At 47.0% G+C, this 959,616-nt stretch overlaps 33 protein-coding genes, 2 long non-coding RNA genes and 5 other non-coding genes across 131 annotated transcripts; 25 read left to right on the plus strand and 15 right to left on the minus strand.

Moving 5' to 3' along the window:
- The first annotated feature begins 459 nt into the window (after nt 1-459).
- DVL3 (dishevelled segment polarity protein 3) lies at nt 460-34,254 on the plus strand. Of its 2 annotated transcripts, XM_085587947.1 has the most exons (16): nt 460-729; nt 22,112-22,181; nt 25,540-25,661; nt 26,042-26,148; nt 26,718-26,853; nt 27,117-27,210; nt 27,588-27,657; nt 27,954-28,093; nt 28,290-28,366; nt 28,875-28,942; nt 29,304-29,354; nt 29,476-29,625; nt 30,364-30,495; nt 30,725-30,892; nt 31,499-31,711; nt 32,002-34,254. In XM_085587947.1, exons 1-16 carry the CDS (start codon nt 563-565, stop codon nt 32,424-32,426), a joined length of 2,190 nt encoding a protein of 729 aa, XP_085444073.1. In that variant the 5' UTR covers nt 460-562; the 3' UTR covers nt 32,427-34,254. The 2 variants fall into 2 exon arrangements, with proteins under 2 accessions (XP_085444073.1, XP_021399844.1); XM_021544169.4 differs by lacking the exon at nt 29,304-29,354.
- A 581-nt stretch (nt 34,255-34,835) lies between these two features.
- AP2M1 (adaptor related protein complex 2 subunit mu 1) lies at nt 34,836-62,345 on the plus strand. Of its 4 annotated transcripts, XM_085587958.1 has the most exons (12): nt 34,836-34,892; nt 35,750-35,818; nt 45,143-45,255; nt 50,550-50,815; nt 52,210-52,292; nt 56,428-56,563; nt 56,657-56,798; nt 59,103-59,222; nt 59,741-59,876; nt 60,598-60,695; nt 60,812-60,923; nt 61,223-62,345. In XM_085587958.1, exons 3-12 carry the CDS (start codon nt 45,182-45,184, stop codon nt 61,355-61,357), a joined length of 1,302 nt encoding a protein of 433 aa, XP_085444084.1. In that variant the 5' UTR covers nt 34,836-34,892; nt 35,750-35,818; nt 45,143-45,181; the 3' UTR covers nt 61,358-62,345. The 4 variants fall into 4 exon arrangements, with proteins under 4 accessions (XP_085444084.1, XP_085444083.1, XP_085444081.1 ...); XM_085587957.1 differs by lacking the exon at nt 35,750-35,818 and having other exon boundaries at nt 34,836-35,009; XM_085587955.1 differs by lacking the exon at nt 35,750-35,818.
- Nucleotides 62,346-63,109: 764 nt separating this feature from the next.
- ABCF3 (ATP binding cassette subfamily F member 3) lies at nt 63,110-73,816 on the plus strand. 5 transcript variants are annotated; one of them, XR_014957406.1, is made up of 21 exons: nt 63,110-63,220; nt 63,384-63,531; nt 63,610-63,689; nt 64,008-64,063; nt 65,774-65,871; nt 65,986-66,108; nt 66,381-66,647; nt 66,849-66,929; nt 67,479-67,538; nt 67,868-67,924; nt 68,128-68,150; nt 68,688-68,743; nt 68,879-69,079; nt 69,235-69,311; nt 69,551-69,595; nt 69,943-70,075; nt 70,660-70,748; nt 70,942-71,033; nt 71,527-71,683; nt 72,037-72,124; nt 72,917-73,816. XR_014957406.1 is itself a non-coding variant. In XM_085587949.1 (21 exons), exons 1-21 carry the CDS (start codon nt 63,148-63,150, stop codon nt 73,073-73,075), a joined length of 2,139 nt encoding a protein of 712 aa, XP_085444075.1. In that variant the 5' UTR covers nt 63,110-63,147; the 3' UTR covers nt 73,076-73,816. The 5 variants fall into 5 exon arrangements, 4 of the variants coding, with proteins under 4 accessions (XP_085444075.1, XP_085444076.1, XP_085444077.1 ...); XM_085587949.1 differs by having other exon boundaries at nt 71,551-71,683; XM_085587950.1 differs by lacking the exon at nt 67,868-67,924 and having other exon boundaries at nt 71,551-71,683.
- A 1,868-nt stretch (nt 73,817-75,684) lies between these two features.
- LOC146766664 (PHD finger protein 13-like) lies at nt 75,685-80,087 on the plus strand. The gene is made up of 5 exons (XM_085587954.1): nt 75,685-76,153; nt 77,681-77,773; nt 78,071-78,683; nt 78,993-79,031; nt 79,144-80,087. Exons 1-5 carry the CDS (start codon nt 75,737-75,739, stop codon nt 79,368-79,370), a joined length of 1,389 nt encoding a protein of 462 aa, XP_085444080.1. The 5' UTR covers nt 75,685-75,736; the 3' UTR covers nt 79,371-80,087.
- Nucleotides 80,088-80,262: 175 nt separating this feature from the next.
- LOC146766665 (uncharacterized) lies at nt 80,263-83,309 on the minus strand. 3 transcript variants are annotated; one of them, XM_085587969.1, is made up of 2 exons: nt 83,153-83,309; nt 80,263-82,127 (listed from the first exon to the last, which is right to left on the minus strand). In XM_085587969.1, exon 2 carries the CDS (start codon nt 82,101-82,103, stop codon nt 80,979-80,981), a length of 1,125 nt encoding a protein of 374 aa, XP_085444095.1. In that variant the 5' UTR covers nt 82,104-82,127; nt 83,153-83,309; the 3' UTR covers nt 80,263-80,978. The 3 variants fall into 3 exon arrangements, with proteins under 3 accessions (XP_085444095.1, XP_085444093.1, XP_085444094.1); XM_085587967.1 differs by lacking the exon at nt 83,153-83,309 and adding an exon at nt 82,955-83,116; XM_085587968.1 differs by lacking the exon at nt 83,153-83,309 and adding an exon at nt 82,550-82,594.
- A 1,455-nt stretch (nt 83,310-84,764) lies between these two features.
- VWA5B2 (von Willebrand factor A domain containing 5B2) lies at nt 84,765-97,761 on the plus strand. 4 transcript variants are annotated; one of them, XM_085587932.1, is made up of 22 exons: nt 84,765-84,904; nt 89,403-89,557; nt 89,909-90,070; nt 90,394-90,619; nt 90,725-90,879; nt 91,314-91,445; nt 91,550-91,674; nt 91,802-91,978; nt 92,061-92,171; nt 92,295-92,497; nt 92,770-92,884; nt 92,953-93,138; nt 93,278-93,386; nt 93,463-93,752; nt 94,849-95,074; nt 95,159-95,503; nt 95,573-95,710; nt 95,781-95,900; nt 96,148-96,225; nt 96,426-96,495; nt 96,720-96,828; nt 97,115-97,761. In XM_085587932.1, the coding sequence occupies exons 2-22, from the start codon at nt 89,419-89,421 to the stop codon at nt 97,721-97,723; spliced, it is 3,825 nt and encodes a 1,274-aa protein (XP_085444058.1). In that variant the 5' UTR covers nt 84,765-84,904; nt 89,403-89,418; the 3' UTR covers nt 97,724-97,761. The 4 variants fall into 4 exon arrangements, with proteins under 4 accessions (XP_085444058.1, XP_085444055.1, XP_085444056.1 ...); XM_085587929.1 differs by lacking the exon at nt 84,765-84,904 and adding an exon at nt 85,742-86,121; XM_085587930.1 differs by lacking the exon at nt 84,765-84,904 and adding an exon at nt 85,742-86,121 and having other exon boundaries at nt 93,281-93,386.
- A 372-nt stretch (nt 97,762-98,133) lies between these two features.
- ALG3 (ALG3 alpha-1,3- mannosyltransferase) lies at nt 98,134-101,067 on the minus strand. Of its 3 annotated transcripts, XM_085587960.1 has the most exons (9): nt 100,873-101,065; nt 100,481-100,580; nt 100,255-100,402; nt 99,970-100,130; nt 99,712-99,832; nt 99,242-99,447; nt 98,945-99,021; nt 98,621-98,765; nt 98,134-98,518 (listed from the first exon to the last, which is right to left on the minus strand). In XM_085587960.1, the coding sequence occupies exons 1-9, from the start codon at nt 101,021-101,023 to the stop codon at nt 98,329-98,331; spliced, it is 1,299 nt and encodes a 432-aa protein (XP_085444086.1). In that variant the 5' UTR covers nt 101,024-101,065; the 3' UTR covers nt 98,134-98,328. The 3 variants fall into 3 exon arrangements, with proteins under 3 accessions (XP_085444086.1, XP_085444087.1, XP_085444088.1); XM_085587961.1 differs by lacking the exon at nt 99,242-99,447 and having other exon boundaries at nt 100,873-101,067; XM_085587962.1 differs by lacking the exon at nt 100,481-100,580 and having other exon boundaries at nt 100,873-101,064.
- EEF1AKMT4 (EEF1A lysine methyltransferase 4) lies at nt 101,058-106,433 on the plus strand. Its single transcript, XM_085587972.1, has 3 exons — nt 101,058-101,291; nt 102,147-102,430; nt 104,816-106,433. Exons 1-3 carry the CDS (start codon nt 101,120-101,122, stop codon nt 105,116-105,118), a joined length of 759 nt encoding a protein of 252 aa, XP_085444098.1. The 5' UTR covers nt 101,058-101,119; the 3' UTR covers nt 105,119-106,433.
- Nucleotides 106,166-110,171, minus strand: CAMK2N2 (calcium/calmodulin dependent protein kinase II inhibitor 2). Its single transcript, XM_085587977.1, has 2 exons — nt 109,907-110,171; nt 106,166-107,460 (listed from the first exon to the last, which is right to left on the minus strand). The coding sequence occupies exons 1-2, from the start codon at nt 110,073-110,075 to the stop codon at nt 107,390-107,392; spliced, it is 240 nt and encodes a 79-aa protein (XP_085444103.1). The 5' UTR covers nt 110,076-110,171; the 3' UTR covers nt 106,166-107,389.
- A 5,736-nt stretch (nt 110,172-115,907) lies between these two features.
- Nucleotides 115,908-119,265, minus strand: LOC146766670 (mitochondrial ubiquitin ligase activator of nfkb 1-A-like). Of its 4 annotated transcripts, none has more exons than XM_085587963.1 (5): nt 118,819-119,265; nt 118,215-118,352; nt 117,896-117,983; nt 117,695-117,815; nt 115,908-116,953 (listed from the first exon to the last, which is right to left on the minus strand). In XM_085587963.1, exons 1-5 carry the CDS (start codon nt 118,897-118,899, stop codon nt 116,245-116,247), a joined length of 1,137 nt encoding a protein of 378 aa, XP_085444089.1. In that variant the 5' UTR covers nt 118,900-119,265; the 3' UTR covers nt 115,908-116,244. The 4 variants fall into 4 exon arrangements, with proteins under 4 accessions (XP_085444089.1, XP_085444090.1, XP_085444091.1 ...); XM_085587964.1 differs by having other exon boundaries at nt 118,785-118,832; XM_085587965.1 differs by having other exon boundaries at nt 118,808-118,831.
- Nucleotides 119,266-119,391: 126 nt separating this feature from the next.
- Nucleotides 119,392-127,650, minus strand: ECE2 (endothelin converting enzyme 2). 7 transcript variants are annotated; one of them, XR_014957405.1, is made up of 20 exons: nt 127,492-127,649; nt 125,797-125,883; nt 125,276-125,420; nt 124,872-125,087; nt 124,673-124,797; nt 124,382-124,528; nt 124,240-124,305; nt 123,879-124,067; nt 123,327-123,469; nt 123,097-123,211; nt 122,745-122,855; nt 122,455-122,553; nt 122,290-122,367; nt 122,004-122,107; nt 121,595-121,705; nt 121,220-121,287; nt 120,992-121,050; nt 120,422-120,612; nt 120,245-120,340; nt 119,392-120,120 (listed from the first exon to the last, which is right to left on the minus strand). XR_014957405.1 is itself a non-coding variant. In XM_085587945.1 (19 exons), exons 1-19 carry the CDS (start codon nt 127,531-127,533, stop codon nt 119,944-119,946), a joined length of 2,310 nt encoding a protein of 769 aa, XP_085444071.1. In that variant the 5' UTR covers nt 127,534-127,649; the 3' UTR covers nt 119,392-119,943. The 7 variants fall into 7 exon arrangements, 5 of the variants coding, with proteins under 5 accessions (XP_085444071.1, XP_085444070.1, XP_085444069.1 ...); XR_014957404.1 differs by having other exon boundaries at nt 125,797-125,886; nt 127,492-127,631; XM_085587945.1 differs by lacking the exon at nt 120,992-121,050.
- Nucleotides 127,651-129,520: 1,870 nt separating this feature from the next.
- PSMD2 (proteasome 26S subunit ubiquitin receptor, non-ATPase 2) lies at nt 129,521-136,944 on the plus strand. Its single transcript, XM_085587936.1, has 21 exons — nt 129,521-129,691; nt 130,551-130,607; nt 130,979-131,143; nt 131,390-131,511; nt 131,872-132,096; nt 132,200-132,358; nt 132,629-132,773; nt 132,962-133,022; nt 133,283-133,429; nt 133,600-133,706; nt 134,095-134,222; nt 134,302-134,389; nt 134,726-134,888; nt 134,984-135,085; nt 135,173-135,318; nt 135,514-135,597; nt 135,713-135,881; nt 135,980-136,074; nt 136,244-136,370; nt 136,458-136,576; nt 136,658-136,944. The coding sequence occupies exons 1-21, from the start codon at nt 129,557-129,559 to the stop codon at nt 136,838-136,840; spliced, it is 2,727 nt and encodes a 908-aa protein (XP_085444062.1). The 5' UTR covers nt 129,521-129,556; the 3' UTR covers nt 136,841-136,944.
- A 1,116-nt stretch (nt 136,945-138,060) lies between these two features.
- Nucleotides 138,061-156,367, plus strand: EIF4G1 (eukaryotic translation initiation factor 4 gamma 1). 21 transcript variants are annotated; one of them, XM_085587902.1, is made up of 35 exons: nt 138,061-138,194; nt 139,265-139,325; nt 140,601-140,709; nt 140,807-140,893; nt 141,193-141,225; nt 141,810-141,830; nt 142,353-142,526; nt 142,879-142,978; nt 144,709-144,821; nt 145,875-145,967; nt 146,048-146,114; nt 146,466-147,347; nt 148,303-148,391; nt 148,595-148,781; nt 149,132-149,265; nt 149,519-149,656; nt 149,848-150,021; nt 150,101-150,298; nt 150,551-150,697; nt 150,792-151,028; nt 151,109-151,213; nt 151,625-151,778; nt 151,886-151,983; nt 152,088-152,190; nt 152,310-152,412; nt 153,046-153,302; nt 153,395-153,510; nt 153,689-153,861; nt 153,995-154,120; nt 154,204-154,285; nt 154,506-154,604; nt 154,719-154,853; nt 154,942-155,023; nt 155,100-155,240; nt 155,356-156,367. In XM_085587902.1, exons 3-35 carry the CDS (start codon nt 140,635-140,637, stop codon nt 155,535-155,537), a joined length of 4,905 nt encoding a protein of 1,634 aa, XP_085444028.1. In that variant the 5' UTR covers nt 138,061-138,194; nt 139,265-139,325; nt 140,601-140,634; the 3' UTR covers nt 155,538-156,367. The 21 variants fall into 21 exon arrangements, with proteins under 21 accessions (XP_085444028.1, XP_085444032.1, XP_085444034.1 ...); XM_085587906.1 differs by having other exon boundaries at nt 140,605-140,709; XM_085587905.1 differs by having other exon boundaries at nt 138,109-138,194; nt 139,269-139,325.
- On the plus strand, nt 148,437-148,513 carry LOC146766674 (small nucleolar RNA SNORD66). The gene has a single exon (XR_014957454.1). It is a non-coding gene; the product is annotated as a small nucleolar RNA SNORD66 (small nucleolar RNA).
- Nucleotides 149,699-149,773, plus strand: LOC146766675 (small nucleolar RNA SNORD66). The gene has a single exon (XR_014957455.1). It is a non-coding gene; the product is annotated as a small nucleolar RNA SNORD66 (small nucleolar RNA).
- A 1,686-nt stretch (nt 156,368-158,053) lies between the features above and the next one.
- Nucleotides 158,054-163,946, plus strand: FAM131A (family with sequence similarity 131 member A). The gene is made up of 6 exons (XM_085587971.1): nt 158,054-158,230; nt 159,789-159,913; nt 160,689-160,782; nt 161,043-161,225; nt 161,452-161,580; nt 161,942-163,946. The coding sequence occupies exons 1-6, from the start codon at nt 158,200-158,202 to the stop codon at nt 162,385-162,387; spliced, it is 1,008 nt and encodes a 335-aa protein (XP_085444097.1). The 5' UTR covers nt 158,054-158,199; the 3' UTR covers nt 162,388-163,946.
- A 193-nt stretch (nt 163,947-164,139) lies between these two features.
- LOC146766677 (heat shock protein beta-7-like) lies at nt 164,140-166,115 on the plus strand. Its single transcript, XM_085587975.1, has 3 exons — nt 164,140-164,306; nt 165,105-165,256; nt 165,773-166,115. Exons 1-3 carry the CDS (start codon nt 164,165-164,167, stop codon nt 165,959-165,961), a joined length of 483 nt encoding a protein of 160 aa, XP_085444101.1. The 5' UTR covers nt 164,140-164,164; the 3' UTR covers nt 165,962-166,115.
- CLCN2 (chloride voltage-gated channel 2) lies at nt 166,083-178,192 on the minus strand. 4 transcript variants are annotated; one of them, XM_085587939.1, is made up of 24 exons: nt 178,061-178,192; nt 173,546-173,690; nt 172,961-173,092; nt 172,718-172,846; nt 172,051-172,184; nt 171,889-171,966; nt 171,702-171,780; nt 170,974-171,099; nt 170,822-170,906; nt 170,622-170,723; nt 170,453-170,537; nt 170,219-170,332; nt 169,712-169,781; nt 169,417-169,527; nt 168,980-169,193; nt 168,748-168,881; nt 168,484-168,635; nt 168,298-168,403; nt 168,158-168,231; nt 167,824-167,874; nt 167,340-167,378; nt 167,022-167,126; nt 166,863-166,949; nt 166,431-166,783 (listed from the first exon to the last, which is right to left on the minus strand). In XM_085587939.1, exons 1-24 carry the CDS (start codon nt 178,109-178,111, stop codon nt 166,577-166,579), a joined length of 2,610 nt encoding a protein of 869 aa, XP_085444065.1. In that variant the 5' UTR covers nt 178,112-178,192; the 3' UTR covers nt 166,431-166,576. The 4 variants fall into 4 exon arrangements, with proteins under 4 accessions (XP_085444066.1, XP_085444065.1, XP_085444064.1 ...); XM_085587938.1 differs by having other exon boundaries at nt 170,219-170,374; XM_085587940.1 differs by lacking the exon at nt 167,824-167,874 and having other exon boundaries at nt 166,083-166,783; nt 170,219-170,374.
- A 2,138-nt stretch (nt 178,193-180,330) lies between these two features.
- CHRD (chordin) lies at nt 180,331-190,355 on the minus strand. Of its 3 annotated transcripts, XM_085587934.1 has the most exons (24): nt 190,208-190,355; nt 187,929-188,211; nt 187,491-187,594; nt 186,847-186,973; nt 186,316-186,453; nt 186,122-186,239; nt 185,155-185,251; nt 184,908-185,049; nt 184,688-184,828; nt 184,141-184,223; nt 183,906-184,053; nt 183,702-183,808; nt 183,501-183,617; nt 183,257-183,413; nt 182,926-183,167; nt 182,726-182,839; nt 182,287-182,499; nt 182,111-182,204; nt 181,944-182,000; nt 181,742-181,845; nt 181,493-181,595; nt 181,235-181,389; nt 180,976-181,069; nt 180,331-180,814 (listed from the first exon to the last, which is right to left on the minus strand). In XM_085587934.1, the coding sequence occupies exons 2-24, from the start codon at nt 188,056-188,058 to the stop codon at nt 180,747-180,749; spliced, it is 2,853 nt and encodes a 950-aa protein (XP_085444060.1). In that variant the 5' UTR covers nt 188,059-188,211; nt 190,208-190,355; the 3' UTR covers nt 180,331-180,746. The 3 variants fall into 3 exon arrangements, with proteins under 3 accessions (XP_085444060.1, XP_085444059.1, XP_085444061.1); XM_085587933.1 differs by lacking the exon at nt 180,331-180,814 and having other exon boundaries at nt 180,833-181,069; XM_085587935.1 differs by lacking the exons at nt 180,331-180,814; nt 190,208-190,355 and having other exon boundaries at nt 180,833-181,069; nt 187,929-188,107.
- Nucleotides 190,356-195,143: 4,788 nt separating this feature from the next.
- On the plus strand, nt 195,144-197,489 carry THPO (thrombopoietin). 2 transcript variants are annotated; one of them, XM_085587973.1, is made up of 5 exons: nt 195,359-195,536; nt 196,304-196,431; nt 196,515-196,601; nt 196,806-196,970; nt 197,067-197,489. In XM_085587973.1, the coding sequence occupies exons 1-5, from the start codon at nt 195,497-195,499 to the stop codon at nt 197,247-197,249; spliced, it is 603 nt and encodes a 200-aa protein (XP_085444099.1). In that variant the 5' UTR covers nt 195,359-195,496; the 3' UTR covers nt 197,250-197,489. The 2 variants fall into 2 exon arrangements, with proteins under 2 accessions (XP_085444100.1, XP_085444099.1); XM_085587974.1 differs by having other exon boundaries at nt 195,144-195,536; nt 196,806-197,396.
- A 271-nt stretch (nt 197,490-197,760) lies between these two features.
- On the minus strand, nt 197,761-200,156 carry POLR2H (RNA polymerase II, I and III subunit H). The gene is made up of 5 exons (XM_085587976.1): nt 200,034-200,156; nt 199,623-199,706; nt 198,829-198,922; nt 198,378-198,461; nt 197,761-198,262 (listed from the first exon to the last, which is right to left on the minus strand). The coding sequence occupies exons 1-5, from the start codon at nt 200,104-200,106 to the stop codon at nt 198,145-198,147; spliced, it is 453 nt and encodes a 150-aa protein (XP_085444102.1). The 5' UTR covers nt 200,107-200,156; the 3' UTR covers nt 197,761-198,144.
- A 21,330-nt stretch (nt 200,157-221,486) lies between these two features.
- EPHB3 (EPH receptor B3) lies at nt 221,487-249,265 on the minus strand. 2 transcript variants are annotated; one of them, XM_085587978.1, is made up of 16 exons: nt 249,087-249,265; nt 235,672-235,736; nt 234,628-235,300; nt 227,362-227,517; nt 226,877-227,212; nt 225,967-226,091; nt 225,643-225,811; nt 225,440-225,545; nt 224,998-225,095; nt 224,708-224,830; nt 224,362-224,609; nt 223,910-224,125; nt 223,669-223,818; nt 223,385-223,578; nt 223,063-223,218; nt 221,487-222,758 (listed from the first exon to the last, which is right to left on the minus strand). In XM_085587978.1, the coding sequence occupies exons 1-16, from the start codon at nt 249,181-249,183 to the stop codon at nt 222,650-222,652; spliced, it is 3,021 nt and encodes a 1,006-aa protein (XP_085444104.1). In that variant the 5' UTR covers nt 249,184-249,265; the 3' UTR covers nt 221,487-222,649. The 2 variants fall into 2 exon arrangements, with proteins under 2 accessions (XP_085444104.1, XP_085444105.1); XM_085587979.1 differs by having other exon boundaries at nt 224,998-225,050; nt 249,087-249,264.
- Nucleotides 249,266-273,392: 24,127 nt separating this feature from the next.
- Nucleotides 273,393-324,312, minus strand: LOC146766683 (uncharacterized). Its single transcript, XR_014957407.1, has 2 exons — nt 281,916-324,312; nt 273,393-279,172 (listed from the first exon to the last, which is right to left on the minus strand). It is a non-coding gene; the product is annotated as an uncharacterized LOC146766683 (long non-coding RNA).
- Nucleotides 324,313-341,577: 17,265 nt separating this feature from the next.
- LOC146766684 (uncharacterized) lies at nt 341,578-346,825 on the minus strand. The gene is made up of 2 exons (XR_014957408.1): nt 343,432-346,825; nt 341,578-342,133 (listed from the first exon to the last, which is right to left on the minus strand). It is a non-coding gene; the product is annotated as an uncharacterized LOC146766684 (long non-coding RNA).
- A 31,146-nt stretch (nt 346,826-377,971) lies between these two features.
- Nucleotides 377,972-541,213, minus strand: SENP5 (SUMO specific peptidase 5). 6 transcript variants are annotated; one of them, XM_085587259.1, is made up of 11 exons: nt 540,922-541,213; nt 533,161-533,274; nt 394,678-396,251; nt 391,492-391,597; nt 391,217-391,364; nt 390,547-390,594; nt 388,576-388,653; nt 385,151-385,288; nt 383,383-383,466; nt 381,938-381,988; nt 377,972-381,847 (listed from the first exon to the last, which is right to left on the minus strand). In XM_085587259.1, exons 3-11 carry the CDS (start codon nt 395,627-395,629, stop codon nt 381,737-381,739), a joined length of 1,716 nt encoding a protein of 571 aa, XP_085443385.1. In that variant the 5' UTR covers nt 395,630-396,251; nt 533,161-533,274; nt 540,922-541,213; the 3' UTR covers nt 377,972-381,736. The 6 variants fall into 6 exon arrangements, with proteins under 6 accessions (XP_085443385.1, XP_085443384.1, XP_085443383.1 ...); XM_085587258.1 differs by lacking the exons at nt 533,161-533,274; nt 540,922-541,213 and adding exons at nt 407,860-408,284; nt 408,535-408,668; XM_085587257.1 differs by lacking the exons at nt 533,161-533,274; nt 540,922-541,213 and adding an exon at nt 532,875-532,988.
- AHSG (alpha 2-HS glycoprotein) lies at nt 463,197-470,270 on the plus strand. Its single transcript, XM_021543821.3, has 7 exons — nt 463,197-463,496; nt 465,151-465,261; nt 466,414-466,498; nt 467,339-467,502; nt 467,787-467,900; nt 468,726-468,806; nt 469,643-470,270. The coding sequence occupies exons 1-7, from the start codon at nt 463,293-463,295 to the stop codon at nt 469,916-469,918; spliced, it is 1,035 nt and encodes a 344-aa protein (XP_021399496.2). The 5' UTR covers nt 463,197-463,292; the 3' UTR covers nt 469,919-470,270.
- FETUB (fetuin B) lies at nt 470,412-488,766 on the plus strand. 2 transcript variants are annotated; one of them, XM_021543809.3, is made up of 7 exons: nt 470,412-474,251; nt 483,413-483,523; nt 484,900-484,987; nt 485,497-485,663; nt 486,504-486,617; nt 487,543-487,626; nt 488,108-488,766. In XM_021543809.3, the coding sequence occupies exons 1-7, from the start codon at nt 474,030-474,032 to the stop codon at nt 488,522-488,524; spliced, it is 1,203 nt and encodes a 400-aa protein (XP_021399484.2). In that variant the 5' UTR covers nt 470,412-474,029; the 3' UTR covers nt 488,525-488,766. The 2 variants fall into 2 exon arrangements, with proteins under 2 accessions (XP_021399484.2, XP_085443399.1); XM_085587273.1 differs by having other exon boundaries at nt 474,108-475,214.
- HRG (histidine rich glycoprotein) lies at nt 496,362-506,994 on the plus strand. Its single transcript, XM_077785715.1, has 7 exons — nt 496,362-496,635; nt 499,556-499,663; nt 500,628-500,715; nt 501,223-501,389; nt 503,083-503,199; nt 504,726-504,812; nt 505,438-506,994. The coding sequence occupies exons 1-7, from the start codon at nt 496,438-496,440 to the stop codon at nt 506,542-506,544; spliced, it is 1,872 nt and encodes a 623-aa protein (XP_077641841.1). The 5' UTR covers nt 496,362-496,437; the 3' UTR covers nt 506,545-506,994.
- Nucleotides 509,530-526,396, plus strand: KNG1 (kininogen 1). 3 transcript variants are annotated; one of them, XM_021543794.4, is made up of 11 exons: nt 509,530-509,789; nt 512,665-512,775; nt 513,684-513,768; nt 515,962-516,134; nt 517,824-517,931; nt 520,155-520,236; nt 520,736-520,902; nt 522,330-522,437; nt 523,414-523,503; nt 524,835-524,994; nt 525,343-526,396. In XM_021543794.4, exons 1-11 carry the CDS (start codon nt 509,595-509,597, stop codon nt 525,528-525,530), a joined length of 1,467 nt encoding a protein of 488 aa, XP_021399469.2. In that variant the 5' UTR covers nt 509,530-509,594; the 3' UTR covers nt 525,531-526,396. The 3 variants fall into 3 exon arrangements, with proteins under 3 accessions (XP_021399469.2, XP_021399475.2, XP_031361481.2); XM_021543800.4 differs by having other exon boundaries at nt 524,835-524,988; XM_031505621.3 differs by having other exon boundaries at nt 524,835-526,396.
- Nucleotides 541,214-541,882: 669 nt separating the features above from the next.
- EIF4A2 (eukaryotic translation initiation factor 4A2) lies at nt 541,883-548,776 on the plus strand. The gene is made up of 11 exons (XM_021543753.3): nt 541,883-541,945; nt 542,832-542,877; nt 542,969-543,101; nt 543,357-543,496; nt 544,621-544,789; nt 544,981-545,090; nt 545,217-545,360; nt 545,760-545,897; nt 546,184-546,273; nt 546,508-546,587; nt 547,972-548,776. Exons 1-11 carry the CDS (start codon nt 541,917-541,919, stop codon nt 548,114-548,116), a joined length of 1,224 nt encoding a protein of 407 aa, XP_021399428.1. The 5' UTR covers nt 541,883-541,916; the 3' UTR covers nt 548,117-548,776.
- On the plus strand, nt 543,210-543,280 carry LOC116183987 (small nucleolar RNA SNORD2). Its single transcript, XR_004148704.1, has one exon. It is a non-coding gene; the product is annotated as a small nucleolar RNA SNORD2 (small nucleolar RNA).
- On the plus strand, nt 545,409-545,589 carry LOC116183985 (small nucleolar RNA SNORA81). Its single transcript, XR_004148702.2, has one exon. It is a non-coding gene; the product is annotated as a small nucleolar RNA SNORA81 (small nucleolar RNA).
- LOC116183989 (small nucleolar RNA SNORA63) lies at nt 545,979-546,106 on the plus strand. Its single transcript, XR_004148706.1, has one exon. It is a non-coding gene; the product is annotated as a small nucleolar RNA SNORA63 (small nucleolar RNA).
- RFC4 (replication factor C subunit 4) lies at nt 548,619-561,695 on the minus strand. Its single transcript, XM_021543764.4, has 10 exons — nt 561,486-561,695; nt 560,847-560,925; nt 556,443-556,522; nt 555,159-555,278; nt 554,158-554,301; nt 553,743-553,863; nt 553,173-553,298; nt 551,543-551,623; nt 550,516-550,632; nt 548,619-549,774 (listed from the first exon to the last, which is right to left on the minus strand). Exons 1-10 carry the CDS (start codon nt 561,608-561,610, stop codon nt 549,679-549,681), a joined length of 1,089 nt encoding a protein of 362 aa, XP_021399439.1. The 5' UTR covers nt 561,611-561,695; the 3' UTR covers nt 548,619-549,678.
- A 7,308-nt stretch (nt 561,696-569,003) lies between these two features.
- On the plus strand, nt 569,004-726,729 carry MCF2L2 (MCF.2 cell line derived transforming sequence-like 2). 10 transcript variants are annotated; one of them, XM_021543705.4, is made up of 34 exons: nt 569,004-569,612; nt 606,192-606,275; nt 615,929-616,043; nt 621,017-621,107; nt 622,295-622,414; nt 627,682-627,798; nt 630,964-631,113; nt 632,111-632,235; nt 633,771-633,885; nt 634,528-634,647; nt 635,131-635,322; nt 635,672-635,863; nt 636,263-636,440; nt 644,879-644,982; nt 646,381-646,469; nt 685,486-685,552; nt 686,676-686,791; nt 688,081-688,150; nt 692,852-692,944; nt 693,452-693,544; nt 695,740-695,865; nt 699,836-700,057; nt 701,323-701,415; nt 701,816-701,894; nt 704,959-705,031; nt 708,145-708,254; nt 712,078-712,173; nt 714,681-714,770; nt 716,876-716,947; nt 718,591-718,677; nt 720,721-720,839; nt 721,387-721,499; nt 721,920-722,023; nt 723,153-726,729. In XM_021543705.4, exons 1-34 carry the CDS (start codon nt 569,510-569,512, stop codon nt 723,251-723,253), a joined length of 3,819 nt encoding a protein of 1,272 aa, XP_021399380.2. In that variant the 5' UTR covers nt 569,004-569,509; the 3' UTR covers nt 723,254-726,729. The 10 variants fall into 10 exon arrangements, with proteins under 10 accessions (XP_021399380.2, XP_021399390.2, XP_085443376.1 ...); XM_021543689.4 differs by lacking the exon at nt 569,004-569,612 and adding an exon at nt 589,073-590,661; XM_021543697.4 differs by lacking the exon at nt 569,004-569,612 and adding an exon at nt 589,073-590,661 and having other exon boundaries at nt 622,295-622,408.
- Nucleotides 647,231-668,880, minus strand: B3GNT5 (UDP-GlcNAc:betaGal beta-1,3-N-acetylglucosaminyltransferase 5). 14 transcript variants are annotated; one of them, XM_085587264.1, is made up of 4 exons: nt 667,289-668,586; nt 661,274-661,406; nt 654,420-654,523; nt 651,420-651,759 (listed from the first exon to the last, which is right to left on the minus strand). In XM_085587264.1, exons 1-4 carry the CDS (start codon nt 668,168-668,170, stop codon nt 651,706-651,708), a joined length of 1,173 nt encoding a protein of 390 aa, XP_085443390.1. In that variant the 5' UTR covers nt 668,171-668,586; the 3' UTR covers nt 651,420-651,705. The 14 variants fall into 14 exon arrangements, 10 of the variants coding, with proteins under 10 accessions (XP_085443396.1, XP_085443394.1, XP_085443395.1 ...); XR_014957237.1 differs by lacking the exons at nt 654,420-654,523; nt 661,274-661,406; nt 667,289-668,586 and adding exons at nt 647,231-648,711; nt 668,598-668,734 and having other exon boundaries at nt 649,795-651,759; XR_014957238.1 differs by lacking the exons at nt 654,420-654,523; nt 661,274-661,406; nt 667,289-668,586 and adding exons at nt 647,231-648,711; nt 668,594-668,712 and having other exon boundaries at nt 649,795-651,759.
- Nucleotides 726,730-727,675: 946 nt separating the features above from the next.
- On the plus strand, nt 727,676-744,897 carry LAMP3 (lysosome associated membrane protein 3). The gene is made up of 6 exons (XM_021543673.4): nt 727,676-728,417; nt 732,525-733,282; nt 734,367-734,489; nt 736,724-736,781; nt 737,308-737,475; nt 740,725-744,897. Exons 1-6 carry the CDS (start codon nt 728,372-728,374, stop codon nt 740,862-740,864), a joined length of 1,293 nt encoding a protein of 430 aa, XP_021399348.2. The 5' UTR covers nt 727,676-728,371; the 3' UTR covers nt 740,865-744,897.
- A 2,803-nt stretch (nt 744,898-747,700) lies between these two features.
- MCCC1 (methylcrotonyl-CoA carboxylase subunit 1) lies at nt 747,701-768,718 on the plus strand. Of its 2 annotated transcripts, XM_021543660.3 has the most exons (19): nt 747,701-747,820; nt 748,761-748,807; nt 749,791-749,930; nt 750,339-750,434; nt 750,589-750,710; nt 751,655-751,802; nt 752,582-752,703; nt 753,826-753,937; nt 754,251-754,332; nt 754,932-755,059; nt 755,980-756,163; nt 756,689-756,798; nt 758,012-758,228; nt 758,933-759,019; nt 759,592-759,641; nt 761,753-761,890; nt 762,871-762,978; nt 763,953-764,024; nt 765,466-768,718. In XM_021543660.3, exons 1-19 carry the CDS (start codon nt 747,765-747,767, stop codon nt 765,583-765,585), a joined length of 2,139 nt encoding a protein of 712 aa, XP_021399335.2. In that variant the 5' UTR covers nt 747,701-747,764; the 3' UTR covers nt 765,586-768,718. The 2 variants fall into 2 exon arrangements, with proteins under 2 accessions (XP_021399335.2, XP_085443380.1); XM_085587254.1 differs by lacking the exons at nt 762,871-762,978; nt 763,953-764,024; nt 765,466-768,718 and having other exon boundaries at nt 747,702-747,820; nt 761,288-761,888.
- On the plus strand, nt 767,184-793,421 carry DCUN1D1 (defective in cullin neddylation 1 domain containing 1). The gene is made up of 9 exons (XM_085587479.1): nt 767,184-767,199; nt 774,655-775,109; nt 778,349-778,384; nt 783,014-783,230; nt 784,486-784,654; nt 785,154-785,284; nt 789,278-789,360; nt 789,592-789,688; nt 790,661-793,421. Exons 1-9 carry the CDS (start codon nt 767,184-767,186, stop codon nt 790,738-790,740), a joined length of 1,284 nt encoding a protein of 427 aa, XP_085443605.1. The 3' UTR covers nt 790,741-793,421.
- Nucleotides 793,422-794,570: 1,149 nt separating this feature from the next.
- On the minus strand, nt 794,571-860,428 carry ATP11B (ATPase phospholipid transporting 11B (putative)). 10 transcript variants are annotated; one of them, XR_014957234.1, is made up of 32 exons: nt 860,235-860,428; nt 845,314-845,430; nt 844,438-844,527; nt 841,418-841,498; nt 837,108-837,215; nt 836,830-836,958; nt 836,609-836,712; nt 835,352-835,399; nt 832,569-832,633; nt 831,934-832,015; nt 830,868-831,018; nt 828,679-828,876; nt 828,247-828,405; nt 827,775-827,947; nt 827,328-827,396; nt 826,325-826,398; nt 826,136-826,239; nt 825,799-825,980; nt 824,866-825,069; nt 824,444-824,597; nt 821,641-821,743; nt 821,255-821,400; nt 820,401-820,460; nt 819,995-820,122; nt 819,013-819,151; nt 815,683-815,748; nt 815,303-815,406; nt 814,493-814,658; nt 810,584-810,669; nt 803,017-803,150; nt 796,667-796,740; nt 794,571-795,332 (listed from the first exon to the last, which is right to left on the minus strand). XR_014957234.1 is itself a non-coding variant. In XM_021543586.3 (31 exons), exons 1-30 carry the CDS (start codon nt 860,259-860,261, stop codon nt 803,048-803,050), a joined length of 3,420 nt encoding a protein of 1,139 aa, XP_021399261.1. In that variant the 5' UTR covers nt 860,262-860,428; the 3' UTR covers nt 794,571-796,740; nt 803,017-803,047. The 10 variants fall into 10 exon arrangements, 9 of the variants coding, with proteins under 9 accessions (XP_021399261.1, XP_021399253.1, XP_031361479.1 ...); XM_021543586.3 differs by having other exon boundaries at nt 794,571-796,740; XM_021543578.3 differs by having other exon boundaries at nt 794,571-799,417.
- Between the last annotated feature and the right edge of the window lie 99,188 nt (nt 860,429-959,616).

Consider the following 959,616-nt stretch of genomic DNA (forward strand, 5'->3'; position numbering starts at 1 on the left):
GCTGGCACTGGGAATGTGGGTGCACGGGGAGTACCAGGCTGCGGATAGGAAGATGTGGATGTAAAGTATAAATGCCAACGCACCCAGGGGTGATGGGGCTGGAGGTGGGCAGTCCCGGGGCCGTGCACCCTCACGGGGCACGGCAGCACCGGGGCTGGATGGGTGTGTAGGGGCTCCGTCCCAGCGGCGGGGATCCGGCTCGGGGGCAGCGGGCGGGCCGGCACGGTGGCGGGCTCTGGGCCCCAACTCGCGGGCTGCCCGCTGAGCCCGGTGCCGTCCGCGCTGCTCCCGGGGCCGCTCCCGCGCCGCGGCCCCGCGGGGCGCCGGTTCCGGTTCCGGCGGGGCCGGGACGGCGGGCGGGGCGGGGCCGGCCGGGCCGAGCCTGCGCCGTGCAGCCGGGCGGCGCTGGGACCGGAGAACAAGGGGCGCGGGGGGACCGGGCGTGCGGAGGCCGCAGCCGGGCCGGGGCACGGGCGGGGGCCGGGCCGGGACCGGGGGTCCGGGCCGGGGCGGCGGAGGCGGCGGAGGCAGAGGCGGGGGCCTGGCGGCCGGGCAGGGCGCCATGGCGGCGGCCGAGACGAAGATCATTTACCACCTGGACGAGCAGGAGACGCCGTACCTGGTGAAGCTGCCGATCCCGGCCGAGCGCGTCACCCTCGGCGACTTCAAGGGGCTCCTCAACCGCCCCAACTACAAGTTCTACTTCAAGTCCATGGACGACGACTTCGGGTGAGCGCGGGCCCGGGCCCGGTCCCCCGGGGCCACGCGTGGAGCCCGGGCCCCGCGGGCCTCCCCGGGGAGCAGTGCGGGTGGCCGGGGAGCTCCCGCCCTCGCGGGGCCGGGCTGGGGCTGGCTGCCCCTCGGCCCCGGCAGCGCCCCGGGACGGCGGGGCCGGGACCCCCGGGATGGGGAGGCGCCGCTCGTGCCCGGCGCGGGGCCGGTGATCCCGATCCATCTTCCATCCCCGTTGCCTTTCCTTGGCGAGGATGGGGATGGTGACCCCCTTGGGCTCTCTCTGGAGGGACGCGCCCTCCGTGCACCCCAGGACCTCACCTGTGGGAGGCTGGAGGTGATACCCCCGTGCACATTCTCTGGGGTTCGTTGTCCCTGGGTGCTGCCTCCGGGGACAGCCGCACATCCTCGGATCCCGCATCTGCTCTGGGGAAGCTGCGCCATGCCAGCTCCTCAGTGAGGGAGCTGGTGATACCCTGCTTCAGGTGCCAGAGGCACCTTGGAGAAGACCATCATCCCCATCTGAGGGTCACTCCCTCCCGTACTCAGGATGTTTGGCCAACACCTTGCCTGAGGTGGTCTCACCCATGCAGCCCACACTGGGGTGTCGGGGATGGCATCCCCAGGTTATATCCTGCTCAGGACTGTCACTCCCCACCAAAAGGGCCTGGGCATCTCCCACTGTGCCTGCCTAGGGAAAGTGCCCCTTGCTCCCTCCTCCAGAAGGGTGAGCCACCTCCATCAGCCCTTTCCATGGAATGGAGTTGGGGACAGTTTTGTTTTCCTACCATCCATTTTGGGGAGGGACATCCATTTTGTCAGCTTTGTCCTCTGCGTCTAATTTTTGGGAAGAATGTGTAGAGAAGGCCAGCTTTGTCCTCCCCTACCTCCATGAAGAAGGAGTGAGAGCTCTCCATGTGCTGCCCATCTCTGAGCAGGAGGTGTATACAAGACTCACTGTACCCATGTACATGTCCCAGTCTCAAAGTGAGATGTCCCGTGCTCCATCTCTGGTATAGAAGAGGGGTGCAGCCCTGTCTTATATCCCATCTCCTGCAGGGCAACTCTCTTCCAACAGTGGTGTTTCCATCACTTCTTTTGTGATGCCCTTTGGTTCCTCCCATCGCAGGTGACTCATTGGAGGTGAGGAGGTATATTCTGTCTCTTGTTTGGATGTTGTACTTGCTTATCTTCTGGGCAGCCCCTGCTGTCTCCTACCTGCATAAAGTTGGTTAACGTTCTGGGGAGCAAATACCATGGGAAGCCAGCTCCCTGTAAGACCCTCTGTCCTCACTCTGTTTTGTCCAGATTTCCTACATCTGACTTTCCTTTAGCCACTCTTTTTCCATCCTGGGATTCTCTTGGTTTCTACAACATGTGACTCTTTACCATTTCTAGCACTTTGATGTTTGAAGGAGTGGTGTGATACTTCCTCCTCTGAAGATCTGGTGTTTAGAGTAGGTCTTATGCATGGAGCTGGGATTGCAAAGTGTTTTCAGTTTTATATTCTTCCCAGTGTCTTCTCACTGCACCAGATACCTCTCTGGGCTGTGATTTTGGCTTGTACCCCATGTTGAACAGGGCTTGGCCTGTTTGGGACTTGGATGAGATCTGTGTGGCTGCCTCAGCAGGGGGTGCTCTCCCCTCCTCAGCCAAATTATCCCCGTGCCCAGGTTCCCGTTAGTTTGGGAGGTGCCAGCTTTCAGATGAGGCTTGAAATTTGGAGTCACTCCTTTGACCGCAGTCTGAAACGCTTTGCTTCCCTAAATTCCTCCTGACCCAGTGGAGAGCTTTAGTTCTCAGAAGCTTCTCCATTCTCTCCTGGCAAATAGAAGTCTCCAGCCTTCATTTTCCATAAATTTCCTCAGCAATATCAGTTGTCTGTGGATCGTTTCCTGTCCCTCAGCTGTTTTATAGCGTTGGGTGCTATGAAACAGCTGCCTCTCCCTGTCTCGGAGGGGACCATGTTCATTGGGGGGAGAAGTGACTTCTCTGTGCATGCTGTTTGTAAACAAATGCTTTGGGATCCTTTGAAATGTTGTTCTTGAAGTGAATTCAAACTTGTCTTGAATGAAACATTGCCATGTGGGTGGGAGAGTGTGCAACTATAAACAAAGTTTAGTAATAAATAGCAGCGTCTTGCATTGGGAAGAGGGGTCTGGTGGCAGTGAAGTTTTGTGCTGTGTTTTTTCATCCTCCTCTATCTCTTTAAGGTTCTACAAGAGGAGCTAGATGATAGATTAACAAAACTCAACAGTAAAGCAGCATAGGGAGTTATAGTGGGTGATAGCAGGGAGAGGGGAAAGTCACTCAGGAAGACACCACAAGATCAGTTGCGTCAGAAATGTATGGATGAGATTTTTGTTGTGACCAGCCCAGCTAATTTCTTTGGGAAGCGTAAACCACTCTGGAAGGGAAGGCACAGCTGACAGGGGGTCAGGGCTGTGTGTAGGCAGCCTGTTCCTTGGGGAAGTCCTGGGCAATATAACTTGAGCAGTTGGAGCAGTGTGTGCAAGGCCTGGGGTGTGAGAGAGAGAGCAAGCCTTTGTCACCATGGATGCTTCATCAGGAAAGCTGTCTCTGCTGCTTTCCAGAGAGCTGAAGAATGTGCTGGTGGTTGGCTGGAACATGGTGGGAACAAGCAGAGCAGTCCAGCTGCAGCCTTGTCTCTGAGAAGCCCTGAAGCCCTGGGCAGCACACAAAGTTTCATGATCCCTGGTAATTGATGTCCATGAGAAAGTGAGCCATTGGCCTGCAGGGAGAATCAGAGACAGAAGGGCAGGAGGCACCTTGGCTGCTTGACTGCAAATGCATGGGCAATTAGTGAAAACTAGACTGGAGGTTAACAATGGTGGCATTCAGAAGCTGTGTGACAGGGAAAAGCATTTCTCTCTCACACATATATTCCTCTCAGCTCCTTCCCTGAGGGGATTCCCTCAGGGTGCCTTCTGTCTGGCTTGTGCTGGGCTGGTGTCTGTCAGCTGGGCAGTGTCCAGGAGTAGGACCCAGGTTAAAGCCCCCTCAATGAGAGAAGAAGTAGATGGCCTTAGGGCAGCTGATAAATGAGGAGGAGGCCTGCAGCTCCCATGGTTCTGATTTGGACCTTCTGCTGGATCCCTGTGGCATAAACCAAACTTTTCTTCTCATCTTATTAGGAACACAGACATCTCACCTTCCAGAGCCAGCTGGAGTAGAATCTCCAATGTTTCCTCTCACCTCTGTAGCCCAGTCTGAATCTTTCTCACTCTTCCTCCTTTTTTCCAGGCTGTGGATCTCCAGTCTGGTATTCCCTTCAGCTAACCCCATCCCCAAAGCAGTATTACAGCCTCAGTCTTGGTGTGTGGGATTTTTCATTCTTTTGTTTATCTTGTTAATATTTGTTTGCTCTGAGAATCAGAGTTGTGATGGAGCAGCTTCAGTGTTTACATCTCCTTGGAAATGTGAACTGAGGTTCCCCTGGGTGGCTGTGGAGTTGTCGGGCTATGGCAGGAGTTAGTGCTCAGCTTCAAATAATTAAGACCCCAGAGTGGTGTCACTTCTGGGTGGCAAAGAGAAGAAATGAGAAGAATTCCTGCACCTGGTCCTGGGGAGAGGAGTTGTGAGCAGCAGGAAGGCTGCAGGGTTTTGTTTCCTGATGCAGTGGGCTGCAGCTGTCCATAACAGGGTGCAGATATTTGTGCCCTTGTTGGCTTTGTGTGGTGCTTATCCCAGAAATGGAGGTACATGAAGGTTGGCTGATGGATGGTGTGAGTGTGGCAGTGCATGGATGTAGTAGACTCCTCTTGGACCTGAGATGCTCTGACCATGAAGCGTGGAACTACCCTTGGCTGCTAACACTGCACTCATTAGAGGGGGAAGGTTTCTTCCTGCAGCTTGAATCTTTTCATTCAATGTTTCACAGGTAAGAGCTGTGCGCTGATCAGCAGGAGAGCACCTTCGATAAGTGCTGTGACTGCTTTAGAGATCCATATTCTCTATCAGACCTCCCCCAGGTTTTTCATGGGATTTTGAGCAGACTTTTTAATTTTTTAGTTTTTTCTTAATCAATAAAATGGAATTTCTAACTGTGCTTTTTTTTTGTCCATTTGACACTGGGAGCTTCTTGGGCAAGCATTTGTGTGTCTCTTAGTATGACAGAGCTCTCAGTTCCGTAAAGGTGCTGCAAGAGCAGGATGGTAAATTCTGGGCACCTGTGCAGTTGGGAAGGGAACAACCATGCTGATGGTCTGTAGTCTGTAGTTTGCCAGGACATAGGCTTCAGTCATATGTGAAATGTTGTCTCCTACCCAAGTCCGTCATGAGAAATGTACATGGGCAGCGTGGACTTCTCACCAGCCAGGTATTGTGCCCCGTTGCCTCAGCTGAACTGTTTGTTTTTTTCATCTGGTACAACTCTGAGAATATTCATATATCAGCTGAAATGTGATTTCTTTTGATTAGTTTTTTGTTTTTTGGTGATACTGCTCATTTTCTATTGATCAAAATGTGTTCCCACAGGGGCATGCTAAAGTTTAAGCTAAACTTTTCGGAGCATTTTAATGAGTGCAGTTTGTGTGTCCAGGTAAATCCTTAGCACTTGGCCTAAAGTTCTGCCTTGTCTTTCCATAAACTGTGGACTGCCTGAAAGTTTGAATTTATTTTGCCCATGAAGAAATCACTTTTGTGATCATTTCACTTATCTTTACTTGGCCACCTCCCCTCTTCTAGACTGGAGAGCAGAAGGGCCCCATTCTTCTACAAGGAGACCACTCCTCCCTCCCATCCAGGTTCTGCATTGCTGGGAGAACACCAGTGATCTGAGGTACAGTGGTGGGGTGGTGCTGCTCCTCCTGCCACTGCTGGTTTCTCCCTCTTGCAGGTCTCCATTCCAATTTTAGTTTCACAGCTGTGGTGAGTGATTCCTTGGTCTCAGCTGTGAAGTGAAAATTGGTATCCAGCTAATCACTGGCCCAGTATCTTATCCAGACCTGCTTAATTATCACCTGCTCTCCGAAGCTGGGTACGAGGCAGTGATCAGGACAGTGCTCTGGAGGCAGAACAAAGCGGGCGCTGTGGGAATTCCCAGTGTAGGGGTCAGATGCCATTGGTATTTGGCGGCCTCATCTCTGCACATGTGCATGAGGAAACGCGTTGATGCTCTCTGAAAGGCTGAGTGATTTATTTTTATTGCAGGGTCTTTTTGAAATTGATACCAGCGGTGACTGTCCTGGCTGGAAATGCTGGGAGCTGGGGAAGGGATCCTAAACTTAATAAGTAGTGTCAGTTTCCAAGCAGTGGTGAGCACTGGCATGGTGCCTCTGCGTTTCCTGCTAGCTCTTTGTAGCATGTGTTGGGGGAGTTGTTTTATTTTGATTTTGGGAACTTTTTAAAATTTATTTTTAATTGGAAACTTTTGCTGTGTCCAGAAGACCTTTGCTTGTCCCATGTGTCTGATGGAGACTGCTTCCATGTCAGCATGAATTTCATGCTGGGAGAGGTTGGCAAGAAGTTTGTGAGTGAAAGGGCCTACAAAACTCCCTTGCATGCGCACATCCTTTGTGGTGGTCTAAGTGACAACATTGGCCTTCGCTTTTTTCCAGTTTCTAGTCAGTCCCTGTCCATTCCATGTGGAGGGGAGCAGTTTACACATGAAAGGCCACAGCACCCCATCTGTTGTGCTCCAGAGGATGTGTTTCCATGCCTGCTGTGAGGTGAGCTGCCCTGATTAGCAAGGGCCCACCAGCAGTTACTTCAGACATTTTACATGTAGGTTACTGCAGCCTGTGCCTCTGTCTCCTGAGCTGCTGAGGATTTGGCAGAGAGCTGCTAACCACTGTCTGCATTTGTGCTGGGGAGTTCCTGTAATGCTGCCTGTGCTTGGGGTGGCCCATGGACACTGGAGCTGATTCTGGCTGGAGCTGCTGCTGGAGGCTTTTTCCAAGTGTTGTGGTGGTGGCGGCTACAGCAGTGCCAGGGTTGAGGTGAAGATGGAGATGGTTAGTGGACAGTATTCCCTGCTTCCCTGGATTGTATTGTATGTGCCTGGCCCTGTTGTCCTGCTGTTCAGACTCAGCTATTACTGTCTCTGTAGGTGTCCAGTGTTCTCAGTTGTGGTTGGAACTGTGCTCTGAAGGCCACATTGGATGGCAGTCACAGCCTGGTTTCTTTGCCCAGGGGTGGTGTTTGGAAAGCCAAGTTAGCCAAATCAGGCTGCAGACCAATTTCCCCAAGGCCTTGTGTGTCCTGTGCAAACAATGAAGCTTTACAACAGCTATTGAACTAGTTTGCAGCCAGAACTGGTCAGAATTTTTTTTTTTACTGAATGTATTTTCTCCCAAAATATGGTGTCATGTTGAAGCCAGCATTTTTCTTGGAGAGGCATTGTTTTCAGTTATGTGTTTGATGGGAATGCTTCTTAATTTTAAGCCTCTTTTGTCATTTCTGAAAAAAAAAGAAAGGTCAAGAAACCTTTACTCAACCATGTGAATGCAGCTGTTTTGGTGCAGTTCAGTATTCTGAAATCATCTGGAGGACTCTGATCCTCTGAATTCCAGCACAGAGCAAAAACCTACCTTGATGTCTCAGAAATTGCTGCAAAGTAAATCAGTGTGCCCTGGCTGTGGTACAGCTGTGCTCCAGCATGGTTCAGCCTTGGAGGTCATGGCAAAACACCATAAAAAATGGCTCATAAACCACCATAATTTGGGTCACAACCTGAGCATTTCTTGTTGTTATGGTAGGATAGTTGTGGCCCCTCTGGTCATTTTTCTGGTTCCTGCTGAGATACATATTTTTTCTAAAGTGAACTCTAGAATTTCATCTAGAACTTTGCCATTCCCAAATCTTAGACACTGGCTCACCCACAAGGTGGGTACTGGGTGGTAGTAAGCAGTGATGTTCCTTCCTACATGGCTGCAGTGAGAGCAGGATGTTGCTGGGGGAGCTGCATTTCATAATGGACTCTGAGAAGGGAGATGCTGGCATGCAGGGGTGGAGGTAGATGGTCCATGAGCCCAAGGTCATTGTGCTTGGAGGACTGAATTTTCAGTAAGTCCCTCTTCTCCATCATGCTCCTGGCTTCTTTCTCCTGTGATTTCTTCACCTAGTCTCCTAGCAGGTGTGAATTCCTCAAGGTGGAGGCTGCCACCCATCACTATACACGTGGGGATGCTCAGGAAAGAAGGGTTTGTGAATATAAGCAAAGAAAATCTGGTTTCCCCTGCAGCTTTTCTGCTGCACACATGGGTTTGGCTTCAGTCCTCTGTCAGAGTGGGCATCAGGCCCTTCATCTAGACTTGAAAGCTGTCTGTGTAGAGGTGTAGGGAGCATAGTTGAAATTCCTGAAGTCCTTTTTGAGCTCAGTGTACTTAAAGGGCTGGGAAGCCTCTTCCATGTCTGCATGGCAGTTGCTGAACTGTTCTGAGCTGAGGGTACGTGCTGTAATGAATTGCTACTTCTCCACCCTTGACTGCACCCAAATAGGTAGAATAATGTTGTGGTTTAAGATATTTGATTTGTGAAAAAGCCCATGAAGAGGAGCTGGGCTTGCAGAGCACGGCAGATACTGAGTCTGCAGGAAATTGCCCTCATGTTGCACCAGCTTTGCATCGTGTTGCACATCTGATGAAGCAGCAGTCAGGGCTGTGTGTTTTTGGTGTTTCCTATTGATTTCCTCCTCTCTCCATCCCTTGTTTGTTATTCAGAGCCTGCCCTTCTGACCTGTGCTGGATGGATTGTTGTTTTCCAGAAGGGGGATGTGGCACCACGTGGCTGTGTTACTGTTTGTCCCGCTGGTGCTGGCTTGTAAGGCAGCAGCTGGCAAGTTAAGTAAAACTTAATCCCGCTGGTGGCTGCCGTTGGAAATTTTTGGACCAAATCCTTTTGTAAAGGCTTCTTGGAAGGCGTTTCAATAAGGTACAAATAGGGGAATTAGTCTAATCTCTGTGACTTTGTCTGCTTTGTCCATGTGCTTATCTGTGTAATGCCATGGTGGCCTTAGGAGAGAGTGTGAGCTTTTGGGCTGTGGTCTCTGAGGACTGCATTAGCTCGCAGAGCTGAAGCATTAGTGTTTCCCTGAGTCCCAAAGCTCTTGGTTTCACTTGTTTCCATTACTATGTTGTTACTACTGTAGCACTAATATTAAACCCATCCAGGAATGGGCTGGAACTCTTGGGAGGCTTTGGCAGGCAGAGATGCCTGGCGCTGACCTTCCTGTGCTGTGTAATTCTGTATCGCAGTGGAGGGTTGGGACTGTATCCGGTATTTATTAAAGGTGACATGCCAGAGACATTGTTTTTTCAGTCACAGCTAGCTATGGAAGGTAGCAGAAGCAGCATTTGGGTACCCTGTTCCACTAAATCCTTTGTGGTGATTATCACCTCACTGGGGTACTTGTCCTTGTGTCTTGCTGGCTAAAATTTGTTAGGATGTTAAAGCTGGAGTAAAAGAGGGTGCAGTGTGAGCAGGGACTGAGTTGCTGCAGTGGGAGTCTGTCCTTCGGGTCCTGGCTGAAGACAGAAGCTGAAGTGTGAAAGGCTTCCTCACATGTCTTGGAGCAAAGCTCTGTTTCTGGAAGAGCTGTCACTGGCTGCTGTGTGGGAAGGTCTTTCATCTGCTGGTTTTTGACCTGTCCCTAGGGTTTGGAGAGGAATTGATTTGCTATGTGGCCCCTCTGATCACTGGCAGCTGTCTCTGTGATAGGCTGGAAATTCTGGGTCTGGTAACAGAGTTTGTGGCCTTTTCCTTGTTTGCTGGTGGCTACAGGCTGGTTCTGGGGACAGCAAGAGTCTGCCAGAGGGGTCTGTGTTTCAGGAGCTTTGGCTCTGCATGGATTATTATACCAGGGAAGCTGGTGTTAGCACAGTAACCTGCTCCTGTCTGGGCTTCAACTCTTTCCCTCAGCATTACTCTGACTACCTACTCATGGTCTTTTTGTGTCTCATGACCTGCAAGCAAGTAGGTTGTCCCCTGTACACTGCATTGTGCTATGCTGTTGTTGTTGACAGCCAGAGCAGTGTCAGCAGCAGGTGACAACCTTGTCTTGGTGGCCTGATGCCATCAGGGCAGGGAGAAAGTTGTTGCAGTGCCAATAGCTGTTACCTGGTTGGCCCCAGGGAGCAGCAGCTTCTCAAACTGAAGCTTCTTCCAGAAGCTGTGATGGATATGCAAACTCCATACTTGTGTTTGCATACAGCTAACCAGCTGTCCCAGTTCATTCAGCCCTGCCTAGCTCAACCAGTATGTTAGTGCCATTCACACAGAGACTGCCCGTGGGCCCAGATCGGGCTATGCCATGCTGAAAAATCCATACAGGGCCTCAATGCATGAAATCTTGCTCTTGCACTGTGTTCATTTGAGTTTTCTTACTGCTTTTTGTGACTCTGAGAAGGGTGGATTTTCATGGTTCTGGCTGCAGAGCTGAGTCCCTTATGGCAAACCTGCCTTAGACCTAGAGCTGGTAAATGCACCTTTAGGTCCCAGAGGTGGTTTTGTGAGGTGGATTTTTCTTCTAGATTAAAAATGTGTTGTTTCAGCTGGGGCCAAAAAGTTTGACTTGGGAAAACTCTTTAAGGCTATTCCTTGTCTAGTCATCCTGGAAGTGTCAGGGGACTTTGAGGATGTCAACATCTGCATCAGTTTAGGGTAAACTCTGGGTTTCCCTGAGGCAGTTGCAAACTAACACAAGGTGTGTAATATCTCTGGCAGTGTGCATGATGTTGGAGCTGGGTCTGACTTAGCTGTGCCATGTAGAAGGGTTTGTAGATGTGAGGTTGGGTCTGTGTCTGGCCATGTTGACTGTAGGGTCCAGCTGTGCTCCTGGTTGATCAACACATGGTGTTGGTGCGAAGTGTTTGTGGTCACTCTACATGTAGCTTACAGGAGAGATGCTTCAAGGGAGCTTGCTGTCAGTTTTGCAGATAATTAGGTAGCTCAAAATCAGAGTGGTCTTGTAACTTGACTTACCAGCAGATCCACAGACACAGGAAATGGCCCTATTGCAGTAATAACATGTGATGAGTATTTCTGGACTGCCTTTGGGAATAGCTAATGTGTAGAATGACCAGTTCATGGGATATTTACAGACTTGTAGACAGGTTGTGCACCCTTCCCCTGCACTCTTCTGTCCTTGAAGGACCTAGGAGTTGGCAGTTGTGGCTTTGAGACCCTCCACAAGAGAAACATTCCATGTCATAAGATGGTGATTTCTGGAGGTCAATGGTCATTACCCAACCTTTGGTGCAGTTGTCAGAGACAGCTGATGGAAGGTTTTGCATAGTATGTGGCAGGGTCAGGTCCAGGAGTTCACAGTGTCAAAGAAAAGCAGCAGTTGGACCTGGTGCTACAGTGATCCAAAACACTGTCCTCTTCTAAACTAAGGGGAAATGTACCCTCTTGTTGAAAAGGAAGATGATTCCTGGTGTAAAGGTGAATCCTGGTAGGACCTGAACTGAATTCTGTACATGGCAACTGTGAAGACTTTTAATTTACAGTGTTGTATTGGGTCCTACTGTATGGCTTTCATCTGCTTTCTGGACCTCTAATTGAGAAGGTTGTGTGCCAGCACGATTGATTTGGTTGGGACTTGAGCACCTTTCTTGTATCTTTCTTCCAGAAGTTGAACAGTATTTTCATGCTTACTGGGTTGTTGGCTGGAGGGCAAGCCTGGCTGGCCTGGTGAAGGATGCTTGGTAGGTTACTTGTTGTATTCAAGGGTTTGGCCCTGTGTCTTGAATAGAGTTTGGTAAATAAGACTAGTGTTAGTGAAACTGATGAAGTATATTAAAGGCTACTAAAACATGATCTATTTGCTGTTTTTTTTAATACAATGAATTTTTTGTACGATCCACTGCATGACACTGTCAGAAGCAGATGATGAAGAAAAACAATTAAGTGTCCCTGGCCTAGCAATGGTTAGAAAAAATTGTTATGAGTGTTCAGACCCCTCATGTTCTCTTCTGCCTCCTGCAATTTAGGACTGGAGCGATGTAGTATAATTGTTTGCCCATTTTTCAGAGTTGTGCCATAGCTTGTGATCTGGGACAGAGTTCTGTCTTTGCCACCATGCAGCTGTTGTGACTCTTCTTTGCGTGAGTCCTTTTCATTGTCTTTGGCAAATGTTTTGTGGTGAAAGTTTGTTGTGAGCTTTATTAACAGCCTGTTGGTTTTATGGGGGTTCTCTGTATGTCTTACAGACCCAGTTGGCAGAGCTGTTGCTGATGGCAGCCCAGCTGGATGTGCAGAGTAGGTGCAGCCATCTACAGCCTGTCATGCTTCAAGACCCCTTCCCATCGGGTAGGAGGTTGAGTCGGTTTCCTGGAGAGACTCTTGCAAAATTGTTTATGCAAGGAGAGAGTAATGTGAGCTGGTCAGTATCTTGAGGACAGAACACATGTGGAGCCTGCTTTGTCATCTCCTTATGGAGATCTGTCATTAAATTAAATGAATTATTAACATGATGGGGGGAAATGAACCGTGCTCCTCTTCCCCACAGACATCTGCCTTGGTCTGTGTGGTCCCAGATCTGCTCTGGAGGTATCAGCCTGGCAGAAGGGTGCTCCTAGAGCATAGGGCTGGTTCTGGGCAGGGCTGTTGTGCTGGCAGCCCGTGATGAGGAGGTGCTAGTGAGCAGACTGCTCTGTGCTTCCCCAGGTGTGGAAGTCTAAGCTTTCAGACTTTGTTTCCCACCCTCCCCCTCTTCCCAGTTTCCCCCTCTTCTCCTCTCCTTGGTCTCCTGCTGAGTTGATGCTTTTCCAGGAATGAGCTGTACTGCTGGCCCAGCACATTCCACAGCAGCAGCGCTTTCTTGGCAGGAGCCTCTCTTGCTGTTAGAAAAAGCAGGATTGACTTGGTGTCCCTCAGCTGAGGGCCAGAAAAAGAAGGCCTGGTCTTGCATTCTTCATGGTGCATGCAGAGCCTTCACAGGCATCACGGCCTTCTGCCTTGGTTGTGGTGTATGTGCAAACCTCACCCTGTCCCCCCAGCAGCCCTTGGGGCTCTTTGCAGCTCCTTACAGTTGTCTTAACCAGTGTGAAGTCCCTGAACATTGTAGGGGAGGCTGTTGCTTTTCTAGCCAGCCTAGAAAGCTGGGAGTGATTTCTCACTCATGGGAGGTGCAAGGAGCTCACTGTGGGGCCCAAACACCTCATTCACAAGCTTCTTGATAAGCTGGTGTTGTCCTATGCGTTTTGTGACCAGCAGTAGCCAGATAAACCCTTTGTCCACCTCTGCACTATTTTCACCTTTCTCCCTTTCCCTCTGTCGGCAGGAATTGTTGTTTTGCAGCTCTGCCTTGTGGGCTCTTCCTGTTGTTCGTGTCCAGATGGAGCTAAGTGTCACAGCACACCAAGCCTCCCTACCCCGGTGCACTTGCTGTCTGACATTAGTGTGAACCACAGCAACCACATCAGGATTTTACCCTCATACACATTTATGTCTCGTATACATCTCTGACTCGGGCCTCTTTGGGCCTGTTTCCTCTCCCACCCTGAATACAAGCCCAGCTTTTGGCCACTGTTACTATGTGTGTGGAATTGTCTCCATTCCCTAAAGGTCATTTCTGCAGATGTTTAACCTCAAATCTTTTTTTCTCACAGTGAGTCCCTGCACTTGTCTTGTATCTTTGTGTTGTGTTGTATCTTTAGTCAAGCTTTTAGTTACTGAGGAGCTGAGACTGAGCTGGCAGCATGAAGAACCTGACTTGGCTTCTACTGGAAGTTCCCGTTTGTCCTGATTTCCAATTCAAAGAGACTGAAAGTGTCACTGAACCTTCGGGGGCCTGCAGAATGCTCTCTTTGATGATGTCTGAAAATGTCCTTGCGGAGGTTGGAAGCATCGAGGTTGGAAGCATCGCTTGGGCAGGGCAGGATTAATTAGCGTGGAGGTGCCTCCTGCAGTCCCCGTGCAGCTTCCTGCTGCCGCTCAGTCGGTGCAGAACAGGCCTGTCGGGCTTGTTTGCAGAGCAGGGCTGCAGCCAGATGGTCACTCTGGGATCAAGGTGGGAGGGGCCGCCAGGGCTCTGCACTCACCGTGAAATCAGTCTGTAGCTTTGCTTTGATAAGTACTGCTCCTGGGCACGCCTCTGAGCCTGGGTGGCTCCTTCCTAAATGCCATTCCTTTTCCAGTCTTTGGACTGGGTGAACAGGAGGTCTGATCTCTGTCATCTCCCACACAGTAATACCTGTAGAACTGAGCACAGGTCCAGCTGGAGCCAAGCGTTGCCCAGACTTAGGGGCTCTGCTTGTTCTGGTGTTTGTCTGGTGGAGTGATTGCAAATGTGTTGATGAGGGCTTCTCAGGGAAAACAGTTGGCATCTTGGATGTCTGTTCAGCCCTTGCCTGACTGATCATGGAGGGAAAGCACAGAAAGCTGGGGATGGTGCATAAGGAAGCTGTGGGGGCAGCAAAGTGAACATGCTTGAGGGAGGCTCTAGGCCCATAGCAGGGGGACTGGGACTAAATGATCTCTAAGGTCCTTTCCAACTCACACCATTCTCTAAAAATGAAAGAGCCTGCTCTTGAGAGTGCAGGTATAGCTTGAAATGGAATGACCTTTGAGGACTCCTTGTGATGCTCCCTGGACTTGTTAGGAAGGCAGGGGTGGCCATTCCTGCACAAGTGCAGAGGTGTGTTACTGTTTTGGTGGTAGGACAGCTGCTAACAGATGATTTGTGCTTCTTGAGTCTTGAAAAGCACACCATGTATGCAAAGGAGTTCATGTTTACAGGGGGTGCAGGGACAGACGGGACAGCAGGTCTGAGAATGAAACCATCGACAAATCTGCATTTCCCCTTTTACCTTTGCCTTGTGCTGCAGCATAGAGGAGCAGTGCGGAACACCCTGTCTGGGGACTTGGAAGGGGAATTAAATGTGAGAGTGACAGTCTGTTTATGGTCAGAGAGCCCTTCTCACCCCAGTGTAATGCAATCTGTACTCCTCTTCTTTGCACAGGAGGTGAAAATACAGTTAGGGAGACCAAGGAGTGCATTAGCTTACAGAGACAGACAGCTCAAATCCTCTAATCCTGTTTGAGTCATCCTGTTTGCCTGCAAAGCCCGAGGTCTCGCCAATACACATGTGATCACTGCCATGTATATTCTTTGGTTGGGTCTCTAGTACTTGGGTGAATTTTATCCCCTTGGGAAATACACATATCATATCTGGGCTTAATCTAACAGGCACATATTTCCCAACTGAAATCCCAACACTCTTAGAGAATTGCCCTGTCCAGTTTTCTAATCTGGTGAAATGGCTGTAGAGCTCATCCCTGTAGCTTCAGCATTATCTTACAGAAGAAAAGAGGATTTTTCTCTGGAGCCAGGAGCTGCTCATATTTGGGTAGTAAAATATGAAGGTGCTCCCTTTTGCTATACAGCATTATTAATCTGTACAATCTATTGGAAGCGAGACATCCCTACCCTAAGGGGAGTGTACTAGAGGTCTTGAAAATGAGATCACATTTCTAGTGTGTAAATCCCTGAAGCTTTTGCTGTTGGGTAGAAGTGTTTCCTGATGGTTTTTTTTTTTTTTTTGTTTTTTAGGTTTTTTTTTTCCTTTCTTTGTGAGCTGTAGGAGATGGGGACTGTTAAGGTTACAGGAATGACCAACCTAATTGTGCACTTCGGGAATGTTGTAAGAGAAGATTGTTTATAATTTAATTTCTGGGCTTTGCACTGTTGGAAAGAACGTTGCTGCTCTGTAAAAGTTTTTCCTCTTAACAATTTAGCAGACCTCTTACTTTTTTCATCTGCTCTACTAACATTGCTCAGTTGTCTTCTCAGTCTTTGTACGTCCCCTGTTTTTCATCCTGGCCATCAAGCTGTCCAACATGCTAGAGAGGTCCCCAACCCTACCTCCCTTCTTGGTACTGGCTCCTCTGATGCCAGATCCAGCTTTTGTGTTTACCACCATGTCTGTGATTTCTTCTCTCTAGTATCCTCCCCACTGCAAGCCCTTGGATAGGCAAGTTGGAGGACAGGACTGCCAGAAACAAGCAGTAATTGCTGCTGAGCTCCAAGCCTGCCTCCAGGTCTGAGGTTCAAATCCTGTGGAAGCCTTTGTCTGTGCCTCTTGGATTTCTTCTCTTGCTGGGCTTGTATTACTCCATCAGAGTTCTTCGCAGGGACCTCGCTGTGGCTAGCGGATGCTGCTCAGGAGAGACCAGAGCTGGTTGAAGCTAGAAACTCACTTGTATCCACAGCCTCAGCCAGGCTGGAGGCCACCGAGGGGAAACAAGGAGGCTGGAGCAGAGCAGCTGCGCTGGCGATGTGTGCGCAGCCGGGCTCTGACACGGCGCAGCCGTCTCCACGGCTTGGGGTTTATGGCCTCCTTTCTCTCCTGTGCACACTCTCTTGTTCCCCACCTTCCCTTCATTCCTAGGACATGACTCTATGATATAAAATACCCTCTAATGTCCTGAGCCAGGCTGGAACTCCCCAGAGAAGGCAGCGTCTGCCTGCCTGTCCCTCATCCGCCTCTGCATCCGTGTTCCAGGCTGCTAGCTGCTCCCACCGGGAAGGCAGCGGGAGGGAAACTGGGAGCATGGCACCTTTCCAGACGGTGGGGAGAGGGTCTGCTGGTTCCAAAGGAGGAGCTGGTGGGAGGGTAGGGATGGAGCCAGGGTTAGAGCTGGATTTCCTTTGCTTCCCTCCCTGCTGCCGGGTTGTCCCTTCCCCTCCCCCAGATGCATGAGAGCAGATGTGCTGCTTGTGTCAGCCCTGGCAGCCCCCTCCGCACACCCCAGCCGGGCTCCTGAGCAGCCAGAGCCTCGTCCCCTCCTCCTCTTCCTCCTCCTCCTCCCCCCGGCTTGGCCCCGTGTCACTGGGGATGGCGGTGGAATCATCCGCCCACTCGGCCTGCCTCCCCTGTAACCCTCCCTCCTTCCTCCCTCCCGCAGGTCTCTTTGTTGGAAAATTCAAGGCAGATGAGTGCCGGGGAGCGCTGGGCCTGCGTGCCAGGCGCTGAGCTGCAGCTTGGCCTCGGCATGTGGCATGTCTGCTGGCACCAGGATGGGAAGGGGGCTGGTGAGTGCCCGACTGCAGGGCAGTTCTCTGGGCAGGGCAGCAGGAGCAAGGGTCCTGGACTCTCACTCGCCTGGGCATGTTGCTTCCACATGAAAGGATTTTTTCCGGGCCACCATTCTTAGCCCGCTTGTACCCAGCCCCCAGCAGGACATTGGAACATTCAAAACCTGACAGTAAACTCAAAGCAGTCCCTCTGAAATCAACATTAGGCAGATGTTTTCCCTGGGCTCTTGGAAAAGGAAAGGCTTGGTGAGAACCAGAGAGCCTGAACTCTTTCTGGGTCTGCTCTTTCAGGAATCCCGGGCTCTGACCCCATCAGGTGGGGGCTGTTCACAGCACATTCAGAGGATGGCTTTCCCTGCCAGCACATCCGCGGGACAGTTTCATCTCATGGCTGTCTCCCCATTCAAGCGCAGAGCAGAAACGTGGCACTGCTCACAGCTCCCCCAGAGGCTGCTCGCTCGGTGGCTTCTGACGTGTGAACCTGTGGTCGTGTCCGTGCAAGAAGTGTGACTGGAAGAGTGGTGAGAGGTGGGAGGAGGAAGGCTGCAGCTAGGCTGAGGCTGGAAAGGAATGGAGGAGGAAGGCTGCAGTTCAGGCTGAGGCTGGAAAGGAATGCAGGGCATGAATAGCTGGGATGGTGTGAGGGGTGATAGATGTGAGCAGCGCTGCAGAGATATTCCTGCTCAGCATGTGCCTGACTCCAGCACTATCAGTTTTTGCTCTGTAGAGTCTAAATATATAGTCCATTTTGCTCTGGTATCTAGGTGATAAATAGTGATAAATAATGTAGTGGCTGGGGAAGGAGGGAGAAAACTCCTCCGGGGTGGAGCTGACCCCTGGGATGTCTGGGGCAGCCGCAGGGTAATGAGAGTGAGGAGGGACCAGCTCTTAGGACAGAGGGAGCTTGTTCTCCATCAGGCATTGCAGCTGAGGCTGAATGGGCGGGTCTTGGGGTTGGTTTCCTCTGTCCCCACTGAAAGTGGAATAGTTGACTTGTGCTGAGCAGTTGGTCACCTTAACCCAGCAAATATATCACTTTGTCCCTTCACCCACAGGCAGGGCTCTGTGTCCCTGAGCAGGCGGCATGTAGCACTGAAAATTGGCTCTGCCTGAAGTACTCTCTAGGAATTGGCTGCAGTCCAGGCTGCTGGCGACAGTATGAATGGATGCTAGTGCAGCCAGGGCAGGGTGCACGTGTGTGTGCACTTGGAAGTGAGAAGACAATAACTTGCTTGCATTGGAAAGGGCTGGTCTGGGCACCAAAGAGGGTGGGTCCCAAGAGGACTGCCTGTATTTTATATTCATCTGGGCTGCAGGGGCTTTGGGCAGAGGCTGGCACAGAACATGCTGAAGGAGCATCAAGCTATCAGGGTTTTAATCCATCGTCACTGCTTCTTTCCTGCTTTTCCTGCTTCTCCATCTGTGCAAGAGGATTTAACACACATCTGGGAGTGGATTAGACTGCTCAAACCATGACCTCCTCATCTGTGCCTTCTGGGGATGGGTTGCCTTTGTGCAGTCTCTTTGCTGGCTCTCCAGTTTGTCAGGGATTGTGAGTGCCAGCTGCCAGCAAAGGCCTGGCGACGCGCTGCCTTTCACCCCGTGGGACGCCCTTTGCTGAGCGTGTGTGACACCGGTGCAACCAGTGGGGCTGGCAGGGTGGAGCGGGCTTGCTCCCCAGGTCTAGGCTTCTAGCACTGTTCATTTGCCTTTTGCTGATGCCTTGTGAGTGTTGGCAAGCCTTGTGTCCTGTGTTAAGGGACAGCTGGGGTAGCTCTTGGCATACCAGGGAGCACAGCCAGGAGCCCAGAGCACCTGTTTCTCCAAGCCCCAGTGTGCTGCGACTTGATGGCACTCTGGGGCAATGGGCCACAGCTCCGTGTCCCACCTTTGCATCCTCTTTGATTCCCTGTGAGTTAGGGACTGGCTTGGGGACCTTTCAGAGCTGTTGATAGGATTCTATTTCTGAGTAGTGTTAGATACTTATAATCTACTTACTTTTAATACATAATTTCTCTTTGTTTCACATTCTTTACTTGGTTCTTTTTTGTTGGACTTTCTCCCTACCCCCATAATTTATTCACTATCTAGTTACTTCATGTTTTAAGCATAATATGTGTCAAGCTACCTTAAATATAGGTTAGAAGGGGGAACATATTATCACAAATTAATTATAATATAACTTTGTATTAAATAAGAGTGCTTTAAATATTGTCATTGGATAGAAAAGGAAATGAACTTGTTAAAGCCTATTTTGGTATTTGATTTATCAAAGATAGTAGTAACTGAATCTTCAGAATCAGCAAGTTGTTTTGATTGCAGATTATGTGTGGAAAAAGTATTTAGGGGTCCAGTGATATTTATAATTTAAAAAATAAATTTTCTTTCTCTGAAGAAAACTGGTGTTTTTTTTTTTTTTTTTTTTTTTGTTGTTTGTTTGTTGTTTTTTTTTTTAACTCCTGGGGAAAAAATAAAGTCAGTGCTTCTTTCACTGTGAAGGCTGATAATAATGAAGCTGTTTATGTAATGCAGGGACATGACATTATGGCACAACTATAAAGCTTGAAGTGATGTTGAAATATTATGCATGTAATTAAAAAGCAGCAGTATCATTTAGCAGGCAGCATGTTTCATGTATTTCACTTTCATCTATTAGAAATCTTTGGCATAGTTTGTGATTCTTTCAGATCATCATAAAGAGGCTTAAATTATGTATTTCTTTAGAAAAAAAGCAAACTGGTGGAAATATGTCTGCTGGAAATACAGTACAGTAGAAACAGTCTGGGAGGTTGCTGGAGTGTGTGGAAGAACTTCCTGATACAGTGGGGAGGGAGCCAGCTGGGGAAGGCACACACTGGACTTGTCTATGAACAGAGAAGAACTGGTGGATGATGTGATGGCTGGAGGCTGCCTTGTGTACACCAACCACAACATGATAAGAGTTTTAGATTCTCAGAGAAGTAAGGAGGAGGATCTGCAGAACTGCCACCTTGGACTTGCAGAGGGCAGACTTTGGCCTGATTAGGGACTTGGTTGACAGAGTCCCTTGAGAGGCAGTCCTGAAGGGCAAAGGAGCCCAAGAAGGCTGGATATTCTTCAAGAAAGAAATCTGAAAGATGCAGGAGAAGGCCGTCCCTATGTGCTTGAAAGACAAGCCAGTAGGGAAGAAGAATGACCTGGCTGAGCAGGTAACTTTGGCTCAAACTCAGGAAAAAATAAAATATTTTACCTTTCTGAGAATGGGAAGCAACTCAGGAGTGCTACAAGGATGTTGTGAGGTTTTGCAGGAAGAGCTAGAAGGGCCAAAGGTGAAGTGGAACTTGCCTGGCTACTCCTGTTAAAGACAATTAAAATGTTTTTACAAATAATGTCAGGGCTAAGAAGAAGGGCTAAGGAGAATGTCCATTCTGTATTGGATGTGGGGGCAAACAGTGACAAAAGGTGAGGAAATGGCTGGGGTACTTAATGTCTTCTTTGCCTCAGTCTTTAATAGCAAGATCAGCTGTTCCCAGGGTGCCCAGCTCTCTGGGCTATGAGACAGGGACAGGGAGCTGAATGAAGCCCAGGTAATCCAAGAGGAAATGGTCAGCAACCTGTTTAAACACACAAAAGTCTACGGGGTCAGATGGGATCCACCCAATGATACTGAGGGAGCTGGTTTAAGTGCTTACTGATTCACTCTGTCATTTACCAGCAGTCCTGGTCAGCCAGGGAGGTCCCAGGTGACTGGAAGTTGGCAAATGTGATGCCCATCTACAAGGAGGGCCAGAAAGAGAATCCAAGGGAATTACATGCCTGTCATCCCTACCTTAGTGCCAGGGAAGGTCATGGGACAGATTATCTTGAGTGCCATCATGGGGCATGTACAGAACAGCCAGGCAATCAGACCCAGCTAGCATGGGTTTTGGAAAGGCAGGTCCTGCTTGACCAGCCTGATCTCCTGTGACAGTGTGGCACAGTTAGTGGATGAAGGAATTGCTGTGGTTGTTACCTACCTGGGCTTTAGTAAAGCCTTTTACACTATTTCCCACAGCATTCTCCAGGAGAAACTGGCTGCGCATGGCTTGGACAAGAGCACTGTTCTCTGTGTAGAAAACTGGATGCTTGGGCTCAGGAGGTTGTCAGGAATGGAGATACATCCATTGGCTACTCACAGTGGTGTTCTCCAGGGCTCAGTAGTGAGGCCAGTCCTGTTTAATATCTTTATCAATGATCTGGTCATGAGGATTGAGGGCACACTCAGTTCACAGATGACTAAGTTGGGTGGGAGTGTTGATGTGCTGGAGGGTAGGACAGCTCTGCAGGGAGATCTGGACAGTCTGGATTGACGGGCCAGTTGCATGAGGTTTTGACAAGCCAAGTGCTCGGTCCTGCACCTGGGTCACAACCCCACACAGCTCTGCAGGGTGGGGGAAGGCAGCCTGGAAAGCTGCCTGGTGGGAAAGGACCTGCAGGTGCTAGTTGACAGTGAGTGAACATGGGGCAGTGTCTGCGCAGGTGGCCAAGAAAGTCAATGACATTGTGGGTTGTGTCAGCAGTAGTGTGCGCAGCAGGACCAGGACAGTGACTGTCCCCTGTACTTGGGACTGGTGAGGTCACACCTTGAACCCTGTGCTCAGTTTAGGGCCCCTCCCTTACAAGACAGACATTGAGGTGCTGGAGCGTGTCTAGAAAAGGGCAACAGAACTGGGGAAGGGTCTGGAGCACAAGTCCTGTGAGGAGCAGCTGAGGGAGCTGGTTGTGTTTACCCTGGAGAAAAGGAGGCTCAGGGTGGACCTTATCACTCTCTACAACTCCCTGAAAGGAGGGTGTAGCCAGGTGGGGATTGGTCTCTTCTCCCAAATAAGAAACAACAGGACAAGAGGAAATTGCCTCAAGTTGTGCCAGGGGAGGTTTAGATTGGAACATTACTTCACCAAAAGGGTCGAGCACTGAAACAGGCTGCCCAGGGGAGTGATGGAGTCATCACTCCTGAAGGTATTTAGAAGTTGTGTACATGTGGCACTTGGGGACATGGTTTGGTGGTGGCCTTGGCAGTGCTTGGGTAATGGCTGGACTTGATGATCTTAAAGGTCCTTCCCAACCTAAAAGATTCTATGAGTCTATGATATTCACCTGAATTTTACTGATTAGAATCAGTGATCTGAGGGATGAAACAGCTGTATGCACATAGAAAGGCTATTCTGTCTTTGGCTCCTCTTCAGGCTGCCAGTCATGGCTGTGGGCATAGGAACCTGTGTCCTAGCAGCAGGAGAGAGCTGCCAGTCCTCTCCTGCTCCATCCCCAAGGATGCCTGGTGTATGCAAATACCAATCTGGGAGTCTCCTTTTCCTTTTAAGTCCTGAACCCAGCTCTGACTGCCTCCTCTCCCCTCTGCAGGGTGGTGAAAGAAGAGATCTCGGATGACAATGCCAAGCTTCCCTGCTTCAACGGCCGGGTGGTGTCATGGGTAAGCAAGCCCCTTGCTTCAGTGTGTCTCAGCCTGTTTGTGCCCTCTCTGAAAAACACCCTTTGGATTTGGAGTGCCAAGTAAGGCACAGGGGGTGCTCAGTACTGTTGGTGTGCTGGCTGCTCACGAAGCTGATGAGCTGGATCCCCATACTCCAGTCCCTCAGCTGGAGATGAGGGCTCTGTGATGCTGGGTCCCCTGTGCCAGGGAAGATGTGGGATACCTCTATGAAGAGCTCCTGGTGACTGATGCCTAGCAGAGATGGTCGTGGCCTATCCACAGCATAACCCCTGTGCCCCTATGGCAGGGTCGGCTTTCCAAGGAAAGTCTTGCTCCAGTGTCTAGTGCAAAAGGCTTAAGTGACTTTAGTGCTGGTGAAGAGGACTGGATTTGACTGCCCTGAAGACTAAGGGTACTGCCTGGGCAGCTGCAGAACAAGCTTTTTCCTCAGTACCATGCCATGCACATGTTCTGCTCCCTGCTCGCTTGCTTCCCTCTGTCCCCACGGGGACCCCCTGTTAGTGGGGGGAGAGTATCCACAGCACATCATCCAGTGTTCCTTCTGCTGAGCTGCAGTTTGTGCTGAGGATGGGGGATCTACACCAAGACTCAAGTGCCTTTTTCCAGAGGCCTCCTAACAGTAAAAATTCTCAGCAAATCAGGTCAGGTCACAACTAATTCTGCTTCTATCCCTGCACCAAACAGGGACGGGGCAGGCAGGCAACCCACTGCCGACACAGCTGCCGCTGGAATTCCAGCCCGAGGAGCAGGGAGGAAAGGCTGTGCTGGGCTCCCGCACAAAGAGCCGGGGCCGGACGCCTGCCGTCCTCCCTCTAGCGGTTATCCAGGCCCTTCGGAAATCAGCCTGTGTCCGGCTCTCGGCCGCCGAACATTCCTCTGCATCCATCCCGCTGCTGCTGCCTCTGCCCCAAGATGTCTCACCACCCCACCCTTTCCAGCTGCTTTTTGCTTTCACCTGCCCTACGGGGAGTCCCAAAGTCTCTAAAATCATTCCAGTGCTCCTTTTTAATCTGGTGTGCTTTTTCCATGTATCCATATAGCTGCTGGCTTTCCTTGTAGGAGCTCTTTGGTTGTTCAGTGTGTGAGTGGCACAGATCTGGTGTGGATCTGTCTGGTGTGACCACCATGCTGCTGCTCTGCTGGGCTGGATCCTTGCAGGGAACTTGTGCCCAGAGTGAGCATCACTACCAGTTCTTGGGCATAAAGGGTAATGACAGCCCCAGGAGCCTTTATGCACCTGGTGATCCCTTTTACTACCACTGCTGAGAGTCTCCTAGTCCATGGGTGGTTTGGGGGCTGAGAAGGGAGCACTTGCATTGCTACTTCCGACAGACAGGCTGGGATGATGCTATTTTTGGAACTCACTACTAATTTTAGCAACAGGGAAAGAAGAGGCTCGAATCCAAGTGAGTATTTCCTGACAGTGTAAGAGGCAGAAAAGTGCAGGATGGTTATCAAAGCCTTCCTGGGAGGAAATCCCAGCCTTGGGAGTGTTAGAGGAAGATAGCATCAATCCTGCCTGCTTGAGAACACCCTCTCCACTCTCCTCGCTGCTGTTTGACAGCTGCCTGTGGCTAGTTCCCTCTGTCCAGATCTATTTGCTTGATGTTGCCTTGAGATTTTCAAGCATAAAGTGTTATAAGACTTTTCCCTAGGCAATGCAGGCCACTTTTAAGCATCTTTTCTACCCTGCGCTCCAGGGCAATGGCTACCAGAATAGGGATGTGGCCCTTAGGGAGGGGGATGTATCCTGGGAAAACAAGTCACCAGGAAGGTGCCAGGAGCAGAGCCAGGCATGTGCCAGGGCTTGCTGGAGGGAGAGGAGCTGACCTGAGTGTGAGATGAGCTGGTTAGACAATTGTGAGAGCAGGAGCCGTTGGGCTTGTCCTGGGGCTTGTGGGACGGGCTCTGCAGCTTTTGATACCTCAGGCTGCTCTCTGCCCTGTCTGCTGCCTTGGCTCTGGCTTTTTCAAGGCTGCCCTGTCTTCCTTGCCCCAGCTACATCCCTGTCCTTTTTTCCAATATCTCTTGCACTAGACCTCTCATCTGCTATGCTAATGAAGATCTTGTGGGGTCCATATCCCCCTTATGAGGGTTTCCCCAGTTCCTGGAGGTGGGCAGGGCACAGCTCTTTCATCAGACCTGTATAAATGGGCTGTGCTTCTATCATCTGAGTTGGAATCTGCTCTTGGCTCCATGCAGATATGATTCCCTCACCAGCAAGCAGTAGTGCTGCCTCTTAATTTACACTGGGTATTATGGTTTAGACAGCAGCTATCAGCTTTTTTCCAGCCTATGTTTCATATTTTGTCTGTCCTGAGCAACAATGGATATCTCTCACCTCTGTTAGATCATTTCTGGGCCCTGTCACCTCTGCTCTGGAGATCCAGAATGCTTCTGTCAAGGAAGAGACTTTTTGTTGCTTTCTTGCTTGACCCTACTGGGATTAGCCCTGTTCATTACAGCTTGAAAGTAGGGAGAATGCAAATCTGGACAGGGAGCAATACTGGGGAGCAGCTCATTTGGGCCATCCTCTGTTTCATTCCACTGGTGAGCCCATGGCCCCTGGGAGAGTCTCCAGCTCATTCCCTGAACCCTGAGGTTGATGGTTTATTATAGAGCCAGAATGCTGGTGTGTTGGTGTGCCTGGACTGCCCCACAGCATGGTTGGTATAAAGAGGTTTAATCCTTTCTTGAATTTCTGCACTGGGGAATCCATTGAGCATCCCAGAGATTGGCTGAAGGTTGTGCTCAAGCCAGTAAGGTGAACACAGCATGAAAGTATGTGAAGTACATATGGAAGCCAGTCTGTTTCAAGATTCTATTTCAGAGCAAGCCTTGGCCCTGAGCTCTGTTACACCCAGTTCTGAGGGTTGTGAAGGTGCAAGTCCTGCTGGGTCCCACAGCTTGAAGGCAGAAGTGTAGAGTCTGCTAGAGCAGAGGAAAGGAATTACTCCTAACTGTCTTTTCCAGTGTGAGAACTGGGTAAATCCAGTCCCTGCTGCAGGATGTGTGCTAAAGGTTACCTGAGTGTGTGGTGTGGGTGTTCAGGTGATGTTAGTGTGTCCAAGCACAGCTGTCACCCACCCAGGCTTCACTGCTGGGTCAGGAATTCCTGAGCCACAAATAGCCAGTGTCTGAGAAGGCCTTGGGGGGAAATGCTGCTGCATGCTTGGCCTGTTCCATACCTGCTCCTGGGCATCTGCTGTTGTCAATGGGCAGAAATAAAATCCTGGGCCAGGATCCCTGCCGTGGGCCAGGCAGGCTTTGGGCCAGCTCCTTTGGCCGCTCTTATAAATGTTTTCTCAGTTTCCTTTTCTATCTCTCATCCCTCCAGCTGGTGTCTGCAGAGGGTTCCCATTCAGACGCTGGCTCGGTCTGTGCCGATAACCAGACAGAGCTGCCACCCTCCATGGAGCGCACAGGAGGAATTGGAGACTCCAGGCCCCCTTCTTTCCAGTAAGTTACATGGATGTCTATTCTGGTTTCCAAGGGCGACATGGTGCATTTGCTGTCATCCGGACCAGTATCCCAGGCTAGGCTGGGACACTCTTACTCAAATTGTCAGGGATGAGACAGAGGGGAGGAGAGTGGGGCTGGGAGACAATTTCAGGTGGAGCTGCATTATTCAACAAACAAGGACATGCTGAAAATAATTCAGGGAAAGAGCCAGCACAGCATCCACATTCCTTTGTCCTGTACTTGTAGGTGTGCTGCAGTTGTTCCTGTCCCTCAAAGAAACAGCTGATGGCTGGAGCCTTGTGTTGGTCAGGACAGAGGTGGAGCCTTGTTAAGTTGTTCCATGTTGAACATATTTGTTTGCTTTTATCTCATCACAGCCCTAACACTGGGGGGAGTCGGGAAAACTTGGACAATGAGACAGAGACAGACTCAGTGGTGTCATCACAGAGGGAGCGACCTCGTCGGACAGATGGGCCTGAACATGGTGAGTGCTGGTAACATGGTGAGAGCTCTGCAAAGGCATGGCTGGGGTATGCCTGGCAGCACCAGCTCCAGACTTGGGCCAGCTTTCTCTGCTCTGCAGAACCTTCCCAGCTCAAAATGGCTATTCTATAGCTTTTAGAAGGGCCATAGCCTCACATTGGAGGTAGGAGCTAACACCTGTGTTACATCCGAGCTTGGTGTTGAACGCTTGGGGTCAACAGAGATATCTCCTGTAGAAGCCCCAAGAGCCAGAGACAGTTTTGTCTCTGTCTTCTTAGAAGAGTGAGCTTTAGCCTTGGCACTTGTGCTGCTTCTTTCTCTACCAAAGAAACAGCTGCAAGTCTTCCAAAAGTTTAGCAGCATTGTTCCTACTGGCCCGTCAGCTTCTTTCCATCCTGTTTTGATAGAAGAGGTATCCCATAGGAGATGGATCTGAGCCCAGGGTAGACTGGGAGTTATTTGGCACTAAATGGGATTGACTGATGACCAGATTTGTTCTGATGAGGTTGCCATGAGTCCTGCATAGGAGAAAGGTTTGTCTCAGGCCAACTGAGCCTTGTCTTTTCACAGCACCCAGGGTGAATGGGACAGTGAAGGGAGAGCGGCGCCGAGACCTGGGTGGGTACGAGAGCTCCTCCACACTCATGAGCAGCGAGCTGGAGACCACCAGCTTCTTCGATTCAGATGAAGATGACTCCACCAGCAGGTAGGAGCACTTGGGTCTTGGGGAAACACTAATTTCCCCCTGACTCCCAGAATAGAGAGATGCCTTTGCAAGGCACAGTAGTCTTGGGCTCAGACCTGCTGCTGTCTCACCCAGCAGACCCCTCTGCCATTGTTTGTCCCCCACGTGCATGTTCTGACCTCTGTCCCTGCAGCCCTCTCTTCCCTTTGCCATTTCCACAGCTCTCTTGCTGCCAGAGCTACCACTATGGCAGCAGAAGAGCTGACTCCTGCTTTTGCTTGCAGGTTTAGCAGTTCAACAGAGCAAAGCAGTGCTTCCCGTCTAATGAGGAGGCACAAGCGACGCCGGAGGAAACAGAAGGCTCCACGCATTGAGCGGGTACCCAGGGAGGGGCTGGGTATCCTGGGGAGGGCAGTGCAGGTCAGGGTGGGCTCACAGGGATTCAGCTGTTTTTGCTGTGGGCATGGCTTCGGACAAGTGTCCAAGTCCTGAGACTTCAAAAAGTACTGTGAACCTTTTCCAAGCCAATGTATCCTCAAGAGCTGGGACCACAGGCTTTGTCCTGGCTGTAGAGAGGTTGTAAGGACCATGACTGTTCTCTAGCTCTGCAAAGCTCTCAGCAATAAGACTGGAGTTGTGGGTGGTGGCTGTGGTGCCACAAGGAGGGGCAGGAAGGAAAGGACAAGTGGAGGAAGCTAGGGCTGGGAATGTTACTGAGGCACAGGAGGACATCTCATGTTTTGCTTACCTTGCAGTCCTCGTCCTTCAGCAGCATCACAGACTCCACCATGTCCCTGAACATCATCACTGTCACGCTGAATATGGGTGAGTGAGTGGGAGGTGTGCATGGAGCCTGCAGTCCTTCCAGAGTGAGATTGGGTCATGGAGAGGGAACTGGGGACGGGGCGAAGAGAACGCGTTGGGAAGGAGTGAGGACATGGGGTCTGTAGGAGATTGGCTTCTCTTGTAGAAATTGTCTCTCAGGAGTTTGTGTGTCCCAGGACATTTCTCTGGGACAGGGGTGCAAATCACCACCATTAGGATGTGGTTCTACTGAGGTTAGGTCTGCTTGTGCTTGATGCTTCGGGGTGACTTACTTCTTTCTCTTTCCATCCCTGCAGAGAAATACAATTTTCTGGGCATTTCTATTGTGGGACAGAGCAATGAGCGTGGGGATGGAGGCATTTATATTGGCTCTATCATGAAGGGAGGTGCTGTGGCAGCTGATGGCAGGATTGAGCCAGGAGACATGCTCTTGCAGGTACTTCACACCTACATATCTCCATCTTTGGGCCTGGGAAAGCAGTAAGAAAAGACCCAGAAGCCTCCCTGAGAACTTTGGCAGGCTAAACCCAGGAAGCTGTGCTTGGAAGAGGGAAGCTGAGTCACTGCTGAGCTGAGTGGGGTGCTCAGCCTCTGGTCACATCTTGGGACTCACCTCTTTGCGTTGTTTGTAGGTAAATGACATCAACTTTGAGAACATGAGCAACGATGATGCTGTGCGGGTGCTGAGGGAGATCGTGCACAAGCCGGGGTGAGTACTTGGGTTGTTCCTTCCATCCAGAGACAACTGCTCAGTGTGTGCTTGGAGTGTGTGAGTTGTATCTTCCAGCCACCTCTGCCAGTGCCTCTGCAGAAGCTCAGAACTTAGGATTTTGGTGTTACTTTGATTCCTGGGTTTTCATGTCCAATGCAAGAATTGCAGCCAATGGAATTGCAGGGAATTGGGGTCTGTGCTCCTTTGTGAGGATGCCATGTTGCTGCTCATTGCAGAGCAATTTAACTAGATGACCTTTAAAGATCCTTTTCAAAACAAACTTTGCTGTGATTCTCTGATTCTGTTTGGGTCATCAGCAACCCTCAGCAGGGTCACATAATTTTGTTCATTTCACTAGGGAAACCCAAAGCTGGAGGGAAAGAAAGTTACTTTACTAGCAGCTTCTCCCTGTCTCCCAGGAGAGAGCTGGCACACAGCATCCACTCATCATGCAGGGGTTTGTGTTAACTGTGCTCTGGTTCTAACTCTCACCTTTTTATTGCAGGCCCATCACCCTGACAGTGGCCAAGTGCTGGGACCCCAGTCCGCGGGGCTGCTTCTCGTTACCCAGGAGTAAGTGGATAGCTGACCCACCCTTAGCGCTGGTGCCCAGCTCATGTGAGAGCCCTGCCTTAAGCACTTACTTGGTTGTTGTCTTGTTCCTCCCCTGTGTGTGTGACTCCATGGGGCACTGAATTGGGGTTTGATGGGGTTTCAGCTCTCCTTTTAGGAGGCTGCTATATCCTATTCCCAAACAAAAATGCCCATAAGCCCAGCCCTTCTTCCCACATCACGCTGGGGACGCGTTTCACTGGGGCAGGGAGGTCACTTGATTGGGGCGCCAGAGGAAAGAGAAACCCCCCCCTTAAGTCATAGGGGGATCTCTCCCTCTGCACCTCTCCTGCTGACCCTCCCTCTCTTCTTTCTCTCCCAGTTGCTCCCCAGCGGATCTGGGCTGGGCCAGACTCTCCATGCTCCGATCCGGGTGAGTCCCGGCAAATACTGGGGATGGAATGGGCTGTGCTGAATCCCTGTCCCTCCCCAGAGGTTGTTTTGATGAGGTGATAATTTCTTACAACTACTGACTGATTCTTTCTTCATTGCAGGTGAGCCCATCCGGCCCATCGACCCGGCAGCCTGGGTGTCTCACACGGCAGCGATGACTGGCACCTACCCAGCGTACGGTATGAGTCCATCCATGAGCACAATCACTTCCACCAGCTCCTCCATCACCAGCTCCATCCCAGAGACTGAACGTAAGTCCTTGTGCCTCTGTGCTGCACCCGCTGCACAGCCTTCTCACCTTCACTATGCTGTGAAGGGAGCAATACATCTGCCTGGGAACAGCTGGGGTGGGCCTGAGCTGCCCTGCCAAGGGCAGCAACTCTCGCTGGGCTGGCACTTTGATCAGTGGAAGTTCTGCCTGGGAGAATTACTATCATGTTTTTAAGCCTTCTGTGTGAGGAGTGTAGAGGAGCCTGGCTGCAATCAGGAGCTGTGGCAGGTGTAGAGGAAAGGCTCAGACCAGTCAGGGGTTGACTGCTGAGAATGTGGAGCCAGAGAGATTCAGCATGTCCCTGGAGCAATTAAGAGCTCCTCCCAGACAGCAGAAGGAGGAGGCAGCTGAGAGCAAAGAGCCTTGTGGTGGGGCAGGGTCCTGCTGAGCACAAGCCTCTTGGTTGCTTTCTGAAGATTTGGGATGATTTGATATGTAGAGCCCTGAAGCAAGGGTCTGGAGAGCTTGAGTGAGGCAGCAAGCCAAGAGTTTGTTGTAAGTTTGTGACTCTTGCCTGGGCTTTGCCCAAGAAGAAACTGCTGACATGTGAAGGATAACATGGGAAGGCTGGAAGGGGGGTTACACAGCGTGTACCTCAAGGCTGTCTGCGATGTATTGTTCCCTGGCCCATTCCTCCCGTGTGTGATGCTTCCATGTGGCCCTCTTGTCTCTTCTGTTCTCTCTCACCTTTGCCTACCTTCCTTCATCCACACCACAGGCCTCGATGACTTTCACCTGTCCATCCACAGTGACATGGCCACCATTGTCAAAGCCATGGCCTCACCAGAGTCAGGCCTCGAGGTGCGTGACCGCATGTGGCTGAAGATCACCATCCCCAATGCTTTCATTGGTAAGAGACTGTGCTGCCTGCAGCAGAGGCAGGGACTGGGGAATGGGTGGTCCGTTTTCAGGCAGATGTCCAAGGGAGCATCTTTGTCACCATGAACAAACTGCCGGCTAGGCAAGAGTCACAGATTGAACCTTTTGACCCACTTTGCCTTTGCTCCAGTGTGGCTCACTGCCTCAAGGGTCGCTGTCTTCCTCTCTCTTGCCAAATTTAACTCTATATTTGGTGGCAGGTTCGGATGTGGTAGATTGGCTCTATCACCATGTGGAGGGCTTTACAGACCGCCGTGAGTCCCGCAAATATGCCAGCAATCTGCTGAAGGCTGGCTACATCCGACACACCGTCAACAAGATCACCTTCTCGGAGCAGTGCTATTACATCTTCGGGGACCTCTGTGGAAGTATGGCTCTTGGTGTGGGTGGGAGGGAGAGGATGGGAGGGGTCGTGGTCCTGCAGAGCCCTGCTGACACCATGGGGACACGCATACAGCCACTGCTATCAGGCTGGGCCCCTTGTTCTACAGACTCTGTTAAGGCAGTGATGAAGAATATCCCAGCTCCCTTGTCCTGCTGCTGAGGTAGTGAAGTTGGAAGCAGCAGGTGACAGTGTTACCTACTATGTGATCTTTTCTGATGGGCAGTCATAGCAGAGACTTAGTCTTTACTGACTGCCTCCAGGCTCTGAATTTCAGTGCTGGCAAGGGGTTAGTGCTCAGGCAACTCGGTTCTACTCAGGCAAGATGGGGGAAGGAATTGGCAGGGTGAGCTGTGGTCCTTTCCCACCAATCTGGTCTCTGTATTAGAGTGGCAGCTTGGACTCCCACAGCCTGGCAGTTGTTCAGCCAGGAAGCCCAAACAGTGGCATTGACTAACAGAGAGAGTGCCAACTTCTTGTGTCTCTTTGCATATCCTGTCCTTGTCCATCAGCAAGAATGGACAGAGAACTGCTTCACCACACACAGTTGTTTTTCTGCTTGGATTAACCCCTGTTCTCTGCTTTCTTGCAGACATGGCTAATCTGTCTCTTCATGATCATGACGGCTCCAGTGGTGCCTCTGATCAGGACACTTTGGCTCCGCTCCCCCACCCAGGAGCTGCACCCTGGCCTATGGCCTTCCCGTATCAATATCCACCACCTCATCCATACAACCCCCATCCCGGCTTCCCTGACCCAAGCTACAGCTACGGAGGGGGCAGTGCAGGCAGTCAGCACAGTGAAGGTGAGTGAAAAGGACTAAAATATGCCTGTAGGTGGGCAGATGTCCTGTTCAGTACAGGGCAGCAGCAGGAAAAGGCTGCTTAGGCAAGGCCCTATGTGGGGGAAGCCAGGGTAGAAGCCACCTCAGAAGGGTCGTGGGACTCGCTGCTGAAAGGAGCCTGCGAGCACAGACTGTGCTGGGGTCTGGCTGTGCCAGAGCGTGCTGCAGTCCTCCCTTGGCTAGAGGAGAATCCATGTGTTCTTCCTGACTCGTCCAAGCTGGCGCCTGACCTTGCCTCATGTGCTTCACAGGGAGCCGGAGCAGCGGTTCCAATCGCAGTGGCAGCGAGAGGAGGAAGGAGAGAGAGAAGACCGGGGAGTCGAAGTCAGGCGGCAGCGGGAGCGAGTCGGACCACACCACGAGGAGCAGCATGCGGCGCGAGCGTGCGGCCAGCGAGCGCTCGGTGCCGGCCAGCCAGCACAGCCAGCGCAGCCAGCACTCCCTGGCTCACAGCATCCGCAGCCACCACAGCCAGCAGTCGTACGGCCCGCCCGGCCTCCCCCCTCTCTTCAGCCCCCCCATGTTGCTGATGCCTCCACCGCCGTCAGCCATGGGGCCCCCCGGGGCGCCGCCGGGCCGTGACCTGGCCTCTGTGCCCCCCGAACTGACAGCCAGTAGACAGTCCTTCCGAATGGCCATGGGCAACCCCAGTGAGTTCTTTGTGGATGTAATGTGAAGCGCCCATCCCCTGTCTGTCTGCTGTCCCTCCTCCCCTTTCTATCCCTGTCGTTTGTTTCCTAGGACCAGCCCTGGCTTCACCCCTTGTTTTTTTGGGGGTTTTTTTGTTTCTTTTTTTTTTGTCTTGATAACAAAAAGAAAAAAAGGGAAAAAAATAATAAATGGAACTAAACCTTGATTCTAATCCCTCCTCGAGCGGGGTGGACAGGCCTGGCAGGCCTGCTGGGTGCTGTCAGCCCATCCCGCCACCAGACTTGTGTATTTCCGATGGTAATTCCCTCCTGCCATCCTCTCTAACCCCATTAATCCGCATCCGTCCCAGCACCCTGTGCTGCTTGCCCGTGTGTCACTGCTGCCTCAATCCTTTCACCCTAAACATCTCTTCTTTCTTTTCACCCTTTTGTGTTTCTTCTATCAAGCAGCAAAGAATTACGGGGTGTTTGACTTTCTCTGAGCCTGCCGCCCATGGGGGGGAGAGCTGGAGCATGGCGTGGCCCGACAGCAGGACACAGAGCTCCAGGGGCGCTGGGCACGCATGGCGCTGAAGATGGCTTCTTTCCTCCCCCTCGTGGAAGATGCCCTGCCCTTCCCACAGCCCTGAGAGGGGAGCAGGGACCAGCCTTATATATGTATTTTAAATGCCATTGTAGTTGCCTTTTGGCTAATGCATGAATGTTCCAGGGCTTCAGTGCCTCCAGGGAGTGGAGAGATGCTGCCACTTCCCTCTTGCCTCCCTTCTCTTGCCCACATATTGGGCTAGGTCCAAGCCTGACACTGACCCATGGCAGGACCCTCTTCACCTTGGCCAGGTCTCAGGGCTGGGGCTGTGATTGCCCAGAGAGGTGGTGATTGCCTGTGCACAGCCTCTTGGGTGACTCAGTACCCTACACCTGCCCTGGGGTTTTCTGGGGAGATTTAAGGGCAGAGCTCTGCTCCTTCCATCCTGCTCTTTGCCCTCCTGCCTGCAATGTGCTGCTGCCTGTCCTGTTTGTAGGGGCTGTCCCGTGTCTGGGGCTGGCAGTGGCAGCTGTGGCCTTCTCCCTCCTGCTGTCGTGCTGCTGCTCAGCTATGTGGTACCTTCAGGGGCCTGGACTAACTTAGAAGGTGAGGGCGGGGCACAGCTTTCATGCTTTGGAGAGACATGGAGGTCCCCTGTATTTGCCCTCTGAAGGGCCTGAGTCTGTTTTCTCTGCCCACTGCTGCTGGCCTGGCTGCTGGGAGGGACAAACCTCTGTGACAACCCCGCTCCCTCTGGGCTGTGAGCAAGCTCTCCAGGGATGAGACTGCAGCCTGAACCATGGCTTCTGGGCTCAATACCCACAGGTGTGCTGGGACAGTTGAGTCTGTTTGCTCCAGTGCTCCCTGCCTTTCCTCTTTCCACTTCTGGGTACTCAGAGACGTGCCTGGGGCTGGGGCAGCCCTTTCCCCATGCCCAGGGCCAAGCACGGTACAGTATGGACACGCTCAACCCTGCTGCTGTTGGTGCTGGCGCCCCGGCGCCCTCTCCTCCTGCCACGATGTGGCTTTCTCCACAAGCGTTGCCTCCTTTGGTCTTTCTTGTGTTCACAGTTTTTATACGATGGAGTTGAATTGTATTTTGCTCCCTGGGAGTCTGCATTGCCCCTGCAGCCCCCCATGCCAGCTCTCACGTGCCATCAGTTCATCTCCCTGACTCCCTAAAGCCTCTCCTTCCCTCAGCCCGCTGGAGTCACTGTCCCCAGTAGCCTCCCTGGCCACTGTGCACTCCTTGCCCTGCCCTACCCACTGGGTTTTATAAAAACAACACCAATCTCCTTGTTTTTATTTATAAACATAGTTTTATTGGACTCCTGGCTTGTGTCGTTCATTTATTATTTTTCCCCCAGCCTCCTCCATCCTCCTGTGGTTTGCTCTGAGATCCATCCCAGCAGGACCAGGGCACCCTGTGTCTGTGCCAGCTGTCTTTGCCCGGATGCCGAGAACGGCTGCGGGCTGGTTTCTCCGGAGCAGGGCGTGGGCGGGGGCTCTCGGGGCTCCTGGCTCCCCGTTTCCAGCGGCAGAACCAGGGGCCAGTCCGGCCGCGGGCGCTGGCCCTTGGGGCAGCAATGCGGGGCGGGGGAGCGGGGATGCCTGCGCGCCAGGCCAGCGGGAGCCGGCGGCCCTCTGGAAGGACGCGGCGACCTCAGGACTTCGCAGGGCGAGCGCGGCCTCCTGCCCGGGCGCGCCCCCGGCCCGGCCGCTCGCCGAGCGCAGCCGCCGAGCTGTCCTCGCCCGGCCACAGACTACAACTCCCAGTGCGCTCTGCGCGGCAATGTAATTCCCGCCCCCGGCGCGCGGGCCTCCCGCCCACCCTGCGGAAGCGCATGCGCAGTGGCGGGGCGCGGGCGGGGCGCGCGCGCGGCGTCTCTGCAGTGCGCGGGGGGGGCGCGGGGCGAGGGGGGGCGGCGCCGCCATCTTGGGCGCGGGGCGGCGGCGGCGGCGGCAGGTGAGGCGCTCCGCTCCCCTCCCCGCCGGGCTGCGCGGCCCCGTCCCTCCTCCCGGCGGCTTCCGGCGGTCGGGCTCGCTCTGCGGCCGCGCCCGGGCGGCGGCGGACCTGCTGCGGGTGACGGCTCCCTGGGCGCTGGCTGGGGGCTGGGGTCTGCAGGCCCAGGGGCGGCTGCAGGGTGGGGTGTCCCGCCGGCCGACCTTGGGAGGGACGCGGGGTGCTCCCGGAGCCGGGAGGGAGGGAGAGATCGGGGCCACCCGGTGGGCTTTTCTTCAGCTTCCTCTGAGGGGGTGCTGGGCGACCCCACCATTCATTCGTACGTTGCTTGTGGCTCAGGGCAGCTCTTCACAGCTGTTAATTCGCTCTCCGGCTGGAATATCTGTGTGGCAGCCCTGCGGTGCTGCACCGGGGAGGGTGGGGACAGGCTCGGGCTGTGTGTGGCACAGGAAGGCCGGCACCGATGCGTCAGGTCAGCCTGAGCAAAGGTTTTCTTCAGTCGGATCGGGCTGGAACTTCACCGAAAATTATTTGCCTGTTCTACTGATCCAAACGTGAATTAGCTGGGTCATGGCTTGCACTCTGCTTCCTCCCTGGAAAACCTGCTGAGGCAGAACGCAGCGCTGCTGATGCCGAGCTGCTTATTCTGAGGTTTAAAGCAGGCTCCTCTCCAGCGGCTCTTCTGGATGTATTTCCACATCCATTCTTCCCAGGACTAGGATTTGGATTCAGTAAAACTGAACTGCCTGTGTTTATCAGCCAGTGCAGTTGACTTCTCTCCCCACTGGGAAATGACTTGCTTTTGATGTAGTCTCTCCATAAGCTGTGTGAGTGCACGATCTGTTTTCTGCTTGCTTTAGTATGACAAAGCTGCTATCAAATTTTAGCCTCAGGCCGCCAAAATCTGAGCCTGGAACTTGCCCAGATAGGTGAGTCTGGACGACTTATGTGGCTTGGAAGTCTCGGTATTGCAGGCTTCTAACTGCTCATGGTGTTGTTTGGTTGGGCAACATTTACTTGAATGCTGTCAGAGCTGTAGCTACTGTTTTTTCCTATAGTAAAAGCTCTATGTGTCCCTGTGAGTTTTGCTTGGAGGGACAATCTCAAATCTGTAGAGATGCTGCCAAACTGTTACATATTTTTCCTGTCAGAAGGGAGGCATCACTCCTCTGCTGTAGGAAATGCCATGTTACTGACATCTAGTGACAAAGATACCTGGTGTTCTTTGGGCTGCAGAGTGGCCATGTTCCAGGGAGAGCACTGGGCTGTCTTTGAAGGGTATCATGGCCAGCTGCTTCCTCCTCCCAAAAGAGCACAGTTCTGGCTTTTGGAGACTTGAATCTTGAAGCTGTGAAGGGTCACATCTTGAGTTCTTTGAAAAACAGGGGACTGGACATGCCTTCTTGTTTGATACTCTTTTTTTTTTTTTTTTGAGCAACAGTCACCAAACAAAACAGGCTTTATAAAGAAACTTCCTGCAACCCTAGTTAAACTTTTCTTGCCTCATCCCTGGATCAAAAAAGGTCGAGTCAAGACTGACTTACGCAGCACAATGTCTTGCACTGGTTTTCTAAGCTTATTCTACTGAAGACCATTAGAGTATTTGAAGGCTGTTCCTGGGGCCAACTGGAGGATGGCCTGTGGTGCCAAAATATAATTGGTTTGTGAGGCAGAGTCTGCTTCTCTCCTTTAGTGAGTGACCTACTGAGTCAAAAGTTACTGGCAAGTCATGTATTACTTTGATCTTGGCAGGAGGTCAGCAGCTCAGCTAAAAGCTTGCAGGCAGAGGCACAGAATATGAAATGCAGTTATCTGCTCTCCAGTAAGAGTAGTGAGAGAAAAGCTGACACATCAGGGCACCTGGACCATTAATGGTCTGCAGAATACAAGCTCTTACTCAAACTCCACTCTGTGCCTCTAACCTCTTCTGTTAGAAGATGCATAGGAAGCAAATCACTGTTCAGGTTTCTAGCTCAAGAGTGAAAAGCCAGTTGTTCAAACTGACTTTAGAAATGCTTTGGTAGAAGTAGAAAAAGGCATTGGAGCCGTTCACATCAGGTTGGGCTCAAAATATTGCTGAGAGGTGTGTTAAATGCTGTATGTGTGATGTTTTACTGGAGTAAGGGAGCTTCTTGTGTTTCCCTGTGTCAGTATTTATCTCTTGTTACTCTTCAGACTGGCTGCGTGCAGTATGGCACGCAGAAGTGGGCTGTAGGAGGAGAGCCTGGTAAGAGAACGTGCTTCTCTTCCTGCCCACTGGTTATGGGGATTTGTGGGATTGTGCTTAAAATAGGAACAGTTTCTCTGAAACTGATGGGTTTATCTCAGGAGCTCTTTAGCTCAGGGTATGCCCCTTAAGTAAATTATGGAGCCTGTCTTCCCCAGGATGAAGTGATTGTAGCTACTCTTCTTTAAAACCTAGAGCAGCCCATGGCCTCCTGGAAAGTGGCTAATGCAGCCATCTAAGCAAAGCTTAGGTGCTCAGATTAGCTGGTGGGGTAATGGCATTGTTTTGAGCCTTAACTCTTGGGTTGATAATGGCTACTGCTAGCTGAAAGATGTGTTTTCTCAACAACTTCAGTTTGCCAGAGCAGCCTGACTAATCCCTCTCCTACTTCAACTGCTGTCACTTGTCCAAGATCATACTGATTTCTGGAATGCAGAAATGGTTGCAGTTGGTGATTTGCCTTCAATACCTCTCCTGATTTCTTCCTGGATAAAAACTCAGTAGCTAATGTACCTTGAACTGCTTAGTTAGATAAGCTCATTAATGCACAGAAGTCTTACTTACTGTTAAGTCAGAACCCAAACTGTCTTTTAATAGACTACTAAAAGGGTTGGTTGCTTTACACCAGCTTACTAACTGACTTGTGATTGCTGTTTCCTGGATGTGCTGTGTAGATTTGAGAAATCATCATTCCTGTTTGCATTCAGACTGAGTGATGTCTGTGCTGTAGGAAACTTTCAGCCCCTAAATGGGAGTGACAAAGTCCAAGTAGCTGAGTCTTGGGCTCACTACTGATCAACTTGTGTTTATTTGTACCCTGTACTGCATGGTACAGGATGAAGCTCATGGCCTGTCTCACAGTGGGGTTGTGGCCAAAAGGGCTCTGCAGGTTAGCAGGAGTCCTGACATCTGCTCTTCCAGCCTTGGTCAGTGGCTGGTTGAAGATTTACTTTCCCCACCTGTAGTGCCAGACTCTTTCTGGACTGTGGTAAGAGTATCACCCACACAGCTGGCTTGGGAAAATAACATCTAATCCCAAAGTTGCCTCCTAAAATGAATGGACAGATGTGCTCACTGGTGATGCTGCTGGTGCTCATCAAATCCTGGCGCAGCTGGGGTGATAATGTGAAACTGTAGTTATGTTGTTTCAGGCAGCCTAAGAACTGCTGCAGTCACATTGCTCCTGAGCAGTTATTCTTGAGCTGCTGTGTCACCACTGCACCTCTAAAGAGAGGACACAGAGGATTTGCTGAGCAGATACCATGAGAGCAAACAGGCCTGGCTTAAGAGTTCTTCAGCTTTGGCTTACACTGGACTTAGAGAAGCTGGCATGGAAGGATACAAAGAACTGTATTTGTGCTTTCCTGAGGCAGAAATACCAATATACCCAAAATTTATGGTGACTCTGGTACAATTAGGCTGTAAATGCATTACATTGCTAGTGACACATTTCTTTCAGATAGTTCCTAATTATTTTGGAGCTAGGACAAGTACTTCTTGCCTTGCATGTGAAACTGGAATTACTCCAGTCGTGTTCCTTTTACCACTGAAGAAAATGACTAAAAATTCACTGTTTTGCCTAAGCAACAAATTTGAGCAGATCAGCTTGCTTGTTTGTTTATTTGTGCAAATACAGTTATAAAAGGCAGAGAACTCTTTCAAAGTTTATGGTGTAGGTTGAAGCTACCACTGCCTGCTGGTGCAGGGAATGGTTAGTGGTCTGTGTGGTGTCATGTGAAAAACCTCAGGTTATGGGACAAAGGTATTGGAGAAAATAACTTCTTTTAATATCTGTATATCTGGGATCTAGGCTGCAATTCAGCTTAGTCTTTCATAGGCTAATGAACAAATGACTGATACTGCAGTTGTGTCTTATTGCTGGTGTGATGCTGTGGCTTCTCAATTAGAGAGACCATGGAAGGATGCTCTGAACAGAAACTTCAGCATTGGTACTCTGTGCAGTGGTGATTCTGAAAGAGTTGCTGCAGATAAACAGCTGCAGAGGGAACAAACTGTGCTGGTTAGTTGATTCCTTACGTGTGCCTTGTTTAGTCTAAGAAAGCTCTGTGCTGCATGTTGTTCATTTTCCTACAGCTATTTTAAGTCAGAATTGATGAAGTGGAAATGGAAGAGGAAGGCTGGGCTCTCACATGCTGCAGGACAGAGCTGCTGTATCTCCACTTGATAAATGCAGGTTTAGTGCCTCATCCCACTAGGTAGCTCCCAGTCCAGCCACTTGGATCCCACAGTATGTGAAAATGACAGTCCAGCAACAGGATCCCTGCCTGAGCTTGTGCTCCTGACTTCACCCATGCATTCCAAGTGGGTGGCACACTGAAAGGATGAAGTCTGACCTTTGGAGAGCCACCTGTTTTTAGATCAGACCTAATAAACAGAGCATTTTCCATCTATGATAGAAACAGTGGACAAAAGCAGTTTTTCAGATGATGTGCTTTATTATGTCTTTATCTTTCTCTGGACTCTCTTGGTTATAGTCTGCAGCTTACCTGCTGCAGACTGACTTCTGGGGCTTCCAGCATCTCCTGGTTGGTTGAGAGAGGTGTGCTTATTGCACATCCCCTGCCCAGTGGGAGCACTGAGACATGATTTGGGGCAAGTATGTGTGATTCTTAGAAAAGCGCATGTTACCGTATCAGTCACGGTAGGCCCAGCTAATCCTGCTGCTTTTCTCTTATGTAACTACTGAAATGCATTAAAATCTTTATCCCAGCCTTTGTTTTTATACATGTACTTTTTTTAAAATTTGGTGTCTTAATGCTAGAACTTTGCCACAATTGCTCTAAAGGTACATTTTAATGCTCTCATCTTCACTTGAGTAAAAAGGCATTCTGAAAAGTCATTTCCATGTAATCTTAACTCCTGGTGGGTTTATAAGCACGTATGCAAGTGTGTGGTCTGTCTATGATGTTCTTTATGCTCCTTTTCTGTTTATGGGTTGAAATGGAAGTATATAGGAATGTGAACACTTGGCAAGAAGGTAGGAGGCCTTAGGTATTTGTAGGAGCTGCATTCCGATGTTACATCTACCCTAGTAGCTGCTTGAAGAATGCAGAGTGCATTGGGAGAGGGCTGTTGTTACTAAATTAAAGTGATTAGTCACCAACTGGTGTGAATTCAGCATACATGTGGATTATCCCTGTACCTTAACTAGAATAAATCCATACACATAGTAAGTAGAAAACAGCTACCAGTGTGAAGCAGGTTGCCATATGTTCAAGCTAGTGAAACAGAAGGAGTGAAGCTGCAAAACTCTGAAAATGCAGCTGATGGATCATTAAACCAAAGGTTTCAGCTAGAGTCATCTTGGTTTCCAGGCACTTCATGGTAAACAGTGGAAGAAATGGTGGGCTTTGCTCTTAAGCTGTGTCTGACACTGAGATATTAGGCTGAGGAAACTCATTAGCAGTGTAGAGCAAACTCCCTAGGAAAGGCTGACTGGAGAGGAGCAGAATGAGTCATTGAAAGCTGATTGAGCAATGCTTTCTGAGTCATGTTGCTAATGCACAGGGAGCAGATGAACCCATCTCCTGTGCTGGAGTTTTTATTCTGAGGCCTTCTGATTCCAGCAGCCATGAGTCACTGAATGTCAGTCTCAAATTAATTTCAACCCCTGCAGTTCTTAACCACTGCAAGTACTAGGATCTTTAACTTCCACAGCTGATCTGTAAAGAAAACTTAATTATTTTAAAATATATGGAAGATTTGCTATGTCCGAACTGTACCACTAAAATCCTCATTCTAGTTAAAATGTAACCTTGAAATAGTTGAAAGGAGTATCTGTGAAACTTGAAGCACAAAGGAGGATCAAAACAAAGCAGGCTTATTTTCACTGCAGCCGCTTCAAGGAGAGGCATTGTCATCTTGAAGAGCCATTCTTCTTGCTGAGCTTTAAGCAACTTTCTTTTACATTCTGCCCTTTGTATAGCTTTCTGCTCTGTTCATAGATCTCTGGGCTACTTACTCCACCCCTTGAGTTTCCAGCTGTGTGTACATGCTTCCATTAGCTGATGGAAGTAATTCTGTGTGGAGAAGGAGTATAGTCACTCTGATCTTGTGTCTTAGAGGGATGTAATGCAAGTTGTGAATGAAAGACTGGAATGTTGTCCATGTTTCCTGAACTCCCATCATGGGCAAGCTTGGTGAAGGCTGACAGAGCAAAGTTCTGCACCAAACAGAACTTGCTGGAAGTTGTGTTGGTACCATTGTGCTGTCTATGCTTGTGGTGCCTGGAACTCTTCAAGATGCTGAACTGCAAAAGTTGAGCAGACCAAGAGATATCTGCTTAAAATTGTGGTAAATACCTTGAATAGTTGAGACCTCCTTGTTCTCTGATGCCATTGGATGGGAGTGCAGCTGGAGGTTTATACTGCTTGTATCCTTCAGCTACTGCAAATAACTGATTGGTGGATGGTACAGTTGGGTAAGTGGCTGGTACAGTTGAGTAGGTGGCTGGTATAGTTGGGTAGGTCAAATAAAACTCTTTCCTTATAGTCACCGTTTTTAGTCCATGTGACTTTGTTGGTACCTGAAAACAGGTATCAACCAATTACCAATTGTCTGACAGAAATCATTAGATAAATTGGACTTAAATGTGAATTCACGTTTAAGTTTTAGAGATGTAGTATTGTGGGTTCTTTCAGATTTGAGATGAATCATAACTCATATGGAGGCATTCTGCTGCTACATGTGAAATAATGCTTATGCATGTCTCAGTATGGTTGGCTGCCCATATAAAACAAGCAGTCAGAATGCTCCTGATCCTGTGGCCAATCTGTAGTAGTAGGGAAAAGTACAAGCTCAGGTGTTAACCAGGGCCTCACGTAGCACAGAGAAGCCCCTTTCTGATTTGAGCAAGTTCATTATCGAGTTGTTTTGCCAGTGTAGTACAGCAAGCACATATCAGCTGGCAGATCTCTGCATGCTTCTGTTTTGTACCATGCAAGAATTTGCAATGAGAGCACTCCTGGTCAGTAGTCGTGGGATGTGTGTAGATATGAGGGTATTCAGAGTAATAAGGGCAAAGTGGATCAAAGTAGACCAAAGACGTGCAGAGGGGACTACAAAATGGCACCCTAAATCCAAGAAACACAACTGTACAATGATGCATATAGGAGGTGTGTGGATGAAGTACCAAAGGCAATTCTGTAGCTCTGCAATATGAACCAATGCAGCTCTTAAATGTGTCAATGAAGGTGGAACCAGGTGCTAACTTTACATGGACACTCTGAAGCTTGAACTCACCTCCTGGGATGTTTTGTATAAGGAAGAAGCCAAGCATTGATGAAGAATTTTTGAAGACTAAAAACCTTTGAATCATAATTATCTACTCCATCAGACATGCTTTTACTAACATTTAAGACGAGGAAGCAGTTGACTCTGCTGCCTGGTACTGTGATACAATTAAAAATGCTGATTTTTTGCCTGTAACTTCAGCAAAGCTGTTAAAGAATATGTTCTAGACTAACATGAGAAAGCATGGCATCATTATTTCAGACAACATTTAAACTTTGTAGATCTTCCTAAGAGAAGGCTTTTCATTTCCAATGCAAAGCTTGATCAGCAATCTTCTACATGTTTTATAATAATGCAGTAAATACTCAAATCGAGGCTTTGTCAAAATCGACTGGTTGTCATGCTGGCAAAAGTCTTTGTCTTGTATATGCTGCATGTCTGATCCTGTTGCTTATCAAAGCAGACATTTCCTTTATACTAAAAATAGTGAAACAAATAACTTAAGCAGCATTAAAACCCAGAGGGAGATTATTTTTTTTTTTAAGACTAGGATGTGCTTTCTAGGATTCTTCTGGAAAGGGTTTGTAGGATTCTTATGATCCAGCTTTGGCCAGTTGCATAAGCTTCCAGGAAGCTGCTCTATACAATTCAAGTCTTAAAGAGATTGCAAGAACTCTTCATCTTTGATTGCAATAGTCCATATCTGAATGTGGAAGCCAGCACTGTAGAAGTCTGAAAACACATTCTTTTTTCTTATCTGGAGTGAAAAAACTAGTAAATAGGAAAGAATTTTCTGAAGTGGGCAACAAGTTGCTTTCACTGTTATAATGTTTCTCATTTTTTTAATTGTTTGACCTGTGTGAATGACCTTGCAAGTGTTTCAGCATCTGCCTGTCTTGTTGGGCAGTTGTGTTCAATTCTCCATGTTTTGGGTTTCAGCCCTGCATGTTACCTCTCGGTGGTGTTTTCATGCCTGTTAGGGCTGTGTGTGCTTTGTGTAAGTACCTGTGGGTCTGTGGTACAGCCATTTCTTTAAGTCTGAGAAATTTGGTTTGTTCAGTTGACCAGTGGGATTGTCTTCTGCTGTGGGGATGCTGCCCCTACAGTTTGTAGCCTTGTTCACAAAACAGTGAGGAGCCACAAAAGGCTTTTCTCACTCTAACTACTGGGAATCTTGGAGCTGCCTATGTCTTCACAGATTTGGTTACAGAGACTTAGAAGTAAATGAAATACTTGTATCCCAAAGTTATAAACTGTTATGGATGGGAATGGAAGCAAAACATATTTGAAAAGCTGTTCAGTGCTAATTGGAGTCTCAGACATGAAATTATGTTGGTGACAGTGCCACAAGAAACCAGTGACAAGTGGCAGAAGGCAGCCCATTAGTAGCCAGGGATACTTGACCAGTAGAATGGGGGAATAAAAGCCAGAAAGCTCGCTACAGAGCTTTGGGAAAACTGCTTGTGTCTTTCTATTTTGACTTAACTGACTTTTGGGCTCTTTTTTTTACTATTAATGAGCAGGAGCAGCCATCTGGAAGCTGAAGACCTGTGGCAGAGAAGTATGAGTAGTGTTATTCTTTGAGGACTCACTAGATTTAAAGTTTCTTTTTTGTCTTGCTGAAATTAAAAGTAGTGGCTGCACTATAAACCTTGGTTTAGCACAGAACTCAAATCTGCAGTTCTTCCTTCAGATGGGCAGCTACTGTAGTTTATTTGGTGTAACTTCTAGAGGGTACATTACTCTTGATAATCCAGAAGTCTTTTATTCTCTCTGATGTGTGCATTGTTTTTGTAGTCTCTTTTTTTCCTGACCTTTGAGGTGATCCAAGTCTGGGTCAGTTCAACTTTGTCATTGCAGCGTTCCTGTGCAGACACATATCAGTTCACTGTCAGCATCTGTCTCTAGGCTGGCCTCTCCCTATCCTTTTTACCCAGCCCATACTAGTGGGTGTAGGCTAACCCGCCCAGAGAGCACTGTGGAGAGGTTGTTATCTAATGCTCTGCAGTGCCCAAACGGAGCAGTTCCTGTGTGATCATCCAAGACCTGCCCTGTCAGGGTTGTAGTTCTCTTCTTGGGGCTAAGCCAACCAAGCAGTTGCTGCTTGTGGGTATTATGAATTTGACCTAAGTGAATATGAGTGCATAAGACTCCAGGAATGGGATTGGTGAGGTAGCTTTCTCCAAAGCAATCTTCCATTGAAGAAAGAGAAAATTAGCAGTTTAGGAAGGTAACTTCTGAGGGACTGTTTCTCAGTTCAAGTGAGCCATGACTGTGACCACTCCAGATGGCTCTCGGTTTGGATTCTGAAGTGTGACTCGATGTGGCTGCTAGGGACTATCAAAGGTTCTTACACTGATGTGTAAAAACTATATAACAGTGGTAATAAACAGAGATGTACTTGTTGCTAGGATCCCTCTGTCGTGTGGTAATAGGCTTGGTGACATGTCAGACATTTGTGTGAACTGCAATGTAAAAAGACTTAGGAATTATGGCTGATTAGTATCTCAGTCTTTAGGGAGATAGACACTTTATAGTAGAAGTAAGAGGTCTTTGATTTTCTTGTAGTTCTGTGTGTTTTTTTGTAGGCCTGTGTTTTTTCTCATATTCAGGAGGTATGTTTTGGATACTTGTCCTTGAGGCTTAATCTGTTTGTGCTGATTTTTGGAATGAGAAGTAAGAAAGCTTCTATTTCAGTGCCAATTTTGAGTATTAGTCCTGGCTACAAATTGTTTTTGTATAGCCTGCTTAAATATGCTCTTTCTTGCTTCAGATATTAAGCAACATGGGAAGTGAAGACTAAAGTTCCATCATGATCGGAGGCTTGTTCATCTATAATCACAAAGGAGAGGTTTTAATCTCTCGCGTCTACCGGGATGACATCGGGTAAGTGCTTCTGTTGCATCCCCAGTTTTTGCATTTTTGTCTCATTTTGGTGCAGTAAATAACACAGGGCTGCTTTGTTCTGCATTAGCTGTGCATGCATGTGAGACTGCAACTCAATTTTCTGCTCTAGGCTTAGCTTAGAATAAAGAAATTTAAGCCCTGGTCACCTACAGTGGAGGATGGCCTGCAGCCAAACCTGGGACTTTATTTTGGATGGTGGGGATCTGGCCATTACTCCACATGCTTCAGCAGCATGGATTGCCACTGTGCGAGCCTAGCTCACTGTAATCACTAAAACTGTACAGGAGCAGTAGTGTGAGAACTGTCTGCCACACACTATAGCCAGGGTTCTGAATTAGTTTCAGGCACTGATGTCTAACATCAAGTACAGACATGCAGAAGACTGTGGTCTTGGAAAGTTTTATTTGCAAGCAATCTCATAGCAGCCATGGCTGTACTGCTACAACTGGCTTTCTGTCCCCCAGCTTTGTATAGCAGCCTAGTATGGAAAGCTTACATTCATTGGGTAACTAAAGTTGTGGGAAGTCTTGAAAACCTTCAGTAGATTGTAGGTGTCTTGTTGCACTTCCCCCAAGCGTTATGATGCTCACTTAGACTGGATCTGTGTAACCCTTAGGCTTGCTAGCTTCTAGAAGGCATCTTAGTAAAAATGTGGTGTCTTGTAGGCAGTGATAGTGCTGCTTGTTCTGAAAACCTTAAATTCAAGGGTTTTGTGCATAACAGTACTCTTTCTAGTGGGTTTTCATTAGTGTCAGGCATTAGTGGAAGTTAGTAATTAAGTTGGCAGAATTAAGACAGAGCTAACAGAGGCAGAGCTGTGGTAGGTGCTAATTCAGAGTTCAGCGAGTGAGAGCCTTCAGGCCAATTTAGGAAAAGTAGTTTGTACCAGGTCTGCACAATGACTAGTGGTAGGATGTGCTGTGAAATAACTTGTTGCCATAAATTACAAAAAACAGTCAAGCCAGTCTGCCTTCAGACTACTCTGGTCTGAAGAGTATGTCCCTTCTGGTTATGGATTGTCTAGTGGAGGTTAAAAGTTGAGGTAGAACTCGTAGTATCTAGTCAAGGCTTGTACTGTTTCATTAAGGGAGTATTCAACATAGTGTCTGTAATGAGGCTTCACCTAATAAGCTTTTAAGCTCTTGGCTTGTTTTAGGTCAGCTAAGGCGAAGTAACTCTTCTAAGGTTGACTGAGTTATTCCAGGACTTCCACACCTATCTGAACCAAGGAAGCATTGTATTTCTCAAGCAGAAAGCCAGTGGCTATGATGCTTTGCCTCTTTTCTACTTTACAAACTCTGTCTTCAATACTTGTTAGCTGAAGCTCTTCAGAGCAACTCATATGACAGGACTGACTTTGTAAAGCTGGTATCACAGTGACTGAGTCAAGCCAGTCTGGATTATAGGTAACCTTGAAGAATATTTCACATGGGGGCTAGGGACACTTTAACTGCAGTTTCTGGCAAAAATATTTTGTGGTTTGCAAACTTGAAACACTTAAAAAACTGTTCTCAAACTGATGTTTATTCAAGAAGGCCTTTTGATTTAAATGGCACTATGGCTGTAGAGATGCAAACTAGGTATTTTTAATATGATCTTCTATTGCTTTTGCTTTTTATCTTGGCTCATTTCTCTTACAGAGTGAGTGCCATATATTCAGTACGTGATAAAGTACTTCCTGCTGGCTGGCCAGACAAAGCTAGAAAATGGGATTTCCTGCCTGATCCTATCTTAACTTTTTCATTTGGCAGAGTGCCAAAATATTCCAGTGTTTTCTCTAGTACTTGAGGAGTTGGTCTTCCTTTCAGTGAAATCATCTGTTCGGTTGTTGTGAAAGTGTCAGTCTTGTGACTTAGGTGGAGCTGGGGTTGGCTGTTAACCAAACTTGCTCCCAAGATGCTGGATTTCTTCTCAAACAGGCCTTCAGTGCTGCTTTCAATTTTTTTTAAATGTGTAGCCTTACACAAAAAGTTGTTATAAAATGGCTATATCTCATCTTGTGTAATCAAGAAACTGAGAGTCTTTCCATCTCCTAGTCTGAACATTCGCATTAATGCCAGGTCTGCTTAAATTTTTTAATATCCTAACCCTCAGTAGGAGTTAAGGAAAGGAATAGCTGTGATACTGTAGCTGGTACTCAACTTTGTAGGAGTTCTGTCTCTAACCAAACAGCTGAGTGATAGACTTCTAGCATGCCATACAATTCTTAAATGCTAAGCAGTAGTGCTGAGGGCTGAATCCACCCTGCTTGTTGGTAAGTAGTTGAATAGGAAAAGAGCATAACTGCTCCCTCTCTTCATGAGTGATTGACCCATAGGACTCTTTAGTCTTGGCCGTTGCCTTTGGCATTCTGAAGCCTCAGTTTCTGAGCTGGGAGATATTAAAGATCATCTGTGGTTATGAGAACACCTCCCCTTGTAGTTTAAGGGCCTTAAAAAGCACCTAGCTCAGATGTAATGACCAAAGTGACAAACAACAAGGATATCCTTCTTTTGTTAAAGGCAGAAGTACCACAAAACTTGAACTTTCTTTGCTTGCAACTTAGAATGGCTTTAGTGCATGTAGCGCATCTGTCCATATAGCAGCTAGCTGCATGTATAAGCAGCCTTACTAAAAAAAAAAAAAAAGGCAAAACACCATGCATATAATTCAGGATATCATGGAGGGTTCTGCTGTAATTTTCAAGTGCCTCATTCTTCAGTGACTTAGTCGTTGATGAACCTACCTGCGTTTAAGAATGCAGCTGTGTAATAAAACTTCAGCTATTTGAAACTGAGCAGCTTACATGACAAACTGCATGCACTTTAAATGTCGTAGGTGTTTGGTTTCTGAGCTTCTAATACATCACGTCAGCTTTGTGGCTCTTGATCCTTAAGGAAAAAGTGCAAGCTGGATAGAGCAGTGTCTAAATCTGTAGGATGTGCCCTATCTCTCCAGATGTGCTCCAGCTCTATCAAACTTGCTGTATTTCCTGTTGGCTGGACAAAACCAGAAAGCATCGATCCAAACATCGTCAAATGGGAAGTACTGTCACAGAAATTCCCACCCAGACTTGTAGCCCTGTCCTGAGGCAGACTGGGAAGAAGATACTTGATACTCTGCTGTCCCCAGGTGATGCCTCTGATTGAGGCTTTGGGGTTTTTCCACACCAAGGCCTGCTACCTATATTAGCAGAGCAGACTGTGATACAGGTGCAGTTCACCTGGACTAAATGCCCAGTTATCCCTAAAGTTCAGCCAAACACAAATCTGTCCATGCTGACAGCCTGACCATGGCATGTCAGTATTGTACCTTGTGAGGGCTTCATTGCTGCTGTAGCTTGTTGCTGTCCATCCAATACCACCTTGGCCTTTTGTGCCAAGGAGCAGGGGGAGGGGGTGCTGTTTGGTCTCTTCTTATCTCTTTGGATTCATTGTGCCTTGTGTGTGTGTTTCTAACCCTTTCTCTTGTTGCTGTCACTCCTCCTTTCTCCGCTGGCGCCATTTCTGTCCATCCCATCTCATTGGCTGCTGTAGCAATAGGTAAGAGACGCGTGGTAGGCCACAACTGGCACTGCACAGTGGGCACCTGGTGTGCTAGCAAAGCCTCCCTCACCTGAGGCTTCTCCTCTAGCTTGCACCAGTCTGGTGACTGGTTCTGGTGCTACTTTTAGTGGGTTAGAACTTGAGGCTGGGAGGGCTAATGCTCCAGAACAAGCTGAACTTTACTTGCAAGGCTTACTGGAGGGGAGGATTTGGGCTTTTAGATATTATTTTATAGTAGATTAAATTACTTTCTTATAGAAAAACTAAAGTAGAAATTAAATATTAATTTAACTCCAAATTGCAAACTTTCTGGAGCAATAAAACCTGAGAAGTATTCAAAAGCCGGAATTTTGCTTATGGGAGTGTGTTTACTGATGTAACTTCTACATATGTCCCCAGACCTTCAAAGAGCAAACACCTGCTGTGGTAGCATGTGTTCCTTGGAATATCCTTTGTTTTCTAACTTGGAACTGTGTGTTGGATTGTTGACAACCCTCAGTGCCTACAAGCATTTGTATGCCTGTATCCTTGCTTGCAAGGATGATATTTACTGTCTGCTCTCAAACGTGTTTCTGCATAATCAGTACCATGGCCTTGATGCTGCAGTCAAACCCCCTGTTCTACAGTGTCTGAGAGTATGAGTAATAAAGCACGACTAAATGAGTCTTGGCTTTGTGTGTAGACTGTTGCTTTAAGTTTTGGTCTTGTATATAAAGCACTTGGACTTCCTTCCTGTATTCTCAGGATTGGTGGACTTAATTTGGGAAGTTTATTCTGACTTTCAGTTACAGGATAAGGAGACCATTGTGCAAGAGCTGGCATCCAGAATGTCACTTGGACTCCTTGTGTAACAAGGAGGGCTTTTTCCCCTGTTGCTAGTGTATAGACAGTTTGGATCAAAGAGGGCAGCACCTATGGACAGCTTGCACAGCAGTTTTTCAGCACTGGGACAGAACCCTTGACTGTAAATGGTCCTGGAACATGCAATGCTGCTGAAATGTTGCACTGTGGGGACTCTTGAGTCCTGATGCAAGACACCTGTTCTGAAGCAGAGCAGTCTTGAGGTGACATGTAACTGGAAAGCAAATGGTGATCCTAATCCTCCTGCTGCTTTGAGCCTGTCCTCCAAGGTGTGTGGGGTATGGAGGCGAGCTGGATCTGCGAACTAAAGCTCCTTTCTGGAGTGTACCTGGGCACTGACATCTTTTGGGTGGCCTGAGCAAATTTTGCTGTTTTTTCCTTGGTTATATGTCTGGGAGCAACTGCCATTGACACGTATCTTGGGAGACTACAGCTTGCTTTGAGGCAAGAGTGTGAAGGCCTGGGCATGCAGAATAGACAATAATTAGGTGTTTGGTCAAAACTGGACTCTCTGAGCCATACATTGCTAATGTGTTTGTTTCCAGCTATGACAGTCAATTGGGAGTGCTGTCAAAATTAATTGAAGGGAAGGTTTCATTGCCATCCTACTCCAGATGGAGGCTTGCTTCTCCTTCTGACTACTGTTACACTGTGGTCTAAAGCTCCCTAGAGACAAGTAGCACTCTCTCTCCTTGAACTTGTGCAGAATTTAGTGTCTAACTCTGCTCAGAGCCTTCACTTGCTGTCTTAGAGACATTCCCAGGCACCCTCCCTAGGTGAGCTTGGTGTGTGTAGTTCAGCGTCTGACCATAATGGCAGAAGCAGAGCTGTGCAGCCAGCTGGTTTCGCATTCACTGTGCTGACTTGTTTTTGGTGGTGCTTTCGTAGGCGCAATGCCGTGGACGCCTTCCGCGTCAATGTCATCCACGCACGGCAGCAGGTGCGCTCGCCTGTCACCAACATCGCCCGCACAAGTTTCTTCCACGTCAAGCGCTCCAACATCTGGCTGGCTGCTGTCACCAAGCAGAATGTCAATGCTGCCATGGTATTCGAGTTTCTTTACAAGATGTGTGACGTGATGACTGCCTACTTCGGGAAGATCAGCGAGGAAAACATAAAGAACAACTTTGTGCTGATCTATGAGCTGCTGGATGGTGAGATGTTTCCCTTATATACTGTGGCCTATTGCCCTTGGTCATTCTGAAATCCTTACCTTAGTATGATATAGTAATAACCCTTGAAGTATTTTTAACATGTGTGGCAGAGTTCAAAATTACTTGTTCAGCTTTCTAATGCCACCTGTACTGCAAATGTGAATGGTACCTCAAGTCCATAGCCTTGTGCTGATTCCCTTCCCTGAAATGTTGGGAGCCATGCACTTGTACAACTGAGACAGCAGGTACTGGAGCTCAGCTTCTGAGGGGATCCTGTGTAGATGTCACGCTTTCCTTACCCTGAGGTATATCAAGAGGACTGTCAGTAGCACCTCTAAGGCCAGCTGGTGCCCAGGTGGCTCTAGCAGTGTATGGAAGCAGTCATCCCAGGCTTAAGTTGATTGCCCCTAGTAAGTTGGCTTTTGGGCTCAATTCTGAACAGAAGGAAATCAATAAAACCCAATGTGTGCTGTTCCAGCCCTACCTCCCCCACTGATACAGCTTCAAATTTTGGCACAGATTAATAATAGCATCCCTTCAGCTGCCTGTGATATCTGCCTGCTTGTGGAGGTTGCCCTTGAGCTGCCCCTGTTTCACATATCATGAGGACTTTGTGTTAGTTACCTTTGAATTTGTTTTCCAGACAATGCGCCACACGTGTGCGTCCTGGGATTCTTAGCCAAGGATCACAGTGACTGATGTTTTCCCTGTTCCCTCAGGGCAGACCAAGATACTGCCTGTTCTCTGCTTTGGTCAGTCACTGCTGCCTCCTTGCAGGCACAGTGAGATCAAACCTGCCAGTGTGGTGTTGCTCAGTATCACATTAGTGGTCTTCTTTCCCCTCTAAATCTCTTGTGGGTTGTTCCCTTCCTCTTTGAGGGGAGTAGGTGTGTACTGTGCCCTGTGTTTAGTTAGCATCTGTTTCCCTCCTACATTCATCCTGCAGTGCCACTACTCAGCTGTTGTTTTAGGCTTTGGTTTTATTAGATCTTCATAAGAACAAAACCTAAAAAAAATGCTGCAAAGATAAAATTGCTGTGGTGTTGAAAAAATTCTCTATTGTCCCTTGGATGCTTTTGGAAAAACTCCTCAGTGTGCCCTGTGCAGATGTCTAGGTTAGTTGATACTTAGTCCTGAGATCTGGTTGTGTTTAAAAACTGGAAAATTCATAATTTACACAGCTTTCTATCACCCCCTCATCTCAGAAGTGTTGCTCCAGGAGCTCAGTGTAGCAAGAATTACTCTTTTCCTTGTTAAGGAATGCTACAGTAGCTTATCCAGAAATTTAGGGTGTAAGCAGTGTCTGTGTACTAATTGCCTCTCTCCTTATAGTAGCAGCCTAGTTGATGGGTTTATACCTTGTAGCTGTGAACTGACCTTTTACCTTTCTGTAGAAATCCTGGACTTTGGCTATCCTCAGAACTCTGAAACAGGGGCCCTGAAGACTTTCATCACTCAGCAAGGCATCAAGAGTCAGGTAATCAGAGAATTTGGGGTACAGCACTGTTCTGCTGGTTAATTTTTGCTAAACCTGTTTAAGAGAGTATGGTCTTAATTACTGTTTAACCATTTGACCCATATGGAAGGAAGGTGCCTGAATAGATTGAGAACACCCTTGCAGGGGTTTATCTCAGTGGCACCTTGTTCTAGGTGTCCCTGTACTCTGCTACCTCATGTTCCCTGGCACACGATAAGATGCAGGAGGAAGAGCCCAGAGCTAGGATAATGTCAGTCCCTTGCATGTAAATGTGATTGCTGGCTTCAGGCTCTGCTCTGTGTCAGCTTCTGAGAGGATAAACAAATGTACCTGCTGAACCAGAAGTAGCCCTTTTGCATGTGAATCTCACTGAACAAGTCTGTTCTCCAGAGCTGTCAGGATTTCATGCCTGCATTATAATGAAGTATTCTTCAGCCTTGTGAATCTTGCTGTGAAGTCAGGAAGCTCATGTTGCTCTGTCTCTGCCTGTAACATCCTTACAGGTCAGTGTCAGTACAGCCTGAGCCTTCTTAGGTTAGAGATGAGAATCTCTGCTGTGCTTTTAGCATGGTGTTAACCCTTACAACAAAGTTTACAAGGAATTAGAAGATAAATTTCTTGTTGGGAAAAAGATGGTTAGTTGGACTGGTTTGGGGAATGTATTTAAACTAATTCTAATCCTACTCCAAGCACAGCCCTCAAAATTAGGTTTCCTGTCTCATGAGCTTATGCTTAACCTCTAAATTTGAAGGAAACTCATAGTCTGTTTCTCATGACCCCAAGGAATCTTGCCCACCATGTCCATCTGACACAGCTGTGCAAGTCAATAATAAGGACTTATAAGTCAATAACTTAGCCTTAAAGTTAGTCCTCTCCCCTGCATGGCAATGAGTCAGGAAAAAAAAAGGTGTGAGTCCAAAGTGAGGCAGTCTGTGGCAGAGTAAAGCTTCAGCCTCAGCTACAAGCAGAAGCAAAGGGCTAAACAAGAACCTGCATGGTGACTGTTCTTGTTTACATCAGCAGAGGTCAGTCTCTGGAGGCACTGTTTCAACTCAGTTCATCAGCACTGATTTCCTGAGAATTCCTTTTTAAACTTTTAATCTAGTAGCAAGATTATCTACATTTCAAAAGGAGGTGAGAGAGAGAAGCTGCCCCTGAGCAACATATTTCTTTCTAGAACAGCAGACTATTTTGCAACATGGCCAGATGTGAATGCATCCGGTCTCAATCCCCATCACGAGTCCTAGTGTAAATCTCTGACCTTCTGCAGTCTGACAGTTTGGACAGTCAGCACTGAGGATAGCTGAATCAGCTCCTGTTCCTAGGAAAACTCAAAGCTAACCACCCCCCTCACTTCCTTCCCTTGTTATTTTTGTTTTTGGTTTTTTTTTTTTTTTTTTTTTTTTTGCTTTTGTTGGTTTTAACAAACTTCTGTGCTTGTTTTTGTGCAAACCACTGTCACAGCATCATGCTTAATTCAACAGCAGGTTTAGTCCTTTCCTTACAAAGAGGAGTTTGGCTTTCAGCTTTACACAAGTAAGCAGTTCTTCTGCTCAGTATTGGAATTTTGTGCAGCCCAGTTCAAAAACCAGAATTAATCCATTGCAGGCATAGGATGGCAAGGGCACCACTTGAAACAGTACGTGCCATATTTCCTTGTCTGCTCTTTACTCTGGTCCTTCTAGCCTTCAGGTCCTCATTGATTTAGAGCCAGTTCACACAGGTACCCAGGGCCAAAATCTGGTTCTGAATCATCTGGCCTATCATCTGTGTTCCCTATCTTTGCCTAGTTCCTGGTGTTGCTTTCCTTGGGCTTGTGTACTGGGGAATTTAAGGAGCAAAATCCACTTATGGCAAACTTTCCAAACTCTACTTTTTGATTTTGTTCTCAAAGAAATATTGGAGGTGTACTGAGCTGCTGTGATCTGAATGCCTCCCTGTATGGCTACAGTGATCTTTCCAGAGCAGGTGATCTTGAAATGCAAGATCTGTTTTATTCGCTTTGAAAGCGTGTCTGAAACTGCTGCACTGCTTGCCAAGGAAAATACCTGTGTGTTCTGGGAATTAAGTGATGTGCCACACAGGTTTTTTAGGTATTGGTATGCAACATAGTTTTACTTCTAGTCCCTACAATTGAAGTAGACCACCACTCAAATGGCAGGACTGCAGGCTGTGCTAATGTCATATAGCAGAATTGATGAAGCCATTGACTTGAATATCCTCCTCCAACAGAGGCTAAATCTTGGTCTTACAGCTTGAGGTAGCTGTGCTTCATGTACTGTTCTCACTGTTAAGATGCTATCTGCATTTTTCCAGACTTCACTAAATAGATGTACACTATAATTTTCTTCCCTTCCAAGTTATTTCTAGGTGTGTGCGTTGGTCAACTCTTGGTGTTTCCACAAACTATAGATACACTTCAGTGCTGAGATGCTGGTGTTACTTTTTAAAGTGGGCAGAGGGCTCTTCACTAGCTGAAAGATCCCCGCTGAAACCTGCTGGTAGCTAGCTGTCTTTAACCTAGTCAGCATGCTGGCAGCTCAGCACAAGGCGGGTATTCTTGGGCCATTTTAGCTGATTTATTTGTTCAGCTCTGAGAAGCACCTGCTCCTGAGAAATTCCAGAGCCAAGTGTCTTCAGTGCCTCCCTTAGGGAATATTCCTGCTGGGTGGTCTCAACTTCAGCAGCTGCTTCCAGATCCATCCAGTCACTTTACAGAGTAGGTGTCAGGTCAGGGTACTGGTGCTGTTGCAGGAGTTGAGAATGTCATGACATTATCAACGTCTCTTTGGAAGATAGAGCACTGGGAATTAAATCTATGTGTTCTTCTAAAGCCTGAGAAAAGCATTGAACAAGACAGTGCTTTTTTTGTGGGACAGACAATAGAGGTATTTTGTGTACTGTATTGAGCACTTACTTAGGCAGTTCTCAGGGGAATATAAAACTGTCTCTTAGATGATGAGACAGTGCCGGTGCTTGCTCAGGAGCTGACCTTGTCTGTGGCAAGAGCGTGTGTGAAGCTGAGATCATGTACTGCCACCCTGTGGGCCTACTGCAGGGCTGCTGTGGAGAACCCACTTGTGTCTTGTGTAGTTGTTGTGGTGGAATAGCAGAATTAACAAGAATACCACTTTATACAGGACCCATCATCTGGGCATCTGTGGCATGATAGACATCCAGGATTTGCATTAGGAACACCATCATGAGTCTGTTTTGCAGAGAAACATTATTGGGAGTGGTATTTTGCCTCTCTCCCTCTGCTCCACGTTGCGTTTGGATTGTCAATAATGGGCCAAGTCTGAAAATTCATGTCACTACTTGGAGTACTGGGTTTCCTGCAGGGAGCTAAAGGTCAAAATCACTCATCTTGTTTGTGCTAATTAGCTACCTAATTAACAAAGAGCTGACCTGCTTTTTTCCTGTCCTCAGGTAGCCTTAAGCCTAATCTGCCTCTTTCTCCCTTCCTCCCTTCTCTTGCTATTGACCTGCTTGCCTGTTAACCCTGTCTACACTGCACTTGCTACTATACACGTACTTCTTGGCTTTCTGCGTGTGACTGGACCCCACCTCTAGCATCAGGTAGGAAATGTCTCTGTGCCTCTCAGCACAACCCTTGGTACTTTCCAGAAGTTTAGAGCCTGGGTGCTGTTAGATGCATTTTGAGTTTGTGTTGGCATGTAACTTTTATGACTGTAGTTATTAAGAAACAGGCCCTGGGGATGAGCTCTCCTGTGTCCCTGGGGTTTCATGTTGGATAAGGGTGTGAACTGCTACATCAATCCATGTTGAGCTTCTCTGCTTAATATGGATTTACGTGACAGTCTGAGATTATTTGAGTGCCATTGGTGGAGCCCATGCTTCCCTTTACTAAGAGTAGCCTAATGGACTTGCTAGCAAAAACAGAACATTCCCTGCTGTTGCTATGGCAAATTCTTGGTTAGACATAGAATTTGATGTTCTGAGGAGGGAATGACCAAATCATGTGAGGTGTCACAGCACCTGTGTCTAAGTGACAAAAACTTCTATGTGTAGTAAATGGCAAGTGTTTGCTCTTAGATTCAGAGCAAGTTTTTTTAGTCTTTGAATTTATTTAGAGGAATTTATTTGTATCTAAGGTGTCATTTCTTCTCTTCAGACCAAGGAAGAGCAGTCCCAGATCACCAGCCAGGTAACTGGACAGATTGGATGGAGACGTGAAGGAATCAAATACCGTCGCAATGAACTCTTTCTTGATGTGCTGGAGAGTGTGAATCTCTTAATGTCCCCACAGGGTAAGTAGGTGGTGTTGAGCTGGCATCCTTCTCCTCAGGGTTTGTGAGAAGTGACTCTTGTAAGCATTCTGAACTGTGATTTTCTCTAACCAGGTCAGGTTTTGAGTGCCCATGTCTCTGGCAGAGTGGTAATGAAGAGTTATCTGAGTGGAATGCCAGAGTGCAAGTTTGGCATGAATGACAAGATTGTCATTGAAAAACAGGGCAAAGGGACTGCGGATGAAACGGGGAAAAGGTAAGAGGTTTGGACCTGGTGACCACTTGCCACCAGGGACTCTTATGAAAGGGCAGCCCTTAATAGCTTTTCTGATCTGACAGACTAAAAGCTGGGTTTTTTCCTTCTCTTCAGATGGTACTGCTAATTTTGGGTAGAGTAGTTGCCATGCAAGCTACCATCCTGAAGGCTTCAATACAGAGGGCTTCTCTACAGTTCTTTAAGTATTAAGATTCAGACAGAGTTTTAAGTGTAGAGTTCCTGCACCTGGAAACACTTCCCCAAGATGGATTTTCCTAGAATCTGTATCTCTAGCAGTTTTGCTCAGTGCAGAGACTATCAATCATAAAAGCAGCAGCTGTTCTCCCAAGAAATAGTGAAAGAATCCCTGTGCCTGCTTTACCTGGACTGTTCCCACAAAGTAGAACAAAGACTGGAGAAGCCCCTCTTGCTGATTACAGGTGATCAGTGGTTGTGTGAGTAGGAAGCACATCCTTTATGAGAGTCCAGCTACCCTCCCTCCCAGCTGCACCTCAGTCAGTATCCACATTGAAGCTGAAAATAGCTCTTAACACCTCCTCCAGCTTTCCTGCTTGGGGTGAAGAGATAAAAGCAACGAGACTGCCACTTTCCTCTCACTAACCATTTGCAACTCATCTGTATTTCTCTTGGTTGTCTTTTTTTTTGTTTTTTTGCTGACCCCCAGTGAATTGGGAAGGTAGATAATCTGCTTCAGCTTTGTGTGCACTCTGCTCTCCCTCTGTCTCTTGCTTTGTGTGACTTGTGCATGTAACTTGGATCTCAGACACTTTCCGTGATGGTTCCTGTAAATGGAGCTGAGCTACTGTTTGCTTGTCTCTCAGAACCAAGCCAAGAGCTATCACTTCACTGTCACCTTTAAGCCATCTTTCCTGTACCTGAACTGAGCTAGTAAAATAGATGGGCCTGAGATGGCTGATGGGCCCAGTGAGGATTTACTCTAGTGAAAATATCAACTACACAGGCCTTAAAGAGTCGGTACACTGCCCCAAAGCTCCTGTGCCAACTGCCTTTGCTAGTAAATATGCTATTTTTTTGAGTTACAGAAGTAAGATGAAAGGGATTCTTGGTAGGTAGTTCTGTGATTATACAGGGGGCATCTCCAGCTTGGAGACATTACTATCCAGAAGCATTTAGTTATGAGGTGACCAAAAGGGACAGCCGCTTTTAGTTGCTTTTTGGGATCTAGCTTGTCACAAGGCCAACCCTGAGTAATGCTGCCTGAGACCTGGAGCAATCCTAGGCAGAAGGCTTTCTCAACTGTTTTGCAAAGAAACAGAAATCAGTTCACTAACATTGGTTGTCATCTGGGCAACAGATTAGGAAAGACTAACTCCTCCTTTTGAAACATAAACCACACCACTGGTGGTTGTGTAACTAGACAGCCAGTCAGCCTGGGGTCAGTCTGCTTCCCTTTGTGTAGGTAGTGGTGCTTCCTAGGACAACTTAACCTGCTGTAGTTCTCACACTGTCTTGGCATATTGGCATGGTTGTCCTGTTACTTCCAACAATTGAGGCAGCCTAGATACCACAGTGATACACTGCTGCACCTTCTCTACACTGATGCCTCTTCTGTTGCTCCTGCCTTCTGGTCCCTCTCAGTAGCTGAGGGGTTTTGGCTGGCCTAGGACCTGTATTTTCAGGAATTAGTACCTGGCACAAGTTCAGTGCTGGCAGTTTAGACTGGTGCACATTCATGGACAGGTGGTAATTCTTCAGATTTTTAGGAGAGATGTACAGACTTGTACATCACAATATCATGGTTTTGGCGATTTGGTTCAGAATCAAACCACCTGCTGGCAGTGTGGAAATGAACAGCTGTGAAGAGATTCCTGAACAGGAAGACTCTGAACCTGGCATTTCCTGGCTGTGTGGCAGTGGGATAGCTTTGTGGACAGGAAAGTGTTTCCTCTCCTTTGAACTATGCTGTGGGAAGACTTGGGCTGGCAGAGTTGCCTTTGCAGTACTGAGTGCTGCTGGCAGGCAGACCCAAGCATTGTGTTGCTGGCTATGACAGAAAGGTGCTCTTCTAAGCTCTCTCTTCTTTGAGGAGAGGAGGGAGAAAATTCTTTCAAACAAGCTTCCTGAAATACAATTTTTGTGGTGGTGAAACAAGGAAAGTCTGAGCCAAGAGGCTGCTGTCCCCTAAATCTCTCCCTGCCTCCCCATTTCCTGGACACCTGCGATGGCAAGATGCTCTGTAGAGTAGTTTCTGCCTGAACAGATTTTGACTGCACCAAGATACCAGAGCTGCAGCTTGTGCTTCTCTGTGTTTTGTGTTTTTAGCGGCAAACAGTCAATTGCCATTGATGACTGCACTTTCCACCAGTGTGTGAGGCTCAGCAAGTTTGATTCCGAGAGGAGCATCAGCTTCATTCCACCAGATGGAGAATTTGAGCTTATGAGGTACTGTGGGTGGAGGGTGAACAGGCTGGTGTTGGCATCTGCTTGCTGCTACAGTAGTGTTGCTGCTCCCAGGCAGACTTGCAGCCCTTGAGCACTTAAGAAATACACACTTACCACCCCCTTTTTAGAGTAGGATCTGTAGGGTGTCCCACAAATCCATCTGTTACAAATGTGGAAGCCCAGCTGTGTTTAGTTTTCTTTGCCACAACTATAGTGTTAGATTGGGTTTTCTTGCTTTTGAGCTTGTTATATCTGTTGTTTTTAGTGTTTAATACTCGTGTCCTTGAACAAGGCTGTTGGCAGGAACCAGATATAAGACTTGAGACACAAAAAACCATTGCTGCCCTACAGCAGCACAGATCTTAACTGCTATTTCCTTCTGGCATGTTTCCCTTTCTGGATGATGTTTCTAAGCTGTTTGGCATATTCAGAGGCTATCTCTTCAGGAGGGTGATACAGTTTGAGGCCTAAGGGAGTTAACTCCTCCCCAGAGTTCACTGTAGCTTCCATCCCTGCAGATACCGAACCACGAAGGACATTATCCTTCCCTTCCGTGTGATCCCACTGGTGCGGGAGGTGGGCCGGACCAAGCTGGAAGTGAAGGTGGTGATCAAATCAAATTTCAAACCTTCCTTGCTAGCCCAGAAGATAGAGGTAAGAGGAAAAAAAACCCACAAAACTTGGTATCTTGTGCCTGGAAGTCATGCCTCTAGTTTATGTCCGCTGCAGTGGAGTCCTCACAGATGAGTCTTCAAGCTTGAACAGGGCTAAAAAAGTGAACTGAGTTATCTCTTAGATGTGTGGTGCTGCTGTTTTGTGGGAAGGAGGTGCTGTAGAGTAGGGAGGTGGAAGCTGTTTTCATTTGCACAGCTCCCTTGGCAGGGGTCTCATTCCATCCCTGCAGCAATTGTTCATTTAATTCCTCAGCCACTGTGAAAATTTCATTGTCTTCTGTCTGCACGATCTGATGGTATGTCAGACAGGCTGTGAGCTGTGTAAGACAGGCTAGGGGTGGCTTTGCAACTTAGTCCCCATCTGAGAAGGCTTACTGGTGCAAGGCTGGGCTGTCCAGAGCCTTTTGCAATGCCTGGCATCCTTCCTGAGATCATCTTCCCAACATTAGCCAGGATTCCGGCAGCATGGCCATCTCTGCCGTGTTCCTTACTGACCTTTGTATATTATAAAACTGTGAACATGCTTTCTTCAAAGCAAGAAACTGAAGAGCTAGCTTAGGATGCCATGTCATAGCTGATGTTCTCTGGGCCCTGAGCTGAGAGAGAGAAGGTGCAAGGGGTGCAGGACAGACCATCTGAGACTGCCCAGAGTGCCCAGGCTGCAATCTCCTTGCCCCTGCTTACCAGGCTGTGCCTTCCAGGTCCGGATCCCAACACCCCTCAATACCAGTGGAGTGCAAGTCATCTGCATGAAAGGGAAGGCGAAGTACAAGGCCAGTGAGAATGCCATTGTCTGGAAGTAAGTGAGCATGTTGCAGGGGCAGGGTCTGTTTAGTGCTCCTGTCTGCCCTGAGGTTATGTAGTGAGGGGGGCATAAACTCTGGCACCTTCTCACTTCTGAGCTTTCTCCAATAGGATAAAACGTATGGCTGGAATGAAGGAATCCCAGATCAGTGCGGAGATTGAGCTGCTGCCCACCAATGACAAGAAAAAGTGGGCTCGACCTCCCATCTCCATGAACTTTGAGGTGAGTACCTGTCTGCCTTTCAGGATGCACCCAAACTTGGAGAAGCTTTGTCAGTCCCTCTTGGGAGTTACACAGGTTTGAGCATCCCCTGTGACAAGCTGACAGGTGAGGTCAGCCAGATGGTAAAGGTAATGGAAGCCACGAGAGTCTGGCACCATGCATGCAGGGAGTAGGGAAGGGAACAGTGGCTCTTGATGTCTGTTTCTAGATGCATTGCTCAGGGTTCCTCTGGCATTTGTCTACAGAGAGCATCTTACCCCCATTCCAATGCTCTCTGTTGCCTTTCCCTCTCTCAACAGGTCCCATTTGCACCCTCTGGGCTGAAGGTGCGCTACCTGAAAGTCTTTGAGCCAAAGCTGAACTACAGTGACCATGATGTGATAAAATGGGTGAGGTACATCGGCAGGAGCGGGATCTATGAGACCAGATGCTAGCCCCAGCAGGCTGGCGGGCTCCCTCTTCTCCAAGCCATGCTCTGCCTCTCCTCAGTCTTCAGCTACATTCAGAGATGTCTGCCTGGCCCCTCAACGCAGATTGAAAGACCCTGTGGCTCACCCCGGGAGTGGACTCGCCTGCCCGTGTTCAGTTACCACCCACGCTGCAGATGAAGTTCAGAACCCAGTCGTGTGCAGGGCTGCAGTCAGCCTCCTGCTCCCCGTCCCAGGGTGGGCAAGGGCTAGTCTAACTCCCATCCTCTCGTGATCTTTCTAGGGAACGTCCACCATTAAACTTCTCTTCTGTTGGTGTCTCACTACTTGCATCATATCCTAGTATTTTTGAAGTTCTTGTGCATATGTACTCGTAGAATAGACCTAAACATAGACTGGACAAATCTGAGTTGAAGTTACCCTGGCTTCTGTACTAGCTATTGCTGTTGTGGTAGATGTTGCTGGCCAGTCTGAGATGTCTGTGGGGTGGCGAGTTTGTTGGGCCCCCACCACAGGAAGATGGTGGGCTCACCAGATCTCACCACCACCTTATTTCTTGCAAAGTTGTCAGTATAGAGTCCTGCCGTGGGAAGGTTTGTGACCAAAAAGGATGATGAGGGTTTAGGCTCTTGCTGGTGTGTATGTGTGTGGCACAGCATTTCAGGTCCTTGGAGCATTTACCCCTACCCACTGCTGGCTTGAGCCAGTCTGTCCTTTCCAGACAAATTGGAGACGTGGCCCCACTGTCCCAGGGAGTGTGGGTCAGCTGAGCTCTGTCAGGATGTGAACAGGGTCTTGTCCTTGGGGAATCCAAATGCAGTTGGCAGTTAGAGCTCCCTGACCCAGCCTGCCCTCTCCACACTTCTACCAAATGCTTCTGGGCCATAGGAATGCTGCTGCAACCCACAATCCTGCTTCTGGTAGTGTGGTCTCCATTTTGTACACTTTGTGATTTGTCCAGCTCTGAATCTAATAAAGTATGTAGAATGGAGAAGGCTGCCTGCGCTGCTGTTTGGGACTGGTGCTGAGAGCCTGGGCTGTGCCCTGGGCCTGTGCCACAATGTTTTGGGGCTTGCTTGTGCTGCTTCCCCAGCCCTGGGCTGCTTGGGGGCTAGTGGGTGAAAAGGACCAAGTGATGCTTTTGTTTGCAGCTGGGGTGAACTGAACTCAGTGGAGTGTGTCCCAGCCCCCCATAAGTCAGGCTGCTGTGCTGCAGCCAGGCTTAAGAGAATCTTGGTCATCTTACCTTGTGCTCACCTGAAGAAAACTCGAAAGCTGATTTCTCCTTTTACCTTGGCTTTTGGTGGCAGGTGCCAAGGTGGGTGCTGTGTGGGTAGCTGAGGGAGTCAGTAACTGATGAGCAGCTGGACCTGGCTCAGCCCCCTGCCTTCAGTCTGTGAGCAGATGACGGTATCCAAGTGCACAATCCCCATCGGTGGGTTAAAAAATTCAAACCCAAGCCCCAGTCTGCAGTGTCTTGATTGTGGTTTAAAAGCAGAAACTCTGCTTTTAAAAGAGGGAAGAAAAAAATTCCAAGTCGTCCCAAAACCTCTTTCCCTGGGCGACAGGACAAGCGGGGGCCGAGCGGGTTTTGGACCCGTCCGACCGCTCCCGGTACCGCTGTGCGGCACGTGGCGCCGGGAGTCCCGCTCCCGTAGTGCGCAGGCGCAGTCGGGCCCGGACTACATCTCCCGGCGGTCCCCGCGCCATGGCGGCCGCCCGCCTCCTTCCCGGCAGCCCCGCCGTCCCTTCCGGCTTGGAGCGGCGGCGGCTCGGCGGGGCGGGCCCGCCCCGCCATGGCTTCCTGCGCCGACATCCTCCGCTCCGAGTTCCCCGACTTGGACGGCGAGCTCTTCGCTTACGTGACGGGTGAGCGGCTCCCGCCTGCCCGCCGTGGCTCGGCCTCCCGCGGCGCCGCATGTCGCGACACCTCCGCGCTGTGGCGGCAGGCGGCCGGGAGGGGTGGGGCGGGGGACCGGGACTGTGCCACCTGTCGCGACAGCGGCGGGCCTGCAGCGCCGTGTGCCCGCAGGGATCCTGCACGGCAGCGGGGCGGACTTCGAGTCGGTGGACGAGCTGGAGGAGGCGGTGGGCGAGCTGCTGCGGGAGGTGTCGCAGGACACCAAGGACGACGGCGCCATCAGGGAGATCTGCCAGCGCCTCTTCAACACCCTGCAGCTGTAAGGGACCCGGCGGCCCCCCCCCACACCGCCCACCCCACCACGCACCTCACCTCCTCCTCCTCCTCCTCTCCCTAGGGACGAGGGCCAAGCCCAGCGCTGCAGCCAGGTGCTGCTGGATGCCCCCATCCAGCTTTCCCAGATCACTGATGGATACGGTGAGTGACGCCCTGGGCTCACGTCCTGCCATCGGGGTGCTGGAGCTCAGAAGGGCTCGGGGCACTGGGTGTGCTCGCCCGACCTTGGGGAGGGGAGCCTCAGGCTCTGCCTCGCAGGCACACATCTGGTTCCCATTGTGCTGCTGAGCTGCGGGCAGCAGTGCCCACAGGTGGAGGTGGAGAGATGCCCTTTGGTCCCCTCATCCTGTCAGGAGAGGGATCAGTCATGTCTGGGCATGGGTGGTTATTAAGGCAGGGCTTTGCAGAGCCTCCCTGCCACACATGCTCAACAACCCCAGCCTCACCGTCTCCTTGCAGGGGACACCAGCGCGGATCTGCTGCCGGGGCTGCTGCTGAAGAGAGGCCAGACCTCGGTGAGTGAGGGCTGTGCCCTTTCTTGTGGGGGCAGCTGACACGTGGGGCTGCAGGTGCCCTGCCCTGCTCCAGTCCAGGTTGCCCTTGGAGAGCAGCCAAGGCAGGCAGCATCCTGGTTAGGACTATAGCTGCAGGTGGTACTGCTTCTCCTTGTCAAGCTCTCTATAATTTGGGAAACTCTTGGCCTTGGTCTGGTGAAGAGGCTCCAGATGATTAGAAGCTTATTAATCTGACAAGATCTATTTTGCTGTGATTTCTTAGTGAATTCTGACTTTTACAAGAACCTCCTACAGCCAGGCCTTTGATTGAGAAAATAGGATGTCCCTGAATAACATCTTGAATATTCAGTGAGGGGGAAAGCCCTGGGTAATGGCAGGAGAAGGGGGGTGTTACGGGTGGGAAGGTAGCAAAGAGCCATTGCAGGGACGCTTTAAGCTCTAGAGCCAACTGTAGATTGTTGTGGTTTGGGAAATAAGATCAAGAGCAGAGAAATTTGGAAGTAGTTCCACTCCATGACCTGAGGAAATCAGGATGTCTGTTTTGATGGAATGTGTAGCTGCTCAGGAACAGCCTTGGCTTGCGGTCTGTGTTGGATGTGCCAAAATCTGAGCATGGGTGAGGTGCAGGTGTACAGCCACAAAGCAAGGATGTCAGGAGCTGTACAGTGTGGGCAGTGTCATTGCCAGGCTGGTCCCTCACAGAGCTCCTTTTCCATGGGTTAATGTGTTGAGGATGAGAACTCTTCACTTGGAGACTGAGACCTAACACAGTTCCCACATGTCTGAACGTGAGTCTGAAGCAAAAACTGGCGGCTCTGGCTGGTTTTGGCACCAGAGTTGTTGTAGCTGGATTCACTTTCCAACTCTCATGTCTGCAATTCAAAAAAGGAAAGGATCTTCAGAAAAACTGGAGACTATTCAGGGCAGGCCTTGGGAGGCCTGTCAAGCTTTGGAGGACATGTCTTACTAGGAGATCAGAAAGCTGGGCATAGTTTACAGAGTGACTCTGTCTGTAGGTGCAGAGTCACAGCTCTAGTAACAAGATACTCCTCAGTCTGGCATGCAAGTCTCTAATGTGTTCCACTGCCTGCAGAGTTGCCTAGAAATACCTAGGAGTGTTCTTGGTCAGCCACAAATATTCAACTCTGTGCAGGAATAAGCTGGAGTGGGCTGAAAGCCTGGCCAAGACCAGAAGCCAGGTTAAAACACTTGGCGCCTTCTTGCCTTCAGGGTTAATTAAATGCTTTTTGTCTCTGATCCACTGCTCAAGAAGATTTTGTTCCAAACTGGCTAACATTTAACGTTTTAATGTTAACACCCCCTCACCATGAGGGAAATACCTCATGGTGCACTTCAAGGGTGGGTGCAGGGCATACCAGAAGAAGCACTGGGATGTCAGGTTGCTGCTGTTGAAATGACTTGGCTGATCCAGGTCCCTGGAACTACAGAAACTGACTCTACGATTACCTCTGCCTTGCTGAGGCAAAACTTGTGTATGAGCTGTTGATTTAGGACTTCATTCCTGAGGTAGCTTCCTGGCCTGATTAGCCTCCTCAAAATATGCTTGAATCTGTCCCAGTTTCCCTGTCCTTTCTCCCTCCCTTTCTACTAGGCTTGAGAGGTTGATTGATCTTTTTTCTCCCAGAGCCAGGCTTTTGGGCGTTTTGCTGAAGATGCTCTCTCTTCTTCAAACTCTGTTCTGTGTCTCAGATGGTGAATGCCAAGAAACTGGAGAAGGCGGAAGCCAGGCTGAAAGCCAAGCAGGACAAGAGGCTGGAGCGGGATTCCCTGAAGTCATCTGGCCCTGTGTGAGTATGCAGGGCACTTTGAACATTCCCATCCTGCTCTGCTGAGCATGGCTGGGATCTGGCTGTACCAAACTTTCCTGCTGAGCCCCCTCTCTGTGTTCTGCCTGTGCACAGAGTCCTTGAGGAGGCATCTGCCAGCCAAGCCTCCAGCAAGAAGGAGACTCGCATGGAGTCGTCAGGCAAGAACAAATCGTATGATGTGCGCATCGAGAACTTCGATGTGTCCTTCGGTGAGCGGTGAGTGCAGTGGGGACGTGGGACAGACCCTGGCTGGGATTTTGGACCACGGGGGATTGAGACTGGATTGGAGAGCAGTTGAGAAATTACTGAGGGTGTGGCAAAGATCGGGAAGCAAGGTGGGCACTGACCGTGTTGGCTTTGGACAGAAGAAGCCTGTGATTTTTGCTTGGCTACAGCACACCCTGAAATGCACCAGGGGCAGGTGGCTGTCAGTCATCCCCTTTTCATGGGACAGTCTGACCAGGGACCTGCCTGTTCCCTTGCTTCAGTGTCCTGCTGACGGGAGCAGACCTGAACCTGGCTTTCGGACGGCGCTACGGGCTGGTGGGCAGGAACGGGCTGGGGAAGACCACGCTGCTGAAGATGATCGCCAGCCAGAGCCTGCGCATCCCCTCACACATCAGCATCCTGCACGTGGAGCAGGAGGTGGCAGGGGATGAGACACCAGCGCTGCAGAGTGTGCTGGAGTGTGACACCACTCGTGAGAGCCTGCTGCGGGAGGAGAGGGACCTGACAGCCAAGATCAGTTCTGGCAGGTGAGGTGATCCCTGGGGTTTCCAGCCCTTCTGTGGCCTCTTGACCACAAGGTCTCATTCTGAGCTCTATTCCTTCCAAAGACAGGCTCTGGCAGGGGCAGGCTGTATCTTGTCCACCTTAGTCCTACCTGAGGAGATCAGCCTCCCCCAGCACTCAAACCCTGACTTGGTGAGTCCCACACACTCCTTTTTCTGCCCTAGGGGAGAAGGAACAGAAGGTGCCAGACTATCAGAGATCTATGCTAAGCTGGAGGAGATTGAGGCAGACAAGGCCCCAGCAAGGTGAGACAGCCCTGTGAGCACTGCTGTGTGTTGGCATGGCCAGGGCTGAGCAGTGGTTTGGGGTATGGAAGGGTCATGCTGTGGCCCTGAGATCCAGCCTGTGGGGATGGGGTTTTCCCTGTTTTTCTTCTTGTGTCTTCTCTGTCACAGCTCTTCTGCTTTAGGAATAGTTGAGCTTTCTGCTGAAGCTGGAGGGACCTTTTTTGCCCCAAATGGCTTGTATCGTTGCTGCTGCTGCTGTCTGACCTCACTAGGTTTCTGGTGTCTGGGGAGCATTTTTGGGAATGTAATGGTGGTGTGACTCTCTTCCTGGCCAAAGAGATGAAAACTCCTTGTAAATCTCCTGGGACTTCATGTGGATGCTGTGCCCTGCTGGGCTGCATTTCCTAGCCAAGTGCTTCTCTTGGGTGTGCAGGGAAGTTTTTCTGCACCAGAATGGTTTTAAAATATGTAGCAGAGTCCCCTCGGTGGCTGTGGGTCTGAGACCTCAGACTGTGCCCTGCCACTGGATGCTGTAGCTGGATTCCAGTTCTCTCCCCTTTTCCCCAGGGCGTCCGTCATTCTTGCTGGGCTGGGCTTTAATACAAAGATGCAACAACAGACAACCAAGTAAGTTTCCAAACTTTGGGCACTGAGGTAGTGATAAGGCTGGGAACTTGTTCCAGTTGAGCCCTCAGGCACTGCTGTGGCTGTAAGGAAGAACAGGGGTTTATTCTTGCTCATCCAATGTGGTCTCCTGCCCTGGGGGTGCCTGTGGTCTCCTGCCACCTTCCTGCTGGACCACAGATCTTGTGCTGTGCCTGAAATCTCTGCAGGGACAAGTTGCCTCTGGGTAACAGCAGAGCCAAAAGAGCCATGGGGGAGCAGGGATCCTGCAGGCAGGCAACATAGTGGTTCTGTGTTGAACAGTAACCCCTCTCTGCATCTTCTCTCCTCAGAGAGTTTTCTGGAGGCTGGAGAATGAGACTGGCCTTAGCCAGAGCCCTGTTTGCCAGGTTGGTGTCCCGGCCTTCATACTCTGGGGTCAAGCCTCCTTGTCTGTGCTGAGAGGTGCAGGGGTGCTGCCTGAGGGCCCTCTCAACCCAGGCTCTTGAGGTGGGGGGTGTTGGAGGCACTGCAGCTCTGTGTGTCTGATGAGACACTCTGCAATGACCCTGTGCTCCTTCTGCTACTCATACCCATGTCTTATTTTCCCCAGGCCAGATCTCCTTCTGCTGGATGGTAAGTTGATACTGTGAGTCCCCTTCTGACACTGCTGTGCCTGCCTGTGCCCTTCCTAGGGTTGGGAACATGCCATGGCCTTTATCTGCCTGCTCAAAATAGCCCTGTCTGATGGGCTGGCCTGGCAGCATGGTTGGCAGCAGTGGCATGGGGAAATCTGCCTGGGCAGCAGCTCTCACTGTGCTCAGCAGAGCCTTGCCCTGTGCTCCAGCCAGGTGGTCTGCATGTCATGCTGCCCCAAGTTTTGTTAGTCCCTGGAATGCCAGTCTGTGCTGGGGGAAGTCTCTTCACTGCAGGGCATGCCCAGGTTGGGTAGGGAATCTGGGTGAGATGCTGCTGTGAGGAGCATCCCTGCCTGAACCTCAACCCCCATGCACACACCGCATTACACCCTACACATGAGTCCCCTGAGCTGGGCAGAGAAGGTCTCCACAGAGGCTCTTTCTTCCCCAGTGCAGATCACTAGCCTTTCCTATGGGAGAAAAAACAATCCAGCCATCCCCATCCCTCCTGACCTTCCTTTTCTCCTTCCCTCAGAGCCAACGAACATGCTGGATGTGAGGGCAATTTTGTGGCTGGAGAGCTACCTACAGGTAGGGGGGTGGAAGAAGACCTTGATACAAAGAAAGGGTGAGGGAGGGAGATATCCTCACCTGCCTGGGTGGTGGGACCAACCCCTGTGCTCTGGCTCCATGGTGCTCAGGCCTCCCTCTTGCTGTCTCCTCCAGACGTGGCAGTCGACCATCCTCGTGGTGTCCCACGACAGGAACTTCCTGAACGCAGTGGCCACGGACATCATCCACCTGCACTCGCAGCGGCTGGACATGTACCGTGGGGACTTCGAGAACTTCATGAAGATCAAGGAGGAGCGGCTGAAGAACCAGCAGCGAGAGTACGAAGCCCAGCAGCAGTACCGTGAGCACATCCAGGTACTGGGAGAAGCCAGCAGAGCTGGGGCATTCTTCTCCCAGCCTTGTCCCTTTCTCTCTGCCTTAGTGGTTGTCTTACTGGAGGTTTGGCGGTGGAGCAGGGTGGCCGGTGCTGGAGGGGACTCGGGGCTCTCTGATGCTTTTCTCTCTCTCAGGTTTTCATTGACCGCTTTCGCTACAACGCCAACCGAGCGTCCCAAGTCCAGAGCAAGCTCAAGCTGCTGGAGAAGCTGTGAGTGCCTGTCCTGCTCCTCTCTGGAGGTGGGAATGGGGCAGTGCTCATGGGAAGAAATGGAGGCTCCCAGGATAACTGGCAGATACAGTTGTGATTTGGGCTTTTTGGGTGCCTGTCTCTGGTCCAGAGCTTTGGTTAGGATGAGGTGTCACAGAGCTAAAGACTACCTGGGCTTCTGGTGTAGGAGCAGAGCCACAGTGCAGAGCACCTTGGTTATATGTTTTCTCTTCCTTCAGGCCAGTGCTGAAACCTGTGGACAAGGAGTCTGAGGTGATCATCAGGTAAATGTCCCCTGAGCTATTGTTTGGAGGGCACCTGGCTCCATTTCTGACATGAACTTCTCCAGGGTGCCCTCCCAGCTGGGACAACCACCCCTTCTGTGGGCCAACTTTATTCTGACAGGGAGATCAGACAGGTCCCCTTATTCAGGCTGGGTTCCCTCTTGGGGCTAGGGCTGCAGGTCTTTGTTGCTTTCTCCTGACCATCCTTCCCTGAGGCCCTGTATGGTAGGGAGCCCTCCTTGTCACCAGGGGGTTACGGAGGTTGTTCTGGGTGGTTGGGAATCTCTGAAGTTCCTGGCCATCTCTCACCTCTTCCTGCCATCTCTCACCTCTTCCTGCCTTCTCAGGTTCCCTGATGGCTTTGAGAAGTTCTCCCCCCCAATCCTGCAGCTGGACGAAGTAGACTTTTATTATGAGCCAAGTCACTACATATTTCATTCCCTCTCTGTCTCTGCCGACCTGGAGTCCCGCATCTGTGTGGTATGTGGGATTGCAGAATGATGGAGGCTGCAAGGGGCCTTGGGAGGACTCTGCTCAAAGCAGGGATAGCTTTGATTATAGGTCAGCTTGCTCAGGTCCTTGTCCAGTTGAATTTTGGATGTTTCCAGGGAGGACTATTTCTTCCATTTCTCTGAGTCCCATCACAGCACTTGATCATCCTCATTTTGAGGAACACTGGGACATTTTTCCTAGTACCATTTAGAGCTTGTGATTTCATCCTTTCACTGGATTCCTCTGAGAAGAGACTGGATCCATATGTAACTCCTGTTAGATGACAGCAGCATGTAGTGGGGGCCCTGCTACGTTGGATGGGGCAGCAGACTCTGCTTGCAGATGAGGCTGGGACTGGGTAATCCTTAGGCTTGAGGGCTGGGGAGGGAACATCTGTCCCTGTTGCCAGTGCTGCTTGCTAATGATAGAAATGCAGCTTCCTGGTACACCATTTGTGGTCTGTCCTGCTCCCCCTCATCATCTGCAAGAGCTGAAATTCCCTGACCACTGCCCCCCACTCCAAAGTGCCTTCATGGATTTCACATTCTCCAATGCTGCTGCTGCTTCTCTAGGTTGGGGAAAACGGAGCTGGCAAGTCAACCATGCTAAAGATCTTAATGGGGGAGCTGGCACCAGTCAGAGGGATCAGACATGCACACAGGTACCTGGTTAGAAGGGCTGGGAGGAATTGTGCAGCTGGGGGGCTCCTGGGCTGTGCTTTGGAGCAGTGGCTGCTGTAGTGACCAGGATGGGTCCAGCACACCCACACATGAGCCCCCTAATGGCACTGCAGCTATGAAGGCTGTGGTTGTAGAGTCTGGTACCAGCTCCCAGTTGCTCTTCTCATTCTGCAGAAATCTAAAGATTGGTTATTTCAGCCAGCACCATGTGGATCAGCTAGACTTGAATATCAGTGCTGTAGAGTTACTGGCAAGAAAGTTCCCAGGTGAGTTTTTGTTGATCACAGAGGTCTCTCTTGCTGTGCATGGAGGAACCCATTTGTCCGTGCTCCTGGGCAGAAGGCTCTGTCCCATCAGTGCTTAAGGGTCACTGCCAACACTGGGATAACTCCCCTCGTCCAGCCAAGTTCAGGTCATCAGCCATGAGAAGCAGGGGTAGCTGGTAGCTTGCAGATCTCAGGCTGGTGCCAAGTTTTGGGGGGCAGATGAGCACTGGATCCCCCTTTCCTAGTTGCCAAAACCTCTGGTTCCTTTCTGGTTCCTTTCTCCATTACTTGACACAGTGACAGGGACTTGGGAGTAGCATCTCTTGTTGTCAGTCACCAGCCCTGCAGCCCCTGTCCTGATTGTGTCAGTCAAAATCTTCCTGCAAACCCCCTGCATGGGAGGGAATTGCCTGGACCTGCTGCTGATCTCCCATTTGCTGGTCTGGCAGAGGCTGTCCAGCTGTGACCCTGTGTCACACCAGGTGTGCCATAGGTGTGTTGTGACATGATCCTGCAGGGAAGACGGAGGAGGAGTACCGGCATCAGCTGGGGAGCTACGGCATCTCCGGAGAGCTGGCCGTGCGTCCCGTGGCCAGCCTGTCCGGAGGGCAGAAGAGTCGGGTGGCCTTTGCCCAGATGACTATGCCCTGGTAATGTTCTCCCAAATGCTGTTAATTTTTGCATGGTTTCATCCCTGGAGTTTGCTTCACCAGGAGGAAGGCAGGCATCCAGGGACTCTCTGCTACCCCAGAGAAGCCTTTGCCTTGGGGGTTTTTATGGAGAGGGAGGTTACCCTGGGGAGACTGTGTGGAAGGAGACAGGTGATTTTCTCCCACTGCTTTGGGCTCACGGGGATAAGAGGTGTCCCTGGGACCGGGCAGTGCAAATCCTGGGGCCAGCCACATGCCAATGGCTGTGGCTCTAAGTAGCTAAAGCAGCAGTCAGGGTGCAGACCCAGCCTCACCCTGTTTCACTGCATCCTTAGAGCTGTCTTCTCTTCCAGTCCAAACTTCTACATCCTGGATGAGCCAACAAATCACCTGGACATGGAGACCATTGAGGCGCTGGCAAAGGCACTGAATAAGTTCCGGGTAAGGAACATCTCTTGTTTTTCTAACGCCTCCTGCAGCCTCCAAATCAAGTTACTTGGTATCTCAGCCAGAGCTGGATGGTGAAATACCGGTAGTGACTTCAAGTCTAGGACGGAATTTGGGAAATTAGTCACATATCTGCCTTAGCCGTCCAGCCTGGTGGTTTGTTTACATGATGGCTTTGGCTAGGAGTGACTGAGAGAGGCAGTGCCATGCCAGAGAGCACCTTGTCCCATCCTCACCTACACTCTGACTTCTCTCATGTTGTGTGCAGCTCCCAGCCTTGCCTTGGGGCCACTCAGATCTTCTTTAGGCACTTTTTATGCCCGATTTCCAAAGACTCAGCCTCCAGATACCACTGTGATCAACCTGGATCTCACTGGTTGTTGCTCAGGTTGGGGCAGTTTTCCTGTGACAGAAAAACTTAGCTTTGGCTGCTCAGGGCCCTACCCAGACACCACTGGTACTGACTTTGTGTGGATTCTCCATCCTTGAAGTTGTTGGACACCTGGAGAGCCAGTAACAAACCTTGCACTTGCTTTCTGAGGGAGGAATTAAATATGTTACTACTGCACATGGCTCCTCCATAGGTGATCTGTCTGTCCTCCTGGAAGGAGGAAAGGCTGGGATGAGTCCCTGCCAGTAAAATACTGTTAAGTTTTCCCTGGAGCTGATGGAAACCTGACGTGCTGGGCACAGGCTAGACAGAGACACAAGATCTCCATGCCACCAATCCTGGGCCCTGGGTCATGCTCCACTAAGTTCCCCATTTTCCCCCTTGTATATTGACAGGGTGGTGTAATCCTGGTGTCCCATGATGAGCGCTTCATCCGCCTGGTGTGCCAGGAGCTGTGGGTGTGTGAGAACGCCACCGTCACACGCATCGAGGGTGGCTTTGACCAGTACAGAGACATCCTGAAGGAGCAGTTCCGGAAGGAGGGTTTCCTATAAGGGAGGTGGGAGCCGGACTGTGCCAGGGGCTGGAGGGCAAAGCTCAGCCACCTTGGCTTCCATCCCAACTGTGCCTGGCAGAGCGCCGAGGACGCTGCTGCCCACACGGACCGTCAGCCATGCCATCAAACTGCCACCTGAACTGTTCTCCCCTCCCGGGGCTGGGTGGAAGGACAGCACGGGAGCAGGAGCCTGCTGTGCGTGGCTAGGGGCACGCCAGGGGCTCTGTCACTGGCCAGGGCTGTGCCTGGCACGGGCACGCTGGAAGGCTGTGCCTGGAGCTGCTGCTGTGCCAAGAGGAGGGAAGGCAAAGCATCCTGACCCTTGGTTTAACTCCGTGCTCTGCAGGGCAGAAGAGCTGTTCTTCGTGTTTCTTTGCGTCACCCTCTGCCTTTTTCTTTCTTTGTTTTCCTGAGCACTAGTCTGGCTCCATTACATGCCACTGTCCTCCCTGCTGCCTTGGAGGGAAACGAGGCATTTGCTGCTAAAAGTGACCCCTGCCTCTTCCCCAGCCCCCTGATGCTGGGGCTTGCTTACGTCTGTAGTGCCAAGGGAGCCAGAGCCTGGTTCTCCTGGGCGTGCTCCCTGCTCCTTTCCTTGTGCTGCTGCCAGTACTGCCTCGCTGCCTGCCTTGCCTTTGAGCCGGCTCAGGGGTGGACTGCCCTGGGGTGGGCTGCCCAGCATCCCTCCCTGCCCACCCACACAGAGGTTGTGGTGTAAATAAACCCAGGACGCAGTGGGTGCAATGCTCTCCTTTCCTTGGGGGGCTGTGGGGCTTGATTTTGGAGGAGAGCAGGGGATTGTCCTGCTGTTGCCTCAAGCACAAGGCTGGTGAGGGGGAGATGTTTCCGGATGATTCCCTCTGAGTTAGATGGGAGCTCTGTGGTGCAGGTGAGGCTGGGACCTCCTGGATGGAGCATGCCAGTGTCCCACTGGGCAGTAGGCGACCACTGGCCACCTTTCAGAGCATGGAGCTGGTGTAAGGCTGGGTTGGATGTCAGCTCTGGAGGGTACCGGATCTGGTTGCGGTTTGGGGGGGAAATGGCCCCAAGGTGGGCAGGAGGAAGGGGGCAGAGCTTTAAAGTGTATTGAGCAGGGAATGGGGATGTATTTCTGGGCGTCAAAAGAGGAACCAGGAAACATCAACATCTTAGGGAGCAACAGGCTAATACCCATAAATCATCTCAAAGGAATTATTAGGCAGAGTTCCTCCCAAACGGCAAAAAGGCCCCCAGCTGGAGTGTCTCTACACCAAAGCATGCAGCAGGGGTAACAAGCAAGAGGAGCTGGAAACCATGGTGCAACTAAAACTCTGTAACATAATTGCTGTCGAAAAAACAGGAGAGAGGCTGGGAAGGAGGGGCAGTGGTGTTGTATTTTCCTGAGGAAGGGACAGATAGTGAAGAGCTGCCTCTGAGTAACAGCCATGAGCAGGCTGAGAGCCTGTGGGTAAAAATCAAGAACAGGACCAGCAAAAGACAGCCTGTGCCTGATCAGGGGTCTGCTGATACAGCTGCCTTGCTTCAGGTATGTTGGCAAACTCCGTGTATCTTTGAGTCCGACATCCAAGTTGTTAATGAAGATTTGAAAAGCACTGGCCTTAAAATTGAGCTCTGCAGAGCCCCACTAGTGACGGGCCACCAGTTTGATGTCATCCCATTCACTATAACCTGACCCACAAGCCTATGCTCACCCATTGCAGGAAATATTTATCCATCTGTGTGCTGGACATTCTGTCCAGAAGAATCCTGGAAGAGGCAGTATTGAAAGCTTTACTGTACTCCAGCTTTCTGTATCAAGGCTTCCCTTGTCCTTAAAGGAAGTTAAGTTTCTCAAGCAGAACTTTCCCCTCATGAACTTGTGCTGGCTGTGCCAGGTGCCTGTGTTGTCCTTCAGGTATTGTTCCATAACTCTCAGAATAATCTCCATAATTTTAGCAGGCACTGAAATGTGACTGACAGGCCTATAGTGCCCAGAATCATCCCTCTAGCACTTTCGGGGAAAATGTTTGCCAGTTTCCAGTCAAGTGGGATCTCTCCAGATTCCCGTGGCACTTCAAAAATCATTTCAGAGAGGACTCATGATGACAGCTTTTTTGAGTACTCTTGTATGAATTCTGTAAGGCCCCGTACAGTATCCCTATAAAAGTATTCAGCTGGAACGGCAGATCCTGCACAAGTTTGGGATTGCCTGCGAGTTAATAATTCTCACAGCCATGGTCCTCCAGCTCAGGGACCCCTAGAGCCCATCATTGGTGTTGAAAGTTGAAGTGAGGAAGACATTAAACATCTTTGCCTTGTCTATGTACCCTCTCGTGGGGTGCCCATCCTCATCTAGTAACGAGAAAATGTGAATTCTGGCGTGGCTTTTGCTGTTGACATATTTTAAAGAGAAGGAGTGACTTTTTACACAGGCGGATAGGGACGGGAGAATGGGGAGGACGGCTTTAAAGTGAAAGAGGGGACACTTTGGATATTAGGATGAAATTCTTCCCTGGGAGTGTGTAGAGGCAGCGGCCCAGGTTGGCCGGAGCAGCCGTGGGTGCCCAGCCCCGGAGCTGTCCCCGGCCGTGTCGCACGGAGCACGCCGGTGGGGTGGGTTCGGCCGGCCCGGCGCGCGGGGACCGTTCGAACGCGGTGTTCCCCCGAGCCCCAACATTCCATGAGCCGCGACCCCGCGCGGCGGTGGGCGGTGCCTCGGCGTTGCCGTTGGCGGCGGCGGCGGGTCCGGGCGAGTCCAGCCCGGCTGCGCTCCCGCATTCGGTACCGGGAGGGGCGGACACTCACCGGCACCCCCCCGCACCGGGACGGCCGGCGCGAGGCCCCGCCCCCGCCTTCCCCGCCACCAGGTGGTCCCGCCCCTGCGGCCGGGGCGGCGCTCGAGCCTCGCTCCCACCGGCGGCGGGCACCGCACCGCACCGGGACTGCTACCGGCACCGGGACTGCTGCCGGCACCGGCACCGCTACCGGCACCGGCATGAGCGCCGGCGGGCAGCCGGCGGAGCCCTGCCCCCGCGGCGGGCCGTGCTCGGCGGGGAGCAGCCCCGTACCCAGCCCCGCGTCCCCGGCGCCCGAGGAGGTGAGCGGGGCGGTGGGGAGCGGCTCGTGGTGGGGGGCGGCTGCGTGCTGCGCTCCGGGGAGCCGGGCTGCCCTCGGCAGCGGGGGGATCGGCTGTGTGTGCGCGGGTGGGGGTGGGCTCGTGTGGCTGTGTGTGTGCGGGGGGGTCCCCCCTGTGTGTGTGTGCGGGGGGGGAGTCCCTTCTGTGTGTGTGTGTGTGTGCGGGGGGGTCCCCTCTGTGTGCGTGTGAAAGCGGGAGGGGGTCCTCCGTGTGTCTGAGTGTCCGGGCGGGTCCTCTCCCTGTGGCTGCGCGTGTGTACGGGGGGGTTCTCTCTGTGCGAGTGTGTGTAGGGAGGGGGTGCCCTCTGTGTGGCTGTGTGTACGGGGGGGTCCTTCGGCGTGGCCGTACGGGGGGGTCCCCTCTGTGTGGCCATGTGTGTGCGGGGGGGCCGCGGGTCCCTCCGTGTGTGTCTGTGTGTGCTGGGGGGCTCGTGTGTCGCGGAGGGCCTCGTGGGGAGCGCTGCGTGCGGGGGGTGGCGGTGCTGGAGGAGGGGAAGCTCGGTGTGGAGGGCTGGGGGGGCTCTGTGTGTGTGAGTGTGTGTGTGTGAGTGTGTGTATGCGCGCGGGGGGGCGGCTCCGTGTGTGCCCGCGGGGGCTGTGCGTGGGAGAGGAGCCCTCGGGGGGCGGCGGTGGGACCGGGCGGGGGATGCTGCGGGGGGGCGGTGGCGGCACTCGGGGTCCCCATGAGGGCGCCCGGGGTGGTCGGGTGGGCTGGGGGCTGCGGGGGTGCGCGTGTGCGTGAAGGGGAGCGGGGGTGCTGCGCGCCGGCCCGGGGCTGCGGGGGTCCCGAGCCGGCGCGGGTGCCGCGGGCGCGGGGGTGTCGGTTTGGGGGGCGGGATCCCCCCGGGCCGGTCGGCCGGGGCAGGACCGGCAGCGCGGCGCCATCTTGGGAGCCATCAGGTGCCCGGCGCGGGGACGGGCGGCGCGGGGCCGGCCCCGACACCCCTCCCGTGCCCGGCCGCCGCCGCGGGGACGGCGCCGCGCCCGGCCCCGGCCCCCCTCGGTCGGCCGCGGGGTGCGGGGCCGCCCCGCTGGGCCGGCGGCGCTGCCGGCGGAGCCCGGCCCTCCCACCGCTCCCCCCGCGGGACCGAGCCCCGAGCGCGCCGGGCGCTGCCCCGGGAGCGTCCCCCATGCCGGAGTGCCCGCCCGTGGGCGGACGTGCCGGCACCGGGCCCCCGGGCCGCTGGCTCCGGCTCCGGCGGCTGCCCGGCTCCGGGTGTCCCGGCATGTCGTCACGGTGTCGTCGCGTGTGTCCGGCCCTCCCCGCCCAGCCCCGCCACCACCCGCCCGGGACCTGGGTTTAAAGGGAAGGGCTGCGTTTGTCTGGGCAGGTGATGAGGAGTTACGGGAAGGATGGGTGTTTGGGTGACCTTGATATTCTGTGCTTGTTAAACTGCCGGGTGGTCCAGGGCTGCCGCCAGAGCCGGCTGTGATATCGGCTTGGCTGGGATGTCCCAGGAGTTTAATCCACTCGTGGTGTTTGTTGCAGCCACTTCAGAAACGGCGGAGAACTGTGGAGGATTTCAACCAGTTCTGCACCTTCGTTCTGGCCTATGCAGGCTACATCCCGTACCCTGAAGAGGTAAGTGGACTTGCAGTCTTCCTCTACAAAGACACTGGTTCTCCTGGTCTCCCTGCCATGTGCAGACTCAGCTCCTAATCTTTGAGGATCATGGAAGGGGCCTTAGAGATTATCTAGTGTCAACTCCCCTACCATGGGCAGGGGTGCCACCCACTAACTAGATCAGGTTGTTCAGGGCCCATCCAGTCTGGCCTTGAAATTTGGGTAGACACTGCTGGAGAGTCGTTCTCTCCTTACCCCAAATACTTGTGTTCTGGTCTCCCTTGCTAATCCTTCATCTTCTCCTCTTGCCACTAGTATGTGCCCTGGACCCATGGAGGCAGCATGAGCCCCCAGAACAGCACAGGGAGCACTCAGGACAGCGATAGCTCAACCTCATCTCACTCCTCTGATGGCCACATCCCCATGGACAATAGGAAGAGCAGGAATGCTGTGGCCAGGGGGGCTGTGGGCAGTGGCCTGCTAATGAGCAGCCCTGCCTTTTCCACCGCCTTCTACAACATCCGGCCCCAGCAAATCAAACGGAAGAAACCACCAGCAAAGAAACGCATTTTGGAGCAGGAGGTGAAGAAGAGGGTGCCGCTGAGTGCTTGGAAAGACTTTGGGGCAGAGCAGGATGGGGTGAAGCAACTGGCTGCACTGGCAGGACAGCTGTCCCCTGTGAAAGAGGAGCTATTGGAGCCTTCCCTCAACCCGCCTGGGGACCCCCAGCCCAATTCCCTCCTGGAGGAGCCAATGATGGAGGAGAAGGACTTGATGTACAGAGCACAGGGAACTGAGAAGCCAGCAGATGATCCTCAGCTTAAGGAGCACGACCCCTTCTCTGGAGAGAGGAAAAGCCCTAGTCCCTGTAATACCTTGGACCAAAGCACAGGGGAAGATACAAGCAGAGAGACCTCCCAGCTCAGTGGTAAGTGTCTGGGGACTGCAGAGGGCCCTGTTGTGCTGGAGCCAGTGCCAAACATCGTCCCTCACTCAGCTGGAGCCAGCCTTGCTGGCCACAGGGAGGGCCTGTCCATAGCCCAGGCTCCTCTCAACAAGAGGAATACTTTTGGGACCTGGGGGACTGAAGAGCAGAGGGCAGGAAGCTGACCAGCCCTTTGGTAGCTCTGTTCTGCAGAGCAAGTGGTGCAGACCTGAAACAGGTCTGAAGTGGGGTATAGGGCTGCCTTACTAATCTGGTTTTGATTTTTTTTCTTTCCTCCTTTTGCAACTTTAGCAGTCGAATTCACAGAAGTTCCCAACACCAAAGCAGAAGGTGAGTGGGGGGCTGTCCCACTGAACACCAGCAGACCCGGCTGGTCTGGCCACAAGCAGACCTGCAGCTGGTGAGGTGGTGTCTGACGCTGTCTCTCTCTCCCCCTGAGCAGATGACGATGCCTGGGATCTGATCACTTGCTTCTGCATGAAGCCCTTCGCAGGGAGGCCCATGATCGAATGTAACGAATGCGCTACCTGGATCCACCTCTCTTGTGCCAAGATCCGCAAATCCAACGTGCCTGACATTTTCATCTGCCAGCGGTGCCGGGATGCCAAGCAGGAGATTCGCCGCTCCAACCGAGCTCGGACAGTGCCCCGCAAGCGCCTGGTTGACTGATGCTCCTGCGGAGCAGGAAGGCCGGGGGTCCCTTTTTAACCTGAAGACTTAGACAATCAATGCACTGGCAGGGGAGGGGCTGGGACACAAGGCTGGACTGTCCCCTCACACCTCTGGCCCTTGAAAGCTGCCCTGCAACACGTGTTCTCCCCGAGGATCGTATTGGCCATAGAGCTCGGTTATCCCAGAAGTGTGCAGGGGATAGGAGGGCGGTCCAGATGCTCATCCCTGTGGGTGGTGTGTTAGTGTTTGTGATCTCCTGGGGCCCCACATGCACTAACTGTTGGATCCCATCCCCTCCTCGCAGCCCCTCCAAAGAGCCCTGCCCATGTGCCTTCTGCACTTTCCCTGGGGGATGCAGGCCCCGCTCTTGTGCTGGTGACACTCAGCCCCTACCTGCCAGTCCCCATAACTATAATTCTTAACTGGGTTCTTTCCTACTTGCACATCTGGTTACTGTGGGACCACAGCTGGGGGCAGGGTGTGGGACAGCCCCCTGTCACACAGCAGCCCCCAGGCTTGTCCCTGTGCCTCTCTCCTCCTGTGGAAAGCCTGGGCCCCAAAAGTGCTTTATGTTTTTATAGTTAATTTGTATTATAGTTAATTTGTATTATAGTTACTTTGTATTATAGTTTATTTGTATTATAGCGAATTCTGGTCCTTGCCCTGTGGAGTGTGACTGGAGTCTTATGTATATAATAAATACTTTTGCCATAACAGTGGTGGCTTTGGCAAAGGTCAGTGACCTTGATTCTCATGTCCTCTGAGGACCCAAGTGCTCCCCTGCTTCCCTTCTGCTGTGGCTGGGAGGGGACCTGGTGTAGGGACACCTCTCAGCCCTGCTACTCCCCCAGGTAAATCCCAAGTTGCAAAAACAACAGGAGGCAAGCAGACCAGTGCATTATATTTAATTTGGCAATGACCACCTCCTCACACTGCTGCAGTTTACAGGGATGCTCCATGGGTAGGTCCTCAGGAGGTGCATGGCCTGGGGGACAACCTCTTCAGTGGGAATCATGTTCCAGACCCTGCTGCCATCTGACGGGGAATGCCATGGGTTATTCTGCAGAATCAACAGGTCCGATGGCTCAGGGAGGAAGGGTGTCCATGTGCTTTGCTCTGATGCTTAAGGCACATCACTGGCTCAAAAACAGTTTTGCTCTTGGGCTCTGACAAACCTTCCTTGTCTCTGTCTCCACTCTGGAGTGCAGTTAGAAATTAGTCCCAACAGCAACTGAGGTGCCAAAGGTTCCAGTTTTCTTCACAAAATAAGCCTCTAATTCCAACACAGATATGTCATTGGTTTCATCTGCAGATCCAGATGTGTGCCAGCTTCCATCAGGCATGCTGTTAGGACAGGTGGGGGATGCAGTGAGGGTGACAGGACAAGAAGGCTCTGGGGTCTGAGTGCTGACCTGTCTGGGGCAGTAAGAAGGCACTTTTTTTGGGCACCCTTACCAAGCAGGGTCCTGCTGGTACAACTTTTCAGCTCCAAGGCTGTGAACGGTTCAGGAACAGCAACTAACCTAGGTCTAACTTCTATGCTAGTGAACAAAGCTGGAGTTATGCAGCCAAACAAGTATCCAGTCGAGGCAGGCAGGCAGTGGTCTATTCCTCTTTGGCCCAGACAGAGCTGCCTGCCTGCTGCTCCAGGTGGGGAATCACTGCCTCTGTGTAAAACTTCTCCAGCTTGGGCACCGTCTTCCTCCAGAACTCCCTGTCAAACTCCACGGGGACCACAGCAGTCTCCTTGTTGGTGTGCACCACGAAGTCAGCCCGCTGCAAGCCAGTGGTTCCCAGTTGGCACTGGACCTGGGTAAAGTAGGGATGATTCTTCTTCAGGGCATAGGAATCCCCATCCATCTCCAGGCAGAAGTCCTTGTCCTTGCAGGCCTCACGCACCGTCCTGTTCCTGTGCTTGTAGGGACACTTCACCTCCAGCAGCCCCAGGTCCTTCCCTGTGGCTGGATCCTTGATGATCCCATCTGGGCTGGCAGCAAGCCAATTCTTCTCTGGGTGAATGAAGAGGCCACAGTCCTCCACATGCACTGGTTTGCCCCCCTTCTGTAACTTCTGCTTGTAGGCCTCCACAGCCACCTTCTCATTGCGGATCCCCCAGGACATGGCCGGGGTCTGCACCTTGGAGCCAGAACCCACCACCTCTTTTAGGTAGGACTTGGGCACCTCATCTGTCTTGCTGTTGGCAAACCTGCTGTTGGCAATTTTGGGGGCCACGGAGGCAGTGATGCGATTCTCCCGCCACTCGTACCACTTGGGGTTCTCCCGCTGGCCCCGGGTCTCCTTCTCCACCTTCAGGATGTCCTTGCTCTTCACAGGAGGCAGGAACTGGTCGCAGGCCTTGCTCAGGTCAGCCCCAGGCTGCTTCTTCTGTGGGTACAGGTCAGTTCTGGCAGGACCAGCGGCTCCCTTGGCATCAGGTGCCTTCTGGGTTGTAGAACCTCTGCCGGGTGCTCTGCTCTTGTCCCCAGCATCTCCTCGGGCTCCGCGGGATGCTGTGGATCTCGGCTGAGCAGAGTCTGCCTTTGTCCCCCGTCCCTGCGTGGGGGTGGTAGCCTTGGCAGCCGGAGTGCTTCGGGATTGGCTCCCTGCAGCTGTGGCCTTGGCCCGGGTGGCTGAAGTGGAAGGCGGGGGCGCAGCCGGAGCAGTTTTGGAGGCGGTTGTGGCTGATCGGGGGGATGATGTGCCAGCAGACTCCTTCCTGGGTCTCCCCATTGCTACAAGTCAGAGGATCTTACACTGTGGACATGGAATGAAGTTTAATGCAGACCTTCACAACACTTATTTCCCTTTTCTTGGCACTCCCTGCGCCTGCTCCAGGGCACACCGTGTCCCTGCCAGAACTGCTACTTCCACACCTTCCCTCGGCTCACGTGTCACGGTGGAATGGCAGCTGGCCCAGCTGGGGTGCTTGTTCTCACCCCCCTTCCCCGCATCCCAGCCCGGGCCGCCCCGAGGGTAGGGCGGGGGCACAGCGGCCCCCGGGAGCCGCCTCCGCCGGAGCCCCTTTGGCCCGGGGACCGGGCGCGTCCCCCCCGGGCCCGTCCGCTCGGCCGGCGGCGGTGCCGGGCAGGGGTGGGGCGGGAACCCCCAGCACCACCGCGGGGATCCGGGCGCGCTCGGGACCGCGGCGCTGCCCCGCCCGGCGCCGCCGCTCTCACCGCTCCGCCGCCGCCGCCGCTCCGGAAGCGCGTCCCGCCCGCACCACGTGCGCAGGGGCGGCGGCCGCGGTGCGGGAGGCAGGGAGGGAGGGAAGGAGGGAAGGAGGCAGGGAGGGAAGGAGGGAGGCAGGGAGGGAGGGAAGGAGGGAGGTGCGGGGCCGGGCGCAGCCGCCGGCCAAGCCCCCGGTCCCCGCTAGAGGGAAGCAGCCGCTCGGCCGTTCGTGCCGCCGCTCCTGCCCGGGCATGCCCGCTCCTCTCCGGCCCCACATCCCTCTGCCTTCCCCGCATCACGCCGCCCCCGGCACCCCCGAACATTTTACACCGGGCTGGTGACGAACCCCGCGTACCCCGCCCGTGGGCAGAGAGCTGAGCCTCTCCAGCTCCACTGTGAAGGGACAGGCTGACCTGACGGGACCCCGATGGCTCAAGCTGGTCTGAACCTCCACGTCCCACCGCGAGCAGGCGTTCGGGAGAAGGGCAAGAAGCCGGAGCGGCGATACCCAGCCCGGAGCGCCCGCCGTGCTCCGCTGCCGTGCGAGCGATGGCACGGCCCCACCTCCGAGCCTCGCGGAGGGCTCGGCCCCCTGCGGGAACTTCACTCACTGGCACGAGAGTTTCGGGTTCCTCAAATCCAGGCAGTTTCGGTTTCTCCGGGAAGGCTCTTGTGACATCCCCCACGGCCTGCCCCACGGCTGGGAGCCCCTGTTATTTCCGCCTGCCGAGAGCAAATCCAGCAGCCACCAGTGTGTGGCCTGGGTCTGTGTCAGAGAGAGTCCCACAGGAGCTTCCAGCCCCTCCATCTACCTCTGCCAGCATCCCGGGAAGATTTCAGTTAGGCAGGCTATGTGCTGGCAGCATTCCCAGTCCCTCTCCCCAAGGATCCCAGGTGTCTCCACCAGCCATCTCTATCTCTGCTGATGTGTCGCTTCATTTCCTCCCTCCAGGCCCTCTCTAACTCCCCACAGCCAGGCAGACCAATATTACATAGGTTAAGCCGAAGTGTGCCTGATTTTGACCAGAAACACCACTGGCACCTTCCTCCTACATGGTTATCCATCTTCAGGATTTGCTTTAGTTCTTGCTTATTATGGAGCAGCTAAACAGGATGCCCGTGCCCCTCGCCCTGCAGGCAACCCTGTGCAATCTACAGCGGGGTCTGAGGAGCTGCAGCTGCACTGAGCACAGTTCCTGCCAGGCTGGGTTTTGAGTTATTTCCCAAAATAACTCACACTAAATTCACAGGGCTTGTCAGCTACTCAGGACCTGAGAGCATCTGTAAAATCTCTGTGGTTTGTGCCCCCTCCAGCAAGCCTTATCAATGGGTGATAATTCAGCTCCAGGAAGAGGTGATTTGGGGATAAATACCCAGATCCTGATTGGTCCCTTGGGTTGTGCTGCAGCTGCTGGTGAGGTGTTACTGAGGCGTGAGGATGCTGAATGGAGTCATGGGTTGAGCTGGGCCTCTATTTGCAGATTTTAACGCGTTTTATCTCAGCACTCTGCTGAAGAGCAATGCCAAGCTCTCCAGGTCTATTTGTGTCAGTGATGAACTGCTGTAGGGAAGCTGTGAGAGTGCAGAGCAGGGACACAAACACCAGATTGGGATGGAGCCCTTCTGTGTCTCCTGCTGAAGTTGCCAGCACGCTGGGGAGACTCAGCTGTGTCCCCAGTGCTGCACGGGCGTTGTTCCCTACCCGCTGTCACACCCGGGCCACGTCTGACGCTGTGGGCTGGCCAAGCTCCATCACCCGCCTGGTGGCACTGAACCAGTGCTCACATTTGGATGCTTTTCTTTGCCTCAGCTTGGCCTAGAAATGGTATCTCAGAGAAAAATCAAAGCTTGTGTTTTTTTTTTTTCTGGGGCTGGAGTGGCTCTGGCGCTTGCTGTGATGATGGGAGCAGGAGTCCCATGCACGTCGCAGGCTGTGTGGATGTGTTGTGGTGTGTGCAGGGCCTCCAGCAGCTCCCAGAGCTGGTGGCTGTCACGGGGGGATAACACATGGATTAGCATCCTTCTCCTGTGGTCGTAAAGGAGAGGGAAGGGGAGCAGCTGCACACTTCAGCTCTCCTCCCTGCACCAGGAGGGGAAGTGATATGCCATGGGCCATCTCACATGGGGGAGGGAATGGCTCAGAGTGCTCTAGCAAAGGCCCTAGGGATGCACAGAGTGCCTCTTGGCCAGATAATTGTTGACTAAAGCTCAGGGTGAGGGGTCAGGAAGGAGGAGTGTGTCTCACACTATCATGTGCAGCCAAGGGCATCTTCCACCGAGATTTCCCTCTGTTGCTCCTGCTGTCACCTGTGAAACCCGTCTCAAGGAGCTGAAGCTGCAGTGGCATATGGGTCAGCTGAGAGGTGAGATCTAAAAATACCTGCTGAGGACTGGGGACTGCTCCCCTTGTGGTGCTGCTGGATTTTTCTGCCCCAGTTTGTGCCTGGACTGGCTCCAGGTTCGGTGTGGCTGTGGTGGTGGGTTCTGCGGTGCAGGGGTGGGGGGGACTCCTCTCTGTGTGCTCTATAAAAAGAGCTGCAGCAGCACACTCCTATCTATAGCACAGGGAGCTGCCTGGGAAAGGCAGGGCAGGGATTAGCCCAAATCTGATGGATTTCTCTGGTCCTGCTTGGGAACGTGGGGCTGTCAGTGGCTGAGGGATTCCCAGTGCGCCCCAGGCTGAGAGAGCTCCCTGCCAGTAGACATGTCCTGACTTTGCTGGGATTTCCTGACTGTCTGCACCTTCCCCAGGGGGGCTTGTTGTCACACTTGTCTCCCAAAAGCTGTGCTGTCCCTGAATCCCCCCTCTTTTCTGCTCCTCAAGGCTGTGATTTCACTGCAGCACATGGAGGCTGATAGGAAAGCCCCGTGGTACCCCAGGGCATCTGGGTTTGGGGTGGATATTGAGCATCTACCTGCTCCCAGTCATTTTGTTATGGTCTCAGGGCAGCTGAGACCTTTTCTCGTGAAGCTGATTGTGACACTTGTGGCCAACATTATTTGTACTGGAGAGTTCATCTGGTTGATGGGGGCTATTTTGCCTCATGCTCTGTCGGGGGGCCACACAGGGGGTGGTTGTGTGTCCCAGTTAGACAAACCCCATGGTTTTTCTTGCTGCAGCATCACCAGGGGTCTCACCAGTTTGCCTGGACATTGCTATTCTGTGGGTACAGAGCAGCCCACAGCCATGGACTCTGCTCTTGGCTGGTGCCTGTCACTCTCTGAGGGTGTTGGCTGTCCCCTGAGACCCCCAGCGTTCCCCGTGAGAGCATCCCCCACCCCCCCCAGGGTGCCGGTATAGGGAGTGTGTCTCTTTAATGAGGCTGGGCTTGGAGCAGCTCTGCTGCTGGCACAGGAGTGAGGGATGGAGCGAGGGCGGTGAAGGAGCCAGTGCCAGAGAGGGAGCCTGCAGCAGGGAGAGGCGGGGAAGGACCGCTCATCCCCCGGGTACCGCAGCACCCAGACAGAGGGGCAGGGAAACCCATCCCCAGGAAAGAGGGCTCTGCAGAAAGCAGGGACCCAGCGGGTGCTGGAAGGAGCCTGCAGCCTCTGTGTCATCCTCATCATCCTCCTCCTCCAGGTAAGGACCAGGGCCAGGGGCAGGCAGGGCAGGGACCATGGTGGCTTGGGACCCTGAGGGTGTCCCGCAATTCCTCGGTGTCCCAGGGCTGTGCATCTGCTGTCAGGGCAGCTCTGGGTCATAGGAGGGGTGAGAGGTGGAGATGAGACAGCAGGGCCACAAAAGTGCTGAAATCACCATCCAGCAGGGACCAGACTGGGCTGGCTCCAGTAACTGCTGGGAACATGCTCCAGGTTATCAGTGACGGGTCCCTGGCCCATGCCACAGATGTCCCGAGGTGGAGGACACTGGGACCCTTCTGTGGGGCTGCCCTGCCAGGATTTGCCTTTGTCAGGGGAAATCCATGGGGCTGAGACTTTTCTTTTGGGGAGTGCCTGTGTTAGGGTGCATTGAGGACAAGTAACTCCTGTTCCCTGACACGAGGATGGGTTTTTCCAGGGGTTTTAGTGGCTCTGGGGAGGCGAGAGCAGCAGCTCAGGTCCTGGAGGTGGTGGTCCTGGATGTGGTGTTGGAGTCAGGGTGTGAGTGCCAGCATGTGCAGTGGACTCTGCTCTCTGTTCCCACTCCCCAGCAGACAAAGCAGGAGGCACCACAGGCTGGAGACAGTCCTTTGCCCCATCCAGCAATTCCTTTCCCCTTTACTCCTCTTCGGGCTCTGCAAAGTGGTGTGTCCCATGGGTATAGGGCATCAGCACCAGCACCTCCTGGCTCTATGGCCTTCTCCATGCTCCAGGAGCTGGGTGGATCCTGCTGTCCTGCCTTTGTGCCCCAGGGGATGTCTTGCAGGGAGGGGAGGCTGGGGAAGCAGGGGGTAACGCAGCTGAGCAGCAGGGACAGCAATGGCTCTTCACTCCAGGCACTCTTGCAGAGGCTTGGGCTCCTCTCCTTCCATCCTTTCTATTGAACCTGCCTGTCTATCTGTCACCAATGGAAATTTCTCCTGGATTTGCCTGGGTGGGGTTTGGCCTCCTCCTTCCCCCGGACCATGCTGAATCCCAGCTTGAGCGGCTTTTGCTGCAGCAGGTGAAACTCTGGCAACTCCCCAGACAGCTAAGGAGGGTCTGCTGGGCTCTGGCACCTGCCTCCCTTTCAGCCTTGCTGGGAAACTCAGCCTGCCCACAGGCGAGAAGAGAAATATTGATTTATTCTGACCTAAGGAAGAGTCAGCTCCTTATTGCCTTCAGACAATTTTTAGCTGCCAGCACAGAGAGCTACCCCCAGCCTGCTGTAGCCCTTTTATATTGGGGGTGTTGTTGGTTAAACCAGCTCCTGTAGGCAGTAGGTGGAGGGGAGGAAGAAGAGAGGGCTGTGAAGGTACTGGAAATAATGCTGGAGATGGGAAGAGGGCTGGGGACCTGTTGGTGATGCACACTGGCATCTGGGAACAAGTTGCTGCCCCAGGGAAAGAGGATGGAGAGGCTGGGGTGAGGACCATCAGGTCTGGTTTTATTCATTACCACAGGGCTTAGAGCAGTCAGCACAAAGCGTGGCAGGGCCAGATGGGGCCTGTTTACTCTGTGAGGGTAAATGTAAAGAGAAGTGATAAAACGCAGCCGGGACAGCTTCTCCAGTAACTCCCTGGTAAACAAGCTGGCAGTGACCCGGCTGGCAGGCGGCATGGCAAACAGGGGGCACGTTGCTGGGCATCAAACTGGGTGCCTTGGGAACAAATTAAACAGCTTTGGGGAGAAATACATCTTTATTGGCTCAGTGTGGATGGGTTGGAGGCACCCTGGTCTCCAGATCCCGTCTGGGTGCTGTGGTCGGGGCAGGAACCAGCTGTTGATGTTCCCAACTGTGGAACTGCAAGTGTGGAGGAACATCAGGCTGTGCAGGGACCCTGTGCCACCTCGTGTGCTGGGAGCACAGTTTGGGGGTGCAGCAGTGCGTGCAGCATCCTGCACAGAGGGTGGAGGGCTGGTGATGATGGGGCGTGGTTGGGTGGCCAGGATCTGCCAGCATAGCCCTGCAATGCCAGCTGAGCATGTAAATGGCTCCTCTGGTGTAATGGACTGATTTTCCTGGGATGCAGCCACGTTGCTAATGCACTTCTGCAAGGGTCCCTCCCACTGAGAGTTTGGTCCTGGTGCTGCCTCCAAGGATGTAGCCCTGCTTTGCTTTCAAGGATGCTCTGTGAGAGCCACTCTGTGACCACACGCCGAGGGCACCCCGAGCCTCCCATTACCAAAGCTCTTATGAGCTGTTCCCAGGATGAAGGCTGCTGGAGTGGGGGCACCAGATGGCTCACTTGTACCTGGCTTTGTCCTTGCCCTGGGCACGCTGTGTGCTGGAGCACCAGCACACGGCGTGGGGCGGGGGCCTGGCTGCTGCTGGGTCACAGGAGCTTGGGGCAGAGCAGAGGTGCAGACCCACACGTGGAGCAGACCCCATGCCCACTGTCCACAGATCCACACAGCCAGGGCTAAGGCTGACAGGAATATTTTACACAAATACTTGATTGCACAGAGTGAGCTGATGTTGGAGAGATGCCTTGACTCCTGACAATTATTTGTGATGCTGCTCCTGGGTGTTTTTCCCAAGGGGAAGAGAGGTGTGGAATGGGTTGGTGCCACGACTGGAAGGCATCTCCAACCACCTCTCTTCCTGCCAAAAGGTGGGACCCTAGACACTTCCATTTCTGGGCAAAGAAGGTGATGATCATCCACTTGTCGGGCTCCACCCTGCAGTGCATTCCCTCTGTGCTGTTCTTCCATGCAGCACTGACCTTGTTGTTAATTATTAAACCCCCAGCAAACACGGATGGCTGCTTTGTCCTAGTTACACTGTGGGCTTCTCACCCCTCTGGTTGGCTTTTTTTTTTTAAACACATTACCCTGGTAACCTCTGTGGACGAATGGAGATGGGAGGCAGCAGATGCTCCTCTCCCAGCCAGTGCAGGAGATGGCCTGGAGAGGCTCTGGAGCTGCTCTGGGGTAGCTGAGAGATGGGCTGCATATGGTTGGCCTTTATCCATTCTGTTCAGGGGTCCTTGTTAGTCTGCCAGGGCTTGGGGCTTGCACGTAACCACTGCCCACAGGAGTTTGTTGCCCTTTCTGTGGGCTCCTGTGGCTCCACACCTGGTTTGCAGGTGGGCTGGGTGCAAGGAGAGACCTGGGCCCAGGTCCATGTGTTCTGTGCATGCTGACGAGCAGCCTGGGATGTGGGAAGGCTGGAGACCTGCACCCTCACAGGCTGGGCAGATGTGAATGGCTCGTGGGCAAAGCCCCTTCCACCAGACCCCGTCCCTGGGCACCCAGTGCCTGCCTTCCCTCTGCTCACAGCTGCCACGGAGGGACCATGCCAGGCCTCTACGCCCTCGTGTCCTGGGAGGCTCTGCCCCTGAAGAGCTCCACGGTGAAGGCTTGTGCCAACGGGTACTCCCTGAGCATCACTGCTCACCTCACATACACCAACCCCCACAAGGAGCCTGTGGAAGGTAAGGGAGGGCTATGGGGTCTGGCAGGGACCCGGGCTGCCTGCACGGCCCCCTAAAACCCCTGTGCTGGAGAGCATCCTGCCTCCAGCCCATCTGTGTCCCGACCCCCAGACCTTGAGGCCAGCAGAGGTGGGGCCACTGTCACACACAGTGGGCAGGAGGAGAGTGAGTCTGAGCACACAGATTGCCACCACGGAGGGACAGGAGGATTTCATCCTCGCTCTGGGCTGCTCCTGTATCTCACTCGCCTGCGTCTCAGTCGTGCTGCGAGTCAGACGGGCTCTCGGGGGGCTCCCATGGGCTGTTCGTGCCACTGCTGGCATCTGCCTCGGGGCTCTCTTCTGCCTGCAGGCATCTTCATCTACCCGCTGGAGGAGTCGGAGGTGGTGGCCGGCTTTGAGGCAGCCGTGGGCAGCCGGCGGGTGACGTTCCAGGTGCAGAACCGGCACCGGCTGCAGGATTGCTGCCTCCAGTGCAGCCCCAGCCCCGGCCGGCTGCGCCGCTGTGCCAGGGGTGAGTGCCTGGCATGGGTGGTGCTGTTGGGTGTTCCTGGCCAGGAGCCCCAGAACGGGCAGGGGGGAAGTGTGGGGGGATACGAGGGGCTGAGAGCCTCTGCCAGGCCACCCCAGTGCCTGGTGGGTCTCTGGGGCTGGAGATCTGAACATCTCCTTTCCCCTCCCTCCACCTTTTCTGGGTCTCTGCCATCATGTGCACAGCCTTCGTGACACCTGTGCCCTGCTGTCACCTTTGGGAGCAATTAGGGCCACCAAGGACTCCCTCCACAGCCCCACATGCCTCACTGACCTTCCCCCATCCTTCCTCCCTCTCCTGCCTAGGCCACCTTGTCTTGGATGAGGACGTGGAGCGCTCCACCTTCATCATGGTCACTGGCACACTGTGCCCATCAGAGAGCCTGGCTGTCACCCTCAACACAGTGCAGGAGCTGCCCACGCTGCTGGATGGGGCCCTGCGCCTCCTCCTGCCCCCCATCCTCACACCCCACGTCCCCGCCGACCCCGAGAGCGAGCCGGCAAGCTTGTGTGACGACAGGTTGGCCCTATGGTGATTTTCATGGCTTCCTCAGTCTCTGCCATCCCAGGGGGGCGATGCCAATGCTGGGCGAGCAGGCTGGGGGGGCAGGAGCCATCACCCCCTCTCCCCTTGCAGCCCCACAAGCTGTTTTGGGGGGCCAGGTGCCCGGAGCCAGTCACCCACTGTGGTGCCTGTGGAGAATGTGGATATCTTTCGTGGACGACCCTACAACCCTTTTCCCTACGAGTTCGCCTTCGAGCTGCTGGTGAAGGGCCCCTGCTTGCTGGCAGGTAGGGAGGGTGGCTTGGGTGCTATCAGCTGGTTGTGTAAAACCTCCTTAAAGTGTGGGTGATGTTCCCTGGTCCCTCCCTTCTAGGAGGATGTGAGGGCCTGTTCCTGGGCATCCTCTTGCACTCCCTCCAGGTGAAGAATCCCTTTTTCCATCCATCCCTAGGGCTGGGACCCCTCAAAGTCACCCTGCCTGTGCCTTTGGGCAGCTCTAGGTCAGCAGCCTCCTTCCCTGGGGTGATGTGATGCACTGGGGAGAGGGTGGGTGAGGAGGTGAGGAGGGGAAGATGGTTGGTTGGTGGGGATGTGCTCCTTGCTGCTGGCCCAGTCAATCCCATTAGCTCTGTCAGAAAAGCCACTGCTGTGGGGCTTGGTGTGTGGGGGGCTGAGGAGGGGGTTAGTGAGGGACTTACCTGCTGCCTTCCCTTCTTTGCAGGGCTGGAGAGCCCATCACACGCCCTGAGAGCTGATGCTGACCCCTGGGCCAATTCTGCCACCACCACCTGTGTCACCCTAGCTGAGCCCCACCGCTATGACAGGGACCTGGAGATCATCCTCTACCCTTGTGGTGAGGGGAGATGGCGCCCTTGGAGGGTTTGAGGCATCACCCCGGAAACATCCAGAGCATCCCCAGCCCCTTGCAGCACAGGGTAACTGTCCTGTGCCCCCCAGAGCCCCACAGCCCCCACCTGGTGATCGAGGAGGGCACCATGACGTACCCGGAGTACGAGGCGCACATCCGGAACCGCAGGGATTACGTGCGGATTGCCAGGAACGACAGCAGCGGCGAGAGACAGGTGACAGGGCAGAGCTGCTGCTGCCCCGGCCAGGAGGAGGAAAGGGAGAGGTGCTGGGCTGTGGGTGAGGAAGACTTTGGTGTGGTCTGGAGGCTGTGAGAAAGCCTCTGACCTGCCTGGCTCGCAGGTGGCTTTCGTGCAGAAGCGTTTCCACAAGGACATCTTCCCCAACCCCGTGCTGATGCTGAACTTCTGCCCGGTTGTGGAGGGCGTCCCGGGGGACCTGCAGAGCGTCACCCGTGAGATCCTCTTCCTCATTGACCGCAGCGACTCCATCAGTGGCCCCGACCTTGACAAGGTCAAGGTGAGGCACGGCCATGGGTCCAGGGGTGCTCCCTGGGTGGCCAGCCTTTAGCAGCTGTCCCTGGTCCCTGCTGTCACCTCAGGAGGCTTTGCTGGTGGCTCTGAAGAGCCTCCCGTCAGGAACACTGCTCAACCTCGCCAGCTTTGGCGCTGACATCAAGCCGCTCTTCCCATCCAGTCGCCTCTGCAGCAATGTGAGTACCACAGACAAATCCTGGGGATCCACTAACCCCTCTTTGTCCTTCTCCCAGCTCCTTGACTTGGGGTGGGGGCTGGTGAGCCGGGACCGCTGCGAGGCCGGCTCTTTGTGCTGGCAGGAGACGCTGCGGCGCGCCTGCGAGCACCTCGGCGGACTGCGGGCAGACCCTGGTGGCACCAACCTGCTGGCAGCGCTGGGCTGGGCGCTGGCACAGCCCCTGCACCACGGCTACCCTCGCCAGCTGTTCCTCTTCACCAGCGCGGCGGTGGGCAACGCGAGCAGGATCCTCCGGCTGGTGCGCAGGCAGGCCAGCACCGTCAGGTACGGCGCCGGCACTGCGGCTGGTCTCGGTGTTCCCTGAATCTCCCACACTGTTCCCGCTGATTTCTCCTTGTGCAGCCTCCAATCCTGCCTGCGCCTGCCCCAAGGGTGTCCTTCACCCTCAGCCCACGGCCTCGGCTCTTCCTGGGGTGTCCCAGCCCAGCACAGAGCCAGGGCAGCACTCTGGCTGTCAGATAGCCCTGCCCACCCCTGCTAAAGGGCTCACCATGGATTTGCCAGCCATGGCTTTCCGTCCCCTGGCTCTCCCACAGGTGCTTCAGCTTTGGCATGGGCCCGCGGGCCTGCCGGCAGCTGCTGAAGGCCATGGCCAAGGTGAGCCGGGGCCGTGCCGAGTTCCTGGGTCCAGCAGAGAGGCTGCAGCCCAAGGTAAGACCCAGGCAGGGCAGGGGGGCACTGGGGACACCGCTGTGTGTGACACTGTCTCCACTCCCCAGCTGATCAAGGCCCTGAAGAAGGCGATCGAGCCAGCCATCAGCGACATCACCATCGACTGGTACGTCCCCGACAGCATGGAGGCTCTGCTCTCGCCCACCGAGCTCCCGGCCCTCTACCCCGGCGACCGCCTCATCAGCTACTGTGTCCTCTACAGCATCGCCCGCTTCGGGGACAGGCGCCCACTGGTACGACTGGCACTGGCCTGGGGAGGATGGTCCCCGTGCTGCCAGCTCTCCCCCAGCTGGGGGTGATGGTGGCATCCTCTCCCCCCAGGGCCAGGAAGGGGCTCGCCAGAGCTCCCGGGGTTCAGCTTTTCTCTCCCAGCAGGAAGTGCCCAGTCCTGGGCAGAGCCGGCAGCCACCCCAGAGCAACCCAGGAACTGGGGATGCCTCCCTGGAGCTTTTTTCTGGAAGTACAGAGGTGTCAGAGCGGAGTGAGTGGGGTCCAGAGCTGGGGCAGGGGGCAGTCATGGGAGCCATGGGCTAACAGGGCATCTGCTCACCGGGCAGGTATCGATCCTGTTTCTGGGGGAGACATCTGGAAGCGGATTTACCATCCCTCCTACATCCAGGAGCAGTATGTCCTGACACACTGTTCTGTCAGCACTGACCGCAGCCAGGGGCTGCTCTCCCGCAGCTCTACCAGCAGCGAGTCCACTGGTTCCCGGGATGTGGCCCCTGAGGGTGGCTCCTCGGCCCCTGGTGCTGATGTCACCTCCCAGCAGGGCCAGAAGAGCCTGTCCCTCTGCGAGTCCTCCACCAAATCTGCCCCGCTGCCCTCTGCCCCAGCTGGCACCAAGGTAAGGAGCCCACTGGGGTGCAGGGGCTCATGGTGTGTGGTTCGTTCATGCCTTAGCTGGAGCCTTGGTGCCCTGTTGTGCCCAGGCATCTGCCCACTGGGCTGGGAAACAGAGGGCTGTAGCCTGAATTTTAAGCAAGGATCAGCAATGGATGCCATGAGGATGTTCCTGGATGGTTATGCCCTACTGAAGTGGGACAGCTGGGGACTAAGCAGCTGGTCCCTTAAGTGTCCTGGCCAGCAGTCAGCAGAGTGTCTAACAGACACCCCTGAGCCAGCTCAGTGACGCCTTAAAGCTGCAGAAACCAAATGAAAATAGCTGGGCTGGCGTCACATAACAAATCTGTCGAGCCAGAGAGGAAAGGCTGCCTGGCTGGGCTTCAGCCTGGCTCCTTCAGCCCTCAGCCAACACTGCCAGACACTTCATTAGCAGTGGGCCACATCCCCGCTGCTTCATACCTGGGTTTAAAACCCAGCTGGGTCTCTGGGATGGGGAAAGGCAGCTGCCCCAGTGACGATGGCCCCATGGCTTGGTGAGGCCAGCTGTCACCCAGCACCAGGACACGCTCCTTCCCAGTGGCTTAGGTAACCCACTCCTGTCACACAGCAGCACAGCTGGTGCCCTTTGCTGCTGAAATGTCAAGCGTAAGTGATTTCCCTGCAGAGTAAATGATCCTTCCAACTCCCTGCTGCCGAGGTGAGAGGTGGCATGGGTGCCACTGCCCTGACATGGCTTTTAGGGGAAGCATCTTAATGCAGGGACATCACTCTGCACTGGGGAATGCATCCCATTGTAACATCATCCAGCCTGAGTATCCTAGTTAACCTCACTTCTGCACACACACAAATCCCTGGCAACTCCAGCATCAGCCTGAGTCAGTCCCCAGGGATGTTTGCAAACTCCTGTGTGGGTGCTTCCCATGTCTGTGGTGCCAAGGCAGCATCCCTGGGAAGCAGCTGGTGCCAGCCTGCAGAGCACTGGGGCTGACGACAGCCAAGGCTCCAGCCAGCAGCCCAAGAGGTGCAGGTGCCCCACCGCAGCTCAGGGCAAGCTGGGCTCTGTGCCAGGCTTGCCAGCAGCCCTGTCCCCTCCGCAGGTGACGGTGGCCCTGAGCACGGAGGAGCTGGCGCAGAAGAAGAAGGTGCTGGCACGCGCTGCCCTGGCTGGGCGCAGCTTTTCCACGCCTCACGGGGAGCTGGATGCCCATCGCCTCTGCCAGGCCCTGGAAAAGGTGTCACAGAAGAGGAACCAGTCCCTGGAGGGCCGGCTGGATCAGCTGGGACCTCAGCCGCTGCAAACGCAGCCCAGCGCGGTGGAGTCAAGTGTGTGCTGGCTCTGGGGACGAGGGCGGTGGGGTGGAGCCAGGTGCCCCCGCCTTGCTGAGCCCAGCCTTTGCCGTTGCCCAGATAATCTCCTCTCGCCCACCCAGCTGGACTGGGACATGCTGGTGGAGCCCTCCTACCTCTTCAGTGCCTCGCCAGCGCCCGAGCCCGGGCAGCCCGGCCTGGGTGATGCCGGCATGGCCCTGCGCTGCCAGGTGGTGATCCACGCGCTGCGAGCCGGCACGCCGGTGTCCTGGGAAGCGACAGCCTCGCTGGAGTCCCTGCTGCAGCCCCGGGAGGCGCTGGGCACGGAGGTCCCGCCGCGGCGGGTGCCCAAAGCCTGGGACAAGCCGCTGCATCGCCTGGCAGCGCGCTCCGTGGTCCGGGACAATGAGAGCGTGGCCCAGCGGGAAGCCAAGCTGGAGCAGGGTGGGTGCTGCTGCCTCTCCCCGGTGCGGCTCCGGCATCCCCCCTGCTCTAACCACGTTCTCTGGGCAGGTTTTGCCCGCCGGTTCCGCCTGAAAGCCGTGCAAACCAGCAAAGCCTGCAACGTGCCTTCCCTCTACACCCGCCTGGTGCCCGTGGACGGTGCCACGCAGGCAGCCCTGCCCGCAGCCCCCGAGGTGTGGGGCATAGGTACGGACAAGGGCCTGGTGGGAGGGGGCAGCAAGGGGACAGAGGGTTGAGGTGGCATCATCCCTTGCAGCTGGCTCAGCCAGCCGGACACGAGCTGCTGCGGCAGGGAACTGGCACCACCGGAGCTCCTCAGCGGGTCAGGGGCAGAAGCAGGATATAGAGCAGCAGGATGAAGCTCCTGGCACTGCAGGTCAGTACCTTTATGTCCTTTATGTCAACTCATGCTCCCCAGGGATCTGCACTGGGGTCTCTGGAAATCCTCAGCTGCTGCCTGTGTGGGGCTGGTCCTGCCTAGGGTGCTGTGGATATCTGGAAAGAAGCATCTGCCCTGTACTGGGGAGGGGGCCGTGGGGGGACTGCATAGCAGCCCCTGAGAGCAGCTGTGAGCCATGAGGTCCCTGGAGCCCAGGGCCCCACAAGGTTTTGCTCTTTTGCAGAGCGAGATGAGGTCGCCAGGTCTCTGGGCAGCATCTCCTCCCCTACCTTTGGCTGGGAAAAGCCAAACTACTCAAACGGTGTGTCCAGGCTGGAGGGGGCCAAGGGCTGGATGAGGGTGGGAGATGGGGTACTCTCGATGTCCTGCCACAGCTGGAGCATCCACTGTGCCCTCAGTACTCTGGGCACGTGGGCTGAGCTGCCCTCCCAGGTACTGGGCAGCAGGACACACCTCTGGGTGCATCATGTTCCCACCGTGCTTAACTGTTCCCCCTTGCAGGGCCTCCATCCAGCCCCTCCACCACATCCATGGGCTCCCAGAAGTCCACAGAGAGCATCACAGGCTCCAGGTGACACTGTGGGATGGGGGGATGCAAGGGACCAAAAAATGGCGTGTTGTGGGGAGGGGACAGTGCCACTTTTTGGGAGTTGCTGGTCCCCTGTCCCCTGCCAGCTCCTGCAGCATAAAATGGGGGGGGGTTTGGTACTCCAGCCCCTTCCCTGCAGCAGCTTGGCGTCCAGCTGTCTTTCAGGAATCCCTCCCAATCCTGTTATCTTGCCTGTGACCCCACAGGTTTAGCCTGAGCAGGCGCAGGGGTCCCAGCCTGGTGCTGCGCCCGCAGTGCCTCAGCCCAGAAAGCGAGCGCCCCAGCAACCACGCAAGCCATGACTACGTCCCGCTGGTAAGGACCTGCTGCCTGTCCCCTGTCCCCATCCCAGAGGGGGAACCTGCCCTGCTGGGTGCCAGCTGAGCCACCCAGGTTGTGTGAGCAGCAGAAAATGCTCCCAGTAGGTGCCTGCTCAGCCCTGCTGTGTCCTTAAATGTCTCTGGGGATCTTCGTTGGCTTTTTGGGGGGCATTCGACTGCCCCTGTACCCCAGGGACACTCCTGCAGCCCCCAGTGTTTGGTGCTGCAGTGGGTCTGCACCCCTGCCTGCCTCCCCACTTGTCTGTCCCCGCTCCTCGCAGGTGCAGCTGCAGCAAGCCCGGGGGCCGTTCCAGCTCACCGAGAGCTTCTCTGAAGTGGTGCAGATCCCCCTGGACCGCCTGCGCCGTGCCTCCCCCTACGCCTCCCACCGTGCCAGCCTCAGCCCCGTGTCCCCGGGGGCCAGGAGCATGCCTGAGGCAGGACCCGGGGCTGAGGAGGGCGAGGAGCCCATCACAGCCCCGCAGCCCAGCTCGCCCCCATCCCGCAGCACTTGCTCCGAGGTGCCCAGCGCAGCCGCGTGGGCGCAGGCGGACAGCGGGCACGGCTCCGAGTCCGACACCGGGCCCCACTCGGCTGCCCCCTCTGAGGCCGGTGTGAGCTGCCAGGACATGGGGCCCGAGGATCTGGAGAGTGCCAGCTGGGCCACGGCGGTGGCCTTAGCGTGGCTGGAGCATCGCTGCGCTGGGTTCTTTGAGGAGTGGGAGCTGGTGGCGGCCAAGGCGGATGCGTGGCTGCAGGCGCAGCGCCTGCCCGAGGGGGTGGACGTGGGCTGCCTCAAAGGGGCAGCCAGGCACTTGTTCCTGCTGCTGCGTCACTGGGACGAGAACATCAAGCTGAACATGCTGTGCTACAACCCCAACAACGTCTGACGGCCGCCCAAGGGGCCAATAAAGACACCTGGCTCCGAGCCACCTGCACTGGTGTCTCTGTTATCAGCAGAGAGCTGCTGCCTCCATTCAGGCCATGCCAGGACTCACCAGAATCCTAGGAGGGGGTCACCAGCCATCTCTGGTGGGAGGGAGCAGGCAGGGGAATAGGAAAAGCTGTACTGGAGGGATTCCTGGGCTCCATCAAAGCAAATGAAACCTTGAGGCTAAGCAGTTTTGCAGCTCTTCTCTTCTAACCTCACCCCAGAGGCTGCTGCCTAGCCCTAGGCACCCCCTTCCCACAGCTAGGAAGCGAGAGTGCCCATGGCTCCATGGCTCCAGAAGATGCTCTGCCTTCCCTCAGGTGGGGCAAGTCCAGGGACAGCTGTTCTGACATCATCACAGGACAAGGATTTTGGGAAAGGGCACACAAAGCCCCCTTTATTTGGGAAGTCCTGCCTTTTGGGGTCCCCACACCTGCCCCCTTTGCACAGTTCCAGGGCTCATGGCCTTCTTGGGATTGCTGTGGGCAGCCTGAGAGTCAAGTGGGAAAAGAGCAGGCAGATGGGGCAGTTCCAGAGGCCAGTTCCCACCGGCCATCCCCACTCTCACTGGGCTTTCTTGGACTTGGCTGTGGGTTTCCTGCTTGGTGCAGGGGTGTGTGACACTGGCGTGGGGGCTGTGCCGTACCAGAGCTGGAGCAGGATGAGTCCATGGCAGATGTGCAGGGAGAGGGAGCTGCAGACTGTGGAGGGGTAGGTGTTCCAGCAGAGCTCGATCACACCCAGCAGCAGCACCCTGTGCAGGGGGAAAGCTGGGGGTCAGCGTGGGGGACATGCCAGCCATCCTCGCTCCCAGCCCCCCAGCAGATGGGTGCTCCCCCTCCCTGCCAGCACGTACTTGGGCATGTGGGCGAGCTTGGTGGTGGGGGTGCACCAGAGTAGGTAGGGCAGTGTGTGGAAATACCAGACGTAGAACTGGTAGTGCAGGGAGCGGCTGCAGCAGACACCCAGGAAGTTGGAGGAGAAGAGGATAAAGACAATCCATGCACTGGCATTAAGGGGGCAAACACAGGAGGCTGGAGGTGTGGTCCCACATCAGCTCCCCAGCATAGCTGCTTTTCCCAGGGCAGGCTGGTACAACAGCACTGCATGACCTGAGACCCAACCAGGTTTCTGCCTGCCCTCTCCTTCCCTCCTTGCTGCCCACCCTGCCAAAGGATATTGTTGACAGTCAAGCGAGGGGATGCAGGTTTTCTTTTGGCAGGATCCTTCAACAGAGTCAGGATGTTCTCTTTGGAACTGAGAGGGAAGAACAAACATTAATCTAAACTGCTGAAAGTCTCTCCCACCCCACTGTTCCCCTGTGAGCCACAAAGCCTGGGCCATACATTGCCTGAAATAGAGCAGTAACTGCCCTCCAATCACGCCTGCAGCACTGCAGGGATGGGGGAGTCATGGATCTGTATCCTGCACATGGGATTGGCAGGGATCAACACCCGTGGGGAACCCCAGTTCTCACCTGTGCCACCGGTGCAGTGCAAAGAGCCCCAGGCCTGCCAAGTGAGCCAGGAGCAGAGCGGCATGGAAGACTCGATTGTGGAAAACCTCTTCTGGGAGGAAGCGCCAGTTCACTGTCCATTTAAACTGGAACTGGCGGCCCAGGTCAAAGGAGCGGGTCAGGTACCCCACGGGGTTCACCAGCAGGAAGGGCAGGCCCAGGAGCACCTGGCAGGGACACACCAGCACCATCACAGAGCCCTACACCAGGTCACTGTTACCCTGGCTATCTCCTGAGAAGCCCAGTGCCCTGTGTGGTGACAGGGACAGTCAGCCAAAGATGAAAGTCACCTGAGTTAGACTATTTATCAACACCCAGCTTGCTGTGAGAGGCCACAGGTGCTGGTACTGCTGTCTCCACCCATGGCTCTGCAGCCTGGCAAGGCAGCCCACTATTCCCTGCTGCTGCAGCCGGTGCAAACAGGGACCCACCTGGAGCAGAGCACAGATGCAGAGCTTGGGGATACAGCCCAGGAGACCAAACCGTTGCAGGAGGAGAAAGAGGAGTCCAGGGGCGAAGAGCAGGATGTTCATCTTCACGGACACAGCCAGGCTGAGCAGGAAGCTGCATTACCACTGCGGACCCCACCCGGGAGCCCAGGCAGCCCCTGAGCCAAACGCAGCCTCCTCCTGGGGCTGAGCTGGCTCACGCACCCAGCACCCTGCGGAGAGCAGCTCCCAGCCCCTCACCTGAAGAGGAGGCAGCCCCAGGACCAGCGCTCCTCCAGGAAGAGGTTGATGGCGAGGAAGAGGATGGCCATGGCCACAGGGTCATTAAAGAGCCGCAGGACAAAGATGGAGTGGATGCGGTATGAGGCGCAGCACATGAAGAAGAAAACATAGGGAGGGACCTTGCAGGGGACAGAAACACAAAAGGGTCAATAGCCTGTCCTGGAGTCCCTGCTGCTGCTGAGCTCCTCCACAGCCAGGTGTCCCCTCCCCAGGGGAGTCCCGAGGAGCCCTGGCCGCAGGTACCTTGCTGGTTCGGCAGTAGATGCGGAAGACGAGGAGCAGGTTGATGAGGTAGAGGCCGGCGAAGATGTACTGCGCCAGGCGGATGTCGGAGCCGCGGCCCGTGGCGTGGTACAGCCCCAGGAAGATGTACACGAAGCCGGCGGGGTAGCTGTGGGGAGACCGGAGTGAGGGGCCGGCCCCGCGGGGAGCCGCCGGCCCCGGCGAGCTGGGTGTCGCTGTCACTCACACCAGCGGCCCGGTGTCGCCCTTCAGCCGGGTGTAGTCGAGGGTGCCGTTGGCGAATCCCTCCACCTCCTGCATGTAGGCCTTCCAGTCGATCTCGGTGTCTGCGGGACGGCGGGGTCAGGGCTCGGGGGCGCTGCGGGCTGACCCGCCTCCACACCCCCGGCCCGGCCCGGCCCCGCCGCCAGCGCCGGCTCTTCCCCCGCCGCCCGCTGCCCCTCCGCCCGGCCCTATGCCCCGCCCGGGGATGCCGCCCCCCCAGGGGCCGGGGCAGGTCCGTCCCCGTGCCCGCGCTGCCCCGGGACAAGCGCCGCCATCACCTCCCAGCCCGGGGCCGAGCCGTCCCTGTCCCCGCACCGCCCCGCGCCGTCCCCGGGGCCAGCCCCAGGCACTCACAGGGGACCCTGCGGATGACCCAGAGGTTGACACCGCCCTCGGCCAGGCAGAGGCAGGCGGCCACCAGCGGGGTGTAGCGGGGCTCCAGCAGCGCCGCCCGCCGCTCCCGCCATGCCCGCCGCAGCGCCGCCGCCCCCCGCCCCGCCGCCATTCCGCTCCGTGTTTCCGCCCGGAGCGCTGAGCGCGGCGCGCCGGCCCGCACCGGAAGCCGCACGTGGCGCCCGGTGCTCCCGCCCCGCTCCCGGGCATGGAGCGGCGGCGCGCGCCCGCCGCCCCGCCCCGCTACGGGCGGCGCCGGTTCTGGGACGCGCTGTACCGGCGGGAGGGCGCCGAGACCCGCGAGTGGCTGGGGGGGCTCTCCCGGTTTCTCCCGCAGCTGGAGCCCGAGCTGCGCCCCGGTGACCGCATCCTCGTCCTCGGTACGTGCCCCGTGCCCGGCGTGCCCGGCGTGCCCGGTGGAGGGCGGGTGGGCGGGGCTCAGGGCGCCGCCGGTGGATGCGCTGGCGCTCGCCGCCAGGGGGCGGTGTGGCACCGGGCCGGTACCGGGAGCTGCGCGCAGCCCGGCCCGGCGGGGTGGCCCCGGCGCCGGCGGTGCTGTCGGGCAGCGGGGCGGGTACAACCGCCCCGTAATCCCACCTGCGGTTTGATCCGCCGGCAGGATTAAGGGGGTATAATCACCGATCCTGTTAGCGGATCAGCCGCTGCCGGCTGCGCTTAATAGCCCCCAAATCCGCCCCCCTCCCCGAGATCCCTCTCGGCCCCCCCGGTGAGCGGCCGAGCCCCGGTGGAGCGGCTCCGAGAGGAGTCCCCGCTTGGTAGCGGGGCTCTCCCCGTGTCCTGTTGAGACACCAGTTTTTCCATCCCTCTCGCCATTGCACCCGGTTAAACCCCGCCGAAGTTCCCTAAGTTCCCACTGGAGTTATCCAGCAAGCTCTTGGGACCATGGCCGGCTCCTGCCCCACAGCGCACCGGGAAGGATAACTGGGAACGCCCTCTGCCTCTCTCCTGCCTCCAGCCTCCCCACTCTTCCCACCCCAAGGTGAGAGGATCAGGTGTGCAGGGCTGCCCCAGGATGGGAGCCCAAAGCACCCACCTGGCAGGACAGGGGTAATTAATGAGTAGCCCAACACTCACTACCGGGCATCAAAGCCATGCCCTGTCCCTCTCCAGCAGCCCCAGCCCACCCACACCCTCCCCCAGACTGCAGGAGCAGAGTTGGGGTGCCAGCACCCCCAAGGGCACCCCGAGCCCTGCGTGAGCTGTGCCCCACACAGGCTGTGGCAACAGCGCCCTGAGCCACGACCTGCACGAGCTGGGCTACACCGACGTCACCAGCATCGACTTCTCGCCCGCCTGCATCGCGGCCATGCGCGCCCGCTACGCCTCCTGCCCCGGCCTGCGCTGGGCCGTCATGGACATCCGCGCCCTCGCCTTCCCCGACGCCTCCTTCGACGTGGTGCTGGAGAAGGGCACCCTGGACGTGCTGATGGTGGAGGAAACCGACCCCTGGGACGTCTCGCCCCAGGCAGCCGCTGCGATGCACCGGGTGCTGACAGAGGTATGGGCTGGGGGGACCTGAGTAGGGGTGCAGAGGGTGGACCCCATCCCCATTTGGGGTGGGGGAAGGTGCTGAGGGCCTCCTCACCACCTTGCTTCCCTGTAAGTGCCCCAGCCGGTGTTTCTGTCCTCCCAGCTGCTGCTGCCTGCTCAGCTTTGTTGCAAGGGGGCATCTGGGGAGCCCCCAGCAGTCCTGGGAGTGGGAGACTGCCCCCTCTTACAGCCCATCATTTCCTCCCCGGGGAGGTCGATGGAGCAGGATGTGTGCCTGGGTCCTGCTGGAGAAGTGGATGACCCTTCTCTTTATTTGCATGCTAAATACAAAGAGTTGGCAGGAAAAATTGACCCCGTCCTTTGCGGGTGGCTGTAGGGGACCTCGGGGGACACACCGAGGTGGCCCTGCCTGCCCAGGGCAAGGTGGTGACCGCGGGTCTGAGAGAGCTCTGCCCCCCGCACCCCCGCCCCAGCTTCGATCGCCTTAGCCGGGGTCCCCATCATCTGGTCTGGTGTTGCCATGGCAACTCCCATCAGCATCGACAGGGCCGTGGCGTTGCCACGGGGACGGAGATGCCTCGGGGCCCTGTTAATTGGCAGCGTCGGGACCGGATTGAGCCTGTCCCGGCGTGGGGTGCGGGTCCTGGCAGCCTCTCCCACCCTGCGGGAATAACTGCCAGGATAATTAATTGCTGCACCTCCCTGGCACCCCGGGGTTGCAGGCACGGGGTGCTGGAAGGCTGCTCATGGCTGTTGACAGCTCTCCCAGTCTTCTCTTGCCTGGCTGAGCCTGTGAGGGAGTGCAACCCCCAGCAGGGCAGTGGGGCTGTGCTCGATATCCGTGCCCTGCCCTCCTTGCCAGCGCTGCTGCCTGTCCTTGTCATTTTGCCAAACGGCAGGGATTTAATTTTCCCTTTTTTTTTTCCCTTTTTAATCCTCTGCTCAATCCCTGCCCTCCCCCAGCATCACTGGGTACCAGCTTCCACCCGCAGCCGGTCCCTGCTGTCCTTATCCCCAGGGGGATTCGCTGGGTGTTCCCACTTGCTCCCTGTTTTGGAGGTCCCTTCAGAGGGGTCTGTCCGTGGTACCTCCCTTCCCACCGCCATCCTGCTTCACTGGGAGGTTCACAGCCTCTCCCTGGGGGCATGTAAGAACCTGAAAATCCACCCTGCCTGTGGGGACACCCCAGGGACACCCTGTCCCAGCCAGCCGGGGACAGCGGGTGTGGTGGGATCGGGAAGCAGCCCCCTGGCCCCCCTGCTCCTGCTGACGGCGGGGAAGGTTTCCTGTGCTCGTCTCTAAGCAACGGCCATTATTGCTCTATTAACGAGGGATGGGATGTGGACATGCGGGATGCCTCTCGCTCACTTCCAGCCGGAGATCCCTGCCTGCCCTCACCTCCGGGGACCCCCCTCCCCGCCCGTGGGTTGGGAAGCTGTGGGGTCTTCCCAGGGCAGATTTTCAAACGCTTAGCAGGAGGGATACTGAGCCGGGTGCCCAGAGAGGGATGTAGGGACCTGCCTTCCCCTTTCCCTGGCCAAAACCGGTAAGGTTTGGTTCAAAAGCCACCGCCGCAGCAGGGGAGGACACACAGCCTGCCTGTCCCCTCCGCTGGCCCCAGCCAGAACTCCCCAGCTGGAGCTTCCCAGCAGGATTAAACCAGAGCTCGGGAAACCCCCCACTTGGCCTCCAGCCCTGTCCCCTGCAGCAGGGACTCTCTGCCCTTGCCGGGGGGGTCCGGGGGTGTCCCCGCCTGGGGCAGGGTGCCGGGGAGGGGGCTGGACGCCCGCCCGCCCCAGGCACTGCCTTTGCATGCTGAGCACGCGGGCACTGGCCGTAAAAGCCTTTTGACATTGGATAAAGCCAAGCAGGAAAATTGATGTTCTTTTCCATCCTGTTAGCGGGGCTTAATTCCAGCAGGGAGAAAATGGTGATTAAAAGGGTTGAGTCCTTTCCCATCAAACACCCCCCACATCCCCCTCTGATTCTGGGTGTTGGTGGTAGTACTGGGTGGTCTGGGAAGGGGTGGGTGGGTGGGTATTCCATTCTGTGCTTGCAGGGTGGCTATGCTCAAAAGAATGAAGCTTTTCCCATGCCAGGATTGGGTTTTTATGCTGTCTGCTGTGGGTGGGAATGAAGAGTTTTGGGGTGGCAGGGAGAGGTGGAGCGTGGGGACCCCTGTTCCTGATAGCCCCACCTGTGGGTGGTCTGGGGACAGGCCAGACCCGGGGTGTCTCTTGGGGGCTCAAGGTTAGGACAAGAGATTTGGGGCTGCGATGGGAAAGGCTGGGAAGGGTCTTTGGCAGATGGTGATGGGGTCCTTGGGAACGGAGCCAAAGGCGTGAACCTCACTGCGTTCCCCCACCCCATCCCGGGGGTTTTCCTGACGCAGGTGAGCCGGGTGCTGCGCCCAGGGGGCTGCTTCATCTCCATCACCTTCGCCCAGCCCCACTTCCGCAAGCCCCACTATGCCCAGGAGGCCTTCGGCTGGTCCCTGCGCCACGCTGCCTGCGGGGACGGCGACGCCGGCGCCTTCCACTATTTCCTCTACGTCATGCGCAAGGGGCAGCCCCTGGAGCCCCGGGACGCGGCCCTGGGGCGCCGGCTGCACCAGCCCCCCCCGCCCCCCGCCCCGCCACCGCCCCCCGCCCCCCCGGACGACGACGAGGACTATCTGCTTGCCATCCAGCTGTGACCCAGGGGCCTTTCCCAGCCTCCCCCCACCCAACAAAGCCTTAAGATGCTCCATCCTCACAGGTGGGAGACAGGGAACCGGTCCTTCCCCCTGCAAGGTGCCCAGTGATGTGGGTAATGGGAGCAAAGAGGGGGATACTTGGCCTCCTCTGAGGGGCACAGGGATGCTCTGGTGATTCTGTGCCCCCTCCCTGGCCTTTCCTTGCTGAGCTGGAGAGCAGCCAGGATTCCAGGCTTTGCAGCCAGTATGAAACCAAATCGGGTTTAATTTCACCCATCCATCTTGCAGGGAGTGGCTTCCTGTCCCCCATCCCTTCCCCTTGGCACAGACAGCTGGGCTGAGGGCACAGCGGGGGTGCTGGCACTGGGTATAGGGGCAGAACTGGGGGTGCCCACTGCTCCAGCCCCCACCCCATCCTGCACCAGGACCCCTGCCCCAGCTTCCCTGGCCATGGGGGTGTGCAAGGGCACTGTATTCTTGTCCTTGCCACCCCCCCCCAAGTAGTGGGGGGTCCGGGCTGGAATGTACCAGCATGGGGCAGCCGGTGCCACAGGGCAGGAAGGGCAGCACATCTGCTTCTTTCCCCATCCCTCCCCACTCCTGCCTGTGGTGACAATCCCGGTGTGCCGCACACGCCTGGCCCGTGTCCCCCTGTGCCTGGGGCCAGCAGCACAGTGACACGTGTGTGCCAGGGTGGGCCACCTTGTGCTGCTGGGACCGGCTGCGTGTGTGTGCTGGTGTGGCAGGTGCGTGGGTGCCACTAGCAGTGTCCCCAGAGGCTCTTTGGGCACCAACTCCCCCTGGGGTGGGTAAAAGGGACCCCTCCTGGGCGGGCTGGCGGTGACACCACAGAGGCACAAGCTGCTGGGCTGCTATTTCAGGCAGAAGGTGTAAGTGGGTCAGCCAGCAGCTCCCCCTGCACCAAGAGCCAGCAAAGGGCTCCAGGGTCAGCTCCCATCCTGGCCATGCCACCCCATCCCACAGGCACCCCAAAACCAGCTGGCGCAAGGAAGGGACAGAAAGGAGCATGCAGCTGCCGGCTTCACCTGGGTACATGAATGTATTTTATTCATTGCATTTTGTTCACCAGTACAGTGAAAAATGGCATTTAAATTTACAATGGATCATTCGTAGAACATCATGACACAAGTATCTTTTTTTTTTCTTTTTTTTTTTCTTTTTTTCCTCAGTTTTTTGTTTGTTTGTTTTTTTTTTTTTGTGTTTTTTTGGGTTTTTTTTTTGCGTCGTTGTCTCCATAAATGCCACTCGTAGGTTATTGAAAAAGATGACAAGTTTCTCATGCACATCAGAACCCCCCGAGAAGCTTCTTAAAAAATAAAATTAAATTAAAGTACAAAATTAAAAACAACGACTCAGGCCGGTCCCTGCCCTCCCCACTCTCCCCCGACCCCACCAGTGCTGGGACCCCCCCTGGCACCTGCAGCTGGCCCCGGTGGGCTCTGCCCCGGTGCTGCTGGGAAGGAACTGCAGCGGCCGGTGATGCTGCCAAACCCTCCGGTGCTCCTGCTGCCTGCCAGCGGGGGGGTCAGGCCAGGGGTCCCTGCTCCCCTCCCTCCTCCTGTGGCTTTCCTCATGCTCCCTCCATCACTCTCGCCCCCCTTTAATTTTTGCCCTCGTTTTTTTCTTCTTTTTTTGTCTTTTTTTTCTTATGGAAAAAAATATGAACCTTTTTTTTTTGTTGGTTGGTCGGTTGTTTTCGTTTGTTTTCTCGATGCAGTTACTTTGACATCTCAACGTCAGCAGATCGTTTTTAACAAAGATTCGGATATAAAAATACAAATATGAGGAGTTTCTGTTTAAAAAGAAGCGTGCCGGAGTGGTGGGGCTGACCCTCGGCCCCCGGGCCGGCCGCCCGGGCCACCAAGCTCATGCAAAAAACGATGGAGCAAAAAATGTCTCTGGACAGCAGCGCTCCCCCCCCAGCTCATGGGGCCGGGTCGCCCCGGAATTCGGGGACCCTCCGCCAAGGAGGATTGGGGGGACGCGCCGCGGAGCAGGGGGCTGGAGCCCTTCCCCGGGGAGGGGGGTCTTCGCCCAGGGTGGGGGGCTCGGCGGTTTGTCCCGGCCCCGGGGGAGGCGGAGGGGTAAAGTGCATGGCTCGGGGGGGGGTGGTGGTGGCTGCAGGGCCCCCCCCCGGGCCGGGGGGGACAGCGGGCATGGCCTCCCCCTCCTCGTCGGCGGTCCAGCCAGCATGCGGGGCGGCGGGCTGGAGCGGGGCTCGGCCGGCGGGTCCTGGCGGCGGGTCCCGGCTTACACCCCCGGCGGCGACTTCTCCGTCATGCCCTTGAGCACCTCGTCTATCCGGTCATCCTCGATCACCACTGCGGGGACAGGGGGGGCGCGTGGGCGAGGGGACGCGACAGTCTCTGCCCCTCTACGCTGGCTCTCCCCCCCGGCAGGCTCCAGGTGTGCCCCCGGGTGCCGGGCAGCCGGGCAAAGGGGGTTCAGGTGGGTATAAATGGGGTGAAGGGTGGGGGAATCACCCCCCTGCCCGGCTTGGGTAGGGGCAGCATCCCCAGAGCCAGCAGCTGCCTCTGGATGGGTGATTAGGGAAGGGGGGGGCAGGAATAGACCAGGAAGGACCCCCCCTCCTCTCTGCGGCAGGCGCTGATGAGAGCAACAGGACTGGAATGGGTAATGACCCAGCGGGGGGAGAGCACCGCCTGCTCGGCGGGGGTGGCAGCCAGACCCCCATCGGCATCACCCGCTGCGCAGGACACCCACCCTCAGCGTCGGCATCGCCGGCGGGGGAGCCGGACAGCCCCCCACCAGCATGGCGGGCTGCACGAACCCCCATCAGCATCACCATGGGGGGCTGAAGAGCCCCCCGTCGTGTCACCTTCCACAGAGACCCCCCCCCCGGCATCACCCACTGGGCAGCCCCCTCCCCAGCAGCAGCGGTGGGAGGCTGGGCAGACCCCCGTTAGCATCACCAGGGAGCTACACACACACCTTCCCCCTACCCCACACCACGGCCGGCTGGGCAGGTACCTCCCATCAACATCACCCCGGGGGTGGAGGGCAGACCCCCACCCCAATATCACTGCTGGGGTGGTCAGTAATCCCCCCATCACCCTCCTGGGGGTGGATTAACCAGATTCCCCCCCCCACATCCATCGCCAGAATCACTGAGAGCAGAGGGAACCCCCCCAACACCACCGAAGGAGAATCATCCCCCCATCAGCCTGGGGGTGCTGCTAGACCCAGCCTCCACCACTGCAAAAGGGGGCAGTGGAGCAGGCAGCGCTCACCCCCGTGGGGCTGGGGTGTATTTCAGCCTGGGGGGGAACTCTCCCCTCCCTCCTTACCCCTGCACCTAAAGAAGGGGTGTTTGCCTATACAGGACCCCCAAGCAGGTGGGATGGGGGCTTCAGGAAAAGTGGGGGCCATTTTTAAGGGTCCCCAAGGCATTGGGAAGGATCACTGGTGACAGATGAGGGTGCAGGCAGGAGAGGGGGGCAGTTCTTTGGGTCCTGATGGAAGCAGGGGAGATGCTGCTGGAGATGCTGCTGGGGTCTCTGCAGCAGGAGGTGAAGTACGGGGGGGCAGGACACAGCTGTGCTCGTGGAGCCCTGGGGGACAGCAAATGCGGGGGGGATCTGCTGATCAGCATGGCCAGAGGCTGCTGGTGGTCTCTGCGGCAGGCAGAAATGTGAAGGGAGAGAGGGGCCAGGAGGGCTGTTCCTGGTAATCCTCGGGTAAAGGCTTGTTTATAAGAATGAGAAGGGGACAGTCCCGGGGTGCTGGGGAGCAGTTCCGAGGGGTGCCAGGGGCACTCGCAGAGATGCTGGGGGATAGTCCCAGGGGCAGCCCTGGGGATGCTGCAGGGTAATCCCGGGGGTAGTCCCGGGATGAGGCGGGGGCTGTTGCAGGGCAGCAGCGGGGGAACAGTGTGGTGTCTGTAGCAGGGGATGGGGGAGCCTGTGGTTTTGGGGGCGGGTGTCAGTCACAGAGCTGGGGAGTCTCAGGGTTGCCGGGGGACAGTGCTGGAGCTGATGTAGGGCAGACATGGAGATTCTGGGGATACTGGAGGCAGTGCCAGAGCTGGCAGGGGACAGTGCTGGGGATGCAAGGCAGAGCCGGGAGTCGCGGGAATGCAGTGGAGCAGTGCTGGGGATGTTGCAGGGCAGAGACAGGGGCTGCCATGGGGCAGAACTGGAAATACAAAGGCTGAATCGGGAGTCTGGGGATCTCGTGAGGCGATATTGGGGGTGCCAGGGACGCACTGCCCAGTGCCGGGAACGCCGGGGAAGCAAGGGCAGAATTCTGGATCCTGGGGTTGCTACGGGAAGATGCCGGGGATGCCGGGGGGCAGTGCCGGGGATGCTGCAGGGCAGATCCGGGGACGCTGCAGGGCAGAGCCAGGGATACTGCAGGGCAGAGTCGGGGATTCCAGGGCAGAGCCGGGAATTCCAGGGCAGAGCCGGGAATGCAAAGACGGATGAGGGGGTCCCGGGGATGCCGTGGGGCAGCGTCAGCGATACAGGAGGCAGTGCCGGGGACGTTGCAGGACAGATGTGGGGGTTTCGAGGATGCCGTGGGGCAGTGCCGGGGTTGCAGGAGTCAGCACCAGGGTTAAAAGGACAGACCCGGGGGTCTCGGGGATGCCGTGGGGCAGTGCCGGGGATGCAGGAGTCAGCAGCAGGGATGCCCGGGATGCTGCAGGGCAGATCCGAGGGTCCCGGGACAAACCCGGGGATGCCAGGGCAGATGCGGGGGTCCCGGGGCTGAGGCGGGGTTGGGGGGCAGAGCGGGGGTCGGCGGTACCTCTCTTGGCGCGGCCGATCTGTCCCAGCTTGGGGGGCCGCTTGCCCTGGTTGCCCCCGAAGAAGGCGTTGGTGTCCTGCAGGCGGCAGCTGAAGGGCAGCTCCCCCGCCTCGGGCTCGGCGCCGTAGCGGCCCACCTTGTCCTCGCCGTAGGGCAGCACCTGCGACATGGCGGGGCCGAGCGGGCCGAGCCGCGCCGCGCCGAGCCGGGAGCCGGTCTGCGGCGGCGGCGGCGGCGGCGGGGAGGAAACCCGGGCGGAAGGATGAAGTCATGCATCCGGGGGGAGCGGGGACCCCCCCGGCGGGGGGCGGCTCCGGAGCGCCGCGGCCCGGCCCGGCCCGGCCAGGACAGGGACGGGGGACCCCCGCGGCCGGTGCCCGCGGACCGCCGGCGTGCGATGGGGACCCTGCCAGCAGCCCCCGAGCGCGGCGGTCCCCCCCGGCACAGCCTTTCCCAGGCGGCCGCCTCTGCTCAGGGGTGCCCCCAACCACGGGGTGCCCCTACGGAGAGGTGAACCCTTGTCACAGCCGGGTGCCACCGGGTCGGACAGCTGAAGACCACCAGACACAGCTGGGCCCTCCCCTGGCATGCAGAGATGTCAAACAGAGCCCCAACACCCTGCTCCAATCCCCCAGCGCCCCATAGACCACAAAGCTCAACCCTCAGGATTCCAGGCCAGCTCCCACCCTGGGTCTACCTCAGCCCCTCACTTGTGTCCCTTGCCCAACACCCATCCAGGCACCCACTCTTGTAGCCCCATTCAGTGCTGGGATTCCCCCTGGCAGCCACACCAGTCCCGCCTCAACCCCTGCCAGTCCTCTTGGCCCCCACGTGTGCATGTGTTTGTGCACATCCTCCTGTTCTGTATCTTTGCAGGAATGCAGGGGCTCACAGGTGTAATTATGCAGGTGTCTGTAGGTGGGGCCTCATGGGGACTGTGCCCTGGGACAACCCTTGTCCCACTGACCCTTCCCCTGGGGGCTCTCTGTGGAGAAGGAGAAGGGGAAGGGCTATTCCCCCCTATCCCCTGTGAGGACCTGCGATGGGGCAGCAAGGGGTGATCTCAGTGTCCCCCCAGAGCCCCATTTGTATCTACACACCTCTACCCCAGACCCACCCTGGATCTTTTCTCCTACATTGTTGACTGCCAGGGCAGTGATTGCATTAACTGGTGGTTGATTAATTGGCCTTGGTGGTTCTGAGCAGCCTCACCCAGGACCTCCCCCATTCAGGTCACCTGGGGCAGCTGGGGGGGCTATTTAAGCTCAGGATAAAGTTGGTGCTTCTTGAGTGAACTGTGGGTACGGCCATGACCCCTGGATCTTGGAATGATGGTGACAGCAGCAGGGCTATGGCTGGCTGGAGAGGACAATCCTGTCTTGGAGCAGTCTGGTTCCTGCTGTTCCCTCGTATCCAGGTCCTGCTGCTCATATGGAGGTTCTGGGTTGGCAGCAAAGCCAGATCCCTGAATGGAAATGGCACTTCATTCATGCCAGCCCACAGCCCTGTGAGAATATCTTGAGGGGGTGAGAGTGGCATTTTCCAGACAGCCTTGTGGTCCATCTTGTTCCAGCATCTCCATAGCCTGAGATCCTGTTGAAAGGTGCTGCAGAAGAGCATCAGCTGGGCTGGTCCATGACGGCAGGCAGGTTCTTCTATTTTGGGAAGGCTCAGCCATGCTTTTACCTTTGTGTCTGGATCTGCAGAATATCGGTCCCTGCTGTCCCCTACCAGAGCCAGGGTGGGGCAGTGGTACCTGCTCTCCTGGCAAGGCAATTCTTTTATTCATGCCTTTGCTGGGGAACCAGCTTGAACTTTTTCATGTGAAAGCTTCTGCTCCTGTGAAAAGTGCCTGGGAAAATAGGCAAGAGGCCCACGCTGAGATGTGGCCTGCTTTTCCCGTTGCTGAGCCCACGTGCCATTGCCCGTGGGCAGGGACAGGCAGACCGTGGCACGCGCGGGGCGCGGGGCTGGGGGTGAGCGATGAGAGGAGCAGATGGGCTGTGTGGGACGTGAGTGGCACCGGTGCAGCACTCCAGGAGGGTTTCCAGCCTGGCAGGCTGCTGGGGAGAGGCTGGAAAGGGGTCACCCTGGGAATGGCCCCACATATCCCACACCTGTATCTGTACAATGCCTCACACCTGGAGGAGCTACTTGATTTGGCTATGGAGTGAGGGGGAGCTCTGTGGGGCTGCCTGGGATTTGGGGTGTGGGAAGGACCATGTGCCCATCCCAGACAGGAGGAGGGTTGGATTTGTGCCAGCACAGCTGGGCTGTGGGTGGAACAGGGCAATACTGTGGCTCTGGGCTCTGCATCTACTTGGGACAGCTCTAGTCTCTGGTTCCCCAAAGGTGCTGCTTGTCACGCATCCCTGAGTAGCAGGGGAAGGTACCAAGGACTTGAATGTGAGTGGGTTGGCAATGGGGTGCATAATAGACCCCCCTCATCCTCTGCCATTGCATGTAGCATTCCCCCTGGTGAGCCAGATGAGCACCCTCCTTCCCCTGGCTATCATCCCACCTTCCTTATTCGTCTTCTAGCAGCCACGTAATCTCCTTTCTTGCTTCCTTTGCAGCCTTTTGTCCAACACAAAGCCAACTCCACCGGAAAGAAGGGGCTGTGGGGGTGGGAAGCAGGGTGTTCTTCCTGCCCTGGCTCCTTAAACCTGGGCAGCAGCCCCTGAGCTGGGACACCTTGGGGATGATGCAAGGGCTGGAGGCCAGCCATGCACCCCCCTGGTGGATATGGAGCTGGGTAGGAGGCACAGCATCAGGCCCAGCTGCCGTGGGGCTGGCAGTAGAGGTTGTGCTGCATCACCGACGCTTGGGCGATGCGCTGGGAGCTCACCAGTCCCTGCCGTGCCCTAGCTCCACACCTGGATACTGCCCCTAAGCCCTGCACCCTTGTGGGAATTTGGGGGCCTAGTCCAAGTGCTGTGATAGAGGTGAGAGCTTTTCCTGCAGTCACTGATGATTCAAGTGGTTTTATGGTGGAAAATCACCCTGTGTGTGTGCAAGTGGCTTGCGGTGGAGCATGTCCTGCCCATGCTCTGCAGGGACCCCAGGCAGCTGGAGCTGGGAACCACCAGGCACTCCCATCCAGGCCAAGGCTGGCAGGAATGGGGTCGGGATCCTGGCAGTCAGGGACTGGATGTCAGGGAGCTGAAAGGAAGCAGGAAGCATCAGCCTCAGGACCCAGGGCTTTCCCTGCTGCACTACGGGAGGTAGTGCTATCACCTGGGGCTGGTGCCACAGAGCTGGGGGCTGCCAAGGCATGCCAGGAGGCCAGCGCGGGTGCCTCCATCTGTGTTGCTTCCAGCCCTGCCAAAAAACGTGAAATGGCACTTCTGTTTCACAGCAGTGGCAGCCACTGGGGGCCTCACTGAGTGCCTGCTGTTGGCACTGATGCTTTCCCTGAGTCTCCATCCCAGCACGAGGGACTGTGTCACCGGTAAGGTTGGGGATGTGCCCGTCCCTGGCTGTTGCTGCTGGCTCTCAGTAGCCACAGTCCAGATGGGGATGCCACTTTGTGCACTGCCTGTGCCACAGTCCAGGTGTTCTGGGGGAGCAGAGACAAACTCTGGGCTGGGAACTGGCAGTGGGGATGACCTTGTGAGACAATGGTTGCGGTGAACACTGTCACCACAGGGCAGAGATGTTAGGGGACAGGTGTCCTGCTTGGCAGCTGTCCTGTGGGTGAGCCCAGGGCAAGTGTGCAGGAGTGGCATGCTCCTCATCTTCTGCTGTTCCTGCAGCTGCTGCTGTGGGAAGATGAGGCTGTCCCTGGAGGGACAGTGTCTCCCCCTGGGAAAAAAGACAGGTTGTCATTACTGAGATGAGTTTGTCTGTCTCTGTGTACAGCCTGGCTTTGAGATGGGGGTGCCCTGTAAGAGCAGGTGGAAGGAGGATGGCGCTGTCCCCATTCCTCACATGAGCTGCCTGGGACACAGCTGCGATCCTGGCATCTGAGCAGATGGAGCAACCCCAGCACACTGCCTGGGGCAGGGGCTTTACGGAGGGTCCCCTGCCGAGACCCAGGGGTGACAGGGGAAGAGCAGGAAGGGGGGGTAGCCAACCCTGCTGGGCAAACAGCCCTGCTGGGGTGTGAGGCTCCATCCTCGCCTGTCACCACATATCTGGTCACCATGACAACAGACAGGGAGGCAGGCGGAGTGGGCTGGCAGCCCTGGGGGGAGCGGGTGGAGGCCATGGGCATGGGCTGGCACACAGGGGCACCCCGTGGGTGTGAAGAGGCAGCTGTCAGGATGCGTGGCCTGTGTGATACGGAGGGAGGCTGGGCACTGCTCGGCCCAGGCACTGTGAGGTCCCCACTGTCCTTCTCCCGACCAAATACCCATGGGAAGCACACAGCGGGTTTGTCTGGGGATGCGGGCACTGCAGTGTGGCTGGCCAGCCCCTGTGCCAGCCCGTGCCGTGTTTGGCACGGCAAGCTCTGGCTGGTGGTGAGCTGAGCGGGTGAGTCATGCTGCTGCCCGGAGCCGTGCCAGGCAGGACGGGCAGCTGGGTCTGCAGCCAGGCCCCTGCTGGGCCGTGGCCTCCCAGGTGGGGCTAGAGTCAGGCTGTGCCCCAGCACTAGGGGGTGGCAGCCTCCCTCTGAGCCGTCAGCACGAGGGATGTGTTCCCTGCCCTGGGTACCTCTGGGGGCAAAGGGGAGTGGGGGGGTGCAGACCCCTCTCTAATTGTCCAATTCTTGTCTGGCTGCTGGGCCCTGGGGAACGAGGTGAGCAGTCTTGGGGAGCAGGGGCACCCCCCGCCCCCCCCGGCCCACGCGCCCACTCGCGCCAGCAGCTCTTGGCGTGCAAGGAGTGTGTTCCTGGCAGCCCGGCCCTCTCCCATCTGGTATTTATCTCCTTCCCGAAATCCCTCCTGCTGCGGGAGGGATGCCCGATGCTGGGGGGGGGGGGGGTGAGGGGGGAAAATCTGGGCCCCATTGCTCACTCTGCAGCCCAGGGAAGAGGCCGGGCTGAGAAAAAGGCGGGGTGGGGGAAGAGAACTCCCCTACACATCCCCACCCCAAAAATGCATGTGGTTACTACGAGGCCTTATTGGGTCCTCTGGGGCCTCCTGCCTGGTTGTGAGTCCTGGGGGCAACCCTGCCAAGGTACCTTTGCCCCAAGCAAGCTCCCAGCCCGGCTGCAATTGTGGCCACTGCCCTGGGGAGGGGGCACATCCTCCCCCTCCAATCCCAACACTGCTGCCTGGCTGACAGTGGCCTGCCAGCACTGTCCCCCACCCCCAAACCCTGGGTGCCCCAAAGCTGCAGGAGCCAGGAGAGCCCGTGGGTTGCCTGGGCAACTGCAGCCAGGCAGTGATGGGGAGCAGTCCAGGGGAGCAGTTGCCATGGAGACCCAAGGAGCACAATCACCTTGGCAACGGTCCTGTGTGTCCTGCCACCCCCCATCCAGGGCTGCATCTGGAGGATATGCACCTGGGCTCCATTGTGAGCCTGGGCCAGCTCCTTAGATGAGGAAGGAGGGGAGGCAGTGGTCCCCACCCCTCCAAGGGGAGAGCCTTGGCTCCAGCACCCACCCAGCCCCCAGCTTAATGGCACGAAGGAAGAGGTGAGGCCAAGCTCATCTCCTTGGCTTTATCACTCCACGCACCACTGCAAATCACTCCCACACCCGGTCCCGTCTGGGAGGTCAGCAGGAAAACTGGGTGCAGTGGGGCTGGACCTGAGGGCAGGTTCTGTGGTACCCTAAAGCTGTTCTCCTGTCTTGGTGATAAAGCAGCTGGCAAAGGGACTCATCACTGCCAGCCCCTGGGTGTCCCCAGTGTGATCTGGGCAGTGGCTGTAGGCACATGGATTCGGGTGGCAGGACAAAGGTGGCACCATGGTATGTCACTGCAGTGGGTCAGGGGGGGAGTTGGATCTCTGCCACTCCACTGTGCCTGCTGTGTCCCACCAGCCCTGGTCCTTGCCCTCATAATCCTCCCCATAAATCCACACACTGGAAAAAAAATCACAAGAGAGAAGTCCTGTGTGGCTTTTGGGAGGTCATGGCTCAGAAAGAGACAAAAGTCCAATAGCTGGCAGCCAAAGTAGTGCCCCAGTGTGGGGTTGGGGGTCTCAGCTCCTCAGCTCAGGCTTTGTGTAGATATTCCCCAAGCCTCATGTTTAGGGAGGTCCTTCTGGTAGACAAAGGGAGGATGAGGAGGCTGTGACTCCCCTCCTCCCCAAAACAGACTGAAGGGCACACCAAGACCCCTCCCTCCCAAAAGGAATTGCACAGCTGCACATGAGAAAGCTGAGATTTCTGCAGGCTCCAGGCTTGGCCCGGCTCTCGCTGCCCCTCCCCGGGCACCCCCGGGTGCTCTCAGACCTGGTAGAGGGGCACCACGCGGTCAATGGGCCCCCGGCAGATGGGGCAGAGGCGGGTGGGCAAGGCTTGGAAGCAGCGGAAGCAGCAGCAGATGTGGCCACAGCCCAGGAGGACGCACTCGCGGGGCTGTGACAGGCAGACCACGCACGAGTCCTCGGGCGCCCGGTCGCCGGCCACCTCCTCGTCCGGCTCCTCGTCCGGCTCCTTGTCCTGCTGCCGCTGCCTGGGGCGGGAGCGGCGGTAGGCGCGGCACAGGGCGTGCAGCAGCACGGCCAGCCCCGCTGCCGCGCACAGCAGCGCTGCCGCCTTCCAGAGCCCGCTGGCCGACTCCAGCTCTGACCGCACCGTCTGCCAGTCCCCCAGGCACAGGAAAAACTCGCCTCCCTGGGCCGGCGGCTGGAGGTGCAGGGAACCGTCGGGGTGCAGGGCCAGCTCCCCGATGCCCGTCAGCCCAGCCCCTACCCTCAGCATCTCCTCGGTCTCCAGGATGCCCTTGGGCTTCTCTCCGATCAGGTACTGGCCCAGCAGGTCGCGGAAGCCGTGGGATGGCTGCTGGAAGCGCTCGTACACCATCTCCAGGGGCAGGCACACGGCTTGCAGTGGGCTGTCCACACTCACCTGTGTGGCTGCCTCAGGGCCTGGCGAGGCCAGCAGGAAGGGGACGGTGTAGATCTGCTCTGAGAGCACCCGCTCGCTCTCGCTCCTGCAAGTGCAGAGGGTTGGGGTGTGGGGAATCACACAATCAGTTAGGCTGACCTCTGAGATCATCATGTTCAACCTACGACTGAATATCAGCCTGTCAACAAGACCATGGCACTAAATGCCATGTCCAGTGTTTCCTTAAATACCTCCAAGGATGTCAACTCCACTGCCTCCTTGGTGGTGAAGCCTCCTGCTCCCTGGACAGCTCATTCCAATGTCTAATCATCCTCTATGTGAAGAAATTCTGCCTGATCTCTAACCAAAACCTCCCCTGGCAGAGCTCGAGGCCATTTCCTCTTGTCTTGTCACTGGCTGCCTGGGAGAAGAGGCTGATCACCACCTGGCTACAACCTCCTTTCAGGGGATTGGAGAGAGGCAATTAAGGCCACCCCAGAGTCTCCTCCAGGCTAAACATCCCCAGCTCCCTCAGGTGCTCTTCATCACACGTGTGCTCCAGCCCTTCACCAGCTCTGCTGCCCTTCTCTGGACTTGCTCCAGCAGCTCAGTGGCCTTCCTGACTTGAGGAACCCAGAACTGGACACCAGTGCTGAGTACCAGGGGATGGTCACTGCCCTGTTCCTGCTGGCCACAACACAGAGAAGCTCTGAGCTCTCAGTGCTAAGCTAAGATAGGGACTAAAAGTCTTTAACCAAGTTATTTTCTGCCTCTCAAACGGCCCCGGACGATGGCGTCTGGACTCGCTGCTGCAAGCCCCCTCCTGCAGTCCCTTCCCATCACTCACCAGCTTCGGGCCAAGCTGTTCCAGATCAGTCGATGCTCCTTCAGCAGCAGTTTCTGGATCACGCCCTGCAGCCCCTCATGGTAGTGGCTGGTCAGTGCAGCCTGGGCTGGCAGCACTATGCCTAAGGACAAGGGATGTGTCATGGCCAAAAGAGGAGATCCTGGCCCTTGTCCCTCGTCCAGGGCCACAGGGTGTCCTTACCTTCCAGGGCAACGTAAGGCAGGCACCGCCCCTCAGCTGCAGACACCACGGCTGGCAAATTGTCATCGACCTGGAGCTTGGGGGCCTCCTGGAAAAGCATGGACTGGGTGTGAGCTTGGGCAGGGACAGGGCAGTGAGTAGGCCAAGAATGCCTCTGTGGAGATCTCTGGCAGGATGTGACCTGCTCAATTCTGCGTGTCATGAAGTAACCAGAGGATGGAGCAGGCTGCAGGCATCAGCGTGTGCACCCAAATGAAAACATGGAGGGCAGTAGGGAAGAGACAGTGGGCAGGAAAGAGCATCTAAGAGACAGGGCTACCTGTATGCGTGCCACGACTCTGGCTTTCCTCCTGTACAGGTAGTAGAAGAGGCCAGAGAAGGCGAGGCTGGAGCCCAGACACAGCAGCTCCCCCGGAGTGATGGGTTTGTCCATGGTGCCAGGCTTGGGCAACAATGCCTGCAAGGTGAGCGTGTTGTCTGGGAAATGGGGCTGTGTCACCCACGACAGGGACATCCCACTGACCCTGTTCTGCAGGCAGCAGTGTCCCTGGGTCCCTGTCCCCAAGGCGGCGCTTTGTCTCATTGTCCCGGACCCCAAGGCAGGGATGCTCCTCTGCCTCTGTCCCCACGCTCAGCCGCCCCAGGGCCAAGCCTGCCCCCGGCCCCAGCGAAGGCAGTTCACCTCCAGCACCCACAGGTGCCCGGTACCCAGCTCGACATCCCGGGCCCAGCAGAGCCCAGCCCCGCACCCGGGATCGGGCCGATCCCCAACACCCGTGACGCAGCCCGGGGCCTGGCCCAGGCTTCCCCCCGGTCCGGCCCCCGGTCTGTCCCGGCGCAGCCCCCGGCTCGGTCCCGGCCCGGCCCCGCCGCCCCGATGCCCCCGTACCCCCGAGGCGCCCAGGCCCGGACCCTGTCCCTACCGCGCTCCTTGCTGGGAAATGTAGTTCAACCCTGGCGGTGGGGCGCGGGGCCCGGCGTGACCGAACTACCCCTCCCAGCATCCCTCACGCTGAACTACAGCTCCTGTCACGGCCTGTGTCGTCCGCGGGCAGAACCACGACTCCCAGCAGCCCTTGCGAGCGCCCGTGTCCGCGGGCGATGGGTCCCGCGGGGTCCCGGTACCGGGAGTTCGGCGCAGCCCGGCGTATGGCCGCGCTGTGCAGGGCGGGACCGGCCGGGGCGGGCCGTGGAAGCTCCGAGTGCAGGCTCGGGGCAGGCTGGGATCAGCCGCACTGGAAGCAGCGGGACCCCCGGGCTGGGCTTTATCGGGGACTCCCGCGGCTCTGACTCGTCCCCAGCAGCCTCGCTGTGTTCTTCCCCCGCCACAGCCCTGCTCCCCTCATCAGGGAATTCCATCCAGACGCCTCATCCCCCGCTCCCCTCCCTCGGCATGTCTCACCTCCCCCGCGGCCCCGGCCCTGGAGTCCCCCCATAGCGTTCAGATCCCACCTCTCCCCCCGCCCCGGCACCGCCAAGGACCCGGAGCTGCTGCAGTAAGTGGAAACTGCTTTTAATCGTTAAATAAACTCGGCGACAGCCACCCACAGCTGAAAGGCACCAGCGTCCCCGCTGCCGCCCGCTGGTCCCAGCAGAGGTGGATGGGGAAGCCAAGCTGCAGTGGGGGGCACAGGGGACGCGCGGAGCCGGGTGGCCCCAGCCTCCGTCAGGGTGGGGCAGGAGCGGGGGGCGGCGGCTCTGGTGCTGCCCCGGCCCCGCTCTCACCTGCCCGCCTGAGGGGGGACGCAGCGCAGGGGTCGCTGAGCTGTGCCCGACTCAAGCACATCGGGGCTGGGGGGCAGAACTGCGTTTGGGGGATGCTACAGCCTCTCTGCCGGCCGTGCCCAGCCCCGAGCCGTGGATGGGGCTGCGGTGGGTGCCTGCTGTGGGGCCGTGTGTGCCGGGGAGGGTGCAGAGGTGGGGTGAGCAGTGCGAGCACAGGATGGGGACTGCTCTCTGCCCGTGGCCAGCTCCGGCAGCCACTGAGGTCTGGGGAGGGGGAGCACAGCAGAGTACCATCCCCTCTGTACCCAGCACCCTCCCCGTCCCTACCACACCTCACAGTGCTTGCCGGGGTTCATGGGGGAGCCCAGGGGGCAGCCGAAGTGTTCGACAAAGTCCCGGGAGTTGCTGAGGGTGCCGATGACGCGATACTTGTCGGGGCTGTGGGGGTCGGTCACCAGCCCTTCGTGGGAGCTCTCGGGCGTCCGGACGGAGCACCACACCTGACGGAGCGGGAGCAGCCTCAGGGATGCGGACAGAGCATCCCCCGGTGCTGGATGGGGAGCTGTGGGGTGGCTCCGAGCGGCCAGGGAGGGACGGGAAGCCCATCGCCTTGCTCCGCCCTACCTGCGCAAAGCCCACGAAGAAGAGCTGGTGGTTGGTGAGCCCCAGGGCTGGCAGGCGTTTCTCCTCCCCGTTCTTCTGCAGCCAGGACTTGTAAGCCTGCGGGAGAGCTGGCCTGAAGCTCCGGGAGGGGACAGACAGGCACGGGGGTTCTTGTCCCCTCCGGATGGCGGCACTCACGTTGTAGGCTGCCTTCAGCCCGCCGTTGTCGGCGATGTTCTCGCCAAGTGTCTGCCGCCCGTTGACCTTCTCGCTGTGGACGGTGTAGCGGCCGTACTGCTCCGTCATGCACGCCGTCCGGTTCTTGAAGGCCTCCAGGGAGGAGTTCTGCCACCACGGCCGCAGGTTTCCCTCTTTGTCATATTCCCGTCCTGCAGGACCGAGCCGTGGGTTGGGGTGGGACCAGAGGAAGCCGTCCCACTGCAGCCCCTCTGCTGCAGGGGTTCCCGAAGCAGAATGGGGTGTGGTGGGGAAATGGGCACTGGGAGATGCCAGGGGGACCTGGCACCTTCGGTCCATGCCCAGGGGAGAAGGTATCCCCCAGCCATGCACTTGGGTCCCCAGGCATCCCCCAGTGCATTCTCGCTAACCCAGCCCAGACCTGTGACCCTAAATTCCCTCATTGACCCCATGTCCGCTCCGGGGCTGTGGTGAAGGTGCAAAGCAAAGTGGATGCGAGAGGGACCCATCCCATGCCCTGGAGGGAAGAGGATGAGAAGGGGGCTGGGGCTGCAGACACTGTGTCCTCACCAAGCAGATGGAGCGAAAGCTGCACAGAGAAGCCGGGGGAAGGTATCGGCAGGTGCCACCTGGGGAGACAGGACGATAGAAGGGGGTGGCCAGGGGGGCACGAGCACACATGATGCAATGGATGGCAAAGCGGGACCCCTGTGCACCTCTTCCCCGTGCCAGGGGCAGGGGCTGGGGGGGACAGGAAGGTGACAGGGGTCAGGGCCAGCGCTGCCTCTAGGCTCTCACCTTGGTCATCAAATGCGTGGGTCAGCTCGTGCCCCATCACCACGCCGATGCCACCAAAATTAAGGGCTCTGTGAGGCCATGGGAAAGAACCATGTAAGTACAGGATGTGTTAATGAAGCCATTGCATCCCACCCCATCTCTGTCTGGACACCCAATGAAACTCTGCTCCAGCTGGGACCCAGCTGAGAACCACTCCTGTTGGGGACACTGCTGGCCCTAAGGGGACTCAGGCTGTCTTGACTGCAGGATGTAAAGCCTTGAGGGACACTCAAGCTCTTCAGGGCTTTTATTTGTGACAGTAGAGGGGGGGCTCTGTGGCATGCTGGCCGTGATCCAACCCATGGCTCCATGAGGTGCCCCCCATGCCAGACTCACTTGGGGTGGTTGCGGGCGTAGAAAGGAGCCTGGAGGATCCCAGCAGGAAAGACGATCCCGTTCTTGGTGGGCAGGTAATAGGCATTGACAGTCTGTGGGGTCATGCTCCACCTGGGGCAGGGAGGTGGGACAGGGTACAGGCAGGGATGCGTCCCTCTCACCCCAGCCCCAGCAACCTCCTGTGCCACTGCCCACCACGGGCCCTGCCAAGGTTGACACTTTTGCCCCATCATGTTACCAAGGTCCATGCCTGGGGATAAGCCCCAGCTACCACAGGCGACCTGTGCTACCACAGGTGACCTACAGTGCCATGCTACCCCATGAGGGTGACCTCGTCCCCACCGAGCCAGCGCCATCCAGGCACCCAGGATCACATCCTCCCCTCCTCCCCACCAAGCCCACCCCTTACTGGTCGCGGTTGGGAGGTTTCCGGAGTTGGTCGGCCATCACTTTGGCAGAGAAGTTGTAGAAGTTGAGCATGTTTTGGAAGAAGGAGTCCTCAGAGACCTCGTACTGGTGAGGAAGAGGAGGGATGAGGACAGGTCCACTGAGGTGTTTCCCCACACCCTGGCCAGGATGATCTCAGTACTTGGGTGGCTTTGCATAACGTCCCAAACAGGGACATCACTCGACAATGAGGCCCCCCCAAGCTTGGCATGACCAAGCTTCTTCCCCACAAGTCAGATGCCCCCTACCCCATCATAGACATCATCCAGCTCCTTGTTGTCCAGAATGAAGTCAGGGAAGCCAATCATGTCGTAGATGGCATCCGCCTGCATGGGGAGAGGCCCCAGCAGTGAGACTGGGGGGCTTATATGGATAGGGTGAGGTTTCCCATCCACTTCCCTCCCTGGGGTCACCTTCTCCTTTGCAGCCTGCCTGGTCTTCTCATCCATCCAGTCCAGCTGGTCCAGGGATACCTCGAAGGCTGCACGGATCTCGCTGATCATCTCCTCAGCCTGGGAAAGGGAGGGAATGAAGGTCCCCTACCCCCCACAATGCCTCGGAGGGGACAGGGTGGACAGGCTACAAACTCCCCAGGGCTGGGGACCTCATTTTCCAGCTCCCTGCCTTCCAGCCCTGGGGCTTGGGTGGAATTGGGATTCCTGTGGATGGTGAGGGGAGGGGATGGGGACAGAAGTATTCTCACGATGGCCTTGCTGTCCCGGTCAAAGGTGGCTTTGACGAAGAGGGAGCCCAGTGCAAAGCCCAGTGTGTCATCCGTGTTGGAGATGCAGGTTTGCCAGCGGGGTGTGCAGGACTGTGGGAGCAAGATGAGGGTCCATGAAACCCTCAGCCCACTCCCTTGCTCCCCTGTCTTCATTCAGCCTCTTCATCATAGGGGAGACAGGCAGCAGCAAAACCCCCATCCCAAAAGATAATCCCTGGGATCCCACTGAAGCATCCAGGTCTTAGCATCCCAAGGGCATCTGAAGGACAGAGGAGGTCCTGGCTGCTTCCAGGCTGAGTGTGGAGAGTCTGATCCCAGGGCCCTCCGTTACCTTCCTGGTGCCATAAAGTGTCTCCAGCAGCCTCTCCTGGGCTGTCTCGAAGCGCTGGTCCAGACTGGAGGCTGTCTTCTGCACCAGGTTCCAGATCAGGTAGTTATTCAGGATGCTGTGGGGGCAGAAAGATGCTGCAGCTCACCACAGTCTACGACTTCAAGACGCTGATGAGCCCAAAATGTGTCCCTGCCATGGGGGCCACAGCCAGGGATATGAAGGAGCCTCACCTCCTGTCAGTGTCATTGATGAGGTCAGAGACCTGCTGAAGGTAGGTGTCCCCATACACCACGACAGGCTCCGTGTCCGCCAGCTCCAGTGGGGCCAGGGCATAGGAAAGGTAATCCAGCCAGTCAATGGCAGGGGCCAGCAGCTGGAGGGGACACAGAAATGTGGCACCAGCGGCTTGGATTGGCTCTGCTGCATCCTGCTCACAATGGAGGGGATCTGCCCCAGGAGCTGTGTTTTCTGGGAAGGACTCAATGTCCCTCACTGCTCCAGATCCTTCTCTGCACCCCTCCTGCTGCTCTTAATGCTGCAGGATAAGGAAGGGCCCCTGGACCCCACAATATGAGGGGGCAGCTTCCCCCAAAAAGTAACAACTGAGGGGATGGGCACTATTCTTCAACACCCAGTGCATGTCCCACAGCAGATGGGGCTGCCCAGGGTGTCCCAGAGGGAGGACAGCAATGGGCACGGACGCCTTGGTGCCCTCTGGACAAGTCCCCATATGTCCCAGAAGGGTCTCCCTGCCCACCTGCTCTCCTCTGGGCCATGCCCACCTGCAGCTCGGCGATGCTCATCTTGTGGTAGATCTTCTCGTCGTCCCTCCGCTCAGCCTGGGGCACGGTGATGTTGGCCAGCTGGGTTTCAAAGTCCAGCACCTGCTGCATCTGGAGGCGGGTGGGCTCCGGGGTGCCCCCCAGCAGCGTGCCCAGCTCCACCATGTAGTCCAGATACGCTGCCAGAACCTGCGGAACCCCAAGCCCTGCCTCAGTGCCAACCACAGCTCATTCCACCTCCCTGGGGTGGGCATCCAACAGGCCGGATGGAGATGCCAGGTGTGTCCCAGTGCTACTTGCACACCATTGCCATGGGTTTCCCCAGACTGCTGTTGGCAGCATGCCCAGCACACAGCCTCACCCTCTCGTTGGCAGTCTTGTTCAGATAGTAATCCCGGGATGGGAGGAAAAGCCCCGACTGGTCCACCTGTGGGGAGAGAGGGGCAGCATAGACATTCTGGTGTCCCCTGGTGCCTGCCACCCCTGGGGGCCAAGGTGCCAACCTGGATGATGTTGCTGTTGGAGCTCTTGGAGTCTGCACCCACATACACCGTGAAGAAAGGGGTTGCCCGGTATGTGCCTGACACACTCTTGAGTACCTCCATGAAGCTGGTTTGGTTCCAGGAGCCAGTGATGTTCCATCCCCCGATCTGCCAGCAGACAGACCCAGCATCTCAAGTAGGGATGGGGTGCATCCCCAAGGTCTACTCCCTCCCCAGTTACATGAAGAGCTAAGCAGGAGGTGTGCTGGGCCGAGCCCTGACAGCTCGGCTCACGTGTGGGTGTCTGCCCACCTTGTCGATGAGCTCCATGAGGGGCTGGGAGCCCAGCTCCTCTATCCTCTGCTCCTTGAGGCAGGACAGGTAGTACCGCTGTGTCTTCCGCTCTGCCTCACTGCTGGAGTTGAAGGTGGCGTTTTCTGCGGGAGGCTGTGGGTCAGCCCCAGTGACACAGGGGTCACCCCCTCAGTGTCTGCAACCCCTTGGTGCCCACCTAGGAGATGCTTCATGATGGCCTGATTCTGGTCCCAGATGCTGTTGAAGGTGCTCCACTTGGAGCGCCCGTTGGGCAGCGGGTTCCTCTTAATCCAGCCCCCGCATGAGTACTGGTAGAAATCCTGGCATGGGTCCATCTCTGTATCCAGGGCCTCCAGGATCTTGCTGGCCACCCGGACACAGGCATCCGTCAGGCACGTGCTGTGAGAGGGATCTGGCAGGGAAGGCATGCCTGGGGCTGGGCTAGTGTACTGGGGGAAACTGAGGCACGGAGCGGGGCCAAGCCCTGTCTGTACCCCAGGATGGGCAGAGCACCTGGAGCAGGTACCCTGGGCTGACCCATCACTCCTCATCCTCCCGTGTCCTCCCGGGTGTGGGGACGCCACTGCCAAGTCTCCCTACCTCTGCGGTACTGAATGGCCAGAGTGACGACGGCGACGCTGAGCAGCAGGGCCAGGGAGACGGCGACGGCGCAGAGCACCAGCTCCAGCTGGCTGCGTGAGGCCAGGCGGCTCAGCAGCGTCCCCGGCCCCTTCTGGAACCCCACCTGGGCAGGAGCAGGACCTGCCATCGCACCATGGGGGGCCGAGCATCACTCCCCCCCCTTCCCTCCCCGCCACTCCCCAGTGCCTGCTGTGGCTGTATGAGGAGGTGAGGACCAGGGCATTCCTCTCCACCAGCCCTGGCAAGCTGGTGTTGGGTGCTGGCAGCCCCCTCCGAGCCACTAGGAAGGACGATTGTCCAGGCACACTCTGTGCTGCATTTTGGCTGACTCCCAGTACATCCCTGGGGACAGCCATGTCTGGCTTGGCTCCTATCCCTGCTCCCACTGCCCACTTGGTTGCAGGCAGGCCCCAGAGGGTGAGGACAGGGGCTAGAGAGGATGGAGAGGGGAAGGATGGAGAAGCCAGGGCAGACCTCACCTCCACGCTGTCAGGAGAGGCGCTGCCATCCCCCGCTGGCTCCGGCCCCTCCTCGTCCTGCAGCGTGGCACGCTTGTAGTTGGGCATCTGCTAAGGGAGGGAGCAGGCTGGGGCAGGGGCGTGGGGCAGCTGTTCCCCGCCCTGCCACACCCTCTGGCTCTTAGGGCAGGGCCGAGTGCCTGCTCAGTGAGTACACAGCGGGGCTGAGGCAGCCCCTGACCCCCCTCAGTGTGCCTGGGGTTGTCCCCAGCCCTGGAGAGCACGGGCAGAGCTGCTAATGAGGGGCTTGGGGGCCGTCACCGGAGCATCCCTCTGCATAGCCATGGCATCAGCCCTGCCGACAGGTGACACATCGCCACGGAGACATGGTCCCCGTCACCAAGCAACGGTTTCCCAGTACTGCTGTCTCACCCCTCCTCCCCTGACTGGAACTTTCCATGCAGATGTGCACGGGTCTGAAACATCTGGAAGTGCTTCCAGCCCCATCCTGGCTCCGGGGGTGACCAGGATGCAGGACAGAGTGTGCAAGGAGAGAAGGGGCACTGCAGTGTGTACCAGGCAGCAGGGCAGGGTCCCCCTTACTCCTGACCTTGCCAGGCAGCTTGCACAGATCCAGCCGTGAGGGCTGATGAGGACTCAGCCAAGAGGGAGGTGATGGAGTTGAGCCAGCAACATTGGTGGGGGGGATAAGCTAGAAGAAAATGCTGGAGGCTTTGGTGGAAGAGAATCAGCAATGCTGCTGTTTGTGAGCTATCCTTAAGCTTCAGAGTTAACGCCTGGGTGGGTTGCAGCTCACCCTCCAGTCTGTGATGCAGACTAAAGTGAATGCCCAGCATGCAGGGCTGGTGTCACGGGCCAGGAAGGAGCTGGGGTGGGATGGATGATGGGCAGAGGGGAAAGCAAGGAGGGTGCCTCATGTCCAACTCTGCCCACTGCCACATTGCTGGGATGGGGAGGGGGCATCACCAAGGGCTGCAGCAGGAGGGTGGGATTGGCAGGAGATGACAGGAGCCCCCCACTGAGTCGGGCTCCTGGAAGATGCTGGCATTAGGAAGGATTGCTCAGCATCCTGTATGAGCTTGGCCAGCCTGGCCCCCCCACCACCCCACCTCTCCTCAACATCCTCCTTTCCGCTCCTGGGTGGTCCCCATCCTGGGCAATAGCCAGCACCCCCTCTTCAGCATCCTCAACACAGGAGCATATTTCTAGGGCTCCTCCTACCCCCTCTATAGGGCTGAGACCCATGGGGACAGGGCCCCCTGCCCCCTCCAGAGGTGCTGTCTTGGGGCTCACCCTATGAGAAGCATTACCATACTCGGTGGAGTGGTGTTTGTGGGGCCGTGTCTGAACCACCCCAGTTCCCTCTGTCCAACCCCAGGCAGGGATTTGGAGGGGGTCCTTCTTCCTCCACCATGGGGGACAGAGACCCTGTAGCCACTCAGTTCCCTTAGCCCCGGCACCACACAGCCCCTGCATCCCATAGGCTCTTGCCGCCCCCCGTAATCCACCAGTCCCCCCCAGCCCTCCCTCCCTCCCTCTGTTTCCCCGAAGCCCCCGCAGCCCTTCCAGCTCCTTGAGTTCTCCAGCCCCGGGGCTCTCCTGTGCCCCGACCCCCTCCTGTCCCCCTTGCCGAGCCCCTCGCCGGTGCCCCCCAACCCCCCTCCTCCCTGCCGCGCCGCTGCCCCGGGCACTCACGGCGTGTCCAAGCTCCTGTAGGGCCACGTTCATCCTGGCCATCCCGGGCCGCCTCCTGCCTAGCTCCGCTCCCCGCCCGGGCCGCGCCGGGCCCCCGCCGCCGCCGCAGCGCCGCCTGCCTCCGCCGCCGCCATGGCCCGCACCGGGCGCCGCGCTGCCGCCAAGACCGGCACCGGGGCTGGGCAGGGATGGGGCCGGGTGGAGATGGGGCCGCGCCGGTGAGATGGAGCCGCAGGGGTTGAGACCGGCGGCGCGCGAACCGCAGGCACCGGGCGGGGGCGACGGGGGCCGGCGTCCCGGGAGGGGCTGGAGCGGAGACCCCGGTGCCCAGCCCGGTCGCACCGCTCAGCTCCACTCGGCCTGGCCACCCCACCAGGGTGACCGCCGTGCGCACGGGAGGAGCTCCGCACCGGCACCTTCACCGGTATCTGCACCGGCACCGCCGCTTGCAACCCCGAGAGAGCCGCAAAGGCACCCGCAGCTTCCCTCACCGTCACCGGCACTCGGACCGGCGCCCTCACCGGCACGGGCAGCAGAACTCGGGCTCACATCCGACTGCCCGCAGCAGGCAGCGGCACACGCACACAGGGACACAAGGACCGGCTCCTGTCTTCAGCACTCGGGGGGGCACAGCAGCGCCGCCCGGTACCGGTCACTGGCGCCGGCAGCCGCCGGTAATGGGGCACAGCCGCAGCAGCACGCCCTGCCCGGGCACACGGGCACACCCTGCGCTGCTCCCGCGCAGGGATGGATGCACACAGCACACCGACACCCCGTCCCGCTGCCTAAAGCACGGCACCCCGGTGTCACCCTTAGGCCCATGCCACAGCACACGCACCCAGGGGTGCGCAGCCGTGGTCAGAGCCTTGGCAGTGAGCAAGGAGAAGGCCGGGGCTGTGTACAACTTCACACTCTGCCTCGATAGTTCCCAGCCCTGTGTGCCCGCCTCTGTCACAGGGTGTCCCACAGGTCACTTGCTCAGTGCCCGGGGTGCTGCTGTTCGCTGAAAGTGCTTCCCGGGGTGCCAGGCAGGACAGGTGAAGGCAGCACCACCTGCCCAAACCGTGGAGCCAGGGACACAGCATGGAGGGGAGTGTGTGAACACAGGTGCTGGGGCACCAGGCCGCCCACGGGTGTCTTTGACACGTGGGGACCACGGTGCTACTTCACTTGCCCAGCTCCGGTGGCAGCGTTGCCCGTGCCAGGGTGTGGAGCCCCCGGTCTCCAGCTGCCGGTGTCAGCGTCAGCGCCGGTGCCACTGTTGGTACCAGTGTTGGTGTCAATACTGCTGTGTCAGTGTCGGTACCAGTGTCAGGGTCAGTGCTGGTGCCAGCATTGGTGCCGGCTGTGTCAGTGTCTGTGTCAGTATCGGTGTCAGTGTAATTGTTGGTATGGGTTTCAATGTCGGTGCTGGTTTCAGTGTCGGTGTCAGTGTCGGTACCGGTTTCAGTGTTGGTGTCAGTGTTGGTACTGGTTTCAGTGTCGCTGTTGGTGCTGGTTTCAGTGTCAGTGTCAGTGTCAGTGTCAGTGTCAGTGTCAGTGTCAGTGTCAGTGTCAGTGTTGGTACCGGCTTCAGTGCCGGTGTCAGTGTCAGTGTTGGTACCATTTTCAGGGTCGGTACCAGTTTCTGCGCTGGTGTCGGTGCCGGTTTCAGTGTCGGTACCGGTTTCAGTGCCGGTGTCGGTGTAGGTACCGGTGTCAGTGCCGGTTTCAGTGCCGGTATCGGTACCGGTGTCAGTGCCGATTTCAGTGCCGGTGCCGGTTTCAGTGTCTGTGTCGGTACCGGTTTCAGTGCCGGTGTCGGTGTAGGTACCGGTGTCAGTGCCGGTGTCGGTACCGGTTTCAGTGCCGGTATCGGTACCGGTGTCAGTGCCGGTGCCGGTTTCAGTGTCAGTGTCGGTACCGGTTTCAGTGCCGGTGTCGGTACCGGTGTCAGCACCGGCACCTGTCCCTGTGCCGACGCTCCGCACGTGCGGCCGCCCCGCCCCCGGCCCCGCCCCGGCGCGCGGCGGTGCCGTCACGGCGCTGCGCAGCCGCGGTGCGGCGGAAGCGCGGCCGGGCGAACATGGACGCGGGCGGTGGCGGCGGACAGAGCCGGGTGCAGGGCGGCCCCGGGCCGGCCGGCGACGAGAAACCCACGCCGCCCTGGGGCCGGGACCGCCGGGACCCGCCCGCCGGGCCCGAGAAGGAGCAGGAGCTGGTGAGCGCCGCCGCGCCGCGGGCCGCAGCTGAGTCACGGCCCGTTCGGGCCCGCGTCACCGGCCGGGCAGGACGTCATCCCGCGTCACGGGCCGGCCGGCATCCCTCCGGGAACAGGGCGGCATCCCGCGTCACGGGCCGGCCGGCATCCCTCCGGGAACGGGGCGGCATCCGCGTCACGGGCCGGCCGGCATCCCTCCGGGAACGGGGCGGCATCCGCGTCACGGGCCGGCCGGCATCCCTCCGGGAACGGGGCGGCATCCGCGTCACGGCCCGGCCGGCATCCCTCCGGGGACTGCCTCCAGCGCGGGCGCCTGACGGCAGCGCGGGGTTCCCTTCGCGGGGCGCCGGGACGCAATTGAGGATTCCCATTTCTGGGCGGGGGCTCGGGGCTCTCAGAGGAGTGGGTGAGGGGAGCTGTGCTGTAACCAGGGGCTGTGGGTGGCAGTGGGCACTGTGGAGGGCTCCCTGCTTTGCCCATTACGGGGGTGACCTTGGCTCTGGGAGTCCCCGTGGGCTGAGGGACACAGTCTATGGGTGAAGGGGCTGCTGTCAGTGGGGAGCTCCCCGCTGGGCTGTGACCTGACGTGCCCCTCTCTGTGGGGTTGTTTTTGTACAGCACAGAATAACCGGGGAGGTGTATCTCACACCCTGGGAATGGGTGGTATCTTTGGGAAGGTATCCCCAGTAATGTGAGCATTGCTCCACCCTGGTAGCACTGGGGCAGGGTGGTGCCCTGAGCAATGAGTGCATTACTTTGTCCTGGTACCCCTGTGGCTTGGGGTGACATCCCTGCCTCTGTCACATTGAGACTTCCTGTGCTCTGCACCCTTAACTGTGCCTTCTGTGCATTTTGGCAGTCTGAGGAGGACAAGCAGCTGCAGGATGAGCTGGAGATGCTGGTGGAGCGCCTGGGGGTAAGTCTGTGCTGTGTCCCTCAACAAGGAGTCCTGGCCAGGATTTGACTCTGTCTCTTGCTTATGCTGTGCCTACTACGTGGAGATGGGGGGGATTTTACCTTGAGTGGGATGGGCCCCTGTTTGTCTGCTGTGATCTGTCCCCCAGCATTGCTGCCTGTCTGACCTGTGCTTGAGGGACCTCTGTGTCCCTAGTGTGAGAGAGGCTTTCTCCTCTGCTGTGCCCTCCTTCTCTAGCTCCTGGGCTGAAGGAGGCACCCCAGGGTGGGGGGCTGTTCTGCTAAGAGCCATGGCTGTGTTTGGGGTGGGCTGGTGAGGTGGTGGCTCAGGAACCAGGCCCTTGCTCCCTAAGAGGCGGCTTCTTTCTGCAGGAGAAAGACACGTCACTTTACCGCCCGGCCCTGGAGGAGCTGCGGAGGCAGATCCGCTCTTCCACCACCTCCATGACCTCCGTTCCCAAACCCCTCAAGTTCCTACGGCCCCATTATGGCAAGCTGAAGGAGATCTATGAGAACATGGCTCCAGGAGAGAACAAGGTAGAAGCTCTTGGCCCCACCATCCCATGTGACTCAGGGGACAGTGCTGGGGCAGGCAATCCAGAACCCTCTGGACCCAGGGATCTAATAGCAGTCTCTGTGACTTGCTCCAGAGGATTATAACTTGTCAAGATGGTACCTTTGCCACCTGTGGTGGTTTGCAGGCACAGGGAGGCTGTTGTGTCCCTGGCTGTCCCTGGTTCCCTGTGCCTGGCCTATGTCTGGAGCTCTGCACTCTTTCTGCAGCGCTTTGCAGCAGACATCATTTCTGTCCTGGCCATGACCATGAGTGGAGAGCGTGAGTGTCTGAAGTACCGGCTGGTGGGCTCCCAAGAGGAGCTGGCATCTTGGGGGCATGAATATGTCAGGTAAGCCTGAGGGGGACCAGAGGGGAAGGATAAGGGCTCAGGGGAATTTTCTGGTGCACTTTAGCTCTGGCCTGCATGGGATGTGTCTTGACTAGCTGGTCATGTGTTCAGCTGCCCCTATCACACCTGCACATGCTTTATTCATGATGGTTTTCAAGCTGCAGAGGTCTTGCTGCCATGGCCTCTGAAATCTCTGGTCTTAACCCTGTTTCTCCTCTGGCCTTGTCCCCCATAAGGTCTGGAGAATGCAGGGCCTGCATAAACAGCACACAGCCCTGGCTAACTGGGAGCAGCTGCTCCCCGTTCTCATGGCTCAGTGAAACTGGTTTTTGTAGTGGTGATATCCCTTTGTTCCTGCAGGCACTTGGCAGGAGAGGTGGCCAAGGAGTGGCAGGAGATTGATGAAGCTGACAAAGCTCAGAGGGACACACTCCTCACCCTAGTCAAGGAGATCGTTCCCTACAACATGGCTCACAACGCAGAGCATGAGGCCTGTGACCTGCTCATGGAGATAGAGCAGATGGACATGCTGGAGAAGTACATTGATGACAATGCCTACTCCAAAGTGTGCCTCTACCTGACCAGGTGAGGGGTCTTGGCAGGCTGAGGTGCTGGACAGGGCCTGATCCCTGTTGGGCCAAGGCTGCCTGATCTGTTTGTCACCATTGTGTCTGTCTCCTCCTTAAAGCTGCGTAAGCTATGTCCCGGAGCCAGAGAATTCGGCTCTCCTGCGCTGTGCCCTGGGCATCTTCCGCAAATTCAATCGCTACCCCGAAGCCCTGCGCCTGGCTCTGATGCTCAATGATGTGGAGCTGGTAGAGGACATCTTCACTTCCTGCAAAGATGTGTAAGCAGAGATGTTCCCTACCCTCTTCAGCCTTTGTTCATCCTGGTGGGGCAAGGCTCCCCATCTGGGCAGAGAGAGGTTGGATCTATCACTGTTAGAGGCATCTGGGGGTTTGGATTGAGACTTTTTTCCCTGAAATGAGGATGGGTAGGAGTGGGTCATGTCTGTATGCCCTGGGCAGGGCAGGTTGGCTCACTGCTTGGTGAATTTGTGTTTGTGCTGGGACTTGCTGTGTTCTGGGCACTCAGGGACCCCCTCCCCTCTGCACAGAGTTGTCCAGAAGCAGATGGCCTTTATGCTGGGCCGCCATGGGGTCTTCTTGGAGCTGAATGAGGATGTGGAGGAGTACGAGGACTTAACAGAGATCATGTCCAATGTCCAGCTCAACAGCAATTTCCTGGCCTTAGCCAGAGAGGTGAGTGTTCTAGCTGGGAAAAGCACCCTGGGCTACCTCCAGCTGTGGCTGCTCTGGCTGCCAGGCTCTGCAGGAAGATTTGAGAAGAAATCCATCATCCCTGTGATCTGGGTCAGACACCTCCTGGAGAGGTTCCATTGTAGGATGTGCTGGCCAGGAGGTAACCCCCTTCTCCCTTGTCTTTGCAGCTGGATATCATGGAGCCTAAAGTGCCAGATGATATTTACAAAACCCACCTGGAGAATAACCGTAAGGGCTTGTATTGTAGCTTTTTTTGTCCCTGCCTGTGTGGAGTTCTTGAGGCTGCCAAGCACTTCTGAGCTTGTGTGGTCAGATGTGTATCAGAGGTGGGCAGATAGCCTGCCCATGGTCTCTGACCTGTGGATTTGGCTTCTCTTTCCTGCTGGTGATGGCACAGGTCCTCATTCCCCTATGGTGTGGGATGGCTGCATATTGAGGGCTGGCAGGGCTTCTGTTGCTGCTTTCCTCACCCCGTCATTGTTCCACAGGGTTTGGGGGAAGTGGTTCCCAAGTGGACTCAGCCCGGATGAATTTGGCCTCCTCCTTTGTGAATGGCTTTGTGAATGCTGCCTTTGGACAGGACAAGCTGCTAACAGATGATGGCAATAAATGGTTGTACAAGAACAAGGACCATGGTGAGTTAGCTGGCTGGGCAGGGCTGGAAGTGCCTCTAGGCTTGGGGTTACCACCCTGTCCCTTTTGGGGTAAGGGTGGCTGAGCTGGCCTATGTCCCTGGCTCCCACAAGCCCCAGACAGGGCACATCAGTTCAGGGCTGATGGGAGCCTTTCTTCCCTGGAACCACAGGGATGCTGAGTGCTGCAGCCTCGCTGGGCACAATCCTGCTGTGGGACGTGGACGGGGGGCTCACACAGATCGACAAGTACCTGTACTCCTCAGAAGATTATATCAAGGTCAGTGACAGATCCTGGCTCTGTGTTTGCGTGGCGCAGTCCTGCTGTGAGCTGGGCGTGCAGCTGGCAGGGGAATGTCCTTGCTTTGGGCCCCTGTGCAGCTCAGCTCCTGCACAGAGGAGGGTTGGATGCCCTCTGCTCCAGGCTTTTGAGCAGCTCACAGTGAGGTGCTGTTCTCCTGGTGACTGCCTGAAGCACCCTTGGGTCTCCCCTTGTCATAGAGCTATGAGCTTTGGAATTTCTCAGCTTGATCCAGTGGCGTTGCCCACTTCGTACCAACTTGCCCATCCTGGGGAGTGGGAGTGATGTGTGAGGTGACATCAGTCACGGGCTGGCAGGGAGCTTTGTGTGTTGGTGGCTAGTGTGTGACGGTGCTTCTGCCTTGCAGTCTGGAGCCCTCCTGGCCTGTGGCATCGTCAACTCAGGGGTGAAAAATGAGTGTGACCCTGCCCTGGCTCTCCTGTCCGACTATGTCCTCCACAACAGCAACACCATGAGGATTGGAGCCATTTTTGGGTAAGGGCCTGGCCCCAGCCTCCCCGTGCTGCACAGGGTGGTGCAGCTCCTTCCTCACACCTCTCTGGACTCTCTGCAGGCTGGGACTGGCGTATGCGGGCTCCAACCGTGAGGATGTCCTGACTTTGCTGCTGCCTGTGATGGGAGACTCCAAGTCCAGCATGGAGGTAGGGCATGAGGCAGGGTTTGCCTGTAATTCTTCCCCATCCAGTGCCCCGAAGCTCCTGGGAATATAGATGCTGTCCTGCAGCCAGCTTGAGCTCCAAGAGCAAGCCACGTGTCCTTGCTCAGCACTGTGCTGTACCAGAAGAGCATGATCCTATTTTCCTTATCTGAGCTGCTGCCACAATGGGATTGCAGCAGATTTAGGAGGGTAGGAAACCATCAGGTCTTGCAGTAGCCCAGATTTTCATAGGAAGTGGAGACCAAGGGTACCTAGTGCTGTAGGCCAGCTTACTCTGAGCTGTCCCTGTGTATGACATGGCTCCTTCCCCCATCACTAGGTGGCTGGTGTGACTGCCCTGGCCTGTGGGATGATATCAGTGGGCTCCTGCAATGGGGATGTCACCTCGACTATCCTCCAGACCATCATGGAGAAATCAGAGACAGAACTGAAGGACACCTATGCCCGGTGGCTGCCACTTGGCTTGGGCTTGAACCACTTGGGTAATGCTGGGCAGTGCCAGTGGCTCATGGGTTGGGGAATGGGGTGGGAGCATCCCTCCACTGCTGTCCTTTAACCACCATGCTTTCCTTGACAGGGAAGGGAGAGGCAATTGAGGCCATTTTGGCAGCGCTGGAGGTGGTGTCGGAGCCATTCCGCAGCTTTGCCAACACACTGGTGGATATCTGTGCTTATGCAGGTGAGTTGGACTGGTCAAGGTGGGAAGAGGCAGGGGCAGGCCCAGGGTCCTCTGCCTGCTGATCCTGGCCCTTTACTTTCTCCCCAGGCTCAGGGAATGTCTTGAAGGTGCAACAGCTCCTTCACATCTGCAGCGAGCATTTTGACTCCAAAGAGAAGGAAGAGGACAAGGACAAAAAAGACAAGAAAGAGAAGGAAAAGAAAGAGAGCTCAGCTGACATGGGTGCTCACCAGGTGGGGAAATGTGGGCTGGCATCTGTGTTGGAGCAGGAACTGCCTTTGGAAGTGTCCCTAAAGCCCTTGTGGTGTCAGAGCAGAGGGAAAACAGCTCTCAGCAGGATCCCCTGCTCACCCTGTCCCCCTAGGCTTGGGGTGTGCACAGAGGCTTAAGAACTTGGGTGTTGGTGCTCAGTGCCTGTGTCCCTGCAGGGTGTGGCGGTGTTGGGGATCGCGCTCATTGCCATGGGCGAGGAGATTGGTGCGGAGATGGGCCTGCGCACATTTGGCCACCTGGTGAGTGACACCACGGGGACAACACAGCCAGGATGGGACCTCAGAGTAGAAACTGGGTATTGCCTCACGTCTCAGTAGACCTTGCTGATGTAACACCCACCTCCCCTCTGCGCAGCTGCGGTACGGGGAGCCCACACTCCGCCGTGCTGTGCCCCTGGCCCTGGCTCTTATCTCAGTCTCCAATCCCCGGCTCAATATCCTTGATACTCTCAGCAAGTTCTCCCACGATGCTGACCCCGAGGTCTCCTACAACTCCATCTTTGCCATGGGCATGGTTGGCAGTGGTAAGCCTGGGGACAACCTGGTTTGAGGTTTGTTTGGGAGGAAAAGGGGGGAGACCCGTGCCTTGTACACTACTCTGCCTGCACCTCCTTGTCCCCAGGTACCAACAACGCCCGGCTGGCAGCCATGCTGCGGCAGCTGGCCCAGTACCACGCCAAAGACCCCAACAATCTCTTCATGGTGCGGTTGGCCCAGGTGATGATACTGCGCTCACTGCTTGTGTGCAGAAGGAAGGGGAAGTGTGGGATCCCTGCCCTGGGTGTGGGAGGAGAGTGTTGTTCTGGGGGTGTCACCCTCCTTAGGGCATGGCTGGGAGTCCCAGGTTACTCCATCACTCCTTCATGTACTTTCTCTGCCACACCAGGGCCTGACTCATCTGGGCAAGGGGACACTCACCCTCTGCCCATACCACAGTGATCGCCAGCTCATGAGCCAGGTGGCTGTGGCTGGGCTGCTGACCGTCCTCGTGTCCTTCCTGGATGTGCGCAACAGTGAGTGATGTTGGCTCTGTCCTGCCAGTTTTCTCCGCCCTGCAGTGTGGGCATTGCTCAGTCCCTTTACTTCTGTCTTCTCTCCAGTTATCCTGGGCAAGTCCCACTACATTCTCTATGGCCTTGTTGCTGCCATGCAGCCCCGCATGCTGGTCACCTTCGATGAGGAGCTGCGGCCTCTGCCCGTGTCGGTTCGGGTAGGACAGGTAAGGGGCAGCCAGGGCTGGGGCAGGTGTGTGCTGATGTCCCTCTGAGTCCCTGGCATTGATCTCAATCTTCTCTCTCAGGCTGTGGATGTGGTGGGCCAGGCAGGCAAGCCCAAAACCATCACTGGCTTCCAGACTCACACAACACCAGTGCTGCTGGCACATGGAGAGCGGGCAGAGCTGGCCACAGAGGAGCACGTTCCTGTGACGCCCATCCTGGAGGGATTTGTTATCCTACGCAAGAACCCCAACTATGACGTTTGAGCCAAGGGGAATCTGGGGGGTGGGTAGGTGGTTTGGGAGGGGAGGGAAAAAACCTAGTTTGTTTTTGTTACTGAGAGTCAAGGAAATAAACTATGTGGAGACTAGTGCTGCTCTCTTCATGTGCTGGGAGTGTGTGCTGGGCTCTCATCCTTTTGGGTGTGCCTGTGGCCCATGGAGGCAGTGCACAGTGAAGATCCCAACATGCAGGGAATGAACGCAGAGTTGTGGGGTACCATGGGTGCTCCTAAACTCTTGCATCCAGCTGTGCCCTGTGTGTGTGCCTGGCACAGCCACATGTGCTCAGAGTGTGCAACTTCCCTTTAGCCCAGCATGGCCTTTCCCTAGCTGGGACTGCCCTCCTGGGGGGTGTTGGCTGGCATCTCCGAACTTTCAACTACCCTGCTGGATGTGCTGGGCTCTGCCATCATTTGATGCTGCTCCAGAGCTGATGTTGGGATTAAAAGCAGTCAGGGAGGTGGGGATAGAAGCCACATGGGAAGTATTTTTAGCGAAGAGGAAAGCCCTGCCTTGTTTCCAAAACTGACAGTGTTTGTATCTGTGCCCCAGCTGCGTGGACAGGGGAGGCTGTGTCTGGGTGGGAGTGGGATAGCTGCAGGGTTGGGGTAAGGTGCTGCATCTTGCGGGGTACAGGGTGGGGACCATGTCCCCTGTGGGTGTGAGGTGCTGGGCGGGTTCTGGGCAGGTGCAGCTCCTGGCCGGTAGAGGGGTAGGTGCTGGATGGGTGCAAGTCCGCGGGTGGATGCTGGTCCGGGAAGGTGCTGGCGCACGAGGGTGCGGCCACGGATGTGGCCAAGGTTGGATGGAGCAGGGGTGGGTGCACGCCAGGGCAGTGTCAAATTCTGGTTGAGGCCGGGTCCCGGTGGTGCCAACCACTGAATGGGTGCGGGTGCCGCTGGTGCCGGTCCCTGGGTGACTGTGGGACCCGGGTGCCGTCAGGCCCCGGGTGAGTGTGCATCCCGAACGGTGCCGGTGCCAGGTGCGCCCACTCACCTGGTGACCCTGCACGGGGTGCGCAGCGGCGGGACGGCACGGAGCGGCCGGGCGGGCAGCCGTGCGGACCGCGGCCGCCCTTGGGACGCGCGGGGCTCGCCCCGCCCCGCCACGTGACCGCGGCGGCGGGGCGGGCGCGGCGGCGGCGGCGCAGCGAGCGGGGCGGGGGCGGGGCCCGGCGCGGCTCCGGGCGTGGCGGCCCCGCCCCCGTCGCCCCTCCCCCGCGGCGGCGGCGGGCGCGCGGCCCCGGGCCCCGCCCCCTGCGCGCGGCGCGGCTCCGGAAATGGTCGTGCTGCGCTGCGCTGCGGCTGCGTCGGGCCGCGCGCGCTGAAGGAGACTGAAGGTAACGGGCGGGGGCGGGGCGGGCGCGCGCCCCGCGGGGGGGGGCGGGGGGGGGCCGCCGGTACCGGGGCCGCGCGTGCCGCCCTATTCCTCCCACTTCCCCGGGCTTCGCTTCGCCGGGCCTTGTCGCGCCGCCGCCGCCGCTACCACGTGGGTGCCGCCCCGCCGCCGCCACCCCCCTTCCCACGCCCCGTCCCGTGCTTCGCTCCGCTTCTGCGCCGGGCCCCCCCCGCTCGTCCCGATGGTCCCCACGTCCCGGTGCTCCCGCGGCGGCGGCGTCGGTCCGCGCCCACGTGCCGGCCGGTGCGCCCCGCCGCCACCGCCGCACACGTGCTCCCGGCGCCGCGCCCGCCTAGGCCCAACGCCGCCGCCGCGTGTGTTGCGAGCACCGCCGCCCCCGCCCCGCCGCCACCGTGCTCTCGCACCGCCGCCGGTGCCCGCCGGGCCGCGGTTGCGGCCGGCAGTGACACGTGTCCTTGGCAGAGGCCGCCGCCGCCGCGGGGGGGAGCGGGGCCGCCGGATGCCGCACCGGGCACCGCACCGCGCCCTCCCGCCGCCGTGATGGCGCTGCCGCCGCCCCGGGACGGAGCCGGCCGCAGCCGCCGGTTTGGCCGCCGCCTCGGCCTGGGGGCGAGGCCGCGCTTGGGCCTGGCGGGGCCGGCCGCCCTCGGGCCACCGCCGCGGCCTGTCCCGGCTCCGCCGTCGGTGATCCTCGTCTTTTTCCCCACTCCCTCGTGCGCTCCCGTTCCCCCGAACCGCCGCTCCCGTCCCCCGGCCCCTCCCTCGGACCGAGCTGGGCCTTCCTGGATCCCCCCCGGGCAGGACCCCCCGCCCCGTCGGCGGGCCCAGCACAGGCCGCGGCCCGGCCGCTCCCGGCGCAAGGGAGGCGGCGGCGGCTCCGGTTACAAACAGCCGCGGCCGTGCCCCGTTGTCCCCCCGAGACGGAGCCCGCATTCCCCGGCCCAGCTGGGCTTCCCGGGCCAGTGCGGAGCCGGGGCCGGGCCGGGCTCCCCCCGCGGGGCCCGGCCTGATCTCTCTTTCTTTCTCTCCCCCCTCCCTCCTCTCTCCCAGTCAGTCGGATGAACGGTCTCTGCAGGCCCGCTCAGCCGGCCCAGGTTTTTCCCGCGGGGGGGTGAGTATCCTGCTCGCTCCCGGTTGTGTCTGGCGGAGGAGACCGGGTCTGGCTGTCCCCGGGTGTCCCTGTCCCCTGTGAGACAATCCTCCCCCTCTGTTTATGGTGATTGGTCTCAAGGCCTAGCTAAGCTGGCTCAGGTACGGGCTGTCCGTGCCAGGTGCTTGGGTCCCCGGTGAGAAGGGGCTTGGGGGGAGCGCTGGGGGCTGCAACCCAGCCCCTGCCACCTCCCGAAACCGTGGCAGGGCCCATCTCCGCTGGGGTTGTGGCTCGGGGGATCCCTGTGATGGGGTGACACCCCCATACCAAGGCACAGCCCTGGGGGGATTGGGGTGCCCCATTTCCCAGTATTGGTGGGACGTGTCTGGCAGTGCCCGCAGCGGGCCGGGGGCCGGCAGTGCTGACGCGTCCGGGCGTCAGATTACAGGAGGCACTAGGGCTGCTCCCTTGGGTGTCTGGCCGCAACAGGCTTGCTGGGTGCCATGGGGTGCAGGGGAGCCCTGGCAGTGTGTGGGGTACTGCCTCTCCTTCCTGCCCCGGCGGCCTTTGCACTGGGGCGGGGAGAGCAGCACTGGCCGCCAAGTCCTTCCTGGGACAGCCGGGAGGGTGTCCGGCCTGCCTGGGCGGTGGCGGGGGGCTGCAGACTCCCCTGGGCAGGGCAGTGGGCAGGAGTGTCGGTGGCGTGGGGGACATGGGAGCTGCTCCCTGCCTTCCCTGGTAGGCGTTTGTGGTGTACGCTGGGGACCCGGCGCCACCGGCAGGAACAGGTTTGGCCGGCCGGGGGAAGCGCTTAGTAGGTCAGCCGGGGTGGAGCTGGGCACGGCTGACGCCGGGGTGCCGCCGGTCCACCCAGCCCCCCGGAGTTAGTGGTGGCCTAGGTGCTGGTGGCAAATCATGGGCACTGGTGCCCGCTTTTGTATAGGGCCCAGACAGGCTTTGTGGGGTCACCTCGGGTGGGTCAGTCCTGCCGGTGGGCATGGCTGGGTTTGGGGCATGATGGGGGGTGTGCTCTGAAGGGTGTGAGGACCTGCCCAGGCTGGGTGACTTGGAAGTACCTACCCCATCTTCCCTGTGGCCCAGTGGGGCAGGAGGAGGTGGCTGGGGGTCCGTGCCTTGGTGGGATGCTGTCTGTGGGGCATGGGTGATGCCTGGCTTTACGCTGGTAGGCTGTAGGGCTGGAGATTTGCAGATTTTAGGGCTGACATGGGCAGGAGACAGATACCTGGGGGTGCTGCTGCCATCTCCAGCTTATGCCCACTATCCTTGTTCCTGTAGATAGCGAGGGGATCCTTATGCACAACCCCATGAAATGAACAAAGCTCCACAGCCCACAGGAGGAGCCCCGACTGCCCCGCACCCTGCCCCTTCACCTGGACTGCCGCAGGTAACTGTCCCCTGCAGGGCTGGGGGACCCAGCTTTGCCTCCCCAGTTGGTACCAAGGGAAGTGGTACCATCTCTTTCCCTCCCTGCCTTCTTCCAGCCGACGTTCCCACCTGGTCAGACGGCACCTGTGGTTTTTAACCCGGCACCGACCTCACAAATGAATACGCCTTCTCAGCCGCGCCAGGTAAGGATTTTGTCCAGAGCTGCAGAGGGTGAGAAGGGGTATCCAGCAGCTTTCTGCTTCCTGGCCGATTAGCCCACACTGCCATGGAACCCAGGGGTGTTAGGAGCAATATGGTGCCTCTCGGGCATGTTGTGTGCCTGTGAAGGGGGAATGAGCCCGTGATCTGGACCATGACTGCTACCTGAGGACCTCCTGGCTCTGGGGTGGGAGGGCAGGCGCCTCCAATGAGGATGCCCACAGAGTGACTGCTCTTCTCTCCTTCCTCCTCTGCCCCAAACCTCCCTTTCCTCCTCTCTCAGTTTCCAGCAGGGCCTCGGGCTATTCACCAGCAGGTACTAACCCACTTCCTCTGCCCTGCATGCTGAACACCCTTCCCCGACACTGCACCTTGGGCATGAAGGGGCTGGGGAGCATATAGGGACCCTGGACTCTGGAGACAGGCTGGTCTGGGGAAAGTGCAGGATGTCTGCTTGACTTTGGGTAGTTTTCTCTGCAGTGTCTCCCCAGCTCCCTCCTTGCATGAAGCCTGCAGCATGTGGCTGTGCCTGTGCTAACTCCGGCCCAGGCTGTTGCTTCTGCCTGTGCCCTTCCTCATCTTTTCCTCCCTGCTTTGCTTGGTCTCCCAAGGCCCTGCAGTGGCGTGCAAGGCTCTGGACCTCCCATCAGCCCTCTTGTTTGAAGGAGCTGCTGGGGACAGATCTGGTGACATCCTTGGCTGTGCTGTCTGGGAGCTCATCAGACCCATCCCTGCCCCTTGGGAGGTCCCTACAAGAGACCTCAGTATATTTGGGATGTGGGCACAGGGCAAAGGACTCCCTGACCTCTTGTCCGTTCCTCTGCTATCCCTGTCCCAGTGCCGGTAACTCCTGTCTCTCTCTTTCCCCCTTTCCCTCTGTATGCGTGCGCTTGCTAACAGGGAGGATTCAGGTCTCTTCAGGTAACGCTTTCTCCTTGCCCTGGGGGTGCGTGCGCGGACCCTTCCTTGCCCGCTTGTCGCTGGGCTGGAGCTGCTGCTGCTCCCGGGGATGGCAAACACGCTGGGTTGGGATGGAAAGCATTGGCCGGGCTGGGAATAGGGAGCTTCACGTGTTGTCCGGCTCTGGCATGGCGGGACTACAGGTCCCAGCATCCCCCGCGAGCGCCGGGAGCCGGTGCAGAGCACGCCGGGACCGCCGCCGCCGAGCTGCGTGCGGCCGTGGCCGGCCCCGGGCGCCTGAGCTGCCGGCCCGGGAGGGCTGGGCCGGGGCCGCGCCGGGCATGAGCTGGGTCGCGTGGACCCAGGCGGCCCCGCCGGTGCGTGGGGACAGGATGGTGCCGGGGTGGGGGTGGCCTTGTGAGCTGCCGAGGCGGTGCTGCATCCCGGCAGCGTGGGGGGGGGCTGGTGTCTTCCCCCGTGTGCGGTGGTGGCAGCAAAAGGTGCTGGAGCTCCTTCTGACGCTGTGCCCCGTCTCTCCCCAAGCATTTCTACCAGAACAGGGCACAGCCTCCCGCCAGTGCATCCCGCGTGCAGAGTAACACGACGGCTCGGCCAGGCCCTCCTGCCCATGTGTATCCAGCTGCTTCCCAGGTGATGATGATACCCTCCCAGATATCCTACACACCTTCCCAAGGAGCCTATTACATTCCCGGACAGGTGAGGGCTATGCTTTGGACTCTGTGGGAGGGGGTCGGAATGGGCACTGGTGGGAGGTGTTGCATCGGCTTGCAGCCCAGATCTGTTTTGCGGGGGTGGAAGGGGTCCTGAGACTCTGAGCACCCACTGATTTGAGCAGGGTGCTGCTGGCTCTGTAGAGAGGTGGGAGGCAGTACTGGTCCCCTCCCCAGCAGTTCCCTAGGGCACCTGGTGTCTACTTCACCTATATTCTATTTGCTGCCCTGGTGTACAACTAGTTCACAGTCAGGTTTGGGGTTACATTAGTGTTTTGGGGGTATGTCCGTGATCTGCAAGGGACATAACTGACTTTTCCTCTTCTCTCCTATTGCAGGGTCGCTCCACGTACGTTGTCCCGACCCAACAGTACCCGGTCCAACCTGGCGCCCCTAGTTTTTACCCTGGAGCCAGCCCCACAGAGTTCGGGACTTACGGTACAGACAGAGGGGTTGCTCTGCTCCCCGGTGCTCTTTCAGTCCCAGCACTTCCCAGTTTTGTTGCTCCCCTGGCCTCTGTGTCCCGCCGAGCTGACCACAGCTCACCGGGGCTGACTCTGTGATTCCATTACAGGCTGTTTTGGGTGACAGGTGCTTGTTGCCCAGCAGCCCATCATGTCCCACTGGTCCATTCGTACCAATCCACTCACCCCTGTCCTTTTCCAAATTGGGGCTGTTTAATATTTAACTCTGCTGGCGGAGGGCTGGGGCAGACTTTATCCCCTACTTCCCCTCACTTGCTGTCAAGGTGGTGAGCAGTTCAGCGCTTGCTGACCCCCTTCAGCTCCTGCTCCCAGGAGATGAGCCGGGGTGCTCCGTGCCTGCCCCCTCCTGGTGCTTGGGGAGTGTGGTGCGAGCAGCCCCTCCTCCTTCCCCTGCTAGCATGTGGCCACCCGGGCTGTGACTATATTTAGGCTTGCTTGGCCCCGGGAGGCCCAGCAGACACAGAAATGTGAGCTGAGGCCTCCGGCCTGGCCCCAGCACAGCAGCAAAGCATAACCGGGGCAGAGATGGGCTTCTCCTGAGCCAGGTACGTGCCCGGCCTCCCTCCCTCTTGTCTCAGGGCCCAGCCAGCCCCTCAGAGGAGGGAGGTGGCCCCTGGCTGTGGCTGTCTCCTGTGCTTGGGCCAGGATACTACTGCACCTTTGTGCAAGCCCTGGGTCATGCTCTGGTTATCTCTTTGAGGTTCCAGAATGGGTGTACCCCTAGCCTCTGCTTTGGGGCTGCTGTGGCTCTTCCTGTGGAAGCTGGCAGCACTTGCCTCTTGCCCACAGGACTGGTAGGGTGACCCAGCATGGTGTGACCCTTGACAAATGAATCAGATTGGGTCTCCTGTCTGGTCCTTAGGGCTAGGCAGCTCAGGGTCTCCTTCCTTCCCCCCATGCCCAGCCCATCCTGACGTGAGTCCCATTCAGCATCCCTGCGAGTCTCCTGCACAAAGGGAGGGTCCCTGACTCAGGGATGAGGCAGTCACCAGAGCACCTTGGTTGACTTTGAGGGTCAGTGTAGCAGGGAAGGTGCTAGAGCCAGAGGGGTCCAGGACCCAGCTGTGCCTGTCCCAACACACCCGTATCCTTGTGGCACTGCTCCAGGGTGATGTTCACGGACGCCATGGGAGGAGTGGAGCACCTCTTGAGGGCTGTGCCACCCCTGGATGGGGTCCAGCTCTGCCTCTGTCCCTCAGCATAGTTCCTTCCTCTGGGCTGGGCTGTCCAGGGACTCCGGCTGCACAGGGAGCCTGAGCCCCTCAGCCTGGGTGTGAATGGAGGCTGTCTGGTGCCGCCCTCGGGCTGGTGCTGGCCCTGGGGAGATAAGGGCACGGGCAGGAAGGCGGCCGCCTGCAGATCCAGGACGCCTGTACCTGACATGGCCGGGTGTCCAGGCAGGGCTCTTGGTGGTGTGGAGCTGGTGGGCACGGTGGATGCCTGCGGGGCCTGGCTGGGCGTGGGGGTGGCGCAGGGACGCTCTCTGCTTCACAGGGAAGGAATTCGGTCAGGCCTGTCAGGCGGGTTGGGACAATCCAGGCCGGATGCGATGGGGGTTCACTGCAGAGCAGTGAGGGCTCTCCAGGCTCCTGACAGACCCCTGCGTTTGGGAGATCAGGGAGTCTTCGGGACAGGCTTGGAGGATCTGGGTTGGCTGGTCTGACGCTCTCTCCTCTCCCTCAGCGGGTGCGTATTACCCGGCGCAGGGGGTGCAGCAGTTCCCAGCGGGGGTCCCCACTGCCCAGGTCATTGTGAGCCAGCAACCACCGATCCCACCAAAACGAGAACGAAAGACGGTAAGGAGCAATCTGCCTCCAGGCATGGGGGAACTCATGTGCAAGAGGGTGTGCTCATGTGCAGGAGGGGGATGGTGTCAGCCCCAGGTGTGTGTGGGATGGGATGTGGTGCAGCGTGCCAGGGAAAAGGTTGGCACACGGTTGTGTTCCCATAGGCTGGAGGGCTTAGCAAGGGAACTGGGGTGCGTGGTGGGTGCTGGCGACCTTGGTCGTCCCGGCGGGCAGCGTTGTGCTGAGTCACAGCTCCCGGGAGGGCGGGGGTGCCGCGGCTGCCAACTGCTGTCTGCTCCCGGAGATGCCGGTGCTCGGAGGCCTCGCATGGGGCCTATTTATAGCAGGGAGCCGGGTGGCTGCCGGTATGGCCCTGTGCCGGGAGGCAGGGGCTGCCACTGGGAGGTGGGATGCTGGCATTTTCTCATCAGAGATGGGTAGAGCTCTGCACTTGGTGTTCTGGGAGCAGGTCGTGTTCAGAAAGTAGAGAGGACAAGACTCCTGGCTGCACTTTGCCGTGCACTGTGGTCCCAGCCAAACCCACGTGTACCCCTCCAGTCACCCCGCAGCAGGGTGCCCTGTAGCTCGTGCCGCACCCATGGCAGACACAGGGCATGTGAGGCTGTGAGCATATAGGGTGTGCCTGGGGTGGCACAGAGCTCATTGTGGTTTCTGTGTGCTGAGTCTAGTCCCCTGTATTGTCCCCAGAATGAGGCGGGGTCCTTGCAGCCCCTGTGCCAGCACAGCGATATATTGGGGTCCCCTGATTTCTGATGGCACTGGCTAGGGACCTGCTGGTTCCAGCTGCCTGTTGTGATGACTTGCAAGGCACTGGAACAGGCCAGTGTCTGTGGGACACTGTGCCCTGTGGTGAGAGGTTGTGGCACCCACTGTTCCTCACACTGTATGTAGCCAGGACAGGCATTGCAGTGAGTCAGCCTCCATTTTCCCTTTGGAGCACAGTGTCCTGTGGGGTGCTGGGCTCATGGAAAGGGGGTGGCCTGTGTGTTGTGTCCTGCACTCTGCCAACAGCTTCCCCACTGTGCTCTGATTCTTGGACAGATTCGAATACGAGACCCCAACCAAGGTGGCAAAGACATTACAGAAGAAATTATGTCTGGAGCAAGGACCTCATCCACCCCCACCCCTCCACAGGTAAGTGGATCCACTGGCTTCATAGCTGTGGCAGAAGGAAGTGCACATGGCCCTGTTCAACTCCCTCTTTGCCCCCTCAGGCTGGAAGCGGTTTGGAGCCCCAGGCCAATGGAGAGACCTCCCATGTAGCAGTTATTGTCCGGCCCGGTAAGTGCCCGTGCCAGGGCTGGGTGTGCCAGCTGGCATGGCTGCAGCAAGGTTCCCTGGTGTTGGCACTACAGGACGTGAAATGCCAGCCCCACTATTCTTTGGTTCTCCTGACTCTTGTGGGCTCAGAGGCCATCCCTGCATACCTGGGGACCTTGTTGGATACAGGAGAGTTTATACTCATCTCAGCTGTCCTCTGGGCACTAGAGGACCTCTGTTTTCCCTATCCCCCGTTTATGATGTGGCTTGGTACATCTGTCCCTATGTCTCCTGAAAATAGAGGGATCTGGGGAGGAGTGTGGGATGAGCAGGGATTCACAGAGTCATCAGTTAATGCCATCCGCCTTGCAGATGACCGCCCGAAGCCTGCGCTGGTAGTGAGCAAGCCTGTCTCCCTGGAGCCCAGCAAGTCGGCATCCCCGTCTCCTCCCCCTCCCCTGATCCCCGAGGTGGAGCCTGTGGTGCTCTCGACCATGCCGCTGGTGCCAATGGAGCCTCCTGTGGACACGGACACGAAAGCGGAGCAGGGCGAGGCGCCACCTGACCCGCAAAAGACGTTAAGCGCCATCACTACAGTGCCAGGGGCTGCAGAGCTGCCCCTTGTGCCCACGCCCAACATGGACACAGTGGCTGCGGAGGAGGAGGAGGAAGAGGAGGAGGAGGTTGCTATTCCCCTCCCGGAGCCCACCCTGCAGGAGCCTGTGCCCCCTGAGGTGCTGCCGGTGTCCGTTGTTCCCTCAGTGCCAGCCGTGCCCCTGGTGCCGGCTGCGCCGTCGCCACCACCCGTTGTATCACAGGCCCCTGAAGCGCCTGCCAAACCTGCCTCCCCTAGCCCCCCACCACCCCGGGAAGAGCCCTGCCCCGAGCCCACTGGTGAGGCCAATGGGGTTTTGGAGGAGACGCCCGAGACGGTCCCTGAGGTGCCCGTGTGCCAGCCAGTGCCGGTCTCTGAGCCGGTGCCAGTGCCCACCCTGGACTCCCCTGTTGCCCAGCCTGAAGAGCTGCCCCTACCCAATGGTGTGGAGGGCACCAGCAAGGTGGAGCCGAGTGAGGAGCAGCCTGAGTCGGATGTCAGCCCTGTCTCAGAGCCTGAGGAGCCAGCCCAGCCCGGCACCCCTGCCTCCCCACCTGCAGAGGAGGAGGAGGAAGAGAGTGAAGGCCCTGGTGAGACCCAGGAGCGAAGCTTGAGCCCAGCCCCTGCCCCTTCACAGATCTCGGAGGCGACCGCACAAGGTTGGGAATGCTGGGCTGCAGGGTGCCCCAGGGTGGTGTTGGGTAGTGGGGGGCCATGAGTACAGGGAGGTGTGGAGGGGGAGGTGTGGTTAGGGGGTACAGGATGTGTATGGGATGCTGAGAGGCACAAGGTGTCTATGGATGGTGGGTTCAGGGAGGTGTCTGGGGAGTACATCTATGTAGTGATGTATGGGATGGGTATAGAGGGCTGTGTGTGGGGGATGTCATGGGAAATGGAAGTGTGTTTTATCTGATGTCTTTCTTATGCAGGGGTGTAGGGTGATGTATCAGGGTTGTACCTGAGGATTGTCCCCAGTCATTGAGGACGCTGGGAGGTGGAGGATTGGCAGGGAAGATGTAGGGCATGCTGTGTAGGGGTATGCAAGTACACAGTGGTGACTGAGGAAAGTGGGGTGCCCTGGGGATGTGTTGGTGTTTCTCTTTTTTTCTTTAAGCACCCTGCATAGGAGTTGTTTGGGTTATGTAGGAATGATGGGGAAGGTGGGTTCACAGAATGTGTTTATATAAAGAGTGCCTTGGGTAGGGATACAGGGGTGCTCTAGGAGGGCAACTGGGGGCAGATACATTTCTGGGGAGCACGTGTATGGGCCGGTGTATAGGGGTGCCAGGGAGGGGAATGTGTACGGGAACAGAAATTTGTATGGGAGTGTCCCTGTAAGGGCTGCCTGTAGAGCAGTGTCTACAGGGACTCCTCTGACAGGATGGAGAGCATGCACTAGGGCAATGGTGTGGCTGGGAGGCTTTGATGAAGCACGTGGTAAATCAGGGTGTTTGGGGATAGGGGCTGTTATGGGTTGGCAGGACCACATCCCTGTGGTTCCACCTTGAAGCTCACCTGCTGTTACTGGGGCCTTGCTGGTGACCCCATAGCTAGTGTCAGGGTACTGAGGCCTGGGAGGGTTCCTGTCTTTGACCTTCCTGCCTCTCCTCCCAGTCGCCATGTCGGTGCCAAAGAAGAAACGAAGGCTGAAGGAGCTGAACAAGAAGGAGGCATTAGGTGATTTGCTGGATGCCTTTAAAGAGGTGAGTGTCCCAGGGGTGTCTGAGGGTCACCTCGTGTTCCATCTCCTCCTGTGATGAACTCTGCTTTGTGCCATCGTGTCTGGGCCACTGAAGCTCTGTGATGGTAATGAGGATCTGAGGTGGGGTGGACACCGAGGAGTGGGGTGAAGGGGACAGGAACAGGCTCATGTGGGTGACTGCTGTCCCTGTTCCCCCTGCTGCAGTCTCAGACTGGTGATAGTGCCTCGGAGGTGGAGAACAAGCCCCCCACGTCTGCCCCTGCCAGTGAAGCAGAGGATGTGGCTCCTGCCCGTCCGCAGGAAGAGTCAGAAGAGACGTGGGAGGAGAAAGAAGACAAGTTGGCCCCGGAGAAGGGCAAGGCTGCTGGCCAGAAGTATGGCTACAAGGAAGGTGAGCTGTGCCTGGGCACAGTCCTCTACTGGCAGCCACCACCTCTGGACCCAGCACCTCATGGTCCCGCTGTCCTAAATTTCACATTCTTCTCCCATCTTGTCCCCAAGCTTGGCATGGGGTGAAGAGCAGAGTTCGCAGCACAAGGGTCTTGTCAGGAGGCGGGGAGCTGGTGGCATCAGGCTTTCTAAGCATGCATGGTTATGCTTATGGTGTACCAGACTGGGGCAGATCTGTGGTTGTCTACATCTCACCTTGCTTGTCCTTGTGTGGACCCAGACCTGCTACAGCTCAGGATGGAGAATATGGGACAGGCCACGTCAGAGTCTCCCTCTTGCTCCCCACTGCAGAGCAATGGAAGCCACTGAACCCTGAGGAGAAGAAGCGATATGATCGGGAGTTCCTGCTGGGCTTCCAGTTCATCTTTGCCAGCATGCAGAAACCCGAGGGACTGCCCCAGATCACAGATGTGGTGCTGGACAAGGTTGGTGCGGCCCTGGAAATTGGGGAATTGTGGGTGGTGGTTGGGTGGGGATCTGGCTCCTCTTTGTGCCATGTGAAGGCAGGGCAGGGACTTACTTCTGTGCTGAGGGTCCTGTTGCTGCATCTGCAGTGACCCTTGAGCCCGAGTTTGGTGGGTGTGGGGGCACCTCTGGGGCTTTTTTTCCAGTTCCTTGTCCCGGCGCTGAGGCTGGGGGATGGATCCGTCCCGCTCCTCTGCCCCCGGGCATCCTCAGCCGTGTGTACCTTCGCAGGCCAACAAGACCCCACTGCGGGCAATCGACCCCATCCGCATCAGTAGCATGAACTGCAGCCCTGACTTCACCCCCTCCTTCGCCAACCTTGGCCGGCCTGTCATGGGCAACAGGGGCCTGGTGAGTATCTCCTCACTTCATTCCTGCCATCCTGCTCTGCCTCTCTGTGATGATCAAGCATTCGAGCCGCTGTGTCTGGGCCACTGATGTCCATGATGGAGTTGAGGATCTGAGTAGGTGGACTGGGGACTTCTGGGAGCAAGCTCACGTGGTCCCAGAGCAGAGAGCTGAGTTTCTTCTCCACCTGTCAGCCCTCAGGGTTGGGTCCCCGCCGCTCCCAGCAGAACCCGAGGAAGGAGCCCCGCAAAATCATTGCTACTGTGTCCCTCAATGAGGATGTCAAGCTGAACAAGGCTGAGAAGGCCTGGAAACCCAGCAGCAAACGTGCTTCCGAGGAGGAGGATCCTGAGAATATTAAGACACAGGTGGGAGCTGGGGTGGGCAGGCAATTGGAGGGCCTGGGGGAAGGGCACCCAGCTCTTGCTGACCCTGCTGCCTTTGCAGGAGCTGCTCCGCCGTGTCCGCAGCATCCTCAACAAGCTGACACCCCAGATGTTCCAGCAACTGATGAAGCAGGTGATGGAGTTGTCCATCGACACGGAGGAGCGGCTCAAGGGTGTCATTGACCTCGTCTTCGAGAAGGCCATCTCGGAGCCAAACTTCTCTGTTGCCTATGCTAACATGTGCCGTTGCCTTATGGGGGTGAGCAGAAGCTGGGCAGTCTCTTGCTGAGTGGGCAAGGTTTTTTTGGCCATCTCAGCTGAGCTTAGTAGTAGTGTGTAGGTCCTTCCATGAGGAGTGGGGAAATGGGGTGTGTGGATGGAGGACCAGGTTCAGTCTCAGTAAGGCATCTCAGTGTTGTAGGGTGGCTTTTCCCTGATCTGTGTAGTGCCACCTTAGCTTTTGGGGGAGACACAACTCATGCTTTTTCTCTGGGTTGTACCTCTCCCTCAGCTTAAAGTGCCCACAACAGATAAGCCCACAGTGACTGTGAACTTCCGCAAGCTGCTGCTCAACCGCTGCCAGAAGGAGTTTGAGAAGGACAAGGATGATGATGAGATCTTTGAGAAGCGGCAGAAGGAGATGGATGATGCCAGTGCTGTGAGTGGTGGTGGGAGTCTGCCACTGAGGGCTGGCGTGGGTGTCCTTGGGCTGGCTCTGGACACTGAGCTGCCCTGCTGGGCTTTTCGTGCAGCCCGAGGAGAAGGCGCGTATGAAGGATGAGCTGGAGGAGGCGCGGGACAAGGCCCGACGACGATCCCTGGGCAACATCAAGTTCATTGGAGAGCTCTTCAAACTGAAGATGTTGACGGAGGCCATTATGCATGACTGCGTGGTGAAGCTGCTCAAAAACCACGATGAGGAGTCTCTTGAGTGCCTTTGCCGCCTGCTTACGACTATTGGCAAGGACTTGGACTTCGAGAAAGCCAAGGTACTCCTTGCCCTGCCCTACCTTGCTTGCTCTTCCCTTGCCTTTAAGAGGAATGTGACCATGGCTCTGTCCCTCAATAGCCCAGGATGGACCAGTACTTCAATCAGATGGAGAAGATCATCAAAGAGAAAAAGACATCATCCCGAATCCGTTTCATGCTGCAGGATGTGATTGACCTAAGACGGGTAAGGTTCATGGAATACAATTGTCTGGGGACTATCCTCTGTCTGCTGCTTGGTCCCTTGGAGCTGCTGATCTATATCCTTGGAGTGCCAGTAATCCATGTGTCTCCTCTAGGGGAGAGGTGGGTATGTGAGCTGTGGCCAGCCCCAGAGACACCATGCTAGCCCCTGCTCTTGGTTATCATGGTAGTGGTAGTGGGCACACAGTAATTGGCGGCTGTTTAATGCAGGGGGGCTCTGGAACTTGAGCCTTTTTGTGCCAAAAGCTGCCACAACACATGGAGAGTGGTGATGGCCAAGGCAGGAGACTAACCTGAGACTTTTGAGAGTGAGATGGCTAGGAAGCGGGAATCCCTTTCTCTCCATCTTTCAGCCATCTCAGTTCCCTCTTCCCTTCTTCCCTGCCCTCTACAGAATAGCTGGGTACCGCGGCGAGGAGACCAGGGCCCCAAAACCATCGATCAGATCCACAAGGAAGCAGAGATGGAGGAGCATCGGGAACACATCAAAGTGCAGCAGCTCATGTCAAAGGACAAGAGGAGAGGACCCCCTGGGCCATCCTCTGGTGGTGAGTGTCTGGGCTTGGGGGCACTTGAGTTTGCTAGGAGTGGGTTGCTCCTGTTGGACTTTGCTCAAGGCTGGTCTGCACCTTATGACTGTCCCTCTTGTGCTCAGGGCGCAGCAGCCTGGTTGCAGATGATGGCTGGAACACGGTGCCCATCAGCAAGGGCAACCGGCCCATTGACACCAGCCGGATAACAAAGATCACCAAGGTGAGGCTGGGGGTGCAGTGTGGCAGCTGAGCTGGCTGGCTGCCTGGCCTAGGTCCTGCTTTGGTGGGGGGATCAGGCCTGACTGTCTCTCTCTGCACCTGCAGCCTGGATCCATCGACTCCAATAACCAGCTCTTTGCACCGGGTGGGCGGCTGAGCTGGGGCAAAGGCAGCAGCGGAGGGTCTGGCGCGAAGCCCGCAGATTCAGGTAGGCAGTGTGGGACTGGCTGGGTGCTGTGGGACAGAGTGGGAGGGGTGATCCTTCCCCTGGCAGTTCCTCTACCAGAGAGTTGCCGAACTCTGAGACTTCCCTGTTTTCACGCCCAGCATCTGATTCAGGGCGACCAGCCACGAGCACCTTGAACCGCTTCTCAGCGCTCCAGCAGTCAATGCCTGCCGAGAGCTCAGAGTCCCGTCGTGTGGTGCAGAGGTGAGGGGCCAGCCCTGCCTTGGTGGATGGGTGTGTGGGGTTGAGGGAGGGCCCCTGATTGACTCTTGTGATTGATCAGTGTACAGGCAAGTTACGGTATCTGGACTTGCCCTGTGGCAAGATGGGGCCTTGATGGAGCTTAGAGTCAGCGGTGAATCGTTGTGGCAAGGAAGGTTGACCTCACCCTGGGTGTCCTCCCTACTGTGTGGTGCTTGGGTGGCCGCCCTTGGGTGCTCGGTCTGGCCTGGGAGTCCTTGGATAGACATTAAAGGGTGGGAGTGTGAGGTCCTCAAAGAGAGCTGGAGTGTGAGGAACCCAAAGAAAGCTGGAGTTTGGATTTGTTTGGGAGAAGAGGAAAACAAAAGGGGGCTTTGCCCACAGTCTGCGTCAGAAGGAAGGTGTGGGTAGGACAAAAGCAGGCAGTGCTCAGCTATGCCAAGGAGCAGAGTAAAAGGAAAAGGGTATGAGTTGGAATGAGGGAGAAATAGGGAAAAAAATTTTCCCTGAGAATGGTCAAGTGCTAAAAGAGGTGGGGATTGGAGTGAGACAGCCTTACCTTACAGAGCTCTAGAGTCTGGGGTCAGGGACGGTGGTGATGGGTTCTTCACGCTGTGCTGTCTTTCTCTCACCCAGGAGCAGCTCCAGCCGTGACAGGTCAGAGAAGGCTGGGGACAGAGGGGACCGGGAGTCACGTTCGGAGAAGGGCAGCGAGCGTCTAGAGCGTCTTGACCGGGGGGAGAGAGTAGACAGGAACAGGTCTGCCCTCACCAAGAGGAGCTTCAGCAAAGAGACGGAGGACAGGAGCCGAGAACGGGAGAAGCAGGGCGGCCCCGAGGCCGTGCGCAAGGCTGCGAGCATGACGGAGGAACGGGACCGGAGCCGAGAGACCAGTGAGCTGGGCAGGGGCAATATCCCAGGGCCTGGCTGCACCTGCAGCTCTGCTTGTCCCAGGTGGTGCCTGATCCCTGCTCTCCTCTTGCAGTTAAACAAGAGCCAACACCTCCTGCACCATCCACCAAGCCTGCGCTGTCGGAAGAGGAACTGGAGAAGAAATCCAAGGCAATCATAGAGGAGTACCTGCACATCAATGACATGAAGGTAAGAGAAGGGGATGGCCAAGCACCTTAACACACCATATATGTTCCTCCTCTGACATGCCATATGCTTCCTTCCCTGTGTAGTAGCACCCTTGGGCAGGGTCCTGGTGGTGCCTGTATTTGGAAGGGGGGAGCCAGAGCTGGCTGTAGGGCAGTACTGACCTCCCTTTTCCCTGCAGGAGGCCCTGCAGTGTGTGCAGGAGCTGGGCAGCCCCTCCTCACTTTACATCTTTGTGCAAAATGGCATCGAGTCCACGCTGGAGAGGAGCACCATCTCCCGAGAGCACATGGGAGCCCTGCTCTGCCAGCTGGTGAAGGCAGGCACGCTCTCCAAGGAGCAGTATTACAAAGGGTGAGGGGCTGGGGCAGCCTGGCTTTGAATTTGGCCCTGCCTTGAGTAGGACTTAACACTGAGACATCCTGAGGTCCCTCCTAGCCAAGGGTATGGGGACTGCTGGATCCCAACAGCTCCCTCTGCTCTTCAGGCTGCGAGAGATCTTGGAGATTGCAGAGGACATGGAGATTGACATCCCACACATCTGGCTGTACCTGGCTGAGCTCATCACCCCCATCCTGCAAGAGGAAGGCATCCCCATGGAGGAGCTGTTCAGGTGAGGGCTGTGCTCCTCAGCAGGGCTGGCACGGGAGTCCTCCTTGGGGCAGGTAGCTCACCCAGGTCTCTTGTGCTCCACAGGGAGATCACAAAGCCCCTGGTGCCCATTGGGAAGGCCACCACGCTGCTGGTCGAGGTGCTGGGCTTGTTGTGCAAGGGCATGGTAAGTGCATGGGGCTTGTGGCTGCTGGCTGCTGTCTCAAGGACTGGCATCCTGCTTGGGAACCAGATGGGCTTGTGGGGATTGAACCCCCCTGCCACAAGAGAGCATGGTGAGGGGCATCCCTCTCAGTGTTTGGGTCATGGGGCTGGCATGGCCAAACCACAGTAGCTTCCTCCCTGGAGATGGCAGGCATGCCATGCTGATGCTGTTTGTCCCACAGGGCCAGAAGACCGCAGGAAAGCTGTGGCGGGATGGGGGCCTGAGTTGGAAGGAATTCCTGCCTGAGGACCAGGATGTCAACAAATTTGTCACAGAGCAGGTGGGGGCTTGATGGCAGCAAGGGGCAGAGGTGGGCTGTGGGCAGATCTTTGGCAATGTGAGAGTGGCACTCCCCTGTGCTGCCTTCAACAGCTCTCTCTGCCTGCTTCCCCAGAAATTGGAGTACACGATGGGTGACAGCTCAGACATGCCAAGCCGCAAGGAGCTGACCTCAGAGGAGCTGTGCAAGCAAATGGACAAACTGCTGAAGGAGAACCCGAACAACCAAAGAATATATGACTGGATTGAGGTGAGGGTGGGGGCACAATGCCTGAGTGTCTGGAGGCTCCCTCTTGGCTCCCTCTCCAGCTCACAATCTTTCACCCTCCCCCCTCCAGGCCAACCTGAGCGAGCAGCAGGTCTCGTCCAACACGTTTATCAGGGCCCTGATGACGTCTGTGTGCCACTTGGCCATTGTCTGTGAGTACCTGGGTGAGGTGGGAGTGGTGGGGGTTCCCCTGCCTACACTGCCCCTCTCACGCCCCGTCCCCTGCAGTTGATAACCCGTGCCGCGTGGACGCCACGGTCATCCGCGACCAAGCCAAGCTGCTCCAGAAGTATCTGCGGGATGAGCAGAAGGAGCTCCAGGCACTCTATGCCCTGCAAGCCTTGGTGGTGAAGTTGGACCAGCCTCCCAGTGAGTATCGTGGGTGCGGGTGGTTGGAGGAGAGGGTGGAAAATGTGTCCCCACCCCTGCAGCGTGGCTGGTGGCTGGAGAATAGCAGAGGTTCCCTTTTGTCCCCCCACCCCAGACCTGCTGCGGATGTTCTTTGATGCCCTCTACGATGAGGACGTCATCAAGGAGGAGGCTTTCTACAAGTGGGAGTCCAGCAAGGACCCAGCCGAGCAGCAGGGCAAAGGGGTGGCTCTGAAATCGGTGACAGCCTTTTTCACCTGGCTCCGGGAAGCTGAGGATGAGTCGGACAACAACTGAGCAGCTTTGAGGAGGAGGAGGAGGAGGAGGAAGTGGGGAGAGAGAGCAGGGCACCCTGGGGAGTGACTCCATCCCTTCCCACCCCTGGCCCCCATGGACTTACTGATGCCAGGGCTGAGGAACCTGCTGTGCCCCTTGCAGTCCCCCTCTTTTTCAGTTCTCCTCTCTCTTCTTCCTCTGTCGTGGTTCTGTTTGTAAGGCCTGTACGAGTTTGTCATGATAATAAACAGATGCTGACTGAGGCGGTGGCTGCCATGGGCCCCCTTGGGGACCCTCCTCGCCCCCCTCCCAGTGCAGAGACACCAGGTCTCTGGGAATGGGGCAGAGCACCCCTGGATTCATGTCATGGAGAGGGGGGGATGGGATGGGGACATATCTCTCCCCTCCTCTCCCTCCTCCTCTTTCTCCTCACCGCTTCTTGATGAAATATAGAGAGATTATATATATATAAACTTATTAAATTTGGTTTGGGGACAGGAGCGTGATTTCTCCCCCTCCCCTGTCCTCTCTCTATTCCTCCATCACTGCCTGGACCCCCTCCCCTCTATGGTTTTTAAATTTTAAATATAAATCATTCCCCCTCCAGCTCCTGCTCTGACACCTGGGGAGGGTGCTGGGGAGGAGGGGGGGTGGCCCCTTCTCTCTGGGCCAGGCTGAGTCCCCTCCACGACCCCAAAAGCCCCCATCCTCCTCCCAAACGTTTAAGGCCACAATTGGGCAAGCGACAAGGGCGGCCCCCTCATCCGCGTCCCCTGTATTTATAGAGCGCCGGATGTGACGAGCCGCATGTGTAATTATTAAAACAAGGATTCAATTACTGGTCACGTGAATTTGTAAATAATTTTTTTCCTTTTTTTTTTTTTTTTTCTTTATGGAGTATTTAATTGAAGATTTAAAGGCATCTTTTCACCTTAAAACTGGAAATAAAAGAACATTGCTAAATAATGCCCCGTGTGCCGCTGTTGCCGCCCCCCCTCCCCCCCATGTCCCTTGTGCCTGGGCTGGTGTGGGGGTGCCAGCCTTGAACATGGGCAAGGACCAGCCTCCCCTGTCACTGCAAGGCAGGTAGGTACCCCCCACTCCAGGGCTGGAAGGGTGGCAAAGGGGTTGGATATGCCTGGAGCCAGGCCCCCTGGACTCCCCTTGCTGGTGCTGCCTGGTGCAGTGACTCTGGAGGCAGAAGAGTCAGCCCTCCCAGCAGCCTGGCTGTGAAGCAGAGCCCTGATGCCCCCAAATGTCCCTTTTCCCACAGGCATGAGTGGCAGAACCTGTGTGGTCTCTTGGGGCAAGAGATGGGAAGTGTGTGCCAGGTGCTCCCTACACCTTCCAGTGTGAGAGGGCATTTTTCTATCAGCTCCCTTGTCTTGCAGTTGGAGTAGAGATGGGGCACAGCTGGCCCCTGCTGGGCTTCCCCTGTGGGGTATCCCTGCTGGGGAAGAGGCTGGTCTCCCTGGGGACTGGAGGCTGGTCTTTGCTGCCTTGGGCTGCCTCTTGCTGAGTCACCCTGGCCGTAGCCCAGAGGGTACAGAATAATTAACCGGAGGCTGTTCCCCAGATTAGAGGCTGATCTGTCTGAGCTGCAGCCCTGGCATCACTAATGCTGGGAAGCATTTGGCAGGGAAAGGCCTCGGGCTAGGGACTGAACAGGAACTACTCCTGACTGGGAAAGAGTGAATAAGGAGGGAGGGAGGCCCTTAGCTGTTAGGGTACCTTGCCTGCCAAGGGAAAGAGAGGGTGGCACCGCAGGAGTGCCCTCCTGTGCCAGGGAAAATTGCACAGCGTTAATTGCCATCAGTCCGTTGCAGAAGGGAGCACGGGTTGACCATCAGCCCGGCCAGGAGCGCTGGCCTGGATCTCCTGCAGGGGCCGTTGCTGTCAGACGTGATGTTCCAGAGCCTGGCCCACCTGTCCCCAGCCCAGTTCATGGGGGTGGGAGGCCGTGTGCTCCCTCCCGCACCTCCAGGCCCTCGGAGGGTAGGGGCAGGGAGGTCTGGGGCAGAGGGGTGCCCTGTTCCTGCAGGCTCCCAGCCCTGTCCCCCCGGGGGTGTTCGGGGGCCGGGGCCGGGCGGGGCGGCGCTGTCCGCGGTGCTGGCACGGCGCTCTCCGCGGTGGACGGCCTTCTTCCCCTCCTCCTCAGCCCCCTCCTCTTCCTCCGTCCATCCTCCTCCTCTCCGCGCCCCCTCCTCTTCCTCCATCCCCCTCTTCCTCTTCCTTCAGCCCCCCTCTTCCTTCATCCTCCCCGGCTGCCTTCATCTCCCCTTCACCTCTCTCCTCATCTCCCCTTCCTCCTCTTCCTCCCGGCCTCCCTCTCCCCCGTTCTCCCCTTGCTCCCTCTCCCTCATCCCTTATCCCCCTCCGCCTTCCCTTTCTCAGCCTTCCTCCCGCACATTCTCCTCCTTTTCCTCCTCCTCTTCTTCCCGCCTCCCCCTCTCCCTCCTCTTCCTCCCCCAGCAGTGACGTCTCTGGCCGTGCTGCTCCCGGCCCGGCGCAGGCACCGCTCGGGGCTCCGCTTCTGCTCGGGGCTCCGGTGCCGCGGCCCGGCCCGGCTCGGCGGCGGCTCCGGCGGGGCGCGGGCGCTGTCCGGGGCCGCCCATGCGGCCGGGGGGCGATGTGGGCGGCGCGGAGCCGGCGGTAGTGCCCGCACCGGGGCCCCCCCGGGAGCATGGGCTGCATCGGCTCCAAAACCACCATCGGTGGGTGAGCGACGCCGCGATGGGACCGCGGACTTGAGGGAACAGGGGGTCCTGGGGTGTGGAGGGTGTTAGGGGAACTTGAGGGTGGGGACGGGGGTGTGCGGGGGACGGCCGAGGGGCTGGCGGTGATGCGATAGGGGTGTGGGAGGCTGGGGGATAAGGGAAGGTGGAGAGCAGGGAGCTGAGGGGACCACCAGGGGATGGACTGGTGGTGCATGGGGACTGGGAGGCTGTGGGGGCTGTAGGGTACAGGGAATTACGGAGGTGGGAGGGTACACAGAGAGAATTGGGGTATCTAAGTGTGTTGTGTATACAGAGAGCTCGAGGGCTCTGGAGGACTTCGGTACATAAAGGGTGATGGGGGCTAAAGATGGGTGGGGGTTTGGGAGCTGGGGGTGCTGCTCTGGGGCAGCTGGGTGGCCCAGGGAGTGCAGGGAGATGTGGGGGGGCTGGGGCGATGGGAGCAGTTGGACTGCAGCTCTGGGGGAGCCGGGGGTTGGGGTGGGGGTACAAGGGGACTGGGAAAGGAGTGTGGGACTGGGGTGCTGTTAGAGTCCAGAGAGGTTATGGGGTGGCTATGAGAGAGACAGTCATTCAGGGGGGTGTTGGAAGCTGGGGTTTGCTGCAGTGTGTGGGGTGCAGCAGGGGTGCTGCAGATGTCCTGGGGGTGCTGCACGAGGGATGGGGGCTGTGATCAGAGAGAGTTCTGGAGGCTGGGTTCACAGGGGCTAGGACAGCATTGAGAGTGTTGCAGACATGCCAGAGGGGCCCTGGGGGTGTTGTTGCTAGGATGTCACCACAGGGTGCCCCTGCCCACAGCTGGGAGTGGGGGCGATCCTCGCTGCAATTTCCCAAGGAAGCCAGGGTGTACCCTCAGATATGGGTGGGAGGCAGCACTTTTGAGCTCCCTGTATCCCACTTCACAGCTGGCTTATGTCAGCCAGGCCCACCTTGGTGCAAGGGAAATGAGGCTCTTGAGAGATATCCCATTTTGGTCCCTTTGGGACTGGTATTTCATGGCATCTGCGTTGACAGGAGTCCCCAGTTCTTGGGAGTCAGTGCCTGAGGGTGAAGACACCCATCCATTTGAGGTGCCAGTGCCCTAGAGGTCAAGCTGTTGTGACAAGAGATGGGTGCAGGTGCTTTTACTGACCCTATCCCTTCTTGCTCCTTTCCCTCCTGACCCAGCAGGGAACTGGAGAGGGGGATTTTGGACATAGTGGAGGAGCAGCAGCCCCCTGCAAGTATGGCCCAGTGCTGCCTCCTTTCACGCAGCCAGCACCTGGCCCAGTCCAGCCTGGTCCAGCTGCCCCCACCCCTCCCAGAGCAGCTGCCAAGCTGGGACAGGTGCCTGGTCCCCAGTGCCAGGCTGGGGACGTGCGTTACCGCTGACACAGGCGGAAGAGTTGCCCGGGCGTGAGTCACCAGTGCTGCAGCAACGAGTTGTGTCTGGTCTCAGACCGGACAGGAAGCTGCTGCCACAGGGTCAGTGGGTGGGGGTCTGAGAGGGCAGCTGGGGAAATGGAGGTGCTGAGGCTGGCCTCGGCTCTTCCCGCAGTGGCCGTGGACACAACGCTGTGTGTGGAGTGGAAGGAGGTGAAGGCACTGTCACCCCTGAGCGTTGCCCGCCCGCTGCCCCGGCTGGTGCGCCAGGCCTCCTTCGACAGCCAGGACTTCCTCCAGGTACCGCTGAGCCCAGCCATGCCCGGCTGAGGAAGCCGTGTGCCCGCACCCCATGGTGGGCACCCGTCCTGGCCATGGCCCTGCCAGCTCGCAGTGGCTCGGGGCTGCTCTGACGTCAGCCGTGAGCCGGGCTGTATCCTGGGAGAAATCAGTCCACGGTGCCTCGTTGCCATGGCAATGCAATTTGTTGCGCGCCTCCAAATCCCACATCGCTTCCCCCGTGGCCATGGGCTCAGGGCCTGGCATGGCCGGGATGGCAATGGGGATGTACAACAGGATCTCCTGGCATGGTGTGTGCTGCCAGGGAGTGGGTGCTGGGAGCCAGGCTGAGGTGGTCTTGCACATGCACGTGTGTGTGCACAAGCTGGGGCGGGCACACACGTGTGTGTGACGCCATCTAGCACAGGGCATGGACATATGTGAGTGTACACAAGTGTGCAGGTGCACGTGTGTGTACAGTGGAGTTCAGGTGTGAGTGTGCAGGTGTGTGGTCAGTTTGTGTGTTTGAGTGGCTGCCTGTGTGTGTGGGCACATGTGCTACCTGAGCAGGTGTGTACAGGTGTGTACAGAGTGCCAGCATGTACTGACAGCGTGCACTGACACTGTGGGAGTGTGCCCTGCTGTGACCACCCCTCTGCACACACGCATGCCTGTCATGTGTGTGTTTACAAACACCCCGGGGTGGGCACCAAGCAGGGCCAAGCACCCTCCTGGAGCAGGGGACTCCCAGAAGGGAAATGCTGCCAGGGCTGTGACCATGCTGCCACTCTGGCAGGTCAATGTTGAGGACACAGTCGAGATGCTGCCCAAGTCACGGCGCGCGCTGACCATCCAGGAGATCGCTGCCCTGGCCCGCTCCTCGCTGCACGGTAACTGCTCGCCCAGGGGCTCATCTGGGAAAGGGGGCTCTCCTGAGGTGAGGAGTCTGGGCCTCTTGGAGGAGCCCTGGTATCACCTGTCTGGACTTTCGGGGGAGACCAGCGGGTTACTGATGGCACTCAAGAGGAAGCCATGGGGGTGCCATGTCCCATGGGCTGGAGGCAGGGAGTGCTGGGTCCCAGGGTTATGGGCCCTGTGGTGGGGACTTGAGGTGCCCCAGGGCACGCTGACCTCGATGCACATCCCATAGGCATCTCACAGGTGGTGAAGGAGCACGTGACAAAGCCAACGGCTATGGCACAGGGCCGTGTCGCCCACCTCATCGAGTGGAAGGGCTGGTGTAAGCCAGTGGAGTCACCTTCTGCCCTGGAGAGCGCTTTCAGCTCCTACTGCCACCTGAGCGAGGGCGAGCAGGAGGCGCGATTTGCTGCTGGTAGGCACCGCGGGCACGGCCGGTGGGCATGCCCATGGCCAGGGCAGGGGTGGTGGGGTGGGCTGCCCCATCCATCCATCCGTCCATCCATCCATCCATCCATCCATCCATCCATCCATCCATCCATCCATCCATGCTGTGGCACTGTGGGCACAGAGGTGCCAGGGCAGTGGGATTTTGGGAGCACCTCCCTGCGTGTGTTTGATCCGTGCCTGTCCCGTGCCAGGTGTGGCGGAGCAGTTTGCCATTGCTGAGGCCAAGCTGCGAGCCTGGTCCTCAGTGGATGGGGACGACTCCAATGATGAGTCCTACGATGAGGACTTCATGCCCTCCACAGAGAGCTCCCAGCCCACTGGTAAGTTCTGGAGAGTGGGCAAGCTGTGCCACTGCAGGTGTGGGTGCCCCACCATGGAGGGTTAAAGGAATGGAGTGCCTGCTGCCCGGCACGTTCCCCAGCCTGGTCACTGCCGTACAGGGCAGTGCCCCTGCCTTGCACTCTGGCAAACAGTGCCTGAGCCAGGGATGGGGAAGCCCTCAAATGCAACACCTCCGTGGAGCCAGAGAGTATTTTGCTTTTCCTTTGGTGGTTACCAGTGCATGCAACAATTTGTGAGCAAAGCAGGCACGGGACTTCTCCCAGTCTGCGGGGCAGGGGGCAGCTGACATCCCTGGCGCCCTCAGCTGTGGACTGACCCAGCCATGCTGATTTCCCACAGAGCTGACAGGCACGATGCCCGCCAGCGCGCTGCTGCGAGACCTGCTGCAGGGCCACCTGTGCCAGCTGGGCGTGCGGCACGGCTCCTGCGAGCCCGAGAGCGACTCCTCGCACACCCTCTCCCCCGAGACTCTCTGCTCCAGCCTCTGCAGCCTGGAGATGGTGTCCCCCTCCGAACTCACTGCCAAACTGCTGGGCTCCCTGGGGGGAGAGGACCTGCTGCTGCCCAAGCTGCCGCCCCCAGCCAGCCAAAGTGCCTTGCGGGGCCTGGCACGGCTCCGGTGCCAGGACTCCCTCTACTCCGTGTCCTACGCCGAAGCCTGTCTCTCGCCCACGGAGGACGAGGTGGTGCTGAGCAAGGACTTCCCACTCCGCCGGAAAATCTCTGACGTCGCCTCCTCCGGGGTGGCATCGCTGGAGGAGGAGGAGGAGGCTGAAGAGCCCTGATGCCTCCTGGGGTGCCCTGCCTCTCCTGGTGGGGGTCCAGGTCCCCTGCTGAAGCCCTCTGGCCGGACCCCACGCTGGATGAGGGGCAGGCCCTGCCGCTGTTCCCCCTCGCTATCTGGGTGCAGGAGGGGTCCGGGGGCCACTGCAGCCCCCCCAGCCAGTGTGCCCCCACTGTGCCCCGGCCCTGCTTGGCCACATTGTTGCCCTCCTGGATTTTTGCATGAGAGCAGGGAAGGGGCGCAGGGAAGGGCTTGGGGCGATCTGTCCTCTGCCCTGATGCCCAGATGTGCCCCCAAAAACTGACAAGACTAAATAAGTGGGGCTGGTTGTTCGCATGTTCTCCCCCAAACCACCCTGGGCTCCCCTTTTGGGCACAGTTCTCTCTCCCACAATGGCATGACTGAAAATCTCCAATCATCCTGTGGTGCCTCTACCACCCCAAGCCAGGGTGGTGGGGGGGGTTCGGTGTGGGAAGGGCTTTTCTCCTCTCTCCCTGGCCAACTTCTATTGGACCGAGTTTAAAACTGTGAACTGCTGCCTTGGAGCATGGAGCTGCTGGAGGGCTGCTCTGGGGGTGCCAGGGGTGCTGGGGGGCTGTGGATGTGCTGAGGTGCTGGGACTTTCTATACTTTTGTAATTGCATGGGGCTGACACAGGAAGACTGCAGGGCCAGGTGGGCGCAGGCCCCCAGGCTGGGGGCTTTGGGCCACCAGAAGAGCAGCCCCAGTCCAGCCCTGCAATAAGGGGGTCAGCCCAGCCGGGGTCCCCCAAGTCTGCTGTGAGGCAATGCAGGGTGGAGAGAGGGGGTAGGACGTGGGACTGATGTCCCTGTAGACAAGTCACTCACCCCTAGCAGGGAACCAAGTGCCTACATGAAGGGCGACCAGCCCCCCCCGTCCTGGCTGGGGGTGGCATCCCTCCTTGAGGATCCCCCAAGCCCACGAGGGGTTCCAGGCACATCGTTTGGGGGAGGAATGCCAGTTTTTGCCAACGCTTGCGCTCCCCCTCCTGCATGGCACGTGTTCTCGTGGGGCCGCTCTTCCCTGCATGCTGCTCCTCACCCAGCCCAGTCACTGTTCCCTGTCCCCACATCCCGGGATGCCCCCCAGCACCCACTGCACCTCTGCTCCCCTGCATCCCCCAGCACCCCACCAACCCTGCCAGGCACAGCTCCTGTTCTCCCTCCCTGCCATGGGGTGCCCGCTGTGGGGCTGGCCCCCTGCCCTGCATCACCGAGGGGCCGCAGGGGCCAGCAGACCCGCCACCATGGGAGCTGCTGGCTCCCTGCCACCCGCTGCCACTCGCTCCCGGGGGCAGCGGATGCTCCTGACGGTACTGGGCGGGCTGGGGGTGCCTGTGGATGTCTGGGGGCTTTGCTGTGTGTGTGTGCATGTGCACACGGGGAGCGCATGGGCATGTGCACGCGTGTGCATAGCTGTGGGAGCCTGAGCCCCCCGCCCCGCTGCGGCGGTACCTGTGGGGTATTGTGGGGTGCCCACACCACGGCACCCCCTCCTCCATCCTGCCAGGTCTTGAATAAAGTCAGTTGTGTGACCGCTGCACCGGGCACCTCTTCTTGCGGGTGGGGGGCACCTCCTCCCCAGGGACCAGGGGGTGGCAGCCCAGCGGTGGCAGGGATGCATCCCCCCTTCACGGCCCCGCGGGGTGACGGAGGCCTCGTCCCTTATCTCGCATTCCAACGGACAGGGTGCCTAATTATGGGCATCTGGCGGGCGGCTGGACCCTCCCCACGCAGGGCCTGGGGGCAGCAAGCGCCATGGCATCGCTCAGCTCGGCCTCCACGTACCGTGCCGAGCTCCTCGGTGCCTACGGGCAGGGGCACAGCGAACCCCTCTTCGAGGGCGACCGGCGGCATGGACCCTTTGGGGCACGGGGACAGCAGGCATTTGGGTACCCAGGTACCGGGAGTGGTGGGTGGGGGGGCCCTGCTACCCTGGGGGAGCCCTGCTGCCTTGGGGCTGGTCCCAGGGGTTATCCAGCTGACCTGTGCCTGGGGACAGCGTGGGATTCTCCCCTCAGCACAGGTTGGGAGGGCTGAGGGCCACCCTGACTGCCCCATGGGTGTCCCATGGCTCTCTGGGCTGTCTTTCAGCTTACTCCCCAGGTGCTTTTGTGCTCCTGCTGTAAGTCCCCAATAATCCCAGTGTCCTTGCTGTCCCCAGGACCACCATGCTGCCTCCTCCCCCTCCAGACCCTTTTGATTCTCCTTTTGTCCCCACACCCCCCCCATAGTTTGTCCTCCCCAACCCAGACCATCATGGTATGCCCTCAGCTCCCCTGTTACCTGCACCCTTGGATGTCACCTGCTAGACCCCCAATTTCTTGTAATCCCCAGTAACTCTAGTGTCCTTCTCCCCCTAGCCCACTCCCCCCAGACTTTCATGGTCACCCCCAGTGTCTTCACCCTCCTGTGCCATTCCCTGTTGTCCTCAGGTTGTCCAGTGCCCCTGGAATCTCCCAGTGCCCTCGGGTGCCTCCAGACCACCCACTACCCTCCAGGCCTCCAGTACCCCTACACCCCTGGGACCCCCAGTTCCCTCTGCAATTCTCCAGCACCTTCAATATCCCCAAACTCCCACTGCCACTTGCTACCCTAGCCCTCCCTCCCCCAGTGTTGTCAGACTCTCTCACACCCCCCAGTGCCCCAGCCCCTGGGTACTGTGGCCCCACGCTCAGCAGCCCTCCAATGCCCACAGAGTCCCCAGGTGCCATGTACCCCTGCAGCCTGGGCACCTGGGTGCGTGCCCAGGGTGACACCTACCAAGTGGTGGCCGACGTCAGCCAGTTTGAGCCCCCTGACATTGTGGTGACCACCTCCAACTGCCATGTCGCCATCCAGGCAGAAAAGGTGAGGCACCCGAGGGGGCAGCATCGCCTCTGGCCATGGCAAAGTGGGGGTCCTGTCCCTTGACAGCCCCTCCTGTGGGTGGCAGGGATGGGGTGGTAACTGGGAATAGCCCTTGCTAGCACTGGGGTAGATGGGAGCTGTGCCCAGTGAGGGACAGCAGCTAACTCCTGCTCTGCTGCACCGGTGCTGTGCTGGTGTAACGGGAACTGTCCTCACTGAGAATGGACAACTGGGAACTCCTGCTCCGTTGCCTTCTCTGCTGGAGGTGGCAAGTGGGAAGGGTCCCTGCTGGCACTGGAGTAGCTGGAATTTACCCCATAAGCCCAGACCTGGGCAGCAGAGGCCTGTTTCCTGCTGGCAGTAGGGTAACTGGGATCGGGATCTTTCCCATTGAACTCCCTGTTGGAGTCAGGGTGTCTGGGACTGCCCATTAGAAGCACTGGGGTAACTGGGAATGTGCTGTGGAACCCACCATGGCACACTGCGTTCCACTGCACCGGTGCTGCCTCCCCGCAGGTGGCTGAGGATGGCACTGTCTGTGACACCTTCACCCACAAGTGCCAGCTGCCCGAAGACACGGACCCGCTGTCGGTGAGCTGCACCCTCACCGAGGCTGGCACGCTGGTCATCACCGTGCGGCGCCGCGCCCGCACCGGCCCCGGGCAGCCCCCGCAGCTGCTGTACCGCAGCGAGGCCATGCTGTGAACGGCTCCGTGTGGCAAAAGGCTCCTTGCCCACAGCAATGCCAGCCCCAGCACTGTGCTGAAGCTCAGCCGGTGCCCACTGGCTGTGGCCCTCTCCATCTCCAGCCTCATAGTGCTTCAGCTCCGTTTATAAAGTCCTTTTATTAAATTAATATAAAAATCTCTGTATTTACATGGGGAGAGGTGCACGGCAGAGAGGCAGCAGGACTCCCAGTTCCCAGCCATGAGGTGCTGAGCACAGGGGGCAATGCCCACCCATGTCTCCGTGGACAACCCAACCTGATGCCCCTCTCCACCCCGTGCCACCCTGAGAAGGGACATGGTGATGCTCATGGGGGTGTGGGGTCAGTGGCCATTCTGGGGGGCACCAAGGGCTGGGGGGGGGGTACAGAGGTAGCAAAGTGGAAGCCCCAAGAGCTGACAGGTAGCTGGGGAGCAGGGGCTGTCTAGGGGTCAATTGGCTGATCCCCAGCTCAAGGAGGGAGCAGAGGCACTGGATTGAGAGTGCCCACTCCTGTGCTGAGCTGGCATCAGTGGTTCAGGGTGGGCACACCCCGGCACCTGCCAGGGAGCTCTTGTGGCTTCCAGGGACACAGAGGGGTGGATCTCAAGGGTCTCACTGACCCTTGGTGGTGTCGTCATCATCGTCGCCCCCAGGACCGGCCTCGCGGGGCATGTGGTGGTGCTGGTGGCGATCCCAGAGCTGGTGCAGGGCGGTGGTGTCGGCCTCGGTGGTGCTGGCGGTGCTGTCGCGGAAGCTGGCGAGCGGCGGGCGCACCTTCACCCCCTTGCCCGTCAGTGAGCCCTCGATGGCCTTGCGCAGCTGTGGGGACCCCAGACCCATGGGCAAACAGCTCCAGGTGCTGCTCTGTGCCCCTCCAGCCTCCCTGTCCCCTGCTCACCTCCTTGAGGGACACCATGCCCACCAGCCGCCCAATGCTGGTGACGAATGCATGGTCCAGGCCCAGCAGAGAGAAGATGGTGTGGGTCTGCAGGAAGAGGAGGCTGCGTTGAGGGTCTGGGGGGTGTGGGTGGGGCTCTGGGGTGGGGTGTGGGCGCACCTTGTGCAGCGAGGTGTGCTCCACCAGCTGGAAAGGTGCGGGGTCGATCTTGGCACTGCTGAAGTCCACCAGCTGGTCCAGCTGCTGCTCTTCCCACTCCAGGATCTGGGGAGGTGCCATTGGGCAGGGTAAGGGGTATGGTGTCCCCACAAGTGTCAACAAGGGCCCTCCCGTACTCCTTATGCCCAATCTTATGGGGAAGTCTGGGTTATCCACCCCCCTTTCTCCCCATGTCTACCACATGCTCTGGCACCCCTTTGGGATGTCTGGGATCCCTCTGAGCAGGAGGTTCCTGCCTCTCTCTGCCCAACCCCTCACCTCTGTTGGAGTCATCTTGTCACCCAGAATCATCTCCTCCTGCAAGAGAGGTGTGTTGGAGCAGCCCGAGGCACGGGCAGGGTACCGGCAGGGTACCGGCAGCAAGGGGAAGGTCAGGTAACATGATTGGTTGACAGGAAATCGGTCACACCCTGATTGGCCACAGTTGGACAAACCAAGCTTGTGATTGGTGGACAGAATGAAAGGTGTGCCATGATTGACTGAGAAAAGTGGGGCAGATCAAGCAGCTGGGATGGCTGGGAGGCTCCACATCCCGATTCTTGGGAAGGTTTGGGATGGGGAGGATGAACACCAGGATTGGTTGGATGGAATCGTAACTGTCCAAGATGGAATGCACAGACATAGGCCCAATGTGATTGGCTGAGCAGAATCTCTCCAGGCCCCTGATTGGTTCAGAGAACTCCTGCCAGGCTCTGATTGGCTGGAAGGAGCTGTGCCCAGGCTGCGATTGGCTGCAGCTTACCACAATGGAAATGCGGACGCGTTTGGCCTTGTGATAGGCTGTGCCCTGGGCCTGGCCCAGCGGAGAGAGAGAAGTTAGGGCATGGCATGGCATGGCGTGGCATGGCATGGCATGGCATGGCATGGCATGGGACGTCATGGCATGGCATGGCATGGCATGGCATGGCATGGCATGGCTAGAAATGGGATGGGGTGGAATGGGATAGCAAATGATGGAAAGGGATGAGAAGGGATGAGAAGGGTTGAACAGGAATGAAAAGGGATGTGACAAGAATGGGCAGGGCCAGGCAGGGCCATTCAGGGATGGGAAGGGCTGGGGAGAACCAGGCTCTCACCTCGGTGGGCTCTGTGGTGGCGTTGGCACAGAAGAGGCTCTTGAGGGCGATGCCAGCGTGGTCGGTGCTGCCAGCTGCGGGAGCAGAGGGGGTGTCAGTGGTGGGGACACAGCGGGGCAGGAGGCCACAGGCAGACTCACCTGGGGGGCTGTCGGCTGGGCTGCTGGACACCCGCTTCAGTGCCGGCTTCAGGGGCTTGCGGAGTGCGGGGCAGGCAGGGGTGCCCGAGGAGGTCTCTGTGCTGATCTGTGGGGGGATGGGGTGGTAGGGTGATGGTGGTGGGGGGCACCCTGACCAGGCATCCCCCAGGACGGTCGCAGCCTCACCTGGAAGCGGATGCTGGGATCGGAGAGCCGGTGCCCATCCTCGGACAGCGCCTTCTGCCGCAGTGTCAGGAGCCGGCGGTGGGGACTGAGCTGGTTGCTGAGCAGGGCCCCCACCTGTGTCCGCTCGATGGAGCCCAGCAGGATCATGGACTCTGCCAGACACAGCAAGGCGCCACGTTTCCTCCTGATGTTCCCTCTGCCACCCACCCCTGGCACACTCCATGGCTGCTGTGGATGCTGGCAGAGCCCCTGCCTGTGTCTCACCAGCTGACTCCACCAGTGGCAGGTTCTTCATCTTGGTGCTGTGCAGAACCTGCTGCAGGTCCCGGTACTTGCAGTTGAGGGTGACGTAGCGGATATCCCGCACCATGATGTCCTCCACCCGCACGTTGTATTTCCTGCCCAGGGACAAGGACAGTGGCCTCAGAGTAATGCCACCGCCTCCCCTTGTGCCTTGGTGAGGGGTTTGGGGTTGGCACAGGGAACACAAACTCACTCGTGGTGGCCCCAGCCCAGTTCAGGGAGGTAGGGAAGCTTCTTGATACGGATGATGCTGTCGTAGAGGGAGGGTTGGAGGCTCTGGGCGACGGCATTGGCCAGGATGACAGCGATCATGACGGGCAGGATGTGCGAGATCTGCCCCGTCAGCTCGAAGACGATGACGGCCGTGGACACCGTGTGGGTGACAGCACCCGACAGTGCGGCGGCCCCTGTGACCACCACCAGGAGATGGAGAGCTGTCAGGTGTTGCCAACCAGGCTAGGACCCGGCCCTGGGTTCCCCCCCTAGGGCATCCACCACGGCCCTTGGGACCGTTCAGGGATATGCCCAGTGGTGGTATCACTCCCAGTTCCAGGGATCATCACCTCAGCTGTGGGGCAGCATCTCCAAATGATGCCCACCATGGTGCTCCCGTTCCAGCTCAGTGCTTACCCACCACGGCGTAGCCACCCGGCACGATGCGGTAGACGTTGCTGTCCGTATGGATGCCGTCAGGGAACCAGGCTGCCATGCTCTCCCCCACCAGGCGCCCAAAGGCTGCCCCTGCAGGCAGAGAGGGGCTGGGAATGGGCACAGGGCTCTCCCAGTACCCGGCCCAGCCTCATGTCCTCTCCTCTGCCTGATGCTGCCAGGGAAGGGGACATCTGGAGGCACCCACAGGTGCCCAGGGTGGGCTGAGAGGTGACTCCCTCCTCCCACTGTGCCCACACAGGGTGCAGGGTCTCACCAATGACGAAGACGGGCATGAAGGCTCCACAGGGCACTGGGATGGTAGTGGCCAAGGCTGACATCCAGAACTGTGGGGCAGACACCCATTAGTTGCCCTCTCTGACCCAGCCCTGCCTCCTGCCCCTGCTGTGACCCTCAGCTGGGTGCTGTGGAGCAGCACATGGGCACCGCACCCTGCAATGGGGCATGGGCTCCTCCCAGGGGCACCCTGCCAGCTCCTCCCTGGTGGCACTTGGTGGCATCTGGCCAGCACCTCCCTGGTGGCACCTAGGAGCAAGCAGCCAGAACCTCCCTGGTGGCATGTTGGTGGCTCCCAGCCAAGATCTCTTTGATGGCATGCCAGCACCACCCAGCAAACACCTTGGTGGCCTCTTGGAGCAGCCACCCAGTGCCTTCTGGTGCCACCTTTCTGGTAACAATCTGGCACCTCCCTGATAGCATCCAGAAAATCCTTTCCATAACCTCCTGGCGGTACCTTGGGGATGGCAGGGAGGTAGACACCCACCTTCATGAGGATGAAGACAACAAGTGTGACGAAGACGTTGGAGCGGGGATGGAGCCAGGCTTCCAGGATGCCCAAGTATTCAAACTCATCGCTGATCCCCTGCTTGGCCCATGTCTGGTTGTCAAAGAGTGTCACCAGGGTGTCCTTCTGGGTGAGCTGTTGATGGGCAGGGGTCAGCTGGGGCTTGTGGTGGCCCTGGGGTGGGGACTGGTGTGCCACCCCATGGATGGGTACCTGGCCAGCCATGAACTGTCCAAAGCCGGGCGGGAAGGTCAGCGTGGAGATGATCAGCGTCACCAGGGCAGGGAAGAGCAGGCGCCTGGCAGGGCAGCACAGGGCAGGGGGTGATTTTGGTGCAGCCCCAGCTCCACCATCCTGCTGCTGGGGGCTGCTGGGCACCTACTTCTTCATGAGGAAGCGGTTGATGGTCTTCTGGCGGCGCATGAACTGCACGATCTTGCGGTTGAGGTAGACGAAGAGTGCGCCCCCGAAGCCACTGGCGATCCTGGGCAGAGCCAAGGGAAGAGGTGTCCTGCTGCCACCGCCAGCGCCACCACTGCCACCCTGGGGCCAGGGGATGGGTGCTGGGACGGCTGCACTCACCCGATGACGGCAAAGGCTGGCAGCTCCTGCAGGTCGAAGGGGAAGTCGAGGCGGAAGCGGGTTTTGAACAGTGCCGTGATTGTCTCTGGGGGATGGTGGGGCTCAGTAGGGCTGGGCAGGGGACCCCTGTGCCCTCACCCTGCCTGAGGTACCTTCATCCTTGTTCCACACAGCAAGGACACGGAAGATGAAGGCGCTGAAGGTGGCAGCAAAGAAGCCGCGCCAGTAGTTGCGGACGGCAAAGAAGGTGGAGGTGACCTCGATGCTGAAGAGGACGCCTGGCATTGGGGGGAAGTGCACAAGGGAGGTGGAGAAGCCTAGGCAGGCCCCAGTGCCTGGCATGCTTCCCACCCTGAGTCCACACTCGTGCACAGCCCACGGGGGTCTGGCTGCCCCATGGACACACTGTGGGGCAGTTCAAGGGCTTCCCTGGCAAAGCACGTGGCCAGTCCCACCTGGGCACAGGGGACACAGCACAGTGGGCCAAGCACGAGTCTGCACGAGCGAGGGGGTAGCACGGGGATGTGGGCAGCAACACGAGGGGTGGCACTGGGATGGAGTGGGGTGCACACAGATGGGCAGACAGACAGGGCAGCAGGCAAAGGGCAAGGAAAGAGTCAGACACATCACCAACCTACAGGCAGGGCTCAGCGGGACTGGAGTGGGGAGCTCCCTGGAGCGCAGGGCGGCAGGGGAGAGGACAAGAGCAGACGTTACACATCGGGGAGGATGGTGCCCACTCCTCCCTTCCTCCTCCCTGCTGAGCAGCACTGCCCTCTCCCATGCCACCTGTCCTGGGGGTCCTGCTTGCCTCTCCAGGTGCACCCTGCTGCCTGGGAGGGAGATGTGCGGGTTGTGGGGAGGCCCGGGGTGACCCTACCTCCGATGGGGGCGGCGAAGCAGCAGCCAACACCGACAGCGCAGGCAGCTGCCAGCATTTCAATGTTTCTTGCCTCGTTCTGTGAGGGAGACAGGAATGAGTGGGGCACTGCCCCCCAGCCCTAGGTACTGCCAAACCTGCTGATGGGCACAGGTTGATCCTTCTGGGGCCAGCCTGCCTTGCTCACCTCGTAGAAGCCCCCAAAGAGGGAGAGGAAGCGGCTGAGCAGGGCTGCGCACGTGCTGGCGATGTGGACAAAGGGACCCTGGGAGGACAACAGGGGACTGAGGACATTGCCCTCAGCCTCACTCCCTGGCCCCTGCTCACCCTGCCCCAGTACTGCCCTCACCTCCTTGCCCAGGGGCATGCCACTGCCCAGGGCACACGTCAGTCCAATCACTTTGGCCACAAAGGTCTTGAGGGTGAGGTACTCCTTCAGCACAACACCCCGCAGGATGGTCTTCATCTCGGGGATGCCTGAGCCTGGTGATGTGGGGACAGCCTTGAGCAATAGCCATGAAGAGGGGACACTGCCCCATGGTTCTGGGGGCTAACCCTTGATGCTCTGCCACACCCCACTGCCACAGGGACGTCCCAGAGACACCTCTTCCCTCAGAACAATTGGCAGGAACAGCCCATGATTATTTAGGCACAGCTCAAACCACAGCCCCACAGGGACCCCAATATCATAGCCCCCAGGAGACCTTCTGAAGATCAGGTTTTAGCCCTAGGAAGACCCCAAGCCTGCAGACCTCATAGCCAAGGAGGAAATCCTTCCCTTAACTCAGAGGAAACTCTCTGAAGACCTCTCTCTCTGAAGACCTCTCTCTCATAGGCCTTAGATGATCCCCAACCGCACAGCTCAGGATGGCATCCAAACCATAGACCCTAGGAGATCCTATGAAGACCATCCCATATGCCTAGAAAGACTCCCAGGACCTCCAGGGAGACACCCAGGCACAGCCCCAGGGAGTGGTCATGCTGTTTAGGGTGCAGGTAGCCCCTTGATGCCCTACCCACGGCCTGAGGGGCAAGGATCTGGGTGAAGCCAGCTGAGAAGGTGATGAGCACAGTGGGGTAGGTGACCCAGGCCATGTACTGCAGCAGCACGTTGGTATCCAGGCCCCCGTACATCCACTTCTGAGCTGTGGGAACAGCCAGTCAGGTGGGCGGTGGGTGGCAAGGCACATGGCATGGCCCTGTGGCATGGCCACTCCCTGCTCTGCCATGGCCCCAGGAACCCACCGGTACCTGCTTACCTTGGAGGCATGTGGCGATGGCAAAATCCATGGCCCAGCTGACCAGTGCCATGACCAGTCCCAGCAGAATGAGGAAGACCCAGTCCTCACCCACCTTGGAGATGAGGAACCGCTGGCACTGCAAGGCGCAGACTGTGGACACAAGGGCGGGTTCAAGGCTGGATGCCCCAGGGATGGGCACACTGAGGTGGCAGAGCCAGGCTGGCAGCAGCAGAAATGCTCACGACCAGCAGCACTGAGCCAGCACAGCTGGCACTGTTCGGTGCAGGAGCACTGCTGCGTCCAGCTGTCACAGCCAGCTGCCTGCGCAGTCACACACGGCACCACTGGCATGCACCTCCCACCAGCACAGCCTCCCTGGCATGGCCCCAGGTAGAGGGGCTGGGGCCCCCGGTCCCTGCAGCGTGCCCGGCTATTTTGGGCCATTGTGTCCCTGCTGCCCGGCGGGCAGGTGGCATTGTCCTCGGCGCCGGTGTCCCATGACAGCCAGAGAAACCCTACACCGCCTGGTGGGGTGGGCAGCCGTGTCCAGCCGTGCCGTGGTGGGGCTGTGCCCACCCATGTCCGTGTCCCGGTGACCCTTACCACGACAGGGTCCACAGCGGCCCTGGGTGTACTCCAGCAGCTCGGAGGGGTGGCGGGGCCGGGCCGTGTCCCCCTCCTGCAGCCGCAGCCGCGCTGCCTCGTCCTTGGCGAAGGTGCCCAAGTCCTGCGTGTAACGCCCGTACATCTGGGGGAGAAGGAGTAGGCAGGAGCGTCAGGGCGGCTGGTACCCCAACCCTGGCACCCGAGGAGGGAAACTGAGTCAGGGCAACAGTGGGCATACTGGCATGGCCTGCCAGGTGAGGGAACAGGCATAGCATCCCAAGGCAAAGGGGTGGAGGCACCTGTGGGAGTGCCCGGCTGCCCTCCAGGGCGTGGGAAGGAGCCAGGCAGATAAGGGAGTGTGGATCAATGCTGATTGTTTTGCCTGCATGCCCAAAGCAGGCAGTCGGTACCAGTCTCTGGCCCTGCCCAGGTGCCCCAGGCACTGGACTGGGGTGAAGGGTGGGGAAGGGCCTCCAGCGATGGGACCGTGGCCAGCTTGGCCAGGAAACTTTCTGAGGGCTGGTATTGGGGCTGTGCTGGAGCTCTGCAGGCACCACATTCCGATATTGCTAAGAGTAAGGCTGAGATACCGCCTCCAAATGCAGCCTTGGCAGGTCATATGTGACATGAGCTGGCTGGTCTCAGCTGGCAGCAGGGAGGCAAGAGGACAGTGAGGGACAGGATGTACCCCTAGTTCCAGGAGAGGGGGAGCACCACATCAAGCCCAAGGCGGTCCCCGGGCTTTGAAGAGGGGGATCACATAGGGATCACCCCCCTTTCCTCGGGTGCCTCCTGCCTGGCTGTGGCACGTGGCCTGGCCCTGGCAGGGGGTGGCCCTGGCAGTGCCCCTCATGCTGGCCAGGAGCTCTTTGTGCCCGTTCTCCCCGCTGAGCCGGGGGCATTTGTCCCGCACTGGCGGGCACTGCCAAGGACTCGGTTGCTTGGTTTCCGCCTCACTTCCCCCCGCACGACCTGAATGCCAAGCGCCAGAGGTTGGCCCGGCACAAAGGGAGGCTTGAGGGCTGTGGGGGCCCTGCCAGGCTCCCACGTCGGGACAACGTGAGCCCCATGCCGATGGCGTGCCCACCTGCCAAGCCGTGCCAGCGCAGCGCGTGGCTGCCCGGCCGGGGCGCAGCCGCCCTCCTCCCCGGCACGGCCCCTGCCCGCGCCCGGCAGAGGGGCAGTGCCAGGGTGGGCACCGCGCTCCGCACGTGGGCAGCCCGGCCCCGGCTGCTGCCGGCAGTGCCCACCCCGTGTGCCCGGCCCCGTTCTCAGCCCCCCGGCCTGCTGGCACATGGCAGCTCCCCGCAGGGATGGCGCGAAGGTGCGCTTCTCACGGGGCAGCGCTCCTGCCCAGGTCCCGTTGGTAGACAGCAGAAAGCAGCCAGAGCGGCGCCGAGTGGATTCTCTGCTGTCTAATACTCAGGTTGTGCCCAGCAGCGGGAGGGAGGGTGGGGATGTAGGCAGGGAGAGGAGGGTGAACTAAGTTCCACTGCTGACCCTGTCCTGGCATGGATTTTCCCCCAAACTCCTGCTCAGCATGGGCTCAGCAGCTCCTTGCCCCGTGGAAAAGAGCTGGGGGGAAAGGCACGACCACCTTGAGGGGCCAAATCCAGCATCGGCTGCCAGAGAAGGACCCCGGCCCCGCATGGGGTCTTGAATTCAAAGTCTCCCTTTGGAAAAAGCTTGTTTGCTCTGGAAGATGAAATGGGCCAGCACCCCAGGAGTGCTGTCACCCTGCCAAGCACTTGCCTGCCTGGCCCCACTGCTGACCCATGGCCAGCCCAAACCAAGACAGAAGCACCCCCAGGCTGAATGCTCCCCAAACCAGCTCTGTGTCTACCTCTTGGGGCTGTGCCAGGGCTGCCACACTGTCCCCCCAGGTGTTGGGCCACATTTTGGGATCACCAGTCCCAGGTGCTCCAGCCTGGTTGAGGGTGGTGGGATTTGCTCCCCCTCTGCCTCACTTTGGAGCCTATCCCACTTGTAATAGGGATGCAAGCAAGGGGTCATGCCACCCTGCTGCCACTTGCCACCCCGTGCCACTCATGCCACCCCTCTGCCCCAGACCACAGCCCCACAGGCAGGACACGGGACCCCCATGGGTGCCCAGTGCTGAGCAGCCACAGCTACTGTGCCCGCAGCCCTGGCATGGCTGTGGAGCCCAGTGGTGGGCTCTCTCCTTCCTCCTCCTCCTCCTCCTCCTCCGCTTGGGTTATTTTTCCACAAAGGCCTTTTGAAACACAAACAGCCCCGGGACTCCGGCCTCTGCCGTGAAGCAGCTGAACAATCACAGTGCCGGGCGGGCAGGGAGCGGGCACGGGGGGGCTGGCGGGGGGCACTCGGGGACACAGGCACGGGCCAAGGCCACTGTTGGTCCTGAGCTCCTGCGCTGCGGGCAGCGGCTGTGCCACAGCCCCCTGGGCTCTGCCAGCCCGCGGTGCTGCTGTGCCCGGGCGATGCCGTGCCTGGGGCAGGCACTGGCATCTGGTGCTGCCGTGTCCCTGTGCCAGCCTGTCCCACAGCACTGAGCTGGCTTGGCAGTGGTGCCCACCTCCTCATGGCCAATGCCAGCCATCCTTCCCCTCCAAATTTCCCCTGGGGGAGATTTTTAAAGGCAAGGAGTTGGGGGGTCCTCTGGGGGGGCAGTGGGCAGGCAGAGGCCAGGGGTTGTGTGTCACGCCGCCCGTCTTAGCCAGGCTCTAATCACCCTGAGCAGCTCTGCACTGAACAAGGGCAGTTTGTCAAGCTTAATCCCCCCCACGGGGCTCATTGCTCCCTGCCACGACAGCCTGGCATGTGGAGGACACTGGGGCTGACGTGCACCCCAGCACCCTTGGCATGCCAGGGGTTCCCACAGACACCTGCCCAGCATGGGGGCCCCAGGGAGATCTTTAGGTCCAGGGCCCCAAGACCCATGGCATCCCAGGGCTGGTGAAATCTGGGGAGGGGAAGGGCATGTGGACGTGTGGGCACAACCATGCAGGCTGGTTGTGATGGCTTAGCTGTGGGCATGAGCAGCAAGAGCTGTCCCAGTCTGTCCAGCTCAGACCAGCCCATGTCAGGCTCCAGCTGGATCCTGACTGTCCTGGCAAGTGCTGGCAGGAGCTGGTGGTGCCTCAGATGCACTGGGGAGGGTTGGGCACTCCTCCTGCCCAGCACGTGCCCAGGCAGCTGCCAAAATGCAGGTGTGAGGCTATGAGACACGAACCTGCACCCAGCCTCACCCACGAGCCCCAGGCGTATCCAGGAGCCTCTCTGAGCCCAGAGGTCATGGGGATGGGCACCATGGAGCACTCAGGGCATGGTGCTACCCTGCCCAAAGAAAAGGAGGGCAAAGTCTGCTGGGGCCGAGCACAGCTCCCCTGATGCCAGCCCTGCTGCCTCTCCCCTCACACGCTGCCCGCGGGCTCCTCCGCCCCGCAGTGCCCAGCTGGGATGGCCTCTCTGCTCACCCACCGTGACCAGGGCACCCAGGGGAGCCGTCCCGAGCTGGCAGCAGGGAGAGGCTCCGCCACCACTCACCCTTGCTCCTGCCCCCGGCTGCTCCCTGACTCAGCCCTGCCGGGAAGGAGCGTGGGGTCAACAAGGCCGTGGAGATGGCGGCACAGCCGGGGCTCCCACGGCCAGAGGTGTCCTGCAGCCACCTGGCAGTGGCGCAGGGGCAGCCGGGGGGAGCACCGGGGGGCACTGCCAGAAGAAGAGTTTGGGTGCTGGGAAAGGCAGTGCCGAGGGTATACGGAGCAGCAGTGCCCTGGCGCTGCCCCGTGCGCCCATGCTGGGTGGGTGAGGCTCAGCAGGGCCGCCCCGCACACTGCAGCCGGCTCGGGCTCTCTTGGGCAGCCGTGGGCACAACTCTGGGGCCACGCAGTCCCTGCTTCCCTGCACACCTCCCTGGCCCTGCCTGCCCAAATGCCTTTGCCAGGGCAAAGTACCGTCCGCCTTGGGCACCGTCCCAAGTGGAGGCCAGGGGAAAGAACCTTTGCCCGTGATGTTTTAGGGCCGTGGGCAGTGAAGTGGCTGGGGAAAGAGCGGGGAAGGAAGACACCCCAGGACAATGGGACACCCTGGTGCCAGAGGGGAGGCCTCTGAGGCGAAGGAGTTGTAAACATGGGGCTAAGGTTGCTGGCAGGGGAGATACGGTATCTTGGGGACAGAGGGCTGGGGACACGCAGTGCGGGGAGAGAAGCGTGCCCGGCTGGCGCCTCTGGGAGCCCCCGCGGGGTGGGCATCCCTTCCCAGTGAAGAGGGGTGTTGCCAGGGGGTGGTGAGGTCTGCGCAGAAGTCCTGCCCTGGGGGTGGGGGCTCAGCTAGGCTCCTCCACGGCCGGAGGGGGGCTGGGGGTGACATCCCAAACAGGAGGCAGCATCCCAAACCGGGCACCGCAGAGTTCTGCCGCCCTGAGCAGGGCAGCACCCCCAGATCCCCCAAACCCCCGGGTGTTCCATCGCGCCCCGTCGCGTCCCGTGCCACCCCGGCGATCGGTGCCCGCCCGGTGCCCCCGGCACCCACCAGGGTCTGCTCATATTGCAGCGCCCGCTGCGCCTCGCTCTCGGAGGCCATGGTGCCGCCGCCGCTCCGCTCCGCTCCGCGCCGTCCCGGTGCCGGTGCCGCTGCCGGTGCCCGCGGCGGCCGCGGCTCCTCCCGGACCGCGCGGGGCGGGCCCGGGGCACTGCCCGGAGGAGGGATCGGCCGCGCTCCGCCTCCGCCGGCAGCGCCCGGCACCGGCGGCTCCCGGCACCGGCACCGGCGGCGCCCCGCGCCCGGGGCCCGGCTGAGTCAAGAGGAGACCGGCCGGAGCCTGTCCCGTGGCGGGACCCCTTCCACCGTGGCCTTCGCCCGGGATGGCAGCCCCGGGCAGCCAGGAGGTGCAGGTGAGGGTAAAGCTGGCGTGGGTGAGGTGAGCAAGGGCCAGCTTCCCCCGGGACACCGCGCTCCCTCTTCCCACGGGTACCAGGGGCTGGCCTGGGCTGGGCGCTGCTTCCCTGTGGTTCCCCCGGACAGATGTGGGACAACCGTGCTGTGCAGACTGTCACCTCCAGGCTCATGGCCATGCCTGGCTGCGGGACAGATCAGTGGGGGCAGAGTGCCTGAGGTCTGTCTTTGTCATGAAAGGCACGAGGGCACCTGTCAATGCCCAAGGAAGGCAGGGCACCTTGGCACTGTGGGCACTTCACCACGCAAAGCTGTCAGGGAGCTCATCCTTACCGTGATGCTGTTCAGTGTCCCGGGACTGTCAGCCTGCAGCGAGACAGGTGGGCTCCACTCTTCCTTGCTGAACCCGCTGGGCAGTAGAGGCTCAGTCCTCTCCAGAGAGGCACACGGGCTGATCTTGGCACTGGCAATCCTTGGGGAAGGCGCTCCGGCATGGCAGGCTGGCTGCCGGGACCTCTGCCTCACCACCGCCACGGGCTCAGGGGCGACTGAGGCAGCTGGCAGAGCCACGCTCACCCTCCTCCCCAGGGCACAGGATGGCACTTTTATGGCAGGAACTGGGTGCAGGGAAAGCCAGAACTGTGGCACTACTGGGCTGATGCTGCGGGATCAGGAACGGGCTAGTTCTCACTGCCCAGGTACCACCCTCTGGTTTGACACTGGCACCCTCAAGGGTAGGTGACGATGGCTGGGCTGGGGGCTGGGATATCTCTTGTGCCAGTCTGGGAGGGTTCATTGCCCGACATGAACCAGTTTGAGGCAGGGAGGTGATAGAATGGGTTGCCCGCTCATTGTATTCCCGGGCACGGAGCTCCCTCTTGCTCGTCAGCTCCTGGCACTGCCCCGTGGCAGCAGGGATGTTCATCCGGAGGGGAAGCCCTGTGCCAGGACACATGCTCTGCCCACTGCCACCAGTGTGCCTGGCCGTGGGCCACCAGCATAGTGCAAGACCACCACAGGTGCTGCCACCCTGCTGGCACAGGTGCCTGCGTGGCTGTGGGTGCAGGGCAGGACACCCAGCTTAGCATGCAGTCCTCAGTCCCAGTGTGGCCCAGTGCCATGCTTCTATTGCTGTACCACTACTCCAGTCTAGCCTAGTGTCACCCTGGGTGCAGCCCCAGTGTAGGCTAACATTGTCCCACTACAGTGTTGTGGTTGTGCCACCATCCCTTGCTGCTATCCCAACAGAGCCTGGTGTTACTTTGCCTACAGCTCTGGCACTGTTCCAGTATAGCTCTGAATGTCCCAGTCATCCCAGTGTACACCAGCACAGTACAAATGGTCCCAGAGATCCCTCAGTCCTCTGCGTTAGGGATCAAAGGGCAGGTGGCAGCATTGGGTCTCCCACAGGCCCCACGGGGCCTTAGCCCAGTGCAGCTCTACTTGGTTACTGGGGCTGTGCTGCCCCAGAGCACGCACAGGGGTCTGCCGTGCACAGCCATGGGTGTCTGTGCCCAGCCCTGGGCACGTGGCTGGTTGTGGGTGCTGTAGGACAAGGGCTCCATGGGTGGCATGGATTGGGGACCCAGGCTGGGCTCTTTTTGCCACCATGAAGGTGTGGGGAACAGAGTCCTGCCATCCCTGTGCTAGCAGGCACCATCACCAATCACTATGTTGGCAGCCTCCACCATGGGCAGAGGTTGGCATTGTGGCTCCAACTGTGGGCACTGTACACTGCTCTGGTCTTCTCCAGTGCCACCCCACAGCCCATAGGAGTGTCTCGTCCTGGCACTGGCTTTCACACCCCAATATCCCCGACCCCAGCAATGCCAAGGCCTGCAAGTTCCCCTTGGGATGCAGGGGCACAGCCCTGTGCCTGCTGCTGCTAGGAAGAGACAGGAACCAGGTGGGCAATAGCTCTGGTTTTAATAAATACATCTTGACCTCCATCCGCTGGCACCATAAATTATGTGAGAAACCCGGCCGAGACAGGGTGGGTGCAGTAAACAAGGGCCAGAAGGACTTTACACTATGTACAACATGGGCACGATGCCCACCGGCCAGGGGGGCTTGGAGTGGCAGGGCAGCGGGTGCCCCAGCCTCCATGAGCCTGGCCACTGCCCACTGGCACAAGCGGGTAGGGCAGTCCTGGCATTGCAGTCGTGCTGAGATGGGGTGCCCAGGCTGGGGGCCAGGCCGTGTGCACCCCACTGTGCTCCTCTGTGCCCCCCGCCCTGCACGGGCAGGGGCAGTAAGCAGTGGGGGCCCCCCATGCCACCCAGCGTCGCTGCGTGCTTGCCCTGCTCTGGGCAGCCCTCACTGCTCAGTGGCTCCGTGACTCCACCTTGGCATCCTGGACCTTCTCCCGTGCATCTGAGGGGGCATCAAGGGCTGAGGGGGGGAAACGTGGGGATGAGAGATGGGCAGAGGGGGTGCCAGGAGGGCGTTTGGGGTGGTTGTGCCAGCCCTGGCTCAGCAGCAAGGAGACTGGGAGGTGCAGGGACTGCCACAGAGTATTTGGGCAGTGATGCCTATGAGAGCACTGCACTCACCACGGCACTTGGCACAGCAGGGGTTGTCCCTCGTGGCAGGGCTGTTGCAGGCAGATGGGGGGCACTCCTGGCGCTGGCAGTGCGTCTCCCCCGACTGAGGAGCAGAAAGAGGAGCTGAGCACCAGGGAGGGGGAACAGCAGCTCCTCAGGGTGCGGTGAGTGTCCAGGGTGCTGCTCTGCCACCCATTCCCAAAGCCCTGGGGACTGGCACAGTGGCACCTTGCCTTCCCCTGGTGCTGCCCTAGGCCGGCACACTCACCACACACCAGCACAGGATACACTTCATTTCTCCAAAGGGGGGCACAGAGGGGTGCCAGCTCTCGTTGTTGAGGTACCAGCGACGCCCGAAGCGGCATGCCCGCGGTGCATCTGCCTGCATGGAGTCAGCCAGCTCCGGGACACTCTTCTCTGGGGCTGCAGGAAAGGGCACTGGGAGGATGCCCACCTGTGGCGTTGCCAAGGGGGGCACACAGGAGCTGTGCAGGGAGAATGGAGGGCAGGAGAGGGGTGCAGGTACCTGGGCACTGCTTGCAGCAGTCAGAGGGGCTGGCACGTATGGGGTTGGTGCAGGTGAGCCGTGGGCACTGCACCTTCTCGCAGTGCACTTCACCTGTGGTGCCCTGAAGGGAGGGCACAGGGATCACGGGGGGCACAGGGCAGCCAGCTCCCCATGCCCTCCTTTGAGCCTCAGATACAGTGCCTGGGAACTGAGGGCACCCACAGGGGCCAGACCAGGTTAGGGAGCAAGTCTGGAACCCACACCCACCTTGCAGGTACAAATGGCACATTTGATGAGGCCAAACGGGGGCACGACGGGATGCCAGCGAGTGCCAGAGCCTCGCCATGTCTTGTCGCCATCGAAGTAGCAGCCTGGAAGAGGAAGAAGAGGAAGAAGAAGAGGAAGTCACAGCCCTCGTGACTCAGCCTTTGCAGAGCTGACCCCTCAGCCCATGCCCACAAGGACCCACCCTCACTGCTGTCCCGTGCCCGCTCCAGCTTCAGCTCTTCCTGCTCTGTCTTCTTCTCTACAAGGAAGAGGAAGGCCATGAGAGGGTGCACACGGTGCCAGCAAAGTCTCTGAAAGGGACCTCCACCTTGTTTTCACAAGGAGCCCCGCCAGCCACCCCTCAGGTACCTTCACAGATGGGGCAGCACAGCTCTTCGGGGTGCACCTGGTGGGTACAGTTGAGGGGCTGGCACAAGATGGGGTCGCAGATCACTGTGCGTTTCTGGAGACAGCAGAGATGGGCCTCATTAGAGAGAGGCATTACTGATGGGTGCTGCCCCTTCAGCACAACCCCCAGCTCATACCTGGCAACTGCAGATAGAGCACTTCTTGTCATAGTCAGGTGCCCAGCGGGTGCCATGTGCCCGGTGCTGACCCTCAAAGAAGCAGGAGTTGGGGTCCTTCTTCAGCTGCTCCAGGTCCCTGGTCTTGGTACTCTCAGAGAGCTCAGCCTGCCCCAGGGACTCTCCTGGGGCCAGGCGGGTCCCTCCTGCCTGGCAGTGGTTAGGAATGTGCACCTGGAGGGGGCAATGAGCAGGATGTCACTTCCCGTGCCCATGCCTGGCTGCCTTCCATGGTCAAGCTGGTGAAGGGACCACCCATGACCACAAAACGCATCAGGCTGTACCGCTGGGACCTGGTAACAGAGCCATCCTGTGCCCTTCCAGCCTGCTCCAGGCAGTGCCACCCAGCCACAGGCAGCAGTGGGGGTGGGTAGGGGTGCCCTGCCCGATGAGGACCTACCCGTCCCCGCATCTCCCCGTTGGGGTGTGCTTTGGTGCTGACTTGCAGGAAAGCAGTGCCCTGGGCCAGGTGCTGCAGCAGGTCGGCATCCAGGTCCTTCACCACCCCCTGAGCCTGTCGTGGCAAGAGGGGCACCAGGGTGGGGATAAAGTCTGGCCCAGCCCCTGCTGTGTGGTGCCCTGACCCGGTGCCCACCTCACCTCAGTGCTGTAGAAGCCCTTGAGCAGGCGCTTGTGCTGGTGGGGGCGGGTGCCCATCTCCCCCAGCTCAGCCACCCCGTGGATGTGGGCACTGACTGTGCCATCGCTTGGGCGTCCCAGCCCCGCCACTGAGATCTCGTAGTGCAGGTGGCAGTGCTCATCCAGTGAGAGCCAGGCATGTCCCCCAGCGCCACTGTGCACCGGGGGGGACACCAGCTGCCCTGCCAGTGCCACGGGCATCTCTGCGCACAGACAGGGACAGGGAAGGTGTGGGGGGTGTGTGGGAGGCTGCCCCACTGCCCCCCATTACCACCCTGCGTGTCCCTGGTACCTGTGTAGCGGGCGAGCAGTCCACTGTAGGGCAGGGAGATGATTTGGCCCCGCAGTTCACCCTCTGCCCAGTCTTTGGTGGCCACGTTGAGGAAGAGCTCATTTTGTAGAAGCATGTGGGCATCGCGAGCGCTGGGGCTCTGCCAGGTACCCCAGGCCTGCCACCCGTGGGAGACCATGCAGATTGGGACAGGGACTCACCCAAAGTCCCCATGCCATCCCTCCCAGCATCGACTAGTGCTCACCTGCCCATCCTTGTAGCTGGGTGTCATGTCAAACAGGATGTTCCTCTTGCTTTTCCGTCGGGGTTTGGTCTCCAGTGTGATGCCCACCACCTCACTGGCAGTGCCCACCACCTGCACCTGTGGGTGGGGTGCCAAAGGACAGTGTCAGGGTGGCAGATACACCCGGGACCCTCGAGAGGGAAACGGGTGCCCACCACTCACCTGGTACTCCAGGGTGCCGTTCTCATGCAGCGCCAGTTTGGCTGAGCCCACAGCCCCGGTCTTGGTCGACAGCAAAGCGTCTGCTCCGCATAGCACACTTTGGATGGCTTCAGTCCGGGGAGAGAGGCACAAGGGTGGGTGAGATTGGCACGGGGGTGAGCACAGCCATCCCCCTGCACCCCAGCGTGCCTGCCCTGTGCTCACTGTCACAGCTGCGGCGGGTGGTGATGGTGCCAGCCAGCTGGCGTGCATGCCGGCCCTCCGTCTCAGCCACGATGCGGAGCTGCCCCTGCACCAGCCACTGCAGCTCCTGGGCAGACAGATCGCTCAGCACCTCCGCAAAGTCGGGGTCCTAGCAGGGGTGTAGAGTGCCATGGATCAGCCCTGGTGCTCTGGGCACCGTGGCTGCCAGGACACGTGGGGGAAGAAAACGCTTTACCTCCACAGTGATGTTGGCGTGGACCTCCCGTAGCGTCTGGCCCTGGTGCAGGATGCGGACCCTCAGTGGGACCCACGGAGATTCTGGACATGGCAGAGGGGAGAGGACCCACTGGACCTGGTGTCTGCAACCACTGTCAAACCTACACCTCTGTGCCTGCCACCTCCAAACCCCTGGCACTTTCTTGCCAGTTGTCTGCTCCTGTGTGCCTGGACCCTCATCATTCCCTCCAGCATGTCCTGAATCCTTGCAAACCCACAATGCAAACCTATCCTTCTTGCACATTGACCCTCACACCCCATATACTCTGCAGTACCCCCAGCCCCCTGCATAGGAGCACACTCCAAATCACATAACACACTGTATGCACCCCTCACCCTCCACCCCACTGGACACACAGCCCTTATACCCACCCTGAGCCCCACACCCAGCCCAGCCACCCATCCTCACCCCACAGATCCTGAGCCGCAGACATGCCATGCACTCCTTCAGGTCTACGCAGCCCCCTCTGGGCAGTGCCTCCCTCCCCTTCCCTGCCCACCCTCACCTCTTGCTCCAGGCTCCAGCAGTCCCCGGGCCATGAGGATGAAGTGCAGGTTGTTCTCTGTGTCGCTCAGTGTCAGCATGGCCATGCCCCCAGCACCCAAGTGCAAGGGGTTCGACGAGGTCAGGATGGCACCGAATGTCTCTGTGCAGGAACAGGATCAGGGACATGAGGGACATTCCGGTGGGCACCCACTGGGTGTGCATGCGGGAGCTGGACTCACCTGCAAAGAGTGCCCGGTGCTTGAGGATGTGCCCGTGGACCTCTCCGGAGGGCTGTGCCCGGGTGATGAGGGACACACGGAGCTGTTCCCCCCGCAGCAGCTGGACGTTGGCTTTGGACACCATCCTCCACATTCCACAGAGCTGCGGGTGATGAACGGAAGGGCTGGGTGGTGGCTGGGGGGGCACCACACGCCCGGCAGGGGCTGGAAGGGGTGCCGTGCCCCCTGCCCTCCCAGCCCCTCTCACCATGCCATCCTCGGGGGCAGCGCTCTTCTGCACGGGGTGTTCAAACAGCACGGTACCCTCGGGGCCACTGAAACGCACCCGGCTCGGCCGGCCCAGCCTGCGAGCGTGTCGGGGGTGAGCAGGGGCCGCGTACCTGCCCTTCCCTCCCCCTCACTCAGCACCGGGCACAGGCGTGCATCGCAGAGGGCATGCAGGGGTCACCGGGGGTTTGGGGTGGGCAGGAGAAGGAAGACGCTGTCCTGGGATGCCAAGTGCTAGGCTCTGCCCGCCCATTCCAGGACTAGCCCAACACTGCTGTCCTGCCAAATGCCAGCTTGGCATGGGTTCTCTGGGCTCCCCTATCCTGGAGCGGTGTCTAACCGGCACAAAGCAGGATGAGGGTCTCTGCCGGGAAAGGCACCACGGCAGGACCTGCGGGGAGCTGAGTGCTGAGGCTGTAAATAAGGAGCATTTTCAACTCTGCTTGGCTCTCCCTGTCAGAGCTGGAAATTAGTCACCACTTTACTATGCAAAGGGGCCTGGAAGCGAGGAAGAGCAGAAGAAACTGGAGCGGGAAGGAGGGAGGGAGAGGAGAGGCTCTGCTGCTGGCGGGCATCCGGGGAGGGCATGGCAAGCATGGGGAAGCCTGGCAGCAGTGCCAAGGCACTGCCCTCCAGCAGAGCCTGCAGGGTGGCACAGCAGTTCTGCCAGCTGCACCCACGGGAGCCCTGGAACTGTTCCCATTTGTTTCCAGTCCAGACCTGGAGGCAAATGGGTGAGGTTGGGCCGACACTGTGGGTGTGCCGAAATTCTGGCTGCTGACCTAGGCTGGAGCCCAGCACACTGCCCCCCCTTCTCCAAATCTCTCACTCTGTCAGCGCAAGGCTGTGGCACCATATCAGAAAGGAAACCGAGGCATGAGCACTGTTGCATCTCCCTCCTTTTCCTGCTGTGCCAGGCTGGAGAGGGCACAGGGGGCAGGACTCACCGCTCGTAGCTGATGGAGAAGAGCAGGGAGGAGCGCAGCAGGGTGAAGCGAGCCTTGGCCACGGCGCTGGACGTGGGGTGCCACGGCTCTGGGCCACTCGTCAGCAAGGCCACAAACTCTGGGGAGGAGATGCTGCTGCTGAGGGGGAGCACTGGGGGTGCCCCACACTGCTGCTGTCTGGGGGGGTGGCTCACCTGTGCGGGCGTCATCGCGAGCCAGGCCCTCAGAGCTGAGGTAGGAGCGGTCATTGTAGGGCTTGTCCAAGTCATCCTCCTTGTCCTGGAAGTACTCGAAGGTGTCAAAGCGGAGTGCAGGGCTCTTCTCTGGGGGGCCTGGCAAGGTTGGCATGGGGTGGACACAGGAGGAGATCATCACATCAGGCTGCTTGTGCCCAAGAGTTTGGGGTGGGGGATAATAATAAATCACCCCTTTTGAGATAGACCAAGATGTGCCCTGTGAATCACTATGGGGTTCTTAGCTGGGGCAGGCTGTGCACAGGCACATGGTCAGGCAGGGCATTTAGCCCTGTGTGCCTTCCCTGAACTCCTTTCAGGCTGTTCCCATCAGGGCTTTCTCCTGCCCATCATATCATGGGCACTGGTTACTTTCATAACAAATTGACCAGCCCTTTTCAGGGGCGTGTGTGATGCCCCCTTTCCCAGGCCAGGAGGGGATCCTGGGGGACTGGTGGGGGCTCCCTGCAGAGAAGCACCCATTCTCCTCACCTTTGGGGCAGGTGTGACAGCAGTGTCCAGGCAGCAGCGTGGCCCGGGGACAGGTAGGCACGGGGCAGTCCTGCTTCATGTTCTTGCAGTTCACTTTCCCCACAGGCTTTCCCCGGTGGTTCCTCTGCTGTGGGGGGCCAAGAAGACCCCAAGAAAACCGTGCCAAGGTGTGCCAGGCCATTTCTAGGTGTGCCAAGTCATGCCCTCCCAGCACAGCATGGCTTCCCCCATATTATTCCATCTGGAACCCTGGACACCTTGCACAGTCCCCAGATGCCTGTACAGCAGCCAAAGCAGGGCCCCCTCCCCACAGCCCCCGGGCTCCTGACCAGCTGTGCGTGGCCCCGCCAGCCCCAGCCTCGGGGAGCTGCTCGGAGGGAGGGAGGAAGGGGCCCGGAGGCCATCCCCGAGGAGGGGGAGGAAGAATGAAGCCTGATCCTTTAAACCCCCCTTCTCCTCCCCCCTGCCGCGGGGGAGAACATCCAGGTGTCCGGCTGGCTGAAGGGATCCCGCTTCCCTCTTCCATGGGAATGAGAGGAGTGTATTGAACTGAAGGGTGGAACTCCCTCCTTGCCAGCCCCCTCCCCAGCAGATCCAGGTCCTGGGGGGGTCTCCCAGGGAAAGGGGTGTGTGGGGGCACTCACCGGCTCACAGTGACAGATAACGCAGCGCATCACCCCGAAGGGCTCCCCCAGGTCCGGGTGCCACGTCTCCTCCAGAGCATAGAAGTGCCCGCCGAAGGCGCAGCCTGCGGAGACCCCACCACCACCCACCGCCGTCCCCAGTCACCTCCGGGCCGCGGGCACCCCCCTGCCGCAGCCCCGGACCGGCCGGCACCGCCCCGCCGCCCGCCGCGCTCCCGGTGCCGGTCCCGGTGCCGGTCCCGGCCAGCCGGGGGGCCCGGGGCGGGACGCGGGGTGCCAGAGCAGGGGGTGCAGGCATGCGATGCACGGACGGGGGTGCGGGTGGCAGGGAGGGGGTGCCCGACGCGGAATGCGTGACGGGGGGTGCGGCAGCGGCTTGTACGGGACCGGGGGTGCGCGGAGCGGGGGAAGGAAGGGTGCGGGGCAGGGGGCTCCTACCTGCCGCCCCGCCGGGGGGCAGCGGGTCCGTGTCGGGCCGGATGGGCAGGGCGAGCTTGGGGCGGGCGGCGCGGCCGGGCAGGGGCCGGAGCGGGAGCAGGGCGAGCAGCAGCAGCGCGGCGGCGCGCATGGTGCCGGCCGGCCGGGGCGGGCGGACCGGGACCGGAGGCGGCGGCGGGGAGGGGGGGCCGGGCGCTGCCGGGCGCTGCCGCCGCCTCTGCCCGGCTGCCGGCTCCGGCTCCGCTTTATAGGCGGCGGCATGGGCAAGCGGGAGCTGCGAGCCCTGTGCAAACAAAGGCCCCGCTAATGAGGCGCAGGCAGCGGCCGGCCGGGGGGGATGCGCCCCCCGCCGCGCTCCGACCCCCCCACATATCCCCGGGCTCCGGCCCCGCCGCCCTCGCCTGGCACGGGACGTCCTGTCCTGTCCCGTCCTGCGACACCGGAGCACGCTGCTGCCCCGCCAGGCAGGGGTACCCCCGCACTCGGGATGTCCTGGGGACCCCCCCATTCATTGCTCGCCTTCTCCGCGGGTATGCGGCTCCCCCGAGTGCAGAGCATCCTTACTCACACGCCAGCCTCAGGGCATGGGCAATCCTGAGGGATGGAGGTTGGAACTAGATGATGTTTGCGGTCCTTTGCAGCCCAGACCAGTCCATGATACGATTCTATGATATAACCCTCCCTCAGAGCATCGGGTACCCTCAGGTTTTTGGCATCCTGGGGATATCCCCTCCCAATTCACACAGAACCCTCTGGGATATAAGGCGCTGTGGAGACACCACCACCACCATCCACACACCTTCCACAGAGCTTGGGGTGCTCTTGAGCATTGGACATCCCAGGTATACCCCCATTCACATTCCCCTCTTCAGGGTAGGATCCCCACAGGAGTCTCCACTTCTCGGGAATAAGGCGTTTACAGGGCACACACATTCAGCTGCCGGTCCCCTCAGTCTGTGGGCTCTTCCTGGCATGGGGCATCTCCTGGGCACAGAGCATCCTGGAGTCCCCACATCCACACAGTCCACCTTCAGTCATGAGCTCTTCCAGAGCTCACTGCCCCCTGCCCCTCAGGCATGAGACATCCTGGGGACTGCTCCATCCACCCAGTCTGCTCTCAAACCCTGCAAGGCACTGTCCATCCGCTGTTCCCCTGCAGCCAGCCCTTCATCCATCCACTCAGCACCCCTGAGCATGGGCTCCCGAAACAGCCAGCCCCCTCCCCCAGTCCACACTGCTCTCTGCAAAGGCACAACCAACCCCCTCCAGCTTGTGCCTTCCACATTCCTAAATTTCTCCAGCTGCTGCCCACCCTGGGCAGAGCAAGGCTCCAGAATGGGACCCTGGGCCCCTGCCCACCAGTGACAGGGGCTGCAGGGAACAGGAACCCTTGGGTTCCCTTGTCCAGGAAGGGAAGGAGCATCTGGAGGGGGGATGCTGTGAGAGCAACACCCAGCACTAGTCCTATTCTTCAGCCACACCTGGGCTGGCAAGGGTGGCAGCAGTTGGCAGTGAGTAGGCACGCATGGAAAAGATTGGATAAAGCATCATCCATCTGGGGAAACTGAGGCATGAATTTAGGGGAGGGGGAGGGGATGAGGAGTGGGGGCACTTTGTGTCACCCATGTCCCTGTTGCCACCCCCACCGACAGTGGCAGGGAGAGGCTGAATGAGGGTGGTGGGTGCGTGGCAGGCGGGCGCCCGGCAGGGGGAAGGCGGGTGGGGAGGGGAGGAGAGGGAAGCGCGGGGCTGCCAAAATCAACTCCGGGCGGTGCAAACACCCGGCCAGCTGCGCCGTGTAGCTAGGGAAACACGGCACAGCTGGAGCACAACAGGCCCCTGCCTCCCCAGAAAGCTCCTCCTGCGCCTCCCGGCAGCCCAGCGAGCAGCTGGGGGGGCTGCAGCCCACCGCCCCGCACCCCAGAGCCAGCATGGGGCTGCCCGTCCCCAGCTTATCCATGGCTGCGCCATCCCATTCCCTGCCCTGGTCTGGCACATGTCTCCACGCGGCGTGACACCTCTCCTGGGGAGGGCAGGGGGACAGGGGGCTTGGCCTTGCCGGGGACCTGGCCAGTGGCAGGAGCTGGCAGACGGCAGCGAAGAGTAGCTGGGCTTACCCCAGCAGGACAGCCCGCTGGCATCCCCAGGACTGGGACACTGCCAGGACCTCGGGCATCCCCCGGGCGCGGCTGTCCCTGACACGCTGCTGCGACCACGACGGGCAGCATGGCACCCCTCGGCCCTGTGCCCTCCCCGCGGTCCCCAGCGGTGTCACTGACCTGTCCCCTGTCCTCTCTCCCGACGTCCCCGCTGCCTGGGGATCCGGCGGCGCGGAGGGCAGGGAGGGGTTGGGGTCTGGGTGGCTGTGCCAGCGTCGCTGCACGGTGCCCGCTGCAGCGCAGCGGCGGCTCTGGGGACGGCGGGACGTGAGCGGCGCTGAGCAGGGAGGAGGCGGGCGATGGCTCCCAGCTGTCCCGCCGATGCCAGGAATCCGGTGCTGGCTCTGTGCACCCAGAGCTCGTCACAGTCTCCTGGCTCGTCTGCGGGACACGGGGAAGAGATGAGGGAAGCTCCCTCCCCTTTCCCGGGGAAAGGAAAGAGACGGGGAACCTGCCTGGCTGCAGCCCCGAGGCACGGGGTGGCAGCGTGAGGGAGAGAGGGGCTGCAGGCACTGCCAGGCTGGGAGCAGGGTGGGATGCTGGCATGGAGCCTGTCAGGTCAGGACGGTGCTGGGCATCCCTGCCCAGGGAGGGGGGCATGGCCACTGCAGTGGGGGCACGTGGGCAGGGAGGAAATGAATGCTCCAGCTGTGCCTGCGCTTCCCTCATCCATAGCCTGCCCCTGGAAATGCTAAGGGGTGCCCTCATCAATAGGCAGAGAGCCTTGGGGGTCCCTGTGCTCTTGGAGAGGGGATGGTGCCAGCCAAGGGCAGTGCTGGTAAAGGTCCTGGTCCCACCAGCTGCTTCCCAGTGCCTGCACTTGTGTGTGAGGAGCAATGCCCTGCACAAAGGCACCTCTGAGGCTCCAGAGCTGGCCCTGGCACTGGCACATCCCCAATGGGGCTGCCAGCTGCAGGCAGCTGGAGCTGCACCACGATGGAGACAGCTGGCCATGGGCAGCCTCAAGCCAGGCACCTTCACCCCTCCACCACCTCTTCCCAGGGCGGGCACTGGCTTCTTCCCACTGGCTGGGGGGTGATGGACCTATGGGGTGTCTCCTGTCCCAGCAAAGCACAGGTGGGGTGCCCCAGCTATGCCCTACAGAACAGCCTGTAGCTCTGCAGGGGCTTTGCGGGCATGTGTCCTGCTCAGTGGCGAGGGTCCCATGGAGTACTCCAGAGGATCGTGGTGCCAGGGCTGTGCCATGCCCGGCATGGGGGTGTCCCAGCAGGCCCTCACCCGAGCTCTGCCCCAGCAGCTCCCATTGTCTGCCCTCATTAGCTGCTGCCTGCTCGCGACTTTGAACATGAGCCCGGCTCGGGGCGACAGGAAGGAGCCTCTGCTCCCAAGGGATGGGGTCTGTGGTGAAACTGCATGCCATGGGCCCCCCTTCTTGCAGCCTCCCACTGCCTTCTGGGCATCCCAACACCCCCTCCAGGCCTAAGCCTGAAGACAAGAAAGCATGTGGGGCACCCCCTCTCTCCAGAAAAGCCTCCCTCAACTGCCCTGCCCCGCTGTGGGATGCAGAGAGCCTTCAGCCTCCCCAAAGCTTTGTGCCGAGCGTGGCTTGTGCCGTGTCTAATCCCCCCGGCCTCACACACACGCGGTGGGGTGGGGGGAGCTGTCGTAATGGGTGGAAATATCTCATAATTCACGTTGGACACAGGGATTACAGCCATTCCGGCAATATTTGCACAACTGGTAGGCGACTTGCAGGGCTGGGCCATCCCAGATGAAGGCCAGGGGGGTCTGGGGATGCAGGGAGTTTTGGGGGTAGTAGGTAGGGAAGGGGGATGCAGTTTGGGGGGCAATGGAGCGGGGGAAGTTGGTTATTTTCTGCCTGTGAATGCATGGAATTTATTATGGAGGGTGTGTTGCTGACATGGTGGGGATGGCTGGGGCTCTCGCCTTCATCTCATCCTGCTGTGGTGGCCACAGCTCGGGGAGCAGAATGGAAACCCCAAAAGAGTCTCATTGGCCATGTCAAACAGAGCCTGGCAGTGTTCCTGAACAAGATACATGTTCTGAGTGCCTCGTCAAGCCCATAGAGCTCCCTGCTCACAGGAGCACCTAAAGGTGCTGGTGTCCCCCTGACCCCAAATGTTCCCTCCTCAAAGGCTTTGCAGGGTGACCCCAGGAGGAGGAAGACGGGGGGCATGTGGGGCATGTGGGGGCCTTGTTTGGCACGGGGATTAGCAAGCTCCCAGAAGCGATGGTGGTCTCCCCCCTCCCCACCGGACATGCAGGCAAATATTTGTGCCCAGACTTCGCAGGACAGCGAGAAGGAATTTCATTCTTGCGCCCACCTGCGGCTCGACTGCCTGGCATTAACCCCTTCTCCTCTCCATGGGATGGAGGTGGAGGGACGAGGTGCCCTCCCAGCACACTCCAGAGGGACGAGGTGCCCTCCAAGCACACTCCGTGTGCCCCATTGGAGTGGGAAGCTTGGCTGAGAAGCCCGATGCTAGAGGATGCACAGTGGAATCGCCCTAGATGCCAGCAGAGCCACTGGCATTAGGTGCCCGTGTCCAAGGCAAGGAGGGTTTGCCCATGGACATCCTCTGGGCAGCACCGAGGGCTTTGTGCCGGGGTTCTGGGCAGCATGTGGCTTGCTGAAAACTGGGAAAGGTAAAACCTGCCATCCTTCAGCCCCAGGCTGCTGCACCCGGACCAAGGTGCCCCTTGCAGGTCCGTTTACCCGGCAGCCTGCGTGTTCTCGTGGGACGGCTGTCTGCGAGCAGCGCAAGGACCAGGCTGCGCGGGGAGCAGGATTTGCCCATGGATGTTTATTGGCAATTTGCATATGTAGCAAAAAAGCCCGGAGGGTCCAGGAGGGACCCTGCTCCCGGGGACTGCCCGTGCTCGGGGAGGGGCAGCCCGGGTAGAGGGTCCGCCGCTGCCTGGCACCCGTAGAGCCCCGCTGAGCTCCTTTCCCTGGCCCCGGAGCCAGCTGTGTCCTGAGCAAACGGGGCTGTTTGCTCACGCCGGGATTAGCCGCTCTCTTTGTTCCTTTGACTTTCTCTTTCCTTTATGCCAGACCCTTTTATGGGGGCTTCAAAGGGGGCTAGGACCCCCTCCCTGTCCCTGGAAGGCCAGGTTTGCTTCCCATGCTAGCACTGACATCCTGGGGGTGCCCACTGAGCACATCTGGGTGGCCTGCGGGGACAGCAGCTGTGTCACCGAACCACATTCTCCCCCCCACCCCGGCGTCTTCCTCCTCTTCCTCCCCCCTTCCCTGACTCCTGGCACCTCCTGCTGTCTTCAGCACCTTGGCAAAGTGGGTGCGAACGGCTGTCCCTGCAGTCGGATTCCCAGCACTTTGCACCCTGTAAGGAGAGGTGGGAATCTTGGCACCGGGATCCGGCCAGCTGTGCAGCCCCGCGGCCCCCGCCTGGCTTCCTGTCCCCTGCCAGAGCCCGGGCTGCCTGGCCGGAGCCCCCGTGTCGCTCTGGGGTCCCTGTGCCACACTCACTGCCCCCGTACTCTGTCCCTCTACAGCACGCAACATCCGTGGGATTGGGCTGGGGCCAGAAGCAGGAGCTCCCCCCCACATCCTCCTCTGCCCCCCCGGCATGGGCAGCACAAGCTGGCATTGCCCTTTCCAGCAGAGGAATACCAGGCTGCCCACGGGCACAGGCTCATGCTGCCTGCCAGCTTCTGGCATTGTTGTAAAGAATATTTTGGAGTAAAGGGACTATTGTGGGTACCTTAGGCTGGCCATGGGGATCCATTAGACCTCCAGTTTCCAGATGCTCTCCAGTTTCCCCTGGTGGGTTTGTTTGCCTAATCAAGAAGGAATGCAGGGCACTGCAGCTCTCCAGCCTGGCATCGCAAATAACTTTGCACCCAGGGAGGGACAGGGAATGGACATGGTGGGGCCATGGCAGGGACTGGCATGGGGACGGCAGCGGGCCTGAGGCCAGCGCTGGCAGAGGGGCTGAGGGTGTTGATGGTCGTGATTGCAGCTTGTCACGTCCGCAGAAAAGGGCCACGGCCGTGCGGGAAGCCTGGAGGTGTTTGACCCCGGTGCTCACGGGTCCCTTTGCTGCCAGATGTGCCCAGGCGAGCCGGTGCTGCCAGTCTCGTCCCTGCACCCACGGGACCCCCCAGCCAGGCACTCTGCAAGGTGGGCTGCTGTGGGCTGAGCAGGGCATGGGGCAGGTGGAGCGGGGCTGGGGTGTTTACTTTAACTGTTGTCACCCGGCCAGGCGCTGCCGGGAACTACTGTCCCTGGGGACAGGAGTGGGAACGTGCGAGAGTGCGAGAGCCGGGGTGTGAGAAGGAAACCAGGCGCTGCAGGGAGACAGCAGCGAGAGGATGTGTGCTGGGAGGGGGGTGTCCCCCAAAGGAAGCCATGGGGGGCTGCCGGGGTTATGTGAGCGCAGGCCCGGCGCGTGCCAGGGAAGTGCACGTGTGTACACGTAGGTTTGAGGGTGCACATGGTGGGTGTGTACCCGTGTGCAGTACGAGGGGACACACACGTACACACGGGCATGGGGATGTGCACCCCCTGCCAGAGTGCCCAGCCAGAGCTGATTTTGCCAGGGAATGTCACAGCCATGCCAGGGTATGGTGCTGAACAGGTCCTGGTGCTTCTCCTACCCAGGGAGGGGCATCTCACCCAGCCCACTCCCAACCAATTCCCCATGTGGAACAGCCGTGGGGCTATGCACCAGCCCTGACCCCTGTGATCCACAGCCCTCCCCAGCCCAGAGGGATCCCAGGAACCACAGCCATCCTGGGGGGCTCCAGCTCCCTGAGTCACCTCTGGTGGATACAGGGGTCAGAGCATGAGGGTCAACAGGGATGGGGTCTAACTGGATAAATGTCACCACGGATGAAGTCCACCTCTGGAAGAGGATCACCAGATTATGGTCCACCTCTGGGAGAGGGTTTTTGTGGCTTTTGTACCTGGCTGCCACAGCCAGGAGCAGGACTACATTAGGGCTGATGTTCCCGGGGCTGTCGAGCGCAGGATCACTGAGACCATCTCCTCTGTAGGTACCAGGGCCACCTTCTCCCCCGGACCGGCCCAGCTGAGGCACCGAGCACTGAGCGCTGGCTGCTGAGCGCTCAGGCCCGGGGCCAGGTGAGCAGCCACGGAGGGCGCCCAGGGACGCCCTTCCCGTGCCCCGAGCCAAGGGAGGAAGCGGCCGGAGGCAGGAAGCCTTCCCCCGGGCCCGGGGCCCCCGCTGCGATTTAGCTGGAAGGTCAGCGGCGACACAACAGGAAATCGTGCTGCCTCGGCTGGGCGGCCGGGCCGGAGCCGCGGAGCCGCGCCGTGTCCCGGGGCCGCCGCCGGTCCCGGCCTCCGGCCTGGCTGCGCGGCCCGCGGGGAGCCCGCGCCACGCTGCCCTCCATGGAAGGGCGGCGGCAGCCGGGGAGCAGCCGCGGGCCCCAGCGTGGAAGATGCGGGGCCGGAGCCCCCAGCCGAGCATGGAGCTGAACAGTGAGTGTGCGGCTAAAAGCGGGGACCGGGTGCGCAGGAAGGGACAGTGGGCACTGTGGCCCCACAGCCAGAGCGTCCCCTGCACGATGAATCCCACAGATGGGCATCGAACCCCAAGGGTGGCTCTGGGCTAGTTGGACCTGGCCGCTGCCAGCATGTGAGGGCAACCAAGCATCTCTCCATGCCCATCCTGAGCATTTTTGGTGTAGTGCCAGGGCAGGCAGTGAGGCAGGCAGGAGGATGCAGAGCGGGATGGAGAAGCTGGCAGGATGGGCAGTTGCTGGGCACGGCGGTGTGCAGCGGCACTGGGGAAGGCAGTGCTGGCAGAGGAGCACTCGGCCAGGGCAGCGGCCAGCAGCAGATGTTCCCTGTGGGACACTGCAGGCTGGGATTCCCCGAAGTGCACATGACGCCTGGGACTGCTCTTGGCAGGGATCCGGAGAGCTGGCCCTGGTCTGCACAGGGAGTACAGCCCTGCTTCTTTGCCTGGAGCATGGCCGAAAAACCTGGCAGACAGGGCTGTGCGGCCCCTTGGCACACACCAGTGCAAGCCCGGCTCTCCCCCGCGAGCACCGGCACCCCTCGCTGGCTGACTGGAGAGCAGCACCGGGCCCTCCTCAGCCGCTCACACCTCCCCCTGCAGCCGCTCCACGGGGCCATCGACACCACCAAAGGGCTGGGGAGAAGACTTGCCACTGCAGGTGGTTCTGGGCTGGCACTGCCCAGGGAGACTGGCACAATGCACAGGGCAACCCCATCTCTTCCAGGACTGCTCCTCCTCACATCCTTCCTCCTGCACGTGAAAGAGGACCGTGCCAGCCCGACGCGGCTGGTCTGTGACAACAGGCTTATCCAGAAGTACATCATGGAGGCCAAGGACATGGAAAAGAGAGTGGTGAGGATAGAGTCCCCCACAAAACCCAAGACCAGGGACATGCACAGTTGCTGGCACCTCACCTTGAAATCTCTCCTCACTAGGGCCAGTGCCAGGCCCTGCCTGCACTCAGGTGCCCTGCAGTGCTGCCCTTGGTGGACTTCACTTTCCTGCAGTGGAAATCCAAATCGGTGAGAGGGGCTGGGAGGAGGGTGCTGGCACTGGTGTGCTAACAGGACTGGAGAAGGAACCTTGGGTAGGCACAAACACCAGAAATGCTGAACAAGATGCTTGTAGGCATATCTGGTGGCACAGGGAGGGTAGAGGACTCCATCCAGACCTAAGGTGAGCACAGAAAGCAATGAGGCCCTGGGGGTCACTGTCTGCTCCCCCAGAACGAGACCAAGCGGCGGGAGATCCTGTGTGACCTGGCCCTGCTGGTGGGTGCTGCGGCAGGGGCCCAGGGCCAGGTGAGCGACGAGTGTGGGGCCAGGCAGCTGAGCCAGCTTTACCGACACGCCAACTCCTTCTTCCTGCTCCTGCAGAGCTTCAGCTGGGAGGTGAGACCTCCCCACATGGGCCAGAGCACCCCGGCACAGGTGCCAGCTGGGCTGGCTTGGGTGCAAGTGTTTGTCACCCCTCTGTCCCACTCTCAGGCAGGACACTGGGAGCCGAGCTGCTCCCCACACTCCATGGAGCAGACCCACATCTCCAGCATTTTCCTCACCTACCGGCAGCTGGTACAGGGCAAGCTGCGCTTCTTCTTCTCTGACCTGGCCAAGGTCTTGTGCAAGCAAGGTCAGGGGGACAGCAGAGACCCTCCATGCGGGGCCCGGTGAGGCTGCACACAGAAATCAACCACAAAGCAATGCTGGAGCAATCCTGCAGGACACTGAGCTGTGCTCTGGGTGCCCAGGAAGATGCCCACAGGGAAAGGGTTGGCACCTGTTCCTCAAGTCTTCACAACCATGCAGCATGTGGAGGCAAACAGTGACAATGGGCCAGCAGGCACAGGCCCTGCTCCCCTCTGGGCAGGCACTTCTACTGTGAATGCTTTTCGATTAAAGAGCTATTTTTCTAAAGAGCTGTGTGTGTCCTTGTGCCTGGGCCCAGGGCAGAAGCCAGCTTCTCTGACAAGCTCCCAGTTGTGCCCAGTGCCTGCTCCCACCCATGGCAGCTGCCAGTGCTGCAGGATCCCCTGGCATAGCCCCAGCTGCCACTCCTCTCTGTGGCCAACTGTGGCAGGTTTCGACTCTCCATCCCTTGGGAAGTGTCAGGGCCCCCCCTTTGCTCCTGCACAGGTGTATCCACTCCCTGCCAGCCTCATCTCTCAGCAAGCAGAGCCAGGTGTACAAAACATCCCAGTTTAATCAAAACCAAGGCAGCCTGCCTCAGGATGGCTCCTGAGGGAATGGTCCTCAGAGACAGGCAGGCAGCTGTCCCAGTCCAGTTGCTCCTGGCCAGAGCCAGGGCTGTTGAGCACAGGCAAAGGTGAGGAGATGCCATCAGGCAAGACTGGAGCACCCAGCATAGTGTCCACTCAGATGTCAGGCACCTCCTTCCTTGCAAACAGATGTGGATCCCAGCAGGAATCAGAAGTCAGAGTAAGGGATGAGGAGGGGGACTCCTCCTGCCCCCTCAGCCCTGAGGAGGCTGGGCAGCATGGATGCTGGAGCAGAATGTGGGCTCTCAGGGCTCCAGCTGGATGTCTGTGGGGCAGCCCATGGAGGTGTGCTAGAAGGCCAACTTCTTCATCAGCAGGTAAACGCGCGAGTCCACCTCAAACCCGTGCAGGTTGTTTGCGTCTCCCTGCAGCCGCATGAGCAGCCCCCCGTAGGACACGTAGGCAGAGCTGAGGTGGGAGGAGAGGAGCAGTGAGAGCAGGGAACCCCATGGGAGACCCGAGCCGAGATCCCAGCGCTCCCCACCCCGGGCACCGTGTCCCCCCACTCTCGACAGGCACTCACAGGCGCGTGGCCGCCTCCGTGGAGGTCTCGTCCCCCTCGATCCGGTACACCTTGCCGTACATCACGTACTCAAACTGGTCTGCCCTGCAACAGCACAGCCTGAGGTCAGCAAGGAATCAAACCTGGCCGTTCCCCCAGCTCAGTGTCCTCTGGGAGAAGGTACCTCCAGTTACAGAGTCAACTAGACTGGAAAAGACCTCTCAGATCATCAAGTCCAGCCTGTGACTGAACACCACCTTGTCAACTAGACCATGGCACGGGTGCCACACCCAGCCTTTCTTTAAACAATTCCAGGGATAGGGACTCCACCATCCTCCTGGGCAGCCACTCCAATGTTTAATCACCCCCTCCATGAAGAAATTCCTCTTCGTGTCCAACCTGAAACATTCAGCCTCAGCACTCCCCTCTGTCCCTCGTCCCCATGGGCAGGGGTCCCAGCCGGGCCCCGTACCTGGAGGGCCGATCATCCGTGGGGTTGTACTCGCCATCGTCCAGGGTGCCGTCCTCATACAAGGTGCTGGCGATGACCAGGCGGAATTTGTCCCCTGTGAGGAGGCCAGAGAAGCAGCGAGAAGGTTAGAGCACAGCCAGAGCAGCAGCAGCACACACAGCCAGAACGCAGGGCCACCCTGGCAGGGGGTGCCAAGCAGGCTCTGTCCCTGCTGCCAGTCCTCCAACAGGACTGTGGGGAACATGTGAAAGGTCACACTGGATCCTGTGTCTCCTTGTAACCCACATCACAGAGGAAACCAGAGCCACAAGGACACCACTGCTGGTGTTCTCAGGACATACAAGAAAATATTCACTTCTGCCCCCACAGAGAGCTTGGCTGGACCCTTGGGCAGGTACATGAGCCCCCTGCAGCATCAGCTTCAGCCCTTCTGTGTTTCATCAAGGGTAATATTCTCTTTCCCACATATTTAGTATATTTAGCTGCAGAAGTTAATTTCAGGAAGTCTCCCTTAAAGCCTGGTCACCACCAGCTGAAGCAGCTCCCCCAAACAGCATCTGTGTGGAAAGGGGCAGAGGTGAGCCCAAACAAACACAGGGAGGTGAAGCAGGAACCCAGCTCAGCCTCAGTACACCGAGAGTGCCTCGAACCTCCGGCCACCTGGGGACAACGCTGGGGCACAAGGAAGCCTGAGGCAGCTGATTCCTCGATCACAGCCATTCCTGACTCCATCCCCTCCAACCTCGCCCGCCCCAGCTGACACCGGCAGCCCCGCCCCGTGCCCGCTGGCTCACCGAGATCCACGGGATAGATCTGGATGTTCACGTCCAGGATCAGATCCATCTTGAAGGACTCGCTCTCGCAGTGCAGGCGCGACACTGGGGACAGCAGCAGAGTCAGGACAAGGACACAGAAGATCCCCGAGGGCTGGGTGGGAACAGGGTGATCCTCCCAGCCCAGGCGGGCACCGGAGCCGCTCTCAGACGGGGCTGGGATGGAGGCAGAGCCCGGCAGCTGGCGGAGCTGTGCACAGCAGGGCGAGGAACACGGTGGGGCGAGGGATGCAAGGCACGGGGCCCGCGGGCGGCACGGCAGCCGGGCCGGGGAAGCCTGGGGGAAGCGCGGCGGCGCTCCGGGGCTGCCAACACGCGGAGCGGCCAGCGCCGGCGGGAAGGGCCGGGAGAAGCGGGCTGGGCCCGACTCACCGCGGTCGAACTTCTTGCCCTCCGGGTCGATGTCCTTCACGTCGAAGATGTCCTCGAAGAGGATCCCGGCCATGGCAGCGGCTCCGCTCCCGCTCCCGGCGCCGCTCCCGCCCGGCGCACACTGATGACGCAACCTCGCCGGGCGGAAGCGGCTTCACGGTGGGCGGGGCCACGCCCCCGCCCGGACCGGCGGGAGCGCGCGCCGCCCCGTGCCCGCGCCTCCCGCGGCGGCCGGCAGAGGGCGCTGCGAGGCCGCGGATGGACCCGGCACGGAGCGGGCACCGCAGCGCCCCCGCGCGGCGGGCTCGGGGAGCCCCGGGAGGGGCCAGGGATATCCCGGGAGGGGTCCCGGTGTCCCAGGAAGGGTCAGAGATGTCCCGGGAGGGGTCCCGGTGTCCCAGGAAGGGTCAGAGATGTCCCGGGAGGGGTCCCGGTGTCCCAGGAAGGGTCAGAGATGTCCCGGGAGGGGTCCCAGTGTCCCGGGAGGGGTCCCGGTGTCCCAGGAAGGGTCAGAGATGTCCCGGGAGGGGTCCCGGTGTCGCGGGAGGGGTCAGGGGTGTCCCGGGAGGGGTCAGGGGTGTCCCGGGAGGGGTCCCAGTGTCCCGGGAGGGGTCCCGGTGTCCCGGGAGGGCTCCGGGGTGTCCCGGGAGGGGTCCCGGTGTCCCGGGAGGGCTCCGGGGTGTCTCGGGAGGGGTCAGGGATGTCCCGGGAGGGCTCCGGGGTGTCCCGGGAGGGGTCAGGGATGTCCCGGGAGGGGTCAGGGATGTCCCGGGAGGGGTCCCGGTGTCCCGGGAGGGCTCCGGGGTGTCCCGGGAGGGGTCAGGGATGTCCCGGGAGGGCTCCGGGGTGTCCCGGGAGGGGTCCCGGTGTCCCGGGAGGGCTCCGGAGTGTCCCTCGGGGCCCTTGCAGCCCGTGTCCCCCGCCGCAGGGACAGAGGGGCTGCACCCCCGCTCCCGATCGCAGCCGGACACGGGTGCGATGAGCTGCGCGGACGCAGCCAGCGATGGGTCTCGGAGCTGCCGCCCCCACCGGCTTCTTCCTCCTCGCCCGCCAGCCACGGCGGGAGGGGACGTGTGACACCGTCCCCCGTGTCCTGCCGGTGAACCGTGAGGGGAGCAGGGGGGTCTGGCACGGCCGGGGGCTGCTCACACGTTGGGCGCCACGGGGTGCTCCATGCTTGGCATCTGGTCGGGAGCGGGTTCAAGAGTTCAGCCCTGTCCTCCGCGTTCCCTGAATGCCACCGCCAGCCTGAGCAAAACCTTCCCTGCCCCTGCAGAGCCTTGGCACTGGGGACCCTGCGCCTCGTTCGGGCAGCGTGTGCCCGCCCGGATGGGGCACCGAGAAGGCTGGTGGAGCCGGCAGGTGTCCCGGTGTGACGGGGACTGGAGAGAGCGGCTGGCACGGCGCTGTGTGCGAGTCCCATGCCACCATCTCCCTAGGGACCACGAGGTCCGGAGCGGGGACATCTGTGGGATATGGCTCCCCGTGCCTGCGGCGAGGTGGTTTCGTGGGGACATAGTCCCTGCTGTCCCCAGGAGCCAGACATTTCCAGGTCGTGGTCCGGGACGGCACCCAGAGCCAAGCTGCCCCAGCATCCGCACCGGGAGGCCTGTCACAAGATGCTTGTGGTCCCCAGACACACGCAGGTGTGACCTCTGCATGGCACGTCCCCTCCGTCACACGGTGCCAGCGCATCCTCACGCATGCCTGAGGCGCAGGCAGCGGAACGGGGCAGGGGTGACACGCAGCGGGGACACTGGCGTGAAGGGGGGTGCCGGTGCCAGGGGTCTGGTGGCTCGTCGGGGGAGCGCGGGAGGTTCACGGCGGGGTCACCCCGCGGCGGTGGCACTCAGCGGGGACAGTCTTAATGCGCTGGGACGGAACCTCGCCTCCCTCTAATCATCGCCTGGCCGGGCAACTCCCCCAAGCCCCGCAGCCCCCTCCCCACTCTGACCCTGGCTCGGGAAGGGGGCAGAAACCTCCTCCCTGCCGGAATGTGGTGGCCGCAGACACGCTCTCCTCTGGGGCAAGGTGAGAGGTGTGGACCCTTCCCCAGAGTTCTGCGCCCTCCTGGCACCCTGCATCCCTGCCCGCTTGTTTGGGGTGCAGGACTGGGCTGGTGCAGGGACAGCCCTGCGTGAGGGGCTGTGGGGGACGCCCCAGGCTGTGCAGGTTGCCAGGGGGCGGCAGCAGCACACCGAACATGGCAGGACAGCCCCAGGGTGTGCCGGAACCGAGGGAGTCCTGCCACAGCCAGGCGCACCAGTATGACCAGTTGCTCTTTCCAGAATCCTCAGGGTGCCGTCCTGGAGGGACGTGACCTCCCGGTCTCCTGGCGTGGGGGCCAGGGCTGTTTTTCGGGAAGGGGTCCATGTGCCAGCCCCACTTGTATTCAGGGGTACCCATTGGGATCCTGATGTGATTCAGGCTGGAGTGTCATGGCAAAGCTGTGCCCCCTGCTTGGATGCTCTCAGGGCTGCTGCGGGGTGACACAAAGGGCTAATCCCACCTGGCTGTGCCTGTCTGCCCCCGCTGAGACCTGGCACACCCGGCACAGGCCAGCAGGCAGCTGGGACTGTGCTCACCAGCCGGCGAGGGAGCCCCAGGGTGCTGCTGCCCAGCGACCCTGCCAGCCCGCACTGCCGAATGCTCCCTGCCCCTGCGGGCAGGGCACGTCTGAGCCCCCACGCTGGGCAGGGTCACGGGCATGCAGCCACCTCCAGGGACAGGCGGGGAAGGGGGGTGGATTTCCAGGTGCCCCACAGATGCCACAGGATCAGGGTGGCAGCAGGAGACTGGCACATCCCTGAACCCCCTGAGCACTGGCTGTGTAGCAGGACCACGATGCCAAGAGCTGTCCTTGTCCCTAAGCCCCTTTCTTGGCCCCGTGGCCACACAACCCTTGGGGCAGGATTGGCCGGGGGGTTGCTGGCCCTGGTGTAAATCTGGCCCGGGTTGACAGAGGATGGGGCACCCTGCTTTTCCCTGCACTCCATGCCCATCTGCCCTGGCTGAGCCGCGTGCCGGCTGCTTCGCTGACCCCGTGCCATGTGCCATGCCATGCCATGCTGTGCCACAGGAGAGTGGTGGCCAGAGGGACTCATGTACCCAGCTTACACCAGCCCTGCGCAGCCGAGGCTGAACAGACGGTCCTGGCACAGGAGCTGGGGAGGCTGGGGGGCCAGCACTGCCTTCGCTGCTGTTGCCCAGGGAGCTCCGTTTGCCAGCCAGGTGCCTGGCGTCGCCTCCTTATCTGGATTAAACAAACTCGCCTCAGATCCGGTGCCAGGTGCTGCCCCCGTGCCTGTGGGACCAGTCCTTCCCTGCTGAGAAGTCCACGTGTCCCTGGGGTGAAGAACCCCCAAATACTGGACCCGGGCTCCCCTTGCTCTGGTTCTGCAGTAGCCCCTGGGGTCTCTGTGCAGGGCAGGCAGCAGCTCCAAAGCAGGCACAGAGCAGAACCATCTCTGGCTCTGCCTTGGGGCATCCCCAAACCAAAATGGGACCCACACCTTGGCCAGGGAAGTGTGTGTGCCCCCAGCGTGATGGATCCTGGCAGTGCCAGTGCTGTCGTGCCAGACTCCCCAGAGCAGGGGTACAGCCCCCTCCTTCATTAGCCGCTTGTCTGTTATCTCCTGCCGATAAATTACACAACACAAACGCCTTTGAAAGGCAGCCAGGTCTCCATCCGGTGGGGCAGCCTTTGGGGGCCCCACATCAGCCATCGTGGGCTGCCGCCAGCTGCTTTTCCTGGGAGGGGGGCAGGGACAGGGGGACAGGGTTTTGGGCGCTGCCCTGGTGCTGAGGTGTTGGGAATGGGCTCACGGGCTGCAATATGGACCTGAAGGCAAAGCAGGAGAGCAGTGAGGGTGAGAAACCTACCTGCACCCCATGCCCACGCCTGCTGCTTGCAAGCCTGCCTGCGCTCCTGCCCGTGCCCGGGACTCTGCCGGCATCCCACATGCTGCTGCCCAGTTTGGGGTGGGGGCTGCTGGCCAGCACTTCAGAGGCAGCGGCAATTCCTGTTATCGGCCAGCACAAAGGAGCCGAAAGCCGCCGCCGTTGGGGAAGCAAACACGGGCAGGGCGAGGCCAGGAAGGTGGGCAACAGCCAGCACCTGCCATGCTGGCATCCCTACCCATCCCAGTGGGGCAGGGAGCAGGGAGGCACTGCCCCATGCCAAGGAATGGGGGTCTCCCCTGCACCCAATGTCGGGGAGCCAAGGCCATGTGGGCTGCCCAGGGCAGCGCTGCCAGCCTGTGTTGTGCACTCCTCTGCTCCCCCGGCTCCGCGGGTACCCCACGGTACCCCACGGCCCATCCCTGCACCCTGCCGGGCCAGTCCCCACCTGGGCTGGGGGTCGGGCAGGAAGAGATGAAGCCGAAATTAAGCTGTTAATGAGCCCGTCTGTCACCGGGCCACCAATTACCCGGACTGGGAATGAGGAGATGATGGAGCGTGACTGGGGGAGGGGGGCAGGATGTCGGGGTCTCCAGCGTGGAGGCAACTGGGGGGTGTCACCATCTCTCCTCCACTTCTGCATCGCCACCAGGCACATCCTGTGGGGTGGGGGATAGAGGGACCAAGGAGTGACCAGGCCATAACCATACCAGAAGCCCCAAGCCAGCTGGGAAAGGATTAGAACTTTCTTTCTCTTCACTGAGATCCAGAGGAATTCAGCCCCAAGCACTGTCCCTGACTGGCACAGGGGATGTCACCAGTGTCATGAGCTGGCTATTCTCTGCAGTCAGAGCTTGCAGGGGGCTGTGCTCACAGGAAGCAGAGTCAGTGATTGTACCCTGGGGATACACACAGACCCTCTGGGCTGCTCCTGGTCCCCAGGAAGGGGTACAGCAAAGAAGGGGGCTTATACCACCCCCCTCCTACTTCACCTTGCTCAAGTCTGCTGTGCTGCACGGCAGGGGCCCCTGTCCCTGTCCCCAGCTGGGATGGGCCAGGGAGGCTGAATTCCTCCGGGCTGATGCTGATGTCAGTTTTTCCGCAGCACCTCTCAGCGCGGGGCCGGGTGCCTGTGCGGGCTGGCAGAGGGACAGGCCATCTCCCCAGCTGTCATCACAGCCGCCTGTCCCCGTGATGGCCCTTAGCGGCACCCGGCCCCAGGAGGGACCTGGGGCTGCTGGAGACTGCTCTGGGAGTCTGCAGGAGCGAGATCCTGCTCCTTCATGATGGAAGGGGCTCCGTGCTGGACACTGGCAGCATCTACCTGCCATCTCCTGCCAGATCCATCGAGCTGGAGGGTGGGCTGGGATGAAGGCTGTGGGATTTTGCTGGGTTCAGAATTAACTTAACGGCTTTGGAAGACAAACAGATTAGGGAGCTGCAGGGATCGGGGCGAGGATCAGCTAAATTGGAAACAGAGGCAGGCGCCAGCATCCTGCACAAGCTTCACTGCCCCTGCCCCAGCCCATTCCTTCAGCCCAGGGTGCCTCTATGGGGTCCTCACAGTCCATTCCAAGCTGATGGTGGGGCTGGTTGGGGTTGGCTCTTTCTTTCAGTCTGGGTCTTGGCCACACGTCAGCAGCCTCTGAGCATTGCTGCCTTCCCCTTGTCCTTTCCTGCCTGTCCCCTTCCTGCTCTCAGTGCCCCCTTTCCCTGCCCTCCCTTTCCCCAGCACCCTGCATCCTCACTGCATCCCAGCCATGTCCCCTCACACCTCTCCTCACATGCCATGAAGCCACAGTTCCGAAATAAGCAGTCCCAAAATAAGCTTCCTCTTGGACTCCATAAATCTCAGCAAAGCACTGAGTCACGGGGTCAGTTCTGCAGTCCCCTTTGCTGGCAGGGTGCCCTGCCCCATCCCCACGTGTCCCCCCTGGCACCCCAGGAGGGTTTGGGGCTGTGTTGCTCCCTGATAGTATCAGGTCCTGGGGCCAGCCCCACTCACTGGAGATCAGATCACCAGTAATGAACAACAGCTGGGCATGGGGGCTGGGGACAGGGAACGGAGGGGACAACCCTGTCCCCCTTTCAGCAGCCAGGCACATCTCCGGGGATGCTGGGCAGCGTCAGACCAACAGGCTTCACTGCCCTTTTTGGGGTGACACCCCCATGGCAAGACCCCCAGCGCAATTTGTGACCTGAGCCTAGCAGCTCTCAGCCAGGTTTTGGTGGTGCAGTGGGGAGAGAGTGCCTGGCCTGGGGGTCCCTGAGGAGGAGGGGGCCGTGGTGAGGAAGGCTGGATGCGGGCACAGCCTCCTGCTGCCGTGGCCCCCCCGGCACCCCCGTCCCCCTCCCGCCCCCGCTTCCTGCGCAGGCGGCCCGGGGAGGCGATGAAAGCAGCCCCAGCAGATGTTTCTGGCTTGTTTTCATCTCATTAACTGTTTCCTCTTTTATTATGGGATAAATTATTAATTGTTCAGTGCGAGGAAGAAAGGAAAGAGAAATCCTGACGGAGAACCTGGAGGCTCTGGGGAGGGTAGCGGGCAGGAGTTGGCACAGCCTGGGGCAAGGGGAAGGCAGCGGGAATTTGGGATCTCTAGGGTGGAGGCAGCCCCTTGCAGTGCCACCAGCCCCCAGGTGTCCTCCCGAAAAAGGGGGGCAATGTGGGGTGCAGAAGGTGCTCTGGGAGTGGGGCAGGGGTTGGCTGCTGGCACCTGGCCTCTGTCAGCAGCAGGGAAGGTAACCTAGACAGACAGGGCAACGGGACAGACTGCCCACAAGGGACCCCGGATTCTGGGCACCAGACTTCAAACCTTCTGCCCAGAGATCCCCGAGCTCCACTCCCCAGCCTCTCTGTCACCCGTGGTCTGAGAATGGACACACTCACTGCATCTCCTGGCCAAGGAACGGGGCTCAGCCCCAGCCCTGTCACGCCTTGGCCCCCCCAGCTCCCAGCCCCTGCCCCCCTGAAATATTCATGGCCTGAAATGACGAGCTAATTTAATTGCCCTGATGAGAAGCTGAATAATTTACGTTCTTTTTTCGAGCAGGGTCAGGAGACATCATTAGCAGCTGATCTGGGAGCAGGGAGGGGAAGTGACTGAGCCCCAACCCTGCTGCTTGGGGACACCAGGTGGGCAATGGGAACCCCAAAAGCTTTCCCACCCTGGAACCCCCATGGCTGGGCCGTATGTGTTGAGGTCTGAAGTACCAAACCTCTCTGACCATCCTATGAACCCTCAGCCATGTGGGGTGGGAAGTTGTGGCTTCCATGATCCGGGGATCCTGGCTGGCCCTGAGACACAGCCTCCCTCCATTCTGTGGCCTTGACAATGTTTAAGGCAGTTGTGATCTTTAAGTCTCTTACACATCCCCATCATTGTTGCTTTGGTTTGCAGCCAGCAGGGATGGCTGGGATGAAATACGGCTGGGAGAAGGGCCCGGCACACTCCGGATTCCTGAGATAAGGGGGACAGGCGGGACAGGGACCTTTATTTACATTTTTTCCTGGAAATTTCAGCCTCTCTCTGGTGAGACCCCATCTGGCTGCCATGAAGATAAGAAGGGTTTGTAGGGGGGCTGCTGGGGGCCAGGATGCCTTTCAGGGGGCTTAAAACCCCCCCCAAGCCTGATTCTCTCCCCAGTCTGTATACCCTGTGTGAATGAGGGGCACAGAGGAGCACCAAGGCGGAGCTTAGGAGTGGCTCCTTCCCCATCAAAATCCATGTTTCTTCCTCTCCACTGGTTTGACAGGGATCTGGGAGGCCTGATCCACAACATACCCTCACCCCCGAGGTGTCAAGGGGAAGCTTGGCTGGACCCCACCTTGGTGAGGAAGGCACAGCCCGGGATAAATGCTGTTGTAGTGGCCATGCCAGGAAATTTCAGGCCAGAGGCCACGGCAAGGGCTGCAGCCGGCTGCCTGATAACGCCTGGATTTCCTCCCGGCACTGCCCCGTGTCCGGCTGGTGAGGGGGGATGTGGTGGGGGGGTTGCCCAGCAGCAACACCTTGTACCCCGGCAGCAACAGCCCCAGGGGACACAGCAGATGGGTCTGGCAGTCCGACAGTGCTGGGGGTCCCAGGCTGTGCCCCTTGCAGCACTGGGAGAATCACAGCCCCAGGGAGGGATGGGTGAGGGAGAGGAGCTGCCATGACCTGCAGGTGCCTCCTGCACCTGAAGCCCCGAGGGTCCTGTCCCTGCTGCCCCCACGGGGTCAGCTGGAGAGTCTCCCTGGGAGGTCTGGCATGGCTGGGGTGGAGGACAGAGCCAGGATCCACTGCAGCCACCCCAGATGGCAGAAGCGGCTGGGTGGGGACACAGGGGTGCCACAGGCACACCTTTGCACACACACACAGAGGACTACACGCAGTACCGATGTCCCAGCACGGACAGACACAGGCACCTCCTCCTGCCCCAGGCACTCAGACATGCACAGACAGGCTCACAGGTGTGCACAGGTCTCCGTGTTTGCACACAGCAGCACACGTACACCCATACACGCACGCCAACACAGCCAGTTGTGCACACCAGCAGATGCGTGGGTGTGCTCACACTCATGGGCACCCACGCGTGTGCATGCACGCTCCCAAATCCACATTCACACACACATAGGTGGTCCCTGTGCACGTGCACCCCCCAAAAACGCACACACATGAACACACATGAGCTCACACACACAGACACAGCTGCCTGTTCCTGCCATGCGTGTTCTGCCTGCCTGGGGTGCCGGCGGGTGCTCCCCTGCAGCCGCTGCCCCCGGTTGCTCTCCGGAGTTTGAGATCCAGGAGGAATTTTAAATGTATTGACCCCTGACCCATCCCTGCCTGTGAGGAGAAGCCAGACCTTGAGCTGCCCCCAGCCAGATGGGGATAGGGAGCTGCAGGGGATAGTGAGCCCTCAAAGCTCGTGGAGTGCAAAGGGGGCACCCTGTCTTGCTCCCCATTTTCTGCACCCCATGTGCCCCCTGCCTCGGGGAGCACTGAGAAGGATCACTCCAAAACCTCGCTGCCTGGACCACTCATGGCTTGGGGATGCCACAGCTGTGTGCCCCACACCAGGAGGGTTCTATGGGAGTGGGATGTCCCTGCCATGCCCTCTGCAAAGGGTCCCAGGCCCCCTACCCTGATCCTGCCTGGCTCCCAGCATCCCTGCATCCCGCGCAGGGGTTGCTGCCATGGCAGTGTAATTAAAAATGCAATTAAGCACTGCCACTTAGCAGAAAAGTCATACAGTTTGGGGATAATTATCTGACAATATAACAAGTTGCCCAACATTAATCAGGTGCTGATCTGCTCTGGCAGCTGTGCTCCCAGGTCCGGATGCTATCTTAATGGCATCCTTCAAGAGACAGCAATAAATCAGGCCCTTATGGGGACCCTGGGGGCAGCACACTGTCCCCTGCCTGCTCCCTGCCTGCATCTGGGGGCTTTTGGGATGTCAAAGCAGCATCCTTCCCACTGAGCCCCACGGTACTTTGTTCCTGCATGAGAGACACTCAGGGCAGCGGGGCAGGTTCCGGGGGATCAGCCCTCACCCCAAGTGTGAGGGATGGTGGGACACCCTTGAGAGGAGACCTCCTGGTGGGGATGGCTGAGGTGGGGGAGATGCCCCAGGCTGGGGGTTGCCCATTCTTCTCTTTCAAGGGGCAGACAGAACTCCTCTCTCAGGAAGGCAAAGGGACCCTGATAGTTGGTGGGCAAGATGTGAAAGGGGACGCTCGGGCTGTCAATCCCGTCAGTGATGTGGGATTCTAACAAGTATTTATGGCTTGTATTTGTCACTGTCGATGAAGCCTTTGCTCTGTAACAATATGAACTCTGAAGCAGATGCTGGTCCTACAGCTGCTGGGACTGTATTCCTGCCGGGCCAGACCCATACATCTCCCCACCCTAGCTGCCCTCCCACTGCTGTTCACTCTTGGATGCTGAGGGGTCCCGGCCACAGGAAACTCTCGGTGCCGTATCTCCCTGATCTGGAGATGAGTCCTTCTGTGCACCTTCCCTAAATTTATTCCCATGGGCAGTGTGTTGGTACAACTTGCCTGCAGCATGTTCCTCCCATGCTTTGCCAGAGCCCCGAGCTCTGCCGGTCCATGTCCCCATCTCTGTCCAGCCTGCCTGTTCCGGAGGGGGAAGCACAGCCCTGTACAGCTCTGACTTCTAAGGATCCGAGATAAAAGCAGAGCCTTTGTTCGAACTCCGGCCGGCGTGGGCTGGGGAGGGGGAACCACCAGAAAGAAACCAGCAGCTTAACACATTCACTTCGCCCCTAATTTGCCGGTTCTGCCACAAAATCCCATTACAAAGGGCTTAGCGCTGCGCCCAGGAAGAGGTCATCGCCGGGGGCCCCCGAGGAGATTTTCCAGTCACAAAAAGCACGAGAAAAGAGCAACCCCATCTCCCTTGGGCACTCCCCGGCACGGTGAGGGACGGGCACTGTGTCCCGGGGTCCCCCGTCCCTGCCCTTCCCTTCCACCCTGCACCTGGCAGCGGGGGAGAGCAGTTGCAGAGGTGCAGCTGGGTCAATTCACCTTTATGACTCCTAAACCAAATAAAATGCGGATTGGCATTGATCTGCAGGTGTTGAGTAGGGCCATAAAACACCGGTTCCAGCAAACGGGCACTGCTGGAGAACCAGCTGCATGGGCTGGCTCCCTGGGGTCCGGTGGGGGATGTGGCTGTGGTGGGATGGGGTGACCCCTCAACTGGGTGTGCAGGGAGGATGCTGGGAGCCGTGGGGAGCCCAGAGCTGCTCATGGTATCCCCGTGCCACGGGGTCTGGCTGTGCTGGGCTGGACAGAGCTGCCTGACAGCCCCAGGCACCTTGCTCGGCTGCGGTGGGGGGATTTGGGGGACCCTGAGGGTAGGGGGTGTGCATGGGGATGTGCAAATGGCAGAGTGGGTACACATAGCTGGAGCTGGCTGCAGGTGGGTGGGCAGGGGTACACCAGCGGGTGGAGGTGGGAAGCTCACACACCCGGATGGTGGCAGCCCGTGCACGAGTGGACACAGCCCTGTGCACAGACCCTCAGGGTGACAAGGGCAGGGCAGCTCAACAAGCACCGCACGGGACGGTGGCACAGCGGGACGGGACACGCAGCCCCGGAATGGGGACAGTGCGGGGCTGGGGCACAGCTGTGTGCTTGGCACTGCTGCTCAGGCTCGGGCACGCTGGGGGAGCGAGGCCTGTCGGCACTGAAAGGAACGAGGCGGGATGGAAATGAGCCCCCGGGGGTCCGCACAGCACAAAGGCGCCCGCTGGGGTGGGCCGAGACCTTCCCAGCCCCTCGCCACAATGTTTGCAAATACCAAAGGCCACTTATGGCGGGCCGGCAGCGGGGAGGGCGAGGGGCCCTCCCAGCATCTCCCTCTGAATGGGGGCTCCTCCAGCTCCACGGTGCCCCACGGATGCCCCGTGGCAGCCCAGATGGTGGGGCGAGGTGGGCAGCGGCTGCCCATCGCCTTTGTCGGCGTCTCGGTGCCGGAGCCAGGGGAGCAGGGAGTGTCAGGGAGGAATGTCCCTGCTCAATGCCCACCATGCTGGGGCTGACAGCCCTGAAATCGGGTTGTCACATCCCGTCTGGGCAGCCCTTCACCTCCGTTTGTGGGGGCTTGTTCGGCTCCCGCCTCATTCAGCCAACACAAACAGCACTTAACCCTCTGGCTCCCAGCGGCTCCGGGCGGGGACTGCCGGCCCCAAGCAGAGAATTGGCCACCAGGATGTGCCGCTGCCATCCTGCTGCAACATCTGAAGGATGATGTGAGATACCCCATGGAGCCGGGCTCTTTAGAAGGGAAGTTTAGAGTCCCCAGGACCCCTCACCTTCACCTCAGAGCCCGCAAGAGACAACCTGAGCAAGGACTTGCTGCCAGCCCCAGGACTGGGGGGCTCACACCAGCCCCTCTGACACCCTACACCCTTCCAGCGCTGCCTCCCTTCAGCCCCTGTGACCACCCTGAGACCCCTTCGCACCCCCCCGCAGGACACCCACCCCGCAGCAGCCCTGGCTGCCAGTGAAAGCGGGAGCAGGAGCCTTTCCTTTGACACAATTAAGCAGCCCGGGGTCCCAGCGCCTCGGCTCTCCACAGTGTGTTAAATTAATGTAGCAGAAAAAATCATTATGCGGGGACACAGATGGAAGTGACCAAGCAGAAAATGCGATGTGCAGCGGCAGAGGACCCCTCTTTACCCGTGTAAACACCACGGGGAAGAACAGGTTTCCCAGCTCCCAGGCCAGGAGGTGACCGCAGCCTGCCAGGGGGTTCCCCCTCCACTGCCACTGGGGCAAATCCCGCATGCAGCAAGACATGGGGGTCCCGTGGGCAGCTGAGGGGGCAGATGGTGGCACCCCCCGGGCAGCAGCACCCCCGGGTTTGGGAGCTGGGCAGTGCGTGTGGCCGGGCCTTGGCTCACAATTACCGTGTCATTATGTGCCGGCACAGCCGTGGCTAACGGAGCAGAAAAGTGGCCCCTGCTCAGCACCCGTGGGGAAAGGGGCGAGGGGGGCCCCAGGGAGCACCCGGCTGCACGTGTACATGTACCCAAACATGTACCCAGCACATGTTCCTGGGGGTGGGGGCTTATTGTCCAAGTGCCACCACCCAGGACACCTCTCCTTGGGTGCATGTCCCAGTCTGTTCTGCCTTTCTGGCCTCAGCTTAAGGCATCAAAGGGACCTGCACTTACCCTGGGGACCCTCTCAGTCCCCAAGAGAGTTGCCCTGGAGAGGGCTTCTGCTCCCCTGGGCGGTAAGCCCAGGGTAGACACGGTCCTGGGCCTTGCCCCAGCAAACACTGAGGGCCACAGAGCCACTCCCAGACATCTTGCAGATCAGTAACTCCAAACACTGGACAAAGGGTCCCCACACCAGGACCACACATGGCCCTCACGCATGGGGCACAGCAGGATGAAGAGGGGCGCTGAGCACACAGGAAACAGGGCTGGATATCACCAAGGCAAACTGTCTTCTTCCTCTCTCATGGGTTCTACTGCTGCTTGGGCAGGAGCTGGAGCCTCCCACTTTGAATCCACAGGTCTTTTAGTGCTCTGAGACTGTCCTGGATGTGTGGGAGGTTCCCACTCCCACAGGGGGTCCCCAGACAGCCCAGCTCCCCTCCTAGCTGACCTTATATCCTATGGCCTCCTCCAGCCTGGATTATCCCCAGCTGGCCAACCTGTGGCAAACAAGGACTAGTTTACACACTTGCCCTTGTTTGCCAGGAGCTCCCAAGTGCCAGCGTTTGGGTACTTCCTTCTGGGGCTTGCCATAGTGGGACATGAGGATGGACACGAGGTCAAGGGGGTGGCTGGACGCTGGCGCAGGGTTATCGTCCGGGGCTGGTGGGGGATGATAACCAGAGCTCCCTCCTGTCAGCACTCTGCAGTGTGAAAGCAGGATGGGGACAGGGACAGTCCCCAAGCCCCTGTCCCCCCCACCTTGGGGACACCTTGGGATGGTGGGTGCCTGCTCCCTGCTGCCTCCCTATCTGGCTTTGCTCCCACTGGGATGTGTTCCCACCCGCCCAATATTCATGTGGGCCCCTTCCCTCCCCGGGGGGCTGCTAATCCCCCCGAAAAGGGCCAGGGATTGTTGACCGAGCTGCCGTATCCCTTGAACAAGCAAGCCTGGGCCCCGCAGCTGCCGCTGGATTAAGAGTCACCCTTTCTCTGCCACAGCCCCTGCGCCAAAGGCCCAGCCCCCAGTGTGCTCGGCCCCCATCCATGGGGGGCCAGCCAACAGGACGCCAAGGAGATGGTTATTTGGGGCACTCCTGCAGTCAAAACTGACAGGTTTAGTGTGGCTCTGCCAGCACCCAAAATGCCTGATCTGGTCTGGCTTGTGTTGGCCGTGCCTGGGGAGTGGGGCCAGGAGCGTGCCAGCCTGCAGGACGGAGCCCCGGCAGGGACGGCGTTGGTGGCGTGACACTGGCACTGGCATCGGTTGTTCCCCTTCCTGCTGCCACCAGTCGTGGCAGGGGCACAGCTGTTCACAGCAATGGCACAGGGTGAGGAGCAGCTCTCACGCTCCAGAATTGTGGGTCATTGGAATTACATTAATTAGCGTGTGCTAATGGTATCTAATTAACACCCAGCTGTGCTGATGCAGAGCTTGCTAAGCCAGACACCTGACCCCTGCCCTGCTGCCTCAGTTTACCCACCTGCAGCAGGGTGATCCTGGCACCTGGTGCTTCATGAAGCCAAGAGACATCAAACCAACAGGGAAATGTTTCAGGGAGAGGGGACCAGATGCCGGCTTGTTATCGGGGCCAGCCCTGCCAAGTGCCCCATCCGGGGCAGCCTCTGGCTATCTTGCTATCTCAAGAGCTCGCTCTGGGTTGGGGTGGATATGTCCTCACGCCAAGAGGGTGTTGCTGGATGCCCAAGCCAGGGTGGCTGGGGGGAACCCAGGGATGTCTCAGGGGGTGAATAAATGGAGATGGGAAGAGCAGAGTACCATGGTTCTGTCTGCTCCTGCTGCAGAGAGGAATGGTGGGGCTGCCCTTTGTAGGGGGAGTCAGGGACCCATGGGTGCTATTCATACCTGGAGAGATTAAAAAACATCTTTTGACTCTACTAACAAGCTCCCAGAGCCCTGCAGAAGCTTTCATCCTGGTTAAGTGCACAGAGCAGATAAAGGGTCCTCAAGAGTCCCCAAAGAGCTGGCTGAGATGCTTGCTATCCTCAGTGTGCATTTTTGGTGGCAAGCAACCTGTCCCTCCTTAAAAGGGACCCCCTGAGCTCTGCAGCTGCCTCAGCAGTGGTGCTGGGCACCTACTATCATGGGCTGTAAAGAGGAAAAGCCCTTTACTCATGCTGTGCCTGTCTGAGCCTCTCCTAGAGAGTCTCTGCCTCCAGGTGACATGTGACACCGGCTTGAGGACAAGCCCAAACAGCTTGTGTAATGGGTGCCACCCCCTAGCTTGACCCTCCAAGTGCTGTGGGGATATCTGGAGGCTGTAGCTCCAGGGAACACAGAGGGTTCCCCAGTATCGGCATTTTGGAGCCAACCCCATCTGGGCAAGGGGTTGGTGCAGGGGGAAAGGGTACTTCAGAAACTGCAAACCCCGGCACAAGCTCCTGCCTTCAATGCAAGCAGTGAGTGTGAAGTTAAGAGATAAAGAGGGAATTAGGAGATAAAGTCTGCGTAATCCCAGTTGCTCTATGCAATTAAAATGAGCTTCACCCCGCTGTAATTGGATGGAAGCTGCCTGCCAGCGTCAGCGCAACCGGGAGCGTTGGGCGAGCAGGCGCGGAGGATTCACCGCACCGAGCACGGAGACTTATCTCCCCGCCAGAAAAACTGAGAGGGCAGCGCCACAGAGAGCGGGAGTTAATGAGATGAAAATGGAAAGCCTGGCACAAAGGATTAGCTCCCGGCCGGCTCTGCTGCTGAAATCCCAAGGTTCCCTGGAAAGGCTTTCCATGCATCACGGATGCATTCCTGCCTGGGCCTGCTTTGCAGAGGAGGCATGTGCTTAGGGCAGGAAAATTTGGCTCCTCTTCACCACTTTGACCCCTCAGTTGGAACCGGGCTGTCCCAGCCTCCAGCTCCCCCTGCTCCATCATATCCATGCCCTGGTGTCCAACCTCCCCCCGGAGGGTCCCTCCACAAGATGAACCCTAACAGCATTTACAGCTGCTGGTATTAAGCAGAAATAAAAAACCCCCAAGTGCAGATTAAAAGGACACTGATGGAATGCCAGGAGAAGAATTACAGCCCTAATAAACTGCTGCCTTCTGCTGGGGGTGGGTGACAAGGGGGTTTACGAGGCCATTTAAACTTCACTGTCAGAAAGGTGTATTAAAGCTATAAAGGTCTCGTTGCCTCTCCTGTCCCCTGGATGCTGGAGCATGGCTGTGGTCATAAATCCACCTGCTCGCAGCCTGGGGCGAGGGGCCCAAAGCCCCTTGTCCCTGGGAAAAGCCAGGAAGAGCAGTGAGGCCCCCTTGGCTGGGGTCTTGGAGGGTGACGTCAGTCCTGGCGCGAGATAAATGCCGGCCCGCGGCCGGCAGGGACAGGATTATCTCGGCATGGAGGCCTCGTCCATCACCCTCTGCCCACCCGCCGGGAGCGTGTGAACGGGAGCCCACAGCCCTGGTGCCAGCGCTCCCTGTCCCCTGCCTGCTGCCCGGGCACAAGGGCAGTGGGACAATGGCTGGGACCACAGCACGGCTGCCATCACACTGTCAGGGATGGCTCCTGCCTCATGCCAGCCCCCAGATGTGCTGTGCTACGGCTCCATCCCCTGGGTCCTTGACCCCTGAGCCCCAGAGCTGAGGGTGTTCTGGGACAGGCCCTCCCCATTCCTCTGCCCGGCTCTCCCCCATCCCTGCGGTCCCGTGTGTTTGTTTGCACAGGTCTGATGACGCTGGCTCACACACCTTGGCACTCCTGCTCCCCTGCTCCTGCCCCGGGCTTGGTTCATCCTCCTGCTCCACTTCCCGCAAGGCTGGGCTGTGGATAGAAACATCCAGTACCTCCATGGAGCTTTTACCTCCCTCCTATCAGTGCCTCCTGTGGGGTCCTTCTGTGCCTTTGTGGGATGGGGATGGGGCCAGGCATGGGGACGGGAACAGGGGCAGGGACAAGAATAGGGATGGTGCTGAAAGGTGCTTTCCAGCAGAAGTCACCTGGCACAGCCTGACTCACCGCCCTGGGGATGGGTCATGGTTTCACCTTCATCCTCCCGGGGTGCAGTCCTGGTTCCCCGCCTGGGTGACAATGGGGACAGTGGGACGGGGGGAAACTACACCGGGGAGGTGGCAGAATCTGAGCCACCTGTAAGGTGGTGACATGAGACACCCTTCTTTCCAGGCACCAGTGTGGGGCTGCTGGGGTGGCAGGGATGTGCGAGGGTCAGTGGGGCTGGCTGGGGAGCACAAAGAGCAAGCAGGACTCAAGGCAGGGAGTTAAGGGTGGATGATGGCTGTCTCTCGCCCAAATAAACTGTGCTAGGAGCCACTCTTTCCCTCCACTGCCCCAGTTTGGAGGCCCTCAGTCCCTGCTGCTTCCCACGCAGGCTCATTAGCGAGTTCAGAGCGAGAAAACCCGTTAATGGCACGAAATGGCTTCAGGCTGTGACATGGGGAGTGGGGATCCAAACCCAAACCCTCACACACAGTGGGGCTGCTGCTTTTCCTCTTCCCTTTGAACTTCGCAGCTGCCCCGAGCTGTGGTTCCCTGAGCACGGACCAGGGCAGCCGGGACGACAGGGCACAGCGGGGTGTGGCAGCCCAGCTCCCCACCCGCCGCCGCACCGACCCTCCCCAGGCTCAGCCCATCCAGTCCGGCTTCAGGGCATCGCTCTGGAGTGTTTGGCTCTTGCAACACGACGGGTCATCGGAGTTTTGGTTTTGCCAGGCTCCTGGTCATGCCATCCTCAGGGGAAGGCACGGGAGAGGGTGCTGGCTAGCCCGGTGCCGGTGGGTGCAGGAGCGTGCGGGAGGCGCCCGGACCCCCGTGACTCAGCCTGCCGTGGCGGAGGCAGAGGTGGGGTAGCGATACCGGAGCTAAAAAAAAACCTGGCCGAGCGCCGGGAAGAGGAAATTTCTCATTAGCCAGAAATGTGTGGCTGAACCAGTCTGACACCCGGGGCGGCCCCCAGCCCCGGCGGCGATCCTGGCCCCGGCTCCGAGCGAGATCAAAGCGGGAGAGGGGCAGGAAGGGGGCTCAGCAGCAGCTGGGCTGTGCTTGTTGGGGGACTTGGGCAGGGTGAAGGCTCTCCTCGTCTTAAGATGCCGGATTTAGGTGGCAGGACGGGCTGGGTGGGCAGTGGCATGGGTAATGCTGCCGTGTGGGGCACAGGCATCAATATCTGTGATACTTCAGGACTGGGCAGGGGTGTTGGCCAGTGAATCCTGGGTAAGGCAAGCTAGCAGGGATGGGGGGCGTCTCTGCCTCTCGCTTCTAGCCATGCAGCAGTCCTTTGCTCCCCCCATTCCTGAAGAAGCGTTTCCAGCCAGGGCAGCCCTTGGTGGGAGCAATGCAGCCCCTGCCACCAGCCCCAGCCCTACCAGCAAGACCACCATTGCTTTCCATCAGATTTCCCCTGAAGATCCAGTCTTTCCCAGACCCCTCTGGGTCAAGGCATTGCCCTGGTCTTGTTTAATAACGCAAAGCTGCTTCTTGCCTCATGGTCCAGTGTTGGGTCAGATTCTGCTCCCCAAACATGGCAGACAGGCATGGGGTGATTGATGCGGGTGCATTTGCTTGCTGGTTGTGCTGCCAAAAACGATGTCAGCTCCCAGGCATCTGCAAGAGAGCTGCCTCCTGCTCCCCAAGGCAGCCCCCAGCCCTGAAATCCCCTTTTCTAGAACTGGCTGGCAGCTTCTGGGGGTCTTGTTCTCAGCCCTGGTGAGAGTTGAGGCTGCAGCCCCAGCAGCAGTGGGCAGGGAGGATGGACTGTGGTGGTGGCAGATGAGGACGGATGCTGCACCATGTGCAAGTCTTCTGCTAGCAACCAGAGGAGACTGGAAGGAAGGAATGGAAAGAAAATGATTAAAACAATTTGGTTTGGTTTTTTTTTTTTTCATAATTAAAAAAAAAGCCCTGGGAAAAAGCCGTGTAGGGTCCTGGCACGTGAACAGAGTCTGTAAGTGGTCTTAAAAATTACCAATAAATAATCTTAACGGGAAACAGAAGGAGCAGAACTGGGGTGTTCGTGGGTGTTTCGTGGCTTCTTGTGAGCATGGGAAAATGTGCTGGGTCTTGTCCCTTGTGCTGTGGGGACAGCCCCTTCCCGGGCCATGGTGTGTCCTTGGCTCCAGCCGTGAGGCAATGACCCGCCTGGCCGGCGTCCGGCCCATCCTTGGCTGAGTGGGGTCAGGATGTGGCCCCAGCGCGGCTGTGCTTGGCCTTTCCCTGGGGCACAGGGTGGCAGTGGGGACAAGGCACGGTGGAGGTTGTGTCCTCACTGCCCGTGCCTCGCGCTGGCCTGCCGGGTGACAGACATGCTGTGCCAAGCTGTGCCGAGCCATGCCGAGCCGTGATCCCTTCCAGCTGTGCCGGCCCCGGGCGGCTGACGGGGCTGCGGGATCCTCTCCCTGCCAAGTTGTTGAGGTGTCAGCCAAGAGTTAGCAGGGAAAACGCCAAGCAGCCGGCGAGCCGGCCAACCCATCCTCCTCAGCCTTCCTCCTCCTTCTCCACTGCAGAGAGCCTCCCACCCTCCCGCTGGAGCCCTGAGCCGCTGGGACCCCCAGCAGGGATCCCCCCTAATCTTGGTGTGCCTTCATCCCAGCGGTGCCCCTGGGAACCTCCACCGCCGCTCCCAGGGTGTTCCCCCCATCCCGGCCCCTCCACCTGGGGCGCATGTCCCCCTCCTCTGGGTCTGTCTGGAAAGGGACGATCCCCCCGCCCCGAACTTTCCAGCTCTCTGCAGAGCGGGAACAATCGTAGCCTTTGTCTTCCCTTAATCTCCTGGTTAGGAATTAAAAGGGGGGAAAAAACCCAGCAGCACAAAAGGCTCTTTTGCATGGGCTGGGAGGGGGAAGCGCAGGGCGCAGGCAGAGCACAGGCAGGGGTGCAGGCAGGGCTTGCCTTCCCCCAGCCCAGCCTGGCCACCCCAAGGGCCACCCCAAGCTGCTCCCATCCACACGGCCCCAGAATTTTCCCACAGTGGCACCCGAGGGCTGCCGGCCCTGGGAGCATCATTTGGCCCACTCAGCTCCTGAAAACGTCCTCACCCATTGGCTGTTCCAGGAGGAGGTAGGGAGCATCTTTTGTGGGGGAACTGGACTGGGTTTGCACCCCCGTGGGGTCAAGTGGCTCCTGATCACTGCCATGGACCCACTTTTAAACACACAGCACCCAAACACACCCTCACCTGCCCAGCACAGGGCTCCCAGCCACCCAGAGCCCCCAAGAACCACACAGGCACCACAGACCTCCATAAAATTCCTTAAATAATTTAATTGAAAAAAAGTCTTTCCGTTAAAAAATATTTTTACAAACGCACGCTCGCATTGATTTCCCTGGCTGCTGTTTTTTGTTGTTGCTTTTCTTTCACCATGGAACACAGCTTTCCCCCAGATTTGTATGGAAAGGGAGGAGGCAGGTACAGGATGTGGAGAGCTCCTGGGTGCACCCCTGGGTGCACTCCTGTGGTTGGAGTGAGACCCGGGGCTGGCTGCAGGGATGGTGGGTCCTGCCCCATGGGAGAAGGGTGTGCATAGAGAAGGGTGGCAGAAGGGGTTTGTTGTTTAAAATGAGAAACCCTCCTCAAAGCAAAGCCAGGCCAGGATGGAGAACTGAGATGGGGATGTTAGAGATGCACCAGGGCTCATGGGACCCCAAACTTTGCAGCAGCAGGGGCTGGGCGGCAAGGGAGGCAGGGCAGCCCCTGTGCCCCATTGTGCTTCTGCATGGAGAGGCTGTGGGTGGTTAGCAAGCCCCAAACAGGCTCTCATATCTCTTCATCCACTCACTTTTAAAAGCCTCCCAATGCCAGGTTTCTTCTGATCTGGGAGGGGTGAAGTCTGCCCAGTGCTGCTGTTTGGGTCTCACCAGGGCAGGGCTGGGGAGCAGCCAGGGTAGGGAGCAAGCCAGGATGGGAAACCCCAGAAGAATAGGGCCATGGTGTCCCTGTCAGCCAACATCCCAGATATATCTCACAGAGGAGATGGTGGGATGTGGGGAGACCGTTCCTGCTGCTACGGCCCTCCTGGACTTGTTTACCCTGTGAAGGAGGACGGGGTTAATGAGAAACCCAAGGGCAGGCCCGTTCCAAGGGAATGGAAAAACAGCACCTGCTGTCAGCCTGAGGAGTGGGGCCAAGCACTGGGGAGCATAGGGGTGCACCCCCTCATTTTGGGGAGAGACCACTTGCCCCTCTGGACTGCCAGCAAAGCACCCTAAAAGCCCATTAGCAAGGTAGTGCAGCTGAGTGGGACCTGAAAAACCCAGGAAAAGCAACTGGGGTTCCACTTGGCTACTGTGGACAAATCTCCCCTAGACTGAAGGCATGCCCCCCCCCCCCAGATCTGCTCTCCCAGGGGGTTACTTTGCCACCTGCAGCTGGTCCATTCACCCTGATGAGCTCCCCCCTGCTCAAGAGCCATTTTGTAGAGGAGGAGTGAGGCCAGTAATGCAGGGGTGCCAGGGGCTGCTGCAACCCTCCTGCTGAAGGCAGACTGCCCAAAGGGAGGCAGGGGAGGAGCAGTGCCCTATGGAGAAGCCCCAGAGCTGTGGGGACCTTCTGGCACTGGATGAGCAGTGTGGACGGCTTGGCTTTCACAGTCCCAGCTTGACTTGAGGAGGGTATGGGGGAAAAAAATGCTGAGTATTTCTAGTACATTAAAGTTTCCTGACTGGCTCTGACCTGGGACTCAGAGCCTCCGCCCTATACACCTCCCAGCACCACAGGGTTGGTACAGCATCACTGCCTGGTCCCTGTCGGACAACCTGAAAACATGACAGCAAGAGAAGGGGAGAGCAGAAAGGGGCACACAGCCAGGTTGGGGCTGGCCAGGAGGAGGAGAAGGATGACCCTGGTGGGCAGCAAAGCTGCAGGCAGCCGGGCCCATCCAATGAGAGCGCGATCGAGCAAAGGAAACTCGGGTAAAATTCTTATTGCCTTTATTCTGCCCATTGCCTCCCACAGTCCTGCGGCCAGCACACACCCACGCACGCATGCACACACTCACGCACACTCAGGCACGCTGGGAGTCTCTCCCTCGGCTCGGAGGAACCGGGCTGCAGTGAATCCTCAGGGAAAGGTGAGTGAGTCTTTTGGCAGCAATCACAGCGTGTGTCAGGAGCGGGCAGCCGCGCCGGCGGCACCTGCTCCTTCTGCATAAAAGAGGAGGCTGGGGGAGCCGTGGCCCCCGGCGCAGCCCCTGCCCCAGCCCCGCTCTCCGGCCCCTCGGGGGGAGCGCGGCTGCCGTCGGTCCGGGGGCGGAGGGTCCCTGTGCAAACGTGCTGATGGCCTCGCTCTGCAGTCCAGAGCCGGCCAGGAGAACCAAGAGGGTAAGAGATGAGGAGCCGGGCACCTGGTCCCCCTCCCTCCCCTTTCTGCTCCCTCTTATCTTTTATTTTATATATCTCTTTTTTTTTTCTTTTTTTCTTTTTTTTTTTTTGCCTAACTCCCTGCATAGTAAATCGGATTCGGGTTCTGGCGTGCAAAGCCAAAAAAGGGAGTGAAGCCTTCCCTTCGGACATGTTCCAGTGCAGACCCTTGGGTGGAGGGCTTGCCAGGGCTGGAGGAGAGGAGTGATTGTCTGGGGCTGGTGGCCCCAGCCCTGTCGCTGGCTTGGCCTCCCCCGGCTGCTTCCATTTGGGGAACAGAGTTAGGGAAGGCTTCGGACATGTCTGACGGACTCGGCGGACGGGTCAACAGTCTGTGGCCTCGGGGAGGTGAGGGAAGTGAGGACTGGGGGAAAAACAGGGTGAAAAGAAATCCAAGAAGCAGAACAACTCTTCAAACCGATGAGCACCAAGACAGGGTGGGAAGTGGGATGTGCCATCTCTGTCCCATAATCCATCTTCAATATGAAGATGTGTTGCTGCCTCGCCATTCCAGGACAAGGGACGAAAAGCTGGGCTCCCTCAGCATGAGTGCCTTCGATCCAGGGAAGGGCGTCCCGTCCCATCCCGTCCCAGGCGACCGTCCGAGGCAGAGGAGCGCCACGTGGAGGGGAAACAGGAAGCTGGGCTGCACTGCAAACTGAACCTCTTTGGCAGGTTCCCTTGCTCCGTTCCAATGCAGAGTCCCCTGTGGTCAAACCTGCACTGGGAGCGTCTGGTTCATCTGCAGCCTCATGTCCTGAATGCTGCTCAGGATCTTCTTCTGGTGCCCTGCTAGTGTCACCCCTATCCTCAGCAGGTCCCTGCAAGGAAAAGGTGATGACTTAGCCCCCAGCAACATCAACATGTGGCCCTGCCCCACTGGGGCAAGGGACCTGTCCATCACTACAGCCCTCCGCCAAGCTCCAGTGCTTCCTCTAACACCAGAGAAGACTGGAGGCCGAATCCTAAACCTGAAGTCCCTTGGGATTGGATACTGAATCTCAGTCTTTAATTCAGCCCACCATGCACCCAGGTGGGAGGAGGTGGCTATCAGATAGGCAAGGGACAGTGTGCAGCAGCCCCAGTCCCAGTTTTCTCCCTCCTCCCCTCCAAGCAGGGACTTACTCCGCAGTCATCTGTGCCACCAGATCAAAGGAGGCAAACCCAGCATTGACGAAGTTCTCCTTGTACCGTCCCATTTTGATGGCATCCAGCCAGTCTCCCACGGTGGTGAAGGTCGTGTAATCCGGGACTGTGCGGTCCAAGAGAGGTTGGGAGATGCTAAAGGGCAAGAGAGCCACGGGTCACAAGGAGCAGGGTATGGAGAGGTGTAACTGGGAACAAGGGATATTTCTTATCCCCACCCTCCCACAGCTCTATTCCCAATCACCCCAGTGTTCCCTGGAACTGGGGTAAGTGCTGGCTGGAAACAAAGGATGTCACTGACCCAGACTGGACGCTGGCGATGACCTTCAGGCTGGCAGCATTGCGGATGAGCTTGTCCAGCGTGTTGACAATCTGTGCAAATTTGGGCCTCAGGTTGCGGTCCCGCACCCAGCAGTCCAGCATCAGCTGGTGCAGTGCAGTGGGGCAGTCCATGGGGGGTGGCAGGCGGTAATCCTGCTCCACGGCATTGATCACCTGCAGAAAGACAGGCAGAGGCAGGCTGTGAGGCTGTGCTCCCACAGGCAGCCTACAGCTCCCAGTTCCCTAGTCCCCGAGAGCACTTACATCCTGGTTGGACATGTCCCAGTAAGGTCGCTCCCCGTAGGACATCACTTCCCACATGACAATGCCGTAGCTCCACACGTCACTGGCTGAAGTGAATTTGCGGTAGGCGATGGCCTCAGGAGCTGTCCATCTGATTGGGATCTTGCCTCCCTGCACAGAGACACAGCTCCACGATTTAGTGCATACCTGCGGTGTCTCCCCCCACCCCCAGATCAGTAGATCCCTTGTGAGTGTCCCATACCAGGGAGCTGGTGTAGGTGGGGTCAGCTGGGTCATCCTCCAGAAAGCGAGAGAGCCCGAAGTCAGACACTTTGCAGACCAAGTTGCTGTTGACCAGGATGTTGCGGGCAGCCAGATCCCGATGCACGTAGTTCATCTCTGACAGGTACTTCATGCCAGCGGCGATGCCTCGCATCATTCCCACCAGCTGGATGACTGTGAACTGCCCATCATTCAACTGCCAGAGGAGAGATCAGAGGGGTTTGCAACACCCTAAACAGATAGAGGAAGGATCCCCATGTGCTACCATCACCGTCCTCCTCCCTAGAGCCACCCTGCTTCTCCCACTCATGTTGTCTGTGAAGACATTAACCCTAAGGATGCCAGCATGACAATGTAGAGAGATGGAGAAGGGCTCATGCCCCGCCATGCACTGCAGCCCCCAGCCCAGGGCAGGACGGGATGGATGCTCACCCGGAGGAAGGAGTCAAGTGCACAGTTCTCCATGAATTCCGTGATGATCATGACAGGGCGGCTCTTGGTCACCACCCCCTCCAGGTGGATGATGTTGGGGTGGTCGAACTGGCCCATGATGCTGGCCTCACTCAGGAAGTCCCGCCGCTGCCGCTCCGTGTAGCCCACCTTCAGTGTCTTGATGGCCACGAAGATCTCGCGGCGGCCAGGCAGCTTCAGGCGCCCACGGCACACCTCACCGAACTCCCCTGTCGTGGGAAGGAGAGAGGGGACCAGCACGGTGAGCCACAGGACAGGGTGAGAGGCAGCAGTCTCAGAACCTGCTGTGCCCAGCCCCAGGACTTGCCTGCTCCAATGACCTCCTCAATTTTCACACAGGAGATGTCAATCTCTTTGGCAAATTCCCGGACAGCTTCGTTTGGGTCCTCGTAGGTAAAAGGGTCGATGTACACCTTCATCCCAGGGGTAACTGCAAGGGCAGAAGCCATCATCAGGAGAGACGCAGCAAGGGTGACAGATGTCAAGCCAACTTGGCTGGCTGTCAGCCCACCCCTTGTTAGAAAAGGCTGCCCCTTTGCATGGGACAGGAATTAGGAGAGGGCAGCCAGAGTGCATTTGCGGGGCTCTCACACTCACCATATTGCTGCAGCTTCTCTGTGTACTCAGGGTCGGTGTTGTTGCGCTGCTTCCTGCCCAAAGGAGACGAGAGGAGGTGTTCAGTAACCATCCCTTTCCTGATGGGGCAAAGACATTCACTGCCAACTTCCAAATCCCAGCACAGACAGCCTCCGCCAGAGAGCCTTCCCTCTGGCAGCCTGTGTGCAGAGCCATCCCTCCACCCGAGGTGCGATGGGAGGAAATGGCCTAGTTGTGCTGAGTGCATGGCAGGAGCGTGGGCAGAGCCCAGCTTGTGCTGGGGAAGCAGAGGCACAGTCCTCCCACAGGACCCCTGCTCTGGGACCCATGTGTGGCTGGTCCAGTCCTTCACCCTGCCCACACGTGACGGGGAAAGCTCTGTGGCAAACATGAGCAACCCCCAAACCCAGATTTGAAGCCCTCTTCCCTGAAAAGTCAATACCTGAAGCAGACGATAGCAATCACCACCACCACGATGACGAACACCAGCCCCGCAGTGGCCGAACCCACGATCAAAGGCAGCTCCTGGAAAGTCTTGCTGGTGGAACCTGATGGAAGGAGAGGTAGGAATTGAAGTCAAGCTGGGAAAGGAGCATGCATGGAGGGAGGGCTGGGTGATGGAGGCAGCCCAGTGCTAGCACCTACCACCCTCCGCAGTTGTCTGGAACTCTGTGGGGAGGCTGTAGCGGCCGTATCCCGCCACGGTGCGTGCCCGGACCTGCACCATGTACCGAGCGTTGGCCTTCAGCCCGTCCAGCCGCACCGAGTTCTTCTGGCTGGTGACTGTGTTGGCGATTCCATCACTCTGGCCTTGCTGTAGGGGAGACATGGGTGTCACCTCTGTGAAGCCACCCTCCATTTGCTGGCTCCCACATCCCCCAGGTGCCAGGTTTGCAGGGACCCCCTATGCCATGATAGTGATGGCCAGCTAGAAGAGCTGGAGGAGGGAAAAGGCTGTTCCTACTTTACCTTCTCCGAGTACTTGATCTCATAGTCCAGAATGATGCCGTTGGGTCTCTCTGGGGGAGTCCATGACAGCGTCATGCTATTCCCGGTGCTGCTGTGCAGGTGCATTGTTGGCACGGCAGATGGGGCTAGGAAGGAGGACAGGGAAGGAATGAGCCACCTGTACCAGGCTTCCCCCTCCACCATCCCACATAGTGTAGGGAATGCTATGACTGTGACCTGCTTGGATAATCTTGGTGGAAAGGCATGGAAAAGTTTTGAGACTGGCCTTCTCCAAGTCTCCATAAGGAGGTGTGATCTCAACACCAAGGGGAGCCTCAGAATTAGCACTGAAATCATGTTTCACCCCATGCCTAGCTGCAGACCGGTCTGGGGAAGGGCCCTGCCAACCCAGACTGGGGCTCCCTCCCCTCCTGCATTTGCCAGGAGCTCTGTGCTCCACCCCAGCAGCAAGACCCATGAAATCAGATCAGTGCGCAGTGGCTGGAGATTACCAGCACGCTGGAGCAGGGCCAGAGCGGGAGGAAGGAGGGAATGGCAGAGCACTTGGCTGCCTGCAAAGGCTTGGGCTGGTGCTGAACCTTCCCATGCACACAGGAGAGAAATCTCATTTCCTTCCTCCTCCCCTTGCAGCAGGCACAGCCTCTCTGGGGTAGGTCTAGAAGATCCAGAGTTCTCTGGAGCATCTGCCAGCCCTAGTCTTTTCCACTTGCATATGTTCTGATCTCATCTCCTCTAGGGACATGCTTTTAACAGAGAGAAGAGTTTACCCAGGGGATTAGATGCGGGCTCAGAGAGCCAGCTAGGCGGCACCACAAAGGACTGCAGCCTCCCAGGCTGTCAGAAAGAAATCTCTGCTCCGCTCTGCTCTGTGGAGGAGATGCAGCCCCTGCTCCCTGGTGGCTCCACTGACCTGCCTGGTTGGTGGTGATGTTGACAGAGGCGAAATGGGGAGGGTAGGGACTCTTGTTGGAGATGCCGTTCACGGCCTGGATCTCGAAAGTGTACTGGGTGTGGGCCATCAGGTTGCTGATGTAGATGCGTCGCTCAGTGAGGCCGAGCTGGCGTGGCACGAACTCCACGTTGTCGTCGCAGCGGGTGCACAGGCGCCGCTCCACGCTGCACTTCTTGCAGATGACGTTGTAGAGCAGGTCATCCCGCCCGCCCGTGTCCTGTGGCTCACTCCACTCCAGCACCAGCGACGTCTCGTTCACATTGGAGATGACATTGCGAGGGGCTGAGGGGACACCTGCAGGGAAATGTGAGGGGCAGGAGTGGGTATCTTCATGTCCAGCTCACTCCTGGCATGGGCACAGCACATACCCCCATGCCAGACACAGACCCCCGTCACCTCCACAGCTTCCCTTGCCTCCCCTCCGTGCCCAGAGCAGGACTCACTGGTGCAGGCGCTGTCTGCGGGGTCCGTGTCTGCCCGGAAAAAGCCGTTTCGACAAGTGCAGACCATTGCTGCTCCAGAGGTGGTCCGGCTATTGGGAGGGCAGGGAGAGCAGGGACCTTCCCCCTGCTTAGATTTGAAGGTTCCTGGGCCACATGCTGGAGGAAAGAAAAACAGATCTGAGTTATAAAGTGAACCCAGAAAACACTCACTTCTCCCACCATAGCTGGGCAGACTTCCTCGCTGCCAAATCTTTGATCAGTGGCTTGAAGACCTCAGGCCTCCTACAAGCCTTTCCACTGCCATCAGCCATGCCCAGGGACTCAGGGCTGGGAAGGGTGAGAAGAGTGAGCTGCTGGAAGCACCAGATGGCTCAGGCACAGCTCTGCCAGGAAACGCTCCAGTAGCAGGCCCAAGGTAATCTCAGGTGGGAAGACTTATCACCACCAGCAGTATGGGGAGATAGAGCAGGTCCATCCAGATCTCCATTCCTCAATTTTGTTTCTTTACTGCCCTTCCCAAGGGTCTTAACATGCTCCCTTCCATAGAGGAAGGCCATACTGGTTTCCAGGCCTGGCAACCTTCACAGTGCCAGGTCCATCCTCTGGGGAAATATGGCTGGGAAGGAAAGCACTCCTCTGCAGCCCTGTCTGCAGCAGCCCCTGTGAGAGGCCTCCACCACTCAAAATCAGCCACTCAGCCCCAAACCTTCCGCCTCAGGCTCTTGAGCCACTTCTCAGTCCCGGGGCGGCGGCACCTCACGAGGTCGGCTCAAGTGGAGTACTGAGCAAGATGAAAACATTCCTGCAGGTCCTTGGCTGAAGAGCTGCTTCAGCATCACTGCCACCTCCCTCCTCCGCTTCCGATCAGGGTCCTTCAAGGAGCCACGAGTCCTGGGATGCAGCCCGATAGGCACCCCAAGGTGTTTATTTGTAATGAGGGGCACGTGAACGGTTTAACAGCACTTGAGCCGAGGAGCAGAGCGGCCTCGGGAACCTGACCCACACCTCAAAATAGCCCAATTTATCACGCTGCTGCCCAAGGAAGTGGATTCTGTGCTCTGTGTTTGCAGCTGGATGAGGTGAGAGACCCTCTGGCGCCGGCTCTGCTTCAGCATCACTCTGTTTGCCACAGCTGGGGCAGCATCAGCACGGATGGACCCAAAGGAGGGCACAGCCTGCTCTTCCATCCACGTTAGGGAAGCTCTGAGGGCATGTAACCCTCCCACGCCTGTCACACATCATCCTGAAAACAGGAGGAGGTTTCCTGGTGCTTCACCAGGCTGTGGCAAGTGGAAGTTTCCTGCTATGAGGCATCTCCTGACACCCTCTGTGGAAGTTTTCCGGCTGGTTGCAGCCCCACATGGGGCGTGGAGTTCTGTGAGTCACACGCTGCCAGGCCGGCCCCGCAGGGACCCGCACACAGCTCCAGGTGCTGTCCTAGCTCCCATGTTTGTCCAGGCGCCAAGCAGCAGCAACCCCAAGGGAGAAGCCCCACTCCTGTGCAGTGCTGCTGGCCAGGGGGATGTGAGAGCAGCCCTTGCAGAGACAACTGCCTGCTCCCCAGCCCCTCTGCCTGAATGGGTGTCAGGAGCTGCTTCCTGCTCCCAGGGTGCGAGCCTTCCAGCAGTGAGACTCTTCTTTGGTCAAAACAGGACCGACTACATGGCTCAACTAACTCCAGATCCTTGACCTGAGTTCACCCAGCCTCTGGGCCTTCCCTTTGGAAATGAAAGCTTTGCCTGTCCTGACGGTGCAGGCTGGAAGGCAAAGCAGGGCACAGATCTGCTCCTTGGCAAGCAATGGGAAGCCAGCAGGTCCAGGGCTTCTGTCTTCCCAGCCTGGGACAACCAGGCCACCAGAAAATATGTCTTTATGTGGACAGCAGAGGCCCAGAGATCGCAGAGAAGCCTTGGCATAGGCAGATGCACCCCGGCTGGAGTCCTGGGCGGTTCAAACTGGGTGGATGCAGATTCACACATAAGGAACCAGATTGTTGAGGAATGAGAGATGACTGAAACCTCTTGGACAGGAACGCTCTGGGCTTAGAAAGCTGCCAAACATGCTTTGGTTATGGAGAGGAGCCCAGATCCATCAGGGACAAAACCCCCTGAACAGGCTTGTTGGGGGGAGAGTGAAGCCAGAGCAACCTGAGCTTGTGTGAAGCTGACAACCCAAGCATGGCACGGCAGCAAAGGAGAGCCAGGTGCTTGCAAAGGATGCAGGAGGGACGAGGGCACTTGGTCTCCTGCACATGAAGTGCCAGCCGGTGCCCAGTGGGTTATGGGCACGGAGGTGACAGTGGCCTCCAAGACACAGAAGGAAGGGACAGGCAAAGCTGTCCTTCAGCAGCTCCCTGACACCTCTAAGTAGTGCCCAGTACAGGCACAAGGGATGAAGGCCTTTTCTTTGCATCCGCATGCCATCCTGGCAGGGGGGAGGATGAGCCATGAACCAGCCCCATTAAAAAGGGGAAGAGCAGCAGAGGGATCGAGGCCCAGATGCACTCCAGTGTGTAAATTTTCAACTCTGCTTAATAAATCAGAGCATAAAGACCTCGGTGGCAGCGTGACAGCTCTTAGCCGCCACATTTGAAGGCTGTAACCGAGCTGAAAGCTGATCCCAGGTCCCTGGTGGATAAGCCGCTGTGTCATCTCTTCTCTGCAAGAAACTGCCTGTACAACAACCACTGTCTTGGCCGGCACGCTGCGGAACGAGCCTGGGAGCTCTGGAGTGGGAACGTGACTCCATCCAGCCGGGGCTGGGAAGCCAGGCTCTCTTCTCCCTGCCGAGAGCTTTGCATAAGCACTTTTCCTGCTGAAGTGTCCTCAAATAAAATAACAACTCTGAACCTCTGCACACAGATCACATCTCCTGGTGCTGTGTCGCGGTCACTTCTGGGGAGAACATGACAGTCAGTGACAGCCACAGGATAACAGGTCAGGGAACCGAAGCGGAGCTCCCCGCTCTGAAGAGGAGCCGCTGGTCTGATGGGAGGGAGAGGCAGTCTGGCCTGACAGCGGAGATCAGCCACAGAGGGGATTTGTGTGGGAGGGAGCAGGACGGTAACAGAGCCCTGCTGTAAAGCTGCCCCTGCAGCCCCTACGGGGCACCGCACAGCCGGCGTGGCAAACGCGGCCGTCCGGCTGCTTCTGGCAGCCCCTCCAGGATGTTCATCAGCTGCTCATCTCCAGTGTCTGATCCTGTCTCGAAAAGCTGCAGCACAGGGCTGTGGGAAGAGGAGGGTACTACTCCCAAATACAATCCCCACCGTAGTGAATAAAGTTCAAGGAAGGGAGCTGAAAAAAACACTGAAATAAAACCCTTCTGGCAGCAGCAGAGAGCAGTGACTCATCCCATAGGCAGCCTCCATTATTGCATGGGATGCAGGCAAGCAGCAATGAACCACGGTGAATCTCCAAAGCTCTGGGGTCCCCTCCCCTGGGGAAGGCACGGATAGCTGTGACACACTGGGAAAAACCAGCCTCCAACTACCATGTTTCATGTTTTGACTGGTTCACATTCACACTACAATATTACAGCATCCTTCCAGCTATTTCTCTCCCTGCAGGACTGAAGCAGGACGCCTCGCCTGAGCCTAGATAAATTAAACTGATCATATCCCTTTGCCCATCAACCCTGTAATTTCTTTAGAGGCAGCAGTCAGGTTTGTTTGGGACGATCTGTGCTTTATGAACCTGCACAGCTCGCTCCCTTCTCGCTGTCGTAAGTGGCTACAGATGGAGCAGAGCTGTGGAAGCAACAGCCTGGCTACAGCTCAGGCGGTAACTCTGTTTTTAAGTCTCTCTTAAAAGGCAGTTATTTAAAAAAAAAAGTAAAATAATCACCCTTTGGGTGAAAATATTTCACACTAGTGCAGTCCAAAAGTGAATGGAGTAAATCTGAAGGGAGAGAAGGGAAAGAGCCTTTGGGGGTTTGAAGTGCCATCCAAGGAACAGGCAGGAAAATAATTTTTTTTATGCTTTTTTTTTTTTAATAAGAAAAAAAATTCAATAAGCAAAGCTGCCTCTTGAGTCACAGTGGGTCACAGGCAGGACAGCAGGGGCAGATTTCCTCGACTGTGTTACAAGTAACCCATTGTGGAGCTGCCTGGCTGTAAACCGGCAGCTCTCCCTGCCTTCCCTGCTGCTGCCTTTGATCTGGAATCCCGGGCAATTAATCCCAGGCAGTTTCACTTCCTGGGTTTCATGCAGCAAGCCCATGTTGCAATGCAAAGCTGCAAACAGTTGGCAAGTGCAATGCTTGCTTGGCAATTTTTCTTTATTTAATTCAGGGTGATGTTTTCATTAGTCACTGATTGCAAGGGAAATTTATTTTTGTGAAAACTCTGATTTTGGCCCCAGCTTGACCTGCATTCACTTACTGATTGTGCCCAAATGTTCAGTGCCTGGTGCCATGAGAAAGAAAAATCAAGAAGACTGAGAAAAGGGTCTTAGGAAGGTGTAGTGTCATGCTGGACACTCACCTCCAGTGCTCTACAGTTTGGGTATCCACAGACTGCACCACACAGACTCAGTTCCCCTCCCAGGTGGGGTGCAGGCTCTGGGGTCACTGTGGTCCTCCTCCCAAGCAGAGAGGACATGCAAGGAGGGGCTCACTGCTCACCCTGGCACAGCAGCCTTTCTGTCTTTGTGTGAAGCCAGCAACACAAGGGGTGCAAATCCCCACAAATCCATCACAGAGCACATGCCCCGGAGCATTTCTGGGAGTCCCTCGACACCAAATCCTCTGAACTGTCTGGGGGCCTCCTAACCAAAAGGAGAAGGGATGGGGCTGGGGGAAAAGCTAAACCCCAGGGGCTGCAGGGCAGTGCAGTGCACCCCAGCCCATGGAGGCATGCGGGAGCCTTTGCTCCCCTCCCTGGGCAGCAGCTCCTCCTTGTCCTCCAAGAGCTGCCTCTGCAGCTCTGTGTGGTAAGGGAGTGTGTGGGAAGTGGCACAACCCCCAGAAGGGCCGTGTGCTAATTAAATAAAGATAATGAGGCTGAGAATGAGATGCCAAATCAATGCTGTGGCAACTCAGGAGTAGAGCGCCAGGTACCAGCCTGGCGTATCGCCTTACAAAGCATGCCAAAGAAACTGTCTTCAGTCGGGCAGGATGAGCCCTCTGCTCCCGAGGGACTGGGATACAAGCTGCATTGTAACAGGTCTGAATGTGAGCTCTAATCTTGGCTTGGATGGAGATAAAGAGGAGGAGGAGGTCTTCAAAGGCCACTGAAAGTCTGGGAAAAGGGGGAGATTTACAACAGGGCTTATCCCATCTAAGCAGTAACTGGGTATTGTTATTTATTAAAATGCCATCTGGCACACTGGAGCGCTGCTTGCCTGCAAGGTGAAGCCCCTGTGGGCTCCCTGGGGCTGGAGTGATGGAACCCCAGCTTTGGGGGGCTGCATCCACATTGCTGCCCATGACACGAGCTTGGAGACTTCTTGGCGGTGCTGGACTGTGTAAATGGGGTAAGGGAACATCCAGCCAAGAGGAGAAAAGGAGCTGCAGCTCCGGCTTCTCCCAGCCCTTCTTCAGCTGTTTCCACTTAAAACACACGATCATATGGCGGAAAATCTGATCCTACAAGCGCAGTGCAACTTTCCCAGAGAAACGTGAGGACACCGCCGCCTCTGCCCAGCGAGAAGGCAGGCTGCCGGATGGAGACGTGCCCACGGCCCAGCGTGGCTTCCCTGCCTGCTGCAGCAGAAGCTGGGGCTTGGTGGGAAATCAAAGGCGTTGGGAAAGTTGCCACATGGGGATCTCTCCAGCTTGGGGATGTGGAGATGGGACCTTGCCCCAGGCTCCTGAGCCTAATCTGAGGAGCTCTGTCCTACCTTGGGATGCTCCCTCTCAGCACCTCTCTGGTACTGGCTGGAAACTCTCACCTTGTGCCCAAACCCCACTCTCTGCTGGGAAAGAGCAAACATCGTGTACAGTCTAAGATCTCCCGGTCCAAGTAAGATGGAAAGCAGCTACCCAGGCATGGACCTCGGTGCAGTTTAACGTGTGGATGGATGCCTGGCACTGGTGTCCATCTGCTCAGGAGGAGCCAGATTGGCTGCTCACAAGACTGATGCAGGGGGCCGAGGCACTGAAGTCAGAGCTGTGCTGGCACTGATGGTGCTGGAGGCTCTGGATCCCTGGCAGAGCTGTGGCCCTGTGAAGATTGACCTCTCCCTAACTAGCCCCAGCAGCACGGCTGTCAGCTACACTGCTCCCAAAGCCAACGGGGAGGCCAGCCTGGCCTGAGCCCCACGTCACTGGCCATCCCAAATCACACAGTTCCTGCCAAGAGCAAAGGGCCGGCGCCAAGCATCCCGTCATCGGCGAGCACAAGGCATCCAGTGCTGGGGGCCCCGCCAGCATCCCACTCCCTGTACCATGCCAGCAGCCAAGGGGAATGGCAACCTTTCTGCCCCAAACCCCAGCCACCCCAGGGCAGGGTCCTCCCTGCCAGAGACAGCTCACAAGAAAAAAAATCACCCCAAGGGAATGCAATATTCATCCAGACAGATTTTTCCTTACCAACACACCCGAACTGGGGTTAACAGCAACACCAAAGCTATCGTGGGAGATCATGCAGGACCCACACAGAGCTATCCTGCTGCTATGGTGGCTCTCCATCGCCAACATCTCCATGTGCAGGATATGATTTCTTCCCTTCCAGCAAGAACAAGTAGCTTCAGATCCCCTGCCTTTGTGCTGGTCCCTACCATCCCTGCTGCAAGCTTTTAGCACTGGGAGGGGGAGCATGCATCAGCATGGCTTCCCCCACAGGGGAGCCCTGCTCATCACCAGGGCTTCTGAACAGGCCTCCGCACAAGCAGCGTGAAATCACACTTGCCAAGAACAATCACTCACCCCAGCCACAAACACTGCAGGAAGGAGAGAGAGAAGATGCTGGATATATGGCAGCAGCGGTAAGAGAGAGATTTTGGTAATGCTCAAGGGCTTAAATGTGCTGGATCCCTGCTGAGGACCATGCCTTGAACTGCAGTTCTGTGCAAGGAGATGCATTCCACAGAGGGTAGCACTGGTGGTTGCCCACCAATGTGTCCCAGCAGACACTGCATGAGTCCAGACCACAAAGGTTTTAAGGCTTTGGAGTCAAACTGCAGACCAGTTGTCTGAGATATCACCCTGCTCACTCATCAGGGAAAAGCCTCCAAAACCAGACCAAGCTCAACACCTCAAAACCACCTCCTTCGCATCAACGCACCCATGGGGACAAAAGCCATGCTCACTTTGCCATGCACATACCTTGGCACTGGGTATCCTTCATGGTGGGCTCATATCCAGCAGCACATGTACACGCTCCCACGGGCACCATCCACTCTCCGTCACCGTTGCAGTACAGCTTTAGGGGCACAGACACCTCCACTGCGTTGGGGATGCAGGTGCCCGGCGCAATGACCAGGGAAGTGGGCTCAGCTCCCGTTAAAGTCTCCGGGAAGATAGCAAAGCCAGCAATGGTGTTGGAGCATTTCTTGTAGAAAGCCCGAACAGAGATGAGGGACATGCAGGCTCCCAGGTCTTGGAAGGCAAGGTAAAAACCATTCTTGGAGAGAGGGCCAAAGCTGCGCACCTTGGTGTTCACACGGCCAGACTCCAGCTTGGAGAAACTCTCATCTGGGGCAATTGTATCCACTTTGATATAGGGGTTCTCCATCCAGAAAGGGCTGTTTGCAGAAGCAGAATCTGTATCTGACTCATAATAGAAGAGGTTGAAGGTCTCTTTGCAGGAGCCAGGGATGTTGGGGATGCTGTTGCAGTCCCGCACAGTGAATTTCAGCTCCACATAGACGCGCTGGACATCCTGGCGCTGGATGAATTTGGTACGAAGCCAGTTGTTCTGGTTGGCCTCCCGTACGTTGCAGACCTGGTACGTGCGGATAGGGTTCATGGCCTCATCATAACCACTGACTTCTTCCCACTGTGATTGAGAGAGAAAGGGTTAGATCCCCAGCCAGGGACATCAGTGCCACAGACACATTTTGAATGGCACAGGGTGGGGGGGGAAACAGGCAACAGTCAACAGGGAAGAGCAGCAGCTACACCTTCACCCGTCACAACCCTCCTGGTCATCAAGCTGACTAAGAGCAACCCAGGCCAGGGACCATGACACTCCCACTCTGCTGGCACGAGTCAAGGGGAGATGGTTTCACAAGGTGAGGATATGCACAGGAGGAAAAAAGAAAGATGCAGCTAGTTTCACAAAGGCACTGGTGAGCAACCATGATTCCCATGGGGCCTGGGCCAGCTCTGCCCTTTGGAGGTCAGAACCAGGGCTGGTTCCAAACTTACCCCTGTCTCCGGATGAGTTGTCCATGCCAACTCAGAGGTCACCCACTTTGTGTCCATCAGGGTCTCTGGAGAGAAAGGAAGGAGAGAAAGAATTAATTGGAGATGAAGGCCAAGATTAGAGGGGAAAAAAAACAGGAGGAGTGGGGGAGAGAAGAGCTGAGCCTGACATTTCTGTGGAAAACAGCAACTTGGGGGGTGAGACGTGGTGGGAGGAGGGGGGAGCGGCACAGACAGACTCCAGATTTCTCTTCTCCTGTCAAGAGAACAGGAAGAGCGAGGCGTCCCTGGAGAGCTGTGCTGGAGGAGGCAAGTGGCAGGACGAGGAGCTGGCCAGGTGGCAAGGGGGAGATGGGGACAAGCTGCCATCCCCAGCCACTAGCACAGCCAAATGTGTCCCCCAGGCAGTGCAGGGGTGCCAAAGGAGGAAGACAGGGCGCCCCTGTCCGCACCCTCCCCCTCTGCTTTGGCAGGGTGCGTATTTAATGTGGCTGGGGTTGAAAGGGCCTGTTCCCATGACAGGGCGGTGCGGGCCAGGCAGGTTTATCCAGAGGAGGAGGGACTGGCAGGCTGCTCTCCCAGAGACGCCCCACATCACTCATTTTACAAGAGGGGAGAAGAATTTGACCGTCTGGCCAACATTCCTGGAGCAGACTACAAGACAAACCACCCCGGCAGCATTCCCCAAACAGCCCCAGCCCCAGCCTTGGGGGAGCGAGACGCTTGTCTGGGAAGAGCTGCAATTGCAGGCAGCTGTCGCTAATCCCAGGCAGAGCCGCGTGGCTCCGCGCGAGCACCACGCGCAAAAACCAGGAGTGAAACACAAGGATGAGGACACACTGACATGCTCAGGGGCTAATGGCCCCTCTGTGAGATGCTGGCCCTGTGAGCTCGGCTGCAGGGATGGCTCTTTGGAGGGGAGAAGCAGGCACCCCAGCACCCCCAAGTCCTCTGGACCTTCTTTTGCCTAGAGGGGGTTTGGTGGAAGCAGGGGGTGCAAAGGCCTGGAGACCCTGGCGTGCTCAGGGGGGCTCTGCTGCCTGCACCGAGGAGGACCCAGGACCAGGGCCAAAACACCACCCTGATGAACGCATCCCCCTCCCCAGCCACAGGTATGGCCCCATCCAAAACCCCATGCAGGTCCCCAAGGGCTGCCCATCCATCCATGCACCTCTCAGCCCACCCGGGCTCAAGACAAATGGCAGGGAGCCACGGCTCTCCTAGACCCAGCAGCAGGCTGGGAACTGCTCACTCTCGCCAGCTGGGACACAAGGATGTGCCAGGGCAGCTCAGTTGTGACAGCACCATGGCTCAGCCCCACACCAAGAGGCAGTTTCAGCTTCTTTCCTTCCACCCCAGGAAAACCCCAGGCTGACCTAGGCAGGGAGGAAGTGTGGAGGAGGAAGGAAGCATTCACGCATCGCAGGGTTTCGGATGAAGCCCAACTGGAGGTAAACACCTTCTTCCCGTGTCCCACCCCGGCGAGACCCGCCAGCAGCTCCCAGGCCAGCACCCACAGGCAGGCTGAGAGCACAAGCTGTGGGTGCCACCATGGCACAGATAAACAAGCATGTCTGGGGACACGTGGGCTCTCTGACCTGCCTTGTGGCTTGCCAGGTTCCCAGCTGGGCCAGCAAGCTTGCTTCTCGCCCAGGCTGTTTGCCCAGAGCAAACACAAACACCTTCCACTGTGGCCTGGTGGCACTAGCAGTGGGCATGGCACCAAGGACAGAGGGAAGAAAACCTTTCATGGTGCCAGTTCCCCATTGGTAGAGGTGCAGAAGGGAAACATCTACATCACACTCCAGCACAGAGATGGTTACTGGGCAGGAGTTATTTGTTGTTTCTCAAGAACACAAACTATGGGCATCTGGCAAAAACAGAGGGAGAGAAGGAAGAAGCCTTCTGTCAAGCAGGTAATGAGGAAGGGCAAGACACAGGATGGGCAGAATGGGCCTGTGCACCCATTAGGCAGCCTCTGCTCAGTCCCAAGGCACTACTTGCCCAGAGGACACATCAAGCCGCCATCTCTCTCCCTTCCCATTTCCCACACCATCAGTTACTGATGGCAGGATCCCAAGTGTGGCTCTGCATGGCCACAAGACCGGAGATGCTGCTGCACTTCCCAGACCCCTGCAAGGAGTGGCTGCCAGGGCGGGTGGGCAGTGCCAGATGATGGGGGAGCAGGTTCCAGAAGGGGGCTTCCCGCACCTCTGCGAGGGACAGGCCCAGCACTGGCTGCCCTAATAAGGGCACAGTGGTGCTGAGGGTGCAGACACGCCGTGCTGGCGGTGAGCAGAGCCAAGCGTGTGCTCAGTGCTCACAGTGCGGGGCTGCCAACTCCTGGTGCAGAGACTCTGTGGTCCAGCCAGTGCAGGGCCCTGCTGCTGGCAGGGCCAGCTGGGGGGGTGTTTCTGCAGGAGGAGCAGGGAAGGGATGCCCTGTGTTCTCAGGGCTGGGGCCGCTGATAGATGAGCGGCTGTGGCGGTGAGTCAGGCTGGGGAGATGGGGATCTGGCTGGCAGGGTGTGCCCACAAATCGAGTGACACAAGGATGCTGTGGCAAGCCACAGCATAGCATGGACTGACCAGACCATGGTGGGTGTTTGCTTCCCAAACCTGTCCAGGGTATGCGGGAAATCTCTTGCACAGCAGCAGGCCCCATTAGGAAGCCCTTGCCATGGCAGTTGTCCCCTCTGGCAGCATCCTTCCCCTTGAGTGTTAGCCGTGGGCAGAACCTCAGCTTGGACAGGAGGCTCGCTGCCTGCATCCTAATTTGGCAGCATCTGCCATCTGACCAGCAGAGGAGAGAAAAAACTGACAGAGCCAAGCTGGCTGTTGGTGTGAGAGCCACGTAAACCACACAGAGAGAGTGGGGAGGGGAAATAATAATAATAAAAAAAAATTCACTGAGCAACTCAGCTAAAGGAAACAGGCTGAGCACAGAGGGCAGAGGGGGTTTCCTGCAGCCATGGGAGTGACCCAGGTGAGGTCAGTGGAGCCTCCCAGACCCTTGCAGCCTGCCATTGTGAAGGTCATAAGTGGAAGGCCCTATGGGCTTCTGTGCTGCATGGTCCAGAGGCTGGTGGCACATGCTGAGCTGAGTCGCAGAAACTGCTCTCAGCCTTTAAAGGTGCTGCAGAGCTCTCACTGGGGCCTGGCCCTGAACCTGGTCCTCTGTCCCAAAAACACTGGGGCACACCAAGCACTGGCCCCCATGAAATGGCATGTGAGAGTGTCCAGGGCTGGGGAGCCCAAGCACTGGGCTTCAGTGGTTCAGCATCAAGCAGCTGCTCTCCTCCTCCGGCCCATGGTGCCAGAGGGGGGTTGAGAGGTGCCACTGGTAATTTCCCGGCGCGGTTCAGGTTTGCAGGTGCTGTGGAGGGACGTGAATGGCGTCAGGACTGGCTGAACAGTGAGTCAAAGCCACTTCAATCCCGCACACCACAGCAAGAGCCTGGTCCCATTAGTCAACGGGAAATTGGCTCCCAATTTTGCCAGCTTGGGGAAGTCACCCTAAGGCTTGCTTTATCACTGTCTGCAGCACTGGGAGTTGTCCTCTCCTTACCTTCAGCTGGGCAAAATAAAAGCATGGAGCAGGAGCCTCACTATGGTCAGCAAGTACAGCTGGCCAGGCTTGAGTCCACATAGAAGCAGAAGTTCCATGGCAGAGTGGGATCCCAGGACAGGGAAAGATTCTTACTCCTTGGACAGGGCTGTGAGCATCATCCTGGCTGCCTCCTCCCTGTCCTGTATGTCTCCTTCCAAGCACACCCTGAGCTGCAAAGACAAGTGGTCCCTACCAGCAGCCCTCCCATCACCTCCACAGAGTCCCAGCAGTTCACTAGGTGTTTGAAGCCCTGGCAAGGACCCATCTGGAGCCGGGGACCTCTTTCTCCCGGTGCTGAGGCTCAGGAATGCGGCATGCATGGTCTGAGGCCAGCGAAAATGTTTGAACTCCCCCCTTAAGAGGCCCAGAGAGCCCGTCTCGCGCTGTTGAGCGGCAGACGCGCACGGCAGCGATGGCTGAGCCAGAAAAGGGGGGGAAATATCAAAATTCTTTCAAGATGAAGCCACTGGGGAAGACTCAATCGTCTCCACCAATAAGCTCCACTTTGAACATTCTCCCCCTTGAATATGTGAACTGATGGCTTTTATCAGGATACACTGGCAATACAGGATGCCAGCTCGTTGGAGAGGAGAAGATGAGGAGAAGGCAGTTCATGCAAGTCCAGAGCATCCTGGAAGAAGGCAAGGGAGAAGAGTTAGTAAAGACACCCACGCAGCCTCACTGCAAACAGAGGAACCTGTTCTGCAACGTGCCCATGCTCTCTGTGAGCTATGCACACCATGGCACCATGTCTGCAGGAGCTCAGCACAGGGCAAGTGGCCCAGACCAGCCTTATGTGGCCACTTGCCCCACATTGAGCTCCTGCAGACACTATCAATGGCTGGGCCATTTGCCTCAGGACATGGCTTGGATTCCACCATGGTGGCTGCAAATGGTGGCACCAGGTGCCTCTTCCCCTCACTGCCATGCTTTTCTCCTCTGGAAGGAAAGCTAGCTTGTTTAGAGATGCACTTTTAATCTTGGAGACTGCCTGCTATTCAAAAAGCCACCAAAAGGGGCGTCTCTGCATATTTTAATTTCTTTCTCAGTTTTGAAGATAATTACGCCAGGAGTGAGTGGCCTTGCATGCTCCCCATTCAAGCACCTATCGGTACAATTAATCCCGGCACTGTTCTGAGCAGCGGCACAAAGGGCCTTTGGTGTAAGGTCCTTTATCTGGGAACAAAGAGCTGCCTGTGGGAGAGAACCTGAGGTTGCACTTTTCCCGCTGACAAGCATTCTGTACACAAAAGCTGAGCCACAGGAGCGCCCTGTGAACTCGTCAGGTCTGGGAGACCCCGCAACACGTTTTCTTGAAGCATGTGGCTCACCCAGATCCCTCCTCCTCCTCCAGAAGTGTTCTTCCTCTGCTGACCCCAGCTAAACCCTGTAGCCATCCTCCTCCCAGGCAGGGGATGTCCCTGCTCCAAGGCCAGGGGACTCCACACGCTGCCTGCATTTAGGAAGCTCTCCCGTCCGCTCAGCCCACGTGCTCCGTGGATGGAGCACACCACAGACAGCAGCTCTGGAGCACAGGAGGTGGCGTGCTGGGAGGTTTCGGCACTTGGCAGCCCCTTGTGCCGGAGCTGCACTGCAGGGAGAGAGGCTCTTGCTGATGCAGTCAAGAGCCAGGAAAGCAGGGAGGGAGGCTGCAGCCAGCGTGGGAGGTATCAGGCAGGGAACCAGCAGGCATCCTCGGTGGTCAGGAGGTACCCATGGTGGAGGTGCCAGGCATGGGGTTTTTGAGCCTGGGGAAGGTTCTTGCAGGCACTATTTGCTAGTTCTCTCTGCAGGGATGGGGCTGGCAGCACTGGCAGCATGCTGTACAACTCACAATGCCCTCATCCTCCCTCAGTAATCCCATCTCTTCTGGGGACCCCCTGCCCACCCATCTACCCTAGTGCCCAGCACAAGGCCAGGGGGCTGTGCTGGTCCCACCCTTGCCCTCCCTGACTGTCAGGCCGGGCAGGCCAGGCAGTGTGGTTCAGCCCAAGGGAAGGGCTGGAGCACTCCCTATCACCGCCCACGCTGGGAACCTGTCCTTATGACAAGCAGGGCGCCTGCTGCTCCCCAGCGCCGAGGGGGAAGACGCGAGGCTGCCATGGGAGCTTGCCCCCCACCCCATCCCTCTCCAGGGGGGCACAGGGGCTCTGACCGCACATGCCCACCAACATCCACTTGTCCCAGGTCCAAGGCAAGCCAGCGACTTGTCAATGAACTGGGAACAAAAGGAAGAGAGGAGGGGAAGAAAGAAAAAAAGGGGCCTGTATCACAGCTGTGGCCCTTCATGCCAAGGGCATTTGGCCCATCATCAAAGGGGATCGGATTTGCTGAGGCAAATGATGACACATCCACTTCAAGCGGGGCAGGTTCTGCCTGCTGCTGGAGGCGAGCCACCAGAGTGAAGAAGTACTGTGGGCACTTAATAATAGACTCATTATTTCTGCATTATGGCAGGGCCCAGAGGCCCAAACTGAGATTAAGGCCCCTCTGCGTGCACAGGGCACATGCACACACCAAGCCAGGCAGTCCCTGCCCAGAGAGCCCAGCCAGGTGTGGGCAGCACTGCCAGTCCTGGCATCATTCACCACTGCCAGTTCCAACCCTGACAGAACTATGGTAAGTTCACAGCAGAGCCCAAAACTCCAATTCCAATGATGCTCCAAGGATGCATCCTTCATTTCCCAATCCCACACCTACACTGGGGTATTAACCTCAAGCCAGGAGATGATCCCATGGCTCTGAGCCACTGAACATCTCTCTCACAGTCCTCCCCATCTGATCCCAATGTCCTGCACCTTCTGCATAGGCCAGATCCAGATCCCAGATGACTGGGAGCTGCCTGGCACATGGGGTGGAGGGGGACAGGAATGCTCCCTCCATCCAGCCCTGCCTGTCGCCAACCCACCATCCACTAACTGGCTGAAGAGGGTTTTCCGGCCACGTGCTCCTCACCAGGAGCTGTTTCCTGACGGCTGGGAGACAGACTGAAGCATGTGAGAGAGGACAGGTGCCAGCTCTGCAAAAGGCAGATCAAGTGGCAGCGGCTGGGATGCAGGGAGGGATGGGTGCTCCTTTCCGCCTGGTCACACACCGGATGAAGGCGGGAAGGGCTGATTTCTGCCATTTTATGAGCAGAGCCATGCCAGGCTGGGCTCTAGCACCCACCAGCATCACACTGTGTGCACCCCCTTCTAAACCACAGCACTTGGAGCCTCGGACTTCTGCAGGACAGCAGCTTCTGCCCTCCAGCTGCATGCCAAGGACACGTGCAGACCGCTGCCCAAAGCCTGCCAGGTCCCGCTGCCAGGCCCTGGTCCTGCAGAAAGGCCGTACCGACACTGGGAGAGGACGGGAGCCAGCTGCCTGAGCCCAGCCCTGCACTGCAATTACTGTTCTATTAATACCACGGGGATTTCGGATGTCAGAGCCCATTGTGCTACACCAGGGTCAGCTTGGCCAAGGAAGAGGTGCCATCCCCGCCCACGTGGTGTATGTGCCCTGGTACTTGCTGCTTCGACTTGTCAAAGGAGAAAAGATGCTTTTGCTGTGCCAGGCTGTGTGCAAAGGGGAATGGACAGATCCCACAGACAGCCTCTCATCCTTGCCTGCTGCCACACTGACCACTTGGGATGGGAATGTCCCTGCCTGGCCCAGGGGAAGGGGCTGTTCACTGCAGCTCTCTGCCATACCAACAATGTCACCAGCTGTGCCAGGCAGGCAGGAGCTCTAGGGCCAGCAGGCAGGACAGATTTATAGGTCGCCGTCCCCAGCAGGAATGGCCATGCCGTCGTCCTCTGCTGCCACAGAAATAACTCATCTGATCAGGAGACGCCAGACCTGTTCGAGCCACAAATGCCATTGACTAGGACATAGGCAGCAAATCAGCCTGCAAAGCCACCCTTGTTTCCAGGACATGTTATGATGGGGACACTCCTGCTACCTCTCTCTGTGACCCCACTGCCCTGTGGCTATGGTTTCATGGGGCAGGTGTCCCCACGGGGCCACCAAGCTGAGCTGGGCTGGTAGGGGTGGATGAAGAGCCCCGAAGTCCCCAGGGGACAGAAGGAAAGGCAGTCGGTACTGCAGACCTGCCTCCGCAGGGCAACTGTTTGCGTCAGGCTGAGATCCAAAAGGCCCCTCTCTCCCTCCAGCTCCATTTTTTTCCAGGTTGCACTTTTGGAAAGTGCCCAGAGAAAGAGTAATGATATTTAAAACAAAAAAAAACAACAACCCCTTCCCCAAAAAAGGTTACTCTGTGCACATCCAAAGGCTCACCCCACAGACGGATAGCTTGGCTGCCAAGCTCCATCCCATCCCGGCAGTGCAGAGTGGGAGTTTCTGCCAAGATCTCCCTCCTCTCTACTGCCTGGGGCAGTTACCCAAATCTCCGAGCTGCTCTCTGCTCACTTCCTCAGCTCTCCGAGAGCACCAAGCCCATCTGGAACTGCTTAAACCCAAATACTGCCCCCCCCCCTCCCTCCTCCACCTCCCCCACCCCCAAAGTCAGATTCTTCCAAAGTTAAAACAAGCACAGAGTCAGGAGGGGGTGCCGGGCCGGGCTGACTCGCTCCTTCATTTCGGTTTAATTTCTGGGGAACTAGAATAAATCTGTTCCTGGCGATCGTTCAAGCCCTGCACATTTTTCTCATTAATAAAAAAAGGCCTTGGATAGCACGCCGTGTGTGCGTGCCCCCGTCCCCGTGGGGTTCCCCCGCGCCCCAGACCTTGCTGGGCAGGCACCGAGCACTTGAGAGATGCAGGACTGGGCGGAGGGGACAGCAGTGTCCCTTCCCTGGGACGGGGATGGATTTCGGCAGCCCTCTGCAACAGTCACACCTCACAGAGGAACAGGGAGGCTCAAATCCCCTCCCGCAGCTGCTGCTGGGCAGGAGAATCCTGGGGGAGGGCTCCCCTGGGAGGGGACATCCCTGCTGCCCACCCCTGCGGCACTGCAGCCCCTGCAGGGCCCCCGGGGCATTCCTGGGGAGGGGGCTGAGAAACAGGTGTTTGTCAACAGCTTCTGCCACATGCATGAGAAACACCAGGCCCCGCAGCGCAGCAGGGCTTAGCAATGGGCAAAAATAAAATAAAGAGAACCCCCCAGCAAAAGCCTCCCCCCTGTCCCAGCCTGGGACCCTCAGCCAGCACACACTGGCACGTGTACGGAGAGCGGCCATGGGGCCCGTGCTCGGCCCTGCCGCACGCTCCAGCCTCTGCTCAAGATGGCTCCCGCTCCTCTTCAGCGGGGCGGCCATGCGAAGACAGCACTGGGCTCGCTACTACCTCCCGACTCGGGCAGCACAGGCTGGAGGGCCGAGCTGCGCCGAGGGAAAAGTGGGCGCCAAGGGAGGGAAGCAGCCCCTGTGGGAAAGGGACGTGGCCCTGCAGAAAGGGGATGTTGCCCCACTCTCAAGCTCAGCTGCATGACTCCTCCCTGGCCATGCTGAGGGTGGTTGATAAGGGTCCCCAAGCGCAGGAGGATGAGGCTTCACCAACAGTGCCAAACCTTCCCTTTACAGGCAGGATGCCCACCTGCCTTCCCTACAAAATGGCTCCCACTTGAGGCTTAACTCTGTGAGGGAACATGCCCCACTGCCAGCACCGCCCAGCCAGAGCACAGGGCTGGGTTTGGAGCAACAACAAAAATGCAATAAAAAAAACAAAACATGACTTCAAATGGGATGGTCCCAGTCGGATGGGAGTGTCACTGAAAGGCTGCCTGGCCTTCAAGATGGCAGCCCATCCCCTGGGGCATGGGGCTCTGCAAGGAGATTCCTGCCCATGGAGGGGCACCACCATCCCCCAAATGCTTCATGGGAACACGCTGGACCCAGAAACAACAGCAGCTCATTATGGTTTCAACCACTGAGAAGCTTGCGGCAACGGCAACCACCAGCTCCACCGCAGCCCTTGGGCAGAGTCCCCCTTTCCCAGGGCTCTCCTCCGGGAGAGGCTGACACCCACCCTGTGGTCTGCACCAGCTGGGAATGGGGATTCCGACCCCGGGGCCACCCCAGCACCCTTCCCCCAGCGCAGCTCCCAGGCGGAGACGCTTAATCCCGACAAACCAGTTTGACTCAGCACAACAGGAACAGCTACAATTTTAAAAACATGCAAGTCTGTGATTCAGATTGCTGGGGCTGTTTTAATTAAACGCCAAGCTCCTCTGCTCCAGTGGCAGCAGCAAACGGCTCATGGAAAGAAAATGCAACAAACTGGTTTCCCCAAATATCTCTTGCAGTAAGTCATCATAACAAAACAAGGAGTTTCGGCTCATTCCTTAAAAACCAGAGGCCGCTATTCCCAATTGCAAGGGCTGGGCAGGAATGGCCTGGCAGCCACAGCCCCACTGTACACTGGTGAGGGAGAAATGTGGGGCTGTAAACAGACCCTGGTGCTCCAAGATTTCCCTCTCTCCAGCGCTCCACATGCTCTGCCTGACACAAAGGAAAGCCCTTCTCCTCCCCTCCTCGGGAGCAGGGACGGGAAGGCTTCCTCGAGCGCAGCTTTTACTGAGGAACAGGAGATTTAATGAAGCCAGCGAGTGTTGCAGAGCCCCACGATCCATTTTCCACAGCCCTATGCCAAGCACCCATAAAACAGCAGGGCCAACTTCACCCATTGCCCCACCAAGAAACATGCAATTTCTCTGAAAAGTAATTAAAACAGAAAGCAAATCTCTCTGCCAAGAAAACACCTGGCAGTTCCAGCAAAGGGGTCAATTAAGCAGGGGTTTGCCGGTGCAGAGAGGATCGTGGTCACTCTGTGTGACACCCAGCTGGGATCTCGGAGGTGTCACTGGGCAGAGCCAGTGAAGAAAATCCCCCCTAGAAATCTTGCTGTGTTGCAGGGTTTGGCTATTTCACTAGAGCCCACGTCTGCTCAGGACTACCTGCAGCAAACTACAGTGTTACTGCATGGGAGTTCATGGGGAAGCACGTGGGAAACTCCAAGTTTAAATGGAATCCTGAATCCAGAGAAGCTGCTCAGGACAGGAACAGCCTGGGAGAGTGGCTCCTAGGGAGAGCAGGTCCCTGTCCCAGTCTACCTGCACCCCTAGGGCGACAGGCAGATCCAGTCTGTGGCTGTCCATGCTCCCTTGGGCCAGGGTGTTTTGAAGCCTGAGGTTTTAGCCCTGGATGGTCGGCAAGGGCCTGGAAAGCAGCACATTCCCTGTGCTGTTCCACCACGTCCACTCCCCACAGGGCCTCTGTTCCCACAGCCCCACTGGGACAAACTTCTCAGCTCAAACCCCTGTGCTGGAGAAAGGATCCGCTGTTGCCCCTGGATAGAACATTCCTTCTGCAGCCGGCCCGGGGACTGCTGAACCGGAGAAGAAAAACACATTGTGACTTCAAACAGACCCAGCGCACTTACAGGATCTGGAGAGAAACCATTTTCTCCTCGGCAGCACAAAGCCCTCACTGAGCTGCTGCCGAGCGCGGCTTTTCTCCTCCACCCCCGTGGGGCCTTGTAAAGAAACCCAACTCCTCGCCATCCCCTCGGGAATGGGGAGCGCCATCCAGCCCCAAAGCCCCCTGCCCTTCCAGCCCGGCACCAGCCACAAGCCCAGCCCTTTGCACCTCGGAGGGCACGGTAAAGTGGCCGGGTCTGGGGACTGCTCGCTGCTGTTGTCTGCAGGACGTGAGTACAGATTTATGGCCACACCAGATTTATGATCAGCACTAAAATATCCAAACAAACGTGCACATGAGATTTACAGTAACCTCTGGAACGCGCCAGTCCCAGTCAGGAAGCAGCGGTGAGCGTGGACAGAAATGCCAAACGTAGCAGAAGCGCGGGAGCTCGCTGACCCTGATGCGAGCGGCAGCTTCCCTAAGCTGCAGAAGCAGAAGCCTCTCCAGGCCAGCTGCAACTTTCCCTCCAGCTCGAACAAGAGCAAAGGGAAAAAAATTAAAAAAAAAAAAAAACAAAAACAAAAAAAAAAAAAAAACCGAAAAAAAGAAAGAGAAAATCCCACGAGGAATCTGGGCCAGCCCAAAAACTGCTGGGCAGCTGCCAGCCAGCCCCAAAGTGGTCCCACTGGACTGGTATCCAGCTGAGCCCTGACCTCTCAGATGGTGTCTTCAGCTCCTGACCCCTCCACACATTCGGGAAGCTGAAAAAACCTTGTGACTCCTCAGCAGGGCCTGTTTGTTTTCTCTCCATCCGACTCTTCCCACTGCTCCATCCCCGGACCCCGGACGGCACTGGGAGAGGCTGGAGCTCTGTGTCTCCCTGGGGGCTGGAGGGACTGTCTCCAGGTGATACACACCGGTGCCGCCAGCGCCCACGCCAGCTATCCTTCCCAAATTCCTAAACCGCTGATGGGAAGCAGGTTGCGAGAGGCTACCTGCAAGCGTGGGGCTACCCCCAAGCGTGGGGCCCCGCCGGGCTCCCTGCCCACAACTTCATTCCCCGGCACCTCGCCAGAAGGCAGGGATCCCCGGGCGGGTGCTCGGGAGCCTCCAACCCGCGAGGGCTGAGTGCCGGTGGCTGCTCCCTTCCCCTCCTGCCGCGGGGTTCCCGCTTAGCCGGGAGCTCACGGACCCGGCAGGCCCACAGCTCTGATTCCTACAGCGTACAAAGGACGAGGAGGTTTAATGTTTTTTTTTTTTTTTCCTTTTAAAGAAAAAGCAAGAAAAAAAAAAAATCGCAGGGAGGAAGGATGAAAAGGAACGCGGACAACAAGCACCCCCCAAACTTTCTACAAAGCCCAAAGCTAGAGGAAAGACGTCCCCCACCACCGCCGCGGGGGAGGGCTCCTGCCCACGGCCACCCCCGGCGCCGCGGCCCGAACCTCGCAACGCGGGGCGACGGCAGCGGGAGCCCGAAGCACGACACCGCCTCCGAGCAGCCCCCGCCGCCCTCTGCCCGGGCGGGGGCACCCACAGCTCCGCTCCGACCGGGGGATCTCCCTTCCCTTCCGTCCCCCCCCTCGCCAGCCCCCTCCCGCCGCTCCGGCAGCGGGTTCGGTTACCGGACACCGGAACGCCGCCGCCCCGGCACTCCGGCTGGAGCCTCGCACACTTTGTGCCGAGACAAAAACCCGTCCGGGCCCTCTTCTCCTCCTTCTCTCCAGTGCGACCCGGCTTGTCCGCTCGGGAGCCCCCGGTACCCAGCGGGGCCAAAAGCCTCTTTATTTGCTCAAAGCTGCGGGTGCAACGGTGCTGCCCCGCGCACCCGGGTTCACTTTCGAATGGGGAGAGAATTATTCCCCGTTCTATTCCCAACTCCATCGGAGTTCGGGGGTGGGCGAGCCGCGGAGCGCAGACCCGCTCGGGGGTAGACGCGGCACGCGTGGCCACTGGCCCCAGAGGTCCCACGCTGGAGCCTCGGGGGTTAAGGCAGCGGGCGCGGCGAGCCCTGCCGGGGAAGCGATGGAGCCGGACACGGCAAACGGACACTCCTTCCGCGGCCCCACCAGTTCTGGCACGCCACGAGCTTCCACTGAAAGAAATATTAATTTTCCAGCCCTCTCGGTCGTGGCGAAAAGCCTCGAAACGTGAACCGAGTATCCAAAGAGGCGCCGCTCCCTGCCAGCAGCCGCCGGCCGCGGATGCCGCGGCTCTGCCGCGCCGGGCTCGGTTCCACGGGGCGTCGACTCTGAAACCTACTGAGGACGGCTCAGCGCTGGGAGCGGGGCTGCGGCGGCGAGCTCTCCGCAGGTACAACCGGGCATCCGCGGCGCGACGACGAGTCGCACTGAGCCACGACGGGCCTGGGACATCCCGGAGGATGCGTGCTCCAGTGAGCGGTCGCCCGGGCCCCGGTGCGGCGGACGGGCACGCCCGCCCGGTACTCACCCTCCAGAGCGCGGCGGCCACCGGGGAGCAGCAGGAGCAGCAGAAGGGGGAGCAGCGGCGGCGGCGGCGGGGGGGCCCCCGGGCGGGCCGCGGCCATGGCGGGGGCGGTGCGGGCGGCCCCGCCGGGCAGTCCGGAGCTCGGCGCCACGCGCGGCTCCTCTCGCCGCCGCGCCACGCTCGCGCTCTGGCGCCGCCGCCGCCGCCGCCGCCGCTGAGCCGAGCGGGGCGGGGCCCGGCCGCCAATCACCCCGCCCCTGGCAACGCGGCGCCCCTGGCGACGGCGAGCGCGGCGCCGATTGGGCCGTGCTGCGGAGGGGGCGGGGCCTCCGCGGAAAGATGAATTGGAGGGGGCGGGCGCTGCCCGGCGCGCCCCCCCTGGCCCCGCCCCCTGGCGCGGGAGGCGCAGGGCGGGGAGCGCGCCCCACCCAGCGGCCGCCCGCGGAACTGGGCTCTTAAAGGGGCCGCGCTCCCGGCCTGCCCCGCCGACCCTCGGCCCCGCTGCCCTGTCCCCGCCCGTCCGGGTGCGGCCGAGTCCCTCAGCCTGGTGCCGTGTGTGATGACGGGACCGTGCGGCCCTCTGTGCCACACTACTGGCAGCCTGGTTTACCTGTGCTACCCATTGCCATCCCATTCTCCACTGTCTCATCGCATCTCTCACGCATCCCACCCTTGGCCAACCCATCTCACTCCATTCTCCCCCAGGTCATCCCATACATCCCATCCTACTTCACTCATCCCATCTCATTGTATCATAAGCCTCCCCACCCCATCCGTACCACGATTCCCACCACACAGACAGAGATGAATGCTGTGACCCTGGCTAAGCTGAAACCATACACAGAGCACCCAGCACCCCTACCCCTACTCACAAGGTGCCTTGCCCATCACATTCCTGGTGGGAGAAGGTGCTAGTTACCATGCAAGCCTGTGGGTGCCTCAGCCTTCTTTCCCCTCTGTCCTGGCTTTGCTATGGGAAGGTTTTGGGGCCCTGACTGGGACAAGTTCTGCTCCTTCGGGATACTGTATCCACACACACTGACCTGGTGGTTGGAACTGGCACTTCCACATCCTTCAGGACAGACATATATCTGCAATGATGGGTATGGGATGTGGGCTGCCACCTGTCCTGACCCTCGGTGCTGCATCTGCCCCTCAGATACCTGGGAAGGCTTCACTTGGGATTAGCAAAATCCTGCAAGTCCTTAATGTTGGGGAATGCTGATGCTCCTTGTCCCTGGGAGTGCCTGGAACCCCAGGGGCAGTGGGGTGCATGGCTGGTTGCTTCACCCTGGACAGCCTTGTCCCCCTGGCAGAGCCATCTTGGCTGTCCCCGCAGTCACCTGCCATCTGCAAGTGGCACCTCCCCACAGTGCTCCTGCCCCAGAACCTCCCTTGCTGTGCAGCCCCAGCCCTGGTCCTGCACCGGTGCAGTGGGGAGCATGCAGGACCACACTCCTAGCCACGTTTCCCCTGACTGCTGGCAGGAGCAGGAATCTGGGAGGTTGTCATGGCTGGCTATGGTTGACCTCTCCTCTGTGAGGACAGACACAGAGCACATCCGTATCCCCTCTGCCTTCTGCTGTTCACTCCCACCAGGGCTGTGGATGGCCATTTTCCTTCCATGTCCTGGAAGGATTTGGCTTCCCAAGTCCTGGCCAGAGAGCCTGGCACAGACCTGAGCTCTGCCTGGGCAGCTGAAAATTTGGAGATGACCAACTCCTACTGCAGGAATGCTGGCATCCTCTGGGAGCTGTGGGGAGTTTTGCCAGAATGCTGTGCCCTGAGGACAGCCACAGTGCCACAGCACCACTGGGCATGGTTCCTGAAGGAAAAGTCATGCCCAAGAGAGCCAGGGTGCTGATTTAAGACAGGACATATGACTGTGATAAATCTCTGTGAGGGACAGGAGATGCAGCAAGTGGGGCATTGTGTTCTCCAGGTAAAGGGAAGAGGCTGGGGAGCAAAGCACAGTAAGGGGATTGCACTCGTGGAAAATGCCGAAGTTTGAGCAAAGAAGCAGAAGTTGCTGGTTTGGACATGCTGTCACTCAAGGAGATAAGCAGCAGAGAAGAGAGTGATGAAACTGGCATCGTTAACACATGCACGGGAGTATAATGCAGTATCAGTGGGGAAGGAGAGGGCTAGAGGCTGATGGAGATGCTGAGACTCTTAACCAAAGGCCAAGCTCAGGATGGGAAGATTTGCTGTCTCCCTGTGAAGTCACTCTCGGGAAATCCCCTCCCTGCCGGTTTACTGAGATGCAGAAACCTCGTTTATTCTGCAATTCCAGAGGTCTGAGTTACCCAAGCACAAAATTTCTGAACGGAGCACATGGGGAAATTGCTTATTCACACTTGAATAACTCAAAAATGGCTGAACCAATTTTACTTAAACTTTCTCCAAGAATTCCCCTTGGAGCCAAGCCATGCCTGGCAAATTTCAGCCCGAAAGGAATTTATTTCAGAATAGGATGAGAAATAGGAGCAGGCAGCGGGGGTGCGCGGGCTGGGGGAGGATGCTCCGTACAATCGCGTCTCTCCCCACGTGCGGTAATTAATGAGCCCCCGCTCACTCCCACTGCGCTGGCGCTGCCAGCCGGCCTCTCCCCGGGGCCTCAGGCTCCCTGGTGCCGGCGGCTGCAGCGCCGTGGTCCCGGCTGGGGGGCTGAGCATTTCAGGGCAGCTCGCTGGCCAGGGAGCCCCGGTCGCTGCCTGTGTGCTGCAGCTGGTGGGCAGCCTGGGGAGCCACGTTGGCAGGGCTCCGACGTCTGCACAATACCAAATAACTGTGGTAACTGCGTGGTATTTGCTGGCAGGGGCTGGGTGTTCAGTGCCAAGCCGCCTGCTTGGGCATGGACTCGGTGCTGTGGCCCCCGAGGGACGGGGTGATGGCGTGGCTGGGGGATAGACATTTCTGTGTAAACACGGACAGCTCCCGGCCACACAATGTCCCTGCACATACACTGAGCCCTAATCCTCTCCCTGGCACCCTGGGGTGCTGGGGTCTGGAGCTGAATAGGGCTGCAACGAGCACTGTGTTGGCAAGACATGGGATGGGTAGAGATGAAACGCGAGGCTGTGGGATAGGCAGGGGAATTTGTCTGCAGCACCGACCTGAGTTAGTGATGCTCTGCCTTAGAATAGCCTCCAGCCTGCACACGGCAAAGCTGTGGTGCCCACGGAGTCCCTGGGAGGCATTCCTGTGCAGACAGGGAGTGGCAGACATGAAAGGAAAACCTCGAAAAGCAGCAACGGCCATGGAAGGTTCAGAGGACAAACCTCCCAGCCCAGCCCTTTCTCTGTAAGAAATTTCTCACCCAGAGACTCTATCCTGCTGGAGCAAGCCTGACTTTCACTCCCTGTTTCCAAGAACAGCCCTGATGTGCTCCGGTGACGGGTCCACGTCACACAGGCACATGCACGGTGTGTGTCAGGCCACGGCCCCGGACACAGATGCACCCACGCACCCTGCCCCCTGCGCCAGCCACCGCCCCTCACCTCCTCTGCATGCGGCAGTTTCACAAAAAAAGGTGATTAGAGAACAATTATTCTTATTTTCTCAGAAGATCTAAGGGGCATCAAATGAAATTACCCAGCAAGAGTCTAAAAAACAAACAGAAGGGAGTATATTCCTCACGGGGCAGCCAGTCCCAGGAGTTCATTGCCACAAGGTAAGTATGGGGACATGTGTTTGGAGGGTGGAACTGGATGAATGAAAGAAAAAGCCCTGCAAGAGGCCTCCGTTGTCTGCTCACCTGGAACACAGCTGTGCTGGGCTGGGGGAAGCTGCGTGGGGATTTCCCCATGTTTCTGGGCTGGATACCATTGTAGCAGGGGCCATCACAGCATCAAGTGACATCTCCAAGTCCTTTGTCCAAAGGGCTGCACTCAGAGGGGCGACATCTGAGCAGGCACCTGGGTCAGCTGTGCAGCTGCTGGGGGGTCCCCTTGTGCCACCCCCAGTGCAAGAGGAGCCCTGTGGGGCCCTGTTCTCAGGGCAGGGAGCACTGCAGGGTGCCAGCTCACCCAGCCAGTGTATTCCTCGCCAGACCAGCGCTGGCTCCAGCCTGTCTCCTTCCCAGGCTTCCTGTGCACTTGTCCCTCCGGGAGCTCCTCCCTGTGCTGCCAGGAGTTTGGTGCTGCCAGCGGGTCGGGGCAGCCGGCAGCACCCATGCCAGCCCAGCTGGGCCCAGCAAGGAAGCCACCTTCTGCTGCTCATGGTCCCTACTTCTTCTCCCATCCCACCCACATCCACCACCCCTCACCTCTGGCAGCTTCAGGATGCAGTTAAACACTTCAGCACTTAAAATTTCAGGTGCTAATTGCTTAGTAATGAAAACTTTAATCACAGGGCAATTAAAACCTTAAGTAGCTGTGGGAGATCCATTCCACGTCAACAAAAAAAAAAGTGCCGTCACTACTCCAGCACCGGCACCGCCCTGGCACGGTGAGGCTCACAGGGCCTGGAGAGCCCATCCTGCAGCCCCCACTGTCCCCAGCTCCGGGAATCTGTGGAGCCCCCCCTTCCCACGCTGAGCAGGAGGTGGCCGAGGAATGATCAGCTACTGCTGTAAAACTTAAAACCCAGCTAATTTTGGATTAAGTGCCATATGAAAGGGTTTTGTTATTTTAAATCTCCTACTTTCCAAATTCCCAGGATTAAAATTCTCTGCATTTATTTTAACCACATAACATTTGCAGACAAATCACTTCTCCCAGTGCAAAGTTTGAAGCAGGCTTAGCAGATCTAAAGCCCAGCCACAAGCTCCAGGGTGGAATCGCTGGAAGAGGCTGCCAGCGGCCGCCAGCCCCTTTCCCTGGCGCGCGCTTGCAGCAGAGCTTAGCCACGATGTCTGCAGGGAGAAAGGGCCTGCTTGGTGCTGGAGCCCGGGGAGGCAGCAAGACAAGGAAGGGTGGCTGTCATCCTGGCTTCTGGGCTCATTCCTGCACCGGGGATGTGCCCTTGGGAAAATCTGATGAGGCTTGTGTGTGTTTGCAGAGCAAGACCTGTCCATATGCTGCAGGGTGCATGTTGCAACCATGCTGATGCTGTCCAGGTGACACTGTCCAGTTCTGCACCAGTCCTTTGTCGTCAGGTGCTGACAAATGCTGCACAAAAAGTAAATAAAAATCAGGATTTTTGCCTTTTCCCCCGCTGCTCTGCAGTCCACTGGGGCTGAAAGGGAAAGGAAGGCATCCAGCCTCGCGTGATTCCGGCTCTGTGGGAGGCAAAGGCTCCAGAGCTGGGGGATGAGGTTTGTCCCCCAGCTGCTGGGAGGTGTGGGAAACATGGGTGCCTGTGGGCAGCAAACTGCCCCCTGCTCTTTATCAAAAGCAGCATCAGTGTCTGGCAAATGTCACTCTCCTGCGTGCTTCCCAGCTGGGAGGTCCATTTCCTCCTCCCGTGGCCCCCTTCCCCTCACTGCCTCCCAGCCCTGCGGCAGGACAGGCCAGCAGGATGGGGACTCGCTGGTGAGTGGGTGGCCGTGGGACTGGGGGACAAAGGCAGGGTCGTCAGCTGGTGGTGCATAACCCTCACCCAGCCCTCTGCTCTCTCAGGCACCTTTGCTAACCAAGCAATTAGCAGCCTGCCTCCATTAGGGACATTTTAGGGGGCTGCAGCTGAAATGCAAGTGCAGAGGCCCTTTGCATACTCAGTCACAGGAAGCAGATAATCTCCAAACCCAGAGATTTAGGGGCTGAAACCTGCTCCGTGCCACAGCCTGAGTGACCCCCAAATGGGGTGACAATATATTTGGGGTTCATGCTTATAATAAGATCCTGGCAGACTTCCTGCCTGCAAAAATCCAAGAGGCCTCTCCTGACCCTACATGCCCTGCAAAGATGGTTGCTCCTCTGGACTGAACAGGAACAAGCACCATGTCCTGCTGGGGCTGCCTGGGAACAGCCAGAGGTGATGGTGGCAGTGGGCACAATGGGACCAAAGCAGGCCCAAGCACAGAGCCCCAACAGCCTCCACCTGCCCAACCCCACCAGGCACTGTTGGCCAAGGGCAGCCCTCAGAGCAGAGCAGCTTTCCTGGACTCTAAGGTGAGGCTTTGTCCTTCCCTGACCTTGGGGCAGTAGCCTGGTCCTGCTTCCCATCCCACCTGGAGCATCCCTTGCCCAAAGCCAGCTCTGGATGCTGCGCCTCTCATTGCCATGGCAACCCCCATTCTCGCCGGGTTGCCATGGCTCCCCGGCCCCCAGCCGCAGCCGCATCCTCAGCATCAAGAGGACCCAGTGATTTGGGTCCTTGGGGGCCGCCACCTTGGGAGATGCCACACAGGGCCTGGGAAGGAGAAGGGCTGATGGATTGCTGGCATCTCCACATCACACTGAGGTTTGGGCTCTGGGACTAACTAGGACCTTGGGAGGCTGGTAGGGACAGGGTGTCCAAGGAGAATCACTGATGACATGAGGATGGCACCACTTCGCAGACCAAACCTGCCTCCTTCCATCCTAGATCTGCTCTGCTTGGCACAGCTGCCACAGCCCCACAGGGCTGTGTTGATGGGCAGCCATGCAGGTTCTGGAGCCCTTTGGTGTGGCTGCATGCCGGCAAAATCAACAGTGGTGAGCACGCGTGACCACACTCTTGTCCACTGCCCACTGTCCCCTCAAAACATGGTCCCAGCAATCTCAAACACCCCACCAGGCCCTTGGGAGAAACCTCAGCCCGGGGTTGCTGTCGTGCACTTGCTGTGCCCGGGTTACGGCTGAGCTCGGCAGCAGCACGAGCCCGGCAGGCTCCAGGCCTGGCGTGCTAAATAAACACAGCCACCGTGAGAAAAAGGCAGCCAGGAAAAAGTAGTCAAATAAAATAATAAGTCAAAGGAATAAACAAAGTGGGGACGTGCCCAGGCATGGCACAAGCCTCCGACGTAGCACTTCCAAGCCGGGCTCTGCCCCAGCCCCGGTGCCTGCAGGTGGTGGAGCCCGGCCTGCTGGCAGCGCCCTGGCCGGCCGCATCCCCACCCCAGTTTCCCCCCTGGCTGCAGGAATCCCCTCTCCCCGTCACACCACATTCCTAGGGTGCCCGAGGATGAAGGTGCAAACACCCTGGGAGAGGTGCCAGGCAATTCCTGGCCTGCCTGAGATTTGCATCCTTTGCCCTGGCGCTTGGCTTGGGAGGGATAAGCCCAGGCTTAGCTGTTGCTTCCCCTGGGGCTGGCTGCCAGTTCCTAACCAGTTTTGCCGTAGCCCTTTCCCACACTAACTGGGGTCAAGGGAGCTGTGTGGCCTCCATCCCACCTCTTCCCTCCAGCGCTCAGGAGCTTTCATGGTTTAAACAATTTGCTGCAAAGCAGACGGTGCGAGGGTGGGAAAGGGGCAGTCCTGAGGGCAGGAGTCTGAAGTTGGGCGGCACTGTGAGGAGTCCATAGGGGATGTCTGCGGGCTGCAAAGCTGGGGTACAGACCCACAGCAGCGCCCTTGGAGCCTGGATGAAGTTTGGGTGCTGGCAGAGAGGGGGACCAGCTGAGAACCTGCAAACTCAGTGCTTCCCTGGGAAATCCCACAACACAGGGCCCTACTGGTAAGAAGGGAGAGAGCAGCTTGGACTCAGGGTGTAACACCCTGTCCTCTTCACCACAAACCTCCTTTAAAACTCTCTGCAGGGCCCTGACACTTCACCTCCCTCTCTCTCTCCAGCTGGCAGCCAGTGGTGCTCAGCCAGGGAACAAAGGAGCATGGTTTAAAGTAGCCAGTTATTTTAAGAGCCCGCACTGGCAGTGACAAGCGGAAAATAGAAAGAAAACCAGAAAAAGCAACGAAAGAGCATTCCCCGATACATACTTTCTCAGCAGTGCTTCCATGCTTTCGGTGTAAAATTTATTCTGGGAAAAAAAATTTGAATAAAAGGAAAATTGCCTCCAAAGCCCATCTGCAAAACAGCACCTGGGTGTCCCAGCAGGGCAGGATGCCAGCGATGTGGCATTGTGAACAGCCAGGCACTCAGCTGATGGGATTTTGCACATAAACTTCGCATCTTCAGATTTCCCTTGGCTTTCCAGCCTGAAAGGTTGAGTACAAAACAAATTGCTGGCATGCCATGCCTTACTCCACCAGCCAGGCAGATGGACCTGCTGGGGCCTCAGCACAGCCTGGCTCACCCTGGGAGCCAGCAATGGCAGAGCTGCAGCTTTGGCATGACCCGGACATCCTTTGTGTCCTCTGGCACAGTTCTGCTGAGGCTTCCAAGTGAGCCTTGTTTGATCTTTGCCTCCACATGTCTGGAGGAGCAGCCTGGTTTCTCCCTGTGTTCAGATTCTTTCCCATGCTGCTCAGCAGTGAGGCTCCAAGGCTTCAGCTAGTTATAAAGAGATCAGCGACAAAATTCATCACCCTAAGAGCACAAAATTCCTGAAAAGAGCCTGTCACAGCACAGCCCTCTCTGCAGCACACTGACCAGGGTGCTGTCCTGGCCATCCTGGCTCCCCTGGCATAGGAAATGGCCCTCAAAACCTGCAGCAGTGGGGTTTTTCCTAAAAGCATTAATGTGCACCATTATACTGGGGAAAACCCAATGAGGAGGTGTAGAGGAATGTGAGATGTGTTGCTCCAGCAGCCCGTGGGTGACAGGGCCTGTTTAGCAGGCCTGTGGCTGTGTGACCCTGGTGTGCCCCTACCCACCAGGCCCACGTGAGCCTGGTGGGATGGAGAGGAGAAGGGTGGTGAGGGAGGATCTGCCCACCACACACCTGTGTGGAGGAGAATTCCGGGAAGGCTGACAGGCAGGAAGGTGCACATGGGACCATGCTGAATCCTGAAATAACCCCAGGCTGAGAGCTGGTGGTTCTGGCACAGGAAGGGATCTGCTGTCCTTTGGCAGCAGGGGGCCAGGTGTGGTATCCCCAAATCAGCTGCACCACCTCAGAAAGCAGCAGTTCCTGACCCAGCCAGGTACTGTTTTGTCCCCTGCAATGGCTACCCATGATGCTGTGGCACAGCTCTGTAATCCACAGGGAAGTATGGGTTTTTTTCTCCTTCTAACTGCTTACTAATGCCAGAACACCATGGAAAACTACCCCAATGAAGCTGCTGGGATGCCAGGTGGAATATCCCTGCTTACTCTTTGCTGGAGTCCCAGAATGCTCCCACATCATGCCCAGCATCATTTCCACTTGCAGCAGGTATGGCAGCACATGGGGTGGACTAATGGGGAGTAGGGCCAGGGAGAGGACACTGACTTCAACCCTCCCCCGTGGCACCCACACAGACCTCCAGATAATGCCCTAAAGGATGGTCATACTGGAGGGGTGCTGAATGTAGCCCCTAGGACAGCAGTGTCAGGGACCCCTGCAGTGCCAGGACCCCTCAGCCAGGGGCTGGGCAGGTGCAGCCATGGATGCTCCAATCCCCCCATGCTCCTGGCCTCCAGCAGAGTATTCTGGGGGGAGGTCAAGCAGTTTCTTCATTCTCTTCCCCCTCCCTTTCCAAGATGAAGAATTTAATTTTAGTTTTTACAGCTCCTCCTAGGTGGATAAATCCCTTCCTGGCGAGTCCAAGCCCTGGAAAATCTTGTGAATCTAACACTGGCCCTTCTGGCAGTCACTGCAGCAATTCCTGTTTCTCTCCAGCCGCACTCTGTAAAGTTTTATAGTTTCCTGGTTGTAGCTGCAAGGCCCCAGCCGTGCCGAGGAGGGTGGCGGGGGGAGAGCCCAACACTCAGGAACTCGAGGCCAGGGAGGCAAAGCAGGGAACCCTGGCTTGGTGGGATGTGCCAGGGAGATGCCAAGTCCCCTTGTGGGCACATCCCGGTAGAAATGTTCTGTGCAGAGGGTGGTACAGTCCTGCATGAGGGGATGAGGTCCATCACAGATCTCATCCCAACCCAGCGTGGATCTGGACCAGCCCTGCCCGTGTGCCGTGGGGTGGTGGCAGAAAGATGCCACTGTCACCCAGCACGGGGAATGTGTCTAGGGAGTGGGCAGAGCTGCTGGCATCAGAGCCCTGCTGGGTGCAAGCAGGGCCCCACCATGAAACCTGGTGCTCCTCCCTAATGAAAATCAGCTTTATATCTGCTTTATATCAGCACAACACTGCTCCAGCCCTGGGGGGATGAGGAACCTGGAGAGCAAGCAGTGCCATGGTACAGCCCATCACCTTGTTCATCCCCACTGGTCACGTGCATGTCCTCAGAGAGTAATGTGGCACCTTCACAGGCACAAAACCAAGGCACAGAGGTGCTGCTTTGGCTGGGGCCAGCTTCATCCTAGTGCAGGACATGGTACTTCACTGACCAAGTGACTATAGAGGCCTCTCTGCTTGCTCCCTGTACCACCAGCTTTGCAGTGACAGCAGTGCTCCCCAGGTGATCCATTCCCCCTGGTGATCCACTCCCCTGGGAGCCTTGGGCACCCACGTATGGAATGGATAAAGCCTCGTATCACCAAACCTCCTTATTTTCTTTTTGATCCTTACATGTATTCGGCAACTTCTGATGGAAAATTTGACTCCCACAAATATCAACAATGAGAAGATGGGTCTGGAGGCTGTGGGAGTCAGAGACAAGTCCCTGCTAAATTCTCCATCAGAGCTAAAAGTCCTGGCTGGTGTTTGGCTTTATTAAGGAAGCTGTGAGAGAGTGAGTGCCAACATTGTAATGCCCCCAGCTCTGTTAATACTTATGCTCTGCTCTGAGTGCCAAAGTCACCATGCTCAGCTCCGTCTGCTCTGTTGCCAAAAGGATACATTAAAAACAGCCCAGAGGGAGGCAGGGAGTGTGACAGGCAGGAAGGTGATTTCTGGGAAAAAAGAAAGAGAGGAAAGAGAGGAATGAAAGGGATGTGACAGTGGTACACAGCCTCCTGCACCAGCCCAGTGCTCTGCCACTGGGTCTCCTGGGACTGCAAGGCATCACAGGAGCCAGGAGATTGTGGCTGGGATAAGGATGGGTGGGTGGGTCAGTGTTTCCACTGCTGGCCCTGCAGTGGGTCTTTCCTACATATTCCCCAAGCACCCAGCAGGCAGGGAAAAGAGAATGCCTGCAGATGCAGGGCACCCATGGGTGCTGGGGTGGGTTGTAGCACAAGTGAGACCTAGGCAATGGGGATGCTCTTGAGTGAGTGCCACATGGGGAAATCTTCCTCCTGGTCCCAGCAGCCAGACTGGGATGTCCCCATCCCCTCCGCCAGTGCCGTATCACTGGAGGGACATCACGGGTCACCGAGCAGCAGAGAGACTTGTCTAACCCTTCACACCCTTCCCAGAAACAAGGGGCCGGGGGGAGGTGGTGAGGGGGGCTGTAAACTCTGCATTACCACTAATTAAGCACTTGGCTGTCACCGAGGCTTCCCAACACGCCTCTTTCCCTGACACTTTTACTGTTTGGGGAAATGGTGTCCCAGGCCTTTGATGAACTCGCTATGAAGTTGAAAGGAGCTTGTGGCGCGGTGCCAGGGCCCATCACAATTGTCTCTTGGGCTGGGGATGGGAAATGACCCATTTATAAAAAGTGGGGTGATAAATTAGACCTGGGAAATGGGAGCCACAGATTGTGGATAAAAGGCAGGATGGGCCGGACTGGCTGTCGGCTGCCCCAGCCTGTCCCCAGCCCTGGTGCAGGTACAGACAGGCTGGGGCGAACCCAAGGGGTGACAAACTTTGTCCTGCTGGTGATGCCAACCTGACACATGGTCCCTGCTGCAGTGGGAGCACGAGCTAGTGGAAAAGGGAACTGGCACTGGGCAGGACATTGTGCAGAGAAGGACTCCTGGGGGTTTCTTTATAATAGGGTATTTTTGGGGTGAAACAAATTCAAAAGCTGGAAATCCAGGGCAGGGACAAAGAGGAAAACACCCAGCTCTCAGGCTGGAGTCAATGCAGTCTGTGTACCACCATGAAGTCAGCTCGTGGCTGGGGCTGAGGAATATTCAGTCAAGAGGGCTATGGAGACCCCATGTCCATTGCTCCAAGTGCCACCAGGACACAGAGCCTGGCTGGGGTGCAGGTGACAGTGACTGTGTGGCCATGCATCCCTGCTGTCCCTGTGTGGAGATCCCACACATCCTGCCAGCACAGAGCCTCCTGTTACAAGGGGCCAAGTCCTTGGGTCAGGGTGGGCCATGAGGGCCAACTCCTGGCATGCAGAGGCCCTACAAATCTATTTCATGCAACACAAGCCAGGGCTGTGAGGGTCTCCCCTCAAGGGTCTCCCTCAAGCACTCCATGTCCTGGGCAAGTGAAGTTGTGACCATGCAGATGACTGAGTTCAGGAACTGTCACTCACAGCTGCATCATCACACAACTGAGTTCTCCCTGTCCCCTGTGTCTGCCCCTTGCCCCATCTCCACTCTGCCATGGCTCAGCTCTGAGCTGCAGTAGCAGCCAAGGAGCTGCACCACAAGATCATTGCAGGTTAGCTCAGAGAAGCTTCATGGGAGGCAGCTGGTTTTCCATGGCTCGGGTGCCTAACCCCAGAGAGCTGGGGCTGCGTTTGGGCAGCAGGAGCCATCCCTTTCCCTGTCCCTGTCCCCCTGGCTGGGGTGAGGCTGGGGGCTTCTCCCCTCCTCAGGACAGGCTCCAGCAGTCCCTATGGGGCAGGGGGACACCAGCTCTCTTCTTGCATCAGCAGGTTGCAATGGGCTCTGTCAGCAAGTCCATAGGGTGAGAGCCTGCCGGAAGGCTAATTAATGACTGCCAATTAGCACTAGTCAGGCCTGGCTGGCGGCTGGGAGCAGGTGATGGGATTTTCTGTGCAGTTGAAGGGAGAGTCTCTGGGTTTCACACATACAATTCAGTTGCCTGTCTCCTGGCCGTGGATGGTGAGAGGCTCAACTGTACACAGATGCAGCAATGGCTGCACAGGCTTGGAGAGCTGCCGAGAGGCTGTGGAAGGTGGTTTGGTCAGGGATGCAAAATCCCAGCTCCCAGAGATGCTGCTTCTCAGCCTTCCTTGGGCTTCGCCTCCCACTGCAGCACAGGCGCCCACCACGATGTCACCCCTTGCCCAGGGCAATGCTGGAGCAGCCCTTGGCATTGAGCTCCCTTTGGCATTGCACAGCCCTGCACAGCTCTGGGGAAGAGCTGGGAGAGATGCCTCTGCCTGTGATGAGCTCCTATTTGGGAAGGCTGGAGGTTTCTGCTGCCATAGGGGACAGCACCTGTATCCCATCCTCTGCGCCTTTCAAACCCCTCCATCTGCCTTTTATGACTCTGTTCTGCTCCTGCTCTTTAGCCCACATTTTCATGGCTGCTGTACCACAACATTCCCTATATATTTGAGCCTTGATTATTTCTAACACTATATATGCATGTGTATGAGTATATGTATACATATATATATTCATTTTATCCTCCCTGCATTGTGTTTCTCATTAATTATTCACATCTCATGAAATAGGAATGAAAAGATATTGCATGATGCTGGCTGGAGTCTCGCAGGAGGGAAATCAGCCTGAAGATTTCCCACAGGCACTGCTGGGCTCAGGCATGAAACCCTCTGCCTCGGCACAGGACACCTGGGGTTGGGGTTCCTGCTGAGAATCCAGGGAAAGGGAGCCTGACTGCACTGAGGCTGCAGGAAGCCCCTCAGCTGCATGGAATGGGTGACACAGAGATCTCCCAGCCCTGGTGAGTTCCTGCCATGGTGCAAGACCTGCAGCAGTCCTGGTCACTGGGATTCATGATGTGTTTTTGACTGAAAGAAATCCCTACCCTTCAGCATGTGCTGACTGCAGTGGAGTCACATCCTAACCTCTGCTCTGATAGAAAAATAAGCAGGGGTCTGCCTCAACCTCCCACTCAGAGGCAGTTTCCCATATTCTTGAGCCCTCTCCAACTTTTCCACATCCTTTGTCAAGCCAGGATACAGCACTCAGTCCTTGTTTCACCCACTGTACTCAGAGCTGGACTCATCTTTCTCCTCTTTCCACCTTTTCTCCTTGAACAGTCACACCCTGGCCAGCACACGGGCACTGAGCCCTGGGGTCATTGCTCTGCACGAACGGGAACCTCTGCTCCTGCTCCACCCAAACAGCACTTGCTTTCTAAAATAGCTCTTTTCTTCCCACCCCTCTCCCTTGCTATTTAAAAATCTGCTTCATATAGTTGATCTATTCTGTTTTTAAGAGGTTATCAGGAAGAGAGGGCTAAAGAAGGTCCCTTCTTGTCCCCTTTTAGCCTCTCTCCACACTGCCCCTTGCCCATCACCCTCACCCTCTGCTCCCTCACATGGTGGCAAAGCCATTTATTTAAGAGGTGGTACTGCAATATTTCCACTGCTTTTCTCCCTGCTCTCTGCCCATTGTAATCTTTTCTTTGCTCTTTTGACCATCAGCTTATATTGAATAAGAGCTGTTAATTGAGCTGTCTGCATTGACATGTTGGGCTTGTACTTAGTGGCTATAATTAATTTAGGACAATATATGTGAATTATCTTGATTAGTCTATCCAAGATGCATCATCTCACACAAGCCCATGGTGAATGTCATATATCTTCGTGCAATCCTTTCCCACAGCAGCAAAGTCCTTCAGCCTTAACTAACCTAAATATGTCACGTTTTTGCTAACACGCTGCCTCTCCACATCATTAATGAGTGCAATAAACCACACTGATGCTAACGCTCAGCAGCCTGCCTGGCCCTCTGCTAACCTCCTGCCACAGGGAGCAGTGGCTGTTCACACAGCCTGGAGGTAGGAACCAGGACCTGCTGAGGTGGAGGCACCTGGATTCCTGGACAGGGGCTGGGGTGGGGGGTGGCTTTGTTCAGTGGATGCTGCTGAGGGCTTTCCCTTCTCCCCACTGGGTTGGCCAACAGGAAAATCAGCCCAAGAGAGGTCCAGCCAGGTCTCCTCCAAGGATTGTGCTCTAGCTGGCACACAGACCTTTGGATGCATGGTCATGTGTGCATTTCTTTGGTGCCTTTTTCTAGGGGGGAGGTAAGTGTCTGTCAGCTTTCCACAACTGAGGAAATACAGTGGTGCATCTGCTCAGCTGTGCTTCTGTCACCTTCCCTGCTCCTTCTGCCTCTTCAGAGCCACATTTTGGCAATATCCTTTCTCACCCATTGCTTGGCCCCTGCGGAGAGCCCTTCTTAGGGTTCTCCTGGAAGTGCTCAGTGATGTTGGAACCTGTTTTCAGGCATGGCAGGCAATCCCTCACTCCTACAGGAATGCTGGTATGCCTCTGGAGCCGCCACTGGTAGGACGGGTTATGCTTATGGGGACAAGTAGTGGCTCGACCTGGAGAAGGGCTGGTGCTGGCTCCGGGGCAGGCCCTTTTTTAGAAGCAGCGTTCATCACGGCTGAGACCTCCTTTGATAGTTACACTACAAACAAACACACAAACAAACCAGCCAGCCCTTCAGATATCACTCGGGCAGAACAATACAATTACAGGGCTCAGGTTTCCAGCATCAGCCTCATCCTGCCGCTTTGGAGATCTCTGAAACCAGCAAATGCTTAAATCTGCATCCATTTGCAGGTCGCTCCGAATTTCCCAAGCACTGCAGAGGTGTTTACCCAGTGCAACAGCACACCGAGATGGAGGAATTGGTGATGTCTGACCCCAAGGCAGCAGGGAGATGTGGCACACACACCTCACTTGCCAGCAGCCTGACCTTGCCCAAACAACCACACGCTGCAGGATCCTGTTTGGGACAGATCGAGCAAGATGGGAGAGATGTTTAGGCTAAGTCCTTGGTATTTAGCCATTGGAATTTAACCCCTCTGGTTCTGATTATGTCTCTAGAAGTTCAGTTTCCATCACAGACCACCGGTTTTGGCCACTTAAGAGCAGTCGGTATCACCTCTGACCCCCCGGCAAGCTTTATTGCTGCAGCTCACAGGGAAGCAGCCGCATCGGCTGCCTCGTAAAGCTCAGGGCCGCCGAGGGCTGGTCCTGCCAAATAAACCCCTCAGAGATCCCCTCCCCACCGTGCTCTCCCCGGGGTCCCCCAGGGCCACCCAGCATCACCGGCCCCATTGCAGAATTCCCTGCGGGTGTGTGGGAGAGGGCAAGGCCAGGGACAGCCAAGTCAGGGGTGCTCTGATCTGGTGGCTGGACCCTGGGGAAGGCTCCCTCAGAGACAAGGTATCCAAATGGGGACACCTCTCACTGGCATGGAGCTGCTCTCAGAACAGCTTTGGTTCAGCCATGGGTTGGTACAGTGCTATTCCTGCCCCACGAGAGCTTCGACTGCAGCCAGGGGCAACCTCTCCTACGTTTCCTGAGCAATCACTGCATGAGGAATTTGCAGCCCTCCTCCTCCTGTTCTCCCCAGCCTTGGTTGAATTACTGACATGCAACAGTCAGGAGGGAGCTCAGAGGTATCACTTTTCTGCTTTGGGAGACCTCCTTGCAGCCTTGCTGGGGACATGTGGATGATGGAGGGGAGCAGCTCCATTCCTTTGAGTCTCTGTCCCCATTGCCTGGCAGGCTGAGAAGCAGGAAGGTGGCCCTGAGGGGTCCCTATCCCCACTGGGGTCTCTCCTCCTCATCGTGAGCCCACTTGCTTGTCACCATCCCAGCTCCCTCTCTCCTTGGAACTTCTCCCAGGCACACATGGCCTCATGGGCTGCCTGTGCTCACCACGGCCCTCAGCTCAGGGATTTCTCCTGCTGGCCTGGGACTTTGTGAGTGTATCACAGCCAGAGCCCACCCTGCTCTGAGCACATGAGCCTCCTCTGCACCCTGATGCTCCCAGCTGTGTCTGCTCCTCCTGCCTGAGGGTCAGGGTCAAGGTGGCACCTTGGGTCCGATGTCCCTTGCCCTGGCTGCAACACTGTTGGGGATTCTCATCCAGACAAGCTGAAGGAAAACCTTCGGGAGGTTTCCTGCTTTTGTGTGGTGAGCCAAGGCTTGAGATTTGTTTTGGAAACACTCCCAGGGGAGGCTTTTTGGCTTGAGTTTTTTTTTCCCTTAGAAGGATGAAGTGTACCCAGTTGGGTTCCCTGGCCCTGACTGAAGAAGCTTTGGGTTTCTGTTGGGATGGTGAGTGAAGTTTGTGGGAACAAAACTGCATGTCCAGGCTGGCATGAAGGTCCCCTCCAAGTGACACAATGCCATACACAACCAGCATCCTTCAGGAGAGCTTAATCCCACGCTGCTTACATGCACAGCAAGCAAACACATGGGTGTTTAAACTAAGAAAATTACTCTTCTGGATTTTCCTATGCCTCATAAAACACCACAGAGGGGGCACCCACCCACCCTGGAGATGGTGCCCAGTGTCAACCACCACCTGCTCCTCAGGACCCAATGCTGTACAAACAGGGTGTGAGAGTCCTGACCTGCTGCACCAGCCACCCCCACCTCGCTGAAGCAAGGAAGCTGCACCTCTCCCCTCATGAGAGCCAGGGGATGCAGGCACCCCAGGCTGCTCATGGAAGGAGGCAGACCCAGCAGCTGCTCCCCTAAAGGGCCTCAGGGTCCCAAGGGCTCCTCAGGATGCTGTCAGTGCTGGGGCTACATCCTCCATCCTCATCTCACGGCATGCTAGGAGGAAGGATATTTTGGCAGGATGGGTGGCTTTTCAGGGGGGGAAAGGGACTATTTAGGCTGAGCTGGATCTTCCCACCTCCTAACTGTGGAGTGTATGCAACAGGGAAGCGCAGGGGCACTGCTGGCCCCGGGGATGCTCTCTCCAGGGACACAACGCTGACGCTGATACTTGAGACACTTCAAACGGTACCAGCCAAAGCCCCCGAGAGCAGACTGACAGCAGAGCTGCTGGCGCCGTCCCCAGACGGGCTCCTCGGGTCCGAGGAGGGCTGCGAGCGCTCGCCTCTCTATTTACATTACCAGGAATGCACAAAACAGGGGGGCACAGGCTGGGGAGGGGGGTATTGGCTGATTGTTCCCAGGATCCCCTTGTCAGAAACCCTCCCTGCTCTGTTAGTGTCTCTTGATATATGGCTTGCATTAGGGGATGAAAGTGAGGCATAGCTTGGGGTTTTGGCACGACAAACCCCATTAAACTCTCTCTGGGAAAATGAGTCCAAGAAGTGTTTTGGGGGGTTGAGTCACTAACAGAGCTGTGAGCAGCATTTCTCCCCACCTCCGGCTGCCTGGCCAGGGCAGGAGAGGGGCTGTGCTGCCGGGGGCTGGCAAGCAGCTACAGCACCCGCCCCTCCCGCTGGCCTGCCGGGGATCTGGGAGTGCTCACACACAGGGCAGCTGGCCCCAGCCCTTCCAGGGTATTGGTCCCAAGTGCAGACACCCCTCTGCCACTTGGAAGTTTTGGGGTGGGTAGAGGAGTCACAGAGCTGGGAGTCTTCCCTGCTCTCCCAAAGCTGGTTTTGGGGAGGAGAAGGGGACAGGATCCTTCCTCAGCATGGCAGCCTGACTTGGGGGTGACTCCATAGCCTCCTATCTGGAGTGCTTGATTGGCAGTGGATGCACCTTCCTTGCACCACACATCCCTGGCTGCTTTTCATTTCCCCAGGGACAGAGGACAAACTGGGGGGACCCAGCTCAGCCCCTCTCAGGTGTGCCACCACCTTTGTCCTCCTCTGCTTGGAGGTCAGGCAGAGCAGGAAAGCCATGCTGGAAGAATAAAATGGGAGCTTTTTTGGGCCTGAAACCTCTTCTCTCTCCCCGGCACCGGGGAGCCAAAGACAGGCAGGGGGAGGGAGGGTCAGCACAGCCCTGATTCCCCAGCCCTTCTCTCTGTAGTCCCCAGCCAGGGAGGACCAGGCAGGACAGCCACCTGCCTGCACCCCCAGCCCCTACAAAGGCCACTCTGCAGGTGATCTGCTCCAGGGCAAGGAGAGGGGGCTGCCGAAAACTTTCCATCACGCCGTGAGGCAGCAGGAAAATACCTGCAGAGGCTGAGGCAGGAGTCAAAGCAGCAGCGGGGATGACTAAACGCAGGTGAAAGGAAAATTGCTCCCGGTCAGAGAAGGCAATCCTCTCCAAACCTAGCCCAAATTGCCCTCTCTTTCCTGTTTGCACTGTGTTTCCTGCTCTCTGTGATAAGAGGCTGCATGAATCCCTAAGTGCCAGTTGTACAGCAGCACGAACATGTCAGATGCCAAGAGCAATGCAATAAAAAGGGTGGGAAGAGGGACAGCATGGGCATTTTTTGCAAGCCTGCCCCCTGCCTCTCACCAGCCATTCTCTCACTGTACTGTACTTGCCCCTTGCTTCCCTGTAAAGGAATCAGGAATTTGCTGGGGACCAGGGGCAACAGGCAAATGCAGAGCATCACAAACACCTCTGGCTGCTACTTGTGTTGAGTTCCTGAGGCCCCTACCTGGGAAAAAGGGCAAGGATCTTAGCCCCAGCACCTGCCATGCTCCATGGGTCCAGAAACAGCATCCCAGGACAGATGGCACAAAAGCACCAGGGGACTGCAAGTGGTCAGCATCCTACAGGACCTCCAGCCTGTCAACCCTGCCCAGTGCTGATGCCCAGTGCTCCCTCAGCATCCCTCAGTGGGGTAATGATCATGGATGCTCATGGTATACTCTGCCCAAGCCTTGGAGGGGAGGGGGTGGCCATCAGGAATGAGAAGCAAGGCCCTGGAAGATGTCCAGCTCTCTTTTAATTAACCTGAACAAGCCAGAGCTTAAGTTACCGAGCCAAGCTGAAGTCTCCCTGTTAGGAAAAACCTGCAGTACCTGGCAGTAATTTAATAACTCTCATTTTGAGCTTTCTAATAGCAGTGCTGTGGAACAGCTCCAAACCCGCTGGTCTCCCTGCCTTTCCGCAATCAAGTTACCTTTATTGCTTTATAGCAATATTAACAGAGATACCAGTGTTAATGCCTCACCTCAAACTCAGCTGGCAGGAGCCTGGCAGGGCTGAGAGGAAACCTGGCCGTGCGTGGTGGGGCCGGGCCGGCTGGCTCCCGGCTCCGCTCCAGCACCCACCCCTAGCCCAGGGAGCAGTCCCTGTGCTCCAGGCCCCAGTGCCAGGCACGTGGCAGGGTGAGCTGGCACCCCTGGGATGGCATCTGGCTCAGGGGTGCTCTGGGATTAAGGATGTCCATTTTCAGAAATAGTACACACCATCACCCTGGGATCCAGCCCTTTTTGGGGAGGTGTTGCTGCAGGGGTACAGGATTAAGTCCTTTCCCAGCCACCAGAGGAGCTGCCAGGACCCATGGGGAATGTGTCACCAGCCCCAGACACCTCTGCCTTAGCAGACTTGTTCCTTTCAGTACAGCAGGACTTAGGGTGTCCTGCATGCCAGGGACTGCCTGCCACCTGCAGAGCTGCAATCAGCTCAGCTCCACTAACCTTAAACAGGGGTGCTATGACTTGAGGTGCTTCAGAAATACTGCTCCCTCCCAGAGAGGGGAGAATGACTTTCATCTTTGAATCCACAAGCAGAAGAGAGACAGGAGGAATACACAGGAGACAAACCCCTCCATAATTTCAAGCCCAAATCATTCTGTGCTACAAGGAACACCTCACCACCCAGCCAGGGCCATGTGAGCTGTTTATAGGAGCCCCAGCCATCCATCACTCACAGGTGTCCCTCCATGGGACTTTCCCTGGCTCTGATCTCCCCCAGCTGAACTCTATCACCCAGCAGCTGATGCTTTAGAGGGGTTCCCCCAGTACTCCTGTCTCTGCTGCAGGTTTGTGATACAACTGTGGTGCTTCAAGAGTAGGTTTGAAGAATGTAATTCCTCCTTGCTGGCTGGACATTGTAGGGAAATCTTGTCTTGAGGGACAGCCCTGACCAGGGGTACCACACAGGGATGTGAGGGTTGTGGGGAATGTGGTCACCTTGCCCTCCATGGACTCCCCTAGCCACCCTGGGTGGCAAGGGGCAGACTTGTCACTTCTGCCATGAGCAGCAAGTGGCAGTGAGGAAGAGGAAGGGCTGAAGAAGCACTTGGTGTGTGACATCGTGGGAAGGGCATGAACGCCCCAGCCCTGCTGCAGTGGTAGCAGCACCACAGCCCAGGGCAGGGCAGGATTGTATAAGAGCCCCTGGCCATGGCTGGCCACCAGCATGGGAGCTGACAAAGCAGCCCTGTTCCAGTTTATGGGATTGGAAACAGCTGCTGGTGGGGCACAGATAACCTGACATAGCAGGGACATGATGGGCTGCTGGAGGGGACAGACTGACAGGAGCATGTCCTGCTGGGGTTTGCTCAAACCTTACTGGTCCCCACTGGCTTCAGCTGGGAGCTGGGCTGGGCAGTGGACTCTGCAGGGACTTCTGTCCTTTCCTTGAGCTTTTCCCACTTGGAGGGAAGGTTTCTTCCCAAGCTGGGAAGTGGAGCCGAGTGTCAGTTTGTGTGTGGAGCCACTGCTAATACCTTCTTTACTATTTATAGCTCAGCAGCCTTGTGCTGTTCGTTTCAGCATATTTTTTTTCCTCCCAGTAAATTCCAAATCTTTTCCCTCTTTCACCTTCTATTCCAGGATGCTGCCTGTACCATTCGGCTTTGATCTGCACTGATGCCAAGTGTGTTTTGAAACTCTAAGTATAGCACATCCCTTGAATTTCTCTTATCTAGCAAAGCAGTAATATCCTCAAAGAGCTCCAGCAAGCTGGTTAAAAACCTGACATCGCACGGCTCAGTCCACACCAGCTACTCCTCAGCCTGGTTCCCAGGCATCCTCCCCTCCAGAGTGCTCTGCGGGCTTGTGACCTGGGCTGTGCTTTGCTGCTGGTCTCGAAGTTGCTGTCAATCTTATTTTACAGTTCAGAGACTGAAAAGGGCAGATAGGAGCAAAGAGGGACAATATTTCTTTTTATTTTTTATTTTTTCCCCCCAAAGATGCCTGAATGCAGCCTCGAATTTTGTATCTTTAAATTGATTGTAGATGAAAGTAATAATAATATTTGAGACTTCAAAATAACCAATTTTCCAATGTAGTCAGGTAACTAGGAGGCCAAATGCAATCGTTTGTGGCTGGCAGTGGATTGCAAAGGCAAAGATCTGAAGGCTGGTCTTAAATCCGTCCCCAAAATGTCTCGTGCTCTATACACACACAGTGTAACAAATTAATGTCAGATGCTGCAGTTGGTATAATTAGACAGGATTTAGAGTGGCAGAGCCAGCAAATTGCTACGATTTATGTGAAGCCCAGACTCCAGGGTCTGCACCCACTGCTGCTTTGTCGTCACTGAAAATTCCTTTGTCAGTTGAAGGATGCAGCCCCTGGATTGCTTTGCACAATTTGGTCCCCAATTTGGCCCCTGGATGCAATCGCTGCCTTCAGCCCCTTGAGATGCCCTTTGGGGTGCAGGGTATCAGTAGGAGCCCACAGAGCTGATAAACTACAGAAACCACAAAAGACACCTACCAGAAGGACACCAGAGCCAGAGTGCTAGGAGGCACCAATCTGCTTAGAAAATCCTTTTCTGCCGTTCCCCAGCACAGAGTATGAATTAAAAAGGGTAGGAAAAAGAAAAAGCGCTTTCATTCCCTAGTTCTTATTAAGAGATAAACTCAATCTGGTTTAACTAACTAAGCCAAGCTCTGGCAGTGGCGGCGCGTGAGCGGCGCGGGTCTGCTCCAAAGTGGAACCAGCTCCCAGCCCCACACTTCAGGAAACATCTCATCCAGCGAACCTCGTATTTTTCCCACAAACTCCCCTCGAGCTGTAAAGCACATCTGGATAATTTTAGGCAGAAAGGGATTTTCCCAGAAAGTTGCAAGGGGAGGGTGGGGGGTAGGCGAGGGGCTGGTTATATTTTTCTCTTTCAAGCACGGAGACCCCGTTGTGGCGGCAGCATCGTGGGGTGATGCTGAGTGCTGCGGTGGTGAGGGCGGCTGTTGCATTGGCATGGAGAAATATCTGGCAGCAATTTGTGGCCACAGGTGGGTTTTTCTCCTTGCAGCTGAGTTTTGATGTGTTCTTATGCCTCTATTCCCTCAGCTGCCCTGGGATGAAGCAAGGACCCGCTGAAATCCTCCGGAGATTTGGTCCAGTGGCTCCAGGGCAGCTCCGGACATGGCACTGCTCAAAAGCAACAGAAAGGCAACAAAAAAAAGGGCATTTTGAATAGACAAAGTGCCCCAACTGCCTCAGGGCCCAGTCAAGCATTGCTTGTTGCTCAGAGGGGCCGGTGATGAGGGTATGAGGAGGCAGCTCATCAAGCCCTTATTAGCATAGGAACTGCAAATTAACGCACCAGACTCTGTCCCAGCCGTACGGAGAGCGCCGCGTGCGCGGCCACGCTGAGCAGTTTAATCAACTCAGAAAGCAATTTGTTCTCCCTCTCTTTATAACCTTGACAAGCTTGCGGGTTATTTTTAAGCACACCAGCAAAGGCAAAGGCAATTCCCAGCTGGTTGGCAGCTGGCTGTCAAACCACACTGGGCAGGTGAGCAACCCCCTGCCAGCTCTGCTTCAGAGCAGGGAAAACCTTTTCCAGGATTCAGCACTTTCTCCCCCACATGCCCAGGCCAGGGGCACTCTGCTGTGGGCACAGTCCATCACTTTGGGACAAGGCAATGCCACGATGCTCTTGACCTGGGGGACACATGTATGCCCCGTTTGCTGGGTGCTGTGCTGTGGAGAAGGGCAGAGAAACCAAGACAGGTTTTGAGGAACTAAGAGCAACTCAGCACCAATGATTCCCCAGAGGACAGACTGGTAACTGAGAGGAGCTGTGTTGTAGTGGCATTGCTTGCCCTGCCCTGTAATGTCTTCCCCTGGAGAGGGCTGTCCCTAGGAAGGGAGGATGGAGAAGATGATGTGTTGGGGTGGCAGACCCGCTGCCACATGCACTGTGACACCCAGCCTGCTCCTTCAGCTCTTACATCTGACCTCCCAGTGAAGGAAGGCAGATGTTTTGCAGACATGGTGCCCACTGTGCAGCACACCCAAGTTCACCCAGGCATTGGTGTCAGGGCACCAGCCCAAATTTCAACCAGTGCAGCTCCCACCCTCCCTGCTGCAGCATCCCTCCTGCCCGCTGCACTACTGGCTGGGTTTGTCCTGTGGAGCCTCCTCCCTTCCTTCCAGAGGCCAACTGGACCACTGCGGTGGGAGATATGGGACCTGGAAACCCGAGAGTAGGCGCAGCTGCCTCTGACTGCTCCGCGTCCTCAGGGCACTGGGCTGTGTTTGCTTTGGCCTGTGCTGCCCCAGCAGCTGCTCAGATGGGCTGGTGATAACACGATTAGCAGTAAATTGGTTAATGCTTTCCCAGCCAGCAGGATGAACAGGGTGCAGAGGCCACCTCCCTGCCACGACCACCACAGTCCTCTCAGACCCAGAGGTGCTGGGTGCTCTTGGGGACAATGCTGCCAAATTGGTCCCCCTATTCTGGGAACTGGGGAGGGCCTGGGGAGCAAGATTTCTGCCCCAGCAATGATACGGTTCAGTGCCTGCTCTTCCATCTGATTTAAAGCAATGTCCAAGTTTATAGAGAATTAGTGAGACTAAGGAACATTATTTTTCTTTATTAGGTTAAAGGGTAAGCAAATACAATCAATCTTGTCATGTATCACAAGATGTCAGCAACTTCCCACCTCAGCCAGAAAATTACTGGCTCCTCGGTGGATTGTGGAATTACATTCATAACCGCAGAAAACAAATATATACATGTATATTTTAATGGAAACACTGAAGGTTGCTACCTCACATCATCATCACAAATAGGTTACTGCTGAGCTAATTTAATCAACAACAAAATCCAGGCTGCAGAGGAACCTCCACTTGGAGGAAGATGCAGCCCACGTAGGGAGATTAAGGTATTGGTGAAGGGATCTGCATGGGATGGAGCTGGCAAATACGACCCCAAATCCCAGGCTGGGCTGGTGTCCACAGGGACCTGCTGCCCCAGCCCCCAGCCCCGACCCAGATGAGTGCAACCACAGTGCTGTGTTCTGCCCTGTGCTTTAATAATGCTCTACCCCATGTTTTAGCCATGGGAACATTTTGCAATGGCCGTGTTTTGGCTCAGTTTGACTTCTTAATTTAACAGCTTCCTAATTCAATTGCACTCATCCCCATCCTTCCCTCACCATTCCTGGTTCAGGTAACCTTGCTGAACTCTTGGAGATTAACCAGAGGGAGGGAGCCCATTAGCTGGTCCGAGCTTCAGAGCTTCTAATCAAAGCTAATGAATTAACCAAGAGGGTGTTGATTTCCAGCCTGAGTATTCAGGAGGAGGAACAATATCTGTCCTCCCCTCTGTCCCATCTCCTGCATGCCACTACAGTCCCCTGCTCTGACAGTGCAGGATGCTGCCCTCTCCTCTTTCTCCATCCACAGTCCCACCTGGCTTGAGGCCAGCCGGGGACGAGGTAAGAGGAAAGCCCTTTTGAGCTGGGAAGACACAAATAATCATTGTGATGATAACTGGTAGGACTCTGAGCTGCCTGCCAAGATCACGAGCTGCTCAGACAGCCCGAAGAGCAGCGAGGCTGGAAATCATCTGGCAAGCACGGGGCTGTCCACAGCGGTGGCGGGGCAGAGGGCAGGGGATGTTCAGAGGCGAGGAGGAGCGAGGGGCCGGAGCCTTTCCTGCCTGGCAGGATGAGGGATGTGGCCCAGCAGGGCCAGTCTCACCGGCGTGGGCACCGTGCCATGGAGGAAGCTGTGTGTGCTGGCCAGCGTGGCCAGGGGCTGCTCCTGCCCCGTGTGTGACCCCGCATTTACCCTGCTGTCGCCACGCAAGGGCGGCCGGGTGACAGTTCCTCCAGCGCCAGAGTGACTGTGCTGCTAAACACAAAGTGGTGCCCTCCTCACTCTGCAAAGGACAGCACTGGATCATCCCCTTTTGCAGCTCCAGGTCCCCAACTCCAGTGTGGCCACATGTCATTCCAAAGCAAAAATATTTGGTGGCACTCAGCAAGGTCCTCCAGCCTGGAGGCAGTAGGAGGAGAGGGGTGACCCAGGCAAGTGCAGTTGTTCTCTTGGTGGGAGGGGATGTGGTGGCGTCTCTCACTCCAGAGCAGCGCACTCTCCAAGATCTGATGTGCAGGGTAGGTGATGATGGCAATGCTGTCCCTTGTCACTGTGGCATGGTGCCTTGCTCCTGAGATGCTTGTGGACAGGTAGTCTTGGATGTGTATCATTCTTGGAGATGATCCACACACAAAGCTGGTAAGGCCCTCAAGTCACTGTCTGTCCCTCTCCTACCCAGCTGCCCACAGAGCCACGCTGTGAGGTCTCTGTCACCCCTGTCACCCAGCAGGAAGACACCAGGTTTTCCCAGCACTTTTTCTCCAAATCTGCCAAGGGATCCCAGCCATCCACCCCAAGGATAACACAGACACCCTGAGTCTTGTCTGGCAGTCACCACTGCACTCCAGATCCTGATGAGTGCCCAGCCTGCAGTGACAGGGACCACGAAGCACTTGCACGAGCAGACACGTGGCAGTGCTACAGGCTGGCTGGCTGCCTCCTTTGAAGTGTCCCCAATTCAGAAGCACCCAGGGTTACCCAGGTTGCTCAAGGCTCCTCTGGGAGCTCTGTTTCAGCTCCTGTGCATTGCAGGGAAGCTGTGGCAGCTCAGAGCTGCAGAACTACTGAGGTTGCACCACTTGTTGCTTGCCCAGCTGATGTGGGCTGACAGCTGCCATGCACACACTGATTCTCAACAGAACTGGCAGCAGGATGCTGTTCCTGCCTGGAGTTTGCCTGCACCACCTGCTGCCCACTGGACAACGATGGCTTCAGTGTGCAGAGCCCAGGTGCAGGTGTGCAAGCCAGTGGCAGGGGGCACAGCCATGCTGACCAGCGTGCCTGGGGAAGCTGAAACGTGTGCAGGCACAAACACAGAAAGTGCAGCCCCCTGCACCTGGTGGCACATGCAGACCCCCAGCCTCGAGCTGGACTCCTCCACCTGAGCCCAGGGCTTTCAGATGAACCCAAATATTTTTAAAAAGGGTTTTCCAGCAGGACATGGGCAGAAGGAGCACGGTGAGCTGGCTGCCCTGGCGCTGCAGGCGCCCTGCATCCACAGCCACGGCGTGCTGCTGCTGTGCAGCCCCAGCCCGCCCTCATTTATCTCCCCTCCAAATTGTGAATGAACGAACTTTCTCCCAGAATAAATAACCATCACTCAAAAGTTATTTTAGGGCTGGTCTCGGTCGCTGGAGTTTCCGCGCCTGCCGAGGCCCATCACATTGTTTTCTGCTGCTTTCCTTGGCACGGCCCCAGTCCAGGGTTCAGAAGTTATTACTATAAAAGTCAAATTGCTTTGAGGGGGGGGAGGCTGGGGGAGGCAGGGTCGGTGGAGGGAGAGGGGATGGGATTCCTGGAAAGTCTCCAGCCAGGGATAATTGGAGCTGTGCGGGGTTGGACCAGTCCCCGCCGTGCTCGGGGGAGCGTTTCACCTGGCCTGTGGCCAGCGGAGCCAAGGCAAGGAGGAGGAGGAGGGCTGGGTTATTGCAGCACAGCCCCCCCTGAAATACGGTGCTGCTGGGGCTTGGTGTGCTGGGGGGGATTCCTGAGAGCCTCCAGGCTCATTCCTTGCTATCTCCTGGAGAGCCCTTGCCCATCCTCCTCCTTGCGGCCCCTTGAACCTGCACTCGCCCCACTTCCATTTATGCTGGTTATTTCCCCATCTACAACACTAATTACTTTCCTGCCTTTGCACTGAGGATTGCCTTAAGCCCTGAAATATTAATGTTTAATTTCCCTTCTAAAACTTCCTTTTTCAGTGTTTGCCACTACAACTTGGTAAATTTTGGCCATCCATAAAAGCAAATGTTCTGCCCCTTCACACCAGGCACTGCACCAGTTGCAGTAAAGCTGGTGACAAGATAGCAATTCCCATCCTGAATGAAGCAGCATCTCCCTCAATCCTTTGGGCTCTTTTCCCACACCATCTGTAGTCAAGGGTTGCCCTGAACCTTCCCTAGCACAACAGTGCAGGAGCAGCTCATGGATGTGGGATCTCAGCGGGGATGTCCTATCCCAGGGTGTCCTTGTGGGATTGTGCCTTGGCTGCTGTGTCCCAAATACTTTGATCTAAACTCAATGCTTTTTTTTCTTTTTTTAAAATTATTTCTGTGAATGGTCATGCTGGTGTGTCCATGCAACCTCATTAGTATTCAGTTTGTTCTCTCTCCTTTCCTCCAGGCAGCCTTATTTTTATTATTCCCATTATTTAAAGCTGACCTTACAGCAATGACCAGCATCCTCCTGGCAGATAGGGCTGTGTCTGTGCTGGCCCTTCCAACCTGCACCCCAGAGACCTGCCCTGGGGTACCCCTCACCCTGAAGCTGGCACCCCAAATCCAGCACACTGCACAGTGCTGGGGAAGCAGTGCAAACACCCTGCAGCCAGGATTCCCAGGCTGAGAGAGGCAGGAACAGCCAGGAGACAGGACATGGCTCAGCTTTGATACGTGCAGCTCGTACGCCTGGAGCAAAATCATCAGACATGGGTATCCACTCACTGAGGTGACTGCTGGGCTGCAAGGCTTCGAGGGACAGGGAGCAGGCACAGGATGTGACAGCAGAAGACGTGACCTGTGGAGGCACTTCAGAGAGGACATCTTCATGGAACCACTGACAGGAAGAGCCCAGCAGCGTTGTCATCCCACTGGCACTCCAGCCCAGCTCAGCCACCCTGGCACAGGGCACATCCCCAACCCCTTCCCTGCCCCATCTCCTGACAGGGTGATGAAATATTGCACTACCTGTGATGCTCAGAGTGAGCAAATATAAAAGCATTAACTAAGTATAAAGAAGAAAAATGTGAGGAAAGGGGAGGAGAGTAAGCAGGGTGAATCTCAGCTCCATGGCAGCTGGGAGACAGGCACAGCACTCTGCTCCATGCACCTGGGACCTCACTGCCTGAGGACATGTGGAAAACCCCTGTCCCAGGGCTGCAGAGTTGCCATTCCACACCTACCATGACCCAGCACAACCCCCCAGGCCCAGCTGGTGGGGCAAGTCTCTGCTTCTTGCAGATAAAAGCCAGCAGAAATTATCCCTGGGGCCACATCCAGGTGGGCTGATGGGTGAGGTGGGCTCCTGGCTCCTCTGTATAATTTTTCCACTTAACCTTTCCTTTTATAGAGTCATAGAATGGTTTGGGTTGGACCTTTAAATGCCATTTAGTCCAACCCTCTTGCCATGGGCAGGGGGATCTTCAGCCAGTTCAGATAGTCAGAGCCCCATCCAGCCAGGCTTTCCAGGGGTGGGGCATTCACCACCTCTCTGGGCAGCCTGTGCCAGTGTTTTACCATTCACAATGTAAAAAAACTAACTCCTTATATTTAATCTAATATGACCCTCTTTCAGTCTAAACCCACTGCCCCTTGTTGTGTCCCTTTTAACCCCCTGCTGTGGACCCCTGCCACGCCACCGCCCCTCTCCTGCAATCGCTGTCCACCAGGCATAGCTGGCTCCTTCTCTATCCCTCCCCTAATGCATCTGACAGCTGCTCCCCGCACTGGGCCAGGTTTCAGTTTCCCCACGCTGAGGTTTTCTTGCACAGTCTGTTGCAAAGCAGGAGCCAGGGCTGTCCCAGCCGGGTGGCAGCGATGCTCCTGCCGGGTGGGTCACCAGCACGCTGGGGGCAGGAAGGAAAGAGCAGAGTCGTAGGAATCCGCTGATGAACTCAGCAATATCACGTGCGGAAGAGCCTGTGGGGAAGGGGCTTCCAGGGCTATTTTCGCCCAACGAAAGTTGCAATTAATTTGCGGAGGAAGTCGCTCGGCATTAAGAAACCCTCCAGGCAGAGTCCGGACCCAGGGACACACGTCCCATTATTTTCTCGTTTAAAAACCATCTCGGTGGTGAAGGGGGCTGCTCCCCCCAGGCTGGCGCTCACAGGGAGCCAGGGGGGAGCTGGGGAAGGGGGGAGCTGGCTCTGGAGGGGCAGGCGTGTTTGGAGAGGGAGAGGGAGCTGAAATTAACCTTGGAAAGCATTCAAATTAGACTGTGTAATAAGAGACCCACTTCTCTGGGTAAATTTGTTAGGATTAGGGCTCACTGAGCTGTTGAGGAGAATTCAGCATGGCTCAGAGCCAGGACGAAATGAAGCTCCTGGCTTGGTCGGCTGCGGGAAAGTCCAGGCTAATGGGCTTTGGTTCAAACTTTGATAGGAAAAAAATCCAGGAACAAAGGCACTAATTCTTCCAAAAGCCCCAAAAATCTCAGTTTATACATTTCTGTTTATGTTCATTCATAATAGATATACACAGCTGTTCTTATCATTCATATTCAAATTCCATATGCATCCTTAGCAGTTAGTACTCCTGCCTCAAAAGGAAGAAGAAAAAAAAAAAAAGAGTCATGTGGAAGATTAAAGAAAACTGAGAAACAACCTGTCTTGGGGTGTGAATTCTCCCAGCATCTGTGTCTGAGATCAGGTCCCTGCACTGGGGTCCAACCTTGGGACAGAGGGGGAACCCACTACCAGCACGGGTTGGACATTTTAGGGATTTATTTGAGTCTCTTTGTCACCTGCCACAGACCACCCATCTGCTGAGCTTCCTCTGCCCTGGGCAGTGAGGTGGCTGGCTGGGGTTCACCCTGTGCCACCAGTCCTGGCACCCACCAGCATGCCCATGGCCTCCCCAACGCTATTCTGTAACCGGAGAGGAGGGGATGAGCCTGACCTGCTCCCCATGGGGGGCATCTGTGCTTACATTGCCCCGGGTGAACAGAAGGGAACTTTTCCAAATTCCATGGTTATAAGCTAAAAAAACCCTAAACCAACCAAAACTAAACCTGTGATTTTATGTTATTTGGTCTTTTCTTCTAAATTTTTTTCTCTCACATTCCAGAGGATCTCTCCTTGCTTCTTTTAAAAATTATCCCTGGAGTAACGAACAAAAGAAAAAAAATGCATTTAAATCTCGATGTCTCACAGAATATTTGCATCTTAAACCTTATTTTTTGATCCCTGGAATTTGCTCTTACAGACAAATCTAGTGCTGTTGAGTAAAGCTCATTAGTAAGAACTATCTGCTGGAACGAGCAGCAGGGACATAGATAGCACAGATACTTGAAGTGTTGTCACTAGGTTTCAGAGTTAATCCTGCTGAGAAGTTCCCCTCTCAACTCGGAGCTGTTGTTCTGCACATCCGTGACACTGCTATTGATTCTTAGGATTATTAGGGAAGGCTGAGACTCCATCGCTCCGCAGTGGATGTAACCTGTGGTACCTCAGCGCGGACGGCAGGAGCAGCAGCAGTGGCACCAGGCGGCTGCACCAGCCCCTGACCCTCCTCCTCCTCTTCCTCCTCCTCCTCCTCCTCCTCGCCCCTGCGCAGCGCCCAGGTGAGATGCAGGTTCTGGCACGGCTGGGATGTGGCCTGAGCCGTCCCGGGCAGCTGGAACCCGTGTTCCAGAGGCAGGAGGGGGTGACACGCCCTGCGGAGCAGCGTGCTGCTGCTGTATTTACATTCCAGCGTAAATTAGCTTCTCCTCCGCTCTCTCAGGCGTCCTGTCCCCGTCTCCTCCTGCTGCGCGTTCCCCCGGCTGCCGCAGCCCCTCCGTCTGGTTGAAATATCCTTTAATGGGGAGCTCATGTCTTCCGGCCACAGCAGAAGGGGAGCGGCAGCCTGGGGACAGGGGACAACCGGAGCACACCCAGACAGGGGCCGTGTGCCCCGGCGCTGTACCCAGCACGGTCTGCAGTGCCTGGGAGTGCACAGCTCATACCAGCGCCTTCCCCCGCGTCACCTTGACACCCAGGGCACAGGTTTAACTTCTGTCCCCCACTCTGGCAGTGTCTGGGTGCCTGTGAGACGTGAGGGGAGGCATCATCTGAGAATGAAAGATCCCCTGTGGGCTGCAGAAGGCCGGCCAGAGGAGCAGAAAGCAGGCTCACCCTGCCGTCTTTCATTTCGTGAACAAACACATGAAGACCTGGAAGCAATAAATCCAGAGCATGGACTGCAAAACCAAACACGGCTGCAGATCCCTCTTGGAATAGGAAAGTGGGAGGAAGAGGACAGCCACAAAGCCAGCTGAGGAGCATGGACACTGTGTCCCATGTTTTAAAGGGGCTGCTTCAGGATGCTCTGGCCAAAAATGCGTTGCCAAAAAGCTGTATGGGCTGGGTCTTTTGCACTGTCAGTCACTGTGCCCCAGCGTTGCGCAGAACATTCCTGGAAGCAGCCTGGACTGACAGGTCCCAGGGCGAGCAGCTGTCCCTCACCCAGCTGGGAGCAACAGGAGCAGAGCCCAGGGGTGCAGGAGGTGCACTGGGAGGACAGGCACCCTCTGGCTGCACAGCATCACCCACACCCCACTCTTGAGGTGCCAGCTCGTGCAGCAGCCAGAGCCCCCTCAGGGGCAGTGGGTCGTGTGTGCTGTGCCAGTGGGTGCTGTCCTGGCTGCTGCCCGATGTGGGGCTGTCCTGGGAGTGCTGCTGTGGGAAGGGGCTGCCCTGAGCTGCTCTGTGGGCAGGGCACCCAGCCAGGCATTTCCCAGCTGGGTGCTTCCTGCCCATGGGTGCAGCGTGGATGGGTGGCTCCCACCTCACGGTGCTCCCTGCGAAAACAGCCGGGAGCCACCAGACCCTGTTGCTGTCAGGTCGTCCCTGTCCAGCTGCCTCACCCCTGCTGCCAACCCCCCACTGTCCCCCTCCCATCTTGCACCAGGAGCTGAGAATTTGGGTCTGCCAAGACCCTCGGGCTCACTGCCACCTGCCCATGCAGAGGGAAGGGCAGGTGTGTGCCCAGGCTGCCAGCATTGCCCCCAAACCAACAGAGCTCACTTTAGGAATCCCTGACTCCCATGTAGCTGGGGACATCCCACCCTGGAGGCTTGGGGAGTCCTGCTCCCACCGGGCTTGAGACCCAGGGAGGAAGAGGAGAAGAGGGTGGAGAAGTGACAGCAAAACCAACGGGCAGTACAAGCCATTAGTGGGATCCCTGGCCAAGTCTGCACTTCCCCAAGGTCAGCCTGCAGTAATCCCAGCTTTTCCCACATCCCTGCCAGGTATAAGGCCAGACTGGGTGCCCACCAGCTCCCTCCCCAGGACTGCACTCACCTGACTCGATGATCTTACAGGTGATCTTTTCCAACCCAGATGATTCTAAGATTCTATTACTTCCCCTGGCAGCCAGGGAAGCTGCAGCAGCATCGGAGCTGCCTTCTCCTTCCAGCATTCGGGCAAACTGCTATTTGTAAAACAAAGGTGAAAACATCAAATCAAATGGATGAGTCAGAGGAGAAGTTCGAAAAACGGGGAGCTCGGGGAAGGGGAGAAGCAGGATCTCCATCTCCCCTCCCAGCTGCCAGCAGGCAGCGAAGCAGGCAGGGGAACAGGCAGCGCCTCGCCTGCTGGCAGCCCATCACGGCTTCCAAGCGGGCGCAGATCGGATCTAGCAGCAGCCAGGGATGCACCGAGCAAGCGCTTAGCGGGGAGAGGAGATGGCTCCGATAAGCCAACGTGTGAACTCCCAGGTTTAAATTAACTAATGACTTCAGATGCTGCCGATAGTCTGCAGGGGATGGGGAGGAGTGATTTATGGGGGAAGATTAAACAGACTAATTAGGCCAGCTTTACCACTTAGGAGTTACCCAGCCAGGCTGGGGGCTGTGCCAAGGAGGACCCACTGTGCCCCAGCATTTGAGAAAGGATGGGGAGCAACCCCAGCCTCCCCTCAGCCACCACCCCCCGCCCCCATCTCCCTGAAGCCACAGGGGCTCTGGCAGCCTCCTGACCCAGGAGCATCCCTGCGTGAGTACAGGAGATCCCACCATGCCCCCCAGCACTCGCCCACAGCTGCCCACTCTCAGGTGCAGACATGGGAGACTTGTGGATTCTCTTCTGCTGCATAAGCTGAACCTCCCCAGTGCTTCCCAACCAGAGGAGAGGGTCCAGAGTCTGCTTGACCCCCACTGCTGTATGGCCACAGGACCAGGCACTAACATGGACCAGGCACCACAGCTGCCAGGTCTCTGGGGTGAAGTGTAAAGCCAACACAACTCAAACCAAGGTTTTCAAATCCCAATTACATACATACATGCCAAGAACCAGTGATTTCCAGTGGCTGGGCAAGCACTGAGCTCAGCTTTATGCTGCACCGACTCACTGCTCTCACGTGTAAGGAGTTGCCGTGGTCTCAGCCAGGAGAGCTTTTTATCACGTTATGGGAAAGCACTTGGAGTTTCCTTTTCCAGGAGCCCTGGATATAATAAAAAGGCCTCCTCAGGCTTCAAAGCAGGAGGATTTTCATTGCTTCCTGGGCCAAGAACAAAGCACCATTGATCACAGCCAACAGTTGTTGTCTCTGTCCCTTGATGTGCATCAAGCATCCCGTTCTCAGGCTTGGAGGGCTCGGTTCACAGGGATGGAGACAGGTTCATCCACAGCCACTGCTCTGGACCAGGAACATTCTGAGACAGGTTTGCCCCCTGAAGTCATCCCAGTTTCACCATGAACTGCCAGGGTGGCCATGGGCAAGGCACGAGGAGTGCTGGTGGCCTGACCCTGGGGCTGGCATCACTTCCCCATCGACCCACTTGGTACCTGTGAGACAACAGGGCGCTGCTGGAGTGCATAACGTGGTTTTCAGCAGGGATTGAATGCATGACTGTGTAAATAACACAGAGGTACCATGAAAACAGCTGTTTCCACGTTAAAATGGAAATTTAACAGTGACAAGCAGGAGCTGCGGGGGATGCAGCATGGGCTTCCTCCAGGAACCCACACAAGTCGCAGCTTAGTGCTGGGGCACGAACTTCCCACCATGTCCAGAGCCCAGCCCTGGGGTGATTCTTGCCCAGAGCAGTTCAGGGAATTTCCTGCCCCTTGCCCTGGGGCACCCACAGAGAGCTGGAGCCCTGCTTTCAACCTGCCACCTCCAGCACTGTGACATGCCAGGGACAGACAGTTGGGAACATTTCCCAGATGCCTTTGGAGAAACAGGAGTTCCTTGTCCCTGCTATCAGCATGAAGCTCTTGGGCCCTTCCCCTGCCCACGCTGGGTCTGGGACGGGTTTCCTGGAGCTCTTTGTCATCAGTGCATTGGGACTGGCTGGGGAGGGCTCTGCCTGGCTTGCTGCCACCAGTCACATTGCTGGAAATGAGGTTTTGGGAGAAGAAATTTCTGATGTCCCCATGACTCCTGTGTGCAATGCAAAGAGCCAGGCCAAGCAAGGCTGTGGTGGTCTCATGAGCCCCTGCCTGCTCCCCACATCCTCTGCTGCCAGTCCATGCTCTGTTTTAACCACCTCACCCTACTTCCCTTCATGCTTGTGCAGAGACAGGACAGTTCACATGGGGAAAAAAAAAAGAAATAAAAAATCAGAGCAAAAAGCCTGGGCCCATGATGTGCCACAAACACTGCACCGTTGTGGCTGCCTGTGAGCTGCTTCAGCTGTGCACAACATCACTGGCAAGAAATTACTCACTGCACAATATTTTTGTTTCCCCAAACCATTAATGAATTATTTAGGCATCTCTAGCAGTTACATGGAGAATGATCAACTGCTGCTCGGTGTGGGCTGTCTCAGTGCCTGCCAGGGAGCAGCTTTTGGGGAAAGCAGCCCTATTGTTGTGATGCTCCATGTGCCTGAGCAGAGCCATGGCACTGCAGTGCTCTCTGTGGTGCTGCCAGCAGGGCAAAGAACATCATCACTCCCTACAAAGGCTACAACCAGGAGTAGGAGCTTTGTTCCAGAGCTGGAAGAGTGAAGTTCACCTGCTCCGCCTCCCCCAGCCTTTTCCTCCCTGCAACGTGCTCCAGGCACCTGCCCAGTGCCAAAACCGTGGAGAAACTCGGCACTGATTTGTAATGTGTGAAGGTAATCCAGTGCTGGAGCAAACGGCTGCACTGAGTCACAGCAAACCTTGGCTACCTGCTAATGAACATGGGCCTGGGATGTCTGAAACCTGCAGAGAAAGCCCTGGCTGTGCAGGCAGGAGAGCTCTGGCTGCTGCTGACTGCAGTCATGAAACTTCACGAGAGTGATGCCTATCCCTGACAAAACAGCCCCTGCCAGCACACATACACACATGCTCAAAGTGTCTCATTGATTCAGTGCAGCTACCTGGAGCAAGGTATCACTTGAAACACTGCACTGGCACTAACTGGAGGCTCCTGAACCTGGGCAAGCACCAGGCAAGGAGATATTCCTAACTACTCCAAGAAATACCTGTAATCCTGCAGATAAATGCACCCAGTGTGGAGAAGTGAGGGGATAAAAGCACTCTCTAAGAAAACTTCAGGAGGACAAAGGTCCTTTCATAAAATCGCCTCTTCCTTGTTGGAAAGGCACAGGGTGAGGATGGACTGCTGCTGCTCTGAAGGTGAGCACTGCCTTGCCTGGTGCCTTGCTGCTGAAAGATGTGGGAGCTAATGGGAGAACCAGGGAGCTGGTGCTGCCCTGCAGCACAAGGAGGCTGTAGGGCTCTCTGCCCTCTAGCTAAGGAAGAAGGCTATGTTTTAAAGCCAAAATCCCCAGGAAGGGATGGGAAGCCCTGCTCCTGGCTGTCTTTTTTGTGTCAGTATAGTCAACAGGCTACTGATGCCAGGGGGAACACTGGTCCTTAGGAATCACAAAGAAGCTCTCAGAGCTTTCAGCTCAACTGTAAAGCCTCTTCATCCCTTCCCTCTCTCACTCTCACACCCAGTTTACAACCTCTGCCACAAACTCATCTTTAGGCTCATCCTGGACAGACTGGAGACTGCATGGGTGTCTGGGTGGGGGTCAGCCTGATGCAGCAGGGCCTGCATCCCTTCTGACAGCACCCAGCACCCAGCCTAACACTTTGCCTTCTCCCCTTTCTCCAGCTAAGCCCCCTGCGTGGTCTCAATTACTGGCAAAGGTTTTCACAGACAATGGCTGCTTATACCCTTCTCAGACCTGGGGACCATCACCTGCTTCCAGCTCCTGAATGCTGTCCAAATTCTCTTGCTCATGGTTGCACAGCTGCCTGATGTCTCAGCCATCCCCAGCTTGCCTAGTTCATGGCACCCCCAGCACTCCATGAGCTCGGCACACTCCTGGCTCAAGGTCCGCAGTCAGTATTTTGTCTTCTGAATTACTTCCCCTCTGCTGAAGGATGGGGCAGAAAGAGCTGAGGTGTGCAGGTGAGGATGGATCTGAAATCTGTGCAAGCCTGAGTCTGAGTATCAGTGCCTGGGTGCTCAGACTGCAATTTAAAGAGGAGAGTCCCTTCCCCAGGGAAATCACTCAGCCCACTTTGACTGCTTCTAGGTTTGTCAGAGCACCTCACCTGGGCTCGATGGTTTGGGCAGTTAGACCTTTTCCATACCCCACAACTCCCCTGGCACTGGTTCCTCTGGTGTCTCAGCACTGAAAGCTGAGACCTGGAGGGAGGGACCCCCTGTAAATGAGAGGGAGTTTGCAGACATCACCGCAGCCCCAGCTTCCCCTCCCTCATCCCCAGCCCCACTGCGTCATGTGGCTCTCGCCCGCAGCGGGGCCCCAGACCAGAGAAACACACGCTTTTTCTCAAGGCTGGTCTCCTCATGTTTATTTCCCTTTGCCGTGGGAGCAATTTCCCCTTCCCACACAGGCAGAGACGGCCGTGGCCGTATCAAACGCGGCCGTGGGGATGGGGCCAGCCCTACCCCTGGCAGAGCCAGGCAGGGACGCGGGGCCGTATCTCATCCGCTGGCATGCAGCACGCAGCGCCTGCAGGAAACATATGTCACTGCTTAAACAGATCGTGAAAGCTTCAATCACTTCCTTATGGCGGAGCCGGGCTGCGTTCATACCAACAGCCAGCATCTCCTGCGCTCTTTCCTGTGAGCGAGAGCAGCCCCCGGCCCCGTGGGGTGCTCCCCTGCCTCGGGGCTCCCCCGTCCCCACGGACAGCTCCACAGGGAGCTGTGAAACGCCAGCCGGAGCAACAAACCGGCTCTTGTCAGCACCTTGTTACCTCCCTAAGATACTCTCCTCTGCCTGCAAACCCGCCCTGCAGGAAACTCAGGCGTGGAGCCCTCCCCAAATTCACAGTCCACCCCCAGGCTCCCTCCAGCGTGCTTGCTGGGTGCACGCTGCTGTGTTTGGGGCACCTTGAGCTTGCTGGCGGCACATGGCCAGAGCCCAGAACAGTCTCACTGGTTCCCAACCCCTCACTGACCCTTGGGCAGCCTTGGAGGAACTCAGTGCATTTAATGGGCATCAGCTGTGCACGGAATATGGGATCCCCCAACACTGCCCGTCCCCAAGGAGCTTTGTACAAAGCTTTCCTGGGGTGTCTCTTGGAGCAATGTCCTTTGGAGGGATGTCACTCACACACTCTCCTGCTCCACTGATGGGATTCTGAAAGCTCCCAGTGTCAGTAAATCAGGGGGCCAAGCTGGCCCCCAGGCCCCATCCCTGCAGCAGGGCCCAGGGCTGCCCAGCGGGTCCCTCCTCCTGCAGCCGTGGGTGGGTGTTGCTGAGACGATGCATCACCACAGCGGTTCTACCCTTGCACTCAGTTTTCTCCCGTGGGCTGGAAGTTGCTTTTTTTGGAAGAGATGCAGGCAGGAAATCTCACGTGGGCTTTGGTGATGAGACTGGCGGCTGCAGTCATCTGAGCCTGGCAGAAGATGTTGGCAGCCAGGCCAGCCTGGCCATGGGTGTGTTGTGATGGCAGACTACCTGCCAAAGACCTTCCCCAGATCCTCTCCTGCCACCCTACCTTGCCCAGGGGTTCCCCTGTCTCCCCCCATTTCCCTGCAGTCTCCAGCCACCTCCGCAACACCTCTTGCCTAGATGGAGGGGAACACTTGACAATAAGATCTTCCATATATGCCTGCAACAACAGCCAAAATCCTTGGCCTTTCCTGGGATTGCATTTCAGTCAAATCCCCACACCCTCACGAAAGAACAAGACAAGAGTGTTATTTCTACAAACACAAACACCCACAGAGCTCCTCGCCTGCTGGAGACGAGGGCACACAGGCTGGTGCCATGTCTGTGCAGCTCCCACCTCCCCAGGCTCTGCTCACCAAGATTTCACCTGGAACAGCCAGCTTGCTTAGGACAGTCCTCCTGCCTCCCCACTTGGAAGCAGGACCATTCCTGGAGCCTTGCCCGCTGATCCAATCCAGCTCCCTGCCGCGGGATCACGTTTGCTTACCCAAAGAACCTTCTTGCTTGTGAAGGACAAGAACCAAATCCCAGCTCGATCTCACCCGTGTGATCCGCCTGGGTGCCTCTGCTGCAGGACCATGCGCTGTGTTAGCAGCCCTGGTTCTGTCACTATTGGCAAATCCAATCCCAGGCAGAGCGGTGCCTCCCGCTCATTAAGGAAGGGAGTAGTACCTGACAGAACCCTCCCTACCCACCCCTGCAAGCCACCCTTGGGATGCTGTCCTCACCCAACCGCTGTGCGACACATGTGGCAGCAAACCCTTCCCCTGTGTGGCCGCAGTCTTGCCTGAGAGGCTGGAGCCACCACGGCTCTGCCAGATCCTGTGCCTGCCCCAGGCAAGAGGTGGGGTGGCTGCAGCCCTGCTCCCCTGCTGCACACCCATCCCCTACCCAGCAATCCTCAGGGTCGGGTTTGCCTCCCACCCACACCTGCTGCTTTAATGGGGCAGCAGGAGGGAGCAGCCACCTTCCCAGCAGAAAAGAGCTGGTGAAGGATTGTTCAAAGGCACAAGACAGTTCACATGGCCAGTTCCTGCCATGCTGATTGATGTTCCTGAGGAACATAACTTCAGTCCAGTTCATCTGCTCCCTTTTATTTCCAGCACCTGGGAGCCATCTCCTTGCCACAGCAATTCTTGTGTATCAGTATCAAGTGCTTGGCTACACAGCTAATTTATACAAATTAGACCAATTTTAAAGGGAAGAGGAGGTACAGATTCACTCCCCATAAACATTTTGCTATGTGGTCTACAACCTGCTCAAACCACATAGCTCCTCATGGTTGTAAACAACTCCCGGTTGCTGGTTCCCAGCCTGTGTCTCCAAAAGCATTTTTGGGCCGGACCCTCCATCCCTCCCCATCTGCCCACAGCTCCAGTCCCTGGAATTTACCAACACTTAAAAATATTTTACACATCCCTGTAAAATCACACACATTTAAAGCCAGTTAAGGCCTGAATTATGTTTTAAGATGTTGTCCAATTTGTAAGCATCATAAAAACCTGAAATAAGTTATCGCAGAAATAACCACAGGGAAAAATTACTGTCCTAACTCGCAGCTGGGGAGGCCATGACCTGGAGCAGGAGCAAGCAGCTCTTGCTGTGGCTAATGCAGCCAGTGAGTGGGAGAGCTGCCTGCACTTTCTGGGGATCTGTTTTAACCATCAGATTTGCCATAACCCTGGGCAGCTTTAGGGCAGTCATTACACAGCTCACCTTCTGCTACAAGAGCTTCTTTTTAATCTGGGCACAAATTTGTTAACAGCATGGGAGAGCCCAGTCACACTTCACCAGAGAACTCCATGGGTGCTTGAGGGAGGGAGGGATGGGGAGTTCAGAGAGGTGGGTGTCAGGACAATCCACTGATCCTGACCTGTTTGGAAGCATGGAAGGAAGCACAACTTCGCTGAAAGGTTTTTTTCCCCAAAAGTATTACCCAGTGAGTCATGCAGGAGGCAATTATGCCCATGCAAAAAACTTTTGTGCCAAACCATACCAAGGTTCAGTCTCATGTTTTGTGTTTGATCAACCTGGTAGGGGCTGGTGAAGGAGTCTGCAGACCCTCAGCAGCACTTAGCACCAGCAGGTGCACAAAATGGCTTCTGCATCCCAAGCTTCCAGTTCATCTCTGCAAGGGACCATTGCCCTCTGCTACACGACCATTTTCTCCATCTTGCTTCCTTTCCAGTCATCATCCTGCTACATCTTGATTTTCCTCTGAAATCTTCTTGTTTTTGCTGACAATTTCCAGAGAGAGAATGCCACCACAGACTAGGATGCACCAGCATTCCTCGGCACAGGAAGGCCTCACTGGGTTCCCAGTCATCCTGAGGGTCTCCGGTGACACATCTGGGCCATTGGCTTCCCACCACCTCCATGCTGGCTTTGAACATTATGGATGTGCACAAATGGGGGGCCACGAAATTCAAGTGCCCAGAGAAAGACAAGGAGCAGGACCCACGCCCGAGAGCTGCTCCCCTGCGTGGCGGGAGCGGCCGGGCGCCTTCCCCGTGTTTTGCACTCCCCATCTGTCTCCAATGGAAGGCAGGAGCCCATCCTGGAAACGTGCTGATTCTTTCCAGAGCTGCAAAACGAAGCTTTTTCATCCCAAGGACGCAGGCTGCTCTGCAAGCTGCCCTTCTGCCTCCCTAAACTCCGACCAGATTTCACACTGAGCCTTCAAAGGGAAGGAGCCGGAGCAGCATCCCCGGCAGGCAGCACAGTGGGGACCAGCTGAGCCCCCAGGGGCTCCATGGGGCCACTGGTCCCCAGGGCAGGGCAACAAGTTCTCATGGCAGAAAGGTGTTAACGAAGGCCAAACAAGCAGGCTGCGGCTCAGCTGCTGGCAGGGAATCAGAGAGCCCAGGTCTGTTTTGCTGCCAGGTTATCAGTGGATCCATCAAGGGATGCCTTCAAGACGCCAAATCTATCAGCTCTCCCATATGGATGCCATCCACACTGAGCCATTTCCTGCCTAATCGGTATCAGCCCTGCTCCTCCCTCCTCAAAAATTGCTCTTTACAGCCTGCTGCAACTCTACAAATATTTTTACAACAGGTAAAAAAGGCACGGAACGCATCCCCCCACCCCTTCCCCCCAAGCCTCCCTGGGGGCATTCTCTGTGCACCGCCACAACAACAGGGATGCAGGTGCAGGAAGAAATCCCTGGTGTCCAACATTACTTTGCACTCTGAATTTTCACTGTGGGTCTGCAAATGCCCCGGTGGGTGTTGAAGGCATTGCAGGAATAGGGATGCAGGTGACAGGGGCTGGACAGGACCTCCCTGAGTGCCAGGGCAGAGCCCCAGCCGGGGTGTGCCTTATTTACCAGCAGAGAGGAGTTTACCTTCGAAGGTTTCTGTGCCTGATAGCCTGGGATTATTTTGTCTTTCATGTGGTCTCTAATGAAAGGGAGTCTGGAACAGATGCAGATTTGAAAGAAAAGAGGAGGAGGAAATTTCTTAGCATAGGGTTTCGGTTCCCCTGCCTATAAACAGTGCTGACAGCGAGAGGCGGCAGTGATAAACACGCCGATAAGAGCCCAGCTAGACAGGTAATCTGGCACAAAAGGTCTGTCTGGAGAAGTTTGGGCAAAAGTCGCCACACGCTGTTTAAAAAACACAAAACCTCAAGCCCTGGCCAGTGCGAGTGGTTGCACCAGGGAATTCCCCCAGCTGCTCGGGCACAGGGTACCCCCAGGGAGGAGGGGGGTTACCCCATTACTAAACACGGTTGGTTTTCCTGCCTGGCAGCTGTGGGAATTCCCAGCAGAGGGGCTGTTCCCAGCAAATTAACTTGGCATCGCCTCCACAGCCCCAAAACCATCTCGCTTCCTTGTCTGATGAGCTGTCACATATTCTTAGAGTTAAATGTCTTCAGTGTGAAGTATTCAGGGAAATAATTCCTCCTGTTTAAAGATTCATAGGCATAGGTGTTGGAGAGAAAAACAGCAGTTTCCCCTTCCTTGTGGTCAGGAATTTCTGCAGAGCAGGATTGCTTTGATAACAATAAACAGCGTCTTGGCCCAAGGATCATCCCACTGGTGATACCGTTCCCAGGGTCCCAGGAAAGGGACCGTAAATCCTAAAGCCTTGAATAAGGAGTGTAAATGTTTTAAGGCAGGAGCAGCAGGTATAAATTGTGCAAAACTTTATAAAAGCCACAGAAAATACATCCCTGCCACAAGAGCAGCATAAGCCTTACACAACAGCCGGGATGATTCACAGGAGTGGAGAGGCATGAATCACCCGAGGTGGGTGAAACAGGTTTTTACCCTGTACCTGTAATGCAGAGCCAGCCCAGCTTGGGCAGGGATCTTATCAGCCCATCCTGCTCCCTCGGCACTGCTGCGTGACTTGACTTGCCAGCACCAGCATCACCGGGGTGTGATGGGAAGAGCCAGGGCAGGCTAAGGTGCTGCAGGAGAGCCAAGGAGAGCTTTCCCTTAGACCACCTGATGCCTAGCAGGGATAGCAGAGAGATGCCCATTATTTTCAGGTGATAACAACGAAGTATTTCTACAAAGAGCCGTGCCAAAGGAGCAGAAACGGTATGAGTCTGGCCAGCACAAAGCTTCTGAAGTTGAAAGCGAAATACCCGAAGGCTCTGATGGCTCTCACTTGCCAAGTGACCTGGCTGCTAACAAAAGAGCCAGTGAGGGAAATAGCCTGCTCTCTGGCAGGCATGGAGACACGACTCTCTTTAGGGCTGTGAGAACTGAATCGGTGGTTAGAGATGAAGGTGCTCATAAGAAGCTGAATTTTAAAACCTGTAAATTAACTAAGTAAGAAAGTAGCAACCAGTCCTGGCTTCCTGAAAGGACTTCATGCTATCTATCTGCTGGGATGCTTTCTTCCACTGTCAGGAGGGCAAACTAAGGAGAACTACTTGACATAATATGTTTGGGGTTTCAAAGCTCTTTGACAAGAGTCCCTTACGAGAGACTATTAAGGGAATTAAATGCCTGCAAAGCAAATGGAAAAAGTAACACTAATGGTTGGAAGCAAAGAGGCAAAACAGCATATATTAACGAGGGCTACCTTCCAGAAGGCTATGGTACCCATGGGGAGGCTCCCCAAGTTTTTATGTCAATACCATGGGTGTTAAAGAGATGCCTTAATGATCTGGAAAAGGAGAATGAAAAATGTCATAAGAAAAACCTGGCAGAGGACCCAAACTGCATAGAGTGTTCGGAACAAGCGAAGGCTACAGGGAACTTCAAAAGGCCTGAAAAGAGCTTGATGGATGGGCCAGTCAATGGCGGATGAAATCCAAAGTAGACAAATGCATAGTCATGCACGCTGCGAGGAACAGGCCCCACTAATTCAAACAGAATGTTAAAGCACAAAGGAACAGGAGAGATAACAGGGGAAACGCTCTGGTGCCAGTACCTCCATCGATGGCACCCCCCATAGAAATCCCTCTCGCAGTGGGATTAGAGGGTGCCATGCTCAGCCCTGGGTGCTTCACCTTGGCAGAGGCACTTTTCAGCCTCACTTTCCCCTGAAGGAGCCCAGGGGCTGCACAGGCACGGAGGAACCCTGCCCATGGTTAGGCACAGGATCAGTACAGATGCACGAGGTCTGTCAGGTGAGGCTAAGCATTTCCTCTGTCAGGAGCTGCTGAGCAAGAGCCTGATTTTGCAGGCTGGGATTGTCCTTAGTGGGGACTCTTCTCATCTCCCGGGGGAAGAGCCCAGTGAGGCCTGCCAGGAGTTTATCCAGCTGAATAACCCGACAGCAAGGTAAGGTGAAATGCCATGTCACTGCCCCCCACAGGGATCAGCCATCCTGGAGGACAGCAGGCTGGGAAGGTGGGAAGTCCCACGTGGAGCCCAGGTTCAGCAGGATCTGCAGGTCTGGGGAGGTCCACATGGTGCCTGCCCCCGATGCTGACACTTTCCTGGGACTGGACCAGCTGCTGCTTTGCTCAGCTGGGGATGCCCCAGTTCCCTGCTTCTCCCCTCTCCCTGGTGCTGCCCAAACCAGCAAGAGCAATTGTGGAGCTGGGGCTGGACTTCATCAGCATTAACAGGTCCTATTAGTGGGTGCTTGGAAGTGAAAAAGATCTAAGGTGCCTTTGAAAGGGATGCAGATGTTGAGAGGCATCAGCCACTGAACTGGGGACCACTGTGGGAGCAGGGGGTGGCCCCAGGGCTGGGGGACTGATGCCAGCAGGGTCCTAACAAGTGGCTTTGACACTTGAGACACCAGGCTTTGGTTGGAGCTTTGCTTTGAGAGCTGGCACTCCAGCCCCAGCACTGGCTTTGGGGAGCTTCCCATCACAGGCTGGGAAGGGCAGAAAGCAATAAATAAAACACCAAACTGGACACCACTGGGCAGTCTGGGGTGAACAGGGATCTTGTGAGGAGCAGATGGGAAAGAGCTGGTGGCAACCAGTGCCAAGGAAGTGATGCACACACAGCCAGGTGCAGGGGAGGGAGTGCTCATCCCCACAGGGAAAGTAAGCAAAGAGACCCAAAGAGCCTCGCCAGGTTTTTCCCATCCATTCACAGCTTTGTCAATGGTTACTTTTCCGCAAATAAATTCAATATTTATTTCCAACAAGTGGCTGGTGGGAGGTAGAGGAAGGAAAGACACTTATTGAATAATTGCACAACCCTCAAGAAAAGCCATAAATTACCCAGCTCTGTCACTATAATTTCCAGCCGAAGTCCTAATGAATCTTTCCCAACAATAGTGTAAGGACAGGTCTGAGAATGTATTGAACCATCTAAGCACTTGGGTAAGCAAAGCAGAGGCATTAATAACCACCATGAGACAGCCCACACAGCAGCGGGGCAGAGCATCACAGACTGCCTTCACCCCACAGCCTCTGCCACAGCCTTTGCTGCCCCTTCATGAGGTGAGGGCAGCTCTGGGGGTCACCAGCCCAAAAGAGCAATTGGAGACTCAAATAGTTCAAAGGTTTTGATAATTATAGGCAAGAAAACTCAACAGCAGGAAGGCATCACTAACAGAGGTTGGTGCCTGAGGTATGTCTATGGGTAGCAGAGCAGTGACAGTTTTGCTGGTTTACCCTGTAGTTTTGGTCTACAAAGCAATAGAAGATGAGAGGTTTGTCCACACAATAACTCGTGTTTCACCTACAGCCTTCAGCCTAGCACATTAATGTAAGAGCAGATAAAAAATACTGACAATTTTTTTTTGCCAGACAATAGCAAAATACAATAAAAGCTGCTTCTGTGAATTGCTTTTTCAGGAAGTGTTTCTTAATTCAAACACATCTTTCTGCCTTTTCTCCTCAAACTCTTCCTGAAACCAGCAGAAGGGAAGGTTAAAAAAAAAAAAAAATGAAGTACTGGGTGGGATGGGCAAACCACAGCTCTCACCAGGATTACAGCCACCCCCACAAAGGGGGCTCACCAGCACCCTGATGGCCAGAGCATCTTAAGACCCCACTGTGCTGTGTGCTTTCACTTCATGTTTCACTTCTGCACTTCAGATGCTGCTCCCACAGTGAGGATTTAGTGCTGCAGCCACCCTCCACCATGGATCATGTAATGCCATCTCCAAACCACCAGCACAGTGCTCTGCAGTGCTCACAGGACCCCCCGTTACTGACATCCGAGCACTCCTCCAACAGTAACAGATTTCTCCCTCCAGCTGAAGCAGGGAAGAGTTATTACTCCAGTTTACAGAGGGGAAACCACGGCACAGCAGGGTTGGCTTGCCCAAATCCATGGTGAAATCTGTATTCAGGCAGGTGAGAGGGATGTGGTTTTCTCTCTTGGATTAGCGTTTTAACACCAAATATGTTGTTTCCTTCCCATCCCCATGGATGGCCTTCCTCCACCAAGATTTTGGATGTTCTTGCCTGCCCAGGCACACTGGAGCTTTCAACCCAGAGGGACATACCCCAGCCCCACTCTGCTGCAGGGCACAGACCTCCCTGGGACCCCGGGGGGCAGCTGGGAAGGGGATCCCACAGGAGATCACAGCCTCCCATGAGCAGACAGATTAATGTTTCAACTTGTCTCGGTGTGACATTTCCATCTGGTTTGACAAACTAAACATTTGAGTTTGCAAATGTCAAAGTATTTCCATCAAAAATGTCGGTGGTGAAATCTGACATTTCATAATCTCTTTTTTGTTCCCATTCTACGAACATTTTTGATATTTCAACTTTGTCTCGATTTGAGAGGGAAAACACTGCAATTTTTAACCAGTTTAAGCATTTACATATTTGTAACCTAAGCCATTAGCTAGGTCCTGTGGGCTATTCCTGCCAGGAGTAGAGATTGATGGTGGCACTGGACAGTCCCTCCACGAACCTTGGTTATTTACAGAGGGTGCTCAGAGTCACAGCCCACAGCATGCTGGGAAGCAAGCATATGAGGTTTCCTCACTCTAGGCTCCAAGCCGCATCCAACCTGCCCTTCACCTCCAACTTCTTGCTCAGCTTTTTCATGGGATCATGCTGAGCTCCATCTCCAGGGGCCTGGGCAAGAGGCTTCTCACCCCCTCCCGCTGCGTTGGTGGAAGAAGGAGCAGGAGTCAATGCAGAAGAGCACGTACAGTACAGAAATCTATAGTCAGCTGCATTTTGATACAGTTCCCAAAGTACCTAATTATGCAGCTCGGATTTCTTCCTGCTCCTCATTCCAGCGATAGCTCAGCCTGAATCTTTATCAGGCCTTGGGGCTGCGCAGACTGAAAGGAGACATTCGGCTCTCCCCTCTTCCCAGCAGGATGAGAGGGCAAAGGTAGAAGGGCAACGCTCTGCTCTTGTCAGATTTGCAGAATGCGATGTCAGGGAGCAGGCGTCTAAGTGCACATAACACCTAAATAAATGCCTGGCTTCCCCACGGGGCTCGGGTCTGCCGGGGAAGGCTGGTGTGGAGCCAAGCAGGCAGCTGCAGCAGCACAGGAACACGCTCCGAGGGGGTCTTAGAGGGATTTGGGAGAGGGACAGCATGCATGAAAATTGCATCAGAGCAACAGCTAATTGCCAAGATTAACAGGCTCCAACAAGTGAAGGGTGAGCACTTGAAGTATGAAGTGTTGACTGAGATGCGAGTGTTACCCGCAGAGCCAAGCAGGGATGTTGTGGAGAGGGGCAGAGCTATTTCTGAGTGCTGAGGGGGCTACACAGCCCCAGAGGGACTGAATGGCAGACTGCCCCTTGCCCGTAGCAGGGACCGTGGCTTTGGTGGGCAGATGTGAGGAAACACAGAAAACGAGACCATGTTCCTCTGCCTGGGGGTTTGCATACTGGAGTTTTCTCAAAGGTGTGGTCGAGGACAGGCAGCAGCACTGCCAAGGTGCCACTGGCTGTTGCCAACAACACGTCCTCACCATTGCATCCCAAGAAAGGCATAGGAATGATGTTTGCAATCAGAAACTCGTGACCTAACTGGAGAGGCTTGAGCCACCAGGAGCAAGCAGATAGCGGGGCACAGGTGGATGCCTGCTCTGGAAAACCAGAGCCAGCTGCGAGAAAAATAAATACAACCAGCCAGCTCCAGTGCTCAGCCAACCCAGGGACTTATTAAGTGCACAGTCAGGGAGAGCTGTGGGGTGGCTGCAGGAATTTGACAGCTTATGAGATAAATGAACACCGTGGCCAGGAGAATTTGTTGGTGTTTAAATTGAATGAGAATGGACACAGAGGTACTCCAGCTTTGGCAGAAACACCTGGGACTGCACACCTAGCACAAGGCAGAGGCTGATGATGGTGTGTGCTGCAAGATGAGAGGAAGTGCCTGTAAGAATTGTCTCTGTGGGTGAGGGGAGGGAAGAAGGGCTGCTGGGGCAAGGGCTGCAGCCCAAATCTAGAAGCAGCAAGCTACTGCCATGAGGAGAGAGGAGATGAATGGGAAGTACCTAGGAACACTGGGCAGGCTGCAGAGCACACACCAGCCTTGCAATGGCAAACCTGGAGGCTTTGAAAATCCTTGTAAAGGAGTCAGGGGAAAAGCTGAGAAGGAAATACAGAAGGAAAACCCAAAGGAAAAGCTAAATGGAGTGTCTTTGACCCCAACCACCTGTAGTGAGAATGAAGAAAGTGTCTGGCTCCATGCTGAGCTCCCAAGGATCATTTGAAGATAAAGGCTCAGCTGGCATGTACTCTAAGTGGCTGATACTTCAGCAGGATCAGGAGAGCTGGGCATCAGTGACCTGCAGAAGGGTGGTGGCCATGTGAATTTGTGAATTTCCCAGAGGTGCAATGCAGAGAGCCATACCAGTCTGTGGCAAAAAACCCAAAGTAAAAGGGAATGGGAGACATCTATGTTTGTCTCGGAAAGGCAGGAGTGCTGTGGAGGAGGAGAATGATGAGATTTGCACCAAGTCCTGGAGGAAATCAGTGTAGGAACTGGGAGCAACCCCTGTTTTTCCCAGCTGGCTGGTGGCAACTTACAAGCACTTCCCCTGAAACCAGGTTTGGGGCAGGCATGATTCACAGACTAGAGGGAGATAAACTTCTAACAAACATTATTTGCAAACGCATCATTCAGCCAGCCCTGTTTCTAGGTTACACAGCTGACAATTTTGCAATGCAGAAAGAGAAAAAAGATCAAAACCAGCCAACATGTCAAGGAACATAAGCCACAGAAAACAAAACACAGGGAAAAAAAAAAAAAAAAAAGAAAAATACCAGTTTTCAAAGAGAAAAGAGAAAGAAAACATTAAACCATGGGGTGCCTGGAGATCTCCACCAGAACTAGGCTTGGCTTCCTCTTTACCAGGGCTGGGAAGTCAGAGTTAAAGTGATGAAAACTTGCAAACTCCTTGGGGTGGGTTAATGCAGGGCAGTGAACACGGTGCAGGGCACAATGAGGCCCCTGTCACAGCTGGGTCCTGCTGCAGGGGACAGCACTGCTTTCCCAGGGCCTGGCACGGGGATGTCCTGGACTATTCATGTGCACAGCAAATGGTTTGAACACAGCTGAGGTGGAAAAGAAAATGCCTGAATATCGCTGCAGATATTCCCCCAAATGTGTCTATGCATAATGCAGCAGTATTCAAAACCCAAATAAAACATTATAGAATATATAAAGGGTGGGATAGAAAACACTATTATATAAAGCTGTCTTCACATCCAGTCTGGGGGCCTTTCCAAAAAGATACACTTCAGCCAAACAAATGATGGAGCTCGGTGCAGGGATAACCGGATGAGGTTTAATGGCCTGCAATAGGCAGGAGGTCGGGCTAAGTGAGCTAATAGTTTCTCCTGGCCTTAAAGCCTATGAATGAATGAATAAATCAGGGATTTGTTTAGTTCCAGCCCCCCAGCCTGCAAAATTATGGTGCAGCAGGAGGGGAGGGAAATTAGAGACAGGCAGTGGACACGGCACTGGCATGAGGAAGGGGATGAGGGAGGTTTGGGGAGTGCAGCACTGGAAAAACCCAAAAGCCACAGATGAAGATGCTGCTGCATTTTGCACAATGTGTGACTGACTTTGGAGCTGCTGGACAGAAGGATTTGCTGCAGTGAATTCCAGAAGTGAGAGGACAGTTGGGAAAGGGCAGCAGTGGCTGAGGCAGGAGGGAATTTGTGCCTTGGACCAGGATCAGCCCTGAGGCCAGTGGGACCAGGAGGAGGGGAGCACAGGACACCGAAAAGGTGGCACAAGTCCTCATTCCCTAATGCCCACAGATGGAGTAAGAAATTCCTCTGCCAAATACCTCGCTCTGGTGTGGGTTGGGGCTGAGAAATCCCAGAATAAACACGGTCAGTGAGGAGCTGGGAAGCACCAAAAGCATGGCCATGAAGTGAGTGAAGCCACAGGGATAGCAGCTGACCAGTAGAATAAGTTGGAACATACAAAATGTTCCAAGGAAGATGAAGAGCTTTTAAAGATTTTGGGGAAAAGAAGCACCAGAGAGACGGAAGGATAATAATAAATGAGAAAGGGACTGGAAAGAATGAAGAGCTTTAAAATGGCTGTTGTCGAGTTGCTTTTTTAAATTGCTCTTTAAGGTGATAACTAAAGAGAAAAGGCATGGTCAATTAGGAACTAATGAAGACCTTGTAAATACACTTACTGATAAAAAGCACGTCAGGGAAGCCCTGACAAGCTTAATGTGCACAAATCAGCCAGGGTGAACAACACACATTCTGAATTATTAAGGGAATTCACTAACGGACTTAGTGAGCCTCCACCACTTTAAAACTCACCACCAGCACTGAAAATAAAATTGCAGCTGGCCAAATTCTGAGCTGGTGTAACAAATCAGTGAAAGACCTAGGGGTAGGGGTGGGGGGGTGATGGTGGGAACTGCCAGAGAAGGAAATAAACACAAACTAAATTTAAAAAGAAAAAGAAAAGGAAGAGACTGGAAAAGGATACTGACAATTAGTAGCCAGGAAATTTGTTTCATCTTCCAGGCAAGGAATGCCAAAAAAATTGAGGATTAAGGAAAAGGCATTGGATGCTTTCGAAGGAGAACAAAGCCACAAGCAATGCCAAGGATGAATTTATTAAAGGACAAACTAGGACGGTCAAAGCCAGTTGATGTTTTACAGGGCTTTGCACCCTCTCTGGAGGCAGGCCCTGGTGGATAAAGCCTGGCAGGACACGCAGCATTTCATCCTGTGTCTTGTAGACAGTTCCTGGAGAAATTAACTGGTTCCAAAGCAAAGCCAGCTTAGGAACTACATGGCACAGAGGCCAGAGGAGGAAACAGCACTAGGCTTAGCCTTGTTTGGGATGAACACTAATGATCGAGAAGATAAATGGCAAAGTAATTGCATTTGCAGATGATGCTTAATTAGGTCACACTGCAAACAGCAATAACACAACAGGAACTGGGAAGGTTTGAAATACAGGTGGAACTGGGCGAGTGATGAGCCTGGAAGGATGCAGGGACCTCAGGGAGAAGGTGTCCTCAATGTAGGTGGAGGAGAAGAGCTGGGAGACAACCCTGGAGCACGAGGAGGCTGGAAACAGGAGATTAGGTGGGATTTCTCAATGGATCTGTCCTGCACTCTCAGGGCTCTGAAAGTTGTCGGGGTCCCTCGAAATCATGAGTAGCATGGCAGGGTTTAGCCAGGCCTTTTGCAGCACAAGGAGCACAGAGCGAGTGTTATTTGGGAGAGCTGTCAGAGTGCTCACTCCTGGGGCACCTCTGCTTCTCATCCGCCTGATGGAAGCTGACGTTGCATGAACCTTTCCGAGCAAACTCAAATTATTTTAATTTCTAAATCCAAACAGCTCCAATTATATCATTTCCCCTGTGCAAAGCTGGGTAATGCTCTCCCTCTGCTTCCCTGGCAGGGCTAAGGCAGCCCTGAGTGCAGGCAGTGCTGGGGCTCAGGGCTGGTTTGGGGGTGCCAGGAGCTCACACTCCTGTTCAGGAGTAGCTCAAGGGCCACACTGGGCCAGACTCCAGCAGGAAAAGTGAGATGGGGTGATGGTGAGGTGATTTAAATACACAGGAGTCTCCAGGGTTCAGTATCAGAAAAAAAAAAAAATTAAAAAATCAGGCTTTTCAAAGAAATTAAAAATCATCTGCATGAATATTCCTATTCACAGCAGAACTCTTTGGTTTTCCTCCTTTTGCTCCACACAGAGCAGCTCCCTTGGCAGGCTCAGGGAAGATTTCACCATAAGGATGAGCAACAAACCATTTGGCAGTTACGGAAATAAAGGGGTGAAAAAAGCAATTGAGGAAACACTTCCTAAAGAGCTCTGCTTAACTAATTAACTGAGTTTCTTCCTACACTAGCCTGTTCATCACACCTTCAGTGCCATCCCTTTGCAAAGGGTATATTGCACTAGCACTTAGATATCATAATTGCAACTATACACCTGCAGCTGCCTTTGGTAATTTTTTTCCCCCAGAAGGAGCTGTCCCCCTTTTCTCCAAAGTTGCTACTGCCTCAGTGCCCTTTTCTCACCATTGTTTGACCCACAGCCCATGCAGAGCAAGCAGAGCAATCCCTGGATGCAGTTGCTGCCTCTCCCTCCCAGGCCCCCATGGCTTTTTCCACCTCCACCCCCCAAAAGCCCCATCACCACCTCTTTCTCCTCCCTTCCCCTTGCTGCCTTCTCTTCCGTCCCTCCCTGTGCTATTTTTACCGGGGTGCCAGGGTCTCTGCTTCCAGCAGCTCACAGAGACTTCTCCAGTGCAGCCAAGACAAATTCCAGGCACATTCCTTGCACCCACACTCAACTTCCCAAGCCAGCGAGGGGTTCCTGCCGAGCCACCCGCAGCCCAGCAGAGCTGGTCTCGCACAGACGAGCCACGCCGGCTCCGTGCCACCCGGGAAATGCTGGCGCTGCGGCCACCGCCCCTGGCATCCCTCCCCCGGTCTTGCCCTCGCTGCCCTTTGGCACTTTCGGTGCCGCTCCGGCACCGCCGGCGGCCCCCGAGCCCCGCACCGCAGCGCCCGTCCGCAGCCGTGGGGGCAAGGCAGGGGCTGAGCTGCTCTTGCTCCCACCGGGAATCCTTTCCTCCAGGAACCGCAGCTCCTCGGCACCATCTCCCTTCCAGGCTCCGCTACTTTGCTGGAGCACCCGCAATCCCCCCTCCCCCTTAGCCCCTCCATTTCTGGTTTAAATTCCCAGCCCCTTATCACATTACAAAGTAACCGGGGCGCCTCTGCACTCCTCTAAACTTAAACACCTTTTATTCTCATTAAAGGGGGCTGTGCTTCTCTCCTGCTTCTCTATCTCCCAGTTAAAAGGCAATTAATTACTGTTGACTTTCCCAGCAGATGTTCTCGCTTCGGCACTGGTCGGAAACGCGGTGATTTGTGAACCGCAGGGCTCCGGTGTGGAGGAGTGAGGGCCGGGACAAGCGGGCCGGCAGGGAAAGGAGCCCTTCCCAGCCAGCCTGGCTTTTGAAAAGGGAGAGAGCATGGCTGTTTATGAGAAAGTCACTGGCTGTTTTTCTTGGAAAGAAGCAAAATCCTCAGATAGGGGTAAAATCCTGATTCCACAGAAAATGAAGCAGTGTGGATTTCAGTTGGGTCTGGTCAGAGGTTTATTTCCCCTTGTACAAGAAACCTCTCATAAATCACCGTTCTCTCCAAGGGCTTTTCAAAGCAGTGATGCAAAACAGAACTGCACTGTCCGCCAAAGGCTGGCCGGCCCCAGAGCGAGCAGGGAAGTGGAAAGGAAGGGGAGGCCATCTCCACTGTCCCACTGCTCTGCCCCTGCCGTGTCCCCAAGCACCCTGCATCTGTCCTTCCACCCCTGCAGCTCGCCAAATACCAGCCAAGGCAAGTGGGGATGAGGAACAAATGGATGCTGGGGGAATGAGATGGGGGACAGCGATGGATCAGAGGGAAGATGACCTGGCTGTGTGCTCCAAGGGAAGGGGCAACAGTGCTGGGTGATGGGGATAGCATTGCCATGGTGTGTACAGGTGCACTGGTGAGCATGGGCATCCCAATGGGCATGGCCACTCCTATGGGCGTGGGCATCCCAATGGGCATCCCAGAAGAATTTAAAGGGTAAGGATGTCCTAACATGAATGGGCATCCTGGTGAGCATATGCAGCTCCTGGCTGGGGCTGGCATCTTCACCACTGCTGGGTGAGAGGAGTGCAGCACATTATTGCAGAGTGGGACACAGGGGTATGGATCCTCCGCCCACAGGGTGCATGTCAAAGGCACCTTTTTCTGCAAAAATGCTGCTGAAAATACTTGCAAACAGTGAAGCTCCTGGGCTAACAGCCATGCAAATCCCCCTGATGATTACAGTGACTTTCTAATATCGACAGAAACCTCTGTGCTAATGAAATGCACTGAAGTTAAGCAGCCGTGGAAATGCCAGTGTAAAGGAGAAAGGCCACCAAACAGGCACTAATGGAAACCCAAATCCCCAGAACGAATGGGCTGTGATTGGAGAAGAAGGAAGGGAACAGAGGTCTCCTGTGTGATTGTCCCTGGACAATTGTGTGACCTTCTCCAGCTTTGACTGCGTGGTGTCATGGTCCTCAGAAGAGGAGGGCTTCATGGGTTGGGGTACCAGTGGATGGAAGGGAACACTGGGGTAGAACCTAGGAAGATAGGGAGCAATTTATCCCTTTGTCCCTCAGCTCTGGCACTTTGAGGTGCTTGTCCTTCCTGGGGAGCCTCCAGTGGGAGCCTCCAGTATGGCTGGGAAGTGCTGTCTGTGGAGGAGGCGCCTAAGGAGAGCACTGGCAGCCCTGCCTGGTCTTGACAGGCTGTTTCCCACTGAGCTGCAGCAAGAAAATGGGATTTCAGCTTTTCTTTTTCATGGTAAATGTTTCTGATTCCACCAGTGATGTGTTCACCTCTCAAGTTAATAGGCAATAAGCAAAGCCGTGCCATTCTTGTTAAGGAGACAGAAAGGGTTCCATTTAAGTGCAGTGTGAGAGTTACATAAGCTGGGATGGGAGAATACTCCAGGCCTCCTGGCAGTGGTCTGGGGAGCTGGGAAGGGTGGTTTGCATTTTCTCTGACAGCAGAGGCAGGCTGTGGACATGGCTGGAATATACCAGCACCGAAAACAGGGATTTTTGTAATTTTGCTGTCAGCTCTGCTAGGTGTTTGAATTGACAGTGACCTCAGACATGGGTCTTCCAAGCTGCTCCCTCCTGGTTATCAGGACAGAACAGGCACCTTCTCCCAGCCCCACTCTGCCCTGCGTGCTGCCACTCTTTGCAAGTGCTGGATCAGCTCAGCCCAGCACTGCGCTGATGCTGTGAACCTCATCTTGGTGGAGAGAGGCAAGAATTAGGGACTGAACCCTTTCAGACATCATCCATCTTCCTGTGTGGGCTGCAAGGTGCAGGTGGTGCAGCAAACCAGGGGGCTCTGTGCTGCAAGTACATTTTCTGTTGAACACTTTCTACTAATTGCACTAAAAATCTCCCACTGAGATGAGGGAAAAGTCACCCAGGCAGTCAGCAAGGACATGCTCAAATCAACTCATTACAAAATCCCCATTGCTGATAGGGCCGTCTTTTTAAATAATAAGCGTGGGATTCTTCTTGCTTTATAAAATTCCATTTAAAGGAGAAATTGCAAAAGCTTTCTGGCTCCTTTGATCATTTTTAAGGGTCCTTTTCAGTGTGGGAGAGAGACATTGACTTGAAGAAAAAGGGAACGGTGCTGAGCCGAGGGAGGTGCTCGGTGGGGTGGCTGCACTGGACACTCCTCACATCTCCAAGGAGAAATCCCTCGGCCATGCACAGAGCACTGCCTGCTATCACAGACATTCCCAGAGCCCAGCACTGCTGGTGCAACTGGTCAGCTTTGCCTGGCCCTGATCCCTGGGACTAGCTGGTAAAAGGAAAGGAGATATACAGGGGGACCAGGGGACTGCTGGTGATTGCATGTGATGTCTGTGTCACCTTGGAGTCACCTCTGCAGTTTGCTCAACAAAGTTGGAAAGTGTCAAAATTTGGGTCCCAGCCTTGGCTGAAGCCATGGGTGATGGGAATGGGGCAGCGCACACAGAAGCTGGGGTTTTGCTGCCCAAGGCAGTGTCGGCATCCCCACATCCCCACATCACTGGACATCACCCCAGGGAGCCCCCACTGCCAGGACCAGCCCTGGGCTGTGCCAGGCTCAGCACTGCTGAGGACGTACAAGGTCACCACCAAAAGCCTTCTCATTGCTGTGGCATGTTAGGGATCAGTTTCCCTACAGCCACGCACGTCCTTTGGCTTAAACACCAAAGCCCTGGCAGGTAAAACTCTCTTTGTCTTTTGTCTTTTTATTGAAGGGCAGAATGCACAGGGGAGGGAACGGCAGCCGGGTGTGTTCTAATGAACCCTGATTTCTAGCAAAGCCTTTAATAGTATCTTGGTCTTGTGGTATCTTGCTTGAAAAATTAATTCAAATTGTTGTGGATATAAGCCTTTTCACAGGGCTGAGAACAAGCAGAAGGATCTGAAACAAAAGAGAAAAATAATATCTTGAGCTGGAAGGTGCTGTTAAGACCCAGCAAGGATTGGTGTTAGGCCTGGTTTTATCTAACACCTTCAATTAATTATCTGGGAGAGGGAACAAACAGCACCTTAATTAAATCTTCAAATGACATTACAGTGAAAAGGTGTTAGACATTTACAGGGACGTGCGAAGTAGAAGGAGGTGGAGAGAGCCTGGCTGACTCAGTGATGCCATTCGGGAGGAGGACCTGGGGCAAGCTGCATTCTCCAGGCACTCCTTTCCCACCTCTGCCTCATGCTGCATCCACAGAGATGAACGTGGGGGAGGCCTCAACCTGCCAGCTCTGTCCCCAACATCCTTTGACCCCCAGATTCCTGTGTGAGCAGGTTTTGGGGCTGCCAAAATCATTGCCATGGAGCGGCACCCGCTCCTCCTGCCTGCTGCCCCCATGGCTATGCTAACTCCAATCACACCAGACCACTGAGAACTTGCACATCCTGTGGCTGCTTGAGCATCTTTGAAGCTGTGTCTGGGCTGGGTCTGCTCAGAGGAAAGCCAAAACCCTTCAAACAATGTGTTTGAGCTGGTGGAAACCAAGGGAACTTAGCAGAGGTGCACCTATGGTCTTAACTGAAAATGCCAGGTTTGTTAAGATAGAAACCAAACTAAGGAATTTCTGGACAAAAATGTTAGTTAGTTTCCAGAGGAAGTTACATAAACATATTAGGGAAATAAACACACAGAATAATTCCAAGAGAATTAAGAAGAGCCATAAGCGTTTCAGTCTAGAAATGAGAAACTAATATTGTGAGCATAAAGATTTCAGTTCCTTTGCAGTTCATACATTTTATAACAGAAATCCAGACATCTAAAAACCAAAATAAAACACTCCAATAACAACCATAACTCTGACTCTCTCTTTTTCTTCTTTCCTGGCACCCAGACAATGGCTCAGAAATGCATCTCATAACTCGAGCTTGGCGCCGGAAGTGACTTCTATAAAGTGGGATAATTAAGCAAGAGTAACGTGTTATTTTAGAAATTACATCCTCGCCATAACATGCCAGAGGAGGATGCTGGGCGGCCGCGGGCTGCGACTGCTGCTGGATCCATGCTGGCACCCTCGGCACTGAAGCCCTCAGTCAGCTTTGGAGGGGGGCGTTGCCAGAGGCTCAGGATGGCTGCAGCTAGCCCAGGCTTTGCATTTGGGAAGAGGAGGTAGTGCTTAAATCGTATTTAACTCCCAGATTCTCGGCTGCTGGGGAGGGCAAAGGGGAGGCCAGAGGTCAAAGCAAGGTTGCTCCTGGCAGACTGATTAATTCAGGCTGCGAGGAGCGGGGCTGCAGTGCTCTGGGATGACAAGCATTGACATCTCCCCATGCCTTATCCTGCTGCACTAAGGCTGTGTTTTGCGTCTTGTATCTTGCGTCAGATGTTTTCGGTGCGGTGTGGCTAATAAACCAGCCGCTGGCAATTCCCACTCTCCTTTTCCACTCCAGCTTTTTTATTGCTGGGGCTGTTGTCCATCTTTTACATCCTGGTGTTTATTTTTCCCTATTGTTTAGATTAGCTTTAACTTCAGGTGGACGCCAGGCTTTTGTTCAGGAAAAAAAACACAATCCCTTGAGCAGCCAGATCTAACAACATCTTGCAAGCACCTCTAAATATTTCAAGGAGAGAGTCTGTCAGGGTTGCAGGGAACGTCTCTGATCTGCTCTCATTCATAGTTTAGCACATCCCTTGCCTCCTCCCACCTCCCCAAGTGATTGCGCCTGAGCTCAAACACATAGGCACCTTCCTCATGCTGAAAACATGTCAGCGGCTTCCCGCCAGGAGCTGGGCCAGCCCGGGCTGCCAGCTCGGCTGCCCCGGCCCTATGGGGGGGAGAGGAGCAAGAGGAGAACCGCTGCCTCCAATTAATCCTGAGCAAAGTCCCAGTGCAGCCAGAGCGAGCTCAGATTTATCTCCCGGCTGCCTGACTTGGCTCCTCTCCCCCAAACACTTGGCAGCGGCGGCTCAGGAGCGGTGGCTGGTGGAAACCCACAAAGGTCCCCGGCGCTGGAGCCGCTCTGAGGAACCTGCTGAGGGTCCCCGTGTGGGGGTGGGACCCTCGGGGCACCCCGGGACAGGGGTGCCCGCCCTGCTGTGCTCTGCTCCCTGGTGTGCTGCCGCCTCCTCTCGCTGAGCCTCCCGCCGCCGCTGGCAGCTCCGCCGGTCACCGCGGGCGCACGGGAGCCTCGGCTGGGACCCACGCCAGGCAGGAATGCCGCGGGGAAGGCAGCCCGCAGCCACTGCCTAGCAGAAAGGATGAGCCGGCTGGTTAAAGAGGTGTGAAAATAACTTTTTTTTTTTTTTTTTTTCCAATTTGGTTTGTTTTTTTCCCCCAGTCCTATTAAAAGAAAAGATGGGTGAAATCCCTGCAGCCGGGACAGAGCCAGCCACGCTGGCAGATCCTCCAACTTTATAGCGAGGATGGAGGCAAGTGGTGCCTGGGAGCAACCCCGAGATGCTGCTTAACCTTGGAGATGACCCACCTGCCCAGGCAGCTTCTTCCAGCCCCTCTGCGTGGGCACGGAGGGATAAAAGGATTCATGATGCCAGCACAGAGCAGTAAGTCACTGAAAAAAGAAAAGGAGAAGCAGCAAAGGCAGAAGAAGATCGAAAAAGGGATGGAATAAGTCTGAGAAGAAGGAAAGGTGAAGGAGCATTTGGGTTCTGTGCTGCCTGGGGAGGCCTGGCAGGCTGAGCAAACCCACAGACTCCTCTGCTCAATTCCCACTGCGCCAAGAGGAACAGGATATCGCACGTCATTTGTAAATAAACCCGCGGCATCAAAGGAGCCCTGGTCTCCCTGTGCACCCATCCCAGCCCGCCACTCCGGGGACAGCACACCAGTGCTCCAGGGATGAAGCACAGGGAGGCATCAGGGCTTTTGGAGGAGTGTTTACCTTCTGCACAAGCTGGTGGCGTGCCAGGGGGGTGTCCGGGTGCTGGAAAAGGGATGCATTTGAGGAGTGGACGCAGATGTCCGCATTCCTGCAGCCCTGGGCACGGTCAGGAGCGCCCCGCGGGGGTGCCGAGCCATGCGGCGATGGCTCCGGGAGGCGCGGGCAGGACGAGGACCCAGGACAAGAAGAAACCCGCGGGTGCCACACGACTTCCCCGGGGCCCTCCTGCCACCGCCTCCGCCCAGGCGCTCGGGACTCCGCCGAGGGAATCGGAGCTGCCTCGGCTCTCCGACTTCAAAGCTGCGAGGGGAACATAATGATGTGCGAAACGCCGAGCTGCCAGCTCCCCGCGGCCGGCCCCACGCTTCCTTTGGAGTAAATAATGCCGTCTAACGAGATGCTTTAATTGTGTCACGCTAGTTCCACGAGAAAGGAGACAAGATTGAGCATGTGCGCAGTCACGGTGGGTGCAGGACCCCAGCCTGCAATGTCCCCCTCCCCACGATGGCCCGGTCACAGCGGGGCTGCCTCATGATGCTCAGCCGGGGTGTGAGTGGTAGAGGCTGCTCCGGAGATGAGGGAGCGACCGGCAGAGCTCTGTGCGGGAAGTTCCGCGGCTCCAGGGCGCCCTGGGATGCACACGGGTGGGTGGTGGAGGGATGCTGGCACCACAAAGGGGTGAGGGAAGGTGCTATCCCACGCTGCAACCATCGGGACATGCCATGAGGGTCCCTGTGAGGGGCTGACATGCTGGGAGCACTGCCAGCTTGGGAAGCTGTGTAGTGAAGCCAGAAAGTGTGAAAGGGATAGCCCGTGGCTTGAGTTTGTCTGGGCTCTGTGGGCGGTCCCGGTACGAAGATACAGCGTTGTTCTTGATCACAGCGCCTCGGGGAAGGATGCTATTGAGCCTTGCCTGCCACTGAAGCCCTGCGCCGATACCTCAAGGTTGACCCATGGGATGGCTGCAGGCAAACACCAGCTGGGAAAACCCCAGCAGCAGGACATGCTGTGCCCGGGGCACAGTCATGTCCCCAGTGATGGGCACGGATGCTCACAGACTGAGCAGGAACTTGAGCATCTTCCAGCTCCCAGCTCACATCGAACCTCATTCTTCAGAATCTGTTTCTTAAATGAGATTAGGACGAAGAACATGATGAGCAGAAATGTGTACAAGGGGTAAACCAAGCCTGGGAAAATCCCCCAGCGAGCCTGAGCCTCGTGGCAGGGTGTTTAGCAGTGACAGTCCCCAGTTTCCACCTCCACAGCAACACTGTTTGATCTGGTGGTGCTCCCTGTCCCCTGGCATGGGCGTGCACAGCACCACGATGCTTCTGGGTGGTTTGTGGCCGCTGTTATTCCTGTGGATTAGCATTTTGTTATTGTCTGCAGGCAGCCTGACCCCAGTCCCCACACTGGGCTGCCAGCTGGGGCTCCTGGACCCTGAAGCCCTCAGGCGTGACTTCAGCCATTGGCCACATGTGAGGAGGTGCTGAGAAGCCAACACCTGTGCTTCTGGTACACCCAGTCACCCTGGCCACTGTAAGCTCTTTCCTGGACATAAACCCTTGGTTTTCAAGGCTGTTTTCTCACCAGATGAATGAAATAAACCAATGATTAAAAGGAAAAGTAGGAAAATAAATTGCACCATGTGCAGTCGTTTGGACACCCCAGATGGCTTGTCAGCAGGCTTTGACTTTCAGGTCTACAGCACAGATGGCTCTGGAGCCAGGGGAAGAGCTGCTACCCATCGTGTGCGGCAGCCCCCAGCCCTCAGGGCGTTGCTCCTCAGAGGTCAGGGGCCGTGGTTCAGCACCAGGGTCTCCTAAGTCCCACCATGGTGTGCTCAGAAGAGGCTCCACTCACTCAGTGGCTGTCACACTGGATGGGTGATGCTGTGACAATGCCCTGGTGTGCTGTTTCTTGTGCTGCTCTGTTTGCACCAGGTGATGCCAAAACGTTTTGAGAGCAATTCAGCCAGGCACCACTCCAAGAGCAGCATGTGAGGGCCGACTTTGGGCAGGGAGCATGGTGTTGCTGAGGGGACATTGTGCCAGGAGAAGGTTGGAGCAGTTTGTGGAACCTCAGTGGCCAAGCTTGCCCTTTGCTCCACGCAGTAGTGATGACAGCCATCCCCTCTTCTATGAGCCTGCAGCCCTTAGAACTCCCTTCCTCCTTTTCCTCATAGATATATGGTCTAATTTGGAACAGCAACTCCTTTCAGTGGAAGCTGCATCAGTCTTTGCTTGGAACTGGCAGACACAGCAGCATGGTGGCATCAGCACGAGACAGTAGCAATAATCATTAGCACTGGGACTGAGAACTCTGTGCTGGCAGTGATGTAGCATTTCCATTAGGAGCCTCGTACCACTCTATTACTATGGCATTAGCAGGAACAGCACTGCTGCAGCTCTGGGAATGGGAGAGGATGTTGGCTATAGTGGGGCAGCAACTCTTCACCAAACCTTCCTGCTCTCTTCCCAGCCAGGATGCAGTGGCAATGCTCATGTCATCACCCGAGGGGAAATCTGTCCCTCATCACTGGTGGGTCACCCTGTCACACAGAGGGTCTGTCCCAAAGTTTTGGCACTTGGTTTTGTTTCCTTTCCGCCCCCCCATCTCTGGTTTTCATTGTAAAGCTCCAAACTTTCCCCTCCACTTCCCTGCGTGCAACAACATTTCCAACTCTCCCCTCCTTGGAGACTCACGAAGGCTCCAGGAAGAGGGAGGTTTGTGATAAACAGATGGGAAATAGGGAAAATAGTCAAACAAAGAGAGGAATGAGAAGGAGAAGAGAACAAGGTGCAGATTCCTGGCCACTGGGGTAGGAGGGGGAAGCAGGCGGATTATTACGTTAGGAGCAGCTTCAAACTCCCAATTCTCAGGGCACGAAACCTGCACAATTTAAAGTAGTCAAAACAAACCCTTTGCCGCTATTTATACTTGGGCTGCCTGCAGGCGGCAAAACCTTGACTCCATATTCCAGGCCTAATAGATTCCAGGTGTTTTCCAATAAACTCCCCTCCTCCAGTGAGAAGACTGAATAAGCTCCAGGCACCTTTCATTCCCTCATCCCCCTCGGAGCAGCCAGAGGGAAGGGGCTGGCCCCCAGGGTGACCAGCACACTGGGGCATCCCCTACTCCCAGTCTTCACTGCTGAGGCTGGAAATACAGGCTGGGAGCCAGGGCTGGTGCTGCAAAAGGAGGCTTTGCTGATTGAGGGGGGCAGGGCAGCTCTGGGGGTCACCTCTCTGCAGCCTGGCTGGCTCCCAGGGTGTTGAGAGGGAGTATTCCATGCAACAGGTATGGAGTGGGAGACGGGCCTTGCAGAGGGGATGCTGTTTATGCCTGTTACATCCCCTTCCCCACAACATTATGGATGGCCACGGGTTGTCTGCTGCATCCAAAGGGGTCCAGCCCCATGGCCCTGCTGCACAGTGCTGCCCTTGAGGGTGTCTCTGACACCTTCAGCTGCCAGGTCCGGGGTAAAGGCTCTGTTCTGGCAATGCCTCACCCTGGTGCTGATCACAGAACACCCTGAGAAGCACCAGGGTTGCTGGGGAGAGAGTGCCCACCCGCATCCCTGTCTGTGGCCTCGCTCCTGAAGAATGCTTAGGTCTTGCAGAGCAGCAAACTCTGCTTTTTAAAGCAGCTGAGGAGAAGCAGTGCTAAGCCATGCTCAGCATCAAGCAATTAAGCTGGTGACAGGGCCCAGAACGGGCTGTGCATTCCCTCTGCTTTCCTGCTGCTCTCCCAGGATGCTGGGCACAGACAGGCTTTCTCCCTGGCGGGGCCCCTGCACCCTCCCAGCCTACCACAGAACTCCTGGTAACGTTTGACAGATCAGCACCTATTCCCTGTAAGCTAAGTGAGGTTCATTTGCAGCTCCCCAGGGAAAGGTGCAGGTCTAGCTAAAAATGTCCTGTTTCAGAAGTTACTCAAGTGGAATAAAGCCTAACCCTGGTACCCATCTGATTTACCCAGCTCTCTGGCAGGAGGGTGCTGGGATGAGGATACAATGAGCCACAGAAATGTGCTGCAAACCCTGCCCCTGCCCCCTCCATCTCCAAAGAGGTGCACATGAAGGAGCTGGGAACTGCTTTTGTTTTATTCATGTCTCAGAGCCAGCAGAGGCCACAGGCATTAGCACTGCATTGCACGTGGCAAAGGAAACACCCCATCAGTTCCTTTAGTGTGTGGAGGAAATTAGACCTCAGCATTTGAGTGACACCCACAGATTTATGGACCCTGTACCTGAAGGATCTGCAGCATTCCCTTGTTGCAGCAGATAATTCCTCTCCCAAAAAAATATTTGTGCCTGAATTCAATTTTTTTCCCCTCCTTTGAAACCTCCAGCTGTGGCATCCTGCTTTACCTGCTAAGCTGGAGAAGCCTCTGCTATCAGATATCTTCCCCTGGTGCAGCTCAGGTCTCCTCTCCTTTGATCAACTGATTGGGATCCTTAAATTTCTCACGGTAAGCAGGTATTGGGGCTCAGCCCTGCCACATATCTCAGCCTGTTTCTGATCTTGTTACTGTTTTCCAATATCCTTTGCTGGAATAAGGTCACCAAAATGGGACCCCTGCTGCTTTCCCTTTTGCCTCCGAAGCAGCACCCACCATGTGTGTCCCACATCCCAGCCCAGTGGCACTGCCATCATCTCTGTGGGTGGGAACCCCACAGTTCCTAGGCTGTGCAGCATCCCCCACACTTGGAGACTGCCAGAGCATGGCTGAGGGCTGGAGCAGGAGCCTTGGCACCCTCTGGCAGCTCTTGTACCAGCACGGTGTGTGCCTACTTCCAAAACAAGCCCTGGTCATTGCATTTAAGATCAGGATTGGCTTTCCTCTTTTTATGTGTCAAATTAGTCAATCTGCAGGGAAGCAGATCCAGAGCATCCAAGACTGTATGTAAGGGACAGGAGAGGGTCAGGACCTGGGGCTGGCACTTGTGACAGGGAAGCTGCTCCCTCTCCTGAGAAGGAAAAGGGGAAGAGCTGAGCCCCTTGGAGTAATTTAAAATGAAAGAAATAAAAAGAAAGTGCGGCAGGAAAGACAAATAGTTTTCAGGCACTGTGTTGGCATTTTGGCCTAATGACTGATTAATCTAAAGCAGAGTCTCGTTACGGATTCCTGGATGTCGATTGGATCAGATCATTAATTCCAGCATTCACTGACCGTGATTAGAAATCCAAACTGGCAGAGCCTGTGGGGGAAGGATTAAAGACTTGGGCCAGGAGGAGGGAGTGAGGTAGTGGGAAATGAGAAGGCATGGTCATCCCTATGATGAGGAGAATGCAGTGCTGTCACTGAAATAGCTGTTGCTGTGGTCCCAGGACTGATTTGCTTTGCAGCAGTGGGAAAGCATCTTTCTATTGGGAATGAAGACTGTCAGATGCAATTCCAGGAAATCTTGATTGCATCCCCCAGAACTGGGGCCAGAGACGCTCAGACGGGTCCAGTGCTGCTGCTCAGAGGAGGCACAGCCCCAGAGCGGTTGCCATCCGCTCTTCAGCTGTCGGATGTCAACTGATTAATTTTGCCTGGGATTAATTAAAGATCAGCCAGCGACCACTGTGCTGGTGGAAGGGGCCGTGGTGACCTCTTCACCACAGGCAGTAGTGGGAAGCTGGGGTCAGTGACCTCCTCCACGGACACTGCCACCGCTGGGCCGGGCTCTGACCCCGGCAGTGTTGACCCGATGAGTGCCTGGGTCACATTTCATCCTGTGGAGACCCGATGCCAGGGCGGTGTGCAGGGGCACACAGCAGTGCATCACCCCCATGTTTCACCTGGACACTTCTTACGGGTTTCCCTCCACCTCAGTACTGGGTTTATGGCAAGTATTTTGCAAGGCTCTGTTGGCAGCAGGATCTGATGCTTGGCCACGGTGGCTGCAAGGACAAGGGCAGGCTGTGCTGGTTGAGCTGAGCTTGCCTCGGGTGGGCACTGCCAGCTGTTAGGCAGGTGCAGGTCTGTCTCACTGGCAGATCCATTGCCAAATCATCACCTGGTTCAGGAACTGAGAATACCGAATGGAGATGTTTTGGGGAATAAAAGCACTGAGGCTTAGGCAGAGTCAGTGGAACCTGAAGGAGGTGGAAGGCAGCTGTTTGAGAAAAAGCTGTGGTAAGATGTGCTGCACTGGTATAAGGTCCTCATGGAGAAGTCCAGGTAAAATCCTGCTTGCTCAGGGTTTCCTTGCCATGCCCTGTCATTCCTCCCTTGGTCCCAGTGGGAGGACGCATCCCCTCCATGAGGAGCGGTGGGTCCTGGCAGGATGCTCCTGTTGCGAGGGGTGGGGATGGCTGTGGCAGCCGGCCCCGGGGCCACTCTGCACTTCACGGCTGGAGCTGCTCTCACCGTGGTAAAGCCATCCCAGCCAGGAGCTCGCCCAGCCTGCTCCTCCGCCTCGCTGCTCCGGGGGCGGATAATGATAGCCCTCTGTTTCTTGTGGATGTGAACGCCTGGGAGCTGCTGCGGGACGGCAGCTGGAAGGTGAATCACTAACAAAAGCCGGTCCTGCTGTCCCCAGGAAGAGCTGAACACCTGGGCGGTGCTTCACAGGCACAGGAGGTTCGAGTGATCATTAAGCACGAACGCGAGATGCGCCTTCCCTGTGGTCCCAGCAAACGCATCCCTGCACGCACAGACTCACCCGCTCCTGCTCGGCAGCGGCACAAGGGGCTCTGCTCTGCCCGGAGCACGGTGCTGGAGATTGCAGCAGCAAACACAGGCTGCTTGAGCCCGACCTACTGCAGCTCCCAGGACCCTGCATTCCCATTTCCCTCCCATAACCAACCTGCAGGGCAGCCTGCCGCACTGCTCCCAGCCATCCCAGGTAACACCCGCCTCCATCTGGAAAAACTTCCCAGCAGAACAACTCGGAGCCAAGGCAGAGGAAGGAGACTGGCTCCCAGGACCCTGGCACTTGTTCTCAAGAGGTGCACATTAAACATGCTTGCAGTGAAATGAGTTTCGTGGCATCAGCCAAGCCATGGATGCTCAGGGACCCCTCTGACATGCACATGGGTCCAATTTAGTGAAACCTCTCAGATTCCATAGGAGCAAACTGCAATGCTTCTGCAGTGCTTCCAGCACCAGAGACAGGATCCAATCTCCTTTCCCCCTCCAGCACTCTGTGCCCAGCTGCAAGGGGACAGCAGACACTGTGCATGGGTCCCCGGGTGGTTTCCTGAAGCAGGTAAAGCAGTGGAGGGCCCACGCTGCCGGTGGTCCCCAGGCTGGTGGGGAGACCCTGCATGGAGAGGCAGTGAGGGTATCACTTACAGGAGGCAGGCACACAGGGAGGCTTGGGGTTCTCTGCTCCTCTGCAGAGCAACCTCTGTACGGGAATAAAATACAAAAAAAAAGGGAAAGAAAAGGAAAAAAAATCTGCACCAGAGGGAAGATTTGCTTGGACTCCCCAGCTGGGACATTACCACTGCTATTGCAAGAGACCCCTGTCAGAATTTTACAAAGAAAAACTACCAGGAGAAATACATAACCTTTTCTTAACATCGGCAGCTCAATTAACTAATGACAGCAAAGCATTCTCCAGTGTCACCAGCCCCACTGCCTGTGAGGAGGTGGGGGGTGAGGGGGGCCACCTCATATTTATACAGCTGCGCCCGGCCTTTGGCTGGGGCTGGCTACTTACGTTTTATCTCTGGCGGGATCTCTCCTGCCTCCCGCACGCGTGCGCGCACACACGCTTCTGAGAAGTGAGTTCTACTCTGCACAAGAAGGTTAACAAATACCAGACTGCCTCTAAAAATACCTCCTCAATCGATGCCGAGCATAAGCCAGCCCAGAGTGCCAAAAGCTGCGAGAAAGGGCATTTGTTCCCCACAGGATCACCCATTTCTGTCTCCTCTCTATGCTGCCAGAAGTTCTGGATCTGTCCCTGATGCCCATCCCATCTGGGTGCCTCTAAAAGGCTGGTCCCTCCCTTTCTCTCTGGCAAAAACCTCCATATTAAATCATTTGTCTGTGTCAATTGATTCAATATTGAGACGAGACTTGTAGCCACTTGTATCTAAATAGAATCTAAATTGTTATTACGGCTCCATAGTCGCAGCTTCTCCAGCGTTGTCCCTCGTCTTGCCAGCTCCGCTCTGCTCTAATTGCCTTCAGCACGCTGAAAACATGAGCGCCTACAATTTGCAGGGAAGAAATTATCATCACATCTCCTTTCAGATCTCACTAAATGCTGTTGTGTTTATTCATTCACCCTGTGATTGCTCCTGGGGCAGAGAGCAGCAGGCAGGCTAATAGCAGGCAGATACCGTGCACTTCTGATCAGAGGCCAAGGGGAACATGAAAGAAAAGGGAATCCCATCTCCACACGTGCCGCAGGGGCAGCCCCAGCTCCCGGCGGCTGCGGTGTCCCCGGAGCGCTGCCTGTCTCCATCCCTGTACCTGCTGCACACCGGGGACAGCTGCTCCGGTGACACAGAGCCCTCCCTCACACTGGGTTGGGCATTGCACAGGGTGTGATGGGCACTGGGTCCTGCAAAGCTGGAGCGGCTGTGACTCTTCTGATGATGGGGAAGCCGAGGCGGGAGGGCGGTGGAGGTGGCTGGGTGTGAGCTTTGTCGTGGGGCGCGCCGCTCCCGAGGCGTCCCTGCGAGGCAAGATCAATTATTGCCAGGGCTGAGCCGGGCTGGAAGCAGCGCTGGCCACAGCCACAGCGGCTCGCTGGCACTCCTGCCAGGCTTGGCAAGTGCCCACCGTGCTGGGCAGCTCTGGCAGCAGCCCCGAGAAGGGGCACGGCCCAGGCTGCCCATAAATCACCAGCTGCATGTGTGTCCCTCGGCTCTGACCTGGGCGGGCCGAGATTAATGGACTCTCCGTTTAACCCCACTAGCCCTTAACTAGCCGTGAAGCACAGGAACAGCTCACCAACAGCACCGCTGGGAACAGCCCTGCTCCGTGGGTGGCTGGGGCGGAGAGGATGAAGAGAGCCTCTTTTTTGGAGGAAAGCTGCCTGGGAAAGTCATTCTTGCCAAGCAGGGGGGAGCAGCTCTGCCGCTTCTCCCCTGTGCAGGACATTTTTCATAATTACAAGGAAGAGCTCAGTCACAACAGCTCGACACAGCTGCAGTTAATACCTTGCCTGCTGCTGGCTTTGCAGCCGGTCCCTGCTCCACCTTCTGTTAGAGAGATGGACAGAGGAGAGGGCATCTCCCCACGCAGTGCTTCCCACGCTGGCACTGCCAGCTACGTGCCAAGAGCCCGGGCACAGGGGTGGTGCCAGCCCCTGCAGTGGGGTGCCACACAGGGCCCCACACGGCTGGGAGGAAGGCATGCAGCCTTCGAGGGGCAATAGAAAGGAAATGCACATGGCTCCATCCCCAGGCCCCAGCAACAAGGAGCAGCTCCCACCACTCCATCCTCCCTGCTGAGAGCCAGCTCATCTCCTGCTGCCCAGGATCAGGGTGAGCGTGTTTGGGGTTTCCTCCTGGTTCCACTCCTGGCTGCTTCTCCAGCCTGGCACTGGTCCCCAGTGTAACAGGTACAGCAGCACCCAGAGACGGTGTCTTTCCACCATAGGACGAGGCTGTGCAGCAGAATAAAGTCCCCAAGGCACAGCCTGGACACTTTTGCCATCTCTGGTGGTGACAGTGGTGCATCAGAGCCTTGGCTGCATTGCTGGTGTTCAGAGCCTCCCTACCAAATTTGCCACATGCATTTTACAGTAGAAAAAGGGATGGGAGTTCAGCCTGGTGTGTCCTCACCCTCCCTCACCTGTCCTGTGTAAGGTCACACTGTAAAGCCCAGGGCAGGGGACTCCTGGTTCTGTGTTGCAGCATAATCCCCTGAAAGAAGGAACTGTTCTGCCTTCCCAGCCCAGCTTCTGTCTCCTTCCACCATCAATCCACCCTGCACACCCATCCATCTGTGACATCACCCCACACCATCAGGGATACCTGGGGCTGGGTACTGAGGCATTTTCCCCACTTTCAGCTCACAGCCCTCTAACACCATTTTGGGTTTTAAGGCAACTGCTTCTTGGGTGCAGATGCAGTGTCCTCATCAGGACCAGGGTCCTGCTCCTGAAGGGAGGAAGGCTGAGGTACTGGGCTTTGTACTCTGCTCCACCTTCTTCTGCAGCCTTGGGAAGGCCTGAGGGGTGATGGCCAGGCAGCATCACAGCCTCACCAGGACCTGCAGGTGCTGGCTCCCTTCCGTGGAAGCAGGGCTGGCCAGCTGAGAGCAGGAGTCAGATGTCCCCAGAACTGCAGTGCTCACTCTATCAATATTGTTATCCAGGAAAATGGAGAGTAAATATGAATGAATTCACTATTATCCGTGTGAGATAGGATGTCGTATATTCACATGGTTAAGTAAAAGAAAGTAAATGGAAATCTTTATCACTATAGACTGCTGAATATTAATAGTTATTGTTTGAGTTGCTGCAGCATGGAAAAGTCAATTATAACCTAAGTGTAAAAACGTCCTGAATTATAGATAAACTAGGCAAGGATAGAGACGAATCTTCACCACACAATACAAAAACTGTGATAAAAGGAAAAAAAGAAGTATGATAAGAACTTTAAAAGAGTAGCTGTCGAAATGCACTGGACAATTCTTTATGTTAGTTAATGCTATGAATAAACAGGAATCCTGAAAGGGTTAAATGCCTGCATGTTAAACACTTGCTTTATTTCTGCAGCCTACACAGAGACATGGGCAATGGAGGGGAACTAACATGTTTGCATCTTCAGCACAAAGCCTGAGTTTTCCAAACAACTCAACCCCCACGCTGAGGCCAGGGTTTTCCTGCACTCTTTGGAGTACCAAAATGGTCAGGTTTTCCTGAGTTTTCAAGAACTGAGAGTTGAAAATGCAAGGCCATGTGCCTTGGCAATGGCTGCTGGGCCCTGAATTTGTGGGGAGACTTTGGCCTGGGTCCCTCCCCAGGAACAGAGCATCATCCCTCTGCCTTGGTAAGACAGGGGCTGCCTTTGGGATACAGAAGGTCACTGACTCTGAGCCTGGGAGGTGAAACAGAGCTGCTGCAGCCCCAGTCCTTCCTCATGATCACACTTGTGAGATCACACCATGAGGTGCTCCCAAAGATACACCGTGGAGGCTGGACAGGGCTTGCTGGACCACACATTCCTTTTTGACTGGGAATCAACACATATTTCCTGCATTTATATCCAAAAGAGACATATGGATATCTCTGGGAGATTACTTTACTCTCCCTGGGGATGGCCTAAAGCTGGCTGAGGTGTGGCCAGTGTGACAGAGGCAGTGTGACAGGAAGCTGTGCTCAGCACACTGGGGAAGAGGGGCTGCCACTCCCTACACCACTGCAGGGATGGAGACTGGCTCCTTGCAAGATGTCACCATCATTTTCCATGACTGTTCCTGGCAGTGTGCAGGCACAGGAGGAGGTCACACCTTCTTCAAGCCCTTCTGGATCTCCCAACATCCCAGTCTGCCCCGTTGATGTCAGTGGTTTTGGCTGCTGTCCTCCAGCCCTGCAGCTATGCAAATCAACCACTCACCCCACCTGAATTTCCCCAGCCACAAGGAAGCCTTTTGCCCCGAGATCTCGGATGCCTTTGTGGCAGGAAAAGAGGTGAACCCTGCCCTCTTGAAGGGGCAGCATGCATTGATGGCCCAAAGCAGAGGTTTCTAAATCACATTAACTGCACACGTCACCCTCCCAGGCGGTGCCAAGTGACCCGTTCGAGCAGGGGCAATAACAGCAGATTTCCAGAGCAAGGAGGTCTGACCCTACACCAAAGGTGATGTGCTTCCTCTTCAGTAATTAAAGCGTCCTGCTCCCACCCCTCGCAAATGCTGTGTCATTATTTTGCAATCGGGATCCTTCAAACGAGTATCTCTGCTCTCATCGGCATCATTCATCCCTGGAGGACAACGCTGGAGTTCATTGTGTCGGCATTGGCGCTGAGAATCGCTTTCCTGGAGGAGCCGAGAGGGGCAGGCAGCCCGCACCCCTGCGCCGGGGGGAGCTGAGCAGGACGGGCCATGCTGCCCTGTGCTGGGATTGCTGTGCTGGTCCCAGCAGGAATCACAGCTCTCTGTCCGGAGCTGCTGGGCTGGGTGCCCCCTGTACACTCTGCTGGGCTGGGTGCCACCTGTACATTCTGCTAGGCTGGGTGCCCCCTGTACACTCTGCTAGGCTGGGTGCCACCTGTACATTCTGCTAGGCTGGGTGCCCCCTGTACATTCTGCTAGGCTGGGTGCCCCCTGTACATTCTGCTGGGCTGGGTGCCGTCTGTACACTCTGCTAGGCTGGGTGCCCCCTGTACATTCTGCTGGGCTGGGTGCCCCCTGTACATTCTGCTGGGCTGGGTGCCGCCTGTACACTCTACTGGCATTGATGAGGGACTTGAGGCTGCCTACGTTCTTGTCTGAGGCAGAAATGGGGCAAAGCCTTAGCTCTGGAGGGAGCGATCCAAAGATGGGTTTGGTGGAAGTGAGGAGTTTCCCTCACCAGCCTCAGCCCAGCTCTCTGAGAGTCTCCCGTGAGAAAGAAGCCAAAGGCTGCCGAGCCCTTGTTGTCATCCCGTCACCATCCTCGGCTCAGATCTGCTGCACATACCAAACCCCGCTGTTGAGGTTGCACAACTATTTCCATTAGAAGCCATAATTAAGGTCAAAAACTATTTCTATTATAACCCTGCTTTGCTCACTCGGAGCTTCTTGAAAAATTCTCCTTTTGCTCTAATTTTTTCCATGCCCTGAGCCCAGAGGCAAATTGGGAGTTAATGTTTAAATTAAGCCTATTGAGGAGCATCTGAAAGAAGCAAGAAGCACACTGTCCTGCTCCGGAAAGAGCCTGCATCCCCAAACCAGCTCCATGTCTGGGTCTGGAGGGGGGTCATTGCTAGAGCTGAGTGGAGGAGAAAGTTGATTAATATTAAGCTTGATTAATATGGGTCCATTGTTTAGACATACCCCACAGAGCATTTCTATTAATTCCACACTAGCTCTGCACTATGACCCTGAGCACCGTGCCCATGTGAGGATATTTGTGTAGTCTGAATATTAAAATAATTTCAAAATAAGGAAATCTTGGCCCCAGCCAAGATCAGAGAGGCAGTGGGAAGCAGCCCGAGTCCCCTGCCCTTGTGGAGAGCTGACACCTCTGCTCAGCCCCGAGTACCATTTGCAGACAAAAGATGAACTAGAACAGGAACAATTCAGCCTCAAAGCAGCCGTAAGTGTTTGGGTCTGGCAGATCACCTGCCGCAGCTCCTTCGGTGCTGCAGGGTGGGAGAAGGGCTGTTAGGAAGGTTACAGGCTTCAGGAGCAGACATTTGGGGAGATCCTATCACTTCTGCTTGCTGCAGGCACAGGGGGGTTGTTGCAATTAGTGTAATTTCCTCTAGGAATCTAAGAAAACACCAGTTCTCCAAATCTGCTGGAATTCCTACCCTTCCAGAAGGGCAGGTTAGCAGCAGCCAGCCGGCACCTCCAAACCACCTCTGCTCACAGACAGAATTTGTGACTCATTAAGGCAACAAATATGAACAAGATCAATATCACAGTCTTGAACAACTCCAGGTACGATTGGCATGAAAAAAATCATCTGATCCGAGCTGTGGGAGAGAAGAAACACTCTGGGGCAAGACCCTGCAGGTATTTTGCTGGTATCAGGCAGACAGGCGGAGATGAGCTGGTGTAAAGGTGTAAGGGTGTTTTTTGGAGGAGATCTCCATTTCAAGGGTAGTTTCTCCTCCCAGAGAAGCTGCTCAGAGACCTCGGGTTGTGTGCAGGGACCAGGAGCCGGGCAGACTGTTCTTGTGTGCTTTAATCCCCTCCGTCTGCTCGCCATACGGGCTGCTGCGGCCGGCCCCGGCGGGGAGAGGAATGCTTTTGTTAGCCCAGCGCACTTGGCAGCCGGGAGGGATCGCTGGAAAGCAAAGCGGGCACTTAACGAGCCGCGTCCTTCCATTATAATTAAAGTGAGACCCAGAAATCAAAGCTGTTATCTGCCTGCCTGCCTGCCAGGCGAGACGCTGCCCTCCGTTGCTGCCAAGCCGGGGTCCAAGCCGAACCCATAGGCTTTCTGCCCTAAGGAATGGCTGTGGCCATGGGCCAGGGCTGCCAGAGAGCCGCTGGCACCAGCTGGTTTAATTCACAGGTAACCCTCTCCAGCGCCGGAGAGCGGCCGCAGGGTGGAGAGAGACCTCCGGCTGTCAGGGATCAGCAGGGACAAACTCCCCACCTTTTCCTCCCAAGATTTCAGGTGCTGGGTCACCTTCAGAAGGGAAGAAAAACTTGGTTTCTGTCAGTGGTTCCCAGAGCAGAGGTGCAAGCCTGGCTTTCACATGCTGTCTTGTCATTACTATGGCAGGGCAGTGGGGTGAGCAGGGGGATGCAGTTGAGCTCTGCTCAGCTCTGTCAGGGGAAACCTCTGTTCCCTTCCTCTGTCAGGGAAGCCTGAGTTTTCACCTCAATTGCCCTAGAAGTTATAGGATGCATAGGATGGGGAAAGGAGGGTTTTATTGAGAAGGACCTTCCCTGCCCAGCATCCCAGGGCATCCCACTCCCCACCAGGCCAGGACTGCTCCTTGTACTGGGCTGGCGTCTCTGTGGCCACTGCAGAGACCAGACTCGGCGGGACCCTTCTGGTTGGATCAACATCTAATGGCCACAGCTGGGGGGAACAGCCGAGCTGGGGACGGAGGGGTGAAAGGGCAACGACTGATTCACAAACCACCCAGTCACCAGAACAAAATTCCCCTTCTAACAAGGCATGGAGCAAACAAATTATCTTTGTTGTTAGGAAATCTGTAAGCACTTATGGTTATAATTACCATCTGTGGTTTTGCCATTCAGGTAAAGTAGCAGCAGCAGCGCTGATATGGGTTAGACTCAACCCTGCAAGCTGCTAATCAAAACCAACCCCTTTGCCTTCAGGTTGAAGATGATGTCAAACTTGATTGAACGTCCACCTTTGATGGCTTTACCTGAGACCTAACAACATCTGTGTCCTACTCACAGTAGCTCTGAAAGGTAATATGTGTGAAAGAGAGAAGCTGCCTGCCATACAAGCAGTGAGCTCCAACTGAAACATCACATCTTCAGGAATCAATAAAACACAATTCAAAAAAAAGAAAGAAAGAAAGAAAGAAAGAAAAAAAAAAAAAAAGGCATAAACAAAAGAGACCAAAGCCCAAAGAACTGGTCAGAAGATTTATATGCAGCTTAGTTCAAATTTCTGTAATCTATTTAAATTAATAGCCACGTCCCATGTTAAATTGCTTCCAGAGGCCAACAGCTTCCAGGTTATTTCATTCTTTGCAAGGGAAGCACAAAGGGAGACCTTGCTGTGGGCTTAACAACATGGTACAACTCATCCTTCAAGGGCTCAAGTCTGGATATGGAAGGAGCTTGTACATGGCAGTGAGCTGGAGAGCTCCCACTTAGCCTCTGCTCAGCACCTCCCTGCAGAGAAATGCAGTGGGAAGCAGGTTTGGTGTAGCTGTACCCTGGTATTTGCTGCACTCCTTTGGAGTGGGGACAGGAGCATCCTCCCATGCTCAGAGCCCATCCGTGCTCAGTCTAGCTGAGCACAGCAGCCAGCAGCATGAGGCACACAGTCACCCCACCAAGGAGGTTCCCCTCACCACGCTCATGCTGCAAAACTATTCAGGCTTGCCCAACATTTTCCATTTTAAGATCTTCCCTCAATTCCTTTTAACCATGCCAGCATTTAGTTTTCAAAAATAAGAAAAGCCCCTGGAGCTGGGGGCATAACCCAGGCCAGGAAGATTTCAGCCAATGTGCCAAATGAGATTCTGGAAAACAAAGATGGCCAAATTGAGAAATTCTTGCAGCCGCTTCAAGGAGAGGCTTGAATTCCTCTGCGTTTGTGGCAGAGCTCTGAATTTCCCTGGGGTGCTACAGCAGTTTTCCCAGTGACAATTCTTCCAAGTTGTGCAATATTTTAAGCTTCTGAAACTCCTGGGTCACCCGTGCTGAATGAAGAGCTCGCCTTTGCTGACTGACATCTCAGAGGATTTATCCAAGCCCTAAACTGTGAATGCGGGGAGAGCAGAGCTCTCTCTGCTCTTGCACCTTGCAGAGGCTGAGGTGACTCCCATTTCATGGTGCAAATTCTCCAAATCTGAGGCAGGGAGAGAATGGAGAGGAAAACTGCACATGTGCCAAGGGAAAGGGAGGAATGTGCCACAACCTGGTTGAGGAGGGCTGGGACTTGGCAGGGGTAAGAGGGGTGCCCCAGAAGTGCCACAAATACTCAGGCTGGATCATGGGATCCTCAGCCTCCTGCAGTGGGAAGGCGAGGCCGTTTGCCAAATACGACCTCTTACTTGTGTTAAGATGAAAGATTTAATTCACTGTGAGTGAAATTCCTGGTGTCAGGGCCTACAATCTTCATGAAACAGAGTAGCATCAGATCACCAAGATGGGAAGTTGCACCCAGTTTTCACCCCATATCTGTAAGCTCTTGAGAAGGAAGAAAAAGCAATTCAGAAAGGTCTCCTCCCTCTCTCTATCACACACTTGGTATCTCAACACAAAACCCTACCTAAGCAGAGTTAAAAATCAAACTCATTCTCTCTACCACAACCCATCAATGGCAGAAACTAAACCCTGGGAATGAGAGGTCCAAAAACTGAAAGCAGGAAAATCTCCTGGAAATCATTACACAACCCAGGACTGTTGCGACACGTCTGAGGTATAATAAACAAGGTGCTCGACATACCAGCAATACCAATGCTCTGCCCTGCGTCACTGACACCCACTTGCAGGAGACTTTTGTCTGTCCCCAAACCTCTTCTGAGCCTCAAGAGATCCTGCTGAGATCTCCAGGCTGAGATCCTGCTCCAGTGTTATCCTGGTCACCCAGCCCCAAGCAGCCACCATCCTGGAGGGAGGTAACAGTCCTGGGAAAATGGAGTTGCATGGGTTTGATGTTACTGTTTTTCTGGGTGGGACTTCTGAGGTTTCACTGATGCCATTTCTATCTGTAAGCACAGTAACCACTCTTATTGTGAATGGTAAGGGACCCTTCCCTGCACCTCACCTGCTTTGGGGAGTGCAGAGCCTCATCCACAGACTGCAAACCCCTACATCCAACAGCATCCCTCTCCCTGTGCCCAGATCCAGCACCATGCGTGCAAAAACTTCTCACCAAGGATGGAAACGTTACCCCTGCTCCCAGTGCAGCTGCTCTGTATAAACCATGTCCCACAGATTATCATCTGAGGGCAATATTTTAACCACAAACTATTATTGCTTATCCATTCCAGAGGCAGGCAGGTGCAGGAGGCACTTTACACTGACTCACGAGTGTGTAAATTATGGCTGTGGGGATCAAAGCTCTCAGTGGCACCGAGAGCTGCCATTACTCTTCAGTGTTACCTGGAGATCTCCTGCAGACAACTCCCCCTGTTTGTCAGTGATTCCCCCCAGCTTTCTAACAAGCCCTTTCCCTAGGCATAGCTTCTCCTCCTGCTTCTCACTGGCAGTGCCCTGGAAGGAGCCGTGCAGCCCCAGCCCTGCCCAGGTTCAGCAGCCATCAGTGTGTGCTGCTGGTCACAGGCACTGCCCAGGAGGGCTCAGCTCCCCGTGGCCCCAGGGAACAGGCAGCTCACAGGCAGGAGCCTGGCAGCTCTGCAGTCCTCATGTAGGTACCGCTGTCCCTGAGGATGGGGGATGCTGCAAATGTCCCAAATTGAATGTACACCGAGGGAGGGGGCACTGCCCTCCGTGCCAGGCTGGAGGGGGAAAGCAGAGCACAGAGAGGCTTTGGCACCCTGGCTCATTGCTGTTACCAGTTTGCTGGGGGAAGAGAGGTTTTGGGGACAGACTGATGGATGGATAAAGAGCACAATCTGGCAGCCAGCCTTGTGCTGGTCATCCTCACATTCCCTCTTCCGCAGCCCCAGACACTGGAAAATTTCTTCCTGGAAATATTTGTAAAATGTAGGCAGCTCTTCTAATAACTGCCACGTGGCATGCTTTAAAGAGAAACAAAAACCCCAACAGAGTGTCAATGTCTCCTTCAAGCTAATATCACGCTAATGCTGAGCACAGTGAGTGGTGCAAGAAGGTGAATTTACAGCAGAGGCACAAGGTGAAGCACTGAACTCCCTGGGTTTTGGTCCCAGCTCTGCTGCAGCCCTGCCTATGCTGGAGAGGCCTGTACTCACATTCCCGCCACACTATGCCTCAGTTTCCCCAATGAACATAGGAGTAGAGAGGCTGGGAAGCATGTCCATACCCACCAAGATCTTGTGGAGAGATGAGTGAGGAAAAGACACATTATTGATGAACTACTCTGGGATGTTTGTTCCCCTTCTGGGAGCAAAGAATCTGGGATAGACTGGGACTGTGCTCCTTCAGAATCTGATGCCTGGTGGTGGGGACAGTGGAGGCTGCAGAAAGCCATCTCATGGGATGATTCCTCAAGCCTGATCTTGACCAAGGAATGAGTGAGAAGAGATGCTTCAGTCTCCTTTATCAGACTGGGGAAAGCAGCAGGGTGCCAGCAGAGTCCCAGTCACGGCTTCCCCAGTCCCATTTCTGCTGCTTCTGCCCCAGGAGGATCAGCTCTGCCTGGCACTCACCCAAACCAAGCAGCATCCCTCCCTGCCCTGAAGGAGGGAGTGAAGGGGAAGGATGTCACTGTGCCCAGGTGACCCCCAGGGGCTTGGAGAATGGAATGGAACAGAATAGAATAGAGTACTGGGTTCAATCCCCAGACAAGTCCCTCCAAGGAGCAATGAGAAAAAGGCTTATATACTCTGAATGACCCTCTCCATGCCAGAGAACATCTCTCTGCTCTGCTCAGCCTCCAATACCAGGTGTCAAGAATCCCACAGTGCAAACACCTCTGTCCCGTTTCCCCGAAAGCTTTTCACACCGTGTGCTTCCCTCCATGTTGTAACACTGGCAGGAGCCTCTTCATCCCGTGTTTGTTAAAAGCATCCAAACAAGAGGTTGGTGCAGCTGCCAGCTCTGGGATGGAGCAAGACAGACTCACATCTTCCCCACTTTTCTCATGGTTGTGAGTGCACAGCTCCAGGATGCCCGAGTCTCACTGCCACAATGGCATTCACTAGCGCAGGGAGCATTTCCTGTGGGTAACGTGGGTAACACAGTGGCTTTCTGGGCTTCCTAAGATTTGCATGTCTGACAATTCACATTGGGGAATGCTCATACATTGATATTTCCAATATTTGGGTACTGTAAAGCAAACGCAGCTGATGTGGAGTCATTAATATGTAATAAATGCAATTCCACCATGGTGCTTTGACAGCTACAGTTTTTCATAAGAGAATGACTCTTCTGAATGCATTTTAAACCCAAACAAGCTTTTTCCTGGCAGCTGACAGAAACTGGGTTTTTAGGAGGTTTCAGTGGCACACAAGACTTCAGGTGTGCCTGAAGAGGAGCTTTTTTTTGCTGAGGAGCCATTCACCTTTAAACCTCAACACAGGCAGGTCATGCAGGGCTTTAGGGGCACAACCAGGGTCAGCATGGTAGGGGATGCAGGTGGGTGAGCTGGGTTGGGGAGGGGTCACCCCACTGCCCCCAGGTGGGCTGGTGGTGTTTCAAAGGGGTCCTGCAGCCCTAATCTGCAGGGATAGCACTGCCTACTCGCCTGGGATCCATTGGGATTGTGCTTGGGATGTGTTGCAAGGGTAGATTTTTATTCCTTGGTTGTCTCTTCTTTAATTCCAGAGCCCTGGTTTCAGTCTGGGCTGACACTGGATTTCAGTGCAGACATCAGGCAGCGCAGCTCTTCCCGCATCAGCTCACACCTGCCTCGCAAAGCTGCTCTTCATCCAACACACACAGCCTGTTTGCAAGCCCTGTGTATGTTTGCATAACCTCGGGTTTTTTTGGCCGGAAACCAGGCTTTTGGGAGGATTTCTCAGGCTTTCAAAACCCATCATGGTGCTGGGGCTGTGAGTACGTGTGCTCTAACCACACAACGTGACAGGCAGGAGGAAGGAGCAGCGGCCGTGGGAGGGAAAGATGGGTCTGTCCAAGCTGTGAAAGCAGACTTTTTGGGATCACACCTTGCTTTTTTTTCCTCTCCTCAGAGAGATTTTCTTTCAAACATCATAAAAAGGTATTGGATATTCTTTCAAGGATGCCCAGGAGAGAGAGCAGAAGGAAAGGCAGCCTACAGCGTGGCTCTGTGGATAACTGATTGCTGTGCTCATTTTGGTCTGACCCAGAACAAATATGTTTCATTTTTCCAATGAGCTGGTAAAAAAAAAAAATACAGTCCCCTTATTTCTAGTTTACTTAGAGCTGTTTTTTTTTTTTTTTTATTCTCTTCTTAATGCAGGGCAATTTCAGAACAAAAAGCCAAAATCGAGACTTGAAAAATCACTTTTCAAGGTTTTCTTATTCTTGTCAATACAATTTTCCCCGTTCAGCCTGATTTCACAAACCATTTAGAGTCACCTTGAAACACCTTTTCTTGGCCCTTTCGCTGCTCACCAGTCACCCTGCCCAGCTGTGGTCCCAGTGCCCCCCAGCCAGGGCACCAGGGCCCCCCAGCAGCAGCAGCTCCCATTCAGGACGTGTCTGGCAGTGCTGAGCTCCCCTCTGTGCCGGGATCGTGCCGGCAGCTCGGCTCGACGCCGTTTCCCCAGCGAAAGACGCTTCAGACTAAAGCTGAGATGTGGTTTGCCAAAATATTTGACAACACGAAATGCTGCTTGGCCGGATGCCAGAAGCCCCATTTGAAAAGTTAAATTCAGCATGCTGCGGCCCCAGGAGCCATTCCCACGTAGCCAAGGAGGGCAATGGCAGCACCTGGGCATGGGGATGGAGCAGAGGGCCCATTGCCTCCCATTTTGACCCTGGTGGAGCATGAGCATCCCCAGAGCTGTGGGAGGCAGTCTGCACCTCTCCTGCCCAGATGACAGGGTTGAGGTGATTCTATACCCAGGCACCCTCTGAAAGGGCAGAGGGAGTTTGCCCAAGATGGGGCATTGCCCTGGGACAGCCTAACCTCCTCCTCCAGCAAGGATCCCACCCCGACACAGCCTCTAGGTCCCACTGGCTCCAGCACAGCCTGCAGCTGAGGCGCCAGCCTGAGTGAATGAGCCCTTGCTGAATGCCAACGTTTCCCCCACTCACAGGTGGCTCAGGGGGACTGTGCCAGGCTGTCAAATGGTCCTGGCACAGCACCATTCCCTGGTCCCTGTTTGGGAGCTGTGTGCCATATGCCCTCCTTGCTGCAGCTTTCACAGGACTCCCACCTGCCAAAAGTGATGGCTTGGGTGAGAAGCAGAGCACAGTGGGCAGCAGGGCTGCCATGGGGCAGAAAAACCTCCCTCATGTCACTAAAAAACATAGAAGGGTCTCAAAGCCCCTGTGGCAGCAGGACAGGATGAAGGCCGGGGCACAGACATGCTGGTTCTTCTCTTTGTAACTCAGTCAGGATTTAACGCCTGTCACATGGACCTCATCTTTTTCCCTGCACCGTGAAGTGCTGAGCACACATCAGGGTACTGTAAAACTAACTCATAATAAGAAATAAGGTCTTCCAGGATGAAAAAATAATGTGTTATCCTCAGCACAGGGAGAGGTGTGATAGAGGTAAGTGGTATTTTTGGGAGGCATACCTGTCTTTTCTGCACTTTGCTCTCCAAATCTTGCTGTGCCAGGTGTTGGGAACACCCACCTCTGCCCAGGCTGTTGCCCCTCCATTACAGCCCTCACAGGATGCCCAGAGCTACAGTGGCTGCATGGAAAAATGATGCCCATTGCCCTCCCACTCCCTGCCAGCCTTCCCTTGGAATAGCCAGGGTTGGTTTTTGTGCAAACCAAATACTCCAGCCTTCATTTGCATTACTTCATCTCTGTGCCAGAAAGAGAACAACAAAATTAAAGAGCAAAGCACAGCAGTAAATACAAATCTAAAAGCAGAGAGCAGCATCCCTGGCATCAGTAACACGTCCAAGAATTCCAAATCCCAGCACAGAAAGATGGCGTTCCTGGAAGGAGGTAGCAGAAAGGAGGAAAGTCTTCTCTGAGATCCCTGAAGCATAAATCCCTGATTTGAACTATGAAGTAGAGCATTAAGATGGAAAAAAAAAGCCCAACTCTTTGCCAGTATGGTGATGTTCATGAAAAGAATAAATTTCTGGAAGGAGAGTGGCTGTTATTGCTGGAATAACACAATCACAAAGGAACACACCGCAAAGAATTACACTGGAACTAAGAGGGATGGACGCTTGCTCTGTATGCAATTAGGCACAGCTCTGAGGCAGGGAAACACACATTTTTCTAGAAACACTGAGCTTCTCCATAGCACAGAAACCTACTGGATGGCAGGATAAAGTATATGTATATAAAACAAAAAGAATAAAAGGAACAGAAATCTGCAGTATCATAACAGAAATCACAGATCAATGTGTTTGCCCTAGGAAATGAACAGATACACATCAGGACTTGGCAGATAAAGGAGTCTCCTAAGCAAAGCAGAAACAGCTCAAAAGGGAAGGAACAAAACTGAGAAGGAAGGAAAGGGAAGAGGGAGCAGGCTCTGGAGCAGACACCATCAATCTGCACATGTGGAGAAGGAGTCAGTGGCAGTACCTGCCTCCCGACCGGCAAAGGCTGTACATGCAAAGAGGGAGGACAAACAGCCCTGAGAAAATATAGATGATTTGCTTCCAAGGAATTTTTCTTGCCAAAATTTACAGGCCTGCAGTTCTCAGTTAATAGATGGAGCTCCCCTTAGAGCTTCTAATGGAAGAGGCTGAAATGAAAACCACCCGCTCCCCGAGGGAGAGGGGGGTCAGATCCAACAGCCTGCGCGAATGTGTTCTGCATCATCTCTGCTGGGACAGACCCCTGGACACCTCATCACACGCCCTGAGATAACGAGCTATGTGGAAGTGGGAATGTGGATTTTTAAATTAAAAAAGAAGAATAAACGGCCTAGCACAAAGAAATCATCATCAGAAGGAAATCCCAGTCTCCCGGCACGCCTCAGACGTGCGGGGTTTTGCTTCTGCCCTCCAGGACACCTCCTGCCTTACTGCTGGTGAATCCCATGGGATTTCTGTGCCTTATCTGCTTTCTGGGTAAATCCATTAAAACCATGCAGATTTTGCTTTCCAGCTCCACTCCCCAGCAAAGAGCAGTTTCAGTTTGGTTCCTGTCGATAAAGGGTGGGGAGGGGAGGGCAGATCACCTCCCTCCAGGTCACCTCCCCTGAGGTGATGCTGCAGGAGGTGGACAAGGGAACTTGGGGACAGTGGCCAGCGAGTGCCGTGCCTGCTGCAGCTGTTTGGAAGAGGCTCCCACTGCCAGCACCCAGTCAGTGGCAGCTCCAAACACGCCGCAATCAATAACTGCCCAGACAGATGTGCTCCCAGAGCTGCGCAGGCTGGCAGGCAGCAAATGACACAATGGTAAAAAGAGGGACCCCAAGAGCTATTAAACACAACAGGCAGCAAACGCCTCCATCGATATTCTGGACACACAGCCTAACGCTCACCATAAATCACTCCCCATCACACTGAGAACACAACCTTTGCAGAACTGGCGAGGTGTCGTTCAGCTCCACGGGCAGCGTTAAATGCAAACTGTTTCGTTAACAGGATGACATATTTGCAGTTTGCCTGCATATGCCCTGAGTTGTCAGCCTGTTCCCAAACATACAAGGCAGTTGGAGTTCTGGCACCAAGCAGGGCACTGATGGATCCAAAGGGTAATAGAAAAGTGAGGTGCCACGGAGGAGCAAGGAGCAGAGCAAAAACCAACTGGCTCATTAGCCAGGCTGCAACATCAGTTTAAAAAGTCTGCAAAATGGGTGTGAAGGGATTATCCTGCCTCATGCATGTCCCCAGTTAGCAAAGTCAGACCCCTCTGTCCCCTCCAACCCTTCTAACCCCTGTGGCCAGCTCTTTCCACTGAGACAATCCATGGGTAGCCGAGGAGGAGATGGGAAGGGGACCAGGACAGAGCAACCCCCACAATCAGCTCCTAAGGAACGAGGTGACCATAACAGTGAATTATCAGGCCAAAGGCAGGTGAATGAGCTCCCACTGAGCTGGGACTAAACAGCGAGCTGCCATCAGGAAAAACCGAGCGTAACCCAGGAGCAAAACCAACACACAGGACCCAAGGGCATGTCAGGCAGGAGAAAGTCACATGCAACCATATATGTAGCATGGAACGTGCATATTTAATATATTTGCTTGGCAGATGGAATAACTTTGTTAACAGACTATTTAAATTCCTGAGGGGGTACCTGTAACTATTAGAAATTGATTTTATGAGCCTGTTATACAAACATTACACTTCAAGGTCTAAAGCATATTGAAATTCTTCCTGTTCTCTCTCAAACAGATGGTGCTAGGAATTTTTCTGAACCTACTCGTATCCATAAATACAACCCACCAATCCCTCTTGCAAGACAGAAACGATCCTAATTAGAACGGTGAGCCCTCACCATCTTTTCCTCATCACACAGTTACTATAAAAATGTTCCAGAATAGGACAGTTTTGGCAAACCCTTCGCTGGGCAAGCGGCCGTGAGTACTCCTCTATGTTTGTCTTGATGAGACAGAATAAAAAGGGTTTCAGTGCTTGGAAACAAGGCAGACAAAAAGAGTGGGATGGCGACGGCAGTAGTCAGTGTCTGTGGGTAGCAGAGGCTTAGAGCTGGGTAAGGATGAGGATGTAACACCAGCAGCATCACACCTCCAACCCCAGGCTCAGCAACACACTTCGGGCTTCAGAGTACACCAAGAAATTGCAGAGAAATTAATGTGGGGGGTGATATTCCCCTACTACAGAAAAAGAAGGGCTCGAGGGATTGGTTTCTAAGGAAAAATTAAAAGAGCTCAATTTGCCAAGCTTGACTAGGCATCAGCCAGGAGCAGGCATTGAGGTTGGGAGAGATGATGAGTAGTCACTGGTGCCCAGGGTATTTCCACACCACCAGGAGCTGCCTTCCAGGGCATTACAAACAGGAGTGGGGGGATCAGAAGCAGGATAGTACTGTAAATACAGCCCTGGGCTCCTCTGGGAGCCATCCGCTTGCATCTGTGGCTTCCTTAGTGGGTGTTCAACCAGAAATGAAATTTTGCTCACTGAGATATCTTTCAGGGCCGGCAACACATTCATTTAATCAAGCAGCCAGATTTGTTGCAGGATGAAATTAATTTTGTTCTGGGTAGGAGTGGAGGTAGTTGAGGGAGATGAGAGCTCCTATTCAGGGGAGAGAAACAATACTTGCTGCGATAAGGTGCCCGGCCTCGCGGCATGAATAGAAAACTGCAGCTCAGATAGGCCACCGGATATTTTTTTTTTTTTTACTATACTGCCATTCATGAACAACCCTGAGCTCAAATACTGCCATAAAGAGCATTCACTGAATGGAAAAAAAAAAATCATTAAAAATTGTGGCCTCTTCCTGGACAACTCAGCAACAGAAAGTGCCAGCTACATTTGTTGAATAAATTGCTTGCAGGGAATAGTTTTTACTAGGTCTAAATGGGATGAAATTAAGCGTAGGGGGATGAATGCCAAGTACCACAAAACTATTCCTGGGTGTGAGAGGTACAAGGCAGGGAGCAGCCTCTCCAGACAGGCCTCAACATAAAGCCCTGTCCAGACCCCTGGTACATCTCTCCACCAGGCACCCCAGAGATCTGGGGCTGCTTGGTCTGAATTTGGCACTTCTATGTCTCATTGGAGGGCAGAGGCTGGCCACTGGGTCAGGGACTGGGGCCACTGTGTTGAGACCAAGTGGGAATGAGACTCTGGGGGTTCCCTGCATGCCCTGCAACAGCCCAGCAGCAGATTTGCCCCGGTATCTCCCCACCAGTCCCAGCCCATTGTGGAGACTGCAGTGGATTGTTTGGATTTGGGAAGCTCAGAGGGCATCTCATGCACATGGGAGAGAGGCAGATCTTGCAAGAATAAGTTCACCCTTCCCCTCCTCTGGTTCCCCTGCTCCTCAGCTGCAGCAGCCATCTCCAGGCTCCTATCCTCAGTCCATCCTCAGTGTTTCCAGCCCACTCCCTGCCCTGACTCCAAGGAAACACCATGACCCCAAGAACAGAGGCAGGCCTGACGCCAGCAGAAGGTGAAGCTTTTCAACCAGTTATTTTCTAGGATTTCAGAGAAGGTTAGAGGAGAGGGTCTTATTAAAGAGGAGAAAAAGAAAAAACAAATCCCCAAATTACTTGCTTATTCCATCTGCTGTCTTGTTTGGTCAACACAAAGCAGGGGTTATCACAGGCTGAGGGCTGGCATCCACTAAGGGAACATTAGAAGGCTATTTCACAACCTCCAACTCCACAGAAGAGACAACATTTTTGTCCCTTTAACAGCCATTAAGGGCCGGAGCAGCCCAGGGCAGGATGCTCACAGTCTATGAGCAGGCTCTCCCAAGCCCCGGCAAGGCGAGGCAGCCTGAGCTTGTGCCATTCACAGCCCGGCCCCAGCAGCCCCCCCAGGACAAGCCCAGGGTGAGTGAACTCCTGCAGGGTTTCCCTGGGCTCTGAGCCGTGTGCGAAGGGATCTGTGCTCTCCCAGCGGCGCCCCGGGGCGATGGCGCGGCAAAATTGGGACTGAAATGCGACCCAGCAGCGGCCAAGTGGGCCAGCATCCTTCCTCTGAGTGCACAAACACCTTGTGCCATGGAGCAGGGAGGTGACAAACCCTTGCCAGCCACACTGGGGAGACCGTGGAGCTCCAGGCCTTCCCTGCAGGGAAGGGAAGCGCAAAGGGGATCAGGCTCATCAGCCTCAGGATCTCCTGGAGATTCCCAGGGCAGGAGGAACGCAGCATTGCTGTCCATCCCACCCTGCTCTCCCCTGCCAGGTTACCAGCACAGAGACTGGGAGTCCCTTAGAAAGCAGCTGGAGGAGGATGGGTGCAGACAGGGGCCAGAGGACCCTGGGAATAACAGCTCACCTTGAGCTATTTGGAGATTTTTGACCAGACACAGTCTGGTGAGCCTTGGTGGCCTCTTGGAGCCATGAGGTGTCTCAGGGGCCCCAGGGCCATGGTGCAGCCCCGCTGGCCACGGCAGGAATGGGACAGGAGAGACCTTCAAAGGGCATCTAAGGTGCCCTTGACCTAAGGACTGTGGTGACTTCACATCAAAGAAGCACCACCCCTTCCAAAAGCAGTCCAGCACCAGCCACATCCTGCCCTGCTGCCACAACCAGATAAAAGCTCAGCTGAAATTGGTGTCTCACTGCCTACCCCCAAATTTTCCTTATTCCATGGATGGCACGAGACCCTGAAACAGAAGGTTTCTACTCATGTCCTACTCCAGGTGCCTCCAAACCACTGCCGGGGGACACTGATGGGAGGTGCTGGGCAAACCTGGAGTAACAGCACGGTTGTGAGTCCAAAAAATCTTCCCAAGAGGCAGAACCAGTGGCTGGGGATATGCCATGGTCATGGAGCTGAGAAGAGTATCCAGACACTTCCTTGCCAGCCCCATGAGCATTTCCATCACATTGGTACTGCAATTACAGAATCAGCCAAACGGTTAAAGAGGCTGGAGGGTTTGATTTAAATAAATAATAATAATTTAGCTTCCAAATTGCTCCCACATTGAGGTGCTTCAGGCTTTGTGCAACGCAATAAAAACCCTCTCTAAAAACAACAAAACACGCTAAAATGTTATCAGAAAAACACTACTCATTAAAATTAACAATTAAAACAAATTAGAAAGGCTCTACTGACACGGAGGGCGAAGGAGAGCATCCAAATGAGGAAAAATGCCTGGTAATTTTTAGTCACTGATAAGCAAAATAATGGTCTCATTTAGTACTGATTACCTAGAATTATTTAATTTTACTTCAAATTATTCAATTTTTGGTTCAAGTTACCTAGTAATTTTTAATTACCGATACATAATGCAATGACGAATGGCTCTTATTTACCTCTGTCTCCACAGAAGCGTGCAAGGAATCAATAGGCATTTCTGGCAAATTATTAAGCGACTTGATGAAATGACAGGAATGCTTTTCCCATTAGCAGGAGCTGCCGAGCCCCCGCCCCGGATGAGTGCTGGGGCTGGGCTCAGGCTGAGGGAGGAGAAGCCAGAGCAGCTCCAAGGCAGGGAGGCCTGGAACACGGAGCAGCTTTCGGGAAGCGACGGGGTCAGAGCTGGGAAAAGGCAAACCCACCCCGCTGCACTCAGGAAAGAGGCATTTGGTCCATTTTTAGCAGAGAGCAGGCTCAGCCACAGACTCTTGGCTGCCTCATTGATTTTTCCCTCTTAATGGAAACAACCTGCAGGACTGAAAATATTTGCAAACTGCTCAGGACAAAAAAGGGAGCAGCAATAACAGGGGCAGAGGGGAGGCTCTTCCAGGGCAGTGTCATACTGTGCCCCTTTCCCAGCTTCTCTAGGATGTTTGCCTTCCCCTGGGCATGCTGCCTATCTTTTTTTTATTTATTTATTTTAATCCTCAAGCAAGAGCATTCCCTGGGTATTTGCCACACACGGACCAGTCTTGTCAAAGATATGAGGGTGGAAAGGGTCAAAGGAAGAAGAACTGATTGTCCTTAACCTGTGCATGGATAAAAATCACCTCTTGTCACCTGCTGGAGAACTTGTGCCTCCTGCCAGAGCCAGGATTGCTCAGGCAACTCATCTAGGCAGGATTAGAGCTCGGAACAATCTTCATAAATCAGAGACAGAGCCAGGAAAAACAGGAGGGTGTTCACCAAGACAAGTGCAAGGTTCAACTGAACAAATACAGGGCAGAGGGGAGGAAGCCTAAATAAATACAGGGAGAAGCTGGCAAGGCAGCTGCTCTGCAGAAAAGAGCTGGGGGATGTAATGGATTGCAGGCTGAACACAAGGCAGGAGCCTTGTACTGCGACAAAAAAAAGATTAAAAGATTAAAAAAGGAGTATTGTTGGGAGATACAAAAAGAACATCTTGCCTCCAGCACCCTCCCCAGCCCTGCCAGAGTCACCTCTGTGAATATGTCCTGTTTTGGGTGCCACCCTGTAATGGAGTGGGAAATGAGCAGTGAAAGCTGGCCAAGGTCACTGAGGTCTGCCAGAAGTCTGCAAACCTTGGAGTGGGAGCCTGGCTGGGGTCAGCCATCCCCTGGGGAGGGAGATGGGATGTCCCTCAGGTGGAGGGATCCTGCGGGGAGGAAGGGGCTCATCTGTGGTGAGTGAGAAACAGCGGGCCGAAACTTCAGGGAGGACAAGCTCCTTTTGGCTGGAATAGCAGCAGGAGTGAGTATCACCTCCATCCCCGGGGCTGAGAAACTTCCCACAAACCCAGCAGGGGCTGAGCTGGTCCTGCTGTGGTGCTGGGCTGCAGCTCTGGCAGCTGCTGCTCTCCTCTTGCCTTCCCAGCTCACATCCAGCCACGTCTTGCCCTGCCCAACACCACCACGACTGTTTGGCTGCTGAAGTGTTTTCAGCAGTCACTCCTATTATTTTTTTTAAATTAAAGAAATAGCTGTGAAACACTTGATAAAAATCTATAGCTCTCCTCGCCAGCTTGCAGATAGAGTCCCACGACTGTTCATATTGGAAATTCAATTCCAATCAGTGTATTGGCAGGAAAGGATTAGGGTCAGTGCCAAGCACATTCATCCTGGCCAGCACTTACACGACTCTTTGTGTGCTCCACCAGCTGCTCCAGCTACCTGCAGAGGGCCCATCTCAGGAGGCTGGCTGCTGGAGTGACTCCCTGTGGGGCTCTCATGCCAGCACCCCATGATGTGCCCTGTGGAGGGTGTGGGCACATTCCTTGGTGATGCCTCCACATGCCCAGGCTGTGCCTCTTTCCCTTCTTCCCAGCAAAGCTCCTGTGCAGATCAGAGAGCCCTGAGGCATCTGCTCTGGTCTCTGCTGCACAAGCAATGGGGCCTGGTGAGCAAAACCTTTGGTGGTCCTTCCAGCATGGTTCCCTCCACCTTCTGCAAGGGCCAGCCCTCATCTGAGGGTACATACAGACCACCTAACAACAATAAACAGGATTTTGCACACAGTAAGGGCCTCCAGAACCCCCTTCCATCACCTCTGGGGCTCTGTCCCATTAAGTCTCCCAGTCCAAGCTGTAAAATACATCACACCACAGAGCTTGGCATTCAGTAGAGACCAGGACACCAAACTGCCTTTGGGCATGTGAAGGCAGGGCCAGGCAAAGCTGTCCCAGGCTAAGGCAACACAACAGTGAATGTCACATCAGGTTCAGGTGCCTCACAGTTAAGGAGATATTGGAAATAGAATCAGCAGTGGAGAATTTCAAGCAATTGGGGTTTTTTAGGAGCATGGAGATAAATCTGAATAAAAATGAGTAAGGTAGAGGCATTACCCACAGGGTCTTATCTGATCTGGCATCCAAACCTGCTATTGCCTCCACTTCCCTATCTCGAGGAGCTTTTTAAATGTGCACAGCTACAAATCACACTCCTTCAGTTTAAGTGTCAAATTAAATCAAGACAAACGTTCCCCTGTTCCACATTTCCTTTGGTCCTTGGCTAAGCCCTGCAGCCCTTTCCCAAACCTCCACCTCCCACAACCTGGCACAACCCCAAGCCTTTGCCTTGGGAGACATCTTCAGCCTGAACTTCCCATCCCTCTGGCATGCAGAGCTGCTCCACTGCCAACCCCTCTTTCTGCAAGAAAGTTGCTGAAGACTTTTTACAGAGGAGTTTTGATGTCAAACTCTTCCAGTCACCAGCTTTAAGCCCTTTACCAGAAAAAGTCAGGGAAGACCAGAGTTCATCTTGGCATCCAGCTCACGCTGCAGCCAGTGTCCATCCCTCATGCAACAGTGAAAGCTCTGCTGGGACAGACGGCGAAATCCAAAGAGCAAAAGCTGAAAACTGATAAGAAACTCATTTTTACACCAGCACATGATTTATATGTGGTACTCACTGCCGTAAGATACGGCAAGGCAGAGAGTTTTGTAAGATTTTAAAGAAGATCTGACATTTACGCAGCTAATAGAAGATTCTGTAGCTCCATGAGTCAAGGTAGATAAAAGGAAGATGCCTGGAGGGAAGATAAGGCCATGTGCTTCGGAGCATAAGCTAATGACTAATAGCAAAAGACAAAGAAGAAAGCACCCCTGGGAGGCTGGGTTTTTCCTGTGTACCAGGTGTTTGCTTGTACCTTCTCTGAAGGTCCTGGCACATGTTTCTGCAAGATCGGATATGCGACGAGCTGCATCCCAGGCTCGCCCCAGGACAGCAACTCCCCTGCTCCTAAAATTCTAAGTTTTGTTTTGGTTTTAAATTAGACCCAGATCTCAAAGTCCTGAGAAGCCTCTGTCATTAATCCTCCTGACACACAACCTGGCCGCATGCACTGGAAATCATTGCTCAGGGGTTGGCAGCGCTCCAGGCAGAGGGGACTGAGTGCTGACTCACAGGGGCCCCAGGGATGCTGACACCGAGGGCAGGCACCAAGGATGTCATCATAGCTGTACCTGCACAGAAAGATCTTGTCTGAGCAAGAGCATGGTGCTGCTTGGATCCTGCCAGCAGCTGGAGGACATGGGTGATGCTGGCAGGACAGATGTGGGCTTTGCTGCGGGGCCCCATCTCCACAGAGGGGACCACAGACCCCTGTGCACTCAGGTGCTCTCACTGCGGCATTTGCTGCAAAGCATGAGGCCAGTGAGGCACAGTGGCAACTCACAAGCCTCTCCTGTAGTAGGGTTAGGGAAGACATCACATATCCTGGGCTGGAGCTGAACCAGAGGCACAACTGCTCAAACGTACTGGCACTGGGTGTGGTGGCACCAGGGCTTTGTGTTCACGTGCAGCCGTGTACTCCCACATCCCATCTCCATGTTCTTCCACTGCAGCAGCACTGCCACAAGCCCACCTCCCACCTCTGCCAGACGTGCTGCTTCACTGCCTTCTCCTTTGAAACCCCTTGTGCTGTGCGCTGACATCCGGAGCTGTCACTGGCCGCCTGCCGGCGCGTGCTCCGTGCCTCGGTCCAACATCTCCTACCTTCACAGTGTTTACATGAGCTCAGCCTCCTCCTCCCCCAGTCTGTCTGCGGGCTCTGTCCTGCCCGTCGGCACACAGAGCTCTCTTTGTACAGTTACTGTCCTCCGAGACATGGATGTTTAGGTCCCAGGACCCATCCCCTTCCCCTACACCCCTGCATCCAACCCCACTCCATCAGCCGGCTCTAGGGCCATTAACACCACACAGAGTCCTCACCTTGAGATTTGTGGGCCCAAAGGCTCCTTTCTCTCCTGACCAGTGCTTCTACACAGAAGTGGACCCCATCTCTGGGGTCAGCCTGCCACTCTCTGCCTGGCCCAGCTCTGCAGGAGGCAGAGCTGTGCTGTCTGCACAGCCTCTGAGTGTTTCTCTGAGTGTTTCTTGGCCATGGGGAAGGTCCCTCAGCTGCAAGATGGAGATGAAGGTCCGAGCACTGCAGGATGATGATTTCAACCCTACTGCTCAGACTCACCATGTTCCTTGCCTTCACTGCCACCTTCCCACACCTGATTTTCCACTGTGGTGGGTCAAAATCTCCTATTGCCCTGCAGCCCCATGGCTGAGGTTGGGTATTGGGTATGTGGTACTGTCCTCCTGCCTGCCCTGCCACAGTCCCTCACCACACCCTGCAGGGCTGCTGCTCCCTCTACACCTCCCCATTCCTGGCAGGGCTGGTCTCTCCCGAGCTTCCCCACTTTGAGCAGGAGACAAGCTCAGCTGCAGCACTCCTAGTCTAAACAAAAACACAGGTACAGCACCCCGACCTCCTCCTCCTCTTCCTCCTGGTGCTCTCCCCATATGCTTGTTTGTGCCTCTCCCAGCCGCAGCCTGTCATTTACTGATGGTGTTTCAGCCTCCCTAATTGGAGACTGGGAGAACTCCGGGGAAAGATTGCTTTCTCTTTTATTAATGTATTTCCACAGAACCCAGCAGACCCAGTCAGTGCACCAGAACACACACAGCTCCATCAGGAGGCAAATGGGCACTGGCTCCATCTCGCACTTGCCTTCAATGCCACCAGTGGTACCGCCACAGACCAGTGATGAGCCTACATTCCAAGGGCTACAAACACAAGGAAAGGAAGAAACCCTAAAATAACTCCCTCAGCCTGAAGCCGGCAGCACCCGGAGCCGTCGGGGAAACCCATCGCACCCTTCATGCCTCGTTAAAAAGGCTCAGCTGCCACTCAGCGGGCAGGACCCAGCTGCGAGGGGCTGATGAGCCTTTTAGCATCCCGGCAGATCGCAGCGAGCGGGTGTGATTTGCTCCATCCTGATGTGGCAGAAAGTTACAGCTGCGAAGAGCGCTCTGGCATTTGTTACAAAAGAGCTCCCCCCACCCTCTTTTTTTTCCTTTCTTCTTTTTTTTTTTTTTTTTCCCTTTTTCTTAAAAGCGAAAATATTTGCTTCAAGCAGCGTTTATCTGTCCCCGCGCTGTCGCAGCCCTGCTGCGCGGTGCCCATGGCCCTGCTGCCATCTTCAGGGCATCTCCCACCAGCTCGGGGCTGCGGGAGGGCGTTCCTGGCCGCAGCTCCTCCGAGACCAAAGGCTAGGGGAAAAAAGCCAACAGGCAACTTCTGGAGGACTTTCCACAGCACGATCCAAGAATTAAAAAAGCTAAACAGATTTTACATATTAAGACTACAACCCTTTAGTGCAACATTAAAGCCTATTTACTTAAGAGGTTGTGGATGTTACGCTGGGAAGTTTTCCCTTCCACAGATGCTCCGAGCAGTGATGGGAGAAGCCTGCAAGCAGCAGCTTGTGGTGTTTTATGGCGTCGTTGCTGCTACAGCCAAAAATGCTCGTTATCCTCCCAAAGTGGACATTTGCCAGTGCTGTGGTGATGGGCAGCTGGTCCCTGGGTGATGGCTGTGGGTGCTTTTCTTCTCCAAAATCACATGTTGAGTACACCTGTGAATTGTCACAAGCAAGTCACTGCCTTTGTAGTTATTTACAGAGCTGAGGATCTGAAAAAGCATCCATAAATCTTATCCTGTACCATTTTCCCAACATGACATTGCCCAACCTTTCCCTCCTCCGCACTCCAGCTTCTTTCCTCTGGATGACCCTTGGGAAATCTGGAGGAATTAGAGATTAACAGAGAAAAATATTTCACCTAATAAAAAAAAAAAATATATATATATATATATATATAATCGGAAGAGCTCATTGTGAGCCCAGAAACCTGATGGGCTTTAAAGCTTCAAGTTTTCCTCCTGACCACAGGGAGCTGTTCCCATTCCTCCATTGGAGGCGAAAGGAAGGTAACGCCTCCTGCTAAATCCAGATAACCCCGTTCATCTTCTGCCACGGATCTCTAACGTTTTTACTGGAGAGGAGCCAAACACTGGGAAATCCAAGCCTCACCTCCAGCCCACATTGGGCCACCTGTGCTCATGTCAGCACAGCTAGGACAGCCCCCGAGCCGTCCTGTGGTTTCCTCCCGCCCCAGACGGCGCTCCTGGAGCTCTATCTCCAATCCATTATGCTACATGGGAGGAACCAGAAATCCAGACTTTGGGTCAGCAGATTTTTCGGGGGGGGGGGGGGGGGAAAGCTAAAAAAGAGCAGGTTTGGCCCTTTGTAGACACACTTCCCGCTACAAGAAACTGTGGGAAACCCCAGTGGGGCTAAAGAAGCCATTTTGCCCCAGTTTTTTAATTTCTCTTCCCTGTCCAGGTCTGTACCTGCCACAGACCTGGTGATGTCTCCATGGTTTTCAAAGTTACGACCACCTGAAATTGTGTTTAGATGAGAAAAGCAGCTTTCATTAATGTCTAACATGTCCCCTGTGTGCTCAAAATGCTCAGAAAGCTGAAGAAAAATTAAAAGTCATAATGTATTTTTTTATTCTTATTGATTTTTAAGCCTATTTCATTTTGGGGAGCTGGCTTGTAATTTTGGAGCACTTGTGGGATAAGTACCCGAGGCCTCATGGCAGGATTGTACAAAGACTTTTACTCATGTTTTATTTTTCAGTAACCTTGATAGCTAAATACAGTCTCGTGGAGAAGAGGTTTTAATATTCAGGCTGCCAAAAATAATTGCTTTTCAGTATTATGTGCTAAACCACCTGATGGGGCCACGGCACTGGAATTCACGTGGGCAAGCTGGCCAGGACAGACCTCTAATGAAATGTGGGGACCAGCCACCCCATCCCAGGGCTGCTCTGCTTTTTCCTGGCTCTTATTGCATGACCCTGGACTTACCACCAGCAAACTGGAATGTCGTGGATGTCGTGGCATCTCTTGGTGCTCATGGGCTCGTCTGGCTGTGCGGGGCACACTGCAAGCCCAGCAGCTCCATATGCACATCCTTGCTCAGGAAGCCGTGCTTTAATCAAGGCTCTGGGATCCTTCCTTTGCTCGCCTGGGGCGGGGGGATTTTAACTCTAAACACATTAGAGTGCGAGATTGAAAGGTAACGTGTTCTCCCGGGGCTGCCGAACAACGGAAAGGAGCCTGGGTTTCATTTGCACAGAGTGTGCAGTGGGAATTTCCCTAATCAAATAAAAAGAAAATGAAAAACTCACTCTCTCCAAAAGTTTAATTCTCTTAATTACATTAATTGGAGAAACATAGGAGCCTCCTTTGCACGTCTTTCTTCTTTGCAGAGGAGAAGGGCTGCAGAAAGGGAGTTCTCTTGCATGAGGGTGCAAGCTGGACTCGCATCTGCTGTCAGGATGGGATGGGGATGGAGGAGGCACAGCAGGGATGCTCTGCGGTCAGCCTTGGCCCAAAGAGAGCCTGGATGATCCCTGCACTGTCAGATGACCTATTAATCCCTGGAAAATGTTATGGGGATTTTTCTCCAGCCTTTGCCTGCTCCAGGTTCCCATCAGGCGTCAGAAGGGACACAAAGAGCTGCACGACTTGTCTCACCACTGGCTTCTCCAAGGCCTTTCGGCAGCCAGGAGGTGGCACGTAGCCCTGGGGGCGGCTGTGCCGTGGGCTGAGCTCCTCTGTCAGCTGCAGCCATGGGCACCCCCTGCCAGGTGCTGCCCACCTGCACGGCCTGGCCCCACTGCCCCATTAGCGCACGGCCTCGTTTAACGCTTCCTTGGGGACAGCGGGGAGGTGACATCACGGCGGGCAGCACAGAGAGGGGGGAGCGGCTTCCGCCCTGCTCTGCACAGCCATGGCCCCCCAAAGCCCCCTGGGGCTCACCCTGTCGGCTTTAACCCCTTTGCTGCCACGAGGAAGGGAGGAACTCGCGAAACTGCTGTGGTGTCGGATGTGTGTGCTGCCTGTTCCCACTGCTGGCCATCCTGAGCCACGTGGGGATGTCATCCTCCAGTGGTGGGGACCATCCCCCAGATCCTCACAACAGAGATTAATGGGATGAAGAGCGTAAATATATCAGAAATACCTGCAAATTTATATTTCCTAGCCCTACTTGGAAATCAGTGCTTTTGGAAAATCTGGAAGGAAAAGGGGTTTTTTGAATGTGAACCCACACAAGGCTCTTGCTGAAAGCAGCCTGGCCCCCACCCGATCTGCCTCCAGCTTGCTGGAGGAAAATCAACATTAAAATAGGAACATGTATTGCTCTGCTCTTGGGCAAAATGGGTCGTAATTCAGGTTTCCCAGGGCACCTGAAGGGCTCTGGGGAGGTTCAGTGTTTGGGTGAGCTGAGGAAAACTGAGCTGGGTTGGACGGCAGGATCCCCCTCTGCACGCCAGCTCCCGGCGGTCGGCCAGAGGCCTGCTCCCCACTGACACTGCAGCAGGAAAGGTGACTCTATAACTATAATTTTAATATATAATGAGAAAAGTCTGTGTTTACTAAAAAAAAAAAATAAAATGGACATGGCTAGACCATTTGGCTGAATGCTTTTCCTTGGTTAAAAAAAAAAATAGAAAATAAAAGGAAAAGGAAAGAGCCACCTTTGTACGGGAGATCACGTCCGGAAAATTCCAGCCCAAATGACATAAGTTATGAGCAATTGAAAATTCGGATTAGAAAGGAACTGAGCAAAAAACCTCAAGTATGAGCATCAACATCCTGCTCATAGTCCCCATTGCCTGAACAGAGGTCAGCAATGGGATGGCTCCAGGGCACGCATGCTCCAGAATGCTTTAGGGCCTGGAGAGGGGAGAAGGGGGCAGCCAGGTATGATCCAGAGCCTCCTCCTTGGGCAGTCAGGATCAGCAAGGAGCTGCTCTGAGGTGACGTAAATTACCAACAGCAAAACACTTCACTCCAATCACCTCCTGTTCCCTCCCGCTATCTCAGGGCAGGGTTGTAGCTACAGCCCAAGCTTGGGCTGCACATAAGTCTGAACCCGCTGAACTCCTGCTGTTTCATGCTGGCTTAGCTCAGCTGGGGCAGCTTTGTGCCAGAAATCTAACTGGATTTACTCCTGGCTCGCTGCAGGTTGGGCTGTGCCAAGAAATGCACAGGTGCAAATTAAATCAATATACCTGGTGTGGGGAGGTGCTGTGGGTATCTTTGTGGAAGGTTTGCATGGCTGTTACCAGACTGTCTTTGAAGCCAAGTGAAGCTCAAGCACTGCGTCTTCCATTTCAAAGCAGCCGTGTGTCTGCAGGGCTCTGCCAGCCAGCACAGCCATGCCTCTGGTGAGAGCTGGGAACACAACGTGGCACCAGCAGTAGCACCCTCAGGGTCCCTGCTGCTGGGGGACAGAGATGTGCCTGTCTCATGTGGCACAGCTGCAGAGCACTGGCAGCGCTGTTGCCCCAGGGCAGGCACCAGGAGGGTGTCCTGCCCTGCTGATCCTGCTGCAGTACGTGAGGCTGGGTGCAGCAGGGACTTCATCTGGACAAGGCCCCTGTGGGATCAGGGTAACCCAGTGGCAAACCAGGTCCTGTGGGGACATTAAGCAGGGAACTGCTCCTTTTTCTGGGCAGGATAGAGCTGCTCTGCCCCAGCTCCATCCCATGATGCTCCTTCCCTGGCAGCACTGGTGCTGGAGATCCTCCTTCCCTGGGCTGCCATTCATGCCCCTCCCTCACTCGGTGCCCTAATCCTGTGTTTCAGTGTCATCAGAAGGATGAAGGTGAGAGCTCACAGTCCACCTTGCAAGCTCCCATGGTGGGAAGTCACCTCACAAACCTCTGTGCTATGAGGTGACCTTGCAAGCCATGGTAGGAGAATACTTTGAAGCCCCCATGGTGGGACGTTCCCCCATCCCAGGCTCCAGAGCTCTCTTGATGGGGCAGAGATGGGTCCATGATGGTTTGATTCCCACTAATGCAGAAAGTACAGCAGACCCAGACAGGCCGTGACAACCCCAAGCTCAGCTCAGCTCTTGCAAGTCACTGTGGTCATGTCCACAGTGCCAGGGAGTGGGGAATTGTTAGCACAGCTCTGCTAACCTGACTCTGCTAAACATGACTTGGGGTGGTGTGGGACAGGGACCCTTCCTGGGTGACAGGGTGGGCACGGCCCCATCTCTGATGCTACCAGATTTGGATACCCGGGAAGTGATATGGTTCATGCTGCTTGGCTTCAGCCTCTCTGGAAAAGCTGTGGCCAACAGCCAGGCAACACCTGGGACTCTGGTTTGATCCACCCAGGACAGCACCTACTCCATGGTGTAGATAGAGAGGATGGGATTCAGCTACCCAAATAAAACAGTAGCTGTTGTATTTGGGTAGCTGAATCCAAAGGTGGGTGTCTGTGCTGCCTTCACAGCTCTGCACAGGGATGATCCTGCCTGTGACACTGTGCCCTAAAGCAGGCAGATACCCACAGTGAGAGCCACCCAGTTCCCAGGCCCAGCACGATGGGAACTGGAGATGCCCTTTGTCAAGTGAGGGTGCAGAGACCTCATGTGGGAGCTTGGCCTTGGGCTTGGAGTCAATAAACTCAGCCACAGACTGTCCCAGATCTGTTTTATTATCTGCATTGTTTATGGGCACCCAGACACGGCCCTGACAGCATGAGGGGCATTGCACCCCTCTGGCAGTGCTGTGCACACCCTGCATCAGCCCCAGAAGCCAGCACTGGACAGGATCCATGGACAGCACCACCCCCCTTAGTGAGGGCTGGGAGAAAGGCAGGATCGGTGGTGTTATTTTACTTAATTCATGATTAAATGCCCCCAGAAGAGTTTAGCCCTTATTACCGAGATATAATGGCCTATTAAGGGAGCAGCATTCCCTGGAAAGCAGCCCAGTGTCAGTGACTCCTTATTGCGATAAGAACTTAATAATCACACGTGGGGCGAGGACAGGAGGAAGCCACAGGCTGCCCATGGTGCAGCCCGGGGCTCCTGCCCGCAGGGGAAGGGGGGTGACGGGAGCCCCTCTGGGAGCTCTGCTGATTGAGAAGGAAATCCCCACGCTTGTAAATCTGTAATTCCTCACTAAATGCTTTGTAACGACAACAAATGTAAAGTAGTGTCAGAAACCTCTCATTTTCTTTTACGGTAAAGTCATGTTCTGAAGCCAAAGAAAGGAACTAGAGAAAAACTAATTGCTCACTCACTGTTTAAAATATGCTGGTCTTCAGCATCTTTGCAGTTTCTTCGACCTGTTTTCCATGTTGTCCTATGGGCAGGGTGGAGAACTTGAGCTCTGAGCGTCTTCTACCTTTGTAATTAATTAATTTCAAATTTAGCTTTCAGGAAATGGGACTTCCCCTCCTCTATGCCCATTTCTCAGCGCATCACTCCTAAGTGTGATGGTCTCACTTGCTTCTGGGTTTGTTATTGAACAGGGAACATTTTCTCAGCAAAATGTAAAGCTGGGCGATAAGGACTGGGCAGGAACTGATAGAGACTTTGCAGATCGAATATGATGTTGTTTATTTGACTATGATGTATATTTAAAGGTCTCAGTTACAATTGGCCCCAGGCACTCTCTAATGAGCTGCAGCTGCCTGGACTCTCATTAGCTTTAATGACATCTTCTCAGTACATTTTTCTTGGGGTAAGACCTTGTCCTCTCTATGGTTGTGCACACACTAAAACCAAGAGACATCTCACCCTAAAAGGGCAGCCAACTCAAAACAGTGGAGCAATGATAAATGATGCAAGTGCCCAGAAGAGACAAACCTTTCCTGGAAGAGTCATTGTTTATTTAAGGCAAGCTAAATGTAATTTACTTTGGCACGCCTTCGAATTAGCCCGGGAGGTATTTGCGCCGAGGCTCAAAAAGCGGGTAACAAAGTCACCGTGTGTGTTCAGCAAAGATCAATTTGCAATTTCCCTGATTTTTGCCATTTGCCTTACTCAATGGGCAACCATCTGCCTTCCCAAGAGCCACTTTTGGAGGCAGAAAAGCGGTGAGAAAAAAGCCTGGATTAGGGAAGGAGGTGAGAGCAGCAAACACAAGCGCCAGTGTTAGGCGGCACCTCCCCGCTCCCGCTGCAAGCCTGCGAGCTGCCGGCGCTCCGGCAGGCTGCTGCCTATTGATCCTGCCCCTCCATGCGGAGCCCCGGGCTCTTTTCTCCACTCTGGGTATGTCTTCTGGTGCTCTGCCCCTACCGCCAGCGGAGCCCTTATCCGACTTCCATCTCTTCTTCGGAGAATTGAGGGAGCAGTCATTAATCATCCGAGCTGTCCCCTCCGTGGGAGCACAATGGCCTTCTTTATCCTGCACTTCAACAGCCCTGACATGTACAATAACAATCAGCCTTGACGTATCTGTATTGCACCAAAGAGACTTACTCAAAAGGTTCTTTTGCAACATTTCGGGTTGTAGTTAAAATATATTGGTGCATTGTGAGGCGAGTGGTACAGATCATATCGGAGATGTGTAAGGGTTTCTAGGTAGCACGGCAGCATCTCGCAAACATTTTTCTGGCCGCGTTGCTAACCCTGGCAGCGGAGGTAAGGATGGCTGGTGCTGGGAAGGTGATCCATGCTTTCATGGGGTGGTTTTCCATCCTGACTCTTTTCTTAGGGAATCTTTCTAACGGGGAAATTTGGCTGCTTCTGACTGAGACGTGCAGAGCTTAGGAAATTCCTGTCCCAAACTGAGTGCTGCTCTCATGACATGATGGATAATAAAGCACCATCCCAGCAATGCTGGGAATATCAGATTAAACTTGTATCTCCCAGTTGATGCCTTCAGACCAGTCCCACATTCAGGGATGTCTCCACCACAGTGCAATATAGTGGAATTTTGTCCCCCAAATCCCATCAGAGATACAGATTTGTCTGAGGGAATGTTTGGATCTCACTGCCACCACTGCACATGTGCACCAAATGGCCATGAACACGGGGCAGGAAAAGATAAGCTGGGTACCACAGCTCCTGGGCATGAGGGGGACAAGGAAGAGGTCAGGAGACGGGAAGAGAGACACGAAAGAGAAATACAGACTGAAAAAACAGCGAGCTGCTTTCACCCACATTTAATCAGTTGAAAGTTGTGTTAGGAATTTCTAAGCCCTCCTTAAATTCCTGGGCTCCAAAATGCCACTGAACTAGCAGAGGTATTTCTGGACAAGTTGCAGGAGCTCCCAAACAACCAGGGAACACTAAGAAAATACAGAAAGATGGGGGTGGGGGAAATAAAAACAGGAAACAGGTGGGATTTACTTCTCCCTTTCCCCCCCTTGTTGTTTCACTGCTTTCTGCGGGGGCAAGCTGCACCTCTGAAGCTCAGATTAAACAGTTTGCTACAAAATAAAAATGCATCTGAGTTAACAAGCTCTGAGATTTAGGGAGACGCCACTCCGGGAGATACACGCATAGGTCACCGGGGCATTTCTCAGCTCTCCAGGCCCCGTGGGTAACTGCTTTGCCCCTTCCATCCTCAGTGAAACCTAAGCCTGTCGTTTGCTCACAGCCAGGCAAGCTGCACTCGCTCAACTGTCCCAGCAGCTCCATTTGGCTTCACCGCTGTGGATCCAACACCCTGCTCTGCCTGAGAGCAGCTGGGGCTAAAAAAGCAGCAGTAACAGAGCAAATATTGGGATTATTACAGTTCAAAGGCCCTTCTTGGAATTACAAATTGCTTTCAGTGCTCTGTACTGGATAAATGGGTGGGCAAAGCAGCACTGGGGGAGTTGCAGGGGGGTGAAGCTGTCCTGGGACCCCCATGCTCTCCCTATAGAGCTGCTGATCTGCTCCAGTGCAGGCAGACCTGACGTCCCCGGCACCAAGCGAACCGTGCCAAGCAGAGCTGCACACACTGCCCTTTTGCTCTTATCCAGGAATCTATTTTTTTTAAGCACATATTTTCTGCTGGTTGCCTCCATGGACTTTTTAAAAAATGTATTTATTTATTTATTTAATTCCTTCTTTCTGAAGAAATGTGAGGATCAAAAAGCACACGGCTCACAGCACACAATGACCTGGCCAGTGCTGCTGGATCCAGCAGAGCCAGAGCCAGGCTGTGGGCGTGCTCTGAATGGTACCATCCCCTTGGCAGCCCCACAAGCAAAAGCAGCTTTTCTCTCTGACACAAACTACTCCCAGGTCCAACCCCTCATTCTCACTCCTCGGTTCTCTCCTGACCTCTCTGTGAGCGCCCATGGAGCTCTTGCTGCTGAGTGCCACAGGTGATGTCACTGACTGAGCTGGAGGCCCAACAGATGTCTCCTACGTGGTCATGTTTTGGTGCACTGGTCTGATGTGTAATTAGCATTATAAATTTATCCCATCCTTCTTCCCACAGCCATGAATTACCCTGATCTCCTCACCAGGCTTCCATCATTTATAAATGTTTGCGGGGATGACTGAATATGGTGTTGGGAGGGCTGCTCACCCCTGGCCATGTGCCATCATCCCACCACCCCAGCCAGGGAAAGGCATTCCAAACTGGGAAAGGAACACTGTGGGCAGCTGGAAGAGGACAGGGAGATGGTTTGGGCGAGGCATCCCAGGAGCACCAGGTGAGGTTGAGAGGACTAATGAAAGGACTCTTCCTGCTGCGAGCTGTGGAGCCAAGCAGAGACATTTCAGCCGGTAGAGTATCCATTCCTCCAGGTTTTCCTTTCCAGCCTTTCCCCAAATAAAGGCTCATGCTGCTCTGCAGCAGGCTCAGGCCCCAGGCTTTTTATTATTTCCAAGGTCATTTGCTCTGCAGCAGGGCTGGAAAACAGAATTGCCTTTCTTGTGCTGTTTATGTCTACCAGATACACACTACTTGCTTTTTCATTTGGATTCATTTTCTGTGCTGTCCTGAGAGAAAGGAGCAAAGCAATTTTCTATTTACTGCAAAATTCCAACTGAGCAATTTTGTGGATCTGGAGATTGTCAGGAAGAGGTTACTGGACTGTGTACACAGAGGAGGAGGAGAGCAGAAGTGATAGGAGGAGTGCACAGAGCATGAGAGGCGATAGCTAAAGCTGTTTCAATCCCATCCCTGTCTCAAGAAACCTTCGCTTAAACACTCAAGACTGGTAACTATTACTGGATGTGTGAGTAATTCCTAGATAATTTTTTAAGTATTTGGAAAAAAACAATGCATAATGAAAACATTACATTATTGTCGTGCTGCTGACACTGTTGGCCAGATTCTCAGCTGCTGTGAATCATGATCTCGCCTTTGACTTGAGCAGAATTATGCCTTATTTTTCCCAGCTGAGGATCAAATCCATTGGCCAGCACTCGTGCCACCTTTGCCTCGCAGGTTAGAGTGAAGTTATGCCTAAAAAATCTGGTCATTTTGGTGATGCCTGCCTGTGGCTTGACTCTGAAATGCAGCCAAAGCTGCAAAGTGCCAGCTAGAGCTGGCTGCTGCTGTGTCCAGCCCAAACCTGATGGGGTGAGCAGATCTGGTACTGGTGAGGGCAGGCAGAGGCTTTGCTGGATCCCAGGGATGGGAGCTCAACAAGGGCAGGGCTGCAGCCAGGGAGCTGGGAAGCACCCGGCTGGCAGGAGAGAAGGGTAAACACAACTGCTTAGCAGTTTGCACATATAGATTAATTCCTATATGTTTTTTAGAACTCAGAATAATTTATTGTAATTACTGTTGACTGAGTTGTGTTTGAAGGAGGCAGTGCCGTTTAAAAGGATTTTTAAAAGGTATTGAATTGGGAAGCAATTACTTTTTTTTAAGATATGTTTAAGGATTATAAAAGTAATTACTGCCCTCAAGCCAGGATGTCTAATTATGTTAAACTGTGGCTTAAGACAGCACAGATTTCAGTCTCTTCCTTGGGAGGCTCATGAAGGAGTAGAGTACACGTGGCATGGCCGGGACAGGGCGTGGCACCACAGCAATGCTGCAGCCCTGCAGGGACATAGGGCAGACACAGGGGATGGACACGGGACCACAGGGAAGCAGGGAAAACTGGGTGGAAAAGGGAGAAAGGGACAAATTGGGAGGGCAATGGAAATGAAGGACTGTGGGCACCGAGTTGGCACTCCCACCACCCCAGTCGTTAGGCACAAAGCAGCCTGATGCCTGCGGGGAAGAGCTTGTCCTTGCTGTGGGAAATGGGCACACTGACCCCTCCAGGGCCTCTTCCTGCCCTGTTTTTCTCTGTTTTCCTCTGGGAGCCCTTCACGAGCAGCAAGAGAGAAGTATGCGTTTATTTTTCAAGCTTGCCTTTTGACTCCAGCTCTCCTCTGTTCTTCTGCCAACGTGTGAGAAACAAGTTCAGGTTTAAAAGGCAACCTGAAATGTGCATGCACGCACAAAACAGTTTTATTTTTATAATGCTGTGATTTATGGGCCAGCTTGGGGCAGGGAGGTTTTCACTGGTGATTTCTGAGCATTTGAAGGCTGCCCATAGCAGGAGAGACAGCCAAGATCCTACGTGCCAGGGATGTGGCTGTCACAGGCAGGGGCAGAGGGCAGCACGGCAATGGCACAGAGTCTCTGCGAGGGCACTGCAGCTGGGCAGGGGTAGGACTGGGTGGAATATGGGGAGGCAAAAGCGGGAATGAGAGCTGGAGCTGATAGGCAAAGCTATGCCTTAGGGATCCCTTAGGAGCTGCTGGGATTTGGGCTCACCCAGAGGTGGGGGCCCAGGGGAGGCTCAGCAGGATGGAGGCTGGCGTGCAGAAATCGGGGGCTCTCCTGTGCCATCCCTCCCAGCACTTTGGAGGTGTGCTCTCACAGCTGATCACACACATCAATTTTGAGTACTTATCACCCGGCTGATCCCTCTAACCCCACACCTCCTTTCCCCCAGGCAGCAGCAAGCCAGGAGGCCATGGGCTGGTGGGGGCACACACTCCACTTCCAGCGAGTCTCAAAACAAATTCACCCCGTTTAACCCAAACTGTCAAGAGCCATTGACCCAGAAAAGGCTGCTCCTGGGGGGCAGCAGCAGAGCAGGCTGGGGCAGGAGGGAGGGCAGTGTCCCACTCAGTGCTGCTGAGCAGGCTGGGAGCAGGAAGGGAGAGGCGGCAGCATCCTTGGCTATGGCACTGCAGCCTCAGGCACTGCGTGGTGCAGAGCTGCTGTCGCACGGGCATGGGGAGATTCTGCAAGGAGGAGGTGTGACAGATAATATCTGCTTTCTGGAAAGAGCAAGTGCTGCACTGCCACAGAAAGCAACAGCTAGAAAGCAAACCAGGAGCTGCCAGCGCTGGGAGAGGAACAGCAGGGCAGCTTCCAGCATCCCACGAATCTGTCAAGTGTCAGCACTGGGTTTATCTCTGGCTTGGCTGCACGAGATAGACTGGGGAAAATGCAGTCCTGACACAAGGTTTTCTTCAAATACAGAAAATAGTTTATTATTATTATTATTATTGTTACTGTTGTTATTATTACTAGTGTTATTATTATTTCTCAGTCTGGCTCCCCAGTGTCTTTTGTGTGATTTTCACCCTTGGAGCCTGCCAGCTGAAATAGTCAGTGTGGTTTTTTTTCCAAAGCCACACGTGGAAGCAGTTCTTGGTGGTTTGGGTCCTTTGTATTCTGTGGATTATAAAAGGTCTCTCCTGTAAGTAGCCTGGAAAAGGAGAAGTACTAATTATTATTAACTCTGCCAAAGCCAATAATATCCTTGGGTAATTATCAGTTTACCCAATTTTCCTGTGAGCCTACTGTGTAAATACACCATTGTAAGAGGCTATTATTTCCTCCATGCTCCACCTCACCATAGCACTGATAGTTTCGGGCTTGTCACGAACCTGTTGTCTTCTGGGCTGTTAATTTTGGTGGACAGGCACTACCAATAATCAAATACAAGGCAGGGAATAGCACGACTTTATGTGCTCCTGCCACCCTCCCAGTCCAGCCCCTTCTCTCCACTGCAGCCTCACCAAATGCTGCTGAGATCTCTTGCCCCAGCGGGGGCCACTTGCGACCTTCATGCAAAATCCATCAGGATGCTCCGCAGAGAGCATGGCCATCACTCCAGCCCCGTGGCAAGCGCCATGGCAGGGCATGGCAGGGGCCATCCCACTGACCAGCTGCCTCCACGCCTGATCCCATCCCCAGGATGACTTTCCCTGCCACGCTGAGGTGCAGCCGGGCAGGGAGCCGGCGGGAGGAAGCGTGTCTCACGGCAGGAGGGCCGAGCTGCCTTCCCTTTCATCGCCGCTCATTTATTTGGATTAGAGTCAGCTCTCTCCCGAATCCTTTGTTCGCTGTTTGTTATTCCACATGCGCCCAGTGCTGCGTGTTCATCTTTATTAGCTTTAATTGCTTCCCCATTCTAATGGGATCTTACTATTCGCATACAATTGAAAGGAAATGTATTCATTAAAATAATTCTCCTCCTAACTGTTGTTTAGAGCTGGTGCTGTCAGTGCCACTCACTGTGATTTTCTCCCTGCCCACCGTCCCCTCCGGACAGGACCAGGACACAGGCAGAGCTTCAGGGGTGATTTTCTGTTAATGTGTACCACAGGCTGCAGGCTCAGGTCAGCTTGGGTGACGTTTGCCCAAGAGGAAAGGTCACATAAAGCCACCTGGCTGCTCCTCCTGCGAGGCCTGAGGCACACGTGAAGGGGCAACACGTGTGTGCTCCCATCCCGGGCACCCTTCCGCTCCCCCGGCTGCACCTCAGCCCCACTCACACCAGAGCTCTCAACCTTCACCTGCAAGGGCAAGGAATTCAATGGGAAAGTGGAAGAGAGACAGAAAATGCTTGAGGGCTGAGACCATGCTACAGAAAAGTCTCCAGCTGAAATTAGTGACAAGTAGCGGTTTCAGGCAGCAGACAAGCCATCTCCTGAACAGCTTGGCTTCCTCCCTGGCACTCAGACCAACTTTTCCTCCTTATTTATTTCCTCCAACCAGCACTAGTTAGGGGTCTTTAGGGAACAGTTTAATGACCCTTCTTCCTCCTGGCTGTTTATGCTGGGCTCTCCCTCCCCTACCTGGGGCTGCTGAGGTACCATTGCCACTGTAGCTAAGCAACCTCCCCATTAGCACACTGGTGGCTCAGACCAAGGCATCTCCCCACCAGCTTTACACAATTAGCCCCTTAGTTTTTGGCTGCAGTGCCCCTCTCCTCCCCTCCCAACACCTCTGAACAGTTCGTTTCTGCATCACTGTCTATTCAAATGAGTAGATCTCCCTTTCGATGAAAAAAACATCCCCTGTTTTATGACATTCCCTATGCTCTGTGAAAGCTGCCTTCCCTTGCCTGGCATATTTATGCCAAAGTTTGTTAAGACCATCATGTAAGGCTAGGGATTGGAAACTGGCAGTTTCAGGGCTCTCGGAGCTGTTTCAGTGGAGATGGGCAACATGTTCTCCTTGTAAGTAATGCAGATGTGCAGGAGTTATCCCTGCAAATGTAGCTGGCAGAGTCCTTTCCTGCTGGCCACCCCATGGGCTACATTTAAGTCTTTAATGGCCCATGAGGGAGTATCAACCTAGACCAACACCACCATCCTCAAAAAACCTTGGCAAAGATGAGCCCTGCAAGCATCCCCCATGCTCTTGCTCCTGTCCTGTGACACCTCTGTGGGGTGGCTTGGCAATCAGCACAAAAGCTGAGCCCTTGCAATGTCTGTTTTCACTAGCAGGGTATTCCTGGACACCCCAAGGCTCCCTGGGTGCAGACACAGTCTTGCAGGTTTCCTGGAGCTGATCCTGGACTGGAGTTGATCTGGGAGCTTCGTTTAAAATGTAAATGACTCGGGGTTGCCTAACAGCAGTGGCATTAATGGGATGCGGGTTTGTGCTGCTAATAGCATCCTGCAGAACTTCTGAAGGGAGCGTCTGCTTTGTCTCTGCATTTGTCTGTCACACAAGAACATTGCCCAGGCCCCGGCTCCCAATCTATTAATATATTTCCTTAATTATGCTCTACAGAGCGAGTGCCAGCCTGGCAGACAGACTGCAGAAGCTCTGCTATCACTGCAAGTGCTCCTCTGAAGAAGACAGTGGTGACATCACAGGCAGGTGACATCAGCCCCATGACACTTCTGCTCTTCCATCCAGCTCTGCCCTTGCCCTGCCAGCCTCAGGGTGAATGCAGATGGAGGCTATCAGGTTGGCCCCTGATAACAGACACGTGCCATGCTCCCCAGCAACCTGCCCTGCACATCCTAACGCTGGCATTCAGCTGCCAAGCACTGCCCCCTTCCCCCAGTGAGGGCTCGCCATCTATCTGCATTTTAGAAGTGCCTATCAAGCCCCAAAAGACAGTGTTAGACAGACAGTAACCATCTGCCTACAGGTCAAGTGGCTGTGACAGGCATCCTCTGGCCACTAAGACAGTGAGACAGGTTGAGACCGTCTTCACAGAGACTCTGGCTGACTGCAGAAATCACTACCTGTTCTGTCGCTTTTTATTCATCCTTGGGATGTACTTGAGAGCTGTCATCTCCGTGAGTCACAGGGAGGCTCAATGTCTTGCCAAAATGTGTGCTCGGGCAGCAAGAACGTGATGAACACTTAGAGCAGCCCCAGGAGCCCTCCCCTGGGCTGGGGCATTGTTCCTGGCACAAGTCACTCGCTGGCACACACAGCAAGGGGGGACCCCAGCCTCGGTGGCCAGAAGCCCTCAGGCAGCACTGATTGCTGTGGCTACCAGCCCTTGCAGGTAGTGCCAGAAATGCTCCTGCTCAGCATCACTGTCAGCAGTGTGAGGTGTCGGTGAAGCATCGAGATGTGAACAGGGTGGGGGGCTGCTGCTGCTCTGCTGCTGCATTTTGAGAGCCTTGCTGTTTTTCTGGCCAAGCAGTGGGACAGGACCTGTAGAGCCCAGGAAGGAGCTTTCATTTCCAACAGCCCTGTTGAGCTGCAGCTGAAGCCCAGGTCTCCTTTCCTTCTCTCCCTGTTTTCTTCCTTCTAACTGAGGTTTTTTTCCTGATGCCTTCTCTGCTTTGATGCTTCACTTCAATTCTTCACTTTGGACCCCTCATCCTCCTCCATTCCTTCTTCAGCAGAACAAAATGATAGATCCCACCTTTGCAGGAGGTGCTGGTGGTTGATCCAGGACAGTTTGACCAGTGGGAATTAGTAACAGGTCAAAATAAAGAAAAGTAATCATCCCTTTAAAAAAAAAAAATCCTCAGAAAACCCCAAAACCAAACCCAGAAAGGAACAATTATGGTACCACACAGCAGCAAAGACATCAGCTTGAGGCAGGGACCTTTCCAGTATGTTGGAAATACTGGACATTTCCAGTATGCTCTGGAAATGCATGCTGGCAGCAAGAGGAGCTTTTTCTCTCTTCCCAGTCATGAGGAGGGAGGGGAGCCAAGGGGAGAGAGGGGACAATTCTTGTTCCAAAGAGAGTAAAATGAGATTATTATTTTTTTTTGTGTGTTCTGCATATAAACCTAACACTTCCTTTGAGGCAGTCCTCCAGGACTTCCCAAACTTTAACTTCATCAAAAAGAAGAATATTTTAAAAAACTAAGCTGTTCCTCCAGAATTGGCCTCCTGAAGCCTATAAACATGAGTAAGATTAGAGGGGCAGAAAAGATGGAGAAACATGTGCCTGATCCTGGAAAGGGTAGAGGGCAGAGAAAGCAGGGAGTGCTGCTGGCAGGGAGATGGGGCAAGCAGGGAAAAAGCTGAGAGAGCAAGGGCCATCCTTTGGGGAGGAGACCTTGGCCCTGCAGGCAGCAGGGGCACATCTCTGCAGGCATCATACAAACCCCTCCCTGCTCCTGGTGCCTGTGAGACAGCTCCTGAGGAAGGCACGAGGGCCACAGCAGGAGAGCCAGCAGCTGTGCCTCATCCTGTGCAGCACTGGAAACCTTGGCTGCCCCATAGCCTTGGGGTTTTGGGGTTTTTGACTCCTAATCCATCTTCTTTCTAAGTTTTACTCCAGTTACAAACCTGCATGGGTCGTCGCTTTTGTTGCTTTACTAACTTTTTTGCTATTTGCCAGGATTTTTTTAATTTTCCTGCCTTGTCTGACAGCCCTGTTCTCTCACTGGGGTGTCCCCACTCCCCAGCAGCACATGTGCTCCCCACCACTGGCACCAGCACTCGCTGCTGCCTGGGACAGATGTCTCCCACCAACCCAAGCGTTCTGTGGCACCTCCCCTTTCCTGAACTGAAATAATCCCCCAGGCTTTGTCAGGTTTCTGCACCAGTGGCCCCACTGCAGTTTAATTAAGGCAAAACCCCTTCTTGCTTTAGAGATTTTCGCTTACCAGTGGATTTCCCTAAGGCCTCATCAACCGGAACGCTCCTCTCTGCCTGCTCCTCCTCTCCCAGCAGCGCAGCAATCCCTGGCTGCCCAGGGGGAATGGGCGAAGCCTGGATTTAGGGTTCCTCTGTGTGGGATGTCCTGACATCCAGGGATGACCCTGGGTGCATCTGCTCATTGAACTGAGACTGGCTTTGTCCTGGGAAATTATATTTTTGGTCTTAACTCTGGCTTTGCTTTAGGCTCAGTGCATTGCAATTTAGCTCCTGTATCTGCAAATGGCTTTGTGGCCACTGCACAGGCTGAAATTTGTGTTTATTCTCCAAAAATGTGTGGAGCTGGTGATGGCTCTGCAGCTGGAACAGCAGACAGGATTACCCAATTACCAGGTTTTTTTTCTCCACTGAGCTCGACAACAAGATTTGTGAAAAATTAAGAAAGGGCAATGCTCTTCCCTGCTTGGAGGAAGAATGAGAACCTATCTGCCTGCCATAGGCTTCCAGATGTCATTTTATATTTTCTATAAAAATTTATAGGGAACTCAGCTGGCCCTAGAGACACAGTGTGAGGAGCAGACAGTGAATTGCCACTTGGCAGAGGTGACCATGCAGCACGTGCTGGCACTGCTGCTGCCTTTCCCAGCCGGGGGCCATGGCTAAAGCAGTCCTGGCACCAGCCACAGCCTCTGCCCTGTGCCAGGCTGATGGGGCTCAGCCTGGCCTCGACTGGGCGGTGGGAAGGCAATATTTTGAGAGCAAGGTAAGCTCCTCCTGTGAGGGGTGGATGAGGCCCCCAGGCTGCTCCTGCTCGCCAGCTTTCCTCACTCTTCGCTGCTGCTGGACCCCGTGTTCCTCTGGCAATCCTTGGCAAGCGAAGTGCGCTGAAGCGGAGAGGGGAGAAGGATTGGCCCCTTCTCTGACTTTGTTTCGCATTTTCAGGAACATGAATTGCCATGGTTACCAAAGCCTGGGCTCCTCATTAGCAACATTTGCTCCCGATGTCAGATTAACCAAGTTGTTCCCTCACAGCACTGGCAGGAGCTGCAGCTGCTGGGCGCCAGCGCGGGGCCATCGCTTCACCTGCAGCCACCGCCCGGCTGCGGGGCGAGAAAGCGGCCGGGGAGCCTGGCACAGCATGGGCAGGGAGCCTGGCACAGGAGCCTGGCACAGCATGGGCAGGGAGCCTGGCACAGGAGCCTGGCACAGCATGACAGGGAGCCCAGCACAGGAGCCTGGCACAGTGCAGGCAGGGAGCCCAGCACAGGAACCTGACAGCACTGCGGGCAGCCAGCAGCGCGACCAGGGCACAGGCTGCTCTCCAGTGCTCATTCTGCTGTTTTCCCCAGATCCCAATTATTATTCCCTGTGTCATGTGGATGCTCTGCACCCCCCCGGCCCTCAATGAGCTGCAGCAACAGCCCGGCTTTCATTTTCCCTAACGGAGGCTGCCGGCAGAAGCGCCTTTGAAAGCACAAACCACATCTGCTGCTCGTATCGTTACTCGGCGATGGCTACACGGCCATTGTGCCTCTCTGACCCACTCTCTCTCTCCAAAGAGGAGCTATTTAAAGCATCCTATTGAACCATATCATCTGTCCATGGAGGAACTTCGAATGCTCCCACTATTGTACAGCTTCTGCTGGTGCCAGCTATGAAAATGCTGTTTGTGCACTCTTGTCAGCAAGAGAGAGCGACTGCTGGGATCACACAGCCCCTGCCAGGGAGAGGAGAGGACCGACGGGCACAACAGAGTGCTGGGGATGTGCCGCTCGGCTGGGCATTCCCGGGATGCTAATGGGGGGAAGAATCATCAGCTCATGCCAGCAACTCTGGACCTGACCAAATGCCTTCAGTGACATCAGCATGTACATCGTTACCCCGGCGATGTCATGTCACCAGGCTAATCCCCAGCGGCGCGTAATCCCCTGTCACTAGGACAACACCGGCAGAAAGCAAACCTGGACCAATATCTCCTCATTTACCCAGACCTACCTAATCCCAGAGAAGCAAGTTAATAACATACATCAGCTCAGTATCTGCAGGTTTTTTATTAAACTCTTTGCCTAAATTTTATATTATTTTGATCCTTGCCAAGTCAAGCTGCCCAGCTTCACAGCCAGCAAGGATGTGCTCACAGGAGATGTTTTGTGAGCAGACCTCAGGCTAAAACTTATTTCCTCTCACTATTTGATAAACTCTTATTAATAATGAAAACATTTGTTTAAAAAATAAAAAAAGTAGGTCAGATCCCAAGCATTTTACAGATGGAACAGGCTGGGAACAATTGACTGAGTGATGTTACAACAGGTTGTCCGAGTAGCTCCTTTGGAGAGCATCTCCTGGCATCCAGTGACTCCCTGGTGCTCACGGGGCCCTTCCCACCAGCACCAGGCACAACAGCCATGTAAACCCTTACCCACAGCTTTATCATCCCAGTGTGGATGAACAGGCTTTTCCTTACCCAACTGTGCCTTAATAAGCTTCTCCAGTGAGCGCAGATCTGTAAACAGTGGTATCAGTTATTCTGTCTGACCTGCAGCACAAAATTGTTTTCCTGCTTGTGAAGGAAATCTTCAGAGCAGAGCTGGGGATACACAAAGGCAGCTCCATGTAGACCATAAATAAATACATATAAGTGCACGTGCTCTTTTACTTTGCACGCCTGAAAGCTAGAAATAATGTCTGATGCTTAGAAGAAAGGAAATATTTAGTTAGGAAAAAAAGAGAGAGCTGTAAGAAAAAAGAAAAACACTATATATTTATTTTTTTATGGCATAAGTAAAAAGCCTGTGCTTTCACTTTGTTGAATTATTTTACGCTGTATCTCTGGCAGAAATCAAAAAAGACCTGCTCGCATCCAGCCCCTCAATTATTGCACCTCGCTTTTCCATGTGCCAAAATGACATCTGAAGAACTGGCAGGAAGATTTGCCTCCATGCTCTCCCTTGCACGCAGGAAGGCAGCTTCACCACGCTCAAAGGTGTTGGGAGATTTTGCAGCTTAGGTCAAAGGATGTTAATAAAGCACTTGAGCCTCCATATGGTATTTTGGCACTAAAATGTCAGCTGCTTTTCAGACACTGTACTTTAATCATTTCAGACAGGCCCCTTTTAAATGGTTTGTTTAGTTTGCTTAGAGAATAATATTTGTTATTTGGTTTTCAGAATGACTAATAAATGAACTGTCTTTGCTCAGGGAGAATAATGCCACTTAAGCAAAACCTGGTACTGCAGTTCAGAGCTATTTAATAAGAAATACCTGTCAGTGTCAGAATATATTTAGTGTGCATTAGCTTTGAAGAATTGCAGAATAGGTTTTCCCCTCGCTAAGTTTACTTTATGTAAAATGTAGCACATGAACTGTGAATATGTGGACAGCAAACAGACTGTATCAATGAATTCAGCCTCCCCCGGAAAATGCTGACAGTGGCAAGAGAAACACCTCCTCGCCGACACAACTGACACCATCAAAAGCAGAACGTGTGACAGCTGCCAAGGAGCCGCAGCCTCCCCCCTCCTTCCCCTTGTTTAAAAAACAAAATCAAATCCAAAATAACACGCTGTAGTCTATTTATCCTCTTGTTTAATCCTCTGGGAAAGCATCAGCATAATTAAATGCTTTTAACCTTTCGGTTTTACGGCGCGATCAGACAGCGGTGCAAGGAGCAGGAGCTCGGCATTGCTGGCACTGCCACCCCAGCCCAGCCACGGGGCATCCCCATCCCCAGTGCCACCAAGGCACTGCCCAGCTGTGCTGGACCCACACAGGACAGGGCATTGTGACTTCCCAGCATTTCTCCATCCCAGATCTGGGGCTGCAAACGGAGAATTTGCTGGACAAAGCCCCAGCCACCCGTGTCTATTATTCATGCGACTCGGCGCTTTCTTTCACAACCCAGGTACCGTCTCAGATGCTCCAGCCATCTGGGGCAGCTTCTTGGGAGGCTGGCAGTGGGTTGCATGAAAAAGCAAGTTATTTACTTAGAAACTGTCTCTGTGGCATCTTGACCATCTGGAAAGAATATGGAAATGAGACTTTTAGCGAGATGGAGCTTCTCAGTTGATAAATTAACCAGGCATCTCCAGAAGTAGGTAGAGCTGATAAAAGTGAGCATTTCTGAGCACATCCCAGCTTGCACACACATTTATAGTTGTGAGCATTTGCAACTTCCCATCTAAACTACATATCTGGGAACCTAAGTCACTCTCCTGCAAACTGCCTGGGTTTCTGGGCAAAGCCTAACTTCAGCTGTAGAATTTTTGTGCAAAGAAAAGAAGGTCTAGGCAGGGCTGGGTTACACAGCTTTGCCACCAAAGTTCTGCTTGCATCACCAAACCTGCCCCAGGGGGACCAAGCTCAGTCCTGCAGGGAGAGCAGGGCTGTGAGTGTCCTGCAGCGTGGCTGGCCAGCAGAGCTCCTCATCCCATTGCAGGGAAGGTGAGGTGCAAGTGTGCACCCCAACTTGGTGCTTACTCACTCCCCAAAGCTACAGCAGTGAGCAGGAGCCTTTGCAGTGTGGGAATAAGGGTCACAGCCTGTCACACACAGGGGAACCACTCAGCTCTTATGCCAGCCTCTTACTAATCAAAATATCATGCTAGGCTGGAGTGGATCTGGCTTCTTTGAACGTGAGTCACATCATTTGCTGATTGCCAGGAGAGTTCCCAGGAACTGGGGGCAGCAGGACAGAAATTGCAGCTGTCCTCAGAGCACTGTAATTTGTGCTGGAGCTGGATGGCTCTCCTAACCACCCCGAGACAGGGCAATTAAGGCTGGCTTCGAGCCAGATGCAGGTCGCTGGGATCAGAGCATGGAGCCCCAAATTAAGCACTGTGAGAACGGAGACAGGAGACTGTACAGAAGAAGTTAGTGAAGTAGTGAAGTCCCTGGAACAGCCATCGTGCCTTTCAAATGCAAATGCCATCCTCAAGGAAAGTGTTTTGCTCTGCAGCCTCAGAGTGCTGACTTCCAATCACCGAGCAGAGAAAATACACCCAGGAATATTAACATGGAGAAAAGGCTCTGGGGGTAGTTTGGAGCAGGCTAGTGGTACAGGGAAACACATTCCCACCAACTGAGCCAATCCAAGGGCACACACAAGGGCTCAGCAAAGCCCTGCTCTGTGCCCACCGAGGGTCAGAGTTTATTTGAGTGCCCCTGTCATGCTGTATAAAATTACCTCCAGCTAATGCAGCCCTAACACTTTCCAAAATGCAGTCTAAACTTACCAAAAGCAGTTGAGGTATCTTGAACCCGTTGTCCTTTCAATATCATGTACAAAAAGCGATGTACAACAGCGGGCAGCTCCTCCATTGTCTTCTTCCCAAGTGTCCAAAATGGACAAAGTTGGATGGACACCCGCAATCCAATTATAAACTGAAGTTAATAGAGAGGAAACACCAACAGGGCTCTAGGAAAAGGAACAGCCCCGTGACAACTTCCACCAGGGCTGAGGGTGTTGCCAAATTCCCAAAGGATTTTTAGTTTCCCAAAGCTTCCCTTCATCTTATGGGAAGCATCAGCATCAGCCAGAGTTCCTCCTGCCCTAGGATGGCGCCTTTGTCCCACACCTGCAGGTTTTTGTGTGGGAGTTGTGGCTATGGTGGAGCTGGAGGTTGTATCTGGCTGCACCTCTGCCAGCCTGCTCTCCTGCATCACCATCAGGCTGGTGGATGCCACTGGCCCCTGGGGCTTGAGGAGATGAGACCCAGCACAAGTTAAGGAACACCTGGAGGAGGCTGGAGCTGCCTTGGTGGAGCACTGAGCAGGAAACAATATTCCAGGTGACACATACTTATCTCTACAGGGCAGAGAACTCTTTTGGAGAAGCCTTGCTGTGCCCAAGCCCTGATGATGGTCAGCAGACGAGCCAATTCCTCATTTAAGACTCAGTGTGGTCTGCAAGTCTCCTTCATACAGGTGCTGGTAACTCTGGTGTGATAAGGGCTGGTGCAGAGCAGCAGCTGAGCATCTGTCCCCTGAGCCCATGCTGTAGCTCCAGCCATCCATTGACATTTTAAACACATTTTTCTAAAGAAATATTTTTTTCCTCTAGGAATGCATCGAGCTTAGGTGTGCCCATATGGCTTGAGAAAACCCATGGGACCTCAGAGTGGGATTTACTGGCTAGAATACTTCATAAACATGTATGTATTTTAAAATCTGTGATTCAATTTTGTTAATTGAGTGGAATAAGTGATGCATTAAAGCAAAACTAAGATCTGAGCAATGTCAGATGACCTTGGATACTCACAGTGCCAGCAGGGGTTGATGCTGGAGCTGGTGGAGGCTCAGCCCTCTGGCTACTGAGCCAAAGGCTCTCCAGGTGGACTCATCCTCAAACTGCCCACTGCAGCAGCTAAACAATGTGGGGGAACAAAAGCCTCTTCAGAGGGAAATATCCCACCAGGCTCCATCCGGGGTCCTTTGTTGTGTTCCTTTATCAGGCAGGGTGAGATTTTGCCATTGCTGGGGTTTCCTAAAGTCATGAGGCCCTTGGCCAGTGATGGGCTCCAGCTCCCTCTAAACCCACAAACACCCTGGATTTTTTGCAGAAGCAGGAAAGGTCTGAGAAGAGACTCTCTCCCCTTTCATCCCAGGATCACAGGCAGCAGTGCTCACTTTCTGAGGAACAAGGGTCCTTTTTAAAAGCACTCCTTAGGTTTAACTCCCACGACATTTGTAAACTCTTTAAAGGCAGGAATTAACCTGGGTTTCTAGAAAGAGTCTCTGACGTTTTAAAGCAGCGCTTCAGAGCCAAAAATGATCTTCAAAATCTTCTGACTTCTAGTTTTCAGAGAAACACTTTTTTCCTTTGAAATTAGTCTAATTAGAAGATCACAAAATTAATTAAAATGCAAAATGAAATGCAACACTTTGCATCAGGTCAAATGGAATGTTTTTGCAAGTTTTAAAATGAAATCAGAGCTAGTTTTCACTTTGATTAAAGAAACTGCCCTCTCCCTCCTCAGGTTCTGGAAAACATAGATCCAAAGAAAATCCTCCTTTCTCAAACCTGCCCATTCCAGCAGGCAGAGGGATACAGCTCTCCCTGCCCTGAAATATCAGGGACCAGAGCTTCCCCTTCACACTCAACCCTCAGCTCTCACCACAGGCACTTTGGCTGGATGATATTTTAAGTGCTCCTACTTGGTGGCAGCAGCTCGTTTAAAATTAGCAGCACCCCTAATTGGGAAGGGGGAGCTCTGCCTGGCAGAAATGGCACTGCTGGCCCCCGGCACGGCGGGGGCAGCCCAGTGCCACTCTCAATAGCCATCACTGTCAGAGGTGGGTTCCTGGCCAGGGCTAAACTGTCCTCCCGTTTAAATATAGCAAACCCCAAAATGTCAGGAGTTCTGTATTTGGCCACAGAGCAGTGGCAGGGGGGAGGCAGGGCTCGGTGCTGGCTGCTGGCTCAGAACCAGTCCCTGCCACGGGCTGGGTCACTCTGATGTGCTGGTGTAACACCTGAGCTTTAATTGCCTCTGCTGTGGCCCTGTCCTGCTCCCAGCAGAGCTGCTGACACAGCCCACTGTAGCTCTTGGCACCAGAAAATACTTTCTCCTTTGAGACCAAAAATATCAGCTCACTCTAAACATCAAGAGAGAGGCTTGTGATTAAGCTTTTGGGGTTTTACAGCATCCTGAGGATGTAAAGTGCTATTTTTTTACTGTGGTTATTTATTATGTGGGGCTGGTCAGTGCTGGGGTCCAGCCCCCTCTGCACAGCAGGTGTTCACAGCACAAAATGCTGGTGTAAGGTGGGCGAGCCTCAGGCAAGCACCACAGCAGCAGGTGGCCATGGTCCTCCTGCTCCTTTGGCAGGCTTCCAAAGGCAGGAATCACAGGGGGAAGACCCTTTTGACACTGAGGATGGTGATTAAGCCCAGACCCTCAGAGTCATTCATGTTGCTAAACCCATGGGGGAAGCATGGCTGCTTCCCCAGAGCAAAGCACTGTCATGTGGCTGCAAGGGGTGTATCCCTTGGGTTTGGTTTGGCTTGATGAACTTAGAAGTCTTTTCCAGCCTGAATTCTATGAATCTATGGCTCTATCCCTACAGAGTGAGGTGAGGCAAAAGCCTCAAAAGTATTTCTTTTGAGAGAAATCCTCCATTTTTCTCCCCTCACTCTGAGATCTGGCCAAGCACAGACAATTCTGCTTGTCCCACCGGGATGACAGCAGGACCACAATCCCCAGCTCAGGCTCACGGCAGCTGCAGAAGGTTTGGGTTTTACAGCTCCCTGCTGGCTCCCCTGCTCAGCTACCAGACATGAGCTCCCCGGGCAGACTGACAGGCACGTCCCAGCGGGAGGGCAGCCAAAGGGGCTCTGCATGGAGGGACCAAGGAGCCAGGGCACGCATCACTCTCCCTGCAGCCATGGCACTTGTGAACGCTCGTTTGTGCCCTAGCATTGCACAGTGTCACTCGTGTGCTGCTGCAGCTCTTGGGTCATTAGGCCTGGGGGAGCTGAGACTCCCCTCCACCAGGCACGCTGCCACTGCAAATCCACACAGACATGGATACTCCAGCATCATGGCACAGCCCTGTCCCTCACCATGGCCATGTAATCTCCTCCCCAGATGGGATGCTGGGCTGCAAAGGCCCAAGGATGAGCTAAGCCAAAGCAAACCCCCAGGCAGCTTCCAAGGGGTTAAGCACACCCACTCTCCCCTCTGCCTTTCCAGCCTCCTCCTGCAAAAGGCAAACAAAGAGGATCTCCTAAGAGTACCTCGGCCTGCCATAATGGCATTAGGGGAAGGGCGGAAAGAGATCCTAACTCTCAGCTCACATTTAAGCATACAAAAACAAACAACCAAAAAAAGGGAAAAGTTAAAGCCATCTGAAAGTGCCTCCCTCTCTCCCAGAAGAGTGATAAAGGCTTTTTGGCAGAGTGAGGTGGTGTTTATTTTGGTTTGTGTTGTGTTGCTGCTCTGACCCCCTCAGCTGTTAGCCGGCAAACTTGACAGCCTGATTGTTTTTACTGGACTGTGCCGGAGTTTTTCGCTTTGCGAAAGTGATCTGGGAGCAGTTTGCACTGATTGCACAGAGGGCTCTGACCAGGGCCCGCTGCCATGTCCCGCTCCGTGCCCCCCGTCCCAGCCGGGGCTGCAGCCGGGCCCGGCCTGCAGCTGGTTCAAATCATCACTTTCTTCCCATTTCACTGCACAAGGCAGCGCTTGAAGATTTTCCTTTCTATTCTGTTGAAATGTGACTCTAATTAGATGATAACAAGGCTCTGACATTTTCTAATCGTAATCCTATCCGTGCAAGGGGACATTATTAAAACTATTAAAATTATTGATAAAGGGGAGGAGGGGTATTTGGCCTATGGGGTGTGCAGGTCTGGGTGTGTCCCCTGGGATAAAGGCACCACTGTCCCCAAGGCCATGCCACTTTCTTGAGTAACACAACATTGCCCACAGAGCTGGAGTTTCCTATCATGACCAGGACTTAAAGGAAAGGTGGCTTTGGAAACAAGAGGTGGCTTCCATGTAAAGCTAAGGAAGCACAACTTCACCAGACTTGAAGTTGCCAGGGAGGTTCTGGACCCAGTGTTTTCCACACCCATACGTGCTCATGTGGAAGACACAGTACAAATACCAGCATTGCACATGTGGCTTTTAGTCCCTCTTTTAGCAAGGTTTTTGCCCCATGGGATTGGCACGAGGGATGAGCAATTGTGCTCTCTTCTGCTCAGGTGAAATCAGAGTGCATCATGTCCCTGTCCACAAGGTGAGCAGTATTTTCACCTCTCCACAGGCAAGAGTCAGAATCAGAGATGGAAAAGTCCTTGTGGGCTGGAGTTTCCACCAAGTGATAGTGAACATGGCAAGATTTGACTTTTGCTACCTTTGAACCCATCAAGACAATGCAACAAGCATTTTTTCTCTGACCCAGGGGACAGGCAGGTGATACCCTACACCTCCTGTCCATATCAGCTGTGGGCCCTACACACAGTGCCATCTGAGGGGCATGCCAGTATCCTGAGGGAGCCTGCTGTGCCATACAAGGGATGTGGATCTCAGCTGCAGCCTACTGAGCAGTCCACAAGCACAGGGCCAGGCCCTCCAGCACACCTCTTGGTGGTCCCTGACTTTTCATTGCTCCTACAGGATCCCATTGATTTGTCAATCAAGCATCCTTCTCTGCAGGGCTCCGCGCCCAGCTCTACATCATCCCCGTCTGGCATGGAGGCAGGCAGTTCTGAGCCAGTTTTCTGCTCTGGAAACCTCGGGAATCTCCCTCAGTGTTTCCCAGAATAGCCCCAAGGCTCCTCTAACTTCCTACAGCTGCTGCGTGGCAGCGAGCCGGCGGCTCCACGCGGAGCATCCCCCTCGGTGGTGGCAGGAATGTCGGGGAGCTCGGGGATTCCTCATCCCTGGGGAAGTCCCTACACCTGCAGAGAACAAGGCTCATTTTTTAACACTAAAACAAGCAACAACAACCCGAAGGGGACAGGGGCATGCAGGCAGCTCAGCCTGAGCATTGACACTGCGGATGCTTCCAAGCTCCAACACCAGCCCTCCTCACACCTGAGGGCAGGGGAGACACAGCACTACCCACCCCAATTAGCCCACACGTTCTCCAGGATAAAACAGAGCACGAATTCTCCCAGCAGCATTCATAGCCCTGCTCAGCATGGTCACCTCCAGCTGAGGGGGGAAAGTCCCTGGAGAGCAGGAGCCAGAGGCAGAGTGGGATGGGTCAGCACAGCCAGGACATGCCAAAGCTTGAGAAGCCTCCCCCAGCATTGGTTTGCATGCAGGGGTCAAGCCCTCAATCCACAGAGAACTGAAGACCCCAGCACTTCTCAAAGAGAAAAGCCCTCTGGAGCCAGCAAACTGTTTGCAAAGAACAATTTATTAATCCAATTTACATCTTATTTCTCTTCACAAGCAGATCACAGTCTTCATAAAATTGCCCATTGCTACAAATTATGCAGCAAATATTTTAGGATATGAATCTCCAGCAAAGTGCCTGCTGCCAGTGCTATTTCCCTGTGCAGGGTCAGAAATGTGAGCTGTGCTGACAGGACATGCAGCTCCCATAGCACGGCACATTCCCCACAACAGAGGCGTGGTGCTCTCCCAGCCGGGCACCAACAGGCAGCACTTCTTAGCTTATAAATAAAAAGCTACAACAGAATCAACCTTACAGTGCAAATATTCATGATTCTGAATTTGAAAATCACTTCCTATGAATAAGCCTGCATAATCTGCATTAAAATATGCTGCTTCAGCACCATTCCTGACAGTGTACATGTTTGCTAGAACAGCCACATAGAGCAAACCTGAAAAGGTCAGGAAGGGAAAGGGAACAAATTTATTGAGGAATTGAAACATATGTTTGGTGCTGGTTTAAAAAAAAAATCTGCTGCAAGTACATGGATGGTGTCTATGTCAGGGAAAGTGCACTATGCAGAGCTCACTACACAAGAACAGAGGTCTCAACTAATTGAAAAACTGATTAATTTTTACACCTACGAACTTTGGTATTTGGAAGATTTTAATTTCTCTTTAAAACAGTGAAGATTCCTTTGAAAAAGATTTAGAATTCATACTGGAAACCCACAAAGGAGTTTTTAAGACTCTACCTTCTTATTTTAATAAAATATAGTTTAGATTTTTTTTCTTGGAAATATCTTCATTAAATAGAAGAAGAACTAAAGGGCATGGTAATATAATTCACAGATGATACTAAATTAGGATATATTGTACGGCAGTGCGGACTGAGAAATAATACAAAGGGCCTCAGAGAGATTGGAAACCTGGGTAGAAAATAAATGAGATTCAATTTGGAAAAATGCTGTCGATGCCTCTGGGGAAAATAATTTGAAACACGCGGAAACCTGGGAAGCGGGAATGGCTAACATGGAGTTTAAAACAATAACAGAGAGAAAATTGTCTGCAAAGCATTACAGACCCCCTGGATGCCCGCTGCTGTCAGCAAAGAGGTTCCTGCTCCCGCCGTGATGGCCTGGGGACGGTCACTGCTGATGGCAGTGGCAGGGCAGGGCCAAGGACTCAGCACAGCCCCGGCAGCGCTGAGGGGACCAAACCCCCGGAGGTGACCAGGGACAGGATCAGGGAGGGGAATTCAGGTGTCCGGGAGAAGGACCAGGGCTGCGAGCCGGGACCAGCCCCTGACAGGAGGGTGAGGATGCTCGATGGGAGCCTGATAAAGATGTGGGGGAGTGGAACAGGAGACACAAGCTAAATTTTGAACCCTGCCTCAGAGGATCTCCCAGCAGTAAAGATCAAAGGCACAAAGAGGTTTTGAGAGCACAAAATTCTGTAGACATGTGGTCCTGCATGCAGCCCTCTCCTGGGAAGGAGATGGGTGGGCACCCAGGTGGTCCCCCCCTACCTCAAGTGTTTCCTCTCCTCTCTCTTTTTCCTTTGAACTGGTATGTGTTTATCAGAGGATAAAAGGAAGAAATGAGGAGCACAGAGCAAGTGTAATCATGGACCACATGGATCCATCGTGGGACAGATCATGGCCTTGCTCAAATCCCCTTTTTCCCCCAAGCCCCCCAAAAACATGTGCTTCCCCATCCCCTAGGACCACAGTTTCAAGAAAATGAAGTGGGAGGATGAGGATGAGGCTCCTCAGCTGCTCTTGCCTCTGCTTCAAGGGCTGTGAGAAAGGGGTCTGGCCCTGCAACGTGCCCAAGGCACAGGGGCAGCTCCATCACACACCCAGGTACACCCTGGCTGTGCCAGGGCTGCACCCACAGCCCCAACCCTTTCATTCACACAGAATGGCACCAGGCCAGTCTACTGCAGGATAACAACTATTTTTTTTTATTATTGTTTTCTTTTTAAAGGGTTGGGCATTATTTCTCCAGGGCATTCAGAGCTCTGCTCACATGTCTTCTGTATTTCAAGAAACCATCTAAGCCTATATATTCCAGATGATAAACTCCACCTAGCAATTTTCTCCTTTTCATTAAAATTATTTACACCAGAAGAACTTAAAACAAAAATCGATTTCACGAGAAACAAGGAGGGACAGACCAAGGACTCTGGCTTTACACTGCTATTTTTTAGCTTCTGAAAGACACACACTTCACTTATGAACTCGAGCATCACATATATATTTTAAAAGGAAATAGTAGCAATGCTTGTTACTGTATCCATCACTTTTTCTTGACCTTACGAAAAATAGAGCTCATCAGGTAACAGCATTTCTGACATTTTGAAGTTGTTTTCTTTCACCTTTGGGATAGAAATAAAACCTTTAAGCATTCTGTTGAATGAGCTTTCAGAAGGGTGGCTTTGGAGACATCTAACCAAAAATCAATGCTTTTGTTTAGATAAGGTTGAAAGTATCCAAAACTTCCAACCAAGTCTAAAAAAAAAAATCTTATTTCAATTCTAATTCTAGAATAAGTTATCATTTCCTAAGAGCATTTCAAATTAAATGCAATTGTTCTTTTCCTCCAGATAAAAACTCTGGCATGGGAGTGGGGCTGAGGATGGTTTTGATGATGCTCCCCAGAGACATCCACAGGCTCTTGGAGACTTCATCTCACATCAGAGGGAAGATGTTTACTTTTTTCCAGGACTATTGATTTTTAAAGACATCTCTGAAACAGTTGGTATCTGGATCTCATGAGAGGGGTACTTAGGAATGAAAGGTGTGGATGTACAACTGGCTCTTGAATTCCTTGGGAAACAGCAGAGAAGAGGTTTGAAAAGGCATTTTCCTGCATACCAGGACTGCCACAACACATGCTCTTTCCAGTCAACACTGAGTTTGAGCCAGCAAACATTTAAACCTTTTAAGGGGAAGAGAGAAATGAGGAGGCCTTGGGACCCCAGCCTTGTACAGCACAGCCTTGACTGCTCTCACATCATCAACAGCCACGTATTTCAGAAAGGCCAACTTCAGGTGATGGATGTGGGAGTTTTAGCAGGTTACAAACTCAGAAAGGAGCATCCCTGTCTTCAGAATCCAGGGAACCCTTTGGTTACTTCAGTGGATTGGGTCCCACACTAGAACACCATGTCACTCTTTAGACTGGAAGGAGGGAGGATTTATTTACTACATGTAAATATCTGCACATTTTGTCACACAGAAAGCTCATCTTCTCCTGCCACCAGTTTAGGGCAAGGTGATCTTCACCCAGCCCAGCTCAGATGGAACTGGGAAAACAGGGTATCAATGTTCCCATCCTTGCTCACCTGGCAAATTGGAACCCACAACAGAAGGATGAGAGTTAGGAATTCTAGAATTTCAGAGGAAAAAAGCCACACAAAACGATTCAAAAAGCTGTAGGTACTAAACCAGTAAATGTAAGCCCTTGCTCTCTCATAAATGGCTTCTGGAAATGCTTTTCACGACTGCAGAGGCCCTGGGCAATGAAAGGCATCGTCCTGTTGTGACCAGAATCTGTCACATTCATTATCTTGTACTCAGTCACTGCAAAATGCAAAACATGGTTTGACAAGTTTAATATCTGTATATAACCAGTTTTTAAAGTATATTGCTTATTTTAATTGCATACCATTCTTCATCCACGTGCAGCCCAACAAAATTCAAGCTAAAAACCATCTCAAGGTTATGTTAACTTTTAAAAAAGTGAAAAAGCTGAGGTTTTCAATGCAAAAATTGAACTATGTAATTGTTTAAATGAGCATTCCTTTACCATATCATCCTCCCTAGTAAAAAGTAGTGCCATTTTTAATGCAAGCAGCTATATTTGGTTACAAATCATGTTTTAGCAATTATACTACACAGCAAGAATGAACAACTCTGTAGTCTTTAATAAAATACACATGAGAAACAGGATCTTCAATTTACATTTATTTTTATCTTGCTTGTTCATTAAAAGTCTTGTTCAAAATCTACTTTGTCTTGTCCTTTCATGAGAGCAAAGCAAGGATGTTCTTGAGCCCAGCGTGGGACTCGCCTGTCTTGAGCAGCTCAGGATGGAGCTGCCTCTGCAGGTCTTCACTTGGATCTGGCACCACCAGGGTTTGCAAAGGGAAAGGGGCATAAATATTGTAGGCTGGGAAGCACTGCTGGAATTCAAGGCTGGGAAGTGGCAGCACCCTGATCTCAGCTGCATCAGTTGCCTCAGGGAGTTGGTCATTCTCAGCCTCACAGGTTTCTGTGATTTCACACATCCAGGACCTGACACCTCACAGACACCTTGCCACCTTGCCTTCCTGATGTGTCCCACGGACAAACCAAGTACTCCTTGCTACTAAAATGAGCTTGTGAAAGCAAAATTCATCTCATTTTAAAGCCTACAAAAGGCTGCAATTAATTCCCACTGGCAGCAGCCAGGATTCTTAAATGTACTGTGTTTCAGCCCTTAATTAAGACTTCGCGTAAGGAAAGGAGGAAGACAAGGAAGAGCATAAGAATGTAAAATAAAATAACAGGGCTGCATGGAAAAGACAGGAACAAATCTCCCTCAAAGCACCCAAGTGATGAGTAGCAGCTCATTATCCTCCAGAGCACCTTGCTCTCCTGCTGCCCCCATGGTTGGTCTGATATCAGAAAGGATTCCCACATCAGCACATTTTACTCCCACTCTAGGACAGGCAAGGCTTCACCAACCCTGCTCCAGCAAGTACATTGACATTTTTTTATTAAGGATTATAATCCAGGTCAAAGACTTGAGGAGAACGATGACTTTGGTGGACTTGGCACCACAGAGCTGGCTGCCAACAGCCAGGGCAGCACCTTCAGAGCGTTCCCAACAGGCTCACTCATGTTTGCCAAGCCAAAGCCTTCCCTGGACCAGAACTTCAACAACTGGGATGAGGATGTTCCAGGTCGCTCAACCCAAGAAATCCCATCAGCAAAGTAGAATAAAATGGACACAAGGGTGAAGACATGGCAGTGCAGTTCATTTTCCATCCACCACGGGGATTAGCATAATTAATGAAGTATTTAGAAGCTTTTCGAATGGGAAGCAATGCCACCTAGTGAACAGGATGGCGTGTGACAGACAGGGGACACCTCTCTGAAGGTTGGTCCCTGGGTGAGGTGTTGATGCAGCAAGTCCCACTGCTGCTGTGAGGTGAGCAGTGCTCTGGATAGGGCATCTGAGCAAGGAATCCCAGCATCTGCCCCCGACTCACCAGCTACACAAACACAAGTTCAAAGACATTTTACCAATGAATAATTTAAAGAAAAATACATTTTCAGTAGGCCATGAATTTAAATTTTCCTTCAACAAGACCTTTTAAAGCTGGAAAATATACAGCTCAAAAATGACAGATGGCTTTAAAATTAGAGATCAGATTATATAGGAATTTATAAAGGTATTGCAGAGAAAAGTGAGCACTGAATGTTACTAAATTTAGGATAAAGCCTGAGCAGACACCAGCAATTAAATAAGAATTCAAGAAAATGCATGGCCCAGAGGCTGTCAGTATTTGGCAGTGGTTGACAGCCACAGCACAGACCCAACTCACTAACAGAGGGCAACCAGTTCTCATTCCTGTGCTGAACCATTTTCCATTAAAAGATGCAAATTGTGAGCAATTCAGACTCCACACAAGATATTTGATGCAGCCGTTTTTTGGAGTTTTGTGTAGGGTTTTTTTCCTCCCCCTAAAAGAATTCCTGGTTTTGTTTAGTTATTTGCAAAACCATGTCAAGTTATAAGCATATGACCACAAATCAGACAGAAGTTGCTACTGATGTGGTTTCTCCCCCCTCCCAGCATTTGCCACGGTAATACAGAGTTATAAAAATAACAGTCATGATCTATGGCAGGGCAGCAGTTTGATCAGACTAAAGACCTCTGGTATGCAAGGCTTCTCTACCAAAAAATGTTTCGGCCAATTTGTAAAATTGATGGGACTCTGGAGTAACTGCACTGGAGCCAAACACTTACATGTTTGATACAGAGGGATTTTCAGTGGATTTGATGGTGGGTGGAAGGTGGTGGGGGGGGGGGTTGGTTTAACACACACATTCTTTCTGCAACTGCAGCACAGACGTCGCTGAGGAACGTGTGAGAAGACAACCACCGACGTGGCAGCGACACGCAACCAGGAGACACCACGGCCTGGTCAGCCCATGAGCTGGGAGCTGGAGCACAGCAGCACACGCTGTTCTGGTGGTCCTTGCGTGACATCTGGTGGCCAAAGAGTACCCTGGGATGATCCATCTGACTCAGGCAGCACCCAGAGAACCCCCACAGCTCCCAGAAAGGCCATGAGCTACAGCCCTTCTAAGAACTGCATCAGAACTTAAATGTTCTGTTTCTGATGTTCATTCAGGTTAAATGATCAGAGAGTGAATTTGGAAGCTGGACCTTTATGCTCCCTCTTTTATAAATAGCACTGATCCCCTCAAAATACATCCCAGTCCCTTCTAAAGACTAGGACATGACATCTGGGGACAACCAATTGCTTACAAGTATCTTAAGTGACCCTTAATTCAAGGCATTACATTTAATTACTTAAGAATATTTTAGCTATATCCATGTTCTAAAGTAAAAAAAAAACATTCACCTAAAGATCCATTATCAGAGAACAAAACCCAAAACTGCCAAAAATTCAGCCCTGAAGACTCTTTTCTGTCCATTAATAGTGAAACAGAAGCATTTCAGTATGCAAAACTGAGAGCACATCGCCTAAGCCAAGTTTCCTGAATGAAAAGGGAACATACTAATTGAAGAATTACCCTAAGCTCTCTGTACTTCAGACTTCTTTAAAAACAAAAAACCAGCAACCCCCCAAACCTGAAACCCCAAGGAAGCCAGACCTGAAGGGTGAGCTGGAATCTATTGGATTTGTGAACATCTTCCCTCAGAGCAGCCCCATGGAGCAGCAACGCCTGCCAGCTCTTCAATGGGCTGGAGCTGTCAAGAGATGCTGAGGAGAAATTATCAAGCCCCAACTGCCCTCAACAAACGTGATATTCAGCTGAACACTGCAGAGGGAATTTCTTCATTTGCTGCAGTTGCTGCCTGCATTAAGTTGATGTAAAATGCACAGGCTTGAAGCAAGACAGAATGTACCTTTGTGCAGAGCAATGATCCCTGCAGAAGGCATCTCTTCCCTGCATTTCTCTCCCACTCATCTCAAAGGTTTCCATAAACAAGATGGCTCCTTGTCTGCATCAAGCTCTATATGTACCATAAACATGACCTGACCCACATTATCCAGTTAAATACATCTTTTTTTAAAGCTCAGTTTCTCCCCTGCCTTCCCTCCCACAAAACATTTATCACAAGGCAGTGCAGATTCCCCAATGGATTTTTGATCCTTCCTCCTCTCAGCTACTTCCCAAAGTTGCCTGTAAAGAGCCCCAGGTAGCCTTAGTGTTTAGGTAAGGTCTGGAACCTCAAAGTGCCAGGTTAGGGGACATGAGTTACCAGCAATGCTGAAATGAAATCCAAGAATGAAGAACTCATCAGAATTTCAGGCAGGAGCTGGAGCTGCTTCACACATGTTCTGCTTACTTGTGTTGAGAGAAAACAAACCAGTTGATTTCTCAAGATATTTCACTCCGTTTACAACAGTTTTTAGCTCTATAGCTTGTAATATTACATACTCTGAAATGAAATTCAATCCCCAAATCCTTCTAGCTGGTTACTCATAAAACCCATTAAGTTCAGGCATAAGCAAACCAGACTCATCTTTTTCCCTCCCAGTGCCTATTACATATAAATAGTAATTATTGTTCCTGGCAAGGCTCTAGTGTCTCTTATGATTCTGTACTTTAATGATCTGATTTCTTAGTACTTTCCACTGAAGAATATATTTAACAAGCCTCCATGTTTCCTCCTCCATGATAGGATTTTTAAATTATGAATGTAATAAAGACAATGATGTTGCCAGTCTCATGATTAATAGCTTAAAGAGACATTTGCTAAGCCTTCATTCTCTCTATTATCACAAATTCACAAGCTGTATAGCTTTGTAACATGCAGCAAAGACAAGATTTAACTCTATAGTTACACAGCTAAATCCACAAGCAATACAAGAAGGGCATTAGTGTAGTTTGATCTAGAAAGCAATCTAAGTCCTGTGTATTCTGCTGGCAGATTAGTGTTTTTTAAATGCCACCTTAAAAGAAAGTGTCTAATGCAAGATTTCCACCCTTATTTATGCAATGGGTGACATCTCCAATCTTGTATGTTGTCAGAACTTAAAACCACAGTAAGTTACATCACTGTGAGACAGAGAGCATCATTAGTGTTCAGCTCAGAGTTACTGAACTAATCAGCTGGAGAGGCTTCTCCTAATAACACATCCCAAAACAAGCTGCTACAAACATTCCCTCAAACATCACATTGGTTGCTTTTAAAATTAAAATGAAACCAAACCACTGAAAGAAAATAGGGTTTATGGTAAAACTCAATTTTATTACTGCACAGGAACATGGGCTTCATTCAATGCAAGAGCACACCCACAGTGCACAGTCATTGCTCAGTGGAGTTAACTCTGCAGCACTTTCCAAGGCTTAAATTTTCACGTTGAATTGAGTAAATGCTACAGTAGATAACGCCAATCAAAAGTCTGAGAAAGTAAAGGTAGGTTAAGCATTACACTGGAGATTCAACACAAGCCAGCAGCTCTGTGCAAGCCTGTCTGGCTTAGTGATCAGTGCATGTGAAACATTCAAAATATCACCTTCACATTCAAGAGAGCCAGGTAAGAACAGAACTGCGTATTAGACATCACAAAGGTCCAGCCTCCATTCTGCAAGTACCAGCAGCATCTCTATAGCAGCAAGTACCAATAGGCATCTCTCTACTCACCTTGCAGAATCAAGGCCACACTCTGCATTTATTGATTTGTATCAGGGGCACAGTCATTTAAAACTATAGATAAAAGCAAAGGAAATGGAAACTGCTAATTCATTTTCAATTCTGTTTAAGGTTTATTACAACTCAGGTAGCTTAAATTTGTCACGCACGAGGCAGAGGCTTCACCAGTTCTGGGACTATTTGTATAAATCAGCACAGCGAGACAATCTCTTTGGAACAAGTCGTGAAATTTAAGCATCTGCCAAACCAGTTCAGAGTGATTTATGAAAATCTGAAGATCACATTAATGGAATTGCTAACAGCCATAACTACATCCACATAAATGTGCCTCTCATAATAAAAACACTCTACATAGTTCTGAATGTTTTAAGAACTAGTAAAATGACTACAGATTATGAAGTCCATCTCCTTTAAGGCATCAAAGACATTCTCAAGGAGGAGTTAATTAGTCCAGTTTCACAGGATACACCATTACAAAGCCTGAGATTCTGACTGCCTGTGATTAATTTCAACACTGCACCAACATACTTTGCTTACATTAGATCTGTTTTCAATTTCCCCTCCTTTTTTTTTTTTCAGAGGCCCCTCACTGGTGTGTTCACAGCTGGAGACTCAAGTGCAGCTCCTCTGAGCTGCCCCATAACCAACTGGAACACTTGTCAGGAAACCTCTAGATGACAAGAAAGCACATAAGAAGTACTTTCCAACATGCATGTTTCCCCACCCTGTTCCCCAGTTCACAAGGCAGCAGATTCAAATGCAAGCCCCCTCCCCTCAAACGATCTGGGACACACATGCACTTGCTTCAAAGCACCCACGTTGAACACACAGCTCACAGGAATCCTGAGCTTTGGCTGATGCTCTGGTAAGGGGATTGTGATTAAAGGCTCCTCACAATCTCTCATACAGAGCAAGATGGATGCCTATCAACCAGGAGTAGGCACCAAGCCTTAGGAAACAACTGTGCAGTGTTGCAGCGCATTCCCATGCAATGAAAAATATCCATCAACAAGGCAACTTGCACAGAAAAATAAGGGTCTTTCTTTGAGGCATTGAGCCTCCCAGGCTGGTGGTCTCACAGGACACCTTTCAAGCTTCCTTACCAAATTGCTCAGGTTCTGAAAATAAAAGCAAATTGCTCATGCAGTTCTTTTTGTTCCACTTCCTTTCTGCCAGGAGTCTTACTTGAAAATAAAGCCTTGCTTTCATGCACCCAAAATGGCACCACCTCCACATCTCTTCCTGGCCACCCAATTCTGTGTACTCCTTCATACTGGGATACACGTTTAGTAGCAGGTTATACTGAGGTAAGAACTGTCCTCTGGGTTAGCTGTGGCCTCAACAGCTGTCCCACCACATAAGCACTGGAACCATTCAATGTGACACCAGTGCACAGAGAAGATGAGAGTGGCAGCACTGGCTTGTATGTGCTACCCCACAGGAGGAACTACATCCCTAGTTTCAGTTTTCATGGAAGTCACCCTGCACTGCTCACAAGCACTCACCTCAAGAAGATGCTGCTGTCCTGTTAGTTACACCTCAGGGAAACACAAATAAACCACGTGCTGTGGGGTGCTCTGCACCATACAGTGGGCAGATCTGTGTTGCCTATCTGGGTTTTAGGTTCTTTCTGATTCATTAAGTTCCTCATTTAAATTATCTAACCAAGTGCTTAAGGCTTTCCTTATCTTGCTAAATTAAGCCAGTCCTTGCCAGCTGCCAACAAGGGGAAGTGGGAACACGCAAGGATACTGCAGGAACTCCTTCTCCAGCACAGCAGTGTGCACGTGCTTCCACTTCCTGGCCTGACTGTGCTTGGCACTCCCTCCCTTCTCCCTCCAGTCATCTAGGAGGGATTTGCACCTGGCTTAGCTCAAGTCTGAATTAATTTGCAAGACAGGGAAGTCAAAGTAGTTTTCCTCCATCAGAACCAGGGCTATGGATGGACACAAAGTGAAGCTGTGCAGCAGATGATGTTTAGCAATGAAAATACTTTTCCTCTGGGCTCATTCCTGTATCTGGCAGAAAAATGCAGCAAAGACATTTGCCGGTGTAGCAGCGCCAGACAACAATCTCTTCAAATAGAAGTAGCTCTCTTCAGCAAGGAGCACATCACAGTTTACAGACCAAGGTGAAAGCCCAGCAGATCCACCACTCTCACTCACCCTTTGCCCAGCACAACAACCCTGTGAAGGTCAGGGCTGGGCTCATGGGCTCCCACCCCTCTGGAGCAGGGTGACATCACCTCGCTGTGTGCGCACTGAACCCGCCACAAGTGCTGCAACTCCCAACCAGACCCATCGGTGCTACTGGACACAGACAAAACCAGGGATGTTCGACACAATCAAACAGCAGATGCAGAAGAAATTAATTAATTTACATTTGAACAAAAGCAAAAGCCAGCAGGAGGTTAAAGACAACAAGCTTTGAAGACAGAGCTGAAGGGAGAAATTGTACATTTTCACCGCATATCATGGATCTGAGAAATGACTCAAAGCCATCTGAGATGTAAACATTTACTGCCAAGGAGTTTATCTTGCTATCTAAGCTGTGACTCTTCAGGGCCAGCTTCATAATTCTCCTTAATGCACACATCATGAAGACTTCTGCAGCATCTAGGAACTTACCATCCATCTGACTGACTGAACACTTCTGTACTTTCTATTATACAGACAAGTGCTGAAGCTTTATTTGTGCAAAGACTGCTTTTTATCTATAGGGACAGGCTGATAATGACAGCCAGGTAAATGCTAACAGAACAAACTTTATTAGCAACCTGAACTATTTGAAAAAGGGTCTTCACAAATTAAAGCTGTAGATGACTTTAGCCACCCTAAAATGTGGTATCCAGTATTACACAGCCACAACAGGGACAATGGAACTATCAAATACATTCTAGCTGTTCTTTTTATGGCATTGATTTTTTTTTTTTTTATACATTCAAAGCATTATTGCATCAGAAAACATATCATGCATCTTTATTTTTCAAAAAAAATTCACCTGTATTTGTCATTTCTAACTACACCTCAAAGGTGCCCCAAATCTACCGTTTCATGGTTTTAGTTGCATGCTTTGCCTATATGCATGCTGAAATAATAAATATTAAATACAGGAAAGAACATAAGAGAACCAAACTGACATTAGGAATAGTCTATGGCAGCTCTATTATGTTCTGCCAGTTAAAGAACTTTGCAAAAGATTGAGGTAACAACAGTGGCCACACCACTCAGCTGAGAATCGCTCAAAATTCATGGAAATTTTCAGAAATTCAAGTACACAAACACCAGCTGCAACTTGTCAGAAATGCCAGAGAAATTAGGTTGGCTGCATTTTATTAGTCTATTAGCTGGCGTTCACACAGCTCCTTGTAAATCCTTTTTCTCACTCGGGGCATATCTTCCTGGGAGAACTGAAAAGGCTGGTCTAAGGCGAGGCACTTGCAGTACTGGGGAAAAGGAAAAGGCTTGGTTGAAAAAAAGGACATTTACTACATGAACAATACAGGCCATTGATTTTTAGATAAGAATACTCTTACCTGGAGCACAAAAACCCCACAGTCACTGTCATTTTTCTGTTGTGGAATGCACTGAAAGGAAAGGAAACAACCAGAGACACATCAGATCCTTATCCTTTTACTTACTTAGATCCTTTCGTTCTCTAACTCCTGCTTAAAGTCCAAAAGGAGATTCAGCAGAAGGATTAGCTGTCTCATGCTCAGAGAGAGCTATTCGGCAGCTCCAGAAACTGGAGTTGTAATTACTTCCTCTCGTCCCAAACTTTGCAAGGTGACACTCAACACCTTGTTAGAATAACACCTAATATTTAGAAAAATATATAGTGTAGGACAGAAAATAAATTATAAGTCTTACTTTCAAGTTTATTTTCTTTTAAGTGACCTACACAGAACAGCTTCTCAATTAGTTTAAATAAATGTTTGTACAGCATTATCTACTTTACACAGGACAAAACTATATCAGCAAAGTCACACAGGCCTAGAGGAAGATTACTCTCAGCATCCATGCTACCAGCAGTGGCCTTCCTCCCCCAGCCACACCAAAAGGTTTCAGAGAACATGACAAATGATTCATCACTAGGCAACAGGGCTGAGCAAGGCAGTCTCAAATGATAACTTTCAACCTTCATTATTTCCTCAAACATGCTCAATTTTGATATGCAGAGCTAAAAAGTCCCAATCACTAGTGCTATTATGTCTCTGGCACTTGAAAAGGCAAAGTAATTGTTTTTTCTCAACTCCCAGATCTTCTGCCTCACAGAATGCCAGAGGATGAACTGACTGCACAGGTTGTGCATGAGTGCAGAGAAGAATCATTTTATCATTGTATCAGCATCTAAAAATAAATCTGTGCAAGGAGGGAGCTGTTGGAAGTATGTCTAGTGTGCAATGACCTGTTTTATATCTTTGGAGCCATTATGGGATGGCTACGCAAATTACATATTCCCTCATTTACACTACACACAAGTTATTCCCTTTTATTGTTGCCAGACTTTGTTTACTTGCGATCAAACGCAATGTGCCACAAACAGCCCTGGAGACCAAAGCCCTCTATCCATAGCAAACATAAAATATCAGCAGTAGCAACACCAGCCTGCTCCCTCCCGCACCAAAGCCCATCCATTCAGAACAGCCCTTTCAGGAGAAGGGGGGCAGCTGAGTGTCCAGCTCAGTCAGCCCTTGACCTTGTGTCATTATGGACACCAGCTGCAGGCTTAGCTGTGCACACATTTAATTGTCCAAAGAAAGGCTCAGATCACCAAGCCATTTGCAAAAAGTGCTAAAGCCCTGGTGGGAGCTGAATGACCAACAGAGCTGGAATTCCCATGTGTAACTACCTGCATCTCTCCCAGTACCCTCTATGTGGGCAGCATGAACTCATTTACTACTGGTACAAATATATGAATTTAGAAGCGGCTTCATGAAATCTCCCACAAGGCCCCAGGGCTCAAAGTGCTGCCATTTACCTTTGTCACAGCAGTCTGCCAACCCTGAAGGAACTCGGGGCGATTCTTCTCTTTTGCTTCAGTCAGCAAATACTTTCGAATGTTCTTTAAAGAAGAAAGGAAAAAGAAAAAGCAACATTATTCACCCACTAAAGAACAGGAGAGAAACACTGACTGCTTGGTTGGTATCCTTCTGACAATGAGGACAAATTTCAGGTGAGCATTAGGAGCTGAGCTAAAATCTAGAGGCAAAAAAATGAACTCTGGTGCGTACTGTGCCTTCTACCATCAAGGTTCATTTTAGTCTATCAAGGGGAGGTCCAACACCCCTCAGCCACAAGGTACACTGCTCTACTTCATACCCGACTAGCTGTGGCACCCAGGGACAAGGTCAGAGTGCTCCCAGACATGCAGAGAAAAACAGAGCAGCCTGGCATGTGTTTTTTCCTGGCTTACTGGCTGACACCAAGGCCCTTACGTTCAATACGACTGCATTTTCCTTCTGAAATCTCAATACAAAACGCTCGAGTTCTGCAGCTAATCAACAAAGCTCCAGGGAGAGTTTTAGTGACATACAGGAAAAAAAATAGGCTGACACAAGCGAAGAGAAGGAAGCAAGATAAATGAGACTATGGTCTTGGGTTAAGCAAATCTTACTTCTCTATAAACAGACTGGGCATTTATAGCACAGTTTAAACACTGCAGCACAGAAATATTCACTCTAGTGTGTGGATCACAGTGAATTTTGGGGTATTGCTCCCCTCCTACCCCTACAACAGGCAGAAATAAAATTTCCTCATGTCTGTGAGAGACTCAGGTGCAAATGCCTTGCCTGGAATGGGATGGCACAGATCAGGTTGCAAGGCTGCAGAAGAGACCGTAGGGCTGCCGAGAGGGATGGTTGGTTCATGCTGCACATTCACAAGCTAGAGAGCATGAGATCTCTTGCTCCCAGGACAAACATTAGCTTCATCCTCAGCAAATGCCAGTAGGCATAGTGTCTTCATTCAGAAGTCCTAGCTGGGAACTCTCCTGGGTACAATAATTACTACTCTTCAGTAAGTCAACAACTACACACAGTTAAAAGTAGAGGGCTGCTGCATCAAGCAAGCAATTAAGTTGACAAAATTAGCTTTTGTAAGAGGGTCATTACAATTTGCTAAGCCCAGCAAAAAATTCCTGGCTGTTCTTTATCAGGAAGACTGATAATTTAACTCCAGTGTTCAGGTTGCAGCCCTGAAAAGTTGCTGGTTGCTGAGCTCTAACCAGAGGCCAACACCCCGTTTCAATGCAGGACAAGGAAAAAGGCCACACGCTGTTAATAGCACAGTAACACATAAACCCCACTGGGCAACACTTTGGCATCTTCAGTCCTGTGCTCTCACCCAGGCAACCTATCTCCTAAAGGACCACAATTTATCATTTATCCTAAACACAAGTCCTTTAACAGATGAAAGAAATGCCCCACTCTCCCTGGGGTGGTTCTGCTTCCCCAAGGCTTTGAGCTCCTGCTTTTTGTGGGAGTGCCAAGTAGAGTCACCAAAGCTGTGCTGATTACATGGTCAGGCTAATTGGGCAATAGGCAGTTTGACCTCAGCTCCTGGCTCTGGTGTGACCCTCAAGCTCTGTGCTTCAGACTCCTCAGCAGGACAGGCTGATTCTCATTTTATACACAGCAAGACAATGACAGACATACCACATTTAAAGTTTATGGCTGAACAGAAACGAAGGGGGAGTGTTTTGTTTAAGAAAACAGTTCAGACTTTGCAGACACAGCTGCCACTCTTACCTCTACACAAAACTTAAAATGAATGCCTTGGGAATCATAAAATGAAATAATTCGACTGGGGATGTTCACAGTAATGAGGGACCAGTGGACTTCCAGGTGAATAGGAATTAACAAGAGAGTCTTCTTAAACAAGTCCACCTGGCAAAAAGAACAACATATATCACAGAAAGTTCCACAGGCAGAAAGCAAAGCAAGAGATTAATTGTATCCAAGTTTCCTCTCTGCCACTCCATAACTGAAATCTTTTTCCCCCTTCACTCTTTCACCACATTCTTCATATTTATCTAATACACAATGTATTAGCAGGCACAAAAATACAGTTACAGTCCAGAAAGTGGCTGAGGAACCTTGTACAGTATCAGAATTAATCACTACTGTATTTGTGACAAAATCCTGCTCATGTTGCACCACAACATCTGTGTTGAAGTGTGATTTCTTAGGTAATGATAGCAATAAAATCAAGCCTCAGTTTAGGTTAGCTCTTCTTCTCTTCAGTAATGATGCTTGTCCAGTGTGAGCACCACTCATTTCTATCAGAGCTGCTGATAGAAATGAGTAGGTAACAGACCTCGGGGCTGTTGATGAGAAGCTCAACACAATGCAGCCATGTGCATTCACAGCCCAGAAAGCCAACTGCATGCTGGGCTGCATCACAAGCAACAAGGCCAACAGGTCAGGGAGGAGATTGTGCCCTTCTACTGCTCTCATAGACCACACTTGAAGTGCTGTGTCCTGCTCTGAGCTTCCATATGTAAGAAGGAGGTGGACCTGTTGGATCAGGTCCAGAGGAAGCCAAAAAGATGTTCAGAGGCCTGGGGTACCTTTGCTATGAAGACAGACTGAGGGCTTGGGGCTGTCCAGTCTGGAGAAGGGAAGGCTCAGTAGAGACTTTATAGCACCTTCTAGTACCTGATGGGCTACAACAAAGCTGGAGATGGACTTTGGACAAGGGCATGGAGGGAATGGCTTTAAACTGACAGAGGACAGGTTTAGATTAGATGAAAGAAATAAATACTTAGATGTAAGAAAGAAATTCAGAAGGTGTACACCCTGTGAGGGTGGTGAGACACAGGCACAGGTTATGCAGAGAAGCTGCAGCTGCCTCACCCCCAGGGGTGTTCAAGGCCAAGCTGAATGGGACTTGGAGCAACCTGGGATAGTGAAAGGTGTCCCTGCCCATGGCAGACGGGCAGAACTGGATTATCTGTAAGGTCTCTTCCAACCCAAACTATTCCATTATTCTATGAAGAGTCTGTAATTACAAATACCCCACAAAACCAGCAAATTTGCAGTTTGACCTCTTCTGCTCTAACACAGGCTCTGGGACTTCCCAGAGGAAAGCAGAGGAGTGCAGGATGCTTTGGTGAACAGAGGAAAGGAGGGCAAGAAGGTAGAGCAGATTCATCCTTTCTCAAAGCTAACTTTGTAGCAGATGTACTGTGGTCACAGGCAAGCAAACAAGGGAAAAGGTCTTGAAGTACAGAACAAGTAGATCAGATGCAACACCCCCAGTGTCTGTATGGCAGATGAGCCCTTATGCTTTTGGAAGCCAGCCAAGCCAGGGCCTTTCATGATCTTCCTTCTCCTAGCTCCTCTTGAAAGAAGTGTCTAATTACTGGGGTTTTGGTGGCACAGTCCAGAAAATAAGCAAAAATAGAATCCTGAACTAAATGAACTCATCCTGTGGGAAGATTTCTAAGCTTTTTTCCTGTTTTTTTAAGCACTGTGCAATTTGAACAGTACATAATTGCAACACTACTGGCAAGGGCAGGTCTTTTGTAGGAAAGAAAAGTCTATTTCTTGAGTAACAATGGGAAGTTGAAGAGACAAAAAGGTGTGGGCATTCACAGCAGTTATCAGCCGAGCCTGGCTCACAACAGTCCTTTGATTGTGACAAGCATCGACCCTGCTCCCACCTGCAGAAACTGCTTCCTGACTGGATTACAGCACACTGATCCATCACTCCTGGAGAGAAGCACAGGGATGTCAGCCAGCAGCAAGCTGAGACCACAAAGGAAAACTGGAATAAGAGAAATGAACTACATCTTCTGTGATGTCCAGTAACAGCAGAGCCACACAAAACTCAAGGGTCCTCATGTGGCCCTAGTTGTGGGATTACTGCAGGTGTGCAATCCTACAGCAGAAGAGTAGAAACGGGCAGCCAAAAGTTTGTCTTTAGTTATGAACTGATGTACAGGAAGAGTGGTGGAAACCCAGATTCACTTCACCATGAGAGCAGAGTCAGCTCTGTGTCACAACAGTGAACCAGAAGTACCAGTGTGATGGGTGATCAGAAGGGACAGACACTAACAGGAGCTCTGAAACCACTGCAGAGCCAGCACAGGATATCCTGTATCCCAGGAGAAAACATTTACAAAACATGGTGCAATACTCTGGTGTGTTTAAAGAGCAGAAACAAATTCCCCTTAATTGCACACTGCAGGATGAAAGAGTCTACAGAATCCTTCTCATAGAAACTGCTTAGTTCTCATTCTTGATTGAGAGATTCTTTAGGAGTTTAAGTGTAAATATCTAAAAATTGTCCTGTCTCATCAGGTACCTCTCAGCAGCAACTACAATACAGATCCTGCTTCCAGAATCTACCCTAATTTTGGGAGATTTTACAAAACTTGGATTGCTGGAGAAAAGGAATGTTTAAAAAATAATATGTGAGAATATTAAGCACTGATATTCCATCTCTCTTTAAAGAGATTTTTAATAAATTATATGAATAGATTTTATATTTGGATAATGAGTTCATCTCTAGCATTTCACAGATGTGTGCTATTTAAGTACTTCTGCAGAAAGATCATATATTCAAACACGGCCTTTTATTAGTCTTGCCTCATCTCCCATATTAGAAAGGACAAATGTTCATAGGAAAAAAAAAGGAAAAAAGGGAGTATTTCTTTTTGCTTTAGCTATCCCTGAAAATATCACACCCATGATTTGGTGTGGGTTCTGGAAGGCAAGGTGAATTCTGTTCTCGTGGTTCTCAAAAGAGAACAACAGTCTGGCTTATTAACCATGGGTCTCTTTTTTGCTTTCTAGTACCTGGTATGTGTTACTTGGAGTAACAATTTGATTTTGTCAGAGAATGCCAGGTTGAGATAAAAGAAGAACCAGAATTAAGTCTGCTCTCCTGTAGATTAGTGTACCTGGCACTGTCAGGAGCAGTAAGAGACATTTCTTGCAGTTAAATTAACAACTTGCATGAACATACACAAAGAGATAACCTCCCACTGAAGATTTAGCCATTCCAAGTACAACATACGAACTTGAGTAGTGCCACACTACTATTTTCATCAAGCCCTTCTCACTTTGTACAGCTCCTTTGCAAATAGCACACTGTAACCCAGCTTCAAGTTAGTGAGTAAGCCCAGACCAGCAGAACCCCAACACTGATGACAACATTTTAAAGGTACCTTTTTAGTCCATCGTTTTACCCCATTATACCCTTTGGTTACGAGCTGTCTATGAAAAAAGCTGTTAAAGAAATGAACCTAAAAAAAAAGAGAGAGAGAGAGGAGCAATGAGCACAGAAATTTTCATGCACAGTCATTCCCCTTCCCCCAGGATAATTTATACAAAACAACTTGTAATGAGGCAATATTTAATGTAGGTTTAGAAACAGAACCCCAGTAGGGACAAACAGAGGCTTTGCCAAACCTCAACTCTTACTGTTCTTCAGCAAGCTAATAAAATAAGCCTTATTTCCCTATAATATATCATGTGAGCCACTGCAGCATTTATATCTACATTTTTGCATCTCCAGGCATATCATGTTTAATTTTTTTGCTGGGGACAGAATTGGGAGAAAAACACCAGGACAAGGAGTTAGTTTTTGTTATTCTTTACAGGGGTCAAGGAAGAGAACACTGGACTGGAAAAGCAGGGGTGGTGGAGAAGGGAGTAACTTCTGGCTTTAGTTGCTGGAAGCTGAGACTCAGAAGAAGAAAATTGATCAAAACAGTTATGAGATTTAGCCCAACAACATTGTCTTTGGCATTCAACTCTTATGACATGAACAATATTCTGCTATTGAGAAGTATTTTTAAGGTATGATTGATCCATTTGGTAAGTGAAAACCAACATTTATGAAAAAAAAATGTAGGCTTATAAAAAAAAAATTAGCTTCAAGTTAACACTATTATTTCCTGTGCTTAGCTTCTTGCAATTATACTAACAGATTAATACAAATAGAAATCTGCAACATCTGTTTTTAATAATTCTGCTAGTGTAGAGGTGGTAGAAGGCTTGAGCTGTTACTTGAAAAAAAAAGTTAGAAAAATTCAGCATCTGAGAACACAGTCTAATAGCCATTAGCTATGCCAACAGACTTCAAAACCACATTCTGAGGTGCCAGCACAAAATCTCCCATGAGGATTTCAATTATGCACTAGGAAGAAAAAGCAGACACAAGCAAACAGATACAATCTCCAATACCCCTAGCCTAGCACACTCAGGAAATATGGAGAATACTAATGAAGAATCACCATCACATCCAATCAAAGCAACAACGCTCTTTCTTCAGAGCTTGAAGATTTTAAGTTACATTGTGCAGAGCTCATCTAAGAATGGCTTTGTTTGGTTCTTCCTTTGTGGTCTCACCTGAAAACTATTCTGTCCCTAAACAGATGGGTTTTTATAATTGTCACTGCTGCAAATTTAGTCACAAAATGGGGGGGGGGTTGTTATCTTGATTACTTTTTTTTTTTGCTTTCTTTCTCTCAATTGCCACCAACAGTCAGGCACTGCAGTTGCAAAGCTGTAAGCATTCTGAGGAGGATGCACAAAACAGAGTCTTGCAGAGTCAATACTGCCAAGGAACCAAGCAGCTCCACACAAATTCACATTCACCAGGCAGGCAGCTGACACAGCTTGAGCTGTTACAGCCCCCACAGCTATGAGGTGGGTGGGCGGGTGAGTGCAAGCAGCACATGTGCATGGTTCAGATGCTAACACTCATGGTTTGTCATCTCAGCAGAAATCCATCTCCATCAAAAATTTCAGCTGAAACACCAGCCTGGTGAGCAAAGGCATGAATACAGCACTTGAGAAGCAGATAAGCTGGAAACAGAAACCTCTAGGGAAGTAAAGAGAGTGGGATGGGCCAAAACAGGGCACGTGTCTTCTACAGGTACATCAGTGACATTAGGCTACCACAGAGACCACCTGCAGAGCTAATACAGTCAGTTCCTGAAACAAGAGCAACAGCATTGAAAAGGGAAAAGGAAAGGTAGAAAATTTGAGCAGCACATAACAACAAATTATAATGGAACCACTCAGGCCATCGTTGAGTTGAATCCTCATTCTATATCCAAAGTGTGCAAAGTTTCACCCTCCCCTCTCCATCTCTCATTAGGTACACTGGTGTAATAACAAAACCCCCTCACCTTTTCAGGGACTGCATCCATTACGAGTTCACCATACATGTTAATTATCTGAAAGAGTTAGTAAATAGTTAAATACACACATCACAATTTTCTAAGACCCAAATTCACAAGTGCCCATAAAACATAGGTCCCTAGCCACTTAAATCAGCAATATGGAGAAGAGCCTTAAGAGCCACATTGTCTAAAGGACAAGCACTCCGCAACTAATAGTGGTCATCGTGGAGAGAGACTGTAACTGGCTGCTTGAAGTCTGCCTCAATCTTAAATGTAGTTTAATTCAATTTAGATCTACTAGTGCATGCTCTGGGCTCTGAAGCCTTCCTGGTTTTTTGGCTGTGGGCTACAGTTTGCTGTTTCACTCTGTCATTCTTGTAATCTGCTCAAGCTTCAGGATGGGGAAAGTTATTAAAACCTATATGAGTAGCCACTATTTTATCAAAATAGTCCAACATCATTTGTTCAAAAGGCACCAGTCTAATTGTCACACCTCCCAGCTTCCTGACTTACTGCACCTGTCACACTGTAAAAGCTGCCCACCACTCCTCTTACTTGTGAAGTGTAAAGTAAGGACAGCCCACCTGTAATGCCAGCAGAAGGTATACAACTGGAATTCTAATATAAATGGGCTAAAAAGGGTTAGGGAAACACATAAACACCAAGCATCTCTGACCTGGTCATTCAGCCAGTTCTGGCCTTCCAGTGTAGCCAAATCATCCATATCTAGCATGTGCTTATTATAGAAGACCCGGAAATTACAAGTGGAGGTTTTTGGATGTTTTTCCCGATACTTCATGATTTCCCTGGTGATAAAAGGTTTTCTAAAACAGGATTGAAAAGGCAGAGAAAAATCAAGGCAAGGTCATGTCAGATGGATTCTATTCTGCTAGTTGTTAGACAGCAGTAGCAATGCAAGTGATTTGCTCTTTACCAAGAGGTGCTACACACCTATGGGAGAAATCTTCATTAAAGACTTCTTTTAATCTTCCCATGACATCTTTTTCACACAGTGGTACTAAACTGCCATATTTCTTCATAACTTCATCTAGGAATCCTTTAAATATACCAGAAAAATTAAAGTGCAAACATATAAAAAGCTCCTGAGTTCACCAATCCAATAAAGCTCTCAGTTCTTACAGGTACAAGCAGCAGTCATTCTGCACCCAACCAACACACAGCACCACCACACATGGCAAGTACATATTTAAGAAAACTAAGCTCAAATTGGCAACATAAAATAAAAGCGGGGGTAGGGGAAGAAGGACAAAAATAAAAATGCATGAATCTGATCACTCAGCTTCACAGGAAAAGATCAGCCCCTGTTTTTGCCATACACATACATATCCACAGCAAACTAATTATACCAGTGCTAGAGAAGAATCCATCCCCTTCCCTGCTTCAATTAGCATTTTAAATCATTTTACTGCAACGTGAAAAGCCATCAGTTCCTGCAACAGGTTTCATTGAAAAGCCAGTATCCTGTCCTTATGGCAGGCAGAATGACTCTCCTCAAATGCAGGCAGCTGGAGCTGGCAGTGTTTGCAGCCTGCTCAGTTCCGCTGCCGCACCACAGTGCACGGAAAAGACGCCAGAGACTCCCAGCAAGTTTAACTCCTTTACCCTTGTCTCCTAGGGATGGCATTTAAGGTGACACAGACAACCATGTCAGCCTGTCATTGCCCAGGAAAACACTGAGCAACCACACCAGAAAAAGATATTAACTTGGAAATAATGAAGAGATGAATGCTGAAGAATTGAAAAACCTAGGAAATAGATTTTTTTCTTTCTCAAACACAAGACTGGAACACTGGAGATATAAATTCCACACGAGCATCCAAAACCACTCTGCAAATGAAAGAGAATGGAGAACAGGATTTCAACACTTGAAAAAAGATCAAGTTCTCCAGCTCTCTGAAAATGAATTTTCAGATGTAGCAGAAAACATGTGTTCTGTGTACAGAAAGCTGGATCTGATCAGAGTCCAGGAAAACTGCACTAATCCAAAGTCCAGGACTCCTCTGAGACTGGGGTGAGATTGCAGGGCATCACTGGATAAGGCACTGTGTGCTTACTAAGGTTTTAAGAACATTTCCTAGAAACTTTCAAGATCAGGATAGGAGAAAATATGACAAGAGAAAGACTGGACAGAACAAGTGTCAGAAGATCAGCACTAAGAATAAAAACTGAAGGAAAGAGACCAAGAAAAAACCCAAAATACAATGAGCTGAGAATAGCAGTGAAGATATAACAAGAAGTGTGACAGAAGGAAGGAAGGGAGGAAGGATTGAAGAACAAGATCAAACCACAATGAAGCATTCATTCTTCATGGGAAAAGAACCTTCTTGCAACTCTACCACACTTTTGCCTAACAGCTTTTATCCCTTACATCTTAGTACACTGTGTCAAGGAAGATGTTTCTCACTCTGGCTAGAAGTCTAGCTAGACAATGCATGGGACTTATGAGTGTACCTTATTCTGTTTAAATATGTAAAATTTTTTAAGATTTTTTATTAATGCACAGAGGAAGGATTGTTCTTGTCATTCCACCTAAAAGCAGCAAAGCTCCAGACCTCCAGCACTACTGACCTCACTTGGGCTGATTTAACTCAAGGAAGAGAATACAAAGTTCAGCCTTGGGGCAAAATCAGATATCCATCATGAACAGGATTTACCATGGGGCTGTTTGATACCTAATAGCACTTCTGAATGCGCTAAGCATTGCAGCCCATTAACGTCGAGTTCAGCTGCTGCAGAGAAACTCAAAACCCAAGAGCAGCCCTAACACTTGCACCTCCTTCATGTTTCTACCCCAGGAACTTCTGCCAGGTTAGCACTATCTTTTAGGGTGCAGTTAATTATTAACAACACTCTTAAACACATGAGAACTCCTGTACAGAGTTACACCACAACTAAAATTCTTCTTTACAGCTTTTCAGCTGAGAAAGCGCAGAAATACCATACTATCAGACCACAAAACTTTAACCTTTGCCACCCTGACACAACCTTGGATCTTTCCTTTTATAGAAGGACTACTCCTCTTTTTCTGATGGACAAACTTTAAAATTCCATTGCAGAAGTGATCTCTTCCCTGGGTTACCACAGTTTCTCTCAATTTCTCACAGGGCATCTGGTCCTTGTGGGATCACATAAAGCCAGTGACAGAGGTACACCTCCCACACTAACAGATATCTGTACAGATACAGATGTGGAGAGCTAACTCCTCTCTTGGAGTTCACTCTCTCCTTCTTCACATTTTGCTTTAGAGAAATAAATTGCAAAACTGAAGGATAAACAGGCAGAAAAATCAGAGCACATCAAACTTCAAGCAATTCCTTTAACACCCACCGACACCAGCTTTAAGTTTATGGGACTCTAAAAAGCTAATTTCTCCAAAGGAAATTATCAGAACATCTCTGAAGTTACACTGATGCTACAAGATGGCACAACGTGTTAGCTTACTGCTCCTTACTCTGTCTGTAAAAAGCTGCTACACATAAATAAGACACCAATTACTATTTTTATCATGCTTCTCTTTAGAGAGACTATCGAATACTGCATGCTCAGCATAGCACAAAAAAACCACTAAAGCCTTTTTGCTGAACCTTTGCTAAGACCAGTTTTTTAAAAAATATTGTCTCATAGGATTCATTAAACTTACTCTATGAACAACTGGAGAGAAAACTAAGGGACAATGAACAGTCTTTGGCTATTAAAACCTAAGTTTAAGTGATTTAGTGAGCAAGAGAAGAGAGTAGAAGGGTAGAAGGAAGCATTAGATTTTAAAAAAACAAATTAACAATTGTCAACCACTTAAAAACCTGAACCTTTTGATTCCACATGATAAGACATTTAAAATTTCTATCAACAATTTTCTGCAGATTCCAATTAAACTACATTGTATTCTCTAAAACAAAATAATCTTAAAATAGCTTGTCAGATAAACATTCATTTGTCCCTCCTTCATGCAGCTCTCCTCTTTGCAGCCTCATTTAATCAAATGTTATGCTAAGTGACCTTTACAATTCAGAGTAAGAAACCAGTTTTATAAAGGATTTAACACAATATATAAACTCCACAATACATGCAGCAGTTTTCAGGAACTCCTGGGTGCCCTAAGATATTTTAAAGGTATACCACAAAGCCACGTTGCCAACTGCTCATCAGCCACCCGGGAAGTTTTCTGACTGTTCCTTCTGCCTCCCTTCCGAGCTCCTGATTTCAGTCCTGTGCTTTCTGGTGAAGGCTCCTCCAGAGGACTTTTACAATAAGGGTGATCTAGTAATTTTGAACTAAAAATGTCCAAGTTTAAGGAGCTTTCTACTTCCATCTGGCTAGAGCTGTCCTCATTCTGTGTCAGCTCCATGGATAAAGGTCCATTTGCAAAATTGTCACTGACATCAGAATCCTGCAAGGAGGATTGCAACAGAGTCATTCCATCTACACCCACAACCTCCTTAGATTCTGCACCATCTTGATCTGAAACAGCAACTTCTTTTCCTGTCACAGAGACAACAATGTCAGAGCAATAATCCTCTGCAAGAGCCCCGTTGGTCTCCACCTGGTGCAAGGTTTCTCCCTCTGGAGAAGCTCTAACATGCAGTTCTGGTGGGACAGCATCCACACTGCCACCCTGCCCTCCGGATTCTGGATCTTCAGAACACGGCGCAGCAGACACATCCTGTGTGTGGCAGATCTCAGGTGCACATATTTCATTCTCCGTTCCTAAAGATTTGGGTGTATTATTGTTCATATCTGATAAGCTGTATCGCTTCCAAAGACGCTTACTTTTAGATTTCCAGGAGGAAAACAAATTACACAATCCACCTTCGAAATCCCGCTGAAGCGATTCTTGATGGTCCCTTGTAACTTTCTGCACCCACCTTCGCTTGATTTTTCTTAATTTGCAAGTTTTGCCTCTTGCTCGAAGTTTCGGGAATTTTATGATTCTATACCGAAACCTAACCATAGAAAGTTTCTTATGCATCATAAATAAAAATCTCTTTTTTACAGTATGATGGTTAAATTTGGACCTCTTTAGAGCTGTCAAGGGGCCACAAGTTCCATTCCACTCCCTTTGCAACAGCATTTCCTTTTATAGTTGTTTAAAACTACCAGGACTGTGTTGCCCTCATCATTATTGCTCTCCTCCACACTATATACAAAACCACCTTTCTTTACAGGTAAGGCAGCACCTTCCAGCGAGCCACATGAGACATACTGGATATGGCCAGAGATGCTATTGAGAACAGCAACAGTTTCAAATTCTTCATTCAAGGGATCTTCACTCTGAAAGGATTCATTGTTGAGTTTCTTTACTACTTCTCCAGACAAGCTTTCAGCTTCGTGATAGGGACAGGATCTTTTTGCTCTCAGCAGTTTTGTAATGAAAGCTGTATAATTCAACAGTAGGTTTTGGACAGGTTTCTGCATTTAGAAGCACAACAGGAGCCCACCTGCTTTGGAGATCAAGTGTCTTCCTTCTGCACCACAGTATTCTGTACAGTTTGTTGCGATTTAAATTCACAAATAGCTGGGCACTCTGTCTTTTCTTCTAAGTTAGGAAAACTTGCTTTTTGAAGCATTATTTCCCAAGCTTCCCAAAACCAGTGGTCCATCTTCCAGACTGGGCCAGCAGCTGACTTCTTTGCCAAAGCAAATGTCTTCTATGGTTTTTCATTTTTCTGCTGCATTATGATCTTCAAAAACAGCTGAAAGAGTAAGGGAAATTAATTTAGAGTTATCTGGACTGTAACATAATAGCAAAACAGTAAGGCACATCCCTCAGGCCACATGCCTATCTAAAATTCCATCCCTCCTCCAATCACAACCCCACCTTCCCTAAGACATTCTCACTTCCACCAAAAGGAAAAATAAGTAATGGCTGCAAGGGTTCGGTGTGTAAACAGGCTTTCCTCATTTACCTTCCCTAGAGGTAGAGCAATAAACAGGTAATTCCCACCCATCCCATGCTCCCCATATGTAATTCATGACTCTCTAGCCTTAAACCTCTCTCACTGCCTACACCTCGGGCAAGCACAGTTAACCAGCTTGCTGCACAAGGCTTTTGAAAAGCAAAACTCTGAAGTCCAAGTTATCAACAAGTATGTGCAGGTACCCCACACCATCAGCACTGTACAAAGGAGCCCTTACTCTTGTGCAATAAACGTGAGCAGCCTCTGAAAACATTTCACAGCCTCACACAGTTTTCCTTTAAAGGAACAGCAAAACACAAACACCCACAGAAATTTTGATTCTCTGACTAGATAAAGAATGACACAGTTTACTCCTGAAGCAATTGTTCTCTATTTACAGCAACACCTCACTCCGCATGACACCACCACTATCAACTTCTATAATCAGTGTTTATCTTTACATTAACAAAGCAGTACCAACCAGCACAGCAGCTAATCATCTTAAAAACTCCTTTCCCCACTAAAAAAACCTGCATCTCAAAACGTTCAATAAGAATATATCTGAGACTACACAAGTGTAACAAGTGTAACGCCTGCATAGTAAAATCTGTTCATCTTGTAATATCTGTTTATCTTCACTACGTAGCTAAAAATATTAGTTAGAAGTTAGACGAATCCAGAAACTCAAGGGGACGGCAAAAGCAGCACACACAACATGTGCACTTCATGCAAATTGTCCCAGCCTCACTAGGGTACATCCCATCCTGTATTTTACAAGTTTTTATTTTTCTCAAGTTTAGAAAAGGACTTTGTCCTGCCCCTCTATCAGAATTATTCTGACTTACTGACTGTTATAATAAGTTTTGCCTTAGCTATGTCTGTCCTCATCATTACACATAGGCATGTATAGCTCAAAATAAAGGAGTCTATAAATAAACATAAAACATTAACAATTGGACATTTAAGGAAAGTATGAATGACACCTGCAAAACCAGGTATTCAAAGTCTGCCTTAAGAAGTTCTTCTGCATTTTTCACTCTACTCATCTTAGATACAAACAGCAGTTGTTTTTTTTTTTGTGTGTGTGTGTTTGTTTTTGTGGAGGAGTGAGAGTGGAGTGGAAATGCAGAGAGGACAAAGAATATAATTTATCACTTGGGTAAGATATTCCCATCACACAGAAAACTGTCCAGACTTCACTGGACTGACAAGGTAGAAAGAACTCTGGCTACCTCCACTGATAGAGAGCACAGCTTAATAGTATAAAAGCACTGCAACAGGGCCTAGCTCTTTTGTAACGCTCTATTATTCACCACACAACTCAGTTATCAGAAAAATCAGGACATAACATCTCATGACACAAATTTTTTTGAACTTGCTTGTCTAGCACTTCCATATTTCCCTACCCTAGATACAATTTACACCTGCTTTTCCACTACCAACTCTTATGTGTCTGTCTATTACAAAAACATTCCTATCTACAAAACATTCCTTGAGTGGCCTCAGTAAACAGCCAAACCACAGGCTTGCTAGGACAGTTTATTCCAGACACATTTCATCCAGGTAAAACAAACAAACCCAGGCAAATCCCAACATTCTCAACACAGCCCCATACACAAGGGGCTTCTGCAGTGTTGAGCACTCCAAGGAGAGCACAGAAGATGAAGGCAAGGGTTTAATCTTCTCAGGCTCTGCAATAGGTGCCACATGCCTGCCAGCTTTTAAGAACACTCCTGAACAAGTTGGAGTCATCACCTTTCTCCTTGCTCTCTCACAGCCATGCCAAACAGCCTCCACACTGTCTCAGACATAGCAAAAGGCTCTCTGAATGGCCATAGATTATGCAGGATCTGAAATTCCTACAGCTGCCACTGCCCTACCCAGAGGAGACTGAACTCAGGATCAAAGCAGGGAAAAACACTGCACCAGATTCTAGCAAAGGTAAGTCCTGGTAACAAAAAAGACCCAAAGAAAACCTGAATGGAGATATTGATGCCAGTTTCAACATAATAGTAACACCAATGGAAATAGATAATTTGCTCATTAATGTCATAAAATCCAGCTTCTTAAAACTGCAACAAAGGAAGATGTTAATAAAGCTAGTTTACCTACCTGTTCTTCTGTTTAATTTTTAACTTAGACCATAGAAAAAGCTTAAATTTTAGCTTACAGGATTAGAAAATATTTAATGTTTGTCTGTGATGCCCACACAAATTTTTCCACATTATACAATTATTCTGTACAAAAAAGTTTATCCCCAAAGTGTAAATAAAGTTTGAGTAAACCATTTAATCCACACAAAGTTTTCTTGCCCTCCCCTCTCCCTTTTCAAACATAATCAGTTTTGAGTCTGAATCCCCTTAAAGTAAGGCCTCCAAAGAGCCCAGACCTAGGAGCTAAAATAGTTCACTTTTCTAACAGCAGTGTTACTTAGAGTGACAAAAGATGATCCATATGCAAATACTTAATTAAAGATGCTGCTTGAACTTACTTTCCACCAGTGCTACAGGAGTTTACTTGGCACCATAAACCAGCAAGACGAAAGGACAGCTTAGAAAAGAGCTGCTAGAAAAGGAACTGAAGTGAGCATTGTAAAACCAAACATAAAGCAAGCACTGCCCAAAGTTTAAAAACTTGAAGAGAAAGTGAAATATGTCCCCCATTCATTAACAGAGATGAAAAACCTCTGAACTGAGGAACTTGCACCCCTAACAGAGTTGTTTGGCCAGTCAGTGGAGGTAGCCAGGTTTCTGTGCTGTGTGACTGCACAAGGATGCAGTACTACACCAGAAACCTCAAACTCAAAAAGCCCAAGATGGACACGTCCCAAACACCAAAAGTGAAAGACATTTACTCTAACTCACCCCTTTAGCTGTGTTTGACATACTATCTGCAAATGGTTAAATATTAAAAGGCACAATCTCTTTTGCACTGGACGAAGACAACCCCAGACTGTTACACCTCTATATTAATGGCAGGTTCTAGATTATAGATTTGCTTTATACTTGAATTTTTAAAAAATACGTTTGGGAACCACTCAGTTTTCAGAATGCTTATCCCAAGAGCTCTGGTAAGATACAAGCAAACATGACTCTAGCAACCTGACATCAAGCACTGCACACTTGCATGTGAATGGAGGAACATGAGGCCCTCAATCCTTTATGAGTAACAAATTCAGTGCACACACACACACACTGTATTTTCCTTAGATCAATCAGCAGATCGCTCCACTTGCAACTTACATGGCTGAAACTTAGATCACCTTCAGTGGAGTACTGTAAAAGATACTTCACATTCATCTTTCACCCATTATAAGCCTCTTAGTTTAACCACTCATTAGTCCTTGGCAGTCCTATTTATTTTTGACAGTTTTACAGACCCCAGGTTTTAAGTGAAAAGCACATGAATGGGGAAAGCAATCCTAGCAAATGCTGCTAACAATGCTACCAAAGGTTTCTAGCTGACACCTGAACTGTCAGGCCATACAAACCTTTCATCCACACAACTGCAGAACAAACCCACAGCACTGCAGAAGGGCTGCTCCTTCCTACTTAAATCACCACAAGCCATCTACGGCTGCATCAGGGTGCCCAGTGGGTCAAGAGATATGGAAATTTTTCTGTTAAATAAGCTTGTTTCTAAGAGCATCACTAATGTAAATAAAGTGAACAGCTGTGAGAGCATGGCGTTTTGCAGACAGGAGTAATTCATGCATCACCTGCTCCCGTGGGAGGCAGTTCTTACAACAGCCAGAGTTCAGCCTTTCCCAGTGGAGGCCTGGGCAGCTCCCAAGGACAGGAGGTAAGGAGGAAAGAGAAAGCCAGCCTGAAACTATGGTGTGCAGCTGAGATATGCTGTGCAAGAAGATGCCCTCCCTCCCAAGCAGGATCCAAAATTGGAAGAGACAGAGGAAGCTGGAGAAGGGTGTCTCTCTTCAAACCACCACGTGGCCAGAGCTAAGCTGATAAGGTCAGGAAGTCTGAAATTACTCAATTAGCACATGCAAAAGCAGACTCACAGCACTGGCAACTATCCTCTCTTCTCTTCCTTTCCTAACCAGCACAGTTCTGTGAACTGTTAAGCAAACATTTTGTCCCAGAGGTGAAGCAAGCCCTAGGGAAAGGCACTTTGACACAAGATAACTCATTAGCACAAGACCATACAGAAATAGCCAAAGTCCGAAGTTACTGACTCAGAGGAACACAGCAGGACATGCAGCTGGTGACCTCATGGTCACACTGCAAAGTTTCAACTCCTACAGTTACCACGGACTCTTCTCTCAACCAGCACTTCTGGGAACTCACAGTCTCACCTAGCTGGCTACATAACTACTACGTTTATTTTTGGCAAGGTGATAGAATTTACTTACAGAAACATCCTCCATTAGGCTAATTTTGGATTAATGGAGATATATATATATTAGATAACAGAACTTTTAAGAGACATACTGTCACAAATCAGAGATGGAAATTTTCTAGATTAAGACCCCAAAGATCCTTTTCTGTAAGCAAAGCATAAAGATGTAAATATTTTTTAATCTTCACGCTTTAGACTGATTTTAATGAAATGTGACTCAAACTTTGTCCCTTCCTTCCTGACTACCTCTGCAAGGCAGAAGCACTGAAATAGCTGAAACAAAGTCCATCAAACTTTGCTGTCCAAGCTCTGTGAAGGGAACAGAAACTAGTATTTCATCTGAGGTCCTTGAATGTGTCTGAGGTCAAGGATCTTCCTGATGCTTTCTGTAGGCCTTCCTTAAGAGAGAATGTATTTCTACAAGTATTAAACACATTTTCCTGCAGCTTTTGAGAATTACTTCTTTTCTTGTGTTAGCAACGTGAAAAGATAGGATGAAGGTATTACCAAAGGCAATCCATCTCTTCCGAGCTGGAAGTCTGGTCTAGAACAAGTGGAGTCTGGAAATGAGCACGCTAGTTATTGCAGCCTTTAACCGAGCAACACATCTCTGCTGTGCCTGTCCCGTGGCTCAGCACCCACAGCTGCTGCTGCTGAGCTCCCCATCCCTCCTGGCCAGCACAGCTTGGAAGGGCTGAGGGAAGGGAGAGCAAATAGTACAGGAGCAGATAAGCTCTATGCTTACACTGCAGAGACTGCGGGTCTCAGGAAGAAGACAACTTGGGGACAGAGTGGGGTCGAGAGCCCAATGATGGACAAACAAAGCTCTTGCAACACCTGAAAATTCCCTCATACACTTCCCAACCCATCAACGCCGCAGCTCTCACAGCACCCAGCCAGGGAGAGCCTCCCCGTGCTGCCCAGGGCACAGCGAGCCTGCATACCCCGGCTCCGCAGGCCCGCGGCACCCCGGGCGGCGCGGGGCGGGCAGGGCAGGAGGCCGGAGCGCCGGGAGCGCCGGGAGGCAGCGCAGCCGCACGCAGCGCCCCGCGGCCTCCGCCCGCCCGCGGCCCGCGCTGACAGCGCCCGGGCCCCGCCGCTCCGCGGGGCCGCGCTCCGGGCGGGCCGCGCCCGCCGCCCGCCGCCCCCCGCTCACCTCTGCCCGCGGCGCCGCCCGGCTCAGCCCGGCCGCCGCCTGGGCCGCGCTCCGCCCCCGCCGCTCCCGGGCCGGAGCTGCGCCGGCGCCGCCGCGTCAGCCGCTGCGACGGGCGGGAGCGGCCGGGCGGCACCGCGGGCAGGGCCCGCCCGGGCGGCCAGCGCGGCGCAGCGGGGCCGGGCCGGGCCGCGGGCAGCGCGGGGCAGGGCCGGGCCGCGGGGCAGGGTCGGCGCTCGCCCCGCCCGGCGCGGCCGTTCCCCGGCGCGGCCGCGCTCTCTGGGCAGGGCTCGCTGCGGGGCACGCGTGGGGCCGCTGAGCTGCGAAGCCGGCGGTGAGCCGGGCTCTCCCTGGTGCCCTGGTCCTACCGGGAACGGCCGCGGAAATGAGGCACTTAAAAATGCCAACCTGACTTTTAAAAATAAATCGTTAATTAATATCTCGCTCTGTGGAAGTGCTTCTCAAAACCCCAATTTTACAAAATAAGAAACTCAACAACCTGACCTTTTAAAATAAGCCATTAATTAGTATCTCGATATGTGGAAGTGCTGCTAAAAATCCCCAAATTAAAAAGTTTTGCTGTTAACCAGAACAGGTTCTGGCCCCAGCAGTCTGGCAAAGCTGCTTCTACAAGGCAGGGCTCATTTCTCCATGTGCTGGATGTGTGGGCATCCAGCAGCTCTGTAGCCCGGTTCCCCTGCCCGCAGCCGGGGAAGGAGGTACGGACCAGTTTAACTTCTGTGCTGCGCTGTACAGAGACATCATGGAAATGGGAAGTGCTCCAAAACCATTGCATTTTTGTTGCTGGGTGGAGAAAGGTTACACTTCCTCTCTCACTCAGTAGCCCCTTCGAGGAGAGGCTGAAAGAATTTCTCTAAATCAAAGAAATCAGTGAAGCAGGAACGATTGGGAAACAGCCATGTTGCATCGTTTTCAGCTATGGCTTTGCACGAGGTGAACTGTTTTGTGATCATGCAGTATTCATTATGCTGTGCATTCCTTCAGGACTTACAGTATCCAGGCTGTGGGTTGTGAAATGCTGTAACAAAGAAATTAAATAAAAGAAGGGATAGAGAAGACAATGGGGTGATGCAACAAACAAAACGGCAAAGTCCACGCCAAGCTCAGAGTTGCTGGCTTTTATCTGTTTGAAAAAAAATCCAGCCTGGCTCTCGTGTTCAATACAGCGCTTTCCTTAGCAACCGTTTGTTCTTCCTGAACAGTAAATCCAGCCAAAGATGGGCTAAACAGTTTCAGAGCAACAGGATGAGTCCTATGGCCTTTATGAAACACACAGTAAACAGGGTGCACAGGGCAAGGCTTAGGCCATGAAGTTAAAACAGGAATATAATAAATGGAAAGAGGATTCCTCCCCGAATCCATCTGAGTGCTGCAGAGCTCTCTACATCTAACAGCACCTCTGCACTCACATCACGGTCTGACCCAGGCGATCATTAGTAGAGTCTATGCCAGGCACTTGAGACACATAAATGGGAGACCCAGTTCATGAGATCCTCTTAAAAAATCATATTTGACTTTTTTAATGTGGGGTTTTATGAGCCTTCTGGTTTTGCCTGTGAGGATCAGCCTCATCACACGTTCCTGCTTCCTCCCTGTCCGTGAGGGCTAATAGCAGATCTTTAAAAACTGGAAGCTGAGCTTCTCAGATGAGTAAGATGCCTGTAAACACCGAGGCTTTATAGAATGTCTGAAAAACATGAGACTTGTGAAAATGAATAAATAAATAAAAGCCAGACTTGGCAATGCTGACAGAAAGGACTGAATACCAACTGCATTACGGTAACATTTTTGTGGCCAAACTTGCAGCCTCAATGTTTTAATGATGGCAGCCTTTACTGCATTTAACAGAAGCCTGGATTTGATTCTTTTGGAATAAAAGGGCTTTTGAATGCTCTGTAAAGGCAGTTTCCTGATTTCATTGATCGCTGACACAAACACCAGAATTAAATCTCCTACATCTTGGGCTAAAGCAACAATCCCATTAATTTGGAGACCAGTGGGCTTGTACAGGAAGCAGTTGCTGGAAGAGGACATGTAGCATGAGCTGAAGCAGTTGGCTGCTCTCTGTGTCTCATGTCACCAAGCAAGAACAGGGCCAAGGTAAATCTCCATATAACCATGTTTTATTTGGAGGCTGCTAACAGCCAGTCCGAATTCATGAAGGAATGTGAACAGCCACATCAGGAAACTCAGCAAGAGATTATTCGAACTGGCAGGGTTTAAGAAGGAAAATTAAATTTGCTCTTTGTTGTCCCTGCCTGTTTTTCCACTTCTGAATCAGGATAAAATGAAGGACCACTCCAGAGAACTTGCACATTCCTTCACATAACGTCAAGTTGTGATGTAAAGACTATACTGGCAGAAATATCTGTAAGTCTCAGCACATACTTTCATTAAATACATGGAATGGATTGTTGTTAAATTACAACAAAGTAAAAAAGCCTGAAAAAAGGTACATTCACAGCAGGCATAACTATGTACATAATGATGGAATGTAGCTACTCCTTAGCCCATGCTTTGGAAGTCTGAAGTTTTTTCAGGCCACATGAATTTTCATGAGGTTAATCCTTCGATGGCACAGGGGTACAAGAGGTGGGAAGGAAGCAATAATACAGCAGAGGTAGCCCAAGCTCTCCTGAGAGGAAACAGCCCCACTGCATAATCTTTCCTTGGTGCTTCTAGCCCTTGCTCAGATAATGAAGAAAATCTCAGTCAGCTGGAGAAGCTCTGGCCCTGCTGACCCTCCCCATGGCCACCCCATGTGCTCACACCCTGCCCAGGATTCTGCTGCCTCCACCCCTGCTGGTTCAATTATTCCTCCCAGGAAAAGTGCACAGCAGCTTCTGAAAAAAAGATTACTTCAGCATATCCCAGAAGTGAATCTTCTAGTTTAAACATTGACTTCTATATCACAATAAAGTAAAAGTTGCATTTCTTCTTCCCCCAAATTCCATGGACTCAATAAAGACTAAGCCTTATATCACTACAGCTATGTGGATCCACACAAACCTAATTTAAGGGGTTGCAAATTTTCCAGCTGCACATCTTCGTACATGCAGTTTCCCCAAAGCAAGGGCTGTCCATATAATGTATGCAGCAAACTCCAAACTGGATTTGCAGTGTGACCTGGTTAAAAACCCCCAAACTGAATACATTTTAAAGGCAGATTTCTTTGTTTAGGGCTACTCCATAGTCTGCACAATTCACCCGTAGCAGCTTCTGGCAGAGGTGGAGGTGAGGGCACCTCTGACATTTTTACCACTGCAGGGTGAGGCTTTCAGTTCCTCCTCTATGATTATAACCCAATTATATAAATACAAGGAGAGCTTTTAAAGCATAAAACCACCACGACTTGCACATTTACTGAACTGCATTTAAAATATCTGTACTTTCATAATTACAACATTGACAAGGATTTCAGAGTGAAATCTAATTTTCATGGGGGAGAAAGAATGCTTAGCGATTGAGAATAATGTCAATTGACATAAATCTTCTGCTCCACTACAAACTCCTAGAGTGAACCCCCATATATCTGGCATTTCAGGACAATGCTTCCCCCACAGTGGTCACCTCCTAGCCCAGGCTGCAGGGCACAAAATGCTCTTGCTCCTTGTCCACTTTGTGTGCAAGTCAGAATAGCTTGGGCCACCCTCAAGCAGTGAGGTGCAGATACCCAGCCTTGTGCTGCGGGGTGAGGAGCCACAGAGCCTGCCAGCTGTCCTGTGGCACTGATTGCTGCCCTCACACAGCTGGAGTAGTAAAGCCCCAAGTGATCCTTGCTGCTTTTGAATGTGTTCTTACATCTCACTGACAGGACACAGACAGGGCTGCTTGCCTGCCCTGCAGGTATGTTTTGAAAACAGATTGAAGTCAACAGGCCCAAGATTTAACTGAAGAAGGGACTGTGGTAGTGAAAGAAAGGCAACCCTAACATAATGCCTAGCTTTGGACTTGGAAAATCCATAATTATATCTTGCTGTATGTCTGCACAGAGCAAAGCTCACAGAGACCATGTGTAGGCTGTATTTAAATGAGCTATTCCAGGTACCACAGGCGGTGTCATCATGGTACCAACACAGGCTGCAGAGTACACTTTTGAAAATATGCAGGTAACCACTGCTGTGCTCTGCAGCTCACCAGCTGCTCAGCAGGTAATAGAAAGCTAGTTCTGGGTATAATTCCACATGTTTATTTAAGCAGTGAAGCCAGCAGAAGAATTTCATGCTCCCTGTCACTCTTCTTTGCTCCTGCATTCTGTTCCCTTCCACTGTCTCCTTTTACACCACTCCAACTATCCATGAGGTTCACTGGAAACTGAAGGATTGAATTTATCCACATGGAGAAAACAAAAACAAAACAAACAAAAATAAAACAAAACAAACAAAAAACCCCCAAAAAACAACAACAACAAAAAAAACCAAACCAAAGGAAAAAAAAAAAGATAAGAGAAAAGCAATACCCAACCATTTTTCTCTAGAGTTCCATAGGGACCACCAGAGGCAGGGGCTGAAATGGCCAAGGCTGGAAGCATAGGTGGGAATCTCCCCTGAACATGTATAAATGGCACTAGTCCAAATGGTGCTACAGAAAGAATAAACACATTTTTTTCTTTTCCAGTCAGCTGCCAGTATTCCTCATTAAAACATGTTGGTTGTGTTCTCTCTAGCAGTGACACACCAGGGACAAGTCTGGAAGAAGGCTGCCTCCTGGAAGTACTGCTGCTGCACAGCATCCTACTGGTACATTTTGTCTTTTGCTTGGCAGCCAGACGTGGGACTTGCTTTTGACACTGTGCTGGCTTTCACTGATATCAGATTGTGAGGGGTTGTTTCATCAGAAACAAAAGAGTGAAATGGAATAAGGAATAAATTAGAAGAAGGACCAAGCTGTTGTTGCAACTCTTGCAACTTGAAAGAAGAAGATGTAAAAACCAGCAAAGATTTGATTATCAGCTTCCCCAAATGATACTAATATTGTAATTACTGAACTCCTTTTAAAGCAGAATATAGCTACAGTTATTGCAGCACCACAACTGTACTTGGAGAAGGATACAGAGCATGCACTGTATGACAGAAATTAGGATGTTTCATTCAGTGAAAAACTTGGTTCTTTGAAGAGGCTGGAGAAGCTGAGACCATTCTCTGAGAAAAATGAGAGTGTTGGAGGGGCCTTCCTACATATTTTCACACCATTTAAAGGCAATTGTATTTATGGATTTTTTCTTAGCCTGGGAGAAAGTAAGGCCAAATGGGGCAAAGTGACGTGGGCAAGGATGTCAGCCTTTCCCAGTGTCCTATGAAGACATTTATGCAATATCATCTGTAGCTGGGCTGCCATACCTAAGGCTTTTGACACGGAATGAACTTTGCTTTTCAAATTAGGAATGACAAGTAAAATAGATTATTCATCTGTACTCAGAAAAAAAAAGGAAAAGAGAAAAAGAAAAGAAAAGAAAGGAAAGGAAAGGAAAGGAAAGGAAAGGAAAGGAAAGGAAAGGAAAGGAAAGGAAAGGAAAGGAAAGGAAAGGAAAGGAAAGGAAAGGAAAGGAAAGGAAAGGAAAGGAAAGGAAAGGAAAGGAAAGGAAAGGAAAGGAAAGGAAAGGAAAGGAAAGGAAAAAAGAAAAAGAAAAAGAAAAAGAAAAAGAAAAAGAAAATCTAGGCAGTGTATTTGGAGCCCTGGCACTTACAGGAAGTGTTTGTGCTGACAAGTTTGCTATTCAGACCTGTGCCCATTTTCTGAGTTGAAGTTAGGAGTAAAAGGAGAATGCCCCAACCCAAACTAGGGGCCACTCCAACACAGGGACTATCATCTTATAAACATAGGCATGGCCTGATTTAGGTATTTCAAGAGATGCAGCAGAAGATCAGCACTTACTTTCAGCCTCTGCCTCGGAGACATCAGTTCATCCTGTGTCCTTGAAGTTTTTAAAAGCCAAGCAAATAATGCCCTGACCACGCAGAAGGATCTGAAAGTGCTCAGACACATCTTCTGTTTCCATGCAGTCCCTGGAAGATCTGTAGAAAAAGCCATGGTGCCACTGCCAAAAGAGCTGAATCTCTTTTATCTCTTCTGTATGTGTCTTTAAAACTGATGTAAACTCTCAGGTTAGAGTACAATGAAAGATTCCTGTGCTGTGCTGAGCCCCAGGTAAATGAGGAACCTTGGTAGTTTGAAGCATCAGTTCATTTGAAAGGTATCCAGTGTGGCTGGCCTGTATGGCTAGTGACTGTAAGCACTTGAACTTCATACTGATGAATGTTGATTGGTTTAAGATAATGGATTATTATTAGTGGCTGAATCTAAAAAGGGAAAAAAGCTTTTATTGAAGGATTCCTTGTGCTCTTCAAGTATATAAAAAACCCAAACAAACAAACAAAAAAAAACCCAAAAAAACACACACACACAAAAAAAACCCCACCAACAACACATAAACAAACCCCTAGCAAAATCTGTACAGTGCTCTAGCACAAGAAATATCAGGGATCCTCCTGTGCTGAAATACAGTGGTATTAACCAAAACTGACTGTAAAAGGAGACATCCAGTCTGACCTTGCTGCCAGGATTTCTGAAATGAACAGTAAAGTAAACCCTCCTCCAGTTGCAAGTCTTCAAATCTAGATTAGATGATGAATCTTCAGGTGAAGAAACCATTCCTTCTCCATTCATTATGGACACACCCAGACAGCTCCTACAAATTAAAGGTGAGGTAGATGAATCTAACTTTAGTGAAAAACAGTTTATTCCTTTCTTCCCTAATTTATCATCAAAGACAATGGAGAGACATCCCAATCCAGACTCCAGAGCTCCCAGCACAGGGATGTGAAAGGACACTTCAGGTGGTAACCTCTGGACCCAGAAGATACCATCTAAGGCAGATGTTTACTCTCATGTACAGTGCAGTCACTGGCAAAGCCCAGCCAAACCCTGTAGCCAGATAATCCCCTTTTTAAAAACAGAAGTAATCTCTCCTGTACAATGAATATTTTCTCGAATTATGAAAGCATAATGCCTATTGTTTTGAACAAAATCCTGACTCATCCTTAGTTGACCTAGTTGACATTTTTAGTAGTTTCTCACATTTCTGCATTGCAGTGCTGTTAATATAGACCTGCAATAATGTTATAAAGATCAAGGGCTCAGCTTCTTTCAAGAAGGATACCTGTAAATATTCCTACAGGCTATTATGGATAATAATCCAAATTCTGCACTCACTATTCTCTAGGTAGGAGGGAAAGATGTTCATTTAAAGCCTGTTAGACAATTATTTTAACTTACATTTCTAGAACACTTATTTGTGGTCCAGAAGACAATGTGATTTAGAATCTTATAAAAGTGTTAAGTTGGCTTAAGAAGAACCACACAATGATCCCATTTAGCTAACATGTTAAATTGGAATAAAGTTGGATTAACTCACAAGAAGAAAAACCACAAAATACTCCAGATTCACCCCAGTGACCAGTGATTCACCCCAGGCTGAATTTCAGTTCAAGGAAAATTTTCAAAGTTACTGAAATTCTGGCTGTTGAGCAATTATTCATCTGCAGTTCTGAAGGACATTCTTCACATTCCCCACTTCTACTAAGAGCTATTAAGTATAAAAACATGAAAGAAATAAGCAAATGAAATATTTGAGCCTCTTACCAAAGCACACTAACAGCTAATCATAATGCAATCCAGGAAGGTAGGCTGCCATAATATATTCAATAATGTGTTAAAGTTCCCATTGCAGTCAAACAAAATCTATGGTAAGAGATTTCTAGAGAGACTCCAATTAATATCACTTACAGGAGGTCTTACTTGTCTCTGTGAGGCCAGAGCAGCTGGGGCAGCCTGTTGACTGACTGCAGGGATTTTCATCTAGCTCACAGTCAATGAGCAGCTGCTGCTTTTGGTTACTCTCTAAAGCTCACCCGTGGAATTTCCCTTGGATGGAGGCCTTGACCAGCCCAAAGTGGCAGGCAGGTTCTTGGGCTTCTCTGCTGCTTTCTTGGCCAGGTGATGGCAGTTGGATTTAGAAGAACAGGTCAAATGGTGCAGACAACAGAAGGAAATGGGACATGTTTTTCCACAGGAGAGTTGCAGAATAAAATAATATAACTGCTACAAATTCTAACTCCACTCTTTTCTAATTCAGATGGTCTTTAAGCATAGTTGAAATGCTTTGTAGCATTCATATTATGAGCAACCCACATTTGAATGCTTTTTTCACAATACAGTGTTTCCTCTTAGAAAGAGGAAGGAATCTCAGAGTTTAGGACTGGCATTTCCTCATGTGGTAATGTACTGTGATTTAGTTTCCAGTTAGTAACATAGGAATAGTAATTCCCTAGCCAATGGAGGATCCTGTGAAGATTAACATATTTTAGGCATTCAGCAGAGATTCCATGACTGAATGCACAGCTATCAGACATGCTGAGAGGAACTTGCAGTGTTATGTTGTCTGTCCCCTTGTCCCAATATAGTGTCAGGGTGTCACTTCTAACCCTCTCCTAGAATATATTTACACGTGCCCTATTTACACAGCCTCATGTCATCTCTAGATTTAATGTTTGATACCCTTCTTTTGATACCCCTTCTTCAGGACTCACCTGCACAAACAAATCTGTTGTCACACCTTCCCTGTAGTTGCTTGAGTTTCTTAAAGAGCAGGCTCCCTTCCCTTCTATCATTACCCAGAAGTCCCCAAACAATTTGCTCTCATCGATCTGTGAAGGCAAGTATACTCAGATGAGATACTTCAAACAGTATCTTCTTCCTTTTCTCCTACCTGTCCTCTGAGCAGTCTGTACATACAGACAAACTCTAACTAGCTGATGCCTTCCAAATGCATGTCCAAGTCTCTGTTAAAATCTGTCCCCCCTGCTCTTAAGCTGAATGAGATGCAGAGCTTCCGAAAGGATAAGGAGTTGACTGCTGGAGTTTTAAAAACTATGCATCCCTTTGATCCCTTTCCCAATATGCACAAAATACTAAAATTCTCTCCTGGATTTCATTACACATAAAAAGTCATGAAAGTGCAATTTGCTCCTTACTCAACAACAACTACCCATCAGCCTTAGCTCCAAGCTAGACCGTTCTGGCCACTTCAAGAAATGGTTTTGAAATTTCCATTTCCAGATTGCCCTGGCAGGTATAACTGTGACTTTGCAAACAGCTACAGCTGTGTGTGCTAATTGCTTTCCTTTAAATTATTTATGAGACGTTTTTGACTGATGGGATTTCTCACAACAGCATGTGCTAACCATTGTCAGTGGGCTCCTGATGTGGTGGGAACTCATCACCTGCCGAGCTGCAGGAAAGCCAGCTGTTAGCAGGCACTGCATCCCCACTTTGCACCGAGCTGGGAGGGCAAGCTCTACCTGCTTTCAGCTCCTTTTCCAACAACTGCTCAATAGAAATTTATGTGTAAGCATTATATCTGCACATAACACACACCCGCCACTTTTGGGATTAGATCAGAGAATACTGGAGACTGCCTGATTTAGATAAGGCAGAATATAGGGTGTCAATGACCTGTGGAAGACAATCCATTTCACTAAACAGGACTTTTCAAGCTCTGGTCCCAGAGGCAGCAAGGGTTCTGTAAAATGCAATTAGGACAGCTACAAATCAATAGGCTTAAATTCACCACATAGAAGGTAGCAGATTTACTGGAAATTTTTTACAAGATACATAAACTGAAAAAGAATGGAAAACACGACTACAGAGAGAACAAAATATTTATAATGACCTACCACTTTACCACTTCTTTTTCCTGGAGGGCTTATCTCTGTCATCCAGCTAAAAACTACTTTAAAAGCTATGTCTGGAGGTAACCATAAGCCCTGTCAGTTAAATAAAAAAAACATTTTATTCCAGGGTCCAGCAATTTATGTTAGTATTTTTCTTTTCCCTTTCAGATATGAATAACTGATATGGAGAAGCAGTTGAAACCACATTGGGTAGAAGAAAAACTTAATGTCTGAAGTTGCAGGAGCTCAACAAGGAGTAGCCAGAGGAATGAAGCAAAGCAACCTGTTATAATTACTTCTCACTATTGTTGCTGTGATTACCTTCCCAGGAGGCTTTCAAGGTTGTTGGGTGAGCTACTGATGTGACATCTTCACAAGTTTCACAGCTGTGTTTAAGAACTAAGTTTAAACAGGATTCTCAGCCAAACTCTAGATGAAATCGTGCACTGGGTATTTTCCTAAGCAGCAGTTTTATCCTGCCCATTCTGTAAGTTTTAAACAATTTGAATTTACTGTGTGCTCATTTATTTGATATATGAAAGAAGATTCAATGTTTTTTGTACAAAAGTGTACTGACCCCAGATACAGGAGTTCAGACAAGAAAGAGGCAGTCACAAAGGGGGCTCTGTTGTTTCTCAGAGGTGAGCTGGTATTTCAGAGCCAGGTCAGATATTCCTTAGCTACTCTGCCCAGTGCAGCAAAGGTATAAACTGAATTGTTGTGAAAGGTGTGCAGAGGACAGCACACCATAATCCAGCTGTGCATAAGGTCAGGAGGAGGAAGGCAGGGCAGAATGTGCCATTGCTCTAAGAGCACCCAGAAGTTTCATTTCCTTACTCCTTTCTCCGACACAGTGGAGTTGGCTCTCTGGCTGTGACCTGTTCAGTAGGTGGAATTTGGGAGTTGAAGCAGAGGTCCCAGCTTCCAGGGCTGCTCCCTCAGAGAGGTGAGCCATGTGGACTCCTTGCACTTCCATGAAACAGCAGCCTGGAGAAAAGGAGTTGGGCTCCCTACAGAAGAAGAAGCAGAGAGGGGGAAAAACTGATGTTCCCAGCCACCCATCACAGATGCAAAAGGAGACAGGACAGAAGGTATCTGTCTGGATCTGACACAGACTAACAGCATGGCACAGGAAAGGCTAGGAAGTCATTCATGCCTCATTTCTCCCACCTGTAAATTATTCCTCCCCCTTCATCCCCATTGGCACATCATTATGACTGCTCAATTAATTAACAGTTTAAAAGAGCTTTGAAACATTCAGATGAAATAAATGGATTTTTTTTATTATTTCTGCATCTCAGACACTTAACTTTTAAAGTCCTTCACTGATGATGATTTACTTCCCGTTTATGGATGGGAAAGTTAAACCATGGAAATGTTAAAGCACACATTTTGAGAAACAGCCTCAAGTTCCAAGATCCTACTTTCTGCATGTTCAGCTACATACAAACACAGCTTGCCTTTCACTCCCAGTCCTACCTGTGAGCAGCCACACGTGAAGACATTCACTCACTGGAGATCTTGTGTACTTGATCCCAAATAAGTATCTCAAAACTCAACCCTCTCTAGGAAATCTAAAAGAAAATCCAAGAAAACCTGTCTGGGAGCAGCACACTCCAGTGCTCTGCCCACCACATCACGCAGCAGCCTTGTGTTTGGCCAGAGCTCTGCAACAGCTTTGTTGCTGCTGGGGAGTCAGAACCTGGGGTCAGACTTTGGGAAGAGTCTGTCACATGGCTCTCCAGCACAGTGAGTGTAAATCAATGTACTACAGGAGTGAGAGTTTCCCTGACCCAAACAATTAAAACTCTCACATAAAAATAGAACGCTGGAAGGAAAATCTGTCCATTCTGCACTATTATTGTGTTTAACAGAAAACCCACGTTCCTGTCAAAAACAAGAGAATAGAGAATCTCCAGCCAGCTTTAATAGCAACATCTTTTGAAATGCTCAGCCATCTGTCACAGCAGGAGTGCTTGTTGTTCAGTCCTTCTGAAAAATTTGGCCTTTCTTTAGGAACATGATGCTTTTGAAACTTGGCTCTCAGGCACCTCCTAGGAATCACTTCTTCCATGGAAGATCCTGCTCTTTTTGTATCTACCACACAGAGCTGGACAGAGCTGTCCTCAGTGCAGTGCAATGTGCTAGTAAAGCAGGTAGAGATGAGCTTGAAGTGCAAAACTGGAAGATTGCCCTGATGTAGCCCTAAATCCAAGAAAAAATGGGTAGGTTAAGTCCAGGACTGTTTCATTTAATGTTTCTTATGAAAAACATTAGAAACCTATTTTAGCAAATTTCCAAATGCAATTTCCCAATGTATCTCCTGAAAAGTGACCACAGAGTTCTGCTTTCCGCCTCCTCTGATTCTTCCAGTCCTTTCTCTTGCTTTTCTCACTATTGTTGACACTTTGACACACGTGAAGAAGAGGTAACAAAGGACTCAGCCTTGGAATGAACTGTTCCATGCTCGTAAAATATTGTTAATAGTAAGACCTCAGTTTGGGGTGGAAAACCAGCTTCCAGACAAAGCTTTCTGGGGGTTAATTAAATCTGCTATACAGAAAGGAAAATCCAGGAGCAGGTGAATCATCTCATGCACTGGGAGCAGGCAAACAGAGACAGAATCATGCACAGCACTGCACTGAAACAGAATCACCCTGTAAACACCTACATCTGGAACCTGCAGTGATTCTCCTCCACAGGACAAACATTTTAAAGCAATGATGTGAAAACAGCCCAGCAAAGCAGAAGAACATGTTGCTGGTCTCCATTTTAACAAATATAGATTAAGTTCCTTGTGATTCTCTGGAACAGAGACAAAAAATTGTGTTGCCTTCAATGAAGCAAGACCTCCCAACAAGTTGATGGGTTATATAAGAATATTTTTTATTTCTGAAGTGGGCCAAGAAGCTTTGAAGTTACATTAATACCTCCAGATAGAGAGTCACACAATCCCTCCTGCTGCAAAGGAAACCTCAGTAAAATGGCTACATGAAAGTCAACAGCAAAATTCCCACCAGTTTCACTGTGAACAAGACTTCAGGCCATAAATCTGTTCTGTAAGGGGTTTCCTACCAAATGTTTGAAAATTATTTTTTCCAAAGGAAAAAAAAAGTTAATTGTTTCATTGTATTTTCTATAAAAAGCTGTAACCAAGCATTTTATTTTAGACTGGGGTCAATCTCAGTTAAAAAATTTTCAGTTCACACACACATTTTCACGAAGCAGTGGAAGTCTGTTGGCTGGCGTGTTCTGTTGCTAAACTGAACTGATACACAAGAGTTTGATAATGCCAGGCAAAACATTTTGAATTTTCAGCCCCACAAAAGAAAAAAAATCAGCACATCAAGGTTCTTCTCCAGACCTCACTCCCAAGTTTTCACAGTACAAATATATATGGTAATACTGCAATTTTTGAAAGACATGTTGAAACTACAATTCACATCACAAATGGCTACCACCTGGTACAACCCTACCAAAGTTACTCTGGAAAACAGAGCATAATATGGAACAGAATTCAGCCTGAAGAGCTATATTTCCCAAAGAGCCCAACAAAACCTTTCCCTTGGCTCTGCTCATTCCTTTTCAGGAAGAGCCCAGTGGAAGGGAGGCAGTCAGTGTGACTGCCAGTTTTGCAGAGTCCGTGAAACTCTTCAGAGACATGACCCTTGTTCTGGCTCTTGGATTTCCAACAGAGGACTCTATTAAAAATTATCCTCTCCAGGCCCCCACATCTTCACCCTTAACCTTTCTGAGTCATTAAAGAATATTCAGCCCATAATACAACAAATACAAACTTCCATTTGCTACTTACAAAGCAAACTTCCATTCGTTACAGCAACCTCAGAAGCTGCTGAAACATAAAGTAACGACCCAGACTTTGTTCTGCAAGGCTGAAGCCCCAGAAACTGAAAAGAACTTCAGCACTTGCTTGAGCTTAAGCACAAACTGAAATGCATGGCTGAATAGGAATGGCCTGAGGAATTATGCAAATGCTTAGCTGAATCCGGGTCCAAATATGAATTACTTTGAAAGATAGAGAAGCAAGCAGTGCAATTTAATCATTTTTATCTCCTTACCAAGAATGCACAAGTTCTTACAGCTTATATTACAGCATCTTCTGCTGCTGCCAGAAGCCAAATGACCTATTCTTTAACAGTCAAGCTCTCCTCATTTTCAAACTGAAGATTAGTCCATTTATGCTGAACAGTGGCACAGAATGACAATTTCATAATACACAGATTGAGAGCTATTCCACTCACATGTCACATTACCTTGCCCTTTATCCACTGCACTACCACTTGCAATTGACTATCATGATAATAAGGTGGAGCTGCTTCTAATCTCCAATTTTGTATGTTCTGGGATGCTGGCAATTCATTATATACTGCCACAGAGTGACCAACTGGATCTGACCTTGAATCTGAACAGAGAATCTGAACTCCAGAAAAAGTGGAGACATACTTATGAACAGACTGCAGTAAAGTTACAAGAGCTGGGCACTCCCTTAAAATGCTGAATAAAATGAACCTCCAGCAATGGCACTGCCAAGGGCAGCCAGCACTTCCCAGCAGACTCTCAGCACTGTCCACAAGTGATCCATCCCATAAATATGAAGGCTGATTGTGAAAACTTTTCTACACATGACTAGCTCTTACTTCTGCAAATATTCTCCCAGACAGGAGCATTCTCAGGGGCAGATCCCACACCTGTACTGCTAACGGGCAGTGCAGTAAGTGTCCAACACCATTTCCAGTTTGTTCTCCTTGCAGGAATATCAGTGAATCCATAATATAATCTCTGATTATGTCACCATAGAAAACTAATGCATTACAGTGGGCTATCGTAACTGTTCCACACACTAAAGAAAATCTTTATTTCACTGTGATCTGAGCAGAAAGTGCATTGGAGAAAGTGGAAAGCAATTAATAAATTCTGCTACCAGAAAGAGGATTGTGGTAATTACAGCACAATTACCATAGAAGATATACAAAAGAGCTCACTGAGAAAACATCCTAATTTAGACTGCACAACTCCAGGGACCGCTTGCTAACAAAATACAGAGTATTTTACTTCTAGGTCACTGATTTCAATCTGGCCTCAAAGGAAAAATGACTGGAAGTTAATGCCAGCTGACAGTGGTGTTAAAGCTGCAGGGTGGATCTCAGCCCACTTCCTAGCAGATTGGAGGACGCAACCCAAGTATTTGTGATTTGTGTAAGTAATATGGCTACAAATTCAGGCTGTGATTCAATGATACTGCAAATCCAGCTGTAGAACTCTTAGGACAAGGAGCTGATATGACACACACAATTCTGCCGATTCCAGCTTGTCTGAAACCTTTTGACAAGTTAACAGTGCACAAACAGGTGCTGGGGCAGATCAGGTATCATTATGCTTTTTACAGCTGTAAGGAAAAATCCAGGTTGTGTGTGCCAACCAGTCCAACAGGAATGTAGGTAAGTGCCCACAGATCTCTGAGATCCAGCCTGCCTGGTCTCAAGGGTCACCAGTCCATGGCCTCCGAGCTTCATCCTTCAGTGGCAGCAGGTGCAGGCTGTGCAGGAGCAGGCTCATCAGAACTGTGCTGCTTTACTGCTGCTGGTCACTCTCTGAACCAGAGACAAGTGAAGGTGCTGTCTACACCTCCGTCTGTCCTGTGAAAGGGTGGAGGCTGCCAGATGGTTTGCAGGTCACCCAGGGCACATAAAGCCACACAGGCATTAAATAGCATAAATAGTGAGGCATTAAATGACACCATCCCTGCTGGCACCGCATCCCTGCTCATCAGTGCTCCATTCATTTAAACACTTTAAAGAGAGCAGGGAAATAGGAGATTAGAGAGATGTGCTGCTGCCTTTGATAAGCCTGAAAATAGAAGCAATGTTTGTGTTAATCCTGTAGCAGTAATATAGAAAAGGCACGATTAACTGCAGTTGCAGGAACAGTCTAGTGCAATCTATTTTCCCAGTGAATTTCTCCACGGAAAAATGGGTCACAGGGCACACCTGCAAAATGCATCCAGGCATTCATATCTGCATTGTGTCCATGGCCTCTGTTCCAACAGATGGTTGGCCAAAATATTTCTTCTCCTTTTTTATTTTGGGTTTTTTTCTGAACACACAGGAGCAGAGCAAGCCCTCCTGCCAACAGTGCAGTGAATGCAGAGCATTGAGCAATGAAAGGGTGACCTTGATTAGTGTCTAATGTGTAAAAACCAGTTACTTTTCAGCACATAATAAAGTAGAAGAATTGTGCTATGATCTGCCAGAGTTGTTAGAGCTGCTCTAGGAATACTGTTGGATGTGCTCTCCATACAGTCTCTGCTTCAGGCACCAGCTAATCCTTGGTCCCTCCACCCAGGTGGTTTCTCCCGCTTCACTGCTAGATTACTCCTAGAGAAGAGTGTGTACTGTTTATTATTTAACAGGCTAGTCCTTAATTAGCAGCACAAATGTTAGGGCAGCTCCACCTGATTTGTACCTACAGATAGAAAATGAAGACAGCTTTTAAATTCCTTGTTTTTTGTCTTATTTTCTTTTATAATGATTATATTATGTAAGCAATATCTATCCGTCCTTGCTGCTAGTGATGGAGAGCAGTGAGCAGCCCTGTAGGTAAGAAAATAAGAAATTCTGGATCCACTGGTACTGAGTGAAAATATCCTTGCTGAATGTTCCCCTTAGAACTGTACACCTTTGGGAAAGAAGCCAAAAGAGGTTGGATTAGCTGGTGTGGAGGCTTGCAAGATCAACTGTAGCTTGGAAAGGCAATACCATCATAAAGGTGCTACTGAGAATAGAGGGGGATTAACACGGTGTTTGAATGGATCCACCAAGTCTTGGGATGAGGAAACATGAACAGTGTTGGCATTATGTGATTGTAATAAAATCAGGCTGATGATGGAGGGAGGGAAAAAGTGATACCTCTTCTCTACTAAATAACAAGAAAAGAATGCTGCCTAGAAGGCTGCAGTCCCTGTGCACACAGCCACATTTCAGTGGAACTGCAGAGGAAACCCCCATTCGGGACAGACTCTGCGTTAGCAGAGGCCACAGAGGAACAGGAATCAGGAACTGGAGGTAGCAGTACAGAAACAGAATAAACCAAGGACTTTCCACATTCTTTAAAACCCTAGGGCACTCACAGGACAAAAGCTTCTCTGGGGGCATGGGAGGGGGCTTAAATTCTGTGCTTTTAAAGGGAAAAAAATTCACAGCTTATAAAAAGGAGGCTAGGAATCACAGATCTGGAAGCCAAATGCATACAGGGGCTGCACTCTGCCTGCAGGGGGATGGGTGTTGCAAATGGGAGGAAATATTTTTGTGCTTTTCAGAGATGTCTAAACCCATAAAACTACAGCCCTCACTTCCATAAGGTATTCTGCACTCTCTCTTCCATTTCAGAGCTTATCTGGAGAGGAAAATGTTAGGTTTGTTAGCATAAAAAAGAAGGGAAAAAAGTTAAGGTGTTTTTAATTTTGAAAATAAGAAACTTCTTTATAGCTGCATAATCAGTTAAAAGTTGTCTGTGGTGTTATGTCATGTGCTAAGTTTCCTTAGGGATCCACTTACATCTGCATAATCATCTATTTTAAATATATGATGCCATAGGGTATATGATACTGTATGGACAAGTAAAGAGACAAGGAGACGACAGTGGGACAGAAAATACAGTGACCACATTTCCATCAGCAAAAATGACTGTTGCATGCAGTCATGAGCATGGGATAGAGGAGGAAAAGTCATGTGAAATGAGTTACTTCAATCCTTCAAGTCCCTAAAATAAATTCCTTCAATCCCTTGTGAGGCAGATTTTCTCTCTCTTCTGTTCCACGTCTCAAACCCCGTATGATTTCCTGCTCCAGACTGTGGCAATACATTCCAAGCCAAGGCATCCATCTTTTCCACATTATGATCCCAAGTCTGCCATTTCAGAAGCCCTCACTTCACAGCAACCCCCCCAGTCCCAAATCAAAATCCCACCATTTCTGCAAACTCCCTGTTATCACTTTTACATATATAAACATTGACATTATCTATACAAAAAAAAGATCAGGAACTTCTGGTATCTAAAGAATCCCAGATCACTCCTTCCAACTCTGAAATGTTCCCATTTCCTAACCTCATTTGCAATGGAGGTGATACAAAGAATGAGACTTGTTCACATCAACCACAGCAGAAGGATCTCCAAGCTGGAGAGAGATCAGGAGAATATGGCCTGTGCACAGCCAGATCTCTGAACAGCACATGCTGTTTATTACACCAAGCCAGAGTCATGACTGCATCTCTTTCTGGCAGAGAAATCCTTTCTCTTCTCTTGTTTTTCTCCACAAGTGGCTGTTGTGCTCTCCCAGTACCTCTCCAGAGACCAGAAAAGACAGTGGTAGGTACATGGCAGCACATCTGCATTAGTCATTTCCCAGTGATCTTTATTAGCTGCTCTGGCCCCTGTAAGCTTATGCAGATTTTGTAATGATGGATTCTTAGATCTCTTTCTGGAGGTGAATCCCAGCAAATTACAGCACTGATGAAGGCACCAGGACCAATGATGAAGCTGTCCCACCTGAGATCCTTAGGGACACCAGGAGGTGAAGGGTCTACCTGAAAAATGGAGCAAGGCACAGGGACAAGTTTTTGAAAATTAAAATATTTCTAGCAGAAAAACAAATGGTGACATGAGCAGTCTAAAACAGCTGCCAGAATTTGTCTTTCAAATGTTTGGTTCTAACTATCAGGACAGCACATCCAACCACTGAAAGTCAATTCAACAATATCTGGATTAGTAACTGTAGATGTTCTGTTACAGATTGAGAGAGACTTGGGTGGAAAGGAGTTTGCAAGCCTGGAACTGCAAGGACTCAAACTTAGTTACAGATTGAGCTTTAACTCCTGAGGACACTTGAACTTTGTTCTAACTGTAAGACAAAAGATGCACAAGATGGAACTAAGCAGCTTAAAACAATGCTGTTGACATTCACCATTTAATAAAGAATGGTTTCACCTACCAAAGTGAAAAGATGATCATGCAAGTGGGTAAAATATATTAAACGAGGAAAACAGTGCTAGCATTCCCCATAAAGAAAATACTCTGTAATTACCAAGAGACAGGATATGGATAAGCAGTTTTCAAGAGGAAAGCCCCTCTATCTCATTAAACAGCTGCTTCATTCCTGCATTTTTTCCCTGCTCAACTCTTCACCTTTAATCTGCAATCCTCAGCTATGCTGCACACACCAAGAATGCAAAGCTGACAAGCAGAGGAGGGCCTCCCTTATCAGCTTAGGATAAAAGCAAGCGATCGAAAGGATGGATTGTCTGCGATTTTTCATTGCAGACTGGAAGATATTTTATGCTGGTTTCAGACAGGCTAAAGATTTGGAGATCTGAAGATTCATTTCTCTTAAAAGATTTGGAAGAGTATTGGTAAAAAACAACAGGTGAACTTCCACACAGGAGAGAAAGAAGTACCATGTGTGGCTGTGTGCAGGAGCTGGGGACAGCGGGGTGCTGCCCTTCCTCCCCCGCGCAGAGGACTGAGCACTCCCAGTGCTGGTAAGAGGAAGATGCAAATCAATGGGTCAGTCCTCTCTCCCCACAGGGATGCAAAAAAAGGAGACATGCACGTATAAAGTCTGCAGCAATATGCCAGCAAAGGAAGTTTCTTCGTGATCCCAGTGACTGCCTTATGGCCTTTAGAAGGAGGATTTCGATTTTTCCTGAGGACAGCAGGTAACCCCAGAACACTGCTGAGCCACTGCGGCAGGCAAGAGGAGCGCAGAGGCTCCCAGGCCCTCTTCCTTGCTGTTTGAATAAAGCTCCTGAGTACAGAATAGACAGCTTGGTCAGGGCCTTCCTTATCCTCCCCTCCCTGCTGTGATCACAGGGAGCTCCCACTCCAGGCCTCTGATGTGTTGGCAGGCTCTATAATTTAGAGTAGCTGTGATTTATGGCTTGGACAGAGCCTGTACTTAGGGAGTACAAAGGTAGGGCTGGCCTGACCAGTATAACTGTGTCACTGCCGGCCCTCTGTATTGATCCAATGAGTGATGGAAGTGAAGAATTCAGCGGGGTTTGCTGTCTGTAAGGAACAGCCGAGGGACAGGAGCTGGGGTGGAGGCAGGGATTTAATTACCCCTCACACCCAGCACCAGCAGCCAAAAGTGTGATGGTGACACTCTGTATTGATGGGGGGAATCACTCTCGGCGACCTCCCTCTGCACCTCCGCTCAGCGAGGAAGGAAGCAGGAACAAGAATGAGAAAATTTCTTGAATGCTTCATCCTGCATTAATCACGTACCATATCCTTCTCCTCATCTAGTCTCAGGGGGAATGTCACAGGCACTGGAACAAGAGAAATGAGGGGAAGTTTACAGTTGTCTGAATCTAAGAGAGAGAGGTGTTTGTGGCACACAGCTTGTTGTAGCTCCCACTATAAATTCATGGGCAGATTTCCAACAAGTAATAGGGAGCCAAATCCAAGCTATTCAGTGAAAGGCTTGAGCAACCTTTAATCAGATTCCTAATTGGTCTTTTCCTCTGTTTCAACATTTGTTTTTTGAGGAAACCAACAAAAGTTCCCAAATGAGCTTTTTAAAGTGCCATTCACGATATAATCAGGTCTCTTTGAAAAGGGACAGCTCTAAATTTAGTCATAAATATTTAATACTGTTGTCTGCCAAATTTAGCAAATGATTTTAGTGGGGACCTGTATTTATCAAATTACCACCTTCAAGACAAATGCTTATGAGGAATGCTGGGTCTTCCTAGACCTTATTCTGCTAATGAGGGCATGCCCCATCTTTTCCAAAACACCACTTCTCAGACAATGGTCCAATTTTTGCATTACAGCCACGTCTGCCTTGTACTGGCTGAGTAGCTGTCATTTGGATTCCTCCTATCAACTCTGAATTCCCTTTCATCTGGGGTCTGTGTTATGTGATGGCAGCCCAGAGCAGTGACCTATGACTATGCTTGACTTCTTATCTCATGACATGTGGACTAACTTACAAATGCAGGTAATTAGTTAAAGACGTTTCATGACAAATTAGACTAATGGAATTGTAATGGTTAAATTAAGTCTTGGGGTCAGTTTTAAGGTCCCTTGTTAGGGGTGATAGTTAAAATGCAAGCTGTCAGACTCTGGGAAGTATCTTGTTTCTTTTAATAAAGTGCTTCTTTTGCATGTGAAAAGCCAAAGACACAATTGCTTCGATAGGGTCTGATCCAAGGGAAACAATCTGGTTGGCAGTTTTTGGATAAGTCCCCCAGTCCTGCCCCCAAACTCTGTCCTATAGGCAAGGCACACAGTGGAGAAGTGTAGTAAGTGTGCAGAAGGATCAAAGCACACAACTTTGCCCTGCTCTGAACACTAATCTCTCTCTCCTCTTGCACCTTTCAACTGAAAATTTCATCTGACATCCTTCTTTGGGGAGGAAGTTAATTTTGCAAAATCAAACAGTCCAACATAAATTAAACAGATAAATCATGTCCTGTTATCCACATCCTTCCTCCAGAAGGAGTCTCCCTGTAGGCTCTTCTAACAGCAGAGTGACTTGATAACTCACACACTGCTAAGGACAAATGGGAAAGGAAGAGGCAACAAAATGGAAAACATTATTCTGCAATTTTATCATTCCCTGGTGTGCCCATGTCTTGAGTACTGCCTGCAATTCCATTTGTGCAATCTCAAAAAGGTACATTAGAGAGAGGAGCAGCAACAAGAACATCAGAGGTACCAAATGGCTTCTGTAGCAGAAGAGATTTCATACACAAGGACTCATTTGCTTGACAAACATTAGCTGAACTTGGATGTGATTGAGGTATTTAGCATGGAGTGGGATGGAGAAAGCAAAAATGAAGTAATTGCTCTTCTTACAATAAAAAGGAAACACTTTTTACACAGTTGGTATGGTTGAATGTGGATGTTCACTAGTGTAGAGTCCAAAGGAATAAGTCCATTCAAAAAATTAGAGAAATTCATGAGAATCTAACAGCTACTACATACTGCAATTCAGATACAGCATGGAGCTCAGGAAGTGCCTCCACATTGAGCACCAGAAGCTGAAAAGACATCAGAAAATGGAGTTCTCTCCAGTACTGTCCTGTGCTCTTTTCTTACTCGTCCAGCGCTGCGGTCTGAGGCAGGACACCAGGCTGGACAGGGCCTTGTTCTGACTCAACAGGGCCACTATCCTCACCTGGTCTTGGGTCTCTCCTCGCTGCAGAGAGCAGATTAGTCACGGATAAGGTTAAGGCACTTCCCTTCAAAGGCAGCCCTGACCTCTGATGGCCGTGGCAAGGAACAGCTCCGTGCAGAGCCGTCTCTGCCCCAGGATGCGGCAGTGATGAGGGCAGGAGCATCTCACCCATGTAAGTCCATGTACATGTGACTCGGAACGAGAGGAGGTCCCTAATTACACAGTCTCCATTTTTAACTCCAAGCACATGCTTTGATCTTTTCCAACGTAAACACAGAGCAGAGCACGGATTTAGACAGACATCCCCCGCTGAAACCCTGCACTGCTCCCAGCCAGGCAGAGAAGGGGATGGCGAGTGACACAAGGCAGCTGTTTGCTACATCCCTGCAGCCACACGCTCTGGAAATAATGGCAAAAAGCACAGTGCAAGGACCCCTAAAGAAGAGAGGGAGTAACATAAGTACTTGTGTTCACATACCATTCCAGAGCCAGTCCAGGCAACTCTGGCAGGCGCAGGACCCTTCATTGCTGTTTACATCTTGAAACTAGGATCAGTCTATTGAATTCACCTTAAAAAAAAAAAAAAAAAAAAAAAAATCCAAGCCAGAAGAACAGAGCCCACTCTGATTTGGTACTTCTGCTTGGTCTTCTGCCATTTAGACAAACATGTCCTTCCCAGTCCCACAATGATGGTGGCTGTAGGAGATGGAGACCCCACAGTCCAGTCACAGTCTGCTCTCTTCCTGATGTGTGGCACTCACTGCCCACGTCTGCCCCTGCACCTGGGGCAGCTTGCACAGCTCATCTCTGGAGCTCCCCAAGTCCCAGCCAAGACAGTGCTGTCATTGCGTCTCTTCTTACCCTTTTCACCCAGCACACAAACACATGGAGTAACAAGCCACACCTTTGTGCTTAAAAGGAACACTTAAATTATTAATGCACGTTGAAGGAAAAGAATTATTCTTTAGCACACTTACTACACTTTTTCTCAGGAAAAAAACTGCAGGGATGGAGAATTTAGGTATTCAATACGGATGTAAGATACCAGTAAGATGACAGGAGAAAATCAAGGCCAACATCCACTCAGTGCCTTGACTTTCTGTATCTTTCATTTCCCCAATTCCTGATTCATTCAGACTTTTTTCATATATGCATAAGGACCAAATGACACTCAAATGCAACAATTCTCCTCCACCAAAAAAACAAGATTCAAAAGTCCATTAATAGAACGATGCAGAATTCATTGCATTGTGCATCCTTGTAAATATGCATGCACAGTCTTTTTATACCAGTTTATGTACGTGAAATAGTAATAAGTAGTAAACACAAAAATATAAAATGAGAACCTCATGTTATTACTACACTACAGTTCTTCTTTATGTGAGAGCTTTTAGCATTAATAGCTAGAGGAGAGTACACACAAGTCACTCTGAGTTGAGAGAACTCATTAAGTTCTACTGGTTTCTATTACAGAGATGGGACTATTTGGACCTTGAACATAAGACAGAAAGATGTGAATAATGATTTATTTGGAATATAAGAGAGAGAAGATACTTCCCATTAGTGGAACAGCAGCAGCTGTTAACTCTGTAGAGCATATATGTATTAGTTTGAAAAGTCTGCAGGTAGGGAAGATATTTCAGCCTCAAGTATCCTCATAAGACACTGACATACTTAAGCTGCAGTTTGCAATATGTTTGTAGAGTTAATGCTTGACGATTTTTTGGTTTAGTATTATTATACAGAAGTGATACCAGGATGGTGTTGTCAAATAAATTATTATGTAAGATGCATAACCAATGGATATGATAGAAAAATTAATTTGAAAAATGGATAACAAATCTAATCTAATCTAATATCTGTCATTAGTTTTGCTTTGAGAGAGCCAGGAAGCAGAGCTATTCAAGAGTTTGCCTTTGGTAGAATACTTACTCAATCCTAGTAAAAAAGGATAACAAACACTTATCTTCTTTGCTTCCACTGCACAAAGATACAGATATTTCCTAAAATAACTTTGATATTTCCATGTAGGATGAAGCTAATTAGATTCACAGAGTCACAGAAATGCTAGTTGGAGGAGACCTCTGGAGATCTGCAGTCCAGCCTCCCACTCAAAGCAGGAGTGCTGCCAACATCAGATCAGGTCATTCACGGCCTGGCCTCATAGCCTCTTAAAAATATATAAAGATGGAAATTTCACAACCACTTTTGGTGACCTCTTCCAGTGCTACACCACCCTCTTGATGAAGAAATCAAGCATGAGAAAGTCTGCTGAGAGTTGTAGTATCTTGTAAAAGACTAATGAAGGTCAACTAAATTTTGTTATTAAAGAAGATGTTCCTAAAAGTCTTGTCTCACTGTTAATTCTCACAGAAAGAGTAGAATCCAGTTAAAGAATAGTATTTACTGGCCTATGTCTATTTTAATCTCTCATCAGTGAATATATCTTCAAAATCACCTTTTGATGGTATGAAAATGTTCTCAGTTTTAACTGATGGAAGGAGAACTGAGGTGAACAGACACTGTGTATTCAATTACACAGCACATCCAAAACAAGGCTGGGAGCTAAATCCAGATTTCCTACGCACTGTATAACTGAGTTAACCACAAAATCACTTTAGTGTTACTTAGCTTTCTTTTCCTACCAGCTACTGCAAATGTAAATTGCAAAAAGTTTAAATAAGTATCTAAGGGCAGCAGGAATGATGACAGCCTTTGTCAGGATCTGAAATTTAGAATCGCTCTTTGTTACTATGTAAGAAAAAGTCATTCTTCCTTATCCCTGTAAGTATGGAGCTCACTCGGATCTCAGTCTCCCATTCTTTCACTTCATCTTCACTGAGATGGATCCTGCAGTTCCTCCTGGAGAATGTAAATCGAAGTCACTGACCGGCACACACATTGACTTTAGATTTCTATCAGATTTCAAAGATGCCACTGGAACCTTTGAGAAGGGTTCAGTCTTTAAAGAAACACTTAAAAATGACAAGTGGTGATCGGAATGCAGTGGTAGGGGTGGCAAAAGCAGGGTTCAGTGTGTGTATCTACACTCCTAAAATGGATCAGCTGGAATGTCATTGAGTGCCTTCCCTGAAGAGCAAAAGAACAGCCAGGTCTGTGCTCACTTCCTATCATTTTATTTCCCATCATTGTTGTGCCACAGAGTCAGTTTATCTAACAGTAGGAACTGACTGGAATGAGGATTTTACTCCTGAGAATGGGATCACTCAAGCCCCCGCAGAGGTGCTATTTTGTACCTGCAAACCTTCTCTGCACTCATCTCGTGCTAGCAGAGAGAGGCAGCTCCCATTCCTATCTCTAAGCACACAGCCCCTGTGAGCCGAGATCATGCAGTGCCCCTTTTACTGCAGCAATGTAAACATTTACCAAGAGAAGACAAGGAAATATGATCTGACACAAGAAGATTAAGCTGTACGGGTTTTTCACAGGAAGCCAAGTCCTTTAGCTGTCAGGTAGAAGCCACAGAGTGATGCCTATTGTTTCTTAAAGAGTAATTACTTCTGATTGCTTCCGAGTACCCTAATTTGTCTTGATACAGAATGACAGCATAACCCAGAGCAGTGGATAGCTGCATTACTTTACCTGTGTACAGGTTTTCTGGGGCTGGCAAGTCCACCTGTGCTGGTTTGAGCATCACTAGAGCACTGCACTCACACTTTGCAGGGCTGTACCACAGGAACAAAACCTGCTGCCTCTGCCCGTGGGGGGCAGTGCCCTCACTTGGTGCTGAGATGGGATCTCAGAAAACCCTGACTGGTCAGGGATGGAGCTAGCTCAACACAGCATCATGGAAAGGCACAGGGGACTGGGAACAGCTGGATTCTAGAATGGAAGAATTAAACTGACTGTCTGACTGAGTGATAGGACTGCAATTGCTGATTTTCTGATCTGCTCTTATTCTCTCATATTCTCATATACATTATATATGCTACATATGCTGCTACCTGAATCCATTCATGCACCTATGAAAAGCCTTTTGCTAATTTCATCCAAATAAATTGTTTTCAGTAGTATTCCTTCCAAAAGGTAGGAATAAAGAGAATAGAGGAAAAACTTGCTACTTCACAAAATTGTTGGAAATGTCAGAATACACTGTGGGTGCCTCCAAAAGTCCTATTGCTCAGGGATGACATTGCTATGTCACAATTTTATGTGGTTGTTGCAGGGCAGGAAGAACCTCTGCACCAGTCAAAAAATCCTGGTTTCTCAATGCTTTGCTCCTGTATGCAGTCAAATCAGGAAAGTTTAGAAAATTTGAAAACTGAAAGCTGAACAAAATGTTCAGGTTAGGTCACTCAGAGTGTTTTGTTCTAATTATTAAACATTTTGTTTCTATTTTAATTTTTTAAATTTAGATCTTCTGATGTCAATTACCTTGTAACTTTGAAGTAAAAAGTGACTTCAATTAAAATTAAAATATTAAAGTTTCAGGTAAAAAAAAGTCAAAAAATACTGTCATACACATTTTGAAAAAGCAGTTCCATGCTTTGGCTGAGCTAGAGAAGATCCTGGTTCATGAATCATTTAAATTTTGTAAAATCAGGATGCCTAAGAGGGGTAAAATAGTCAAAGGAAAAACAAAAATCATAAAAGGATCCCTGATTGGTCCTAAACAAAAGTTCATCAAGGCTGTTATCCAGTGAGACTGTCTATTTGCAGAAAACAACAGTTTTATCATTACTGACTGGTGTTTATCATAAATTACTCTGATCAATCAGAAGCTGCCCAGAACTTGAAAGTCAGACCTACAGAGCTGCAGTGAGGGGTCACAAAACTGACCATCATGCTCCCAAACTTCAGCTGTCATCCAGAAATTCAAAAGCCAGAGGAGAAGCATTGCACTGTTTTTGCCACCCTCCTGGCATCCCTCAGATTCTCCTTATGCCACTTTACAGCCATAGCAGCTCCCTGCTGCTCTTCGCATTTTCTGACACTTTTAATAATTCTGGTCTTAAAATTTCTTCTTTGCAGGGAGAACAGTGAAGGCATTTAAACATTTATTACAGATTCATTGCAACCTGAAAAAAAGGCAATGCTCATCTCATATTACCTCTGCGGTGGTAAAATTATTATTTTTAAGATCTGAGAGGGTTGGCTAAGTTTATCCTAACTAGAAAAATGCTCTCTTTGGCTTAACAGCCTGTGATTGTTCCCAGCTCCCCACTTCTGAGGCAAGATAATACTGAGCGTGCCACTCCTATGGGCTCCACCAAGAGCCAGCTCTCCATAAGATCTCATTATCTACTTTGATTCATTCTTAGAATTGTGGCAGTTAAAAAGCTTTTTAAAGAGTCCCTCCCTCCCAGGGATGGCTCCCTGCCTTTGTCAGCCTAAAGGATTGTTTTCTTCACCTGGTTTGTTTTTCCCTGAACCAGTATATAGGCTGGGTGCCTGCAACCACTTGGAGGAAGGGGGAGCAGAGGAGGAGATGCTGTCCAAGTGTTCTCTCACTGATCATAGTTAAAAAGGCTTCTGTCTGCCCTATTCCAAATTGTGCTTGTGTCATGATGCTCTTGTACCTCCAACTTCTTTCATGCACAGACACTGCAAAGGGAGATGAGAGCTCGTGGCAAATGAAGGCCCCAGCTGCACAGAAATCTCTGGGGTCATCATGGGAAGCACCAGAGTCCCAAGAGCTGCTCAGGGGCTGGATGCCAGCGTGTGCTGCAGGTAGAACAAGACCTGCCACTGGTGCTAAGTTCAGGCTGGTAAGGAATGAGGGCTCAAATAACAAGAGCTGCAGAGGATTTACAGAGCTGATGGTCAAAATGAGTGGCCAGAGACCAAGCAGGGATCACAGCCACTGACTCGTCCTGCCTGCAGCAGGCAGGAGCCCACCCTCTGCAGCCAGAGCTGACTTGGGCACCAGCTGGAGCAGGATTGAGTCTGATGGCTCAGCACACACCTGGTCCTCCATCATCCATCACCATGTCACAGCTGTGCACCCAGTCAGGACAGGCCCCAGGGCAGTAAAATGTCAGCTGCCTGCTCTCCCAAAGTGCACAGAAGCACAGAAAAGATCTCTATGACTGTGCAGACAGATTTGTGGAAAGTTCTCTCCATGTGTATGAATGCTTGAGGTGTGATCAAGCCAGATTATAATCACAGTCAAGACAAGCACCTGTCCAGTGTCCTGGACTCATGGGATAGCACTCTGAAAGCAAATAGCATTTCAGAATGACTTCAGTTATTTACTCTGCTAATTTTGCTGGAGTAGCAAAGAAATTTGGCTCATGAAAGCATAAAGAGAATCTCATGTATAATTTTTAGTTAGAATTTATTGATTGAATTCTGTCTACGACCAGAACATGAGATCTAATTTTCCACCGGACATTAATTTAGAGAGCTTTCTGAATTCAAAAACAATAAAAATGAAGACCAAAATATGACCAGTCCTTAAAACAACATATAGAAAACTAAATCACTTTAAAGCATTAAAAATAAATGCATATTTATGCTAGAAAACAGTTTTTTCAGATTTAATTATGCATTGTGAAATAAAAAGAACATAATAAATGCCTCTCCTCATTTGTGTGGGCTTCATGATAAAAACAACTGATAAATAGGTCAAGATAAAAAAAATGGATGCTGGGTTTTGGAAGTCTTGTTTTGTGTTATAGAAGTAATAAAGTAATAAATCAGCATTAACATAAACACATTTACTCCTCCTCTCCAAAGCAGTTAATTGTTTCACGTTATCAATAAATATGTAACATTATTGATGATGTTTTATTTTCTTAAATCAACCCTGAAGTAATTCTATTGATTTCCACTGAGTTACCAAAGACCAGTTGAGACCCACTATGACCATTTAAATATAACTCTGGAAAGCACCTTTCCATAAGATCTGTGACATTAGTTGCCATTATTCAGTGTTTCCAAATACAGTTCTTCCATTAAAGTTATTTACCGGCTTCTTACACTGCAGTTTATCACAACCTTCATTATTCCCTCTAGGAGTTGCACTAAATCACCCAGCTGACAGCTCAAGTGATCCAGTTCCCTGACTGCTGGTGCTTCTAAAATAATCAAGGTCCAAACTGCCTTCTATAAAGCTTCCATTTAATCAGTGCTGACATGCACCTTAGATTGCACTTCAGGAGGTGCCAGGAGTGCCTCCAGGGCTTTGTGGCTTTATCACCAGGCAGACAGAACCTTGTTCTGCTGGCAGGTCACGCCATGAGCCCAGCCCTTCATGTGAAAGTCACTGCCTAGGAGGGGGATTTGCTTTACTACCAAATCTCCCTGCACCTTTACAGTTTTGACCCAAGTCAAGGAGGTGGGAAGTGGTGTTATTTGTTTTTACTCCAAGGAAGCAACAAGAGCAGAAAGCCCCTTGCAGGATGAGCCAGGTGACAGTCAGGACCAGGTACAGCCTCTGAGTCCTTGCCTGCACATCATGGGTCCAGTCAAACAACTGTCTTGATGAGAAGATGGATATTTTTCTTCTTATGACAAAAGCAGTGTCAGCAGAAAAAAGTTTCTTCCAGGCGTAGTTCATGCAGTATGGGAAACGAGTTTGAAGCAGATTGGCAAAAGATTACTATTATTCTGCCAATATAAGCCATGTCTGCACTAGGGAGCTTCTGCCCCCAGTGCTCAACCAGTCAAGCAGGCCTGTGGATAGACTGACAGATATACAAGGAAACTTCCTTTCTTTCACTGGTGCTAGCATGGATTTGTCCTGATAAAACTGTGAAGTAGATACTGGCCCTCTGCTCATTCTTTGGCTCTTAAACAGTTTTCTGAGGAGCCACAAGAGTCAGTGCTATAACAGTGAGCCATAAAAACAGACAGAAAATATAAACACATCTGTCCCCATCTCCCATAAAAATTAACAACATTGCACTGAAGAAATACTTTATAAAAGTTCCAGGCAAAAAAATATATTATTTGAATGATTTTTAATAAAAAAAGTGAAAATTTCCCACCAAAGACTAAACTTCAAGCAAAACGATCTTGTCAAGAATCCAATTTTCCACTGAAAAGCATGATAGGCTCTCCCTTAATAACAATAATAACAATCACCACTGCCAGTGTGTTACAGATGGAGCAATGAAGCAAGAAAATAGCATGTTCTTTAAGAGAACAAGAAGAATAGGCAGCATTGCCCTGGACACCGTGCTAATAGCAGTTTTTGATCTTGGTACAGCAGCGTTTCCTGCTCCAGAGCTACAGCTGACATGGAGCACTGCAGGCTGCTTTTCAACACCTTCACACTTGCTGCTCTCACTCAGAAAACTGTCGAGAGGGAAACCACCACATACTGCAGCAGGATGAATTTTAATTCCAGTTTTACAAATTTGCATCACAAAACATTGAAGACTGATGGGAGGAAGAAGATAAGATCAAGCAGAAAAACTTGCTTCTTCCAGCCCTTGTGCAGAGGGCTGCTCTTCACAGCAGAGAAATGCATCAAAAACAAATACATAAATCAAGATATATCAGTCTTTGGAATATAGAAAGATACTTCCAGCAAAATACACAAGATTTGGAGAAGAAGATGAGACAGAAGACGGAAATTTTTTTTGTCAGGCCCATCCTTGTTTCAATGAGGTACCAACCAAAAGGCAGAGCTGTGAACAGATTTTAGATTTCAAAAGTCATAAGATGAACTAGAAAGAAAAACGGATCAACTTACAATTATCTGAATAATTGTTAAAGAAACAGAGGTGGAAAATAGAGAAATTTGGTCTCTGGCTTTTTTTTTTTTTTCTTTCCTTTTCTTTTGAGATTCCTCTATTTTCTTGCTGCTAAAGCAATTGTCCTTTAAAATTCTGTGCAAAGCAGGTGCATTCTATGCAAGAATATATCCTTGCATGCATAAACTGAAAAGTTCTGAGTATCCCTGTCTCTGAGTCCAGGAAAATCTGTGCTTCACTGTGAGCAGAGACCTCACACCAGGGCTGAGCACAGACCCTTCAGAGCACACACACCCACAGTGGCTGAAAAGTCAAGCCTCTCCCAGAGCTGCCTAGGAGAGGTTTGAGGAAGGGCAGCTCTGCAGAGCTTTGCTGCTGTGACAGAAGCCTTTGCATATTTTTAGTGCATGAACATTTAAGTAGGCCTGACATACAACAAAACTTAGAGATTATGCCCTGGAAAGACTGTACGAGGATTCAGCAGGTCCCACAGATCTGTGGGTGAAGGCACCAAAGCTGCTCTGGTGGCTTAACTCATCACAGGAGCATGAAAGGCACAGAGCATGAGGTGGCTGATGGTTTTTCCTCTGATTTGCAGACTGCAGCAGGAAGTGCTTGGCATAACTATTGGACCATTTTCAGGCTTTGCCCATTTTCTGTGACATAACTGCTTTCTTTGTTGCTTCCTACAAAATTTAGATGTACACTGTCTTGTAACCCACTTCACCTGTTGACAACATCAATAAATTGATGACTGTCCCCTTAGAGTATCCCGAAATTCAATCCAGCTCTATCTGAAAACAATAGGTGCTTGTCCAGAGACACCAAGAGGAGCTGGGATGTGGTGAAAGGGGAGGACAGAGGTAGATCATTTGGTGGATCTACTTTTAAAAATGCTTTCTAATCAAGGGAGAGACAAAACTAGTTCTCACCTTTACAGATGGGAACAACAGTATAATTTGGGAAGAGTCCTGCACTGTGGTGTCTGGAAGTAGGTCTCTGCTGCAAAGAAGCTTCTACAGAAAATCTACATATAGTTAAAGACCTAAGTGCTCAGAAGCAGATACTCAGAAGTGGCAAGCAGCCATAATTCCTCCTGAAACCGCTGGAGTTTTATGGATGGAACTGAGGAAGCACTCTCTCCACAAGAGAAGTTGCTGACAATAAATCAGCAGCAAGTGTTGCAATTACTGCCCCACACAGTGTGATGCCTTGCTTGATGCTGCCTCCACAGAAAAGAAATTCTATTGATGGTACTTCTCACAGTGTCACTGGGAAAAAAAAAACAACAACAAACAAAACCAACTTCACAGCAGTTTTGGCACAAGGAAAGATCCAGACAACTGCCAGTCTGCACTTCAATACACAATCCTGACCAGGAGGAAAATGACTCATACAAAGTCTGGAGCAAGACATGGTATAATGCTTTCATATGGCCCCAGACACAATTATAATTCCTCCCATCAGCTCTTCCTGCTGACATCAGCTTTCTCATTCGTTTGGCCTAATAATTAGAAAAGTTCTTAGAACTTAACCAGAACATCATTGTTCCCATGGAAAACACCCCACTGCTCCTGTGATGGGAAATAGCTTTTTTCCTCTTTCCTTTTGAAAATTTTACTGCTGATCTGGCTAGGCCAGGCTCCAAGTCTAAGCTAGGTTTCAGTGTGCTTTTACAACACTGGCTTCGCATCGGCATCTCCCACTGCTTCTGAAATCAGCCAGAGAAAATGAGCCTTTGTAGGGAGCAGGCAGAAATGTCCCAGAAAAACAGATGAGCAGCCTGGACTACACCCTGGAAGCAGAGCAGGAGGGGGAAAGGTTTCTCACACTGCCCTCCCTGCCCCAGGTCCTGTCCCCTGGCTCCAAGCTGCTGGGGAAGGAGGAACCCTGGTGCCATCACAAACCCATCCACAGGCAGCAGTGGCCACGGAGAGGGAAAGAAAGAGCAGTCAATGAATGTCACTAGAGAAAGTGTGAGCTGCTCCTGAGGCTCAGTGGGTGGTAAGCAGAGAGGTGATCGGAGGTAGCAGCAGCTAGCAGATGTCTGGCAACACTGCTCCAAGGGAGCCCTGGCGTGGTGGAGACAAGGGAGGGAGGGAGGGAGGGAAGAAAGTGGCCCCCAAGGACCAGGTGGATGGTCCCTATTTGCAGGAGGCTGACAGGAGATACTCCTGCAATCCCAGCCCGCCCTTGGGGGAATGAATTGTGTCAAGCTTCTCTGGTAAATCCAATCTCCCAGCTTCCCTGCACTATTTCCATATTTCCTCTTAAAGATTTCAGTCATGACAGGCGCTGTCGTACTGTGACTGCTCAGGCAGACACAAGAGGGAGAGATGTCCTTGGAATACAGAGGAGGTAAGAGTTGGCCCTTAACTGTGTCTGGTGATGTGGACAAAGCTCCACCCAAAGCTCACACTGTCTCAGCCTCAGGTGATGTTGGGATTTGGTTCTGTGCCTTCACAGGCAGGATTTTAGTGAGCTTCCAGCAGGTAAGGTATGACAGTGTCTCTCAGTTCACTGTCCCATTTCCTTTTGCATGACGTTATAAGGATTTGGAGACTGGAGCTCCCAACTTTAAGATGGTAATAACCCTTTTGCAGCTTAAAATAAAAAAACAGTAAACCCAGTAGAGGATACAGTTAAGCAGTAAACCAGCTTAAACTCAGTAAACCAGCTTAAACTCAGTATGATTCATTTGCTTTTCTCACCATCCATCATATCGTCGTGGAAGAGGTGAAAGCATCTTATAATAATTTGAAGAGTGAGAATTTTCTGGAAGGATACTTGCTAGAAAATAGCTTTTTGGCTCCTGGGCAATAGAGTTTTACAAAATCACTCACTTTGCACACTTGACCCTTTGCCATCACCAAGGAATAGTTTTTAATATTAATTTTAAAGGCTCAATTTCAGATTCTTCCAGCTATGTAAGCCACACTCCCTACCCCAGCTATTCCAACAGAAGAGATGCTGAGACCATATTATGGGTTACATATATATCCACATACATGCCATACTGCTCTACAAAGCTGGAGTGGTTTAAGGGGGAGCAACAGCAAAATTGAGGAGCAACCCAGCCATGCACCACCTTAGCAGGCACTTTCAGGTGTAGTGACATGTTCTGTTCTCTTCAGCAGTGAAATGACCCCTGACTTTATAATCACCTCTGCACTGGGGTGTGCTGCCAGGAGAGATGATCACCTGAAGGACCATGCTGTCACTGGAATGAGCCAGAGACGGGAATTCCTCAAGCTGGCATTGCTGAGAAATACTTTATACTGCAGGGCTATAAACTTAGATTCATATGGCATTACAGCATGTGGCTTTATGTGCCTGTCTCTGTGAGGAAAAAAGGTGTTCCTAACTTGTGTTAATGTTGGAAGGGGACTCTTCCCTCCTGCTGTTCTCACTGACATGCTGGGTGTGCTGCTGTGCACTTCACTCAGTGTTGGTCTCCCTGAGAAGCTGATGTGAGTTTTAATTGAATGCACACAAGAATGCTCTCACACTAACCTTTCCCAGCAATACAAAGTTGAACTGGATGTGAGGGGCACCCAGAGAGCAGATTTTAGCTCTCCCTGTGGACAGCTGAATAGTCTGATGTATTGTTCCTGGGAATTGTGTACCTGTTCTGATGAAGGCTGAGAGGGAGGATTCCTTGCTGGGCCACTTAACATAGCAACATTCCTGATAGTGAATCATCAGAATAAACAACGTTCTTCAAAGTGGAGCACAATTTCCAATTGTGAACACAAATTTGGCTTTCAATTTACTGAAGACATCAGAAAGAGAGAAAAAAGTTAATTCTCATGAAAGACAGAAATAGCAGCAGTCACCTGTAACTCAGCACCAAGGGGATCAAATCACTCCACAATTAACTCTCACAGTGCTCCTGCTGTGAGGGTGATTGTGCCTTGATGCAGAAACTGAAGCATAAATGGTTGATGTGCTTAAGGCTCTGTACTGAGCCAGGAACAGAGCCCAGCAGTCCCAGACCACCACCACCGGCTGAGGGGCTGCTGGGGGATGTTGGGCAGAGGCACAGACCAAAAATTCATGAGTGGTTGCTGTCTCCAGGTATCTGCCACTGCCCTGCCACCAGATCAGCAGGCGAGCAGGACTCAGCCTCTTAAGGGGTGATCCTTTAAGCATTCCCAATCCTATCAATCTAAACAAGACAGGTTTACTTAAAATGGTTTAAGTAATAGCTCTTTGCTAACTGAGAGGATTTTGTCAGAAGCAACTTAAGGACCCTCTTCTGAACATTTCTGCAAACAATCTCAGGATGTGATAACATCTGGCAGGAAGACACTGACAAACAGCTGGGAGAGGAGGAAAGACTGGGACATAATAACCCCTTTTTTTAGCAGAATTGGATTCAGAGATGGATATCTGATCCTGGCTTATCACAGTATCACCTGAAGCACCTGGTAAAAAAGGTCCCACAGAGGAAAAGAAAGCTTTTTTGAGCACCTATCTAAGAACACCTCCTGTGGCCCACACACCAGGTCAAAATTTTGGCACACTAAACAGAAAAGACACAATTAAAGTTTAGTTTTTGTTTGGCTTTGGTTTTGTAATTTTAGGGGTGGGTTTTTTTTGTGTTTGTGTTCTTCATGGTAGAAAAATCATCAGATATGCCATCTCTCTAAGCTTCATTTTAAGCTAAACTCTGAAACCTTTCATAACCCATAAGAAGAATTTTCACGCAGTCTTAAATTTATGCATCAGTTTAATCCACTGTATTTTTCCCACACAGACAAAGCTTTAGTTATCCTATAGGTATCACATATTTTGCAGCAAATTATGGTGTCTTCCACTACAAAAGAGCACTGATAAGTAGATGCAGACCTATTTCTGACTTTGATCCTCTCTGTGCCATGAAAAAGTATTGATCAGTTAGTATCAATTTAATAAACCAAACAGCAAAATACCCCACCAAAATAATATTCCATGTAAACATTTCAGAAATCTTTGCTGTGTTTTCCTAATGTTGGTGTTAGTTAAGAATAACTCAATAACAAACTGTGCAAAGGTGCACAGAACCAGGTCATTTATCAGTATTGCAAAAGGATGTTGTCCTGCTGGGGGGATCAGTGAGGCTTTAGCCGAGGTCAGGAGTTTAGTGAGTGTAACTGACCCCACTCATGCTGCTGGGTAAGCTGGTCAACCAAGGTGAGGAATGAATCTGTGAGGTCTCCAGAGGTTGGTCACACTGGCACAAAGCAGAGAGCTCATGAAGCCCAGCTACTGAAGTGCTCCAGGTCTGGTTTGCCTTTTAGGTGGCTGTGGAGATGAACATATTGTTTTTTCTCTGTTCACAGTGCCCATTTTCAGGATTACTTCTGAAAGACTGGGGGGTGAAAGTGTCACAGAGGCACTGAAATTTGGAGAGCTGCAGCAATTAGAGCTGCCTTTCCTCATGTCTGGGAGAGCCAAAGGCTGGAATGGCTCTGGCAGCACAGCCCAGGGTAGCTCCAAGATGCTGCTCCAGCCACCCTCGGAGGCTCCGTGTGTGTGTGTGTGTGTGTGTGTGTGTGTGTGTGTGTGTGTGTGTGTGTGGAACTGCACTTTCTGCCCTGAAGGGAGCCCCTGTTCTGCCTCAGAGAGAGCACAAAAGGCAGCACCTTCAGGCCCTTCTTGGGAGTTCAGTAACACTGAGAACTTTGAGAGCCATGTTTATACTGTGAAAAGATTGATTTAGGGATGAGTTGTCCATATATCAGAGTTTATATAATGACATCCAAAATCTCTAGTCTGCAGAAAATCTCCTGTCTTAGGGGACAGCTCCTAGCTCTACTGAAAACATTTCAATCACTGAATTCATCACTTGGCTGTGCTAGCCCACTCCAGGGCCCAGTCCCTCAGGTTGTTAATCAATGCAGCTATTGATTTCATCAGGAGCCCTGTCTGCATCAGATCAAATGCTGAGGAGTTCACAAGTTGCCAAGCTGATAAAGAGTTTCTCCATGACAGAGTGGCTCTCTTTGCTGGAGAGTGTAGCTCACAGATATTAACTGTTCGTGAGCTAAGAGCAGCAGAGATCCACGTGGTGCATATGGTGTAAAACAAGGGATTTATTAGACCAGCATGCTGCAGCAACAGACTGAAAGAGAAAACTCAAAGTGACATCAGGAGGTGATAAGTGGGCAGCAAGAAGTGTAGTTTTGCTACCATCTACACCCCTGCAGTCAGTCCACTTGTACCAGTTCAGGGCCTAATCTTACATTCTGTTCTGGCCTGAATCTTGCAAATCTTGGCACCCAAGAGTACTCTCACTGAGCACTGAGAGATCACAGCCTGCAAACAGCTAATAAAGCAGAAAATGTTTTCAGCAGTAGACCTTGAACTAGAAAGCATCAATTCCACCATCCTTCCAGTATGATGCATGCATTTAAAATAACCACTCTTACACTTATACAAGGAGAATTGAAAAGTCTGACTCAAATTGAGGCTATGTACTCCTCAGGCAAAAAATGTGTCAATGGGGAACTGATTCCTCATCTCAGACTTTGTACCCTCTCAATCTGTTTTGTGTTGCAGTCTTCATTTTTAACAAAATCCTAAAGAATAAGAGAGACATTAGTAGGTTGCCATCAACTTTGACCAATTTCAATTCCAGCATCTGAAAAACACTGAGAGGTTATTATTTTGTTTCAGGGACTTCTCTTTCTCATCTTATATTTTGAATTCTTTGGGGTAGGGACCAGTCCTCTGAAGATTTCAGAAAGCACATACTGATTTTCAGACAGTAATTGCAATGAGTATCATTGAGTCTGGGATACTTCTGAAACTTGATTAATCTTTCTCTGAAATAGTCTTTCCAAATTATTCATAAGACTAAAGTATATTTAATGCTAGCAATACTTAACTGATTTAAAATGCATAGTTATGATTTTTTTTCCTTTAAATGTATTTTATGACTAAAAAATGTTTCTGTAGTATTTATAACAATGAAGGACCACTCACACTTTCACAATATAGAAGTCTTGTCTTTGAACTGATTTATACAGGTTTGAGATTGACCATGAAATAAAATTCTGGCTCCACACAAGCCAATGGCAAATTTTTTATGAAGGTCAGACTTGAGCCATGCCACACTGGGCATGTCTTTCTGTAATGTGAATGGTCTTTTAGATGGTACTGCATGAAGTAGAACAAAGGTATATTTAGGATAAATATGTATCGTTATTTAATACTAATACTAGCACTAATAATATTTGGTAATGTAATTGCATTCTGCCCCCAGGAGTTCAGAGCTCCTCCTGCTCACATTCCTGAATTAAGTGGCACAGCACGATTACACATTCTCCCTCCTTTTCAGGTGAGGAGACTGAAGCTTACAGAGAGGTTAAACAACTTGCCCAAGGCTACAAAAGAAGACTGGAATATGATCTTCAGAAATTTAAATATATTGCTAGTGGCTTAAGGGGTCTAATTTCTGAGAATTATAATTTTGGAGAGGCCCAAAAACACCAGCAGAGATCAGACTGGGGGAATGTTCAAGAACATCTCTCTAAAGCACGAGGCAGAGCAGCACAGTGATTATAAATCTCTCAAACTGTGCAGAGGTCTGGAGCCAGTGGAAACCTTCTAAAAACTCTGGGCTAAGGCATCTAGAAAAGTGAATGATCTGATGAAGAAAGATCAGTCTTTTTTCATTCTAAAAATACCAAGCCTGTACATCATGTGCACTGAGAGAAAAGTTCCTGTATGAGACATCCTGAAGAGACAGAGAGCTTCACACATATTATGCCTCTTTCACGCCTGAAAGTGTTTAACAAAAATGAGTTTCACTTTAGTCACAACTCTACCTACATCTAAAGCCTTAATGTAAAAGTGCTTACCTACATTCTTTTATTCTTTACTGAACCAGGGCTGATTTCAGCTCATGAGATATAGTCTCCACTGAAATCAGTACATTTCTTGCATTCTGCAACAGAGAGAATAATGAGGACAAAGAGAAGCTCTTCCACACATTTCACGGAATGAATTTTTATGAATTAATTTGTTTTCTTCGAAGTGAGTTCAGTATATTAAAAATTTCAATGTATTCTTTCTTTGAAGTTCCATTCCTTTGGTAAAAAGGTCTGACTGAAAGATGCTCCTCAAGATTGAAATAAACAGCTCCACCAGACTCCCAAATCCTGTGGGACCCAGGGTGTAAATCTCTGAGTGCTCAGTTGTGCTGCTTGCTGAGTTTACACTCTCTGTCAAGGCTCTCAGCCCGAGCCAGCAGTGCTGTGTTCCACCCATAAATGGCTTTAGAGCCAAAGCTCTCATCTTGGACAGCACCTGGCAAGGAGCTGTGAGATAGTGCAGTGTACAGCGCCTCAGCACAATATCCCTGTGCAGGCAGCTCAGAAAACCAAGGGAACACCTCATTCTGCTTATGCTGACATTTCCACAGGCAGCATTACATACTTTCTTGAGATGGCAGTTCCCAATGAGCATAACAACATCCATATCCAAAAAGCACGGGTTAAGTGTGTCCAAGAGCACTTGCAAGCCGTGAGTCTTCAGCAGAACAGCAGAAATTACCTTGTTCTTTTCCTCATTTTGCAGCAATTTTCTGCATTAACAGAATTTTTTTCTTTCTATTGATCTCCTTAGATTGTCCTTAAGGTTCCTTTAGACTTCAAAATTACTCGGGAAATTTGGTGTTGCTAACATTACTCTGTAAGTTAGGAATCTGAGGGAGTTTATTCTTTGTGCTGGCAAGCCTTCAAACTATCTTGATTTTATCAGCTATAATTCATGTTTTGTTCACAGGACAAGCCTTTTCTTTTGTATTATTTTGAGTCATCTCTGGAAAAAATCACCTCGCACTAAGACGTAATAAAATATGAGAAGAGATTATGACTTATTAAATTAAGCCAAAGCATACACTGTATTTTGGTGTAGCACCATCCCTGGAGGGAAAGCGAATACATTTTCAAATGAGTTCTGCTTCCAATTAGGCAGGAAAACAAGTACCTAAATTTTCAAAGGAAACCAACACACAAGGTGTGCAGCAAACACAGGGTACCAAAAATCCCAGCCCGTAAGCAGCACCACAGAAACTGCTGGGTGCTGACAGTCTCAGCCAAGACTGGGGCTGCAGAATGTTGCTTGTAATTTTTTGCTCCAGTCCTTCCCCTATAAATTCTGCTTGCTCTGCATGTATTTTGCTACGTGAGAAATCTGGAAGAAATGGTAAAGCATTTTTCATAGGCATCTTAATTCACACCTGTAAACAGCTTAAGAAGAAAATGACCTGCTGCCTGTTGGATGTGTGCCTTCTATCACTGTGGATCACTTATTTCAATTATTTAAGTTTGCAACATTAAATGCTCTACCATTGGAACAAACAAGGGCTTTAGTCATTGAATTTAACAGTGGCAGGATCAGGCAGGTAGTTACTTTATGGCTCATGGAAAATGAAATAAGATAAAAACTCCTCTCTGTTAAGCACTCAGTGCCCCAGTATTGATAACCTTTAAAAATTATGTCAAATACACATGAGATGGGAGGTGACTCAGCAGCTCCAAGATTTTCAGAGCAGATGGAACATCGATGTCCCCATATGAGAGATTTCTGTACACCTGCTTCTTGCTGAAGACACTGGTTCCAGTCATGAAAGCGAAGATTTTTACTGCAAAGCTGGCTTTGCTAATAACAAGTGTGAAATAAGGATATTTCTCAAGGGGATTTTCTAAATTTAAAATGCATTCTGCTTCTTAACACCTCCTATCCTATGGAGTGCTTTACTCTACCACAGTCTAAATGCAGTAATTAAGTGTAAGCATAATTGTTACAACTATCTGTGGCAGGACAAAAGTAATGGTCAGGGAACTGTCACATCTCCAGATTGTCCTGCTTCCAGTCCATAAGTCATGGCTGTGGGACCAGATAATTCCTCCCAAACAGTTCCACTCCAGTGTATTTAACCTGACTAGTGGTACCATGACAAATGTTAGTTACACTCCATCTGACTCAGTTCAAAAAAAGCAGGAATATGCCATATTTCTCATTACACAGCCACAACAAAATCTCAACCAGCCCTACTGATATTTAACTTTCTTGATCCTTTTAGTCAACATATTTGTTGAGAGGAGGCACAGAGTGTGTCTTCGATGTTAAGTTGAATGTTTGATTTCCCTATGGATTTTGCATCCACCGTCCACTCATATCCAAAGCAATGGCCACTTCTTCCCTAAGAATAAAACTCATCTAGATAGAATTCAGATTCTTTGAAACTACTTATGATGATCTGGTTTAGCTCTGTAACTTTATTTTCTGAATTTTTATATGGAGACAGTGACTATAGCATATAGCCAGGAGTGATTTTCAAGTAGATACTAGGGCTGGGAATTAATTACAGGACATTTGAGAAGGGCCACTAAGCTCTTCTTGTCTGCCATGAAAACTGTCTCTGCATGGCTGCTCCCTCACCACACTGCTGGAACTAGGGACCAGGGACAGGGTCAGAGTTTCTTTCCTGACCTGGCCAATGTCAGGCCAGTAGCTGTTCCCTGTTCCCTGCCATGTCACAGGAGCTGGAAGCAGGATGTAGCATTTTCCCTCTTTGGCACAAACACTGGTATGAAGGGGAGGAAGTAGGCTGGCCCATCTAGGTGCCCTCACAAGACCTTCTCTCCCCATGGACACCTTGGGGTAGGGCTGCAGGCAATACTGGCATTTGTGCCCTTCACCTCATTTCATGAATCTTGAAATGATCCTGTCTAATAAATCTTAGTGGTAAATCCAATCATCCGGCCTTATTTCATTAGTTTTGCTGCTCTGAGAATGGCAGGCTAGTTTTTCCTGTAACCCTTCTGAATTTCACACATTCCTTTTACTCTCAGAATTTATTTTCCCTGTGGAGTCTGAAGTAATCTGAGAGAGCAACAAACCACTGCACCATTATAAGCCCCAGTTTCTCTATCAGTGTAGTCCAAATATGCTTCTTACTGTGCTTGCTTCTGTAATAGAGGTTTGTACAAGCTGCCAGGCAGAGACTGATGGAAGACAAGATAAGTATTTTCTGCCCAGAAAACAAGAAACATTATTAGGCTGTTCACAGTTAAGAGGAAAACTTGCTAGGATTTAACTCCACTTGGGCAGTTTCCCTATTTAAGGTGAGCAGCAAAGGCAAGAGATGCCCTTGCTGCAGCACTTCACCATCACTGCTGAGGCAGCCCTGGGTGAGACGAGATAGCACAATAGCGTGGACAAAGAAATATTGGTCAAGGTTGATTTGGTACAAGTTCTTCCCTCATAAATGCAGAGAAATTTCTAATGTTCACACAGATTAAATGGACATCGCTTTAAGTCACATTTGGAAACTCCCTGCCTACCAAATTGCCTGTCACTTGGGCATTAAAAGCAAAGTTCAAACACATTTTCTGTAAGTCCAGTGAAATATTATTTCAGAGCTTTGGTGCTTTACTCAACAAAAACAATTTTCTCATTTTTAAGGCCATGCCAAGTATTCTAACAACTGTAGCTACAGATCATGTAACTGAATACCTTCCTAATGTGAGCTTGAGAATTTTTACTAGCTCTAAAAACAGCTGGTCATGAACATACTAGTCAGAAAAGAATACAAAACAAAACTAGTAAAAAGAGTGTTGATTGCTAGCTCTCTCACGGGTATTTTTAACCATTTCTTAAATATGCTTTGCCTGTCTAAAAGTGAGAATATTCACATTATTTATTTCACACTATCTGGGAAAAAAATCCCCTAAATTCCTAATGAAGTGCATTTGTATTTGACCAATACTTCTAAAGTGAAACCTGGTGTATGTACTTACACAAAAAGTTTATTAATTTTGACTGTTCTAGGATGAAGCAAAACTCCTTCCTTGAAGACGAGTCCTAACCTCAAAAATGTTTTTGAACAGGTTTCAGGGATCTGTCTTCTGTAGCTCTGTGTATGCACAGACGTGCTGTGAGTGTAAAGGTGAGGCTGTGCATGAGAGAAGAACCACCCTGACTCTGTTCATCCACTAAACTGGATAAGGATCCTTGCACTGATATCAGTTCTTTTGCTCAGACTATACCTACAACCTACAGGAAGCTTTCACTGATTTGCTGGGATCTGGATTGATTGTTAGCTTTGATTTGAATTGCTAATATTTTTAGCAAGTGGTACCTGGATGTAAGTTTTGATTAGGAACTAATGCTTAACAGGGGCAATACCAAAATATGATGAAAATGTCAGTTAGCATTGGCATTGGCAAGTGGACTTTTACTACATTTTTGCCAGTTATTGTGCACATAAGTTGTGTACCTATTCACCATGCCAAGCTGTATTAGACAGCTGTAAATGGTGGCAAACAGGTAAACAAAATGTGCTTTCTGTTGCTATCACTGCCACAGTAAAGAGAAGTGGATTTTTAATTTCCCAGACATTTCAATGAATAGGGAAGGTTACTCTAAAACTTATAAAAAAGGATGAAAGAATGAATCTGACATTAAGCCATTCCTGAAAGGCAGGGACAGTTTTAGTCAAACCATCCCTGGTCAAAATTAAACCTGCTCTTTAAGGTCTCCATCTCTCTCTATTTATGCTGTACATGAACTGTACAAGCTGGCAGCAATACAGCCTTCAAACCAAAACATAGCTCACTTTATCACTAAAAAAGGAGTCCAGTGTTCATAATGGTTCACAAGTATTTGATTGACCTTTCCGTGGTTGCTGAAAGGAATTGCCATACTGCAAATCTGATTGTCTCCCTGTAATCAGTCCTCATGGCAATTTCAGGGGGTATGTCTAAGAAAAGTCCCTGAATGTTTGAAATCCAATAAGGATATTGATTAGCACTAGTGACCTCTGCCAAGAAAGGTCAAAGGGAAATTTTTCTTTCAACTTCTCATCAGCTTTTAGCAAATGAGTGCCAGATCCCATGCTTCCAGCTTAGCAGCACCATGGAAACCGGTCCAGGTGAACTGCTTCCCATTACAAAAATCTGTGTTAATCACATGCATAAGGATGATAGAAACGCTCCCTGGGCTCCCCAGTGCAATGAAACAATGTGACTTAATGACATTTGCAGGATCTTATATAGAAAGAGAGGAAAGAATAGGATTTCCTTCAGAGATAATTAAGATAAGGAACAGAGACATCAGTGGGGTAAAAAAAAAAGGTTAAAATAAGGAGTAAAAATCTATGCTGCTGATCTCAAGTTTTGCACCTTGGCCTTTCATATCTTTGCAATAATTTTCAGAGTCCTTCCCTAGTCTAGGCCAGAGAGAATTTTTTATGAACTCTTGAAAAATAGATTTAAAATTCACAAAGTCTCATAGCACCCGCTCTGCTTCCTGCCACTCTCCGGCGAGGCCGAGCCCGGCCCGCCGGCAGCGAGCAGCGGCAGCGCCCCCTGCTGCTGGCGGCGCGCACTGCACCCGCCGCCCTGCGCTCCGGCCCCGCTCGTTCATCCTTCCAGAGCCTTTATTTGTCTTGTAAGGCAAGATGAATAAAAACAGAGGCCACTTAGGCAGGGGTTGTGACATCAACACTCAGGAACTCACAGGTGGATACACATTGACGCAGCCAAAACACAGTCTGCTGTTAGAGAGCAGGGGAGGTGGAATAAATACATCCCCATGGCTTGGGAACAATTTTCTCACCTCCCCAGCAGGGACTCACACAATAAATAGATTTCCAACTCATGAAATGCGGAAGATTTATCTTTTATCACTAATTTAAGCTCACTGAAAAATCCAACTGGCTCTTTTACATAAGGAAATCAAATGGCTACGTCAGAACATATTCTGGTAAAAATCAGCATAGCTCCAGGGATCTGTGCTCGGGTGGATCAGAGCCAATTAACTCTGCCTTGTGTACAGAGGTCTGATAAGTAAGCCTGTGCTGGGGATTAAGTCACCCAGAAGAGCACAGACAAGGCCAACTTTTATCTGCTGCTGTTTGTGAGCAAAGGTGAAAAGACAGTTGGTCAAGTGAACCAAACCGAGCTGGCAGCCAGCTGGTAAAACCTCAGCAGTGACTCAGGCAGAGTCACTCCAGGTTCAGGTCTGCATAGTGGGGACTGCAACCCAGCCTCCCCCTCCAGCCCCAGGCCATTTGGCTTAAATATGTGTCCTCACTGGCACTCCTAAGTAACACTGCCTTGCAAGAGAGGCTGCATCCACATTCACATGAGTTTACATCCATTTGCTTTATCCACCCGTGATGGCAGATCTCAAACAAGCCTTTGCACTAAATTTCAAGATTTAGATATTTTATCAGCATCCTCCAACTCTCCTTTTTAAAGACTACATAGATAAATGTCTAATAGTTCTGCAGTCAGTGCACACTGACCTCCCACACAGAGGAGATGGAATTATCTCCACATTACCATTCCTCACCTCTGCAATTTCTCCTTTATGTTTGAGATGGACCTGATTAGGCTGTCTCTACTCTGAGGAGGGCAGTTGCTGGGTCTGCAGGCACTGGCACGTGCCTGGGGCTTCCAGATCACTGCACAATGCAGTAAGGGGGGGCACAATAGCAAGTGAAAGCTTGGGTGAATCTCTCTGTTTCAGACAGACAGACTGTTTAATCTGTCCAGTATTTACTGACTGATAATGACTGTCAGACTGTACTGTTAAAAACAAAAAAGGCCTTATTTGCCCTTACCTCCCCTTAGTCTTGAATTTCCAATAATAAAAGAGCTACTCTTCCCTAGCCTGCTGCTGCTGTGTAAGGGACTCTGCTCACCTTAGAAACCTTTTCCTACACCCACCTCCACAGAAGGTTGTTCCTGAGCCGGGTGCCAGACAGGGGTATGGCACTGCAGATGTTCTACCAGTTCCCTGGGCAAAGGCATTCACACCTCCCTGTCCTGCTGCTCCTCACCATCAGACACTGAAATTCTTTTCCAGATGCTAATAGTCCAATCATCCTGAAATCAGGCTAAATGCCCACACTTCCCTGTCCTCTCTTTTATATTGTTGAAGAGTTTACAGCACAATGTTCCCAGCTATGTGGCTCTGCTTTTCTCTTCTTTCCTTTGTAACGTTTCATTCCATTTCTATTACTCCACTTCTCAAGGTCACCTGTGTAGCACATCCTCCTTTGCTAACAGTGTCTTCCAAATGCATAACAGTGTCCCTACCTGTGTGGGAGGACATGAACCAATATAGTAAAGCAGGATATGTTTTAAGACTAACCTAAGATATCTGGGAAACATCACTATCAGTTTTCCTCCAAGCTCAAGTGTTTCCTATTTATAGTACATATTTTTGTGTCTCCTCTTTAGCCAGCAGAATTGTAACATGTAAGTAACATCTTTGGTAATTCCCCATATAGCTGCTATCAGATAGTAAAGCCTAGGAGATCCACCACATTTTTCCTGACTATAAAAATTGATTATCTTAAAAATAGTAGTGTGACATGACCCAACATTAGTAAAAGCTTGCTACATTTTATTCCACTTTCCTCTCTCTGTCCCTTCTATCCTTCCTCTCCTATTATTCTTCCCTCCAAAGCCTATTCATAAGTCTTGCATGCTACTGTTACAAGTTGAGCAACCCTGTTGTTACTGCTTGGAAATACAGGGCATTTTTTATTTGCCGTTCTCCAATCACAAGCCTGAGGTTCCGCTTGCTCATTTCTTGTGCCCAGTCTGAAAGGGTTCTAGTACAAAAAGTGCCTTGTCCTCATGCCCACTTCCCTCAATAAAAGTGTACATATTTTGCTGTGCAAATACAGATTTTGCTGTGACATTTTCTCTCTTCCATCTCTGCCAATGGTTTTTTAGGGAAATGGTAAGCAGTTTGTTGCTAATTCCTGTTATGTTTGGAACAAGGCTACAGATCATCATAAAATGAAAATATGCAAAAGGTTTAAGTACCATTGTCATCAGGCTTAAATGGACTGGGATTGTCTCTTGGATGAACCACAAACTCCTCATGCATGTCTGCAAAGAAGTAGCTCTTCCCAAGACTCTATTTAACTCATACCCAGCCTTGGGTCTGCTCAGCTGCTGAAGCATCCTCACACAGGCCAGCGCTCTCAAACAGCGTGGGCTTGTTCTGGGCAGATCCCCATTCCCAGAAAGGAAACCAAGCTCTGTTTCTTCACTGGACTTGCAGGCAAGACCTCTGCCACAGGCTGAGGTCACAAACTTTTGGTATTACTCCTTCTCCCCTCTCTCTTGCCAGCCAGGCAGTAATTTTTTGAGAAAGAATCCCACAGTAAATATCACCAGGTGCTTCCTTCTGCTAGGGAGAGTCCTAAGGCTTTCTCCACTCATTCTCATTTATGTATAATAGTTTTATATAATTCTCCCTTGGACTTCTCCAGTAAGATCAGGCTCACCTTAAAGTATATATATGCATTATTTATCCCTGCCTGCAGTTAACCCTTTCAAGGCCAGTGTAGAATTTTTGCACGAGGTCCCAAAAATATAATAAAGAGCGAGTTAAAAGAGACTGACCGTGAACTTCTTATTGCATCATAGTGTGATGGTCTGGGTATTTACTAGAGAAAGAAAGTGGCTTGATGTTGACTTAAATGTTGTTCATTAACTTATTTTCCATCTCCCATATTTCAAACTATGCTGAAATACAGTATTTGTTCCTTTGGAGAACATGTTATGTAAACTTCTGATGAAAAGTAAATATTTTCTTTGAAGGAAATGTTTATACCTGATCCAGTCTGAAATATGGAAGCTACTATAAAGGAGCAAAGAAGGTCTCTTTATTCTGACATCATTCAGTTTAGGTAAACAAATATGACAGCCAGTATCACATCAGGAATAGCTTCCAGCCACTGGTTTTAAATCTACTGGGAAACAGATGAATATTTACGGCTGTATCATCCCCTCTTCAATGGCCTATGTACTAATATGGTTATATTTTTGTCTACAAGTTGTGATTAGAAATATTATATTTGAACACATTCGGCATTCTTGTGCCTAAAACATGAATCCACAAGCCTCATACAAAGGCCAGGAAAAACAGAATTCTTATCCTTGTCTGCCAGCAGCTTTGAATAGTCTTGTACGTCCTTCAAGTTAAGGCAGTGCTTGTTGCCTGTTGATCTCCAGATGCTTCACCGAACAGGTAATCATCTTCCCCAGCGTGGTGTCACCCCTGTTCCACATGCACAGAAACTGAAGCTGAAACAGCTGGTGCCTCCAGCCACCGCTGTAATGCCAGTGATAGTCTTGCTTTGTGTCGGTAGTTTGCCTAAATGATCTCCATAGATCCCTTCCAAAATCTTTTGTGATTCGGTGACTCGACTGGTTAGATCATCCACGTTCTCCTCTGGTGGCTGTCCTTTCCTCTGTGAAAAACAGCCACTCGCAGGATCTGTGTTAACCCAACTCCTGGAGTTAATCTGCCAAAGAACCAACCTCACCACAATGAATGATCCGTCTTCAGATGGCAGAACTCCCTGCATCACGGCACTGCATGGCTGGGTGGATGAAGGAGCAATGCCAGAGGAGGGTGAGAGCCTGTGGCCAGGAGCAGGGAATGGCACCTCCCCTTTCCGGGCCAGTTAGCGCCTACATCAGCGACCCCTAACACCAGCCTGGGACAGACGTGGGAGTTGAGCCTGCTCCATTCCCCACCCTGCCCCGTTCCTGACCTGTCACGGTGCCACAGGCGTGGTTGAGCTCCTCTGATGGACACCTGGCAGACTGCCCCGAGACTGCTGCCGTTGGGAGGCATTAGGCATGGATCCTGGCGTTTGGACTGCAGGCACGGAGCCGTGCCTGAAAACAGTTGGCAGGGGCAGTCCCTGAGCATCGTGATTCAAACCTGTTAGTAGCACCAGCTCTTTAATTTTCTGCCAGCATGTTCACCATCTTGCTGAAGGTACAAACCCCTGCATCCAGAATATGCCTGTATGGGACATGCCATTTGTGCTCGTTCTCCACAGCTTTCTGAACACCAAAACTTTTAAGCATTAAGAGAGTTTGGCAGCAGATAAAATGTTCCTAAGCTCATGCAAAGGACCTTCTCTAGTTTCTAGCTACTCTGAAGCGTTTTTTGTTTGTAGGCTTGGGTTCTTCTGCCCCAACAGCTTATCTTCAAAAACATGCTCTTATTTCAGAATCAGTTTCTTTGACCTTTGTTACACAGCAAACTTGAACTTCTGCTCTAAGAAAGCCTGTTCATCTCTTCCTGTCTTCTTCCATAAGCTTCCCCATAGTACTCTGCAAGTCTGTTTAACTCCCTCTTGTTGTATCTTTTGCTCTTGGTATATTTTCCATTCTGTAGTCTATTCAAAGTTGGCTAAACTGGTTTCCCAGCTCTGGTTTTCAAGCTTTCCTTTTGAATATCAATCACACAAAATTCTGAGTATAAACTTCAGTGTTAAGTATCCCACATTGTCCCTAGTCTGAAGGGACAGGCCTGTAATATTTTTTTAAATATCTACAAAACTTTACATGCTGGCTCTTCTACTCTGATTAGTTTCAGTGGAATTTAGTGGGCTTTCCTATTATTTCTTCCTACAATTCCTTTCACAGGCTTTAGTTACTGAGAGGTTTCAATTTGTGGCATCCAAAGTCATAAATATCCAAATATCTCCACTCCAACTCCCTGCTCCACCCAAGATACCAACCAGTTTGGCTCATTGCTCCTGTGGTTTTGCCACGGGCACTGTTGCACCTCCTCCAGTGTCTCTGGTAAATATAAACTGGATGGGGACAGAGTGGAGATAGAAATGGCTATTTAAAAAATTATTCCTGACCCCAAATAAGATCTCTTGTATTCAGTTCCAACTGCAGAAAGAGCCTTTGGACTGGAATAGGGGAATTTACACCTGAATACAGTGCTAATCTGTTGGAACCACGTGTTTCTTCTCACAGAGACATACTTCTTATGGAATTATTACTTTTTCTGGATTTACTAGGGGGCATCTTTGGGGTGAGATACAGTTGATTTCAGAATGCAGAAGAAGCAAAGGGCATATACTACTTACAGAGCAAACTGTCTTTTACTGACAAACACATATTGATCCTAGCAGTGGGATCCAATTGTGACCAAGATATGTAATCCCTATTAGTTTATTACTTAGAGATGCAAGGAAAAAGGGTTTTCCTCCCTCATTATTGTCATAATACAGCAGAGAAATTGTCCATTTCTTACTGACTTAAATTTTCTTTTCAACAAAACTGAATAGAAATTATTTAATCATTCATCCTCTATTTACCTTTCATATCAAAGCAAAGTTAGCATAGGCAGCTTCATGATGCATGTAAAACAAATCCCAACAGAGACTATTCCAGGATTTTAGGGGAAATTATTTGTATCATTATTATTCTACCAAGCTGCCTGCAATTTTCATCTCAAACCCAATAAAATTTCCCCCCAGTATCTGCAATGACTTCCAAAATTATGCAGATGATTATTTTATTAGCATGTACCCAGATGGTAGACTGCCAGGCACAGTTACTGTCATTGCATGTAGCTCTCTGTACTGCAAGAATTACTAGGAAAACAGTGCATTTGGGCACTGGTTATATAAATTAGGACCAAAGCAACAGTTACAAACTCAATTCAAACAAAATCAATAAAAAGTATGTAAATCATCAGACTAGTGACATTAGACATAATGTTAACGCTAATCCTTTCATGTCAGTCTAGCCCAACACTGAGTTGTGGGAAATGTCTAACATAATGCCATTTCTCATTGACTTTATTTAAAGCCAGTTCTACTTAAAGCTGTTCATTACAGCTCTTGCAATTTACTCTATGGATATACCTTAGACCACACCTGAAAGACAAGGATCTAAGAGCAGAGCAGACTACAATAAAAAGGGAAAAAACACACATTCACTTTAAAAAATCATTTTTGTACCATGGCAATCAGATCCCTCTGTGACATTTGCCATGCTAGACTGGTAGTGATGTTTATTCCAATACTGTATTTTGTATAAATGCAATGTTTGTCTCTTCCTACCTCCAAGAGATACAGTTTGTAAAATCATTTTGGATATGAAAAGCACCGTGGGGATGAAGTACCCTGTGTACTGTAAGATCACCGAGTGCATACAAAGCTCCAGAACTGTGTGGCTGCAGAGAATGCTGTGCTGGATCAGCTGCCTGGTATCAGCAGTGGCTGATGAGCTGCCAACAGAGCCTCGGGTGTGTCAGCAGCCATCCTCACCCCGGGGGCTTTTCAATTGCTGAATACTCCCCTCCTCCTCTCCTTGCTTTGATTTCTTCCTCTGGTGTTCATCTCATCTCTGTGGTTCCTCTCAGCAGCTGTGGACTTCATTTCCTGGCACTGACACAACAGTGACCAGCTAGCCTCAGGTATGTTTGCCTTTACCTAGCCCCCAGACTAAGAAGTATTTTATCCTGTCTGGGCCCAAGCACCAAATATGGACTGGAGATTCTTTCCCTCAGTGAATCCTGGACCTACCTCTCCTCTCTGCAGCACATTGTGCAATGCACTCTGCCTTCCTCCACAGAGACATCACTGGGGGATGTGGTAGCAGCAGAAGTCACCTGGCTTCCTCTGTTGGACTGTGACATGTAGATAGAGAACTATGCTTGGGAAACTTCTTCCCAAGTTCTTCAGGAAGAGGCAGAAGGCTACCAGCTTAACCATGTGGGTTAAGGCCTGCCCCAAAAGTGTGAAAGCATAATCCACAAGAGCAGGAGTTAGTACACCAAGGAGACAGCAATCTGAATACACCTTACACAGTTTCAGAAATCTGTTCTCTATCTGTTCAGGCACGGGTGAGAAGATTGTACTGTTGGATCTGGACAAGCTAGAAGCCAAGTGTTATATTAAAATCTGTGTGCCACAGGAGGCTTGTGAACACAGGTCTTTTGTTGAAATATATTATGTATACTATATCTGCAGATTGGGTTTAGCTTTACACCTTGATTCTTCTGGCACAGCTGTTCACATTAGGAAAGTCAAACATGATGACAGATCTGATAGCTGGCACTGTCTGATGCAAACATGGGAAGCAGGAAGCAAGAGAAATCAAAGAAGAAAAATGTGTCTCTCCTTTAATGCACAACAGCAAACACTCTAGCCATATTCTCGCTGAAAGGAATTTGATGTCTCGGTCAGTGCTTTGCCTAATGAGCTACCAACATCAATCTGTCATCATCTGTATTATTTGAAATGGCCTCTGCTGACACAAGGTATATTCATGTACTGGCCCTCCTGGGCACTTGAGAGTTCAAGTCCTGGGCAGTTTATACCACACTGAATGATAATGAAGGGTAACAGAATAATCATTGGCTTCCTTCTCTCAAGGGGAGACAAGAATGTTGTTGCAGGGATCTCCCCCAGCCAAGAATGGCTTTTGATTACAGAGCTGGGAATATGAGTTATTTGTTTCTCTGTGCACAAATAGTATCCAGCAACTCTTTGCAACAGTGCTTTAGCTCTCCAAAGCACATGTAGTGCATCTGTCCATCTGTCCTGGCATTTCCATGGGCCTGCCCCAAGTATCTGACTCTCAAAAGCTTGAAGGGCTGTATCAAAAGCCAAGAAAGAGAGGAACACTGGCAATAGATGAGAATGTCAAGAAAAAAAAAAATCCCCTTTTAGTGCCTGTCTTTACCTGTTCCTATAATACACACATAGCATTACACAATCATCTTTAACACCTTCAGCTGTTCTCAGAAAATTACTGCTTCTGAAATATCTTCTCAGTGAGATTTTAGATTGTAAGGTTTCTAACCAATATCCAGCAGTTGTTTCAAAACCTGAATCTTTAACTTGTGTCATGAGATGGAAGCTTCACACAAATGAAGCAAACAAATAGTCAAGAAACTTAATACAAATTACAACTACTATATTTTTATTGGTCCAAAGTTTGCAAAAGATCTTGTTTCCTTTCAGAAAGTACCTGGGAGTTGCAACACCACAATCCTAGCCAAGCCTTATGCTCCCCTCTTAATGCACACTTAAAACTGCAGTTGAGCTACAGGTGAGCTACATAACAAGACAAATAACAATGTTTGATACCAGTATTACCAACCTTCCTCTTAAGAACTCAAAAATTTCAAAATGTATGAACTAGACCTCACTTCCTCTTCTACAACAAGTAAATATTATATGTTCCCTTTTGTCAGTGAAAGGCTTTCATCCAGCTACCCCAAGGACAGTCTTATTTGCGAGACTTGGGTATGAACTTTGGTTTCTTTGTTCCTCACATATCCCAAAATGAAGGCAAGAGTTAAGGAGGGGCCAGATAAGACTATTTTCAAAGGAATGTTTCATACCAAACTGCTTTTGGTAAGTGAAGAAGATAAGACTGTCCCTAGAGTGGCATTGCCATGTGTGCGCTTAAAGGCAGATTAAGAAGATACCTCTCAAAACAGAAATGTGGTAGATAAATTCACAATTTCAAATGGTTTTCAAACATTTTTCCTTGAGAAATCATAATTTTTTTCAGTGTAAGTGCAGCAATCCATATAATAAAAATGGCTTTAAAAGTCATATAACACTTTACTACAGATAATGTGACAAGGGGCAGCTCTTCAGGCCCTGTGAGAACTCAGAGAGATGATGGCCTCAAGGACAATTTCAGAAGTGGGATTCTTTCTGAAGAGAGTGCAAGAGACATATCTGTCAGTGACAAGGCTGAATGGCTCAAAGAGGTGCTGATGGCAGAATGGTGAGATCCAGGTGAAAGTTGAGCAAGAAGGTCTGGTCTTGGCCAGGGCCTTGCAGATGCAAGGAGAAAATTGAGCTTGATGTTCTTGTGAATGGGGAACCACTTGGAGAAATTATGAAATACAACCTTGCTTAGGCAGTAGAACCAATGGCAGAGAAAGTCATCATATGGAGTTCATCATAATATGAACATACTGAGCTACAGTAACAGATAAAACAGGGATTTCAGATGCATTTGACAGGAAGAAAATTATGCTGTAGACCCAGAGTAGTTGTGTTAGACAAGAGGACCCAAAAGTCCCAAGATCCCCTTCAAGAAACAGACGAATGAAAATAACTAATGGAAAAATTAGAAATTTACTGAGACTAACAATGCTCAACAGAACAGCAGAGGGGAAAATGCCATGGGCATCTCTGTATGGAGATGCCCAATACAGAGCCTACAGAGCCTTGTAGCCCCACCAAAGCAGTTCTATGAGTTCTCTTTGCCTGTTTTATTCATAAATTCATGAATACAAAAGCAGTTTTCTACACTAGCCAGTTACATGTACAATTTCTAACTGGCAACATTTAACATCACTGTTTGGTTCAGAATTTCTGGGCTGAATGTGAACAAAGCTACAGCTCTCTTTCCTCTGACATAACAAAACTTAACAAATTCACAAACATACCGGGGGAAAGTGTTGACATGCACCTCTGCATAGAAATGTGACACTGGATGTTGTTTTTAATCAGCCCATGATGCTCATATCACATCTCTCTCTCTCTGAGACGCTAAGGAGGAGGTCACCTGGGCACGGGTGTGTCTGCTCAGAGAGCCTCGTGTTTATTGCTCTTGACAGCCTGGGGTCCCTGTCTGCTGTGAATCCGAGGCTGTGTAAATTAAGCAAGGAAAACTGTAAGTGTAGTTACTTTGTTGTCATAAAAGTCACCCGTACTTTATGTCTAACATGCAAAATTTCAACTCCTTAAGCGGGAATGTCTATATAAATTCTTTCAAACTGCACTGACTTAGAAAGACCCACTTCCCCTGTTGCAAATGTGTTATTAATATATTGCCTCCATGCTATTAAATTAAAATGTCCCCCTCATGTTTCCGATTTTACTTCCAGATTTTTAGCCATGTGGCTGGAAGGCAGCAGAGATTGAATTAAATGGGTGATTTAGGGACATGTAGCAGTAAAAAAAAACAACCAAAACCCCATAGGACTTCATCATCTGCCCCACTAAAAATAAATAACTTAAATTTTTTAAGACTCTCTTGCTTGTCAGAATTATGTAAACCTCACTGGGATATTGATTGAGTTTGTCATGCCCCTGAAGGAGTGCTCCAAGGTGAGGAAGGATATCAGTTTGCCATCCTCCCACCTGCCATTCCCTAGCCCTGTCTGGAACAGTGTGCACCCTCCTGTCACTCATGCCAATGAGCCTCCACATGGAAACGCATGCACTGTTTTCAAAACAGTACCCCAGCATAAGTAGGGAACAATTTCATGTTCTCAGACTGCCACAGCATAAGAATTCATAAGAATCAATGTGCAGTTTTTTTCTACAAAACTCAGTGGAAAGAGCACTTACCTACAGTACCAAGAGTGAACTTTGTTTCTCACATCAAAAATATGTCATTGCAGCTGAACATGTAGGAATCCAGAGAGCACAGCAGGCTTCCCTAACACTTGCTACTAAATTTCAGGGTTTAACTCAGCAAGGGAAGATAGCATGTGGAGTTTTCATGTGGAGTTCTCCATCAAAGAGACTAATAGCATCATAGAACATGACAGCACCCAGACAAATTGTGCACTTATACCTTTAAAGATTCCTGTAAGTAGAAGGAATTAATGTGGCATGTTTCAATTTGCGTTTTTAAACTGGAGCCATGTGTCTGTGGACACCCTGGTAATGCCAGGACAGTCACTGGCTCTCCCAGGGAGTCGAGCTGAAATTCCCTTGCTGTTTGTGGAGATGGGGAGAGGTCAGTGTGGCTGTGGGGCGTTTGTTTGCTCAGAGTGAAATACCTTGTTTCTGCTTCTGATCCACTGTTTGTTCCTGTGGTTCAGCCCTGCAGTCTCTTCCCAGGTATCCTGCTCTGTTTGTTCTAGGTTCTGGTATGAAGCAATGATCAGGGGAACACCCAAATAAGTTGGAAGAACAAACTATAGCATAAGAACTTAAAGCCAAACCCCCCAAATCCTTCCGCAGCTGCTAATCTCTGATTTCACAGTTGCCACCTATCCATCTCCAACACAGCTTTCCCACACCCATCAAATTGCACAGGAATGATATTGAGAGAACCATGACATCCCTGCAGGGCTGAAGCAAAAATATCCCACTGTTTAGAGTTGCATGGCAACATAAATAACTTTGACCTCGATAAAAGGGTGAAAAAGTATAACAAATTTAGGAAGGGGGGTGTCTCCCATACCAGGTCAGTGTAACACAGCATAAGTCAATCAGGGGCTTGAAAACACTCAACTCATAAAACTGCTCTTGTTACTGATGGCAACATCAAAACATAGAGCAGGAAAAATGCGGAAATGGGGAGAAAAATTTAAATCAATCAAAAACTTCACTAAGACAAAACATATTATATAATCTTCCCACTGGGAAGAGAAGGAGAATAGACTTTCATGTAACAAGTGCTAGTTTTGTCAGTTGATGTACTTCTGGAAGGCACTCAAGTATTTCAGTGGCATAGACAATAGAAAAGCAAAATGAACAAGAGAGAAGGGAACAGAAACAGACTTGGTTAGCTTTGTCTAGGAGAGCTGGTCAAAAATTTAAATTTCTATTTCAGTAAAAATTTCAAAATTCTTGACAATGTTTTATTCTCTTTCAAAGGAAAAGAAAAATAAAAGCAACAAAAGCAAGTTTTTTAAAAGAAAATCTAACCAGTGAAAAATGTCTCTGAAATAATAAATACTAAATCTGGAAGACTGAATTTCAATCCTCTCAATCCTCCTATATTTCTGATAAGTCCAGGAAATAGTCTTATCTAAGGTTTTACTGACTGGCATCTGGTTTTCCTGACTCTTGGATTCCTCTAATGTTTTGAATACATCGTTCTACCCAGTGATACTAAATATTTTTACAAAATTCTATGAGTTATCTCAGATCACAGAATTAAAGGGAAAATAGTTATTTTCATCCTACAGTTAAAAGAAAACAAAGATTAACTGATTGAGATCAGCAAAGCTTACTGAAAAGGAATCTCTAGCTGGACATCCAGGACTAAAAGTTCCCAGATTAAATGCCATGTCTGCACACTTTATATCTCACAGTAAGAAATTTCTCAACTGCAAATAGCACAGCAAATTAGAGCATGTGGTGAGCCTTCCTTCTATTAAAGATTCTAATATTTAATAAAAATAAATTAATTTACATATAATATTCTACTATTAAAACCTGGTAAAACTGTTCAGACTTCACAGTTTGTCTTCAGCCTGAAATTTCTCTTATAGGGACAATGGGGGACTTGGACTGAAGTGATTCTGAGCCAATTTACATCTGCTGAAGATTTGCCCAGGTAGTGGAAAGGGGCCAATAAGACTATGCAAATCAATTAGTCTAATTTGTCTTGAGGTTTTTCTCAGACCTCTATGGGGTTTCACACACTTTATTTTTAAATGCTGATTATACTGTCATTTAAGGGAGCAATATGCTGCCTTGACAAGACTGGTGACTTTAACTTTCTGACATTTTCCCTGCAGACATTTTTGCCTTCGCGTGCAGGTTCTGGGTAGGTGATGGCTATATAGAAGACAGCCCTGATGTTCCAATATCTTGTGAACTCGATGATCCAAAAGTAATGTACTTAATCAAGTGTAAAGCAAAAGGTGATTAAGTTTTGCAGTACTGTACAACGCCTGACTGCTCAGAAATGCATCTTTTGATGTGGTACAGAGAATTGGACCAGTTCTGTCTGCTTTACCAAAAAATGTCGGTTTAGTAATCTGAAAAGAGAGCCTCAGAAATCCCCACAAGTTTTTAACTTTGATGTGAAGCTTTAAAAAGATGATATTTATCTGTTTGCTTGGTTAATTTGCTTGAATTTTAAGCTCAGGAAGGTGTCAATTTGACATCCAGGAAAGTGGCTCTTTGCTTTTTTTCCAAACGAGTTTGAGCAGGGGCAGCAAATTTCCAATCATCACTAGCTGTTCCAAGCATCCAACCCAAAAAAAAAAAAGAGAGAAAGCAAAAAAAGAAAGAAAACCATCAACTCACCTTTCCATTGTGGTTTATATGAATTATTAAGAACTGAGATTCAGTGGAGCCTCAATTTTTGAGCATAGAATCAATACTGTATTTTATATAACAAGGGCAGTAAACCCAGCTCGTTCTGCTTCCATCACAGTGAAGCCTTGTCAAGTCTCTCAGGCAACCTAATTCACCAGGGCCAAAGTCTCACACCACTGATGTGAAAGGTGGATTGAGGTGGGTTGAAAACTGGCTGAAGAGCTGGACCCAGAGGTGCTGATCGTGGCACAAAGTCGAGATGGAGGCCAGTCAGCTGCAGTACCCCACAGGGGCAATACTGGGGTCCAGTCCTGTTAAACACCAGCAGTGATCTGGATCATGAGCAACACTGGGGGAAGCGACTGGTAAGCCACAGGGTCATGCTGTCATTGAAGGGACCATGGCAGACTGCAGAACTGGCTGGCAGGAACCTCACAAAGTTCAGTCAGAAGTCTGCAATCCTGCCCCAGGGGAGCACAGGTAGGAAAACATGCTGGAAAACACCATCTAGCTGGAAAGCAGCTTGGCAGAAAAGGAGCTGGCAGGCACCGAGCTGAGCAAATTATATTCTCATGCTGCACAGTACCCTGAGCTGCATTGGGCAAAGCACTGCCAGCAGCTTTAGGGAGGTGATCCTTCCCCTGTATTCAGCAGTGGTGAGGTCACACCTGGTTTCTGTGTCCAGTTCTGGGCTCCTTAATATAGGAGAGACAGAGACATCCTGGAGACAGTGTGGCAAAAGGCCATAAAGGTACTTAAAGTACTAGAGCATCTCCTGTGAGGAAAGGCTGAGAGAGCTGGGACTACCTAGCACAGAGAGGAGAAGCTTGGAAGGGCCTGATGGATATGAATAGCAAAAGAGAGGGTGCAAAGGGATGGAACAAGTCTCTTGTCAGTGGTATCCTGTGACAGGACCAGGGGCAACGAGCACAGACTGAAATAGAAGGTTCTGTCTGAACATCAGGAAACACACCTTACTGTGAGGGTGACCAAGCATGGGCACAGGTTGCCCAGAGGGGCTGTGGAGTCTTCTCTCTTGGAGATAATCAAAAGCCACCTGGACATGGTTGTGGGCAGCTGTTTCAAGGTGGCCCTCCCTACTTGTGCAGTGAGGTTGCACAGGGAGACCCCCAGATGTCCTTTCCAAAGACAACCATTCTGTGATCCTGGAATTCTGTGAAAGGCTTGATCACTTCAGTGGGGTTCACATGTCACCTTCTGTGCAGGAGACCATGGGATTCTGGTCACTTTCTCGTGCTGTAAGAACTATTTGCAGCCACTACTGAAAATACAGGACAATGTGTTACTATATCTCAGGCATGAAAAAGAGAGAACAGATCTGCCCTGAGTTCAGTGAGAAGTTATCTCTGCAATTATTGCCTTTTCAGTGAGGGTGCTGTGAAAAGGACACTTGTGATAGGCCACTGGCCTGCAGGGAACTGACACCAGCAATCCCACCTCTAGAGGGAATAATTAGGCAGATGTGTGGCAGTCTGTACCCAAAAGGTGAAAGGCTCCTTTGTCATATTACCTGTACCCAAACTACCTGATTGTATTTTTAAACTCCTTTCCCAAACATAAAAACCAAACATAAATTTCCTCACACATATCACAAGTCACCCTGAACCTGCTAGCTGCCAACATTCCACATTGCACTGAGCATTAATAATCATGTGGGCACATTTCTCATCCTCTGTATGCCCACAAAGAAAGTTCACACAGTCACCAAGAGGAGAAGGGCTTGAGTAAGCCTATAGAGAAACTAAGGAGAAGTACAGCAGGCTTCAAAGTATTTCCTTTTTGTCCTGCTTGGTAAATGGAATACAGAATGTGACTGACAATGAAGAGGGAAGAAAGAAGATAATAAATCCTGTTTGCTATTTGAGGTTTTAAGTTGTTCTTTGAAACCGGAACCTGAAGTTGACTGAACTGGGTTATATATTACATTTAGGAATATGCAGAGCTTGACTGCAGAAATGTTATACATCCTACAGCATTTGCAATTCTAAGTAGAAAACATGTAACCTAAGAAGCTGAGGAATGACCACACAAAATTTCTAAATAATATTTTAAATCCTTCACTGGGATAATTATATGTCACTCAGGTTAAAAACTATTTCAATCTGCACCTTGTGGAAGTTCACCTCAATGTTTCAGACCAAAAAATGGAAAAGGGGAATGAAAATATTTACAGGTTAGAAACTTAATTGTGCATTAACAGTAAGGAGTAAAATACTATCTTTCTAAATAAATTTGCTGTGATTCAAAAGATGCCCACAAGGAACACTTAAAGTGTGTTTTTGGGACACCAAACCTTCATTCGTTAATTGTTGCAGACCAAAGTCAGGAAAGCAAATTATCATCCACACAACAGAAAAAATGCCAAGAAACCTCTGCTTCAAGTCATGGAAAATAAACAAATCAGGCTCGGACCAACTTTTTATTGTGTGAGAGAGAAAAAGTCTTTATTTTCCCCATGAATCTCTTCAATTTTCAAATCCTAGCATCCAAAACTGAAGCAAATAATCCAATCTTTTTAGTCTCTTCCCATTCTCCTTCTTTATCCATAACCTGTCCTACTGAATAATTTCTATTTATAGTGTTTCCTGTACTCACAGATTCTAGGAGAGAGAGGTATGACTCAAGACTACTTCTTTTCCCAAAACTTTTAGCCTCTCTCACAATATTGTATAAGCTGAGGAGAAATACTTATTATCTAAAGTAAAAAAACCCCAACTTCTAACTATGCCAAAGTCCTTCTATTAATCTCAAATCTGCAGCTAGTTCCTCAGCTCTTAAAATGACAGCAGAGGTTCAGATGTGTTAAAGCCAAAAGGGACCTTGACTGTTCTGCAGCCTGATCACTGCCCTAGCCTGGATGGTAGGAAGCTACTCTGAAACCCCTGCAGGAAAACCATTTCTATTGGTCGAGCCAGCCTGCCTAGCTAGAATCTATCTAGCCAAAGTCATCTCACCTTAAATGAAAGATTGTAAATGCTGGACACATCATACATGCTTTATTTTGCTACATAGATTATTTTTTTATCCCGTTACTCTTTTGTAAATATGTACACCGTGAATGTAAATATAAGATTGAATCCAGCATTCCAAAGCATTTAAGCAGCTAATTTTCCTCTATATCCTCCTTAAAACACTTTGTGCTCTTTAGGATCATCTGCCAAATCCTCAAATCTGTACAACATATTCCAGAAACATTCCTACAAGATGCCTGCTTTGCAAAATAAAACTCCAAGAACTATTGGACATGTTCAGATTATTCAGAGAAAGAAAGCTGATGCAAAGGATTTAGGAACTATGCCTCATTTCTTATTCCAAATAAATTCAGTAGAAAAAGTTGCTATTCAATTACATTTGCTGTTCAATGTGATCCTTGAAACTACTTAAAATTCCATTTTGTAAATTATCATGCTACTGATCTCACAATTTCGATTGGTGTCTGGTGAGATTTGGGCCCCAACAGAATGTGTCCTGTTTACAAGAAAGCTTAATTAGCACTAGCATCTCTACACATTTAACAGAAGGGATCACATTCCTCTTCCATGGACAGTATTTTGTTGGTAGAAGTGTCTAAAAATTGTGTTACATTTTTGCTGACACTTTCTTCTTAAGTTGCTTTAGCAGACTTCGCAATATCCTACCTGATAAAGTTTACTTTGGCCAAAATTAATCAGTCAGCTTGATGTCCTAACATTTACTTTTCTCTTTTGTTGTTTGCAATGCTTCTTGGAACTGGGACAAATATCAGGCGTGTGCTCATGTAAATCTGAGGTATGTACTATATAAATGAGGCCCCAGCTCTTGCTACCTAGCTACCATCTGAGCTGTATTCTTAGATCTTTATTTCTGAAAGGGATCCGTTTTCCTCAGGTGCCATGAAGGCACTAGTAGCTTTAATACTGCTTGTTCAGCTTCCAATTCACAAAGCTGTACCAGCAGCTCCCCCTGCTCCCTTGGGCTGTGATGACCCAGAATCTGAAGCAGCAGCTGAAGTTGCTGTGAATTATATTAATGGTCAGAGTCATCATGGATACAAGTTTGCCTTAAACAGAATCGAGGATATCCGCGTGGTACCCCAGGTAAGTGAGCAGCTTGCAGGCAGAACACTGTGTTCACCTGGGGATGCTTGGAAATCACCAAGGGCCTGCAAAGGCTGTCCTCACATGGGGAAATCAGCAGGGCTCTGTTGATTTAAATGGGGCAAGGACACCTGGTAGCAGTGGAGAATCCAGGTCACTGGAATGTATCTCTCAAAGAGCGGAACAGAGGGGGAAAGAGAAATGTTCAGGCATTTTTGTACTATGCTAGAAAGGGCTCGATTTACAAATGCAGCACATTCACTAGGGCAGATCATTCCAGGTGCTGATTCGTGAGCCCAGTAGCTAATCTAGAGAAAAACTGAGGATAATCTTTGAGATGCAGGTAATTACTTATTGGCTAAACACATACTGTCGCTGTGGGACACGTGAAAGCACAACGCGGACCACCTGCTGCTTGCAAGGTAAAAAAGGGACGTTTATTATCTGAGTCTGTCTTTTATACCTTCCCAAGGGTGACATTGGATTGGAGAGTGAATGGGCCACCTCTCCAAAGACATTGGACAAACCACCAGTACATCAAGTGCTCTCCACCCCCATAAAAGAATGTAAACAATATGTTGTTTACAGAAATTGTGTGGGAAAGTTCTCCAAAGGAATGTAAACTCAGAAGGCTTTAGGAAGTCTTAAGAATCAGGGTGACACACATACCTATCAAAACTCCATGCTATTTGTGATTTTTGTAGTAGGCATTATTTTTACCTAATGTCCCATTGAGCTGCCAAGGAGTCTAAATGGAAATAACAGTGGCTTTTCCCCCCTAAGATCTATTGCCATTATTGTAGGCATCTAGAAAGGCCATAAAAAGGCCATGAATACAATATATGTGCCAATTCAGAACCTTTGATTCTCTTAAAACATGGAAAATAGTCCCATGAGTGAAAACATGTCCCATGAGTAAAACATGACATGAGTGATAGACATGAATGAAACTCCATGGCTGTTTTGTACTTGTTATGAAAGATAAGATAACAAAAGATAAGTTTAGAAAAGACTACAGCAGACATAAATGAGATTAGAGGTGTGTCCAGAGTTACCCATACAAAAACACTGGTAATGGTGCTTTGCTCATAGTAATGCTTTTACACTAAAATTATTTAATTGGTTTCAATGGAATCACTCATGACTCAAACATCAGAATCCATCTTGGACTTAGGGAACCCAAGGAACTGTGTCCTCTGTTACAGATGCAAAGGAACTGATGCAATTCAGTGTAATTCCAATGGGCTATGCAAGACAGGGCAATGTTCACTGGTGTTTGTTTGGTATCTAGTTATAGAAACATGAAGTTTTTCATTAAAAAAAAAAAAAGCTGTTGACTTTTTAAAACTACCCAACAAAATAAAGTTAACTTAAAAGAACTGAGTCACTACATACAAGATTGACTTTCCCAAATGTATGAGTCTGTTCCTTATTAGCTGGAATAAACTCAGTGTGATTATCTTGACTTACTCCAGATTTGGAGTCCTGTTTTTTTTATGAAGTTAAAAGTAAATACCTTTTCATTTACTCTGGTGTATACCTGGAGCTACCCATGATAGTCAGCAACAGAGGAAGTGCAGCCCCAGGGAAGAAATCTGGTGATGTTTTGTGAAGAAATTACATCAATTTCAATGGTTTATTTTTCTTCTTTCAGGGGCCAAATAATGACATCATATTTCTTGAACTTGACTTACTGGAGACCACGTGCCCTATTCTCAGCCCTACACCTCTTGCAAATTGTACAGTGAGGAGCTTTGCAGAACATGTGAGTACCTGAACACTACCAGCTGGGTCTAAAGCTGCATATTCAATATGTTGATGCCAGAGGCCAGGCTATCACCAGATTCCCAAGCAAATGTCATATCCCTGTAACAGCCTTTAACCACCCAACCACTTGAAACCTCCTTGCTGACTTCACTGCCTTCATGTCATGAAGGACTTCACTCCTGGATTTCTTTCATGTCCTGTTATCTGAACAGGACAGATCTCTGCCAACATAACATCCCACACACAGTCCACGAATGCTGTGGGGCCTTCTTTAGGGGCTCCAGATTCAGTCCCTTTGCTCAGCCCAGATGTCACTGCCTCATTGCAAACCACAGACAGGGCAGGCTGTCAATGTGTCCAAAAATACCCTCCCCTTGGCTAGATGTGGGTTGTTACCTGGTGCAGTTTCACCAAACCATCTCTTCCTAGTTAGAACTGCAGATGAGCTATTCCCTTCAGATAGGGCTCTGCCTTTGAAGTAGTGCTCAGCTGGAATTTACTGGCCTCTGATATTTTGTTCTTATGCAAGTGTGATCCAGCTGTGAGACGCTTTCCCTGACCAAAGCAGTGGAAATGTTGTCTGAGCCTGCTGTTTCTAGAACGGGGCCCAATTCACAGAGCTCACTAAATATGAATCATGGTCAACCCCTGTATTCATCAGGGCTCAGATTCTATTTTCCATCGGGGGGGAGGTAACTCTAACTGTTCCCTCTTCCCAGTGACTCCAGCTTTGCCTTTGACATCTCCTCCCCTGCTGGATCATGTTGCTCACAGAAGGCAGCACACTCTGCTGTTACCATGGCCACTGACCAGCTGAGATTAGTGAGAACGTTATCAAACAGCTCTGTGGAAGGTCTTAATTCATAAGTATTAATATTCTTTGCTCTATATGAGAGACAAACCTGTACTAAATGTCCACAATCTTTCTACCCTGGTACTTTTGATACTTTTGAGATCCAGATTTGGATCCAGATTTTATAGCTCTGATCTGCCTTTTACAAAATCACAGACATTAGGACATGCCTAGCAGTGCCTTTGCCATCAGACTGATGTTGCCAGGAATGGTCAGCTAGGATCTGTTCTTTTGAATTTAGTGGCCCTTTATCAGAAAATCCAACAATGTAACCCTTTGATTTTTTTGTCTCTCTAGGCAGTTGAGGGTGACTGTGATGTTAAACTGCAGAGGGTGGATGGGACATTATCTGTACTCGCTAGCAAATGCCACTCACATGCAGGTAAGGGCTTTGTTCTGTAGGTTTGAATCTAGAGGCTGGATTATTTTTATAGCAGTGGTTACAGTTCAGTAACTTTTCTGATTCTAAACTGCTGGGTATAAATATGGCATAAAAGACAACAGTTAATTGGTTTTCTAAATCTAGCCCCCTTTTCTGGTTTCATCCCTTTACAAACCCACTGTTCCTCTTTGCTCCTCTTTACTGCGACAACTAAGATACTGTAAGACTAACTGGGGAGCAAGTCCCAGATTTGAGTCTTTTCAATCATCAGTTTAACCTTAAGAATTTGATTCCTTGTTGGTCTGAGTTTACTTGTGCTTGTTGGTCATCAGAGTGTCACTGGCAGATGTAGCTTCTTTACTAAATCCAGCATTTTCAATACTGCCATGGGAAAGCAGAATGTCTATTCTGCCTGCTCAGTGTGAGATCTCTTAGCTCTGTACGAGATGTCTTCAGTACTGCTGTCAAAACTGATGACTGAAATAACACACACAAACACAACTCCAATAAGGTAAAATATTTTCATTTTTCTACCATTCCTTGTGTGAGCTGAAGCACCTTTTCACTGGTGTCATAGAGAGGTTTCCAGAAAGAAAATTTTCTAAAAATGGGTAAGAACACATAAAATGTGCTACCGAAGTCCACAGCACTTTTCTTTACAGAAAGATCTGAATGGGCAAGTTGTGTGATGCACTGCCATCTATAGCCTGCACTGGAAAAATTCCTGCCACTTTAATTTAGGACAGGCTTTTAAACAGTGCTTTGTATTACTGAATAGGCCTATAATGCCTTTCTAAACAATTTACAATCTGATCAAAACATGATCTATTCCTCCTGCAGACTCCAGTGAAGACATTCGCAAAGTCTGCCCTGACTGTCCACTGCTGGCAAGTTTGAACAACACAGAGGTGTTAGAAACGGTGTCAGCGGCACTCAATGACTACAACAGCAAAACCACTGATTCTTACCTCAGACTCCTCGAGATTGGAAGAGCCAAAATACAGGTAATTTCTACAGTTATGTCTAGCCTTTCACGTAAACATAATACTTCATCTACAGTAACTGTGCGCTGCTACCTAGTTATGTTTGCAAACAGACACAATTTGCTTGCTTTAATTCGCCCTCCTGATCTGCTTTTAATTTCCCAACTATTATGTGTCATTTTAGCCACAGGATTCCCTTTCACTCCAGTGGGAGATGAAGCCACAACATTTGCCTTTTATCTTTTCTCAGCAGCTCTGCAGTTTCTGAGTGCAAAGTCAATCAAACATTTTTCCTGTTTTATCAGTATCACCCAGGACACGTTGTTGTTACTGAGTTTGCTGTGGGTGCCACGAACTGCTCTGCAGAAGAAGCTAAAGCCAACGTGGGGGCTTGTCAGCTGCTGCCCGAGGATCAGTCTGTGAGTATGGCAGCACATCAGCCCCAGCCTCCCCAGCTCTGAGCTACAAAAGCAGCCTCATGCTGGGATGTGCATTCGCTGGAGCAGGAATAAACCCCTGTGGGGATCAAAGTGCAAGAGATGTGTACCATCATGATATGTTTTTCAATATATCATTCTTAAAGCTATATCACACCTTTCTCTTTTCTCTGAGGTATTTGGACTGAATTCTCATGGATTTGAATACATTTGAAAAAAGCTTGAGGATCAGAGACAGAATATTTTTAATGGATAGACTATATATTATTGTTTATTCTTAAAATGAGCACCTGAGAAAATCAGGCTTTTTGTATTGGACAGTACACTGTCACATTAAAAAAAAAAAGCAGACCATTTCTCCCTCTTACAATATCAGTGCACTCAGTTCTGATATATATGCTCTTGAGAGTTATACTGTATACTTTTTATGTCAAAATTCTTCTATTTCTGATGGGACTGAGTCCTAAGCAGTTTTAGGGGGTGGGAGCTCTTTATCTAGATTCTTATATATTCTTTCCTTCCCTCATATCCAGACATACAAAGGATCATACTATAGAAGAACACAGGAGTTTCCCTTATTTGCTGCTTAGGCATTTAAAGAGGTTTTTTTTTGGGGGTTTTTTTTGTTTGTTTTTTTGTTTTTTTGGGGTTTTTTTTGAGCCCAGCAGGCTAAAAACCAAGCACTTTGCTGCTCAGATAAAACACAAGAAAAAGTTGCCATTTCTAAATGTGCTGAAATTAAAAATTCTGATCCAGCTTCCCTCTATCTTCTAACTATTTTCTCTTAACTATGTTCTATTTTGCCAGAATTTTGGTTTCTGCACAGCAGTGATGGTAAAACGTCCCTCACAAGACCTTCAGGTGGACTGCCAGTTGTATGGACATCAGGTACCAGCTCCAGATATTCCCTTGCTTTCCTGGGCATTCTAGCCTACTGGTACTGTTACATGGCATCATCTTGAGTTTACTTCTCTCATTGTAGACTGCATTGGCCACCTGTGATAACTTAACTTTGTATCCTAAAAGCCAAGGCAAGGTAGCTGCTGAGTATCCCATGGATTTCTGTGCTGGGAATTAAGCCATGTCTGCCATCCATGCTTGACACAATTTGCCCTCTTGACCATCTGAGAGATTCACATGTCTGTCAGGGCAAAGGGAACCAAACTCTGCTCAGTTAAAGGGAAGGGGCAGAAAAATGTAAAACAAAAATCAGCATTGCGAGGCTGGAGGCTTTTAGTGCTTAGACATGACTGAATTCAGGGACCTTGTCCTGCACTGCTGTAGCAAGGGGAGGGAAATGTGCACCTGACCTGAGTACTCTCAGGTATTTTAGCCTACATTTGGTCTCAGGAGGACTAGGTGGTGGTTGAACACTTCCTATGGACAACAGGTCTTGGTAGCTCAACAGTAATTAATTAAAAGGTATGGGAAAAAGAGAATGAGACAGCTGGTCTTGAATGTTTCATCAGCTGTGCAGGTGGCTCTGAAATATCATATAGCACAGAATTTGGTCCTAATGATTCATTGGCTATAAAAAATGTGTTCCTGGGTTCTTGTGCATGGGTTCCAATGCAAATCAGACTTCTGTGATAGTCAGGAACATTTGAACCTGGGTTGCAGGCCTATAGCTATTTAGGAGCAGGGTACTTAGTAAGGTATCAATTACCTGTATGTGAAAAGCCCCAGGTCCCTGAAAACAAACATGACCTGTTTTTATTTTCCAGCCTGGAGTTACCTACGCTCATCCAGGTCAAGACACATCAGCAGGACTGGCACCCAGTGCTGTAGGTGTCACAAACCATAATCTTGGGCTTTTCCACAATAACCCCGTTGCATCCGAATCCAGCTCTTCAGAAATTTTGCGTTCCGCGCTCGCAGCAAAATCAGTAACAAAGAGAGCAATTGCAGTGGCTGCTCAGCATGACAAAGTACCTCGCCCAGTTGGCTTTGTGCCTCTTCCTCCTCCCTGCCCTGGGAAGATTCGCCATTTCGATATCTAGGCTGTGTTTCAGATATGCAGTGCAGCCAAACTGAGGGATCAGTGCAACAGCAACACACAGACCACAATATCGACTACAAATGGGTGAGAACGCTTGACTCTGAGCCTGAATGAGTTTTACTCTCCAGAGAGCAGAGCCATGGCCAGAGTCTTGTAAAGGCCTGCTCCAAAATATAGATGATTACAATATATAGCCGTAGTTTACTTTACATAGAGGGCTTCTCTAGTTAAAATACAGAAAATATTGTTTCAGTGAAACTGTTGTAAGAGCTGTACAACAGTTGTAGCTTTGTGACAGAAGAACCACCTGAAAGGTTAGTTCACAATAAAATGTTCAAAGCTTTGCTACCTTCTATCTGTATATATATTCATTTAGTTGTCAAGTATCTCCTTCACAGCATTATGAGTCATATTCTGGGCTTGATTTCAAAAACACTAAGCTCCTGCACTTCTGATCAGCTTCACTGGGATGTGTGGGTGCTGAGCACTGCGGAAAATCAGGTCAGTCCTCCCTTTTGATCACACACCAGTAACATTAAAGAGGTGGCAGGAAAAAAAGTACTTTTCCCTTCCACTTATAATGTTTCCCACCATGTACCTACTTTTGATATGCACCAGAAGTACCTCAAAACTTTTGGACATGGCACAAGAGCATCCATGTCTATGAAAAGAGCAGAGAGTCAGGAGGACACTGTCATTGCTGGCAGGCTGAAAGCATCAATCCCTGCAACCAAACACATGTGTATTGTCTGTCTTCCAGCAGACACACAGGTGCAGTATAATCATGGGGTCCTGCACGGTCTGTGTGCATATGAGGAAGTGCCAATTCAAGGGAATAAAAAATATATGACTGGCATGTATCTCATATAACAGGACCCTGACAGGGATGGCAATTTACCATTATTGTAGTAGTCAAATCTTCTCTGAATTTCTGGCACATGTTAGAGGCAGAATCTATTCTAGGTAGAGAATTAATAAGGGGCTGGGGCCAGAAGGATCTTTACTGCCAGCCAGACTGGAATTCTGCAGGCCCTGGGGAACAGTCTCAAAGACAGTCATGAATGTTTAACCAGGAACAGCACTTGCTACAAGATAATTATCATGCAGGCAGCAAAAAATTGCAGAACACATGTCATTTCTGAACTCTTTCAAATAACCTGTCCTGTTCTCCTAGTTACAATCATCCAGTACTTAGTAAGCAACACAACTAACACTTGCTCTTGGTGCTAGTGCAACAGCTCACAATACAGAAAGGTTCTGCTCTGCTGTGTCAATGGGGAAGGGGTAAATCATTGGCATTTGCACCAGTGCTTCAGCTGGGTGTGTAAAGAAAAGGAAAATCAGCCCAGACTCTATAAACCACAGCCTAATGTTATGGGAGCACACTGAGGGCAAGCTCTGCCTGTGAAGATAGCTGCTCTCACATTTCAAGCAAATGCTGAGTTTTGCAGGAAGCATGTTGTGGGCAAATGCACCAGCCACAGCCAGTCAGTGGCTCAGGGAGGTTTTGCTTCTCTGTAGAGCAGAGACTCCAGTATAACCTGCATGCAGCCATTCCATCAAAAAGTGCTAATATTAAGCTGTAGAAATCTCTTAATGCAGTAAGATAGGAGGTCTTCCTATCTCACTGCATGAGACACAGCACAGGATTTAATGAAACTGCAACTATTTTGTTTTGCATCACTGTGACACCAGATACATGAAACTTTTCAAAACTAGGAATCACCATTACTAAACCATAGAAATTGTCTTCTATATAATGAAATAGAAACTAATTCATAGAAGAGAGAATGTTTTCCAGGCTTAGAAAATCTTCTTATAGCAGAAACAATGTTTATAGAAGGGATCCCTGCCCCTGAGGTTCCCTGAAATCCAGAAATGCTGCATTTTCTTGTTGCCTTTTCAAACCACATAAAGAAAAGATATGTAGCAGAAACATCTGCAGTCTCCATACTTCACAGATGTTCTATACCTGGTGAAACAATCCCTTGCTTTCTAAAACAGGAAGAAAAAAATTTTCTCTGTGCATTCCATTTTGGTAGCTGCACTTCATTTTCTTTCTCCTTAACACTTGTCCTCTTAAGGACACATCATGCCTCCTTACAGATCTGTTTTCGGTGACTGCTTTAAAGCAACCACTTTGTCTCCCACCAGTATAGCCCCATTTTCATGCACCTGGGCCTTACTAACAGATTCACTACTTAACAATTGATTCTCTGGGCAATGAGACATATGAAATGGTGGTACATGAAATACAATTCCTTGAAATGTAGCATGAAGAGTTTTGCCAGGTCTGCATTGCTGGCTAACAATGTTTTTCCAGCTTTTTCAGAAGCTGTTTCGCAAAAGCTCATATACTTCATGTGCTGCTTTGGCTGAACATGCTTGGATTTCCCAGCTGTGTCCATGTTTTGAGGTCAGCTACTTCAACAGAGAAATTTTTCCTTTCCAGGCAGAGGAAGAGTACAAAGAACAGAGTCAGGGATATAACAATCCCCTATTATAAGAAGCACCAACACAGCCAGTACTAACTGGCACCCATCTCCATAGAAATGCCATGCACTGTAAGGATAAAGAAAATGAGTTATTATCCTTTAGCCGCAGGGGAAGCTTCCCCAGGCACAAGGAACAATGGGAGCAAGTCTGCATTGCTGCTGCTGTAGTTCCTGTACTATGGCTACAGCAGTGTTTCTCAACATTCACCCCTTGTATCCCAACATTCACCCTTTGTATCCCATCCCTCTGGGACACAGTCTGTGCATTATCCCTCACCCGACACGTGAGGGGCTCACTCCAGCAGCCATGTGTCCCTTCTGTCCTGCAATCGGGGTTTTCCACCAAACAGTCTTCTTAGAAGAGTTTCAGCTCCAGTGCTGTTGCAGGTCTTTTGGCTGTATCTATTATCCCAGCTTTCTATGCACATTCCCTGGGACATATTCTGCTGTCTCCCAGATGGTTTAAATACTTCTGGGCTAAGATTCTTTACACAGCCAGTAAAAAAGTGGCAATGTAGAAATCTTTAACTACTCCAGATATCATAGTAGTATTGAAGAGACAATTATGTCCTTCACTTGCATTTTTTCTTCCTCATTCAATACAACTTTCAAACTTAAAGGTACTTGGTGTCCTCCAGCAGAAAGGTGCAATCACAGAGTCCCATGACAAAAAATGAGAGCCAGGGACCTGGTGACCCAGCTTCTGATATCCTTCAAGGTGAAATGCTTAAGAATTGCCCCTTAGTAGAAAACCAGTGACATTGAACTGGGATTCTCTCCAGGTAATGGTCCCTGGTCCCTACCCCTTCTCCAGATCTTCAAGATAGAAGCTACTTGTAAAGCTATTCCCCCTTGTCTCCATCATGGAGTTCCTGACAGGTTATTCACAAGGCACACTGCTGTCATTTCAAACTGAAGTTTCTCCGGGAAGAATTTGCCATGACCTTTGAGGGGTGTCAATGCCTCCAAGGCTAAGTGGTAGCATTCAACTGTAGGCATCCAGATGAGTAGAAATGCTCACAGCATGAATCCAAACTGAGCTTTCTATCACAACCAAACTGACTGCATATAATAGAGTCAATGTAATGGTTTAAAATTGTCACTTAACAAATACAAAGTGCAAAATCAGTCAACCTTGTGGCATTTATCCATTTTCTGTTCAAATTACTGAGACCCTTGTCTTCATTTTATTTGGCAGAAGAACTGGATCACTGACAGAACAGAACTGGAGCCAGGCCTGTTCTGCACAGAGATTTATTCAAACAAATCTGGTTTCTTAAGGAAGCAGATTTGTGTGTGTATTCTTATACCTTGCCATGAGGTCAAAATTGCATGATCTGCCCAGTGAAGTCAAATTTAGAGATGGAAAGCCAGAAGGAAAAAGTGCTGTCTGGTCTCAGAGGGAGCAACAACACTTCTGTAAAACCTTGTAATCATTGACTTAGTGTTTACTGTTGCAGCTGTAGGTTTAAAGGTGATGGTCAGTATGCAATAAAAAGGGGGCACAAGTTTATAAAGAGACACAGCTCCACTATAAAGATCTGTTATCTCACTCAGGTCTCAGCCCCTCTGTCCTGACTGACCACCCTCATCTGCAGCACTGGCTCTCTAGGCAGAATGGTTTGGCTTGTTTGGATGCTCTTTGGCATACAGGTGCTTTGCTCCTGCACTGCTGCCCCTCCTGCCCAAGGAGCAGGGGCTGCCCTGCTCTGCCCTCGCTGCGATGACCCCGCAGTGGAGGAGGCTGCAGACCTGGCTCTCCGCCAGATCAATGCTGACCGAGAAGAGGGCTACGTACTCAGCCTCTACAGAATCATCAGTGCCCTAGAACAGCCACAGGTAAGTCACCCTCTTGCTCAATATATGTTCCTCCCTGTGTCTATTTCTCAGAAATATCTATTTGAATAAAGAAATATTTCCAAAGGCAAATGCAAAGCTCTATTCACAGGACTCCAGAGGCCATGTCAACTTTATGCACAGACTAGAAACAATTTCATCACACTGTGGGCAATTAGAGAGCAAATCTCAGTCATGACTCTCTGCTGCAGGCCCTTGGAATTGCTCCAGGCATCAGTTCAAATTTGATATGAAACACCACTACTCTGATTTAATTTCATTTTACACCTTCCTCCCACTGCCTTGAGCAGTTGGAGTGCAAAGGCTAGTAAGTCATAGTGTGTTTTGCACAAAAGATATGAGCACTAACAGGTGTAAACACATCCTGCTTGGGACCAAGGAATTCCTTCACAGACCTCTAAAAGATGACTCATTCTCCAGAAGAAACCTGAAACCAGTTCAAGGGCAAAAAATGCACTGGAAATACCTACAGAATATCACTCCCATTTCCTCAAGTATCGTATTTCTCTGTGTGTGCTTAATTTATGACAATTTTGTGCTACAATAACTGAATCTATTGGCACTAACTAGGGACAGCCTGAAATGAATTCACAAGGGCCTGCAGCAGATTAGGCACTATGGAAACCTGCTGCTGGCATTCCCTGCAATGACTGGTCACTTCCCATAAGCTTACCTGAAAAGCTCACTTCTGAACTCTAAAGAAAATTAGGCTCATTGCCAGATGCTTAGACCTGTGCTAGCAAGGATATGACATTTCTTCCTGCTGCTCTTACAAGGACATGGCTCCTGCAGACACACTGTGGACTCCAGCAACATGAGATTTCACAGCTAAAGATGCTCTGCTGTGTTTTGCACTATGGTCTCTATACTGCCTTGCTCAGGTGACAGAATGTGCCCACTGAACAACTGGATCAGGTCTCTTCAGAATTTTTCTACATGATGCAGGTGAGCTGGCCCAGAATCCACATCAGCAAGCAGGGAGCTAGGTGCTCAGACCCCTTCCTGGGGCTATTTCATGGAGTTTGGTACTCAGACCCCTTCCTGGGGTTATTTCCTATTGACAATAATTAGAGCCCCCTATGACCACTCTAGAGTGCAGCATGGTGGGGGCAGACATGCTGCAAACCACCCCAGTCCTCTCCCTACTTCACCCTTCACCTGAGCCAAAGATATCTCAACACTGGAGATTTTTGATCCTGTTGCCTTCAGGGGAAGGCAAGGCGACCTGGTTTCAAGGAACAGCATGGCAGCCCAGTCTCCCCTGGGCCACTCGGGCCAACGACACACGCAGGCACCAGTGTGGTGGACGGTCGAAAGCGTTTATTATCTTATCTCATGGGTTTAAATAGTCTTGGGGGACTCTGTTACGTCAGGGGGGGTTGGTAGGGTCTCTAGGGTTAGTCAGGAGTGGAAAACTACTGGGTTAGGTGTGGTTACATTCTTTGGGGTAAATGGATAACATGTTGCAGGGTGAGAGGGGGAAGGGGTCTTTCTTTCCGTCACATCCCGAAATCTTCCGTTCGCCTGTCCCTATCTACTACATCTCCCCCCTCCTTTTCATAAGTAACATGAGGTAGTCGTAGATATAGGCACTGGAGTGAGGTACAAACTTGTAACTTGGTAAGGAAAAAAGGGTTTTTGGTAAACCTGAGTAAATCTCGCAAGGTGAGTTTTGAAGGCTTTTGCAGCTGATTGTGTTCGCACTTTTTGGTTTACAGCATTTGTTGCTGGCCCACGAACAGAATGTTCGCCCGTTCTAGACGGGCCTGAACAAATGAGACTAGCTTGTTCAGCAGGCATGGTCCTATGGTAACAGCTAAAAGCAGTATTGCCAGTGGACTTACCAGGGCAGAAATTAAAGTGGTGAGCCAAGGTGATTGATTGAACCAGGATTCGAACCAGCTCTGCTGGGTTTCCTTGTCTTTCTTTCTTTGAGCCAGTCTATCTCGGAGTTCTGCCATAGAGTCTTTAACGACTCCTGTATGATCTGCATAAAAGCAGCATTCCTCTTTCAAAGCTGCACACAGTCCTCCTTGTTGCATGAACAAGAGGTCCAGTCCTCGCCTATTCTGTAAAACTACTTCTGAAAGCGAAGAGACTGATTTCTCTAGATAGGAGATGGATTTCTCGATCCTCTGCAGGTCTTCATCGATGGTCATTTGCAGCTGAGAGAGTCCGTGCTGTCGGGTCGCGATGGCTGAGACACCTGTGGCTGTACCAGCTGCTCCCAGGCCGAGCAGCATTGCGATAGTTATACCTGTGATTATTTCTCTTTTGTGCAGTCTGTCAGGTTCTTCGAAAAGGTGGTACACTTCTTCATCTGAGTGGTATAGGACCCTAGGAACAATCAGAACTTGGACACAGAAGTTAATAGAGTCATTAAATTTGGCAAGGAACACACAAGGACTCACTCCGGATCGCTGGCAAACTTACATTCCAGATGCGGATGGGACCACCCACTTACCGATCTTTCTGTTGGGCTTGACAACTTTAGTGCAGAAGTTGCCTTTCTGCTTTGCTAAAGTTGCATTGCCAAAACATTTGCCTTGTCCTGTGATTTGACTCAGGGTGATTCCTCTGCGGGGAGTGTCCCATCTGCACTGGTGGGGGGCACTGGCTGTGGAGTAACTGAAGGGGGTGTTTAAAGCAATGCCTTCGTAGAAAGGGGGTTTAACATCATAACAAAGCCAACAGGAGTTAGTCAGGTTCGGTTTGGTTTCGTTTAGGGTTAGAAAGGTAGTTTCTAGTATATAAACACAGGGGTGTTCCACGGGCTGGTGGAGGGTTCTATGTGACCCTTTTGCAGCTCGAGGTCGACCAGTTCTAGCAAGGCTACTATTCGAGGCTTTGACAGGGGCCACTGCTCGACCCATACGGGGTCTGGTGATTTCTAAGTCAGTTTGATTGGCAGCAGTGGGTGTACGGCAGTGGCCCTTATTATAAATTTGTAATCCTGACTCCTAACATAGCAAGGATGTCCCTTCTTATCAGGGGTGGAGAGTTTTGCAAAATGTAGGGGTGGATTGCTACTGTTTGTTCTGGTCTCTTTTTTGTATGAAGCGTTATGGCTATTAATTGGGTGCTTTTTCAAGCTCGGGACGGCCCTCCCGCTCCGTTCACTGGGGGGACTTCTTTGCATTGCCAGTGTCGGGGCCACAGTGCTTGGGGAAAAATCGAGCAGTCTGCTCCTGTGTCTGCCCAAAACTGAAGCCCTATGACATGGGGGTCTTGACTGCCATAAAGGCGGCACGTCCCCCACACCTTCGGTGGCTCCTTCCCTATTTTCATGGCCAGGGCCACCCAGGGGTCCCGTTCTGGGGCGTCCCCTGCTGACCCTGCGGCACAGGCGCTGCTTGCGGCAGTAGTGGGTACGAAGGTACCGCAGGCTGTGTTGCGAAATTCGCTGGCGAGGGTACGAAGCTGGCTGCCTCCCGTGGGGGTACGGGGTATAAGGGCGCCCCGTCCTACTGGGGGTTGGCATAGATGGGCTGCCTTGCATTTGCAGCGGGAGGAGGCTGGGTGCAGCCCGCACGCCCCCTCCCTCTCCCGTTTCCCTGGGGCCGGGACCTGCATTCCTTGGCCAGATGCCCCTTCCTCCCGCAGCTCCAACAGGCTCCTCTCTGGCGTGTTTGGGGTGGAGGCGCCGCGGCGGGCTGCCGTGTCGGCTGGGGACAGCTCACCGCGATGTGACCTGCCTCACCACACTTGAAACACGCCATGGCACTGGTCAGGGTGTGGACGGCTGCCTGAATGGGTGTCAGGTGTTCTTCCCTCACTACATGTCTGATCATGTCAGCCAGGCTGGCTCCGGCTGGCAGGGAACGTAAGATATCTTTGGTGACAGAGTTGCACTGCTGGCGCAAGCAGTCAGCTACCACGGGGCCCTTTGCCTCTGCCGGCAGGGTAGAGGAGTCTATTGCTGCCTGCAGGCGATCTACGAACTGCGTGAAGCTTTCGCTCTCTGCCTGCCTCACGGTGGACCACGGCGATGGCTTGGCTACGACCCGGGAGGCTGCACGAATAGCCTCCCTGGCAGCCTGAGTGGTCGCCCTGACCTCCTCAGCCCGCATCTGCGTGGCTTGCTGCTGAGGCGTGATCATATCATCGTGCTTTCCCATAAGCCTGGATAAAGTCGATCTGTGTAGTGGCTGCCTCGCGCCAGATGCTTGGGCTAATAGCTTTGTACAATTATCCTCCCATTCTTGTCTAAATACAATCATTCCCGCGCCATCAAGTATCATACGACCTATTCGCTCGATATCAAAGGGAAGCAGGTCGTCATTACTAAAAAGACCATCAATTAGTGTAGAGACCATGGCCGAATTGATTCCTTTTTCTGCAATGGCTTTGACAATTGATTGTACATCTTTTGGGTTTACCGGGGCATATACCCTCTGCTGGTTCCCTTCCGGGCCGGTGATCCTCACCGGGAAGGCTTGTACGGCGGCCGCTGGGGACCATTCAGCACAGGCTATTTTTATTTCTCCCCAGTCGGTAAACTGGGCTGGTTCGTATTGTGGCTGCTTTTCGGTGCGGCTTAAAGCTTTACTTGGTTTTGTTTTAAATTGCATTGGCTCTATTCTCTTTGTCTCAGAGTCCCAGCTGGCTCCCGGCAGCTCTTCCGAGCTGCCGGAGCTGCTGCTGGACTCCGAGTCGGAAGTCGAATGCCAGCGCACTTCCGGGGCTCGGTGCCGTTTTGCGCGGCTCCGACCCCGCTCCTCCCCCCGGGGGTGGCGCCGCTGCCGCCCCCCAGGCTCGCCCTGCCTCCTGCAGGGGTGGGTTTCTCCCTTATATGGTGGCAGCGTCAGGCGCGGCTGCCGATTGGCTCCGAGCCCTCTGCCGCTCTCCTCCTCTTTCTCCCGCACACGCGCATTAGCGAAACTCCGCGCCTCTGGGCTCTTCGCGCCGAGACTGCCCGCGCCCCGCCCCTCCCCTTGGCTGCCGGCGCCATTTTCAAAGGCGTATGGAGGCGGCGTGGGCAGCATCCCCTCCCGAGCCGCGGCTCCCGCGCCTCTGGCTTCCCCCGCCAGTCCCCGCCAACAGAGCTCTGCGCGCCGCTGCACCTCCGGTACCGGGTCACCGACCGGCGGTGGCGGGGCGGATGGGGAAGCCGCGGATTTTTGGGAGGTTTCCGCGGGGGGTCCCGGGCCCCGGCCCGGGGAGGGGGGCGACGCGCCGGGCCCCCCCAGATCCCCGCTCCCGGGCGGATCGTCCTCAGGGGTAGTTTGCGTTGCCGCTCCTACCCCTAGCTTGGGTGTAACCAATAAACACGTACGCGCTGCGCTCCATGTCTCTTGCTCTTCTATTGCTCTGCGCAGGGCTTTCTCTACTTTTCCCCACGCCTTAAGGCATTTGCCGCTGCCTGAGGATTTCGTGTCCTCGGCCAGCGCGGCTGTGCATTTTTCCCATATCTCCGGATGCAAAACATCCACAGGGCGTTCAATTGCCCCAAGCTCAAGCAGCCTTGCTATAGCAAGATAAAAGTCTTTGAGCTTACACTCAATTCCCCATTGCTTATGAACCTCACTTACGACCCTGGCAATGGCATCCATGATGATCGCGGGTCCTGGGACGTCTCCCTTGCCGAGAACACGGTCTTACCGGTCTGGCCGCTGCTCTTGTCCAGGCGACACCCGCTGCCCGAGCGAATTATTCCCGGGTTTCGGCACCAGTTATGTTGCCTTCAGGGGAAGGCAAGGCGACCTGGTTTCAAGGAACAGCACGGCAGCCCAGTCTCCCCTGGGCCACTCGGGCCAACGACACACGCAGGCACCAGTGTGGTGGACGGTCGAAAGCGTTTATTATCTTATCTCATGGGTTTAAATAGTCTTGGGGGACTCTGTTACGTCAGGGGGGGTTGGTAGGGTCTCTAGGGTTAGTCAGGAGTGGAAAACTACTGGGTTAGGTGTGGTTACATTCTTTGGGGTAAATGGATAACATGTTGCAGGGTGAGAGGGGGAAGGGGTCTTTCTTTCCGTCACATCCCGAAATCTTCCGTTCGCCTGTCCCTATCTACTACAGATCCTCGGTTGTGATTTGTCTGTCACTCCATTTCCTAAAGACTTAACTTACTGCTTTAAAGCAAGCATACTTTGTTCATCTGGGGGTTTAATTTACTTATTTACTTTTATTATTTTATTTTTTTATCTATTATTGTATCCAGTAAATAAGGTGTTTCAAGACATTGCAATAACAAACTAGACATTCTAAGCCTTTTGTCCCATGGTTGCTGCTGCTGGGACTGAGTACATAAGGAGCAGTCAGCAACGTCAAGGGGTTCATGGACAGTAACAGCCTTATGCCACCTCCCATTCCTCTCAAAAAAATTAAGAAATTTTTTTTTCCCTGTGCACAAGTCAGTGGTCCTCCTTCTCACTTTCTCAAGCAGTACTGAGGATAAAAACATTTTCAAAGTTACTTCAAATTCAAATCTGCCCTTAAGCAACCTGTGGTTCAGCTTTACTCTAATTGAAACTAATGAGCCATCTGCTATTAACTTATATGCAAGTAGGACAGAGCTTGCTTTCATATAAGATACTCACAATTAGTTTCAATGACAGGCACTTAACCAAAATTACAAAAAACATGCCAAAATATTTCATTTCTTTCCCTTGCACCAGGTCACGCTGCTGCCACATCTCCTCTGGCACCCAGTGCCCAGCACACATTGCAGCCTGGCACCTGCAGTGCTGAGGAAGGGATCTCTTTGGCAATGGAAAGACATACAACTTTTTATTCAATACTAGGCAGATATCAAAAGGCCTTTGCATAACAGTCTTGTAATGAAAATTAAAATAAGGATGATTAAATCTTCAGTGATCTGCTGAGTTCTGAATAAGCTCCAAATTATCCTTTCCCTTGGGGAGAATGATACATAAAGAAGCAGGTAGACCAAAAGATGTGTAGATTTTATAATAAACTTATCTGCTTATTAGAGCTGGTATTATACAAGAGACCTATAGGCAACAAGAAATACAATATGGTCTGCCTTGGATGCATTTAGTGTTTCTAAGATCACCCCTCTTTATAATCAATATTCATGATTCAGTTGAGGAAACCCATCTAACACCAAACACATTTGATTATAAGAACATTTCTTTAATGAGGTATTTGTGTGCTTTTGCCTCTGGAATACCTTAACAACCAGTTTGAAAGCTCAAGTCACTAATTCCAAATATAAGACTCCTTAAAGATGCACATTTTTCTTGGCTATTTCTTCTTCATGTGGATAGTCTTAGTGATGGCTTTTTTCCTATAGAAGTCATATTTAAAGTTACAAACTTGTACCAAATGCTGCACTACTCCAAAACACATTTTCAGCAAATAGCAATTACTTTTTAACTGATTTTACTTTGTGTTTACTGATTTAAGCTGTATTAGCTATCATATTAAAGAGAATTATCATCAGGGTGTTTAGATATCTTGTATGTAACAATGGATCATAATCAAGAAAATTATGATTAGTCCCTTCCACAGAAGGATCTCTGCAGCCAGGTGTGGGGATATTGCTGTGCCACTGCACAAAGAGCACTGCTGCACTTCGGTGTCACTCTTTGTCAAAATAACTTTTGATCTTTCCACAGCCTTCAAATTAAACCTCAGGATTAGTGTAAGCAAGCCCTGAGATCTCAGTGTAAGGCATTACCAGATCACTTTATAGAACACTTAGGAAAAGAAAGATAATATGAAAATACAAAAAACAGTAGAAAGCACGAGAAGTTGCATATGTAAGAAAATAACTAAGAGACAATGGTAACAAAACAATTTAATAATTCTTTATATTTATTTTAGTTTTGCGCTTTCATATTTAAAGGTTTAATATTACTAGTATACATGGTAGAGCTCAAATAAAATCCCCATCCCTCAGATCTCTATAGGTGTGATCAGAGTAGTTTGTATCTCTCCATCTGCTCAGAACTCCAGAGCAGACATCACTTAGTGGTTTTCTAAGCAGTATGAAGACCAAAACACCAACAGTACTCCAGCTTCATAGGCCCTATGGACTGACATTTGGTCACTGTTAAACAGAGGCTAAAACTAAAGCCAAAATGATACAGATATTGGCCCCAGACTTCCACAAGACTGTTGCCCCATTTAGAGTTTTCTCCACAAACCAATGAAATCAAGCAGGGATGAATGAACACTGCTGTCAGTTTTGGTTTTTCTCCCCCTGCAGCAAAGACATAATCTCAGTCTAAACACGCAGCTAACACTCACATCTAAGTTCTTTAGGTTGTATAAATGACAGCTGCCCTCTTTCCAGCTTTCCACTAAGGATATAAATAAAACATGATCCAACTAAGCTGTATCCTTGATAAATATGCTGGAAAGGTGCTTACCCGAGTCTACAGTGGAAGCAGAATGAGGAGCTGCACCATGCAGCATCTCATCTTCCTGCACTACACAATGTAAGCAGCAGATATACAAAGCTGTATTTTTAGTCCCTCCTTGTACTTCTTGCCTGGAAAGATGAGCCTGAATTTCTCTGTGCTGCAGTGAACTGAATAAAGGTTTCTGGACTGAAGCACAGGCCAGAACTGGACTGAAGCTTTAAGTGAGTCTGAGACATCCATGTGACTCTGCAAGGTCTCTCACAGGACTCCCTGACAGCTGAGAGAATATTTAAGCTTCTCTATCAATGCAGCCTTTGCCTCTTTACAGCAAGTGCAAAGCATGCACACTGGAAGAAGACACTGCCCTAAGAAATAAGATATTTATCTTTCTAATGCCTGCTGGGAATGTTTCATGTTAGCAGTTTTCTATTAGTTGTGGTATTTACAATCTCATTCTTATTTCAGGCAAAATAACCTACCTTTCAGATCTGATAATAAAATGCAGTTGACAGTGAAAACATCAACATGTTTATTCTTTATTCTTGGGTTCTGGTTGGTACCAGAATCAGAAGAATTAAACTGACCAAAGGACTGTTCTTTATATAAAGCTGGCTAGCTGCATGACTAAGCCTGTTCTAACAGGACCTGAATTTCACCTGATTTGCCATTTTTGTCACAGAGAGTGTTCAGTTTTCAGGATATCTCTGCATTCCACCTGTGTGTTTTCCATTTCTTAATCTCTCCTTTTTATGAGTCCCTACTTTGTTTGATACAAAACTGGGATGTGACCCTTTTATTTCTTGTTTCCAGGAGATCACTGGTTCTGTGTTCTATCTCATCTTGGATGTAGTAGATACTGAGTGCCATGTACTCAGCAAAAAGTTGTGGAAGAACTGTAACACCAGACCTGCTCATTCAACTGTAAGGATTTTATTTTTCTATTTAATCTCACATAGGATGAGTTACTCAGTTACTACTGATGACTGCAAAACCCCTACACTTGCATTTTTAGCAGGCAACAGAGCTCAGGAAAAAATCAAAGGCCATTTTATAGCATCCACAATTTTACTATGTACATTCTAGTCAGTTTATATACTGGTAAGATTTCTTTTAAAAAGTGGAAATTAAAAGAAAATTTTTGACCAGAGCTAATAAGGAGGCCAAACTAAATAGCCATTCTAGGACACTATTTAGAATAATGGTTTACTTTTTACAGCAACCCTATAAGAGTTTGTTTTCAAGATAGCCTGTCAAGGAGGGAATAAAAGAAAAACACTTTTATATAACATGTGATTTTTTTGTTTACTTTAATTCCACTTTTATTCTGACAACTTTGTAAAAATTGCACTGAAATAGGAGAAAAAAGAAAGCTCACCAAGCTAAGCTGCGAAGACAGAAAGTGGTCCAAGACTGTTGCTACAGGTGACCAAAACTGCTCTGAAAAACTGAAAAAAAAATGCTTAGAAAATGAAGAATGACAAGAAACAAGACTCATATATATATATAAAGAAAGTTATGAGTAAATTTTCCTGGACTGCTTCTAAGGCCAATCAATTTTAACTCTTTAATGAAAAACTAGAAAAAAAAAATTCTACTCCTTTCTCATTAGAGTGTTTTCAGCAGAAAAAGGGCACAAAGCCTATATGGTTTATATGGCTTCAGTGAAGCCAAGAAATGCATGTCCAGAGGCCTTGAGCACACATGTAGGAATATCTAAGAAGCTCTCAGAGAATATACTTTCCACTCTTAAATATAAAAGCACAATGGATATTACCAGGCCAGTATTTTTTTTTGGCCATAATGTCAGAGTTTTTTGTGTGTAAGAATGACCCTACTATGCCACAAAGTTGATTTATGGTCCTTCCTACCACTCTCCTTATGATTGTAGGGAAAAGGGGGAATGTGGAAGACAGGTAACTGAATCCAGACACTCTGAATTATCTCTGGGTTTAAACTCTCTGAGTTCCAGACATAGACCCAGCCCAGGACAGAGACCCAGGAGCATTCTGTGACACTTGGGCACTTCTCAGCTGCCAGAAGAGTGGACCTGGGCAGGCCACCCAGCAGTCAAGCACTGCATCTGTATAGCTCAGAATCATACCAGGGGATGAGCTAGCCTTTTATTTTTAAATGAGATGCTTAGAAATGTGCTTCACTGTCATTTGAGTATTAACAAAACTTTTGTATTGAAAAGAATTCCATAATTACAAGAGGAAAATGTACCACTCCTGTCTAGGTACTAGATGATCAGTAAAGGGTACAATATTAATTGTTTCTAAATGTTCATATTGTTTTAGGTTTACGGTCAATGCAAAGCAATTATCTATATTAATCAGGCAAGAAATATTGCTCATCTGAATACTTATGAGTGCACTTTACAACCAGGTATGTCTTTAATATACTCTTTATAGGAGAACTGGAAGAATTCTTTGCCAAATAGCATTACTTTAAATTTTAAATATAATTATGACATTGCAGTATCTTCATTAGCTTCAGCTGCCCTGATTTTCTCAAGTCAGTGATCATAAGGCCAGGGAGGTAATGCAGCTCAAAAGAGTTCAGTAATAACTGTTTTAACCTCTGGGACACTCAGCAGAGCCTCTGAACCAAAAAAAAATTGTGTGGGTTTGTGAAAGGCAAGGAAAAACAGTAAGCCCACTGTCAATAGGTTGAATTTTTCCTTTGGTGTCTGCCTCCGCTGCAACATTTTTATGGGTCTGTAAATACATAAAGATTCAAAATTATTGAGGGATGCAAACCACATTCTTACTCCAGGGGAGTGGAGGACAAGTGGGCAGGGTTGGGGACACAGATGCATTTACAGTGACCTACACTGTCAACATGCTTTTATGTTTATGCCTTCTCTAATGACATTGTTGTGTTTGAATAAAAAGTTCCAGGCAAATATATTTGGTCAGTGTGTCCTGACTGCCCAGTTGATGATTCTCCAACTAAGCCTGAATACTTGGAGGCTGCTGTCCGAAGCCTTGCCAAGTTCAATGGAGAGAGTGAACAAACTCATTACTTCTCAGTCCTCAATGTCACAAGAGCTTCAATGCAGGTAATCCAAGGCTCATCTGACTTGGTTGAGCCCTCAAGAATCCTTTATTCAGAATACTCCTGATCTTCGTGATCCAAGACTCTGATTCCATTTCTTGCAAAAAGAAATACAAAAGTCAAGACACGGACTTACTTCCAAAGTCCAGAAAAGCTTCACTGTTAACTCTTTCTTCTTCCACCACCATGAATTCACAATTCCCTTAGTAGAAAGTATTTAATAAAGCACAGTCGTACCTTCCAATACATACCTGTAATTCACTGAATGAATATAAGCATGGTTTAGAACTAATTTTAGACTAACAGAGAGCTCATGATCTCCTGGCTAAATCCTCTTTGTTTACCACAGTATTATCTAGTCTCTCTAAAATTCAGTATGTATAGATGGCAAAGTTTTTCTTCTTTATCTAAACTGTCAGATATTACTACAATATACTATTTTATCACTTCAGTTTTCTAACCCAAACTTCAGAAAGAGTAAAATGATTTTGTTCATTAAAACAACCAGATATTGTCAACAAGACACTGAAGAGGGTCTTTGGCTATGTAGTTCTATGTGGATGCTAATTTATGACAAAATGTAAACCCATTTCCACTACACCACTCCATGAGTTATTAAGATTGTGCATATACAAGAAGTAAAAAATGACTAGGCAATAAAGCAGTACTGGCAAAAAAAAAAAAAAAAAAAAAAAAATCACTGTAACACAGCTAACAGTAATGCCCAAGTATTACCTGTTCCTTCCATAGCAGATGTTTTTAATAAATTTCAAACTCAGTAGAAATTCTTTGTTCTTCCTGAGACATGCACAAGTTCTAATTGCCACTGGCCTCTCATTTACAGTGGGTCATTGGTCCTGCACATTTTGTGGAGCTTTTAATTCAGGAGACATCTTGCTCCAAAGATGACACGGTTGCTGACATCTCAATGTGTGAGCCACTTCCACCAGAAGTAGCTGTAAGTACATTTCCTTGTATAAACACAGTTTTCCAGATACTATGATTCCTCAAATATTTAGTATTTATCTCCTTGGCTCTTTGCAGACAAGAACCCAAATCCACAGTCATCTTTTTATGGATCATAGCTCTATAGTGTCTTGCAAGTCTACAGACTGCTTTAGAATAGAGAAACATTTCAGCAAAAGTTCTGAATTCTTACCAGAAGTCCATAAGTAAAAAAAAAAAAAAAAAAATACCATTCAGAAAAAGGTGGAGTAGCAATCACCTTACAAAACTGAATGAGTCTAAAGGATTTCTCCCAAAGAAACAGACAAAGACAATAAATCACAAACAATGCATGAAGAGTATATTCATACTACAGTCAGGTCAGCTAAGGAAAACATTTAGGAACTAAGGAAAAAAATTGTAAGATAAACTGGAAGACTAAACGGGCATGTTGTCAAGAGATAACAATTCAAGCCCCATCTTAAGTGAGATCCAAGCCATGATACTTATAGCCATGATACCTATTGATGTATATGCCTATACACAATTACCAGAAACAACATTTTTGTCACAGTTTCTTTCACTAGTACGGCGTGAAATTGGTTCTGTGTGGAAAATTATATTATGTTCTACACACAGCTTGCCTGCATAGAGATATTCTGCTGCAGGAGAACTTAAGCAAGCTATTGTAGTTTGGCCAGCTTAGTTTTGCTATTGTGTTACCTAACCCTCCTTTACAAACACAAGGCCTTTGTCAAAACACTGCCTGCCTTTGTGAGGTTGCCAATCCCAAAATAAAAATTTGCCCAAGCTGTTTATCCCTATAAATACACTTAAAAGATATAACTATTCAGCCTTTCATAATCACTTATTTTACAAGATAGGAGCTTAGTATCAGGGCTCCATGTGAAAAAAATGCTTGTACTTTCTTCTTACAGAAAATCGGTTTCTGCAAAGGCTCTGTAGTAAACAGTCGTGCGGAACAGTTTGTCACAATATCCTGTGAAATCTTCAGTCAGCAGGTATTTCTTAATCTAATCTTAATATTGCAAGAGTAATACTCCCTTACAAAACAAGTATTGAACTTTTGAAAGCCTAGCCATTTTTAAGATTTATTATTCACAAAGATGTGCTTCAAGAAATTGATAAGGCCAGATCAGGAAGAAATCTGTTTTGTGATAAAACAGACTGTTGTTGGGTGGATAAAAAGGCAATAGAGTGAGTATAGAGACAATCCTGCAGAATGTGTTCAGAATGCCCTACAATGAAATTGCAAATCACAGAGAGAATGCAAGTGGATATTACTGTAGTTACCCAAGTTTCATGCACTCATCACAACAGGCAAAAGAAGTAGCTACATCCATTTATCCTTTTAGCTTCTGTTCTGTAGCTGGTCTTGGAGGACTAGAGATACAGCAGATCCTTAGTTTGAAGGGTAATCTTCATATCTGAAGGAATTTGGAACTGCTTCAATTTAGATAATGTTTATTCCTTGTTATTTAGGATCCTGCCACTGAAGAGGAAAACAAGGAAGCTAATCAGACACCTGGAAAATCCATGCAGGATCAACAGGCTTCCCCTTCAGATGCCAATCCCTTTTCCCCACACCTGAAAAAAACAGTGGGCTGGGTTAAAATTCTACCCCCTTCAAATGAGGACATCACTTTCCATAGCCTAAGAGAAAGTCAAAATGAACATAAAGACGGAAATCCAGCTCCTCCTAAGGCTGTCGGATCTGCCCACAGGTGTGATGGAGAAAGGACTCAAGTAAACAAAGCAGATTTAACCAAACCAGTCACTGGACCCATTATTCTTCCTTTTCCTGAAGAGCCTTCTCTATCAGATTCATGTCCAGGAGAAGCAAAGCAGACAGAAGGCATCCTCCATCCTCTGATAACTAGAAAGCCTACCACAGTCTAGCCAGCACCAAAGCACCTCAACTATCTGCAACAAAATGACAGCAAAATGGCAACATGGTTTTAAATTTGTGTAACACCTTCAAATAAATAAATAGTTTGTTACAGTCTTCATCTTTGGCCTACCACAGTCTAGCCAGCACCAAAGCACCTCAACTATCTGCAACAAAATGACAGCAAAATGGCAACATGGTTTTAAATTTGTGTAACACCTTCAAATAAATAAATAGTTTGTTACAGTCTTCATCTTTGGCCTACCACAGTCTAGCCAGCACCAAAGCACCTCAACTATCTGCAACAAAATGACAGCAAAATGGCAACATGGTTTTAAATTTGTGTAACACCTTCAAATAAATAAATAGTTTGTTACAGTCTTCATCTTTGGCATTCTCGAAAGCACAGGAACAGATTAGGAAAAGAAATTTAACAGAGGCATTTTTCCAACAAAACTATTTGGCTTTTAATTCTGAAATTCCCCCCATCAGGCAGAACATGAAGGACAGGTAACTGTGGAGGATAAAAGAACTTGCAGGGCTGAGATAGCCCAAAGACATCAGAAAAAAAACATCTTTGGTAGCCGTCAGGGCCCGGAGGGGGATGGCAGCTCCCCAGGGCATGGGGAGATGAGCCACGTGTGACCACCAGGCTGGCGGGGCAGGGCCCGTCCTGTGGTGCCTGATGGAAGTCAGGCTATTGAAGGAGCCGGCTCACCGCCGGGGCAGGCAGGCCGGCCTGGGGCAGGCCCCGAAGCGAGCTAGCAAGGCCTGGTGTGTGTGGGGACGGCAGCGAGTCCGGCACAGCGCAGCGGTGTCCGCAGCGCCCGCTCGGTGTGCCGGACCCGGCCGGAGCCGCCGCCGCAGCTGCGGCCGGGCGCGGGAGCTGCGGCTCGGCAGGAACGCTGCAGCCCCGGCTCCAAGCGGCTCCCGAGGGAAGCGGGGAGGGACAGCCCCGGCCGTGGCCTCCCCCGGCACTGCCCGGGAGCCTCTGTCCCCAGGGCCACCAAGGAACAGCCCCGGTGCGCTGAGCCTGGCACCCCGCACCAAACCCCGCCCGAGCTGCGAGCATGGGACACGGCATGGACAGGGAGCAGCACTGCAGCACTGGGTAGCATTAAACACTGCTGAGGTTTTCCTGTTTTGTGGGTAAACTTAATTATATCGTGAAGAGCTTAGCCTATTTTTTTATTTCCCGCAGAAAATCTCGAGAGAGATTATATTTTTCTTAATGCTTCATACCTCACTTAAAGCATGTGGAAGAGCCTACACATGTGTAAAGCCTCTGCACATAATTCTGGCTGGTGAAGAATCAAATCCAGGCTATTGAGATTGTTATGCTCTAGTGATGCTGCTGTGTAGGAAAAACAATGATTTAAAAATCAGCCTAATTCTTTCTTGAGATAGGTCATATTAACTGCTTTATAATAAAAGCCACAGGGACACTCGACAGCCTGCAGCCAAGAAAAATCGATTTCACTGAAGTCAGACATGGTAATTGTACTGACAAAAACAAACATAAATAAATGAGAAGACAAGAAGAAAAAGAATGAACATAGGAAAGAAATGTCATCTGTGGCCAGGAGTACACTGATATTTGCAATAACTAAGGGGTTTGTATGAAACCATAAAGCCTTTTTCCAGTTGCCTCCAGATCCGTAAGACCATTTCTTCAAAACAAAATCAATAAAATAATGTTTCTGAAGCTTTTATGATACTCTATCATCCCCAGAGATCCTGGAAAAGTTCTACATTTAAAGAGCCTTACAACAAAAAACTATGTTTTTTTCAAAGTATCCTGGCATTATGCAAGTTGATTAAAATATATTATTTTATTATTATAAATAAAATATAAATTATTATTGTATTTGAGTAGAGCCAAAATAATATTGAAATGTGTGGAATTATATTCACAGAAACTGTATTTGCATTTTCAGTCTGCAAAAATCTTACAAACATAAATTTGATATAAAGAAGTAATTTAATTGATTCAAAGATTAAAATAAGCTAAAAAACCAGATGTGTGAAACATATTAACTGAGCCAAAAATAATTCATTTTCAATCCCACATTATGAGAAAGTTCAATATATTTTGGTTTAATTCATTTCAGAGTAGAAAAACTCAAAATCAGATAGTTCTTGAAAAATCCTAAAATTCAAATTCTAACTAATTCTTATTGCAGTAGGAGCTCTAGGTTGTGTCAGCATTCCCTTTTTTATCAAGTCATCGAATTACAGCATTTTGTTTTTCCCTCGGGAAATTTCACCTTTGCCAGCTCGGGTTTCTCTAACACAACCAGTGTGTTCTCCTTCCCTGGACAGGAACTGCTGATCTACCATATGCCAAAATCTGGATCCCAGGCACTGCTCCATGCCCTCACACCGAGCACCCAGGGCTGCCTTCAGTGAGTCAGGGAACAGAGCACTGGGGCAACAGCCTGTCACACTTCAGGGATTTTCACAACACTGGGTTTGCTCCTCTTTTCAGTTAATCACCACACTTCTCACTTCTGCTGCACAGTCCTTTTTATTAACTGTTTGCATGTCGATTCTATTCGCACTGTGGTTCCATCAGTTTAATGACACTACTGAGACTTTTATCAACATACACAACCAGATACTTCCCCTACAGGAGCACTGGGGAAGAAATCAGCTTCATTGACTGCTAGATACAACCCCATTTCACTCAGTTCTTTTTCTTGACTATGGCTCCTTATAACAGTAAATTGCACAGCCACAGTGAGTGAAGATAAACGGAGTGGAGTTGGTGTGAACATAAGCAGGGGAAACTGGAAAGTCTGGATGCCCAGTTTTGAGCATTCCATTTGGATACTGTATAGCCTGTTTTGCTGATGAGGCTCAGAGATTACATTTGAATCAATAATTTCCCTAACTTGGATTTGGGATTTGGGTTCAAAGACTTCTCTGATTTAAAAATAAACAGAAGGAGGGGTGTTTATTTGAGCAGTAATTGTACCTCCAGCACAGATCAGCAAAGCACCAGTGGTCAGTGTGGAGTCATGAGCATTTCCTTTATTTGCTGTGGCCACTCCAGCACAGAGTCCATATCCAGTTTCACTGTCACCTGGGCCACCACCAGTGTTTGCCATAATGGAGTCCCGGTACTGATGTCCAAGATTAAATTTTGAATTACAAGAGGAAGTCTGAAGTTGTATAGTTTCTGTGTTTCCTTTGTCCTCAGGACATACCTGGATACTGCAGCACTCCATATGGCATTGATATTATTAACAGCTGGTAGCATTTATTCATCGGGACTTCAAATCTGCTGCTGATTCAGCACCTTTATGCCAGTCTGTGAGTGGGCCAGCACTGCAGCATTCTCCCTCCAGCACACCCACATAGGCAGCTTGTCTCCACACAGTGACTCTCTGAGACAGGAAATCATCTTAAAAACATACCCAGGCTGTGCTGAACCTCTCCATCTTCTGGCCTGGCCTCAGCTTCCAGCTAATGTGAGCAAAGCAGCTGGGCAGTAACACACCCTGAATGCCTCCAGCTACACCCCAAGTGCTCCTCTCCTCCTCCCAGGACTCTGGACTATTACGTGCTGCTGGTCCTTGTCCTGCAGAAAACAGGCCAGTGACACAATGAAGCCCTTCATCCAGTGTTGGAGATGAGAAGCAGATGGATTTGGGCAGACAATTCCCAATTCACTTTTCAATTTTGTTTTACTGTTTTTCAACACATTGATATTATGATATAATATCATTCGTTAATAACTTATCTGGGCAATATGTGCTCTAAAATGTGGTCTGATGTTTGTTTGAGCAAACATTCCAATCTCACATGAACAACATTTTTTATTCAGGCACAGATAAATGATGGTCAATGACCTCCAGGACTGTTGACATTTTTATCCAATATTTTCAAACCTTTACCTCAGAATATAGGTGAGGCACGATGAATGCAAAAATAGGAACAGTAATATTCAAAGGAAACAGAAGATTTTTAAAAGCAAGACCCAGACACCAAAGTTCTTAAGATGGGTTTTAAAAACAAGGTTTTTATAATAAAACTAAGTATAAATTCTATTTGTGTGACTTCAGAACCTATTGCACACACTTCATAGTTAAGCATTTTCTTCTGCATCTGAGATGTAGAACTCCCTCTGACTCCATTCTTAACATCAAATTCTCAACCTCACCTTTTCCCCCAGCCTCTCAAGCCTCTCTACAAAAAGGTCAGTTTTCCAACATATCCTTACATTAATCAATTTACAATTAGACTGCTTTTTTTCTGAAAAGCAATTTGCAGCCAAAGACACTGAGGACAAGACACAAGACAAGAAATACTGACACCCTTTTTATTCCCTGTATTAGTCCTTGAGGCCTCCTAAGCAACAAGACTTCTTGTAACTACATTGTCAACCTGTTCATTTGACAGTCTTCTCTTCCAAATAGCTTTTGAACTTAAGGTCTCTTTGAATGAAATTTGATAGACAAGGTGATGAAACTTCTACAAGTTTGATAAAAAACTGGTGACTGGTAAAGAAAAATAAGGTGCAGGCAGAGAGGGGAAGTTTGAGCTGGAGCTGCTGCTCTGAAAACCATAACCAAAGCAAATTTGTCTAACACGGCATGTGCATTGGAGCCATCCTGTTTACACCCAATAGATAAAAATAAGACATGTCACATTTGCATATTTTTCTGTCCTACTTGGGGGCATTCCTGTTCAGTGCAGAGCCACCCTAAGAACTGCAAATCTTTTTTTGTTTTTTGCATCAAGACCAATAAGGCCTGAAGCTCTGGGGAATTTCAGACTGAAAATAAAGAGAAGCCAGCCCAGAACTCACCTCTAAGCAGCTAAAGCCACATTTGTCTGTGTTAGCTGGGCTCTGGCTTGGGAGCAGGAACAGGAGTGGCTGCAGAGCAGCACAGTATGAGATGGGAAAGGCTTTGCTGCCTGCAGAGGTGACTGAGCTGTGCCATGTGGTGACAGCAGCCTGAGTGTGAAGCACTCCTGCAGAAGGCAGAGAACAGTCTGCTCATAGCAGCTGTGGTCCCAAGAAACCAGGGATAGCTGTAAATAATTACAGCTGTACTTTAGGAAAGGAGGAATTGGTTATTGCATATCATCTCCTTTATGTGTCAGCTCTCCTTTTCCTATCCCTCTAGATTTATTATGCATTTCATACACTGTTTTTCAAGTGGGGAAGATAAGCCTCTTTGATGTGCTCTCCCAGTGCTCTGAAGAGGTTTAGGATGGATGTTTATTACCATATCCTTAAACTCTGAATGTGGATCACCTCTTACTGTTGCAAGTCAAGCCTTAGTAAAAGTCATAAATGAGGTTTTGATACACTACACAAGAGAAATGCCATGTTTGGATAAATATTTCTATTCTTACCAGCAAACTATTTACAGAGATGGCTTCATAAAAGCAATACACAAAACTTAAAAGTAATAAATATAAAAACAAAATAAGTTTTAAAAAATATATCGAACTGAAGAAGTGATAAAAATAAATTATTCTGACTTAAATACAACCAATATTTAATTAACTGCTCTTATTGTGCCTGGAGTTCTTGTCAATGCTGTACTTTAATAAAAGGGTCCAATCTTTCTCCTCTGAAGAAATCAAGGACAAAACCTTTTAGAGTTGGAACAGAATCTTACTTTACTTCTGCAGTCAATTTTGCAGGAATTGCACATTTTCCACTGTTTATTCATACTGTTTCAATTTCACACATAAAATATACATAAGCTATGGTAAAAAAAATTGGTAAGTGTCACAATGAACAACCCAGAACAGAAGAGGTAAAAAAGAACAATCTGCAAACAACAGACGGCTGAGGGAATTATGTTATAAATCACCTAATCCAATGCTTTTCTTCAGTATCACTGCCCATTTGAAAAAATTAACAAGTATTGTAATAAATGAATTGGGGTGCAATTTGGAGCACAGTAATAACAGAAACTTTACTTTTAACTGATGGGATATACTTCAAATGTCTTTGATTATTTACACAACATTTATTTCACTGCTTATTTTTCCATTTTCTGGAAGAGATTCTGAGTAATTATAATGAAAAATATTATAAAACCAAGCCAAAGGAAATGCCCTATTTCATCAGAACAGTTGTACATCCAGCCCAGTATCCATCTCTCCCAGTGGCAAAAGGCAATTGTGGTTAGAAGAAGTTTATGACCTGCCCCTCTCTGCAAAGCATTCCCTTTGTACTTTTCCAGCACCCAGAATCATTCTACCAGGGACATTAAAGGCCACTCTTCTGCTGAGTCCTTCTGGTATCCAGGTCAGGACCTGCTGCCCACTAGGTTTTCTAAGCAATTTCTGCCCCCAGTGACAGTATCTGCATCCAGATCTTTCTGTGGCAACAAGTTCCACAAGTGAGAGGACTATTTTTAACTGTTCTAAACTTACTCATGATGGTTTTGAGTGTCCCTGGTCCTAATATTTTAAGATGCTCCATTTGGTTTATCTGTTACCAGAGAATTGTTAAGTGTGTCCTGAACTAACTATGTATGAAATATACTGCTTCAGCTCAGTTCATTTTAAAACATGATTTCTTAGACAACAGACATGCTAAGAGATGGAATTTTTAAAAATAAAGAATATTTAAATGAGGTAATTTTTAAAGATGATTATTCACTGTATTTCTGAAGGTTTCTCAAAAAAAGAAAAAGAATTTAAAACCCTTCATGGTCAAGCATGTAAATCCAAGTCACAGAATCATAAAATGCTTTGAGTTGGAAGGGATCTTAAAGATCATCTATCTTCCAGCCCCCAAGTCAATTATACAGCCAGCACCTTTTCTGTGAGAAGCTAATCAAGTCTTAACATCAACCTAGATTTGGAAAATTCCTCTTCTGAGTCTGACCTTGTCATTTTGGACTCACTTTGCATTTTTATATTTTCTTATTCAGTGTTTGAATTTTGTATTCCATCTTCAGTCACCCCCTGACAAGCAATTACTGCTTTTTAAGAATGTCTTAAACTATCCTGAATAAAAGATTTTGAATACAGTGAAACAACATCTCATCCTTTCTGCTTAGGAGAGAATATTGTCATATCCTTGAAAGGTATAAATCTTAGTAGGTACTGCATTATTTTATTAAATACAAAAAGAAAAATTACTAGCAATTCTCTAGAGAAGTCTATGAAGGCTATCACAGCCAAAAAAGCACACAAAACTGCTCAGGTTGAGAATGTGAAGGCAGCTTTACGTAACTTCTTGCCATACCTAGATTACACAGCTATTAGGCCAGTCAGACGCTTTCTGAGTACCAGTCTGAAATGATGTAAAGCTGAGAGAAATCTGCTCTAAATTTTCTTGATCTGGAGGAGTAGCAGGTACTCACATGGCAGCTACAGAGCACCAGCCTGCAGGGGCACCTTGAGCTATATCCCTTTTCCACATCTGAGTGAATTCCTTATTTCCCTTTCACTAGTTGCCTGGTGGTTAAGGATCTGTAAAAACAGGGATATGGATATAGCTATAATTTGACTACAAATATTTCAGCATATTTTCAGTTCAACTGTTTTAATAGTAAACAGAAGACCAAGATTGTGTCATATTTCCAAACATAAACTGGACCTTCTTACTGCCAGGCTCAGCCTTACACTTTTAGAAGTACTTTCCATGATAAAGCACCATTGCACAATGTCTGCCTAAGGAATCATAAACAGGCCCTTTGATGGGCGGCTCAGAAAGTGTTATAAAGCCCACTTTCCTCAAAATCTGTTAAATCACTATATAATCATTTACTTGCTGTTTGCAAATGTTAATCCAGGGTCAAGGTAATGGCTGTCTGACACGACACTTAAATTTATGTAAAACCATGCCCTTTTAGCATTAATTTATGATTCTGGTGGGTTGCTCTGATATAAAAGCAGGCTGGCTTTATCAGGGCATGGGCACAAGTGACCAAACACTGCAAACAAAATGCTGCTTCTAGCTTCAGCTTTTTTTCTAACACTACTGCAGTGCTTTAACGCCCAAAATGAAATAAGCTTTACACCTGCAGACTGTAGCACCATTGAAACAGATGCAGGAGTGGCCCTGGATTTGGTCAACAGGCATCGCAGAGATGGTTATGTTTTTGGTTTATTCCGTGTTGCTGATGCACATGAACTACATTTAGTAAGTATCAACTTAAAGGCTGATTTACACAAGACTGTGATTTTTAAATAATGAGTGAGGCCATTAAGAGCTTATGTTTATTGCTTTACTAGAACAATGTTGATGTAAACCAATGAATCAGCTATAATTTACACCACCTCAGTATTCATTTGTATATCATTTATTGCACATAAACTTGATTTCAAACAATGCTGAATGGCCTCTCTTCTCTTGGCCAGCAGGATGTTTGCCTACGAGATGCTCTGAACAGCTTTATACAGCTCTGGAAATGAATCTGTTCTGTCTGCTGTCTGATTTCAGATATTATACTCAAAATTTATATTCAGAAGGTTTCTTTATTCCATGAATGTCTAACATTAATTAGACCAATGTATCCTGCAAGATTGGTTTTTTGTTATTATCTTAATTTCAGAGATGGCTGAATAAACTGGTGGAAAGGGAAAAAGGCAGAGGAAGTCAAAGGAATAGCTACTTTGCAAAACTGGGGAGGGACCGGATAGAGAATCCCTATCAGTTATTTTCTATCGCCTTCCTATTTCTATTTTTTTTTTCCTGGAGAAGATACATAAGCCTTTCTCAATGACAGCTGAAATGCCAAAACAAATCAATAGCAGAAAAAGCAATAGAATAAAAATGTCTTTAAACAGTACTTAGAAGAGACCAAGGACAGGCAGATTTACTAATCCACCTGGTAGCTTTTAGCTGCTTGACTATGAAACTGGTTTTCAGGCACACATGCACTGTCCCAGAAGTCTCAGTATGGCAAAAGAAAAAACAGGCTAGCTTTTGATGGAGCTGCTCAGTCCTGCTCAGTACTGCCTGTACAGACAAGGACAGGTTCAGAAAGTGACCCAAAGCCCAGGCTGTCACAGGTCTTTGGGTACATCTGGAAAAAACCTGATGGATTTTTTTGCTTTTCAAAGACAAGAATGCAGCAAGTTATACCATTGGGTTGTACACAGTAGCTAGGCAGTTAAAGAGCTTAATCTAGGAAGGATCTCTTCTACATTAAGAGATTTAAACCCTGAAGTCTCCTGTCCTTGAAGAATTCTGCTGCCGTGCAACTAGGTGTATGCCACCCCTCTGAAGTGGTACCACCAGGCAGTAGGACATGCAAAATGCATTGGAAGAATGATAAAAAGCAAAGTTGGGTCTAAAAAGAAAAATCTCGGTGTTTTTTAAGTTTTAAGCAACTATTGGCTATATAAAGCATAAACCATAACTTGGAATATGGACTAGTGCTGAGGATTCAGACTTCCAGATGAATGCTATAAGCACTAGATGACCATGTTTATGTTTTGCTTTGTACCCTTAATAAATTTTGCCATCTTTGCAGTCCAGGGCCACAGCTTCAGCTGTCCCAGTGTCTACAAGAATAGAAAAGACACTTCTATCTATCTGACCGCTAAAGAATCCTCCCTGTAAGGTTTCTGAACATTCTCAGACCCAAAGCCACCAAATGTGATCTCCTGCAAATAATCATGCACATTATTGTGCAAGAATTATTTTGGTTCCACTGCCAAGATAACATTAAGAATATGTATATGTTAATAAAAAAAAAAAGACCAAAACATTATTTTTATTTCTCCATGCAGTAGTGTGCAACAGGTTAATCACACCAGCCCCCTCAGAAACCTAAGCAGAGCAATTCCAGCCAAATCTCTGCTGGGTTTACACAGGAATTCTAGAAGCATAAGATACTCAGGTATCCACAAAAAAACAGTTCTGAACATGTGCAGAACTGTAGTGAACAAAATGTTTTTAAAGCATCCAAGAAGATACATTTTTTCCCCAAGAGCTATTGAGCAGGTAAACAGAAGAATTTTCTGCTGCCTATTTGAATGTAGGCACTTAACCCTAATTTTAAAATTAGAGACAATGCTCAGATATACAGATATTGCAAAACCAGTGTTTAACATGACATTGGAGGACTCTTACTAGTGAAAATATTACACTAGAGTGCAGCAATTCTTCAACAAGGTCTCATCTATAAATAAACAATGAAAAAGGAACCTGAATGGATGGAACTTCATAAAGCCCAAGGACACTTATTCACAGTGTAGGGCATGTTTTTATCGAAATGATAAAATACATATGTGTTTATTCTGAATGTCCATACAAGGGCTGAATAAGGTTTAAATAATCCATTCCAAAATTATTTCTGTGGGCCAATGAAAAATTCTTAGCACTACATGCCATTACACTGCCATTTAAATCCAAATTTTAATTCTCCTAACAATATTTGCTCAGGAGACAGAACATACTAGAAGAGTTTCAGAGTTAAAGATTCTGACTGGGATTATTAGAGTTTTGTTGCATCACTCCCTGAATAAACTGAGTAGGAAGCAAAGTTCTGAAAGAGTATCTGGTCACTAAGGTAATTTGAAATGGATGTAGATACATAATTGGCTGCCTAGACAACTGATGTCCTAATAGAACAGTATGGTCCATGGGAAAATCAGAAATGGGAATGGCAACCTTTTAACACTGGCATTTTCCTACTTGGTGAATATCAAATTAACAACAGACACTTTTCAGAGGTTATCAAAAAAAAGGATAAGAAACAACAGGTGTAAGTTACAGGAAGGGATATTCTGACCACATATAAGACTAAAAATAGATGTGGAAAAAGTTAAGTACTAGAATGGCCCAAAGATGTTGTAGAATGTCTGTCTTGGTCATACACAGAATGCAGTTGAAACTTTGAAGTTTCAGTTTTGCCTTAAGCATGTGGCTGGGCAAGATGACCTCCAAAGGTCCCTTCCAGCCTGAACACTTTCTATGCTTGTCAGCTCTGAAAAACCTTAATAGAGAACTGGAAAAGCCTCATTAAAGATTAAACATAGCAACCTCAAAAAAAGTTTCTTTCATACCAAACTTCTTGTTTACAAACTCTTTTTTACTTGCACTTCTCTTCCAGGGAAATTCAACGGTCCTCTACTTAACTTTGGATGTGCTGGAAACTGAATGCTCTGTCTTATCCAGAAGACACTGGGAGTCCTGTGAATACAGTAACACCTATCCAATGGCAAGCAATGGCATCTGCACTAACTCATACACCAATAATGCACTAACTTGATCTTCATCTGAACTGCCCAGAAATTTGTGTCACAAAATCTATCAGTGAAGACGGGGTTTAATATGGTTAATTCTAAAATGAAATCTATCTAATTCTAGAATGTCAAACATATGCTAAAGGCTTGGGAATGATTGACTCTTCAAATAAGTATAACTTTATTTAACTTGCTGTCTCAAAGGAACTATACTCCACATTCAATTTCTTGTAGCAGATCTTATGTTTTAGGGGTAATTTGCTGACAACTAAAGGGCACTGGAAATTATTTTTAAAGCATGTTCCTGGTATATGAGGCAGAAATACCAGTGGTATCTTTTGTCAGTTTTCTGTCATAACATTTGTGGTATGACAATGTGAAATATTGGTAGTGTCATTACATGAATGATATACAGCAATAGTTGTCCTTTCTTTTGCACTCCACTGATGAGAACTCCCAATCCAAAACTTTATTTACACAGGAGTTGTGATACTATGACAAAGGACAAAGCAGAAAGGCCAGGAGCAGAGAAGAGAAAACATTTCTTCTTTTTTTTTTTTAATGGAGAAAAGGAATTAATGAAAAGGTCCATTCACTTTTTACAAAGATTTGTGTAGCCTGGCATTCTAACCTTCCCTGCCATCTTGTCTTATCCTATTCTAAATAAGTATCAGGATGACTAAGAAAGCTGTTTCAGATTTCCATTGTCTACTCAATCATGCAAACTGAGAATTAAAATAAAAGCTCTTGTAGAGAGAGATCCCATTTTATCTGAAGACAAATTTTGAGTGGTACCCGATCAAACATTCCATTATTGACCACATCTGTTATTCTTAGAGGTACTGCACATTAAAAGGAGGTATAATTTCTATGATCGCCTACATCCAATTAAATCCAGGGAAAATAACATCATAATCATGTATTCTTTTTTCCTCTCAGGACTTTGGGCAATGTAAGATTATCACATATACAAACCATCTGCTGAAGAAACCTCAACTATATGGATTTAATTGTACATTAAGTCCAGGTAAAATTACCACTGCTGTAAGCCAATGCATACCTCAAACCAGCCCTTGTACCAAAGTCTGTACACTACCAGTGTATGGAAACAGTAACAGATCCATTCATCTGCTTGTAATTCATATATTAGATAATTCAAATGGAATGTTAAGAATGAGTAACAGAATTAAGGTTACCCTACTCCTCTAAACCAGACTTTACTGATGTCAGCTGATATCACCATTCCAGTCCACCTAAATATGAGCATGAATATCAGAACAAATGTAAACTTGAGAAGACTGCACATTTGGGGTGGTAAGATTCTAAGGTGATTTATAAGAATACTCATTTTCATGGGTCTGAGTTTTTTTCACATTACAGAACAAACCCTTATTTGTGGAGTGAGGGACAGATGTTTCACTTCCAAGGAAACGCTGCATTTAAGTTTCTCATTATGAGTTCACATTAAAGGCATGGGCACACTCCCAAAGTATTAGTATCCACTGTAATATTAGTAAATTATTTGTTTTCACAGTTCCACCTGACTTAGTTGAGTGCAAAGATTGTCCTGTGAAACTTGAATCATTAGAAGTCACTGAGCAACATAAAGATATTGCTGCAAAGGCCCTGAAGAAATTCAACAGTGAAGGTAACCATACAAACAACTTCGCTGTGGATAAAGTTGAAAGAATTTTAAAGATGGTAAGTTGCATTTTCTCCTAGAATTACTTAGACATGACACAATTTTGTGAGCAACTCCAAGACCATGGGACCAGAACTCAACCCCTTCTAGGATCAGATCTAAGTTGAAGGTCCTATTTTAGCAAAGACTTGTTACCAACTTCAGTTTAGGTGTGTGAAAGTAAAAGGACTTCTCATTTGCTAAAGAACTATGGCAGTGTGATGGCATTCAGAATGCAAGGTCTTCTTTGTTATTTTAATATTTTATTATTTTGTTATTTTAATATTTTTTACTTTGTTAATTTAATATTTTAATTTTTACATACATGACATACAAAAGTTTATTTACTACTGAGCAGAATTTGAGATGGACAGTCATGTGTTATTGCAGTCACATTTTTGTCAGTAGCAGGCAGATAATTTTTTACTCTTAGAATATTTAGCACATGGGCACAACAAACAGTGGAACATGCTCAGCATCATTTTGACTCTTGCTGCAGAGCAAAGCAGCACGCTGAGGAAGGGAGGTGAATTTGTGCTGTAACTCTTGAAGAACTTCTGGGTCTGGTAAATATCTCCATATCTAAGTGAGGTCAACATGAAGACTTATCCTTTGGGTGATTTGAAGTATATATAACAAAATTTCTTGTTGGTAGATACTGGGGACTTTCACTTAAACAGCACAGGATCATTCTGCCAACACACGTGTCAGCTCAGGACACCTCTGTAATGAGGTCCCATGGCTCCCACCATAATACATGTTGATCTTGGAAACTGCCTAAGTGATAGCACGCCAAAGCCACCTCCCTGCAGCTTTTAATATCGCTCCGAAACCTGACAGTGTCCCACAGTGGAGTCCTGTGCACATTGTATCCCTACTGCCATTTAGAAAGGGATTGTTTTCACATTGCCTGGCTGCATGTGTTTCTCCCCATACACTTTGTTTTCACACTTCACCATCTTCAGCTACAGCAACACTTTACATTGTACCACTGGATTTTAACACTCAGAAACTATGAATTACAATAAAAACTCATACCGTAAAGTATGTGCATGCACTTTTAACCAATTTAGTTAAACTAGTGAAACTCGTATATGCACACATGCTAAAGACACCTTCAACACAGACTTGAAATAAAAGTACTGCTATAGTTGGAAATTAAAATGAAACACCTCTTTATGGATTTTAATAGGATCACAAAGTCTTTCTCCCATGTTCATATGGAGTAAGGCCTTCTCCATAACTAATGCCCTTGACAACTGAGAAAGCAACATTATCACAGTAACTGGCAGAATTTCACCTCAAATTAATATCAGCACTCTAATAATATATACTCCCATCACTGGAAATGGGTGGTTGCCATCCAATTGATCTCTCTGCTTTCACAGAAGCAGCAGTTCAGTTTACAGAAAAGACTCTAAGGATGCTACTTCCTAAAATACAGGCTGTAAAAGTAACAGATTTTATAACACACACATACTAAACAAAGAATTAAAGTAAGCATTTTTGGAAGCTGTAAGGATGTGAGATATAAATTATCTAACCTGTTTTCCTTGCTGAATATGTGTATGTGCATGAATATTTGAACAGGACAGGTAAGGAAAGCTTGAGGTAGATGGGATTTTGAAAATGAGATGACATACGATTGCTCTGAAAATTACAAGACTTTAAGTACACCTAGTTACCACTTGTTCTTTGACCTCTTGGTTTCAGACTGCCTCCCGTGAAGGTCACATTTTAGGATTCTCTATAAAAGAGACCAACTGTTCAAAATCTATGCAGGAAACAGATCAGGCATTGGAATGTGATTTTCTTCATGACTGGCATGCTGTAAGTAAAGTCTTAGAATGAGAACTGATATAATGGGTGATACTGGGAAGATTCTACCAATATATTTTCAAGTGTTTAGTATAAGCATGCACCCAAACTCAAAACAAAAAATCCAGCATGTCCAAGCCTGGATCCTAATTTTACAGCTGCTCTGTTATCTTTTGTAAGGAAACAGTCTGAATTCTCAAATCTTAATGCAACTGGAATCTGGCATGCTAGAGGCCTAGAGTTTTTCAGGTTGTATGTGGCTTTTGGATTCAAATTGTGGCCAATCCCTAGCAAATCATTCATGCTATGTCCATAAAAACTTTTATACCAATATGAGTCATAGATCCTTTAAAAAATATATGCCTTATGTAATCCCAGTGAGCTCAGGGTCACTTTTTTCTCTGCTGCAGAAGAATGGAGAGTGGAATAATTCAAGGTCATCTGCAGAAAACTACCGAAGTATTCTCTTCACCCCATTTTTCCATTACTATTATAGTCTACATCAAAGAAACAGTTAGGCAAGATCTCATAATTTCAGAATAAATTATTTCCCAGAAACAAAATTGAAACAATGAAATAAAACATGGAAAAAAGAAAATATGTAAAACTTTTGGTTTATAAGGTTTACATCCATTTTGGTTTGACGGTTTACATCCATCACCTTCTCTGGTTTTTTATATTCCAGAAGACTGGAAAAGGTTGTAAATTAACTGGTAAGGCAGCCACAAGTTCACTAGAACAAAGCACAAGGTAAATGGCAATAGAGGGTCTGAATTCTGTTCTCAGTGCTGCCATCGCTGCTGTTTGTGTGAAATTGTGTGCCATTACCATTTGTAGTCACTGAGCACAATGGGCTACTAATGGCCCAAATAAATATCAAGACAAAGCACCCAGTACAGAGAGCACACACAGAACCCATCACCTGAGTTCTGTGCTCTTTCACCTGAGCAATTCCACATGCAGCAACTGGACAGCAAGAGAAAGTCACAGCAAATAGGATGCAAAGGGAAGTAATGCAAAAAATTACAACAAATTGCTTTTTAAAAAATAAATGGAAGAAAGCTCTGCCTTGAGCTTTATCTGAAGCAGCATAGCCACACAGTGCCAGGTTTTGAGAGCTTTGAGTAGAATTATGGAACAGTCCAATCTGAACAGATGTTTGACAAGAAAAGACAGAAAAAAAAAAAAGCAAGAAAAATCAGGCGCCCAAGAGTACTCATTTTGGAGGCATTAGTGGCTGGCCAATCTCTTAGACATAAAAAGGGAAGTCAGATGCAGAGTAGTAGCCCTCTAAGTGCATGTAGAGTGCATCACATGAAGAGTCAAGAATCTTCAAAAACTGCACATATATTAATCATTATTAATCACTGGCAAGCATTGATTGGAAGGCTTGGGGTCTGGCTATATTATGTCAATATACTTAGGTGTCAAAGGAATAGCCTAACTTGTAAAATGTTGAACATTCAGTAATTTGTATTAATTCCATCACAAGAACCCAGATGTGCATTGTGGGGTTTTTTTCCTTGTTTTTTGCTTAGCACACTGGATTCTGCAAGGCAAGAATTATCAGTGATACAGATGAAGCTGATGGAATAGATATAAGCTGTGAAATCTACCATCCCTGGGTATGTACTCAGTTATGGATATGTCTCTGGCTGTATCCTCATGCAGGTTGCAGAACCTTGCTTAGTCCAGACTGGCAGATGATCGTAACATTTGTGCAAATTTTCTATTGCCTGGGTGTGATGCAGCACATCAGGACAGACTGACCTGCAAGTCCTAGGTCAGTCAAAGGATGAGTCAGAATTGAGCTGTCCCTACTACTCCTTCCAAGTGTGTCTTTTCTCAGTTCAATCACTTGACTAAGTGAGTAGAGATCGGCAAAAAAGTTCAAAGGAATTTTAGAAAGCAAGGGGAGGGGAGATGATCCTTATCATATCTGGTATTCCAGTTTATATCACAACAGCTACTCGAGTATGAATTTGTTTTGTTTTGATCTATCACAAATACTTCTCAGCTGGTTATATAATTTCAACATTGTCTGTTTCCAGCAGATTTTTAGTAACTTGGTATTTTATTATCTATTCCTTCTCCTCCATCCTCCATGAAAAAAATACAGATTTTTTTCCCTTAAAGATCATCAGAGCTATGAATGCAAACCTGCTAACTCCCACCTCTCTCCTTCTCATCAATTTCTTCTGCTCTATCAATACCTGATTAATACTTCCTCACTGGTGTTTTTATAAACAGCACCATGGCTGTGGGCGAAGATGGAAACATTCAGCTCTGGGACATCCACACAGACATCCCCACTGTCATCATCATTTTGGTCACAGACATCACCATAAGCATCACCACAGACATGAATGCCACCCCTCTTCTCAGTCCAGACCTGAAGACCCTGAGCATAACCCCAAATCCAGCAAGGAAGTTCAAGACAAAGGACCTTCTTCTCCCCCTCCTCCCGATAATGAACCAGATCATCACCATCCTACTGCACCTCCTCATGAACCAGATCATGACCACCCTCCTCACCACCATGGACCACCCTGCCCTCCTTCTCATGGACCAGATCACGACCATCCTCCTCACCACCATGGACCACCCTGCCCTCCTTCTCATGGACCAGATCACGACCATCCTCCTCACCACCATGGACCACCCTGTCCTCCACCTCATGGACCAGATCACAACCATCCTCCTCACCATCATGGACCACCCTGCCCTCCACCTCATGGACCACCCTGTCCTCCACCTCATGGACCAGATCACGACCATCCTCCTCACCATCATGGACCACCCTGCCCTCCACCTCATGGACCACCCTGTCCTCCACCTCATGGACCAGATCACGACCATCCTCCTCACCATCATGGACCGCCCTGTCCTCCTCCTCATGGACCAGGTCACCACCACCCTCCTCACCACCATGGACCACCCTGTCCCCCTCCTCATGGACCAGATCACGACCATCCTCCTCACCATCATAGATGGCCCTGTCCCCCTCCTCCTGGATACCCTCCTCATCACTGTCATCACTATTACAGACATCATCACAACAAGACAAGCATATCAGGAAAGTATTTTCCATGCCATGTAACAGGAGCTGTCTATCGCATCCCAGTTCCAAATCAGCAACATTCTCTCACACCTCCCACTGCAAACTTTCCTGAACTATCCCAATGCAACCTTCACTTTTCCAGCACTGGCTCAAAACTAAAGGAGATGGCAGAAGCTCCAGGCTTTCCAGATCTCCCTACAAAATCAAAATCATGCCCCGGAAAACCCAAACTTGACCTTCCAAAAATTTTGCCTTTATTTCCTTATAGCCTTGTAACAGAAAATTCTCCTATATGACCTCAGAGAAAGATGTTCTTGGCTCAATAATTTCATGGGCAACCACAGTTCCTACAGTCAATGAAAACAGCACATGGAGAGGTGGAAAAAGCATTCTGTTTCTAGGAAGGAGAATCACTGAAAATAATCATTACATATTTCAACCTGCTTCTTCATCATGGCTATCTCAAGCTCCACTGTAACTGAAAGGCTCAAAATTCTGAGTCCCTTAGGTAATGTGAATGGGTAAAAATCTCCCCAGAAAATGATGGTACTTCAGTTCTAACAAAAAGGAAAATTCTCTAATAGTGCAAATTACCATCTAAAATCTTTCTTTTTTCATCATTCATAACTATAATGCACTTCTACAAGGAATCTGACCTAGAGGAAATTGGACTGTTTTCCATAAAACTTATATTCATGCTTTATACAGATTAATAGAAAATAAAAATACAAGCATTTTTTTCTTGACATAGTTGCGTGTTTTGGTTTTTTTTGGCTTTTTTTGGTTTTTTGTACTACACATAATTAGCTATTAGATATTGAACTAGAAATGATATTAAACTATTAAGCTATTTAGGTATTAAAGATCCACAAAGCAAATTCTAGCATAGATTGACTAATGGTGTTTGGGTTAGCACTGTTATCTAGAAGGGGTCTGAGAACAGTTAATGACTTGCTGTCTCACTGCAGGGTGGCCTGCACAGGTGCTTCCATCGCTACAGCTGCTGGTGGTGATACATAGAAATATTGCAGTCAAGGACAGCCCTTCTCAAATAGTTCATAATTGCTCTCAGGGGAAGAGAAAAGCAGATGCATGTAATAACTCTTTCATGTAAATGTTTTCTTTATTGCTGAACCTTCCTCACTGGAATCTGAGTTGGGAGGAGCAGGAAGAAAGAATAGTGGTGCCTCCTTATACTCCAGCCCCCATCAAGGTCAAGCCCATTCAGACTGTCCAGGGACCAGCAAGATGGTTCAGAACAGCTATGTCATCAGCAAGAATATGGGGTTCTCAAGCTCAATCTCAAGAAAAGTTAGTAATTTGATCATCCAAATAGCTTTTTAGTATCATAAAGTGAAACACAGTGCAAAGGCCACATTGAAGAAAAAGAAACAAAATGAGGACAGCGTGACTGAGTGAAGATTGACTAATTTTTAAAAGCCTGTTATCGTGTATGAACAAACTTATTTCTGGTGTAGTTTATCCACTTAAAACTTGTAACAAGTGTGGTGAGTTTGCTCTGGCTGGGTGCCAGGTGCCCAATAAAGCTGCTCTGTCACTGCCCTCCTCAGCCAGACAGGGAAGAGAAAATGTAACAGAAGGCTCATGAGTCAAGGTAAGGATAGAGAGATCACTCACCAAATATCCTCACAGGCAAAACTGACTGGACTCAGGGAAATTGGCTTATTACTAATCAAACCAGAGTAAGAGAATGAGAAATAAAGTATCTTTGAAACACCTTCTTCCCAGGCTTAAATTTACTCCTGATTTTCTCTACCTTCTCCGTCACCTGATGTAGGGGGATGGGAATGGAAGTTGCAATCAGCTCATCATATGTTGCTTCTGCCCCTTCCTTTTCTTCAGGATAAGGACTCCTTACACTCTTCCCTTGCCCCAGCCTGGGATCCCTCCCATTGGAAGTGGTCCTTCATGAACTGATCCAATGTCCTTTCCATGATGTGCAGTCCTTTAGGAACAAACTGCTCCAGCCCAGGCTTCCACAGGGTCATAGCCTCCACTGGGCATCCACATGCTCTGGTGTGGGGTCCTCCATGAGCTGCAGGGGAATCCCTGCTCCACCACTGACCTCCAGGGGTTGTAGGGGCACAGCTGCCTCACCATGGTTGCTCCATAGGCTGTAGGAAAATCTCTGCTCCTCACCCACAGCAGTTCTTCCCACACATTCTTCACAGGCCATGGGATTTGCATAGCTGTTTTTCCCACATATTCTCACTCTTCTCTCCCCACTTCTTTCCCAGTTCCTTTTTTTTTCCTTCACCACTATGTTATCCAGAGGAACTACCACCAGCACTGATGGACTCAATCTTGGCCAGAACTGGATCCATCTTGGAACTGACTGGCATTGGCTCTGTCAGACATAGGAGAAGCTTCCAGCAGCCTCTCACAGAAGCCACCGCTGTTATCAAAACCTTGCCACACAAATGCAATACAGCAAGAAACAGCTGGAACACAGGAGCCAAGGCAATCCCAAGGTGTTCACAGACTCAAAGCAAAACTATTTGGTGCCACACAGGGGAGACAAGTACCAGTTCTCAGCCATCTCTAATCCTGGCTTGACCAGACTCAGACGATAGCATTTAATCCTTTGTTCTTGTGTGTCACATATCTGTAACAATAACAAAGCACTATGATCACTGACTAATCCTTAAACCAGGCAGTCTCCACATGGCAGCAGAGATGGACTTCCCAAAAGGACCGTGAAGGACAAGGTTTATCAAGTGCTATTGAAGGGTTATGTGACATTCAACCATACGCATGTGTCCAAAGATTTTCAAACATGTTCTGAGTACTACAGTTCTCAGAACTGTTGCAATCTGAACACTAAACAGATCTATAAAATTTACAAGGTTGTTGTCCAAAACTTCATTGCCACTGTGACCTTCATGGATATTTTATTTAAGCCTTGTAAAATTCATTCTCAGTGGCAGCTTAGGTGTTAAGAAGTCAGAAAGCTGCAGCCACTTCTTTCTCTTTTCCTTTACTTTTCCTAAACTGGTCCCCAGCTGCAGCCACTTCTTTCTCTTTTGCTTTACTTTTCCTAAACTGGTCCCCAGCTGCAGCCATTTATCCTGTTATCTTGATGGCAGGTGGATAACCTTAGTGTCATTCTCGTGAACAAACAAAGTTTATTTAGATAAACTCAGAAGTTTATTTGTAGTATAAACAGGGTATGATGAGAACCAACCAACCCCAGCAACCCACTCATTCTGTTTACTTAACTACTGCTCCTGAAAAAGAGAAGAGGTGACTAAAATCCTGTCAGGCATTCCTTTTCCATTTGGTTCTTAAAGAGCCTTCTAATTCAGGGGGCCCTTTTCATCCAGTTATGAGGGCTTTCATTGTACTAGTACTCTGCTGTAGTTTTTTCTCTAGCAGAGCCATTCCTCTTGCATTTGAGTTTTCGGACTGTGATGACCCTGATGTCTTTCAAGCTGTTGATGCAGCACTGAAGAAATACAATGGAGACAGGGAAACTGGTAACCAATTTGCTCTATTCATGGTGATGGAAGCCAAGAGAACTGTAAGTACATTTTGAAAAAAAAAAAAAAAAAAAGCTGGAATTGTTTATGCACTCTGAATCAGCTTATCTCCATCTCATTTGTAAGGGGGCAAGCATGGTAGCAAAGTGTCTTCCAAAAATGTTTTTAAAAAATCAAAGTGACTTGCACAGTAAGATACTTGTTCCCCTGACAAGCAGGGGAGTATATTATGTTTTTATCAGCAGAACTCTGTGTGCTGCTGAATTGCTTACTAATGTAAGGACTAAAGAACAGAAAATTTCTATCACCAACACAATTTGTCTTACTATTCCACTCTGTCCTCTTTTTTTCTTTATTGGGAATTCTACCCCTTTCCATCATGTGTAGGGTTTTCAGACCAATGGCAAAACCACACTTATAAAAAATATTACTATAATCTTGACTTGGGAAGAGCTGGTGCCGCATATGAAGAGGAATCACCTGATAAAGTTTGGCAATATTCTGATTTGTTTGTGAATACTATGTGATTGACACCATTCCTAAGTCACAGATCTATCTAGAAGCAGTAGGTGGTATTTTAGTCTAATAGGGTAACAGCTAAAATTACAGAAGAAAGAAGAATGCAACACGATCCTTTGCCTGGAGTTCTTCTATATAGCCTTAATCTAACAAAAGAGTATTTACCTCAGAGAGGTATACAAAGATGGTATTACCATAATAATGACAAGCATTATTTCACTTGAAAATAACATTAGCTTTTTTTTCTTTTCCTACTGGATTGGATTTTCAGATGTAAACCACAAGAAATCCAGTGTTAGACAGAATATTTTGCACTCCAAAAATCACAGGACATTTTTACCCAGACAGAAATTGACCTCGGAAAGGAGCCATATATTGCTAAACACTTACAGCAAATTACCCACATCTCCTGGCACATGCCCTCTCATGTTCCTGTTTACACAGGAAATTTTAGCATGTGGAGACAAAGAGTAAAATCAGAAAACCCTTTAGATGATTAATATTAAGTAAATTAATAGTCTCACTGAACATTTTTAACGTTCCCATTCTTAACAACAGCCACATGCAAATATCTCTATATTAGAGGTGTAGTACCACCTACCTTCCTTTTGCTGGTGTTCCCAAAGGGGAGACAGGAGTTTCAGAATTTTATCTTAAACAATGCTATATTTTCAAGAATACATATTTATTGCAATTATTATTCATCTTTCCTTCTCTAGATAGCCATCTTTCCTTAAAAGATACAAAGTGGAAATCAATTATAACTTTGAGTCATTGATCTGATTATGATATTAAGTAAAAAACAGAGAAAAGGAATCTGCAATTGAAATTTCCCCATATTTGAAATGCTTTTTCTAAAAAGAGTATAGATTTTACTTCTCACTAGTCTCACAATGTTGAATGCATTAATTAAATAGCTGGTTATTACATATTCATGTACATTAATTATTGATAAGGTAATAAAACATAAAAGCTTACTAGTGAAAAACTAAACCTGCCCCAGTTAAAGGCATAGCTGTTCATAATAGTAATGCAATAAACTAATAGCAAATAATACAGAAACAATGCCTTTTCTTACATCGTTTACTTACTGAACTGGTTAATTGCAGATTTAGAAAGCTGTAACAGGGAACAGAATTTGGCTCTTTTTAAATCCCAAATAGTATAATCTGATGTAATTCCATAAAAGTCAATTTCTACCTGCTGAGGACTAAGTCTATTATATTTTTAGAGCCCCTTTTATCCTTTTTTACAACTATTATATGAGGTACCTTTACACTTCTTTGTACCTATAGCAATACACAACAGGAATTAAGAGAAGGCAGAATATAATTCTGTGTCTACTACATCAGCGTAAATCTAGTATATGCCAACCACATCAGCTCAGCCTCATTTTTTTGGTAGCACTAAGGCAAGAATTATAATTTAATCCTCCCAGCAGAGACAGAGAAAAATAACTGGATATTTTAGAATCATCAGTGCTAAACTACAGCAGCTGCCTGTTTGTATTTGAAAAGTCACATTGTCAGAGCATTTTCAGTAGCTGTAAAAGGTTAGTAAGCTCTGACTTCATATCTTCTCTAGAGGATGAACCACAAACCTTACAGTATTGTCACTGTCACCTGTAGACACAGGCCTGCTACCTGGTTTATGGCAAGGAGAAAATGCCCACTACTGATTTACCAGATTCTGAAGTACTTACAGTGGCCAGGCCAAACTTTGCTTAATGTTTTTTATTTCATCTTATGGGATTCCTGAGGCTGTCCTGCCCTGCAGCCCAGCCTCCAATGCCTGTAGAAAACCACAGGCACTGCTCAAGGCTGTCTCCAGAGCACATCCCTGCTCCCCCCTTCCCGGGCAGGCCGGGCAGCTGAAGTTCCCTGGTACCACAGAGCAGGGGCTGTTTGGGCACTGCCAGGCTGCCTCAGGGCTGCTGCCTCTGGGCTGCCAGGGGAGCTGTACAGAAAGAAAGTGGACAGATCTGGGAGGAGGCCAAGACTGAGAGTGAGGGAGTCAGACAGGAGCACAGTCCAAGCTGGTAATTATGCTAACTATCCAAACAGCCACCCAAAATGGCTTTTTTGGAGCACATTTGAATGAGAGTATAAAACCTAACTACTTCTTTTTGGTTCTAAACCCATTGGTACTACAAGTTAAAATGAAGGCAGTTAAGCGTATTGTATGCTTTATATCAACATATTGTCACAGTAGGTAAGGGCTAAGTAATATAATTAGGTAAGTTAATATTTGAACTACCAAGATCTGAGAGACCAGCAGCTAATGGGAAACCATACTATAAAACTTAAGGTAACTAAGGAATAGTATTTACTTTTTTGAAACTCCTATCTTTTAACTTATTACCATGCAAATGATGACATGGATGTTATTTTAATCCAGGCAGGTCCCGACCCACAGTTCTATGTGAAATACCGAATACTTGAAAGCACTTGTGCCACTGAAGAAAACAAACACTGGCAACACTGTCATTACAAAGTATCTGCAGAGGCTGTAAGTATCTGTTCTCTTTAAAGTTCTCTGCAGAAACATAAGGACCAAGACTGCAATTGCCTGGGGAAAATACAGCAGAATTAACTTTTTAAGCTGCATTGCTTTAGAGAGCTTATATGACTACAGTACAGAAATGTTTACAGCCCCAAAGTTAACCATTATCGTCCTGAGTTTTCCGGTACAATCCTGAATATATGCAGAAAGGAACATTTCAGTGCTTCAATATGAAGGTTCACAATAAATCCTACATAAGATTTGTGCACTGTGAGAGTGTAAGGACTGTAATACTTGGTATTAATTATGTATAATGGAAGCTTGCACAACCAAATACTGACATGCAAGCCACTATGACAGAAATTTAGGCAGAGGGCTTTCAGCAGTGCCAAGCATGTCTGGCTCATGCTACCGGAGGGCACCCAGGGGAGGTAAAATGGGGGCACACACTGCAGGGACACTGCACATTCCCAGGGCATGGCACTGCTCTTTCCCACAGTGCACAGGAAGGGATCATGGTGGCAATATAATTTGAATCTATGTGAAATGCCATGGCCATTGCTTCATACTTTGTACTAGTAGAGAGGAAAATGGATAAATACATAGCTTATACAGTCTTTAGTCATGGGCATGTGTTCATTTCCATTACTCTGACTGTAAAGCCTTTAGTTAATCAATGCACATCATACAAATACAAAGCATCATTCAAGTAATCTGCTCAGTTTGTCCCCTACTTTCCTCACAATCAACAAAACTGATCCTTTTACAGTAACAAAACTGTTAGACATTACTACAAACATACACATGAACCTCTTCCCCAAAATCAGTCTGCAATGGTCAACTGTGTTCAATAGCTAAAGCACTGTGTTTTTATTTAGCAAGTTTCAGACAACTGTTGCCATATGTTTTTGCAGAAAACAGGAGAATGCACAGCTCGAGTTCATATGAATGATGCTGATAAAACAACTAATGTTTCACAAGAGTGCAAAATTTTCTCAGGTATGTAACTATTTGAGACAGCATTCAACAAATACACTTACAAATAAAAATGGAATAAAAAATGGAATAAATAAAATACTGAGACTTTCAGGTAATTTTAAAGGTAGAAGCTCCTTATCATTCTAGTCAGACATTTATAAATAATACTTTGTAAGCAACTATTGGTTAAAGATAAATTTTAACTTCACTGTTATACACATGTAGACTAAATCAGTGAAGCACAGGCAGTTTCTGCCCAGGGTAATAAAATTCAGCATTTATGTGTAGTGAGTTTCTTCAAGCACTAGAATTATGCCAAATTTGCTTAAGACCAAAAGCATACTAATAACTTAAGAGACTGGATGCAACTTGTCACACTTCAGCTTTCTGTCCTTACATTTTTAAACATAAAATTGTCCAAGGAATTACTGGAAAATACTTGGTATGACAAAATTGCACCTTCATTTTCTCCAAACTGAAAATTAATGAATTCTTGCTGTTAAAGTTTACCAAAACAAATATTTACCCCAAACAAGGAAAGAAAAAAAAAATTTACAAAATAGAAATCTGGCAGTGATATAATTATGTAAGAGACAGATCTTTTACACCTTAACAATAGAAGTACTACATTTTTCACCTATAAGACACTCATATGACTATTACATTCTCATAGGAATTCTCCTTATTAAGAAGAAATCACATTGTTTTAAAGATTTCCAACTGAGATCTCTATGCTTGGTGCTCTGAAAGATATACCCAAGTTCACTTTAAAATATCCATCAATTAACTACAGAAATATTCTCCCCAATTTCTGAGATGTTTGGCAGCCGGTATATGCTTTTTGTTCCTAGCTATCTTGTTTAAAGCTGAAATGGCTTTGCCTACACTGTACTTCTAGGAACTGCAGTATAAAGTCCATGTTCTGCATTGAATAAATGCTGCATTTGTAGGGTAATGGTGACACCTAGTTGCCAGCAAAAGTTGTGTGAATCCCACAGAGAACACATGGGAAATTTGCATTTGTATCTTTGCTTAGAAAGAAAAAAATCCCCATATATAAATTAAACAAATCAGGTATTCAACCTAAGGAACTAATCTCTTGTTACAAAGTAATAACAACTCTGGCAAATAATACATGTTTGTTCAGCTTAGTCCTTACAAAAATGCTGAGACCACAGCTGGTCTAGAAATGGGGGTGCTGCTGGTTCTGCTTTGTGACTGCTTACTGAAAATGTGGTCATACTTTTCTGTGAGGTATCTATTTGTCATTACTGAGTCAACATAAGACATACTTTGATCATTCCTGACAGATGAGGGATTTCTCCACTGTATTGGTACCACACTGTTCAGCCTCTTTGGTGGAACAGTTCAATCTAACTGACCCTGGACTGGTTTCCTGGCTGGTGCAAACTGGCATAACTTCCTCTAAGCCAGTTTATGCCAGCTGAAGATCAGGCACGTAAATTTGACTTCAATTCCACAGAGACCACATATTGTCCCACTTCCATTCTCAAGCTCACTGACTTGTGAAATTAATTTATGTACTGAACTATAAAATTAATTTATGAAAATCCAGTCCATGATTACTAGAAAGGAAAGAGAGTTAATAGGATTAGTAGTAGGAAACAGGAGTTTGAGCATCCCTGTCAAGCTTGTCTATTCACAGCCAATCCAGCTGGTTTAGCCTGAAGGTAGCACCAAGTGGTAACTGGCAGCCACAATGACTGGTAGGAACAGAAGAACAGTCCAACTACAGTCCCTGGGGCACTCAGAGTCACAGCAGCTCACACGGGTGAGCCCAAACTCCTCTGCTGAAGTCCCCACCCTGAAAAGTGGTGAGGACAGCAAGCAGCTGCACACTGTGGGTGAGCTTTGAAGAATCTGAAAACCACCCCCTTAGTTCAGCCTTCCTGGCTGAATGAGTAATGTACCTTCCTTAACAGTGTCAAAACTACATGCAAGATTTTTCTGAAATTCAGTAATTGCTGGAATGGGGTTCACTGGACCCTAAGGTCATGGATGGCCCCTGCCACTACAACCAGAACATGTTCCTAAATATAAAAATGTCTTTGTGGGCCTTGAAACTGGAATATAGGGCTTGCTTATCTCATCAATTAAAAGCAGGAAAAGTTCTTGCTCACTCCCAGATAGGAAAACTGAAAACCTAAGGCTGTTTTGCATGAAACCCTATAATTTTTGGTTTTTCTTTTCCAGATGTGTCAAAGATAAGACTTAGTGAGGCTCCATGTCTTGGATGCTTTCATCATATATCAAATGATGGCTCAGAAGTGTCAGAAATTCTGAAAAAAGCCATTCAAAAGTTTAACAAGCACAGTGATGAACTCGCCCTTTTTAAGCTTGTGGAAATAAAAGAAGCTAAGAGACAGGTTTGTGCATGATTTTTCTCTAAATTTTACTTAAATAATCCAACCCAAAGCATGTATCTTGTTTGTTTTTTGTATGTTTCTGATAGTAAAGCATACAAAATGCATATATAGGTAGGCTCAATAAATAATTATCTTCATTTATAAGGAATCATTAACAGTTACCTACTGGATACAGAGCTCTCAACTGATAGCATATACACCTTTTTTTTTTTTTTTTTTTTTTTTTTTTTTTTAATCTGCAGTTGCTTCTAAGCAGTGTCTAGCACCAGTTTATTTCCATTCTGATCTGGCACATGCAACCTGTATCATCTCAGACCCTCCTGGGTATTTCTTTTAGCCTTGCCCTGAGGCTCCTACAGCAGCAGGTCCCTCCTAGGGGCTAAGCCAAAGCTGCCAAGCTGCACAGATGTCTCTCGCACTCACCAGCCTCTCAAACAGCAGCAGGCATCTCTGTTTTTGCAGGCAATAGGGCCCATTTGTTAGCAGCTGCTATGTGCTATAGGACAGGTAAACCCCACATTGCAAAAATGGGTAAGAGAACCCAAAACCCCAGCATGCCACTTACTGCAAGATTTCTGCTCATGGGAATATCTGCTTTGCAAGAAATGACTACTCATGTTGCAGAAATTCTGTGTCATCTGGTATTTCATACAATAAGGCCCCTGTGAAAAGGCCTCCTATGGGTTGGTGTGACATTACTAGAAAGTAAAGTTTCTTATTTGGCTTTTAACTAGTGTACAACCCAACAGTAAACACAGACCCTTTTCTTTGAACCTGTGTATATTTACTAAGCCAAAAAGAAACTTCTAGTCTCATGGCAGCTTGACTCATGCTTTAAACCAGACTGTCCTTGTTATATTTACTGACAGCAGCAATCCTCTTTGCTGAAAGACAAACTTGCACAACATTTAAGCCACATGACAAAGTGTTGCAGACAGACTGCAATCCAGCAGCTGGAAAGAGAACCATCATGTCACCTCTGGCAAACAGAGAAAAATCAGAGCTCTCCAATTGATCAGGGATAACAAGTTCTTATACTTGATTGTTTTTCCTTTTTAATACAATGTTACCTGGCCCAACACTATGATTTGGAGATGTTTCATGGGTGAGAAGAAGTAGCCACTGTTAGGAAAATGGAACAGCTTCCTGGAGAGAAAAATTTTAGAAAGGGTTATGAACCTGGAGAAAACAGTGTGTGTGGGAAGGTAAAGCCCAGGATAGACACAATTATGGGTAGATGATAAATGCAGAACACTCAACAAAAATGATGCCAGCAGTATAAAGTTACATTATTCAGATACTGTTTTACTGTGTCCCATGCTCAGGAATGCAGGACTTGCCAGGCTGTGTTACTGTAGTCATCTATCTAGACCAGCTTCCTGTCACAGGCAGTAATAAGTAACAGATCTTTGGAGGAAAGGGCAAGAAACCCAGCAGTGTGAGGCTGCAGGCTTGCCAGAAGTGGACACCAAATACAAAGTGCACTTCTAATAAAAGCAGGATTTAGTTGACATTTTGTACTGCACGGATGTTTTTTTGCTGTCCACGAACAATCTGTGGCTTAATGTGTGAAGTGGTTTGATAGGTAGAAGGCAATAATTGTGTAGTTTTGCTTTCTTTGCTAACATCATGTAATAGTTTAAAGTTTGCATTGTTTTACATAATATATAACCTAAATATCTCTCCCAGGTGGTAGCTGGATGGAATTATGTAATTAGATATGAAATTAAGGAGACTAATTGTACCAAAGACCAATTCCAAGATTTAACTCCAGAATGCAGAATCACTTCTAGAGGTGTAAGTAATCTCAAAAATCTGTTTACCAAGAAAATATCACATTAATAATTGTGATCTGACTCAATAAAATACTTATATTCTTGCTTCATTTCACAAATAAAGTTTAAATCCAGTCTTACACATAACTGTTTATGTAACTAGGACATCCATGTCTTCTGAATCAGTGACTAAGAGGACCACTGAAAGGTTTATGGATTACACCACAGAATCTAACCACTTTTACCCAAATAATAAATCCCTTGAGAAGTTTTTATCCAGGTATTCCAGGAGTTACTCATGTACAACCCAAGAAGTGATAATTAAAATTAGCACAATTTCCAGCCTAAGACATATTTTCTCAGAAAAGTCAGTAGCTGAATTATTACTTAACCTTTACCACAGTCCAAATAATAGCTTCAAAAGAAATTTATTAACATAATTTATACATAATCCAGCTAAACACTTCTGTAAACACAGGTACTCTCTTGGCTTCACTGACCTGGATCTGAAGGAGCTGTACCAAAAATAGAGGCTTCCTTTCTCAACTGACCTCACTGAACCAGCTCATGAGGGCATCAGAAAAATGATTTTCAAACACAAAACAAATGGCAGGAATGCAGAGTCACTATGAGCAGTGGTGGTAAATGGGAGAGGACAGAATGGCATCCATTTTGGCTGCTGAGGAAATGCACCATTGAGTGTTACTTTCAAGAGCCACTCCTGTTCAAAAATTAATCCTTGTTCATCTCAATAATGTTTCAGAAGTATTGTTCAAAAAAGGAAAGAATGACAGCACTAGTAAATAACAGAAGCATGAGAGTGAGACTAGCTAAAGCAAATCCCTCCACTACCCATGTGCCTTTAAACCTTAACCAAGTTACTTAACCAGCCTGAGTCTGAGTTTCCCCAGCTGTCACCCAGAGGTGATGACTTCTGTCACCCCACCTATTGCAGGAGCACTGCCTCACCCACATACTGCTTTGGTCACACAGGGCTTCTGGTATTAGATCATAAGCACTTATCCCCTGAACTTGCCAGTAGATCATTGACAGATATTAGAATACCATATTTCAAGAATATTCCATACCTTGGAATGACCAAATTCCAAGGAAGTTTTCTCATACCTTTATTTAGCTCTGTACTGTTAAACTTTAAATGGGAGGGCCAGGATCGCACCTTGTATTCAACACACATATGAACCACTGAGCTACACTGGGACATTATGTCAATTCCTTTAACCTGGATAATAAGCTTTGACAATATTCTTCATCAGTTGTCCTAAAATACTACTAAGTAGATTTTTAATAATTACATTTTCAAGTAACTGTCATGGTTCTAAGGTCTGAATTTTAAGTCTTCCTTCTTATTTTGGGTTTCTTTAGTCTTTGATAAATGATTTCACCAAAACCTTTCTTAAAATCTCTATATATCAAGAGATCTCTTTACCCACCTATGCTGATGCTTTGTAGAACTTTGGCAAATCTGCAAAATATGACCTCTGCTTACCACAAAACCTCAGTTTTTCCTGGATGTATTCATTGCCTCTAGTTCTTTGCTTATTACTGTTTTTAATCACTGGAATGGTGGAATTGGGTTTAGGCTGTATAATCTTCAAAAAACCCCACTATCAATATCTGCTTTCTTCCAGCTTTAAGATATCAAGGCTGTTGTAAGTTACAATGGTTCCTTTAGAAGACCTGAGAAAATACAAGAAACTCAGTAATGTTTGATTTGATAATTGTGTGATTTTCTTTTAGGTCTTTACAGTTTGAGACAGAAATTCCATAGAGTTCTCCATAAAATATGATTTTGGCTTGTAGACATTCTCATTTTTTTTCTTTAATGAACACGTACAAATAGTTAATTTGGCTTTTATTTTAGGGTGTTATTTTCTTTGAGTAGTCCTTTTGAACTCTGATTATTTATTGTCTCTGCAGACTGTCGAAGAGGAGAGGAGAGGAGAGGAGAGGAGAGGAGAGGAGAGGAGAGGAGAGGAGAGGAGAGGAGAGGAGAGGAGAGGAGAGGAGAGGAGAGGAGAGGAGAGGAGAGGAGAGGAGAGGAGAGGAGAGGAGAGGAGAGGAGAGGAGAGGAGAGGAGAGGAGAGGAGAGGAGAGGAGAGGAGAGGAGAGGAGAGGAGAGGAGAGGAGACATGCTTGACTTATTCTGTTAGCAGGAAGGTATTAGGATGTGAGCTTGCTCATTATTTCTAAATAACAAGGATCTGTTTTGCATTTTTGACTCCAGCGTGTAGCTAAATGTGAGGCCAAAGCATTTCAGAATCTTCAGGCAGAGATCGTAGACACTGCCAGTGACTGCAAGCTTCCAGGTATGTCCTAGGCACTACCAGTTTTGAAAGTTCCACAGTTTTCAGTGTCTTTTATTGTTATGTATTGTTACTTTTTCTCCAGCCTATCTGGACACAAATATTGTTCCATGTATAAACACTGCATTCTTACCCATTCAGACTAGATTTTACTCAACACAAAAATTCACTGCCAGTTACATGCACCTCTTGTTTCACCCAAATCAGATCTTTCCATATGTGTAGCTGTTCCCTCTCCATGTTTTCTGACAACCTACAACTGGCATATGCAATTCTTGAGAACTGTTGTTAAATGTCCCATGTGACAGTAGGTGCTGATGTTAATTTAGATAACCAAGATATGATATTGCTGATCATGTAAAACTAAAATATATTTTGTTTTTATTTCATAGACCCAAATATGAAGAGTTCCAGAAAGCAGGGCTTTATAACTGTTTTTCCCAGCCTTTATCTACATTGAATCTTTTGTTTCTTAGATCTGAAACCTGTTGTTCTCTTTCAGTCGAAGAAACGGTAGTTGCTGCCAATTGCCGAGGTTGTCCAAGGATGATCCCAAATGACAGTCCAGAACTGAAAGAACTACTGAAGGTTTCTACAGAGAAGTATAATTCGGAGAGCAATGATGACTTCTACTATAAAGGTGGAGAAATACGATCAGCAACAGTTCAGGTTGGGATATATCACAGAGATGAGGAACAAACATGACATTATTATTGGCCTGAGCTGAATGTTACCTAAAGTTTGTATTTAGATTTGAAATAATGTTTTTGTCTAAGTGCTGATACATGATGTAACTGAAATATCCATGCAATTTTTCATGTAAAACCTAATCCATTCTGGCTTGAATTCAAAAATTTTCCATCCCTTGAATTTTCTTTTTTTCTTAAAACAAAATTATTTTAAAAGGATGTGAAGAAGGTTGGGTCAGGGCATTTGATTTCTATGTATCTACCCTATTTTTTACCCTCATAACATACCTTAGACTTTTAAAGTATAAAAGTTTTATTAGACAGGACTACTCCCTTGATCCACCACACCAATACTCTCCACTTTATTTTAAGCAGTGTCGACCCTACAGTTATTGTATTGTCCAAAATGAGGCACCTTAATTTCTCTTAAAAATGTGTTATTTAATATACTGATTGTGCTGCCAATAATACTCTAGCTAGATTCAGAAAAGAACATCTGTGCATAACTTAATACATACAGATAAATAGAACTTGATAAAGGATGAGGAATCAGGGGGATAATATTAGTCAGCGTTTGCATATGCCTTGTTTAATGTCTCAACACATCAAAACAGAAGTTTAGGATAGAACTGAAAATTTGACAGTGGAGTAGTTCAGAAAATACTTGGTCATAACTACTCCTGAGCATGAGGTATCTCTGGAGAAGACACTAAAAACACACCAGAATTTTTCCAAACAGCTCGTATTATCTTACTGATAATATCTGTGCCTTTTCCTCTTTCAAACTTTTTTCTTCCTTATTACTTTTCCTATCATGACTGATATTAGCATGCATACACCTTTAAAATAGATTTCAGGGAAATAGAATTTCATGTCTTGCCTGATGTCCCCGAAGGAAGATATATTATTTCAAGCTCTGTGAAAAATACTATGAGAACTCATAGCAGGCACATTCTTGAACCCATGCAGTTTCTCTCTTTAATGCGTTTGGCAAATAGGTTCATTTTCAACTAAGCCTGTTCATCACACACTTTGTTTTACTCGCATTCCACTTTTCTGACATCGTATTTGGCTCTCTACAGTGCTATCACTAATGATTTCATCTGTTACTAATGAAATTACTACAGACATTTAATAAATGTGGCCCCAATATTATTCTGACCTTTTCTGTTTCCTTCAGCTTCAATGCTAGAATTTTTGAGAATAGGAACTGGAGTAAATAAGTTACTTGATTAGAAGCAGATAAGTTTACTGCCAAATATTTTAATATTGTTCTTCACATATGCTGGCCCAGTGGTTAGGACTTGTAGAATACAAGTAGTATAAGCTTGTAGAAAATCATCTTTCCTGTGAAACTTTTTTAATAAAATGCCTTTAGTGCAGAAAGCTTTCTTACTCATTTTTCAGGTGGTTGCAGGAAAAATGTATCGAGTAAAATTTACAGTCTGGAAGACAAACTGCTCTAAGAGTGAGTTTGAAAAACTTAATGAAGACTGTACAGCCACATCAAACAGTGTAAGTAATGATAATCTTGCCAACTGTAATGTTTCTAATGGACAAATTCATTTGCATCAGAAACTGTAAATGATTAAGTAAAATCACATCCTGGGTTCTGTTACCTCTTTCAGTAAACTTTTGTTCTAAGAAGAAGGGAAGCTTTCACTGTTTGTAACCCAAGTTAAAAACTCCTGAAACTTGAACTGTGGCTATGGGATCAGTGCTCACTGCAAAACCAAAGGAACTTTCTTTTGATAATAATCAATCAAAGAAAGGAGAGGAAAAAGCTGCTGCCAAATGAAATAGCTGCAATACTCCTTACTCTGTGGACTTGCAGTTAAGGAAAACATGAGACTGAATTGTTACTTGTGAGCAAAGGAATGACATTTCTGGAGTGCATGCCATGCTGTTGATAGTGAGAAAATGTGCTCTGGACACTGGAAAGGAATGCTGATAGGGCCAGAAACCACTGGCAAGGGGGTCGTTTGGGGAGAGGGCCTTCATCTACCATCTCTTTTCCCACCATATGAACAGTGCTTTCCTGTGAGATTTTAGAATTTGTTAGTGCAGCAGGCACTAAAAAGAAAAAACAAGGCTTTATTTAAATTTCCCAATTTCCCAATTATTAGTAGAAGAAACACCATAAATAAAAAATATTTCTTAGGAGTATCATGCAAAAAATATTTCTTAGGAATATTATGCAGTTAATGCTCCAAAAGTGATGGAGGTGAAAAATCCAATTTTCAAAATTTAATCTGAAATCCAAATTTGAATTAAAGTGTTCACAAAGGCATACTGCAACCTTGTAAAGCTAAGCTGTGATGTGTCCCAATACAGAAGTATCCACCACTAAGATAGATTTCATAAATACTTGGTAAAGGTTCCAAGGATTTTAAAGTATTATTTTTTTTAAAGTTTCTTTTTTAGGCTCAAGTCTCTTCCTTTGTGTATGAAGTTTTGTTGCCTTAATGTGTTGGTTTTGTTTTGTTAACAGGAATCGCTGTCATGTGACGCACAAATTCACGTGATGCCGTGGCTGGATAAAATCTATCCCCAGGTGAACTGCTCTGAGGAGCACGAAGTGGTAAGATTCTTCTTCATTACCCAACCTATTAAGTAGAGCATAGGATTCTTTATCCATTCCAAATTATCCCATATTTTATACCAAAAATAAAGGAACACAGTTCTCTTAACAGCCTCACTAATGTCACACTCTTTTCTCTCACTCTTTAACCTCAACAACCTGTTACATCAAAGCAGTTTCACCACAAGGTGAGACAATAGCTAACAGGGGAGACACTGGGACAGGGAGAAGTTCTGGCTGTTGCTGTTCCTCTGCACTCTCAGTTAAGCTCTGGAGTATCAAGCCCCATCAAATCCCCCAAATTGCTACTCATACTAGGTTTAAAAGCTGAAATAAAAATTTATTTGCTGGCACAATAATTACACCCCACCAACTTCCAAAGCTCTGTGAACCTTTTCATATGAGTGGAGTGGTACCTGCTGCAGCTGTCAGTCTCTGCACAAGGATCTTCCAATTTCTTATTACTCAGCTCCATGATGGACTAGTGACACTGAATAGAGGCAGATTACCCTGCCCTCATAACTAATAACTTCACAGTACTCAGCACCTTCATAACTACAATATTCATTTGTTATGTATCAACTAATGTCTCTCCTCTCTATTTTCACTACAATATTTTATCCATATCAACTTTCAAATTTAGCTTCAATGCAAATAACTCTTATCTGCAGCTAGACAATGATCAGAGACTTTGGTGGAGAGAAATGAAACTCGTGTTGTACAGTGACTGTACACCATGCATTCACAGCCTTTGTCTTCCAGTTGAACACTGATGAGGGAGTAGAGATGACTCAATAACAACAGAATGTTTGATATTATCAGCTTTAATCTCTGTGTGTTATTTCCAGGCAGTATTCTGAAATTAATATGTCAAATCTAGAAGTAAAAATTTTAATAGTTACATTTCATATAACAAAATTACACAGATCTTCTGTATATTCTGCCAATGATGTTATTCAGAGATGTCAACTTTCAGCATTCTAACAAGTGCCAGGACATTTAGTCCTAGAATCCAACTGTATTGTTCATAAATTAAAACAGACAGTACATGTGTTTTGCTCTCTGTAGTATAATTCCTCTCTTACACTGACAAAACTTCAGTGATAATCAAAAAACTTCAGAACTTTTTCTTTAGCTGCTAAAATACTCCAGAATTATTTGGATGTTTATGTTTGTACACTTATCACAGAAGAGATACTTGTTTAGATTTTAGTTTAAAAATCTGCTAAGTGATTCATGTACTGCAATGAACCAGCTTCTGAATTTCCCACATTTGAAGCAATTGTTCTGTTTCATGTAACAAACGTGGCTACCATTGCAATGTTTTTTAGGTGTTCTTTGCAAGAAGGCCTCCTGGATTCACACCTTTCCGGAGCACTATGATGCTAAACCAGCCACATATAGTTTCACATGCTGATAAAAATGAAGGAGAAAGTCAAAGCCCTAGCACAGAAACGAGGAAAGACAATGGAGAGGAACCAGAAGGTGAAGGTGAACCTGAGCACAAGCACAGGCACAAACACAGGCATAAGCACAGGCATGGAGTTAAGAAGGATCATGACAATGACAAAAGGCATAGGCATGACACTGGTTGTGGGCGCAGAAGTGGCCATGGGTGTGGGCATAAAAAACACAGTAAAAAGAATAAATATAAACATCCAAACCCAAAATCTTCTGAGGAGTCAAATGAAAGGGGTTTTAATCAAAATGAAACCCTCCCATCATCTACTGCTGAAACAGCACTGGAGCTGGTTAGTACAGGGGTTGCAAGGGAGGAAACCAGTAAACCTGCAGAACCACTAATTGTTCCTGATACTTCTTTATTTAATGGGTTGCCAGATCACGCAGAATCTCCTCGCCCCAGATGTCCTGGAAAACCATGGAAACAACTTGTGGGCTTTCCAGCCCCTCCTAGCTTTCCCAGAGAATTCACAAATGAGGATCTCTTGCCTTCTGCAGCAGAAAACATCAATCCAGCTACAGAAAACAACGAGGAAGACTTTGATCTCGGAGATGCTTTAGTGTAATTCAAACATTGCAGGCTCCTTTTCAGAAATGTTACAAAGAAAATAAGAAGAATGCTGCCTTTTGAAATGTATAAAACACAAAGAGGCAAAAGCTCATATTCTGTTAACTAAAATACTCAAGTAGGTCACCAGCACTTCTGGGGACCTAAGACCATATCGCAATGCTGTGTATTTGCATATATTTGCAAATATGTAAATCTGTGTAAATAATCTGCCTCAGTTTTCTATAAACACAAACTTAATCACTGCATCAAATCCTACTGTATTATAGTTAAAACAATGGCAGAAAGAATTTTGCAGATTACATAAAGAATCTCAACCAAATATGGGTAAAACAAGACAATATAGAACAAGGGAGCCTCTCTTAGATATGTGAAATATTTTTTCTCTAGTTTACTGGACTGAATCATTTAAAAAACAAAATAAAACAAAGGAACTTCTTAAACTGTTAATTTCTTTAAACGAATCAATATTGTTACCAGTCTATCACTAGCAGTTGCTCTGTTGGATGAGATAACAGGGACAGCTGAGAGAATCCTAAATAAAGCAGATTTATTATTCCCTATACATATTATGTTAACTTCCTAGAGAAACACATTGATTGCCAGATTTTCATTCAGCAGAGATACACAAATACTACAGATCAGATGACAAAATTACGAACTCTTGAGACACCTAAAATTTGTATGCCTTTGTCTATATTTGTATGCCTAATGCCTATATGCCATTATTAGATTGTGCATAATTTTGAGACTGGACAGATTTTTCTATTCTAGGTATCTTCCAAAGGTTGAGCTTTTGGTGCAATGTATTAGTTAAAGAGCACCAAATATTTCTTGCAAAATAAAATATGTTTTCCCTCTGTATGGATGTGAGAACTTATTCAGCTGAAAAAAACCCCAAAACCACACATAAATAAATAAATAAATACTTCAATGCCAGATAAGTTCACCAGTTTGAAATGCTACTCCATCCTGTAAAGAGTGACAGGGCGAGGTCCTACAAATGATAATACTTCATTGATTTTGTTCTAAAAGACCACATTACTTGAAACCACAGTGGAAATGCCCTTCACCACAGCTGCAATTCTGTTCATTCCAACTGCTAGGATTGCTGTAGCATCAAGACTTTATACTCAACAGCTGGGAATGGCTCCTTTTGTGTGCTGTGCTTCTACAGTCAATGAGGAGGCACTAAACAGAGGAAATTTACTCAGACAAGGCAAAAGAGATGGGAACAGGATTGGGAGTCTTGGCATAACAGGCAAAGGATGATCTGCAAAGAGGAGATAGCTACCAAAAAAGGTCAGAGTACACAGAGGTGGAAAGAGCACAGGCAGGGTGGCATGATATGGCTGGGGTGAGAAGAACAAAAGAAAATAGCAAATTAGTGGTAAAAATTGAAACACAGTGAATGAGATGGAAAAGCGTGTGACAGTACAATCATCAATGAACTGTAAAAGACAGAACTCAAGAAATGGGGCAAGAACAAAAATAAAAAAGCAAGAGAGGGGGTCTCTGTGTAGGAGAGTCCCCAGCACATCACAGAACAGAACTCATACTGCCTGAATCGAAGCATTCCCTGACAGTGTAAACACACCTCCTGTTCTCAATGCCTGGTTCCTTTTATTCTAATTACATTAGAAAATTCATTACTATGTATTGAAAAAGGAAATCTAAAATTAGAAACAGTGCCTGTGAGAAAAAATTTAGCATGGTTGTGTGCATCTGAAATTTTTTTTACACAGTATAACTGGCTGCCAGATAGGGATGGATGGAGGCAGACAGATATCTATCACAACTGATGGTATCAGAGCCATTATACTTCCTTTCTTTCTGAAAATAATAATTCAGAAGTTGTAAAAATTAGCTGAAGCCAAATTTTAAAGAAAGATGCAGTAATAATAACCCCTGGATCCATCACTAATCAAATCCAGCCTTTATAATTCATTCCTTTCCTTGCAGCATAATATGCAAAGGCTATCTTCTTGTTTTGACAAGAACTGAACTTACAAAGCTATGCCAATGAAAACCTTGAGAGTTATCTTTAGTTCTCTACTTCTTTTCTTCTGAATATTTGATTGGTATGATTTCGGCTGTAACTGGAAACTCTTTGTGTATACTGAATTACTAACAGCTCAAAACAGTTCTTCTTTAAATTACAGTAGCAACTTAATAATTAATACAAAATCACAGTAAAGACATAAAGAAGCAAATATAAGAAAAGCAAAGTTTTCTTTCCATTTCCAGTCTCCCTGATGTGATGAAAGGACTGTCACACTCTTGATGTATTCTCCCCACAGAGCACACATACACAACCACGAGTAGTGAGATACAGGACTGAACTGTCATTTACCATGTGCTGTAGTGATGATGTGAGGTTCCATTATTAACACAAAAATGACAATTTCAATTTGTTTACATAATTTACAAAACTAAGTACTTTTAAAAAGTCATTCTGGAGTAAAAATCAGTGTTCCGTGTGTCAAAATTCTGAATCAGAATGTTTGGATATTTTTGGAACAGTACATTTCCATTCCTTATTGACCTGCTCCCACAGAAAGTTTCAATTGTCACAAAACAGCACTTTCAGATGGAAGAAGCTGCTGCGAGAAAACTCCTGACCAGGCCTGTTCCCGCTCAGCTGCAGAAGAGCTCTGCAAAACTCCCAGCCTCTCCTCCTGCCGGCATCGCGCTGGAGAGCTTTATCCAGCCCGCAGCGCCTAAGGAGCACTTTCCTCCTTGGCCAGCAGATGGCACAACTTTTGCCACAGGGTTTATGATCGCCAAATTTTGTCAGGTTTGTCATCGCCAGGAATGGTTTAGCAGGCTTAACACTCAGCGTTTCTTCTGGGTGAGTAACACTGTAACTAAAAACACCCCATCTGTGCAATCTGTTTTAAATATTAAGCTCTAGCAATAGAGTTTCGATGCTTGCCAGTTACTTACTATAAGCAAAGCATATAAATAACATTCTAAATGTAATTCCATGAACGTGAAAAATAAGGGCTACTCCCGCACCAGAAAAATTGCATTCTTACTGATATAGATAATAGGAACTAGGAGTCTGGGGTTTGAAAATATGTCTGAATTAAACCTCTGTTTACTCGTACTGCTGACATCCAGAGCCACATGATGGCCATTCTGTAGTTGTCTGAATTTAATGTGTTCCCTCCCCTGTTCATTCCATCTGTGACAATGGAACAAAACACATATTTTAACTGACCATATGAAAAATTCCTCAGCTTGACTCTGGATGGACTATTGGATTTTTGCCATTATTCAGACATGACCTTTTCATCACACTCAGCAGTTTCAATCATCCTCCAGTGCTATGTTCACACAGTGTAAGCCACGGGAGAGAGCTGTGCAAACACCTGACATCAGAACATGTGGAGCACTAATGATGAACATTGCTGTTTGATAGGATGTAAGAACCCATTTCTTTCCTTGTTTTCCCAGGTCTCTCAGCCAGTAAGATAATTGCTCCCAATTTAGGAATAACAGCTCTGAGGATAAATGAGTCTAAGTGTCTACAGAACTAGAAATTACAGTACTACATGGCCATTGTAATGTAGACAGAGCTGTACCAAATCCAATGTACAAATTCCTCATATATTCTTTAAAAATAACAATGGGGATAGATATTTTCAATTCTGTAACCAGCTACTCACCCACAATTCCTAACTCTGCTGTGTTTACAAGCCCACATTAGTGTAATGCAGCTCCCACAGTTTAATTACGCTTTATGTGCAAGTTCATTTGGGAAAATGCAATTAATAACACAATATTTCCACTGCATTCTAAAATAAGAGGAAGGGTGCATTAAGGAGTAAAGAGTGAAGGTTTTTCTAGTTGGGTAAGGCATCTTGCTGCAATGAATACTCCCAATACTGCAGCTCCTGCAATGGTTTCCATCTGCTGCCCACTGAAAGCACAACCATAACCTTCAAAGAAGTAACTCCTACCACTATGGAGTAACAGGCATTAGAAACCTCATAGTGATTCTTTTCTCTTCTGCCATGTCTACAGACAGTGCTGAGCTGTGGGTTGAAGATCAGGCATTAAAATACTTACTCAAATTAAGCTACAGAAAATCAGAATTCTTGCAGAATCCAGAGTCATGCCATTTTTGTTTTAAAAATGCAAAGACAAAATATATTTATGAGAGGCCCTGTATGAATTTGGTGGATGCCTCTCCACCTTCCACTGGATGCACTTACCACAGGATCCAACAGACCATTTGGCTTGGAACAAAACAAATATTATAATTTCAGTGAAAAACAAGGGAACAAAACAAGTCTGACTAAGGCAGAGAATGAACAAGGATGTATTGTTAACTGAAACTTAGATTACTATAAGAAAACTCAAACAGTTGGGCTAGACAAGAATTGAGGATTATTGTTTTCAAGTTGGGGAACATAATGCTTATCAATATCAATAGGAGCATGTTTAAAGAAAGACTTCTCCTACATGGCCAAAACACTATAGTTCAGTGCCTTGAAAAATCCACCAGACACAGGTAATGGAACACTATTTTATTTCTTATTCTAACTGTTAAGCATGTCAGCAGAAGATAATTTCTTGCCATTTAATCCAATAGAAAAAAGACTAATGCCATAGAACATTATAAAGAAGTAAATCTACTATAATGCAATTATCTTCCTTTTATGTGTCAATTGTTCTACTAGCTGTGTACTGACTAAAAGACTAGTAATGCTCACAAAATTAATAAAAACAAAGGGGTGTAATGGGACATAACTCAGGCTCTGCAAAAGAAAAAAAATCAGTTCCAGAAGGAATCCAGAATTCAGACTGATCATTTAAGCAGTCTTGTGAATGCTAAACTAAAATCTCCTGTTTGAGTGCAGAAGCCTGATTTTACATTTTGCTGAGAAGTCTGTGCTCCCATTAACCTTAAATAGCATTATGGGTACTCAGCATTTCAAAAATCTGGCCTTGGACCACTCAGCCAAAGCCTATCATGTGGAAAGCTGATATTACCTGGAGTGGTTGAGATGGAAATTGAGCAGTGCAACACCTCAAAAAGTTAATTATGGACAGCAATAGGCATCAAAGAAGCTTTTATATTTTACAGTGTTTTCAGAATTGGTGCAAGTCCTGGCATTAACTCCAGCAGCACTAGTGACTTAAGAGCTATTTTTTCCTGGCCCAAATACAGAGATTAGAGTGTTCTGGGCAATGTTTGCCATACTTCCTTTTTCTCTTGATCACTCCCACAATATAAACCAGGTGGAAGACTCAGGCAAATCAAGCATAAACTACAAGATCACCTGTTTCTTCAGAATTCAGTACAAACATGTGGACATATTAGTAGATTTACAAACAACTCCTCTGTCTTGTTCAGCTTCATTAAGTTGCTTTTCTATCATAAGACAACCAAGATGCCTCTGAAACTTTGTCTAAGTTCATAGATCTGTGGGTTGTAGCTGACAGTTTGGCATAGGAACAGCAGCAATATGAAGGTTATAATGTGGGTGCACTCTACTCAAGACATTTCCATACCAGCACTACTGCAGCTCTGCTCTTACTCACTGTAAATACATACTAGCCACCATCAATCCATCAACTGGAACAAATAAATATTCATACTATTTGGAAATTTATGAGAATAGCTTTTCATTTAGCAACATTGCGCTTCTGCTCATCCCTCTGCCAGTGAAAAACTATTACATTGATCTTAGACTGCAACACTAACCATACACTGAATATTTATATAAGGCAACTAAATTTTTGTCTGGATAGGGCCCATCCATTCCTTGTTTAGCACTTATTCTACGAAGAGGTGTTTATTACACAGTCATACTTGTTTAAATAATCATCTCATGTTTCTGAAGAACCCAAACTGGTTTGACTCAGAAGTTCAGTGATCTCTTCTGGGATGTAGCACCTAATGCTTTGTGGAAATCAGTCCTAACACAATTATTCTCTCAGCAAGGCATTATCAATTGTTCAGAGAAAGAGACTAAACTCCTTGCTGACACTGAACTAAATCACCATCACTTGTACTGCCAGGGGATGCTGCAGTCATGGATTAAGACTTGAACTTCACATGCACTGGCTCAGAGGACCCCCACAAACCTTAAAAGGATGTTATCAACCTCAAGTGCACTGGGGAACAAAGTAAATTAAAATAACGGTTCTAAAGAATCCAGGAGAACTTTCTGTAACTTACAAGTTTGACAAAATTAATCTGAATCAAAAATGAGTCTGGATAGTAAAAATACATTTGAACATCCAATTACACATCACAAACTTTGGAAATGGAAACTTATGTATTCATGATTGATAGATCTTGCCCAGTGCCATTCATGACTGAAAAATGTATGAGCTAAACTCTATGCACTCAAAGAATAACAATTTTGCAGAGAGATGGTAATGCTAAAAATAAAAATCTGAATCCCTAACATTTACAGCCTGAATTACTCAGTTGTACTATCAGGCTGCTGTAGAAAAAAAATTTACTCTGACCCAAACTGCAAACAGACTACAGGAGAACAGTCAAACACTATTTGATAAATAGTGATAAAGTGCAAAAGAAGAAATTGTGAGAAAGGGCTGATCTATCCAAGCACGCTCGATAACACAGCAAACAGATGGTTAAGCAATATCAGCACAGGAGTATCAACATAGCTAAGTCAGTGTTCTTGCTGCCTCCACAGTTTGTTTTATTCTCCTCAAGGCCCCACCATGCAAACATGGCAGGTGTGCTGGGTTGGCTGTGCAGGGCACACGGGTTCAGACACGTCAGAAACATCCTAGTGACAGGGAGAAGGAGCAGGTGAAGGATAGCAAAAATATGTAACATGATAGACAAATGTAGAAGCAGCAGCAGCAGCTTTTGCATGAGTGTGTTGGAGATAATTCTGTAATGATGTTGAAGTCTTAAACTACTACAAAGCTCAACACATTAAAGAGATCCTACAGAAAGTATGTCTGATGTTGGTTCTGTACTCAGTATGCTTGAGTATCCAATATTAATTTTTATTTATTTATTTTACATTTCCTCTCAAAAAACATCTACTTAGATAAGAGAAGACAAAAGATCATTGATAAGAGGTTGATAACACATCAACATATCACAACAATCTTTCCAAAAAAAACATAATTTCATTTGCATTTTGAAAGGTTTCACAGCATTGCACAGCTGAATGTAACAACTGAGACATTTTAATACATACAAACCACATTCGTCAGCTCAAGATTATGCTGAATTTTTTACTCCCATTTTTTCTTCTTGTTTATCTCCCTACTGAGTTTTTTCATGGCTACCTTTACCCTGGGTAATAATGTTAATGCCCAAGTAGTATCAAAAAGCAGCTACCTTGAAGCAGCAGTGAGTATTTTCTAAAGGAAAAAGTCACTCTTCTCCCTCCTTTCTTTGCAGCATTTCCTCCTGAAAGCATGGGAGTGTGCTTGCTTGCTCATCACTCCTGCTACCCTAAACAACTGAGATAGCTTTGTTCTTCTGCACCAGCAGTTCTGCTCATGAACACTGAGACTGAATTTCCTTTTTTAGACAGCAAGGACGCAGACTTTCTTCCTCTTCTCCCTCCCTCTGCCTCGCCTCCCCTCCCCCTCCTCCAGTCTTTGCTGTGCCCTCATCTTACCTTCAGCAGCACAAGAAATCCATGCTGCAGTTTTTTCCCCTTGTTAGCAGCTCTATGGCAACAGCAATTCTGAGGCAGCAGTCCTTTACAGTTCTCACTCCATTCTCCTTCCCTCTGCATAAAGATACACAGCCTGTTAGCCCAGGAAATCAGCAAAGATAATTGTGATGTGATGTAAATTAGTAAACACAATTCCACAATTATCCAGAAAAAAAAGTGTGTTCCAGGGGGTACAAAGTTATATTCCCAGAAGAGATGAATATTAGCAATGCAGATGAATAATACTAAAAGGAAGTCAGAGAAATTAATTTGGGTAATTAACTGTAAAATCATCTTTACAACAACTCAGCTTTCTTGGATAGAAAGGTGAAAAAAGAGAATTCTGAACTTAAGATATACACAGTATTACATTCAAATAAAGTCCTCTAAGAATTTGTCATTTTTTGATGGAGTCTTTTTTTGTTATTAGTACATAAATTAAATCAGTGCTTTGTTTGTTAAAATCCTGCTGAAATAAAGGGAATAATAGCATACAAAATCTTGTAGTCTTGTAACCCATGGAAAAGTATATACCAGAATACATTTAGAAATGTATTTATATCACAAACCATAGAGAACAAGAAAGCAACAAAAGAAAAACTACCAGTAATTGGGTAGTTACTGAGTATTATAGCATCTGCCTGCTTCAAAATCAGGATTTTCCTGATTTCTTACTTTGTTACTTCTAAATTAATGAGAACAATGAGCTACAAATAAATGCTGAATATGACAGCAAAAAACCCAACTACTTAAGACTCAGAAACAATTATTAGCAGATGCTCTTAAATCAAAGCACAAGATGAAAATACTTTGAATAGAGGCACATACATTCTCTCCATATACTGCAAAAACTGCCAGTATTTTATAATCTAATCACTTTTATCACATGCACAAAATAAATCAATCGATATATTCCTTCAATCCAACATGAACTTGCATTTCTCTCTCCTGCTGTGTAAAGAACAAAGGTTTCTGGCCACTGCCAATTGCTGTGACATGATGTGTTAAAGTGCATGTCCTCGACTAGCCTGAGCAACACCACAGTTACTCCTGGCTGAAGGAAAGGGATCGCCTGCATCCTGTCTGTGCTTCCATCAGTCCATGTCCACAATTGCTGGAAAACATGGAAAACAGAGGCAGGAGTTCCTGGGCACAACCTGAGAGGAAGACATCAAATTCCTTACTAATCCAGCACCTCATATGTTCATTTTTGTTTCATCTGGCAATATTCAGTTGGCATACAAAATAGTATAGATTAGAGTCCTGGGAAAAAACTGGGGCTAAAGACTGGCCTACAGAGGCTTCCTAGCACTAAACAGAAGCCCCCAGAGCAGTTACATTTAGCAGCTCACTTGGCACTTCAGTTTCATGGGCACACAACTGAGACTCAGCCACAAGAGTGGCATCTCTAACACTGTTAAAGAGAAAGGCCTTTGAATAGTTATATATTCATCAAAAAAAAAATCTCAGAAGGATTAAGAAACTAAACAAATAAAATTATTAAACAAATCAGAATATTGATCTTGATTAATTTTTAAATTTTTTTTTAAACTTTTCCCCACCCTGAGCTGGCTGCTTTGCAGGCTAAAGCACAGCTCACAAAGCAATCAGTCCCAGCTTTACAAATTTACAATTTACAAAAAGAGATTCTTCAAAGAGAGATAATCATTTCCATTTTACAAGAGATGAAAGAAGGGCACAAAGCTGAAACAACTCATCTATAGTTTCACATTATGCCAGTATCAGTGACAGAAACAAAACTTGGGGAATCTGAACTATTTCTTCAAACCTGAAGACATGAACAGTCTCAATTTTCTTATGAAAAGTAAAGCACAGTAGGAAACTTTCAGTTTATAGAAATTAAGATTTACCTTGAGGCCAATACTTCTGATTACAGAGTTCATTTTATTAATGACAAAGTATTTACTTTTATTGTTAACTTTTACAAGTTACAAGAAGCTCTATAAACTGCAAAATACTATTGTAAAGGTTAAAATACTCTGATAGAAAAGAAACAAGAGAATTCGGTTAATATCCAACACTGGATATGAACAGAAAGCACTTCTGTTAGGGGAAAATGAAATTATTTCTGTGATGTCTTACTGCTTAGAGATGTACACATTCGAAACATTCTGACAATAAAACAGAGTGTATTATAGCCTGTAATACACTCAAAGCAAAGCTCTCTGTGCAGTGCTGTATCAGCTGATAACACCAGACATTTTGTTGTCACTAATTTGAGATAGGCCCTCACACCTCACAGTGCTGCACACACACTCTGGAAAGCACAGTGTGTTTGTTCTGACGTCCAAAAGTGTGACTGGGATGGGGACAGAAGAGTCACATGGCTCATTGCTGTCACCAGTCAGGACATGGGGCATCTATCAAGGTACACATATCTACAGCATACATTAGAGATTAGTACTTTTTTTTTACCACTAATGGATCCCTTAATTTACCCCTGTAAAAGTCAAAGAACTGTTTGACCTTTTTGGTGTTTTCATCTTGGGTTTGGTTCCCATGCATTACTTCCTCCTACTAAGCACATAACACTCAGCGTTTTTACCAATAAGGAAAAGTACTCAAGTTAAATACAGATATAGGTGTGCCTGTAGTGGCTGTTCCAAAACTTAACCAACTGAAACCAGCAATTAAAAAACTCAAGCAATATCAGTGGATTGCAAATTTGTATAATAAGAGAACAAACAATGTGCATAGATGGTTAACCAATAGCAGAAGGAAAACAGCTTTCTTCAAAATAATGCACAGGCTTATATATACCTTTCTCTTGGAACTGGAAAAAAGTATTTTTTGCCAATTGTCTCACAGAAATATATGACATGCAGTATTTCATGGCTTAAAAAAATAAATGTAACCACAACTGTGTCAGGGTGCTATCATCTACCACCTGGTTCATCTCTCAGCTTTATTTACTTTTGTAATATAAAGAACAAACTCTACCCTGAAAGTAGCCTGAAACTTCTACCAAAGATTTCTAGGCCTCCTTCCATTACTCATCCCCACATTCTTCAAGGATTTGCCCAAGCATAACCTCTGAGACAAATAATATCAGCCCCACATTACAGAGAAGAAAACTGAAGTGCAAAAAGAATTCTCATTCAACGACAAGCATCTGCTCAATTTTAGTCCTAAAATTCCAGTCTGTGATCACACTAGGAGTCCTTAACACAACAGAGGAACAGAACGAAGCTGATTTCATGTCCTGGGCTTGACTATAAACCTTGAAAACTTGGAAACAAAGAATCTAAGTGCTCAATCAAGAAGAACATTCAAGACATAAAACTGTAATTATTGAATTTTATAGCATGCAGAGGCCTGGATGACTACAAAAATCATAGAAAAAAAAAGCATATTTCTCTGTTTCAAGTATTTAGGTTAAGATTTTATTGTGCCAACATTTCTCTTATTACCAGAATTGTTACTAAAATTACAAGACTACCATAAGTGAGTCCATATGACAGTTTTCTTATGTTACACTCATTTAAAGAATTAACAGTAATTTACATATTTCCACTAAGAAATTGAATACTGACTTTCTAGAATTAACCCTAGTTTTTTATTAGAAGACCAACCAAATGCTAACCAAAGTAAAAGGGAAATTTTTCACAAATTTAAAGTTTTGGATGAAACTATACCCACTATAAAAATAAGCAGCAATCAACTTCCCTTAGTTCTTTAGATTTTTTGACCCCCTGGGAGAGGGCTGAGAAACCAAGGTTCCTCTGAGGGCCCAGACCATTCTGCTGCTTCCTTTTCAGCAGCAGTTTACAAGAGCTGTCCCACTGTATAGAAGAAACACCATCTTTCTTAAAAATTCAGCAAGAACTTCATCATTCCAGAGTAAGAAATAAGTAACAAATAACTCCAAATCTCTGAATGTGGGAGGGTCATTATGAGTCTGAATTTAAACTCCAAACTCTAAGAGGAGATGAATTAATGGATGAATAACCTGAAAGATTAAATTCACACAACTTTGCTGTTTCTTAAAAAAAAACCCAACCAAACAAACAAACAAAAAAAAACCAAGTAAATTAGTCTTAAATAGTTTAACAAATTATTCCAATAAAAAAAATCTAACTGGGAATGAGACAACTTAAGCTAAGAAACAAAATTCTGCACAACTGAAGCAGGAACACTCCTTGGAGACGTATGCTCCAAGCAATTAGGAAGCACAAGCCATAAACCACCCCACAAACATTTCAGACAAGTGAGTCAGCTGGCCAGCAAAAGGCCCTGTCCACCCCACATCCTCTGCACAAGCCTGAATATCTTGAATAGACTGAGCATGTGGGGCAATTAAATCAACCAAAGCAGTTTAAATCCCACCACCTTTCCATAGTGCTTGGCATCTAAATAATTCAAGCATCTTTGAATATGTTCCTTATTGGCCTAGTGCACAACTATTCAGTGAGACAGAACTTGGACAGAGAGAGTAAATTCTGGATGTACTTTCAATTCACTCAACAGGGACATCACTGAGATTTCACAACACAAATTTGACTACAGTTACAAAGACTAGAAATATCTAGTCAAAACATAACGAAGTTGTAAAATAACTTTAAAAAAGGATGACAAAGCAGGCCCAACATCCCAATGTACTAAAGTCATCATAATGTGCATTTCAGATTACACTGAGGTAGTACAGAATACAAAGCCAGCATTCTCAATCAATTAAAAACACTGTATCTTACACATTCTTGTTGCTCAGCTTTTTAAGATTGTCATTTCAATGGAATGACCAAAAATGCTTGTTAGCATTAATGACACCCTGACTGCATTTAAATAACAAGCATGGGATTCCAGGAATTTGGACTTTCTTTCTCCTCTGGAGGTTTTCCAGAACCTATCCACTCCTACATCTGAGGAAGCATGCTTTTGTTTAGGCAGGATCCTTTGGGACTGCTGAACTGAAAATAATCACTTCTTGCTAACAACACCCTAACAAACCATTTTGATCCTTAACATGGCCTACTGTGAACAAACTCTGTCTGTTTACCATCACCTTCCTTGCCCTGCCAGTCATGGCAATCAAATAATACACAGTCTGAAGCCTGGCATCAGACTTAAAGAAATAGGAAAAAATTCTGGGATCTTGCAAGTTTCCTATGAAGTACCTGGCTGTTTCATGGCAAGTTCAAATCAAGCCATGGGATTATTAAAAGGAGATTTCTGAGATTTCCTAATGCACACTGTACCATTGCCTTTGCCAGAACATTGGTGAGCTGGGATTGCTCAACTGGAGCTCAGTTTCAGGAGGTGTCAGCTCCTACTCCTTTCTTTAAATACGTCACTCCTTACTTCAGTCTGCATGAATAATCACTGGAAACCCAGCTGCTAAACCAGCTAGTCCATCTGTTACCCCTCTTAATAAACATATTATTATGTTCACTCTCACTAAAGAGCTCATGATTCACTGGGATTGTCTTTTTGGGAAACATCTACAGAAGTATATTAGGTGCACATATATATGTGGCTGCAGATCCTATCTTTAGCAGCACAGACATATTATTTAGTGTCTTCTTGGTATCCCTTCTGCCTGAAGATAACATGAACCTGGTCCTTGGGGAGCAAGTTTTCAGATGAGGCTGCTCTAAAAGCTTAATCAGATTTAAAGCCAGGGAATCACAAGAAATCCCAGTATCATTATAAGACTTTGTCAATGACAAAATCTGACCTTTTGGTATCTCTCAGTTTGATGCTTCCTTTCTTTCATGGCTAACACTGGCCCAAAAATACACAAAGTAGATATGAACACACATGAAAAGGCTGTTTGCACTACTGTGACCAAAGAGATATTTCTCAAATGTTGTACAGAGGTTTTAAAGGGTATAAGTGTAGGATTTTTTCCTCTAGTGCAGTTAGGGGTCACTGCTAATACAGGAAGACCAGATATCTTGTTTCATAAAAAGAGAAGACTGATCCTGCATTTCCAACTGCTTGCTTGAAGTTTGTGAAACAAAATTTTTTTTCATCTTTTCATTTGGTGAAAGAAGATGATGATTTCCACTAGAAGAAACACTGGGCTCTTTTTCTCATATACCTTTAATATACAGTATAGATGTGCAACATCCATATAATAAATGCTTTTTAAATGGGAACTGATTATTTGTTTCTTAAATCATAATTTCATTGTTCCAGTCATACACCACTTGAGGCAAACAGAGCATCTGCTAAGGGGCCAGTGGGCTGAGGAGTGTCACTGCATTAAAACAACCATGAACCAGAGCAAATAACGTGGTCAAATTTTATCAAATTCTGCCAAACTCTGCCATGACCATGTGACAGCAGAAACCAGTCTGCTCACAGGCTTTTCTTTACATTTAAGAATTAGGTGAATCAGAAATGAACAAAATCTTCAGAGACAGCAATATTTCAAGCTCCTTGAAAAAGGTCAGTGACCAGGAGCTCAGGGGGACCTGTTTGGCTCTGTAGTTGCCTAATGCCAAGAAATCCTGGCATTTAATCAAGAGACCACCCAATATTTTAGCCAGTAAATTACCATAGCAACTTTAAAAATTGTCCCTCTTGATTGAAGATAATAATAGCTTAAAATTTTCAAGGTTTTTTGATTATTTTTCAGTAGAATGAAGTTTTACCATTTGCAGCAAGCTAGAGCAATGAGAACAATTTCACCTTAAAAAAAAGTCAGGAAAGCCTTAACAAGACTTTACTAGAAAACTGTTGTCAAATCTGAACACTCAAAGTGATCTGAATACCCAGGCAGTCTGAAATGACACTAATTTTTTTATTGGAAAAGATAAAGCAGATACTTGCTTCTGAGATGTCATTTCAGGTCTGTGAAGAATGATGGCTTACCCTCCTGAAATTCCCACATGTCTGGAAATCTTTTCCTCTCAGATTTGCAAATCTACTAAGACTTAAATGCAGTGCTTGAATAAAAATATTCATCATATCAAATTCAACAGCTTTACTAATAAATATTCAAGATCCTTAACAAATATGCAGTAGTGCTATTTCTCCATTTAGACTCAAATCACTTTTAATGCAGTAGGAAATCTAACTGTGCCAGCCCAAAACTGTGTTCACATTCTTTCTTCAGTCCATCCCGTTTCTTTTTCAACCAGAGGTTAATAGTCCATGCAAACTGGCATCATTCATTTAAAAGGCCTCTGGCTATTGTTGTGTGTCTAGCTGAACTGCAAAACACAAGAAATATCCTCAATATTTTCTACCCAGCAGGGGTGGACAGAAAGAACTTGAGAGCATTAGGATAGGCTGACAGTGGAGCTGCATTTATATAATTTTGCTGGGATAGGGGTAGGTTGTAGGATTTCTACAGATAATATTGCCCCAGCAAATGCTACCATAGGAAGATTCAAGGTTAATAGTCTTTGAGAGTTTCTCTTTATGGATATTCTAGATGGTTCCAGACAATATTCTAGACAAGTAAAGGGTTGTGTTTTTCAAGCACTGCCTCCATTTCTTCATATATAATCACTATGGAAACAGACTGCAAAGTGATACAAAAACCATACAAAGGTGGCAGAAAATTATTGCTTATAATTGGTATTACTTGCCTCCATAAGAAATACTGATGAATAATTAGATTATTGTGAAACCTGAAAAGAGCATTAAAATTATCGATATTTTTTCTACCACGGTAGAAAGCGCTGGGCATGATCATGCAATCGGTTTGCACAGTAACAGTTCTCTCAGTGCTTTATTTTGGACTGCACTAACCTTTAAATCATTCTTGCCAGGTTTTTTTCCTGTACTGCGATCTGCAGCACATCGCAGCACCGTGCTTTCGGCAGCACCCCGAGGACCACCTAACGTGTCTCCTACAAACACTCCTGCATGCCCCTCAGGAATGGCCCACCCTCAGCGCCTCGGGACAAGTTTGCGGGACTCAGGCAGGGGCCCGCCGGCCTGCACTGGCTGTGAGCCCGCGGCCGAGGGGCCGGGAGCCCTCAGAGGCGCCTCCATCTGCCCCCCTCGCCTCAGGGCCTCTCCCTGAGCTCCCAGCGCTGCCCCCGCTCCGGGAGCGCAGGGGGAGAGCTCGGGGTGTGTGTCGCCTGTCAGGGAGGAGGAGGAGGAGGCGGGAGCCATTTCTGTGTGCAGATGGGGCGGATGCGCGGCCGCCGGCCCCCGCCCGAGGAAGCCTCTTTCTCTCTCCTGCCACCCCCCCGACACCGGGCCTTTAAAAATCCGGGGCTTTAAAAACAACCAACACGGTGGGGAAAACGCGACCACGAAAAGGGGCCGCTATGCCGCCACAGCCGCTGCCGCACGGCCGCTCGCCGTCCCCTCAGCCCGGCCCCGCCGGCGCCGCCATTCCCCCTCCCGCCCCGCGCTGCAGCAGGGACCGGACGGGAAACCCCGTGCGCGCGGGGGGAAGGGGAGGCTGAGGGAGGAAGGAGTGGGGCGCTGTGACGCACTCAATGGTGCAATATCCTTCCGCGATCTGAACAAAAAAGTAGTTCTATGTTCCACGTAGCCTCGTAGACCCCAGAGGCACATACACAACGTTCGGATTAACTGAAAAAGTCGCGTGGCGGGAAGCTCTTGGGGTACAGGGCTTAAACCGGAGGGATTCTTGCTTTTTTGAGTGTAGCATAAGGTATATATCCATGCGCAGAGCAGAGCGCAACGAGTCCGGCAGCAGGGCGGGTATATAAGGCGGGCGCCGCGGAGGGCTTGCCTTTTCAGTTGAGGACAGAGCTGGTGATCGGAACATGTCAGGGGGCTCCGCGGATTATAGCAGGTATGGTGAGGGCCTGGGCTCTTTCCACATTGGGGGGGTTTGTGGGTTATGCGGGGGCAGCCAGGGAGAGAGGGAAAGTCGATAGAGGTCGAGGGGTGGGAGCCGGAGCGTCTTGGGGGAAGCAGGGCACTGTGGACAATCAGCCCTGCGCCCTGGCCCCTCCCGTTCTAGACGTTTCGGTCCCTCGCTCCCCTTGCTCGCGGTTCAGCAACGGTTTAGCTCTAGTCCTCGGGGCTCGATTGTCGTTGCTGGCTTTCTTAGCAATCCAGTCAGCCCTAAAGAGGACTTTTTCGAAATTAATTCGTATAGAGCTGTGTTGTAGTTTAAATATTTAAATGCCTTTCTATGGATTTTTTTTTTTTTTTTTTTACATTGTGTTCTCCCTGGCGCCGTCGGTTCGCCCCGGGTTTTCGGGCCGCGCTGAGGGCGAGACCATTTTATTTTTTTGCGGGGGGGGAGGGAGGCCCCCCCCAGGCGATCGCCCGGCGCCGTCCGCCCGCCCGCAGCGCCCGGTTTGCGCAATCCCAGGGGTGGAGCTCTCGCGAGAGTTCCTCGGCGGGGCGGGGCGGGGGGATCCGCTGCAGCGCCGGGAGCGCGCCCGCCTCCCCCCTCTCCCCCCCTTCCCCCTCCGCGCGCCGCCGCGGGAGCGCGCGCTCGGCGCGCCCAGGGCCGCGGCGCCGGGCCCGGCCCCGGGAGCCGCGCTCGGCGTCCGGTGGCGCCCGGGCCGCTGGGGAAGAGGGGCAAGGGTTTGTCGGTTGGCAAAAGCTCAGAGCACCTGCTGGAATCATCTGTCACGGGCCCCGCCGCTGTCTGAGCCGACGTGTCGGCTCGCTTCTGTGTGGAGGTGGCTGCTCTTGTGCTAACAGCGTGTTCTCTTTTATTGCAGAGACCATGGCGGCCCAGAGGGAATGGAGCCCGATGGTGTCATCGAGGTGAGCACTTAGCAAACTGACCTGAGAATTGAATCGCTGGTGGAAAGGGGTATTGGATTTATTTTTTATTCTTTTTTTTTTTTTATTACAGAGCAATTGGAATGAGATTGTTGACAATTTCGATGATATGAATTTAAAAGAATCCCTTCTAAGGGGCATTTATGCTTATGGTTTTGAGAAGCCTTCAGCTATTCAGCAGAGAGCTATTATTCCATGCATCAAAGGTATGCAGTAGATTCATTAATACCAACATTGGATAATGAGGAAAGCATTATAAAATGCACATTGTTTCATTAGTGTGCAATAATAACTAATTTCAATCTTCATTGAACAAGTGATATGATGGTACACCATCTTTCGGGACTGACCTGAAATGGAGAGACCTCTTTAGTACTGATCACTTACTTCAAGGGGAATTAAGTAAAACTAACGTGATTGACCCGTGTGGGAGCAGTAAATGTGTATCCTACTTTTTTTAGGGTATGATGTGATTGCTCAAGCTCAGTCAGGTACTGGCAAGACAGCCACATTTGCTATTTCCATCCTGCAGCAGTTGGAGATTGATCTCAAGGAGTCCCAGGCACTAGTATTGGCCCCTACCAGAGAACTGGCTCAACAGGTATTGATAGTGTAGTTTAAAAAAAACCAAAATTTTGTGTGTTGCATAGGTTTCAGGTTTCACAACTGTGAGACATTACCAGACTTCTTAAGGGGCTGTAATAAATATCCATTCAGAACCCTTTTTGTGAAAAGTAATGGGGGATACAAACTGGCTTCTGTCCCACAAGTTCTCTGTCTCTGTAAAGAGCTAAGTTAATAAATACAGAGGGTGAGTTGGGGCAGGGGTGCAGGAGGCAGCTGCTATGCTGCGTGTAAAGTGAAAGGAGTATCTTCAGGGGAAAAACACAATTACTAAAGCCAGTGTTCTGAGTGGAAACAAAAAAATACACTTGTTTCAAAGCTATTTAAACTTAAAATGCAGTTGTGCAACATGAAAACTGCAGTGCACATTTGGTTACTTTTAAATGGTTTTGTATCTGTATGTTTTCCTGACAACATAATTGCATGTCTTTCACCTTCAAGGCTTGGTATTCTGTTATGATAAGTGGATGTGTGGTAATAACGTCAAGGACTCTTGAATATTTAGGATAATATCAGTAATAAGGGGCCTTAAAGTGCAACGTTAAACCAGCTCTAAGGTAGAAAACTTGTCATTTTCAACTGGACTATACTGAAATGCAAGTGCTGTGTGACAATTCTTCATGGTGAAGCTAAACATACTAAATCTAAAATAAATGGAATAAGGGCCTTTTATCAGAATGTTATGCCTTTATTCTACACTAAAGCTGTTCAGGTGAGGCTTGTTTTAAAACCTGGCTTGTAGTGGTGCCTTTGGAGAGCATTCACAGAATGTCCAAGTGCTTAACATGCAGGCCTGAGCAGCTGAGTGCTTGAGCTCACTTCTGGTAGCCCTGCTCTCAGTTTAGTAATTGTTTTATGGCAGACACTCAGTAAGTTCAGCCAGTAAGAACAAAAATGTAACTTAACTGTTCCTCTGCTGTCTGGTTTCTAGTTAGCAACATGAGTTATGTGAAGTTGGGCAAGGTCTTCTTGGCAGCTCTCAGTTCCAAGGACTGCATAGCCCTTATTTGGTATCTTGGCTTCCAAAGTCCACAAAAACCAGTGATAATGGGACTTAAACTTTATTGTCCTATGAACTACTAATTAAAGGTTCTCTTTTAGATTCAGAAGGTAATCCTGGCCCTTGGAGACTACATGGGAGCAACATGCCACGCTTGTATTGGTGGCACAAATGTGCGCAATGAAATGCAGAAACTCCAGGCTGAGGCTCCACACATCGTGGTGGGAACTCCAGGGCGTGTGTTTGATATGTTGAACAGGCGCTATCTTTGTAAGTATGAATGGACCTCAGTGTGCACTTGCTTATAAATTTCCAGTGAAAGCCTCATACCCACTAAGAGCTGTAGTGTATTCTCATTGTAGAGAGTTGTGCTGTGGAAAGCTCAGTAGTACAGCAGCATAATGCTTGTAAAGGAGTGTGTGTTTCTGAAACTTCATGAGATGTTTCTCTTTTTCCAATAGCACCAAAATGGATCAAAATGTTTGTTCTGGATGAAGCTGATGAAATGTTGAGCCGTGGATTTAAGGATCAAATTTATGAGATCTTTCAAAAACTAAGCACAAACATCCAGGTAAAAAAACTTTCATATGGTAAAGTGATGCATGCAGATTTGATTATAGTGTGGCTGAGAACTGAATTGACCAAATGAAAATCGTTGTAAATGGGGTATGTGCTAACACAGAGTAATAAATTTTAGGTTGTGTTGCTGTCAGCTACAATGCCAATGGATGTGTTGGAAGTGACCAAAAAGTTCATGAGAGATCCCATTCGTATTTTGGTGAAGAAGGAAGAACTGACTCTGGAGGGTATCAAGCAGTTCTACATTAATGTTGAGAGAGAGGTTGGTATTGGTTGTACTTGGTCTGACAGGAAGGAGTTAGGTTCTCTTACCTTCTTGTTAAAGCACTGTGCTAAAATTGCGGAAACCAAAGCTAAGCTTTAGTTTCTGCAATAATGCTAGTAGAGTAAATGCAAGAAGAAGAAAAACAATGCACTAGATCAAAAAGGACTAGGGTGGACCTCTTTCTTAATGTCCAGTGTCCTGTGTCTGAAGATTTGGTGCAACAATTAATGCAAAAACTTGACTTAGTTTCCAGGTTATACTGAATGTAGTTGTGTGCCAAAACAGGCTTAATTTAAGGTTGTTGTATTTAAGTTCTATTCCTTGTTTCAAGTTTGTGTTATGTACAAAGCTGTCTGTCATGATGTGTTTTCCTGATGATCTTTGTGTTCTGCTCAGGAATGGAAGCTGGATACGCTCTGTGACTTGTATGAAACACTGACCATTACACAGGCTGTTATTTTCCTGAATACAAGGAGAAAAGTAGACTGGCTTACGGAGAAAATGCATGCCAGGGACTTCACAGTCTCAGCTCTGGTGAGAATTGCTGCTTTCAGTCACTTCTGAAATGCTGTGTATTTACTGGAAAAGAAATAGTGATGAGGGGCTATCAGTGAGAAGCAGGAAAGTTATAATATAGCTGTGCAGTGCTGTATTATCGTTCCCCCTGCTTAAAGTAAAATGTTTCCTTTCTATCCCTACCTGCTTCGTTTCCACAGCAGGTAGGGACGCTGGGATTCATACATGCCTTTGTTCTGTAAAGAATATTCTGGTTTGGAGCATTGGAACTGTACTAATTGCAGCTTTTTGTTTTGATCTCTAGCATGGTGACATGGACCAGAAGGAACGGGATGTTATCATGAGAGAGTTTAGATCAGGGTCCAGCCGTGTCCTGATCACTACTGACTTGCTGGTGAGCACTGTCTTCCATTGAACATGTTCCTCTTACAGCCTTGCCCCAAAAGCTTCATAACTGAGTGATGGTTTTTGTAACCTGAACTGTTGGGAGCTTTTTGGAACAGCAAAGACCATGCTCCACTATGGACTACGCAGTTGTAGTTCATAACTAATAATGTGGTTGACAAAAGCCCAAGATAGATAAATTTGAAAATAGCCCCTAACTTGAAGACTTGGTGTTGCTTTGCAGGCTCGTGGCATTGATGTGCAGCAAGTGTCCCTGGTTATCAATTACGACCTGCCGACCAATCGTGAGAATTACATTCACAGGTCAGTTGGCTCTGCCCTCAGTCAGTCCCTGTGCTGTGCTGGATGGGCATTGGCTCACACCTCCTCACCTGATCCTGTAGTCCTCACCAAACCCACAGGTGTTACCATCCATGCATAAGCTTCTCAGAGCTAGCAGGGAACAAAACCACTTGTGGATTGGCTTTAAAAAAGCCCTGCCTTAAACAGCAGTGGCTCTGAAACAAGGAAGGAGCAGAACTTTTGAACACTTGAAGCAGTGGGAAAACTTAGATACATAACAGATTCAGTGATGACTGATGAACCTTGTAGTTTTGGGGAAAATGCCAGCAACTGAACGGCCTCTTGTCATAGGCTGTGACATAGGAGTGTGACACCATTTGTGGTGCAGCATCTTGACAGCAGGGTCATCTTGGTCAGGGTTCTGGCTGATACGGAGTTGTTGCTGCTTGGTGACAAGACAGACCTTACTTCTAGCTTGTTAGGGCTGCCTTTGCTTGTGGAGGTTCAGCTGTGTCCATGTTTGCTCTTGGTGGCTCCTTAGTGGGATTCTTCTCTGTGCTGTGTGTCTTTGAGTTTGTTTCCCTAGGCTTAGTTACCTGCTTCTAGTGACTGTCCCTAAACTAAGTAAACTGTGCTTTGTTACTTGATGTAAAAAAATACAGGAGTCGATAGCAGCAGTTGATGACACAAGATGGTGCCCAGAAACGACGTTGACGTAATTTAGGACGTGGATTCGTAAGCGGCACAGTTTGAATAGAGCGAGTTGGTATTTATTTATTTATTTTGTCGTGACTCTCCCCTAAGTTTTGTGAGCCCTTTCTGTGTTCTATTGTGCAGTCTGTAGGGAGGTGGAGCTCATGATGGATGTAACTAAACCACATGCACTGATGTGTCAGTGACTGATCTGGGCTTAAGCACAAATGCTGAACTTGGATTTTACTCTCCAAAGAAAATCAACAAAAACCCTAAGTTTTCCCACTGGAAACAGGTTAAATTAAATTCTGAAATTAAAAGTGTGCTGTTCCATGTTACTGGATAAAATTGGGTTAACTTTGGTAACAGCCTGATTGTTACAACAGCGTGTGCTCTGTACTTCAGAGTGAATGCATGAGGGGTGGGTGCATAGTTCAACAGAGGACTTCAGAACACAGCACCAAGCATTAAATGAAGATCTTACTTTGCAGCCAAAGAGTAATTGTTGTGTGCCCTGCTGCTGCCATGGAATGGACCTGCTGTGCTGCTGGTTTTTCCTGACGAGATGTGACCTGGGTGGCAGCTGACAGTCTTAAGGCAGCATAGACTGGCCAGTGGCAGATCAGAGCAGCAGTCAAGAATGGATCTTGCACACATGTAAAGCAGATGGGTGAGGCTAATTTGAGTGTAAATGTGCTTTCTTTTTGTGCAGAATTGGCCGGGGTGGTCGTTTTGGCAGAAAAGGTGTGGCTATCAATTTTGTCACTGAAGAGGACAAGAGGATCCTGCGAGACATTGAGACTTTCTACAATACTACAGTGGAGGAGATGCCGATGAATGTGGCTGATCTCATTTAATCCCCGGGATGAGGTGGTTGTGAATCCAGTGCTCGCTGTTGCTGAATAGGCGATTCACAACGCGCATTGTGCTTCTTTCTTCGGGGATATATTGAATCTTGTCTCAATGCTCATTACGGATCAGAAATACAGATTTTTGATAAGAGAAGCGACTTCCTGTCGTGAGCTCTTGTGGGAAAGGCCATTGGCTTTGTCCACTTTAGGGTTAGACTGTTGGGGTTGGGTGGAAAGTCATGGGGTCTGTAAATTTTTTCTTTATTAGAAATTTATTTCCTAGTTCCATAGAAGTGGTTGTATTAGATGTTCTTTATCATTTAATAATTTACTTATGGACTAAAAGATATAAGTGCTGTATAAAGTCAGCCAATTATGTTAAACTAGCCTACCTTCCTTTATTGTATGTACTTACACCTCAGATTAAATTGGAAAGGCCTTTCAAAATCTAAACTTTTATAAGAGCATTAAAATGCATTTTTGTTTCATATGTATTTATTCAATAAAGTATTTAATTAGTGGTAAGTGTGATCTGGACCCTGTTGCTAAGCCCCAGCAAGCAAGCAATCATACTATTGTCTTAGTTAGGGTTAAACCCAGTAAAATTTGCCATATTGCACATGTCTTAATGAAGTTTGAATGTTCAATAAAATACTTCTATATTCACTTAAATTGTAAATAGTTGCTTCTTCGGTTGAGGGGAGGGCAACAGCAACCTGCACTGTTACAGGGTGCTGAAGGTGGCAACTGCTGCAGCCTTGTGCCCACAGCTCCTGTACTTTGTCATTCATTGCAGGGCTGGCTCTGGACTCCAGAGCAGGTGAGCTTCAAGCGCCAGTGTGGCCTTGGGTGACCAAGCTCTGGGGTGCTGCACCTGCATCCTTAACTGAACCACCCTTTCATCAGAGTAGAAAAATTGCTCACTTAATAATTGGTTCTGGCTTGATGAAAAAGCGCTGCACTGCATAATTTATGCTTAATAGCTATCCAAGTTCTTTTTTCCCCAAGCCATTCAGGAAGGAGGGACAGGTGGTCAAAGCAGCATCTCTGAAAGGGTATGTGCCAAAGATGCTTATCCAGGTCACAGCTTTAAAATTGCTTGTAAGCAAGAATAGTGAGGTGACAGGAAATGGAATAAGTTGGAATATGTTTACTAGTAAAGTGATTTTTGTTATGTTTAACCCTAAAGGATCAGATACAGGCTTGTGGAGGTGTGGGCTGTGTTCAGCCTGAAGCTGTGGTCTGTAGGGATGTGATGGTTTTGCCCAGTCTGTTCCAAGCCAATATAGGCTACAATGACTAACTTCTGTCTCTGCTTGCAGCTGATGAAGACTTCAGTATGGATATGCTCACTTCTGATAATTTGTTTCCACGTGTAAGTGCACAGCAATGAACTGTGCAGTAGGAGCATTACAGACCCCTGTGCTCTAAATATTCAGCCTCAGGCTTTCCAACTGCAGTACAGTTCCTTTATTGCAAAAAAAATAATAAAAAATCCAGTACAAAAGTACACAGGTCCCTGCTCTGAGAGCCCCAGCCACCCCTGAAACAAAGGGCTGCTGGAGGAGTCAGATGTTCTGTGTGAGCTGCTGCATCACAAGGGCACAGAGACTCATCAGCTGCAAGAATTCATCAGCACCATCTGCCAGGCACTTGTCCACTTCCTGCAGAGGAACAGAGAAGGGAAAAATCCAAGAATGGCAATGCTCAAGGCAGCTGTGTCTTGGGGTACAGTGGAGAACAAGAAGTTTTCCAGCTGTTTTCTTAATCAGCAGAGATTTCTCCAGGAGCCACATCACACCCCGCTCCAACTGGGCTGGGAACCATGAGCTCTCCAGCCCCATCTCATCCCCTAGAGGAGTTCACCACATGAAAGCTCCATACACAAAGGGGTGTGGCACTGGCCCTGCAAGCCCCTGCCAGGAGCATCACTGCAGGGCATCCACACCACCTGCCTGGCTGCAGTGACTTTAGTAAAACCTCCACCACAGCTGGCTTTCCTTCTTCATCAAAAATGGAGCAACTTAATGAATCTTCCCTTTTTTGGAAAGGCATTTTTATTCACCAGAACAAAAACTTGCATTTTGCAGCTCCTAGGGTTTTTTTAAATGCTGATCTTTTATCATCTTAATTTTTCCTTCAACATTATATTAGAAAAACACCTAGACAACCAAACCCACAAACCTCTTCATCGAATCCACTAGAACAACATAATATGGATAATAATTCACTTAACTAGATTTCAATTCCTTCTCATGAAATTTCTCACAACAGAAGCTTACATTCTACCAAGAAACATTCAAAACAAAAAAGTCACCATGTACTTCTTGTGAGAGACTGTGCAAACAAAAATCAATCTGTAGAGATTAATGTGTTTTGGTTTCTTTAACTCAAGCTAGACTTACTGCAAGTTTCTCAACGATGGCAGATTTCTGCTTATCGCTGTAATCTTCACTCTCCACAACGGTGTCATGCAGCTGGTTTACAAGCTGAGCAACAGCAAACCCCTCATTGATGAGATTCTGCACAGGGAGAGAGGAAAATGGAAGTAATTCAGCAGCAGAAACACAACAAACTGGAAAGATAATCTTGAAAAAGTCTGTGTGAACTGAGAGACTGCACTGCAATTTAGTATAGAACTTGTACATTGTAGAGGACAATTCAGTAGCCTGTGCACAGCCCTGCCCTGCACCCAGCCCAGCAGTGACCCAGCGTGAGCACCTCGGGCAGGCTGCACGAGCAAGGCAGACACAGAGCAGTAGTTCTGGCCAAATGTTCTTCCAGCTTCTGACAATTTACATCTGGGAAATTTTATGAGACATTTAAAACATTTAACAACCTCCACTGAACCTATCCAATCCTATTCTGAAATTAGGAGGGTTTGGCACCCACAGCATCAGATAGCAGTTTCACAGCCTTCACATTTTAAAGGGCCACCTACTTAGGATTTATTGTCTTCATCTGGTCATTGCTAGTCTCAGGATTGAGAGATCTGTAAGACCAAACCTTTTTTAATAAAGTAAAACTCATGGCAACTAAAGACAGCTTACCAAAAAATAAGTAGTGCCCATTTACAAAAATGTCATGTTTTGAGAACAATGTTCAGTGAAGCCATTTATATAGAGACAAGTTTATGAAAATAGAAACATCATTGGGGTAATCTTATTTTTCTGTTCAGCTGAACAGATCTACTTGCCATCAGTTTAACTCAGGAGTAAGCCAGAGTCACATTGATAGGGAAATTTATTTTCAACTTTGACAGCTCTTCCTCAGAAGGGAAAGATTGGGAGTCCTGACTGGTGAAAGACACTTCTCAAATGTGCATCCAAACTGCCTGAGGCCAAATGTTCCCCAGCTGTAGCCTGGGAACCAAGGATTCACAGGGCCTCGGCTGAGGGAAATACCCAGGTTAAGCACTAAGAGAACCTCTACCTTTGCCAGTGTTTCCAGTTTCTCAAAGGAACCACTTTGGCAGCCCAATAGCAGTTCATCAATTGTTTCTTTAGGGATGACCTGTAACAAGAAGTGACATTTCTTAAACATAAAATCGGTGTTGATGCTTACAGAAACAAATTGTTCATGGCAGAGGCCATTTCAGGATTTCATTCCTCTATACACCCATCCACTTCTAGCAAGTATATGAGACAGACGAAATGAATTTTTAAAGTGAGAACTAGGCTGTGGTATTTGTCCTATACTGCTGATATTAAAAGAAAAACCATATCATGACAATAGATTGTCAAAGTCACCTTCCTAAATCCAACTGCTTATTCAGGACACTGACTAAGAGGAGGACATTCTTCAACAGTTAGATCAGCCAGTGCTTTCTGTACCATTCTACACCTGAACAACACAACAAATAGATTTTATTTCCAGGGACAAAACAACAGCATCCAAAAAATGCACAATGCAACAAGATCAGACAATAAATCAGAAGGAAATAAGTTGACAGATGCCATTATGTCACTCTGTGCAGAGAAGAGCTGCCCCTTTCCCCCTTCACTCATTGTCATTCCTGTCAGCTGAGTGCCTGGACAATGTGGTTTCAAAGCTTCTTTATGAAGCTTTTGTACTAAGGTCACTCCGGGGTCACTGAAGTTGTGAATGACCAAGAACTTCAGGTTTTTATGAACATGTAAAGTTGGGTTCCCTTGCTTTAGACAAGCATTTTTTATTCAATAATGGAATGTCATGCTTCTCTTTCTAATTACAGTCAATTTCTGCCAGGTTTCAGATGTCCAGTATCTATTCAGATACTATCTGGTTTACAGATACACAAAACTGAACAAAAATTTTCACTGTGGAAATTGCTTAAAATTGTTCCGTAAAACTCTGCACAGAAACAATTGCCTCTGGTTTCATCAAAGTGAGAACCTCCCAATTCCTGCAATGAGCTACAATGGCAGTACCTTCATGGGAAGTGTGTCCATCATTTTTTTTTCAGCTCTTCAGTTCATAACCTCACTTTTCCTTTTTCTGAGGTGTTTTGTTGCTATAGGAACACCTTCACACAAATTTTATTAAATGCATTTTTTCTCAGGTTTCTCCTGTGCCTTTCAGTATTACTCGTGTCATTCTAGAACAAACCAGTACTGTTTCATTAAAAAACAGGATCCACACAGATCCTTGTCACTGTCACTGTGAACGTTAAGCTGGAAATGAGCTGCTACTGAAAGTAATTTTCCTGTGGTGCTTCCAAACCAATATTGTAATGACCTATACTTATATACACACATAGAGAAAAGCACAAAAAAATGTTCTCATCTAATCTCCCACAAAAACCCTCCATGGTTTGCATTTATGGGCAGATTATTTCAACTGCAGTTTGAATTATAAGACTACTTTACAGTTTTCCATGATGTACAGAAGTTGCTAGAAACCTGCTATGTACTAAGTGTACAGAATCAGGCAGTCTTTAAAATTCTGGTAGATATAGGGCATCATTACCATGCTGCAATACTAGAGAGTATAAAACTATTCTCCACCGAACTTTGAGCTATGGTAGAGGTAGGAAAAATGCTTTATAGAGTAATTCCAGAAGAAACCGTAAGGCACAGCTTACCCCAGCAATTTCAGTGATTATCTTCTCTGTGATTTCCTTCCCACCCATTAGGCGAGTGGCACTTTGAAGAAAAGTAATTGCTTTTCTTAAGTCTCCTTCTGACACTTTCACCAGGTATGATATTGCCTGAAAAATAATGTCAAAAAATGCTAAGTTAAATGTACACTGTTAATTAAAATCTAATGCACTTTTTCAGCAGCTACTTTAAAACACCATGTAGTGCATAAAGCAGATTGTCTGAGCCAAGCACAATACACAAGTTACAAAACAACCTCTCTACTAACACAAATGTGTGCTGGCAGTTTGAGAAAGAAGCCCAGTTTAATGCCAGTACACTCAGCAGAGAACAAAAAGCCCTACAGTTTGGCTTCAGTTTTATCTGGTGGACATTTCTCTGGTTTTAGGACAACTTAAAATTCATCTCATCTATGGAAGGAGAATAAATGAGTTTATGTATTTTATTTCATACAACTGAGCAGCCTGGAAAAGTATGCTGACTTAGCCTCGTTCGCTGCCATGCAATTATGCAGTGGATTAAGCAGTAAAATTACATGGCAACCACAGAGTTACCTCATTACTGATTTTCACATGTTCCTTCTCAGAAACATCCAGCAGCCTCTGCTGTTGGATACTGTCAGACAAAGGCTTGAAGCGGAATTTGGAGCATCGAGACGTTAAAGGTTCAATTATTCTGAAAGAAAGGAAGGACGGGGTAAAGAATGCATGCTCAAGTTCTCACAGACAAAGCTAACAAAGGCAGAAAAGGTTTAAAATAATCTTTAGGGTTTAAATAACCCTAAAACTGCAACATTGTAAAAATTAAAGATGAAATCTAAGTATTGTTTTAGGCTTGCATGCATATACTGACATCTCTATTAACTGAAAACTATGAAAATTAGATACCAACTTTTAAGCAGGGGAAAAACTAAAAAGAGACTACAGAGCAAGACAGCAAATCCAAATAAGCAACAAACTCCAGGTGTACCTGCTGATGTAGTTACAAATAAGACAGAACCGTGTTGTTTTAGACTCTTTTTCCATTGTGCGTCTTAAGGCTGCCTGGGCTGCTGAAGTCATAGAGTCTGCTTCATCCAGGATCACAATTTTAAAGGGAGGACACATTTTACCACTGAAAAATTAGAAATCTGTTATTCAGCAGACAGGAAATGCACAGACCAAGGGAAAAAAAAATGTACACAGAGAAATCACTGCAAACAGCAAGTAATATTTTACTTTAGCATTTACCCTTTAGAAAAATAAAACAGATTTAGAGGTTCAATCTTTTAAAAATTGTTTTTAGATTAAAGACTAATATTTGTAATAAAGGCAGCAACTGAGTTGCCATAGAAAGACCAACACTTTAATACAGCAGAAGTCCTCTAAAAATACATACTCTTGCTGTAATCTGCTTCTTTTAACACCTCATGTAGGTCTTCTTTTTACAGGCTTCCTGATTCCCTAAACTCCTAAGAATACTCAACAGACTGATTCCAGTACACAATACTGTACTGGAATCAGTCAGGCTGTCTTGGCATGCATTTCTTCCTGCTGCTTTCCACAGCCCATACACAAGGCTTGACCTGCACTGAGCTTCCCATCACCTAACACCAGAATACTTTTAGAAACCAACACCCATATTGAAGAAATTCCTGCAGATTAGAAGAATTAGGGAAGAAACTTCTGGCACAATTTACCCAAATAAACTTTTCTATGGTAGTCAGACAACATCTGCAAAGGCAACAACATGTGCCCAAATCCAGAAGTCTTGACCTTGTGGAGTTTTTGCTGTCTGCCTCCAATGCTAACAGCAACAGTAAAAATCCTCATGAGTATTCAAACCCTCAATGTGAAATTCCATGAAGTAAAAGCTCAGCCACAGCACTGTGTTTTGCCAACTTCTGGGCAGTGCTGACCCATCATTTATATTAGAAACAAAAACAACCACATGCTTTGTCCTAAGCAGGAGGGGTTTGATCCAGCACTTACTCTGAACGGCTTCCAGACGCCGTAAGCTGAGCAAAAGCCTTCACTTTTTCCCGAATCACTTGTATCCCACGCTCATCAGAAGCGTTTAACTCAAGGACTCTCTGCCGGAATAAATCAGGCCTGCAAAATTTTTATTACAACACGTTAGCTGCTAACCCTTGTAATGATATGTTAGAAAATATAACAACAACCCTTCTGGCTGTTTTGAATGGCAGGGAATATTTTTATCAGCATTACTAAATAACATTGTTAAAAGCCACTTAAGATGAGCTCATAAAATGTTAAGTATGAATTTCCATTAGATACTTTTAGAATCTCCTCCAGGGCTACAGAAAACAATGAAGTGTAAAATTATATCAGTTAAACAGGAAAAAAAAAAAGTAGGGAGTTGGCTTCATATGTTCAGAGCACTGTATTATAAGCCTTTTTACTTACAGCCCATGAGCAATGTGAAATAACAAGTAAAATGCCACAATACAGTCACTAGCAGCACTACCAGAATGAAATATCCAGAAAGTATAAGACATGCAGTATTCACCTGCAGTACTATCTATACTCCATTTTAAAAAACAAACCAACAATACACTGGACTTTAAATCCTGGGAGTTAAAGTGGACTCACAATGTGGAGTTGTCTTCCTCCTACTAAAGTAGAAGTGGTTCTCTCCGAAAAAACAGTGAGTCAAAGATTAAAGATGACAAATAGGATGGGGGAGGTATTAAATTCAACATTACATTTGACCTTAACATCAAACTACCTTCTTATCCATCTTTTGCTTATAGATCACTGAATTTACTACTCAAAAACTCCCAAGTGTTACAAGTGAGTTAATGTATACATGCTGAATTTTAGTCTAAGTCCCAATACTACTTTCCAGACACAATTCAATGATGCATAACAGAGAGATTAAAAGTCAGACGTTTTATGAAGCACTTTGAGATCTATGTGTAGCTAACAACTTACTAAATAAACCATAAAAATTGGAATTCCTTTACAAAGTTCAGTAATTTATATGCAAACCATATTCTTTCCATCTTTCCATTCTTTCTTTGTTGGGTGGGTTACATGGCTGCCAGTCTATAGCATACTGGTAACAGGAATTGGTGACTTGTGACAGGACAAATGAGGAAGAAATCTTAGGTTAGAGCTGAATTAGAACATGAAGTTATTCCTGAAAAAGTGCTGGGAACTACCTAAGAGCAGACTATGACCAGAGGCATTTCATGACATGACTAGGAGACATGTGACATTTGATTACACTCAAGCAATTTGATTCCAGCTTACCCAAACAGTTCTCTAGCAGCTGCTAAAATAGTGGAAGTCTTTCCAGTTCCAGGTGGGCCATAGAACAACAGATTTGGAAGCTGAAACAGCAAGGTATCATTTGTAAGAAAAGGAAATTTAAAAAATCCACTAACAGGAAAACCTACTGACAATCTGAGCACCTAATAGAACAAAAACTATCTATTCCTCATAGCAAATAATGGCAAGTCTTTCTCTTCTGGTCTCTAAAGAAGGACAAACAGCTGTTGTTTATAGCACAGCATGAACAAGTGTTATTTAGTGGCACCATCCCATGTTCTATTCAAACTGATATTCCAATCTCTATTTATTTTTATATATACACTCCAGGGCATGTCTGAGATCACTAAAGCCTACAGAGCCCGCTGCTCTGATTGCAGTGACACCCAAATTTATCCAAGAGCAGCTTTAAACAGCCTGGGTGATACCAGCAGTGCAGTTGAAACCATCCTTTGTTTGCTCAGCTCCCCCGCCTGCCTTGTCTGGCCATGCTGAGGATTCTGTGCTGCCACCAGCTGCACTGCAATGAGCAAGGACACAGCCCCACAGCGGCCATGGGGACAGTGCCACCAACCCACTGCACTGCACAGCCCTGGCAAACTCCTGCACCCATCCAAGGAGTTCTCAAAGGTGACCACCGGCATTTCTTAAGGAAATTAGGTCAATTGATCTTTAAAATAATTTAATTAGTGACCTCAACATCAAAAATACAGCTGCATTAAGGAGATATGCTGACACAGGAAGATCACAGCAGCACAACAAAGACTGCAGCAATAATTTTAGGATGACATTTAGCAGCACAAAGCAAAAAAAAAAATCTCTCAATTTGAAAACATAACTAAGTATTTGCTAAATATCTAAAATTCATTAGATGGAATGAAACATAAGCTGGTTTTGTTTTGTCTGTCAGAGGAGCAGTATAAGTCTGTGTAACATGGTGGTCCGAATTATGCACTTTTAATGCAGATGTAAATTATTAATACTACAACACACAGTTCAAGTCATCCTTAGACAAGGATGATGAACCCAAACTGAGAAACGTAATTAAACAAGTTAAAGGCCTATCTTATGAAAAGTGATGCTTTGAAGAATTTGGTTTAGTTAGATCAGCAAAACAAAAGCTGAGAGGGAATATGACTGATCTTCATAAATATACCTGAGCAACACAAAGAACAAAGCTGGCATAAACAAAATTTGTACAAGCCATGACTGAATTTTGGCTAAAATCAAGCTTTCCAGCTAACATAGAAGTGATAGTTTTCTATATTACTATTTCAAGCAATCAATTTCATAAATTATCACTTTAAAACTACTGTCTTTGACAATAGGGGATGTTCCACTTCTACATTTTTAAAACAAGAATCCAAAAGTTCCCTCCAACCAATAGCAAAAAGACAAACCTCTCAGTCTGACTTGATTTATAGCTCTTAATAAGCATTCTATTTTTAAAGAGTCAACTAAAATTAGATTAGAGAATTCTATGCTGAATATAGCATGTAAGACAGACAGAACGGGAACAGCAAAACCAAAACCATTCAAAGAACAGAGAAAAATGTAGGAGTACATAATCAGAAAATGAAAGAGAGACAATAATTTTGGTAACAAACATCCCATTTTAACAACTAAGACAAAACACAGTGCACAGACTCAACTGTGTATGTACCCTAAAAGTAGAGGTAGAAGAATTTAAATTTTTAATCAATTTCTAGTAAATAAATGAATTTCAATTTCGCCTGCTCTTTCTGCCAATCAATTGTTGCTTGTTTGCCTAATTACTAATAAGCAAACAGCATCCCCTACTAACAAACACTTTTTCAAGTTTAGACACCACAGTAGTATTATTCTCCCCTTTTGTGACAGCCAGAGAGATGGAAAGTGTACTGAATGACAGCTGAAAATTCACCAGTCTCTGTGCTAGGTTGGCACATTGCAAGGGTTGATGTTTGTGAGGAGATTCATAATTTCATGCCTCTGGGCTAATTCACACACTACTGTCCTCAAAAAAGCATAAGCAGGTAAAAGGTCCTAATTCCACTACACAATAACTTTATCACTGTTTCTGTTTCAATCTCATTTATGCTGGTTTCTCACTGAAGTATTTACACCACTTTTCACCAAGCACAACCTAAACCTTTATGTAACTGTGGCAGTATTTTTAAATAAACTGCAACCTGATCTGGTTATCAATTTTTCCATGCTTGCCAGGAGTAAGCAGGATACCTGCAGGCATCACTCTGCTCATGGGAAAGCTACCTAAATATAGTGCAAATCTCAGATGCTTTTTCAGAAGTTTCAATACAAGTGAAGATGTAAATTGCAATGATAATCCTGCACTCTCTTTTCAGTTATTAAGATATCATGAAGCAAACAAAAACTAAAGAATACCATGACCATTTTCAGTTTCTTTGCCAAAAAACAACAAATCAACACTCCTGGCAGACAGAATCAATTTCTTCAGTTCAAACTGAAGGACTCTGCTATCCCCAGTTTATAACAGGATGATGTGTGCTCTTACAGATGGAGGTATATTGGTTATAGAGAGTTACAAGTCACGTATTAGTTATAGGGAGTTACAAGTCCTGCTCCATTTAGCACCTCCCAAATCAAGGCCCACAAATACAGGCAATTGACAGAGGACTGACACTGCATTTCCGCCACTGTGGTTTATAAAGCACATTAGTCAAACCTACAGCATTGTCACAGCTGTTTCTTTGATCTCACCAGATCACCAGACTCAGTAAGAACCTCTGCAGAAATGTGTAGTTACTGAAGTAAGTACTAGCCACCTCAGAGTTCAATTATACTTTTGCCTGTTTGACAGAATGAGTCCTTTCAAGAAACTAATAAATTGTCTATTTTTATTAGTTTCAAATATTACTGTTAAATATTTTAAAGTATTTGGATGGTTTTGTTCTCAAATGCCTTGCTGAGTTTGGGTAGCTATGGCAAAATACAGAGCCTCTAACCATAAGGAGGAATTATAATTTGTCTTTTCAACTCAGGAGGCCAAAAGTCAACACAAGTGCACTAGGCTCAGAATCCAAGAAACACTGCTGATCCACAAGCTGTAGGGTTTTAAATAACGTTGCTCAAAATAGAACTTCCCAACCCATCACCTAAGCAAAGTTACACAACTGATATGTCCAGACAGAATAGGTGGCAGCAGCTCATTTCTCCATTGCTGTTAACAGTTCCTTCCTAATTACCTCAACTCTATAAATACTGTAATCCAGCAGCATTGCTGTTGAAACACAGTTTTCTGGGGTACATTACCTGACAAGGTCACATTACGAGAGCATTCTCAAAGCAAACTGAATGTGAGGAAGGAGCTAAAGAAAGAAGCACGAATCTTTTGCAGTTGTGCTGTACCAATTTAATTTTGGCTTCACACACTCAGACAAAGAAGGTATCGTTGTTTTGCAAGCTTTGATTAAATTATTATTTTCAGATATAAACAGACTCGTATCACTGCAGAGCAAACCAAAACTGTAGCCCATGAAAACAGAAAGCTTTTTAAGACTAGTATGATTGTCCTGGGTGTGGAGGAAAAGAAGTCTCAATATGTACAAAAGAAGGAATTGATCAGATTTGGAAAAAAGCAGAGCCAACTTTTGGCTAGGTAATTTATTTCTCCCTTCAGCTCCTTCACCTCCACATCAGCTGCTTTGGAAGAAATAACCATCAAACATACCAAAGTACATACATTTTTATCCAAAAGCAAATGCAAGACTAAACAAATGTAACTACAAATGCCCCGCTCATCTACTCTCTTAGGACACACAAGCCAACACTACAACTGCCATATTTACCTTTTTAAAGCCAAAGAGACTTACTTGGAAACTTTAACCCAAAAAGTTTGGGAATCACTATCCAAGCAGTAGATCTGGCACTTATAAATTAAATTTCTCTCATCAACCAAAATTTTTAGTGTTCAGCAGCTTCACAGAAGCACTGACAGTACACTAGAAATGTTTAGGAATAACTGGCAATTCAGACTTGTCTATGAAAGAAAAGCTTTCTCCTCTTGTCTTAAACATGAATGTCACAAGTACTAGTGGAGTAGCAGGTATGGAGACAACAAAAGCTTTTCCAGGTTTAAGCTATTAACAAGAAATTTACTATTCAAGCATTTCTAGAAAAATTCCAAACTGCGTCGTGGAACTTACAATTCTACAGTGTTCAGAGGACTGGGGATATAAGAAGCTTTACACATATATCACAACAGGATACAACACAGGATATATCATGAGGAAGTCACTTAGTCTGTTCATGAAGTACTGCTGTAAAAATGATCATTGCTGAGTTGGAAAAGAGAAATTTTTGTTACCACTGACTCAAGTGTCTGTCTAAAAATGCTGATTAGGGAGATGTTGTCATTACACTCACATCAGCACCTTCCAGGGACTTCTTCAGCACAGCTACAACTTCATCCTGGAAGGCAACTTCATCCACATTTTTGGGACGACTAAAGAAAAAGGCATTAAATAAAATTTATTAGCTGAGTTTCATAGGAAAGCTGAAATTGAGAAAAAACAACATTTCACCTTCTGATGTATCAGGTACTGAAGGATTACAGTGAATTTTGTAGTTGAAATCAAAATCACCACAAGAAGTCTAATGCCTCTGATCTCTTACTGAAGTGATCTAATTTCTCAAGAAGCTTTTTCTGTTATAAACACCTGTCTGAGATGTTTTTACAAGCAGAACTGCAGTATTTTACCACTTTGTGATAAAGGCTTCTCAAAAAACCAAAGCATTAAATACATTCATGCACCAAAACACACCGATGAAACAGCACGGTTTGACATGGCCAAGATTTTCTGCTCAGTACCAGACACAAAGGGCACTTACAGCACCTTCCATTCCTGGAGCTCCCCCATGACAGGGAAAGTTAAGCTGTTCTCCCTGGTGGGGCCACCTACACCTGCGACCCCCTTTTGCTATGCACCAACTACTCTCTGCACCCTCCAGAGCCAACCTCCCCCCTCATGGCCAGCGCTCCCACTGCGCCAGAGCATCCCTTACTATTTCTCCACCCAGGGGATGGGTTTGGCCCTCTTGCCCTCCCCGCTGCTGCCGGCCGCGTTCTTTTCCTTAGCAGCGACGGGTTTGGTGCTGATAGAGGCCGGGCCCTTGAGGAAGGCCTGCATGGCCGTGCCGTGCCGTGCCGTGCCGTGCCAGGCCAGGCCAGGCCCCTCACGGCCCCGTCCGCCTCAGGCCCCGCCGGCCCTTCCCGCCAACCCGTCCGCGCACGGGCCGCTTCCGCCCGCCGACAGCCAATCAGAGAGCGCTGCGGCACCGCCGGGGAGGGAGGCGAGCGTGACGTCACGCTTCGCGCGCTCCTGCACCTGAAGGGGCGGGGTGCGGGGGCCGCGCGCGCGGGCGGCGCGAGGAGGGCGCCCCTCAGGGCGGCTCCGCGCCGCCTCACAAATGCGCCTCACCACAAGTGCGCCTCCCCGAGTGTGAAATGACGAACAAAAAAGAGCCTCCCCCACCCCCTCACAAAAGAGCAAGCGCCGCATGAGAGCAAGCGGATGAAGAACCTCTCTGTGCAGGGGGACCTCCTGCGGTCCTGAGGCTAGGGCTTGCTCCCTTCCCTTGATGGCTGAGGTGCCTCTGAGGGCGCTGGAAGCGCCCCCGAGTGAGGTGAAATGAAGCCCAGGAGAGCCCGAGGCTGGCCAGGGCCTGTCCTGGGGCAGATATTTGGGCCTTTATGGCTGTCGGTGCTCAAACCTGTTCCGGCCCTCGCTGCTGCCGTGCGAACAGCTCCCCCAGGTGTGCAGGCTCAGGGCTATTGGTGGTGGAGTGAAGCGAACGTCAATCCTTTGTGTTTTCCCATTATTTCTAGTGACATCCATCACAGCTAAGCCAGGAAAAATGTAAATTCAGGAATGTGATTGATGTGACAGATCTCTTTAAATGACGAGAAAACATCCTGGTAGATGTGGCAGTCGTGATGAACGCCCACATTTCCATGTGCTGGGTGGCTGTAGCTTATCCTTCCAATTACGCACCAGCTTTGTGGTTAAAAATTTGAAGTATTTCTGCTACCAGCAGAATTATATTGTGTGGCTGCAGATGTTCTGCTTTACTGTTTTCCCTTGGCTACTCTGGGCACGAGACACAGAGTGGCCTGGGAAGCTGCAGTAGTGATCCCCCAGAATAGACCCTGTGGATGTGAAAAGAAACTCTTGAAATGGTCTCTATGGCAACAGAAGAACAGCCTTTGGAAAAAGAAATGTAGGAAAAAATGTCGGCTAAAAATACATAAATCTGTCAGTGAGTCAAACCTGTAATTCGTGTCTGGGCAATTTTAAATAAGTTGTTTCCTTTCATCTGGTGTTCTTCTATTGAAGAATGAAATCCAGATTGTAGTCTTAGCAAGAAATGCCCACACATATAATTATTGAAGTTGTTTTGTTCTATATGAAAATGCAATTATTTTTTTTCCTACTATGATTATATTTGGTACTTCCAAGTCATGGTAAAATGATTTCTGAAATCAGTTCCTTTCTGCAATTGTATAAAGCTTTGCTGTCTTTTTGAAGCTTTGTTCTATTTGTTGATCTCTATTCAATCCACTCTCCTTAATGGGGCCACCTCAAATGTACCTTGCATTTTCCATTTTGTCAACTCTGGATGAGCCTGAGATTCAATTCAGCAGTGGAATTCACCTTCTGCCACATTAACTGAACTGCATAACACAACTTTTAGTTTCATTACCTTAAGAAAAGCTTAAAATTCCAGAAAGGAATAGTGAAGCCCAAGCTTCTCTCTTTATCCCTGTTTTTTTTTTTTTTTCCCTCTCTTTTTCCCTGGTTTTTATTTTTTTTTTCTCTCTCCCTCATATATATAAGGACTGAAAATTATGCTTCCTCCATTCTGTTGAATCGTATTCACTCACCATATTAAGGTCTAACAGATCAAAGTCAGTTACCATGTCCTCTCCTTTGCTTCTGTCTGGCATTTGCCATGGAGAGATTGTTTTTTACACCAGCCTAGTCAGTGCTCCTTGAGCTGACCTAAATGGGGACCCTTTCCAGTTGCTGTGGTTTCACCTCAGCCAGTAACTAAATCCATGCAGTCCTCACATACTTCTGTCCCTCTGATGGGATGAGGAGGAGAATCAGAAAAAAAAGTAAAACTTGTGGGTTGATATAAGAACAGTTTAACAATTGAAACTAAGTAAAATATAATAATAATACTGAAGATAACAAGAAAAATAGTAATAATAATTGTAATGTAAAGGAGAGCCTGAGAAATCAAACTCCAGACAAGTGATTCACACAAAGCTGACCTGTGCTCAGCCCATCCCTGAGCAGTGGATCAGCCCCTCCTGGCCAACTCCCCCTGTTTATACACTGAAAAAATCATTCTGTGGAATGGAATATCCCTTTGGCCAGTTCAGGTCGGCTGTCCCAGCCATGCTCCCTCCCAGTTCTTTGTGCCCCTCCTCACTAGCAGAACATGGGACAATGTAAAGTCATTGGCTTTGGGTAAGCACCGCTTGGCTACAACCAAAACATCCGTTTCCTATCAGCATTATTCTCACACTGAATCCAAAAGCATTGTACCAGCTTCTAAGAAGAAAACCAAACCAATCCCAGCTGAAATCAGGACACCAGTCTTTTGTGAGCAATTTGCAGATGTACAGCAGCAGAATGAGAGTTCAAGAGCTCATCTGACAGAAAACCAATGTGTCAGGGGCTAGTGACAGTAGCAGGGCAGGAGAATTGATTACAGGGAGGACATTTGTCTTTAGAAGTTCCTCTGCCTGCTGCCCTGGAGACCTCCCCATGCCTCCATCAATCTAGACCTCCAGTCAGTTGACATGAAAGCTTCCTAGGAGATCAATTTAGGGGTCTTTATGATGCTGAAAGAGGACAAGTGGCTTCCTTAAAATAAACTACATAGAGTTTATAGAAGTAAGCTGGGCCTAAAAATTACAGAATCACTTCTGTTCAACAGCTTTGTCTGAAATTCAGGCTTTGTTTTAAAAGAGGAAAGAGTTGAAAGAAATGAATGCAATAAAAATAGGCATAGGGATTTTTGTAAAAATGTAACATCAAACATTTATCTCCTAACTCTTAGCATTGGAAGATATCTGCCAGAATTATGCAAGCAACACAGAGCAGACTGGCACTGGAGGTTTTCACTGTCCAAGCTGCATAAACAAGAGAAAGTTCAAAGCAACATGGCAAGAATGTTGAAGGTATCAATGGGTTTCTTTTTTTTCCCCTTTAGATATAGTAACTAGGACAGCATTTGTCTCAGCTCAGCTCAGCTCAGGTAAATGTGGGATATGATCACTGCATAAAAATTCATAGCTAAGGTGAATACTGCAAATAGGAAAATATCCATTCCTTCTCAAGACACAGGAATCAGAGGCCTGAAACGGAACTATCAAGCTTCAGATTTAAAACCAAAAGAAGTAGTTTTTTTCACACAATGCATATTTAAATTGCAAGTCTTGTTACTATCAAACTTTATGGCCATCAAAATTACAAGTTGATTAAAAAATAGCTGGACAGATTCTTGAAGAAATAGAGTATTAAATATTATCAGTCATATGCAGACTCAAGTTCAGAAAGTCTCTGAACCAGAGATCAGTGCAATCTGACAGGGAAATACTGGAGAGAGATAATTTCTTTAAGTGGCCTGTATCATGCACTCTTCCCTGAGGGTATATGAATGGTCCTGCTCACAGATGGGCCACTACCCCAGCCTGTGTCAGGACAGTTGTTCTGGAGCACAGAAAATGAATGATTGATGTAAATGATGTTGACAAAAAGGTTTACAATTGGGAAGAAGACAGGAGGAGCAGAGAATTGTGCTAAAACTAGTGTTGTGTCTTCAGTGGTCTCTTTTTGTTCAGAATAGATTTTACAAGGAGATGTGCTCCTTTTCAAGTAACTGAAACAGCATATGAGGCAAAGCAGGTCAGGCTTTGCAGAGCTTAGGTGAGAGGCTAAGTGTGAGGGTAGAGCCTCAGGCATTGTCAGGGGAGCTGTGTGTGAAGAAAAGTGTTCCTGCAAGTTTTGGCAGAGAAGCCCAGATTTGTCACAGGATCTGACCAAGAGGCCAGCGGAAAGCTGAGAACAGCAGAGAAGCACCAGCACTGTGACTCTCTTAAAAACCAAGAAAAAGCACTGTTGGCTAAAGTGTTCCAAATAGAATATAAGTAAAAAATCTTAAACTATGGAGTGCTATTTTCCTTTACTATGTGACTGATGTTCCAGAAAGGAAGCAGCACTCTGGGTGCCTTCTTTTCATGTGAATCAAAGAAGTATCTGACTCACTTAACAGTTTCTTCTACTAATGGAAGTGTGCTGCGGTTCTGAGGTACTGCCATAGCCAGCCAGAAGTGGTGACAGTGCAATTACCTTTCCCAGTTGTGCCGAAAGTGATCCAGTTCTTCCCAGCAAGTAACTGAGTTGCAGCCTTTGATACAGGGATCAGTCAGTCTAGAGACAAAAGAGGGAGGGGTATGATATCAAAATAGTACCAAAGATTTCAAAGGAAGAAACTTTGTAGAGGGATTCTAAACATCTCTGTTATTCCATCAGCCTGCCTCTATTTCTGCTATGGAAATGTCTTCAGATGCACTCTGTACACCAGAAGGTTGTAATATTGCTCTGGAAGGAGATTTTCATGAAAAACTAAAAGATGGGTGAATTTATGAAGGTAATGTAGGACTGAGAAAATATAAATAATCAAGACAGTGAAGAAGATAGACTATTTTCAGGGATGGATCTCATTTCAATTCTCAATGGCCCTTCAGACTCAGTTGACTAGGTGTTTTTTAGTGACAGAAGGAAGATATATAGCTATGTAAGATGAAAAAGAAGAAAAGATAATTTTTTCCCCTTTGTGGGTTTCCCCTTATACTGGTCAGGCCATAGAGTCTTATAAACACTTTTTGTTAGCAGTGTGCAATTTACTGCTTACTAGAATTGCTTACAATGCTTTGGCCTCAGATGTTTGATTCAAGATCTAATAAAGAGCTGGTGATTTGTCAGGCTGTCATTCTATGGAAAAATCAAATTGTTTTGCCTGTTGGCCATCATCTTAGCATTGGAACCATGGTGTTTTCACCCAGCCCCTAATTCTGTTTTCAGTGAGATCCCTGCCTGGAATGTAAATCATCATCCTCTGTACCTCTACAACATGTTTATTAGCAAGGGCTTTTATCTTTCAGAGGGGAAGACAGTATTTATTGTAAAAGTACTGGCTCAATGTCACAAAAAAAAATTCCCTGCACTGGAAATTGTTACCACCTCATTGATAGACTAAGTTACTTCAGCAACCATTCCTCAAGTGACAGATACAGGGCTTTCATTTCTCTGTGTCTCCAAGAGATCCCTATAGTCTAGGCTTCTATTTTTTCCCTTTCTCCACTTGGGTTTGTGGATCACCCATGCTTTTGCAATATTTTTTACTTCCATCCAGTGGCTCTTCCATTTGGGAATTTGTAATGGCAATATACACAATTAACAAACAGTAGCCTTTTTCTAACACAGGCACCACTGAATCTTGGCAGTGTAAAGAAATTATCCTGTAACTGGTAAAACAAATGGAGTTTGCTATCCCATGGCTGTGTCCTGCTACCCAAACTTTCCCACCAAAATTCCCCCTTTTTGTTTGTTATCACTCACATCATAAGGAAGGGACAGCACCATAACTTGGACTAAATCCCATTTAGCCTTGGACTGATCCCATGTAACCCACCCCACAGTTTAAGCTGGGCAGGGAGCAGCCAGGATTAATTAGTGAGTCCCTACTGCATCCTTCCCCCTTTCAGACATTGTGCACCTGGCTGAGTTTCAGTGAACTTGTGATAATTCCTCTCTCTTGAACCTGATTGCAATTGACTGACAAGTTCAAAAGCTATTGAAGGTGTGCTGGAAAGCTAGAAAGCAGATTAGCATAGCAAGAACAAATAATAAGAGAAAAGGGATCTTAAAATATTCACAAATCTGCAGTTACTGATGCTGAATAACAATGTTGGTATAAGAGCATATCATATTAAAATAGCTGAGAATTAATCTAGCTAGAAATTAGACAAAGGCTCTTAGTTATCCTTGATGATCTTGAACAGCTTGCTGTAGGAGTAGTGAGAGCAAATCCTTTACTCTGCTTTTCAGTGTATTTATGAATGGGCTTATACAGTGCCTCTTCCTGCAGAAAAAAAAAATAAAAAAATTTAAGTGTCGGGAAACATGATGACTTTTCTAGTGCTATGTTCCTACCTGCCATCTGTGACCCTTCAGGAAAAAAATAAAGCATCCCAGACCTTTCAAATCCCTCAAAAATATAGCTAGATGTCAGTCTCTTTCCCACATACTTTTTTTTTCTCCAGTGATGGCATCTCTTCCCTGGTTGGGGGAATCCTTTTAACATTAGTTGAGGTCTTTGCAGTGTGACCTTTACTGCCTAGATAGGCAGTAAATTTGGATCTCAGAAAAAAAAAAAAGGCTTTTGCTTTAATCCAAAAATGTTACCTAGTGGGTGGTTCTAAATCATCTTTCTCATGTTTTCAGACAGATTTGCTGTTAAACTAACTGAACAGAAGTAGGCAAGGAACCTCTTGGCATAGTTGTTCAGTCATCCAAAAATGAGGACAGCAGCACAGGTGCTCAGACTGGCTTTTAGGTCAGCCAGCTGATTATAGGATTTTCTCTTCACAGAGGTAAATCTTTTTGCAACACCAGGACAGCCTCACTAACTGTGCTGTAAGATCTGACAAGCCCACAGGGATGTTTTACAGCCCCAGCTTTGGTCATACATGTTGTCAAGTTCTTTGGCATGCTTGGAAAGGTGGACTTAAGCAAAACTCTATGGATGGGTTGGGTTCTGGATTTAGAGCTGAGTTAATTCTGTGGGAATAGAGCAGATCTTGAAGGCAGCTGCACCCTTCTCTTTTATTTCTTCCATTTCAGCTGTGCAGTAAGTTTTCCATGTTTCTGGAATTACCTTGTGTGGACCTTCAGGTAGGCTTCCAAGGATGAGATGTAAAGAGGGACGGAATGGAGACATACAAGTCCTTGGTTTGTCCTACCCTTTCTCTCTTCCTTGCCTGCCTTACTCTCCCTGTTCTCGGATCGCAGCTGGGATCTGTGGCCGGCAGGGTTGATGAAGCTTTCCCGTTGCCCCATGGCAGCCAAGCGTCCGGGCAAGGCTCAGCTGTGTCGCAGGCACCCGGGGCAGCTGCTCCCCACAGACCTGCTCTGGCCACTGAGGGCCACCCGTGCCTCCCTACCTGCCCACGAGCGCAGGTGAGCCCTGCCCAGCACCCACGGCTGATTAATTCACCCTGCTTGCACACATACAGCTGGAGAGGGTCCTGTGGGCTCAGCCAGGATCCCAGGGATCCCGTCCGTGCAGGTGGAGCAGCAAAGCCTCTGGCCACAGCACACACATAACGCTCGGTGCCCCCCTCCCCCTCCATGGAAGCGGCCCCGCAGGCAGGGGTTTCTAACAGGGGTTGGAAGGAGGGTCTCTGGAGACATTGCGGGGTTCCACTCAACGACAGCCTGCAAGGCACTCGGGCCCCAGGGGCTGTGTGCGTGTTGTTCACCGCTCCCAGGCGCGCTGGTGAAGGGAGCGTCGCAGAGCAGCTGCGGCTGTTAGAGCTCTCCTGCCAGCTCCACTCCTCCCGATGCCATTCCTACCTCCAGGATTTTTCCCTGACTCGCAGCATCACCATCCAAAAGTCTCCCTGGAGGAAGGTATCTGCTTGCTGGTTCGTCTTTTTATCCTTTGCCTCATCCGCGGGAGAAGGGAGGAAAAAAGCCATAAGCAATCAACTCGTCTGCTTTCCCCCCATTTTATATTTCCACCCTCCTGCTCCCTTCCGTCAAGGGGGGCAAAGTCCCCGTCTGGAAGGAGATTTTCAAGGTTCATGTATGGATGGCGGCGAATTGGAAGAGGTGAGCTGCTGAGAGAAGATGTGAGAGCTGGAAGGGCCGTGCCGTGGGAGTGGTCCTTGCTTTGTGTGCAAGTGAGGCAGTGAGTGTGCAGCCTCCCACTCTGAGTGCATCTTTTTTTGGATGCTGTATAGTTCCCTGTGTGAAATGCTTTTTTGGCTAAAAGAAGAAGAGATGTCACATCAGGAGCTCACCCAGCGACTGACTACGGTTATCACCCATGTGGGTAAGGCATCTTTATTTTTCTTCTTACTACATTTGTGTGGATTTGGGAGCCCTGTTCCCCCAGGAGGTGCTGCTGCCTTTGTGTGACGGTATCACACCTGTGTGCGAAACAGGAGCCATCAGCAGACTTCGAATCCCCGGCTTTGGGCAATTACACAGCCTTTTATTGTTGGTTTGTTTTTCAAGCATGTTTTCTCTGAAAAGCAAGAACAGTAAGAGCAGCGTGTCCTACCTGTGAAGTGATCTGTGTAAAATACCCGAGCACAATTCTTGCAGGGAGGTGGTGGAGAAAAGTGGGTGTGGGAGGATGCTGGAGCAACGGCAGCGCTAATGTACTGTGCATTTGCTTGTGATGCTGGAATAGCAGCCCATTCTCAGAGAATCTTTTCATGGCCTTTACTGTTTCAGGATTTCTGGATGGTGCTAGGACAGGATCTCAAAAGCTTTTCTCGATGTCAGGCTTGGTTTTACTGTTTCTAATATTCAAATGCCAGTGAATACAGGTGAGGCCCTATACTTTGCACTGACATCCTTATGCATCTGGTCTGGATGCCCACCTGCTGGCATTGGGGACTGACTGCATGACCAGGGACTGAGGAACCTGAAACTAGCAAGACAGTAAGAGATGCTGGTGATTAAAATATCAGCTGAGAAATGCCTTTGTGACCCTTTTTGTTACCTACAGTTGAGTTAAAGCAGATTGCAGCTGTGTTGCATCACATAAAGAGAACAGAACATTTTTTGTTGAATTGCATAGAAACAAATTTTGTAGCTGTCAGTGTTTGCAATGGATTGTGTGCTGTGAATGCTGAAGATGTTGTACAGGTTCCTGAGATGCCTTTGTCACTGGCTTTGTTCAATTTATATATGAAACAGCGTGTGACCAAAATTTGGCTTTTAGAGAATATATAAATAAGGTTTTAGACCAACATTATTCTTTGGTTTCATATTAGCCATGGCAGCTTAACTAAGTTTAATAGAGCACATGCAATCAGTATCTTGCCTAAAGAAATAGCACAAAAACAGATTCAAAATCAATAAAATATTTAGGACCAGGCCCCATCTCTCCAAAATCTTTTCCAGGATAACCTCAGCAGGAGCTTGTGAGAGAGAACATGATTTCCAGGAGAGCTTGCAGCAGCAGGTTCTTTGACCCAGTAATGCCAACATGAATTGCTTTGCAATTGTGCAAATTCAGATTGACATGAAGTTATGTGAATTCACATTTTTTAAATGAAGATTTGGAATTCAATATGAGGCATATTCCTTTTTTTTTTTTTTTTTTTTTTAATTAAGTATTTCAGGAGACCCAAAAAGATTCGTATGTCTTCAAGTTTCCATGTTAAACTCAGTGCAGGTACCATCATCCTTGTTAAAGGCTCTCCTTGAAATCAGAAGGTATTTGTTAGAGGTAACATAGCATTATGTTACCTACTGTGTAATATACTATTGTTTAATAGGAAGTCATTCTGGACACTGAAATGTTAATGAGCCTTTTCCCTGTTCTCTGCTAAATTCAAGAGAGGTTTCTGGGTCATGGGGCTGATGCTAGAGAGTCTTACTGGTTTCCTGGAGGTCAACCAGCAGGCCAGTCCTCGGGAGAGGAGCAAAGATCATGGATGGTAGTGTTTTCTCCATTCCACACTGAGACAAGAGCTTAGCTGATCAGCTTCCATCAGGGAAGGATAACTCCACCATTTCCCCAGCCATTCAAAACCTACAAATCAGACCCTACTTGTGGAGTCTGCCTGTCTTTTTGTGGACAGAGTTCATTTTTTATTGAATCACATGCAAAACTATAAGAAAGGAACATTAAAATATTTGTTGGCTGAAGGGAAAATGTTTCTTCCAAACCCATAATGATGATGCACCGTATTTATGTATCACAAGTTGTAACATGGGTGCCTTAGCTGAATCAGCAGTAGTTCATTGGAAATATAATTCCTGGGAAGCTGAAGGGGTCTCTCGTATGTTCACTGGGAATCTTTACAGCTCAAACAACTGAAAGGGCTCTCAGCCTTAGCAAACTGAGGGGATCCCTGGCCATCTATAGTGTTTGGTATTTTTACAACTCTCACTCTCATATTGCCTCTTGGACTGGTGGGATTCAAACTCTCTAAAATGTAGCCAGCTCTTGGTTGGGAGCACAGCTCCCAGCTCACCCAAGAGCAGGAGGGAAGAAATTTATTCACAAAATTTGTGAAATGCCAAACAAGAACTTTATGGGAATGTTAAAAAGAAAGACCTTTAAATTTTTAATAAAACCTTTATAGGATCATTTTGGTCTGTGTGAAGTAATGACACACTATTTTATTTTTAATGTGTCAATAAGAGTGTCACATAATTAATTGCCTGGGGCTCAGCTTATCTGTCCTGGGCAAAAGTTTTGATCCCTCATTAACTGACTCATGTTGTGTTACACAGTTCATGTTCTAGCAAAAAAAGCTTCTTATCCTGCTACAGACTTCATATATGCAGTACCTACGTCACCTGGGTCAAAATCAAAGCTTTGAAGGTATTTTCCTCCTCCACAGTAGCTCTCTTAACTTGGTACTTTTCTAGTACCAATCTGCATGATAGCACATCTTGAGAAAGTACAGAGGACCAAATTAGATCTCTTAAGTAGCCCTGTGCTCCCTCAGCCTCCCTGGGATTAGTCCTGACTGTCCTGGTGTGGATGAGGTAATGGGGCCACCACAGGTGCCTAGGAAAGGAGTAGTTTGTGAATGCTAGCAAGCTTTCTGCTTACTATCTGTGATTTAGCAGCAACACTACCCAATCTTGTTACCAAAACTGCGTCAAGAGTCTTTTTTTAATTTACCCTACTTTCATTGAACTTGTTTGTTGGGAGGTGTTGGGGAAACACTCATCAATTTTGGAAAAAGTGTGTCCTTTGGGTAGGTGGGAGCTCTTCTGTGGTGGGGAGGGAAGAGCTTTGCAGGGTGGTGCTGACTGCAGGATTGTTTGCCTGTGGGAACATGTACAGCTCTTCCAGCCTGCAAATCCCACAGGAATAGGCTTTTGTGCTCTCACTACCCACCCACACTTGGCAGTTGGCCCCCAGAAGTTGATGCCAGCTTTGCTATGTGTGAGCAATGTTCTGGGCACAGCTGCACACACAGGCACCTCCACCCAGTGCCCCGTTTTCTGCAGATATTTTTCTTAAAATGATTTTATGATAGGATGGAGCTGCCACATCCAATGTGAACCATTTCAGAAGGTCAGCAGCTTGGCTTCTCTCTTGCCACTAAAGAATTACACAGCACATGGGAGATGGGGTTTTGTTGGAGGCTCCCTATAATCCTCAATGAAGTTGTAAGAGTTCCTCCCCTTCGCGTGTTAACTGGACCCAGATGAGCTGACTGTCAGTGTCCCTGGTAGGAGAGGCACTGATGTGAATTTGCAGAAAGCACTACATTGCACAAATGTTATATACAAGAAATAACTCTATACATTAGTGTCAGTTTTCATCTGATTATACAAACTCATATTTCCGCAGTCTCTCATTTTATGAAAAAAAACAAACAAAAAGGAATTCAAACAGCTTCATGGAAATCAAAAGCAAAGTCAATGACTGAATTTAGTTTAGGATTCACATCTCTGGACTTAAAATTCCTATCTGTTAACCGTGGTATGTAAATTCCTATCACTCCTGGCTTAACCACCAGAGTTGAGGAGCGGTGTAAGATACCTGTGTGTATGAAGAGAAGCTGTGTTACAATTTGGGACAGGAAGCAAAGGATGATACTGCATCCACCTGACTGTGTGAGAGGAATTTAGGTCAGCAGAATGGAATAACCCAAGTTGGCACTTGTCCAAGGCCAGTGGCTAAGCATCACAAGTCACAGAATCTGCTTTATGCTACAAAGCCACAAATAATCTAATATGTCACAGCTGGACAGACAATTGAAAAGTTTCTGATATGCTTCTGTGCACATCAAGGACACAAAAAAGTGATTTTTTTGGAAGTTAACTTTTGAGGTACAATATCAAATAGACCCTTTACTACTCCTATGCAAAGGCTTAAATCAAATCAAATCAAATTCCTCTGCAACATAAAATTCTTGCCTTTGTTTTAGAGCATTCATGCATTTCAGGAACTCTTTTTGAACCACGGATTCTGTGTCTCTGTTCTACTAAGGGATTTCTGGTGCACAGCAAGTGGAAAGTGGTCTCTCCATTGACCACAGCACACCAGATTTCCCTACCCAAAATAATATACAGGCATGGGAGGGGCATCAATCACTGCATTCCCAATAATATATGACAATAGAAAAGTGGAGAAATGGGTTTGCTAAATTTACTTGGGATCTCAAGCTTATGAGAAATGGTAGGGTGAAGTTTCTCCATTAACCTACTTCTGTAAAAATATTGAGCTTTGATCTGTGTCTTTATCTTTGTACCCCAGTAAAGCTTTTGAACTGTTGACCAGTTTTTACCAAACGTGGTGAAGTGATAAAGGTCGAAAATATTGAATTCATGCCAAATATAAAAATAGAATCTGATGAGAAAGATTAAAATAGTGAAGACAAGGAAAATAAACTCATTCTATTAGACCTCAGAGATTCCATGTGGGAGGGTGGAATGTGGGAAAGTAGAGATAACAACAATTTAACTTTTTTAGTTTCACAGCTTAAAAAAGCTACTTGTTTACTTTTTTGTTCATAGATTATGGTTAGTAATTTTACCCCATTCAATATGGCCTATTCTGTGCAGCTGTTTCACTGGAAACTGTTTAATAGAACTGTTTATAAGTGTTTTGCTAATGCTGCAAAGTTTGTATCTGAAGATTGACATGAAGTCACATGAAAAAGTGGAAAGTATGCTCTCAGAGAAATCCATTACAAATGTGCAGATATACCTGGTGCACTTTCCAAGATGTAGAATATTGCAAGTACCACAGACTTATTTAAAGCTCACATTCTAATCTGGTTTGCAGAGACCTTATCAGAAAGAAAGATTGTAAGAAACTGCAATGAGCTGGGATCCAGAACACTAGATTGTCTAAAGGCAAAATATTTATGTGATAGGTTGGCCTCATGTTCAGAAAGACAGAGGTGACTAAAGAGCTTACCAGAAGCAGTAGCATGCGTTAAGGCTGGTTCAGTTTCAGGAGAGAGTAGCTCAGAGATGTCCCTCTTCTACATTCCATCTTTTATTTTAGGTGAATACTTTTTTGTATGGGATGTGATCCTGGCATCCTTGACAGGATTTAAAAAAAACCTTGCAATATCTGGGTGTGATACTATTGCTAATTTCTTTCAGAGTGGTGTGCCCTAAGGAGAGCCATGCAGAGCCCCAAGGCTGCTTACAGCCCTGTTTTCACATTTATTGATACCCTCCCCAAAACTGGCTGTTACACTCTGAGCTTTCATTCTCATGCCAGGAAGAGACCAGGATGTTGGGGAGAAAAGGGAATAGGAGTAGCTATCCACCATCTGCTTACTGCAAGGTTTTCACACTTTCTACTCACGCATGTTGTGATGGCAACTGTTGGAAACAGGGAACTAGGCTGGATGGACCTGAGGTGTGATCCAATTTGTCAATCTCTCAGTCACTCTCTCTTTCAAAAACCTCTGCATTGTTGCTGTTAAATCTAATGCTACAGCAGTCCTTTATTTTCTAATCTACCTTAGTAATGACTTGTAGGTGTTTGCCTGTTGGCATGGAGGAGTGTTTAACACACAAAGCAATTAGTAAAGGAAAGTCAGGTGGCAGGATCCAAGTTTAGCTGTTAGTAGTCATGATTCCTATGGTCCCTTTCACAGCTGTGCTTGCCAGGCACCAGGTTCTTAGAAGCTCTACTGGCTTCTGCAGTTCATTTTTTAGCACCTGGAAAATAATTGGGACTCAAATGAGTTATTCCAGGATACAAGATTCAGCTTAAAGGAAGTCTGTCTGTTTGCTGTTTGGGTCAGCTCTTCTCATGATTTTCCTGATGCTTCCTATGTTTCAGGCCTGTTAGCCCTCTATTGGCAGTTTTAGTGGAGCAGAAAGCAGAAATCTCTGACTTCCACAGCAGGCTCTTGCTAACACTATATAGTAGTCTTTTGTTGGGTCCTGGGGTTTTGGGTTTTGGTTATTTTTTGGCACAGTTTTATTTTTGGGGGGTAGGGAGAGGGTTGGCTATCAAATAACAAATTTTTAATAAAGAATGAGGTAGCTTAATGAGGTCAAAAGCAAGGGGAAAATGGCACCATCATTCAATGAGCTAGTCAGACTGTGGCACTTCCAGGTCTGCTCTTAAACACTCCAGGGCAAGCCCTGGGTTACCTGGAAGGAGGAAGTGGGAGGAATCTCCAGGGCAAAGCAAGTGCGGGACCTCCTCCTGTGTGAGGTCTCTAAGTCAGGCATAATGAGAAATGTTGGTGCTGGCAGAAGTCATTGCTTGCTAACAGGGCAGGCAGTAGTGACCATTCTGCATTGCTAAAGCGCAAGCTTAAAAAGCAAATAGGACCAAAAGGAGGCAGAGAGGAGCCCGTCTGTTCCCATCTCTGTGGCAGAGGGGAGTCCTGATGGCCTCACTGGAAATTAAACTAAGCTAACATCTATCACATTGTCTGGCAACTCGTTAAATACAAGGACTTTTTTCCATCCCTTGCCTCATCTTTTATTTAATTCCTTTTTCTCGCCTTCCATATGGTGTCTAAATGCAAGAGTCCCCCTGAGAGGACTTCTCCCTGAGGGAAACAGGAGGGAGGGTACTTGCAGCACCAGGTCATCTCATTGAGTAGAAAATAAGCTAATCAATTCCATTACTGTCACTCTTTCCCCTGTTCTGTACGTTTGAGGCCTCTCTTAGTCCCAAGGCTGGATTTAGTATTTGATCTAGGATGAACTTTTCTGAATGGAGCCCAGGTGACTGCTAAAATAATCCTGACAGCACAGTGTGTGGTACATGATACTAGTCCTGTGTGTATATTTTCTCCTGTTCTTCAGAACTGGGCTTGTGTTCAAGTGTTTGGGAGAAGAGAAACCAACCATACATGTTTTATGTTAACATGTTTTGCTGTTAAAAGGCCAGGCTAAAGGCCAGGCTGGCCAGGCTTCTTGTACCTCCCTTTAGAGTTCAGCACAGTAACATCTGGATTGCGCCAGGTGGTCAGTGGGTCAATGACTGGCAGCAATCTGAATTCTCTGCAAAGCTGCCTGATCCTGCTCACATGAGAAAATGTTGGAGAATGATGTGAAAGAGATAACATGGCACATGGATCATTGCTAATCAGTGACTCACACTAACCAGTGCAGCAGATGCTGCCAGAACTGAAACCAAGGAACAGAAGGGAGATAGGGTGAAGAAACAGCCAACTCTTACATGCATAGATGGAAAAACATCAGTTGTAAATACCTTAAGTGATCTGTAAGTCATGGCATGGAAGGAGGTACTGCTTAGGGAGCAGGAACACTGTAAAAAGCTCATGAGTTTAGTGGAGCAAAGGGCAGCAGGCCCACTTTGGCGTGGGGACAGATGTGTAGAGGACAATTGGGTTGAGATCACAGTATCTTCAAGATCCACTGTCATGTAAGCACAACACAGATAAGATCTGTGAGTCAAAAAGCATAACTGCCTCTGAGGAATGATTGAGCTCATGTACTGGAGGAGGGCCATGTCCAGCATGTGAATTCAGGCTGGTAAAATTTGAAGCAACAGCATTCATTCAAGGGTGAAGTACACTACATTTATGTGCACTTACTTCTTGTCTTTTGCAGTACAGCATTGCAGAAGGCTGGTGCCTTTTCAGCAGAGGCCTGCAAATAATTTATTATAAATGAATTATTCTGAATATAATTCTGCATTCATCCTGTTTTCTATTATTTCCTGCGCTGTATTATGTCTGTCCTGAACTGAGACAGACAATCGTAAATATCCATGGACCCAAAGATTTAGGTTACAAAGCTGCTGTGTCCTGTCTCCATCTTTTCTAGCCATTTCAGGGACCTGACAGTACAGTACAATATCCCCCAAAAAATGGCCAGAGGAAGGACAGACTACCAGGATCAATAATCCATGCTGTCATGAAATCATTGTCTATTTTGTTTGCCAGCACAACATGCATACACCCACACCCACACTCCTGCTCAAGAGCAGCTTTCCACCTGCTGTGCATCGTGCTTGGCATGTTGTTGAAAATGTGTTGTTCCAAAATCACTGCTGTCATGTCCTTTGAGTCCTTTTTGGGCACTCAGGAGCTAAACAAGCACAGCCAAAGCACTGAGTGTCCATGCCTTCATGGAGACTGTTACTCACTTCAGTACCATTACTCTGCCTGTCTCAAAGGTGGATTGTGCCCATGATTTGGCTCCTGTATAAGGTACTACCATCTTGTAGTAGCTCTCCTGCTCTGAGCACACAGAGGCTTGCTCAGCCCTTCAAGGCAGTCAGTCCAGCCCTCTCTTCTATCTGCAGAGCTTCCCTGATTCCAGAGGTACACGAATGCAACACAGATGAAGTTCTCTGGGGACTCAGTTGCAATAAGTGCAAGACTATTACAGCAAATGCAAAGGTGATTTTATGGAAGTTCAAACAGATGCACAAAGGTCCTTTTTGGAATGTTAGTCCAATGTTATATTTATTTTAAAATTCACTGACCTGGATTACTCAAGCATGGGAGTAAAGGTTAAATTTTTGCAGAAGTCAAAATCCTATGAAACATTGCAAAGAGGTGATGGGAAATCGTCTGTCATCAATAATACAACAAAGTGGCTCTGATTCAGAAAGGTGCAAAGAGCTCTTTATTTTTGTATGAATATGGGGAACTGCTGGTACTCAGCACTCCATGGGACCAGATATTTTTGTCTGAGTGCACTCAATGTAGCTGACCCAGCTGTAGCCCCTGCTGCAAATAGTTGTAAGAGGCAGCACAGAGTTAGCACTTACTGTCAGCATTGTCCTGGGTTCATATGAGGATCCGAGTTAGTTTGTCACAGCTCAAGGAAAGCCATGCTGAGAGGATCTGGATTCAGATTCCCTACATCCGTGAGTGCAACCTGTAATCTCTGTGCTTCCAGTTACCTCCATATGTGTCTCAAAGATCTTGGATGGAAACCAGCAGCTCTTATCCTGAGACTTGTTTATGCATGCACACGTATCACCTAATGCATGAGCACCTCAATAGTACTACAGAGGGGCTGTCATAGTATCAATCCATATATTAACAACATAAATTACAGAATTCATATGAGGAAGGCTGAATCTGCCACTTCCACTCTGCAGACTGTTGCCCAGGGCAACAAGATATGAGGGGCTGCAAACCATTTAGCTCTTGCTTCCTCTGCATGACCGTGAGCTATGTGATTTCCAGTTTCCCTTGGGCAATGAATTGTCTACAGCTGGCCCCAGATACAGGAACGGTTATCTGCAGTTCCAAGACATAAATACAAGACAAACAATGCTGATGTACAGCATTGTGGGCTGCCTGGCAACAGCTGTTGATAGAATCTGACTCTCCTCTTACATGCCTTGAGCTTCAGAGATTTTGTACTCACATTTTACATTGGAAAACCACTTCAGGTTCAATGTGAAGAGGTGAAGAAAATCTAAACCCAGAGACGGTGCTTTTCAGTATTTCAGGAGAGTGACTTTTGCCTTTAAATTCCAAAACCTATAAGAATTTTATTTATACATAGGTAGGCAATTAGCCCACAGTTATTGGCATCTCCAATTGTTATTTGTGCAATATCTCAAGTTTAATTATAACTTTCCAAGGATGTGCACAGGCTGACAGACAGGTATTGAGGAAAGAACCACAGCAAACACATGCAGCTCTAGGAGCAATGATAAATTAAAATTTGGTTATTTGGATGTGAGAAGTTTGAATATGCTGCCTGTTAATCATATATGTTACAACTTTAACACTTCAAATGCATTTTTGTCTGGTATGAATTTCATATTCTCACCAAATTGCTGTGGCCAGTATTACTATCAGGAGAGTTTGCTTCTTGTTATCAATCAATAATCCTTCACCAAACAAAGCATGACTATAAATATGTCCCCCCTTTGAGTCTGAAGTTCACTGTTAACCATTACATGTGGTTCAGAGGTCTCTGAAGCCAAGGCTTAATTTTTGAAGGGATCAATATTGGTGTTTGCGGCATAAAAGCCAAAACTGATGACATACATAGGAGCCATGCTATTGATCTTGCAATATCAAGAGAAAAGGTTATTTCAAACTGAAATAGCTGTGGCCTTAGCATGACCCTGAACTGTAAGCAGGTGCATAACTGATCAGAGAGCTCTGGCAATTACATGCCAGTTGTTGGTGCCTGAAGGTTCCTAGGAAAACCTGATTAATTCTTGTAATGGTGATCAGCTTATTCTGTGAAAACAGACCTCCTGTTTGTTTTAAATGAGAGATTCTAAACTATTCTCACCACTTCATCTGTCTCAGATATTTGTACTGTTATCTGTGTCTAGTATCTCTTCCCCTTCCACATTGATAAAACCAGGAAAGGCTTCACAGATGGCTTTGAAGTCACAGTTCAGTTTGAGGTAAACTTCTTACTAATTTTTGTTGATAGCTCATAAAAATCCATCTTCCTGGTTTTGTTTTCAGCTAGGGGAGAATGCAGTTTCAGCAATGTGCAATTGTCATTTTGGATCATGTTGAATTACACCCTGGCTGTACACAGAGCCTTGTGCATCATGTTATCTTGAATGGGAGCAGGAGAGCTGGCAGCAAGTGCCCTGTGAGGAGCAGAAGTGGTTGGACTGAGAAAAGAGGAGCTTGTCAGTGATAGTTTGCGCCCATTCTACCCCAATATCTGCAGCAGCAGCTCTGTACAGGCCACACACTGCCTGCTTCACTGTCCCCTTCAGAGCTGAGATGTCACTGCTGTGAGAGGTGTTCCCAGTCCAGCAATGAGAAGCAGAAATGAAACACAAGCACTTATCCCCTGAATCCTCTTTCCAGCAGGATAGCAGAGCAGGGCTGCTGCCTGGGGACGGGGTGTGTGCATGGGTTGGTCCCAGGAAGAAGCTGTGCCAGAGCAGCATCTTCTGCCGCAGGGGAAAGGCAGCAGAGGGCACAGCAGCGCCGTTTGAGACTGCAGTTCCCACTGCCCCAGACCCTCAAGGATAGGGCCAGACCCTTCCCGGATCAACTGAAAGGCAGGATGTTACAGAGTTGGGCAGAGGAGCCTCTTTCCTTCAAGCCCCTTTTCCAAGAGATGTGATGGCTCTGCAGGGTTTGGTACCCAGGAGCTGCTCTCCGTTGCTGGAGAGATTCAGGAGCTGCCAGCGCTGCCTGTTCGCGGAGGAGCCTCCGGAGGGCGCGGGGTGGAGACCCGCTCCCGGCCCCAGAGAGAGACCCGCTCCCGGCCCGAGAGAGACCCGCTCCCGGCCCCATAGAGACCCGCTCCCGGCCCGAGAGAGACCCGCTCCCGGCCCGAGAGAGAGACCCGCTCCCGGCCCCAGAGAGACCCGCTCCCGGCCCGAGAGTGACCCGCTCCCGGCCCGAGAGAGACCCGCTCCCGGCCCCAGAGAGACCCGCTCCCGGCCCGAGAGAGACCCGCTCCCGGCCCGAGAGTGACCCGCTCCCGGCCCGAGAGTGACCCGCTCCCGGCCCGAGAGAGAGACCCGCTCCCGGCCCGAGAGAGACCCGCTCCCGGCCCCAATAGAGACCCGCTCCCGGCCCCATAGAGACCCGCTCCCGGCCCGAGAGAGAGACCCGCTCCCGGCCCGAGAGAGAGACCCGCTCCCGGCCCCATAGAGACCCGCTCCCGGCCCGAGAGAGACCCGCTCCCGGCCCCAATAGAGACCCGCTCCCGGCCCCATAGAGACCCGCTCCCGGCCCGAGAGTGACCCGCTCCCGGCCCGAGAGAGAGACCCGCTCCCGGCCCCAGAGAGACCCGCTCCCGGCCCAAGCCCCCAGAGCTGGCTCATCTCCCCGCTCCTGTGGCAACAGTATCTGCATGCAAAGCACTAATTCAGAGAGAATCGAGGTCACCAGAGATAAACAGCGAGTTGGGAGCTGAACCTTTGAAAATGGGGTACCTAGATTCTCTATTTTAGCTTTCCATCCAAACTGGGTTATACTATAGGAGAACATCACTTGACTACGTGTGTATTCTTGATATTTTTAGGAACAATAGTTGAAGTTTCACATAAAATCCATTTTCCTATTTAGGAGTAAACACATCTGTTTATTTTAATCTGTAGAAAATATAGGAAAGCCTAATCTTATAACAACTTCTCCTTCAGCAAATGTGAGAATCTGTTGTAGTTTTGATAACATGATTAAACACTACAGAAGTTCTTAAAAGTCTTAAACATCTGCCAGCAAATATGAAACCTAGGAATATACCTTACAGAAAAATAAGACTGGCATTAGTATGCCCATTCTCACGCCCCTGAGAGCTGTCCTACAATACTTGAGCAAAGATGGAGACATTCAAATGATATATCAGGTCTAAATCAATCTAACAAGTTTAAACTGCAGGTCAGGAACAGCAGAGAAACCATCTGAAAACAGCATCGCCCACAGCATAAGGGGAAGGCACTGGGGACCCTCCTAAATGCAGTAGTTGAAGCACTGGGTAGAGGATGTGTTGATGGAAGCCTCAAGTGAGAATGCTCTGGCAGTTTGGACTGACCAGAGTACTCAGGACCCTGACTCCATGCTGCTGCCAAATGCAAAGTACTCTCTCAACAGAGCTCACATGCTCTAAAATACCTGGCATGTCCACTGCCAGTGCTGATATTTAGAATCAGTCACTGAGGCTGATTATAAAACTCCTTGTTAGCATCTTGTTTTTATTTTAACAAATCAGTTAATTCTTAGCGGTTTCAGTTCAGCAGTCTTCACTATGAGGCCTGCTGACCCTGAATGTGTGTGCAGTAGTAATTAGACTGATGCAGACAATGCTGCAAGATCTTAATGAGCAAAACTCTATTTTAAATTCAATGTTAGAAAGATGGGGATATCTACAAATGGTATAAAATAACATTGAGAAATACATTTTAATGAAATGGTATAAAATAGCATTGGCTGTATGTGCCATGCTTAAGTCTACAATCAAGAAAGGGATATTTCTTAGTGTGTTAGTAGATATTTCTTTATTTTCTAGCTTTACTGCAGTGATTGCAATTGATCTTAGACAAACTGTATCTTGGGATTCAATTCCCAGCTGAAGAATTTTTCCTTATGCTTCATTATTTGTATTGGGATTTTAAAGTTCACTAGTGTGTTTTTACAATGCTTCTGGTACAATTAAAAATATTGGATTTTTTTTTGTTTTACAATTGATTGCTATTCTTGAAACAAGTATATTTAAAGAGACAGGAAAATATTGTGTAGAATTATGTGCATTTATGCTACTAAGGAGCAGCAAAGAAGCGGTTAAAGAGAAGGTGAAATTATTGTTAAGCCAATTCAAAGGGCTCACAAGCCAGTGGGAGATGTGTGGATATATACTTTTAGCACATTCCTCTCAATTTTTAGGCTCTTGTGGGGCAAACTTTAGATGAAATTATTCCTCCCCCCACAAGCTTTCTTCAAATAGTTCTCAGATGCATTCTCAAATATACCTAAGCAAAAATATTTTTCTTAAACTGTATTCTTTTATTGACAATTAGAAAGGAAATAGTCTGTTTCATGGGAGAATGAAACACCACAATTTCTCTGTGGTGCCAGAGTTCTCAGCTGAGACTCACTGGAGAAGCACAAAGCTTTATTTAGTGCTACATGCCATGAAGTGAACTTGTGCTGGGACTAAGGTCCATAAACGGATGTGGGATTTAGATACATTTTATTGAGTTAATCTTTGCTGGTCAGCAGAAAGCATTTGTGATGAGGTTTCCTGACAGACTAAAGAGCAATTTCTTATCTCATCAAAACACTGCACCACTCAGCTTTAGGCAATTTAAGTCAATGGTGCTGTTGAAGTCAAAGCACTGCCCTTATTTCATGTGGGCTGGAGGTCTAACCATGTGCAGACAATGCTCAGCACCTCCCAGCACGTGAATGCTGCATGTGGGATGCTTGGAGTTGACAGGGGAGGTCACAACATTAGTGTGATGTTGCAGAAAAATCCTTGTGCTGCTTCCTGTAGGAAAAGTTCACTCAGGTGCAGCTCTATCCTCTTTCTGCACCTGAAGCTGATTTACAGATGTCTTTTTTTTTTTTTTTTTACTGTGTGGGCATACTTGCCTGTTAATGTAGATCCATTAATAATTTTAGTCTTGGTATGAAAGGAAATGAGGCTTTCATGCTCATGCTTCTTCTATCCCAGCTGGCCCTTTTCCATATAATTTTAGCAGCTCTTGCCTGGTTTTGACAAAGGACTGAAACTTTGTTTCCTGTAAATTTATCCTATTTACATATTCAAGATTGGGTATGATAACAAAACCCAATAACAGTGCTGGCTGAGGAGGCGAGGGAGAGGACTGAGGGTGTGGTTGTGTGTGGCAACATCTTACCCTGCCGTGCTGGTGTGTGATGCAGTGCTGCAGGTGGAGAGAGGTGAAGGAAGGGCACATATGGTGCACACCAGTGCATTTGCTAGTAGATTATCCATACCTGTATTTTCCTGCTTCACATCAGGCTTTGGTGTGACTTGGGAAATCACCCTAGAGATTGTGTCTTTCTTAAATGTGTTACAGCTGGTGGCTTAGAGACAAAGCTGGGGTGGGTAAACTGGGCTGGGAATGGTGCAGGGGTTCAGGCTGTGAGTGGGCATGAGGAAGGAACAGCTCTGCAGTACAATGCACTGAACAGGACAAATTCCTGTTACCTGGGTGGGTGTGTGCAAGCATCCAGCTGCCCTGTGTGTTTGCACTTGTGGATGCACACAGAGGAAAGTGTTCCAGCTTCTCATTTGCTGGTGCTCAGCACAGAGAAATGCCTGTGTGGACAGGTCCTTCAGGACAGACCTCTGGTTTCTGACAGCAGTCCTCTCCTGGGGAAAATAAAAAGGACGTGTACTTCACAATTGCCAGAGCAGAGGGAATAACTCCTCTTTGACTGATTTTATCCTCAGTTCCCTAGATGAACACAAGCCCTGCCTGGGGGATGTTAAAGGAGTGTGTTTGACGTGTATCTGCCAGCTGAGAGCCCAGTCAGGCGAAGCAGCATCCAGAAAAGTCTCTACAAGAGCTTCTTTTTCCTTGTGGGCTGCCCAGAGTGACTGAGTGAACCTCAGTGCACACACAGGCAAACAGGGAAAAATCAATAGTCCCTAAGGCCGAGTTTCCTACCCCTTGTGGTAACTGATGTTGAGTGCTTGAGAGATGGCAAGAAAACATTGGAAAGGCCTTTACTGTACTTTGTAATGTGAGAAGCTCTTTCTTCTTGTTCAGCTAGCATTTGGCTTGTGTCCAAAAGCCTGGAGTATCAACAGCCCTTGTGATGCTCACAGATGATATTTTTATCCCTGTGTCTTTCTAGTTCTCCTTTATGTGTTTCAAAACAAAAAAAAAAAAAGCTGTTTCAGGGAATGTGTACAGCTGCTCCTCAGGGAAAGAAGCTGTCTTGGTGGTCTTGGCTGCATGGATCCAGGAGCTGTTCTGCACTGGGAATGCTCCAGAGGTTCATTGCAGGGGGAAAAAGGTGAAGGGGGAAAGAAAGAGGAATAGTGCAGTGAATGCAGTGGTCTGGATGACAGCAAGGATCAGGGTTACCATGCCCCGGAGGTGACTCAGTGTGTCAATGGCAGAGTACAGAGAGGAAAAAACATGTTCCCTTCTAAATGTTCAGTCTGTGCTTTCCAGCTGTCACGGTGCTGCTGGAGGGTCATGACACAAAGACTGCCCATGCACTGGTTATAGGGTTTAGGAGCTGGAGAATGGGGATCTGACAAGCCTGGTTTTATAGATCACAGCCTTCTCTGCATTATCCAGTGTCTCTCTCTTGTATTTCTTTTGTATTTACTTGTCTCTCAGTTTATTCCCATGACTCTAAGCCAAGAGCCATTTATGTTCTGGGTAGATTACTCAGAAAGGCTCTTGGTCTCATGTAGATCTGTAACTATTTTCATCGTCAAGACTGGAATAACTTTGCATCCAAGCTTGAACCCTGGATCCAGCTACTCTGTACCCCTGTGCCAGCTACACTTTAGTAATTCTGGGATCTGTTTCTTTATCTTGCCAAGCAGAGACCTAGCAGGACAGAAATGCCTTCTGTTCTTGGTGATCTGCTCTTAGTTGCAGAGATCAAGAGAGCCAGGTAAAATAAACCCTGCAGGTGCAGCAACAATTTGTGCCCACTGCTTGGCCTGTGAAGATTCTGCTTCTCTCCTGATCTTCTGAGAATCTTGTCTAATCCAGCAGTGATGTCATTGGCTTGGGGGTTTCTTTTCATCTGCAGTTTTGTTTATTAGTTTTGGATTTTCTTTCCTTTTTTTTTTTTTTTTAAATGATGGTAATGGTCCTTGAATACCCTTGATGTCTTCACAGCTTTGAGATGACAACGAAAGTTCCTTGGCTAAGGTTGTCCCTTGATCTTCACTGCTCGCTCCTGCTTTTGGCAGTTTGCGTGGGAGTTCATGTGCGTCAACAGTGGCAGAATTGTTTCTCTCTGCTGAAGGTGACCAAAAATGTTTTGCTTGTCCGTTAAGAAATCACTTTAAGCAGATCAGTGTAATGAGATTCTGAAGCCATATGGCACTGGAATTAGTGCCTTCTAGTGCAGGAACTGCATGTTGCAATTGCAACAATGCTGTATGCTATGAGGAATTTCAAGAACAGAGGTGTTTTTTCCTCTGCTTATTCCTTTAACTCCTTGGGGTTTAAAACAATTCCTGGGATATAGCCCTTCATTAAAAAGGGAGGGAGAGGAAGTCCTGGTCTGCTTTTTTTTAGTTGGAAGAAAATAAATGAAAGTTAATAAAAAATACTAGTTTCTATTTTCTATATGAACACAGGAATGGATGTTACCATTGCACCAAGAGTGCTCTGAAAATAAACGTTTGTGTCAAACTACTGATATGCCTCATGGCTGATCAGATTCAAGATCTGGGAGATGGGGAGGCAGAAGGAAGCTTATTGAGGTATATGCAAAATGAAAATGTATTTCGGCATAGCTATCAAAGATTAGTTCAAACATCAGATAAAACATCATGAAATAGGAAAATTTGAAGCTGGGGTTTCAGGAAAGAAATATAGATTATTTTCTTAGCTTCTGTGTGTATTAGTCTTTATAATGGCATTGGATTTAGACAACTTATTTCTTAGATTTGTGGAATACTACATACATAGGTTGGGGGGAGCTGCTGGTCTTCACTAATAAATAAGATCCTTTTTGCTGTTGGGTTTTTATGTTTTGTCATCTCTAAAATGTTGGTGGATAAGAGAGATAATTTTTTCAGTTTTTTCTACACTAAACTTTCCTGACAGTTCTTACAAGGCTCCAATAGAAAAGCAACTCCAGTTTCCCTTCAATTGCTCTAAAGACTGTGTGGGGTAAGCTGCAAACAGGGAGTGTTTTACAGTGTTTTCTAGCTGCCTCATTTACACGTGCAGCAGAAGTAGGCTTCTCTTCCTCCTTCCTCTGACATATAAATGCTGTTCCCTAACTCAAATCTTGATTATTCACAAGAAATTATGTCTCAGGCTCATCATCATTGAGATCCAATGTGCTTGTTGCATGTTTTGTGCTTAACAGTGATACCAACCATTACAGCACAGCTTTTTGGGGCAGAAACATCTTATTTCAGGAGAAGAGATATGGGGCTTAAATGGATTTAACTGAGCTGACTTTAAATTTGTTGCCATCCTCTGGTCACAAAGTCGTGGCAGCAAGCACTTTCCAGCAAGCATCAATTCCAAGGCAAACTGTTTCTAATGAAATTAGGAACTAGTGCAGTTCTGCAGGCTATTTTGGGCAATGGCATCTTAGGGTATCTGGGTTGTAGAGTGGGTTTTTTTTTCTTTATTTATTTTTGTTGTATGGGGGTTTTTTTAATTTTCAATTTATGATGACACTTTCTTACATTTATTTACTTGCTTATTCATGGACAGACCAATGCAGATTATGTTGCTAGGCAATGCTGCCAATTCATGACCATAAAATATCCTCCTTCTTCCTTAGATTTTCCAGTCATTTTGCTATGGGTGTTTAGAGCAGCAGGAAAGTAATGCCTTTCCATTCTGTGTTATTATGGAGAAGACCCAGGGAAGCATGCATACAATTTTCTGTACCTGCTCCCTGCACTACAACCTTCTTCTTTCAAATAGACTGGTACCTTTCAGCTAATGAAGGAAATTTGTGAATTCTACATTATCAACATGGAGTTTGTGTTTGGTAATATGTTACATAGAAGAATTCCTGCAAGGCAGGCTTTACTGCAGCTCCTGTGCAGACACAGCCAAAGCAATACAGAAGAGGTCATTTGTGTGACAAGAAACAGGGCAGGTCTCAGTGCTTCCATGTCAGGTTTTCCATATGTGCCAGGAGAAGCTAGCCCAGTTTGTGAATGGGACTGCAGTGAAACTTACAGTAGAGCAAACAGATCCTTCTGTCCATCCATCACAGCACTCAGTCCCTGAAGTGACCCTTATGTGCCCTGTTGCTAAATGTGTAGCAGCTGCAGCCAGCTTATTTTTGTGTCTGGAGCTGGGTGATGGCAGTGGTACCCCAGGCAGCAGAAGTTTGTATTTAGCATTGTAATGCATCAGGCTTTCCTAGGGAAAGACTGGGAAATTATTTTAGATCATTTCCCTGTTGTGTATTCTGTGGCTACCGGTGCTTCCAAAGCTCACATCTAGGGCAGATTTTTTCTTGCATCCACTTCCAGCACCAAGTCTCCCCCTTGGAAGGCAGCATGTCACACTGGTGGGGACCAGTGTACACGAGGAAGGATGGCAGACAGAAATGTATTTCCACAAATGCTGGATTCTGCCTCATTGTTTATCTCTGTGTGCAGGATTGAAGTGCTATTCTTCTGTGTATGTCAGACATGAATGTATTGTCAGAAATGTTTATTTGCCAAGGTATATCATGTTTGTCCCTGTAAGGAAGGACACCTTGAGCACTTGTAATGAAAGAAAAGAGGGAGGGAATATTTAAAGATAAAACAGCAGGGTTGTGTTTCTAGTTTTCTTATCTCATCATGACAGTTTTCTACAAAGTATTTCTGCCTTCTGTGCCACTGCTCTCCCTATCTGTAAAATATTCCTCTCCCCTAGGGATTGCTCTATGGAAGCTCTAATAAATATTTTACAAATGCTAATGAATCAGGTTATTCAACAGCTCAGTACATCAATGTTCTCACTTTGCAGGCAGGGTTTTGGCAAAGGCAAAGAGCAGGAGATTGAGCAACTTCATACCACATAGCAAATTTGGAGGTGAGGGTAAAAATCTTTTACCTTTAAGAGTAGAAATGTCCCTTATAGCTTCATTTCATCAAAAGAAGAGGTTCTGAGACTCAGTTCTCAAGTCTGGTAGCTGTTTGATTACAAGGCCAGTTTGTGTGTGCTGGCTTAGAAGCTTAAACATCTCTCCCTGTGTGCATGAGGCAGCAGAGCTGGCTGGGGAGAAGCTGCAAGTTCATTGAATGGGAAAGAAGTAGGGGCTGGTGAGTTGACTTCTGTATATTTCAGCTTACAGGCATTCAATGCAGTCCAGCCAGTTATTCAGCATTTTTGTAGTGGCACCATAGGAGGCTTTTTTCTCCTGGACATCTTTGTCCCCTCTAGGTCATTCTCTGATTTGGATTAATTAGCCTTCTGCTTTCCCACTCCACATCTAGGGATCTGCTGTGATCTGAGCAGGTCACAAGCTGAACAGCACTGGATGTTCTGACACTGTGTAAAGTGCCAACAGGTGTTAGTGACTGAGGCAGAGGAAGGCAAAGGTTCTCAATCTGTGTGTAATATCCTTGCAGGAAACTCATTCTGTGCTCAGGTCACTGCAGTTGGGCTCTGGGTGGCAGCTCAGCCCTGATTCATTGGGTTCTCATTGTATTCTTTGCACTGTCACCAGTGTTGGCCTTGTGCCTGTTATGCATCTCCTGTGCAGTCCCCTACTGATCCTAGGGAAAGCTCCTTTTTAATTCACTGTATCAGGATTGAGTGCTCTCTCCACTCAATTCCTCAATAACTAGTTTCTTCATAAGGCTCTCTAACCAGTGATATGTGTTATGGTAATTATTAAAAGGGAAAAAAAGTCAGCTTAAATATCCAGCCCCTTCCAAAGGGGATTTCTAAATGGATGTTTCAAATATCTGAGTTTGATGTCTAACTAATGGGTCCAATTTCTTTGTTTAAAAAATTAGTTGGGGGGTTGCACAGCTAGCAGAGCATGTCTGCCAACAATATTTCCCTTGTCCTCCATTTGCTACTCTGTTCATTTCGATTATCAGATCTTATGAGCAGGGACTGTGCACAGCAGCAGAGGGCTTTTCTGTACAGTTGCAGCCTCCCAGTGCCACTGCCAGACGTGTGAGTAATTGGTTGAGCAGCTCTGCAGAGCAGTCTCCTTGCACCGTCCAAGCTGAAATGCTGAAGTAAAAAAATTCATTCTCAGAGATGAAGAATCAAAATCGTAAGCCTGAAAGGAACCAAAAATCATGAAGAAAAACCTTTGTGAACATATCTGGCATTCTCATTAAGAGTCGTTCTGTGATCTTGCAATGTGCTTCTGGGATCTTCTTTCTTCATTGTTGCTTATAAGACAGCTTTAAATTAATGATAAGGAAGCCATTCAGGGCATGGGCTGTGCTGAGGTTCACAGCTTTCATTCTGAATGAGAGATTAAAGTAAACTGATATTGAAGGCAAGGAGGGAGAAACAAACACAGTCAGTAAGCCTATAAAAGTCTTAGCCAATTGCAATGGTGAACATCCTGCTGGCGAGGATGACCTTGAATGAACTAAATGGGATAAAGTCACCAGGCTGGACTGACAGCTGAAGAATCAAGCTGGATTCTAGCAAACAGAGAGCAGATTCCTGACAAGAGTCTCCTGAGCTGTGGCAATGGCTTCTCGGTGTCGGAAATGTGGACAACAGGTACCCAGGAATCTGCCTTTCACTGCTGTCCGGATAACAGAAGGAGAAATGAAATCTTACCATGATTTTATAGGAGAATGCATTAGACTGGAGCACATGGCAAAGAAAGGTATGTGTAGCATCTTTAAACAAAATAGCATCTTCTTGCAGTGGTAATTGCATTGCATCCCCAGGCAATTTGCAAAAAGAGATTATATTCTTAATGCTTTCTCTGAGGAGTCAGTGATAATGAAAGGCAACTGGCTGAATTTGGGTATTACCTCAGGTGTGTCTGCAGCATTTGACTTGGCTGTATATTTCTGGGATATTTGCAATGATTTGACCTAAAGGAGGTTAAAATCAATGTTAGACTTATTTTGAATAAATATTTATTTCATTTGGGTGTTAGACACTGAGTTTTCTGTATATGTCAGGAGTAGGTATCTGTTGTGCACAGAAAATACTTTTTAAAAATAAATGTAAAGAGCTGGAGCAGTGTGTGTCATGACCCAGCTGACCCTGTCACCCTGTGCTCCTGAATTATTACGTAGAAGGTCAATATCTTCCTCTCTGTCAAGAATTTTTTTTTAATTTGGAAAGCAGTACAATGGAGCTTTTTGTGCTCTGTGTGAGTCAGCCCAGGTACAGGGCAGTATTCCACTCTCAGAGGGTTGCTAGTACAAGGTACTGGTACCTAGCAATTTCTGTTAACTGCATGCTAACTCTGAAGTGGAGTGATGCAGTGATCTAGGCTGTTGACTGTCTATTGACATATCAAGATTGCTGAATCATAGAACACTTTTTCTCTGTGTCATTGAGAAGATTTTTCAAAGAGCTCCCCTTCATTTGCCCTCTGTACTTGAATAAATATGTAGTAAACCTCAAACCCAGAAATTTACAACATGTTCACTAGTGCATGATGAAGATTCCCACAAGCATGCAATATGATTGTATTTGAAAGTTAAATTGTTTATTACTATTTAATTAGCTCTTCAGCAAAGAGTGTTGCATTCTATCTGCTAAATCGAGAATATTCTGTAGAAAAAGAGGTAGACCAGAAGCAGGATATCGGCTGCAGCCACTGCTCACAAACTGGTCTTTGCAGATGCTTTCTTTAATAGGGCTCTAATGTACAATGTCAGGGTTTGAAAACTGCAAAGCCAGCCCATTGTACCTCTGCTTCTGTGGGTGATCCATCCATGCTGATCTTTGGGCTCAGTGCCTACCTATGCATTGTTGTATTTGGCTGACCTTTCAGTAACACTGATGTTTCCAGTTGCACTCTTTGTACTGAGGCATTCCGAGTTCAGCACAGCAGGGCAGAAATGTCTGGTATCCTGTAAAAGACAGTGGATTCATTGAAGTTCCTTCCTGAATGTTTGATCAGGTTGCTTATGGCTTTGTGGACCTATGGACCTACTGGAGGCAGAGCTCAGTCATCTGCTGCTCTTTTTCTTCCTGTAGTAGAGAGGGGAAGAGACTAGTAAGGGCTTTGCCATGGTTACTGTTCCCAGGGAAACACCTTCTCTTGCTCTCATGTTGAGAGACTACCTGGCATAGTAATATGGGTGGAAGTCCCTTGGAAAATAATTTTTTGCTAGGGAACAGAGAGCATGTCAGATCAGCCCGAGCCTGTTGTCATTTTGTGAGGCAGAAAACATCATTGCTGCTTTAGTATTAAACTCTGCCAGTGAAGCCGCCGTAGGGGCAGAAGTTCAGTTATTGCTGAGGACACAGTGCCTTCAGCTGCAGGTATTGGAACTGTCTGAGTTGTGAGAACACACTGGGGCAGCTCTTTGTATGGTGACAGTGTTAGAAGGGGGCTAAGAAGCTGGCAAGGTGGCACAGGAATTCATAACAACACTGTGTGGGTTGTTTTCTCCTGCTCTGAACTGACTCTGACCTTGTGTTCATCATGGGGTTTTTTGGCCAGTGTTTTCTTATTTGTAAAGTAGGAGTGGGAATTACCTGTGTCCATAAATGTGGATCCTGATGATGTAGTTATGACTACTTCATATTACTACTTTGATGACTAGACCAGTTTCCCTTAGTTGTCTGTGCTGTATAAACACAGAGGCAGAACGATTACCTGTCCCAGAGAACTTGGATTCTGTCTGCTCCATCTAGTCCTACAAGCTAAGGCTTATTGACTGCCTTTTATTCAGGCTGACTTTCTCTGAACATAGTGGCAATGCAGGATCCCTGGGGCATGTTCTGACTTACCATCATTTTAGGGGGAGTACCCTTTCTGCACTTTAAAGATCGAGCTGGAATGTTGCTATGGTCCAATTGGCTGATGTCTACTCAGTACTTCAAGCACTCCAAAACATGGAGCAATTTTCACCTTTTCCTTCCCCAAGACATACATACAGACCATGCCTGTGGAGCTTTTAGAATATTCTGTGGCAATTTTATCTTGTGTATTAGATATCATAATGAGAATATATGGAAGGCATGCAGGTAACTACTGCAGAAATAGAGGCCACATGCTTGCAGTGGCCTGCAGGTTACCTGTGCCTTTTATCAGCAGTACCCCACAGCAAGCAGTGCTGTGCCAAGCCATTCCAGTTCCTGTATTCCAGTTCCAGTCTGATCTTCCATATTCCTGGATCATGCAACTTTCAAGGCTTTCTTTGAATCAGTGTGATTTGGTCTGATGAGTGGTTAGAGGTATGGTTGTAGGCTTCTGTTCAGGTAAAGGGATAAAAATAGTGAATGCTCACAAAAAGGAAGTGCTGCTGTGAGGGGCCAGCTGAAGGGGAGTTTCCTTATTGGGCAAGTGATGCCTGCTCAGAGCTCCTCAGCCCTGGCTCCCTGCAACAGGCTATATGAGCTGCCTACAGGGCCCTCTGGGATCTGATGTACAAATGGTGCTATTTTGAATACCACTATATGTGCCCTTGAGACTCCAGGAGCTGCAGCTCCAAAGTGCTGGTTATAGCACAGCTGTGAGAACCAAAGGGAAGCAGTCCCCAGAAAGCCAGGCAGAGATGTGGCAGGGATCCCAGTTCATCACTGATTGTTGTTGGAGTGCCCTCAGTTCCTCATGAAACATGTAGTGAGGCTGAAAGGAAAGCATAGCCTCTCGCCATGAAATGCATCATTCTTGCACAGTGGCTCACATGACTTTTCAGCACAGACCTGACTATTTATGTCACCCTGCTGCTGGTGAACATCTTTAATGCTTGAGAACACCTCTTGCCAAACTGGCCCCTTTGTCCCCAGATGCTCCTAGTTAGCCTCTGTCTTGTGATGCTCAAGTCCTCCAAGAGGATCATACACCTGCGGGGGTTTTACATGGATGAATGATCCTGTGCTGGCTATGACTGTGTCTCAGCATGCTGTGGAGCTTGGGGGCTGCAAGGGGATTTTATATTTTTAGGGGAATAAATGTGTGGTTTTCATCTGTGCTCAAGGCTGGTGGCTGCTTGAATCAGGGTAGTGAATCTGCAGACACTAAGAAATTTGCAGTTTATTACTGAAGCTTTTCATGATTTTGCTGTTACTGCAAAACCAGGCAAGAGGCTCCTTGCCAGTAGGATGGGGACCTGTCTGTTGTGCTAGCATTGTTTCTGCTTTTGTCCTCTGTAGGACAGAGGAATGCTGCAGTTCTGTCTGTCCAGCAATCATGGGAGGTTGTTCTCAGTCCTACTGCTGTGCCTCTCTTACTGCTGGAGTTGAAAAGCAATTATTCAGATCCATCTGTTCAGGGAGGAAAAGGGACTCAAGTACTGGAGCAGTTAAGGAATATGGTGCTATCTCTGGAAGGAAATCCCGTCTGAAATGAATTGAAACTGAAATTTGTTGGACTTTTTGGAGCTTCTCCACCTTTAGTAGTAAAATAAATGAGAAATGCTTTCCTTTCACAACTGACTGACCTTTCCACAAAGGTGCTGGTTACTGGAGAAAGTGACTATTTTGTGTGAAGACCAAAATCTGAAGTATAAGTGGAAAGTATTTCTAAATCCCTTGAGACTCAGAGTGGCTCCTTGTGTATTGCTCAAAATTGTTCTGGTTCTATTTGCATTCAGTATTTCTTCTTCTCTTTAATAAAAAATGCTGCTTAGGGGACCTAGGATAACTTTTTTCAGCTGGCTCTCATTGCATATAGAATAGCTGAAATAAAATATTTTGTTTTCCACAGAGGTTTTTCTGAGAAAATATTATTATCTTAGATGCTTGTGTTTCTTTTTACCTGTTCACATACATATGCAGTGTGTTCTGCTGTGGTTGAGAAATATTAAACCCTGTTTATGTAATCAGAAAAATCCAGACAATTATGAGAGAAATAGGGAAGGCACAGCTTGATTTTCATTTAAAAGAATTCTGAGAGAGATGTAGTACTGCAAAGATCAAGAGAACAAATTCTCAGAGGGCAAGTTAGAGCAGAGGCCTTGTGGGTATTTATGTTTTTCCCTTTCTCTCATGATACCAGAACAAGAAACAGCTCAGTGAAATGGAAAAGCATTAAACATGGATAGACAGATTGCTATAATTGGCAATGTTTTGTTAACTTGTGGGACTTATTACCACAATATAATAGCCCAGTTTGCTTTTCTTTATTACCTAAATTGTAGTGTAAACTGCCTGGGGAGAAGATTTCAGGGGAGAATGGTGCTGAGTATGCTGGGAGGTTGGAGACTGCCTGTGCAGAGCTCTCACCCTGGTTATGCTCACAGAGATTATTCTCCAAATTCAGCCAGTTCTGCTGCTTCAAACCTCACTTAAAGACACAATTCTGCTGTGCTAATGTATTGATTTTTTTATACAAATTGTACTGCAGCTTTATTACCTGAATCTTGCTGTGGATTAACCTGACCAGTGAGTTTTCTATGACATGGACTTTCCTTCTTCACCACCAGCACATTATCTACTAGAGATACTCAGGATCAAGTATAAAGGAATGATAAATAAATGCTTGTTTGAAGCAGCCCAGCTATATATGAATATTTGGACTATGCCAAGTGTCTTATTGCACAAATTTCTGATACTATTAGTTAATTCAATTTTTCAAGGGGAAAAAAATCTTCCAGGCTCTTACAACAGACAAGAATTATTGACCAAGCATTTTTTTCCACCTTTTTCCAAGCTGGAATATCCCAGCATCTTTGTTTTGCACAGAGTCAATGCCTTATTTATATTCAGAACCTGTGCCTATGAGTCATTATACTGGGGATTGCTCAGTTTAGGCTACTTGTTGAAACTCCTGAGTCACACCTTGAGACAGTGTGCTTCTGGGGATGACTCTGAGGAGGTCTACAGGAGTGAAGACCTGATTTTTAAATTGGGGTACTGTTAATTAATAAGGCCATAATTTGCTAGCATTGGGAAAAGCTGAGGTGGAATGGGAAGGGGTAAAGGGATACTGTGTTCCATTTTCCCTTGACTTTACCACTAGGCTCAAGAAGTGTGTCAGAGAATGGATGAAATGGGGGAGGCAACTTTAATTTTCAAGTCAAAAGCACAATAAAAATCAGTGGGCTGTAAGTCAAATTGGGAGCTGTGAAACACAAGCCAGTTTCTTTGTGTTAGGCCTTCTCTAGAGGAAACAGGGGATTTGCAGTTACCTGAAGTCTTTAACGTAAGATTAAAGAGCTTTCTAAAATGCTGGTTTAATCCAATTTCCATGAACATCTTGTGTGTTCAACAAGTCAAACACAATGAACCTAGTGGTCCTCTTTGGTCCTGCAGTGAAAGAATCTGGGAAGATGATCTCTGAGTTAGAGGCACTTGGGTATGAGCCATTCCTTGTCATGCTTTTGGAGGCCCACACCCACAGGCATGAACACATGAACATGTGGAGACAGATGCTGACATGGTGCAAGTTATTTCCATGAAACTGGGGTGTATTGTAGCCAAAGAAGATCATATCCTTTAATATTATTATCTTTTTATAAAGTTAACTTAAATGTGTAGTACAGTTGCTTCTCAAATGTCTGCATTACCCTATTATATGGGTTGTATGCTTGTGGGACAGTATTTGAATAGTACAAAATATTATTCTGCTGAGAGAGGCACAACTAAGCCTTTTCAGCTTGGCAAAGACATTTTGCAGATGCAGACTGATATTACCTGTACTAATTACCCAAATGGAAAGATGTCTGATGTGTAAATTTAGCTTATGAAACTTAAGTACTTCCCAAGGAGAATGTAGTGGCCTGAGAGGAATTTCTTGGTGCCACTTCCATGGTGAGTTAATTCCTCTCCTTATATCCTGAATCCACATTTAGGTTAGTAATTTACATTCACTTGCAGAGTAGCATTTCATCTTCTAACTCCACGGCGGGATCTGCAGCATCTCTATGCAGAGGGTTATCGTGCTTTTTAGACTGTAATCATCTGGCACATTTATCAGCCACTGGGACGGGTGTGACGCTTGTCCCTCTGTGTCGCAGGGAGGCCAATCCCGGCAGGAAGGTGCCGGATGGTGCCAGGAGGGGGCAGCGAGCCCCCCACACCTGGCTGGGGACCCAGCTGTGCCCCGGCTCTGCTGCTGTCTCGGCTGCCCCGGGGCCGGGCTGGGCTCACAGGGCTGTGGTCAGTTCGCTCCGCACAAGCAGAGCTGGAGGGAAGCTCGCAGGAGAACAAAGCGTGTCTGGAATGGGAGACAGATTTTGTACATTGGTTACACGTGGACATTTATACTGGTACAGGCAGCAGAGAGTAACATTACACATCCACTACAGCTGGTGAATTCACTTGCTTGGCAGGCAGTGTAGGGGAGGCTGGGAAAGGAAGTGCAGTGTAAAATCCATACATATTTCCACTCTCTTGTTGTACCTTTATCCACCAAGTAGTGTCTGTCTGTAAAGCTAGAGGTGTCATAAGCTCTCAGGTGTATCTTGTACCAAGCATGGTGATGCTCTGCTTAAATTTGACATTTATTTGTACCTGCATTTGTAGACAATCCTGTTAGTTTTCTCATGCTGTACTATAAGCATTGTCATAGTTTGTGTTGGTTAGCTGATGGGAGAAGGATGGAAATACTGGGTATATTATCCTTAAGACAGATCCACTGTCCGGTAGCCTGTCTGTAGAAAAAACTTTGGTCTGCTCCTCAATTTACTGCTGGGGAAAACTGAAGTTGACTGATGACCTGGTTTCCTATTCCTGTGCCTCAATTTCCCTATCTATAAAATGAAGGACACTTGTCTTTTTAGAGCCTGAAGACACAGAACAAACAAGATATTTCCACTGCATCACACATCCTAGGGGACAGCTACTGTAGCCTGGGTAGAGAGTGACTTGTATCTAAAGCCACTGAGCTGCTGGGGGTTGTGCCAGTAAAGGGACAGTAAATTTTATGAGTTAACCTAATGTTAATGTTGCTTCCCAGTGTTGCTTCAGATTGCTATAAGTGTGATGCCACCTTCATCAAGACACATGTGTACTCCCTTCATGCACTGAAAGCTTATATTCTGAAGTATTCATTGAAATAACTATGTAAAAGTGATCACTCCACTGTACAAAACTTGAGGTCAAGTTTCCTACCAAACTCATTGGTCTTGTGCAGTCTTCTCCTTTGTCTTTAAATAACAGCACTATATTCTGATGTGTGGCTGTGCCTTTGGGATTGTGCTCCAGACAGCACTACTGGTTTTCCTTGGCCCCAAACACCGTACTATTTAAGGTTATTTTAATGAAAGCCTTACCATGCCTTAGTCTGAGCAAATGAATATGTTTTATTGTTTGTTGGGCTGTACCTTTATTGTTTGTGCCAAGCTGTGACTGCCTCCGAAATGTCCTTTGGAGGGGCCTGCGTGGAGAGCTGTCCATGCGGGGAGAGGCAGCTGCACCTCGGGCAGGGTTAAACCCGGCCGTGGTGCGGGTCCGAGGTCTCTGCAGTGGTTTGCCCTGAAGCTGTTCCTAAGCCACTTGTGCAGACTCCTCCGGCAGAGCGTCAGCTCTTGGGTGCACCGTTGGTTGGATCCAGGATTGCTGCACGGAGCGCTGCCTCTCTCCATCCCTCCGTCCCTCCCCACCCTGTGCCTCGCTGACCTCATTGCCACAGCGGGACTGCGAGGAGCCCGGTGCCTCACCAGGGAGGGCTCGTGAGTGCTGCAGGGGCTGCAGGGCAGCCAGCGCTCTTTGCCGTGTCTTTCTGTTGCTTTTTCTGAGGGGCTTCTGGACTGAGCTGCCGGTGACAGCTTGGAGAAGGCTGCAGGAGGGTGACTGGGAGCTGTCCTGGGCAGAGGTCGGCTGTGAGCAGAGTTTGTCCCGGAGATACACTCACAGCGCTGCTGGCAGCAGTGGTGGCTGCTGTGGCTCACTGTTTGTCTCCAATACAGTAACCAGGGAAATATTTTTGAGCTAACTGGCCTCTGTTCAGCAGTGAGCAAGCAACCAGTCCTTCAGCTCCTTCTGAGCTCCTGAGCACAGAAACTATGTGAATAGGCTCTGAAATGATTTTGCTGGATGCAATAGTTCAGGGCAGAGTGGCTAGAATTTTTTCTAAGATACAGTTTCAGCTATGAAACTGTCTGCTGGCAAGCTCTGGGAGAAAGGAATGAAGTCTGCAGTACAGCCTGCTGTATCTCTTGATTAGCTCAATGTCCAGGCATTGTAGTGAGCATATTTTAGCTTTGCAGTTTGCTATTGTGGCTTTTGTTATTCATGATGGTTTTTAACATGACATTATGGAAATGTTCTTTTCTTCTATTCTCTGAGCAGGAATTTACATTCTAGCAATCCAGCATTGTTGTGAAGAACAGATTTTGGGAAGAAGATGAATTAACTTTTCTCTGGCAAAAATCAGAAACTGTCAAGAAGTTATTACTACTGAGGCACTAATCAAGAGGCTGTCCCATGCTGCTATAAATCTAAATTTATTTCTTGAATGCTGAGATGAGACCTTTGCATTTAATGCTTTTTATTAGGGAAGTTTCAGTTTTGTGGATAGTAGAATGTAGCATCCCCCCACCAGGGGGTGGTCTGTGAAATCAAGCAATATCTTGCAGAGCAAATGATGTGGTATGGTGTGTTTCTTTAGATCTTTTCTGGTCATGGATAATTAATAATGTAGAGTGAAGATTTGTTTATAATTTCTTATCTTTACAGCAGTATTATAAGGAGTATCTTCATAATAGCCAAGGATATGAACTGAACTGAACAGTGGAGAATGCTTTGAGAATTTTATATTAGTTTGTAAATTTAGCATTTATGGGAATTATTAATGGAGAATTCCTAAATGTGTGCATAAATGTATGGTGTGTTCTGATGGTAAATAGTCATTGAAATCCTTGAAGTGTGACTGTAAGTATAAATTGGTACACACTAACGTATTTTTGCAGAATGTACCAACAGTTAATCAAAATGATGGTTTACCTATGCAGAAGAAAGCTTTTATTTTTTTTTAATATTTAATATCAATTTTAGGACTTCTTTAAAAACAAATAAAAAATCTCCATCAAAAAAGAACATCCAAAGACTGTTTTTGAAGAAGTAGTTAAATGGAAAAAGCAGCAAAATCTGTTTCTTCATCCAAGGAAGTGTATTCCAAAATATTTTGACTCAGGCTTAGAAAGCTGACATCATGCCTAGAGGGTGCATTTCCATTTGAGAGGGCAAAATTTCAATTTTATATATGAACAGCTCTACTTTTTTTCCCTTTATAAGTCAAGCACAGTAGACTCCTAATGTGTACTGTGCCTGTCTGTAAAAACAACTTATTAAAGTCTGTAACCACTGCTGTACGTCTGTAACTCCAAACAAGAGTTACTTAAATATTTTAGCAGGATCTTCAGTCTTTGGGAGATGGCTACCAAACTTTGCTATGAAACTTGGCTTTAATGAGAAGAGAAATTACATTAAAACAAATACTCTTTGTAGGTTTTACAGTCGTGCTTGGTGAAAAATTGATCTGAGAGAAAAGCTGATACCAGTCACCTATGTTTCATTTTGGCTTTTGGTCTAAGCTGACCTAAGTTTGATTCTCTCCTGGAAGGGTAGTCCTGGCTTTGCCACTCCCCACCCCTCCTATGCATTTCCAGCAACTGAACCCTTCAAGCAGCTTTGCAGACAACTAACCCAGATCAGAAACAATCACTAAGGAAATTTACAATACAATTACAATTACAATTTACAACGTTGTTTACAATAACGTTATGCCTGGCTTAGTTTTCAGTTGACTCAACATGGGTTAGCAAAAAAAAAGAGATGGCAGGAATGTGCAGAAGAGAAAGGATGAGATTTCCCTTCTGTTTATAACTAGATTTTTAGTTCCTCCTTAGAACAATCTGTAGCACAGCAGCTTGTATCAGTAACTGACCTCACTGTTTGTCTGCCTGGGTTGAGAGAATAAACAAACCTTTTTAGAAAGTAAACAAGGGGCACAAATGGTGAGAAAGAAAAATAAATTTTAAAAAGGATCCCAAACTAAGAGATTCTTTCTCTGGTGTAATAGCCTTGAAGTTCTTTTTGACCTTCAAAAAGGGAAATGTTTTGATTAAGGACTTGAACTGGGAATTTTGGTGGGACAGAATATTTTCAAATCCTTTAGCCTGCTTAAATCTTATCAGTGAAACATGCAAATTTGTTTCCTTAGTGTGTTTAATTCTTGAAATCTAACTTAGCTCTGCTAGACTTTTCTGTTGTTGGTGGCAAGCAAAGCAGACTCAGGACCTGGGAGAAGTTCTGGACTATAGGAATTCTGCAACTTTCAAAGTTTGGATTTGCCTTTTGGTACTTTCTAAGAAGCATAAGAACACATAATGTAAGGTGTCCTTTCGTGTTCTTAAAATGAAATATCTGGCCAAGAAATGTCTGACCTCATGCTTAACCCTGTCTGACCCTTTTTCATCACATCAGCAATCGGATTTTTCTCCAAAAAATTACAAAAGCTCTGAGCATAACTTTTTCCAGAACTTGCACAAAGTAGAAGTAGGCTGATGTACTCTACTATTTTAGAAAACATTTTCTTTCACACTCAGCTGTCTTCTTTCCCTGTGAATTACATATAAGGCTGTCATTAAGAAGATATTAACTTTGCTCTGGAAATTTTTAGCCCATTATTCCAAGAGCAGTGACTTCAGATGGGGGATTGAAGCCATCCTCTCCTGCAGTCAGCAGAAGGCCAGGCAGTTGTGGCTTTCAGCCACTTAAAAACAAAGAAGCCCCAGTATCCTGGTGTGGCTGGTGGCCTTTAGTTGTCCTTGGTGGAGCAACAGGCACTGCTGTGTCAATCTGCTCATGCAGTCCAGTCCCTCATTCCAGCAGGTCACCTTTCCAGTGCTGATGGAAACAATTAATTGCCATTAGCATGTAAACTAGTTTGTGTCTGCTCTGAGAAGAGAGGAAAGAACAAGAGGATATTCTTTGTTGCTTTTAACCATCTGCTGCTGGTGTAGCTCCTCCAGACCAGCCGTGGGAGCACATAGAGCTGGGTGAGACCCAGAATAAGCAAGTGTTTGCAAGGCCAAGATGTGAATGAGGAATTATGAAGCATAACTGAATGGCTTTCCCCTTGAGGATCAGATAGCACAGTTGCAGTGAGCCTCCCTGGAGAGCTGGGAAGGAGGAGAAGCTGTGCCAGACAGATGGCTGTAGTACTTGCTTTGCTTTTTCTCCCCCTTGGTAGAAAACCTTGGGAAGCAAAACTGTAAGGCCTAATTCTTCTCCATTGAAACTGGCCTCTGCTAGGAACAGAATTTATAGCAGTTCAAGAGGAGAACCAAGAATAGATGAACTGACTTGTTTCTTTTATTTTCCCCCCCTTTTATCACATCCTTATTCATATTTAAATTGTCCTGACAGTTTCAATTAATTCAAGTAATGAAGAAGTGTGTGGTATGTGTAAATGTTCATCTTTGATGATCTGTGTAGGGACTGGCATTGTTTAATGTAACACCAAACAATTAAATTTTTCTTTTTTAAATTTCAGAGGCTAAGAATAACTGCCTCTTAAAAAAAAAAAAAAGTGAAGACCATAAGAGCAATCACACAGAAGGTGGGAAACATCTGAGTCAAGTTTACCTAAATAAATATGTTACAGACACTTGGCTGGTGCATGTTTTGATAAGATCTCAAGTTGCATGCCTATACAGATACAGATTTTATCAGAGGACAGGACTCCTTGAAGTGACCAGGAGTTGTCCAATGTCCTCTGTAGATATTAGCAAGGGGTGCTATGAAACAAGATAGTTTTCAAGTTCCTGCAGATTTTTCAGCTTTCTGAAACCTTCCCCTTGACCCCGTGGAGTGTTAAAATGTGCCTGTCAAGAATAAGCTTTTCTGAAGTGTCTATGAACCTGTAGCTGTCAGCTGAATACCAGTTCATGTTACCCTGAAGAAAGGGTTTCTCAGCTGGAATATCAGTTCCACAGAAAAAAGGTACCTTGCTTCTATCCAGGAGGGTGAGCAGCACTTCCTGCTGCCTTCTGGCTTGCAGTACAGACCAGAGAGGCTTCAGAACTTCCTGGGATAAAGCTAGTGGAAGCTATAAATGGTTAATGCTCACTGGTGCTAGGCAAATGTCATAGCTTTGAAACAAACTTAGACTTGTATCTTTTTGTTTGCTTATAAGATTTTTTTTCAATCTTTTCTTCTAGTCAAAGATTAAAAACTTCCTCAAGCAGCCCCAAGTAATCAATCATGTTTCCAAGGACTGGGACTTCTATTGTAAGGTCTGTGCTGTGGTGGTGCTACAAATTCTTCCATGTTGGGGAGTGACCACCTTTAAGCACTGTCCTAGAGGAGGATACAAATGGGCAAATGGGACCTTGAGTGCTGTTGCCTACAGCTGCTGACATTTCATAGCCACATGATCTGATTTGCTGTTTGGGCTCATGAGGCACCTTCCCTGGTTTTCTCATTTTCTCAGCCTCCTGCTGGTTTCTTCTGCTCCAATTGTTTTTCCCAGCATGTCAGTGTGTGAACTGTACTGACTTATTGAATGTGTGATTTCTAAATCACTGAATGTGTTTTGTACCACCTTTCTCATCATCTGAACATCTCCTCCTGAGTGTGGGTTTACAGCAGTCCCATGTGGTTTGTCTTGCCCAGATGGGATTTGCTGAGACCTAACTTGCACTCTGCAGTTTTTGTTTCTTTTACTTCATCTTATCCTTACATCACAAAAATATTTTGAAATAAAAAGGATATTTAGAAACCAGAAACCAAGCTATGTTTAGAGCAAGCGAATAAAGTTAAATAGGGGTTGGGTGGGCAGTGAAATTTTGGTTTTGCTCAAGACTGGTTGATATGAATGATGTCTTCACATTGGCAAACACCAGATACAAACTAAACTACTGGCAGACTTGTTGCCCTGGAGGGCTGGGCAAGTCTCTGAGAGGTAAGAGATGGTAGCACCTTTTTTAGTTAACTTTCCATTTCTGTTGAAAATTCTCTTGTGATCCTGTCATCCATTGTAGAAATATTTTTTTTTTTTTTTAAGGTGTTTGGCATAATCTCAGTCCTGGTTAAACCTGAGTGTACCTGACCACCTGACACCTGTGGGACTGCACAGATATCACAATAACTTTGCACCTTCTGGATTAAATCAGAAGAATTTCCTTCAATGGATGATGTTTTGATCCAAGCTTTGTTTAAATTATTAATTTGATTTTCCTTTCCCGTACTTCTATGCTGACTGCTTTTTGGTTACAATCAGCTACAGTCACTAGTTTCTCTCTTCTGACTTCATCTTGCTGCCAACATCTGTTTTGAAAAGGGCAAATCTGTCACTATTATGGTGTTTCAGAAATACTTCCAGTGTACTTTCTGAAGGATGGTAGAATCTTTGGACCAATAATCTGGGGACACTTCTCAGTATCTGTTGAGAATTGTGTTAATAGATTACAGGACTTTTTTGCTGCTGGTTCCTTGAGTGTAGTATTTATCTGACTTCAAACAGGGTTATCAACAAGCTGTTCTTCAGCAGCTAGAGAGAAATCAGGCTTATAGTATTGTCTACTTTCTAAAACATAACCTTGCATATTCAAAAACAGCTTGCTTCCTTTATTTGCTCTGCAATTCCCCCCCCCTCCGCTCCCCCCCCCCCCCCAAGTCCCATTCTGGATATGCATGGAAGAAATTGCAGAGTAAAAGAGGAAAATTTAATGGGTTGCTACACTTTTGTTTGCTTGGCAATGTATAACAATCCCTCACACCAAGCTCCTTTGTGATTCCTGGTTGCTTTTGCCACCCACAATGTCAAGAATCAGAAAGCTGATAGAGAGCCTCAAAAACAGGATGAAAAAGAAGGTCCCACATCAAAAACATCATTTATTTGAGTTTGCATTTTCTCCTATTAAGTTCAAAAGGAGGATTTGCAAAATCTTCCTCCTTGACTTTTCCCCCTCCCAGTTTTTTGGAATCATTGCCTTTTTTGTGCATCAGCCAAAATCTGTGCAACTTCTTTTCACATTGTGTGTCACCTGCTGTGACACAAGCTCTTCAGCTGCTTCATCTCAAGGCATTAGTGAAGCGATTGAAAAGGAACATAAAACTTTCCAAATGATATTGTGTCATTTAAAACCTAGAATCCCTAGTTCTGGAAAGTATCAGAGTGGATGTCTGAAAGCAAGACAGAGAAGGTATTTTGGGCAGTAGACTAGGATGCAGGAGGAAGAAGCTAATCTGTAACTTCTCTGACCTCCCTCTCTGTTTCTGAACTGTTGGTTTAAAACCAGGTGCACAAAAGTATTTCCGTGCCTTTGTTGAATTCACATCAGTAACGATTTTGGTGCTTAAATGAGGCAACTGCCTGCCCTGACTCAGGTCTGTGGTCTATCTAGACCCAGCTTCTTTCCTTCCACCTGTTGTCTGGGTACTTAGAGGTGATCTGCACAACATCGGGACTGGTTGTTGTTCTGTACAGTGGCTAAAGGAGCAGTTCCAATAAGTGTTATTAGAACATAAACCTTGATCCTACCAGTTAAGTAGGCAGATATTTCTTGTAAATGTTGCTGCTTTAGACTGGTGTGAAGAGTAGGGAAATCAACTGTGTGCACCTGTTACAAAAAGTGATCAAATTAGCTCCATGTGAGACTATAATTGCTTTTCACTCCATAGATCACACACAAAAATTGAGGTCATTTTTTGCCCAGCTGCTTGCCAAGTTACTTTTTAACTTTTTAGTGTTTAAACTAACAGGCTCAGTTAAAATAACAGGCTTTGTTTTCATGAGAAGAAAGTCTCACAGCCCCTTATTTCCTCCTTTTACTATGTATTTGCTTATAGCGGAAAAAGCATCAGGAAAGGAAACTGCTGTGGATTGGCTGGCTACACAAAGTCCTCCAGCAGAGTTCGGGGAGTTCAGGGTGGAACAGGGCCATGTTTGTGGAGTAGACTTCACTCTTTCAAAGACTGAAAAACTGCTGTAGTGGGAGGCCAAATGCAGTGACTTAATACGCAACCTGAAGTGGTAAGGAGCAGGCTGTCAGCTTGAACAAACCTGTGGCAAACTCTGGCAGATTCCCTGGAGCAGGTTTATGAAAAGCCCTCTCTGAAATCACAAGGCAGTAGATGAAGTTAATAGGCTGAAGAGGAGATTCCGTAAGTACCATAATATTTACTACAATCATAATATAATAGCTGAGGCAATAGTCTGGCTAGGCTCTTTACTTTGAGTGTCACCTTTGTTTTGCTGGGTTGTTAAAGGAGAAATAAATAGTCATTTAGGCTTTATGAACTCACGGAAGATTTCTGTTTTCCCTTGCACAGATGAAATCATGCAGCAGGAGATACGGCCGCTGGTGGCAGTGGATATAATAGAGCAGCTGCACAGGCAATTTGCAATCTTGTCAGGTAAGAAGTTACTGGTAATGACACTCTGTGATTCTCTTGGAGACATACTGGAATGTGTCATGCTGACTGTCACCCTTCAGCTCTGTACAGCAGTTGCAGTAGTATTTTCATATTGCTCCTGGGAAGTGCTGCTGCAATCAGATATTCACAGTGTATGGATAAGTGCCAAGCTGCTGTACTTGCTTTTTTAAGGCAAGTTAATTTTCCATAATCTCCACAATGGACTGGGAGGAACATATATAGAGAGCAAGAAATTAAACAAAACTTTCACTACATATCTTTGCACAATGTCCAAGCATCTTGTTTGTGGGAAAATATTATGGTCTATCAGGGATCTATTCATTACCTCCCCCTTCTTCCTCATTTGCCTTTGTTTTAGAAATGATTCATTGCTAAAGTGTAAGGTTCTAATCTTTAAAAGATATGATTATTACATAGTCCTTTGTTTGCCTGAAGTTTGCAATCACACAAAGTGACGCAGTTCCTTCCCCAAAGAAGGAGCTGATACTGAAATTTTTGGCAAATTATTTATTACATTATTTTGGATACTGTAGATGATAAAATCTTATCTGGATCCTAAAACAGTCTCTGCTGTTGACTACGTGGCCTCTGGCAACTCCTTTTGTCTCTATTTCTGTCTGTTCTGCAAATAAGAAAATTCAGAATTTTCTTATCGTCTTCCCCATAGAAACAGTGAAGTTTCATGATTTTGCACAAAATGCTAATATAATGAAATTATAAGAAGGTCCTCTTGAAAAGCTTATACCTCTTAGTGGAGAGGAACACTGGGTATAGAGTGCAGAAAGTGCACCAACCCAGCTCTGGAAATAGTCAGCTCAGCGGGCCCAGTCCTTGTAGTGTCTTTGCAATTTAAAATGCATTCCAAGTTGCCAAAAGAAATCCAAATTTAGTTTACACAGAATTCTTTATGTAGCTCTGAGCATTAAAACTTGACTTTGGAGGCTTGCAGGTAGGATCTTGTGGCAGTTTCCTAAGTTCAATAACTAGAGGGTTTGCATTAGGCAGAGGGCATTGACTGAGCAGAGGTGGAACCAACTGCCTTCTCTGCAGTAAAGCATCTCAGGGTCCCACCTTCCTAGAATTCCTAATGAACACAGCCCTCTGGGCAGGACAGGGTCTGTAACTGCATTGAACTGCTCAAACCCTATTCATCCCACTGTTGTGCTCACTGCAGGGTAAGTAGGAATTGTTGAGAATTGAGTGCCTCATATGCAATTGCCTACACAGTAAAATGTGGAGGATTGCTATTTTTGAACCCCATTACCTTGCAACATTTGGGACTAATAGCAAAAGCTGAATACACTATGTAATGAGTAATTTATGGAAAGTGGTTTACTAAACAGGAAGGAAAAATCCAGTTCCAGCTAGAACATTAAACATGGAATAAAAATGTCAAGGGTAGACATAAAAAAAGAATTTTCATTTTTCTTTATGGACTCATAATTTCAGCAGGGCCTGTATTCTCACCTGCTATTTTAGCAAATTCAACTTTTCACATTTATCTTATTTTTATTCTTGGAAGTGATGAGAAAGGTGTTTAAATGAGGCTGTTTAAATGTGAGCTGCTTAAAGACTTGAAACATAGCTCTTCATAGAAGGCAAGGCTGAGGGGCTTTTTTGTTAGGAATCAGCAAATTACTGGTTCATCAGCATAGAAGTACTAACAACAAATACCAAAGGAGAGTGAGATGTCTTTCATGCCCCCATCTACCTAAATAACAAATCACATTTTAAGAATTTTCAGGCTTATCTAAAATCTCCTCAGTACAGTCCAGAAATAGTATCCTACTATAAAACAGAGCAGTGTAGTTCATAGTTTCGAAGTTGACTTTAGTCAGCTAAATTTGGAAACTTGGGTGCCTCCACTCCAGAATCCCCATGGTCGCATGTGAAGAAAATAAGGAAGGCTTAGAAGCTCCTTTGACCCAGTATCTTATTCTGTTGGTGACCACTGGTGAGTCATAGGTGAAACATAGCAAGAATTTTAGAATTTTCCTTACTCTCCCTCTATTGCCTCCTGCAAAGAGAACTTTAGGTGCAAGTCAGACATTACTATGCTTTTCAAAAAATGCATTTCTCTAAATAATGTAACTTTCTTTCTCCTTTAGAAAAAGATTGGTTTTTTAATGCAATGAAAATAAAACTGGACATTCTTCTTTCTCATTTCACTTATTAAAGTAATTCACACATAAATGATCTCATTTGATTTAGATTTTTTTTCCATATGGCTCTGTAGCTTTTTCCCAAAGCATGCTGTTAGCTGCTTTTCATTAGGTATGAGCAACCACAAATATTTTGGTGCTTCAGTGCTTGCCTACATGGTGGTTGAAAATTTGGTACTTAGCCTATTTCCTGATTTTCCATATTGAAATGTTGCAGCTCAGTAGCCACTGTCCGGAAAAAAAAAACAAACAAAACCCTTCTGTTCTTTGGTGTCACCATCTTGGGCAGCAAAAGGCAATTCCAGTGTTCTTGTAGAGTGTTATGGACATGAATTATGTTTCTCTGAGCAACTTCCTAACAGTGGTATACACTGATTTATACTAGATGGGGTTATTTCTTTCAGTCTGGAGGCTGCAGCCACCAAAGTGCAGCCAGTCACCTCTTCCAAGCCTCTGCAGAGCCCAGAGCTGCAGTGCTGAGTCTGCTTTGTGTTACTCCACCAGCCTCTAGCTTCATCAAGCTCTCCTGCTCATCCTGTGGACCCCAAATGCATTTGTCCAGTGATAACGGAAGTCAGTGGTTGACTGTTGTAAACTTTGTCATAAGTTAGTATTTCTTTGCTTAATACCACCTTTTTAGTAACAACTGGCACCTGAGGCAGATACAGTGGACTCACAAAGTTTCCTTGCAGTAAAGCAGAAAAGAAAGAGGAAAATGATTGAATCAAGGGCTCTTCGTTTTCTCTGGACATGACTCATTAGAAACACTTCTCTCCACTGTTGCTGTGTGCAAACTTCTTGAGAGGATCTGACTGTCTTGTGGTCTCAGAGCAGATGGTAGGAATTACATAACAAGTCTAATGACTTGGTGTTTTATTATGTCAGAATCTAGTTATAATATACATATTTCCTACTAACAGCCTCCTGTTTGTCCTGGTCCTCCACCTTCCAGACTAATTAAGACCTTACTCCATGCTAAGAACAGGGAAACTCTCCAAACACTTCCCTGGTCCACTGAGGTCATGGAAAAGGCTGCAGTGTAATGTGGCAATGTCCTTTATCATGTAATTTTACTTTGGTCATCTCTTCTCCCATGTGCTGATTTAGCCCTGCTAAGCTTGTGAGATCTGGTAGGAGTACTGGTTCTTGTGGTTAAATTCTAGCTTTGATACTGCTACTGCCTTTTTCCTTTCCTTGAAAACCAAACTCTCAATTATGGGACTACAGCTGTGACAACACAGGAGTGCTCAGCTAGGTTTGTGTGTTTCCTGTAGCTGTTAAGGGAACTAGGTCACAAAGCTGGGTAGTACTGAAAGCCTGGTTATTCTAGCACACCAATTTTTACTCAAGAATAAAGAACCACTAGTAAAATACTTTTTCTGTCCTGCTGTACCAATATGCTCTTGGAACTTGTATCATTGCTTCCCCACAACACCTTTTTATCTTCAGCTTCACAGCCTGTTCTTATCTGTAATTATTCTGTCGAAGAGCCCGATCTGCCATTTGCAGCAATAATAGATCATGTTGCTAAATCACGACTATATTAGACAAACTGTCACGAAGTGTATTAGCAGAGAGAATAATTTTCTTTGTGTTCTGCTCCTGTTAACAGACTTCAGTGTATGGGAGAGTATATCTGAAAATGGTAACTGACTCAGAAGCCAGTTTATTTAATTTGCAAAGCCTGGAGGGTATTTGGCTATCTGCTTCCTGTTTAAGGTGAGCCTTTTGGAAAACCTGGCCTGACCTTGCCAAAAGGACAGTTTGGATCTTTTATAAAAATTGAGACTCAGGAAAATGATTTAATGAGAAATTGATCACTCACAACCCTTAATCAACATGGAAAACAAAAAAATCTGAGCTTGGAAAAAGCAAGACCTGACCAAAGCTGTGAAACTTCAGCCAAGATATCATTAGACTTTTTGGCTGTCTGACCCAGGAGATGAACTGTAGTCAGGGTTGAGCTTGATGACTCAGGGAGCTCTCTGTATGTGGGCAGGCCCAAGCAGTTAAGCCTGCACGTGTCAGCAGCATTTGAGAGAACACTTTCCAATACTAACTGATGAGTTAGTGTCTGTGGCAGGCTGGGGAGGTGAGCTCTGGAAACCTGCAAACTAACTTTTGGAACTTGTCCTGATTATAGCACCTTTGTTGGGCTGGTGCTTTTCATTTTGGTTTTATTTCCCAAGGGAGTCAGCATATTTGGTGATCTCTAGTTAAAAGAGCTGCTGCCTATAGAATAGGACTTCAGTCCTGATCGTCTCAACCATGGATATTTTTTGTGCCTAGGTGGGAAGCATGGGAGAGCTAGAACTGAGGAGTGGGAAATTTTCTAAGATCCTTATTGTGTTAAGGACCTTGGCCTGCAGTTGTGATTGCTTTCTGCTTTTACATCAGTCATACCAACATACAGCTTCAGCCATGAGAGCTCTCAGAATTCAGCACTCACACCTCATTTGTCAATCACACCCTTTACACTGCAAAGCAAAATTAAATTTTCTCAGCTGCAATAACCTTTTCTCCCCCAGATATATTCCTTCCCTAAATACTTCAACTGTTTTGTTTCCACAGTTGAATTCTGGCCCATCTTCACTGCAGCAGCTATCCAGGCTGCATTGGCTGCTGGAAAGTCTGTCTAGCAGGAGCAGCTATGAATGCTGCTCTGTGTCCTGGGACTTTGGGGATTGGCACACACAAGAGTGAGTGAAGGTCCCATTACCAGGGGTATCTTGTACAACCCTGGTACTGTTTGTGTGCCATTTCTTCTAAATTTCTTAACCTTCCACATTCACTCTGACTTCTGACCTGTCACCTAGGTTCTTCCTTTCCCTTTGCCCTTGGGCCACAAGTGAAGAGGAAAAGCTGAACAAATTAAGGAGTGTGCCCAGGAAAAGGAGGAATGAGGTGCTGTCATTCACATTCTGCAAACCAGGCAGGTCAAGTAATATTTTCCTTGGAAATCATGCCTTTCACCAGGCAGTTCAGCCCTCTGCTCTTCTAAATCCTGTTGTGGTTTGCTTCAGTTGTGCTCCAACTTGTTGAGCTCAGGTCTGTATAGGAGACAAAAATCTGATTGGGTTTCCTCTGCAGGCAAAATTCTGTGGCTATTTATGATGGAGCAGCCTGGGCTGTGGCTGAGGAGCAGTGACCCAGCCACAGAAGCTGTCTGTGGGATAGCCTGGCTGCCCTAAGGCGAGAGGAGAGCCTCAGGAGAGAGCCTCACGTTGGTTCAGCTGCAGGACAGCCGGAACCTTCCCTGCTGCCGCCTGGACCTGCAGCTTTCCTGGCTGCTGCTTGGCACAGCCACTGCCACCAGCTGCGGATTCCCTGGCTGGGCACTAGCATTTGGAGCTGCCAGGAGGTGCTGGGGTAGCTGTGCTGCTTGGAGAGTGCTGCAGGGTGGCATCTAATGGTGCCTGGAAAAGCTGCAAATCAGAGAGGCAGAGACCAGTGCATTGCATGGAGACACCGCCAAGCACAGCTACGGTGCTGATGCCTGTTTTTCAGTGTGTCTTTGCTTTTGCTTCTGACTGCACTAAACTCAAGGTATTGCTTGATTCTCCCTTGGAGCTTCTTGGCTCAGTTCATGCCTCAAGAGTGCATTTGCTCTTGACAGTCCTTGGGTTCCATGCCCAGCTGCACAGACGCTGCTGAATAGCAGAGTCTTTCTGGCAGCTCTAAGGTATGCCCTCTCACCTCTGCTGGGCTCATTGGCTCACTCTCTTCAGCACTTCTGTATCCCTTCTCCCTCTTCATGCCCTCATTTTATAGATAGTGTACTTTTTCTTTTTTTTTTTTTTTTCCAGTTGAGGACTATTTTTTTCTTCTGGTGTCCTGTGGAGCTGCTGGAGCTTGTTCTGTCCCTGTCTGCCTTACTTATGATGGGCTGTAAACTCTTCTACTTGGCAGCTGGACTCTTCTCAAAAGTGAGAAGAGTGCCCAGGAATGTAGGGATTATGCACAGTCCCAACAAGCACAAGGATGGTATACAGAGAGTTCTTGGGGCCAAATTCCATGACTCAATCCTTATGGCCATGGTGCTGACAGAAGAGTCTCCTTATTGACTTTTAGTTTGTGCTGTCTGCCCTTTGAAGACATTGAGTAATATCTAGCTAAAGTATTTCAAGAACTGGAAGAAATCTTGAGGCAACTCCCTAGAAAGAAAGGTTGATGGCCAAGGAAAAAAAGGGCTGCAGCTTGTCAATTCACATTCTGCAGAAATTTGCATACTGCAGCAATTCTTGGATTAGTGTCAGGGGAAAAATGGCATTAACATTTAGATGTATGGAATGGCTCACTTATACTGAAGAAAGAGTTTTACAGACACCCTTGGTATTTAAGGAGATTCCCTTATATCCCTTATCCAAATGGATATGGATCATTTTCCTTTGTAACTCAACTACTGCTTTAAGTTCAGATATGGGCAGGAAAAACTCATTTGTAACATATTTGTGGTATTTCTTATCATACAACACTTCAGACATTTCTGCTCTCTTCTCATCATAGCACTTAATTTCTGAAGACCAAATTCCCTCAAACTTCCCCCTAATTTCCTGGTGTGGCAGGAACTGCAGATTTCCTTCTTTATTTCTCTGTCTGAAATACATCTCTGCTGAGTCATCTCAGGGTTCTGGTGTGCTTGCAGCAGGAAGTGTTGCCTTCACATTGGAAAATGAGATGGAGATCAGGAGCTGTTAAGGGCCTGTGGCTTAGTCAGAGGCAGGAGCTGCTGACTCTTAGTTGAATGTTCAGTCTGAGACTGCTCCTAAGTGTCCTAGATTTTTTGTCAGTGGTGAAAGGAAGAAGTCAATGTTCAGTCTGCTTACATTAATTATTTGGATGGCTTTTTATAGGAGAAGATTACATGACAAATACACACACCCACATACATCTCAGCCTGCCTCATCCAGCTCAGGGAAGAGACAAGGGGAAGAAGAGCACATGTGTGAATGGAGATGCAGGAGGTGAAATAAAAGGGACACAAAGAGATCCTCATCAGCAGAAGCATTAGAAGAACCATTTGAGACTTCTAGTTTGATCAAATCTTGAGTATAACTGCACCTAAACAATCAGAGGTTAAAGAAGGGGATCCAGGGGAATCTCTACCTTATCCTCCAGTGGCAAATATTGCTGCTTGAAACCAAAATATTCCAAGTTACTACATCTCCCTCATTTAAGGTACATTCACATATTTCAAGTATGTGAATGGTTAAGTTTCGTGCCCAAAATCCTGTGAATGTTCACAAGATACCAGGTATGAAATATCTTGGCGCATACTGAGCTCTGCACAAAGAGACAGCGGACAAATTTGGTATTACATTTTCCTGGCTGTTACTGTTTGTGTCCAGGAGATGTCACTGAGAATCTGTAACAAACCAGCTGGGTACTGCTGGCTGGAGCCCCTGGTCTAGAGTGCAGCAGTCTGGGGAAAGCCTGACTAAATTAACAAGACAGCATATTCTACATCACTGCTGACTGCAGACAGTGCAGCTGGAAATGCAGCTGCCATGCATCAGCATTTGGCACCACCCTAAGGCAGTGGGGAGGTCATTGTGGATCTGCTGTGGATCTGCTCAGCATTTGAAATCCAATTCAGTGCAGTGTGAATAATGGCTTTCTTGCTTTCTCTCTTGGCTGAGAGACATTTGAGTCTCTGTAGGCCTGTTTTCTCCCTAGCAAGGTGAGTTTAGTGAATGATTTCACACAACTGAATCATTTTCAGGTGTAATCAAAGTAATAATCAATCTTCAGGCAGGAAAAGAGGGGCTAAAGGTAGTGTGCTGATACCATGCCACCAGATGTCAGGAAGAGAAAGGGTTTCCTTGTCCAAAATTCCTGTTTCCTAGAGCTCTGAGTTTTACCTTGTGCAAACATTGTATTCTGCATCATTCCAGCTCTCCATGGCCAGACAGCACAGAAAGGATTTTAAATAATCCAACTGAGGGTGTGTGGATAGGGCAGAGGCAGGATCAGGACTAGCAAGGGACTGTCCACTCTACAGAGAAACAGCCAGGAATTACTGGAGCACCTCCTAGCAATGACCACCAACAGAGCAGGAGAAACTGGTTTGTGGCATCAGCTGTGGTTATCAACAGGGAAAGGCAACAGTGGATAGGAGCAGCCTGGAAACAGGGATTATTTACAGGGATTTAGAGGGTCCTTTCAAGGAATGAGAATGTGGTGGGGTTTTTTTGGTTTTGTTTTGGTTTTGTTTGTTTGGTTTTTTTTTGTTTTGGTGGGTTTTTTTGTTTGGTTGGTTTTTTTATTATTTTATTTTTGGTTTTTTTTTCCCACTCTCATGCTCCTAATGGGATACTTTATTGGATATTTTCCTGAGGAAGGTAATTTATCGGCTCACAGCTTCCTCTTTACTAAAAAGAAGCCCAGAGTCTGGCTATCCCTTGGACAAGAGTCCTCTGTGTGTGATGAATGACTCAGAAAACTGTGTCTACAGCAGAAATACACTCAGTATTGGATTGTTAGCGAATTCCTGAGCCTGGTGCAAAAAATAGGTTTACATAAAGATTGCACAGAAAGGAGAAAGACTCAGGGAAAAGCATTTCCTTAATACCCTGTTTAAGGAGAACTAAGCAATAAGGTACCTGTAACAAAACTTTGTTTCATCATGCTGCTTTATGTGCTGCTGCCTCCTCAGTCTGCTCTCAGCTTTGAGCCCAAGCTGGTGAGAAAATCCCTCTGTGTGGTAACTTCTGTGTGGTTGGAGCAATGCCCAGATTTATTAGTGGAATCAAGTTAGGAATGGTGCTACAAGTAAACAGGGTTTGTGCTGTGGGCTACAGTGGCTCTTGGGGCTGAGCATCGTGTCAGGAGAACTGTAAAAGCTGCTTGCTTCCAGGGGGCTTGGCTCCATGCTTTCTGTAGCTCTACCTGAATTTGGATCAGGGAATCCCTCAGAAAGGGACTTTCTCAACCTTATTGATTATGGGTTTTGCAATTTCCTGTCCTGTTTAATAGAGGTTTGATGCAAATAAACATTGTAAACAAAATTCCTCCATGCATTTGAGCATTCTCAAGGAAAGACCTAAACCTGGATTGGCCCCAAGCTTGTATTTTGGGCTATATGTGTGTCTTCAAAGCTTGTGTGTTCTGTTACTTCATTTCATTTGATGTCTAGAAGGAATTGGAGAGTCCTGTACCTATACATAAGGAAATATTTTAATATTATCACAAGAAATTATTTGGAAATGGAAAGTAACAAAAAAAGCACTTAATCAGAATTGTGCAGAAGATTAATGAAAAAGCTGAGAATCTCAAAGGCTAGAATCTCATCTGTAAATGTAAACAGAGGTAATGAAACTACAGTGAGTTGTATCATATGAGAGCTGATGATGATTACTGGATGTGGGTACTTTACAAGGAGAAATATGCCAGTCTGTCTCACTTGACTACTGACCAGTCTGTCCAAAATTATAAAATCACCTTCTAAACTTTATGATTTGTATTTTGCAGGAGGAAGAGGGAAGGATGGTGCACCCATTATAACCTTTCCAGAATTTGCAGGATTCAGTGAGATACCTGATGATGATTTTCTGAACGTGGTCACTTATCTAACCAGCATTCCCAGGTGAGACTAAGCACAAATTTCTGTTGTTTCCCCAGTGGCTCACTGATTTTAGTGGTCCTACCAGGACATACCAGTGCCTCTGCATTCTCCAGTCATTATGAAATTTCTCTATCTACTGGAGGTCCTAGGAATTGTGTCATTTTCATGGAAAAGAAAGCTTTACACAGGGCAGGTTGAACTGAATTGGAACAGGGATAGATCTGAAGAGCAGCAGCAAAGATGGCAGATCAAATGGAGCTAAGAGGGGCTGTTTGTGAAAAGCCTCAGGGGCACTGGATGTAAGAAGGGAAGGGCTGCTTCAGAAGGAGCCATACTTACATAGGCCCCATGACTGCTTTTTCTCTGAGTGCACCTTTCTATGCAGCTTTCCCTTTGCTGAGAAAGCAAGTGAGGTTCCCCACTGACAGGATTCTAGCAAGTACCATGCGCTTTCAGGTACTTCATTTCTTTGGAGATTGCTCCACAGCCAGGATGTTTTCCTTGCTTTTTGCCTGCAGCTTTATAAGGATAGTGAAACAAACAGACTTCTCCTCTGAGGAAATGTGCTAATGCATGACTGCTGAATTACTTTTTACTTATCTAAGAGAGCTTAATATTTTTTCAGTCCCCTGATCCTGTTTCTAGACTATGGCTGTTTGTACTAGTGAGAAGCACAGCAATGATTTATCACTTTCTGTGGTCTTCTGCAAAAAGGTGCTTAGAGGATCATAGCAGAAAATGTGCCTCCTTCAAGTTTGAGTAGGAAGTTTTATAGCTCCAGCTACATGTATCTGACAAAGTTGTTACCAAGGAGTTGCCAAAGCAAGCTGAGAGAAACCACATATTGTGAACTTAACAGGTTCATTGTTTCACTCTGCTCTGTGGGACTTCTGTTCCACCAGGGGAAACTCTGTTTTGAGTGTTTCTTTACTCCTTCAGGACTGGGAGGGTGACCAGCCCCAGGTTATATACAACAGCAGCAGTGGCTGAGAAAAGCACAAAACTAGTTTTTCAGTACTTTGTACTTGCTATGCAGGGAGATGATTCTCAGTGATTTTGTCAGGAAACCAGCATGTTACATTGTCAACATGATAGACAGAAACCCTTTGAGCTTCCTCAGCCTGTGTGAAGCCCAAAAGCACAGATGCATTCAAAAGAAATTAGCTAAATTCATGAAAATGGCAGCTGGACACAATGGCTCAAATACAAACCCAGGCTGAAGAAATTAATGTATTCCTTAATGCTGGGACCTGGGAGAATATACCAAGAGAAATATTGTCCTCATTTTCCTGCTGCCTTTGTCTCAGTAGCCACTATCTACCAACAGTGGAGTCAGGGTGTTGAGCTAGATGGACTTTTGCTTTGACTCAGTTTCTGTTCTCCTCTCCTGAGGAATCCCAGAGCCATGTGCAAAGAATGAAGAATTGAGGTTCAAAAATTCGTAAGTCAGGAGAGCTGTGATATATCTATTTTACAGATGATGAGATAAATGTGGGTAGTATCTCACTCTACAAAAAATTGTGTTGAGTGAGTGACTGTTCAGTTTGCTCTAAATGACCTGTTCAAGGTCAGTGACTAGCTGGAGTTTCAAGGTACATTTTCTGCATACCAGCACATTGATTTGGCTCTTAGGTTTGATCATAGACCACACTGAAGGGATGTGAATTTTCCAGGAAATTTTCTAGTCTTTATTGCAGTACTTTTAGAAAGATTGCCTGCATTTCTTGAGTCACTATATGAAACTTTCCACTATCTGTAAATAATGAGGAAGAAAGATGTTAATTTAGAAGAAGAACCTGAGCAGCAAGCTTTGTGTGATTTATGACATAATTAAATAGATTTCAAACTCAATGAGGCCTAAGTAGTGGACCTGTTTGGGTACAGAAGAGCTCTGTCAATCTGCAGTTGGCTGGTCCTTGCACACAATGTTTCTGCCATATACATCAGCAAGCAGTAAAGGGTGTGCGTTGTTAATTTTGCCAGCACTACTGTACTAGATAGTGCTGTGTGTAATATAACAGTATTCCTGTGTGTAGTTTTATTGCTAGTAGTCCACCTTTTACTTTAATTCTCCAGAAGGATGTGAAGGTATCCAACAAAGTGACTAAGAACAGAGAACTGTCTCTAACTCTTCTGGACTTACAAAGGGTATGACCATGAATCAGGTGAGATGAGGTATAGTTTGAAAAACAGTTAATCCTATTTATCATAGAAAATACTTCTGTCTTCAGAGCTTAGTGAACCAGAGAAATCAGCATCCTTTTCCAGGTAAATGTAGAGAGAATATCTGTCTTTGATAATGTCTGATTTAGTATATCCTGTACCGTAAGGTTCATGCTGGTTGTGGAGATAAGCTCTGTGATTGCAGATAACTTCACTTAGTGTTAGTAACTTTCTAAGTCCCTCTGGAATGAATAATCTTATATGCTCATCTGACAAAACACATGATAGGACCGAAGATCAGCCCAGTGAGACTCTTGTAACCTGATTCATTTTCCCTGTGGTTCAACACCTGCTCATGAGAGTGCTCCTCCAAAGGAGTCTGTATACAAACACATCCACAGACACTATGTAACATGGTGTATGTACATGCATACCTCTGTGCATGCACTAGATAGCTCCAGAAAGCCATTTTTTACTTGCTTTATTGCATGGCCAGAATTCCTTTCTCTTTAGCTTGACATGGATTAAGTACTTTGATAAACAGGTGTCCTTCTCTCCTTCCAAAAGAGGTCAGGAAATTCAACATCTCAAGTCAGTGTTCAAGGGCTAACCTGAATAAAGAGCTGAGAACATAAGAGCTCTGCTGATTGCAGATATTTCATTCAGGGAAAGAGAACCTTTCTGCCAGACATCTGTAGATCTAGGCAAATGTGCCAGAATTTATTTTGGAGGTAAACCTGATGTTTATCTGCTTTTCAGGATTGTCTTCAAACCCTCCTTTTCAGAGAACTGGAAAAATCCCAATGCATTTTCATAATGAGGATAGAGATATTACAGTACTGATACTGAGAAAACATTGATAGAATGTGTGTGTGTGTGTGTGTGTGTTTGTTCTTAAACAAACTTTCTCTGGATGCAGACTGGAGTGGGGGTTCTCAGCTGGGCATCCACTTGTGCTGATGCTGCCATCTCAGCCAGGCCTCTTCCTGTGGCTGTGTGCCTGCATTCAGCCCTTGGTGCCAAATGACATTCAGACCTTGGCATGGCCTTTCAGCATGCTGGTTGAAATAGGATCACTTGCTGACACTCTCTCTGTTTCCCTGGTTAAATTTAGAACTTCAGTCAGTCCTACCTAGCTAAAAAGAAAAAAATCCACAAAACTCCCCCAACAACAACAACAAACAACCCCACAAGCAAAACAACAACAAAAAAACCCTCCACATCAAAAAGCAAACATACAAGTATCATTGGCTTATCTCAGTGACTACAATTGATGCTATGCTGAACATCATTTGAATGTGAAGGACCCAGGTTGAGACTTTTGCATTTAGTTTCTCACCCTTTCTTTAACAATATGCAATACACACAATATCTTTGTTGCCTTTATTTGAACATTATCAAAGAACTTTATTCTGTGGAATATTTGTTGAGCTACTGAAGGATAGGTATGTGTTTGTTTATATCTAAGACTACTGAAGAGTATGTATACATTTGTGTATTTATAAAAGGTAAAACAGGTTCTCTTCCCTGTGCTTTAGAGGCACTGCTGCAAACATCTTTTCTGTCCTCTGCAGAGAGTTGCATGTTGCACTACTAAAGAGGAAAGGTCATGTATTGTCATTGAATTTTGTAATCCTTAGAGGAATGTTGTAAAAATACTGAATTGGAAAATTCAGTAGTTTTTCCTGTTATCAGTATGAACTACTAGGAGCATTCTCGTGGCATCTCAGTTTTGCACAATACTTTGACTTTCAGTTTTTGATCCTGCAGAGCTGTAGCAAGAGCTCAGAGTTGTTACTGTGTTGATAGTCTTCAGTAGATTATTGACGTGAGTTTGGATAAAATGACCCATGGAAACAGTGTTCCTGAGTTGGTCCTTGTATGGATGGTGGACAAGGGATCAAGGAGATACTTTAAACAATTTATTTTCCTTAAGATGTGATGATATGTTTGATTGCAGTATGTTCTCTGATTATTACATTTATACTCTTCTTGCCTGCCTCTGGTTTTTCTGAGATGACTGAGCTGTTCTGCTTTAGTGAAGGTTCTGGACACTCAGTGTGTACTTAGCTTCTCCAATGCTGAGTGCTCTTGGAAGGCAGAGAGAAGAGCAGTCCCACTGAAACCTGGCACTACAGAGTGGGATTTTTGAGAGGGAAAGAGAGGATGGGGTATTCATGAGGTCTACATAGGTGGAATGGAACACCAAATCACTGCTTCCTTGATCCTCCTTGAAAAGCACTGAGAAGGAACAGGAACCGTTATTCTAGCCAATATGTTGAAAAGGATAGTTTTGAATGACTTGTAACTCCAGAACAAGCTTGTGATTGGCAAAATAGAACTCTTCATTTTCTGCTTTGCCTACCAGAATTCCTGGGGCTTTGTGTACACAAGTCAGGGGATACTGATGCCCTGGAGCTCAGTGCCCTGTCAGGTGTCAGCATACTTGGAGAATGAAAACTGTAGAGGGGTGTCTAATTTTGCAGAAAAAAAAAAAAATCTGGGGGTTTTGTCTTCAAAGGAGCACAGTGTAATTTGTGATCCTGAACTATTCATGTTCTGGCAGCAGAGTAGCACAGCAGCTGAGAGATTCAGCAGATAAAATATTCATGTTTTGTGTAAGCTGCTAGCCTTATGCTGGAAAGAGAAATTTTTCTGGCTTTCCTTTTCATGTGTGTTTCTGCCAAATATTCATTCTTTCCACTGTACGTTGTGTTTTCATAATGGGCTCCGAGCGTGGTGTGACGGAGGCTGTGTTTTGCTGCAGTTCTCTGCCTTGGAACAGGAGTGTCTCCCTGTAACCCAGCACACCTATTTCATCTGTTTTGCAGTCTGGAGGCTGCCAGCATCGGATTCATCATCATCATAGACAGACGACGGGACAAATGGAGTGCAGTCAAGGCATCCCTGACACGAATAGCAGTAAGTGCTTGCTTTTGTTATTTATCTTCTAGAAATTAAAATTGTCTGCTGAACCTTCAGCACACAATACAGGCTCCACTGCTCATTTTAAGCTCCCATTTTCTGGCTGTGGATGCAGATTCTCCCTGGCCCTGCAGTTAGTAAGTGTTAAATAAGAGAGGGAGGAAGCTGCAGAGACAAATTACATAGTCTTGTTTACTGCTGAATTAGGACAAATTCCTTGCTTTCTGGGTTGACTGCAATATATATTTTAGTAATTTGAAGTTGGTTCCTAGAGGAGTATTAAGAGGTACCCTTCTGTCCCCAGAGAAGGGATGACATGGCTTCCTTATGAAAGAAATAGATCCTAAGGGATTTGTGTTTGCACAGTAGTAAAGGATCTCTGTCAGAAACTCTTAATAGATTATTATATCTCATTTGCAAAAGTCAGACCTGGGCACCGATTTTCAGCGCTAAAAAATGCAGCTGGTTTTATACATCTCTTAGTTAGGAGCATTTACTGTGAGAGGACCAAGCACTTACACACAGAGGTGTAAGATGGTGGGATGACAAAGGCTACTTTAAATTCTTCCAAGGTATTTAGACAGAAAGGTTTTTCATTCTCAGGCTTTTTTGCTGCTCTCTTCAAGAAATTGTCCTTTTTTATGCCTGATGAGCTCAGAGAAGTGTGAGAGATGTAGGCTGGGTGTTGCAGGCAGGGCCATATCTGATGAACATGTTGAGTGCCTGCCTGTGTGTAAAAATATGTGAGGTTAAAAAGATTCAAAACCCTTTGCAGAGTTACGTAGGTCAGCCTGGGGAATCCATCTGTGCTACCAGCTTCCCTCACCGGTCCAACGTGGGCAGCCAGCTTTGCCCTCTAGTGGCTGCAGCCTAAAAAATGGGAAAAATTCTGGTGTGGTGGTGCAAATGGGATTGGTGGGATTAGGGTCTGGAGAAGAAAGGCATTTGTCAGGAACTTTGGAGCTCTGTGATAAATTTGTATCATGAAACAACATGTGGCTGGGCAGTAAAATCCATGGGTCAGTCTTCCTGCTGGGTTTGGAAATGGTGACAATGAGCACATGCTGAATGGACCAGCTGGTGCAATGAGTCCTACCTACTTTGCCCTACTGGTGAGGAAACACTTGGCTGAAAATTCCCTTGTAAGGTAGAAATGTGCCTTCTAATAATTCTATTCCTTGCAGGGAGCATTTCCAGGAAACCTGCAGCTGGTGCTTGTCCTGAGACCCTCCCGCTTTATCCAAAGGGCAATCGCTGACATTGGCATTAAACTCTATCGAGATGACTTTAAAATGAAGGTACCGGTAAGCATGCGGTTTTTTGTCCATGCATTTTCTTTTTTCCATTTCAGTTCTGGGCTGTCAGCAATTTCCCATAACCCAGGATTGCAAGTGCCACCTGGGGCCTTTCATCTGGGTCTGTGTGGTGATTCCAAAGAGTTATTTAGCAGTGGGTGGTTCATAGTATTTAATGGATATGTTCCCATGTCAGTCTAGCTATAAAATGTGGCTCAGTTTTTAAGTACTGGAATTTTGACTAAGTGGAGATGTTCCCTTCCTGTAGGTAGAGGAAGATCCCACTTCAGTGACAAACATAAGTATTCAGGACTACAGAGCAGTGGAAGCCTAGGGCTGAATTCTGCACTCTTTGATGGGTTATCCATGGCAGCACTGACTGTCCCTATAACATTGCTTATTCTGAATGTCTTTTATGATTCCCATGCCCTGAAGATTCAGAGTTTGTGTTTTAGTTATTTTTATATGCACTTGGCATATGCTGTAGGTTGATGAGACTGTGATGTAAAGAAGGTTATCAATCCTGAAAGAGTTTGAGATTATTCTCTGAGGAGTCTTTTAGGAGTTGTTTTTAGCTGCATGTTTGCATGTGGTGTCAGAAATTTTTAAGTTCTATAAATATGAATTATGATTATTGATGATATTTCATCCTGGATCAGACTCATACTGTGTTCCACAGTGGCTTTACTGGTGGGATTTCAGATTACTGTTTTGGATTTTGCTTTTGGGTTTATATTTTGCAAAATACTTATGGCTCTCCTCCAACAAATCTAGCTCTGTTGAAACTCACGTTTGAAGTTCAGGTGTTTAAAATACTTTCTGTGTCTCCTGAAGTGAGAGACAGCAGCTATTTATTATAGTGCATACAGGAAAGGAACCATGAATAGGCATTTGGTTACTTTGGTTAAATTGTAACATTTACTGTCATTTGGTAAGGGTGGCTTTTTGGCAAAATGTAAAATTGATGAAAAAATTATGTTTATATACAAACCAAAATATTTTATAGTACTTTTAAAAATGGATGTACCTATATTTAATATGCCACAATCTGTTGCTACAGCAACCATTGTACCAGTGCCTGCAGCCCAGAAACTTCATCTAAGACTGGCATTTTCCAACAATTCAGCATTTCCTATGCTTTTAACAATTTATTTGACACCAGAGTTGCATTTCAAGACTTGGAAGGAATCAAAGTTGGAAGGGAGGTTAGTTCTAGGCAGGGGTCAAGCACTGCATTAAGTATGAAATACTAACTTATCTTTCTTACAGGTAGGAAAATCAAGAGATCAATTTAGTTTGGGGTTGTCTTGAATATTTTGAGCCATCCTGGGTGTGTCCACAGAGCTCTTAGAGAGCAGCTTTACAAAAACTAAGAGCATGACAGGCTTGCTCCCTCATGCCCAGATATCTGCAGACAACCTGTCAGATTTATAGACAGGCTACCCACATAGGTCTGATGCTGTTCTAAGTTACTTGGGGCTATACTGCAGGTGTTCTAAGTTCCTGGGATCTGTCATGCCCTCTGGAGGGGCTTTTCTCCTGTGTTGCAGCCCATCCTAAAAATACCATCTGGGAATGTCCTTGCATACCCCAGTTTCAGGGCAGGGAAGTTACTGAGAACAATGTCTGTTTGTCCTCCTTGAAAACAGCATCCTAAATGCCAAGCAGGAGAACAGGATCACAGAGTTCTTGTCCCATTGGGTATGTCCTTACTCAAGGAATTAGGGATCAGTACCTATCTTCAATATCACCATGATCTTTTAAGTTGTTTGCAGGTTGTTCATGTTATGTGTTTGGCCTTATAACAACATTCATGTCATAACTGGCCTGTGGATGAGTGACATTTCCTGTCACAACTGTAAGTGAGTCAGGACTAAGACATGAGCATTCAAAAGGAGCTCCAAGAATATTTTGTGTGTTTGTTAAGGCAACATTTGTTTAATAGTTTATTTGAGCTATCAGACTGCAAATATGCTCAGTAAAATAGATTTTCTGGGTTAAATGAATATGGGAATGAGTAGAAACTAGAAGATCAAACAGGAGATGGAAATAAAGGCTGAAATAACCAACCAGACACAAAAAGGAAATGAAGGATTCATATCACATTGGCATACAAATGTGGGTAATAAAACCTCATCAGGCAAATTTCTACTGGGATAGTGATTTGAGTAGATATCATTAGCCAGGATGAAGACATAGAAATATAGGAAACACAGCAGGGTTCATCTGAGATTAAAATCTGTGAATTCAAAAGGAACACCCAGAGATGCACCCAAGGAACCTCCTATCATAGGAAGAGAATTAAAGCATCTTCAGAACATCCATAAAAATCTGAACAATTTGTCCATAACAAGTGCTTTCATGAGTTTTGTAGGCTGTGACTTCTTTTTGGCAGCCTATCCTTTCCAGAAGCAGCTCCCCCACAGCTGCATGTTCCACACTGACCCTTCTCTTCTAAGCTGCTGCTCCTTTGCACTCTCCAACTGACTGACTGTGGCTGTCTCCTGTCTGGAAAGTGGCATAAGAGATGCTAATGCTCTATTAGACTGTTTTTTTAGATGGATGCTGGATTGCTCATAGGCTTTCTCCTGCAGGAGTGCCTGCATGGTGAAGACCCACACCATGTTGGGTAGCACCATAGTGGGCAATATTAATAGGTTTGTTTTGTGGCTCATGCTGAGTATACCAAGTTAAAGCAAACATAAAATTCTTCCTAAAAGAAAACTGCATGACAGTGTACCTCTGTGGTTTCAATGAGGTTTGAAGTATCAGAAAAGTTCCAGCTTGTCAGCAACATCTCTGGTGGTGAAAAGCTACAAAGCAGTTACGATTTACTTTTTCAAATGTGATTTCCAATTCAGAATTAGTGCATAGACTTTATGTTCCAGTGTGAGGCCTTTTCAAGATGATGCAGCTTTTTGAACTTTCTAGCTTTGATCATAACAGAACAGTGTTTCATAACACATTCAGGGAACAGTTTTTCCTTTAACTTTGGCTGAGATAGCTTTCTTTGCCACAGTTTCTTCTCTAACAAGATCTCCTTGTTTCTTTGTTTAAAGACAGGGGTCAAGGGGAAGATGAACTGCTGGAAGTGAAAAAGAACAGAGTGAGGGCCTACTTGAGAATTTTCAGCCTTTATGGGTCCCTGGGGCCAAATGCATCCTCCACTATCTTCTTGTATGCAAGTCAGGTTTACAGTCTGGATGGATGGACAACTACATGTGGTTTTAAAAACTAGTTTCATGATGGGTTAGGAGGGTAATGGTAATGAGTCATACTCTGCCTGGAAGTAGGCAACAAGTGGAGTGTTGTAGTGAGTGAATCTGCCCTGTTTGATATCTTCATCAGTGACATGGAAGAGGCAACAGGCTGCACTGTCATCAAGTGTGCAGATGACACTAAACCAGGAGGAGCAGATCGTATATTCCAAGACAGGGCCACTGGAACAAAAACTCAAGGAACAGGCTGACCAGCATATTATTTTATATATACCAAAGGGGCAAAGCAAAGTCCTGCAACTGGGAGTTTCCTTCCAGAAGGATTTTCTTACTCAAGAAAGAACTCATGTTCTTCCCTTCCAACAACACAAGAGTTGTGTTGTTGACAACACTGTAGCCTGACTGTCTGGTGAGCATCTCTGCAGAAAAGGAGCTGGGAGCAAGCTGTACATGAGCCAGAGTGTGGCTTGGCAGCAAAGGAAGCCATCAGCATCCTGCATGAACAGGAGCAAGGCCAACAGGTTGATCACTCCTCCCCCTTTACTTGACTCTAATTAATTCACATTGAGAGCACCCTGAGTTTTGGTTCCCCCAGTACAAGAAAAATATTAATCTGGAGTAATATTGGAGAGCCAAGAAGGTCAGGACTTGGAGCATGTGTTCTGTAAGTAGATGCTGAGGGAACTGTGCTTGTCTAAAGTGGAGAAGGGAAGGCTTAGGAGGGTTAATATAACATAGCAGCAGCTTTCCAGTCCCTCCAGGTTACTGGGCACTGCAGCCAGCTTGTATGTGGTGGTAGGATAAGAAATAACTGACATAAAGTGAAACAAGGGCAGCTCTGACTTGACATAAGAAAAAACTTTCTCACTACAAAAGTCAGGCAGCAGAGCAGACTGCCCAAAGATTGTACAATCTCAATCCTTGGATGTTTTTAAGTCTCAGGTGGATAAAGATCTGAGCAACCTGGTTTGATCTCACAGCTGACACAGCTTTGAGAAAAAAGTTGGACTAGAGAGCTGAGGTTCGTGCCAACTTGAATTATTCTAGAAAGATTTTGTAACAAAGATCAGCTAAAAACTTGTTCAGGTTTGTTCTCAAGGCTTTTCTTAGAGCACTCTTAGCCTAGAATATGCATTCTCTTGTCTCCATACATCTGCACTCATCTCACTGTCCATAGTGTTCATCAGTGTACTTACCATGCTCCCTTGGAGCCTGCTGAGGTGCAGAGACACATAAGCTTTATTTAAATAGGCTCAAGTAACCCATTTGACATATTTATGACATTTATTTATTTAAAATTCTTAGTTATTTGTGCTCAACTTTTTATTCTTATGTTGCTGAAATCATGGCATGTCTTCTAGCTGTTGGAGCAACAATAAATGAGTGCTACTTGTGCAACCACTTGTGTTGACAAATTTACCACTTGGTTGCCAAAAGTTAATGCTCCTTATCTGCAGCTGAACTGAAATTTTGTTTGGCTTTCTTCGAGCAAGTCTAGTGGTAGGGAGATTCTAAAGTAAAATAATTGATCTAGGGTATTTCTCCTTTATCTTACATTATGATTTTAAATGGGAAAATGCCAGTGAGTTCAGTGAACATACAGTGCCAAAAAAAATCAGGAAATGGAAAGTAAAATCTTATTCTCAATGGTCACTTCCCTGGATCAAGTGGTTGGTGTTGAAGAAGCTGTTTAACTTGCCTGTGTCTCCATTTCTCTGTAAATAAATGTTATCTAGAGGATAAATTATGTCATAGAAGTTTGTGTGAACATTACCAATACCATACTTTTGCTCTTGATGCACATGCAAAATGAGTTAGCCCAGCAAGGAGGAAGATGATGTCAAACCAAGGTTAGTTCAAGAAAGTCCATGTACACACTGAGAAGGCAAAATCTAGAAAAAATAAACTGTGGCCATGTCACGAGAAAACGAAAAATGAGAACTGATGGCCTCTGGTGGAACTGCAGTGGTCATCTATATTCAGGCAAACCCAGATCTTAGAACAATGATTAAAAGGCTTGTTATTTCTCTCAGTGCAGTGTGTTTGGATTCATTTCAGATCATCATGCTAAATTCTGTCTCTGATCTGCATGGCTACATTGACAAGAGCCAGCTGACCCGGGAGCTGGGGGGAACCCTGGAGTACGGCCACAGCCAGTGGATCCATCACCGAACAGTGAGTGCTGCTGTTCTCACACACCTGCACCACAACTGTCCCAGGGACAAATGCAGAGCAACCATTAAACAGGCACTTTTCAGTTGCATTACAGCCTATGGATTCTGCTAGGGACTCAGGGAAAGAGCAAATCCATGACTCAGACAGAGAAAGGCAAATTCCCCAAAAGTTTGTAATGGAAGCAGTAATTGTATCTCACTGCATACCTGGCCCTGGGCCTAACAGTGTCGTGGCATTCTTACTCAGCAATGCCTTCTCTTGCCTTTTAAATAATTGATGGGATTCATAGGCCTTCAGCTGCAATTGAAAATAGGCTGTAGCACTTTGCTGACTTTACAAAGGTCAAAAGTAAGGTCAAAAGTCTCAGTCTAATGATTAATTATGTCCATGCTTTTAAGAGAATAAAAATATTTAGGGCACTGTGTTATATTTTTCATTTCTATCCTATACAAGCACTTAGCTGGGTCTTATTTTGGGTAATTGAAGAACAGTTGTTAGGAGGAAGGCAGAAAGACTTTTTTATTCTATTGAGGAAACTTGTACAGGTTTGATTGTTCCCTTTTTCGGCTGGTTGATGCATATCAGTGTCTGCTTCAAAACAATGTAAACCATTCATTATGGTGCCCAGGTAAGATGACAGTTCACAAAAAACAGACTCCAAACTCTGGCACATTAGTAGACAAAATATAATTTCATTCTTCCTAAGCAAAATGGGCTAAACTGGGTCACAATCCTGGAAAAGTAATTAATTCCACAGAGAATTTATACAATGTTTGCATCTCTCTTTGTGGGCCTACTTGTAAGATTGATATATTAGAGCCCACATCCAATGTGAGCCTCAATATTTGCAAAGTTCTGAGCAGCACTGCGTTTGAGTCTGTTGTTGCTGATGGGCAGGGTACAGCTAACTCATAAAAAGAGCTTTTCTGAGGTAATTTACATCAAATCACTTTTATAATTTTCTTGCTATACCTTTTTTGTGCTTTGCTGTCCTTATAAAATTAAATTTTAGTTTCCTTGAGAACCACCAAATATTTCAGGCTTCTGAAACATAGAATCTGAACTATGTCTAACATTGATTTTCTACATTTATAACTGTGTGGACTATAATGAGGTTAGGGTTGAGATGAGTGAATAAGCTCATGTGTCAAACATATCAAAAATATGAAACTGTCCTTGCAGAAACAGGGAGTGTGAAAAAATGAATCACCTGTAAGAGCTTTCAAACAGCAAAAGATTTGAAAATATGAAGGGGCATAAAAAGAGGTATAAGAAGGGTGGTATTATTTATTAATGGCAGGGGTTTACATAAAGCAATAATACATATTTTGGTAAAATACACAAACAAAATGAGCTAAGAATTTAGAGGAGTAGGGCTATGTAATCCCCAGAGATGTTAGTTAAATTTTTTAGAAAAAATTTTACCAAGCACACAGAGACGGGAAAAAAGCCAATCCACAGACGTAACTTAGGTACATGAAACAACTTATTGCTCATATACACAGGAGAGAGTGGAAATGCTATTGAGTGAAACAATGACAAGTTCATGGTGCAGTCAGCCAAGGAATATCTGCTGGATAAAAGGTTGAGAATTGTCATTAGGGAAGTGTCATCTTCCATGGCACCTTGAAACAATCTGACTTCCAGTCTTCCTGAGCTACTATCTTCATGCCCTTTGCTGCTTCTCTCAGTGTTCTCATATCTTGTCCTGCCAGTGATTTTCTTCTGAAAAAGCTTTAAACTCTTGCTAAATGACACAACAACCTCCTCACATCATTCACTGTTGCTGTTCTCCTCTCTTGGCTTCCAGGAGCCTATGGACTTTCTTGCCCACCGAGTGCATTTTTGGCTTTCAGTAAATGGCCTTTGGTCATGGATGGCCATGTCTGTGTTGCAGTCAGAAGTGTGACATTTCAGCCAGTTCTAATCCAGTAGTTTCAGTGCTGAGAACAGCAGCATACAGCTGCAGAGCACTAAGATAGAGCATGTGTGGTCTGTACTACTTGTGTTGAAAGCAGACATGAATTTATGGGGGAAGAGGGAAGAAGGCTGTGAACTCTGCTAGCATTCTTTCATGGGGGGCATGCTTGAGATCACAAATGTGGGCTAATTTCTCTCTATGCCTTTTGAATGATGATCTACCTCCAGTTTGTTTTTCACTGAGCTCACAACATAATTTCATCTGTCATGGCTGCAAACAATGAATTATCATCATTGCTGGAAAAACGAATGCAGTGTGCAACTACTACATAGTGTTTGATTGTGTGTAAGAGCATCCCTAGTGTTTGTTGACGGACTCAAACCTGTGGGGGATTAGATCAAAAAGTACAAATAATAAAGAGCTATACAAAACAACACAGCCACACCCAAACTTGGGCATGATCATGGAAAAACATCCCATGCAGTTACTTTCTACTAGATATAAAGGTTTTAATCATATGTCACAGGTCTGAACATTATATTCTACTCTGAGAGGATGGCATTGTTTTTTTTTAGCTTCCCTCACTTCCTCATTCTGCATTAAAACCACAGATTTCTGACAAGCTTTGTGTTGCTGCACCCAAGTGATAAAGAAACAGCAATGTTCCCATGAATTTACGCATTTTAACTGTATTTGTAGTTACTTGTTCCTGTATTTGGGTGCTAGCATGGACAGATGGGAGGAACTGACTAGAATGCACCTTGTACTGATAGGCAAGATGGAGATGCACATATTCAGAAGTCAGGGGAAGACAGATTACTGCTGAGTGAACAATGGCTGTATAAATATAAAGGCTTTGCCCTATATATTTTAGTAGTGTTCTATACTTAAATAAAGCCTTCATTAAAATTTTAAACATGGCAGAATTTCCCAGCAAGCATGGGCAGAGGATCTGAAGTTCCAAGCTTGTCTTTGAAGCCGATGTCCTCTGTGGTTTCATTATGTCTTCTGAGCTCTGGGAGTTCCCCGTTGGCTCACCAAAGTGACAATACGTGCAGACCTGTAAAAAGGTCATTTGTGACACATGGTTTAATTTGTAACTTTAAGCACATCACCCGAAAAAGGCAACGTGACCAGCTTTAAGGCATGTAATACTTGCAGCACGGTGCGCCTGAAGCACAAAGTGTTGTTAAAGTGCTAAGGGTAAATAACCAATCTGTGACTTTATGCATTTGCTTTTCCAGGCCATTGAAAACTTTGCAATGACAGTAAAAACAACAGCACAGATGCTACAGACCTTTGGAACAGACTTAGCAGAGACTGAACTTCCCAACGATGTGCAGTGCACAGAGGAGCTTCTCTCCTCACACACCGACCACCACAGCAAGCTGAAGGTGATTGTTGCCCCACGATGGCTCCAGCAGTGCAATAGATGAGCTCTGGTCTAACAAAATTTTCTACCATCACTGGCCATTGTCTGGAAACCACTGAGAAGGACAGACATCTGGGTTCAGGAGGTCAATTTGATTCAGCTGTGGAAAAGAACATTTTATGCTTCAGGAATGATAGAATGGGGAAGCGTCACTTCCACTGTGTGAGAGGGAATAATGGGATCACATCTGGAATAGCATGGGCTCCTGATGAAGAGTTCATCATAAAGGATGGACTTACATTGGAGCAGAAACAGAGAATAGTCAGGAATAGACAGAACGATCTAACTAGATGATGACTGTTGTTTTGTAAAAAAAAAAAGTTGGGACTAGTTTAGCTTTGCAGAGTAAGGATCAGAAGTAAATATTACTGCTGTCAGCAAATACCTTACATTAAACACAAGATTAAAAATACTTCTTAAGCTATATTAGCACAAGAACAATTTTTATGGAAGAACTGTGTAGTGAAGTGGGAATTTGTCATCTGACAAGTTAATATTTGAGCCTCTTTGTCTTTTTATTACTTCATGCTGGGAAGACAATTCTGTGGATGACTTCTTATAGCTGAGGTACTATGGCTCAGCATGGCACAATGTTGTTTGAGGAAATTCCATTAAGAAGTGCAATGTCTCAGCCCAGTCTCTCAGCTCACAATCTACAACATGCATTCAATTTGTGGTAGAATAATTTATTCTGCAAGTGGCCTGGTCAGATATGCAATCTACTCAGAAATTACTCTATTCCTTTTCTCAGAAATAGATCTACTATTCAAAGTTAAAAGACTTAGGTCTCCACATTTGCTAGAAAAACATACCACCTTTGGTAAGCATTTATATTTTGTTTCAAGTATTTTGTACCTATGAAAAAATCCTCCTTTATCATCACTCTGTTTTCACCTAAGAGATGTGAGTGTTGTTAGAAGTACATACAATTTGGTTTTTGGCTTGTTTTTTCCCCTCAGGATGAGCTGAAACTAGCAGTGAAGCAGGGGGCCACCTTACTGACATGTATCCGAGAGCCAGTCACCCGAAGTGCCAACAGCAAACTCAGTCCAGATGAACTGGAAAATGTGGCCACAGTGGAAAGGTCAGTGGAACTAAATTACCTTGTGCAACTTGCCAATTTATTCCTAGGAGGTGTAAATGTAATTTAAAGAATTTAAATATGCAGGTTATAAATTACCACGTACTCAGGATTTATGGACAGGTAAGTCAGAGAAGGAAATACCTTAGAGGAAATTACTCAATTAAACTGTCAAGGCAAGTTCAAACAAGTCCTGAATTTTTTGGTGATTTTTGGTCAGATCACTACCTACCTGGCTGAAGATTCAAGGTGGGACTTACTTTCTCCCTGACACATATGTCCTCCAAACTTCTATGCCTGGTTAGAAAGTAGTACCTGAGTCTCTGTGAGATGAGTGGCTGATGTGCTTGTGAATGTCTGTGGAAACACTGGGGGAGGAGCAGATGAAGGTGATACCTGAAACATTCTGTGTGTCACAACTGCAGAGATACACAGAGAGAGAACCCTCTTTTCCTTCCTACAATGCTAGTTATTACCATAAAGCTTTTAGTCACCATGTAGAAGTTTCTGCTGTGCCATGTGATGCAGAGCAAAGAGAAATGCCATGCTAGGGTTTCAGCATGTCTGCATTCACTGGGAACAAAGGTGCTGAAAGTAAAGCTGAGCTGATATTTTTCACTGAATACTTTAAAATCCTTTGAGCAGTCATCACAAAGGAATTTGTGAATTCATGTTGAATTCAACAACTAGCTTTGATTTTAAAAAGGTTTTCCAGGGACAGATTGAAAACAGAAACTTGTTTTTGAGACAAATAGGAGGGAGCTATTGGCATTTGCCCCAGTAACTTGATTATTTCAGCATACACTGATCCCTCATCTGCCCAAAGAATGCCCATCTATTAAAATACAAGATATTCAGAGAACACTTCCTTTTTGTTTTTTTCTACTTGTTTAAAACTATTCTACTCCATAATTAATGGATCATTGAGAAACTCTTGAGGATGACTCACTATCCTGGTGTCAGATATTGTACTGAAGATATGACACCTTGAGATTAATGTCTTTGCAAATAAATGTTTCATCATTTACACAAAGTAAAACAATGTCCATGGGAGTCATTAATCTATTGTTTTTAACAGACTGGGAAGAATGATTCGGCCCTTGCCTACTTCTGATCGGTGAAGAAAGTTAGCAAGTTGTAGAGTTCTGTTTTAATAATTCCATAAAATAATTGCATCATATTCAATCTGCATAAGTTGGGATGGATTATCTTTGAAGCATTGGGTGGAAGTTAGGGAGTGACAGCTGCCCTTGGCTGCCAGCACATGGAACAGCTCAGAGTCCCTCTTGCACACCAGGAGGCAGGACTGTGACTGCCACAGTAGATCCATGTAATTGTCACTCATCTGTCACATTCCCGCCTGTCCTACTGCAAATTCCATTCTCTTTTGCTTGTGGGAGAGCTGACACAGAGCCCTCTTACATAAGTTAGGGCTCCCCACCACCTCCCCGCTCTGCTTTCTGCCATCAATTACTGTAACTTAAAAGAAATGAACTATAGGAAATACATACATTCTGTTCATTATAATTTCTTAACAGGTTGTTGGCTCAGTTGGATGAAACAGAAAAGGCTTTTGATCAATTTTGGACCAAGCATCATCTAAAACTAGAACAGTGCCTGCAGCTTCGACACTTTGAACATGATTTTAGAGAGGTATTTCTTTGTTCATGCTGTCTAGCCTTCTCTGATAAATAAGGTCAAATTCTATCCATACTTAGAGTATACCACCAGTCCAAAAAGGAGGTTGGGAGAGAAGACCTTCATTATGCATTAGGAAATGAATATTCTAAAATTAAAGTCTTGACAGCTTTCAGATGTCTTACAACACTTGAATAAGGCACAGTGAGGAAAGTGCCAGACTGTGAGGCCAAAATGTGGAGCACCAATAACTAAATTTATCTTGATAAATAATTTTGCATTTAGGTGTGAAATTATCAAACATAGATTCTTCTGTGATGGTAAATCACCAATCCCAACACAGTCAAGGGAATACAGTTTAGAAAGCCCAACTGTCAGTCCAGAGACTGGAGTAATACAGATTCTGAAGTAATATAAACTCTGGAGTTACAGGTTGTCAAAACTTTGTGGGCCTAATTAGTGAGAAGCAGGGAAACTCTTTGAAGAATAGTTGGTTGTTAATTTATTCATTGGATTTTCCATTTTGGAGTAAACTCAAAAAATAAACTTGAGATCACAGATGTAGGTGAATGTTTGTTGTAATTTTCATTCTTGTGATGGGGTTTTGGGTGTGTTTATTTTGTTTTGATTTATGTTTTTATTGTTGCTGTTTTTTAGGTAAAATTGACATTGGATAACCTCATGGAAACACAAGCAAGTTTTGCTGACATTGGAGACAGTGTGACTCGAGTTGAGAACCTCCTAAAGGAACAGAAACATCTGGAAGAGAAAGGACAGGTTTGTACTCAATTTAGTATTCTAGCTGCTATAGACATGGTATTCTAGACACTTGTCACTGCCCCATTTTTTTGTCCAGATTTACTCTCTTCTCATGAGTCATAACTTTAAATTGCAAAACAGATCCTAATTTCCAGAAGCCAGGGTTGTTCAGACCCAGTAGTTCCATTTCATTACTTGGAAAACTAGGGGAAAAAGTAGGAAAAAACCTTGAATAATGAATGTCCCCAGTATGTGAGGAGGAAAAAGTGGACTCCATAATCTCAGTGGGCAACCTGTTCCAGTGTTTGGTTACCCTCACAACAAAAAAGTGCTTCCTGGCGTTCAGAGGGACCCTCATGAGTTTCAATGTACTCACTGACGTGGAAGTGGGCCTTCAATGTAAATGTAAAATAATATAAAATAACAGCAGGGGTTACAGAGAAGGATTGTCCTTATTAGGCATGTAATTTAAATTTTGGATTTTTCTTATTAATTGTACAGGAACCTTTGGAGAAAGCCCAGTCTCTCGCTCTCCATGGAGAACAGCTCATCCAAAACAACCATTATGCAGTTGATTCCATTAGACCAAAGTGTGTTGAACTCAGGCGAATTTGTGATGACTTTACCAATGAGACCAAGAAAAAGTATGATATTTTGGGAAAATCCCTTGAGCTGCATAAGCAATTAGATAAGGTGAGTGAATCTTTTCAGATAACAGCTCTGGCAAGGTCCTATTAAAAATTAAGGATTTTATTAGCTCAGGTAATTATGATGAAGATAAAAAGTTGTGTTTGGTTTTTTTCCATTTTATTCAGTAAATATTAATATAAATATTGGAGCTTTGCATTAGTTCAGCAAGTTCAATTCTGTATATGCTGATGGGGTGACTTGTGGGCAGGAACTATGGACAGGCACACTATGAGTAACATTGATCCCCTTTTAATGACATGTTAGGGCTAATCTCTTTTCCATAGAGTAGAAGGAACACCTGACAACTGGGACTGTCAGTGATAAGTTCTTGTTTCCCCACTTTTCTTTAAAGGCAAGCCAATGGTGCGAAGCTGGAATCTACCTCTTAGCTTCCCAAGCTGTGGACAAGTGCCAGTCACAAGAGGGAGCTGAAACTGCACTCGTTGAAATTGAGAAGTTCTTGGTAACAGCTAAGGAACACCAGCTCTCCAACCCGAAGGAGTTCTACAATCAGTTTGACATGATTCTCACCCCTGAAATAAAGGTAAAACCCCTCAGATGTACATGTGCTCACCTAGAAGTTAAAAATTTCCAGTTGCTTTGTCTATGAAAGTGTACTGGGCTATATATTTGAGTCTGGTAAAATATGCCTCTTTCCCTAGTCCAAAAGGGCACAGAGGTCAGTATTTGTGGCAATAAGCTTTACTCATAAGAGTAGTCATGCAACACTTGCGTCATTTTCTTCAGAGCAGTGCTAGAAATACTGCTTGAGTCACCATCACAGGTCAGAGAAACTGTGATCTGGGCAGAATGTGTGGACTGGGCTGCAATAACCTGCAGCACACTGTGATCTCCAGCTCTAGTCTGAGTCTGGGAATACAAGTCCTTTCTTCACTCATTCCAGCACTGACAACCATTTGTTGTTTGCCTTTTCTTTGTCAAGGCCAATGCCCAAAGAATTGTACAAAAACTCGAAGATGTGCAAGAAATGTTTGACAAGAGACAAGTAAGTCTGAAGAAGCTGGCAGCCAAACAGACCCGGCCAGTACAACCTGTTGCTCCACATCCTGAATCTTCGCCAAAGCGAGCATCACCAAAGATTACCAGACCAGCAGCAGTAGGTAGGCCATGAGCAGCTGCTTTCAGACTCACACCAGTGTTTTGTCCACATGGTCATGTTTGATTTTTGTTATCAGAATGAACATTTGAATTTGATGTGCAGTGTCAACCTCGTAGGTCCAGCTAGTAAAAAATGAATATGAAATGTCTCTTATTGCAAACATACAAACAAGAGTGAATCAAAAAAACCCACCAGGTTTCTCTTCCTAGGTCTAATCTACAGAGTACATTTCCATACTGTGTGTCAGTGTGTCTTGTATTGCTAATTCTCAAATACCCACACCAGGGTAGTCAATGCAAGCCTGCAATGTAAGCATCTGAACCTCTTTTATATTCCTTATAATGCAATGTGAATATTTGGCTTTCAAGTGTCATAATTCCTCAAGTTTCAATCAGATACTTGCAAAATTAAGGGTTCATTAGTGAGTGACACTGACTCATTTTCCCCCTCTACATAGATGTTAGTTCACTTTCTACCTTGTCCTCTGCTAACCATAAAAGCTTAGCATTGCTTCTCTTTGGAAATTACTGAAAGTTCCTTATTTGAGGTTAGCATTTGTGTCCAGCCAAGATAACTGGTTTTTTGCAAAAGGAACATGGGTGAAACTAATTTGAAGCAGTGTATCCTGGAGACCAGTCACCTTGTGCTTGGTGGCAGGAAGAGGTTGTCACTTTGGAACTTTTAGGGCTGTTCAAAAGGGGAAGCTTTAGCAAAAAGCCTTAAAAATCCCTCTAATTTGCATGAAGAGCATTCAATAAGCTGCTTTCTCAATAGGAAGATTAGGATGGCCAGTAGCCTGACCATTTTTCTTTCTAGGCATACCAGCAGAAAGTCACACTACTGTCCCTGCTCTCCTCTGCTCCCCAGCATTCTTCTTTTCTTCCAAAGGAAAATCATCTTTTTCCTGTTCCCATGCTGGTTTGACATCTGTACATTTTTTCCCTCAAACCATGGTAGCTGTGTTTTTTATGTACAGATCCTACCTCAACTTCCAGCTTCTATTTTAGTTTGAGGCAAGCTGAGAACACAACTCCTGTGAAGAGGTCCTGCTCTGCCACATCCTCCAGCACTGTGCTCCCCTCTTGCACTGGGGTAGGCAGTCAGTTTGCTGGAGTTGTGATTTGCCTTGAAAACTGAATACAGAGACTGCAAAAGTGTAGTAGTTCTTTTTCCATTGCATGAGTTAGAGAAATGCAGGGAGCTCTGGAGATCACACAGCACAGTCACCTGCTCTAAGCAGCACTAATGTCAGTGTTCATCAGATTGCTCACTATTGAGCATGGCCACTAGTGCTGAAGCAAAGGAAGTTGCAGAAAATGGGGTTATGGGGTCAGTAGGTCAGAGCCAGTTAGTTCCTGTCAGTGGCAGCACAGTTTTAGAATGGCTTTCACCTACTGTGAATCTGCATCTTCAGGCTAAAAGTTCATCTTGCCATTCTGTTTATGCATGCAGTCTCTTGAACTGTTTCTTGAACTTCTTTCTTGTCATTTTTGCACATTTGCAGATTTTTAAATTAAATTATTGATACAGATAGAACCTTATAGAACAGTCACTGGTTTATGAGAGTGCTCTAAGTTTTGATTCTTGTTCATACAGCCCATCCCACATACCATCAGCTCTTTCATAGAAAGTCATGAGATGCTCCCTTGCTCTGTCCCTTGAATTGCAGTTCACGGTTATACAACCCAATATAGGATAAGTGTGTGACAAGGCTTAGCCTTTAATGTCCTGCTGTAAAATAATAGGTAGTTGAAATTTATTTTAAAATGCTACTCTGGCTGTAAGGAAGTGCAAAGTGTAACCCAGTTCTGTTCAGACATTGATAAGCAGACTCTGCCATTTCATTCAGATTCTTGAGTGACTGACCAAGAGTACCTCTGTGCAAAGACACAGAACTGCCTGAGTATCTACAGCTCATCCAGGGACTCACAGTCAATGACTTTAACAGCTATGAATAGTGCATATATATTCACATATTCTTTATTAATCACTTTGGTGTTATCCAGTTGTCTGCTACAAAGAATCATACTTTGAAATTCCTGAGTGCCCTTTCCCTCAGAATGCTAAAGCACTTGACAAGCACTGGTCAGTATTTCAACCTCTTTTTTTCAGAAAGAAAACTGAAGCAGAGATAAACCAAGGAATTCACCAAGGTGTTTCACAGTCTGACTCTGAAATGTGTCTGAGAATAGAAACAGGAACACTGAGTCCTATTCCAAGCCTGAAAATGAGGCTGTGAAATTCTGCTCTTCTTGAAGCTACCGTCTTTTGGACTTTCCTCTGTGTCCTTTCTTCACATTCATGGCATCAATGCACAATCAGCATTTACTTATGGGGAGAATTTATTGAGCAACATCTTGGAAACCTGAGAGAGGCTTAGAGCACCTTCTTGAAACAGGTTTTTTAACTCATTCATCATTTGTTACCCAGGACATACCTGAATATTTCTAAAAGCTTGCAAAATAGAATATGACAACAGGAAAATACCATGTTCTTAGACTGTGTAAATAAAAAGGCAAGCAAAGGCAATAAAATGTGGTAAACAGAATCAGAAGACCAGAAAGAAAGGCTTTTGTCCCCAGGCAGCAGAGTAACAATACCATGGCAGAACTGGGGTGGTTGGTCTGTGAAAGGAAAAGAAGTTACATTTGTTCCAGAATAGATTTTGTTTTGTTCTTCCTTGCTGACTCTCCATTTTCCTAACAGGGAGCAGTTGGGAAAATTCAGTCCAATTCAGAGTGCTAATGGAAAAATCTTCACAGGTATAAAGGCTCAGACATTAAATACTCCATTATTGTAACTGTCAGACTCTCCATTTTACATGGGCAAATACATCGGCAGAGATGGAGTTTCTGCACACAGGCATAGCTGATACCATGTCTGAGAGAAAGGGCAGATTTCTCTCAGGTTTCTCTCAGGACTGTCATAGTTTCATGTGCATGTCCTTGTGGTTTCTGGTGATTCTCAGCAATCTTTTAGCTCAGTGAAGATCCAGAATGGCAGCTCAGAGTTGACTCTCCTTCAGTTTGTGAGAATTTGATTAAATATTATTCACAGATCAACCCTGAAAAGGCAGAAAACTCTGTTGACCTTTTTATAAGAGCCTTTAAAATATTTATGTAGTATATATGACACTTTATTTTAAGGAGAACTCCATTTTCTCCCAGTGGAAGCTGCTTGAATTCTAATAGCTAAATTTGTCCCAATGTCTGTTGGGAGGAAAGAAGTGGCACTTGCTATGGAAATATTTTTGCTCTGATTCACTTTTGAGGGCATAATTTTTGATGATTTGACTACACATTTGTTATCTGCATTTCTGTGGAAAACTCTTTAGCATGGAATGAATTGGAATTGGTCCACAGAGTCAAACCACACAGTCTGTCAGACACAATGAGATGAACTACAGAACTGTAAAGGATAATGCAAGCAATTAGAAATTACTGCAGTTAGCATTTATCTATTTTAATGTGCTTGTAATTCTCCCAGACTCTTACTTTTTGAAATCATACTTTCCCAAAGACTATTCCCTTCAACCTCACATATTCTTGGAAAATTTCAGTGAAAGGTGATTTGGCCATCTCAATGACCATGGTTAGGAAAAATGTCTTGCTTTAGTTACCTTTCTCACAAGAGCTGGAAAATGGCAGGACAAAGTGCTATAAAATGTTCACCTGGAAGTTCTTTGTGGGCAACATAAATGTGAAATACAGGAGCAGAAATGTCAAAATTTCTGTGAGCTTGTTAAACAAATAACATGTTTAACAGCACATTGCACATACAAAATCCATGACTCACCATACAAGCATCTTAAAAGGCCAACTTGGAACACAAGATTCATAAAGGGGAACACAGCTGGAACCTTTTCAGTTCTTCAAATAATAAAATTTAAGCTGGTTCTATCTCAGTTAAATGTATACAACTGCTCATTGGATCCAGTCCAGCATTCCTCACAGTCATTTGTGTGTAACACTCACTAACTAATAACATCTGGACAGAGGATAAAGAAAGAATTTCTTGCAAGAGTCTGGGGATGTGTGCAGGGGAAGTGAGGCTGTGGAGAGATTAGCTGACTCAGAAGAGATGGTGTGTGTGACTCATGAATGGTTTGAGAAACCACTAGTTTTTCTAGTTCAGTATATTTTTCTATAAATAAAGTTGAAAAAAGAGAGGATACTTTCAGTTGTGTGAGTGTGGGATTGCTATTACACTTGGGTCAGAGGAAACCAAGTAGTGTATCCTTGTAGAAGAATATTCCACATGCAGGAAGCTTGTTCTGTGCTTCTTATATCAGCAGATTTTCAGGGCACTTGACAGAAATTTTGCCAGAGAGAAGAAGTCTAAATTATATTGCCTAAGAATGGCAAAGTCTTTCTGCCCTAAGCCATTAAGTGACAAACCATAGCAGCTCTGGTGTTTCTTTAGCTGCCTAAACATTGTTTTGCCATCACCAGTATTCAAAACAACAATGAAGCCATTAATTATCTTCAAATTTGTATTCCTGTTGGACAGCATGAACAGCAAGTCAAAAGAATTCAGTTCTGCTGTAGGTGATTAGTGAGAATGCACAAATCCATACAGAAAACAAACGGGAAAATGTGATGGGGGAATTCCCCCCACACCTGAATGTGAAGTGTGGTACTTACTTGAGGGGGGTTTGGAATATCTTGCAGGTGCAGAGTATGCATCGTTACCTTTGGCTATGGCCTGTGTCTCTTGCTAGCTAATGAGTTATTCTAGCAAGAGCTAGCTTAGGCCACTTACCAACTAATCCAAGTGTCTCTGAGCACCTGGGAGCTGCCCACAGTTCTGTCTGTCCCTCAGTCTGTCCCTCAGTGGGGGATGTAGTCCCCCTGTAAGATATCAGCACCTGAGAGGTGGTGCCTGTGTCCTGCCACAGAGGAGCAGGGGGGCGAATGGGTGAAACCACAGCTTTTTCTCACAAGTGGCATGAATTTTCCTCACTGAATTTATTTCAGTCTTAGAGGGGTGGAGAGACTGCAAGGCAAAACAGGGCACATGAGTTTCTGTCATTTTCTAACAGCCTTAGGGACAGTACAGCCCACTTTACCATTTGCTGTAGGCTAAATATACAACAGTAATTCCATACTTGTTATACAACTTGCTCATAAAAAAACAGTAAATTTTACTAAAGCCCCATCGGAAAAGTGTAGTGGTTCTCCAAGTGAATGCAAGTGACAGACCCAAACTCTGTTTTACAATGCCCTTTGACAATATTTACTTTAAAAGCAGCATCAAGCAATTTAAAATATTAATGAATTCAAAATGAAATCATCATTATGTATCATCCAGGAGACTCGTGTGAAACAATAGGATGAAAACAACCCTGAAACCATGCAGACATTAGATAATTTCCAGTTCTCTGTTCCTGTGCCTTTATTCTTTCAGTAGGCAGTTCAGCATTGTAATTTTCAGCTTCTTCAGCAAGACAACACTGTACTGACCTTGAAACAGCCAACTCTACTGAATTCTATAAGGGAGTTTCCCTTATATTTCCAGTTCCACAGTAATTAGTACCATAATAATTGGCAGGTATTTGGGCTGGTTTTTTCTGTACTCCTTCAGCAACTACTTAAATGCAGTGACATGTAGCAGTTTCTGAATAAGGGCCAATCAATAACTGAAAAATTCTCCAGAGCATAACTAAAGCAGCTTGTTTCCTATTTTCAGTTCATTTCTGGGTCTAATTGGAAAGGGAAGTTCACTGTGTCAATATGAATCAAATTAATCTCTGAAACACACTCAGTTGAATTTGACTGCTTTCTTATGTTGTACCTGTCTCCTTTTCTGAAAAATGTCACACTGAAGAAGCCAAGACTCAGAATGTGAACTGATCTGAGAAATTGGCTGCTGGATCAAGGAGCACGTGCAGTTTGGCTTCTTGTGAATATGCCATCTTTCATTTAAACTGTACTGTGCTCTCTTTCCTGGATCACCTGGAGCTGTCTGAGCTTTCAAGTTGTGATCCAGACATCGAAGTTGTAACTGTTTTTCACTTTTTCTGTTGATTGCTTTCAGCAAAGGTTTTCATACCAGTATCAATCATCCCTTCAAGTTACAAAATGTTCTGATTAATGAATAAGCCAAACAACTTGGTATTGCTGACTATGCTCTTCTAAGCTAAAGTCCTCATGTTTTCTGAAGTTATTTCTGTTGCTTCCCTTAATTTCCATGACATATCCATAAAAATTGTGAATTAGATTGTAGAACAATCCGAGGGACTGAATTCAGTTTTAGAGAGGGCAACTAGACATTGGAAGCATATCTAGGGTATTCAGGTGTGGGTAATATTATGAAACAATATCTTGGTGGCCAATTCTATGCTGATTTTTCAAGGTATAAGTAGAATATAGCTGGGAGAAGCTCCAGGAGATAATAGTTTTTAGTGTAATAGGTCTGAGAACAGCCTGTTATGTCATGATCGTGGTAGGTGACACTTTATAGCTAAATAGACTCTCCAGGCCGCATCAATACAGAAAAGGGTGAATTTCCTGATGCTTATAGACACTTTACTCAGAGATTCATATGAAAACACTAAAAGGGCCCATTTGAAAACTTACCAAATATTCTGGTTTTGCCAACAGTAGCAGTCACCCTCCCTGCTGATTAGAAAGGCATGAAGAAGTTTGACAATCAGGATCAATAGCTTCCATGTGCTGCATCTTGCATCTTTTTGTTCCCTTGGTTCCCAAATGTCAGTACACCACTTTTTGGGTGAAATAAAAATACCTTTAAGAGAACAAATACTACTTCAGGGAAAGCTTGCTTGGGGATAGGAAAAAGCTATTTGTTGAAAGTAGTGCTCAAAATCAAAACAAATCCCCTGCTGTATATTCTGAGTGATGGGAGAGCCAAAAAGAGACATTTGCATTTCAGCTCAGTCCTGGGAACCACAAGAATTCTCTACCAGTCAATTATAGCTGCTGGTGACTGCCAGATTTCACTGTTCTATTGAGGAAGCTTTCTAGTATGGAGTCATTGTGAGGAGGTAACAGGCATGATATGGGCATTGCAAAGTCCTTATGCATTCAGCATCGGATAAATCCAAGAAGATTTAGGGAAGAGTTGGAGACAATTGCTTTAATTAATTCTCTTCCCAGCTGTGTGATAAGGCTTTTGAAAAGATACAGGGTAGAAGAACTGTCAGCTTCCATTATTACCACCTGTAAAACTGATATGTTGTCTTTTTAACTCAATATAATTTGAGGTGCTTCTATGTGCTTCTTTTTGCCTTTTTAAAAACTACTTTAAAAGAAGAATATAATGACAAGGGCATTTGAAATTTTGTCAAGGTGTTTCTTTTTAAAAAGTATTCAGACCTCTCCTATATCAAACCTTTGATACTAGGTCTTCCTCATTCAAAAATGTCTGCATCTTTTTTACTGTATCCCTTAGCTTCTCCCAAAGAAGAAAAAGTTAATGACTATCAAGACTCTCAACACTTCAAAACATTAAACTTGGTGAAACCCTCTTAAACAAAATGTTGCCAGATGCATTTGAAAACACCAGCTTTTATTCTTAGAAAAAAAGCTTGTTCAATTATAAAGTTTTGCCAGAATAAAAAAGAAAAGGACTTAACCTCAATTTTGTTCTTTGTTGTCTGACCCAGATTCTTTCAGCATTTCATCTGGCTTTCATGTTTTCACCCATGACATGAATGGCTGCCCATATCAATTCAGCAATGAAGGGAGAGTGTTGTTTGCCTTGTACTTACATGTGCTATGAACTCATTACCAATCTACAACAAAGATAAAGCTGTAATAGATATTATTTTCTACTCAAGCCAAATGTATTATTCCCCATCTCATCGTTTATTCCAACTCTTTGCTTTGGACAGCAGGCTCAGCACAAGTGGTTTCGTTGTTAAGGATGACTGTCCAGTAACCTCAGCTGGGCCACCAAACCTGACACAACAGGGCACATTCTGAAATAATATCTTCAGATTTTGTCCTTACACACATATCATTGTGCCTTGCTGAACCCCTGCAATTTCTCTTTTCAGAGTTGTTCATGTAATGAAACCTTACAGGGAACAATCCTTTAATCAAACACCAATCAGCAAACCATTACCAGAAACAAAATTTCCTGGGAACCCACACAAGCAACACCATGCAAGTGACAATTACCCAAGTTGGTGCAGCTGGCTGACATTTACCTGTGCTGTCCCAGAGATGGTTTTCCCAGGGGAAGCCAAACCAAAGCAATCCTTTCAGTGTGGAGCTGAAAACGCCAGTTTAAGACACAGTGCAGCACTGAACAAGGGAACCCATCCCTTGTTCCACCCAGTCCATCACTGCCCCAGCACAGCTCAGTTCTCTAAGTCAAGTCTCATTTACCACTTTGTTAATTGCTTTTATTAGGAAGAAGAATTTTTGTTTTTAGCACATTTTCTAATGTTACTTTCTTTTTTAACTCTTTCAGCTACCAACAGGAGGTCTACAGAAATTTCCTGCCCTCCAAAGACTGTTTCTGAAGTAGAGTTATCAAAAAAGAAAAGCATTAAGAAGACAAAAGGTGGAATTAAGGTAGGATTACTTGTAATTTGGGGACATCCCATATTGCAAGAGAACTCAAAAACCTCATAAATATAGATTTACATATCTATACTTAGAATTTTTTTTAAAATGGAGCATTTCTAAGTTAACTCTCTGATAAGGACAAGCTATTTTAACCCAACTGTCTGTTATCCACAACCCTGATTTGTTCATTTCATCTTTATTCATCCAAAGCTGAAAGCAAAAATTAAATGCAATCCATTCTCTGAAATGGCCAGCACAGCCCATACCTTCAGCAATAAGCACAGAGTAAAACACTGTTATGAGCAGGAACATCCAGGTGGGTCTCCTCTTTGCCTAAACTGACAGAAGGTGACTGCAGAATTAGTTTTACTCTCATCAGTAATGCAGGTAATCAGTTGCATTTCTCCCACGTAGTTAGGTGTATGCAGCAGCATGGTATAGGCTTTATAAAACATCCATTCATTAATTTTTAAATCCACTTTCCAATACTACACTGCAAATTCTGCCCCCTCCCTTTCCTCCCCATTGTTCTGGTAATAGTTCATATGAGGACAGTTCATTACTGGATTCCATCATTATCATCAACCAGCTAAATAATTTAGCAATATAGAATGCAAGAATCAGCCCTTAGAAATGAAAGTGCTCGGGAAGTTGGATTCTGCTGGGATTTAGGTATTAGCCTGGATTAACAGCAAACTCAGCAGATGGGTTGTTTAACTGAATTTGAAGAGATTGGCTGTTGAGTAAGTGCAAGTAGTGCTTGGTGCTCTTAAAGCTGCAGGCAAAAGGAGGAAAAGCCTGCTGAAAACTTGCCTGGAGAGCACTTGAAATGATCCAACTCTGCAAGATTGGACAAGAGAGTATATGAGTGTTCATCAAAACAAACACTGGAGCTGTGCAAAAGCTCTGTTTCAGCCTGGGCACGGGTTCTGCACAGGGGCCTGTGCTCAGCACTGCCTCACCCAGCACTGCTGCTGGGACACAGACACTTCGCAGAGGCACACGGAGGATTCCCAGATTCCTCCACAGGACATTCTACAAAGAACTCTGGAAATGTGAAGTCTTTGGGTTGGCTTCAGACAGGAAATGAAAAAATAGTATTCCAGAGTCTAAAGAACAGATTATTATGCCTGTAATTATCTACACAAGGAGGTAATTCCCCTTCTGTGGTGCAAGAATATAATGACTTTGCCTGGAGTAAGGAATGCCTACACACCAGCACTGAGCAAGGATGGAGATTATAAATAGGAGATATTTCTGCACATCTAGAATTCAATTATTTGAACTTGTCTAGTGACTTTCTAGGTTAGGTAGGACCTGATTTTTATTCTTTCAAAGAGTTAAAGTTCTCTAAATGAAAGCATCAGTAATTATTTTCAGTTTTAACATGTCCTTCTCATTCAGATTGAAGTGATGCATGAAGCCAGTCAAGGAGGATCTAGCAGAGTCCTGGTGACCAGTGAAAGTGATGAGAACTTGTCAACAAGGAGGAGGTAAGGCTGCACATATGAGCTGCTGTATTTTTTTTTCTTCTTAGAATGCAAATTGCTGCATTTGTAGTACATTCTCTACAACCTCTTTGAAGTTCCCCCAGATTAATAAATAATTAGCAATAATGAAGTCACTGAAATACAGCCATGCATTTATGCCGAGTCTAGCAGATGGAAAAGCAAATAAGAGTTATGGTTTTTGGGTTGGGGCTTTTTTACAGTTTTTTTCTCTTAGAAGTATTAATTACAAGATTTGAGAAAATAAGTCATTAGAATAAGTCTTGCATGTATTTACAGAAAAACCCTGGTGTTAAAAAGATCCTCTCATAGTGTTCAGAATATTCACATTTGACTATATACCTCTGAGGGGCTTCCAGGTTTTTTAACTGCAAGCTCAAATTTCTGCAAAAGCTTGAGAAAAAAATTATTAACAATGCATTCTAAAGCACCAGCTATTTGAATCACTTCCACAAAAAGTATCAAGCAAACACAATTTTAGCTGAACTGCAGTTTCTAGGTCAAAGGGAACAATTAAATAAAAAAACCCCAGAAAACAAAAAACCCACAACAAAACCCCCCTGCAAAGAAGCCAAATGCCACAATCCTGACTTAATTTCCTTTGTTCTCTTCTTCACTGTCATTTAGATAATTCATGCTTTAGTTATGCCCCTGTCTTGTACACTGAGTTACCTGATGCAAATGACTCCACCTGTAAAATCCCTAACTTGATACATTATGTCAGACAAATTGGAGAGACATACAAATCATAATTATCTGAATTTAATTATACCCTATGAAAATACCATGTCTGGTCCCCAAACCACCAGCTACTTTTCCAAAGTATGATCTGAAATCTTGTGTAGACACATATGCATCTCCAGGGGAATGGCTGCCTGAAGAGAACATACAAATTATAACCATAACAACAGGTTCAGCTTCTAATACCTGGCAATTTTACACAGCTTTAGACCTAGAAGCTTGTTAAACAAATTTGTGAGCTCTCTCTTTTCTTGGGAACACAAATTTTGCCTTTTGCACACATCAGAGGCAAGGGGAGAATGAGGGGCAGTTTGAAGTCCTCTTGTAAAAGGGAACTCGGAACAACACTTAAAAGTATCAGAATTGATCCTGTCAGTTACAAAGAAAGCAACAAGAGATATTTACCTTTTCTGTATTCTTACTTTTTTTAAAAGAAATAAGTCTGTTTATTCAAAACAAATTTTACAAAACAACTATCTTTCTGTGGTACAGAGCAAACTTTAAGAATAAATATTGAATACTTTGTATAAAAATTAGTAATATCAAAGGGAAACTGATGCAAACCAAACAAACAGGTAAAAAAAATAGCATTAAATATGCTGTGCAACAATGTCAAACTCTTTATGAGGAGTGACCATTCAGGCTGATACAGTTTTATTTGAAGTAAAACCTATCAGCCCTGCATTGGAGCACTGAGATTATTGTTAAAAAGGATTCCTGATGGAAGTGTACAAATCTTAATTTGTGTTTAGAACCAGAAAAGATGAAGTTTTCTATGTCTTTTCTATTTTTTGAAAGGTGTACCTTCATGCTTTCCTTTTTATTCAACAAGCAACTTCTTTTCACTGCAGCAAAAGAAAATGCCTACTACAAACAAGGCCCTTTTAAGATTAAGAAACAATCCAAACAAAGCTCAAACCAACTGTAACACATAGTATTTCAATGGTCAAAAGTGATTTTCAGATAATGGCAACTACATTTAAGCAGCGTTTTAGATGTTAGCTATTTAAAGCTACTTAAAGATTACTTTACATTTGCGAATACGAGTGAAAACAAATCCCGACACGTAGATATGCTGGAAGACTATAGTCTTACTAGCACATTTTGGTTGCATACTGCATATGAAGACCCTCTTTCCCTTCAGTGAACAGGGTGGCTTTTCTAGCAGTGCAGTTTTGCTGTGCAGCTTTGTTGATTTAAACAGCTCACAAGAAGTCAGAAATCTGATGAAGCAGCTTTCCTTCAATACACAATAATACTTTCTCTATATGTGCATTCATTTTCTCTGTATGCAACAGGTTAGAAAGATCTACATCCCCAGTGCTATTATCCATTTGTTTAGGCAAGAAAAGGAACTGGATTTGTTCTTTCTGAAGTATAGCTGTACTTGTCATACTTGTCAGTCATTCTGATGCTGATAAATTATTTCTTTGTGAGCTCTTTATATGCCCAACATTTGGAACCCGTTAGGAATCTTATCTTCTTTCTGTAAAACCAATGATACAAAGTTACATGTTTGACTTAGTTCCAGAAACTACCTACCCTCCATCTGAAGAGCTTAAAGAATAGTCAGCAAGCTCTCTCCTGGATTCTGTCTGCACTGACAGGTGCCATTATCCATTCAAACCACAAAACCTGCAGCTCCAAGAGCAGTAGCCATTAGTTACACCAAATTTACTACTCACAGCTTCAAACTAGCAAGTCCTGTACAGCTGCCACAGCTTTGGAAATTAGCAACTAAGATATCTGTCCTGAGAGTCTGTGGAAGCACCATGACTGAGCTGTGCAAGGACTGCAGGCAGCCCGCAACTCTGGTTCTCTGCAGTATCTTTATGGCACCACAGGACAACTCATAAGGGCTGCAGTTTGCACATCACTTAGCTCTGTTTTAGCTTACAAAGCACAGGCATTTTGTTCCCTTGCAAGTGATATTCACGTTGAGATATATTCAAGGTACAGGGGTTTGTGGACACAAACAACCCTGGAATTTTAAAGACAATTTTGACTTCAGGAGAAATATTTTAGTTATTATGATTTGTGAACTGAGTTGGTGTGAATCACCATCTTCCTATCCCTTCAATGCAAAGTCAGTTTGTACAGAAAATACCCTCCCTCTCTGTTAGTACAAGCATTAAATTTTTCTTTTTTAAGTCTTTAACTAGCTCTAAGTAACATTCCCAGGGACTTTTGCTAGCTTTTCACCTCTAGAATATTGGAAAACAGAAGCATTATTAGGAGAAAATTTAACTAACTTGCTTATTAAAGATTGAGCTTTTTTAATGTGCTGATTCAGTTTTCAGAAAACAGAGAAATATTAGCCCAACCAGTCACGTGAGTGGTATTTGGTTTTTTATAGCTTCCAGTTCTAAAGGGGGTTCCTTTGTTATTTAAAACCACTAAATCAGAGGGCATCCAGACAGTTTCCCTATTTCAGATTTAGGCAGCTTTGACAAAACAATTGTAGCAGGTCTTCACTTCTAGCACTCACTATTTGTCAGCTGTGCATGTTCAGACTGACTTTGTATGAAGCACTGAAAAATGGTGAATATTTGTAGAGAGTTTACACTACCTTAAACTACTGTGATAGCCAGCCTCATTCATCAAGTCAGAAGTTCCACTTTCCTCATGCTTTGAAAGGTCTACTCCATTCTGGTATAACAGGGGGTTTTTTTTTGCCACATGCTTTAGTTCACATAGCTTTTATAAAAATCATCAAGACTTACTGACAAGTTCAAAGAAACATATTTTCGACAAGCATTACAAAGTCTAGAAGTCAAGTCCATTAGAGTTCACTTGTAATCCAGACTTGCATCCCTTGAAAGGTGTAAAAAAACAGGCTACAATGTAAAAAGTTGAAGTATAACAGGAGAGCTATTCCAGTAAGTCTCTGAACAGAATCTGGGACCCTGGGACCATCATCTTCTTCTCCCTCTGCCCACCCCAAGTATTCATATGTAAATTTTACCTCTTTCCATGTTTACATATATTTTGGATAAACACCTAAAATGTTGTTGCTCTGTCTTGGCTCAGTGGATCTTAAATGCAGATATTCAAGTATTAAGAAAACGCAGCTGAACAAGGATACGTGTCCACATAGTACAGTTTACAGAGAAGCACAATCTTGACTAGTTTGCAGTACATTCTACCCCAAATCCCTGAAGTAATCTTTTTAACTTTGGGATCTGTAGCCTCCTTCCAGAGCTGGCGAAGATCATCTACGTGTCCATGAGATGTCATCATCTTGTTATAAATACAGGGATGATATGGAGCCTTTCCTTCCCCAGAAAAAAATACATTATATTGTGGTACAATTCCCATTTTATTAGCACAGAGACCCATGAAAACATCATCTATATAAAGACTTGTATTCAGAGTCAATGAAGCCTCATAGACTTTAGCTGCTACATCATTTGATATTACATATGCAGCTCCTGCTGTGTAGTCAGGGTATGAGGGCCACTGGTACATTTCATATGGAACATAGTATTTGCTGCTCTTGTCTCTTACGGGAGGGGATCCGCGATGGACACGACCAATCCAGAGATCTTGAGCACCCATTTGTGTGAGGCTTTGGAGATAATCAATGAGATTTGGCATATGGATAAATATGTCATCATCTGCAGACATAATGAACCTGGCATGAGGACAGTAGGCATTCACCCAGCTAAACTGCAAAAGCAATTTAAGAGTAAGATTGTGAAAAGTATCCAAGAAGTCTTGCTGAATCAGATCCTGGTATTTCTGGTCTTCGAGCTCAAGTTCTCTTTGCTGCTGTATTTTCCGCAGATGGTGTGTTGGTCGTCCTAAAGCAAAAAGGGTTTTAATGTTGGCATTAAGTTGAGAACGAACATACTTCTCATTACCCCAAGTTTGTCTAATTGCATCCCTTCGATGACGGTTTTCAGGAGAAGACTTCACAAACAATAGGAGAAGGACATCCTGCTGCTGACATTTCTCTCTGTGGTTGATCAAGTACTGGTATCTTGATACTCTGTTCAGGTTATCCCTGCTGATAGATAGGCTGTCATTCACAAAATGGTAGCTATTTATGAGGTATCTGTAGGAATAGGACTTCATATGGCTCATAATGTGATTATCAAATGGTACCCAAAAAATCATGAGACACAGTATGAAGCAAGTGGCACATATCTGCAAAAAATGGCATTTTCTGACTCTTCTGGGACTAACAAACATTCTGATGCAGTTTTTATAATCCTTATTTTTGTTCAGGAGCAGTGCTTTTACAGTGCCTGTGTTTTAGTTTAAGAGCACAGTGTCACCCTTCAAGATAAGTGTCCCTTGTAAGGCATGATGTCTTTCATTCAGCATCCTTGTGAAGACAGCTTTGTTCACAGACTTCACAAGTCATCTTTCTCAAAAAACATTTTCTTTTGATTGAAAGAACACAGGCAGTTTTGAAAGATGAGGCTTGCAGATGAGTATTTTCCCTTTGGGGCATCTTGATGCAAACACTACAGTTCTAGTCTGAACTTCTAGTGTTTCTTTCCTTCATGAAGATGAACACCTGCCAATTCTGAAGGGAGAGAAGAGAGAAGTTTAAGTGAGCTGTTATTGACACATTTGGTTTTAGGTTTGGTCATGGAAATGAGCCGACTTTTCAGTCATTGCCCATCACCACCCACATGCACACATCCCTCCCACTCCTCAAAATTTAAATTAAAAAAAAAAAAGAGCCGACTGGCAGCAAGTCAGAGGCAGTCAGTGGCCCGGAGCAAGCTTGTGGAGGCCAGTGAGAGAGGAGACTGACACAGAAACCTCTTTCTTAGAAACCCCCGCTGCCGTTAGCGGGTGGATGACAATCTTTTAAACTCCTCTAGGCCCGGGGAGCGCCGCACCGACGAACGGCCGGGTTTACAAAAGGCACACAAATGCCTCTTGGGCCGGCGGTCGGCTGGACCCGGAGCCAGGCGGAGCCCCGCGACTGCTCCCGGGCAGCGAGCGCCGGGCCACGCTCGGGGCCCCGCCCGCGCCGCTCCTTCTCCCCCAGCCCTGGGCACGTCGCCGCGGCCTCGTCCCGCACCTCGGTGGCCGCAAGCCCCAGGCCGGCCCCGCCCGGCCCCGCCCGGCCCCGCCGGCCTGAGGGGAGCGAGCGCCCGTTGGGCCCAACGGCCGCGGGGCGCGGGGCGCGGGCAGCCCGCAACGGCCGCTGCCGCCCGGCCCCTGCGGCACCCAGCGAGCGAGCCGGGACACACCGACCGGCACACGGACCGGCACACGGACTGAGACACGGACCGACACACCGACCGACACACGGACCGGCACACGGACCGGCACACGGACCGGCACACGGACTGAGACACGGACCGACACACGGACCGGCACACGGACCGGCACACGGACTGACACACGGACCGGCACACGGACACACGGACCGGCACACGGACTGAGACACGGACCGACACACGGACCGACACACGGACCGGCACACGGACCGACACACGGACTGACACACGGATACACGGACCGGCACACGGACCGACACACGGACTGAGACACGGACCGACACACCGACCGACACACGGACCGACACACGGACCGGCACACGGACACACGGACTGAGACACGGACCGACACACGGACCGACACACGGACCGGCACACGGACCGACACACGGACCGGCACACGGACACACGGACTGAGACACGGACCGACACACGGACCGACACACGGACCGACACACGGACACACGGACCGACACACGGACCGACACACGGACCGACACACGGATACACAGACCGGCACACGGACCGACACACGGACACACGGACCGACACACGGACCGACACACGGACCGACACACGGATACACGGACCGGCACACGGACCGACACACGGACACACGGACAGGCACACGGACCGACACACGGACACACGGACACACGGACCGACACACGGACACACGGACCAACACACGGACCGACACACGGACTGACACACGGACTGACACACGGATACACGGACCGACACACGGACTGACACACGGACCGACACACGGACACACGGACTGACACACGGACCGACACACGGACCGACACACGGACCGACACACGGACACACGGACCGACACACGGACCGACACACGGACCGACACACGGCACAGGGACTGACACACAGACACACAAACACACAGACTCTGCCCGGCCCCTCTGGCACCCGTGTTAGCCAGGACACACGGACTGAGACATGGACACACGGACTGACACACGGACACACGGACAGGCACACGGACACACGGACTGAGACACGGACACACGGACTGAGACACGGACACAGGGACACACAGACTCTGCCCAGCCCCTCCGGTGCCCAAGTTAGCCAGGACACACGGACTGACACACAGACACATGGACTGACACATGGACTGAAACACAGACACACAGACACACAGACACACAGACACGGACTCTGCCCAGTCCCTCTGGGGCACTCGAGTTAGCGGGGACACATGGACTGGCACACGGACACATGGACTGACACACAGACACACGGACACACAGGCTCTGCCGGCCTGCACCTTCAGGCACCCAAGTTACCCGGGACACACAGACTGGCACGCAGGCACACGGACACACGGACACCCAAACACACAGGCTCTGCCCGACCCCTTCGGACACCCATGTTACCTGGGACACACGGACTGGCATACAGACTGACACACGGACACACGGACTGGCACACAGACACACACACTCACTGACTCTCCCGTTAGGCACCCCTGCCACAGGTACACCTCTCAACACCGCACCACTCACACTTACAGCACCACTGTCTCTGCTACCGGCCAGGGTTTAAGTGTGAAGAATCCAAAGCACAAAAAGCCACCCAAGTTCAGCCTTCTTGCCCTACATGTTATAATTTGGTTCTTGTAGCCAGGGTTGTCTCTTCTGTATCACAAACATGAGCAGCCTGAAGTAGCAACTACTTGTTCATCCCATAAAAAGCCAAAATCAGCTCTCAAGCAAGAGGTGTAGGACTAGCACCATAAGGAATGACATCCCACGAACTAAGCACTTGTTGTATGGAAACAATCCCAGAAGCAAGAGAACACAAGCTATCACTTTCAAGTCAGAAGTTATTTGCAACACAAATATTTTGAGATTGTTTTAGCCATCTGAAGTCTTGTAACTAGAATAGCATGATGAGAACACAACAGAGTATACAGTGATAAGAATACCTGGGGCAATTTTGTGGTGCTCCAGGAAGGGGACCAGCTGCTCAAAATGGAAACCATGCATTGGTGTACCCGAGGATTGCAGATTGTAATGCATAACAGAAAAGCTGTATGGGCAGTTTGGTGAATAAAAGTCAGTCAGCACTTTTTATAGTATCAGTTTAAACCCTTTTTATTTTGGAAACATGAAGTTAAACAATGCACGTCAGAGTTATAAACTCAGCAACTTTACAATAGAACACTATTGCAAAGCTTACTCTTGTTTCAGATGAAGCACAGGGATGAAGACAAGCTGGAGCGTTATAGAAATCCCAACTTTTGGTAGCTTCTTTTGAAGGAGGGAGTCTGAAGCCACCAAGTAGTCAGGTTGTTCACTGCCATGATGATAATTATAAAACAGAGGACTGAAAGCAAAGGGAGCACAAGGCAATCTATTTAACCACCTAAAGCAAAGTTTACCTTGGTAAACACAAGGATAGTCATCACCAAATACAACTTTTTTGGATTACACTTGGATAAGAAGTTCAGGAAACAGTCTGCAATTGCCAAAGCCATCACGTAAAAGGAGACAACAGCCAACACCACAGATAAAAAGGACATGGTCACTGCAAGCTAGCAGTGAAACTAACCTATATGACAGTTATTCCCCACAAGGGAAAAAAAAACAGTCTCCAGAAAAAAAACAAAATCAACAACACTCAAACCAAACCCACACACCCACCAAAAAAACCCACCACAAAACACGTCATGGCAATAGCTTTAAATATGGAGCAGGTAGCATGGGACAAGAGGCATGCATAGACTCAGTTTTCTGCTCCCTAACACCCTTTCCTGTAGTCAGGGATGCTGGTAAGAGAATTTTTCCTATGAGGAAAAAAAAAAGAGCTGTAAAATTAACTGGCTAAGGGCTGGAACAATCTGGTCTGTCATTTCCTTGTTCTAGTTCAGTGGAATTGGATGAACCGTTAGTAAACAAAAGTTGTTCAGAATTCTCCTCAGAAAAATATTTCTCAGGTAATATGTGACTATAGATGAGCAATACTGATGAAATTTAAGATGGTCTATACCCACTCCTCCATCTCTCAAAAAAAGCATGGAGATGTGTGCTGAAGGTACAAATGCCCAAGTAGGGTCTCTTTGATTATCAGAACTTTTTATAACCCAGCCTTTGGACTTAGTCATGTTGTCCTTCCCTTACCTGGAAAACAAGTCAAGACAACAGAGCAGCTATTTACTGCTATTCAAATTTCATCATTCCAGGAAAACAAAGCAATCCAACTCATCAATGTGTTCTCCCTAGCAAGAGGAAACACCATGGAACAGAGATAAAACCGCACTTGACAGTCATTTTTCTGACCATAACTAAGGTGGTTTTCCTCTTGTTGTGCATTTTCTTACTTGATTTCCTTTCTTGATTTTTTTTCTTACTTGATTTCCTCTTGTTGTGCAATTTCTTACTTGCGGCTTGAAAGCTGTTAAATCTACTCCAATATTGGAAAAAGATTGTAAGAACCAAGGATCCCTACACAGTTCCTAACTGCCTTTCTTTCTGCAGATTTAAGATTAGAGCTGCCTATGGTATTCCCCCCAGCTGCAAGTACTGCAGGCTTTTGCCATCCTGTAGCAATCCTGTCTTTGCTAATGGAGTTTATTTAACCTTTCAGTACTTCCACAAGCATGACTCATTGTAGCAACTGTCCACTGTTCTGTGTTTTGCATCTGGAATGTATTCTAGGGTGAAAGAGGAGCTGACATAGTTTGACTTGCAAACTCAATAGTTTGAAGAGTGGCCACTATGGAAAAGCAAATCCTTAGGGACCTACTTTAACTTTTGAAAAAAGTCAGTATGAAGTTTGTTTCAGGATAGAAGTAGAAGAGTTTTGGAAAGTCAGCTAAGGAGAGGCAAACAAGACACATCCTAAAGAGAAATAAAGACACTCTAGACATGATGCACCAGAGGCACAGACCCTCACAGGAAGAACTAGGAAGAGACAACATTTACACAAAAGACGTCTAACATGGAGATTTTTCCAACTAATATCACCCTGATAAAAACCTAAATCCAAGAGACCAACTAAGACTGCCCAGAGAAAACATCTCAAAACTCCCAGTTACAAATTTTGTCATGTGGTACCATACACAGGGTAGGCTTCAATACACCACCTCCCAGCATGACATGTATTTTAGGACAAAGATCATAATGTGTAGTTATTTTTCACTCTTCCCACCTAGGACAGAAGATAAGTTCAGATCACAATGGCTTTGCCAGGATATACCACAAAACACTATTTTAGATAGAACCATTTTTTACAGTCAGCTTGTAGCAATTGGCCCTTTCATATCAGCAACTCTTGGTTAAAGTTCAGAAGATCTATCAGAAAGACTGAAGACCTCAAACATTGCCTAGTTCCAAACAGAAATAATCTGAAGAGCTGCTGCTTTCTATGTCCATGTATTGTCTGTCCTTGGCTTTTGGGGACAGCCTCACAGTCACTCTGCCCTCTCATCCTTACCACACTAACCTTCCACAGCTAGCAACAGCTCTGGAGTTTATATAGTTGCTCAACAATCCAAATTTAGCTCCTCCCATCCTCTTACCCTCCAAAAAGCAACATGCTGAATCCCTGAAAGAATTATCAGAAAGTGGCTAATTGAGGTCCAGCTGTGCCAACCTAAGTGCACAATAGGACGCAAGGATTTTCTTTTGTAGAACCTGATGTAACACACAGTTTCTAAAGCTTTCAGTCTTTTCAATTCTAAGCCTACTGCCAGGCTCTAGTGCTACAGAAATTTTGAAGCCCTAGGACAGGCTTTTGCTTTAAGCTTGGGATAGTTCTGTCACACGAGCTACTCCGTATCAGCTTGTTTGACACTGGAATGGATGCCCAGGTTAGAAGTCACATTGTAGGGGTGTGTTTCAGCTGCACTCCATCCTGCTTGCTCCATCTTGATGTCAGATGTGACATGAGATGTCACCACTTCTACGCACTAAAGGAATGTGCCCAGCCACAGAGGTGACAGAGGAAGATTATGTTGCAGTTAATGCTGCATGGGCCAAGATTATCATTCCTGGCTTTAAATTCAGAGAGATGTGTCAAGTCTAGTGTAAGGATGGAACAATCCTGAAAAGAGTGAGTTGGATTTTTTAGAAGCTTTTAAAATATCTTAGAAAGGGACTATGGGGTTCAAAGACCATGTCTTGATATGTTTGAGAGTTTTATTTGTTAAGTAAAATTGGAAACCTTTTTTGCTGTGTTTGAAGCAATTTAAACAGTTATAATTCCTGTGAAATTGAACTCTCCCGTCTCTAGTATTGATTTATGTACTGTTTACACAAAGTCCAAAGGAAATCTAGCCAAGTTCACACATCAAATAAGCCATCAAGACACAAGTTTATCAAGATTTTTCATTATGATTGAGTAATTGAAGATGACAAAAGTATGCGTCTAAATTAGTGGGAGCAAAGCCTGAATGGACTTTACTGCTTAGCTACAAGATTATGTAACCCAGGTTCCTCTGATGGTTTTTTTGTTGTTGACGTGTCTTCACAAGTCATGTTATCTGTCATCTCTTCCCAAGCCTATGTCCTCCTTCTTCACTTCCCACTTTTTAAAAACTTCTTATATATTAAGCACTTACATATTAATCTTCAGGTTCTTCTGTTATGTGACCTGTGCCACAAAATAAAGGACAGTTCCTGGCACTTCTAGAACTTCCTGCCATAGTGACAGAAGATCACTTTAGGAAAAAAAGATGCAGTAAGTTGCTTAGCTAAGGCTGCCTTCCTACATAATTTGCAAGCACCAAGAAGAAAAGAAGTCACAAACAGCCTGCAAAGAAAATAATTTCAAAAATGTAGACTCCCCCTGTTACACCTTGTTCTGCCCAAACTGCTCAGAAATGGAAACCAGCTCAGACAAGTATTCTTTAGGAAAACATAGTCACAATGGCAATGGAATTAACAAAAGGAAATAGTCGTGTGTTCCAAAGATCTATGAAAAGTTTACAATCAGGTCACAGATGTTGCATCAATAAGGAACATAATGCAGCAATGACTGACAGTAGCTTTGCAAATTTTGTTTCAAGAACATATAACCCATCTTTTGCAACTTCCAATGCAGGCTTCACCTGCAAGCTCTTGAGTTTGCCTGAAGCTCCTACTGAGGGTACAGTTTCCTGGGATGGTACAGCAGCATTCTTACATTCTCTTTGTGTATGTGTTGAGGAATTCTCAGGTTGAACAGATACCTGACTTCCCATGAAGGTGAACATTCAGCATTTTCCAGAACACAAACTCCTTAAATGATTCTGAAATTGCTCGGGAATACCCTTATTTAAAACAATGGGCATAGAAGCACAACACTTTGTCCAGGGAAGTTCTGTATCAGAATAACTACACCACCACCTAGAAAAATGAGCCATTTGAAGCTGTGCCCAATTGCTGATTCTCACTGATGGCGAAAACTTGCAAGTGCTGAGCAATGTTGGCAGAGATATTAAAAGGATGGCAAAGCTTTAGATGGCAATTGAGCAAAGCAGTTCAATTTCTTCAGGGCTGGAAGAAGAAACAGGTTGTAAATGCTCAGCACTGCCAGGAAGCAGCTAATTGCCAATAGAGATTTAGTTTCTACAGAGGTTTTGCACTTACTGTAACTATTGGGTGGAAAGAAAGAGAATGATTTCTTCTACTTTTCCACTATTGGGTGGAAAGAGAGAGAATGATTTCCCCTAAAATAAGCTGAAACTTCCCAGCTGCTACAAGCCAATTTATATTGAGACATCTGCCAGAGAAAACAGATTTGCCTTCTTCAATTGCTTTTATCAAGATCAGTTGTCCAAAACAGCCTCTATGGAGATGGCAGGAGAGGAGCAGGACCACATCTTTCAAGCATCAGTCTACATGAGACTGCAGTTCTCAGTTGTTTTAACCTCCCATATCCACTGCAGACTCTTCCTCATACAACCTAGAAGGATGGCATTTTCCAGAATGAGTCTCCCAAATATGAGTCATTTACTTCAAGGGATTTGCATAAAAAGCACAAGCACCAACATGATTTTTTTTGTTTTACATGAAGCAGATTAGGTGAAAAGAGCCTGTTCTTTGCACTGACAGTAAGGATAACATTCTGAAGTTTGTGCCTGTCAGTGGCATGATTGAGGCCACATGTCCTCATGTTCTGAGAGGAAGGACGAAGTTAAGCACTCAACTTCCACACAGACAAGTCAGAACTCTTGAGACTCAGATACAAAGGCTGTAAAGGCACCTATTGTACAACCCATCACATCTGTTTTGGCAGCAATCTCTAATGATGCTCTGAGCAGCAGTCTGAATTTACGTTAAGTTCACTTGCACATTTAAAGACATGATTCTGGCACACATTTCTTTATTTTCCCATGCACCAAGGCACAAAGAGGTAGCAAAGGAGCAGAGCACATTAACTGCAGCTGTTAATGTTACTCCATTACTATAGCTTCTGGAAAGTCACCTCCCTCTCCATTTTACAGTAGATCATTTCTGTTTGTATTTGGAGTCTTATCTGTAAGCTTCTGTGCAAGTGGTGTAATGAATTTTCTAGTGATTCTAATATCACTTACTCCCAGGATATAAACACAGCTTGCCTGCAAAAGTGGGCAAGGACCACAAGAGGCATTACAAAGGGCTCGCCACTACTTTCTATCCCACATTAGTGTATTCACGTCTTTACAGAAGTGGATTTCAGACAATCTTGCAAGAAGGACATCCCATTAAACACTGCACACTTTGAACTGAACACTGAAGAAAACTATTTTCCCCATAGTAGAGAAAGAAATTATGAAATAGCAAGCAGTTAAGGGTCCAGTACAAAACTTAATAGTGAAAGAAAATATATTGGAAATTCCCTAGTTAGGCATTAATACTGAATGTCCCTGTTTCATAGCATGTTCCAGTTGATGAGCTACAACATCAGGGCTCCACCTAATCAAAAATTTTTTAGGGTGCCTGTTTTAAGTAAGCCCATTCAGATATTTATTTGCAGCTAGATTTAGAGATGTTATTTCCTGCCTATTTTCCCCACAAATCCAAGGTGATTTCTGTTCCAGTCTGCAGGCCATACCTGAAAATCAAGCCAAACAACTGAAGCAGACTTTTTCCATGCTAGCTGCCAACTAAAAGAGGAAGTCAAGTTTCAGACTGACACAACTAACTGTAAGACTAGTTCAAGCTGCCTTTCTATGGAGCTTCTCAGAAACCTTTCTTTTGCCCAGTAAGAATACTTAAAAATAATGCAGTGAGTCAGAAAGTGTGTGAAGGGCTAGTTTAAACTGAAAGTTAACACCACTGCACCATGGCCATTTCTAGGTTTAAGATTTTAATCCCAGAGTAAATATTCTCTCATCTGCTTCCCCTCTTCCTCAGACAATACTGTAGCCTTTTAATCTAATTCAGCATCTAACTCCAAATAGATGTCCCACACTGCAGCAAGAGCTTGGCTGTTGCATGGGCCACTACAATGTAGGCACTGAGGCAGGAAGACAGACAAATGAGAATTTCTAAGTTCAGTTTTAGATGAGGATGCAGGGTGGTTTTGTGCCAAATTATTGTGTTTTTCTCCTTCAGTTAGGCCAGCGATGATAAAACATGTTGTAATTAAAAATGTCAAATATACTGGTTAACTTGCAGGGTATGGGAGTATTGTGGGTTTTTTTAGTGCTCTGTTAGATTAACTCTCCCTGTTCTGCACTGAAGTTAGCACAGAACAGAGGTGAACTCTTGAGTCCACATAGCAGAGTATCATCCCATCAAGACTTCCCAAATTATCTCAGCTGCTCTCTTAAGCATGGCTCATTCAACTCAGACAAGTCTCATGCTGACTTACCATCCAGACACCATTTACGCTCTATAGACAACTGACCATGACAGAAGTCCTGCATCACTCTTTTCTGCTCCAGATCCTTTCCCAAACATATAAGTAGAGCCCAGGGAGACAAATCTTCAGGTTTGCTTGCAACCTGCAAAGCACATACACAAGAGTTTGAGGAAGATGGGTTGCAGAACACTAGTGCTCATTCCCATCCTAAGATCCCATCAGTCAGAACTGACATCACTTTTACTGAAAACTCTTTCATCAAACAGAAACATAGCCTGGATTACAGTTCTGTTGTCAGGAAGGTATCCAGGTCTGCAGTTTCAAGGCCATGCTTTCCCCACCACATGCACACACCCAGCAAGCACAGGGTCCAACGCTACACTGAATCCACCACGCACAAAGCTGTACCTCGAGCAAAGCACACTCTTACACACACAGATCTAGTAATTTAAACTATAGGATCAGCCTAGAAAGGAAGCTGCTCCATGGAGAAAAACAATACTTCTATCAATATCTAAGGACACACATGCATATATAATTAATTATTAAAAATGAGCTTTCTGATTAATGATAATCAGGAAGAGAACCTCTTTAAGATGACCGCTAATCACTCATCCCCTCCCATGACTGCAGTGGAGCTGCCACTACAACACTTCAGAGGCCTCCTCCTGAGATCACCAAGAGCAAATATTGCCCAGTCCACTCCATCTTTCCATACACCCACAGATTTACATGCACTTAAGAAGAGACAGCCATTGCCCACTGTTCTTTGGCCCCGAACAGAGTCTGCTGTTGTTCATCCTCACCCCCTCCCATTCACTGTTGTGCTTAGCTACCACCAGCACTTAAGCAGAAAGAGAGAAATGCTGTATTCTGCTCGAGGCTGAGGGAAGAGGAACGTTGTTAATGACCCCTGTCTGCTTCTTGCATAATCCCATCTCGTGGGTTGTCTTCTTTCATTCATAGGAAATGCATCTATTTGAACCAAGCAATCAGCCTGTCCTATCACACATTCACTTCTTGTTTAGCACTTGTACTGCAGTTATTTTCTTAAGAGATTAATTACCATTTGGGATAGCTCAGCAGTAATTTGATAAAACTGTGCAGATGCTGTGTAAATGCAAAGTTTATACATACTATACACATACACACACACACACACACACACACACACACACACACACATTTTCTATAAAAGCATGAAGTACCAGTCATTCAAGATATACTAACAGAAGTTAAAGAAGGTACATTTTTAACTACTTTAAAATTAAAGCTACACAAACAGCACCTTAAATTCAACTAAAGTGTCACTCTAACTTGAGGCAAATCATTTTCTAGAAATAGGAATACATCAGACTGTCCATTTCTCCTAACTTCCAGCCTTCAATTCTGAAAGCATTCACCGTTTTCACAGAGCAAAGAATAACCCAAAATAGTTGTAGCATTGAAACTGAAGAAACGTTATGTCAAGAGGCACGGGAGATAGAGGAGTTTGAGTAACCAAACTTCTAAACAAACAAGCACTATCCAAACCTGTAAGGTTCATGTTCTCCAATCTCAATTTGTATAGAAGATCCCACTTCTTGGGAAGGAGCTGTCAGTTAGGGGAGAGGGTTATAGAAGACGGCAAACTTTTGCTATTATAAGTGTACTCGATGAGCTGGCCACCAATAGACCAGCCAGGATAATGTTTCCCCACTGATTTAGCACGTCTGTGACATCTGGATTCATCTATCCAGCTATCCTTTTCTATTAGTACAGCAGTGAAATGTTTCATTTCAATTATTTTATATGATTACATAAGTTTCAAGGTTCTCGTGTGGTTTGCACATTTTAAAGTTTTCAAGACCGTCAAATATTTCACAAGCTGATAGTTCTTTGAAAATTTAAAAACAGATTCAGTACTGAAGGTTTCTACATGCATATTGGGGGTCTCCATGATTGCCTCAGGCCAGCCGGAAAGACGTAAGCATTTCAGATTTTAGGATAATGTGGATTGAGAGCCACCTCAGCATATACAAAGGAGCTGCAGATTGGCTGGGATAATAGCGGTGCAAGGCTTTGTTTAAGCCTGTCTGCAAGGGTGGGAAGAATTCCATTAGTCCTCTCCTACTTCTGTGGGAACTAAGGAGAATTTTGGCTTTTATACATCCTCTTCTGCAATGCAACAAGGGCAGGGATTGAACAGGAGATATTTGCCTGCTCTTAGGTGTTATTAAATGGGAAGCAGGACGAGCATAGGCTCATGGCAGAAAACCAAAGTAAAGCACCCCTCCTTCCCCACTCCGTGCACTTAGGAGGAACAGAGAGGTACAGCTGCTAGGAACAGCATCCCGCAGTTCCAACTCACCATGGCTCAAGTGCCCTCCCTGAGAGCTGTTAACAAACAGCCATAACAAGCCACAAAACAGAGGGCTAAGCAGAGTTCCTCAAGATGCAAATCAGATAAGAAAAGTCAAACAAAGGAGCTGCTAAACACTCTCAATGTGTTTAATAAGCACTGGAGATTTCTCCAAGGTGACAGTCTTTGTAAATTAAACAAGGAACTTGTGTTCTTGAATTTAACCAGAAGTGCTTGTCTCATCTTAGGTGAAATGGATAATAGGTCACGCTAGTCAATAACATCAAGAGCCAGTAAAATAATATTTTTACATATATAAAAAATACATGTCTGTTGTATATATGTGTGTATATACAGATACACACTTCTCTGCAAGATTAATGTAAGGCCAAGAATGTAACAAACTACCTACAGCACTTGCATACACACAGCACCAGTTTAGGAACTGCTGGGAGGACAGTTTAGTGGAATGGAGTTAAGTAGAAACTACAAATATAATTCAATGAGAGAGAACCACAAAAAAACAATCTGTGGACTGCAGAAGGAAGCTACAAAGATGGGAGCAGAGACTTGCAAGGCAGGGATGACTTAATGCACGAGTTAAGAAGGAAAACCAAAAATGTCGCTAAAGAAGCCTAATCGGTCTAGAAAGTTGAACTTGGAAAACAATGCACTAGAAAGCCAGTATTTGTAATTTCCACAGGACTTTACTCACGGCTTGCCGACAAAGCAGTCGGAACCTCAGCAAACAATTAGTCATAGCTAGGGTCCCTTTGCAACCCTTATTACTCACTAGAAGGTTTCCTAGTAAAAATGTAGTGAATAAATTTGTTACTGGAAAGTCAGGAACATTACAAGGAAGAAAGCATTTTGTGTGAAAGCTCTTTGTGTATTTTTAACAGTAAAACACATAGCTTGCACAGTCTGGTGCACAGTGCAAAGTTAAAGACTAAGCATCCTTTAGTTAACTAAGTCAAGCATCCTTCCTCTGTTCCATATTCCTTACAAAAACACAGCTAATCGAGGGCTGAGGGCACAGGGCTGCTGTGTTGTTTGTAAACTGCTATTGATGAGTAGCAGTTTAAAGAACAAGAAAAATCAAGTTTTCTGCCCTAAGACAAAAGGTCTGTTTTGTCTGAAAAGCGTTCTCAGGTCTTACTGGAAGTGAGACTGGAAGAAAAAAATTTTGCAGGATACGATAGGAGAAGAAATGTGATCAGTCTTAGCAGGTCAACAGCATGTTCAATTTGAAGAAACTTTCCTTAGCTCTAAATGCAAAGGACCAATTAAATCCTTTCCTTTGCTGCCATGTCCCAAAGCACCTCCAACCATATGCTCTGTGTTGACAAAAGATGTTCTTTATTTCCAATTTCCTGCCTCACCTGAATTGGTGAGGTTTTGCTGCTGCATGTGAAGGGTGGTCATGAACCTTCAGAGCACAGAAGCATTCCTGGGAGTTCTGAGTGACCATTTTTTATTCAAGTTTTAAACTACATTCAGAAAGCTGGAGTTGGTATCAGACAGTCAACCTTGACCTCATGAAACTGCTTTGCAGGAAAGCCAAGGAAGGAAATCCTACAGCCTTTGGTCATTGCAATGTGTACATGTATGTCCCACTTCAACAGTGATGCCAACTAAGTTGCTTTTACTTACAGCATTCCCTTCTTCTGAGGTCATCTGTTTGCAGGTTGTTTAAGCAGCCCTGGGATCTGTTAGATTTTCTGAGTTATTTGGGCATGTAGCAGCCACAGCATGTCCAAACCACAGTTCTGAGTTGAAGATCAGACTACACAGCTGGCCAAGCAACAAGTAAGCTTCAGGTTTATTCTAAAATGTTGCAAATCCCAAATCAAGGTGTGTCATCATCCTACTTCATGCATGGTGGTGGTTTCCCCATTGACTATAAAATGTAAGTCAAGTGTCATCTTTCAAAGATCCTTCCACAGCATTCTCCCCTTTGCTGCCAGGGACAAACGTCCTACAAGGAAAACTTATGAAAGAGTGGGACCTCTAGTATCCATATCTATTATTTCAGTTTGTGAAGACTCAGGAATGCACAGATCTCAGTTCAGGATCTGGACCACAATATGCCAAATGTTGCAAAGAATCCAAAGATATATCTCCTTTATCAGAGAAAAATCCTGCTTCCACTTCTGGCCAACGTGACAGAGGTGGGCCATGCTGCTTTCCACAGGAATTTAAAGATTACTTATTACTGAATGAGATAGCCTCACTTGAGCTGTGCTCATTTTAGGAAGCTAAGGAAGGTATCTGACTAATCTCTGCAAGTGCCATGTGGAAGGAAGAACCAGTAGTGCAGTGCTAATCCATCACAGTAGTATAATGCTCAACATCAGGTGGTTCCCTCCCTCTTTTTACCAGTCCCAAGTCCCAGCCAGACCCACTGCAGTAACAGCAATGCCACAGGGAGGTTTCCCAACAACAAAACCCCCTCAGTATTTCTTGTACCCCTAGTAACCAACATCTTCAAGGTAGAGGATTACCTAGACAACTGCTCAGGTGCAGAGGGATAACCATGGCAGAGGCAACGCTCAGTACATCCTGGATGCTGTAACGCTGGTGGTGCAAAGTGACACCAAACACATCAGCCACTGGCATTTCCAACGATAAGCCATGACTTGCAGGGTTTTCCACATGCTTCTCCCTAATCTGTAGGTGAATTACCATTCATATCAGCAGTACTCACTACTCCAGTTTGGCCAGATGTCAGAGAGACTGTCACAACTGCTGCCTGGGCAGCAGGAGCAACCAGTTTATTTCTCAATAATATGGGATCTCAGAGAAAGCAGCAAGTGATACAGTTTTGTTCCACTCAGTGGAAGACAACCAGTAAGCAGATACTATTATATTTCTAAGCAGAAAAACAAACTCCAAACCCCTTACCTGCAAAAAAAGCACGCATTTTTACTGTGATACTACATTTCTGTATATAACAGATGGTGGACTTGTATGAAACAAGTTCTTGGAAAAACAACCAGTAACTTCCATAATAGCAAAGCAACACCCAGCTCTATGTGACAGTCCAGGCTTCTGGGATACTGCTAGAATATTTTACAGCTGTTATCAACAGTGACTTACTGTCTCCTGCCCTATTCAACAAAATCCCCTTAGACTGCAGCTATGTTTCCTTTTAAAAAATAATCAGTTCCTTTTCTAGCCCCATCCTTTTTCCTTTTCAACTGCTAGAAGAAATGCAAGTACCGAGGAGAAGTGAGAACCAGACAGCCTTATACAAACCAGGTTTCAACAGCTGCACTAGTAGTTTCAACACTACTGCTAAGAGATCCTCAGGCATGCGGCTGGGTATCTGAGTTGAGGATGCTGCAGCACGTACCGAGTTCTGCACTGCCTTGCCAAGATAATTACAGAGGTTCTTATCATTGTCTTGCACTCCATGTAGTTGCTTACACCGGCATCTCCCGTCTCCGGATACATCCAACATCTTGCGCAGAAGCAGTTAAGGAAGCTACTGTCTCCCAAACAGCTCAGGTGATTTCTGTGCTCCCCGCACAGATGAGGCGCTGCGATTCTCCCTTTCCTGGGTCCCGCCGCCCCCAGCCCGGCCGAACCCGCAGCCCTGCCCCGCGTCCGCCTCCCAGCGCGGCAACAAGGGCATCCCCAGCTCTCCCGAAACCTCTGGAGCCCAGGAGAATCGAACATACCGGGAAAGTCGCGGGCTGGAGGACACCCCGCCGCCCCCACGGGCTTTCCCCCGAAGGCTGTTGCCGCCTCCCGGCAGCCCCAGAGCGATGGCGATCCTGCCCACCGCCGCGCCTCCCCCCAGCCCCGTCCTCCGGAGCACCCGCGGAGACGGGAGCGGCCTGGGAGGGGCGGCGGGCAGGGAACAGCTCCCAGCCATGCGGCTGCGGGCGCCCCTTCGGGGGAACAAAGGCGGGAGCCGGGGGCCCGTCCCTGCACGCCCCCCGCCGCCAGCCTCCCCCCTCGGGAGCTCCGCAGCCTGGCCAACAGCACAGACCAAAAAAGCTTTGCTTCGCGCAAACCGCCTTTTTGAAAGCGTTCACTCTCCTTTTCCCTAAAGTGATTTTTCTCTGCCGATTTTTCCTACGGGAGCCCAAAGGCTGCTCGGGGCGGCGGCAGCTCCGTGCCCACGTTCCGCGCTCAGCAGGCGGGCGGCAGCCCCGGCGCTCTCGGGGGCGCGTCCCCGTGTTGCAACGCAGGGCTGCGCGGAGAAACTCCCAGCCGGATCTGCGAGTTTCTTGTGTGGGAACAGTGGAGGAAGAAAAAAAAAAAATCCCACACTTTTCCTTGTAGGAAAAAAGTTGTTTGGAGGAATAGGAAGCCGGGAGGGGCTGCTGGAACAAGGGGCGGGAGGAAACGGCGCGCCTTTGAATGGGTTGTTTCACTGCAATGCTCGAGTGGCCGTGAGTTTTCCCTCCAAGGCTCAGGGCATGAGAAAGACCCTGAAATAACCACAAAAAAGCTTTTTTCTGGCTTTTTTTTTTTTTTTTCCCTAAAACATAATCGACTACCAGACAATCAGAGGTTTGGGGGAAATCTGCTAAAAGGTTTACCAGAACAGACATCAAAACTACACTGAAGTTTGGGTCTCGTTTATCACAGGAATTTGAAATCCCAAACACCAACAAGACCCTTCTTTAGGACGGGAGAGCGGCAAGCGCATACGGCGATAATGGATGCGGTCTGCACCGAAACCTTGGAGACAAAGCAGTTGGAAAACTCGTTAGTCCAAAGCAGGGAACCGCAATTCCTGAAACGCGGAGAAGTGAGACACCCTCCTCCCCTGAATAGACCAGCTCTTACAATCCCTGAAGCCAGGCAGAGAAGAGGAAAAAATAGCATTTAGAAAACCGGAATACTTTCACTACTTTTAGTTACCCGGCACTCGCTTTAGCCATCAGAGGGACGAACAGCCCGGCCGCTCTTAGTTCAGAAAGCGCGAGGGGCAGCGGGACGACAGACACCCAGCAGAGATCCCCGCAGCTCACCTACCGAACTGGCCGGAGAGCTGCTTTCTCCTCCGCCGGCTCTCCCGGGCGGCAGGGACGGGCCGGGCCACGGCGCTCCCCGGCAGCAGACGGGCTCCGGCGGCCCGGGAGCCACCGGCTCCGCCCCCTGCGCCGCGCTCCCCGCGCCCGGCCCGGGCTCCCTCCCCGGCTCGGGCGTCCCGCTGCTCGCGAACGCCCTGCCCGCCCGCGGCGCTGCTCCCGAGCAGCTGGGCAGGCTGAGACTGCAGCGTGCGACGTGGGAAAGCTGTCATGCGCTGACGCTCACAGCGCGGAAAGTGATGTGCTAAAAGTTCTGAAGTACTTAGATATTAAACATTTCTTAGGGGACGCCATAAAAGTTAAGCTAATTGCTCCTCTAAGTCTCCGAGGTGCCAAATAACATCTTATTGCTGGGTAGTTAGTTTGTAGGTCACAGTGAAACTTGTTTGTCTCATTTTGCTGTTGGGAATCTTCAGAGGAGTAAAGAGCACGATTTAGGGTTTCTTTTTCACCTTCCCCACAAATCTTAGTGACTTCCTCACACCAGCCTGAGGAGAATGCCTGATTCATTGAAGAACACCAAGAGTAAGTCAGTCTCCATGGGCAGTAGGGCTCAGACAGAAGTATTTAAAAAACAAACCAAAGAAAATACTGTGAACTCACCTTCATTGAATACAGTTTTGCCAAACTTTTGTGAAGATAAAAACTCGGTTAAAAATGGCATTCAAATTCACTTGAAAAGCCATTACAATGCTGTGCCTTGTGTAATTTTGTAGAATCACAGAATCATAGATTTCTTGCTGTCTATAAATATCAAACACAAACCCATTGTGTATCTCCAATTCTTTCACATGACTGTGATTGATCTGAATCATTCCTGACCTCATCAGTGACTTCATAGAAATTTAACTATTGCATATCATGACAATTAGGGTCTGTTTGTCACTTTGCAACCATAAATCTGACAACATCTTTGTGAGGCAAGGAATTGTTTTCTTTTCACACACAAGAGAGAAAACAGAGATAGGAATACTGTTGTCAAGGTCACCCAGCAAAAGTAGAGCAAGGGTAAAACCTGAGCGGCTGATGATCCTATGGAAGGATGTGTTGTTTTGCAATACAGGTTTTGCTTGGGAAGCTTCAAGGCCTAAGGAATTTTTCCTTAAGAGTTTCTACTTTCTCCTTAGGAAAGGAGTTTTTCCTGTATGTGACTTAGTATGACTAAATACTTTATAGCAGCCTTCCCAGATTTTTCTTTGTCTGTTTGATTCTGGAGTAAGATGAAGTATAATTCTGTGCAATCTTCAGTTCACCTTACAAGGAAAAGTTTGTAGGTCATTGTGGAGATTTGAGATGTTTTCTGAGCAGTGTTTAAAAAACAATAGAAATAACCTTATAAAAAAAGCACCATTCATTTTTCTTACCAAAATGATAGTTGTTGATTCCTTCCCTAGTTCACAAATATGGTGAGTTTTTTTCCATACATTATTCTTCTTTCTTACTTTTAAGTGTCTGCATTTCTGCATTATCTGTGTCTGGATAATGCAGGTCCCAGAAAATACAGCTTCAATGAGTCACAAAAAAATTGACTGATTTTGAGTCAGTCTCAAAATTAGGAGATAACTTAAAAATTAAAGGTGTGTTTATGTGGAAACATCATTCAGACATAATTAAAAGATTTGAAGAACTGGGTCCATAGAAAACAAAGTCAGAAATATTTCAATTTTGGAACAAAAATGACTTTCTAATCAGCACTGCAAAGAAACTGAGTTTGACATACAGTTGTGTCCACTTTTTTCCTGAAAAGTGACATCTGCTCAAAGGATCCACAACCTTTTCTTTGTATTCACTAATGCCCCATCTTGATTGATCTGGATTTTCTCCAATTGATGTCATTGAAGTAATCACACTTCATCCTGCTTCTGACCCGAAATTGCAGCAGCAAAGCTTATGTCTATATCTCTTAATAGATTTTATTTTTCAATAAACAGAATGTAAAATGGACTTCCCTTTCCCCTTTTCCCCTTTCCCCTTTCCCCTTTCCCCTTTCCCCTTTCCCCTTTCCCCTTTCCCCTTTCCCCTTTCCCCTTTTCCCTTTCCCCTTTCCCCTTTCCCCCCCTTTTTTTTTCTTTCCATTTTCCCTTCCTCTTTCCACTTTCACTTCCCTTCTTTTTCCTTTCCATGTTCCCTTCCCCTTTCCATTTCCTTTGTATTAAACCGAATCTTGTTAGGTCCTCTGTTGAGATAAAACTTACTTAGAAATTAAGCTCCACCTCTTTTTTCCCCAGTGATGCTAGTAAGGAGAGTTTTTCAGAGCACCACCCTTATTTGCTTATAAACTACATTTAAACATCCCTTCTCGGCCATATCAGGCCCCCTCAGCCCTGGCAGAAGTGCAGAGCCGGTTGTGTCTCTAAACCAGCAAAGCAGGAGGCAGTCCTATCTGGCTGTCTGTTCTGAGAGGCCCCTCACATGTGGTTTTCCCCAGAAAACCTCCCCTGATGTAATCATGCTGTCCTGCATGCACAGGTTCAGGTCACCGTGCAGAGAGCGGGGTGGTTTGTCAGTGGAAGGATGTGGGACAGTGCAGGCAGCTCACAGGGATGACGTTTAGCAGGTACATCACTGCTACCCAAACTGCCTTTCTATTTCACTCAGTCCCTCACACCGTGGCACCAGTATCAACCTAGGATGTGGGTTTGATTCCTGTATTCTACTCACTGCCCTCACATCCAGCTGGAAACCTCAGGCTCTATTTCAGAGTAAATAATCAGTTGATAAGATTCAACAAAACATGGAGAAATACCTAGATGTTACTGTTTTGTAGAATGGTTTGTAATTCCTGCAGATTTGTGTTGAGCTGCAGTGCTCTTATTGGTTCATACTGTATGAGCAACATGGTTTAGCTATTGTTGCCCAGTGGAAGAGGAAGGTCTGAGGGAAATTCCATAAAATACTTTGTAACTAAGTAGAAGACGATTTACCAACGAAGTATTTGCACAAGGAGGTTGGGATCAGAGATCTGTCATTTAATGCTTCTGAGCCTTTGAATCTCCAAGGAGCCCTGAGGAAGCCACACATTGCTCTCAGAGGGGTTGTGCTTCTGGCCCAGCTGCTGCTGGGTTCATCCCACAGACCCACCTCAACAGGAGGGACTGCCATGATCCAGCAGTGCCTGTTGTGTTGTGCAGTGCAGCCCAGGATAGCCCAGACCCAACATTCCTGAGAAGAGCTATTCAGTCAATGGAAAGACAATCTAAAAATCCAGAAGCACAGTTCTATTTGATAAACCAAACCAGCATCTTTCTGGGTATCCTTGACGTGCTTCTTGTATGAGAAGTGTGAAAGTCTTTCACAACCACATGACTATGCTTAGACTGTAAGTATAACAGAGCTGGGCATTTTTAACAAAATTGCAAGCAAGGCAACCCTTTCTAGTTCATTTGCACAAATGTCTGTAGGCAGCCTATTCCTGTAGCAAACTGGCCAAATCATGCATTGATTATTTTGCTGGGATATTACTCAATTTATGTTCAAATATTATTGTGGGGAAATGATTTGCTTGGCTGCTCTGTGGTTTGAATTTATGGCCGGAAATCTGATTCATAGATCTATTCTGAAAATAATTTTACAACCAGTCTAAGCTCATTTAGGGCTGCTATTGCACTTTTTTCTCTCTCTCCACACACTCACCTCATGTAGTTTGTTTTTTGTTGTTTTTTGAGGTTTTTTGGTGTTGGTTTTTTTTTTTTTTTTTTTTGTGTGTGGTGTTTTTTGGGTTGGGTCAACTCCTCAAGCTCACCAGTTTACCTTAGTGCATGCTGGTGTACTCTCACTCTCAAACGTGAGGAAGGAGGCAGGATGGAAGTACTGGGAGCATGCAAAGATGCTCAGTTGTTCCTTTATAGTTATGGAGTGGATAAACTGATCAAGAAACTTCATCCAAAAAGCTGACATTGGCAATCCCCATCAGATAGGAAACTGAATTTCCTGTAAATTTGGACTATTTTCCTGGTTTGGATCTGATAAACCCAGCATTTTTCTAGTCCACCTTGCAACAAGGGCTAGGGAACTCACTGTTGGGCAGTGTTAGTGCTTCATTTTGAAAACACAGAAGTATGACACCTGTTCCAGGGCTTTCTGACCACAGTCTAACTCTTTTCATGAGATGACCCCCAAGATTGTGCATGTGGTTTTAGTGTTCTCAGTGACTAGTCAATATGGCCTTGACAGAGATCACTTACAAGCACAGCAATGTGTGTCTGGAAGTGACTGGTGTGCAGTGGCAGGAGTTACAGTGTTATTCATGTTTCATCTTCATTCAGGTCTATTACTGCTGAATAATAAGCAAGGCATTGGTGGTTTTGTACTCAGGTGAGGCATGTCACATAAGCAGCATACTCCCTCTTTTCTGAATTAAATTCTCATGAGACAGTAACCTCTCCTACATTTATATTCAGACATAATTAACTTCATGAATGACCAGTTCAGGGTTTGAAGTCTGAGGTATCATTTTTGTGACTTTAATGAAAGAGAATCAAGTTTAAGACTAAGGAGTGGCCTCAGCTATCATGTATGCATGGGGCACTTCTGTACACATGCAAAATAATCTCCAAGCATGTACACAGTCCAGACTCACTGCTTGTCCTCTGAACACACACATAAAGTGTGCTTTACATACTGAGGAAACCTGTGGAGCATCTGGGATCACTTCTGCACACCAGCAGCCAGCTGTCACTTTGCATATTCATATTCTGGAGTGTGCAGCCTGTGTGCCTGAAGGTGTTTGTGCCCTCAAATGCCAGGCTCCCATTGTAGATTTGGATATTATTTAAATCTAAGAATCCTTTAGATTCAGTGTTTCTTATTATCTGGGTCGGAGTTATTGATCTAGCAAGGACTGGGGACCTCCAGTCTGCATCACTCTGAACATGAGAATAAGTGTATCACTGAATCATCAGGTTGTGTGGGTAGAGCAGGACAGCAATTCTGCCCTGGGTGAAGAATTAGAAGCTATTTTCAGAATGAGAATATTGTGCCAGAGCCCTATTCTAAATCGGCAATAGCAAAGTTGTGCTGACATTAGGTCTGGGAATTGCTAAATTTAGGTGTAGACTGGTGTCAAAAATACTAGTAGCTTAGGGAGTGCTACTAAAAGCTTTGGTGTCCAAGCACTTATTGTAACCATCAGACCTGTGTATGCAGTAGAGAGCTAAGTTTCCTGATTTCATTAGCTATTGGTCAAAGATGCAAAGCTTCTACAGGAGGCAGAGATAAATATTAGAACCTAGAATAGTGTAGGTTGGAATGGACCCAAAAATCTTTTAGTGCAACACCCCTACCATGGCCAGGGAACCTTGCACCTAGAGCAGGTTGTTCAGACCCCCATCCAGGCTGGCCTTGAACACTCTCAGGTAAGGGTAATCCTCAGCCTCTCTGGGCAACCTGTTCCAATGCCTCACCACCCTCACAGTGAAGAATTTCTTCCTGATATCTAATCTAAATCTGCCTTCAGCCAGTTTAAAACCATCACCCCTTGTGCTGTCACTACAGGCTTTGGTAAATGTCTCTCTCTTGTAAGCCCCTTTATATTTTAAAAGGCCGAAGTCCAAAGCCTTTTCTTTTCCAGACTAGACGACAATTCTCCCCCTTTACATGACATAAGTAAGATCCATTGCAAAGGCTTCCATTCAGTGTGTAAATGAATGGAAATATATATATAGCCTGAATGTAAAAATATATAACAAATTTCATAAAATAGTGTAATATAAGACTTCTGTTACAATTGAAACAAGGTGATTTTAGTGAGTGTTACAGTAGAAGCCCAACATCATGCTTTTCCAGTCTACTTTCCAGGCTCATGAAAACTCCCAGCTGGTAGTGGGGAAGAACTTTGAGTCTACATTTCAAAAGACAAATTATGTTCTCAACTTTATCAATAGGCACAGGGAGCTGTTTTCTTTCACCAGACTTAATGAAAGTTCAGTCAGCAGGAGAAATTTCAAGAAGCCACAAGCCATTTCTTGTTTGCCATCATCTCTTTCAACTTTTACAAAATTTTTGTTTTCAGAGAAGTTTCCCTGTTGGGCAGATTGGCTCCAGCATTTACAAGTCTAATTACAGCCTAAAGGGTTGGGAAGACCTTTGAAGTGAAGTGTGTGCTGCCATGTAGGGAGATCTGGATACTGATAGAAATCTGTGTAGAATAGCAAGGGGAGATGTATTCCTACTAGAGTTCCAAATATTTCTGGGAACTGGGAAAATTATTATGAAGAGGAGGAAAAAAAAATCTTATTGCTACAATACAGCATTTGACTGAGTGTTCTGGAGGTTTCCTGAAGTCCCTGAAGTCCTTGTGTCCTTGCTCCCAAGTCTGGGAGGTAGAGAAAAGCTGAAAAAAGCACTCTCGATATGTTTTCTTACAAAATCTGCACTTAATCGAATATAAATGAGCATTAAGCAGTCACTTCTGCTATTATCTCTCATACCTGCTTGCTATTGGATACTAAGGTTATTTTAATGCTCTTCAGAAATTCCAGGAATTCCCCAGCTTGTTTTCTGTGCAGTTGTTCTGCTGCCTGCTGGCTCTGGGCAGGCTCCAGGAATGCAGCTGGCCACATGCACATCCTGGATGGTCGGTTTAGTTTAGGCACATGGGGTGTTTAGCATCACAGGTATCTTCTGTCTTGTCCAGTGTCACAGAAATGCGTGTGCTCCATTTGAAAAGCACTGAAAATTTCTGCAGTCAATGGGCAGCAATCTCCCACCTCTTCCTCTTCCTCTGCCTAAAGGTCTGCTCCCTCACACCCCTGAGCCAACTCAGGCTTTACAGAGCACACGCAAAGAAAGGCAGCTCTGTGTTGGCTTAGGACTGGATGCATCTTCTCTGAAGAAGCACATGTGGACTTGAAGTTTTTTGTTTGTTTCTCCCCAGCTGTAGCTTGTTCACGTCTCCATAAAAACCTGGCTTGGCTCCAACATGGCAGGTCTATAGTCTCTGGCCTTTATGTATTTGCATAATACCTCGAAATCCCAGGTAACACAGGCACAAGCCCAGGAGCAGAAGAAATTAGCCCTGTTGTCAGTGTTAGCAGCTGAGGGATGGGGAAGGAGAGGGAGAGGCTCTGGTGTGATTTTATACCACCTCAGTTCAGGTGGTGCTGCCTTCTCTGTAAGGGCAGAACAGTGACAGTCTCCAGGCTGGGAAACCACGGAAATAAACCAGGAGCAATCACACCTCTCAGAGTGTAAAATTCTCCGGACAGCTGCCAAAGCCTTCCCTTCACACATTCACACCAGTTTCAATGGAATCCGGTTTTAAACTCTGTAGTCAAAAACATGCAGCTCCTGTGTGTCAATTAGCTCATGAAGGAGTGCTGAGCACTTCACATTGTTATTTACAGCAGCACAAAGAGCACGTCATGTTGCCTAATCAGATGTCAGTGACTTGCACCCACACTGAGCTGATCTAAATAATTGCACAGTTTGCAGGACAGCAGCAGACAGGACAGAGCAGATGGGAGATCACTCAGTGATTCAATGGAGCAGTGATTTAGTGCAGTAAATCACTGCTGACTTTATTTCCTGCATTTAAAAGCTGCTCATTAACTGGAATATAATAACTAGGTTTGGAAGATTTGTGACGTAATCATGTTTAGAATTCTGTATTCACTTCTGAAAATTCATGTGGATTTTTTAATCCAGGAGGAACATTCTTTCTTTGTATGAGTCTAGAAAGGAATTCTGTTTTACATAGCATGACTTGTCTGTCCAGCAGCTCCTCTGTAGACTCTGCAAAGTTCCTGTGCATATGCAGATTATTCAATATGCTGTTGCTGATCTTTCTCTGTGGCCTCTAGTTGGAAGACACAGATGCTTTATTTGTATTTCTAGTTATTACAGACGTGTCTTCAAATACTGTTCCCTGGTTAATATCCATGTTGGATAAACTACGTGGACAGTCTTGCCTTTGTGGCACCTGACTTGCATTAGAGCTGAACAAGGTGATCCTAAGCATGCTCTTCTTGGTAAAAGCGCCTAAGTTCTATTTGTCTGTGCTGGCTCCCCCAGCAGTTGGTCAGGCCAGATTTCCTGTGTGGGCAGAGGACACCGAGCTCCAACCCCTGTAAGAGCCGTGCTTGGTGCAGTGCTCTTACCTCTGCCAGGCAACGTTGCAGCTGCACCCAGCCCCAGCTCTAACTACAAACATTGGAGTGGCAAACAAGGCATTTCCCACGTAGGCAGGGCTTGTGTAAGACCTGCAACAGCCACTGAAGCTGATAAACCAAGCTCCCTGCTTGAAGAATGGCTGTCGTGGATGAGCCTAGAAATCTCTTTGTCCCATTGTATTATCTTGGACGTTCCCCATTAGCAGCTGCTTAGAGAAAAAAGTAAGAAACCAAGTGCTGGGTAATGTCCTTCCAGTTTCCTGCAATCTTCAACTGTGAGAGTTTCCCTCTGAGTTTCCTACTGAGTAAGGTGGCCCTCTGAACACATTCTCCAGCTGGAGTCTATCCAACAGTTCTCTAAACTTTCTTTCTAAGTTTGGAATATATTCCATGAGTGCCTCTCCCTCTTTCTCCAAGTTTATCATTAAATTCTGCAAGCAGTGTTTCAGGGTGTGGCAGACAGGGTTGCCCAAAGTATAGTTCAGTAAATGGATGTGGATGTTGCTGAGAGCTGTGATTCTCAGTCCCTGCCGGGTGGAGTGTGGTAGCTGCAGATGGCAGCATCCTTGCCTGCCCCTCTGGCCCAGATTGCTGTGGCTGAGGAAGTGTGACACACAAAAAGGGGATGTTTGTCCTCAGCTGTGGCAGTTCACAACTTACTGACTGATGTAAATGTGCCAAGAAGAGATTAACTAAAGCATAATATGTGTTTCAGTTGCTCCATTTGAGCTGGTCAGAATTTTCTCTCCCTGTTCCATTGCCACTGTCCTGTAACTAACATCTGAGTTTATTTGTCCCAGGCCCCAAGAATGCTGATTCTTGAGATTATTTAAAAGCTGAGTCCAAGGTATACTAGAGTTTGGTGTGGAGGACCATAGATTGTAAGTCTGGCACAATGCCGTGTTCTATTATGGGAAGAAGCAGATTTTGCAGGATGGAGTTTCCTTAGGGTCATATCTCAGACTGAAACCACAGAACCATAGAATAATTTCAGTTGGAAAAGACCTTTAAGGTTATCAAGTCTAACCATTACCCCAGCACTGTTAAGGCCACCACTACACCATGTCCCCAGGTGCCACATCTACACAACTTTAAAATACCTCCAGGGATGGTGACTCCGCCACTTTCCTGGGAAGCTTGTTCCAGTGCTTGAAATATAGCCCCTCAAAGGATGAGGCATCATCACCAAACCTATCTTCTCACTTCCAAGTGCAACATGAACTTCCTTGGTCAGTCCTCCCCAACATAAACTCAGGCCTGTCCATAAGATCAATTATTATTAATTTTATTAATGAAACTAATTCTTCGTTCTACCCAAATGGCCTTACAAAGTCTTGCAGAACAAAGCTATCAAAGGCAAATCTGCCATGAGAATCAAAACCACTGATGCTCTTCTCCTGCTCTTCTGAAGACATTTGCCTTTCAGAATAGAATTTGTGTTGCCATTTGCACAAAGTAAATTATAGTTCTGTATTAAGCTTTTATATTCCAATAAAAAATGCCTCTGTATGGCACAAAATGTCTTTGCAGGGACAGGGAGGGGACAAGTGAGTACCACAGACCTGAGATGTGTAAGTCACAGCACTATCAGAGGTGCTCTGCAGTGAGAGATTAGGATGGTATAGGAATCTGTAGGGAGCAGAGTCACAAGTGTCTAAATCCTTCTCTGTCCCAACAAGACACCCACAGCAAGGATACCCACCTGAGACTGCTGAGAATTTTGGAGCGAGGCTGTGGGCATGGTTTAGGTTTAGGTTTAGGTTTAGGTTTAGGTTTAGGTTTAGGTTTAGGTTTAGGTTTAGGTTTAGGTTTAGGTTTAGGTGTAGGTGTAGCTTTAGGTTTGTTTAGAGCCTGAGCTCTATCAGTCAGCATAAATTCTCAGTATAAACAGAGTCCGTTATGTTTCCTTTAACCTACTTCTGGGTTTTATATGGCTGGTCTTGTCTGTCTGAAAGCTTTGGGGTTTTACCACTGTAACTTTTGCTGTTATTGAAAAAGTGCTTTACCATCCTGTGTGGGAAAATCCACAGCACTGTCAGCCCTTATCAGATTTCTTGCTCAATGAGGTCAACTGGTATTTGGATATTGTTGTATTGTGTCTACAAAGGAATGGAAAAAGCATACGGCATGTAATCTGAAAGTAGCTGCTGTCTTAAAAGTTAGGTTGGGCATACAAAAAGGCTGTTAAATATTTTCTTTTTTTCAGAAGTCAGAAACTATTACATATCTAGAGACTTTTTTTTTTACCTGCTCTATTTTCAACTTTTAAGAGAAAGGGGGCCAGGAAGAAATTACTGCCAGGACCCAAAAAAACCCCTGTGAATTTCCCACATGAGTAGGACATGCAAAATCTAAAGTGCTTAATTTCAGAGGCCTTATCTTTTGAATATCAGTTGTGACTGATACATGAATATATATATATATAAATATCACTGATATATGTATATATATATATGACTGATATATATTCACAAAGTATGTTTTAAGCTAAAAATAAGTATGAGAGTAAATGTCAGTATTAGTATATAAATTACCTTTACTTTTATGCATATGTGCATATATTTGTATTTCTACATTTTAAAAATCAGTGAGCTTCCTTGGTTGGGTGGTAACTCATACTGTCTTCAGTTCAGCAGATCAAATCCATCCTTAAGAAAGTGTAGTGAAGAATTATATCTTCCTCCTCTGTCCTCACTTTAAATCCTTTATGCAGTATCGTTTGTTGCTGCACTAGATCCGCCTGGCCCTAGGAAATCACCATGCTTTCTTTTGACTGGGAAATATTTCTAAAGAAGAATACTGAAATCTGAGTAATTAAGTTAATTCTGTAGCCTGTATGTAAATACTCATGATCCCAAACAAACAAAGAAATTGTTTGGAAGTCTGCACAGTGTGGGAGCAATTTCTTAACCTGCAGTGTCTCAGTTACATCAAATATTTCACAAGCACATGTGTATAGGAGTTTCTATGGATCTCAATTTACTACCAACCTACTACAATCTGCTGGAATACAACCTAATACTAATAACTCCTAGCAGTTACACTATTTTTGTATATAAATTATTCACCTGCTTTCAGCTAATTGATTACTCAATGCTGAGATATCACAGAGCTAAATATATCTCTATCATCAAATAGAAAGAGTGGAGCTGCAAGATTAAAACCAAAATCACGAGGGGAGCCTGATGTGTAGTTCACAAATGTGGGTAATTGACAAAATATGTACACAGCTATGTGGTCTGTCATTTTGGCCTATAGTAAGAACCAGTCTGTAGCATCCACATTGTCTAAAGGCAGCTCAAATTTAGGTTCAGAGATGCATCTTTTCAGTGTAGATGTACAGCTGAGATGAGAAACAGCTCCTGTGTGACTTTTAGTCCTCTATTCATATTATTCCTTTCTGTAGGTGATTTAATTAATTTACGTCTCCATTAACAACTATGCTCTGGTTCCTATAATGTAGGCCAACTAATTAAGATATATAAAAATATTTCCCCAAGGTCATTTGTTTTGGGAACAATGAATGTGGGACAATTCCTTTTATGTGAAGTGTTCAGATTATTTCAGAAGAAGCAAAATATTATAAGTGGTGACTTTGGTGGTGAAATATATTTCTAACAAAGATGCAATCCTTCTGCTCAGAGGAACTTCCATAACAGAGCAAATCCATTAGATGTTGCAGCAGGCAATTACAATAACTTCAGTAAAGGGCACAGATTTTGAGATGGAGTGGAGAATTACCTAAGTCCCTTATGCTTCTCAAAGTTACTTAGTTGGATTTTGTTTGCAGCCATGAAATGTATTTTAAGAACTATCATTGTTCTTTTGAGGCATTGCTCTCATTGGAAAAAACAAAACAAAACAAAACAAAACAACAAAAATAAGAGTACATGGCAGAGAAATAAGAACTGTTTTCTGTATCAACTAACAAATACTGTATCAACTAACAACAAATTCTGTTGAAACACAAGTTCTTACATCCAGAATGATCTTTTATTACATTTCACGAGGTAAAGTACAGCAACTGACTCATTACTCAAATTTCATTTGAGTTGTTGCACAACCTCAGTTGAGAATATTTTTCTACTGAAAAAGGCCTCTTAAATTCAATTATGTAGGTGGAATGGAAGTTTCTTCTACTCAGCTATTGACATGCTGTCATTTCTTTTCATTCCACAGCACCAAGATAATTTTGAGATTTTACAATTAGACCAGCCTTAGAATTTCTTGTAGTGATTTCTAATTCAAAACTGGATGTGATATTTATTGCTGATTCTGTTTCTACTGCAACAGTGAGACTTTTATCATATACCACCTACAAAGAAGATACCATTGCAAAAAATTATAGTTTTGTTAAATTTTATTTACATTCAGAAATAGAAGTTTCACAGTACTTAAAAGTAGCCAGAGTGCTAGACCAGAGGGGTTTTTACCACTGTGCTCATTTTTGCAAGCCAGTAAATTATTCACTCTGACTTCCCTTAAGTCCAAGTCTATCCAATGTTGATATTTTTTCTGTGTTTATATTTCCATGATTGCACAGAGGTTCTTTCAGTCCTTACTATTGTGTTTGAAGCCTCAGGTATTAAAAGAGCCAGTATTTTCAATTTAAGTAGCTCTCTGTCTATATTAGATGTATTTATGAAAGTGATGGGAGTGGTTTTTGTTGTTGTTGTTGTTGTTGTTGTTTTCATTTATTAAATTAAATATTTTGTTCTTGCATACCCATTTTCTGCTGTTCTGGCTGTTGAAAATACTCTTGTTCCATTTACTAGGCACTGTATAGACAGGTATAGAGAGCTCATGCATGAGTGCTGTTTCTGCTGGTTCCACACCGGCCACGCAGTCAGGTTTTCTGCAGCATAATAATTTTGGAACACCAGTTTGATTTATGCCAGGGGTTCTTTTCAAAAAAGCTCCCTGGTTTAATTCTAATTAATAGGTTCAATTCCTCTTCTGGGAAGACTCCTTATCAGGACAGGCATGTGTGATAGCAAATCCAGGCATAGAAACAGGATCTGTGAGAGAAGGTGAGTCAATGAGTTTGTTAGAGAAACACAGCTATGGAGACAAAAATCCTGAATTAGTTTGTATTGTCATCTGAGCAGGATGCACAAATAGTAACTGTATGAGGACAAAGCAATTGAGATTTAGCCAGAGGAGATATTAATAGGTTGTGGTAATCTCTAGATTATATTCCTGCTTAGTGTTTCATTATATTTGATGGGGTTTTTTAAGGCAGCACATTACAGCAGAGAAACCATTCTACCAAAATTACTGTGACAGAGACTTGCAGAATGACCTGACAACTCTGGGAAGCTTGGCCAACTGTTCAGTTGTTTCTTTTTCCTTCTGTTTTTAAAGAAGGAAGGAGAAAGAGTAACTGAGATGAAATGGTTTGATATGTGTCTGCTCTATGGCCACTGTGGTGAGGCCCTTCCTAGAAGTGTGCCCTCAGTTACCTGAAGAAGCCAGCTCAGATAAATACCTACTGACAAAATTTTGTTGCAACAACACAATACAGTGCAGGGTAAGTTTATACGTATAACAACAATGCTGCTAATTGCTATTTGCTCAGTCCAAAGTGATATAAATAGCTACCTTTGATCTAAATACCAGCACAGGCAGGGGCAGATAGAGAAATGCATCTCTAAAAGTCAAGGGTGATAGGTAATAGCAGTGTTTACCTCAGTTTCAAGGTTTCACTTGCAGCCTTGGCTAAAAACAAATCTTTTCCCAATGCTTTGTTGTCCATTGCAGCTCCTACATTCTAACCCTTGTTGAGGAACTTCCTCTGTGAAATATTTTTTTTTTTCTTCACTCAGCATGGCACGACTAACTTGCCAGAGACAGCACTATTGACAAAGCAGAAATTGTAAACTTTGGCTACTGTCTCCTTTCTTATCATCCATATTGTGCTGGCACTTCAGGGCTTCTCAAAGCTGGGTAGTCATGGAAAATGGTTCAATGTGTGAGATCTTAGTAGTGTTGCAGGGCCACAGGATATCACAGCTGCTGAAGTGAGAAAAACCAGCCCAAATGGCACCTCTGTAAAATCCCCCTTGAGGGAAATATGGTCTTGGTGTATCCAAGGCCACAATGTTTCCTTAGAAACCCAGATCAATCATTCAAGGAAATGTGAGCTAGTGCCTGCATTGTATTTAAGTTCCACAGCAAGAAGTTTCCTTTGCTGGAGGAACATCTGACATCCTATCAGTGAATCTGTGTGTGATCCCTGCCACAAACACACCCTAATTCTGGCAAGCAGGGGGGCAGCAGGGGCCTGCCATACTTGGGGCTTTGCCAGGTTGGTGGTTGCTGAGCTCCCTCTGTTAGGACATGTTTAACTCCCCCCACAGAGGGACAGCTGGCCTTGACCTCCTGAGCAGTGTTTCACATCACTATTTCCATGCCAGGAAAGATACTGAGTCAGGTATTACCGGGACCAGAATATTCTACTTTTGGCTAACTCTGATGGTTTGGTGAATTTCTTTGTTTCATGGGGAAGGAGCAAGTGTACTTGAGTGAAATGAAGTTTTACTAGCAACAAGAATGCCTACAGATAGGACTTTAGGGATTTCTCAGATTCTGACATTTAGGTCAGATGCCTAATACTTTACCATCCCTGCTGAGATGGCCAGTTTGCTTGGAAATTATCCTGGTGAGGAGTTATTCTTGACAGAACTGCCCATAAACTTCAGTGAGCTCAGAGTTTTGTTGTGTTTGGACTGCTGCCATGCAAAGCTCAAATTCTTGTAAAATTTCTCTGAAATGAATGAACAATACAGTGCAGAAGTTCTCCCCTGCCCCTTTATTTCACACATCCCAGTTACACTAGAAAGTAGTTCTAGAGTAGGTCATGCATGTCAAAGGGGAAAAGGGGGTGGGCAGACAATAATCCTGTCAATTGCTGCCTCGTATTTTTGTTAAATGTGATACTGGCAGCAGGTGTGTGCTAAGCTCCCCTCATTGCCTATGGCAGTCACAGAGCAGCTCCAGTCCTGGCACAATCAGCAGTGGAATATTTTGGGGGGGGGGTCTCCCAAACTAGGGACACCTGAGGGGGAGCACAGAGAGTCACCAGGAGCCCACAGCCAGTGCAAGAGTGGCCAATGGGACCTGACTGTGGCCAGGGGAGCACTGGTACAGCTCTCACCCACTGCCCTACCTTGTGCTGGACACTGTAATTTAAGGCATTATGTCAAGACAGCTATGAAATCCCAGATATTTTATAACAAAATTTGAAACATCAGTTAAAGGTAAGGTCTGGTTTTCTCAGTATTTATAATGTTTCTCAAGCAGTGGTCCATAAAGGAGTAATAGCCTTTGAGACCTGAATAAGTGGTCCCTAGCTAGCCTAAAAAACCACATTTCCTTGAAAAAGGACTGGGGAAATCCAAAGGAAACCAGTGAATCTATTGTAGTAGCCAAGTAATATTTTAGTCATTGCTTTTGCATTTCAAGCTGCAAGCTGAAATGTGGCTATTTTATTTTCAAATGCTTGGCCAAACCATTCAAATGAAGCTTTATCAGAGGTATAATGGTTTTTTTAACCTCAAAAAGGACATGCTAAAAAATTGTGGAGAATGAGGAAAACCCCTTATAGTGGATGCAACAGTACAGGCATGATTCATGATCTGAAGGGCTGACGGGGTCTGGCTGATGGTGTGACTGCTGTGTGACACACAAAGCCAGGTAAGCAGGGTCTGGCTGATGGTGTGACTGCTGTGTGACACACAAAGCCAGGTAACCAGGCACAGGCAGTGTGTGCAGGAAGATGCTGCATGAATGCATGTGCTGGTATTGATGCCAAGAGCTGCCTACACTTTACTGGCCTCGAGTTGTGTGCTGCTCATGGCTGGCCACACTCCAGTTCCTCTAGACATTATTCCCCAGTGTCCTTCTGGGGATGTGTTTTGGCTTGAGCTAGCCGTGCCTAAAGATTCTCGAGAAGTGCAAGCCAGGGAAGGAACACCAGGTACTTGTTCTTTCCTACTGCTCACACCTCTGGAGGAGCTACCCTGAAAACTTTGTTCATAACACTACTAAAGACAACACTTTCTTGATAATATGGGATATTTGATGCATAAAAATATGAGAGAACTAATGTTATTTTATTTTAAAATCTAATTAGTTATTTGTCCAAGAGTGAATTGGTTATTATGTTTACATTTCTGTGAAATAAGGTAGGCATCTTCAAGATACATTTTTTCAAGTTACCTGGGAGCATTAAACTGATATTAAAAAAGTCAAAAATGTAGTAAAAATATTTCCTCTAATATAGTTTCATCTTTTCAGACTTCTGAAATCATCCTGTTGCCTATTTTTGCATTGTATTAAAGGATGGAAATCTAGCCACTGATTTTGTTTATTTTATAAAAGAAATTAAACAGAAACATTAGCATAGCTCTGACATATAGCTTCATTTTATTCAATATTAGTTATTCTTAGAAAAAAGACCTTTTTTTTTCCAGTTTGCAGGTATAAAAATGACAGAAAAATCCAAGATGAAGTTTAAAATTAGGTGAAAAAAATACAGTCCAAGATGTGCTTAGGTCTTTTAATCTTATCAACAAGGCACAATATTGAAGAAATGAGAAATGACCTTCAGAAGATTTTTGTGTGTAGTTGAAGGCATAAACAGGAATTTTTAAGGAATCCTATTTTTTTTTCTTTCACATGTGCTTGGTTAACACTATGACTCTCTACCTTCTTGTCTTTCAGCCACATAATCAATGAGCTGATAGAAACAGAACGGGTTTATGTAGAAGAACTTCAAAGTATAATAGAGGTAAGAAACTCTTCTGAAATTACTTTTTGGTGCTTAACCTCTAAGTCATCACTGCAGGTGCACATCCTTCATGGGCTGAGCACTCCCACCTCATGTTTATAACACACAGGCTGTGTTGTCAAGATAGCTCAGCCTTGGAGATGAAGAATGGGAAGGATGTTTTGAACATCCTTCCTCAGGCCTTAAAGGAAAAGGCACCCTCTTTGGCCCAAGCCCACAGAATGACAATTTGATGGTTCTGAAAGTTATGCACAGAGAAAGAGTTAATAATGTCTTTTTGAAATATTACCAATGGGTCTCAGAAGCAGCACTTTGAAGTTCTTGGGGCCAGACACTAAATTCTGTGAATCTGCAATTGGAAAATGATTGAGGAAAAGGAAGGCACCCCTCCTGCTCTTCTTCGCATGTTGTACTTAAACACAGAAAAAAAAGCTCATGCCGAAAATATAATTCTTGAGCTTTTGAAACCAATAGGATACCAGCACATTCAGTGTGTGTGGAATCTGAGGTCCCCAGTCTGTGGGAGGACAGAAGCTGAGTAGGGATCAATCATGTTTTTATTTGGGTGGGACTTTGGGGACCTGTGGTTGATTCTTATTGCATTTGTTCCATGGGAACTGGCAGCTCTGGTAATTGATATATTACTCTTGAGTTTAAAATTTGAATGTTCTTTTCTCAAAGTTATTACTGAAGAAACACAATACAGTTTTTACAAGAAACAAACAAACAAACAAAAAAATCCAACAAATAAATCCAAACTAACTCTTGTGCAATGAAGCAGGGTAGCAGAAAGATATCTGTCTGTCAGTCTTAGCAGTCTCCATCCCTACATGACCCAAATGGCTTTTGAATCCTAGGCACATAATTTTGTCTATTTTTTCTTAACCTCCTGACCTCTTCATTTGTGGTTAAAATGTGTTTGCACAGTTACAGGGTGAAATCTCTGGGGAAAATCAGAAGCATCAGGAATTCATGGGAGCAACAAAGCAATGGGCATCGAAGAAGCTTTGTTTGCTCTGTGGATAATAAAAGCACATGAACTTTGGGGCTTTCCAGTGCCTTGAATACAGTATTTCTTCCTTGGTAAAAACAGGCTGGTTTTATTTTCCACTCTCCCCTGCAGGGGTACGCTTCAGAAATGGACAACCCCAATTTAGTACATCTGATTCCATCTGCACTTCAGAACAAGAAGGAAATTCTTTTTGGGAACCTCCCAGAAATCTACTATTTCCACAACAGGTACATGGGAACTGGTGGTTGTCCTGCATCCTTGGGTGCCACCATCACATCCAATCCTTTTCTGTCATGTGCTTTGTCATGCTCACATGTACACTGGCAGGAAAAGTTATCCTCACTCCATCTCTGTGTGTGTCCTGTAAAACCCATGTGTAGAGAACACCTCCAAGATAATATATTTCATCTTTTTTTGGGTGAAGATTGTACTCTTTGTGCATTTACTAGTGATTTCTCCTGGCAGGATCCATTTAGAATGTCCCTTGTGGTCAGTATTTTACCACCTCTCTTGGTATACTGGTAGATGTCACAGGACTAAATCCTGATATTTTCTGCCTCGCAAGACACCTCTGTGAGGAAGTTTTTTTAGTGTTCAGCTTATTTGTCCTGTATTTCTGTTATCAGATCAGAAGATGTTTTATATTTGATACCACTTTTCTTTTTATTCCACATATAAGATCACAAACTTATCCAGAAGCCATGTCAATACTGTGGAGAAGGAAATCCAGAGCCCTTAACTACAGAATACCAATTATGAACAAGATTAATCCTTCTGCAATTGGATTTCAAAACACAAATCTCAAGGCAACTTCTATAAATATCCTGCTTTTCTGAGACTTGCTTAAGCAAAACCGGCTGTAACCAAGTGGGAATTTAGGAACGCTTTTGAATAATAATTGCCTGTAAGATATAATAATTAGTTGAACAAAATAAATTTTAAAAATCTCTTTTGCAAGTCTCCTAATATTATGCCAGAGTAGTTAATACATAGTAGAAAATATTATTTTCCAGTTTAGTATTATTTTCAAAGATTGTGTCTTCCATTTGGAGAAAGATATTCCTCTCTCTTTGCAAGCCCAATCTTTCTTTCCCTAAAGGTTTAGTGCATTGACTGTCACTGCAGAAGCCTTTGGATTACATCCCATATTTTCACTACTTGCTGATTGAGCAATTGCGTCTGACAGAGCATTCCTGTCTTTTCTAGCTGTTCTGAAAAGTCCTCATACCCAAATGGAAAGCAGGTATTTGGGCTACAGATTGGAAACTAATTTCAACAGCCAGAGGAATCAGATGTAGCAGATAAAATATGATAATATTTGTGATTTAGGGAATCAGGTGGCAGCCACATCCCATTTTTCTAAAATACATATTTCTTGGTGTGTCAAAACTGCTACCTTCCCAATTGAATCCTCATATTACAAAAATGAAGGCTTTTAGCTGGATTAACACAGAAGCTAACACACAATGTGAGTGGGATTTTATATTACTCTTTGCTCTTTTTTTCTTCCCCTCAGGATTTTCCTCAAGGAGATAGAAAATTGCATTGAAAACCCTGAGCTTCTTGCCCGATGCTTTTTGAAAAGAGTAAGTATATCCTTTTTCAGGTTTGAATGAATATCTACCGTCTTACCCTACAGTACTTAGAGATTTACTCCCATCTTTTCAGTCTGTTTGCTTTTGTGAATGAGGGAAGCTCCTCTAAGCAGATATTCCCAAATTAAGCCACAGTTACCAAGCATGCATTGTGATATCTGATTCTTTACCTGGTTTACTGACAGGAAAAGAGCTGTTATATTTATATTTTAAGTCCCATCTAAAAGAAAAAAAACAGCAAATAACAGTGATCCAAATGTTTGACATACTTTTCATATCAGACACATCTATAGCAGGAGAATGATGTAACCCAGACACCACCCTGCAGTAAATAAGCAGAGGACAGTATCGGTGTCACAGCAGGTTGCTCTGAGTGCAGACAACACATCCTGTTCCTGCTTTATCTTATCTCTCTCTTCTCTGCACAGTGCAGGACACTTGGTCCCCGAGAACTGTCCCAGCAGTCTGCTGCTGTCCTTGCAGGGACCCCACCAGCCCCATAAGGCTCTGTGAGGTTCCCTGTGCTTCTCCACATAACTCACCAAGTGGGATTTTCCCCTCTGCTGTGAAGTGACTCACAAGTGTTGCAGCTCTCTCCAAGAGCTCCCTGTGATGTCCCTCTTCCCCCTCCACCCCCACTCAGCCTGGCCATTAGTTCTTTCCTGCAACACAACCAAAGGTGCTTGTTTATACAGCACTCCTTCAGGGGCCCTACTAATGAAAAATAAAAAAAAAGTTTTGGTGGTTTGCTGCTGCTTTCAGAGTTTGACAAAACTGTGTGAATAAGGCTCTGTGTTTTGCACAGGAAATAGAAGTGGCATGAGAAGTGGGAAAATCTGTCCTCTGTAGTCAAAGGTACCTCCTGCTTCTGCTGTATACTACAGGTAGAATTTGCTGCTTTTCTAGAGCATACATTAAATACAGACACATTTGGATGAACCAGTCAGAGGTACTGAGCACTGCAACATTACTAAGATTTAATGGGAATTTGAGCATGTGATACTTGGAAAAGGTATGCTTCCAATTTACAAACAGGCTGGAGAGAATCACACAAGTGTAAATGTGATTATATGTCCATTGGATTATTTTCTGTTCAACAATGAGCATTTAGAGCTTGAGTAATTGAACTACTAAGGCATATGTTGTTATCCTAGGATTCACATGCTGGGCAGGAAAATACTGTGGTGAAATCATTATGCAAATGAGGAAAAGCAGTCTTTGAAGAATGCAGATCTCTGAAACCCAAGAAATGTAAAATAGTCCATGTGCTGCATATATCCCTAAAGAATGCAGCTAAATAAAAATTCTTGGTATAGAAATGTGGAAATGTTCTGATTCTGCAGGAGCTTCAAACTCCATATTTAAATATTGTAGCTTGTCTCTCTGTAAAAACAGCTGTTAAACCCAATTCTCCTCACTATTATACCAATATGAAAACAGCACTAAAGCTGGGGTTCAGGTATGAATTGAAAGAAAACCAGCCCCTCTATCACCTTAGCTCATCAGTTTCTGTGGCCTCATCAAACCACACTAGATCCATCAAATAAGAGGTTAAATCATGCATTTGCTTTCTCCCTATTTCAAATTTCACACTAAGAAAGCACAAGTTTCTCTCTTGAGATGTCTCTGTTCACACAGTAGCACCTTTGATTCCTGCCCTTATATTCCGTTTTTAGAAGAAGCCACATAAAGTCCAGAAATGTGTTGTTTCTGTTGGACTGCTTTTAGGAGGCACAAACAAAAGTCTGGTTGTGTGTTTGTGTTCCCCATGATTTGGCAGCTTTTTATGCCTTCCTGCTGAGCAGTGGCTTCTGGCTGCCCTGTGAGTTATGGCTGTGCTTGCTATGATGGGGCACACAGAAGCAGCTGCTGTTCCAAGTGATGCTGAGCTCTGGGAGGAAACTCACACTCTTGCAGGTTCTCCCCTTTGTATGGGTGTGACCATCCTGCCACAACAGCAGGCTGGGCCTATAATCAGAAACAGGCAGTTTTTTTAGATTCATACTTTGAAGAGTTTTACCCTGTCTGATCACACTGGGCCTTTTCAGCCCTGATTCCAGAGCTGCTTGAAAGTATCCCTAGAGCTGCAGTGAGACACTCTGGTGCCGGAGTCACTCCATCCCCTGCCAGTCATTCCTCTGCCATGTCCTCACACACCCTCCCAGCTCCACCAATGCCACCTGAGCAGTTGTCACCATGAATGTGAACCCTGCATCTCAGGTGATGGGAAAAACAGGTTGTGGGGTCTCTCTCTGGCTTTGTCTCCTGGAACATGGCAGCAGAATCTGGTAAGAGATGAGCCAGAAATGCCTTTCTTGTTCTCCCTCCCACTTTGCCTGACCTTGTTTAGGGCATGATCCTCAGATGAGCTAAATTACAAGTGAGCCAGCTCAACTTTACCCACATGGCAGCTATTTTGCCATCACCAAGATGCTTGGCCTTACTTACAGCTCTGTGTGGTCAAGGACTACATAGCATTCAAAGACCGGAGGGATGTGCACTGAATTCTTTGCAGAATGGTCTTCTGGAGTTTTATTTGCAACAGGGGGGACACTGTGCTTATCTGCTTTTCAAAGGGCTGTGAAGAAGGAAATCTTACCAAAACAAGGCAAGAATGCCCAGGATGGAACCAAAGGAGTGTCAGACTGCTTACCAGAATGTGCCAGATGATGTGTCTGGCAGGAGTGATTCACTGTGGATTGCCACTCTTCACTTATTCATTTTGCTAACCTTAAAAAAGGGAATCGTTTAATAGGAGCCAGCATTTGAGGCATTTGGTCATTCAGGGAGAAAGAAGCATTTAGAAAAGGAATCTACCTGTGAAAGGAAAGCAGCAGCTGATCAGGAACCTGTGAGTTGGATTCAAAGGTCTAAATTCTAGACTAATTAAATTATTCCTAAATCAGCAGTCAAAAAGATAATTGGAACTGTGTATATATGCCACGTGCATTGGAGGTTACAGAGCTCTCAGGATCCAAATCAGTGTGGAAGGGAAAAGCTTTATAGGAGAGAAGAGCGTGGTGTAAAAGTACCAGCAAGAACTCAGAGCATTTGCATGTAAAAATACAGATGTGTGGCACATTTAGGACTGGGATTTGAATAATTTGACAATCAATTATTTCTTGGTATTTTGAAGTCTGAGCCTAATTCTATTCCTAACACTATTGCAAAACTTAAAGCTGTAATTAAATATGTAAGTATCTGCCTTAACAGGTATCACTGATTTAGGCAACAGAAGATTGCACTGGTATAGGGTAGATCCTCTATGGCAAATTACTGGTAAATTTTTGGTTATTGTCCCTTTTCTTTAAGTCTAAATTGGTTCTTTTCTCTTATTCCTCATAATTCTCTTGTCTGTTGCTCTCTTTGTTCTTCCTACCCAGTCCAGTTAGATTTCTATGAGCTAGGATGAGACTGTAATGCTTGATTTTGCTTTGTTGCTATTTTTAGTTCTGTGGGGTTTATCCCCTGCTAACTTCCTTCCAGGGCAACATGTGTGAACAATTATATTTTTGTGAAGAAAACTGCACCTATTTTGAAACAGCACCATAAATATTCTATCGAGTTGCAACAGAAGAGGTTTTTATATTGCATAATCCTTGACACAGTGTGGTGTTAGGTGGCACAGCTCTGATTTCCCAGCTGATTCATCAGGGTGATGTCAGGATGGGTCTGTAGAGGAAGACAGCAGCAATGCTGATTTCTTTTGGTAATTGTATAGAAGGAAGTGATTTTCTTGCAGCAGGAGTGTATGGGAACTGCCTGGTGGGCTGAAAGCGCAGAGGAACGATCCAGGAATTGCTGAGATTTTGAGATATTTAGTGTTTTCTTTGATTTTCTTTGATTTGCTGAGGTCACATCCAGCAGGGTAGGTGCAGATGAAAGTGGGAAGCTCCTGGCTGGTCAGGCACAGCCAACCCTGCCCAGGAGCCCCGTGGCCACCCCAGTGCACAGGCAGCAAGCCCAGGACCTGGCAGAGAAATGCCCAGCTCTGCACCCACCCACAGAGCCCAGGGAGCTCAGAACACCTTCTCCAGGCTTTTGCAGAGATTGTCTCTGTTTTCACTGAAGTCGGGGAGATTTTTGCCATGGACCTCAGTGAGAGCACTTGGAGTGTAGTCAAAGCTAAATAAAGTGAATCCACCCACTTCTAATTTGGAGAGGACAGGGTTTAAGCACATTCCCCTTGCCTGTCATCAACATGACAAACTTCTTCCTTTTTAATTTGTTCTTGTACTGTTGAGAGCCGACGCTATTTTCGAAGTGTGATAAATTGGTAAACCTTAGTCATCATTAAAAATTAAAGTCCGTGCCAGTATTGTTAATAAAATTGTTAATAAAGTTTAAATTACTAATGTTTATTTTTTGTTTTGTTTTTTTCTCCAAACCATCAATTCACCTCCCTGAAAAAGATACTGCTTTTGCTGTTAGATTATGTGTCTTCCTGTCTGCAGTCTCCTTGCTTTGTATGAAAAGTGAGGGGAAAAAAAACAAATCTCACTTTCTGGTGTATTTAACTTAATCAGAAGTAAAAAGCAGGTTTGGTGGTTTCAGTATGTTTTTGCATACAGAGTTGTTCCATGTAATAATTACTTCATGTTTTAGGATGAAAGATAAGAAAAAGTGTGATTCAAGAAAGATACTCTGTGGATTCTTTTTCCTCCCCTTGCCTAAACTCTTCTTTTCTTGCAGAAGGAGGACCTCCAAATATATGAAAAGTACTGTCAGAACAAACCAAGGTCTGAAGCTCTCTGGAGACAGTGTGGAGACAGCATCTTTTTTCAGGTGGAATTTCATTGCAGACTAGCAGTGCAAGACCCTCAAAGCTCATTTTCCTTATATATCTCTATTCTTTAGAAAACCTAGAGTAATATACAGACTTTCCTGCATGCTTCTTATACTGATGGCAGGTGCCCAGTGTGTGTCAAGGTGTTCTCTACAGGAGACAGGGCAGGCAGAGCAGTGGTAGATTTCCTGGACATGACCCTGACTCTGCAGGCTATAGCACACCAAAAAATTGCTGGCTGCTTTGCAAATCCCAGCTGATTGCAATCTTATCAGCAGGGAATGCCAGATTTCAACACTAAGTTGAACCTGGACATTAGCTCTTGCTTTAGGTGTATTTTCTCTGTGGCATAAGTAACCCGGAAATCCCTATGCAGATGGAACAAATTTCTCTCTTAATTAATTCACAGGCATACAATCTTCAGATTGTCAAATGAAAATGATCTTGGTGACTTGCCTGTGTTTCAAGACACAATTTTTATTTTTCTTCCTTGTTGTCTCCTGCAGGAATGTCAGCGTAAATTGGATCATAAGCTCTCACTTGATGCTTATCTCTTAAAGCCAGTTCAGAGAATCACCAAGTACCAGCTGCTGCTAAAAGTAAGTTCTCCATGACAATGCAAAAATTCCAATGTATGGCTTGTTTTACTTCCGGAATTGCATATCAGTCAGGACTCCCTGGAAATAAATCCTCACTCTTTTCTTCAGCAAATACTCAGCATTTTTTAGTTGTAAATGGTAGAAAACAGTCTTGTACAGGGACTTCCTGTTCCCAATCTATTTTAGATTTTAGATTTTAGATTAGACTTTTTCCCAATAGTTCCCTATCTGTTTTAAATTGGGAACTGCTATTACTTAGCAGTACTTGTACTAAGTAATAGCAGTATACTATTACATTTATAGGTCTCTCTATATAAAATATTTTAAAATAGTATTTTATTGTCTTATTTATTGTTTTATTTATTTCTAAACAGAAATTGAGCTTGGCTTTATTGTATCAGTATATAGTTTTACAATTTGAAAACAGGAACTGATGCCTTAGATCCTGTCTGTAACATCTGTCCCTGTTTAACAAAACTCTTTCAGGTCCCCGAGGTAATATTTTCCCATAGTTGTGACTCAAACCTTTCAGAGGGAGCCACTCCCTTTTGCTGCTTCTTTTTAAAAGACACAGCCAGGAACAAATTGTCTGCCATTTTTGCACAGGGTGAATATGTGAACTTTCTCTTGAATGGTTGGAACCATGAATGGTCCATGCTTGAAATTCTGTTCTGAACTGGGCAATAGAAAATATATACACTCAAACCATTTTTTTTTCCTTTTTAAGGTGGTGGCTTAAATTTCTGTCTCCATCTACTCAGTTCTCAAAAATAATATTTCCTGATTTTGCCTATGGGAAGGTCATGAAAGTGAATTACATGCTGTTCTCAAGCCTCTGGGCTTAAAGTAGTGTTAGGTACTGTCATGAAACTTAGCATTGAAATTTGCAATGAAGATTTTAGGTTGCCATTTAACTTGCTAATAGCTACTATGGCACTGCTCAAAATGTGCCAGTATAAGCCATGGGAGGACCTGGTTGGCCATTCTCATATCTCTGTGAACTGCTTATTTACTTAATGCAAAACTGTAGAATCCAAATATTGAACATGGATATTGACAAGGATGCAACTTCACTGATTCCAGCAGATTTACATCAACAAAGTCCAGAAATAATTTGAACTCTATTTCTTGAAACTATTCTGTGAGAAGGGAAAAATTGTCAAGGTCTCCAGGAAAACAAGAGTAAACCAGATTTTACTTTTAATTTGAAATATGACTGTAAATAAGATTAGATCAAGAAGTAAAATTCTCAAGCAAAACAGGTCTCAGCCATTGGGGTTTGAAGCTGGTCAGACCAGTTTTCTACTTAGCAACAACACATTGGCATTGACATTTACTTTGTCAGGGTTTATGAGGTCTGGGAGGATGGTGCACTCCTTCCCTGGCTGCAGGAGCATTTAAAAATGTACAAAAATGGAAGCCAGTAAAAAATTGGTAACAAACAAGTGTTTAAGAAGATGTGTGCCTTGAGTGGTGGGCAGACTGGATTTGAATTTTGGGTCACAATTACTGCAACCCTCTGGTTTCAATCAGTTTAGCTAATATGCTCACACTCATAAAAGCAGCATGCTCACTGTACAGAGATCCATCCTCATCCTAGAAAATGTGCAGCAGATACTGTAGGAATGCATCCTGCTTTTATCTTCTTATCCTGGTTACCCAAGCACTTGAGGAGAGACTGCTGCTGTTTGGGGTTTGCAGGAGCTATCTTTTTGCATCCCTATTTTACAGAAACACATGCACCTCAGCTTTTGGATTAAAATGCAGACTCAAAATGCAGAATGTCAAACCTGCCAAATTCAGACTAGAAATTAATTTTGCAACTAATTGCAAAAGAAAATGAGGAACTGTCTAACACCTGCAATAATTATACTGAGTTTCTTTTCTAGCAGATGTGAAGAAAAAAAAAAAAAACCCTGGATGTAATTCTATGACATGCAAGGAGTTAATTGTAAATATGTCGGAATGGTCCTGTCTCAAATTAAACTTTTAAACTTGAAAATGTTCAAAAGATCAAAATGTGTGTCCTCAATGACCACCCTAATGAATGTCATATTTGGGGTTTTTTGTTCCTCTTTTGTTTTCCTCTAGTTCTGCTGCTTTGTTTATGCAACACAAATTCCAGGGAGGATTGTCTTATGGTGTCTTCTGGTATCAGAAGTTCTCAAGTATTCCCCATATCCTTTTTTAATCAGGAAATGCTGAAGTGCAGCAAGAATTCAGAAGGTACTGCTGAATTGGAAGAAGCCCTGGCCACGGTGCTTGATATCATCAAATCAGTAAATGATTCCATGCACCAGATAGCAATCACAGGATATGAGGTAACTGCTGCTCCTGCTCTGGTCTGAGCCATCCCATGCTCCTGTCACCACTGATCATGCTGTGCCCATGGCTGGTACTGTGCTTTGTGGAGCCTGTGACATGTTCCTGAAAGGTGTCACTCAGAGATGTGTTGTGATGAGCAAAAATACATCCCAGCACCCCTGTCATGTGGAGCTGGAGTGTGAATGTGGGGCAAATGCAGGACTTTTGAGTAATTGCACCCAAAACTCATTGTAGGTCACAGGTACAAGTGTGGCAGAGCTAAGAAATTTGCTTAAGAAATTTGCTGAAACTTTGTGACTCCTGTGCAACTCAAGTGTTTTCAAATCTTTTGCACTTAGGGAGAAAAATGTGGCTTTCATTTAAAGTGGGTAATGGAATCTGTGCCAGTGATTGGCAAGCTTGTTATCTGAAATGTGAAATAACAACCACAGTACAAATCAAAGGGTACAAATATATGTCTCTGCAGAAGCTCCATTGAAGTCATATGACTTTCAAGAATGAGTGCTGACTACATAAAATGAGTCCTTAAGTGAGAAGTGGAAGTGATTGACACATAAAGGAGAAACAAGCCTGGCAAAATGAAGCCTGGGAATCATGTGGTTGCCCATTTTGAAATAGCTGCAGGGTGAAAATGTCAATAGAGAAACAATATACTGAGTATTGTTAAAAAAATTTTTACATCACAGTAACAGGCTTTAATCCAGAAAAAACATTTTTTGTGGAATCTGACTTCCTGAGAAGGTGCTGAGGTCTATACAGACAATGTCTGGGTGGGAAGAGTTCTGCTTATCAGGATGGGAGTGGAGTTTTGATTTCTATAGTTCTCTTTTTTGCAAGTGCACCTGCTTCTGGTAGCTGAGGAACCCCTGCCTGCTGCCAACATGATTTATAAATAAATTTAACTGCTTGCTTGTTTAATTGCCTGTTGGAGATCCATTGCTGCACAGCTGGAGATGTGGACTGTGCATTACATTTGGGCTGAGTTCTGCCTGCAGTAGCTCTACTGGGTTGAAGGCGAAGCAGTGGCCACCTCACTGAATCAGCAAACACTGAATAGGTGTGGTGATTGTGGATCAGAGAAACACCACGGGTCATAAATACGATCTTAGATCTCGAGCCTGATAAACTTAAATAAAGCAGCACATACTTAATCCATTCTGGTCATAGCTAAGTCTTGAGTGTCTCAGAGACTCATTTTAGAAAAACTCTTTAGAGCCTGTATATTATTATTGCAGACTTGAACCAGTCAACATGGACATGGGAAGCTCATGGATACAACACACCTTCCGCCTCCCAGTTTCCATTGTTTCTTATTAATTCTCAAAGAGAAAGGTAGCTTTCCTCCTGTGTTTTTCAGTTTAAATGTATGTACTTAGAGAAATTCAGCAAAAAATTGATTTCAAAACAGTTCTGTAAAGGGAAGGGAAGAAGAGCTTCTCCAAGAAAGGTAACATATTATCCTGAGTAAGGGGGATTTATCCATATTCCTGTCCATATAAATGCTGAGGTCATCCTTTTGTCCTTGCTTTAAAGTGTGAGTAGTTTTGTACTCAGGAATTCAACAGAACATTCCTGTTCCTTTTAAAATTCTGCTTTTGAATTTTCCAGCCTTTCATGAAGTACCAGATAGTAAATCCAAGGAGTAGATCTTTGCTTCTGCTTTCTTAGCTGAACTGCAAAACATGGCATAGTGAGACATGGTCACTGTTTAGCCCAATGCTGACAGCATTCCTGAGATGGTTTTTTACACAATTTTTAAATGGGGTGAAAGAGGATGTACTCAATAATTTCTTCTTCCTGTTCCACCTGTCCCAGGTGCTCAGCTATGGTACCAAATAAACACCTCCTATAGACAATGAAACCACACCCGATCTTGTGGAGTCTTTCCCACACATCCATGATAGAGATATTTGCCTGGAAAACCTTTCAGAGAGGGATATTATGTCAGTAGGAAAGCAAGTTTTGTGACAGCTGATGGATGCTCCCAACTGCACATTCTGTTTCTTGGACTTGGGCACATGCAGATTTGAGGAGCTGAACTCTTGTGTAAGAAATTGCTAACATGTAAGTCTGGGGTTGGTTTGGTGTATGTTTTTTATTTTTTGGCAAAACCACAAAAAAAACAAGTAGAATAAAGCTCAGAGAGCAGAAGATTTAGATATGTTTCCTACTATTATCTCAATGTTTGTACACAATCTGGCCTGGGTAGTTTGTCCATGAATTATGATGAGAGATTCTTATAAATTATCATATGTATTGCTCATCTTCCATGGGAAACATGGGGTATTATGTATTTCTCTAACAGGGAATAATATTTGAGATAGTGACCAAATCCTCCACTTTAAATAAACTTCCTTTAGGATAAAATATTGCTGTCCACTAGGAGAAATTACCAGAAACAGTGTCTCCCTATTGCTGCCTACACCAAAGAGAGTGCAATGCTTGTGGACTAATGTTTAAAGTCTCCTGTGGGACTGCTGCAGACTGCCATCCCTGTCTGTCTCTTTCTTGTCTCCCACTTCACTCACTATTATCCCAATCCCAGGTTCAAGGTTGGAGAGACAGACCTGTCATAAGAGTTGAACTGGGCTTCTGGATCTCAGTGCTGTATTAACCAGTGTGTGGAGTGACAGGAACCTCTCACCACTGTCAGAACCATGTAGAAAATATGCTTTTTTTTTTTTTTTTAAATTTAGCTTTGCATATCAATGTGCTTTTCACAGGCTTGCAGTTTATAGCTACATGCACATATAAATAAAAACATGCACAATCCTGGATGCACAAGGAAAATATCCAATCTAGATATTAGAGATGACAGATTTATCTAAATTGCTGAGGTTTTCTGAATCGTTTGGAGAGTCTAATAATACCCTGACATAGAGTGTAAAAGTACCTAATAAAGCTCTGGTTTTGCAGTTGAATTTAGGGTAGAGGAGGGGGAGTGAGAGGGAGAACAGGTTGCAATTCTTAGTATAAGAAATGAGACATTCCTACTTGGAGCCAACGTCTTCACCTTATAATCAACAGAACATGCAAATGTTGAAAGTAAGTACTTTAATAATGCACTAGGCTTATTCCCTCAACTTATTATACAAAGCATTCCTAGGAAAACTTGTGCTAAGATAAGTATGATTATCATTATTTGTTGAATCCCATTACCATATAGACATTGCCGTGTCTTATATGCACATGTTCCTCCATTCTTAACATGGGATTGTTCTGGTGACATGTGAGCTTAATATTTATATAAGTTGAAGTATTTTCCCATCAGTGGTCTTCAGACAAGAGCTTTATTTTAGAAAAGTCTTGTTCCTGCCTGGTTTCATTCTCCCTCAGGTACTTTTATGGCTTCTTGGTGCATTCACTCCCTCCTTGCCCAGGGCTGTGCAGTGTTGCATAGATGGTGAGCCAAGAAATTATTGACAAAGCTTGTAAAGACTGTTTTGAAACAGGAGGGAATTACGTACCTACACAGCTCTAGGCACTGATCCGTGACTTCAGGCATCTAAGCTCTTTCAAAGTTTTGCCCAGGGATGGAGGAAGCTTGTACAAGAGTGGAAACTGAAACTGGATCTTCCAGAATCAAAGCCTTTGTTCGGGTATTGGACTGCACTGGCCCTTCCTACTGCCTTGGAGTCAGGGGCCTTGAAACACAGGTTTTGTCAGAAGAAGCTTCCTCTGAGGTGACCAGAGGGGACAGCTTGTGTGTCACATCCAAAGAGATTCTGAGACGGATCTTAAATGCCAGCTATGAGTGGGGAGACAAACTGGGAATTATGGACATGGAAACTGGTGAGTTAATGGTTGTGGGCACAAAGCACACAGGCTTAGCAAGGGGACATGTGCACTCTCCAACACAAGGGATGCCTCTGCCTGGAACCTCAGACACCACCAGAGCAATGAACTGTGCTTGGGACTGTCCTGGTTTGAGTGTGATATATGCTCTCTCTTTTCCTTGCTGGCTAGGGGGATGTCAGTGAGCTTGGCAAGCTGTTGATGCAGGGTTCCTTCAACGTATGGACTGACCACAAGAAGGGGCACAACAAGGTGAAGGACTTGGCTAGATTCAAACCAATGCAGAGACACCTCTTCCTCTATACAAAGATGCTACTTTTCTGCAAGAAACGGGAGGAGAACACTGATGGGCATGAGAAGACAGCTTCATACAGCTTTAAAAATTCATTAAAGGTAATAAATGCAGTAATGGTGGGGGAGGGAAATAAGTCTGGTGTTCTTACAGACAGGGATATGTCCATATGGGGATTTGAAGAAGTGCACATAGCTGGAGCTGTCTTGCACCCCAGAGTAAATGACAGCTCCCATTTAGTTTTGGGCTGGAGCCAGACCAAGCCATGTGTCCTGTAAGTGCAGATATGAACCTTGCTCTTTGCAACTTGATACAAAGGGGCACTTTGTGTGTTCTTGCCCAGTGTCCCATAAAGAGATGCCAGACTGAATGGACCCACACCTTTCATTGTTCTGCCTATGGGCATCCTCCAGGTGCAGTTCTATGGCAAGTTTTACTATTGGCCCAGCTGAGCAAATTCTGTGACAGTAACACCTACAGATGAATCAGTGCCGTATAAGTGCCCTTCTATTTGCAAGAGTGAAATTTCCAGATATGAGTCAGGACATTTTAGTGTGCCAATCACAAGTAGGCCACATTTTCCCTCTAAGCACATTGGTGTGACACTTGTGGCTTTTAACCAGCTAACATGGATCATCAAGTGTAATGTTCCAAACTTATTTCAGGGTCCCCAGACAGGAATTGTAACAGAACCTGCTTCAAGGCTTGGACCAATTCATAGAAACATTTCAAGTTTCATCCTGTAGAGATAGAAGGAATGGTGGCAGAACACTGTCTAAACCTTTAAATTAATGCTGATGTGAATGTGACCAAGAGGCATGAGCAAATACAGTAATAAGATGAGAAGTTGGTTAGTAGCAGCTGATCTTCAAGATTGTGATTAAAAATTTTTCATTTAAGAAATCTAGGATTTTTTTCCTTCAGATTTTTTGTGTCTTCTGGATTTCCAGACTGCTCATTAAATCTCACAAAGTCCTATTCCACCCCTCTTTCTCTCCCACCTCAACAGGACAGTGATAGCAAGTGAAAAAAAACAGTTATAAAACTGAAAATTTGTCAAGGTGAGAAAGAGCCAAGATGGAGTTGAAAACTGATCCACAGATCAAGCAATAAAAGAAAAGATGATAAATTCAAGATCAGACATTATCTTGGGTTAATTTTTAACATTCTTTTTCCCTTTTAGCAATCAAAAACACTAATGAAAAATTAGATATTGAGAAATAACATGCTCTGAATTTTACTTTTAATGACTCCCAAAGGTGTCAGAAGTGAATGCAGCCTTTAAAAAAATGCTTCCCAGAGGATCAAGTTTAAAGACTATTGATATTTTCCAGATTCCAGATTCTTGTTTTCTATTTTGAAACAGATGAGCACTGTGGGCATTACAGAAAATGTAAAAGGGGATAATAAGAAGTTTGAGATCTGGTATAATGGAAGAGAAGAAGTCTATATCATTCAGGTAATGACAATCCTTTTTGTTTCCAAGGGCTATACTTCCTTTCAATTGAATTGTTTTTAAGAATATTCACTGTCCTGTACACTCCAGAAACAATAGCCATTGAAAGCTTCATTGTTTAAGCACTTTCATAGGCACTGAAATGGCTAATTTATTGGGAAAATGGTCAGGATTTTGGCCAAAAGAAGAAATAAATTAATGGAAAATTCCTTGGAATGCTGGACAGAAAAGCAAGGACAGGACTTTGGATTTGTGGTAACTTTTCCATCTTGAGGAGCATCTGCTTTGCTCAGAGCTGGCCACAGTGTTCCAGTTGTTGGCAAGCCAGTGTAGGTCAGGGCAGCCCTGTGACTGGCAGCATGTTTTAATGGATCTGCTTTGCCTTGTCCTCTTTTGTTCTCAGGCATCTTCTGTTGAGCTGAAAAACACCTGGATTTCAGAGATCCGCAAAGTCCTGACAGGACAGCTGGAGGCATGCAGAGGTAGGGCTCACAGAGCAGCAGCTGGGAATGTGTCCTTCCCTGTAACTGTGTGTGACAGTATGGGGCTGGGGCAGCTTACAGTGCCAGCCAGTACCCCCAGTGAAGCCAGCCAGGACCAGCTGGGCAGTTGCAGCATTACTGGGATTTAAAGCCATGTCCTGATCAAAGAACATTCCTTGGATTTTTATAAGTGACAGGGATAACTATTCCATTCACAGTTAGTCCAAGGAACATGGTTTTCCTCTGTTGTCCCTCTCAAGCCACAACTCCAGAAGCATCCTTTTACCTCAGCATGTGAGGAGATGGGGTGTGCACTCTGTGTCTCCTTGATCAAAAGGTCTCCTTCCACATCCATAACTGGACACAGCAACTGTCTTCCTCTGCCTTAGTGTTTGCTTTGTTTTGTTTGGGTTTTGAGGGGTTTTGTTTCAAATCTAGTCACCCACCTTATGTTCTAAATGTCAGTTGTCCCATCTTTCCATCTTAGTGACCTCCTTGTAAAACATGGTTCATGACACTTCCCTCTCTCACTGAGATGTCACTATGAAGGTGATTTGTGATGTGTTCAACACCATGAATGATTGAAGCCTCCTAAATACCTAAGAAAATGACACCCTTTTTTATATGAGATATTGAATCCCAGACAGACAAAATTCAGTCAGGTTATTTCAGATAGTAAAAGAACATAATGATGATAGCTATCATAGATGCTATGTATTCTCTTAGGACAAAAAATCCCACAGACTTTTCCTGAATCTTGGCATTGCTTCTCACCTTGGTCTGTCATTTTCTGCTTCTCTCATACACTCCTCTCTCTTTAAAGTAAAGCCTCTCCACCCACATCCTTCAAATTCCTAAGCAGACTTTGTCCAAGGTGGAAACATGTGTCTGTGCTTTAACTTTAGATGTCAGCTCTATTTTCACTGCCTGTTTCACAAAGATAATGAGATCTTGCATCCTCCTTAGGTACAGGGAAACAATTATGAACATTAGCCTCAGCAACTGAATCCATCCCATAACAATACACTTATTTACAATGTTTACTATTCTGGTCTTGTGTTACTGATCTTGTCTTCATCCTTTCTCCTTTTTGTTCTGAATTTTACTGTGATTAGCTCATCAGGAACTGCTGAGGAAAGACCTCAAGATTCTTGTTAGTGCAGTTTCAAGACTGAATCTAGAGACTTTCTGATATGGTTTGTAACATTTGCTTCTGAAGTATAAAAGGTGGTTACTTAGGCTACCACAAAGAGTTGCTAATGGAGTAAATGTACATATTTAATAGGATAGAGTGTTAGTCCTCCATTTCTGTTTCTAGGCAAAGGAAATTAAGCTTGTATGTTACCCACCTGAGCATTTATGAAATCTCTATAGGATACAAGATCAGCTATTAGATTTACTTTACATTTTCCAGAGAAAAATATACAGGAATCAAGACTGATTGAAGCATTTATATTTTGATGTTCTTTATTGTTTTGCCCTAAGATCAAACCATTCTAGAATATTTCAGGTTTCAAGGGACCTCAGGACATCACAGTCCAAGGTCCTGCTCAGAGCAGAGTCAGTTATTGGTCAAACAAGGTTACTCAAGACTTTATTCAGTCTGGTCTTGAGACCATCCAAGGGTGACTTTCATCCTATTCTATGAGTAAAGTCAAGCTTTCCTTTATTGTGAATCCAGCAGAACACCAGTCAGAGGGTGTAAATTGTATCTCATATGCTATTGCAACTCTTCCCATTTGCCTTTTCCCAAAAGATCACATGAATCAAACCCCTTACTACAATAACTGATGTCAGGAAGCACATGCTTTGTCCTGTGGTTTTAAAATTTCTTTTTCTAATGACTCATAAAAGAAGAGGCCTTAATCCAAGACTGGATATTTTTACAACTTAGCATTGCAATGGGAGAAGGAAGAGGGATATATTTGTTTGTTTGGCTGTTTTTAATGACTGTTGTCAGGAGTTGCACAGGGGGCTGGAATGTTGAAAGGAACCAGCTGAGGTGAATGAGTGAGGGGCAGAGAAGTTGGCCACAGGATGGGATAAATAGTTTAAAATATGGGTCACTCGTGCCCAAACGCTCTCTGTGTACCCAGCCCCTCAGACACTGCAGTGAGCATGGAATGCTAACCAGGCTTTGGGCAACACCTTGCCCCATCAATCCCCAAGAACTCAGCTGTCTCTTGCAGGCAAAGGAATTACTGATACAGCTTCAGGGATTTGTGTAAGGCCATGAATCAGTTGTCAAACAAGGAATGGAGCTATGTCTGACTCCCCAGCCAGCATGGACATTTCTACCCCACCAACAAAGGATGGGTTTAATCTTTCAGTGCTGCCCCATCCCCTTATCACTTCTCTTCCACTGATAGGAGGTTCATCTTTTTTCAGAGTGAAATAGCCCAGGGATCTCAGCAATGTGAGATTTTGAAAGCAGCTCCTTTCATTACTTCCTCACTTCTCAGTGTTTGACTCTCCTGAAATCCAGGGTCTGAGCAATTGTCTTAAAATCTTTCTTCACTCAGCATTGACTGGACAAAGTACAAGTCTGTTGCTACCTTGCAGCCCTGGAAAAAGAGTGAATAAGTGGCATATGAATAACATTTTCTGATTATTTTTTGTCCAGGATGCTGAGCAAAAGCATTCTGCAGAGAGATGGGAGTATATTCTGTTATGTGGCTGAATATGCAAAAGAACTGATGGACATGTGTTGCTAAATCCAGACAAAGCTGTGAGCCACACAACTTGTATTCTGGGAAGAAGGCCATTATGTCCATTCTCCAGATCGATATCATGCAGTTAGCTAGGAAGAGGTACAGAGGAAACCGAATGTAACAGGGAAAGAAATCTCTTTTGTGGTAAAAAATTGTGAGTAGAAGAGTTGTTTGGTGAGCTAAAAGGTTTCATTAAGGTCTTAATACGCTTTTCTCTTAAAGTACAAGCATTTCATTTTTATTGCAGTGGCAGTCAAAATCTCTCCTCTCCTGTTTCTTTCTCCACCTTCTACATAAACACAGAGGAAACCTACACATTTTGGAGCAACTTCTTTTTACTTTTTCTTTAACAGAAGCAAGTCAACTGCACCAAAGAATCACTGAGAGTGTGTATCATGCACCAATGGATTCCTCCAATGCAAGCAGGTAACCACAGCTGCCTTGACATATCGGGGCCATGTTTTGTTTTGCACAAACTTGCATTTGTGCTTTTGCAGTACATAAATTAATAGGTTTTTGTGTTTAGCTTCCTGGGTATGAATTCACTCAATTGTCTTCAAATTTTCTAAAGATACATAAATGCAGATAAAGGTTTGCTCAAGAGAGAAGTGATATAGGAATTCAGAATTAATTTCAAAGATTAATTCAAATTTAGACAAAAGTATTGGAACATTTCTAAGATCTTAAATGGAGCTGTCAGCAAAGTTTTGTAATGACCCAGTTGCTGGGCAAGTTTAATGTAAGTTGGCATGGGACATCACTGTAAAATTTTAGCAAACTCAACTAAGCCAGGATATTCTTGGTTAAATCCAGCCTTTGAGAGTTGTACAACTCAATGCAAGAAATATTAAACAGATGTAGTGCTATTAATCCTGCACCATATTTTCTCTAGGCTTGGTTAATTCACTTTTTTTAGGGTTCAAGGGTGGAAATCTTTCAGCAGAACCACCCTGGGGATAGGAGAAAATTATTCCAGTAAGATATGAAGTGCAATCACAAAAATGTTTTAGAAGAATCCAGATGTGTGTCCTTCTTTTAAGGCTCTTAAAGTGAGATTTTCCAGGCCACATATTATAGACAAAATATGTCAACAGAAAATTAACTCCAGGAAGAAAGGCCATGTGATCAGCTATTTGTCCTAGAGTGGATTAAACCAAAGGAAAAATTAAGTTTTTGTTGTCCTCACTCTGCCAACTGTGCCAGAAAAGGACAGGTCAGTGCTCCTGCTCCAAATGCTGGGTTATTGTAAAAGGAGGAATAATACAGTGAGTCTTCATTAAGGAACAATGCTCTGGGCTGTGATGAATGGCACAAAGTTCAGGGTGTCCCATTATCTGTAATTTGTGTCCCCAAGATAAGCAAGGGCAGTGGAATTGCAGCATCAAGCTGACTTTGCAGGAGATGATGTGAAATGGTAGATCCAGAGTTCCTCAGACTGAGGAGCCCTTTCTTCAGCCTGCTCTGGGATGCTGGGGGGAAACAAGGAGGGGAAGGAAGAGGCTGGACTGCAGTACCACCACGGGCACACTCTGTGCTCGTGGCTGATGTGACCAAGCAGCCCTGGTTGTGAAGGTGCTGGAGGCCAGTGGAGACAGCATTTGCTAAAGAGCAGCCAGCATCATCAGTGCTCTGCCAGCAGAAGGAGGCTGATTAATCATTGACACATCATCTACCCAACAGACACCTACTCCTGGGTTGCCCATGTGTGACAGTGACTGCTGTTGGGAAGTGTCAAGCCACTGCTGTGACAATGGGGAAATCTCTTTGCAGGATGCTTTACCCTCCCCAAGCTGTATCTGTTCCATGACAAAGACTATCCCCTTTACTGTTTACATGCCACCAACATCACTTGGGACTGCAATTCCATAAGATAAGGCAGGCCTGACTTGGGATTGGAGCTGAGGTGTTGGGAAAAGGGACACTTGGAGCCAGCATCCTTAATACAGGCAGTTACTGAGTGTCCTTAAGTCCTGTTCAGCCCATTTCAATTCTCTCTCTCTCTCTCTCTCTCTCTCTCTCTCTCTCTCTCTCTCTCCTCTCTCTCTCTCCAAATTCTTCCACAAAGTTCACTGTTTAATCCTAAACTGGGATGCCCTGTGGTATCTATTGCTGCTGTATCTCTCTCAAGGGATAGCTGCTGCATTTCATTGATAATGAAGTTATCTCTTTGTATTGTTTTCTAATCTATTTAAACATATGAAACTTAAATAGTCTATTGTTCTAACTGCTTAACTATCTGCTTTGTTGGAAATGACTGATGCAGTCATACATCCATGTAAAAATATCCTGTGAACATGGATAAACACAAACTCTTGGAATCTGGCTGCAGATGCTGTTTCAAAAAAGCTTGTGTATTTTCTTGGTGTCTTTCTCACAGCTGTAAATCTTTAACTCTGTCAGCTGCATGTTTCACAGTTATCCCAGCCTAGCTGGGAAGAAAGGGAGGAAAAAGAAGGAAATGTGAGTGTGCTTTGGATTTGTTCCCATGTTTATTTTGAGCCCCATTTTGTACCCGACATTAGGCTGCAAAATCACATTTTGATTTAGTACAGGAGGTAACAGAGACTTTGCTAAAATTCCATCAGAAGCAGGTCAGAAGTTCAAATGCTAAACAATGAGTCCTGGACTGCGTTATATTTAGAAAAGGTATTTACAAATCTCTAGTATTTAAGATATTTTTAAGATTTTAATGATATCTTGGACCTTCCCTTACAGCAGAACAAACCCTGTGAACTTTAAGTTTAGCAGCTCGTGTTAATTGCAAGCAGCAGTTTAATTGCTGATACATGTCAATAACAGGCACCTTGGCAAAGAATATTTCAAATGTGTAGATAAAATGATTTGTGTGGTGCAGTCTGCCAAAGATAACAGTCAGACACCCAAATTAAACCACCAGACATTTGCAAAGAACCACAAGAAAACCTCACAACTTGAATGTCCTACAAACCTGGGACAGGGGCCTCAGTCCCATTACCCAAGACCAGTACCTGGGCAGGTTTGTCAAGGTGGATCCTCCCATTTGTGATCCAGCTACAGACAGGGATATCCCACTAGGATTCATGCTCCAAAGAGCAGAAGAAACAGATGTTGGGGAAGAATTCATATGTGGCTCTATGCATGGTATGACCTCTACATGACCATTTAGTATCCATTTCTCTCCTGGATGACAAATGTATTTATGCTGCAAAGGATGGGAAATCTGGATTGTCTTTTCTTACCTGGCTTCCTACTCCAACCTTTCAAATCTGCTGTACTTGCAAAAAGAACTTGTGCAGACAATCATCTTGTTTCTTCATTTTCCCCTTCTCAACTCTGATGAAGCACATCCCTCACTGTGTGGTGTGGAGAGGAGGGAGGATGGGTTTTTCCCACCACACATACCTGCACAGATGCAGGGTTTTATAGCACACAGCCTTTTAAAACCAGTCCTTTGTTCCTTAGGCTTCCATGTCTAAGGGAAAAAAAGAATACTTAGTGCTCAGTGCTTTATTAGATGTTAACCAAGGATGTTACTGTTTTTGTATTTCTTATGTCCCAAGGTATAGCAGGAAGTCATCAAGTATATATGAAAACAAATCTGAGACATCTAATGTGGATGCATCAAACAATAAAAACAGGAATTCCAGTCCCAGCGCCAGACAAAAGAGAGGTAGGAGTTCTGATAGAGCTTTTGCTTCCAAAGGGTAAAATTTTTATATTTGCATATATTTCTGGAGTTTCATGAGGGTACTTTAAAACGTTGTTTTAACCCAACATAGAAAAATCAATGCTGAAAACAAAGAAACAAAAGGGGAAACAAAGCTGAATGACTGTACCATGAAAATTTGTGAGCACCGAAAGGCAATACCAGTTTAGGGTTTTTAAGTCTGAGTTTCGATGCTTTATAGTGCTCTTTATACAACTTGTGTAATTTAAAAATAGAACTTAGGGGACAATAACATATGTGTTTTAACCTTATGTATCCTGGTGAAGTTGATTTCTAGACATACTTAAATTTTTTTCCTACAGATTTGCTAACTGATTTCTTTGTTTAAGTTGAGAGTGTTTTGCCTCCTCTGTGTATATCAGTTCCCCTCAGGTGTACAGTAAATAAACCCACAGGCAGTCACAGAAAGTCCCACCATTATTTGAGGCCATAAGTGCAATACATCTTCTATAAAACAGAAGTTAAAATAAACACTATAAAGAAACTGAATCTCATCTGACAGCAGCAAGAGAAAATCTTTTGACAGCAATTTCTCTTTTAGGCAGTATTTCTTAATGTTGAACAAAGAATTTTCTACTAATATGAGAAAAGAAAATTGTAAGGTCTTAAGAGATTAATGCCCAAATGTGGCATAAAGAAACAGCCCCTTTATCTATAAAGATATTTAAAAAGAAAATAGAGTATCTCTCTTGGAAAAATATTCACCAAAGGCTATTTACTAAAAGATGTTTAATTGCATTAGGTTTTCATGCTGGGAAAAAGGTTATGGGTTCTTCATTAGAAAACCCAATCTTAAAATTTTGTTTCACTAAAATTTTATTTTTAAAACATTTAGACTTTTTTTCTAATTCAAAAAGCAGAAAAGTAGCTTTTACTTTTAAATTTATAAACCCCTTTTCAAAAAAATAATCCAGGAAGATTACTGATGTTTTCTAACTGTCCAGCTTACTCAAGAGTGTGGGAACGGGGCTTGCATTCCGTGCTGGTTGTCATTCTTCTGTCTTCTCCTTTCCCATGAGCAGCTCCTCAGGGCTCTGGCTGGGATCCCACTGCCTCAGCCCAGAGCATCCTCATCCTCGGGTGGGTGGCTCTTCCTGCAGGGCTGGGCAGTGAGTCTGTTCTTCTTTGGTGATTCGGGTGTCCTGTGCATCCTGAGCTGCAAACCTCGCTCTGCAGAGCCAGCAAAATGCTCTTCAGATCCAGATGTCCCACCAAAACTCGAGTTTGTGTCCCTGTGAGGCACCTACCGCTGGGGCTCTGCAGGAGGCTGAACTCAAAAATGTTCCAACACCCGGGATACAGCCTGGAGCTCTGCCAAAACGGTCTCTTTTGTGCCACCTACTGCCTGTAAAATGCTTCCAATATCAGTGTAGTTAATGTGAACACAGATTATTTTAAAATACTGGTGAGATTCTCTAGTACAGAAGGGGAGGGTACTATTGACAATCTATTTCAGTTTTGTTATTCTTGTTGACAAGTGCCTGTGGCAGACTTTTCTCTGTGTAGACCAGTGTTTTGTGTGGACCTGACTGATGGAGTCACTGCCTTGAAACAAAATGGGAGCAAATCCTGCAGGAACCTGTAGGGGACCCCCTTGTCTGACTGCCCTGCTCGAAGCAGGATCAGCTGCAAAAAGCTGTTCACAGCCATGTCCATTTGGGTTCTTGGAACAGCTCCAAGGATGGTGACTCCACAATTTGCCATGGGGGCACTGTCCTAGACTTAACCCCTTTCACAGTAAAAAGGGTTTTTCACATTTTTAAATGGAATTTCCCATATGTCAATTTGTGTCTGTTGCCTCTCTCATGCTTTCACTGGGCTCCACTGAGAAGCATCTGCTCCATCTTCTTTATTTTATAAGATCCTCCTGAGCCTGTTGTCCTCCAGGCTGTGCAATCACAGCTCTTTCACTCTCTCCTCATGTCAGCTACTGCAATCCCTTAATGATCTTCATGGCCTTTCACTGGATTTTCACTGGAGTATGCCCATGTCCTGCAAAGCCCAGGACAGGACAGCACTGCAGGAGGGTCTCTTGTGCTGGGCCAAGGGAAACATCACCTCCCTGGACCTGCTGGCACAGCTCTGCTAATGCAGCCCAGGATGCTGTTGGCTTTCTTTGAAGTATGCATTCAGGCTCTCATTCATCCTACTGTCCATCAGGACCTGGTTCTTATTATGTTTGGAAATAATTTCCAGGGTTTTTTGGTGTACCTGCAGAATGAAGGAAAAGGTTTGAATGACTCAGGTGGAGACAATATGACTTTTGAGACCAGTGTCTAATGCTTTGCTGGTGCTGGGAGGCTGTGGGGACTTGTGAAATGCAAAGGGGTCCCTCAGGGAAGTGATTCAATTGCAGAGCTGAAGAACTAACACAGGAACCCAGCCCTCTGCACATGCAGTGCTGTACTCCCTGTGGGACTCTCTGATAATTAAATGCTCTGGATTTTCTTGCTCTAAGAAAGCAGAAAGTAAATGTATTTTATATACCAGTTTTTGAATTCTTTATAAGCTACAGTATCTGTCCAAAGATTGCCTGGCAGAGCCAGCCCCACAGCTGACCCCACTGCTTGGGAGCAGCTCCTCACCAGGTGCACCTGCCTGGCCCAGAGCTGGCACTGGGTAGAAGGAGCTGAACCACAGTGACATAATTCTTCTGTGTTCTTAAAATCTGTTCCTCTCACACCCACCTATGCATGCAGGCACCTCAGATCCTGGATTATCTTGGCTGCAAATCAGGAAGTGATGGGATGCACTTTCCTTTGGAAGCACAGCTTGTCAGTCTGTTGTTTGTCTGTCAGTGTGGATTCATTGTCTCTTTGTCTCCTTTGTACTTTTGGTCTTCATTTGTCCCTCTAAAGATTTTCATGTGACAGTGTATGAACTAAAGAGGAGGAAAATCTATTGGTTAAATCCCAAGGCTCAGAACCAGGTACCCAATACATGGTTTTTCTCCTGCTCCTTTGTCATAAACCTTCTGGTTGTTATCTGCCCACACCAAGAAAGGAGCAGATGGAAGATTTGGCAGGATATGGGATTTGATCTAGGTCCTGTTTCCTGCAATGTGAGTACCTGAGTATCTTTCAAGCCCAGAGCCTCAGGACCATCTGTGACAGATCTCTGCAGAGGCAGCTGTCAGACAGCGTGGCTGATTATTCATGCAGGAGCCTGGCATGTGAGCTTTGCTGGCATGGCATCCTTACATCCCAGCAGATCAGGAGATCAATTGCATGACTCTGCCAGCTTCAGAGGCTTTAGAAAGGCTTCAGCAGGTAAGGCTGATGATGTACCAGCCATAGGGCTCATGAGGGCAGACTCTTCAGTGCCAGTGCTGGATTGCAGAAGTGGGACTGCTCCCAACACTTGCATGTCCTGCACTGCAAGGCTTCTTCTCTTACTTCTCCCTACAACTCACTGTTCCAACCAATGATGTGTTTCCATAACAGAAGGCACTAGCTTGCTGCTAAATTGTATTTTCCTTTGATGAGAGCTACCTCCCTTCACCTGTTTTTCTTTGGTTTTGTTTTGTTGTTCTCCATTAAAACTCAGTGAGCCAAACTCAACCCAAGGGCTCTGTTTGGTTCCGCTGGTTTACTCACCCTGACCTCATGTCACCTTTCTAATTAATTAGCTCTTGCTCAGGCTTGAACTGAATCAAAATTTATTTATTTCTTTTTAGTTGTCATCCACTGCTAACCTTTCCTTTCCCATAAGCTGAACAGCTGTCCCTTCCTTCCTTATTTCTCTTCCCTCTCCCTCTCTCTCCTAGTTGATGCTTCCAGCAGCCTTAACCTTGAGCGCACAGCGCTTGCTAGAAAGCGATTCACATTGCAAGGTCTTTCCAACCGCAGAGCTCCACCCAAAGGTAAAATCACCCATGCAGCATTTGGTCTCAGGCCATCTGTCTCCTGCACTCCCACAATGTTCTCTCCATCCCATGGTGCCATCCATCACCCTTTCCTAAAGTGCTGCCGCATCTCACCCAAATGCTCCTTCCTGGTGCACACAAGTGACTCCTCTGCTCAAAGACACTGTCACCAAAAATTGCTCCCACAGCAGCACTGGCAAGGCAACCTCTGGGTCGGCTGGTTGGGTCTTCTACTGGTGCAAAGTGCAAATAACATTTGTTTCCAGTTTCTCTCAAGGGTCAAAGTGTGAACTGGCTTTAAATGGTCAACAGAACTTCTTTCAGCAGCTTACAGGCTTGAAGATAAAGAGTATTGTATCAATTTTGCTACATGAGAGTTTAATGTGTGAAATCATCCATTGGTTGGATGTAATTTTTTCAAATATTGTTCAGTTGTGACCTAGTGGGGAATCAGAATTCAGGAGATCTGGGATTTTATTCAGCTTAATTATTTTATATGACACCAGAAAATGCTATGTTTTGAAAACTTGTGCATAAATGTTTAGTAGATATCCATGAAGTTCCTGTGATAGCTGTACAAAGAAGAGACTTTAGAGCAATGAAAGAAATGTGAATAGAAACTAAATTGAATGACTACTTACAATCACTTTCTGAAAAGATACTGTAATTACTCCCTTTAATTGTTTTTGCGTGGCTTTTTTCCTGTTCTGATAAATAGCATTTCCTCTATGAGATGAAAGGTTAGTATGCAGTGATGGAGAGGGTGAACATCAAAGGAGGAAGAACCAAGATGAAAGCATAAAAGCAGAAATACAGAAACATTAAATTATAATGTGATAAAGTAGATAGGAATGCACCAAGAGTCAGCATTACTGTAAGATTCTGGTTACAAGATTAAGGCTGCATGTGGTAGCGAGATCCAAGATGGACAAAGTTCAATGTCTGAATATAAAAATAAGTGGATTTTAGATCTTGTGACTCAGAAAAATCAATGACAAGACACAGATTTCAGAAATAATGCTGCAATTTTTGCGAGTCTAGATTTACAATTTTGTTTGGGGCCTCTTTCACTTTTTAATCTGAGTTTTTCTTGTCATATGAAATGTCTTGCCTTGTATTCAGTGTTCCAGACAGTGAAGCACAGCTCAGAAGAGCTCATAACCCCTCAGCTGTAAGTGCTCCGAGTTCAAAGCCTTGCTGGGCCTGGTTACTTGGGATTCCTGTGGAACACCTCTTACACAATGTCCTGTTTCACTTTGTGGTGCTGACCTGCTCCTGCCCAGAGGGAGCTGCTGGCAGACAGGCTGGCTGGCCGTGGTCATGGCTGCAGGCAAAGCCCCTCAGCACTGCAGGGCCGGCTGGAAGCTGGGAGAAACAGGGAAGTGTGTGCAACCAGCTTGTCCTGCTCCTCAACACTTTGTCTAAAGGGTTTTGTTACTGGCCATGGTGAAGGATGGTGTGTTGAGCTGAGCATACTTTGGTTCAGACCTGCTGTGCCTGTTTCTGTCCAGAGCATATAAAAAGGAAGGTCTGAACAATATAATATCCCAACTAACTAGGGTGAAAACAAGATCGGGTGTCGACTGACAGTGGAGCATGGACACTCAGAGAAATGCTGAATGTCTGCCTAGGCTGGATATGACAGGATGGAAAATGTTGTATATAATTACTTTGGTGTTTTAGTCAAAGAAATGCTGATGTCTGGAAAAGAAACTGGCATTTGGCACTCCATCAGTGCAGAGATCCCTGGGACAGCCATCCCAGAGCTGGCACCAAAGTGTATCCAAGTCCACATTCAAAGCACCCTGCATCTCCCCACCCTTGGGTCAGCACTAGCCATCCTGGTTTTCAGAGCCAAGTTCATATTCCCTGGGGTGGGCATAACTTCAGCACATCTCATAGTGAAAGCTGTGTCTTTACTCCTGAGCAGACTTAGAGAAAAGGCAGGATGCTAAATAAGGAAACAAAAAACCACTATGTATCCTTCACTTTCTCCAAGCTGGCTTGCACTGGTAAAGATGGAAGTTTGGAGAATATTTTCAGACATTCACACAGTCAAATTTTAGAAATGACTAATATGAACTCCAAACCATTCATTCTTGATTTCGGTGTGTTTCAGGTCAGTCATCACAGAACAAGCAGTTCAGTGTCTAAAATGATCCAAACCTCATCCGTAGATGCACACCCCATTCCAGCCATCATGCTCATTTCTCTGTGTTTTGTAGCTGTACTTGGACACTAGTTGGTTGCTAAAATAATAATTGGCATGGCTCTTTTCTGAAGTATTAAATTTGGTGCAATTGGAATTGCTTTGAAAATATGTTCATAATAACACTTTCTGTGCTTTTCACCTTGTTGAGGGTATTTTTTTTCTCTCTGTTTTAGAGGAGCAACCTTTCTTCTATTTACCTTTTTCCAGCTGCTGCTTTGCTTTGAACATCTTTTACCCCCAGTGCTTATTAACCTCTAACCCTGCCCTGCATTGCATCTGTCTGTTCTCCCAGATCCAGAGTGTAAGGACAGAGAAGTTACCCGTCGCTTTTCCCTAGCCTCCTCCATCAGCACCACAGTTAATGCTTCTGCTGTCACCAAAGGTACTGTCCTGCTGCCTGCTTAGCTCCCCTCCCCTGCCTGCTGCCTGGCACATTCACTGCCAAATGCTGCTCACAGAGTGAGCACCTCGGGCTCAGCTTTTACAAAGGCACGAGGTTCCAGTAGAAGAAGAGTCAGCACCAGTGTAGCACCTGCAAGGAGGCAGGCCAGAACATTTGGGATGTGTATTGAGGTGTGCTACCAGCACGCAGAGTGACTCTTCCCAGTTTCTCCATTGTAAACTTCAAAAAGTGTTGCTGGTGTCCATGGAAATTGGATTAATTTTTGGCTGATGTGGGGTTAAGTTTCTAAGTTCTCCCTGGTTTGGATTAACTGATGTTCAATTGAAATTATTTCTGTTTCCTTAAAGCTGTTTAGGATTTCTGCTTTCAAAAAGGAGAAAATCTCTTCATTGCATAGCAATATCAAGAAAGCCTGAAATCAAGTCAAAACCAGAGGAGCAATAGATGCCAGTTTTAATTATGTTTAGTAATATCACTGTTACAGTCAGAAATTATGTTTGCAGGGAAATTTTCCAATGTGCAAGGAAACTGGGTGCCTAATGCACTGAACTCCATGCAGTTTGTGTGGGAGCTTATGGAAGTTTTATTTATATGCTTTATTTAGCTTTAGAAAAGGCACTTACAAAATATGAGTTTACTGTACTAGTGCCTAGATTTAACCTCAAAAGCAACCCATGAATTTAGGCAAGTTGATTGTGTTGAAAATCATTGTGAGCACATGTCCTACAAGTCAGGGATAATTTTGACAACACAACATATGGTTTTACATGGAATTCTGAATATACCACCTTTTGGCAATTGCTGGAATGGACTGGAGGAACTGATTTGCAAGGTTAAGATTTTCAGGGCAATTAACAAATCAAAACAGAAGACAAAATGGCAGAATTAATTAGTATAAAAATCTTTGCTCTATACTTGTCAGGAAGAAAGTTGCCAAGTATCTGTTGCCTTCTCAGCAGCCGTGAAGGATATGAGCCACATTCTTGGCTGCAATGAGGCTGCCAGGGAATGAGGGCATGGTGGGGTTGACGGGCAGAGGAAGGATGTGACAGTCTCACTACCTACAAACATTTCTTTGACAGCACCTTTAGACCACAGCACTAGAACATCCTCATATGGAAGTGATGGGCACAGCACATGAGAAGAGGTTATTACAGTTTTTTGCCCTCAGCAACAACTCAGAAATACATGATCAGTTGCTAAATTATGGGAAGACTGAGTTATTTCCTAATAATTATTCTCAAAGCTGGGGAACAGAATGAAGCACATCTCTACAAAGAAAATGGGCAACCAAGGGTTGTTCTTTAGTGTGGTTTATCAAAGAGAGCATGTGTGAATTGCTGTGACATTTAAAATTTGTTACAGTTTCATATAAAAAAATCCTATCCTAGAATCCTGTTTGTCAAAAGACTGTTGTCAATCTCTTGGGATACTGAGAAAGCTACTTCTGCAATGATTTTCAAAGCTAGAAAACAGAATCAGTATTTTTCAATTAAGTGTTTTAGTTACAGCATCTGCTTTAAGAAAATCTTTCCGATGACAAAAGAACTGATGCCTGAGTCTTGTCTCAGCATCAGCCCAGATGCAGACCTGGCCAGGGTGTTGTGGCCATCACTTCTGAGGCTGCAGCTGCTGCTGTGCCTGATCCTCACTCCTGACAGTTCAGCTCCCCCCACATCTGCAGTCGGGGCACAGGAGAGTGCTGCACATGACCCGTGGCTGGTGTCCCCCCCTTCTGTGGCTCAGAAGTGTTGGCTCTGTGGCTGTGCCCTGCCAGCCTCCCGGCTGAGGGCGGGCGCTGCGGGTCTGGCTGCCTTAGTGCCATCTCCTGGGCAGAGTGAGGGAACATCTGTGAGACCCGAAGGGAAGCAGATTCTTCTGCTGTGATGTCTCAATGTCTTTTGACAAAAGGGGTCTGTTCCCTATCCACTTCACAGAAGTGTGTGTCTTCACCACCTAGAACCCAGGGGTTGGTCATTCTTCTGGGTGAAAAGTCTTAGGTAGTTAGTATTTTCAGGTGGTAGGAAAGCAAGTTTCTCCTTTAACAGTATTTACAGTCTTGTGACTCTATAAACTCCACACAGGTCCCCTTGTTCCTGCAGTTAAAGTCAAGAGACATGAAATAAAGAGTGACCCAACTCCCCTGGGGTTTGAAGGTAGGAGTATTTCCATCCTGCATGAAAACCTCGTTTGATATTATTCACTGAATTCACATCTCATCACACTGGAGCTCATTAGGGGTTGGGGTCAGTTTATCTGCATAACTGGGATCAAGACAGCTTGTTACTCCCTTGCCTGTCCCTTGCACTCATATTCACCTAGGCACAGGCCTAAATTAAAGCCCCAGTTCTCTGTCTGTTTTGGGAAGTAAAGCTCTAGGCTGTCACCTGGATTTGGATTTTCTGCCTGGCTCTGCCTCCCTCCATAGAGAGAAGCATCAGGGAACCAAGGGGCTACTTTTCACCTTCATCTGCAGTCTGGCCACTTGCATCCCTCTTCCCTTGTTGGTGTCTACTCTTAATGAGAGAAGCAGGAGCCATGTGCATGAAGACTACGGGGGAGGCTAGACTGTGCATTAATAGCCATTTCAGGTGCAGTGTTTCATTTCAGACAAGCAGAATTTCTACCAATTGGTTGCAGCAGATTCATAAATTACTGATTAATAAACAATACCAAAGAGTTAAATTGGGATGCTGTTCCTCAGCTACTGGAAGATCACCAGCTTCCATTGTCAGCCCTCCCCTTCCCCTGACCATTTGCCTTAGAGAGACACAAGGAGCCAGGTACCTCAAGTACCTGCTTCAGGACAGGCAGGAGAGAGATGCAGGCTGAGGACTCCTTTCATTGTGTTGTTCTGCACAAAAACTTGGTAGGAAGAGCCAGTGAACAGGTCAGTGATGGAACTGGTGAAATATCAGAGCTATCTCCCATGGTACTCCCAGTGGAAGAGGAACAGAGAGGTTGGAAGAAACAATTCAGAGACAGCAGTTTTGCTGTTTGCAGAATATTTCCTTATGCCAGTGACCCCTGGCACTACGTTTAGAACCATTCTGTTTCCCAAAGTGTGGGGTTTATGCCTTGCTTTCCTCACTGACAGATGCCCTGATGTCAGCATCCCCTGTGGCTGCAGGGGCAGGGGGGATTTCAAGGTGCAAGAACTATCTGCAGAACTGACTTGCTCCTCACAGGTTAAAAACAAGGTACTGCTGCACAGCATCCCTCACCAGACTGAGTACCTTTAAATAGGAAACAATGAACATTATCACCCCTTTACCAGAAGATACTGCTGCTATTGCCAGGGCTCTGACTGAGGTAATAACATGAGGGGTTCTCCCCCAAAATTCTGTTGCATTCATCTAGAGTGAAATCATTAATTTCTGGTCTCCCTGGTCCTCTTTTTGCTGCTGTATGGATTAAAAAAAAACCCATAAATTATCACCTACAAAATTATTTGAAAAGCTGCAAGGAAAATGTGTTAAAAATGAGTAAGGAAGCTGTAATGAAATAGAACACTGCACTATTCACTCAGCAACTGTCTTCCTTAATTAACATCAATGCTTCTGTTTGATTCATTTCGCTGTTCTCTGTCCTTCTCAGACTTACAGTTTTTCTGTGGAATGCTGCTGTCCTTTCACTCATTTGTGCTGGTCATGTGTCTCCTCTTTTATAACTGTTGGACCCCAGTCCACCTGTTTCTTAAAGAGACTGTCAGTTGCAGAGGTGATGCAGGAATTCACTTTGTACTGGTTGTCTGGTCACTATTTCACCTTGAAGACACAAATTGTACTTCCTGTCACAGATGCTTTTGAGAACACCATTTTGGCCCAGACTAAATGTAATGCTGGTTCCACCACGAGATCCGTACCTAGATCTGCTTCACAGACAGGTAAACAAAATTAAAGTGTTTGTAAACTCAATTTGAGAGTGCAAACTAAATTTATGATAATATTTACTCTATTATAAGGAGAGTTTTCTCTTTTGGTGAATATTATTTCCCATCAAAACAAGGAAAGAAAAAGCTTGGGTCACTAGCTTAGAAACAATGCCCCAGATTCTGGTTTTCTGAGGTCAGGCTGAAAATAATTATTTTAATTGAAAGCAAGAAAGCTCAGAATTTGATCTGTCTTATTTTATAAGAATTAAGCATGAGAAACAAGCTGTTTCTTAGTCTCTGAAATTAGAATAGGGATTTGTATGGAAGAGGGAGGCTGATGCACGTATTTGTAAGGAATTCTTGCTGGTGAGGTTTCTAAATGACTGGCAAAAGACTGTGGAAGCTTTGTCTAATGGAGTAGAGGGATATCTTTTTCTCTTGGTGTTTGTAGTTCAGCCTGTGAATTTGAATTAAAATTGCAGTAGCAGTTTGAAATTAATTAGAATCAGAGTATTCTTATATGTTTAGACCTTTGCTAGTGTTGCTGATGTGAATAAACTGGTACAGGACAGTGTCAGTTTGGAGAGACTGGTTTACATCTTTGAAAGCACAGATGACCAGACCAGACCTGTGGGGTGATAGCTGGGGATGCAGCTGTGCTGGAAGAAGGTCCCTGCATCCCTTTTATCTGAGCTGCAGCTGTTGGAGCAGCCAGTCCCTGGGTGGCAGAAGGGACTGCAGAGCTGCATGACCATGTGTTGCACCAACCAGTACCTATAGCAGGGAGGATGTGCATGGGAAAGCATTAAATAAACCAATTGATAAACCTATTTCTCCTAGATCAGGTCACTTTTCTCCTTACTGCCTGAACTGCCTGGCTTAGGTTTTGTATTGTCTCAGGCCAGGGTTTGGTGTGGGTTTAGAGTGCTGGGATGTGCATATTCCCACTGTGTGAGAATCTGTCTCCATGCCTTGTGGCCAGAGCTTTGCCTTGTTGAGAGCAGTGACACACAGGATGTAAAGAATTTGGTTCAGCATCTGCTCAGCCAAGTCCCTGTGAATCATAATGCCAGCAGGTACACTAATTAGGAAGGCAACGGTAAATTGACTGACTCCATTCAGCTTGTATCTGTCAGGGCTGCAGAATCTTTTGGTAGATGCAAGGTCTGTTTCTGCTGAGCTGGCCTGTAGTCATACCTATCCCTACCAGAAAAGGGACAGGCATCAAGTGCAGGAAAGTGCAGATAATGGTTGCCATCTGCACAAAAGAGCCTGAGAACCATGGGAGCCTCAGGCAGACAGGTCTTATAAGGCTCAGCCTCAGTTTCCCTCAGGACACATCCTATAGACATGCTTTTCTAGGTGAAGAGAGACTGGCTGTTGAGCTTGGGCTAGAAATCTCTCACTGAGTCCATTCCACTGGGTTGGGGTGGTTCTGGTGAAAATCATGCAGTAAGACAGGTAACAGCACAAATATGACTGAGAGCTCCACTCACCGCCCTGGCTGTCTTTGTGCCTTGCTCTGAACCTTCCCTCCATTGCAGCCTGCTCTAGGGTATAGTCTTGTAATTGCTCAGGTGGTATTATCACCTTAGGGTGAGATGGAGATAAGAAGTCAACCAAAATTCCATGGTTTTGTACTTACTTAAACATGTGGAGATAAGCTGGAAACTGAATCATCATGGCCCTCTGAAAGTCATGTCAGCACAAGTTATCATTTGCTCTGCAGGAAGATTCCTGGTCCTTGGTTTTTGTACTTCCTGAGCTGAGGGGATTGGGCAATGCTGCGCACTGGGGGTATCCATGGGTGTGAGCGCTGCAGCCACACACGCTGCTCTCACAGCAGGCACAGAGAGTGGTGCAGGCTTTTAGAGACACAATAATGGCTGTGACATAATTTTTATGGCAAAGCCATGGAATAAGCTATAAAAAAGTACCAGCAATTTGGTAAGTGGAAGAGCGGGAAGTGGACCTGTGACCTTTATTTTACAGACTGGTTCTCAAAGAGGCTAATGTCTGATAGCTAACTCTTTCTGGCTTATGTCTTTTGAAAAGGTTGGCCCAGCAGACAAATGCCTTCTCTAGACACATTTGAAGATTTTGAAGCCATCCCTTCCAGCATGGATGAACTCTCCAACTCTTCTGATTTGGAGGAAGAGACCAACCCTAACAATGTAATTGCTTTTTAAAATTACACTGATCTTTTCTACCACAACTTCCTCTTCTTTAAGGATCACAATGTAACCTGCAAAGTTTGGGTTCATACCAGCCTTAAATCCATGGATGTGTGGGAATACAGAAAATGGAAATTTGATCTGGGGTGTTGGAAGATTATTACAAGACTTTTGTTGATCAGGATGAGGATCATAAAAAGTCACCCATACATGTAAGCTGTCACTTTGCCTGCTACAAAAGCAAGAAAAAACTCTGAGTCTTTAAAAAATAATTTCAGACTTTTCCAGATAACTTCATCTGCTGTCACAAACCTAACTTTTATACTAGCATAATGGCTGGTGGGTTAAGCCTAAAGTCTAAATGCAGAGAACAGGTCTATCCAAATTTTGAATAATATTTAATCTGGGCATAATAAAGAACAACTACCTACAGAAGAAATCTCTGCCAGCTTGAAATGCCTAATTCAGTATTTAACTAAAATCTCTTGCACAGTGTTCTTTCATCCACGGTGATTGTATTTCTGGTGCCTTGTTTCATTCATTTTAGGGGAACAATCTCTTCCGGGTTGAAGGCAGTTTTGACAGCTGTTTCCCAGATTCTCTTACTCTCGAGGATGGAGATTTAGTGCAGTTTGTGCAGGAAGGAGAGAATGGTCAATGGTGAGTATGGTAGAGAGACAGAACTGGACATCTAGAACAGCCAGAACGTCCTGGAAAAGATGGAAATATAGGTTGGATATTACGGAACAATTTTTTTACATAAAGAGTGATAAAGTTCTGGAATGGTCTGCTCAGGGAGGTGGTGGAGTCACCATCCCTGGATGTGTTAAAAAAAAAGACTGGATGTGGCACTCAGTGCATGGTTTAGTTGAGGTGTTAGGGATGGGTTGGACTTTATGGTCTTGAAGGTCTCTTCCAACCTGGTCATTCTGTGATTCTGTATGGATACCTGTAGGACTGCCCTGGGTCCTCTGCCTCCTTCCTTAGTTTAGGAAATAATAGCCCAACATGCACCTCTAAGAAACACAACCCAGGAAAGGGCAATGTAGGAAAATTCACTGACTGTTCTCTGAGTTTCAGGTTAGTGAAGAAACTGGTCTCTGAGAAAAGTGACTGGGTTCCCTCCAGCATATTGCAGCCAGCAGAGGGGGACAGTAACAACATAATTAAGAGCAGCAATGCAGGTAATAGAGAAAATGTGTTACTGGTTTGGTGGGGTTTTTTTTCTCCAAACTGAAAAAGAATGTGATAGAAAAAAGAAAGGTGATAAAAAGTGCACTTCTGTATTGAAGTACTCACCTGAGTGCATGTCTGTGCTGCAGTCTCTGGTGACATGGCTGAGCTAACCTGAAATTTGGTGCCTGAGTGTCAGAGCTAGTCAGGCACATCAGCTTTCCTTGGCCTGGCTTAATTGTTTTCCCCTTTCTGAGCAGAACTTGAATCTCCCATCCAACTTCTATAGCTATCAGTACTCAGGCTGGCTGCTTTACAGCAAGCCCAAGTGTCTTATACACAGGGTATACCTGCAGGACAGCTTTGATCCTGGCATGGATAGACTTTGGATGGAGACCAGCATCAGGGCTGTGCTTCTGGCCTAGGTTTGAAAACAATAAAAATTCATGAACCATTACTGCCTTCATCATATTTCACAGCTGGCTCCAAAAGCTGCAGGAAGGGCTGCTCTGGCAAGATTTCAGCCAAATCAGCACTAAAAGCTATCCAGTCAGAGCTTTGGTTCTGACTTAACACCCAAACAGGTTGCACTGGAAAAGCTGAATCTAAACAACTCTGCAGATCAAAGGTTTACAATTCAGACTAATATTTGTCCATCCTTAAATATAATTTACCAAAATATATCCTTTTATTCTGCTAGTAGCAGAAGAAAGCAAAATCTGGCACAGCCATCCCCTGGAGATATGTGATGGAGAGCTACCAGCACTTTATTCTGAGTTACTGATCTCTTGATTCTTTTGGTCAGTTTATTTAAGTAGAGGAAATCCTTTTTCAACCTCAGGATTCTTTGCTGTGGTGTAAAGGGAGTTTGTTAATTGCTGCTCCTTCACCTCAGCAGCCCAACAATGACTCTCATTTCACTGGCATGTCCAGAGCTTCAAAATAAAAACAAAGCCAGGCACACATTACCGTTACATACCAGCAGAGCCTCCCTTATCTTTTGTGAAGGAGTTAGAAGAGCAGTAGAATTGTGGTTTTATGTTTTCTTTTATTCCAGGCTTTTAAGAAAGAACGTCAAGACTGTAAATGAAAAATCCTGTAGATATATTGTAGTGACAATGCCCATGTCCTCCTTTTCAGACACGTACAATGACTCCTGCAGCACAGCCTCAGTAGAGTCAGACACGAAGGAAAGTGAAGTGGCCAAAAGCTTCCCAGCAGAACAGAGGGCTGGCAGCTGAACAGCAGGACCAGCCTTCCTCAGGACCCTGTCCACCTGTCTTTATCTTGGGTGGACACTGGATCAAAGTTGCCTTTCTCACAAGCTCTGAGGTTCATAATTCACTACAATTTTATCAACATGAACAGATGAGAACTGTGCTGTCCACCTGGCAAGCTGGGAAAAAAAAAAAAAAACAAACTTGAAAGGAGCATTAAACATCCAGAAAACATCAAACATACCTTCAGTATTAGAGGAGAAAAATGCTTCTTGCATTGATTATCAAACTGTTTCAGAAGATGTGGCCTAAATTAGGTCGACAGCAGAGCTGACGAGTCTCTATGCACGCACCTTTTGGCAACTTTGCTTGAGCACCACATCACTGCAGAGGGGCACGTGGTGGTTACGAGTCCTTGCTCCACCCTGGGGTCACCTGGAGGTTTTTCCATTTGCTTGCCTCTGGCTGTGCCTTCCCTCCTTAATTCCAGCTGATACATCATCACAAATGTGCCCTTTTTGCTGTCAGTCAACACCAAAAACACCCCAGTTGAGGGTGGCTGTGGAAAGGAGACTTCTGGCTGGGACCATCCGAGAGGCTCGGTGCAGCACTGACGTGACTCTGCTGCGGTGGCCCGGGAAGGTTCTGCCTCACACATTCCACACCTGGCACGGTGCAGGTGGCAGCTCCTGCCTGGGAGGTGCAGGGCTAAGCAGGGAAGTGAAGATGTGTAACAGCTACTGTGACAAAGAACACTCTGAACTCTTTTTACAGTCTAAGTCATTCCTCTGCCCCCTCTACAGTCTCTGGTTGCTGGATCACAACCCTTTGCATTTGGTGCTGAGAATTCAGTTGAATGCCATTTACTGTCACATGTTTGAGTAGACTGCATGCTTTCCTTGTGTGCTGGGCTATGAGTAGATACATTTCACCCCCCATTTGGAATATACTTGAGCATTGCAAATAGGCAGTGAGCATTAGATGCTCCATGAGTGGATAAAGTGTTGTTGTTAAATACTTCTTTCCAGGACGTTTGATGAAAGGACTGTACCAAATCTCTGCCACATAAGGATGTAATGTATAATATAAAGTGATTACAGATGTTATGATTCCTATACAAGCCATTAGCTCATTTAGAGCAACTGTTAAGGCATGAAGGCATTTTGATGGTAATTGGGTCTTAGGTCCCACAAAAGCTGCTAGTACTTTGGTAAAGATAAATATTGACTAAGACTTGCAAACAGGCAAAGATCAGTCTGGTAAAAATGAGCTCAGAAGAAGCTCAAGAGTGAATGAGTGGCTTTCACTCTTAGGGATATTTTGTTTAACCCTCAGACTAGTGGTGCATTATGTAAATAACAAAGGGCACTAAAAGCACTAGAAATGGAGATGAAGCAAACCAAAACCCACTCTTTACTAACTGAGCCTCTGAGCAAAGCAGTAGGTGTGTGTATTGTTTCTGCTCTCACCTTCAAAGGGACTCCAATGTTTTCCTTTGTGTCTCAGTGGAGGCAAGTACCTTAGTGTGTGAGTCAGGATAGCTGTGGAGCAGGTAGGTAGTCCTGTTTGAGAAAACACCTTGGAGTAGGTAAAGGCTTAGTCAGTTTTTTCTTTTTTTGCCTGTGAAGACTTATTGCTTGATTATAAGTTGCACTGTAGTGATTGATTCCCATGGCTCTTCTAACCCTCCATATCTAAACTCTATGATTTTTGACATTTTCTGTTCAAGACTAAAGGACCTTTCTGGAAGCTATTTTTGTTCTACAGAGGTAGGAGCTTGCCTGTTTGAGTTGGTCATTTACCTCAAAAGTGACATGTAGGCTCTCAGGAACAGGAATCCTCTTGGTCTACTGTGGTTATCAGCATCTTGCAGGAGGAATGGATTCCTTTCAGTCCCCTAAGGAAATATGCAGTGACATTTTCTCATAGTGCAAATACTTTGTCCTCTCTAAAATAAGTTCATTCTGGTTTCTCTATTACTTTCAGTAATTTTTGCACAGGAACAGTGCTGCTGTCTTCCCCTGCCCTAAGCATAGGAGAGGGAAGGGTTAGGGAGCTTTGATTGCACATTAGTGAGTATAGTAAACTTTTGTGTGTGGGAGAGAGATAGGGAAGAGTTACCCTGAGTGTATGAAACTGCCATATTGAAGATTTGTGACATTGCTGATGGATGGAAAGACAAAGGAGCAACCTTCTGAGACCCACACCTTCTGGCTTTTCTGATGAGACAAAATGGGATTTGGTGACTTTTTGAGTTTTTTAAATAATATGCAGGACAGTCTTTAATTAGTATATTTCTGTCAAGCAAAGTGATAATTAAGGGAGTGACTCTCCATGTACAGTCTAGAAGATGATTTGGTAAAGTCCAGAGAGACTAATGTGTATGTTAGGGTATGCTTATTCTGTCTGTAGGTCTTTGACACCATCACATTCAGGTAGATGGACCTAAAAATCATAGATTTCAAATAAGGATTTCATTTCAGTGTTGTTTGGAGATGCTATAGTGACCATTTAGAAGCAATTTAAAAGTAATGGTTGTGACTAACATTTGGCTGTAGAAGACACCAGACCCCAGGAAAATCTGTGCTGCTGCAGCCCTTGCTGCTGCCCAGTGCCTGGCTGTGCTCCTGGGCCTGGGCTGGTCACACCTGCCTTCCAGGCTGAGGGTTTGCCTGGGCTCTCCTCTCTCTGCTCTGCTGCTCTTCTGTGAAACTTCAGAACCTTCACATCCTCAAAAGTGCTCACTCAGGTGTGTGTGGGCTGCAGAGTCCTTCCCTGCACCAGTGGCGAACAGAGACGGGCAGTTGCATGACACACAAGTCTTGCTTTTAGCAAACCAGGCTAAAATAGAATCAGGCCTGATCCTCTCCTCTCACCTGGAACAACAACCAGGTGGAGAACCAGACCAGTGCTCGTTGTCTTGAACACAAATAGCTGCAGCCAAACCACACCTGAAATCTGGCTTTTCTCGCCAGCGACAGCAAAGCTCTGTGTGTGTCATGTTCTGGTTGTGTGTGTGATGAGAAGCCATTTTATTATCTATGATTTTCTTAGAGTCTTGATATTTCAAACAGGATTGGGTATGAGAAAGGCCATGAGCTTCCTTTCTAAAAATACTCAAAGACTTCAAATATATATATGTGATTAGAAATATATAAGAATAATAATAATAAAGATCCAAAATGTGTATTTCTTCTTGCAGCTGGACTGAAATGGCTGCTAAGATTTCCTCTCCCCCGCTGAGAATTGGTACAGTTTGTTTTTCTTACATGATTTCCATGGTGTTGATAATGATGTATTTGTATATTGTGACTGATGAGAGATAATCAGACAGGGAAAGAGAACAGAATTACCTGTCCTTTTTTCCAGTTAATACAGAATGTATGAATTTATTACAAGAAAAAAAAAGTGTGCAAATGAACTTCCTGTAATTAGGCCATTCTGACCTGTGTAGAACCACACTTTGTTTGAAATTTATAAAAATTATAACTAGTACAAAACCCTGTGGTTAATGTCTCTATATGAAGCAACAAGTAAAATGAGATTTTTTTTTTTTCTATTTGAAATAAATGAATTATCAGTTAAGGCACATTATCAGAGCTGAAAAAATCGACACATTTGTCCAATATAAGTTTAATTTGTCCAACACAAAAGCAGAGTAACAGATTTTTTCCTTTACCCATCTCCCTTAGTCATGTTCTGAATCACTGGTACACTTAGGAGAGTGCAAAGCTTCACACAGACAGCTCAGAGGAAGTCGTAGGTGACTTTGTAATAGTTACTCCTGAGATACCTGCATAACTTTGGCTACCAGTGTTTGTTAGGGAATGGTAATTGATCCAAATACAAGCTGTGGGTCATGCAGAAAGGCAAGCAGGTTAAAAGTGAGAATGTAGAAACACAGTGCAAACACAGTAAGATAAACTGGAGCTGATTTCATGCAGTATCCAGATTTCTGGGGGCAAACTTCACCTCACCTGACTTATCAAGTCCTTGGCATCACCATATTCCTGCAGCTGATATTGGTATGAGGTAAAGAAGAATCAGGAGCACACCAGAGGCCAGCATGGGGGCTGCTTTGTTCCCTGCCCCAAGCAGGCCCCTGGCAAATGCCCGGGGCAGGGGATGCCCAGGGCAGAAGTGAGTGATGCTCTCCTGCTGCACATCCTGGCCTGCAGCCGGCACTGCCTGCACAGCTCCTGCCTCGGCCCGGGGAGCTGTACAGGAGCTTCTGTGTGACAGGGGTGCCCTCTGTGTGACAGAGGAGCCCTCTGTGTGACAGGGGAGCCCTCTGTGTGACAGGGGTGCCCTCTGTGTGACAGGGGAGCCCTCTGTGTGACAGGGGTGCCCTCTGTGTGACAGAGGAGCCCTCTGTGTGACAGGGGTGCCCTCTGTGTGACAGAGGAGCCCTCTGTGTGACAGGGGTGCCCTCTGTGTGACAGAGGAGCCCTCTGTGTGACAGGGGAGCCCTCTGTGTGACAGGGGTGCCCTCTGTGTGACAGGGGAGCCCTCTGTGTGACAGGGGAGCCCTCTGTGTGACAGGGGTGCCCTCTGTGTGACAGGGGTGTTTGGATGCAGCACTAACAGTGAGCCCCTGCCCATCCATCTCGGATGGGAGCAGGCCTGGGAGCAGCACCAGGATGGTCCCACAGGGCAAGAGCCCATTTGGGGCTCTGCTCAGCCCTGACTTGCTTTTAGCAGGTGCTCTTTGGAGATGGTCACACCTCACCCTTCTGTGCCTTAACATAAAAGATGGAGTTTGGCCTTAAATAAAGCATTTTCTAAAGAACACAGCGAAGGCACTGATTTACAGGCTGTAACCCTCTGCTGTGGCACTGTTCTCAGACAGGGAGGGAGATGCACGAAGCTTTTCGAAGCTTTCGCAGAGCCCCAGGTCTCCTCCCAGTCAGCCCAGCAGTCATTTCTCTTTTCACTTTCTTTCCTAACCATCATTTATTTCCTTCTGCGTGAGTTTGCAGACGAGAGGGACCGGTCTCCCCGATTCTCTCCACCTCCTTCCCAGCCATGTGACTGAGCACTCCCTGCATCAAGCGAAACTCTGGAGCCCGCAGGAACGCTCGGTTTGCTCCGCACCCGCTCCGGGGAGAAGCTGCGCCTCTCACAGCCGCAGCCGTGCTGGCCATGGGGAGGAGCGCACGGCAGCTCATCTCGCTGACCCTCGCCTGTGGTGAGTAACAGCATCATTTCTACCTGAAAAACAAGACATTGTGTCAGTTTGGTTTCCTTGCAGTCGGGACAGCACCCAACAGACTCAAAACTTTGGGCAGTTTTGTTGCTAACACTAAGGGTGCTTTCAGTAAAGTCCCGCTGCTAAGGAATAACCGTGCCTGCTGTTAATTGCAGCTGGTATACACTTAGTGTATCAAACTGTGTAGTGGTATACACTCTGTTTGTGATGTTTTCCTCTGTATTTTGCTTTGAACTCTTGTGGTGGTATAAACTCTGTGTGAAGGAGTCTGTTCAAAGCCATGTTAGAAGCAGACATTTTTGGCTTCGCTTAATTAAAAATAATGAATTATTAAAAAGAATTTCTAGACCAGCAAAACTAACTGAAAATCCTGAGTGAGACAATCAGGAAAGAAAAAAACTAAGGAAGCATTGCTCGAGTCATTAATTTATCTGCACTGCAAGATGCAGAGCAGGATCAGGAAAATGAGAATGAGGCAGAGGCTTGGAGAAGACAGGCTGGGGCTTCTCTCAATGACAGACCCCACCATTTGATCCTTAATGCTGCTCTGTGAAAATCTGGGGAGCCATACACATGAAGGACATCTCCTAGTGCTTTAAGGCACTGCTTCACACCTGCAGCAGCACCAAATTTGCCTGGTGAAGAGGACAAAATGTGATTTAATCTGTGTAGTGGCCAACAGTTTGAGCTTGCTGTTGAGAGTGTTTTTGCATTTGGCACATGGGGATCACAAAAACAACAACCCTGTCCCCCTCCCAGTCCATGGGCAGGGAAAGTACCCAGGGACTCAACCATGAGCGGTTCCTGCTGTATTTCTCTGCTTTCCCAAGCCTGCTTCATAGCCAAAATCCGCTGAAATAGCCCCAAAACCTAGAGATGAAAGGGAGAGCAAGATCAGACTGAGAAGCAACACTAATAATTCAGTGGTCAGCAATCACTTTTGACCAGAAAGAACTTGTTTCCTCTGTTCTTTACCCGATTTTGATCTTTCCTTTAATAATTATTTGTGATGTTTTATTAATGTCGTAAAGTCAATTCTTTCCATGCAGACAGGGAATGAAACATAATTAGTACAGAACAAAACTGCTGGGCAGCTGGGCAGATGAGTGTTAGATGAAAAGGGGATAAGTTTCTATCACACACCCCAGCACAGGCTGAGAAATGGCTCAGCCAGGCCATGGCACTGAGCACTCAGCTTTCCACTCTAAGGCCTGGGAGCCAAGCAGTGATGTTCCTTGTGCCCAAAAACTTGTCACCAGAGCATGAAAAAGGGATCTCCAGGCCCAGACTGGGAACAGTGGATTTCTGAGAACTGTGCTGGTCCATTTCTGGGAGTTTTTTTCTGGAGCATTGCAAGGAGGCTGTCAGGGCTCTCACACAGCCCTCAGCATCTGTAACACACAATTTTGGTGCTGAAGTGAGACAAGAGGACTGCAGCTACTTGCTCCAGGGCACTTGCATCCCTCAAGAAAATGTTGCTTGTATGAAGTTTTTGAGCTGGCTTTATGGGAGAAAACAAAAAAAAAAAAAAAAAAAAGGAAACTACTGGGGGGTGCAGAGCTGCCACTCCTCATGTTTCTGTGGCTTGTTCTGCTGGCAGAGCCACAAAAGGCTGTGCTGGGGGAGTCATGCTCATGGCTGCTTTCTGAGCTGTGCCAGGCTCCCAGAGAGGAGTGTGGCCATGCTAAGGAGCCATGGAAGCCTTCCCAGCCTCAGCTGGAGGGTAGGTCAGGGACCCCATGGGTCCATCTGCCCCTTCATACAGCAGGAACACCAAACCACCTCCAGCAGCCACCCAAACACAGCCAGTGCCAATGGGTGCAGCTGGAGAGTGATCCCTGCCCATCCCTGGGAGCTGATGTGGCCAAGTGCCTTTTGGGATGACAGTCCAAGCCCATGGATTTAGCAGTGTGGCCATCATGCACTGGCAGAAGCCCCAAAATGTCTGGAGAAACAGTCTGGTAGTCACCCAGTGAGCAAGAGCCATGGGCCATTCCAAAGACATTTCTAGCTTTACCCCCCAGATCATCCTGTCTGACTGAATAATGAAAAATAATTGGGTTGAAATAACCTTTTGAAGAGTTTTATTTAAAAGCTGTGGGTGGCATTCTAACGTCACTTCAATAATATTTCCTTCTACATCTGTGTTACCTGGTCAGTAATCAAAACCCATCTGTGAACTGAAAACTAACATGTACATACAATTTAGGACTCGTGCAAATTTAAATATAGATTGTTTCACAGTCTTAGAGGGGAAGAAAGAGTGAAAATTGCAACTTCTTCTTTCTTGTTTTTATCATGCTGATACACTTGGATGCAGCTACCCATAACTGATGTATGGCAACTGCTCTGGCTTCCCCCTGGCCCCACAGAAGGAGATCAGTCATCTCCTTAACAGCTCTAAATCAGCTGTGGTAAAGCATAAGGAAAAGAGAGAAAATTAACTAAAATATCATATGAATTATGCATTTTTAGGTTCATTTTGAGAAAAATCACAATATTTTTGAGCTTTTTCAACTGTATCAAGTTGCCTTTTGATGGTAACACCTAACGTGGCAGTCAGGTGTGTTCTGCACAGCTCAGAGTGAAACTCAGGCAATTTTAGGAGTATGGAGTATTTACATCTACATTTCTGCTCTTCTCCAGCATAGCCATTTTTAAGGGAAAATTGTGGTAAGGGTTACGATCTGTGCCTCTGCTGTTGTTTCTTTGATTTTTATCTTGAATTTGATTAAAAACACAGTAAGTTTCATTATTCTTACTTAGTTTATATGTATCCAAAAATGCTTAGATTTTGTGAATTCAGCTATGATTGAAGATCTGTGTTCACGATGAGTGACAATAAATAAATGAATAAAGAGAAGAACTTGTGAGATTTCAGCCATTTGCACTCTAAATGTGCCTCTGGCATTAATCTATCCTAAAATTCTAATCTCAGCAGCCTGCCTGCCATCAACTTTGACACTGATTCATGAGAAATTTCTTTGAAAGAACTAGTGTACAGTGAACTCAAACATGTTGAGGCATACTCTGTGGAGCTGTACTGCTGGGAATATGAGCTATCTTGGACTTTTGGGTTCCTTCTGTCTCCAAACTGGAGAATTTATCTCTGTCCTCCTCCTAATTTAGGCCAGAAAACATTTAACTACACCTATACCTTTATGCACATCAAAGAATTCACGTACATCAGTGATTTATTTCTTTAACTCAACCTTTTCATTCCAGAGTCTTGTTGCACACTCACAAAGACTCAAGCAGAAGAGTTGTGACATTCAAATATTCTACACTGTACTTTCCCACTTTTTGTTCACTTCTGTATTTACATTTAGGAGCCAGATTTTTTTTTCACTTCTGCAAGGGACACATTTCTATAAATGTTATTAGATGGAAGCATAATTTTGGTGCTGAAACTATTTCCTGATGTGGTCCAAAATGCTCCTGGATGCTGCACCCTGATTTTTTTTTTCTCATTTCTGAAAGCCCATCACTTAGGGGGATGGCCTTTCTTTGGGTTCTTCCAGAAGGAGGAACTCCAGGATTCAAGCTGACATATCTTCAACAAAATAAATACCTGGAATTTCCCTGTCCCCAGATTGGTTTCCCAGACCTGTGAATCACTGTAAGACCACTGCACTGCCTCACTTCCTTCACACACACAGACACATCCCCTTTCCCTACACTTAGTTGGTAAGAAACCAACAACCCCTTTGGCTGCTACACCCACTTCATCTTCCTTAGACCTTGACAATTTGCTTCCAGCAAATCCTGATGAATTACCTCCTGCAGAGAATTCTTGTGCTGCCTGGGGATTGTGCAAGGTCTGGTTCCTCAGTGTGTGGAGAGCTGGGAGCCAGTGTGCTCCCCTGGAATGGGAATACTCAGAGGTGTGCAGCTTGGGGGAGTGGTGCCTAGCTGTGGATAGCCCTACAGGGTGTCTGCCTTCGCTCTCCTGTCATGACTGGAGCCAAATGAAGAGTGAAATTGTATCACCCACTTGATAACAAAGGCAGTGCAAGCATATTGTGGTTATCAACATAAAAGTGAAATGTAAAGGTTTCTAGACTACTGACTTTAGTTTCCTTACAGCATTTTCCTCCTGCTTTGCTGAAGTGGCCCTGGGGGTTGAACTGTCTCCAGAAGCCACATCCTTCCACCAAATGGCTACTTCTGCTCAGCCACTTTCCCTTTATCGTTCTTCACCACATCAAAGCACCACAGCTCCTTTTCCCAGCACAGGCCCTCTTCAAAAAACATCCATGAGCCACAGAACAACTGAGCAGACAGCGGAGCAGCTCCAGGCAGCATCGGCTGCAGGTGGGCTCACGGCAGGAGCAGGAGCAGGCACCGCATCCACGGCCCCCGCGGACAGCCCCGGCACGGCCGGCCAGGCCACGGCCCCGGCGACGCCCTCGCTGACAGCTGCAGTGAAGAACACAACCAGTCCCTGTGTGTCCTCCACCAGGCATGGCAAGGGACCACTCGTGACCGCAGGAGCTGCAGCGGTGGCCACCAACACGTCCCTGAAGCACAGGACAGCGAGTACCCAGGGGGCAGGTGCCACCACTGTCCTGGCAGCCACCAGCACGCACAGGGCCGGGCCCAGCACTCGGTCGCAGAACCAAACAACAGCCACTGGTTGTCCAACAGCCATGGCCGTGACCAACACAACAACCGCCCATGCAGGGACACAAACAGCCCCCATGTCCCCAGCCAGCACAGCGAGACCCTCTCCCACCCCGCGGCCCTCTGCCATCCCCACAGGCACCTACACCGTTTCCGATGGGAACAGGACCTGCGTCAAAGCCGTCATGGGTCTGCAGCTGATGGCCCGAAACACAGAACAGGTGAGGTGGAAGCTGAGCTTTGTAGTGACTTCATTCATTAGCTGGAGGTTATTCTTCCTCTTTCCAAGCCATTTTCAGAATTATCATCAAAATAAGTGGTTTGCTGCCAGTCTAAGGTCCCTCATGTGCCACAGCATCTCAGCTGCTGTGCTTTGGCCTGGGTGGTGACGATGGCAAGGGGACGTAAAGGCGCTTTCTTACTTCAGTGATATTTGTGTAGGAGCAAAGCTGGGGCAGGGGATCAGCCTGCAGGGTGCTTCCCAGAACAGGAGGTTAGTTAAAATTATTTGTGCTTCCCAGAATGGGAGGTTAGTTAAAATCTGAACTGACTTCAGATAAGAGCTTGACATTGTGAGTTGCAATGAAAGCAAGAAATTGCCAGGTCACAGACTTGGATTTTCAGGTGGGTTGTCCTGATGATCATGTATGGACATTTTAGGATCATGGGAACTATCAGGTCCTGAAGAGCTGCTCCTCTCCCCTAGAAGTGATCCACTGAGAATGATTCAGCAAAAGATGCCATACAACCTGAAATGGCAATTGTGTCCCTCAGGCTTAAGGTTTTGTTGCCTCCATTAATACACCATATGGAGCTACATCCTCAGGCTCTGGGGTTCTTATGCTCAAGCCATCAGAGTGACTAATGTTGGTAAAGGTAATTTTCATCCCCTGTCCTGGCAGAAGCCAGGAAGGGAGCAGGATTCCCAACCTCACCAGACCATAGTGAGATGTTGATAATAATACAAGGTATTCCCTCTTTGTACATTACCACTCGTACTTACCTGACTCTACCTGAATCATATCAGTTCACTGAATGAACAGAAACCAAGTATTTTCTGCCAGCTTAATGCACTGAAACAGCTCAGTGATGTGTCAGACAACCACCAGTGCTGGTTTATAAGTGAGCAACAACCCTGACAGGCAGCAGTTTGGCTGCCATCACCACTAGCCTATTCATTCAGCCACACAGAGCCTGTTTGGGGGTAAAAAAAAAGGGCAAATCTCTGCATGTTTTAAAGTTATTAAATCTTTGCATGTTTGCTTTCATTCATCAGCAGCCCTGCAATGTCTCTTTTCTCTACAGGAGCAGATGGAATATCTGACAGTCAACCCCAATGCGACAAAGATATCTGGAAGCTGTGGGATGGTGCAGTCTGAGCTGAGCTTAACTTTTAGTGGAGGATTTGTAAACATCACCTTTGTAAAGGTAATTGTTGCATTTAGAGGGAAGGAGTGTTTAGGACTGGCTTTCACTGTCAAGTTGCTCTCAGCCATTTGTGTCCCCTAAAAGCCAGCTAGGGTTGTCAAATTCAAAGGACAGCCTGTGCAGTTTTAAGTGCCCAGGAGCCATCCACAGCTGAAGGAGTCAAATTTCATCTAATTTCTGAGTGGAAAATTCTAAAGATATGAACTGAAACAACACAATTGTAGATAAATGGCTTTAAAATGCACCACACCAGGGAGACGTATAAACACACACAGAAACTTGGGCAAGACAAGAGATCCTGCTTACACAGTGGGAAACTGAGCTCTGGTTTTGACATTGTAGCTATTAATTCCATGTTCTCCATTGAGATCACATCACATGTAGGTATGACTTTAACACAAGCTACCAAGAGTGCTGCAGCTTTTATAAGCATAGGAGAAAATCCCAGAGTGCAGCCATCCTCTTGCTAAATCAGGCATTTGGACATTTTGGGATGCAGCACCATTTACCTGAAAGCTGTAAGGGCTGGGTGATGATGCCAATAGAGGTAAAATAGAACTAACACTGTGTATGAAGTCATTAATGGGCATGGAGGAATGGGCAGAACACGGCCTGGGTTGGATCTCATCAAACTCTGGCAGGTGTAATGAACATCAAGGCCATGTCCTGGAGCTCCACAGCAGCTGAGAGCTGTATCTGGCCAGCAATGCTGATCTGTGTCCTTCAATTAATCAAGCTAAATGTCAGTCTTACAGCCTAGTTCCAAGCTCAAATTAAAGACAATTAAGAAAAGTACAAATGGTTAATCAGTCATTTTCACAGAAAGTCCAAGAGGGAACAGCAAATTATACCCCGCATGTTTCATTAATTCTTGAACAGAGAAAATATTTCTATTAGTAGTCATTTTTAATTTAGCTTATGGCTAAAAGTTTTTTATGAGCTGCAGAGGAAAAGTAAGGTAAACAATGAAGGAGCTCTTTCAAAACAAAGGCTCAGTTCAGATTCTTGAGTGTTTGTTTTAAATGGGTGCTTCCTGCAACAAGAGGAGCATTTTTGGTGTTACAAGAATCCTTAGGGAAAGGCTGGGGAATCAAGTACCCATGAAAGCCCAGGTTGCAGCAGTGCTAAGGAGAGTGATGTGAACCTTTAGGAGGTGCTTGACCTGCCTTGCCCTGAAAAAGGTGGGTTTTGGCATGGCATTAGACAATGCACCCTCCACTTAAAGATAAGCCTCAAGTGCATAGCAGGACTCAGCTTGGACTGCTTTGAAATTCAAGTTAATAAGAAAACAGTTTGCTGCTGGCTTTTTGTGTTTGGTCTCCACAACTTCGCTCAGTGCTTTGAAGCAGGAGTGCTCCAGCAGTGGCACTTGTGGCTGTCCCTGGTGGGAGAGAAGCTGGCTCCAGCCCAGGGCTGGGGTGGCACAGGAGAAGGGATGGTTCAGCACTGCCACTCCAGTGGCCTCTGTGAAGGGCTTGAAAAAAGGAAGTTGTGTAACCAACACACAAGATGTGAAGTAGGAGCAGGTGTTTTCCCCAGGCAAAGTTTTTAACTGTGGCCAGACAGAACAAAGTGCTGCCACCCAAAAATGGTCATATTTATGTCTTTAAGTTGGAATGATGCTGAGAACATCTTCTCTGATGTATTTCTTCCTTCAATTTTCCCACTCCATCCTACAAGTGCCCAGGAGACATTCATATCTACTACCATTTATCCACCAGCTGCACTCATGAATCCCTGTGTGCTCACAGCCGGAATTAAGCTGGGTAGCAACTCCAACATTGCTACCAGGGAGAAGCTCCCAGGGCTGGGTCTTGCCCTGTGACACTCCAGGGGAGAGCAGTGTCCAGGCTGCACCAGGGTTTCAAGGCACATGCGGGCAGAACACCTGGCTGGAAATTTTGTTCTGTGCTGTTGTGCCAGGTACTTTCTATGTCAGCAATCTTCCTACTATTGCTTATCACAAGTATCTCATGAGTGCCCAGCTTGAGCAGTTTGTGTAAAATGACACCTGCATGGTCCCATTTCTTTGAACTGAACAGAACTGGTGATGCAGCTGAGATTCAGAAAACAAAAATTCATCCAACAGAGTTGGTTCTTGGGTCTCAAAGGTGATGCTTTACACAGTGATTCTTTGGGAAATTCTTTATGACCATTTTGCTGAAGTAAGCTGTGTTTCTTTCTCCTGCAAGTATAAGCATGTATTATAAATAAAGATACATCTTCTTTTGCAGCAAGCTCCAAGTTACTCTGTCACTAAAATTGAGAGCAGAATACAGTTATCTTTTGAAGGTCAGTGATTTTACTCTGTCTTAATTTCATATCAAACTGTTCTGGGTGTGGGATAAGCTTTCAGATCTTTAAAACACTGGATTTTGCAAATATGTGTTTTATCAATGTGTCATTCACCTAAATCTTATGGCATAAAAATGGAAGAGAATGGGCCTGACTGCAGTTACATCACTCTTATTACATTTTCTTTTTGATCTCAAAAGCTTTCCCTGCCCCACTCTTTCAGAATAGAGATTACTTCAAATCTTGCCTGCTCCTGTGAGAATTCTAACCCCCTCTTGCAGACTCAATTTGTTAAAATGTGATTTGAAGGAGCATCTGAAATTTCAACCACTTTTTCAGACCTAAGCTCAGCTGAGTTGTCCGTTGATAGTTAAAGCACTCACTTAAACTGTCAGAAGAATAAGTGATAGTTTATGGAGAAAATGTCCATACTTTAGTCACCTCTGGGACCATTTTACCTCAGGAAGATGTTGGTTCTGATGGAGTCAGTGTGGATTCTCATCTGTCTTTTTCTGGCCTCCAGGTATGCTTTACTATGCAGCCCTAAATGAGAAGCTGTTCACAACAACGCTGGGGAATTCCTTTAAGTGTGCCAGCAGGCAAATCTTTGTCTTGGAGAAGAACTTCCAGATCCTCTTTGTTCATATGCAGCTGCAGGCATTTGACATTGTGGGTGATCAGTTTGGAAAAGGTGAGTAGAAGGACATTTTCCACCCTTCCCAGATCTACAGCACTCTGGTGGCCTCATGGATGTAATCTGCTAAATTGCACCCATACACATCCCACTGCTGTTTTCTCAACCTTTCCTGAGTCATTGCCAACACAGTGCTAATACCTATGGAGGATGGAAAAATTCTTTCCCCCCTACATTCAGTACCTTCTATTTCACCTTCTCATTAAAAATGTTCAGCTCTACAGCTGCAGTTTTCTTCTTCATCCATTTTCTCCTGGAACAAGCAGAGGTATGTTCAGCACCAGTGCACTGCCCAAACCCCAACGTGCAAAGTTCATTTCCAGGTCACTGTTCTCAATATAGCCAGATTTTAGCTATTCTAAAAGGCTCCTGATACTCACTCAGCTTCAGCAGCAAAACTGCCAGCTAATAAGGGATACTTGTGAATGCAGGATGATATTTTCAGAGCAGCTGTGTCTAGACATGATAAAATGTGCTCCTGAGGAGAAGCACAACTGGCCCACTCCCAGCTTCAGAATTAAACATGATGCTCATCTATTCAGTTTGTCTTGGAGAAGTGCCACAAAGAGGCAATCAGGTATCTCAGTAAAAGACAAAGACCAGAGAGGGAGATTCAGTGGGACCTTGTGGTCTCTTTTAAGTTGTCCATTTTCTCATTTCTGAGGCTTCCTCTCAGGGCATTTCCATAGAAGAACTCAGGTGCACAGAGGGGCTGACCAGCTCTCCAGCCCTTCCAATGCAGCAATAAAACATTCTCTTTTCTGCTATTTGTCTTTCTGTATGTTTACAAAATATTGCCCCTATATTCTTCTTTTTACCTTATATCTGTCTTCTGACTCAGATTGGCTCTATTTAACCAATTCTTCTTCTGTTAGGTCACCATTTTGGTTACTTTTTCCATTTTAAAATTAATATAATGTGTAACAACATTTGGGGCTTTTTAAAGACATGGTCCTTCTCCACACTGAGAATCCCATCTATGCTCTCGTTCTGTGGAGAGTTTTTTCATGGAATAACAATGAGCTGGAAGAACTCATGGGATCCCATCTGGTCCCTGCATTCACATTCAAATGTGTACAATGGATGATATTACTAATGGGATTAAGTATGGTCTCACCTCTAGGAGAGACTAAGCTGAGAAAGATGCTCTCTGTTTCTCCCTCTCTCTCTCTCCAAGTCAGACTAATCTCTGCGAGTCAATACCATATACAAATTTAAATTAGTTTTGCTCTTAATCAGAGAGCTAAGAAAGCAGCCCCCACCTCTGAAATAATTCCCCTGCGGCTATAAAATAGTCATGAAACTGTTGTGTATTGGCTGCGTGTGCAGATTCTGAAAGAGAAAATCCCCAGTGAAGGAATGACTAAACACATCAAAAGCCTCCTCCCCTTGGTCTCTCAAGACTAATAGTTTCACTTCTGTTGCTCCTGATTTGCTTATCTTTAAATGGAGAAGAAAAAGAAAACATTAATGGTCACTGGTTTCAAGTTCCTTACAATTTTGTACAGATTACAGCAGTGTTATATCAGTAGCTTGATCTGTTTGAGTCTGGAAATCTGTAAAAGAGCCTTGTGTACTTCATTGTATCAGAAACAATTTCTAGAGTTCATGGAGTTCATTCCTTCATTCCCAATGTTTCATCAAAGCAAAATGGCCGATTCAAAGATCTCTGGATTTTACAACACTTAGATGCAAATACTTTTCAGCTCATTTAACAGCAGGTTACATTAACCAGACAGAACTTTTAAAAGGCAGCCACTAATAGAATGCTCATGCTGCTGGCTTTGTGGCATTGCATCACCATCTGGATTAGAGCAGAAGAGGATCAGCCTTTGGGAAGAGCCATGTGGAGGCTCTGGAGTTGTGACATGATGTCATGGACTCCACATGTTCCCTGGGCTCATTGCCCACTGACAGTATAAAATTCCCAGGGGGGAAATGCCCAAGCCAAGCTACAACCTGTGCCAGCAGAGTGATGGAGTAAGAGTTGAGGTTTTTATCTCCCAGCACTGTTGAATCCTGCCTCAGAACAGTCCCAGGGAGTGAAGGGGCACAGGGTGTGGGATCTTCCTCTTATCCTGCTGTAAACTGGATTTGCTGCTGAGCTAGGATTTACTGTGGGGTTTGGCTGACCACACTGCCCGGCTTAGAGAACAGTTTGCTCTGCAGGTGCCACTCACAGCAGCACAACAGAGGTCTTTCCCTGGAGCTTGAGGAAGATCATTCCTGTAGATCTGGTGGGAGATGTAGGCCTGATCCAATTCTGGGATAACACATTAGTGGTCATTCCCGGACACTGCCTTCACTCCTAGGACTACACTTGTATTTTGAATATGAGGCTGATCCTGCCATTGTTCCTGGGTAAATTTTCCATTTCTGTCAGTGGCCCATGTGGTGCAGTCTCTCCATAGGAAAACTGCCAATTTACTTCAGTTTAGAAGTTCACTTTAAAGCAATAAGTTTCTGTTTAATCAAAGGATGATTTGAATATTAATTTGGGTAGGAACTGGCTAAGGAATTGCCCTCTCTGTAGCTAAGAGGTATGTGTGGAGTGGTATCTTTAGACAGTCCTTCAAAGATATTATTTGTGTCTGATATCATCATATATACAACAAAATTGCAAAGGTACTGCTAAAGCAATTCCCTGGACTATATCCAAGGCTTTCCTAATCTCTGAATCTAAGCCACCATTATCCACAAATACTCTGAATAAATAGAGAGAACAATTAGAATTTGATTTTCCTTAGAAAACACTGATGTAACAAGGATCCCTATTGCACTAGTGATGTGCTGGGCTATGGGTTTCTGTCTCTGGCCCGATCGTCTTCACTTGGAAGAAGCAATCAGATGTCACATAGGAGCAGTTTTTGACCATGCAGGATGTCTTGCTCTTTATTTTCAGGATGGCACTTTGTATTGTGGTGCTCCCCATCTGCTTTTGGGAAGAAAGCCCCTGCTGTGCGTATGCTGAGTGGTGAAACAATCCCTGCAGATGTGAGGGAGAAGAGCCACTGCAGGGAAGCACAGAGCTACTGTAGAAGGGGCAAGGATGGTTTTCTTGAGATAAGAATCACCACAGATAAAAAGTGTAGTAAATATAGCTCAGGAAAAAGAAAGAAAAAACAAAAGAAAGCAAGGTTTTGAGAACTTCTGGATTGTATTTGCCAACTTTACTGGAATACAGATGTACAGGTTAGGAGTATGGTGTCTCTGCAGTAACAGTCTCTGATCTCTTTTTCCTTTCAGAAGAAGAATGTTTTCCTGATAGAAACGGCAAAGTAGCTCCCATTGCAGTGTGCCTGACTATCCTGGGATTGTTTGTCATTGTGTTTGCCACCTTCCTGATCTCCAGGAGGAAGCCACATAGAGGATATGAACGCATCTGAGGTGCCCTTGTGCTTCCAAGTGTCTGCAGCAAGCAGAGAAGACACAGTTTTTGCTTCTTCCTGGCAATCTCCCTGTCCTGAAGCCACATTTTTAAGTGACACGACACCATGTGTTTACAGCTAATGAATGTTTCTGGAAGGAGTTTTTTTAAGGTGGGAAGGAGAGAACTCACCTTCTGCTTTAGGCTATTCTTAGCATCTAATTTATATATAGTCCAAAATGAGGAGCCTAAATTCTCTCTGTTGTCAACAAAGGAGGTCATTCAGATCACTTAAACCAGATTCCTAAAAATAGCTTAAAGCAAGCAGTATCACTATCCCCCAGAAAATCCGTCAGGTTTGTTAATGACGGTGTTTAGATTTATCAAAAGATGCAAGTCTGACCTTCAGGTGAATAAGCCAGAGGCCCACAGCTACAGACAGCCCTGCTAAGTGAGAGCTCACGGAAAGCTTTTTTCAGAACATGGTGTGTGCCAAAATCTCAGGGAAATTGTCAGTATGACTCCACTCACAAGCCAATTCTCACTAGTTCTACACAGTTACACTTCCTAAGCTCCTGGGGCTCTCCCACTAAGCCCTTTGCAAAGGCAGAGTGGTCATTGTGACTCTTACCCTGGTCTTATGAGAGCTCAGGAACTCCCCACGTGCTGTTCTGACATGGACCTGTCCCAATGACCACAGTGAGCCCAGGAAATGTCCTCTGCTGGAGCAACAGGGAGGTCTCTTAGTCCAGGAAGATGCCACACTCACTGGAAATGCCTGGGATTAAGTGACCACCACTGGGGCACCTGCATGAGGTGCATGAGAAATGGAAATCCACTGATGCTGTATGGTCAAGGTTTCAGTGGGATATAAAAGCTGGCACAGGCCTTGGACAAACTCTGGCCAAAAGGGAGTGTTCTCCAGCGTGCTCACAGCTGAGCAGCTGGATTTTCACATGGAAATAATTTGGAGTTGCTGCAAAGCACACTGATACACTCTGTAGTCTATTTCCTGCTAAACCAATGATGAAGGCATGTCCAGCTCGTGTTCTTTGCTGTAACAAGAAAAAGTTCCTTGTCACAAAAGATTTACATGTGCAGAAATGTGCACATACACACACACGCACATGTGCCCATGCCACACAATCTGCTCACTGAAGCAAATGACATCAAAATGATAAGAAATTATGTACAAAAGCATTTGCAAAAGAGAAAATTATATTCAATAAGAGCACACTTCCTCCAAGGAGTTAGACTAATGGCTTAAATTTTACTAATAAAAGTTTGGCCTGGGAAAGGACTGTGGAATGGCACTCATTAAACAAAAGAAAGACTGAAGCCATAGACAAAAATGCCTTGACAGTTTAATTTGTATCTAAACAAAAAGGAAATGCTGGGAGTTAATTTAATTTCTATGAATAATGGTCCAAATCCTGCCCAGTTATTAATGGTGATGAAACCTCACTGGATTTTAACTGGATAAAATTGATGGTCATATCATGTTAGATATTCCCTTAAGTATTTTAAAAATACTTATGATATTTTACTAGTATTTCATTATTGCAAGTTTACTTATTTAAATGAAGAAAGAAAATAAATTCTTCCATTCTATGAATTAATTAGAGATGTTGATCTGTGTGAAGCAGGAAACATGACCATACTTGTCTATAATCAGTATAATATGTAGCTGTGGAAGTAATTAACATTCTCTAGAAATGTTCCCTTTGAGTCTGAATGAATCAATAAATAAGAAAGATAAAGATAATTTTGAAGCACTTTTACACTTGGAGAAACATCAGAACCAGCTGTGAGCTCAGGAACAGCTGAATACATTTATAAGGTAAAACAGCACAAGAAATAAGACACCAGACTTTCAAGCTTTGAATACAGACACCATGACTTGGACTGTATTCAGCCGAATACTCAAATTAAAATGTAAGTATTTCAATTATTCTTTTGCAAAGGGCTCCACCACTGTTCATAATGCTTAGTGAGCTTTATTGAGCTCATTTTCCATTCCCCCACCTCCCCTTAGCAGACAATCAGCCACTGCACTCAGACCTTGGACCTAATAAGATCCCTCTAATTCTCAGGGTTACTTAGTACTATGAATCTGTTGTTTAGAAAGCAGATTTTTATACTCAATTAAAGCATTCACCTTTTTAAAATAAAATGACATGTATGGAAGGAAAGGTAAATGGATGAAGAGCTTCCATTTGAAAATGAGCCTGTGCCTGCAGTAGGGATGTCACTGTCCCAGTCTGTTACATGAGAACATTTTAACAAAAGCTGCCTAAAAAGCTCAGCACATGGTCTGGCCCTAAGCTGTTCTGCTCAGGGATCAATAGACATCTTTCCCTTGTCAAAGCTGAGTCCCATTTCATGTGTTGGGTTGTGTAATCTGTGTTACTTCTACTGACATGGATATAGCATTTGCTTGTCCTGTTCTGAAAAATTGCTTTATGTTAATGTTCAGTCTTTTAAAAAAGTCTGATATCAGCATGAGGACAGAAAAGCGTTACTAATGACTGCTATTTCTGTGGTTAATATTGTGACACCTGGCATTTTCACTAGTGATGCCTGAATAATGTTTTCCTTCATTGTTTTTTTCTTTTTGCTTTCTACAGTGAATCAACGTGTTGGTATTGAACAATATTTGGATTCAGATTTATCTTATTTGTTCTTATGCTTTTTATTGCTATTTTTTGTTTGCTATTTTTATGAAGCTGCATTCTGCCATTTGTACATGAATGATGCTCTGGGCTTGCTGTAACTGGCACCGGTGAAGCGCACATGGTGCAAACCAGTGAAACGATTGGATGTTCCCAGGAAATGCTGCCAGCATGCAGCAAAATTAATCCAATGGAGTTAGTGCTTTACAGCAGTAGAGCATCCATTGGAGAAATCCTCACTGCATCAGCAGATCCCAGCCTTGAAGTGCAACCTTTCTCCCAGCTGTGACTCAGCCTGCATCCTGTCACCTCCATCCCTGATCCCAAAACCCAACCAGCCTGCAGCAGGGATGTGTCAACATAGCAGGGAGTATTGCCTCTCCAGATTTAATGCTGAATTAGAATCAGACAGCCCAGCTGCTCCCTCAGCTGCCATGTGCAGCTCTAAAAGCTGATGTTCGTGTTTATTTTCTGCCAGAATATAGGAATATATTTAGCTGGCACTTTTTTATCTAATGGAGTGGCTTTGAGGTCTCCCTCCTACTGGGAAGACTATAGGGGTAACTCCTCTTGGTGTTGCCAGGCTTGGTTTTTTAAACATCTTGTTTGAGGAAGTATCTTAATCAAAAAGTCCCTAAAAGAACACCATACAAAAGGAGGATATTTGGTAAACTGCTTGCACACTAGGTGGGCTATAATGGCCATACCTGGGGCACCGGGGCAGTTTTGTCTGCTGTGGGAGAAGACAAGGCTGCAGCTGGATCCCAGAGTGAATCAGCAACTCCAGCTCACTTCTTCCCCCAGCTGCAGGCTCAGACCAACCCAGCCCTGAACCAGAAGGGGCTGATCAGGGTGATGTGATGCACTGATGATGTGATGAATCCACCAGGGAAGTGAAGCTTAACTTCTGCACAAGCGTGTGCTGGTCAGGGGCTGTGGGGCCATCACAGGGATTAGGAGGTGAGTGCATCCCCACATCCCGTTGGCTCCCTGGGGCTCTGCTGCAGCTCCCATGTCAGACCATCCCCTGTGCTCTCTGCACACCCAAGACAGAATGAGGGTATCCCAGAAACAACGATGTCATGCTTAGACAAGCAACTGAGGAGTATAAAAAGCAGGGTTTAATTTCTTTCAGTCTTTTCTGTTCTCTGACAGCTGAGAAGCAAAATGGACAAGCACAAATTAAGAAACAGCTGTTAGTTCAGTTGAAAGAGGAAGGGAGATTAGTTTGGCATCTTGAGTATCTAAGTATGGCTTGGCTGATCACTTCTAGCTTGCTATAATGTATGGCTGCTAAAAATAACTTGCTATGAGAAGTAAGATATACTCTTTATTTTTCTATTGTTGGTGTTTCCATACAATAAAGGCTATATTTAATCATTAGAGTGTGCGATGATTTTATCTCTAAAATGGCTGAGTGAGTCTCACAAGTTGTGCTCTTCATGAAGCAAAGGTTGTTAGATGGACTGTAGGAAAGCAGAAGATGTGGTAAAGATGGGGGAGAAAAGACAATCTCTGTGCTGCCAGCAGCTGATTGAGGAACTTGGTTGTATGAGAAGTGCCAATGAGGGCAGCAGTGAGGCTGTAACTTCCCTCAGGGATAAAATACCAGAATTATGCTTAACTTCATTTCTGGTGTCAGGACGTATCCCTAGATGATGGGTTATTTAATGTCACAAGGTGAAAACTTTGCAAGCACCTTGATTTGTCCTTCAGAAGAAAAGCAGGGCTGCCAGGAGAGCAGGAGCAGTTTGTTCTGCCCTTTGGCACTTGCTTGGCCTGGTACAATGTTAAATTTGCCAGCTTGCACCTATTTAGTGGCAAGATTCCTTACTTCCTGATGTTTTAAAAGCTGGGCTGGTAAATACACACTTGTGTATGTGAAGTAGGCCCTCAAAGGCTGCTGGTGTTTCAAAATTCTTCCTTGACAAGGTTTAGTGGCATTTGGAGGAAAAGTCAACTATTTTACTTAAAGGCAAAAAGTCCCCCTCTGTGAGTCACACCCTGGACTGTCCCAGAGGCACAGAGGTTTGGAATTCACTGAAGAAACCTTTGCATCAGAATATTTAGAAGGAAAAAGGAGGTGTATTTTTTAAGCATCAATTTGAGCAAAATAAGCCTGAGAAGAGAAAGATTCCTGTGGAGTTAACCCTTTGTGACTAAGGTGACAAGACTTGCACACTACGCCTTTTTTCCTCACATTCAGCACTGTGGCCATTGAATGGCAACAAAGCAGGGGGATGTGGGTCTGAAGTTTATCTGCCACAGCAACATAACACTGCTGGGCTTCATCAGCATCTGGGCTTTCCTAGCTAGCCACAAAACGTCACAAAACATATGTTTCTCTTTTTCTACGAGTCTTACTGCCTATGGAAGTGGTAGATCTCAAGTAGTTTATTAAATTATAAACCAACTGATTTTGATTCTTACTTAGCTCTTTCTTCACAATTTTAGATTGGAACAAGTGTATTTCCAACATGCAGAAACATAATAAATGGCTGTTGGGAAAAAGGAAAGTGCTCAATCTTAGTCAGGATATCTGTGTTTATTAGAGACACAGATCTTGGTTTTGAACCTCAGTTTTACTGAGGGTTTCCTGTATCACAAAAATGTTTGAAGACTATGAATCATGAGTCCAGACAATGTTTAACCTCATTTTACCAAGGAGTGGCTTTTTTGTCATCAGGTGAAGGAAAATGAATTAATATTTCATATTACATTTTTCACAACCTGCTAATGGAAAAATTCTAATGAGAAAATGACTCAAATTATTAATCAAAGCATCTTTCAAAATATGCCCAGCTTCCACAATAGTTTTTTTCTTAAAAATGTTGCCAATCCAACCTATCCACTACATTGGTAGGTTCACCTGAGTGCTTCTGACAAACGTATTAGTGGTGTCACTGAGGAAATTATTATTTCCGTTTTTAAGCTTTATTACACTGTACTTTCAAACATCTGCCTATATAGTCTGGTGGTCCCTCTTAACTTTGCAAGCCCTAAAAACCCTGCTGGCAGGATGCCTCCACCAAGAGCAGATTGCAATGTAAATGAGTTTGCCACTTCCATTAGTTCTATTGCTAAAAGCCTCCTCCACCACCTCTGATTTATGTACTATAAAATATCTGTAGCTCTCCCCAATACGCAACAGTTAAACTACATAAAATGCTGCCATCTTGTGTTTAGAGACAAATTAAACACGACCTTTTAAAAATCTGGATTATGAAATGCAAAAGTAAGATCTACACTGTCAGCGTTTTATGATGAAGATTGGAGTGTACGGATTACAGAGAAGTGGAATTTAGTTTTTAAAATCTCATCCTTAGAGCAAGTGCTGATCCCTCTTGCAGTCAGGTCCAAGGGATGATTTTCCCAATCTGATCTCGTATTTATTTAACCTACTTGAACCTTCCAGTCACTGGTGTGAGGGGTCACCATGGCAGAATAAAAATAGCAGGAGTGGAGCAAGCAGAGATTGTCTACATCGTGAAGATGCTGTTAGTGGAGAAAACTTAAGACATTAAACACTGCCACTATTGCAATTGATAGATTGTGTATTCCTATTGTGAAAAAGCATGGAGGCTTTGCTTTTTGTAAACAACTGGAAATACTTATTTTGACTGTGCTGGGGCTGGGCAGGTTTAGCAAGGCCCCACACTGGGCTGGGCTGGGCCTTAAACTGAGAGATGCTGGGAAGAAATTCTTCCCTATGAGGGGGTGAGGCCCTGGCACAGGGATGTGGATGCCCATCCCTGGAAGTACCCAAGGCCAGGCTGGATGGGGTTGGCAGCAACCTGGGCTACTGGAGGGTGTAAAAATCTTCCATGGCCTTGTGATCTGCGAAGCTCCGAAGCCTGAGGGAGCGCGATGGACGCTGCCGGCTTCCGATGCTCCCGCTCTGCGGTTCGATGCCGGCTCCGGGGATGATGTTGTGTTACCCCACGATGCCCACGCCCTTCCCAACAACCCTCACTTTTGCGTGTCGCTCTCCTATTACAACCCCGGATATCATTCCTGAAGGAGCTCGCTCAGCTGAGTCCGTGCACCCATAGGGCCGACAGCGCTTCAGCAGCACGCAGTTTCACATTTAAATGAAATTTATTCCCTCTGCCCTCCCAGCGCCGCCCAGCCCCGCCCCCGCCAGCCGTTCCCCCATTCCCCCGCTCCGCCGAGCGGCCCGGCCGTGCCCGGCCCCTCCCCGTGACGCGCTCCCTGCCGTGAGGGCTTTCCCCGCTCCCGCGCCCAACATGGCGCTGGCTGCGGCCGAGCGGGGCCGCGGCTGCCTCGGGGCGCTGCGCCGGCTGTGAGTGCGGGCCGGGGGAGCCCGAGCGGCCCGGGGCGGCCGTGGGGCGGGGAGCCGGGGGAGCTGCCCGCAGCGAGCAGGAGGGGAGGGGGCTGTGCGGGACACGCGGGAAGGCTGGGCTGCCCTGTGGGGAGGAGGAGCACAGACACCCTCCCGGGCCTTGGGAATCGCCGCGGCGCTGCCCCGGGGCCGGGGCCGGCCCGCAGCCTGTCGCGGGAGCGTGGCCGGGGCCGCTGCGTTCGGTGTTCGGGACGTGCCCCGGTTCCTCCTCCCGTGGTGCAGCCGAGCTCTGGTCTGTGCTGTCGAGGACGTCCCGTGTCTTTTTGTCCGATAACGCTTAAAGAACGCTGGAGCTGATCCAAAATTCCGACGTTGTTTTACATGCTAATTAAAACAGTTCCAGGAGTTTGCTTTCTTATCTCTGTCCAGTGACTTCACTGCCGTTATCTCATTTAGTTAGCATTAATCATTTGACGCTTAACTTTCCATTTCTAAAATTCACTATAGCTCGCCCTTGCTCTTCCACATTCTTTTCTCTTGCACCTTTGCTCTACAAAAGCAGCTCCTGTTGCCTTTTAAAGCTTTTTTAATTTTATGGTTGCTCATGTCTTCCCAAATACTAATGAGTTGGCCTCTCTGTAAAAAATAAATGTGAGTTGTTGGCTGTTCTGTCCACCAAAAAGAGGTTTTTTGCTTGTTTGTTATAAGAAAACTCATCGATTATTTCTGTTTGAATACTACTGAAAAAGCACAAGGATAATTTTTATTGCGTCCAAGTGAAAGTACTTAGGGAGAGCAACTTGCCTTGTTACACCTGGATATGTTCTGTGTTGATAGATGTATCAGAAGTTTCAGTGCTTTCTCTCACCTGAAAATAAAATTAGCTCAGTTGCCAGTTCATGTGCACTTGTAACACTTCTGTCCCTTTATAATTGCACAGGCAATGGAACCAAGTTCGAGTATTTGTGAAATGGGCCTCAACGACAGGTATGAAGTTGCACTTCTTTAGCTTAAATTGTTAGGCACAGTGGATATTTTTAGAGTATTAGTTGCTGAAAGACTGCAGGTTTTTTTAATAAATATTCAGCATCTTCAGTTTTTGAAAACAGAAACCTGTAGCTAACATAACAGAAATCATCTTTAATGTTTAAACATTTTATATGATTTTATCTATCATATTTAGGTATTTGGAAATTAATGAAAACTTTTTAATTTTTGTGATGTTTTCCTTTGAGTCCTTTTCTGATACAAATGTTGCAAAGTCTGTGAGAATTGTTTTATAGTCATAGTGATATTTAAACAATATATGAAGGAGAGTAAAGGGGTTTAGCAAGATTATTTAAACTCACTCTGTGGTCATATTATGTAAAAAGTTATGTTTGAGAATTCAAAGATCTATTTTCATTTTATTGTTTAGTTTTAAGCTATTTAGTTCTCACTGAGAGACAGTCTCTGCCGTGCTGGCCTTATACTTCTATCAACTTGTGCCTGCTTTGTAGAAGTCTGTAAGTCACTGATTAAAAAAAACCAAAACAACAGAAGTTGATATCTGGCTATTTCTTTGTCACTGTGTATTGAGGGGGAACAGTGCTCTTCATACGTGAATTGCTTCTGTTGTGAGGGACACAGCACAGCTTTGGTTGTTTTCCTAGTTAGTCCAGAAGGTACACAGCACAGCTATGAGCATCAGCTGTTATGTAGAAGTGGGCTTTTTTAGGGTTAGGATCTATTTATTGAATTCTAAAAAAGAAAAAAAAATGGCTTAAGCATACTTCTGCATAAGGATTCTGAGTTAAAAATTCAAAGAGCAGCTTGGAAATGCTTTTGTGTGAAGCATGCTTTTTTTTCATTATTGCAGAAATGCATAAACTTTATAAATAATGTAAAATAAACTAGAAATTTAAAGTTGCTTTGTTTGCAGGGATGTTTTTGTGGCTTGGTTGCTTACTGTGCTTCATCCCTTCAAACAGGAGGTCACAGCATTGGGAAGATCCTTATTGCAAACCGAGGAGAAATCGCCTGCAGGGTGATGCGAACAGCCAAGAAAATGGGGGTGAAGTCTGTAGCAGTTTATAGTGAAGCAGACAGGAATTCCATGCATGTTGCAATGGTGAAGTATATTAATTAAATTTGGCTGATATTCATTTGTGACAGTATTTTTCATTGATAAGTTCCATGGGAAAGCAGATTTGGGTTCTGATGCAAAGTTGATTTTCACTTCTGTAGACCTGCCAAGTTTTCCTTGAATGGATGGAAAGTTTGCCTGGTCTCTGTCTCAACACCTGACAGCTTTACAGGACGTGCATTCAAGTTTGGCTCTCTGACTCTGGACAGCCAGGGATTAGAGAATGGATTGTGATTTTGGAGAAAAAGTCAGAATTTGTTTCACCTAGTTTAGCCTCTCCATGAGGACAGGCAGTGATTTAAACTGCAGTCTGATAAGTGATATACTTAGCTCAGAAATTCATTTAAATTTGCTAGTAAACAGTCTCTGTTGTATGTGTTTTTTGTAAAACAGGCAGATGAAGCATATTGCATTGGTCCACCACCCTCGCAGCAGAGTTACTTGGCCATGGAGAAAATACTGCAGGTGGCCAAGGTCTCAGCAGCACAGGTAAGGAGATCAGGGCCTTACATTTTCTGTTACTTCCGTGTCTTTAGCTCTTTATTTTTGCTCATCTTGCTTTTCCTTAATGATCTATGAAATTTCTGAGTTTTCTAAGCTAAAGTGATACAAAAAACAAGCCGGTAACATTTTTCTGTTTTAGGCTGTTCATCCAGGTTATGGTTTCCTCTCGGAAAACACAGAATTTGCTGAGCTGTGTAAGCAGCAGGGAATCATCTTCATAGGTCCTCCTTCATCTGCTATCAGAGATATGGGTATTAAAAGGTATCTGTTTACGATTTGTTCCTTGATTATGCAGTTTACAGCTTGGTAAAGCTGATTTTGTTAGCAAATGACCAGTTGCTCTGTAAATGTTTTATTCTGTCAATTTGCATTGTATTTTTACAGTTTCATTCAAGGGAATAAACTTCACGTTTATAGATTTGTTTATAGATATAATCAGTCAAGATTGTTCAGTTATTGGGATTTTAGTAATTAAATAAGTAATGATTCTTCTTTTCCAGAACTGAAGCATATCAGTGTAATATAGGTAAAGGTTCAGCAGTCAGACTGGATAGGTCAAAAGAGAAGTGGAACAGAAGCACCAAATCATCAGGGTTATTGTGGCTCATGTAAAATTCTAAGTTTAGCTCATCACAGAGGATCTTATTCTTAGTTACTTAGATCAAAGAAAGACTTTTAAGGTATGAAGTATAAATTAGGAATATGGAAATGAAGTTATAACTGTCACAGGAACTGTATAATAGTAGTTAGAGAGAATTAACTTTATCACCTCATAATGTGAGAGTAAATTGCCTCAGTAGTTTAACGAGCTTTGCATGCATTTTGGAAATTAGAGTTGTTATGCTTGAGTGTTTTATGTGTGGTGTGAATGTAGCCTGTGTAATGAAAAGTTTTGCCTTTGTACAACTTTAAATATTGTAGTATGCAGTTTTAATTTGAAAATGTTAGATTTTGGCATCTGTAATGTGGAAAAACCAGTCAAACTAAAGTGTAATCCTGCTAGGAGAAACAAAAATATTTGTTTGAAGCATGTGCGGAATTACAGTCCAATGCTGTGTACCCCACCTATGCAAGTAGTCCTGTTGAGGTCTATTGTGGAACTGTTTTCATGGAGAGAATTAACATTGGGAACATTAGACAGGTTGGAGCTTAAAGTAAGGAAAAAATATTTTTATCATTCTAAATATAAAACTGTTCTGTCAAAGCACTTCCAAAGCTATAATGTCTGCTGCTGGCGTTCCTGTTGTTGAAGGTTATCATGGAGAAGATCAGTCTGATGAGTGTCTAAAGGAACATGCCAGGAGAATTGGATACCCAGTAATGATTAAAGCTGTCCGTGGGGGTGGAGGAAAGGTAAGGAACTCATCTGTTCATCATGTGCTGTAAACTTACCACGGCTCAGGATCTCTGAAAACTCAATTTTCTAAAAGAAAACAAAAACTGGAAAAGTACTTTGTGTTAAAATTTATTAACAGTCAATCTAGCACTATGAAATCTCATTTCCCTTTGATATGCAGAAGTAGCTGGAATAAACTGGAGGAGTTTTGTTGATTTCAATAAATCTCCAGTAATTCACATAAGCAGAAAAGTTGTGCTATGGATTTTTGCAAAATGAGATGACTTTAAACTGTTGCTCTGTGATAGCTTCTTGACTTCTTTTGCTAAGAGTTTTAAATGTTGCATAAGCAATGATTAGAAATACCATTTTGTGTCTAGATACTTTTTAATGAGTGGTGAACTCCCAGTCTAAATCAGATTTTGTTCTGAAATAAATGTCTGTAAAAATACATATAGAAAATTTTAGTTATTCCAAAATAGCTAGATTTGTTTTGTAAAAAATAAGCTTTTCTCTGCCAACCTTGGAAATTTCTTTAATATTTGAGGACAAAATTGAATTTTGTGCTCATTCATATCAATGGGATGATAACACCTATTTTTTACAATTCTTATGGCACTTTCAGTGGGACTTTATAGAATTTTCTTACTGGAAGCTGTTACATAATTCTGCTAAAGTTTATGAAAGAAAGAAAAATTTATTTTTAAGCTTATTTCTCATTCTGTGTGTGCAACAAGGTTTTTCATCGTGTGCTGTATTTTTAGATATTTAGATAAGCTTTTTTCCTGTATTTTAGGGCATGAGGATTGCTCATTCAGAAAAGGAGTTTCTGGACCAACTAGAATCAGCAAGGAGAGAAGCAAAGAAGTCTTTTAATGATGATGCAATGCTGATTGAGAAATTTGTAGATAATCCAAGGTGAGAGATAGATGTTTCAGTATAAACACTGTAATATTTATTCTACTTAAATAAACATAAATAGCTTAGTTTAGTTAAACAAACATAACTCGCTTAGTTGTAGGATTAAATTGGTTTTGTATCTCTGATTTGTGTTATGAAAGTTGTTAATTTGGTCAAAATTGTTTATAATTTATTGAATTTCCTGTAGTGGCTTTGTTTTGAACGACAGGAATTAAAATACTACTGCTTGGGAGACATGGCAGTGAGATTTCTAAAATTGATTTACATCTAGGAAAAAAATCACTCTATGATATTTAAACTATAGACCTTAGTCAAGCTGTGATGGTTTCTGCTGCCCTCAGGTGTCCTAAACCAGTTATTTAATCTTCCTCTACTTTGATATTTCAAACAGAAGTGAAAGTCTTTAGCTCATGTTTGGCCTGTGAAACTGAACCAATTTATTTTTTATACAGAACATCTCGTAGAGGTCTGTTTGACACTCTTGTACTTTACATCTGTTCTTCCTTGAAGAATCACTGTAGGGAAAGCATTTATTCCAAAGAAATTGAGGGTCTGCTTATGCTGGCAGGTGGACATGAGAAAAAACACATTGCTGGGGAATTTCTTGTGCCAGGATCAGGGGATTGTCAGAATGGTGATGTGTTTTTATTAGTTTTATACATAGAATAAACTTCTGCCACCTAATAGTTATCCTCTGGTGTTTGGAAGTGAATGATGTTATTTGTTAGCCCTGGCTCAGGACTGCTATTGTCTCTTGTGAATTACTGCACAGTAAATTATGAGGGAAATAATCATTATCAAATTAATAATAAAGTGGTTTTCCTTTTATTATAATAACTAAGAAAATGTTATCCAGCCTTCAGATTATTCAATCTTCTTGCTTATCCTACAATCTATGAGATTTCACTGCAGTAGTTAGTATTAGGAATCCTCTTTCATTTAGAAGATTGAGTAAGTCTAAAACAGTAAAATCTTGCATATTAGCAGCCTCACTTCTACATTTTTGGCTCTTTTTTAAGGGCAGAAACTTACACTTGTAAGAAATCCTACTGATATGTAGAAGTTTGAAGTCTGTTTGGAGCATTGAAATACATTAAAACATTTATTTTTATGGAACAGGCATGTTGAAGTCCAGGTATTTGGTGACCAGCATGGCAACGCAGTGTATTTGTTTGAAAGAGACTGCAGCGTACAAAGGAGGCATCAGAAAATCATTGAAGAGGCACCAGGGGTGAGCAGAAAATTGTTAATATTTTTTATGAACCGTCATGTTTTTTATAGTAATTGCTATCTCCCATTGAGAGTATGTAGTGGGTAATAATTTATTTGTAAATCTCAGACTTGATTTAGTTTTGCTGCAGAAGATATCATAATTGAAAAAAACCCCTACATTTTTAGGAAAATTATTCTCAAAGAAAAATTATGTAGATTTCAAGTATAACACAGATCATGGTTTCACTACAGTTGTTAAATACTGTTAAATATTCATGCATACCAGGCTTAATATCAGCAATAGTTTGTAATATTATTATTGTTATTTACAGCCAGGAATTAGTTCAGAGGTTCGAAGGAGACTTGGAGAAGCTGCTGTCAAAGCAGCTAAAGCAGTGAATTACGTGGGAGCAGGTAGGTCTGGGGAGGTGCAGCTTTTAACTTAATGAGACTTTAAGTCTCAAGCAAATGGCATCTGGTTGCTTTTGGGTATGACACACATCTCTCAAATTTTTGAGGTTTAAGCAAATAATCATGTAGTTAATCCTGATGTAATTACAGATTTCAATTAGCATACCTGAGCTCAAGACTATTGGCAGCTGAAGGGTAGAAAAAAATTTCAGGGCAGATAATTTGATCAACTCAACTGCTGTTGGAAAGTGAGCATTATGAATTAGTAAGTTTGAGCTGAGCAAGAGGAAAATAATTTTAGCATACAAAGGGTAATACTTTATATGCAAACAGTAGTCTTTAAAAGAAAATCACAACTCACTTTAAAGTCCACACCATTTCCCAGATGAAAAGTAACCTCCTGAAATTATTTGTAACTTTATTTTCTCACTGTTTTCTTTGGGTATTTATTTAAAAAAAAATACATACCCTATGAATATTCAGAATACTTTGAAAGATTTAGAAATAATAGTCTTGGCATAGTTAAGTGTCTTGGATGTCTTTTCCATAAATGGACATCTAAGATGCTGTTAGGTGAAGTCTCCTTTTGTTAAATACTTCAGGAACAGTCGAATTTATTATGGACTCCCAACATAATTTTTACTTCATGGAGATGAATACCAGGCTGCAAGTAGAGCACCCAGTTACAGAGATGATCACTGGAACAGACTTGGTGGAATGGCAGCTCAGGGTGAGTGTTAATTGATTTTTACATGTAGAGCTCCTCCTGAGCGCTGAGTGACGCTGCCTGTGAGAGGTCAGATGGGTTTCCAGATCCTTATCTCCTGCTCAGCTGTCAGGGTAGAGTTTCCTTTGCTCCACAGGAGCATCTCACATTGCTCTATTGGATGTAGAGCTTTGTGTAGGTGCTCTGAATTTCAACCAGGCTTTTCCCAGCTGTGTAGAGAGAAAACATTTTTAAAGTGCATTTGGAGGCATTACAGACAATGTGGAAAGTGGGAGGGAGTGGGGTCCTGATCTTTCCCTTGCTATGCTGAAAAGTTTCTAAAACTCTAATTGAAATCTGTGGCCCAAAAATCATTCTTGCATTAGGCTGTAGGAGGAAAAAAATCTTCACACAAACCTATATCTGAGGGTTATACCAGTATAGCCACATTCTAAAATGGATGTACAGTGGGGTGGACTGGAACAGTGGATTTCCTACACACCCAATTTGCAGAGATGATTCACACGTTTGAATGATCACAGGAAGTTTTGGGTATTAGGTGAACTTGAAAAAAACCCAGTTCTGTTTGCATAAATCCAAAAGTGAGGACAGCAGCTTAAGTAGTGTGCGATTAAGGGTGGGGAAGTATTTAGTGTAATCAGAAAGAAAATTAAAATGGCAATGCTGATGCAAAAAGAAGGAACATTTGTCTTCCTTATCTGGACATGGAAATTGATAATTTAATCCTGAGAGCAGGGATCAAAATAACACTGGAAGAAAGAGAGAAGGTGGACAGGTTCACTGGTCTTGGCACTGTTTTTCTCCTTGTGCTTTTTAAAATGTGCTTCCTAGTTGTTCATGCTCAGAAGAATATAGTTAATATTTCATGTATCAGCATTCCAGAATATTGATTCTGCATTAAAGAAAAAACCTATTGTTTTCAGGTTGCAGCAGGAGAGAAGATTCCTCTAATGCAGGAAGAGATCCTGCTCCAGGGCCATGCATTTGAAGCTAGAATATATGCTGAAGACCCTAATAATAACTTTATGCCAGGAGCTGGGCCGCTGTTGCACTTATCCACCCCCCCAGCAGATCGTTTCACCAGGATAGAGACTGGAGTCAGGCAAGGTAAAACTGAAGGCAGTGATGGAAGAAGAAATAATTAACATCAAGAACTTGTCTTTGTAAGCATTTCCCTCTTTGGCCTAAGTAAGTTTGTCCAAAAGAGTGTTATTATAAAGACAAATCTCTACAGAATTAATCTTCCTTATGATTTTCCATGTACGTTTGGTCAATCACTGAATATTTTACTTACCTCTTCTTTACCTGTACCCAAATTAATGTTTACTGGATCATGGTGGTGATATTCTCTTCACTATTTAGGAATCCTCCATTCTGATTGCAATAAAGAAGATTGAATTTGAGTAATGTTGCCTCTACAAAAATTTATAAAAAGTCTGTGCTGAAATTGTCCTTAAAATTAAAATGCCAGATCACATAATCATGTCCTTAAACAGCTTTAATCTTGAGAGAAATGTGGCCATGAATTGTGCCTGAGCTGGATGCCATGTGGTGTCCAGCGCCTTGCATTACCAACTTCCATAAATTCTTGGTTGCATGTTACAGCATTTTTGTTTGATTGCCACATTTCAGGTGATGAGGTTTCTGTGCATTATGACCCCATGATTGCAAAGCTGGTTGTTTGGGCTGAGGACCGACAGGCAGCTCTCAGAAAGCTGCGCTACAGTTTGCACCAGTACAATGTAAGTGAGAGGAGCCCAGTGTGGTAGCACAGCTTGAGCCATCAAAGTATGCAGAAAATACAGTAGTAAAACAAAAGTGGATTCCAAAAGGGAGCCTGCCTTGCTGCTGCCATTTCAAATAATTCATTAGTTGTTTGCAGAAGTTGTATTTTTTCCTGATTTGCATACTGATTTCATTGATGGAGTGAGTAAAAATAAGTGTGAAGCCTAGTTTTACACATAGGTTTTTAAGTTTGTGGTATCTTCAGTTTGAGTATGCACCTTGGATTTTCTAGAAGGGTAAGGCTAAACAACATTTTCAATTGTTGTGTGAGCTTTCTCAGACTTAAAGGGTTTTCTTAAGTGGAATTTGTGTCAATGTTTGCTTGTAATTTTTAATTTATAAAAAGAACTAAGTTTTTAAACTATACATGTGGTAAAGAAATACACTGTCAGTTCTTTTTAGGAAACAATCCGTTTTTCCCCTATGAAAACTACAGGTATTAATTATAACTGTTTTCAAAAGCAGAATTCAGAAGGTTTGGCTTGAGGTGAGACTGAATATGACTTGTGCAGAACTAATTTACACTTTTAAATCAACAACATAAACGTCACGTTCATTGACTGAGGTAGTATTAGTGTTTGGCCTCTTATTGTTTTAGCTAAAAATGAAATTTACTGCAAGAAAAAGAGAGAAAAGAATTCTCTTGCTTTTTCCAGAATATTCAGCGCAGTTCTGTCAGTAAATGTTGACAGCATAACATAGTTACCAGTTTCACTAAATCTCTAATATAATTATGTTGTTTCATTAGATATTTTGCACTACAGGAAATGGATACTATCTAGTAAACTTAAACCTACTTTTTACTATTAAAAGATCATATATGGAATACTGACTCTATTGTAACTAATTTTTATAAGAAGCACTTGTCAAGTTAGGAATGTTCTTTTAAATACTCAGAGAACAGTTTTCCAAAAGTAGGGTTTTTCTGAAATTACCTCCTATTACGGTTTCTGGGAACTTTGCTCAACTTGACAGTGGACAAAGGCAACATTTAGAAAACAGAGTGCTTTTAAGAAAGCAATTTTTGAGTTTTTTTTTTTTTACTTTTTACAGTCAGTGGTATAATTGATAATAGAGCAGTTGAATGAATTACATTTTGTTGACAAAATTTGTGAGCAGAAAGCTGTGTATTCATAACTCAGTTTGGAATATGCTTCTGTTTCTTTACAGATTGTAGGATTAAGCACTAATATTGATTTCTTACTGAGCCTGTCAGGACACCCACAGTTTGAGGCTGGAAATGTGCACACTAATTTCATCCCTCAACACCATGATGAACTATTTCCAGCCAAAAAGGCAACTCCACATGAAGTTATGTGTCAGGCAGCTCTAGGGCTCATCCTGAAAGAGAAGATGCTAACAGATGCTTTCAGAGATCAGTCAGATGGTAAGGATCATTGTTCTGTATCGTTTTATTTTACGAGTTCATGTGCAGTTACTTAATTTGGATGTTCTTTCTTTGCCCTACTTTGTGCCTACTCAGGGTTCTATGTTGTGGCATCTCCCAGATATTTACACACAGGGCAGACTATATCTTTTGTTAAGGATAAGATATGGAATGTGTCACCACTGTAGTGTCCAGAGCACTTCCCAAAGCCCTTCAGACAGGCACTGTCTGTAAGATCTTGGGATTCGTGGTCAGTGACACTGTGAGCTCTTTGCTCTTGATAACCACAAGCAGTGGCCTTCTGCCTCTGTTATTCCTACAGCTGGCCAAGGTCTTCAGGCAAAATTACCTCTGCTCTGAATGGGGGAGGCAGTGGGGTTTAATGGAACCTTCACCTAAAGGTTCATCAGGACCTGCTGTGGTGTAGTTGAATTCTGATGTTTAAGGATGTGTTCATGGAAAACAGTGCCCTTCTTAGTGTCATGTTTTCTGTAGGTCACACAGCATCAATTTATTCAGTGTTGGGGATCAAGGAATTGTCACTCTCTGTGACTACAGTAGTTCCCCAGTCTTTCCTGTGCAATATAAATACATAAATATGAAGGTAGTAACAGCAGGACAATGATTTTAAGGCCTAAGTTCTAAGTGTTATGTTTTGCTGAAGTAGAATGGAAAATAACATACCTGTGTATCTTGTGTTTTAGATAAATTCTCACCATTTGCATCCAGCAATGGTAGAAGAATAAATATATGTTACACTAGAGAATTGTCTCTGCTGGATGGGGAAAACAGTAAGTTAATAAAAAACTGTGTGGAGGGAAGGGAGGTACTTGATGGATGAAGTTATTTATACTGATGCTTGAAAATTCAGGCTAAGAAACTGCATAGAAGCAGTATGAGTTTTATGCAGTGTAAGCTGGGAATTCACAGAATTACAGCATGTTTAATCCACACTGTTCGATCCTGAGGACATGTAAACCAAATTGAAATGACTGCTGATTAATGTTCATAATTTAAATGAATGACATTGGGATTTTAAAAAGAGCAGAGTGCCATTTACTTTTTAAAACTTCTTTTTGGTGTGAAAGGAATATTTTTTCCCCCACAAACTTTTCTGCCCAGATAATACAGATTTTAGATAGACAATTTCAGGTGTTTGTCTTTTGAAAGAAAAATTGTCTGGAATTCAATAGGAATTCTTCAGTGTGTAGTAAGCTAATCTGAAAATACTTGTTCTTATCTTAGTGTTGGTAGGCCTCATTTTTATCAAGAAAGCTTTGATACAGTTTATAGATACAGTTATAATTCTCTAGATACTCCAATTAAATCTACTCACACATGCATATTTTGTTCTATTGAACAGTTGTGGATGTAGCTGTAAGTTACAATCAAGATGGGTCATACAAAATGCAGGTACAATTTTTTCAGATACTTCATTAGATAAAATTATCCATTTCTTGTATATTTCTGTTAGTGTTAATTGTGGCTAAAGTTGCTTGGTGATTACAGGTGCAGGATTCTATTTTTAGTTTGCTTGTATCCATTGCTATATACTGTTACTTTTACCCGAAATTATCTGTAGTAGGTGCTGGATTGGCCTGGAAGAGCTATTAAAATATTTCTGACAAGGCTAAGAAAAGTGTTTGTATTTTCAGTATTTAAAGGTCTTATTTATTTTCCTTGTTAAATTTGTCTGTTTAAAATATGGGAAGTTAGATTTAAATCTGCATTTAAAAAAACTTATTTTCCACAGGACTCCTGCTCTATTTTGTGCATGAAAATGGATCTCCTATGGGATAAATAAAAGTTTTCTAGAGCATTATCTGCAAGATAACATTTTATTTTGCAGATGGAAATTGGAGAGTGATTACCAAATGAGCTGAGGAATCTTCTGGTTAGATAATTAAATGATACCCCCTAGAACTGGCTTTTTTGTCCATGTTATAGAGCTCCTATAGTAAACAGCTCAAGATGCCTTAGTTGTAGATAATTTTGTGTGTGCAGATGTGAGAGTCTCCAGTTGTTGCCTTAATTGGGTTGTGTTTGGCTGGGTGTTCAATATTCCCTTCTGGCATCCCCTGTAGTTTGAATGTCTTATTCTCTCAGATTTGGCACCCAGAATAGATGAATACTCAAGAATGCAGTCTCTGTTTCTTGTTTTAATAGTCAGAATAGGGGAATTAAGAGAATAAGTATTTATTAACTGCTTAGACTGTGTAGAGATGGGTGTACTAGAAAAATAGGGATAAAATGATTGTTCTTTCAAGGGAATATCATGACAACTCAAACCTTTACTTCTACTGATCTGACGATTGAGATAACCCACATCCCTCCTGTAATACCTGGGTAATTTTGAGTGTATTGATTATCTGTATAATGTCTGACAGCTTTTACACCTGAGCCTTACCTCAGCACTGATGAGAAGAGGCTCGATGAAGGGATGTAGGGACCAGCTATGGAGGGAAGTGTAACTGGGAAGAATGTAGACTCCTAGGGATAGAAGGAAGCCTGGGGGTTGCATGGAAGTGGAGAGCAGCTGGAGATAAGAGATATGAAGACATAACTAGGGGCAAATTATGAGGAGGACAGTGCCACTGAAGTGTTACAGAACCTGTCCTGAGGCAAAGCCACCAGAGCAGGTGGCTGGGCCTAGAACTGGCAGGCACTCAATGCTCAAGCAAACAATTTTCTGCTCAGGGATCAGTGAGAGATCAACAGCATCCTTTCAGTGCATGTTTTCTGTGGAAGAATAATTTGCAACTATGTAAATGAAGACTTGACTTTATATTTCTAGCATCCTGAAAGATCAGCAAGTCTCTAATTCTGTGCTCAGTGATGTCAGACTTGGAAGTAAACATATAAGTGAAATGTAATGTATTTACCTCTGTGTTCTTACAGTTTTTGTGCTGCAGTTGTAGTACAGGTGCAGCTTCCACTGAAGGAGAGGGTGGGATGGGATGAAGGGTACTCATAAATAAATGACCTTTTTATTTGGTCTTTCTTTTGCAGTATTAGTGTCTCATTGGCACTGTTTCCATTACTGTTCTGTTCCTTTGTAGGTTTACTCAATATGTTGTAGTTCTTGTCCTGCAAGCTTCCAAGACAGAGGAAGTCACATTTCTTTTGGAAAACATTGTGGAATATGTCAGCTGAATACTATGAATTCCTCGGTTTGAATAAATTCAAGATGCTAGGACAAATGAAAAATATTGAATTTTAATAGCATTACTAAACTGAATATTTTGGGGAGGTTTGTTGTTTTTCTTGAGAAATAGTATATCTGTGTTTAAGATAAAAATTGTCCTGAGTGAATATATCAGATAATTTGCTGAGTTGTTTTTATTGGATACAGAACACTCTCTTAACTGAAAAAGAAAGGATACATAAGGTTTAAAAACAAGTTGTTTTTGAAGATCCAGAGCTCTCTATGCAAAATCACAGGTTATGAGGGTAGAAATAGAATCTTCTGATTTATTGCTCATGAAGGGTTAACCTTTGTCCTTATAAACACATGTAACTTTCAGATTCAAGATAAAGAGTTCCTGATTTCTGGAGAGATATTGAAAGAAGGTGATTCACTTTACTTGAGGTCTTCAGTAAATGGAACAGTGTCTAAATCTAAGTTGGTCATTTTGGACAACACAATTTATCTGTTCTTCCCGGTAATGTTCCTTTCTTTATTATCACAAATTTAAAATTTTGGAAGTTTATCCATATAAATGAACAATATAAATTGCAATGGAATGTGAAAGAGAACAACAATTTCAGTTTCTTACTTTGACCTATCAAGTTTTGATACTTGTCATATTATTGTTCTAATTAGAAATTCATTGCTTGTGGTGAGTGAGAAAAGGAATTACTTTTAGAAAGTTAAAATACAGTTAATGAGACAGGTTTGGTTTAGGAGGAGGGAACACAAAATACTACAATTATCAGGTATTTAAGTTTGTCACAGGACAGTAGCAAATACTTCAAACTGACAAATATTTGAAAGGTCTTGTAACTGGTATTTTAATTTCAGTTACAATTTTTAAATTATATGACAATAAATAAATCAGTATTGGTCTGAGGAAGAATAACTTCAGCTAATATTAAAATATGCAATTATGAGTTACCATGGCATTATATGTCTTGCATATATGCAAATGACATATGAAAGAAGAGGTACTCTAACTTGCTTACTTGCTTACCAACTTAGGTTGGTATTTTTTTATTTAAAATTAAAACATTGCAAGGCCTTAAAGTAACTCAATGTAATCTAAATAAATAAATAATTATTTATTAGTTTCAGTAATTAACCTCTAGCTCTGAGCCCCTTAAGACTTTCAGCAGAATGCAGCAAAAACTTCATTGCTTTAGTGATGAGGACAAAATTACCCATGCTGGAATGGCAAAGCTCAGTTGTCCTGTGGTATCAGAGTGGAGTCTGGGGTGAGTGATAGAGAAGAAATCACAGGACTTCAGGGCATGAGTAGGATGTGGGGGATAATGAGTCTTTGAGAGACTCTGGGAAGCAGCTCTGAGAGGACTTAAGGGATTTTGATAGCAGAGATTTTTTTCTGTTCTTTCCCTCTGTCAGCCCATCTCCTAGTGCTGTTATTTCATGTTGTTATCTCACCTGTGCTGGATTTTCTTTTTGTAGGAAGGCAGTGCTCAGGTTGGCCTCCCTGTGCCCAAATACTTGTCTGCAGTGAGTTCAGGGGCAGAGCAAAGTGGAGCTGTGGCACCCATGACAGGCACAGTAGAAAAGGTAATTATAACAACATGGGTGGGACCTGAATTCTCCAATATATTCAAATTTTCTCTGCCAGAAATAGTGCTTCTGTACTGCCAGGGAAGAACTGGGGCCAGAAATGTCAGTGCTGTGTGATTTCTGATTGGAAAAAGTTTTGTTTACTCTGAGTTTTCAGCAGCCACCCGTGGCTTTTTAAGGCTTCCGTTCTTTCTCTAGAGCTCTGGAAGATCTGAACTAATACTGCTGCTTAAATAATTTTTTCTTCATCTTAATTACTTCCCAAGTCAAAGCTCCCTGAAGTGTTACAGACTGTTTGATTCATTTCATCTAACAAAGGAGTGAGATGCACTTGCAAAAGAATAAATACTCGTAAATGCCTCTTTTGTTGAGCTGTGAATTGATTTAATTTCTTTATCTCAGCAAGTCTTCTGCATTCTCTGTACAGTGACAAAGTTTCAACAGAAGGAGATTTTCTAGAGAGTTTGGTGGTTGAAAGATTCAGCCACTAATAAAAAGGCACGAAGGGTGGAGTACATTGAATGGGGATCTCTAACATCCTGAATGAACACTCCAAGTCAGAGGAGTTGTTGAAAAATGAGGTGACTCCTGCCATCTTCTTTCTGGATCTTGTTTTAAAGACTTTAGGGACTGGCTCCAAGAAGAGCTTCTGCACTTTTCTCAAAATAGAATTGCTGAAGCCCAGAAAGGGTAGAGTGTACATAATCTCTTCTAGTGTTTCTTCTTTGATAGGTAAATGGCTTCTGGTCATCCTGTCATCTGGTACTGACCCTCTTTCTGTAGGCTCTGCCTTCCCTTGAGGGGATCTGGAACTGTTCCCTATCTAGAGAAGTCCCACATCAAAAAAGATTAATAGGAGGCTGTTTTGCAAAACCTCACTCCCTCTGTGCATTGTGTTAGTCAAGATCCAGCTGATTTTATATGGTACAGGCATAAATGATTTTTCCCCCCAATTTTCTCCTGAATTGCAGGTCTTTGTGAAAGTAGGGGATAAGGTTCAGATTGGAGACCCTCTAATGGTTATGATAGCTATGAAAATGGAGGTAAGTGACATATAAAGGTTTTAAAATAAAAATCTCCTCAAAATGAAATAATTTTCAGTTGCATTATTGAAGTTCAGTGTAGAGTGCAGCTTGCAGATGTCAGTACCACTCCATCTGCAGTAACATCAGTGTTGTGTCTGACTAGATTTCAGAGGATTAAATTTGCTGTTATTTCACTAACAAATGATGATTATATAATCCATGGTATTCTGCAGCTGTTTTAACATGCATTTGAGTGGTGGTGTCAGGCCTTCTGTCCCCCCTCTCCTTTGACTTCTGTAGCACAAAACTATCTTGCTGTGTCTCTTGGCTCCTGGTTGTGATCCAGGCACATGGATGTCTGCAGTTACTTCAAGCAGAGATTTAATAACAATAATACAATTTACTTAAAGTTACCCATACAGCATTCAGAGGACTGGCATTTTGGCCATTTTACCTTGTCACAGTGCTTGACTGTGGCTCTGATTGCTTGAATTACAGTTTCTGTAGCCTAAACTGGTTTAGTTTCACTATTAGTTTAAAATAAATCTCAGTTTGTGGCAGCAGAACTAACACTGTTGAGAAAATCTGCCTTTCTCTTATGGTGTTCTTTTTTTAATGACACTCAAATTATATTAAATAAAACTATGCATTAAAAAAAAACCTACACACCAACTTCTTTGCAGTTGGTTGCTAAATGTGTTTGTGCCTCTCCAGCTGGTATCCAGACTGACATTACCTGAGTTATTTTTTAATGTAAAATTTAAAAAGCAAGTTATTATTTAGAGAATCTTTAGATGTGAGGATCTAATATCTGATCTTAAATGTTTTGATGCTAGACTAACCCTATGTAGAAAACTACCAAGAGGCAAAGCTACAATATCAAACTAAACTATAAAATATCAAATTGGTGCAATGACAAGCAGACACTTGGGGGTTGGTGTGTAAGCGTGCTGTTTCTTTGCTGTCATTAGTAGCTGTATCTGTGTTTCATCTGCATTTTGCTAAATATCTGCTCACTAAAGACCCCTCCTGGCCAGAAAAAAGAAATATCTTTAGTAAATCTGAAAATTTCTCTTAAGGGAATAAATCTGCTGTCTGATTAACATTTTGGATTAATACTGTGTTATTTTTGTTTGGTATTTTTTACAACAGAATGTATTTAATGAGGTAAAATAAGTCAGCAGTTCATACTGATGATCATTCCTATGATGATGATAATTCATATAAATGTATTATATAGCATTTTTCTCCCCAGTATACTTATCAAATATTCATGAGAAAATAAAACCTTAAAGTGGATGTTTAAAAGAAGGTTTAAAATAAACCATGTCAGAGGACGGAATTAAGTGTGTTCAATCCTAATTGGACCAAGCAGTAATGCTGGCATTTGCTGGAGAGAGCAAAGGGAGGGAAACCCCTTGAGTTGTCTGCTGTTCACTCTGGCTGTGTTTCTGTGCAGCACACCATAAGGGCTCCCAAGGCAGGAGTGATTAAAAAGGTCAATTTCCAAGAAGGTGCCCAGGCCAACAGGCATGCTCCACTCGTTGAATTCATGGATGAAGAGGCAGAGTCAAAATGAAATTCAAGGAAGGTGCATTTTATTTTTTCCACTTTGCTGATTTTCTCATGGAAGAAGATTTCTTCATATTTTCAGCAAAATATGAATGTTTTGTATGAATGGGGGATTGGTTTCCTCTGCATTTCCTGCATAGTTTGACTGTAAATTAATGCTGACTTCACTGAAATTTGGGTATCATTATACTGTAATTGTATATATAACTTGTGGACCTATGTGATTGTTGTCCAGTGGTTTGCATGAGGAAAGGACTGGAAGAAGATGTGAAACTGAAAGGTTCAGAGAGGTTAATAAGGACTATTAGGTACAGGCAGGTTGGGTTTTTCTTATTCACAGCTGCCTTTTTTCCCTTAAATATGTGAGGATTGATTTGAAGGAAATCTAAAAGACTGTTTTTCTATTTTCTGGCAAAATTCCTGTTTGTATCTTATGTTTTTGCCTTAATAGGAAATTTAGGAATATACCTAGCCCAGAATCCCTCTCAGTCATTTCTGGTGCATCTGTTTTTCCTGTTTACCTCAGTGAGTTGTGAAAATCTACATTTCAAAAATTATTCTTTAATATACCTCAAAATATGTGATGCAAAGCATTTTTCAAATACATTTGCTACACTAATCAAAGTTAAAATGTAACTGCTTTCCAAAAATACCATTTGAACTTTAAGCAGAAAGCAGTAACATAGAAATATAAGCTTATTTAATACGTAGCGTGCCAAAATACAATACTGACTTCAAAATCTTCATTACTGTTACCATATTGTTCATGTTCGAATGTATTTCTTATTGTCTGAAGTACACCACAGTCTTTATAACAACATGAAACGTTACTAATAATAGATTTTTTTTGTATATGCAGGGTTTCAGAATGGAAAATTGGTAGGTTTTTGGATATGCAGAGAAAAAGTATTCTCAGACTAAGCATACTGATAATTTGCTATAAAATTAACTTAATTAACCAGCACCTTAGAGAAACAAGGCAAAGAAAAAAAATGTTTTAATTGTTGAAAACTTTGAAAGTCTTTTCATTTTTCAGTTAATGTGAAGTTCTGTTATCATGTGAAGTTTTGATATGCTAATTTAATTAAATAATCTGTTTTGTACTGCAGAAAGGAACAATCAGATGCTGCAGTGATCCCAAGCCTGTAGTTAAATCTGTGCAAATGGACCCTTACCAAAAATCTCATTTCTGAATCAATATACAGTATCATGGGGAATTCTCTGGTCTGCTTTTATAACTGTGCAGCCTTGTCTGCAATGCAGAAAAAAAAAGTGGTGAAAAAGCAATGACTCTGATGATCAGTGTATTAAAATAATATTTTAATACTTCACAATTTTCCTTCTAATCCTATGGTCACCTAGCAAATAATTAAATTCCAGTGATGATCATGTAGAATATTGCCACTATTATTTTTATTTACTGCCAAATAAAAATCAGGCATAACATGGAATGTTTGATTTGATTTTTCTCCATTTTGTTCTTTCCCTGGTTGCTTCTGTTCATGCATTGGATTAGAGGGTTTAAGCAGCTGTTTCTGTATCATCTGATGATGATGAGCACAATCTGCAGATGACATTTAGGAGGCAGTAATCCAGACACTCGTGATGGGTTTCACTGCAGGTAAGGTTAGGCACTTGTTTTATCCAGAATTGAATCCTCACATGAGCTCAGCCCTGAAGAGGCTCAGCAGCTTGGCATTTATTTTTTTCTCTCTCTGTGACATGGCTGTTTCTAGACTGACTTTGCTGCACTGAATCTGTACTAAAACATTCAAACTCCCAGCAGGAGGTTCTCTGCCCGCTCAGTCTGCACAGCTTGGCTGCACACAGCCAGTGCAGCAAAGCACATTCCCTGGGAGCTGACAAAATGTCCTCCCTCCGGAGCCAGGGGAGACAAATAATCTCACCAGTGTTCATTTTCCCTCACTTCTCAAAAATTAGCTGTTAGGTTTTTATCTCTATAGGTTTCTACTGAGATAGATTTTTCAGATAGTGATGGTTTTGTTTAAGAAAAATTTCTTGCAGAAGTCACTTCACAGTTTGCATACTTGAAATGCTTTACTGCAGTGTGATTTAATTGAACTTGGAAATGCTCAAAGAATTGTTAAAGGTAGGTTGTTCCTATACCAATATCTTAGTTAAAAAAATATTCATGAATCTTCAGTTTATTACAAATAAATTTTTGTGTTACAAATGTAAATTGGTAAGAGCCCTAGTAACATAGCTGTCACTTGTCTCTAAAACACCTAATGGCAGACTAAGAAAAAAAAAATTAATTTTTTTAAATGCAGTATTTTAGCATTTGGTTTAAAGCGGCTAAATCTCTGTTACTAATTTATTATCAATGTACCTTTTCAGATAGTACTGTAGTTCTGAAACAACAGTCACAGATGTTGCTGGAACAATGAATCTGAACTGATTCTAGTTGTAATGATTTTTTCTTGCTGCCAGAGAGAGGGAGCTGTGTCATGAGATACTTAGTTCAGCCTGTTGATGGTCTGCAGGAAAGAACAAAGCTGTTGGTGTTCCAGACTTGGGCTCCTCTGAGGCAGGGTCAGGGAGTGACACTGAGCATTGGTCAGTGGGATCAGGAATGCAAACTTCAGTTCCCCCCGTGGGGATCTCCTGCAGTCAGCTGCTGCCAGTTCCTGTGGCTGATACCCAGGGAAGCTCTGTGCTGTGGAGCTTCAATCCATGCCAGAGTGGGAACCAGGAGAGCAGAACTGTGTTCTTATTTCTGCCACTGACTCACTGTGACTTCAGACAAGTCACTTGGTAGATATTTGCCTATTTCCTCCTATTTAATGAGGTTGATGGCAATCAAAACACTGCAAAATTTGTGGACACGCTAATTTAGAAATAATTTGCTCTGCTTGTTGGGAAATTTGTAATTTCAGATGTAGACTAATTCTACTTGTAAAGGTTTTTTTTAATCTTTTATACATCAAATATCAATACCATAGTGTTACAAAGCTTCCAGTGTGTATTGTATCCTTTGTTGTAATGATTGTACCAGCTAGTTACCAGGAAATCTTAGCTTCAAGTCTTCATGCTGACTAAAAAAAATGAATACTCAAGTGGTTTTCGGCAGGACCTTTATAATTTAGCCAATAGTAGGGGAAATAAAAAGTTAATCTGGGCACGCGACTCTTTTATTAAAGTAACTTCTTGTTATGTCCCTTGAAAGAGGTACCAGTGCACTCTCACAGGTATATTCACTGCTGCTGATAATCCTTTTCAAGCAGATCAGGAATTGTCTGTGTTCTGTTTGTAAAAAGCTCAGCTGTGCTGATTAGAATATGTTTACTGAACAATCAATGGCAATTGATTAAGTTCTGAACTACCAGCTTTTACACAAAGTATATTCTCAACATACACAAGATACTTCAACTTCTTGTACAGTTATGTTCCAAGTTGAGACTTTTACACACAAATTCCTTGCAGGTAAGTGTCACTTACTGGGGCATATCCTTCTGCATAAGAATTCCATTTGGAAAATAATATGCACCACTGAATGCTGTGTTAAAAAATCAATATTGCAGAAATTGATCATTGAAACTTTGGTATTTATTTTTATGTGATCCAACTGAATTTCTTGGAAGAGCCTGGATTCTAAAAGCAGTTTTGAGACACTTGATGTTAGCTTAAAATCTGTTGATTATATAATGAATTCATAATAAAACAAACATGGATGTTCTGGTTGAATACACCATATTTTTTATTATAGCAGTAATTAATAAAACACATCTGGAGTCCTGCTGGGTTTTAAAATCATAATGGTTGTTGGATTTAACTTTAATCTGTGGCCTGGTTTCAGCTGGGAGTTAACTTTCTTCCTAGTAGCTGGTCGAGGGCTGTGTTTTGGAGTCAGTCAGAGAACAATATTGGTAACAAGCTGCTGTTTTAGTTGTTGCTGAGTGCTGCTTGCTCTAAGTTAAAGGCTTTCCAGTTTCCCATGCTCTGCCAGCAGACAGGTGTACGAGGGGCTGGGAGTGAGCGGGGCTGGGACAGCTGACCCCCGCTGGCCCAAGGGACATTCCATACCACAGAACACTGTGGCAAGCACAGACGGGGGGGAAGCTGGCCAGGGGACACTGATTGCTGTTTGGGGACATTCTGGGCATCAGTCCAGGATGCACTGAGCAACTGTAGTGTGCATCACCTGTCTCTACTGGGTTTTATTTTGCAGTTCCTTTGTCATCTTTTCATTACACTTATTTTATTTCTACTATTAAATTGTTCTTACTTCAACCCTTGGGTTCTGCCCTTTTTTCCCCATCCTGCCTCCCCATTCCAGCAGGAAGTGAAGGGTGGTGAATGAGCAGTTGCATGGTACCTAATTGCTGGATGGAGTTAAGCTGTGACAGATCTTTGTGGTGCCCAGTGTGGGGCACAAAGGGTGGAGATAACAACAGATCAGACCAGAGCGTGTAAAACAGATTTGTCACAAGCATTCATTATATTAATTTAATAGTCAGTTGTTTGTTCTCAGAGTTGTTGTGCTTGTACTCTGGTTTGTGTCGTGATGATGTGTTTGGTGTCTAAGCTGCCTTTGTGCTGTTTCTCACCTCTGGGGGCTGGGCTAAGGTAAATTCTGTTGTACTTTATTACACTGGCCTATGATATGATAGAATTGCTGCTTCTGAAACAAATTAAAAACAATCACAAATGGGGATTCTTCCAGAAAAACTGCTGTTCCAGTCTCCACTGGGCAGTTCCCCATACAGTGAGAAAGAGCTGATCTCATTTCTGATCCTATGGAAAAAAATCTGAATCCATTTTTACAAGAAGTGGAGAATCCTAAGACCAGTTCTAGAGGAGCCCTGCCTCCAGCCAGATGGAGGAGAGAGACAGTCAGGTTTAAGGGACTGTGGGGATCAGATGGCCTGGCACAACAGACCCACAGGAGTGAAAGGCTCTAGCAGATACCTGTGCACAGTGCATCCTAATGCCATCAAGCTGTAAAGGGCTAGATCCCATTTTCCTTTGTTCCCCATCCCAGTGGATGTGAGCAGCTGCATGCTGGGGTTAAAACATGACAGCCTGTTTTCCTTAAACAGTTGTGGTGCCACAGCAAAGCTCCAGAGTGGTGAAAAAAGCTGCTGCTGAGAGCTGCATCCCTCTTTGGCCTCCCTGAAAAGGGAGGTGACATCTTCTGGGCTGTCCCCTTCTGCTCACTCACACACAGGAACACCCAGTAACCAATACGGGGTGGGATCTGCCACCAAAGACTCCATGCCTGTTCAGTGTCCTGGGATAAGCATCCCAGAAACATCGGGCACAGCTGCTGCTCTACAGAGCTGTAAAATGAGGTAAAATATGAGAATAAACCCATTTAAACCCAGCCCTGTTACATACAGATGTGGTTAATGCACATTTTCCTTGAGACCTGCCCCACTGTGTTGATACAGGCAGCCAGTCATGTGCATGGAGGTTATAATCAGGACAATATAATTGGCCAGATGGTGTAGACATGAGCCAAAGAATGGTGTTACAAGGAGGAGTGGAAAAGGCCAAATGTGTGTAACATGTGACAGGAGGCAAAAGCCATCTTACTACTCCTGCTTTGTACAGCTGCAGTGTGCCTACCTTCAAGGCAAAAGGCTCTACAAGTAAATTATTGTTTTGTGTATTAATATCAAAGTATATGCTTTGCATTGGGATGGCTGACTTTTATTTCATTGAACAAGTACAGATGGCAGAGAAAATCACTGGGATAGGGAAATAATTATGTCTCAGTCTTCTAGATTCTTAAAATCACCTGCAATTCTTTGTAGTGAGAATGGAGAGCTACTTACAGTTCAAAGGTGTAGGTTTTAATCATGAAGCTGTGATGGCATTGTGGGGATTACAGCTTGGGAAAGTTTTAAAGAATTCTGGTTAGAAACATTGTACTTTGTTTTAGAGAAGTTCTGAACTAAAAAAATGTCCATATAAAAATCAACTAGCTTTGTCAATTCCTACTGCCCTCCCATTTGCTAACTCACGTATACTGAAAGCAAGGCATTTTAAGTAATGTATCTCAGTACTTAATAGTTAAAAAAAAATAGAGAAGCCTAGAAGTTTGTTGCCTTTTAGGTGTTCTAGAAAGTCTCAGTTTATTCAGGCCTGCTAGAGTATATGGTGGAATACATGAGAAATTTTCAGATTTTCTTAGGCTCTCTGACCTGATTTTGCTTTGTCACATAAAGCTGTCCTGCTTCCTCCCAGAGATGCTGTCACATCAAAAACTGCTCCTAACAGTGCCTTGGACTGGGTGTAGTAACTTGTTAACCTCTTGTGTAATGCAGGAAGGATGAAAAACTTAATAGAAGGTGAACACCCTTTCCTGCAACCTATCAACAACAATCTTCTGATATTGGTGCTGTGTCACTGCAGGTTAAATTGCTCAGACACCTACAGGAGGACTTACACTGTTTACTTCTGCTGTGCTTTTCAGTGCAGAAAAAACCCATAATGACAGAGACATTCCAACTGTATCAGCTGAACAGCACAACAGGAGCAAACCATTGGGTCTGCACCTCTGGATGCCTACAGAGTGACATTAAATCTCCTTGTGCAGGATAGTTCATGGGCCTTTGTTCTCTCTTAACCATGGGGTCAGTTTGCAGGCAAAGGGCCATTGCTGTAATCACCCAGTATATGATGATTTGGTGGTTTTATTTTCTAGAGCACAAGTAGCTGCTAAAACAATGTGGTTAGAAAGACACGTCCAGCCCAGGCTGCCCCAGGTTATTGTTATCCTTCATAAAGCTTTGGGCTTCTTCCTCAGAAAGTGCTCTAAGTTCTCAGCCAGGGGATTACACTAAATGGATTCTGCTTTGACCGAACATGAGTCTTACTTGTCTGCTCAAGAGGAGAGCTCAGGTCACTGTAAACCAGTTCAGTGTTATATTCAGTTATGCACTTGACACAGTTGGTTTTAAAAAAATAAAATCACTGCCTCATTTTCCTGGGGTTCACGTAAGATAAAACATCATTGGCTCACACAACAAAACAAGGCAAGTGTGTCAGCCTTAAAATAAACTGAACAAGTCATCACGTTACCCTGGTCACGGTGATTATGCTGCGTGCACATTGCACAATGAAATTTCCTTCTCTGTGTTGCTGAGGGCATGTGTCACGTTCACAAGCAGAAGAGCTGGGTCTCCCTGCTCTGACCTGGGGCTCCATCCTGCAGGGAGCTGTACAAAAGGCAACACGTAACAAGCCCAGTTGAAGTAACTTAGGCTTTCTGGTGGCCTCATGCTGCCTCCTGCTTTATAAAGCATCAAGGTTTTGCTCAGAAGTGTTGAGATTCAGACAGCACACACATCATGCACACATCTCCATCTGTAGGCAGGCTCAAGCATGTGGATATGGGTGGAATTGGGGCAATCTGGCTGTGTCCTGAGGTGTGTGCCTGCCCACTGCAGTGAGTTGTGTTTGGAGAATCACTCAGTCTAGTCAGACCATGCTGGTCAAGAGCCCTGCGTAAGGTAACCTCAGATTAAGAAATTCAGCCATGTGGAAGCACTCTGGAAATCAATACGGAACATTGCAGCTCCCACTAAAATCAGTAACACTAGACTTACAACCTAAATGGCAGCAGGAAGTCACTCCTTTTCTCAGGTACAGTTTCACCTGAGGAGTGATCCTGAATTGGGAAAAAACCCACAAGGAGTAGCATGCATGCTGTGAATAGCAGCAATATGCATCTCATATTTTTGGATGTATTTCATTATCATATTGCTGGATTACCTTGTTATCGGCTCTACTCAGAAGCAGTTAAGTATTATTTTACTTACCCTATACAACAGGAATTCATTATGTAGAGCAATTTAGTAACTTAGGGAGATCAAATCAAAAGCCAGTCAAAAAACTAAACACAAATACAGTGTGCCACCATACACTCAAAAAACCCACTAAGAGACCCTGCATTACAAGAAACCTGCAAGATCCACGGGTATTAGAAAAAAACAAGTCACCTGAAAAATCCTTCCTCTCCTGAGGAGTCTCCTGCATGCACAGCTCATCTCTCAGATTATTGTTACATGTCACAATAATTCTCCAGGTCTAAACTGCGTCTTCAGCTGGCAGGAGGGCTGTCACAGCATGTTACAGTGATGGCAATTAGCTAACTCAATCAAAAGAGATTTCCAGGTTTGGCTTTGCCTCCCCTGCTGTGGTTACAAGGACTGGGCTGCTGTTCAGTGTTCGTGGCTGTTCACTGGCCAATTTGCATCCATCCCCAATTTCAAAATTATGCTCTTTGGTAGGATTCAAGGTATCCAGGCAACTGCTATCTCCAAGGATAGCTGAATTCAGCTGTATTCCCATATACTTGATATCAAGCTCTTAATTTTATTTCATACAACAGCAAAATTAGACACTTCACAGGACAGGCCTGATTTTCCTCACCAAATACAACTCTACTCCTCACATTCCCATCTAAGCTTTGCTCTGATTTTCAGGAAAGTAAGCAATAAACTATTCAGAACCTTTTCTATAAGAACACATACATAAACTGTGAACATCCATGATGAGGAATGGCTTTTTGAAGTCTTTAATTTCTCTGTGGTGTGTGCAATCATACCAGTCATAATAAATACAGAAGCTTACTTTAATAGCTCCAAGCTCAGCAGGAGATTAGAGAACAAGATCAGATCTCAAACCTTTGTCCTTCACAACAGCAGTTTGCCACCACTGTGAGTTTTATCAGCAAGTATTTTGCTTCCCCAAACTCCCTCGGCTGCCAAAAACCTGCAGTAGGTAGAGTAAGCTTTCCTGGGAAAAAACAACTGCCTGGGATAGTGGTACGAACCGTGATTTAACTATTGCAGCACCTTCTGCTAGTACAGCTGTGCTAATGCAGGAAGAGCTACATCTGTCCACAGCTCCGCAGAGGGGATCACAGCCTGGAGCAGGGAAATCGGGGAAATCTTACAGCTGTGGAGGTGCTCCTCTGTAAAGCTGCTGCCCCGGGACTTCGCCTTCTCCAGGTCTCCGTGGCTGCTCAGCAAACAATTCTGCCTCTTCTGCCAATCCATCCTGGGAAGCCCGGGGGACTTTCCCACCTCGCCCTTTCCGTGTTCAGGCCCCCGGGAACGGCGGCCACACGGCCCGGGCGCTCGGAAAGCGTTTGACCTTTTGATATTGACGAAACAGGAACATATAGCGACTTTTCCCGACAAAACAGCGGTTCCCGGGGTGAGGAGCCGCTGGGACCGCGCTCCCCACCTGCCCCCGCCGAATCTCCTCCGAGCCCAGCCCGTAAAAGCCTCCAGGAGGCTGGGGGGATTTCCCCTCCCTGCTCGGGCCGCGGCTCCCCCGGTGCCCGCCGCGACCTCGGCCCGAGCGAGCCCGCCCGCGGCCGCCGCCGTCCCCCGTGCGGCTCCGGCTCCCCGCACTGCGCATGAGCGGGGGAAGGCGGCGGAAGGGCCCGTGAGGAGCCGGGAGCCGCCGCCGCCGCCGGAGGAAGCGCCGCCGCCGCCGCCGCCCTCAGTGTCCGCCCGAGCCGGGAGGGGAGAGGCCCGCGCAGCCCCCACCATGGTGAGCGGCCGCCCGGGGCCCCGCCGGGCCCGGCGCGGCGCCGCGGGGCCGGGCGGGGCAGCGCGGCCTGCTCGTGGCGCGCCGGGCGTCCGGCAGCGGCCGCGCGGCCGTGTCGGGGCTCCGCGGCGGGGCACGGCGCGCCGGCCCGGGCCGCTCGTCCTCCTGCCGGGGCCGCTCGTCCTCCTGCCGGGGCCGCTCGTCCTCCTGCCGGGGCCGCTCGTCCTCCTGCCGGGGCCGGCGTGCGGGGCCCGGGCCGGGGCCGCGGGCGGGCGGCGGGGGCTGCTCCGGGCAGGGGCCCACGCGGGGCCGCGGGATCCCGGGCAGGCTCCGAGCCGCGGGCCCGCAGGCGGGAGGGGCTCGCTGGCACCTGGGGCGAGGGTTCGGGGACAGCGGCGGGGCTCGGGCAGCGCTGCCCGCCCTGTGCCTGCCGCAGCGCGGAGGGCTGCCGGGGACCAGGGGCTGCTCGGAGTTCTCCCGCAGGATTTCAGGCGTCTCGGGGCCCATTAAGTGCTGTCAGTTCACGGGGAAACTTGGGGGTGCTGATGCTTCTTGAGCTGGGATGGTGTTGGAGAATTTCTGGATGATTGTTCTAGGGCCTTGGTTGGTTCTTTTCATAGAAGCGTTGTAAAGGAGGGCCTTGCAGAGGTCATCCTAGTAAAGGTCTTGTAAAGGTTTATCTTGCATTTTCTCTGTAATACTATTCTTATGGCTGAGGATTTGCTGTGGGCTTTCTCCCTTGCTTCTTGTAAGGGGAAACTGCAGTGTTTAGAAGAACATCTGCTGGTTTTGTTTGCCTAAACAAAAGAAAAATACATTCCTTTAATTTAATTAAGGGGGCCCTCATTGGTTTCTTGCACAGCGTCTTTATGCACCAGAGGGAACAGTTTATAGTAGTACTTCCAGGCTTTCTCTATATTCAAATGTTGTAACAGCTTTAGCTACTACACCTGTACAATTTAAAGCAGTACTTTTCTGTAGCAGTGGTATAGTCTTAGGAATGGTGTAGGAGGGAGTCATAAGATATACTGGTGTCTGTTTATTGGTATAAAGATATCTTATACTTGCTGTTAATACTATTCTGACAAGCAGAGTTAAAAACATATTAAAAAAAATTACAACGTCACCTTTAATTGATGGAGTCACACTGGCATAAAAATTTGGTTAGCCATCATTTAAATTGGTGGTGTGCAGACCTCTAATAAACTTGTCACTATGTAACTAGTATAATTTTTAATTGAATAGTTTGATGCAGATCTTCGTTTGTGTTTTTTTATGAGCGCTTAAGACTGAAGTGTGAATAAAGTTCAGACTGCAAAGGTGTCTTATTGTAATTGTGCAGGTCTGGGACTGTCTCAAATTGTGCATTCACAGTAGTGTTACACAACTTTTTATGAAGACTTTTTTTACATAAAAATCACCTAGAGTTGTCTCACAGTATATCCAGTGTAGGTAGGCAAAATAGATACTTGGTTGATGAGATAGTTAGTGTCTTGAATGTACATGTATTATTGGCTGGGTATGAGATTAGAAATTTAAATGGAACCATACTGTAGAAAGTAGCATTATAAAAGAAATAGTGAGGCCCATTATTCAGAGAATTTCTTTTTGTGAGAAACAGCAGAGCTCTGCTTGGTCTTCTTGGAAACACTTAACTGAAGAACCAGCAGACAGATTCTGTGTAGCAGCTCTGTACAGGTAGATTGGTATTTCTCAGATGAGAGGGAGCATGTGAATACTCCAGTCATGGCCCTGAGCAGAGCTGTTAGGTCCTGTGCAAACAACTGTGTTCCAGGTTGTGCTTGTTGTATCCAGCACCCAGGTGAAAGGATGACATAGACATTGAAGTGGGACTAAATGACAGGCTGCAGCTTTTAGAAGTAGTAAATACAGGTATGGATGGTTTCCAGTGCCCAAGTGTAGGATTCTGTACCTTATTTGTGGTATGTCAAAATCCTCTGTTTGGTTAAGGGAAAGGTAGGGAGACTTCACAGAGATCTGAGGATGCCCATCCAGAAATGTGAGATTTGATGTCCCGTTTTTCTGCCCATGTACACAACTGCTCTGGCTCGTCCTGCCAGTGGCTGTGGCCAGGCAGCTTGTCCAGCACAGCAAATGCCATGGCACAGGCTCCTGCAGCTGGGGCCTGGCTCCTACCTGTCCATGCAGCACTGCCAGACAGGGCACTGCTGGCTCTGCCTTTGTCTCACCAGTGTCCATATGGCCTCGTGCCTTCAGGACGGGGCTTTCCTGCCCTTGAACCATCTTTGTCCTAGATCTGAAGGGACACCACCCTGCCAGCATTCCTTGGACTGCTGAGAGCAGTCAGCCTTTCTTACCCACTCTTCATTTGAGCTGGCTGAGCAGCACCTGTAGAAGTGCTGTCCTTCACCTTCCCTGTTAGAGTGCTACTGCTTCATCTCATCCTGAGGACAATGCTGTGCCCATGAATCAAGGCAGAGCAGTAAGCTGGTCCATTGTCCTCTGAGCCATCTTCACTGCCTGTACAATTCTGAATGATTTAATGAATTTAGAACTGTGTGTGGTAATCGAGGCAAGCGTGTGATTATCTACGTCTTTATCCAGAGCCATGTACTAGTCTTGTCTCCATTTATATGATCTATTAGTTTGTCAAGTTTGTGTTCTCTGAAAAATACTTCTGTGCTGATAAATACATAATTTCTTACTGCAAACCTCAGCTGACAGGAAGTTGTAAAATTTAATATTACAAGAATTTAATGTCTGACGCTGTCTCCTGCAATGTTAGTGTACTTCATGCCATTGTTATGTGGTGTTTAACTCAATGAGCTATTCTGCAAGGCCAGCTGTTTATATGTGTAATCAGTGGTGCATATGCATGTCTGAAGCAGTTTGTTGATACTAAATATTTGAGGTTTGGTTGTCCCATGGTAAAACTTTAGATTCTTGGCATTATGCTTCCGACGGAGTAGTCAGAGTGCTGGACAAGATGGTGCATGATTTTATTTCCTCTCCTAGCTTACCAGAGATCCCTTTGAACTAATACTTTAAATCACTTTTAACTAGAGCCATGAAAAAAATATTAGAGAATATGAACTACTCTGAGAACAAGGTGTGAAATTTATTATGTAGCTCTTGATACTTTACTCATGTTTTATGGTGCCAATGCAAATATACAGTATGAATAGAGCTTGTGCCCCAGACCAGAGTTAAGAATGCTAAACAACTGCCTGCTTTATGTTGTCCTTTTTTTTTTTTTTCAGAAAAGTCCTGATTTTTGTGTTTCCTTCACCTCTCAGGTTAGCATGAATTACTATTATATCTACAGCAATATTCTGGGTAGCTGTATATTGACCTTCTGCCTGCATGTGAATACTGAAATTATTTTATCCACTAAAAGAATATCACAGAGGATAGAAAGCAACTTTATGTTGTGATTTTTTCCCTTGAATTTTATATTTCAACAGACTTTTTAAGTGGTTTTGTTTTGTTCCACTGCAGCCAAATGAATTTCACATGAGTTTGAAACAGGAGCTTACAAATGTCCTGACTGTCTTACTTTGTGTGCCCTCTGTTAGAGAAACTACTATGGAAAATAAAATGTAGTTGAAGGATGTGTTTGTTTACATTATTGAGAAACTGTGGCTATTTACTTTAATTGTTTTTACCTTAGATTTTTTTGGTAGTATACCTGTGTGCCATCACTGTTGGTGGGTTAAGATGCAGTTGTGTGTATTTGTAGATTTTTGTTGTAATAATGTTTTCCTTACAAAACAAAAATAGTCATGATTCTGCCTTTATGCTTTAGCCATGTGTTTGTTGAATACAAGTAGTAAAGCAGACATTTTTAGGTGTCTTTGGTTCCTTTCAGTGGTTCCTTTCATGGATACAGTTCAGGGTGGGATGACTGGGGAGCAGAACTCCCCTGGCCATTCGTGGCACATCAAGGGACAGAAGTGGCAGCCAGGTGAGGGGGCTGCATGGCCGAGCCTCAGGGATTGAGCTGGGTCCTTGGGAAGAGCAGGGATGCTTCCACAGCCACAGCTCTTGCTGGAGTCTCAATGCAGTCTCTAAAGGCCAAGACTTTGTGGAGGTTGATACTATTTTAGAAAAGGCTTTTACCTCTCGCATGCATGAGAACTTAACAGGCTTTTCTTTGAGTCCTGCCTGAAACAAAAGCACAGATCCTATCGTTCAAATTCCTTTACTTAGCAGCGAAACTCGCAGGAATGGGACAGTCCCTAACAGTGGCTGGGAAGGCAAAGGTGCAAAGCAGTCGCTCACTGAGGAGTGCTGAGTGCCTTCCTTGGGGGCCACAAGGAAGTTTGGGCAGCAAAACTCATCGTGCCCTGCTTGTCTCACTGGGGCCACATGGGACCTTTGAGCCAAGTCCAAGAACAGGCTCCAGGAGGGATCCTCAGCTCTCCAGTCCAGGCAGTGTGGGACAAAGGTTGATGCTGCTTCCCATGAACATTATCCAAGAGAGTGGAGCCCTCATTTGGCTATTAGCTATCTGCAGAATGTTGATGACCAGTGTGCAGAACTTATCTTTGAATTTGGGGTGACTAAAAACACTGCAGAAGATAAGGAAAAACAGTGCTGTAGTCAGAGTTGGTAGAGAGGTTCTAGCATTTTTTGTGCCTGAGACTAGGAGAAAAAAATACTTGGGGAAATAAGTCCAATTATTTTATTTTTTATTTGTAATTTTTCACTGAAGTATCTGATCAAGGAAAATATATTGAATTAGAATATTCAAATTTGGTACTTCATGGTAAGAGGCAAGTCTTCATTTTAAAATCAAAATTATAGAACTGATGTTAATTAGAATGAGTGTAGTTTTATGAATCTACACAATGTAGCTTTTCATTTGGAGGAGTTATTCTGTGTTTTTAAAGTAAGGTTATCTGTCTTGTGACATCCTTATTATAAAAGGTAGCTTGGATACCACACAAACTTGATCAAAGGCTTGCAGAACTGAATTTTTTCCTTTTCCTTTTGATTCAAGAAACAAGAGTACAAATTTGTTTCATTTGCTTTCCATTGGTTTTCATTTGTATATATATAGGCAAAGCACATATCTGTAAAATAAAATTCTGTCTTCCTTTTTAACCTGTGTTAAAGTTGAGGTGTTTTAAGTGGATTGTGTTGCATTACAGTGAGCACAATTTCAGTGTCAGGTGTTTGTTGCCAGATGACTGTAGGATTAAAGGTTATGTGCTGCTCTGTATTGCACTTAAAACAATAATAGAGTATTAGTGCTCAGTGTCTAGAAATAGCCCTTAAAAGTGCAGAAGGTTTGGAACCTGTTCCTGCTTGAAGTGTGGGTTTTTAATGTGCTGGAAGAAGAGCTATAATAGGATAATAAAAACTCAGCAGTAATTCCATCTCTTGCTGTCCTGTAGTAGGCCTGCAAAGAGTGCCCAGTCACTTAGGATGTGGAGTGTCCTGTCCAATTGGCAAGGCTCTGCAGAAACAATCAAATATAAAGGAAGGACTTCAGAACTTCTTCACTAAAAATAAACTAATATTTGACCAGGAAAAATAGGAATATTAAAATATGAATATTAAAGAAAAATATTATGGCTGAACAGTGTGATTTATTGCATCTTATACCTTACTGAATGTTGTAGTTAGCTGCTTGATTCTTTGCAATTTCAGCTTTATGTTGTTGCTATCACTTAGGAAGCTCCAAGCATGGGAAAATCTAATGTACATAGGTGGAATTTAAATTCTATCATAAAAGGCATTTAAGCTGCAAGTTTTTGTTCTAACAAATTGTACTCTTCTTTTATGTGACAAGATGCAGAACATAACCACCTTCTGTGGCACTGGGCATCCATGGCAAAACCTATTTAAACCTATTCCTTGACTTTTTGTGGGATGTCACTGCTTTTGGAGTTCACCCTTGCAGGAGCAGGGGAGAACAAAGGCTCCCGAGGTTTTACAGAGTACTCACTATTAAATGGGCTATGCATACTTATGTGTACATGTTTAAAAAAATCGAAAATACTAAAGATTAAAGGCAGCAGCTTTGTAAAGAAAAAGAAGAAAAGCGAAGATAATTAAGTATGGCTGCCCTATAGTGCAGCTGAGTCTGTGGTGATGCAGCAGTCTGGCTCTGTGGAACTGATTAGAGGAAGCTGGTAATTGATAGAGAAAATTAAATTTGGGATCGTTTCATTTTCATTTGGGATTTCTTTCAGTGGTTTGTTTTCATATATCTGAGTTTACAATACATTTTGAAAAGCTGCAACTGAAAATCCATTAGTCATTTCTGGAAGTAGTTCCACGTGGCTTTGTCAGTGTAAGTGGTTTTTGTGGAAGTGTGAGCTCAGTAGTGCAAGGTGCTGAGTGTCTGCTGAGGAGTCAAGCATCGACAGATGGGGTGCACAGGAGCTGCTCTGGTGCCTTGGCCTTTACCTGGAACCACGCCTGACAATCTCCATTTCAGAAATGTCTTTGTAGCCAGAGGTCCACAGTGACAAACTTGGTCAAGAGACTGAAATAAAGCAGCAGGATATAATAGCTTTAAAAATGCTACAGCCTAACTAATATCACTCTGTTTGAAGTCTGCAGTTTCAGCTAAAAGTTCGACTTCAGTTAAGTGTTGTAGATACAAGGTGGTTTTGGTTTGGGGGGGATTATTTTTATTAGAGGATACTTAAACTAAGGGTATTGTTCTATTTAGTATATTATGTGGGTATCAGTTTAAACTAAATGTGATGTTTTTGTAATTTTTTTTAAACTGTGTAGCTGGTAACTGTTCTTACAAATCAAAGTGTTCACACTCATTGTATCAAGCCACAGAAAACTGATCCTGACTTTTAGGACAGATGAATTTGTGTTCTGAAGCATTAGTTCTTTTTTCTAGTAATGATGTGATTGAACACTAATTATCCTTTGGAATTCAGAGCTTGAGCATATACTGCTCCTAAATCATTCATTCTTTGGCTGAATTTTATCATGTCTTGGGATTTTCTTTTTTTTTGCCCTTTTTCTCCATATTCGCTGAGGAGCTGTTGAAATTAGTTACAATAATGAACAGAATGTACAAGTTTTGCTTTGAATACGAAGTAAACTAAAAATGAAATATTTGTGCCATGTAAGAAATCCAATCCTGATTTAAAATTTTGTCATAACTTTAATTTACCAAGTTGTAACATTGGGAGTGTTTGCTTTGACTGTATTGAGTGAACTGTGGAACCGAATTTGGGTGTAGCACAGGAGCTGTGCTTGCTTTCTCCTGATGAGCAGTTAATTTTGTGTAACTCATACCCTTGAAATCGTAAGCGTGCTTCTCAGAAAAATGGGAAATATCTTTGGGAATCCCTCTCTGCTGATAAGCAGCAAGTGTGTTCAGTTCTGGGCTAGAGCAGGGCGGGATGGCTGGGCCTGGGCAGGAGGCCTGGAATTCCAGAGCTCTCACCTTGGCTGCTCACTCCCCCGCCTGCCTCAGGCGCCGTTGCCTTTTTTTTCCTTAGCTTCGGTTCCTGCACCTGTGAAATGGAGACAATGCCTCCTCGCAGGAATGTTTTGCAATTTATGTAGGTGGAGCTGAGAACCTTCAAAGTGAAAAATCTCTTTAAAGAGAAAGTCTTTAAGGTATTTCAGTGTGTAGCTCCCTGGAATGGATGGCCCAGCCCAGTCCCTTGCTGCCATCACGAGGCACCTCAGGAGATCTCATTCCAGGGGTGGCCCTGGTCCTGCAGGAGCTGGGACCAAAAGGACACCAGCCTGCTGCTCAGTAGTGCTAAGCTGTTCAGTGGCCTGCTCTGCCCCGCCTCTGGAGGAACTTGATCAGATATTTTGGTATCCTGATTGCTTGGGAAAATTATAAAGATACTGATTTTAAAAACATTAAGAGACTGGTATTGCGGATTTTTTGTCTAGTAGACATTTCTAGTTACAGTATTGTCTGTTTTCACTAGAACAAGTTGAAATCATCACAGAAGGATAAAGTGCGTCAGTTTATGGTCTTCACACAATCTAGTGAAAAGACAGCAGTCAGTTGTCTGTCTCAAAATGACTGGAAGTTAGATGTTGCAACAGACAACTTTTTCCAAAATCCTGAACTTTATATACGAGAGAGTGTTAAAGGATCACTGGACAGAAAGAAGTTAGAACAACTATATAACAGATACAAAGGTGAGTACCCTGAATTTTAAGGCTTATTTCATACTTGTATAATTCTTATTTACAATGTAATGGTGATGCTGTGCTCTTGTGCTTAACTCGCTCTTTCAGCTTTGTTTTTCTGTGCTAATAATAGAAATTAGAAGGGAAATATAGGTACGTTTCTGCTTCACAAGGATTACATGCAGTTACTTTATGTGCTCTGAATGTATCTACATTTATAGGACAGTAGGGTCTGAGCTGGAATTGTGTGTACAGTGAGTGATTGTGATGGTTAACAAGGATTTTAGATAAGTCTCCTGGGGAAGGCACATCACACAGGACTTGATCCTGACAAAGGACAAGGCTGCATATTAGGAATGGGTTCTACCTTAGTTTTTGTTCAGCTTGCCCTTATCATCAGGTAGTTACAGAGTGTAAAAGAAAACAAAGTCTCTCTATCTGTTATATAGCCAGTGTTCAACTGATATCCTACCACATAAAGTAGACTCAGCAGAGCAGAACAATTCCTGTGTTTTAGCGCTTAATCTAAAAATGAGTGCTCTGTTTTCTGTCAATTTTCATATGTTTTATATGTATAATCCAAATACCATTTTTGTGAAGTCTGTCTTGGCTTGTGTTAATAGATCTTTTTTAGCACAGTTGAAATGTGAGCATCTCACTTCCAGACCAGATGTTGATTCCTTTGTGGAAAGAGGAGGAGTGGGTCTGGCTGACTTGGAATCACTAATGGAGCAGCACAATTTCCCCCTGGTTACTGTGTCCAACCTCTGCATGCTGGAAACCTGTGGGCCAGGAAATGCCTAAATTTGCTCTTGGGATAGCCATGGATGGGCAGATTTGGGTATTGGTACAGCTTGGAAATGAACACTGCAGAATGGCTTCTACTGGAACACAGCTCATCAGTCTGACCAAAGAGGCCAATAATTGAGTGTGCTGGAGGAGAGAACCACTGCGCTCTGTAGGGAATGAGTCAGAAGATCCTGCATATTATTAGGCATAAAACAAAATGTTTGTGGTGCTTTTGTCTCTCAATGAAAATAATATGATCTTCATTGTATGGGAGGCTTTATTGCAATAACTGCCTCAATTGTTAAAGCTTAACCATTGGAACACTGATGTATCTTCGTTTGTAAAATACTCTCTTATAAGGGCAGATCCCAAAAAAGGATTGTTGAAAATGTTTCCTTGTCTTAAATATACTTTCTGAACAAATTAGCTTTTTCAAATACCTGTTTCTCTTGATACTTACTTTTATGTGCCAAAGATCCTCAAGATGAAAATAAGATTGGTATAGATGGCATACAGCAGTTCTGTGATGACCTAGCTCTTGACCCAGCCAGCATCACTGTACTCATCATCGCGTGGAAATTCCGGGCTGCAACACAGTGTGAATTTTCAAAGCTGGAATTCATGGATGGAATGACTGAGCTGGGGTGAGTGCTCACTGAGTGTTAGATGGTGCCAGTGTGATCCAGTGCCCTGGTTTGGGGATTTCTCAGTCTTGGTGTCCTCTCTGAGGTGTTTCAGAGTCCAGCATCACTTGTCTGCCTCTGGAAAAACGCAGCCCAGCCGTGGTTGTGGGAGGGTTGTGTGGTGGTTGGCACAGAGTTGCTCTGGCAGGTAGAGCAGGGATGTTGGGCAGACCTGGGTTTCTCTGCCTTGTGAGAGTGCAGAGGTCTTTATTGCATTTTCCTAAAAATTTTGTGGATTCTAGAACCTGATATGTCAGGTATATGTGCAAATGCCATGCGAAGAAATAACAAATAAATGAAATTCTTGTAGAAGTGCAGACTCATTAAAGGCTTCCTGAATTCTGTTTTGATAATCATATTGTGTTCTACAAATAGTTTATAGATTTTTGTTTAACTCATGTTTTTATGGCAAAATGAATAATACATAAATATACAAACAAATATTCTTTTTAAAATGCAGATGTGACAGCATAGAAAAACTGAAGGCCCAGATTCCTAAAATGGAACAAGAATTAAAAGAGCCAGGAAGATTTAAGGATTTTTATCAATTTACTTTCAACTTTGCAAAGAACCCAGGACAAAAAGGTTTAGGTATGTATTCTAATTCATAAGCATTTGTTCATAAATATTGGAAATGACTAATTAAAGCAGTAAATGAATGTATTATTGTGATCCAATGAATCTGAAAGATAATCACCCTTGGGATAAAATGCATCTCTGTGTTTTGAAAGACATTAAGGTACTCAAATTGATTATTAATAAAGGCTACAGAATTTTATGAGAGAAGGTTTATTTGTTCACTCACAGTGAGTGTAGTTCTCAGTAAGCACAATGGATTGTGCTCTTATATTAAAGACGTAATTGCACCACTTAGAATTTGCAGCACTGAACAGATTAATTGAATTTTTACTTTTAGGATAAATTAAAGCTGTTAAAACCATTTTCTGTGTAAGCACATTTGTACAGTCCCTTGTAACACCAGAAATGCTTGCAAATGTCCTGGCAGGATAGAATTGGAATGGTAGAAATGATTCCTGTGTTCTGGGCCTGATGCCTGCTGGTGCCTACCTACAGTTTTTTTCCCCTTACCTCTGTGAAGGCTTTTTTGTCATTATTTCAGATTTCACACGCTGAGTGTGGCTTTGGTTGGTGTAACAGGTGTAGTAGAAGAATAACTTATTAAAAATAATTTCAGAACACCACAGTTTGGATGGAATTAAAGCAACAAATTGTAGCTCTGTCTATTCAAAATAACAAAAATGAGGGAATAAATATTTCTTTCAAGCTGTGACGTTAAACACTCAGGATGTACATTAATTTCTCTACCGTGTGATTTGGCTATTAGCCATAACTAACCTTTCATGATCCCGTAACTTCGTAAGTTAATTTTTCTGGTTTTGAGAAGTAATAAAATATGGAAAGGCTGGTAGGTTCTTCCTTGGCAGCTTATGAATTTGTTTTTCTCAGTAATGAAAATGCTCTAAACTGGCTGCCACTGGACAGCTTTGCATTCCCAGGCTGTGTAAAGATGAGCTTTCTGCTTTAGTTTTACTGGCTTTTCTGTACAGACCAACTTTTAGCTTAAAATGAGTATTGAAAAATAAGTAAATAAGCAAAAAATTTGTGTCCTTCTTTGGCATCTGGCTCTATCTTGTTTGTTGTTTTCAGTGGATTGTGAATTTCATTGTATCCAAAGGAGCTAAAAGTGCTGCTAAACCATCTGAAAATACTTGTGCATGCTTGTAGTAATTTCTGAATCATGCAAATAAATGAATACGCTGATTTGTATTTCTTGTAGAAAATCACCCTAATTTTTTTAAGCAGCTACAACAAGGAAAATGTGGACAGCAAATGAATTGTGGGATTAATTTCCCAGGAAAACTCATTCACTTGCTTTATTTCTCATTCATCATAAAGATTCTTCATGCATGTTAAGCTGTAGCAGTGGCAGACAAATATAGTTTTCTGAGATCCATATAGGATATACATAGTGTAAGATAGGTTTTTTAATTGTTTTTGTTTTAATGTTTGGGTCTGGAAGTCTGAGCCTAAAGTCTGGATGCTTACCAGCCATTTTGGTGCTCATAAATACACAGTTCTAGGCATGAATTTAGAACAGGGCAGAATAATTCTGGCAACCCTGGAGCAAAACAATACTGGGAGAAGTACAGAGCTGCAAAGTAAGTGCTGCTAGTTAGGCAATTAATTCTGGTGTGTCTAAATAACTGCTTGTAGGAACTTGCCAAATTGATTTTAATGTATATTGGCCTCTAATCATGCAAACATTGTGCAGTAGTTCAGGCACAGTTCTGGAAATATATTTCCTCTGCATAGCTCCTTACTACTGTGTAAGTAGGAGGGTGTCTGAAAACTTCTTGTGATGTTTGCATCTCATTGGAGAATGCCCTGTAGCTGGTGTTCATCTCAAACATTGTTTGCTTCTCTTGCATCTCTCTGGATAAAATTAAAAATGGAGGATGTATTTTGAGACTCCTATATTTGAGCCAGGAGGATTTCACTGAGCATTTTCACACTTACAGAAACCTAAAATTATATCTTTACCTTCCAGCTTTGTTATTTAATATAATTTATTTTTTAAATTGTACTTTGTCCCAAGGCATTATGTCATCATGCTTTACATGTTTGGACTCATAGAGTGAGTTTGAGGTTGCAGCATTCTGAGATTTAGCTTATAACAGTCTTTGCTTATCCACAAGAATTACCTCCAAATTGTATAAAAATGTCAGAATGCAGAGTTTGTTTATAGTGATTGTTTACAAACCGCTGTAAAATGCAGTGATTTGATCACCTTGCATTTTGCATGCACACCATTATTGCAGCACAAGTAAATAAAATATAGTTTTTAGTTTTTTCCTTGAGGAACTGATAAGCTTCCTCTGAAGCTTCTATCTATTAATTTTTAGAAAGACAGTAGTTTTAGTTGAAAACTCAAATGCATGGTTTTGTACCTGAATCTCCTGTTAAAGAGATTTTGAGCCTCTACAGTCTTGAATGAGTTGCCATTTTCAGATACAGCTTTATGTACTGAGGAGTAGTGACTTTTGTCTAATTTGTCTCTGAAATCAAATCTGATTTGTCTGAAATCAAACCTCTTTGCAGCTTTACAGCAGAAAATCCTTCACAAATTTTATTCTGTACTTTGGTCAGGAGATATTATAATGTGACTCTGCTGTTTGAGAACTTTTAATATCAGATGGTAAACAATTCAGAAACTCCTCATCAGTTTCTATTTTCCCTCCAGCAATGCAGACTTCATACTTAGTTTTATTTGCTGTTGGTTTCACCTCCAAGATCTACCTCTCTGGTTTTTTTAAAATATTTGGACATCCTGGGGGAAGGAAGGGAGTGGAGTTCTTGGGTTATTGGTGTGGGTTTTTTTCTTTTCCAAAGGTGTGCAGTTGATCCTCTGACTTCTCCCCCTGCTTCCACAAGGAGATTGTTTATAGAAGAAATTTGCTAGACTGTCAAATATAGAAGTTTTTGTTAAAAAGAGGCCACTCAAGCTAGGCAGCCTTTTGGGGTCACTGTGTGACATCCTGTGGCTGAGGATACTGAATTTGGTAATTCACAGTGAGTGGGGTTTGGGGCTGCAGCAATTCCCTGGTAATTCCTGGTAGTGCAGGTGACCCTGGAAAGAGTTGTGGCTTCCAAATGTCTTTTCTGTGCTCACAAGCTCCTGTCTGCCCCTGCTGGCCCTCCAGCCTTTGGCCTCCCCAGGGAGGGGCAGCTGGCTCTGTCCTCCTCCATCCGGACCAGCCAGGTTTTTTGGGAGCTGCTGCCCTCCAGCAGCTCTGACAGGCAGGGGGGCTGCTCTCCAGTGTGTCAGCTCAGGCTTCACTCATTCCAAACAAGCAGGAATTTAGCAGAAGGCTTTGAAAGAACAAAAAAAGCCAACCCACCACAAAAAAAACACCCAACAAACAAAAGGAAAAAAAATCCCAAACCAAAATGGCCAAAAACTACCCCAAACCATCAAGAAAAAAACCCCAAACAAAAGCAAGAACTCAAGCCAACCAAAACAACACCAGCAACAAATAAACCAGCTATTTTCTGTCTGCTCAAGGACACTACCTAAAGTTTCTATTTCAAAAGGAAATCTTGACTACAGAAATTAGCACTTGACAAAGTGCCTCCTTACAAAGGCAGTGCTTGTAATAATGTTGCCCTAAAAATGAAATAATTAAAAGCTGGTTTTACCTCAATTGTATTTTGTACATTAAAAAATAATTTTAAAAAGTCTCAGTACAAAATACTACAAATTTTCTTTTCAAGCCAATAGCATCCTTAACTGAAAATGTTTTGCTGACTTTAAAGTACTGTTAGATAGCAAAAGGCGTATGAAATGTCCGGGGGGGTTTGGATATGTTAGATATTAATATGGGCAATTTTCAGTTCTGTAAAATATGAAATATTTGTGTTTATGGTTGCCTTTTTGTAAAGGATCCACAAGTATATTTGCTTTAGTTTAATCTTTTCATGTTTTTGGATACATGGTGTTCAGTAGTTGTGGAGACTATATATGTGATATAGTTATCTCTAAAAGTAATTATTTTGATATTACAGATTTAGAAATGGCCATTGCCTACTGGAATTTAGTACTTAATGGAAGATTTAAATTTCTAGACTTGTGGAACAAATTTTTGTTGGTAAGTTTAAACCTTTACATTATCTGCAGTATTTTCATATCTTGGAAGATAAACATGTTTAAGTTATTGAGGCGATAAAATAGACTGTCTTGACCTAAATCCCAGATATTCATAGTGTGTACAATAGAAATGTGCTTTGGGGATATGGATGTGTTTGAGACAGCAGAAATGAATGTGTAATAGGGTTTTAATTTATTTTTTTAAATATAAATTTTCCACCTCTCCAAACAGGAACATCATAAAAGATCAATTCCTAAGGATACCTGGAACCTTCTTCTAGACTTTAGTACAATGATAGCAGATGATATGTCTAACTATGACGAGGAAGGTAAACATTGCCATTTTTTCTCATTAACTTCTAACTGTGTTTTATGTTACATTTATTGCTGTGTATCTGCTTTGGCACAATTTCAAAACCAGCTCCATTAGAGTATTACTGGTGATCTGAAGTCCAGTTAGAGCTCCTTTAATGCACATTGTAATCATCTCTGTTACTGATGTTTGAAAAAAGAATTGCTGAAGCTTTCATGGAATAATTTTTCTTGTTTTGTTCTGTCTAAGCTCAGACACAAATTCTTTCTTACTGAGACAACCCCAAATTCTTTCTTATTGAGACAAACCCTGCTATATGTCTATGTAAAACCCACAGATTCTTGGCATCTTCATCCAAGTAACTGATCCATGGTTTGTGCAGTAGGGTCCCCTGCTTACTGCATTTCATAGCTGAGAATGTTTTTAAGTCTGTTTGCTTCAGTTTATGTGAGGCCTGGACATGTTTTGACATAGAAGTGAAGCTGGCAGCACACAGGGGCTGCTGAACAGAACTCACTTCCTACCAAAGGTGTTTCTTGTAAACTTTTGTATTGATCTTTCCTCTTCTAGTCCATGTGCATCCAAGAACAGCTGATTACCCTCAGCCCTTGGCAGAACATCAGTTCAGTGAGGGGGGAAATGAAACTTGGGATACCTCTGGAGCAGAGGGCAGCAAAGTTCTCCAACTTTATTTAGTAATTGTGGACTGTTCTCATTCCCTTGTCAGTTTTGAGTTAGGATTTTGGTCAGTTTCTTGTTTTTGTCTGGAAGATGACCCTTGAAAGTGATGTGTATTAACTGGTTTTAAAGGAAGCAGAAATCTTCAATCGGCTCTTAAATTTCAAGCAGGAAAATAAAATTATATTTTTTTGCTTCAAACTCTGCCTAGTTTTAATACTGGAAAGCAAATAGCTTGTCAGGATAGGAAGCTTGTGATAGAATGCCTTGTTAAACCAAGTTCTTACATTCTGGTGTTTTCCTCTTTCAGGGGCATGGCCAGTTCTTATTGATGACTTTGTGGAATTTGCACGCCCTCAAATTGCTGGGACAAAAAGTACGACAGTGTAGCACTAAAGGACCCTTCTAGAGTGTACATAGTCTGTACAATACCTGAAATGGAAAATTGCACAGTCAATTTCTGCTGGCTGGACTGAACTGAAGATCAATCCTCACAATGTGGCTGAGGGTTGAGACAAAACTTTAAGGATACATCTTGGACCATATCATATTTCATTCTTCTACTGGTGGTTTGGGCTTTTCTTCTAGTCTGGACCACTCTTGCCTGTTAAAATTCCAACACTGTGGATTTCATCATGGATTTATTTTTTGTTGGTGGATCACCCTAGTTTCATCTCCCATAAGTCCTAGAAGCTTTATAATTATTTTGAGGTTTCTGATTTCACATAAAGCACAACACTGGTCATCATCAGACAACTGTTGTATGGCATTTGAATTATACAGATCAACATCAAAACAATTTTTAAAAGAATCCTTAAATACACACTTGGGGCTAGTTGCAAAGACTGTACTGATAGCACTTCCTGCAAGAGTGATATATTATGTCTACTGGGTCCGAGATTTTTCTTTTCTGGAAAAGTGCAGGTGTCGTCTGAGTTTGAGTCTCTGGTCACAGCAGTGACAGGAATGACCAAGGAGCCCCAGGGCTGTTGACTGGGGGTCTCTGGTGCCTGGCTGAGGTTTGCTGGTGCTCAGCTGCTCTGGGGACAGCTTGGGGACGACACAACTCGAGCACTTGCACCCCGTGGGCCATGGCAGAGCCTGCAGTGGCTGAGCTGTGTCCTCAGAGAAGCCAGCGTTCTCTAGGTTACTCTCTAAGAAATCAGATTTCATTGCAGTTTTGAAATGCTTATCTGTCTGTCAAAGAAAGGTTTTTCATTTCTGTGGAAATCAAACACTTGAATATACTGAATTTGTGTCTTAACTGTTTGCTACACAATACAGTATTTTAAATTGAGACGTGACTTTTATGGCTGAGGTGCGATGAAGCAAATGGCCCTGTTGTACAAGAAGCTGGTGAGGTTGATGTGAATCTGGGTTTTGAAACCATTATCCTGGTAAGTTAAATCTTTGTAACACAGAGGTACTGCCATTATGGATGCATCCTTTTTTAAATTATTTTGCTGAGTTTTCCTTAAATTTCCATATCACTTTGGTTGCCAAATACAGAAATTAAGAGTAAAGCTTTCCCAAACAAGCACAGATCAGATAGAAACTACAACACTGGCTTTGTTTATTTAAATTATTTTGTTACCATCACTACTTCTGTCTTGCTGCATTTGACTAAATTGCTTCATTTGGATCAAACAGGTTTTATCAGATGCAATTCTTTAATAATACAAGAGCTCCTTAGCTGCTTTTATGGTCTTTTACTCCTCACTGAGTTACTTGTGAAGAGATGTGATAAATCCTGCTCTGGAAAAGAAGCTGGGGAGAACGAGCTCCAGGAGAGGAGACAGACCATACTTAAAAGTGAGAAGAGGGGATTTAAGTCCGTGTTCTAAATAGTGCCCTGACAAGGCAAGAATTGTTCTTGAGATGAGTCACTGGTACTTGCACTAGACTGCAGCATGATTTTATGCAGATGGTAAAAGTATTTTAGAGAAAAATTGGCTATTAAACAGCTAAAATTTTTATTTGTACTCTGTGCAGTTGACCTTAAGGCTGGCTCCCCTTACAGCAGTGCCCTTTTGGCAAATCCAGTTGTGCATTTATTCCAAAAATACAGTTCCTCAAAAACATTGCAGACTTTCTCCAGCTACTGGAATTGGCTATGCCAAAAACTCTGTGTTTTGCTGCTTTCAATATTTTGTTTCTCAGTTTTGTGTAAATAAAAATGGGGACATGAAATTATGGGGTGGGTGGGGTGGGGAAAAAAAAAGCTTGACAAGGTTATCTCTGCGTGCTGTTTTCTGTCTTGAGGGTTTTGGTACTGTTTCAGATTGATTCGTTCAAGTATGCTGTGCTTGGAGAGGAGAACTGACTTGCTTTTCATCCCAATGCAGACTCTTCCCTCAAAAAAGTCTGGGATTGGGCAGTGGCAAAGTGCCGTGGTGTTTTAGAGACTCTTCCTTTTGAATGCAAGATCTTTCCAACAAAATAGTGTTGTCATCAGTTTGGTACTACATGCTTATAATTACTGTGTAATTATAAAGAAATACATAAAAACTTTGACTAATTATGTTGCAGAAGAGGGTTATTTGTGCTATCATGGCATCTTAAAAGTTTTTCCAAATAACTGAAGTTTAAAGAAACATTGATGTAACAGGGTGTTGCTCTAAGGACAAAATGCCTGGTTACAGGGAGTATTTTGTACTGAAATGTGCTCAAATGTGGCCATGTGGTTTTTTTTCCTTTATATATGTGTGGGGTTGTTTTTTTTTTTGTTTGTTTTTTGTTTTTTTTTTTTTTAAGAATGCAGCCAGTTGCTTACTTGGATTGCTGTTAATTCGTAAGTGCTTATGTTTTCAATTTGATGATATCCCCGCAAATGGATTAATTTTGCCAAATGTCAAGGAAAACAAAATGAAGGCAAACATCAAGTTTGTAAACTGTTTTTATACATTAAAATATGTACAAAATTAGAAGTGCCCTGATATAAAACACTTAATATTGAGATTATATTTAGTAAAAACCCATCATTTACATATCTCTGTAAGTTCAAAATGTAACTTCTTACAATCCCTCTCATTACCAACAGAGGCAATAAAGCTCCAGTGAAATTGCCATGACTGAGGTTTGTACTGCATTGTTTCAGTGTATTATTTGTAAAACCTATTTCTGGAATGTGCTTTTAGGGAGTGGGGGGGAAAGAAAAAAAAACATGGAATACGTGTGTTCTGCATAAAATACAGTTCAGGGCCAAGTCTTTCTTTTGGGTGGGGAAAAAAAAATTTCTAAAATCTGCTCCTCTGCCTTGCCTGTTGCTTGTTCCCAGTGTTTACAAGTCCCACCTGGAGCTGATTCTCCCAGCCCTGGGCAGGGCCATGCCCCAGCATGTGGAGGAAGGCACCACACACTGCAGTGGCTCAGATATGCCTCAAGTACAGCAGTAAAACCACTTTTTACTGATCAGCCTGTTAATAAGTAACTTCTGACTTGCCTCAAAACTGTTTTACTATGAAATCCGTACCGAGACATCCTTATTTAAGAAAGATACAATTTTTTTAAAGAATGCATTTAATAAACTTTTGTCATTCACACTCTTATTTAAATAACGTTGCCAGAAGTCTCTGTAGATTTTATTTGAGGATGGTAAATTGTCTGGGTTGGCTTTTAAACAAAAACCAGTGATGCCTTTCAGGCCTCTGAGCTCTCCAGCAGTTGACCACACCATGAAATACTTGATGTAAATATAATTTAATCCATCAAAAACATGCCTTATTTTGTAAATATGGAGCTGGTTTAATACCAACATGTACTAAAGTGGAAATGTCTGCAGAAAATAAACACCAAGAGTTTTGCTCCTAAATAGGCACCTGTACCTCAGGCCCAAGTCTGACCATCTAAACTGGTAGGGAACTCAACACTCACCTTCTGGAACTTCTCAGTCAGCAAAAGCTGCCTAAATGCAATTTGAATGTTTTGCATGAAACTGCAGCTGTTTCTTTTCTAAACTCAACTCTGTGATTGTGGAATATACCATTTCAAGCCTTTTTCAGTGTTCAAAGGAAAAGTGGCAGGAGTCTGAGGAATAAATCAAAATAGGGTGAGGAACCTGGGAAGGTGAGAAAGGAGGGGGCTGTAAAAATTGTGGAGACAGGCCCAGATTTGTTACTTTTTTCTTGCTGGTGATTTCTCCAGCCCCGCTCCTGACTATTCTTGGGCCAGGGTAGATCTGCCATCTTTTCCTCTACCACATACATAATTAAAACAATGACTCAGCTAGAAGTGAAAATTTTATTTAATAAATATAATTTTCATAAACCATTTTCAAAACATCTACTGACCAAGCTTTACAAGGAGCAAGCACACGGCCTCACTGACAGAGGAGCAAAAATAACATGAGGCAGCCACAGTGTCAGAGGTCCAAAATTCTTTGTATTACTTATTGCTCATTTCCAGTGGGCAACGCCCCTAATCTGCCTAAAATTAAGGATCAACATCTTTTCAACAGTACTTCTTGCAGAGATGAAACCATTCCGGCTGTTTTCTTCAAAGAAGCAAGCTCAGCCCCGCTTCAGTGAAAAAACGAGTCTTAGATTATTTGTTATTTTTGTATGCAGAAAACCTGAAATCTGTCATGGGGACTGCAAGTAGGAATTGTAAAAATAAATTCTTTGAGATAAAAATTAAGATCCTCCTGGAGCAAGGGGCGCCTCAGTTTTAACCACTTTCAGCTGCATGCTCCACAGACCATCTTTTACCCTGTTGTCAAAATGTAGAAAGGGTGAGAGCTTGCTGCAGTTTGAAGTAATTTCCTTGCAAGCCGCTGAGGAGATGAAGAAACCCGCAGGCCATGGAGGTGCCCGGCAGGGTCCCTTCCAGCCCAGCCCCGCTCGGCGCGGTTCCGTTCCGCGGGTCCCCCTCGAGCGCTCCGGGGACACGGGCAGGCTCGGCCCGAGCCGGCGGCGACAGCAGCGTCCCCAAGGAGCGGCACACGCGGCTCTGAGCCAGTCCTGGCGCCTTGGAGCAGCCCTGAGCTGAAGGAGAGAGAAACCCATGGAAAGCAGAGGCCTGGCACATCCCCGGCACCCGGCCCTGAACCGAACCAAACCGGGAACCAGCAACGGCAGCGAGGAACGTGCAAAACAACCAACAGTAAAAACATCTGCAGAAAACATCCCAGTCCAGAGCTCCAAAGGAGAGCCTCTGGCTGGGAAATAATTTAGGAACAGGATAAAGGCTCAAATGAAGCCCTGGTGAAAGGTTTGCCCAGCTCTAGGAATGGCTCCTTTAAGCAGTGACATCCATGTAACAATCTGTGTAAAAGCAGTGGCGAGGGCAGTGACAATGGTGAGGTATTAGGGATTCTACACACACAAAGAAATAACCTCGAAATAAGTGGTTCAAAAGCACATTTTGCTTGAGCACTTTGGAAAACTGAATTTCACCAAAATTACAGATATTTAGAAGTACCTAAATATATATTTAGATATAGTATCTATCTGCAATAGCAGACAGAACGATGAAAAATAATTTAGGCTGCAACTTTGAGACACTTCCAGCACTAGAAAATGGTATTTTACTCCTATAAGAAATTACAGGTGCTTAATATGCATTCTAAGTTGCAAAAGCTTTTCTCAAATCATTCTGAAAATGAAAAATCAACGTTTTCAGCATTCCTTCGATGCTTCTGTTCCCCCTTCCCTGCTGTAATCTTAAAAAATACGGAGTATTTTAAAGCAGAATATTTACACTTTCGTTTTTGAACCAATTCAAAATATCTCAAATTTTTTTTCCACCGCATCCTCTTAAAAGCATGAGTTTGGCAACTGAAATTGTTTTCGTAATTAACAAAACCAAACCCTGTTTTTCCCAGAGGCAGAACTGACCTGCAGAGAACACGATCCCATTGGGGAGCTGCTGTGGACAAGATGCTTCCTCAGGGACACTGCATAGTAAAGTGAGTGTACACCACTCTTTGAACTACAAACATCTACTACAGGCTTTTATGGATTTCAAGGCTTAAAGGTAAATAATAAAACTTCTCTCCCCCATGGCAAAGCCTTCCCCACCCATTCACATCCGCACTGGGAGGTGAATGCCAGCATTACACGGAATTTTAGCTGGATTTTTCAATTTCCCTCATGAAGGAACTGGCTTCTACACTTCAGCCATCAAAGAAATACACAAAGTCTTTCTTCCCTGAATAGGAGCATTTTTAAACAATTTGTGGTATCAACACAAAAACCCCAGTGACTTCCACACAAAATATTTGTCACACCAAAAAAATCTGTCCTTAAGCAAACCACATCTATGCACTTACTCAATGAGAAATTACTGACTTAAATTTACTGCAAATAGAAGAATATACCTTGGCCGAGGGATGGATTCTTAAGTCCTTCCTGAATTGTTTAAATGCAAGTTTCTTCGGTAACCTTACAAACACTGGGAAAAGGGAAAGTTGGGAGAAAGGGAGGAGAGGAGATGGAAGGTTTTAAAGAAACACATAATGAGCGCAAAATATTCTTCAATTACACGACTGTGCTGCTTTAGTGCAAACCTACTCAATGCCCTGGTGTGATAAAAACCAAAATACATCACCTACAGAGCTGGGCCAGTGGAAATGCTTGGAGTGGGGCTGTGGCAAAGCCCCACACAAGGAACCTGCCCGGCCCCCAGGCAGGACACAGAAGCACACGATGGATGAGGGCACACGGTCACACACACTGACAGGACAATGCTGTGCCTCACACGGACAAACAAGCACTGTAAAATACAGCTAAACAGCAGATATCTGATTAGAGTAGTAAAATAATTCTGTGTTTGCTAGGTATCCATGGCAGCATGAAGACTCCTAGGAAGAGAAACTACAAGGAAGAAAATTACTATTTAAAACCCAGGTTCAAGATAGATATGAAATATAAAGGAAGTTATAGGAGTTGGTGAAAATTAAGTGTATTTTGCTACTAATGCAGATCTGGAGGGGACAGGATGGATGGCAATCAGGGTATTGCCTCTCCAGCTGGATCCAGGTGTTCAGCCCCATGCAGTGGGATTAGTCACATGTTCATACCTGCTGCATGAGAAGACAAGGTTCAATTTTAGTGTTTCTTCATCCCCATGGCACTTGCTGGGGGGATCTAGTGCACACTGACATTTTCAACCTCAAGCTTCACTGCACTCAGGCATCTGAAGACATGATACACAAATGTACTATGAATGTTACATTAAACACTTATTTCAAAGGAAAGTATTTTGTTCCTTCTTCTTGTCTCACAATTTATTTTTAAAGCTTTTTAATTTCTGAACTGATCTTTACCTATAACAGGGAAAAATCCCTTGTGTGTTGCACATTCAAGTCACTAGAAATTTAACAACAAAGTTGCAATGACAATTTCTTTCCTACACAGACGTTGCCTTGAGCACTGAGATCTTGTAAACTCCACAGTACCTGCAGCCTTCAGGTTTGAGAGAAGCGGCCAGGCACTAATGCAAAAACAAAGCTCCAAAAGGAGAGCTGAAATAATCCCAGTTAAATCATGGGCAGGAAAATGAACAGCAGAGCTGTTTATAAGTAAACATTTGAAGGATGTGATCCCAGGAAAGTGGGACCTGTTGCTTTACTCATTGAACTTGGGATGACAAGAGGGTTACACTCCCCTGGCAGCAGCCCAGTTACAGTCAGCCAGGTTTGCAGCAGCCCAGATTTAGAGTTTTTACCCAGAGCTAATTTTAAGATGGATCTTTACACTTTTAACTGTCCGACAGGACGAGTATTCCAGTTATTGATTGGATGTGACTGGCAGAGGTGACAAAAGGGGTTGTCCTGGAGCAGCAGCACTTTTCCCAGTCCCCAGCCATGAACAGCTCCATGCTGAGGCAGCCTTGCAGCACCTCCACTTCATCTCCCACACCCCAGGACAAGCAGTGGGTTCAGCTGCCCTGGCTGAGGGAACAGTGAAATGTTGCTGCTCCCCAGCCCCAACCATGCAGACAGGTCTGTACTGGGACAGGGGAGGCACCTGCAGGATGCACCACCCAGAACTCCAACTGTGCAATTTGTTTTTATTGGCATACTTAGGTATCAAAACATTGCCATCAAGGTCTTGGATCCTTCCGATAGATGAAGATAATTAAGCATTAATTATATTTTCAAAGTACAACGTGACTGAATATAAATACATGAAAAAGAACAAAACATGCAAAAATTCCCCAACTTTAAAAGAATTAACAATTCAAAAATTTATGCTAGTGAGACTTCTGCTCAATCCACCAATTATTAAGAAGTTTTTTCAGGTCAGGATCCAGAACTATTAACAAAACATACAGGGCATAAAAAAAGATGTCTGGTTTCTGAATTGTACTTTAGGAGAATAGTGAGCTGTTGTATTCCTTGTTATTCCAAATTACTGATTTGTCACAGGTAACAGTGTTTTTCAAAGCAATGGCTAGTATTAGCCACTCATACACCAGCATAAATATTTGAATTGCATTGAACTCTCAAAAATTACTAAACCGATTGCTTATAGAATACAGTAACTGTCCACAGAAGTAACAAAATTGATTTGCAAACTGCTAAGACAGCATTGCAACACAGCTCAAAATGAATGTGTGTTTTAAATGAAGGGTCATCATTAAAAACATAACTTTTAAAAGTTTAATTGTGGAGATTGAAATTTGATCACTCAAGTTTGGGAGAAGTAAGATTTGTATCATTGCCCTGCAGGGACATCTCCAGTATTAAATGTAGGATTCCAATCTTGCTCATACAGCAACAAAAAGGATCAAATTGTCAGAGGTAAAAGCATTCCTTAAAAAAACCCCAAAAAACCAAAAACTTATTTAGCAATTTGTAGATATATTTAGAAAAAATCCTGGAAGCAATTGCTGTGCAGATTTTGCCAGGCCAGACAAGCCCTGCCTGGACTCAGGAGTCCTCTGGGCTTTCCTAGGGCACGCCGGGCACTGAGCTCGCCTCAGCACCTGCTACAGGTGTGTGAGCACCACATGGCTTCCACAAGGCATTCAAAAATGTCCCTGTCAGCAAGTGGCTGAGTCCATTGTGGAGAGAGTCAAGATGCTCCTGTCGTTGGCATAGAAGGGATCCGATGAACTCCATGATCTAAAGTAACAATAAAAGAAAAGTTTGGCTGACTGGGAACTTGTACTTGTACTGGGAGGTGAGGAGAAAAGTCTATGAGAGCAAAAGATAGAAGTGTTATGAGAGCACGCAAATGTACCTCCTTAAAGGACTAATCTACTAATTTCATGTACGTACCCGCAATTCATTCAGACCTTTGGAAACAGAGGCCAATTTGTGCCTGCTGTGTAATTAGCACACAGCTGCAGCTATTTCTATCACTATAAATTAAAATAACCAGAGGTTTTTATGCCTATTTTGCAGCTAAGTTTTGGTGCTGTGCCTCAGGAGGCTGCCTGTGTACAGAGGCACTGTGAGGCTGTTCCAGCAGAGCCCTGTGGAGCACACAGCCAACCCTGGGAACTCAGAACAGCCGTGTCCCAGCAGGAAACATCCACACTGCCTGAACCTGGGGGAGGCAAAACTTATCTACAGCCAGGAACCTGTTTCATCCCTTCCTGACACACTTCAAAACATCAGGGACCACCCCAGATGTCACAGCTGCTGACTCAAAGGGGTCTCACAATGTCTTTCACTTGAGGACAAATTACTGCTTGGGAAGAAATACTGTTCTTGGCTGCACTACAGAACTGTATGGGAAAGGCTGAAGAAGTTTAGAAGGCAGGAAATCAAAACACAACAAGCTTATCCTCCAAATTAGGCTCTGTCAGAAATCTGCTGTTTCTTTAGAACTGTTCCATCCAGTGCCTTGACACAAGAACCACTAATGGGAGAACCAACAATTCAACAATGATTCCTACTGTACAAATGATGTATGTGATCCAGCATTCTTAATATTTTAGTGACTGACAAGTTGACAGACAATTTAATGGAACAGACAGACAAAAATGCATTTTAACATACCACACCACACCACACATTTTATATTCTAACTGGCTAATGAAGCTATAGAAAATACTTCTCAAATACATTTTACAAGCAGTAAATTAAGCACAAGAGACTATATTCCTGTGGCCCGCTACTCCAAGCATTTGTACGACTTTGATTCATCAAAGTTTTTATCAAAATTTGATACAATGTTTGATTTCATTTTATCATACTTGACAGAATATCATATTTGACAGAATATCAGGAGCAGAGAATAGAACACCAGCTGGCTACAGCAACATTATTTAAAATAGTGCTCTTCATTCTACAGCACTTGCACAAACATATTCATCAACATCACTTCAATCAACAAAAATAATTTGCAGCTACTTCCTGGCTGAATACTTAGCTGTTTTATAGAGTACAAGTACACAAAAGCCCATCCTTTTGGGGACTGCACAATCTTCTGGAGATTTAGATAATAAACAAAGCAGTTCAAGCTCATGAACAAAGTCTAAACAATTTTAAAATCACCCAACAGTTTTCTTAATTGTACCTTTGGCATTTCACAACTTCTAACTGCTTTATGTAATGTAGGTAATTGGTAATTAAAAAAAAAATGAATAAAGACTTTCTCATATTAGCAAAAAGGTGTAAGGGAGAAAATGGTCCCTTGACTTTTAGACCAGGTTTAAGTGTCAATACTGAGTGGAAGGAACTGAAATCACTGGAGAAAATAAATATGACCGACTTAAAAAAAATCTCGTGAAAAAAAACAGAAGATTGTTCAGAACAATTTCAACCAGAGGCAGATGCAAAACCCACAGAATTCAAGTCCTTAGTGTAGCACCAAGATAGTTTTGCATATTCATTGAACTTAATCCTAATGTCTGTGTTCTAAGAACTCTAAAATAATTTGGCTAGATGGAACTTCATCTGAAAATTACATGAGGTAATCAGAAAAGAAACCTGACAAAAAGCATTCTTGAAAAAAATGTTTCATATTCTGTCAAATACGAGTTAGCTTCAATAAGTATTTTTAAGTTCTTCAGGAAAGAAAATTTGAGAGGAACAAAGAGAAAATTGTAAAACTGCAAATCCATTGCAGAAAACAAAACAGAGAATACCTACCTTTTAAGAAGACTACAGGTTACTAAGGCAATATTTAACTAACAATCTGCCCTCATTAGATAACAATAAGTGAAATAAACTAGCATGAGAAATTCCTCATTTAGAAAGCACAATTTTACAGAAAAGTGAAAAAAACCCCAGAAAAGTTAGAGCAACTGCTACCAAAATGTTGATCTTTAGACCAATTAAATGCTCACCTTGTAGATTAAAAATTCTATTAAACTGTTTATTTTACACATCATGCCCGCTTTCTACACAGCAAGTTTGAATTAAAAATGGACTTAATCGTAACAGTTCATTTTTCATATGGAATGAAACTTCTTGCATACTCATACCCTAAATTTGTAGAAACATTGAATAAATTTCATAAGCAAGCCAGAAGAGAGAGACTGACTGAAAGCACAGACACCATGTTCAACACAAGAGTTCCAACAGAGATGAGCTACAGACCAGGCAATACCTAAAGGCAGAATCAGAGCTGACAAAGCTGTCAGGGCAAATTACCCACACGAGATTTGATACCCAATGAATGATATCACAACCTTTAACTGAAAGAGAAAGTTCTTCAAATACAAAATTAGTTTCCTTGAAAATGTGTGAAGTTCAGTGTTTTCAAGTTTGCCTTTTGACCAATAAAGGACCATGATATCATTCAGGGACAAAGATTACGATGTACAAAAGACTATTTTTATTTCTACCCCCAAATATTTCCATATTTGTTTGCTATCCCTCTTTGTTTGGAAATGGGGAGATGGCACATGAGAGGATTCAGTGAGAGCTCCTCTCCCAGTTGGGCTGACTGCAAGAGCAGTGTTGCTCTGCAGACATGTTAAATTACTCAACATGCTTTTACCCCACTGATGTTTGTTTCACACCTGGTTTGTGAAGGAAAGATTTATTTAGCACATACTTTGGAATGGCACACATGATTTTGACAATATACCTTCTGGAACCCAAAAAACATTGAAAATTCTTAGAACCTGAAGACTCTGTTCTGTCAATCACTCTGATTTTAGAAATAGATTATAAAAGTTATGCTACAAAAATATTTCATCTTCATATCAATCAATGGCTGAAAGATTTAAAGGCTCTCCTCCTAACAATGAAGTTAGGGGGGAATTTAAGGGGGGGAATGTGAGCCTTTTGTATACCTTCAGGAGTAATGCAAGCTCCAAGGTAAATATTTGGAGGTTGTACATCAAGAACCAAAGGGAAAAGTCTTTCGACTTTACAAACAACTCCTGATTTGTGAAGGCAAAAAAGTAATCATAAAAAGGAGAACAAAAACAGGAGCAAGGCTTGACTTTCTAAAGAGAAGAATGAACAAACCTAAGAGAAATTACGATAGATACAACACAAGAGCTTGTAAAGCCAAACTAAAAAACACTTTAACAGAAATATTTTGAATACTGTTTTTCCCCTCCCCATCCCAAAAGAAACCACTCCAAAAGAAACAAGAAGTTAATATTTTAGGATGAAAAAAGTACAATAAAGAGTTGCAGTTTCTACTTAGATAAGCAAAACCTGCAGCTGGTTTCTAGACATCTATTGCTGCAGGCTCATCGGGTTCCAGTTTATAGGAGAATCGTCTGCAGCAAATGCTATTGAGAGAAATGCCACACCTGTTGACCCGGGTTGGGCTACACCTTCCCATCAGTCGTTCCAGCATTCTTCTAACAGATGTGCATGCTGTTTCCCCATCTGAGAAGCAGCACATGGAGTCCAAGCAGTTGATACCTGAACCTGCCTCAGTAAGCTGGAAAGAAAAAATTAAAAAAAAAAAAAAAAGAAAAGAAAAAAAAAAGAAAGAAGAAAAATCATTACTCAGAAATTCTAGCAATGAAAAAAACTCTTAGGAAAAGCAGGTTTTCTTAGAGTGTTGAATATTTTTCAATTTTATAGGAGAACTACAAGAATAATAATATTACAACTCCCTAAGGTCTACATACACTAAAATTTGTTCTTCCCAAGGTTTGAGTGCAGCCTTGTTGAGCCATGGAAATGGTCTGGCACTGCATCTGCCTAACCCTGGAAATGAACTGCTCAGGAATTCCCTCCACCAAACCCCACAGCAGAGCACATGCACTTCCAGCTGGGATGCCTTGAGTCACCTCTGTGGCAATTTATTCACCTCTAAAACAATTTATACCAGCTCAACCCTATTTTAAGGGAAATTTATCAAGACAAAGCTTCAGGCTGCAGAATACAACACCGCAAGCTGATCCGAAGTAATTCTTCCTCAAGCACACGATGCAACTTCCTAGAATAATTGACATTATATCACTACCATAGATACCCTTGGCTTGGTACAGAACAAAAGCACATTCCTGATTGTGTGAACATGGTTTATCCAAAAGCAAACAAGGCTGATGTCAGAAAGGTTCAGTCATGTTCATGCCAGCATGAAGAATAATTCAGCATTAGCATAATAAACTCTTTCAACAGCTCATGTTTTGTAGGTGGGGAAAAAAAGGAATAAAAGAAATAAAATGAAAATAAAGCAGCAACAGATGTATGGGTGTAAGTGCCACCTACCAGTGTGCTCCTCTACGCACTGCTGCACCAACTGCAGCATAACTGGAATCTCCTGCTTCTGCAGAGAGAATATCCTAAACTGACTTCAGTAACCATTCCAAAAAGAAATAAAAATGTGAAGTATGGGGATGCTTTTTAATTTAATTTTAAACTCTCCATGAGAGCATCCTGTTAAACAAATACTAAACACAGAGGCTGAACTTTACCTTCTCCTTGCGCCAGGAGAAAGAATTCTGGGAGGAGGCATCTTAGTCCATGACAGGATATAGCTCACTTAAGACCTTCCTACAACTTTTCACTGTGACGCCAAAGGTCACTGAGGGTTACCTGAAAATTCTAGTTTTGAGCCCCCATTTATTCCACACCACACACAATTGCCAAAAACTGCAAGGAAAGCAAAGAACCTCGAGAGTTCCCTATGGGAACAGTTTACTATATGAGTGGCCACACTCTCTTTCCCAATCCCTCTAAACAGGCAGCTGGGCACATTTACAGCTTTACAACAGCAGAGCAGCCACACAACAAAGAGGCAGCTAACAGAAACAAGAGGCTTTTGGAAATAAAGAGAAAAATCCCAGCTGGTAGGATAAGGAGGAACATATGCAGAACTGTTTCCATGCACCTTCTTCTGTGCCTGTCCCTTACCTCAGCCGCGTGCCACATTCCCCACAGCCCCTCCAGACCTTCCTTCCCATCACAACTCTCATTGTGATGGTCACAGAAGTGTCACTGAGCAGCTGTTGGAATGTACAGGATCCTCTACAAACAGAGCCCCCGATCCTGTGGATGCTGCACCTCAGAGCCCGTGGCTGAGTACAGGCAGAACACACTTTAACTCACACACTCATCTGGGGAGTCTTTGGGACACAGAAGGAACATTTACTGTGACAATGAACTTCTGTACCTGAGAGGCAGAAACAGAAGATTTTGCAAGTCTGAAAAGGGTTCTGGTTAAAAGACAAACAAAACAAAACAAAATACACCTCAACAGAGCCTGAGTCCCTGAATACCCTCACGTGATGGCCACCATGACTGGTCCCAGCTGCAGTGCCACAGAAAATGCCAGAATCAGGAACAGCACACTTTGCAGCACTGCAGTACCAGCAAATACGACATTCAGAGCCACCTCAGACTGTGCTCCCAGAACTGTGACACAAGAGATTACACAGAGCAGAAGGAATTCCCATCTGGAGGTCAGCAGGCAAACCCCCTGCTGCAGATGGAGCGACCTTCACAGCTGTGGCCACAGCAATACAAAACTGCAACAGTGCTACATTCAGGATTTCAAACAGAATATTTAGTTAATCTGTAATGGTCAAGCAGACCTTCAAATTTACTGCAGAAAGTCACATTACAGTGGCTGTATGCTGGATCAGAAGAACCAGAGCATTTTTTTCCTTAGAATCTGTTACTCTGAAAGCCAGAAGTCCTGATATTATCCCAAGACTGTTAGAATGAGGAACCAAGAGTAATCCAAAGGAGCTTCCAAGGAGCAAACCCTCAACTCTGGATTTAAGAGGTCTAACGTCTTTTTTGGAGAATCTCCTTTTTCTTCACAAGTTAGATATAAAAAGCAAGGATCATACTTGAACCACAACTTCTGGAAAAGTTAATGTCACTTTTTAAAAAAATGGCAAATAAGACCTTACATAAGCCTGGAAACAACAATTCTGTTCTGTCAAACTCACAGTTAAGTGTAAAGAAATTGTGTGAGAACATTAACGACAAAAAACCTAACTAAATTTTATATGTACATATATTGTTTATCACTGCCTGGTGAACATGGATTTTTGTATTTACATCCACTACCTGGAAGGAAGATATATATGCTAGAGAGTTTCTTTTCTCACTTGCTCTCTGTGGAGAACAATTATGGTCGTAATTTAACACCAAAGTAAAACCTGGCATGGCAAGGGAAGAAGGCATAATGTTCCCTGGAGACCTGAAACAACCCTCAGGAAACACAAGGCAGGAGAGACAATGCTTTAAAAAAATTAATGAGCATAGAAAAATACTAGATATTACTAATATTTGGGTGGCAAATAAAGTATTTTTATCAGGTAAGATCTGGAATCTCAATAAACATAATACTTCATATGAGAATGGCCCAGTGGATGTAATAAATCAAAAAGCAACTGAGGTGCAGAATTAAAGAATGATTCAGCTTGATAAAGAAAAAAAATTCCAACGTTCTATGATGCAATTTTTCTTGTAGATGCCAAAAATATGGGTATTCTGGAGATGGCTCAATGACTGTCTCTGTATGAGAGATGTAAATAAATACACACACATTAGGGTACAGTGGGAGTACTACCTAGTGGAGGTAAGAACTGTCGGGCAGGCAAGATGGGTCTAGCAGCTGCCTACTGTCCTCCCCTCTGTGCCTGCTTTCAGCAAAGTCACATGCTGAGCTGACTGAACCCTTATCTTCTTCCATCTAGAAGGACAGAAAAGCAAGAGATCTTATAAAGCACCATGCTTGCATTGACTTAAAACAGTTACCATTGTTACAAGAACTTTTACAGGTCTGGTATTGAAAGAACGAGGCATATTTACAAGGTCAAGAGGCAATTTTACTTTTTGGTGGATCAAATGTGGTTTCTCAGTGCCCAAGTGTTAAAAGTGTTTGGCCTTTTTGTGCTCTAGAGACTACAAGAAGGAAACCAAACAAATTTGGAACCTATCTAAAATTCTTACATTCTGGAGTTTTATTTGTTTTCCCCCTTCTAACAGAAAGGACCATTTCAGTTTGTCTTACTGCAAGCTATTCCACAAGACAGACACTTCAACCCAAGATGTAATCACACTGAAAAGTTGGAACTTTGAGGAATGGGGAATGTGTTTAATCCTGTACACCAAGTTAAGGACACTGCAGGGTATTCTCCTGAGCCCAGGTCCCAGTTGCCAACACTCTGATGCCACATGAATGTTTTAGAAAATTGATATGAGATGGTTACTACTATTCCACAACTAAGTTAAAACTTGCTCCCTACTGTAAATCTCTATCTTTAACCCTTAACATACCATATACCAAAATCCCAAACAATTAGATTTAAATTTTTTAAAGAAAATATAAGGGAATTTTTATCACTTTTTTCTTTTTCTACTCTTTGTATTAAATGAACCTACGAGTGCCAAATTATTTCATTATTTCCAAGTCATTAGACAAAGGTTTCTTCAGGTAAGTAGTATGTGCACTTTTGTGACTGAAGTCAAATCCAAAAAGGTGCATTCTTCCCTCATTTCCTCATCTTTCTATGACAGATTCTGTAGATTAACCAACAGATCAACACCAACCAATGCTAAAACAATTAACAGGTCTGTAAAGGAAGAGATCACCCTTGATCAAAGTGCAGCACATCAAGATGTTCTGGCACACCTCATTAGTGGGAATTCATGCTTCCACTGGGACAGTTTTCTCAGAAATTGCATGCTCCTTACAGAAAACACAGACTGTAAAAGGAACAGAGAGCTCTTTGCTTTTGACACAACACAGCTGGGCTGGGTCAGACCTGAAAGCTGTAAGGGAAATCCTATGGAACAGGAGCTGGAGTTAAAAATACAGACAAGGACTGAAGGCCTTAAAGGCAGGGCCTAGAGCCTGGAGCTCTGGAGACAGCTAAAGAGCAAATCTGGACTGAGGTGAAGGGAAAACCAGGCAACAGCAGACTCATGGGGCTGGAGATGGGGAAAGAACAGGGTTTGGCTGTGACAAGGCAAATGCTCCAGAGCCCTGGATACAACACTGAGCACCAACAGCCTTCTCTTTAAATAAAACCCTTTTCTGACTTCTTACATTTCCCCAGTTCTGGGTACAGTTCATACACACTATCCAAAGGTAAAAACTCTGTAAACACAGTTAATCCCATCAGTAAGTAGAATTAAAACATCAGAAGTGTTGTCCAAGCAACACTTCTTAAATGTGGCTTAAGATTTCTGACAGTTCTTACAAAGCACAGGACATGTAGAAGACATGCATGCACACAGAACACTTCCTTTACAGATAAAAACATGGAATGAGATACAGTTATAGCACCCTAAGGTATGTATTTCACACATTCCAAGGACAGGAGGGACACCTATGAAGGAAAGCAGTGCTTAGCCAGACTCCAACTAAGCACACCACCTGCTGCACCTGCTTGAGCTGCCTCATTTCCTCTTCATCCTATGTTCCCACAGGGACAGGAAAGTTCAGAGGCAAGACTTTAACAGTCACACACAAGACTGCAATTCTGACTTACAGGAATCACCTGGACACCTAGAGATCCCCTCAAAGATGTTAACCCTACATCACCAATGTACTCAATATAAACTTGAACATTTTTTGCACACTGTGAAGCCTACTATAAAAAAATTATTGTAAAATCATACTTCTCTTTTAATCTGCATTCATAAAAGAAGTCTTCTGATCTCAAGAGAAGAGCAAGCATTTTGGCAGAACAAGGCATAACTCAGTTTAACCTGGAGTTATGCTCCTTTCGAGACTTTTAATACATATTTACAAACAACAAAAACCTGCCAAGGTCTGCTCATCAACCTCCATGCATTCTGCAGTCACAAAGGATGCAATCCCTGGGTGGGCATGTACAAATGAGGTGTGACAGATTAGCTGCTTTACAGCTACATATTCACCAGGCAGATGTTTTGTTTCATGCTCCTATAGTTTTCCTTGCCTTCTCTGCCCTTTGGAAAAAGCATAGAAACCAACTCATGCTCTTCACTCCAAATTAGATTTTATTTAGTTTAGTAAAGTGAATAGTTTCTGTCTATCAGTTGATTTTCCTTTTCACTGTTTTAGGCAAAGATCCACAGGATAACTTCTGAACTTTGTCCAAAGGCAGAATAAAGAACCAGAGAAACCTGAATATTTGTTTGCTTCTTGTTGCATTTTACAAGCTCAACTGCACATTAGAAAGCAGCCAGTGCTTGTACTTCAGGTACTATCAGTGTACTTCAGGTACTTCAGCTACTAACCAGTGCTTGTACTATCAGATACTCAAGTGCAAAAATTCTGACTTACAAGAGAATTGGATTTGCATAATCATTTGTTACTCATGGATAAAACAGATTTTCACTTTTTTTCAACTCTTCCCTAAGTTTAATATGACGAAAATTGCTTCAGGTTAGCAAGGATTCTCCTGGTTTTAGTATTTTAATGGCTACAGTGCTGCATTCCTAGACAGTTTTATTTTTCTTTGACTATCCAGGTGTATAGCCATTAAGATGTGTTTAGTTTTTGAAATTTTAACAGAATTTTCTGTTCTAAAACTTTTGGTGTAGATATGATGTGTTATGTAATTCATTTTAATAATTAACTGAGAAAACAAACTTACATACACTTATCCACAGTTTTTAAAAGGTAACTTCATAAACCAAGATATCTAAGAATTAGATAAGCTAAGAATTTGAAAAGCTAACTTGCAAAGGCTTTTGCAGAGCAACCTCCCCAATATGTTGCTAAGTTTAACAGCTTTCAAAAGCTATACTGTATTTTGCCTGTTTTAAAGCTATTAAGTGCTGAATTCAAAACAAAACAAAACAAAATAAAACTGGCCCACCCCCCTCACCCTGGGAGTTTGAAAATCCAAGGTGTTGTGTTTCCCACTGGGGTCACTAACACTACAACACAATGGCCATTTCAACTTTTGCCTTGTAAAGTTGTAGTGCACTCTCAGAGGAAATACAAAACTTCTCTCTTTTGGTTTAACAAACAGCAATTAAATCCCTAAAATGTAGGTTAGTTGGTTCCCTAGGCACCTATTTGCACATTTTTAACAACAAAGTCACCTTGAAAAATATTTAAAAGTAATCAGATCTTTGCATTAATTCTTGCTGTAGGGTGTGGAATTAAACAGACAGACATTACTGATGCATATAAATGCTTAAGTCTTACAAAAGAGAATCAGCATTTGACAGCATTTCATGTGCTGAACTCGGTGCATTTGAAGAGCTGCAGAATCATGTTTTACCTACACAGACACATGTATGTTTTGATCTTGTTTTGAATAATTTTCTGGGACTTTGTAGCCAAATGCCTTTAGGAATATGTATCTATACACATTGAAAACAAACAACACTCACTTTATAGCTGCACAAAACAGACACAAAAAGCCTCAGCTGCACAAGGGTATGGACGCACCCAAGCTTCAAACATTATCTGCTCTTTCCACACAACTGAAAGCAAATTAAAATGGGCAAATAACTTGCAATAAATTTTTGCCTGAAGTACATGGATCTTCCTGTCACAGCCTTATAAAGCTGAAATTATCCAGCATGCAAAATGTGCTGTTAATTTTTATCATAAAGAAACCAAAAGCATTATAACCATGCTAGAAACTACAGTTATTTAAAAATGGATGCAAGAACAGCTGATCCTTATTCTGGAAGTTGAACATCATGCTAGGGATGTTTTTTCCTAAAAAAAAAAAAAAAAAAAAAAGCACGTCCAACACATGCTACTTAGGAGAAGCATTTGGCTTAGAAACACAGAGCAAAGCCAAGAAATCACCAAACTGAATGTTTCTGCGCTACACGTATTGCCCTCTCACCCCACTAATAGATAGATATTCATGCCTCTTCCCATCTCTCTCAGCACTGGTTAGTTCACCTTGAGCATGCATAAGAGTTGATGAGGAACTGTCCCTCCTACTCTACCTAATTTTGCTCAGCTGATTCCTTGCCCTGGACAATGGCTGCAGTGCGATGAACTCGTCACTTAAAGCAACTCTGTTGGAGTACATCTACAATTGGACAGAGAAGGGATGGAACATACATGTCAGTAAGTAGCAGCAGTAATTTTCTAAGAGAAAGACACAGGACAACACATTGTTATTTAAGTGGAATACACATCATATACAGAACACGAGCCTGGTACCTTCAAGACAGCTCCTGGGACCATCACAGCCAGTCACTGCTTGGCAGGACCATTCTTAAAGTACCTTTGCTTTAAGACTGAGAGAAAAGGCCTACACACTTTTACATCTGTGCTTTACCAGACACCTTTATTCTGCATTGTTTTCTCTCCTCAGTAGTGCTGTAATTTATCTTTACCCAAAGATTCATATTTTGATTCACGTTTTACCTTACTGTCCAATTTCACCTGTATGATTCTGTAACAGATCTATATTGAGAAATTGCCCACAAACTACTTCAGGGCAACTGACCTCAGTGAAACATAAGGTAGCTTTTCTTTAGGACAGCAAAAAACCCTCGAAACACGTAAAAACTAAAATAAAATACAGTGCATTAAGGAACAAAGTCAACCAAGCTCATCCTCTATAAAAGTCAACTCATGCTTGCCTGTCAAATTTTTAATTTTTAGTTTCCTAAAATGAATGACTGAGATTTAAGTTGCTGTGAAAGAACAATATTTACATTTTAAAGCCTATCAAATTTCTTTCTCATGTCAGTTAAATTTCTCTGCTCTCTTATGAATAACTTATCTACATATAACATCTAACAAACTCACACTTGATGCTATCACCTTATACTAAAACAAAGATAAAAAATCAAAGTAAGAAAGATTCCTACTGATACAGTGAATTCAGAGCACTAAGGTAAGTCACACACAAAATATTTCTCAAAAATTAAAACAATAGGGGCAAGCATTTTCAGTTGAGAAATGTGTGTTTTGCTCACTGCTCCTGGGATTAGTTTGGAATTTAAATTATGGCAGGCAGAAACAAATAAGCTAAAAAGCTTCAATTTAAAAACAGGGAACTAGGGAATGTAACAATTAATTTTGCCATAATAAAAGCACAGTAACTATAAACCAAGCTTTTTCTTTCCTCCAATATGAAAATATACCAATGTAGTCCTACAAGTAAAAATGAGTAATTAAAACATGTTTAGTGGAGTGTACCTACACTATGAAAAGTAGTTTTAAAAGATAATACACAAAGTTCCATATTTACTCCTTCAATGACTTTCACAGAATTCACTAACATCAGTCATCACTCTTAGTCTTTAGGACAAAGATATTCTCCAAACCCTTTTTATCTGAAAGTCAGTCTCTTCCTCTGCTTGGAAACAGAAAGAAAAATATTTACTAGGAATTTTAAACACAAATTATGAGGTATGATCATAAAAGAAGCATTCTATCACTTCTTGACAACACATGTGCTGAGCTGATCAGCTGCTCGTCTACAGTAACATCCAATTCCCCACTGTAGGAACAGTGAATGAAATCCAGTAGAACTGACTGGCCCATTAAAGCAAGAGTAGGAAAATCTTAAAAGATTAAACTTCAAGAAAGGAACAAAGAGGCACCTTCTTTTTCCAAGTACATTTGTCGCTATAATTTCACAATCAGACACACAAAAAGAAACCACTGGATAGCTGCTGAAGAAGAACTTGTGGTCAAATCACATTTCAGATACCTTGACTTGGCAGCATGAGGAATTAAGAATTTTCAGTGACAAGACAGTATTTTGGTCAACAGAGACCTCAGTGCTGACTCTGTCAAATGCAAAGTAGAAAGCAAATAAGGAAAAAGAAGAAATATAACTAATAGAGATGCACAAAGCAAAATCCCCATGGCCAAGAATCCAACTATAGCCACAGGAAAGGAGTTAGATATTCATCAAGATTCCTTCTTAAAAAGTCCTAATAAAAAGTCCTATTGTGTCTTTGCACAGCTGTAATGGCATTAAACTGAACCCAAAAAATCTTCAGAAAGGAGTCCTAAAGCAAGAGAATGTAGCAGAAGTATATAGATAAAGGCAGGAAAATCCACATGGCTTTTAGGGTTTTAATTCAAGCACTTCAAGAACATGAAAAAACTCAAGAACCACACCAATACTGTGCCAGACAGCAACAGGTGATGTACAGCAAGGAAGGAAAGAGAGTGTTTTGATAAATACTGCCACTAGCTTTTGAGGAGAGAAAAAAAGATAGGCAAATATCATTGCCTACAGTCACTCTAACCCAAGAAGTGCAGTAATGTGCAATCCAGAGCCTTACCAGGTCTATCTGAACAGTTTTATGAAAGCCAGTAGTTATTTACTTTGGCTTTTAGCTACTAAATTCCAAGACAGGATAAAGCAGCCAATATTCCAATTTTTAAAAGGGTCTAGTGGGATATTTTGGCTAGGTAGACTTGTCAGCTTGATGTTGATCCTAGGCAAATTAAGAGAAAGTCTCACACGGATTTTTTTTTTAAACACACATATTAGAAGGATAATATAATTTAAGTAAATCAACATGCACTCACATCCAAGTAATTACAAGGTTAGATGCTAAAGATAGCAGCACTGATAAAGACAGCAGCAGTGATGCACTGCAGTCAGCAGTTCTGCATGCACAGAGCTCAGTGCCACTTGCATTAAGCAATCAGGACACCACAAAATCCATCTGGCACACAGGTGGACAGAAAGCTGCTGAGAGGTTTCAGACCATCACTGTGCATGGGATATCTTTGTCAACTGGGTTCTTCATACACTTTCACTATTTTTGGCTCTATACTAATTGACCTCTCATCAATAACCTGAAAGAAACCAACATCACCAGCTGCAGATGTGTAGAAGATGCAGAAGACAACAGGTTATTGATGTATGTTATTCTGTAATCTGAATATAGCTGGGGACCCATTATTTTGGTACTTGGCACTGGTGTCTGCTGTACTGGAATATTGTGTCCACTGGTGAAATCCAAAATTCAAGATGAGGTTGAAGAAGGGTGAAAATTACAGGAGAAACACATGAATGATGAAAAGATTCTAAAGCAACCTTTTTGACTGAAGATGCAAGTCCAATCTACCTATCAGTGCTAAAATTCACTTGATTACAAACCTGTGAGAAAAACAAAAATGGTAATAGAAACTTGCTCAGTTTAGCAAAGGAAGTATAAAAATATAAAATGTTGAAAACTGAAACCAGAGAGACAGTTACTATTAGAATAATAGGTCAGGATAACTTCTCCATAACATTCTCTAAAAAGAAGAAAATACTCAAAGATGAGATATTTACGTAAAAGACAGTCTAATCTCACCAGAATGATTGAAAGGATGTTTTTGCTGTGTCAGGCAAAAGGGAGATTCCATTATCACAGCATAACTTTAGACCTTGTCTATGAATCTGTGAATCTGTGAAACTATCACATGGGTAGTTAGGTTTAACTACAGAATCAACAATAAAATGCACAACATATGAAATTATTGAGATTTAAGAAATAATAATTAAAACAAGTTTTACTAAAGTAATTTTTACAATTTCTGTTTCCATCACATTTTAAGAAATATTCAGTGCCAATTAGAGGAGTAGCTTCTAATACTTCTAATACCTAGACAAGAAGTTACCCTCTATAAAGCAGTATAAAAATGTGCAGTGTGACCCTTTCATACAGCTGCAATCTGAGATGCAAAAGACTGAGCGACACCTTCATAAATAATTCTATTCTTTTTATTACCAATTATTAACACAAACATTAGTGACTTGTAAAATGGTGTGCTCACTTTTGTAATTTGAAATTAACAAGTGTATTTCAAAATGAGAACACTGCACTAAACATGACAGTAATGTAAGAGGGCAACTATTGGGCAAGTTGGATACAAAAGCATAACATTACCTGAGCTTTTTCAGTACTTGTTGGTTGCAGATGTCTGTACAGCACTTTCTTCACAACATCAATAAACAAACAAGCAACTACTATGAGGATTATGGCAAACCAAGCAGAACCACTTGACAACAGTTGAACAAATACAAAGTACATGTCCTGGGTATGTAAAAATGGCCTGAAAAGTTAAAAGAAGTGGCAATTACTAAAAAGAACTTCTAGAAACAGAAGTACAGCACAGGCTGTCTCAAGTGTATCTTATTTTACTCCAAGCAGAGAGACTCAGGATGCAGTCACAACTGCACCATGGCCATGTGGAGTCCAGCAACCTGTTGGACCTGACCTGCCAGTGAGCTCCAGAGAAAAAGGGTACTGAACTTTGGAGGAAAAACATTCCGATTTAGATTTAAATTATGTTGAAGATAATCAATCACCCATCTATCCCTTCAGACTCCAAATTACAAGCAAAAATACTTTGCTTTATTGATTCAAACCCCCTCTTCTTTATTTCTGTTGCAATTATTCACCTATTACATAGGTGAGGAACATAGATTCCTCTGGGAACCTATTCACTTCTTAAAAATACCTTTATAGTTACAGGCTGTAAGAGACAGATACTGTGTGTCCTTTAGCATAGGACAGCACAACAGCACTTAAATTTTTCAAAAAATCAGCAAAAGCAAGTGGCAGTCTTAGATTTAAAGCCTTTTTATCACAAAACTATCACAAAATTCAGAACAAAGTGGTGGAACATAGTAATTCTGTGGTTTTTAGCTTCATGATATTACATGTAATAAAAAGGATGGGGGGAAAATCACTTACCAGATAATTCCCCCGTAAAACAAGGAGAATATGAAATAAAATACAATGGATCCCCACGTAACAAAATGGTTTATCCATGTCCAGAAGTGAGTTTCTAGTGCCATCTAAAACAGAGATAACTTCAGTGAGCTTCTGTTTTCCACCCACTTCACAGGAAACTATAAATACCAGTCAGAACACACTGATGAACTTCCACCCCAAACACTAAATATTGTTGTAACACACAAAAACTAAAGAAAAATTTCAACCACTGTTGAAACTAAACATAAAGGTCTGGAACCCCCAAGGATCAGTAACTTTGGAATAAATTTAAAATTACTGCTTTGTTACATATTTGCCTACACATCCAGACCCAAAGAGCAGTCAGTGTGATATCATACCTTCATCGTAACAGTTATAACCATAACGGTGAAGACCAAAGTACCAAATGTCCAGTTCCCAAACATCTAAGAAAATGGCAAGGCAAAAATCATGGAATAAAAAAACATCAGTTAAGGGCATTCACAGTAAGTTAAATTATTCTCAAGTCATCTACACTAAAGATATAAGACATAAGCTTGTGACAAGTAATCATCATGAAAAAAGCAAGGAGGCTACAACACAAACTACTTGAAAAAATACAGGTTATTATAAGAGCATAGTTAACAACTCCCAAGTCATCTTTCTTTTTGGTTCAAAACAAATCACCACAAAGGCTACATGAAATATGAAAAAAAAAAAAAAGGTCAAAAAAGTAATATGAAATGGTAGGGAAATGAAGATACCAATTTGATCAATTATAAGCGTCCAATAGAAAGGAAATATTGGGTGGAAGGTATTCACTTTAAGTGCAAAACACTTGAGTTTAAATACTTCCAGATAATTTTAAACATGCAGCATCAAATGAAGGTTCACTTTTAACCTCAAGCACAATTATACAATTCAAAAATAATGGTGCCATTGTATTTTATAAAGAAAATTCTAAGGAAAAGACACTTTGTTTCAAGGCTAAGAAACACAAAATTAAGCTCTAATTCTGAAACACTGAAATCTGTCACTTTTGTATTCTCTTGTGCTCATAAATTAAACTATCAAAACTCTGAACAAGGTCTACAACAATAAAATCTCAGCTCTGACAACCAAGCAGGGATGCTGAAGTCGTATCTATCTACACACATGCTACTCAGGTCTGCCATTCTACACCAGGTCTCCCTGGCTGGGGGATCACAGGGAAGCTGTGGCTGTTTCACAGCTGTTTTTGCCACTGACAAACTGAACAATGACCAAATCCTCAGAACTGGATTTACTGGTAGCAGACTAAGCAAGCAAGGAGGAAGGTACCACATGCAGACAGACAACCAGGGTCATCCTAGAGCTAAATGTGTCAGGACAGCACAGGGGCACAGAACTGGGATTCACACAGTTGTAGTTCTTGTTGCAGAGCTCTGACAGAAAATCCCAACAGCCTGAGGACAGATCTCACACCCACTTCTCTCATCTATATATAAGGTACAAAACAGAGGCAGCCATGAGTCTGGATTTACTGATAATTTTAAAGATCTTTGTGATAACATGCCTTCTTGAAGCCTTGGATTTACTTGTCCCACCAAAAGCAATGGTTAACAAGTAATGTGCTTATTGTTAACTGCTGCAATATTCATCTTAAAAGCAAAATTAAACTTCTCCTGAGTGACCTGTGAAAGAAAGTGTCTTTGCTAACACTGCTCTCAATGGTCAGAGTTAGAATGCAAAACACGCACAGGTTCTTGCCACCATTTTATTTTTGAACACATTTACACTGCAGATGCTGCGTCCTTTAATCCTATGAAATAACAGATACAATATTTTGTATCTCCTCCTTTTCTAAACTCTTACCATTTGCCTGTTAGGTTTCAATATCTGACGACATGCACAGCATGAAAAAGGGGGGAGAAAAAACAACTAAAAGATCAAGTTGTTGCACAATGTGTTGAGGTAAGCCTAACAAAGCACCAGCATTAACAAATTATTTACCATCTCTTCTATTCTGCTGTGCTCTGAACTGAGAACTTGGAATGGAAATGTGAGGCCTTTCACTAACACTACCCTCTACCACAGATCTGTACAGGTGATCAATTCTTGAGGACTTAAGAAAGCACTTCAGCAGCACACAAAATCCTCCTGCCCTTAATTTTGGCTTTTCCAAGCACACATTAAATTTGCAAGAAACTATGCAACGCAGATATTCCACTGCAACACAGTGGAATATGTGTTGCACAGTTCTACCAGTTCTAATCAACATCTTTTAGCAAACACAGAGGCAGAGTAACTAAAACCCAGAAAAGTCTTAGAATTTATTGAAGTCATATCACGTAAGAAGCTAAAGGGCAGCTGCCAACTCCCCAAACCAAAGAGTTGTTACTAAATACAATGGGAGAAATCTCTTCCTGCCCCGTGGACATTTACCAAGCAATTTTGAAGTGAGGTGCTTTGATAACCAACGACGGATGCACCACACACACTGACTCATAGTCTAAAATTACCTCATTACAAGAGTCCTGAAGGACCTTTACAACCTCTCAAGAATTTCAAATCCCACATCTTGTAACAAATGACAAGAGAGGACACTCTCATGCCTCAGCTGGGAAGAGCCATTTTAGTCTAAAGCACAATTGTTTTAACATTCTTAACAAACATCTGATGATGGAATGGATGCTCCAGGTGGCTGCACCACTCTCCCTTCGCTGCTCCTCCCTCTACAGGGACATTGCCAGCCACCAGCTCTGCCTGCAGCCCCTCAGGACCATTCTGTTCCCTGTCTGAACATCACTGCATTTCTGACTAAACCTCCTGAGCTCACACCCACTCCCTGGCACAGGTGACACTGGGAATTCAGCAGGATGCTGCTTTTGTCCCTTGTGCCCTAACTTGGAACTCTGCCAAGCATTATGACAACTGGCAAGTTCTTCATGCCAGTATTAAGTATGGCATAATGAGAAACAAATGTATTTTTCCATTACTACCCATATTTAACAAGGGAAAAATCGGAATCTAATTGTTTTAAATTGACTTAACTAACTCAGAACCAAGGGGAATAAGGAAACAGACTTAAAATGGTTTTGTTCAAGCTTTTGAGTTTTTTGATTGAGTCCTCCTGTGAACTTTAACAGTTTTAAAATACAAAGTGTCAAATTAGTGTATGATGATTTCATGAAGGTATGACCTTAAAAACACTTATTGAATAAAAACCATAATTTAAAAGCAGCTTGTACCACTAAATTTAGAAAAATTCACAGTAATTAAAATAACATATTTTCAGGAGAAGCTTTAAGACTTTTGCCAACTTTCAGCCTAATTTTATAACAGCTACTGAAAAGCCACTGCTTGACTTTTCAATTAAGTCCAATTCAAAATTAATTTTGAATGAATGAATATATATTCTTATTTGCTGACATTATGAAATAGGATTTTGACAAAAACAGTTTATGAAATACAGCAAAGTTTAAGACAACCATGATACATCTATTATCTTGAAAGACATGGTCTTCAGAGACATATGCTTTCTGACAACACCTTACAATTCCATGCTAAGAAATGTTACTCTTGAGAGCACACATAAATAGTGACGAAGAATCTTTGACAACTGTAGTTCATAAAAACAAAATGTCTTGGACACAGGAAGATTTTTCAAAAAAGCACTAAGAAATACTAACACAAAATACAGTAATAGAATAACACTTGTGCTATTTTACCTGGCCATTTCCCAGCAGAGAAGTATCTTCTCCCATTAGAAGATACGAGCCATAAAAGAAAACAAATGCATGAAAGAAGCCCAAGATGGTCCAGTAAAGAAATGGTTTAAACCCCAGATGGGCATTTTTACTGATGTCTCTGCAGAAATAAAACAGATTTTGGAATTCATACTGTCCATAATCATCAGCTATCCACACTGCATGACTGCTACTGCTTTGAATAAATGCAACTTTCAGCTGCACCAAGACACATTAAAACAAATGCTGACATATGAAAAAAATACAGAAATCATGGGCAAAAAAAGAACTCTGAGCTCTCATGATCTGGCTCTGCTTTAAGGATCTCTTTAAGGGTCTCTAATGGGTCAAATTCAAAATAGCACAAACTAGAATTCTTGTCCCTGGAGGTAGAACTGCAACAGGAAGAAAAAGCCAAATCTCCTGATACTTACCCCTTGCTCTGCTTAAAAGATCTTTACAAAAAGAGAAACATCTGAGAGAAGATATCTCTTTTTAAAAAAAATACCTACTTTTTTTTCCAAAAAGCAGTATGCAGTGCAACATGCTACCACTGGGAGGACATCTAATTCTATCCTCTTCCTCTTAGTAAAGGATTTTTTTGGTGGTGATTGCCCTAATCATGGTGTCCTAGTTTTTCATTCTCCTTGTTTGAGTGATTTTCATCTCCTACATGTAATGGAGGAGAAGGCTGCCAATCATGTAAGCTGACCAAGTGCTCAGTGCTCTTCACTCACAACATGGCTGACATAAAAAGACACTTCTCTTTAAAATACTCCTTTTAATTAACTTTTAGGATGAGAACTATGTAGCTTCAATTCTTCCTCATCAAGATAGTTACTAAAAATGCCTAAATTACAGATAATTATTGTACAAATGCCTAATAGCAAGTTCAGAGCTGTGCAGATGCCACTGCTGCTGTACAAGATGAGCCCCTGTGGGAATTGATGCAGGACATACATACCTGTAGAGCACAGGTTTACTCTGCAATACATGCGGGTGCACATGCTGCTCAAAAAGACTGTAGATGAGGACAGGCAGGGAAGTGAAACAAATATTGTACAAAGTCAGGTACACACTGTCATAGAGCGTCTGCAAAAGAAAGCAAAAAGCATTTTATGCCTTGTAATCGATAAAGATTAATTAGCACTCTTATAGCAGCAACAAATTATCAGTTACATTAATTTGCTAGTTAGGAAAACAGCTGCACTCACAAAACAATCTAATAACATCAGCTACCAAATACATAAAAAAGAGCTGGGTATTTGCTAAATGTAACATCTCTACTGCTCCTTGTGTCTCCCTTGTATTTTCTTTAATTATAGACCTCGAGTGTTTCACAGACAAGAAGTCAGGCATGCAATACTTACTTGTTGTGAAAACAAACAGAAGAACTGATATAAAAATTGTGGTGTAATAAAGCACACATTCTGAAATAAAGAGAAATTAAGGAAATAGTTAATCCTTAGTACATGCCTCACAGCCCTAAAAGAAATTGTTAACTCTCACAAGCTGCTCACACAGGGAGAGCACACAGCCTTTCAGCATTTTACTTGGCAAAGTAAAGCAAGATGCTTTAGTTGAGAGGATATTTTGTTTGTTTGTCCTTTGGGACAAAGAACATGAAAAGCATGAGCTTAACTATATATGCTTGATGAGCACATCTCACTACAGGAGTCTAAGTAGTAATTAAGTAGAAGAAACCCATTCATTTCCCCCTTCAGTTTCTTTTTAAGAATGTCTTTGCTGAATAGATTCCACATTTTATTCAATAAAGCTGTGCTGTGCTCATATGTGTTTGTTGCATGGAAGTAAACAAAGAAGAAATCAAAATGTAACACCATGCTATTGTCATTAAATGAAAGAAAACAGCTTCAAAAAGGACTTGGGAGCCAAAGCTGAAATCCCAGAAAAATTCAATAAAGATAGTGAGTTTTGACTTGTTATGAAAACTGATGAACAAGTAAAAAAAGAAAACCATAAGAACCCCAAACAAACAAACAAAATCCCTGCCTTGAGAAAACAAAAACATCCCTATCTCAGTCTAGACAAACTCACTGCAGTATTTAAAGCCTATTTCCAGGTGGAAAGACTAAACAATTTCACAGTTAAATTACTGCATAAAATAAAATAGTCCAGAAAACATGTTTAAACAGAGATATTTAACCTGATCCCAACAAGAATCTCAGATCTGAAATAATTTTCTTGCTGGGAAAAAACTCACCTTATAAAAAAAGTACTGTACAAGGGTTGCTATTCTAATATAGTAAAAGTGCCCATGAACAAAAAGCAACTTGGAGAGGAATTTAAACCGTGCTATTGCATAGTCACTGTTTCTTACAGCTTGCCTTCCTTCCTTGCCCATGATTCCTGTAATATTTGGGAAACAAAACACAAAACAGGTTAAGTGGAACCAAAACTGAAGTTTAAAAAGCCCAACACCATACATCTGAAGCTACAGCTCTGTCTTCCTGCACTTCAACACTGCAAAGACTTCAGCAGTGTTGCAAAGGAAGACATTATTCCTCACACTCACAACTAAAGGAAGCTGCTCATCTGATGCTGATTCAAGGAAAGAAGCCCCACTTGGTGGAGACAGAAGGAAGTTACCTATGCCAACGTGGGCCTCCTGGATCATGCTGACATCATTAGCACCATCTCCGATCGCCAGCGTTATGGGCTTCTCTGGAGAGGTTTTTAACAGTCGAACCACCTGGAGAAAGAAAATTAAACACTTTCAGATTAAACAGTCTACCTACAAACCATGCCAGCAATTCCCACGTATATCAGTTAGCTGCCTATCTGTAGATATAATTAATATCTACATTTATCTAATAATATCTAATTTATGAACATGCATGTTTGGGTAAAAAATATCTTTGGCATATCACATGCATATATTAATTCCTTCTTTAGAAAAGAATTCTTTCTTTTTAGAAAAGCTGCCTGTTTTAGAGCACAAACCTGATTTAAATATTATATCTGCCTTGAGCCTATTTTCCTGTTCTTATTTCAATGTTCTGTTACAACTCTTAGCTTGGTGCTTTGTCATACAAAACAAAGTCAAGTAAAATTTCGAACAGAAAATTTACTTACAGATCAATACAGATTTAATGCCCTTTAATAAACCCAGATTCTTCATATTTATAATTAACGGAACTGATCCAGGTGAAAGAAGAATTTGAAAAAGCAAATGTATTAGCTAAAAGATCAATATGCCATAATTAAGGAAAATAGCTTCTTTCTAAAGCAACTTCATTATCATCAAGGGGTATCCTCAACTGACAAAGAAACAGAAGATATGACAGAATGAGGGAAAAAATGGTTGACATGCAAGGCCCTAAAATACTCAGAAGAGAAGCAGCAATAACAGATCTTTAATACAAGTGTCAATAATATTCTAAATACAAAGGAGCTAGTTAGATGAGGCTTTTAGTTAAGGAGAATTAGTGATTCATTGACCTCCCACAGAGCTCTAGTTTAAGGTAGAAGCTTCACTAATTCAGTTGTAAGTGGGTGCAGGTAAAGATATGAACACAGACCAAGAGGTTTTCCAAAATCAAGGAACTAAATATGTATGAAAAAACATTTTCCTTCCCCCTCAAGTTCCAGAAACCCCAAAAGGAAATATTAATGGAGCAACTGCATGAAGTTAAGTAGACACAAAAAACTGCATTGGAGTAATTGAGCTGTGGCTGGCAGTGTCAGGACATTGATTCACAGGAGTGGGAATTCACATGAGGAATGCAACAGTGATTAAACAAAGTCCACAGCTCAGAGAAATCCACCTGATTGTTAGAATACATTCCCTAATTGCAGGTATTATTATTCAAGTTTAAAAGTTCCCCATTCCTAAGGGGTAATTTCTTCAAATACATTTAGTATTAGATCCTAGGAAGCAGCCTTAGAGAGGGAACAAGGCTGCAGGATGTCACCCATATCAGTCCTCTTGAAACCCCCAAGGCTTGGGTAATTTGGACAGGCAAACATCTATGTGAAAAGGTCAAGACAAATCCTTTAGCAAATGTTAACAGCAGCAATCAGCAGTAGCTCCAAATGACTGAAATGATGATGTTTAAACAAGATTTTGAGTTATAAAACATACCAAAATTAGTAGTGAGACCACTAACCAAACATTAACATGCATTATAATTAAATATGTAGGAAGTATTAAACTGAGTTCCAGCTTAATCTTGGAATAAATCTCACAAAAAGCTTGCCTACAGCAAAAAATAATGTGCAAGACTAGTCTAAACTACCCTGCACTTCCTTCCCTACCCCTCAAGTTGTATGGCATCTGTCTTGGTGATTTAAATACTTCAATGTTTGAAATTAAAAATTCACTGCAATTAAAATTACATTTTGCTGTACTTCATGACTCAAGACAGGAAATAATCTCCATTATCTGCTGGTGAGGAGAAGAATTAAGGAAAGCAGTACAAAACATTATAAATCAAGTTAAATGACAAAATAAGAACAAGGATACGACACTGACAAATAACTGCACCTTAAAGAGACAGGATGGCAAAAATTTCAACCAAGAGAATGTACAGAGTTGACATATCCAACAGATTGGTTTACTCAGTGTAGCTACAACTTCCTTTCAACATATCACTGAAACTGATACCATACCAGGTGAACAGTTCTATACCGAAGTGATTCTAAAGACTGCATGAGAACTCTGGAAGGAAGAGTGACCTCCTAATAGGTCACTTCTGTTACAGTAAAACAGCCTGCCTCTTGAAAATCTAATACCTCACAGAAGGGTTTCCTAGAGCTTTAAGGAAAAGAGATGTCTTCTCATGAAGAGAAAATTTCAAAATAAAAGAATATTATAGTCCTTCAGATCTTAGCTTTCTGGAGTCCAAAAAAAAAAACAACACCAAAGATATGAATTTGATCACCAAAAATACGAATCTTATCCAACATGTATTTGAGCAAAGTTCAGTACATGTGAAGGAAAAATGGTATAACAAGAGAGCATTAAGGCAAATCTTTCCTAGAGACCAGGCCTTGTCTTCCCTTTCTTTTTACTTCTTGCTCAAACTTGGATATTTTTAAAACATTTAGAGAAGCAGTTCCTCCTTTCAGGTTCATGAATTTTCAATTTAGTTTTTAGGACTGGAGAAGTGATGGAGCAGCTAAGGCAAAAGCATGCAGGAGACTGGGAGAGCTGCTGCCTTACTGAACATTCAAGAGGCAGAATAAAGTTGAGCTTGGCAGTATTTTGATTTCTCCATCCACTTGCATATTTTCAAACACATGTGCCGAAACTTCTTAGCAAACTACTCTAGGTCTGAATTTAACAAGGATTCAGAGGTCATAAAAACGGTCAGACAAACAAAGAAATCCTTGCCTCCTCAAAATATGATAAAAATACTTCAAAGGCAACCCTGACTATATTCTCACTCACCTTTGCTTTCTGAAGGGGGGCCATGCGACAGCACAACACTGCAGAACAGTTTTTGCAAACTTCCATGAACAATTTTTCATGTTCCCTGAGTGCAAGAGAGAGGCTGGTCCCATCCACAACCAGTCCATGCTGGATAACATGGTCTTCCTTTATTCTATTCAGGGACAAAAATGTTGACTTTGTACCAGTGTTAATGGTAAAATTCAATTTTTGCTATAAACTATGTTGTTGGCCAGACAATAAGCAAAGGAGTTAATCTGCCAGACAGACTACTTCTTCCAGTCTGGTATGATATTAATAATTTTTTTTTTTTTAAGACAACTTCTTTGGCACATGCATCAAAGAGACTGCCATAAAACTTAAAAATGAAAGCAACCCAAGCTAAGATCATCAATGAGATAGTGACATCTCAGGTATTTTACCTCTTGGCTAGCTGCCTCAGCTGTTCTGCACAGGTACTGTCTGACTTGTGCTGCACAAGCTCAAGGATGTTCATGGTTCTGTGAAAGTGTCCACAGGACAAACTGACACTAACAGCTGTTTCGTGCTTGTCTCCAGTGAGCACCCACACTTTGATACCAGCCAGCCTGAGGGCTTCTATAGTTTCTTGGACTTTTTCCTGAAGTCTAAAAACAAGAAAAATCTTAAATAACCAACTGAACACTTTACAAACAAAAGAGCTCATACAGTAACCCCATACTACCACTGTAACCCCACTGTCATGGTGAGTTAAGTGTGCCTTTCCAATGTTACATGTATTTTCAGAGATTCATAGCGTGGCAAATGATATCCTGTTACCAACAACAAAACAAAGGTCTTGATGAAACAAAAACTAAACTTCAATCCTTCTAAGGGAGCAAAAATTTGTAAGCGTAAAAACTAAGCATATCTTGATTTAAACTAGGCACTGTCACTGCATTTGAGAAGCTTTAAAACAGTCCACAATAATTCCTGGCTATTGTGGTGCATGAAAAGCTTCTCAAGCCCCATGTGCCCACTTCATTGTACAACACACCCTATGACCTACAGAGCATGAGCAGAATGCTTTGCAAAGGAGCTGTGTGTAGAAACTTTCCTAAGGAATTTGCTGTTACACTAAATATTTGTTGCAACTATTCCCATTCACATACATGACATCTCTCTTGATGAAACACACTGTACATCACTGTTATTAAGACAGAATCAGTTGGTACAAGTTTTGTTTTGAATCTGCCTCAATCCAAAGGCAAACATACTAAAGAAGAATAGCACAGAACTTTTGGTCATAGTGGGAGAGCTTTTCACACTTTGCATTTCAAGTATAAATCCTAAACTCGCTGGGTTAGAGCATAGATAGCAGTAACTCCGTGGCATACTTGTCTTCTACTCCTGTAGCCCCAAGTAATTCCAGATCCCTTTCTATGAAGTTGAACACATCTGCTAATCTCTCCTCCCGCTGCTGTAAGGCTGTCCTGGCCTCATGAAGGCGTTTGCCAATTTCTTGGTACTCCTCAGGTGTGAATCTTCTGTAGGCCACACACAAAGTTCTTAAGCCTTTCTGCAAAAAAATAAAAGACTACATTCAGAGTAGACAAGGTTCTGTCTAACAAGAAGGAGTCACCAGCAATTTTTTCACTTCAAGTCACAATTTATACTGCATGAATTTTCTTCTAATCAGCTGAGGCTGGGAGTTGGGCAAGCATATACACTTACCAAAGCAAATTCATCCACATGTATCCTTGTTTTATCTATTTCTCCACTCTTACTACGAGGAAGAATGGAAGATTCTGCTCCCTTTGTGAATAAAAGCTTCTCCCCTAGAAAGTCAAACAAAACTGAAATTAAAAATAATGTTGTTTAAGAAGTCCTCAAGTGCTGCTTGTGCAATTTCTGATCACGTACCTGAGGGACTCTCTACAATGACACTCATTCGTCTGCGATTTGGATCGAACTCCAATACATGAAGCAATTTATACCTGTATTTTGTGTTTTAAAAGAGGGAATGGGAATAAAACATTTTTAGAAATAAATTTCCAAAGACAATTACTTATAAATAGACTCTTACACCACAGACCTTTCCTCAAAGTGTCATTTTTGTACAGAAACTCTAAAAGCACTGCTGAACAACAATCATCGTTCAGTGTTTTTTAACAGTTTATATATGCTTAATTCCATTCTGTAAGAATAAAAGGTTCTTCTACCAACAGGAATAGCTTTCTGAATACTAACTTGACATTTGGCAATTACAAGCAGCTCCTATCTATTTCTTCATCGTTCTGTTGTTACTTCAAGTATAACTTTGAAAACTACATTTTGTTTCTGACAAATTTGTAAAAAGTCTAGACTGTCTAAAAAGTGTGTGTGCTGTGGTAAGTGGATCAGTTTTTGTTATGTTACCACTAGCTTAAAAAATTAATTTTAGACATTTAAATTCAAAGTACTGCCAACTAGCTGACAGACCAAATGAGTAAAAGGAGTTATGGCATACTCCAGATATACAGTTATTAATAATTTGTACTCATTTTAGGAAAGTTTAAAATATCTGATTAGATTATGCACAGACGAGACTAATTCTGGGAATTTCGAGAACTGAAACAAGACTTGAATAAGCAATTCAGTTTTCCAACCCTGCTACAGTCTCAACCTTTGAGGAATGGGCAAAAATACAAACTGTTACAACACACACCTACACAGAGTAACTCACACAAAATTCTTGCATCTCAGCTACAATTGGTAAGGAATAAGATGCAAGCTGTCTTGAAGACATCAAGGGAAAAGCATTAAACAGAGCACGCTGTGGAAAGGCAAGGTTTGCTTATGAACAAAGAGGATTAAGAGGAGAATATTACATTAATTTTCACTGCTGTTCCAGCCTTCAAAATAATCAAGATAAAAAACCAAATACCTCTCTGGTTTTCCAAGACTTTTTACTTCCATACTGTCTCCACTAATTCCAGTAAATACTACTCCAACCCTAAAAGTAAAGAAAATATACATTTAAGTATCAATTGAGACAAAATGCCTATTAATGGAGGGAGGGGAAGATGTCAGGGAAGAAAAAGACTGTCACACCCCATTACTTGTACTCTCCTTCTAAGGAAAATTAAGAATGCCCATTTCTGCAGTATTTTATTCACATCATACTCTGACCACTGTAATTTCTCAGCTATTTTCATAAATATTTTAAATCATCACTTTATAATACACCTAGGGGGCTGTGTATTTTGCATCTGAATGTTTTCCCAGTAAGGTGGCAGTGCCAGGCCCCGGGCTTCACCAGTGTCCTGAGCCATTTGTAAGGTTGCCCTGGCAGGCAATTCCTGTGTCAGACAGCCCTGGCAGCGCTGCTCACCGGCTCGCAGCTTCCACCAAAGCCTTCTCATCTGGGGAAGAAGCATAATATTCCAGGGGGGCTGTTATTCCATTGGCATGCCAGGGACCATCAGCACCATCTGTCTGATCTGCATTGATCTGCACTGTATGACACAGACAAACTGCTTTCAAGAAGAGCTCTTCCTCTTTCACCTAGAAGAAAGAAAAAACTTGACTTGTAACATTTACATATCAACCCAGTTTTGAATACAATTAAGAAAAAAGTGGTTTTACTTAGAAATCTGCCAAGCATTTCATGTTAAATAATCATATCTCAACATGTCTAATAAATATTATTTGTTCAGTGACACTTGAAAGCTTCAAACTATTCAGAAATTCTGATTTATGTTTGGGCTGAGGTTTTTTTTATGCTAATGGTACACGAGGATTTCTCTGAAATAAAACATTTTCCAACTAGGATGACTAACAGTTGGAAAACCAAAAAGCCTTACCAAACCATGCCTATTTCCATCTGGAGAATCTTCAGAAAATCCTTCTGGAGTTAGTTTACCATTGACCTCTTGGTACTTTATGCCATTAATAGAGCACTCCCGAAACTGCATCTCATTTTCAGTTAATGTACCAGTTTTGTCTGTAAACACATACTCTACCTTTTGTAAAATAAAGCAAAAACACAAACTTGAATTGCATGTACTTGTTAGAAGAAAAAAAGATACAATAATCTCCAGTCACACTTTCTATTACACAGATTTTTTTAATCCTATAAGAATTTTAACTTCTGCCATCAGGTTTTTATACCTTATTTTAAAATTAATCAGAAATCATATCACAAGTAATAAAAAGCCCACAGTAACAAATTTTAATATTAAAAACTAAGTAGAAAATAGGTGAAAAAAAATCCAACAGACAACATATTTTTTTACCTGTCCCAATTCCTCATTGAGGTCTGAAGTATTTACTTGTGCTCTCTGGTTTGTTTCTTCATGATAGAGGTCAAGATCCCAGCCAATAAAAAATGATCCAAGAAATTTCTGCATCTCAACAGTCACATAAAGTGAAATGGGTATGATAAAATTGTAAAGTACCAGAAAAGCAAGAAAGTCTGAAATAAATCTCAGGATCTACAAGAGGAAAAAAAGAAAATATACAGATTACCACAGTGGTCAGGTGAAACGTCGTAACTTAATTATGCTTCAGTATGCATGAAAAATGACAAACTGGGAGAGGCAGAGAATCCCAAGTCCCACACACATGAGAGAGACAACACTCCAGTGACAACACAGGCACTTGCAGGTTGCCCCAGTAACACACCTTCACACTGATGCAAAAAGTCTGCTTTAAGATGTGACTGGAGGTTTCAATTCACAAGTTCATTAGTTTTTGTCTCTCTACTGAATTTTCAGGAGGGCTGCCAAATAATATTAACTGTCATGGTGACTTTGCTTTCCAGCTCTGAAAGAGTTTGGTCTGAGAAATCAACTGTGTTCCCCATTCCATCAAACAGCATCATTCATGTAAGCTTTTCTGAGGAACCCTAAATTGTGAAGGCAAACAAGTGATTTTCCATGCTGTCAGAGGAATCTGCAAGCACTCTGTTGTTTCAGGACAGTAAAGTGTCAAGAGGGTTCCTGTTTGCTGGCACTTCCCAGTGATTTGGGTGATCCAGACTACATAAAAAGAAAGGGACCACGTGGATTTCTTTTATGCCTCTTCAAATAATTTTGTTCCACACACACATTTCAGGCAACACTTATGTGACAGGAGAGAAACTTCTTTTTACTAGGTATGATAATTTCAATAAATACTGAAATGCAGCACTACAGTCTCTTTTTCATCCCCACAACAAACTCAGTATCTAACGCGTTACTTCGGAAAGACTCTTACCAACACTTGAATATTAAGCAAGGGTGACAAAAATCAGGCCACCTCTTTTAACTCCACCAGATATTGGTGCAGGAGAATGTTTTAAATGAAGGAAGCATTAAAGTAGTCAACAATTTGCAAAGCTAAACAATGTTTGTTCTTTCTCTTTAGGGACCATAGCTGTAAGTATTTAATAAATAATTAAAGTAGCTGACAAAAACTCAGCAAATTCTGTGCCTAAAAGATCTTTCAGACTAAACCAGAAAATTCAGATAGAACGTGAGAGCAATAATTCATCTAAGAGAGGTAGTGACAATTACTTAAGTTAGAGAATGTCTTCAAGCAATGGCAATGAAATAACAATCTGCACACACAGGAGGAGATGGACAGGGAAAGAACTCTGAGTAAGGATGTCAGCATGCTGAGAAATGCAAAGCAGATTGTGGAAGTCAACATGGGAGACAGAAAAACAAAGACATGACAGAAGGAGAATGACACTGCAGAAACACATATGGCTCTCTACATTCCTGATGGCAAAGGAATGTAAAGATTGAGGAAATACTTATCCCTGCTCTATTCAGAACTGAAAGGCTCCACAGGCTAGACTAACTTGCATAGCAATTATTTCAGATTAAGCTCCTGAACTGCTTTGGACAAAGGCAGACTCATACAGAAATCAAAAATTAAAGAGAACACAGAAAAATACAGACTAATTGAAAAAAGATATATTTTTCAGAACCACAGATTTCAGGAACACTTTAAAGTATCCCTTCGATCTCTAAAAGAACTGTGCAGGCAAGCAGGAGCCTGAGCAAAATTACAGCCTTAGGAAATTGTCCAAACCATCTCAACATCACAGAATGCACAAAATTCCTGAACTGTGAAATCACTGCAATAGAACATACACAAGAACAGCCCTCCTCGTCCTCTTTTCCTTTATGGAATGACAAAAGACATCCTAAAGAACAGTAATTAGAACACAGACCATTAGAAATATGTCCTAACAAAGCCTTTTCAAAAGTTTTCAAAAAGTCTGGTTTTTTCATAAAGGAAGGAAAAGTCCAACCAGTAACAGAAGTAGAAATGTTTCTACACAATGGTGAGGCTACAGGGGACTAATTCAAAAATCACTGAGACAACAGCACAGAGACTTGCAAGTGGATCATGTGGTGGTTACACATAGAATAGAGACATAATATATACAACATTGAGTGTTCCTCAGATATGCAACTGGGCAGAACTACTTTACCTTACTGCTGTTTCTTTCATGCTCTGTTTTTTCATTATACCAAGGCTCATCCCATTTCTCTTCAGCTTGCCATGCATACTTTAAAATAGTGCTAAGAATGGCTTCAAAGAGGAGGATTATTAGATAAATAATCAAAAAGGAATTCATGGACCTATAAAGAGGCAAACAAATAAAGCAAGAAATTTCAGTTTATTTTACGTCATCTGTTGACACAGTGTGGTTACATGAATTTATCAAAAACTTGTTGGGCTTTTTTGTAGAAAGTGTAGCCTATGCTTGATACAGATATAAAGTTGCTATGCGACAAGCAGGCAACAGAATGGGAAAGAAATTCTACATCTGACTAAGAGAAACTCTATATGGCAATGTGAAGACTAGATTAAGGTGCAGGAACACCCCAACAGCTCACTTGTGTCACACCTACAGTCCCATACAGGGGGACCCAGTGTGGGTCCTCTTTCCCCCCAAGGAGCTTGCAAGGCTGTGCAGCCAGTACAAACAAGCACAGCAGAAACCCATGGCCACACTCTTTCCTCAGTTAGAAGAGCACTGCCATGTGCAGCTCAACATTTAGCTTATCATTTAACCCAGGCCAGGCTACAGCAGGATAGTCACACCTGCTTCCTGTTTTGTAACCAGCCAGACCATCCTTCCTGCCCATGCTTTGACAGCTGAACTTCTCTTGTGCTACATACAGTTGTTTGCATGTAGCTATTTATTTGCACAGGAATGCCAGGGGGCTCTCTCAGATTTTTAGTAATTGGAATAAAGACAACATATCAGAACTCCTTTTCTTTTTAAAATAAATAGAGATTCAATGTAAGTATCTACCATAGCAACACCTACCCTGCAACCAGGAGCAAGCTTGGATATTTCCACTTTGTACACTACTAAAGGATGCAATATCAAAAAATGGATTTTATCTTTACAGCTCCCTACTGAAGGCAAGGCAATTAACACTCTCTTCCCTTTGCCTATAACTCAATGATGAGACTACCAGGGTTTTAAGGCTACACAGGAAAAACTAAGCTCTACAAATAAGAGAGATATTGGAAAATAAACATACTTTTCTACTGCTGACCGTTTCTGAGATTTACTCTTGTAATTTAATGCCATCTTTGTCTCCATACCTGTATACACAGCAACACCTGGGAAGGAAGGGGGGAAGAGTCAGACTTCATTTTCTGTATAAATACAGTTTGCAGAATTTTTCATTTTGAGAGATATAGGATAAAAGCAAAATGTGGTAGTAATTCTGTGTTTATTACAAAACAGTATTATATACTATTTGCAAGACTCTTCTGTAGTAAAAGAGTAATACTGAAGCAATTTTAACACCTACTTTAATACGCTTCATTATTATGACTGTACTGCTCTTCAATATGTATTTTATGGAAATCAGCCTGGTAAATCTCAGGAGAAAGCCTTCAACAATAGGTAACAGTAAGAACAGTCATTTATCCATTGAAGTTAAGTTATTCCTTTATTGAACCACTTCAAATATTTTCACAGAGCAGAGCTGGAACTTTATATCCTTAGAGGTTCTTCAGCATAATATCATTACTTTCATCTCTAATCACATCCCCTCAGGTAACAGTCAGCAAGATTATTACAATTTCTTCAGTCAAGTAGAATTAAAACACAGTTCATCAACAGGTTTTAAGAAGAGAATACTCTTTAAATATTTAGATGTCTACAAACCAAATATTTCTTTAGTGTTTTTTAATCTTGCTCCACGAAGTAAGAGACTTTCAGGCCCAAGAGGTCTAAAAAGAAATAGACATATCAGCATGTAAACATTAGCTGTTCTGTATACTGGAAAAGTACTGAAATCCAGTTTCCTATGCAAGGCTGTGCTATATCCCCTCTAAATTCCCAATGCAGCAACTCGGTGACCTTACCCCTTTCACCACAGCTCTCACACGCTCCACAGAACTCTGCTTCCTTTCATGTCTCCTTTTGTCACTGCCATACTCTTCCACCACTGTTCCCTATCCTATAACTACTGACTGAGCTAAATATTCCAAATGGCTGCTTTAGGGAGAGCCACAAGCTACTTGGGAAGGAAGCAGGCAAGAAATCAGTCGAGCTCACAGTGCACCCGAAGTGCTGGTTTAGGTTTGGCTAATTTACCAATCCTCTACCCCTCTGTTAGACTGAAATGATCAAGAAAGTTCAAAAGCTATTCACACCAAAGAAACAATTAGATGGATACCACCACAGCAGTGCCAATTTTGTTGCCTAACACAGCAGATAAAATTTCAGAAGGTAAAATAGATGTTTTTTCCTCACATCTATCACAACACAATAACACATTCATTTCTTTGGCTACGTTCACCATAAGCAGTGCTGTGAAAATAAGGGTCTAGTTAGAAACAAGGTTAATATAAGATTGGAACCATATGTTCTACTGCAGCAGCTGTATCATCTTTAGAAACTGCCAGCAGGGTTGGTCTGAAATGTAAAAAAAGGTATTTTTTCCACTGTTTCATATGAAAGCAGAAATTTAACAACTGTAGTAGCCAGACTGACATATTAGGTAGAAACAAAAGAATTAAAAGTTCTGATGCTAAGTGCTTTGGCATGCAAGCCCTTTCCTTTAACTGTGCCACATACAGGCCATGATTACTATTATATAAACAAAGCTCTTAAACCTGAAGTCTCTTTGAAAGAATAAGGTGAAGTTACTCAATAAAAAACAAAGCCAAACCCCACAAGCCACCTCCTACAGTCAAAAATTTAACTTAAATGTTACTGTAAATGTAACAGTTACCACCACAAATACCATGTGTATCAATTATACTCACAGATTATGATGGATTCTTTAAATTAAACATACATATGTTAATATTTTAGGCTAGACTCAGACTTTAAGTGAAAATTTGAACTAAAAGCAACTAAATGTTTGAGCATTTAAAATTTCCATATAAGAAACATAACTTGTATTTCTGGATTCAATTCTGTAAAACTAGCTTGACAAACCCAAAATACCAAAACTGAATCAGCACAACACAGACCACCCAAGTTTATCTTAGATAGAAGATACAGCTCCACTGGTAGTCAGAAATTATTTTAGTAGTCAGTAATTATTTTTTCCAACTCCCTTTAACCAGCTGTTTCACATTGTCAACTGAATTATTTTGATAAATTACCCCAATGCTTCATCTGTCAAGCTTGGCAGGAATGAATTCTGAAAAGCTGTCAATGAAGTAGCAAAAGTGACCTTAGAGAACAACTGAGTGGGTTTTTGGGGGGACATAAGTCAGGTCTTTTGGTGAGGGTGACTAAGCCACTGAACTTGAGGCCAAGTGACCTGGCTGCTACACTTCCATATTTCTTGCAAAACCACTGAAAACCTCGATTTACTTTGAACTCCATGTCACTATTTTATTTACAGATGTTTGCCAGCCTCAGACTGAGAGACATTCAGCTCCTCAGACTGAAGGCAGATATTACATGGAAAACAGTAGTCTTTTAAAATTCAAGTAGAAATTTCACTAAAAAAAAAGTGTGAAGGATAACATTTTGGACATCAGAGGAGTGAAAGAACCATAGCAGATTTACTTGTTTACTAATTTACACACAGCACTTCACCTTTTCAGAAGAGGTGACAAAGTTTTTTTTAAAGCTGGACAATCAATGACTTTCAAGATAAAAATTAAACTGGAATGCTAAATATTTCTGAAAATTTGGTAATTTCTTGTGAGTGATTTCTATGTCTTCCTTTCAAACCATGATTCTTCTCACTCCTGTCCTTCCTGTTTTCTCTCCTATCCTGTTATGGTGGTGGCAATTGAATGAGCAGCTGTTTGGATGCCTCACTGGTAGCTGGGACCAACCCACAGCAATTAGAAATCTTTCCAGGAAGTCGAGATGGAAGTCTGTAAATGGCTTCACATCTTGATTTTTGTAATTGCAAGTTTGCTGTGACTGCACAAGGAAAGGTGGTGAGTCCATGATTATGTGTGCACAGCTGTGCTGCCTGTGACAGATGTAAGCACTTATCTGCACAGTCCAGCTGTAGTTTGAAATAGATACTAAAAATTACAAATTTGTAGAGGCTTTGTTAAACCAGGAATTTCTAGGAATTTCAACTGCAAAAACTCCTTCTCAGTGCCTCTGATGACAGGGGATCTCTTGTAGGATAGATAATATGTCAGTGGAAATTGTTTCAGATCAATAAATGCTTTAATTAACAAATAACAACAGTTACCAGCTGATTACCAGTGCCAAAAAAATTACCTGTCTCACAACAGCCAAGCTTTCCAGAACTCTTGTATTAAATCTGTAACACTGGGTAGTAACAAACTTCTTTCGCTCATTTTTTCTCACCTCCATCTAAGGTATTAAGTGTATCAACTGCAGTTGATACACTTAATAAAAATACCTCCCATTTTCATATATTCAAGAGTAACCCCTGTGATAGTCAAGATTTAAATCACCTCCATGTGTTCTAAATAATCACCTTATACAATTTTACTCACCGTACTATTTCTTCAGCTTGTTGACTTACAGTTATTCTTCCAACAAATCTATGAAAGATGGATATGTCTTAGAAGTATCTACATAAAGACTCAAAAATGTAAAAACCTTCTCTATATTTACCAAAAAGTCATTAATGGTTCACAAGTAAAAAATGAATCAACTTTTATTAACAATCAAACTAAATCAATATGGCAAAACTGGCAATAATTTTACAAGACACATTTAGGAACGGAAACATTTATCCCTCATAGGAACAGGCATTTGAGAAAGCTTATTAACTCTGATTAATTACTACAAAAGATTATATTTTTATCATTTAAAACAGATTGTGACTTCTTGATGATTCTGTAGGAAATAATTCCTCAACAAATGAAAGTTTGCACATTATCCACCAGAAATAGAAACTTTTCATTTAATAAAGCCAGTCTACTACACATTTAAAAATCTGACACGCACTTATTTAACATGACTCTAGCCACAAAAGGGGACACAAACTTCTATAGTGATTGTATCTTAATTTTCTAAATATCAAATATTTGAACTTCTGTTCAAACTGAGTACCTTAGTTTTAAAATACTTAATTTTCTCAAAGATCTCCAAGCTTACTTCAGAACAACTGCAATAGTGTACTTGGATTTTAAAAACTACTACTTCATAGCCATCATTTCCCATTATACAATTCAGAAGAAACTTGGATGGGAACATAATTTTTACTTCCCATGATGCTGCTTTACAGAGTCTATGACTTTGCTTGCTGATGGTAAAGCACACCCAGATATCCTTTTTTTAATGTAAGGTTTTGCTGATGAAGAATGGATTTCAAATCTTCTCTGGAGCATATACAAAATAAATATGAGCAACACATATCCTCAGAGTTAGACTTGAGCCAATTCCATTTTAACATATCCTTTATAATATTGAAATGTCCAGCAGAACCTTATAGAAGTATATTCAACCTGATCAAACTAGGCCATTTAATTCTTTAAAATCTAGAAACACGTTTAATAATTAGAACTGAAATGTACATAATTAAAATTAAAAAAAATAAATATTTTGTCTGGTTTACTACTCAAGTACTCAAATTTAACTTGTCACTTGCAACTTTCAGTAAGTACATATGTATAAACACAAGCTGATTATTAAAACTTGAAGTTCAAGCAGATGTCTGAAGCTATTTTAATCCTAACCTGCAACATTATGAGTATTAAACACCTCATTTTGATTTAATTTCAAAATATTTACTAATAAAGTGATACCTGTATAGATCTGCTTCTGGCTGCTGACATTCTATAACAGCTACCAGTTTGTCCAGGTTGGCAACAGACTGCAGCACTGCTGTTTCTGGGACTGCAACATGTGTCTGTAAAACAGTGCCCATTAGGTTACTACAGGACTACCAGGGCAGGTATTTCAACAAGCTGAAGGAAAAACGGCACTACAAATTAACTACATTCTATTTCACAGAAATAACACAGACCTTAAGATTGGTCTCTCCATCCAAACTTGCAGTGGTAACGTGGCATGAACCGTCCACTCGGTCAGATGACAGGAGCACCAGATCAACAGGGAAAGTCTCATCTTTGGCTACTCTGACAATGTCCCCCACCTAACAAAGTGAACATAGATCAGAAAGATACAAGGAGGTTTAAAGGGCAGAATTCATTCCAGCATTGTTACCAAACCACAATAATTAGCTATAATAAAGCAAGACTTGTAGCTGTGTAATAGAAACAAAATGCTCAGTTGGTGCTTTACCCGAATGTTTTTGGATCTGGTTTTCACAAGGCCACCACTTCGAACAACATAAACTGGAGCACCATTGACTTCATTGTCTGCTTTATGTCGTAGCCAGTCCTCATAGCCCTGTAGAAAACACATAAAAATCTACTTTTAAAGCAAGAAAACTAAAAAATAGACTAAGCTTAATCTAATAAGCAAATGCATTAAAAGTACTTCCTGCATTGTCTGAATTCAGTTACTAACTTCTCTTGAGTTTCTGCTCCAGCTGTTACTCAAGAACCTGCAAACCTCTTAATTTTGTCACTTTACACAAACATGTAAAGGCAAATAAAGTAGCAGCAGTGGTGAGGAAACTTAACAGTCCCATGTTCTATTAAAACAAAAACACACAGTGACATTTTCTGCAGATCAGATGACCAAGCACTCAATAAATCTATGGTCTGTATGGATTAATACACCACAAAACTGGGAACAGTCAGTCCTCAGGCTCCTTTGTGGATTTCTTTTTTTTTTTTTACAGATTGAAATTACTTTCTCAAGTCATATCATATAGCGCTTCTTATAGTTACTGCCATAGCCCATGCATGAAATCTCAAGACTTAACTCTGGGTGACATGCTGTTGACACATCAGCTCTGTCCAGCAAGAGATGACTGGGAAGATTTCTGTTACTTTTGAGCCCTAATGGAACAGTCTGCAGCAACTGAGCTTTTAACTGATAAACTAAGCAGCTTTTCTTTACCTGATACTTCACATCTGTTTAGGCACCTTTTATCCCATGCACACACATGTGCAAACACTCAAGATTGTGAATCCAAGTATACTATTCCCCTCCTATTTTCCTAAAGTATAAATCCACTGCTTGTTTAATCAAACAGCATTAGATCATAATAGCATATTAATCTCTCATCTCCAAGTCTAGGTACTGAAAGCCCCACCAGCAAGCACAGGAAATGGATCAATCATTCATGAAGTTCATATGTCTCTTACAACCTGGCAAGACTCCTGCACTCAATCTTCAATAATAGAGACTTCCTAAAATGCTTTTCTGTATATGAAATGTAGGTATAAGAACTGTGAAAGAGTTAAAAACATTTCCATGGAAGTGTGCAGACAGAAGAAGTGTGAAACAGCAGGCATAATCCAAATTCATCCTACAAACATTATATGAATGGCATAGTACAAGAAGTACTAATGCAGATGCAGTTTATAGAGTTCTGTGGTTGACAAGAGTTTGTAGGAAAAGTTATATGATGAATTTTGCATGTTAAAAATAGTGTTGCAATTCTACCTTCACACATCTCCACCGTTATTAGTACAAAGGAATAAGGACAACACAACTGCACTACCTGTGTTTGAAAAGAAAGATGAAGAACGGGGAATGGGGAAAAGAGCTTTATATGCCAAATGCTTCGAAATCAATAATTAAGAAGCATGCAGTAATAGCAATCATACAGGGAGATACTGGGACTTCAGAATCCTGAAGTCCCTAAGTAAGACTCTTGAATCCCTCCTAAGCAGTATAAAAAAGCAAGAGTCAGTACCTACAGCTCCTTGTTAAAGGTGACTGACAGAAGAAAACAAAGATTTAACTAACATCCAGTAACCTTGGGGCATTTATCTCACAAACCTGAACAGCTGAGCAATGTGGGCATTTGGCAAAGAACTGAAATTTACCTTCTTTAGAAAGCACAGATTTCAGCGCTTTCTCCATCTGACACCTCCTGCCTCCAACACAAGGGTGACACCTCACACCAGGGAATTCTTAAGAGCCAGCATAGTGTGGTCAGTTCAAATTCCCCCCAGATTTACCTACTGCAGCATTTTTGAGAGGTCCTTATCCTCACTTGAAAACATTGGAAAAATACAGTGAAAAAGAAAGATACAAGAGGAATACAGGGAATGTTGCCTACTTACATGACAATAAACTAAAGATTAAAATCCCTCAATTAAATTATATTCTTACGTCCTGCTTAAATAACTGCACCAATGTAATTGAGAAAAGATCTGCATTTCATATAACCAGGTTTGTCATTTTCAATTTAGGTCTATAGTTAATAAAAACCTGCAAATTAGCAGTTTATAATTTACCTGGCAGTCAAGTAAACATTTGTGTTCCTTCTACTAAATACTTACAAACTTATTAAAATGCACTGTTTCCTAAAGTTCCTTGGAAAGTACCTTTATTTTGTTGTATTTTAGTTTGGGTTTGTTGGTTTTTTTTTAACTTTTTGTTTTTATTTATTCGCTAACTTTGAAGTCCTTGGAGGATTGCATACAGATCTTCAGAGGCATAAGGAGGAAAATGCTCTGGCTAACAAGACAGACAAAATGACACAGCATGAGCTGCATCACTTTGCAGTCTTGTATGTCCTTCTTCTGACCTAGGTGCAATTACACTTCCAAGTAGAAAAAGTTCTGTCTCCTTGGCTGAGATTAAAACAAGGCTGAGTTCTAAGGTTTGCAAGAGGTGCCACATTCACCAGTCTTCTGGAAGGCAGGAGACTTTTTCCATCCACTGCTAAGCTTCTCAAACCTTCATATGATTAATGCTTCTATTTTTTCCCCTTCATCTTTTGAGAGAATACTAAATTATAGTTTAACATTCATCCTGATGTACCTTTGTATAGAACCAGTGCCCCACAGCTTTCAAAAAGGGGTTCTTTCCTTAAAATCTGTTTCCTATTACACTTCTGGTTTAGAGAAAATGGGAACTGATTTTGAGGCAATACTGGAGATTTTTCTCTCTGCACTCTAACAGATTTGTCTTTCTCCCTTGTCTGGGGGCAGCCTGTTGGAAATAGCACAATTCATTGTCCCTTCAAGATAACAGCCTGTGAATATTGCTTGCTTCCTTTGCAGTAGGTAGGAGAAACGTGAGACTCCATTAAATCAGTTTAGGTGGTTCCAACAGTCTTACAGAGATATTAAGACTGCCAGAAAATCTCTTGATGCCTGGAAAGTCATGAATGATTCAAGCTTCCAAAAGGAATGACAGAATCTCTGTTTGAAATTGATGATAAGAGAGTTGAATTTCCCAATACAAGATTGGACATCTAGAAACAAGGTGGTGTTAAGATTATTTTGGACTATATTAGATTTACACAAGTCCAACTTCTTTCTGGAAAAAGTGATCTAATATTTTTAACTCTGTTTCATAATCTTTTAGTTCACACAGTTTCATTATCCATTGCCTACTTATGATTATAGCTTTTGAACATGTGATTTTTTGGGGGTTATGGTAACAACTGCAATTGAATAGGATTAGGGCATTCTACATATACAAACTGCACAGCAACAAGACGAAATATTAGTCCAAATATTACTCCAGCATTAAGAACCACTCTGTCCCAAACACCTTTCTATCTGCTTGAAAACTAGAACTATTTTTACTTTTGCCCTATTTCTGGGTGGCTTTGGGTCTTTCTAGCACAGAAGGCAAATTGAAATTCCAGTTACAGCTCTGAAACACTCTCCTGCTTATTTTTCAGTTGCAAGATTGCATCTATTCCCGACAGCACTGTCAAATGCCTTGAAGAGGATAGTTCCTGAAAATTACCTCCCTGCAGAAGAGATTATAATTTTTATCCACATCACTTCTTTATTTATGAGCTTGTTTCTTTCTCCTCTTGCTTTAAGGGCATAAAGAAAACAGAAGACTTTTTTTTTTCTTTTTCTTTTATTTTTATATTGATTCCAGAGGCTCTAGGTCTCAGAAGGATATAATATGGTGCTGGAACAAGTTTTCTATAAAACTCAGAAGATTTTTCTTATTTTAAGTGCTATGAAGCACTACAAAATGTTTTATGCAACCAAAGACGACCAGGAGCTTTCTATACCAGAGCTTTTACTTGGTACAGGACCACAGTTAATACACATTTTACACCATGAAACATACCCCTTGGGGCAAAATTTGACTTTTAACTACTGACAAACACACCCTGCATCACTGTTTCATCTGCCCAAGTTCCTTTCTCAGGGTGTGATGTGGGAGGACTGGTTCTAACAGGCAGCGAGGTGTGCCAAAGGAATAAGTGAGGAGCTTTCAGAAAAGGTCTGATAACAAGTGACATGTAATATTTAGACAAAAATGCTGCCTGACAGTCATCCACTGTCCATTTTAGGGTACTGCAGTGAGTCACTGAGTGCTTGACAACCAACCAAATGCTGAAACTCAAGCATCTAACTAGAAGCATTAGACCCAAAATAGTTTCTAAAAATGACACCATTTTAATGTATTTTTAGTCTCTAAGCACTATCCTGGTCAGACTCTGTTAAGTAACTTTACTTCAGTAGGACTTCATGTTGCAGATTTTTCCCCTTTACCTGTTTTATGGCTGTCACAGTTATGACAAAGAATAATGGCAATCCACTGGTAATAGGACTGGTTGGGGTATCTATCATGAGCTAAAAGAAAATAAAACACACCAAATGTTATTTTTACAATTGTATATTCAAAAAAAAAAAAAAAAGCAGCAGCAAGAAGACTATTTCCCAGACTCTTTATTATAACCTGTGAGTATTTTTACTGCATTTCCTGCAGAATTCCTCAAGCAAAACTCAGTTTCTGAATACTAAATAATACATCAGTAATGATGCAAACAAATGTTTCCGGGCACAGAGCAGCCTTAGTCACATTTGTAAAGCATGTGACATCTTTAAAGTCCCTTACTAAAAGGAAAATATAATTTCATCCTGGAAAAATGAATTCAAAAGGATATTTCAAAGGAAGGAAATCTACATTTTATGAAGCTGTTTCAACACTCTATATGATCTAGTGCTTACCAGCAATGTAGAGTATAACATCAACCACTTTAGAAGTGAAAATAAGGTTAAGAACAGAAATTTCCAGTGATTTAGATATCAGAGAACACTTTTTTTAGACTGCACCTTTCTGGTTGCCCCAAGTTAACATGCAGTTTTTACAATTTGTGCAATTATTGCTGGCATGCCAAAAGTGCAGTGTACACACTAAGGCTCTGTATGTGGGGGAATGTTAGTGGTTCTCTTCTGCTGCAGGAAAAAATCAACATGGTCAAGTGCTGTAAAGGAAATATACACAAGAACTACTCAAACCCACAAACACTGATTTGATCCACTTTACCTGAGACTTATGGCATTGCTTTGGGAATCATTAAAGAAGAAAAAAAAGTCATACATGAAGTTTACTCTATCACTAGGGGAAGAACCTCACAGAGAAAACAGATCATGGCACTTTGCAATGCACACATGAGGTTTTTGGTTGTTTTTTTTTACAGAAACAGACAATTTACAGAACACAACAAAAATGAGACCTAGGCTGAAATACTGTCTGTTCTTTAACTGTAGCATTACAATTTCAGCTTGGCAGCATATTGACTAAGAAAAACCATATAAAAGCATCTGATTTTTGGCTGGATAGGGTTAATCATGGCATTTCTGCCATCTACTCTCTCATTCTTTCTCAAGAGAGGCTCATATATGAAAATGAGGCAGGTTTTGTGCTGAATTGTCACATTTCACCAGAACACTATGGTCCTCTGCCTGCCATGCAGCTGGACACACATCCATGACACACCTCATGTGACCAAAATGCAGTCTGTCACCTTGTTTTGGGCATGCACATGTGTGGTGAACAATGTGGACTGGACTGTGCTGCAAGTTGAAATCACACGATGAGACCCTGCCCCAGCTATGCCATCCCCAGTGGAAAAGGTGGTAATGACAGACGCTGCATCTTGGCCACATGAGATTCACAGGACATGGAAGGTCCCATGGTGGTCAGCTTTAAAATGTAGGTTTGCCTCATTAAAAAAAAACAAAAACTAGATATTAATGAACTTCCAAAAGGGATTTGAATAAAAACAGATCTCCATTTTAACAAATGAACAAAAATGACTTCAACTTTTTTGCTGTTCTAAGAATGTAGACACATGGACAAGAAGACATTTTCCATACACATGAGGACATCTATTTGACAAAAAACTGAGAGAACAGGATTCCACTCAGAACATAATTCCTGCCCTTAAATCCTTATTTGTTTATTTAGACACTAGTGAAAGGCAATAGTTTTAAAGAACTGTGACACAACATTGAACTGAAGAGAGTTAAAAAGTATTAAAAAGTAGTAAAAGCCATGCTGTATGTGGTTACTTTAATAACATTTATGTTCCATCTTCAGCAGGTTCCCATCTTCCTCATGCTACAATATGTTAAACAGCATGAAACATTACAACAGGAGTGACATAGTCATTATTCTTAACAGGAAGATGTGATGGACAACACATTTTGTCAGCCTAAGTTAGAACTGTATGACTTTAGTCCAGCACAGGCATTTTCAGCCTAGGAATGTCCTTCTTTTTAAATGTGAAAGAACAAGCTCAAGGGACACAGGAGGCAATGGATTTAAAGCTGCAGACCTGGCCCTGATACTGACACCTTACACAACCACAGACAAGTTTTATGAACTCTTCACTATCCCCATTCTTTGTCAAATGAGGTGCCATCTTTTTCATACGTACACTCTAAATGTTGGTTAATCACTGTGGAGGGCTGTTCATGTTCAAATAATTGTTTTATGATGACAGAAAAGTTTGTGTACCCCAAAATCTTGTCTCTGCCTCAGATACTAATTAGTCTTTCAGAAGTTACTATCTCTCCTCTGACCCCTTCTCCCACTTATCCTTCACCTATTATGTCTGCAACAGCTCCACAGAATTCAGGTGTATTACAGAGCTGAAGAGGCAAAGATCATAGAAAATTACAGACTGTCCTAATCTACTCATGGGTGTTCTTAATTAAAAGAAATACAGTTGGCTACAAAAGCCACAGCAAAATTTCTGACATAAGCTGTAACAGTAACAGCACTAACTCAGGTCTTCAAAACTGGCAAACTATTGATTTTAACTGTAACATCTGTATGTTCATTTTATTAGAACAAATTGAATTTGAGGCTCTTAGAACTATATCACAATAGTCTGTTGATTACAACCACCTACAGTGAAAACATACAAACATTCAAACACCACCAATGCCCACAAAAACAAGAAGCATGTCTGGAATTCCATTACTCCCTTAAGAGCTTTAAAGTTGTATTGGAGGCAGACTACGGAATCCCTGCGCTGACTGTGCAATGGACTTTGAAGCTGCACACTTAAATACATTAGCATTCATGAAGATAAAACCTAAGGATAATACTTAAATTTGGACATAATTATTTTTAAAGTTATGTTGTTTTCCTAGAGAAACTGGAAATGTGTTCTTTTTATAGACAGAATATATAAGTAGAGAAGTCAAATTCATAAAACAAAAATCAGTGGCAAAATCTACAACAAAAATTGCAATTTCTTGAGTATTATTCAACTTACCTGAACCAAAAATATAATGAGAAAATAAAAGTTGGCTACTCTTCTGAACTGCTCAAATAAGTTTTTTGGAACAAAATTCCACACTGTATACTGAAGGGAAGAAAAGGAGAGAGAGATGAATAATTACAACACAATGCACAATTTTTCAATGCAATTCAGTTCTGCTCCCACTGAACTCTCCTAACCTAAATCTTTTCATTCCCCAGGTTCCCTCCCCCAGACCTTGGTGCTGTATCCAATTTTTATTCATTTTTTTAATTCCTTCTGGTTTGGGTACAGCTAGCAGGGAAACAGGGGTAGCAACTGCATTTCCTCTACAGGCCAAGTTTAAAATGTTTTCCTCCAACTGGGACAGGGGCAGCTGGAATCGTTTGACTGCTTTTGTCCTGGGTAGGAGGAAAGAAATTAATTCCTGCAGCTGTAACATTCCCTCCAACACTACAGCAATGAGGCACATCCCCACCATCAGTTCTATTGATTTCAATCCAAGGACACACCGGGAGGGAATCCACAACTGCAGTCCACTGCTGATTTATTTTATGCAGACTACTGGCTTTCAATTTGGCTATTTCAAAAAACCTCATACCCAGCTTCATCCTGCCTTTTAAGTAGTTTGGGCAACACTGGATGAAAAACTACTTTTCTTCAGAAAGCCTGACCAACTTGCTTAATTGCTGTGTTTTGAGGAAAGAAAGGTGAAAGAATGAGACAAATTGTACAACAAGCAACCCAGCTTTTCTCTCAAAACTGTTCAGAGTTTGTTTCATTTTGAATATTGTATATGCATCACTAGACATAATAGAGGCATGCACATCAGCCACACAACTTCCTAAGCAACACATCAAGTGGTTTTGCTATGACAAATTGATTCCTTACCTTGGATGATATGATTCTGTTGTCTGCAAACTTCTGAGGGACATAATGGCCATGCTGGGGAAAACGGTTTGCTATATAAATAGTTCTTGTGTCGCTTTGATGCGGTGGGTCAAAACCCTAGAACATAAAATAAAAAAAGAGGTAATCAAAAAGTTGAGTTTATTAACTGCTGTTTTGTAAAATTCTGTGGAAAAGGACATTCAGATATCAAGCAGCAGTTTTCAAAGAGTAAAGAAAATTAGTGTATAAAACTGAAGTCTACTGTGTCCAGACAATTTTCACAAACTGTAGTGAAATAACCCAGAATCTTACTTTTGAAATTGTGTACTCATTCTGAAAAAAATGAGAGAAGAAAACCTGTCTCAAGAATAGAGAACACTAGCTAACATGCAAACTTGAAGCCCTGCAAAACTTAAAAAGGAAAAAACAGAAATAATTTACAAAATTTCACAGCCGTGCTTATGATAACCCTAATAAAACATATTATTGAGAAAAATAAAATGTCAGAACATACAAGCTATACTACTATGCTGTGGTAACTGGATTTTGAAAAGATTCTCATCAGAGAAAAGCCAAAAGCATATATATCTGACCAGAGAGCAGTATTTTTCCAAACAATTTCTATCTCCAAAAACTAACATTTTGTCTCATTTCAAATGTGATTTCCTGCCATTACCACCAATTCATACATGGATGGTGCAACAGTGAAAGCAAACCCATGGGGAAAAAAAAGAAAAAGCATACTCAGAAATACTTATCAATAATTTCCTGCCAAAACAGATTATCTGAGTGAGGTCCCTGGGAATCAAAGCCCTGTTGTAGGTCTAATGGTCAGTGTTTTCATTATCTGCTTCTTCAAGGGGAAGTGGAACACAAGTGTTAAACCTGCAGATGACACCACCCTGGGACTGACTGCAAGAACACCAAGAGAAAATTCTTGACCAACCAGATGCACAGAACACAAAGATCCAGCACAAAGGAACTGCATCCAGAAAAAGAGAATAAAAGCCCGTAAAGGAATTTTGAAGAAAAATGTCAAAGGCTATAACAGATCACAGGCTAGACATGAGTCATCCACGTCACCCCACTGAGAAAAAGGCCTTCAGTGCAGAGGAGGCTGCAGGAGGAGTGGGAGGCACAGCTGAAGCACTGTGAACCAACTGGACAGCACCCAGAGGAGTGCAACATGAGCCCCAAGAGATCCTGAAAACATGACATATAACACAAGGCTGAGCAATCAAAAAAGCAAAGAGCAAACAAATTAGAGTCATTTAGCCTGGAGGAGAGGAAACTTGGGATATCCTAGTAAATCTCCTGATACACAGAAAACTGCTCCATAGAGAAAATGGGGGCTTTGAAAGCCAAATAACAGAAGTAAGCAGGGTTATGTTGCAGGTAAGAAAACTTAAGTCTGGGTATTAGAAAGCAAACAAATTCTTTTGTTGTGGAAAGGAATAATTAAATACCAAAATAAGTCATGAGGAAAGGTTGCAATGTCTGTAACACAAGGGCTTATATCTAGGTCATTCAAGTCTATGTTTAATTGAGCCTTTCCTGGGGCTACATGACTCACCAGAACCCTTCCTAGCAATAATGCTCTGACCCAGAGAAGCAGGTGATGGCAGAAGACAACCAAACAGTAATAATTCAGATAACAGGCCAAGAAAACTACTAAAGAAAAAGTCAAAAAGCTTTTACACATGAAATAAACTAGTGAAATTAAATTTGGAACTGTTGATTGAGAGTCAATGACTGTGTGCAAAATGGTGAATTCCAACATCAGTATCACACACATTTCTATCTTAGAACCAACTTGCAGAGTTTACACAATCTCCTTGTTCTTTGATACCAAGTGCAAGGACAACTGGTGGTGTCCTTTGCTAGAAAGAGCATTATCAATTCCACCACTGCAGGTGAGGAAACTGCACTTGCAGTTGTTTTGCTTCACCTCTGAATGAGGCTCAGAGCATTATTCATGTCAAATAAAAAGTGACATTTACAGAACACCAGAAGATACTTCTGTACCAGCTAACTACAGAAGATAAACAGTGAACACATTAACTGACATAAAAATTGGTTGGTATAACCAAACATTATTTTTTTTTTAATCCATTGATATCTCTAACACAGGTCATTAGGTATGTTCATATTCAGGATGGTGTCATTTATAAAGTAAAGGAATAATTTAAAAAATCTCTCAAACACACAAATGTTTGTGTTTAGCATCATTACTACAGAAACATTCTGCTTTAGAAAGAAAGAGGTCCAGAATAAGGAAGGGAGAAAGAAAGGAAGGGGGATTTTTCAAAGAGATTTGAAGGAAAATAAACTTTAGATGACAAGCAGTGGAAGGCTGGTCTAGTCACATGCTCCAGGGTGAAAACTTGTTTCAAGATAAGAGTGGAGCAGGGAGACAAAAAGTAGATAGAGGAAAGGATGGAAAAAAATGCACAGGATACCAAAAGCAAAATGTAAGGAACTGTTCACAGCTTTAAGGAAAGAAATACAAGCATGAAAGGAAGATGAAAAAAAAATGTACCTGTTAACTGCTGACACAAAATTTAAAGAGAAGAGTGTTTGTCACAGAAGCATTTTGGGTATCTGACATTACTGACACAGTATTTCAATCCAGAAGATGCCACAAATAAAAGTGTTTTTCAAGCAAGAAAAAAGGTGCCTAATTAGTAAGACTTCATGCACAGCTCTCTTCTACAGCTCAGAAAATGTCTGGCACTCACAAAATGCCAGACATCCTCACTTTGGAAAGTCAGACTCTACAGCCTGAAAAAATTCCACTCTAAATCAAACAGATGTAAAACAAGGAAAAAAACCACAAAGAGCAAAGAAAACAAGTTGCAGTCTTCCTTCTGACAGTGATAAATGCTAACCTGCATGCCACTTGCTGAACACTATTAAAAGATAAATCAAAGATTACTGAGTGACTAGGATATCACTGAATTTTTTATATGCCCTTTTTAGGCCACTATCTGAGCACCTGAGGGTTGATGAGTTTGATGGCACTTTATGATGAAGAGTAAAGACCTCTGCACAACTCCAGTCTCACTGCACAAGCACTCCTATCGGAATGAAAACCTCTGCTGAAGCAGGCTCAGATGATTTAAACCAAGAACTTTACTTTCCAAATAAATCAGAATCTTAGGCCATACAAGTTTACAGGTGCAGTTGTAGAGCTAAAACAGCTTAAATTTGCAGTCTGTAGAGATTTAATTCTGTTTTGTTGCCATTTGCCATGGAGAAGGCACAGAAGCTGTGCAGTCAGCAGATCACAGTGCACACAGCAAGGCAGGCTGGGGACAAATCCCCTCAGTTGTCAGAGGTGCAGTTGGAAAAGAACACATCCCTGACAACCTCAGTGACTGACTGTAGGCACAGCAGGAACTGCGTGTCAGAGCTGGAAACAAAACCCAGATTTCCTACGTTTTATGACTACAACTACTAAAAATCACTTGAAATTAGCCAACAACCCTGCCATCTCTCATAATTAGCTGATGAGACCACAGCTAAGCAGATCTTCCAGAAAAATTTTAATTACACATCTCTCCAAGGAAAATTCTGCACAGTTCTTGAACTTCATTGTTCAAGAGCTGAACAATGCTTTAACTCTTCCCTAACGATGGGTCTGGTCACAGAGCCTGCTCCTGACACTAAACTGATTTGTAGTCCAAATTTCTGCCCAGCAAGGGATTTTCCACAATGACCTGTGCAGCCAGCAAAGTGGTGCAGAAAACACAGTTTCCTAATTTCACTTAATAGACAGTTCTCTCTCTTTCTAACGTCATTCTCCAACTCAGCTGCAAAAGTAGGGTAACATGCCCTTGTCAAAGGATTTCTGCAGCTAAAGAGCATGAGCAGAGAAACCCTAAATTAGAGTCTTGCAAAATGATTGTCACCAATTTCTTTCAAAAAATGTTATTTTTTCCTGCAGTTATCTACTGAAGTGATTTTTACCCAAGTGCACAGCTCACTGACTTCATTACAAATAATGCTGAATATATTACAAGACCTAGTATTTAAGGCTTCTCAACCAGGTATATTACAGGCATATATATTACATGAATCCCCTTCAAATAAAATTTGACCATAAGATGAAACGACCTGATTTTCTTCCCCTTCATGTTGCAAATTAAATGTAGATTTGTTGGCTAAAGTTCAGTTCTTCAGATGATTTACCAACACAAATAAGGCATTATCTACCCTTGGAATACAGCTCTCATTTAATCTTTACTACACACTTCCCCAGAAGAAGTTTTGCACCCAGATGAACTTAATACTTTGGTTTTGAAAACAGCCTAAAAGCATGCCACTCATATACAGTACACAGATATTCTAGTCAAGCAAATTTATAAAGCACAAATGAAAATAACCTTTAAAAAAAGAAAAAGAAAGAAGTGATTCATAGTTTTCATTTCTTATAAATTTGAATGACTATAAGCAAAGTCCAAGTAATTTTTATTAAACTTCTTCAGCAGTGATTTTATTACTGTTCTAAAAGTTAGACAAAGATATTCTCTGTGCAGTAAATTAGGTTCCTTTAAAACAGCACAGAAGAAATATCCTGGGGAACTGAGGAGAAGTATTTGACTGCAATTTTATGCAATTTATTTCATGAAAGCCATGGGATTCAACAGCCAGCCTCAAAACAACTCTTTCCTACATTTTGTCTGCATCTCAATCACAGTACTTGGAGAACTGCCCATCGGCCATAAGGTAAGGAAAACTGATCCATCCATTTTCCCACTTTGGTTTGTGTTTATGGTTTTGTCTCAGGGTTTTTTCCCCAGCTTTTTTAACATGTCATGCAGTTGTCTGTTCATACAATAAAAAGCTTCCCTGCGAAAGAAGAGTTTTGAACTGCTGCTGAGGAAGCCCTAATAACATAACAAACCAGGCAACCACACAGGAAGCAAATGAGGATCAGCTCTACAAAAAAGATCCTCCCAAAACCTGCAAGTGCAAAGGAAGAAAAGAAAAAAATGCTTTTGTACTCAACCTGTTGCTGTAACATACACATCTATTGCAGGACTCGTAACACTTCAATAGCACTATTAAAGTATGGCAGTGAGAACCAACGCCCTCCCCACACACTCTACAGCACTGTTAGGTGAGAGAGCAGAAATCCACAGGTCTTTCAGCAAGGATTCCTGACATGAGACCGGCAAATAACACATCAACTTCATTATCAATACATGCATTGATAATTGCAAATCATCTACCAGGTGGTTTTTGCTTATGACTTGCATAAACTTAGTATATTTTAATATCATATCCCAGGGTTTCTCATTCATTACTCAGAGCTTTTACAGAAGAGGAAGAAAAACCTAACTTATTTTGCCAAAATAACTTTTGCTATGTGACCACTGAAAAGTGAAAAGTGTTTGAAAGAAGGAAGTCTTATTCAGAGCCTCTTCCTCCTTTAAAAACCCACACTGAACACAACAGACAAAAGCAGCAGCTCCCTTAAAACCTTTCTGAATATCACATACTACTTAACAAAACTAATAAACAGAAGAAAACTTGGTCTCAGAAACCCTTTCTCCTAGGGAAGTAACTGGACTGATGATCATGGCTGCAGAAGCAGAACACCACATTTCCTGGCAGACAGCCCAAAAGTCTGCTATTACACTGCTGTCAAGATATATTTTGATTAAAGGTGTTTTGAGGAAATAGATTCTCTTGCTTTGGATTTTCTTCTGAATATACATAGAATACTTTTTTCCTCTGTCAGATAAGATGATCTATTCACACTCCATGCCCATTTTCAGAAGTCTGTATAAATTTGTACTCCATACAGTCAGCCAATAATTCTTTCAGTCATGTAACTGGGCAGCAGTCAAACTGAATTTGCCTTATCAAAGGTTAGCATGAAGGAAGAAACAGCCTCTCACAGCAATTTTAAACGCTGCTCTAACAACTAAAATAGTGAATCAGCTGAAGCACCCTGATGTGTACACAGTGCCATGCAATTTGTACCTCCCCTTTTAAATACCACTGCAGTAAAGAAATAAAACTACTGAAAGTCATGCATTATTTGTGCAACTTCCTCTTCCCTCTTACTGTATCTACAGCTGTTCAAAATATCTCATAATAAATCATGTTGTAACCTCCTAAAAGACCTATAACCAGATTACATTCTTTTGTGAAAACACACCCTCTAGGTAACAAGGCCTGCGAAATCATGAGGCAATAACCCTTCCTTTCACAAAGTTAAAATATGCCTAGTACTACAGTAAGGAAAGTTGTACTACTGCTCACCCCAAAGTCCTGCTCACAAAGAGCTCAAGTTGTTCTTATTTTACGTATTATTTTGTCAAGGTGCCCACCAAAAACAACTTGGAAAAATCCCTACTTAAAATTTTAAAAAATCACCTATCTTCTGTTTATCTGCAAACACAACAAGCAAGGTAAGCTGGGCTCATTCACTGCTAACATTCTGCCTCACGCCAGTTTCTCTGCTCAGGTCACCAACACCAAACAGACTGGTCTTGTAACATCAATAAAATCAGAAAGGAAAAATGAGCTGAACAGGCAAGTTAAGCTTTCTAACACAGCAATCTCAAAGGCTGCTATGGCATGTCCACTTCCTGTTAGCAGCAAAGGATTTGAATGGAGATTCAGGTAAATTGTTTAATTTAAAAACAGTCCAACTTGCATCGATGAAGGAAATGGCTTTCTTATCCTCCCCTAAAATCCAAATGACAATATTTATAAAGCATAATCTGTTTTGGACTTCCTATAATACAAACCTAAGACCTTGTAATAGCTGCTCTTTTGTGACTGTCTTCAACAGAATGCCAAGATTCACTTTATTAATCCAGCACCCAAAGAGGGCCTACACAAAATTTTGCCAGGGAGGACTGTTTAAAGTGCATGTAGTGATATGACAAAGGGAAATGGACTTAAACTGAGAGAGTGCAGATTTAGATTAGATATAAGTAAGAAATTCTTCATTGTGAGGGTGCAGAGGCTCTGGCACAGGTTACCCAGAGAATCTGTGGCTGCTCCATTCCTGGAAGTGTTCACGGCCAGGTTGGCTTATCCTCTTGTCTCAATGTGCTTAACCAACTAAATGCCTGTAATACATTCCTTGTCCATTGCTTTATTTTAGGATGCTTCCTGTCAGACACACATCATCAATAACTTCTGCTCACATGCTTTTTGGAAGAGAAGAGACTCTACAACAAATTGCCTTCAGCTCTAAGGAAGGAAGAAACTTAAAAGCAAGCCTCAATCCCAAAGACAGGGCTAGTGGCTCCCAAGCTACATTTCAATGCCAGTAAGTGTGCTCTAATTTCCTTTTCTTTGAAAAAAATACTTTATGTAAAGTCCAAGAAGTTGAAGAGACACTGAGGCTTGACAGTGTCTGTAGTCCAAAATGCCAAATGTGATCTTTTGCCACAAGCTCCCAAAGCAGCACACTGCTCTAACATGGAAATGAAAATGCCTTTGCAGTTCCAACTACACAGTTCTAATTTCAGAACTGAAAGTTTTCCTCTGTGGGCTCCAGCAATTAGTTTTCTTTATCTGCAATATCATCTTCCTGTCAGGCATGTACAAAAGGAGAGTAGGCAAGATTTTTAAAGCTGAAGGGTGACTTCAGACACCCGTCAGGAGACAGCTACAGAGCATCACATTTTATAAGATAAGAATTGAGAGCTCAAAAATCAAAAGGCACTTTTTCAGAAGACTTCTCAAACTACATAAACTACACTGAACATGTAAAGTGCTAAAATTCTGCAATAATCAACCACAGAAATAGCAGCTACTAAACAGGCCGCACTAAGAAATACAGAACCAATGCAGGAAATGAAACATTTAACATGCAAATCCTTCACATTCCTCTAATGACCACAGAATGGATCTCAGAAAAAGAACCCCCCCCAAGTACATCCTTTCTGTACATTCCCTGCATTTGTTAAGCAGGTTTATAGGAGATTTTCAATATTAAGTGAAGCATTCAAATCTGTGACAAGCTATGAACTTTCCCTTAAGGCTAGAAAGCAGCTCACATTTTGTAGATAGCAATTTCACCATTAAAAAATGACATTTCTCAAGTCCATGACAGGAAAAACACAGAGCAATCGTACATTCCTTCATACTGGCATACTAAATACACTATTATCTTAAAATGAAATGCTGTTTACCCTCTGCTTTGAAGAATCATTTATAAAAGTATTTTACACAAGCATGAAGGGTTCCTGTTCTGGACTACTCATACAGCCATTATTGAAAATCCTTGTTTTCAATATTTGGATTTTTTCTACTAGGCAATAGCTATTTGTGCCAATGAGCTCCTGCACTGTCTAATTCATATTTTCTTTCAGTACAGAAGAAAAAAATACAACAAACCCTTTCCAAAAGTATCTTCCCCCAAAATCACCATTAAATAATAAATCTTAAGTCTTTATCAAAATGTGTGCCAAAATTATACTGACAATTCCCGACAGTCGCTGCTCAATAAATTTCACAGGAAGAGAATTTATTTCATTGCTGAAACTGTCTAGCTCTTCTTTTAACATGCTTTGAAAAGCCTGCTCTGTAAAACATTACAGTTTTGAGTCTACTGCATCCAACCAATAACAGTTTTAGTTCTAATTCCATTTCAAACATGATTTATGATTTAAGTGTCAGTTTAATGCCCTGCTTTCAGACATGTGTACAGACTATTCTATCCTTAAAGCTTGCTAAATCTTAAGCTTCCTTTCCATTTTGTGGCAATTCTCTTTCCAAACAGAAATGTAAATATCTACAAAAATGTGCACAGCCACACAAAATAGTACAAAAATGTGTAAAGGAGTAACAACAGATGACAACATGTATTTTGGGGGATAAACCATTTAAAACCTCTTCCTCTAGTAAAACATTTCAGGATAAAAACAGTTTGCCTTTTGTCTGCATCATGATCTCTCCTTCACATTTACGGAAAGTTCTCCTTTCCCAGACTTATTTTTACTCAAAGAAAACAAGGAAAAAAAATCCTCTTAAGTCATTGCATGTGGGAGGCCAAGGAATTGCAGGCGTTTGTTTTTTAAATCATAGTGTAGTTCTCAGTCCCACTTTCTATCTTTTCTACCATGGTCTGTACTAATTCTAAGTGGTTTTCTCAACAGCAGGTGAAAAGAGGTTGAAAAAAGTCTAGCTGCAAATATGTCACCTGTGTTTTGCTAGAAGATATGACTTTGCATTTACAGAGACACTTTGTCACATCTATTTTGCTGCAGTTCTTATCTGCTTGCTTAACAAACAGATTTTGTGCTAGAAATTGAAGGATTTTTTTGAGAGATAAACTATTTCCTGGTGACATAACTACAAAAACAGTCATAACTAATGAGCACATCACTATACAGTCAAGAAAAAGCAAGAGCAGATCATCAGTGAGTGTCACAAGTCATGACGTTTTTAATGAAATTTAAATACATTGTTGTATTTTTCTTTTATAACTTTTATCTCTCCATCCCAGAGGAAAGCAAATGTCAGTTTTAATTAAGTCAGCCAACCCATTTAAAACTAGAAAAACAAATACCGTTGATATTCAAAACACATGTTGAATGTTACTAAATCCAGCATGCATCTACTTGCCTTAGATTACAAATTTTACCTTCCACTGAGAGCACAGAAACAATCTCTGAACAATAAACAGAGCTTTTCACCCATCCCACTAGATACTCCCTGTTGACCAGAACACAAATAGTTTTTGCTCATTGTTAACAAAATTCTGTTTTTCTCCCTGTTCTCCCTTAGTCACATAAAAACCATACACAGACAAAAGTTATTAAGGAAGCAGGACCCCATTAGTGCAGGAATATCATACAGTCAATTAAACAATTATTATTGAGTGATAAGTGGAAATTTGGCACAACAAAAATTGCTGTTTAAAAAGCTCATGGAGAGGAGAAGAAAGAAAAGAGGATGGGATAAGATACAGGTCAAATACCCAAGTCTCACAGCAAAGCAGCACATCGGACAACACTGATCTTTCCATTTTAAAAACAGTTTTAGAAAGAATCAGTGTCAGGACTGGTTTGATTATGTATTGGTATGCAAGATTTAGAGTTTAATTTTCATGAGGTAAGACTTACGAATTACACACAGGACTCAAGGGATGTCTCCATTTGGAGCTGACAGCTGGCTGAAGACAGGGCCAGGTTCTGCATGCTTTGGAACACATTGTGCTGCAAATGTATCAGCCCTCAGCAGCCACAGAATACAAAGAGAAAATAAGGTTAAAAGACCCAAACACATGGGAGCACTAGTCCAGCAGATCAAAGAATATCTCTAGCAAAAAAAGGAAGGCCACATTTGCTCCTCTGCTAAGTTACAGGAGGACAGTCCTTAACCTCCAGCTCTCCAACTACTCCAGCAAAGCAATGCAACATTTGGGCTGTTCCAACAAACACCTCACTGCCCCTTCAATGATAATTCAGAAGGTATTATTAACCATGCAGTCTGAACCCCAGGAATTCTTCTGAGCAAATATGCATTTATTTTTCTAGCATAAAATAACAAGCAGTTGGTTAGTTTTAGCCAGAAAGGGGAAGAGGCTTCATTGAGAAATAAGAGGGGGGAAATTGTACTCCCGAATAGCAAGGTGATTTCAGAAGCTAGATTCTCAGTCACTGGATTAGTGTGAAGTACTTCTGGCATTCAGAAAACAAAAGGAATTTTGCGCGGGGAGGGGGGGGGGGGGAAGTAACTGTATTCAGTAAAACGATTACGTGAAAATAATACACATTTGTCAGTGCAAACAATGAAATAAATGCTGTCCACCTTGTTCAGAATGCCACTAACTGCAAGGTATTACAAAATACCATCTGTCATCTCAGAACATCTTAACATTAGCACTAGAGGATTGTATGTCTGGGATGTTTTTTTTCCTTTCAGATGCTGGTTAATCTATTTGAGGACATTCCCTTATTAGTAGAAATTTTTCATTAGAACAGATCTAGAAGATGAACACTCCTACAGATACTGTGCTGGCTGTGGAGGGTGTGAGGTGTGACAGGCACTACCTACACAAAACAGTCAAAAACATTCCCTGCGATCACCCCTCAATGCAGCCTATGGAGAACTTCTGGACTTGAAAAACTCCTGACATCCATCCCAGTCTGAACCTTCTTATAATCACAAAATAAATAAAATAGCCTGGTAACTAGGTTTTTCAGTTAATCTATAGATTTTATCTTTGATTTACAGTTAAATAAGAAAGCTGCATTTGCCCAAACACCAAGCTCTCCACAGCATTAAAGCTGTTGTGCACTACAGCATTCAGATCCTTAAATTGCAAAGATACCCTGCCAAATCCAGAACAATACTTGTCTTGAATTGTCATTAATAAAAAAGAGGCCAAGCAGGCAACTCTTAAGTTTTGTCCATACAGTATCCTTTGTACTTTACTGAGCTGTTAGACAACAGCTCAAAAGGCTCAAACTCCTCATAACAGCAATAGAAGAGAAATCCTGAATCCCTTCTCCAATTGACAGGACTAATAATTTAAAATTATGCAGCTAAAATCATACATACAAGGGTATTCTACCACAATTTTCAGAGACCTCCTTGCCAGAGAACTGAAGGTGTCAGTACATTCTGTTAATAACACTGCAACAGCTTCTGCACTGCATGTGCACCATCAGAGAGCAGCACAGCCCAAACACTGCCATAAACCCACCAAAGAAGTGGATCAGAAAGTCCCTGGGTGTTACAAATGTCACTGTATTCTCCTTTTGTGTTGGTACTGCACAAACTCAAGAGTGGGAGCCACAACAGCACTTGGTACACAGATTTGCCATAAGATCTAGCCCATCATATCTGGAAATGCAAATAAATATAGCATGCTATTCCTAAATATTAATGATGCTTCTATCAACTGCTGTTTATCCGGTTGCTTTTTTCAAGCAGAGTTGGCTGTGCCTGTGGTGTTATGCAACCCTCCAAATCCACATGCCTACTGCTCTCTGAGATCTCAAGGTAACAGAGCTGGAACCCAGACATCTCTCCTGCCCAAAGCTTGCCTTTGTCATGGCATTTCACTCAAAGCCATGAATTGTTAACTCCATTTGGCTCTATATTTTTTCATTACTAAAACCCAAGTACTTCCAACTATTAACTACATAGTATAACATCTCATTAACTAGGAAGTTAATGACTTACTATGCAGCTCATTTAGCATGAGGCAGCATTAGATGAAGAACTGAAAAACTGTCTCTGCAGGTTGGTGTGAATTGTTTCAGAGTAAGAAAATCAGACTGAAGGCCAAGATACCAAACAAACTGATGGTTTGTGCCACACAGGCACTGAAGGCTGTACTGTTGTCATCAATTTCTTAGATACAACAAATCACTAAAAAGCATCCAACACCTCAGTTAAAAAATTCTTATGGACTTGTAAGATGATAATAAGGATGAATGAAGTCTTACATTCTCAGCATGTCTCTTCAGGTGACTGTTCATGCCTTTCTATCCCTTTCTGTAGCTCTATAGGCATGCACTGGACTTCAGAGAAAACGCAGCAAAGCCACCACTTTCAAAACATAGCTAAAATAGCCTGAATTCCATACCAGGTCCTCTCATTACTTTAAACATGCACACTCCTAAGCATTTTGTATTCTGTTCTCTTAAGCAAACAAGAAGTTGCAAAACAATTCATTGGTTTCATACAGAGAGTACTTAAAAACTATCTCAAAGCACCTTCAGCAAAGCACCAGTCCCTCCCCTTTTCCCCAGTCCCTTACTACTTTTCCAGCAGTTCTGCACACCAACGTTTTTCTTTTGTATTACTACAACATCCCACTTGCATCACTCCCACGCATTTGCCTGACTCCAACCCTCCTGGAAGGATGAGGACCCTTTTTTAAAACCTGTTGCCACATCAAGCACAGGTACAAACACACGCTCCAAAGGCATCCAAACCCACACATTCCTCTATTCTCCTCTCAGACACAGATTTTGGCACCTTTTGATTCGATTATTTCTGTCACCCCACTCTTCCCACTCATTCTGGTTATTTTGTCAGCATCCTTCCCCATGTTTTTAGCCCTCTGACATTCTTTCAAAACTAAACATCACAGCCATGTGGAGAAGCAAACATATGGTGGGATCTATGTTAAACCAGCAATTACACACAGGGATGAGTTGTCTGAGTGTCTTTGGGAAGAAACATGCAGTGTGATACCTATCTTAAGCCATTTTTCATCTTCATGAGCAGTGAAACAACCAAGCCATTAAAATCTGTGACGTCTATAGGAAAAAACCCACAAAGCACATATCATTGCAATAATTTTTTCTCATCAGTACTATATTTAGATGTCTGCCAAGAGTCTTGAATTTTTATTGTCCTGCTTTTCTACTACACTAATTCTTTTCTTCCCTGTCAAAACTAGTACAAGTTTTAAGCAGTTATTTTCTACCAGTTTCCTTTAAGAAGCACTAAAACCTCCTAGTGCCAAGTTTATTGCTCATCCTATTACACTAATGTTTTACTTTCTATTAAGGGCAAACAGATTTCTGGAAAGCTGGTCAGTGCACTACTTGCAGTGAAAAAAAGCAACCATGTTAGATACACGAGTTGCTAGCACTGATACAGCCCGAATCTAAACTCTAAGGAAGACAGCTGCTTTAAAAACCACACACACAAACCTCAAGACACCTTCAAGTGGAAAAAATGACAGCTACGTTACACCAGTTTTTTTTCCTAAAAAACATGTGTACGACTGTAACAGAACAGAAGAGCGTGGTCAGAGCTCAAACAGAGCAATTAATTTCCAGGTCAGTAACTCTTGGTGTCAGACCAAACTACTGAGCACTGTCAAGCTGGCACCGAGACCATCACCACAAGCTTTCTGCCTCAGACACAGAACTGGGAAAATCTATGGGCCATGGGAAACGAGGTCAGGGAAGTACAGGAAGAAAAAGGAAAACATAAAATTTCTTATCTTGTTCTTTGGTTAAAAGTGATGCAACAAATTAAGCAAATCACGAGTGAGACAGAAGCTTTAACAAATCAAAATCTGAAAACCTAACTAATTAAGCTCTTGCACTAACCTGGACAACATCCGTGATGGAAAGTACCTCCAAAGAATGGAAGAAGTTATTTTACAAATGCATCATTTAGAAAGAATTTCTCCCTTAGAGAAAACGAAAGTAGAATAATTCTGGTTGGGGCAGGAAGCCGGCCAATGCTTCAAATCAAATTAAGTAAAACTCATGTAGTTCCCTTAGAGCGCTACAGCAGCACAGACGTGACAGCAGGGCCGCCTGCTTTCCCCGGCTCGTTCTAGCCCAGCACAGCCAGCACCGCCCTTGTGGGGGGACAGGCACCCTCACTGCTGCCTTTTCCCAGCGGTTTCCCCCGCCAGAAGCATTTCACGGATGTTTTCCTTCCATTTCTTGCACTTTCAAATCCTCAGCACGCAGCGGCTGCAAAGCGCTCAGCTACAGGGAAATATTTGAGAGAGACGCACGTCTCGGTGAAAAAGCCCTTAAAACATTTCGCAACGGGAACGAGGAAGAAGCTGCGAATCTCTGGAGTGTCGGTCCAGGGAAAAAGACACACCGTCATTTCTCCGGGAAGTTTGGGGAGCCCTTCCCAACGGGGGCTACACGAAAGGGAACGCGCCTCTGTGCCAAGGTTTCGAGGGGAAAAAAACCCACCAAAAAAAAAAACCCAACCAAAGGCCAGAAGACCGACACAACCCAAACCCTCGGACACGGGTTTAAAATAAAACTAAAAACCCCGCCAATAACGATCCAAGTGCAGCCTGCGGGCCTCCCCAGCCCCCGCGGGGGGAAGGACTTTCCTCTCTCCCGCAGCCCGGCCCTGCTTTCTCCGCGGCCCGGGCGGCGCCGTCGGGACGGGGCCGAGCGCAGAGCCCGCCCGGCCGTGGCGCGGAGGGCGCAGGAGGCACCTACCAGCTGCTGCCGGACCCAGCGCAGCATCCCCGGCGGCGCGGGTCGCGGCCCCCGCGGCGGGGCTCCCTCGGCAGCGCCGCGCCCTCCCTCCGCTATCGCCGCCGCCGCCTCAGGCGAGCCGCCCGCCGCGGCTGCTCCCCATGGCGCGGGGCCCACGCCGAGTCAGGAGCGGCACGGCCCCGCCGGCGCCCCGAGCCGCGGCTGCCGCCGCCATCACAGCACGGCCGCGGACACTCGGCGGCTGCGGCCGCCCCGGGAAGTGACGTGGCGGGGCGGGGAGCGGGGCCGGTGTGAACGAACGACGGAGCCGTGAGGGGGGAGCTGCCGTGGCCGCGGTCCGGCCGCTCCGCCGCCCTGAGGTGCGGCTCTGGGGCGCAGGAGCCGTGCGTGCCCGAGTGATCCTCGGGCAAATTCCAGCTCCGCAGACGGGCTCCGGCCGCAGCCCGTGAGGGCTCAGCGCCCTCAGCCCTACGATGGCCCCCTGTTCTACCCAGGGGAAGCTACTTCGCAACTTGACTGTTTTATCTTTCTTTTCTTTTCAAAAAGTGCAAAGGGTACACGTGTTGGAATAAAGACTTTGAAAAGAGAGCAGATAACCACTGAGTTAAAGCCCAAGCGCACGGTGTGTGGGTCTCCCAAAGCAGGGAACAGGTGCTGGATGATCTGGCGCCCAGCTGCTGTCAGCATTGTTTGCTAAAATCGGGTGTAGAAACGTGCTGGTGGCAGGCAGTGATCTCTCTGAAATCTTCCACTGGAAGAAATCTTCCCACCTGGACACGTTCCTGCTCTGGGTGACCCTGCCTTGCCAGGGGGTTGGGCTGGGTGATCTCCAGAGGTTCCCTCCCAACCTTTACAATTCTGTGATTTTGCCCAGAAAACAGATGTTGCTTATCGAAACAAAACAGTGTTCAGCGCCAAACATGGGACACACCTATACAAGTCGGCAGCTTCTGTGCCTGTGTGACTAAGAACTAAAGGAGATTAGTTTAAGCAGTCCCAAATACAGTTGTCCCTGAAGTCAGTGACGATTTTGACACAATTAAAGAGAAGTGTTTCTGTGAGTGAAGAGCACTGTTCCTGCAGCTCCCATTTGTTCCCAGGGAATTAGGACTTTTAGCAACAAATCATAATCATATCTGCTATAGTATTTAGTGTTCATATAGAAATTTAGAATGTAATTCAGAATTTAAGATGGATGACCTAATGTCTGAGCAACAGAATCTTGTGGAGAATGCTGTGGTTTAAGCAGCTGCATTTAATTAGAAAAATAACGTTTAAACAGTGGGGAATAAAACTATTTTTATCAGGCACTTAGGAAAGCTCACATTAGCAAAACTTGGTATTAAATGCTAGGCATTATTTCAAAACATTTAAATACATCAAAGCAGAGTTTCAAACAGCTTGCACTACCCTATTCATCTAATGAGAAGTCAAAAATAACAGTGATTTCATAGCTGTGGCACTTTGCCTGGAGAGTGGCCTTAAGCCAGAAGCTGAACTGATACACTCAATATTCGTGCTCCTCTTTTATCATCAGATGTAGAATAGGCTCCTGACCACTACACACTAAAATTCATATGCCATTACTCTGAAGTGCAAGAATATTTGTCACTCTGTCCCTGCCAAATACCAGTATGAGTTGCACTTTCTGCAAGCCTCTGTTTCTATGGCTTGCAGTTGTGTTACATAAAGCTGCTTGGTGCTGTCTGTTCCACATTTGCTGTAATGATACTGTTTCACCAGACAAAACTTGGAAGCAATTTGCAAGTGATTTGAACTCTGCAGTCTGTATTTTTCACTCTAAGATGTTTGTATTTTGGTGCCTAAAAGTATATTGATAGGATGGAATTTTTTTGCTCTGTGCAGCAAAGGCACCTTTTCAAATACACAGAAAAATTTCACTAAAAAAACATCCTTTCCTAGCATCCTGCCTAGTAAAACTTTGCACCTTTTAAATTGCTCAAAAGCCCACAGTAGACACTTATAAGTTTCATCTCACCCTTGAGAGAAATAGTTTTCAGAAGAGAAAATTGAAGCAGAGCAGCCAAGCCAGGTATTGATTAGCCAGTAACACTCCAGCACTTCTCAAATCAGAGGTCAACTGTATTAAGAATTAAGATTCCCACATCAGACACCCCACTTTAAAATAGTACTCTGGAGTCACCTGAATTCACACACAGCAGGTTTATACAGAAAAAACCAGTTGCTGAAGAAAAAAAAAGTCACCTTCCAAAGATTAGGTTTAACCCATTGCCCAGTCTCTCTTGATTAGACTCCAAGCTTTCCACTTAAGTTTCTATAGGAGTAATGATTTCAGATGTTTGTTTAGCAAGATCAGGATACAAATGCTTTCTGATAAATAAATGTTTATATAAACATAAAAACATACATAAAAATGTTAGGTCCAGCAAGCTTTTATTTATGCATGCATGAGTAATTCTTATATAACCAATGGTGCTACTTTTAGGTTTATAAAATTAAACATAACCACAGAATCATTGCCTGAACATGCAACCATCAAATTGTCACTGGGGCTGCTGATGCTGCTCCCTGAACTTGTTCCTATGGGAGACATCATGCATTTCCATCCGTTTTGAATGGTGTTTTGGGGCTCTTTTCCAGCAGGAACTGGTGAGATGCTGTCAGGCTGTATGGCCACATCCAGTGCATGATGAAAGGAGAGGGAAGTGCAGCACTGATGCCAGAGGGTGATCTGCCTGCAGCATTCCTGCCTTGGAAAACTCTGCCCTATCACCTGCCCCATCCCTGGATGCACCAGCCCCATCCCAGCCTCCCAGAGTGCTGCAAAGGGAGTGGTCTCATCTGGTGCACTGACTCTGGGGCAGCCCAGCTCTTGTGTTGCATCTACAAAACAACTCTGACTTTTGGGACAGAAAAGCCAAAGAGGTGCGGAGCAGGGATGTAGGTTCAGAGTAGGGATGTAGGTTTGTGTAGCTCCTTACAGTATCATTTTCCTGGTGGAAAATTCCTTTCAGTCATTACTTTGGTTTCAATGAAATATTTTGTAATTTCTCTAAATGAATATTTTAATCTATACATTATTTACTTGCTAATTACAGTGCTAATTAAAAATGTACGCTATAAAATACCTGTTTTGTTTCCAATCCATCAAGGTTAAGGGCTGCCTGAGAGACACAGGGTTTCTTCAAGCATTCACTTACTGGCTGAAGCATCAATTATATAGAGATAATCAGTGGCTGATTTTCAGTCACAAGGCTTTTCATCTAAAAACACATGTGTATTCTTACCTAGAGCAACCAGTCTTCAGGGAGAAAGTAAAAGAGCTAAAAAACAAACTGAACTTTTTAAAGGGAAACCTTGCATGCAGTTTGCACTCCCTTTTTGTGCCCTGAGAGAAATAAAATCTGATTAAATTACAGGATTCACAAGGTGACATTTCCAAGACACTTACTGGATGTCCACAATAATGCAGTATTTTTTTATTTCTTCTTACCCTCTCAGTTCTTAAAACCTGGATCTTGACGTTACACCTCACATTTCCATTGTTGTTTTTTTTATTTTCACTTGAGAGCTTTGTTGAGATTGTAGAACTTCAACTTCTATCCAACACATTAAGGTCAAGAGAGCTGGATCCCAAGTGCCAGGTGAGGGGCTCCATGTGACACAAAGAAGGTCAAACCTGTCAGTGCCCTGCAGGCACAGAGAACTTTGCACTGCACGACCCTTCACCAAAAGATGCTCTGCACTTACCTCATCCCTGGATGTGTGGAATGGCCTAGCCTGCTAAATGAAAATCAAGAGAGTTTACTATCAGTGCTACTCATTTTGCAAGTCCTCAGGATAAGAGGAAGATATGGAAAACATTAAAATTCATCTTCCCTTTCAGCCTCACTGTTAACTTTTTAATTACGTGTTACCTGTAGGCCATAATGTTCAGCTTGTGGCTTTCTCTAAAGCTGTTTTGTTTTCTTTTCCCCCAGGGAAGCAGTCCAAGAGGAGAAGAAATAGGAAATCCTGAAGAACCATCCCTTATCTTCATGAAGGTGAGTATGACCAGGATTAAGTATAAAATGCTAATTTTATACTTCATCCTCTTTTTTTTTTTTTTTTTGGGAAGATATACATTTTTAACCCATGGCTCATAAAGTTTGGAACATCTCTAACGGCCCTGTCTTGATGGAAAGTGGAGGACTCAAAATCTTGCAAAACAGTGGTTTTGTTAGAATAAGTGTTCAGGTAAGTCAGTTAATTTCTAGTATATCCTTGACAGTGACATAATTTTTGTGATTCTGTATTATAAACAAGGATAACCTTATAAAGTGTGAATTTTTCTCTAGACTATTTAATGATTTATAAAAATACACTTACCAACTAATTTATTCTTATCCTCATATTTTTATAACAATATCCTTTTCTATTCTAATTTATAAGCCCTAGTGATTACTGGCATTCATACGTCACCTCATGGTTAACCTTTGTAAAAAATTGCCAGGCAGAAAATTATGCATCTCAATAAAAAACTCATGATATTCTACAGGGATTTTTTTTTCTTCTGCTTTGTAGCACTTCAGTTAAGACCACTGAGTGAATAAAGAAAGATTGAACTCTGGAGAATAAACACGGGGCCTGGTGTCCAGGTCTCTTGACACCGGTCACCTGGGACATTACCGTGACAACTGGAATACAAACAGTTACACACCTAGGGATATTACCTTGGCAAGGAGTTTGAGATCTCTGTGGGAAAGGAACATGGAGATTCTGGTCATGGTTGTACACTCTTGGTTTAATAGCTTGCTTCAAAATAGTGTAACATCTAATATATGGAGTGTTCTCCAGGTGGTGGGAAGTAGGATTTCAAACACCCTCATGTAGAACTTCAGTTTCCCATGCCTTGGAGGGCAAACTGCAGAATTGGATAGAGGTTTTCTGAGAGCCCCTTCTGGTTCAGACTTTACAAGTCACGTAAATCTCTGTGGGATTTAGATATGAAGTGAGTTTGTCATAACTAACATATTTTTTTAGGCTCATGATTCAGTTTTTTAGTATTTGAGTTAGCTCATATAATGCCAGCTAACACGTTCCTATACTGCACTCAAATTATGAAATAGGTATTTCTGAAGGTGTTCCTTGCTATGCTGTTGGCTGGATTGTAGCCAGCTTGAATGCTGAAAACCCAATTTGGATGCCTGTGGATCTTACCTGACCCAGCAACAAGCTGTGATTATACAGGTTCCTTTTCAAGGGTCTTCCTTTCTCTCAACTCATCTAAGGGAAAAGGGAAAACAATTTAACAGAGCCTTATCATTCAGTGCTTTCCATCAATTCCCCATTATTTAAACCTGTGCCTCAATGGTAAGTGGCAGGATATTAGCCAATATTGGTGAGTTCCTCCCTTTCTCAAGGGTGAGAGACTAAATTCGTGCCCATTGCCTTCACCCCATCCCTGCTTTGTACAAGAGTCTTAAAGAGAAGTGGTTACTCCCTTGCACAGGTGTCAATGACAAAGCCCAGGGCTCCAGCCTGGCTGGGTTACACAAATGCCTCAGGGAGCAAGGCAAAGAGGCTTGGAGAGGCAGACAGACAGACACCTTAGGGAAGTGAGGAAGATTTCAGTGCCTCATCTAAAACTGATACAGCCACCTTAGGTAACAAAGGACAAAACAGAAGAGCTCTGCCAGCATTGGCCACGAACACAGGTTTCAGATATATCAGTGAGTAGGAGAGGGTCTCAAAAATGAAGACAAGCTCTTGTACTTGCTCAGCACTGGAGAGGCTGTTCATTAGTGCAGCTGTAAAAGCAATTTGTGCTAACAGAGATGCATTTTATATAGCAACAGGGTTTTACAAAAGCGTCTACCAAACAGAATAAACTGGCAAAAACACTTTTTCCTTCCAACATAGTGTTTACAATAAAGTTTTTGGCTCTTTAATCACATCTCCAGCTGGTATTTATGATTGGACCTGTCTTTCCACCAGCTTTCCTTTCACCACCATCCTTTCCACCCAAACCAAGTGTGTTGATACTGTGTTAATAACACTCTGTAAGCCTCTGGGCAGATCTCCCATCTAGGTGTGTCCACCAGGAATGCCAGGCTGGCTCCCAGCTGTTGCTGACCTCTCTTCCCACCAGAGCCTTGTCCCGGGCCAGGCTTCCCTCCCACAGACACAGCACATTGTTGTTTGGTTCACAGCAATCACAAAAAAAGCTTTTGGTTTGTTTTTTTTCTCTCCCCTCTTTATATAAATATACCTCTTATTTTGGTATAAATATAATAAAATGGGTTGATTTACACTGCTCTTGGGGAATGAGACTTTCCTGACCTTTAGGTTGGAGATTACTATCAAGACAAGTTATGTATCATACAGGAAAAGTATATGTAAAGTCTGATGACAGGTCATGGTACCACTGATTCCACAACACCTTCACATCTCCTTTCCAGCTAAGCTTTAAGAAAAGTCACATAAACTCAGAGTTTCAAAAACCTGTCTAACATTTCAGTCAAGTTTGTGGAGTAGTTGCAGAATAAATAAACCCTTGGGAAGTGTTTAGCAGTTAAGCTTTATAAATCTAAAGCTAGATACTCAAAATTGGAGAGAGTGTGTGCATATATTTATTGTTTTTTTAAAATCCCCTCATGGCCCAGTATTCTAGAAGTAGGGTGCAATAATATACCATGCAGGAATAACCAGGGACTCTGCGGGCAGAAAAAAAAAAAAAAAGCTGTGAACATGACAGATGATGTTCCTACAGCCATGTGAGGCAAACAAACATATGGTTGCTCTGTCTGAAGTTCCTACAATCTTTTATATCTTCAAAGTGTAGCAAAACATTGGCTGATTAACATAATTAAAGCATTTTACAAATGATTCCTAATTATTTTTGCAAATGTAAATGAAGATGCTGACGTGAAGTTTTTTTGCTGTGCATGATGAATACTGAGTTCTCATTTTACTGAGTACTGTAATCAAATTTAGAACAAATGTTATATAAGTGCATAAGTAATCCTAATCCTAATCCCTTTTCTGCTGTCTCACTTTCTCCATCTAGGCCTGCTGCAGCTGTAAATCTATAAATCTCCCATATTTTGTAATTTCCTCACATATTTTTACTTTTGTTTCCCAGTCTCCTGCCTGTCTGAAAGGAGAAATTTTTAGTTGCTAATGGTTCTGATGGAGTGAAAAGTTTAGTTTTTAGCTTTCTGCCAATTTTCTTACACAGCAAATGTACAGTACTGATGCTATTGCATCAGTAAAAATAAAATGTTAAGCCTCACCCTCTTGAAACAAATCGAGAGGTCTCCAAGCATTTTTTACTCTGTCCTTAGTTGAATATCTGTTGTTTTGAATGTTTCATTAATATCAGTAGAGGTTGGCTGAGGGTATGTCAACAATGCATAATTCAAAGTAGCCAGAAGATATTGAAGATAGCTGTAAACAAACTAGTTGGTAATAAATCAGTTCTAGTGTTGGAACACTGAATTCCCTGTGAGCAACCTGACCCTGCTTCTGATTTTACCCTAGGATTTATGCCACTGCTATAATCTGAAATTATTTTACTGGCTCAATGAAAAACAGCCTGGAGGGACAGGATCCAGTGCAGATTTAAATGCTGGACTCAGAAAAAGAAGAGACTGTGCTAGTGCTTACGTTTGGTGATGCATTTCCATGAGATGTTTTGGAATTTATTTAATAATTTCACACACAAAAAAAAAATTAAATAATCCCCATATCAATTAAGCAATCTTGTAACAATTATATTCTTTAAGTCACTTTTATTAGACTGTATTTCTTATTTGGAATATTTCTAAGGGCACACAATAGAAAAAGACAAGTATTGCAGATGAGTGGTTCACAGCACATAATTTATTCAATTAATTTAATTTCTTTGTATTTGTCTACAAATTGCTTATAATTTTATGTAATTAATTCATTATGTGAACCTAATTGCTAAAATAACTCTGAGGATCGTCCAGCTGAAAAAAAATAGCAGGCTTTTCATTGACTTGAGTGGGAACAATGCTGGGCCACAGGAGGTTTATTCCTACTGTGTAGACCTTACTGAAGTTATTCTTTGGAAGTACACATCTGACATGCTATTCCTTGTACTTCTTGCTTCCTAAAACAAAAATTATTCTTAAGCAGAAAAAATTCACATTTATAAATTGGTGAATGAGACCCAAATATTCTCCGATTTTATTTTTTTAATCTCATACTGCCCATGAATCTATTTGTTAAAATATATCCGTAAGCAACATTAGATGATGAGCCATAGCAAGAAAAACAGTCTTTCATGTTTTTTAAGTTACTGTATTTCCTTCTCTTCTGCTTATCCTCAGTTTTGCTTGTTCCACAAAAATATATTCAGATATTTCAGTACCACTGACATCAGCTGGGACTTAAGCAATTGTTTTCTAGAAAATAAAATGTGGCAGCACCACGCTCGTGCCCAAGGCCTGCTGCACCAGCCAATCCTGGTCATCCAGCTGCTCCCAAAAATCAATCATAAAGCTCAATATCCCCCAAAGCATTAAATTTTCTGAACTTCTAACTTAGATCTTCTTTACCAATAGGTAATTTTTTTGCTTCTTATCCTGACCCAAATATGAATTGTAATACCGCAAAATATCTGTGTACTATATGAAAACAATTCTACTTCTTTAACCTAAAGATCATCCAGTTTCCTTATTTTTTCAGATAAAAGCTGTTGTTCTTTTTGTTGCTGTCATCTGGACATTATCCTGGCCAATTATTTTCCAAATCTACAATTACCAAATGGAGCTGATACATTAACTGAGGGCTTATCTGTGCTGTGTGCAATGGAAAAATAATTTCACTTATCTCACATGTATTTGTATAACCCATAACAAGATATGGTTGTTTTCCCCCGTATAGCTATTGTGACTACTGGCATATGTATGCTCTGTAACTTTTGAAACTTTTTTTCTGGCAGGCCAAATTGGTCACTTTATATCTAATGTTCATGCAATTAATTATTCTTAAATAATTAATATTTTTTAAAATTAATATTTTTATTTTAGCATCACCCAGACTATTTATCTACTTTACCAATATTTTTTTGAATTTACCTTTTTTCCTGCAATGTGCCTCCCATCTTGGTATCATCTGCAAATATAGTAAAACAGTATGCCCTAATCCCAGTGCTTAATGAAAATACTGATTAGTGTTGAACCAAGAACAGACTCTCATAAGAACCACCCTTCAATTTACACAATGAGAATGGACTAGCTCTTATTATTAACATGGAGCTGAGTTATCCTTAGACAACAGATAGATTCCAGTATACCTGACTTGCCTGGCTGCTATGGAGCCTTTCTTGAGCCAAACAATTCTGGGTTAGTAAAGGAATTCATTACAGAGCCCACAGATGGCTAAAACCACTGTTATTGAACTGCATCAGCCCTTTGGAGGAATGCCACCCGAAAGTACCTGAAAGTGATACGGAAAAAGTGCATTGTCCAACTTGTACATTTTTAATGATACTCTGCAAGGTAAATGTGTGTGGTGCCAGCTGAGCTTGCCCTTCTGCATTTTGCCAAAAAGATACTGCAGGTGACCCAGAAAGTACCGCAGTGAAGAGCTGAGGTTGGGTCATCTACACCACTGCTACACATCCTTATGCTCCTTTCTCACTTCTCGTTTTCTGCAACTCCAGCTCTGGTGCTGGGCTGATGGCACCCTCAGGAGTGCAGATCTTGGCTGGAAGAACACCATGGAAGCCACCCCAAAGAGATGTGCTCCTGTCTATCTGTCATACATGGTCAGAACAGGGAGTATTTCTTATTGTGTTTTGGGAGAAGGAACAGAGAAATTGAGAGACTCATTAATTTATTCAAAATTTATCAATGCCAATTCAGGTGGGATTCACTTATTTTTAATATATTTCTGTTTTGTGAACTTACCTATCTTCTTATTTGAATGTGTGTGTTTCTTTGAGATGAATAAGGAACTGGGGATTTGCCTGTGTAAGGGCACACATAAATTAAAGAAACAAGCACCTTCTTTTGATAGAAAAGGCTACTGCTCAAAGAACTGTCTGTAAGGGAAGATTATTAACTTTTTTATTTCAGATTTGAGGATCTGATTTCCATTCTGAGATTGAAGCACACTAGTAACAGTATAATTTAGATATCAGATTTACCTGTTCCTTACTGCTGCCAGCCTGTATTTGGTTTCAGGGTTCTGATGTTGACTATTAACCTATTTAAATATTCATCAACAGCCTTCTGCCAAGGTGGATTAATTCACCATCTTGGGTTGCTGTCAAGTTGTCAATTTGTCAGATATTTTTCATTTGCCAGTGCCCTTTAGAATGACAATGATGGCACTTACAGCTGAGCAACAATTTTACTGTTGGTATCTCCTGCTATAGAAAAGCTCTCCAATACTTGAGTACATAAAGCTTGCTGCTGTGGCAGGTCTGAAAAATAGTCTTTTAACCAAAAAGTGAGAAGTGTATATGGAAAGGAGCTGATGAACTATCTGGTTTGATTTATGACGGTGAGGGCCAGTAACACCAATAAGAAAGTTGCCTCTGAAGCTAAAGAAACACTGTCAGTTTTTATACCCACTTAATTTTTCACCCAGAACCATGAGTAAAACACATTAATATTAACCACGGAAGGATTCTGGCTCTCCCTTCCAGTGATGACCAGAATTAACCCCATAACTTTGATAGAATATGGAATAATTAACTTATTTACTGAACTATTAAACATTTACTAATTATCATTAACATAATATTTAATATTCACATTATAATTGATACCAATGCCTTTAAAAACTCACATACAAACTAGCTAGATTTCTTTTGTTTACCTCAACTTTTAGAACATCTTTCTGGGGGACACTTTCAGAAACATTCAAGACATACTCCTGCAGCTGATGAGTCATGTATTTTTCATGATGGAAATCAAGTCAGCTGCATCCAGTGCACAAAACTCCTTTTATAGCTCAAGTACTTCTGGCTTCCAAGTGAATATGAAAACCACAAATTAAATAAAACTGTTTTCCAAAGCAACGAAGCTCTGTTGAAATATAAAGAAACAAATGTTTATTTTTGTATTTTGGGGCATTTAGGAGCGCTAGCCCTCAAGGAAGCAGTCTAGGTAAGCCAATTACAATGGGGATGTAAATGGTATGGGAATGAGACCCTTGGGCTTCCAGACATTCTTCCCTGCTGTTTTTGTTCTGCATACTAAAGTGGAAAGGGATTTTCCCTCTCTCAGGCATATCTGATGTGGAGGGCGAGCAGAATAGAACCAGTATAACAGCAGGTCAGAGCCCAAGAAAACTTTACTACAGCAACAAGCATCCCAGAAAAGCATCTCCAAAAAGTGGTAACCCAAATACAGCCTTTTCAGGCTCAAACATCTCTAAGTCTCTAAATGCATCTCCCAGGACATGCACACAAAAAAACTCAAGCTTTAGAGAGAGCTTTGGACTGGAAACTGAATTTTCTCCCTAATTACACAGAGGCCCTGACTCCTGACACCCACTGACTTTCAGCAGTTTGGTTCCAAGTCTAGAGAGGGCACCAGTTTTCATTTAGTTAAACACAATAGAAACAGAAAACCATCTAATATGTGTCTGAAAAGTCTGACAGTCCAGATTAATAGCTGTGTTAAAAAAGATGACCAAACACACTCTGCACAGGTGGCTCTGCACAGTTCAGTTCTAGCCCCACTTGCTAGAAGCAGTTTGCATACAGTGATTGATTTCAATGTAGTCTGCAATTCTGTTGAGCAGGTGCTGTATTAGCAAATCTATCATTAAATAAATATGACACATGTAATTCTACACATGGGGATGCTTTCACAAGGCTTTGGACGTGTTACAAATCGGTACACGGGTAGACTGTGCTATATAAGATCAGATAGCTGAGGCTGCAGCCTGTGCTGTATACATTTCCACTCTGGCAGCAATGCAGTGATGCTGCTAGGTTAGGAGTTCTATGGAAAAGAAAAAAACTCCCTCAGGAGATCCCTGTTTCCTGCAGAAAATTTTCTCTTTCTTTTTTTTTCTCTTTCTTTTTTTTTTTTTTTTTCCCAGTTTTGACAAAAGCTGAACAACAGTGAAATGGAGCAAAGAAAGAAAGGAAATGATAGGGATAGGGAGAGTCAATCACCTGGGAGATCAGTTCCAACAGATCCATGGGAATGAACCTCTTCTATCATCATCATCAGGTTCCAGTAATGCTTCTGCAGGCACTCAGCTACACAAACAAGGACTGGGCAAACCAGGAGCATTCAGGACTGAAGTTAGTGGGGTGCATATTATTTTAGCACCTAAAGTGAGTTCCAGAAGAAAGCTAGTATGGTCAAATAATGGTTTGTGTTTGTTTGCAGTTTCTGTTCCTAATTAGTCCATAGGGCTGTGAGCTGGCTGTGCCAACAGAGCATTTCCTGAGGGACAATTAATCCCCATCCTTCCAACGCTGCCTTACGGGAAAGGTGATTCTGAAAAATGTTAACAGCACTTGACAAAGACAATGCAGAATACATTTTTAAGTCACTGGTGTTTTATTTGCTCCAGCAAGTACCTCTGCTACATAGAAGTGCCCTTCTGAGGTACTTCTCACATGCCAAGAGGTGATGCTGGTTTCTCTCCAGGGTCCTCAATGACCTGGTGAGTTGGGAGATTAAGACTATGAGTCTTGTCATGGTGTTGCTTTCATTACATTTCCAAATTCACTTTTTAGTGCTCTCTTCAAAAGCTGATGGTGAACTGCCAAGTAAATTTTAAAACTTGTATTGTAGTGGTTAATGTTAGTGTATTTTCACAGGCTATTAGTCTAAACTTTCTCTTCCTACAGGCCCAGGAGATTCACTCGGTATGTCCCATATGCAGACTTCACTTTTTAGTGAAACCAGGTAATTTTAGTCCTTAATTAAAAAAAACCCAAACTAACAATTATTTACTTAATGACTTCAAATGAGAAGCAGCCTAGCCCTCCCTTATGAAACTGTTGCAGTGTTCAATCCCAAATGGAGACAAGATTTATCCCTAATCTAAGATATCCACTGGATTTCAGAGTCCAATACTATCAGATATCTTAGTTATGTAAATATTTACAAACCACTGCCTCATCACCATTTCACTTTTGTGTTAATCCACTAAATGGATTAAGCTTTCTACAATTTTCACTGGGACCTTGTTCATTTTCCAGTTTGCTCCTCCAGCTGGTTTGCAGACAAGCAATGCTTTGTGGGGAATCAGTGGAATGAATGAAAGTGGGAAAGTGGAATGAATGAAGTTATTACAGATCAAAACCAGAAAGAAATAAGCACCACTAAAGGCCAAGATCTTAAATGCTTGGTGTGGGAAAGCAGTGTTACCTGTCCTGGCAAGACTGGGGTTGGAAGAGGACTCAGTCATCAGGCTCACACCTGACTAATTAATCTGGTTTTTACTGCCCAGGCCAGCTTCCCCATTGAGTTTGCTGTTAGCTGGGCCATGGAGAGCACAGAGCTGGCCCAGGGCTCCACCTATTTCACATCCTGCTGTCAGCCACCTGGGAACCCTCCCCCTGCAGCTTCCTCACACCTCTGTGCAGGAACCACAAAAAGGATGTCACACCCTAAAACCAGCCCTGTCCCACAGCCTCCTGACACCAACAGAGGTGCAGCCTTCTCTAGGGAGGGAGAAGAGGTTGCTCCCACACCTCGGCAGCTCTGGATGCACCTGGGTGAATTCAGCTCCTTCTCCCACTCCCGGTGAGCTCATTAGAAACGTCTTCCTGCTGGGCAGCAGCAATTCCCAGCGAGGAGATTTGCAGGCAGGACTGTGAGTCTGGACCTGCCTTGACATGTCCAGGAGCAGGCTCACCATCCCAGTATTGCTCCAGTGCAATCCTGAGTTTCAAAAGGGAATGGAGAATCAATGTCATTTTTAAGGGGCAGAGAAGTAATTGGGTAATCGCCTCCAGTTACACGCTCAGCTCTCTAGTGTTTGCACAAATGAATCACAAACAGGAAGATTGATACCACTGGAAACCTTGGGCTACCTCTTGAAGCAGAGATAATCATTCATCTCATGCTTAGGCAGTCAGTAAACAAACAATAGCACCTTACACTTCATTTGCCAGCCTACAAGGCATGGGCTGTATTCTTGTTTTATCTCTACATTTATCTTACACAATGCTGCCATGCAATTCCTAGTGATTTTTTTTTTTTTTGAACTAGCAATAATTATAAGGAGAAACACACCACTGAGTAAATTATAGAGTCACTTGCCATTTCCCCAAGCAGCACACTGCTGCTCTCTGCTTCAGTTTTCATGCTCATCTGCACCTGCTACAGGGAAAAACTCAACATAACAAAAATTCAAAATCTAATCAAAAACAAGCTGAACCAGTTCAGAGAAGAGTGGTCAGTATTTGTAAAACACAACTATTTCCACATTATAAACTGGACTAATCAGCTTTATCAGCATTTCTCAAGCTACAATTTCAGATCCTCACTACAAATATCTGAAGGATATTACAAGACCTTTTCTTCAATTTAAAGCACAGTTCCAGTCGTACATGTTTTTGCAAAAGCACTAATGTCTGTCTGCTTGGCCCAACAAGGTCCTGAGAACTCTCTGGGAATTTCTGAGAACTCAGAAATGCTGTGGAAGGACAAACCACTCCCTGCACGCTGCAGAGATAATTGCTTAGAGCCATTCGGCATCTAAATAGAAGAGGATGACACAACATTCAGGTTTGGGGGAATGCAAAACCCAAACAGACACTGGTTGTTAGTTTGCCATTCAGTGGTCCTTCTCTGAGGACCATTCTCACTAGCACTGAATGATTCCTGGCAGCCTGAAAAGCTAATTGAATCTTACCAGCATCAACCAATACCATTGCACTGAGGTGATGAATCTCTGTTCTTATCATCATAGATTGTACGAATGGGGCTGAACATTTACTCTGCTGTGCCTGAAATAACTCAGGAGTCTCTTCCAGCCATTTTTGAATGGCTTTAAACTTCCACCCATTATACTCATAAGAAATTACATTTGCTCAGCCTGCTCTTTTTGTCTGTTCCCTGAACATCATTCTCTCTCAAATATGATCTCAGTTTCAAAGCCTAAGGAGAACATAGTTCCTCAAAAATTTCCACAGAGCATCTGTAAGCTGCACAATATCTATAAATTCCAGTATGTAGCCTGGAAGCCAAACACAGGTGATGGAAACAAGGACATTTCTATAGGCACAAGCTTATAATAATTTTAAAACCTGAATACTGAACAGAAGGATGGAACAGCTAAAACTCTCAGATTTACACCATCTTCTTTCAACACAGCCATAAGTAAGCAGAGTCAAAAATTACAGGAAACTGAGACAGGAATGAAAAGTAATTACAGTATAGTATCTTGGGCCATTTATTGGCAGCCAGTACACTAGAAAAATATTTAACATTGGCTAAGGAAGAGCTCACATGGAGATAGCAGGGATTTCTCTTTAGTGACACATCTTCAGCTCACCCTATACAAATAGAAGTCTTGGATACATCCACACCTTGGCAGGATTTGTGCAAGGAAGAAGCTCTCTTAAAGCTATCCATAAACCAGTTCTGAAAGATGAGGTAATAGAAACACTTTTCTGTCCAGCAATATGTCTCTAAAGGACTTGGAATGTGATCTCACTGTGGAATGAGATCCATTCATTTTCTTCAAATAATTGATTATAATCCCTAAAGTGTCCTGCTCATCTTATTTCATCTTAGTGTAATTTCCAGGACCTATGCCTGTGTGATTCCTATACTGTGATGCTTCAAAATCTGTTGCATGTACACATATCAAATGCATCATATTGGATCATCCATTCAGATTCCCCTTCAGGTCTACTGGAACTCAAGAGAACCAGATCCTGCTAACCCTGTTACCAGCAATACATAGCAGTCTCCAGCCCGGGACCTTTGCTTATAAGGCTCTTTATTAAATAATCACTCTGCTGAAAGGCTTCAGTAAACCCAGTCTCCTCTTACAATGGACTCTCTTACAGCCTCCCTCGCTTCTGGCCATTCCTTATTTATACCACTCAAATTACTCGGCTCATTAGTCTGCCATTATAATAGAAATCCAATTTGGTTTATTTACTGTTTGTTAACAGCCTTTGCTTTCACAGAATGACATATGTATTTCTGCATTTGCAGAAATCTGGAATGTAACAGGACCAAGAGAGTAAAAAGATCCAGCAGAGCTTTTAAAGACTTTAATCATTCACATAAACAGCCAGATGACTACAGTCATTCAGAATAAAAATAAAATCAAAACATACAGACTTCCCTAAGGAAGTAGACAGCTCTTAAAATGACTAACCAGATAAAGGAACAAGCTAGTTAAAACAGCATTGACTGAACCATACTGCTTTTGGGAACTCCAATAATGAGAGAGAGCATAGAACAAAATAAAAAGATCTTCCAAGTATTCTGGCTACACTGAAACACAACAAAGTAGATTGCTTCCACTTAAGGAGGCTTCAGCTCTTACTGTTCTTCTTAAATGGGTTGTGTCACCAGGATTTATTATTAATGTGGACATAAGCTTGCCAAGACACTCAGCTTTATGTTAAGAGGCCTGAGTGCAGATTTAAGGTGCCTGTTTGGCATTCTGCACAGCTTCAAGTAGTTGCTTAACTTCAAGCTCTGTTGTTCCCACTGCTGACGCTAAAAAAAATCATCAATTTAGAATACCTGTGTTGGTATGACAGAAGGAACTGGAGCCTCTGAGTTAGGGGCTCATGCCCTCCTTGACATGTGGTGAATGCTGTCAGAAAGGCCACGTAAATGTGTAGGCAGTTGCTTCTTAAATCCTTGCAGGTGGCTTCAAAGGACACATGTTAGGGACCTGTGTCTAGGCAGTTGGATTTGAAAATTGTGGCTTAAATTGTTTGAAGAAGTGAGGCCAGATTTTCCACTCTGAAATTTTTGCTGTGACTTTTTGTACTGGGATCAGCACAGGCCAAGTTTTTTTGGGAAAAATAAAGAGCTATCTCTAAACAGCTGCAGCCAATTATAAGAATGGATCTGGGAGAAAGAGAAGGCTGTTTGCATCATGGCAAGAAGTTCAGGAGCCACTGCTTTGCAAATATCCTGATGCAGAGGCTTGGAAAATGGAACAGGTTCACCTAGACAGAGATGTACTCTTACACCAGAGACAGCTAAAAGCAAGAGTTAAAGTTTACCACCATTGGAGAGTGTTTAGTTTCACATTGATGGATTGTTTCAACTTGTAAACCATGATTGTTTAATGTTGCACAGAATCTGCTACCATGAGCTGATGGAAATGTTAACTCCTACCTGATAACTCCTGTTACATCTCTCTTGTTACACAAGATGTAGCTTTATGGATTCTTGTGTGTAGTAGTACATCTGATTGAATTACATTACCAACGTGCTCTTAACAGAATGACAATGCAGCTAGGTCAGGATAAATTAAAAATAACTTCTAGAACAAGCTATTGGGAAATTAATTAGTTTTGGGTCTAACCCAGTATTCACTGCACTCCATGGAAAACCATCCACTGGTAAGCACAAGGAATGGCAAACCAAGCCTTCACAACATTCTTTATCCCTGGGCAAATTATTTCATAAATTCAAGCCTAGAATAGCACCACTAAGAGAAGAACTGAGGATAAAAGCTGGCTGTATCCCTAGCAGCCCATTTCAGGCATTTGTTCACCCATACTGTTTGTCAACTGAAACCTAGTTAGTGAAATTATTTTACACTTGTACTGTACACTGCCAGAGGCGAAACATGAGTTCCGTTTGCTGCTGTGTCCTTAGAGTCCTCTGCTGTATCATGGAGGTTCCTTTCCTGTTCTGGTTGAATTAAGGACAATTTTCACCATGAACCGTGAACTGTCTTGGTTTTGCTACTTCGGTTTTTGACCTCAGTGTTACTTAAATGAGAAAGGAGACAATGTTAAAATGCATATCCAAGAAAAGAGTGTGGATGACTTCCTAAGCTTTAATAAACTCCCAATCTTTTTAATTCTTCCTGAATATTCTCCATCTACACTTGTGCTAAGGAGCCCTAGACCTCACAGCCATGGACTACTTGCCTCCAGTTTTAAGCATTTAGATGTCAGTTATGGCATTGAATTCAAGGACTGAGTAGTAGTGCCTTACCTTGGTGAAACTCTACTGGCCAAGAGCTGCAGCTACCATGAACAATGAACCACAGTTGTGAATCAGCAGTGCTGTGCTGATCTCCATCCCCTCTCACCAAACCACTCCTCAGGCACACCAGCGTGGGTGAAAGGAGAACCAGGCCATAGGTACCAGCATGACAGCATAACATGCACAAAAGTTTCTAAACTTAAAGGCAAAAGTTCTTATAATACGATAAATATGTAAAAATGCTGAAGTTGCATTCCCTGGAAATCAATGTAAGTAGGAATTAGTAACTCAGTAGTTGACAGGATGCAGAGTTATTCCAGAGTTGCTGACATACTCTGATTTCTTTCTTAGTCATTTCCAAGTACCAATATAAGGTGTTTCTTCTAAGCATGTTAAGACACTTCACAGGAGATATCCTTAGAAAGTGAAGAGAGCAACCTGAGCCAGGAGTGAAATGCAGGTGCAAATCTGCACCACTTCTCTTCTGGAAGAAAGCTCTGAGTCTCAACAGTGTCCTGTGGAATGCAGCCTACCAACTGAAACACTTTTGCAGGGAATGAAGAAAGTAATTACTGGTTTACATCACATTGTGGTCAGGACACGCACTTGAGATGTGTTCAGGTCCATTTTCAAAAAACGTGTTGAACCATCTCTGCGTTACATAAACAAAGGAGAGATTTAGACAGATTCCCTCTCAATAGCCTAAAGCCCAATGACCACATGCCTCTATGTACCTCTGCAATGTTTAACCATAATTGGGTTAAAATAACAATATTACAGCAATGAAGACTTGGAAGCTCCAATGCTTTTTACAATTGATACAATTCAGATGTTGTATTACTGAATATATTTAGTTTTCTGTTCTTTTATGTACTTGCGTGTTTTGTCCAAATTGGACTGGTGACTGACTCTCTAATAATCAAAATGTAATTATTCCTTTACTTCATATCATGGAACTGTTACTTTTTATTTCATCAATATAAGTGTTTAAGCAGTAACATCAGTGAGGAGCAGCTACATATCAGCTGAGCTGTAAGTGACCTACATCACTGGTTGATCATGCTTCTTGATTAGTGTAAGCTTTAAAGCTCATAAGCTGTATTCTGCACTAAGACAGACATTTAATAACAGTGATAATTAGCTAGTAGCTTGCAGTTTTCTAGTACTAATCTACCTATGAACATAAAAAAATCCTAACATTTCTACATATGGTATTAAGAGCAAATTTTGAGCTACTCTGAAATGACATGTCTTCATATGTGACACTTGGGTGCAATTCTCTCCTCATCAATATATACTATTAACAACATTTATAGAATCTAGACCAAATCAATAATTTAAAACCTTTAATAAATATTTTCTGAAGTTAATAACTTTCTTGAATCAAACAGGCATAGCCATAAAGCAATCACAGAGGAAAATATTTGTGTATAAATACATACATATGAACAGCTGGCCTGAGTCAGTCTTCCAAAATAGTCAGCAGCAAACTAGGGAAAGAGACTAAGAATAAGGGACACATTCAGGAAGACCTCCTTCTAATCTGGTGTTGGTTTCAGGCAGTATATTTGGACATTGTAGTTGCCAGTATTCTGTGGATCAGTGGTTTTGAAAATGGTTTTGGCTACGTGGGAGTCAAAGCAACCACAGAGCTTTCAATTTGCTAAATTTCTGCACCACCACTTCCAGTGCAGCTAGCTTCCCTATTTTACTGCCAGGTATTTCCCGTGCTCATGGCTAGCTAGTGTCAATCTGTCTGCAAGGGGAGGAGTGAGAAAGCAGATGAAATGCGAGGAGGAAGAAACCCCAAGGCTGCTTTTCTCAAAGGCAGATTCCCCTGCAACGTGTCACTCACTTGTCTTTGCAACCAGGGTACTGGCTGGGTGCCCAAGAAGAAGGAAGTTGCTCTATGAAACAGGGTCAAGTACTAAGGGGATAGATTTTTAAAAACTATTTAAATGCCTAATGGTGTAGACAGCCAATTAGTCTGACTTTCAAATTGCATTTCCTAATTGCATCATTAAATACTTGAACACACTTCATAAAACTTAGTCTTTGTTCCTTCTAAGATCAAAATGAAGGGAGAACAGGATAAATTACAATCCAGCAGGTAAGCAGCCTAATTTTGTGCACCTAAGTAAGATGCCCATGTGAGAAGCACAGTTTCTCATCTCTTCCCTGGTTTTATCGGTTCTGCCCAGCTTTGCAGTGCTGAGCTGGAGACTGAAGATGAGCTGGAGCCCAGCCAAACCAACCCAGCTTCCAGGGAGTGTAAGTGGATGGACAGGCACCAGCAGTAACCCCACCAGCCATCCTGGGCTCAACCAGCCCTAACCCTAAATCAGATCCTTGACTCCATCCCTGAGTGTGAATTGGAGCCATTAAACAGGACTGGGGGTAGTAAATATGTGGAGGCTGGTTTTGAGCCAGACGTGGTTTTTTTCATCAGTCTTTCACAGGTGAGTTCATATTCCAGGTTGGACATGATGCCAACACAAAGGCTGCCTCCAAACTGGGGGTGAGGTGGGCTAGGAGTGGGACCTTGAGGGTGAGACAAGATGGATAATCAACACTCAGACCTACAACATATTCAAAAATCAAAGCCTTTCTGTGATTCAATGAAGTTTCTCTGGCTAGTTTGAATATCAGTGCCAGACACTGGCAGTTACATGATGTGAACACCCCGTCAGAGGCAATTATTTTGCTGATTTGTTCTTGTGACAGCTCAGTTATACACCAGCACTTACGGAGAGTAACAGAACAAAAAAACAACTTAGAGCATAGCCTAAAGTACAGTGACATGAGAGATTCATCTCAGGGGAAAATAATCAGGAAATACATTTGAGCACAGGAGCATCAGAAGGTTCAGAAAGTCACGGCAGAGCGTGGGAGGGCTGGGTGTGAAGGCAGCTGACAAACGAACACACGGACTGCGAGATGAAGTGCTCCCCTCTGGCGGAGGTGGCAGCCCTTGAAGAAACACAGCCTGGTGCCCAAGAACCTGCTACGTGGCTTTGGCTACTCCCTCTGACTTCCACATTCATCCTTAGCACTGCTGATGCCCTGCAGCTGGATCCTTAATGCCCACAGGTAAATTGTTCTCCTCCTTCTAACTCTTCAAATCTGTGTCTCTGATCTGGGCTCCCCTGTCCCTGGCAGTTTTATTTCTGGTGTTTTCTGAAACAGTGAGCCTCCCTCTCTTCCCTGGGCTCTGAGAACTTCTCCTGCTCCAGCTGAGAGGTGCAAATCCCCATGGGCATTATCATTACTGCAGGCAGGCAGGTGGAAAGATGGCAGATAAAAAGGAGCACTAGGCACACTCTTCTGCTCTCCTGCTCTAGCCTCATTTGAAAGCAGCAGCACCCTTCTCTGTCCCTCTCTGTGAATGCAAATAAAAGAGCCTGGAGAGTGAGAATGCTGTAAATAGTCAGATTGGAGATGTGTCTGACAGCTCCTGCACTCTGCGGGGAGGACATGTTCTGGGTATGTGACAGACTTCTTACCTCCCTTTGAGCACATCTCAGACCTTTTCTGATTTCAGCCCTAAATGCACTTGTCTCCCCAACTTTCAGACAGGACTTACAGAAGCTTAAATCATACAGCCAGCCTCAATCTTGGCCTGGCACCCAACCCACTGAAATGCCTTTGGAAGCTCCAAAGTCAAGCAATATCATCCAAGTGCTTTTCCCTTCAGAAATGAGTCTTGGAAATGCAAAGCAACACTGCATGAATGACCCTGAAATGGTGATATATTCATTTCTGAGGGCTCACAGGATAACTTTTCCATTGCTTTTCCAGTGCAATAGCTGACTCTTCAGGTGCCCTTGACAAACCAGCTATAACAGCATCATCCAAATATCAGTTGGATCATTACATTGCCAGCCACCAGTCAACGCTTTCCCCCCACTGCAGCCACAGACCATTTTGCAAGGAGCCCTCCTGCAATAGTGAGTGGCATCGCTCTCTGCCATTGAGTCCAACTGGAAAATTACATTTTTTCCAGAACGGTTAGAGAGCATTAGTTTAAATCCCTCTGATTTAAAAGTACAATGGCCAATCAGCTGACTGGCAAGCAAACAATGTTACCATTAGCTCTGGAAACCAAACACACTTTCAAAATAGTCAGAGAACAAGAGGAGAAAAAAGGCAATACCTTTTGTTACCAAATCATGCAACAGAGGCAGGCTCCAAAAAGCTCACCCATCACTTTGAGTAGTTCCCAGCATACACTGTTTATCCCTGTAATCAGTATTTTGGGGGAGCTAGTGCAGCAGGAGCCATTCACAGGGACACCCTTTGCTGGGGCAGACAGTGCACAATTGACTGATCATTTGGGGCTTGAGCAGAATAAAGCACTTTGCAAGGGGAGTCAGAAGACTGACACCCACATTGAGCTGTGCCAGTGCCTAGGGAAGGCTCAGAGCTGAGCAGCTTGTCAGGCCCCAGACCTGCCTGGCTTTCAAGGATGACTGCTGCAATTTTGGCCAACATCTCCACTTGTAGCAGAATAACTGCTATTTCAAGAGAAAGCTTCCAACTTTCCTGTTCAAGAAAACAACTCTTCAACAGAATTTAATGATGATCAGCAAATTTGAGTTGAAAGAACATATTGAACTTTTCAGCTGATGAATTGTCTGGCAGCTAAAGTCTCAATTTAAACAAAATATCCTGGAAACAATACTGCTATGTGATGTTTGCCTGAGGAATCCTGCTTGCTCAGTGCACCCCGTATTTATGCCACTTCCTATTGGTATTGCTATGATTTCCAAGATATTTCAGTCTATTCATGCTACATTCTGTACCGCCTCACATGAACCACCAGGGCAATGTCAGTCCTCCTCCACGTGTTCAGTCAGAATTGCTGAAAATTCCAGATACATCTCTTGCCCTCAGCTTTATGTCACAGATTTAATACAGATACAGATTAATAAGTCTTTCCTAACTGTCTAGGGAAGCAATACTTAGGAGAGGACCATTTTTCACCTATGTGAGCTGGTTTAAAAGACTGATTTATATCATCCCCTCAGAGCTGTGGAGTCTCAGGTCTGAGGAAATCAGCAATCTCACTTTAAGCTTTAGTCCCCTTAGCACTGAATTCTTTCTGTAGCTGGTAGTTCCCTCCTCCCTCAATAACAAAAACTCCTTTCCCATTCAGAGAGCTCAAAGACTTTGCTCGTGGAATACACAGTATAAAGCAGTGGAAATTAGCATATGCGTGGGTTGTGAAGGGCACATACACAGTATTAAAACCTCAGAAAATTACCCAGTAGGCTTACTGCTGATTTTCAGAAGATACAAGGAAAAGGATGGTTTTTATTTTTCTTTGTGGACTGGGAAATCAGATATTTTTTTTCAGTAAACACTATTAAACTTCTCATTCCTATCAGGTTTCAACAAAATACCAATGATTATCTGGTCATCACAGAGCCCCTCACAGAACAGTTTTCATATCTGTCTAGAACTATTTGCAGTGAATTTTAGTAGTGACATGAACCCTAATGTGACTGACCTTCAGAACACAGCCTGCCCACACCATCATCACTACAGCTCTGTGGATTCAGACAATTCTGGACTCTGTTCTGAACCAGAACAGAGTCCAGCCAGATTTTGGAAGTTACTTTCCCAAACCATAAAACCCAAAGTGTATGATGAAACACAGCTACGTTGAAGACTTCCAAAAAAAAGCACTCCGATGATCTGTAGGACTATGCTGCTCTGTAAATAAGTGTGTGACTTCAGGAATCCTCCCAAAAGGAATTTGCTTGTGGGTTCTCTGGCTTTCCACTAAGAAATAATTAATACTTTTCAGCAGAGGAAAATAAATGTATTATTAATTATATGGTCTGGCAAGAATGATACCAATAGTGCAGGCCAAGAGCCATAACTGCACTGCTGGATGCTGCTGCTCCTGAGCAGAGCATGGATGCAGGGAGCTGCAGGGATGCGTGGTGAGGAAATACTCAAGCTCCATCTAGTGGAAAATAAATCTCTGTAAGCTCAGATTTGGACACACTGTTGTTGGAAGTGATATGCACAAAACAAAACAAAAACAAACAAACAAACAAACAAAATCAAGGTATGGATTCAATTCCCTGGGAGGGAATGGTCTCTTTTCTCTTTCAAAGGAAGTTAGGGTGTAATCGTTACTGAGAAAATAAGTTAAGGCTAGGAAGAAAGGAAAAAAACCTGTCTACCTACTGAGAATTAAGGATTTAGGCTTCCTGCACATATATTTTACTCTCCCCTGCTCCTACCATATCTGCCTTGAGCTTCTCACATGCTCTTACTGTTGGTTACAGCCCTCCCCTGTCAGACTGTGTGCTGGATGGCACAGGCTGACCATGCCAGTGTGACCAGGGAGAGTTAAGGAAAACTTTGTTCATTTGGCTCCATGGCCCCATATCAGAAGAGGGCAGAAAAGCCCCTTTCACACGTAGAAGTAACACAGTGTTACTTCTATGAGTAAGAAGAATGTTCAGCGTTCTACTTGTACAAAGGGAGAAATGTGTGCTGGACTCACAGAGATTCAGCTGACCTTGTCATTTGAAGGAGCCAAAACAGAACAGTGACCCCGTCCCTGCATGCTGGACTCATATGATGAGAAGAACTGCTAAGTTTGAGCCTGGCTTGTCTCAAGATGCTTGGAGTTTCTGCTTGACTTCAGGGTTCCATTGATAGATGATGCATGTGTGTAAATCCTCCCTATGCCTCCAAAAAACCTTGATGCAGAGCCTTAGAAAAATGGAGATAAAAACTTAATACCTTAGGTTATTAAAATCTCAGCACTTCTTTTACTGCAGAAGCTCTTTGCAATATCTACTAATCCTTTTCCTCCATAAAACTCCATATCCTATCTCACAATATACTTTTCTGTGTTACTGCTAATCTTTTAAATTTGTGCATGTTCTTCAGTAGGTGGACATGAACACAAGCACTGTGAGAGCACTGCACTTAGGGGATGCTGGATGTGCTGCCTTTGGCTGCAAAGTCAGGGTAAGACAAGTCTCCTCCACCCGTGCCCACCCCACCAGCACCACAGGGCTGGGGCAGGAGGCACAGCAGGGGCACAAGGAGGTGCAGCAGGGTGTACAGGGGAGGGGAATTTTTAACAGGGCTTTCTTACCTAAACCAGGATGATACATAGGCAGAAACCAGCATCCCTTAGAAACCACCTCATTCTGCAAATGGTGAATGCTCTCTGCATGTGGAAACTGCTCCTTCATCTCTGCTTTGCAAAAAGAGACAGAGAGACAACTGTAAAGGCCGGTGCTACAAAGCCACAGGTTGTGTTGACAACACTGACATGTTCACAATGTCAAGCTTTAGTTTCGTTCAAGTCTCTACCAGAAAAGATAAAGAAACTTGCCATTCCTTTCCTGAGATAAACCCCACCATAGTATTTTTCCATTCAAGGACTTTTTTAAAGAGAGAAAATGTTAATATACACATGGAAATAATTATTAGAAGCTTTGTGGCAGGCCAAGTACAAAACAGAATTTCACTCTAAGTAAGGTCCTTCTCCCTGTTGAAAAGAACATTGTTCTGCTTATTCACATAGAGAACCTCTGATGCCTTTTCCTGTACTTTTATTTTAAATGAAAGTAAAATGCTTGCAAATAGTAAAAATGCAGTGGTAATGAGATGAGACTTTTCTGCAGAGAAGGAACACCTCAAACTCCAATTTGTGAATTAAAAAAAAAACAGTTAACTGTAAAGAATATGGGAGAAAGTAGGAAAAAAAAAAAAACAAACAACAAAGCCTAGAATTTGTGTGGGATAAGATATGAAACCACAAAAAGTCTTAATACGCCAGTGCATGCAAACAGGCTGTGGCATGGTCAGACACATATAGAACAGTTTAGGTCTGGTCTTATCTTTAAATCATTTGCATCTTTCTTCTTCTCTGCCTGTGCCCATTATGTCTCCTGCTGAAATAAGAAGCAAAGGAGATACAGGTACAGCCAGGTAAGCACCCTTCAGTGTTTGGGTGCTGCTCTTTTCTGCTTCAAATGCAGCTGCAATCTCCTCTGCATTTGTTTCACTTTATCAGTAGCAAAGGAGCTCACATCCTCCAACCCACTTAGTAAGGAGAGAGTTTGTCCCTCTTTAGGGCTCCAGCTTTGTTATCAGAACTGTGAGAGAAGGCCTTAAAATGCTTGTCCAGCACTTTCATTTGTTGTGCTGTAATGTGGCTGCTGTAGTCGCTGAATATGTAGATTTAGAAGTGAGTTTCCAAAGCAGGGCTAGGGAGGTATTCGTGTTAATCCCATTATCTGATAAACGGATTTTTGAACACACCTCCCACCATCCTGCATTAATAACTATCCCTCACTCACACTAGGAAATGAAATTTAAATGCTTGGGAGAAGTTAATGGACCAGATGTTCAAAATAATGGAATTAAACAAAACAAGTTTATGGAAAGTTGCAATGTTGTCAGGATCTTATCCCTTACTCTCTCCCACCAGCTCCCCATCTTTCAAAGTCCCCAATTAGACCTGCTGCTGATTTCCTCCCCATCTGTTGATGTGCTACCCCATACATCTTGTCTACCCCTGAAGTGTGCTGGAAGCCAAGCAACATGAGATCTGACTTAGATTTAGATTCTGCTCCAAAGCTGGACACTGGCTCCTGCTCCTGAGGAAGCCATTCATTCTTTATCTTCTTCTGAAGCACACCAAATCCTGTAAGATAGGAGGCTCACATTTGCATTTTACTCTAATATCTCTGCATGTTATCAGGACTTTTCCATCACATCACTGTGAAACATGGCAAAGAAAATCTTTTGTAGCCCAGACAACTAGTTCATACTGAAATCAAACCTTTTACTTCCAGACCATCAGCCTAAATTCAGTATAAGCTGCCAGCAATGCAGAGCACTGGTTTTCATTTATCTGTGTTGAATGGATATGAAGACTGGACTTAGAGTCTCCTTATAAAGTTACATTTTCAGAGAAGAAACTTATCAGTGCCCTCTAAATATATGTTATCAGAGCTATAGACTATTTCCTTGAAAATAGATAATGCCATAGATTGCAGTGCTTCAACAAAAGGACCTATATCATCGAGGATTTGAGAACAAGGTACACAAGTTTTTGGGAACAGGCTGGAGTACAAACCTGTTATCAGCCCCATCTCACCACACAGGCATGGGGTACAGGAGAGGATGTATAGCACCCACTCCCAAAGCAGGGGCTTACAGGCCAGAGAACACCACCATAAACCACTTTTCCAGAGCAGCCAGCACAGCCTGTCCATGGGGTCAAAAGAGGGAAAGAGGAGACCATAGGACACAGTGCTCCAAATGGCCAAGGTGCAGCCACCTCAGCCAGGGGGGAGAGGGAAGAAACCAGCAAGGGACACACTCAGCACTTGAGATGTGAGAATCCCACAGGGTGTCCTTGTAGCAACAGGCCACACTCTGTGGAGAGAGGAGTCCATTCCTTCCCTGTCACCCATCTTTTGCTTTTGATGGGAAAAAGCAGCCATTTGGACTTTTTACTCTCCACAGGTAAATTCTTGGGTTCTGAGGTTTTCCATTACCCTTGGCTGGAGCCCACAGTTAACAACAGCACATTTGTTTTTGTAATCCACTTGACCAAAGAAGAAAAAAGTCATCTCAAGTCCCACCAGTCCCAGCTCTAAGAGCATGGCAATAAAGAGGCTCTCGCTTTCCAAACCAAGCAGGAGAACCAGCTCAGCTGGGGGGTTCAAGTCCAGCCTTGCAGCCTTTGAAGGAGTCCAGCCTTTTGCCTCACCAGAGCATTTTACATGAAGGACTTCATTTTAAATGAAGGCTGGTCTTCTGTTCCCAGGTGGGAATTGGGAGCGCCGGCATCTCTCCCCATCTCCAGGTGAGATTCCTCTGAAGATTGGTGCCAGCCCTGCCGAGAGCCGGGGTTTCTGAGGGCAGCTCGGCTCTCGAGCTGGAGCCGGGCGGGATGCGGGGGCCGGGCGGGATGCGGGATGCGGGCGGGATGCGGGATGAGGGATGCGGGATACTGAGCTGTGCACTGCCCGCCGCCGTCGCTAAAGGGAGCTCCAGGCTCGGAGCTCGGCTCTGTCTCCAGCTCCAAGTCTCACCAAACCCCTTCTCTTCCCTCCTCCTCTAACCAGGTGCACGGAATTAATGCGGCATTTACAGGGTCATTTGCGAAATGTAAATATGCTCCTTCCCTTCAGGTTTGCAACACAGCAGCTATGAACTGGGGAACTGGGCACACCGTGAGTAAACGTGAGATATGCACCATTTCACTGGGTATTTCCCAGGAATGTCTTCAAGATTTCTTGTATTTTCAAGCCGAATTCTGTAATTGGTGTAAAAAACATTTACAGCCTAAGCTTGCAAAGAGAGGCTCAATAAACCCCCAGTACTGCTCATCAATTTTTGAAGACTAATATTTTAAAAACATAGCTATGCATCACATACAGCTGACAGCAGAAACACACTTCTGAAATAAAGCACCTCCACTGGTGCTTTAATGTGACTGGCTTTGAAGGGGTGCCATATAAGACCAGAATATTTCAGTCACAAAGGCAGTGTTTGCAGAGGTGCACATCACCATTTCACAGAAAAAACACATGGCAGCTTCATTCCTGCAGCATCCTCAGTGCAATTAGTGCCCAAAACATTGCAACAGGTAAGCAGGGCAGTTCAGCAGAAACACACCTGGACTCTTGAGACCAGAAAAATAACACACACACAAAAAAAAAAAAAAAAAAAAAAAAAAAGAAAAGACCTAGTTGTGTTGCAATGGCAGTGTGATTTAAACACCAAGCAGCAAAATCATCCAGGGAACAGCATCTGCTTCGCAGCAAGCACAGCTTCCAAATTCAAAAAATCAAAACCTGTAAGGGCCTCCAAAGGCAGTGATGGTTGGGAAAGGCTGCTCGCAGGCCTGGGGACCAGGCAGGAGAATATTTTTCACTTTAAGTGTTTCTAGCAGGTGATGAAGCTATAAAAGCTACTCTTCTGGTATAAGCAGTGGTACCTTTCCCAATTTTGCTGGCCCTCCTGAGGGAGCTCTGATTAGCCAGTTTTGTTCAGTCACTGCTGGAGTTAACTGTTTATGAAGATGTGAAATACCTTGTTTTCTACAGTCTCTTCCTACTGGAGAAAAAAAAAAAATACAAACCCGTAGACTTCTTTGAGCAACTGCTTAGAAATAGGTGACCTTGAGATACTTGCTGCATGTTATTTGTCTTAAAGAGACTCACAATTCTATCAATATATTAATAATAATATATTCATAATCATTATTGAGTCAATCCAAAGCAGTGCATATGGTGCAGAAAGCAGCAGGGGCAGGCAGGCAGTCTCAGAAAGAGCTGAGAAATGTCTGAGAAAAAGGAAATTCCCACCACTAGCCTATCTGCCATGCCAAGTCTGTGCCTGTATAGATGCAAAGCTATGGGTATTCCAGACATGATTCACTTGTTTATAATTACTTCCAGCATTTACAGGAAAAAAGGGGAGTTGTTTTCCTTGAGGGCTATATACTCCAGCTCTGGCTCCTCACCGGAGCAGCTGCAGCTAAAATGAAGATAAGGGACAGTTTCTATCCCAACTGCAAGGGGGAGTTTCTATCCCAACTCTGGGAAAACACCAGCCAACTCCAAGTTGATGGTCTGAACATTAGTTAGTCAACCATTAGAGACAATAAAATCCTCTAATCAGACCCAATAGAAAAACCCTAAAATCAGACCCTGCACTTAATAGGACAGGGCTAACTGCTGCTAACCCTGGCTGACTGCTCTCCACAGGGCAGTAGCAGATGTGCCATCAGGAGGAAGGTGGGAATGAACAACCTCCCTTAGTTCACACAAGTGCAGCAGAGCTCATTATGTGCCCTGCTGCCTATTGCTGTGAGAGGTTAGAAATGCTTCCTTATTTCCCCTGCCCTAACACACTTGCTGCCTTCCCCATTCTGTTTATTTTGTGCCACCAAAGCAATGACAATCATCTATGTGAAGCATTATTCCCTTATTCCCCAGCCTCCTTTCTGAGGTGAGCACAGTCCTGAAAACAGGAGCAACTTCTAAAATTTTAAAAAATAAAAGAAAAGAAAAAAGGAAGAAAAATTACTGCCACATCAATTTCTATTCAAATCACTTGGCACATTTCTCCAGTTCTTTTGCTGGAGACCAAGGTTCACTTCCAGCTTCCCAGCCTTCAATACCTCAGGACAGTGAGTGCTGGCACAGACTGAAACCTGGTGACCTTCCTTTGAGAATATTAAGTCTTGCTGGAGTTTCTGTGAGGTTAATCGATTCCACTCAGTCCTCTCTTGTGAAATACTCGGACAGGAAAGAATAAGAAGATAAAAGCCAAGGGAGATTTTCATGCAATCCTTATAGCCTCAAGATTGCTTCAGTTTTTAATGGTGTTTGTCTCAGTTTTGCCATCTTTGGAAAGTATGCTGCTAGATACTCAAATTACGCCTTAAATAAAACCCCTCAAATACTGAACTGCACTTTTAATTTGCCAAGACCACCCAGTCTGTGCCACATTTGAAGTACTACACAGCAAATTACTGTGCGGCACCATGCGAGTTACCAGAACCACTTCAGATCCCAAAACTTTATGAAGAGATAGATTTACCTTGCACAGCCTGGCACACAAAGAGCATTGAGTGCAAAGAAATTTGAGTGGTTATAGACACATGAAAATTAGCATTAAACACAGGCCTATGGAGCCATTCAAGCAACGCTGATCCCAATCAAATTGCCAAACCCTCTTCCCTCTTTGCCACAATTTCTCTTGACTGGGCACTCACAAATGCAGTTTTGCTACTGAAAGGTCCAAACTCATTGGTTTGCAGCAGCTGGAGCTCAGTGGTGCCTCTGTATTTTCCTGATGGAAAACATGGACTGGCCTCTAGACTTTCCTCTTGCTCCGTCACATTGTGAATTGCACCACGACTGGGGCAGTGGTGGACCTTTGTCTAGTGTGGACATTTCACATGTGGCAAAAGCAAATGCTACATCAGTGAAATATAGAAGGAAGCAAAGTGCTAAAATCCCCTTCACTCCTCCCTGGGTAAACTGGTCTCCAGAGTTATCCCATCAAGGCACTGCTCTTGTACCAAAGTTTGGCCACACCTCGGGTTGTGTACAATGCTGGCACTTACACATGTACACCTGAGCTGTGAACACGTTGGGCTGAGCTGGCCATGTCCTGCTCAGGGCCAGCAAGGAGCACAGGGGCCTCAGGGCCCCAGCATTTATGGAGCTGTGCAACACACAAGGCATCCTTGGAAACGGCAGATCCCATCAAAAGGATTTTTCTGCTGCGAAAGCATCCCCATCCCAATTCTGCACCTCACCTTCTGTCATCAGTGCTGCTTTGATGTGATCAGGATCACTTTACCCTGCAGGTCCCCAGCCATCCCAGCCAGCAGCAGCAGCAGCAGGATCCACATGGAATAACTGGGCAAGGACTGCTGGCACAGCCCAACTCTGCACAGCACTCAAATCCCTAAATAGCAGCATGAATAAAAATAGTTCAGTTTGGACATCTAAAAACCAAAATGGGGTAGGAATATATTTAAATCAAGAGGTAGTTTCTGAAATGCAGAGTGATTCCTAATTGTTTGCCAGTGTTCATGAGGTTGTACTGAGAGATGCTACTTCACTTCATCACTTTTAGAATGCTACACAAACATCACACAAATAACTGACATTTTGAGCAGCAATCTTTCCATTCTTTCATCTTAAAAAAAAAAAAATCTTCATTTTTCTTCTAGGTTGCAGACACTGATTAGGAGTGCTATATAATCTTTGGAGTGCTATATAATCATCTGTCCAACAATCATCTAATTAATTAATCATTGGTAATTAAAATGACCTCCTTTTGACTGATACCTGATCTCAGAAAGGTTCAAAAGAAACTTGACACATGTTGTGTCATGTTCCAGCATAACCCACTACAGGTATTTTATCATGTTATGCCACATCTGGTTTCCAGAGAACAAAATCAAATGAGGAACAAATTCAAGGAGGAACCAGTTGTACATGTATCAGATCTAACCAGTTCAAATATCTGGCAACCTACAGGAGCAGGTGAACTTCCAGTGTACTTGTAGGACCATTGTTAACCCCAGAAACAAAATTAGTTTTGGACATGCCAAAGCAGGGACAGCAAATTATCTGTGCAATCCCTGCTGTACTTAGATGCTACAAGAACATTATTTAGAAAAACTCTGACTAAAAATCTCAGCCAAACTGACAAGAGAAAAAATCATTCCCCATGTTTTGCCTGTACAAGTCCTGAAAGCCCATAGACACTGAACCTGAGATGTGCAAATTATGAGGTAAATGAATGGTCTGGCCATCCTACACCTCCTGTGATTCTGTTATCTTACATGGGATCTGCAGGCTGACCCACAGCCCCTTGTTGTATTTCCTGGTCATTGCAGTGATGAGGGAAAAAGGTTCCCAGGTGTTTCAGATGAAACACCACCATGAAAATCTCAGTTCTCCAACCACACTAAATAATGCTGTTCAGGGAAAGCTGCTACCCCCATCCCATTGGCAGTCCAAACCTCAGACAGGGAAATCCATGGGCTGCAATGATTCAGGGCACTTGGCTCTTATTTGCCTTTTCTAGGTGTTTCCTTCTCATAGATCCACCAATGCACAACTCTGACTTCACTTTTAAAATTAATTAAAATGCAGCAATAGCATTTACTTATTTCTTCATGGATATTTTGTCAATTAGATGGGGAAAAGCATTTTTTGGGAATAATAGTTCAGCTATTGAGTTGGAGTCCTGCCCTTCTCACAGCAGCACAGCTGAACATTTCCATGGAGTGTGTTGATGGCTGAAAAGAGAAATAAACATTTATTTTACATTTTTTTTCCGGAGGCTAAATAGGAGCTTTTTAAAACAAACATGGAACAAGTGAACCAAGGGGTTTGGGGGCAGAAAATCTATAAAATATAATAAGTTGCAGGTCTCCTTCCAATGGGATATTGGTTTTCAGTATATAATTAATAACAAGAAAACTGTATCCTGACTTTGGGGTCTGCATCAGTATCCTGGAACAAAAACTACCATAAATTAGCATCAATTATGTATTAAAGTTCCAATTAACCTGTCTGACACTGATATACTTTAACAAGGTACACTTAGATAAAAGAAGCAACTCTCTAATTACTTGGAACAGGACCTCCTGACCCATTCTGCTCTTTTATCCCAATGCCAACCTAATGAGGAAGGAAGTGTGAGATAGGAAATTGTGCAAAGCTGTAGCACCACAAGATGCCCCTTGGAAAATGATTTTACCTTCTTACTAATGATTAATACTTTATTGCTTTCAGTGCCTTTTAACTGTTTTCAGAAGAAGTGGTTTTGAGGCTGAAATTGCTAATGTTCATTTTAATGTGGAAATCTGCCATCTAATGAAGGTCCTGGTCACATGTTCCTTCTCTATGACACACCACATACACACAATTTGTGATGGTGGCACCCAGGGTTGCTGTACACAGATTTCAAGTGTGCTCCTTGAAGTGTCTAGGTCCAACCCTGAGTGACAACCACAGTTTTACACCTTTACCAGAACACCAGGTTTAAACATATTTTTCAACACTGAAATTTTGTGCAGAGACTGAGGGCAAAAGGCAGACCTATGTAAAACCTGTGCTGCCTCTAGGGAGAGCAACATCAAGGTGAGGGTGGAACCAGGAAGGTGTTTATGGAACATCTAATAAGGCACAATTTTGTCTTCCTTTCTATGTTCCTTGAAATCAGATAACTCTGGATACTATGTCCAGGGGAATAAATCCAGAGGCATCTCCTCTCCCTTACCAAATAACAGGTGGCTGTGGAGTGTCCAGTCCAGCATCTGCTCTTGTTCACTTCTTTCAGTGCTCAACTCTTCTACCCTTGACTGACCCACCAGACTTTGAACATATGCAGTTATGCAAATGGCCAAGAGAGATGTTTTTTGGTTTTTTTTTCTGTTGCTGTGTTTTCTTAAATCACTCAAAAATGTTGTACTCTACCACTGAAAAACAGTTCCCCAAAGCAAGGCAATTCCTGTAATGAAAACTGCAGAATAACTAGCTTGTCTTTGAAGAACAATCTTTTGTCAGTGCCAATTCTTCCTCCGTGTCTTATCTACACATAAAATAGTTTGAAATTAATGATGATGCTGACCCCTTATTAGTGGTTTTCCAGTGCAATAGAGTTGGGAGTCTTGGCTTTCACACTTGATCTCCCACTAGCCCACAAGTCTGACTTCTGTCCTTTAGGAGAAGAGGTGTTGGTGGAATCCATCAGAGGCACCTCCTAATTATAGTCACAGTCTTCAAAACTCAGAGGGAAGCAAACTCGTCACTGAGATTTCAGCTGGATGATCCCTGCAGAGACTGCTTTCCTAGGCCCTTGCAGTCAAAGGTTATCTTCCACCTAAGCCATGTCAAAATTTAAACTTAAACACACTGGGTCATGCTCTTCCCTACATGGAATTTCACTGCAGAGGGAGAAAGATTTTCCTCTAATGCTGCTGAAACACACAGCACTGGAAGAGATTTTCAGCAGCTCCAAGCCTGGAATCACCTCAGCCTCCTTTCCCAGGCTATTGCTCTTGGATGCAATGTGCTCCATTTGCAAAAGCAGCCAGCAGACAATTCCCCAAATTACAGCTTCTCCACCAAGACTTTCAGAATTCCTTTGCTTTGGTTAGGAATTTTGTCTCTATCATCTTCCTCCTAACTTTGAGCAATCCTTCCAAAGCCAGCAGAGAATGAAGACAAACCTAAAAGAAATTCTTTAGTTGCTAAAAGGGTCAGAGTAAGGTCATCTGCAAGATTTGAACAGTTCATCGATGCCCCAAGCTAACACTGCCATGTGCATTATTCTCCTCCCCTGCATTTTCTGCAGGAATATGTCTGGATCATTCAAGTAGTTTGTGAAGATTGAAAAAAGTTATACAATCAATTTTGGCCTTTTGTGACATCCCCAGCGACTTCAGTAAGCCCTTGTGGAAAAAGGCACATCCACAGTTCATACGTGATGCACACCCCTTGATCCAGCCCCATTTAAACCAGGGTCTAGCTGAAACATCAGTGGGAATTGAATCAGACTGACAGACTATTATATGTGCACCATAGGGGACTGGCTCATAAGTCTCTTGTGACAAACATGCTACTTACAGAGTATCCCATTCAGATAAGTGACCTACTTATTGGTTGCATGTTGTAAGCTATTTTGGCGAGAGCAATGTGATCCTTGCTGTTCTTTGCTTTGAGTAAACTTTAGCCTTTGGGTATAAGAAGAGAGAAATTTGACATCCATGTAATAGAGGACAGCCATATACATTCAGAGTGGGATTTTCAAAACCATTCATAACTGCAGAAAGGAGAAAGAATAAACTCACAAAGCTTTGATTCTCACAGGAATACAGTCACTGCAGTAAATATCTAGGTGGCTTTATTCTCTATCAGACTGGAATGGGCCCGAGTCCTGGGAAAATAAGACAATTATTTGGTATTGCACAGCTGCAGGTGTACAGGAACATTAAGGAACATTGCCATCTCTATTTCTTACCATTTGAAGGGAAAAAGTCCAATTTTATTAGACTGTTACTAATATGAAAAGAGGGTAAAGGACAGGACTTAAACTCTTTTTTGCTAGTTTGTGCTATTAAGTAAGTCCATCACCTTCTCTGCAAGACTTTGCTTGGGAGTGAACAGACGTAAAACCCACCATAGAACATCCAAAGAAAAACACCCTTTTAAAATGACACAGGGAGGGAAAAGAAGTGTTCTTGAGATCTTATCTCTTTCCCCTCCATTGTTTTATGCAAAGCAAACTGCAGGAAGAGCTGTCCTTATCAGCCTGGGCTGCCATGGCACACGTGCCTCAGCACGGGCTATAAATGCAAGCACACCCTGGCTCCCAGTCCAGATGACTTTGTCCACTGGTGAGCAGCTTGTGAAAGCCCTTCAAAGCTCTTCAGAGAGCCAAGGTGACAGTTTATTCAATCTTTTGTAGCTCCTCTGACCCTGCCTCGTTCAAAGGAAAGCTTTTTTTTTTTTTTTCCTCCTTCCTAATTCCTCCCACTCCCTCTTTTAGAGGAATGAGAGAAAATTTAAGTGCTCTGCTTTGACACTCAGCTTGCTGCTTGCGTGCAGTCAGGCCAGCTGCCTCCCCAGATCTCCACTGCATTGTCGATATGCTCCTCTTGTGCCAAGACAAAATTTATAAATAGATTTGCCCAGTCAGTAAGCCCTTTCTCTTTAGAAAGACAGGGATTCAGGCAAAAAGAGGATTATTGATAACATGCAACATCTTTATTATAGCAGAGACTGCTACTGCTACTATAGTTAAGGACCTGTCAGCATTTCTATTGTAAGTTTTTTTTCTTTTTTTTTTTTTTGTGCAAAGGTTTAACTTGGCAGTTAAAATTTAAATATACTTGAAGCTGGACTTTTTCTTGCAAGAATTCAGCAAGTGTTAGGCACAGGGCTCTCTCCTCTCCCTAATTAGCAGTGAATTCAATGAGTTTTAGGGCTTCTCTTCTGAATATGCCTCTCCTGTTTTCAAAGCAGTGGTGAGTAACACCTGATCCACCATCATGTTTTATAGAGCAGAGAGAAGAGCACAGGGCAAACAGAGGGCCAAATCCTGCTCTCATTAGTCATGGTGCTTAAATAGCATTTGGCCATTACAGGAACATAGTTTTGGCTAACTTCCCATATTTTCATCTACCAAAAAAACAGCAGAGGGAGATGCTAAAAAAAGTCCTTTCAGAATCATCTCATTTAGGTAGTTAATTTTCCTTGCAATGCATGCTGGTAGGACAGCACAATCTGCCAAGTGATGAATGTGTCTTGGGAGTCACCAGGCCCACCCCTCTCCCCTTGTAGTCTGTGCCTCTCTTCAGCCTCTGGCAAACTGCCTAATTTCTGCTCTGCCTCAGTTTCAGGATGGAAAACAGTAAAACCCACACAAATGGTTTTGCACACAGAATTCATTCTGCTGCAGTTCAAGCACTTTCTGGCAGGAAATAATCCAGCTCCCATGGACTTCAGCAGTAATTAGCCCGAGTGCAAAGCCACAGCTTGTTACTGCAGAGTCGCTGCCATCCCCAGACTTGTGTAACTTCAGTAGTCTTGAGGACAGGACTCCTAAAATGCTGCAGTGTGCACACAAGGGTTTTATCAAAATAAGACCATCTTTGCTTTCAACTCACAGACACATGCCAGTAAGCAGCAATGGGTCCTCTGATCAATTTTCTCCTCTTCTTCAGGGTTAGAAGAAGAGGAATAAAGTATTCATGCACTTCATGGTATTCACATCTTCTGGGAGAAGAAGGAGAAAAAAAAGAGGGGTTTGTTGAAATTCAGCCACTGATATTTGCTAAGATTTATGAAGAAAGAGTGGTGAATTGACTGGGGGCCTGCATGGGGGAGTGGTAGATGTATTTTCCTTTGCCTTACTTCTCCGTGGGATGCTGCATGTCTTTTTCTCACAACCAATACAGCAGAACACTTTGCTTTAAGGATCTGAACAACTTTGCTCCCTCTCAGCCTGAAGTTAAACCCTTAATATTAGGAGAATGTGGGCCTTTCTCAGGGTGCTTTAAGCCCAGTGTATGTTACATAAAGTCCTTTACACACATGGCACAAAACATTCTTTGACTTGTGTCTCTCAACATTTTTATTTGTGGTCAACTGAGTAGTATCTTTTGTGTGCTGATTCCCACAAAAGAATAATACTCGTCTGTTTTTTCTGTTGACAAGATCTTCAAATCCTACTGCCCCTCTGACACATTAAAACAGTGCATTTCTGTCTAGTTTTATTTTTATGATATGAGGATTTAGCTAAGACTTTGACACCATGGAAACTAGACACAGGACACGATCCTGTTCTATCTAAATATATCCCTCAACTTTCAATCATGCTTGCCTCTTTTATATTTCATGAAAACTGCTCTTTACCTTCCCCCTTTTAGGCAAGTTTTTTGGCTAGCAGGATCACCTTGGGCCCACCCTTAGCTTTCATCATCAGCCATTAACACTTCAAGAGAAAATCACATGCACTGAGTGAAGGGGAGGCAGTACAAGAAAACTGGCCCTGAAATACCATGTAGCATCATGGAGGTAATTCTTAAAGCAATTGAATGTTAAATGGAAAGCAACTTTTAACCCTCCTAAGTGCCAAATGCAACTTTAATTAGGCAAAGCAGATCATCTTTTTCCTTGTGCTGTAACAAGAAAAGACTCTCTCTTTCTTAAGCCATCAGCTCTATTATAGATCTTTGGTATTTTCTATTACTGTCTTTGGGCATTAGTTTTTTATGGCTAGTTACAGCTCACAATCATAACACTCATTTATTCTTCTTATCCACAGGGATACAGCATTACCATTATTATGTTTCAAAAAAACCCAAATTATCCCTTTGTTATAGTTCACAGACATTCTGCTTGAGTAAAAGAGGTGGGAGGGACAAGCCTGAAATGCAATTTGATGAGAACAAATTTCCCATTTCAGCGTGGCATCAGAAAACTGCTCTTCTGCACACACAGAAAAGCTATACCCGTCTCTTTAAACCAGATGTGTGAGCTAATGTGGGTTTTCCTACCACTGTGAAACCAGGACACAAATTGAGGCCAGATTCAGGAACTCAGTGTAGTTATCAGGTAACCCTGGTGTAAGTGAGGGCACACACAGCCCTCACAATGCAAGATGAAGCTGCCTCTCCATTCCTTTCTACCAGACACAGCAAAAAGGCCAAAACAAAAAAAATCCCCTCCAAAATAATTCAGTATTTCTGCCCACCACAGGCTGAGTGGCTATTTTTGAGCAGCTTAAGTGTCAGCATTTGTTATTTTGCCTGCACCAGCCAAGTGAGCTGATAGCTGAATGAGTAGAGGTAAGACATGCAGGAGGAGTTGGAACAAATGTCTTAAATTTTTGAGCCTGTCTGTTTTGCCAGTGACCCACAGAGTGGGGAGCTGTGTCAGCTAATCACTCAGCTGGCCACTGCCACAGGCAAATACCTGGTGCTGACACCTGATGGGGTCCTCACAAAGCACCGACCTTTCAGGGCTTGGAGCTGAGGCTGAGCCAGCGCCTGGTGCTTCTGCACAGCCCCAGCAAGTGCAAAAAGTGTTCAGATGAATTCCTTAAGGAGCAGGAATTTGTGTTTGCTTGGGCATTTTTGTCCTAAACCAGCGATGATAATTAACTGATTAAAGATATGACAGTCATCAAAAGCAAGAGCACATTTTTAAGGAGCATGCAACAATAGCTTACTGCTTGTATGGCTTTAATTGTAAAACCAAATAATTACATCCTTTTCAAGGCTTGAAGAGAATTGCTTTCAACTGTAAACAGAAACTATGACAATTCTCCAGCACAATACCCACTTTTAAATGGCCACGTTTTCTAAAAGGAAAAAAAAAAAAAAAAAAAAAAAAAAAAAAAAAAGCTTGTAACAGCTGTGTTTCAGGTGCATATTCAGGGAATAATTACTGACTGACATGGACAGTACCCAGATAATCAGATGAGGCTCTGCTCATCATCAAGGTGTCTTGACCCATGGATGGAATTGGCCCACATAATTTTCCTTTTTTTTTTAAATCACAACAGGGCTCCATATGCAATGCTGGTACACTGGGAGGAATGCAGATGACCTCAGGACTGAGTCAGTTCCTCTATCATTACTCTACAAACCACTGCAGTGGCTGGTTCAGTTTTCTTCTTTCCAGTTCCCCTCCCAGCACCTGATAAATCTTATATTCTTTGTGCACTGAGAAATAGGAGCTCATTACAAATTCTGGATGCAAACCATAGAGGAAAGCAAAGTGTGAATGCAGCTCTATTTGCCTCACAAACCTTTTATATTCTGATGGATTTTGGTGCCTGGGATTGATCTCTGTATAAGCTACACAAACAAAAGTCACAAAGGCCCATCCAACAAATAAACCTAATTACTGATACCTTCCACCTGACACAGTCAGCAGGGCTTTTACATCAGCTTTCTTCTACCCCAACCTCTCTGGGGTCTGACCCAACTTCCCCTAAAGTGGCAACAGAATCAGATTTAACTGGACTAGAGTTGAAGGGATCTTTGCAAACCTAAGTTATAACCCATGCAGTAAACAAAGTTTGTTATGAAAACTGAAGTGCCTTAAAAGTCCATTTTTAGCTGCTTACATAGGAACAGGCTTGCTAACCTGTGAGGTATGAAGTGCATGTGGAGTGTAGAACTACACCAAAAGTCCCTTTCACATCAGCAATCTTAAGCACTCAGCGCTGAGCATTGTTGCTTTGAATGTTTCCAGCTCCTGAAGCAATTCCAAGCAGACATGCTGACAAAAGAATAATTTTATCAGCATATGGCTGATCACAGCATCCAATTCCACCAGTATGAAATGGCCCCATAGTGCACACCAGCATTTCTGCATACAAGTGGAACAGATGCTGCAGAGATCAATGTAATAACAGTTTAATTAATTTTAGTGTCAAAGTCAAATGCTTCCTTATTTCCAGTTGACACTTCCCTAATTTCATGGTTGGCTCTATACATTTTTGGAAACGGGAGGAGAAATTTGATTTGAGGGTTAAATACTGCAGAAAGGCCTTAAAAAATGCAAGATAAGCACTTCTTCATAGTATTCATAACTTTGAAGCCATAGTATGTCCATTGTCCTCACTTTGTTATGAGTGTTTTACAGACACAGTTTCATTTTCACAAAGCACACCCCTTGCTCCAAGCAGTCCTCTGGCATAAAAATGTAGCAGCATCCTGGAGCTCCAACCCTGGAACAAAATCCCATTGCAGGTGACACAGTTGGCTAGGAGTCAAGAGACTTGGCTCAGACCTCACTCTGCAGGCAGTGTTTTCTGTTGGACATCCTGAGAATCTATTTACCACTAAAAAATCTCATTGTACCCGAGTGAAATCTTTTACCCCACTGCACTGGTCAATTGTACAGCTCCTACTCCAAAATGGCATTCAGCAGATGAGCTGAACATGTGGAGGAGAGGAAATAATTCCTTGGAATTTTTTTTTTATATCTCAGGTCACCAATAGCACCAAGCACTATATGTATATTACAACAGTGGAAAGGTTGCACATCCTGCATCTCCCATTATTGCCCTACTGTCCAGCTCCACAGAACAGACTGAGCAAAACCAGCACGTTAAACAAAAATACATTCAACAAGGAAATACTGCACCCTGACATCTGGTCAAGGGAAGTTAAGCAACCTGTTAATAAAACAATTGTAGGAGCTATTGACACAGTTGTGTTCTGAGTAGCCTTTGGATTGTCGCAACACTGAGAAGAGACAGAGGGTGGTGAGAGACTGCTTGCTGCACAAAGTATTATTAAGCTGAAATGTGTCCAGCAAATGTTTATTCCACAGGCAGGAACTACGAGTGCCTGTTGTGGTCACTTAGGTCTGAAACCCAAGATTTCAGCGATTTTGTGTGAATGCATTTGCAGAGCTCTGGGTGACATTCACCAGCACAGGCAGCGTCTCAGGTTTCAGCAGGAACTAATCTACCATCCTCCTGCATCTCTCACTTGCAATGACCCAAACTAAAGAGCATCATGCACACCCTGCCTGCCCTGACACTCGCTGGGCTATCACCTCACAATTAGGACTCTGCCTCTCAAGGTATTTCATTAGCAAGAGGTTGCCGGGACTCTGCACACGTTGTCAAACAAAGAGTGCCCCGATCACAGCAGGCACTGCCACAGAAATCCCCCACCCCTCCAGCAGCCTCCTCCCATCTTGAAACAAAGGCAGGTTGAGGGGAGAAGTGATGGGGATGGGAAGAAGGGAAACCTTAGCAATGCTTGAGCAAACACATTTGGAATGAGGCTTAGGTTACTACACATGTCAAGGGGATTTTTTTCCTCCCCCTCCTTGTGTTGGCAAACTGTTGATGACCACAGGCATGGAGGGCTCTCAACAGGGGACCAGCAGATACCAGAGGCAAAAGGATCTGGGGGTTCCTTGTGCAAAGGAGAGCATCTGACAAGGCACATCCTCTGGGTGCTTTTGTTTGAGGGCTATGCTTCACTAACAAATCCTGTTGCACTAAGATTGCAGGCTGCAGATATCCTAACAAAAACAAACCCAGGGTACTACCTTTACATCCAAATGATTTCAGGGAAGAGCTGTTAACAGCAGGATGACAAACACCACAGTCCTTGAGCTCATGTGTGCAAATCTGGAACAACTGCTTGCGTTAGGATATCACACAGAAAAATCCCCCAAATCAAACACAGTAATACCAAGTGCTTGTATAGCATGTTTTACCTGCAGCTCTTGGAGCGATTACAAAGAGAAATGAAGAAGAAAGGCTCATTACCACCATTTCACAGATAAGGAAACTGTGGCACAGAAAGGAAGTGATTTGTCCTGCAGCCCAGTGGAAGAACAGGGCAGTCAAGTCAAGCCTCTTAAGTCCCAGTCCGATGCCCTCTCCCCTGAACTATTGTAGCTGACTCTGACCCTGCAGGAACTTCACATTTGTCATTATGCTTTACACCTTGATCATGAGGCTGGGTGTCTTCAAAGCACTGCCCTCAGCTCCTTGGCCAGGAGAGGAAAAAGCTCCCATGTACCTAATCAAATATAATTGCCATTCCCAGAGAAAAGAGATTCCTTCTCAACTCCTCTGGATGATAATTCACCCTGTGTTCAGGTGTAAATGTAATGCTATATGTAAGCCAAGATAAAAGTAGCTCCTCTGACCACTTTTAACTCAACATCCCTTATGCAGTAAATTTCATACACAGCTATTGAAATAGTACCAGAAATTGGCTGTAATTTTGTTGTCCATTAATATAATTCCATACAGCAGTTTTAGAGTATTCTTACTAAAATGTAGGCTCCAGGGAAAGCTTGTTTAACAATAAAAGCCTTTCACCTTTAAACACACAGATAGCAGAGAATTAGTTTAACTATTGAACTGCAACTGGGGGACAAGTATGCACCAAGGCACTGGCCCAGCATCCTTCGAGGCTCAGGTACAGCACTTGTACCTGCTACAGCTGCAGTTGTGTCACACAGTAACAGAGAAATAGCCAGGACAGGAATATGGGTCAAAATCAGCACTTGAAAGCTAACCTGGAAAGCAGTAAATCACCAGTGGGTATTCCAGAGTGTGAGCACACAGTGCTTGAAAAGAGGGACACTGCTTAACAAGTCTCTGCAGTGTCACTCCCACGATCAGCGGTGTGGGTTTAGGATGCAACATGAATACAACCTCATGAGACACATGAGAGCATCCTGGTGGGTGGACAGCAGGTTTCCTCCCTGTGCTGCTACTGAAAGGTCATTATTGTGACCAAGCCACTCAGTTAAATTATCAGATATGAACAGTTAAACAGGGCCAGGGAGGAAGGGTTGTTTTTCCCTTAGGTACCTTGTGTAAACTTAGAGCCTGTTACACTCCAAAGGTGGCCATAGGTGACTTGTAATCCAGGCCAAAAGCAGAAAATCACAGGATTAAAAGTGGGTGGTCAGATCATTCATTTGACTTGCAGGGGAATAAAACCCCATGATATCTGCTCGTAGACGACAAGCAGTTTTGCAGAGAACAAAGAAATCTCTCTCACAGACAAAATTGGTCTGCCAGGAACTGAGCCCATCTAGCTCCTCACCTCCCCACCACCCTCCCCATATCTTCCCGTCTAAAAGGATCTTTTCTGGGATTCAGGGAATGCGTGTTTATAAAATAGTTCCATTCAATTAGGGCACAGAGTACAGCAGCTTTATATCAGAGGCAACCCAGAGCGAGAGCTCTGTGGAAGTGCAGGTACATGGTAATGATGACAACCCTGCACTGGTTGTAGTGTCATCACCTCTTATTCTTAATCAAAAGGCTTCCAATCCCTTCTCAACGTGTGCACTCGGAAATGAAGGGACTGCTGGAGCATCATTTGAATGTGGCAGCCCTAGATAATGATGAAACGAATAAAAGACTGACTTTTTTGTTTAGGTTTGAGGAAAGATTCAGGATTCCTCTCGTGAAAAGGCAGCAGTTTAATAGCAGTGAGGCAGAAGGGCTTCTCGTTATCCACAGAGGCTGCTGTCAGCACAGCACTAATGGCCACGGCTTGGGCTTCCCCGGAACGCTCCCTGTGCCGAGGAGCCCGTGTGCCAGGGGCTGAGCAGGGACTGCTTGGGACTCTTGGCCTGGGACACAGCACAGGGCTCAGCTGCACAGGCTTTCCCTCGTGGAAGAGGCAGGGACAGTGTTTCTGGGCTGCCCCAAGCAATGCAAGCCACACAAACCCACAGCTGGCTGGCCAAGTGTGGGGTCTGGGCACCTCTGCCCCCCAGTATCTTCATCCCCTGCTGGGGAAGCAGCTGCTTCAGCACATGTGATGCTGCACACAGTGGGAAGGCCATGTAAATCAGCTGTGGGGCAGGAGTTCCTTCCATGAAGTAGGGGCTTTGGGCAGGCACATGGCACCTCTGGGAAGCAGCCTATTGATAAGCTGTATCTGCCTGTATGCTGCCCTGCAAGGCTGATTTTGATACTGGGTTTGGGTGAAAGGAATGGAAAACAGCTAAACACCTTGCTTCTCCATGTAACCCATACACACCTCTCAACACAATCTTATAAATATCTCTTGACATATGTTTTTGCAGTGTCTTTTATATGCTCCAGGTAGCAGCCACTGTAAGTCTTAGGATCTTTTCTCTGAGGAAGGTCAGGAGCTGTGCTGAATGACCTATTGGATACCTGCTGGTTCCATCTGGGGAATACCAATTCCATGCCAGGCAAGAGCAATAGCGAAGGCTTTTTTGTTTTGTTGATTTAAAAGAACATTATCTCAGAAAAGGAAGTTGATTAACAAATACTTTATCAGTGACTTAGGAATCCATGGAAATAATTTTTGTTTCTCTTTCATTACTGGCCTCTTTGTCTACAAATAAATTTTTCACAAAAATTAATTTTGACACGTGCAAAATTGCAACTATCTTTAGCACTTTGCTCAGCCCTTCTCAGGCATTCATATTTATCTATACCAGAGATAAATACACAAACCAAAATTCAAAACAACTTCAGTTTAACATCATCTAAAGTTACTCTGTTCACTGCAGTAACATTTGCCCCAAATGCAGAGCTGGCAAGGTCAATAGTTTCACTTTTTGTGCTTCAGCTACATTAATATAACAGTTTGCCATTCCTCTCTATTACTATATACGTTCAAAGCTTCACGAGCTATCATGAGCAGCCTGATCTCTGACACACAAGACATGTTAACAACAGCTTTTCCCATTCAGAAAGCCAGCAAGGAAGAGAAGTCAGACCTTTCAATGTATGTTAAGTAACAAATATAAGATCTCCATGATGTCCTACATGATGAAACACCTTACAGCAGGTTAGAAAAGGAGGTATGGGGAATCAATACATTTCTTCTCACAGTTACATAGCTGCATACATCACCACTTTTAACTTCACTGTCTTCAATCCAGCCCACTGTGTCCACAAGTAATATCATAGGGACAAAGCTATAGAAAAGCCAAGGACATTATAAATGAACAATGTGGTTATTCAGTGCATACATCTAGGGTTAGGGCACAGTGACCAGCCACATAAAAAGCTCAGAACACTATGATGAGATTTCACTGCATAGCAATACCTGTTAGTATGAACACCTAATAGGAAGAAACAGCTGATAAAACAAGCATACAGAGCATGCACAAGAACATGTGTTTAGTCAAGAGACTAAATGTAGTCAAGTATAAACACAGAACAGATATGTGCATGACTTCAGAATTGCCTTCCCCCTCCTCAATCACAAAACCATAGTGAATGAATTAGGACATTTGGTTTGTGTGGCATGGTGTGGTACTGGGAGGTGATCTGCAGGGGTGACCCCTGTGACAAAAGGCCAGGAGCTGCCCCAGTACTGGGCAGAGCCAGCTCCAGAAAGGATATAGCCAAAACTGAGCCCAGCAGCAATGCTGGTGGCACCTTTGTGAAAACACCTCTAAGGAGTAACAAACACTGACCAACAGCTACAAGAGAAAGGACTAAGGAAAAAGTGCAGAAGAAACAGCCCTGCAGGCACCGAGGTCAGTGATGAAGGAGGGGGAAGAGGTGCTCCAAGAGCTGGAGCAAGTTCCCTTGCAGCCCATGGAGAAGGCCATGTCCAAGTGGGTTGCTCCCCTGCAGCCCAGGAAGGCCAACATGGGAACAGCCAGGCACCCTGCAGGAAGCTGCAGCCCATGCTGGAGCTGTTTCTTGAAGAACTGGTGCCCCATGGGAGCAGTTTCTGCACGCCATGCTGACCACAGTTTCCCCCCTCCCCATCTCCCTTTGCTAAATATGGGGAAGAGATGGAAGAGCTGGGAATGAGGGAGTGAGGTTGAGTCTGGGGAGCACAGGTGAGGTGGAGAGGGTGTTTTAATTTCCTAGTTTCCTTCTCTGTTTTTAAACTGAAAATAGATTAAATTATTTTCCCCAAAACCTAATTTTTTCTGTTTTGTTGGTGATGCTGATTGTCAAGTAACCCCCTTGCCTTTACCTTAATCCATAAGCTTTTTTCACACTTGTTTTCTTCCCCTGCTCCATTGAGGAGAGGAACAAGAGAGTAACTTGGTGGGCATCTAGCAGAAAGCTCAGGTTATTCTGCCAGAACAGCATTGCCCCCTAAATGCTAAAGCACAAAATAAAGCTCCACAGCTCCCTAGAATATGAGGTTTACTCCAAAAATATGCCTTTCACCAAGAGAAGTAAAACTATTGTCAAAAGATCAGATTAAAATTCAAACAGGTACCACATTTTTTTTAAACTGTAAACCAAGTTAGTGAATGCATCCCATTCAGTAACTCTTACCTTTCTAAGACTTTCAATGCTCAATTTATTTTTTTTTGTCCCAAATTACTCATGATCATTTCTGAGGAAAATGCCTTCCATTCCTCCTTTTATAGCCTCTCCGCCATCTTGATACACAGAAAGTGATCTCACCTGTGGGTTAATAAGCCCAGCACCCTCTTTTTCTATTGGTTTGCTTCTTCCTCAGTAATTTTCAATAGAGCAATTAAAAGGCTCAGCGAGCTCACAGTGCTCTCCATCTGATTTGTAGGTGAAATGCACAGTAAGGGGTTGGTAGATGAATGTACACGTGAACTTCAATAGCACAAACTGCTGAGAAAACATTTTAATCTTGGATTATAATAACCATTTCAGGTTGAGTTGACACTGTTTCCTAATCATTTCAAGCTTCATCAGTCATAAAAATGTCCATTCACTTGGGTGTGAGTTTTATGAAGCCAGCCTATGATCTCATAATAAATCTCTTATAAACCAGTTGAGGATCAGCCCTGATTATGGACATGGGAAAGATTCAGCAAACACAAGACATGAGAAAACAGACTATATTTTTACTGTGCTTTAGTTATTAGGTGATCACCTGAAGAAAAGCTGAGTTGAGAAAGGCCCTTGTATCCTTAAGTGGGTAAAGAAAAAGTATCTCTTCCTATAGCAAACACATTAATGCCAATAAAGAGGCTGGGTCTTCTCCTTTGTTATCTGACTTTATTAGGATTGATGTGTTTGCTGCAGGAAAAGATACTTCTCTAAAGTCTGATGAGATCCTTCTCTCCCAGCACTGCTGGTGGGTGCGTGCTCTTACCAGGGTAAATGAGCGTCTTGGTTAGCTATAAATTAACTGCAGACAGTTCAGCACCCTGCTTAGCTGTAATCCCCAATTTGGATTAGTATGTTGCTCCAATTGCATGTGCCATTTTGAGTGCTAATGAGTAAAATACAGTGTATTTTACTTACACTGAATAAACATCTTGTAATTAGTACTAACCCACCTCATTGCAAGGCTGTGTTCTCCCACAGATGCCAGGAGCTATTGCTGGTGGGTAATTGCAAGGGCATGTTTTGGCCACAAAACAGCAACTTTACAGCACGATCCTTATAATCACTTTTGACAAAACCCATGTCATCACCAGCCTCTCATGCTAAGGATCCTCCATGGAAACTCCACTGGGACCCCTGGGGAATGGAGCAATGGAAAAAAAATAAATCTTTCTGAAGAAGCCTAAAACTGACCGACAAATGCTGCTTCTGAGGTATTGAAATGAAAAACTTGGGTGGAATTCAGTGAATTCCACAAGCTTAAAAATATCAGTGTCAAAACATCAGATTTATGTAATATCATGTTCTGCTTCAAAAAATTTCAGTGTGTCTTCTCTAGAGGCAAAATATTTCAAGGCAAAGCACTCAGTGATGTAGAAACCACGAGGCAGAGCAGTTTGCAGTCGTGGTGTGGGCAGTGCTCCCGCGGCAGCCGCAGAGCTCCTCGAGGTGCCTCCCACAGGCTGCTAATCCTAAAGCTCAGGGACAGGATTTTAATATCACAGCAGCAAAGCAACCATTAGTCTGGTTGTAAAATAGATGTGTTTAAGTGCACTGTCCTACTTTGTTCTGTCCAGAGAAGAGATCAGGAGTGGAACTGTAGCCAGACTTTGCTCATGCTTCATGCTATCCTTTCTCTAGGAACCATTCTTGGTTTTCCATTATTTCTTTATGAGTGCAGTAAAAATGCTCTAGAGGGGTTCTCATGTTTTGCAATGTGAATGAGCACAGCTGACCCAAAAAGACGAATTTCAGACTAGTTAAGAGCAGTGATAAAAATTATATTGTGCTTCTGTTTGCTTTAGATGATGTGTGCTGTGCTCACAGTCACAGGAGAGAACCAGAGGGGAACAGGACAGAAATAAAAATTTTTTGCAAAGAGGGTATAAATTTAGTCCAGAGAATTAAACCCCAGTGTGTCAACATAAATTAAACCAGTCCTCTTCAGAGGTGGAGGATCCATAGCCATGTCACAATAAAGTTGTTGGCCATGGGCTAAAAATATGGAAAATTTGTCACCTTAATTTTCTTCCCTCTCAAGGGAAGAAAACAGGAATGCTGCAGCACTAAGAGTTGATTCCTGTGAGGCAGTGGCTTAGCAGCTGAGCCTGAGGAAGGCCCAGCCACCCCATATGGGATAGGAAATCTCCAGCTGAAGTAATGACAAAATATATATACCACCCCTGTCAGCAGATGGTTCTCACCTGTGTTCTGAGGCCCAAAGTGAAATAGAGTCAGCAGAGGGAATCATCCTGATTTTTATTTTTTAAAAAAGATACATTTATGGCATAAATACACAGGGTCGCCACTGGTATTTTTCTGTACAGACAATTCCTTCTCCTTCATTTTCAGACAGATACCCAGTGAGCCCAGGAATGCAGGACTATTTCTCTGGAAGCTCCACAGCAAACACTGATGTCAGCTGTCACAATTCCTGTTTATCCCCCTCGGCATGAAGGAGGCTGGAGCAGAGGGCTGCAGGAGTGGGGTGTCCTGCAGAACTGAAGGAGATGAAGCCCTGGAGCCCCTCACTGCCACTGCTGCTGCTGTGCCAAGGAAAAGGGACTCCAGCCAGTGAAATTAGTGGAGGAGCATCCTTGGCAAAGACAAATGAGCAGGTTTAGGTGTGAATGGGTTTGTTGAAGTGCAATGGGTAGAAGAACAGCTCTGCATTCTCTGGATGTTAGCAAAAGCCTTCTGAGAGGAGTAGTGCTGGGAGAGGGGAGATGGGAGGCATCAGACTCCTCTGGCTGGGACCCTGGGGTGCAGAAGTGGGTCTAGTTTCTACTTTCACTAGGGAGATCTCAAGCACTCTGAGTTTCCTAGGTGTAAGAATTCTAGATCAAGTGATATCTTTTTCTTCCAGCTTTTTATCTCATGTGATTAGTTTGCATACTCTTCTAGAGGGCAGTTGCACCAGGGCCACAGGCTCAGAGGGACCTCACTGGGGCTGGAATACAAATTTTTCTGGAAAGATTATTGTATTACTGTATGAATTGCTTTTCCTGCCATTTAGGTTGTAAAGTGCTAGCAATGTGCAGTAGATGATTTTCAGGCTATTGTGCTTTTATTTTGGACTCAGACCTGGATCCTGTCACCTGCAAAACACTGCACCTAATGCTTAGTAGGATGTCATATCCTGCATTTTGCACATCTGAATCATTAGTTGGAGAAGAGAAGGAAAAGGGGAAAGAACAAAAAAAAAATCCACCTTTGTATAACTAAAAATCTCTCAGTGGTGTTTGTTTAGTGTGAAAGAATGATTAGGAATTTTTAGTGAATAGCAATTTTCTCCCGCAGATGAATTTTCTGCATTCCCATAGAGCTCACAAACACACCTGACCTGCCAAATGGGAAGGAAAAGCTGAGACACCAAACATTATATTTAGTATTTTTTCATTTTACTATTTTAAAACATCCAGTCCAATCAACAGAAATAATATAGTCCTTTTCTTTTCCTAAATTCCTCTGTGTTTGTGGAAGCTATGTAGTTATCTATAGCTATCCATGCATTATGTATAGATTGTAGATACAGATAGAGGGAAGACGAGAACATTAATCTAAATATCTATATAGATAGATATAGATATATAGATATCTAGGTGTGCTTTCCCCTGTTCCCTGCATCATTTAGAACTGCACAGAGATAAAAGAAACCTCTTGGTTATGCCAATTTCCCCCCTCTCTCCCCTCCCTGTGACATGCTGAGGAAATTGTATTCTGGTTTCTAGGACTGGTTTTCTCTTCCCCATTGTGCAACAAAAAAGTGATTATTTTTAATGTGTTCAAGAAAGAAGCATTTTCCCCTTCTCCTTTTTCCAATTGATTCTGCTGCAGGAGGGACCTTGCTCTATTGTATGAGTCAGGAACATGGGGCCAAATTCACACGTGGGTAAATCCTACTGATGATGCTGGAGTTACCTCAGGGATGGATTTGACCCATGATCTGTTATTTTTCTGCCTTAACTGCAGCTCGTCTGCAAAACCTCAATCATTACACCTGGTTAGACTAGAGCCTAGACAAACTGTGTGGCCTCAGCATTTGCTTTTATGAATCATCCCTTGTTTCATACAAAGAAATCCAAGACAAGCTGAACACGGCTGCTTAGTTTGATGGCAATCACACACTTTGTCCACCTCAGGGCTGTGTGTCTAACCCTTTCTAGGAGCTGGGAAAATATTCTCAGCTTAAACCATCCCATTTAGTGTTGCTTTTAGAACAGGAATCAGAATATTCACTGGATTTACTGTAGGGAAAGGTGCTGGGATGAAACCATTGTGGACTGAAGTTGTACACATACAGAAGTGGTGCCACCTTTTCCTGGCTGCCTCATTAATTTCCTACCCTGCTAGGCCACCCCAAGGAACAAGAAGGCAAATTGGAGTTTACAGCCAGTCTTAAACCAACCCAGTCTTAAAATGGGCCCTGTGTGAGAACCAGCTTCCAGATGTTTTCTTCTGGTAAGGCACAAACTCCTCCAGGTCTGGATGTGAACTAGTAATAGAAATAAAAACTTATTTCATAGCACTCCTGAAAAATCTGTCTGGGCAGCTGGGAGGGAAGCTGAGGAAACATAGAGTCCAGGTCTTCTCTTCAAATTTGTTGAGGTCCTCAAGCTCACACATCCAGTGTCCTGAGTCACCCTGAGAAACAGTTTATGAGGTAAAAAAGTGCTGCACAAACTGAAAAGCAAATTTAAACAGGGAGCTTCAGAAAGATGATGAGTGGGTTTTGGTTTTGCTTTGCTGTTTTGCTTTTGAGTCAGAGGAAATTATTAGCTCTTCAAATTTCCCCAGCACTCAGGGATGTGACAATTCAGTGCCCACCTTGAAGGATGGGATGCAGACAGACTGGAAGCCTTGGATTTGGCTTTTCTTTATAATTTTTGTTTTATATGATCATGATGGTGATAATTTAAATGGGTAAAACAGCATCTCACGTGCACATGCATACACACAGATTTTCCTCATTTCCTCAGCATGCTGCTGCTTTCCCTGGATCTTCATTTGCCTGGACAGCCTGAGGGATGGATGTTAATGTGATTATATTTCTATATCCTTTCCTGGCTGCCAAAGATTTCTCATTTACTTGGGCGATGCAGTTTGCCCCCACAGCTGTCTTCTCTCACCTTTTGGTCACATGTGTATAAAGGGATCCAAACTGGGAGCACTCGTGTGTGCTGCTGCCACAAGGGAAGGGAATTTCTCATGAAGGCTCAGCACTCTCAGCTTCAGGCAGGCTGCCTGGGAAAAGCTCTCCCTAGGCTGTACCTGCCCCCTGGGGGAGCTGGCAGCCCACCCTGGGCTGGCATGGTGCCCTCTGAGAACATGGATTTGGGAGCACACACAGCCAGGGGGGCAAGCAGAGCCTCCAAGGGGTTTGCTGACAGCAGGGATGCTTCCAGCCTGGGAATGTTAAGATGCTTGGGCTGTTGCTGCACACTGCTGCAGAAGATGCCAGCCCTCCCCACACTCGAGACTAGATGTTCTTGGCTAAAGAAACTATGATTTCCTGGTGGAACAAGAGCTTCTTAAAAAAATTATTGTGAAATTTCTGCAAGTGTTCCTGTATAAAGAAGCAAAAGAGGATTCCACAGAATAAGTAAATTTTGATTTGTTTAATATTGGAGTTAGCAGGTATTTCCAGGGGAGGATACCTCTCTTGATTGAGAGCAGCATTTTCCAGATGCTAGTTCTATTTCTTCCTTCTGTTGTTCCCAGGAGTGGGATCCTTGCCCTAGTCAAGCTTTTTACTCACTGTTTTTTGGACTTGTAACTCACGTGGGAACATTCTGACCTCATGCAGTGCTATTACATCTCATAGTATCACTCAGCAGGATTACTCTCCATTTATAGTTTATTGAGCAGAGAAATTATCACCTCTCTGAGAAGGGAAATATGATAAGTATTTATCATAATATATGGATATATAGATATAGATAATATATATACATAATACATGGATAAATATTATAAATATGTCTGATTTAGTAATGGTTTGACTGTCTGACAGAGGGTAGGTAAGAGAATTTCTCATAGGTACCAAGAATAAAAGGACTGTGGGAAAGTCAATGTAGAACTCAGATTAATGGAGGAGTAAACTGAGGCACAGAGCAATCAAAGTGGTGTCACAAAGTCTGTACCTGCCAATGTCCACAGCAGGGACCAGTAGAAGATGGGGCCTTCCACCGTTTCATTCAGTGGTCCAAGAACACTGGTATAAAAAATAAACATGAAATAGTTTGGAGGAAAACTTCTTGAAACTGAGCAAATACAGTGATGCCAGTGTTTGTTTTGGAAACACAGGGTATGCTCAGGTGAGAAAGTGTCCTGACTTGCAGCATATTTCAGCTTGCCTGTAAGCAGAGCTCCTCTGGGCTTTACATGAGAATCACTTTCCCTCCTTTGGAGAACAATGACAGACCATCCATTTGACACATGACAAAAATGCAGAAACACAAGCTTAGCAGAACAATCTGCCTTAAGAATCAATCACTTTTTTCCTCTTACTTGGAAGATAATTAACTGCTAGAGCTCAGGCTTCCTGACCTATGAAAATAAGGTATTTATAATTTTAACTGCAATTCCAACATGCATCCATACATTCTTCAGGTTGCTCTGACTTATTGTTTTTTACCAAAGCCACATCAATGTAAGACCTGGCTATGAATGTTCAGCCTGAGAATGCTCACGGGCAACTTGCTGGAGTCCAGTGATAGAGCAATTCTGCTCTTCTCCATGACTTGCCTCTATGTTAAGAAGATGCCAATAATATCCTGAATTTTCACCTGGGTTTTCCCACCTGCTGCCTCTTGGACATGGAAGGGACATCTCTAGCACCACACTTCTGCTCTCCTTCTCATTCTTGTCCAATATGAGGAAAGGAGTGGGATATCAGTGGGATTTTCAGAAAAAAACCCAAATGCAATTGTAACAAACTGCAGTGTTTGTTACAGGGGGAGGAAAAACAGGGGTGGGTAGTGAGAGTGGAAGATAAACCCTCCATTTCCCACCCCACTTGCACAAAGCCAGCTGAATGCCAGTCTTTGATTTGTTTAGAAACCAAGTTACGTGAGTTCTCACCTTTGCTACTTGAATTCTACCTTTTTCTTTCCCTCAGGAATTTCCCTAACTCTGAAGCGCTCTTTCCATTTTTGTCTCAATTCTGTTTATATTTATTTCTTCCCGCAGTGCTCTGGTTCAAATCCATCTTGACTCTAAGGGATCCTGACAGCAAAATTAATTAGAAAGCAGAAACCTAAGTGCTGCAAGTGGTCTTCAGGATATCCAGCCTCAGTGTAATTTTCAGGAGCATATCCTTCCTCCCAGACCACTTTAGTCTTGTTTGAGGCTCTTGTGTTCTGATTTTCTAACCTGTTACTTTTAACTCAGAAGGCTCTCCAAGGCTTACCTTAGCTCTTGCTTTCCCTAGGAAGTTTTTCTCATAGATACCTGCCACCACACTCCCAAAGCTATCCCACTCTCTCAGGGTGAGAGATTTCTCCATGGAGCTTGTACTCTTTTTCCTGCTTTCCAATACTCTCTGCCAAATCTCCCGAGGACTTTGTAGTTTTGGGTTTATTTTTTTTTTAACTTTTACTGCTCAGAAACCTCAGTTGATCACATGGCAGACTCCTCCTGATATCCTCTTGTTTGCTGTGCCTGGAGAGGGGCAAATGATGGTGCAGGAGATGATGTGGAGTCCGGTACACCTTTACACATGCAGGAAATAATATTTTAGGATGTGCTGCTATACCCTTTTCCCTTCAGACACTGAGCTGGAGATTTGGTTCTTCCCCTTTAAGCTGGTGATGGGACTGGATCTGTGCCCATGCCCATGACAAATGTCCCACTCAGTGCTGGCCATCAAATCTTGCCACTTTGGATTTGCAGCCATTTGGCAGCGATCCCATTTCTCAGCACAGGGTTCCTTCCAATTTGAGGTAATATTTCTTCTAGGACAAAATGGAGAAACCACACAGCTAAACTTTTTCCACAGTTTGGGAAAATCGATGCCGGTTATCCACTAGGTGACACTCTTTACCTACAGATCTTGTCGAATTTGCGTGAAACTCCACAAATCTTTCAAAAGTAGCATACAATATGTTTTGCTCTTAAAGAAAAAGGAGACTGGTTGCAGAGGAGAAGGAAAATGGGCTGTCAGTGAGGTATAATTAAGGGCAAACCTACAGTTATGAGACTTTATGGTCTGGTTTCAAACTATTTACTAAAATGCATTTTAAAAGCTGCTTTTTATCAGCCCCATTTCAAAGACTTAGGAAATTGTTTTATTTAAAGAAAGAAAAATAGAAAGAAAGGCAGGCACTCACCATCAGCACAAATCTCAGCCTGGCTCACATTTTGTCTTGGAGAACAGTGTGAACAGAATTGCCTGGTGGCAGAGCCAGGGAGGAAGGAGAAAACAGGAGAATTTCTGCAATCTCATCTGAGGAGAGCTCGGTGGAAAACTGCTCTCCAACCTTGCAGACATTTCAGAATTTTTCATTTTCTCCCCAGGCTTAAACAGCACCAGAACTGGTAATCTCAATTTCTGAAAATTGGCTGTCTGAAAGAAACAAAAACTGGTTAGATGCTGATTTGTTTCATGCTTAAATATTATTTGAGCCTTAATATATTTTCCCCTATAGAATTATGTGCTCCTCTTTATAAAACAATATATTTCATTATAAAATGCTGACCAAGTAAAAATGTTTAAAACTTAAAATCAGGTGGGCCAAAATCAAGAGCTTCCCACAAGACGTATCAGCATTTAATTAATATTTTTTAATTGGAAAAATACAAACCTGCTTTAGCACAGTAATGCCACTGGAGATGGCGTTAGGGAAGTTTGTGCTAGACATAGCTGTGATCTGGGAATCCCACTTGCAAGGAAGCCGGATGAGTGTGTTTGAATTGGGCATGCACTCTGGAAAAACTTTGGAGAATTCCATTCTTCTCATTTGTGCTGCTGACAGGCCAAAAGAAACACTTCTCATCTTCAGCCTTTAAGTCAGGCTTTCAGAAATACCAACAACCTGCCAGTGCCAAGGGAAGTGTCTGGGGAGCAGGGGGTGTTGAGGATCCCCAGGAGCAGCCTGGGCACCTGCAAAGCACAGGGAGCATTGCATGGGAACCCACCAGCCTCGTGCTCTCCCACTGTGAGTCAGCCCTTTCTATTCTTTTGTAACCACAGCCTGTAAGTAGCTTATGGCCCAGTTCATGTTTTAACATGGCCAGAGATCACCTTTAATTCCACTGTCTAGCCATATTCAAATATAGATTTGGGGAACATTTCTGTATGATACAGTTCACACTTGCAAAGGAAGATCTTCTTTCTCCTATCATTTTGGTTACTGGGCTTTTCCCTCCTGTGTTCTGATGGAAAAGACTACTTAAATAAAAGTTGGGCATTGATTTTCTAAACCCCTTTACTTAATCTGCCCTCATCAGACCCTCCCCCCTGAAACCCTGATGTGTCCAGCTTTGGTTAACATCAGTGAGGCAGAGCTTCAAATCTCCGAGGTGCAAACCCACTTCCCACACTGCTTCCAACACATTCTGGTACCTGTTACAGCCAGAACACTGTCCAAACACCCCAGCCAAAGCAAGATCATGCCTTCTGCTGAGCATGGGGCTCTCTCTTCATGTCTGAAGCTGCAGCTTCAGCTCAACCCCTGTAGCTCAGGGGTTTTCTAGATGTTTGCAGATCTCCAGAAATATTTTATTGCTGACAAAGTTTGGTACGCCAGCAATTATGATGGAACAAGAGGCAAGTTTTGCTTCAAAGCTCTTGTGCTCAGAGCACAGAAGATGGCAGGGCAAGAGAGGTACAGGGATGCTCCAGGGATTGTGCCCCTGAACCAGGAGCAGAATCAAGCTGTGCATGGACATCCTGTGGAGGAGGCACAGCTGCACTTCCACCTCCCAACTGTGTGATTTGCTGCATGGCCTCTGTTTCCAGCACTGCCTTTTTGAAAACCAGCCACAGAACTAATTGATAATTGTGCAAAAAGCCTTGCGGGTTGGATAAGATAACAGTAGTTTTACAAGAACCTGGAAAACACTGAAAAACTTTTATGGTATTTTTGATGTAAAATTATTATTTTCGACTGCTGTTCAGTGCACACAGTAGCTGCTGGCACAGTTTCAATGGTTAGGTGGATGACATGTTATTTTTGCATTTTTGAAGTGGCTTTGGGGCCTGACTCATACACACAAGATATGCAACAAAAAAGGAACAGAAGAACTGGTGTTAAGAACCAGTGAAGCCCCTGATTTGTCTTGTGGTTTGGGCAGAAACAGGTTTTACTTAGACTGTAACCCCTAATTGGACTTTTGTTTGTGTTGCTCTTCCAAAATTGTTTCTACAGCATGAAGAAATGCTCAGGGGAAGACATTCAGGTTCAGGGCCTTGTTTTAAGATGTGGAGAAAACCAGCACAGAGGAGCTTTCCCCAGAAATATTCCTCAGGCTCAAATCTGAACATGTTGTGTATTTCAGCCCTCATTGGAGCTCTCCTTCCCCATGAGTGCTACAGACAGAAAATATTTAAGCAAAATAACTTTCACTTTCAAGTGAAAGCTTAGTAAGGCAAAGTGGTGTGGGGAGGTGGGGGGGTGGGAAAAGAGAAAAACAAACTCATTCACCAGAGAGCTGAGTCTAGCGGGCTCATTGCACTGGTGACACTGTCCAGATCTGAGGCTGAACCTCTGAAGGCAAAGGGCAGGAGCTAGTTTGTTTAATTTTGAATATTTGCATATCTCTTTCTCTCACTGCATTGGTATCAGATCTGCAACAACCTATTAAAGCTTTCATTTGAATAGCCATTATATGCCTGAGAATGGAGACTGGGCTCCTTGGGAGCGCTTAGGAATAAACAAATCATTTGTGGCACATGTGTTGTTCAAGCTTCAAGCAAGGTAAATGGAAAATACAGATTATGGTGCCTCAAGTCCTCTCCATTTTCCCCACTTGTCAAACATTCCCAGATTCTTCAAAAGAAGAATCTAGCCATATTATTAGCAATAAAATGGCTTATAGCTGAAATTTTGAAAAGATTTAACAATGTTCTTTGCAGGAATTGTGTTTCTCATTACATAAATCTCCAGGCTCTCAGGCAAACCACCACCACCACAGTGAGCCATTATGTCCTGCTGTGGCGGTGTCTCCACTTTAAAAAGGTAAAGATCCAGGGCTTTTTGACTTTCTTGTTTTCCATTCTTATTCCTTTTAAAGAAAAAAAAAAAAGAAAAAAACAAAACCACCACAAGCTCACAACAAACCAAACAATATATTCACCACAGCAAAGTCCCTGCAGATTCATCTGCACTGGGGCAGATAAGTCCCCATTAGCACCAGTGACCCATGCATGGCCAGGGATGGGCTGGAGAGAGGACATGGGTGAACAATGGGGGGACACAGGGATTTCTGGGTACCACTGGGAGTGGGTGCAGGCTCCTTCCCCACCTCAGTGGTGCAGGATGCAGATACAGGTTCTCAGAACACCAGTACACTGTTCAACAGCAAAGCCAGAGGCAACCTCCCTTCCCTCCACTCTGCCTCCTGCAACTGCTCTCCAGAGCAGCAAAAAAGCTGAAACTGCCACTTGCCTTCAGCCAGGGTGTTTCTGTTGATGCTGTGGCCTTTCCCAGCCTGTAGGATGTGTTCCACAGGCTTTCTCCCAGCTACTGGCATTGGCTGTGTTTTGACCTGGCTCCAGACTTCTGCACATGGACTCCTGACCTTAAGATGTGCCCGGGCAAAGGAAGGGTGGGATCCTTGGTTATCTGCTAACATGGCTTGGAAAGCAAACACTGGGAATGAAGTAAAATAGCATAAAGTGAAACCCTAGCAAAAAATGCTGAACCTGATGCAACTAAGTTTTTTAATCATCCATTGAAAAATATGCCATCAATTGCCAGGAAAATTTCTCAGGTTGATATGGCAACTGGAAACACTGGAAATTAAAAAGCTGAACAAATGTTCTTAAAGGAGAAAAATAGTCTCACTCTTGATCAGCAGGGATTTCCAAACTCCCTTCCTCAGCCTGCCTTCTTTTAAATTCACAACCTACAGGAAGGAACATCAGTGTCATAGGATGATGCTGATTTTCTTTCTATCACCAGAGGCTGTTTCTTGGAGGGTGCAGTAACAGCTTTGGGCTTTTGTGTGATAGATCTGTAGTCACAGCATAGCTCTTACTCCCTTTTCAGCAGCAGCATCCACCTGCTAGCAAGGCCTGATGCCCCCCAAAATTAATAATATCACTCTTTAGACAACCCTGTCAAGTATATGGAGCATAGGTTGGGAAAACAGAGAGTTCTGGTTATCTGTATTATTGCCATATGACCTCTATCTCTTCTAGTCTCAGCAGAAAGTGAGTAATGTCCCAGGAGTCCTGATCCGTCCTGAACACGTCTGGTAGCACAGCTCAGTGGGAACGGGTCAGCAACCCACATGGAGGGAACAGCTCATACTGGGCAGGAGAGCTGCTCCTGGCAGGTTGAGTGGAAACAAAAGAATTAATGACCTGTAGGTGTCCAAAGAGCAGTTACAGGAAGAACATAAACAATATTTGCTGAGTTTATGCAACTGCCTCCTCCATTTCCAGGAAATTAAGTACAAAAGAAGACAAGAAAATTGTTGTTAAGCACCTAAGGCTGCCCCTTGGGAAGAAGAACTAAACAGGACATTCACATTTACATGCCATCTTCTTACTCCAGAAGGATTTAGAGAAGTGAGCAAACAAGACGACCAGATAATTATCCACCTCTTAAGATCGACAAGGACTGTACTTGCCTATTATCTGACTAATAAATATTCTCATTTCTAACCTCTTGTTTTCAATCTCAGTTGCTTGATCAATAATCTATAATTAACCAATAAAGGTAGAAGTGACCTGTTCTGGATGTGCCAAGAAAAGTATCAGCAGCCAGAGATACTGGGCAAAAGGAGACAGTTCTTGCCATAAAATGCTGTAGTCTGTGGTAGGGACTTTACTGCCTTGTGCTAAACTTCGGGGCAGGCGGAAGGAGGTGCCTGCAAGGTGCAGATGGCAGCATCCCCCAGAGCTCTGGACAAAGCCAAAAAACTCTTAGGTGTGCTATGATCACTGTGGGACTTGACTGGAGAACACAGTCCCACACAGCCTGGGATGCAGGCACAGGGAGAAACTGGTGGTGTTGGGGCAGTTTTAGGCCGGCATTCTCCCCGCTCTGTGCTGCTCCTTGCTGGTTACTTGGTGTCCTGGCACAGGGGCTGCCCGCTGGGGCCGTGCCAGCGAGGCCAGCGCTGCTGCCCAACACCTGCAGGAACCCATCCTCTGGGAGGACAAACTCTCCTTCCCTTTGCTCCCTCCCTTCACAGATACTGAGAGTATTTGATAATCATGTTGAAGCCTTTCAGATCCAACTGACCATATCTTCTCAAGCCAGAGTCTCACACATCAGAGCTAATTCATATTTATCCTCTGAAGGGGACAAGAGAGTGTTTAAGAACCCACCTCAGAAAACCAGAGAGGGCAATTAGCTCTTATTTCGTATTTATTTTATTTTTTCTTTAAACAAAAGATTGCTATTCTTTTCTCTCCCTACAATGAAGTTAATAGAGTTATTCATCAAGTTTTCCAAATTTAGACATCAAACTGATGTTTTTCTCCCACTGCTAATTTTATTCTTAGCAGCACTTACATAAAGGCAAGTATTGCAATATGACAAAAATACAAACCTCCTCTGACCTGGAATGTACCAGCAGGTAAAGTACAGGGAAAAGTACAAGCAACTTCTCACCCAGGCTCTCCAAAACAGCAAATCTTTAAATAGAATGGAGAGGTTTTTTTAATACTTTTTTCTCTCAAAATCCACAACTGACCTATCTGCTTTTGTAGTCTGGCCCTGGACTATCAGGTTGTGCCCTCACGTTACCACAGTGGTTTGGGATGATGCTGTGTTTTGCAGCAAGGCCAAAGTTCCTGGTCTCAGTTCAGCAGGCAGCATTTTGTGCCCTTATGGGGGTCTGTCTCTGTTCATGGAGGCCATGTCCACAGTCTCTGTTCTTCAGGGGTCAGTCTCCTGATTTTTCTCCCAACCTGTTTTTCTGCAAGCACAGTGGCGCTCACACTTCCAAGCACATGCCTTGAGTTTGCATTCTTGCATCTGGCCCAGTTTAGATGCTTTGGGACCAGCCGAAGAAAAAGAGAGTCCAGCCCCCCATGTTCCTCCAGCCTCTTGTGAATACAGCTGGTGCTCTGCAGTTGGACTAGTGACCAGCAGTGCACATGAGGGAGAGCTGCCATGGACAAGCCATACCTCTGGTGACTCTTCTTGCAGAGCAGGCAACATGCAAGAAACACTTCCTACAGCGTCTCTGCATTCCCCTTTTTTCCCATTTCCCAAAGTGATGCTGTTTAATGTTGGTGAAAAGGATGCTGCCTGCCCTGGGCTGTCTGCTGAAGAGCCAAAATTGCTCTTGTACACATGCCCAAGAGAAAGAGCCACAGGGCCAAATTCAGACACTGTATGTAGAAAGGCACTGAGCAAGAGCTGTGACCAAGCCTAGTTTTAAAGCCTGCTAAGCACACAAGGCACTCTCCCATGTAATTACCACTTGAAGAGGGCGGTTCGGGTGCTGTCACCAGCAGCATGAACCTCTGTGCACTGCTCATTTCTGTGTGACAGCACCTGTTCCCGCACACTCCATCCCATGGCATCCCATGACTTTGCCTGGCATAACAAAACCCAGCCCCCAGTAAAGCTGCAGGTTTCCACCAGCTTTTGCAATGCCTCAGTCCCACACATTCCCATTGGCCCCGGTCGTGCCTCATTAGTTTGGCTTAATCAAGTGACGAGCTCCGCTCGAGGCCGGGGAGCTGCCGCGGTCAATGGGGGCCATTCTCCCTGGATAGACACATGTCACCCCCATTAGTGTCAACAGAGCTGCGAGTGCACAGCGGAGAGAGGCCCCAATGTGTCCAACGGGCATTAGGGACGGACAGAGGGGCCAGCTCAGCCCCGGGGTAGGAGCCTGCACTCGCTCACGCCTCGCAGCAGAGCAGAAATTCAGCTCAGTTCGGGCCAGACCAGTGGGATAAGCACCAAAACAAGAAAAGAGAACAAACAAGACACTGGTACCACCTGGCAGGTGACTGAGTCCCATGGAACACCCCCAGCAGGTGGCTGAGGGCCACGGACTGTGCAGCAAACAGGTGCCCAAACAGCACCGGGTGCCCCCGAGCTGAGCGGCACCGCGGCGCCAGCACAGGGGCACCCAGGCTTCAGGGCTGTCAAAGGGAAAGCTCTCAACAGAGATAAAGAAAGAAAGAAAAAAAAACCAGCAGGGTGGGGGGCACCTGTGAGACCCTGAGGACAGCCTGGGGGCTGCCAAAGCGAGCAGGCTGAATGTCAACAGCAAATGTGGGAGAGGGGCCACTGTGTCCTCTGTGCCAGCACCCATCCTTTGTGCACAAGAGAGGGATTCTTCATCAAGATCAGCCTGCCCTTGCCAAGGATCTGGCTTCCTAGGAGCTGCATCTCAGCCAGAATAGTCAACTGGCTCTTTGAGTTTCCCAGTTTTGGGAGGCTTTTTACCTTCATATTTCTTCTTTTTTTTTTTTTTTTTTTTTTTTTTTTTGGTTTTTTTTTTTTTTTTGTTTTTTTGTTTTTTAATAATTTCAGTTTCTATTATTTCTTCTTCAAGATTTACAAGAAAATTTTAAAATATTTAGAATTTTGGAAAGGCTTTTTAAAAAATATTATCCTAACCTGGGAGTTCTCATCTATGTCCCAGTGAGGGAAGAGTGAGATTGGCAGGTCCCATGGCACATGTTTCTATGGTGTGCATAGCAGAGATACCAGGCAGTTACACCAAATGTTTTTTAAACATTTGCTTTTCAACTTGGGCTTAAATGAATGCAATCCCATAAATATTGCCTTTGGGCACTGGCAATAAAAATATAATTTTTATCCCTCATGATGCTGTCTCATGTGTTGATGTATTACCTAGACATGGGCACAGGCCTCCCTGTATCTGCACCATTCCCATGGAAATTTCTCTTAGAACTTCGGTGGTGCTTGGCTTGCCTTACCTTTTATGAAAGAAAAATCTAGTCCAAAATGTGTAGCTCTATATCCGACTGCAGATACTTCACTGGTACTCCTAGGGTTAATAGCCCTAATATATGTCCCAACAAACTGTCTTTAGCTTTCTCCATATGTTAATTCCCTCTAATCCTGTTATCAGTACAGGTAGTTGGACAAACAGTGTGATAATAAAGGAGTATTTAAAATACATGTCCTTCAGTCCTAGATTAACCACGAGATTTCCCAAGCACCTAGGGATTCGATTTACCTACTGTGTGCAAATCTCCAGTAAAAAGAAAGTATCCAGGAAAATGTATTTGCTCCCACACTGTATTGTTTACCATCCACTTTTCCCTTGATCTGTATGCATGTCTGATCTATGCAATTTATTTATTCAAGCCCTCAATGATAGTTTAAAATGGGGTCTAAAGAACTGGGACATTATCAACACTCTGAAGGAGTTTTCTGTGAGTACCAGCCATCCTCTTTCTTACCTCCCAAGTGCTTCCCCTCTCACCACAACCAAGATTTAAAAAACCAAAAGAAAAAGAAATTGAGAAGCTCTTTTCCCCATAACTGCTACAGGTGCTTACTTAGTTCTGGATAAATGCAGCCCACTTCCCCCCCAACCCACCATTTTTTTTTTAATTCCTCTCAACGTGTCATAGCTTTATATGAGGCTAATGGAGCAAGGCAATGCTCAAACGTCAAATTAAACTGCACAGCTCTGTAATCACTCAGACTGACATGGCATAAAAGGATAATTAGTAGTTCATTACATGGAACATTGTTTGTTCAGCTAAATTGATTTCTCTCAGCTGCCCATGTTTTCTGTTTACTTAGTGAGTGCTCCACTGCACATTCTTATTTGTGAACTAGGAAATCCCTTCCCCTGAACTTTTTTCTTCCCTCTAATCAGCACTGAGGATTTTAAATATAGTTTGCTGGAGGTAGATGAACCTACAAAATTACAGACAGGTGCATGGCAACAATGGCCTGTGTGGAGCAATACAGAGTGCAAAACAAGCTGTGGTGCCTAAGGAGACATACCCAAGTATTCCAAAAAGGGCCGTGTGTGTCCATCTGCTTTGTACATAGAAATTCCTAGCCTGGTTATTTACTTTTCAACTTACAGTGAACTTGCCTTTCTCTCATGTTGTAAAGAAAAAATAGAAAAAAAAGTGGGGCTATAATCTTTCAGTGTAGTTGAAGTTCTGCAACAAAGTCTTCTTTAAAGCCTCATTCTTGCTCACTAGGACCCAGAGAAAAGAGGAGATTGTTGTTTTAAACATGCTATTCTTTCCTTTTGCAATTAGGGCTGAGGCAGAACTACCCAATTTCAAATGTTTCTAAACTGGTTGCCTCATGACACCTCTCCACTCAACTTAATTTCAAAATCCTGACAGTAGCTACAAGTAAGTGTTGGAGCTATCTACTCCCACACTCCTAGTGTCAGTCTCAATACATTTCTATTTTGCTTAAACCCTAACTTCTGTAGTCATTACATTTTAAAAAGGATTCTTGTTTAGGTAGAAAATGTGATCCCTAATGAGTCAGAACACAGAAGAAAAACAGACAAATTACTTATTTTTTGAAGCCTATTTGAAAACTTTTACTTCAGTGCTGCCTACGACATCCCAGACACCACCAAAAGACACGCAGGGCACACTTTCCTTGTAGCTGCTGCAGATACCACATTTTTGGTTCTGGGGGGTTTGAGTTGAAAGGCATAATTGATTAAATACGATTTCTGAAAGAAGTTTACACAGTTTCTCACAGTGACCCTGTAAGAAAAGTGGTGCTTGCTTTCTCTGAATTTCAGAGACTTTTCTGGGCAGATTCCTCATGGCAGTATCAAACTGAGATATTCCCACGCCCTGCTGCTTGTCATGGCCTCCACTCCCCCTTGGAAGTGTTGCCACAACACTGAAGCGGATCTCAGAGCTGATGCAGCTGGAAAAAGATTTTCCATTTGTGCCAGCTCACAACATGGATCCACAGACAATGGTTCTGCCAGTTGGGAAGGGACAGGGGGAGCAGCCAGGACCAGTGGATAGGTGGGAACTGTTTCGACTCATGGCATCGTGAGAAAATGAATTTGGATCTGTGGATCAACCCCTTGCAATGCTTCCATCCTGGCTTTACTCACTGCTCCATGGAGCCAAAGGCAGTGCCATAATCCCCCAGCACAGCTTTGCCAGTTACATGAAAAAGCAAAGCAAATCTACTGCCATGTAAACCTCTCCAGATCTTCTCCCTCTTTCCCATTTCCTCTCAGCCTCATGGTAGGAACCCCTTTAAGTATGTTCATAGCAACAAATAATTTCTTTTGTTTTCAACACTGTCTTTTTCTACCTGTTGATAGGTAGCCCCAGCATCCTAAGGACCATCTAAACACAGATCACCTTTACACCTAAATTCTTTCTCAATGACCAAACCATTTCCAGCCATGTTAGGAAGATACCAGGATCTAAAGATTCCCTTTATGAATCCCTAAGCAGCTCTGGAAACCCTTTCAGTGACAGCAGACCCAATCCTTCAGCAGCAAACCCAAGCATCATTGCATATCTAACACCCCATGGCAATCAGAACCCCCTCATCTTATTTGTGCACATTTACAACCCTGAGTAACTTTTTTTGCTCACTTGGTTAGGGCAGGTTTCCAATTAGCCTTCCAAGGAACCAGTCTGTCCAGTGCCACAGCACTGGCATGTCTGTGCTCAGGCCAGCCCCATGGGATTCACCTCACTTGCTCCAGCCCCAAGTGAGCTCCACCTGTGCGTACACATCTGGAGAGATGGAGACACATCCCCTCCTGGCTGCTGAACCAAAACCTGCCTAGAAAAGGATGGAACAAAACCAGTGTATTCCTTCTTGACAAGTGGGGAAAAAAAAGAAAAAAAACCTCTTATACTGTATATAGAAGGATATGATCAGTTTGGCTGCTTCTGCCCTGAACTGAAATAAAAATAAAATTCTGGTTGAGTAGTTGTAGGAAAAAACAAAGTATGAAAGATAAGCCTTGAAATACATTGGCAATGGTCTCTTCCTTCAATTACCAGCTCAGTGACAGAGCTCATACCAAAGGCATCAGCGATTTCACTCCAATTCTTTCATCTGCTGAAACTATTTGAAAAAATGACTTGAAAAATTTGTTTCCACCTGTGATTACCTTTAGTATGATAGAAATCTCAATTTTTTGAATTGAGGCAATTATTTATTAAAAGAAAATACATCCAGAGTGCATACTGACTGCAAATATGAGGATCAGCAACAACGCTCCCTGTGACTGACAGTAGCTGCCAGCAGCACCTTCTTGACCTAATTCTTTAATGGAAATGGAGGTTTTTCTGCAGTCAGGCACCACCCTCTCAAGACATTCTATAATATTTGTAGTTACCTTCTCCAGTAGCACTGAGAGGCATTCTACTATAGGCTTTCTCTCTTTTTATTTTGGGTCCTGCTGCAGACTGCCCAGAGCTGCTTGTTCATGCACTCATGGCTTGATCTCCTTCCCCTTGCTCCCCGCCATGGCTTGCTACTTTCTGCCACTCTAATGAAGCTTCTGGCCTGGATCTGGCTGGTGCAGTGCATGGGTGAATCACTGCTGAGGCTTCCCAAGGTGATTTTGCCACATCCCATCTATGGATACAGATCTGCAAATAATCCTTTTGATGGGAACCCTGGGAAATCACCCTGGGCTCACATAGCTAAAATCTCCAGAAAAGTGCTCAATCTTTAAACTGGTTTCAGAATTTTTTTTTTTCTTTTTTTTTTTTTTTTTTTTTTTTCCCCTGGATAACTCCTGCAGCATGTAGCCCTTATTAACTATCTGCCCTGGACAGTTTGCTCTCTTCAACTAATTGCCTGGAAATCATTTGTTTGATCCAAGACACATCTTTAAAGGGAGTTTCCACAGACTATTCCTGGCATCTAATACAAAGTTACCAATCATAATGAGAAGCAAACCAATCATTAGCTCATCTTCTAGCTCAGTTATCCAGACTTTTTTCTTTGCTGCAGGGCTCCAAATTTCCGAGTATTTGGGTAATTGCACCATGCTCCATAACTGTCTCCATTTGAGGTCAGTTGGGTCATTTGGGTTTGGACACCTCACAGCACAGATTCCTGAATGTGCAGTTCTGCTGGAACCAGGATCCACCATCCCCATGCATTTCCCAGATCTTGCTGCCCTTTCAGCAAGCAAACTTCTCCTATGGCTGTTCAACCCCCTGAGTTAAACTAGCAGTTCTTCTAGTTAAAGAAGCTAATGAAGTTTGGTTTCCTACACATTGCTTTTAGTGTCAGAGGACGAAGTTTCAGTAGGAGTATTTGACATAATTTGTCATTTATATGGGTTCTTCCCCCTTTCCTAAACTAATTTTCCACAGTATAGGCCCCTGCCTCAAGACTAATTGAAAACCTTTTGAGACCTGTAGGAACTTACTGACCTTTGAGACCTTCAAGATCTTGTCAAGCTTAGATGAAATCAGCAAATAAATGAAAAAGTCCTTATCAGGGAACAAACAGATGGACATAAACATAATGCTTTTGTAACCCTTTGGTCCCACAGGAAAACAGACAATGAAGAGCATGACACACATTCCCACTGTGCCACCTCAGCCTGGCACAAACCCTTCACCAGACTGGGAAAAGATGCCCACAGACACTGGTGACTGTCCTCCCTGACCTCCAAGAGTCTTTTACATGGCATCTTTCACAGTGCTGGTGTGCAAGTGAACTACTCCCCCTAAGCACTGTACTACTGCAAATTTGTTTTATTTAACTAAATTAACATATTATCCACCACTATTTCAAAGTATCTGAAAGCAGAACTGGAGTCCCCTTTCCCTTCTTGCACCCTCGACCCAGTTTCACTTGCTGTGCTCTTTTTTATCTTCCACCCTGGCTGATTCCCTTAAACTCTTGTACTGAGATTGAATGTTGCTAAGTAAGAAGCTGTTTTTCAGTTTTGCCTTTCTTTGAAGCTACTGGATAATTTTTGCACCTGAAAGACCAGCATTACCCTTCCCAAAGGATTCCAGAACATTTACAGACATATATTAAAAAACCCCACTACTCAAACATGTTTAAAACATGTTACTATCTACCAACTGGACTGGAGCAAGCTTCTAATGATAATTCACTGCTATCCCAAAAACAAGGACTGATCCACAACATTTTTCTTGCAGATGGCTGACAAGAACAAAATGAAATTTAGAGTGTTGGTAGGATTTGCCTTGACATCAGCAAGACCAAGGACCAGCAGATTCACAATGAGGAGCAAACTCTAAGCCGTTCTGAAAAAAAGCAGTTGATTTAAACTGGTAAATATGAAGAACTTCAGCCTTAGCTGAAGAGATCTATAATCCACATATAAAGCTCAGTGGTGAGCAGGCATTAAACAACACCAACCATACAAAGTCCCTTCTCTATGCAGTATCCAGTTCCCCCCCATCTCTTAAAGTGTTCTGCACAGAACAGTAGTGCTGCAATTAGTAATTTTTCTCCTGGCAATGAACACATAATTAGATAACAAATGCATCTCAGTCTTGGAGGGTAGAGTTGCCATCCGCTCTGTATAGGCTGGAAAGAAGCTAATCCACCTGTCACGACGACATTTGCAGTTACTTAAGGTTATTAAAGAAAAAAAAAAACAAAACAAAAAACCAGCCAGAAAGGCAGCAACCTCTTTGGACAGTGTCAGTACCACTTGCTCCTGTGCTGCCTATCCCAAGACTGAGAAGCAAGTGCCTCTTCCCCACCCCTCACCTAAGTTACTGCTTGGTGAAGGGGCAGAGCACAGCTCCTGTCAGCGCACCAGAACTGATGAAGTGTTAAAGCGACTGCGAGCGCTCGGGGCTGCCGTGGAGGCTGCACAGGGAGAGAAACCAGTCCCAGGGCAGAGCCAAACCACACCTGCCAAAAGCCTCCCAGAAACGGGCGCTGGAAACTCAGCGCAGACCCTGGGGCTTGCTGGTCCTCCTGGTTTCAGACCCTGATCATACAGAAATTTTCATGTGCTAAAAGTCATGAATACTAATAGTGCTGCCGAAGCCAAGGGAGCTTTTCACATGAATAGATTTTAAAAGAAAATGCAAGGATTTACAGGATTAGGGCCTGAAATTCTTGGCTTTATGTCTTTCAATAGTTGTACAGTGCAAGTTACACTCAAGAAATGCTATCACTTTAAGAGACCAAATGTTGTCAAATGCCAAGAACTTCCCTGCAGATGAGATTTGGGGTCTTCTTACTTGGCCAACCTCATGAAAGAGGATTAAGCTACAAATGAGCCAGATTGCAAATTGAGGCTACAGAGGTCAATGATGGTTATTTTCTGGCTGCTGAAAATAGCTGTTTCCTCCTCTGGCTTTGATAATTTTTAACAATTATTGGTATCTTGTCCTCACCTAACATATAAAAAATGCTTGTTCCTATATTCAGTTTATAGCACCAGACTTTAGCTTTTAGAAATAACTTTCAAGGAGAGCAGCAGTGTCTAATTGTTTCTGAGCATACTGTGTTTAGCCATATACTAGTTCAAGGCCACATCTCTGTAATCTTGGATAAATGATATTAAAAATGCACCAAGAGACAAAAATACCAATGATGAATTGAATAAATACACCTTATTCCCCCCCACCAACAGGCCTAGTTTGGAAGTATCCCAATGGATAACTCTTTGACCTCTCACCCTGAGTGCCATCTCTGCCTCTTTTCCTTTTCAATTACCCATGTGCCACCCTGTCAAGGGATTTTACATCCAGACCAAGTATAGGATTCAGCAAACAACTGTGGAGTCATCTCCAAGCCTTTCTTGTTTCTTTCTATATGAAAGAGATGGCAACATCATCAGTAATTAATCTGTTCATCCAGGATTAATTAAATTAAAATCTGCTAAAATTTAACTAGAAAAGAAAAGTCAGTATAAATCAGTGCACACTTGCAGAATTGCTTCTTTTGGTCAGGCATAGAAAGATTAACGATCTCTCCTTTTCTTACACTCTAATAGAAGTGTTTTTTTGGGCCTCCAGTTTCTGGCAAGCAGATCCAAGGCAGGGGGAGAGAGGGGCATGTGAGAGTGTAGAAGGCACACAAGGTGCAAACTCCAGGAGTTAGGAAATGGGAGTTACGGAGCAAGATGGCCTATTTTTTGTACTCTTTAATGTGAGGCCTGTTTTTTTTAAACCTCTCAGCAGGAATAGAAAAGTTTTCCAAGTCATCACCTAGCAACAAAACCCAGAAAAACATTTGCAAAGCAGTTTTGCATCACTGCCATCCCTGGAAGAACTAACTTGTTGAAGGCTGAATTTGCTATGGAGAGGGATTGAATGCTCTGTTCTTATTCAGAGTGCTGAGACATGCAGTCCTCTTTCACTGGGAACAGAAATTCATTAATGCATATACACACACATTAAGTGTTGCTTTGGAGGTGTTCTCAGAGTTTTTGGACCACAGGGGTGTGGTTTCAACTGAAAACCCTGTGAAAACAAATTGAAACAATTTCTTCTTTCACAGGATGTCATTCCATGTTACAGATTGTGTTTACACACACTTTCTGTTATAGGATCAATATTTTATCTCAAAAGCTATCCTTAAGAGCATTTAATTTCAAATGAAAATAATTTTGATGAGTAAAACCCCACTTCTGTAGCAGATCACCTTTGCAAGATTTGAAGTCACAGTGAGCAGCCTGGCTTAATACACTTATGTATTTTATGAAAGCAATTAATTTCCATTGGCACATTTACAAAACCCTCCTCCATATATTTGTTGAAAAATCATATTTTCCTTGTAGGATTCTTCTTTTTGCCTTCCCACTGAACTCAAGGACTTTTCATGATGCTGAGAATTTTAACTGCAAAGTCCAGTAGGAGCAAGACCCTACAGGAGTGGCTACACAGGCTCAGCCCACATGGTGCAAACCTGAGCTTTGAGACATCCTCCAGTGTGCTCAGAGCACCCTCCCAGCCATTTCCTCTCAGCCTGCAGAGGCACCAGCTCAGAGCCCAGTAACAATCTGACCATGCCAGTGCAATGTTAGGTGTTGTGGGTGAGCGCAGGCTCACCAGTCCAGTTGCACCTCTGTGCTGCCTGGTGCTTCTGGTTTTCATTAGCACCACCTCTAAAGTTTCTGTACCATGTTGCACTGCACAGTGTAAGCAAATAACGAATTTATGTTTCCTTATTTAATAGCAGGAAAAGGTATAGATATTTTTGGACCAGGAAAAAAGCCCTAAAACTGAAGTTACTCAGGGATCATACTTACATTTACACACTATCTTCCCTTACTACTGTAATGGTGGGAATACTGCTAATGAGCCAACCCTATGGCTACTATGTACATGGAGTATAGAGCTGAACAGAATAGTCACATTAAATTAAGTATGGCTTTCAACCTCAAGATCTTCCCATTTCAAGTTGTAGATACACTTTTGAGAGGCATTAGTCCTTAATCACTTTAGACCAAGGTCTGCAGAAAGAAGAATTTACTGGAGGATATGGATTTCACCTTGCAGTGGTTATACACCATCACTGAGCAGCTTTGCATAAGGTCTTATTGCAGGATTGGTTACATCCCTTATTACTGCGGGAGTTTTACACAGCTTCCAAATATTTCCTGGGATGTTTCTGACTATTACCGCTTTGCTGCTTTTCCAGCTTTCACCAGAGAGTGAAAAACATTTGGAATTCCACAAGACTTCCAGTGAACAGCTCACTCATGAGTATCCCCAATTTATAGAGAAATGTTTGCCAAGACAGAGCCTGTTCTTTCTTTCCTTTGTTGCTAAATACACGGTTAAACACTTAGCTCTTAAAATCTTCCCAAAGTGTTCCCAGGCCTTGGGGAACAAGGACGTAATCTCAGGTTTGTGACCCACCCAGTGGGGGTTAAGTGCTGCTGCAAGGTTCGTTCAGAGGAGCCGCTGCTCCTTTGCTCCCAGCTTTGTGCCCCGCAGTCACTGGGGATGTCACTGGGGATGTCACGCACGGAATCCTGGAGCAGCAGAGGGAAGGATCAGCCCCTGCAGCCCTCTGTCTGTCCTTCTGCTTTGTCAAACCAGGTTCCTTGCACAGCCAATGCCCGAACTTGCAAGCATAAGAGGGAGGACTGACCCTTCGAGTCCTCATTTCTCTCATTTGATCTCGGCGAACCTTTCATCCCGTCACCGCTTCCTCTTGTGTTGTGTCTTATCTTTTTAACATCTCTGTGTAACCTCGACTTAGTGCCCATTCACAAGGCGAGAGAGGGCAAATGCAATCTATGGAGGGGTTGCTTTCCCCTCCCGAATCATCTTCAGCTTTACCCCTCTCTGTTCCTCTTGCTCTGATTTTTCACCTTCATTTTTCTTCCAAACTGTCACCAGTGGACAGTTGTTACCAGGCTGGGATGGGAAGATGGGCCTGTCTCAAAAATCAGCATTTCTGTGGAACAAGAACTGCTGTCATTCACAGGCTGCTGCTGGATGAGTTGTCCCATTGATAGTCCCTCACCAGCACTGGGTGAAAGAGAAGACAACAACACATGACAAATATCACACTTACAGCTGCACTTTCTGTGCTTTCTACCTGATCAGCTTAAGATCAGAAGTCAGTTTTTTAACATGTTACTAAATATAGAATATGTGCCCTTCAGGCCACAGAGATGTGTCTGCAGCATGATGCTGCACTCAGAGGAGCACATTTCAGACATTCACAATTACAGTAAGGGCCCAGGCTTGGCTACTATTAGTCTTCTTTAATGTCTTCTTGTAAAATAGGAATAATGCTTTCCTGTGATATTCAAGATTCTTATGCAGTAGAATTCTATTCAGAAAGATCATCACAAAGCAGAATGTGGTGAGTTGGATGCTGTGCTGGAGACAACTGTACACTTCAGGCAGAATTCATATCTTCAATTTCCATCCAAGTCACAATGCAAAACTCCTGCCCTTTTTTCATCAGGTGCGTGTGAGCTTCTGCTCTGTTCAAGCTGCTGCCCAGGTCAGCTGCAGCTCTGGGCCCATTTGCCTCCTTTAGTCTCTGTGCATTGCTTCGTATTAATAAACTCTCATTTTTTTTGTATATTAATATATTCAGAATGACAATTGACATAGCTGCCAGCTGCTTCATGTTGAGGCAGAACCACAAGCAGCAGCATTTTAGGGCCATATTAACAGCCTATTATAATAAAGATGCTATCTTGGAGCCCTCATTAATGTCAGTATTGCAGCTGTACATACTGCAAGTAGATGCATCATCATGATATAATGTGTGTACAGCAGATGGAAACAAGATAAGGTGAAATCAAAGCTCTAATCTTAATATGTAGTTTGCTGCTCAATGAAGCCAACAGAATTCCTGAAATATCTATGGCCAAAAGAGCTGAATATAAGCACTTTAAGAAAAGCTTATTAAGAACACACAAACTATAGGTCACACATATGATCATTACTAGACTGAAACAGAGAAGTGCTAAATAAACACATAGAAAAAAGCAGGAACTGTCCACAGCTATGTCTATTCTGCATTTGAGAAACAGGAGGAAGAGGCCATTTTCTTTCTAGGATGCTGGCACTGGACCAGAAATAAGGATAGGACAAGGATAAGAATAGCACCTACCAAAAATAGACATTTTTGCACCACAAGGGTGGCACATTCCAGAGTGTGTGTAACTCTTACAGAGTCAGCTTCCCCAAGGTCTTCTCCAAGGTGAGATCTCTGTGAGGCAGCAAATTTGACTGAACAATAGACATTATGTTGACCTCCTTCTTCCATCTTTTTGTTGGAATTTGCTTTCAAAACTCACTACTAAGTAATAAGTCTGGAATATTAGTCTCACCAGGAAATTTAGTTCAAATTGACTCATAATTTTAATTATTGCTGGTGAGGAATGAGTGGTGTCCAGGTCTGACTACGTAATTTTTTTTAGGAAACCAAACTGTACAGAGGTTAATTCAAAAGCAATCCTAGAAATGTAAAACAACTGTTTGTTTGGTATTTTAATAACAGATAATTAGTGCCAAAGGCAGAATTCATACCAGTGTATGTATTAGTCTGTTTTCAACACAGGTAAAGAGTTAGAAAACCTGTCTGGAAGCTGTTTTTGGGGTTTAAAGGAGAGGGTAGAAGGATTAGGGGGCAGGCTCACAATTTGTTAATGAAGTTAATTAATGAATTTTTCAACTGTAAGTAAAATTTTCAGTCAAAACTTGTGTTAAGAGAATTTATATATATATATATATATCTTCTATAGCTCAAAAGCATCTTTGTGATGGGTTCAATTTTTAAGGGAGAAATACCAATTAGCAGGATACCTTTAGCAATATGCATGGAAAAGATGCAGAAGAATCCCCTCATGGTCTGAACTGCAGAATTATTTATTTTTTTTTTTTAATATTGTTTTAAAGATTTTTACCAACAACCTGGGTGATGATATACAATTCTCACCGATAAGGTTTCAGCAGACATCACCAAGATTGGCTACTATTACAGAGTGAGCTGAATCTCCTGGTCAAACGATTGTGATTCAGTGTGGCTGCATTTAATACAGCCAAATGCAAGGTGATACATCTGGGAACCTGGAGGGCAGATTACAGCTGTAAGATGGAAGATTCTGTCTTGGAAAAACGTGACCCTGAGCGAGACTGAAAAAGTCAGTGGAGATAACAGCTTCAACATGAGCTCTCAATGCAAAGCTGCAGCTCAAAGGGCAGGTGTGTCCTCTCGGGGTGTGAGAAGGGAGGTATCAAGTTAGAGCTGGGGAAGTGATCCTGCCTCAGTGGGGAACTACTCTCAGATCACAACAGCAAAACCGTGCCTAGTTTGGAGGTCCACTTGTGTATCTGGAAACAGGGGAGGGAGTTTAGATGGGAATCACACAAGTGATACAGGAGCTGGAGAGCCAGACCTGTGGGGGAAGATCTATGGAGCTCAGTACACTCAGGTGCTTGAGGAGGAGCTTGGGAGGAGACCTGGCCATTCCAAATGTTGAATGAAGAGGTTCTCAGAGGGAGCAGGCAATTTCTGTTCCCAGAATTCATTTTAGCAGTAAGTGTTGCCACAAAAGCCTAGCAGAGCCTTTTGGGTTGGCAGGGAAGACAGTGCTACCAGCAGCTTCTGGGAAGGCATTTCACCTGATAAAATTTAACACTGGCACATGCTGTTAGTTTTATCTGGGCTCCACATAACAGCAGAATTATTTTACTTTGCTACAGAGAAAGATTGTCAAAAGAAAGAGAGTACCACACTGCCATACCCAAACTTGTAGCATCTGGCCTTCAATTGTCTGCTGACGAGGCCAGGTCTGCAGAATAGAATGCTATCAGCTGTAGAAGAATTCGTATTTTATCTTTCAAGTATTTTATTAGTAATATAATTCAGTGATCTGATCTATCCTTAGTTATATGTGTATATAAAATTGTATGTAAATACAGTAACATATCCACTAAAGGGAAATTATTTCTAGTGGTGCAAATCTTTTTGTTATAGTCCTAGACCTGCACATATGGTGGTGTGGGGGTATTCCATTGATTCCAACAGGAAAACAGGCTGTGAAGACCATGCTGCTATCAGTTTCCTTCCCTTCTCAACTATCTCAGTCAACAGAAATCCTAAGCTTTAAATTCAGAAATTACCCTGCTTTAGAAGAAGATGCTAACTCAGTTTCCTAACTATCTCTGAGAGGATCTACTTCATTTCTAGAGAAGTCAGAGTGGTTCAGGGGACATTTGGAGTAGTTCACGTGACTTCCTCAAAGAAAGCCACAGCAGCATGTGCTGCACACAGCAGTCCCTGTTTGAGTTTCTGCTAAGTGATGCTCCCAGTTCTGCTGAATGATGTACAGCTAATCCCCAAATACCTGCAGCGGTGTGGATAACCCCACCCAGTAACTGCCTGAAAAAAAGATACCCCATGTCAGGTGTTCCTCCTGTAGTAATACCTGGCAGCAAACATAACCCAGACGTTGTTTCCTGACAAGCTCTACGTGATATGTCACGTTGCAATGTGAGGGAAGAGACATTTTTCCATGTTTACCACCCACTGTTAAGCTTGCATAAAGAAATGCTGTCTCCTGAGTTTGCTCGGCTGAGAGAAGCTCTTCACACCTTTCAGTCCTTAGGCTGTCCAAACATTTTAGGAAAGCTGGTGACTGCTCCCTTAGAAAAACAGGTTGGAGGCTTTTAAAATAACCCTCCCACATAAAAATGTTTTCTCTCATGTTCTAGGAGTTAAAGGGATTCCTTCCTGCCCTCTTATAAGGATTGTTTTCAGAGCCTGTGTGAGGGGCAGCACTGATGGTCTGCAGTTAATTCCCTAATGGCAGCTGCCCCCAGCTGCCTGGCACATCCAGGCTTTGCTAGTGCAGACATAAGGTCCAAACCCACTGTCCCTGTCACAGCTGCCTGACAGAATTCAGCAGATCCCTCTACACTTCCATTTCTGGGACTGGGGTGTTTTGGGTACCTGAAAATTACATCAGCTGGAGGTGCTGAGCTGCATTCACCCAGTGACTGTTGCCATGTTGGTGCCTCACAAAATTACCACAATTTTGCAGACTGGCTCACTCAGCAAGAGTTACCCAGCTTTTTGTGAAAACCCTGCAAGGATTTCACAGAATATGTTCACAAATTGCTGTTGAGTTCAGATTAAGGAAAATGAATGCCTGGGTTTGGAAAATGAATTGCTTTTCTCTGTTTTAACTCAGTGGCAAAGGTAGAATAAAGACAGCTGAAATGCCAGAGCTTTAGTGGGCATAGCCTCAATTTTTGTTTAGCAAAAATCAAGAACAGAACTGAAATCAAAGGCAGAATAATGTTTGACTGCTCTGAGGAGAGTTGCTGAATATCTCAAGCCCGTTGTTGATGAGGTCTCTTCTGATGGCATCAACATAAAGCTCATGGGATCCCTACAGTTACACTCATCTGCTTTCCTGGGAAGAGAACTTGGGGTACTCAGGGAGGTTTGGGGAAAGTCAAGACCCAAAAAAAGATTACTTATAAGAAAAACTGAATACTATGAAGGAAAGATCTTAAATTTTTGATCTCCTCTGTCTGTTGCTGAGGAACCTCAGACCAAGCTACACAGGAACCTTCCCTGGATCTATTTCTTGTAATAATCCTAATTGCAGCTCAGTTGGTGTGTGCAAAAATCCTTCTCCCCATTTAGCAAAATGAAAGGTTCCATCAGAGAGAGCACATCTGCATGTGCTAAAAATGGAAATGCAAGAGCAATGCAAAATCTATTAAACAAATATTTTATTTTTTTGGGGGGAGGGGCAGGAATCTAAAAGTGCCAGGGCTGAACCACATAAAAATGAAGCAAGATGAAAACGTGCATCAGAAGTTTTCCTTGCTAAAGAGGTGTGCACAGTAGTTGAAAGTACATATTATGCTGCATTGTTGTACTGTAGGTCTGGCATTATAAAAAGTCTCCTTTAACTGTTTGGTCTGAAAGGAGACACACATGGTTCAGGCTTGCACTAATACAGAAATGTAAAAATAACAACACAAGGCCAATGAGAGGCTCTGAGGAAAAAAATTAAAGAAAAATTAAAGCCCTTTCCTATCAGTCCCTTTCCTATCAGTCATCCTTGAAGCTGTCAATCAGTTCCTCCAGCTGTACATGACTGACGTGTGCAATGGGCAGGGCTTTCAGAGCAGTCATTTTGAAACCCTCCACACCATCCAGCCTCCCAAGCACAAAGTAAATTCTGCAAGGGAAAAGGCTGGGTACAAGAGAGATGACTTGAGCTGCACCTTGACACCAGAAGCCATCACTCTCCAAGCTTGCAGGCTGCTATTTCATGTTCATATGTTACCAGATATAGGGAAAATCCTCTTTCTGCTGCATTACTTGCAGTTTTGTTAGTGGTGCTAGTATCGTCAGGATAAATAATATTGATTTCTGTGGTTCTGAACTGATCTGCACTGGAAAAATCACTTATATTTAAAATACACAGAAAGTGCCATTTCTACAGAGAAGAGGAGATTGGAAAGTTCATAATCCCAGTACCTGGATTCCCAATTAGCTTAAATATTTAAAAACAGAAACAAACACTGTTATCCCTTAATTGCACACAGACCAATGCTCATAATAACATTTTTAGTATTTTTCCAATTAGTTATTTTCAAATGAAAACTGTCAGAATCTACTGAAGTCTTTAGGGACCACCTTTGCCTTTCACAATCCTTACCTGCCTCACCATACCAAGCACCATGTTCCATATCAGCAAGAATCAGACCTGTAGCTGATATAAATCAGGTTCTCTAAGACCTAAAGATACTATTTAGTCTGAAATGTTTAAAGAGTTGAACTGCTATATGCAGGTAACTCAGTATATCAGAGGCACATCATGTAGGTTGATCTGTCTGTCACGTATTTTGGATACCTTCATTTACTCCACAGTTCATTCAAAAAGTGTGGTTGCCTTAGAAACCATGAAAGTGCAGAATAATTCTAAGATAAACCCAACTGATAGAATCACTCAGCAGTGGCTCAGAAGTACACAGCCTTTCCATACATTCAAAAAGACATATTGCATTAAAAGCAGGAGAAAAGGATTATTTCCTCATTAAAAAATAGGGGTAGAGAGAAGTGGCTGATTACCCAATAGAGGATGACAGATCCCAGGATCATGTTACATGTTCAGGCAGCCTTAGCCTGGGAAATGCCCCTGGTCATCAGGGTAATCCTGTGGGAAATGAGGAGGCTGCAGAGGATGGGGAGAGCTTGGAGTCAGAGCAGGAGTCTTCTGGGACACAGCAGCCCTGCAACTCTGGGAGCATGAAGAAAAGGAATATGCAGGTCTCCATTTCCAGATGTTCTCTACAGAACAGGCTCCCTCTGCCTGCTTTTGCTGGAGGCATTTCCCCATCTCTGTGAAGCACTGCAGTTAGGAAGCTAAATCTGCTCCCCTTCCCTGCTCCCCCTTTTCTCAATGCCAAAATGCTGAAGCTTGTCTGCACCAAGGTGATGATTTGCTATCTGAAGGACATAAAGTGAGCTCCCAAATGGAATGTGATCTCTTCCAGCTAGTAAAAGTTTTATAACCAAGGACAAAAAAATCCTATAAAAGTAAAATAAAATCAGGCACCTCAGCTGGTGTAAATCAGCACTGCCTAACTCCAGTGGAGCTTGCCTTAGGCAGGGGTGGAAATTTTGAGGTATTTCCAGTACATGGATGGCAGGTTTATTGGAAGTCATTAAAATTCAAGCCTTATTAAAAAAAAAAGGTAAATATTCCAGACTACTCCCAGGAACATCCTCCATCAAGATCCCCTCAGTCAATCACTGGAAATGTTAAGACAGGGACACTGATAGCACTGAGTTTTGGTTTATTTGAGTACATTAACAAAATAATTTACACCCACCATAGCTAATCCCTGGTTTAGTATGAATAAATGTAAAGCCTCATTACTGATCCCCTTTCTGTATTACTTCTTCCCTTACATGCTTGCCTTCAGCTGGCACAACACACTGGTGGCAGGTATGACTGGTATATCATACTTGAGGCAAGATATTAAAAAGAATTTCCCTTGGAAGGTGGGGTAAGGGTCCCCAGTTTTTCCACTCAATGGCTTGGGAACTGCATGGTCTGGCTCTGGGGTTTCAGATGCAGCCACAGTGCCTGAACAGCCACCAGAGGCACTGCTATGTGCTGCATCACACCCATGGCCTCTCCAGGAGTTTCATCTGGGAGCAAAATTCACCAACTTAGTGACACACTCGGACGAGTCGGAAAAAAAATGGTTTTGCTCTTCCTTGGTTCTTGAATTGCAGCAGATTGCTGACCCTGATGCTGAGGGGCAGCAGGGGCAGGGGAAGACTGGGAACAGGACACTGTAACCACTAGACATGGAAAAGGTGATTTATTTCACTAACAGTTGCTGCAGTTTGGGTCTGCTTTAACCAGCTAGAGAAGAAATCCAACACCATTTACCATAGCAAAGTTCATCCATCATTGCTCAAAGCCTGCACATCCCTGCCTGTCCTCAGCAATTTGCTAACTGAGGTGGGTGTTTTGAATGCAGCAGAGTCCCAACATTCAGTTTTACTGGATACTAGAGCAAAGATCCCTATGATCCCTTAAGAACTAAGCAGCAAAAGAACCTCTGTAGATGCCCAGCTGTATTTGACTCCTAATGACAGTAACTTGCTTGGCTGTTATGACCATTAAGCCTTGAATTAGTACAGAAAAGTCAAAGCAATACATATAGGCAAAGGAGCCACTTGTAAAAAAGGTTGAGAGAATTCAAACAGTTCTTTATTTATTATAAACAAAGAAGCTGATCCTTCACTTTGATCTCATCTATCCTTCCCTCCCCCAGAAAATATAGAAGTAGAATACAAAGACCTAAGAATGTCAAGAAGGAGAAAGAGAAAAGGAAAAGCCAGATCACCAAGGTAATTGATTGACTTTGAGCTATTCACTTCACAGGATGATGACACCAAGTTTTGTGTGTGGATCCTCCTCTGATCTGAGACAGCCTCTTTGCCAAAGATCCCAAAGCCTCCTGCACTCATTTCACATCCCTGACCTGCTGCCAGTGCTGAGGAAAGAGCCATGCAGCTTTACACTCAGAAAAAGCAGTCCTCATGAAGTATGACCAGAAACAGCAGGGCTGAAATAACAATCATTAGGAAAGGGCTGGAGAGCAAGTAATACTCCCCAGAAGTATTTCTTGGCTTGGCAGGATAAAAGATGTCATGGATCCACTTATATATATGAAGCCCTTCTGCCAATCAGATAGTGTCTGGAGGGGCAGCTTGCCCCTCTGTGGGAATCTAATTTCAGACACAAGATCACTGGATTTCCTTTTTCCTCAGAGCAGGCTGTATCTGCAGATCAAAGCCCCGCCGGGAGCTGCTACCGAGCATATTCTCACTTGGATGGAATTGTAGCTCCCGTGAATGCAAACATGGCAAGAGGAGAATACATCCTTTATGTGACATTTCCCATGTTTTTCTGACCACTCATATTGCTGGCCAGAAGAAACAGATTTAAAGGGCAGATTTAGTAAAATTCTGCTCTTTGTGCTTTTTCTCTGCTATTGTGGTGCTTTATTAAGGGTGATGAGGGATCTACCCCACCCACCCCAGTCATCCTCCAGAGCAGGTAATATATAACTCCATTCATTGTGATGCTAACGAGTTCTATTTAGCTGTATTTAACTGGATATCATGACTCCACGAGATGACCTTTCACTCCTGGGAAGTAGTTTTAAATTTGATCCACAGTAAAGGAAAATCCCTCCAATTCATTGGCTGTGAAAGGTCACAAGTGAAATGTGTTTTGATGGTATCTGCTTGTGGTTCAGTTCTCAGTATACCTGAGCATCAAGCTGCTCTGAATCAGCTTTTGTGCTGGCAGTCTGGGTACCAGGCACCCTGAGAAAGCACTGTGGAAAAGGCAGCCAAGCCTCTGGCAGTGCCAGTTGGTCTAGGCAGTGCTTGGAGAGGAGATGCCCATTGAACCCCAGGAATGTGCTACCCAGGATGAAACACAGAGGGCCTACTCAGCTGTTTTTTTAATGAAAATATTAAAAAATGTGAGTAATAGTCAATGTTAGATACAAGCATGCAAAGATCTCATGTAAGCATCAGACACTGATGCCACAAAATACATTTCTAAATGTGACTTCCAGGACAAAAATGGATGGAGAGAAAAGGACTAAAACTGTATTAACACCGTGGTATTAAAACTTAACTGGTACCTCTTCTCCCCTTGGCCAACAAGTCCGAGCAAGCCATTCAGCTTGGAATTTCAAAATAAAAATTCATATTTTCTTTCTTCCCTTCATTGTGACCATTCCCCATGCAGAAGTGTAGAGGTTTCTTTAGCTCTTCTCATCAAAAAATACTTGGTGTACCATATACAGGGTGGGAAGAAGTGTTGTTTTACTAATTTCTCATTACTTAATGTTGGCATTATAGCAAAAACTGGAGCTAACAGTCAAAAAACCTCAATCAAACAAGCAAGCCATCCCACCAAAACAGTAAGATTATCCTTCTAAAAGCTTTCAGTTAAATGGGGAAGGGCTAAGAACTGTCAGTCCACTTTTACACCCAGAATAAGGGAGACACAGGTGGCTGAAGAGAATTCTCTCTCACACCAGCATATGGCAAAGCTCAGATTCCAACTTGCACACTCCCTGCCTGAGCCACCCTTCCAAATAATAGCAGGTGTATCAGATGCAACAGAAGCCAAAATTTAAAAATTATATAAAGCACCAAAACCAACACTACAATGGGAAACCTTAGTCACAAAGTTGTGGCAGAAAAGCAACTGGCTTTCTGGTGGCTCTGGTCAGATTTGTACAGCAGTGGCTACTGCTAAGGTATTAAATGAGGTCTCGGTACTTAAAACTCCAAGGAGCACCCCAAAAATCAGTCTGAAAAGCAGCCTGAAAAGACCTTTCCTAAAATCTTAGAACATTTAAAAAACCCTGCTCTGACTAGGTTTGAGGTCACATTAGCCAACATGAGGAAAAAGAACAGCCTTTACACCTGCCCAGACATATCCAGTCTATAAAAGAAACCAAACCAGGCTATTGCCAGTAACTGACTCCCCTGCTGATTTCTGACTGTGACAGTACAGAAAAAACAACCAAGTGAATGCCAAGCCTGCCAGGGACAATGAGCAGCCTCAGGATTCGGAATCAAAGGTTTTGCTGCTATCAGGATGGTGATGCTGTCTCAGGAAGATGGTGAGCAACCAGCTTCTGTTGCCATCAACATAGGCATGTCTCCTTCCTAAGGGAGCAGTGACAGCTGCATGGAGCAGGAGGGTAAAAATTATTTGAAATGCAGGAGCTTAAAGACAAAAACAACTGTGTGACTAAAAAACCCATTAGCTTGTCTCACCTAGTGCCAAATCCATTCACTCACAGCATACTCAAGGCTTCCCCACAATACACTCAGTTCCAGTGAGGGCTCTGAGCTCATCCAAGGAAAGAGGACAGCCAGGATTTACCACAGAAGACACTCGTGCAACATGTACAGAGAGTGCTGTACCCACCACGGATAAGAGCTATGTCCAGAGCACAGTGCAGAGTGAATTCCTATTTTGCTATTAACTCATGGCCAGAGGGTGACTGGCACCCAGCATAGGAGAACTGGGACAGATAAAAATAAGGATGCAATGTATGTTCTCAGATCAAATTCAAGGTGACTTTGGTACAGAACTGGAACAAAGAAGTATAGACTATACTCCTACCTTGACACTCCCCTATGGAAGAAGAAGCAGCAGTGCACAGCAGAACTACTCCAGCCAAGAGCTTTCAAGAATCTCAAGTTCAGCCAAGTTTCAGGTTTTAGTGCTGCAAAAAAAAAAACAAAAACAAAAACAAAAACAACAAAAAAAAAAACAACCCAAAAACAAAACCTTCTACAAAAAACAAAGGCACAAGGCCTAGTCCAAGTGGGACCCTGCCTTTTGTTACAGTCAGAATACAAAATAAGTAGACCAGCACCACTCAGACCTCGAAGTTTCTGACCTAAAATGCAGAAGAAATACACAGGGTGGTGAGTTAATAAAACACACCTGCAATAACTTCTTTTGGAAACGTGCCTCAGCTGAGGTACCTGGCTTCACTCCCAACACTTAGAAACAATCCCCAAGTGTCAGTGACTGCTGTTTAACAGGCAGCACAATTTCCAGGGGGTCCTAAGAAAACCTGAACTGACAGATTTCTTTTTTGAAACACTGTAATAACTTATAAAGCTGTCAAAGTGGGGGTTTATTATTATTATTTAAAACATGTTCCTATGTAAGTCCTTGTATGACAATTTTAGCCAGCAGGTAATTTTTAAAGCCAAGACTCAAGATAAACTCCAGAAAGCTAAAAACACATAGAAGCTCTGACACAGCTTTAATTAGAAGTTTGTAACCAGGTACAGGTTAAGTTGCTAAAATGTTGTTGGTTTGAAAGTCTTAGCTGTTAAAATATCACTAACACCTCTGGTACATTGTTTGTAAAATGCTTTTATGCAGCTGAACAGATCCATCTTTCTAATACAGAGTTCAAAAGCACAATCATCCTAATGAGTCCTTATGTGCCTCTTGTGCCTCTAGTACTGTTTGCTCTTGAAGAGTACTGCAGGTTAAGTTTGGTTAAACTGGAGCTCTTCTTATAGGAAAGCTAAAACACAAAATAGAGTTGTGACTCACAAAACTACTTTTTGACCAGTTTAGACATAAATGGTCAATTCCAGAAGGGCCTGTGAATCCAACTAAACTTTAAGCTGCCTTTGCTTTGGGGCCTTACTTTGACCTTTCCCCTCTGAATAAATAAAATTATGTACTTGGAATTACAAGCTGTTGCTGAGGTTCCTGTTTCAAATGTTCCTGTCTTTTCTGCTTTTGCACAGCTTTTCAATTCCTTACTGCTCTGTCTCAGGTGTTTCTACAAACCTACACAAACCATTCTGATTGATCTCACCTTTCCCTTGGAAAAGATTTTAATGTATTCTTTCATAGTGAGTTCCAAATCTTGTCTCACTTCTGATGTATAACTATCATAAAGGAAGGCCAAGTCTTGCTTGGGTTATAGCTTAAGAAATAGTCAGGTGTAGATAAAACTAAAAAAATAAAAGTGCTTTCTTTGTTTATCTTTATGAAAGCTTTCATAATTCCTAAAAATGTCCTTTGTTTTCATTGCTGTCAAGTACTTAAATTTCCCCATTCAATTTAAAACCCTAAAATCTAAATAGAATAACTGAGGGAGAAGTGCTGAATTCTTAGGACATATCTAACAGGTAATGTAGTGCAGAGCTATCTGAATCACCGGTAAATTATCTAGTCTAGATGTCAGAAATTATGTATACACCAGGGCCACTGGCACCTGAGCTACTTCTAGGATCACTGACACATCTCAGAATTTTCTTCTCTGTGCTTCACAGCCACCCTGAGCTACAGCCTCATCCCTGCAAGGTGCTGAGCATCACAACACTGAGCAACTTCAAGAGGAGCTGAAGGGGCTCAGCACCCTGCTGGGTTCAGTGCAGGCTGAGTGATGCCGTGGGTGGATGCTTCCTGAAGCGCAGTTAAATTCACTGAGGCTTGGGGTTTCTGCCAAATAAACGCCAGCTGAGGAAGTTATGCCTGCCCAGAGGCTTTCTTCAATGTACATGTTCTACTTAAAAAAAGAAATTCTACTGTAAGTTTTGTATTCATAAACTGATGTTCTCCTTTTTCTTCCTCTTTTGCCCTCTCTGACTTCTGCCCTCGCTCCTCAGCTGCCAAGAAAGTGCCCCTTTGTGTGCGGAAATGCCCAGCAGTTCACAGAAGTTAACTAGAAAAGACACATTCAGCCACTTTCTGTCAAAATGCCTTGACACTCTCTTTCTGTCCAAAAGACCCTTTTGCTTTGGAAAAGCCCCCATTGAACACCTCCCCCCTTTCACCTCCCTCTTGAACTTACCCTGCAACAACAATGCAAAATAAATAAGTAAAAGAGGCACCCTTCTCCCCTGCCCCCAGCCTTTGCTGAAGTATTTTGTTGTTGCCATCTTCACTATTAATTTTATGCAAGACACTCGCAAAGTCCAGACTGGTGCGAAAGTGATGCTGCTTGGTGTTATATTCACAGAAATTGTGTTCCTCTTTCATGGCGTTTTGCTTTTGCCTCAGTGTTTTTATTTGGTTTCTTTGGCTGTGGGAAGAGATCCCCCCGAGCATGAACCCCTCTGGGTGTGTGTCACATTCTGCACCACCGAGAGCTCCTGGGCACGGCCAGCGCTGGCCAGAACAGAATGTCGAGGCTGCTCCTTTGGCTTGGAAACAAGTAAGTAGCAGATGGATTATCACAAAATCAAACCACAGCTCTGGAAGACCTCATCATTTTGATCAAGGTTTCAAAGTCCTTTGGATGCCCATCTCTGCTCAAAGATACTCAGGGTCTTGTGTGACCCCTATTAAGCTGTGATATGTTAAGCAAGTGCTAATGGCACTATGTAACTAAACCTTAGCTTTTTTTGCTGTATAAAACTTTCTGAGACAGGCCCAGGAACAGGTTCTGCAATGGGTAAAACAAATGTGTTAACTCAGATCCTCTGTTAATGGGCACATTTATTTCTGGATACACTTTGGCCAGAAATTGAGAGGCTCTCCCCAGTGTGTATCAGCTGGCTAGAAATTACTGGAGGTTTTACACAAGGATAAGGCTCTTTGGAATTTGTAGCTATGTATTTTTAATACTGTCAATAAACTACTTCCTTGAGACACAGAAGGGCAATAATGGGAGCTGTTAACAAAGTGTGAAAAGAAACGGGCAAGCAAAGGTTAATCACATGGCTGTCCACTAATGACCTCTCCAGCCCCGAGTTTAAACCCTCCGCTACTTGTAAAGACCAATCACGTGAATAATTTCCTGTCTGAGGTAGTCTTTATGGTTAAGAATAAAAGCTGAGCTTATTGTGAAAAGAAAGTGCTCAGCAGGGGAGAAGGTTATTATTTTTAAGCTGATCTAAACACCTGGGTTTCTCAGTAGACCCTATTAAACTTCCTCCATTATGTCTAAAGATTTCAATCATTCCTACCACAGTAGTAAATTAGTGTATTACTGCTTAAGGCAGATAAGCTGTAGTGATGGGGGCATCCTAAGCTGATGCTGCTCACCCACCATGAAGAGAGGCCTATGCAACCAGCTCCTTCACCATAAATAAGGCAACAAGGCCTGATGCCATCCCAGAATATCGTCTCCTTTCAGTGTGTTGAGGTGTTCGAGGAACATTGACTCCTGCTGCTAGCAGGGCCATGGCACAGACCTGGCCTGGGGCATGGGAAGGTGCCTGTAAGGGGGTTGCTCTTGAAGCAAGTTGTGCCTGAAGCTGTATGGCATGGGAAGGCTTCACAAAACCTTGCTGCCATCTCTTCTAGATACCTCCAGTGACAGCCAGAAGGAAAGCAGAGAATACAGAAATGTGAGATATTCCTGCTTGAAGGTTTAGCTTTTGTAGTAAAAGGAGTTCAATGAGTGAGAAAAAATAATGCTGTCCTGGCCAGTGGCTCTCTGCCCTCACTCCCTCTTTCTTCTCCGTGCAACTCCACCTTATTCATGAGATTTTTTTTGTTCTGTTTTTGGAGTTCTGGTTCTGGAAAATGCCTGGAGATCAGACTGTGCACAGAGGGAGTATGCAGCCTCCATTCCTCCCATCACAGCTTGCTGCTGCTGGGATCCCCACAGCTCTGCAGCACACCCCCACCCAAAGCAGCACAGAGCAGGGCTCCTCAGTGAGGGTAGCAGAGCCTGAGCCCTGGCCAAGCAGCCCCCCTGAGGCTTCACACAACGTGTCTGCTGTCCTGACTGTGGTTTGTTTATAGGCTCACATATAAAGAGTGCCAGATTCTCAGCCAAGTCCCATTTATATCTGGGTAAACTCCACCTATGCCATTTATTTCAGTCCTGATTTACACACATCAAACAAAATACCTGCAAATCTTTTCCCTTCTCAACTTCCCCAAAACGTCTCACCTGGCACTTTTAAACCAAGACAGTCTGCAAGAGTTGTAAAATGAGTGTGAAATTTTAACTCAGGTCAACGTAAAGTGCCCACCTTACAGTCTCTGGAGGGAATGATATTATACCTTATTAACCTGCTGAAAAATGCTGCCTAGAAACTGCACGGGTGGTGGCACTGCTTTTTCTACTTCATAAATGGAGTCCTTGAGTTTTCCAAGGGTGCACGAGAGAGAAACTCTTCTGTTCTGTAAACAACTGTGTGTCCAGTTTCCATGCACGGATACCCAATTTGTGCATGCAACTGTAGTTATTGTGCATTCAAAGGGGGCACACCACTAGTCACGGGCCTGGGCTTCTTGCCAGTTTAAAAGTCAGCCCTTCTGTATGTGGAAAGAGAAAGCAGTATCCAATAGAAACAGTGCTCTGCATGCACTCACAGCTCTTATTCAAGGTTCTCAGAACAATGTCTAACTGTTAATCTTCCCAACACTGCCGTGAGGCAGGGAATATTTTATCTACATTTTACAGTCAGAGGAAACTGAGGTTAAGTGACTTGCCCAAGGTCAAAAGACAGATTTAATGACAGGCTCAGGATCTAGCCATGAGAATATGCTGCCCTGACACTGCCTGCTACACCTTGGAGTGGATGAGGAGAAAACGTGTCCTTCCCGCAACATCCAAGCACTGTCGTTTGCTAAAGGTCTAATCCAAGGAAGCGCAAACAAAAATCTGCAGTGGTGCCAAGATTAGGGAAATATCTCCTCTGTGGTTGGGCTCTTTTTGTGTTGTAAATGCAGAGGCTGAAATTTCCAGAGATGTGGATGCCCAATTTCCGCTAACATTAATAAGCTGATGTGTCCAAATCCTGTAGGCAGCTTTGAAAGCCTGTTTGTGCTTTCCCTCTTCCTACTATTCAAGCATAGAGTAAGGTCAGGGCTTTCCCATACCCTCTCCCTTCTCTGCCGGTGGAAAAATTCTGGCCATACCTTCACTTACTCTGCAGTGAATGGATAATGTCACTGGGGATTGATTGATCTAATACCCACAAAAGGCCAGAGGAGAGATTCCCTTGGTTGCCACAGATACTGGATCAGGACCTTATCTTTTTATGGCACTCATATCACTCTCACTATTTTAATATCTGAGCATCTTGTGGTTTATAATATATTCCACTTCCTAACTCACCCATGAGATACAGAGGTAGCATTAATCACTTAATCCCATTTTACAGATGATGAACTGAGGCACATCACACTCCATACTCATTTCAATCTGAACTACTCTGAGACACTCTTGGCATAGGCAAGAGGATGAGATAAACACCTGCAGCCAGAGATTTAGACACTGTCTTAGGAGGGGACACTACAGCAAGAATGAACAGCCCTTTGGAGAGTGCCTTTTTTTACGTTGACTGTGAAGGGAGCCCGGATGACGAGGTAGTTAAAATCCCTCCCTTTGAGACAGATGCTGCTGGGTCAGGCAAACCCCTTCTGAAATGACTTTGCCCAATGCCATGGAGAAAGCTTGTGGCAAAGGAAGAAATTTAGTCTTAGACGCAATCACAAGGCTATTTTCCTTGGACTGAGCTTTGATTTCAGGTAAAGGATTTTTTTGTTAAGGCAGGAAAACATACTAATAAGTTTAAAACTATCAGCTTTGCTTGGATTAGTCACTGGGAATCTCAGCAGCCAGGCTCTTGAGCTCTGGCCTCTTTGACTTTCCTATGTTTAGATGTTCAGGCCCTAATGAGTTGATCTCGTTGATCTTTAGGTATCTATTCATATGCAAATCCTGGCATTCTACTTTTGCTAAATAGTCTTTGTATTAACACATGAAATAAAATTTTTAAAAAAGAAAGTCAGGCTATGGTAAATCCTCATACTTAGGTTTGTTTGCATTTGGATAAATGATCATGGTCCCTCTTTATATGATCTTGCTGTACCCTTTAGGATAAGGAGGGGGAGGGTCGGGTGGGTATTGAGAAATCCAACTTTTAATCTCTTACACATCATTGTAAATGTTTTATCAAAGAAAAAAAAATGTCCAAGAACTTAGAGATAAAGATGCAAAAATACGTTAATTCCTCAGTTTCCTCTTTGGCTACATTTTTAAAATTACCACACAACTGTCCTCATTCTAGTGTCCTCAGTGGTTCATCTACTAAAAAGATCAAATGTGTCTTCTAAGGCTCCAAAAACCATTGCCTGCCACAGGGAGAATGCCTTTTCACAGCAGATTTTGCAGGTTCACGGTGCATGTGCATGTGAGAGACCTGTACATCACTGTGCCACAGCAGCGCACACTCGAGAGATTTTGAGCATGAATCCTGACCCCAATAGTGAATGAAAAGCACTCAATGACTTCAAAGGGTTTGGGATTTCACCCATCATTTTTCAGACTCTGAAGCTTACAATCATTCGTGGTTTGTTGTAAAAGTGGTGGCTGCAGAGCAGTGAAGTCATATGGGAATTTCATTCAACTCTGTGACAAACTTCTACTGTCTCTGTTTAAACCCAGTGTATTGTGCAGTTATGTATATAATACCTACAGTGGAGTTATATATTATATAAATATATAAATTTAAGTAGATAAGTCACAGAGAGTAATCTGAAACATAAAAACACATGAAAACTCTTGCAGGGCCTTGAAACCTACTCTGGACACTATATATACACTAATATGTATTTATGATGTATGTGTGCACTTAAAACTTCCAAAAAAATCTCAGCCTTCATTTGAACAAGTTGCTTGGAGTTGTAGCTGAGTTTCTTTTGCTAAAGAAAAGCTGTTTAGGAGCAAATGCAGGTTGCAACAAAATGTTAGGAACAAACTGTCCAGGATCTTCTTTCACAACAATTCCACGCGCTTACAAATCTCCCTTTAAGAATAAAGTGGTAGTGCAAACACCTAATTAAAAAAACGGCTTGTATTCAGAGTTACTAATTAAAAATCCTCATGTTCCCCCGACTTTTTCCCCCCTCTGTGGAAATCTGCAAGTTATTTAATTGAAGTCCCATTTTGTCGGTGCAGATGCACGAAGTGTCTGAATCATCAAACAGATTTAGGGTGTTTTGATTGTTGTGTGTGCCTCATTGCTATTCCCAGAATGTCGAGCTGAGCTTATGCTGATCGGCAGGACTTAGAAGCATGAAACAGTAAAAGAGTCCTTTCTTCTCATCCCAGCCCCATCCCCCTTGCCCCCTGGATTTACATTGAAACTTTGCCAATCTCAGATCGCACTCTGTCTGCTGTCTCTGCATTAAAATGGAGCTGCTTGCCTGTTTCTTTGGCCCCACACTCCATCTTCAGATTCCCCTTGGCTGCCCTAAGACGCCCCTCATGTTGCTTCAGAGAAACTTCTTTAAGAAGACAATTTCATTTTCTGTCCATTTTTTTCCTCCTTCTTTTTCTTTTTCAAATAAAAATCCTTCTCTGCTTTTACATTTGTGCGCTGTGTGAAAAGAAAGGAGACAGAGGAGGAGAGAGAAGGCTGTTTTGGTCTAGAGGTGAAAACAGCCTGGTGAGCAGCAGGTGCAAAGCCCCAAAGCAGCTGCTTTCTGCTCTCAAGTTGAAGCGCCTTGGTCCCCCACCCTCCACGCCAAGAGCACTTCATATAATCCTCTCATGCAATTCACACTGTAATTGCAGATATCCAGACTGCTAGGGCTCATTTTATTATTATTTTTACTGATAACAAGATCTGCAAACAGGGGACTGGTTGTAGTAATTAGTTGTGTGTCGCTAGGCAGCTTCTGAAGAAGCAACTTGGATTCTTTTCCTTTCTTTTTCATTCTTTTTAGGGAGGGGAGGGCATGACTGCTTTGCCCCTTCCTACCTCTCCTTGTTTTACCCCCTTGAAGGCCACTCCAAGTAGCACATGGGGAACTTTCCTGCTGGCTCTGTTGGGTCCCTTTATTATCTTGCCTGCCTCTTTCACTCCTTGAGTTGAAGGCTGTTGGATGGGTGCTAGCAATGAAGATTATTGTCTTGAGGACCAGCTTGTTTTCTCAAGGCTCTGCTTGTTACATTGCTAATTATGGGTCTATGGGACCCTTTTCTGATATTTGACTAAGTGGCATGGATTACTGTGCAATCATTTCCCACTGGGGAGGGGGATCTTTATTATTATTATTATTATTATTATTATTATTATTATTATTATTATTATATCTCTGGACAACTTTTCAGTTGCCTTTATTTAGGTAATTGCTCTTCCCTGTAATCCAGGAATTCTTATTTTTTTAATCATATTATGGATTTCACCAAACACTATTTAACATGTTAATTACTGGTAAATACACACTTCTTTTCCCCTTCTGTTCAGAGTGAATACAGATCCTATGAATGTGCTGTTTGTCATCTGTACCCCTTATGTGTTATCTCTGTCTAATAGGACCCTGTTGTTTAAAGAATGAAAAGACTGAACATGGACATTTGGCTCCAAACTTTTGTTTTAGATTAAGGCTTAATGAGTTTATGCCTTTTTTTTTTTCCTGTTTTATTTTTCAGGCCAAAATATAAAGGAATAAAAATCAGTTTGATGACATAATTATTTTTAATAACCTGAACAGATTTTGCAGTGCTGAGACACCACACAAAAGCCTGGAAAATGGGATCCTTTATTTACTTGCAGAAAGCTTGATCCAGCTGCCATGAAGTCAAGGCAAATTTTCCACTGAGTCAGAGAAACTCAAATCAGTGTGGAAGACCAGACAAGTTTCTTCCAGAGTGTCCTGGTAACACACCAGGGTCCAAATGGACAAGTGTGATTCAGACAGAGGGGAGTGGAGTGGGGAGGAGATTCCAGCATGATTCAATTACTATAAGTATTTTCAGTTTTCCTTAAAATGGCTTATTTTCTGGCTTATGCCAACTATGATTTTTTTCAAAGCTTTAAATTACTGAGATCTCTCTTTTATGCTGCAGTCCCACATTTTGATAAATAAAACTATTGCTAAATTGACCATTGCAAAAAGAAAAAATAAGCTTGAAAGTCTCAGAAGCTCCAATAACCCTACTGCAAGAGTGCTGCCAGGAAAATGGTGCTGGGGTATAGTGACTTTAGGGAACCTCAAGTCAGATTGACACAGAACTGGAAAGACAGAAAAAATACCTTATTTTGGATAAGTGAATTCAGACTGAGATATAAATGAGAACAGTCTAAGGCTGATTTATTCTGTGCCATTCTAAGATGTCAATGAATCTTTCTGGCAATGAGGAGCACCCCAAAGCACTGGTGCCCTCTGGGGACAGCTTTCTGATGGGCCGTGGCTCATATGTCAGGATGTTGAGTTTCACACCTTTTTATGGCTTTTTTTCAATCACTCCAAAATTGGTGTGGCAAAAACTTTCAGCTGAGCTATGCAGGCCAACTGAGCATTGACAGAATCCAATGCACCATGACAATAATCCAGCCAAAAGACACTGTGGTGGTGCAGAGCCTCCTTATTAATTACATTGTTTTATAAACAGATACTTGCCTAAAAAAGCATAACAACTCTTGAGCTCTGCCTCTGATATGTTGAGCCTCTGGTATGTTTGCCTACGAAGTTGCATGGCTTAGGATCCATTTGTTTTTAAAAATGGCTTGGTAGCCTCTTCTCAAATTTCAGCCCAAAGAGCTGCTGGACTTGGGGCAAAGTAAACACAGTCCAATACTAATTCTCACCAGTCAGCCCAAAAGTGCTTTTCCCTTGGGGGGCCAACAGGGATGTCCACAAGCTTTCAAAATAAACATAATTCAAGGTGACACTGGCACACCAGGACTTGCAGTAAGGATATGTCAGAAGAAGTAAATTGCAGGCTGGCAGAGTGGGAGAGAGCATGTCAAGTGATATTATGAAAAAAACCCAGTGTTGGTTCCTATAAAACTTTCAAGCAGTTCAATTGGTTCAGTGTAAGTGCTGTTAGTTGTAAAACTACTCTGGATTTAATCTATAGTGTCAAAAGAGTTTGCATTCTTTGCCATTAGAAATGTGAACTTAAAGACACTTCTGAAGATGAGATTTATTAGGCTAAAAAGTGACAACTCCTGCCTATTTCCTGGAGAAACGTATTACTCCATCTCTACTAAAATTTAAACAGGTCAAGTAAACAACTCTGAAAGCTGGAAAACTCAATTTCTTGCCCATCCAATTATGCCTAGCTAGACCAGCCTGTACAATTTTCCATTATGACTGTTATGAACTGTGTGTGGTCCCCTGACTGTACCATACGAGCTGGAGCACTGGAGCACAATAAGGCATGTTAGAAGCTGTCAGCGTGTTTTAGGATCTCCTAATACTTGTTCACTGTAATCACACTGCTGTGTACAATATAGCATTTGAGATGACTCTTTGAAAAAAATTTCTTATTTACATCTACAGACTTTGGAAAAGTTCAGTTTGAGAGATAAAGAATGTTGATTTTTTTTTTCCCATCAGATGTAATTGAAACTTAGGGTGCTAATATAGGAGCTTTCTTCTTGGTCCTACGTTGTGGCCTTAAGTGTGCTTTCAGGCTCCCCTTTTCATCCATGTTTATTTATACATGGATTTTTTTTTTTAATACTGACCTGCTTTGCCCCATGGTCACCTATCCTGCATTCTGGTTCCTTTGCTTTTGTTTGTTTACTCTTTCAATGTTGCTTGAGTAGAACATTGCAAAATCTTCTTAAGCTCCAAGTAACCTCCAGCTTTTAAAGAAGAATCCATTTTTATTTAAATCAAAGCAATAAAGTCCAACCAGCTTTTCATTCTCTTGTTCCTCCCAATGCACACATACTTTCTAGCAGGTACAGAACTATAGAGCCATCCTACAGAAAACAGCTTGTATATTCATCTCAGCGTTTACCAGCTTTTTTAACAGTGCTGCAAGAACAATCCTTCCACAGCAGATCAGGAAGCTACAACACTGGCTTGGGAAACCAGTGACAGGAAGCAGCAGCACAAGCAGGATTTTCAGAAGGTGAGAATTCCCTCATCACATGCAAAGACAGGGAAAATATTTCAGAAAGGTCAGCAATGAAGGAGGACAAAAAGTCTCGTTTGGCACAGTCACAGCTTGATGCCAAGGGTCTGTGAGGGGCAGTATGCTCAGGCTGGGAGCAGGGTGGGATGTAATAACTGCTGGGAGCTGCAGTAGTGGGAAGGGTGCAGAGGTCCTTGGGCAAGCATGTCCTGTCTCATTTTGGGACATCACTGCATAGAAGGACAGGGCTTAATGTGGAGAGGCTGGACTTGGCCAAAGTGGCATGAGGCCTGCAAAGCAGGAATAGCATCCATAATCACATTAATTACAGTCATTGAGAGATCATGCAGGAAAAAGAAAAGCTCTGTAATCCAATGCGTACAGGTCTGTGTTGCCATCAGCCCTTTCCCTTGCAGGTTAACAGCAGTATAGGCATGTGTCTGTGGGGACTATATCAGGGAGGAGCTGCTGCCTTCTCTCCTCTGACTCCTTGCAATGCCAGTTAACTAAAGAGTCTCCTCACATGCCACTTGGGCTTCAAGTGTCTCCTCCATAGCTGGTCCCTTGTCTCCATATCATTAATTCATTAAGTACTAAATAGCCAACCCAGCTCCTGATCAACTCTGGTGCTTGTGATGATTTCAATCAAAAATAACTTTGGGCTCTGCCTCTCCCTTGGGAAGATAAATCTTCAAAAATTGTCCTACCAAACAACTCAAAGGGGAGGGCAATAACTCAGGGTGCTGACTCCACCTTCAACCTACTGCTGTGGGGAGAGTTCTAGTGTCCCCAGCCTGCCTACATCTGTCTGCTGTCTCTGGCATCACTGTAGTATCAGGGAAACTGGTGCTTGCACAAGCCCTGTTCCGTGCCTAGAGCTCTGGGATTCTGTAATAATGCTACAAGATGTAACATAAATAAGTGCAGTATGTGGGCAGGCAGACACCACCCAGTGATTTGCATGTGCAAATACTTGTACCAAATTTAAAGGCTGCTTGTGAAACGAAGGCTGTGCGTATTGCTGAGGCTTCAAAGCAGTAAAAACCACCATTAAAGCGGTCCATTAAAGCACAATTACATACAGCAGTATGTAACACACCTAACTGCTGTGGGTCCAATACAGCCATTCCCAAAGTGCTCTGAAAGATTTCATATGGTGGGTTTCACATTTTGTGCAATTGTTCTCTACTGGTTTTTTCTCTGTATGTGTTAGAGCAGCACTGGAAAAACCCAGGTAAAACTGAGGGTCCATCCTGGTAGTCAACATAAAAAGTCATAGGAAGAGGCATCTTATTTTCATAGGAAGAGATATCTTAATTTCAGCAAATTTAAATAGACGCATTGAGGCAAAAAAGTGGGAAAGGAAACAAAAATGGGTTAAGGGACTTGCCAGAGGTTATAAATTAGGTCAATACCCAGGGCTTCAGAGCACTGGTCCAGTGATGAATCCACTGCACAGCCCTGACCCAAACACTGAGTTTGGTTTCCTCCCATTTGCACAACACTTATGACACCTACTAATTTTCTACTCTCACCAACAATGAGGACAAAAGGCAGATGACTGGATTTTGTTCCTCTGTGACTGCCAGATTTTCATAGCCCTTCTACAAGCTTGAATAGCACATGTTGTATTGGAAGGGCTGAGGGCCATATTTTAAAGTTCTCACCACCTGGCAGCTCCTCCAGGAACACTGACGTGAAGCAACCACCAGCCAGATGTTCAAAATAGCTCAGTACCAACTTGCTGAGACCTTTGGCCATTTACACTGGAGTCTGAGAGAGAACAGAACGATTTTGAAAGTCTGCGAAACGTAGCCTTTTGGGTATTTTTAGTATAAATGTTCTTCAAGATCCAGTACTTGTAAGACAAATATTTAAGGAGCCTTGGTAGCTGAGCCATGGGCTATCTGGTTATAAAGCTCACCTATCTATGGAAAAATGAACTGTTCCCCTGTACAAAAAGAGATGCACAAATTCTGTGCCATGATAAAAGGGCTTTTTAAAAAATTGCAAATAGTAACATTTTTTAGAGACAAATAAAAGGCCTACTCCATTTCCCCACATTTTTGCAATGGGATCCTATTCTCCTTATAATTGTAGAAATTATTAGGTGGGAAAAATATCTTTAAGATCATTAAATCCAGCCATTACCAGTACGGCTGAGTCCTCCACTAAACCACATCCCTAAGCACCTTCTCTACACAGAAGTGTAGAAGAATCTAAATACCTCCAGGGATGGGGACTCCACCTGAGTAGTACTTGACAACCCTTTCAGTGGAGAAATGTCTCCTAGATTATATCTAATTTAGACCCTCTCTGGTGCAACTTGAAGCCATTTCTTCTTGTCTTATTCCTTATTCCTTGGAGAAGAGGCTAATGCTTACCTGGCTACAACCTCCATTCAGGGAGTTGTAGAGAGTGATAAGGTCCACCCTGAGCCTCCTTTTCTCCAGGCTAAACACAGTCAGCTCCCTCAGCTGCTTCTCACAGGACTTGTGCTCCAGATCCTTCCCCCTTGTGTTGCCCTTCTCTTAATTTGCTCCAGCCTCTAAATGTTTTTTATATTGAGGTGTCCAGAACTGGACACAGGCCTTGGGAGGTGTGGTCTCACCAGTCCCAAATCCAGGGGACAGTCACTACCCTGGTCCCACTGGCCACACTATTGATGGTACAAACCAGGTGCCTTTGGCTTTCTTGGCCACCTAGGCACACACTGGCTGATTCTTACCCATAAACACCAACCCTATCATCACCATCATTAAGCTCTAGACAGTCAAACCACTCCCCAACACACAGGGCTACCCATGACCTCTCCTTCCTCACCTGGCCCTTCTGAAGAGTTTATAGCATCCACTGCAGCCCTCCAGCTGTGTGAGTCATCCCACCATGCTCCATGATGGCAAGGATGTCACAGTTTTCCTGCTTTATCATGGCTTCCAGCTCCTCCTGTTTGTCACCCATGCTCCCTGCACTGGTGTCCCTCAAACATCTGTGTGCTTCCTCCAGGCTTATCTGCTGGGAGCCTGGGGGACTACACCCATCTCCTGTATCAAACAGAAGGGTGGCTCCCAGTGTGAGCTGTGCCCACACTCACCTCCCCCCTAGTCAAAGCCAAATTCTAGCTTTTAAGTGCTTTTATTCATTTTTATAAGCCAAGAGAAATGTGTTCATCACAGCTCTGTTTCTCCCCAACCCCCCTACTTAATTTTAAGAGGGGCCAGCCCCGATATTTGAAACTCCTGCTCCATTTCTTTTCATTCTCTTTTTCTTCCTTCCTTCCTTCCCCCTCACCCCCTCCCTCCATCCCCTACTCTGTCCCCTTCAGAAGCCCCCAGGATGACACTGCTCATTGATGCTTCTCCTTCATTAGCATTTCAGCAACTTGGCTCAGTAGTTTCAGAGACAATCCGTCATGAGAAAACTGAAGAATGTGCCCCATTTGCATGATTCTGTGCCAGAATGCAACTTTTTCTCAGCTGTTCATTGTGTAATTTCCCCTTGAGCCTTCAACTTTCCCATGAAGTCCCAGAAATCATATTATAGAATTCCAGACCAGCTGCAATGCTCCACAGATAATTTTAAGGACATTTTAACCAATCTCACAGCTCTACAAAGAGCATCACATACATAAGAAACACGGGTTTACTTTCTGTTGTTAGGAAAGGCAATGTGCCTACTTGAATAAAGTTCTTTGAAACTACAAGAAGGAATTTATGCCCCATGATGAGAATGATCCAATAACTGTTGTGAATCCTTAGGCATATTTTTAACTTCCACTTGTACTGCCTTAATTATTTTATTCCTCTTACAATTAAATGTTTGTAATCCATTTTGAGAGTATTTCTGAAATGAATGGATATGCAAACAACTTGATTGAAATGCTCAGTGCATATGACTAAAAGTTACTGGCTCTCACACATCAGCAGAACAAATCAAGCTTTTCGTCAGTTGGTTTCAGAAATCAAAAAGTGGCTTATAAAAAAAGATAGGCAGATAAAACCTGCTTCTAATTATTTTCTAGAGGGTATCTGAGTTTGTAGAAATAGAGGAGTTTATTATATTAAAAGTAAGCAAGGAACTGAAAATTGGTGTGAAGCTACTACTTTGTCAATTAAAATGTATCCCATTAGGAAAATTAGGCACCTGTTCCACAAAAGTTGGACAATAGAGCATGGGAGGAGAAACTGCATTTTAACTATCTGGTTGCTAATTAAATTCTTTACTTTTTCCTATGTATGCCAATAACTATCACTTTTCCCATGTTTTTTTTAACCTACCAAACCTACCTACCTATTCTGTCTCTTAAAACCACCAGATCTCTTCAATGCTTTCAGAGCCAGAGCATATGAAATGCAAACATTTAGATAAATATTTTAAATATAGTCTAGATACTTTTTAATACAGATTTTTGTTGTTCCCCCCTGCCCCTGCCAGGAGGGTTGGCTGTGTGAAAACCATCCTTGCTGACTCAGGTTAATCTGTGAAACAAATACAGGGACACATTCAGACTATGTGAGAATATACTTATACATATCCTTGTATTTTTGTGTATGTGTGTATACATATAAGGTGCAAAAATCCTATGGAATTAAATCTTGCCAAGATTAGGACTTCATGAACAGATAAATTAGAGTTTTCCAATGTGAAAGATAGGTGGGTTTTTTTTGGTGAGAAGCTCACACGGTGATTAGAGTGAGGTTGTGGAAGATTTCATTAATTATAGGTGACTGGTTTTCCTCTCAGAGGACAGCTCAGGTCCCCCAGCTCCCCCTTGGCAGCTCATCTTAAATTGTTGTCTAACCTTTCCCTTAATTCAGCTCATCTTGAGCTGATGGGAACTGCTTTCATTCCACCTCTTGTGGAGGTAATGAAACAATCTTCTTATTCACTTGGTTCCTCTGAGCCGGTGACACACAACAAAAAACCCAGGGCCCTGATTAATGGCCGC

This window comes from Lonchura striata, chromosome 9, assembly GCF_050655825.1.
Source record: "Lonchura striata isolate lonStrDom1 chromosome 9, ASM5065582v1, whole genome shotgun sequence".
Classification (NCBI taxonomy): domain Eukaryota; kingdom Metazoa; phylum Chordata; class Aves; order Passeriformes; family Estrildidae; genus Lonchura; species Lonchura striata.

Excerpts from the sequence above, each read along its gene's own strand:
- EIF4G1 (XM_085587902.1), top strand. The coding sequence starts at position 140,635 with ATGAACAAAGCTCCACAGCCCACAGGAGGAGCCCCGACTGCCCCGCAC. Across the intron at positions 142,527-142,878 it reads CCTATTACATTCCCGGACAG|GGTCGCTCCACGTACGTTGT; the intron begins GTGAGGGCTATG and ends CTCCTATTGCAG. Across the intron at positions 154,854-154,941 it reads GAATATATGACTGGATTGAG|GCCAACCTGAGCGAGCAGCA; the intron begins GTGAGGGTGGGG and ends TCCCCCCTCCAG.
- THPO (XM_085587974.1), top strand. The coding sequence starts at position 195,497 with ATGCGGGGCCGGAGCCCCCAGCCGAGCATGGAGCTGAACA. Across the intron at positions 195,537-196,303 it reads GCCGAGCATGGAGCTGAACA|GACTGCTCCTCCTCACATCC; the intron begins GTGAGTGTGCGG and ends CATCTCTTCCAG. Across the intron at positions 196,602-196,805 it reads TGCAGTGGAAATCCAAATCG|AACGAGACCAAGCGGCGGGA; the intron begins GTGAGAGGGGCT and ends CTGCTCCCCCAG.
- RFC4 (XM_021543764.4), bottom strand. The coding sequence starts at position 561,610 with ATGCAGGCCTTCCTCAAGGGCCCGGCCTCTATCAGCACCAAACCCGTC. Across the intron at positions 554,302-555,158 it reads GCGTCTGGAAGCCGTTCAGA|TGGTAAAATGTGTCCTCCCT; the intron begins GTAAGTGCTGGA and ends CTAATTTTTCAG. Across the intron at positions 551,624-553,172 it reads TAATCACTGAAATTGCTGGG|GTCATCCCTAAAGAAACAAT; the intron begins GTAAGCTGTGCC and ends TTCTTGTTACAG.
- SENP5 (XM_085587259.1), bottom strand. The coding sequence starts at position 395,629 with ATGCTGTTGCAAAGGGAGTGGAATGGAACTTGTGGCCCCTTGACAGCT. Across the intron at positions 390,595-391,216 it reads AGAACTGGCTGAATGACCAG|ATAATTAACATGTATGGTGA; the intron begins GTCAGAGATGCT and ends TAACTCTTTCAG. Across the intron at positions 385,289-388,575 it reads TAAAACGATGGACTAAAAAG|GTGGACTTGTTTAAGAAGAC; the intron begins GTACCTTTAAAA and ends TCTTTTTGCCAG.
- ATP11B (XM_021543552.4), bottom strand. The coding sequence starts at position 860,261 with ATGCTGCGCTGGGTCCGGCAGCAGCTG. Across the intron at positions 828,877-830,867 it reads ATGAAAGAAACAGCAGTAAG|ATCCTGAGATTTATTTCAGA; the intron begins GTAAAGTAGTTC and ends TTCCTCTTGTAG. Across the intron at positions 815,749-819,012 it reads CTCTGCTGGGAAATGGCCAG|ATGTTTGGGAACTGGACATT; the intron begins GTAAAATAGCAC and ends CCATTTTCTTAG.
- ECE2 (XM_085587942.1), bottom strand. The coding sequence starts at position 127,533 with ATGGCCAGGATGAACGTGGCCCTACAGGAGCTTGGACACGCC. Across the intron at positions 124,068-124,239 it reads ACAAGACTGCCAACGAGAGG|GTTCTGGCAGCGTATCTGGA; the intron begins GTGAGGCTGTGT and ends GGGGTTCCGCAG. Across the intron at positions 120,121-120,244 it reads TCTTCGTGGGCTTTGCGCAG|GTGTGGTGCTCCGTCCGGAC; the intron begins GTAGGGCGGAGC and ends CCGCTCCGTCAG.
- LOC146766664 (XM_085587954.1), top strand. The coding sequence starts at position 75,737 with ATGAGCCGCGACCCCGCGCGGCGGTGGGCGGTGCCTCGGCGTTGCCGT. Across the intron at positions 76,154-77,680 it reads CGTCCCCGGCGCCCGAGGAG|CCACTTCAGAAACGGCGGAG; the intron begins GTGAGCGGGGCG and ends TGTTTGTTGCAG. Across the intron at positions 78,684-78,992 it reads AGAGACCTCCCAGCTCAGTG|CAGTCGAATTCACAGAAGTT; the intron begins GTAAGTGTCTGG and ends TTGCAACTTTAG.
- VWA5B2 (XM_085587929.1), top strand. The coding sequence starts at position 85,859 with ATGAGGCTGGGCTTGGAGCAGCTCTGCTGCTGGCACAGGAGTGAGGGA. Across the intron at positions 90,071-90,393 it reads GCTGCGCCGCTGTGCCAGGG|GCCACCTTGTCTTGGATGAG; the intron begins GTGAGTGCCTGG and ends TCTCCTGCCTAG. Across the intron at positions 96,226-96,425 it reads AAAGCCAAACTACTCAAACG|GGCCTCCATCCAGCCCCTCC; the intron begins GTGTGTCCAGGC and ends TCCCCCTTGCAG.
- DCUN1D1 (XM_085587479.1), top strand. Across the intron at positions 778,385-783,013 it reads GTGTTTCCTTCACCTCTCAG|AACAAGTTGAAATCATCACA; the intron begins GTTAGCATGAAT and ends TGTTTTCACTAG. Across the intron at positions 789,689-790,660 it reads GTCTAACTATGACGAGGAAG|GGGCATGGCCAGTTCTTATT; the intron begins GTAAACATTGCC and ends TTCCTCTTTCAG.
- AP2M1 (XM_085587957.1), top strand. The coding sequence starts at position 45,182 with ATGATCGGAGGCTTGTTCATCTATAATCACAAAGGAGAGGTTTTAATC. Across the intron at positions 56,799-59,102 it reads GCGGATGAAACGGGGAAAAG|CGGCAAACAGTCAATTGCCA; the intron begins GTAAGAGGTTTG and ends TTGTGTTTTTAG. Across the intron at positions 60,924-61,222 it reads CCATCTCCATGAACTTTGAG|GTCCCATTTGCACCCTCTGG; the intron begins GTGAGTACCTGT and ends CTCTCTCAACAG.
- CLCN2 (XM_085587937.1), bottom strand. The coding sequence starts at position 178,111 with ATGGCCTCCGAGAGCGAGGCGCAGCGGGCGCTGCAATATGAGCAGACC. Across the intron at positions 172,185-172,717 it reads CCTTGCCCCTCAGGCCGTGG|GCTCAGGCATCCCCGAGATG; the intron begins GTAGGGCATCAA and ends CCACATCACCAG. Across the intron at positions 171,781-171,888 it reads TCTTTGGGGGCTTCTACGAG|AACGAGGCAAGAAACATTGA; the intron begins GTGAGCAAGGCA and ends TCTCCCTCACAG.
- HRG (XM_077785715.1), top strand. The coding sequence starts at position 496,438 with ATGCTGCTTCTAGCTTCAGCTTTTTTTCTAACACTACTGCAGTGCTTT. Across the intron at positions 501,390-503,082 it reads TTGAAAGAATTTTAAAGATG|ACTGCCTCCCGTGAAGGTCA; the intron begins GTAAGTTGCATT and ends TCTTGGTTTCAG. Across the intron at positions 504,813-505,437 it reads GTGAAATCTACCATCCCTGG|CACCATGGCTGTGGGCGAAG; the intron begins GTATGTACTCAG and ends TTTTATAAACAG.
- CHRD (XM_085587933.1), bottom strand. The coding sequence starts at position 188,058 with ATGCGCGCCGCCGCGCTGCTGCTGCTCGCCCTGCTCCCGCTCCGGCCC. Across the intron at positions 185,050-185,154 it reads CTGCCCCCGAGGATGGCATG|CTCTGTGGAATGTGGAGGAT; the intron begins GTGAGAGGGGCT and ends CATCACCCGCAG. Across the intron at positions 181,390-181,492 it reads CTGCTGCAAGCAGTGCCCAG|CCCCAGAGAAGAGTGTCCCG; the intron begins GTACCTGCACCC and ends CCTTTCCTGCAG.
- LOC146766670 (XM_085587963.1), bottom strand. The coding sequence starts at position 118,899 with ATGCTGGGAGGGGTAGTTCGGTCACGCCGGGCCCCGCGCCCCACCGCC. Across the intron at positions 117,984-118,214 it reads GAGTCGTGGCACGCATACAG|GAGGCCCCCAAGCTCCAGGT; the intron begins GTAGCCCTGTCT and ends ATGCTTTTCCAG. Across the intron at positions 116,954-117,694 it reads AACAGCTTGGCCCGAAGCTG|GAGCGAGAGCGAGCGGGTGC; the intron begins GTGAGTGATGGG and ends CTGCACTTGCAG.
- FAM131A (XM_085587971.1), top strand. The coding sequence starts at position 158,200 with ATGGGCTGCATCGGCTCCAAAACCACCATCG. Across the intron at positions 159,914-160,688 it reads ACAGCCAGGACTTCCTCCAG|GTCAATGTTGAGGACACAGT; the intron begins GTACCGCTGAGC and ends CCACTCTGGCAG. Across the intron at positions 161,581-161,941 it reads AGAGAGCTCCCAGCCCACTG|AGCTGACAGGCACGATGCCC; the intron begins GTAAGTTCTGGA and ends GATTTCCCACAG.
- EEF1AKMT4 (XM_085587972.1), top strand. The coding sequence starts at position 101,120 with ATGGAGCGGCGGCGCGCGCCCGCCGCCCCGCCCCGCTACGGGCGGCGC. Across the intron at positions 101,292-102,146 it reads TGACCGCATCCTCGTCCTCG|GCTGTGGCAACAGCGCCCTG; the intron begins GTACGTGCCCCG and ends TGCCCCACACAG. Across the intron at positions 102,431-104,815 it reads TGCACCGGGTGCTGACAGAG|GTGAGCCGGGTGCTGCGCCC; the intron begins GTATGGGCTGGG and ends TTCCTGACGCAG.
- LOC146766665 (XM_085587969.1), bottom strand. The coding sequence starts at position 82,103 with ATGGGGAGACCCAGGAAGGAGTCTGCTGGCACATCATCCCCCCGATCA.
- MCF2L2 (XM_021543689.4), top strand. The coding sequence starts at position 590,520 with ATGGCTTCTCGGTGTCGGAAATGTGGACAACAGGTACCCAGGAATCTG. Across the intron at positions 590,662-606,191 it reads GGAGCACATGGCAAAGAAAG|ATGAAATCATGCAGCAGGAG; the intron begins GTATGTGTAGCA and ends TCCCTTGCACAG. Across the intron at positions 685,553-686,675 it reads AACTTCAAAGTATAATAGAG|GGGTACGCTTCAGAAATGGA; the intron begins GTAAGAAACTCT and ends TCTCCCCTGCAG.
- MCCC1 (XM_021543660.3), top strand. The coding sequence starts at position 747,765 with ATGGCGCTGGCTGCGGCCGAGCGGGGCCGCGGCTGCCTCGGGGCGCTG. Across the intron at positions 749,931-750,338 it reads ATTCCATGCATGTTGCAATG|GCAGATGAAGCATATTGCAT; the intron begins GTGAAGTATATT and ends TTTGTAAAACAG. Across the intron at positions 754,333-754,931 it reads AGTGAATTACGTGGGAGCAG|GAACAGTCGAATTTATTATG; the intron begins GTAGGTCTGGGG and ends TAAATACTTCAG.
- LAMP3 (XM_021543673.4), top strand. The coding sequence starts at position 728,372 with ATGGGGAGGAGCGCACGGCAGCTCATCTCGCTGACCCTCGCCTGTG. Across the intron at positions 733,283-734,366 it reads TGGCCCGAAACACAGAACAG|GAGCAGATGGAATATCTGAC; the intron begins GTGAGGTGGAAG and ends TTTTCTCTACAG. Across the intron at positions 734,490-736,723 it reads TAAACATCACCTTTGTAAAG|CAAGCTCCAAGTTACTCTGT; the intron begins GTAATTGTTGCA and ends CTTCTTTTGCAG.
- EPHB3 (XM_085587978.1), bottom strand. The coding sequence starts at position 249,183 with ATGGCCGCGGCCCGCCCGGGGGCCCCCCCGCCGCCGCCGCCGCTGCTC. Across the intron at positions 224,610-224,707 it reads TGAGGAGGTCATTGGAGCAG|GGGAGTTCGGTGAGGTGTGC; the intron begins GCAAGTCCTGGG and ends TTCCCACGACAG. Across the intron at positions 224,126-224,361 it reads CACTTGACTCCTTCCTCCGG|TTGAATGATGGGCAGTTCAC; the intron begins GTGAGCATCCAT and ends CTCCTCTGGCAG.
- ABCF3 (XM_085587949.1), top strand. The coding sequence starts at position 63,148 with ATGGCTTCCTGCGCCGACATCCTCCGCTCCGAGTTCCCCGACTTGGAC. Across the intron at positions 64,064-65,773 it reads TGAAGAGAGGCCAGACCTCG|ATGGTGAATGCCAAGAAACT; the intron begins GTGAGTGAGGGC and ends TCTGTGTCTCAG. Across the intron at positions 66,109-66,380 it reads GATGTGTCCTTCGGTGAGCG|TGTCCTGCTGACGGGAGCAG; the intron begins GTGAGTGCAGTG and ends CCCTTGCTTCAG.
- EIF4A2 (XM_021543753.3), top strand. The coding sequence starts at position 541,917 with ATGTCAGGGGGCTCCGCGGATTATAGCAG. Across the intron at positions 543,497-544,620 it reads CCAGAGAACTGGCTCAACAG|ATTCAGAAGGTAATCCTGGC; the intron begins GTATTGATAGTG and ends GTTCTCTTTTAG. Across the intron at positions 544,790-544,980 it reads GTTGAACAGGCGCTATCTTT|CACCAAAATGGATCAAAATG; the intron begins GTAAGTATGAAT and ends TTTTTCCAATAG.
- DVL3 (XM_085587947.1), top strand. The coding sequence starts at position 563 with ATGGCGGCGGCCGAGACGAAGATCATTTACCACCTGGACGAGCAGGAG. Across the intron at positions 29,626-30,363 it reads CTCCATCCCAGAGACTGAAC|GCCTCGATGACTTTCACCTG; the intron begins GTAAGTCCTTGT and ends TCCACACCACAG. Across the intron at positions 31,712-32,001 it reads AGGCAGTCAGCACAGTGAAG|GGAGCCGGAGCAGCGGTTCC; the intron begins GTGAGTGAAAAG and ends TGTGCTTCACAG.
- FETUB (XM_021543809.3), top strand. The coding sequence starts at position 474,030 with ATGGTTTGGCTTGTTTGGATGCTCTTTGGCATACAGGTGCTTTGCTCC. Across the intron at positions 483,524-484,899 it reads CCAGACCTGCTCATTCAACT|GTTTACGGTCAATGCAAAGC; the intron begins GTAAGGATTTTA and ends ATATTGTTTTAG. Across the intron at positions 486,618-487,542 it reads CACTTCCACCAGAAGTAGCT|AAAATCGGTTTCTGCAAAGG; the intron begins GTAAGTACATTT and ends TTCTTCTTACAG.
- AHSG (XM_021543821.3), top strand. The coding sequence starts at position 463,293 with ATGAAGGCACTAGTAGCTTTAATACTGCTTGTTCAGCTTCCAATTCAC. Across the intron at positions 467,503-467,786 it reads TTGGAAGAGCCAAAATACAG|TATCACCCAGGACACGTTGT; the intron begins GTAATTTCTACA and ends CTGTTTTATCAG. Across the intron at positions 468,807-469,642 it reads GCCAGTTGTATGGACATCAG|CCTGGAGTTACCTACGCTCA; the intron begins GTACCAGCTCCA and ends TTTATTTTCCAG.
- PSMD2 (XM_085587936.1), top strand. The coding sequence starts at position 129,557 with ATGGACGCGGGCGGTGGCGGCGGACAGAGCCGGGTGCAGGGCGGCCCC. Across the intron at positions 131,144-131,389 it reads TGGCTCCAGGAGAGAACAAG|CGCTTTGCAGCAGACATCAT; the intron begins GTAGAAGCTCTT and ends CTCTTTCTGCAG. Across the intron at positions 135,882-135,979 it reads CATGGGCATGGTTGGCAGTG|GTACCAACAACGCCCGGCTG; the intron begins GTAAGCCTGGGG and ends CCTTGTCCCCAG.
- ALG3 (XM_085587960.1), bottom strand. The coding sequence starts at position 101,023 with ATGGCGGCGGGGCGGGGGGCGGCGGCGCTGCGGCGGGCATGGCGGGAG. Across the intron at positions 100,581-100,872 it reads GGTCATCCGCAGGGTCCCCT|ACACCGAGATCGACTGGAAG; the intron begins GTGAGTGCCTGG and ends GCCGTCCCGCAG. Across the intron at positions 98,766-98,944 it reads CCCTCGCTTGACTGTCAACA|GGATTGTCTTTATCCTCTTC; the intron begins ATATCCTTTGGC and ends ATGCCAGTGCAT.
- B3GNT5 (XM_085587263.1), bottom strand. The coding sequence starts at position 668,170 with ATGTCTGTTCTGGTAAACCTTTTAGCAGATTTCCCCCAAACCTCTGAT. Across the intron at positions 661,407-667,288 it reads TCCAGCCCGCGACTTTCCCG|GTTGCAAGCAAACCTGAAGA; the intron begins GTATGTTCGATT and ends TGTGCTTTGCAG. Across the intron at positions 654,524-661,273 it reads GCGTAAATGGTGTCTGGATG|CTTTTCTGTTATGCATTACA; the intron begins GTAAGTCAGCAT and ends CTGCCCATACAG.
- CAMK2N2 (XM_085587977.1), bottom strand. The coding sequence starts at position 110,075 with ATGTCGCAGGTGCTGCCCTACGGCGAGGACAAGGTGGGCCGCTACGGC. Across the intron at positions 107,461-109,906 it reads GATCGGCCGCGCCAAGAGAG|TGGTGATCGAGGATGACCGG; the intron begins GTACCGCCGACC and ends CTGTCCCCGCAG.
- POLR2H (XM_085587976.1), bottom strand. The coding sequence starts at position 200,106 with ATGGCCGGGATCCTCTTCGAGGACATCTTCGACGTGAAGGACATCGAC. Across the intron at positions 198,923-199,622 it reads GATCTATCCCGTGGATCTCG|GGGACAAATTCCGCCTGGTC; the intron begins GTGAGCCAGCGG and ends GCCTCCTCACAG. Across the intron at positions 198,263-198,377 it reads ACGGAGGCGGCCACGCGCCT|CTCTGCCTACGTGTCCTACG; the intron begins GTGAGTGCCTGT and ends CTCCCACCTCAG.
- LOC146766677 (XM_085587975.1), top strand. The coding sequence starts at position 164,165 with ATGGCATCGCTCAGCTCGGCCTCCACGTACCGTGCCGAGCTCCTCGGT. Across the intron at positions 164,307-165,104 it reads GCAGGCATTTGGGTACCCAG|AGTCCCCAGGTGCCATGTAC; the intron begins GTACCGGGAGTG and ends CAATGCCCACAG. Across the intron at positions 165,257-165,772 it reads TCGCCATCCAGGCAGAAAAG|GTGGCTGAGGATGGCACTGT; the intron begins GTGAGGCACCCG and ends GCCTCCCCGCAG.
- KNG1 (XM_031505621.3), top strand. The coding sequence starts at position 509,595 with ATGAGGGCTTTCATTGTACTAGTACTCTGCTGTAGTTTTTTCTCTAGC. Across the intron at positions 520,237-520,735 it reads CAGTGACTGCAAGCTTCCAG|TCGAAGAAACGGTAGTTGCT; the intron begins GTATGTCCTAGG and ends GTTCTCTTTCAG. Across the intron at positions 523,504-524,834 it reads GCTCTGAGGAGCACGAAGTG|GTGTTCTTTGCAAGAAGGCC; the intron begins GTAAGATTCTTC and ends AATGTTTTTTAG.